Source organism: Mastigoproctus giganteus, chromosome 4 (genome assembly GCF_048544385.1).
Source record: "Mastigoproctus giganteus isolate SK-2022 chromosome 4, ASM4854438v1, whole genome shotgun sequence".
Lineage (NCBI taxonomy): Eukaryota > Metazoa > Arthropoda > Arachnida > Uropygi > Thelyphonidae > Mastigoproctus > Mastigoproctus giganteus.
Window position 1 is genome coordinate 173382880 of NC_143578.1, and position 1030835 is coordinate 174413714.

General features: G+C 37.8%; 3 protein-coding genes and 1 pseudogene across 3 annotated transcripts; 1 reads left to right on the forward strand and 3 right to left on the reverse strand.

Annotated features, from left to right (window-relative positions):
* Positions 1 to 35840: 35840 nt before the first annotated feature.
* On the reverse strand, positions 35841 to 798933 carry LOC150087211 (glycogen debranching enzyme). Its single transcript, XM_090371076.1, has 28 exons — positions 798798 to 798933; positions 779719 to 779896; positions 745025 to 745247; positions 724255 to 724591; positions 683554 to 683772; positions 657413 to 657518; positions 608729 to 608861; positions 600283 to 600495; positions 575568 to 575892; positions 548739 to 548862; positions 523665 to 523828; positions 511708 to 511809; positions 487809 to 487961; positions 466498 to 466648; positions 424431 to 424665; positions 410654 to 410913; positions 369813 to 369946; positions 322452 to 322585; positions 283058 to 283239; positions 232614 to 232716; positions 212131 to 212356; positions 211894 to 212005; positions 181227 to 181362; positions 138879 to 138991; positions 87491 to 87702; positions 67615 to 67712; positions 64716 to 64803; positions 35841 to 36436 (listed from the first exon to the last, which is right to left on the reverse strand). The coding sequence occupies exons 2-28, from the start codon at positions 779858 to 779860 to the stop codon at positions 36158 to 36160; spliced, it is 4704 nt and encodes a 1567-aa protein (XP_090227202.1). The 5' UTR covers positions 779861 to 779896; positions 798798 to 798933; the 3' UTR covers positions 35841 to 36157.
* A 90-nt stretch (positions 798934 to 799023) lies between these two features.
* LOC150087212 (coiled-coil domain-containing protein 130 homolog) lies at positions 799024 to 920826 on the forward strand. Its single transcript, XM_090372408.1, has 7 exons — positions 799024 to 799094; positions 820147 to 820280; positions 854892 to 855066; positions 874140 to 874224; positions 900528 to 900700; positions 908697 to 908835; positions 920417 to 920826. The coding sequence occupies exons 1-7, from the start codon at positions 799092 to 799094 to the stop codon at positions 920824 to 920826; spliced, it is 1119 nt and encodes a 372-aa protein (XP_090228534.1). The 5' UTR covers positions 799024 to 799091.
* Positions 920827 to 970015: 49189 nt separating this feature from the next.
* Positions 970016 to 981018, reverse strand: LOC150087213 (guanine nucleotide-binding protein G(I)/G(S)/G(O) subunit gamma-12-like). Its single transcript, XM_090371889.1, has 2 exons — positions 980793 to 981018; positions 970016 to 970402 (listed from the first exon to the last, which is right to left on the reverse strand). The coding sequence occupies exons 1-2, from the start codon at positions 980882 to 980884 to the stop codon at positions 970297 to 970299; spliced, it is 198 nt and encodes a 65-aa protein (XP_090228015.1). The 5' UTR covers positions 980885 to 981018; the 3' UTR covers positions 970016 to 970296.
* Positions 981019 to 1027045: 46027 nt separating this feature from the next.
* LOC150087214 (adapter molecule Crk pseudogene) lies at positions 1027046 to 1027944 on the reverse strand (annotated as a pseudogene).
* Between the last annotated feature and the right edge of the window lie 2891 nt (positions 1027945 to 1030835).

A 1030835-nucleotide genomic window follows, 5' to 3' on the forward strand; every position in this document is an offset into this window, starting at 1 on the left:
GGGGGATTCCACTCCGTGACGGGTAGTGCTACCAAGTACACAGGGCGGTTGTAATGTCTGGTGTTACTGTTGGTTGGGGAAATCTCTGACTATCCTACAGGTGTTCAGGATTGCGACTTTCTGGAGTTACTTGTAGGTTTTCTCTGGGAGACCTATTGCTGCTAGGCTGCTATGTAGAGTCTTTGACACCATACCGGTGGTTGACACAATGATCGGGATGGTCGATACTTCTTGCATATGTCACATCTCCTTGACTTCATGTTTCAGGATCGTGTACTTCCTAATTTTTTCCACATAGCTTTTTTGGACATTGCTAGTGTTGGCCACCGCTGTGTCAATCAGGTAGGTAGCCTTTTCCATCTTGTCCACAAGAGTTATGTCCGGTCTGTTGTGCGGGATGGTCTTATCCGTTACTATGGCGCGGTCCCAGTACAGCTTGTGGATTCGGGTCTCTAGTACTGCCTTGGGTTCGTACTTGTAGTATGGTACACTTTCTTTGGTCAACTGGTATTTCCTCGCTAGCTTCTGATGTATTATCCTGGCTACCTGGCCGTGTCTATGAGTGTACGCAGTCTGGGTGATCACCTTGCAACCCACGGTGATGTGTTGGATCGTTTCTGAGGGAGGGCATCGTCGACATGCGTCATCTGACATTCTGGGCTCCTTTGCAATGTATTTTCTATAGTTTTTGGTGTTGATTACCTGGTCTTGGATGGCCAGCATGAATCCTTCAGTCCGGGGAAGAGCATCCCGCTTGTGAGCCATGCATTGGAAGCAATGTTATCGATATGATCTTGATGGAGGTCATTGTAGTGTCTGCCATGGAGTGTCTTCTTTGCTCATATTTCTAACTTCGTTTCTTGTGCCGTCTGGGTTGCTGGGGGTTACTCGCTTAGATTGAGTGGGATATACCACTTATCTATCTTCCTTATGGCCTGGTGGAGTGGTGCTGTGTTGTTCTCAAAGTAATATTTCAGGTTTACTATCGCTGTTTTCTGTTGCTCTATCAGGCCCCTTCCCCCTCTTTCGGAGCTATTGTTAGTCTCTCCACTGCTGACTTCGGGTGGTTTTGGCGGCTCTTGTTCATCATTGTCCTTGTCTTTCGCATGATATCTTCTATCTCGGTGTTAGTCCAATCTATGACCCCGAAGGTGTTTGTTAGTACTGGATCTGCAAAGGTGTTTATGGCTTTAACTGTGTTCCCTCCATTCAGTTTTGCTTTAAGCAGGCTTCTGAGTCTCTTGATGATATTTTTCGGTCAGGGACTTCTTGATTTCCTTGTGCTCTAACTGCTGAGCCTGCATCATCCCTAGGTATTTGTATGTCTCTTCTTCTGTCATAGCTTCGATCTCTTTACCAGTCAGCAGCTGGTAGTTTCGGCCAACTAATTTTCCCTGGTGCAGTGTGTGAGTCTTGCATTTGTTGTTATTATTATTAGCCATATGGTGCAAGGAAGCCTGATGCTTATGCTGCACCAGCCAAAAAAATTTTTGAGTTACGCTGAGAGAGAGAAAGAGAGAGAGAGAGAGAGAGAGAGAGAGAGAGAGAGAGAGAGAGAGAGAGAGAGAGAGAGAGAAGGGAATACCAAGAAAGAGAAGAATGATGATATCCAGCTGAAGACCCTGGGTGTGCCAAGCCCATACTCACCAGATGTGAGCCCCTGGGGTAAAGGCGGCTCCTAGAACAAAGTTCATCTCCGCCCTTACCCCAGGGGCTAACATCTGGTGAGTTTGGTTTGTTTGTAGTTAGGTTTTTAAGCATGTGGTAATGATGTTTAGGTATATGGCATTTGGTTTATTGAGAGTTTGGCGGTTCCAGGGATTTCTCCCATCTTCTATGTAGTATGTTGTGATCATTGTTCATCTGGTCTGTTAGCCGCCGGGCCCCTAGTGGGGCCCGATGTTACCAATACCAGCTATGAGGAGGCCAGCCGGGTGTTACCAATGATTGAAGAATCAGTACTCTGGCAGGTCCTGCCACCTACTTTCCTGGGATTTCAGTGGCTAGGACCAAAATAAATAAAATACTAATTAGAAAAATAAATAGTCGCGAGAATATTTTATTGCGAATTTGGGGGTTTTGCTTTAGGAGCACTGTTTGGAGTTTTATGCTGAAGGGTTTGATAAAGCCTAATTGGGTCGAGCAACAATTCTTTTGGTGTGGCTTAAAATTTTGATGTCGGGCTAATCGCTGTGTAAGATGACAGATTTGGGTGGGGAGGCAAAAGGCTGGGGGGAATAGGAAGAAGAGGGGTCGATAGAGAAGGTGACCCCGGTCTTTCAGTGTGGTATGCGCATGCCTCACCAGAAGGAAATAGGGTTGTCCAGGGGGAAGGGAAGTGTGTCTTCCCCCTGCCAGGGATTAGTGTTTTAAAGAGATTTCGCAGGTGCGAGATTTGATAGTCAGATGGCACTCTAGTTCTGATGTTATTCCACTTTTTATCATATTCAGGAACTTCATCGTTGTGGCGCGTTTGTATCAAGTACAAGGTGGTTGGTCTGCAGGATTCTTGCTTTGGTCTCTCCCAGGAGTAGCCCTGTGCAGGTCTCTTGTGTCTCAAATGGAGTGTGAGTGCATAGCACAGTGGTATCGTCACCGTCCTCCCCACACCGGGTGGAAAAGGCCCGGGTTCGAATCCCATCCATGACGCGAGAAACTTTAATAGGCTTTTTTTCACTCCGTGGCTGAGTTAGTCGGTCTCAGGCATAGCTAGTAAGGTTTTTCCCCAGAAACTGGGGTTTTTCGTCCAGCAAACAGACAAATCGACCATAGAACGCACGGCAGATGAATTTAATTATTCGAGTGGCTTAAATATAATAGTTTGGTAGTTTTTTTTTTGTGGCTCAAATGGCGTGTTTATTTCTTCATGATGATATTTTATTCTTTTGCTCTTGCTTTGACTCTTCTGTGTCTCTCCTTTATTTTTAGTTCGTCCATGATATTTAGTTTATGTTATATCTGTTGGGTGTTATTATCCTCCCGAGGATCAGGTTGGATTGCGATAATTATTTTCCTTCTTGGGAATAATTGTATTGCGAAGTTAGTTAGTGCTGTGTACTCTTCTTGAGTGTCCAATTGTCGGGACTTTTTGTGGATTGGGTTACACTCAGTGGTGAGATGTGAATATTTTAAGAATGGGCTCGCAGTTTTCACGACTTTCTACCGAGTAAATTTGGTCGGTCAAAGAAGTGACGTCATCCACGGCTTCCGCTAAAGACGCTTCCCACGCTCGCACTACTAGTAGCGTGATTAGAGCGCGTCACACATTCTTCATGACTGGTATGATATCTCGAGTCGGGGCGGATTTAAGTGGGGTGGACAGATGCGGCTTATTACCACCTTAACCATGTGTATAAGTGAATGTGTAAAACATTCCCAAGGATATCTAAAAAAAAAAAACAACTTAAAAACCGGTCGTCATGCCTTGCTGCATGATGATCACTGGATACGACAGTGTCCGGAATTCTGACTTTTTAGAATTTTTGAATAGTATGACGTCACAATTATGCTTCCTGAAGTTACTACTGCAATAAGTATGATTGCAACAATACAAATAATTGTCAACAATTTCTTTTTTCGTCTTGCATTTTCGTTACATTCCATTGTTAGGTTCCCTAACAATGTCGCTTCAACAACAAGGTCGGTGCATCAATCGTTGCTATTTTACAGAGATATTTAGATATGTTGCACTCGCAAGTATACATCACTTACTTTAGTTATCATAAATCCATTGTATCTTGTCTTCCAGAAATTATGAAAATCTGTGAATGATCAATAAAATATTTACAATAAAAAAGCTCTTATTTCGTATATATACAAATCAAAATATCTACAAGAAACGCGAAGGATGTTTCGCAAAAACCATCTATCACGCGTGCTCGGCACAGCGAAACTTTTTTATTCGTCTTTTTTTTTTAACAACTAGGGAATAATGAATACATTTTTTTCATGATAAAATTTTAATATTGCGAATAAAAAATAATACGAAATATTTCCCATATCACAAATAATATAATAACTATTACAAAACATTCTACAATATAAAAACAAATATTACATAAAAAAAAACAAATTTTCCAGAAAAAGTACACAAAAAATCACAGATTACATGAAAAAAAATTATTTCACAAAATATTCAAGAAAAATTTATTCCTAAAATTGCAACATACAATTTACTTTTTTAATATTTGTTGTCGATCTCCTGCTTTGCTCAATAGCGATGATTACAGAGGAATGATTTGACGTAACGATCCGGATCAAATTGAAGCAATGGTTTTCGATTTAGATATATGGTCATCATAATCTGCAATGTGTTTAAATGTCAACGTTATTCATTAATTCATTCACACAATATTATTCTTTACGCTGAAAGATCTCTCAGCTTCAGCACGATTAATCGGAATGGTTTCAGAGATATTTCTGGATTTCTTAATTGAAAGGGAATTTCACACAATTTTATATATAAACTGCCTTCGACAAAATCTTTAAAATCATTACTTTTTATTTCATATAAACCCGGGGGCTCACATCTCGTCAGTATGGGCTTGGCACACCCAGGGTTCTTGAGCTGTATATCATCATTTTTCTCTTTCTTGGTGATTCCCTTCTACTTTTGCCTCTCTCTCTCTCTCTCTCTCTCTCTCTCTCTCTCTTTCTCTCTCAGGGTTACTTGGGAATTTATTATTATTTTTTTTTCCTGGTGCAGCGTAAGCTTAGGCTTCCTTGCACCATGTTAATAATAATAATAATAATAATAATAATAATAACAATAATTTTATCAGAAAACTTAAATTTCTTATTCGGTGTTCACCATCTTGCCGCCCAGACGAAAGTTCTTTGATATTCAACGATTTCGGGTAGCATATGTTTAAAATTTCTTTCAAATGGCATCGTTATTTTCATTATTTAATTTAAAATAAACCTGTTGCATTAATAACACCTCCCACCATTCCCAACAAGCTCCATTAAATGCCTCTTGTGGTCTTCCGACAAAAGGACGTCAGAGGGATTTTGACGAATCTTGATGTTAAGAAAGCTCCAGGTCCCGATGGTATTTCTCCACTTGTTCTCAAAACCTGTGCTCCTGAACTCACTTCTGTTCTTTGTCGCCTTTTTTCACTTTCTTATTATAAAGCTGTTTTTCTTTCTGTTTGGAAATTTGCTCATATCCAGCCAGTTCCTGAAAAGGGTGGCACATCCCTCCCTTCCAGTTATCGTTCCATTGCAATTACTTCTACTCTTTCTAAAGTAATAGAGAAATCAATGAAGGAGGATTCTCGCCAAATAGAATCCTTCCGTCTGATCAACGATCGTCAGTATGGATTCCGTCAGTGTCGATCCACTGGTGATATTTTGGCTTATGTTACCCATTTATGGACCAATTCAATGGAAAAGTTCGGTGAAACACAAGCAGTTGCTCTTGAAATCTCAAAGGCTTTCGATCGTGTTTGGCATAAAGGTTTCCTAAACAAGCTTCCATCTTATGGTGTGCAAACTGTTTTTTGTAATTGGTTATCCAGTTTTCTCTATGAACGCTCACACAAGGTGAAGGTAGATAGCTCTGTCTTCTAACTTTTCCATAATGCTGGTTTCCCCCAAGGTTCAGTTCTTTCCCCCACTCTTTTCCTCATGTATATTAATGACCTTCTTCTATTGACTGGAAATCCTGGAAATCCTATCCATAGTTTTGCCGATGATAGCACATTGCATTCCACTTTCCATAGTGAGAAACCTTGCCCAGCTCAATCAGTTTCAACTTCTCCAAAATCTGCTACCGATTCCTTAAATGCCGATCTCCAGGTAATTCTCCAGTGGGGCAATGACAACTTAGTTGGTTTCAATCCTTCTAAAACTGAGTCTTGTGTTATATCTCGCAAAAAGGATTCTTCTGCTCCTATGCTTATCTTTGGTGACATTCCGATTTCTAGGCAAAATGGAATATCTCTTTTGACTTCTAATCTCTCTTAGCACAAGCACATTAAAAATATTGTATCCTCTGCATCTAAAAAACTTAGATTTCTCTTTCCCTCTCGACGTTACTTTTCCTCCAAACTGCTGTTCACTCTAATACAAATGACAAAAAAATCCGGTTTACCATGGAATATTTTTCCCACATATGGAGTGGTGCCCCCAAAACCTCCCTCAGGGTTTTTGATTACGTTCAGAAGAGGGCAGTTAGGTTAATTTGAAAGTGAATTTGAAAGTGTCTGCAATTCTGCCCAGACACGACAGGAGGGAGTATATGATGAGAGCCTTGTCGATCAATTCGGCCCTGGAAAGATTGTGCAAGGCTCAAGGGGTAGAATTTTTTTCAGCCTGGTCTGTACTTGTTAACAGGAGAGACTTCTTCTACAGGGATCGGATTCATTTAAATAGAAAGGGTGCAAGAATATTTGCTGATGTTACCGAGGCAGTGTGTCAGGCGGATCGGAAAACTGATAGCTTGGGGGGATACAAGGACTAATAGATTAACAGTAGTCACTGGCAGAGGTGAAAGTGATTCTAGGCAAAATGTACTGCTTCTATTCGAATGAGCAGAAGCCTGGAAAACAAGTTGCAGGATATATCAGAGACTGCTGGGAGTCATTGAGACACAAATAAACACATCGGTTGTGTTAGGGTAGCTAAGAATAGGAACAGGTGCATGTATACAGGTGCGTGTACACCAATGCTAGAAGTTTGGTAAATAAATTTGATGAATTTGAGGTATTGCTCAAAGCATCAAAGGCGAATATTGTTGGGATATCAGAGCCGTGGTGACACACAGATATAAGGAATCCAGATCTGGAATTTGGGGAGTACAACGTCTACAGAAAGCATAGACAGGATAGGAAGGGAGGAGGGGTTATGCTATTAGTTAAGAAACACATAAATCCAAGGAAGTGAAGCCAGTCGACATTGCTGGAGAGTGCAGTGTCGAGTCAGTTTGGTGTGACATAAGCATTGGGAGATCAAAATTTAGAATAGGAGTGTGTTATAGGCATAATGACTCTGATGAGTACAATTAGAAACTGTACAGGGAAATAGAGTGGGCGAGTAAATCAGTGAGTCTAATAATGGGGGATTTTAATTTCCCAGATATGCACTGGAATTTGTGGGTTGGTCACTCACACACTAGTAAGGCTTTGGTGGATTTATTGGATGATTGTTTTCTACATCAGCATGTTCGGGAGGCAACTAGAGGGAGCAATACTCTTGATTTGATTAATTATCAGTAGTGATTCTTCATGCATTAAGAATCTGCAGATAAAGGAACCACTAGGTGGCAGTGATCACAGTGTGAGGAAGGGGATTTACTCAAGGAGGAACTAGAGTACTGTATACAGGTCTGGAGGCCTCATTTCAAGAAGGATGTAGAGCTGCTGGAACGAGGTACAGAGTAGGGCAACAAGATTAGTGAATGGAACAAACAAAGGGTTGCTCTTACGAAGAAAGGCTTAAAGTTTTGCAAAAAACAGTGTCTGGAGACTAGCTACCGGCAAGGTGATCTTATAGAGGTGTATAAAACCTTGAATGGTTTAAGCATGTTCAGTGCCGATGTGATTCTTCCTCTTGCTCAGAATAATCACCTGAGAGGGCTTAAATTCAAATTGAGGAAAGACAGATGTACGATAGATGTGCGGAAATTTGCCTGTAGCCTGAGGGTAATTTGTTGGTGGAACAGACTTCCATCCCTTGCTGTGGAAGTTGATAGTTAAATAAATTCAAGGTTCAGCTGGACAGGTATTTCGAACGAACGGAGGGATGAAGTGGAATTTTTTTTTTTTTTTTTTTTTGGGCTGATGCTCATAAGCCTGCGTTTTTGCATCTTATGCCACTACTAATGCTAATGCTAATTAATGATTCATCTATAACCGAGTGCCTCCACTCGCTGTCTCATAGACATACTGTTTCTGCTGCATGCCTCTTCTACAGATACTTCCATGGGCACTGTTCTTCTGAATTGGCTTCTATAATTCCCGCACTTTCTTTCAAAACAGTCCGAACACGTGCCGCCACCAGCCATTTACTGTCCAACTTCAAACTCACAGAACCAACTTTTCATCTTCCTAGTTTATTCATTCAACTGCTGTTTTCTGGAACAACCTTCCTTCATATGTATTTCCTGAAAGTTACAGTCTGCAGAAGTTCAAGTCCAATGTCAACAAATATCTTCTTTCGGCTTCTCAACCTCCAACCTAAGCACGGTCTAAGTACTATAGGTCCTAATACCTCTCGTATTTGGGGTTTACATAAAAAAAAAAAAAAAAAAACTATTCCGTTAAGGATAAAACAACGCATTTAATAACTTGTCACGAGGTAATTTTTTTAATTTCGATTTTGATTCCTTTAAATTCTTTCCACTTCAGCATGCTCTCAGTTTTAACTTGATAATTTGCTTCAGAAATTTTCAAATTAGCAATAGCATTAATAGTTCGAATAACTAATTTATATGCTTTTACCTTTGTGATTCTGTAAAGCTTCTGAAAAGTAAGAGAGCTCCTTCAGGATGTCGATCATCAGTGCTAAATGGTTAAAAAATTCCAAATTGAAAAGCCGGTTTAATAATGCGGAGTATTTAACTTCTCATTCAAAATGTTTGCACAAATTGGGATAATTTCTCCAACCTGCAATTGCCGTCCGCAAGCTACAAGCTGCTCATCGTGGCCCGAACACACGACCGATCTTTATAGTTTCCACATCAAGTTCTTTAGCAATCATCCTTAATTCGCGCTAGTTTTTTGGAGATTGGTTATACAGTTCTTTTTTTTTTTTTTAAATTATTGCTTTTATGCCATTATATTTTAGAACATTTTCTACAGTGCTCGACAAGGCTTCAAAATCAGCCAACATTTCGCCTTTGTAAAGTTTATATAATATTTTAGTTGTCTCAATCTCCTCCCCCCCCCCATCCAATTTTCTACTGTTACTAGTTCTTTGAATATAATGCAAAAAGTCGGAATCACACGGATATTCACTTACTGTGACCAAGTAAACGTAGACAGGAGAAATTTACTGGAAGGAACGGATCACTCATTTCTCCGAAAAACATATGCCCGTTTGTCGAAGCTGTTGTTAATGGGTTTAAAGACACAAGGGCTACTGAGGCCAAATTGTGTTTATTCATTGTTTATTGCATGACCCTATCCTGATAGTTGTTAAATTGTATACTTTTGTATAGGCCAATACATTTTAAGTATATTAAAAGTTCTTCAATATTTGCATCGTTTCCTAGGATACGAGATAAATCATGTGATACTTTAAGCCTGGAAACTGATTGAAAAGTGTTTCACCAGATGGTTGAAAGTATAGGACAATGAAGCAGAAAATGGCGAACCGTAAAAAGACTGTTACAGGATGAGCACTGAGGTGGGTTTCTTCCAATAACAAGTAGAGATGGGTATGTGCGTATGTTCAATTTTGTCGGAGTAAAGGGGAACCACAACTCAGGTTGACCAGAGGCTATTATCTGTGTCGGGAATCTTCTTAATCCTCTGACTGGCTATGGAAAGCATATTGACTAGCGCGACTTCTCGGTATGTGACAGCTTAGATTTTATGGAGTCCACTAACACTGTGAAACGATAATCCTTTTCAACCTTAATTCGTGCTTTCTAATTACCAAAATTGCCAAAAGGCCAGAAGTGAGAACAATGCATATACAGTTGTCTCTCCTAATCCGTTCTTTACATGGAAATTTTCTTCATTCAACGGAAACTATTTAAAATGTAATTACCAAGGGGAATCAAAAAAATTCGCTATAAAAAAGTTCGTTAAACAGAGGTCGGACTGTAATTAAATCAAAAATGAAGCAATTTTAAAATACATAACTGATCGATTGCGCCAGTAAATTGCTGGGAATGTCCCCCCTCGCCTCACCGTTGTTTCGGCTCTGGAAACTCAATAATTGAATTCAGGATTTCATTTGTAAAATAAATGATCGTCTCAATGGGCTCGCAAATTTAAAAAAAATAAATAACAATGGGCTCTCGCGAGCCCCTGCGAGCCCACTATAGCTCACCATTGGTTACACTGAATTCTTACAATAAGACTTGCTCATATCTTCATAGTTGTCGCAGCCATGCATGACGTGACTCCAAGTCTCTGGAGTCTTGACGTGACTCCAAGTCTCTGGAGTCTTGACGTGACTCCAAGTTTCTGTTATGCCCATTCTGTTTTGTTTATCTTTGAACGAGCAATGGCGTGTTAATAAGTAGGTAGTGTTGAGGCCTGGGTAGATCCATGCTGGTGCTTGTGGGTACATTTTTGTTACTAGAGAAAGAAATTTGTGTGTTATTGCTCCTTTGGTGGTGTCATACCACCTTGTCTGCCAAATGTGAGTTAGGTATGCATCAATTCTTTTTTGCTCCTGCTTCCAATCATTGGTAACATTGAGGATTAAGCTGTTAGTTGTGATTGGTAAAGTGTAAAGTATTTGATGTCCAACAGCACCAGGGGTTCCCCCATCTCCGTTTTGTATGCATTGTAGGTGTAACACAGAGGTCTGTGAAGGCCAGAGATTTATAAACGGGTGTGTGCCAAAATTAAGGACCAACACTATTTCTAAAGGTTACAACCACAAAATCTTTAGCTAAGGTACTCCTTACTGATGAGAGCAGATTCAGTCTCAGCAGCGCATCTGGACGTGAGCTAATCCGGCGAGAGGTTGGCACACAGTATCATCCTGCAAACATCACTGAAAGGGATAGATATGGCTGTCGAGATTAGCATTAACATTAGTAGAGGCATATGATGCAAGAAAGCAAGCTTATTCAGCATCAGCCAATAAAAAAAAAAAACAGCCACTACTCCCATTTCACCCCTCCATTTGTTCGAAATACCTGTCCAGCTGAGCCTTAAATTTGTTTAGGCTATCAACTTCAACAACAAGCGATGGAAGTCTATTCCACAAACCAACTGCCCGCTGGCTAAAGGCAAATTTCCGCACATCTATCCGACATCTGTCCTTCCTCAATTTGAATTTATGCCCTCTCAGGTGATTATTCTGAGCAAGAGGAAGAATCCCATCGGCATTGAGCATGCTCAAGCCATTCAAAGCCTTATACACCTCTATCAGATCACCTCGCCGATGCCTAGTCTCCAGGCTCTGTAGTTTGCAAAACTTAAGCCTTTCTTCGTAAGAGCAACCCTTTGTTCCATTCACTAATCTTGTTGCCCTTCTCTGTACTCGTTCCAGCAGCTCTACATCCTTCTTGAAATGAGATGTTCTCGTCAGGGGAGACGGTATCTTGGATGGAGGTACACAACTACATATACTGGATGGTGGTACTGTAACCGGTACACAGTACTGTACTGAGGTAATCTTTCCCCATGTGCATCTGTTCTGAGGTGACATTGGCCTGATTTCGTGTTTATGGATGATAACGCCACATCGCATCGCATTGCAACTGTTCATATGCTTTTAGAAAATCAAATTCAAATCAAACTATTATATTTGGCTCACCCATTGTTTCTAATATATACCCATATATGTATTTTGTCTCTAATTGCGTGTGTTCTCAGGTCGATTTGCCTGTTTTGCTTGACGGAAAAACTCCAGTTTCTTGGGGGGGGAACCTTTGCTACCTACGGCTGAGACCGACTAACTCAGTCACGGAGTGAAAAAAACCCATTAAAACCCGGGTTCGAATCCCGTCATCGACGGGATTCGAACCCGGGCCTTTTCACCCGGTGTAGGGAGGACGGTGACGGCCTCCCTACACCGGGTGAAAAACGCCTTAACTGTGGAAAAGGTGTGCCTGGGCCTTTTCCACCCAGAAAAGTTAAGGCGTTTTCCGGGTGGAAAAGACCCTAACTGTATTACTCGCGCAGACTGCTCTTGGAAAGTGAGGACATTGTTCATATGGATTGGCCTGCCCGTTCCAGCAATCTAAATCCCATCGAACACATATGGGACGGTCTGGGTAGACTCCTAGCGGCACGTCCACACCCAGCAGAAAATGTTCACTATCTGAAGACGGCGCTGACAGAGGAATGGACGATTTAACCGCAAGAACTTATCAACAACATTGTTCTAAGTACGGACAGGGGAACAAAGCCCCCCCCTGTCCATAGTGCATCGACATTAGATGTGGCTATATCTCCTACTGAGGACCACCTCTTCCCTTTGTTGCAGGCCCTGCCACCAAGTTTTTGGAGATTTCAGTGACTAGGGCCTAAAAAAAAGTTACGCATTGGGCTTATCGCTTTAGTAATGCTATTCCAAAAGGATTAAAGGTTGATTGAATTTTGGATTCAAGTTAAATATAGTCAGAGGGCTGAAGTACATGGTTACAAAAGTTAGATTGGGGGAAGAGATTGAAAGCTTAAGGTGGTCACAAGTAGAAGTATGGAGGTTACACGGAAGGCACCCCAAGTTCAGCAGTGGTAAGAACCACTAAAGGGAGAATGGACTAGCAGGAGAGCGAGGAGACGAATCGTCTCATCGCGCTTCTAGAATGAGGAGTTAAAGAGAGGCTCGGCAAGAGTCCTTGGTTCAGGCCTCCAAAGTTGGCCACTGTTAGCCTTCATTCAGTTCTTTTGTACATATCCATGGTTGCTCGGCGGGGAAGAAGAAGTCGTCCTCCTTCCGACAGGGGAGAGGAAAGGAAGAGAGCCGGCTAGGCGGCTCGGTTCAATTAGCCAAACGGCGGGAGGCAGATGCTTCATTAAAAGCTTATCTGCAGTAGCTCTCTCTCATAGGTGCAGGAGAGCGAGGAGAGTGGTTTGCAGTCCAGTCTTCTGGGAGTTTCCTTCTCATTGTTATGGCTGTTGGTGGTTGGTTGAGTTGTTGTGCAATCAGGTTACGTCTTCGCTTGTAGAGGTCTTCTGAAAATTTGGAGAAAGCTATATATTCCTGTTTGCTGTCAAGAAGCGGGTTTTCCCTGTCTCTAGGCAGGAAGGCGATCCTAGTGATAAGCTGCAGCAGAAGTCATCATACAGCTGACATTCATGCATAAGATGGTGCCAGCTCTCCAAATCTGTACAGCAGCTGGTCGGATCGTTAATGATACCGAGGGCTGTGGGTTTGGCTCTGAAGTCTCCATGTCTGGTGAGAGGGAGGTTTGAATAGACTCCAGGTGAGAACCATGGCGGTCCTTCGGGAATAATTTGTACACATTTTGGAGGACTTTTTTAGTGATTTCTCCTTTGGGGGATGTTGTCCCATCTGGATTGCCAAATTTTGTGAGATGGGCAGTAAATCTTTTCTTTTCTATATAGCGACTGGAAGAAGAGTCCGCATTGAAGCCCACGAAGGAGAATGCCTTTCCTTGGGATAGCTCATAGAGGACTCCACATCGTGTCACTGCGAGATCGAGTGGGAGGGTTCCTGCCAGCGCCTGCTAACTATGAGTGCTTACTGTTCTGCAGGCCTGGGTAATAGCTAGCAGCATGGCTCTGTGGGTGGATTCTAATATTCTATGGTTGACTGCAATGGTGACTTTGGAGTACTATGCTCCTGAAGCGTATGTAACTATGGAATGAAGGGAGTTTTACAGAAGAGCTTGAGTGGTTTGCAGTCCAGTCTCCAGTTCTTTCTAGGAACCCTGGTGACTAGGGCCGTGTAGCATCTGATTTTTTTTTTCAGATGTAGACTACTACATTAGTAGTGGCATGTGATGCAAGAAAGCAAGAGTATGAGGTTATGCAGCAGCAGCCAAAAAAAAAAAAAAAAAAAAAAAAAAATTCACACGACCATTCCCTTTAAATGTTTGTCCAGTTCATCCTTAAATTTATTTAACCTATCAACTTCCACAACGACAGATGGAAGTTTGTTACATCAATTAACCACCTACTGGCTAAAGGCAAATTTCCGCAAATCTATTCTACATCTGTCTTTCCTTAATTTGAATTTATGCCTCCTTAGGTTCGTAATCTGAACAAGTGGAAGGATCCCATCAGAATTCAGCGTGCTCAACTCATTCAAGGGTTATACACCTCAGTCAGATCACCGCGCAGGTGCCTAGTCTCCAGCCACTGCAATTTTCAGAACTTAAGCCTCTCTTGATAAGAGGATCCCTTCATTCCCCTCACCAATCTTGTTGCCCTTCTCTGTACACGCTCAAGTAAATCTACATCCTTCCTAAAATGAGGCCTCCAGACCTGTACGCAGTACTCAAGGCGTGGCCTGACCATTGCATTATACAGAGGGACAATCACCTCCTTCTCCCTGCTAGCAAAATTCCTATATATCATTGACAAAACCCCATGATCTGCCCTGGCAGCCTGTCTGCCTTGCTCAAAATATTTCATATCTGACTGCACAATTACTCCCAGGTCTTTTTCATTTTCTACCACCTTAAGTGTAGTACCACACAGTTGGTACATTTCTCTGGAGTTGCTTCTACCCATATGCAGTACTTTGCATTTGTCAAGGTTAAACTTCAGTTGTCACTTCTTAGCCCATCTTCCCAAATTATATAGATCCGGTTGCAGAAGCACACTGCCATTACTGTCATTAACAACCCTGCCAACCTTTGTATCATCTGCAAACTTCGACACTAAGCCTGACAAACCTTCATCATTATCATCGATAAATATAGAAAACAACAGTGGACCCAACACAGAACCCTGTGAGACTCCACTGATAACATTAGTCCACGAAGAGTAGCATCCATTGATTATCACCCTCTGTCTTCTCCCACTCATCCATCCTTTTATCCATTGTAGTAACTTACCCTTAGTGCCATTCTGCTCGAATTTGTACAGTAATCTTCCATGCGCAACAGTGTCAAAAGCTTTCCTGAAATCCAAGTATATGATATCAAAATTATTTTTTGCATCCAGTTCCTTTGTAACCACATAATATTCTATCAAATTTGTCAGACAAGACTTTCGCTTAACAAATCCATGCTGTGTCTGAATTACTGCTGTAGTCTTGTCTGGATGATCCTGCAATGCATCTTTAACCAGTGACTTCGTTATATTACCAGGAACAGAAGTTAAACTGACTGGTGTGTAATTACTCGTGTCACCCTTCGATCCCCCTTTGTGAATTGGGGATGTACTGGCGGTGTGCCTTGTAGGAGAGTGTAGTGTTGAGCATCACTCCCAGGTACCTGAGTTCTTTAGATAGCCGCAGTTTGGTTGTGCTGATCTTTATTTGAGGCGGTCTTCTGTAATCAAGGGTTCCCCGAAGGAGGATGGTGTTTGTTTTCGTTTCCGAAATCGTGAGGAGGTGTCTTTGATCTACTGTTTGCAGTGACTGTAACGATAAGGTCATTTGCAAAGGCGTGTGGGGAAGCTTCACCAATGTTCATATTAAAGAACTCGTCCATAACTATGTTCCACAACGTTGTCCCAGCCCTGGGGCAGCCTCTGTGGTGTCGTCTCGCGAGCACTCTCGACGGAACGTTTATCTTGATGCGTCTGTCTGATAGATAAATTTTGATTGTGTTGTAAAGATTTCCTGCCTTGCCAATCATCCTAAGTCGAGCCAGAACGCTCGACTATCAGAGTTTGTCGAACGCCCCGGAAAATTCGAAGGAAGTTACCAAGAAGTATTTTTGATCATTGGCTGCAGCCTGTGTCAAGAGATTTCACAGAGCGCCAACCACTGACATTCCCTGTCGGAAGCCAAATTGTTTTGGCGATGCCAGGTTTCCTTGGAGATAGTAGTTTTGAATTCTAGTCAGGAGTTTTGAAGTTTACTGTATTTGTCGTTTTCCTGGCAGATAGTATTTGTTCTGGTGTTTTTGGGTGAAATTCCACGTCCAATGTGTTGTTAATTGATTCCTCCCATGAGTTTGTGACTTCTCCAAGCAGGGTGCTGGTAGTTGCCATCACTTCCCCTCTGAGGAGCTTGTTAGTGGTCAGAGGCCTCTGACTCTCTTTAAAAATTACAGCTGTGAATTACAGGCTCCGAAAAAGCGACAAGTGTTTGCCATTTAATTTACCGAATTGTTATTTTATATTATACTTTATAGGAAGTTTTATAGTTCTAGTTACGCTGGTTATTTTTTATTTTTAATTTAGATAAAGGTTTTTGTAGATTACTACTTAATATACGTAAAACCGTTGTTTCGTTCGAATCTTGTAGCCATTGTTTTTGTATAGAGTGATAGGGAATTCAAATTTTTAATTGTGGTAGCTAGGTAGCTCTAAGGTTAGAGCTAGGTAGTTCTAACATAACATTATAAAGCGTAATACGCACCACTACATTCAGGAATCTATAAGATAGTGTAGTATTGACAATTAATTAATTAAGCTTATTGATCATATTAATTTAAAATATCATGCAACAGACTAGAGCAGCAAAACAACGGGAACAAAGTGGCAAGAGTGCTGTGGCTCAGGGACAAACTGAGGAGGGAGGCGATTCTCCAACGCATCACAGCCTAAAAAAAACGTGCAACTTGTGAAATGCTTGCCGAACCCTCAGTTACAGCACATGATCTAGCCAAGGATGTCTTTGTGTGTGCCAGGTGCAAACAGTGTTTAGAAATTAGGCGTCAACTCAGTGGTTCAATTCTAATGGGCGTCTATGAGAGCTTGAGGTGTAGGGTAGATGCCCTCGAAGAAATTAATATGAGGGGCCCATCAAGTTCTCAGCTGCCCAACTAAACACTAGAACTCACTGCTGGGCATCAGGCAACACAGCACCGATCTACAAGGCAGAATGTGCTGGTCCCACAGGAGTTTGTTATTGTTGGTGACTCTATTCTCAGGGAGACGGGTAATACTGTATATTGTGTAAAAAGGATAGATGGAATAGGACCAGGATATGTCTGCCAGGGGCAAAAGTTGATGACGTTGTAAAGCCTATATCATCTTTTAAGGGCACAAAAGGTGATATTGTTGAACACGTTGGCACCAATGACATTAAGAGTAGGAGATATACAGATTTACTTAACAAGTACAGGTCAATGTTGCAAAAAAGTCCCGAGTTAGGGTTAAATTTGAAAGTGTTGCAATTCTGCACAGACACGACAGGAGGGAGTACAAGATGAGAGCCTTGTCAATCAATTCGGCCCTGGAGGGAATGTGCAAGGCTCAAGGGATAGACTTTTTTTCAGCATGGTCTGTGCTTGTTAACAGGAGAGCCTGCTTCTACAGGGATGGGACACATTTAAATAGCAAGGGTGCAAGAATACTTGCTGATGCTATCGAGGCAGTGTTAGGTGGGCCGAAAACTGCTAGATTGGGGGGATTCACAGACGAAAAGATTAAAAGTAGCTGCGAGCAGTGGTGAAGGTTATTCTTGCTCTACTTCTATTAGAATAAGCAGCGGCCTGGAGCGAGGGGTGTTGGGGGTTTCAGGAACTGATGGCAGTCATCGTGAAACATGTGGGTATATGAGATGTGTTAGGTGTGTAACAAAGAATAAGAATACGTGCATGTATATTTGCATGTATACCAATGCTAGAAGTATAGTAAATATATTTGATGAATTTGAAGTGTCGGTCAAGACATCAAAGGCGGATATTCTTGGGATATCAGAGACATGGTGTCACACAGATATTAGGAATGCAGAATTGGAATTTTTTTAGGAGTACAATGTGTGCAGAAAGGATAGATAGGATAGTAAGGGAGGAGGAGGAGGTGTTATGCTGTTAATTAAGAAAAACATAAAATCAAAACAAGTGCTTATATCACACCAAACTGACTCAACAGTGCACTGTTGAGTCAGTTTGGTGTGATATAAGCACTGCGAAAGCAAAAATAAGAGTTGGAGTGTGTTATAGGCCTAATGACTCGAATGAGTACAATGAACAATTGTACAGAGAAATATGGTGGGCTAGTAAATCAGAATCTCCTAATTACCAGAGTCGGCCGGTAAATCAGAGAGTCTTATAATGGGGGATTTTAATTTCCCAGATATTGACTGGAATTTGGGGTATGGTCACTCACACACTAGCAAGGATTTTGTGGATTTATTGGATGATTGTTTTCTACATCAGCATGTTCGGGAGGCAACTAGAGGGAGTAATACTCTTGATTTGATTATCAGTAGTGATTCTTCATGCATTAAGAATCTGCAGATAAATGAACCACTAGGTGGCAGTGATCACAGTGTGCTGAAGTGGGATTTACTCAAAGAGGTAACTACCATTAGGGATAAAGGGAAGGGTTATTGCTTTCGTAAAGGCGACTACGATGGACTGGGACAGTATTTAAATTCTATACATTGGGACCAACTGATGATGTTACCAACAGCAAATTCAGAATGGGAAGCATTCAAAGAACTTATCTTGGATGCTACTAGGCTTTACATACCAACTAAGAAATATTGTTCAAGGTTTAGGGAATCTTGGGAGCAAACAGCCAAAGGTGAAACAACTAAAAGATTTCTTCCAGCAGTTATGATAACTGCGCCAAAACCTCCTCCATGGTACTCACCAGGCCTTCACGTCTCGTTCTTCCTCACTGGTCATGGATCGTTTCGGGCCAAGCTGCATGCCCTGGGTCTCACCGATTCTCCTCTCTGCACATGCGGTGACAATGAAGACTGGATTCACCTCATGTATAATTGCCCTCTTTATGATTTACCTAGAAGTCTCCTAATTACCAGAACTGGAAATATGCCCAGTGGGCAGGAACATCTCCACATAATTGACGAAATCAACTACAAAGCCTTCACTACTTTTGGCCAGACTGTATTTGAAATGCGTCAAATTCACCTACAGCAAACTGTTCAGCGCATCCCCATCTTATAATGAACCCAAAACTCAATTCACAGAACATATCCTGAATGGAATCAAAGAAAATACCAACAGGATATTGATCTTTTTTTTTTTTTTTTTTTTTTTTTCGATTTGGTAGTTGTTGGCGCATCGGCTTCTGTGGCCATATTGCACCTCCCAAGGTTTTTGCAGTACTTTGATCCAAGCCCGAGGCGGGAATCGAACCCGCGACCATTGGGTTGCCGGGCAGGTACTTTACCCACTCGGCTAGCCCGGTCGGCTATTGATCTTTATCCTGACCTAACAGGAATCTCCCGACGTTCACAAAGGAAGCTATCTGACAAACCCACCAACTCAAAAAAAGGACTTTTCTACAATAGACACAAGAACTCCAAGCAATCCTTGAGCTTCATGAATCCATGTGCCTCCTCTCATCCCCTAAGAGAAGATTACCCAAGTCCTCTACCCAGTGTGGGACACTGCTCATTGCCTACAAGTAGCCCTTGGCTGAAGAAGATTAAATTGCTGACACTGGGCTCTTGCCCAATGTGGGACCCACTCACTTGCTGGCACCTCTTCTCTTCGAGGTGTAGGACAATTCTGATTTTCCTACCTGTGTAAGAACTCACATAAATACTCCTCTGGTAGTGGGACTGGCATTTGACTTTTCAAATGCCGGGTCATGCTATTAGGCAACCTGACCATGTGGGTCACTGACCTCACAATCTTTTCTCTTCCTCCTGAGGTAGGGTGGGCTCCCACCTTACTTTGCTCTTTCTTCTGCTTACTTTCTTTCTTCTCCTCAATCTCTCACCCCTTCTCCTATTTCAAAAAAAAAATATATATATATATATATTTATTTTTTAATTTTATTTTATTATCTTTTTTATTATTTTTTATTATTATATATATATATATTTAATTATTATTATTATTTATTTATTATTTTATTTTTATTATTATTATTATTATTATTATTATTATTATTTTATTAATTTAATTTAATTTTATTTATTATTATTATTTTTTTATATTTTTATTTATTTATTTTTTAATTTTAAATTAAATTTTTTTTTTTTTTGGCCCTCCCTGGGAAGCTTAGGCTAACCCCAAGGTCGGCCAGCCAGCGTTCTCTTCCCACTTACCTGATCCGGCTCCCAGTGCCAGTGATGGTAACTAGCAGTCGGTGGTGTTCCACGGACCCTAGGCTAAGCGGCCAGATGAACAACATAACCTGCACTAAGCAAACATGAACATACACTAACATATGCTATCTGGCCTTGACAGTACTGTCTTACTTCACAAGAGATTCAAATCCGGAGTTGTGCGAAAGCACCGGTGCTGCCTGTCAAAAAAACACTATGTCACTATTCCTCCAGGTTCTTGTTCAGGAAATCGTCCATCAGCAAGTTCCACATAGTTGTTCTCAGCACTGAGCCTTGTGGGCAGCCTCTGTGGATTTGTCTCTGTATTCCCTTGTAGTGGGTGTTGAAGATGATTGTTCTATCAGTGAAGTCTTTCCGAATAACGTTATACAGTTTGCCGGGGACCCTAACCTCCCGGAGCCGGCCCATGACGCTCGGCCACCATAGGGTGTCGAACGCCCCGGCAAAATCAATGGAGATAGCCAGTAGGTATTTTTTTTATCCAACTCCTGTGCTTGTGTGATTAGACTTTGAATGGCGTCAACAGTAGAGTGACCTTATAGAAATCCATATTGGTAAGGTGAAGGTAGGTTCGCTAGTTGGTAGCAGTGTTGGATTCTTGCTAGTAGTAATCTTTCAAAAAGTTTACTGCAGATGCTGAGAAGGGCAATTGGTCTGTATGAAGTTGGTTGTTCAGGTGGTTTGTTCGGATTTATGATTATAAGTTTTATATTGGCTATCTTCCAGTCGAGTGGGAAGGATCCGCCTAGCATGCATCGGTTGAACAGTTGGAGCAATAGATCAGGGTCAATTTCATTGAACTTCTTAATGATTTCTGGCTCCAGGAAGTTTTTCCTGGCCATTTTCTACCAGTTATATGTGATGCAGACTGCAAGAGCTCCTCTTTAGAAATTTGTCGCTCCACATCGTCAGTTTGATAAGCGTTATTTTCCCAACATGTCCTAATCTGTTCCTCTGTTGGTGGGTCCACATGAGCATGGAAGGCAGTATCCAGGATGTTGTTTGTTGATGCATCCCAGGAACACGTTGCAACACCCTCTGGTGTGATCGTGATTGTTGTTACCTTCTGGGGAGTTTGTTCATGACCATTTTATAAACGGTGCCCCAGGGATTAGCATTCCCCATGTTAGTTGGAGCAATAGATCAGGATCTGTAGAGGTTCCTGTTGAGTTGGAAGGTGAGGACCCTATGGTCTGACGTGGTCCGGGCATCCTGCACCGTCCAATTAGAAATGTTACCCACTATATTTCGAGTGGCAAGGGAGATATCGATGGTTGCTTTCCACCTCAGATTATAAAATGTTGGCATCTGGTTTGACCTGTTTAGTCAGCAATGGAAGAGCTCGCAATGAACTCCAGTCGCTATCCATTACTGGTGTCCTGCCTGTCAGGTGTGTGGCTGTACCAGGCCGGGGAGCTACAATATAGCATCAGATCCGATGATAATTTTTTTCTCCTTGGAGCGTTGGTAGAAGTGTTTTTCTTTTGGCAGGTTGGTTTTTGGTTTGTATATTGTAGGGTATGTTGGAGGAATTCCTCAGCGTTTCTGCATATGTGGATGCAAGCTGTCGCATTTGTTTCGCCCAACATTCAATATGTACCTGAAACTTTGTGTTGCTCTTTCGTTCTCAATGTACGTTTCGGTTAAGAGTGTGTTTAGTTTGTTGATGTTTAGGTAAAGTGTAAAGTGTTCATTGTCTAACGGCCCCAGGGGTTTCCCCAATCTCATTGTTATGTACTCTGTTTGTGAAACACAGAACACTGTGAAGGCCAGAGATTTTAAAAAGTGTAAGGTACATGTTTATGTTGTGTAGTGTCATGTTGTGTTGTCCCTCTGACCTTTTAGCCGTTTGGCCCCTAGTGGAACCCCCCCATTGTCCACACTTAGCTCTGAGGAGGCAGGTCAGGCATAGAGGGATCGCATTAGAAGTAAGTACTCTGGCAGGCCCTGCCACCTAATTTCCTAAGATTTCAGTGGCAAGGACCTTAAAAAAATAATAAATTTAAAAAAAAAATAATAAATAAATGAAATAATAAAAATAATAAAAAAAAAAGAATAAATAAATAAAATAATAATAAAAACAAATAATAATAATAAAAAATTATTTATTTTATTTATCAAGAGAATTCGTTTACAAAATAATAATAATAATAATAATAATAATAATAATAATAATAATAATAAAATAAATAAAATGCATATTCAGTTTGAGTAGGGGTGAAGACTGAGGAAGGGGGGACACATAGAAATATGGGGATGATAGGGAAGGCAACCCCAGAAAGGTCAGTGGGGACTGGCCCCACCAGGAGAAAAAAGAGGTGGCAGGGAGGGAGGATTAAAGTGAACCAAGTTAGGGTACCTGGTTCGGAATGCTAGTTGGTCAAGAAAAGCATTTGATATCTAATGGCACGCCAGTGGCATTGTCAGTCTTTATCTAGGAGATTGTCTTATTGGTCGCATCCATGAAAGTTAAGTCCAGTGGTATACGAACCTTTTGTCTTTCTTAGATTGTCTTAATTTGTGGGTTGTCTCTCTTCAAAGGTTCTTCACTTGGCAGTTATCTTTGGTGGGTGACATCTTTGGAGAATGTATGGTAGTTCACACCAATGATGGTAATGCTGGTCAAGTTTAGCTGCCTTGTTCCAGTACCACCAGGGTTCCTTGGTTTATTTAGTAGAGGGTTATCACGTTGCTGCGATTAGTTGTCTTCTCCTCAAGAAAAGCTGCTGTGCATAGTTGGTGAGAGCTTGATACTCTTCCTTAGTATCCAGTAGGTGGTTTTCTTTACCTTTTGGTATATAAGTCAGCTTTGTGATAAGCTGGCAGCGGTGGTCATCGTAGAGGGGGGCACTCGTGCATGACGTGATACTAATCCTCATTTCCTCCACAGGAGCATGTTGGGTCCTCTTCTAGGCCAAAGGTTGTTAGTTTTGCCTTTATTGCTCCATGGCCAGTAAGCAAATACGTAGCATACAGGCCTAGAGAAAACCATATTGGGGATTTTTGATAGAGTCTGCTAATATCTGGAATGAATCTCCTCGTGATTTCCCCCTTGGTTGAATTTGTCCAGCGGTCCTGCCACACCCGCTGAATGTGTGTGTGCTTGAAGTCTCCTCTTCTCTATTTTTTGGTTGTTGGTAAGGTTCAACTCGAATCCCAAGCTGGTCTGAGACATGCCCTTAGAAAGATGATACAACATTCCAGGTCTCACCACCTCCAGGTCGAGGGGGACGGCCCCCACCAGGACCTGGAGGGTGTGAATACTCACAGTGCAGCAGGCATGAGAGATGGAGAGCAGGACCGTGCGTTGAGTGGAATCCAGGATTCGTCTGTTTACTGCAGTCGTAGCCTTGCTAAACCAAACTCCGGTTGCATACGTCATCACAGGGATGAAGATAGTCTTGTAATACAACGGGAGGGTTCGTTTGCTGAGACCCTAGTCCCGACGGGATATCCTAGCAACCATGGCAGTATAGTTTCTTATTTTGGTTCTGATGTATTTAGATTAGCTTGGAAGGAGAGTTTTCTGTCTAGTACTATGCCAAGATATTTCAGTTGTTCTGAGAACTTTATGGTCTTGTTTCCAATTTTAATCTGTGGTGGTCTTGTAATATAGGGAGTTCCTTTAAGAAGCAGAGAGTTTGTTTTTGATGGTGATATGGTCAAGCAGTGTGTTTTTTCCCAGTCCTGGAGGATTTGGAGTGCATGGTTTGCCAAGGTCTCAAGCTGGGCCCTGGAGTTTGCAGCCACCGTCAGGATGAGGTCATCAGCAAAGGCTTGTGAACGAACCTCTCCGAGGTCAAGGCATAGAAATTCGTCCATCACCATGTTCCATAAGGTCGGCCCCAGGACCGAGCCCTGGGGGCAGCCGCGGTGTATCCGTCTTGTGAGTTTCTGATAAGGAGTGTTTACTGTGATCATCCTATTTGAGAGGTAGTTTTTCATGTTATTGAACAAATTGTCCAGTACATTTGCTTGCCTGTGTCTGCGGAGGACCCTCGGCCACCAAAGGGTGTCAAACGCCCCGTGAAATAAATTGTAATCATCAGGAAGTATTTCCTGATGATTACAATGGCGGGCCTCAGTGATCAGTGCCTGTAGAGCATCAACCGTGGAATTCCCCAGTCTGAAACCATATTGGTTTGGTGATACTAGGTTCGCTTTCTCATAGTGACTTTGGATCCGTACATGGAGGAGACCTTCTAGGAGCTTACTGCATACGGACAGTAGGGCTATGGGCCTGTATGAACTTGGTAGATGTGGTGGTTTTGTCGGATTTTTAAGAATCACTTTCATATTTGCAACTTTCCAGTCATCCGGGAAGGTGCTACTGTGTAGGCAGAGATTGAATACGTGCAGCAATAGCTCCGGGGCAAGCTCCACAACCTTCTTCACAATCTCAGGCTCGAACAAGTTAGGCCCCGGACATTTTTTCCCTTTGATAAAAGGTGCCGCGGCTAGGAGTTCTTCCTGTGTGAACTGCGGTTCAACTTGTCCAGTTCAATAGGTTTTATTTTCTCTGCAGATCTCATGCTGCTCAGTTGTTGTTGGATTAATGTTTGGTTGAAAAACGTTGTTTAAGATATTTGAAAACGAGCCCCTCCAGGTGGGGGTTAGAGATATCCCAGTGGGGTTGCCGTAGCGGTGTTTACTTCCCGGGGAGTTTGTACCCCCCCCCACCGGGGGTAAGAATTTCCCGTGTACGAGACAAGTCGTTCCCAGGATTGCTGCTTTGATTTCTCTATTCTTTCCGTATATGCGTTTCTTGCTGTTCGATATACTTGTTTAAGTTCTTCGACCTCCACATCAGGCCAAGATTTTCTCGCCCTTTGGAACGCTTTCCTTTTGGCTTGTACCTCCTTTCTCATCCTTCGTAGCTTCTCATTCTACCAAGGCACTGCTCCCGGAGGCTTTTCCCTTTTAATTGTGGCATTGCAGACTTGTATTAATAGGGTGGTAATCTCTTTTTGAAGAAGGTTTGGATTTTGAGTTTGCCTGAATTTCTGCTGCTGTTGTCCAACAGCACTGCTGCTGTTGTCCAACCAATTCCAGCAGGGCACCCCTGAACGTGTCCCAGTTTGTTTTTTTCTATTGCATATGTATGTTGCATTACTCTGGAAATGGGTGGTCTATTGCAGTTTTTTGTGATCCTGAATGTAATGGCTCGGTGGTCCGAGGTCGTCCAATCATCTTGGACCTTCCAGTCGGAGATATAGCTGGTTGTTTCTTGAAGCAAGAGAAATGTCAATGGTGGCTTCCCAAACGGTGCTGCTGAAAGTAGGGAGGTTGTTTGACTGATGGAGGATTCCGAAAGGGGAGTTACCCAGGTAATCCTCCAGTCTTTGGCCGTTTGTTGCTCCTCGATGGTCTACTGTTGTGCTGTACCACGCGGGAGACCCGCAGTTTACATCTGCCACGACGATAATTCTCCCTCGTGGGAGAGTGTTTAGTACACTTTGAAGGTATCTTATAGCCCCGATAATATCTTCACCTGGACGGCAATATAGACCGACAGACATAAAAGTTTCCAAGCCCTGTAATAATGTGGGCACATACGGCCCAGGCTGTGCAAAGTTGGGTTATTTTTGTGGCTGTGACAGTAGTAGTAGTAGTAGTAGTAGTAGTGGCATGTGATGCAAGAAAGCAAATGTATGAGCTTATGCAGCATCAGCCAAAAAAAAAAAAAAAAAATCACACCATTCCCTCCAAATGCCTGTCCAGTTCCTCCTTAAATTTATTCAATCTATCAACTTCCACAACGACAGATGGAAGTTTGTTCCAGCAATTAACCACCCGCTGGCTAAAGGAAAATTTCCGCACATCTAATCTACATCTGTCTTTTCTTAATTTGAATTTATGCCCCCTTAGGTTCGTAATCTGAACAAGTGGAAGTATCCCATCAGAATTCAGCGTGCTGAACCCATTCAAGGCCTTATACACCTCAATCAGATCACCGCGCAGGTGCCTAGTCTCCGGCCACTGCAATTTGCAGAACTTAAGCCTCTCTTGATAAGAGGATCCCTTCATTCCCCTCACCAATCTTGTTGCCCTTCTCTGTACACGCTCAAGTAAATCTACATCCTTCCTAAAATAAGGCCTCCAGACCTGTACGCAGTACTCAATGCGTGGCCTGACCATTGCCTTATACAGAGGTATAATCACCTCCTTTTCCCTGCTAGCAAAATTCCTATATATCATTGACAAAACCCCATGACCTGCCCTGGCAGCCTGTCTGGATTGCTCAGAAAACGTTTCTCTGGGGTTACTTCTACCCATATGCAGTACTTTGCATTTGTCAAGGTTAAACTTCAGTTGCCACTTCTTAGCCCATCTGCCCAAATTATCTAGATCCTGTTGCAGTAGCACACTGCCATTACTGTCATTAACAACCGTGCAAACCTTTGTATCATCTGCAAACTTCGACACTAAGCCTGATATACCTTCATCAATATCATTGATAAATATACAAAACAACAGTGGACCCAACACCGTACCCTGTGGGACTCCACTAATAACATTAGTCCAAGAAGAGCAGCAACCATTTATTACCATCCTCTGTCTTCTCCCACTTAACCCTTCTTTTATCCATTGTAGCAATTTACGCTTAATACCATTCTGCTCCAATTTGTACAATAGTCTTCCATGCGCAACAGTGTCAAAAGCTTTCCTGAAATCCGAATATATGATATCGAAATTATTTTTTGCATCCCGTTCCTTTGTAACCACATCATAATATCCTATCAAATTTGTCAGACAAGACTTTCCCTTAACAAACCCATGCTGTGTCTGAATTATTGCTGCAGTCTTGTCTAGATGATCCTGCAATGCATCTTAACCAGCGACTCCATTATTTTACCCGGAACAGAAGTTAAACTAACTGGTCTGTAATTACTCGTGTCACCCTTCGATCCCCTTTGTGAATTGGGTATACATTTGCACATCTCCAGTCCATGGGAACCTCCTCTGAGTCCAAGGATACTCTCATAATTATGGCTAAGGGTTTGCTTAGTTGCTTTGCCGCCTCCTTTAATATAACTGGATAGATCCCATCCACCCCAGGTGCTTTTCTTACGTTTAACTTCAACAGTTTCTCTTCCACTTTGCTCTGAGTTATTACAAAATCATTAAGTATCCTGCTACAATTTGATAACCTTCTGCCATTTTCAAACCTTAATAATTCCTCACGTGTGAATGTAGATGCAAAATACTCATTCGATTTGTTTGCTATCTGAGCAGGATCAACAGTCGAACCATCGATGTCAAGTGGACCAATCAGATTCAATCCCTTCCTTTTAGAGTTTATATAAGTAAAGAAATCCTTGCTGTTTTTCTTAGCATCTTTTGCCAAGGAATTCTCGTAATCTGCCTTCGCCTGCCTAACCTCCTTTGTAACTTGGTTACAGATCAAATTGTAGCTATCATAGGCTTCTGTGTCACGTTTTAATTTGTATGCATCCCATGCATTTTTCTTCTCTGTTACGAGTCTCATTAGTTCATTTAGGCCTAAACCTTGAACAATATTTCTTAATAGGTATGAAACTTTTAGTAGCATCCACGATTAATTCATTGAATGCTTCCCACTTAGAATTTACTGTTGGTAACATCATCAGTTGATTCCACTGTACAGAATTTAAAAACTGTCTGAGACCACTGTACTCACCTTTACGGAAGCAAAAACCCTTTCCTTTACCCCTGATGGTAATTACATCTTTAAGTAAATCCCACGTCAGTACACTGTGATCACTGCCACCTAGTGGTTCTATTATCTGCAAATTCCTAATACATGAATGATCACTGCTGATAACCAGATCAAGAGTATTACTTTCTCTGGTTGCCTCTCGAACATGCTGCTGCAGAAAACAATCATCCAATAAATCCACAAATGTCTGACTAGTGTGTGAGTGCCCAACCCACAAGTTCCAGTCAATATCTGGGAAGTTGAAATCCCCCGTTATAAGACATTCCGATTTACTAGCCCACTCTATTTCTCTGTACAATTGTTCATTGTACTCATTCGAGTCATTAGGCCTATAACACACTCCTACTCTTATTTTTACTTTCTCAGTGCTTATGTCACACCAAACTGACTCAACAGTTCACTGTTCATCTATATCAACTGGATGCACTTCTTTTGATTTTATGTTTTTCTTAATTAACAGCATAACTCCTCCTCCATTCCTATCCTGTCTATCCTTTCTGTACACATTGTACTCACCAAATTCCAGTTCGGCATTCCTTATATCAGTGTAACACCATGTCTCTGATATCCCAACAATATCCCCCTTGGATGTCTTGACCAACACTTCAAATTCATCAAATTTATTTACTATACTTCTAGCATTGGTATACATGCAAGCATAAATGCTACTACTCCTATTCTTTTTTACCCTAACACATCCCATATCCCCCCCGTTCCACGATGACCGCCTCCCGTCCCTGAAACCCCCAACATTCCACGTTCCAGGTCGCTACTTATGTCAGGGTTTCTTAAAAGTATTGCTGCCCAGGGGGTTTTCCCCTTCCACCTGGATGACTTTGTAGGTCAAGGGATAGACCTGATTCTTATGGACGTCCGGCTCTTGCAGGATAATTACGTCCGTGTTGTTCTCGTCTGCCCGAATCCTGATTTGGCCGACCACAGCCCGGGTCCGTTGTGCGTTAATTTGCATTATTTTTACCTCTTCGAAGTTAAATTTTTTAAGGTGTCTCCCATAATCGATCCGTTGATGGTGTTAACCCTTGGCTTTTATATATGTTGGACATATTCTGTCTCTGATGGAATGTGCTGAGTCCATTTTGAAACTTTTACAGTTCATCCAAATAGGATCTTTGGTTTTGTTAGGACAGCTGCTAAATTAGTGGTCTTTTTCAGCACAATGGCTGCACGTTGGCACTGTCTGGATACAAGTGTGGCCAAACCTGCAACACTTGAAGCATTTAGGCACAGCTACGTGTTTCCGAAAGTTTATGTATAACCTTGCTTGATTGTTTAGAACCTTCCAGGCGATTGGGTTGAGTTGAACAATCCAGTTTTTGCCTCCTCCTCCTTTCACTTTTTTCAAGTATTTAGGTGTGATTAAGGCATCTGCCTCTAAGTCTGGGAAATACTCCTGCAAGTTCCTACAGTATAGTTCCTCAGTGAGTTGCTGTGGGGTCAGGTTGTCACTGAGGTCAAAAATAATGATAGAGGGCCCCAACTTTTTTGGCACCTCAGCATTTAAACCCATTTTCGTTATTTTTGCATTGGTCATAATTTTGTTAGCTTCTTTTTTAGTTTCCGTTTTGATCACTATGCCTGTATTTCTAGTTTTTCTTATTGCTTTTATTTTCGTAGTTTTGAGATCATCTTTCAACTCTGTCATTATTTTAGTCTTGATTTGTTCACTTGTATGTGATTCTTTGGAGTTAATGGGTCTGATAACTACCAGATTCTGCTGTTTTAGCAGGGTTCTCTTTCTTATATGCTGGGGGTTCTGTCGACTGGTCTGTGGTGGATACGCTTGGATGGAGGCACCCAGTTTAGAGGTTGGAAGTTTCTTAAGTACAGCGCCGGTATAAGAGGGGCACTGTAGATGATTCAGGTTCTGTGGTTAGGCCCAGTTCCTGCACGGGTGAAGACTGGGGAAGCTTAGTGCAGACGTCTAAGGCCTTTTCCAGTATTGAGACATTGTCTTGATTTCTTCGTTGACAGCTTTTCGCTTCTCATTCTCAATTAGAGGAGCTCTTGTGATTGTTTCTAAGCTGGTCCAAAATTCCTGGACATAGTTTCCAGTGGTTTTGGTAAATCTTATGGAGTCTTGGTTGAGGAGTGCCACCAAGTTCCTGTGCAAGACTGAGATGGTCTGATGGAGGGAGGTGGTGTCTCCCTCATTAAAGGGGGCAGCCAGAACAGGTGGTGGTGTAGGAATGGCAAGCATACTGGACAGTGGGATCCCAGATGAGACCACTTGGTCCAGAGCAGATGGTAGTGTGTAGCCAAAAAGTCTGCTGGGGCAGGTTGAAGTGGCAGAGCTGATGGAGTTTGGTGAGCACCCGAGAAGACTCGTGTCTCAGGAGCAGCAGCCACAGGAGTGTTTGGAGCTGCAGGTAAGACTGCAGTTGAGGTGGAGTTTGCCATCGATTCAAGGATGGACGCAGCTATTGGTGTAGGGATTCTTTGGTCCAAGGTGGAAGCTGAGTAATTATGGTCTATGAAAGATGATATACAATTATTATTCGTCTGTGTGGGAAGAGAAGCGCAGAGGACAAACTCTGGCCCTCCTCTTGGACTTCTTTTTCTTTGAGGATTTGCCAGGTACTCTTAAGAAGCAGTGAATTAGAAGTCTGATTCGTCTCTCTCAGACGTGCTAACCTCATCCTGTGAACTTTCAGCATTTTCATTATTTTCAACCAAGTTACTGTGCCGGGATGAAATTTTTAAGTTTAGGGTGTGAATGGTTCTACTAAATTTTAGTCAAGTCTCCAGAAGTGGCTAGTGAAGAATTTAAATTAACAGAAAAGAAGAGTTTCCAACTCTTGTTGGTAGGGGGCGCTGAAAAGGATGGGAATAAATTTGCATATTGTATTCTTGGGCGACAGAGGACTGCTGACATCACAGAGGGTCAGTAGTCAGATGTATCAATGCACAGTAAAAGAAAGTCCCCTTCGAAAGCTGCTATGCATATAGTATGTTCCAAAATTAATAACCACATTAACTCAATAGAACATCAGTATTAATTACTACCGACATCATAATAAATAAATGTTCCTAATTAAAAGTTCTTGATGTTTAGGTAGGTGGTAGATGTCAGAGTGCCTGGCACATGGATGACTTGGAACCAGGGGTATCCCAGCAGTACATTGCCCAAGGCATGAGACTGCCACCACTGGCTTGGTTTCATCCCACGGTGCATCTAGGTGCCTTCACTTCCCCAGGAAAACGACACACGCATACCTGGTCATTCACATGGTGCAATAGGAATCGTGATTCATCAGACGGCCTTCCAATCACTCAAGGTCCAGTTTCGATGCTCACATGCCTATTGTAGGCACTGTCGCCAGTGAACAGTGGTTAGCATGGGCACTCAGAGCGGCCTGCAGCTATGCAGCCCATTTTCAGCAGGGTTCTATGTACTGTGTGTTGTGGTACATTACTTCCATTACCAGCATGCCAATTACTGGCGAGTTGCGCCACAGTCGCCCTTCTGTTGCCACGTACCATCCGGAAGAGCTTTCGCTCATCCCGAGCATCGATGAGCCGTGGTCGTCCAGCACCTAACTGGCAGTTTGTGGGTTTTCCCTCATCAGACCACTTTTGGTAGGTACTAACCACGGCTAACCATGAGCATCCCACCAGCTGTGCTGTTCCGGATATGCTCTGACCTAGTCATCTGGCCATTACAATTTGGCTTTTGTCAAACTTGCTTAAGTCCGCTGCCTTTCCCATCTGAAGAACAAGAGTAACACTGATTAACGGAGCTCAATATCAGGTATTTTTTATAGCATGTCCCAACCCACGCGCTCGCTGTAGTTCACCTGCAGTTGCTTCGATTTGCATAAAGACTCACTGGTCGTAATGTTTTGACTCATTGGTGTGTGTGTGTGTGTGTATATATATATATATATTAGAGAGAGAAAAAGAAAGTGAGTGAATGAGCGGAAAAAAAAAAAAAAATAAGGGAAGAGTGATAAATATTATATAGTTGTAATTAAACTAAATGGCAAAGTTTAGAGAATCTAAAATTATAGTTTTATTACATGTTCTATAAAATTATAATCTTAATAATTAATTGAAATTTACTTTTCATATATTTATTTTTCAATTCGATTAATCACAGAAAAAGAAAAAAAAATTCAATTTATTTTAAGAAAAAATCAAATGTGTGAAATGTAATGCACTGCATATGCTAACTTGTAAACATATGGAAAAGAATTCTAAATTCACCACTATGATCTGGAAAGCAAACGATGATCCAAAGAATTTCACCTTAAAACATCTCCATGTCGAAAATAAAAATTTGAAGTTCAAGCTGGCAAAGTGATGTTGACTATTTTTTTGGACTATGGGTGTTATCTATGCTGGATTTTTAAAAAGGGAATCACAATGCATTTAATCTGGAACACTGAAATATTGGATCAGCTCAAAAAAAAAAAAAAAAAAATGCTTAAATGAGTAAGTTCTAGTAATACAGTAATGCTGTAAAAATGAATGTGTAACCTCACGACAGATGGGCAATATTGGCAAGGATTTCACCATTGGAATTTGACATTATTCCACATTCTCCATATAGACCCAATTTGGTCTCAAGCAACTCTCCAACCCTCCTCCACCCAAAAAAAGCCTAAAGAACGTCTCCAAGTTAAGAAATATGACTGATGCAAATGTTAAGGCAGCCATGAAGAGATGATTGACCTCTAAGCCAAAAGAATTTTACTTGAATGGCATATAAAAACTTGTTACTGCTGGACAAAATATATCAGGTTTAGGCGAGGGTATATATAGAAAAATTATACATCATTAAAGACTAATTTTTTTTTATTTATTTGTATTCTTCCAAAAGTTATGCAATAACTGGGATTATTTTTTAGTTTCTAAGTCAAAGCATTTGCATTCTGTTTTGTTAGGTTAGCACTCACTCAAGGCAAAGGATTTTAAGACCGAAAATTATTTGCTGCATAGTATTTAGTATATATTTGAACCACTTATGAAATTAGTTTTTGCTAAAAACAGTTAAATGGTCACATCAATTATCGCATTCAGAGAAGCTACTCCTTAACCAAATAAAAGTTAAAAATAAAAGAAAAATAAGTGTGTGTGTGTGTGTGTGCATGGTTAAAGCATTAGTTTGAGAGAGGGAAGGGATCACATTTGTTTGATTATTATTTAAAATATTTTGCAAAGTAAGTTGTTTCTGTTACTGTATTATTCTGAAAGCATTTTACATGGATTGAGAGAAATATTAATACATGTTATTTATTTATTTTTCATTCTTCTTTCAGTTATCTTTTAATATTCACATAAAGACAGTTGCTTAAAAGAAATGAATACAGCACTTTTTTTTTTTTTTGTTAAGAATTTATTTTTGAAAATATAGTGCTTTCATACAGAGTAACTAATATGAAATGGCAGATACAGTACTTTTTAACTTTGCCATTAATGTTACTTAAATTTTCTATTGATTAAAATTCTGTATATTTTCCACAAAGGTACAACTGAGTACAGAATTTATATGCATAATAAGAAAAATTTAATATTGAAGACTTAGCAGAACAAATATATTTTTTTGGAATTCGTTTACTTCCCATAAAGAAATACATAAAATTTACAATTTCTTTATATTTTATAATTTAAGCATCTGTTTACATATTAAAGTATTTGTATTAAATTGAAAAAACTGATGTGAATACAGATAGTCTTAATTTCAATTACTAACTGTGAATTCATTTTTACCAACAGATAGATATTAAAATTGAGATATTTCATATCATATCACAGCAATTATGTTTATCTTTATATATATTAAAAAACATGAAAATAACAGGTTTTCTATTATGTACATTGATAACAAAAAAGTGGTATTCTTTTGATTTTATTTACATGGCTTCTCATATTTTACTAACTTGAATGTATGCTATATATATATACATTACCATTATTTATGATGCAGCAAGATGCAGTGTCATAAATAAGTTTTATATATTAAACCTTAAAATTAAAAAATTAACCTGATTTTGGAAAGATGTCTTTCTTTTCAATATAAAATATTCATAACACAACCTTTACAAGAGACAGTGATATTAATGTAAAGAGTTTGGCTTGCCACCATTCTTACTCTAATCTAGTTTCCCTGCCAATTATTCCACTACATGCTGCAGTATGTTTAACAGAATGAACACTTCAAAATTTAAGCACTACCTTATGTATATCTCTTTTATTCAATATTTTATAGACTTCTTGTGAACAGCACAATGGTTGCCACTGCACTGGTAGTTTTTAATTTTGTAACATTTTAGTAAAATAACTAAGAAATAGTATTCTTTTGCTTTCATAAATACTATTACTTAAGGCAGTACTGTTCAGTATATGAATTTGTAATCTACATTATGATGAATTGCTTCCACATATAACTTCAAGTTACTTATTTTGATTATAATGATTATTTATTGTGATCAATGTGTTACACAAAAATTATTGATTTATTACCTCATACTATTCTGTTCATACATACATACATATATATATATATATATATATATATATATATATATATTATTTTCTGTGGCATGGTCTATGATTCTGTCAAATAAGATTTTTTTAACATTAAATTGCTCAAAGATTTTTTTATCATTAAATTTTAAAAAATCTGTAATTTGGTAACCAGTCACTTTAAGAATCTATTAGGGTTGTCAAATACAGTATAACTTTTATACATTTTAATTTAAATTTTTAATAATAAAATATTAAAAAATAGGTTATAAGCTCAAATTATACTTACAAAAAATTATAGTGTTTTGTTAAAACTTACTGCTATATTAAAACTGATGATGGTCAATAACCTATAGTATTGAAAATAGTCAATATAAAATTAAAGGTGAAACATATAATTTTTTAAAATACTCACTTTCAAATATAATGTAAAGAAAGGTGTTGGTATTTAAAAGCGATTTCTTTCAATCTTTTAAATTACTTTTAAACACGAATGCCTTTCTGTACATTATGGATTTAAAAGTATGTAAAAATAATAGGTTTTTACCTTTAATTTATAGTTTCTTAAAAGACAGCAGATAATGGACTTTTAAATGCATCATCTACTTTCCCTAAGTACTTTCATTTTAAATATTCCAGATACTATTCTCTTCAAAAGCTTTCATTTTAAAATATATGTACACTGTCTTTTTTACAATCAGATAATTTAAATATTTTTCATATCTTGCCTTAAAGTTTATTAGGGAATAAAGCTGTTTTAATAAATACACTCATACACACATATATATTATATATACAACACTCCTCATTTATTAAAAAATGTGAATGTGGAAAGGAGCTAAAATGAATTACATACAGTGCTGAATGTTTCAATAAACCATAAAAATGTTGTTTCCTATTTTATTTTAAAATTTTTCATAAGTAAATGAAATGGATATTAAAATCTCCATATTTTAACAGATATCTGCAACCTAGAATACTGTTAATTTAGTTGGAAAAAATAAATAAATAAAATGGACTCGTATATTAGCAACAAAATGCAGTATTTCTATGGTTTATTTATAGTACCTTAAAGATGCTTTCCAAGTAAACAACACACACACACACACACACACACACACACACACACACACACACACACACACACACACACACACACACACACACACACACACACACACACACACACACACACAACAGAGTTAACTAGAAACTTTACAAGCATTGAAAATTACAATTGTACGATGCCCTCTGCAGTATACCAGATAGCAAGATTAGTATCTTGTCAAAAACCACTTAATTATGATTTTATTAGCTAATTGTAATGAGCCCATACAATATGAATGATGATTTTTGTCATATTCAGGATAAGAAAATTACATTAGGAACACACATGCATATAACCCCGGGGGCTTCCTTGCATCATATGGCTAGTAATAATAAAATAATTATATATATAGCTATTTTAAAAAAAATTAAAACTGTGGATAACTATTTTTACAGATGGTTTGTAAATATACTGTAATTTTCTGATATTCAAAAATTAGAGGTTTTCATTTTTTTTTTTAAAAGAGGAAATATGTGAAAATGAACTGGTATAAATTAAATTTTAATTCTTAATTTGATTATATCAATAGCATGAAATTTAAGAACTAATTTAGGAATTTAATTGAAGTAATGAGACCAAATGTAAAATTAAAAAAAAAAAAAAAAAATCACCATTCTGTATATCTATATATAAAATAACACACCTTTGTTTTTCAATATTATCGAGACTTAAAAAGGAAGCATTATGAGAAATTAAAATCAAATATTCACATAATTTTTTATGGTTTTAATTTAAATACCATTAAAAGTAAAAGGAATTTCTAAATCCCCAGTTTTTAGACATATGTATAGGTAAAAAATTCTCATTTTGATACTCCTAAAGAGTAGACAATGTGTGAATGGCATTAGGAAACAACAACCACCACCAAAGCATTTTACATTTGGGAAAAATCAAAGCAGACTGCTGCTATATGAAATCTCATTAAAAATCATAAGTTTCTGACAGTAATTTAAATTCATTATACAAACAGTGATACAACATTCAGCAAATCACAGAAATAAAGCAAATATCAAAAAATTGCTAGAAAATACGCAGGTCTGTTTATTATTACACACCTCTAGAGATCTACTTTATGTTGTACTATCATTTATTCATAATTATGGTAATTCAGAAGAAATGCGATCTAAATCATAGAGAACTTCTAACAATGATGCATGACTCCATGCCTGAATTGGACAACTATCACGGCAAAATGCTCCATTTTCATTAGTAAGTTCGGGAAGTCCTCGCCACTTGGATGCTTGAAGTGCTTCAAAGTGTGAAGCAAGTTTACTTTTAATTAAAGTGAGGGTTTGATCAATTTCATGTTTTTTTCCTAATAACTTGGCAAAATATAGTTTGGCACGGAGAAAATATCCAAGAGGCCAAAGCCATTCCTGTCAAAAATAATGCAATGATATCAGGTTCTAATGAACATATGACACACACACACACACACTAATATATAAATATATATATATATATTAATTTCAAAATATATTTATTTATTTATTTAAAACAGATAAAATTACTAGTCAGAACAGATTAATGCCATCAGAAATGATTTAACATTACATTTGCCTGTGAATATACAAATTCAATAGATACAGCATAAAATGGTACCTATCATGACAAATTAAAATTCAAAAACAAAATTGGCAGTCAATATCTGCAACATTCAAAGGATCCTATCAGCCTCTATATAAAGAAAAGCTAATAATAATCATAATAATTCCATATTTAAAAAATACAAAATCTAAAATCCAAAAAAATACCAAATTTTACTAGTTATTATTGAATAAGGCTTACATTGAAAGGCACTTCATCATGGGGGCTAGTGCCTCTCAATATATGCCACCAATAACAACCAAAACTATTTGTTTCTGCTAGGTTATGCCAGTCTAACCAAATTTATGCTATACTAAATAGAGTATAAATCATAGTATTAAGTTAAAATTAGATTAAGTTAAGTTGAAAATTGAGTTTATATAAGTTAATTTAATAATAAGTTATCTGAAATTACATTAAATGAAATTAATGGCAGACTGGCAAAAATAACTGCTAGCCCTACAGATAGCAAAAACTAAAATAATTAATTTAAACATTATTAAAAATATACAAGTGCTTCCATAACCTATGAAAAAATTATAACCAAGTGTTTCTGTTACTTGTGAAAAGCAAAGCAAAGGTATAAACCAATACCAATACCTATAAACCAATAGGCTCCAAGGATAGAAATAGTACCCCAATCTCCCTCAATCCCCCCCCCCAGGTACTATTTCTATCTTTTTTTTTTTTTTTTTTGATTTGGTAGTTGTTGGCGCACTGGCTTCTGTGGCCATGTTGCACCTCCCAAGGTTTTTGCAGTACTTTGATCCAAGCCCGAGGCGGGAATCGAACCCGCGACCTTTGGGTTGCCGGGCAGGTACTTTACCCACTCGGCTAGCCCGGTCGGCACTATTTCTATCCTTGCAGCCTATTCTTTTTGCCTCAATATTGGTTTATACCTTTGTTTTTCACAAGTAACAGATACACTTTTATATTTTTAATAATGTTTAAATTAATTATTTTAGTTTTTGCTATCTGTAGGGCTAGTAGTTATTTTTGCCAGTCTGCCATTAATTTCATTTAACATAATTTCAGCTTATTATTAAATGAACTTATATCAACTCAAATTTCAACTTAACTTAATCTAAATTTAACTTAATACTATGATTTATACTCTATTTAGTATAGCATAAATATGGTTAGGCTGGCATATACCTAGCAAAAACAGATAGTTTTGGTTGTTATTGATGGCATATATTGAGAGGCACTAGCCCCATGATGAAGTGCCTTTCAATGTAAGCCTTATTCAATAATAACTGGTAAAATTTGGTATTTCAGATTTTGTATTTTGTAAATATGGAATTATTATAATTATTATTAGCTTTGCTTTATATAGAAGCTGATAGGATCCTTTGAATGTTGCAGATATTCATTGCCAATTTTGTTTTTGAATTTTAATTTGTTGTGATAGGTACCATTTTATGCTATATCTATTGAATTTGTATATACAGTTGGTTCCGGTTATTTGGGCCACTGGTTAATCGGGGAAGCCGTTTATTTTTGACAAATCTTAAAGAACAGAACTGAATCGAGAAAATAGCCAGGGTTTACTTCGCTTAATTGGGACAACATGCCATTTAATCAGGGCAGGAGACTGCAGCACTCGATATTACCCTACGATTGTCTCCGACCATACCATATGGTTCAGTCGGATTTCTGGAGGTCACAACCATAAAACAATAAAAACAATTAGCAGTCCCCTGTTTACTGGGCTTTTCTGTCAGTGCATCAATCATATAAAAAAATTAATTTTCAGAATCTGCTCTTCATTCCTATTTTTAAGCTTCGTAACTTGTTACTCCGTTCTCACTAGTGCATATTGTGTTACTTGCAATTTGTGTGTGCCGTGTTCTTTGTTATTGATTGCTTATCTTTTTTACTGTTTTAAATTTTAACCCCCACCCACAAATGTCAGTGAACAGAAATGTCAACTAGTTAGTATGTACATATTACAGTACGTATTAATTAAGCTATACACGTAAGCGTAAATTTATTTTTATTTTGCTAACCTGTGGAAAATATTCTTCTGATTTTCACGTATTATTTAATTTTTTAATTAGTAACGTAATAAAGTGTAAAATTGTACTTAATACAGTAGTATATCCTTACTTTTATATAGCCTGTGGATAATATTCCTCCTATTTTCACTAATTAGAATTAAACTTCAATTCACAAAGTCATTTATTTGGGACAAATCTTAAAGAACAGAACTAAATCGAGAAAATAGCCAGGGTTTACTTCGCTTAATTGGGACAACATGCTGTTTAATTGGAATTAAACTTCAATTCACACACATGATCACAATGACCGGCGCTTACTACACATTGTATAGTGATCGGTATTTTACAATGATGAGTCCATCGTAACGTGATTTGATCTTACAGAAAATCAATCGTAATGCTGTATTTTTAACTATTTACATGAAACTCCACATAACTGGAGCTGCTTAATCGGGCCAAAATGCACTAGTCCTGATATGGCCAAATAACCGGAATCGACTGTATATATATATATATATATATATATAGATATATATATATACCAGGCTAGATACATACCAGATACTTAACTCAAATCTCACCTTTAATAAATAGAAAATGTGCAAAACTAAACAATTTTCTAATTATAAAACAAAAGTAGAGTGGAAAACCATTTTTTTTAAGTTGATAAAATATAGTCTTACAGTCATACACAAAAAGGAAATAAATTACTATAAAAATACAAAGCTTATTCTCATTGTTCTTGGATATTTTTTTGTGCATTAGCTATTCAGGCCGTGTGTAGCAGTTTCATTGGTATCTAATTCATATAGTTTCTTGCATATTATGTCTGTATGAGAAACTGTGGATGGGCTGATTTGCATGTTGTGCAGGCTGAAAAACCCATGGAATAGCGCTCATGGGGAAGCAAAGCTCATACATCTTCTTGTTCGAGATCAGATAATACAGTCCTGATTGAAGAGGCCCTTAAAAATTGCTCTAGTATCCTACAGGATTGGAAATAGACTTCTCCAAATAAGTAGCAATTAGTGTATCCACTAAAATATCACTGAGGATGATTTGGGGTTATTTCCCATATGAGAAAAAAGAGAAAGAGAGAGAGAGAGAGAGAGAGAGAGAGAGAGAGAGGAGAGAGGGAGAGAGAGAGAGAGAGAGAGAGAGAGAGAGAGAGAGACTGTGTTTGTGTGTGTGTGTTTTAAATGAGTAATATGGTAGGTAATCATTAATATACCGAATTTATGGGCTAGTGCCATTGTAGTGGCAATAGATAATAGGTACACTATGTCCATAATGTGTTATATATATCATATTTTTATTTTATGGGGAAGATAGTAAGAGAATTATATTAAGAGATATACCTAGATAGATCTATGGAAAATGCATAGTGAAGTATGTTATATCTATACAAAGGATAATATAATATAATATAATATACAAAAGGAAAACATACAAAGCTTCTGTCAGGTTAATGATGATCAATGTGCACTACACAGTATTTAAAAAAAAAAAAAATTCTTAATTCTATTATAGTTTAGATTATTCAAAATTATATTATTTGTTACACAACCTCAAAATAAATTTTGCCTTAGTGCATATTGTTCATTACAGCAACAGAGAACTCCTTAACATTGTTTTTTTTTCTTTCAATTTGGGTGGCTGACCCCAGATGAAGTCACCCAAATTATAGCTTTATGATCATATGAAACGCACAGGTAAAGTATGTTATATATACATACAATGATAAGTTTTGTATATTATATTATCCTTTGTATATACAGGAACTCCCCGACTTACGTAAGAATTGAGAATGCCAGAAGGTTATCAAATTGTAGCAGAATGCTTAATGAATCAGATTGGTCCACTTGATATCGATGGGTCAACTGTTGATGATCCTCCTCAGGTAGCTAACAAACTAAATGAATATTTCGCATCGACATTCACACATGAGGAGTTATTCAGCGAGGGGAATGCCAGAGGTATATTCAACTCTGGCAGTAAGCTAGAGAATCTTGTAATAACTGAGAGTAAAGTGGAGGAGAAATTGTTGAAGTTAAACATAAGAAAGGCACCTGGGATGGATGGGGTCTATCCAGTGGTGAGCTGTGAATATTTTAACAACGGGCTCGCGATTTTCTACCGAGTAAATTTGATCGGTCACAGAAGTGACATCTTCAGTGGCTTCCGCTAGAGGCGCTTCCCACGCTCACACTATTACTAGTGCCGACCGGGCTAGCAGGGTGGTTAAAGTGCCTGCCTGGCAACCCAAAGGTCGTAGGTTTGAATCCCACCTCTGGCTTGGATCAAAGTACTGCAAAAACCACGGGAGGTTCATTATGGCCACAGAAGTCGATGCGCCAACAACTAACAAAAAAAAAAAAAAAAAAAACCCACTACTAATGTGATGCATTTTTCGTGACCGGTATGATATCTTGAGTCAGGGGTGGATTTAGGGGGTGTGGACAGATGCGGCTTATTACTCCATTAACCATGCATATAAGTGAATGGGTAAGATGTTCCTAGGTCTATCTAAAAAAAAAAAAAAAAAAAAAACCCTTAAAACTCTGGTCGTCATGCCTCGCTTTACTGGACACGACAGTGTCTGGAGTTCTAACCTTTTAGAATTTTTGAATAGAATGATTCTTCTTTTTTAGTCTTGCATTTTCGTTACATTCCATTGTTAGGTTCCCCTAACAGCTATGTATGTCGCTTCAACTACAAGATCAGTACATCAATCGGTGCTATTTTACAGAGTTATTTAGATATGTTGCACTTGCAAGTATACATCTCTTACTTTAGTTATCATAAATCCATTGTATCTTGTCTTCCAGAAATTATGAAAATCTGCGAATGATCAATAAAATATTTACAATAAAAAAGCTCTTTTATTTCGTAATCGATAATTCAAATCAATATACCTAAAAGAAAGGAGAAGGCTGTTTCGCATAAAACATCTACCGCATGTGCCGAGCACGCGCGCAACTTTTTATTCGTCTTTTTTTTTTAACAACAAGGGAAATATAATGGATAATAGGCTTGAAGTGGTGGAACCCATGTTTAGCCTCTAGATTGATGACTTTTGAGGTTATGATGAACGTCGTGGCGAGATCCAATATTCCTTACATTTCGAGGGTACAGCTCTAAAACAGTTTTCGCAGGCTGGCCGCTAGTTAGTACACAGGACCGAACCTATTGGTAACTCTCTAGGAGGCTTCCGGATCAGCTAGTGTATAATCTTGCTACCCCTACTCTGCCAGATAGTGACTGGAGGGAGTCCGAGTAGTGTGTATGCGGGGAGCATTGTCGAGGCCACGTTATGTCAAGGATCTGGGTATATTCTTACCACATGTACGCCATATCCAAAAATTTCATTACTTCATACAGCATGTCCCACCCACTTTTTCTTACTATTGAATACACCATGAATTGTCAAACTAATAGAACAAGCTTATCTGCGAAAAGATCTAAACCTCCCAAGGATTTCCTAATTCATTTCACAAATATACGTGGTCTCAATTCTAATCTCAACGATGTCCATTTCCACTTGCAGTCTGCTAAACCCCATGTACTTTTTCTGACAGAATCTCAGTTATCGGTTGATTCAACTACTGCTCATCTCAGATGCCCAAATTATTCGCTGTATGATTCCTTTTGCCTCAAAGGTGGTACTTGTGCATATGTCCGTTCTGATATTCCCTGTCAGAGACTTGGCAATTTGGAATCTCCTCTCTTTGATCTTATCTGGCTTAAAATCTCTCTACCTCATTGTGTCAAATTCATCTGTTGTCTCTACCGTTCTCCCAACTCCACTAATCACTTGGAGCTCTTTGACTTCCTCTCGTTGCAACTTGACTTTCTCCAGTCCAACTTTCCTAACAGTGAGGTAATTTTCCTTGGTGATTTTAATGTTCACAACTCCAGCTGGCTTCCGTTTTCTAGTCACACCGACCCAGCAGGTCGAGATGCTGAGGCTTTTGCAATTACTAATGACCTAGCACAGATTGTTCATTTACCTACAAGAATACCGGACAATCCGAATCATACAGCCAATACGCTTGATCTTTTTCTCACAAACAACCCTTCTAAGTACACGGTTGAAGTGAGAGGTCCTTTAGGCACTTCAGATCAAAACTTGGTGATTGTCTCTTCTCCAATGGAACCTTTATCTCATGGCTATTCCCAACCTCGTGTTGTTTGGCATTACAAGAATGCAAAATGGGATGACCTGCGAGACTTCTTTTCTTCTTTTCCTTGGTCGGATTACTGTTTCAAAACTCCTGATGTCAACATTTGCTCAGATCGCGTCAGTGAAATTATTCTTGCAGGAATGGGATCCTTTATCCCACACTCCACTTTAAAATCTCGTCCTTTATCTAAACCTTGGTTTTCCAATAAATGTGCTAAGGCTGTTCAAGAGAAGAATGTTGCATATCGTAATTGGCTTGTTTCTAATTCTTCAGTTTCATTTTCTGCCTACACCAAAGCTCGCAACAATTGTAAAGCAGTTATTAATCAGTCCAAACTAGAGTTTGAACAGGCTAAGAGTAGAAAACTTGCTTCTTGCCCTAATGGTAGCCGAGCATTCTGGTCTCTTGCCAAAGCTATTGGCCGCAACTTTTGCCCATCTCTGCTTCCACCTCTGTCCAAACCAGATGGTTCTGTTGTCACTTCAGCCAAGGATAAAGCTGACCTGCTAGCATCCCATTTTTCTTCCAGCTCATGTATTAATGAACTTGGTAAAACACCTCCCACCATTCCCAACACGGTCCATTCAATGCCTTCTGTGGTCTTCCGTCAAAAGGATATCAGAAGGATTTTGATGAATCTTGATGCTAAGAAAGCTCCAGGTCCTGATGGTATTTCTCCACTTGTTCTCAAAATCTGTGCTCCTGAACTTACTCCTATTCTTTGCCGCCTTTTTTCACTCTTATTCCAAAGGTGTTTTTCCTTCTGCTTGGAAATTTGCTCATATCCAGCCAGTTCCTAAAAAGGGTGACAAATCCCTCCCATCCAATTATCGTCCCATTGCAATTACTTCTACTCTTTCTAAAGTAATGGAGAAATCAATTAACTGCCAACTCTTAAACTACCTAGAAACCTTCCGTCTGATGAACGATCGCCAGTATGGATTCCGTCAGTGTCGATCCACTGGTGATATTCTGGCTTATGTTACCCATTTATGGACTACTTCAATGGAAAGGTTCGGTGAAACACAAGTAGTTGCTCTTGACATCTCAAAGGCTTTCGATCGTGTTTGGCATAAAGGTCTTCTAAACAAGCTTCCATCTTATGGTTTGCCAACTGTTTTTAGTAATTGGTTATCCAGTTTTCTCTCTGATCTCTCACTGAGGGTGATGGTAGATGGCTCTCTGTCTTCTAACTTCTCCACTAATGCCGGTGTCCCCCAAGGTTCAGTTCTTTCCCCCACTCTTTTCCTCTTGTATATCAATGACCTTCTTCCATTGACTGGAAATCCTATCCATAGTTTTGCCGATGATAGTACATTGCATTCAACCTTCCATTTTGAGAAACCTTGCCCTGCTCAATCAGCTTCAACTTCTCGAAAATCTGCTACCAATTCCTTAAATGCTGATCTTCAGGTAATTCTGCAGTGGGGCAAAGACAACTTAGTTGATTTCAACCCTTCTAAAACTCAGTCTTGTCTTATATCTCGCAAAAAGGATTCTTCTGCTCCTATGCTTATCTTTAGTGACACTCCAATTTCTAGGCAAAAGGATATATCTCTTTTGGGGATTTCCCTGACTTCTAATCCCTCTTGGCACAAGCACATATATTGCTTCCTCTGCATCTAAAAAACTTGGTTTTCTCTTTCGCTCTCGGCGTTACTTTTCTTCCAAACAGCTGCTCACTCTGTATAAATCGCAAATCTGCCCTGCCATGGAATATTGTTCCCACATTTGGGGTGGTGCCCCCAAATGTGGGAACAATACGGCAGTTTTCTGTTGTTCCAGAAAACTGCCGTTTTCTGGAACAACCTTCCTTCATACGTATGTCCTGAAAATTATAATCTACAGAAGTTCAAGTCCAATGTCAACAAATATCTTCTTTCGTTGTTGTTGTTGTTATTTTGGTTTTTAGGAGCATTAGCAACTAAGGCCATATTGCTCCGGGGATATGCGGTGGTCATTCCCTGACCTTTCCGCATCCTCCGTATTTGGTGGTGACGGGCTCGAACCCCGGTCTAATCAAGAAGCGTTGTGCTACGCACTGCTGCTCCTTCCCACCTGGCTACGGAGGCGCCATCTTCTTTCGTCTTCTCAACCTCCAACCCAAGCACGGTACTAAGTACTATAGGTTCTAATACCTCTCGTGTTTGGGGTTCTCATAAAAAAAAAAAAAAAAAAAATTTTTTTTAATTATAAAATTTTAATATTGCGAATAAAAAATAAAATTTCCCATATCGGCTACTTGATTCCATTCAGAAGAGAGCAGTTAGGTTAATTAATGATTCATCTCTAACAGAGTCTCTCCACTCGCTTTCTCATAGACGTACTGTTTCTGCTGCATGCCTCTTCTACAGATATTTCCATGGGCACTGTTCTTCTGAATTGGCTTCTATAATTCCCACTCTCTCTTTCAAAACAGTCCGAACACGTGCCGCCACCAGCCAACATCCATTTACTGTCCAACTTCAAACCCACAGAACCAACTTTTCATCTTCCTCATTTATTCATTCAACTGCCGTTTTCTGGAACAACCTTCCTTCATACGTATGTCCTGAAAATTATAATCTACAGAAGTTCAAGTCCAATGTCAACAAATATCTTCTTTCGTCTTCTCAACCTCCAACCCAAGCACGGTACTAAGTACTATAGGTTCTAATACCTCTCGTGTTTGGGGTTCTCATAAAAAAAAAAAAAAAAAATTTTTTTTTAATTATAAAATTTTAATATTGCGAATAAAAAATAAAATTTCCCATATCGCAAATAACAAAAACTATCACAAAACATTCCACAATATAAAAACAAATGTTACATAAAAAAAAAAAAAAACTTTCTAGAAAAAGTACACAATAAATTGCAGATTACATGAAATAAAAATTATTTCACAAATATTCAAGAAAATTTTATTCTAAAATTGCTATATAGAATTTACTTCTTTATCAATATTTGTTGTCGATGATTTGACGTACTGATCCGGATCAAACTGAAGCAATCGTTTTCCATTTAAATGTATGGTCATCATAATGAGAGGGGGTGCGAGAGTACACGAGAACAGGCGAAGTTTTTAAGGGCTCCAGCAAATAGAGAAGTTTTGCTTTTTTTTATTGACTTAAATTGTGGCTAAGTGTTCCTGTTCTGTAGTGAGCCAGCCGTTAGCATTAGCATTAGTAGAGGCATTTGATGCAAGAAAGCAAGCTTATGCAGCATCAGCCAAAAAAAAAAAAAAAAAACTCCACTTCCACTTCACCCCTCTGTTCGTTCGAAATACCTGTCCAGCTGAGCCTTAAACTTATTTAGGCTATCAACCTCCACAAGAAGGGATGGAAGTCTGTTCCACCAACCAACCACCCGCTGTCTAAAGGCAAATTTCCGCACGTCTATCCTACATCTGTCTTTCCTCAATTTGAATTTATGCCCTCTCAGGTGATTTTTCTGGGCTAGAGGAAGAATCCCATCAGCATTGAGCATGCTTAAACCATTCAAGGCTTTATACACCTCTATCAGATCACCTCGCTGGTGCCTAGTCTCCAGACACTGTAATTTGCAAAACTTAAGCCTTTCTTCGTAAGAGCACCCCTTTGTTCCATTCACTAATCTTATTGCCCTTCTCTGTACTCGTTCCAGCAGCTCTACATCCTTCTTGAAATGAGGCCTCCAGACCTGTATACAGTACTCTAGGTGTGGCCTGACCATTGCCTTCTACAAGGGAATAATCACCTCCTTATCCCTGCTGGAAAAATTCCTGTATATCATTGACAATACTCCATGAGCTACTCTTGCAGCCCGTCTGCACTGCTCAGAGAACTTCATATCTGCCTGCACAACCACCCCCAAGTCCCTTTCATTCTCTACCACTGTCAGTGTAGTACCACAGAGTTGATACGTTGCTCTGGGGTTGCTGTTTCCCATGTGTAGTACCTTACATTTGTCAATGTTAAACTTCATTTGCCACCTCTCAGCCCATCTGCTCAACCTTTCCAGATCCTGTTGCAGCAGCATAGTGTCAGTAGTGTCCTTGACAACCCTGCCAACCTTTGTATCGTCTGCAAACTTGGACATTAAGCTTGATATACCATCATCAATATCATTTATAAATACAGAAAACAATAATGGACCCAACACTGAGCCCTGAGGGACTCCACTAATAACATTAGTCCACGATGAGCAGTGTCCATTGATTACCACTCTCTGTCTTCTCCCCCGCAACCACCCCTTTATCCATAGCAGCAATTTGCCTCCAATGTCACACTGCTCCAATTTGTGTAGCAGTCTTCCATGTGCAACAGTATCAAAAGCCTTTCTAAGATCCAAGTATATAATATCAAAGATATTCCCTGCATCCAGTTCTTCTGTGACTGCATCATAGTATCCAATCAAGTTGGTCAGGCAAGACTTCCCCTTAACAAAACCATGCTGTGTCTGAGCTATAACTGAAGTCTTGTCTAAATGATCTTGCAGTGCTTCTTTAACTAGTGCCTCCATTAATTTTCCTGGAACAGAAGTTAAGCTCACAGGTCTATAATTACTTGTGTCAGCCTTTGATCCTCCTTTGTGAATTGGGGTCACATTTGCACATTTCCAGTCTATGGGTACCTCCCCTGAGTCCAAGGAAGCTCTCATAATTATGGCTAAGGGTTTGCTTACTTCCTTTGCTGCCTCCTTTAATATAACTGGATAGATCCCATCCACCCCGGGTGCCTTTCTTGTGTTTATCTTCAACAGTTTCTCCTCCACTTTACTCCCAGTTATTTCAAGATTCTGTAGCTTACTGCTAGAGTTGAATTGGCATATTAATTTATTTTTTTAGAGTTGCTTTATATTCCTAGTAAAAGTACTTTAGTTTAATTTGAATTTAGATAGAGATTTTGTAGGTTTTCACTTAGTATCAGTAAGGGTATCAAATCCACATGTTGAAAAGGTTTTGCAGCTCCAGCGAACGAAAAGTTTTTAATTATACTTAGCCACTTGATTTAATCTAACAATTGACTTAATTGTTACATAAACTTATTTTCTATAAGTAGCTTATAGACCTAGTCAAGCTCCATGGTTTATTTTGAATTTAGATAGTGGGATTTGGAAAGTAAATAATACCTCGTGTCCGTAGATTAACTGTTCTTAATTGCCACCATTGTTATACGATACAACGCATGCACCGAACTAGATAGTGTAAGGTCTAACAGAAAACAAAATAGCATAAAGTTTAATGGAAAACTAGATAGCGAGTATAGTAGTATCAATTAATCAGTAAAATTTAATCTTATTAGATTTCATAGTCAATTGAATTGTACTTTAACTAAATAAGTATAGAGACCTAGTTTTTACAAGCGTAACATCATAAATTAATACATATAAGTTGACAGGGGATAAGAAAGTCATATAATGTAACTCAGAGATAACATTCGATACCAAAATACATATATATATATATATATACACACATATATAGTGTTATAACTGCATTGGGATATAAGTTTAGGGTTATATTTTGTATTGGAATTTTATTGAACTTGAATAGAAATCATGACTCAGGCCAGAGCAGCAAAGCAAAAGGCTCAAACTAATGGAAGTGCTGTGGCTCAGGGGAGAACTGATGGGGGGGGGGGGACAGTTATCCCCTGAATCACAGGCTATTGAGATGCACTGTTTGTTTGATGTTCGTGGAGCAATCAGAAAAGGAACATGATATTGCCAAGGGGAATGTCTTTGTGTGTGCGCAACGTAAGGAGTGCGAGGAAATCAGGCACCAATTGAGCATCGGTTATGGGCTTTTATGAGAGCTTGAAGGACAGGGTGGATGCCCTCGAAGGATTTAAATTGAGGGGCCCATCAAGCTCTCAGCTACCCACATCAATGCCAGAGCTTGCACTTGAACATCAAGCAACACAGCGGCAAACCCCAAGGCAGAATGCGCTGGTCCCAAAGGAACTAGTTGTTGTAGGCGACTCTATTGTCAGGGAAACAGGGAACATATTGTGCAAAAAGGATAGATGGAACAGGACCAGGGGCAAAGGTTGATGATGTTGTAGAGCGGATATCATCTTTTAAGGGCACAAAAGGTGATAGAGTTGTACACATTGGCACTAATGATATTAAGAGTAGGAGACCAGTGGAATTACTTAACAAGTACAAGTGAATGCTGAAAAAAAGCCACGAGTTAGGGTTGAATTTGAAAGTGTCTGCAATTCTGCTCAGACACGATAGGAGGGAGTATATGATGAGAGCCTTGTCGATCAATTCGGCCCTGGAGAGAATGTGCAAGGCTCAAGGGGTAGAATTTTTCTCAGCCTGGTCTGTGCTTGTTAACAGGAGAGACTGCTTCTACAGGGATGGGATACACTTAAATAGAAAAGGTGCAAGAATATTTGCTGATGCTATCGAGGCAGTGTTAGGTGGGTTGGAAAACTGCTAGCATGGGGGGATACACGGACTAATAGATTAACAGTAGCTGCAGGCAGAGGTAAAAGTGATTCTTGCACTACTTCTGTTGAAATGCAATTGGGCAGCAGCCTGGAAAGCAAGGGTTTTCCAGGACTGCTGGGAGTCATAGTGGAACAAGTAAATACATGGGCTGTGTTAGGGTAACTAAGAGTAGAAACAGGTGCATGGTACACCAATGCTAGGAGTATAGTTAATAAATTCGATGAGCTTGAAGTGTTATTCAAGACATCAAAGGCAGATATTGTTGTGATATCAGAGACATGGTGTCACCCAGACATAAGAAGTGAAGAACTGGAATTTGGGGAGTACAACGTGTACAGAAAGGATAGACAGGATAGGAAAGGAGTACGGGTTATGCTATTAGTTAAGAAACACATAAAATCCAAGGAAGTGAAGCCAGTCGACATCGCTGGACAGTGCAGTGTCGAGTCAGTTTGGTATGACATAAGCATTGGGAGATCAAAATTGAGAGTAGGAGTGTGCTATAGGCCTAACGACTCTGATGAGTACAATAAGAAACTGTACAGGGAAATAGAGTGGGCTGGTAAATCAGAGAGTCTTATAATGGGGGATTTTAATTTCCCAGATATTGACTGGAATTTGTGGGTTGGTCACTCACACACTAGCAAGGCTTTTGTAGATTTATTGGATGATTGTTTTCTACAGCAGCATGTTTGGGAGGCAAATAGAGGAAGTAATACTCTTGATCTGATTATCAGTAGTGATTCTTCATGCATCAAGAATCTGCAGTTAAAGGAACCGCTAGGTGGCAGTGATCACAGTGTGCTGAAGTGGGATTTACTCAAAGAAGTAACTACCATCAATTGTAAAATGAAGGGTTTTTGCTTTTGTAAAGGTGACTATGGTGGTCTGAGACAGTATTTAAGTTCTAGATGGCGGGACCAACTGATGATGTTACCAACAGCAAATTCAAAATGGGAAGCATTCAAAAAATTAATCTTGGAAGCTACTACACTTTTCATACCAACAAAGAAATATTGTTCAAGATTTAGGCCTAAACGGATGTGTCAAATGAAATAATTAGACATATGACAGAGAAGAAAAATGCACGGGATACATATAAATTAAAATGTGACACAGAAGCCTATGATAGATATAAGCTGGTCTGTAACCAAGTTACAAAGGAGGTTAGGCAGGCGAAGGCAGATTACGAGATATCTTTGGCAAAGGATGCAAAGAAAAACAGCAAAGAGTTCTTTGCTTATGTAAACTCTAGAAGGAAGGGGATGAATCAGATTGGTCCACTTGATATTATTATCATTATTATTACTAGCCATATAGTGGAAGGAAGCCTGAGGCTTATGCTGCACCAGCCAAAAAAACTTTCCAAGTTACCCTGAGAGAGAAAGAGAGAGAGAGAGAGAGAGAGAGAGAGAGAGAGAGAGAGAGAGAGAGAGAGAGCGAGCTATATCGACGAATCATCAACAATTCTCCTAACAAACTAAACGAATATTTTGCATCTACATTCACACATGAGGAGTTATTCAGGGAGGGGAATGCCAGGTGTATTCAACCTCCGGCAGTAAGCTAGATAATCCTGTAATAACTGAGAGTAAAGTAGAGGAGAAATTGTTGAAGATACACATAAGAAAGGCACCCAGGGTGGATGGAATCTATCCAGTTATATTAAAGGAGGCGGCAAAGGAAGTAAGCAAACCCTTAGCCATAATTATGAGAGCTTCCCTGGACACAGGGGAGGTACCCACGCACTGGAGATGTGCAAATGTGACCCCAATCTACAAAGGAGGATCAAAGGGAGACAGGTAACTACAGACCTGTTAGTTTAACTTCTGTTCCAGGGAAATTAATGGAGGCACTGGTTCAAGAAGCATTGCAGGATCATCTAGACAAGACTTCAGTTATAACTCGGACACAGCATGGGTTTGTTAAGTGGAAGTCTTGTCTGACAAATTTGATTGGATACTATGATGTAGTCACAAAGGAACTGGATGCAAAGTATAACTTTGATATCATATATTTGGATATTAGAAAGGCTTTTTATACTGTTGCACATGGAAGACTGCTGCACAAATTGGAGCAGTGTGGCATTGGAGGCAAATTGCTGCTATGGATAAAGGGATGGTTGAGTGGAAGAAGACGGAGAGTGGTAATCAATGGACACTGCTCTTCGTGGACTAATTTTATTAGTGGAGTCTCTCAGGGTTCAGTATTGGGTCCATTGTTGTTTCCTGGATTTATAAATGATATTGATGATGGTATATCAGACTTAATGTCCAAGTTTGCAGACAATACGAAGGTTGGCAGGGTTGTTAATAACTGTAATGACATTTCCCTGCTGCAACAGGATCTGGAAAAGTTGAGCAGATGGGCTGAGAGGTGGCAAATGAAGTTTAATATTGACAAATGTAAAGTACTACAAATGGGAAGCAGTAATCCCAGAGTAACGTATCAACTCCGTGGTACCATACTGACAGTGGTAGAGAATGAAAAGGACCTGGGGGTAATTGTGCAGGCAGATATGAAGTTTTCTGAGCAGTGCAGATGGTCTGCAAGAGTAGCTCATGGTGTCTTGTTAATGATATACATGAATTTTTCTAGCAGGGATAAGGAGGTGATTATCCCCTTGTATAAGGCAATGATCAGACCACACCTTGATACTGTATACAGGTTTGGAGGCCTCATTTTAAGATGTATGTAGAACTGTTGGAATGAGTACAGAGAAGGGGCACAAGATTAGTGAACAGAACAAATTGTTGCTCTTATGAAGAAAGGCTTAAGTTTTGCAAATTACAGTGTCTGGAGACTAGGCACCTGCGAGGTGATCTGATTGAGGTGCATAAAGCCTTGAATGGTTTGAGCATGCTTAATGCTTGATGGGATTCTTCTTCTTGTTCAGAATAATCGCCTGAGAGGGCATAAATTCAAATTGAGGAAAGACAGTTGTGAGATAGATGTGTGGAAGTTTGCCTTTGGCCAGCGGGTGGTTGACTGATAGCTTAAATAGATTCAAGGTAGAACTTGACAAACATTTGGAGTGATGGGATGGGTGAAATAAAGGTTTTTTTTGACTGATGCTATATAAGCTTGCTAATGCTAATCTGCAACATGTTTAATTGTCACAATATTACTCATTATGCTGAAAGCTCACTCAGCTTGTGCACTGCTAATCACAATGGTTTAAAAGATATTTTCTGGCTTTCTCAATTGAAAAGGTAATTTCACTGGATTTTAACGATTAACCGTCTTCGACAAAATCTTTAAAATCATTAATTGTTATTTCATATTTATCAGAAAACTTAAATTTTTTATTTGGTTTTCACCGTCTTGCCGCCGAGACAAAAGTTCTTTCATATTCCACGATTTCAGGTAGCATATGTTCAAAATTTCTTTCAATGGTATTGCTATTTTCTTTATTTAATTTAAAATCACCCTGTTGCATTAATAACTTATCCTTTAAGGATATTTAATAACTTTTTACGAGGTAATTTTTTACTTTAGATTTTGATCCCTTCAAATTCTTTCCACTTCAACATGCTCTCAATTTTAGCTTCATAATTTCCTTTAGAATTTTTCAAATTAGCAATAGCATTGATAGTTGAAATAATTAATTTATATATTTTTTACTATTGTGATTCTGTAAAGCTTCTGAGAGGTAAGAGAGCTGCTGCAGGATGTCGATCATTAGTGCTAAATGGTTAAGAAATTCCAAATTTAAAAGTCAAATTAATAATTGGAATATTTAACTTCTGATTCAAAATGTTTGCACAAAGCGGGATAATTCCTACAACCCACAATTGCCGTCTGCAAGGTGCTCATCGTGGCCCGAACACACAACCGATCTTTATAGTTTCCACATCAAGTTGTTTAGCAATCATCTTTAATTAGCGCTAGTTTTTTGGAGATTGGGAGAAAACTCCAATTGGTCAGGAGCAGGGTGTGCAGTAATGCACGCTGTTTGAGTAGACTGGGTTCAAGCCCCTGAATCAGTCGATCAGCCAATTCGCACTGGACCAGCGTGGTAGATTATGGTCCATGTCCCTCAGCATGAATTGTTGAGGAGGCCTCCATCCTGCAGTGGGTTGATAATGGCTGCAGTTTACCTTTTTTTTGGAGATCGGTGATACAATTTTTTTTAATTATTGCCTGTATGCCATTATATTTTAGAACATTTTCTACACAGTGAAAGGCTCGACAAAGTCAATGCCTGCCAACATTTCATCTTCGTAAAGTTTATATAATATCATAGTTACCTCAATCCCCCCCTCTCTACGTTCCTACTCTCACTAGTTGTTTGAATACCGTGCAAAATGTTGGAACCACACGGATATTCAGCTACTGTGACCATAAGACAGGAGAAATTTACTAGAAGGTATGGATCACTCACTTCTCCAAAAAACATATGCCTGTTCGTCGGAGTAAAGGGGAACCACAACACAGGTTGACCAGAGGCTATAATCTGTGTCGAGAATCTTCTAAATCCTCTGACTGGCTATAGAAAGCATATTGACTAGCGCGACTTCTCGGTATGTGACTGAATAGGTTTTACATACACCACTAAAATTGTGAAACGGTAATTCCTTTCACCCTTAATTCACACTTTTTAATTACCTAAATTGCCTATAGGTCAGAGGTGAGAACAATGCATACACAGTTGTCTCTCCTAATCTGTTCTTAACATGGAAATTTTCTTCGTTCAATGGAAACTATTTTAAAATTCGCTATAAAGAAGTTCGCTAAACAGAAGTTCGACTGTAATTAAATCAAAAATGAAGCAATTTTAAAATACATAACCGATCGACTGCCCCATTAAAATGCTGGGAATGGGGCCCCCTTGCCCCACCATAGTTTTGGATCTGGATACTCAATAATTGCATTCAGGATTAGTTTTGTAAAATAAATGATCGTCTCAAAAATTGGCTTGCAAATTTTCAAAAAAAAATAAGAATGGGCTCGCAAATTAAAAAAAAAAATAACAATGGGCTTGTGAGTTATATTAAAGGATACAGCAAAGGATGTAGGCAAACCCTTAGCCATAATTATGAGAGTATCCTTGGACTCAGGGGAGCTCCTCACAGACTGGAGATGTGCAAATGTATCCACAATTCATAAAAAGGGGGATTGAAGGGTGACATGAGTAATTACAGACCAGTTTGTTTAACTTCTGTTCTGAGTAAAATAATGGGGTCACTGGTTTAAGATGCATTGCAGGATCATCTAGACAAGACTGCAGCAATAATTCAGACACAGCATGGGTTTGTTAAAGGAAAGACTTGTCTCACAAATCTGATTAGATATTATGATGTGGTTACAAATGAACTGGATGCAAAAAATAATTTTGATATCATAAACTTGGATTTCAGGAAAGCTTTTGACACTGTTGCATATGGATGACTACTGTACAAATTGGAGTAGAATGGTATTAAGGGTAAGTTGCTACAACGGATAAAAGGATGGTTGAGTGGGAGAAGACAGAGGGTGGTAATCAATGGGCACTGCTCTTCGTGGACTAATGTTATCAGTGGAGTCCCACAGGGTTCAGTGTTGGGTCCACTGTTTGTATATTTATCAATGATATTGATGAAGGTATATCAGACTTAGTGTCGAAGTTGCAGATGATACAAAGGTTGGTAGGGTTGTTAATGACAGTAATGGCAGTGTGGTACTGCAATAGGATCTAGAAAATTTGGGAAGATGGGCTGAGAACTGGCAACTGAAGTTTAACATCGACAAATGCAAAGTACTGCAGGTGGGTAGAAGTAACCCCAGAGGAATGTACCAACTGTAAGGTACTACACACTTAAGGTGGTAGAAAATGAAAAAGACCTGGGAGTAATTGTGCAGTCAGATATGAAGTTTTCTGAGCAAGGCAGACAGGCTGCCAGGCAGGTCATAGGGTTTTGTCAATGATATACAGTAATTTTGCTAGCAGGGAAAAGGAGGTGATTGTCCCCTCTGTATAAGGCAATGGTCAGGTCACACCTTGAGTACTGCGTACAGGTCTGGAGGCTTCATTTTAGAAAAGATGTAGATTTGCTTGAGCGTGTACAGAGAAGGGCAACAAGATTGGTGAGGGGAATGAAGGGATCCTCTTACCAAGAGAGGCTTAAGTTCTGCAAATTGTAGTGGCTGGAGACTAGGCACCTGCGAGGTGATCTGATTGATGTATATAAGGCCTTGAATGAGCTGATGATGCTGAATTCTGATGGGATTCTTCCACTTGTTCAGATTACGAACCTAAGGGGGCATAAATTCAAACTGAGGAAATACAGATATAGCAGAGCTGTGCGGAGATTTGCCTTTAGCCAATGATGGTTAATTGCTGGAACAAACTTCTATCTGTTGTTGTGGAAGTTGAGAGGTCAAATAAATTTAAGGAGGAACCGGACAAACATTTAGAGGGAATGGTTGTGTGGATTTTTTTTTTGGTTGATGCTGCATAAGCTCATACGCTTGCTTTCTTGCATCACATGCCACTATTACTACTATTACTACTACTGCTGGACTTATGAAAATTCGACTTTACGTACGTTTTTGCCGGTCGGTGTAAACTGAAAAAAATATGGAAACGTATTTTGCATCTGTAGGGATAAATGCAGGTAAAGCAGACTCTCGATTTACCGGGACACTTAACGATTCCAAATAAAAAATAAATAAATAAATTTAAAAAAATAAACCAGAAATCATAAAATTCAAGTAATAACTAGAATAGGTATAAACAGATGTTTTGAAAGTCGTAAATAAGTGATAAGAAGCAGCGTTATAAGTCGGCATTGGAAGATTAGTGTGCCTATTATCTCGCAACCCCCTGTCTTCACACCCACCATTTAAAAAAAAAAAAAAAAAAAAAAGGGGAGACCAAATGTCATGTCGGTTGTTGTTCCGTAGCACTGCAAAAGGAGAAATTTTGTTTTGTTATTTATGTCAGGGATGTTGGATTTTTTTTTTTTTTAATATTAACTATTTTATTTTTTTTTTTTCTGTTTAGAAATCGAAAAAATAATGGGCAAATGCAACAGTTGTGCTTTCGTTTAAACAAAAACTTGAGATTATTCAAAAGTTTGAAAACGGTGCATCTGTTAAATCTCTAATTAACCATTATAATGTTGGTGACCAAACCATACGCAACATTGCAAAAAATAAAGGGAAGCATCGTATTGGATATGCAGTAGTGCGTGGTAAATTTTTTTGTTTTTCATCTATCGGCATACTTTTTGCTTAGGTTGCTAAACATTTTTCGATGCAGTAAGTCCTCAACTTATGCAGCTTTGGACTTAAGTTACGTTATTTATATATTTTTTTTATATGACTGAAGATTTCAGCGAAGGGACACACATTTCACCATAATAACGTAAAAACCCACAGAATTCCAGCTATCAGTATTATTGTGAATGCAACAGGATCGAGTTTACTACCCATTTATAATAGATTGCGCAAATAGAAAAGCCCAATAACCTGAAAAGTGCAAATTGTTTTTATTGTTTTATGGCAGCGACCTCCAGAAATGAGCTTTAGTAAAATGTGAGCTCGCATGGGGTGATAATAGTGAGTTTTTGCCTTAACCCTTTTGAAGTTCTTTTCAGAAAATTATTTTGACTGTTATTATGGTGCCGACTAAGAGAATAAGTGACAGCGGTACTAGTAAATCTATCAAGAAAAGGAAAGCGATCAAGTTGGATCAGAAAATTAAAATAATAAGGATGTATGAAAATGGCCAAACATTAACAAGTATCGTGGGGAATTCAGATTTGTCAGTGGCAACAATGAACACAATGAAGGAGAAAGACAGAATACGAGAAGTGGTGAAGCGATCGGCACCAATGAAGTCAACTATAATAACCAGGGCTACAAAATACATATCAGTTTTAATAGTACAATAACATTCATTTTTTCTTCCTTTTATGTTTTATTTTCTTGTGCCACTCTGGCAACTTCACCACTGTCCCCAGATAATTTTTAATTGAACTATTTAAAAATATATAACTATTTTTCTTCATTCTTTTGAGGATATTATGTAGATTTTGTAATTTTGGCATATCAGGGATACATTAGCAATATTTTATTAGTCATTCCCGAGTTATGTAAAACTCGACTTATGTAAGAAGCCCTGGAATGTATCTCTTACATATGTCAGAGAGAGACAGTATTTTTGAATTAACGGGTAAATCGATTATCCGGGAATTTATTTTTACCATCTATCCCGGAAAATCAAGAGTCTACTGTATTGTGGAAATTTCGTAATGTAAACCCAATAACACTTTTTTTTTTTTTTTTTTTTCTTTTTGTAATTCGTTCCAAGTCCTTGTAAGTTGAAAATTTTGCTATATTACTAAGCTATTTCTCTACAAGGTCATATTTATAATGTAAATTATAAATCATATAAATTGATTTTGAACGCCTTGGTGATATTTTTCTAAAACATATATTTCTGGAGGTCACTACCAAAAAACAATAAAAACAATTTGCACTTTTGATTTATTGGGCTTTTCTGTTAGCTCAATCTGTTATAAACGGGTAGTAAACTCGATCTTATTGCATTTCCGATAATCCCGATAACTGGAATTCTGTGGGTTTTTATGTTATGGTATCATGGTGAAATGTGTTCCCCTTCACTGAAATCTTAAATCATATAAAAAACCAAATTTTCAGAAACTTCTTTTCATTCCTATTTATGTATTACAAACGATGAAGGGAAAAGGACCAACAGAAAGAACAAGTGCTGGCAGTGCCAGGAAACAAAACAATTGATTTAGAGAGTGTTATTTCGAATTTGATATAGAAATGAAGATGAAAATGATTAAGAAGTACGAAGCAGGACAAAGTTTGTCAGTTATCTATTGCAAGGGAATTAGGTCTCGGTGCTTCAACAGTGAATACTATTTTAAAGAACAGTGCACGTATAAAAGAACATGACAAAGGATCAATGCACTTAAGATCAACGATAATCACAAATTAGTGTTTGGGTGCTATATCAAAGATGGAACAGCTATTAATAATATGGATGGAAAATCAGAGTTCAATGGCCATTCAAGCAAAAGCAAGAAGTATTTATGAAGATATTAAGGTTAATTATGGCAAAACCCAAGCCAAGTTCGTGGCAAACAACAGTGCTTCAATAGGTTCAGGCATTGTGCTGGTTTCTTAAAACATTAAAGTACGCAGTGAAGTCGGCAGTGCCGATTCTGCAGCTGTAGAGAAATTTTGTGATGTGTTGGAAAAAAATATTGATGAAGGCAGCAAATTTTTAATGTTGAAGAGACTGCTCTGTATTGGAAGCAAATGCTGGATCAAATATACATTGCCAAAGAGGAAAAGACAATGCCAGGTTTCAAGGCTTCAAAAGATAGGGCCATGCTCTTGCTTGGGACTAATGCAGTGGGAGATTACAGATTAAAACCACTGCTTGTGTACCATTCTGAAAATCCTCATGTATTTAAAGGTATCAATAAAGCGACCCTACCCGTGCATTTCTGATTGAACCAGAGAGCATGGATAATAATATCTCTCTCTCTCTCTAAATGCTGCTTCATTCCCGAGGTTGAAAAATATTGTAAAGACAACGATGTTCCTTTCAAGATTTTGCTTCTATTAGATAATGCTCCTGGATATCCTACACATCTAGATGATTTCAATTTGAACGTGAGAGGCATATTTCTACCACCAAACGCGACTTCACTCATCAAATCTATGGATCAGAGTGTTATTTCGAATTTAAAAGCATACTATTTACGCACAACATTTGCTCACGCATTGTCTGCAGTAGACGGTGAGAAAAATTTTATGTTGAGACTTCTGAAAATCTTACAATATTTACCACGCCATCTTAAACGTTAATATGGCCTGTGCATAAATTACTAAAAGTTGTTTAAATGGTGAATGGAAGGAAATATGCCCGAGACATGTAAAACGCTTTGAAAGGCTTGAAAAAAAAAAAAAAAAAGGATGAATCATATTACAGATAATATTGTAAAGGTTGCAGAGCTACTTCAGTTGGAGGTTGTTGCCAAAGACGTGGATGAGTTAGAGGAAGAAGAGAAGGACTTATCTAATGAAGAACTTATTGACTTGCAGGCAGCGATAGTGAAAGATGAAAATGCTGACGAAGCTCAAGATGAACCAAATGAGGAGCCGATGGTAATGGCATTTTGTGAAATTGCATCGGCAATGGCTAGATTTGAGAAGATGGATCCTGACAGCGAATGATTCTTAAAAGTTAACAGAGGGGTGAATGATATGCTTGCTTGCTACAAATAAATCTACGATGAAAAGTAAAAAGCCACAATCCAGTCATCCATTAATGCGTTCTTTCGTAAGGTAGAGCAGATATCATTTTTTAAGGGCACAAAAGGTGATGTTGTTGTACACGTTGGAACCAATGACATTAAGAGAAGAGATCTGCAGATTTACTCAACAAGTACAGGTCAATGATCAAAAAAAGTCATAAAAAATAGGGTTGAATGTGAAAGTGTCTGCAATTCTGCCCAGACATGATAGGAGGGAGTATATGATGAGAGCCTTGTTGATCAATTTGGCCCTGGAGAGATTGTGCAAGGATCAAGGGGTAGAATTTTTTTCAGCCTGGTCTGTGCTTGTTGACAGGAGAGATTGCTTCTACAGGGATGGGGTACACTTAAATAGAAAGGGTGCATGAATATCTGATGATGCTATCGAGGCAGTGTTAGATGGGTCAGAAAACTGCTAGCTTTGGGTGGATACACAGATTAAAGGTTAACAGTGGCCGCAGGAAGGGGCAAAAGTGATTCTTGCACTGCTTCTATTAGAATGAGAAGCAGCCTGGAAAGCAAGGTAATGGAAATTTCCAGGACTGCTGGGAGTCACAGTGGAACAAGTAAATACATGGGCTGTGTTAGGGTAACTAAGAGTAGGAACAGGTGCATGTATACTTGCATGTACACCAAATACTAGGAGTATAGTTAATTATTTGATGAGCTTGAAATGCTAGTCAAGGCATCAAAGGCAGATATTGTTGGGATATCAGAGACGTGGTGTCACACAGATATAAGCAGTGCAGAATTGGAATTTGGGGAGTACAATGTGGACAGGAAGGGAGGATGGGTTATGCTGTTAGTTAAGAAACACACAAAATCTAAGGAAGTGCATCCAATTGATGTTGGTGGACAATGCAGTGCTGAGTCTGTTTGGTTTGTTATTTGTTATTTGATTTTTTTTTAGGAGCATTAGCAACTAAGGCCATATTGCTCTGGGGATATGTGGTGGTCATTCCCTGACCTTTCCGCATCCTCTGTATTTGGTGGGCACAGACTCGAACCCCAGTCTAATCAAGAAGCTGTGCTACACACTGCTGCTCCTGCCCACCTGGCTACAGAGGCACCTAGTCTGTTTGGTGTGAAATAACCACTGGCAAAGGAAAAATGAGAATAGGTGTGTGTTATAGGCCTAATGAATTTGATGAGTATAATGAGCAATTGTGGAGAGAAATAGAATGGGCCAATAAATCAAAATGACTTATAATGGGGAGTTTTAACTTTCAGGATAGTGACTGGAACTTGTGGGTCGGTCACTTTAGTGGATTTATTGAATGACTGTTTCTTACAACAGTATGTTTGAGAGGCAACCAGAGGGAGTAAAACTCGATTTGATTATCAGCAGTGATTATTCATGAATTAAGAATTTGAAGATAAAGGAACCACTGGGTGACAGTGATCACAATGTACTGATATGGGAATTACTTAAAGCTGTAACTACCATCAAGGCTAAAGGGAAGGGCTTTTGCTTTTATAAAGGTGACTACAGTGGTCTCGACCAGTTTTTAAATTCTGTAAAGTGGGATCAACTGATGATGTTAGCAATATTGAATTCTAAATGGGAAGCATTAAGGAACTTAATTTTGGAGGGTACTAGTCTTTTCATTCCAACTAAGAAATACTGTTCAAGGTTTAGGCTGAATAGATGTCAGATGAATTAATGAGGCTCTTGGCAGAGAAGAAGAATGTATGGGATGCATATAAAGTATCAGGTGACACAGAAGCTATGGCAGTTATAAACTAGTCTGTAATCAAGTCACAAAGGAGGTAAGACAGATTACGAGAAATCTTTAGCAAAGGATGCAAAGAAAAACAGCAAAGAGTTCTTTACTTATGTAAACTCTGAAAGGAAAGGGATGAATCAGATTGGACCACTTAACATAGATGGGTTGACTATTAATGATCATGCTCAGGTAGCTGATAAACTGAATGAGTATTTTGCATTTACATTCAGACACGAGGAGTCATTCAATGAGGGGAGTGCCAGAAGTTTATCAAACGCTAACGGGGAACTAAGTGATTTTGTAATAACTGAGAGCAAAGTGAAGAAGAAATTGGTTAAGTTAAACATAAGGAAGTCATCTGGGGTGAACAGGATCTATGCAGTTATATTAAAGGAGGCAGCAAAGGAAGTAAGAAAACTCTTAGCCATAATTATGAGAGCTTCCTTGGACTCAGGGGAGGTACCCACAGACTGGAGATGTGCAATGTGACCCCAATTCACAAAGGAGGATCAAAGGCTGACACAAGTAATTATAGAACTGTGAGTTTAACTTCTGTTCCAGGAAAATTAATGGAGGCACTGGTTAAAGAAGCACTGCAGGATCATCTAGACAAGACTTCAGTTATAGCTCGGACACAGCATGGTTTTGTTAAGGGGAAGTCTTGCCTGACCAATTTGATTGGATACTATGATGCAGTTGTTGTTGTTGTTTGGGTTTTTAGGAGCATTAGCAACTAAGGCCATATTGCTCCCGGATATGCTGTTGTCATTCCCTGACCTTTCCGCATCCTCTGTATTTGGTGGTGACAGGCTCGAACCCCGGTCTAATCAAGAAGCGTGTGCTCCTTCCCACTTGGCTACGGAGGCACCACTATGATGCAGTCACAAAAGAACTGGATGCAGGGAATAACTTTGATATTATATACTTGGATCTTAGAAAGGCTGATACTGTTGCACATGGAAGACTGCTGCACAAATTGGAGCACAGTGTGGCACTGGAGGCAAATTGCTGCTATGGATAAAGGGGTGGTTGAGGGGGAGAAGACAGAGAGTGGTAATCAATGGACACTGCTCATCGTGGACTAATGTTATCAGTGGAGTCCCTCAGGATTCAGTGTTGGGTCCATTATTGTTTTCTGTATTTATAAATGATAATGATGATGGTATATCAAGCTTAATCCAAGTCTGCAGACGATACGAAGGTTGGCAGGGTTGTCAAGGACACTACTGACACTATGCTTCTGCAACAGGATCTGGAAAGGTTGATCAGATGGGCTGAGAGATGGCAAATGAAGTTTAACATTGAAAAATGTAAAGTACTACATATGGGAAACAGCAACCCCAGAGCAACATATCAACTCTGGGTACTACACTGACAGTGGCAGAGAATGAAAGGGACCTGGGGATGGTTGTGCAGGCAGATATGATGTTCTCTGAGCAGTGCAGACGGGCTGCAAGAGTAGCTCATGGTGTATTGTCAATGATATATAGGAATTTTTCTAGCAGGGATAAGGAGGTGATTATTCCCTTGTATAAGGCAATGGTCAGGCCACACCTAGAGTACTGTATACAGGTCTGGAAGCCTTATTTCAAAAAGGATGTAGAGCTGCTGGAACGAGTACAGAGAAGGGCAACAAGATTAGTGAATGGAACAAAGGGGTGCTCTTACGAAGAAAGGCTTAAGTTTTGCAAATTACGGTGTCTGGAGACTAGGCACCAGTGAGGTGATCTGATAGAGGTGTATAAAGTCTTGAATGGTTTGAGCATGCTCAATGCTGATGGGATTCTTCCTCTTGCTCAGAATAATCACCTGAGAGGGCATAAATTCACACTAAGGAAAGACAGATGTAGGATAGACGTGTCGATTGCCCTTAGCCAGCGGGTGGTTGGTTGGTGGAACAGACTTCCATCCCTTGTCGTGGAAGTTAGACTAAATAAGTTTAAGGCTCAGCTGGACAGGTATTTCGAACAAACAGAGGGGTGAAGTGGAAGTGGTTTTTTTTTTTTGGCTGATGCTGCATAAGCTTGCTTTCTTGCATCAAATGCCTCTTCTAATGCTAGATGAAATGGAATGTGAGGTGTGATTGTTGGAGACCTGAGAACTTCATCCAGTGCTGAGTATGTATCTGACAAAGAGACATTGGAGCTCTTTACCGAAGATGAGTTGAATGATCTCATTAGAGATCTAGCCCTTTCCAAAGATAAAGCTAAACTTCTTGCAACTAAAGTAGAAACACTTCATTAAGAAGAATGCCAGAGTGTATTACAATTGAAAAGAATACATTACCACGGATGGTGCTTCTTTAGTGGATCCTAATAATGAGAGTTAAAAACTGTTCTCTTGCCAATGGAACTTAAAGCCATCCATCCCAGTTGCCCACTGTGTTCACCTAAGAGACATACTATAACATGAAAACGCTATACAGTGCTCATCAACGGAATATCTGCGGAGACCTCAAAGTCATTGGTATGTTACTGGGCACATAAGAAGAGTTCATGAAATGTTCCTATGCCTGTGGGTCAGCCATTCTACTGTAGACAATTACATCAGACATGACTGCCCTCCAAGAAGCACATATTAGCTAGGAAAGGGTAGAGTGTAGTATGTTCCATTAATGGATCCAACAATGATTTTCTTTCTGCCTCTCCTCATTAAATTTTGCCAGGTAAGAGTTTTATGAAAGTGATGGGTGAGATGAATTTGAGAGGATTTCATTACTGAAGTGAGAAATTTGCAATGACCAGTGCTGCAAAAGCAAAAGAGGGACTCTTTTGGGGTCACAAATCAGAGAACTTCTGCAGGATAAAAGTTTTGAAAAATGCTTCTCAGTAAGTTACGTTCTCAGTCTTATTACTAAAACTGAGAATGTATTTGAAATCAGCACGCAAAACTGGTTTAGAAAAGTGCATTTACATCTTTATGGAAAAAAAAAAGTTTTTTTTTTGTTCATTAGTATAACTTATATTAAATTAATGCCCTTAAGACAACCCAATGCAAATAAAAAGAATAATGTGAGCCCATCAGCCTATCAATAAAGTTTACCAAAGTGCCAAAATATTTTTAACCATTGAGCGTAGTAAAGATTATTTAATTTATTTATTGCTTATATTAAGCATTTCTAATTCTGTAATGGCAATAGATATTTGAGACTAATATTTCAGGGCATCAATGAATATAAATATTTGATTTATGATTGTGGTATTTAATGTCCAAACCCTGATGGTTGTAGTTCAGTACATTTGCCAGTTTTATAATGCAATTATAAGTCAGTTTACTATTTTATAACCACTACCTTCACAAACACTGGAACATATACCCTCTTCATTCAAATGGAGTACATGAAGCAAAAAAAAAAAAAAAAAAAAAAAAGTTTGGTATTATAATCCCCTAAACAGACGAATAACAAAATATAAACCATTATTATATTTAATGTTTCCAGTAGTAAATAGAGGTTACTTACAGGTCCTTGATGGTAATTAAAACCTTTTGCAACTTTTGCATCCCAGGAGTCATTATTGTTGTCATAATTCCCACAATATTCCCAGTCACTATTCAAAATAAAAAAATAAGACAGGCTAATTAATGGATATTATTTTGATAAGTAATTGGTTAGATCTATGATAAATCAATTAACTATAAGTCTAATAGTTAAATGATTTACAGGTCTAATAGTATTGATTTATAAGTCTAATTATACAAGATATTCTCACTTTACTTTTTTGTTTCATTAATGCAAAAGGAGAAAATGTTGACGTATTGTAAAGCCTTTGTAACAGTGATTTGCCATGAATATCGTATCATGTAACTAACAGTGTAGTGGAATTGTAGGGTTTTAATTGAGATAAATAAGTAGCTCGAAAGTTTTAATCAGATAGGTTGACATATATATACAGGCACTCCCTGGCTTATGTATGGAAATTCGACTTTACATAAGTTTTTGCAGGCAGGTGCAAAGTTAAAAAAATCCTGGGGTGGATGGAATCTATCCAGTTATATTAAAGGAGGCAACAAAGGAAGTAAGCAAACCCTTAACCATAATTATTGAAACTTCCTTGTCTCAGGGAAAGTCCCGATGGACTGCAGATGTGCAAATGTGTCCCCAATTCGCAAAGTACGATCAAAGGGCGACACAAGTAATTACAGATCTGTTAGTTTAATTTCTTTTCCAGGGAAAATAATGGAGTAACTGGTTAAAGAAGCAATGCAGGATCATCCAGACAAGACTGCAGCTATAGTTCAGACACAGCATAGGACTGTTAAGCAGAAGTCTTGTCTGACAAATTTGATTGGATACTTTATGTGGTCACAAAGGAACTGGAGGCAAAAAATAATTTTGAAATCAGATAGTTGGATTTTAGGAAATATTTTGATCCTATTGCACATAGAAGACTACTGTACAAATTGGAGCAGTATGGCATTACTTTCCTGGCCGTCATACAAGATGTTTGGACAAGGCTACTTTGAGCTAGAAGTGTTCAAAGCTGCTGTTGACTTTTTTTAATTATTGATTTGAAATTATTGTTTTTGTATAACTTTTGATTTAAATTTAGTAGTATAGTATTTTTTTGTGATTTTCTGATCAATTTGGTGCATTTATTCTTTACTTGGCATTGTAACTGCATAGAAAATCACAGTTTATTTTCCGGCATTGAATCGACAGGAGCATTCGAATCTGAGGCCATTTTTTTCATATTGATATAGCAGATACTGGAAGTTTCTATGTAACTTGAGTGCAATCAGTATCAGCAGAGAATTCTAAATTATAGCGCTACTTATGTGTTTTAATAATTTAACTTGTCACGTTGATCGTAACGTAAGACAGCAATATTTGTAGCGCTTTTAGAATCAGTGATTTGGCACAGACAGCTAGCATGAGAGTTCAAACCACATGGGTGGCAATAGATTTTATTATCTATTATAACTACTTAGATTTTACAAACGTAATTTTTTAAATTAATACACATAATGACTTATCATGCCTCAGACCAGAGCAGCAAAGCCAAAGGCTCAAGTGGAAGTACTGTGGCTCAGGGGAGAACTGCGGGGAGTGGTTGTCCTCTGAATCACAGCCTTTCTGAAATGAATGACAAAGTTTTTGGGAGGTTCAGATCATCTTGTGATAAGTCTGTTCTTTTAGTTTGACCATTCATGATGGATTCAGCAGATGAAGTATAAATGAGGGTGAGGAACATATATGAATTAATGAAATTTTTGGATATGGTGTACACACACAGCAAGAATATACCTGATTTCTGAACATGATGTGGCCTCAACAATTCCCCCCTCCCACAGCATATGCAGTGCTCAGACTCCCTCCAGTCACTAGCTGGCAACCCCACCATCTATTTACAGTATTGTAGAGAGAGATTATTACAAGTTATTGCTACTGAACACAGTTCCCTCTTTTTCTAGACAAAAAGAGTTGATCAGCAAGATTAAACACTAGCTGATTCAGATGCCTCCTAGAGGGTACTATTAGGTTCGCTCTGGGGGGGGGGGCACTATCTAGTGGCCAGCCTATGAACATCATTTTAGAGCTGTACTACATAAGTGTAAGGAATACTAGGATTTGCTATGATGCTTATTATAACCTCAAAAGATATCACTTGTGCATGGCCAACCGGGCTGGCCAGGTGGGTAAAGTGCCTGCTTGGCAAACCAAAGGTTAAGGGTTCAAATCCTGTCTTGGGCTTGGATCAGAGTAAAATGCAAAAACTTTGGGAGGTGCATTATGGCCTATGCACCAACAACTAACAAAAAAAAAAAACAAAAAAAAAAAAACTTGTGCATGACAGAAGAGATGGTGGATGCATAAGCTTTGCTGGGGAGACAAAACATGGGTTTCACCAATATATAAAAGTGGTGGTGGTGTTGCATCAGATGACTGGTCATCTACCGCACAGTATTATAACCAAGTACTTGAGGTACCATCCCTAATTTGAAATAAGATGGGGGGGGGGGGAGAGCTGGATGCATCAGTTTGCATATTACATTATAATATTAATATAATTTTTCAACTGTTCTTTATAAGAACAGTTGAAAAATTGGACGGATTAAGGTAGAACTCAGATTTAGACTTATAGTCTAAATCCGAGTTCTATTGGATGGATTATGGTAGAACTCAGATTGAGACTTATAGTCTAAATCTGAGTTCTACCTTAATCCATCCAATTTGACTATCAGAATGAAATAAACATTTTAACATTCCTTCTAGTTTTCAAATTTAAAGTCAAATTAGAACCTAGGATTAGTACATGGAACGTTTACATTATCTTTTCAGCATGCAGAGGTTGCTTTAGCATATTTAATTTTTATTATTATTTTTTTATTTAAGAAGTACACTTATTGCTGAGACTTACGATGGATCTAAAGTCTTCATCCCTAATGGTCCCATAAGTATGTTTTCAGCATTATGTAAAGCAATCATAGCATGATCAGGAACAAAGAGTTCTGGAGCCTATAAAAAAGTTAACACAATATAAGCTTTGGAAATGTTCTTTCAATGAAATAAAAGAAGGTTTATTTCATTGAAAATAAATTTCAAATAAAAATTTCAAATAAAATAAGTGGAACAAAATTCCACTGATAAGCAATTAATAATAATAATATTAAAACATAAATACTTGCTCCATGAAATTAATATAAAGAAATTTTAGTTCTGTATATTACAATTCTTAAATTCTCAGAATTTTTATCAGTGGTGAATGAAAATTGTAAAATAAGGATTTACATTAACTGGAGAGTGAAATTTACTCAGGGTGTAAATTAAAACTTACAGAATGGGAATATTAAAAAAAAGGGAAATAATATCATTATTTTAAAAATATTTTATTAAATTTTGATTTGTGTTTGATGGCTGCTGCAAGAAATTTTCCACATTACAGAATGGGTTTCCATTATAATATGTTACCGTCCACATGTTTGCTCTGTTGATTACAAAATTAACATCTATTTTCTTTTTTATATTATGTAAGGATTTTCTACAAAATGGCAACACACACACACGCTGGATAAAAGGACAGTTAATAGTTGAGTGGCAGGAGACAGAGTGGTTATTAATATATTTATATTAATATTAATTAATATTTATCAATGATACTGATGTAGGTCTATGTCTAATAAATTTGAAGGTTAAGTTTGTTGATGATACAAATAAGAATGATCAGAGTATGCTTCTGCAAGAAGACCTGGATAAAATAGGCAGATGGGCTGAAAAATAGTAACTAAGGTTTAACGTTAATAAAGGCAAGGTACCAACATTTGGGTAGCAACAATGGTAACCACAGAATTTCGAACTCACAAAGTTCTCTAAGCATTGTAAACAGGCTGCTAAAACAGCTCATGGGGTTCTGTCGATGATATATACAGGAATTATGCTAGCAGGAATAAAGACACGATTATTTTGTTGTATAATGCAATGGTAAAATTGATACTATATATACAAATATATAATAATAAAATAACACTATTACCATTTGAAAATTCTTAACAAACAGGTTTTGTTAAACTCATATATAATATAAGCTCAATTCTACATTAATTTGTTAGCAGATGACATTTCAGGGTTCAGTTTGTATTACAGTGCAGGAAGTAAGAAGTCTAGCTACTCCGAAGTGTATGTAGTTGTGTTTATATTTAATTTGTAGTTTAACTTGACTATAGAGTTCTAAATCTATATTCTCAACATTATATTAATGCAAATGTATACATTCCTTAATTTAACATTAGTTGCAATTTCTTAATTTCATAGTAATTTTCATATTGTGAAGATGTTCTTATATTCCCCCATAGTATTTATGGTCTGAAGATGTGGTTTGGCAAGAATCCTGAAATGTCACCTGCTAACAAATTAGTGTAGTATTGAGCTTGTATTATATACGAGTTTAATAAAACAGATTTGTTAAGGATTTTCACATGGTATAAGTGTTATTTTATTATTATATATATAGCATAAATAACTTTTACCATATGGATAGAAATCATGTAACGTCCTTTCCTTTTATATTATAAGGCAAAGGTAATATTGCATTGCTGTACTGCATACAGTCTGCTAGCAACATTTAAGGATGTAGTAGTAGTAGTAGTAGTAGTGGCATGTGATGCAAAAAAGCAGGTGTATGAGCTTATGCAGCATCAGCCAAAAAAAAAATAAAATAAATAAAAAAATTACAAAACAAATCCCTCTAAATGTTTGTCCAGTTCTTCCTTAAATTTATTTAACCTATCAACTTCCACGACAGATGGAAGTTTGTTCCAGCAATTAACCACCCGCTGGCTAAAGGCAAATTTCCACACATCTATTCTACATCTGTCTTTCCTTAATTTGAATTTATGGCCCCTTAGGTTCGTAATCTGAACAAGTGGAAGAATCCCATTAGAATTCAGAGTGCTCATCCCATTCAAGGCCTTATACACCTCAATCAGATCACCGTGCAAGTGCCTAGTCTCCAGCCACTGCAATTTGCAGAACTTAAGCCTCTCTTGGTAAGAGGATCCCTTCATTCCCCTCACCAATCTTGTTGCCCTTCTCTGTATGCACTCAAGCAAATCTACATCCTTCCTAAAATGAGGCCTCCAGACCTGTATGCAGTACTCAAGGCGTGGCCTGACCATTGCCTTATACAGAGGGACAATCACTTCCTTTTCCCTGCTAGCAAAATTTCTATATATCATTGACAAAACCCCATGACCTGCCCTGGCAGCCTGTCTGCATTGCTCAGAATTTGGTTTTGGTTTTTTTTTTTTTTTTTAGGAGCATTAGCAACTAAGGCCATATTGCTCCGGGGATATCCGGTGGTCACGGACTTGAACCCCGGTCAAATCAAGAAGCGTGTGCTACACACTGCCGCTCCTGCCCACCTGGCTACGGAGGCACCGCATTGCTCAGAAAACTTCATATGTGTTGGAATGAGTGTAGAGAGAAGCAATAAAATTAAACGGGGACATAAACGGATACTTTTATCAAGAAAGACTTCAGTTCAGTAAATTGCAGCATATTATGCAAACAAGGCATCTTAGGAGGAAAACTTTTTTTTTTTTTTTTTTTTGTTAGTTGTTGGCACATTGGCTTCTGTGGCCATAATGCACCTCCCAAAGTTTTTTCCTTTTTGTACTCTGATCCAAGCCCGAGGCAGGATTCGATCCTGTGACCTTTGGGTTGCCAGGCTGGCACTTTACCCAACCGGCTAGCCCGGTCGGCAGAGGAAAACTGACTAAAGTCTTAAAGACTTAGAATGGATTTAGTAAACTAAGTGATAGCATGTTTAATCTTTCACAAACAGTACATATGGGAACATAAATTTAAATTGGAAGAGGAAGGTTGCAGGTTAATGTGAGAAATTTGCTATGAGCAAGAGGCTATTCCACAATACCAGGTGGAAGTTTATTACACCTGGTGTTGTGAAAGTGAACAGTTTGAATAAATTTAAAGAAGAATTGGACAAATTATTAGAACAAATGAGAAAATGAGGTAGTAATATATGTTTTTAATATGGATGTTGTATAAGCTTATTGCATTCTTTCATATTTCCAATACTAATGCTAAAGGTGGATTTAGATAGTGCCACTTTTTGTGCAATATGCTGCACATTACTAGATGCTGGAAATGATAAGCAATATTTTGTGCTAGTTTTCTACAAAGTGTCAAGCATCATGAAATTTCCCAATCCAAATAGAAATACTCTTGTGACTTTATGGGCAACACTAAAGTTTTTTACAATTTATTTTTGGCAATAGCCTATTTGTTATTATTACTAGGTTTATATTTATAAATACTTAAATCAGACCTCTCAGATCGCTGGAATAATCCTTAATATTGTTCTAATATACATTTTGAATAATGAGTTAAGTAAAAAGTACATCAAGCTTGGTACGAGTCACTTTTTGTTAGAAATATTACAGAACCATGTTACCATCAGTAAATATGGCTAATATGGCTCAGTCACATATGGATTCTCTCATGTTTGTGTTTGCTTGTTTAATTTTGTCTCCCCCATCTTATTCATTAAAAGATCAAAATCAATTACTAATATTCTTGTAAACAGAGCTATCCACAGAATACCAGTGTTTTATTTATATATGGGAATGTTTATGGGCAAGGCCTGAGATGGTTGTCCCACCCAAAGAACAATGACTCAAGTAAAATTCTTAAATAATAGTCAATCATTTAATCATACTGTGTTTAATAGGTCAGTTTCATTACATTACTTAAAAGCTACTCATCCAAAAACATTAATTTTCTTCTCTAGCCTCCAGCAATTATTACAAATGCAGCACGTATCCCAGTAATGATATTTTTGGACTACATTGCATAGACTTATTGTACATGGAGTAAACAGGAAGTAGTGCATTTTGTGTCAAGAAAAACTTGTCTCACAAGGCTTTCAATGTCACATGCATTACGGATTGTGATAATATGAAAATCAAATACTAACGCTGACAACAGCGTTAGTATTGAAGTAGAATCCTAATTTGGATTTCAGGAAAGCTTTTGATACTGTTGCACATGGAAAACTGCTTTACAAATTGGAGTGGTATGCCATTAAGGGAAAGTTGCTGCAATGGACAAAGAGATGGTTGAGTGGGAGGTGGCAGAGAGTGGTAATAAATGGACACTGCTCTACATGGACTAATGTTATTATTGGAGTCCCCCGGGGTTCGGTGTTGGGCCCATTGTTATTTTGTGTATTTATCAATGATACCGATGAAGGTATATCAGGCTTAATGTCCACGTTTGCAGATGATACAAAGGTTGGCAGGATTGTTAATGGTAGTATGCTACTGCAACAGGATCTAGAAAAGTTAGGTAGATGGGTTGAGAAGTGGCAACTGAAGTTTACTATTGACAAATGCAAAGTATTGCATATGGGTAGCAGTAACTCAAGAGAAATGTATCAGCTGTGTGGTACTAAACTCAGGGAGGCAGAGAATGAAAAAGACCTGGGGGTAATTGTGCAGTTGACATGAAATTCTCTGAGCAGTGCAGACAAGCTGCCAGAGCAGGTCATGGAGTTTTGTCAATGATATACAGGAATTTTGCTAGCAGAGACAAGGAGGTGATTATACCTTTGTATAAGGCAATGGTCAGGCCACACCTTGAGTATTGCATCCAGGTCTGGAGGCCTCATTTTAGGAAGGATGTAGAGTTGCTAGAAGGAGTACAGAGAAGGGCAACAAGATTGGTGAGAGGAACAAAGGGGGTGCTCTTACCAAGAGAGGCTTAAGTTCTGCAAGTTGCAGCATCTGGAGACTAGGCACCTGCAAGGTGATCTGATTGAGGTGTATAAGGCCTTGAATGATTTGAGCAGGCTCAATGCTGATGAGATATTTCCACTTGCTCAGATTAAGAACCCGAGGGGGCACAGTTTCAAATTGAGGATAGATAGTCGTAGAACAGATGTGCGGAAGTTTGCCTTTAGCCAGCGGGTAGTTGATTGCTGGAACAGACTTCCATCTGTTGTTGTGAAAGTTGATAGCTTAAATAAATTTAAGGCTGAACTAGACAAACATTTGGAGTGACTGAATGGGTGAAATGGGAAGGTTTTTTTATTTATTTTTATTTTTTGGCTGATGCTCTGCAAGCTTGCTTTTTTGCATCATATACCTCAACTAATGCTAATACATCTAGAAGCTTCAAGGACGTAGCAAGTTCAGAATTTATGAAAATTCTGCTTTTTTTTCAAAATTACACACTTAGGTATTCAAAGGTTATTTATATTAGATAACAGATTATTCAAAGGTTATTTATATTAGATAACAGAGGTAACTCTTTGGAAGATATAAACTAGTCTGTAATAAAGTCACAAATGAGGTTTGGCAAGGTAAGGTAAATTAGAAGCCTTTGGCCAAAAAAGCAGCAAAGACTTCTATGCATATGTTAACAGTAGAAGGAAGTGGTTGAATCACATTGGTGCACTTGATGTTGATGGTGTAACTGTTGATGAACCTATTAAGGTTGCGAACAAACTGATTTGCACATCTATATTCACAATTCTTTAGAAAAAGGGATGCTAGAAGATTAACAAACTCTTACAGGAAGTTAAATGATTTTGTAATAACTGAGAGGAAATTAGAAGAGAAATTATTGAAGATGAACATGAAAACAGTGCCTGGGGTTGATGAGATCTATCCAATTATATTAAGAGAGGCAGCAAAGGAAGTAAGCAAACCCTTAGCCATAATTATGAGAGCCTCTTTAGATTCAGGGGAGATTTCTATGATCTGAAAATGTGCAGATGAATGATTTTGTAATAACTGAGAGGAAATCGGAAGAGAAATTATTGAAGATGAACATGAAAACGGTGCCTGGGGTTGATGAAATCTATCCAATTATATTAAGAGAGGCAGCAAAGGAAGTAAGCAAACCCTTAGCCATAATTATGAGAGCCTCTTAGATTCAGGGGAGATTTCTATGATCTGCAAATGTGCAGATGAAGCCCCAGTTCACAAACGGGGTTCAAATGGTGACATGAGTAATTTTATAGACCTGTTAGCTGAACTTCTGTTCCAGGGAAAATAATGAAGTTACTGGGTAAAGAAGCATTGCAGGCTCATCTAGACTGGAATCAAATTATACTACAATCACAGCATGGATTTGTTAAGGGGTGATCTTGTCTTATCAATCTGATTAGACACTGATACAAAAAAAAAAAAAAAAAAAAAAAAAAAAACTGGGATGCAAAGGAAAAAATGCTGTAAAAAAGGAACTGGATGCAAAGAATAATTTTGATATCATATACCTGGATATCAGAAAGGTTTTTGATATAGTTGCACATAAAAGACTGTTGTATAAATTAGTGTGCCATTAAGGACAAGTTACTGCTATGGATAATGGGATGGTTAACCCCTTCATGGACTGTCCCGAGATATCTCATTTTTAGTTTAAAAAGTTTTTGGAACTCCACGAAATATCTCTGGATACAACAATACCCAAAGCAAACAATATACCACCAAATTTACGATTGAAATGTATTTTCTCGATCATTTATCTGGCTAATTTTGCATTATCCAGATAAATCCTGAGATTTCTCGGGATTTTCTTATGCCTGGCAGCAGACAACTGGCTTTCATTTTACTTATATTTACTTATTGTACAGAAATGTCAGAACAGTAGCATGCCTTCCTATGTGCTGCCAGTAAGCAAAATAAAATTTGTCATCCTAAATGCTGAATACTGATAAGGCGCTAACCAATTAGAAAGAAATATTGAAAAATATTTCGCCGCCCTCTTTAACTGCAGCCCGTAAGCGACGCTTACCTTGCCTATCCACTTGCGGTGGTCGTGTGTCAGAATGTAGTTAGTTCACGAGTAGTTTGTGGCGGGAGGTTACTGCTTGTGCATTCTACTTGATTTTTTAAATTTATTTATATAATGGGTAGTGAAGAGTATTTTTCTGTTCCTTTCTTTTAGCTCAAGTGCTAATTTATTAAAAAAATCTGTATAATTTGCACACTTTTTGGCATACACAAGATAACTCGGGATAGCCCAAATGATATCCCATGTATTTTCTACTAAAAAATTTATAAAAAACACAATGAGTATTCGCATGATGCATACTTTTAATCTGTAAAATAAAATAAGTCGATCCGTTATGACACATTTTCAGGAAAAAAATGTTCCGGGAAGGGGTTAATTGTGAATAATGTTATTACTGGAGGCCCCCAGAAAGTTCAGTACTAGGCCCATTGTTGTTTTCTATATTTATTAATGATATTTATGAAGGTATAGCAGGCTTAATAGTAGTAGAGGCAAATGATGCAAGAAAGCAAGCTTATATAGTATCAGATGAAAAAAAAAAAAAAAAAAAAAAAAAACACCACACTCACGCACTTCACCAATCCATACCCTTCAAGAATTTGTCTAGTTCTTCCTTGAATTTATTCAAATCATTCACTTCCAACAACAGATGGAAGCCTATTCCAACAATTAACCAACCACTCTCTGGCTGAAGGCAAACTTCTGCACATCTATCCTGCAATCATCCCTCCTCAACTTAAATGCACCCTTTTTGTTCCCTTCACCAATCTGGTTGCTCTTCTTTGCGCCCATTCCAACAGATCTATATCCACCCTAGACTGAGGTTTCCAGACCTGTATACAATACTTTATATGAGGACCCTCAACCATGACCCTGTACAGGGGAATAATCACCTCCTTATCCCTACTAGCAAAGTTTCTGTATATCCTTGACAAAACCTCATGAGCTGTCCTGGCACCATGTCTGCACTGCTCAGAGAATTTCAAATCTGACTGCACAATTACCCCATGTCCTTTTCATTTTCTACTACCTTATGTATTGTTCTACACATTTGATAAGTTACCCTGAGATTACTGCTACCCATATGCAGTACCTTGCATTTGTCAGTGTTAAAAATTAAACTGCCATTTCTCAGTCCATTGACCTAATTTTTCTATATCTTGTTGTAGTAGCATACCATCATTACTGTCATTAATCACCCTGCCAACTTTGTACCATCTGCTAACTTTGACATCATGCCTGATATGTCTTCATCAATATCATTAATAAATATTGAAAACAATAATTGGGCCCAGCATTGAACCCTGGGGAACTCCACTGATAACATTTGTCCACAAAGAGCAGTATCCATTGATAACCACTTTCTGTCTTCTTCCACTTAACCATCCCTTTATCCATAGCAGTAACTTGCCCTTAATGTCACATTGCTCCAGTTTATACAGCAGTCTTTTATGTGCAACAGTATCAAAATCCTTCCTGATATCCAAGTATATGACATTAAAATTATTTTTTGCATCCAGTTTTTTGGTCACTGCATCATAAGTAACCTATCATATTGGTCAGACAAAATTGTCCCTTAATAAATGCATGCTGTGAATGCAGTATAATTGAATTTCTGTCCACATGGTCCTGCCTTACTTCTTTAACCAGTGACCCAATTATCTTTCCGGTAACAGATGTTAAGCTAATAGGTCTGTAATTATTCATGACACTTTTTGATTTCCCCTTTATGAATTGGGGTTACATTTGCACATCTCCAGTCCATAGGGAACTCTCCTGAATCCAAGGTTGCTTCCATAATTATGGCATAAGGTTATCACAATGATGGTAGTTATCATCATCAAAGTCATTTAGCTGCCCGTTAGAATCTGATAAACTTCTGACATCCCCTCCCCTAAAGAATTCCTCATGTGTGAATGTAGATGTAAAATATCTATTCAATTTGTCAGCAACCTGAGAAGGATCACCAACAGCTAGCTCACTGACATCAAGTGGCACAATGTGATTCAACACCTTCCTAATACTGGTAATATAAGCATAGAAACTTTGTGACATGATTACAAACTAATTTATATCTACCATAGGATTCTGTATCACCTGATAATTTATATGCATTCCCCATGCACATTTTTCTCTGCAACGTGTGTCAATAGTTTACTGACATAGATTTTAAGTCCAAGCCTCAAACAGTATTTCTTTGTTGATATGTAAAGCCTAGTAGCTTCTCTGATTATTTTCCTGAATACTCACCATTTAGATTTTGCTGTTGGTGCCATTATAGAATTTAAAAATTGTCTGAGACCACTGTAGTCACCCTTATGAAAGCAAAAGCCTTTTCTTTTATCTTTTACACTAATGTCTTTAATTAAATTCTACATTAGTACACTGTGATCACTACCACCTAGTGGGGCTTTTACCTGCAGATTCTTAATGCATGTAGAATCACTGCTGATAACCAAATCAAGATTATTGCTTCCTCTTATTGCCTCTCTAATATGCTGCTGTAGAAAACAGTCATCCAAGAAATCTACAAAAGTCTTGCTAGTGGTGATTGACCAACCCAAAAATTCCGGTCAACATCTGGAAAATTAAAATCCCCCAATTACAAGACATTCTGATTTACTGGTTCACTCTATTTCTCTATATAGCTGTTTGGTATATTTATTACAGTCATTATGCCTATAACACAGTCCTACTCTCAATTTTGTTTTCCCAGTGCTTACATTACAAGACACTGAACGTTGCACTGCTCACCCATGTTGACTGGATGCACTGCTTTAGATTTAATATACTTCTTAACTAAGAGCTTAACCCCCTCCATCCTTCCTAACATTTGTCTCCCCTTCTTGTATACATTGTACTCCCCATATTCAAATTTAGCATCACTTATGTCTGAGTGACACCATGTTTCAGCTATCCCTACAATGTCTGCATTTGATGATTTAATCAAATACATCAAATTTATTTACAATGCTCCTAGCATTACAGTCTAATGGTAGGAGCATTAATGTCTAAGTTTACAGATGATATGACATTGGCATGGTGGATAATGACAGTAATCACATTAGCTGCTCGATAAGATGTAGAAAAATTAGGCAGATGGACTGAGAAATGGCAGTTGAAGTTTAACATTGACAAATAAAAGGTACTGCATAGGGGTAACATTAATTCCAGATTAATATACTAACTGTGTGGTATTACACACAGGGTAGTGGAAAATGAAAGAGCTGGGGGTAATTGTACAGTAAGATATAAAGTTCTCTGAGAAGTGCAAACAGGCTGCCATATAGCTCATGGTGTTTTGTCAATAATGTACCACAGGAACTTTGTTAGCAGGTGATTATCCCATTGTACAAGATAATGGTTAGGCTGCATCTTGAGTACTGCATACAGGTCTGCAGGCCTCATTTTAGTGTCACCAAAGATGTGCTGGAATGGGCACAGAGAAGAGCAATGAGATTGGTGAAGGAAAAAAAGTATGGTCTAACAAGAAAGGCTTCGGTTCAGCATCTGGAGACAAGTGCCTGGTCTCCAGATGCTGCAATTTATTGCAGCATCTGGAGACCAGGCACTTGTGGGATGATCTGAATGAGGTGTTTAAGGCTTTGACTGGATTGGGCAAGCTCAGTGCTGATGGCTTGTTCACATGAGGGAGCATAAATTCAAATTGAGGAAGAGGACAGGTTGTAGGACAGGTATGTGAAAGTTTGCCTTCAGCCAGCAAGTTGTTCATTGTTGGAAAAAACTTCTATCTGTTGTTATGGAAGTGGATAGTTTGAATAAATTCAAGGCAAAACTAGATAAATTATTATGTGGGAATTTTTTTTTTTTTTTTTTTTTTTTTTGCTGCTGATGCTTTATAAGCTTAATTTTTGCATCATTTGCCACTACTAATACTATTCCTATAATCTCTGCAGAATGATTGTCACCAGCATTATGCCAAAATGTTAATCAGCACCACAGGTAATCATTTTGCCTAAAAAAAAACAGGAATTTTGCCTAAAAAGTACATATTAGGAATCACCAGATAAAGGATGCAGCAGTGATCAGTGTACTGAGGATCTAGGTTTCCGACAGTTTCTGAATTCTGCAATGGTCTCAGACAGTTTTTAAATTCTATTCAGTGGGACCAAATTATGATTACCAATTGCACATTCTAAATGGGAAGTAATCATAGATGTTATTTGGATTTTTATACCATTCAAGGCTTACACCTAAATGGATGTCAGATGAACTAACAAGACAAGCAGCATAGAATAAAAATGTATGGGATAATTATAAATTATCAGGGAACAGTGTTCATCTAGTCTGCATTTAAGTTACTAAGGGGGGTAAGGCAAACCAAAGCAGGTTATGAGAATATTTGCCTAAGAATACAAAGAAAAGTAGTATGTGTGTGTGTGTATGTGTTCTGGGGGTTTAATGGCACATTAACTACTTGGCTAAAATGCACCTAAGAAAAATATTAGAGAATTCTTTGCTTATGTTAACTAGTAGGATAAAGAGACGAACCATATTGGCCCACTAGATTTGATATGAATGGCATAACTATTGAAGATCCTGTTTAGGTTGCTGATAAGCTAAGTAAATATTTTTATCAAAATTCACCTGCAAAAATGTTCTTAGGAATGGGAATACCAGAAATACATCGTTATAACTGGCTTCTAAATGAGTTTGTGATAAGTGAGGGAAATTTGGTAGGGGAAATTGATGAAGCTAAGAATAAATAAGGCAGCAGGGGCTGATTGGATCTATTGAGTTATATTAAAAGAAGACAAACCAGGCACACACACAAACCTTTAGCTATAATTATGAGAGCATCCTTGTATTCAGGGGAGGTCCCTATGGATTGGAAATGTGCTCGACTCCTGTTCCAGGGAAAACAATGGAGTCACTGGTTAAAAAAGCAATGGATAACAATACAGAAAGGAATGCAGTTATAGCAACTATAGCACGAATTTGTTAAGGCACGATCCTGTCTGACCAATCTGATTGGATGCTCGTTACATACTCAAATTTCAGAAAGGCTTTTGATACTGCTCACATGTAGCCCCCTATCCAAGAATTACGGTTTCAAAGAGAGGATGAATATGGATTCCCTTGTCTCTATTAATGGTGTTAGGCTCAGAAGAGCAAATCCCTAAACCCTCAAACCCATTTGTGATTCCAAAATCCGTGTGAATGATCAACTATTAGTGTAATATTAGAAATGAGAATTCTGTTTGCAATTTTATATGCAATTTGAGCAATAAACAGTTAACTTTTTTTTTATGAAAACGCCAAACACAAGAGGTATTAGAACCTATAGTACTTAGTACCATGCTTGGGTTGGAGGTTGAGAAGAGGAAAGAAGATATTTGTTGACATTAGACTTGAACTTTTGTAGACTGTAATTTTCAGGAAATACATATGAAGGAAGGTTGTTCCAGAAAACGGCAGTTGAATGAATAAACGACGAAGATGAAAAGTTGGTTCTGCGAGTTTGAAGTTGCACAGTAAATGGTGGCGGCATGTGATTGGACGGTTTTGAAAGACAGAGTGGGAATTATAGAAGACAATTCAGAAGAACAGTGCCTGTGGAATTATCTGTAGAAAAGGCAGGCATGCAGCAGAAACAGTATGTCTATGAGACAGCGAGTGGAGAGACTCTGTTAGAGAGGAGTCATTAATTAACCTACTGCCCTCTTCTGAATGAAATCTAGAAGCCTGAGAGAGGTTTTGAGGGCACCACCCCAATTGTGGGAACAATATTTCATGGGAGGGTGGATTTGCAATTTGTACAGAGTGAACAGCTGTTTGGAAGAAAAGTAATGGCAAGAGTGAAAGGGAAAACCAAGTTTTTCAGATGCAGAGGAAACAATATATGTAATGTGCTTGTGCCAAGAGAGAGATTAAAAGTCAGGGTAATCCCAAAAAACAGATATATCATTTTGCCTAGAAATCGGAGTGTCACCAAAGATAAGCATAGGAGCAGAAGAATCCTTTTTGCAATATAAATGACAAGACTGAGTTTTAGAAGGAATGAAATCAACTAAGTTGTCTTTGCCCCACTGGATAATTACCTGGAGATCGGCATTTAAGGAATTGGTAGCGGATATTCGAGAAGTTGAAGCTGATTGAGCAGGGCAAGGTTTCTTAAAATGGAAAGTGGAATGCAATGTGCTATCATCGGAAAAACTATGGATAGGATTTCCAGTCAATGGTAGAAGGTCATTAATATAGAAGAGGGAAAAAAAATGGCAGAAAGAACTGAACCTTGAGGGACACCAGCATTAGTGGAGAAGTTAGAAGACAGACAGCCATCTACCATCACCTCAGTGAGTGATCAGAGAGAAAACTGGATAACCAATTACAAAAAACAGTTGGCAAACGATACGATGGAAGCTTGTGTAGAAGACCTTTCTGCCAAATACGATCTAAAGCCTTTGAGATGTCAAGAGTAACTCCTTGTGTTTCACCGAACTTTTCCATTGAATTTGTCATAAACGGGTAACAAAAGCCAGAATATCACCAGTGGATTGACACTGATGGTATCCATACTGGCGATTGTTGATCAGACGAAAGGTTTCTAGGTAGTTTAAGAGTTGGCAATTAATTGATTTCTCCATTACTTTAGAAACAGAAGAAGTAATTGCAATGGGACGATAACTGGATGGGAGGGATTTGTCACCCTCTTTAGGAATTGGCTGGATATGAGCAAATTTCTAAGCAGAAGGAAAAATACCTTTGGAATAAGAAAGTGAAAAAAGATGACAAAAAAACAGGAGTAAGTTCAGGAGCATAAGTTTCGAGAATAAGTGGAGAAATATCATCAGGACCTGGAGCTTTCTTAGCATCAAGATTCGTCAAAATCCTTCTGTCATCCTTTTGAAGGAAGACCACAGGAGGCATTAAATGGAGTGTGTTAGGAATGGTGGGAGGTGTTTTTCCAAGATCATTAATACATGAGTTGGAAGAAAAATGGGATGCTAAGCAGGTCAGCTTTATCCTTTTCTGAAGTGACAACAGAAGCATCTGGTTTTGACAGAGGTGGGAGCAGAGATGGGCAAAAGTTGTGGCCAATAGCTTTGGCAAGAGACCAGAATGCTCGGCTACCATTAGGGCAAGAACCAAGTCTTCTACTCTTAGCCTGTTCAAACTTTAGTTTGGACTGATTAATAACTGCTTTACAATTGTTGCGAGCTTTGGTGCAGGCAGAAAATGAAACTGAAGAATTAGAAACAAGCCAATTACGACATGCAATGTTCTTCTCTTGAACAGCCTTAGCACATTTATTGGAAAACCAAGGTTTAGATAAAGGATGAGATTTTAAAGTGGAGTGTGGAATAAAGGATTCCATTCCTACAAGAATAATTTCACCGACACAATCTGAGCAAATGTTGATATCAGAAGTTTTCAAACAGTAATCCGACGAAGGAAAAGAAATCTCGCAGGTCATCCCATTTTGTATCCTTGTAATGCCAAACAACATGAGATTGAGAATAGCCACGAGATAAAGGCTCCATTGGAGAAGAGACAATCACCAAGTTGTGATCTGAGGGGCCTAATGGACCACTCACTTTGACGGTGTACTAAGAAGGGTTGTTTGTGAGAAAAAGATCAAGTGTGTTGGCTGTAATGTTAGGATTGTCCCGTATTCTTGTAGGTAAATGAACGATCTGTGCAAGGTCATTAGTAATTGCAAAAGCCTCAGCATCTCGACCAGCTGGATCGGTGTGACTAGAAAACGAAAGCCAATTGGAGTTGTGAACATTAAAATCATCAATGAAAATTACCTCACTGTTAGGAAAGTTGTACTGGAGAAAGCCAAGTTGCAAAGAGAGGAAGACAAAGAGCTTCAAGTGATAGGGGGATTTGGGAGAACAGTAGAGACAACATATGAATTTGACACGATGAGGTAGAGAGATTTTAAGCCAGAGAAGATTGAAACGAAGAGATTCTAAATTACCAAGCTCTGACAGGGAATGTCGGAACGGACATAAGTCCAAGTACCACCTTTGAGGCAAAAGGAATCATACAGTTAATAATTTGGGCAACTGAGATGAGCAGTAGTTGAACCAACCAATAACTGAGATTCTGTCAAAAAAAGTACATGGGGTTTGCCAGACTGCAAGTGGGAATGAACATCATTGAGATTAGAATTGAAACCAAATAAATTTGTGAAATGAACGAGGAAGTGTTTGGGAGGTTTAGATCTTTTCGCAGATAAGTTTACTCTATTAGTTTGATAATTCATGGTGTATTCAATAGTAAGAAAAAGTGGGGGGGGGGATGCTGAAATTTTTGGATATGGCATACACATGGTAAGAATATACCCAGATCCTTGACATAACGAGGCCTCGACAATGCCCCCTGCATACACACTACTCGGACTCCCTCCAGTCACTAGATGGAAGAGTAGAGGTAGTAAGATGATACACTAGCTCTAGCTGATCTGGAAGCCTCCTATAGAGTTACCAATAGGTTCGGTCTGGTGTACTAACTAGCAGACAGCCTGGGAACACTGTTTTAGAGTTGAACCCTCGAAATGTAAGGAAGATTGGATCTTGCCATGATGTTCATCATAAAGTCATCAGTCATACTGCATGATGGAAGAGATGGGGAAGGGTTGACTGGAACTTAGCTCTGGAGACTAAACACGAGTTCTACCACTTCAAGCCTCCAATAAGGAAAGTGGTGGTATTGCACCGGTTGATGACAGTCATCTACCACCTAGCATTGCTTGGTAACACAGAGGGGGTGGCATCCCTCCATGTGGTGTGGGTGCCACACCTTGACCCCTGCTTACGTTGGGTCACACCTGGGTAGTCACCCACAGTGTGCTTGTGCATGGAGGTTATACCCAGGATTACTATCAGTTCCACAGACCGTCCGGACTTTGCCAAAATTGGGTCCTGTTGAATTGAATGTCAACCAAATATCAGTTCCATCAGCATCTTAGACTCCCAGGTAGCAAGTACAGCTTGTCTGGCATATCTGAGAGATTGTCTGTGACAACCTCAAGGGCCTGTGACAACTAAGGGACAAGAGGATGTTTTAAACTTAGGTGTAAAGTTTGAGTTGGTTGCTCAAAATCCTCCAATAGCAGAAATAGTAATGGGTATTGAAAGAGCAGTGAGCAGATTACCGGCTACCATAGGTAATGAAATCCATACGAAAACTTTGGTGATTTTGAGCCAGGCTCGTGCAGCTCCTTCTAATGTCACCATTATTCAGAGAAGGCACTTAGGGAGCTAAGACAGGTTGACATCATTCTTTTACCCCACAGACAAAGAGAGGTGAACTGTGATCCTAAACAAAGTGGATTACTGCAACAAATGCCACACTATGGCCACAGATGCTGATATGCTTAATAAATTCCCAAACAAATTGCAACAAAGTCTTGAAGCTGTTGAACAGTAGTACAACTTAGAAGGTTACCCACAGGAATCTCGTAGTAGGATTGGAACAGCATGTCAACAAAATCCTGCAGGGTTGGCTGAATGCTGGGAAGATCTCCAAAGACATCTATTGGACGCTTCATGCCACGGGATGCCAGCCGCCTAGGTTTTATGGCCTACTGAAAATTCCTAAGGCGGAGATTTCGCTTAGGCCAACTGTATATCGTTTGTAGGCAGCGCTACATGTGCATTATCCAGATTTCTAGCCAAACTAATATCTCTATCGTAGAATGTTCAAACTTTACTAAAAAAGCCTGAAGACTTTGTGCAGTTTATACATGCTCAGGTCATTGAAGAGGGGTGGGCCATGGTGTCATTCGATGTGGTGTCTTTATTTATATGCATCCTCATTGAGCAATGGGATGAAATGTGTGTGTATGGCAGTGGAGAGGGATGATACCTTAAAGGACAGGACTCCCTTGAGCATAGAAGATATTTGTAGTGGGGTAGAACTATGTCTCTCCAGTACTACTATGTTATTTAAAAACACTATGTATAAGCAGGTTCATGGCGCAGCAATGGGCTCTCCAATTAGGGCTGTTGTAACAAACATAGCCATGGAGGAACTCGAGTCTAAGATTTTTGATGGATCTGCTTCCCCCATACATGCATGGAAATGATATGTTGACAATACATTCACCATTGTACAGAAGGGAAGAGAGGATCAGGTTATCAGTTTTCTTAATAGCTTCTCCCCTTTTATTCAGTTTACTTTGGAGGTGGAAATAAACGGTGCTCCCCCCCCCGCTTTTTCTTGATATGTTGGTTTATAGAGATGGCCCCAGAGTAAAAACGAGTGTATATAGAAAACCCATGTGCCGGGGGCAATATACACATTATAACATGGCACAAGCCAATGATCACAAGAATAGTGTTATTAGGACCTTACTGGATAGTGCTGGGTCCCACTGTAATGCCTCCAAGGATAGAAAGGAGGAGATTAAATACGCCACAGGAAATGCAGGTACCCCCAGGTCTTGGATAAATATGTTCGGGAAGTGGAACACGGATGAAAAGAGCCGTTCACACCATTGCCACCGCATACATTCCCTACTATCCAGGCTTATAAGTGAGCAATCTCACAAGTATTGCATACTTGCCAGACACACTGTGTGCAACTGCCAGAGAGAAGATTGCACACAGTCATGTCAAAGTTTAAAGATCCTGTAACCACTGAAGGTAAAAGGTTAAAGATCCTGTACCCATTGAAGGTACAAGTGGGGTCATATATGAGATTAAATGCCCGGATTGTGGGGTGTGCTATGTTGGTGAGACAAAACACCTTTTCAAAGATTGTATGGGGGAGCATATTAATGCATTAAAGGCTGCAGATTATGGGAAATCTGCTGTGGCCAAACATTTTTGGAGGAGAACCACCAAATTTCACCTGGCAATGCCGTTATAGTCAACCATTCACATGGATTTTGGAACTGAAAATGGATCGAGAGTTTGCGGATTTCCTCTTCTGAGCATAATACCCTCAATAGAGACAGGGGAATCCGTATTCATCTCCTCTTTGTAATTGTAATTCTGGGATGGGATGAACGGTCTGGCATGCTCCCGAGCCATTTCCGGTTTCAGTGCACGTGTGGAGGATACTGCCCATGCTCCTATGGTAACACGTGCTGCAAGCCATGATCCTGCAGTTATTTAAGGATGTACCATGACAAGTTCAGTCTTACTGTTGATAAAGGAGGCAGTCACCTCTGAAAGCTCCAGTCGTTTTTATCGCTTTTATTCCATACAGTGTAATTGCTATTCTTTATATTTTATTTATTATTTTACTGCTTTTATTGTACAATCAGTGTATTTTATTTTATCATTTTTAATTTGATCTGATCTTATATTATAATATTATTTCTATTTTAATAAAGTTTCAGTTATACAGTTGGCTTATTACATTGAAGTTATTATGAATTAAAGCAAAGAAAAACATATAAAGAATTGTATTGCAAAATTAAAAACTGTGTTCTATGTAAAAAAATTTCTATGCCTATGTGTTGAGTGAATATGTCATATCCAATACATGATCTGTCAATAACTGGAAAAAATAATGTTAAATTATACTCATACAAAAAGTGTCGTACACTTCAAAAAAGATTAATTACAATTTTTGCATGGAACACAGTGTGGGAAATGCTGGGATAAGGCATAATAAGTCAACTTCCCACGATACTTTTTCCTCTACCAGTTCTTTTCAAAGGGCCAATTTATAATTGCAATTCCAATATATATGTTTCTTGGAATCTTTTTTGACTCAAACTTCACCTTCAACACTCAAAAGAGTATCTTAACAAAAGATTGCAAAAGAGCTTCTGGTTCATGAATCTAGTAAAAACACTACTAGTAAAACATGATGATAATTTTTTTTAAACATGTTAAATATTTATATATTTTCTGGGATATTATAATGCTACTCTCTGGATGTCTAGTGCTGTTTAGAGATTTTTATCGCAAGATTCTATATCTGCTATAGAATCCTGGATTCCTAAATAGGCTCAGAAATATGTCCAATTTCTCACTACCCTATCCCAGATCACAGTTTCTTGAGGAATTTAATCTGCCCATTCGCTACTTTACAATAAATAAGATTACCTTTAAAGCAGCTCACAGGAGAACTCGACTGTTTAGGATTTCTTGGCATTAGTGCCCCCAACTGGGATAGGCTGTTGAAATTTATTATTGACAAAACTCTTGAACAAGGGTGATCAGCAACTTTAACATTGATGTAGAACAATGTTCACATAACCATGAATACAGACAGATTGAAAAAGATGTTATTTAATGTTCACTGTTTTGTATTAACTAATATTAACTTCATTGTGAAGCAATTCACAGGAGAATGGGACCATGTTATCCTCTGGGATTTCATTGGAGTTCCACTGGGATAGACCAAAGAAATTTATTATTTTTCAACCAACTCTGGAATGAACATGATTGATAACATTAACCTCAATGTAGGACAATGTTCACCAAGAATACAGTTAGAGTAATTAAAGGAAAATGTACTAAAGTAACACTTATAAACTCTCTGTTATTAATCATGTTTAGTTTGTATGATTTACTTTCTAATGTGTAAAAGTCTCTGTTTTGTGATCATCTGATCAATCTATTCCCTTTAAAATCTCAATTTGGGATATAAAAGATTGCTATCATCAGAATCCTCATCACCATCATTATGATTAAAATGAGAGAATAAAGCAAAACTTATGCAGCATTCACCATAAGAAAGTAATTTCTTAGTTCTATATTTTTTCTAATTTTTTATCTGAAAGACATGTCTATATAAGCTTTTAGACTCTACTGGGCTATATTATAGCTTGTGGTTCTAATGTCTAATAACTTTTTTGGCCAAAACATCAATCATCCTACAATAATTCTTCCTTTATTTAAATCTATGTCCCCTCATTTGCATCATTATAGAAAAAGAAAATGTGTATCAAACACCCTCGATCAGATCTGACTGAAGTGTTTATGGCCTTAAAGAAAGAGGTACCATCTGTTTATTATGATTAAATTCAGCTAATGGTTTTTACTTACCACTACCATAGCAACTGTAAAATTGGGTCGAAACTGGTAATCAGCCCAGACATGAGAAGCCTTATATGAATCTTTATACATTCCTCTCCTATGGATAAGATCAGAAAGAACTTCAGGTTGCTGAGACGGCTGGGTGTGTATCCAAAAGCACTGCTCAAAGTTCTGCTGGATTTGCTGTTCCCATTCCTCAAATGTTACAATTGTTGTCTGACCTGCAGGAAGGAGAATTTATATCAGCTTTTTATGCAGATGTAGTGAAATTCTTCATTAGAAAGTATTCTCATCAAGTATTCTTTCATTATAAAGAATATTTGATGAGAATCAACCAAAAGAGCAAGCTGGCTTTAGGACAGGATTCTCAATGGATCATGGATCTCAATGGATCATGGATCAATCTCTATGGATCACCTTCACGTAATATCACAGCTAATGGAGAAAGTAAATGAATATAAAACACCATTATGCCTGGCATTTGTGGATTATGAAAAGGCATTTGACTCCATACAGCATAAGGCAATGTTTCAGGCACTGGAAAGACAAGGCACAGATACTCCATATATTATGATTTTGAAGAAAATATATGAGAGTGCTACATCCTTTATTAGACTAGACAAAGACAGTAGCAAATTTAAAATCGAGAAAGGAGTTTGACAAGGAGACACAATATCTCCGAAGCTGTTTACTGCTGCCCTTGAGGAAGCTTTCAGAAGATTAGACTGGTCGCAGAAAGGAGTCAATGTAAACGGAGAGTACCTAAACCATTTACGATTTGCAGATGACATTGTGGTCATAAGCCACGATCCCAAAGAATTAGAGGAAAATCTTAATGAGTTGTGCACAGTTAGTAAGGATTTTGGACTAAAGGTGAATATGGCTAAAACAAAAGTAATGATGAACAAGTATGCCACGGAAAGGGAAATAATGATTGAAGGAGCAGTAATTGAAAAGGTGAAGTCATATACTTATCTGGGACAAATTATTAGCTGTAATAATGATAAATGGCTGGAAGTCAAGAGAAGAATAAATTTTGGATGGATAGCATTCAGGAAATATAGTCACATACTGAAGAGCAATATCCCAGTTTGTCTAAAACGTAAAATAATGAATCAATGTATACTCCCCACCATGACTTATGGAAGTGAAACTTGGGCACTCACCAAAAGAATGGAAGAGAAGCTAAGAACTACACAGCGAAGAATGGAATGAATTATATTGGGAATCAGACTGTTAGATAAGAAGAGAAACACATGGATTAGGCAGCAAACTCAAGTAAAGGACATTCTTATCAAAACTAAAGAACTAAAATGGTCTTGGGCAGGACACATAGCTCAAAGACATGATGACAGATGGACTAAGAAAATAACAGAATGGTACCCAAGAGGAGCTAGAAGAAAACCTGGAAGACAAAGGCGGAGATGGATAGATGAAATTCATGAGTTTTTGAGTAGTAAATGGATGGCCAGTGCTCAAAACAGAAGGAACTGGAAAGTTGCTGGAGAGGCCTTCATCCCGCAGTGGATTGAAAATGGCTGATGATGATGATGATGAGTGCAATTCTTTTGCATTATACCTTTACTGAAGGTGTAGTTCTATCATGAAGATCATCCCATCAAGTGGAATAATCTGCATGATTCAGTTTCTCTTTTTCTTGGCTTGGCTACTGTTTTAAACTACCAATTCTAATACTTGCTCTATTTCCATCACTGAAATCATTCTTATAGGTATTAAATTCTTGATTCAACATTCCACTTAAACTCTTGTCTATTCAATAAATCTTGATTTTACAACAAATATATAATGTCCAAAATCAGGACAAGAATTATGCATATGATGACCAGGTCTGGTGGGGGATTAGGGGTGGGGTTCAATACCTGGCCCCACAATTGTTCATGTGACCTGGCTGAGACCCTTATATTATAATTTTGAGTAATTAAATTCATTTTTAATAATTGGCAAAAAAAAAAAATCCACAAACTCAATCTGGAAACCAGTGCACAGGATCTGAGAGATCCCTCTAAAAAATAATTGTTGTGCATTAACTGTTAATTCATGCTTAAAAATCTGTATTTTTTCCTACCTTCCTAAATACAATCAAATTTTAATATGAGATGTATTGGAAGTGAAAAATTGTTTACTTGGAATTATATAAGTAAAAAACTGTCAGGACCCACAAAACTATTTACGCCTTTTGCTTTAACATGACAGTTTTACTTTCAGCATCTTGTAAACAATACATTACTCACATGTGCTGTGAAATTGGCTTATTAGCTTAATGTGGTGGCATCTGCTATGGAAAGTAATTCCTTTTGGTTTTGTTTAATTTTTTTTTTTTTTTTGTCTCAGTTATTATTATTTATCCCTTTATTTGTGTGGCAAAAGACATGTAAATTTTAAAGTTCATGCTCTTAAGAATTCTCTGAATGGAAGGTTTACATTTTATGACTGTAGCTTTGTTTTTTCATTTTCTCTTAATTTTTTCCTTTTTTTTTTAAAGTAACATGTAAAAAACAGCATATTTTTAAATTTTTATTTTTTATTAAAAATTAAAAAATTACGTACAATAAATACTGCAGTCCATTAAGAGAAGAAATGTTGTTACACCACAAACAAAAGTTAAAAAAAAAAAAAAAAAACTGTTGGGTTCCATGCAACTGTGTTTGTTTAATAAATTGGAATGCAATTATTACTGGGTTAAAATGAAAAAACGTTTTCTTCATAATTTTATCTTTTCTATCCTCACATGTATATACATATACATGTGAGGGTTAAAAAGGCACAGATGCACACACAAACACAAGTGGGGGGACCCTGCATTAACTCAATGCCCCTCTTTTCCCTGATCACAAACAGCATGTTTGTGATCAGGGGAAAGAAGGGCATTGAGTTAATGATAAACCTCATCATTCCTCATGATGAGGTTTATAAAATCTCTCTCTCTCTCTCCCTTACTATTCCAAATAAGAAAATAATAGAATTGATTGACTTCTTCCCAGAGACTTTTCATAATCTGCTAAGGCAGATTATGAAAATCTCTGACAAAGAATGCAAAGAACAGCAGCAGCAAAGATCTGTGCTTATAATACAGCAGCAGGAAGAGGTTGAATCACATTGGGCCACTCCAATGAGTTAACTGTTGATGATCCTGCTCAGGTTGCTGATAAACTTAATAGGCATTTTGCATCTACATTCACATGAGAAATTTTTTAGGGAAAGTGTCCGAAGTTAATAAAATTCTAACAGGGAGCTAAATAATTTTGTGATAACTGAAAGAAAAGTAGAAAAGAAATTGTTGATGCTAAACACAAAAACATGGTGTTTGGAATCTATTCAATTATATTAAGGGAGAGCAAAGGAGGTAAGAAAACCCTTAGCCATAATTATGAGGGCATCCTTGGATTCATAAGAGGTCCTTATAGAATGAATATGTGCAAATGTATTTCAATTCACAAAAGGGAGATCAAGAGATGACATGAGTAATTACAGACCTGTTGGCTTAACTTTTGTTACATGGAAAATAATGGAGTCACTGGTTAAAGAAGTGATGCATAACTATCTGGACAGGAATTCAATTATACTTCAGTCACAGCATGGATTTGTTAAGATGCGGTCTTGTTTGACCAATCTGATTGGATACTACGATGCAGTGACCAAGGAACTGGACAAAAATAATTTTGGCATCATATATTTGGATTTCAGGAAGGCTTTTGATACTGTTGCACAAAAAAGACTGCTGTAAAAAATGGAGCAATGTGACATTAAGGGCAAGTTGCTGCTAGGGATAAAGAGATGGTTGATAGGGAAAAGAAGAGAGTGGTTATCAATGGACACTGTTCTGTGTGGACTAATGTTATTAGTCGAGTCCCTCAGGGTTCAGCGTTGGGCTCATTGTTGTTTTCAATATTTCTTAATGAAATTGATAAAGATATATCATGCTTAATGTCTAAATTTTCAGATGATACAATGGCTGGCAGGCATTTTCCTGACAGCAATCAGCATGTGCTACTGAAAAAAACCTTGGAAAATTAAGTTGATGTGTTGAGAAATGACAGTTGAAGTTTAACATTGACAAATGCAAATTACTGCATATAAGTAGCAGTAAACCAGATTAACATACATACTGTGTGGTACTACACTCAGGAAAGTGGAAAATGAAAAAAGAGCTGAGGGTAATTGTGTAGTCAGATATGAAATTCTCTGAGCAGTGCAGACTGGCTGCAAGGCCAGCTCATGTGGGTTTTGTCAATGATATACTTAAATTTTGGGAGCAGGGATAAGGAGGTGATTAATCCCTTGTACAAGGCCATGGTTAGGCTGCATCTTGAGTACTGTATAAAGATCTAGAGGCCTCATTTTAAGAAGGTGTAGATCTGCTGGAATGGGTGCAGAGAAGGGCAACCAGTTTGGTGAAGGGAACAAAACGGTGCTCTTAACAAGAAAAGCTTCAGTTCTGCAAATTTCAGTATATGGAGACTAGGCAGCTGTGGGGAGATTTGATTGAGGTGTTTAAGGTCTTGAATTGATTGAATAAGCTAAATGTTGATGGCATTCTTTGTCTTTCTGAGACCACACACATGATGGGACATAAATTCAAGTTAAGGAAGGTTGTTTGCATGATTAGATGTTCAGAAGTTTGCCTTCAGTCAGCAGGTAGTTGATTTTTAGAACAAACTTCCATCTGTTGTTGTGGAAGAAAGTGGTTTGAATAAATTCAAGGAAGAATTATACAAATTCTTGGAGAGTAAGGATGTGTTGAAGTGTGTAGTGCTTTTTTTTTTTGGCTGATGCTTTATAAGCTTGCTTTCTTGCATCATTTGCCACTACTAATACTAATACAAATTAGAACAGTATGGCACTTAGGGAAAATTACTGCTATGGATAAAGGGATGGCTGAATGGCAGAAGACAGAAGGTAGTTATAAACAGGCACTGTTCTTCTTGGACTAATATTATTAGTGGACCGTTTACTGTTTTCAATTTATATTAATGATATCAATTAAGGTACATATCATTATTGTCCAAGTATGCAGTGATAGAAAAGTTTGCCAGGGTGGTTATTGCCAGGAATAATGGAATAACAAGACCTAGAAATACTGTACAGATAGGCTGAGAAGTGGCAACTGAGGTTTAACATTAATAAATGCAGTACTAATCCTAACATAACACACTATTTGGATAGTACTACACTCAAGATAGTTGAGAATGAGACCTAGAGGTAATTGTACAGTAATATAATGTTCTGTAAGCAGTGCAGAGAGCCCTCATACAGTTCTGTCAATGATATACAGGAATTTTACATATACAGCAAGGACAAGAAGGTGATTATTGTGTTTTGTTTTATGTTAGCGCATCGGCTTCTGTGGCCATACTGCACCTTCCAAGGTTTTGCATTTTTTACTCTGATCCAAGCCCGCGACCTTTGGGTTGCCAGGCAGGCACTTTACCCACCGGGCTAGCCCAGTTGGCTTATTATTCTTTTGTGTAAGTTAATGGTCAGGCCACATCTTGAGTACCGTTTACAGGTCTATAAGCCTCATTTTAAGAAGGAAGTGTATCTGTTGGAATGGGTGCAGAGAAGAGCAACAAGATTACCCAAGGGAACAAAATGGTACTCTCACCATCAAAGACTTCAGTTCTAAAATTTGCAACTGTTGTATAAGGTGTTTAAGGCTTTAAATGAATTGAATAAATAAAATGCTGATGGCATTCTTACTCTTTCAGACAAAAAACAGATAAGGGGACATAAAATTTGCAGTAGCTTTAATAAATTTAAAGATGAATTAGACAAATTAAGGAGTGGAAAGATGAGTTTTTTTTTTTTTTTTTGGCTGATTCTGTAAAAGCTTGCTATCTTGTATCATTTGCCACTATTAATACTAAATACAACTAATTAAATTCCTGATTTGGTTTCACAACAGAGATTAAAGGAATTCTATATACAATAGAATTCTAGTTATATGAATAACAGTTATCAGACTATTGCTTATTATTTATTTTTTTTTACCAGAACTATAATAAACAAATCTATCACAGAAACAATAAAATCACAATTGCAATTATATAAAGCATTATGAAAGATACAAAGAATTGAAAATTTAATCTGGTCACTTCTTCAGTAATACCAACGATACTATGATGAATAAAACTTCATTAAAATCCTAAAAATTCACTATTACTAGGAAAAAGTGTAATCATTTTAATTTTTTTGCAGAATTTTTAAGCTCACAAAGTTGGGTTACATAAATTCTCCATTATGATGGTTAGGGTTTCCTTTTTTTTTTTTTTTTTTTGGTAAAAAAAATGGATTTGTGGTGATGTGCAATTAGGTATTTTATCAGAGTGCTATTGATATATGAACAAGCTTCTAATTTTGCCAAGAGCCTGACTTCACATTACCACCGGGAAAGGCAATCAATTTTTTTGATTTTTGTGAAATCTCCAAACACAAAAGGTATTAGAACTATTCATGGGTCTGCAGGCTGGGAAGACAGAAGATACCTTGTTGACATTAGACTTGTGTTTCTGTGGATTGCAATTTTCAGAAAATACAAGTGAAGGAAGGCTGCTCCAGAAAACAGAAGCAGAAATGCTAAGAAAAAGTTGGTTCTATGTGATTAGAGTTTACTTATGCTGATTGTGTTACATGTTTGGATTGGTTTTGAAGAGAGTTGGAAAATTAGAGATGCCAATTAAGAACATCTTAAGACTTTGTAAGAGGTGAGTCATTAAATAATTTGACTGCCCTATTTTGAATGTAGTCCAGAAGCTTAAGAAAGGTTGTGGAGGCAATATCTCACATGTGAGAATAATGTTTCAAGGTAGGGTGGAATTTGGCATTTAAACAGATTGAATGAACAGTTGTTTTAGAAGAAAATCAGGAAATCAGGCGCAACTCAGCGTTGTTATGGGCCTATATGAGAGCTTGAAGGACAGGGTGGATGCCCTCGAAGGATTAAAAGCGAGGGGCCTATCAAGCTCTCAGCTGCCCACACCAATGCCAGAGCTTGCACTTGGTCATCACGCAACACAGCGGCAGCCCCCAAGGCAGAATGCGCTAGTACCAAAGGAACTAGCAGTTGTTGGTGACTCTATTATCATGGAAACAGGAAACATGCTTTGTAAAAAGGATAGGTGGAACAGGACCAGGGTATGTCTGCCAGGGGCAAAGGTCGATGACGTTGTAGAGCGGATATCATCTTTTAAGGGCACAAAAGGTGATATAGTTTTACACATTGGCACTAATGATATTAAGAGTAGGAGACCGGCGGAATTACTTAACAAGTACAGGACACTGTTGAAAAAAAGCAGTGAATTAGGGTTGAATTTGAAAGTGTCTGCAATTCTGCCAAGACACGATAGGAGGGAGTATATGATGAGAGTCCTATTGATCAATTCAGCCCTGGAAAGATTGTGCAAGGCTCAAGGGGTAGAATTTTTTTCAGCCTGGTCTGTACTTATTAACAGGAGAGACTGCTTCTACAGGGATGGGATACACTTAAATAGAAAGGGTGCAAGAATATTTTCTGATGGTATTGAGGCAGTGTTAGGTGGGTCGGAAAACTGCTAGCTTGGGGGAATACAAGGACTAATAGATTAACAGTAGCCACTGGCAGAGGTGAAAGTGATTCTTGCACAGCTTCTATTGGAATGAGCCGCAGCCTGGAAAATAAGATGCAGGATATTTCAGAGACTTCTGGAAATCACTGGGGTACAAGTAAACACATAGGTTGTGTTAGGGTAGCTAAGAAAAAGAACAGGTGCATGTATACTTGCGTGTACACCAATGCTAGGAGTTTAGTAAATAAATTTGATGAATTTGAGGTATTGCTCAAAACATCAAAGGCAGATATTGTGGGAATATCAGAGACGTGGTGTCACACAGATATAAGGAATGCAGAACTGGAATTTGGGGAGTACAATGTCTACAGAAGGGATAGACAGGATAGGAAGGGAGGAGGGGTTATGCTATTAGTTAAGAAATACATAAAATCCAAGGAAGTGAAGCCAGTCGACATTGCTGGACAGTGCAGTGTCGAGTCAGTTTGGTGTGACATAAGCATGGGGAGATCAAAATTGAGGGTAGGAGTGTGCTATAGGCCTAATGACTCTGATGAGTATAATAAGAAATTGTACAGGGAAATAGAGTTGGCCAGTAAATCAGAGAGTCTTATAATGGGGGATTTTAATTTCCCAGATTTTGACTGGAATTTGGGGGCTGGTCACTCACACACTAGCAAGGCTTTTTTGTGGATTTATTGGATAATTCTTTTCTACATCAGCATGTTCGGGAGGCAATTAGAGGGAGTAATACTTTTGATTTGATTATCAGTAGTGATCCTTCATGCATTAAGAATCTGCAGATAAATGAACCACTAGGTGGCAGTGATCACAGTGTGCTGAAGGTGGGATTTACTAAAAGAGGTAACTACCATTAGGGGTTAAGGGAAGGGTGATTGCTTTCGTAAAGGCGACTACAATGGACTGAGACAGTATTTAAATTCTATACAGTGGGACCAACTGATGATGTTACCAACAGCAAATTCAGAATGGGAAGCATTCAAAGAACTTATCTTGGATGCTACTAGGCTTTACATACCAATTAAGAAATATTGTTCAAGGTTTAGGCCTAAGTGGGTGTCAGATGAACTAATGAGACATATGGCAGAGAAGAAAAATGCATGGGATACATATAAATTAACACGTGACACAGAAGCCTATGATAGATATAAGTTGATCTGTAACCAAGTTACAAAGGAGGTTAGGCAGGCGAAGGCAGATTACGAGAAATCTTTGGCAAGGGATGCAAAGAAAAACAGCAAAGAGTTCTTTACTTATGTAAACTCTAGAAGGAAGGGGATGAATCAGATTGGTCCACTTGATATCGATGGGTCAACTGTTGATGATCCTGCTCAGGTAGCTAACAAACTAAATGAACATTTTCCATCGACATTCACACATGAGGAGTTATTCAGCGAGGGGAATGCCAGAGGTGTATTCAACTCTCGCAGTAAGCTAGAGAATCTTGTAATAACTGAGAGTAAAGTGGAGGAGAAATTCTTGAAAATAAATACAAGAAAGGCACCTGGGGTGGATGGGATCTATCCAGTTATATTAAAGGAGGCAGCAGAGGAAGTAAGCAAACCCTTAGCCATAATTATGAGAGCTTCCTTGGACTCAGGGGAGGTACTCACAGACTGGAGATGTGCAAATGTGACTCCAATTCACAAAGGAGGATCAAAGGGCGACAAGTAATTATAGACCTGTTAGTTTAACTTCTGTTCCTGAAAAATTAATGGAGGCACTGGTTAAAGCAGCACTGCAGGATCATCTAGACAAGACTTCAGTTATAGCTCAGACACAGCATAGTTTTGTTAAGGGGAGTTCTTGCCTGACCAATTTGATTGGATACTATGATGCAGTCACAAAAGAACTGGATGCAGGGAATAACTTTGATATTATATACTTGCATCTTAGAAAGGCTTTTTGTACTGTTGCACATGGAAGACTGCTGCACAAATTGGAGCAGTGTGGCATTGGCGGCAAATTGCTGCTATGGATAAAGGGGTGGTTGAAGGGGAGAAGACAGAGAGTGATAATCAATGGACACTGCTCATCGTGGACTAATGTTATTAGTGGAGTCCCTCAGGGTTCAGTATTGGGTCCATTATTGTTTTCTGTATTTATAAATGATATTGATGATGGTATATCAAGTTTAATGTCCAAGTTTGCAGACGATACGAAGGTTGGCAGGGTTGTGAAGGACACTACTGACACTATGCTACTGCAACAGGATCTGGAAAGGTTGAGCAGATGGGCTGAGAGGTGGCAAATGAAGTTTAACATTGACAAATGTAAAGTACTACTTATGGGAAACAGCAACCCAGAGTACACATATCAACTCTGTGATACTACACTGACAGTGGTAGAGAATGAAAGGGATCTGGGGTGCTTGTGCAGGCAGATGGCCTGACGTAGCCGAGTGGTCAGGAGCGAGAGTGCATAGCACGCGTTCCTTGAGTGGACCGGGGTTCAAGCCCGTGACTACTAAATACGATAAATATTTGTATTGACGATTTATTGTAAACTCTGCTGACTTGGTTGTTGTGCCGGAGTATAAACAGAAAACTTAGATATAAAGTTTTCTGAGCAGTGCAGACGGGCTGCAAGAGTAGCTCATGGTGTATTGTTGATGATATACAGTAATTTTTCTAGCAGGGATAAGGAGGTGATTATTCCCTTGTATAAGGCAATGGTCAGGCCACACCTAGAGTACTGTATACAGGTCTGGAGGCCTCATTTCAAGAAGGATGTAGAGATGCTGGAACGAGTACAAAGAAGGGCAACAAGATTGGTGAATGGAACAAAGGGGTGCTCTTACGAAGAAAGGCTTAAGTTTTGCAAATTATAGTGTCTGGAAACTAGGCACCAGCGAGGTGATCTGATAGAAGTGTATAAAGCCTTGAATGGTTTGAGCATGCTCAATGCTGATGGGATTCTTCCTCTTGCTCAGAATAATCGCCTGAGAGGGCTTAAATTCAAATAGAGGAAAGACAGATGTAGGATAGACATGAGGAAATTTGCCTTTAGCCAGCGGGTGGTTGGTTGGTGGAACAGACTTCCATCCCTTGTCGTGGAAGTTGATAGCCTAAATAAGTTTAAGGCTCAGCTGGACAGGTATTCCGAACGAACAGAGGGGTGAAGTGGAAGTGGTTATTTTTTATTTAATTATTATTATTTTTTTTTTTGGCTAATGCTGCATAAGCTTGCTTTCTTGCATCAAATGCCTCTACTAATGCTAATGCTAAAAATTACCATTGAGAGTGAAAAAGAAAACCCAATTTATTTCATTGCTAAGGAAGTAATATTTATAATGTGTTTATGCCAAGAGAGAGAGAGAGATTAGAAATGGGTAATAGAGATATGTGATCTTGTCAAGGAATCTGAATGTTACTAATGATAAGAATAACAGACTCTCTTTTGCAAGAAATAAGACTGGACTAAGTTTTAGCAGGATTGAGGTTTACTAAGTTTTCTTTGCTCACATTTTTTTTTGTCCCACTAAAAACTCTGTACCTTCCAAAACTCTTGTACCAAACAAAGGTGGTGCAAGAGATTTGGAAGGTAATGAGGATGAGGAAAGAAACATGCAAGTTAATATAACACAACAGAAAACTGTGTTATATAAATTTGCATGTTAACACAGGTGTACAAGAGCAACAAGTGTAACAGACAAAAATAGCCTACATTCTCTGTGAATCTCTAAAACATTTCTCTAGTGAGGTTTGTTCACTTTTAAGGGATGTAACAGTGTGTGTATGTGAGTGTACAGTATGATGAAGGGAAGGGTAAGAGACAGTAGTGGAGAATTAATGGAGATTGAGTTTTAAGAAAGTGGTGGTGAATATTTGAGAAATTGAGTGGAGAATGTTAAGTGGCTCAATCTGATTCATCCCTTTCTTTCTAGAGTTTACATAAGTAAAGAACTGTTTGCTGTTTTTCTTTGTGTCCTTTGCCAAACATTTCTCGTAATCTGCCTTCGCCTGCTTAACCTCCTTTGTGACTTGATTACAGACTAGTTTATACATGCCATAGGATTCTGTGTCACCTATCAGGTGACACAGAATCCTTTGGCATCTATAAACTAGTACACATACTGATACTTTATACACATCCCATACATTTTTATTCTCTGCCACGAGCCTCATTAATTCATCTGACATCCATTTAGGCATGAACCTTGAACAGTACAAATTTTGTATTTCTTAGTTGGAATGAAAAGCCTAGTAGCCTTCAAAATTAAGTCCCTGAAGGCTTCCATTTAGAATTCAACTTTGGTAACATCATCAGTTGATCCCACTGTACAGAATTTAAAAACTGTTTGAGACCACTGTAGTCATCTTTACGAAAACAAAAACCCTTCCCTTTATCCTTGATGGTAGTTACATCTTTAAGTAATTCCCACATCAGTACATTGTGATCACTGTCACCCAGTGGTTATTTTATCTGCAGATTCTTAATGCATGAATAATCACTGCTGATAATCAGATCAAGAGAATTACTCCCTTTGGTTGCCTCTCAAATATGTTGCTGTAGAAAACAGTCATCCAATAAATCCACAAAAGTCTTGCTAGTGTGAGAGTGACCAATCCACAAGTTTCAGTCAATATCTGGAAAGTTAAAATCTCCCATTATAAGACAAATTATAAGATGTAGGATCACCTAGACAAGACTGCAGTAATAGTTCAGACAGAGTATAGATTTGTTAGAGGGAAGTCTTCTCTAACCAATTTGATTGGATACTACGATGTGGTCATAAAGGAACTGGATGCAAAAAATAATTTTGATATCATATATTTGGATTTCAGGAAAGCTTTTGATACTATTGCACAATGAAGAATGCTGTAAAAATTTAATCTCATTAACGGTAAGTTGCTGCAATGGATAAATGGATGGTTGAGTGGAGACGGCAGAGAGTGGTAATAAATGGACACTGCTCTACATGGACTAATGTTATTAGTGGAGTCCCCCTGGGTTTGGTGCTGGGACCACTGTTGTTTTGTGTATTTATTAATGATAAAGGCTTATCAGGCTTAATATCCAAGATTGCAGATGATACAAAGGTTGGCAGGGTTGTTAATGATAGTACGCTACTGCAACAGGATCTAGAAAAGTTAGGTTGATGGGCTCAGAAGGGGCAAATGACGTTTAACATTGGCAAATGCAAAGTACAGCATATGGGTAGCAGTAATTCAAGAGAAACATATCAACTGTGTGGTACTAAACTCAGGGAGGTAGAGAATGAAAAAAACCTGGGTGTAATTGTGCAGTTGGATATGAAGTTCTCTGAGGAGAGCAAACAGGCTGCCAGAGCAGGCCATGGAGTTTTGTCAATGATATATAGGAATTTTGCTAGCAGAAACAAGGAGGTGATTATCCATATCTTAAGGTGTAAGCATTATTTCTTGTTGAGAAAGGAGGAGGACACCCCAGAAAGCTACAATTGTACAGTTTTAATAGTTTTAGCATTAGCATTTTTAGCATTAGTAGAGGCATTTGATGCAAGAAAGCAAGCTTATGCAGCATCAGCCAAAAAAAAAAAAAAAAAAAAACACCACTTCCACTTCACCCCTCTGTTCGTTCGAAATACCTGTCCAGCTGAGCCTTAAACTTATTTAGGCTATCAACTTCCACGACAAGGGATGGAAGTCTGTTCCACCTACCAACCACCCGCTGGCTAAAGGCAAATTTCCGCACATCTATCCTACATCTGTCTTTCCTCAATTTGAATTTATGCCCTCTCAGGTGATTTTTCTGAGCTAGAGGAAGAATCCCATCAGCATTGAGCATGCTCAAACCATTCAAGGCTTTGTACACCTCTATCAGATCACCTCACTGTAGTCTCCAGACACTGTAATTCGCAAAACTTAAGCCTTTCTTCGTAAGAGCACCCCTTTGTTCCATTCACTAATCTTGTTGCCCTTCTCTGTACTCGTTCCAGCAGCTCTACATCCTTCTTGAAATGAGGCCTCCAGACCTGTATACAGTGCTCTAGGTGTGGCCTGATCATTGCCTTATACAAGGGAATAATCACCTCCTTATCCCTGCTAGAAAAATGCCTATATATCATTGACAATACACCATGAGCTCCTCTTGCAGCCTGTCTGCACTGCTCAGAGAACTTCATATCTGCCTGCACAACCGCCTCCAGGTCCCTTTCTTTCTTTTACCACTGTCAGTGTAGTACCACAGAGTTGATACGTTGCTCTGGGGTTGCTGTCTCCCATATGTAGTACTTTACATTTGTCAATGTTAAACTTCATTTGCCACCTCTCAGCCCATCTGCTCAACCTTTCCAGATCCTGTTGCAGCAGCATAGTGTCAGTAGTGTCCTTGACAACCCTGCCAACCTTTGTATCGTCTGCAAACTTGGACATTAAGCTTGATATACCATCATCAATATCATTTATAAATACAGAAAACAATAAAGGACCCAATACTGAACCCTGAGGGACTCCACTAATAACATTAGTCCACGATGAACAGTGTCCATTGATTACCACTTTGTCTTCTCCCCCTCAACCACCCCTTTATCCATAGCAGCAATTTGCCTATAATGCCACACTGCTCCAATTTGTGCAGCAGTCTTCCATGTGCAACAGTATCAAAAGCCTTTCTAAGATCCAAGTATATAATATCAAAGTTATTCCCTGCATCCAGTTCTTTTGTGACTGCATCATAGTATCCAATCAAATCGGTCAGGCTAGACTTCCCCTTAACAAAACCATGCTGTGTCCGAGCTATAACTGAAGTCTTGTCTAGATGATCCTGCAGTGCTTCTTTAACCAGTGCCTCCATTAATTTTCCAGGAACAGAAGTTAAACTCACATGTCTATAATTACTTGTGTCAGCCTTTGATCCTCTCTTGTGAATTGGGGTTACATTTGCACATCTCCAGTCCATGGGTACCTCCCCTGAGTCCAACGAAGCTCTCATAATTATGGCTAAGGGTTTGCTTACTTCCTTTGCTGCCTCCTTTAATATAACTGGATAGATTCCCCCCCAGGTGGCTTTCTTGTGTTTATCTTCAACAATTTCTCCTCCACTTGACTCTCAGTTATTACAAGATTCTCTAGCTTACTGCTAGAGTTGAATACACCTGTGGCATTCCCCTCGCTGAATAACTCCTCATGTGTGAATGTCGATGCAAAATATTCATTTAGTTTGTTAGCTACCTGAGCAGGGTCATCAACAGTTGACCCATCGATATCAAGTGGATCAATCTGATTCATCCCCTTCCTTCTAGAGTTTACATTAGTAAAGAACTCTTTGCTGTTTTTCTTCGCATCCCTTGCCAAGGATCTTTCGTAATCTGCCTTCGCCTGTCTAACCTCCTTTGTAACTTGGTTACAGATCAACTTGTATCTATCATAGGCTTCTGTGTCATGTGTTAATTTGTATGTATCCCATGCATTTTTCTTCTCTGCCATATGTCTCATTAGTTCATCTGACATCCATTTAGGCCTAAACCTTGAACAATATTTCCGCTTTTTAATGTTTTAAGGTTAAAAGCGAAGTTTTAACGCTTTGTACAGTTTTAACCTTATATATTTTATTTTATTTTCAGGTTTTATTCACAATCAGTTATTGTAAATAGATTATGTTACAGTATCCTCTGTATTTATATATCAGTATTAAATTATTTTAACTGAACGGTTGGTGTATTAATGTATAATCGTGAATAAGAGGTGATTATCCCTTTGTATAAGGCAATGGTCAGACCACACCTTGAGTACTGCATATAGGTGTGGAGGCCTCATTTTAGGAAGGATGTAAAGTTGCTAGAACGAGTACAGAGAAGGTCAACATGATTGGTGATAGGAACAAAGGGGTTCTCTTACCCGGAGAGGTTTAAATTCTGTAAGTTGCAGCATTTGGAGACGAGGCACCTGCGAGGTGATCTGATTGAGGTGTAGAAGGCCTTGAATGGTTTGAGCAGGGTCAATGCTGATGGGATACTTCTGCTTGCTCAAATTAAGAACCTGAGAGGGGGGGAGCACAGATTCAAACTGAGGAAAGACAGCTGTAGAATAGACATTTGCCTTTAGCCAGTGAGTAGTTGATGGTTGGAACAGACTTCCATCTGTTGTTGTGGAAGTTGATAGCTTAAAAAAATTTAAGGTTTAACTAGACAAACATATGTAGTGATCGAATGGGTGAAATGGGAGGGATTTTTTTTTTTTTTTTTTGGCTGATATTCTGTAAGCTTGCTTTCTTGCATCATATGCCTCAACTAATGGTAATGCTAATGCCAAATTCTGTGAGTTAGATCAGAGTGTCTGCAATTTTGCCCAGGCACGATAGGAGGGATTATATGCTGAAAGCCTTGTGGATTAATCCAAGACTTGAAGGAATCTGCAAGGTTTTTGGTGGGAAATTTTTATCAGCTTGGCCCGCACTTGTAAGTAGAAGGAATCTGTTTGTAGAGAAGGAATACATTTAAACAAAGGTGGTGCAAAGAGGTTTTGCCCGTATCAATGAGGATACCCTAAAGGTTCTGGGAAACTGCTAGTTTGGGTGGGGGTGACAAGGGTAACATAGACATGTGTTTATCTAATAATATTGGTCAAAGTAACACTCTCATTTAGCTCAAGTGTTCTTGTTTGTTACCACAACAGATAATATTAGCAAGATGTTCTGAGGGCAGAAATGTTTCAAATGAGCAGGCAGCTAATGCAAGGAAACAAGCTTAAATAACTTCAATGGGTAGTTAACTATACAAGAACACTAAGTCTTACTTGTTTACACAGTAATGTCAGAAGTGTTGTCAATAAAATGAGTGAATTCGAACTGCTTGTTAGGACAAGTAACGCTGACATAATAGGGCTTACGGAAATGTGGTGCCACCTGGAAATAGAGTAGGATGAGTTTCAGTATGGTATGTACAATGTATTTAGGAAGGATAGGGCAGATAGAAGGAGTGGTGGGGTCATGCTTCTTATCAAAAGCAGCATTAACATGACAAAAGCTTTCCCGGATTCAGATTTCTGCATGCTAGTATAGAATATGTATGGTGTGAGGTAGTTGGAAGCAAAGGTATAATGAGAGTGGGAGTAATCTACTAGCCAGGTGATTGTGAAGATTATGATGAGAGCATCTACATGCAAATGAAATGGGCAAGTAAGTGTGAATGTCTTATTATGGGTGATTTTAATTTGCCTCTGATTGGAGCAAATGGGAAAGAAATTCAACAAGGGGGACAATTTTTAAATTAACTAGATGATTGTTATTTATATCAACATGTCATGGAAAGCAGTAGGGAAAAGAATACTCTAGACATCATCAACACCCACGAACCAGATGACATAATAGGGCTGACAGTACAGGAACCATTAGCAGGCAGTGATCACGGAGTTCTATGGTGGACGACGAAGAGACAGGTAGCAGTAGTTAAAGGCAAAGGAATGGGTTATAATTTCAGGAAAGGAAATTATGATGGCTTAAGTAGTAGTAGTAGTAATAGTGGCATGTGATGGAAGAAAGCCAAAGTATGAGCTTAAGTAGCATCAGCCAAAAATAGAAAAAATATTTACACAACCATTCCCTCTAAATGTTTGTCCAGTTCCTCCTTAAATTTATTTAACCTATCAACTTCCAAAATGACAGATGGAAGTTTGTTCCAGCAATTAACCACCCGCTGGTTAAAGGCAAATTTCTGCATATCTACTCCACATCTTCTTTCCTCAATTTGAATTTATGCCCCCTTAGGTTCGTAATCTGAACAAGTGGAAGAATTCCATCAGAATTCAGCGTGCTCAACCCATTCAAGGCCTTATACACCTCAATTAGATAATTTCACAGGTGCCTAGTCTCCAGCTGCTGCAATTTGCAGAACTTAAGCCTCTCTTGGTAAGAGGATCCCTTCATTGCCTGATATACCTTCATCAATATCATTGATAAATATACAAAACAACAGTGGACACAACATCGAACCCTATGGGACTCCACTAATAACATTAGTCCAAGAAGAGCAGTGCCCATTGATTACCACCCTCTGTCTTCTCCCGCAGAACCATCCTTTTATCCATTGTAGCAACTTACCCTTAATACCATTCTGCTCCAACTTGAACAGTAGTCGTCCATATGCAACAGTGTCAACAGCTTTCTTGAAATTCAAGTATATGATATCAAAATTATTTTTTGCATCCAGTTCCTTTGTAACCACATCATAATATCTAATTCATCAACCGGTGCAATACCACCACTTTGCTTATTGGAGGCTTGAAGTGGTGGAACCCATGTTTAGTCTCCAGAGCTAAGTTCTGGTCAACCCTCCCCCATCTCTTCCATCATACAGTATGACTGATGACTTTTGAGGTTATGATGAACATCATGTAGAGATCCAAGCTTCCTTACATTTCGAGGGTACAGCTCTAAAACGGTGCTCGCAGGCCGGCTGCTAGTTATTTATTTGTTATTTGTTTTTTTTTTTTTTTTTTAAGCATTAGCAACTAAGGCCATATTGCTCTGGGAATACGAGGTGGTCATTCCCTGACCTTTCCGCATCCTCCGTATTTGGTGGGGATGGGCTCGAACCCCGGTCTAATCAAGAAGCGTGTGCTACGCTCTGCCGGTCCTTCCCACCTGGCTACAGAGGCGCCATGCCGCTAGTGAGTAGACTGGACTGAACCTATTAGGAGGCTTCCGGATCAGCTAGTGTATAATCTAGCTACCTCTACTCTGCCAGGTAGTGAATGGAGGGGACATTGTCGAGGCCAAGTTATGTCAAGGATGTGGGTATATTCTTACCATGTGTGTGCCATATCCAAAAATTTCATTACTTCATACAGCATGTCCCCCCCCCCAAATATCTAAACCTCCCAAACACTTCCTAGTTCATTTCACAAATATACGTGGTCTCAATTCTAATCTCAACAATGTCCATTTCCACTTGCAGTCTGCTGCTGTTGTTTGTTATTTGATTTTTAGGAACATTAGAAACAAGGATATATTACTCCGGGAATATGATGTGGTCATTTCCTGAAATTTCCATATCCTCCGTATTTGGTGGTGACGGGCTCGAACCCCAGTCTAATCAAGAAGCATGTGCAACGCACTGCTGCTCCTTCCCACCTGGCTACGGAGGCACTTGCAGTCTGCCAATCCCCATGTATTTTTTCTGACAGAATCTCAGTTATCGGTTGATTCAACTACTGCTCATCTCAGTTGCCCAAATTATTCACTGTATGATTCCTTTCTCCTCAAAGATGGTCCTTGTGCATATGTCCGTTCCGAAATTCGCTGTCAAAAACTTGGTAATTTGGAATCTCCTTTCTTTGATCTTCTCTGGCTTAAAATCTCTCTACCTCACTGTGTCAAATTCATCTGTTGTCTCTACAGTTTTCCCAAATCCACTAATCACTTAAGCTCTTTGACTTCCTCTCTTTGCAACTCGGCTTTCTCCGGTCCAACTTTCCTAACTGTGAGGTAATTTTCATTGGTGATTTTAATGTTCACAACTCCAACTGGCTTCCGTTTTCTAGTCACAACCGACCCAGCTGGTCGAGATGCTGAGTTTTTTCAATTTCTAATGACCTTTCACAGATTGTTCATTTACCTACAAGAATACCGGACAATCCTAACCATACAGACAACACGCTTGATCTTTTTCTCACAAACAACCCTTCTAAGTACACAGTGGAAGTGTGTGGGCTTTTAGGTACCTCAGATCACAACTTGGTGATTGTCTCTTCTTCAATGGAGTTTTTATCTCGTGGCTATTCTTCCCAACTTCGTATTGTTTGGCATTACAAGAATGCAAAATGGGATGACCAGCGAGATTTCTTTTATTCTTTTCCTTGGTTGGACTACTGTTTCAAAACTTCTGATGTTAACGTTTGCTCAGATCGTGCCAGTGAAATTATTCTTGAAGAAATGGAATCCTTTATTTCACATACCACTTTAAAATCTCATCCTTCATCTAAACCTTGGTTTTCCAATAAATGTGCTAAGGCTGTTCAAGAGAGGAACATTGCATATGGTAATTGGCTTGTTTCCAATTCTTCAGTTTCATTTTCTGCCTGCACCAAAGCTCGCAACAATTGTAAAGCAGTTATTAATCTACTCTTAGCCTGTTCAAACTTGATTTTGAACAGGCTAAGAGTAGAAAACTTGCTTCTTGCCCTAATAGTAGCCAAGCATTCTGGTCTCTTGCCAAAGCTACTGGCCGCAACTTTTGCCCATCTCTGCTCCCACCTCTGTCAAAACCAGATGCTTCTCTTGTCACTTCAGCGAAGGATAAAGCTGACCTGCTTAGCATCCCATTTTTCTTCCAACTCATGTATTAATGACCTTGGTAAAACACTTCCCACCATTCCCAACACGCTCCATTCAATGTTTCCTGTGGTCTTCCGTCAAAAGGATGTCAGAAGGAGTATGACGAATCTCGATAGTAAGAAAGCTCCAGGTCCTGATGGTATTTCTCCACTCGTTCTCAAAACCTGTACTCCTCAACTCACTCCTGTTCTTTTCCATCTTTTTTCACTTTCTTATTCAAAAGGTGTTTTTTGTTCTGCTTGGAAATTTGCTCATATCCAGCCAGTTCCTAAAAAGGGTGACAAGTCACTCCCATCCAATTATCGTCCCATTGCAATTATTTCTACTCTTTCTAAAGTAATGGAGAAATCAATTAACCATCTCTTAAATTCAACTCTTAAACTACCTAGAAACCTTCAGTCTGATCAATGATCGCCAGTATGGATTCCATCAGTGTCGATCCACTGGTATTTTGGCTTATGTTACCCATCTATGGACAAATTCAATGGAAAAGTTTGGTGAAACACAAGCAGTTGCTCTTGACTTCTCAAAGGCATTCGATCATGTTTGGCATAAAGGTCTTCTAAATAAGCTTCCATCTTATTATGGTTTACCAAATGTTTTTTTGTAATTGGTTATCCAGTTTTCTTTCTGATTGCTCGCTGAGGGTAATGGTAGATGGTTCTCTGTCTTCTAACTTCTCCAGTAATGCTGGTATCCCCCAAGGTTCAGTTCTTTCCCCCACTCTTTTCCTCTTGTATATTAATGACCTTTTTTTCATTGACTGGAAATCCTATCCATAGTTTTACTGATGGTAACACATTGCATTCCACTTTCCATTTTGAAACACCTTGCCGTGCTCAATCAGCTTCAACTTCTTGAATATCCACTACCAATTCCTTAAATGCTGATCTCCAGGTAATTCTCCAGTGGGGCAAAGACAACTTAGTTGATTTCAATTCTTCTAAAACTCAGTCTTGTCTTATATCTTGCAAAAAGGATTCTTCCGCTCCTATCCTTATCTTTGGTGACACTCCGATTTCTAGGCAAAACGATATATCTCTTTTGGGGATTACCCTGACTTCTAATCTCTTTGGCACAAGCACATTACAAATATTGCTTCCTCTGCATCTAAAAAACTTGGTTTTCTCTTTCGCTCTCGGCATTACTTTTCTTCCAAACAGCTGTTTACTCTGTACAATTCGCAAATCTGCCCCACTATGCAATATTGTTCTCACATCTGGGGCGGTGCCCCCAAAACCTCTCTCAGGCTTCTAGATTCCATTCAGAAGAGGGCAGTTATGTTAATTAATGACTCCTCTTTAACAGAGTGTCTCCACTCTCTGTCTCATAGACACTGTTTCTGCTGCATGCCTTTTCTACGCATACTTCCACGGGCACTGTTCTTCTGAATTGGCTTCTATAATTCTCGCGCTCTCTCTCTCTTTCAAAACAGTCCGAACATGTGCCGCCACCAGGCAACATCCATTTACTGTACAACTTCAAACTCACCGAACCAACTTTTCATCTTCCTCGTTTATTCATTCAACTGCCATTTTCTGGAACAACCTTCCTTCATATGTATTTCCTGAAAATGAGAGTCTACAGAAGTTCAAGTCTAATGTCAACAAATATCTTCTTTCGTCTTCTCAACCTCCCACCCAAGCATGGTACTAAGTACAATAGGTTCTAATACCTCTTGTGTTTGGAGTTTTCAAAAAAAAAAAAAAAAAAAAAAATTAAAATTGTCAGACAAGACTTTTCCTTAACATACCCATTCTGAATTATTAGTGCAGTCTTGTCTAGATGATCCTGCAATTCATTTTTAACTAGTCACTCCATTATTTTACCTTGAACAGAAGTTAAACTAACTGGTGTAATTACCCGTGTCACCCTTCGATACCCCTTTGTGAATTGCAGATACATTTGCACATTTTCAGTCTGTGGGGACCTCCCCCGAGTCCAAGGATGTTCTCATAGTTATGGCTAAGGGTCTGATTACTTCCCTTGCTGCCTCCTTTAATATAACTCGATAGATCCCATCCACACCAGGTGCCTTTCTTATGTTTAACTTCAACAATTTCTCCTTCACTTTGCTCTCATTTATTACAAAATTATTAAGCATCTGGTTACAATTTGATAACCTTCTGGCATTTTCAATCCTTAATAACTCCTCATGTGTGAATGTAGATGCAAAATACTCATTCAGTTTGTTTGCTATCTGAGCAGGATCATTAACAGCCGAACCATCGATATCAAGTGGACCAATCAGATTCATCCCCTTCCTTTTAGAGTTTATAGAAGTAAAGAAATCTTTGCTGTTTTTCTTAACATCCTTTGCCAAAGATTTCTCGTAATCTGCCTTCGCCTGCCTAACCTCCTTTGTGACTTGATTACAGACTAGCTTATATCTGCCATAGGATTTTGTGTCGCCTGATAATTTATATGCATCCCATGCATTTTTCCTCTCTGACACGAGTCTCATTAGTTCATTTGACAACCATTTAGGCCTAAACCTTGAACAATATTTCTTAATAGGTATGAAACTTTTAGTAGTAGCTTCCACGATTAATTCCTTGAATGCTTCCCACTTAAAATGCTGTTGGTAACAACATCAGCTGATCCCACTGTACAGAATTTAAAAACTGAGACCACTGTAGTCACCTTTATGGAAGCAAAAACCCTTTCCTTTACCTCTGATGGTAATTATATCTTTAACTAAATCTCACAGGCACCTCCGTAGCCAGGTGGGAAGGAGCAGCAGAACGTAGCACACGCTTCTTGATTAGACCGGGGTTCGAGCCCGTCACCACCAAATACGGAGGATGTGGAAAGGTCAGGGAATGACCACCGCATATCTCAGAGCAATATGGCCTTAGTTGGTAATGCTCCTAAAAAACAAATAAACAAACAAACAAACAAACAACTAAATCTCACATCATTGTGATGTGAGATGTGAGATTGTGTATGAAAGATATGTTACAATTTAGTTAAATTCGCCACCTAGTGGTTCCTTTATCTGCAAATTCTTAATACACGAATGATCACTGCTTATAACCAGATCAAGAGTATTACCCTTTCTGGTTGCCTCTTGAACATGCTGCTGCAGAAAACAATCATCCAATAAATCAGAGAATTCTCGAATCCAATTGATCACAGAAGCCTTGGATGCAAATATACCCTTAAAAATATATCAAACGAAGAGGATTCCAATTTGGATGAAAAATGAAGTGGCCAGATTACTTGATCAAAAAAACAGACAGCATGGAAAAGTTAGAGTAATAAAAAGTACTGAAGCCTATAACACCTAAAAATTGATCTGTGCTAGTGCCTCAGAAAATGTTATGCTGGTCACAAAGGCTAATTATAAGAAATCACTGGCAAAGAGAGGGGATAAGGAATTCTTCACATATATAAATGCAAAGAAGAGAAGGTCAAACCAGGTCGAACCGTTACGTATCGGATGTGGGATAGTAGTAGATACCCAACTGATGTTGCGGAGGAACTCAACAGTTATTTTGCATCGATATTTACAGAAGAAAAATCCTTTATCCCAATGAGAAATTATGGGAGTGAAGTTGAAAAATATGCAATTAATGATACTGAAATTTCAGTGATTATTTAGTGGAAAAACCTTCATGCCTACAAGTGAGTAAGGCTCCTGGGGTTGATGCACTGAACCATTGAGGTTAAAAGTGAGTGCAATGAAACACTGGGGCTAATTATGAGAGCATCACTGGACTTAGGAGAGATTCCATTGGATTGGAAAAGTGTCAATGTATCTTCAATACATAAGGGTGGTTTTAAGAGTGTCGTGGGAAATTACCAACTGGTCAGTCTAACTTCAGTAGTAAGGAAAATCATGGAGGCAATGACCAAGGGTGGAATTCAGATTCATTTAGATAGAAATGGAATTCTGAAAGATATGTTACATGGTTTTGTAAAGGAAAAATCACGTTTAACAAATCTGGTTAGCTATTTTGACAGGGTCACTTGTGAGCTGGTTTTAGGGAATAATCTAAACATTATTTATTTACATTTGAGCAAAGCATTTGACTCAGTCCCATATGGGGGTTAACTTTATAAGCTGGAACAGGTTGGAATCACACAAAGAAAAGGGAAAATCCTTAGATGGATAGCATGATGGCTTCAGGGCAGCAGGCAGAGGGTTGTGATAAATGGTTATTCCTCAGATTGGGCTAATGTAAGAAGTGCAGTTCTCCAGGGATCAGTATTGAAACCACTGTTGTTGTGTTTGATTTTCTTAAATGACATCAATGAAGGGAAAGAGGGCGTGATGTCTAAATTTGCAGATAATGTAAAGATTGGTAGAGTATGTTATGTTATTTGGTTTTTAGGAGCATTAGCAACTAAGGCCATATTGCTCCGGGAATATGCGGTGGTCATTCCGTTGACCTTTCCGCATCCTCCTTATTTGGTGGTGATGAGCTCGAACCCCAGTCTAATCAAGAAGTGTGTGCTATGCACTGCTGCTCCTTCCCACCTGGCTACAGAGGTGCCATTGGTAGAGTAGTTAATGATCACCACCAAGCAGAGCTTCTACAGAGTGACATAGATAGACTTCAGGGATGGCCAGAAAAGTGGCAGCTTTGCTTTAATCCACCCTTTTTAGGAACTGGCCTTTCAGCCAGTTCCTAAAAAGGGTGACAAATCTCTCCTGTCCAATTATCATCCTCCCATTGCAATTCCTTCTACTCTTTCTAAAGTAATGGAGAAATCAATTAACTGCCAACTCTTAAACTATTTAGAAACCTTCAATCTCATCAATGATCACCAGTATGGATTCCATCAGTGTCGATCCACGTGATATTCTGGCTTATGTTACCTACCTATGGACAAATTCAACTGAAATGTTTGGTGAAACTCAGGCAGTTTCTCTTGACATTTTGAAAGCTTTTGATCGTGTTTGGCACAAAGGAGTTCTAAATAAGCTTCCATCTTATGGTTTGGCAAGTGTTTTTTTGCCAAACTACCAATTCTGCTGTTGTCCAAGGTTCAGTTTTCTCCCACTCTTTTCCTGTTGTATACTAATGACCTTCTTCCATTGACTGGAAACCCTATCCACAGTTTTGCTGATGATTGCACATTGCATACCACCTTCCAGTTTGAGAAAACTTGCCCTGCTCAAATGGCTACAACTTCTCGAATATCCACCACCAATTTCTTAAATGCTGATCTCCAGTGGCGCAAAGATAACTTAATTTATATCAATCCTTCTAAAACTCACTCCTATCTTATATCTCACAAAAAAATGATTCTTCTGCATCTATGCTTATCTTCAGCGACACTCTGATTTCTAGGCAAGATTGTATATCTCTACTGGGGATTACCCTGACTTCTAATCTCTTTTGGCATAAGCACATTACAAATATTGCTTCCTCTAAATCCAAAAGAACTGGATTTTCCTTTCTCTCACGGCATTACTTTTCTTCTAAATAGCTGTTTATTCTGTACAAATCACAAATCCGCCCAACCATGGAATACTATTTCTATATCTCGGGCGGTGCCCCAAAAACCTCTCTCAGGCCTCTAGATTCCATTCAAAAGAGGGTAGTTAGGTTAATTAATGACTCATCGCTAACAGTCTCTCTCTCTCTCTCTCTCTCTCTCTCTCCACTCTTTGTCTCATAGATTTTCTGTTTCTGTTGCATGTCTTTTCTATAGATACTTCCATGGGCACTGTTCTTTTGAATTGGCTTCTATAATTCCCGCTCTCTCTTCAAAAGTCAACATTCTTTCATTGCCCAACTTCAAACTCACAGAACCAATTTATCTTATTCCTCATTTATTCATTTAAATTTTGTTTTCTGGAACAACCTGTCTTTATATGTATTTCCTGAAAATTACATTCTACAGAAGTTCAAGTCTAATATCAACTTAAATATCTTCTTTCATCGTTGCAACCTCCAACCCATGCATGGTACTAAATACTGTAGGGACCAATACCTCTCTTGAGGTTTTCATAATGGGGAAAAAAAAAAAAAAAAAAAAAGTAGTTGAGACTGACAGTTCAAAAAATTCAAAGGTTCACTGGATAGTTATCTACATAAGGAGGGAATTGTATAATTTGTATTTTCTTAGGCCCCTTTTTTTTTTTGTTCAGGCAGAAAATACTTGTAGCTTCCTTGATGTATATGGCTATAATAATACTATACACAACAATCAGGCAACTTTACATCTCTAATTCACAGGGGTGGTTTGGAATCTCTTGCCAAACCATCAGAGAGGGGTGATTTCAAATCTCTTACCACAAATGACAACTACTTTATAGAAATATACAACATTCCGAAAACCGTATCAAAAGTTATATCAATATGTAACTAAAATCTAGGCATAAAATACTGTCTTGAAATCTAATTACTGTCCACCATCAAATATTTGCTGTCTACAACATGTATGCACTGAAATATTTTCATTAATTTCTGTCATAACACGGTGAAGGGCTGTTATCTTTATTACTTATTGCCAATTATAAATGTATCGAGGAATGATTAATAAATTGTAACTTTTTTGTAGTAAAAATAACCATTTTTTTCATAAAAGATATACAAATTCCATAGAAAATTTTCTTTGATTATTATGTAATTTAGTAATAATCGTGAAAGAAAAACAATCATAAATAAATGTTGATTTTTTTCCCTTTACATATGCAGAAATAATTTGCACATAGAGCTGCTGACTACATTTCTAGCTGAACAATGCAAACTCCATTATCATCTGTGATGTACCTGCATTGCAAAGACTTCAAGTAAGCTAAGTTACAGATTTTATGTATGGGTCTCGGTAGTATGCTTGCTGATTGAAAAGTACCTGGGTTCAAATCCCACTGGAAGAGTTTCCAGAGGTTTTTTCTTTCAGTACCAAGTTAGCCGATCTTGGGGATGAATCCCATGGGGGGAATGTCACCCCTCACCTACCCAAATCAATCAATGAACAAACACATACACAGATACAAACACTTCCCCCCCCCTCACTCACCCTCTATGCAATAATGATTTATCTAATTAATTAGATTAAATTCAGAAAATTAAATTTTACTATTACTGCAGGGAGGTGAAAACATTGCTATCATCATGTACATATTCAGCTACATGGTGTCAGTGATGTGTTTTCACCTCCCTGCAGTAACAGTAAAATTTAATTTTCTTTAATTGTTTGTTTGTTTGCTATTTGGTTTTTAGGAGCATTAGCAACTAAGGCCATATTTCTCGGGAATATGCGGTGGTCATTCTCTGACATTTCCGCATCCTCCGTATTTAGTAGTCACGGGCTCGAACCCCGGTCTAATCAAGAAGCGTGTGCTATGCACTGCTGCTCCTGCCCACCTGGCTATGGAGGTGCCAGGGTGTGTCTTTGTATGTGCTCCATTTAAGGAGTGTGAATGTTAGGTGCCAACTCAGCATTATTATGGGCTTTTATGAGAGCTTGATGAACAGAGTAGATGCCATTGAAGGACTTAAAATAGGACTCTCAGCTTGCACTTGATCATCAGGCAGCACAGTGGCAATCCCTGAGGCAGAATGTACTGGTCCCACAGGAACTAGCTGTTGTCAGCTAGTTCCTGTGGGACTAGCTGACATTTCCCTGACTCTGTTGTCAGGGAAATGGGGAATATATTGTGCAAAAAGGATAGGTGGAACAGGAACAGTGTATGTCTGCCAGGGGCAAAAGCTGATGACGTTGTAGAGCAGATATCATCTTTTAAGGGTACAAAGGGTGATATTGTTGTACATGTTGGCACTAATGACATTTAGAGTAGGAGATCTGCAGATTTACTTAACAAGTACAGGTCAATGTTCAACTGTGCAAGGATCATGGGGGTAGAATTTTTTCAGCGTGGTCTGTGCTTGTTAACAGGAGAGACTGCCTCTACAGGGCTGGGATATACTTAAATAGAAAGGGTGTAAGAATATTTGCTGATGCTATTGAGGCAGTGTTAGGTGGGTCGGAAACTGATAGCTTGGGAGCGATTCACGGTCTAAAAGATTAACAGTAGCCAAAGGCTGAGGTGAAAATGATTCTTTCACTGCTTCTATTAGAATGAGCAGCAGCCTGGAAAGCAAGGTGCTGGGATTTCAAGGATTGGTGCGAGTCATCATTGAACAATTAAATACATGGGCTGGTTAGAATAAGAACAGGTGCATGTACACCAATGATAGGAGTATAGTAAATAAATTTGATGAATTTGAAATGCTTGTTAAGACATCAAAGGCAGATATTGTTGGAATATCAGAGACAAATGTCACACAGACATAAGCAGTGTAGAATTGGAATATGGGGAGTACAATGTGTACAGAAAGGATAGGAAGGGAGGAGAGGGTTATGCTAGTTAAGAAACACAAAATCTGGGGAAGTGCATCCAGTTGACATGGGTAGACAGTGCAATGTTCAGTCAGTTTGATGTGACATAAGCACTGGGAAAGCAAAGTTGAGAGTAGGAGTGGGTTATAAGCCTAATGACTCTGATGAGTATAATGAACAACTATACAGGGAAATAGAGTGGACGAGTAAATCAGATTGGCTTACAATGGGGATTTATGAGCGCTTCCTTGGACTCAGGAGACGTACCAATGGACTGGAGATGTGCAAATGTGACCGCAATTCACAAAGGAGGATCAAAGGGTGACACAAATAATTATAAACCTGTTAGTTTAACTTCTGTTCCTGGAAAATTAATGGAGGCACTGGTTAAAGAAGCACTGCAGGATCATCTAGACAAGGCTTCAGTTATAGCTCAGACACAGCATGGTTTTGTTAAGGGGAAGTCTTGCCTGACCAATTTTACTGGATACTATGATGCAATCACAAAAGAACTGGATGCAGGGAATAACTTTGATATTATATACTTGGATCTTAGAAAGGCTTTTGATACTGTTGCACATGGAAGACTGCTGCACAAATTGGAGCAGTGTGGCATTGGAGGCAAATTGCTGCTATGGATAAAGGGGCAGTTGAGGGGGAGAAAACAGAGAGTGGTAATCAATGGACACTGCTCATCGTGGACTAATGTTATTAGTGGAGTCCCTCAGGGTTCAGTACTGGGTCCATTATTGTTTTCTGTATTTATAAATGATATTGATGATGGTATATCAAGCTTAATACGAAGGTTGGCAGGGTTGTCAAGGACACTACTGACACTATGCTGCTGCAACAGGATCTGGAAAGGTTGAGCAGATGGGCTGAGAGGTGGCAAATGAAGTTTAACATTGACAAATGTAAAGTACTACATATGGGAAACAGCAACTCCAGAGCAACGTATCAACTCTGTGGTACTACACTGACAGTGGTAGAGAATGAAAGGGACCTGGGGGTGGTTGTGCAGGCAGATATAAAGTTTTCTGAGCAGTGCAGAAGGGCTGCAAGAGTAGCTCATGGTGTATTGTCAATGATATATACGAATTCTTCTAGCAGGGATAAGGAGGTGATTATTCCCTTGTATAAGGCAATGGTCAGGCCACACCTAGAGTACTGTATACAGGTCTGGAGGCCTCATTTCAAGCAGGATGTAGAGATGCTGGAACGAGTACAGAGAAGGGCAACAAGATTAGTGAATGGAACAAAGGGGTGCTCTTACGAAGAAAGGCTTAAGTTTTACAAATTACAGTGTCTGGAGACTAGGCACTAGCGAGGTGATCTGATAGAGGTGTATAAAGCCTTGAATGGTTTGAGCATGCTCAATGCTGATGGGATTCTTCCTCTTGCTCAGAATAATCACCTGAGAGGGCATAAATTCAAATTGAGGAAAGACAGATGTAGAATAGATGTGAGGAAATTTGCCTTTAGCCAGCGGGTGGTTGGTTGGTCGAACAGACTTCCATCCCTTGTCGTGGAAGTTGATAGCCTAAATAAGTTTAAAGCTCAGCTGGACAGGTATTTCGAACGAACAGAGGGGTGAAGTGGAAGTGGTTATTTTTTATTTATTTATTTTTTTTTGGCTGATGCTGCATAAGCTTGCTTTCTTGCTAGAAAGTGCCTCTAGAAAGTGCCTCTATTAATGCTAGAAATTAAAACTATATACCACCTGTGTATATAGTTTTAATTTCTAAGATATTGATTATGACTTCAGAGTTGGTCACTTGCACACTAGCAAGGCTTTTTTGGTTATTGGATGATTGTTTTCTACAGCAGCATATTTGAGAGGCAATCAGAGGGATTAATACTTTTGATCTGATTATCAGTAGTGATTCTTCATGCATTAAGAATGTGCAGATAAATGAACCACTAAGTGGCAGTGATCATAGTGTGTTTTTTTTGTTTGTTTGTATTGAAGTTTAGTGGTGCATGGACTACATGGGTCATAATGTTCCAGTTCATATGGTGTGATGTTTCAGGTGTTTATTTTGGATTTAAATTGTTCCTTTTAACCTGATTCCTACTTCATTGGACTAGTCTGTTGCTTATGTTTACTTCCTTAGTTGTTGTGCTGAGGATTTTTTTTAGCACAAAGGCCTCCTGGGTCATATTGTGCCTGTTCATGATTAACTTATGACTGAATGTTTTATATTATAGTTATCAGAGATGATTATATATATTTATGCTTATCAAGTATTGAAACAGAGCTTTAAAATTTGCACTATTGCCAAGTATGTGTTGTAAAGTTAAAGATTCCTGAAAGTTGGCTAGAGAGTGAAAACTGGATTTCCGGATACTTGAATATTGAGGACACTCTATGAGAATATGTTTGATTGTTAATTGGGATTGACAGAAGGAACATTGAGGAGGATTCTCTCCCATAAGCAAGAACAGATGAGTTATATATGAATGACCGATTTGGAGTCTTGCCAAAATGACTTCTTGCCTGCATCTCATGAAACTAGAAGTCCACAGCTGAGGTTCTTTTTTTTAATCTGGAATAGTTTGTTATTGACTTGAGTTTGCAACAGTTCAGTCCATTGATTCCAACATGCTGTTCTAATAATGGATCTATATTCAGTGTTACTTCCTTAGAGGATGTGGTATAAATTAATAGCTTTAAGGAAGTTTAAAACATCTGTGAAGTCATCTCTATCATTCAAGAGGTTCATTAAGGTAATGGTGTGATGTGTCCTATAAAAATCTTTGAAGGCTTGTTTGTATCCATTTGTGTTATGTAGGACAGTCTATTAGTATGTGTTTAACTGATTGGATAGTGTCACAAATCTGGTATCGTGGTGATTCTTCTGTTCACAACAAGAAAGAGTGCATAATATGGGTATGCCCGATTCTTAGCCTGGCCAGTGCTGTTTCTTCTTTTCTCGACCTTCGTGTGCTAGAAATCCCATTTTCAATATTTGACTTTATTTGGTATAATTTGTTTGCAGTTTGCTGATTCCAAGTTTCTTACCATTGCAACTGGCAAGCATGCTGTATCGCAGGCTTGTAATCGGAATATGGCACTGATATATCTTCTCCAATCTGTAGTACAGCTTCTTTTGCTGACTTGTTTGCTGCTTAATTTCTGGCAGTCAATTAGTATTTGTTGTTGACAAAGGATTGGGTGTTGTACCTATGTTTTGCATGGCTTGTAAGGGACTCAAGGAATCTGCATATATTACACTTCTCATGTAATGCTTATCTTGTACATGAGTTAAGGCTATTTTTATTGCATATAATTCTGCTGTGTATACACTGCACTCTTTTGGTAGCTGTTGTGTTAAAGTAATATCTGGGCATACAGCTTCTGCTACTACTAGTGTCTGTTTTCGAACCATCTGTGTATATTGGAATATAGTCAGGAAATTGAATTCTGTGCATTGCATGTAACTGTTGGAAGATTGTTGCAGGTATTGCTTTTCTATTCCATTTCTGAAAGGAAAAGTATATTGGGATATGCGAATCCCATGGTGGAGAAGTGTGAACTGGCAGGTGTGCTACACTGTCTATATTAAGGTTATGTACTGCTAAAAAGTTTTGCATTCTAATTCCCAGGGGTAAATTTGCTTGTTAGTGACTCTGGTAGATGTTTCTGCAACGTGGATCAAAGAGGGCCTCCCAAGTAGGGTGTCCATGCATAGATTTTATTTTAAATGTATAATTCAACGTCAGTTGTTGTTGCCTAAGTGTTAAAGGTGATTCATTGGCTTTGGCACAGTGACTATATGTGGGAGAGGTACGATAGGCACTAGCTATATGCAGTGTGTGTGATGAACTGGGTCCAGCCATTTCAGCACTGTTTTCCGTGCTGAATCGTATACTGGGGCTCCATAGTCCAACATGGATCTAATTAGTACTTTGTATAGGTTTAGTAAGGAATATCTGTCTGCTCCCCCATGCTGTTGATGAAAGGATTTTAAGTTTGTTTAGGTGTTTTGTACAGCTTTTATGTACTACCGGATGTGCTCCATGAATGTGAGTTTCTTATTTAAGATTATTCCAAGAAATTTTGCTTTTCGCTGTGTTGGTATATTCTGGCCTTATAATTTCAATTCAGGATCAGGATGGAGATTTATTTTGCAACAAAAATGTACACATTGTTTTTTGTGTTGACAGTCTGAACCTGTTACCTAGTGCACACTTACTTATACTGTTGATTGTGCATTGCAACTGCCTCTGGATAGTTCTCATATTCTATGACTGACTACAGATACTAAAGTCTGTCAACATAAAGTGCATGTGAAAGTGAAGGAGGGAGTTGATTTGTGATCGAATTAATCTTTATGGCCCTGTGGGATGCCTTCTTCTTGTTGATAGTTTTGGAGAAAGAAGTTTGTATTTTGACTTGGAAGGTTCTGTTCATAAGGAAGTTCTGGATAAACACAGGGAGAGTGTATCTGAGTCCAGCATGGTACATATCTCTTAGGATCCCATATCTCCAAGTGGTATTGTAAGTTTTTTCAATGTCAAAAAATATTTTAAACATTTGTTGTGATCTGATAAATGCATTTCTGATGGTTGGCTTCTATCCTAACTAGGTGGTCTAGTGTAGACCTGTAATGTTTAAAAATCACATTGCATGTTTGCACTGTGTTTGTAGATGTTATTTTCCTCTAAATACCATATCAATTTCTTATTTACCATTTTTTTCTAGTAATGTTTCTAAACGGCTGGTGAGGGCTATTGGTTGATAGTTGTGTGGATTTGTTAGGTCTTTGTCAAGTTTAGGGAAAGCTAGTACTATTGCATGCTGCCATGTGTTTGGAAATACATTTTCTTGGAATATTCTGTTATACAGTTTCAATAAATTTTCTAATTCAGTCTTGATAAGGTGCTTTATCATGCTGTAATATATGTTGTCTGGGCCTACTGCACTTGGCCTGGCTGTGGATAAAACTTAGTGCAGTCATTTATTGTGAATGGTTGAGTGTAGGGCTCATTACTTTTTGATTTAAATTTAATCTTATGCTTTTCTGCCTTTTCTTTTTGGATCAGAAATTCCAGATGGTATGAAGCTTTCACTGATACTTTTGCAAAGGTCTCACCTAATGTATTTGCAATAACAGTAAGTTCAGTCAAACTAATTCCATCGCAGAACAGTATTGGTGATGGCCTATTTCTATATTTACCTGTCATTTTTCTTTTTTATTCTAGACTATATGTACATTTGTTGTTTTGTTTATTGTAGATGTGAATTTGATCCATGTTGCTCTTCGACTCTGCTTCATAGTCTAGCAGAGCAGTTGTTCAATGATGCATCCTCTTCTGTTGTAATCTGAGCACCCCCACAAAGGGTTATGTTCATTCATATCTCCCATCAGACAGATTGGGGAAGTAGTTGTTGTAATGCATCTAGGTATTCATAAAAGACATAAGATAACATAAAAGACATCTGCTCCTGATGGAATGTATAATGACATATGGTTAAGAGGGACCTTGCTATTGTATGAATTGCTACTGCCTCTAATTGGTTTTTTATATGCACCCATTGTGTTATACCTTGAGTTATTCAGTCTCTTCTGTACATTGAATAGTTCCTGATATTCAGGGTATCTTGTGTATGTTTCCATATGTTTCCTGGAGACAGATACAGGTTGGTGTGTACTGGGTGATCAGATACTGTAAGTCATCAAAATTAATGCATAATCCTTGACAGTTCCACTGAATAATTTTATCCATTTTTTATATTTGCTCAGCACCTCTAGCTGTTTTCGTTGGGTGGTTGCCTTTTGTTTTTCTGTCCTTACTCTATCTCTTTTGGAAAATTTTCTGATATCCATATCTTCTTCTTCAGCATGGATTTCCAACCCTTCATCATCTAACTTTTCTGTTTTCTCAAAGTCCATAAATGTTTTTGACTCGTGGTTCATGATTTCGTGGTCCTTCATTACTCTTACACGTTTGGAGAATCTGAGGGGATTGAGATCGGTGTGTTTACTGTTTTCTCATGTTTATTTTGTTACTTTGCTTGGAGTAAGTGTTTGACTTGTGAAGAAAAAGATTCATTTGGAGGAAATGAGATTTCAGTTTGACATTCCACTGATTTAAATTTAGTCACTACTTGTGCATATGTTGGTCTACTGGTTATAGTTGGCTGGATCATTTTTCTTGCTTCTTTGTATGTAATATTGTAGTCTGTTTTTATTTCTTTTTCCCATCTTTCACATGTTCTGAAGTAGGCAGGATGTTCTCCATTACAATTTAGCCACTTTGGAGTTAGGGCTGGGCAGTCATCAGTTTTATGTTCTTTGGATCCCCATTTAGCACATGGTGTATTTCTACATGCAGTCTGTGAGTGTCCATATTTTTGACATTTGAAACAGTGCAAGGGATTCGGGATATATGCTTTTACTTGGCAGTTCAAATATCCTGTTTTTACAATAGTGGGATTTTTGATATGTTAAATGTCAGGATTAAGGTTTTGGTAGGTATTGTATTTCCATCTCCCCGAATAGAAATTAGTCTTACATTCATCACTCCTTGATTTTGGAGTTCGTTGCTGATTTCCTCTTCATAAGAGATCCCACTAGGAGATTACTCCCCGCGAAGAGTTTAAAGTGTTGTGTGGAGTTGGGGGGGGGGGGGTTGACCACTACTGGTATATCTTCAAAGTTCGATACATTCAGTAACTTTTCTGAATGTCTGGTACTGGACGCTTCAGTCAACAAATCCCCAGATCGGAGTTGCTCGATCGATTTTTGTGTTCTGGCTAGTCCTTTCAAGAATTTTTGGATAAAAAGTGGGAATTTCCTTCCTAATGTCTCTTCTCCAGTGGAGTGAATGATTAGAATAAGGGTATTGGTTTTGAACTGTCTGTCCTTTGCCTTTATTTTCATGATCCTCAGCAGTTTGATTTTGTGGGATCTTCTCTGAAGTCCCTGCGGAAGTAATGACTTTCTACTCATGTTTCATACTCTTTAGTCTTGGAGTGTAGCTTCCAACAGCCAGGTTTCTGGCCCCGACACAAAGAGGCAAGAGCAGTGCCACCAAAGGACTAAGCTGCAGCTATAAATTAGTAGAATTGGTGGTTAGTTTGAGAATAAGAAAATGATAGTTAACTAGGTCCTTTTAGCAAAACCTACTTATTAGGTAATGAAAAATAAAAATCATTTATTATTAAACTAAATATAATTGAGAAGAGCACTACAAAATCACTTTAAATCACTTGGAAAACACTTGCCACTCAGAGCCGATCACAGTGTGCTGATGTGGGATTTACTGAAAGATGTAATTGCCGTCAGGGGTTAACGGGAAGGATTTTTGCTTTTGTAAAGGTGACTATGATGGTATGAGATAGTTTTGAAAATCTATACAGTGGGACCAACTGCTGATGTTACCAAGAGCAAATTCTAAACTGGAAGCATTCAAGGAAGTAATTTTGAAAACTGCTAGGCTATTTGTCCCAACTAAGAAATACTTTGAACAGTATTTCTTAGTTGGGACAAATAACAATTAGATAAGGAAATACTAATAAGACTCTGGCAGAGAAGAAAAATGCCTGGGATACATATAAATTATCAGGCGACACAAGCCTATGGTAGATATAAGCTAGTCTCTAATCAAGTCACAAAGGAGGTTAGTTATGTAAACTGCAGAAGGAACGGAATGAATCAGATTGGTCCACTTGATATCGATGGTTTGATTGTTGATGCTCCTGCGGAGGCAGCTGACAAACTGAATGACTATTTTGTATATACATTCACTCATGAGGATTATTATCAAACTCTACCAGGGAGCTAAATGAATTTGTAATAACTGAGAGCACAGTGGAGGAGGAATTGTTGAACTTGAACACAAGAAAGGCACCTGGGGTGGATGTGATCTATCCCGTTATATTAAAGGAGGCAGCAAACCCTAAGACTGGAGATGTGCAAATGTGTCCCCAACTCACAAAGAGTGATGAGAGTAAATATATACCTGTTGGTTTAAATTCTGTTCTGGGGAAAATAGTGGTCACTGATGCACTGCAGGATCATCTAGACAAGACTGCAGTTATGGTTCAGACAGAGCATAAGTTTGTTTAAGAGAATTCTTGTCTGACCCATTTGATTGGATACTATGATATGGTCAATAAGGAACTGGATGCAAAAAATAATATTGATATCATATGCTTGAATTTTAGAAAAGCTTTTGATACTGTTGCACATGGAAGACTACTGTTCAAATTGAAGGATTGAGGGCAAGTTGCTGCTATGGATAAAGGGATGGTTGAATAGGAGAAGACAGAGTGTGGACATCGGTCTTTGTAGACTATTGTTAACAGTGGAGACTCCCAGGGTTCAGTATTGGGCCTATTGTTCTTCGTCAATATCAATGATATTGACTAAGATATATCATGGCTAATGTCCAGGTTTGCAGATGATACGGAGGTTGGCAGGGTTGTTAATGAGTAATGACAGTAGACTACTGCAACAGGATCTAGAAAAGTTGAGCAGATGGGCTGAGAGGTGGCAACTGAAGTTTTAGCATTGGCAAATATAAAGTAATGCATATGGATAGCAGTAATGCCAGAGTAACATATCGCTTGTTTGGTAATACACTTAGGGCAGTGGAGAATGAATAAGACTTGGAGGCAATTGTGCAGTCAGATATGAAGTTTTCTGAGCAGAGCAGACAGGATGCAAAAGTAGCTTGTGGGGTCTTGTCAATGATATACAGGATTTTTGCTAGCAAGGATAAGGAAATGATTATTCCCTCGTATAAGGCAATGGTTATTGCCTTATACGAGGCAATGTGGCCTATTGCCTCATATAAGGCAATAGGCCACACCTTGAGTACTGCATACAGTTCTGGAGGTCTCATTTTAGAAAGGATGTAGAGCTGCTGGAATGAGTACAGAGAAGGGCTACAAGGTTGGTGAGGGGAACAAAGGGGTCCTCTTATCAAGAAAGGATTAAGTTCTGCAGATTACTGCATCTAGAGACAAAGCATCCTGGAGTTGATCTGATTGAGGTGTATAAGGGGTTGAATGGTTTGAGCAAGCTCAATGCTAATGGGATTAGCATTACTAGAAACATATGATACAAGAAAGCAAACTTATGCAGAACCAGCTGCAGCTATAGATTATAGTATTATCAAAAAAAAAAAAAAAAACCTGCTCCCATTTCACCGCCCTCCATTCGTTCCAAATGCCTGTCCAGCTCAGCCTTAAATTTATTTAGGCTATCAATTACCACAACAAAACATGGATGTCTGTTCCACCAATCAACTACCCGCTGGCTAAAGGCAAACTTCCGCACACCTATCCTACAACTGTCTTTCCTCAATTTGAATTTATGCCCTCTCAGGTGATTATTCTCAGCAAGAGGAAGAATCCCATCAGAATTGAGCATGCTCGAACCATTCAAGGCTTTATACACCTCAATCAGATCACCTTACAGGTGCCTAATCTCCACTGTAATCTGCAAAATTTAAGCCTTTCTTCGTAAGAGCAACCCTTTGTTCCATTTACTAATCTTGCTGCCCTTCTCTGTACTCGTTCCTGCAGCCCTACATCCTTCTTGAAATGAGGCCTCCAAACCTATATACAGTACTCAAGGTGTGGCCTGACCATTGCCTTATACAAGGAAATAATCACCTCCTTATCCCTGCTAGAAAAATTCCTGTATATCATCGACAAGACAAGACAACATGGACTACTCTTGCAGAACGTCTGCACTGACTCTTGCACAACACGTTCTACTCTTGCAGAACGTCTGCACTTGCAGATCGACAAGACACCATGGGACTACTCTTGCAGAACGTCTGCACTGTTCAGAAAACTTTATATCTGCCTGTACAATTACCCCCAGGTCCTTTTCATTCTCTACCACTGTGGTACTACATTGTCAATGTAGTACTACAGAGTTGACAGAAAACAATAATGGACCCAAGACTGAATCCTGAGAGACTCCACTGATAACATTAGTCCACGATGAGCAGTGTCCATTGATTGCCACTCTCTGTCTTCTCCCCCTCAACCACCCCTTTATATATAGCAGCAATTTGCCTCCAATGGCACACTGCTCCAATTTGTGCAGCAGTCTTCCATGTGCAACAGTATCAAAAGCCTTTCTAAGATCCAAATATATAGTGCAGTTGGTAATATATTATCTTTGATAATATATTATCAAATAACTTTGATAATATATTATCAAAGTTATTCTCTGCATCGAGTTCCTTTGTGACCACATCATAGTATCCAATCAAATTGGTCTGATCAGATTTCCCTTTAACAAAACCATGCTTTGTACGAGCTATAACTGTAGTCTTGTCTAGATGTTCCTGCAGTGCTTCTTTAACTAGTGCCTCCATTAATTTCCCTGGAACAGAAGTTAAACTAACAGGTCTATAATTACTTGAGGATTCTTCCTCTTTCTCAGATTATGCCCCCTATGGGGGGCACATATTCAAATTGAGGAAAGACAGGTGTAGAATAGATGTGTAATAATTTGCCTTTAACCAGCAGTTAGTTGATTGTTGGAACAAATTTACATCTGTTGTAGTGGAGGTTGACAACTTAAATAAGTTCAAGGCAGAGCTGGAAAAACATTTGTAGTGAATGGATGGGTAAAATGGGAAGGATTTTTTTTGGCTGATGCTATATAAGCTTGCTTTCTTGCATCATATGCCTCTACTAATACTAATTTTGGTTATTACCAAGTTGACTAAAATTTTTGCAGCTCTTGTAAATGCCAAGTTTTCATTTTATTGACTTAACTGTTATACTAAATTACTTTCTGTAAGTAGCTTTATAGTTCTAGCCAAGCTATGTGGTTTACTTTTGAATTTAGATAGCGATTTTGAAAGTTAATACTTAAGTGTCTGTGGATTTTACATTTGTAACTTGTCACCACTGTTATTCGATATGGAATAGCGTAAGGTTTAACGTAAAACCCGATAGCGAAAAATGTAGCACTATATTAGAAATATGTTAGATTAGTATAGTATTATCAATTAATCATTAAAATTTATTAATCTTATTAAAGTTCATTGTTAATCAAATTATGATTAACGGAATCATGACCCAGAGTAGAGCAGCAAAGCAGCGTTCACAGAATAGCCAGAGTGCTGTGGTTCGCAGGAGAACCGAAAGGGGCGATTCTCCAACGCATCACAGTCTAAAACAATGCGTGAAATGTTTGCAAACCTGTCTAGAACAGGATATGATCTAGCCAAGGAGGATGTCTTTGTGTGTGCTAGGTGCAGAGAGCGTGTGTGAAGAAATTAGGTGCCAATTCGGTATTCTGATGGGCATCTATGAGAGTTTGAGGTGTGGGGAATATGCCCTCAAAGAAATTAATATGAGGGGGGTCCATCAAGCTCTAAGCTGCCCAATTCAATACCACAGCTCACTTCTGTGCATCAGACAACATGGCAACAATCTCCAAGGCAGAATGCGCTGGTCCCACAGGAACAAGTTATTGTCGGTGACTCTGTTTTGTGATGTGGAATATATTATGGAAAAAGGATAGGTGGAACAGGACCACGATATGTCTGCCAGAGGAAAAAATTTATGATGTTGTAGAGCAGATATCTTTTAAGAGCACAAAAGGTGATATTGTTGTACATGTTGGGACTAATGATCTTAAGAGGGATCTTAACAGATTTACTTAACAAGTACAAGTCAATGCTGGAAAAAAGTTGTGAGTCAGGGTTAAATTTGAAAGTGTCTGCAATTCTGCCCAGACACGATAGGAGGGAGTATATGATGAGAGTCTTGTCAATCAATTTGGCCCTGGAGAGACTGTGCAAAGCTCAGGGTGTAGAATTTTTTTCAGCATGGTCTGTACTTGCTAAGAGGAAAGAATGCTTTTACAGAGATTGGATACACTTAAATAGAAAGGGTGCATGAATATTTGCTGATGCTACTGAAGCAGTGTTAGGTGGGTCTGAAAACTGCTAGATTGGAGGGATTCACAGACTAAAAGATTAAAGGTAGCTGCAGGCAGAGGTGAAAGTGATTCTTGCAATGCTTCTATTGTAATGAGCAGCAGCTTAGAGAGCAAGTTGCTGGGGGCTTCAAGAGCTGCTGGGAGTCATCACTGAACAAGTAAATACATGGGCTGTGTTAAGCTAACTAAGAGTAAGAGCATATATACTTGCATGTATGCTAATGCTAGAAGTATAGTAAATAAATTGATGATTTGAAGTACTGATCAAGGCATTAAAGGCAGATATTGTTGGGATATCAGACACATGGTGTCACACAGATATAAGTAGTACAGAATTCGAATTTGGGGAGCACAATGTGTACAGAAAGGACAGACAGGGTAGGTAGGGAGGGTTATGCTGTTAGTTAAGAAACACATAAAATCTAATGAAGTGCATCCAGTTCACACAGGTGGACAGTGCAATGATCACTCTGTCTGGTGTGACATAAACACAGGGAAAGGTAAAGTGAGAGTAGGAGTATGTTATAGGCCTAATGACTCTGATGAACAGTTGTGCAATAGAATGGGCCAGTAAATCAGAATATCTTGTAATAAGGCATTTTAACTTTCCAACATATTGACTGGAACTTGTGGGTGCTTGCATGCTAGCAAGACTTTTGTGGATTTATTGGAGAATTGTTTTCAACAGCAACATGTTCGAGAGGAAACCAGAGGGAGTAATACCCTTGATCTGATTATCAGCAGTTATTATTCATGTATTAAGAATTTGCAGATAATGGAACCACTAGGTGACAGTGATCAGTGTACTGATGATGGATTTACTTCAAGATGTAACTACCATCAAGGGTAAAGGGAAGGGTTTTTGTAAAGGTAACTACAGTGGTCTCAGAGTTTTAAATTCTATAGAGAGTTGGTAACATCATCAACTGATGTTACCAACAGTGAATTCTAAATGGGAAGCCTTCAGGAACTTAATCTTGGAGGCTACTAGGCTTTTTATACCAACTAAGAAATACTGTCGGATGAATTAATGAGGCTCGTGGCAGAGAAGAAAAATGCATGGGGATGCATATATATTATCAGGTGACGCGGGTGAAGCCAGATTACAAGAAATCTTTGGAAAAGGATGCAAAGAAAAACAGCAAAGAGTACTTTACTTATGTAAACTCTAGAAGGAAGGGGATGAATCAGATTGGTCCACTTAACATAGATGGTTCGACTATTGATAATCCTGCTCAAGTAGCTGATAAACTGAATGAGTATTTTGCATCTAAATTCACACATGAGGAGTTATTCAAGGAGGGGAATGCTAGAAGTTTATCAAACTCTAACAGGGAGCTAAGTGCTTTTGTCATAACTGAGAGCAAAGTGGAGGAGAAATTGTTGAAGATAAACATAAAAAAGGCACCTGGGGCAGATGGAATATATCCAGTTATAATGGAGGCAGCAAGGGAAGTAAGCAAACACTTAGTCATAATTTTTAGAGCATCCTTAGATTCAGGGATCTCCCCACGGACTGGAGATGTGCAAATGCATCCCCGATTCACAAAGGGGGTTCAAAGAGTGACACAAATAATTACAGACCTCTTAGTTTAAATTGTGTTACAGGGAAAATAATGGAATCACTGGTTAAAGAAGCATTGCAGGACAACCTAGACAAGACAGCAGTAATAGCTCAGACACAGCATGGTTCGTTAAGGGGAAGTCTTGTCTGACCAATTTGAATGGATACTACGATGTGGTCACAAAGGAACTGGATGCAAAAAATAATTCTGATATCATATATTTTGATTTCAGGAAAGCTTTTGATACTGTTGCACACTGAAGACTGCTGTACAAATTGGAGTGGTATGGTATTAATGGTAAGTTGCTGCAACGAATAAAGGGATGGTTGAGTGGGAGATGGCAGAGAATGGTAATAAATGGACACTGCTCTATGTGGAGTCCCACCGAGTTCGGTGCTGGGCCCACTGTTGTTTTGTATATTTATTAATGATATTGATGAAGGTATATCGGGCTTAATGCCCAAGTTTGCAGATGATACAAGGGTTGGCAGGGTTGTTAATGATAGTAAAGACAGTATGCTACTGCAACAGGATCTAGAAAAGTTAGGTAGATGGGCTGAGATTTAGTAGTAGTGGCATGTGATTACAAGAAAGCAAGTGTATGAGCTTATGCAGCATCAGCCAAAAAAAAAAAAAAAAAAAAAAAATCGCACCATTCCCTCCAAATGCCTGTCCAGTTCCTCCTTAAATTTATTCAACCTATCAACTTCCACAATGACAGATGGAAGTTTGTTCCAGCTGTTAACCACCCTCTGGCTAAAGGCAAATTTCCGTACATCTATTCTACATCTGTTTTTTCTTAATTTGAATTTATGCCCCCTTAGGTTCGTAATCTGAACAAGTGGAAGGATCCCATCAGAATTCAGCGTGCTCAACCCATTGCTGTCTTATTACTGCTGTCTTATACATATCAAAACTTCAGTTGCCACACACGTGGCAACTGAAGTTTAATATTGACAAATGCAAAGTACTGCATATGGGTAGCAGTAACTCAAAAGAAATGTATCAACTGTGTTGTACTACACTCAGGGAGGTGGAGATGGAAAATGAAAAAGACCTGGGGGTAATTGTGCAGTTGGATATGAAGTTCTCGGAGAGGTGCAGACGGGCTGCCAGAGCTGATCATGGAGTTTTGTCAATGATATACAGGAATTTTGCTAGCAGAGACAAGGAGGTGATTATACCTTTGTATAAGGCAATGGTCAGGCCACACCTTGAGTACTGCATATAAGTTTGGACGCTTAATTTTAGGAAGGATGTAGAGAGTTGCTAGAACGAGTACAGACAGGGCAACAAGATTGGTGAGAGGAACAAAGGGGTTCTCTTACCTAGAGAGGCTTAAATTCTGTAAGTTGCAGTATCTGGAGACTAGGCACCTGCGAGGTGATCTGATCGAGGTGTATAAGGCTTTGAATGGTTTGAGCAGGCTCAATGCTGAGGGATATTTCCGTTTGCACAGATTCAAATTGAGGAAAGACAGTTGTAGAATAGATGTGCGGAAGTTTGCCGTTAGCCAGCGGGTAGTTGATTGCTGGAAAAGACTTCCATCTATTGTTCTGGATGTTGATAGCTTAAATAAATCTAAGGCTGAACTAGACATACATTTGGAGTGACCGGATGGGTGAAATGGAAAGGGTTTTTTTTTTTTTTTTTTGGCTGATACTGTATAAGCTTGCTTCCTTGCATCATAAGCCTCAACTATGGTGGATGCTGCCGTAGCCGAGTGGTGAGGCACGCGGTTACATAAGTATATGTGCCTTGAGTCACTGCGGTTCAAGCTCATGACTGCTGAATACGGTGCTGTTTCTTGTTTTCTATCTTGTAAACTCCTCTGACCGTTTGGTCGTCGCAGAGTATAAAGAGAAAATTTCATAATGCTAATACTAATGATAAAAGTTGTTTTGAAAGGTCTGTTACTGTATTCACATTAAGATGTTGAAATTAACCACAATATTTGCACAAGATGACACCTATTATGCAGGAAGCAAGACATGTAGAATCAAATAATGGATGCTGTGAAGTGTGCCAAATTTGAAATAATTTTTAAAAAATTCTAAGATGGAAGTGAAGGATGGTAAGTAATATATACATATATTTTTATATATTTTTAGAAGTATTTGTACACATAATAAGCACAATCATATGTGTATGTTTAAAATTTCGCACTTAAGTCTTTTCAAGAGGAAAATGGATGCAACAGATTCATCTACATTTTTAAAATATATATATTTTTTAATTTTCAGAACAATTATTTTTTTTGAAAATAAAAAGTGATAAAAATAATAAAAAAGCAATTTTTAAATAGTTAATTGTTTAATTAAAAAATAAAATGTTGCATAAAACAAGATTGCAATTCAATAAGAAACAGTGACATATTGGTACTGTTCAAACAAAAAAAAAAAAAAAAAAAACGCCCAAATATTTTTTACAGAATTTAAGCACCTGTTAAGTGCGGTTCCACTGCGCAATTAGTTTCACAACATCATTTCTAGGTTAATGAAGTGTTTTACAATACGATATGTATTGAATGATCCAATAGTTTGTCACAAAAGTTCTGGAATTTTGATAGCAGTTAGAAACTCCCTTTTTGTAACATTATTATTATTATTAGCCATATGGGAAGGAAGCCTGAGGCTTATGCTGCACTAGTAAAAAAAAAATTTATGAATTACCCCGAGAGAGAGAGAGAGAGAGAGAGAGAGAGAGAGAGAGAGAGAGAGAGAGAGAGAGAGAGAGAGAGAGAGAGAAGGGAGTCACCAAGAAGAGAAGAATGATGATATCCAGCTCAGGACCCTGGGTGTGCCAAGCCCATACCCACCAGATGTGAGCCCCTGGGGTTCATAATACTAACTGCACTGATTGAATGGTTTTAATTATTACTAAAGTACCACTAAACTTCAAATCTATAAAATTAGCTATAATATTAGTTATGGTAGTGTACTGAATGTTCTAAAATTTCGTTACAAAAGTTAGTAACTATTGTTAGTTACTATTAGTAGAAGCAAATGATTCAAAAAAGCAAGCTTTGAGAGCATCAGCCAAGGAAACGCCCCACCTCAACCCCTTCAAAGGTTTGTCTAGTCGTTCCTGTTGTGGAAGTGGATAGTTTGAATTTTATTCAAACTATCCACTTCCACAACAAGTGTCAGTATGTTCCAACAATCAACCACCCACTGGCTTAAGGCAAACTTCCACAAATCTATCCTGCAGCAATCCTTCCTCAAATTTAAGTCCCCTTGTGTGTGTAGTCTCAGCAAGAGGAAGAATGCCATCAACAATTAGCTTATTCAATCTATTCAAAGGCTTTAAACAGCTCAATCAGATCACCTCTCAGGAACCTAGTCTCCAGATGCTGCAATTTGCAGAACTGAAACCTTTCTTAGTATGAGCATCCTTTTGTTTGCTTCACCAATCTCATTGCCTTTCTCTACAGTTCTACTTCCTTTCTAAAATCAGCCTCCAGACATATATTCAGTACTCAAGATGCAGTCTAACCATGGCCTTGTACAAAGGAATAATCACATCCTTAAGTTGTAGAGTTACTGATAGCAACTGGAACTCCAGCTACTAATTATCATAATGTAACTGTAACTGATTTAATGTTTTAATTACTAATTCAGTACTCTTAAACTACTGATCTATAAAATAGCTACAATATTATTTACAATATTGTTTTTATTCAGTTAAATACGCTTTTATAATAAGAAAGAACTGCTTACCTGTGATGCTGGGTTTTGGTATAAGTAGCAACAGAATAATAAACAAGTAGCAACAGTATAATATAATAGAAGACTGGGGAAAAAAAAAGTACAAGGTGCAAAAATTGGGATAAATTATGTAAATCATAATTAATAAAACACCATTTTCAATTCAACAAAAAAGGCTAAAAATTAAATTTTTATTCTAATTGAAAAAAAAGCTTCTGACAGATAAACTATGAGACTGAATGTATTACTTTTAGGAGTGAAACTGACAGAGGGTTAAATAAATAATAATTTTTTCTTTGTTTCTTGTTTGCTTGAAAATTTTTTAGACACATTGATATTTATGGCCAAACATATAGTAACTAGCAAGTTATCCAGTTCAGGGTTAAAGATATCACTACCTAAAGGAGGTTCCCAAAAAGGAGGAGCCACCCACTTGCACCAACTGCAGATCCCAGAAGCTGCTGGCTGACCATTCCATCAGGGACGTCAAGTGCCCCGTTTATACCAAAGTAAAGAGTATGTACCGACTAGACTAGACTAGGACACACCTTAAACCATTCAATACCAAAAAAGTTGAATTTGCACAAATAAATACCCAGCAGGCCGGGGCTGTTACAGCACAGCTGACAGAAAAGTGAAATGAAGAAAACCTTGACATCTTCCTTGTTCGAGAGCCATATACACATAATAAGGAGGTCAGAGGATACTCCCCCAACATATAAAATTGAACAGGTCGATGGTGAAACCCTGTGGGCTGCTGTCCTGGTCAGGAATCCCTATTTCACCGTCACCAAGATTCCCAACTATTGTCTACCGTGGGCCCCATGTTATCACTCCCAAAGCATGTTTTATGCGTCTCACTTTATTGCTGGCCAGGGGAAAATATCCTCCCAGCCACAAGATATCTGAAGAATATTCACTTGGAATTCCCGAATGGCAAAATCATTATGAGGGCCAATGCTAACTGCAGGTTACCGGTGTGGTTCAGTAAAACCCCACAGTGACATGGTGCATCAAACAGGCAATGCTTTGAAGAATATCTGACAAACAGCAGCTTCGCAATCCTAAACCAGCCCAATAACCTATCAACATTTTCAAGTACGATGTGGGAAGACACAACAGACATCACCCTGGCTACCAGATCCATTGCAGGACACATCTCATCTGGAACCGTCAGAAAAAGCTGGACTACGTCAGACCACAGGGTCATTACTTTTTAACTATATGACTCCGTAACCAGACAAATGACAGCAAGGCAAACCCTGCATAGATATGCCACTAATAAGGCAGACTGGCCTTTGTTCCAGGAATCCCTGCACATGGCTGCTCAAAACCAGACACACGAAATTGCTAGTCAAACGCATTACAGAAGCTGCTGACAACTCGAAGTGGAAAAAACCAACTCCGGGTGCTGTCCCCTGCTGGTGCCTGGAGCTACAACAACTCTGATGTGATGTCAACAACAGGCTTGTTTGTTTGTTTGTTTGGGTTTTATTGGCGCATTAGCAACTAAGGCTATAATGCACCAAAACCAGGTCATATAAAAAAGTGAAACTTTCAGTGACCTAATGGATGTCATCAACAACAGGTGAAAATCCTTTCAGCATGCAAGACAATTGTGGCCCGTCGCAGAAGTTTAAGTGCTCCGTCAATGGTACCACACTGTGTGAAACCAATATACAGCAATGATTAGACAACGGAAGCAGCGCTTGTGTGAGAACTTGGTCTCCATAATTGGAAATGATAACCCCTGGGAGAGTGGTCTATAGAGTGACCACCAATAAATTCCCCAGAGGTGGTCATCCTTGCTAACAGGACACCACAGGGAGCATACACAAAGACATAGCATGAATCTATCAATAACATCTTGGATGCCATGTTTCTGCAACATCTGACCCCAGAGCAACTGCAGCTTTGCCACGGAAATTATGTTTATCGTATGACTCAAGTGATCTAATTCCTTCACAGGATGAGCTGGACATCACCACTGTCAAACCGCACAGAAACTCCCTGTTGCAGATCTCCTAGAACCAGAGATCATAAAAAAGGCCGTTGAAACCACCCCAAAAACAATACTAAGCCTCTTCATCAACCAGTGTCTCAAGGAGCACTACTTTCCTCGTGCTTGGCAAACAGCAAAGCTTTGGCTTATCCTTAAGAACCCAACTAAACAGCAGGACCACCCGGGATCTTATTGACGCATCGCACTCCTAGTGTATTAAGCCAACTACTAGCCACTACTCACATGCAATAGGATCGAAAATCACTAATGTAGGCCTACATTCCTAAAACCAATTTAGATTCAGAAAAGTATGCTCTTCTCTTGACGCCCTAGAAAACATCATCAATGCTGCAAACACAAACCAGTCGCAAATATTTCCTCATCACAGCAATAGATTTTGCTAGGGCATTTGACACCTTTTGGTGGCCAAGTATCCTCGATTGGCTCCAGGAAGCCAACCTACTGGCAAACCTCTTTGAATGCATCTAGGCATATCTCTCAAACAGATCTGTTACAGTTAGTGCCCAATACTGCTGTCATGCGACCGGTATACAGAGGATGCCCACAAGGATCCGTTCTGGGCCCCACTCCTCTGAAATGTGGTTCTCGACAGCCTTTTAAACCTGGACCTTGGAAACGTGAGGTCTCTGGCCTACGCAGATGATCTAACCCTGATTCTGGCTGAAGATACAAGGGCTCTACTAAAGATTTCAGCAAATCGAGCAATCACCATCCTATAGGACTGGGCAGATCAAAACAACTTAATGATCTCAACAAAAACATGCTCTGTTCTCCTAAAGGGGATCCATGACATAAGGAGACCTCCCTAAATTAAGATACAGGCTAACTACAAGCTAACTACAAGAGCTAAACTACCTTGGTCATATTGGATAATACTATGTCTTTTACACTGCATTTTAAGTACATTCAGAGCAAGATCAAAGGCTATTCTGCAATGTTCAAGTGAGTTCTCGTAGGGACTGGGGCCTAAAGAAGAAGACCCTTCCCTCATTTACAAGGCGGTTTTTCTTCCTGCCATTAACCCCAGGGGTTCACATCTGGTGAGTATGGCCTTGGCACACCCAGGGTCCTGAGCTGGATATCATTATTCTTATCTTTCTTGGTGATTCTCTTCTACTTTTGACTCTCTCTCTCTCTCTCTCAGGATAACTCGGGGAATTTTTTTTTTTTTTTTAACTGGTGCAGCATAAGCCTTGGGCTTCCTTGCACCATATGGCTATTAATAATAATAATCTCTTACATATCGGGCATCTGGTTCTGCAAAGGCAAGCACTGCTGTAAGTAGGAGAAAGCTGGAGACCATACAGTGCGCCACCCAGTTGACAATTTCTAGAGCTTGTAACGCAGTCAGCACTCGCGCATTCCAGGGTCTGATGGGAGCTCTTCCTCTGGACTTGGAGATTGTTCGCCATGGGCTGCTCTACCTTCTCTCAAAGGGCAGAGGAACTACCTGCTTGGACTTTACCCTAGACTGGGCCAAGGATCCAAAGATTGAAAAGAGACGTCTCACCACCACCCACAACAGCAGACCTGGCTGTCCCACTGGGAGACCTCAACAAAGAGTGAAATAACCCGAAAACCATGGGGACCGTGGATATCCCATAACTCCTCTATACTACTGACAGGCAAATCTAGGTACACCAACAATGTGACAATTAATCCTGATTGGGACTCTGTCCCAAGAATAACTTTCAACGGGATTGGACATTGAGAACTTACTACTGAAATCATCATTGTGACCACAAATCTTGGACGAGACCCTGTCCTGAAAATGACCCTCCACTGGATTGGACAGCACAGGAATAATGCAGCTTTTGCCTATTGGCGAATTGTTATTTATTATTTATTTTTTTTTATGAAAACCCCAAACACGAAAGGTATCAAAACCTATAGTACTTAGTACTGTGCATGGGTTGAAGGAGAGTATGGGGAGAGCAGGATGCTGGAAACTTTGCTCTAGAGAATAAACATGGGTTTCATCACTTCAAGCCTCCAATAAGCAAATTGGTGGTATTTCACCGGTTGATGAAAGTCATCTACCACCTGATGTTTATTCTGAGAAAGAGGAAGAATCTCATCAGCACTGAGCATGCTCAAACCATTCAAAGCTTTATACACCTCAATCAGATCACCTCGCAGGTGCCTAGTCTCCAGACACTGTAATTTGCAAAACTGAAGCCTTTCTTCGTAAGAGGAACCCTTTGTTCCATTCACTAATCTTGTTGCGCTTCTCTGTATTGTTCCAACAGCTCTACATCCTTTTTTAAAATGAGGCTTCCAGATCTGTATACAGTACTCAAGGTGTGGTCTGATCATTGCCTTATGCAAGGGGAAAATCACCTCATCTGTGCTAGAAAATTTCCTGTATATCATTGACAAGACACCATGAGCTACTCTCGCAGACCATCTGCACTGCTCAGAAAACTTCATATCAGCCTGCACAATTACCCCCAGGTCCTTTTCATTCTCTACAACTGTCAGTGTAGTACCACACAGTTGTTACATTACTCTGGGGTTGCTGCTTCCCATATGCAGGCAGTACTTTACATTTGTCAATGTTAAACTTCAGTTGCCACCTCTCAGCCCATCTGCTCAACTTTTCTTGATCCTGTTGCAGCAGTGTACTGTCATTAGTGACATTAACAACCCTGCTAACCTTCGTATCGTCTGCAAACTTGGACATTAAGCTTAATATACCATCATCAATATCATTAATAAATACATAACAACAATGGACAACAATGGACCCAACACTGAATCCTGAGGGATTCCAGTAATAACATTAGTCCACGAAGAGCAGTGTCCATTGATTACCATTCTCTGTCTTCTCCCACTCAACCATCCCTTTATCCATAGCAGCAATTTGCCTCCAGTTCCACACTGCTGCAACTTGCGCAGCAGTATCAAAAGCCTTTCTAAGATCGAAATATATGATATCAAAGTTATTCCCTGCATCCAGTTCCTTTGTGACTACATCATAGTATCCAATCAAACTGGTCAAATAAGACTTCCCCTTAACAAAACCATGCTGTGTCCGAACTATAACTGAAGTCTTGTCTAGATTATCCTGCAATGCTTCTTTAACCAGTGATTCCATTAATTTCCCTGGAACAGAAGTTACACTAACAGGTCTGTAATTACTTGTCACCCTTTGATCATACTTTGTGAATTGGATTTACATTTGCACATATCCATTTCGTGGGTACCTCCTCTGAGTCCAAGGAAGCTCTCATAATGGCTAAGGGTTTGCTTACTACCTTTGCTGCCTCCTTTAATGTAACTGGATAGATCCCATCCACCCTAGGTGCCTTTCTTATGTTTATCTTCAACAATTTCTCCTCCACTTTACTCTCAGTTATTACAAGATTATCTTGTAATAACTGAGAGTAAGCTTACTGTCAGAGTTTAATACACCTCTGGCATTCCCCTCCCTGAATAACTCCTCATGTGTGGTGAATGTAGATGCAAAATATTCATTTAGTTTGTTAGCTACCTGAGCAGGATCATCAAAAGTTGAACCATCGATATCAAGTGGATCAATCTGATTCATCACCTTCCTTCTAGAGTTTACATAAGTAAAGAAATCTTTGCTGCTTTCTTTGCATCCTTTGTAAAAGATTTCTCGTAATCTGCCTTTGCCTGCCTAACCTCCTTTGTGACTTGGATAAGGACCAGTTTATATCCATCATAGGCTTCCGTGTCACCTGTTAATTTATATGTATCCCATGCATTTTTTTTCTCTGTCACATGTCTAATTAGTTTATCTGACATCCATTTAAGCCTAAATCTTGATGTCAGTTGAACTAATTACACATGTGGCAGAGAAAAAAAAATGCATGGGATACATATTGAATACTTAGGTTGGGTAACTGTTCAAACACATCCTGTGGTTACTTGGATGCTTCCCAATTCTACAATGGTTAATATTTTTACTATTTTCAATGCACCAAAACTCCATCTCACATACATCAAAATGAAATCTCAAGCTGGTACTGTGTGTAGGTATAAAATTTTGGTATCAAGCAAATTGACAACTTACCACCATCTTTCCTTTCTACACTGTTATAAGGATAGAAACCTTTTCTAAACATAAGAATCAACCATCGAAGAGCAGATTTAGAAAGACCAACAAGTTCTATTGCTGAACCATCTCTGAAAATAGAAATTTTATTAAAAGAAAATGTGTATTTCTCATAATAGAAATGTATATTATTATTATATTACCTATTATAAAAACATTATCAGCAGTGATCATTCATGTATTAAGAATTTGCAGATAAAGGAACCACTAGGTGGCAGTGATCACAGTGTACTGATGTGGGATTTACTTAAAGATTTAATCACCGTCAGGGGTAAAGGAAAGGGTTTTTGCTTCTGTAAAGGTGAGTACAGTGTTCTCAGACAGTTTTTAAATTCTGTACAGTGGGATCAACCGACAATGTTACCAACAGTAAATTCTAAGTGGGAAGCATTCAAGGAATTAATTGTGGAAACTACTAAACGTTTCTTACCTATTAAGAAATATTGTTCAAGGTTTAGGCCTAAATGGTTATCTAATGAACTAATGAAACTCGTAACAGAGAAGAAAAATGCATGGAATGCATATAAATTATCAAGCGACTCAGAAGCCTATGGCAGATATAAGCTAGTCTGTAATCAGGTCACAAAAGAGGTTAGGCAGGCGAAGGCAGATTACGAGAAATCCTTGGCAAAAGATGCTAAGAAAAACAGCAAGGATTTCTTTACTTATATAAACTCTAAAAGGAAGTGGATGAATCTGATTGGTCCACTTGATATAGATGGTTCCACTGTTGATGATCCTGCTCAGATAGCAAATAAACTGAATGAGCATTTTGCATCTACATTCACACGTGAGGAATTATTAAGGTTTGAAAATGGCAGAAGGTTATCAAATTGTAGCAGGATACTTAATGATTTTGTAATAACTGAGAGCAAAGTGGAGGAGAAATTGTTGAAGTTAAACATAAGAAAGGCACCTGGGGTGGATGGGATCTATCCAGTTATATTAAAGGAGGCGGCAAAGCAACTAAAAAACCCTTAGCCATAATTATGAGAGCATCCTTGGACTCAGAGGAGGTTCCCACGGACGGGAGATGTGCAAATGTATTCCCAATTCACAAAGGGGGATCGAAGGGTGACATGAGTAATTACAGACCAGTTAGTTTAACTTCTGTTCTGGGTAAAATAATGGAGTTACTGGTTAAAGATGCACTGCAGGATCATCTAGACAAGACTGCAGCAATAATTCAGACACAGCATGGGTTTGTTAAGGGAAAGTCTTGTCTGACAAATTTGATTGGTTATTATGATGTGGTCACAAAGGAACTGGAAAATAATTTTGATATCATATATTTGGATTTCAGGAAAGCTTTTGACACTGTTGCGCATGGAAGACTATTGTACAAATTGGAGCAGAATGGTATAATTAAGGGTAAGTTGCTACAATGGATAAAAGGATGGTTAAGTGGGAGAATACAGAGGGTGGTAATCAATGGGTGCTGCTCTTCGTGGACTAATGTTATTAGAGGAGTCCCACAGGGTTCTGTGTTGGGTGCACTGTTGTTTTGTATATTTATCAATGATATTGATGAAGGTATATCAGGCTTAATGTTGAAGTTTGCAGATGATACAAAGGTTGGCAGGGTTGTTAATGACAGTAATGGCAGTGTGCTACTGCAACAGGATCTAGATAATTTGGGCAGATGGGCTAAGAAGTGGCAACTGAAGTTTAACCTTGACAAATGCAAAATACTGCATATGGGTAGAAGTAACTCTAGAGAAACGTACCAACTGTGTGGTACTACACGTAAGGTGGTAGAAAATGAAAAAGACCTGGGAGTAATTGTGCAGTCAGATATGAAGTTTTCTGAGTAATTCAGACAGTCTGCTAGGGCAGGTCATGGGGTTTTGTCAATGATATATAAGAATTTTGCTAGCAGGGAGAAGGAGGTGATTGTCCCTCTGTATAAGGCAATGGTCAGGCCACGCCTTGAGTACTGCGTACAGGTCTGGAGGCCTCATTTTAGGAAGGATGTAGATTTACTTGAGTGTGTACAGAGAAGGGCAACCAGATTGGTGAGGGGAATGAAGGGATCCTCTTACCAAGAGAGGCTTAAGTTCTGTAAATTGCAGTGGCTGGAGACTAGGCACCTGCGCGGTGATCTGATTGAGGTGTATAAGGCCTTGAATGGGCTGAGCACGCTGAATTCTGATGGCATCGTTCCACTTGTTCAGATTACGAACCTAAGCGGGCATAAATTCAAATTAAGAAAGGATAGATGTAGAATAGATGTGTGGAAATTTGCCTTTTGCCAGCGGGTAGTTAATTGCTGGAACAAACTTCCATCTGTCGTTGTGGAAGTTGATAGGTTGAATAAATTTAAGGAGGAACTGGACAGTCATTTGAAGGGAATGGTGTGATTTTTTTTTTTTTTTTTTGGCTGATGCTGCATAAGCTCATACACTTGCTTTCTTGCATCACATGCCACTATTACTACTATTATCAGTTACTCTAAATTCTCAACTCATACAAATAGAATTTTATACATTTATGTCCTACTGTCTGATTTAAGCAAGTTTAGCTGCTCTGATGTAACAACTAGGCAACCTACTCTTCTTTCAAAGATTCTGGTACTTTCTCTGATATAAGAATGGTGCTTCCATTTATGACAAGAGGAGTGTATATTACCCACCTCTACAACATTAGGTTTTTTTTTTTTTTTTTTTTTTATGAGAACCCCAAACACGAGAGGTATTATAACCTATAGTACTTAGTACCGTGCTTGGGTTGGAGGTTGAGAAGACGAAAGAAGATATTTGTTGATATTGGACTTGAACTTCTGTAGATTGTAATTTTCAGGAAATACGTATGAAGGGAGGTTGTTCCAGAAAACGGCAGTTGAATGAATAAATGAGGAAGATGAAAAGTTGGTTCTGTGGGTTTGAAGTTGGACAGTAAATGGATGTTGACTGGTGGCGGCACGTGTTCGGACTGTTTTGAAAGAGAGAGCGGAAATTATAGAAGCCAATTCAGAAGAACAGTGCCCATGGAAGTATCTGTAGAAGAGGCATGCAGCAGAAACAGTGCGTCTATGAGAAAGCGAGTGGATAGAGACTCTGTTAGAGATGAATCATTAATTAACCTAACTGCCCTCTTCTGAATGGAATCAAGAAGCCTGAGAGAGGTTTTGGGGGCACCACCCCAGATGTGGGAACAATATTCCATGGCAGGGCGGATTTGTGATTTATACAGAGTGAGCAGCTGTTTGGGAGAAAAGTAACGCCGAGAGCGAAAGAGAAAACCAAGTTTTTTAGATGCAGAGGAAGCAATATTTGTAATGTGCTTGTGCCAAGAGAGATTAGAAGTCAGGGTAATTCCCAAAAGAGATATATCATTTTGCCTAGAAATCGGAGTGTCACTAAAGATAAGCATAGGAGCAGAAGAATCCTTTTTGCGAGATATAAGACAAGATTGAGTTTTAGAAGGGTTGAAATCAACTAAGTTGTCTTTGCCCCACTGGATAATTACCTGAAGATCGGCATTTAAGGAATTGGCAGCAGAGTTTCGAGAACTTGAAGCTGATTGAGCTGGACAAGGTTTCTCAAAACGGAAAGTTGAATGCAATGTGCTATCATCGGCAAAACTATGGATAGGATTTCCGGTCAATGGAAGAAGGTCATTGATATACAAGAGGAAAAGAGTGGGGGAAAGAACTGAACCTTGGGGGACACCGGCATTAGTGGAGAAGTTAGAAGACAGAGAGCCATCTACCATCACCCCCAGTGAGCGATCAGAGAGAAAACTGATAACCAATTACTAAAAACAGTTGGCAAACCATAAGATGGAAGCTTGTTTAGAAGACCTTTATGCCAAACACGATCAAAAGCCTTTGAGATGTCAAGAGCAACTACTTGTGTTTCACCGAACCTTTCCATTGAATTAGTCCATAAATGGGTAGCATAAGCCAGAATATCACCAGTGGATCGACACTGACGGAATCCATACTGGCGATCGTTGATCAGACGGAAGGTTTCTAGATAGTTTAAGAGTTGGCGGTTAATTGATTTCTCCATTACTTTAGAAAGAGTAGAAGTAATTGCAATGGGACGATAATTGGATGGGAGGGATTTGTCACCCTTTTTAGGAACTGGCTGGATATGAGAAAATTTCCAAGCAGAAGGAAAAACACCTTTGGAATAAGAAAGTGAAAAAAGGCGGCAAAGAATAGGAGTAAGTTCAGGAGCACAGGTTTTGAGAACAAGTGGAGAAATACCATCAGAACCTGGAGCTTTCTTAGCATCAAGATTCATCAAAATCCTTCTGATATCCTTTTGACGGAAGACCACAGGAGGCATTGAATGGAGCGTGTTAGGAATGGTGGAAGATCATTAATACATGTGCTCAAAGAAAAATGGGATGCTAGTAGGTCAGCTTTATCCTTGGCTGAAGTGACAACAGAACCATCTGGTTTGGACAGAGGTGGGAGCAGAGATGGGCAAAAGTTGCGGCCTTTGGCAAGAGACCAGAATGCTCGACTACCATTAGGGCAAGAAGCAAGTTTTCTACTCTTAGCCTGTTCAAACTCTAGTTTGGACTGATTAATAACTGCTTTACAATTGTTGCGAGCTTTGGTGTAGGCAGAAAATGAAACTGAAGAATTAGAAACAAGCCAATTACGATATGCAACGTTCTTCTCTTGGACAGCCTTAGCACATTTATTGGAAAACCAAGGTTTAGATAAAGGACGAGATTTTAAAGTGGAGTGTGGGATAAAGGATTCCATTCCTGCAGAATAATTTCACTGACACGATCTGAGCAAACGTTGACATCAGAAGTTTTGAAACAGTAATCAGACCAAGGAAAAGAAGAAAAGAAGTCTCGCAGGTCATTCTATTTTGCATTCTTGTAATGCCAAACAATACGAGGTTGGGAATAGCCATGAGATAAAGGTTCCATTGGAGAAGAGGCAATCACCAAGTTGTGATCTGAAGTGCCTAAAGGACCTCTCACTTCAACCTTGTACTTAGAAGGGTTATTTGTAAGAAAAAGATCAAGCGTATTGGCTGTATGATTAGGATTGTCCGGTATTCTTGTAGGTAAATGAACAATCTGTGCTAGGTCATTAGTAATTGCAAAAGCCTCAGCATCTCGACCTGCTGGGTCGGTGTGACTAGAAAACGGAAGCCAGCTGGAGTTGTGAACGTTAAAATCACCAAGGAAAATTACCTCACTGTTAGGAAAGTTGGACTTGAGAAAGTCAAGTTGCAAAGAGAGGAAGTCAAAGAGCTCCAAGTGATTAGTGGAGTTGGGAGAACGGTAGAGACAACAGATGAATTTTACACAATGAGGTAGAGAGATTTTAAGCCAGAGAAGATCAAAGAGAGGAGATTCCAAATTGCCAAGTCTCTGACAGGGAATATCAGAACGGACATATGCACAAGTACCACCTTTGAGGCGAAAGGAATCATACTGCAAATAATTTGGACATCTGAGATGAGCAGTAGTTGAATCAACGGATAACTGAGATTCAGTCAGAAAAAGTACATGGGGTTTGGAAGACTGCAAGTGGAAATGGACATCGTTGAGATTAGAATTGAGACCACGTATATTTGTGAAATGAATTAGGAAGTCCTTGGGAGGTTTAGATCTTTTCGCAGATAAGCTTGCTCTATTATTTTGACAATTCATGGTGTATTCAATAGTAAGAAAAAGTGGGTGGGACATGCTGTATGAAGTAATGAAATTTTTGGATATGGTGTACATGTGGTAAGAATATACCCAGATCCTTGACACAACGTGGCCTCAACAATGCTCCCCGCATACACACTACTCGGACTCCCTCCAGTCACTATCTGGCAGAGTAGAGGTAGCAAGATTATACACTAGCTGATCCGGAAGCTTCCTAGAGAGTTACCAATAGGTTCAGTCTGGTGTACTAACTAGCGGCCGGCCTGCGAACACCGTTTTAGAGCTGTACCCTCGAAATGTAAGGAATATTGGATCTCGCCACGACATTCATCATAACCTCAAAAATCATCAATCATACTGCATGATGGAAGAGATAGGGAAGGGTTGGCCGGAACTTAGCTCTAGAGACTAAACATGGGTTCCACCACTTCAAGCCTCCAATAAGCAAAGTGGTGGTATTTCACCGGTTGATGAGAGTCATCTACCACCTAGAGTAAATTTATTCCAACAAATGTAAAATTTTTGCAGATATATTTTCTACAACCATCCTTTTTCAATTTCAATTTGCTTCCTTGTTTGGTTCTTCTGTTAAAAAATAAGGACACATTCACATTTAGTTTACTTAATCCTTTAAAAGCTTTATATACTACAATTAGATCACCATGCTGATGCTTAGTTTTGAGAGACTGCAAGTAATAGAAGCTTAAGCTTCCCTGATAAGAATATCCTTTTGTACCTCCAACTAATATTGCAGCTCTTATATACACCCTTTCCAAATGATCTGCGTCCCTTCTAAAATGAGGTTTCCAAACCTGTATTCAGTATTCCAGATTTAAACTAACCATTGTCTTATTACAACAAGATGATCACCTTTGTTCCTGCTGGCAAACTTCCTGTATATCATTGCAGAACTCCAAGAGCTGCTCTAGTATCTTGTTTGACTGTACACCCAGATCTTTTTTTCATACTCCACTGCCTCAAGTTTGATACTACCCAATTGGCATGTTATTTTGAAATTACTACTACCTAAATGAAATACTCTGAATTTAATGCTGTTAAACGTCAGGTAGTTTATCTAGTGATGTGGATAATTGAATGATTAATCACTGATTATTTTAATAATCAAAATAATCAATTATATTGGCAAATATGATTTTTACTTTTACCACCACTAATATATCAGCTTTTTGCAGTCGATTATTATGCATAGTTTTCAAAAATATTTCATAAAATTTCATATTACATGACAAATCACTGCTCAGAGAATTTTATGTTGGACTGTATAGTTATACCTAGATCTTTTATCATTAATTTTATGTGTACCATTAATATATTACTATAATTTAGAGAAGTAGATATAACAATGATCCGTCATATTACCTGCAAATAATAAATGTTAGCATGTGCACATGGCAGTACTGCTGGAAAGGCAGTTGTAATATGAGTACAGTTTATTTTTAAGGCATATCTAATGCATATTGTTTGTTTCTTCTGTGTTTTGCTTACAATCATATTGCTAAAATGTTATTGTTAAAAGAAGAAGCAATGGAAGTGTCTGAATCATCAACCTGAAAATTTCTGCTACGTGTGTGGATGGTTTACAACAAAAACTCAGTGGAAGAAAATTTACAGCATTACTAAATGTGCAATCTTTGTACTTTGGTTGCAAGACTGGGGATCAGGACAAAACATGTACTTCACATATGTGGTGTATTACCTGCACCACACAACTGAGGATGTGGCTAAATAGGAATAGTAAAAGTATGCCTTTTGTTGTTCCTATGGTGTGGCAAGAACCATGCAACCATATTGACGATTATTGTTTCTGCATGCAAAAATATCACGTATGACTAGAAAAAGCAAGCATGAATATCATCTGCAATAAGGCCTGTTCCACATAATAAAGACCTGCCTGTGCCAGACCCCCCCCAAAATCTCGGGATAAAGGAAGCAGTGATGAATATAGCAAGGATCCTTGTATTGCACGCTTTGTTGGACTGTTCACTTCAGCAGATTTGAACGACAAATCAAAGATTTTAATGTGCCACACTTAATTAAGCAAGAAGGGTTGAATACCTTAGTTCATGATTTAAAGTTAGCCGAAGAAAAGCACAACTTTTTGGTTCTAGATTACAACAGTGGAAGTTAGTAAAAGCAGGAACTAAAATTACTGTATACCAAAAATGTCACAAAGTTTTTTCAAAATAGTTCAATGTGGATGGGTTTCTGTAAAGATGATTCCTGTACTTTATGCTAATGACTTGAAAGAAACATATGAAAGGACGTTGAAGATCATGAGTGCAATAGAGTATCCATGACTTTGCTTAGGCACTGCTCAATTGCTCACTGAGGTACAGGGATGTTTCACAAAATACTGTTATTTCTATGTTTGTGGGACAATCATGCAAAAAACACATCATTGCAGTAATAGGAAAAGAATTTTTCCCAGAGAGAAGTAATAAAAAAATATGTTCCACTAGTTGAACCATAAAAAGTTCTTCCTTCTCCTTTACAGCTTGGATTAATTTATTATTAGTTTGCTCCCTATTGGACGTGGACTGGGGGGGCACCATTTTAAATTTGTTTCATTAACATTTAATTAGCATTAACAGTACTGTTAGTGGCAGATGATGCAAGAAGCAAGCTTATACAGCATCAGCCAAAACAAAATAAGAAAACACTTCCCAAATCATCTGTTCATCCTCTCTAAACGTTTGACTAGTTCTTCCTTGGAAGCAATGGAACTGTTATGAAAATTGAAACTATCCCCTTGTATACAACACTAGAAGAAAGTTTGTTCCAACTACCCACCAGCTGAAAAAAACATTTCTGTACATCTATCCTGGAAACCATCCTTCCTTAATTTGAATTTATGCCCCTTCATGTGTGTGTGTGTGTGTGTGTATGTGGTCTAAAGAAGAGGAAGAAGTCCATCAGAACTTACTCAATCCATTCGAAGCTGTAAACAGTTCAATCAGATCTCCACGTAGGTGCCTAATCTGCAGATGCTACAATTTGCAGAACTAATGATGCCTTTTTTTGGTAATAGCACCATTTTGTTACGCAGGCATTCCAACAGAGATCCACATTGTTCCTAAAATGAGGCTTCTAGGTCTGTAGGCAGTACATAACATGTGACTCAACCACTGCCTTATAAAAGGGATAATCACCACCTTATCTGGCAAAATTCCTGTATAGTATTAACAAAACCCCAGGAGCCTATGTGCACTGCTCAGGGAACTTTGTATCTGATTGCATAGTAAACTCCCAAGTCTTTTTGATTCTTCACTGCCTTGAGTGTGGTATCACACAGCTGGTATGTTAATCTGGGATTACTGCTCCCCATATGAAGTACCTTGTATTTATCAATATTAAATTTAAATTTCCACTTTTCAGCCCATCTGTCTAATCTGAATAGGTCTTGTTGTAGTTACATACCTTGACTACTGTCATTAATCACTCTGCAACCTCATATCATCTGAAGACGTATACATGAAGGTTGATATCTATTCATCAATATGGTTGATAAATACAGAAAACCACAATCTTCACTCCAAAGGAGATTGCTGTTTTCTGTATTTACCAATTTCCACTCCCTTGAATCAAAGGATTCTCTCACGCTTATGACTAAAGGTTTGCTTACTTCTTTTGTTGCCTCCTTTAACATAACTGGATAAATCCCATACACCCCAGGTGCCAATTTTTACACTTTTCTTCAACAATTTCTCTTCCACTTTCCTCTCAGTTATCACAAAATCATTTAGCTTCCTGTGATAAACTTCTGGCATCCATTCTCTAAAACAAATTTCTTCATATGTGAATGTAGATGCAAAAATACCTATTTGGTTAATCAGCAATTTGAGCAGGAACATAGCAGTTAAACCACTCACGTCTAGTGGGCCAAAGTGATTCATCCTTACTAACTTTTTCTTTTTCTAGCATTTACATAAGTAAAGAAGTCTTTGCTACTTTTCTCTGCATTCTTTACTAGAAACAGGTTGATTGCTGGAACAAGCTTCCATCTGTCGTTGTGAAAGTTGACAGCTTATATAAATTTAAGGCAGAACTAGACAAACTTTTGGAGTAAATGGGTGGATGAAATGGGAAGTTTTTTTTTTATGTGAAAACATCTTTGGTGGCAGGCACCTACTAAATTTTAGACTGAAGTAAAACCATGTCACGATTTTTCAACACAGAAATGATGTCATTCGACATCATTTCCGGTTTATAAATCAAACCGAAAATGATGATTTTGCAACATGAATATAATGTGTCGCAAAATCGTAACAGAATAGTGAATTCCAAGGGGAAGAAAGAGGTGTCAATCGGATGTCACTGATGGAAATGATGTCATTTCCAATTTTTCAATTTGATCACCGCCAAACCTGAAATTACAATTTTGCGACACGAATATGACATGCCACAAAATTGTAACAAGGTGTGTTTGTTTTAATTGCAGTCTACAGAGTTCTCCCTATATGCCACTTAGCATCTGAAAAGGCATAAAGTCAAGGCTGGCAAGTGTATTTATGTAGGTAAAATTGTAACAGAATAGTGAATTCCAAGGGGACGAAAGAGGTGTCAATGAGGTCATTTGACACCATTTCCGGTTTGATAGCCAAACCAGAAATTACGATTTTGCGACACATTTCCGTGTGTCATTTCCAGGTAACAAGAAGCCTTATTTGCATGAATGGTAAGCGAGGAGAAATAAGCATCTCTGTCACTAAATCCAACTTGATAAATGCAATGGAATTTCTAGGTAGACAAAGCTGTTAGACTTAGATTGCACTAGAATGGTGGTGTTCTTAAGTGATCCTCTGCAGCTATTACACACAAGGACCTTGTCAATGTCACTATCGGGAATTGTAGTGTGTAGCAATGGTGCATCTTTAGCAGCTGGTTTCTTTTCGAACCATAGACTATTGCAAATGTAGCATACAGACCAGAAATCATTTTTCATAAATGATTTCTGTTCTGTATCCTTTCAAACTCTTGATGCACGTTCTTACGTAAATAGTAGTCGGTGTAAAGAAAAGGAAGTTGATCATTTAAACTCATCTGCTCTGCAATTGGAGAAATATTCCATTGTACACAATTAATACTGACTTTGGGTACATTATTGTTAGATGTAGCAGCATTGCTGGTTGAAGGCACTGCTAATTCCAATGCTTGATTTTCTGTTTGTCTTTTACGCAATCTCGATAGTCTGTCATTCTCGCACACTCATTGCTACCTTCATCTTTATTTTGTTAAGTTGGCTTGTTCAATACCCTTGACAATGCTATCCATTTGACTTCAGCATCGTTGAACACAAAGGCTATAGCAGTGTGGTATTCAGTCCCTTTCACTGCTCAGAAAATTAATGATGTGAAGACATGTATAGTGGCACCTAACAATGGAAAGTAACGAAATTGTGGATTGTAACAATACAAATACTTGTATTGTTGCAATCATACTATTCAATAAATGGATAATTAGGCTATTGGCTTGGATTTTGCAACCTCTTCCAAAGGTTGATTTTGTAGAGTAAGTAGTGGGTGTGTGCATAAAACATTACATCGTTCATACTAAATATTTCAAACTGAAGTATGACGCTAACGTCACTAACGATTCGGTAGAGTAAGTTGCAGGTGTGAGCATAAAATGTTACATCGTTCATGACTTCGGTTCTAGCTGTTTGATTTTAAAATGATTCTGATTTTCATCACAGATGTTTTCACATAAAACATCTTTTATGTGTACAGGGGTACATCAGCCAAAAAAAAAAAACGTACACATGCAGTTTTTTTTTTTTTTTTTTTTGGCTGATGCTGTATAAGCTTGCTTTCTTGCATCATATGCCTCTACTAATGCTAATCTGCCTTAGCTTACTTAACTTCCTTTGTGACTTGACTGCAGACTACATTATATCTACTGTAAGCTTCTGTACCATTTAATAATTTATATACATTCCATGTATTTTTCTTCTATCCCATGAGTCTCATCCATTCTGAGCCTCATCTATTAGTTGGCATAAAAAGCTTAGCAACTTGTAAAGTTACCTCCCCGAATGTTTTCCATTTTGAATTGGCTATTGCAGCACCTTCAGGTGGTCCCACTCTATAGAATTTAAAAACTGAGTCAGACTACTGTATTTACCTTTACAAAAACAAAGGCCTTGCCCTTACTCTTGATAGTAGTTACATCTTTTAGTAAATCTCACATCAATATACTGTGGTTGCTGCCACCTAGTGGTGCTTTTACACCTAGTAGATGTAATGAATTTGAAAGAATGAAAGGTCTTCTTAGATGCAATACAAGAATTACACCTCTGCCTGTGGCTGCTGTTAATCTATCAGTCTGTGTATTCCCCCAGCATTTTCTGACCCACCTTACACTGTCTCAACATCATTTAGTCACAATGGCTTTATTATTCTAAATTAGAATAATAATTTATTGAAGGCATTTATTTAAGCTTTGAATAAAGTGCATATTTTTATTCTAAATTAGTTCAGATATACTGTGCCTTCTATAATACTCTCTCTCTCTCTCTCTTCCCCCGTCTCAAATTTTGTCATCTAAATCTTTATACCCAGTGGGTGTAAAGGTTCCTATAATATCAAAAATCAGTCCTGGATTGTCTTTGCTATTTTCCTCCATGCTGTCTGTTTTCTGCCAGATCCTTAGTTCTAGCCAGAATAAGCTCTCTTTCCTCTAGCTTGTATGTCATAATCAATCCTTCTTCCTCTTAGTCTTTCTTTAGACTCATTACTATTCATTTTTAAACTCTCTTTCCTCTATTGCTTGCATGTCACGAACAATCCATCAACTGCTTAGTCTTTCTTTAGGTTTATTACCATTGTTTTTTGCTTTAAACATCTATTCAGCTTCTCTTTCTTTTTTTCTCTTTCTCTCCTCCCCCCAATATCTATTCTACCTATCTATACCATCTTAATTTTTAACCATCTAAATCTCTTGGCTTAAATACAGCTTGCGATTCCAAGATGTTTCTTATTTCCTTATCTATAATATCATTTTGCCAGCTTCCATCAGTAATTTCATTTATTCTTCTTAAAACTCCTTTTCTGGAGATACTAAATTTTCATTAATTTGATTATTTCTTATTCAGCTGACAGTTAATATTGTCTTTTGGCTAATTTTTATTTTCTTCAAGACTGTTCCTAAATATGCAGAATTACTAGCTTGTTCAAATTTTTGATTATTTAATCTCAGTTCTAAATATTCCTTATCTCTCCAAACTTTCATAACTTCTATTTTTGAGTAGCTAATTTTCATGCCAAATATTTTATGACCTTTATCTAATATATATATAGAGATACTTGAAGATCTTTCTCTTGCAATATACTATATATAACAATGCACTATCATTGGTATATAATAATGATCCAACTGCTACATTTCCCACTGTCACAGTGGGAAATGTAAACTTACATTCTTTTATTAAATGGTCATTGAAAATTATAAAAAGGAGAGGCAGGGAGGTGCGGCCCTGACTCACTCCAAACTTTAGTTTAGAGAACAAAACTAAATTTGGGTGAAGAATAAAACACATTCTTCCTCCAAGTTCTTCTCTCAATTCACATAATAGATTTGCCAATTTTACATAAATATTTTGCTCCTCATAGAATATTTGTCCTTGATACTATATTTTACTAAAATTTAAGGAGAAGATTTCTAGGTAATTTATCTTATTCTGAAACCTGGCAGCCATTCCCCTTCCCCTGAGTGACACTAATTACACTATAGTTCCCACATTTGGCTTTATTTGAAATATATAAAATTTCAAATAAAGCCAAATATTCTAGGGCTTGTCCTTTAGAAATAATTGTTGAATAATTTGATGTAACCACTATGATGCTATTTTCTCTCCATCTTTTCCAGCATTTCAGGTCTTTCGATACTTTACTTCCTGTCTTTCCATACTTAATTTTGTCCTTATTATTTTTGATTATTTTGTTGTGGTCTTTCCACCTCCATAATAATTATTTATATTACATTAGGTTTCTTACAGTTTTCCAAGAATTTATTAGTTTTATATGCCAAATATTTCTTATATAATATTTTTTATATTCTCTAATTGCATCTTTAGCTTCTTGGATCTCACCATGGTGTTCTGAATTGCCTATCTTTACAGACCTCTTCTCACATATATCTTTTAGTATCAGTACTGGCAAATGAAGTAAAAAGGCAAGCTTATATGGTATCAGCCAAAAAAAAAAAATAAAAAAAAAAATAACTTTCCACATCACCTGTCCAATTTTCTCCAAAAGTTTGTCTAGTTCTTTGAATTTATTCAAACTAATAATTGGCTAAAGGCATTATCAGTTTCTTCAAAAGTTCTGTATAATTTTTTGCTCTTTTTATCTTTTTTATCCTTCCCCAATTTGAATTTATGCACCCCCCTCGCGTGTAGTCTCAGCAAGAGGAAGAATCCTATCAGCATTGAGCTTGCTAAATCCATTCAAAACCTTAAACAACTCAATCAGTTCATTTTGCAGGTGCCTAGTTTCCAGATGCTGCAATTTGTACAACTGAAGCCTTTCTTGGTAAGAGCACTCATTTGTTCCCCTTGCCAATTTCGTTGCCCCTTCTCTTGCAATAAATTGGCGAGGGGAACAAATGGGAGCTCTACATCCTTCCTAAATTGAGACCTACAGACCTGTATGCAATAGTCAGGATGTGGCCTGACCATTGCCTTATACAATGGGATAATCACCTCTTTATCACTGCTAGCAAAACTCCAGTTTATTCTGTACCATTGACAAAACCCATGAGCTGTCCTGGTAGCTAGCCAGTTTGTTCTGACTATCAACCACCCGCTAGCTAAAGGCGAATTTCCACACATCTATTCTACAATTGTCTTTCTTCAATTTGAATTTATGCCCCCTCAGGTGAATAATCTGAGCAAAAAAGACGAATCCCATTACCATTGAGCTTGCTCAATCCATTCAAGGCCTTATACACCTCAATTAAGATTACCTTGCAGGTGCCTAGTCTCCAGATGCTGCAATTAGGCTGCAGAACTTAAGCCTTACATGGTAACAGCTACCAATTGTTCCACCCACTAATCTCATTGCCCTTCTCTGTACTCATTCCAGCAGCTCGACATCTTTCCTAAAATGACGCTTCCAGACCTGCATACAGTATTCAAGGTGTGGCCTGACCATTGCCTTACACAAGGAGACAATCACCCCCTTATCCCCGCTAGCAAAATTCCTGTATATCATTGACAAGACACCATAAGCTATTCTTGCAGCCTTTTCACACTGCTCAGAAAACTTCATATCTGACTGCACCATACTCCCGGGTCCTTTTCATTCTCCACTTCCCTGAGTGTAGTATCACCCAGTTGTTATGTTACTCTGGGGTTACTGCTACCCACATGCAGTACTTTACATTTGTCAATGTTAAACTTCAGTTGCCACCTCTCAGCCCATCTGCTCAACTTTTCCAGATCCTGTTGCAGTAGCGTACTATCATTACTGTCATTGACAACAACCCTGCCAACCTTCGTATCATCTGCAAACTTAGACATTAACCCTGATTTACCTTCATCAATATCATTGATAAATATCGAAAACAACAATGGGCCCCAACACCGAACCCTAGGGGACTCCACTAATAACATTAGCCCATGAAGAGCAGTGTCCATTGATAACCACTCTGTCTTCTCCCACTCAACCATCCTTTTATCCATTGTAAAAATTTCCCCTTAATGCCATACCTCTCCAATTTGTACATTAGTCTTCCATATGCCACAGTAGCAAAAGCTTTCCTAAAATCCAAGTACAGTCGGTCCTCGTATAACATGTGTTTATATTACACGAATTCGATCATACACGATTTATAAATAGGGGAACAATATCTTATATAACACGAACCGAATTTGCTTATGCACGATTCGCCTTCGTGTTTACAAGAAATGGCAGTCGAATGCACAGTCACCCCAACCGAATGCAACACTATAGAATTAAGAGAAGATTCTGAAAATGTATTTGTTTTTTATATCAGTGAAGGGGAAACACATTTCACCATAATAACGTAAAAACCAACACAATTCCAGCTATCGGTATAATCGCAAATGCAATTAGATCGAGTTTACTACCAGTTTATAACAGATTCCACTAGCCGAAATGCAACTGGAAATTGTTTTTATTGTTATTATTATTAATATCCATATGATGCAAGGAAGCCTGAGGCTTATGCTGAACCAGGAAAAAAAATAAAAAGTTCCCGAGTAACCCTGAGAGAGAGAGAGAGAGAGAGAGAGAGAGAGAGAGAGAGAGAGAGTCAAAAGTAGAAGGGAATCACCAAGAAAGAGAAGAATGATGATATCCAGCTCAGGACCCTGGGTGTGCCAAGCCCATACTCACCAGATGTGAGCCCCCGGGGTTGATTGATTGTTTTATGGTAGTCACCCCTAGAAATGTGTTTTAGTAAAATGTGAGGTGTTAATAGTGTATCTCTGCCTTTACGGTGTTGTTTATTCAGTTGCTACACGCGCACAGCTTTGTTTATGTGTATCAAGCGTGCCTCCTCATTTTGTAATTGTGCTTTATTCCCTAAAAATGAGTAAAATACTTAAAAGGTGTGAAAAGGAAGCGTCCTGGTGAAGACACTACAGATTCAGAGAGAAAAAGAAAAGCAATATCGATAAACAGAGGCGGACTGGATCTAATTCTTACCCGGGAAAATTTATAGTGGCCTCATACTAGCGTTTATGGCCGAAATCACACCGGCCTCCGGCCCACCGGGGTTTCCCCGGTCAGGCTTATGGCCAGTCCGCCTCTGTCAATAGAGAAAAAATATTAAATTGTGAAACGCTTTGAGCGAAATGAAAGACCATGTGATATTGCATGTGCTACATGCCTAAATGAGGCAATGCCGAGAATTACAAAGAATGCAGAGAAAATAAAAAATTTCATAGCAGGAACAGAACAACTCAGTGTAATTAAAATCCATTAGATTAAGACACAAAGAATTGGAAGAGATGGAACGGCTGTCATCTGTTTGGATAGAAAATCAAACAAAAATCAAGTTTGCTTACGATAGAAGCAAAAGCATTAGCAATATTTTATTACGTAATAGTCGTAATAAAATACGTAAGTATTTTATTCGTAAAAAATACTTACGTATTTTATATTATATTATAATAAAATAATAATAAAAAATATTATAAAAAATTATAATATTTTTTATTACGTATTTTAATCATAATAAAATACGTAAGTATTTTATTACGATTATTTATTGTGTTTGGTAATGTTTTGGTAACAAATGTGTGTTCAATCTTGGGTGGCCGGCACCTAACCCTACTTTTCCCATGGGGCCTGTTGTTTATATTGAACGATTTTGCATTGCACGAGGGTTTCCAGGAACACAACTATCGTGCTATACGAGGACAGACTGTATATGATATAAAAATTATTCTTTGCATCCAGTTCTTTTGTGACCACATCATAGTATCCAATCAAATTTGTCAGACAAGATTCCCCCTTAAGAAACCCACACTGTGTCTGAACTATAACTGCAGTCTTGTCTAGATGATCCTGCATCACTTCCTTAACCAGTGACTCCATTATTTTCCCTGGAACAGAAGTTATATTAATAGGTCTATACCTGCGTCACACTTTTATCCCCCTTTGTGAATTGGAGACACATCTGCACACCTCCAGACCATGGGGATATCCCCTTAGTCCAAGGAAGCTTTCATAATTATAGCTAAGGGTTTTGCTTGCTTCCTTTGCCACCTCCTTTAATATAACTGGATAGATCCCATCCACCCCAGCTGCCTTCCTTACGTTTAACTTCAATAATTTCTCCTGCACTTTGCTCTCAGTTCTTACAAAATCACTTAGCTGCCTGTTAGAGTTTGATAAACTTCTGGCACTCCCCTCCTTGAAGTTGAATGTGGTTCCTTAAGCAACTATAAACAATAAGTAATAAAGTAATAAATTCATCAACATAATCAGACAATCACAAATAATAACTATGCTTCCAATTCTAAATGAAAAAGAAGAGTACAGTAGAACCAGCAGATATGGTAACTAAATAAATTTAATATTGTAAAGAAGCCTTCGAGGTAATGAATCGCTTCCTGAGCAAAAAAAAAATTTTTTTTTTTTTTTTGTCAGTTGTTGGTGCATCGGCTTCTGTGGTCATAATGCACCTCCCAAAGTTTTTGCATATATTTTTTTAAACTCTGATCCAAGCCCGAGGCGGGATTCGAACCCGCAACCTTTGGGTTGCCAGGCAGGCAGGCACTTTACCCACCAGGCTAGCCCAGTCGGTAACCCTCAGAAAATACATACAGAAACGTAAACATAACATAAAATGTTAGGAATGGAACAAACTATATAAGCAGAGCGTACTCGGATTGCTGTGAGAGCGTGCACACGAAAGTGTTCAAACACTACTATGGCAGATCAGGCGATTGTTGTTGGTATCCAGCAGGAATATATGGGATGACTGCCAGCATCTGTCATGCTTGAACATTACAGACTCAGAGAGTCTTATTATGGGGGATTTTAATTTCTCAGATATTGACTGGAATTTGGGGGCTGGTCACTCACACACTAGCAAGGCTTTTGTGGATTTGTTGGATGATTGTTTTCTACATCAGCATGTTCGGGAGACAACTAGAGGGAGTAATACTCTTGATTTGATTATCAGTAGTGATTCTTCATGCATTAAGAATCTGCAGATAAATGAACCACTAGGTGGCAGTGATCACAGTGTTCTGAAATGGGATTTACTAAAAGAGGTAACTACCATTAGGGGTAAAGGGAAGGGGTATTGCTTTCGTAAAGGCGACTACGGTGGACTGAGACTATTTAAATTCTATACAGTGGGATCAACTGATGATGTTACCAACAGCAATTTCAAAATGGGAAGCATTCAAAGAACTTATCTTGCAAGCTACTAGGCTTTACATACCAACTAAGAAATATTGTTCAAGGTTTAGGCCTAAATGGATGTCAGATGAACTATTGAGGCATATGGCAGAGAAGAAAAATGCATGGGATACATACAAATTAACACGTGACACAGAAGCCTATGATAGATACAAGTTGATCTGTAACCAAGTTACAAAGGAGGTTAGGCAGGCGAAGGCAGATTACGAGAAATCTTTGGCAAGGGATGCAAAGAAAAACAGCAAAGAGTTCTTTACTTATGTAAACTCTAGAAGGAAGTGGATGAATCAGATTGGTCCACTTGATATCGATGGGTCAACTGTTGATGATCCTGCTCAGGTAGCTAACAAACTAAATGAATATTTTGCATCGACATTCACACATGAGGAGTTATTTAGCGAGGGGAAAGCCAGAGGTGTATTCAACTCTAGCAGTAAGCTAGAGAATCTTGTAATAACTGAGAGTAAAGTGGAGGAGAAATTGTTGAAGATAAACACAAGAAAGGCACCTGGGGTGGATGGAATCTATCCAGTTATATTAAAGGAGGCAGCAATGGAAGTAAGCAAACCCTTAGCCATAATTATGAGAGCTTCCTTGGACTCAGGGTACCCATGGACTGGAGATGTGCAAATGTGACCCCAATTCACAAAGGAGGATCAAAGACTGACACAAGTAATTATAGACCTGTGAGTTTAACTTCTGTTCCCGGAAAATTAATGGAGGCACTGGTTAAAGAAGCACTGCAGGATCATCTTGACAAGACTTCAGTTATAGCTCAGACACAGCATGGTTTTGTTAAGGGGAAGTCTTGCCTGACCAATTTGATTGGATACTATGATGCAGTCACAAAAGAACTGGATGCAGGGAATAACTTTGATATATACTTGGATCTTAGAAAGGCTTTTGATACTGTTGCACATGGAAGACTGCTGCACAAATTGGAGCAGTGTGGCATTGGAGGCAAATTGCAGCTATGGATAAAGGGGTGGTTGAGGGGGAGAAGACAGAGAGTGGTAATCAATGGAGACTGCTCATCATGGACTAATGTTATTAGTGGAGTCCCTCAGGGTTCAGTATTGGGTCCTTTATTGTTTTCTGTATTTATAAATGATATTGATGATGGTATATCAAGCTTAATGTCCAAGTTTGCAGACGATACGAAGGTTGGCAGGGTTGTCAAGGACACTACTGACACTATGCTGCTGCAACAGGATCTGGAAAGGTTGAGCAGATGGGCTGAGAGGTGACAAATTAAGTTTAACATTGACAAATGTAAAGTACTACATATGGGAAACAGCAACCCCAGAGCAACGTATCAACTCTGTGGTACTACACTGACAGTGGTAGAGAATGAAAGAGACCTGGGGGTGGTTGTGCAGGCAGATATGAAGTTCTCTGAGCAGTGCAGATGGGCTGCAAGAGTAGCTCATGGTGTATTGTCAATGATATATAGGAATTTTTCTAGCAGGGATAAGGAGGTGATTATTCCCTTGTATAAGGCAATGGTCAGGCCACACCTAGAGTACTGTATACAGGTCTGGAGGCCTCATTTCAAGAAGGATGTAGAGCTGCTAGAACGAGTACAGAGAAGGGCAACAAGATCAGTGAATGGAACAAAGGGGTGCTCTTACGAAGAAAGGCTTAAGTTTTGCAAATTACAGTGTCTGGAGACTAGGCAGCAGCGAGGTGATCTGATAGAGGTGTACAAAGTTTAATGGTTTGAGCATGCTCAATGCTGATGGGATTCTTCCTCTTGCTCAGAATAATCATCTGAGAGCGCATAAATTCAAATTGAGGAAAGACAGATGTAGGATAGATGTGTGGAAATTTGCCTTTAGCCAGCGGGTGGTTGGTAGGTGGAACAGACTTCCATCCCTTGTCGTGGAAGTTGATAGCCTAAATAAGTTTAAGGCTTGGCTGGACAGGTATTTCGAACGAACGGAGGGGTGAAGTGGAAGTGGTTATTTTTTATTTATTTATTTTACTTTTTTTTTTTTTTTGCTGCATAAGCTTGCTTTCTTGCATCAAATGCCTCTACTAATGCTAATGCTTATGCTAATATATTACAGTCTCCTAAGTCCTCAGATCATACAAGGAAGGAGATCAACATCTGTTGGGATATCCTGGCAATTCAGCTGATGCTGGCTAGGAAACTGTAAATTTGCATTTCCCTTGTTAGAACTTTTGCATGAAGGGCATCTGAAATTGTTTTTTTCGAATAGAAGATCAGCATCTTTTGCGAATAGAAGATCAGCAATGTAAATTTTACCACTTGCTTCTCGAACTAAAGGCTATGGTCGAAAGCCCTCCGATGCCTCGCCCTTCTGTTCATCAGGTTTCTGCAGATTCAGTCCTCAGTCCAGATGCTGAAGAATTTGTTCCAGAAAAAACAGCTGCGTGATCCCAAAAATCTAGCTCTAGCTCTCTTTCTCTCCGAGAACACAATCGTGCTTCCTCACAACGTGTTGACAACCGATATCCACCACTATTAGCAATCTACAGAAACTGAGCAATTTGTATGTGCACTGTCAAAATGATCGCTCAGAGCATTATCCTGAAGTGCCTTTCCACAATAGGTTGCCTACCAACTCCCCCGCAGAAACAACAGATAAGCAAGCATAATAGGAACAAGAAATATGCAGTCTTGTATTAAAATTAGAAACAGAAATGGTTCGACGCTTAGAAGTAGTAACATTTTTGTTAGCAGGCTAGACCCCAATACTACCTCCCAGCAGATGGACCAGCTACTATTAGAACTAGAAATTCCAGGTGGGGCTTTCAAAATAAAAACCAAACATCCCACATATTCATCATTTAGAATTGAGCTAAAGAATTGTGACCTACAACAATATCTAAATCCTGATATCTGGCCAAATGGTCTACTCGTCATGCCATTTTATGGAGCTATTGGAGGATCGGTCAACAGCTCTAGTGAAAAGTTACCAACTAATTCTCAATCAGTTGAATGAATGTTCTGCATAGCTAGAGAATAATATTCCTGACTCTCATCCTAATCTATCATTTAACCTGCCACATAATACATCTGTTTGCAAACATCCTTCCAACACATATGTCCATCTCAGCATTTTTCTTCAAAATGTAAGAAGCATAAAAAATAAACTGTCTATGCTTATTATATTAATGGTTGAAGAATCTCATAACACCATATGTTTAGTTGAAACGTGGATGCAGGAATCTCTACAGGATGTTTTCCTACTGCCGAAGAATCTCAGTTACACAGCATACATGACATCAAGAATTAATCGTAGAGGTGGTGGGACAGCAATAATTTTAAAATCCAATATTAAAGTTTTGAACACGCACAACTCTAATACCTTCAACTCTGAAGGAATTTCCCTAATAATCCAAGTTAAGAATTCTCTGCTTCAAATTTATAATATTTATATTTCGCCTGGACCTACTGATGACATCATTAATGAAGTAATAACTTGGATCACTATTGTTCTTAAGCCTCAAACTAACATCATTTTAACCTTCCCCTGCCCAAATATAATTTATAAATGAAGTGCTGTCCGACTCATTTTTAGTTCTAGGAGCTAAAAAAAATCAACATCCCTGTTACAAGAGGTAATCAAGCACTTGATCTTCCAATTTTCCACTGCAAGAAAAACTTAGCAGCAACATTACATTTAAATCTGACCGCAAAAGTATAGAAATGCAAGAAACAATTTGCTGCGGGGAATCTTCGCCCCCCCCCCCTCTGGAAATCACTAAAAGAATATCATCAATTAAATTCCTTCAGAAAGAAAAGTTTTTGCAGGTCTTAAAATACTACTCATGGGATTTTCTTAAAAATATTCCTATACAGGACGCCACCTTTCTTCTTATAAAATGGCTGAATCAACTGAAAACAGAGTCGGCATCCAAACTTGTTAGAATATCTTCTCACTCCAAACCTTGGTTCAAATCCCACCTGAAACCATACTTTAAAAGTAAGCAAAAATAACAGACAATGGAAGAAATATGGCACTTCATCAGCACACATAAAATATAAAATGGCAGAGCATTATTTCAACTCAAAAAAATCGAGTCATGCAAAAATTATGTTATGTGCACGGTAAAGCACAATAAGAGAGCAATTTCTACAAAATCAACAGCTACCTTACAGCATGATCTAGTTTTTGAACGGATAAGATGGAATATGGAAACAAACAATTCTGACATTTGCATTGAAGGTATACAAAACAGATTTATAGCATTTAATTCTTATGAACAAGCTGTTTGTTATTTGGTTTTTAGGAGCATTAGCAACTAAGGCCATATTGCTCTGGGAATATGCGGTGGTCATTCCCTTGACCTTTCTGCATTCTCCGTATTTGGTAGTAATGGGCTCGAACCCCGGTCTATTATAAACAAGCAGACAACGTGCAAACGTGATATGTCTTCGGGTCAAGCCCTGCTAATTAACCAACTTGTGAACAAAAATACAGTTCAGCATGCAGTTAACCAATTATGCCGATAGTAGTGAAGGTCCTGATGGCATCCCTGGTTTTATTATTAGATTATCCAGCATATACATCATTGATTCGTTAGTACATATCATTTCCAGGTACAATTCCCAGACATTCCTTCCAAGGCAATGGGAAAGCTTTCAGGATTATGCTGATTCCAAAAAAAGCTTGCAGAAATAACCATCCCAGCCATCGACCAATTACTGTTTCGTCAATAATTACTAAAATTATTGAAAAAATCATGCTACCATATTTTCAACATGCAATCTTCGCTAATGCACCTGTTAATATGCATTTTGGTCCTAGAGGGCACTCCATAACAAGCCTAGCTGACACCATTGTACACATCCAAACTGTTTCAAGATAAGGCACAATGCGATGTATTTTATTTTGACATAAAAGGTGCTTTAGACAACATAGATCTCAAAAAAGCTTTTGAAATATTAAAAAATCATTTTCTCATTGACACAATGATTATTTCCTATCTTCAATACAGCCTAAATTGCAGACTTCTCCTCTTCCCCAAATCTACTGGCATACGCTGATGATTTAAAGCGATTTATAATCTCCAAAGACACTGATGATATTCACAAAGTTATCAATGATGCGAATTCACAGATTTGTGAAATCACCAATTATCTGAAAGACCTCAGACTATAAATGCAAGCAAATCTGCTCAAATTACTTATTCCCTTCAGAAGCAACCCAACCACATTGAAATAAAAATGATTGCAGATGTCCCAATCCCAAATGTTTATGCTCACAAAGACCTTGGAGTTGTTTTTGATAAAAATCTCTCCTTTAATGCCCACTATTTATATGTTGCTCAAAAAATTCAAAAAGCAAAATGGTTAATCAAACAAGAAACAGAAGCGATTCAAGACAGAAAAACAGTCATTAAGCATGCATCTTTCCCATTCTGTCCTATGCTTCCGAAATCTGGTCTGGTGCTCCTCAAGTAGCCGTCAATAAATTATTTGCCCTAGAATACTGGGTTCTTATATGGTTCAATAGTAAGCTTTGTTTTCCCCATACAATATCCAGGTAACAGCTCTTTGAAAACCTAAAAACAAAGCCTCTGCAACAGATGGTCAACGAGTCTGGAGTCATGCTTCTTGCAAAGTTAATCACTTCTGCATGCGATTCACCAAATTTAGCCAATAATAACTGCTTTGGGGGCAGTTATTACATTGGCTAATGTTTAGTGAATTGGGAAAATTCAAGAAACCAGCAATTCAAATCCAACCTCTGCAGGCTCAAACAAATGGACAGAATGTTCCCGACAACATCCCTCCACCTCATAAATCATCACAAGATTGATTGCAACAGATTAATCAGCTCTGAAGCCTACAGGAGTCAGATCTCTGATAAAATGAAGAAAAATAATCCAACCCAGTAACTGAAACTGAAAGTCAAATGTCCTGTTCTGCAAATGCTTTTTTAATTCATAACTATAATTCCTAGTCATTGTTAATGTCTATATGAAATCTGCTATGTACATATATTTGATTATTTTATGTCATTTCCTTTGTATTACTATCTGCCCCTAGCCACGTGCTGTGATGGGCTTGCTGATTTGCAATAAATGAATATTTATTTATTTATTATTTATCTAGGCAGAATAGACCTATCATGTTCTGTGAGGTGATCCTGGTGTCATCTGGAGCTTCCCCCCCCCACATAGCAGCTGCCACAAAAGTAGGAAGTGATACGGTATACAATACCACTGCATAAGAGAGAGGCATGACAAAGACTGGCAGACATCCCATATACGTGCCAGGCACCAACAACAATCACCTAATCTGACATAGTAGTGACTGAACACTCTCACATTCATGTGCGTGCTCTCAGAGCAATCTGAGCATGCACTGCTTATTTAGTTTGTTCCATTCTTAACGTTTTACGCTTTGTTTACATTTCTGTATACTTGCTGAGGAAGGGGTTTGTTATCCCGAAAGCTTCTTCACCACATTAAATTTATTTAGTTATCGTATCCACTGTTCTACCGTACTCTTCTTTTGCAAAACTATGGAAACCAGTGCCACAGGCCTATTCTCTTCTAAATGAAAAGTTAAATGCAATAATAATCCTATTCCAATTCACCAGTTATGCAGCAATAATACCACCATGCTACCAAGTTTGCATTATATATCAGGCTACGCTGTTACGCTTGAAAGTTATAAGTTAATTACAATATATAACAAAATTATCCAACTAACACCGACCTATATGATTTGAAATTGAGAGCTAACTATTTACCCCAATTAAAAAATTAGAATTTTTTTACTGCTCGTTCTATAGCACTATAACAATGGTGGCAAGATTCAAATGATACAAAGGTTCTATGTATATTGAGTACTAATGTACAAAATTTCAATCTAAATCAAAAAAAAACTAACAAGCATGACTAGGACTATAAAGCTACTTATAGAATATGATTCATGGATATTAATGTAATGGATGCTGACTGGCACATGTTTGGAAGAGAGAGGGAGAATTACAGAAGCCAGTTCAGAAGAACAGTGCCCATGGAAGAATCCATAGAAAAGGCATGCAGCAGAAACAGTATATCTATTAGACAGAGAGTAGAGACACTTTGTAAGAAATAGGTCATTAATTAACTTCATGATCGATATTTGTAGAGAGTGAGTAGTGGTTCAGAAGCAAAGTAATGCCAAAAACAAAAGAGAAAACCCTTTTTTTTGGTTCTGTGTCACTAAAGACAAGCATAGGAGAAGTAGATTACCTTTTAGGAACATTCACATATGCGATAAAAGCCTATTGTCTTCACCATGTCTGTCCGTCCATCCATTCTTCCATTCACCTGAAGGTAATAAAGGACTCCCAGTGGATGGACTTTCATGAATTTTGAATTTGGAGTTGTTAAAAGTACTTGTCACATCAAAGCAAAAAAAAAAAAAAAAACAATTATAGATTAAATGTAGTTATAATGCAGTATGTTAGCTTTAGATATTCTGTGCATTGTTTTTGTGTTTTGTTTATGCAAGATTTATGAACATGATGTCATTTGTGTACAGATACTTATATACAGAGAGAAAGGAGAATTAAAAAAAGAGTAATACCAGAAAAGAATAATAAATATGATCCAGTTGTAATTAAACTAAATTGCTAAGTTTAGAAAATGTAAACTTATAGGGTTTTATTAAGTACTTTTATTGTATTAGTAATTAATTAATAAGGAGATAACTGTATTCACTTTTCATTTCTATTAATCAAAGAAAATGAAAAAATCATTTAATTGAAGAAAAAAAAAATAGAATGTACCTGAAACTGTAACACACTGTGTACATTAAATAACTTGTTTTGAGATATAGCACATGACTGAGTTTTAGAAGCATTTTAATTAACTAAATTTCTTAGTCTGAATGGAGAATTACCTGGATATCAGCATTTAAGGAATCAGTGGTAGGTATTCAAGAAGTTGAAGCTGTTTATGCAGTAAAAGGTTTCAAACTGGAAGGTGGAATGTAATGTGATGTTATCATTAGCAAAACTATGGATAGGGTTTCTAGATAAGGTCATTAATATACAAGAGGAAATGAGTGGGAGATACAACTGAACCTTGGGAAACATCAACATTAGTGGATAAATTAGATGACAGAGAACCATCCACCATCACCTACAGTGATCAGTCAGACAAAAAAGCTGGATACCCAATTGCAAAATTCAGTCAACAATCCAACGATCTTTATGCCAAACATGATCGTCTTAGAAATGTTAAGACCAACTTGCTTGCGTGAGTTTCACCAAACTTTTCCACTGAATTTGTCCATACATGGGTAACATAAGCCTGTTTTATCACTAATAGAAATCACACTGGCAACCACTGATCAGATGGAAGGTTTCAAGATAGTTTAAGAGTTGGCAGTTAATAGATTTTTTCCATTGAAATCTGGGGTAATTGCAGTATATGAATTTGGCCATTATTTGGGTTTGGTTGAGCCATCAGTCAGTTTCCAAAGTGCTAAGGGCTTACTTTTCTAAGATATGGACTTACCTTTTTAGCATTAGCATAGGCATACGATGCAAAAAGCAAGCTTATTCGGCATCAGACAAAAAAAAAAAAAAAAAAAAACCATTTCACCCCTCCATTTGTTCCAAATGCCAGCCCAGCTCAGCCTTAAATTTATTTAGGCTATCAACTTCCACAACAAAATATGGAAGCCTGTTCCACCAATCAACCACCCACTGGCTAAAGGCAAACTTCTGCACAATCCATTCTTATTGTTACTAGCCATATAGTGCAAGGAAGCCTGAGGCTTATGCTGCACCAGCTAAAATAATTTTCCCAGTTAACCTGAGAGAGAGAGAGAGAGAGAGAGAGAGATAAAAGGGAATCACCAAGAAAGAGAAAAGAGAAGAATGATGATATCCAGCTCAGGACCCTGGGTGTGCCAAGCCCATACTCACCAGATGCAAGCCCCTGCAACTGTCTTTCCTCAATTTGAATCTATGCCCCCTCAGGTTCTTAATCTGAGCGCGAGGAAGAATCCCATCAGCATTCAGCTTGCTCATCCCATTCAAGGCCTTATGCACCTCAATCAGATCAACCTTGCAGGTGCCTATTCTCCAGGCACTGCAATTTGCAGAATTTAAGCCTTTCTTGGTAAGAGAACCCCTTTGTGCCCCTCACCAATCTTGTTGCCCTTCTTTGTACTCATTCTAGCAACTCTACACCCTTCCTAGAATGAGGCATCCAGACCTGTACACAGTACTCTAGGTGTAGCCTGACCATTGCCTTGTACAACGGGATAATCACTTCCCTGTCCCTTCTAGCAAAATCCCTATATATATCACTGACAAGACTCCATGATCTGCCCTGGTAGCCCATCTGCACTACTCAGCGAACTTCATATTTGGCTGCACAATTATCCCCCAGGTCTTTTTCACTTTCCACTTCCCTGAGTGTAATACAACACAACTGGTATGTTTCTCTTGGGCTACTGCTACCCATATGCAGTACTTGCATTTGTCAATGTTAAACTTCAGTTGCCACTTCTCAGCCAATTTACCCAACTTATCTAGATCCAGTTGGAGTAGCATACTGTCATTAATAACCCTGCCAATCTTTGTATCATCTGCAAACTTGGACATTAATCCTGATATACCTTCATCAATATCATTGATGAATACACAAAACAACAATGGGCCCAGCACCGAATCTTGGGGAACTCCACTAATAACATTTGTCCATGAAGAGCAGTGTCCGTTGATTACCACTCTCTGTTACCTCCCACTCAACCATCCCTTTAACTATTGTATCAACTTACCTTTAATGCCATACCTTTCCAATTTGTACAGCAATCTTTCATGTGCAACGTATCAAAAGCTTTCCTGAAATACAAGTATATGATATCAAAATTATTTTTGACATTCAGTTCCTTTTTGTGAGCACATCATAGTATCCAATCAAATTGGTCACACAAGACCTCCCTTTAAGAAACCCACATGCTGTGTCTTAACTATTATTGCAGTCTTGTCTAGATGATCCTGCAATGCTTCTTTAACCAGTGATTCCATTATTTTCCCCAGAACAAAAGTTAAACTAACAGGTTTATAGTTACTTGTGTCAGCTTTTGAACCCTCATTGTGAATTGGTGATACATATGCACACCTCCAGACCATGGGGACCTTCCCTGAGTCCAAGGAAGTTCTCATAATTATGGCTAAGGGTTCCCCTCATTGAATAACTCCTCATGTGTGATTGTAGATGTAAAATACTCATTCAGTTTATCAGCTAACTGAGCATGATCATCAAAAGTAAGCTCAACTATGCTAAGTGGTCCAATTTGATTCATCCCTTTCCTTCTAGAGTTTACATAACTAAAGAACTCTTTGCTGTTTTTATTTGCATCCTTTGCCAAACATTTCTTGTAATCTACCTTTGTCTAACCTCCTTTGTGACTTGATTACAGACAAGCTTATATCTGCCATAGGCTTCTGTGTCACCTGATAATTTATATACATCCCATACATTTTTATTCTCTGCCACGAGCCACATTAATTCATTTGACATCCATTTAGCCCTGAACCTTAAATAATATTTCTTAGTTGGAATGAAAAGCCCAGTAGCCTCCAAGATTAAGTCCTGAAGGCTTCCCATTTAGAATTCAATGTTGGTAACATCATCAGTTGATCCCACTGTACAGAATTTAAAAACTGTCTGAGATCCCTGTAGTCACCTTCATGAAAGCAAAGGCCCTTTCCTTTAGCCTTGATGGTAGTTACATCTTTAAGTAATTCCCATATCAGTACATTGTGATCACTGTCACCCAGTGGTTCCTTTATCTGCAAATTTTTAATGCATGAATAATCACTGCTGATAATCAGATCAAGAGTATTACTCCTTCTGCTTGCCTCTCGAACATGCTGCTGTAGAAAACAGTCATTCAATAAATCCAAAAAAAGTCTTGCTAGTGTGCGAGTGACCAAACCACAAGTTCCAGTCAATATCTGGAAAGTTAAAATCCCCCATTATAAGACATTCTGATTTACTGGCCCACTATTTCTCTGCGCAATTGCTCATTATACTCATCAGATTCATTAGGTCTATAACACACACCTATTCTCATTTTTCCTTTCCCAGTGCTGCTGTCACACCAAACAGACTCAACATTGCATTGTCCACCAACATGGACCAGGGTATGTCTGCCAGGGGCAAAGGTTGATGACGTTGTAGAGCAGATATCATCTTTTAAGGGCACCAAAGGTGATATAGTTGTACACGTTGGCACTAACGATATCAAGAGTAGGAGACCGGCAGAATTGCTTAACAAGTACAGGTCACTGTTGAAAAAAAGCCGTGAAATAGGGTTGAATTTGAAAGTGTCTGCAATTCTGCCCAGACACGATAGGAGGGAGTATATGATGAGAGCCTTGTCGATCAATTCGGCCCTGGAAAGATTGTGCAAGGCTCAAGGGGTAGAATTTTTTTCAGCCTGGACTGTACTTGTTAACAGGAGAGATTGCTTCTACAGGGATGGGATACACTTAAATAGAAAGGGTGCAAGAATATTTGCTGATGCTATCGAGGCAGTGTTAGGTGGGTCGGAAAACTGCTAGCTTGGGGGGAGACAAAGACGAATAGATTAACAGTAGCCACTGGCAGAGGTGAAAGAGATTCTTGCACTGCTTCTATTGGAATGAGCAGAAGCGTGAAAAACAAGATTCAGGATATTTCAGAGACTGCTGGGAGTCATTGCGGTACAAGTAAACACATGGGTTGTGTTAGGGTAGCTAAGAATAGAAATAGGTGCAAGTATACTTGCGTGTACACCAATGCTAGGAGTTTAGTAAATAAATTTGATGAATTTGAGGTATTGCTCAAAACATCAACGGCAGATATTGTTGGGATATCAGAGACTTGGTGTCACACAGAAATAAGGAATGCAGAACTGGAATTTGGGGAGTACAACGTCTACAGAAAGGATAGACTGGATAGGAAGGGAGGAGGGGTTATGCTATTAGTTAAGAAATACATAAAATCAAAGGAAGTGAAGCCAGTGGACATTGCTGGACAGTGCAGTGTCGAGTCAGTTTGGTATGACATAAGCATTGGGAGATCAAAATTGAGAGTAGGAGTGTGCTATAGGCCTAATGACTCTGATGAGTATAATAAGAAACTGTACAGGGAAATAGAGTGGGCCAGTAAATCAGAGAGTCTTATAATGGGAGATTTTAATTTCCCAGATATTGACTGGAATTTGGGGGCTGGTCACTCACACACTAGCAAGGCTTTTGTGGATTTATTGGATGATTGTTTTCTATATCAGCATGTTCTGGAGGCAACTAGAAGGAGTAATACTCTTGATTTGATTATCAGCAGTGATTCTTCATGCATTAAGAATCTGCAGATAAATGAACCACTAGGTGGCAGTGATCACAGTGTGCTGAAGTGGGATTTACTCAAAGAGGTAACTACCATTAGGGGTAAAGGGAAGGGTTATTGCTTTCGTAAAGGCGACTACGATGGACTGAGACAGTATTTAAATTCTATACAGTGGGACCAACTGATGATGTTACCAACAGCAAATGCAAAATGGGAAGCATTCAAAGGACCCCGGGGGCTCACATCTGGTGAGTATGGGCTTGGCAAACCCAGGGTCCTGAGCTGGATATCATCATTCTTCTCTTTCTTGGTGATTCCTTTCTACTTCTCTTTCTCTCTCTCAGGGTAACTCGGGGAATTTTTTTTTTTTTTTTGGCTGGTACAGCATAAGCCTCAGGCTTCCTTGTACCATATGGCTAATAATAATAATAATAATAATAATAATAATAACTTATCTTGTAAGCTACTAACTAATAATAATAAGATGTTGGCTTTACATACCAACTAAGAAATATTGTTCAAGGTTTAGGCCTAAATGGATGGCCTAAATAAGAAATTGAGAGTAGGAGTGTGTTATAGGCCTAATGACTCTGATGAGTATAATAAGAAACTGTACAGGGAAATAGAATGGGCCAGTAAATCAGAGAGTTTTATAATGGGGGATTTTAATTTCCCAGATATTGACTGGAATTTGTGGATAAGTCACTCACACACTAGCAATGCTTTTGTGGATTTATTGGATGATTGTTTTCTACATCAGCATGTTCGGGAGGCAAAAGAAAACAGCAAAGAACTCTTTGCTGTTTTCTTTTGCATACTTTGCCAAAGATTTCTTGTAATCTGCCTTTGTTTACCTAACCTCCTTTCTGACTTGATTACAGACCAGCTTATACCTTCCATAGGCTTCTGTGTCACCTGTTAATTTATATGTATCCCATGCATTTTTCTTCTCTGCCACATGACTCATTAGTTCATCTGACATCCATTTAGGCCTAAACCTTGAACAATATTTCCTGGTTGGCATGAAAAGCCTAGTAGATTCTCTACTAGGTTTTTTCAAGATTTTCTAAGATTCTCAAAATGCTTCCCATTTAGAATTTGCTGTTGGTAACATCATCAGTCGGTCCCAATGTATAGACTTCCAAAAGTGTCTCAGACCATCGTAGTCACCTTTACAAAAGCAAAAACCGTTCCCTTTACCCCCGACGAAAGTTACATCTTTGAGTAAATCCCACTTCAACACACTGTGATCACTGCCACCTAGTGGTTCCTTTATCCTCAGATTCTTAAGGCATGAAGAATCACTACTGATAATCAGATCAAGAGTATTACTCCCTCTAGTTGCCTCCCGAACATGCTGATGTAGAAAACAATCATCCAATAAATCCACAAAAGCATTGCTAGTGTGTGAGTGACCTACCCACAAATTCCAGTCAATATCTGGGAAATTAAAATCCCCCATTATAAAACTCTCTGATTTACTGGCTCATTCTATTTCCCTGTACAGTTTCTTATTATACTCATCAGAGTCATTAGGCCTATAACACACTCCTACTCTCAATTTTGATCTCCCAATGCTTATGTCACACCAAACTGACTCGATGCTGCACTCTCCAGCGATGTCGACTGGCTTCACTTCCTCGGATTTTATGTGTTTCTTAACTAATAGCATAACCCCTCCTCCCTTCCTATCCTGTCTATCCTTCCTGTACACATTGTACTCCTCAAATTCCAGTTCTGCATTCCTTATATCTGTGTGACACCATGTCTCTGATATCCCAACAATATCTGCCTTTGATGTTCTGAGTAATACCTCAAATTTATTTACCAAACTCCTAGCATTGGTGTACATGCAAGTATACATGCACCTGTTCCTATTCTTAGCGACCCTAACACAACCCATGTGTTTACTTGTACCGCAATGACTCCCAGCAGTCTCCAAAATACCCTGCATCTTGTTTTGCAGGCTGCTGCTCATTCCAATAGAAGCAGTGCAAGAATCACTTTCACCACTGCCAGTGGCTACTGTTAATTTATTAGTCCTTGTATCCTCCCAAGCTAGCAGTTTTCCGACTCACCTAACACTGCCTCGATAGCATCAGCAAATATTCTTGCACTCTTTCTATTTAAGTGTATCCCATCTCTGTAGAAGCAGTTTCTACTGTTAATAAGTACAGAGCCAAAAAAAAGTCTACCCCTTGAACCTTGCACAATCTTTCCAGGGCCGAATTGAGCGACAAGGCTCTCATCCTATACTCCTTCCTATCGTGTCTGGGCAGAATTGTAGACACTTTCAAATTCAACCCTAATTCACAGCTTTTTTTCAACAGTGACCTGTACTTGTTAAGTAATTTTGCCGGTCTCCTACTCTTAATATCATTAGTGACAACGTGTCACTGTTGTGCCCTTAAAAGATGATATCTGTTTTACAACGTCATCAACCTTTGCCCCTGGCAGACATACCCTGGTCCTGTTCCACCTATCCTTTTTACACAGCATGTTCCCCGTTTCCCTGACAACAGAGTCACCAACAACTACTAGTTCCTATGGGACCAGTGCATTCTGCCTTGGGGGTTGCCGCTGTGTTGCATGATGATCAAGTGCAAGCTCTGGCATTGATGTGGCCAATGATAAGTTAATAGCTTGATGGCCCCCTCAATTTAGATCCTTTGAGGGCATCCACCCTGTCCTTCAAGCTCTCATATAGACCCATAACAATGCTGAGTTGTCGCCTCATTTCCTCACACTTCTTACATTGCACAAGGCAATCTCCAAGGCAGAATCCGCTGGTCCCAAAGGAACTAGTTATTGTGGGTGACTATTGTCAGGGAGACGGGGAATATACTATGCAAGAAGGATAGGTGGAACAGGACCAGGGTATGTCTGCCAGGGGCAAAAGTTGATGACGTAGAGCTGATGTCATCTTTTAAGGGCAAAAGGTGATATTGTACACGTTAAAACTAATGACATTAAGAGTAAGAGATCTGCAGATTTACTCAACAAGTACAAGTCAATGTTGAAAAAAAGTTGCGAGTTAGGGTTGAATGTAAAAGTGTCTGCAATTCTGCCCAGACACGATAGGAGGGAGTATATGATGAGAGTCTTATCAATCAATTCGGCACTGGAGAGATTGTGCAAGGCTCAAGGGATAGAATTTTTTTCAGCCTAGTGTGTGCTTGTTGACAGGAGAGACTGCTTCTACAGGGATGGGATACATTTAAATAGGAAGGATGCAAGAATATTTGCTGATGCTTTTAAGGCAGTGTCAGGTGGGTCAGAAAACTGTTAGCTTGGGGGGGGGAATACATAGACTAAAAGGTTAACAGTTGGCCGCAGGCAGAGGCAAACGTGATTCTTGCACTGCTTCTATTGGAATGAGCATCAGCATGGAAAGTAAGGCAATGGAGATTTCCAGGAGTCATAGTGGAACAAATAAATACATAGGCTGTGTTAGACTAACTAAGAGTAGAAACAGGTGCAAGTATACTTGCATGTACACCAATGCTAGGAGTATAGTTAATAAATTTGATGAGCTTGAAATGCTTGTCAAGACATCAAAGGCAGATATTGTTGGGATATCAGAGATGTGGTGTCACACAGATATAAGCAGGGCAGAATAGGAATTTTGGATGTACAATGTGTACAGAAAGGGAGGATGGGTTATGCTGTTAGTTAAGAAACACAAAATCTAAGGAAGTGCATTCAATTGACGTTGGTGAACAGTGCAATGACGAGTCTGTTTGGTGTGACATCAGCACTGGGAAAGGAAAAATGAGAGTAGGTGTGTTTATAGGTCAAATGAATCTGATGAGCATAATGAGAAATTGTGCAGAGAAATAGAGTGGGCCAGTAAATCAGAATGTCTTATAATGTGGGATTTTAACTTTCCAGATATTGACTGGAACTTGTGGGTTGGTCACTTGCACACTAGAAGACTTTTTTGTATTTACCGGATGACTGTTTTTTACAGCAGCATGTTCGAGAGGCAACCAGAAGGAGTAATACTCTTGATCTTATTATCAGCAGTGATTATTCATGCATTAAGAATTTGCAGATAAAGGAACCACTGGGTGATAGTGATCACAATGTATTGATATGGGAATTACTTAAAGATGTAACTACCATCAAGGATAAAGGGAAGGTCTTTTGCTTTCGTAAAGGTGACTACAGGAGTCTCAGACAGCTTTTAAATTCTGTACAATGGGATCAACTGATGAAGTTACCAACATTGAATTCTAAATGGGAAGCTTTCAGAGACTTAATCTGGGAGGCTACTAGACTTTTCATTCCAACTGAGAAATACTGTTCAAGGTTCATGCCTAAATGGATGTCAGATGAATTGTTGTTGTTGTTGTTATGGAGGCTTAATGGCACATAAGCATCTATGGCTATAATGTGCCTATTCACTTATTATTTTAAGAGATGAGGAATTTCCATAAAATCAAAAGAAAATTTGAAATCAGAAATTATTAAAAAGTCCAGTTTGCTTGAGGAAGTCAAAAAATTCAGAAATATTTGCCTTATCACCAATGAGGTTTTCAAGCGTTATTGGTTTACGATTATTTATCAGTGAGATCAAGGATGAAGCTCTGTGTTGTTTATAGTAGGGGCAGCCAATGAGAATATGTCTAACAGTCAAGTTGTTAGAGCAATGTGTACACTGTGGTGGATCACCTCCTGTGAGTAAATAAAGATGTGTCAGATGAGTATGACCTATTCTTGCCCTTGAAAGGACTACTTCTTCTCGTCTCGATGTACGGACACTGGAACGCCAAATTTTCGGATCTTGTTTAAACTGAAAGAGTTTATTATTAGTCTGAGAGTGCCAGAGTGCTGTCCATTGTGATAGACAAGCAGCATGAATGGTTAGTACACAATCTGATGCTGGAACAGGGATATTGGTTAAATCAAAGGTAGTTGGATTTTTTGCAGCTTTATCAGCCAGTTCATTGCCTAAAATACCGGAATGGGCTGGAATCCAACAAAAAGCAACCAGTTGGTGACGTTTTTTGATTTGTAGTAACAAGCTTCTGATTTCATCTAGAACAGGGTGAACTTTATTTTCGCAATTACTTAGCGACATGATTGAGCTGAGGGAATCAGTATAAATAACAGATTTTAAAGAACAGTCAGAGTAGAGATTTTCTAAAGCAAGTTTTATTGCATACAATTCAGGAGAAATTATACTAAAATACAATTCAGCAGAAAATATACTAAAATCTGATGGAAGGGATACTGATACAACTGTATTTGGAAACACTGCAGCTGCTCCAACATTTGAATTAGATTTAGAGCCATCTGTATAAATTTTGTAGAAATCAATATATCTTTGAATGTGAACATCATGAATTTGTTTGAAGTTTGTTGCTTGCAAAGTATTCTTTATCCATTGGCAGATGTAAGCATCACATGTTGGAAGAGGAGGAGGAGCCCATGGTGGTTGAGTAAAAGTTGGTATCTGCTGTACTTTCCGGATGGAAATATTCCAAACCTGCGCCAGTTCAAGAAGGCAAAGACCAACTGGTTTAACTATGCTGGGTTTGTTTCTGTATAGGTTTTCTAATGGTGGGTTTAAAAGGTATGACTGAACGGGATGAGAGGCACAACTTTGTATCTTGATAGCATATTTCAATAACAGTGTTTTCCTGCGTAAAGTTAGTGGGGGCTCATGAGCTTCTATGTAGAGACTATGTGCTGGCGACGTTCTGAACGCACCAATTGCAATTCTCAAAGCACTGTGTTGAATAGGATCAAGCCAGCGTAATGCACTCTTTCTGGCAGAATCATAGATTGGAGCACCATAATCGAGACGAGATCTGATTAATGCTTTGTACAACCGAAGCAGGGAGGTACGATCTGCACCCCACGTTCGGGCGGATAAAGCTCTGAGTATGTTTATCTTTTTCAGACAGGAAGTCCGTACATTTTTAATATGATCTAGGAAGTTTAATTTGTGGTCAAGGATTAATCCTAGAAATCTGATGTTAGTAGCGATTGGGATGGAGACATTGGAAATTTGAAGTTCAGGATCCGGATGAAGTTTTCGTTGTCTGCAAAAATGGATTGCAGTTGTTTTCTGCTGAGAGAGTCGGTAGCCGTTGAGGCTGGCCCATTGTTGTATTTTATTTAGTGAAATTTGAAGCTGTCTTTCAATAGATCTCATGTTTTGGGAATGGCAGGAGATGGAAAGGTCATCTGCATCATCTGCATATAGATAAGTCTCAATTGTGTTTGGAAGCTGTTTGGTGATGGAATCAATTCTAATAGCAAAAAGAGTGGCACTCAATACTGATCCCTGTGGAACACCTTCTTCCTGAATAAAAGTTGAAGAGAGGGCATGTTGGTATCGAACTTGAAATGATCTAGTATGTAGAAAGTTCTTAATAAATATAGGAAGGTTGCCACGTAGTCCGAGAAAGTACAGATCACTAAGTATACCATGCCTCCAGGTGGTATCAAATGCCTTCTCTATGTCTATTGAAACCATTACTAGATGTTCATGTTTGACAAAAGTCAGATGAATTAATGAGGCTCATGGCAGAGAAGAAAAATGTATGGGATGCATATAAATTATCAGGTGACAAAGAAGCCTATGGCAGATATAAGCTTGTCTGTAATCACAAAGGTTAGGCCGGCAAAGGCAGAAAACGAGAAATCTTTGGCAAAGTAATCCACCAAGGAAAAGAAATCTCGCAGATCATCCCATTTTGCATTCTTGCAATGCCAAACAACACGAGGTTGGGAATAGCCATGAGATAAAGGCTCCATTGGAGAAGAGACAATCATCAAGTTGTGATCTGAGGTGCCTAAAGGACCACTCACTTTGGCCGTGTACTTAGAAGGGTTGTTTTTGTGCAAGTGACAACCCACCACCATATCTGGAAAGTTATAATTTGGCCATTATACAACTTAATGATTTACTGGCTCACTCTATTTCTCTGTATATTTGCTGTTCCAGTGCTTACCTGGGGTGCCCACTACCTGCAAAGTGATAAATGTGTTCTCAAGAGTGGAATGCCAGGGATACTGAGGCATCATATCATTCAATGCCACGATCCTGAATCTGTAACCACAAGGGTAGGAGCAGGGCATTGTCACAGTTCACTACTCTTGCAGGTGAACCCACTAGGTGTTTGATCCTTGATAAGCAATCCCAGGATGACTTGTTGAGCTTGTTGATGATATCTGGTCTTTTAAAAGCAGGAGCTCAAGGTAGTGTGCTGCAGCTGGGTCTTTCAACCATCAGATCTTTCTTTCTTTCCACAGGTGGAAACTCAGTAAGGAGGATCTGGAATGTTTGAGGGGCTATTCCAGCACGTTTGCACAGCAAAAGTATGCTGGATTCTTAAGGTGTTAGCCTGGAATCTCGGCTGTAGGTGTCAAACACCAACTATGCTAAATTGAAGGACCAACACCATTATCAGTAAGTCCCCTCACCACAGATGTCAAGGGGCTCTCAGATACCCTATTCTTAATATCATTAATACCAACCTGTACAATAATATTACTTTTTGTGCTTTTTAAAAATAACTGTTCTATAACATTAACTTTTGTTTCAATAGATATATACCTTGCTTCTATTCCACCTTTCTTTTTTGCACAATATATTTTGCAATCAGGCTGGAAAATTGAATGGATGGAAGGGTAGGGGCAGGGCATTGTAGGAAGTAGGCAAAAAAAAAAAAAAAAAAAATATATATATATATATATATCTTTCTTCCTTTAAAAGATGGAGGACTGTCTTGTCTTTTAATCTTTTTTGTGGTCAGCAGAATTTAAACTGCACAGATAATGCATGCAACGGTCTTAATTCTTACAGTTGAAAAAAATTGCCTTTGCAATGAACTGGCCTGGTATTGTACTACTCAAACAGATGGCCCATTTGTCTTTTAAACAAATTAGCCATTTGTTTTTTTAAAAGTCTCATCTTTTAAACAAATTAGCCATTTGTTTTTTTAAAAGTCTCATCTTTTAAACAAATTAGCCATTTGTTTAAAAGATGAGACTACTATGACATCCTATTTCAGGATTAATTGGTCCCATATATCAGAGAGCAGGTGACTTCTAGTGACAACACGTCACTGGTATGAACTACAGTTCCATGTTTCACCTCTGTTTATATTCTATTTTTAATTAATCATGTTCACAAAATATTCTCTTTATAATATTTTCTTCATTATATATTACATTTTGGCCCAGTTTTATGTTGCATAACTTTAAAGGTATTTAATTTTTCTTCTTTTCACTATTTTTATTCACCTTTCGGCACTCAAAAAATATATTACAGGCTAGTGGTATTAGTTTCCACTTCTATTAACACTCTCACAGCCAAGGCCCTCTCTAAGAGGTTGGCTATTTACACACCTAGCTTGCCTAATATCCTTTAAACTCTTTTCCATCTCTTTGCATCTTTGTACTTTCTATTCTTCTTTCTTCTGTCCATTGAACTATTAGTGCAATACGAGGGTGATTCGGACATTCTTACTTTTCTTATTCTTGCTATTTTCGACTCTAATTTTTATTACCTTTTTCCCTCCCTTACCCTGCATTACTTCCTATTTCTATACCACTGCCTGTTACATAAATTTACATAAAATCACCTTTCTCAAAAACATTTTTCAAAACATTTCGTTCCCACATGCATTTACACTTTAATTTGACTAAGATGCATTTAGGGTTAACGCCTCAAGCTGCGAGCAAATTTAGACTAAGTATATATTAAGTGCAATAGCATCATTAATACACAGCCATTTCTGAATAAACAGAATATTTATAAGGTGGCATATTGTGAATACCACAACGAGTTGCCATGATATTGCACTACTTCGAATAAGTAACGCTTCACTTAAGGAGAAGAACAATGTTACTTATTCTCAGATAGGTACTACCACCCAGACGGCACCATTTCAGGTATATTTGGCCCTTCTTCAGTGGGTGGGTAGGTACCCAAGTGATGCAATGATGGCAAAACAGTTATGAAGTATAACAACTCCACAATATGAGAGATGCCTGATGGTGTATGATGTATTTAGACTAAGAGGCATTTAGGGTTAAAGCCTCAAGCTGCGAGCAAAGTACATGATCAGGTGTAGTCCCCTGATGAAATACCTGATTCATGTACCAATTTTATCTTATTTATTTTTATCTAATTTGCATAAAAAATAAATTTTTTTTTTTTTTTTTTACCCTCATTTTGATGCTCACTACATTTATTATTCTATATTTATTAACTTCTACTTCCCTTTCAGCTTTTGTACATATGACTGGCCTATTAATTCAGCCGCTAATTCTATATATATATATTTTTTTTTTTTAGGTTCTTAATATTCTTTTTCTCTTTTTTTTTTTTTTTTTTCTTCTATTAGGCCTGGCACCTTGTGTTAATAACTTCTCCATCTTTTAGTATTTTCTATTAATTATTTGTAATTGTCATCTTTATATTTTTGTATATTGTTTTTGCTGCCTTGTGCATTCAGGTACACTTACTGTTTCTCTTTCTCTTACATTTTATACATACTATATATACAGTGGATTCCGGTTATTTGGGTCACCAGTTAATCGGAGAAGCCGTTTATTTGAGGCAAATCTTAAAAAACAGAAACCAATCGAGAAAATAGCCAGGGTTTACTTTGCTTAATTGGGACAAAATGCCGTTTAATTGGGACAGGAGACCGCAGCACTGGAGATACCGTACGATTGTCTCCGACAGTACCACATGGTTCGGTCAAAATTCTAGAGGTCACAACCATAAAACAATAAAAACAATTAGCAGTCACCTGTTTATTGAGCTTTTCTGTTAGAGAAATCTATCATAAACGGACTCGATCTTATTGAATTCGCGATAATACCGACAGCTGGAATTCTGTGGGTTATTATGGTGAAATGTGTTTACACTTCCATGAAATCTTCAATCATATAAAAGATTAATTTTCAGATCTTCTCTTCATTCCTATTTTTAAAGCTTTGTAACTCGTTACTCCGTTCTCACTTGCGCGTATCGTGTTACTTGCAATTTGTGTGTGCCGTGTTCTTTGTTATTGATTGCTCATCTTAAATTTTAACCTCCCCACCCACAAATGTCAACTAGTTCGTATGTACATATTGCAGTAAGTATTAATTATTCCGATTTTCACGTATCATTTAACTTTTTAATTGGTAAGGTAATAAAGGGTAAATTTGTGCTTAATATATCTTTGCTTTTATAGCCTGTGGATAATATTCTTCCTATTTTTCCTAATTAGAATCGCTGTTTAATAGAATTAAAATTCAATTCACAAACGTGATTTGATTGTACATTGAACCAATTGTAAAGAGGGGGTACATTGCATTTTTTAACTATTTACGTGAAACTTCGGATAATTGGGGCAGCCGCTTAATCGGGCCAAAATGCACTAGTCCCGATGTGTCCCAAATAACCGGAATGGACTGTAAAAATATTATTTTTATTTTATTTTTTTCCAAAGTGAAATCCAGTAGCCTAGTAGTTTTTTAGGTTAGAAATTTAATAATAACAGGCCTTCTGCAATAAAGAATTGCTCAGGAGAGAGAGAGAGAGAGAGAGAGAGAGAGAGAGAGAGAGAGAGAGAGAGAGAGAGACAGTGAGAGTTGAAAGTACATGACAGAAACTTATTGTTTCTAAAATACTTTCTTCCAGAATCTGAATGATTATCAATTTAGATTATAGGGTCATCGAAAAAAGGTGTCCATGATTTCCCTTTTATCTTCAGAAATATTTAATAAATTGCTGTGATTGTAGCAGCAAACAGCGTGATAACTCACTAAGTTGTATTTGACACCTCAACAATGACTTTGGCTGTGCCATGAGTGTGCAGAATGACTCCTATGCACACCGCCTCAGTCAGTGTCAGTAAGATGGTCACCAAAAATGTCACTCAGTCAGTGTCAGCCTTGGCCACCAACAAGTCACTCAGTCAGTGTCAGCCCTGGCCACCAAGAATGTCACTCAGTCAGTGTCAGCCCTGGCCACCAAGAATGTCACTCAGTCAGTGTCAGCCTTGGCCACCAAGTCACTCAGTCAGTGTCAGCCTTGGCCACCAAGAAGTCCTGACTTGACTCCATTAGACTTTTACTTGTGGGATTACCTAAAGAACATTGTCTACATAGAAAAGATTTGTGATCTGCACCATTTAAGAGAGAGGATCACAGCTGTAATAGCAACTGTTAAGCCTGAAATGATCGAGCGCATATGGACAGAGATCGATTATCACTTGGATGTTTGCCGAGCAATGAACGTGCTCATACTGAAACATACTAAGGTATGAAGTAAAACTTGAGATATTCCTGTAGATATTAACAAATAAATCAATTGATTGATTGATTGATTGATGTAAGTATTTGCATTGTTATTTTATCATGAAATCCCAGACAGCTTTTTCAATGACCCTGTATAATGTTAAGGATAGTAACAGAACAAGTATACCTTGGAGTTGCTGGTTTCCCTTTATTTCTTGCCTTTTCTGAGCTACCCATTTTGTCCATCCAGGTACCACAATTGTGTTCATTACCACCAAATACAAATCCTGTTTTTAAATCAACTCCTATTGTGTTATGGAAACCTGAAATGAAATTTGCATGAAAGTTTAAAAAAAGTAGGTAAAATGACTAAAGATTATCTTTTTAAATTATCGATATCTCTTGTTGACCACCTTCTCTGATCAGCATGTTGCTTATTAGTGTTGGTTAAATGATGCAAAGATGCACATTTATAAAGCAGTAGCGATAAAAAAAAGAAAGAAAGTAGTACCCACACTTTGTTTGCCTATCTCTGTAAATAATTCATCTAATCCTTTTTTTCAAACTATCTACTTTCACTATATTAGGTGGAAGTTTACGTGTTTACATCAACAATCAGTTATTCTCTGGCTGTAGTTGCAATAGTTTGGAGAATCACAATTCTCAGAAAGAATTTTATAGAGAAACTTAAGATCAGTTAGGATTCTTCCGACATCAAGAGTTTTGAGATGAAAGTGTACACAGTGCAATTAATAGCAATATGCTGTAACACAAAGGATTTCTGAAGGAGTACCTTATGAAGTTATGACAGAGAGAACTGAGTGCATTTGAATGATCTTCCTGTGTAATTTCTAAACAAAAGAGACAGTCAATAACTGTTAGAATGATTGCTTAATACAGGACAGCATATCTGTAAACTGTAACATATTCTCTTGATGATCTAATAATTTTAAAAGATTTACTGATGATATGAAAAATGTGGTTGACAAACTGGCAGTTGTTTGAGGTGATGGCTCCTTTGAATATAGTGTAAGCTAATCCAACAAAGTGGGAATAGCTGAGATTATTACATGATCTGGATGTTGGAAAACAGAAAGATTGGCACTGACATGGATTTAAAGAGAACACATTGTTTGAGGCTCAGGGCATCAGTTTGCTTACAGCTTTGCTGGAGTTGAATCTGGTCAGATGGCTTAGAAATGGATGAGTAGTGTTTGGTGTCATCAACAAACATGGCAATTTGAACTGAGGACCCTAAGACTAATTGAGGAAGATCACTGAAGAAGATATTAGAGAGATCCTAGGGAAGACCCTTCCTTGGGGAACCACATGAGCCTTCCCAAGGCTATAAAATTTTATCAGTTTTAGATAAATAAAAAATTTCAACAGATGTGCACATCACTCATACTTTGGCTGAGTAACAAAGAATTTCATAGATAAAAGGTATTTTCAAGATTACAGTTCACCACTGTAATGCCTCTTTGGCCATAAAATTATAAATACAATCGATAGAAAGTTGAAATTTATACAATTTATTAAAAACCACACTGGGAAACATATTACATCTTGTTTATCAATACATTTTTGCCATCGTTCTTTTCAACTTACATATGCACAGTGGCAAAAGGTTGGATCATGCTGTTGAAGCCAGCCTGTCATTGTCTTTTCCTCATCATTCAAAAAATGTTTTCCCATGAAGATATTTCTTCATATGTCTAAACAGGGAGAAGGAGAAAAGGAAAAAAAAAAAAACAACACCGGGTGGAGCTAAGTCCAAACTATATGCAGGATGAGGCAAAACTCTCCACCCTATATCTGAAATTTTCATTTTTAGAGCTTTCTTTTTTATTTTATAGCCCTGTTAAAGTTTATGAATTGTTTGGCAATATCTTTCTTTATTTATAGTCTGACCTTTCTTTAAAAAAATCAAACAAAACTGGGTCTTCTCTGTACCAAAATGATATGGCCACAATTTTTCTGGTAATTCAAGGTTTCTTTTTCCTGGAACAGATGGATATATCCATTCCACAGACTGGCATTTAGAATGAGGGTCATAAAGATCATAATGGAATCTCATCACCTATTATCAGACCTTCAAAAAATTTTCTTTGAAAGTTAATGTACTCCTGTAACAGGTCTTGGCAAGATCCCTGCTTGGAGAATTTTATTTCTCTTCTCAACAGCTTGGGCATTTACAGCATATTTTTCTATGATCTAATGTATCTAAAATGGTTAATATGCTTCTCTTTGAATACCTTAGCGATTGCATCATTGCATATTTGGTTATTGTCCTATCTTTTTTCAATCATATCATCCAAAATCTTAGTGTTTTCTTCAATGTGCACAGACATTGCTCTTCTACTCCTTGGCTGGTGTCACAATTGTGATATGCTGGCACTTCTCCAATCCAAAGGAATCTCTCCTGAGTCCAAAGATGCTCTCATAATTAACTTCAATGGTTCAATACACTCCCTCATGCTTTCCCTCAAAACTACACGGTATATGCCATCAACTCTGGGAAGCAGTGCAGGCAGATATGAAGTTTTCTGAGCAGTGCAGACGGTCTGCAAGAGTAGCTCATAGTGTCTTGTCAATGATATACAGGAATTTTTCTAGCGGGGATAAGAAGATGATTATCCCCTTGTATAAGGCAATGGTCAGGCCAGACCTTGAATACTGTATAGAGGTCTGCAGGCCTCATTTTAAGAAGGATGTAGAGCTGTTGGAACGAGCACAGAGAAGGGCAACAAGATTAGTGAATGGAACAAAGGGTTGCTCTTACGAAGAAAGGCTTAAATTTTGCAAATTACAGTGTCTGGAGACTAGGCACCTGCGAGGTGATCTGATTGAGGTATATAAAGCCTTGAATGGTTTGAGCATGCTCAATGCTGATGGGATTCTTCCTCTTGCTCAGAATAATCATCTGAGAGGGCATAAATTCAAATTGAGGAAAGACAGATGTAGGATATATGTGTGTGGAAGTTGATAGCCTAAATAAATTTAAGGCTGAGCTGGACGGGTATTTCGAATGAATGGAGGGGTGAAATTGGAGCGGTTTTTTTTTTTTTTTTTTGGCTGATGCTGTATAAGCTTGCTTTTCTTGCATCATATGCCTCTACTAATGCTAATGCTAACTCGGGGAGCCCTGCTTGCCTTTATACTCAAAAAGTTTTTCTAATGAGCAATCATCTGTAATTACGACATCACTGATTTCATATGACAGAGCCTCTTCTCAGCATGAAGGGTCTTTAGTCAGTAAAGGCAGATGCAAAGTACTTGTACAATTCATTTCCAACATCAGCTGACTTGTCTAAGACTTTCCCACACCCAATGCACAAGGATCAGATCTGATTTGCTTTTTTCTTCCTTGAAAAATACATGAAAAATTTGTTGTCCCCATTCCTTGCTCTCTTAGCCAGTGCTTTTTCATATGCAGCCTTGTCTCTCTAACTTTAACTGTGGTACTATTACAAATAAACTTGTAGCTGCTTAGGCTTCAGTACATTTCATAATTCTGTAATTATCCCATGCTATCTTTTTCTGCTCTATTTTCCTGGCCAGCTCTGATTTCATCCATTTTGGTATCCTCCTGCTGCAATATTTTCTTAATGGCATGTATGCGTTCATGGCTTCTGTGATTTTTGCTTTTAAAGTATTTCATAATTCAAGTGTATTTGCCCTCACTCTGCAATCCATCCAATTAATAGATGTCATAGTGCCTTAAACTATCAAAGTCTACTCTTCTGAAATAAAAATGCCCGACTTTACCTTTAACTACCAGCAACATCTTTCTTCATTTTCCAACTGATGACTGCATGATCACTACCTGCCAATGGTTCTTGTATTTTAAACTTTGTGAGGTCATCTAATTCGTAAGTAATGATGAGATCAAGAATATTCTCACCCCTAGTATTATGTCTGACATGCTGGTATAAATAATAATCATAGAGTTTATTTAGAAAAATTTTTCCCCAAGGTGAGTTTCCCTTCAACTTATTCCAATCAATCTGGGGCAGATTGAAGTCAACCGTAATAATATATTCACACTTGCTTGTCCATTCTAACTGCATGTAAAGACTCTCATCATACTCTTCACAACCTTATTACTCTCACTCTCATTATACCTTTGCTTTTAAATAACTCACACCACACAGATTATGTACTGGCAGACATAACTTTAAAGCTCTTTTTTCACACAGGCTGCTTTTATAAGAAGCATGACAGCACAACCCCTTCTATCTTCCCTATCTTTCTTAAATACATTATACATACCATAGTGGAACTCGTCATCCCAATTTCCAAGTGGCACCACATTTATATTTGTCCTATTATGTCAGCATTAGTTGTCCTAATCAGGAGTTCATATTCTGCCATTTTATTAACAACACTCCATCTAGGTCCAAATACTACACCTAGCAAGTGGACACCAGGAATTATCAGAAGTTCCAGGTTTGAGTGTAGGTTATAGGTTATTATTATGCACCATACAAAAGTGTATCTAAATAGCCTTTTGGGATGAAAGACAAAAATAATTGTTTTGGGTACATTTAACTATTTTTGTTACTGCACCTTTTACCTTTCCATTATTTGCATATTAGAAGAATGGTAGGAGATGTCAAAGTCATCTGCATACAGGATAGTGAATACTGTTTGTGGTAGGTCATGAGTTAGTGAATTCAATATTATATTAAACAGAATAGAACTTAGCACTAAACCTTTTGAGACCACTTTTTCCAGGATAAAGTTAGAAGATAAGTTGAGTTGCAAGAAGTTTCTGATAAACTGTGGCAATTCATATAACTTTTGCAGTATATCTATATCTCCAAGCCATGTTAATGGCTTTTCTATGTCAAAGAGAACCATAGTGAGATTTTTTTTTCTGTAGAAAGGCATCGTGTTTGTTTATCTCCATCCTAAACTATAAACTGTAGAGCACACATTTCTTTCTTGGCTCTATATATGGGTAGATTAAAGATCAAAGGATCAGTGATTTGGATTGAAGAATTCACTAGACTAATTTTTGCTTTTGCTTAATTTCTTTAATATAGTGTAAAGTTAATTTTTCTAACAACATAAATTTAATTTTGATAATTTTTGAATTAGTAGTAGTAGTAGTAGAATGTGATGCAAGAAAGCAAGTGTATGAGCTTATGCAGCATCAGCCAAAAAAAAAAAAAAAAAAAAAAAAAAAATCACACCATTCCCTCCAAATGCCTGTACAGTTCCTCCTTAAATTTATTTAACCTATCAACTTCCACAATGACAGATGGAAGTTTGTTCCAGCAATTAACCACCCACTGGCTAAATGCAAATTACCGCACATCTATTCTACATGTCTTTTCTTAATTTGAATTTATGTCCGCTTAGGTTCGTAATCTGAACAAGTGGAAGGATCCCATCAGAATTCAGCGTGCTCAACCCATTCAAGGCCTTATACACCTCAATCAGATCACTGCACAGGTGCCTAGTCTCCAGCCACTGAATTTTGCAGAACTTAAGCCTCTCTTGGAAAGAGGATCCCTACATTCCCCTCACCAATCTTGTTGCCCTTCTCTGTACACACTCAAGAAAATCTACATCCTTCCTAAAATGAGGCCTCCAGACCTGTACGCAGTACTCAAGGGGCGGCCTGACCATTGCCTTATACAGAGGGACAATCACCTCCTTCTCCTTGCTAGCAAAATTCCTATATATTATTGACAAAACCCCATGACCTGCCCTGGCAGCCTATCTGCATTGCTCAGAAAACTTCATATCTGACTGCAGAATTACTCCCAGGTCTTTTTCATTTTCTACCACCTTAAGTGTAGTACCACACAGTTGGTATGTTGTCTCTGGGGTTACTTCTACCCCTATGCACAACTTTGCATTTGTCAAGGTTAAACTACAGTTGCCACTTCTTAGCCCATCTGCTCAAATTATCTAGATCCTGTTGCAGTAGTACACTGCCATTACTGCCATTAACAACCCTGCCAACCTTTGTATCATCTGCAAACTTCGACACTAAGCCTTATATACTTTCATCAGTATCGCTCATAAACATACAAAACAATAGTGCACCCAAAACCGAACCCTGAGGGACCCCACTAATAACATTAGTCCATGAAGAGCAGCACCCATTAATTACCACCCTCTGTCTTCTCCCACTCAACCATCCTTTTATCCATTGTAGCAACTTACCCTCAATACCATTCTGTTCCAATTTGTACAATAGTCTTCCATGCGCAACAGTGTCAAAAGCTTTCCTGAAATCCAAATATATGATATCAAAATTATTTTTTGCATCCAGTTCCTTTGTAACCACATCATGTAAACTCTAGCAGGAAATGGATGAATGAGATTGGTCCACTGGATATTGATGGTTCTACAGTTAGCATTAGCATTAGTAGAGGCATTTGATGCAAGAAAGCAAGCTTATGCAGCATCAGCAAAATAAAAAAAAAAAAAAAAAACCCACTTCCACTTCACCCCTCTGTTCGTTCAAAATACCTGTCCAGCTGAGCCTTAAACTTATTTAGGCTATCAACCTCCACCACAAGGGATGGCAGTCTGTTCCACCAACCAACCACCCGCTGGCTAAAGGCAAATTTCCGCACGTCTATCCTACATCTGTCTTTCCTCAATTTGAATTTATGCCCTTTCAGGTGATTTTTCTGAGCTAGAGGAAGAATCCCATCAGCATTGAGCATGCTTAAACCATTCAAGGCTTTATACACCTCTATCAGATCACCTCGCTGGTGCCTAGTCTCCAGACACTGTAATTTGCAAAACTTAAGCCTTTCTTCATAAGAGCACCCCTTTGTTCCATTCACTAATCTTGTTGCCCTTCCTGTACTCGTTCCAGCAGCTCTACATCCTTCTTGAAATGAGGCCTCCAGACCTGTATACAGTACTCTAGGTGTGGCCTGACCATTGCCTTATACAATGGAATAATCACCTCCTTATCCCTGCTGGAAAAATTCCTGTATACCATTGACAATACTCCATGAGCTACTCTTGCAGCCCGTCTGCACTGCTCAGAGAACTTCATATCTGCCTGCACAATCACCCCCCAAGTCCCTTTCATTCTCCACCACTGTCAGTGCAGCACCACAGAGTTGATACGTTGCTCTGGGGTTGCTGTTTCCCATGTGTAGTACTTTACATTTGTCAATGTTAAACTTCATTTGCCACCTCTCAGCCCATCTGCTCAACCTTTCCAGATCCTGTTGCAGCAGCATAGTGTCAGTAGTGTCCTTGACAACCCTGCCAACCTTTGTATCATCTGCAAACTTGGACATTAAGCTTGATATACCATCATCAATATCATTTATAAATACAGAAAACAATAATGGACCCAACACTGAGCCCTGAGGGACTCCACTAATAACATTAGTCCATGATGAGCAGTGTCCATTGATTACCACTCTCTGTCTTCTCCCCCTCAACCACCCCTTTATCCATAGCAGCAATTTGCCTCCAATGTCACACTGCTCCAATTTGTGTAGCAGTCTTCCATGTGCAACAGTATCAAAAGCCTTTCTAAGATCCAAGTATATAATATCAAAGTTATTCCCTGCATCCAGTTCTTTTGTGACTGCATCATAGTATCCAATCAAGTTGGTCAGGCAAGACTTCCCCTTAACAAAACCATGCTGTGTCTGAGCTATAACTGAAGTCTTGTCTAAATGATCCTGCAGTGCTTCTTTAACCAGTGCCTCCATTAATTTTCCTGGAACAGAAGTTAAGCTCACAGGTCTATAATTACTTGTGTCAGCCTTTGATCCTCCTTTGTGAATTGGGGTCACATTTGCACATTTCCAGTCTATGGGTACCTCCCCTGAGTCCAAGGAAGCTCTCATCATTATGGCTAAGGGTTTGCTTACTTCCTTTGCTGCCTCCTTTAATATAACTGGATAGATCCCATCCACCCCGGGTGCCTTTCTTGTGTTTATCTTCAACAGTTTCTCCTCCACTTTACTCCCAGTTATTTCAAGATTCTGTAGCTGACTGCTAGAGTTGAATACACCTCTGGCATTCCCCTCGCTGAATAACTGGTCATGTGTGAATGTCGATGCAAAATATTCATTTAGTTTGTTAGCTACCTGAGCAGGATCATCAACAGTTGACCCATCAATATCAAGTGGACCAATCTGATTCATCCCCTTCCTTCTAGAGTTTACATAAGTAAAGAACTCTTTGCTGTTTTTCTTTGCATCCCTTGCCAAGGATTTCTCGTAATCTGCCTTCGCCTGCCTAACCTCCTTTGTAACTTGGTTGCATATCAACTTGTATCTATCATAGGCTTCTGTGTCATGTGTTAATTTGTAAGTATCCCATGCATTTTTCTTCTCTGCCATATGCCTCATTAGTTCATCTGACATCCATTCTGGCCTAAACCTTGAACAATATTTCTTAGTTGGTATGTAAAGCCAGTTGAGGATCATGCTCAGGTGGCTAACAACCTAAACGAGTATTTTGCATGTACATTCAAACATGAGGAGTTATTCAGGAAGGGGAATGCCAGATGTGAAGTAAACTCTGGCAGTGAGCTAGATGATTTTGTAATAACTGAGAGGAAAGTGGAGGAGAAATTGTTGAGGATAAACATAAAAAAGGCACACGGGGTGGATGGGATCTATCCAGTTATATTAAAGGAGGCAGCAAAGAAAGTAAGCAAACCCTTAGCCATAATTATGAGAGCTTCTTTGGACTCAGGGGAGGTACCCATAGACTGGATATGTCCAAATGTGAACCCAATTCACAAAAGAGGATCAAAAGCTGACACAAGTAATTATAGACCTCTGAGTTTAACTTGTGTTCCAGCAAAATTAATGGAGGCACTGGTTAAAGAAGCACTGCAGGATCATCTAGACAAGACTTCAGTTATAGCTCAGACATAGCATGGTTTTGTTAAGGGGAAGTCTTGCCTGACCAATTTGATTGGATACTATGATGCAATCACAAAAGAACTGGATGCAGGGAATAACTTTGATATTATATACTTGGATCTTAGAAAGGCTTTTGATACTGTTGCACATGGAAGACTGCTGCACAAATTGTAGCAGTGTGGCATTGGAGGCAAATTGCTGCTATGGATAAAGGGATGGTTGAGGGGGAGAAGACAGATAGTGGTAATCAATGGACACTGCTCATCATGGACTAATGTTATTAGTGGAGTCCCTCAGGGTTCAGTGTTGGGTCCATTATTGTTTTATGCTTTTATAAATGATATTGATGATGGTATATCAAGCTTAATGTCCAAGTTTTCAGATGATACAAAGGTTGGCAGGGTTGTGAAGGTCACTACTGACACTATGCTGCTGCAACAGGATCTGGAAAGGTTGGGCAGATGGGCTGAGAGGTGGCAAAAGAAGTTTAACATTGACAAATGTAAAGTACTGCATGTGGGTAGCAGTAACCCCAGAGTAACATATCAACTGGGTGATACTACACTCAGGGAAGTGGAGAATGAAAAGGACCTGGGGGTAATTGTGCAGGCAGATATGAAGTTTTCTGAGCAGATGGGATGCAAGAGTAGCTCATGGTGTCTTGTCGATGATATACAGGAATTTTTATAGCAGGGATAAGGAGGCGATTATTTCCTTGTATAAGGCAATGGTCAGGCCACACCTTGAGTACTGTATACAGGTCTGGAGGCCTCATTTCAAGAAGAATGTAGAGGTGCTGGAACAAGTACAGAGAAGGGCAACAAGATTAGTAAATGGAACAAAGGGTTGCTCTTACGAAGAAAGGCTTAAGTTTTGCAAATTACAGTGTCTGGAGACTAGGCACCGACAAGGTGATCTGATAGAGGTGTATAAAGCCTTGAACGGTTTGAGCATGCTCAATGCCAATGGGATTTTTCCTCTTGCTCAGAATAATCACCTGAGAGGGCATAAATTCAAATTGAGGAAAGACAGATGTAGGATAGATGTGTGGAAATTTTCCTTTAGCCAGCTGTTAGTTGGTTGGTGGAACAGACTTCTATCCCTTGTTGTGGAAGTTGATAGCCTAAATAAATTTAAGGCTCAGCTGGACAGGTATTTCAAACTAATGGAGGGGTAAAAATGGAGTTTTTGTTTTTTTTTTTTTTTTGGCTTATGCTGCATAAGCTTGCTTTCTTGTATCATATGCTTCTACTAATGCTAATGCTAACTGATGATCTCCTGATTAAATTTAGTTTCATGCTGAAAAAAATGCCATGAGTTAGATCAGAATGTGTAGGTGTCTTGTATTCTGGGGTACAATAGGAGGGACTATAAGCTGAAAACTTTGTGGCTTAACTCAAACCATGAGAGACTGCAGAGCTGTTGGGAGAAATTTTTATCAGAATAGCCCACACTCGTAGGTACAATGAATTTATTTTGTAGATTCATTCTATCCAAATTTGAACAAAGGTGGTGTAGTGGTTTTTATGAATATTGGTGAGGATATCTTAAGAGTTCACAGAAACTCCTAGTTAGGGGAGACAGGGGTAATAGATATACTTGTTTGCTGCCACAACAGCTGATATTAGAAAGCTGGGTTAAGTCTTTACAATCTGGTACCCCTTCCCATTGATCACTGTGAATAGCAGTGATTGACATGCCTAGTCCACCATGATTAGCCTTAGTTAGAGTGTTTATCCCTACCCACCTTGCCACTGTTTTAAAATCAGGAACTCATTTTCCAATTTTAAAACAACGGCAATGGGAAGAGAATAAATACCCTAAAACTAACCATGGAGGGCTAGGCATGTCAATCCCTGCTACTCGCAAAAGGAGTACCAGATTGTAAAGACTAACCGAAAGATGTTCGGTGGGAGGCAATGTTAGTATCAGTAATAGTAGGATAAAATGATGCAAGGAAGCAACTTTACACAGCATCAGTAAAAAAAAAAAAAAAAAAAAAAAAAATTCCTACCTACCTATCTGTACTTTAGCTTTAATAATTTTTTTAATCTTACCTTCAATTTATTAAAACCACCCATTTCCACAACCAGATGGAAGTTTATTTCAACATTCAAGTACTCTCTAACTAAAAGCAAATTTTCACACATCTATTCTGCAACCGTTGTTTTTCAATTTACATTTATGCTCTCCTATATGTGTAATTTATGTTATTATTATTATTATTATGCATATGGTGCAAGGAAGCCCGAGGCTTATGCTGCACCAGCCAAAAAAAAAAAAAAAAAAAAAAAAAAACTGAATTACCCCAAGAGAGAGAGAGAAAGAGTCAGAAGTAGAAGGGGAAATCACCAAGAAAGAGAAAGGATGCCATCAGAATTAATTTATGCAAAACATTTAAAGCCTTAAACACTTCAATTAGGTCTCCTCACAGATGCCTAGTTTCTAGGTGCTGTGATTTGCAGAACAGAAGCCTTTCTTGGAAAGGGTATCCTTTTCCTTTCTGACTAATCTATTTTGCAACCATAAGAATGGATCCCCATGTTTTCAGTACTCAAGATAAGGCCTAACTGTTGACTTATATTTAGCATTAGCAGTGGCATATGATGCAAGAAAGCAAGCTTATACAGCATCAGCCAACCCCCCCCCCCCCACTCTCTCTCTCTCTCTCTCTCTCTTCTTATTTGCTTCAAATGGAATAATCATTTTCTTATTCCTGAAAGCAAAATTCCTGTATATTATTGGACCCATGAGCTTTCCTTGCAACCTGTCTACACTACTTGTTGGACTATACAATTACCCCATGTCTTTTTCATTCTCCACTAATTTGAATATGGCAGCACCAAATTGGTATGTTTTTCTTGGATTACTGCTATCCATATGCAGCACTTGTATTTATCAATGTTAAACCTCAACTACCTAATTTTTACATAGCTTGTAGTAGCATACCTTGATTCCTGTCATTAATCATTCTGCCAACATTTGTATCATATGCCTTATACATTAAGCTTGAAAAATTTTCATAAATATCCTAATATATACTGAAAACAGTAAAGGGACAAACACTCTGAATGATTCTGCTGTACCATTAGCAGGCGCCTCCGTAGCCAGGTGGGCAGGAGCAGCAGTGCGTAGCACACGCTTCTTGATTAGACCAGGGTTCGAGCCCACGACCATCAAATATGGAGGATGTGGAAAGGTCAGTGAATGACCACCGCATAACCCTGGAGCAATATGGCCTTAGTTGCTAATGCTCCTAAAAAAACCAAACAACAACAACTGTACCATTAGCCCAATAAGAGTAGTTCCCATTAATTAGCACTCTGTCCTTTGCCACTCAACTATTGCTTTATCGTTAGCAGTAACTTTCCCCTAATACCACACTGCTCCAATTTGTGCAGCAGTCTTTCACATGGAACAATATCACAAATTTTATTAAAATCTAAGTGTATGATATCAAAATTATTTTTTGCATCCAAAATTATTTTTTGGTACTACATCATAGTATCTACTCAGATTGGAAAGACAGATCTCCTCTTAACAAATCTATTCTATGATTACCTTATAACTGCATTCCTATTCAAATAATCCTGCTTGTTTATTTGCGGGTTTACAAGTCCATCTGCAACTGTGGCTATAGTACATCATGCTTAAGGTACACGATGCAACTGGTCAGATCTGTTGTTAGAGTAAGTGCTGTTATCTGGAAACTATTTACAGATGGTTATTTTATCAATTATTTTCAGGAATGAACAAACTTTTACATTTGAATGTTATTACATAGGAGTGATGAAATTATGAGAGATATCTGTAATGCAGGTGTTGGAAATTCTGCTTGGTATGTAAGTTCATAAGCTGGGCAGTCCACAAAAATGTTGTCGATTGTAAGTATAGAAATGCGTGGGGGAGACCCAGAGAGTTCTTTAGCTTTGCCACTTTTCCTATTTTTAGCCAAGCTAGTGTGACTTCTTCTTTGTCTGCTATAAGACTTCAGAGGCAAGGTTAAAGAACTAGTTTTATAAGCTACAGTTTCTTGTTTATTTGTCTTCATACAGTATTTTCTTTTCATCATTATGTAGAATTGAGGCCAACTAGGAAGACTGTCAGCTACTTTGCATTTTGATATCTCGGATTTTGATATCATAATGCAATTTTGATATCTGGGATTTTGATATCTCGGTGCCCAAAAGAAACATCTCTCTTTCCTTTCAGCAGTGAGTATAGATATGGGGTGGGAGATCCAATATGTGCCAGAGGACAGGGTGAGAATCTTCAAAAGAGTGTTTTTAATTGCATGCAGTGAACTTGGGGAGACTGTGTATATTATATTTCTTAGATATTTGTTGATCTTATATGTAAGCTAACTAAAATTTATTGCTGTTAATTCAGAAGAATAAGTTACATTCAGTTGGTAGTTGTTCTGTTAGAGTTATATCACAGAAGACCATGGTTATTCCTACTTAGGTTTAGCTGTTTGACCCATTTGTATACATATCGGCATGTAGAACTGGAATGTGGGGGAGAACTGGTCATTGATGGAGGCATGTAGTTGCAAGACATTCTCTTTAGGAGACATATTTCTGCTTCACTTCTGTAGTTTTAAGATTATCTGTGGTGGGATTGACCTCCAAGGTGGATGAAAGATCTTGGGAGTGGTTAGCATTAGCATTAGTAGAGGCATTTGATGGAAGAAAGCAAGCTTATGCAGCATCAGCCAAAAAAAATAAAAAATAAAAAATAAATAAATAGAAAATAACCACTTCCACTTCACCCCTCTGTTCGTTCGAAATACCTGTCCAGCTGAGCCTTAAACTTATTCAGGCTATCAACCTCCATGACAAGGGATGGAAGTCTGTTCCACCAACCAACAAACCGCTGGCTAAAGGCAAATTTCCTCACATCTATCCTACATCTGTCTTTCCTCAATTTGAATTTATGCCCTCTCAGGTGATTATTCTGAGCAAGAAGAAGAATCCCATCAGCATCGAGCATGCTCAAACCATTTAAGGATTTATACACCTCTATCAGATCACCTCGCTGGTGCCTAGTCTCCAGACACTGTAATTTGCAAAACTTAAGCCTTTCTTCGTAAGAGCACCCCTTTGTTCCATTCACCAATTTGGTTGCCCTTCTCTGTACTCGTTCCAGCATCTCTACATCCTTCTTGAAATGAGGCCTCCAGACCTGTATACAGTACTCTAGGTGTGGCCTGACCATTGCCTTATACAAGGGAATAATCACCTCCTTATCCCTGCTAGAAAAATTCCTATATATCATCGACAATACACCATGAGCTACTCTTGCAGCCTGTCTGCACTGCTCAGAAAACTTCATATCTGCCTGCACACCCACCCCCCAGGTCCCTTTCATTCTCTACCACTGTCAGTGTAGTACCACAGAGTTGATACGTTGCTCTGGGGTGGCTGTTTCCCATATGTAGTACTTTACATTTGTCAATGTTAAACTTCATTTGCCACCTCTCAGCCCATCTGCTCAGTCTTTCCAGATCCTGTTGCAGTAGCATAGTGTCAGTAGTGCCCTTGATAACACTGCCAACCTTCGTATCATTTGCAAACTTGGACATTAAGCTTGATATATCATCATCAATATCATTTATAAATACAGAAAACAATAATGGACCCAATACCGAACCCTGAGGGACTCCACTAACAACATTAGTCCACGATGAGCAGTGTCCATTGATTACTACTCTCTGTCTTCTCCCCCTCAACCACTCCTTTATTCATAGCAGCAATTTGCCTCCAATGCCACGCTGCTCCAATTTGTGCAGCAGTCTTCCATGTGCAACAGTATCAAAAGCCTTTCTAAGATCCAAGTATATAATATCAAAGTTATTCCCTGCATCCAGTTCTTTTGTGACTGCATCATAGTATCCAATCAAATTGGTCAGGCAAGACTTCCCCTTAACAAAACCATGCTGTGTCTGAGCTATAACTGAAGTCTTGTCTAGATGATCCTGCAGTGCTTCTTTAACCAGTGCCTCCATTAATTTTCCGGGAACAGAAGTTAAACTAACAGGTCTATAATTACTTGTGTCGCCCTTTGATCCTCCTTTGTGAATTGGGGACATTTGCACATCTCCAGTCCATGGGTACTTCCCCTGAGTCCAAGGAAGCTCTCATAATTTTAGCTAAGGGTTTGCTTACTTCCTTTGCTGCCTCCTTTAATATAACTGGATAGATCCCATCCACCCCAGGTGCCTTTCTTGTATTTATCTTCAACAATTTCTCTTCCACTTTACTCTCAGTTATTACAACATTCTCTAGCTTACTGCCAGAGCTGAATACACCTCTGGCATTCCCCTCGCTGAATAACTCTTCATGTGTGAATGTTGATGCAAAATATTCATTTAGTTTGTTAGCTACCTGAGCAGGATCATCAACAGTTGACCCATCGATATCAAGTGGACTAATCTGATTCATCCCCTTCCTTCTAGAGTTTACATAAGTAAAGAACTCTTTGCTGTTTTTCTTTGCATCCCTTGCACTGTTGTCTAATGTTAACTATTTTTTATGACAATTCGAAACACAAAAGGTATCAGAACATACTCTGCTTAGTACATGAATGAGTTGAAGGCTAAGAAGACAGGTTATTGTTTATATTAGACTTGAATTTTATTGATGGTAATTTTCATGAAATACATAAAGGAAGACTGTTCCAGGAAACACAAGTAGAACTAATAGAAGATCAATATCATTAATAAATATACAAAACAACAGTGGACCCAACATCCAACACTGTATGACTCCACTAATAACATTAGTTCACAAAGAGCAGTGCCCACTGATTACCACCCGTCTTCTTCCACTCAACCATTCTTTTATCCATTGTAGCAACTTACCCTTAATACCATTCTGCTCTAATTTGTCCAGTGGTCTTCCATGCGCAACAGTGTCAAAAGCTTTCCTGAAATCCAAGTATATGATATCAAAATTATTTTTTGCATAGAGTTCCTTTGTAGCCACATCATAATATCCAATCAAATTTGTCAGACAAGACTTTCCCTTAACAAACGCATACTGTGTCTAAATTAATGCTGCAGTCTTGTCTAGATGATCTTGCAATGCATCTTTAACCATAGACTCCATTATTTTACCTGGAACGCAAGTTAAACAAACTGGTCTGTAATTACTCATGTCACCCTTCGATCCCCCCTTTGTGAATTGGGGATACATTTGCACATCTCCAGTCCGTGGGGATCTCCCTTGAGTCCAAGGATGCTCTCATTATTATGGCTAGGGGTTTGCTTGCTTCCTTTGCCACCTCCTTTAATATAACTGGATAGATCCCATCCACCCCAGGTGCCTTTCTTATGTTTAACTTCAACAATTTCTCCTCCACTTAGATCTCAGTTATTACAAAATCTTTAAGCACCCTGCTACAATTTGATAACCTTCTGGCATCCTTAATAACTCCTCATGTGTGAATGTAGATGCAAAGAGTGAAGTAGTTACCTACTTTGCTCTTAGAACTCCCTTATATATTGGTGATATCTGATGGAACTTCTCCAATGCAAAGAACTCTCTCCAGAGTCCAAAGATGCCTTCATAATTAATTTCAGTGGTTCAATTCACTCCCTGGCAGCCTCCCTCAAAATTACTGGGTAATTTTACCTATGACTGTTTTTGTAATAAACAGTGATATGTAATTTTGAGTAGTGGATACACTGAGCTAAGAATCTCAGCATTGACTCATACAGCTGTCAAATATCCTTCTGTGTTATTTTCCACCAAGCCTGCACCTGGTCTTGCAGAACATTGTGGTATCTGCTGAATGTGAATGGCTCTGTAGATAGCATCTAATCAATGCTCAAACATACTCAATGGGGAGAAATCCAAGGACCTGGCTAGCCAAGACAGTAAATCCCCAACATGAAGATACTGAAAGGAGACCCCTGCGATATGTTTTTGGACAATGTCCTGTTGAAAAATGATGCGATTCTGTATCCTCCGTGTCCCATGTGAGACACTATTCCAAATGGTGTTGGCAGCAGTCAGGGGGTAGGCAATGGAATGGTTCAATGGGTGATAGCTAGCTGCTATCACAGCTTGTTGGATGGTAATCAGCATGGCTGTAGGTGGATAGCAACCTGTTGACATGTAAGATGATCCTTCCATTTTGTAGTCCTCCGTTGTGTTCCACTACCGGATTTTGGCCAGTAAACTAACTGGACATAATTTTTTAGCTCTGTGTTTTATGTTTTTTTTGGGTATGGATATATTGTAGTTTGCCTGGGATATTTGGTGCCCACAACTTTGTTTCTTTCTGTGGATCTCTCTCGTAAGGAAAGATTTTAGTTTCTAGAGTTATCCAGCCTGAACTGTAGCGTTATTTATACCTCTTTGGGTCAGGTAAACATGCAGCCATATGCAGTACATCAAAGAAAGTAGTGGTCTGCTGCCATGCCCACATCTGCTGCCTTTATTACCCCTCCTCTTGAACAGACAGACTGTTCCTTCATTCTCTGTTATCTTCAATATTTTAATAGTGAAAATGGCCTTTCTTGCATTTCCATCCTCATTGTTCTTAAAAATCACCTATTCAAAGTAGTCCATCTCTACATTAAGTTCTAGATATAACAAATTTTCCATAGCGCAACTGTCCATGCTCAGTAAACTGTTTGAATGTCTACACCTAGTATGGCTCCAAGCTCACTACACTGAAGCTCCATTCTGACTTTCAGTTTGGATTTCGACTGGGCACTGAACAGAGGATGCACGACAAAGGATCATCTTTGCAGCCTCACTTCAACCTATAAATATTACCTAATAGCAATTGATTTCACTGGAACCTTTAACAGGCTCTGGTTGGCAAGCATTCTTTGCAGACTCAGGCATGTAAATATCCCAATAAATTTACACAAATGCATCCAAAACTACTTATAAAATAAGAAAATTACCATCTCCTCAATGTACTTAAGAACTACCATAGAGGCTGCCCACAGAGTTCCTTCCTTGGTCCTTTTCTGTGAAACATTGTCCAGGATGAGCTCCTTGGACTGGACCTGGGTCTGGTAGCTTTAAAAGTCTTTGCTGACGATGTTGCCATCTCCACTGAGGTTGACAACAGAACTTCTCTGGAGGCCAGAGGAAACCAAGCACTTCAAATCCTACAGGATTGGGCAGACCTACACAAGCTAAAAATTTCTTCCCAGAAGACACAGTCCATTCTTCTGAATGGCTTACTACAGCCTATCCCCCAAGATCAAAATTCAAGGCCAAACCATCAAGCTAGTTTCCTCATTAAAACTACTGGGAATAGTACTTGACTCCAAGCTCACTTTCTCTCCACATCTTGCATGCCTCCACATGAAAGTGAGAAACTACAATGCTCTCATTGCAATGTTACAATTGGGGACCAATCGTGACAAACTTCTGTTTAAGTCCATCTTCCTTCCCTTCATAACGTATGGATCCAGAGTCTGATTTTGCAGGGAATTCTCTACTGCAATGTGTATAGTGTCCCTGGCACATAGGTTTCCCATACAATCTCATTTTTACTCTGGGACTATCCCTACAAACCAACACATTAATGAAAGGGAGGATACCATCTATATTTCTAGTCTCCATGCGTGTGTGTGTGTGTGTGTGTGTGTGTGTGTGGAGGATAGTTTCTGTGCTCTTATAGTAACATGTGCCGTGATCCTGCTGACATTTAAGGATTTGCTATGATAGTAAGCTGTGCCGTATAAGCTTCAGGAAGCCTGAGGCTTATGCTGCACCAGCCAAAATAAAAAAAATTCCTGCATTACCCAGAGAGAGAGAGAGAAGTAGAAGGGAATCACCAAGAAAGCAAGAAAGAGAAGAATGATGACCCTGGGTTTGCCAAGCACATACTCACCAGATGTGAGCCCCTGGGGATAAACACATGCAGTACTCAAGATGTGGCCTAACAACAGGATAATTACCTAATTATCCTTGTTGGAAAAAATTCCTATATCATTGAAGACAAAATCCTATGAGCTGTTCAAGCAGCATCTCTGCACTGTTCAGAGATCTTCATTTTTGACTTCACAATTACCCCAGGTCTTTTTTGTTCTCCACTCCCCTAAGTGTGATGCCACACAAAACTGTGTGGCGTCACACTTAGGGAAGTGGAGAACAAAATGACACTTAGGGGAGTATGTTATTCTGGGATTACTGCTACCCATATGCAGTACCTTGTATTTCTCAATGTTAAACTTCAATTGCCACTTCTCAGTCCATCTGCCTAATTTTTGTTCAGACTGACAACTTTTGTATTATGCAAACTTAGGCATTAAGCCTGCCTTCATCAATATCATTACTAAATATCGAAAATAACAATGAGCCCATCACTAAACTACGGGGAATCTACTAATAACATTAATCCAAAAAGAGTAGTGCCACTGATAAACCCCTTGTGTCTTCTCCCATTCCACCATCCATTTATCCATAGCAATAGCAATCCACTAGAGACGGTCGTTTTCAAAGCCGCTAAGTGGATTTTTCTTATTTATTGATTTGAAATTATTGTTTTTCTAAAACTTTTGATTTAAATTTAGTAGTATAACATTATTTTGTGATTTTCTGATTAATTTGGTGTATTTATTCTTTACTCGGCCTTGCAATTGCATAAAAGTATCGGTAAAGGTTTCCACGTGTTTCAACTCCGCTAACCGTTCGTAATTTTCCCGCCTTTGTGATACGATATACCGTACTAGACAGCGTTAGTTGAACTTCGTTAGCAGTTAAATTGTACGTTTAAATAAATACATATAACGACTTAGATTACAAACGTAATATAATTAATTTTCTTTAACATAATTAATTATACATATAACCACTTAGGTTACGTAACATAAATAATTAGTAAAAACAAATAATTAATACATAACTTGATACGAAAGTTATATAAAGGGATTTCGCAGATAACACTCGTTACTGAAACGTAAATATTTCGTAGATAACACTCGTTACTGAAACGTAAATATTCCGTAGATAACACTCGTTACTGAAACATAAATATAGCGTTATAACTGTGTTTGGATACAAGTTTAGGATTTAATTTTGTACAGAAATTGAAATTTTATTGAAAGTAAATCTAAATCATGACTCAAACCAGAGCAGCAAAGCAAAGGGCTCAAGCTAATGGGAATGCTGTGGCCCAGGGGTGAACTGAGGGGGGCAGTTGTCCTCTGAATCACAGCCTTGTAAGATGCACTATTTGCTTGATGTTTGCGGAGCAGTCAAGTATGGGACATGATACTGCCATGGGGGATGTCTTTGTGTGTGTGTGCGATGCAAGGAGTGTAAGGAGATAAGGCGACAACTCAGCGTTGTTATGGGCCTATATGAGAGCTTGAAGGATAGGGTGGATGCCCTCGAAGGATTACAAGTGAGGGGCCCATCAAGCTCTCAGCTGCCCACACCAATGCCAGAGCTTGCACTTGGTCATCGTGGAATACAGCGGCAACCCCCAAGGCAGAATGCGCTGGTCCCAAAGGAACTAGTAGTTGTTGGTGACTCTATTGTCAGGGAAACGGGAAACATGCTTTGTAAAAAGGATAGGTGGAATAGGACCAGGGTATGTCTGCCAGGGGCAAAAGTTGATGACGTTGTAGAGCGGATATCATCTTTTAAGGGCACAAAAGGTGATATAGTTGTACACGTTGGCACTAATGACATTAAGAGTAGGAGACCGGCGGAATTACTTGACAAGTACAGGTCACTGATGAAAAAAAGCCGTGAATTAGGGTTGAAATTGAAAGTGTCTGCAATTCTGCCCAGACACGATAGGAGGGAGTATATGATGAGAGCCCTGTCAATCAATTCGGCCCTGGAAAGATTGTGCCGGGCTCAAGGGGTAGAATTTTTTTCAGCCTGGTCTGTACTTGTTAGCAGGAGAGACTGCTTCTACAGGGATGGGATACACTTAAATAGAAAGGGTGCAAGAATGTTTGCTGATGCTATCGAGGCAATGTTAGGTGGGTCGGAAAACTGCTAGATTGGGGGGATACAAGGACTAATAGATTAACAGTAGCCACTGGCAGAGGTGAAAGTGATTCTTGCACTGCTTCTATTGGAATGAGCCGCAGCCTGGAAAATAAGATGCAGGATATTTCAGAGACTGCTGGGAATCATTGGGGTACAAGTAAACACATGGGTTGTGTTAGGGTAGCTAAGAAAAAGAACAGGTGCATGTATACTTGTGTGTACACCAATGCTAGGAGTTTAGTAAATAAATTTGATGAATTTGAGGTATTGCTCAAAACATCAAAGGCAGATATTGTGGGGATTTCAGAGACGTGGTGTCACACAGATATAAGAAATGCAGAACTGGAATTTGGGGAGTACAATGTCTACAGAAAGGATAGACAGGATAGGAAGGGAGGAGGGGTTATGCTATTAGTTAAAAAACACATAAAATCCAAGGAAGTGAAGCCAGTCGACATCGCTGGACAGTGCAGTGTCGAGTCAGTTTGGTGTGACATAAGCATTGGGAGATCAAAATTGAGAGTAGGAGTGTGCTATAGGCCTAATGACTCTGATGAGTATAATAAGAAACTGTTCGGAGAAATAGAGTGGGCCAGTAAATCAGAGAGTCTTATAATGGGGGATTTTAATTTCCCAGATATTGACTGGAATTTGGGGGCTGGTCACTCACACAGTAGCAAGGCTTTTGTGGATTTATTGGATGATTGTTTTCTACATCAGCATGTTCGGGAGGCAACTAGAGGGAGTAATACTCTTGATTTGATTATGAGTAGTGATTCTTCATGCATTAAGAATCTGCAGATAAATGAACCACTAGGTGGCAGTGATCACAGTGTGCTGAAGTGGGAGTTACTCAAAGAGGTAACTACCATTAGGGGTAAAGGGAAGGGGTATTGCTTTCGTAAAGGCGACTACAATGGACTGAGACAGTATTTAAATTCTATACAGTGGGATCAACTGATGATATTGCCAACAGCAAATTCAAAATGGGAAGCATTCAAAGAACATATCGTGGAAGCTACTAGGCTTTACATACCAACTAAGAAATATTGTTCAAGGTTTAGGCCTAAATGGTTGTCAGATGAACTAATGAGGCATATGGCAGAGAAGAAAAATGCATGGGATACATACAAATTAACACGTGACACGGACGCCTATGATAGATACAAGTTGATCTGTAACCAAGTTACAAAGGAGGTTAGGCAGGCGAAGGCAGATTACGAGAGATCCTTGGCAAGGGATGCGAAGAAAAACAGCAAAGAGTTCTTTACTTATGTAAACTCTAGAAGGAAGGGGATGAATCAGATTGGTCCACTTGAGATCGATGGGTCAACTGTTGATGACCCTGCTCGGGTAGCTAACAAACTAAATGAATATTTTGCATCGACATTCACACATGAGGAGTTATTCAGCGAGGGGAATGCCAGAAGTGTATTCAACTCTAGCAGTAAGCTAGAGAATCTTGTAATAACTGAGAGCAAAGTGGAGGAGAAATTGTTGAAGATAAACACAAGAAAGGCACCTGGGGTGGATGGGATCTATCCAGTTATATTAAAGGAGGCAGCAAAGGAGGTAAGCAAACCCTTAGCCATAATTATGAGAGCTTCCTTGGACTCAGGGGAGGTACCCATTGACTGGAGATGTGCAAATGTGACCCCAATTCACAAAGGGGGATCAAAGGCTGACACAAGTAATTATAGACCTGTGAGTTTAACTTCTGTTTCCAGAAAATTAATGGAGGCACTGGTGAAAGAAGCACTGCAGGATCATCTAGACAAGACTTCAGTTATAGCTAGGACACAGCATGGTTTTGTTAAGGGGAAGTCTTGCCTGACCAATTTGATTGGATACTATGATGCAGTCACAAAAGAACTGGATGCAGGGAATAACTTTGATATTATATACTTGGATCTTAGAAAGGCTTTTGATACTGTTGCACATGGAAGACTGCTGCACAAATTGGAGCAGTGTGGCATTGGAGGCAAGTTGCTGCTATGGATAAAGGGGTGGTTGAGGGGGAGAAGACAGAGAGTGGTAATCAATGGACACTGCTCATCGTGGACTAATGTTATTAGTGGAGTCCCTCAGGGTTCAGTATTGGGGCCTTTATTGTTTTCTGTATTTATAAATGATATTGATGATGGTATATCAGGCTTAATGTCCAAGTTTGCAGACGATACGAAGGTTGGCAGGGTTGTCATGGACACTACTGACACTATGCTGCTGCAACAGGATTTGGAAAGGTTGAGCAGATGGGCTTCGAGGTGGCAAATGAAGTTTAACATTGACAAATGTAAAGTACTACATATGGGAAACAGCAACCCCAGAGCAACGTATCAACTCTGTGGTACTACACTGACAGTGGTAGAGAATGAAAGGGACCTGGGGGTGGTGGTGCAGGCAGATATGAAGTTCTCTGAGCAGTGCAGACAAGCTGCAAGAGTAGCTCATGGGGTATTGTCAATGATATATAGGAATTTTTCTAGCAGGGATAAGGAGGTGATTATTCCCTTGTATAAGGCAATGGTCAGGCCACACCTAGAGTACTGTATACAGGCCTGGAGGCCTCATTTCAGGAAGGATGTAGAGCTGCTGGAACGAGTACAGAGAAGGGCAACTAGATTGGTGAATGGGACAAAGGGGTTCTCTTACGAAGAAAGGCTTAAGTTTTGCAAATTACAGTGTCTGGAAACTAGGCACCAGCGGGGTGATCTGATAGAGGTGTACAAAGCCTTGAATGGTTTGAGCATGCTCAATGCTGATGGGATTCTTCCTCTAGCTCAGAAAAATCACCTGAGAGGGCATAAATTCAAATTGAGGAAAGACAGATGTAGGATAGATGTGCGGAAATTTGCCTTTAGCCAGCGGGTGGTTGGTGGGTGGAACAGACTTCCATCCCTTGTCGTGGAAGTTGATAGCCTAAATAAGTTTAAGGCTCAGCTGGACAGGTATTTCGAACGAACAGAGGGGTGAAGTGGAAGTGGTTATTTTTATTTATTTATGTTACTTTTTTTTTTTTTTTTTTTTTGGCTGATGCTGCATAAGCTTGCTTTCTTGCATCAAATGCCTCTACTAATGCTAATGCTAATAACTTGCCTCTAATGTCATTTTGCTGCTCCTCGCATGTAGCAAAATTGATATAAGCACTATTCTCCTCACAGTGGGGGGGGGGGGGATAAATACTTGACTTCGAATCTCATCAACGATGCAAGGAATTTTTATGGCCTTTACATAATGTGGTTGAATTGTTTGGTCTCAGGCAAGGGTAGCATGGAGATTTATCCTTCCAGAAACTCAGGTTTTTCATTTGGAAACATGCAAATCAACCACAGAACACATACAGTTTATAGCTGTGGCGTAATGAACTAGGTTATATGTCAAAATTATTTTTTGCATCCAGTTACTTTGTTACTGTGAAACAGTATCCAATTAGATTGGGCAGACTATACTAACCTTTCACAAATCCATGCTATGACTGCAGTATAACTGCATTCCTGTATAGATGGGTCTGCATTACTTCTTTAACTAGTGACTCCATTATTTTTCCTGGAACAGAAGTCAAGTTCACAGATTTGTAATTACTCGCTTCACCTATTTCTCACCAGTTGTGAACCAGAAAGACATTTTCACATCTCAAATCTATAGGAACCCTCCCCACCCCGAATCCAAGAATGCACTCACACTATGGACAAAGACTTGCTTACCTCATTTACTGCTTCTTTTCATGTAATTGGATGCAGTGGGTGCCTTGTTTACTTTTAGCTTTTACAGTGTCCCTTCCACTTTCCTCTCATTAGAATTTGACCCATTTTGGGCATCTTATCCCTAAAATGTCCTCTTGTGTGAATGTTTATGCAAAATATCTTTTTGTTCAACAGCAACCTGAACAGAATCATCAACAGTTAAACAGTTCATATTTTGTGGACCAATGTGATTCATCTCCTTGCTTCTAGTGTTCTCAGACTTCTCATAATATGACTTAGCTGGCCTTGACTGAAGACTAGTTTATATCTACTGGTTTCTGTATCGCCTGATAATTTATTAACAACCCACATTTTTCTTCTCTGTCATGAGTCTCAGTCCTTCTGACATCCATTCGGATCTAAGCCTTGAAAAATATCTCTTTGTTGGTATAATAAACCAGGTTTCTTCTATGATTACTTCCTGAAATATTGCCTATTTAGAATTTCTTGTTGGTAACATCATCAGTTGGTCTTACTGAATAGAATTTAAAAATTGTCTAAGACCATTGTAGTCACCTTTAAGAAAGCAAAAGCTTTGCCTTTTGCCATTATATCTGTAAATCCTATATCAATATATTGCGATCATTGCCACCCAATAGTTCTTTTATCTCTAGATTCTTAATCCATTAAAGTCACTGCTGATATAGAAAACATTATCAATAACTCCACAACAGACCTGATACTGTGTAAGTGGCCAATTCACAAGTTCCAATCAATATCTGGAAAGTTAAAATCTCTCATTACAAGACATTCTGATTTGCTCATCCACTCTTTGTTTGTATAGTTGTTCACTATAATCATTACAGTCATTAGACCTATAACATACTCCTACTCATTTTGTTTTCCCAGTACAGGCACTCTTCTACTTATGTACAACCCGTAGATATGTACAAACCACAAAGTGTCTCAAAATTAATAAAAACTGTATATTGAAAATATACTGACAGTTTTGAACCATGCGCGCGAAGCACCAAAATCAGCTGCTGTGTACAACGGACCCGCACTTTATGATTTTAATTTGTTCCAGAGACACCATCGCATCGTGAAAATATCGTAATGTGAACCCAATAACATGCTGTTTTTTGGTAATTCATTACAAGACCTTGGAAGTTGAAATTTTTGCAATAAAACTAAGCTATTTATTTCTCTAAAAGGTCATTTTTATAATGGAAATTTTATGTTTTATATAAATTTTTATCAAATAAGCACAACACAAAAATAACTTATAACTAAAGGATGCAAAAACAAAACAAAACATTTAGCCAACATGTTTTCAAACGCTGCTCAAAACACCACTCCACACCATCAAAATGCACTACATTTTCACCATTTATTGTCCTGGAAACTCGGATTTTTTGTCCAGCAAACAGAATCAATCAGAGAACACACACACACACACACACACACACACACACACACACACACACACACACACACACACACACACACACACACACACACAATTTACAGACAGTATAAATGGAGCAATATGGCCTTATTTGCTGACTCCTAAAAAAACCCTACTATAACACCATTTATTGCTGTGTTTGGTTATAACAATCAATTTTGAACAACTTTGTGATATTTTTCTAAATCACATTTCTGGAGGTCACTACCATAAAACAATAAAAACAATTAGCAGCTTCCGGTTTATTGGGCTTTCTGTTAATGCAATCTATTATAAACGGGTAGTAAACTCGAAGTTATTTTATTTGCGATAATACCTATAGCTGGAGTTCTGTGGGTTTTTGCTTTATTATGGCGAAAAGTGTTTCTCCTTCACTGAAATCTTCAATCATATACAAAACATAAATACATTTTCAGAATCTTCTCTTCATTCCTATTTTTTAAGCTTCGTAAATTTATTATTCCGTATCTCACTTCATGATACATGAAGTGAGATACATATCATGTATCTTCCGTATCATGTTAGTTGCAATTTGTGCATGCCATGTTCTTTGTTATTGATGGCTTATCTTTTTTACTGTTTTAAATTTTACAACACAAGAAAAAGTCACTGAATAGAAATATCAATTGGTTAGTCAATCTGCTCCCAGATCACCAGAATTGATGTCATAGAAAGTTTATGATCTTCCATGTCCACAACACTGACAATAATGTGAGTAAATTAACCTTTTGTTTAATTTTGTCTTGTATATTGTTTATATGTTATACAGTACTGTTTACAGGTATTAGATAATATTACTTTTGAATAAATACTGTACTCTACATTATTATTCATTGTGTGTTTTTTCAGCCTCATTTAACTTGGTTAAAAATCGTAAAATGCTGTAAACAATACCATACATATGGCCTGGTGAAGTTTGTTAGGGGTTATAATTTTGGTGAGTTGTACTGTACTGGACTGTACATGTATTTATAAGACTGAAGTTGGACTTATGTACATGAAAAAACCCAATTAAGTACATAAGTTGAGGAGTGCCTGTACTTATGTCACACCAAACTAACTCACCATTGCACTGCCACATAAGAGCATAACTCCTCCCTGCCTGTCCTGTTTCTCCTTTCTGTACACATTATACTCACCAAATTCAAATTCTGCATCTCTTATACATCTCCATATTATAACTATAATACCCATGTTTGATGATTTAACCAGTACTTCAAATTCATCAAATCTGTTTACTATACACCTGGCATTAGTACATATGCAAGTGTATATGCACCTGTTTTTACTCTTAGTGATCCCAACACAGCCCATGTATTTGCTTATTATATGAAGACTCCCACCAGGCCTTTAATCTCTAATGGCTTGCTTTCCAGTCTGCTGCATGTTCCAATAGAAGCAGTGCAAGAATTGCTTACACCTTTGCATGTAACTGCTATTATTCTATTAGTTTGTGTATCCACCACCTTCCAAGCTAGCAGTTTACTAAACCGCCTAGCAAATATTCTTGTACCCCTTCTATTTAAGTGTATCCCATCTTTATAAAAACAGTCTGTCTTGTTAACAAACACAATCCATGTCAAGAAAAATTTTTACCCCATGAGCATTGCCCAGCCTCACTTCAGGGCTGAACTGATTGACAAGGCTCTCATCATGTACTCCCTCCTATTGTATCTGGGTTTAATTCCAAACAATTTCAAACTGAATCCTAACTCACAACTTTTTCTGAACATTGTCCTGTTTTTGTTAAACAAACCCTCAGATCTCCTACTCTTATTATCATTATTGCCAATATGTATCACAATATTACCTTTTTGTGCACTTAAAAGATGACTGCTGTTCCACAGTTATCAACTGTTCCCTGCTCCTATTCATCAGGAAGAATTCTTTTAGAACAATTTTATTATAATACTATCAGAGAAGGCACTGAAATCAACAGGAAACTAAACGTTTTCATACTATATGTTATATGCATTATATGAGAATTGCTATAATAGGAAATGATCCTCAGTCCTTCACCTCAATTCTTACCACCCCCACATCTCTCTCTCAAGCTCTGATATTATTGAATATACTGAATACTTCATGGTGAAGTGCTATGGTACAACACAGATATATTTTTGACATGATCTAGTGCTGCAGTGGGCTTTTTTCATTGGAAGGCTGGATCCAAGAAGGCCCCATCAGGCTGAAAATTACATATATATTTATTAATTTTTTATATCTACCTTTATATTTACTAATATTAAAAAAAAAAAAAAAATGAGGAAATAAGAACAATTTATTTATTTTTAAATAAAAACACAGTTATTTACATATACCAAATTTAAAAAGTACTGAAGAGGCAAACAGAATTAAATGAGTCTTTTGTGAACTAAGAACTTCATGTTTTATTCTAGTATCATTATTCAGCTTCAATTGATATTCTAGGTGAGAATGAAAAAAGACCGTACTGAGTATCAGAAAAGGCCACAGGTTCCCCACTCCTGATCTAATGTTTAAGGTTTAGGAAGCTCAGAAAGTAAAGCTTCCAAATTTTTTTCATGTACTTTACAAGCCACACACACACACACACACACACACATGAAAAGTATATTTAATGGCCACTTTATTAGATCCACCTACTTAATAGCCAGTAGGTTCCCTTTAGTCATCAGAACAACCCAGATTCTTCATAGTATGGGCTCAATGAGGTGGTGAATCTGTGTCAGGAATGCTGGTCCATGTTGACACATTTGCCTTCACGCACATCTATCGTAAATTGGATGGTTGTAGATTTCCAAAGAACTCATTCCATGTCAATCCATAGATGCTCAATTGGATTGAGATCGTGACTGGGGAGGCCAGTGCAGTAGACTGAATTCACTTTCATGTTCCTGGAACTAGTTTTGTACAATTTGAGTCTTTGTGACTTGGTGCATTATCCTGTTGGAAGAACTCAATCACAGATGGATTGAGACCACGAAAGGATACACATGGTTGAAAACAATTTCAGATAACTTGTGTTATCCAAATGTTGCTCCACTGATAGCAAGGGGTTTCAATGTACTCCACAAAAACACCTCTCATATGATTATAGTATTGTTACTAGCCCTGTTAACAGCTGGCAGGATAGGTCCATGGATTCATGCTATTTTCACAATATTCTGATCCTTCCATCAGTTTGAAACAGGAAAAACCAGGATTGGTACAATGTTTTTCAACCTTTTTTTCCAATCCTCCACTGTCTGGTGTTGGTGTTCCCAAACCCATTGTAATCATATCTTTTTGGTTTTTGCTGACAGCAGTGGAACCTGGTATGGTCATCAGCTGTGATACTCTCTGTTTCAAAGTATGATCATTGTGCATTCTGATATGTCTTTTTGAATAACACTGTTGTCCAGGGATGTCATTTGATTGCACTATCCTTTCAGATACCCTGAAAAAGACTTGTCAGCTTCTGTTTCCCCTCTTACCTCAGTCAGCTGTTTCTGACCACAAGATCACTGGTTGGCTGGATGTTATTTGGTTGTTGGGATACATGGTCATAGATGAAAGAGCCAGCAGGGTTGTTGTTCCTGAGACACTCATACTGGCATGTTTGAGTATCTCATACACACCAGTATGAGATACTCATACATAATCTGGTGCCAATTACTATGCCAAGTTTAAAGTCACTTCGATACCTCTTGGTCACTCTAGTGGCATACATTTTGATCACTTCTTTTACTGACATATCAGCGTTAATAACGTTCTTGTGTTAGTAAAAGAAGTTAAAAAAGAAAGCTGCCTTTCCTTTCTAGAAATTCCTTAAAGTCTGTACAGCAAAAATCTACTTCTTAATGAGAATGGAAGGGAAAATTAAACAAGAACTGTTGCTTTGAGGAAGTATGATTTTCATGCACAAAAGGTCGCTTGATAACTATTACTATTACTATGCCAAGTTTAAAGTCGCTTCGATACCTCTTGGTCACTCTAGTGGCATACATTTTGATCACTTCTTTTACTGACATATCAGCGTTAATAACGTTCTTGTGTTAGTAAAAGAAGTTAAAAAAGAAAGCTGCCTTTCCTTTCTAGAAATTCCTTAAAGTCTGTACAGCAAAAATCTACTTCTTAATGAGAATGGAAGGGAAAATTAAACAAGAACTGTTGCTTTGAGGAAGTATGATTTTCATGCACAAAAGGTCGCTTGATAACTATAATGCCGGAACCTGGGGCCCTTGACTGTACCATATAATCTATTCACTTAAATGTGTCACTCATAACTGATCATCAGATTTTTTGATGGCTTGCAACTGATTATTTCAATTTTTTTTTTTTTTTTTTTTTGCTGTATAAACACATTACTGTAAAGTGGTGGTGAAAGCTGCTGCTTTTTTTTTTTTTAAGTGTTGAGTAAACTAAGTTTGCTACTTAGTGCACTGATCGCATTCTGTGGAGGCACCTTCACTCCAAATTGCCTTGGTGTTCACTCAATATGCTATATTAGCTAATTTACTTTTGCTTAGTAAGTGTACAAATAACAGATGGCTCTGACGGTACAGATGATATATACAGTGTGGGCCAAAAGTAGGTATATAGTACTGATTGGGTGTGTGTTACTGTGACACACAGTAATACACAAATTCTGGTTAGCCAGGTGTTACTGTGTGTCACAGTGTTGGGGACAGGTTCCAGGAATGTTGCAACATTGATGGAGGACATTTTGAGAACCTAAGAGACTAAACATGACCCGATCCGTACTGTCTACCTACTTTTGGCCTACCCTATATATACCTGCAAAGCAAAACCAAGTTTATCCTTCTCAATGGACAATAAGTGTAATACAGTCAATACAACAGGGAAATGTTATGAAATTTCAACATTTATTTTATACCTTTATCCTGCATTTGGCTATCCAAATTTGGTCCTGCATTTCTCTCTAAAAACTGTAATCCCTGAAAATGCTTTTGAAGTGCTTCCTGAATAACATCATGGAGTGGCTGGTCCTATGTAACAAAGTAGATAAATGAATATTTAAACAAAACAAAAAAAAGTAGGTAAGAAAAAAAAAAAAAAAACAACAGAATAAAGCTTATTAGGCTTTTTTTTATTATAGTCTTGTTTAACTTACATAGTATCCTGGTTCTTGTGGTGGGGACTCGTCAGATGGATACAACCTGGATACCAAGTCTTTCAGAATTTTATATCCCTCTGGTACTAAATTTGTATAATCCTGAATGCACTGTAACCACCACCATACAGCATCCCGACAATTAAATCGTGCATGAATACCTTTGTCTAAAAGATTAGGAATAAGACCATGGCGAAGACAGCCTCCATAAGCCAGAATTATAAACCTATTTAAAATATTAAATACATACATATTTTTATTAATAGTCTTTTATTAGTATAAAGAACTTTTAGCTTGAAATCAAATTACCTGTACAACTATAAGTCCAAGCCTTGTCAAGCTGTCCCAAATAGCAAATTCTATTAATTTAATTCTAGATAGAAGTCAGCCAGCCACTCTCAATTTAATCTGTCTTTAAAATATGTATAAAAAACAAAGCATATCATTATTGTAAAGGTTCAGTTATACAAGTTGGCCTTGATTAAAGCGATTAATATGTCCCGCGAGCGCACTGCGCAAAAACGGAAACGTGTTAATCGAAAATAATAATCAATAGGGAAAATTATTGGCCCGTGACATTCAGGAATGTACATAAAGAAGTTTAAAAAAAAATACCTTTTAAATAACTTTTTAACATACAATGTAAAAGATAATAAAATAATTATAGAATTAAATGTTTATTGCATAAAATACATAATGAAGAAACTAACTATTTGCTACAGAAATATTTGAACACAGTCATTTGAACAATTTTGGCTTTCTTTTTTTTCATCATACAATTTCCTATAGCCAACAACATGCTTCTCTAGGCCCTGGTGAAGTAACATGCTTCTTTTGATGTTAGGATCAGCATCCATTACCTTTTGTTTAAGGTTCTCTGCGATACGAAAGATTTTGCCTAGTTCTTTTACCGTTATCTCTTTTGAGGTAACATTTTAATCTGGCTCATACTCTTTTTTTCTTCAGCTTCTTCGTATGCACGCTGTTCCTCTATTTGAAGGAGATTGTTGTCACTTAGCTGTACTGAATGAGAATTCAGTAATTCTTGAGCATTAGACATATTCAAGCCTTTGAAACCAAGGTCATTACCAATATTAGTTGTCTTCAATAACTTTTTGAACTGCATATTTGAAGCCAATAAAACTGTTTGCGCAATGGGGTAAAAGACACTGAAACCAAGGTCATTACCAATATTAGTTGTCTTCAATAACTTTTTGAACTGCATCTTTGAAGACAATAAAATCGTTTGCGCAATGGGGTAAAATACTCATCCAAACTGCTCTCATATTGCTGGCTGTCACTTCTTCCCATGCTGCATGAACGTTTTCAATGGCCACTCGTATGTTACATTTTTTTTCAAAATTCTGGTACAGAAATTGCATTGTCTCCTGTTGTAGCTTCAAGTGCCTGTGCAAATGCTCTACGGAGATAGTAAGCCTTGAAAATTGCAATCGTCCCTTGGTTCATGGGTAGCAATAACAAAGTTGTATTCGCCGGTAAAAAAACCAACTTGCATATTTTTATTTAAGCCACCAAGTGCAAAAGGATGTCCAGGTGCATTATCTAAAAGCAACAGAGCTTTAAAAGTAAGATTATTTTTCTTGCAATAGGCTTCAACTGTTGGGCAGAAATAAGATGTAAACCAGTCTTCAAATAGGGATTTGGTCATCCATGCTTTTTTATTTGAATACAAAATGACTGGAAAAACGATGGCTGTATCCTTTTTAAGCCCTAGGATTTTGGGTAAGGTACACAAGCATAGGCTTCAATTTAAAACCACATTCAGCATTACCTCCTAATAAAAACATTAGTTGATCTTTTGGGACTTTATACCAAGGTTGTGATGTTTCATTTGCAGCCAAATACGTTTTAGTTGGCATCCGTTTCCAAAATAGGCTGTTGTTATGTTGTTATTTGGTTTTTAGGAGCATTAGCAACTAAGGCCATATTGCTCCGGGGATATTGGTAGTCATTCCCTGACCTTTCTGCATCCTCCATATTTGGTGGCTCACGGGCTTGACCCATGGTCTAATCAAGAAGCATGTGCTATGCACTGCTGCTCCTGCCCACCTGGCTACGGAGACACCTCCAAAATAGGCCTGTTTCGTCTACATTAAATATTTGCTGATCGTCCTATTCACCATCCTGAATGATTTTTTGCAATTCTGCAGGAAATTTGGCTGCAGCATCTTCATTCATCAGCACTAGCAGCTTCCCCTGTTTAACATTATGCAGTCCTGCTCAATTTTTGAAATGTTCAAACCACCCAGAACTAGCAACAAACGTTTCAGTTTCCCCTTGATATTTAGTTTCTTTGAGGTTAGTAAAAATGTTAATAGCTTTGCTCTGAATATTCTCCTTAGATAATGGAATTCTTTTTTGATTGCAATCTTCTATACAAATTATAAAATATTTTCCGTTTCAATCATTACTTACTGGAGTTCCGTTTCTGGTATTTTGTACAACAAAAGAAGTCGAACTTTACCCCTCTCTCTCTCTCTTTATATTTGTCCTTACGGCTCAAGACAGTTCATATGGTAGACTAACTGTATCCTAGATCTCTTACGATTTTTGCATGCATGGTTTGCACCACTTTTATGTTTTTTAATAATTTCAAATTTTTCAGCTAAAGTAATAACGTTTCATTTTTTGTATTGCAATCATTTTGTTTTTCACTCTTTATTTTATCCATAATTAACAGGGGAAGAAAATTAGAATTTTTAAATATGTCTGCACGTGACTTTATTAGCAGGAGACAAACAAGTAACATGTCTATTTCTGATGGTTGAGGGAACACACCGAGGAGAACAAATGCTTGTGTATTGGCCATCACTGATGCTTAGCATGCAATTCAAATCTTTTTCAACTATCACATAAAAAAGATCGTGTTAACTGGAAATTTGCATTGCGTAAAGTAAAAAGTGGTTAAATTTTTTCAAATCGCAGTAACTGAAAAACGCATTAATCAAAATTGTGTTATGCGAGGCTTGGCCATACACATAAGAACTGGAAATTTGCATTGCGTAAAGTAAAAAGTGGTTAAATTTTTTCAAATCGCAGTAACTGAAAAACGCATTAATCAAAATTGTGTTATGCGAGGCTTGGCCATACACATAAGAAAACTGAATGGAAAACTACATGTGACAAGATAGACAAGTAATGAATTATAAAATATAAATGAAATGCAGTGATATGCATTTAGATTAAGAATGGATCAAATAAAAAGTTATTTGATAAATCAATTATAGTATACAATTTAGTCACATAGTATTGAATTATTTAAAACCGGAGAAAACCTCTTTTTTATATATATATACATCCATATTCTCAAGTGTATTTAAGAGACGTTGAGTATTTAAGGGAACTGAATCAGAGTAAGTCCCCTCAGAATTTTATTTCTATTCACCACACATTGAAAACGTTTCTGCATTGAAATACTAAAAGTTTTTGCATAGGAAATTTTATAGTGTTTTAAAGTCAACTTTTGCATAAATCTATGTAAATTACAGCAGTAAGGTTTCATATAAGTTTTAATTTTAATCAACTGAATACTATATAACTAGAAATTTGTACAATAACTCATTTAAATATTTCTTTAATATTAATTTGCTAGTAACAGCAATTACTAGGAAAGTAGTGGTAGTGGCATGTGATGCAAGAAAGCAAGTGTATGAGCTTATGCAGCATCAGCCAAAAAAAAAAAAAAAATCATACCATTCCCTCCAAATGCCTGTCCAGTTCCTCCTTAATTTTATTTAACCTATCAACTTCCACAACAGATGCAAGTTTGTTCCAGCAATTAATCACCCGCTGGCTAAAGGCAAATTTCCACACATCTATTCTACATCTGTCTTTTCTTAATTTGAATTTATGCCCCCTTAGGTTCGTAATCTGAACTTCTTTCACTTTCTTATTCCAAAGGTGTTTTTCCTCCTGCTTGGAAATTTGCTCATATCCAGCCAGTTCCTAAAAAGGATTAGGAACTGGCTCCTAATTCAATTATCGTCCCATTGCAATTACTTCTACTCTTTCTAAAGTAATGGAAAAATCAATTAACCGCCAACTCTTAAACTACCTAGAAACCTTCTGTCTGATCAACGATCGCCAGTATGGATTCCGTCAGTGTCGATCCACTGGTGGTATTCTGGCTTATGTTACCCATTTATGGACTAATTCAATGGAAAAGTTCGGTAAAACACAAGTAGTTGCTTTTGACATCTCAAAGGCTTTTGATCGTGTTTGGCATAAAGGTCTTCTAAACAAGCTTCCATCTTATGGTTTGCCAACTGTTTTTAGTAATTGGTTATCCAGTTTTCTCTCTGATCGCTCACTGAGGGTGATGGTAGATGGCTCTCTGTCTTCTAACCTCCACTAATGCCGGTGTCCCCCAAGGCTCAGTTCTTTCCCCCCCTCTTTTCCTCTTGTATATTAATGACCTTCTTCCACTGACTGGCAATCCTATCCATAGTTTTGCCGATGATAGCACGTTGCATTCCACTTTCCATTTTGAGAAACCTTGTCCTGCTCAATCAGCTTCAAGTTCTCGAAAATCTGCTACCAATTCCTTAAATGCCGATCTTCAGGTAATTCTCCAGTGGGGCAAAGACAACTTAGTTGATTTCAACCCTTCTAAAACTCAGTCTTGCCTTATATCTCGCAAAAAGGATTCTTCTGCTCCTATGCTTATCTTTAGGGACACTCCGATTTCTAGGCAAAATGATATATCTCTTTTGGGGATTACCCTGACTTCTAATCTTTCTTGGCGCAAGCACATTACAAATATTGCTTCCTCTGCATCTAAAAAACTTGGTTTTTCTCTTTCGCTCTCGGCATTACTTTTCTTCCAAACAGCTGCTCACTCTGTATAAATCGCAAATCCGCCCTGCCATGGAATATTGTTCCCACATTGAGGTGGTGCCCCCAAAACCTCTCTCAGGCTTCTTGATTCCATTCAGAAGAGGGCAGTTAGGTTAATTAATGATTCATCTCTAACATCTCTAGCAAGTGGAGAGTCTCTCCACTTGCTTTCTCATAGACGTACTGTTTCTGCTGCATGCCTCTTCTACTGATACTTCCATGTGCACTGTTCTTCTGAATTGGCTTCTATAATTCCCACTCTCTCTTTCAAAACAGTCCGAACACGTGCCGCCACCAGCCAACATCCATTTACTGTCCAACTTCAAACCCACAGAACCAACTTTTCATCTTCCTCATTTATTCAGTTTTCTGGAACAACCTTCCTTGATACGTATTTCCTGAAAATTACATTCAAGTCCAATGTTAACAAATATCTTCTTTTGTCTTCTCAACCTCCAACCCAAGCACGGTACTAAGTACTATTGGTTCTAATACCTCTCGTGTTTGGGGTTCACATAAAAAAAAAAAAAAAAAAAAACCACTGTACTCACCTTTAAGTAAATCCCACATCAATACACTGTGATCACTGCCACCTAGTGGTTCCTTTATCTGCAAATTCTTAATATACGATTGATCACTGCTGATAACCGATCAAGAGTATTACCCTCTCTGGTTGCCTCTCGAACATGCTGCTGCTGCTGCTGCAGAAAACAATCATCCAATAAATCCACAAAAGTTTTACTTGTGTGTGAGTGACCAACCCACAAGTTCCAGTCAATATCTGGGAAGTTAAAACCCCCCATTATAAGACATTCTGAATTACTAGCCCACTCTATTTCTCTGTACAACTGTTCATTGTACTCATTCGAGTCATTAGGCCTATAACACACTCCTACTTTTATTTTTGCTTTCGCAGTGCTTATGTCACACCAAACTGACTCAACAGTGCACTGTTCATCTATATCAACCGGGTGCACTTCTTTTGATGTTTTTCTTAATTAACAGCATAACACCTCCTCCCTTCCTATCCTGTACATTGTACTCCACAAATTCCAGTTTTGCATTCCTTATATCTGTGTGACACCACGTTTCTGCTATCCCAAAAATATCTGCCTTTGATGTCTTGACCAACACTTCAAATTCATCAAATTTATTTACTATACTTCTAACATTGGTATACATGTACCTATTCCTGTTCCTAGTTACCCTGAAACATACCATATACCCACCTGTTTCACAATGACTGCCATCAGTCCCTGAAACCCCAGCACCCCTCTCTCGAGGTTGCTACTTATTCTATTAGAAGTTGTGCAAGAATTACCTTCACCTCTGCCTGCGGCTACTTTTAACCTTTTAGTCTGTGAATCCTCCCAAGCTTGGAGTTTTCCGACCCACCTAACACTGCCTTGATAGCATCAGGAAATATTCTTGCTGATGCTATCTGTAAGAGCAATTACATTACTCTTACAGTTACTCACTACTCAGATTCATTATTAAACTTTCTTGTGTTAATTTTGAAGAAGCTTTCTCTGGGCAAAGATACAGCCTTAAAGTTATTAGTTTATTCAATTTATTATTGAGTAAATTAGTAATATATAGTCAAAGTTCTTTATAGCGACTCTCTTTTTAATGTCCTGACACGTTATAATGTCCAATGTGATTGATTCTGGCCAATTTCTCATTAACCTAATGCTATTTTACATTCAGTATAACGACCTTGAAAATAAAAGGATTTCTCTATAATAACCATTAATTTCTACCTCTTAATCTGAATTTTCACTTTCTTATTATGATATTCGTGTTTAAAAATGACGGAATGCTTCAAATATATATTGAGTAATTGCAGCCTGACGATGGTTACAATTAATCAACTACAGTAAGTCCTTGAGTTTTACATAACTCGGGAATGACTAATAAAATATTGCTACTATATCCCTGATGTGCCAAAATTACAAAAACCACATAATATCCTCAGAAGAATAAAGAAAAACAGTTATATATTTTTAATTAGTTCAATTAAAAACTTTACTCGGGACAGAGGTGAAGTTGCCAGAGTGCACACAAGAAAAGAAAACATAAAAGGAAGAAAAAATGCATGTCATTGTACTGTAAAAACTGATACATATTTCGTAGCTTTGGTTATTATGGTTGACTTCGTTGGTGCCGATCCCTTCACCAGTTCTCGTATTTGTCTTTGTCATTTATTATTGTGTTCACTGTTGACACTGAATGTCAACAGTGCAATACTTGTTAATGTTTTACCATTTTCATACATGCTTATTATTTTAATTTTCTGATCCAAATTGATCGCTTTCCTTTTCTTAGTAGATTTACTAGTACCAGTGTCACTTATTTAAGCTTCGTAAACTTTTACACAGTATCTCAGTTGTGCAATTTGTGCGTGTCGCATTTGTTGTTATTGATGGCATGTTTTTTTTTACTGTTTTAAATTTTACAATCCTAAGAAAAAAAAAAAAAAAAAAAAAGAGTGAAAAAAAATGTACGTAACTCCAAAGTTATGTAACTCGGGGACTCACTGTACTGAAGAAAAGAGCATGGGAAATGTTAAAAAAATCATGCGCTTTTCTCGCAGTGCTGTAATCAAATGAACATCAGCTAGAAGTCAGTTGAAAGTGGATAGCTTTGCCAATTACAGAAAAGGATTTTGAAAGCTGTTGATAATGGTGTGCATTGTAAGACTGGCAATCACCATACAGTTCTGCATTCATAAGGGTACTTATGAATGCAGAACTCTTCACTATTCTGAATGATTGGAAAAAGATTGAAAGTTGAGAGAAATCTGCTGCTGCATCGGGTAGAATTCAAGCATGAAAGGCAAAGTATCTGGATCTTGAAAAGGTAATTTTGAAATGGCTAATGATGATGTATGCAAAAAAAAGTCCCATTGATTAGGCTAGGGTTGAATCGTTTGTGCATCGAATGGATATTGAAGAATTTAAAAGTTCAGATGAAATTTAATAGACTCGTCATGGCCTGTCTTTCAAAAAAACATGTTAGGTGAAAGTGCAGCCGTGGACGGTGACAGTGACACTGCAAAGGAATGAAGGAAAATCATTTAAAAAATGTTTTGGTGACATATGACCATAATAACATCTTCAATGCTGATGAACGTGGACTCTTTAAAAGCCCAGAAGCCTCAATGCTTTAATGGTTTGAAGACATTACCGACTATGTATCCAGCAAACCAAAAAGGCATGGATGACATCAAAAATCTACGAAGAATGGATCAGAGACTGAGATTGCAGGATGAGTGAGAAGAATAGAAAAATTATGTTGTTTGTGGATAACTGCACTTCTCATTGTCAAGTAAACGTCCTAAATCCAATCACTGTCAAGTACTTACCACCAAATGTGACGTCAGTTCTTCAGCTACTTGATAATGGTGTAATCCAGTTTTTTTAAGAAAAACTACAGAAGAATGCTATTAAATAAAATTTTGCTATATCTTGAATGAAAAATTCAGTGTGAAGTCGATATCCTGCAGGCAATGTATTTATGTGTTTAAGTGCATGGAATGAAGCTGATGAAAAACTGATCGACAACTGCTACCAACATGTGGGATTTACCACCTTGAGTGATCCAACATGTGAAGTTTTGCATGCTTCTTCCACTATTAATTTAATACTGTAGTATATATTATTAGCATTAATAGAGGCATATGATGCAAGAAAACAAGCTTATATAGCATTTGCCAAAAAAAAAAAAAAAAAACTTCCCATTCCATATATCCATTCACTCCAAATGTTTGCTTAGTTCTGCATTGAACCTATAAGTTGTTGACCACCATTACAACAGATGGAAGTTTGTTCCAACAATCAACCACCCGCTGACTAAAGGCAAATTTCCGCACATCTATCTGACAATTGTCTTTTCTCAATTTGATTTTATGTCCCATCAGATGAGTAATCTGGGCAAGAGGAATAATCCCATCAGCATTGATATTGCTCAAACCATTCAAGGTCTTAATCACCTCAATTAGATCACCTGCAAGGTGATCTAATTAAGATGATTAAGACCAGATGCTGAAATTTTCAGAATTTAGGCCTTTCTTGGTAACAGCAACCCTTTGTTCCACTCATCAATTTCGTTGCCCTTCTCTGTACTCATTCCAGCAGCACTACATTCTTCCTAAAATGAGGCTCCAGACCTGTAATGCAGTTCTCAAGGTAAAGCCTAACCACTGCCTTATACAAGGGGACAATCACCTCCTTATCCCCCTAGCAAAATTCCTGAATAAAATTGACAAGATGCCACATGATCTACTCTTGCAGCCTATCTGCACTGCTCAGAAAACTTCATATCTGACTGCACAATTATCCCTAAGTCCTTTTCATTCTCCACTACCTTGAGTGTAGTACCACCCAGTCGTATGTAACTCTGGGGTTACTGCTACCCATATGCAGTACTTTACATTTGTCAATGTTAAAACTTCAGTTGCCACCTCTCAGCCCATCTACTTAACTTTTATAGATCCTGTTGCAATAGCACATGGCCATTATTGTCATTAACAACCCTGCCAACCTTTCTATCAACTGCAAACTTAGACATTAACCCTGATATACCTTCATCAATATCATTGAAAAATACAGAAATCAAAAATGGGCCCAATACTGAACTCTGGGGAACTTCACTAATAACATTAGTCTACAAAGAGAAGTGTCCATTAATTACCACTCTCTGCCTTCTCTCACTCAATCATCCTTTTTATCCATTGTAACAACTTGCCCTTAATGCCATACTGCTCCAATTTGTACAGTATTTTTCCATGTGCAACAGTACATGATATCATCCAAGTTTATGATATCAAATTCATTTTTTGAATCCAGTTTCTCCGTGACCAATCACAGTATCCAATCAAATTTGTCAGACAGGACTTCCCCTAAACAAACCCACTCTGCTGTGTCTGAACTATAACTACAGTCTTATTATTATTAGCTGCATGGTGCGAGGAAGCCTGGGGCTTTTATTGCACCAGCCAAAAAAAAAATTTTTCAGTTACTCTGAGAGAGAGAGAGAGCACTCTGAACAGAAAAGCGCAATAAACTGGAAAGTGCAAATTGTTTTTACTGTTTTATGGTAGTGACCTCTAGAAATGTGTTTTAGAAAAATATCACAAAGGTGTTCAAAAATTGATTCTGATAATGGAACATATGATAATGATGAAAGGGTAGTGCTCCCTTATAAAAATGACCTTTTAGACAGATAAATAGTTATATAGCAAAAATTTCAACTTCTGAGGCTTTGGAATGAATTACAAAAAAAAAAAAAAAAAAAGTGTTACTGGATTCACATTTTCACGATACCTCCATCTATTTCTACGGGATGCAAAATACGTTTCCACGATTTTTTTAAGTTTGCACCGGCTGGAAAAAACAAGCTTACATAAAGTTGAATTTCCAAACGTCGAGTATTACATTAGCTGGGGAGTGGCTGTATATCAAATTACAGGGACCTAAATGATTTTGTGAGAACTGAGAGGAAAGTGAAAGAAAATTCTTGAAGATAAATGTAAATAAGGCATCAGACATGTATGGGATCTATCAAGCTATCTTAAGAGAGGCATCAAAAGAGATAAGCAATTTTTTACTGATTAACACGAGAGCATCCTTGGATTAATACGAGATTCCTATGGGCTGGAGATATATAAATGCATAATACATATGGAAAAGTGAGTAACTACAGATATGGAAGCTTGCCTTCTGTTTAAAGGAACATCATGGTGTCAATAGTAAAAGAAGTAATGCAGAATCATCTAGACAGGAAAACAGTTGCACAACAGTTATTGCATAGATTTGATAAGGGGCAATCTTGTCTTACCAACCTGATTGGGTTATTATGATGCAGAAAATATTTAGATTATATATTTAGATTTCAGAAAGACTTGATATTTCATATAAAAGATTGCTCTACATATTAGGGGGAGTGTGGCATTAGGGGCAAGTTATAATGGATCAAAGGATGGATGAGTGGGAAAAAAATAGAGTGGTTATCAATGGATACTGCTGTTTTTGGACTAATGTTTTTAGTGAAGTTCCCCAGGGTTCAGCACTCAGTACTAGGCCCATCATTGTTTTCAATATTTATTAATGATATTGATGAAGGCATAACTTAATATCTAAGTGTGCAGATGTTACAAAAGTTGGCAGGGTACTTAATGATGGTAATCAGGATATGTTACTGCAAAAGGATCTAGCAAAATCTTGGAGTTCAGCTGAGAAGTGGCATTTTAAGTTTATCTGGGCTGCCAGGTGTTGCTTGGTGAAAAACGTAGACTTCTGTGGCTACTCAAAATGGATAACTTTTCCTTCAAATTTTATCGTATTTTTGATTAGTTAACATATTAATTTGTGTTTTACCAATAGATTAAATAGGCTTATTAGAGTTTGTTAGCTTATTTTTAAAATTTAGTGAGTGATTTTGTAAGTTACAACTCCTATTCATATTGCTATCGTGCCAGTGTTTTGGGGGGAAAATCGTAGCATACCCAATAGCTCAGAAGAATAGTATGGTTTAAATTGTAATAGGAGGGATTAAATTGTAATAGGATTGTTGTACACTTAAGATATTTTGAAGGTTTGAATCTCCTTTGGGGGTACATATCTTTTGTAATTTATCATATTTTTGGTTAGATAATGCATTAATTTGTGATTTACAGTTAGATTAAATAGGCTTAGTAGCATCCATTATTGTATTTTTTTAAATTTAGCTAGTGACATTGTAAGTTACAACTCGCTTCTCATACTGCTATCGTATTGGTGCTTTGGCTGGAATGTCGTAGCTAACCAGTAGCGCTGAAGAATAGTAGGGTTTTAATTGTAATAAATAAGTATTTTCATAGTTTTAATAACTTTTTAGGGATATATCTTTTGCATTTAGCTAAGGATACAACTAATTTAACATAGTGATCTTTACTGTATAGTGTAACTTGATAACGTATATCTAGAACTTGATAGCTAAGGTATAGTTTTATGATAACATAAAACTATATAGCGGAATACATATTACTGCATTAGCTTAGTATAGTATTATATAGTCAAGTATAGTATAGTAAATTAATCAATTAAATTTATTAACCTTATTCATTTTCATTGTTAATTAAATTGTATTTAAATGGAAATCATGCCCGAGACTAGAGCAGCAAAGCAACGTTCACAAAATAGCCGGAGTACGGTGGCTCAGGGAAGAACTGAAGGGGAAGGGGGTCAATCCTCAAATGCATCACAGCCTAAAAAAATGTGTAACCTGTGAAATGCTTGCAGACTTTCTGGGCCAGGACATGATATTACCAAGGGGGATGTCTTTGTGTGTGCCCAATGTAAGCAGTGTGAAGAAGTTGGGTGCCGACTCCGCGTTATTATGGGCCTTTATGAGAGTTTGAAGGACAGGAGAAATGCCCTCGAAAGACTTAAACTAGGGGACTCATCAAGCTCGCAGGCCTCATCAAGCTCTCAGGAAAACAATGCCAGAGATTGCACTTGATTATCAGGAAATATAGCAGCAACCTGCAGGGCAGAATGCGCTGGTCCCACAGGAACTAGTTATTGTCGGTGACTCAATTGTCAGGGTGATGGGGAATATATTATGTAAAAAGGATAGGCAGAAGAGGACAACAGTATGTCTGCCAGGGGCAAAAATTTATGACATTGTATAGCATATATCATCTTTTAAGGGCAGAAAGGGTGATATTGTTGAACACGTTAGAACAATGACATTAATAATAGGAGATCTGCAGATTTACTTAACAAATAGGTCAATGCTGAAAAAAAATCATGAGTTAGGGGTAAATTTGCAATTCTGCCCAGACACGATAGGAGGGAGTATATGATGAGAGCCTTATCAATCAACTCTGCCCTGGAAAAACCGTGCAAGGCTCATGGGGTAGAATTTTTCTCAGCTTGGTTTGTGCTTATTAACAAGACAGATTGTTTCTACAGGGATGGGATACACTTAAATAGAAAGGGTGCAAGAATATTTGCTGATGCTATTAATCTAAGACAGTGCTAGGTGGGTCGGAAAACTGCCAGCTTGGGAGTATTTACAGGCTAATAGATTAACAGTAGTCGCAGGCAGAGGTGAAAGTGATTCTTGCATACTTCTATTGGAATGAGCAGCAGCCTGGAATGTGAGGTACTAGGGATTTCAAGGGCTGCTGGGAGTCATCATGGAACAAGTAAATACATGGGTTGTGTTAGGGTAATTAAGAGTAAGAATAGGTTTATGCAAGAATAGGTATACTTGCATGTACACCAATGCTAGGGTTTTAATAAATAAATCTGATGAATTTGAGGTGCTGGTCAAGACATCAAAGGCAGATATTGTTGGGATATCAGAGATGTGGTGTTACACAGATATAAGGAAGGCAGAATTGGAATTTAGGAAGTACAATGTGTACAGAAAGGATAGGAAGAGAGGAGGGGTGATGCTGTTAGTTAAGACACACAAAATCTAGGGAAGTGCATTCAGTTGACATGGGTGGAAAGTGCAATGTTGAGTCAGTTTGGTGTGATAAAAGCATTGGGAAAACCAAGTTGAGAGTAGGAGTTTGTTATAGGCCTAATGATTCTGATGAGTACAATGGACAACTGTACTTGGAAATAGAGCCAGTAAATCAGATTGTCTTATAATGGGGAATTTTAACTTCCCAAATATACTTTGGAACTTGTGGATTGTTCCTCACACACTAGCAAGACTTTTGTGTTTATTGGATGGTTGTTTTCTACAGCACCATGTTCGAGAGGCAACCAGAGGGAGTAATACTCTTGATCTGATTATCAGCAGTGATTCTTAATGATTAAGAAGCTGCAGATAAAGGAACAACTAGGTGGCAGTGATCACAGTGTACTGATGTGGAATTTACTTAAATATGTAAGTACCATCAGCAGTAAAGGGAAGTGTTTTTGCTTTTGTAAAGGTGACTTCAGTGGTCTCAGAGATTTTTTAAATTTTATATAGTGGGACCAACTGATGATGTTATGAACAGCAAATTCTAAATGGGAAGCACTCAAGGAATTAATCTTGGAAGCTACTAGGCTTTTCATACCAACTAAGAAATATTGTTCAAGGTTTAGGCTTAAATGGAGGTCAGATGAACTAATGAGACATGTGGTAGAGAAGAAAAATGCATGAGACAGATATAAATTGTCAGGAGACACAGATGCTTCTGGTAGATATAAGACAGTCTGTAATCAAGTCACAAAGGACATTAGGGAAGCAAAGGCAGATTACGAAAGGTTGTGTGAAATATTTTTTTTTTTTGGCTGATGCTACGTAAGCTGATACACTTACTTTCTTGCATCACATGCCACTGCTACTACTACTACGAGAAATATTTGGCAAACAATGCAAAAAAAAAAAACAGTAAAGATGTAAACTCTAGAAGGAAGGGGGTGAGTTGTTTGTTCGACTTTTGATGAACCTGCTGAGGTAGCTGACAAACTAAATTAGTATTTTGCATCTATATTTACACATGAGCAGGTCTGTAGGGAAGTGGAGGCCAGAAACTTATAAAACTCTTGAAGGGAGCTAAATGATTTTGTAATAACTGAGAGTAAAATGGAGGAGAAATTTCTGAAATTGAACATTTTAAAGACACTTGGGATGAATGGGAGCTATCCAGTTATATTAAAGGAAGCAAACCCTTAGCCATAATTATGAAAGTTGCCTTGGACTCAGGGGAGGGCTCCATGGACTGGAGATGTGCAAATGTGTTCTCAATTCACAAAGTGGTTTCTAAGGGTGACATGAGTAATTACAAACCAGTTAGTCTAACTTCTGTTCCACGGAAAATAATGGAGTCACTGGTTAAGGAAGCAATCTAGACAAGGCTGCAGTAATGTGGATGAAAGTGGGCTATTCTGGAAACGCTTGTCTGACAAATTTGATTGGATACTATGTAGTCACAAAGGAACTAGATGCAAAATATAATTTTGATATCATATAAAGTAATACCTCAGTTAAAGAATCCTTTGGTAACAAAGCTTGTTTATAATGAAGCCGGCAAAAAATGCCCTATGGCATATCCGAAAGTTTGTAGTAGGAATTTTCACACAACTTACTTCATGATAGAGCAAGCAGTGGTTAATTGTCACTGATATCATGCGTACTACTGTAATTGTTTTAATATATTTTATTAAATACGTAATTAAATAATAATTTCCTGGTATGTCATTAAAATGTAAAACAATATCTTTAGAAACCAAAATGCAAATTATAAGGAAGTTAAAAGCTGGAGAAAAGAAATGCCATGGTACAATTACTGGGGTTAGCACGTTCAACTTTAAAAACAATTTTAAATCAAGCTGATAAAGTTAAGCAGTCTGTGCTAAATTGTAGTGACATTACCGCATCCAAATTAACACACACACGTAGTAGCATTATAGAAAACATGGAAAAAATGTTAAATGCTTGGGTAAATGATATGACACAGCATCATATGACAGTCACCCAGGTTTAACACAAAGCATTAAATTTATTTAACCATTTAAAGGCCCAGGAAACTGTGAAACCACTGAGACTTTTGTGGCTTCTTGCGATTGGTTTGAGAAATTAAAAAAAAAAAAAAAAAACGTGTAAGAATTCATAGCGTTAAACTGACGGGCATGGCCGCAAGTGCAGACATCCAGGCAGCAGCAGAATTTCCTGCAGAACTGCAAGCCGGCCGTAGTAGAACAAGGAAACTACCTGCAGAATTTGATATTCAATGTGGATGAAAGCGGGCTATTCTGGAAATGCTTGCCTTCCAAAACTTGCATCTCCCGAGATGAGAAAAGAGCTTCCGGGTTTAAAGCAGCCAAGAAACAATTAACACTGTTGTTGGACACAAAATGCATCTGGGGATATAAAGCTGAAGCCAATTCTTGTTTATCATTCCTAAACGGTTCGAGCTATGAAAGGATTCTCCAAACCTAATTTGCCTGGGTGACAATGGACTTGTTTACGAACTGTTTTTGTCCTGCCGTCCGATGTTATTGTGAACAAAATAATTTCGAACCCAAGGCACCAGGTCATCTTTCAAATCTTGGCTCACTTCAAACATGCATTCCTGTTGAAGTGCTGTTTCTCCCACCAAACCCAACTTTGTGTTATAGCAGCCATTAAGGCCTACAATCTGAGATGCACTTTTAGTGAACTGATTGAGGCTAATGATGAAACACAACAGTTGATCAATAATTTCTGGAAAAATTACATTATGAAAGCAATCAGCAATACCAAAGAAGCCTAGGATGAAATGACAGATCAGTGTCTTAATGGTGTTTGACAACAAATATGGCCCAATGTTACAGAACGTAATGGAGTAGAATGTGAAATTCCTCCAATTAGCACAGAATTTATTCAAATGGAACATGCAATAGGCTTTGCAGAAGTCAATGTAGCTGATGTTCAGGATTTATTAAGTAGCCATGATGAGACACTAACAAATGAGGAACTCCAAGAGTTAAAGGAGCAACAAGTAAATAGCATTAGCATTAGTAGAGGCAATTGATGCAAGAAAGCAAGCTTATGCAGCATCAGCCAAAAAAAAAAAAAAAAAAACCCACTTCCACTTCACTCCTCTGTTCGTTCAAAATACCTGTCCAGCTGAGCCTTAAACTTATTTAGGCTATCAACCTCCACGACAAGGGATGGAAGTCTGTTCCACCAACCAACCACCCGCTGGCTAAAGGCAAATTTCCGCACGTCTATCCTACATCTGTCTTTCCTCAATTTGAATTTATACCCTCTCAGGTGATTATTCTGAGCTAGAGGAAGAATCCCATCAGCATTGAGCATGCTCAAACCATTCAAGGCTTTATACACCTCTATCAGATCACCTCGCTGGTGCCTAGTCTCCAGACACTGTAATTTGCAAAACTTAAGCCTTTCTTCGTAAGAGCACCCCTTTGTTCCATTCACTAATCTTGTTGCCCTTCTCTGTATTCGTTCCAGCAGCTCTACATCCTTCTTGAAATGAGGCCTCCAGACCTGTATACAGTACTCTAGGTGTGGCCTGACCATTGCCTTATACAAGGGAATAATCACCTCCTTATCCCTGCTGGAAAAATTCCTGTATATCATTGACAATACTCCATGAGCTACTCTTGCAGCCCATCTGCACTGCTCAGAGAACTTCATATCTGCCTGCACAACCAGCCCCAAGTCCCTTTCATTCTCTACCACTGTCAGTGTAGTACCACAGAGTTGATACGTTGCTCTGGGGTTGCTGTTTCCCATGTGTAGTACTTTACATTTGTCAATGTTAAACTTCATTTGCCACCTCTCAGCCCATCTGCTCAACCTTTCCAGATCCTGTTGCAGCAGCATAGTGTCAGTAGTGTCCTTGACAATCCTGCCAACCTTTGTATCATCTGCAAACTTGGACATTAAACTTGATATACCTTCATCAATATCATTTATAAATACAGAAAACAATAATGGACCCAACACTGAGCCCTGAGGGACTCCACTAATAACATTAGTCCATTGATTACCACTCTCTGTCTTCTCCCCCTCAACCACCCCTTTATCCATAGCAGCAATTTGCCTCCAATGTCACACTGCTCCAATTTGTGTAGCAGTCTTCCATGTGCAACAGTATCAAAAGCCTTTCTAAGATCCAAGTATATAATATCAAAGCTATTCCCTTCATCCAGTTCTTTTGTAACTGCATCATAGTATCCAATCAAATTGGTCAGGCAAGACTTCCCCTTAACAAAACCATGCTGTGTCCGAGCTAAAACTGAAGTCTTGTCTAAATGATCCTGCAGTGCTTCTTTAACCAGTGCCCCCAAGAATAGTTCAGAAAAATGAAGAGATTCCCTCAGAGAGGATATTAACAACAGAGACCTTGTCTAATTATTTAAATGAAGTGATTCATGCCTCACATGTCTTATCAGAAAATGATCCCGATTTTCAACGAAACCGCACTGTGAACAGATCCATTTTAAATGCTTTAACTTGTTATAGTGAGATGCTAAGCCATCATAAGAAAAAAGCAAGACAGTCAACCCTAGATGCATTTTTCAAAAAGACATCAAGTGAGCACTAGTGTTGTTTTGCATTATTTTTCATAACAGATTTTAAGTCTACTGTTTTACTTGACTCTTGTGGAGTTTTCTTTAATATTTAATAATATAATATGTATTTTCTCATTTCAAAAAAATTTATTTTGAACAATTTGTACCTCTTTTTTAAATGTAGGAACATATCCATATTCTTGCTATGGTATTTCTACCTCCGATACTGAAGTTCCTTAAAATGAAGTAGAGTACTGGAATGCATCCACTTCTTTAAGTGAGGTATTACTTGGATTTTAGGAAAGCTTTTGATACCGTGGCATACGGAAGACTACTGTACAAATTGAAGCAGTATGGCATTAAGGGCAAGTTCCTACAATGGATAAAAGGATGGGAGAGTGGTTACCAATGGACACTGCTCTTGATGGACTAATGTTATTAGTGGAATCCACCAGGGTTTTGTATTGGGCTCATTGTCGTTTTCGGTATTTATCAATGATATTGATGAAGGCATATCAAGGTTAATGTCTAAGTTTGCAGATGATACGAAGGTTGGCAGGGTTGCTAATTACAGTAATGCTAGTATGCTACTGCAACAGGAGCTGGAAAAGTTGAGCAGCTGGAGTGAGAGGTGGCAACTAAAGTTTAACATTGACAAATGCAAAGTACTGCATATAGGCAGCGGTAACCCAAGAGTAATGTATCAACTGGGTGGTATTACACTCAGGGTAGTGGAGAATGAAAAGGACTTGGGGGTAACTGTGCAGTCAGATATGAAGTTTTCTGAGCAGTGCAGACAGGCTGCAAAGGTAGCTCATGGTTTCTTGTCAATGTTATACAGGAATTTTGCTAGATTTTATGCAGGGATAAGGGGGTGATTGTCTCCTTGTATAAGGCAATGGTCATGCCACACATTGAGTACTGTATACAGGTCTGGAGGCCTCATTTTAGGAAAATTGTAGAGCTGCTGGAACAAGTACAGAGAGCGGCAACAAGACTGGTGAGTGCAATAGAGTTCGTGTTACCAAGAAAGGCTTAAGTTCTGCAAATTGCAGCTTCTAGAAACTAGGCACCTGCAAGGAGATTTAATTGAGGTGTATAAGGCCTTGAATGATTTGAGCAAGCTCATTGCTAATGGGATTCTACCACTTGCTCAGATTACTCACCCGAGAGGACATAAATTCAAACTGAAGAAAGACATTTGTAGAATAGATGTGTGGAAACTGACCTTTAGCCAGCAGGTGGTTGATAGTTGGAATGAACTTCCATCTGTTTTAGTGGAGGTCAACAACTTAAATAAGTTCAAGGCAGAAATAGACAAACATTTGGAGTGAATGGGAGGTTTTTGTTTTGGCTGGTGCTATATAAGCTTGCTTTCTTGCATCATATGCCTCTACTAATGCAAGGATGACATGTGTAAAATCCACAGATTGATATACTGAAACTGAAAATAACACACCGCCCATGTAATACTATTATGAGGATATATGAGAACAAAAAAGGTCAGGGGGATAATTGTGCAGTAAGACACGAAGTTCTGTGAGCTGTGTAGACAGGCTGTTAAGACAGCTCAGGGGATTTTGTCAATAATATACAGGAATTTTGCCATTAGAGTTAAGGAGATGATTATCCCATTGTAAGAAGGCAATGGTCATGCAACATCTTGAGTACTGCATACAGATCTGAAAGCCTCATTTTAGGAAGGATGTGAATGTGTTGGGATTGGTGCAGAGAAGGGTAATGTGATTGGTGCAGAGAAGGGTAATGTGATCAAGAAAGGATTCAGTTTTTCAAATTGTAGCATCTGGAAATTAGGTACCTGCACTCAGGCACATAATTTCCAGATGTTACAATTTGTTTTATTGTTTTAGAGCTTAGAATAGTTTGAGTAAACGAAATGATGATGGCATCCTCTTGGTTAGTCAATGCATCAGGGGACCTATACATGTATTTAAATTGATAAGAGTTGGTTGCAGGACAGATGTGTGAAAACTGGTTTTAGCCAGCAGTTGTTGATTGTAGGAACAAACTTCTATCTGCTGTTGTTGAAGTGGGTAATTTGGATAAATTTAAGGAAGAACTAGAAGGTGCCTCCATAGCCAGGTGGGAAGGAGCAGTAGTACGTATCACATGCTTCTTGATTAGACCGGGGTTTGAGCCCGTCACCACCAAATACGGAAGATGCGGAAAGGTTAGGGACCACCGCAAATCCCGGAGCAATATGGCTTTAGTTGCTAATGCTCATAAAAACCAAAACAACAAGAACTAGAAAAATTATTAGAAGAGTTAGATGAATAATGTGAGAGGTGTTGTTTTTTGTTGATAACGTATAATCTTGCTTCCTTGTGCCATTTTCTACTATTAATATTAAACAGCGAATAAGCTATTTGGTATTAGTTTACAGCTTACATTATATTGGAAATATAGCTTATATTATTTCCCAAATATTATTATGTCAGTTACTAAAGTTTTGAACACGCAATGTACATATATTTGGTCAGAAACACAAAGAGAGAAGTTTATTTTGGCTGATGTTTCAAAAATCTGGCTTCCTTGAACTCTATAGCTCATACTAACAGTATTAAAATAATTGCCACAAAAATTAATACATACCTGGCTTCTTCATACCTTCCTGTAATTAGGAAAAGTCCACGAAGTGCTATAAATGTATCACGTCCCCAGTTTCTTGTATAACCAGTTGCAAAGTGAGGAAGTCCTAAAAATAAGTTTATAAAAAAAAGTAGTGTCATATGCAAAATTCATTAAACTAATAAAGTTTTTGTGAGGTTTTGCTTTTTTAAATACATTTAGCTACCGAACCAGAATACCATGTATGCAAATTTAAAATAAAATAAATTTTCCGTTTATGATCTAGGATGACCAGATAAGGTCAGAGGCTCTGTTAGCTTTTGTAGCTGATAAAGGTATTTAAAACTATTTCAGTGGTGCATACCATGTATAATTTTCCTTAAAATGAGTACGTAATAGCATAGAACTTTATCTGAAACTCGTATTACCCCTGCTTCAATTAAAAAGTGTTGTGTAATAAAGGTTTTGTTTGGTTTGGGGTTTGATAGTACAATGGCAATAAAGGTCATAATGCATCTAGTTCAGTTTTACAACATCAAAAACATATATATATATTGGATGACAAAACAAATAACAAAATACACAATATAGATTATGAGACTTTTTCAATAAAGAATGATCATAATTTTTTATCAACAACAGTACTGCTGGCTATTTTAGCATTAGCAAGGGCACATGATGCAAGAAAGCAAGCTTATATAGCATCTCTCTCTCTCTCACTCTCTCTCTCTCTCTCTCACACACACACCTCCGTAGCCAGGTGGGAAGGAGCAGCAGTGCATAGCACACGCTTCTTGATTAAACCAGGGTTTGAGACCGTCACCCCCAAATACGGAGGATGACGAAAGGTCAGGGAATGACCACCGCATATTCCCGGAGCAATATGGCCTTAGTTGCTAATGCTCCTAAAAAAAAAAAAAACCAAATAACAACACACACACACACACACACTACAAATGTTTGTCTAGTTCTGTCTTGAATCTGTTTAAGCTATCAACTTCTACAAAGACAGATGGAAGTTTCTTCCAGCAATCAACCACCCGCTGACTAAAGGCAAACTTCCGCACATCTATTCTACAACTGTCTTTCCTCAATTTGAATTTATGCCCTCTCGGGCAATTATTCTGAGCAAGAGGAAGCATCCCATCAGCATTGAGCATGCTCAAAACATTCAAGGATTTATACACTTCAATCAGATCTCCTCGCAGGTTAGTCTCCAGACATGTTAATTTGCAAAAGTTAAGCCTTTCTTCGTAAGAGCAACCCTTTGTTCCATTTCACTAATCTTGTTGCCCTTCTCTATACTCATTCCAACAACTCTACATCTTTCTTAAAATGAATGCTCCAGACCTGTATACAGTACTCAAGGTGTGGCCTGACCATTGCCTTACACAAGGGGATATTCATCTCCTTATCCCTGCTAGAAAAATTCCTGTATATCACTGACAAGACACCATGAGCTACCTTTGCAACTTGTCTGCACTGCTCAGAAAACTTCATATCTGATTGCACAATTACCCTCAGGTATTTTTCATTCTCCACTACCCTGAGTGTAGTACCACCCAGTTGATACTACACTCAGGGTAGTGTAGTACCACCCAGTTGATACTACACTCAGGGTAGTGTAGTACCACCCAGTTGATACATTACTCTGGGGTTATTGCTACCTACACGAAGTACTTTGTATTTGTCAATGTTAAACTTCAGTTGCGACCTCTCAAGCCCATTTGCTCAACTTTTCTAGATCCTGTTGCGGCAGTGTACTGTCATTAGAGTCATTACCAACCCTGATGACCTTCCTATCGTGTGCAAACTTGGACATCAAACCTGATATACCATCATCAATATCATTAATAAATACAGAAAACAACAATGGACCCAACACTGAATCTTGAGGAACTCCACTAATAACATTAGTCCACGAAGAGCAGCATCCATTGATTACCACTCTGTCTTGTCCCACTCAACCATCCATTTATCCATAGAAGCAATTTGCCTCCAATGCCACACTGTTGCAATTTGTGCAGTAGTCTTCCATGTGCAACAGTATCAAAAGCCTTTCTAAGATCCAAATATATGATATCAAAATTATTCTTTGCATCCAGTTCCTTTGTGGCTACATCATAGTATCCAAAAATTGGTCAGACAAGACTCCCCCTTAACAAACCAATGCTGTGTCCAACTATAACTGAAGTCTTGTCTAGATGATCCTGCAATGCTTCTTTAACCAGCACCTCCATTAATTTTCCTGGAACAGAAGTTAAACTAAAAGGTCTATAACTACTTGTGTTGCTCTTTGATCCTCCTTTGTGAATTGGGGTAACATTTGCGCATCTTCAGTCCATGGGTACCTCCCCTGAGTCCAAGGAAGCTCTCATAATTATGGCTAAGGGATTGCTTACTTCCTTTGCTGCCTCCTTTAATATAACTGGACAGATTCCATCCACCCCCAGGTGCCTTTCTTTAGTCTATCTTCAACAATTTCTCCTCCACTTTACTCTTGGTTATTACAAGATTATCTAGCTGACTGTCAGAGTTTAAAACACCTCTGACATTCCCTTCCTTGAATAACTCCTCATGTGTGAATGTAGATGCAAAATATTCATTTAGTTTGTTAGCTACCTGAGTAGGATCATCATCAGTTGAACCATCAATATCAAGTGGACCAATCTGATTCATCCCCTTCCTTCTAGAGTTTACATAAGTAAAGAATTCTTTGCTGTTTTTCTTTGCATCCTTTGGCAAATATTTCTCGTAATTTGCCTTTGCCTGCCTAACTTCCTTTGTGACTTTGTTACAGACTGGCTTATATCGATCATAGACTTTGTGTCAACTGTTAATTTATGTATCCCATGCATTTTTCTTCTCTGCACATGTCTAATTAGTTCATCTGACATCCATTTAGGCTTAAAACTTGAACAATATTTCTTAGTTGGTATGAAAAGCCTAGTATCTTCCAAGATGAATTCTTTGAATGCTTCCTATTTTGAATTTTCTCTTGGCAACATCATCAATTGGTCCCACCATATAGAATTTAAGTACTGTCTCAGACCACCGTAGTCACCTTTAAGAAAGCAAAAACCCATCCCTTTACTCCCGATGGTAGTTACCTCTTTGAGTAAATTCCACTTCAGCACAGTGTGATCACTGCTACCTAGTGGTTCCTCTATCTGCAGATTCTTAATGCACAAAGAATTTCTAATGAATTTAAGACCAAACAAAGCTTCATTACATAGCAATTGCACAGTTGGTTCATGCACACAGTGTGACCCTGGCAGTCAATCAAGTTTATGCCTGTTCAGTTTTGCCTAAGTAACAATGAACCTGACATGTTCATTGTTTTGTGTTTCTCAAGTAAACATCAGCTGAAGCATATGAAATGTTAAAAGAGGCTTATGGTGAATCTATGCTTCCATATAGCACAGCTTGCACTGTTTAAAGATGGATGTGATTGAATCACAAATATCAGCAGTCCTGGAGCTCCAACCACTGCTATCACCACAGAAACCATAACAACTGCTGTAATTGTGAGAGAAGATCATCGTATAACAGTAGAGTAATTGGCAGAAATGTTGAGAATAGCAGTAGGGAGCATGCATTCACGGTATTCTCCACGACCATTTGCATATGATACATATTTGTGCACGCTGTGTTCCAAGTCTATTGGCACCTAAGCAACAGAAAGTTTGCATGGAGGTTTATCAGGAGATGCAACAGATGGTTATTGAAGATGCTTAAGTTCTGCCCAAGATGATACAGCAGATGAGACATGCCTTCATCATTTCAACCCAGAGAGTAAGCAACAAAGCTCTGTTTGAGAGTCTGTCATTGCCAACACAAAAAAAAAAAGAAAGCAAAAACAAAAGATGTGGCTTCTGCAAGAAAGGTTATGGTAATCTCTTTTTTTGATATTCAAGGAACTGTACTGCACACTTTGTAGGATCACATTCATCACAACAATGCAAAACCTCATATTGTTCATACTGTCATCGAGTACTTAGCCAGCATTAATGTCAAATGTGTCCTTCATCTGCCCTACAGTCCTCACCTTTTACCCTGCAGTTTTTTTTATTTCCAAAGTTGAAGAAGGAGCTGCAAGGAAAAGACTTCCAGTTATCAGAAAAATCTTCTGGCCTTTGAAAGACTTGAAAAAACAAATATTAAAATATTTACTGAACATTAAAAAATAAATTTATTAGAATTTGATTCTTAGGCAATACTTATAGTTTTAGTATTTTTAATATATATATATATAATAAATTTTTTATAAGGATGCAACAGTATAAAATATTATTAATTAATTGTATATGGACCAGGGATACTGCTATAATTATGCAGAAAGTACCCAACGACCATAATGGATTCATAAGTTTGTAGGTAGAGAAAAGCAAAGCGGCAGCACTAGTAATTATGGAAAACAAGGGACTAATGGAACTGAAATCGTAATTACGGAGAACAAAGAAGGGACTGAAGATAAAAAGAAGTAATAAGAATTACGTAATGCTGTTTATCCTACGACTTCAGCGCTCCCTTCTTTCTTTGTTTTCTGTAATTATAATTTCAGTTCCGTTAGCCCCTTGTTCTCCGTAATTACGAGTGCAGTTCCACTAGTGCTTTGTCTTTCCTCTACCTAACTTTATGTTCTCCACACACACACACACACACACACACACACACACACACACACACACACACACACACACACACACACACACACAATACCCTCTGGAATTTGATTAACAAGCTTGATATGCACATATACTCTGTTTTTTGTAACATTCATAGAGTATGCCTTCTGCTAATTTTTGATTACAGCACTGCTTCCACCATGTTTTTGAAGAATGGTAGAAATGTTGGAATAAGTGTATTTCATAAATAGGGACTATTTTGAAAAGGACCATCAAAATATGGATGATTATTAAAGATATGGTGTGAAAAAAAAAATTATGTTTCATTCTTTACTGAATAGCTCTTATAAAATTGTAGATAAAATTCGAGATAAAAACAGTCTTTAAAGCTGAAAGATGTTAGATAAACCAGTATCAGTTCATTCATAAAAAAGCAAAAACATCAGACACATTCTTGATGTCAGTTAAAATCTGCTTAAGTAAACTCAGACAGATCTGTAATTTCTCCACTCTCTTTCAGAACAGTTTGGACATGCCTCAACGATTCAGTACTCCATCACTCAAAAATTCAAGTCTAATGTTATTAAGTATCTTCTGTCATCTTGGCCTTCAACCCACATACAATACAAAGGTTCTAATACCTGTCATGTTCAGGATTAAAAAAAAAAAAACATGGTTGAGTGTCAAATGAAATTTACTGAGATCTTGGATCCAGTACCAAACACTGATCCTGGTGGGGTGAGCATCACAAGGCTTTTGCAGTGTGACATAAACACATATGACAATTAAGGATGACCTGGCAGTGATTTAAATTTAAGTACATATTGCAGCAAAAACAGCTCATGTCTATGTAATAAGGATAGTTCACTGGTTTCTACATGTAAATTATAAATTGGAAAGGTACAGAAACAGATTGCCCATAAAAAGGCATTCTCTTTTTCTCTAGCAAAAGCATACATCAGCACCATAATTCAATTTAGACTGAACCCGGTATAAGCAAAGAAGAAATGCCTGTTTATGTTTATACCTGTTCAACTTTCACTGTGGTGTGAATCTTCCACATCTTCAAGTGAAGATGTGGAAGAGTGTGCATGAAGAATGTTTGTCTTTTGTACATTTTATCTGTAGTAGATGGATATTATTACAATTAGCCATATGGTGCAACGAAATCTGAGGCTTATGCTGCACCAGCCAAAAAAAAAAAATTCCTGTGTTACCCTGAGAGAGAGAGAGAGAGAGAGAGAGAGAGAGAGAGAGAGAGAGAGAGAGAGAGAGAGAGAGTAGAAGGGAACCAAGAAAGCGAAGAATGATGATATCCAGCTCAGGACCCTGGGTTTGCCAAAGCCATACTCACCAGATGTGAGCCCCTGGGGATATACTGAACAAAGGTTGACTTTTGGTCAAATATAATCCCTAGAAACTTTGCTTCTGATTTTACTCGAAAAGCATTTCAAGTTAATGTTAATTCAGCAGTACAATATAAGTTCTGCTTAAAATAGAAATAAATAGACTGGTTGCTGTGATGAAAACCTAAACATACTGTCTAATGCCCATTTACAAAAATAATTGACTGTGTTCTGCAGCTGGCTTTTTATGACATGCATGTTCAAGACTTGCAGAAAATGATGAAATTGTCAGACATAAAGAGTACTGAAAATTGTTGACAGTAGCTGGGTACTAGAAAAATAAATATACAAGGTGTAATAAACTACGAATTGGAAATTCACTACAGTACTATCAGTGATATTTCACAATACTTCATTTGTTCGTAGTAGTGAACTACAACAGTAGTACGAGTGGCATCGATTTAATTTTATCTCATATCTACCTTCACGTGTTACCATGATATTGCAATACCTCAAATAAGTTCCGCTTCACCAATGGAGACGACTTGTTACTTATTCTTGGCAGATACCACCACCCAGATGGTACCGGTTTAAGGCTTATTGTACCTATTGCACACCGATGATAATCCAATAAGCCTTGAAATGGTGCCATCTAGGTGGTGGCATCCACTGAGAATAAGTACCAAGAGTCTTCTACACTGGTGAAGCGTTACTTATTCGAGGTAGTGCAATATCGTGGTAACTCGTTGTGAAGGTAGTCACAATATGAGATACAATTAAATCAATGCCACTCAATATTACAGTTGTAGTTCACTACTATGAGCAAAGTATCATAAAATATCACTGATAGTTCTGAAGTGAATTTTCAATTCTTAGTTTATGCCTTGTGCATTTATTTTTCTTAGTATTATTACTATGTACATCATTTGACATCTCTCATATTGTGGAGTTATACTTCATAACTGGGTTGGCATGATTGCAACATCCGCCAACCAATGACAGGCCAATAAGCCTTGAAATGGTGCCATCTGGGTAGTGCTATCCACTGAGAATAAGTAACATTAGTCTTCTCCATTGGTAAAATGTTACTTATTCGAGGTAGTGCAATATCATGGTAACTCGTTGTGAAGGTGGTCACAATATGAGCTACAATTAAATCGTGCCATTCACATTGCTGTTGTAGTTCACTAGTATGAATGAAGTATTGTGAAATATTATTAGTCATATGGTGCAAGGAAGCCTGAGGCTTATGCTGCACCAGCCGAAAAAAAAAAACCTTTTGGAATTATCCTGAGAGAGAGAGAGAGAGAGAGAGAGAGAGAGAGAGAGAGAGAGAGAGAGAGAGAGAGAGAGAGAGAGAAGATAGAAGGGAATCACCAGAAAAGAGAATGATGATATCCAGCTCAGGACCCTGGGTGTGCTAGTTCTGTAGTAATTATGATTTTGCAAAATAACAGTGAAACCCTTTGTATCCAAGTATATTAGAATAGTGAGACGGAGAAGGGGTCACATCAAGTAAAAAAAAAAAAAATTGATTCAGTGTTGTAAATCTGGAGATTTGATAGCTCTGCAGTGAGTATGCATGGAAAGGACAGATAGCAAAGGAGGGTGGAGTTAGCATTAACATTAGTTGAGGAGGCATATGATGCAAGAGAGCAAGCTTATAACAGCATCAGCCAAAAAATACCACTTCCCATTTCACCCATCCGGTCACTCCAAATGTTTGTCTAGTTCGGCCTTAAATTTATTTAAGCTATCAACTTCCACAACAACAGATGGAAGTCTATTCCAGCAATCAACTACCCACTGGCTAAAGGCAAACTTCTGCACATCTATTCTACAACTGTCTTTTCTCGTTATGTTCTTGGTTAAGAGAAGCACACAGATTCTACTGTACACGCAACTGGCATGGGTTGCCAGTGTATCGTTGAGTCAGTCTGGTGTTGATAAATACTGGGGGGAAACAAAAATGAGAATGGGAGCATGTTAAACACTAAGTTACTGTACTGAGTGTAATGCAGGCAAATAGAGTGAGTCAGTAATAACAGAATATCTTATCATGGGGGATTTTAACTTACTGGATATTGACTGGAACTTGTTGGTTGGTTGTTTGCCTCATAGTAGAACATATCTGGATTAATTGGTGATTGCTTTCTATAACAGCATGTTAGAGAGGCAAAAAGAAAAAGCAATACTCCTGATCTTATTATTGACAGTAATGCTTCTGATTGATTTGATCATTGGCAGTGACAATTACATCTATAGGATATAGAGTAGGCATAATTACTTCAGGAAAATCTTCAAAAGGCAAACTTAGCAATAATGGGAAAGGGCAACCAGAATTTCTTATAAGTCATGCACTTTTAATTACAAATAATTAATTACGTAAAAGACAGCCACAAGTTGTTGTGGAAAGAGCACATGATAAAAACAAAAAAATCACAACTGAATATATCTTTATAAAAGGTCACGTAGCCAAGTGGCCAGGTATGAGGGCAATCGCAGCATACATTTATTGAGGGAACAACTTATCTGACCAAGCTGATTAGCTATTATGAAGTAACCATAAAGGAACTGGATGCAAAAAAGTCATATTGACATTGTATATTTAGATTTCAATAAAGCTTTTGATACTGTTCCACATGAATGCTGTTCAAACTGGAGCAATTGGGCACTTGGGACAAATTACTGCTATACATAAAGGAATGGTTGAGCGATCTGAGATGAAGAGTGGTTTTTAATGGTCACTACTTTTCATAGACTAATGTTATGAGTGGTGTCCCACAGGGTTTGGTGTTAGGCCATCAGTTTCTTTATTCACAGTTTTTCAATATTTATGCAGTATTAAGTTTAATGTTTTGGTTTGATAGTGATACAAAAGTGAGCAGGGTGGTTAATACCTGCAGTCATGATATGCAATGAGAACAAATAAGCAGATGAACTGAAAACTGGCATTGTTTGGGTAGCAGTACACTCAGAATAATATACAATTTTGGCAGCACCAAACTCAAAGTAGACGATTAGGAAACAGATTTAGGAGTTAACTGTATAATCCGAAATATGCCCTCTGAGCAATGCACATAGGTGACGAGGACAACTCATGGGGTTCTCTCAATCACAGCCAGAAATTTTACCAGCAGGGACAAATAGGTGATCATCCTATTGTATAAGCTAGAGGGTAGATTTTTATCTTCATAATGACACACCATACTAAAATTTCATTAATTCATGCAGCACATTTTCCTTCTCCCCTCTAATTTTACTTTATGCATCCTTGCCATTCTCTTCCCCCTTCTAATTTTACTGACTGTATCCTTACTATTCAAACTACACACACATGGGGGAGATAAATTTAAATTGGAAAAAGGTGGTTGCAGGATAGATGTTCAATAATTAATATTGGAATAAATTTCCACCTGGTTGTGGAACTGGGTATTTTGAATAAAATTTAAAGAAAAATTGCACAAATTATTAGAAGGAATGAGTAAAAAAAAAATTTTTTTTTTTAATGGTTGATGCAGTATAAGCATACTTCACAGCATTACCCAAAATTTTTCTGTGGTTATTTTTTTATTCCCTTTGAGACATATCTTAGTTCACCGGCACTTCACTTTATGTTCCAATCAGTATTTATTAGTTTTGTTTTCCAAAAGTTTTTTATAATTTTTCTGTTCCTGCCTCTCTTAACTTCTTGGATCTGCTGTAGTATACTAATTCTTTGTTTTTACAGATCTTTTACTCACATAATTCTTTTGCAGCTTACACTAAAGTTCTCTTAAATTTTGCTATTTTTCATCTAAAATAATGAAATTATTTTAGATATGTTATTTCATCAGAAATAACATAAACTTTTGAGTGAGAAGGCTATTTTTCTGACTACCAGCAAATCTGAGAGCATTTTAGTTTTTATTTATTTGAACTCTTCTCTTTATCTTATTTTTCACACAATTTCTCATTTTTAATTGCTCAATGCAAGGCAACTGTCACTTCATATCTCAAATCTTCGGTATATCCTTATATATGAAATAATGATAACGTACATATCCAGTAAAAATATCTTTAATTATACTTTGGAGCTTTCAAGGCTGAACGTGCCTCTTTTATCAACAGGGATATTCAGGGATATTCATGTGTTGTTGTGGCGGATCCCAGGGTTTCCCCCATAAGCCGCTATTGTACTTCTTGTGTTGAAGCTTAAGTAAGTGTTATGATGTGTTCTGTTGTTATGTTATCAGCTGGTGCCTGGCTCTTAGCAGATAAGAAGCAGTAACACCTGGTCACTACGTCTCACCCCCATCCCTGCCACGTGGAGGCGGCCAAGATCAATTATCTCCTGCTGGGCAAGCCCAGGGCATAACACCTGAGAGTGCCCGAAAAAGAGAGTGAAGTGGAAAAAGAGGAATACAGAGGGAGAAGTTTGGGATCTGGGGAGGTAAATGGATAGAATAGAGGAGAATCAACAGAGGGACTCTCCAATAGTTAGAAGTGAGAAGAAGTTAAGCAAGAATAAAGTAGGAAGAAGTGGAGAAGTGGACTAACTTCTCTAACCATGGAGACCTATCTCATGGAAAATCCCATCCTAGGAACTAGGATCAGCAAAACATCTTAATTTACAGTTTGCCTAACCCCTTGTAGGCAGAACGTCTTCAGTTGTTGAAGAAATGATTGATCTTCTAACAAAAAAAAAAAAAAAAAAAAAAAAGTGAAAGCAAATTCCACGAATTCTGAAAAGCTCCACAGAAAGACACTATGTGCAATATGTACAATATCCTCTTCTTCAGGAACACAGCAGAATATACACTATGTACAGATTCGTCCAATTGTAATGCCAGGGTAATGCCATAACCTGGCCCAATAAATAAAATGTTTCAGGGTTAACGCAAAAGTAATATACATGTCCAAATCTTAGATGAGATCACATTAGGCAGGGTTCAAAATTATGTTTTAAAAAGTTCTTGCCTAAATACAATTTGTGTGTGGTATTCACTCACAAAGAAATATTAATTCCAAAAACTATGAAACGCTAAAGGCCAAATAGTATCTCGATGAGTAGAGCAAAATTCCTTATACAGTAAATACCTATTCTGCAGAAAACAGTTTCACATCAAGAACAAGTCTATTATAAAATCCAGGAAAGTATAGTGTAGCACTTAATGATACTAATCAGTTGCAAATATAGAATCCAATCAAAAATGAGAGATATTTCTTTCCTAATCCAATAAAGGATCCAAGAAATTGCAGGAACAGTAAAATTAGGACCTGATTTCGGTTCTTCTTTTAAATGCACGAGAAGCAAACACATTCATAGCATTAAAAGCTGTCTGAGACTCAACCAGAATTTTATTGTTGCTGGAGTCCAAGTTAGGAACTACACTAAGTAGGTCATGTCGAAGATCGTTATAATAATGACATTGATGAAGAATATGGTTAACAGTTTCTTCCTGGCCACACAAACAAGATGTTGTTGGTGAAAGTCCCAGTTTGTGAAGTTTAGTATTTATACTTCCGTGGCCAGTTAATATAAACATACCATATAAGCCCGGCGAAAACCACTTTAACTCCTCCTTTTTAATCTCACTTGCTACAGGCAGAAAGTCCCTTGTGACTGCACCAATATCAGATGAAGACCACTCTTACTGCCATTTTGCAATAAAAATTTCCCTTAATCTTGTCTTCTCAGTCTTAATTGGAGCACTTAGATCTAATTGGATGTTATCATAGGTCAATGGTATTTTCTTCAAAAGGTGATACTTAAGGTAGCGGTACCGAACTTCAAAATGGACAGGTAGTTTCCCAAGCAAAACCTGAAGAGCCATGGTGGAGGTAGTTTGACAAGCTCTTGACATGGTCAGGAGGGCAGCCCTCTGTGCTTGTAACAGTTGCTTTACTACAGCAACTTTATTAGCTCTAAAAGCCCCATGCACCAGCTCCATAAGAAATTATCGACAAAAACACACAATTATAGTGAAGTCGTAAGGTTTGGCCTCTAAGACCCCAGTCTTGTCTTGTTATCTGTTTAATTCGGCTCAGGAACAATTTAGCCTTTTCTTTCACATACTGAACATGTGGTAGGAAACTGAGAGCATCATCAATACAAATGCCTAGGTATTTGGTCTTCGATAAGTACTTAATGGATTGTTCCCTATATTTAATAACTGGAGGTCTTCCATGGTCAAGCTTTCCCTTAAGCAACATCTGAGATGTTTTTGCAATAGAAACCTGCAATTTATGTGTTGAAGACCAGTTGGAGAGTTCTAACAGCACAGCATTTGCTGATTCTTCAAGGCTTTTCCTAGAATTACCCTGGATTAATATTGTAAGATCGTCAGCGTATGCGATCATATGAATAGCTGGAAAACTCTTAACCAACCAGGAATCAAAAACAAGATTCCAGCACAAGGGACCAAGTATTGACCCCTGTGGACATCCTCTTGTAACTCTGCGAGAGACCTCCTCCAGTCCAGATTTGACAGAAATGGTACGATCAGAAAAATAGCTCTTTAAAAGCTTATATATATTTATGGACACTTCAGCCTCCCGGAACTTTTCCAGGGCACTTTGCCACCAAAGGGTGTCAAAGGCCCCTTTGAAGTCCACAAAGAGGCCAAGCAAATACTTGGAATCTGTATCAGCCTGAATATCTAGAAGTCTAACTAATGCATCTTCTGTCCCTCGTCCTTTGGTAAACCCATACTGGTCTTCAGAAGCAAGTCTTTTGTCGGCATATGCTGCAATTAATCTACTGGCAACAACCTTCTCTAGCGCCTTTCCTAGAACTGGGAGAAGGGCTATAGGCCTATATGATGACGGATCCTCAGCCGGTTTTTTGGGATTCTTAAGCAAGATTTTGAGCAAAGCTCTTTTCCACACTCTAGGGAATTCACGACTTCGTAGGCACGAATTAAACAAAATTAATATTGAAGCTGGTACAATTTTCCAGACTCTTTTAACAACATCTACTTCAATTTTATCATACCCAGGGGATTTACCTGAGCGCATGGATTTTATTGCGCATTCGACCTCTTCCAGAGAGAATGGAGGTTCTTCAGTCAATCCTGTGTAATTAGAATTTAAATGTACAATGTCAATTTGTTCGGGTGACATATTAGTATCAGAATCTTGATGTATAATTACATCTAATATTCTATCTATAGTAGAAGACCAAATAGGGTACTTTGACCTTCTGCTGTCTTTTATCAACAAATAGAATGGAAACTTTAGAGATAAAAATTATTTTAGCGGACACAGAGATGTGCATGCAGTGAGCCATGCGAGTGCACAAGGTAGGCCATCCAACCATTAAACTGGTGTTGATTGTTGCTGCATGGACGTGCGTAGTTTTGCCTCCAGCACTTATATAGACTTAAAACAGTTACCTCTAAGATGGGGTGTAGTGTCATGCCTTTGCAGCAGTTCATAGCTCTCGAATTACACAATATATTAAGTGACTCTAACCAGAGGCAGTAGTGAAAGTGTCGGGACTGGTCAATTACTTTGTAGTCCTGCTTTCTAAGTCTAGATAAGCACTGGGGGCAAAACTACGCACATCCATGCAGCAACAATGACCACCAGTTTAATTTTGCAGAGCCAGCAAACCGGAAGTTTTTTAGCTATAGTTAGCTGCTTTATTGACCAATTGTTATATTAAATTATTTTCTGTAAGTAGCTTATAGACCTAGGCAAGATCCTTGATTTATTCCGAATTGAGACAGCGAGATTTTGGAAGTTAATTAATATTTAAGTGTCCATAGATTTACCGTTCGTAACTTGCCGCCATTGTTATACAATACAACGTTATATCCCGAACTAGATAGCATTAGCTTAGTATAGTATATAATATTATCAATTAATCAGTAAATTTATTAATCTTGTTGAACTTTAATGTCAATTAAATTGTACTTTTAATTAAATACATATAACGATTTAGATTTTACGAACGTAACATAATTAATTAATACATAACTTGATATGGAACTTATATAAAGAAACTCGAAGATAATACTTGACACTTAAAAATATATATATAGATATACAGTGTTACAACTGCGTTGGGATACAAGTTTAGGGTCATAATTTTGTACAGAAATTGAAATTTTATTGAAATTGAATTGGAATCATGACTGAGACCAGAGCAGCAAAGCAAAAGGCTCAAGCTAAATGGAGTGCTGTGGCTCAGGAGAGAAGTGAGGGAGGCAGTTGCCCTCTGAATCACAGCCTTTTAAAATGCACTGCTTGCTTGATGTTTGTGGACAATCAGGTATGGGACATGATATTGCCAAGTGGGATGTCTTTGTGGACGGGATCTATCCAGTTATATTAAAGGAGGCAGGAAAGGAAGGAAGCAAACCCTTAGCCATAATTATGAGAGCTTCTTTCGATTCAGTGGAGGTACCCATGGACTGGAGATGTGCAAATGTGACCCCAATTCACAAAGGAGGATCAAAGGGCAACAGAAGTAAGTGTAGACCTGTTAATTTAACTTTTGTTCCAGGAAACTTAATGGAGGCACTGGTTAAAGAAGTACTGTAGGATCATCTAGACAAGACTTCAGTTATAGCTCAGACACAGCATGGTTTTGTTAAGGGAAAGTCTTGCATGACCAATTTGATAGGATACTATGATGTGGTCACAAAGGAACTGGATGCAGGTAATAACTTTGATATCATATATTTGGATCTTAGAAAGGCTTTTGATACTGTTGCACATGGAAGACTGCTGCACAAATTGGAGCAGTGTGGCATTGGAGGAAAATTGCTGCTATGGATAAAGGGATGGTTGAGTGGGAGAAGACGGAGAGTGGTAATCAATGGACACTGCTCATCGTGGACTAATGTTATTAGTGGAGTCCCTCAGGATTCAGTATTGGGTCTATTATTGTTTTCAGTATTTATAAATGATATTGATGATGGTATAAGCTTAATGTCCAAGTTTGCAGATGATACGAAGGTTGGCAGGGTTGTTAAGGACACTAATGACAGTACGCTGCTGCAACAGAATCTAGAAAAGTTGAGCAGATGGGTTGAGAGACGAGAAATGAAGCTTAACATTGACAAATGTAAAGTACTACATATGGGAAGCAGCAACCCCAGAGTGACATATCAACTCTGTGGTACTACAATGACAGTGGTAGAGAACGAATAGGACCTGGGGTAATTGTGCAGACTGTCTGCAAGAGTAGCTCATAGTGTCTTGTCACTGATATACAGGAATTTTTCTAGCAGGGATAAGGAGGTGATTATCCCCTTATATAAGGCAGTGGTCAGGCCACACCTTGAGTACTGTATACAGGTCTGGAGGCCTCATTTTAAGAAAGATGTAGAGCTGTTGGAATGCGTACAGAGAAGGGCAACAAGATTAGTGAATGGAACAAAGGGTTGCTCTTACTAAGAAAGGCTTAAATTTTGCAAATTACAGTGTCTGGAGACTATGCACCTGTGAGGTGATCTGACTGAGGTGTATAAAACCTTGAATGGTTTGAGCATGCGCAATACTGATGGAATTCTTCCTCTTGGTCAGAATAAGCATTTGAGAGGGCATAAATTCAAATTGAGGAAAGATAGATGTGCGGAAGTTTGCCTTTGGCCTGCAAGTGGTTGGTTGGTGGTACAGACTTGCATCTTTTGTTGTGGAAGTTGATAGCCTAAATAAATTTAAGGCTGAGCTGGACAGGTACTTGGAACGAACGGAGGGGTGAAATGGGAGCGTGTTTTTTTTTTTTGGCTGATGCTGCATAAGCTTGCTTTCTTACACCATATGCCTCTACTAATGCTAATGGCCCACCTCACGCCCTCACACGGCTCACTGTACACACAACCCTGTGGCCATTAAAATAATTTTTATCTCTAAAGTTTCCATTCTATTTGTTGATAAAGAGGCACATTCAGCCTTGAAAGTTCCAGAGTATAATTTATAATTTTTTACTGGATATATACATTATCATTATTTCATATCACTATGGATTCCAGTACAACAGGCCCATTTATCCTCATATCCTTGTATCTTCAAACAGTTGCTCAAGATACTTTTAAATAAAAAAATAAAAAAAATTCTTTTTATATAATCCAGGGCATATAATTGTATTTCTGTCAAGATCATTCTTCATAATTTCTTTAACCACGGAATTATGTTCTCTGACATAGAAGTTGAGTTCACGTGTCTTTAATTATTCACTTTGCCCATTAAACCCACTTTGTGAACAGGAAAGACATTTTCACATCTCCAATCTAGGGATCTCCTACGACTCCAACAAAGCGCTCATAATTATGGCTAAAGAATTTATTTCCTCTTTATTTTGCTTCTTTTAATATAATTGAATAGATTCCACCAACTACAGGTCCCTCGTTTACTTCCAACTTGTATAATTTCTCTTTTAGCTTCCATTTGTCATAAAACGATTTACTTCCAAGCCAAAATTAGGAATATTTCAGGTATCCCCATTGTCTAAGAACTTCATGTGTGAATGCAGACAAAATATTCAGTTTTGTCAGCAACCCTTTTCCTTCTAGTGTTAACACAAGCAAAGAATTCTTTTCCACTTTTCCTTGCACTCTTAGCAAAAGACTGAAAAATCTACCTTAGCATTACAGAAAAGGCTTTATTAAACAACTGATTAAAAATATAAGGCTGTAGAGGATTGAGATTGGAAGTGACAATCATTTTGCACTGAGCAAATTTTAATTTTACATTTAATAATGACATTTAATGCCATAAATAGAGTTATAAAAAGGCATTAAAACAGATATAAATTGAAAAGTTCTCATATTTTACTGCTCTTCGTGGACTAATGTTATTAGTGAAGTCCCTCCAGGGCTCGGTGTTGGGCCTATTGTTGTTTTCAGTATTTTTTTTTTTTTTTTGATTTGGTAGTTGTTGGCGCATCGGCTTCTGTGGCCATATTGCACCTCCTAAGGTTTTTGCAGTACTTTGATCCAAGCCCGAGGCGGGAATCGAACCCGCGACCTTTGGGTTGCCGGGCAGGTACTTTACCCACTCGGCTAGCCCGGTCGGCTTTTCGGTATTTATCAATGATATTGATGAAGGTATATTAGTGTTAATGCGTAAGTTATTATTATTATTATTATTATTATCAGCTATATGGTGCAAGGAAGCCTGAGGCTTATGCTGCACCAGCCAAAAAAAAAAAAAATTCCCCGAGTTACCCTGAGAGAGAGAGAGAGAGAGAGAGAGAGAGAGAGAGAGAGAGTCAAAAGGGAATCACCAAGAAAGATGATATCCAGCTCAGGAACCTGGGTGTGCCAAGCCCATACTCACCAGATGTGAGCCCCTGGGGTTTGCAGATGATACGAAGGTTGGCAGGGTTGTTAATGACAGTAATGATAATACACTACTGCAACAGAAGCTGGAAAAGTTGAGCAGATGGGCTGAGAAGTGGCAACTGAAGTTTAACATTGACAAATGTAAAGTACTGTATATGCAATAACCCAAGAGTAACATATCAATTGTGTGGTATTACACTCAGGGTAGTGGAGAATGAAAAGGACCTGGGGGTAAGTATGCAGTCAGCTAGTAGGAATTTTGCTAGCAGGGATAAGGGAGTGATTGTCCTCCTTGTATAAGGCAATGGTCAGGCCCCACCTTAAGTACTATAAACAGGTATGGAGGCCTCATTTTAGGAAAGTTGTAGAGCTGCTGGAACCAGTACAGAGAATGGCAATGAGATTGGTGCATGGAAAAAAGGGTTGCTGTTACTAAGAGAGAGAGAGAGAGAGGTTTAAGTTCTGCAAATTGCAGCTTCTGGAGACTAGGCACCTGTAAGGTGATCTAATTGAGGTGTATAAGGCCTTGAATGGTTTGAGCAAGCTCAATGCTAATGGGATTCTTCCTCTTGCTCAAATTACTTGCCTGAGTGGACATAAATTCAAATTGAGGGAAGACAATTGTAGAATAGATGTGTGGAAATTTGCCTTTAGCCAGTGTGTAGTTAATAGCTGGAATAAACTTTCATCTGTTGTAGTGGAGGTCAACAACTTAAATAAATTCAAGGCAGAACTAGAGAAACATTTGGACAGATACCTTCCTTTTCACAGTAATGTCACCTTCCTGATGCTAACATTACTTTATTTGAAGACTGGAAATTTAAGAGAACTTTAATGGAAGCGACAAAAGAATTTATATGGGGAAAGGACTATAAAGACAAACAATATGTGATGCAATTTTGAACTCAATAAGTTAAACAAGCAGCTAGAGAAAATAAAAAATTACAAGAAATTTTTGGAAAATAAAATGGATTAAAGCATTTCTGCCTCTATTTGAACTAAATATCTATTTAGTTCAAATAGAGGCAGAAATTTGAACTAAATATCTATTTAGTTCAAATTAGAAATTACATACAGATGGTACTAAGACCATTTCTTTATTGATTGCTATAATTTGCTACTTCACCATAGAGAGGGCAGAAAGGCCAAAATACACAGATAACTTATTATAAGTTCACATGGAGGTAGTAGTGCTTTAATCTCAGTTTAACATGCTGCTCAAGTAAAAGATAACAAATCTTTAAATTAACATAAAGAAAAGTGCAACAGGGCGAAGATAGCAATAGCCATACAATGCAAGGAAGCGAGAGGCTTCTGTTGCTCTGGCCCAAAAAAAAAAAAAAAAAAAAAGATAAAAAAACAAATTATTTTCTTGCCTCCTCACATAAGTAACTATCAAGTTTATCAAGATGTCAAAGAAGCTGAATTAAAAACCTTGGAAAACTTTGGGAAGGATATGTATCAGGATGACAAAAAACAGTCTAGGTATTTAGTTAAAAATATCAGTTAGAGAAAATAAAAAAAAATAAAAAATTTTTCATAATAAATATAATAAATCCTTTCTGGAATACAAAGGCAAAAGATGGCTAAAGTATGTGCGAAAGAGGTTAAGAGAAATTGTGAGAAAATTTTGAAAAAAAAACAAAAAAAATGAAAAACAAATATCAGGCAGGCGGAAAAATTCTTTCTGCATTCTATTCAAAAATCTCATCACTGCTGGGAGGGAGGGAGGGGATATCGTAACACTAAACCAATCAAAAATATTTGTCTTCAAATTTTAGAAAAATAAGTCTCAAGAATAATCTTTTAAGGAAAATAAAAAAAAAAAAAAAAAAATTGATAAAAATGGCAATTCAACAGTGAGGATTAAAGAAAGCATTGAAAAATGGTTTACGATCAAATTTGGCTAGAGGTAGAGCTGCAACTTTTCACCTCTTCTTTTTATAATTTTCATGGATCATTTAATAAAAGAATCTAAGTTTCTAACAAAGTTCAGTATGGGAGAGGTAAAAATTTAATCATCATTATATGCAGATGATATGCAATGAATTACATAGTAGCCAGAAAGATTTTCAAGAGTTTCTGGATAAATTAGATAAGGGTTGATTTGATAGAGAATTTGGCATGAAAACTCTTACAGAAAATTTAAACTCTTAAAGAAAATTTATGAAAATTCAGAGAGACAAGGAAAATAGCAAAAAACTGGAAAAAGCAATTCTATATCTAGTAACATTCATTAGCATTATCATTAGTAGAGGCATATGATGCAAGAAAGCAAGCTTATGCAGCATCAGCTAAAAAAAAAAAAAACAAAAAAAAAAAAAAAACTCCCATTTCATCCCCCCCCCCCCCCGTTCGTTCAAAATACCTGTCCAGCTGAGCCTTAAATTTATTTAGGCTATCAACTTCCACAACACGGGATGGAAGTCTGTTCCACCAACCAACTACCCGCTGGCTAAAGGAAAATTTCCGCACATCTATCCTACATCTGTCTTTCCTCAATTTGAATTTATACCCTCTCAGGTGATTATTCTAAGCAAGAGGAAGAATCAGACACTGTAATTTGCAAAACTTAAGCCTTTCTTCATAAGAGAAACCCTTTGTTCCATTCACTAATCTTGTTGCCCTTCTCTGTACTCTTCCAGCAGCTCTACATCCTTCTTGAAATGAGGCCTCCAGACCTGTATACAGTACTCAAGGTGTGGCCTGACCATTGCCTTATACAAGGGAATAATCACCTCCTTATCCCTGCTAGAAAAATTCCTGTATATCATTGACAAGACACCATGAGCTACTCTTGCAGCCTGTCTGCACTGCTCAGAAAACTTCATATCTGCTTGCACAATTACCCCCAGGTCCTTTTCATTCTTTACCACTGTCAGTGTAGTACCACAGATTTGATACATTGCTCTGGGATTACTGTTTCCCATATGTAGTACTTTACATTTGTCAATGTTAAACTTCAGTTGCCACTTCTCAGCCCATCTGCTCAACCTTTCTAGATCCTGTTGCAGCAGCGTCCTTAACAACCCTGCCAACCTTTGTATCGTCTGCAAACTTGGACATTAAGCCTGATATCATTTATAAATACAGAAAACAACAAAACAACAATTCTTTACTGAAGATGGAAGATTAAAAATGGAAGTAAACAGAATAAGCAAAGCAGAAAGTGTAGCGGAAGCTAGGAATACAATTTCATCTGGAGTAAAAGAGAAATTAACCAAAAATGCAATAACTATTATAACACAGTTTTATGTTTATTTTAATCTGCAAAGCTGAGACTAAGTAAGAAATAGAGGAAGTTATCACAAAGCATCTTCAGAAATGAGAGTTTTTAATAAAAAATAAATGCAACTAACTGATGAAAGCAAAGGCAAGACTGCATTACAAATGAGGAAATCAGAAAAAAATCTTGGGCTAACAAATTATAAAATGTCTAAACTGCCAGGCACGCAATAGTATGCTTGTATCTTCCTTCACTGTTTTAATAAATTCGGGTGTGTAAACTGTCAGCATCTAAATTTTTGTTTGCAGTACAGTTCCATTTTGTCTAATGCTAATTCTTTCAACGTTTGTTACTCCTTGCGTTTTCAGTTCTGTTAGTTTTCCCCTTTGGTACATTCAGGAGATTGTGATTCCTTTTAGAGACTGCATCTTTGGATGGGTTTTAAGTATGATGAGGTGTAATTCTGACTAGAATTACATTAGATGTTATTATTATTATTAGCTATAGGGTGCAAGGAAGCCTGAGGCTTATGCTGCACCAGCCAAAAAAAAATTTGAGTATCAACCACCCGCTGGCTAAAGGCAAACTTTTGCACATCTATCATAGAACCATCTTTCCTCAATTTGAATTTATGCCCTCTCAGGTGATTATTCTGAGCAAGTAGAAAGGAATCACCAAGAAAGAGAAGAATGATGATATCCAGCTCAGGACCCTGGGTGTGCCAAGCCCACACTCACCAGATGTGAGCCCCTGGGGTTATTGTTGGCAGTTTCTCTGATTGTGTTGTGTTTGCAGTTTCCAACTGTTGTAATGCATTTGCAGATCTTTCTAGAGATTTCTGAATTATAAAGGGAGGGGAATGTATGCTCCATTGTTAAAATATTTGGGGACTGACTCTAAAAACAAGTTCTTTATATAGCAGTAAAGAATTTGAACTTTTTGGTGGTATGACCAGAAAAGTTCCATGATTCGCTGGGTTTCAACTTGGTATATCCCAGACCAGTTCCATGCCCAGTGCAATTCCTACTAACTTAAGGGAGGAGTTCCTGGCCTTCACAAAGTTTGCGCAAGAGGTGTTTTCTAAGCGGAGGACACTTCTTGCTATTCATCACAACTAAAGTCAGTAACTGAATGAAACAACTCAATCTAATTGAACAGAAACGTTCAAATGGAAAGATTGAGCTAATCACACTAAGGACGTTTTGCAACAGGACCAGGACCGGACACGGAACTGATGCAGTCCACTGCTCACCTGTCTCGAGATCCCTCTGCGGCAGAAGACACCAGTGATCACCAAGTCAGACTTGACTCTACACATCTCCTGAACCTGACACCAGCAGCTGTGACCTCTGAAACAAACTCACCAGACATGACTATTGCTGCAGCTTGCTGCTAAGGCCATTGGCCTTCCCATACCAGTGCACTCTTGCACAGTACTTTCTTCCTACTTCCTGTATTGGGGGGGGGAGTCAAGTCAAGTGTCTCCTCCCCCCATTTCCTTCCATCTGGGGTCGCCTTCTCTATTGACCCCACCACTGTCTTACCTCCCCCAGTCTTCAGTCTCCCCACCCTCTAACTTTGTGACTGCGTCTAATGAAACAAAAATTTTCCAAACACACACTCAAAAACTTAAGTCAACTATGCAACAACCCTATTACCATTCGGCCTATCCACTATCAGTATAAAATATAGCAACTTTTTTTTCTTTAGGTCCTAGCCATTGAAATCTCAGAAAATTAGGTGGCAGGGCTTGCCAGAGTAAATATAACTATACTGGGTGTACCTGGTTTGCCTCCACGAGGTTAAGTGTGGGCAATGGTGGGTCCCATTAGGGGCCCAATGGCTAAAAGGCCAAAGGAACAACGGTACAAAACATTACGCATATACAAGATCCACACAGTTTTAAATCTCTGGCCTTTACAGTGTACTATATCACATGACAAATTATACTATGCGGAAATGGGGGAAACCCCTGGTGATGTTTGCCCCAAAAACACTTTACACTTTAACTATATTCCGAGATATTTTCAGGCATTTTAAAGCATATGGAAATAATTCTTATTATTACTAGAATATGCTAGCACAGAATAAAACAAATTAATTTTTCTCTCATTACTGTATATTATACTATGATGTAGTAAGTTCAGTAGTGTTGTATCACTAACAAGGCTGAGGGAATAGCAAAAATGATTTTAGCAGCAGCAGTGTAGATGGAACCAGAAAACATTGAAATTTATGATATATCAGAAACCAATATCACGGCACCATCAATAACTACAAATGAAAGTAGTAACTTGACCACTTGGCATTTTCAACGGAAAAAATGGAGGCAGTACTGAACTATAAAGCATAGTACAGTACTGCCTGAGCTATGTTTTATAGTTCATATATCACATGTGAACAAGACATCTTTTTTTGGTGATGCATGCTCCACTGCATTGCTTCAAGTTGTATATTTCTAATGACACTGTAAACCAAACTGTCACTGAAGCACTGAAATGTCTTGATGATGCTCTAGCTTCTGGTGCAAGTTCAAATGTAAGAATAACTTGCATGCTCTTTGCACCAGGCGAGTCTTTTATGCCGATGAACCTTGGTTAGGAGAGGATGCCGTAGGGGTCATCTACTGGTATAGCCCATATGTGCGACGCATGGTCATGCCAGACATTTTTCCGGGTTGGCCTGTGTTGTATCGGGTAGTCAACTCTTCAACAGTGCTGCACCAGTTTGCCTGTACGAGTCGTTGGACCCAGTGCTCACCTCTAACACCAACCTTTCACTGACCTTTCCAGTTTTGCCGTCGGGTCATTGTTTGACCATTTTGATGCCAGTTCTGGTACGCTTTAACAATGGTGGCTCTCGAGGCACCAGCTTATCGAGCTCCCTCAATCTGTCCTTTATTAAAGTCTGATAAATCCATCCTTTTACCCATTACGATTGGAATTTAACTATATACCAAACCACTGACACCTTATCTATGCTATCTAGCATATTCTAGTAAGTACCAGTAGACTACCAAACCACTGACACCTTATCTATGCTACGTAGGTCCACTGACTGCTCAATGAACAACAGGTCACATTGTTTTCATAGGGGTGGTCATAATTCAGTGATCACTCAGTGTATTTCAGACCCCAATATTTCACTAAACTATGTCTTTGAAGACCAAATATTTCATGAAACCATGTCTCTGCATTATACCAATAATAATAATGTAGAGGGCAATGACCAGATGAGAAAATCCAGACTACTCTTGGAATTGCTGCGAACTTCATTCAGAAACACCTACATATCAGAGCTAAAAATTACTGTTTATGAACTTATTGCTCTTCAAAGGAAGACTTATAATGAAGATATATATCCACACAGAAGGACAGATTTGGCATAAAGTTATTTTTGTTTGCACAGACAATACTGGTAATGTGTGGAAGTTAAATAAAGCAAAATGAGATATGCCACTAAAGACTGTCAGTTATCCGTCATTTACAAAATTTGTGATTTATTCAGAATTGATAGCAACATTGCACTAATGAACAGGCAGTTTACAAGTCCTAATACTGTTTCAGAAACTGTAACAATATGGATTTGACACTTGTGTAATTGTGAATCTGTGAATAAAGGAAATGCAAAAGATGATGATGTAAGCTGTGAGATGCTACACCTCACACAGCTTACTAGCAAAAGGGGGGAAAAAAGTGATAGAAAGGATGTCATAATGCTGTCTACTGAGAAACAATGATTGATTCTGAAAAAACTGAAAGAACGACTAAAGAACTGATGAAGAAGCCAGATGCTACAATTCAACACAATGTGTTAGGAGTGGACAGGTTGGACCAAAAAAATCAAACCATGTGAATTCTCAATGATAATTTTTTTTTTATTTTTTCAATGTAAACTCCAAACATGAGAGATATTAGAAACTAATGGTACTTAGTACTGTGCATGGGTCGGAGGTTGAGAAGATGAAAGAACATACTGTTGATTAGACTTGAACTTCTGTAGATTGTAAAGCTCAGGAAAAGCAAATGAAGGAAGGTCGTTCCAGAATATGGAAATTAAATGAACAAATGAGAAAGAAGAAAATTTGGTTCTGTGAGTTTGTAGTTGAACAGCAAAAGGATATTAACTAGTTGTGGCATGTGATTTGACTGCTTTGAAAGAGAGAGAGGGAATTATAGAAGCCAATTCAAAAGAACAGTGCCCATGGAAGTATCTATACAAAATGCATGCAGCAGAAACAGAATGCTATGAGACAGGGAGTGGTTTGTTATTGTTATTTGGTTTTTAGGAGCATTAGCAACTAAGGCCATATTGCTCCGGGGATATGCGGTGGTCATTCCCTGACCTTTCCGCATCCTCTGTATTTGGTGGTCACGGGCTCGAACCCCGGTCTAATAAAGAAGAGTGTGCTACGCACTACTGCTCCTGCCCACCTGGATACGGAGGCACCTACAGGGAGTGGAGAGACTCTGTTAGAGACAAATCTTTAAGTAACATAACTGCCCTCTTTTGGGGAACAATATTCAATGGTAGAGTGGATTTGTGATTTGTACAGAGTGAGCAAATGTTTGAAAGAAAAGTAACCAGGATAGCGAAAGAGAAAAACCAGATTTTTTTGGTTACCCTGACTTCTAATCTCTACTAGAGAGATTAAAAGTCAGGGTAACCCCCATTGCATAGAAATTAGTGAAGATAAGCATAAGAGCATAAGGATCCATTCTGCGAGATATAAGACAGGACTGAGTTTTAGAAGGATTTAAACCAACTAAGTTATCTTTGACCCACTGGAGATCAGCATTTAAGGAATTGATAGTGGCTATTCGAGAAGTTAAAGCTGTTTCAGCAGTGCAAGGTTCCTCAAACTGGAAGGTGGATTGCAATGTGCTATCATCAGCAAAACATCAGATAGAATTTCCAGATGAATAGAATTTACAGTCAATGGAAGAAGGTCATTAATATATAAGAGAAAAAAAAGAGTGGGAGAAAGAACTGAAGTTTGAGAAACATCAACATTGGTGAAGAAGTTAGAAGATAGAAAGCACTTACCAACACCACAGTAAGCAGTTAGAGAGAAAACTGGATACTCAATTACAAAACAACAGTTGGCAAAGAATAAGATGAAAGCTTATTTAAAAGACCTTTATGTCAAACATGATCAAAAGGCTTTGAAATTTCAAAAGCAACTGCTTGAGTTTCACCAGATTTTTCCATTGAATTTGTCCCTAGATGGGTAAAATAAGTCAGAATATCACCAGTGGATGGACACTGATGGAATCCATTCTGGCAATCGTTGATCAGATGGAAGGTCTCCAGATAGTTTAAGAGTTGGCAGTTGAATGATTTCTCCATTACTTTGGAAAGAGTAGAAGTAATTGTAATGGGACGATAATTGGATGGGAGGGGATTTGTCACCATTTTAGGAACTGGCTAGATATGAACAAATTTCCATGCAGAAGGAAAAACACCTTTGGAATAAGAAAGTTTAAAAGGGCGACACAGAACAAAAGTAAGTCAGGTGCACAGGTTTTGAGAACAAGTGAAGAAATACCATCAGGACTTGGAGGTTTCTTAGCATAATGTTCATCAAAATCATTCTGACATCCTTTTGATGGAAGACCACAGGAGGCATTGAATGGAGTGTACAGGGAATGGTGGGAGGTAGCTTACCAAAATCCATACATGAATGGGATGAAACAAAGGATACTAGCAGGTCAGCTTTATTCTTCGCTGAAGTGGAAATAGAACCATCTGATTTTGACAGAGGTAGGAACAGAGACTGGCAAAAGGTGCAGCCATCACTCTTAGTGATGGCTGCACTTAGCCATCACTAAAAGTTTTCTGCTCTTAGTGATGGCTAAGTGCAGCCATCACTAAGAGCAGAAAACTTGCTTCTTGTCCAAATAGTAGCTGAGCATTCTGGTCTCTTGCTAATGGCTGCAACTTTTGCCAGTCAGATGGTTCACTGTTATAAAGAATTCCAGTACTAAGTGCAATGAATTCAAATTACAGGAGTTGATGTTAGATTAGATTGTACATAGTTTTCTTTTGGCGTTGTTAATTGCTAGAAAAACTTGACAACGTAGTTGATGATGGCAGTTTGAATAAATGCAAAGGTCAGCTGGATAGTTACCTGTGTGAAAATGAAGCATATAATTTGTATTTTCTTATCTACTTGATGGGTTTTTTTTTGCCTTTGCAGCAAAAGCCTGTGGTTTCCTTACACTATATGGCAAATACTATTACTACCTTGGTTTTCCAATAAATGTGCTAAGGTTTTTCAAGAGAATAATGTTGTATATTGTAATTGGCTTGTTTCCAATTCTTCAGTTACAATATAGTTTGGACTGATTAATAATTGTAACTGAAGAATTGGAAACAAGCCAATTACGATATACAACATTATTCTCTTGAAAAACCTTAGCACATTTATTGGAAAACCAAGGTAGTAATAGTATTTGCCATATAGTGTAAGGAAACCACAGGCTTTTGCTGCAAAGGCAAAAAAAACCCCATCAAGTAGATAAGAAAATACAAATTATATGCTTCATTTTCACACAGGTAACTATCCAGCTGACCTTTGCATTTATTCAAACTGCCATCATCAACTACGTTGTCAAGTTTTTCTAGCAATTAACAACGCCAAAAGAAAACTATGTACAATCTAATCTAACATCAACTCCTGTAATTTGAATTCATTGCACTTAGTACTGGAATTCTTTATAACAGTGAAAATTCTACCTTCATTCATTTTACTAAGCCCTCTCAGAGCCTTATAAACCTCAATCAGGTTGCCTCTGAGATGCCTTGTTGCCAAGCTCTGTAGCCCACACAATTGGAGTCTTTCCTTGTACGGTCGTCCCTTTGCCAATTTCACCATTCAAGTTTTCCGTCTTTGGACTTTTTCAAGAAGTTATATGTCTTTTTTTCAGATGAGGTCTCCATACCTGAACACAGCATTCCAAATTTGGTCATACAATTTGCCTTATAAAATGGGATTATGACCTCCAATAACGGTCAATAAATCATTGATTTGACACCGTGTGTTTTCCTGGCTGCCTGTTTATACTGTTCAGAAAACTACATATCTGTCTATATCATAAATCTCATATCTCTTTCCTCCTCCACTGTTTTTAATTCATCCCCACCAAGTATACAATTTATTATGGGGGGGTGGCTATTCCCCAAGTGTAAGACCTTACATTTAGCAGCATTAAAACATAGCTACCACTTCTCTGACCATCTCTGAAGTCTGTTCAAGTCATCCTGAAGGAGTGCTGCCTGGCACTGATCATTAATGACTCTACCAATCTTTACATTGTCTGCCCATTTTGAAATCACACGTTCTATCCCTTCGTCAATGTCATTTATGAAAATGAGAAACAACAGTGATCCAAGAACCGATCCTTGAGAGAACTCACTCCTGACATTACATCAGGAGTGAGTTCTGAAGAACATCCATCAATATGAAGAATATCCATTAATCAGAACCCTTCTGTCCTGAAACCACCCAAGCAATCCACCTTAGAATATTACCAGTAATCCCAACCTGTTCAAGCTTATACAGTAACCTCTGAGAGACAGAATCATTCAACAAAGCATGAGAGAGACATGCTTTGCTAAAATCCAAATAAACTATCTTGAAATTGTTTCCTACATCCAGCTCATGAGTAACTGTGTCAAAATAGCCTAATAAGTTAAACACGATTTTCCCTTAAGAAAACCATGTTGTGTGTCCTTCAGAATGCTATATCTATCTAACGTTTCTGGATTGCCCTCTAAATCATTTCCTCTAAGATTTTTCCTACCACTGAAGTCAGACTAACTGGTCTGTAGTCTTCACCCTCAGAACTGCTTTTGTGTATTGGTGATACATTGGCACTTTTCCAATCCAAACCAAAGGAATCTTCCCTGAATCCAAAGATGCCCTCATAATTAACTTCAAATTCTCTGGCAGTCTCCCTCAACACTACTGGGTATATGCCATCAACTCCGGGAACCTTACTTGCCTTTATGTTCACAAGTTTTTCAAACAAACAATCATAATTTCATATGGGTCGGGTCAGACTCACTTGCACAGCCTCTTCTCAGCATGAAGGTCTTACTTCAGTAAACACTGATGCAAAGTATATAATCATTTCATCCACAACATCAGCTGGGTTATCTAAAACTTAACTACGCCCAGTGCAGAAAGGTCTGATCTGATTAGCTCTCTTCTTCGTTGTATTCACATACATGAAAAATTCCTTGTCCCCATTCTGTTCCCATTCTTTTCTCTCTTAGCCATTACATACCTGTTGCTTCAGTATTTTTCATCGCTCTAAATGTCATATGCTATCTTTTTCTGCTCCATTTGAATAGCCAGCACTGTAGTCATCCATTTCAGCATCCATCTCCCATAATATTTTTTAATGGTATGTATGTTCATGTCTTCTAGGATTTCTGCTTTAAAAGTATTCCATAATTCAAATGTATTCATGCTCCCTGGGCAATCCGTCCAATTCATAGATGCCATATAGCAGGCATGGGCAACCTTTCCTAGTTCGGAGGCCAAATTATCATTCTGTCTCCAAGTCAAGGGGCGGACCAAATTATTAAATAAAATAAATTAATATTAAACGAATTAAAACAAGTTGCTACTTCATATTTCATTTATTTATAATATAATGCTTTGGTATAAAGCTCTACATAAATTTTATAATATAATGAACAACATAACAATTTAATGTGAAGATTGGCCTTGTACTTGAACTACGAGACTATCAATATTGACGTTAATATTACTTAAGGATAATTGCATAGAATTTTTGAGGTTTTCGCCCGTTTTTCTTGTCCGAATTTTTGATTTATTGTATTTCATCCTTGGAAAAAAAAAAAAAAAAACTGTTTACACATATATGTGCTGCGGAAAAGATAAATGATTTTTCTTGACAACGCGCATAAATTTGTATATTTTTCTTCCACCAAATAAAATTTATAAAAATCCGTCAAAGCAATGATGTTAAATTGTGATTTTAGCACTAAATCCGCCTGAAGCTCAATAAGTTCCATCTGTAAGTTTTCTGGCACATTATTTACATCAGCATCCATCGGACGAGCAAATATAGCATATGTGGAGTCTTTGTTTTGGAAGTCGGCAAACCTTGTATCAAATTGCTCTATTAGTGCCTTCACTTCTTCTCCATAACAATTATAAGGGATATTTTTATGAGTTTCTAGAGTAGGAAAATGATAACAATTTTTAGCTCTTATCTGACTTTCTAACAATCTTAGTTTACTACTAAAAGCTTTGACATGTCCATGCAGTTCATGAACCAATTGTCCTTGTTTTTGCAATTTGAGATTCAGTTCGTTTAGGTATCCAGTGACATCTACAAGAAATGCTAAATCACACACCCACACATCATCTTTTACTTGGTTAATTGTGTTTCCTTTTATGTCCATAAAATCTGCAATGTCTTGTCTCAGATCATAAATTTGTTTTAACATTTTACCTTTACTCAACCACCTCACTTCACAATAATAAGCACACAATCCAAATCTCAATCTTCATAATCCAAAACTAGGTCTGCCAAATACTCCTTAAATTGGCAGTGATTAAGTGGACGTGGCTTAATGAAGTTAATACTGGCTACTACAACTTCCATAACATTTGTGAATTTAATTGTTTTTGCACACAGATTTTGTTAGTGGATAATGCAGTGAAAATTTGTTAAATTTTCCTGATGGATCTGTAGTTCTATTGTTCTTTCATGAACTATTCCAATAAATCCCATCTGTGCACCAATTGCAGGGGCTCCATCAGTGCATATGCCAGATAGTGAACTCCATTTAAGCCCAAATCTCTAGAAGACTATGTTGACTGTTTCAAATATATCTTCACCGGTAGTTGTTCCTTTTAACGGCCGAAGCGCCAATAATTCTTCTGTGATGTTGAAATCCGCATCAACTCCTCGAAGAAATATTGCTAGTTATGCTGTATCGGAGGCATCGGTGGTGTCATCCAAAGCAATTGAAAATGCTTTCAATCTAGCAATCTTCTCTTTTAAACTTTTTTTGATATCATCAGCCATAATTTATATCCATCGGACAACAGTACGTCTCGACAAACGAAAATTCTTGAAGTCTTTTTTCTTTTCAGGACATACTATACTTGCAACATCCAGCAGACATTCTTTGATAAATTCTCCTTCACCAAATGACTTAGAATGCTTAGCGATTTTTTCGCTTACCACAAAGCTGGCTTTGACAATGCTGTGGTGCTGCATTCTTTGCTTGTTGAACATTTGCTGCTGGGTATCCAAGTTCTTCTTCAACTTCTGTATTTCAACTTTTCATAGTTGTCCAATTTTTTGGTGATCCGCATGTCTCGAAGTAAAGTGTCTCTTCAAGTTATATTCTTTGTTGACAGATACGGATTCCTTGCACAGCAAACAAACAGGAAATCCTTTATTCAGAATAAAATAATAATCCTCTGTCCAGTTGTCTTGAAACTGACGATTCTCTGCATCTACTTTTCTTTTTTTTGACATAACCCCTAACATTGTCCCAAATTTGTAAGTGATATTCAGAACTGTTAAACACTGATGGTGCATAAGCTCATACGCCACTGCTGCTACTACTACTGTCTTCTACACCGCAGGCACCAAACAGAACACAACATCAATGCAGGCACCAAACTGACACGTTGTAACACTTTCACACACGCCGCTAGTCAAAGTGAGAAAGATTCCTTGGTGGGAGAAAACATGGTGTGTTTTGCACAAGTCATATGACGTCAGTTTAATGTGAGTTAGTAGAACACACCATGTTTTCTCCCACCATGAATCAGATAAACTTCGCTGAAATAGATTAGGGCCGGATCCGGCCCGCGGGTTGCCCATATCTGCCATATAGCATCTTAAACTGTCAAAGTCCCATCTACTGAAGTTAAAACCTGTGCCTTGATCTCTAACTACTGCAACATCTTCCTTCATCCTCCAACTGATGATTACATGATCACCTGACAATGGTTCCAATACTTTAAGCCCTGTGATGTCATCTGATTCGTTATTAATGCTGAGGTCAAGAATATTCTCACCTGTAGTATTTTCTCTAACATGTTGGTACACATAATAATAATCATCTGATTTATTTAAAAATTTTTTTTCCATTATAAGGATCCCTCCCACTTATTCCAATCAATCTAGGGTAGATTGAAGATATGATAATAAGGCATTCATGCTTGCTTGCCCATTCTATCTATACACAGAGACTCTTCACAATCTTCTTGTCTGTAGATTACTCACACCCTCAGTGTTACTTTGCTTCCAACTAACTAACACCGCACAGTGTTACTTTGCTTCCAACTAACTAACACAGAACTGATTCTATGCCGGCAGCTGTAACTTCAGACACAGAAAAAGCTCTTTTCATGCTCAGACTGCTTTTGATAAGAAGCATTACCCCTCCACATCTACTATCATCACCAATCTTTCCTATATACATTTACATGCCATAGTAGAAATCACGAAATCAGTAATTTCCTGGTGGCATCACTTTCCATTAGCCCTATAATATCAGCATTAGTTGTCCTAACCAGTAATTCAAATTCAGCCATTTTATTGACAACACTTCTGACACAACTGTAGACTTGGCATTAAAATCACCAGCTACAATAAAATTTGCAGGGCACAGGATTCTGCAAGCATGGTCAAGAAAAGAAAGAATTGATCCCATTTATCTTGAGGAGAGCAATAAACTGAAAAGAAATAGATACTTCCAAATGGGCCAAAGATAGGTTTAGATAAGGGATGAGATTTTCAGGTGGTGTTGGAATAAAGGATTTTATCGCTACAAGAATCATTTCACTGACACGATCTAAGCAAACGTTGACATCGAAAGTTTTGAAACAGTAATCTGACCAACGAAAAGAAATAAACAAAACATCCCATTTTGCATTCCTGTAATGCCAAAGAACATGAAGTTGGGAATTGCCATGAGAGAAAGGCTCTATTGGCAAAGAGACCATCACCAAATTGTGATCTGCGGTGCCTACAGGACTACTCATCTCCATTTCTCCCAATTAACTTAGAAGAGTTAATTGGGAGAAAAAGATCAAGTGTGTTGGCTGTGTGGTTAAGATTGTTTGGTATTTTGGTAGGTAAATGAACAATCTGTGCGAGGTCATTAGTAATTGAAAAAACCTCAGCATCTTGACCAGCTGGGTCCGTGTGACTAGAAAACGGAAGGTAGCTGGTGTTGTGAATAATAAAATCACCAGGGAAAATTACCTCACTGTTAGGAAAGTTGGACTGGAGAAAGTCAAGTTTCAAAGTGAGGAAGTCAAAGAGTTCCAAATGATTAGTGGAGTTGGGAGAATGACAGAGGCAACAGATAAATGTGACAGAATGTGGTAGAGCGATTTTAAGCCAGAGAAGATTGAAAACAGGAGATTCCAAATTATGCAGTCTCTGACAGGGAATATCAGAATGGACATATACCATTATTGAGATTAGAACTCAGACCACGTATATTTGTAACATGAACAAGGAAATGTTTGGGAGGTTTAGATGTTTTCACAGATAAGTTTGCTGTATTATTTTGCCAATTCATGGTGTATTTATTAGTAAGAAAAGGTGGGGGAGGACATGCGGTTTGCAGTAATGAATTTTTTGGATATGGCGTTCACATGGAAAGGATATACCCAGCTCCTTGACATAACGTGGCTTTGACAATGCCTCCCCCCTTGCACACACACTACTTGGATTCTCTTCAGTCACTATCTAGCAGTGTAGAAGCAGAGAGATTATACACTAGTTTATCCAGAAGCCTCCTAGAGAGTTACCAATGGTTTGGTCCAGTGTACTAAAAGCGGCCAGCTTGCAAAACTGTGTTTTAGAGGTGTACCCTCAAAATGTAAGGAAGACTGGAACTTGCCATGATGTTCGTCACAACCTCAAAAGTCATTAATCATACTGCATGATGGAAGAGATGGGGGATTTACAGGAACTTTACCACACCTCAACCCCTGCTTACGTTGGTTCACACAGTGCTGGGTGCTGTATTTCAGGACTTGCACATGGGGGGTTATACCCAGGGTTACTACTAACAATCCCACTATAGTGATGGTGCAAGCAGAGGATTTGGCTGTCACAGCTGACTGAACTTCACAGAAATTAGGCTCACTTGACTTGAGTTTCACCTGAATATCAGTTCCATCAGTGTTTTAGATTCCCAGGTAGTAAGTATAGCTTAGCATATCTGAGAGAATGTCTGTGATAACCTCAATACTAAATGCATACATTATATATAAGAAAAGTAGTGGCAAGAGGAATCCCCTTTTAGGAGATCAGCACAAAGTGATCCATGGATTGTTAGGGAAATACACAATGGAGAAGATGCCTTTTTAGGGTGGGGTGATCAGAGATGGATCCACATGCTTATCCCATAGAAAAATCCTTCACTACACATATTCCACCAGCCGACCGAGCTAGCCGAGTGGGTAAAGTACCTGCCCGGCAACCCAAAGGTCGCGGATTCGATTCCCGCCTCGGGCTTGGATCAAAGTACTGCAAAAACCTTGGGAGGTGCAATATGGCCACAGAAGCCGATGCGCCAATAACTACCAAATCAAAAAAAAAAAAAAAAAAAAAAAAACATATTCCACCAACTACGACAAAGTTTCCAAGTAGAATGTGATGTGCATGTCTGGAAAGGAAGGAAACAAGATGTGATGTGCATGTCTGGAAAGCAAGGATGCAAAGAAAAACAGCAAAGAGTTCTTTACTTATGTAAACTCTAGAAGGAAGGGGATGAATCAGATTGGTCCACTTGATATCGATGGGTCAACTGTTGATGATCCTGCTCAGGTAGCTAACAAACTAAATGAATATTTTGCATCGACATTCACACATGAGGAGTTATTCAGCAAGGGGAATGCCAGAGGTGTATTCAACTCTAGCAGTAACCTACAGAATCTTGAAATAACTGGGAGTAAAGTGGAGGAGAAACTGTTGAAGATAAACACAAGAAAGGCACCCGGGGTGGATGGGATCTATCCAGTTATATTAAAGGAGGCAGCAAAGGAAGTAAGCAAACCCTTAGCCATAGTTATGAGAGCTTCCTTGGACTCAGGAGAGGTACCCATGGACTGGAAATGTGCAAATGTGACCCCAATTCACAAAGGAGGATCAAAGGCTGAAACAAGTAATTATAGACCTGTGAGCTTAACTTCTGTTCCAGGAAAATTAATGGAGGCACTGGTTAAAGAAGCACTGCAGGATCATTTAGACAAGACTTCAGTTATAGCTCAGACACAGCATGGTTTTGTTAAGGGGAAGTCTTGCCTGACCAACTTGATTGGATACTATGATGCAGTCACAAAAGAGCTGGATGCAGGGAATAACTTTGATATTATATACTTGGATCTTAGAAAGGCTTTTGATACTGTTGCACATGGAAGACTGCTACACAAATTGGAGCAGTGTGACATTGGAGGCAAATTGCTGCTATGGATAAAGGGGTGGTTGAGGGGGAGAGGACAGAGAGTGGTAATCAATGGACACTGCTCATCGTGGACTGATGTTATTAGTGGAGTCCCTCAGGGCTCAGTGTTGGGTCCATTGTTGTTTTCTGTATTTATAAATGATATTGATGATGGTATATCAAGCTTAATGTCCAAGTTTGCAGATGATACAAAGGTTGGCAGGGTTGTCAAGGACACTACTGACACTATGCTGCTGCAACAGGATCTGGAAAGGTTGAGCAGATGGGCTGAGAGGTGGCAAATGAAGTTTAACATTGACAAATGTAAAGTACTACACATGGGAAACAGCAACCCCAGAGCAACGTATCAACTCTGTGGTACTACACTGACAGTGGTAGAGAATGAAAGGGACTTGGGGGTGGTTGTGCAGGCAGATATGAAGTTCTCTGAGCAGTGCAGACGGGCTGCAAGAGTAGCTCATGGAGTATTGTCAATGATATACAGGAATTTTTCCAGCAGGGATAAGGAGGTGATTATTCCATTGTATAAGGCAATGGTCAGGCCACACCTAGAGTACTGTATACAGGTCTGGAGGCCTCATTTCAAGAAGGATGTAGAGCTGCTGGAACGAGTACAGAGAAGGGCAACAAGATTAGTGAATGGAACAAAGGGGTGCTCTTACGAAGAAAGGCTTAAGTTTTGCAAATTACAGTGTCTGGAGACTAGGCACCAGCGAGGTGATCTGATAGAGGTGTATAAAGCCTTGAATGGTTTAAGCATGCTCAATGCTGATGGGATTCTTCCTCTAGCTCAGAAAAATCACCTGAGAGGGCATAAATTCAAATTGAGGAAAGACAGATGTAGGATAGACGTGTGGAAATTTGCCTTTAGCCAGCGGGTGGTTGGTTGGTGGAACAGACTGCCATCCCTTGTGGTGGAGGTTGATAGCCTAAATAAGTTTAAGGCTCAGCTGGACAGGTATTTTGAACGAACAGAGGGTTGAAGTGGAAGTGGTTTTTTTTTGTTTTTTTTTTGGCTGATGCTGCATAAGCTTGCTTTCTTGCATGAAATGCCTCTACTAATGCTAATGCTAAAAAGATGGGAATATAAAAGTGTGTGTGTGTGGGGGGGGGGCATTCCTCTGCATCTAAAAGGTTGTGGATCACACCAACCCTCATTTTGGTTTAATATTTCATATATATTTGTTTGTAACATTGTACATTTTTATAAACACACACACACACACACACACACACACACACACACACACACACACACACACACACACACACACACACACACACACACACACACACAGTTACTCCTCGACATACGTACTTAATTGATTCTTTTCATGTATATAAGTCCGCTTTGTACGCAAGTCCAACTGTGGTCTTGGCAAAATACATATACAGTACAATGCACTGAGATTATAACTCCCAACAAATTTCATCAAGTAAAACATTTTACGATTTGTAACAGAGTTAAATGAAGCTGAAAAAACATACAAAGAATAATAATGTAGAGTACAGTATTTATTCAAATACTAATTTAATCTAAATACGATATGTAATTTAATTTAATTTTATGATGGACTCTCCAAAATAAAAACGTTCACTATACAATATGTAGTAAGAGCAGGTCATTGTGATCATGTTTGCAAATTGAATTTCAATTGTATTAAATGGCTATTCTGATAAGCAAAAAAGGAGAAATATTATCCACAGGCTATAAAAGTAGAGATAAAAAGCACAAATTTACACTTTACTTCCTCCAATTAACAAAATTGAATGATGCGTGAAAATTGGAAGAATATTTCCCACAAAGTAGTAGTAGTAGTAGTGGCATATGATGCAAGAAAGCAAGTGTAGGAGCTTATGCAGCATCAGCCAAAAAAAAAAAAAAAAATCACACCATTCCCTCCAAATGCCTGTCCAGTTCCTCCTTAAATTTATTTAACCTATCAACTTCTACAACGACAGATGGAAGTTTGTTCCAGCAATTAACCACCCGCTGGCTAAAGGCAAATTTCCGCACATCTATTCTACATCTGTCCTTTCTTAATTTGAACTTATGTCCCCGTAGGTTGGTAATCTGAACAAGTGGAAGGATCCCATCAGAATTCAGCGTGCTCAACCCATTCAAGGCCTTATAGACCTCAATCAGATCACCGCGCAGGTGCCTAGTCTCCAGCCACTGCAATTTGCAGAACTTAAGCCTCTCTTGGTAAGAGAATCCCTTCATTCCCCTCACCAATCGTGTTGCTCTTCTCTGTACACGCTCAAGCAAATCTACATCCTTCCTAAAATGAGGCCTCCAGACCTGTACGCAGTACTCAAGGCGTGGCCTGACCATTGCCTTATACAGAGGGACAATCACCTCCTTTTCCCTGCTAGCAAAATTCCTATATATCATTGACAAAACCCCATGACCCGCCCTAGCAGCCTGTCTGCACTGCTCAGAAAACTTCATATCTGACTGCACAATTACTCCCAGGTCTTTTTCATTTTCTACCACCTTAAGTGTAGTACCACACAGTTGGTACGTTTCTCTGGGGTTATTTCTACCCATATGCAGTACTTTGCATTTGTCAAGGTTGAACTTCAGTTGCCACTCCTTAGCCCATCTGCCCAAATTATCTAGATCCTGTTGCAGTAGCACACTGCCATTACTGTCATTAACAACCCTGCCAACCTTTGTGTCATCTGCAAACTTCGACATTAAGCCTGATATACCTTCATCAATATCATTGATAAATACACAAAACAACAGTGGACCCAACACCGAACCCTGTGGGACTCCACTAATAACATTAGTCCACGAAGAGCAGCACCCATTGATTACCACCCTCTGTCTTCTCCCACTTAACCATCCTTTTATCCATTGTAGCAACTTACCCTTAAGTAAATAAAACTAAATTTACACTCACGTACATAGCTTAATTATTGGTGTAACTAATTGATATTTCTGTTCATTGAGCAAAAAACAGTAACTAACAGTAAAACACAGTAAGAAAATAAGCAATCAATAACAAAGAACACCAAAAGCACAAATTTAGGAGTAACAACTTTACGAAGCTCAAAAAATAGGAATGAAGAGAAGATTCTGAAAATTTATTTAGTATGACTGAAGATTTCAGTGAAGGGGAAGCACATTTCATCACAATAATGTAAAATTCCACAGAATTCCAGCTATCGGTATTACTTATTAGTGTAATACGAGGGTGAAACAAACGCTCCTATTATCCTACTTCTATTGCTATTTTTTGTCTTTATTTATTTAAATAATCCTTTTTCCCTACCCCATTCTCAATTTAATACCTCACCCTGTATAAGGGTGAGGTATTAAATTGAGAATGGAGTTTGCTTATTCCAAATCTATTTTGTAAAATACATTGATTTCTTATCTTTACAAAATTAAATCCTACACTAAATTCCACATATTTATATTAAACATTTTTATACCAACTCAATATTTATTTTTACTTAAATAAATTACACTGTGTTGGGACTACCTTGTCCATACTGTATTAAAAAATGCTAATTTCTTTTCATTCCTTTTTGGCCTTTCACTTTTCTTCTACTACTATGAACAAGTATAGAAACACAGTTCCTGATACATACGCAATTCTAACAATATTTGTCTTTGCGCTTGCGCAAAGACAAATATTTTCTGGAGAGTATCATACGGAAGTGTTCTACGTACTATATTGATGTAAACTCCTCTTATTATTTTACAAATATTAATATCAATGTAGAATGTATTGAGTATTACAGCTCTAATTCATACTATCTAATATATATTTAAAAAAAAAAAAAGTACATATATATTTATTTCATATTTGTTTGTAATGTTGTACAGAACTGAAAACTAATAAAAATTTTCATATGTATTAAAATGTGCAAACTCTATTCTTTTAAAAATAAAATAAACCCAACAGGGCACTGAATGTGAATTTGAAGTCACCGCTGAAGGGGTTAAGATTTACAGTTGTATCTGTTTTCTGACGTTTCAAATCTGGATCATGTGCAACTTTCTAATGTTTGTTACTTTTTTGTGCTTTTAATTCTTCTGCTATTTTTCCTTAAGTGTATTCTAGTGATCTTATTCAGAGATTATGTCTTTGAATGAGTTCTAAATATGATGAGACATAGTCAAGTAATCAAATGTGAGTCTACACATCTGAGTAGACTGCAGTTCAAGCCCATATGATTGCCCTTGTGGTCATTCTGAAGTAACAATAGAACATTTTTTGCCCCTATGTATTATACACTAGTTTATCCAGAAGCCTCTTAGAGAGATACCAATGGTTCGGTCCAGTGTACTAACTAGCCGCCAGCTTGCAAACTGGGTACAGCTGTAAAACTGTGTTTTACAGCTGTACCCAGTCAAACACGTTCATCAATGCATGTGTTTGACTGAATCACAGTTCAAGCCTGCATGACTGGTAAATATAGTTCATGATTTTACTCATCGACAGAATAATTAATTATAAACTCCTCTGATCCAAAGGGGTTGTGCCAGAGTATAAACGAGAGAGAAAGAGAGAGAGAGAGAGAGAGAGAGAGAGAGAGAGAGAGAGAGAGAGAGAGAGAGAAAGAGAGAGAGAGAGACTCATTTTTTTTATTTACTAGAATCCAATTAAACATTATCGTTATCAGTGTCTCTGAAGCAATATCCAGTAATTTTTGGATAATAAAGGAAGGGTGGTGGGGGGACATACATCCAACTATTTGGCCTCCCATAATATGTATAATATGGATCACAGTAACACATGTAACATAGCCAATGAGGTAGAACATGCGTTGAAGAAAATGAAGAATCAGAAATCCCCGGGGGAAGATGAAGTTACTGTAGAGTTGTTAAAATTGGGAGGAAGAGACATGACACAAAAACTGGCAAAATGCTTCACAAAATGCATTAGAAAAGGTGTGACGCCTAAGGAGTGGAATAATGCAATCATAGTTTTGCTGCATAAGAAAGGAGATAAATCAGAAATTGGAAATTATAGACCAATTAGCTTGTTATCAAACATCTACGAAGTTGTTCACAAGGGTCATTACTAACAGATTAGAAGGAATACTTGATGAGAATCAACTGAAAGAGCAAGCTGGCTTTAGGACAGGATTCTCAACTATGGATCACCTTCACGTAATATCACAGCTAATGGAGAAAGCAAATGAATATAAAACACCATTATGCCTGGCATTTGTGGATTATGAAAATGCATTTGACTCCATACAGCATAAGGCAATGTTTCGGGCACTTGAAAGAAAAGGCTAGTGTATAATACATAGGGGCAAAAAATGTTCTATTGTTACTTCAGAATGACCACAAGGGCAATCATATGGCAGTTCATACTGCAGTTCGCTTGAACTGCAGTCTACTCAGATGTGTAGACTCACATTTGATTACTTGACTATGTCTCATCATATTTAGAACTCATTCAAAGACATAATCTCTGAATAAGATCATTAGAATACACTTAAGGAAAAATAGCAGAAGAATTAAAAGCACAAAAAAGTAACAAACGTTAGAAAGTTGCACATGATCCAGATTTGAAACGTCAGAAAACAGATACAACTGTAAATCTTAACCCCTTCAGTGGTGACTTCAAATTCACATTCAGTGACTTGTTGGGTTTATTTTATTTTTAAAAGAATAGAGTTTGCACATTTTAATACATATGAAAATTTTTATTAGTTTTCAGTTCTGTACAACATTACAAACAAATATGAAATAAATATATATGTACTTTTTTTTTAAAATATATATTAGATAGTATGAATCAGAGCTGTAATACTCAATACATTCTACATTGATATTAATATTTAAAATAATAAGAGCAATACAGTACGTAGAACACTTCTGTATGATACTTTCCAGAAATTAAAACGAAAAAAAATCAAAAAATTACATTAGAGTAAAAAATTTAACAATTCAACACAATTGTTCAATTTAACACAATTAAAAATCAATTTAATGCAATTAAAAATTAAAAAGATTCTAACGAAAATATTCAAAATGATTTTCCTTCCTGAGCTGACAATGCTTTTTGACCGTATGTCGTGATCACAGGAATGAAAATTACCGAATAGGGTTCAACCTGAAACTTAAATAGCGATTATTTGTGTTTGCACATGCGCGTAAAGGTCCAAGCATTGGAGATCAAATATGGCCACCGAACATTAACAGAATTCTCGTGTAATTTAATTTCTATTTAATTTAATTTCTGCAATTAATAGTCGTGTATAATTACGTTGAACATTAAGTATTTTGGCCTCGTTAAATAAAAAGGTATGTTTTTCGTTAATGGCACGAAAGGCTAATTCTGACGCTGCTGAACAAGAAGCACGAACTGAGGCTTCATGTTGATTAAACGAATATTCAGAGAAAATCACGTCAAACCTTGGTAAGGCGAGTCACAATCACTGCAAGAAAGGTATACAAGATCATTAATTTGTGTTGTGAATGTGGTAAGAACCAAGCGATTGTTCAGTATAGTGTGCAATTTCTGTATTGACCTGGCCACAATTTTAAATTAGGTATCGTTAAAGAATCTATTAAGCTGTTTGTGCCACTGTTCAACATATGGGGCAGAAATATTTTTTGATATTAGTATTGTTGGTTGGTGTAGTATTTTGTATCCTATCCTATCCTTAGCCTGTACCCTAATTCAGTTTATTGTGGCAAGGTGATAATCCCTGTTTAAGAACCTGCTAGTTAATATTTGTATTTCTGAGCCCAAAGCAGATTGCATTGTTGAATATTTATAGGCATTTAGAAATTGTTTAAAGATAATCGATCTTTTGTAGGTGAACGGTTGATAGCTATTATCACGTAGAAGCATACCGGTGTTTGTAGGTTTTCGACAGCTGCTAAATTGGATTTTATTAGAGTCCTGAGTAAGCGTGAAATTTAGAAAGTTTAATGACTTTGTATCCATATCCTCCCTTTCCAATGTAAATTTGAGTCTAGAATGAATATTATTAAACGAATGTAAAATGTCTTGGATAGTACTACTATCAGTAATAACTAGAACGCGTCTAAATCCCTTCCATAGTATGTGATACGGGGTAGAAAAGGTGTCAAATGTATATGCTCAATCGCTGAGAGATAGATCTCTGACATTAAGCCGCTCAGGCTCAAACCCATTGGCAATCCAAAAATTTGTTTGTACACCTTGTCTCGAAAGGTGATATAGTTGGCCTCAACTAACAGTTCAATCAAGTGAAAAAATTTCCTTAATAGGTAGCTTCGTATAATTAATCGGTATCGAGTTTTTATTTAACATATCCTAAATAATATCTAATGTGCATTCAACATTTCCATTCGAGGTAACATCTAGTGAGAATAAATTGTCATTGTCGTCAAGTCTACAGTCTTTAAGATTATTAAATAATGTATCGTAGTTCTTAATCCCAAATTGTATTACCTGTCTAAAGGGTTTTATAATGCTATATACATATGTGGCTAAGGATGAAGATACAGAACCTGCATAGGTTCTGTATCTTCCTAGAGTTTCTGTAGGAAACCTGCATTCCTAGAGTTTCTGTAGGAAACACTAGGTCGAATAGGAAATCCAGTCTTGTGTAATTTTACCTGACCGAAAAGTGCAGGAATATTGTATGTTCTGGGCTTCAATTCCTTTAACTGGGCCATAGTAATGTAGTCGTTTTTTTGATACGTGGTCAACGTTTTATTGTATTGATTGACCAAATTGGTAAACAGTGCCGAGTCTACTTCACGATAAGTGGAGGTATCTGAAACATCATCATCATCAGCCATTTTCAATCCACTGCAGGATGAAGGCCTCTCCAGCAACTTTCCAGTTCCTTCTGTTTTGAGCACTGGCCATCCATTTACTACTCAAAAATTCATGAATTTCATCTATCCATCTCCGCCTTTGTCTTCCAGGTTTTCTTCTAGCTCCTCTTGGGTACCATTCTGTTATTTTCTTAGTCCATCTGTCATCATGTCTTCGAGCTATGTGTCCTGCCCAAGACCATTTTAGTTCTTTAGTTTTGATAAGAATGTCCTTTACTTGAGTTTGCTGCCTAATCCATGTGTTTCTCTTCTTATCTAACAGTCTGATTCCCAATATAATTCGTTCCATTCTTCGCTGTGTAGTTCTCGGCTTCTCTTCCATTCTTTTGGTGAGTGCCCAAGTTTCACTTCCATAAGTCATGGTGGGGAGTATACACTGATTCATTATTTTACGTTTCAGACAAACTGGGATATTGCTCTTCAGTATGTGACTATATTTCCTGAATGCTATCCATCCAAAATTTATTCTTCTCTTGACTTCCAGCCATTTATCATTATTACAGCTAATAACTTGTCCCAGATAAGTATATGACTCCACCTTTTCAATTACTGCTCCTTCAATCATTATTTCCCTTTCCGTGGCATACTTGTTCATCATTACTTTTGTTTTCGCCATATTCATCTTTAGTCCAAAATCCTTACTAACTGTGCATAACTGATTAAGATTTTCCTCTAATTCTTTGGGATCGTGGCTTATGACCACAATGTCATCTGCAAATCGTAAATGGTTTAGGTACTCTCCGTTCACATTGACTCCTTTCTGCGACCAGTCTAATCTTCTGAAAGCTTCCTCAAGGGCAGCAGTAAACAGCTTCGGAGATATTGTGTCTCCTTGTCGAACTCCTTTCTCGATTTTAAATTTGCTACTGTCTTTGTCTAGTCTAATAAAGGATGTAGCACTCTCATATATTTTCTTCAAAATCATAATATATGGAGTATCTATGCCTTGTCTTTCCAGTGCCCGAAACATTGCCTTATGCTGTATGGAGTCAAATGCCTTTTCATAATCCACAAATGCCAGGCATAATGGTGTTTTATATTCATTTGCTTTCTCCATTAGCTGTGATATTACGTGAAGGTGATCCATAGTTGAGAATCCTGTCCTAAAGCCAGCTTGCTCTTTCGGTTGATTCTCATCAAGTATTCTTTCTAATCTGTTAGTAATGACCCTTGTGAACAACTTGTAGATATGGGATAACAAGCTAATTGGTCTATAATTTCCAATTTCTGATTTATCTCCTTTCTTATGCAGCAAAACTATGATTGCATTATTCCACTGCTTAGGCATCACACCTTTTCTAATGCACTTTGTGAAGAGCCTTGCCAGTTTTTGTGTTATGTCTCTACCTCCCAATTTTAACAACTCTACAGTAACTTCATCTTCCCCCGGGGCTTTCCGATTCTTCATTTTCTTCAATGCATGTTCTACCTCATCAGGAAGAATATCGGGTATGTCGTATGTGTTGCTACTTTGCAATCCATGTTCCCCACTGCTGGTATCATTCCCTCGCTCCTTGTATAATTCTCTATAGTAGTCTTCTGCTATTTGAATTATGCCTTCTCTGCTGTTTATAAGTACACCATCGCTATTCTTCAGTTTCAGTATCATTTGTCTTTCTGTATTACTGCTCATGGCTGCTGATTTAAATCCTTTGTTTTCCCTTAATGCCTGTTCTACTTTTCTTGTGTTAAATCTTCTTATGTTCTCTCTGAGTCTCTTTATAATGGCTTTGCATAACTCAGTATACTCAATTTTCTCCCTGTCAGTGTTTTTCTTGCTTTTCATTTGTCGTCTTTGGTTCATCATGACAAGTGTTTCTTGACTAATTTTTTCTTCTTTGGATTTCTGTTTCCCCTTTATCACTTTCAGAAAGTTGTAATATTCCTCGTCGATATCTTGGTCCTGAGCAGTCTGCAGAAGCTCAAACTTGTTCTTAAGTTCCAGTACATACTGCTTTTTCTCCTCCTCTGTTATTTCAAAGACTTTGTATTATTTACTCGAGTCAGTTTTTTCCTTTCCTACATCTATATCAAGTGTACATCTTACCATTCTGTGATCACTTCCAACATTTACCTTATTCAGGACGGTAACACCATTCACAATATATCTTCTGTTAGTGAGGATGAAGTCGATTTCATTAGTTGTTAATCCATTTGGACTCTTCCATGTCCACTTTCTGTTCACCCTTTTCTTGAAAAAAGGGTTCATTACTGACAGTCCTTGAGATTCTGCAAATTCCACAAGTCTTTCACCAATTCCATAATTTCCTATAGTTGCTCTTTCTGCGCTGTTTTGCCTTTTTCCAACCTTAGCATTGAAGTCCCCCATAATAATAGTGTAATGGGTTTTCTGCTCATCTATAAGACTCTCAATTTCAGTGTACATTTCTTCAACCTCTTCATCATCATGGCTCGATGTTGGTGCATAAATCATTATAATCTTTAGCTTGTACCTCTTAGAAATCTTGAATATTAGTCTTGACACCCTTGGTGATGTACTTTTGAATTCCAAAATGTTGTTTTTAAAATCTTTATGGACCAGAAACCCAACTCCACCTTCACTCCTTTCACTGTTTCCATTGGTGTACAGCAGATTTCCACTTGATAAACTTATAAGTGATTCATTTCTTCTTCTTGTTTCAGCCAAACCGATGATATTCCAATTCACATTTTCTAATTCCTTTTCCAGCTCTAATATCCACGTTATATCCAACGGTCTAATATCCAACGGTACACGTCATGTGATGACGTGTACCGTTGTTCATCTGGTCATTTAGCCGCTGGACCCCTGCTGAGGCCCAACGTTGCCCCACCTTCGCCCCGTGGAGGCAAACCAGGAACCCAGTAGTTTTAGTTTCACTCTGGCTAGGACCTAAAAAAAAAAAAAAAAAAAGTGCGCGCTCTTTTATATACACGTATACATGTGTATATGTGCATATACATACAGACAGATACATATATCCATCATCGTCGGTTTGATGATCGTTAGGTGAGGGGGATAATGCTTGCATAATAAAGGCCGAAAGAAAGGGCGAACGGGAATTTTGACATAATTAAGTTTTTGTGCGTGGGACATTCGCTAGCATAAAGATAGAGTGGGTGGGAGACTGAAGGCTGGGTGGGGGGTTAAGGCAGAAATATGGGGATGGTAGGGTAGGCAACCCCAGAAGTAAGTGAGGCAGGCCCATACCTCACCAGGAGAAAGTAGGGAGTGCTGGGGGGGGGACCGTCCCACCACCGGCGCAGGGGAGGGGGTGGAAAGGCACCAGGCAAGGGAGCCCGGTGCGATTGCCAACAAGCGTCTGCAGGAAAACTATACAATGACCTTGTTGTTGGTGGTGTCCAATCTGGTGTTATGTCCGAGTTGTCATCCTTGGGACCGGGGTCCAGTCCATGTTAGTCCTTTACCTTAGTGTGGTTTATTTCCTAAGCATTCCAGTTCTCAGGAGTGTGTCTTGTTTACATAGACCCAGCTGGTGGGGTGTCTATGTTTGGTAGTCATCTCCATTTGTCTTTCATGGGACATGGGTCCCGTCCATGTTAGTCTATTTGGTATAGTTTGTTTCCTGAGTTTTCTAATTCTTGGGAGTGGGTCATTTCTCGTGTCCCAGTCCTAGCGAGCTGAAGAACAGATGTTTTTTGGTTATAATGGTAGTGGGCTGTGGGCTGCAGCCATTTGGTTTCTCCTCCTCCTCCTCGCGAACAGTGCTTGTGCATAATCCGAGAAGGCTTGATACTCCTCCTTCGTGTCTAGGAGGTGATGTTCTTGTCCCTGTGGTAAGTAGTGGATTCTGGTGAGTAAAACACCATGTAGGTCTTCATAGAGCCTGCAGTCATACATTAGGTGCTGCCAGCTCTCCAGCCCCCCGCAAGTGCAAGTTGGATCAACCTGAATCCCAAGTAGAGACAGTTTGGCATTAATCGCTCCAAGTCCAGTTAAGAGGTACGTTGCTTGTAGACCTGGGGAGAACCAGTTGGGTGAGGTTGGGTAGTTTTGTTCAATATTTGGGTAGAAATTTCTTTGTGATCTCTCCCTTTTGGGAGTTGCACCACCTTTCCTGCCATGCCTGCCATGCCTGCTGCAGGTGAATTTGTATCCTCTTCTTTTCTACATTTCTGTTGCTGGTTAGGTCAATAGTGAACCCCAGAAAAGTCTGTGGGGTGCCTTTGTCTAGATAGTACAGTAGGCCACGTATGATTTCTAAGTCCAGTGGGAGAGTGCCTGCGAGCACTTGCAGGGCGTGGGTGCTCACCGTGCGGCAAGCGCGAGTGATGGTTAGGAGGATGGATCTGTGAATTTGGTCCGTGATACGTCTGTTTACTGCTGTTGTAGTTTTTTGAAACCATGCGCCGGATGCATAGGTGATGACAGGAGTGAAGATAGCTTTATAGAACAGTTTGAGGACTCGCTTTTTCAAGCCCCATTCTTTACGCGTGACCCTGGCAACCATGGCTGCGTAGAGTCTTATTTTTTTACGGAGATATTTCAGATGGTCCTGAAATGACAGGTTTTGGTCCAATATCACGCCTAGATATTTCAGTTGGTTGGAGAATTTGATTGTTTCCTGCCAAATTTTTATTTGCGGAGGCCACCTAAGATTGTGTATTGTCAATGATATACTGCACTCCTGCTCTTGACCACTTGGCTATGGGGGCTCTATAGGTTTATGTTCTCATAAACGCAGTTATGAGAACATAAACATATTGCAGTTAAACTAAATGGCCATTTAGTTTAACTACAATTTATAATATTTATTAGTCTCCTTCCTTATTATTCACTTTTTTGTCACTTTTCTTTCTGTATATATGTATCTCTTCACACATGACATCACAATCACAAGTGTTACATAATAACCTGTATTTATAAACGATACTGATGATGGTATATCAAGCTTAATGTCCAAGTTTGCAGACGACATGAAGGTTGGCAGGGTTGTCAAGAACACTACTGACACTATGCTGCTGCAACGGGATCTGGAAAGGTTGAGCAGATGGGCTGAGAAGTGGCAAATGAAGTTTAACATTGACAAATGCAAAGTACTGCATATGGGAAACAGCAACCCCACAGCAACGTATCAGCTCTGTGGTACTACACTGACAGTGGTAGAGAATGAAAGGGACCTGGGGGTGGCTGTGCAGGCAGATATGAAGTTCTCTGAGCAGTGAAGACTGGCTGCAAGAGTAGCTCATGGTGTATTGTCAATGATATATAGGAATTTTTCTAGCAGGGATAAGGAGGTGATTTTTCCCTTGTATAAGGCAATGGTCAGGCCACACCTAGAGTACTGTATACAGGTCTGGAGGCCTCATTTCAAGAAGGATGTAGAGCTGCTGGAACGAGTACAGAGAAGGGCAACAAGATTAGTGAATGGAACAAAGCTGTGCTCTTACAAAGAAAGGCTTAAGTTTTGCAAATTACAGTGTCTGGAGACTAGGCAAGAGCGAGGTGATCTGATAGAGGTATATAAAGCCTTGAATGGTTTAAGCATGCTCAATGCTGATGGGATTCTTCCTCTTGCTTAGAATAATCACCTGAGAGGGCATAAATTCAAATTGAGGAAAGACAGAGGTAGGATAGAACGTGCAGAAATTTGTCTTTAGTCAGCGGGTGGTTAGTTGGTGGAACAGACTTCCATCCCTTGTTGTGGAAGTTGATAGCCTAAACAAGTTTAAGGGTCAGCTGGACAGGTATTTCAAACGAACAGAGGGGTGAAGTGGAAGTGTTTTTTTTTTTTTTTTTTTTTTTGGCTGATGCTGCATAAGCTTGCTTTCTTGCATCAAATGCCTCTACTAATGCTAAATGCTATTTCAAGCTGCCAAGTATTTGTCTAATTTTAATGAAATTTTGTTTGGCTTGACAAATATTTTTAACAAGCTCAAATACAAAATTTCATGAAAATCCGTCCACTGAGAGTCCCTCGGTTACATGTGGATAGAAGAACAGATGAATAGGTGAAGACAACAGGTGCTTAGCACACATATATATATATATGCAAATACACATTCAGGGTCATGTTACCATTCTCAAAGTGACACTTTATCACAGTGCATTTCTGTAATTAAAGAACAGTGCTACCATATGGTATCTCTGAAAGGATTAATGTCTGCCATATGTGTCATTAGACTTCATAAAGAGGATAACTGAATTTGCATCTTGCTACATAGCAAACTGGCTTCACTGCAGTGTGAATCAAATAATACAGCAGTGATAACTGAATTATAGAAGAGTGAAACAGTGGAAATTTTTGTTGTTGTATTTGTACTTAGTTCTGAATCAAGTGCCATTTCTCATATTCATTCATTTTAATGAAAGTGAGATCTTTAAACAGCCCACTTTGTTAATACATGATGAAATGTACAAAAATAATGACTCTGTACACTCTCAATCATATCTATCATTATAACTGTTTAGAAGGTTGAACAGTTATAACACTATTATTATGTTATGATGCAGTAACAAAGGAACTGTATGCAGAAAATAATTTTTACACTGTATACTTGGATTTCAGAAACATTTTTCATACTATTGCACATAAATGAATGCTATATAAACTAGGGCAATGTAGCATTGAGGACAGGTTGCTACTGTGGATAAAGGAATGTTTGAGTGAGAGAAGATGGTAGTCATCAATGGGCACTGTGCTTTGTAGGCTAATGTTGTTAGTGGCGCCTCACAGGGTTTGGTGCTAGATCCACTGTTGGTTTCTATTGATTAATGATATTGATGAAGGAATATCAGGTTTGATGTGCAAGTCTGCAGGTGATGTGAAGGTTGATAGAGCAGTTAATGACAGAAATCAGGATATACTTTTTTCTATGAAAACCCCAAACACGAGAGGTATTAGAACCTATTAGGCAGATGGGCTGAGAAGAGGAAATTAAAGTTTACATTAATAAGGTATAATTCATATAGGTAGCAGGATCTATACTGTACATTAATCTACCTCAGATTAATGTACTAACTGTGTAGCACCATACTCAGGTTAGTAGAGAATAAAAAAGACCCAAGGTTAATGGTGCAGTCAAATATGAAGTTCTCTGAGCAGCACAGACAAGGTGCCACTTCTGATTTCTGAGCATCAAACCAAAGCACAAAGGCAAGAGATTTAATACAAATAAAAATATAAAATATACATTTACACATAAAACTGATAAAGTGTTCAGTTAACATACAGTAAAAGCAAGATAAAAAAAATATTAAGGATTCAGCAAAAATCAGAGTAGATACTTCTGATAGTATTGCAGAAAGAGAATTTCAAACATGTTTCCAATGACAGCAGAATTTCTAGGCCCAATGTATTAAGTCCCAAGCGGAGTAGTTAGAAGGAGATAAGATGCAAAATTAAGTTAAGTTAAGTTAAATGAATTTCTCTTTTTATATAGTTTCATAACTTTTAAGTAGAATCTTTATAGAATCTCTGTTTCCATCAAACACATTTTCCAGCAATAATCAACTGAGAACAGTGAGTGAATAAAATTTGGAAAAAACAATTAGCTATGGCATTTTGATTTTGCTATAAATACGTACACATTGGAACTGGAGTATAAACGAAATGCATGTACATGCCTTGGAGCATAACTGAAATCAATTAAAATTATTTTTCAAAATGCAGAACAAGTATTGTAACTTTTTTAACATAATTTGATTTGTTTTCTTTCATACGAATTTATGGCATATTTGTCATAGTAATATTTCCTTACCTGCTGCAAGGGTGGTACAACACTGTTCTTTCTTTTGAGTTTGTGGATTAATTCCTAATGGCGGAAGTGGAGGTCCTAATTTTGGAGATAGTCGAGGAAGAGGGGAACTGTTAACCACACCTCCAAGTGCCACAGAACCCAAGGCAAGAGATCTGATGAATGCTGATCCTTCATTTATAAAGCTGAAAAGAAAATGGTAGTTAATTTTTTATGGAAGAGTTTTTCTGAATTAAAAATGTTTTAAATAATATACATTTTGGTTTTATATTCTCTATGGCCATTATGGACAGAAAAGTTTAAAACATGGTTTCACTGAACTACAATATAATAGCATACAAGCTTGGTGTTACAAGGTGTGCATGTTACAACGTTGAGCTTGTGGGCTCATTTATTATCCAAGCACAGCCAGTCCTCTATATGTACAGAATTGATAATTCACTACTACATTTTAATTAGCATGGAGAGGTTGTCACATATGATCAGTTCCATAATGGAACTGGTCATGTGTCTTTTCAGCTCAGGTGAAGCTAGTGAAATTTTGTAGAATTTTTACAGTTTCTCATTAATTTGTGATCTAAATTTTAATTAATTTTGTAATTTTCATCTTGATGATCATGTAGCTGGGGTTATTGAAATCAAGACAGTATTTCAGAATATATATACTTGTCTGAATTAACAGACATTGGTAGTGATGATTGTTGTTGTAATTATAAATAGTATATTTAGCTAAATATAAACAATACTGTAAACAATAATGAACTATTTTTAAATTGGTAGCTTAGCAGCACAGTGGTAACTGTACCATTAAATCAGGACAGTTAGTGTTACCTTATGATAAAAACACAGCAGGTGATTCTGCTCAAAAAATTAGAAAATTTGAAACCAACTTTTGGATTATTCAATATGAAATTATAAAGTAGGATATCATATTGTAAGCCACTTTCTTAAAAGTATATAAGTGTGATTGTTACAAACAGTTTTTTATTGATAATATTTTTGATAGTTAATTTTAATCAAACTTTAGATATTGATATCTAGATATTGTTTTAACTAGAAACAGCAAGTATAAAATGTCTCAGGATAACATTTCTCTTGGAATTGCCATCGGCGATTGATTCACCTGCGAGTTATGGTATGTTTATTTGCCCCAACTGTTGGATATACACTGAGTGGACAGAAATCATGGGATAGCTACCTAATAACGGGCAGACAGACCTTTCGCCCAGACAAGGGCCATCGCACGGCGAGGCATTGAGTCCACTAGTTCACGAAAACGTTCCACAGGTATTTCCATCCATTCTTGCTACACCACTATCAATAATTCCGTCGCATTCCTGGGAGGAGGATCCAAAGCTCAAACGGACCTTTCCACAGCTTCCCAAATATGCTCCACAGGTTTCATGTCGGGTAAATGGGGAGGCCATTTTATGGTGGTAAAATCTGCGGAATGCACTTCGAACCATGTTCCAGTCACCATGGGTCAATGGGGAGGCGCATTGTCAAGATTCCATTGCCCTGTGGGTGCACAATGACTAAGAAGGGATGCAGATGGTCTGCAAGGATGGACACAAGACCTAGACTGTTCAGAGATGCATCTAGATGCAACAGAGGTCCCAATATATGCCAGTTGAACATGCCCCAGACCATTACTGACCATCTGAAAGTGTCTGCAATTCTGCCCAGACACGATAGGAGGGAGTACATGATGAGAGCCCTGTCGACCAATTCGGCCCTGGAAAGATTGTGCAGGACTCAAGGGGTAGAATTTTTTTCAGCCTGGTCTGTACTTGTTAACAGGAGAGACTGCTTCTACAGGGATTGGATACACTTAAATAGAAAGGGTGCAAGAATGTTTGCTAATGCTATCGAGGCAGTGTTAGGTGGGTAGGAAAACTGCTAGATTGGGGGGATTCAAGGACTAATAGATTAACAGTAGCCACTGGAAGAGGAGAAAGTGATTCTTGCACTGCTTTAATTGGAATGAGCAGCAGCCTGGAAAATAAGATGAAGGATATTTCAGAGACTGCTGGGAATCATGGGGATACAAGTGAACACATGGGTTGTGTTAGGGTGGCTAAGAGGAAGAGCAGGTGCATGTATACTTGCGTGTACACCAATGCTAGGAGTTTAGTAAATAAATTTGATGAATTTGAGGTATTGCTCAAAACATCAAAAGCAGATATTGTTGGGATTTCACAGACATGGTGTCACACAGATATAAGGAATGCAGAACTGGTATTTGGGGAGTACAATGTCTACAGAAAGGATAGACAAGATAGGAAGTGAGGAGGGGTCATGCTATTAGTTAAGAAACACATAAAATCCAAGGAAGTGAAGCCAGTCGACATCGCTGGACAGTGCAGTGTCGAGTCAGTTTGGTGTGACATAAGCACTGGGAGATCAAAATTGAGAGTAGGAGTGTGCTATAGGCCTAATGACTCTGATGAGTATAATCAGAAACTGTACAGAGAAATAGAGTGGGCCAGTAAATCAGAGAGTCTTATAATGGGGGATTTTAATTTCCCAGATATTGACTGGAATTTGGGGGCTGGTCACTCACACACTAGCAAAGCTTTTGTGGATTTATTGAATGATTGTTTTCTACATCAGCATGTTCGGGAGGCAACTAGAGGGAGTAATACTCTTGATTTGATTATCAGTAGTGATTCTTCATGCATTAAGAATCTGCAGATAAATGAACCACTAGGTAGCAGTGATCACAGTGTTCTGAAGTGGGAGTTACTCAAAGAGGTAACTACCATTAGGGGTAAAGGGAAGGGGTATTGCTTTCGTAAAGGCGGCTACGATGGACTGAGACAGTATTTAAATTCTATACAGTGGGATCAACTGATGATATTACCAACAGCAAATTCAAAATGGGAAGCATTCAAAGAACTTATCTTGGAAGCTACTAGGCTTTACATAACAACTAAGAAATATTGTTCAAGGTTTAGGCCTAAATGGATGTCAGATGAACTAATGAGGCATATGGCAGAGAGGAAAAATGCATGGGATATATACAAATTATCACGTGACACAGAAGCCTATGATAGATACAAGTTGATCTTCGCCTGCCTAACCTCCTTTGTAACCAAGTTACAAAGGAGGTTAGGCAGGCGAAGGCAGATTACGAGAGATACTTGGCAAGGGATGCGAAGAAAAACAGCAAAGAGTTCTTTACTTATGTAAACTCTAGAAGGAAGGGGATGAATCAGATTGGTCCACTTGATATCGATGGGTCAACTGTTGATGACCCTGCTCAGGTAGCTAACAAACTAAATGAATATTTTGCATCGACATTCACACATGAGGAGTTATTCAGCAAGGGGAATGCCAGAGGTGTATTCAACTCTAGCAGTAAGCTAGAGAATCTTGTAATAACTGAAAGTAAAGTGGAGGAGAAATTGTTGAAGGTAAACACAAGAAAGGCACCTGGGGTGGATGGGATCCATCCAGTTATATTAAAGGAGGCAGCAAAGGAAGTAAGCAAACCCTTAGCCATAATTATGAGAGCTTCCGTGGACTCAGGGGAGGTACCCACAGACTGGAGATGTGAAAATGTTACCCGAATTCACAAAGGAGGATCAAAGGGTGACACAAGTAATTATAGACCTGTGAGTTTAACTTCTGTTCCAGGAAAATTAATGGAGGCACTGGTTAAAGAAGCACTGCAGGATCCTCTAGACAAGACTTCAGTTATAGCTCGGACACAGCATGGTCTTGTTAAGGGGAAGTCTTGCCTGACCAATTTGATTGGATACTATGATGCAGTCACAAAAGAACTGGATGCAGGGAATAACTTTGATATTATATACTTGGATCTTAGAAAGGCTTTTGATACTGTTGCACATGGAAGACTGCTGCACAAATTGGAGCAGTGTGGCATTGGAGGCAAATTGCTGCAATGGATAAAGGGGTGGTTGAGGGGGAGAAGACAGAGAATGGTAATCAATGGACACTGTTCATCGGGGACTAATGTTATTAGTGGAGTCCCTCAGGGTTCAGTATTGGGTCCATTATTGTTTTCTGTATTTATAAATGATATTGATGATGGTATATCAAGCTTAATGTCCAAGTTTGCAGACGATACGAAGGTTGGCAGGGTTGTCAAGGACACTACTGACACTATGCTGCTGCAACAGGATCTAGAAAGGTTGAGCAGATGGGCTGAGAGGTGGCAAATGAAGTTTAACATTGACAAATGAAAAGTACTACATATGGGAAACAGCAACCCCAGAGAAAATCCACATTCATATCAACTCTGTGGTACTACACTGACAGTGGTAGAGAATGAAAGGGACCTGGGGGTGGTTGTGTAGGCAGATATCAAGTTCTCTCAGCAGTGCAGATGGGCTGCAAGAGTAGCTTATGGTGTATTGTCAATGATATATAGGAATTTTTCTAGCAGGGATAAGGAGGTGATTATTCCCTTGTATAAGGCAATGGTCAGGCCACACCTAGAGTACTGTATACAGGTCTGGAGGCCTCATTTCAAGAAGGATGTAGAGCTGCTGGAACGAGTACAGAGAAGGGCAACAAGATTAGTGAATGGAACAAAGGGGAGCTCTTACGAAGAAAGGCTTAAGTTTTGCAAATTACAGTGTCTGCAGACTAGGCACCAGCGAGGTGATCTGATAGAGGTGTATAAAGCTTGAATGTTTTGAGCATGCTCAATGCTGATGGGATTCTTCCTCTCGCTCAGAATAATCACCTGAGAGGGCATAAATTCAAATTGAGGAAGGACAGATGTAGGAAATTTGCCTTTAGCCAGCGGGTGGTTGGTTGGTGGAACAGACTTCCATCCCTTGTCGTGGAAGTTGATAGCCTAAATAAGTTTAAGGCTCAGCTGGACAGGTATTTCGAACGAACAGAGGGGTGAAGTGGAAGTGGTTATTTTTTATTCATTTATTTTTTTTTTTTTTTGGCTGATGCTGCATAAGCTTGCTTTCTTGCATCAAATGCCTCCACTAATGCTAATGTATTAGGGCAGTAAAAAGTAAAAAACACACGAAACTTAAACTGCCTGTATAGTAACACTAGGAGTGCTGTAAATAAAATGAGCAAATTTGATTTCCTTGTCAGATCAACTAATTCTGACATTGTAGGAATAACTGAAACGTAGTGCTATCCTGAGTTAGGGGATATGAGCACAACATGTTCAGATGAGATAGGGAAGTGTAAAGAGGTGTTGGAGGGGTTATGCTGTTTATGAAAGCTGCTTGAAAGCAACAAAGCAGTTCCAAAAGCCTGATCAAATCCACATACATTGTGACGAGTCTGTTCAGTGTGAGATGATTAGTGATAAAAGAAATCTGTGTTCTGATCTGGTAAATAGTTTGGGGGGGGTGTTAAAAACAAATCTCTTTGATAAAAATATCTTTAGGCAAATTAAGCGGGCAAACAAGAGCAAGTACATCATTATGGGGGGGGGGTGACTTTAATTTCCCTCTTACAAACTTGAAATCATGGTCATGAATTACACACAATGGGAGTAGTTTACTGAACCAATTAGGTGGCTGCTATTTATTTCAACATGTAAGAGAAAGGGGGGAGGGGATCAAATAACCTTGATCTTGTTTCACCTAGGATCCAAGCAGTAACAAAAATATGGAAGTTCATTAATCGATAGTGGGGAGTGATCATAATATTATAATATGAGTAGTATCCAAAGAAATTTCATTGGTAAAAGGGAAAGGTCAATTCATTATTTAGAGGAAGTTGTGATAGACTCAGGTTTTTCTTCTTGAGTTCTAATAACTGGAGTTATTACTGTATACTGTTTCAGACTAATAACATTATTGGTAGATTTAATTACAGGAAGTTATTAGCATTAGTTGAGGCATATGATAGAAGAAAGCAAGCTTATAGTTGGTTGACTCAGGTATTTTTAAGCTCTAAGAGCTGGAATTATTACTTTATGTTGTTTAATATAAATACATTATAGGAAATGTTTAAGGGATTTATGATAGAAACTAGAAACACATTTCTTCCAGTTGAGAAGGTGCCTCCGTAGCCAGGTGGGCTGGAGCAGCAGTGCGTAGTACACGCTTCTTGATTAGACCGGGGTTTGAGTCTGTGACCACCAAACACGGAGGATGCAGAAAGGTCAGGGAAGGACCACTGCATATCCCCGGAGCAATATGGCCTTAGTTGCTAATGCTCCTAAAAAAAAAAAAAAAAAACCAGCCTCAAAAGAAAGATGCAAAAATGAACAATAAGAGAGCTGAAAGACATAACTTGGCTAAACAAAAAAGGTTTAGAGAGATATAGGTTATTGTGTGACACTGTCACACGATAGCCTGCAACTCTCCCATTCTTTTTATATGAAACAGTGTCAGCATAGCACAACACCACATATAGCCTCGAATTATCCCATACTTTTCATAGCCTGGCACTATTTCAAAATGATAACTATAAGCAGATATGCTATAATACTACAGATGCAGCATGACCTGAAAAGGTAGACTATAAAAAATCGGTGGTGAAAAAAGCCTAGAGTGGAGGAGAGGTTGTTGTTGTTGTTGTTGTTGTTGTTTATTAGTTGTTGGCGCATCGGCTTCTGTGGCCATAATGCACCTATCTCGGTTTTGATTCCCTAGTCTGTTTTCTTTCAAATTTTGGATTTAAGTAATACCTGACTTTATGAAGAGACGGAGTTCGAATGAATTCATTGACTTGTGGTGATTTTTGTGTTTTAAATCTGATTATATAATCCTATTGATTTTAGGTAGTGAAAAACTTCTCTTACGTTATTTTCTTCACTTAGAATGTTTTCCAAAACTAGATCATCTTGATTTTTAGTTACAGAACTAAAGGCTATTTTTCTTTCATTCATAAAGGCTGGACAATCTAGTAGTAAATGTTCTGTTTGTTGTACACGGCACTGTCTGCACTGAGGTGGTTCTTCGGATTTAAGTAGATAGGAATGGGTTAGATATGTGTGCCCTATTCGTAACCTGGCAAGGGTTACTTCTTTTCGGACATCTCTTTCACTGGATTTCCACTGATTTAAAAGTGGTTTAATTAGAAAAAGTTTATTATGTGTTTGCTCGCTCCATATTCTTTGCTACTGTTTTTTGCTGTTCACTTTGATACTATGTCTGTAGTCTGTAAATGGGACTTTGGTGGTTGAAGAAAGGGTGCCGGTTGCCATTTTTGCTGCATGGTCTGCTTGTTCATTTCCTTTAATTCCCATATGTCCAGGAATCCAACAAAAAGTGACGTCTGGTTTTCTTTTAAGAATTTTGTTTAGGGTAACTTGGATTTGTCTTAGAGTTGGATGAAAATTCTTTGTGTCACATTGTATTGCTTGCATCGTACTGAGGGAATCTGTGAAGATCAGACTATGGGGTAGCTTTTTCTTCCATATTTAGTCTATTGCTAACTTCACCGCTTGCAATTCAGCTGTGAAGATGCTACATTCTGTTGGGAGGACTTGGATTATTGTAGTATCAGAGAAAACTGCTGCCGCGCTTACTTTTGTATCGGTTTTCGATCCATCTGTATAGATTTGTGCATATTGTGGATATTTCTCTAGATATGTAGCATGTAGTTGTTGAAAGCTGCTTCGTGGTAGGGAATGTCTTCCCCAAGATTGAAAGTAGGTATCACAGTTTGGTGATGTTATTTCCCAGGGGGGTTTTGGTGCATTTCGTATAATAGCTAGTTTGTTGATATCAAGAGACCAAATTGGAAGTAGCTCTTTGATGCGTATGTTTGCTGGTTTGTTAACTGTTGGGTGTATTCTGTACATATTTTCCCATATTGGTGTATATAATGTTTTGAACACAGGATGGTTTGGAAAACACTTTATTTTAGCTGCATAAGATAGGAGTTCTTGTCTTCTGAGGTGAAGTGGTGGTTCATAAGCCTCAGCATAGAGACTTTGAACTGGAGAAGTACGGAATGCTCCCAAGGCTATGCGGAGTGCACTGTGGTGTACAGGGTCTAACCATCTTAATGCACTTGGTTTTGCAGAGCTGTAAACAGGTGCTCCGTTTGCTCCGATAAGATCCAAAATCGATTTTGGATCTTATCAAGCTTCTATATAGATGTAATAAGGTGTACCTGTCTGCTCCCCAATTTGTTGCAGATATGACTCTAAGAATATTTAATTTCTTTAGACAGTTTATCCTAAGGCGCTTTATGTGATCTAAAAAGGTCAGTTTCTTATCTAGGGTTAATCCGAGAAAATTTGTGCTGGATGTTATTGGGATTACTTCTTCTTCTAGCTTTAATTCTGGGTCTGGGTGCAAGTTTCTTTTCCGACAAAAGTGTATTCCTACTGTCTTTTGTTTAGAGATTTTAAAGCCATTGTTTTGAGTCCATGCAGTTATTTTATTAATTGCTCTTTGTAATTGACGTTCTATTGTTCGCATGTTTTGTGATTGATAAGAAATGCTAAAATCATCAACATAAAGTGCTGTGTCTATAGTATTTGGTACTTGTTTAGCTATTGAGTTGATTTTTATGGCGAACAGGGTAGCACTGAGTACCGATCCCTGTGGTACTCCCTCTTGCTGCACAAAGACTTCCGATAATGTGGTTAATATCTTAACTTGGAAAGTTCGTTGTAAAAAATTTTGGATATACATTGGTAGATGTCCTCTCATTCCAAAGTTAAAAATGTCTCTAAGTATTCCATATCGCCATGCTGTGTCATACGCCTTTTCGATATCGAAAAATATCATTACTAAGTGCTGTTTTCTTAAGAAGGCATTTCTTATGTTGTTTTCTGCTTTTATCATTAAGTCTAGAGTGCACCTGTTCTTTCTGAAACCACATTGAGCTGTATTTAGTAAGTTATGGGTTTCTAAAAACCACATTAGTTGGGCATTTGCCATTTTTTCAAGTATTTTTCCAAGGCAGCTAGTTAAGGCTATTGGGCGATAGTGATTTGGATTTGTGGGATCTTTATCTGGTTTTGGGAAGGCTAAGACTATTGCGTGGCGCCATTGATTCGGAAAGGAATTTTCCAGGTATATTCTGTTATATAAGAGGAGCAACGATCTCAATGATTTCTCGTCTAATTTTTGTACCATCATGTATACTATTTCATCTGGACCTGCTGCACTTTGCTTCGTCTGTGAAATGGCTTTATAAAGTTCTCTGAGGGTGAAAGGTTGGTTATAGCATTCTTTGTTTTTACTAGAGAAATTCAATTTATATGTTTCTGCATGGGCTTTATGTTTTTGGAAGGCTGCCTCATAGGAGTTACTATCTGATATTTTTTCAAAGGTTCTACCAAGAGCATTTGCTATGTCTTTAGGTTTAGCTATATCTTGTCCATTCCATTTTATAAAAGGAGGAGAAATTCTTTGGTATTTGTTGTTCAATTTATTTATTTTGTCCCAAACTTTCCGGCTGTCTGTTTTCCTAGTAATCATAGATGCAAAACAGATCCAACATTTTTTCTTACTAATCTTAGTAATGCGTCTGACATTCGCCCTTGCCTTTTTGAAAATTATCAAGTTGGTTGTGGTAGGGTGTCTTCGAAAAATATTCCATGCTTTGGTTTTCTCGCGTTTTGCTAGGGAACATGCATCGTTCCACCACGGCTTTGGATGTATGGGAAATTTTAATGAAGTTTTTGGTATTGTTATTTTTGCAACCTGGAGGAGTTTGTCAGTCACATATTTCACTGCAGAGTCAATTGATACCTGTTGGATTTGTTGCTGTTCTAATATTGCCAGCTGCTTGTATTTTGCCCAGTTTGCCTTATCTAATCTCCACTTTGGAGCTCTTTGTGGTTGACAAGTGGTAGGTTCTTTTAAAGTAATCCTTATTGGATAATGATCACTACTCAGGGGATCGTTATGAACTGCCCACACCAGTAGAGGGTATATTGACGGAGAGCATATGGAAAGGTCTATAGCTGTGCTAGTTCCTGTGGTTAGACGTATATATGTGGGTGTCCCGTCATTCAAGAGAATTAGGTTTAGCTTATCAAGTAGTTTCTCTAGAATTTGACCTCTTTTATCTATATTTTCATTTCCCCATAGAGGATGATGGCCATTCATATCTCCCATGATACATAAAGGAGTTGGTAATTGAACTACTAGGTCTTCTAGTTCTGTATAGGTTATTTCTTCGTTTGGTGGTAGGTAGATGGAAGCAACTGTCACATGAAAGTTTACTGCAATCCGTACTGCTATAACCTCTAGATTAGTCTGCAAAGGGATCTGTTTAGTTGGTATACCGGAATTTACTAGGATTGCTACTCCACCATGTGCTGTACCGCCTGTAATTCTGTCTTTTCTGTATATATTGTAATGTTTTAGTGTTATTTTATTCTGGGGCTTAAGATATGTTTCCTGTAAACATAGAATAATCGGATTGTACTCCGATAAGAGATCGTGGATATCTTCAAAATTGCTGCGGAATCCTCTACAGTTCCAGTGTAAGAATTTATTCATTATTTGGTTTTGTTAGTACTTTCAGCTTGTTTTCTTGAGGTTGTTGCCTTTGAGTTCTCTGTTTTTTGTCTTCCTTTTTTAGGGAAGTGTGGCTTTCCGGTATCCATCTCTTCTTCTTCTGCAAAAATTTCTAGTATTGTTTCATCTGTCTGATCCTTTTCTTCTACTTCCATTTTATTTCTGTTTGCTTCAGTGGTTCTGACTTGTTTTGTAGATTTGGTAGTTTCTCTAGTTGGTGGTATCGTGATGGGCGTGTTTATTGCCTGATCAGGTTTTTCTTTTGGTTCAATAAGAAGAGAACGTGCCCATTCTGACATGGATTTTTTTGGTGGAATCGTTACATCTGTCTGTGTTTCTATTGTTCTATAAGTTTGCGTTACTTGTGCATACGTTGGTCTATTTGTTCGTTGTGGTTGTATTGTTTTTTTTGCTTCTTGGTATGTTACATTGTTTTCTACCTTATATTTCTGTATTCTTTTTTCTCTCTTCCATTCTTCACATTCTTTTGAGTGGGCATCATGTCCTCCTCTGCAATTTGGGCATCTTGAATTCTGTGCTGTACAGTCGTGTTGTGTATGCTCTCGTGATCCACATTCGGCGCAGACAGAAAAGCCTCTACATACTGCTTGAGAGTGTCCGTACTTCTGACATTTAAAACATCGGACAGGGTTTGGAATATATGGTCTCAGTGGGCAGTTTAGATATCCAGCTTTAACTGTTTTTGGTGGTTTTGGAGTGTTGAAAGTCAGAATTATATTCCTCGTTGGGATAATTTCTCCTTCTCTTTTAATTGTTATTCTTTTCACTTGAATAACTCCTTGGTCTTTCAACTCTTCTTTTATTTCATCTTCGGGAACATTGAGAAGATCCCACTCTGTAATTACTCCTTTCGATGTATTCAAGGTGGAATGAGGAGTTACTGTTATTGGAATTTCTCCGAAATATCTCGCTTTTATTAGATGTTCTGCTTGTTTTTGATTTGTCATCTCTACTAATAGATCGCCTGCTTTTAGTCTTCTGACTGTTTTAGGGGAACTAGCTATGCTTTCAAGAGTTTTTTGAATTCTGAAAGGTGACAAACTTCCGATCGGTTGTTCATTCTTAGAATGAATAACTAGAAACAGTGGTGCGACTAGAGGGAGATCCTCTGTCCTTTGTCTCTTAGCTGTACATGAATCTATTTGATCTAGTTTTCTGCTAGTTTGTGTAGCAGAAACATGGTCTGTGTTTGCCATGTTTGCTCCTTTTGGCCCTTGGCTGGAGGACTTTTCCGCCAAGATTTCCGGCCCCGCCACGGGGAGGCAGGAGCAGTGCCGCTAGGAGGCCAAGCGGTTAGTGTTAGTTGTTTAGTGTTGCTTAAAAATATATGATAAAGGAAAAGAAAGGTGAATTTCCTTTCTGCGTTCTGACTTGTAGTTTTCAAGTATGGAACTGTTTTTAAAATGAAACTGTTGGGAGAAAGACAGGAACTTAAAAATAACGTTATTCACTTATCTAGAGCACTATAAGTCGCAGTAATGTCGCTTGGCCTCGAAAAACGCTTGCACCCGGGGCCGTGGAGGAGAGGAGTTCTACTCATACGGTGTTGCCAAAAATCCCGATAGCTGAAATCCCAATTTACTGATTGTATTTAAAAAAAACATATCTCAGAAACTGTTTTTGCAATAAAAGATGTTTTTCATATAATCAAAGGATTTATGATTATATGAAATTATTGCGAAAGTACAGCTAAAACAAATACCTGTATAATTACAGTTTTAGTTGCACTAATGATATTTATGACCAATGTTATGCAGCTTCTAAAATGCATTGCTCTAAATTTTTATATTCTGAAACTATTCTTGTTTCAAGTTTTTTATCTTTAGCATTTCAATGCTATACCTATAATTATTGCTCAAATGCTCTATACAAATAGCAGAATTCGACATGAAAAATTACCATTTAAATGCAATATAATAAAGTAAAATTAATTATGCCGTTTTTATTTGCTGATTGTATTTTTTAAAACTGTTTGTTTCTGTAACAGAAAACATGACCTTCAAATTGAAAGAGGTATTTGTTGTTAAAATTTTTATTTTTTTATATTCTTTCTATACAAAATTAATAAATATACAGAATTATATTAATATATTTTTACAATATAGTAGGATACTGTCGGGATCAGCTAGTGTATAATCTTGCTCTACTCTGCCAGATAGTGACTGGAGGGAGTCCGAGTAGTGTGTATGCGGGGAGCATTGTTGAGGCCACGTTATGTCAAGGATCTGGGTATATTCTTACCATGTGTACACCATATCCAAAAATTTCATTACTTCATACAGCATGTCCTACCCACTTTTTCTTACTATTGAATACACCATGAATTGTCAAAACTAATAGAGCAAGTTTATCTGCGAAAAGATCTAAACCTCCCAAGCACTTCCTAATTCATTTCACAAATATACATGGTCTCAATTCTAATCTCAACGATGTCATTTCCACTTGCAGTCTTCCAAACCCCATGTACTTTTTCTGACAGAATCTCAGTTATCGGTTGATTCAACTACTGCTCATCTCAGATACCCAAATTATTCGAGACTTGGCAATTTGGAATCTCCTCTCTTTGATCTTCTCTGGCTTAAAAATCTCTCTACCTCATTGTATCAAATTCATCTGTTGTCTCTACCATTCTCCCAACTCCACTAATCACTTGGGTACACCGTCGAAGTGAGTGGTCCTTTAGGCACTTCAGATCACAGCTTGGTGATTGTCTCTTCTCCAATGGAAACTTTATCTCATGGCTATTCCCAACCTCGTGTTGTTCGGCATTACAAGAATGCAAAATGGGATGACTTGCGAGATTTCTTTTCTTCTTTTCCATGGTCGGATTAATGTTTCAAAACTTCTGATGTCAATGTTTGCTCAGATCGTGTCAGTGAAATTATTCTTGCAGGAATGGAATCCTTTATCCCACACTCCACTTTAAAATCTCGTCCTTTATCTAAACCTTGGTTTTCCAATAAATGTGCTAAGGCTGTTCAAGAGAAGAATGTTGCATATCGTAATTGGCTTGTTTTCTAATTCTTCAGTTTCATTTACTGCCTACACCAAAGCTCGCAACAATTGTAAAGCAGTTATAATTCAGTCCAAACTAGAGTTTGAACAGGCTAAGAGTAGAAAACTTGCTTCTTGCCCTAATGGTAGCCGAGCATTCTGGTCTCTTGCCGCAAAGGTATTGGCAGCAACTTTTGCCCATCTCTGCTCCCACCTCTGTCCAAACCAGATGGTTCTGTTGTCACTTCAGCCAAGGATAAAGCTGACCTGCTAGCATCCCATTTTTCTTCCAGCTCATGTATTAATGATCTTGGTGAATCACCTCCCACCATTCCCAACACGCTCCATACAATGCCTCCTGTGGTCTTCCGTCAAAAGGATATCAGAAGGATTTTTATGAATCTTGATGCTAAGAAAGCTCCAGGTCCTGATGGTATTTCTCCACTTGTTCTCAAAACCTGCGCTCCTGAACTTACTCCTATTCTTTGTCGCCTTTTTTCACTTTCTTATTCCAAAGTTGTTTTTCCTTCTGCTTGGAAATTTGCTCATATCCAGCCAGTTCCTAAAAAGGGTGACAAATCCCTCCCATCCAATTATCGTCCCATTGCAATTACTTCTACCCTTTCTAAAGTAATGGAGAAATCAATTAACCGCCAACTCTTAAACTACCTAGAAACCTTCCGTCTGATCAACGATCGCCAGTATGGATTCTGTCAGTGTCGATCCACTGGTAATATTCTGGCTTGTGTTACCCATTTATGGACTAATTCAATGGAAAGGTTCGGTGAAACACAAGTAGTTGCTCTTGACATCTCAAAGGCTTTTGATCGTGTTTGGCATAAAGGTCTTCTAAACAAACTTCCATCTTATGGTTTTCCAACTGTTTTTAGTAATTGGTTATCCAGTTTTCTCTCTGATCGCTCACTGAGGGTGATAGTAGATGGCTCTCTGTCTTCTAACTTCTCCACTAATGCCGGTGTCCCCCAAGGTTCAGTTCTTTCCCCCACTATTTTCCTCTTGTATATTAATAACCTTCTTCCAGTGACTGGATAATCCTATCCATAGTTTTGCTGATGATAGCACATTGCATTCCACTTTCCATTTTGAGAAACCTTGTCCTGCTCAATCAGCTTCAACTTCTTGAACATCTGCTACCAATTCCTTAAATGCCGATCTTCAGGTAATTCTCCAGTGGAGCAAAGACAACTTAGTTGATTTCAATCCTTCTAAAACTCAGTTCACTCAGTGTGACACTCCGATTTCTAGGCAAAATGATATATCTCTTTTGGGGATTACCCTGACTTCTAATCTTTCTTGGCACAAGCACATTACAAATATTGCTTCCTCTGCATCTAAAAAACTTGGTTTTCTCTTTCACTCTCGGCGTTATTTTTCTTTCAAACAGCTGCTCACTCTGTATAAATCACAAATACGTCCTGCCATGGAATATTGTTCCCACATCTGGGGTGGTGCCTCCAAAACCTCTCTCAGACTTGTTGATTCCATTCAGAAGAGGGCAGTTAGGTTAATTAATGATTCATCTCTAACAGAGTCTCTCCACTCGCTTTGTCATAGACGTACTGTTTCTGCTGCATGCCTCTTCTAGAGATACTTCCAGTGGCACTGTTCTTCTGAATTGGCTTCTATAATTCATGCTCTCTCTTTCAAAACAGTACGAACACGTGCCACCACCAGCCAACATCCATTTACTGTCCAACTTCAAACCCACAGAACCAACTTTTCATTTTCCTCATTTATTCATTCATCTGCCATTTTCGGGAACAACCTTCCTTCATATGTATTTCCTGAAAATTACAGTCTACAGAAATTAAGGTCAACAGATATCTTCTTTCGTCTTCTCAACCTCCAACCCAAGCACGGTACTAAGTACTATAGGTTCTAATACCTCTCGTGTTTGGGGTTCACATAAAAAAAAATCCCTACTCATATATGCCAAACCATTCTTCGTCCACATGCTAGTCAAAGAATTTTCAGCTGAAGGAAATGTATGTTTTTCAAAAATTTTGCCATTTTATTGACCTAATTGTCATATAAATTGTTTTTTTTTTTTTTTGTTAGTTGTTGGCGCATTGGCTTCTGTGGCCATAATTCACCTCCCAAAGTTTTTTTTGCATTTTACTCTAATCCAAGTCTGAGGTGGGATTTGAACCTGTGACCTTTGGGTTGCCAGGCAGGCACTTTACCAACCTGGCTAGACCGGTTGGCCAAAATTGTATTCTATAAGGAACTTTATAGTCCTAACCACACTCTTTAGTTTATTTTTAAATTAGCCAAAGATTTTGTAGGTTACTACTTAATATAGGTACAACCCTTGTATTGTTCAAACCTTGCTGCCATTGTTTTAGTATTATAGAGTGAGTGGCAGGGAAATTCTACTTTTTTAAATTGTGGTAAATAGGTAGCTCAAAAGTTCGAATGATATAGGTTGGTGTTAGTATAATTTTATTATATATTATAATTAATTAACTTATAACTTTCAAGTGTAATGGTATAGCCTAATACACATAATGCAAACTTGGTAGCATGGTAGTATTATTGCTGCATAACTGGTGAATTGGAACAGGATTGTTATTGCATTTAAAACTGCAATAACAACTATAAGTATAGTTATCATTTGTGATTCTCTGATTACGTTAGTGAATTTATTACTTATCATTTATAATTGCTTAAGGATCCACATCCAACTTCTATTGCCATTTTTTTTTGTATCAATAAGATCATTCAAATTTTAATTATATATAATTAATAACGTAAACTTCACAGCACAAACAGTGCATAGTGTTATTACTGTTAGGTATATTTGTTTAGTATAGTATTTTTAATTATATTGAATTTGAATGGAAATCATGCCTTAGACTAGAGCAGCAAAGCAAAGGGCTAATACTAGTGTGAGTGCCTTGGCTCTGAGGAAAACTGGGGGGGGGGGGGAGTTGTCCCCCTAAATCATAGGCTTATAAAACAGACAGCTTGTTTGATAATACTTGCAGAGCTATTGGGAACAGGACATAATATTGCAAAGGGCGATGAGATGAGATGGCTTTGTGTCCTAGATGTAATTAAGTTAATTAAGAAAAACATAAAATCAAAAGGGTGTAAGAATATCATGTGCCAACTCAGAGTTATGGTCCTTTATGACAGCTTGAAGAACACGGTGAAGGCCTCAGGATTTAAACTGGGGGCCCATCAAGCTCCCAGCTGAACACATCGATGCCAGAGCTTGCACTTGATCATCAGGTAACATGTATACTTGCATGTATACCAATGTTAGAAGTATAGTAAATAAATTTGATGAATTTGAAGTGTTGGTAAAGACATCAAAGGCGGATATTGTTGGGATATCAGAGACGTGGTGTCACACAGATATTTAGGAATGCAGAATTGGAATTTGGGGAGTACAATGTGTACAGAAAGGATAGAGGGATAGGAAGGGAGAAGGTGTTATGCTGTTAATTACGAAAAACATAAAATCAAAAGAAGTGCATCCAGTTGTGTTTGGTGTGACATAAGCACTGTGAAAGCAAAAATAAGAGTAGGTGTGTATTATAGGCCTAATGACTCGAATGAGTACAATGAACAATTGTACTGAGAAATAGAGTGGGCTAGTAAATCAGAATGTCTTATAAAGGGGGATTTTAACTTCCCAGATATTGACTGGAACTTGTGGGTTGGTCACTCACACTCTAGTAAGACTTTTGTGGATTTATTGGATGATTGTTTTCTGCAGCAGCATGTCCAAGAGGCAACCAGAGCGGATAATACTCTTGATCTGGTTATCAGAAGTGATCATTCGTGTATTAGGAATTTGTAGATAAAGGAATCACTAGTCGGCAATGATCACAGTGCACTGATGTGGGATTTACTTAAAGATCAGGGATAAAGGAAAGGGTTTTTGCTTCCGTAAAGGTGAGTACAGTAGTCTCAGACAGTTTTTAAATTCTGTACAGTGGGATCAACTGATGATGTTACTAACAGCAAATTCTAAGTGGGAAGCATTCGAGGAATTAATCGTGGAAGCTACTAAAGGTTTCATACCATTAAGAAATATTGTTCAAGGTTTAGGCCTAAATGGTTATCAAATGAACTAAAGAGATGCGTGACAGAGAAGAAAAATGCATGGGATGCATATAAATTATCAGGTGACACAGAAGCCTATGGCAGATATAAGCTAGTTTGTGATCAAGTTAAAAAGGAGGTTAGGCAGGCGAAGGTAGATTACAAGAAATCTTTGGCAAAGGATGCTAAGAAAAACAGCAAGGATTTCTTTACTTATATAAACTCTAAAAGGAAGGGGATGAATCTGATTGGTCCACTGGATATCGATGGTTTGGCTGTTGATGATCCTGCTCAGATAGCATACAAACTGAATGAGTATTTTGCATCTACATTCACACATGAGAAGTTATTAAGGTTTGAAAACGGCAGAAGGTTATCAAATTGTAGCAGGGTGCTTAATGATTTTGCAATAACTGAGAGCAAAGTGGAAGAGAAATTGTTGAAGTTAAACATAAGAAAGGCACCTGGGGTGGATGGGATCTATCCAGTTATATTAGAGGAGGCGGCAAAGCAACTAAGCAAACTCTCAGCCATAATTATGAGAGCATCCTTGGACTCACGGGATGGAGATGTGCAAATATATCCCCAATTCACAAAGGGGTAATTATAGACCAGTTAGTTTAACTTCTGTTCCGAGTAATTACAGACCAGTTAGTTTAACTTCTATTCCAGGTAAAATAATGGAGTCACTGGTTAAAGATGCATTGCAGGATCATCTAGACAAGACTGCAGCAATAATTCAGACACAGCATGGGTTTGTTAAGGGAAAGTTTTGTCTGACAAATTTGATTGGTTATTATTGTTGTTTGTTAGTTATTTTGGTTTTTAGGAGCATTAGCAACTAAGGCCATATTGCTCCGGGATATGCGGTGGTCATTCCCTGACCTTTCCGCATCTTCCGTATTTGGTGGTGACGGGCTCGAACCCCGGTCTAATCAAGAAGCGTGTGCAACGCACTGCTGCTCCTTCCCACCTGGCTACGGAGGCGCCTTGGTTATTATGATGTGGTTACAAAGGAAATGGACACAAAAAATATTTTTGATATCATATACTTGGATTTCAGGAAAGCTTTTGACATTGTTGCACATGGAAGTATATGGTTTCAAATTGGAGCAGAATGGTATTAAGGGTTGCTTAAATTGCCACAATGGATAAAAGGATGGTTGAGTGGGAGAAGACAGAAGGTGGTAATCAATGGGTGCTGCTCTTCGTGGACTAATGTTATTAATGGGATTCTTCCTCTAGCTCAGAATAATCACCTGAGAGGGCATAAATTCAAATTGAGGAAAGACAGATGTAGGATAGACGTGCGGAAATTTGCCTTTAGCCAGCGGGTGGTTGGTTGGTGGAACAGACTTCCATCCCTTGTGGTGGAGGTTGATAGCCTAAATAAGTTTAAGGCTCAGCCGGACAGGTATTTTGAACGAACAGAGGGGTGAAGTGGAAGTGGGGTTTTTTTTTTTTTTTTGGCTGATGCTGCATAAGCTTGCTTTCTTGCATCAAATGCCTCTACTAATGCTAATGGAGTCCCACAGGGTTTGGTGTTGAGTCCACTGTTGTTTTGTATATTTATCAATGATATTGATGAAGGTATACCAGGCTTAGTGTTGAAGTTTTCAGATGATACAAAGGTTGGTAGGGTTGTTAATGACAGTGTGCTACTGCAACAGGATCTAGAAAATTTGGGCATATGGGCTGAGAAGTGGCAACTGAAGTTTAACCTTGAGAAATGCAAAGTACTGCACATGGGTAGAAGTAACCCCAGAGAAACGTACCAACTGTGTGGTACTACATTTAAGGTGGTAGAAAATGAAAAAGACCTGGGAGAGTAATTGTGCAGTCAGATATGAAGTTTTCTGAGCAATGCAGACAGGCTGCAGGGCAGGTCATGTGTTTTGTTAATGATATACAGGAATTTTGCTAGCAGGGAAAAGGAGGTGATTGTCCCTCTGTATAAGGCAATGGTCAGGTCACGCCTTGAGTAATGCGTACAGGTCCGGAGGCCTCAGATTGGTGAGGGTAATGAAGCGATCCTTTTACCAAGAGAGAGGCTTAAGTTCTGTAAATTACAGTGGCTGGAGACTAGGCACCTGTGAGATGATTTGATTGAGGTGTATAAGGCCTTGAAGGGGTTGAACACCCTGAATTCTGATGGGATTCTTCCACTTGTTCAGATTACGAACCTAAGGGGGCATAAATTCAAATTAAGAAAAGACAGATGTAGAATAGATGTGCGGAAATTTGCCTTTAGCCAGTGGATGATTAATTGCTGGAAGAAACTTCCATCTGTCATTGTGGAAGTTGATAGGTTAATTAAATTTAAGGAGGAACTGGACAAACATTTAGAGAGAATTGTTTTGTAAAATTTTTTTTTTTGTCTGATGCTGCATAAGCTCACAAAACTTGCTTTCTTGCATTGCATCACATGCCACTACTGCTACTACTACAGCGGAAACCAACCTATAAGGCAGAATGTGCCAGTCCCACAGGTGCTAGTTATTGATGGTCACACAATTGTCAGGGAAATTGGAAATATATTGTGCAAAAGTATAGATATAATAGAACCAGGGTATGTCTACCAGGGACAAAAGCTGATACTGTTGTACTGCAGATATCTTTTATGGGCACAAAAGGTTATATTTTTGTGCATGTTGGAGTAGGAGATCTGCAGACTTACTTTAGAAGTACAGGGCAATGATGAAAAAAAGTCGCAAGCTAGGGTTAAATTTAAAAGTGGCTGCAGTTTTGTCCAGATATGATATGATAGCAGGAAGTATATGGTTAGAGCATTGTCAATCAATTCGAACCCGGAGAGATTGTGCAAAACTCATGGGATAGAATTTTTCACAGCATGGTCTGTGCTTGTTAACAGGAGAGACTACTTCTACAGGGATGGAATACACTTTAATAGAAAGGGCACAGTGCCTATTTACTGATGCTATTTAGGCACTGTTAGGTGAGTCAGAAAACTACTAGCTTGGGTGGTGGGATACATTGATTAATAGATTAACAATACCCGCAGGCAGAACTGAAAGTGATTCTTGAATTGCTTCTAGTGGAACAAGCAGCAGCCTTGAAAGCAAGATGCTGGGGGTTATAAGGAATGTGGGGAGTTATCATATAAGTACAGCCACTCCTCGACTTATGCAAGGATAACGTTCCTTAGAACTCTATGTAAGTTAAGTTTTACGTAAGTCGGAATTTCCCAGCATTCCCAACTATGCATGCTGCATTTGATTGAAGTTAAAATGAAATGTTCAACAAATATGTAAATAAAATTATCTATTCAATGTTTTATCTCATGCACAGGAAAAATTACAAAAGTGAACAAAATTGCAAAAATTTCAAAATTATAAAATTACAAAAAGAGAGAGGAGGCAGGCATAACGTCACCAAGTTTTACCTTTCGAGCATTGTTGCTAGAATTAACTCTCCAGCTGATCATACTGCTGCAGAAGTTGAGGGCTGTGGAGATTTAGAAGGTTTTCTTCTAACACATCACAAAACTCCTCTGCACCTGCAGAATCAGCACTGGTGACTTCACCCTATACTTTAATGTTTTGGAAACCAGCGTGATGTTTGAACCTATTAAACCACCCATTGCTTGCCACGAACTTGGCATGGGGTTCACCATACTGATCTTTAATATCTTCATAAATACTTCTTGCTTTTGCTTGAAGGGCCATTGGACTCAGGGGCACTCACTTTTGAATCTGATTTTCCATCCATATTATTAACAGCTGTTTCATCTTCGATATAGCACCTGAACGCTGTTTTGTGATCACTGTTGATCGTAAGTGCATTGATCCTTTGACATGTTCTTTTATATGCACACTGTCCTTTAAAATAGTATTCACTGTTGAAGCAGCAAGATCTAATTCCATGCAATAGATGACAAACTTTGTCCTGCTTCATAATTCTTAATTATTCATCTTCATTTCTAAATCAATTTTGTTTCGTTTCCTAGCACTGCCAGCACTTGCACTTTCCATTGGTTCCTTTCCCTTCACCATTGTAATAAGTAAATAGGAATGAAGAGAAGATTTGGAAATTTTATTTATGTTTTTTATATGATTGAAGGTTTCAGTGAAGGGGAACTCATTTCACCATAATACTGTAATGTAAAAACCCACAGAATTCCAGTTATTGGTATTATTGCAAATGCAATAAGATAGAGTTTACCACTCGTTTATAATAGATTGTGCTAACAGAAAAGCCCAACAAACTGGAAAGTGCAAATTGTTTTTATTGTTTTATGGTAGTGACCTCCAGAAATGTGTTTTAGAAAAATATTGCAAAGGCATTCAAAATTGATTCTTATAATGGAACATATGATAATGATGTAAGTGTAGTGCAATTGCCATTATAAAAATGACCTTTTGGAGAGATAAATAGTTTAGTTATATAGCAAAAATTTCAACTTCCATGGTCTTGGAACAAATTATCACAAAAAATAATGTGTTATTGGGTTCACATTATGATATTTTCAAAATTTTTTTAAATTTGCACCGGCCGGCAAAAACTTACGTAAAGTCGAATTTCCAAAAGTCAAGCCAAGGAGTGTTTGTAAATACATAGGCTGAGTTAGGGTAACTAAGAATAAGAAGAGGTGTATGTACACTGATGCTAGAAGCATAGTAAAAAATTTGATGAATTTGAAGTGCTCGTCAAGACATTAAATGCAGACATTATTGGGATATAAGAGATGTGGTGTCACTCATATATCAGTAATGCAGAATTCGAATATGGGAAGTACAATATATACAGAAAGGATGGGAGGGGGGGGGGTTATGTTCTTAGTTAAGAAGCATATAAAATCTAAGGCGGTGCATCCAGTTGACATGAGTGGCCAGTGCAATGTTGAGTTAATTTAATGTGACATGAGCACTGGGAAAGCAAAAATGAGGGTAGAAGTGTGTTACAGGGCTAATGACTCTGATGAGTACAATGAACAACTGTAGAGAAAAATAGAGTGGGCCAATAAATCAGAATGTTTTATAATAAGGAATTTTAACTTTTCAGATATTGACTATTGGAAATTGTTTGTTGGTCACTCATGGACTAGCAAAACTTTTATGAATTTATTGGATGACTGTTTTCTACAACAGCATGTTAGAGTGGCAATAAGAGAGTAATACTCTTGATCTGATTATCAGCAGTGATTATTCATGCATTAAGAATCTGCAGATAAAAGAAAGACTAGGTTGCAGTGATCGCAGTGTATTGTTCTGGAACTTTCTTAAAGATGAAACTACATTATGGGTAAAGGGAATGTGTTTGCTTTCATAACGGTGACTACAGTGGTTTTAGAGAATTTTTAAATTCTATACAATGGGACCAAGTCATGATGATACCATCAACAAATTCTAAATGGGAAGCATTGAAGGAATTAATCATAGACGCTACTATCCTTTTTATACTAAGTAAGAAAAAATGTTCAAGGGCAAGGCCTAAATGGATGTATTAGTATTAGCAATGGCCACATGGTGCAAGGAAGCCTATGGCTTATGCTGCACCCATCAAAAAATAATAATAAAAATAAAAAAAATAATAAGAAAAAAATAGTAATAAATAATTAATAACAGAAAAGGAAATAGACAACCTATGCATTTCCCTCCTCTTGCAGGTTATTATACAGCTGACCTTTGAATTTCCCTAAACTGTCAGCTTCTACTATCCATATAGTTAACTTATTCCAGTAATTCATAACTCGCTGGCTAAAATAAAACTGACTGTAATCGTCTAAACATCTCCTCCCCCCATAACTTGAAATTATGGTCCCTAGTTCTAGAATCATTTATAACCGTGAAAATTTCACCCTCATTCATTTTACTTATGCCTCTCAGAAACTTAAACACCTCAATCAAGTCTCCTGTAAGGTGTCTAGTTTCCAAGCTCTGCAACCCACATATTCGAAGTCTTTCCTCATATGGACGCCCTTTTGCCGATCTCACCAGGCGAGTTACCAGTCTTTGGAACCTTTCAAGAAGCACAATATTTTCTTTAGATGCAAGTCTCCATACTTCAACACAGTGGTCCAAGTGTGGTCTCACAATAGCCTTATATAATGGGATTATGACATCTTTATCTGTACTAGCAATTGTTCTATAAATCATCGACAGGACAACATGGGCCTTCCTTGCAACCTGTCTGCAATGCACGGAGAACTTCATGTCTGACTGTATCGTAATACCCAAATCCCTTTCCTCCACTACTTGCTTTAGTTCAACTCCACCAAGTTATTTTGGGGTTACTGTTCCTCTGGTGTAATACCTTACACTTTGTTGGATTCAAGCACAGGTGCCATTTTTCTGACCATCCCTGAAGGCTATCTAGGTCACGCTGAAGAAGCTCTGCTTGGCAGTGATTATTAACTATTCTACCAATCTTTACACCATCTGCAAATTTAGACATCCTGCCACCCTTCATCGATGTCATTTATAAAAATCAAAAACAACAGTGGTCCCAATAATGATCCTTGGGGAACCCCACTTTTTACGTCAACCCAATTTGAGGAATAACCATTTATTACAACCCTCTGCCTCCTGCCCTGAAGCCATCCTGCTATCCAACTAAGGATTTCCCTGCAATTCCAACCTGTTTCATCTTATAAAGTAACTGCTCAGGTGGGACTGAGTCAAATGCTTTGCTGAAATCCAAATAAACAATGTTGAAATTATTCCCTAAGTCCAGCTCTTGAGTGACCCTGTCAAAATACCTAACCAGATTAGTTAAACATGATTTGCCCATTACAAAACCATGCTACGCATCTTTCAGAATTCTATTTCTATCTAAATGATCCACCCTTGATCATTGTCTCCATGATTTTTCCTACTACTGAAGTTAGACTGACTGGCTGGTAATTTCTCACCTCACTCTAGATCCACTCTTATGTATTGGAGATACATTGGCACTTTTTCAATCCAACAGAATCACTCGAGTCCAGTGATGCTCTCAAAATTAGCCTCAAGGCACGACTTGCTGCCTCCCTTAAGATTATAGGGTATGTGCCATCAACCATAGGAACCTTACTGGCTTGTGGGCTTGAAAGTTTTTTCATTATATAAACGTGAAATTTCAATATCATTTGTGTGTTACTCATTGACACAAAGAGTTTTTCTTCTGTAAATATTGATGAAAAGTAACTGAATCACCCACTGTACTCATCCTTATGAAATAAAAATCCTTTCCTTTACCCTCGACAGTAGTTATGTCTTTAAGCAAATTCCATATCACAACACTGTGATCACTGCCGTGAGAGGATCTTTTACCTGCAGGCTCTTAATGCATGAAGAGTTGTTAATAATCAGATAAAGATTATTACTTCCTCTTGTTGCTTCTTTACCATGCTACTGTAGAAAACAGTCATCTAAGAAATCCACAAAAGTCTTGCCAGTGTGCGAGTGACCAACTCACAAATTTCAGTCAATATCTGGAGCGTTAAAATCCCCTATTATAAGACATTCTGATTTCTTGGTCCATCCACTCTATTTCTCTGAATAGTTGTTTGATCTACTCATCAGCTGTAACATAGACTCATTTTCGTTGTCCCAGTGCTCATATCACATCAAACTGACTAATGTTGCACTGGCCCCCACTGCCTTAAATTTAATATGCTTCTTAACTAAAAGCATGATCCTCTCCCTTCCTGCTTACAATCTTGAGAGCCTGCCAAACAGTGTCCAGAGTTGCACTCTAGGCCGTCTTCTGCAAGTTACCAATCTAACACGAAGTAGCCTTCCTACCAATCTCACATTAAGTAAACATACTCCCTGCAAGAAATAGAGACTACACAATAAACTTCGAACATGTCAACTAAAAGGACAACAAAAGAATAATCTAAGAAATAAAGAATAAGTGGAAAAGGGAGTGGACAGGCTCGGCGCTAGGTAGAACCACACATGAATTCCTACCAGAAGCTTAAAGTATTCAACAAATGATATACTATATGGTTCAGGCCTGGACTTCACCTATCGTTTTTGCTGATCAGACATGGCAGCATAAACTCAAAGTTATACTCTCTTGGACTAACAGACTCACCTCTCTGCCCTAGTGGAACACCAATGCCAGTTAATTACCTAATCTTCCAATTCCACATTTATCAGGACCTAAGAGCTCAACTACAAATAATCATTGAAGTATATGATCAAGAAACGTTAAAAATCTCATCCCGACTAGTCAGAGATTCACCTTGTTCATTTACTTTGCAGGCAGCCTCTTCAAATGCAGACAAAGAATCCTTACTACTGTAAACAGAACTCTAATGCAGATGGACACTGATTTGGACACTCGCCAACAATGACAGACCAAAGCACGATGCCAAGTCGAAAATCCTGATTGGAACCAACGGGTTCCACTGTTGTAACTACATTTCTCATGGAATGCCTCTCTCTTCCATCCTCTACTGCCTAAAATTTTACCTCTCCCCTCCAAGAAACCTGACTTCTCCCACTGACATACAATCTTTTTTTCACTTTCACTTTTGGGAAGGGGGCCCAGAAGGAGGCTCCTCTCTGGAGAAACCTCTTCCTGGGTGTACCGTCAGTGCAATGTGGACCCTGGAGCCATCCCTCCACATGGCGAGGGATGGGAGGCAGTGAATAAACTCATTCTATGCCCCATGCCTGCGAAGACACCAGCAAACAACACTCAACAGAACAAACACACCACCCTATGCACCCACACTTACCACACTGCTGGCATTGGCATGTGACTTATACAGATACAGATGCTACAGGGGCTAATCATACAGATGCTACAGGGCTAATAGGGGAAACCGCAATGAAACAAACACATTTTGACATTTTTGTCCTTTCTGTACACATTGTATACTCCACATTGAAATTTTGCATTCCTTACATCTGAGTGATACCAAGTCTCTGATATCTTCACAGTGTCTGCATTTCATGATTTAACCAGTATTTCAAATTCATGAAATTTATTTACAATACTTTATATGCAAATATACATACACCGGTTCTTGCTCTTAGTTACTCTAATACAGCCCATGTATTTACTAGTTTCATGATGACCCACAGCAGGACTCGAAAGGCTGCTTTGTGTTCTAATAGAAGCAATGCAAGAATCACTTTCACTTCTGCCTGCAGCTCAATGTATTAGTCTGTGTATCTCCCACCCCCACATGCTATCAGATTTCCAACTCACCTGGCACTGCCTCATTGGCATTTGCAAATATTCTTACACCCCCTTCTATTTAAGTGTATTCTATCCTTGTAAACAGTCTCTCTTGCTAACAAGCACAGACCATACTGAGAAAAATTCTGGCTCATGAACCTTGCACAGTTTCTCCAGAGCCAAACAGAGTGACAACGCTATCTACATATACTTCCTCCTATTGTGTCTTGGCAGGATTGCAGGCACTTTTAAATTTAGTCCTAATTCACATCTTTTTCCCAGTGTTGCCCGGTACATAGCATTAGTTGAGGTGTATGATGCAAGAAAGCAAGTTTATAAAGCATCAGCCAAAAAAAAAAAAAAAAAACCCTCCCATTTCACCCCTCTATTTGTTCCAAATGCCTGTCCAGCTCAGCCTTAAATTTATTTAGGCTATTAGCTGCCACAACAAAAGATGTAAGCTTGTTCCACCAATCAACTACCTGCTGGCTAAAGGCAAATTTCCACACATCTATTCTACAACTATCATTCTCAATTTGCAACTGTGCCCCCTCAGGTTCTTAGTCTGAGCAAGAGGAAGAATCCCATCAGCATTCAGCTTGCTCAACCAATTCAAGGTTTTATACACCTCAATCAGATCACCTCATAGGTGCCTACTCTCCAGGTGCTGCAATTTGCAGAACTTAAGCCTTTCTTGGTAAAAGCACCTCTTTGTTCCCCTCACTAATCTTGTAGCCCTTCTCTGTACTTGTTCTAGCAACTCTACATCCTTTCTAAATATATAATATCGGTGTAAATACACCATATTTAACCCATATATTTGAGCTACGATTGTAGCGTAGAAGGCATCGTTTTAATTGTATCTCATAATGCGGTTGCCTTCACAACAAGATAGCTACTATTGAATTACTTCAATAAATAACGCTTCTCTAGTAGAGAAGGCTACTGTTATTTATTTTCAGCGGTACCACCACCCAGACGATCGTTTCAAAGCTGTTTGGCTTCGTCATCAGTGGGCGGTCAGGTACCCAGGTAATCCAACAAGCCATCTCAGTTGCAAAGTTATATCCACATTATGAGAGATGCCAAAAGGGTGTGGTGGTAATGTATTTGGAAAATTAAATGCACTAGGCATAATCCTTATGGGTTTTGATAATTAAATATATAATATTGGTGTAAATACACCATAGTTAACCCATATATTTGAGCTACGATTGTAGCGTAGAAGGCATCGTTTTAATTGTATCTCATAATGTGGTTGCCGTCACAACAAGATAGCTACTATTGAATTACTTCAAATAAATAACGCTTCTCTAGTAGAGAAGGCTACTGTTATTTATTTTCAGCGGTACCACCACCCAGACGATCGTTTCGAAGCTGTTTGGCTTCGTCATCAGTGGGCGGGCAGGTACCCAGGTAATCCAACAAGCCATCTCAGTTGCGAAGTTATATCCGAGATGGCTTGTTGGATTACCTGGGACCTGCCCGCCCACTGATGACGAAGCCAAACAGCTTTGAAACGATCGTCTGGGTGGTGGTACCGCTGAAAATAAATAACAGTAGCTGATTATCTGTGAGCATTTCTTTGCTGCTCTAGTCTGGGTCATGATTCCATTTAACTACAATTTAATTGACAATGAAATTTAATAAGATTAATCAATTTTACTAAACAGATACTTAAATCCTCAATTCTCCTACTTTTAATATCGTTAGTGCCCACATGTAGAAGATTCACCTTGCATGCCCTTCAAACTTATCTGTTCCACAACATCATCTACTTTTGCCTCCTGGAAGACTTACCCTGGTCTTATTCCACTATCCTTTTTGCACAGCATATTTACTGTTTCCCTGACAATAGGGTCACTGATGATTACTACCTTCAGCATTTGGGATTGGTGGTGTGTTGCCTGATGCACAGGTGAGGACTCTGCATTGAGTTCAGTTGAGTTGTTGGCAGCTGAGAGCTTGAATAGTCCCATTTTAATTGCTTTGAGGACTTCTACCATGTTCTTCTCTCATAAATGCACATCAGAATGCTGAATTTGTGCCTAATTTCTTCATACTTGTTTGCATCGAATACCCATCCCCTTGGCTCCATTATGTCCCATTCCAGATATTATGCTGTTTTCCATGTGTCTTCCACGTGTGGCTAAGGATGAAAATGCCGAGTTCCTGTAGGAAACAATAGGTCGAATAGGAAACCCAGTTTTATGTAATTTTACCTGACCGAAGAGTGCAGGAATATTGTATGTTCTGGACTTCAATTCTTTTAACTGAACCATAGTAATGTAGTCGTTTTTTCGATACGTGGTTAACGTTTTATTGTATTGATTGACCAAATTGGTAAACAGTGCCGGGTCTACTTCACGATAAGTGGAGGTATCTGACACAACTGAATCTAATTTATTAATATAATCATGTTTATCTAGTATTACCACGGTATCTCCTTTATCTGCCCTCTGTATAATAATGTCCTTATTTCCCCGAAGTTCTCGTAAAGCTGAACTGTCATGTGTATTTAATTTAGGAAGTCGTGTTTCTTTTATGTTATTCACTACTTGGTTAACTTGTTAGCATTAGCATTAGTAGAGGCATTTGATGCAAGAAAGCAAGCTTATGCAGCATCAGCCAAAAAAAAAAAAAAACAAACCCACTTCAACTTCACCCCTCTGTTTGTTCGGAATACCTGTCCAGCTGAGCCTTAAACTTATTTAGGCTATCAACTTCCACGACAAGGGATGGAAGTCTGTTCCACCAACCAACCACCCGCTGGCTAAAGGCAAATTTCCGCACGTCTATCCTACATCTGTCTTTCCTCAATTTGAATTTATGCCCTCTCAGGTGATTTTTCTGAGCAAGAGGAAGAATCCCATCAGCATTGAGCATGCTCAAACCATTCAAGGCTTTATACACCTCAATCAGATCACCTCGCAGGTGCCTAGTCTCCAGACACTGTAATATGCAAAACTTAAGCCTTTCTTCGTAAGAACATCCCTTTGTTCCATTCACTAATCTTGTTGCCCTTCTCTGTACTTATTCCAGCAGCTCTACATCCTTCTTCAAATGAGGCCTCCAGACCTGTATACAGTACTCTAGGTGTGGCCTGACCATTGCCTTATACAAGGAAATAATCATCTCCTTATCCTTGCTAGAAAAATTCCTATATATCATTGACAATACACCATGAGCTACTCTTGCAGCCCGTCTGCACTGCTCAGAGAACTTCATATCTGCCTGCACAACCACCCCCAAGTCCCTTTCATTCTCTACCACTGTCAGTGTAGTACCACAGAGTTGATACGTTGCTCTGGGGTTGCTGTTACCCATGTGTAGTACTTTACATTTGTCAATGTTAAACTTCATTTGCCACCTTTCAGTCCATCTGCTCAACCTTTCCAGATCCTGTTGCAGCAGCATAGTGTCAGTAGTGTCCTTGACAACCCTGCATACCTTTGTATCGTCTGCAAACTTCCACATTAAGCTTGAATACCATCATCAATATCATTTATAAATATAGAAAACAATAATGGACCCAACACTGAGCCCTGAGGGACTCCACTAAAAACATTAGTCCACGACGAGCAGTGTCCATTGATTACCACTCTCTGTCTTCTCCCCCTCAGCCACCCCTTTATCCACAGCAGCAATTTGCCTCCAATGTCACCCTGCTCCAATTTGTGCAGCAGTCTTCCATGTGCAACAGTATCAAAAGCCTTTCTAAGATCCAAGTATATAATATCAAAGTTATTCCCTGCATCCAGTTCTTTTGTGACTGCATCATAATATCCAATCAAATTGGTCAGGCAAGACTTCCCCTTAACAAAACCATGCTGTGTCCGAGCTATAACTGAAGTCTTGTCTAGAGGATCCTGCAGTGCTTCTTTAACTAGTGCCGCCATTAATTTTCCTGGAACAGCAGTTAAACTCACAGGTCTATAATTACTTGTGTCAGCCTTTGATCCTCCTTTGTGAATTCGGGTCACAATTGCACATCTCCAGTCTGTGGGTACCTCCCCCGAGTCCAAAGAAACTCTCATAATTATGGCTAAGGGTTTGCTTACTTCCTCTGCTGCCTCCTTTAATATAACTGGATAGATCCCATCCACCCCGGGTGCCTTTCTTGTGTTTATCTTCAACAATTTCTCCTCCACTTTACTCTCAGTTATTACAAGATTCTCTAGCTTACTGCCAGAGTTGAATACACCTCTGCATTCCCCTCGCTAAATAACTCTTCATGTGTGAATGTCGATGCAAAATATTCATTTAGTTTGTTAGCTACCTGAGCAGGATCATCAACAGTTGACCCATCGATATCAAGTGGACCAATCTGATTCATCCCCTTCCTTCTAGAGTTTACATAAGTAAAGAACTCTTTGCTGTTTTTCTTTGCATCCCTTGCCAATGATTTCTCGTAATCTGCCTTCGCCTGCCTAACCTCCTTTGTAACTTGGTTACAGATCAACTTGTATTTATCATCAGCTTCTGTGTCATGTGTTAATTTGTATGTATCCCATGCATGTTTCTTCTCTGTCATATGCCTCATCAGTTCACCTGACATCCATTTAGGCCTAAACCTTGAACAATATTTCTTAGTTGGTATGTAAAGCCTAGTAGCTTCCAAGATAAGTTCTTTGAATGCTTCCCATTTTGCATCTGCTGTTGGTAACATCATTAGTTGGTCCCACTGTATAGAATTTAAATACTGTCTCAGTCCATCATAGTCGCCTTTACGAAAGCAATAACCCTTCCCTTTTCCCCTAATGGTAGTTACCTCTTTGAGTAAATCCCACTTCAGCACACAGTGATCACTGCCACCTAGTGGTTCATTTATCTGCAGATTCTTAATGCATGAAGAATCACTGCTGATAATCAAATCAAGAGTATTCCTCCCTCTAGTTGCCCCCAGAACATGCTGATGTAGAAAACAATCATCCAGTAAATCCACAAAAGCCTTGCTAGTGGGTGAGTGACTAGCCCCCAAATTCCAGTCAATGTCTGGGAAATTAAAATCTCCCATTATAAGACTCTCTGATTTACTGGTCCACTCATTTCCCTGTACAGTTTCTTATCATACTCATCAGAGTCATTAGGCCTATAGCACACTCCTACTCTCAATTTTGATCTCCCAATGCTTATGGCACACCAAACTGACTTGACACTGCACTGTCCAGCGATGCCCACTGGCTTCACTTCCTTGGATTTTATGTATTTCTTAACTAATAGCATAACCCCTCCTCCCTTCCTATCCAGTCTATCCTTTCTGTAGATGTTGTACTCCCCAAATTCCAGTTCTGCATTCCTTATTTCTGTGTGACACCACGTCTCTGATATCCCAACAATATCTTCTTTTGATGTTTTGAGCAATACCTCAAATTCATCAAATTTATTTACTAAACTCCTAGCATTGGTGTACATGCAAGTATACATGCACCTATTTCTATTCTTAGCTACCCTAATACAACCCAAGTGTTTACTTGTACCGCAATGACTCCCCGAAGTCTCTGAAATATCCTGCATCTTGTTTTTCTGCTCATTCCAATAGAAGCAGTGCAAGAATCTCTTTCACCTCTGCCAGTGGCTACTGTTAATCTATTTGTCTTTGTCTCCCCCCAAGCTAGCAGTTTTCCGACACACCTAACACTGCCTCGATAGCATCAGCAAATATTCTTGCACCCTTTCTATTTAAGTGTATCCCATTCCTGTAGAAGCAATCTCTCCTGTTAACAAGTACAGTCCAGGCTGAAAAATATTCTACCCCTTGAGCCTTGCACAATCTTTACAGGGCTGAATCGATCGACAAGGCTCTCATCATATACTCTCTCCTATCGTGTCTGGGCAGAATTGCAGACACTTTCAAATTCAACCCTATTTCACGGCTTTTTTTCAACAGTGACCTGTACTTGTTAAGGAATTCCGCCGGTCTCCTACTCTTGATATCATTAGTGCCAACGTGTACAACACTATCACCGTTTGTGCTCTTAAAAGATGATATCTGCTCTACAACATCATCAACCTTTGCCCTTGGCAGACATACCCTGGTCCTGTTCCACCTATCCTTTTTACAAAGCATGTTCCACATTTCCCTGACAATAGTCACCAACAACTACTAGTTTCTTTGGGACCAGCGCATTCTGCCTTGGGGGTTGCCGCTGTGTTGCGTGATGACCAAGTGCAAGCTCTGGCGTTGATGTGGGCAGCTGAGAGCTTGATGGGCCCCTCAATTTAGTTCCTTCGAGGGCATCCACCCTGTCCTTCAAGCTCTCATATAGGCCCATAAGAACGCTGAGTTGTTGCCTGATTTCGATACACTCTTTGCATCGCGCAGACACAAAGACATCCCCCCATGGCAATATCGTGTCCCGTACCTGAATGCTCCACAAACATCATGCAAGCTGTGCATTTTAGAAGGCTGTGATTCAGAAGGCAACTGCCCCCCTCAATTCTCCTCTGAGCCACAGCACTTCCATTAGCTTGAGCCTTTTGTTTTGCTGCTCTGGTCTGAGTCATGATTTCTTTTAATTTAAATAAAATTTCAATTTCAGTTTATAACCCTAACTTATCTCCCAACAAAGTTATAACGGGATATATATTTTTTAGTGTCAAGTATTAATTATCTCCGAGTTCCCTTTATATAACTTCGTATCAGTTATGTATTAATTAATTATGTTACGTTTGTATTCTAAGTCGGTATATGTATTTAGTTAAAAGTACAATTTAAATGCCAACAAAGTTCAACAAGTTTAATAGATTTTATCGATCACTGAAAATATTATAACCTATACTATACTAACGCTATCTAGGTTCAGTATATAACTATCGTATGACAAAGACAAAGGCGGGAAGTTACGAACGGTAAATCTATGGAGACTTAAGTATTAATTAACTTTGAAATCTCGCTGTCTCAATTCAGAATAAACTAACGATCCTTACTAGGTCTATAAGCTACTTACAAAAAATAATTTTATGTAAAAAATATTCAATAAGCGGCTAAATATGGCTAAAAAACTTCTCGTTCAGTGGAGGTGCGACTTGTAACACGTGGATACCCTTACCGATACTTTTATGCAATTGCAAGGTCGAGTAAAGAATAAATACACCAAATTAATCAGAAAATCACAAAATAATGCTATACTACTAAATTTAAATCAAAAGTTTTAGAAAAACAATAATTTCAAATCAGTAAATAAAAAAAATCCACTTAGCGGCTTTGAACACGTCTGGCCTCTACTAGCCTCGTCAGCAGGCCCAATTGTTGAATAAATACATCTTTGTGTGGAACATTACGAAGTCCAAATTCAATATCAATTACGCATTGTTTTTTAGGCAGTTTTCGAGGTGGTAAATTATAATTTAGTCCTTTGGATAAAAGCGGAATCTGGTCCTGTGATAGTGTACATGAGGAAAGATTTGTAACCTGTTGATATGTCGGTTCGTTGGATAATTGGTGAGGGTGTGTTCGTGAACCAGCTGACATATTCTGTGGTAACACGTTGTGCGTCTGTGGGGGGGATGTCACCCAACTCGTATGAACTTGGTCGCAAGCCCGCGACAATGTGTTAGAATTCGCATGAACGTGTCTTGACCTATCCGATAATGGTAATCCAAATTTTTCTCTTAATATTCGTGTAAATCAACATGAAGCCTCAGTTCGTGCTTCTCGTTCAGCAGCGTCAGAATTAGCCTTTCATGCCATTAACGAAAAACATACTTTTTTATTTAGCGAAGCGAAAATACTTAACGTTCAACGTAATTATACGCGACTATTTATAGCAGAAACCGTTGAAATTAAATTACACAAGAATTCTGTTAATGCTCGGCGGCCATATTTGATCTCCGATGCGTGGACCTTTACGCGCATGCGCGAAGACAAATAATCTCTATTTAAGTATCAGGTTTAACCCGATTCGGTAATTTTCATCCTGTGATCACGACATATGGTCGAAAAGCGTTGTCAGCTTCAGGAAGGAAAATCGTTTTGAATATTTTCGTTAGATTCTTTTAATTGCGTTAATTTGATTTTTAATTGTTTTAAATTGATTTGAATTGTGTTAAATTGATTATTTAATTATTTATATTTTACTCTATTGTACCGGTAAGTTGTCGATTTTTTTGTTTTTTCCGTTTTAATTTCTGGAGGGTATCATACGGAAGTGTTCTACGCACTATAATGAGGTAAACTCCTCTTATTATTTTACTAATATCATTATCAACGTAGAACATATTGAGTAGTACAGTTCTGATTCATACTATCTAATGTATTTTCAGTTAATGTAAAAATTGATATTTTATTTTCCATTTTCCTTGTTTTAAACAAAGTGTTAGCTGACACAAACAGCTAACTTTTGTTTAAAACAAGGAAAACTGATTAATATTTCTCTAGTAGGTTAGACAGGCAGCTGATTCTGACTTTCTACCCATATTTGTAAACAGCTTTCACGTCCGTCTAGTTTTCTTGCTCTTAATTGTCTGCTTTTGACATCTTAACCCACTGCTGGCAGTTTAATGTCAAGTGCAGCTAACTAGCAATGTTGTGTAAGTCAAGGGTGAAGTGGTAAACATGAATTGAAACCAGGGAACTTGTTTCAATAACATTAAGCTATTTTTAATTTCCTTAGTTATTTTTGTATTGTGGGTCAGGACTAGTTAAATGTCTGAAATGGGACTAAACATGTAACTTTCTTTCATAATGAACTCTAAACACTGTTCTTAGGATGTTAAAATTTCAGAAAAAAATTCTAGGTAATTATCAATTTTAATCGGTAATTAAAAATTTATATACAGTGATGAACGCCATACATAAAATAAACTTTTTTATATGTAGTATTTATTTCGTTATCTTTCCGAGACTTATACGTATTAGCTAAGAAAGCATTGTTGCTATTCAGTTTTAATTAGCTAATATTAGTGAAAGTTGCAAACCAGTAATGAAATATTAGTAACACTAGTTAAGAAAAAGCAGTTAGTAAGTTTTAAAAATAAATGTATAATTTCACAGTTAATTAAAATAATAAAAAAATTTTAAAAAGAAATTAAGATTTTTTTAAAATTAAGTTAAGATTTTAATTGCATTGAACAATGTGAACTGTTAAGGATGTTGTTTAGGAGAAATTCTCATTCATAGATCTGTTAATATGCTAAAAAGGTAAGATTCATTTATTTTATGTAAAACAGAAAAAAAAGTGTTCATTAATGCAATTTTGCCTACTTTTCGTAAGTATAAAGGTGAATATTTGGCCGAAATAAGTCTTTTAATTTTTTATACTGTTTTGCTTTATAATAAAGTTATACCATTTACTACTGAAGCTTAACAATATCATTTTCAGAATTGAATTTGATACTATTCATGAATTTTTATCTTAACTAAACAGGTCAACAGATACAAGGTGTTTCATATCATGTTGGCCATACTTCCAGGATCAGTTCAGGAACTAAAAATTATGAAAAAAAAATATAAATAAATAAAAAAAAATATATATTTATATATATATATATTTTTTATATATATTATAAACATGGATCTGTACAGTTATGAAGCAATGGCTCTTTGAATTTTATAAAATAAGAAAAAAAAATTTTCATAATTTTTTTTAAAGTTTTATTTTTATTAAATTTATTTTATGAAATAATAAAATAAATACATAAAATAAGAAATAAGCAGAGAATACCTGGTAAAATTCTTATTCATACTAGGTGCTTATCTGCATTTACTTATTTTTTTAATATTATTTTTTTACCACTGAAAACTTCACAGCCATTTTTTAAAATTCAAATATAGTTCTATAACCGTTCCAAATCAGATACACACTTATAGGAACTGTTTTCTTTGTTTTCAGGTCCTGAATCGAATCCTGAAATAACATTAAGGCATGGCACATGTTATAAAACACCATATATAAAAATTCCTTAAGTGTTAATGTATTAAAAGAATTAAGTTTTGCTAACGAATTTGTAGCTATTTAAAAGACACAAAAGATTTTAATAAATATTTTTTATAATATACAGTAGAACCTGGATAAGAAGTTTTTCAAGGGACTCGAGGTTTAGAACTTCTTATGCGGGAAAACTTCTTAGAAGGGAAAATGACCTAGGGGGTAAAGGTAAAGTGCAGCAATTATCAACCCACTGCAGGATGGAAGCCATCTCAACAATTCATGCTGATAGAAATGGACCATAATCTGCCATGCTGGTCCATTGCAGGTTGGCAGATCGACCGTATTCAGCAGTCAGGGGCTTGAATCCCAGTCTACTCAAAGAGCGTGTGCTACTGCACTCCCGCTCCTGAAATTTCAATCACCTCTGAGGCGATTGAAATTTCTGCTGCTTTGACCAACAACGATGCCAGTTTTTGGAATAGGCAGTGGAAGGTATGGTTGGTTGGTTGAACCAAGAGGTATGAAATACTGACTACACAAATGAAAATGAAAGATACACCTACATAAGTTTAAGATGATTTTTAAATACTATTTCAGAATTTATAAATATTTTACTCTATCTATGGGAAACATTTTTAAACTGAGGATTTCTAATTGCTTAACATTCTGTTCATTAAACTCATTACCAAGTTGGAAGGATGAGTTCCTTTGGAGTTTCAACATACCTTAAAAGGTCACAATTACAGTAAGACAGAGAACAATCCACTGAGTGATTTAGAAATTAGCGGCAAATGCGTCACTGTGCTTCACATGGATCGAAGTTATCCGTCGAAGTTTCATGGTCAATGAAAACAATTGCAATGTCACTTCCATTATATCAAAATTTTTATACTAGAAAGGTTTTAAAGCTGAAAGCATCAGACTACGGAAAATTGACTAATCGAACAAGTTGGTGAGTAGTATGAAGTAGGTAGCATCGTTTTTGTGATATCTCATATTGTGAATGCCTTCTTTTGGAGGTATTGCAATATCAGGGCAACTCAATGTGAAGGCATTCACAATATGAGATGTAAAAAACAATGGCATTTCACCTACTTCGGTGGTTTACTACGAACTAAAATGATGGATGGCAATAACGTGTTTGATTACCAAATGTTTATATTGTTTAATATTAAAAATGAAGAATTTCTATATTTAAAAAATGTAATAAGTGGGAAAACGTCATTATAATAATACACTGTGATAAAGGAATTCTTTATCACAAACTTTTTATGCGGGAAAACGTTTTACCTGGGAAGCTTCTTACATGGGAAAGTAATACATTACAATATATAGAGGTGAAATTGGGACTTAAGAAACCAAACCTAGTACAGGGGAAAACTTCTTATGCTGGAATTTCTTATCCGGGTTCTACTGTGTGCGTGTGTGTGTGTGTGTATATATACAGCAAACCTCCGCTATTCGCGGTTTCACGTATTTAATATAAAATGAAACCTAAAAAAACGTGAATTTTAAAGCGCCGTGAATATTTTCTGCCATAAAAAAACATGAGCGTGGCTAAAATTATCTTTCCCGGTTAAAACAGCGCTCAGTGGGTTGGGGGGGGGGGGGTGACAAAATCGCGGCGTGGATATTTCTTGTTAATCCTTGTTCAGTATGTGTTATGCGCTTGTCATGGAAGGTTTCGCCGTTTGCTTTTAATTTCTATGCTTATAAATCGAATAAATTTATCAATTTATAAATTGATATGCTTAAAAAAATGATAAATCTACCGTTTTGCAGCGTAAAACAGACTTTTTCGAGTGTGTTAAGGGAAGAAAGTGACTTTATTGTGGAAAATTCTTTCTAACCCCTACAAAATATGCCTACGAATAACAAGAGAAATGAGAAAATATCAAAGAAGGTGATGACATTAGCGAATAAAATTGAGTTATTAGATAAAATTTCTAATGGTGAAAGTGTCTCCTCAGTGGCAAAATATTATAAAATCAATGAGTTAACGGTAAAAAAAAAAAGTAAAGTGCAGCCATTTTATCAACCCACTGCAGGATGGAAGCCTCCTCAACAATTCATGCTGAGGGAAATGGACCATAATCTGCCACGCTGGTCCAGTGCGGGTTGGCAGATCGACCGTATTCAGCAGTCAGGGACTTGAACCCCGGTCTACTCAAAGAGCGTGTGCTACTGCACTCCCGCTCCTGCCCACTCGGCTACGGAGGCCGGAAACAAAAATCCGCCGTAGGGTCCGTGAAAACGCGCTAATTGCTTCAAAAATTTGCTCTGTAACTCGTGATGTTAAATTATAAAAAAATGGAAAAAGCTTTAAATCTGTGGATCGAACCGATCCACAGATTTAAATCTTCGGACCGACCTCAAAATAAAATTCCGTTAAGTTCACTCATAATTCGTGAAAAGGAAAAACTCCTTTATCAACACTTCAGCGAAACTGGTGATAGCACTGGCGGGATAAGTTTTTTTGCTAGCAAAGGCACTGATTTGAAAGATTTGTTTGAAATTTCTAATAAATATTGCATTTAATACTAAATTGTTTCTTATTTTCATTTCGATGCCATATGCTTGCATTTCACTATGTACTGTCTATGCATAGTCATATTATGAAGGTACATATAATACATACATAGACAAAATTTTAGACTAGTTTTTCTTATATATTTCATACTTTGGAACGGAACCCCTTTATTTCTATGGGAGCCATAACTCGGTATTCGCAACATTTCTCAGGAACGTAACCCCCGCGAATAGCGGGGGTTTACTGTATATATATATATATATATATATTTTTTTTTTTTCTCACAATTTTTAAAAACTAAATCCAATTACACATTATCAGTATTAAATACTTACTCAGACATATTTCTCCAAACAGCAGTGAGGAGGCTACAGTATGCCCCGGTGATGATTGTGTCAAAATAGCATGGAATAAGGTAAGAAGGAATTTGACTAAGATATGAGAAAACATCCTGGAACCAACTGCTGAGCTTAAGTTCAAATGACACAAAAATTTGAATTTAATAATAAAGTAAACTGACATAAAACTATTAGATCTTTCTGAACTATTTTAACATATAATAATCACCTTAGGATATTCCAAAAAATAATAATATATGTCTGAAGTAGTGGGAAGGTTGGCCATAAGGACAACATCCGACTTCAGAGAAACCCCCAATAAAGGTCGTTAGCAACTTTAACAATTTTTAGATGCTGTTTCCTCCTTATTCTCAACATTATATTTTGTATGAATTTCATGCGTCCTTGCTACAAGTATGATATCACATAAATTTGATGTAAATAATCCAGTGTACTCTGAGAATTTGGGTGTATGACATTTACTGCTATTAAGATTTATACAGTGAATTAGTATTTAAGGTGATACCGTGCCATGTTTGTTATTTCTGTAGGAGAGAGAGAGAGAGAGGGAGTGTGTGTGTGTGTGTGTGTGTGTGTGTTGTGCAGGCTGAAAATTACAGAATAAGTTATGGGGAAAATTCATGCATGTACTCCTTTTGGACAGATAAAGAGTAGAAAATCCTAATCCCTGCCTGAGATTGGCTAACCTTAGCCCCAGTTGAAGAGGCCATTAATTCCTCTAGTCTCTGATAGGATGTGAATGAAGGCCTTCCCCAGACAAGCAACAAAACTATTACACTAACGTAGAAGGTGGGACGTAGTAAACCAGAATAAAATTAAGCATATAAATAAAATTTGTATGCTTAAATGCATTTGATTTCTATTATGGTGATATTTCTGCTACCAATGAAGATCAAGGCAACTTATGTGACTTAAGGTGTTCAGCTTATGTTTAATTTGGAGACAAATACCATTACACATGGTTGTGCCTAAGGTGCCAATATCTTTTAAAATTTTATAGCATCACCTGAAAAGGTGAATCCACTATACATTTAAAAATCTGAGACAGAGCAAGAACAGCTGTTGTGAAGTTTACTAGCTTCTCATCAGCTGGCAGGTGGTCTCATTAGAAAACATAAGTTGAACTGTGAATTGTATTTTGTCTAAGTGAACAGCCAAGAAGCATGTTTAAATGTACACATTTAAATGGAAGTTTTCAGTTTCCAGTTAAAAGTGCATATAACGATTAAGTGTACCTTGAAAAACTATAGATACCAGAGGTAAAATACTATAAGATTACAAGAGGATATTTCAATTTAGTAGTTGAAATCAAATAAAAATTTGTATGCTTTATTCCATTCAGTTTCAAACATGTGGATCACTTTGTTTCTTTGAAGAACAAAGACAGAGTTTATGACCACCAAGGCTTGGGCATATTATTATTAGCTATATGGTGCAAGGAAGCCAGAGGCTTATGCTGCACCAGCCAAAAAAAAAAAAAAATTCTCGAGTTACCCTGAGAGAGAGAGAGAGAGAGAGAGAGAGAGAGAGAAGTAGAAGGGAATCACCAAGAAAGAGAAGAATGATGATATCCAGCTTAGAACCCTGGGTGTGCCAAAGCCCATACTCACCAGATGTGAGCCCCCTGGGGTTATGTTCAACTTAGAGACAAACACCATTATCCATGATTTTGCCTAAGTAGCTAATCTTCTTAAATTGTATAGAATCACTCAAAAAAGATGAATATGCTATACATATAGAAATCTGAGACACTGTCAAGACATTTTTAATAAATGTCACCTAATAGCAAGCCATATGCCAGCTGAAGAGAAGCTAGTAAGCTTTTCTTGTGGCAGGGTCTAAGATTTTTAAGTGTATAGAAGATTGTTTTTCAGGTTATGATATACAATTAAAACGATATTTCCAATTTAGGCAGAATTATGGATAAAGGTACCATGGTACAACACTATCTTCAATTTAAATTAAGTCTATTTCTTAAGGCAAGCAACCAGCTTGCATCTTCAGTGGGAGCAGAAAGATTTCTCTGATCAAAATTGATTACTGTCAATCATAAAAATTTCATGGTATTATGCTGTAAACAAGCTGTGCTATAAATCAGGGATGTACAAATCTCAGTCACTGCCCGTCCATTAAATATCATCACAAGCCAAATACTTAACTTGGAGGAGGGCTAGACATAGTAAGCATTATTTTATAATTTCAAATAACCTAACTGATTTCTCATTTTAGGTTTTTTATCATTTTAAATTTTATGTACTAATCTTTTAATTTTAAAAGTATAAAATTAGTTCCACAAAATCAGAAAATAAAAATATAACAGATGACAGGCTGCCCTAAAAACGCTGACAGGCCATGTAGCTCCTGCCATCTGTATATCGTTCGTTATAGCTCTACTGTAAACAGTAACTTTAAATAGTACAGTTCTTAATAACTTTTGTTGAGTCACTGTTTTCATCCCTTTTACAATCTGCATTCTATATTTTATTCTATGGTAATGTAAAACTATAAGTGAGTTGAAAGTTGAGAAACAAGAACTTGTTTCTCAGCCTTAAACTTTAAAAAGTTAACTTAAATTTCTGTAGGCCGTAATTTTTTAGGAAACACACTTGAACAATGATTATTTCAAGAATCAGAAATAGAGAGAATAATCAAAGAGGGAACAATGTTCAAACAACTTGTTTGAACATTGTTCCCTCAACAAATTTGAACAAATTTAAGAACTTGTTCACACATTCATTTGAAATTGGTATAATGGGTGTTTTTTTTTAATGAAAAGCTGTTAAAGCTAGTGGTTTACTAGTAGTATGGATAAACTGAGGGTTGAAAAGAAGAAAATTGTTGGCCTCAACACCAAGAACAGTGCAACCTGTTTTTTGTGTTTTTCAGTTACTTATTTAACTCAATTGATCAAAAAACACCAGTTGTTTTAGATCACTGTCTTTCAATAAGTACTGCAAGATGTGAAAGAAGCCTAGTAACTAGTTAAATCCTTTGTTTTGACTTTATTATTGTCATGACTGAAAAAGTTATTTGATATAAGTATGTAGCTAAAAAAAAAGGGGGGGGGGAGAACCTTCTAGAAAATTACATTCTCTGCATCAGGATTTTCTGCCATTACTGACTTGGGACCATATTGTCCCTCCTGTGATAGAGCTTGGGCTTAAGCTTTTAGAAACAACTACATCTATCCAAACAACCTAAAGGAATATCACTTTTAATTGAATAATATTACCAGAAAGTGAATCTGTTATTTATTAAAAACTCCAAGGTACTGTTGTGATTGATTTTGAAACTATTTGATTCCATCATCAGACAACAGGTAGCCTCGATTAGTGGTCTGTGTCAAAGAGTGAATAAATGTATTGAAACTAAATGAGTAGCCAAGTGGTGTTTGGAAGGAAAATTTGCAGTATAAAATGTAACATCTGTTAGTTGTGTAAATTAAAACACACATTAGTAGGCCCAATGTAGCAATCAAGTAAAGAACTGCTAGACCAAGAGTTTTGGGATCTTTCAATAATCAGGCTGACTCTATTAACTGATAAATAGCTAATACGTCGACTTGGGATATTTTAAATGTATTAAACCGATGCTTCTTTAAAAACTCTTCGGTCTACCCAAAATCAACTATTTTATTGTATTAGCATATCTCGGAAATCTATGGGATAAAATTATAAAACTATATTCATTCGGAACCTATGTTTTAATATAATAACAGAGGAGAAACTTATTTTTCAAAGGAGAGAGGATGTATGGCCAGTTTTTGCATGATCCTACGCCCTAGTCCCCTGCTGTGGACCTCTCTCTCTCTCTCTCTCTCTCTCTCTCTCTATATATATATATACAGGCATACCTCGAATAACGAATAGGATGCGTTCCACGAAATTACTTCGTTAAGCGAAAATTCGTTTTCAGAGGTAAAAATACTATGGCCGGAATAGGGATACGTTCCTACGTAAAGAAAATGAAAAGCTTTTTTTTCGAACAAAGAAAAGTTTTATTAAATAAACAGTCAACTTACATACAAAGTAAAATCACATTTTAAAATATGAGTCTAAAGTTGATTGCTCATGCTTTTTTTCTCTTTCATTTAACAATTGCCTATATGGAGTTATTGCATTTAACACTGATCGCTTAACAATAAAACTTCTTCCTAAATCAGGATCATTTTCACTAAAAAAATTTAAAACGTTTTCAATGTCATTTAAGCACCTTTTTAAATCTTTGGTTAACACTTTTTCGGCAGGAACTTCTTTAACTTCGTCTTCATTATCTTTGTCTTCGTTGCAAACAAGATTTTCTAAATCTTCCACTGAAAACCATCATCTTCTGCATTCAATAAATTTCTAACATCCTCTTCATCGACATTTTCGAAACCTATTGATTGAGCCATCTGGATAACTTCATTTCTAATTTCTTGGATGTTATTTTCTTCTTCTAGTACAACTTCTGGCCATATTTTGCGCCAAACTCCATTTAAGCATTTCTTGGTGACTTCTTTCCAAGAACTATCAATGTTTTCAGTTGCGTTTTTAATGGTGTAGTTTTTCCAAAACGTTTTAACTGTCATTTCCTCTTTATCCTCTAGTTCAGTTAAATTGCTTAATGTTCGACGCAGGTAATAAGCTTTAAATGATGCTATTATTCCCTGATCCAATGGTTGAATCAGGGAAGTTGTGTTTGCTGGAAGAAACACAACTTTGACAGGAATGCATGTGTCCAACGTGTTAAGATCAGTAGGATGTCCCGGAGAATTGTCTAACAACAAAAGAGCTTTTTCTTCAAAGTTGTTTTTTTGACAATACCGTTTTACTTTAGGACAAAAGTGGTTAACAAATCAATCAGTAAATAACTCCTTGGCAACCCACGCTTTTCTATTTGCTTTCCATATTCCAGGTAAATTCATTTTTATGTTACCTTTTAACGCCCTCGGATTTTCTGAATGGTAAACTAATAACAATTTTAATTTATAATCGCCAGAGGCATTTGATCCAAAGAGTAACGTTAAACGGTCTTTGGCTGCTTTGAACCCAGCAGCTGATTTTTCTTCAATAGAAATGAAGCTTTTTTGTTGGTAGCCGTTTCCAGAACAAACCGCTTTCGTCAACACTGAACACCAAATTTGGTGGAAATTTTTCATGTTCAATTATTTCCTTTAGTTTTTCTGGAAACTTATTTGCAGCTTCGGTTAATTTTACACTATGAATCCTGGCCCGTTTTTTAAATTTCTCGAACCAACCACGAGAAGCCCCAAAGGTTTCCGTAATTTCTTCAGTTTGTTTAGATTTCAAGTGATTAAACTGGAATATTTTTTTTATGTTAAATGGGGCTTGAAATTGCGGACTTCGTTATATCGAAGCTTCGTTATCAGAGGTAACGTTAACCGAGGTATGCCTGTGTGTATATATATATATAAATATATATATATATATATATTTATTTTTTTATGTGAACCCCAAACACGAGAGGTATTAGAACCTGTAGTACTTAGTACCGTGCTTGGGTTGGAGGTTGAGAAGACGAAAGAAGATCACATTGGACTTGAACTTCTGTAGATTGTAATTTTCAGGAATTACTTATGAAGGAAGGTTGTTCCAGAAAACGGCAGTTGAATGAATAAATGAGGAAGATGAAAAGTTGGTTCTGTGGGTTTGAAGTTGGACAGTAAATCGATGTTGGCTGGTGGCAGAACAGTTTCGGACTGTTTTGAAAGAGAGAGAGCGTGAATTATAGAAGCCAATTCAGAAGAACAGTGCCCATGGAAGTATCTGTAGAAGAGGCATGCAGCAGAAACAGTATGTCTATGAGAAAGCAAGTGGAGAGACTCTGTTAGAGATCAATCATTAATTAACCTAACTGCCCTCTTCTGAATGGAATCAAGAAGCCTGTGAGAGGTTTTAGGGGCACCACCCCAGATGTGGGAACAATATTTCATGGCAGGGCGGATTTGCGATTTATACAGAGTGGGCAGCTGTTTGGAAGAAAAGTAACGCCGAGAGCGAAAGAGAAAACCATGTTTTTTAGATGAAGAGGAAGCAATATTTGTAATGTGCTTGTGCCAAGAGAGATTAGAAGTCAGGGTAATCCCCAAAAGAGATATATCATTTTGCCTAGAAATCGGAGTGCCACTAAAGATAAGTAAAGGAGCAGAAGAATCCTTTTTGTGAGATATCAGACAAGACTGAGTTTTAGAAGGGTTGAAATCAACTAAGTTGTCTTTGCCCCACTGGAGAATTACCTGAAGATCGGCGTTTAAGGAATTGGTAGCAGATTTTCGAGAAGTTAAAGCTGATTGAGCAGGACAAGGTTTCTCAAAATGGAAAGTGGAATGCAATGTGCTATCATCGGCAAAACTGTGGATAGCACTTCCATTAAATGGAAGAAGGTCATTAATATATAAGAGGAAAAGAGTGGGGGAAAGAACTGAACCTTGGGGGACACCAGCATTAGTGGAGAAGTTAGAAGACAGAGAGCCATCTACCATTACCCTCAGTGAGCGATCAGAGAGAAAACGGGATAACCAAATACAAAAAAGTTGGCAAACCATAAGATGGAAGCTTGTTTAGAAGACATTTATGCCAAACACAATCAAAAGTCTTTGAGATGTCAAGAGCAACTACTTGTGTTTCACTGAACCTTTCCATTGAAGTCCATAAATGGGTAACATAAGCCAGAATATCACCAGTGGATCGACACTGACGGAATCCAGTATTGGTCAGACGGAAGGTTTCTAGGTAGTTTAAGAGTTGGCGGTTAACTGATTTCTCCACTACTTTAGAAAGAGTAGAAGTAATTGCAATGGGACGATGATTGGATGGGAGGGATTTGTCACCCTTTTTAGGAACTGGCTGGATATGAGCAAATTTCCAAGCAAAAGGAAAAACACCTTTGGAATAAGAAAGTGAAAAAAGGCAGCATAGAATAGGAATAAGTTCAGGAGCACAGGTTTTGAGAACAAGTGGAGAAATACCAACAGGACCTGGAGCTTTCTTAGCATCAAGATTCATCAAAATCCTTCTGATAACGTTTTGACGGAAGACCACAGGAGGCATTGAATGGAGCGTGTTGGGAATGGTGGGAGGTGTTTACCAATATCATTAATACATGAGTTGGAAGAAAAATAGGATGCCAGCAGGTCAGCTTTATCCTTGGCTGAAATTACAACAGAACCATATGGTTTGCACAGAGGTGGGAGCAGAGATGGGCAAAAGTTGCAGCCAATAGCTTTGGCAAGAGACCAGAATGCTCAGCTACCATTATGGCAAGAAGCAAGTTTTCTACTCTTAGCCTGTTCAAACTCTAGTTTGGACTGATTAATAACTGCTTTACAATTGTTGCGAGCTTTGGTGTAGGCAGAAAATGAAACTAAAGAATCAGAAACAAGCCAATTACGATATGCAACATTCTTCTCTTGAACAGACTTAGCACATTTATTGGAAAACCAAGGTTTAGATAAAGGACGAGATTTTAAAATGGAGTGTGGGATAAAGGATTCCATTCCTGCAAGAATAATTTCACTGACACGATCTGAGCAAATGTTGACATCAGAAGTTTTCAAATGGTAATCCGACCAAGGAAAAGAAGAAAAGAAGTCTCGCAGGTCATTCCATTTTGCATTCTTGTAATGCCAAACAACACGAGGTTGGGAATAGCCATGAGATAAAGGTTCCACTTGAGAAGACACAATCACCAAGTTGTGAACCGAGGTGCCTAAAGGACCACTCACTTCGACCGTGTACTTAGAAGTAGAAGGGCTGTTTGTGAGAAAAGGATCTAGCGTGTTTGCTGTATGGTTAGGATTGCCCAGTATTCTTGTAGGTAAATGAACAATCTGCGCAAGGTCATTAGTATTTGCAAAAGCCTCAGCATCTCACCGCTGGGTCAGTGTGACTAGAAAATGGAAGCCAGCTGGAGTTGTGCACATTAAAATCACCAAGAAAAATTACCTCACTGTTAAGGAAGTGGACCGGAGAAAGTCAAGTTGCAAAAGAGAGAAAGTCAAAGAGCTCCAAGTGATTAGTGGAGTTGGGAGAATGGTAGAGACAACAGATGAATTTGACACAATGAGGTAGAAAGATTTTAAGCCAGAGAAGATCGAAAAGAGGAGATTCCAAATTACCATGTCTCTGACAGGGAATATCGGAATGGACATATGCACAAGTATCACCTTTGAGGCAAAAGGAATCATACAGTGAATAATTTGGGCAACTGAGATGAGCAGTAGTTGAATCAACCGATAACTGAGATTCTGTCAGGAAAAAGTACATGGGGTTTGGCAGACTGCAAGTGGAAATGGACGTCGTTGAGATTAGAATTGAGACCATGTATATTTGTGAAATGTACTAGGAAGTGTTTGGGAGGTTTAGATCTTTTCGTAGATAAGCTTACTCTATTAGTTTGACAATTCATGGTGTATTCAATAGTAAGAAAAAGTGGGTGGGACATGTGGTATGAAGTAATGAAATTTTTGGATAGGGCATACACGTGGTAAGAATATATCCATACCCTTGACATAACGTGGCCTCGATACACTGGTGATATTCTGGCTTATGTTACCCATTTACAGACAAATTCAATGGAAAAGTTCAGTGAAACACAAGTGTTGCTCTTGACATCTCAAAGGCTTTCAATCGTGTTTGGCATAAAGGTCTTCTAAACAAACTTCTATCTTATGGTTTGCCAACTTTTTTGTAATTGGTTATCCTGTTTTCTCTCTGATCGCTCACTGAGGGTGATGGTAGACTGCTCTGTCTTCTAACTTCTCCACTAATGCTGGTGTCCCTCAAGGTTCAGTTCTCCCCCCCCCATATTTTCCTCTTGTATATTAATGGCTTTCTTGCACTGACTGGAAATCCTATCCATAGTTTTGCTGATGACAGCACATTGCATTCCACTTTCCATTTTGAGAAACCTTGCCCTGCTCAATGAGCTTCAACTTCTCGAATATTTGCTACCAATTCCTTAAATGCTGATCTCCAGGTAATTCTCCAGTGGGGCAAAGACAACTTAGTTGATTTCAATCCTTCTAAAACTCAGTCTTGTCTTATATCTCGCAAAAAAGATTCTTTTGCTCCTATGCTTATCTTTGGTGACACTCCGATTTCTAGGCAAGTTGATATATCTCTTTTGGGGATTACCCTGACTTCTAATCTCTCTTGGCACAAGCACATTACAAATATTGCTTCCTATGCATCTAAAAAACTTGGTTTTCTCTTTTGTTCTCGGCATTAATTTTCTTCCAAACAGTTGTTCACTCTGTATAAATTGCAAATCTGCCCTACCATGGAATATTGTTCCCACATCTGGGGTGGTTCCCCCAAAACCTCTCTCAGGCTTCTTGATTCCATTCAGAAGAGGGCAGTTAGGTTAATTAATGACTCCTCTCTAACAGAGTCTCTCCACTCACTGTCTCATAGACGTACTGTTTCTGCTGCATGCCTTTTCTACATATACTTCCATGGGCACTCTTCTTCTTCTGAATTGGCTTCTATAATTCCCACTCTCTCTTTCAAAACAGTCCGAATACGTGCCGCCACCAGCCAACATCCATTTACTGTCCAACTTCAAACTCACAGAACCAACTCATCTTTCTCGTTTATTCATTGCAATTTACAGAAATTACAGTCTACAGAAGTTAAGGTCAACAAATATCTTTTTTTGTCTTCTCAACCTCCAATCCAAGCATGGTACTAAGTATTATAGGTTCTAAAACATCTTGTGTTTTGGATTTTCATAAAAAAAAAATTGAGGTTTATTGTTGGTAAATGCAAGAGCAGCACTAATCACTACATATGGACAGTAGCAATCCCACAATAACATACAAATTAGTTGGTGGAAAATGAAAGAGACTTAGGGGTATTTGCGCAGTTGTTTGAGATGTGCAGACAGGATGCTAAAACAGTTCATGGGATACGGCCAATGATATACAGATACAAGAGGTAATTTTTCCATTGCATTAGACCAGGCCTTCTTAAACTATGGGTCGCGACCCCATTTGGGGTCGCGTAGCAAAATTCTGGGGTCGCGAGAGATTTTAATGTCAAATATTTAAATACACGATTTTATAACATCTAGATGTGTATTTGTGCAGAGTCACACTCACACACCTGCACACAAACAAAGGTAGGAATGCGCGCGCACAAGTGCAGCGAGACTATGATTCAATAACACTGACTGTAATGTGAACTAGTGTAGTATTGACGCTCTTCTAGTGTAGTCAATTGTCAGTGTTCCACCGTAACGAGATTTTAGTTTTTTTTATTTATTCGGTAATTAATAAATCAATTATTATATGCAATATGTTATTTTTATATATTTATTGTATTTTAGGCTCAAAATAATTTTTGGCCATGGATAAATGGCTGAACTTAAATAAGCATAGCAATGACGCAGATAATAATGCTACAAACTCTTCTCAGGCAGGACAAAATATTGAAAAACAGGCATCTTATGTGCGAAAAAGAAAATATGATGAGTCTTTTCTTCAATTTGGCTTTACATTTCAAAATTGTAAGGGTAATGAACAACCTCTTTGTCTGATCTGCAATGAATTATTGGCTCCGGAGAGTATGAAACCATCAAAATTAAAAAGACATCTTGAATCAAAGCATGTTTCGTATGTCAATAAACCAAAAGAATATTTGGAAAGACTGTATAAATCTTTAAATAAAGAAAAAAAATCCTTTGAAAAATTTATAACCGTTAGTGAAAAATGTTTACTAGCGTCATATGAAGTTTCATACTGTATTGCTAAAAATAAAAAGCCGTTCACCATTGGAGAAGATCTTGTATTACCTGCTGCTATTAAAATGGTAGAAATACTACATGGAAGTAAATATGGCGATGATATTCGAAAAATTCCTTTGTCGAACGACACTGTCTCGAATAGAATTTCTGATATTAACAAGGACCAATTAGTGCAACTTATTACAAGAATTAAAGAAAGCCCAAAATTTTCAATTCAGTTGGACGAAACAACTGATATTACTAAATTGGTTCAGTTGTTAGTATATGTCAGGTACGTTTATAAAGAAAGCGTGGAGGAAGAATTGTTATTTTGTCGTCCTATGGAAGACCATACTACAGGGAAAGACATATATTGTAAAGTTGACGAATTTTTAAAAACTGAAGGTTTAGAATGGAAAAATTGCTGTGGAATATGCACAGATGGTGCAAGAGCGATGACCGGCAAAAATTTTGGTTTTAAATCACTTTTTCAAGCTGCTCATTATGATCATATAACTTTTACTCACTGCCTTATTCACCGAGAGGCCCATGCAGCAAAAAAATTAGCACCAGAATTGAACGATGTGCTTCAGGATGCTGTTAAGATTATAAATTTTATTAAGAGCCATGCCCTTAACAGCCGCTTATTTTCAAATCTCTGTAAGGATACGGATTCCAACTACACAACTTTATTATTACATGCAGAAGTAAGATGGTTGTCAAGAGGTCAAAGTTTAAGAAGATTATTGCTATTAAAGGATGAGATCGAAATATTTTTAACCGAACGAAAATGTGAACTTGCTGCTTTTTTTCAAAATGACTTATGGCTATCCAAGCTGTGTTATTTGTCAGATATTTTTGCGAAATTAAACGATCTCAACTTGTCTCTCCAAGGAAAAAATTGCGATATATTTACTTCGAATGATAAAATTGAAAGTTTTATCAAAAAAGATCAACATTTGGAAAAGTAGGGTAGAAAAAAATTCGTTCGAAATGTTTTCCAGTGTCGACAATTTTATAATCGAGAAAATTCATTGTAAAACTTTTATTGCAAAAATTATTGTAGATCACTTAAAAGCGCTAGAAACACAGTTCCGTACATATTTTATATTAAATATTGATTTCCAAAAAATAGTTTGGATTCAAAAGCCGTTTTGGATTGGCTTAAGTGAGATTGATCACCTGCCACTTAAAGCTCAAGAGGAATTTGCTGAGCTTTCGAGTGACTCAAACGTAAAACTACAATTTCAAAAAAAAGTCCTTGACTGAATTCTTGATCGGAACTAGAACTGAATTTCCCACAATCGCTGATATGGTGTTAAATGTACTTCTGCCATTCAACACCATATATTTATGTGAAGTTACTTTCTCAGCTTTAACACATATTAAATCCCAGTATCGTTCAGCGCTAAAAAATGTTGAAGAGGTCTTACGTCCAGCAGTGTCAAACATTCCACCAAGATTTAATTTGTTATGCAATAAAAAACAGGCACATCCATCTCATTAAATTTTTTAATTTTAATTTAACACTTACCACTCAACGACTGCATTCGAATATATTCGAGCGAACTAAGACGGTCAGAATCCCCTTTTATTTATGTTATTGCAAAAAATGCAATTTTGATGAAAAATAGGGCATATAATTTTTGTAACTATAATAAATACAATTTTACAATTTTTTGTGCAATTTTTAATTTTAGATTTTTGTATGTTTCAAAACGAATTCTAAAACTATATATTTTCATATGTATATGTATATTGTTACCTAATAAATAAATCATCAAAAAATATTAATTTATCTTTCTTTTATATTTATATGGGGTCGCCAAGAAACTCGCAATCATAAATGGGGTCGTGAATGAAAAAAGTTTAAGAAGCCCTGCATTAGACAATGGCCATATCTTGAGTATTGCATACATTTCTGGAAGCCTTGTTTTAAGAAAGATGTGGATCTTTTGGAAAGGGTGCAGATTATAGCAACCACAAATGTTTTCGATCATGCAAATTGTATCACTTGGACTCTAGGAACTTACAAGAAGACCTGATTGAAATGTTTAAAGCTTTAAATGTATTGGGTAAACTTAATGTGACAATGGCATTCTAACTCTTTCTTGAACAAAAGGATGGCTCCAAGATAGATGTGTAAAAATTTCATTTCAACCAGAGAACTAATTTTGGAACAAACTACCATCTGGTGTTGTGGAAGTGGATATTTTGAATTAATTTTAGAAAGAATTAGACATACTACACCAGTCAACATGTAAAAATGTTACTGAAAAGGAAATATCCAATCTTGACTAATTTAATGCTACTAATCACCAGAATCCCATTAAAATTTGTCGATTAGCTCTTGTTTTCGAATTACAGTTGGGGTCTCATATATTAGCGAGTTACTCTATATTAGTGTTTCTCAACTTTTTTTTTAATTATTGTCCCCTAAAGGGCTATTTTACACAATTTTTTTTCCTAATCGCCCCCCATGAAATTTTAAACAAGAAACTACTTTATACTTACTCATTTTATTCAATGGGATTCCTAAGTCTGATGCTTCTTAGCTAAAAGTTCAATGTTCGGTATGATGTTAGTAAGTTTAATTCCAATGCATCCTATTTTGAACATACATCAATTCTCTTTCTTTCCTTTGCTAATATTTTATTTACTGAACTAAAACCACTTTCAACCATATAAGACGTTGGAAAACAAAGTACTTTGGCCATTTCAGACCACACTGTTGGATAAAGAAGTTCAGTTGTTTTAGGTCCCCACAACTTGGCCATTCCACCTTTTTCGAATTTATATTTGCATTCTTCGTTACATTTTCATTGAATGAGTTCTTGATTTTCTTTACTAGCAGACCCGGCATTGCATCCAATTGGATCTAACACCCATGGCTTCACTTCAAAAGAAAATAAATTTGAAAATCTATTTTTTATTTTGCCTTTTAAAGAACACAAATGATCTGAATAAATCTTAAGATCATTCTTGGTGAGAGATTCATTGATTTCAGCTAACTCTTGCATACCATGAAATTGTTTTACCATTAAATTTCTTTCAAATATTTACAGTTTTTCAGTGAAGGTTTTTAATAAGCATTTGCAGTCTATCATCGTAATTAATTTCCCTTGAAGTTGAAGTGATACTTCATTAAGTTTTCGAAAAATCCAGGCCATATAGTATATGTTGTTTTTGTGTTTGCTAATCTCCTTTGTCTCCTGATCTGCTTCTTCTATACTGTCTAAAAAACTAATTATTGTATTAAAGTTTTACAAATCTTGTTAGACAGTTTCCTTTAGAAAGCCATCTAACTTATGTATGTAAAAGAAGCCTCACATGCTGTTCTTCATTATCAACACAAAATTTTCTGAAAAGGCGATAATATTTGCTATGTAAGAATTTTTTGATGGTTTCTATAACTATACTGAGAGATTGATAAAGAACTGGACTAATATTTTTTGCAACCAGATGATGTTGGTGCACAGTGAAGTGTTACTGCAAGAACTTCGGGACATACTTCCTTTAGGTCGGCTATAAAACCTTTGTCTTAACAACCATGGTTGTTAAAGCACAGGATATCAAATTTTCCAATGGTACTTGTTTTTCATCAAACCATGTTTTAACAGAAGGAAAAATGGATGCTCCAGTACAGTCTGTTCCTACGGGTTTTACAAACATCATCTCTTCTTCCAATTTACAATCGGCATCAAAATAATGAATGTATGCCATTAGATTGTTGTTTTTTTTTTTTTTTTTTTTTTTTTTTTTTTAAGGAGCATTAGCAACTAAGGCCATATTGCTCCGGGGATATGCAGTGGTCATTCCTGACCTTTCCGCACCCTCCGTATTTAGTGTTCATGGGCTCGAACCCCGGTCTAATCAAGAAGCGTGTGCTACGCATTTCTGCTCCTGCCTACAGAGGCTCCTATGCCATTTGAAGGGTCTTATTGTCAGTAATGTGGATTCATCAATCTGAATATAAAATTTTCTCGTTTTTAGTTTGTCAATTAGTTGCTCTTCAATGTTAACTTAAATCTCATCAATTCGTCTTCGAATTGAATCGTTGCTCAATGGCAATGCTTTTAAAATACTTTAAATATTTTTAAAAATGAATGGATTGAGCAGGCTCAATGCTGACAGGATCCTTCCTCTTGCTCAGATTACAAACCTGAGGGGGCACAAACTGAAATTGAGGAGAGACAGTTGTCGAATAGATGTGCAGAAATTTGCCTTTAGCCAGTGGGTAGTTGATTGCTGGAACAAACTTTCATCTGTCATTATGGAAGTTGATAGTGTAAATAAATTTAAGGCAGAACTAGACAAACATTTGGAATGAATGGATAGGTGAAATGGGAAGGAGTTTTTTTGGCTGATGCTGTAAGCCAGTTTCTTGCATCGTATGCCTCTACTAATGCTAATGCTAAATTTCAGGTATTTCCTGGATGACACATGACCTTCCACTGGTATCAACAGGCCGAGTCCATGTCAACAAAATATTCACAATACCGCCTTCAGATTCCTGGGTTGTCTTAACAAGGCAAGCAGGGTTTTGTGCTTTGTGAAGTTCTTGTAATACTCTCTGCCTATCATCAGTGCAAAACAAAGTGTATCATGATTCATCTAACCCCACGACTTTCTTCCACTGTTCCACTGTCGAATCATGACATTCTTCGCACTACTGCAAGCAGATTTTTCTGTTTTTCTCTGACACAAGTGGCTTCTTTAAGCCAATACCAAATTATTCAATTGGGTATTGGCAGTGCATGGTATGTGGTGAAATAAGGCAGTTCTACACTTGCTTGAATCCAGATGTTATTTTCTGTGTGCTGGATTTCCTATTTTTCTGTACAGTCCTTTTTAAAGTATGATGGTTTCACCCTTGAAGTATTGTTTTTCTGCCACATTTATGGCTTTGAGAAACCAGTTATATTTTTTATTTCTTGAATCATGGTTCCTGCTTTTACACCCACAATAAGATCTTTTTCAGTGTGACAGATCATGTGTTTCCCCCATTCTGGCTTTATATCACTGCAGTCTTTATACTCGATAAGGCAACACATCATCACCCCACGTCACAGTTTTCTTTGCATTTATTTGAATATATAAGAAAAGAAGCAAGATTTCACAGCATCAGCAAAAAAAAAAAAAAAAAAAAAATTATTAAATTTTAATTGGATAATTAAAATTAAACAGCAAAAGCACACTTCTCCACAGGGGTGAACATATCAGCCTTCCACAAAGTTTGCACAATACCCACAACTACAGTTACACCCCATGTGTACATAGTAGAAAAATGACTAATTTAAATGTTTAATTATTGCTCAACGTCAACTCATTTTTATAAGTGAAATATATATCTGATAAATGCTAAAATTTTGGAATCCATTATTTATTACAAAAGTAGATATAAATAGACAAATTGATGGCGAAAAATTTTGAATTTTTTTGCTTCAAAAATAGTTCAGTTTTATGTCTTAATTTGAATAATATTTTCTAAACTTTCACTGTCAACCATCATTGTGCTGTAGCATGAATAAGTGTTTATGTTCAGACTCAGTTTCTTCAGATAAAATTGTGAATGGTCATAGATTTAATTCACAAGCACGTCTAAATCTGCAGAAAGGCCTGGTTTGAGCAGCTAATTTCAGCCCCCATCTTTCCAAGAAGAAAACCTAGCAGTACAAGTCTAAATAACAATATCATGACAGATTTCATTTGTGAATATAAGTAATAATTTGTATTATCCTACAATAAATTTTAAATATAAATTCATAAAAGAAATTAATTAATAAAATTAATTAACTGTAACTATTTTATAGATACCTTTTATATGAGAATTAAGGATATAATCAATACAAAATAATTCTTGGTGCTTTACTTACATGGTTGCTTCACATTTCCATTATACAAAATATATTTTTAAACAGTACTCTTTTTTTTTTTTTTTTATTGCAAAATTTTTTATTAAAACTTTTGAGATGCTCATCAATTATATAGTACTTTATTGACCCTAGAGAATGCAAATGGGAAGGCCAGTTTTCTTATATGACAGTTTCTCCATGTAGGGGTCTCAATAAATGTATCATCAATTCATCAATTCATTTTTTGCTCGTATAAAAATTTCATTTTCTGCAAATTTTCTTAAATGAGGTCTTTCAGGCCAGGCTCACATGAACCCTGCAAAGATGCCTAAAGCCAGTAATGATTGCCCATTAATGAAATTTAAAATTTGTGTTGATTGCATTAGAACTTTATTTGTGCTCAGAAACAATTTTTTGCTATTAAGTGCTGATGCACATATAGGAATTCGTGATACATTCTTGAAAAGTACCATATTTGGCAGAACTGCAGTTGGCAAGACTAAGGACCCGTAGAAAATGGGGGTTAGAAGAAAAACAATAAATATGACAAAATATAGCCAAAGTAGTTGTACTAGATATAAGTAGCACCATCTAAACGTTATCAAGTTGTGGCTATCATAAACACAGCTTTATATGTATATTTGGTTGTGAGGTCCCTTTTACTGTCTAAGCACAACTTGAACAGATGAAATAATTAGTGAGGTGAAAAACATTCATTAAAATTTTAAATAATTTAAAGTTAGCATATTAATGCACAAGACAATACCTAGACATTAGACCCAACTAAGCATTTTGATCAACTATAATATATGAAGATATATTACTTTTAAAAACTCATCAGCATTTTTATTTAGAATACACTGCACTCCTTAGATAACTCTTCCAAAATGGCTGGAGAGAGGGAGGAGGCATTAAACTGAGGGATTTCCATGCCTTTTGATATTCCTAGGATACATGATTTGATATGTTTCCTTTCTTGGATTAATAGCTTGGGCTATTAATCGATGAAATATATGTTACAGGAAATTTTCATATTAAATTTGATGTTGGTTGAGAAGCTCACACCTTAGTATTAACGCATAATCTTTTAAGCTCAAACTGTTTACACTGTTACATAAGTTCATATTTCTTTTTAGTTTTTTATTAGTTGTCTCCTCCATGGTAATTAATAAAAATGTGGAATCTATCAACTCATTTTGTGCGTAATATTAAAATGAAAATTAGCAAGGTGGATGGGAGTTGTCTGTTAAAATATATTAATAGGCAACTCTCAATGCACATCAAGCTGAATTTATTTTAAAGAAGTTTAGAACACTTGAATTAAGAAGTTAACTCTGATGATATTTCAGATATGTTAATGACAAAGAGTCTTCAACAAAATTTGTATTTGAGAAGACTGGACTATTAATCCAAGAAAGGAAAGATTTAGGTATCATGAGCCCACAAAGATTTTTTGTAAATTCTTTGTAGCCTTCAATTTTCACTGTCACCTCACGCATATAAATTTTTGAGAAACTCTGGGAATGCTATAGGACCCTCTCATCCCCCAACCTGCAACACTTCTTATTATATGCACAACAGAAATAATGACAGATATTTCAAATTGTATTATGTTTTAAATAAATTTTGTTGCAGTTATAACTTCTTTCAAGTTAGAAACCAATAGAACATCATCTTTATGCTTGGAATCCTGAATAAAGACCACTTTTCAGGCTTGGGAACTTGCACTAAAGAAACCCATGCAATTTCTTTTCTTGCCATTTGCACCCCCATTGTAAAAAATACAGATTTTTTGTGTATTGGCAATATATCCTTTCTCCTTAAACCAAAGGGCAGAGTAATTTCAGAAAATTTCACTCTTGTAAATGCGATAGTTCTGATTGAAATGCGAAACTTCACCATCAAATAAGTATGCAAATATTATGTGGAAATTATAAAATGTTTAAGGCCTTAAGTAGCAAGACACAAAACTGGAAAACCATGATTCTTGTTGCAAACCTGCTCTTTCCAATGGTAGCAAAAGCGAGAGAATTGAAGGTGACCCACATTAAGATATTTGCCCCTAAAGATAGGTCAAATTTTGAGTCTAACTTTGAAGGACTATATCTCAGCCAGCAAATAAGTATAAGAGCTGATATTTAATTAGGCTGAATTCATGCAGATGTTAAATGGAATGCCCAAAGAAGAAGGTACCAAAGGTTTTTATTTCAAAGTTATGACTTTCAAAAGTCTTGCTTAAATTTGTCACAAATTTTTGGTGCCAATTTTAGACTGCACTGTAAAAAATTTGAAGGTTTTAGAGCCTGGACACCAAACGTTTTGCATTCTCTGCCAAAAGTTAACTAGGTATACCAAATTTCAGAGCACTACCTCTCAATGTTGTGCAACAGTAACACTTAAAACTTTGAAAATTTGTGATTTGCATTGCACAGCACAAGTGACCTCCACAAAAAAAAAAAAAAAAAGGTGCTGGTGCCTTAAGCATACTATATTTTGAAATGAATCTGAATTTTTGCACAGCTTCTTGGGAAGCCTGTTTAAACATCTACACCAAGTTTCAACAAAATTAAAGATGGTCGAGCAGGGACCATCTTCAAAATTAAGCCTTTGACATGGAATCACCCTTTTGCTATTTCTATGGTGTGGCGAGAATCACGTAACCACATTAATCACTGCAATTTCTGCATGACAAAAACATCAGGGATATCCAGAAAAACAAAGCACAATGTCAAGTATCTAAATATTTCATCTAAAATAAGACCTATTCCACATAATGAAGATGTGACTGTACCAGATTTCCAAAAATTACGGGATAAAAGAAGAAGTAATGAATATATCATTATTATTTGTAGTGGCAAATGATGCAAGGAAGAGTGAACTTATACAGCAAAGGCCAAAAAAAAAAAAAAAAAAAAAAAACTACCCACCTTATCTGGCTATCACCTGTAATAATGTCTAATTCTACCTTAAATTTCTTCAAACTAACCACTTCTGCAACATTGGATGGTAGTTTGTTCCAACAATCAATTACTGTCAAGCTGACTGGCTGAAAACAAATTTATACAAATCTATCGTTTAAACTGAAAAAGGAAGGCTGCATATAATAACATGCAGCCAACCATTTTTCAATTTTTCTGCTTGTCTATTTTGTCTGAGAAAGGCTAAGAATACTTATACTTATAAGCAACTAAGCAAACATTTAGCCATAATTATGAGAGCATCCTTGGACTCAGGGGAGGTTCCCATGGACTGGAGATGTGCAAATGTATCCCCAATTCACAAAGGGGGATCGAAGGGTGACACGATTAATTACAGACCAGTTAGTTTAACTTCTGTTCCGGGTAAAATAATGGAGTCACTGGTTAAAGATGTATTGCAGGATCATCTAGACAAGACTGCAGCAATAATTCAGACACAGCATGGGTTTGTTAAGGGAAAGTCTTGTCTGACAAATTTGATAGGATATTATGATGCGGTTACAAAGGAACTGGATGCAAAAAATAATTCTGATATCATATATTTGGATTTCAGGAAAGCTTTTGACACTGTTGCGCATGGAAGACTATTATACAAATTGGAGCAGAATGGTATTAAGGGTAAGTTGCTACAATGGATAAAAGGATGGTTAAGTGGGAGAAGACAGAGGGTGGTAATCAATAGGTGCTGCTCTTCGTGGACTAATGTTATTAGTGGAATCCCACAGGGTTCGGTGTTGGGTCCACTGTTGTTATGTATATTCATAAATGATATTGATGAAGGTGTATCAGGCTTGATATCGAAGTTTGCAGATGATACAAAGGTTGGCAGGGTTGTTAATGACAGCAATGGCAGTGTGCCTACTGCAACAGGACCTAGATAATTTGGGCAGATGGGCTAAGAAGTGGCAACTAAAGTTTAACCTTGACAAATGCAAAGTACTGCATATGGGTAGAAGTAACACCAGAGAAACATACCAACTGTGTGGTACTACACTTAAGGTGGTAGAAAATGAGAAAGACCTGGGAGTAATTGTGCAGTCAGATATGAAGTTTTCTGAGCAATGCAGACAGGCTGCCACGGCAGGTCATGGGGTTTTGTCAATGATATATAAGAATTTTGCTAGCAGGGAAAAGGAGGTGATTGTCCCTCTGTATAAGGCAATGGTCAGGCCACGCCTTGAGTATTGCGTACAGGTCTGGAGGCCTCATTTTAGGAAGGATGTAGATTTGCTTGAGCATGTACAGAGAAGGGCAACAAGATTGGTGAGGGGAATGAAGGGATCCTCTTAACAAGAGAGGCTTAAGTTCTGCAAATTGCAGTGGCTGGAGACTAGACACCTGCGCGGTGATCTGAATGAGGTGTATAAGGCCTTGAATGGGTTCAGCATGCTGAATTCTGATGGGATCCTTCCACTTGTTCATATTACGAACCTAAGGGGGCATAAATTCAAATGAAGAAAGGACAGATGTAGAATAGATGTGCGGAAATTTGCCTTTAGCCAGTGGGTGGTTAATTGCTTGAACAAACTTCCATCTGTCATTGTGGAAGTTGATAGGTTGAATAAATTTAAGGAGGAACTGGACAGGCATTTGGAGGGAATGGTGTGATTTTTTTTTTTGGCTGATGCTGCATATGCTCATACACTTGCTTTCTTGCATCACATGCCACTACTACTACTACAATCATTAAGTTTACTGAATTCATTTAAACCATAGGTTCCCAAACTTATTTGTCCTACCGCCCCCTTTTCACAAAAAAAATTACTCAGTGCCCCCCTGGAAATCTACCTTCTTTAAGCGAACAAACAGAAATAGTAAAAAATTTGTGTTTTTTTATGTATCTATATATCTACCTACGTCTTAAAACATAGTAAATAAAGATGTTGTAAATAAGACACCTTGAAGCTTGAAATTATAAAATTATTAATCAACCACAGTAACATTTGCATTACACACAGAAAATTAAGATAACAAAGGATAATAATGAAAATAAAAATTATGAATATCATTAAAAATGATCCTAATGAGAAGGATGAACCTGGTGCGCTGCTATCAATGTATTAATACTAGGCTCTATTTTTGTCAGCAGTATTCTTAAATCACCACAATTCGTTATTTGTAGTCGGTTTCTTCTTTTTGTTAACAAATTTGCGACTGCACTAAACCCACGTTCCACTAAATATGATGAAGGAAATGCAATTAAAAACTTTTGTATTATAGCCCATAATCCAGGATAAACTGTAGGTTTGTTCGTGAACACCTTTGAATTTAAATTCTTCATTTGTTGTTACATCTATCAGTTCTTCTTGTAATTTTGGAGATTTTTCTGTGTTTGTAATTGAAAAACAATTTAGAACCCAATCGGGTATGTTCATTTTTAAAATATCTTCAAATTGTTGATTGAAGTCAGAATGGAGAGCATCCAAGTGTTGAGAATAGGTAAGTCTTCATCATATTTTTCTACTGTTAATAAATTTGGAAACTGGCTGAATTCCCCCTATCCTAAATTTTGTTTGTACAGAAGAAGTTTTGCCACAAACGCAGAAATAATAATAGTTAACAGGAGAGACTGCTTCTCCAGGGACAGGATACACTTAAATAGAAAGGGTGCAAGAATATTTGCTGCAGTGTTAATCGAGGCAGTGTTAGGTGGGTCGGAAAACTGCTAGCTTGGGGGGAGACAAAGATGAATAGATTAACAGTAGCCACTGGCAGAGGTGAAAGAGATTCTTGCACTGCTTCTATTGTAATGAGCAGAAGCCTGAAAAACAAGATGCAGGATATTTCAGAGACTTCGGGGAGTCATTGCGGTACAAGTAAACACATGGGTTCTGTTAGGGAAGCTAAGAATAGAAATAGGTGCATGTATACTTGCGTGTACACCAATGCTAGGAGTTTAGAAAATCAATTTGATGAATTTGAGGTATTGCTCAAAACATCAAAGGCAGATACTGTTGGGATATCAGAGACGTGGTGTCACACAGATATAAGGAATGCAGAACTGGAATTTGGGGAGTACAACGTCTACAGAAAGGATAGACTGGATAGGAAGGGAGGAGGGGTTATGCTATTAGTTAAGAAATGCATAAATTCCAAGGAAGTGAAGTCAGTGGACATCACTGGACAGTGCAGTGTCGAGTCAGTTTGGTGTGACATAAGCATTGGGAGATCAAAATTGAGAGTAGGAGTGTGCTATAGGCCTAATGACTCTGATGAGTATAATAAGAAACTGTACAGGGAAATAGAGTGGGCCAGTAAATCAGAGAGTCTTATAATGGGAGATTTTAATTTCCCAGATATTGACTGGAATTTGTGGGTTGGTCACACTAGCAAGGCTTTTGTGGATTTATTGGATGATTGTTTTCTACATCAGCATGTTCGGGAGGCAACTAGAGGAAGGAATACTCTTGATTTGATTATCAGCAGTGATTCTTCATGCATTAAGAATCTGCAGATAAATGAACCACTAGGTGGCAGTGATCACAGTGTGCTGAAGTGGGATTTACTCAAAGAGGTAACTACCATTAGGGGAAAAGGGAAGGGTTATTGCTTTCGTAAAGCCGACTACGATGGACTGAGACAGTATTTAAATTCTATACAGTGGGACCAACTGATGATGTTACCAACAGCAAATGCAAAATGGGAAGAATTCAAAGAACTTATCTTGCAAGCTACTAGGCTTTACATACCAACTAAGAAATATTGTTCAAGGTTTAGGCCTAAATGGATGTCAGATGAACTGATGAGGCATATGGCAGAGAAGAAACATGCATGGGATACATACAAATTACCACATGACACAGAAGCCTATGATAGATACAAGTTGATCTGCAACCAAGTTACAAAGGAGGTTAGGCAGGCGAAGGCAGATTACGAGAAATCTTTGGCAAGGGATGCAAAGAAAAACAGCAAAGAGTTCTTTACTTATGTAAACTGTAGAAGGAAGGGGATGAATCAGATTGGTCCACTTGATATCGATGGGTCAACTGTTGATGATCCTGATCAGGTAGCTAACAAACTAAATGAATATTTTGCATCCACATTCACACATGAGGAGTTATTTAGCGAGGGGAAAGCCAGAGGTGTATTCAACTCTAGCAGTAAGCTAGAGAATCTTGTAATAACTGAGAGTAAAGTGGAGGAGAAATTGTTGAAGATAAACACAAGAAAGGCACCCGGGGTGGATGGGATCTATCCAGTTATATTAAAGGAGGCAGCAAAGGAAGTAAGCAAACCCTTAGCCATAATTATAAGAGCTTCCTTGGACTCAGGGGAGGTACCCACAGACTGGAGATGTGCAAATGTGACCCCAATTCACAAAGGAGGATCAAAGGCTGACACAAGTAATTATAGACCTGTGAGTTTAACTTCTGTTCCAGGAAAATTAATGGAGGCACTAGTTAAAGTTAAAGAAGCACTGCAGGATCATTTAGACAAGACTTCAGTTCTAGCTCGGACACAGCATGGTTTTGTTAAGGGAAAGTCTTGCCTGACCAATTTGATTGGATACTATGATGCAGTCACAAAAGAACTGGATGTAGGGAATAACTTTGATATTATATACTTGGATCTCAGAAAGGCTTTTGATACTGTTGCACATGGAAGACTGCTGCACAAATTGGAGCAGTGTGGCATTGGAGGCAAATTGCTGCTATGGATAAAGGGGTGGTTGAGGGGGAGAAGACAGAGAGTGGTAATCAATGGACACTGCTCGTTGTGGACTAATGTTATTTGTGGAGTCCCTCAGGGTTCAGTATTGGGTCCATTATTGTTTTCTATATTTATAAATGATATTGATGATGGTATTCAAGCTTAATGTGGAAGTTTGCAGACGATACAAAGGTAGGCAGGGTTGTCAAGGACACTACTGACACTATGCTGCTGCAACAGGATCTGGAAAGGTTGAGCAGATGGACTGAAAGGTGGCAAATGAAGTTTAACATTAACAAATGTAAACTACTACACATGGGAAACAGCAACTCCAGAGCAACGTATCACATCTGTGGTACTACACTGACAGTGGTAGAGAATGAAAGGGACCTGGGGGTGGTTGTGCAGGCAGATATGAAGTTCTCTGAGCAGTGCAGACGGGCTGCAAGAGTAGCTCACGGTGTATTGTCAATGATATATAGGAATTTTTCTAGCAGGGATAAGGAGGTGATTATTCCCTTGTATAAGGCAATGGTCAGGCCACACCTAGAGTACTGTATACAGGTCTGGAGGCCTCATTTCAAGAAGGATGTAGAGCTGCTGGAACGAGTACAGAGAAGGGCAACAGGATTAATGAATGGAACAAAGGGGTGCTCTTACGAAGAAAGGCTTAAGTTTTGCAAATTACAGTGTCTGGAGACTAGGCAGCAGCGAGGTGATCTGATAGAGGTGTACAAAGCCTTGAATGGTTTGAGCATGCTCAATGCGGATAGGATTCTTCCTCTCACTCAGAATAATCACCTGAGAGGGCATAAAGTCAAATTGAGGAAAGACAGATGTAGGATAGACGTGCGGAAATTGGCCTTTAGCCAGGGGGTGGTTGGTTGGCGGAACAGTCTTCCATCCCTTGTCTTGGAAGTTGATAGCCTAAATAAGTTTAAGGCTCAGCTGGACAGGTATTTTGAAAGAACAGAAGGGTGAAGTGGAAGTGGTTTTTTTTTTTTTTTTTTTTGGCTGATGCTGCATAAGCTTGCTTTCTTGCATCAAATGCCTCTACTAATGCTAATAACAGCTTTTGTGTTTATTAAATTCAGCTCATTGCCTTGAAGTTGTAGATTTGTTTCATTAAATTTGTTAAACAAGTCTGTCTAATAAGTTATGTCATTTTTGGAATCAATCAAGTAGGCTCGTAAAGCATCATCTTTGTTTTCTAGAAACTCTAGCATGGAGTTAAAGAGATAATAAAACCGATTCAAACAGGTACCTTTTGATAGCTAACGAACTTCTGTATGAAGCAGCAAGCGATTGAATTCTTCATCGTTTCAAATACAAAGTTGTCTAAACAATCTATCATTCAATGAATTGATTCTGATTTTGTTGAATGCTTTAATGACATAATCTAATGGCCTATGTAGGCGTTTACTCAGATTTTTGGCAACTAAATGTTGATGATGGATGACACAGTATACAGCGAATGCATTCAGCGCTGCCTTTTTCAAATATGGAAGAAACCCCCTATAGAGCCCTATCATCGCTGGAGCACCATCAGTAGCATTTTTTTTCTTTAAAAAACTCTTCCAATGCATGAAATATCGATTCTCCTTTAGTATCAGTTTTCAAATTTTTAGCAAATAATAATTCTTCGCAAATTTTTTCTTCTTTTATGAATCACACATATGCTAAAAGTAAGGTTTCATTTCCTGGCAAAGTTGACTCATCAAGCTGTATAGAGAACTGGGATGTTTTTAAACACTCACATAATGAGTGTTCAACATCTTGAGCCATTTCATCAATTCTTCTTTGCACTGTATTATTGCTCAAATAAATTTTATTGATAATATCCGACGCTGGCATATGCAGCATAGTGCGTATTACCTCACTTACAGCTGGTACAATTAGTTCTTCACCAATAGTATACGGTTTTCCCATTTTAGCAATCAGTAACGAAATGTTGTAAGAAGCACGCAACCCATCGTCATCTTGTTTGGATGCTGTTGAAAAGAGTTTTACCAATGTCGGTTGTTTCAAATGTTTTTCTTTAAGTGCTTGAAAATAAAATAAATCCTTATCTTTTTTATCAGCATGAACTTTTGTCAAATGTTCTCGTAGTCTTGAAGGTTTCATAACTTCATTTGATAAAACTCTTTCACAAATCAAACACATTGGTAATATATTGTTTGTAGGCGACTGAATAAAGCCATAGTTCAAATATTCAATACTATATTGTCTACATTTTTTTCTTAGATTCGGCCATAATCTGTAGAAAAAAATTATATAATTAATATTTCTCTAGTCAGAACCAAAATTCTTTGCAATAGTTGTGTTATACTTATTAGAATAGTGTCCACGACATCAATGGTTTTTGCGTAAGATGGCAAAAGACAAACAAACTAAAATACTAATTAAACTAATAAACCGGGTTTTGTTCTTTGCTCAGCATTAGATATATTTATTTGATATTAAATTGTCAAATATCAACCTAAATTTATCAAGAAATAATTAATTAAAAAAACAATACATTAATATGCAATTAAGAAATGGTTAATAGTTTTTATTCAATTTTCCGTTATTTATATAATTGTTCCTTATTAACACACGCCTTATTTACCAATTAATATGGATGATTTCAATAGATAGAAATATATATTAATGGTTAACAGTTCTTTTTATGATTTCACTCCTCTGATTTCATTAATAATGCAATAAAAATAATTTATTATTAGTGAACACTAGAAGCCATAGAAACGTACAATAGATACGTAAGAAAATGTATAAAAATACTCACATGTAAATTGCTGTTTTATTGAAACAACAATAATACAATTTGCTTTGTATGTGATCCGTAATCCGTAAATATCGAAGTTATCGAATATGAATTAAAATTTTTCAATTGAATACTATTAAACTTGCACTATTGTTAACTGCTTGTCACAAAATTCAAAAACAATCTAAACTAGATTTCATACATGACGTCTATTTATAGTATATTCTCAACAAGTCATTACACGCACATATTCTTGCTGATGTAAGCTGGACTCACTGACAATGCCCGACACGCTTGCCTACATGTACTTGCTTGTTAAGACCTGTCGGCCGACTTGACCGCTGATTGGTTATAACTTGCATTTTGTGTGCTTACCTGGAAAATGTTACACTGTTACACAACAGGTGAAACATGTACGAATAGTTTTTCTAAATTTTCCTATCTTCTCTTCCTTCTTTATGCTTTCACCGCCCCCTTATTTTTATTAAACACCCCCCAAATGCACATGAGGCTACTATCAGCCCCCATTGATTGTTCCACTGCCCCCTAAGGGGCGGTATTGACCACTTTGAGAACCAGTGATTTAAACCCTTAAGTACTTAAGGTGACTACAGTGGTCTCACACAGTTTTTAAATTCTGTACAGTGGGATCAACTGATGATGTACCAACAACAAATTCTAAGTGGGAAGCATTCAACGAATTAATCCTGGAAGCTACTAAAAGTTTCATACCTATTAAGAAATATTGTTCAAGGTTTAGGCCTAAATGGTTGTAAAATGAACTAATGAGACTCATGGCAGAGAAGAAAAATGCATGGGATGCATATAAATTATCAGAAGACATAGAAGTCAAGTCACCAAGGAGGTTAGGCAGGCGGAGGAACATTACGAGAAATCACTGGCAAAGGATGCTAAGAAAAACAGCAAGGATTTCTTTACTTATATAAACTCTAAAAGGGTGGGGATGAATCAGATTGGTCCACTTGATGATTCGACTGTTGATGATCCTGCTCAGATAGCAAACAAAAACTGAATCAGTACTTTGCATCTAAATTCACATATGAGGAGTTATTAAGGATTGAAAATGCCAGAAGGTTATCAAATTGTAGCAGGGTGCTTAATGATTTTGTAATAAGTGAGAGTAAAGTGTAGGAGAAATGATTGAAGTTAAACATAAGAAAGGCACCTGCGGTTGATGGGATCTATCCAGTTATATTAAAGTAGGCGGCAAAGCAACTAAGCAAGCCCTTAGCCATAATTATGAGAGCATCCTTGGACTCAGGGGAGGTCCCCATGAACTGGAGATGTGCAAATGTGTCCCCAATTCATAAAGGGGGATTGAAGGGTGACACGAATAATTACAGACCAGTTAGTTTAATTTCTGTTCCGGGTAAAATAATGGAGTCACTGGTTAAAGAGGCATTGCAGGATCATCTAGACAAGACTGCAGCAATAATTCAGACACAGTATGGGTTTGTCAAGAGGAAATCTTGTCTGACAAATTTTACTGGATATTATGATGTGGTTACAAATGAACTGGATGCAAAAAATAATTTTGATATCATATACTTGGATTTCAGGAAAGCTTTTGAAACTGTTGCACATGGAAGACCAATGTACAAATTGGAGCAGAATGGTATTAAGGGTAAGTTGCTACAATGAATAAAAGAATGGTTGAGTGGGAGAAGACAGAGGGTGGTAATCAATGGCTGATGCTGTTTGTGGACTAATGTTATTAGTGGAGTACCACAGTGTTCGGCCCACTGTTGTTTTGTATATTTATCAATGATATTGATGAGGGTATATCAGGCTTAGTGTTGAAGTTTGCAGATGATACAAGGTTGGCAGGGTTAATGACAGTAATGGCAGTGTGCTACTGCAACAGGGTCAAGAAAATTTGGGAAGATGGCTGAGAAGTGCAACTAAAATTTAACATTTACAAATGCAACGTACTGGATATGGGTAGAAGTAACCCTAGAGGAACGTACCAACTGTGTGGTACTACACTTAGGGTGGTAGAAAATGAAAAAGACCTGGAAGTAATTGTGCAGTCAGATATGAAGTTTTCTGAGCAATGCAGACAGGCTGCAAGGCAGGTTATGGGGTTTTGTCAATGATATACAGGAATTTTGCTAGCAGAAAAAAAAAGGAGGTGACTGTCTCTCTGTATAAGGCAATGGTCCGGCCACGCCTTCAATACTGCATACATGTCTGGAGGCCTCATTTTCGGAAGGATATAGATCTGCTTGAGCATATACAGAGAAGGGCAACAAGATTGTTGAAGGGAATAAAAGGATCCTCTTACCAAGAGAGGCTTAAGTTCTGCAAATTGCAGCAGCTGGAGACTAAGCACCTGTGAGGTGATCTGATTGAGGTGTATAAGGCCTTGAATGGGTTGAGCACGCTGAATTCTGATGGGATTCTTCCCCTTGTTCAGATTACGAACCTAAAGGGGCATAAATTCAAATTGAGGAAACACAGATGTACAATAGATGTGCAGAAATTTGCCTTTAGCCAGTGGGTGGTTAATTGCTGGAAGAAACTTCTATCTGTCGTTGTGGAAGTTGATAGGCTAAATAAATTTAAGGAGGAACTGGACAAACATTTAGAGGGAATGGTTGTGTGAAATTTTTTTTTTTTTTTTTGGCTGATGCTAGATAAGCTCATAATGCTTGCTTTCTTGCATCACATGCCACGATTACTACTACTACTTCATTCAGGTCTTCTAGCATGGGCCTAGTTTTCAAATGCTGCACTTTGTGGTAAAAGTACCTCTGCGTTCTTGACTAATCTGGTTGTTCTTCTCTAGACCTTTCTGAAAATGTGGCTTCCAGACCTGTGTGCCGTACTCAAGATGCAGCGTAACCAATGCCTTATACAATGAGATAGTCACCAACTCGTCTCTGCTGGCAAAGTTCCCATATCAATTGAAAAAAAAAAAAAAAAAAAAAAAAAAACCATGAGCTGTTTTAGCAGCTTTTCTGCACTGCTCAGAGAACTTCATGTGAGATTGTACAATTACCCGTAGGCCCCTTTTGTTCTCCACCACCTCGAGTGTGGTACCACCCAATTGGTATGTTATTCTGGGATAACTGCTGCCCATGTGTAGTATCTTGCACTTACCATTGTTAAACTTTATTTGCCAATTCTCAGTCCATCTGCCTACTTTTTCTAGGTCTGGCTGTACAAACTTGAATCCTTTCATTAAACACCTTGCAAAATTTGCATTGTCTGCAAACTTAGACAAATAAGCTTTACACATCTTCATCAATATGATTATTAAATATTGTACTGTAAAGAGCTCAGCTCCACCATTAGTCCAAGAAGAGTAATGTCCATTTACAGGCAGTAACTTGCCCTAATGCCGCACTGCCACAATCTTTACAGCAGTCTCAAAATTTTTGTTTGCATCCAGTTACTTTGGAAATACATGCTGTGATTTCTGTATAATTCCATTCCTGTTAAGAGGATATTGCAAAATAACTTCCTTTACCACTGACTCTATTATTTCTTTAGAATAGACTTCAAGCTTACAGGTCTCTAATTGTTCATTGTCTTTTTTATTATTATTATTAGCCATATGGTGCAAGGAAGCCTGAGGCTTATGTTGCACCAGACAAAAAAAAATGTCTGAACTACCGAGAGAGAGAGAGAGAGAGAGAGAGAGAGAGAGAGAGAGAGAGAGAGAGAGAGAGAGAGAGAGATTTGTAACTGAAACATCACATATGTATTTGTGCATATAACAATGCCTACCATTTTGAACGAACCTACTAGCATTTTGCTGAGCAGGAATTTGAAAGTAAAATTAAAAAACATTATCATAGTATTTGTAAATCTATTTATTTATAAACATCAATGTGTTAAAATTTTTATCACTATTACAGGAAGGTGATTCTTGCACAGCTGGAGGGGGTGTCCTCATGAAAAATACAAATATATGGGCTGTGTTAGGATAACTAAGAGTAAGAACAGGTGCATGTATACTTGCAAGTACATTAATGCCAGGAGCACAGTAAATAAATTTGAGAATTTTAAGTGCTAGTTAAATCAACAAATGTATATATTGTAGAGATAATGGAGATCTGGTGCCATTCAGATATAATGGATGCAAAATATAAATATAGGGAGTACAATATGTACAGAAAAGACAAGCAGAACAGGAGGAAGGGGGGGGGGATTATGCTCCAGTTAAGAAGTATATTAAATCTAAGGCAGTGCATCCAGTTGGCGTGGGTGGCCATGGCAATGTAGGGCCAGTATGGTGTAACATAATCACTGGGAAAACAAAAATGAGACGAGGAATGTATTGTAGGCTCAATGACTGTTATGAGTATAACAAACAATTATACACAGAAATAGAGTAGGCCAGTAAATCAGAATGTCTTATAATGGGATTTTTACTTTCCTGATAAGGAGTGGAACTCGTTTGTTGGTCACATATGCACTAGCAAGTTTTTTGTGAAATTATCGGATGACTGGTTTCTACAGAGTGCTGCTGTAGAAACCAGTCATCCAATACCACATAAGAAAGGCAACAAGAGAAAGTAATACTCTTGATTTCATTATCAGCAGTGATTCTTCATGCATGAAGAATTTGCAGATAAAAGACCCACTGGGTGGCATGTGATCGCAACGTATTGATGTGGGATTTAATTAAAATGTAACTATCATCAAGGATAAAGGGAAGGGATTTTTGCTTTTGTAAAGGAGACTACAGTAGTCTCGAACAGTTTTCAATTCTATATAGTGTGATCAACAGATGCTGATACCAACAACAAATTCTAAATGGGAAGAACTCAGAGAAATAATCATTAAAGCTACTAGACTTTTCATGCCAACTAAGAAATACTGTTCAAGCCTTGGACCTAAATGGATGTGAGATGAACTAATGAGAATTGTGTCAGAAAAGAAAAAAGTATGGGATGCATATAAATTATCAAGGGATGCAGAAGCCTATGGTGGATATAATCTAGTCTCCATATGAGTTACAAAAGACATCAGGCAAGCTAAGGCAGATTATGACAAGTATTTAGCAAAGAAAATAGAATAGCAAAGACTTCTGTACTTATGTAAACAATAGATGGAAAAGATTGAATCATACTGGTCCAATTGACATCAATGGTTTAACTGTTGATGATTCTGCTCAGGTTGCTAACAAACTAAATACGTACTTTTGCATCTACAATCACACATGAATTCTTAAGAGAAGGGAATGCCAGAAGTTTATCGAACTTTAAAAGGGAGCTAAATTATTTCATGATAACTGAGAGGAAGTGGAAAAGAAATTGTTGAAGCTAAATATGGAAAAGGAGCCTAGGGAAAGTGGATCTGTCCAATTATATTAAGAGAGGCAGCACAGGAAGTAAGCACACCTTACCATAATTATGAGAGCATCTCTGGATTCAGTAGAGGTCCATATGGACTGGATATGTGCAAATATCCCCAATACACAAAGGGAGAATGAAAGGATGACATGAATATTACCGTCCTGTTACTTTAACTTCTGTTCCAGGTGAAAATAATGCAGTCACTAGTTAAAGAAGAAATTAAACACTAACAGAGAGCTAAATGATTTTGTAATAACTGAGAGCAAAGTGGAGTGGATGGGATCTATCGATTTATATTAAAGAAGGCAGCAAAGAAAGTAAGCAAACACTCAGACATAATTATGAGAGCATCCTTGGACTCAGGGGAGTTCTGCATGGATTGGAGATGTGCAAATGTATCCCCAAGTCAAAAAGGAGGATCAAAGGGTAACACAAGTATTTATAGACCTGTCAGTTTAACTTCTGTTCCAGGGAAAATAATGGAGTCACTGGTTAAAGAAGCATTGCAGGATCATCTAGACAAGATTGCAGTAATAATTCAGACACAGGATGAGTTTGTTAAGGAGAAGCCTTGTCTGACCAGTTTGATTGGATACTATGATGTGATCACAAAGGAATTGGATGCAAAGAAATAATTTTGATATCATATACTTGAATTTAGCTTTTGATACTGTTGCTGGAGCAGTATGGCATTAAGGGCAAGTTGCTACAGCGGAAAAAAGGATGGTTGAGTGGGAGAAGTGGTAATCAATGGACACTGCTCTTCGTGGATTAATTTTATTAGTGGAATCCCCCAGACTACTGCAACAGGATCAAGAAAAGTTGGGCAGATAGGCTGAGATGGTTTTAAACTGAAGTTTAACATTGACAAATGCAAAGTACTGCAAATGGTGAACAGTAAGCCCAGAAAAATGTACCAACTGTGTGGTACTAACTCAGGGTAGTGGAGAATGAAAAAGACTTGGGGTAATTGTGCAATCAGATATGAAGTTTTCTGAGCAGTGCAGACGGGCTTGTTGGCAGAGCAGGTCATAGGGTCTTGTCAATGATATACAGGAATTTTGCTAGCAAGGATAAGGAGGTGAACATCCCTTTCCATAATACAATGGCCAAGCCACACCTTGAGTACCGCATACAGGTATGAAGGCCTTGTTTTAGGAAGGAAGGAGAGTTTCTAGAATGAGTACAGAGAAGGGCAACAAGATTGGTGAGGGGAACAAAGGGGTGCTCTTATGAAGAAAGGCTTAAGGTCTGCAAATTGCCATGTCTGGAGCCTAGGCACCTGCGAGGTGATCTGATTAAGGAGTATAAGGACTTGAATGGTTTCAGCAAGCTCAATGCTTGGGATTCTTCCTCTTGCTTAGATAATGAACCTGAGGGGGCATCAACTCAAATTGAGGAAATACAGTTGTAGAATAGATGTGCGGAAGTTTGCCTTTAGCCAGCAGGTAGTTGATTGCTGGAACAGACTTCCATCTGTTGTTGTGAAAGTTGATAGCTTAAAAAAAAATTCAAGGAAAAACTGAAGAAACTTTTAGAGTGAATGGATTGGTGAAACGGGAAGCGTGTTTTTTTTTTTTTTGGCTGATGCTGTATAAGCTTGCTTTCTTGCATCATATGACTCTATTGATGCTAATGCAGGACCATCTAGACAGGAGTGCAGTTATACTATAACAGCATGGATTTTATTAAGGGACAATCTTGTCTGACCAACCTGATTGGATATTATAATGCAGTAACAGAGGAACTGAATGCAAAAAAACAAATTATCGTATACTTGGATTTCAGGAAAGCTTTGATACTGTTGCACATAAAAGACTGCTGTACAAATTATTTGAAGCAGTGTGGCATTAAGGGCAAGTTACTGCTATGGTTGAGCATGAGAAGACAGAGTGGTCATTAAGGGATACTGCTCTTCGTGGACTAGTGATATTATGGAAGTCCCTCGTGGTTTAGTGCTAGGCCCATTATTGTTTTTTGTATTTATTAATGATACCGATGAAGGTGTGTCATGTTGAATTTCTACGATTGCAGATGAAGGGTGGCAGGGTGGTTAATGGCAGCAATGATGGAATGATATGCTATGCTATGCTACAAGATCTGGAAAAATTAGGCAGTTGGGCTGAGAAATGGCAATTGAAGTTTAATATTGACAAATGCAAATACTGCATACGGATAACAGCAATCCCAGATTAACGTGCTGACTGTGTGGTACTACACTTAGGGTAACAGAAATTGAAAAGAACCTGGGGGGGGGGGTAATTGTGCAGTTACATATGAAGTTCTCTAAGCAGTGCAGACAGGTTGCCAGAACAACCCATGGCATTTTGTCAATGATATAGAGTACCTTTGCTAGTAAGGATAAAGAGTTGATTATCCATTTACAAGGAAATAGTAAGCCACAATTTGAGTATGCATACAGGTCTGGGTGCCTGTACATTGGACCTAATGTTCTGTAACCTTATTCTTCCATGTAAGTGAAAAAAAGTTCTTGTTAACATTCCTTTTTTCACTTTTTTTTAATGATTCAATTTATTTTTACTCATCATTGCAAAGGCATTAATTACACGAATTAAGAGCTAAAATATTTTACATTTAGTGGTGCCTTTAAAACTCTGCAGGAGGAAACTGGCCAACCATGGCACGGGATAGAAAAAGTGATTGGGAGTGGCCTTTGTCCAGCAGTGGGTCAGCAATGCTATAAAAGAATTAAAACATACACTACTATACCAAGAAGTCCTGATGGTGTGTCCACAGCCATTGGCAAAGATTAAGGCATATTCCAGATGCAGGCATTGGCTCTGATCAACCTGTTTTCTACTGTAAGCATCCTATTAGAGAATTAGGAGAGAGTGATTTTTCTTTATCTTGGAAATTCACCTGTTGTTTCAAAGAAATGAGCCATCCACATTTTCACTAAATTTCACCTGTCTCTGTTTACATGGTAACTACAAGTGGTCCTGTCCCTAATTTCAGCTTTGTTTTTGTTTAAGGCTAAAGAGATGTCAGACAAACTATTTAGATAATTGGCAGTGAAGAAAAGTGCATGGGATGCAAAAAAAAAAAAATGTTTCAAAGGAGTAAAGTCACTACAGTTGGACTACAGCTACAACAAAAAATCTTGGATGACAAGCAAAATTTTTCAGCAGTGGATTTTAAATTTTGATAGAAAGATGACAGAAAGAAACAGAAAAATTGTGTTGATTGTCGACAACTGCCCTGCCCACCTTCACTCGGTAATTATGAAACTTACAAGTGTGAAGCTTGTTTTCTTCCTTCTGAATAATTCATCTTAACTGCAGCCAATGGACCACGGCATTATTAAGAAATTGAAAATGCACTACTGAAGGTGCACACTAAAAAAAATTACACTGAGAATAGAAACCAACCAACCAACCTACAGATTCTCTTATAGATTTGGGGATGGCATATCACAGTTAGCGAAAGTGTGGAGTCAAGATGTAATGGAAACAACGATTAAGAATTGTTTCGCAAAAACAGATTTTGCTAAAATGTTAATTAACAGAGATGAGAGGGAAAAACTATTAAAAGACATTGAGCAATCTTGGGAAGAGTTCCAAGCAAAGTTTGATCAGAGGAAAAATTGTTCTTGATGAATTTTTAGGAGTTGATAATGATGTCATAGTAGCAGCTGAATATCCAAGTGACTCCAACATTTGGGAGAGTACTTAAAGAATATCGATGATGAGTTGAATGAAAATGAGGGCATTAAACCTTCCAATCAAGAAAAATTCCTTCCAAACCTTCCAATTTGGCAGCATTTGAAACTTTGCATAGAAGCATCTTCAGTTACATTTTCTTCTCACTGAAGATGCATCTTTGCATCTTCAGTGAGAAGAAATGTAACAGAAAATATATTTCAGTGTTTAAACATCAGAAATTAATTTTTATCTTACTCATATGAGTAATTTAAATTCTATTTGTTCTGGGGCCGCAACAAGGCTCCTACCGAACCAATCGGAAGAAACCGATAACTGCGAACAGTTATTGGTATCTTCTGATCTGAATTTTGATCTCCCTTAATTTTCCTGGAACAGAAGTTAAACTCACAGGTCTATAAATACTTGTGTCAGCCTTTGATCCTGTTTTGTGAATTGGGGTCACATTTGCACATCTCCAGTCTGTGGGTACCTCCCCTGAGACCAAGGAAGCTCTCATAATTATGGCTAAGGGTTTGCTTACTTCCTTTGCTGCCTCCTTTAATATAACTGGATAGATCCCATCCACCCCCCCAGGTACCTTTCTTGTGTTTATCTTCAACAATTTCTCCTCCACTTTACACTCAGTTATTACAAGATTATCTAACTTACTGCCAGAGATGAATGCACCTCTGGCATTCTCCTCACTGAATAACTCCTCATGTGTGAATGTTGATGCAAAATATTCATTTAGTTTGTTAGCAACCTGAGCAGGATCATCAACAGTTGACCCATTGATATCAAGTGGACCAATCTGATTCATCCCCTTCCTTCTACAGTTTACATAAGTAAAGAACTCTTTGCTGTTTTTTTTTTGCATCCTTTACCAAAGATTTCTTGTAATCTGCCTTCGCCTGCCTAACCCCCTTTGTAACTTTGTTACAGATCAACTTGTATCTATCATAGGCTTCTCTGTCACGTGTTAATTTATATGTATCCCATGCATTTTTCTTTTCTGCCATATGTCTCATTAGTTTATCCGAAATCCATTTAGGCCTAAACCTTGAACAATATTTCTTAGTGGGTATGTAAAGCCTAGTAGCTTCCAAGATAAGTTCTTTGAATGCTTCCCATTTTGAATTTGCTGTTGGTAACATCATCAGTCGGTCCCACTGTATAAAATTTAAATACTGTCTCAGACTATCGTAGTCACCTTTACGAAAGCAATAACCCTTCCCTTTATCCCTGATGGTAGTTAACTCTTTGAGTAAATCCCACTTCAACACACTGTGATCACTGCCACCTAGTGGTTCCTTTATCTGCAAATTCTTAATACACGAATGATCCCTGCTGATAACCAGATCAAGAATATTACTCTCTTTGGTTGCCTCTCGAACATGCTGATGTAGAAAACAATCATGCAATAAATCCACAAAAGCCTTGCTAGTGTGTGAGTGACCAACCCACAAATTCCAGTCAATATCTGGGAAATTAAAATCCCCCATTATAAGACTCTCTGATGTACTGGTCCAGTCTATTTCCCTGTACAGTTTCGTATTATACTCATCAGAGTCATTACACCTATAGCACACTCCTACTCTCAATTTTGATCTCCAAACACCAAACTGACTCAACACTGCACTGTCCAGCGATGTCGACTGGCTTCACTTCCTCGGATTTTATGTGTTTCTTAATTAATAGTATAACCCCTCCTGCTCCCTTCCTATACACATTGTACTCCTCAAATTCCAGTTCTGCATTCCTTATATCTGTGTGACACCAGGTCTCTGATATCCCAACAATATCTGCCTTTGATTTTCTGAGTAATACCAAACTTTTACAAAACTTCTAGCATTGGTGTACATGCATGTATACATGCACCTGTTCCTATTCTTAGCTACCCTAACACAACCCATGTGTTTGTTTGTACCGCAATGATTCCCAGCAGTCTCTGAAATACCCTGCATCTTGTTTTCCAGGCTGCTGCTCATTCTAATAGAAGCAGTGCAAGAATCACTTTCACCTCTGCCAGTGGCTACTGTTAATCTATTAGTCCTTGTATCCTCCCAAGCTAGCAGTTTTCCGACTCACCTAACACTGCCTCGATAGCATCAGCAAATATTCTTGCACCCTTTCTATTTAAGTGTATCCCATCTCTGTAGAAGCAGTTTCTCCTGTTAACAAGTTCAGACCCGAAAAAAATTCTACCCCTTGAACATTTGAACAATCTTTCCAGGGCCGAATTGATCGAGAAGGCTTTCATCATATACTCCTTCCTATCGTGTCTGGGTAGAATTGCAGACACTTTCAAATTCAACCCTAATTCACGGCTTTTTTTCAACAGTGACCTGTACTTGTTAAGTAATTCTGCCGGTCTCCTACTCTTGATATCATTAGTGCCAATGTGTACAACTCTATCACCTTTTGTGCTCTTAAAAGATGATATCCGCTCTACAACGTCATCAACCTTTGCCCCTGGCAGACATACCCTGGTCCTGTTCCACTATCCTTTTTACAAAGCATGTTCCCCTTTTCCCTGACAATAGAGTCACCAACAACCACTAGTTCCTGTGGAACAAGCGCATTCTGCCTTGGGTGTTGCTGCTGTGTTGCATGATGACCAAGTGCAAGCTCTGGCATTGATGTGGGCAGCTGAGAGCTTGATGGGCCCCTCAATTTAGTTCCTTCGAGCGCATCCATCCTGTTCTTCAAGTTTTCATATAGACCCATAACAGCGCTGAGTTCTTGCCTGATTTCGTTACACTCCTTGCATCGCGCACACATGCCATGGGGGATGTTCAAAGACATCCCCCATGGCAATATCATGTCCCGTACCTGATTGCTCCACAAACATCATGCAAGCAGTGCATTTTAAAAGGCTGTGATTCAGAGGGCAACTCCCCCCCCCCCAGTTTTCCTCTGAGCAATAGCACTCACATTAGCTTGAGCCTTTTGCTTTGCTGCTCTGGTCTGAGTCATGATTTCGATTTAATTTCAATAAAATTTCAATTTCAGTACAAAATTATAACCCTAAACTTGTATCCCAACACAGTTATAACGGTATATATATTTTTCAGTATCAAGTATTAATTATCTACGAGTTCTCTTTATATAACTTCCGTATCAAGTTATGTATTAATTAATTATGTTACGTTTGTAATCTAAGTCAGTATATATATTTAGTTAAAAGTACAATTTAATTGACAACGAAGTTTAACAAGTTTAATAGATTTTACTGATTAATTGACAATATTATACTATACTAATGCTATCTCGTTCGGGTATTATAACGTATCGTATAACAGGTAATAAAGTGTAAATTTGTGCTTAATATATCTTTAATTTTATAGCTTGTGCATAATAATATTTCTCCTATTTTAGCTTATTAGAATCGCTTTTTAATAGAATTAAAATTCTATTCCCAAATGTGATCACAATGACCAGCGTTTACTACATATTGAATAGTGAACTCTACTTTACTATGGAGAGTCCATCGTAAATTGATTTTATCATATAGAGATTCAATCATTATTATTGATATTGTATTTTTAACTATTTACGTGATACCTCACATAATTGGGACTTGGTTATTTTTTTTTTTTTAGGAGCATTAGCAACTAAGGCCATATTGCTCCGCAATATGCGGTGGTCATTCCCTGACCTTTCTGCATCCTCCGTATTTGGTGATCACGGGCTCGAACCCCGGTCTAATCAAGAAGCGTGTGCTACCCACTGCTGCTCCTGCCCACCTGGCTATGGATGCGCCCATAATTTGGGCAGCCGCTTAGTGCCAAAGTGCACTAGTCCCGATGTGTCCCAAATAACCGGAATCCACTGTATTATGAATCAACCAGCCAATAAAAAGTAATGGTAAATAAAAGCTCATTTTATTGTTAACTTTATTTCAGTGTTTCTAATATGTACATATATAGAGTAAACATTTAAATTTGCGATTAAGTGGTCTCTGGGAAAAAAACTATTGATTTAACATTCAACAAATAACAATCCTCCCCCACAGTAATCTGTAAAATTGAAGGTTTATTGCATAGAAGGTTAAGATATATACATGATGCTGTACAATTGATGCATCTTTGTGACAATCATTGCCATGTATGCCTGTTTCAGTCTTTTATACTTCATTTTAATCAAAGGTATATAAATCAAAAATTTAACAGATTACATTTTAACATAAACAAGGTTTTTGTAGCAAAGTAAATGCAAATGATCTGTTGAATTTTTAACCTAACATGGAACTACTGTTACCTAGATGCTCATATTTGTATTTGCTATCAAAAAAGCTTAACTTTCATTTTTTAAACTACTTGATTAATCTAACTCATCAATCATACTGCATGATGGAAGAGATAGGAAAGGGTTGGCTGGAACTTAGCTCTAGAGACTAAACATGGGTTCCACCACTTGCGGTATGATTGATGATTTTTGAGGTCCTTGAGGTTGTCACAGACATTCTCCCAGATATGCCAGACAAGCTGTTCTTGCTACCTGGGAGTCTAAAACGCTGATGGAACTGATATTCGGGTGACACTCAAGTCAAAGTGGACCCAATTTCGGCGAAGTCCGGACGGTCTATGACAGCCAAATCCTCTGCTTGCACCTTCATGATGGTGGGACTGTTAGTAATCCTGGGTATAACCTTCATGCACAATTACATGGTGGGTGACCACCCAGGTGTGAACCAACGTAAGCAGGGGTCGAGGTGTGGCGCCCACACCACATGGAGGAACGCCGCCCCTCTATGTTACCAGGCAATACTAGGTGGTAGATGACTCTCATCAACCGGTGAAATACCACCACTTTGCTTATTGGAGGCTTGAAGTGGTGGAACCCATGTTTAGTCTCTAGAGCTAAGTTCCGGCCAACCCTTTCCTATCTCTTCCATCATGCAGTATGATTGATGATTTTTGAGGTTATGATGAATGTCGTGGCGAGATCCAATATTCCTTACATTTCGAGGGTACAGCTCTAAAACGGTGTTCGCAGGCCGGCCGCTAGTTAGTACACCGGACTGAACCTATTGGTAACTCTCTAGGAAGCTTCCGGATCAGCTAGTGTATAATCTTGCTACCTCTATTCTGCCAGATAGTGACTGGAGGGAGTCCGAGTAGTGTGTATGCGGGGAGCACTGTCGAGGCCACGTTATGTCAAGGATCTGGGTATATTCTTACCACATGTACGCCATATCCAAAAATTTCATTACTTCATACAGCATGTCCCACCCACTTTTTCTTACTATTGAATACACCATGAATTGTCAATATAATAGAGCAAGCATATCTGCGAAAAGATCTAAACCTCCCAAGGACTTCCTAATTCATTTCACAAATATACGTGGTCTCAATTCTAATCTCAACGTGTCCATTTCCACTTGCAGTCTTCCAAACCCCATGTACTTTTTCTGACTGAATCTCAGTTATCAGTTGATTCAACTACTGCTCATCTCAGATGTCCAAATTATTTGCTGTATGATTCCTTTCGCCTCAAAGGTGGTACTTGTGCATATGTCCGTTCTGATATTCCCTGTCAGAGACTTGGCAATTTGGAATCTCCTCTCTTTGATCTTCTCTGGCTTAAAATCTCTCTACCTCATTGTGTCAAATTCATCTGTTGTCTCTACCGTTCTCCCAACTCCACTAATCACTTAGAGCTCTTTGACTTCCTCTCGTTGCAACTTGACTTTCTCCAGTCCAACTTTCCTAACAGTGAGGTAATTTTCCTTGGTGATTTTAACGTTCACAACTCCAGCTGGCTTCCGTTTTCTAGTCACACCGACCCAGCAGGTCGGGATGCTGAGGCTTTTGCAATTACTAATGACCTAGCACAGATTGTTCATTTACCTACAAGAATACCGGACAATCCTAATCATACAGCCAATACGCTTGATCTTTTTCTCACAAACAACCCTTCTAAGTACAAGGTTGAAGTGAGAGGTTCTTTAGGCACTTCAGATCACAACTTGGTGATTGCCTCTTCTCCAATGGAACCTTTATCTCATGGCTATTCCCAACCTCGTATTGTTTGGCATTACAAGAATGCAAAATAGAATGACCTGCGAGACTTCTTTTCTTCTTTTCCTTGGTCTGATTACTGTTTCAAAACTTCTGATGTCAACGTTTGCTCAGATCGTGTCAGTGAAATTATTCTTGCAGGAATGGAATCCTTTATCCCACACTCCACTTTAAAATCTCGTCCTTTATCTAAACCCTGGTTTTCCAATAAACGTGCTAAGGCTGTCCAAGAGAAGAACGTTGCATATCGTAATTGGCTTGTTTGTAATTCTTCAGTTTCATTTTCTGCTTACACCAAAGCTCGCAACAATTGTAAAGCAGTTATTAATCAGTCCAAACTAGAGTTTGAACAGGCTAAGAGTAGAAAACTTGCTTCTTGCCCTAATGGTAGCCGAGCATTCTGGTCTCTTGCCAAAGCTATTGGCCGCAACTTTTGCCCATCTCTGCTCCCACCTCTGTCCAAACCAGATGGTTCTGTTGTCACTTCAGCCAAGGATAAAGCTGACCTGCTAGCATCCCATTTTTCTTCGAGCTCATGTATTAATGATCTTGGTAAAACACCTCCCACCATTCCTAACACGCTCCATTCAATGCCTCCTGTGGTCTTCCGTCAAAAGGATATCAGAAGGATTTTGATGAATCTTGATGCTAAGAAAGCTCCAGGTCCTGATGATATTTCTCCACTTGTTCTCAAAACCTGTGCTCCTGAACTTACTCCTATTCTTTGCCGCCTTTTTTCACTTTCTTATTCCAAAGGTGTTTTTCCTTCTGCTTGGAAATTTGCTCATATCCAGCCAGTTCCTAAAAAGGGTGACAAATCCCTCCCATCCAATTATCGTCCCATTGCAATTACTTCTACTCTTTCGAAAGTGATGGAGAAATCAATTAACCGCCAACTCTTAAACTACCTAGAAACCTTCCGTCTGATCAACGATCGCCAGTATGGATTCCGTCAGTGTCGATCCACTGGTGATATTCTGGCTTATGTTACCCATTTATGGACTAATTCAATGGAAAGGTTCGGTGAAACACAAGTAGTTGCTCTTGACATCTCAAAGGCTTTTGACCGTGTCTGGCATAAAGGTCTTCTAAACAAGCTTCCATCTTATGGTTTGCCAACTGTTTTTAGTAATTGGTTATCCAGTTTTCTCTCTGATCGCTCACTGAGGGTGATGGTAGATGGCTCTCTGTCTTCTAACTTCTCCACTAATGCCGGTGTCCCGCAAGGTTCAGTTCTTTCCCCCACTCTTTTCCTCTTGTATATCAATGACCTTCTTCCATTGACTGGAAATCCTATCCATAGTTTTGCCGATGATAGCACATTGCATTCAACTTTCCATTTTGAGAAACCTTGTCCAGCTCAATCAGCTTCAAGTTCTCGAAAATCTGCTGCCAATTCGTTAAATGCCGATCTTCAGGTAATTATCCAGTGGGGCAAAGACAACTTAGTTGATTTCAACCCTTCTAAAACTCAATCTTGTCTTATATCTCGCAAAAAGGATTCTTCTGCTCCTATGCTTATCTTTAGTGACACTCCGATTTCTAGGCAAAATGATATATCTCTTTTGGGGATTACCCTGACTTCTAATCTCTCTTGGCACAAGCACATTACAAATATTGCTTCCTCTGCATCTAAAAAACTTGGTTTTCTCTTTCGCTCTCGGCGTTACTTTTCTCCCAAACAGCTGCTCACTCTGTATAAATCACAAATCCGCCCTGCCATGGAATATTGTTCCCACATCTGGGGTGGTGCCCCCAAAACCTCTCTCAGGCTTCTTGATTCCATTCAGAAGAGGGCAGTTAGGTTAATTAATGATTCATCTCTAACAGAGTCTCTCCACTCGCTTTCTCATAGACGCACTGTTTCTGCTGCATGCCTCTTCTACAGATACTTCCATGGGCACTGTTCTTCTGAATTGGCTTCTATAATTCCCGCTCTCTCTTTCAAAACAGTCCGAACACGTGCCGCCACCAGCCAACATCCATTTACTGTCCAACTTCAAACCCACAGAACCAACTTTTCATCTTCCTCATTTATTCATTCAACTGCCATTTTCTGGAACAACCTTCCTTCATACGTATTTCCTGAAAATTACAATCTACAGAAGTTCAAGTCCAATATCAACAAATATCTTCTTTCGTCTTCACAACCTCCAACCCAAGCACGGTACTAAGTACTATAGGTTTAATACCCCTCGTGTTTGGGGTTCTCATAAAAAAAAAAAAAAAAAAACTAAACCTTGTTGAAATAGCATAGTCTGAGTTCTGTTGTCAACCAATGACAATTAGAAATGATATGGTACTAGTAAAGAATCCTGGTGAACCCCATTCAAGACACTGGTCCATTAAAGAGTTACTAAGTTTTTAGCTGGATCTTTCAGCAATAAAACTAAATACAGGAATCCCTCAATTAGTGTGATTAATTGGTTCCGCGAAAATGGCGCACTATGCAAAATCACACTAATCGAAGTTAATAATCAATATAAAATAGCCTAATTTGTTCCAAGACCTACAATATACCAATCAATATTTTTAAAAATACGTTTTTTTATGGCAATTTAATGTACAGCAGCATAAAAGCAAAGGATAATTATAAATATTTGCAGTACAGTAATCAAAAGTTTATTGAACTTAAAAGATTACCATATATAACTCACTTTATTTCTTTGTAAAATATTTCAAAGGGCTGATTTCAGAAGACTTTTCTTTCTTCCTTTCATCATAAATTCGCTTGTATGGATACACATCTTTTTCAATGTTCCTGCGAATTTGCATACTGCGCTCGATATTTGGGTCTGTATCCATGTTTAGTTGTTTCAAATTTTCAGCTGTGCGAAATATTCCTTCAAGTTCTTTTAATGTCAACTTATTTTCTTGGGCATTTTCTTCCTTGCAAATTTCCACCTTGTCATATGCATTGTTCATCAATATTAAGGAGGTCGGAATCACTTAATTGTTTTGAATGTGATTCCGGCAATTTACGAACATCACTGTTGTCGATTTCATCAAAGCCTAAATCTCTTCCAATATTTGCTATTTCATCAATAATAGTGTTGACATGACTTAAACTACAGAAATCATTTGTGCACTGTGGCAAAATATGCTTACAAACTGCTCTCATATTGCTGGATGTTACTTCAGACCATGACTCATGAATATTGTCTATTGCTTTCCTGATGTTGTAATTTCTCCAAAATTCAACTAAAGAAACTGCACTATCTCCAGTTATAGCTTCAATTGCTTGCGCAAATTGTTCTGCATAAATAACAGGCCTTAAAAGTAGCGATTATGCCTTGATCCATATGCTGTAAAAGACTTGTCGTATTTGGAGGGTAAAAAAATAACTTTCACGTTTTCACACAAATCGGAAAGTGCTGGTGGGTGGCCCGGAGCATTGTCTAAAATTAATAAAATTTTGAATGCAAGATTATTTTCTTCACAGTAGGCCTTAACTTTCGGACAAAAATAGCTAGTGAACCACTCTTCAAATAAAGCTTTCGTGACCCAAGCTTTTCTATTAGAGCACCAAATATATAAAGCAAGCCTACCTGTTATAGCAACAGGTAGGCTTGCTTTATTAAAACCTTTACCAAAAGATCTGGGAGTTTCATTTCTATAGATAACCATGGGTTTTAATTTCAAATCGCCTTCTGCATTGCCTCCCAATAAAAGTGTTATTCTATTTTTGGAAACTTTATAGCCTGATTGAGCCTTTCCTTTTTTTGCTAGAAAGGTTTTATTTTGGCATTCATTTCCAAAAAAGGCCTGTTTCATCAACATTAAATATTTGTTGATCTGTGTAGCCACCGTCATCAACAATTTTCTTTAAAATTTCGGGATATTTTGTGGCTGCATCTTTATCTGCACTTCCCGCTTCTCTAGTCAATGCAATGTTATGCAGTCCTGTTCTTTTCTTAAAATGTTCAAACCAGCCTTTACTGGCAGTGAAATTTTCTTCCATTTCCGCTTCAATCATTTTTTCTTTTGAAGAACTTGCTTGAACATTTTCTTCAGTTACCACTCTACCCAAGTTTTCTATTGTTGACTTTTCCTTTAACATTGCAAAAACACTCAAGGCTTTTGTTTTTATGGTCATTGTGCAGATTGGAATTCTTTTTTGATTGCAGTCTTCTATCCAAATAGCTAAAAGACGTTCCATCTCAATTATTGTAACACTTCTTTTTCTTGTGGTTTGTATGCATGCTGACGATGAAGCAAGCTTACCTTTTCCTTATATGCACTGGCTTTACTTAAAATCATCAAACCATGGATTCAGGCATTCCAAGATGTCAAGAAATTTGTATTTTACTATCACCATCTTCAAATCTTTTTATGACTTCAATTTTTTCATCTAACATCACTTTTCTTTTTTTTTTTTACCAGAGGCACTATCAGATACACTTTTCCTTTTATCCATAATTAATAATTACATAATATATAAAAAAATTAATAGAAATTAATGTAATTAATTAGTATGCACAGTAATTAATGGCGGGAGATACATGGGAGTCTGCACGTTAACATGCAATGCAAGAACAACTGAAAGCAACTGATCTGCATGTACGTAATAAATGCGGAGTGGCCGGTGTTGTCCTTCAGAGTGCATAATGTAAGAAATATTTCAATTGTTGTAATAATACATGTTTTAAATAATCCATTTCTTTTTATTTTCTTATGGTAGGAAAACAAACTAGCTTCCCACACTGCATCTTGTGTTCGTGTTTGTTTATTTCTCGATAACGCTTCTCGATGGAGAAGGTATGACACGATGCGAAATAAACGATAACTCTTTTGTGAACAGAGCCGCGCACTCACTAAAAAAACAAGCAATGTGTTTCTATAATGTTCTCTAATGTTATGCTTATTTTAGCAGTGTATTTACATTCATAACTTAGTACCGACTTTCGTAGCATCACTAGCTTCAGTTTCTTTAGGCCAAGCAAAAATACCGCGCAAATCGAAATTTTGATTCGTGATAATCGAAAATTGGTAGCTAAATATAAACCACGCTAATTTGAGTCTTGCGCTAATCAAGGGATTCCTGTACTGCTTTTTTTTTTTTTTTTAGTAATTAGTTTCAGTTGGTAAGGGTTAAGTTAGTAATCCAACTGTGGTTAAGATTGATTAACTCAGAAAATGAAAAGAAAATGTGTAAAATTCATCACAGCAAGAGGATGGTGGGGATCAGATATGTGTGATTGTCTGATGTCCTGATCAGTGCATAGATACTAATATACTACAACTCAGCTACCAAAGAATCCTATAGATGGCTGGGCACAGACTGTAGGATAATCAAATTAGATTATTAGAAAGAATGAAAAATTATTTATGATTGACATATATATATTCTTACCTCTGTGGTAGAAGAAAGCAATGACAGGCGTTTAACAATGTATTTTGGAAGCCAATCCCCTCTTCTCAGATTGTCACAAAGTGGATGACCCAAGTCATTTTTCAAATGGATGTCTGCTAATTCAGACATCACACCTATGTGCAAAAATTTTAATTTATATTTGCTAAATCATAAAATCATACAAATATCAAAGGTTAGTAAGATAAAGTGAAATACGATTATTGAAGAGCATGTTGTATTTGTAGAATGCAAGTCTAGATAATGAACGCTTTAACTACGCTGGTAATATAAAAGGCAGGCCCAAAAAATTCAAGGAACTAAATTTTATAAAAAATATAAAATGTAAATATTTATAAATAATTACAAATCACATTTTTTCAAAAGAATGTGACCTTGGTTAGATGCACATTTTTGTTGCTGGTTATAATATATAACTGAAATCCTTGATTAATTTGTCACAGCTGCCATAACTTCTGCTTCACAAGAAATCATTGTTCTTTTAATCAGCTGAGAGAGAGTGAGAGATGGCAAGAGACAGACTACCTTTATTGCTAACATTCAGATTTAAACTTAGACAACTTGAGTGGTGTTCCAAAAGCCTTTCACAGCCAGTAAGGCCAGGGGTTTACAAAATAACAGGTCCATTATAATTTATTATATTGAGATTGAATTAATTTCACCATAATAAACAATTATAGAGAGAACCTATTTATTGATTGTAAATAAAAAAATAAAAAAAAAAATACAGGCACAAGGTAAAAATAGTAGGTACAATTATAGATTAGTAGTAGTAGAGGCATGTGAAGCAAGAAAGCAAGCTTCAGTAGCATCAGCCAAAAAACCCCATTTCACACATCCATTCCCTCTAAAAGTTTGTCCAGTTCCTCCTTGAATATATTTAAGCTATTAACTTCCACAACAACAGATGGAAGTTTGTTATAGCAATCAAACCCCCATTGGCTAAAGGCAAATTTCACATATGTATTCTATAGCTGTATTTCCTCAATTTGAATTTATGTCCCCTCAGGTTCATAATCTGAGCAATGGGCAAATTTCCACATATGTATTCTATAGCTGTATTTCCTCAATCTGAATTTATGTCCCCTCAGGTTCATAATCTGAGCAATGGGAAGAATCCCATCAGAATTCAACCTGCTCAGCCCATTTAAGGCCTTATACACCTCAGTCAGATCACCTAGCAGGTACATAGTTTCCAGATGCTGCAATTTTCAAATCTTAAACCTTTCTTGGTAAGGGGACTCCCTCCGTTACCTCAAAAATTTTGTTCCCATTCTCTGTACTCGCTCAAGCAACTCTACATCCATCCATCCATCCTGAAATGAAGCTGCCATACCTGTGTGCAGCACACAAGGTGTGGCCTGACCACTGCCTTATACAAAGGGATAATTACCTCCTTTTCCTTACTAGCAAAATTCCTGTTTGTTTGTTATTTGATTTTTAGGAGCATTAGCAACTAAGGCCATATTGCTCCGGGGATATGCAGTAATCATTCCCTGACGTTCCGCATCCTCCGTATTTGGTGATGACGGGCTCGAACCCTGGTCTAATCAAGAAGTGTGTGCTATGCACTGCTGCTCCTTCCCACCTGGCTACGGAGGCACCTCCAACAAAATTCCTGTATACCAGTGGTTCTCAATGGGGGCAAAAAAAATCATGGGTATTACAATGGTTTGTGGCCCTCCAAGGTTCAACCCAACTAATAACGTCTTATTCCTTAATATTTCTCTCATTGGGTTTTCCTTTCCCCCGAGACAACTGATTTTTAACATATAGGTACTGTTTATTATATTATGAGCTAATGAGAAATTTTGATAAAAGGAAGATAGTGGGCATGATTAAATTCAACCACCTTTGCTTTTCATAGGCATTAAATGCCTAAGTGCTTTCGGAGGTAAATCTCTGCAATCCTTGGCGCTTGTGCCATTTCAATATCAGTGACCTTGGCGGCGGTGGCGAGGTGAGCCTGGTTTATTTATTTATTCTTTTGTTTCAGTGGTCAATATATGAGGCATGGATGGGATGAGGAAATGTTTCAGTCTATTATTTCTATTTTCTAAGCAACAATTAGTATTGATTTATTGTTTCCTTGTGGAAGTTGTTCACTTGATACTGTTGCACATGGAAAACTGCTGTACAAATTGGAGCAGTTTGGCATTAAGGGCAAACTGCTACAATGGAAAAAAAGGATGGTCGAGTGGGAGAAGACAGAGAATGATAATCAATGAATACTGCTCTTCGTGGACTAATGTTATTAGTGGAGTCCTCCAGGGTTCGGCGATGGGCCCATTGTTGCTTTCTGTATTTATCAATGATATTGATGAAGGTATATTAGGGTTAATGTCTAAGTTTGAGGATGATAAGAAGGTTGGCAGGGTTGTTAATGACAGTACACTACTGCAACAGGATCTAGAAATGTTGAGCAGATGGGCTGAGAAGTGGCAACTGAAGTTTAACATTGACAAATGTAAAGTACTGCATATGGGTAGCAGCAACCCCAGAGAAACATACCAACTGGGTGGCACTACACCACTCAGGATAGTTGAGAATGAAAAGGACCTGGGGGTAATTGTGCAGTCAGATATGAAGTTTTCTGAGCAGCGCAGACAAGCTGCAAGAGTTGTTATTTGGTTTTTAGGGGCATTATCAACTAAGGCCATATTGCTCCATGAATATGCAGTGGCCATTCCCTGACCTTTCCGCATCCTCCGTATTTGGTGGTGACGGGCTCGAACCCCGGTCTAATCAAGAAGCGTGTGCTGCGCACTGCTGCTCCTTCCCACCTGGCTACGGAGGCGCCGGCTGCAAGAGTATGTCATGGTGTCTTGTCAATGATATAAAAGAATTTTGCTAGCAGGGATAAGGAGGTGATTGTTCCCTTATATAAGGTAATGGCCAGACCACAACTTGAGTACTGTGTACAGGTCTGGAGGCCTCATTTTAGGAAGGATGTAGAGCTAATGGAATGAGTATAGAAAAGGGCAATGAGATTGGTGAGTGGAACAAAGGGTTGCTGTTATCACAAAAGACTTAAGTTCTGCAAATTGCAGCCTCTGGAGACTAGGCACCTGCAAGATGATCTAATTGAGATGCATAAGGCCTTGAATGGTTTGAGCAAACAACCAATGCTGATGGGATTCTTCGTTTTGCTCAGATTACTCACATGAGGAGAGAAATTAAAACTGAGGAAAGACAATTGTAGAATAATAGATGTGTGGAAATTTGCCTTTAGGTGCTTTATAGTTGGAACACACCTCCATCTGTCGTAGAGGAGTTAACCCATCATCAATCACGTGAATTGCTGAAAAGAAAAAGTATCGATAGTATCTGGATGAATATCTAGCTTATGGTTTTACTGAAAGACCATTTAATTAAATACAGCCAATGTGTCTTATGTGTAATTTTTTTTTTCAAATGAGGCTATGAAACGATCAAGACTTTTAGATCACTTAAAAAGGAAACACCCTCATAAAGTTGGTAAACATATCGAATATTTTAAAACAGAATTTTGAGCAATGTAACACTGTTACTTCCTTATTTAAGAAGAATGCACAAACAAATGATGATGGAATGACTGGGTCTTATAAAATTGCAGAATTCATTGCAAACACTGGTAGTGCTCATACAGTTGCTGAGTCTGTTATACAACTCACATTAGAGATTGCAATTTCAACAGTAATGCATCAAAATCCTGCCAGTATTTTCAAAGCATTGCCGCTGAGCAATGATTCAAACTGAAGATGAATCGGTGAGAAGTCAGTTAATGCTGAAGAAGAGCTAATTGAAACTAAAAACAAGAAAATTTTCTAATCAGATTGATGAATCCACAGTTACTGAGAATAATGCCGTTCTAATGGCATACGTTTGTTATTTCGAGGATGATTGTAAATTGCAAGAAGAGATGTTGTTTTTAATATCTACAGATACTGACTGTACTGGAACATCCATTTTTGCTGCTGTAAAAACATGGTCTGATGAAAACCAAGTACCATTGTAAAATTTGGTATCTGTGCCACTGATGGGTTCTACCTCCATGGTTGGAAGACAAAGGTTTATAGTCCACCTAAAGGAAGTATGTAGCGAAGTTCTTGCAATACACTGCATTGTGCACTGACATCAACTGGTTACAAAAAATATTGGTCCAGTTCTCTATCAATCTTTCAGTATAGTTATTAAAACCGTCAATAAAATAAAGTCCCACAGCAAATACGATATGCTATGTGACCTATTCAGAAAATTTTGTGTTGATAATGAAGAACTGTATGCAAGGCTTCTTTTACACAGGTAATCAGATGGCTTTGTAAAGGAAACTGTCTAACAAGAATTGTAAACGATTTTGATATGATAATTAGTTTTTAGAAAGTGAAGGGAAGACAGATTTAGCGAAGGAAATCAGCAAACACAAAAACAACATATACTATATGGACTGGATTTTTCAAAAACTTAATGAAGTCTCACTTCAACTTGAAGGGAAATTAATTTCGGTGATAGACTACAAATGTGTATTAAAAGCCTTCACTGAAAAACTGGAAATAATTGAAAGCAATTTAACGAGAAAATTTCATAGTATGCAAGAGTTAACCGAAATTAATGAATCTCATACCGAGAATGACTTTAAGAATTATTCAAATAATTTGTGTTTAAAAGGTGAAATGAAAAATAGATTTTCAGACTTATTTTCTTTTAAAGTGAAGCCTCATTGAATTAAAATGTAACAAAGAATGCAAATATAAATTCGAAAAAGGTGGAATGGCTGAGTTGTGGGGATCAAAAACAACTAAACTTCTTTATCCAACGATGTGGTCTGAAAGACCAAAGTACTTTGTTTTCCAACGTATTATATGATTGAAAGTGGTTTTAGTTCAGTAAATAAAATATTAACAAAGGAAAGAAACAGAATTGATATATATTATAATTAAGTTTACTAACATCATACTGAACATTGGACTTTTAGCTAAGAAGAATCAGGCTCAGGGATCCCACTGAATAAAAAGGGTAAGTATAAAGTATTTTCTTGTTTAAAATTTCATGGGGGGCGATTAGGAAAAAAAAATTGTCTAAAAAAAGTCCTTTAGGGGGCGATAATTAAAAAAAAAGAGAGAGAAACTGCTGTATATAGTTGACAATACTCCATGACCTGCTCTGGTAGGCTATCTGCACTGCTCAAAAAACTTCATATCTAACTGCACGATTACTACCAGGTCTTTTTCATTTTCTACCACCCTAAGTGTAGTAACCACACAGTTGGTACATTTCTCTGCGGTTACTTATACCCATATGCTGTACTTTGTATTTGTCAATGTTAAGATTCAGTTACCACTTTTCGGCCCGTTTGCCCAACTTTTCTAGTTTTCGAGGCAATGTCAGGAAGGTCGGAAAACTGCTTGTTGGGGGGGATACAAGGACTAATAAATTAACAGTAGCCACTGGCAGAGGTGGAAGTGATTCTTGCACTGCTTCTATTGAAATGAGCAGAAGCCTGAAAAACAAGATGCAGGATATTTCAGAGACTGCTGGGAGTCATTGCGGTACAAGTAAACACATGGGTTGTGTTAGGGTAGCTAGGAATAGAAACAGGTGCATGTATACCTGCGTGTACACCAATGCTAGGAGTTTGGTAAATAAATTTGATGAATTTGAGGTATTGCTCAAAACATCAAAGGCAGATATTGTTGGGATATCAGAGACGTGGTGTCACACAGATATAAGGAATGCGGAACTGGAATTTGGGGAATACAATGTGTATAGAAAGGACAGACAGGACAGGAGGGGAGGAGAGGTTATGCTATTAGTTAAGAAACACATAAAATCCAAGGAAGTGAAGCCAGTCGACATCGCTGGACAGTGCAGTGTTGAGTCAGTTTGGTGTGACATAAGCATAGGGAAATCAAAATTGAGAGTAGGAGTGTGCTATAGGCCTAATGACTCTGATGAGTATAATAAGATATTGTACAGGGAAATAGAGTGGGCCAGTAAATCAGAGAGTCTTATAATGGGGGATTTTAATTTCCCAGATATTGACTGGAATTTGTGGGTTGGTCACTCACACACTAGCAAGGCTTTTGTGGATTTATTGGATGATTGTTTTCTACATCAGCATGTTCGTGCGGCAACAAGAGGGAGCAATACTCTTGATCTGATTATCAGTAGTGATTCTTCATGCATTAAGAATCTGCAGATAAATGAACCACTAGGTGGCAGTGATCACAGTGTGTTGAAGTGGGATTTACTCAAGGAGGTAAGTACCATCAGAGGTAAAGGGAAGGGTTTTTGTTTTCGTAAAGGCGACTATGATGGTCTGAGACAGTATTTAAATTCTATACAGTGGGACCAACTGATGATGTTACCAACAGCAAACTCAAAATGGGAAGCATTCAAGGAACTAATCTTGGAAGCTACCAGGCTTTACATACCAACTAAGAAATATTGTTCAGGGTTTAGGCCTAAATGGTTGTCAGATGAATTAATGAGACATGTGGCAGAGAAGAAAAATGCATGGAATACATGGAAATTAATGGGTGACATGGAAGCCTATGATAGATATAAGTTGGTCTGTAACCAAGTCACAAAGGAGATTAGGCAGGCAAAGGCAGACTACGAAAAATCCTTGGCAAAGGATGCAAAGAAAAACAGAAAAGAGTTCTTTACCTATTTAAACTCAAGAAGGAAAGGGATGAATCAGATTGGTCCACTGGATATTGATGGTTCAACAGTTGAGGATCCTGCTCAGGTGGCTAACAATCTAAACGAGTATTTTGCATCTACATTCATGCATGAGGAGTTATTCAGGAAGGAGAATGATGTAGGTAAAGTAAACATTGCAGTGAGCTAGATGATTTTGTAATAACTGAGAGGAAAGTGGAGGAGAGATTGTTGAGGATAAACATAAAAAAGGCACCTGGGGTGGATGGGATCTATCCAGTTATATTAAAGGAGGCAGCAAAGGAAGTAAGCAAACCCCTAGCCATAACTAGGAGAGCTTCTTTGGACTCAGGGGAGGTACCCATAGACTGGAGATGTGCAAATGTAACCCCAATTCACAAAGGAGGATCAAAGGCTGACACAAGTAATTATAGACCTATTAGTTTAACTTCTGTTCCAGGTAAATTAATGGAGGCACTGGTTAAAGAAGCACTGCAGGATCATCTAGACAAGAATTCAGTTATAGCTCAGACGCAGCATGGTTTTGTTAAGGGCAGGTCTTGCCTGACCAATTTGATTGGAAACTATGATGTAGTCAAAAAAGAACTGGATGCAGGGAATAACTTTGATATTATATATTTGGATCTTAGAAAGGCTTTTGATACTGTTTCACATGGAAGACTGCTGCACAAATTGGAGCAGTGTGGCATTGGAGGCAAATTGCTGCTATGGATAAGGGGATGGGTTGAGTGGCAGAAGACAGAGAGTGGTAATCAATGGACACTGCTCAACGTGGACTAATGTTATTAGTGGAGTTCCTCAGGGTTCAGTGTTGGGTCCGTTGTTGTTTACGGTGTTTATGAATGATATTGATGATGGTATATTAAGCTTAATGTCCAAGTTTGCAGATGATACAAAGGTTGACAGGGTTGTTAAGGACACTACTGACGCTATGCTGCTGCAACAGGATCTGGAAAGGTTGAACAGATGGGCTGAGAGGTGGCAAATGAAGTTTAACATTGACAAATGTAAAGTACTACATATGGGAAACAGTAACCACAGAGCAACGTATCAACTCTGCAGTACTACACTGACAGTGGTGGAGAATGAAAAGGACCTTGGGGTAATTATGCAGGCAGATATGAAGTTCTCTGAGCAGTGCAGACGAGCTGTAAGAGTAGCTCATGGTGTCTTGTCAATGATATACAGGAATTTTTCTAGCAGGGATAGGGATGTAATTATTCCCTTGTATAAGGCATTGGGTCAGGCCCCACCTCGAGTACTGTATACAGGTCTGGAGGCCTCATTTCAAGAAGGATGTAGAGCTGCTGGAATGAGTACAGAGAAGGGCAACAAGATTAGTGAATGGAACAAAGGGTTGCTCTTACGAAAAAAGGCTTAAGTTTTGCAAATTACAGAGTCTGGAGACTAGGCATTGGTGAGGTGATCTGATAGAGGTGTATAAGGCTTTGAATGACTTGAGCATGCTCAATGCAGATGGGATTCTTCCTCTTGCTCAGAATAATCACCTCAGAGGGCATAAATTCAAATTAAGGAAGGACGGATGTCAGATAGATGTGCGGAAATTTGCCTTTGACCAGCGGGTGGTTGGTTGGTGGAACCGACTTCCATCACTTGTTGTTGAAGTTGATAGCCTAAACAAATTTAAGGCTCAACTGGACAGGTATTTCGAACGAACGGAGGGGTGAAATGGGAGTGGTTTGTTTTTTTTTTTCTTTTGGCTAATGCTGAATAAGCTTGCTTTCTTGCATCATATGCCTCTACTAATGCTAATGCTAGTTCCTGTTGCATTTGCACACTGCAATTACTGATTAACAACTCTGCCAACCTTTATATCATACGCATACTTTGACATTAAGCCTGATATATCTTCGTCAATATCATTGATAAATATACAAAACAACAGTGGGCCTAACACCACCGAACCCTGGGGAACTCCACTAATAACATTAGTCCACGAAGAGCAGCATCCATTGATTACCAATCTCTGTCTTCTCCCACTCAACTACCCTTTTATCCATTGTAGCAACTTGCCCTTAATACAATATTGCTCCAATTTGTACAGTAGTCTTCCATGCACAACAGTATCAAAAGCCTTCCTGAAATTCAAGTATATGATATCAAAATTATTTTTTGCATCCAGTTCCTTTGTAACCACATCATAGTATCCAACCAAATTTGTCAGACAAGACTTTCTCTTAACAAACCCATGCTATGTCTGAAATATTACTGCAGTCTTGTCTAGATGATCCTACAATGATTCTTTAACCAGTGACTCTATTATTTTCCCCAGAACAGAAGTTAAACCAACAGGTCTGTAATTACTCATGTTACTCTTTGTGAATTGCGGATGCATTTGCACATCTCCAGTGTGTGTGGGGGACTTCCCACGAGTCCAAGGATGCTGTCATAATTATGGCTAAGGGTTTGCTTAGATTTGTTTTGTTTGATTATATATATATAGTTTATACACTGTCTAATCGTGTAGTAGTGAGAGAAGGATAAATAAATAAAATGACTACACAGATACAGATGGGAATACATGTAATTATCCACACAGTTCACGAGAGAGCGAAAGATAAACAGTATTTGATACTAAGACTTAATGGTTCAGTCTCTGTAATGATTATCTATTTATGGGGCAGTTTTAATGGTAGTTGAAAGCCATGCTAACTGTAATGATGAACAGAGTGGTATTATGCAGTACACAATGGTTTGGCCATCAATTCTCCTCACTGGGGAAATCTAAGGATGAGATTATTTGTGCAGATGATGGGGTGGCTTGTACCGCATTGTCACATGATGGTGATGTCATCTATCAGGGAATCACTGGTTCCTGCTTGGGATCAGGAGGTCATGGTGTAGGTGAAAGGCAGTGCACAGCCATCTATGATGAATTGCTGAAGGGCAGGGGCATGAGATATATGCACCTGAGATCCAGTTGTTGATTGCAATTTTCATAAGGTCAGTAATGATATTCTGGACAAGTTTGAGCATCTGGTAGGGTACAAAGTGATCTGATAGGTGAAGGTGAGAGAGCGAAGAGAACAAAACGTTGAGTTTGCTCTAAGAGGGGCAGGACAAATCGTACAGTTACAGATATCCCATAAGATGTAATTACAAGTCACCTCTCATCAATGAGATAAAAAAAAAGGATAAAAGTGTTCACTGTCTAATCGTGTACTGTTTGTGTGTCACAGTATGAAGGTCAGAAGTTTCAAAATGTGTAAAATGTATGCTAGTGTTGTTTAGTATCATGTTCTGTTGTTCATCTGACCATTTAGCCATTGGGCTTCTGGTGGGAACTCCTGTTGCCCATCCTTAGCCACATGGAAGCAGGTCAGGCAGTAGAAGGATTACAATGGTACTCTGGAAGGCACTGCCTCCTATCCAAGATTTTAGGGGCAAGAACCTATGTATTTAAAAAAAAAAAGCATGCACATTCAGATAGTGTATGGGGTTGACTGAAGTAGGGAGGGGAAAGGCAGAAATATGGAGATGAAAGGGAAGGCATCCCCAGGATTCAATGGAGATATCTCCATCAGATAAAAGTGGGGGAGAGAAAGAGTCCATGCTAGCGCATGGATAGATTGCCAAACATCCACTAAGGTGTGGTCAGGAAGCACCAGCAGGTGGTCTGTCGGGGGTGGTCCAAAAGCTCTTCTTATACCTAGGTGGCATCAGGTTTGGGTTGAGTCCAGTCTGAGTTTGGAAACCAGGGTACAGCATTTTGCTGGGTTCATTCTACTCTTTGTCTTGTGCTGCCTGAGGTAGTTCCAGTTAGGGTCAGTTTCTTGGGGTTTTTATTTAGTGTAGAGGTCTATTGTAGCCTTTTTTAAAATAGGGGCGACTATCAGTTTCTTCTCAGTCTATTTCCTGCTGCAATTTGTGCCCGTCTTCATCTGTAGCCAGAAGATGGTGTTCCTGGTCTTGGGGAATAAATCTAACTCTAGTGATTAACAATCTACACAGATCATTGTATAGCTAGCACTCATGCATAACATGCCGCCAACTCTCGGGCTCCATGCACACGCAGAGAGGACACTCCAGAATACCAAGGGTTGCAAGTTTTTCGTTGGAAGGGCCATGGCCTGTTAAGAAAAAGGTGGTGTTCCGTCCCATTTGGAACCATGGTGGCAATTTCGCGAAAACTTTGTCTACATAGGGTAAGAATCTTTGGGTGATCTCGCCCTTAGTGGTGGTGGTCCACCCTGTTTTGCCATTCTTTTTGTAGGTGAGCTGTTAAGTTGGGTTTTTTCTCTTCTCTTATCGTTTGCTGGTTCAATGGTGAATCCTAGGAATGTGACCGAGACAGGTAATATAAAAGACCGCACTGTACAATCTCCAATTTCAAGGGAGAGCGCCTGCCAAGGTTGGAGAGCCGGTGTACTAGCGGTGCTGCAGGCACCGAGTCACAGTGAGTAAGATTGTGTTTACTGTATTGAATCCAAGGTTCTTCTGTTGATTGCCATTGTTGTTTTGTGGTACCAAATTGCAGCTGCATAGGATATTGCTGTTATAAATGTTGTTTTATAGTACAAGGTAAGTATACGCTTGTTCGGACCCAAGTCTTGTCGCATAACATGGGCAACTAAAGCAGAGTAATTTCTGATTTTTTTGTTATCAAGATCGACATCAAGAGTGGGCAGCATGGGGATTTCCATGCCTTCTGCAGTGGTGAAGACTTGGGGAGATATTCAGCGTTTGTGAGTTGCCCATTTGAGGAGCCAGTACTCTGCTAATTCTCAGATCTCAGTTCCATACGGTAGTGGGGAGTACACAAGGGTCTTCACATATTTTGCTGTTATGATAGTGTCTGAGATCTAATATAAATGCTGTTTCGATGTCCACTTCAGGTGTGATTCATAGCCGATGAGTTTGTCAACGTAATGGTTAAATCTCAACTGAGTGATAAAAAAAATCTCAATCTGAGTGATAAAAGACAGCAGGGATTATAGCTCCACTGAGCATAGGCGAAACGATTGTGGGTTCTTTTTTCAGTAAGTAGAGCGTGAACCCACACTTGGCTGTGTTAATATTGAAGCCAAATTGTTTGAGATAGCTTGTTAATGAGAGGAGCACATTGTTAATCCTCTATGATCAGTGGAGTCTGCATTTGTTTGGGTGGGATCAGGATTAAGTCATCAGAAAATTACAGTATATCTGGTTTCTGGCTTATAAATAGGGAGACAATAGCAGTAAAAAGGAGGCTGGTGCATATTCTCCGCTGCCTTCTCTCCACTAATGCAGCATTAGTGGTATTTGAGCAGCTGGAGCGCAGAAATCTGAACAGCATCAAATGCAGCTGGAAGTTCTTTAGTTTGGGATAAAAATTATATATATCAAGGTCAGATAAATAAGGAACAACGCTGTCCTGGTGTGATTTGCAATTTTTCCTTGCTCACATCATATCTCTTCTTTCTGCCTCTCTCAAGGCCTTTTTAAGCATTCAGTCTGTATTACCAATATAACTCCTGGTATAAATGAATTAGCCTTTATAGTAAAAAAATAATTCTGAGATCACTCCACCATCCAACCTGTCAATTTTTTTTTTTTTTTTTCCCCTTCTCCATAGGAGACATGGGGAGACTGCCATTCAGAGGACTGACATTCTGTCTAACCTAGGTTGTACAGCTAACTCCATATTCGATTTCCTGTCACTCAATGCTTTCAGAAATTCTGGATAATGATCACAAATTTCAACAAGTTCTTTTGCAAGTTCAGCTCTTGTTTCCATCTCATCTGCTGTTAAAAACTTGGGAACAAAAAAGTTTTGCATAATATAATATTTTCATGTTTAATAAGATATAATGGCTTGGTAGTGCAGCTCATTGGGGGCCCCCAGGTCAACAAAATTACTGCAAAAAGTAAAGTTCTTTCCTTTTACTGCATTTACATCTATTTATTTCTATCCCTTATTTGTTTTATATTAAAATTCTCTGAAGTCTGTGTATTTACAATATAACTCCAAAGCAAACATTAGAAAAGAGCCACTAAATATATGTGCACTAGGGTCCCAGACTGATAAATCTGACACTGCATATTACGATTTGAGAGACGGTATCCTCCTCAATTCTCATTTGATGGTAAACTCAAACTGATGCTTCTAGCATGGGACATAAGTTTGTCATCATAGAATGAAGATGGATACCATATCACTGAGGTTGATGCAAGTTGTGGGAGACCTTGCATGTCAACAAGTAATGTTTGTCAATTAGTGATGTGCTAGGTCTCCCAATTGTACAATTCAAATAATGTGTCTTTTGATAAAATTTTTTCACTGTGTTCTTTAACAAAAAGCAAAATTTTATATATCTTTGCTCCAAAAAAAAGCAATGTTCTAAACAACAGTGATATATTACTTACCATTAATAACAGATAAATAAACTTTTGCACTTATGCAACCAAAATGCTACTTATTGTAATAAATTCTAGACATTCTAGATTACAACATAAAATTAAAAGTTTTTTTCTTATTTGATGTTCACATATTTTTAGAAATTCAGTTCCAGAATGTTTTAATCCTCCCTTGCAGAATTTCAATGATCAGAGGGATACCCCATTCCAGCTTACACATTCCATCTCAGCTCTATAAGACTCCTTCAGATATGGGAAAACTGAATAAGGAACACATGAAAATTGAATAAGTGAAATACATGTTAGAAATACTATGCATTAAAACCAATGAAAAGTATATGGTTTGGTAAAATATACAAGGGGGATTACACAAAGTAATCATATATTCTTTAGGAAACTTGAATATTTAGGGCGTCACTAATTGAGTGCTAGCTATACAAACAGTTTTAACAAAGAAGGCTGAGAGAGCTTGGCTAGAAAATGAGGATAACTGTAAATTTAAAATTAAATAGACTGCCTAGAGTATTCCTCTGATTATTAAAATTGTACAGTGTCATTCAAAAGTACTCAAATGCATTTAAAACTGCAACTTTTTAAATTTTTTAGTTCAAAAGAAAATCAAATACTGTGCTTTGTATCTGAATCCTTCAGGTACAATCTACCTGGCATGTTTCAGTTGCAGCACCTTGAGTCTGCAATATTAAAAATTAAAATGGTAATTTGATGGGTGTGTAAAAAAACAAAACATGTCTGTATGTGCATGTTTTGGTTTAAGGTAACCAAGTGCGCAATATACACATAAAATGTAAATTTAGGACACATTATTCTAAGAATCCATCAATCAAGAAGTCACAGGTGAACTAAGTTGGTCATGTTAAGTCAAGGTCTTTTTGAACTCCATGTTTCTAAGGAATTTTTTGCAAAAACACATTCGGAATTATTCTCAGATATCATAAAAGCTTTTCCCTTTATTTCTATCAAATTGGCTGGAAATCATCCTAAAAAGATAAGCAATTTTATTTTTCTCATTGACATTTGTGATAATCACTGTTTGCCTATCATTAAGACATTATGGGCAGCTTCTTGTAGTCAATGCCAACCTTGACTCTCATAACTGCTTTCCATGTGCTTTAGTTTTAGCCACCAAACAAGCTATGTTGCCACTCCATGTCTAGGTGAGCTAAAGGTCTTGACCCTGACTGCTATGAAGAAAAGCCTTTCCTCTTCATCCTCACAAAAGTACTGCAAATAATGTTGAAATGTATATATTGCCAAGCAAAAATATCTGTGGGCCATAGGGAAAAAATAAAGTCAACCAAGAAATATTACAAAAAAGAAAAAAAAAAAAATAAATAAATAAAATAAAAATACCTGCTCCCTTTGCTAGGCAAAAAGAATTAAAAAAAAAGTCCTTACACAAGACTCACTGCCCATTATGACTGGGAACACAAAAAACACATATACATCTTCACAAAGCCTACAGACTTTCTAACCTAATTCCTAAACACTAAAACTGTTTAATCCATGAATTTTTTTTTTCCATATAAGCTATATCAGAGAAAGAAATAATAATTGCAGGATTTCTCTTTACCTGATTTTAATGAAATTTGGCATGGCTTGACAAGCTGAACAAGCAACGTTTTTAAGAGTCGCTAAGAGGAACTTTCTTTATTGCTTAAAAATTACACTACTCTGCACGGTTTTTGATGTTTTTAAATTAATAGCTGTTCAGAACTGAATTTTTTTATGCAGATTTCAGATATGTTATTATTTTTTTCCATCACGTACAGTTTTTTTTCACAAATTATTTAAGTTGATATCATGGGTTGTATTATTGAATATATTAAGTTAGGAGTAAATGCTCGGAATTTGTATACTATATCTTCGCTTGTTGGCAACACTGCGTTCAGTCATTTGTTTCTTGACCTTGAGAGCTCCATGTAGCAGTGTTAATCAGCACAAGCTCAATTTATTTTTGAGGTCAAACCTGTGCTGAAAATTATCGTGTCAAACCTGTGCTGAAAAGTGAGTAAAATGTCTTCAAGCACATGTTTGAACAAACTAAGCTTATTTTATTATATTTGTGAAATTTATTTAGTCCTCACGCAAAGACAAGATATTACAGAATTTATAAAAAATACGTATTGTGCTTATTTTGGAGTGAAACCTGGTGACCAAGATAAACAACGGGTTCCATATGAAGTAGGCCGAACCTGCGTTGAAGCAGATTGTGGAAAAATGTTAAAAAGAAGGCTATGCTATTTGCAATTCCCATGATTTACTGGGAGCATACAAACCACTGTGATGACTATTACTTTGCTTATTTAATGTAGGATACAATGCAAAGAGTAAGAAGGGCATTGTGTATCTTAATATTCCATTTATCCTCAGACCAGTCCCACATGGAGATAACCGGCTGATTCCATGCCCTCCACTTATACTGGAGAATGTAGCAATAGAGAGGATTGAAAGTGAAGCTTCTGAAGATGAAACTGAAGTTTCATCTTCAGTTTCATTCAGTTTCTCTATGCGTGTAGCATAGAGCCATTGAGTCCAGCCCTCAACTATTTTCACACCATGAACTGAATGAGCTGGTAAGATCACTGAATCATCATGTAAGATCATTGGTAAACAGATTTAAATTCACCAAAGGAATCTGCAGAACTCCTTGGTTCTAGACCTAAGTCAAAAAATCTTCTAGCATATGGAATGTTTTTCTCATGGTATAGACACAGAGAATGAAAACTAGTCCCCTACTTTTCTGAGGATATTTCTATGGTTTTGTGCAGTAATATAAATGACTTAATGAACTATTTAGAAATTAGTTACAATACTACACAGTGGAGACTTTTTACTGACTCATCAGAGAGGAGTCTCAATGGTTGTTATTTGGTTTTTAGGAGCACTAGCAACTAAGGCCATATTGCTCCGGGAATATGCAGTGGTCATTCCCTGACCTTTCCACATCCTCCGTATTTGGTGGTGACAGGCTTGAACCCCGGTCTAATCAAGAAAGCATGTGCTATGCACTGCTGCTCCTTCCCACCTGGCTACGGAGGTGCCAGGAGTCTCAAAGGTGTGTTGCTCCACAATGGAAATAAATATGGGTCGATTCCAGTAACTCACTCTGTGCATTTGAAAGAAACATGAGAACTTGAAGTTGTTGACAAATATATTATAAAGGACATGGTTAGTTGGTCTATGCTGACTTTAGAGTGATAGTTCAAATAGGCCTCTGGGGTTGGGTATATTCATACTATGATTTTTTTTTTAGTGTTTCTCACCAACCATTGAAGTAAAAAACGAAAGACGAAAAAACCAAATTCTTAAAATTTTAATATTTACAATAAATTTATTTACAAACAAAACAAAATACCATATTACTGATGATAATTTTAAAATAAGACAACTGTGATATACAGTAAATATACAAGGTGATAATACAAATACCGAATTTAAAATACAATAAAATATACTAGGTTAAAAGCGCTAAAATACTAACTGAAGCTTTCAAAGGCTTCTGCCTTCTTTCTCAACAGTGTACTTCTATTCTGCGGTGCATCATTAAATACCAGCAGGTTCGCGATGCGTCTCATGTAAACGTATACTATTCCCGTCGGAACCGGAAGTGGCTCGGGAGCGTTTCAGGCAAAAACGTTCATCCCCTCCAAGGATTACTGCCTCAAAGAGGGGATGAATGCGTGTGTCCCTATCTCTATTTATATTATTCTCAATAGAACTAATTCGTAAGCTCTCGAGCCACTTGCGGTCCCAAAATCTATGCGCCCGATCAGTGATGACAGCTTAGGGATAGGGGCACATGCATTCATCCCCTCTTTGAGGCGGTAATCCTTGGAGGGGATGAACGTTTTTGCCTGAAACGCTCCTGAGCCACTTCCAGTTCCGACGGGAATAGTATACGTTTACGTGAGACGCACCGTGAACCTGCTGGTATTTAATGATGCACCGCAGAATAGAAGTACACTGTTGAGAAAGAAGGCAGAAGCCTTTGAAAGCTTCAGTTAGTATTTTAGCGCTTTTAACCTAGTATATTTTATTGTATTTTAAATTCGGTATTTGTATTATCATCTTGTATATTTACTGTATATCACAGTTGTCTTATTTTAAAATTATCATCAGTAATATGGTATTTTGTTTTGTTTGTAAATAAATTTATTGTAAATATTAAAATTTTAAGAATTTGGATTTTTCGTCTTTCGTTTTTTACTTCAATGGTTGGTGAGAAACACTAAAAAAAAAAAAAATCATAGTATTTAGAGTGATAGGCATGTTACTTGGACAGCAATCTGGCAATACAAAAAATGTTTTTATTTTTTGCACGAGCAGGCCAGGATACAAAGGTCTGGCTGAAGAGGGGTAGTTATTGCACGGATTAAAGATTATACAGCAACTCCCCAACTTACGTAAGGGTTGTGTTCCACAGAATTCTACGTAAGTCGGATTTTATGTAAGCCGGAATTTGCCCCATGCTTGTGCAGCACTCGTGATTGTGCTCGCTGAATTGATTGAATCAAAAAAGAAATGTTCGATGAACATGTAAATAGAATTATTTATTGCATTTAATCAATTTTTTATCTCATGCATAGAAAAATTACAAAAGAGTGCAATTTAAAAAATTTAAAAATTATGAAATTACAAAAAAAAGAGAGGAGACAGGCATAATGTCAGTAAGTTTTACCTCTCAAGCGTTGTTGCCAGAATCGACATCTTCAGTTGATAAGTACACCGCTGAGAAGGTTGAGAGCTGTGGAGATTTAGAAGGGGTTGGTTGCTCAACCTGAAAGAACAGATTATTGGATGACTGGAGCTTTTTTCATTGGATGACGGTGGCTTTTTTCTTTTCAACGTAGATTTCTTTGTAGCAAGTAAGCATATCTTTCACCCCTCTGTTAATTTTAAGACTCATTCGCTGTCAGGCTCCATCTTTTCAAACCTTGCCATTGTCTATGCAATTTCATGAAATGCCATTGCCATCTCTCTCTCTCTCTCTCTCTCTCTCTCTCTCTCTCTCTCTCTCTCTCTCTGTGTGCTGATAAAGCATCTCGGCTCCTCATTTGGTTCATCTTGAGCTTTGTCAGCATTTTCTTCTTTCACTATCGCTGCCTGAAAGTCAATAAGTTCTTCATTAGATAATTCATACTCTTCTTCCTCTATTAAATCCTCCATGTCTTTGGCATCAACCTACAACTGAAGTAGCTCTGCAACCTTTACAATCTTATCTGTAACCTCTTCATATGATTCGTCTATTTTAAATCTTTCGAAGCTTTTTACGTGCCATGGGCATATTTTCTTCCATGCGCCATTTAAACAACTTTTGGTAATTTCCACACAGGCCTTATTAATGTTTAAGATGACGTGGTAAATATTGTAAGCTTTCCAAAATCTCTTAACGTAAAATTTTTCTCATCAGCTACTGCAGACAATGCCTGAGCAAATGTTGTGCGTAAATAGTATGCTATTAAATTTGAAATAACACCCTGATCCATAGGTTGGATGAGTAAAGCTGTGTTTGGCGGTAGAAATATGACTCTCACATTTGAATTGAAATCATCTTGATGCGTAGGATGTCCAGGAGCATTATCTAATAGAAGCAAAATTTTTAAAGGAACATTGTTGTCTTTACAATATTTTTCGACCTCGGGAATGAAGCGCCACTTAAACCAATCCTCAAAGAGAGATATTGTTATCCATGCTCTCTAGTTCGATCGAAAATGCATGGGTGGGTGACTTTACTGATGCCTTTAAATGCACGAGGATTTCCAGAATGGTACAACAAGCAGTGGTTTTAATCTGTAATCTCACGCTGCATTAGCCCCAAGCAAGAGCGTGGCCCTATCTTTTTAAGCCTTGAAACCTGGCATTGTCTTTTCCTCTTTAGCAATCTATGTTCGTCCCGTCATTTTTTTCCAATACAGAGCAGTCTCGTCAACGTTAAAAATTTCCTGCATTGAATAGCTACCTTCATCAATAATTTTTTCCAAAATATCACAAAATTTCTCTGCAGCTGTAGAATCGGCACTGGCAACTTCATCGCATACTTTAGCGTTGTGGAAACCAGCACGATGCTTGAACCTATTAAACCACCCATTGCTTGCCATGAACTTGGCTTGGGGTTCGCCATACTTATCTTTAATATCTTCATAAATACTTCTTGCTTTTTCTTGAATGGCTATTGGACTCAGGGACACTCGCTTCTGAATCTGATTTTCCATCCATATTATTAACAGCTGTTTCATCTTCGATATAGCACCTGAACGCTGTTTTGTGATCACTGTTGATTTTAAGTGCGTTGATCCTTTGACATGTTCTTTTATATGCATGCTGTCCTTTAAAATAGTATTCACTGTTGAAGCAGCAAGATCTAATTCCGTGCAATAGATGACAAACTTTGTCCTGCTTCGTAATTCTCAATTAATCATCTTCATTTCTAAATCAATTTTGTTTCGTTTCCTAGCACTGCCAGCACTTGCACCTTCCATTGGTCCCTTTCCCTTCACCATTGTAATAAGTAAATAGGAATGAAGAGAAGATTCTGATAATTTGTTTTTTATATGATTGAAGATTTCAAAGAAGGGGGAACTCATTTCACCATAATAACGTAAAAACTTGCACAACTGCAGTTATCGGTATTATCGCAAATGCAATAAGATCGAGTTTACTATTCATTTATAATTAGATGCGCTAACAGAAAAGCCCAATAAACAGGAAAGTGCAAATTGTTTTTATTGTTTTATAGTCCTGACCTCCAAGAAATATGCTTTAGAAAAAAAATCAATTATGATTTTTTTCTAAATTGATGCGTTCAAAATTGACTCTCATAACGGAACATATGATAACGATGAAAGTGTAGTGCAATTTCCATTATAAAAATGACCTTTTAGAGAGATAAATAGCTCAGTAATTTAACGAAATTTTCAACTTACAAGGACTTGGGAAGAATTACAAAAAAAAAAAAAAAAAGTGTTATTGGGTTCACATTCAGATATTTGCACAATACCTTCATTTATCTCTTCTACAGATGCAAAATACTGTTTCCATATTTTTTTCAGTTTTCACCAGCCACCAAAATCTTGTAAAGTCGAATTTGCGTAAGTTGGAGAGTTCCTGTAATTCGTAACTCACCAGTAGATCCTAAAACTGTCCTGCTTCCAACTCAAATCTAGATCCTTGCACATCAAATCTAGTTTGATGTGCGAGAATCGAAGCAGGAAACAGTTTGAGAAAGCTTTTCCTCAGGAAGGTCCCTGCTTCAACTACCTTTTTTTACTAAATTCAAATTGATCACCCAATAGCGCATTGTTGTGCATTTAAAAAAGGGAATATCAGTAAGTAGTAGTAGTAGTAGTGGCACTTGATGCAAGAAAGCAAGTGTAGGAGCTTATGCAGCATCAGCCAAAAAAAAAAAAAAAAAAAAATCACACCATACCCTCCAAATGCCTGTCCAGTTCCTCCTTAAATTTATTTAACCTATCAACTTCCACAACGACAGATGGAAGTTTGTTCCAGCAATTAACCACCCGCTGGCTAAAGGCAAATTTCCGCACATCTATTCTACATCTGTCCTTTCTTAATTTGAACTTATGTCCCCGTAGGTTCGTATTCTGAACAAGTGGGAGGATCCCATCAGAATTCAGCGTGCTCAACCCATTCAAGGCCTTATAGACCTCAATCAGATCACCGCGCAGGTGCCTAGTCTCCAGCCACTGCAATTTGCAGAACTTAAGCCTCTCTTGGTAAGAGGATCCCTTCATTCCCCTCACCAATCGTGTTGCTCTTCTCTGTACACGCTCAAGCAAATCTACATCCTTCCTAAAATGAGGCCTCCAGACCTGTACGCAGTACTCAAGGCGTGGCCTGACCATTGCCTTATACAGAGGAACAATCACCTCCTTTTCCCTGCTAGCAAAATTCCTATATATCATTGACAAAACCCCATGACCTGCCCTAGCAGCCTGTCTACATTGCTCAGAAAACTTCATATCTGACTGCACAATTACTCCCAGGTCTTTTTCGTTTTCTACCACCTTAAGTGTAGTACCACACAGTTGGTACGTTTCTCTGGGGTTACTTCTACCCATATGCAGTACTTTGCATTTGTCAAGGTTAAACTTCAGTTGCCACTTCTTAGCCCATCTGCCCAAATTATCTAGATCCTGTTGCAGTAGCACACTGCCATTACTGTCATTAACAACCCTGCCAACCTTCGTGTCATCTGCAAACTTCGACATTAAGCCTGATATACCTTCATCAATATCATTGATAAATATACAAAACAACAGTGGACCCAACACCGAACCCTGTGGGACTCCACTAATAACATTAGTCCACGAAGAGCAGCACCCATTGATTACCACCCTCTGTCTTCTCCCACTTAACCATCCTTTTATCCATTGTAGCAACTTACCCTTAATACCATTCTGCTCCAATTTGTACAGTAGTCTTCCATACGCAACAGTGTCAAAAGCTTTCCTGAAATCCAAGTATATGATATCAAAATTATTTTTTGCATCCAGTTCCTTTGTGACCACATCATAATAACCAATCAAATTTGTCAGACAAGACTTTCCCTTAACAAACCCATGCTGTGTCTGAATTATTGCTGCAGTCTTGTCTAGATGATCCTGCAATGCATCTTTAACCAGTGACTCCATTATTTTACCCGGAACAGAAGTTAAACTAACTGGTCTGTAATTACTCGTGTCACCCTTCGAACCTCCTTTGTGAATTGGGGATACATTTGCACATCTGCAGTCCGTGGGAACCTCCCTGAATCCAAGGATGCTCTCATAATTATGGCTAAGGGTTTGCTTAGTTGCTTTGCCGTCTCCTTTAATATAACTGGATAGATCCCATCCACCCCAGGTGCCTTTCTTATATTTAACTTCAACAATTTCTCCTCCACTTTGCTCTCAGTTATTACAAAATCATTAACCACACTGCTACAATTTGATAACCTTCTTCCATTTTCAAACTGTAATAATTCCTCATGTGTGAATGTAGATGCAAAATACTCATTCAGTTTGTTTGCTTTCTGAGCAGGATCATCAACAGTCGAACCATCGATGTCAAGTGGACCAATCATATTCATTCCCTTCCTTTTAGAGTTTATATAAGTAAAGAAATCCTTGCTGTTTTTCTTAGCATCTTTTGCCAAAGATTTCTCGTAATCCGCCTTTGCCTGCCGAACCTCCTTTGTGACCTGATTACAGACTAGCTTATATCTGCTACAGGCTTCTGCGTTGCCTGATAATTTATATGCATCCCATGCATTTTTCTTCTCTGACACGAGTCTCATTAGTTCATTTGATAACCATTTAGGCCTAAACCTTGAACAATATTTCTTCATCGGTATGAAAAGTCTAGTAGCTTCCACGATTAATTCCTTGAATGCTTCCCACTTAGAATTTACTGTTTGTAACATCGTCAGTTGATCCCACTGTACAGAATTTAAAAACTGTCTGAGACCACTGTACTCCCCTTTACGGAAGCAAAAACCCTTTCCTTTACCCCTGACGGTAGTTACCTCTTTGAGTAAATCCCACTTCAGCACACTGTGATCACTGCCACCTAGTGGTTCCTTTATCTGCAAATTCTTAATACACGAATGATCACTGCTGATAACCAGATCAAGAGTATTACTTTCTCTGGTTGCCTCTCGAACATGCTGCTGCAGAAAACAATCATCCAATAAATCCACAAAAGTCTGACTAGTGTGTGAGTGTCCAACCCACAAGTTCCAGTCAATATCTGGGAAGTTAAAATCCCCCATTATAAGACATTCTGATTTACTGACCCACTCTATTTCTCTGTACAATTGTTCATTGTACTCATTCGAGTCATTAGGCCTATAACACACTCCTACTCTTATTTTTGCTTTCGCAGTGCTTATGTCACACTATAGTAATATAGTGTGACATAAGTTGCAAATATAGTAATAAACTATATTTGCTTATGAAACTAATATTGTGCTGCAGAACAGTTGTGGTCATTCCAATGTGGTCAGGCCACATCTCGAGTACTGAATACAGGTCTGGAGACCACATTTTAGGGAGAATTTAGAGTTGCTGGGCAGGTAGAGAGAAGGGCAACAAGATTGGTGAGGAGGAACAAGGGGGTGCTCTTACCAAGAAAGGTTTCAGTTCTGCTTGCAGCATTTGCCAACTAGGCACGTGATATGATCTGATTGAGGTGTTTAAGGCTATGAATGGGTTGAGCAAGCTCAATACTAATGGGATTCTTCCACTTGCTCAGACTACGCAAATGGGGGGGGTTATAAATTCAAATTAAGGAAGGATGGTTGTAGATTAGATGCCTGGAAGTTTGCCTTTAGCCAGCAGGTGGTTGATCACCGGAATAAACTTTCATCTGAAGTGGATAGCTTAAATAAATTGAAAGAAGAACTAGAGAAACTTCTGGAGGGATGGATAGATGAAATAGGGAGGGTTTTTTTTTTTTTTTTTGGCTGAAGAGCCAAAAAGCTTTCTTGTATCATTTGCCATTAATAATAATAATCAAAGAAAGTGTACTGTATTACAAGTATGAATCCCAGGTCATATTAGAGACCCCTACTGGGAACCAAGAAAGCTACAGCAGAAGACAGAAGAGATAAAGTGAAGACAGGCCAACTGATCCAGTACCAATGGGGAAACAGAAGTAAGAAACTGATGAGAAAAGTGAAGGCCATCCTCAAGAAAGACAGCATCCACAGCAAACACAAGAGCTATAATCAGAGGATCGAAGAATATGTTGATACCCTCAAGCAGAAGCTCCTGGCACTCAGTAAGAGACTTCGCTGTTACAGGGGGAGTGCCCAGCAGAAAACAAGACATTTGATGAAAAACAGAGAGACTTCTACAGGAAAATCGGACAGGAGGAGAAGGAAGACAATGGACACCCCCAACTAGAAAGTACCTGAGGAGTTCTGGAGGAACCTGTGGAGCAGTGATGTTAGCTGTAATGGCCTTGCACCCTGGATAGACCTAGAAAGGAAGAAAATCAAGAACATACAAGAGATGACAGAATGGGAGATTCAGGTGAAGGTGTACAACAGCCAATCAGGAAGTCTCACAACTGGCAAACTCCAAGAATAGATAACATCCACTACTGGTACAAGAAAGAAGTACAGGTGCGCACACACACACACACACACACACACACACACACACACACACACACACACACACACACACACACACACACACACACACACACACACACACACACACACAGTGGAGCAGTTCACCCAGATCATAATGCACCTTAACACAATCCTGTGTACTTGTTCTTGGCCTTCAGGTAGGTGATTCCTTGAGTCAGAGTCTCTGACTCAAGGAATCATCTACCCGAAGGCCAAGGACAAAAACACCACAAACCAAGAAAAGTACAGACCAACCACCTGTCTCCCAACAATGTACTGTACAGGATCCCGACCAGCTGCATAACTAAGAAGAAATTAGACCACTCGGAGAGCCAGAACATCATGGCGGATCAGCAGAAGGAATGTAGGCAGATGAGCAGAGGATGCAAGGAGCAATTGACCACTGGGTCAATTGCAGTTATGGAGCAAGCCTACAACAAACACTGCAACTTGTACACGGCCTACATTGACTACTGCAAGGCCTTCGACTCCATGCCCCATAGTTGGCTGATAGAGACAATGAAGATCTACAATGTCAATCCAATACTGAACCACTTCCTAGAAGCAACCATGGCAAAATGGAGGACCACCATCAAGTCTAAAACATCACAACCAAACCAATACCCATAAGAAGCAGAAAATTCCAGGAAGACGCTCTGAGCCCACTATGATTCTGTCTAGCACTCAATCCACTGTCTGCCATACTCAGTATCAGCAAGTATAGATACACTCTAAAAGAAAGGAAGGAAGAACCTGTATACCCTCTCTCACCTGATGTACATGGATGATATCAAACCCTATGCTGCAACTGAGCACCAGCTCCAACAGCTACTCCAGATCACTGACATCAGGACAATTTGGCCAATCCATGGATCTTACAAATGTAAGATCCATGGATTGAATCAAAGACATCCAGTTGGATGAACTACCAGCTGAAGACTGGTGAAGAGAAGGAAGCTATGACAGAGGGAAATATATACAAATATCTGGGTATGATGTATGCCCACCAGTTAGAACACAAGGAGATCAAAGTGCACCTTACTGGAAAATACCATCAGAGAATGAAAAGCCTGCTAAAATCAATGCTGAATGGCAGGTCACAGACATAAATTCTTAGGTAGTCCCAGTACTAACAAACTCCTTCGGAATCAAGGATTGAACCAACACCGAGCTGGAGGAGATTATGTGATCGACCAGGGTAATGATGACCAAGAAGCACCAAACCACTTGAAGTCAGCCATCGAGAGATTGACCATAGCCTGTAAAGAAAGAGGGAAGGGATGGACTGACTTTCACTGAACAAGAGAAGAAGGCGGAAGGAAGTAATCCTGTAGGCCGTGTTTTCTTGGAAGTAATCCTACAGGATTACTTCCAAGAAAACACAGCACCAATCTACCAAGCCATAAGAAAGAAAAATGGCACATAACACTCAGCCTCAACAAGGGGACCACATCCACACAGATGGGCAAAGAAGACTCCATAGCAGACATCAAGACAAAATAGATAAGATAGTTTCCAATACTTAGCTCACGAATGGAAGGCTCTTCCCCGAGACCGAAGGATTCGTGCTCACCATCCAAGATCAGGTAATCAATGAAAGGAAATACATCGCCAAGGACCCTGGAGTAACAAATGGTCCCAGAAACTATCCAGCATATGACTGCAGGATGCAGTGTGATCATATCAGCTGATCAAAGAAATTTTTGATCAGCTAGTATTTGAGTTGGGCATTGCTATGTCAGTGCCCAAGTCAGGCTGCTGTTTGCATTTCTTCTCATCTGACTCCTGTAGATTTCAGATAGAGTTGAGAAATCTTTGGCAATCAATGTTGTGAAGATTTATGAGATGAAGGGGAAACATTCTGACCATTTTCTTGAGTCTGGAGAGGTTAGATTGAATTGTTGTTAGTTTCTCAAAATTTCTATGTTAGGAGCTGTTGTTATTATGTTGGCTGTTATTTGGTGACTTGCTTGCAGTCATGCTTCTTGCAAAGTTATCAACTTTGCAAGAAGTATGACTCCAGACTCAATGATGATCTGTTGTAGCTGCTTCATGTTTAGGCTTCCATAAAGCTGTTGCCTGGATATTGTTGACAAAAAACTGCTTTCAAGCCATCTTGGAAACCAATACTCTTAAGGCAAGGAATTTGTTGACAGTTACTTGAGGGGAGCCCTAGACCAGATTTTGGAAGCATATGACAGTATAGGAAAGATGCATCTTTGAACAGTCATGAATCATCTTTAAACATGATTTATGACTGTTTATTTTTTATCTTGGATAGCTGCTGTTTCCTGTTTGATTAGCTATTTTATTTTTTGAATTTTCTGAGCTATATGCAAATAGTGGGAATTAAAAGGAAGATTTTTCAAAAATCACTCCTATGTCTCTGTGGACATATACATTTGGAATTGAGAAATCTGCAATTTTAATTTCTATGCAGTTTTGTTGTTTCTATAAGGAATAAGTCATTTAAGCAGATTTGTTTGCATTGATAGTAAGATTGAGTTCTTTCAGATACTTCATGATTCTATACATCTGTAAATTAGCATCATGACTAACTTTGAGAATATTATCACAGGCTTTTGAAATAATATATAGCTTTAAATTATCGGCACTTGCCATCATATTTGGATTTGCTTGCAGGAGTGATTGTAGAGATGCTGAAAATATATTACTGGAAAGTAATTCCTCCTTGAGGAATGCCTGTTGTGGTTGTGATGAAAATATCATTGGTATCAGTGGAGGAGAAGCTATATGTGATTTAGGCTATATTGTAGATAGGAGATTACCGGTGTGTCAATGAGAAAATAATTTTTTTGGTATCTCAACAACTTTCTTATGATCTATACTATCAAAAGTACCTTTGCTGTCTGGAAAAAAGACATCATATTGTGCCTTATCCTGAAACTTAGTTTGGTTGCACACAATGGTGTCAGCTAGGGTTGTTGTTGTGAGTGCCCTCTAGGGCCAAAATGCATGTTCACAGGTGCATTAGCAAAGTTGTATCTTCTTATTATTATTATTATTATTATTGTTCTTATATTATTTCTCCCTGATTGGGGGATTCCACTCCGTGACGGGTACTGCTACCAAGTACACAGGGTGGGTGTAATGTCTGGCGTGTTACTGTTGGTCGAGGAACTCTCTGACTATCTTACAGGTATTCAGGATTGCGACTTTCTGGAGTTCCTTGTAGGTGTCCTGTAGGAGACCTATTGCTGCTAGGCTGCTATGTAGGGTCTTTGGCACCATACCGGTGGTCAACACAATGATCGGGATGGTTGTTACTTCTTGCATATGCCACACCTCCTTGACCTCATGTCTAAGGTTCATTTCCTAATTTTTTCCTCATGGGTTTTCTGGACATTGCTAGTGTTGGGCACTGCTACGTCAATCAGGTAGGTAGCCTTTTCCATCTTGTTCACAAGGGTTATGTCTGGTCTGTTGTGCGGGATGGTCTTATCCATTATTATACTGTGGTCCCAGTATAGCTTGTGGGTTGGGTCTCTAGTACTGCCTGGGGTTCGTACTTGTACTATGGTACAATTTCTTTGGTCAACTGGTATTTCCTCGCTAGCTTCTGATGTATTATCCTGGCTAACTGGTCGTATCTAAGAGTGTACTCAGTCTGGGTGATCACCTTGCACCCCGCGGTGATGTGTTGGATTGTTTCTGAGGCCACGTGGCATCGAAGACATGTGTCATCTGACATTCCGGGCTCCTTTGTAATGTATTTTCTATAGTTTCTGGTGTTGATTATCTGGTCTTGCATGGCCAGCATGAATCCTTCAGTCTCGGGGGGAAGAGCGTCCTGCTTGTGAGCCATGCATTGGAAGCAATGTTATCGATGTGATCTTGATGGAGGTTATTGTAGTGTCTGCCATGGAGTGTCTTCTTTGCCTATCTTTCTAGCTTCGTTTCTTGTGTCGTCTGGGCGGGAGTGGGCTCCTCGCTTAGGCTGAGTGGGGTTTACCACTTATCTATCTCCCTTATGGCCTGGTGGAGTAGTGCTTTGTTTTTCTCGAAGTAATCCTTCAGGTTAACCATCCCTGTTTTTTTGTTTCTCTATCAGGTCTATCAGGCCCCTTCCTCCCTCCGAGCTACTGTTAGTCTATCCACTTCGGGTGGTGTTGGCGGCTCTTGGTCATCATTGTCCTTGTCTTTCGCATGATATCCTCTATTATGCTGTTATTTTGTTATTTTTGTTATTTGGTTTTTTTTTAGCAGCATTAACAACTGAGGCCATATTGCTCCGGGGATATGCGGTGGTCATTCCCTGACCTTTCTGCATCCTCCATATTTGGTGGTCACGGTCTCGAACCCCAGCCTAATCAAGAAGCATGTGCTACGCACTGCTGCTCCTGCCCACCTGGATACGGAGGTGCCCACTATTATGCTGTCTGGAAAACGTAAATATGAAGATGAGAATAGGGGATTTAAGGCAGAGGGGAAAGAGGAGTTTGTTTTTGTGGAGAGAAACGGTAAACCAATGTGTCTTTTGTGTCAAGTAATACTGTCACAGTTCAAGGCCAATAATCTTAAGTGCCATTAAGAAACGAATCACAGTTCTTTCACCCAACAATATCCTGCTGGTTCTGTGTTAAGGTGAACTAAAATATTATCTTTAAAAGAAAACTTTAATAGTCAAACCAAGGTTTTCAATGTTTATTAAAGAGCAAGATGTAACAACAGAGGCTGGATCGATTTTGTCCTTCAATATCACTCAGGTAAAGTGCCGCTACACGGAAGGAGAGTTCATTAAGAAAAATACTGCTTGAGTAATTTCAGTTGTAGACTCTGAAAACTGCACAAAATGATTGAGTCAAATCCCTTTTTTTCAGACATCCAGTGGAAAGACAAATTTCTGTAATCAGCGCTGACATCATAAATTAACTTGCAACATGATTTCAAGAATTGCTCAGCACTGAGTCTGGCCTTGGACGATATTGAAGAAACACCACAACTAGCCATATTTGTTCGTTTTATAACAAATAATCTAGATGCAATGTTATGCAAGTTTTATGACTCTAGCTCCATACATAAAACGAATTCTTGACTTGCTCTTGGCAAAGCTTCTGTACCAATTAAGAAGAAGTCAGTTTTGCAACTGATGATGCCCTGGCTATGAGAGGTGTCAACAGAGGGCTTGTGGGACTTTTAACTGCTGACAGATTTTTTTTTTTGCTATTTTATCCCTGTCCATTGCATTATTCATAGGGAACACCTAGAAGCTAAATATTTTAAATATGAACGTGTTATGGAAGTAGTTCTGAAAATTATTAACTTCATATGTTCAAGCACCAAAACACATGGACAGTTCAAAGCCTTCATGGAAGAAATAAACAATGATCAGCTTCCATATGACGTATCGTGATTCTTTTAGTAAGGTGGCTCTCAGTAAGCAATGTTCTAACAAAGTTCTTTCACTTAATGGAGCCAATCAAACAATTTGTCAAAGAAAAAGGGAAATCTTTCCTTCAACTTGAGGATGCCCAGTGGTTAATAGATATGGCATTTTTCACAGACATTGTTCAGCATTTACAATCATTAAATGTATCTCTGCAAGGACAAGGAAAAAGTATGACGTCCAAAATATAACTATCTCTTAAAATCAGCGATGTACATGATTAGTATCATCAACTGTAACAAATTCATCCAAAGATACTGAACTTTCTAAAAGAGATAAAACACACCCACACATTTCACTGAATGTAGGTTCAGCTTATTGTCTTGAGACTCTTGAGTAGGTATTAAATCCGTAATTTTGAAAAATCCCGCATAACGAAAACAATTGGACAGTCTTTGGTGTTACAAGATTCCAAGCAGTGTACAAAATATGCAATGCATCCAATAAGTTGATAGAGAAATCTTCTTTTGCTTCAATTATGGCCAAATATTTTCTTAGCAATTGTTTTCGGTAATAAAACTTTAAATTTTCATTTTACAGCCTTGTGATCAAGGCTGTAAAATGCTCAGTGTTTGGAGGCAAAAATATAAGCTTTATAGCTTTTAATCTCTCTTCAGAGTAAGCTGGACAATTATCAACAATCATGGCAACTTTATGTATTTTGTGTAAAAAGTGCTTATCTAAATTTAAAAGCCAATTAGTAAATGTTGTTGCGGTCATCCACGCCTTCTTGTTTGCTGTGTACTCAACCGGGTTTTTTTTTTTTTTTTTTTACATTTTTAAAACAGCACGGATTCATGTTCTTTCTGTTAACGAATAAGGGCAGCTTTTCAGATCAGTCCGAATTGCAAACCACCATTACTGTTATCCTCACTTTGGACTTTTTGCTGCCAGAACACTGCTGTCCCTTAAATGATAAAGTTTTATTGGGTAAGCAGCGATAGAACAGCCCTGTTTTGTCTGCGTTAAAGACATCTCTTGCACTATATTCTTCAAGCACTGTGGGCAATGTAGACTGCAGGCAATCCAATGTCATATTTGGTGAAACTTGATTTGCTTCACTGCAAACATTTTTAAAATTGATGCTGTTTATTTTCTCGAAACATTCCAACCAGCCTGGATTGACAGTGAATTCAATCCCCATTTCAATTGCAAACACAATCACTTTTTCCATTAATAGAGGTCCCGATATTGGAGCATTCTGAGACCTAGCTTGTTTGAACCAAACAAGCAATGTAGCCTCCAAATCTTCATGTTTGGCCATTCTCGTCTGTTTCCTATCCGGCTCAAACATACTGTATTCAAACATTGCAGTTATTGTTATTTTGGTTTTTAGGAGCATTAGCAACTAAGGCCATATTGCCCCGGGATATGTGGTGGTCATTCCCTGACCTTTCCTCATCTTCCGTATTTGGTGGTGACGGACTTGAACACCAGTCTAATCAAGAAGCGTGTGCAACGCACTGCTGCTGCTGCTGCTGCTGCTCCTTCCCACCTGGCTACGGAGGCGCCTCAAACATTGCAGTAAGTTGGTCTCTATTCTTTATGATTGCCGACAACGTAGAGTTAGCGATTCCGAACTTTTTACAAACGTCTGTTTTCGAAGAATCCCCTACATCTATTGCTTTAAGCAACTCCATTTTAACTTTAAACGAAATAGTGCTTGTTTACACCCTGATTTTTTCATTGCACAGTTGAGGGTTATAAATTTATGGATTTTTTAATAAACATGAAATCACCACTTTATACAGTACGTGTCACTCATTTCTAGAGTGTAAATGAAATGTTTTGCCCATCGACGAGTAATCCCATTTGTTTTAAATGATAAGGGTGGTGTGCGGCAAGCGGCATCCTTGTACTATCTACATATTGTTTATTATCAGATGTGCCTAGTCAATAGTTTTGTTTCAGGTTAAAAGAAAATAAATGTATGAAATCACATAGCATTTTGTCGGGATCAGAATATTTTTTCATGTTAAAAGTTTTCCAGTGTACTTGTGAAATGAATGAGGAAGTGTTTGGGAGGTTTGGATCTTTTTGCAGATAAGTTTGCTGTATTAGTTTGACAATTCATGGCGTATTCAATAGTAAGAAAAGGATGGGGAAGGGGGGGGCATGGTGTTTACCAATAGGTTTGTTCGAGTGTACTAACTAGCGGCCCTCCTGCAAACATCGTTTTAGAGCTGTACCCTCAAAATGTAAGGAAGATTGGAAGAATATCAAGCTACAGCTTAATAATCACATATAACAGCTTAATATTCAGATAAACTTTGCTAGTGATGTACATGTACATTACTAACAAAGTGACGTGCACTTTGCTATCACTTTAAAAAATGTACAGACAGCCAACATTTCGCACAGAGCTAGTATTACACTTGGAAATAAACTGCTCCAGCCATGGTCACTGAAAATGGGGTTGGATAATGCTGACATAATAGGGCTAACAGAATTGTGATGCTACCCAGAAATAGGGGATGAGTAGTACCACTATGGTATGTATAATTTATTCAGGGAAGACAGCAATGATGGGGTTATGCTTCTTATTAAAAGCAGCCTGAGTGTAAAAAGAGCTTTTGCTGAGTCAGAAGTTACAGTTACCAGCATAGAATCTATGTGGCGTGAACTTGTTGGAAGCAAAGGTACAATGAAAGTGAGAGTAATCCAAAGACCAGAAGACTGTAAAGAGTACCCCTAGGGGCTCACATCTGGTGAGTATAAGCTTGGCACACCCAGGGTCCTGAGCTGGATATCATCATCATTCTCTTCTTTGGTGATTCCTTTCTCTCTCTCAGGGTAATTCAATTTTTTTTTTTTTTTTTTTTTGGCTGGTGCAGCATAAACTTAGGCTTTCTTGCACCATATGGCTAATAATAGTAATAATAATAAATAATAATAATGAGAGTCTCTAGATGCAGATGGAATGGGCGAGCAAATGTGAATGTCCTATTATTATCTTATGAAATTCACCATGGAGAACAAACATTTTAATAAACTAGATGATCATTATTTGTAACAGCATGTTAGAGAAAATACTAATTGTAATAAGAATATTCTAGACTTCATCATTATCCATGAATCAGATTATATCACAGTGCTTACATTACAGGAACCAGTGGCAGGTAGTGATCACGCAGTTGTCAGTTGGATGATGAAGAAGGATTAACAGTTTAAGGCACCAAATGGCATCTATTAATTGGGAAGATTGCAAAGGGAGGGCAAATACATTAGAATTATGGAAAACTTTTAAAGCAATAATCACAAAAATCATGAATGCATATATACCATTAAGAAAACATAGCCCAAGGAGGTGGATGCTCAGATGGTTAAATACAAATCTGGCTACTTTAACAGAGCAGGAAAAGATAGAACGGGGAAGTTACAGAGAACAAAAAGTACTGAAGCCTACAACAGCTAAAAGTTGATCTGTAATGGTATGAAGAAGACTGTTTAGCTGAAGAAGACATTGATACTAAAGGTAAGGTCAGGGACCCCCAAGTTTGAGTATGAGAAAGCACAGCTAAGAGAGCAAAGAATACAGACATGGAGTTTGTCATGTACATGAATACAAAGAAGAAGAAATTGAATCAGACTGGACCCTTGTGTACCGGGTGTGAGAAAGTCTTAGGTAGCTCAACTGATTTTCTGATGATCTGATTATATATACTTCGCATCAGTCTTTACTGAAGGAATACCCTCCATGCTGAAGAGAGGCTGTGCAAGTGAGTCTGATACACATGAAATTAGTGATTTCAAAATTACAGATGATTGTTTATTAGAAAAATTTTTGTGCCTAACATCAAGTAAAGCTCTTAGAGTTAATGGTATATATCCAGTAATTTTGAGGGAAGTGGCCAGAAATTGTATTGAACTATTAAGGTTAACTGTGAGGGCATCACTGGACTTGGGAGAGATTCCTATGGATCAGAAAAGTGCCAACATATCACCAATAAAGAAAAGGCAGTTTTAAGAGAGAGAGGTTGGTAAATATAGACCAGTTAATCTGAATTCAATGGCAGGGAAAATCTTGGAATGATTAAGAGTAAAATACAGGAATTTTAGACTGAAATAGCATTCTGGACAGACAACATGTCTTGTTAACGGAAATGACACAGTTACTCATGAGATGGATGGAGAGAACAATTTCAACATAGTTTATTTGGATTTTACCATTTGACTTGGTCCCTTACGAAAGTTTACTGTATAAACTGGAACACGTCGGGATTATTATTCAAAAGATTCTCAGATAGATTACAGAATGGACGTAATTTGTGAATTGGTCACTCGCACACTAGCAATACTTTTGTGGATTTATTGGATGATTGTTTTCTGCAGCAGCATGTTCGAGGGGAAACAAGAGGGAGTAATACTCTTTATCTAATTATCAGCAGTGATTCTTCGTGCATTAAGAATCTGCAGATAAAGGAACCACTAGGTGGCAGTGATCACAGTGTGCTGATGCGGGATTTACACAAAGATGTAACTACCCTCAGGAGTAAAGGGAAGGGTTTTTGCTTTTGCAAAGGCAAATACAATGGTCTGAGACAGTTTTTAAATTCTATACAGTGGGACCAGCTGATGATGTTACCAACAGCAAATTCTAAATGGGAAGCATTCTAGGAATTAATCTTGATAGCTACTAGGTTTTCTGTAACAAAAAAGAAATATTGTTCATGGTTTTGGCCTAACTGGATGTAGCAGTAGTAGTAGTGGCATGTGATGCAAGAAAGCAAGTGTATGAGCTTAAGCAGCATCAGTTAAAAAAAAAAAAATATCACTCCATTCCCTCCTGTCCAGTTCCTCCTTAAATTTATTCAACCTATCAACTTCCACACCGACAGATGGAAGTTTGTTCCAGCAATTAACCACCTGCTGGCTAAAGGCAAATTTCCGCACATGTATTCTACATCTGTTCTTTCTTAATTTGAATTTATGCCCCCTTAGGTTCGTAATCTGAACAAGTGGAAGGATCCCATCAGAATTCAGCGAGCTCAACCCATTCAAGGCCTTATTTTGAGGTGTATAAGACCTCAATCAGATCAACGCGCAGGTGCCTAGTCTCCAGCCACTGCAATTTGCAGAACTTAAGCCTCTCTTGATTGGTGAGGGGAATGAAGGGATCCTTAGAGGATCCCTTCATTCCCCTCACCAATCTTGTTGCCCTTCTCTGTACATGCTCAAGTAAATCTACATCCTTCCTAAAATGAGGCCTCCAGACCTGTATGCAGTACTCAAGGCATGGCCTGACCATTGCCTTATACAGAGGGACAATCACCTCCTTCTCCCTGCTAGCAAAATTCCTATATATCATTGACAAAACGCCATGACCTGCCCTGGCAGCCTGTCTGCATTGCTCAGAAAACTTCATATCTGACTGCACAATTACTCCTAGGTCTTTTTCGTTTTCTATCACCTTAAGTGTAGTACCACACAGTTGTTACGTTTCTCTGGGGTTACTTCTACCCATATGCAGTACTTTGCATTTGTCAAGGTTAAACTTCAGTTGCCACTTCTTAGCCCATCTGCCCAAATTATCTAGATCTGTTGCAGTAGCACACTGCCATTACTGTCATTAACAACCCTGTCAACCTTTGCATCATCTGCAAACTTCGATATTAAGCCTGATATACCTTCATCAATATCATTGATAAATATACAAAACAACAGTGGACCCAACACCGAACCCTGTGGGACTCCACTAATAACATTAGTCCACGAAGAGCAGCACCCATTTATTACCACCCTCTCTCTTCTCCCACTTAACCATCCATTTATCCATTGTAGCAACTTACCCTTAATACCATTCTGCTCCAATTTGTACAATAGTCTTCCATACGCAACAGTGTCAAAAGCTTTCCTGAAATCCAAATATATGATATCAAAATTATTTTTTGCATCCAGTTCCTTTGTAACCACATCATAATATCCTATCAAATTTGTCAGACAAGACTTTCCCTTAACAAACCCATGCTGTGTGTCTGAATTATTGCTGCAGTCTTGTCTAGATGATCCTGCAATGCATCTTTAACCAGTGACTCCATTATTTTACCCGGAACAGAAATTAAACTAACTGGTCTGTAATTATTCGTGTCACCCTTCGATCCCCCTTTGTGAATTCGGGATATATTTGCACATCTCCAGTCTGTGTGAACCTCTCCTGAGTCCAAGGATGCTCTCATAATTATGGCTAAGGGTTTGCTTAGTTGCTTAGCAGGGATCTATCCAGTTATATTTAATATAACTGGATAGATCCAATCCACCCCAGGTGCTTTTCTTATGTTAAACTTCAACAATTTCTCCTCCACTTTGAAAACCATTTGATAACCTTCTGCCATTTTCAAACCTTAATAATTCCTCATGTATAAATATAGATGCAAAATACTCATTCAGTTTGTTTGCTTTCTGAGCAGGATCATCAACAGTCGAACCATCGATGTCAAGTGAATCAATCAGATTTATCCCGTTCCTTTTAGAGTTTATTTAAGTAAAGAAATCCTTGCTGTTTTTCTTAGCATCTTTTGCCAAGGATTTCTCATAATCTGCCTTCACCTGCCTAACCTCTTTTGTGACCTGATTACAGACTAGCTTATATGTGCCACAGGCTTCTGAGTCGCTTGATAATTTATATCCATTCCATGCATTTTTCTTCTCGTTACGAGTCTCATTAGTTCATTTGAGAACCATTTAGGCCTAAACCTTGAACAATATTTCTTAATAGGTATGAAACTTTTAGTAGTTTCCATGATTAATTCCTTGAATGCTTCCCACTTAGAATTTACTATTGGTAACATTGTCAGTTGATCCCACTGTACAGAATTTAAAAACTGATGGAGACCACTGTACTCACCTTTACGGAAGCAAAAACCCTTTCCTTTACCCCTGATGGTAATTAAATCTTTAAGTAAATCCCACATCAGTACACTGTGATCATTGCCACCTAGTGGTTCCTATATCTACAAATTCTTAATACACGAATGATCACTGCTGATAACCAGATTAAGAGTATTACTTTCTCTGGTTCCCTCTTGAACATGCTGCTGCAGAAAAACAATCATCCAATAAATCCACAAAAGTCTGACTAGTGTGTGAGTGTCCAACCCACAAGTTCCAGTCAATATCTGGGAAGTTAAAATTCCCCAGTATAAGACATTCCGATTTAGTAGCCCACTCTATTTCTCTGTACAATTGTTCATTGTACTCATTTGAGTCATTAGGCCTATAACACACTCCTACTCTTATTTTTGCTTTCGCAGTGCTTATGTCACACCAAACTGACTCAACAGTGCACTGTTCATCTATATCAACTGGATGCACTTCTTTTGATTTTATGTTTTTCTTAATTAACAGCATAACACCTCCTCCCTTTCTATCCTGTCTGTACACACTGTACTCCCCAAATTCCAGTTCAGCATTCCTTATATCTGTGTGACACCACGTCTCTGCTATTCCAACAATATCTGCCTTTGATGTCTTGACCAACACTTCAAATCCATCAAATTTATTTACTATACTTCTAGCATTGGTATACATGCAAGCATACCTGCTCCTATTCCTAGTTACCCTAACACATCCCATATACCCACCTATGTCAGATGAACTAATGAGATTTGTGGAAGAGAAGAAAAATGCATGGGATGCATATAATTTATCAAGTGACACAGAATCCTATGGTAGATATAAGCTGGTGTGTAATCATGTCAAACCAAAGAGGTTAGGCAGGCGAAGGCAGATTACAAGAAATCTTTGGCAAAGAATGCTATGAAAAACAAACAGAAATTTCTTTATTTTTGGAAACTCTAGAAGGAAGGGGGTGAATCCGATTGATGCACTTGATATCGATGGTTTGACTGTTGATGATCCTGCTGAGGTAGCTGACAAACTGACTGAATATTTTGCATCTATATTCACAAGAGGCATTCTGTAGGGAAGTGGAGGACAGAAGCTTATCAAACTCTAGAAAGGAGCTAAATGATTTTGTAATAACTGAGAACAAATTGGAGGTCAATCTCTTGAACTTAAACATAAGAAAGGCATCTGGGGGTGGATGGGATCTATCCAGTTATATTATAGGAGGCAGCAAAGGAAGTAAGCAAACCCTTAGCCATAATTATGAGAGCTTCCTTGGTTTGTTTCTTTGGGAATTTATTAGGCACATCGGCATCTGTGGCCATAATGTGCCAGCTTCTTTGGACTCAGCAGAGGTCGCCATGGACTGGAGATGTGCAAACTTGTCCCAAATTCACCAAGGTGAATGGATCAAAGGGTGACGCGAATAATTACAGGCCTCTTAATTTCATTTCTGTTCCAAGGGAAAATAATGGAGTCACTAGTTAAAGAAGCACTGCAGGATCATTTAGACAAGACTGCAGTTATAGTAGTAGTAGTGGCATGTGATGCAAGAAAGCAAATGTTTGAGCTTATGCAGCATCAGCCAAAAAAACAGAAAAAAAATCACACCATTCCCTCCAAATGCCGGTCCAGTTCCTCCTTAAATTTATTTAACCTGTTAACTTCGACAACGACAGATGGAAGTTTGTTCCAGCAATTAACCACCCGCTGGCTAAAGGCAAATTGCCGCACATCTATTCTACATCTGTGTTTTCTTAATTTGAATTTATGCCTCCTTAGATTCGTAATCTGAACAAGTGGAAGGATCCCATCAGAATTCATCGTGCTCAACCCATTCAAGGCCTTAGTTCAGATGCAGAACGAGTTTGTTATGGGAAAGTCTTGTCTGAATAATTTGAATCAATACTATGATGTGGTCACAGAGGAATTGGATGCAAAAAATAATTTTGATATCATATACTTGGATTTTAGTAAAACGTTTGACACTGTTGCACCTGGAAGAATACTATACAAATTGAAGCAGTATGGCATTAAGAGCAAATTGCTGCTATGGAGAAAGGGATGGTTCAGTGGTAGAAGGCAGAGAGTAGTAGTAATCAAGACACTGATCTTCGTGGAATAATTATTAGTGAAGTCCCCCAGGGTTTAGTTTTGGGCCCATCGTTGTTTTCTGTATGTATCAATGATATTGATGAAGATATATCAGGGTTAACGTTCAAGTTCGCAGATGTTACAAAGGTTGGCAGAGTTGTTAACGACAGTACACTACTGGAGCAGGATCTAGAAAAGTTGAGCAGATGGGCTAAGAGGTGGCAACAGAAGTTTAACATTGACAAATGTAAATACTGCATATGGATAGCAGTAACCCCAGAGTAATGTACCAACTGAGCAGTACTACACTCAGGGTAGTGGAAAATGAAAAAGATCTGGGGGTAATAGTGCAGTCAGATATGAAGTTGTCTGAACAGTTCAGACAGGCTGCTAGAAGTAGGTCATGGTGTCTTGTCAATGATATACAGGAATTTTGCTAGAAGGGATAAAGAGGTGATTCTCCACTTGTATAAGGCAATGGTCAGGCCACAACTTGAGTACTGCATAAAGGTCTGGAGGCATCAGCATCATTTAAGAAGGATGTAGTGTTGCTGGAACAAGTACAGAGAAGGGCAATGAGATTGGTGAATGGAACAAAGGGTTGGTGTTACCAAGAAAGGCATACGTTCTGCAAATTGCAGCATCTGGAGACTAGGCACCTGCTAGGCGATCTGATTTAAGTGTATAAGGCCTTGAATGGTTTGAGCAAGCTGAATGCTCATGAGATTCTTTGTCTTGCTCAGATTACTCACCTCAGGGGAAAATTCAAATTGAGTAAAGACAGTTTTAGAAGAGATGTGTGGGAATTTGCCTTTAGCCAGTGGGTTGTTGATTGTTTGGAAGAAACTTCCATCTGTTCGTAGTGGAGGTTGACAATGTAAACAAGTTTAAGGCAGAACTAAACAAGCATTTGGAGTGGATGGATGAAATGGAAAGTTTTTTTTTTTTTTGGCTGATGCTATATAAGCTTGATTTCTTGCATCATATGTCTCTACTAATGCTATGCTAATGGATATTCTTCAAATTGGTGCAACATCAAGTGGGGTTCCCAAAGGCTCAGTTCTTGAACCACTGGTGATTTTGATTTTAATTAATGACATTGACGAAGGGATAGAGGGTGCTGTGTTGAAATTTTGCAGACAATGTAAAGGTTGAGAGAGTCGTTAATGATCAGTGCTAAGCAGCACTCCTTCAGAATGACTTGAAGAGGATTCAAAAATGGTCAGAAAAGTGAGAGCTGTGTTTTAATTTTAATCGCTCAGGGAATAGCAATCCAAAAACAACTTTTACACTTTTAGTTGAATACCGTTGAAAAACAGTAGAAGAAAGGGACCAGAGAGTTATGATATGGTAGATATGAAGTTCCCTGAGCAGTATAAGCAGGCAGCCAGAAAGCACATGCTTCCTGTCAATTTATTGAATGTTAAACTGTACAGATAGAGAGGTCATAATTCCAGTGTATAAGGCAATTGTAAGACCACATTTGGAATAATATGTTCAAGTATGGAGACCTCTTCAGAAAAGAGATGTTGAGCTTCTTAAAAGGGTCCAACGAAAGGCAACCTGAGTTGTGAGATCGGCAGAAGGATGACAGTATGAGGAAAGACTCCGATTATGTGGGCTACAGAGCTTGGCAACCAGGCACCTCAAAGGTGACATGATAGAGGGATTAGTAAAATGAATATTCAGAAAGTGGAATTCTCACTGTTATAAAGAATTCCAGAACTAGAGGTCATAAATTCAAATTATAGGAAAAGAGGTTTAGGTTAGATTGTAGGGAATTTTCTTTTATCCATCAGTTTGTTCATTACTGGAAAAATGTTGCCTCCACAGGCAGTTGAGGCAGTTTGAAGAAATTTGAAGGTGGACTGGATGTGAGGAGGTAAGCTCATATTTGGAATTTCTTATCTACTATTTTTTTTTTGGCCATTACAACAAAAACTTCTACCTTCCTTATACAACATGGCAAATTCTGCAGTTATTAGTATCAGTAGTGCATCAGCCAAAAAAAAAAAAAAAAAAAATTACCCCACGTCATCTGTTCACCCCTCTGATAATTTGCTAATTCTTCCTTAAATTTATTACACTAATACTAAAGTCAGTTTTCTCATTAACTATGTATCCATAATTAATTTAATTATAATTATGTATCCATAATCTCCTTTTAATTACCATAAAAATTTTTAATTATAATTATTATAACTTATTTTTTCTTCAATTATAAGCATATTGTTAATTTATTCTATATCTAAATAAGAAAGGTATATGATCCAGATCATTATGAGAGAGAACACTACATACCTTGCAATCCAGCATATATGAAATGACCATAATCAGGAACATAGTAAATACCCCCTACTCCAGTCTCTCTTTCTTCTGTATCACATCTGAAGAGAACCCAGTTCATATCTGATAAAGTTAAGCGAGATACCACAGATTCAAAGTCTGTGCCATGACGCTGAAGAAGGCTTCCACTATAAGATCGCATACGATAACCAAACTGTGCTACACAGGAACGCAGCTTGAGTATGGCAGCTCGAGCAGATGAATTTAGTGATACCCTAAAATAATTAAGCAGAAAAGTAGAATCCGTTCTTGAAATAATGAAAGCAGAATTAGAAATTCAGTAAATAAAAAAATAAAAAAATAAAAAAAAAACACTAGCTTATATTGTAATAATTAATCTATTCTTTAAATGAAGTTCAATAGCAGTTAGAATTCATTATTTGTAGGGTAACTAGAATTTACATATACAGTAGACTGAAATTTTATTCTGTTATTTCAAAATGGGGATCAACATAATATGGAACTATACAATGTCATACTGGCAGCTGAAGCAAGAGCACAATAAAGCATTCCTGTTTATATTAAATTAATTTACATATGTGCCAAATTTTCATTTTGTCAAAAAAAAAAAAAAAAAAGGAAAAAAAAATAATACAAATGATCACTGAAAAAGAACTATAGTATTTTAAAATTAAGCCAAAAGGTTAACCAACAGTCAGATTGGTCCCATGTTAATTTGGAAAAATTCTGCAAACACAAGTTAACATTCTGCCTAAGAAATAAACATCATGGGTTTGAAAGCTGCCTCCAGTATGGGCATTGCAAATCATACCACACTATAAACAGTGTGGTATCAAATTGGTTTAAAAATTAAATACATACCACTGTACTGTTAGGTACAGCTGTGAACTAGTATTAAATAGTCTTATTCATTAAAGGGGCTTAGAGGGGAACAGGTATCCTGTGTGTTATCAGAAACTCAGCCTAAAACACTGATGGATCCAATATCTCTCTATTACAGAAGATTTAGGAGAAGTCCAGTTGGCCTGCCTCCCTAAAATCCACTCCTGCACATCTTCTTGATGGTAAGCCCTGTTACGTCACTTAGGTGGCAACGAACGTGTAGAGTGGTTCTCTTCAAGACGCCTGGTCAGCGTGAAGAGGAAAAGACCAAACACTCCAGCATGACAAAACAAATGGCCCTCAGTCCCCAGCAGCTTTCATTCCCCCTCTTACGGCAGCGAGAGGATCAGAGTGGAAGCAGAGGGTGCTAAGAATCTCTGGGTACGACCAGGCTGCCATGCACGGAAATTGAACTTGGCCTGTTATAACGTAAGATCACTCATCAGTGAAGACAGGATATTAGAGCTCGAAAAGGAATTAGAAAATGTGAATTGGAATATCATTGGTTTGGCTGAAACAAGAAGAAGAAATGAATCACTTATAAGTTTATCAAGTGGAAATCTGTACACCAATGGAAACAGTGAAAGGAGTGAAGGTGGAGTTGGCTTTCTGGTCCATAAATATTTTAAAAACAACATTTTGGAATTCAAAAGCACATCACCAAGGGTGTCAAGACTAATACTCAAGATTTCTAAGAGATACAAGCAAAAGGTTATAATGATTTATGCACCAACATCGAGCCATGATGATGAAGAGGTTGAAGAAATGTACACAAAAATTGAGAGTCTTCTAGATGAGAAGAAAACACACTACACTATTATTATGGGGGACTTCAATGCTAAGGTTGGAAAAAGACAAAACAGTGCAGAAAGGGGAACTATAGGAAATTTTGGAATTGGTGAAAGAAATGAAAGAGGTGAAAGACTTGTGGAATTCGCAGAATCTCAAGGACTGCCAGTAATGAACAATTTTTTCAAGAAAAGGGTGAACAGAAAGTGGACATGGAAGAGTCCAAATGGATTAACAACTAATGAAATCGACTTCATCCTCACTAACAGGAGATATATTGTGAATGATGTTACCGTCCTAAATAAGGTAAATGTTGGAAGTGATCACAGAATGGTAAGATGTACACTTGATATAGATGTAGGAAAGGAACGGAACAAATTGACTCGAGTAAATAATACAAAGGTCTTTGAGATAACAGAAGAGGAGAAAAAGCAGTATGTACTAGAACTTAAGAACAAGTGTGAGCTTCTGCAGACTGCTCAGGACCAAGATATCAACGAAGAATATTACAACTTTCTGAAAGTGATAAAGCCCAAGAAACCTATAGAGAAAAAGAAATCCAAAGAATAAAAAGTTAGTCAAGAAACACTTGTCACGATGAACCGAAGACGACAAATCAAGAGCAAGTAACACACTGACAGGGAGAAAACTGAGTATACTGAGTTATGCAAAGCCATTAGAAAGAGACTCAGAGAGGGCATAAGAAGATTTAACACAAGAAAAGTAGAACAATCATTAAGGGAAAACAAAGGATTTAAATCAGCAGCCATGAGCAGTAATACAGAAAGACAAATGATACTGAAACTGAAGAATAACAATGGTGTACTTATAAACAGCAGAGAGGGCATAATTCATATAGCAGAAGACTACTATAGAGAACTATACAAGGAGCGAGAGAATGATGCCAGCAGTGAGGAAGCTGGATCGCGAATTAGTAACAAATACGACATACCCGATATCCTTCCTGATGAGGTAAAACATGCATTGAAGAAAATGAAGAATCAGAACACCCCGGAGGAAGATGAAGTTACTGTAGAGTTGTTAAAATTGGGAGGAAGAGACATAACACAAAAACTGGAAAGGCTTTTTCACAAAGTGCATTCGAAAAGGTGTGACACCTAAGCAGTGGAATAATGCGATCATAGTTTTGCTGCATAAGAAAGGAGATAAATCAGAAATCGGAAATTATAGACCAATTAGCTTGTTATTCCACATCTACAAGTTGTTCACAAGGGTCATTACTAACTGAATTACTAATTGAATGTGAACTGATTATATATTTGAAGAAAATACAATCTTGCAGTGAAAAAAAAAATTGACATTCGAGCAGAAGAGCATAAGCAATTATTTTAAAGCTGTATAAGCATGTACATTACATAATGCATAAATAATAAATGCTGTAATTATCTCTGATTAATTTTTTCTTGCTTCCCTTTTATAATGTGGATAGAGTGAAACTAAAATCAATTACACAAGAAATCAACTATTTACAATACAACAGTCCTAGTTAGTATTAGTCATATGGTGCAAGAAAGGCCAAACCTTTTGCTGCACCAGCCAAAAAAAAAAATAAAAATAAATAAATAAACTAAGAAAATAAATGCACAAGGCATAATGTTATTAGTGGAATCCCATAGGGTTCAGTGTTGGATCCATTGGTGGTTTGTATATTTATCAATGATATTGATGAAGGTATATCAGGCTTAGTGTCGAAGTTTGCAGATCATACAAAGGTTGGCAGGGTTGTTAATGACAGTAATGGCAGTGTGCTACTGCAACAGGATCTAGAAAATTTGGGAAGATGGGCTGAGAAGTGGCAACTGAAGTTTAACCTTGACAAATGTACGCAGTACTCAAGGCGTGGTCTGACCATTGCCTTATACACCTCCTTTTCCCTGGTAGCAAAATTGTATATTTTCATCATCTTTTAGTATTAGTAATGGCAAATGATGCAAGAAATCAAGCTTATACAGCATCAGCCAAAAGGGGGAAAAAACCCATTTCACCTATCCTATCCACTTCCACAACAATGGATGGAAGCTTGTTTCAGTAGTCAACTATCTGTTGGGCTGAACAAAAACTTCTTGATTCCCCTCACCAATCTCGTTGCCCTTCTCTGTACCTGTTCCAGCAGCCCTCCATCCTTTCTAAAATGAAGCCACCCGACCTGTATGCAGTACTGAAGATGTGGCCTGATCATTGCCTTATACAATGGGTTAATCACCTTTTTACTCCTGTATATCATTGACAAAATCCCGTGAGCTGTCCTGGCAGCCTGTCTAAATTCTCAAAGAACTTCATATCTGACTGCAAAATTACCTCCAGGTCATTTCATTTTCCACATCTGTCAATATTAATGAAGGTAAGCTGGTGAGCTTACCTTCATTAGTGTCATTAACCACCCTGTCAACCTTTATCTTCTTAGCCATTAAGCCCAATATACCTTCATCAGCATCATTAATAAATATAGAAAACAACAATGGGCCCAGCACCAAGCACTCTGGGACTCAACTAACAACATTAATCTACGAAGAGCAGTGTCCATTGATAACCACTCTCTGTCTTTTCCCACTCAACCCTTTACCCCTAGCAGTAACTTGCCCTTACAGAGAATTAAATTAAATCCCATTAAATTAAATCCCATTATCTTGAAACAAATTTTGATAGTTGCAGTTAATTTTAATTGTCTAATAGATAGTGCCAACTGTGGCAGCAATGAATGAGAGGTGGGCCAATCTTCTTTTTTTTCTTTTTTTTTTTCTTTTCACAGTTAATAGTTGGATTTTTAATATGGGGAACAGAAACCTTATAATAGGTTAAGATATGAATTTAATTCATTTTTTTTTATAAACTATCAAACATATCAACCCCTTACTGTTAGTCTTTGTTACTAATTATAATATTAGTTATAAGACACATTTTTACTGCTAATATTAAGTTAAATTGCAGAAGTCAAATGCAATATTATAGTAGACTCCCAATTAACTGAAACAAATACAGTCAGTACTTGTATAACACAGTAATTGCGTTCCTAGAAATCCTCATGCAATGCAAAATTTTGCAATATAAATAACAGGGCTCATGGGAAAAGTAGGATTAGGTGCCAACCACCCAAGATTAAACACACATTTGTAACTGAAATATTACCAAACGCAATAAATAGTCTTAATAAAATTTGTATTTCATTACGATTTTTATGTAATAAAATAATGCTAATGCTTTTGCTTTTATCATAAGCAAACTGGTTCCTGATCTCTTGTTTGTTTGATCTTCTATCCAAACAGATAACAGATGTTTCATCTCTTCCAATTCTTTGTGTCTTGATTTAATGTCTTTTGTTACACTTTGAGTTGTTTCTGCTATAAAAGTTGCTTTTATTTTCTCTGCATTCTTTCTAATTGTTCACAGCAGTTAGGTTATGTTATTTCCTAATCTAACTTAAAGGTTAAGTTAGGAAATAAGGTTTTCTAACTTCGTCTGGTCACACCAACATGTCAATCGATATATCGTTCTCGACTTCTACTGCCGCTACCGATAACAAGCACCACATGTTTACCGAGAATTCAGGTAGAAACTGCGGCGCCGGCAAACCAGTTTGCCGTTATTCTCGTGTTGGCTTTCATTACCTGAGCCACTTTTTTTTCCCTCTCTGAACCTGCGGTACAAAGAGAACAAAAATGAGGAGGCACGTTTGATACATGAAAAGTGTTGCATTCAGCTGTTGTGATTCCGCAGTATTCGACTGTCATTTCTTGTAAATGCAAAGCCGAATCATTCATAAGTGAATTCGGTTCATGTTATATGTGACATCATTCCCCTATTTATAAATCATGTGAAAAATCAAATTCGTGTAGTGTAAACACGTGTTATCACCACCCGTGGGTTTTATGAATTATATCTAGTGTATTAGTAGCAGTAGTAGTGTTGGCATGTGATGCAAGAAGGCAAGTATATGAGCTTATGCAGGATCAGCCAAATAAAAAAAAAAAAAATTTACAAAACAAATCCCTCTAAATGTTTGTCCAGTTCCTCCTTAAATTTATTCAACCTATCAACTTCCACAACAACAGATGGAAGTGTGTTCCAGCAATTAACCACCCACACCTAAAGGCAAATTTCCGCACATCTATTCTACCTCTGTCTTTACTTAATTTGAATTTATGCCCCCTTAGGTATGTAATCTGAATGAGTGGAAGAATATGATCGGAATTCAGCTTGCTCAATCTGTTCAAGGCCTTATACACCTCAATCAGATTACCTCGCAGGTGCCTAGTTACCAGCCACTGCAATTTGCAGAACTTAAGCCGCTCTTGGTAACAGGATCCCTTCATTCCCCTCACCAATCTTGTTGCCTTTCTCTGTACATGCTCAAGCAAATCTACATCCTTCCTAAAATGAGGCCTCCAGATCTGTACACAGTACTCAAGGCGTGGTCTAACCATTGCCTTATACAGAGGGACAATCACCTCCTTTTCCCTGTTAGCAAAATTCCTGTATATCATTGACAAAACACCATGACCTGCCCTAGCAAACTGTCTGCATTGCTCAGAAAACTTCATATCTGACTGCACAATTACTCCCAGGTCTTTTTATTTTTCTACCACCTTAAGTGTAACACGGCACAGTGGGTTCTTTTCTCTGGAGTTACTTCTACCCATGTGCAGTATTTTGCATTTAGCATTAGCATTAGTAGAAGCATATGATGCAAGAAAGCAGGCTTATGCAGCATCAGCCAAAAAAAAAAAAAAAATACACTTCCATTTCACCCCTCCATTCGTTCGAAATACTTGTCCAGCTGAGCCTTAAATTTATTTAGGCTATCAAGTTCCACAACAAGGGATGGAAGTCTGTTCCACCAACCAACTGCCCGCTGGCTAAAGGCAAACTTCCACACATCTTTACATCTGTCTTTCCTCAATCTGAATTTATGCGATCTGATTGAGGTGTATAAGGCCTTGAACAGGTTGAGCATGCTGAATTCTGATTGGATTCTTCCACTCATTCAGATTACATACCTAAGGTGGCATAAATTCAAATTAAGGAAAGACAGAGGTAGAAAGCCAGTGGGTTGTTAATTGCTGGAACAGACTTCCATCTGTTGTTGTGGAAGTTGATAGGTTAAATAAATTTAAGGAGGAACTGGACAAACATTTAGAGGGATTTGTTTTGTAAATTTTTTTTTTCGATTTGGCTGATGCTGCATAAGCTTGCTTTCTTGCATCACATTCCACCACTACTACTGCTACTAATACACTAGATATAATACATAAAATCCATGCAATCATGCCAACCCAGTTATGGGTTGGCATGATTGCATGGATTTTGTCAACCCATGGGTGGTGATAACACGTGTTTTCACTACACGAATTTTATTTTACACATGATTTATAAATAGAGGAATGATGTCACATATAACATGAACCGAATTCACTTATGAATGATTCGGCTTTACATTTACAAGAAATGACAGTCGAACACTGCGGAATTACAAAAGCTGAATGCAACACTTATCATGTATCAAACGTGCCTCCTCATTTTTGTTCTCTTTGTACCGCAGGTTCAGAGAGAAAAAGAAAAGTGGCTCAGATAATGAAAGCCAACACGAGAATAACGGCGAAATGGTTTGCCGCTACTGCAGTTTTTACTTGAATTCTCGGTAAACATGTGGTTCTTGTTATCGGTAGTGGCAGTAGAAGTTGAGAACGATATATCGATTGACATGTTGATGTGACCAGACGAAGTTAGGAAACTTTATTTCCCAACTTAACCTTTAAGGTTAGATTAGGAAATAACATAACCTAACTGCTGTGAACAATAAGAAAGAATGCAGAGAAAATAAAAGCAACTTTTATAGCAGAAACAACTCAAAGTTTAACAAAACACATTAAATCAAGACACAAAGAACTGGAAGAGATGAAACATCTGTTATCTGTTTGGATAGAAGATCAAACAAAGAAGGGATCAGGAACCAGTTTGCCTATGATAAAAGCAAAAGCATTAGCATTATTTTATTACATAAAAATCGTAATGAAATACGAATTTTATTAAGACTATTTATTGCGTTTGGTAATATTTCAGTTACAAATGTGTGTTCAATCTTGGGTGGTTGGCACGTAACCCTACTTTAGCATTAGCCTTAGTAGAGGCATTTGATGCAAGAAAGCAAGCTTATGCAGCATCAGTCAAAAAAAAAATAAAGTAAAAAAAAAAATAAATAAAATAACCACATCCACTTCATATTAAGACTATTTATTGCGTTTGGTAATATTTCAGTTACAAATGTGTGTTCAATCTTGGGTGGTTGGCACGTAACCCTACTTTAGCATTAGCCTTAGTAGAGGCATTTGATGCAAGAAAGCAAGCTTATGCAGCATCAGTCAAAAAAAAAATAAAGTAAAAAAAAAAAAAAATAAAATAACCACATCCACTTCACCCCTCTGTTCGTTCGAAATACCTGTCCAGCTGAGCCTTAAACTTATTTAGGCTATCAACTTCCACGACAAGGGATGGAAGTCTGTTCCACCTACCAACCACCCGCTGGCTAAAGGCAAATTTCCGCACATCTATCCTACAACTGTCTTTCCTCAATTTGAATTTATGCCCTCTCAGGTGATTATTCTGAGCAAGAGGAAGAATTCCATCTGCATTGAGCATGCTCAAGTCATTCAAAGCCTTATACACCTCTATCAGATCACCTCACTGATGCCTAGTCTCCAGACTCTGTAATTCGCAAAACTTAAGCCTTTCTTCGTAAGAGCACCCCTTTGTTCCATTCACTGATCTTGTTGCTCTTCTCTGTACTCGTTCTAGCAGCTCTACATCCTTCTTGAAATGAGGCCTCCAGGCCTGTATACAGTACTCTAGGTGTGACCTGACCATTGCCTTATACAAGGGAATAATCACCTCCTTATCCCTGCTAGAAAAATTCCTATATATCATTGACAATACACCATGAGCTACTCTTGCAGCCCATCTGCACTGCTCAGAGAACTTCATATCTGCCTGCACAACCACCCCCAGGTCCCTTTCATTCTCTACCACTGTCAGTGTAGTACCACAGCGTTGATACGTTGCTCTGGGGTTGCTGTTTCCCATATGTAGTACTTTACATTTGCCAATGTTAAACTTCATTTGCCACCTCTCAGCCCATCTGCTCAACCTTTCCAGATCCTGTTGCAGCAGCATAGTGTCAGTAGTGTTCTTGACAACCCTGCCAACCTTCGTATCGTCTGCAAACTTGGACATTAAGCTTGATATACCATCATCAATATCATTTATAAATACAGAGAACAATAAAGGACCCAATACTGAACCCTGAGGGACTCCACTAATAACATTAGTCGACGATGAGCAGATTACCACTCTCTGTCTTCTCCCCCTCAACCACCCCTTTATCCATAGCAGCAATTTGCCTCCAATGCCACACTGCTCCAATTTGTGCAGCAGTCTTCCATGTGCAACAGTATCAAAAGCCTTTCTAAGATCCAAGTATATAATATCAAAGTTATTCCCTGCATCCAGTTCTTTTGTGACTGCATCATAGTATCCAATCAAATTGGTCAGGCAAGACTTCCCCTTAACAAAACCATGCTGTGTCCGAGCTATAACTGAAGTCTTGTCTAGATGATCCTGCAGTGCTTCTTTAACCGGTGCCTCCATTAATTTTCCGGGAACAGAAGTTAAACTCACAGGTCTATAATTACTTGTATCAGCCTTTGATCCTCCCTTGTGAATTGGGGTCACATTTGCACATCTCCAGCCTCTCATAATTATGGCTAAGGGTTTGCTTACTTCCTTTGCTGCCTCCTTTAATATAACTGGATAGATCCCATCCACCCCAGGTGCCTTTCTTGTGTTTATCTTCAACAATTTCTCCTCCACTTTACTCTCAGTTATTACAAGATTCTCTAGCTTACTGCTAGAGTTGAATACACCTCTGGCATTACCCTCTCTGAATAACTCCTCATGTGTGAATGTCGATGCAAAATATTCATTTAGTTTGTTAGCTACCTGAGCAGGGTCATCAACAGTTGACCCATCGATATCAAGTGGACCAATCTGATTCATCCCCTTCCTTCTAGAGTTTACATAAGTAAAGAACTCTTTGCTGTTTTTCTTCACATCCCTTGCCAAGGATCTCTCGTAATCTGCCTTCGCCTGCCTAACCTCCTTTGTGACTTGGTTACAGATCAACTTGTATCTATCATAGGCTTCTGTGTCACGTGTTAATTTGTATGTATCCCATGCATTTTTCTTCTCTGCCATATGCCTCATTAGTTCATCTGACATCCATTTAGGCCTAAACCTTGAACAATATTTCTTAGTTGGTATGTAAAGCCTAGTTGCAAGATAAGTTCTTTGAATGCTTCCCATTTTGAATTTCCTGTTGGTAACATCATCAGTTGATCCTACTGTATAGAATTTAAATACTGTCTCAGTCCATTGTAGTCGCCTTCACGAAAGTAATACCCCTTCCCTTTACCCCTAATGGTAGTTACCTCTTTGAGTAACTCCCACTTCAGAACACTGTGATCACTGCCGCCTAGTGGTTCATTTATCTGCAGATTCTTAATGCATGAAGAATCACTACTGATAATCAAATCAAGAGTATTACTCCCTCTAGTTGCCTCCCGAACATGCTGATGTAGAAAACAATCATCCTATAAATCCACAAAAGCCTTGCTAGTGTGTGAGTGACCAGCCCCCAAATTCCAGTCAATATCGGGGAAATTAAAATCCCCCATTATAAGACTCTCTGATTTACTGGCCCACTATTTCTCTGTACAGTTTCTTATTATACTCATCAGAGTCGTTAAGCCTATAGCACACTCCTACTCTCAATTTTGATCTCCCAATGCTTACACCAAACTGACTCGACACTGCACTGTCCAGCGATGTCGACTGGCTTCACTTCCTTGAATTTTATGTGTTTCTTAACTAATAGCATAACCCCTCCTCCTTCCTATCCTGTCTATCCTTTCTGTAGACATTGTACTCCCCAAATTCCAGTTCTGCATTCCTTATATCTGTGTGACACCAACACTTTTCCCATAAGGCCTGTTATTTATATTGCAAGACTTTGCATTGCATGATGATTTCTACGAACACAATTACTATGTTATACAAGTACTGACTGTATTTGTTTCAGTTAATTGGGAGTCTACTATAATGTTGCATTTGACTTCTGCAATTTAACTTAATATTAGCAGTAAAAATGTAAGTGTCTTATAACTAATATTATAACTAGTAACAAAGACTAACAGTAAGGGGTTGATATGTTTTATAATTATAAAAAAAATGAATTAAATTCATATCTTAACCTATTATAAGGTTTCTGTTCCTCATATTAAAAATCCAATATTAACTGTGAAAAGAAAAAAAAAAAAAAAACAAAAGATTGGCCCACCTCTCATTCATTGCTGCCACAGTTGGCACTATCTATTAGACAATTAAAATTAACTGCAACTATCAAAATTTGTTTCAAGATAATGGGATTTAATTTCTCTGTAAGGGCAAGTTACTGCTAAGGGTAAAGGGTTGAGTGGGAAAAGACAGAGTGGTTATCAATGGACACTGCTCTTCGTAGATTAATGTTATTGGTTGAGTCCCAGAGTGTTTGGTGCTGGGCCCATTGTTGTTTTCTGTATTTATTAATGATGCTGATGAAGGTATATTGGGCTTAATGGCTAAGAAGATAAAGGTTGACAGGGTGGTTAATGACACTAATGAAGGTATGCTGGTGCAACAAGATCTAGAAAAATTAGGCAGATGGGCTGAGAAATGCAATTGAAGGTTAATATCGACAGATGTGCATAATGGAAGGACCTGGATGTAATTTTGCAGTCAGATATGAAGTTCTTTGAGAATGTAGACAGGCTGCCAGGACAGCTCGCAGGATTTTGTCAATGATATACAGGAGTCAAAAGAAGGCGATTAACCCATTGTATAAGGCAACAATCAGGCCGCATCTTCAGTACTGCATACAGGTCAGGTGGCTTCATTTTAGGAAGGATGGAGGGCTGCTGGAACAGGTGCAGAGAAGGGCAACGAGATTGGTGAGGGGAATAAAGAAGTTTTTGTTCAGCCCAACAGATAGTTGACTACTGAAACAAGCTTCCATCCTTTGTTGTGGAAGTGGATAGGATAGGTGAAATGGATTTTTTCCCCCCTTTTGGCTGATGCTGTATAAGCTTGATTTCTTGCATAATTTGCCATTACTAATACTAAAAGATGATGAAAATATACATATTGGGGGAGGAGAATACATATTTTTCCAGTCTGCAATATTCCTATTTACTTAACACGTTGAATGCCAACTACAAGTTAATTTGTATTTGGCGATCTGGCCCAGGATGCCGACTACGAGTTAACTCGGACTGGTATGACTTGCCTTTCAGGCACAGCTACGAGTATATTCGTAGCAAATATATGCAACTGATGGACAGCTGGCTTCTGGGAGAAGAATGAAAAATCAACCACCGTGTCAGAAAACAGAATTTATTCACAAAAAAATATTTTCTTCATGCAAAGAGCTAGCTTCTCTTAGCGCACTGGACAATAATAGAGTGTTCTGTGGCATTTTTTATTTCTCATACATATCCGACACGACTTAGTTGGCCGTGGTTTTTTTTTTAATTGGTGGTATAGCGAACTGAAATTCTAAATAATGAATTTTACGTTCAGATCCAACTGTGATCTGAATCTAATCTTCTTGGAACTTTTAGAATATTTTCTCCAATCAAAGATTCAATGTAACTTTTCAGTCAAGTTACGGTTTCCACCAAAAAATGTCCGAAATTTTGACCCATAACTTGATGGAAAAGGATGTATGCGTTATGTATATATATTTCTATAATATATAATGCAATTTTTTTCAGACATCTGATGGTTTTTCTTAGTGCTGAATAATATAACAGTATTTGATCCGATCGATCTATGAACCAGAACCGAATGACTCATCAAAAAGCTCTTCAAAGTCCGAGTCACTCATATTAGCATGGAGCTCGAGCACTTCTTCAGTCAGTGGTCTCTTCTTATCCATGTTTCAGGATCTTTTTTTTTTTTTTTTTTTCCCCCCCAAAAAAAAAAAAAAACACACATAACAAAGTACTAAATACAATGTACACGACAAAGTCTGTGTCACTGCAGTGGATTTACGCATAGCACAGATTGATTTACAAAGAATTCTGCAAGTTATAACATGTCCAGTTAACTCTTAGTTGGCTGCTGCAAAGAATTTTCTATCATATACGCCAACTATGAGATAATTCCCAATGCTTTTTTTTGCAACAATAAGCTTTTTTTATGAGTTTTTGTGATGAATATATATTATAATTTGGGTTTTGAATAATTTAACATGCCTAACTGAAATTGGCGTTTGAGACCAGTTTACTCAAATAAGCCTGGCGATCTGGCCCAGGATGCCGACTACGAGTTAACTCGGACTGGTATGACTTGCCTTTCAGGCACAGCTACGAGTATATTCGTAGCAAATATATGCAACTGATGGACAGCTGGCTTCTGGGAGAAGAATGAAAAATCAACCACCGTGTCAGAAAACAGAATTTATTCACAAAAAAATATTTTCTTCATGCAAAGAGCTAGCTTCTCTTAGCGCACTGGACATTAATAGAGTGTTCCGTGGCATTTTTTATTTCTCATACATATGGCAGGCATACAAGTTGGCAGTCAACGTGTTAAGGAAGTTAAACAATTGGTTATTCCTGTTTACCCAATAACATACTGTTTATTTATGTTTAAAAAAAACATATTCTGACAAATTTAGTTAAGTTATAGCGTACAGTTTGATTATTTGCAATATATTCTGTCTGCTGGTGAATAGGAATGCATTATTTTTCTCACTGTCATTCTGTGATTTTTCAACAGATGGAAAAATAATTTTGTCTAAGATCTATTCATACACATTTCCAACCCTGCCTCTAAATCTGCTAATGACTGGAGATCTCATTCTTTACTTATAAGCAAATGCATACACACACACATACCACTTATAACAGCACAGGTTCCAATTGAAAAAAAAAAGAGTTCATGTCCAAACAACTGTCAAGTAATTCATTTAACATAAAATACAATTAGATACCTGAAGGCTATAACTGATCCAGGGGGGAAGTTCACAAAGTCTATTTCTTTTTCATCTGTTTCATGATCCCTGTCTCTAATTTCTACCATATCAGTTTCAAAGAGCTGGATGTGTTCTTTAATTTCTATTTCATAGTTTAATAAGCCCATGATAACATCAGGTGATTTGTCTGGGTCTCCATTATCACGACTTTTGCAAATAACCTTTGCCTCCAAGATGATTTCTTCAATCACTCCTAAACAAATTCATTCATTAAATTATATTATACAGCATTTAGAGTGGTATATGCATAACCATTACACATGTTTTATATCCACCACTTATAAAAATATATATATATATAAACAATTATGATGGCCCTAAAACATAGAAAACAAGAAAAAATAATGCATATTCAATTGGTTCTTTAGTGTGTAGTATTTATAGAGAGGCATTTCAATTAAAACACACCAGGGTCTATCTCTTTTGGAAAACAAGCCTTGATCTTGAAAATTTTCTAGCGACGAACGATAAACTGACTTAAAATAAATAAATAATATCTACATAAAATACTAAAACAGTGATAAAATATAATATAAAATAAAATAAAGCATTCTATCTCTTTTATTTTAGGCCATTTGTCGTCTGGACCATTTTTGTCATATTTGAAGTGAAATTTTTAAATTTGGTGTTAATATTGGACTAAGTAACACCATTTAGACTTTAAGATTTCTAAATTGGAAATTTGCCTAATCAAGTGTTTTTTTTTTTATTTTTTTCAAGGAGAAAGTTTTTTTTTTTTTTTTTTTTCAAGCAGATCAGACTAAACTCCATCTTCGGTTTAGTCTGAAAATGTCCTCTATATAAGTCTGAAATTAATGTAAACTGATTTTATTTGAAACAAAAATAACAAATATGCAGCAATAAAAAAGCTGCAACACAACTGCATCCAGGGTCAGAATTTCACAGCAGAAGTTGCATGCTGATGAGCGAACATTATAAAACTGTTGTTTGTTTTCTTGTTTAAATGAAACAAAATCAGTTTACATTCATTTCAGAAGTACACACATGTTTATAAAACAAAATAAAAAAGGAGTACAATTTTTTCCACTGAGAAAAAAAAAGTAGCTGTTAGGCACAATTATAATTTAGAAGTCACAAAATCTAAACAGCAATATTCAATCCAATTTTAACACCAAATTCAAAAATTTCAACACAAATATGACAAGGTCCAAATGATAAATAGCTTAAACCTAAAAATAAACAAGGTAGGCCCTGATGTATTTTAATGGAAACACCCTGTACATATGTTAAGACAACTTTTTAAGAGTTTTAATTTTTTCGTAAGAAAATCTCTCTCTCTCTCAAAATTATAGAGATTTCTAATGGCAGTTCTGAAATCTAAGTGCATGAAGTCAAAATGTAATTAATATATGATTTTTTACGGTATAGTTCAGGGCTAAAGCCTCAGGTTACTTAAATAGTTTAACTAATGTACAAGTTAGTGCATTTGCATAAGTAGTTATAAATTGGCATCATTAAGTATATCTCATATTGTGAATACCTTAACGAGTTGCCATGATATTGCACTACCTCGAATAAGTAACGCTCCACTATAGGGGAAGACTATTGTCACTTATTGTCAGCAGATACCATCAGCCATACGGCACTGTTTCGGAGCTTATTGGTTCCTCATCAGTGGGTGGGCAGGTATCCTGGTGTTGCAATGATGACAACCCAGTTGTGAAGTATAAATCCACATGAGAGATGCCTGATGGTGTGGAGTAATTGAGGCTTAGAGGGGGGACAGGCATTCTGTGTGTTATCAGACACTCAGTCTAAAACACTGATGGATCCAATATCTTTCTATTTCAGAAGATTTAGGAGAAGTCCGGTTGGCTTGCCTCCCTAAAATTCACTCGTGCACACCTTCTAGGTGGTAAGCCCTGTTACATCACTTAGGTCACAACGAACATGTAGAGTGGTTCTCTTCAAGACGCCTGGTCAGCGTGAAGAGGAAAAGACTAAACACTCCTGCACATGATAGCACAACGAAACAAATGGCCCTGTCCCCAGCGGCTTACAGCAGCAAGAGGATCGGAGTGGAAGCAGAGGGTGCTAAGAATCTCTGGGTACAACCAGGCTGCCATGCACGGAAACTGAACTTGGCCTGTTACAATGTAAGATCGCTCATCGGTGAAGACAGGATATTAGAGCTGGAAAAGGAATTAGAAAATGTAAGTTGGAATATCATCGGTTTGGCTGAAACAAGAAGAAATGAATCACTTATAAGTTTATCAAGTGGAAATCTGCTGTATACAAATGGAAACAGTGAAAGGAACGAAGGTGGAGTTGGCTTTCTGGTCCATAAAGATATAAAAAAAACAACATTTTGGAATTCAAAAGTACATCACCAAGGGTGTCAAAACTACTACACACAGGATTACTAAGAGGTACAAGTTAAAGGTTATAATGATTTATGGACCAGCACCAAGCCATGATGATGAAGAGATTGAAGAAATGTACACCGAAATTGAGTCTTCTAGATGAGCAGAAAACCCACTACACTATCATTATGCGGGGACTTCAATGCTAAAGTTGGAAAGAGACAAAACAGCACAGAAAGGGGAACTATACAAATTTTGGAATTGGTGAAAGAAATGAAGGAGGTGAAAGACTTGTGGAATTTGCAGAATTTTGAGGATTGTCAGTAATGAACACTTTTCTCGGGAAAAAGGTGAACAGAAAGTGGACATGGAAGATCCCAAATGGATTAACAACTAATGATATCGACTTCATCCTCACTAACAGAAGATATATCGTGAATGATGTTACCGTCCTCAACAAGGTAAATGTTGGAAGTGATCACAGAATGGTAAGATGCACACTTGATACAGATGTAAGAAAAGAAAGGAAAACACTGACTTGAGTAAATAAAACGAAGATCTTTGAGATAACAGAAGAGAAAAAGCAGTATGTACTGGAACTTAAGAACAATTTGAGCTTCTGCAGATGGCTCAGGACCAAGATATGGATGAGGAATATTACAACTTTCTGAAAGTCATAAAGCCCAAGAAACCTATAGGTAAAAAGAAATCCAAATAAGAAAAATTAGTCAAGAAACACTTGTCATGATGAATCGAAGATGACAAATGAAGAGCAAGATAAACACTGACAAAGAGAAAATTGATTATACTGAGCTATGCAAAGCCATTAGAAAGAGACTCAGAGAGGACATAAGACGATTTAACACAAGAAAAGAAGAACAAGCATTAAGGGAAAACAAAGGACTTAAATCAGCGGCTATGAGCAGTAATACAGAAAGACAAATGATACTGAAACTGAAGAATAGTGATGGTGTACTTATAAATAGTAGAGAAGGCATAATTCAAATAGCAGAAGACTACTATAGAGAATTATACAAGGAGCGAGGGAATGACGCCAGCAGTGGGGAAGATGGATCGCAAATTAGTAACAAATACGACATATCCGATATCATTCCTGATGAGGTAAAACATGCATTGAAGTAAATGAAGGATCAGAAAGCCCCAGGGGGAAGATGAAGTTACTGTAGAGTTGTTAAAATTGGGAGGAAGAGACGTGGCACAAAAACTGGCAAGACTCTTTACAAAATGCATTAGAAAAGGTGTGATGCCTAAGGAGTGGAATAATGCAACTATTGTTTTGCTGCATAAGAAATGAGATAAATCAGAAATTGGAAATTATAGACGAATTAGTTTGTTATCCCACATCTACAATTTGTTAACAAGGGTTATTACTAACAGATTAGAAAGAATATTGTTATTTATTAGTTTATTTTTTTTTATTTATTTTTATTATTTTATTTTAGTAGCATTAGCCACTAAGGCCATATTGCTCCGGGGATATGCGGTAGTCATTCCCTGACCTTTCCGAACATATTTGGTGGTCACGGGCTCGAACCCCAGTCTAATCAAGACGTGTGCTATGCACTGCCCACCTGGCTACAAAGGTGCCAATTAGAAAGAATACTTGATGAGAATCAACTGAAACAGCAAGTTGGCTTTAGGACAGGATTCTCAACTATAGATCACCTTCATGTAATATCACAGCTAATGGAGAAAGCAAATGAATATAAAACACCATTATGCCTGGCATTTGTGGATTATAAAAAGGCATTTGACTCTATACAGCATAAGGCAATGGAATGAATTATATTGGTAATCAGACCGTTAGATAAGAAGAGAAACACATGGATTAGGCAGCAAACTCAAGTAAAGGACATTCTTATCAAAACTAAAGAACTAAAATGGTCTTGGGCAGGACACATAGCTCGAAGACATGATGACAGATGGACTAAGAGAATAACAGAATGGTACCCAAGAGAAGCTAGAAGAAAACCTGGAAGACAACGACGGAGATGGACAGATGAAATTCATGAGTTTGTGGGTAGTAAATGAATGGCCATTGCACAAAACAGAAGGAACTGGAAAAATTGCTGGAGAGGCCTTCATCCTGTAGTGGATTGATATTTGGCTGATGATGAATTTAGATTATGGTATAGTTTAGGGCTAAAGCCTCAGGTTATGTAAATAATTTAACTAATGTACAAGTTAATGCATTTGCATCATTTCTGTACATAGCCAACCATATAAGTAGTTATAAATTGGCATCATTAAGTATATCTCACCTAAGCTTGGCACACCCAAGGTCCCGAGCTGGATATCATCATTCTTCTCTTTCTTGGTGATTCCTTTCTACTTCTGTCTGTCTCTTTCTCACTCTCAGGGTAACTTGGGATTTTTTTTTTTTTTTGGCTGGTGCAGCATAAGCCTCAGGCTTCCTTGCACCATATGCTAATAATAATAATAAAGTCATCCTACATAAGTAATCTACTTATGTAGTTGACGATGTTCAGAAATGATGCAAATCCACTAACTTGTTAAACTATTTACGTAGCCTGAGGTTTTAGCCATAAACTATACTGTAATGAAAATTACTCCACACCATCGGGCATCTCTCATATTGTGGACTTATACTTCACAACTGGGCTGTCATCAATGCAACACCAGGGTACCTGCCCACCCACTGATGAGGAGCCAATAAGCTCCAAAATGGTGCCTTATGGGTGATGGTATTCGCTGAGAATAAGTAACAATAGTCTTCTCCTATGGTGAAGTGTTACTTATTCGAGTAGTGCAATATCATGGCAACTCGTGAAGGTATTCACAATATGAGATTGTCAGTTTTTATAGGGGGTGAAAAGAGCACTTATTTTTAGGTTTCATTTTATATTAAATCGGCGATCGCGAATACACGAAACCGTAAATACAGATACCATGAATAGTAGGGGTTTACTGTATTTTGATATTTTCAAACATCATTAATGCAATTTGTCCATGTCAACTCTTCACTATCTCTTCCATCATACAGCATGATTGATGACTTTTGAGGTTATGATGAATGTTGTGATGAAATTCAATATTCCTTACATTTCGAGGGTACAGCTCTAAAACGATGTTCACAGGCCGGCCGCTAGTTAGTACACCAGACTGAACCTATTGGTAAATCTCTAGGAGGCTTCTGGATCAGCTAGTGTATAATCTTGCTACCTCTACTCTGCCAGATAGTGACTGGAGGGAGTCCGAGTAGTGTGTATGCGGGGAGCATTGTTGAGGCCACATTACGTCAAGGATCTTACCACGTATACGCCATATCTAAAAATTTCATTACTTCGTACAGCATGTCCCACCCACTTTTTCTTACTATTGAATATACCATGAATTGTCAAACTAATACAGCAAGCTTATCTGTGAAAAGATCTAAACCTTCCAAGCACTTCCTAATTCATTTCACAAATATACGTGGTCTCAATTCTAATCTCAACGATGTCCATTTCCACTTGCAGTCTGCCAAACCACATGTACTTTTTCTGACAGAATCTCAGTTATCGGTTGATTCAACTACTGCTCATCTCAGATGTCCAAATTATTTGCTGTATGATTCCTTTCGCCTCAAAGGTGGTACTTGTGCATACGTCCGTTCTGATATTCCCTGTCAGAGACTTGGCAATTTGGAATCTCCTCTCTTTGATCTCCTCTGGCTTAAAATCTCTCTACCTCATTGTGTCAAATTCTTCTGTTGTCTCTACCGTTCTCCCAACTCCACTAATCACTTGGAGCTCTATGACTTCCTCACTTTGCAACTTGACTTTCTCCAGTCCAACTTTCCTAACAGTGAGGTTAACGTTTCCTTTTAACGTTCACAACTCCAGCTGGCTTCTGTTTTCCTATCACACCGACCCAGCAGGTCGAGATGCTGAGGCTTTTAAAATTACTAATGACAACTAATGACCTAGAACAGATTGTTCATTTACCTACAAGAATACCGGACAATCCTAGTCATAAAGTCAATACGCTTGATCTTTTTCTCACAAATAACCCTTCTAAGTACACGGTCGAAGTCAGAGGTCCTTTAGGCACTTCAGATCACAACTTGGTGATTGTCTCTTCTCTAATGGAGCCTTTATCTTATGGCTATTCCCAACCTCGTGTTGTTTGGCATTACAAGAATGCAAAATGGGATGACCTGTGAGACTTCTTTTCTTCTTTTCCTTGGTCGGATTACTGTTTCAAAACTTCTGATGTCAACGTTTGCTCAAATCGTGTCAGTGAAATTATTCTTGCAGGAATGGAATCCTTTATCCCACACTCCACTTTAAAATCTTGTCCATTATCTAAACCTTGGTTTTCTAATAAATGTGCTAAGGCTGTTCAAGAGAAGAATGTTGCATATAGTAATTGGCTTTTTTTTTTTCTAATTCATCAGTTTCATTTTCTGCCTACAACAAAGCTCGCAACAATTGTAAAGCAGTTATTAATTAGTCCAAACTAGAGTTTGAACAGGCTAAGAGTAGAAAACTTACTTCTTGCCCTAATGGTAGCCGAGCATTCTGGTCTCTTGCCAAAGCTATTGGCTGCAACTTTTGCCCATCTCTGCTCCCACCTCTGTCCAAACCAGATGGTTCTGTTGTCACTTCAGCCAAGGATAAATCTGACATGCTAGCATCCAATTTTTCTTCCAGCTCATGTATTAATGAACTTGGTAAAACACCTCCCACCATTCCCAACACACTCCATTCAATGCCTCCTGTGGTCTTCCGTCAAAAGGATATCAGAAGGATTTTGATAAATCTTGATGTTAAGAAAGCTCCAGGTCTTGATGGTATTTCTCCACTTGTTCACAAAAGCTGTGTTCCTGAACTTACTCCTATTCTTTGCCACCTTTTTTTCACTTTCTTATTCCAAAGGTGTTTTTCCTTCTGCTTAGAAATTTGCTCATATCCAGCCAGTTCCTAAAAAGGGTGACAAATCCCTCCCATCCCATTGCAATTACTTCTACTCTTTCTAGAGTAATGGAGAAATCAATTAACCACAAACTCTTAAACTACCTAGAAACCTTCCGCCTGATCAACGATCGCCAGTATGAATTCCGTCAGTGTCGATCCACTGGTGATATTTTGGCTCATGTTACCCATTTATGGACTAATTCAATGGAAAGGTTCGGTGTTTTTTTTTTTTTTTAGGAGCATTAGCAACTAAGGCCATATTGCTCCGGGATATGCGGTGGTCATTCCCTGACCTTTCCGCATCTTCCGTATTTGGTGGTGACGGGCTCGAACCCCGGTCTAATCAAGAAGCATGTGATACGCACTACTGCTCCTTCCCACCTGGCTACGGAGGCGCCCGGAAAGGTTCGGTGAAACACATGTAGTTGTTCTTGACATCTCAAATGGTTTTGATCGTGTTTGGCATAAAGGTCTTTTAAACAAGCTTCCATCTTATGGTTTTCCAACTGTTTTTAGTAATTGGTTACACAGTTTTCTCTCTGATCGCTCACTGAGGGTGATGGTAGATGGCTCTCTGTCTTCTAACTTCTCCACTAATGCCGGTGTCCCCCAAGGTTCAGTTCTTTCCCCTACTCTTTTCCTCTTGTATATTAATGACCTTCTTCCATTGACTGGAAATCCTATCCATAGTTTTGCCGATGATAGCACATTGCATTCCACTTTCCATTTTGAGAAACCTTGTCCTGCTCAATCAGCTTCAACTTCTCGAAAATCTGCTACCGATTCCTTAAATGCCAATCTTCAGGTAATTCTCCAGTGGGGCTAAGACAACTTAGTTGATTTCAACCATTCTAAAACTTGTCTTATATCTCGCAAAAAAGGATTCTTCTGCTGCTATGCTCATCTTTATTGACACTCAGATTTCTAGGCAAAATGATATATCTCTTTTGGGGATTACCCTGACTTCTAATCTCTCTTGGCACAAGCACATTACAAATATTGCTTCCTCTGTATCTAAAAAACTTGGTTTTCTCTTTCGCTCTCGGCGTTACTTTTCTTCCAAACAGCTGCTCACTCTGTATAAATCGCAAATCTGCCCTGCCATGGAATATTGTTCCCACATCTGGGGTGGTGCCCCCAAAACCTCTCTCAGGCTTCTTGATTCCATTCAAGTTAATTAATTCCATTCAAGTTAATTAATGATTCATCTCTAACAGACTTTTTTTTTTTTCAACCATAAAAATGTATTGCTTTTGGAAGAACAGATTACTAAATATTTAGCATAATTACTTTTCCGCATCATAAGTTCACCACCACACTGCAAAAAGCAGACCCAAAACATCAGACTGATCGCATTGTGCATTGCAGATGGGATTAAGCTGTTCGTTTAAAATGTTCTTCCCAGTTGGGGCTGCACCCCAAATTTTCCCAGCAAGCACATGTGTGCTTGCTGAGAAAATCTTCCATAATATGGAATGCAGTGTAAGCTATAAAATCAAGTTTACCTGTATTTTCATTGCGAGTGGAGAATACAGTTTACCTGTATTCTCCACTCGCTGTCTCATAGACGCACTGTTTCTGCTGCATGCCTCTTCTACAGATACTTCCATGGGCACTGTTCTTCTGAATTAGCTTCTATAATTTCCGCTCTCTCTTTCAAAACAGTCCGAGCACGTGCCGCCACCAGCCAACATCCATTTACTGTCCAACGTCAAACCCACAGAACCAACTTTTCATCTTCCTCATTTATTCATTCAACTGCCGTTTTCTGGAACAACCTTCCTTCATACGTATTTCCTGAAAATTACAATTTACAGAAGTTCAAGTCCAATGTCAACAAATATCTTCTTTCGTCTTTTCAACCTCCAACCCAAGCACGGTACTAAGTACTATAGGTTCTAATACCTCTTGTGTTTGGGGTTCACATAAAAAAAAAAGAAGGAAAAAAAAAATGTCCCTGAAGTTTTTTATTCAGATCATTGAGTTCTTATCACATAAGAACATTAAATCATTTAGCCAATCTATGTTTGAAAATTTGTCATAACTATTGTTTTTTTCATTCAAAAAGAGCTTTATTTCGTCTAATAAAATGACAAACTGATTAAGAACTTGCCCGCAACTGAGCCATCGAACACTGTTGTATGTCAAAATCCCAGAATATTGGCACTTAATTTCCTCTAATAATTGTGCAAATTCTCGCTTATTAAGACCTCTTGCGTTTATAAAGTTAATAACTTTAATTACAACTGGCATTACATTATAAAATGATTTTTAAACCTTTGTTCGCACATAGAACTTGCTGGTGTATTATACAATGAAATTCTATCAGAGAATGTCTAATATTTTGCTTAAGCTGCTGAATAAAACCAATGTTTTTTCCCACAATATTGGGAGCACAGTCTTTTGTTACAGAAACAATTTTTTGTAGGTCAATTTCCATTTTTTTAAATGCATTATCAAATTGTTTAAAAATATCAAGAATGGTACACCTTCCTTTCAATGTTATTAGTTTTATTAACTCTTCTTTCATTATATTGCCTGCATTATATCGAGCAAAAACTGCTAGTTGTGCATAACCATTTACATCAGTACTCTCATCTAAAGCAATCAAATACATTTCTACAGACTTTAAGTCGTTTGAGAACAAATATTTCTTCGGTGAAACACAAGCAGTTGCTCTTGTTATCTCAAAGATTTCTGATCGTGTTCGACATAAAGGTCTTCTAAACAAGCTTTCATCTTATGGTTTGCCAACCGATCTTTGTAATTGGTTCTCCAGTTTTCTCCCTAACCGCTCACTGAGGGTGATGGTAGATGGCTCTCTGTCTTCTAACTTTCTCATTAATGCTGGTGCCCCCCAAGGTTCAGTTCTTTCCACCACTCTTTTTATCTTATATATTAATGACTTTCTTCCATTGACTGGAAATCCTATCCATAGTTTTGCTGATTACAGCATATTGCATTTTGCTTTCCAGTACACCGGACTGAACCAATAGGTTCGGTCCGGTGTACTAACTAGTGGCTGGCCTGTGAACACTGTTTTAGAGCTGTACCCTCGAAATGTAAAGAAGACTGGATCTCGCCATGATGTTCATCATAATCTCAAAAGTCATCAATCGTACTGCATGATGGAAGAGATGGGGAAGGGTTGACCGGAACTTAGCTCTGGAGACTAAATATGGGTTCCACCACTTCAAGCCTCCAATAAGCAAAGTGGTGGTATTGCAGCACTTTGAGAAACCACCCTGCTCAATCAGCTTGAACTTCTCGAATATCCGCTACCAATTCCTTAAATGCCAATCTCCGGTAATTCTCTAGTGGGGCAAAGATAATCTAGTTGATTTCAATCCTTCTAAAACTCAGTCCTGTCTTATATCTTGCAAAAGGATTATTCGCAAATCCACTCTACCACGGAATATTGTTCCCACATCTAGGGCAGTGCCCCCAAAACCTCTCTCAGGCTTCTAAATTCCATTCAAAAGAGGGCAGTTAGGTTAATTAATGACTCATCTCTAACAGTCTCTCCACTCTCTGTCTCATAGACTTACTGTTTCTGCTGCATGCCTTTTCTATATTGAGGTAAACTTCTCTTATTATTTTACAAATATTAATATATCATATACAGTTGGTCGTCGACTTACGACCGACTTCTGTTCTGACTGACAGGTCGTAAGTCGATCTGGTCGTATGTCGGCCATATATTTATTAACAGTACTTTTTAACCTTTCTAATCTTTTTATCATCTTTATAATTTACTTTTATAATCTTTTAAATTTTTATCATCTTTTATTTTTCATTTTAAATACAGTAATGTTTTCATCTTTTATTTAGCGATACTGTACATACCTTCGTTTCTACGCCTAGGCTATCTCTCTCTCTGAGGTTAAATTCAAATGTTCTCTACATTTTAATTGGTTTATTATTCATACTGTTTATAAAAAAACAAAACTACAATCTATAATTATATTGTGCATAATGTGAAAAATATACTGTACATAATGTACTGTAAATTAATTTTTAATCTTTGCTCGTGCTGGGTTGTGCATCGTCTGTTTTTGGTTGAGGTAGGAGTTGTTTATTTATAAGAGACATTATGCAAAGCAAATCTTTTTTTTAAAATGCTTAAACCACCCAGTACTAGCCTGAAAATCTTCTGCTAATCGTCTCCGGCGCGTGATTTTAAACTCTGAAACAAACTTCCAGCCTTTGCTTGCACTGTGTGAAAGACTCATGGGTTTTTTTTTTTTTTTGTATTATATCTTCCATCCACACAAACAACATTTTCTCCATTTCATGGATGGGTTCCTGTCGTTGTTTGGTTAAAATTGTAGACTTAATAGGTGTAGAACCTTTCACAGCATCCCGAATTCTTTCTTTGTCCTTAAGTATCGTCGATACCGTGGAATGTGATAACTTCAAGTCACGTGCTATCGTATTCACTTTCTTTTCGCCTTCATACTGCTGGATAATTTTCATTTTACACTGTAAATCAATAGTTTTTCTTGACTTCTTAGCTGGCGTATATGTAGATGAAGGCATTTTCCTTTTACTAAACATTTTATGCGTATTTCAGTAGAATTTTAATTAATACACCACACGCAACAGATGCTTGAAAGCGACTGGGTGTATGTGAGAGAGAGCGACTGAGTGTATGTGCCTGGTGCTGTCCTCAGGCCTCCCGTCATCGATGTGCCTCCTCACCTGGGTTATGGGTGTCCTCAGTAGTGACTTCCTTTATTAGTATTATTTTTTTTTTGTGGTCGTAAGTGTGGCCGGTCGTAAGTCGACGACCAAGTGTATTGTATAATGCATTAATGATATTCGTGAAGGCGTATCAAGTTTAATGCCTAAGTTTTGTGATGATGTAGGCAGAGTAGTCAATGGCTGTAATCAGAGTATGCTACTTCAAGAAGAAAATAATAATTGATGTTTAACATTGTTAAATAAAAGATTATGTATCTGGATAGCAGAAATCCCAGAATAATGTGTTTGACTGAGTAATGTGAAATTTAAAGCAGTTGAGAAAGAAAAAGAGTTCAGCATCTTGAATACTACATCAGGTTTGGATGCTTCATTTTAGAAATAATATAGATCAGTTGGAATGCAGTGAAGAGAAACAAAATTAATAGGAGGTTCAAAACTGTACTTTTACCAAGACATACTTTATTTCTGGAAATTGTAGCATCTGGAAACTAAGTATCTGTGAGATCTAATTTAAGTTTCAAGATTTCAAATGAGTTGAGTAATCTGTGAGGGTTGCTCTGAAACTAATATCACTAAATTTGTTTCTGTTTGTGTGACACTGCACATAAAATGTAATGTGGTGGATGAAAATTTAAATATTACCATCAATCCAGCACCCTGCAAGTTTCAACTACACAGTAGGTGGAGGGGCTGTAGTAGTCTGGAAAATGAATGGTGACATCGATGTGTGTATGAAGCAGCAGCATAGTATGAGTTCCCAAATGTAGAGAACAATGCACCACTGATATTCACTAATGTCCGAAGAACATTTATGAGGAAATGACAATCAAATGTGAACAAAGTTGGGCAGAGAGTTAGTTGTGTCAATGATGATGATGCAATTTGAAGCAGTTTGAAGAACATGCCAAGGTCAGGCTGTCCTCATACTGATAGCAGAAAATGGGAAGGGTAGATAAACTGATTTGTGATGACTGATGCAATTAAGATGCAGGAAATGTATGCAAGGGTGAGAGTACACTGTAACGCACAAAAAAACCATTCTGGACAGCCTGTGATAGAGGAATTTGTGCCAGGTGGGTTCTACAAATGTGAATGCCAGGTCAAAGGGGGGAGATGAAAGTAATTCAAGGATCAGCCATCTGCTGAAAAAAATCAGGTGGTCTATTTTCATGGCACAAGAGAAGGGGGTTATTTTTGTGGATTTCCTGAAATGGAACCACTTCAAACTTTTCTCCTCGCTATATGGAGACAATTAACGAAGCTTAAGTGTTGAATTGCAAAAGTGAATACTCTTGCAATTCATGACTTTCAACTAATACTGAGAAGAGGGGTAGGATAAAAACTCAGTCAAAAAGCATTAAACAAGAAGAAAAAGAAGAAGAGAGGGAAAAAAAAAAAAAAACACTAAATAAAAAAAATCTCCAACAATCATGTCAGTTTTAGCATTTCTTCTTGTAATTTTTTTTTTGTTTTTCATTATAATTAGGTTTATTTCATTATAAAGGTAATTTTAAATTATTGTAATTTCATTTGGTATTGTTTGATCTGTTGTATTTGCTTTATGATATCTGTTGTATTTGTTTAATTTGTGTGTTTAATGATACTTCTCTGTAGAGATTTTTTTATTTTCTTTAGTATGATTTTTTTTTTGTATTTCACTTTTTTTTTGACTGAGTTCTCATCCACTTCCTTCAATATTAGTCAAGATTTATATTCTACCTGGAATAAAATGGCTGCACCCATCAGTTATAGAAAGGAGTTAGTTAAGTCTTTACTTTAGAACTTTCAGTCATGCCTAGCTGTTCACTGACGAAGTGGCAAAAAGCACCAAAATGGCTGTATGAAGAGTGGCATCTGTGTTCATATGCTGGTTAATAGTAATTCAATCACAGCCCAATTTAGCTAGTGCTCCACTGGTTATTAGTGAGTCTTAACACTTGGTATTTGAACATACTATTTTCTAGAAGTAGTGTAGGATGGGATTCATTATGATATGTATAACATATTTAGGTTGTTGTTGTTGGGTTATAGGCACATCAGTAACTTCAAACTATATCATGCCATTGTGTATTATGTCTGTTCACAAGTCAATCTTAATGTCATGAAGCTGAAAAACAAAGAATAACTTATAGGGAAAAAATTACTCACTCACTCACTCTCTCTCTCTCTTCAATCCCCATCCAAGCTCGGCTAACTCAGTCTTGAATGAAGAGGACTTCAGAAATTCTTCTAAATCAACAAGAATCAACTCTTGTTGATTTAGAAGAATTTCTTCTAATCTCTTCAAACAAGTGACAAAACCATTATACCATCACAGAAAGCAACATATGAGTATTTAGAAAGGATGGGGTCATGCTTCTAATCAAAATCAGCCTGGGTATGATTCAGAACTTATGCACGACAGTACAGAATCTGTATATTATTATTATTATTTTAATAAATAAATAAAAATAATAATAAGCCACGAACGAGGGAGAGACCTACAAATACCTGGGGATGATGAAAGCTCACCAGTTACAGGTCTGCCTAACTGAGAAATAGCATCAGAGACTGAGGAGTCTGCTAAAATTAAAGCTGCATGGCAGAAACATGGTCAGAATCATAAACACCTATGCAGTCCCAATACTAAGATGCTCCTTTGGGATCACAGATTGGAACAACACCAAGCTGAAGGATACTATGAGATCTACAAGTATAATGATAACCAAGAGCCACCAATACCACATAAAGATGGCCATCAAGAGACTAACCATAGCTCGGAATGAAGGAAGGTGTTTGACTGACCTCACTGAACAAGAGAAGGTGATTAAGAACCTGCTGGATTACTTCCACGAAAAACCCAACAATCTAATAAGCCATAAGAAAGCTAAACAAACAGCACATAACACTTGACCCGAACAAGGAGAGCCCACTCACATAGACAGAAGAAACAAAGACAGAAAGGTGAGTAAAGAAGGCACTCCATGGTAGACACTACAATGATGACTCTCATCATCTGGTGCAATATCACCACTTTGCCTCCCATGGTCTTCTGTCAAAAGGATGTCAGAAGGATTCTGAACAATCTTGATGCTAAGAAAGCTTCAGATTCTGATGGTATTCTCCACTTGTTCTCCAAACCTGTGCTCCTGAGGTAACTTCTGTTCTATGTCATCATTTTTTACTTTCTTATTCCATAAGTGTTTCCCCCTTCTTGGAAATTTGCTCATATTCAACCAGTTCCTAAAAATGGTGACAAACCCCTTCCATTCAATTATCGTGTCATTGCAGTTACTTCTATTCTTTCTAGTAACGGAGAAATGAATTAACTGCCAATTCTTAAACAATCTAGAAACTTTCCACCTGATCAATGATAGATTCTATTAGTGTTGATTTTCTGGTGAAATTCTGGCTTATATTACCCATATGTGGACAAATTCAATGGAAAAGACTGGTGAAACACAAGCAGTTGTCTTGATATTTTAAAGGCTTTTCATCATGTTTGGCATAAAAGTCTTCTAAATAAGCTTTCATCTTATTGTTTGCCAACAGTTTTTTGTAATAAAGTATCCAGTTTTCTCTCTGACAACTCACTATGGTTGATAGCTCTCTGTCTTCTAACTTCTCCACTAATGATGGTGTTCCCCAAATTTCAGTTCTTTCTCCCAATCTTTTCCTCTGTATATTAATGACCTTCTTCCATTGACTGGAAATCCTATCCATTCCTATCTATCCAGTTTTGCTGATGATAGCACACTGCATTCACCTTCCTAGCTTCAACCTCCCACCTATCCACCACCAATTCCTTAAATCTGATCTCCATGTAAATCTCCATAGGCTATACTCGAACTGAAGGCCATACTAGAGATCCTCTACTCACAAACTATATTGGGACTGTGACATAATAATAGAAAAGGCAACCCACACATAACAGACAAGACATAACCCTCATTGTTAAAATGCTGGGGGATTTTAACTTCACAGATATTGATTAGAACTTGTGCATTGGTCAATCACACACTAGTAAGACTTTTGTGGATTTATTGGATGATTGTTTTCTGCAGCAGCATGTTTGAGAGGCAACCAGAGAGGGTAATACTCTTGATCTGGTTATCAGCAGTGAGCATTCATGCATTAAGAATTTGCAGATAAAGGAACCACTAGGTGGCCGTGATCACAGTGTACTAATGTGGGATTTACTTAAAGATATAATTACCATCAGGGGTAAAGGGAAGGGTTTTTGCTTCCGTAAAGGTGAGTACATTGGTCTCAGACAGTTTTTAAATTCTGTACAATGGGATCAACTGACAATGCTACCAACAGTAAATTCTAAGTGGGAAGCATTCAAGGAATTAATCGTGGAAGCTACTAAAAGTTTCATACCTATTAAGAAATATTGTTTAAGGTTTAGGCCTAAATGGTTATCAAATGAACTAATGAGACTCGTGACAGTTGCATATAAATTATCAAGCGACTCAGAAGCCTATGGTTTCTTTGGTTTTTTTTTTTTTTTTAGGAGCATTAGCAAGTAAAGCCATATTGCTCTGGGATATGCAGTGGTCATTCCCTGACTTTTCCCGCATCCTCCGTATTTGGTGGTGACGGGCTCGAACCCCGGTCTAATCAAGAAGCGTGTGCTTCGCACTGCTGCAGAAGCCTATGGCAGATATAAGCTAGTCTGTAATCAGGTCACAAAGGAGGTTAGGCAGATGAGGGCAGATTACGAGAAATCTTTGGCAAAGGATGCTAAGAAAAACAGCAAGGATTTCTTTACTTATATAAACTCTAAAAGGAAGGGGATGAATCTGATTGGTCCACTTGATATTGATGGTTTGACTTTTGATGATTCTGCTCAGACAGCAAACAAACTGAATTAGTATTTTGCATCTACATTCACACATGAGGAGTTATTAAGGTCTGAAATTGGCAGAAGGTTATCAAATTGTAGCAGGGTGCTTAATGATTTTGTAATAACTGAGAGCAAAGTGGAGGAGAAATTGTTGAAGTTAAACATAAGAAAAGAACCTGGGGTGGATGGGATCTATCCAGTTATATTAAAGGAGGCGGCAAAGCAAGTAAGCAAAGCCTTAGCCACAATTATGAGAGCATCCTTGGACTCAGGGGAGATCCCCACGGAATGGAGATGTGCAAATGTATCCCCAATTCATGTGACACAAGTAATTACAGACCAGTTAGTTTAACTTCTATGCCGGGTAAAATAATGGAGTCACTGGTTAAAGATCCATTGCAGGATCATCTAGACAAGGCTGGGGCAATAATTGAGACACAGCATGGGTTTGTTAAGGGAAAGTCTTGTCTGATGAACTGGATAGGATATTATGAGGTGGTTACAAAGGAACCAGATACAAAAAATAATTTTGATATCACATACTTGGATTTCAGGAAAGCTTTTGACACTGTTGCGCATGGAAGACTACTGTGCAAATTGGAGCAGAATGGTATTAAGGGTAAGTTCCTACAATGGATAAATGGATGGTGGAGTGGGAGAAGACAGAGAGTGGTAATCAATGGGTGCTGCTCTTCGTGGACTAATGTTATTAGTGGGGTCCCAAAGGGTTTGGTGTTGGGTCCACTGTTGTTTTTTATATTTATCAATGATATTGTCGAAGTTTGCAGATGATACAAAGGTTGGCAGGGTTGTTAATGACAGTAATGGCAGTGTGCTACTGCAACAGTATCTAGAAAATTTGGGCAGATGGGCTAAGAAGTGGCAACTGAAGTTTAACCTTGACAAATGCAAAGTATGCATATGGGTAGAAGTAACCACAGAGAAATGTCCCAACTGTGTGGTACTACACTTAAGATGGTAAAAAAATGAAAAAGACCTGGGAGTAATTGTGCAGTCAGATATGAAGTTTTCTGAGCAATGCAGACAGGCTGACAGGGAAAGTCGTGGGGTTTTGTCAATGATATATAGGAATTTTGCTAACAGGGTAAAGGAGGTGATTATCCCTCTGTGTAATGCAATGGTCAGGCCATGCCTTGAGAACTGCATACAGGTCTGGAGGCCTCATTTTAGGAAGAATGTAGATTTGCTTGAGCGTGTACAGAGAAGAGCAACCAGGTTGGTGAGAGGAATGAAGGGATCTTCTTACCAAGAGAGGCTTAAGTTCTGCAAATTGCAGTGGCTGGAGACTAGGCACCTGCACGGTGATATGATTGAGGTGTATAAGGGCCTTGAATCAGTTGAGCACGCTGAATTCTGATGGGATCCTTCCACTTGTTCAGATTACGAACCTAAGGGGGATAAATAAATTCAAATTAAGAAAACACAGATGTAGAATAGATGTGTGGAAATTTGCCTTTAGCCAGCGGGTGGTTAATTGCTGGAACAAACTTCCATCTGTCGTTGTCGAAGTTAACAGGTTAAATAAATTTAAGGAAGAACTGGACAGGTATTTGGAGGGAATGGTGTGATTTTTTTTTTTTTGGCTGATGCTGCATAAGCTCATACACTTGCTTTCTTGCATCACATGCCACTACTACTGTTACAATTGACAAGAAGGAAATGGCTGCCTACCGATTGACATAGTGGTACTCAACACCAGCAACTTCCAGAAAACATAAGAGGAAAATATCAATAGGTATACAGACCTGAGACAGGAAGTCATAGAAATGTGGCATATGGAACAGGTAATTACCATCCCAATCAAAGTATCAACCACAAGCATGGTGCCAAAGAGCCTCCATACGAATCTAGTAGCAATAGGCCTCCCAGAGAACACTTTTACATGGAACTCCAGAAAGCCATGTTTCTGCACATCTGTAGGCTAGTAAGAGAGTTCCTCAATCAAGAGTAGTAATAATAATAATAATAGTAACTGGACAAAATCAACTGTCCCATGCACTTGGTACCAGTACCTTTTACATGGCAAAAAAAAAAAAAAAAAACCCATAAAGGAGAAAACATTACAATAATAATAAACAATCTATTTGTTTCCCTCCCCATATGCTGACCTTCAAATTTTCCCAAGCTGTCACCTCATCTGTCCACAGAGGTACTGATTAAAAGATTTTTATTGTTCAATCTAAATCTCTTCACTTGTAATTTAAATTTATGAACTCTAGTTCTGGAATCATTTATAACACTAAGAATTCCACCTTCATTCATTTTATTACCCCCCCCTCTTAAAACCATACAGATAGATCCATTTTAATGTGCCCTTGGATACTGTACAAGTAAGATACAGTATTCCAAGTGAAGTCATATAACTACCTTATACAGCGGGATTATGAACTCTATATCTCTACAAGTTTCCTTGGTGATTTTAATGTTCACAACTCCAGCTGGTTTCCGTTTTCGAGTCACACTGACTCAGCTGGTCATGATGCTGAGGCTTTTGTAATTACTAATGACCTTGCACAGATTGTTCATTTACCTACAAGAATACCGGACAATCCTAATCATACAGCAATACGCTTGATCTTTTTCTCACAAGCAACCCTTCTAAGCACGCGGTCGAAGTGAGAGGTCCTTTAAGGCACTTCAGACCACAACTTGGTGATTGTCTCTTCTCCAATGGAGCCTTTATCGCATGACTATTCCCAGCCTCGTGTTGTTTGGCATTACAAGAATGCAAAATGGGATGACCTGCGAGACTTCTTTTCTTCTTTTCCTTGGTCGGATTACTGTTTCAAAACTTCTGATGTCAACGCTTGCTCAGATTGTATCAGTGAAATTATTCTTGCAGGAATGGAATCCTTTTTCCCACACTACACTTTAAAATCTCGTCCATTATCTAAACCTTGGTTTTCCAATAAATGTGCTAAGGCTGTTCAAGAGAAGAATGTTGCATATCGTAATTGGCTTGTTTCTAATTCTCCAGTTTCATTTTCTGTGTACACCAAAGCTTGCAATAATTGTAAAACAATTATTAATCAATCAAAACTAGAGTTTGAACAGGCTAAGAGTAGAAAACTTGCTTCTTGCCCTAATGGTAGCCGAGCATTCTGGTCTCTAGCCAAAGCTATTGGCCGCAACTTTTGCCCATCTCTGCTCCCACCTCCGTCCAAACCAGATGGTTCTGTTGTCACTTCAGCCAAGGATATAGCTGACCTGCTAGCATTCCATTTTTCTTCCAACTCATGTATTAATAAATTCATGAGTAAAACATCTCCCACCATTCCCAACACGCTCCATTCAATGCCCCCTGTGGTCTTCCGTCAAAAGGATTTTGACGAATCTTGATGCTAAGAAAGCTCCAGGTGTTCTCAAAACCTGTGCTCCTGAACTTACTCCTATTCTTTCCCACCTTTTTTCACTTTCTTATTCCAAAGGTGTTTTTCCTTCTGCTTGGAAATTTGCTCATATCCAGCCAGTTCCTAAAAAGGGTGACAAATCCCTCCCATCCAATTATCATCCCATTGCAATTACTTCTACTCTTTCTAAAGTAATGGAGAAATCAATTAACTGCCAACTCTTAAACTACATAGAAACCTTCCGTCTGATCAACGATCGCCAGTATGGATTCCGTCAGTGTCGATCCACTGGTGATATTCTGGCTTATGTTACCCATTTATGGACTAATTCAATGGAAAGGTTTGGTGAAACACAAGTAGTTGCTCTTGACATCTCAAAGACTTTCGATCATATTGGCATAAAGGTCTTCTAAACAATCTTCCATCTTATGGTTTGCCAACTGTTTTTAGTAATTGGTTATCCAGTTTTCTCTCTGATCACTCACTGAGGGTGATGGTAGATGGCTCTCTGTCTTCTAACTTCTCCACTAATACCGGTGTCCCCCAAGGTTCAGTTCTTTCCCCCACTCTTTTCCTCTTGTATATTAATCACCTTCTTCCATTGACTGGAAATCCTATACATAGTTTTGCCGATGATAGCACATTGCATTCCACTTTCCATTTTGAGAAACATTGCCCTGCTCAATCAGCTTCAACTTCTCGAAAATCTGCTACCAATTCCTTAAATGCCGATCTTCAGGTAATTCTCCAGTGGGGCAAAGACAACTTAGTTGATTTCAACCCTTCTAAATCTCAGTCTTGTCTTATATCCCGCAAAAAGGATTCTTCTGCTCCTATGCTTATCTTGAGTGACACTTCGATTTATAGGTAAAATGATATATCTCTTTTGGGGATTACCCTGACTTCTAATCTCTCTCTTGGCACAAGCACATTACAAATATTGCTTCCTCTGCATCTAAAAACTTTGATTTTCTCTTCCACTCTCGGCATTGCTTTTCTTCCAAACAGCTGCTCACTCTGTATAAATCGCAAATTCATCCTGCCATGGAATATTGTTCCCACATCTGGGGTGGTGCCCCCAAAACCTCTCTCAGGCTTCTCGATTCCATTCGGAAGAGGGTAGTTAGGTTAATTAATGATTCATCTTTAACAAAGTCTCTCCACTCACTGTCTCATAGACATACTGTTTCTGCTGCATACCTCTTCTACAGATACTTCCATGTACACTGTTCTTCTGAATTGGCTTCTATAATTCCCGCTCTCTCTTTCAAAACAGTTTGAACACATGCCGCCACCAGCCAACGTCCATTTACTGTCCAACTCCAAACTCACAGAACCAACTTTTCATCTTCCTCGTTTATTAATCAACTGCCGTTTTCTGGAACAACCTTCTTTCATACGTATTTCCTGAATATTACAGTCTACAGAAGTTCAAGTCCAATTTCAACAAATATCTTCTTTTGTCTTCTCAACCTCCAACCCAAGCACGGTACTAAGTTCTATAGGTTCTAATACCTCTTGTGTTTGGGGTTTACATAAAAAAAAAAAAAAAAAAGTAAATGTTCAATAAATCATTTATAAAGCAATATGGGCCCCTCCTTGCTGCCTGTCTACACTGTTCTCAGAGAATACATCTGCTCATATCATAGCTCCCAAATCTTCTTCTTCTTCTTCTGCTGCTGGTTTTAATTTGATTTTTTTTTTTTTCCATGTTGCTTTTACTCAAGTGTAAAACCTTGCATTTTGCTGCAATAAAGCACAGTTGCCAGTTTTAAGCTGATCTAAGTTATTCTGAAGGAGCATTGCCAAGCAGTGCTCTTTCTGAATGACTTGGTCTAATACTAGGCTGATAAGTCAGATCAAGCTAGACTAAACACCACAACCAAGATAACAGCAAGCATAATAGACATCCCATCTTTCTGGGAAACTTAATATTGGAGGATCCCGATTACAGCACTGGAGGAAATACATGCTCATGGTCATAGCAAGGTGAGACTAGGAAAAAACTCAAAGAAACCTCCCATATCAGTTGTTAACACAAGCTCAGGAATTCGACATTGGCCATCACAGATATATGAAAGTCCAGAAATGTAGGGAAAGTGTTGAGATTAAGCTAAATAAATATATAATTAATAAAAATAGATCACTATCTGTGACTTCTGTTAATCAAACATATGATTAATGCTAAACATAAATAATAGCAATGTCATAAAATCCAATAATATGTGGATTACCACTTGTACAGCCACATATCCCCTTACCTTGATGTGGGAATATAAAAAAAAAGTATTGTTACTTAATGTAAGCCACAGGCAGTGAGTGGTAAATATATATTGAACTAGTGTAGAATAAAGAATACATTATTAAGGGATATGATGGAAATCCAATTGAAGATCTTGAGTGGGATGTAAAGATGGCTTATGGCAGAAGTGCAATCCAGTTGTTTTTGGCTATTAAGTGAGACAGCCATTATTTTTGGCAAAAGAGACTAATAATGGTGCCTTGTCTTTCAGTTAGTTGCTTTTGAGAATGACATTAGATGGCAAGATCATCCACATACAAATATGTGTCAACTGTATCAGGTATGTGCATTTGAAACTTGGTTATATAGTTGATCTGATAGTACAGATCCTTAGCAAGAGACCCTTGCAGAACACCCTCTTCTTGTACATATGTCTAAGAAAGAACAGAACAGAACAGAAATGCTTGAAAGGATCTATTATTCAAATAGTTCTGAATAAATTTTGGGAGATGACCCCAAAGGCAAGATTTATGCAGGTTTTGAAGAATCCCATATTGCAAAGTAGCAACAAAGGCTTTTTCAATGCCAAGAGATCACATGATATCTCTTGGCTATGTGCTAATGATATTCAGAAATACTTTGGACAAAATAGTCAGAGCAACAGAGCAGTCATTTGATACATCAGTGAGGTGCTCCCTGGCTTCAGGAAGACTAACACAAAAGAACCGGCTAGTAAGATAATATTTCTGTTTAATAATCATGGTATAATAAATTACACCAAGGTTGCAGCACTATTTGTCACTATAAGTACACTGTGAAATTCAGTCATGATTATTGATAGATTTTACAAAAGTTAGCAAGTAGTATTAAGTTTCAGTTTGTGCACTGTGCAATTCAAAAATTTCCTCCCCTTTCAGAAAGAGGATCAGAAAAGTTGTGAGTGGGAATCTACCATTAATTCTTTTGATTTTGTTCCAAACTGTAGAAGTATCTGAGGGTTTCCTTATAATGACAGCATAACACAACCAAGCTGCATTTTTACTCATTCATCCTTTCTGAATTGTATAAAATTAGCTGTGGCTGGGAGTTTATGAAATAGATTTAGACACTTAGGAGTAGAAAATATTAGGCAGTAACATAGGAATTGGATGCAAAAAAATAATTTTTGTATCTTACACTTGGATTTCATAAAAGCTTTTGATAGTGTTGCACGTAAAAGATTGCTATAGATAAAGTGATGGTTCAGTGGGAGAAAACAGAGAGTGATTATCAATGGGCACTGCACTTTTTGGACATGGAATCCACCCGGACTCAGTGCTGATGCTCACTGCAGTTTTCAGTATTTATTAATGATACTGAGGGCATATCAGGCTAATAACTAAGTTTGCAGATGATATATGAAAGTTGGCAGCATGGTTAATAACAGTAATCAGGGTGTGCTACTGCAACTAGGTCTAGAAAAATTAGGCAATATAGGATTGAAGCGGCAATTGAAGTTTAAATTTTACAAATGCAAGGTACTTCATCCTGGTAGCAGTAATCCCAGAGTAATGTACTAACTGTATGGTACCACACTCAGGGCAATGAAGATAAAGACCTGAGGATAATTGTGCAGTCAGATATGAAAGTCTCTGAGTAATGCAGACAGGCAAGCAGGCCAACTCATGGGGTTTTGTTAATGGTATACAGGAATTCTACCAGTAGGCGCAAAGAGGTGATTGTCCCTTTGTATGAGGAAATGATTAGGTCACATTTTGAGTACTAATACAGGTCCGGAAGCTTCATTTTAAGAAGGAAGTAACTTTGTAGGAATGGGCACAGAGAAAGGCAGAGATTGGTGAGGGGAGCAAAAAAGTGCTCTTACTGGGAAAGGCTTCAGTTTCTGTAAATTGCAGCACCTGGAGACTAGGTACTTGCAAGATTTGACTGAGGTGTTTAAGGCTTTGAATAGACTGAGAAACTCCATGCCAATGGAAATCTTTTCTCTTGCTCAAATTACGTACACGAGGGGACATATATTCAAACTGAGAACGAATAATTGCAAGATTGCAACAATCAACAATCCACTTCAACCAATGGCGAGTTGATTGTTGGAACAAACTTCCATCTGGTGTTATAGAGGTGGATAGTTTGAATAAATTCAAGAACTAGACAAATTGCTAGAGAGGTAGACAAGTGATATGAGACATGCTGGGTTTTTTTTTTTTTTTTTGGCTGATACTGTATAAGCTATTAATAATAAAAGCAACTAATACTAATTTCTTCTAATATTAGCTTGAGGAGGAAAACTTGCCCAAAATGTACTGGTCACTACTATGAAGTTGTCTGTAACTATCCGGACTACATGAGGAAATATCACTGTAGAGTATACTGAAAGATCAACAGTGAACTTCATTACGATCAGGTATGTCAAACTCACTAGTGTATGTGGGCTAAATTGATACTGGATTTATCTGGTAAGGGCTGCAAATTTTTTTGGATTTCTTTTTAATACAGACACTCCTTGACTTATGTACTTAATTGTTTTTTTTCCAAGTACATAAGTCCAACTTTGGTCTTGTAAATAAGTACTAAATACAGAACATATACAGTACAGTACAACTCACCAAGTTTATAACCTTCAACAAACATCACCAGGCCACATGTACAGTATTGTTCGCAGCATTTTATGATTTTTAACCGTGTTAAATGAGGTGGAAAAAACACACAATGAATAATACATAATGTAGAGTACAGTATTTATTCAAAATTAATTTATTCTAATACTTGTAAACTGTACTGTATAGCGTATAAACAAGATACAATATACAAGAACAAAAATAAACAAGAGTTTAATTTTCTATTAAACTCTATTTCTATTCCTTCTTCTTCGAGAATTCTCTTTATAGATTAGTTTGTAGCAGGGCAATGGCATTGTTTACACCTGCTGCTGCCACTTCGGTGAACCTCTTGTTGTTAGGATCTTGAACCTCGAAAGATGATAGTGCTTTTTATATTAAATTTACTAAAATTAAATAAATGTGCAAAGCATATTTAACTGCTAACTTGGAATTCACTATAGAACTTTCAGTGTAAATACACAATTCTTTGTTTGTAATAGTGAACTACAGTAGTAGTGTGAACGGCATCGATTTAATTGTATCTCATATTGTGACTACCTTCACAACTAGTTACCATGTATTGCACTACCCCGAAAAAGTAACACTTCACCAATGGAGAAGACTATTGTTACCTATTCTCAGAGGATACCACCACCCAGATGGCATCATTTCAAGGTTTGTTGGCATATCACTGGTGGGTGGGTAGGTATTCTGGTGTTGCAATCATGCCAACCCAGTAACGAAGTATAACTCCCCAGTATGAGAGATGCCAAAAGGTGTACATTATAATATTACTAAAAAGAAATAAATACCTTGTGCATTTATTTATTTTTAGTAATATTACTATGTACACCTTTTTACTTATTCAAGTAGTGCAATACATGGTAACTCGTTGTGAAGGTAGTCACAATCTGAGATATAATTAAATCGATGCCGTTCACACTACTACTATAGTTTGCTATTACGAACACGTAATTGCGTATTTACACTGAAAGCTCTATAGTAATTTATATATTAAAGAAAAAGCTTCAGCTAGCTGCTTGCAGGTGAAATTTTTTCAACAACTTTTTCCTCTTCAGTGGCCTCCTGCTGTGTCTGTTTTTCAAGTTCAAAGAGATCTTCATTGGTCAGCTCCTGAGCTTTCTAACAATTGGTAAGCACACCCTTCCTCCATGTCGAGATACCATCGTTTTCTGTGCCTCCACCACATTTTTCAAGACTGGCCTACCTCTTTAAATGTACGGAAGTCATGAGAAATTGTGGGAAGAGTTTCTTCCAGATCCCTTCATATTTGATGATGTTATCTCATGCCAGGCAGCCTCTACATTCCTGATTGCATCGTACATGCTATATTCCTTCCAAAACTGCTTTAAAGTGATTCCACCCTCTCTTTCTGTTGCTGTTAAGGCTTCCTTAAAAATTCTTCATATCTAGTAAGCCTTGATGTAGTAATAACTCCCTGATCCATTGGCTTTAAGAGGGAGCTGGTATTGGGAGGCAGGTACACCAATTTAACATATTTTAATAGACTTTAATAGTATATTTTTAACAGAAATATGGTGCTCAATACGTTCTATGTTGATATCAATATTTGTAGAAGGATAAGAGAAATTTACCTCAATATGATACATAGTTAGTAGTAAGGATTTTGGACACAGTTATGGCTAAAACAAAAGTAATGATGAACAAGTATGCCATAGAAAGGGTAATAATGATTCAAGGAGCAGTAATTGAAAAGGTGGAGTCATATACTTATCTGGGACAAGTTATTAGCTGTTATAATGAAAAAAAAAAAAAAAAATATATATATATATATATATATATATATCAAAAGTTTTAGAAAAACAATTTCAAATCAGTAAAAAAAATATATATATATATATATATATATATATATATATTTTTTTTTTACTGATTTGAAATTGTTTTTCTAAAACTTTTGATTTAAATTTAGTAGTATAGCATTATTTTGTGATTTTATGATTAATCTGGTGTACTTATTCTTTACTCGGCCTTGTAATTGCATATAAGTATCGGGTAAGGGTATCATATCCACGTGTTACAAGTTGCAGCTCTGCTGAACGAGAAGTTTTTTAGCCATATTTAGCCGCTTTATTGACAATTCATCAAAATAATTTGATGTATCAATTGATACATCAAATTATTTTCTATCAGTAGCTTATAGACCTAGTCACATCGTCATTTTATTCTCAATTGAGACAGCGAGATTTAGAAGTTAATTAATACTTAAGTGTCCATAGATTTACCGTTTGTAACTTGCCGCCATTGTTATACGATACAACGTTATAACCCGAACTAGATAGCGTTAGTATAGAATAGTATAGTATATAATATAATATTGTCAATTAATCAGTAAAATCTATTAATTTTGTTAAATTTCGTTGTCAATTAAATTGTACTTTTAACTAAATACATATGACTTAGATTTTACAAATGTAACATAATTAATTAATACATAACTTGATACGGAAGTTATATAAATGGAACTCGTAGATATTTGATATTGAAAAATATATATGCCATTTATAACTGTGTTTGGATACAAGTTTAGGGTTATAATTTTGTACTGAAATTGAAATTTTATTGAAATTAAATCGAAATCATGACTCAGACTAGAGCAGCAAAGCAAAAGGCTCAAGCTAATGGGAGTGCTGTGGCTCAGATGAGAACTGAAGAGGGCAGTTGCCCTCTGAATCACAGCCTTTTAAAATGCACTGCTTGCATGATGTTTGTGGAGCAATCAGGTACGGGACATGATATTGCCATGGGGGATGTCTTTGTGTGTGTGTGTATGTGCGTGCGATGCAAGGAGTGTAACGAAATCATGCGACAACTCAGCGTTGTTATGGGCCTATATGAGAGCTTGAAGGACAGGGTGGATGCCCTCGAAGGATCTAAAGTGAGGGGGTCTATCAAGCTCTCAGCTGCCCACATCAATGCCAGAGCTTGCACTTGGTCATCACGCAACACAGCAGCAACTCCCAAGGCAGAATGCACTGGTCCCACAGGAACTAGTAGTTGTTGATGACTCTATTGTCAGGGAAACAGGGAACATGCTTTGTAAAAAGGATAGGTGGAACAGGACCAGGGTATGTCTGCCAGGGGCAAAGGTTGATGACGTAGAGCGGATATCAACTTTTAAGGGCACAAAAGGTGATATACAAAGGGTACTAGGAAAGTTTTGCAATATGACGCAATAATGAATCACAGGAAGCTGCTTGTTGCTGCATGTTGAGACATGTTCATATGTGCATAGTAGCCGCCGCGCCAAGTCGATGGGCTCAGTTATTCATTAGTAGTGAGAGTGTAAAGTGCTTGCGATGGCATCGTGGTCACGAAATGAGATAAGGACAATTTTGCGGTATAATTTCGTGCGTGGTTTAACCATAGACCAGTGCTTAGAAGAAATGACTCTTGCACCAGATGATGATTGTCCACATCGTACAATGATATTCAGGTGGTATAGAGAATTCCAAAGGGGAAATTTCACTCTGGAGGATTCTGAGAGGCCGGGAAGGCCACGAACGTCAGTTACGGAGGAAAACGTTACTGCTGTGAGGAAAATGCTTGACGAAAACAGGCGAGTGACCTACTAACAGATAGAGGATACTTGGGCCTAAATGCACCAGCAATTCGTTCGATTCTGCAAGATCATTTGCACGTGAAGAAACTTTGTTCTCTCTGGGTGCCGCTTCAACTGACTGAAGAGCAGATGACACGACATGTGACTTGGTGCCGGGAGATGTTAAAAAAGTTTGATAAGGGACAATCTCGGTATGTGAACAACATCGTGACAGGTGACGAGACTTGGCTGTACTATTACGATCTGCCGACCAAGGCTCAAAACAAAGTTTGGGTATTTGATGATGACGACACACCCGTAATTATCAGAAAATCCCGATCTGTAAAGAAGAAAATGATAGCTGTATTTTTCAAATCGAGTGGAATTGTGGAACGTATCATTTTGGACACGCAGAAGACAGTCACAGCTAAGTGGTATACTGAACAATGCCTGCCTAAAGTCATTGGATCTATGAAGAACCTGCGGCCAAAGTCAAGAATGGAAACCTGGTACCTCCATCACGATAATGCTCCAGCTCACCGCGCCAAAGCCTGCACCGAATATTTGACCACGACAGGACTGAAACTTCTCGAGCACCCTCCCTACAGTCCAGACCTTGCTCCCTGCGACTTTGCACTGTTCCCGCATGTGAAAATGAAGCTAAAAGGGAGGCGGTTTTCCAGTGATGAGGACCTTCTACGGGCTTGGGACAACGAGTGTGCTTTACTCCCTAGTGAAACTTGGCAGAACTGGTTTAAAGATTGGTTTCGGAGGATGGAGAGGTGTATTGAATGTAGAGGAAATTACTTTGAAAAAATTAAATAAACAAAGCTGTATTGCAAAACTTTCCTAGTACCCTTTGTAGTTGTACACGTTGGCACTAATGATATTAAGAGTAGGAGACCGGCAGAATTACTTAACAAGTACAGGTCACTGTTGAAAAAAAGCCGTGAATTAGGGTTGAATTTGAAAGTGTCTGCAATTCTGCCCAGGCACGATAGGAGGGAGTATATGATGAGAGCCTTGTCGACCAATTTGGCTCTGGAAAGATTGTGCAAGGTTCACGGTGTAGAATTTTTTTCTGCCTGGTCTGTACTTGTTAACAGAAGGGACTGCTTCTACAGGGATGGGATACACTTAAATAGAAAGGGTGCAAGAATATTTGCTGATGCTATCGAGGCAGTGTTAGGTGGGTCGGAAAACTGCTAGCTTGGGGGGAGACAAAGACTAAAAGGTTAAAAGTAGCTGCAGGCAGAGGTGAAGGTGATTCTTGCACAACTTCTAATAGAATAAGTAGTGACCTGGAGCGAGGGGTGCTGGGGTTTCAGGGACTGATGGCAGTCATTGTGAAACAGGTGGGTATATGGGATGTGTTAGGGTAACTAATAATAAGGATAGGTACATGTATACCAATTCTAGAAGTATAAATTTAATACAATTTAAATAAATTCCACTAAACGTCTATCCCAATGCAGTAATAACACTATAGTAGTTGTTGGTGACCCTATTGTGAGGGAAAATGGGGAACATGCTTTTGTAAAAAGGATAGGTGGAACAGGACAAGGGAATGTCTGCCAGGGGCAAAGGTTGATGACGGTGTAGAGAGGATATCATCTTTTAAGAACACAAAAGGTGATATAGATGTACACATTGACACTAATGATATTAAGAGTAGGAGATCGGCAGAATTACTTAATAAGTACAGGTCACTGTTGAAAAAAAAGCCATGAATTAGGGTTGAATTTGAAAGTGTCTGCAATTCTGCCCAGACACGATAGGAGGGAGTATATGATGAGAGCCTTGTCGATCAATTTGGCCCTGGAAAGATTGTGCAAGGCTCAAGGGGTTGAATTTTTTTCAGCCTGGTCCGTACTTGTTAACAGAAGGGACTGCTTCTACAGAGATGGGATACACTTAAATAGAAAGGGTGCAAGAATGTTTGCTGATGCTATCGAGGCAGTGTTAGGTGGCTTGGAAAACTGCTAGCTTGAGGAGATACAAGGACTAATAGATTAACAGTAGCCACTGGCAGAGGTGAAAGTGATTCTTGCACTGCTTCTATTGGAATGAGCAGAAGCCTGGAAAACAAGATGCAGGATATTTCAGACACTGTTGGGAGTCATTGGAGTACAAGAAAACACATGGGTTGTGTTAGGGTAGCTAAGAAAAAGAACAGGTGCATGTATACTTGTGTGTACACCAATGATAGGAGTTTGGTAAATAAATTTGATGAATTTGAGGTATTGCTCAAAGCATCAAAGACGAATATTGTTGGGATATCAGAGACGTGGTGTGGCACAGATATAAGGAATGCAGAACTGGAATTTGCTATTAGTTAAGAAACACATAAAATCCTAGGAAGTGAAGCCAGTCGACATCGCTGGACATGCAGTGTCGAGTCAGTTTGGTGTGACATAAACATTGGGAGATCAAAATTGAGAGTAGGAGTGTGCTATAGACCTAATGACTCTGATGAGTATAATAAGAAACTGTACAGAGAAATAGAGTGGGCCAGTAAATCAGAGTCTTATAATGTGGGATTTTAATTTCGCAGATATAGACTGGAATTTATTGGTTGGTCACTCACACACTAGCAAGGTTTTTGTGGATTCATTGGATGATTGTTTTCTACATCAGCATGTTTGGGAGGCAACTAGAGGGAGTAACACTCTTTATTTGATTATCAGTAGTGATTCTTCATGCATTAAGAATCTGCAGAAAGAGGAACCACTAGGTGGCAGTGATTACAGTGTGCTGAAGTGGGATTTACTCAAAGAGGTAACTACCATCAAGGGTAAAGGGAAGGGTTTTTGCTTTCGTAATGGCGACTACGATGGTCTGAGACAGTATTTAAATTCTATACAGTGGGACCAACTAATGATGTTACGAACAGCAAATTCAAAATGGGAAGCATTCAAAGAACTTATCTTGGAAGCTACTAGGCTTTACATACCAACTAAGAAATATTGTTCAAGGTTTAGGCCTAAATGGATGGCAGATGAACTAATGAGACATATGGCAGAGAAGAAAAATGCATGGGATACATATAAATTAACACGTGACACAGAAGCCTATGATAGATATAATTTGATCTGTAACCAAGTTAGGCAGATGAAGGCAGATTACGAGAAATCTTTGGCAAGGGATGGAAAGAGAAATAGCAAAGAGTTCTTTACTTATGTAAACTCTAGAAGAAAGGGGGATGTATCAGATTGTTCCACTTGATATTGAAGGTTCAACTGTTGATGATCATGCTCAGGCAGCTAACAAACTAAATGAATATTTTGCATCGACATTCACACATGAGGAGTTATTCAGCAAGGGGAATGCCAGAGGTGTATTCAACTGTGTCAGTAAGCCAGATAATCTTGTAATAACTGAGAATAAAGTGGTGGAGAAATTGTTGAAGATAAGCCCAAGAAAGGCACCTGGGGTGGATGAGATCTATCCAGTTATATTAAAGGAGGCAGCAAAGGAAGTAAGCAAACCCTTAGCCATAATTATGAGAGCTTCCTTGGACTCGGGGTAGGTACCCATAGACTGGAGATGTTGAAATGTGACCTCAATTCACAAAGGAAGATCAAAGGGCGACACAAGTAATTATAGACCTGCGAGTTTAACTTCTGTTCCAGGAAAATTAATGGAGGCACTGGTTAAAGAAGCACTGCAGGATCATCTAGACAAGACTTCAGTTATAGCTCGGACACAGCATGGTTTTGTTAAGGGGAAGTCTTGATTGGATACTATGATGCAGTCACAAAAGAACTGGATGCAGGGAATAACTTTGATATTATATACTTGGATCTTAGAAAAGCTTTTGATACTGTTGCACATGGAAGACTGCTGCACAAATTGGAGCAGTGTAGCACTGGAGGCAAACTGTTACTATGGATAAAAGGGTGGTTGAAGGAGAGAAGACAGAGTGGTAATCAATGGACACTGCTCATTGTGGACTAATGTTATTAGTGGAGTCCCTCATGGTTCAGTGTTGGGTCCATTATTGTTTTCTGTATTTATAAATAATATTGATGATGGTATATCAAGCATAATGTCCAGTTTTCAGATGATACAAAGGTTGGCAGGGTTGTTAAGGACACTACTGACGCTATGCTGCTGCAACAGGATCTGGAAAGGTTGAGCAGATGGGCTGAGAGGTGGCAAATGAAGTTTAACATTGACAAATGTACTACATATGGGAAACAGAGCAAAGTATCAACTCTGTGGTACTACACCGACAGTTAGAGAATGAAAATTACCTGGGGGTAATTGTGCAGGCAGATATGAAGTTCTCTGAGCAGTGCAGATGGGCTGCAAGAGTAGCTCACGTGTCTAATCAATGATATACAGGAATTTTTCTAGCAGGGATAAGGAGGTGATTATTCCCTTGTATAAGGCAATGGTCAGGCCACACCTTGAGTACTGTATACATGGATGGAGGCCTCATTTCAAGAAGGATGTAGGGCTGCTGGAACGAGTACAGAGAAGGGCAAGAAGATTAGTGAATGGAACAAAGGGTTGCTCTTACGAAGATCAGCTTAAGTTTTGCAAATTATAGTGTCTGGAGACTAGGCACCGGCGAGGTGATCTGATAGAGGTGTATAAAGCCTTGAATGGTTTGAGCATGCTCAATGCTGATGGGATTCTGCCTCTTGGTCAGTATAATCACCTGAGAGGGCATAAATTCAAATTGAGGAAAGACAGATGTAGGATAGATGTGCGGAAATTTGCCTTTAGCCAGCGAGTAGTTGGTTGGTAGAACAGACTTCTATCCCTTGTTGTGGAAGTTGATAGCCTAAACAATTTAAGGCTCAGCTGGACAGGTATTTCGAACGAATGGAGGGGTGAAGTGGAAGTTTTTTTTGGCTGATGCTGCATAAGCTTGCTTTCTTGCATCATATGCCTCTAATAATGCTAATGCTAAGAATAAATTTTGGATGGATAGCATTCAGGAAATATAGTCACATACTGAAGAGCAATATCCCAGTTTGTCTGAAACGTAAAATAATGAACCAATGTATACTCCCCACCATGACTTATGGAAGTTAAACTTGGGCAGTCACCAAAAGAATGGAAGAGAAGCTGGGAACTACACAGCGAAGAATGGAACGAATTATATTGGGAATCAGACTGTTAGATAAGAAGAGAAACACATGGATTAGGCAGAAAACTCAAGTAAAGGACATTCTTATCAAAACTAAAGAACTAAAATGGTCTTGGGCAGGACACATAGTTTGAAGACATGATGACAGATGGACTAAGAAAATAGCAGAATGGTACCCAAGAGGAGCTAGAAGAAAACCTGGAAGACAAAGGCGAAGATGGATAGATGAAATTCATGAGTTTGTGGGTAGTAAATGGATGGCCAGTGCTCAAAACAGAAGGAACTGGAAAGTTTCTGGAGAGGCCTTCATCCTGCAGTTGATTGAAAATGGCTGATGATGATGATACAACACTTCAGTATGATACTCTCCAGAAATTAAAATGAATAAAAGATTAACGCAAAATGATTAGAGTACAAAAAAAAAAAAAAAAAAAAAAAAATCAATTGAACACAATTCAAAAATCAATTAAAGTTAAATGTAAATTTGAAAAATTATTTTCCTTCCTGAAGTACAATGCTTTTCGACAGTGTGCCATGATCACAGGAATGGAAAATTATGGATTGTGTGAGCTTGAATCTTAAATAGAGAGATGACGTGTCCTCACGCATGTGTGTGAAATGCCACAATTATATGTCTTCGTGCATGGCGCAAAAGACCACGTATTGGAGATTAGATATGGACGACGAACGTTAATAGAATTCTCGTGTAATTTAATTTTGATAGTCTCTGTAATTAATAGTCTCATAAAATTACACTGGCACTAAGTATTTTAGCCTCGTTAATAAAAATGTATATTTTTCATTAACGGCATGAAAGGTCAATTCAGAAACTGCTAAACGAGACGCCCGAAATGAGGACGTGTGCTGTTTTACATGGACAATGAGAGGAAGGAAATAGCATAGATCCTTGGTAAAACAAGTTGCAATCGCAGCAAGAAATGCTGTATACCAAGTCATTTATTTGTATCGCAAAAGAGGAAAGGACTGAGCAGTTGTTCAGTATAGCATGTAATTTCCATACCGGTCTGGCCACAATCTTAAATTCGGTATCTTTAAAGAATCTGTTAAGTTGCTTGTGCCACTGTTCAATGTATGGGAAAGAGATAAAGTACTTTTTGATGTTACTATTGTTGGTTAGTGTAGTGTTTTGTATTCTATCCTTAGCTTGTACTGCAATTCGGTTTATGGTAGCAAGGAGATACCCCTGTTTAAGAATCTGCTGGTTAATATCTGTATTTCTGAGTCTAAAGCAGATTCTGTCGTTGAATATTTATAGACACTGAGAAACTGATTAAAGATAATAGACCTTTTGTAGGTGAACGGGTTATATTTGTTATAACGTAAAGCATACCAGTGTTTGTTGGTTTACGATAAAGTGATGTTGGTCACTTTTATTCAAATGATTAAATTATAATTTACCACTTCGCAGGTTACCTAAAAAACAGCTTGTAATAGATATTGAATTTGGTCTTCGTAATGTTCCACAAAAAGAGTTATTTATTCAACAAGTTAAATTAACCAAGTGGTGAATAACATAAAAGACACGTGACTGCCTAAAGTGAATAGACATAAAAGTTCAGCTGTATGTGAACTTCTGGAAAATAAAGACATTATTATTCAGATAAAGGAGATACAGTGGTAATACTCAATAAAACTGATTATATAAATAAGTTTGATTCAATTATATCAGATAACTCTACCTATCTTGAGGTAGATCCAGTACTATTTAAATTTGGTCAATCAGTACAATAAAACGTTAACCACTTATCGAAAAAATGACCACATTACCATGTCTTAGTTAAAGGAATTAAGGCCAGAACACACACACACACACACCATGCCTGCACTTTTCAGTCATGTAAAACTGGATAAGAACGAATTTCCTATTTGGCCCATTGTTTCTTATAGAAAAGCAGCATTTTCATCCTTAGCCATACATGTTTATAGTATTATAAAACGCTTTAGACAGGCAATACAATTTGGTATAAAAAAAATTATACCAAATTTTGGTATAAAATTTGGTATAATTAATCTATATCGATTAATTATACGATTAATATACAAAGGGTACTAGGAAAGTTTTGCAATACAGCTTTGTTTATTTAATTTTTTCAAAGTAATTTCCTCTACATTCAATACACCTCTCCATCCTCCGAAACCAATCTTTAAACCAGTTCTGCCAAGTTTCACTAGGGAGTAAAGCACACTCGTTGTCCCAAACCCGTAGAAGGTCCTCATCACTGGAAAACCGCCTCCCTTTTAGCTTCATTTTCACATGCGGGAACAGTGCAAAGTCGCAGGGAGCAAGGTCTGGACTGTAGGGAGGGTGCTCGAGAAGTTTCAGTCCTGTCGTGGTCAAATATTCGGTGTAGGCTTTGGCGCGGTGAACTGGAGCATTATCGTGATGGAGGTACCAGGTGTCCATTCTTGACTTTGGCCGCAGGTTCTTCATAGATCCAATGACTTTAGGCAGGCATTGTTCAGTATACCACTTAGCTGTGACTGTCTTCTGCGTGTCCAAAACGACACGCTCCACAATTCCACTCGATTTGAAAAATACCGCTATCATTTTCTTCTTTACAGATTGGGATTTTCTGACAATTACGGGTGTGTCGTCATCATCAAAGACCCAAACTTTGTTTTGAGCCTTGGTCGGCAGATCGTAATAGTACAGCCAAGTCTTGTCACCTGTCACGATGTTGTTCACATACCGAGATTGTCCCTTATCAAACTTTTTTAACATCTCCCGGCACCAAGTCACACGTCGTGTCATCTGCTCTTCAGTCAGTTGATGCGGCACCCAGAGAGAACAAAGTTTCTTCACGTGCAAATGATCTTGCAGAATCGAACGAATTGCTGGTGCATTTAGGCCCAAAGTATCCTCTATCTGTTGGTAGGCCACTCACCTGTTTTCGTCAAGCATTTTCCTCACAGCAGTAACATTTTCCTCCGTAACTGACATTCGTGGCCTTCCCGGCTTCTCAGAATCCTCCAGAGTGAAATTTCCCCTTTGGAATTCTCTATACCACCTGAATATCGTTGTACGATGTGGACAATCATCATCTAGTGCAAGAGTCATTTCTTCTAAGCACTGGTCTATGGTTAAACCACGCACGAAATTATACCGCAAAACTGTCCTTATCTCATTTCGTGACCACGATGCCATCGCAAGCACTTTACACTCTCACTACTAATGAATAACTGAGCCCATCGACTTGGCGCGGCGACTACTATGCACGTATGAAAATGTCTCAACATGCAACAACAAGCAGCTTCCTGTGATTCATTGTTGCGTCATATTGCAAAACTTTCCTAGTACCCTTTGTAAATGTTTCCTAATAAGCTTCCTATTAAAGAAATATTTTCACTTAATTAGACTTTTAGTTGAAGCCAACTATATCGCCTTTCAAGACAAAGTATATAAACAAATTTTTGGTATACCAATGGGATTTAGTCTAAGCGGTTTAATATTGGAAGTCTACCTCTCAACAATTGAGATGATACATTTTATGCCTTTTCTATCCTGTATCATACCACGGGAGGTATTTAGATGTTCTGGTTATTAATGATAGTAGCACTGTTCAAGACGTTTTACATTCATTTAATAATATTCATCCTAGACTCAATTTTACATTGGTAAGGCAAAATACGGATACTAAGTCATTAAATTTTCTAAATTTTATGCTTACTCAGGACGTGAATAAAATGCAATTTAACATCTATTGTAAACCAACAAATACCAGTATACTTCTATATTATAACAGCTATCAACCGTTTACCTACAAAAGGGCGATTATCTTTAATCAGTTTCTCAATGCCAATAAATATTCAATGACGGAATCTGATTTGGACTCAAAAATACAGATATTAACCAGCAGATTCTTAAACAGGGATTAACCCACTGCTACCATAAACCAAAATGCAGTATAAGCAGAGGATAGGATACAAAACATTATACCAACCAACAATGGTAACATCAAAAAATACTTTATTTCTGTCCCATACGTTGAACAGTATCACAAGCAGCTTAATAGATTATTTCAAGATCTTGAATTTAAGATTGTGGTGAGACCAATATGGAAATTAGCATTAGTAGAGGTGTTTTTTTTTTTTTTTTTTTTTTTTTTTTTAGGAGCATTAGCAACTAAGACCATATTGCTCCGGGATATGCGGTGATCATTCCCTGACCTTTCCGCATCCTCCGTATTTGGCGGTGACAGGCTCGAACCCCGGTCTAATCAAGAAGCTTGTACTACGCACTGCTGCTCCTTCCCACTTGGCTAGGAGGCACGTATTATTAGTAGAGGCATACGATGCAAGAAAGCATCGTATGCCTCTTAATTATAAGAGACTATTAATTGCAGAAACCGTCGAAATTAAATTACACGAGAATTCTATTAACGTTCATCATCCATATCAATCTCCGATTTGATTTGTGGTCTTTTACATGCATGCGTGAAGACAAATAATCTCTCTATTTAAGATTCAAGCTCACACAATCTGTAATTTCCATTCCTGTGATCATGACACACGGTTGAAAAGCGTCTGCTTCAGAAAGCAAAATCGTTTTTCAAATTTATGTTTACCTTTAATCGATTTTTGAATTGTGTTCAATTGATTTTTTTTTTTTTTTTTTTTATTTGTTTTAATTTCTGGAGAATATCATACGGAAGTGTTCTACGTAACATATCGAGGTAAATTTCTCTCATCCTTCCACAAATACACTTTAATACATTTTCATATACACCACATTAATATATTTTTGATATATTAAAATTCAGTACGGTATTTTATTAATTTTGAGAAACTTCGTTCTTTGTATGTATCTGAGTTGTACGTAAGTAGAGGTGTGCCTGTATATGCTTATTTTATTTTATATAATAAGCTTTTTTTATACTTTTATTAATAATACAATTTCAGATCTTGAACACAATTCCAACTTCAAGCAAAACTTGCACAGAAAGTCTGCATTGCCAAAAGAATCAGTCTACTTATTTGCAACATTTGGTGCATACACATATACATGTTTATTAGCCTAATTATCCAATCCATACACAACATGCTACCACATAAATCATGTTGTGATTTTCTAAATTGTCCAAGTACTGGAGGCAGAACTGTAATTCCTACCTTCTCCTCTCCAGGTTCCAAAATTATGAGCCTAAATTTGTCCTGAATGGATTCTACCTTCTTCTTTGTACAAATACAACTTCTTGTAAAAAATTACCTGCTTGTACACCCAAGGGCAACATTAATATTTTTAAAATCTATCTTAAACTTTGAATATTTAATGTTGCCATCTTGAATACACTTAAACTATAGCCTGCCAAAATCTTTCTGGTATCCTACCTAATAAAGCTAGCTGATTTCTCTCGTCCATGAACACTGAGGACTATCTAAGCAGCTTTGTATTGTACTCACAGTGTCATTTACTAAATTATTCATGTAAATTATTCAATTATTCATTCATTCATTAAGTGGTGGCCAATAACAATCCTCAAAATCCTCTAATATAGTAATATTCGTATTTTCTCCAGGCAAAGTTTGAGCTAATAAATGAGCCCACTCCTGACCTCCTTAAAAGCCTCCTCACTACCTCCGTTACTTTTTTTTTTCTACTTCCATACTCTCACTAGAGTCAGAACATATTGCAGTATTCTCATCCTTCATGCACACAGCTTCTCCCATCCTTGCCACTACTTTCTGTGGATCCTCAAAGAAATGCTTGGCTACCACTGTTCTCTTAATGACTTTCAAGGGAGGTGCTTGCACCACCTTCCACTGAAGTCCTGCTTCTCCTCTCAATGGATTTTGTGTCCTGTCCTATTTGACACAATTCATTTGTGCAACTAATTTCCTTAACTGCCTCCTTCATTACCCCATCTGCCTGATTAGCTACTCATGTAATGCTGGAAAATGCCATCAAATGTACTGCTATTTCATCATTAATTTCCCAAAACATCTGCTACCCTCCCAAATTCCAAACAATTAATTCTTTTTGCATGATCACACTGAGAGCTGATGTATCTTTTTGATAACATGTATGTTCTGGTTTTACCTCCCTATAACCGTAGCCGAGTGGTCAGGAGCGGGAGTGCAGTAGCACACGCTCTTTGAGTAGACTGAGGTTCAAGCCCCTGACTACTAAATACGGTCGATCTGCCAACTCACACTGGATTGGTGTGGCAGATTATGGTCCATTACTCTCAGCATGAATTGTTGAGGAAGCTTTCATCCTGCAGTGGGTGATAATGGCTGCAGTTTACCTTTTTAATTTATAATTAACTTATAACTTGCTACTTCCATAATATTAGGCACTGGTTTCTTCATATTGATAACAACTACCACCTTCCCTGACCAAACTGTCAGGAAGTCTCTCATCACTTTCCTCTCTAACTTAATCACCTCCTCAAACCAACTTAACTGTTCTTTGATCATATAATCAGGCAACTATAGTGGAATTGGTGGCAAATATAATTTGCCACCAATTCCACCTTAACTATCTCTTCCCCGAAACACAAGAGAACTCTTCAAAAGTTCATCTCAAGACATGATGTCTGCTAACAAAGCTTCATAGTTCCTCCTCTTAAATAACAAGTCCAAATCATACAGAGTATGATAACTATGTGGGATATGTGATAACAATGGTGGGATATTTGCAGACATCACCCAGAAAGGTGATGTCTGCAAATATTCTAGAAATGTGTGTCTAGAAATATTCCTCCTTGCGAACTGTAAGATCAGCAAATCCTCTACTAAAAATTGAAGTAGTATTTACAAAATAAAAATAAGCTTATCGCTGGGGTTCCCACTTGATAATATTCAAAGTTCAAGTATACACTTCTTGAACAGCAACTGAGCTGCCTCAAACTATGTAAAATTCATGCTATGACACTGTTCAGTGCAATTTCTATTACTATTAATGATGAAACTGCAGTAATCAGGGTATGCAACTGAAACAAGATCGATAAAAATTAGGCAAGATGGGCTGAGAAGGGGCAATTGAAGTTTAATATTGACAAATGTAAGGTACTACATTTGTCAATATTAAACTTAGTAGGCAGTAACCCTAAATTAACATACAAAATGAGTGGCACCATGCCCAGAGTATTGAAAAATGAAAAAGACTTGAAGGTAATTGTGCAGTCAGATATGAAGTTCTCTGAGCAGTGCAGATAGGCTGCCAAGACAGCTCATATGGTTTTGTCAATGATATACAAGAATTTTGGCAGCAGAGATACAGAGATGATTATCCCACTGTATAAGATAATGGTCAAATCACATTTTGAGTACTTTACTTGTGTATAGTACTCAAACAATGTATGCACAGAAAAGCACCAAGATTAGTGAGGGGGAGCAAAATAGTGCTCTTACCAGGAAAGGCTTCAGTTCTGCATATTGTAGCATCTGAAGACTAGGCACTGTTTTTTTTTATGACATTAGCAACTAAGGCCATACTGCTCTGGGATATGCGGTGATCATTCCCTGACCTTTCCGCATCCTCCGTATTTGGTGGTGACGGGCTCGAACCCCGGTCTAATCAAGAAGCATGTGCTACGCACTGCTGCTCCTTCCCACCTGACTACGGAGGTGTGGAAGACTAGGCACCCACGAGGAGATCTCACTGAGGCATTTAAGGCTTTGAATGGATTGAGTAAGCTCAATGCTAATGGAATCCTTCTGACTACTCAAACTAAACATATGATGGGGCATAAATTCAAATTCAAGGATGGTTGCAGGATGGATGTGTGGAAACTACCTGCTGGCTGATGGCTACCAGGTAGTTGATTGTTGGAACAAACTCCTGTCTGGTGTAGTAGAGGTGAGTAGTTTGAATAAATCAAGGAAGAACTAGACAAACTATTAGAAGGAATGGGCAAGCAATCTGGGAAGTTGGGAAGTGTTTTGCTTTTTTTTTTCTAACTGTATATTCTTGCTTTCCTGCATCTTTTGCCACTACTCATACTAAGAAGAGGAAAGCAACTTCTTATGAAGGATTTCACAATATGGGATATTATAATAATGATGCCTAACATACAAACTTTGAACTGTCTTAAAATTCAATTATGCAGTAATGATGCAATTACACCAAACCACACCAAATCATAATTTTAATTCTACATAGTTTGAGGCTTTCTGTCCTAAAATTTATTAGTAAAAAATAGATATAATAAAAATAAAATAAATAAATAAAAATATCATAAATAAATAAAAATATCATAAATAACACAAATGTAATCAGGACTGTTCCCCTTATCATATTATTTTTATTATGCAGAATATTTCTGAAATGACTGATAAATACAAAGTAATAGTTAAAACTGACTCACACCTGGTACAGGCATAGAAGGTATAAAGCCTGTGTGAGCAGGATTAGCAGGGGACTGAAATGATGTTCGTGCAACAAGAATAACTGACTGATGGGTTGCAGGGCAGTGCCGAGTGACAGCAACAACATTTGGGTCTACTTGATGTACATACACCTACAAAAATACAGAAACACAATACATAAAAAGCAATTTAATTATATAAAAATAGAATTGATTGTGGAAACAAAAAAGATCAATTTACACAGAACAGAGATAAAATGAAGTCTTACTTTGTTTGAAAGAACTTATTTACAACTGAAAAGTAGTGAATAATTCAGATTAAGCTGATCACAACCGTCTATTCCCTATCTCTCTTCCTTGAAATGGTGGGAGAACAGTAATTATATGGCAAAAGATAGGATGACAGAAATATGGGAATAAAATGCTGAAAGAAAATCTTTTTGCTATAACACTCCTAAAGCAAGTAAATTTATGACTACCGATAATCTCATTAGAAGTATAATGAAAATTTCATACAATTCATGATGAGAAAACTACGTCACTTTTGGAACAACTCAAACCAAGAAAGATTAAAAAAAAAAAAAAAAATTAAAAATAAAAATCATGGCTTACTAGGAATAAAATATTATCAAATATGGCCCATTAATCTGAACAAAATATACTAAACAAAATTTATAAACAAAATGTTCTCAACATACTGCATATACCACTAGGACACATATAACAAATGTTGAATAAAGAATGTATTTGCCAAAAACAAGAGTTTGAAATTCATATTTTATCAACTATAAAACAAAAGCTCATTTTAAATTCTCATACTACAAGAATTCAAAACGAGATCTTAAGATCTTATCTGCAAAAAAAGATCTAAACCTCCCAAAAGTTTCCTAATCCTTTTCACACATATATGGTCTCATTTTCAGTCCCAATATGTCCATTTCCATTTACAATCAGCCAAGTCACACTTGCTTTTTCTGACAGAATCACAAATATTAATTGTCTTAACCTCTATAGTCAATAATAATAATGAAGCTAAGAATTTCTCTTAATTATTCATTCTAAAGATGGTACTTGTGAAAATGTTTGCTCTGACATTTTGGGATCAACTCATCTTGAACTTTTTTTTTTTTTTTTTTAGCTTAAAATCTCTTTATTTCATTCTAACAAATTTATCTTTTGCAACTATTATTCTCTGACTCTTCAAAGCACTCAAGACTTTTCTGATTTTCTTTGAATTTGCAGCTATCTCCAATGCAATTATAAGGTGAATTCAAGTTATAAGGTCTCCAAATTTATTCTCATAAAATACACAAGATGCAGAATGAAAGTTATTTTTCAATGTAATCTCCAAGAAGGAATGCCTACCCACCAGTAAATGGCCAAAGTAGCTATTGGTCAGCTAGGAAAATTTCTGCCATGAACAGCATCCTTCATTATTGGAAACAACCAAAAGTCACAAGGTCAGGCAAACATGGAGGATGTTAGATAACCACGATTTTGCTTTCTGTCAAAAAAAAATGTGCACCTTAGCAGCATAATGAGTCTAAGCATTGTCCTGAAAAAATCAAATGAGTTTCAGCCTGTGTAGATAGTTCTTCTGTAACTCTTGGGGAAACTGCTTCAGAATCTCTTCATAGAAGTTGCCTACTACTGAAAAAGAAGTGAGCACCCCTGGGAACACAATGTGTAAGGATTATTACATCAATATCAGAGAAAACAGCGAACAGCAACCATAATTTTCTCTGCACTTGTGCCAACAGAGAATTTTTGGGCAGTGTGCATCCACTAGGCAGCCTGACACTTGGTTTCAGGATTGAACCATGGAATCCACATCTAATCTATCATTACAATCAAGAAGAAGAAACAACCATTCTTTGAAGACTCTCTCAAGTGAGCTTCTTGAGATTGAGAGTCACTCATCCTCAAGAGTTTTGCAAACCTCAAGAGTTAGAATCACTGGTTTGCACACCTTTATACAATCATCTTTTTGTCACTGAGAAAGCTGCCATGAAATCCACATGACTGACATCTTATTTTCTAAGATCACGAAGAATGGTATTCAAAGAACCAACAAAAATGCCTGCAGCTGTTGCACTTTCATCCATTGTTGATTTCCTGTTGCCCAAAACAATTCCTGTTACCAGCTGGATGTTGTCCTCAGAATGGTTTGAGGTCTTGGTTGACAAGCTTTGTTCTTGCAAGGCTCTCATCCTTTACAAAACTTTCATACATAAGTACACATTTTCACATCCATATTGCTATCAGGACAAATTTATGACATTTCCCAACGAATTCAATAGGAGTTTCCCCAAATGCAAACACAGTAAAATCCAATTACAAGCTTCACAAAGGGGGCGCAAATCATTTGATTGTACTGAAATTTGTTCTAATGAATATAACTGAAAATTATTAAAAAAATCATTTGTTATTTGTTCAAATAAATACAGCATGTAGAAGTAGACATTTTTTTATTTTACTTAACATGGTAGTGGTGGTGGGACACCTAAAAGGTGCCCCTCAAAAATAATATTCCTGTGTTAATCATTAGTCAATGATTAAAATTTTTTTATAGCTTCTTAAATACAGTCAAGGTTTTACTGCAATAGTTTCTGAATCAATTTTCTGATAGTTTTCATATCAAAATCATATTTAATTGTGATGTCATGTTGAAATTCGGCATAAGAGCCTGTCAGGGCCTCACCACCATTTCTACAACTATTTAGATTTTGCTTGAAGAATCGTATGGTACCAAACATTGGGTTGCTTGTTTCTCCTCTCCCTCTAGGTCCATACACATCTACCATCTTAATGCAGTAGTTTTTTAAGATTTATTGTTGCTTACACAGCATAAAGACGATAACATGAAATACAGTATTCTCTTGAAATGACTGCTAGTCTGTGGGAAGCAACATATGTAGTTTTAAATTTTATGAGCTGTAAGGGACACCAAATTTGAATATAAGCCAGAAAATAGAAGTAATATACTAATGTGGTTTTTTTTTTTTTTTTTTTTAATATTTATATATATAAAAACAGAAATATATGGGCATGCAAAGTTTGAAATGCATTCGTTTAATGGTCTTTTAAATTGGAAAATGGAGAGTGAGACTGACGAATGAGTCAAAAAGAGATGTTTCTATTTCGTCACTAATATCTTTTTTTGTATTTGTATTTTTTAGCAAATTTATTTTTATTTTTTGGCAATAAAAGGTGTAAAACACTGTGTCTGAAACTTAAAAAGTTATAAACATTAAGTACAGCCACTTTCTGATTAATGTAAGAGTTACGTTCCACGGAACACTACGTAAGCAGGAATTTCCCTAAATAAGCAATTAGGGAAATTCTGCACACGCAACTATGCACGCTGAATTTGATAGAAGCAAAAAAGAAATGTTCGACGAACGTGTAAATAGAATTATTCAATTTTTTTATCTCATGTGCAGTAAAAAATTACAAAAATGTACAAAAATTTCAAAATTATAAAATTACAAAAAGAGAGAGGAGACAGGCATAATGTCAGCAAGTTTTACCTTTCAAGCATCGTTGCCAGAATTAACTCTCCAGCTGATAAGCACACCGCTGCGGAAGTTGAGGCTGTGGAGATTTAGAATGGGTTTTTTCCAACACATCACAAAATTTTTCTGCAGCTGCAGAATCAGCACTGGCGACTTCACCGCATACTTTAATGTTGTGGAAACCAGCGCGATGCTTGAGCCTATTAAACCATCCATTGCTTGCCACAAACGTGGCTTGGGGTTCGCTAATATCTTCAGAAATACTCCTTGCTTTTACTTGAATGGCCACTGGAGTCAGGGGCACTTGTGATTTCCATCCATATTATTACAGTAATAGCTTTTCCATCTTCGATATAGAACCTGAATGCTGTTTTGTAATCACTGCTGATCTTAAATGCGTTGATCCTTTAACATGTTCTTTTATACACGCACTGTCCCTTAAAATAGTATTCACTGTTGAAGCAGCGAGACCTAATTCTGTGCAATAGATGACAAACTTTGTCTTGCCTCGTACTTCTTAATCCTTTTCATCTTCATTTCTAAATCAATTTTGTTTCGTTTCCTGGCACTGCCAGCACTTGCACTTTTCGTTGATCACTTTCCCTTCACCGTTGTAATAAGTAAATAGGAATGAGGAGAAGATTATGAAAATTTATTTATGTTTTTCATATGATTGAAGATTTCAGTGAAGGGGAACTCATTTCATCATAATATCGTAATGTAAAAACCCACACAATTCCAGTTAACGGGATTACTGCAAATGCAATAAGATTGAGTTTACTATCCATTTATATCAGGCTTCCTTGCACCATATAGCTAATAATAATAATAATTAGATGCACTAACAGAAAAGCCCAAAAGTGCAAATTGTTTTTATTGTTTTATGGTAGTGACCTCCAGAAATGTGTTTTAGAAAAATATCACAAAGGCATTCAAAATTGATTCTTATAACGGAACATATAATAACAATGAAAGTGTAGTGCAATGTCCATTATAAAAATTACCTTTTAAAGAGAATAATAGCTTAGTTATATAGTGAAATTTTCACCTTCTGAGGTCTTGGAATGAATTACCAAAAAAGCAATGTGTTATTGGGTTCACATTCCGATATTTTCATGATACCTCCATTTATTCTTATGGATGCAAAATACGTTTCCATGATTTTTTTTAAGTTTGCACTGACCAGCAACAACTTACGTAAAGTTGAATTTCCGTAAGTCGAGTATTACATAAGTTGGGGAGTTCCTGTATTGCAATTCATTAAGAAAATATGAAATATTGCTATTCTTCAAGCAGAATCCAAAAAAAATCTAAAACATTTTTAATAAATTAAAAATAAACTGTACACGCTACCACTGCCAAGCTAAATATCGATTTTAAAATCAATAATAAATAAATAAAATGATGAAATGTGTGTACTATAAAAGTAAAAAAATTTCAGAGATTATCATTGAAAATATTTTATTTATAATAAACATCACATTCTTTTGTAAATATTGTACAGTAGATACAATTTATTATTACTTTTCAATGCATTAATATGTCAATTTTTGCTTTCAATTCCAAAATTTTCTATCCTCACATTAATATGGGAATTCAACTTTGGTGCAATTGAAAATATGCAGGTTCATTTATCACCAACTTGAATTGAATTACTAATTCTGATATTTTTTTTTATGCTGATTGAGTGAAGTGCTTACACAAATGCAAGTGGTTCACAGAAAAATTAATCTCATTTTGTTACTACCCTCAATTTGCTTTTTGCATGTATTATTTGAGCAATTTTTAAAAGTTACTCTACAAAATAAAGAAAAAAAAAAAAAATTAACTACAGCTATTGAAATTCATAATCACACATCATTCGATGTTTTCTTTTTTATTTCTTTTATTTTTTATTTTTTTTTTTTGTGAAACATTGCTAGAATACTGCTCACATCTGGTGAGTATGGGCTTGGCAAACCCAGGGTCCTGAGCTGGATATCATCATTCTTCTCTTTCTTGGTGATGCCTTCTACTTCTCTCTCTCTCTCTCTCTCTCTCTCTCTCTCTCACACACACACACACGCACACACAGGGGGTAACTCGGGAATTTTTTTTTTTTTTTTTGGCTGGTGCAGCATAAGCCTCAGGCTTCCTTGTACCATATGGCTAATAATAATAATAATAATAATCTGGGAGGGGGGAAGGGTATAAGTGTCATTCAAAAATGTGAAAAACAAAGAATGTAATGTTGCATTCTTTTGCCATATTTTTAAAACCTCCACATTTCTCTTCAAATAAATGTTCCCAAAATTGTATTTACAATCTGGATAGTGGCATTCAAAATTTTCCAAAAAAAATAATTTTTTTTTGCATTGGAAACCAATAAATTTCAGCAAAGATTGACTCTGAAAATAATTCGCTGTACTGAATTTTTTTGACAAAACTATTTTGTTAAAATGAGACTTACATATTACTAATAATAGGGGAAGTCAGCCAGGACCTACATATATTTTTGTTATAGTGAAAATTTTCATCAAAATATTTCTATTATTTTGCAAAATAATACCAAAATTTTAATATTTAATTTAACATAAACATTAAATACATACATCTAAATCACATTTAATCTGTAATAAAATATAAATAAGTAGTCATTACGAATGAGAGGAAAGCCCTGGTCATGGATCGTCAGAGTCCATTGGATCATCTTCTGCCATCTTTGGATCAATTGAAGGCTTTTCATTTTTCTTTTTAAAATAAGAAAGGAGAGTTGTTTGCATTGTTTGATGCCTTCTCTCCTGCAGAACATGGTATTAAGGCTGCAAAACTGCAATGATTCCTCTTCTAATAGAATAGCTGTTACCAGTCTAGATCAATGTCTCAGATCAATGTATCAATCTCTGCCAGAATTTCCTGCAACTCATGGGTTTTTATAGGCTATAAAAAACGGGCTCTTGTTGTTCTTGCTGCTGCTGCTGTTCCAGAGTCAACTATGCAGAGTCAACTCCTTATCCCTGCTAGAAAAATTCCTGTATATCATTGACAAGACAACATGAGCTACTCTTGCAACCTGTTTGCACTGCTCAGAAAACGTCATATCTGCCTGCACAATTACCCCCAGGTCCTTTTCATTCTCTACCACTGTCAGTATAGTACCACAGGGTTGATACGTTTCTCTGAGGTTGATGTTTCCCATATGTAGTACTTTACATTTGTCAACGTTAAACTTCATTTGCCACCTCTCAGCCCATCTGCTCAACCTTTCCAGATCCTGTTGCAGCAGCAGCAGCAGCAGCATAATGTCAGTAGTGTCCTTAACAACCCTGCCAACCTTTGTATCGTCTGCAAACTTGGACATTAAGCTTGATATACCATCATCAATATTATTTATAAATACAGAAAACAATAATGGACCCAATACTGAACCCTGAGGGACTCCACTAATAACATTAGTCCACGATAAGCAGTGTCCATTGATTACCACTCTCTGTCTTCTCCCCCTCAACCACCCCTTTATCCACAGCAGCAATTTGCCTCCAATGCCACACTGCTCCAATTTGTGCAGCAGCCTTCCATGTGTAACAGTATCAAAAGCCTTTCTAAGATCCAAGTATATAATTTCAAAGTTATTCCCTGCATCCAGTTCTTTTGTGACTGCATCATAGTATCCAATCAAATTAGTCAGGAAGGACTTCCCCTTAACAAAACCATGCTGTGTCCGAGCTATAACTGAAGTCTTGTCTAGATGATCCTGCAGTGCTTCTTTAACCAGTGCTTCCACTAATTTTCCTGGAAGAGAAGTTACACCCACAGGTGTAATTACTTGTGTCAGCTTTTGATCCTCCTTTGTGAATTGGGGTCACATTTGCACATCTCCAGTCTATGGGTACCTCCCCTGAGTCCAAGGAAGCTCTCATATTTATGGCTAAGGGTTTGCTTACTTCCTTTGCTGCCTCCTTTAATATAACTGGATCAAAGAGATGTGGCATATGCAACAAGTAACGAACATCCCGATCATCGTGTCAACCACCGGTATTGTGCTAAAGACCCTACATAACAGTCTAGCAGCAATAGCTCTCCCAACAAACACCTACAAGGAAGTCCAGAAAGTCGCAATCCTGAATACCTGTTGGATAATCAGAGAGTTCCTTGACCAACAGTAACACCAGATATAACAACAACCACCCTGTGTACTTGGTAGCAATACCCATCATGAGGTGGAACACCAAATCAGGGAGAAATAATATAAGAGCATAATGATAATAATATTATGAAAGGTATAATGGTGTAATGATTGGTAATAGTTCCAAATGATGCAAGAAAGTAAGCTTATACAACATCAGCCAAAAAAAAAAAAAAACTATATAACTTCATGTTTATGTGCATTTGCATATATATTTACATATGCACCTACTATCTTCATCATGTCCATCTGCAAGTAACAACTTAAACCTTAGTGGACGGATTTTCACAAAAAAATTTTGTGAAACCATTCTAAATTTCATTAAATTTGGACAAACAGAAATCTGACAGTTAAAATTTCTTTTTTTTCCGACATGCTGTGTGTAAAAAAGAAATCCATACATTAAATGTAATTTTACTGCAGTATTATTAGCTGTAGAGAGTCCATGTGCACGTTTCATGTACAGGCAACCCCTGTATAACATGGTACTTGAACAACACAGTTTCGCTCTAACATGATTGATGATAAATTACGGAAATCCTCACACAACACGGTATAGCACGGTTTGCTCTAACACAGTTAGAGAATTTCGACAAACTTCACATAACAGGGTATTTCTGAGGTTTTTTGTGCAGGGAAACCCTGCCATTATGTTGGATATAATTTTTTAACATTTCCACTCTTTTTTAATCGCCGCTGCTGGCACACTAGTCAAAAAAAAATTATTGAGAAATCCCTGTGATATGTTCTGTGTTACTAAAATTATGCTCGTTAATCTCATGGAAAAATTTTATATTTCAAAGTTTTATTACTAGTGGATAACACGCAGGCCATCCAAAGGAATTAAGTCATCTAAATGTTGAAGTTCTATTTCTACCACTACAGTTGTACTAAGTTAATACAACTTGTTTCATTCAGCCATTAGATCAAGGCTTATATCCACCTTTAAAACTCATTACATCTACAATGGATTTTGAAAAAAAAAATTGAATTCAAATTTAACGAAGTAATGGAAACATTTCTCAATTGTGGACTGTAACAAAATCATAGCTTTATTGCTCAAAGAAGTAAAACCATCAACATTAAATGCATGTGGAGAAATGCAGCCAGAGTCAGTTCATTCAAGAAATATGGTTGAACCAGCAGAAAATGGAATTGGTGCGATAGCAGAATTTGCTACATCGGTAGGAGGGGAAGATTTTGATGATATGACTACTGAAGCCCTCGTGGGTAGCACAGTTGATAGAATCGCCCTCCTCCTCCTCCCCACACTGGATGGAAAAGACCTGAATTCAAATCCTGTCGATGATGGGAGGAATTTTTATGGGTCTTTTTCACAACATGGCTGAGTTAGTCGGGCTCAGGTGAGGGTAGCATGGTTTTTTCTCCTGGAAACTTGTGTTTTTCGTCCAGCAAAACAGAAAATCACCCTCAGGACATGCAATTTATAGACAATATATGCAGAGCAACATGGCCTTAGTCACCAATGCTCCTAAAAAAATAAAATAAGATATGATTACTGAATACATTCAAAAATTAATGGTAGAAAGAGGGTGGCTTGTGAAGGAGATTTGGTGGAAATGGCATCATAGACAAACCAAATCAATTCAGAGGATGATAGCGCAGATGAAAATTCTGAACTTCCAAATTTTACACTAAAAAGCATACGGGAAGGCATAAAGTTAGCCAAGCAATTAGAATCTTATTTTTGAATGCAGATTCTTGAATGGTAGGAGCCCAAAGTTCAAAAGGGAGCTTCAAAAATGCTTATTTCCATATGATGAAATTCACAGAGTTATCAAACAAAAGCAAACAAAACCAGATTACTGATTTTTTAGAGAGCAGAAGATGCACAAAATCTAGACTGGTGTATTTTTGTTAGTTTTGTTATCTTGTTAATGAAATAGTGTATTTTTGTTAGCCTTTGGAACGTAACACTCCTTTTTGTACTTTTTCTTTGGTTTCGCACAACATGACATTTTATAGGAACCTAACTACCGTGTTATGCAAGGGTTACCTGTATTATTACATAAGGCTCGTGAACGTGGTGTCACTTGTGTATAGGTACATATACAGAGATAGAAAAGACTTCCAAAAGGGGGGGGGAGAGATACAGGAGAAGAATAACAAACATAGTTGTAATTAATCCATATGGCTAAGTTTACAGAACATAAAACTATAGAGTTTTGTGTTCTATAAAGTTATAATCTTGATAATAAGTTACTTATCTTTACTTTTTACTTCTGTCAATTAGAAAAAGAAAAAAAAGTTCATTTAATATAAGAAAAATAAAAAATATAAAAAAATCAGCATGTATGAAATACGAGGGTGATTCAATAAAGAATTGCCCTCACCTACTTCTACATACTATTTTGTGTGTAGTATCATACATATCTCTGTACTAAAGGTGTAAAATTTCAGCCCAGTGTCTTAATTTTTTTTCTCTTACAGAGCTGAATGTGTGACAGAGTAGCATCATGGACAAAGCTGAAGCCAGAGCTGTAATCCAGTATCTGTTCTTGAAGGGGAAATCTCCTAAAGAAATCCATGAAGAGATGACTGCTGTATATAAGGATAGAAGCTCCATCCTATAGCATTGTGAAGCACTGGCATGGACAGTTTAGGTGTGGTTGGACATCGGTAGAATGCTAGCTCATTCCCATTCAGCCAGTGACGACAGCACGATCAGAAAAGTGGAGAGAGAGAGAGAGAGAGAGAGAGAGAGAGAGAGAGAGAGAGAGAGAGAGAGAGAGGGGGGGGGGTTAATGGGTTATTTGGTTTTTAGGAGCATTAGCAACTAAGGCCATATTGCTCCGGCGGGATATGCGGTGGTCATTCCCTGACCTTCCCGCATTCTCCGTATTTGGTGGTGAGGGGACTGAACCCTGGTCTAATCAAGAAGCGTGTGCTACGCACTGCTGCTCCTTCCTACCTGGCTACGGAGGTGCCTAAATGGGTTATTAAAGTGGTTATTAATCAGTTACTATTTTTTTCAAAATAATGCTGTGGAGTTCCCCAGGGTTCAGTTTAGGGCTGTCGAAAGTTGATACTTTCTAAAGTTATTTCTCTTTTTAACGACATGTAATTTACATACACTCATAAGCCAAAACATTATGACCACCTACCTATTAGCATGTTGGCTGTTTTTGTGGTGATAATCACTTTTACCCAGTGTGGCAATGACTCCACAAGACCACTGAAGGTGTCCTCAGGTATCCTGGACCAGATGGACAAAAGGACATCCTGGATTTGGCAATGTATCAAGGCACACTGGCATGGACTGGTGAATGCTACATTCCACTGCATCCCACAAATGTTTGATGGAATTAATGGGCAGGAGCACACAAAATGCGTATACATGATCCTCAAACACCATTCCTGCACATTGTGGGCCTTTGTAACACAGATATTGTCTCATTGAAAGAGTCCGGTGCCATCTGGATACACATATAGGGCAAAACTTGGTCTGAAACAAAGGTGAGGTAGGATCTGGCAGTGAGGGCGTGTTCAATGGAGATGAGGGGACCTAATGGCCATGATAACCCCCCCAAACCATGATACCATCACCACCAACCTATTTTCATCCAAAGTTGTGCAGCCTGGCTGCAGCTGTTTACCAGTTCACCACTGGATATGCAACAGTTCATCAGCATGATGGAGCCAGAATCTTGATTTATCATACCAGGCAACTCTCTTCCACTCATTCAATGTCCTGGAATGGTGCTCTCATGCCCATTCCAGGCAGAGGTATTGATGACAGTAGGTCAACATGGGCACATAAACAGGTCACCTGCTCCCAGCGTTATCCACAAGAGTGTCTGCTGGATGGTGCACATTTCCAAGTGCACCATCCACAAGAGTTTCTGCTGGATGGTGCACTTGGAAATGTTTCTCTGTACACTCTGATTGTAGTCTGCTGTTAACTCAGGAAATCATGAGCTGTCTGTGGTCCCAAACAGCATGTGCTAACCACAGTTCACCTCGACTGCCAACCAGTGGTGGTATCCCCATCCCAATATGTTGGGTGGTTGTGAGTCCCTCTTCAGACAATTCCAACTACACCTTTACAACGGCAGCCCTCGAACAAGCAACAATACCTGCTTTTGCTGATGTACTGGTCCATGCCTTCCTAGTGTTTGAATTCCCCATTCAAATCCTGTAGGGTCCTTCCTTTTCCTCATTGCACTGGTTTCATATCGATGAACTGACAGGCACTACTTGTGCCATCACTATATATGCTCTGCAGGTCAGTGAAGTCATTCCTAGCTGCTGTGGAATGCATCCACTTGTGGAGATAGGGGGGTGGTCATAGTGTTTTGGCTCAAGAGTATATATATTTCTGAACACTTTTTGAAAAAGACAAACTATTGTAACACACACACACACGTTATATTTATATTGTTATTATCCTTATTACAATGTGCTTTAGTTTAACACCAGTTTTAAATACACAGCTTAGCATATCTTTACTAGCAATATTGTTACACCTTGATACTAACAAGTACATGTATATGAAATAGTGGCACACATGTGGCCGTGTGAGCTCTAGGACAGAAGGAAAGAAGTAAGAATAATGAATGATAATTTAGTCATAATATATTGGTAAAAGGAAAGAAATCTGTCAAAATAAAAAAAGATATAACTGAGAAAAGAATGTATGGATCAAAGAGGAAATTTTCTATATTTTTCTTGAATACCTCAGTCCACATGTAATGGCAATACTATAATTAGTAAAACAAAGTTAAATGTTTCAGAAGTTCTTCTGAATGAAGGATCTTAGTACTATTACCAAATGATAGAGAATGTAAAATGGACCATGAATAAATGTGTTTTCATAAAATGAACACTCTTCCTTTTTTTAAGCAAGCACAAGTCACTTTTCAGCTATTGTAAAGATGAAACCAGGTATGAGAAATAATTATTTTTAGAATTGGAAGATAAAGCCATTTGGAAATATTAAAAGAACTGGTGGTCAAAATGAAAGAAATAAAAGAAGAACTTTAAAAAAAATTTAGTGTCACTCCATTTTAGTAGTATTGCATGCTAAAATCTTTGATGCTTGATATTGGAATTTAAATGTATTTTAAAATGTTTTCTATTAGCTATTATATGGTAGCTACCAATTTTTAAAGCGGAATCTAATTTTTCAAATGTCAATTATTTATTGTTATGTATTTGTTTGCTAACTTGTATACATAATTATTTTGGATCAAAATACATATTTCTTTTTAGAAGAGTTGTCTTGTTTTCATGACAGAAACAACACAGTAGTGAAATTTAAGTAGAGTCTGATGTAGTTGGGGAAGGATGTTACGTGGTGATTTTTCACAGAATTATGCTTTTAGTAATGACCACTCATATTATATGAATATTAAGATAGTTTATTTGGTTAATAACTAAATCTCTATACATTAAGGTCTGTTTCGGGAACCTTGCCGGAACTCATAATCAGACCATATATTGGCTGTCGTCAAACCCCCTGCTTACCAAGAGACTCAATCAGAATGCACTGTAGAGATCGAGACAGTTGGCAAAGCATAGAGTTGATAACAGCCAATATATGGTCTGATGATGAGTTCTGGCAAGGTTCCTAAAACATCACCTTAATGTATAGGAATTTAGTTATTAACTGAATAAGCTATTTAATATTTATGTGGTATAAGAGTGGTCATTACTAAAGGTATAATTTTAAGTAGATTCTCTTCAGAGGCTACCTTGGAACCTTCACCTGTGAATCCTTACTTGACTACATAGGACAATCAGTGTACGTAGAGGAATTACCAATACTCTTTCTATAGTAAAAGTTACAGTGGGCACAGAAATAGGGAAACAATTGTCTAGCATCTTATCATTGCTTGTTCTTTGATCAGGCACACATGTTTAGATTTGGACTTCAAAAGACAAGGTCCGCTGCTGTTTTCAATATTTATTAATGCCATTGATGAAGGCCTCTCAATCTTAATATTTAAGTCTGTAATTGATATAAAGGATGTTTAAGTGATTAATGATAGGAATCAAGGCATGCTACTGTAATGAGATCTATAAAAATCAGGCAGATGGGCTGAGAAGTGGCAATTAAAGTTTAACATTGACAAATGCAAAGAAATGGGTAGCAGTAATTCCAGAATTACATATCCACTGTGTGATACCACACTTAGTGGTGATAAAGACCTGGGGGTAATTATGCAGTTCTTGAGCAGTGCAGATGGATAAATGGGATACCTCGTGGGAGTTTTGCCACTCTATATACAGGAATTTTGTAAGCAGGAATAAGGAGGTGATTATCCCATTGTATAAGGCAATGGTTAGGCCACATCTTGAGTAATGTATACAGGTCTAGAAGCCTCGTTTCAGGAAGGATGTGGTTCTCTTGTAACAGGTTTGGAGAAGAGCAACAAAATTAGTGAGGACCAAAAGGGTTCTCTTAGCAAGAAAAAAAGACCTCAGGTCTGAAAATTGCAGTGTCTGGAAACTAAGAGTAGAAAACTTGCTTCTTGCCCTAATGGTAGCCGAGCATTCTGGTCTCTTGCCAAAGCTATTGGCCGCAACTTTTGCCCATCTCTGCTCCCACCTCTGTCCAAACCAGATGGTTCTGTTGTCACTTCAGCCAAGGATAAAGCTGACCTGCTAGCATCCCATTTTTCTTTGAGCTCATGTATTAATGATCTTGGTAAAACACCTCCCACCATTCCTAACACGCTCCATTCAATGCCTCCTGTGGTCTTCCGTCAAAAGGATATCAGAAGGATTTTGATGAATCTTGATGCTAAGAAAGCTCCAGGTCCTGATGGTATTTCTCCACTTGTTCTCAAAACCTGTGCTCCTGAACTTACTCCTATTCTTTGCCGCCTTTTTTCACTTTCTTATTCCAAAGGTGTTTTTCCTTCTGCTTGGAAATTTGCTCATATCCAGCCAGTTCCTAAAAAGGGTGACAAATCCCTCCCATCCAATTATCGTCCCATTGCAATTACTTCTACTCTTTCTAAAGTAATGGAGAAATCAATTAACCGCCAACTCTTAAACTACCTAGAAACCTTCCGTCTGATCAAGGATCACCAGTATGGATTCCGTCCGTGTCGATCCACTGGTGATATTCTGGCTTATGTTACCCATTTATGGACTAATTCAATGGAAAGGTTCGGTGAAACACAAGTAGTTGCTCTTGACATCTCAAAGGCTTTTGATCGTGTTTGGCATAAAGGTCTTCTAAACAAGCTTCCATCTTATGGTTTGCCAACTGTTTTTAGTAATTGGTTATCCAGTTTTCTCTCTGATCACTCACTGAGGGTGATGGTAGATGGCTCTCTGTCTTCTAACTTCTCCACTAATGCCGGTGTCCCCCAAGGTTCAGTTCTTTCCCCCACTCTTTTCCTCTTGTATATCAATGACCTTCTTCCACTGACTGGAAATCCTATCCATAGTTTTGCCGATGATAGCACATTGCATTCAACTTTCCATTTTGAGAAACCTTGTCCAGCTCAATCAGCTTCAAGTTCTCGAAAATCTGCTGCCAATTCCTTAAATGCCGATCTTCAGGTAATTCTCCAGTGGGGCAAAGACAACTTAGTTGATTTCAACCCTTCTAAAACTCAATCTTGTCTTATATCTCGCAAAAAGGATTCTTCTGCTCCTATGCTTATCTTTAGTGACACTCCGATTTCTAGGCAAAATGATATATCTCTTTTGGGGATTACCCTGACTTCTAATCTCTCTTGGCACAAGCACATTACAAATATTGCTTCCTCTGCATCTAAAAAACTTGGTTTTCTCTTTCGCTCTCGGCGTTACTTTTCTCCCAAACAGCTGCTCACTCTGTATAAATCGCAAATCCACCCTGCCATGGAATATTGTTCCCACATCTGGGGTGGTGCCCCCAAAACCTCTCTCAGGCTTCTTGATTCCATTCAGAAGAGGGCAGTTAGGTTAATTAATGATTCATCTCTAACAGAGTCTCTCCACTCGCTGTCTCATAGACGCACTGTTTCTGCTGCATGCCTCTTCTACAGATACTTCCATGGGCACTGTTCTTCTGAATTGGCTTCTATAATTCCCGCTCTCTCTTTCAAAACAGTCCGAACACGTGCCGCCACCAGCCAACATCCATTTACTGTCCAACTTCAAACCCACAGAACCAACTTTTCATCTTCCTCATTTATTCATTCAACTGCCGTTTTCTGGAACAACCTTCCTTCATATGTATTTCCTGAAAATTACAATCTACAGAAGTTCAAGTCCAATATCAACAAATATCTTCTTTCATCTTCTCAACCTCCAACCCAAGCACGGTACTAAGTACTACAGGTTATAATACCTCTTGTGTTTGGGGTTCTCATAAAAAAAAGGCACCTGCAAGGAGACAAGATCTAACTGGGGTGTTTAAGGCTTTGAATGGATTAGGAAAGCTAAATGTTGATGGCATCCCAATTCTTTCTCATTCAATTGCAGAAAGATGGTTGCAGGATAGTTGTGCAGAAATTTGTTTTCATGATAGAGGCTAGTTGATTGTTGGAACAAATTTTCACCTGGTTTAGTGGGTATTTAAATAAATTTAAGATAGAATTAGGCAAATTATTAGAGGGTATGGCTGGGGAATTTTTTTTTGCTGATGCTGTATAAGCTTTCTTTCTTGAATCATTTGCCACTGTTAATACTAACTGTACAGGATTAATTTGAGGCCGTAACAGACATTTTCTTAAGTATGACAAGCTGGGCTTGCTAACTGGGAGTCTAATATGCTAACAGAACTGATATTTGGGTGACACACAAGTCAAGTGGACTTAATTTTGGCAAAGTCTGGTCAGTCTGTGACAGTCAAATCCTTTGCTTTCACCTTCACGATGGTGGAAGTTAGTAACCCTGGGTATAAGACCCACGTGCAAGCCCTCAAATACGGCACCAAATAGCAAACTGAAGGTGATCACCCATTGGCAAACAATTAGTGGAAGCATCTTGTAGGACATAGCACCTTGAAGGCATCTTGTAAAGATGAGCTAAGGCTGCTCAAGGGCTTGGGGCATGACACCCACACCACAGGGAGTAATACTGCCTCTCTGTGTTACCAGACAATTCTAGGTGGTAGATGACTCTGATCAATGAGTGCAATACCACCACTTTGCTTATTAGAGGCTCGAAGTGGTGGTACCCATTGTTTAGTCTCCAGAGCAGCAAAGCTCCGGCAACCCCTCCCATCTCTTCCATCATGCAGTATGACTGATGTCTGTTGAGGTTATGAAGGACATCCTGGAGAAATCTAATCTTCTTTAGATTTCGAGGGAACGGCTCTAAAATGGTGTTTGCAGACTGGCCACTAGATAGTCCACTGGACCACACCTACTGGTAACTCTTTAGGAGGCTTCCAGATCAGATACTGTAGAATCTTGCTGCCAGATAGTAACTGGAGGAAGTCCGAGTAGTGTGTATACTGGGGCATAGTCAAGGCCACATTATGTCAAGGAGCTGGGACATTCTGGGACCATGTGTATGCCATATCCAAGAACCTTATCTTCAAAAAGATCTAAAGCTTCTAAACACTTCCTCATTCATTTCACAAATATATGTGGTCTCAGTTCCAATCTCAATGATGTCCATTTCCACATATACAGCCTGACAAATCCAATGTACTCTTTCTGACAGAACCCCAATTATCAGTTGATTCAACCACTGCCTATCTCAGTTGTCCAAATTATTCGCTGTATGACAGGGAATATCAGAGAGAACATATTCACACTTGTGCATATGTTCACTCTGATATTCCGTCAGAGACTTGGTAATTTGGAATCTTCTTTTCGATCTTTGTTGGCTTAAAACCCCTTTATGACATTCCGGCAAATTCATCTGTTATCTCTATTGTTTTCCCAACTCCACTAATCACTTGGAACTCTTTGACTTCCTCTCTTTGAAATTTGACTTTTTCCAGACCAAGTTTTCTAACAGTGTGGTAATTTTCATTGGCTATTTTAATGTTCACAACTCCAGCTGGCTTCTGTTTTCTAGTCACAAGAACCTAGCTGGTCGAAATGCGGAGGGTTTGCAATTACTAATGACCTCTCACAGACTCTTCACATAGGCACCTCAGATCACAACTTGGTGATGGTCACTTCTCCAATGGAATGTTTTTCTCATGGCCATTCCCAACCTTGTGTTGTTTGGCAATACAAGAATGTAAAATGGGATGATCAGCAGGATTTCTTCACTTCTTTTATTTGGTCGGATAACAGTTTCAAATCTTCTGATGTCAATGTTTACTGAGATCATGTCAGTGAAATTACGCTTGCATGAATGAGATCATATTCCACACTCCACCTTAAAATCTCGTCCTTTATCTAAACCATGGTTTTCCAATAAATGTGCTAAGGCTGTTCAAGATAAGATTGTTGCATATTGCAAATGGCTTGTATCCAAATCTTCAGCTTCATTTTCTGCCTATACCAAAATTTGTTATTTTGTTATTTTGGTTTTTTTTTAGGAGCATTAGCAACTAAGGCCATATTGCTCCGGGATATGCAGTGGTCATTCCCTGACCTTCCCGCATCCTCTGTATTTGGTTTTGACGGGCTCGAACCCCGGTCTAATCAAGAAGCGTGTGCTACGCACTGCTGCTCCTTCCCACCTGGCCACGGAGACGCCCTATACCAAAATGCGCAACGATTGTGAAGCAGTTATTAATCAGCCTAAACTAGATTTCGAACAGACTAACAGTAGAAAACTTGCATCTTGTCCAAATGGTAGTCGGGCATTCTGGTCTCTTGCCAAAACTACTGGCTGCAAATTTTGCCCATCTCTATTCTCACCGCTGTAAAAACCAGATGGTTCTATTGCCACTTCAGCTAAAGCTGACCTGCTAGCATCTTACTTTTCTTCTAACTCATGTACTGATGATCTTGGTACACCACCTTCTACTATTCCCAGTACACTCCATTCAATGCCACCTGTGGTCTTCTGTCAAATGGATGTCAGAAGGATTTTGAAAAATCTTAATGCTAAGAAAGCTCCAGGTCCTAATGGTATTTCTTCACTTGCACTCAAAACCTGTGCTCCTGATCTTACTCTGTTCTGTGTCGTCTTTTTTCACTTCCTTATTCCAAAGGTGTTTTTCCTTCTGCTTGGAAATTTGCTCATATCCAGCCAGTTCCTAAAATGAATGACAAATCCCTCCCATCTAATTATCATCCCACTGCACTTACTTCTAATCTTTCTGAAGAATATGGAAAAGGCAATTAACAGCCAACTCTTAAACTATCTATAACCTTTCCATCTGATCAATGATTGCCAGTATAGATTCCATCAGTGTCAATCCGCTGGTGATATATTGGCTTATGTTATCCATCCATGGCCAAATTCAATGGAAAAATTTGGTGAAACTAAAGCAGTTGCCCTTGACATTCCAAAGGCTTTTGATCGTGTTTGGCATAAAGGTCTTCTAAATAAGCTTCCATCTTATGGTTTGCCAATTGTTTTTTGTAATTGGGTATCCAGTCTCGGATTGCCCATGCAAGTGATAGAAGATGGCTCTGTCTTCTAACTTCTCCACTAATGCTGGTGTTCCCAAAGGTTCAGTTATGTCTGTAAATCTCTCATAGTTTTGCTGATGATAGCACATTGCATTCCACCTTCCAGTTTGAGAAACATTGCCCTACACAAACAGCTTCATTTTTTTTAATATCTCCTCCACCAATTCCTTAAATGCTGATCTCCAGGTAATTCATCAGTGGGACAAAGATAACTTAGTTGATTTCAATCCTTCTAAAACTGTCCTGTCTTATATCTCGCAAAAAAGGATTCTTCTGCTCCTATGCTTACCATCGATGACACTCTGATTTCTATGCAACATCATATATTGCTATTTCTCTTGGCATAAGCATTATAAATATTGTTTCCTCTTCATCTAAAAAACTGGGTTTGCTCTTTCACACTTAGCATTGTTTTTCTTCAAAACAGCTATTCACACTCTGCACAAATTGAAATTCTGCCCTACCATGGGGGCACTGCTCCAGATATTGTTCCCACATCCGGAGCAGTGCCCCCCAAACCTCTCTCTACTCTGTCTCAGAGATTTTCTGCTTTTGCTGCATGCCTTTTCTATAGATATTTCCACCATGGGCACTGTTCTTCTGAATTGACTTCTATAATTCCTGCTATCTCTTCTAAACCAGTCTAAACATATGCCACAACCAGTCAACATCCCTTTACTGTCCAACTTCAAACTCACAGAGGCAACTTTTCTTCTTTCTCATTTATTCCTTCAACTTCCATTTTTGGAACAACTTCTCTCATATGTATTTCCCAAAAATAACAATATGCAGAAATTCAAGTCTAATGTCAACAAGTATCTTCTTTCATCTTCTCAACCTTTAATCCATGCACAGTGCTAAGTACTATAGGTGCTAAAGTAATTGGTACCATGCTTTGTACTAAGCATGATGCTAAGTGCTTGGGGTTCTTATAAAAAAAAAAAAAAAAAAAAAAAAAATTCAGTAAAGTTCAAAACGATGAACTTATTATTAAAATACATAGGAAGAAATCCTATAACTGTTTTCAAACATTTTTCATTTTACTTGTGCAACGTTTTCTCACATTACCAATTTTTTTGGAAATCAACCTCACATTTCACAGACTATTAATCTGTGTTGGCTAGCTTATTTATAATTGCTTGACAGTTACAAGCATAATTTTAGACTAACAGTGCCCATTTAAGGTGGAGAGTGAACCAGTGAAGGCAGCAGCCCTGAACACTGCTAGTATACGAACTACAAAATTTACTGATATTACAAGGCGCCTCCGTAGCCAGGTGGGAAGGAGCAGCAGTGGGTAGCACACACTTCTTGATTAGACCGGGGTTCGAGGCCGTCACCACCAAATACGGAGGATGAGGAAAGGTCAGGGACCACCGCATTTCCCGGAGCAATATGGCCTTAGTTGCTAATGCTCCCAAATAATAAACAAACAAACATAAACAAATTGATATTACAAAAATAAATGGAATATTTAAAAATAATAATAAAATATTTAAACAGATAATAAAACAATATATAGTTGCAGACTGTTAATCTGTGTTAGGTCAGCTTATTTATAACTGTTTTACAACTATTGTGTTTACACCAGCAGTTCCAATGTCAAGCAGCTGCAACCACAAATGCTAAAGGAGAACCCCAAAATTTACATGGATTACAACTTATTTATATATATAAATAAGCAAAAGTTATATATATATATATATATATATATATATATATATATATATATATATTATTATAATTATACAATATTATAATTTAATTCTATTTATTTAAATTTAATTTATAATTTAATTTTAATTCTAAATTCTATTATATATATAAACATAATATTTAAAAAAAGAAAAGAAAAATAGTTAAAACAGAAAAAAATATAGAGTAAAACCCATATATATGTATTAGTGCCATATATTATGCTTGCCAACTGCATGATAAATACCAAAATTAAAAATTTGAAATAATCTTGTGCCACCACAAAATTGTGCGAAGCTTCATGCCCAGAAAGCACGTCAGTGGGTGTTCAAAGTTTGATAATTAGGCATCTGCAAAGTACTGCTTTTACACATTTTAAATTTTAACATATTCAATGTTTACATTTAATTTTTTCTGCCTCAACATACCTGAGAAAAACCCCCAACTCCAAGTTCCTGGTGTAATACATTCAAAGCTTTCTTACCAGCAATAATACCAGACTTTAAATTAACAAAATGTGGTTTCTGATGAGCAGCAGTTGACCATGAAGTGTAATGTCTTTTCTCGTCTACCACATGAATCTAAAAAAAAAAAAAAAAAAAAAAAACATGAAAAAAAAAACAAAAAAAAAAAAAAAAACAGGGCAATTATGATGGAATTATAATTGCTAATAAATATCATCTTTCACTATTTACTGTATTATTATTATTAAAGGGAATTTTCTAAATTCTATTATATTTATCAAATATATATACAAAGGGTACTAGGAAAGTTTTGCAATATGACGCAACAATGAATCACAGGAAGCTGCTTGTTGCTGCATGTTGAGACATGTTCATATGTGCATAGTAGCCGGCGCGCCAAGTCGATGGGGTCAGTTATTCATTAGTAGTGAGAGTGTAAAGTGCTTGCGATGGCATCGTGGTCACGAAATGAGATAAGGACAGTTTTGCGGTATAATTTCGTGCGTGGTTTAACCATAGACCAGTGCTTAGAAGAAATGACTCTTGCACTAGATGACTGTCCATATCGTACAATGATATTCAGGTGGTATAGAGAATTCCAAAGGGGAAATTTCACTCTGGAGGATTCTGAGAGGCCGGGAAGGCCACAAACGTCAGTTACGGAGGAAAACGTTACTGCTGTGAGGAAAACGCTTGACGAAAACAGGCGAGTGACCTACCAACAGATAGAGGATACTTTGGGCCTAAATGCACCAGCAATTTGTTCGATTCTGCAAGATCATTTGCACATGAAGAAACTTTGTTCTCTCTGGGTGCCGCATCAACTGACTGAAGAGCAGATGACACGACGTGTGACTTGGTGCCGGGAGATGTTAAAAAAGTTTGATAAGGGACAATCTCGGTATGTGAACAACATCGTGACAGGTGATGAGACTTGGCTGTACTATTACGATCTGCTCACCAAGGCTCAAAACAAAGTTTGGGTCTTTGATGATGACGACACACCCGTAATTGTCAGAAAATCCCGATCTGTAAAGAAGAAAATGATAGCTGTATTTTTCAAATCGAGTGGAATTGTGGAACGTGTTGTTTTGGACACGCAGAAGACAGTCACGGCTAAGTGGTATACTGAACAATGCCTGCCTAAAGTCATTGGATCTATGAAGAACCTGCGGCCAAAGTCAAGAATGGACACCTGGTACCTCCATCACGATAATGTTCCAGCTCACCGTGCCAAAGCCTGCACAGAATATTTGACCACGACAGGACTGAAACTTCTCGAGCACCCTCCCTACAGTCCAGACCTTGCTCCCTGCGACTTTGCACTGTTCCCACATGTGAAAATGAAGCTAAAAGGGAGGCGGTTTTCCAGTGATGAGGACCTTCTACGGGCTTGGGACAACGAGTGTGCTTTACTCCCTAGTGAAACTTGGCAGAACTGGTTTAAAGATTGGTTTCGGAGGATGGAGAGGTGTATTGAATGTAGAGGAAATTACTTTGAAAAAATTAAATAAACAAAGCTGTATTGCAAAACTTTCCTAGTACTCTTTGTATATATATATACATACACACACATACACATATCTCCAATATAGGTATTAGTATTTATCACAGCAAATGATAAAAGTTTACACAACATCATCCTACAATTTTTCCTACAATCAATTACTCTTTGGCCAAAAGGAAATCTTTGGACATCTGCAATCATCCTTTTTCAACCTTAAATTTACGTTCCCACATATGTATCATTCAGGCAAGGGTAGTTTGGAAGTTAAGCTACCATCATAATTTACTCAATCCATTTAAGTCCTTAAACACTTCAATACAGTCTCCATGCAGGCACCTAGTTCCCAGAACCATTGCATTTATACAATGGGATAATCACCTCTTTACATATTGAGTTACCAAAAATATTTAGACACTAAACGAAAAGACAATGATTTATGCTGACATCCTAAGAGAAAAGTCGATGCTAGTTTACAAACTGGTTTTAACAGGTGAATAGTATCCTTCAGCCTATAATGTAGCATGTAGTCCTCATAGAACACTTTCATCAATTTACTACATATGTTGGTGGAAATATTTCTTTATTCCTTTAGCAGAGGCATTCAGGTTTTTAATTGAAACAGTGATGTGGCTTTCACCCAACATCTTTCCAAAATTTTTTTAGTGGTTTGACTGGATGCACCATCAGTATCATTATTTTCTTTAAACCAAGCTATAACTTTACAGAGCCACTGAAAGGTGAGGATGCTATTCTGTTGAAAAAAGTATGCTGGCTCTGTAAACACCCAGCATACTTTTTTTTTTTCAACCATAAAAATGTATTGCTTTTGGAAGAACAGATTACTAAATATTTAGCATAATTACTTTTCCGCATCATAAGTTCACCACCACACTGCAAAAAGCAGACCCAAAACATCAGACTGATTGCATTGTGCATTGCAGATGGGATTAAGCTGTTTGTTTAAAATGTTCTTCCCAGTTGGGGCTGCACCCCAAATTTTCCCAGCAAGCACATGTGTGCTTGCTGAGAAAATCTTCCATAATATGGAATGCAGTGTAAGCTATAAAATCAAGTTTACCTGTATTTTCATTGGGTTTAAGTGAAGGTAAAATAACTGTAATCTTTACATTTTAAAAGTTTAAGTTCCTCATGATGCCCAAAAAAAAATTTATTTTTGTTTTATTATTTTCTAAGTTGCTTAGGCCTGCCTAGAATGATCTAAAAGTAAACTGCACACTAATAGCATGAAAAAAGTGGCTGATCATAAATTGTTCCTGACAGTTTATGATCATCATAAACTGTCAGGTGGAAGATGACTCTCATCAACCGGTGAAATACCACCACTTTGCTTATTGGAGGCTTGAAGTGGTGGAACCCATGTTTAGTCTCTAGAGCTAAGTTCCGGTCAACCCTTCCCTATCTCTTCCATCATGCAGTATGATTGATGACTTTTGAGGTTATGATGAACGTTGTGGCGAGATCCAATATTCCTTACATTTCGAGGGTACAGCTCTAAAACGGTTTTCGCAGGCCGGCCGCTAGTTAGTACACCGGACCGGACCTACTGGTAACTCTCTAGGAGGCTTCCGGATCAGCTAGTGTATAAGCTTGCTACCTCTACTCTGCCAGATAGTGACTGGAGGGAGTCCGAGTAGTGTGTATGCGGGGAGCATTGTCGAGGCCACGTTATGTCAAGGATCTGGGTATATTCTTACCACATGTACGCCATATCCAAAAATTTCATTACTTCATACAGCATGTCCCACCCACTTTTTCTTACTATTGAATACACCATGAATTGTCAAACTAATAGAGCAAGCTTATCTGCGAAAAGATCTAAACCTCCCAAGGACTTCCTAATTCATTTCACAAATATACGTGGTCTCAGTTCTAATCTCAACGATGTCCATTTCCACTTGCAGTCTGCCAAACCTCATGTACTTTTTCTGACAGAATCTCAGTTATCGGTTGATTCAACTACTGCTCATCTCAGATGCCCAAATTATTCGCTGTATGATTCCTATCGCCTCAAAGGTGGTACTTGTGCATATGTCCGTTCTGATATTCCCTGTCAGAGACTTGCCAATTTGGAATCTCCTCTCTTTGATCTTCTCTGGCTTAAAATCTCTCTACCTCATTGTGTCAAATTCATTTGTTGTCACTACCGTTCTCCCAACTCGACTAATCACTTGGAGCTCTTTGACTTCCTCTCGTTGCAACTTGACTTTCTCCAGTCCAACTCTCCTAACAGTGAGATAGTTTTCCTTGGCGATTTTAATGTTCACAACCCCAGCTGGCTTCCGTTTTCTAGTCACACTGACCCAGCAGGTCGAGATGCTGAGGCTTTTGCAATTACTAATGACCTAGCACAGATTGTTCATTTACCTACAAGAATACTGGACAATCCTAATCACAGCCAATACGCTTGATCTTTTTCTCACAAACAACCCTTCTAAGTACACGGTCGAAGTGAGAGCTCCTTTAGGCACTTCAGATCACAACTTGGTGATTGTCTCTTCTCCAATGGAACCTTTATCTCATGGCTATTCCCCACCTCGTGTTGTTTGGCATTACAAGAATGCAAAATGGGATGACCTGCAAGGTTTCTTTTCTTCTTTTCCTTGGTCGGATTACTGTTTCAAAACTTCTGATGTCAACGTTTGCTCAGATCGTGTCAGTGAAATTATTCTTGCAGGAATGGAATCCTTTATCCCACACTCCACTTTAAAATCTCGTCCTTTATCTAAACCTTGGTTTTCCAATAAATATGTTAAGCTGTCCAAGAAAAGAATGTTGCATATCGTAACTGGCTTGTTTCTAATTCTTCAGTTTCATTTTCTGCTTACACCAAAGCTCGCAACAATTGTAAAGCAGTTATTAATCAGTCCAAACTAGAGTTTGAACAGGCTAAGAGTAGAAAACTTGCTTCTTGCCCTAATGGTAGCCGAGCATTCTGGTCTCTTGCCAAAGCTATTGGTCGCAACTTTTGCCCATCTCTGCTCCCACCTCTGTCCAAACCAGATGGTTCTGTTGTCACTTCAGCCAAGGATAAAGCTGACCTGCTAGCATCCCATTTTTCTTCCAGCTCATGTATTAATGATCTTGGTAAAACACCTCCCACCATTCCCAACACACTCCATTCAATGCCTCCTGTGGTCTTCCGTCAAAAGGATATCAGAAGGATTTTGATGAATCTCGATGTTAAGAAAGCTCCAGGTCCTGATGGTATTTCTCCACTTGTTCTCAAAACCTGTGTTCCTGAACTTACTCCTATTCTTTGCCACCTTTTTTCACTTTCTTATTCTAAAGGTGTTTTTCCTTCTGCTTGGAAATTTGCTCATATCCAGCCAGTTCCTAAAAAGGGTGACAAATCCCTCCCATCCAATTATCGTCCCATTGCAATTACTTCTTCTCTTTCTAAAGTAATGAAGAAATCAATTAACCGCCAACTCTTAAACTACCTAGAAACCTTCCAACGATCACCAGTATGGATTCCGTCAGTGTCGATCCACTTGTGATATTCTGGCTTATGTTACCCATTTATGGACTAATTCAATGGAAAGGTTCGGTGAAACACAAGTAGTTGCTCTTGACATCTCAAAGGCTTTTGATCGTGTTTGGCATAAAGGTCTTCTAAACAAGCTTCCATCTTATGGTTTGCCAACTGTTTTTAGTAATTGGTTATCCAGTTTTCTCTCTGATCGCTCACTGAGGGTGATGGTTGATGGCTCTCTGTCTTCTAACTTCTCCACTAATGCCGGTGTCCCCCAAGGTTCAGTTCTTTCCCCCACTCTTTTCCTCTTGTATATCAATGACCTTCTTCCATTGACTGGAAATCCTATCCATAGTTTTGCCGATGATAGCACATTGCATTCAACTTTCCATTTTGAGAAACCTTGTCCTGCTCAATCAGCTTCAACTTCTCGAAAATCTGCTACCAATTCCTTAAATGCCGATCTTCAGGTAATTCTCCAGTGGGGGCAAAGACAACTTAATTGATTTCAATCCTTCTAAAACTCAGTCTTGTCTTCTATCTCGCAAAAAGGATTCTTCTGCTCCTATGCTTATCTTTAGTGACACTCCAATTTCTAGGCAAAAGGATATATCTCTTTTGGGGATTACCCTGACTTCTAATCTCTCTTGGCACAAGCACATTACAAATATTGCTTCCTCTGCATCTAAAAAACTTGGTTTTCTCTTTCGCTCTCGGCGTTACTTTTCTTCCAAACAGCTGCTCACTCTGTATAAATCGCAAATCCGCCCTGCCATGGAATATTGTTCCCACATCTGGGGTGGTGCCCCCAAAACCTCTCTCAGGCTTCTTGATTCCATTCAAGTTAATTAATTCCATTCAAGTTAATTAATGATTCATCTCTAACAGACTTTTTTTTTTTTCAACCATAAAAATGTATTGCTTTTGGAAGAACAGATTACTAAATATTTAGCATAATTACTTTTCCGCATCATAAGTTCACCACCACACTGCAAAAAGCAGACCCAAAACATCAGACTGATCGCATTGTGCATTGCAGATGGGATTAAGCTGTTCGTTTAAAATGTTCTTCCCAGTTGGGGCTGCACCCCAAATTTTCCCAGCAAGCACATGTGTGCTTGCTGAGAAAATCTTCCATAATATGGAATGCAGTGTAAGCTATAAAATCAAGTTTACCTGTATTTTCATTGCGAGTGGAGAATACAGTTTACCTGTATTCTCCACTCGCTGTCTCATAGACGCACTGTTTCTGCTGCATGCCTCTTCTACAGATACTTCCATGGGCACTGTTCTTCTGAATTAGCTTCTATAATTCCCGCTCTCTCTTTCAAAACAGTCCGAGCACGTGCCGCCACCAGCCAACATTCATTTACTGTCCAACGTCAAACCCACAGAACCAACTTTTCATCTTCCTCATTTATTCATTCAACTGCCGTTTTCTGGAACAACCTTCCTTCACACGTATTTCCTGAAAATTACAATTTACAGAAGTTCAAGTCCAATGTCAACAAATATCTTCTTTCGTCTTCTCAATCTCCAACCCAAGCACGGTACTAAGTACTATAGGTTCTAATACCTCTCGTGTTTGGGATTCACATAAAAAAAAAAAAAAAAAAAATCATAAACTGTCAGGAATTATGACAAAGATTCTATGTCAATATACATAGAACCTTTGTCATAATGGGATAGTAAAATTCATTATATTAAATTTTACTTTGCCAAAAAAAAATTGTCAGTGAACAGAAAGAGAGTGAATCTGAGTGTTTTTTTTTTTTTTTGGGTAGTTGTTGGTACATAGGCTTCTGTGGCCATAATGCACCTCCCAAGGTTTTTGCACTACTTTGATCCAAGCCTAAGGCGGGAATCAAACCCGTGACCTTTGGGTTGCCAGGCAGGCACTTTACCCACCCGGCTAGCCCGGTCGGCGAATTTGAGTGTAAAAGATAAGTAAGACTGTTATACATTGAATTATAGATGTGTACGATAAATGAAACTTGGGCAATATGTCTCAAAGGGAAACGGCAGTAAAATTAGGAGTGCCTCAGTCATCTTTATCAAAATTATTAAAATCACGTCACACATTAAACACTAATATGATTAGTGAAACCAGAAAAAGGAAGTATGAAAGGAAATGCTAAACAGTAGAAGAAGCTCTGTTCATTTGGTTCAAACAGGCTAGCTTGTTTAATGCATCAATCAATCGTAGCATTTTCTTCAAAAAACTAATGATTTTGCTGAAAAACTAGACAAAGAGTTTAAGGAAATGGACGGATGACCGACAAGATGGAAGGAGAAGCATGATATTATTTACAAAAAACTTTACAGAGAAAAACAGGATTCCAATGGTTCTGCAGCTGAAAACCTCTTGGCAAACTGTGTTAAGCCCTTATAATCCTGAAGACATTTTTAATATAGATGAAACGGTTGTAATACAGGACTGCCTGAGACCATTGCACGACTTAAAATTCCTCTGATCTGCAGGAAAGAAGATCAAAGACAGGATTACAGTTCTTTTAACATGCAATATGGTGGGTACAATGAAGATAAAGCTGTTAGTTATAGGCAAGAAGAAATCCCCTAGATGTTTTAAAGGAGTAAAACAGCTGCTTGTTGAATATGCCAATAATGCCAACACTTGGATGACAGCTTCTTTGTTTGAAGATTATGTGATTTGCAATTAGATAAGAAAAACAAAAAAATTGCATTGGTTTTGGACATCTGCCCAGCTTATCCAAAGTTGACTTACAAAAGGAGTATAATGATTAGGTGGATATAGATGTTGATCTACAAGTTACTACAGCTTTAACAGATGAAGAAATTGCCCTGTCTATTACTGATAATTTTGCCGAGGAGAAGGAAGTAAATGAAGATGAATCCAAATGAATTCCAGTTACAAAATGGCAAACTCGTGAAGCTACAGCTGTCTTGAGGATAGCATTGGAAGAAACTAGTACAAATTATTGTGAATATAGACTGTTACACAATATTGAAAAATCTATAAATAGACTGTAGTAATAATTTAAGGCAATCTAAAATAAGTGACTATTTAAAATTATAATCATATTACAAAGTGTTATGTTTAATTAATTAAGCTATGTACATAAGTATAAATTTATTTTTATTTTGCTAACCTGTGGATAATATTCTTCTGATTTTCACATATCATTTAAGTGAAATAAACCTTTGGTAATAAAATGTAAATTTGTGCTTTATATCTTTATTTTTATAGCAGCTGGATAATATTTGTTAATTTTCGATTATTAGAATCAGCGTTTATTAGAATCAAAATTCAATTTGCAAACGTGATCACTATAACAGGAGCTTACTGTATATTGAATTTGAATGGAATGAAAATCATGTCTCGGAGAAGAGTAGCAAAGCAAAGGACTCAAGATAGTTGGAGTGCCGTGGCTATGGGGAGAGCCAAGGGATGCAGATCTCTTCCGAATAATGGCTTTATGAAATGCACAACCTTTTTTGATGTTTGCAGATCTATCTAGAACAAGACAATGTTGCCAAGGGGGATGTCTTTCTGTGTACACGATGAAAGGAGTGAGGATATTAGGCATCAAATCAGTGTTATTATGGACCTTTCTAAGAGCTGAAAAAAAAAAAGGATGGATGCCCTTGAAGGAATTAAATTGAGGGGGGGGGTCAAGCACTCAGCTGCCCGTATCAATGCCAGAGCTTTCACTTGATCATCAAGAAACACAGCTGCAACCCAAAGTCAGAATGTGCTGGTCTCACAGGAGTTAGTTGTCAGTCACTCTACTGTCAGGGAAATGGGATACATGTCCAAAAAGGATAGGTGGAATAGGACTAGGGGTATATCTGCCAGAGGCAAGAGTTGAAGACACTGTAGAGCGGACATCATCTCTTAAGGGCACAAAAGGTGATATTGTTGTGCATGTTGTCACTAATGATATTATAATTATGGATTTGAGAACTTTGCGGATCTATCTGGAACAAGACATAATATTGCCAAACAACACAGCTGCAACCCAAAGACAGAATGTGCTGGTTTCACAAGAGCTGAAATAGTCACAAGTTGATACTGTCTTCAATTCTGCCCAGACATGATAGGAGAGAGTATATTACGAGAGTTGTGTCAATCAATCCAGAAGAGATTGCACAATGCTCATAGGATGAATTTTTTTCAGTGTGGTTTATAATTGTTAACAGGATTGACTGCTTCTACAGGGATGGGACACGCTTAAATAGAAAAAGTGCAGGAATACTTACTGATGCGATCGAGGCAGTGTTAGGTAGGTCAGAAAACTGCTAGCTTGGGGGATACACAGACTAATAGATTAACAACAGCAGCAGGCAGAGGTGAAAGTGACTCTTGCACTGCTTCTACTGGAACAAGCAACAGCCTTGAAAGCAAGGTGATGGGGATTTCAAGGAATGCTGGGAGCCATCATGAAACAATACATGGGCAGTGTTACGGTAACTAAGAATAAGAAAAGGGTGCATGTATACTTGCATATATGCGAATGCTAGGAGCATAGTAAATAAATTTGATGAATGTGAAGTGCAGGTCAAGACATCAAATGCAAACATTGTTGGGACATCAGAGATGTGGTGTCACTTAGATATAACGGATGCATAATTTGAATATGGGGAGTACAATGTACACAGAAAAGAAAGACAGGATAGGAAAGGAGAAGGGGTTATGCTCTTAGTTAAGAAGGACATAAAATCTAAGGTAATGCAGAGTCGAGTCAGTTTGGTGTGACATAAGCACTGGGAAAGCAAAAATAAGAGTAGGAGTGTGTCATGGGACCAATCACTCTGATGAGTATAATGAACAAATGAAAAAAAAAATAGAATGGGCCATCAAATCAGAATGTCATATAATGGGAGATTTTAGCTATCCAGATATTGACTAGAACTTGTGAGTTAGTAGTAGTGGCATGTGGAGCAAGAAATCAAGTGTATGAGCTTATGCAGCTTCAGCCAAAAAAAAAAAAAAAAAAAAAAAATCACACCACTCCCTCCAAATGCCTGTCTGGTTTCTCGTTAAATTTATTTAACCTATCAACTTCCACAAGGACAGATGGAAGTTTGTTCCAGCAATTAACCACCCGCTGGCTAAAGGCAAATTTCCAAACATCTATTCTACATCTGTCTTTTCTTAATTTGAATTTATGCTCCCTTAGGTTCGTAATCTGAACAAGTGGAAGGATCCCAAAAGAATTCAGCGTGCTCAATTCATTCAAGGCCTTATACACCTGAGATCACCGCGCAGGTCTAAAAAAAAATTGCAGTTAGTCTCCAGCCACTGCAATTTGCAGAACTTAAGCCTCTCTTAGTAAGAGGATCCCTTCATTCTCCCTCACCAATCTTGTTGCCCTTCTCTGTACATGCTCAAGCAAATCTACTTCCTTCCTAAAATGAGGCCTACAGACCTGTCGCAGTACTCAAGGACCATTGCCTTTTACAGAGGGACAATCACCTCCTTTTGCCTGCTAGCAAAATTCCTATATATCATTGACAAAACGCCATGACCTGCCCTCGCAGCCTGTCTGCATTGCTCAGAAAACTTCATATCTGACTGCACAATTACTCCCAGGTCTTTTTAATTTTCTATCACCTTCAGTGTAGTACCACACAGTTCGTACGTTCCTCTGGGGTTACTTCTACCCATAAGCAGTACTTTGTATTTGTCAAGGTTAAACTTCAGTTGCCGCTTCTTAGCCCATCTGCCCAAATTATCTAGATCCATTTGCAGTAACACACTGCCATTACTGTCATTAACATCCCTGCCAACCTTTGTATCATCTGCAAACTTCGACACTAAGCCTGATATACCTTCATCAATATCACTGATAAATATACAAAACAACAGAGGACCCAACACCAAACCCTATGGGACACCACTAATAACATTAGTCCATGAAGAGCAGCACCCTTTGATTACCACTCCCTGTCTTCTCCCACTTAACCATCCTTTCATCCATTGTAATAACTTACCCTTAATACCACTGTGCTCCAATTTGTACGTAAGTCTTCCATGCGCAACAGTGTCAAAAGCTTTCCTGAAATCCAAATATATGATATCAAGATTATTTTTTGCATCCAGTTCCTTTGTAACCACATCATAATATCCTATGAAATTTGTCAGACAAGACTTTCCCTTAACAAACCCATGCTGTGTCTGAATTATTGCCGCAGTCTTGTCTAGATGATCATGCAATGCATCTTTAACAGTGACTCCATAATTTTACCCGGAACAGAAGTTAAACTAACTGGTCTGTAATTACTCGTGTCATCTTTCGATTTCCCCTTTGTGAATTGGGCATACATTTGCACATCTCCAGTCCGTGGGGATCTCCCCTGAGTCCAAGGATGCTCTCATAATTATGGCTAAGGGTTTTCTTAGTTGCTTTGCCACCTCCTTTAATATAACTGGATAGATCCCATCCATCCCAGGTGCCTTTCTTATGTTTAACTTCAACAATTTCTCCACTTTGTTCTCAGTTATTACAAAATCATTAAGCACCCTGCTACAATTTGATAACCTTCTGCCATTTTCAAACCTTAATAACTCCTCATGTTGTTGTTGTTATGTTGTTATTTGGAACTAATTAGCTACTAATTAGCAACTAAGACTATATTGCTCCGGGGATATGTGGTGGTCATTCCCTCACCTTTCCACCTCCTCCGTATTTGGTGGTCATGGGCTCTAACCCCCGGTCTAATCAAGAAGTGTGTGCTATGCACTGCTGCTTCTGCCCACCTGGCTACGGAGGCGCCTGGGATATGTGGTGGTCATTCCCTCACCTTTCCACCTCCTCCGTATTTGGTGGTCATGGGCTCTAACCCCCGGTCTAATCAAGAAGTGTGTGCTATGCACTGCTGCTTCTGCCCACCTGGCTACGGAGGCGCCTAGTAACTCCTCATGTGTGAATGTAGATGCAAAATACTCATTCAGTTTGTTTGCTATCTGAGCAGGATCATCAACAGTCGAACCACAGATATCAAGTGGACCAATCAGATTCATCTCCTTCCTTTTAGAGTTTATAAAATTAAAGAAATCCTTGCTGTTTTTCTTAGCATCTTTTGCCAAACATTTCTCGTAATCTGCCTTCACCTGCCTAACCTCCTTTGTGACCTGATTACAAACTAGCTTATATCTGCCATAGGCTTCTGAGTCGCTTGATAATTTATATGCATCCCATGCATTTTTCTTCTGTGTCACGAGTCTCATTAGTTCATTTGATAACCATTTAGGACTAAATGGTTATCAAAAATATTTAGTTAGGACTAAATAGTTGATCCCAATGTACAGAATTTAAAAACTGTCTGAGACTGTACAGAATTTAAAAACTGTCTCACCTTTACCAAAGCAAAAACACTTTCCTTTATCCCTGATGGTAATTATATCTTTAAGTAAATCCCACATCAATACACTGTAATCACTGCCACCTAGTGGTTCCTTTATCTGCAAATTCTTAATACACGAATGATCACTGCTGATAACCAGATCAAGAGTATTACTCTCTCTGGTTGCCTCTCGAACATGCTGCTGCTGCAGAAAACAATCATCCAATAAATCCACAAAAGTCTTACTAGTGTGTGAGTGACCAACCCACAAGTCCCAGTTAATATCTGGGAAGTTAAAATCCCCCATTATAAGACATTCTGATTTACTAAGCCCACTCTATTTCTCTGTACAATTGTTCACTGTACTCATTCGAGTCATTAGGCCTATAACACACTTCTACTCTTATTTTTGTTTTCGAATTGCAAAAATTGGTCAATCACAGATTGACCAACTGCGATTGACCAATTTTTTACAACAGTATATTAGAGAGACAACGAAAGGAAGTAATATTCTTGATCAGATTATGAGCAGTGATTATTCTTGCATTAAGAATCTGCAAATAAAAGAATCACTATGTGGCAGTGATCACAGCATACTGATTTGGGATTTACTTAAAGATGTAACTACTATTAATGATGAAGGGAAGATTTTGCTTTCATAAAGGTGACTACAGTGCTCTCAGACAGTCTTTAAATTCTTTGCAGTGGGACCAACTGATGATGTTAACATCAGAAAATTCTAAACAGGAAGATTTCAAGGAATTAATCATAGAAGCTACTGTTGTTATTGTGATTTGGATTTTTTTTTTTTAGGAGCATTAGCAACTAAGGCCATACTGCTCCGGGATATGCGGTGGTCATTTCCTGACCTTTCTGCATCCTCTGTATTTGGTGATCACAAGCTTGAACCCTGGTATAATCAAGAAACGTGTGCTACGCACTGCTGCTCCTTCCCACCTGGCTACAGAGGTGCCTCCATAGAGGCTACTGCTTCTATAATTAATTCCTTTGGCTTTTCATACCAACTAAGCAATACTTTTCTGGGTATAGGCCTAAATGTTCAAATCTCTGTCAAAACTAGATTCTAGGTGGTAGATGACGCTTGACAAGCTGGTGCCTCGATTTCCCAAACGGATGAACTGGTGGGATGTTCAAGAGCCGCCGTAGTTAAAGTAGGACTGGTGTCAAAATGATCAAACAACGACACAATGCCAAAACTGCAAAGGTCAGCGAAAGGTTTATGTTAGAGGTGAGCACCGGGTCCAATGACTCGTAGAGGCGTAGCACTGTTGAAGAGTTGACTGTCCAATACAACATGGGCCAACCCAGAGCAATATCTGGCATGACCATGCATTGCAAGCTTGCACATATGGGCTATACCAGCAGACGATCAGTATGGCATCCTCTCCTAACCAAGGTTCATCTGCATAAAAGACTCGCCTGGTGCAAAAAGCATGCAAGTTGGACGTTAGAAGACTGGAAGAAGGTGTGCTAGTCGGATGAGTCATGTTATTTACTCCATGCCATGGATGGTTGTGTACGGATTTGGCATCAACAATATGAGGCTCTTCATCCATCATGAATGGTATTAAAAGTGCAGGCCGGTGGAGGTGGTTGTATGTGGTGTGGGGCATGTTTCACTGGCAGGAACTTGGATCCCTGGTACAGGTGGAACAACGTTCCAGTGGTCTCCGCTATCATCAACTGCTTGCTGACTGTGTACACCTCGCTATGTTAGACTTTTTCCCGAATGGCGATGGTGTCTTCCAAGATGACAATGCACTGAGCCATCGGGCACTTGTTGTAGGAATGGCTTGAGGAACACAGTTCTGACTTCCAGCATATTGATCGGCATCTGAACTCCCCTGATATCAAATCCCATAGAGCACTTGTGGGACATTATGGAAAGGCATTTCATTCTGGATACACTAATCACTTCCATACCTGCATTGCTGACCGCATTACACAAAGCTTGGTTTGCCATACCTCACGAACATTTCCATCTTGTTGAATCGATGCCACGTCAGATAGCTGCTGTACTGAGAGCAAAAGGAGGACCTACAAAGTATTAGGTAGGTGGTTATAATTCAGTGATCACTCAGTGGATGTAATACTGCTTTTTGTTGTATTTGCATCTCACACAGCTTATCCACTCTTAACTTAATTTGCATTTGTAACTTAAGTTATATCAAAATAACTTTAAAACTGATAGCTTGAGATTGAATAAAATGTAATTATTATGCCAATATAATAAATGTACCCATGCCTTTTCCCCTTTTCTTTCTTTCTTTTGTGTTATTTTGTTAGCTGTGCTCCACTTCAATAAGGGGGAAATCAAATGAAGCTTACTAGTGACAAAAGCTTCCAATCCCTGGTATAAAGTGTATTATGGTCCAATAAACATGTATACGTGTATGAAAGATTTTTAATAAATTTGCTTATAAGTTTATTACATTTAATTTTTAAGAGAAATACTTGGAAGAATCTATAATTTTGCCACTGCACCTTTATTTTGAAACAAGAGTTGGATCTGAGACTTATCTATCACATGGGGTAATATTGATAGGAAGATGTTTTTATAATAATAATATTAATCTACTACTATATTAAAATTTCAGCCGGACTTATAAAATATAATGTGAGAGGAATGTATGTTTCTAAGAAACTACATAAAGTTCCAAGAGAGATTTTTTTTTTATATTAATTCGTAGATATTTGTATATATTTTTTTATGTATAAATGAAGCAGACTTAATTCTCTCTCTCTCTCTCTCTCTCTCTCTCTCTCTCTCTCTCTCTCTCTCTCTCTCTCTCTCTCTCTCTCTCTCTCAGCGCTAGTGATCTTCCACTAATGTTAATACAATAACTGGAATTCACACAGTACATCAGTAATTTCATCTGCTATTACTGCAACACATTCACATAACCACCAACTTTTCAACTTTGACTTCACAAAATCTGGAGATCTAGTAACTGTAAGGAGGAGAAAGAAAAGTAGAATTTTTAAAATCTAGGCTTTTAAACTTCTGACTTAAATTAAATTAGCTGACAACATATGCAGTTTATATTAATATACACCATTAAACCTGTTCATCAGTAAAGTATGCTTTCCAACATTAGCTTACTTAGGATTTTTCTTCTGTGTATTTCTCTTTGGATTGTTTGTTAGACTAGACGTTAACTCATTATGACTGCTTCAAGAAAGATACTGTTGCAAGCAGATTTTGCTCTTTTCAGAGATGCTAGATCGGAGTTTTGTTTATAACAATGGCCCTGCTGTCTAGACTTGGCTGTGAAGAACATTTCCAAAGCACCATCAGAAGAGAAGAGCTGAAGTATTTTTCTTTTTTCACCTTTCTGAATACCTCTCTCAATCAGAAATGCTACAAGGAATTGTTAATATGCCAAGGGAGTTCATATTTTGACAACTTGAATAACTTGTTATATTTCAAGTCAGTTCAACTAAGAACCACTACACTAATTCTTTCTTCTTTCATAACAGCATTTTGTAGATTCTCACATCTCATATCTGTTTAGTGCTGTGAAACATCTAATACTTCATCTACAAAGGGTACTAGGAAAGTTTTGCAATACAGCTTTGTTTATTTAATTTTTTCAAAGTAATTTCCTCTACATTCAATACACCTCTCCATCCTCCGAAACCAATCTTTAAACCAGTTCTGCCAAGTTTCACTAGGGAGTAAAGCACACTCGTTGTCCCAAGCCCGTAGAAGGTCCTCATCACTGGAAAACCGCCTCCCTTTTAGCTTCATTTTCACATGTGGGAACAGTGCAAAGTCGCAGGGAGCAAGGTCTGGACTGTAGGGAGGGTGCTCGAGAAGTTTCAGTCCTGTCGTGGTCAAATATTCTGTGCAGGCTTTGGCACGGTGAGCTGGAACATTATCGTGATGGAGGTACCAGGTGTCCATTCTTGACTTTGGCCGCAGGTTCTTCATAGATCCAATGACTTTAGGCAGGCATTGTTCAGTATACCACTTAGCTGTGACTGTCTTCTGCGTGTCCAAAACAACACGTTCCACAATTCCACTCGATTTGAAAAATACAACTATCATTTTCTTCTTTACAGATCGGGATTTTCTGACAATTACGGGTGTGTCGTCATCATCAAAGACCCAAACTTTGTTTTGAGCCTTGGTGAGCAGATCGTAATAGTACAGCCAAGTCTCATCACCTGTCACGATGTTGTTCACATACCGAGATTATCCCTTATCAAACTTTTTTAACATCTCCCGGCACCAAGTCGCATGTCGTGTCATCTGCTCTTCAGTCAGTTGATGCGGCACCCAGAGAGAACAAAGTTTCTTCACGTGCAAATGATCTTGCAGAATCGAACAAATTGCTGGTGCATTTAGGCCCAAAGTATCCTCTATCTGTTGGTAGGTCACTCGCCTGTTTTCGTCAAGCATTTTCCTCACAGCAGTAACGTTTTCCTCCGTAACTGACATTCGTGGCCTTCCCGGCCTCTCAGAATCCTCCAGAGAGGAATTTCCCCTTTGGAATTCTCTATACCACCTGAATATTGTTGTACGATGTGGACAATCATCATCTAGTGCAAGAGTCATTTCTTCTAAGCACTGGTCTATGGTTAAACCACGCACGAAATTATACCGCAAAACTGTCCTTATCTCATTTCGTGACCACGATGCCATCGCAAGCATTTTACCCTCTTACTACTAATGAATAACTGAGCCCATCGACTTGGCGCGCCGACTACTATGCACGTATGAACATGTCTCAACATGCAGCAACAAGCAGCTTCCTGTGATTCATTGTTGCGTCATATTGCAAAACTTTCCTAGTACCCTTTGTATTTCTTTATTTACAAGGATATTGAGAAGTACTGGAATTGTGAAGAACTTGTCCACACAATTTCAAATTTGAATATGATGCACTGCCCAACTGATTAAATTTGTGCTACCTTCACATTTATAAGAACATAATTAAATGGAACTTGTGCATCATGTAGTCACAGGAAGCTTCAAAGTACTCCTCAACGAAGCAAATAACAGAATATTCTCTCTTGTTTAAGGCTATCCACAACCTTGGCAGTACAAATGCCTACAATGAAGACAGAATGACACATTTCATTCTGTCCTGTTTGTTAATATACTTCAAAAATAGAAGTGGGAAAAACTGTTGACATAACTAACTTACATACCATATTCTTCAATATATCTATGAGTATGTTCAGATTTTCAAATGCTGGCATAACATTTAAAAGAAATGAGCAAACTGCTTTATTGAAGGCAGTATATGGTCCTTGAGGTTGTAGTAGTTTTATGGCATGTGATGCAAGAAAGCAAGTGTATGAGCTTATGCAGCATCAGCCAAAAAAAAAAAAAAAAAAAAAAAATCACAACATTCCCTCCAAATGCCTGTACAGTTCCTCCTTAAATTTATTCAACCTATCAACTTCCACAACGAGAGATGGAAGTTTGTTCCAGCAATTAACCACACACTGGCTAAAGGCAAATTTCCGCACATCTATTCTACATCTGCCTTTTCTTAATTTGAATTTATGCCCCCTTAGGTTCGTAATCTGAACAAGTGGAAGGATCCCATCAGAATTCAGCGTGCTCAACCCATTCAATCAAGGTCTTATACACCTCAATCAGATCACTGCGCAGGTGCCTAGTCTCCAGCCACTGCAATTTGCAGAAATTAAGCCTCTTGGTAAGAGGAACCCTTCATTCCCCTCACCAATCTTGTTGCCCTTTTCTGTACACGCTCAAGCAAATCTACATCCTTCTTAAAATGAGGCCTCCAGACCTGTACGCAGTACTCAAGGCGTGGCCTGACCATTGCCTTACAGAGGGACAATCACCTCCTTTTCCCTGCTAGCAAAATTGTCACAGACATTCTCTCAGATATGCCAGAAAAACTGTATTGATACCTGTGAGTCTAAAATGCTGATGGAACTGATATTCAGGTGACACTCAAGTCAAGTGGACCCAATTTCGGCGAAGTGCGGACGGTCTGTGACAGCCAAATCCTCGGCTTGCACCTTCACGATGGTGGGACTGTTAGTAATCTTGGGTACAACCTCCATGCACAAGTACATGGTGAGTGACCACCAAGGTGTAAACCAACGTAAGCAGGGGTCGAGGTGTGGCGCCCACACCACATGGAGGAATGCCCCCCCCTCTATGTTACTAGGCAGTACTAGGTGGTAGATGACTCTCATCAACCGGTGCAATACCACCACCTTGCTTATTGGAGGCTTGAAGTGGTGGAACCCATGTTTAGTCTCTAGAGCTAAGTTCCGGTCAACTCTTCCCTACCTCTTCCATCATGCAGTATCATTGATGACCACCATGGCGAGATTCAATATTCCTTACATTTCGAGGGTACAGCTCTAAAACTGTGTTCACAGGCCCGAACCTATTGGTAACTCTCTAGGAGGCTTCAGGATCAGCTAGTGTATAATCTTGCTTCAACTCTGCCAGATAGTGACTGGAGGGAGTCCGAGTAGTGTGTATACAGGGAACATTGTTGAGGCTACATTATGTCAAGGATCTGGGTATATTCTTACCATGTTTACGCCATATCCAAAAATTTCATTACTTCATACAGCATTTCCCACCCACCTTTTCTTACTATTGAATGCACCATGAATTGTCAAACTAATAGAGCAAGCTTATCTGCGAAAAGATCTAAACCTCCCAAGCACTTCTTAATTCATTTCACGAATATACACGTGGTCTCATTTCCACTTGGAGACCACGTGGTCTCCAAGTGGAAATGGACATGTCTATTTCCACTTGCAGTCTACCAAACCCCATGTACTTTTTCTGACAGAATCTCAGTTATCGGTTGATTCAACTACTGTTCATCTCAGATGCCCAAATTATTCGCTGTATGATTTCTTTCGCCTCAAAGGTGGTATTTGTGCATATGTCCATTCTGATATTCCCAGTCAGAGACTTGGCAATTTAGAATCTCCTCTTGTTGATCTTCTCTGGCTTAAAATCTCTCCACCTCATTGTGTCAAATTCATCTCTTGTCTCTACCGTTCTCCCAACTCCACTAATCACTTGGAGCTCTTTGCCTTCCTCTCTTTGCAACTTGAATTTCTCCAGTCCAACTTTCCTAACAGTGAGATAATTTTCCTTGGTGATTTTAATGATCACAACTCCAGCTGGCTTTCGTTTTCTAGTCACACTGACCCAGCTGGGCGAGATGGTGAGGTTTTTGCAATTACTAATGACCTTGCACAGATTGTTCATTTACCTACAAGAATACCAGACAATCCTAATCAACAAGCTTGATCTTTTTCTCACAAACAAGGCTTCTAAGTACATGGTCAAAGTGAGAGTTCCTTTAGGCACTTCAGATCACAACTTAGTGATTGTCTCTTCTCCAATAGAGCCTTTATCTCATGGCTATTGCCAACATTGTGTTGTTTGGCATTACAAGAATTCAAAATGGGATGATCTGCGAGATTTCTTTTCTTCTTTTCCTTGGTCGGATTACTGTTTCAAAACTTCTGATGTCACCGTTTGCTCAGATCGTGTCAGTGAAATTATTATTGTAGGAATGGAATTCTTTACTCCACACTCCACTTTAAAATCTCTTCCTTTATCTAAACCTTGGTTTCCCAATAAATGTGCTAAGGCTGTTCATCAAGAGAAGAATGTTGCGCATCGTAATTGGCTTGTTTATAATTCTTCAGCTCCATTTTCTGCCTACACCAAAGCTCGCAACAATTGTAAATCAGTTATTAATTATTAGCTTGTTCAAACTAGAGTTTGAACAGGCTAAGAGTAGAAAACTTGCTTCTTGCCCTAATGGTAGAGGAGCATTCTGGTCTATAGCCAAACCTATTGGCCGCAACTTTTGCCCATCTCTGCTCCCACCTCTGTCCAAACCAAGGCGTGGATTAACCATTGCCTTATACAGAGGGACAATCACCTCCTTTTGCCTGCTAGCAAAATTCCTATATCTCATTGACAAAACCTCATGACAGCCTGTCTGCATTGCTCAGAAAACTTCATATCTGACTCCACAATTACTCACAGGTGTATTTTATTTTCTACCACCTTAAGTGTAGTACCACACAGTTGGTACGTTTCTCTGAGGTTACTCCTACCCATATGCAGTAGTTTGCATTTGTCAAGGTTAAACTTCAGTTGCCACTTCTTAGCCCAAATGCCCAAATTATCTAGATCCTGTTGCAGTAGCACACTGCCATCACTGTCATTAACAATCCTGCCAACCTTTGTATCATCTGCAAACTTCAACACTAAGCCTGATATACCTTCATCAATATCATTGATAAATATAAAAACAACAGTGGACCCAACACCGAACTCTGTGGGACTCCACTAATAACATTAGTCCATGAAGAGCAGCACCCATTAATTACCACCCTCTGTCTTCTCCCACTCAACCATCCTTTTATCCATTGTAGCAATTTACCCTTAATACCATTCTACTCCAATTTGTACAATAGTCTTCCATGCACAACCGTGTCAAAAGCTTTCCTGAAATCAAAATATATGATATCAAAATTATTTTTTGCAACCAGATCCTATGTAACCACATCATAATATCCTATCAAATTTGTCAGACAAGACTTTCCATTAACAAACCCATGCTGTGTCTGAATTATTGCTCCAGACTTGTCTAGATGATCCTGAAATGCATCTTTAACCTGTGACTCCATTATTTTACCGGAACAGAAGTTAAACTAACTGGTCTGTAATTACTCGTGTCACCCTTCGATTCCCATTTGCACATCTCCAGTCTGTGGAGACCTCCCCTGAGTCTAAGGATGCTCTCATAATTATGGCTAAGGGTTTGCTTAGTTACTTTGCCACCTCCTTTAATATAACTGGATAGATCCCATCCACCCCAGGTGCCTTTCTTATGTTTAACTTCAACAATTTCTCCTCCACTTTGCTCTCAGTTATTACAAAATCATTAAGCACACTGCAATAATTTGATAACTTTCTGCCATTTTCAAACCTTAATAACTCCTCATGTTGTTGTTATGTTGTTATTTGGAGCATTAGCAACTAAGGCCATATTGCTCCGGGGATATGCGGTGGTCATATCCTGACCTTTCTGCATCCTCCGTATTTGGTGGTCACAGGCTCGAACCCCGGTCCAATCAAGAAGTGTGTGCTACGCATTGCTGCTCCTGCCCACCTGGCTACGGAGACGCCTAGTAACTCCTCATGTGTGAATGTAGATGCAAAATACTCATTCAGTTTGTTTACTCTCTGAGCAGGATCATCAACAGTCCAATTGGTCCACTTGATATCGAACCATCGATATGAAGTGGACCAATCAGATTCATCCTCTTCGTTTTAGAGTTTATATAAGTAAAGAAATCCTTGCTGTTTTTCTTAGCATCTTTTGCCAAAGATTTCTCGTAATCTGTCTTCGCCTGCCTAACTTCCTTTGTGACCTGATCACAGACCAGCTTATATCTTCCATAGGCTTCTGAGTCGCTTGATAATTTATATGCATCCCATGCATTTTTCTTCCTTGTCAGTCTCATTAGTTCATTTGATAATCATTTAGGCCTAAACCTTGAGCAATATTTCTTAATAGGTATGAAACTTTTAGTAGTTTCTACAATTAATTCCTTGAATTTACTTAACGATGTTACCAACAGTAAATTCCTTAGAATTTACTGTTGGTAACATCGTCAGTTGATCCCCCCCCTGTACAGAATTTAAAAACTGTCTGAGACCACTGTACTCACCTTTACGGAAGCAAAAACCCTTTCTTTTACCCCTGATGGTAATTATATCTTTAAGTAAATCCCACATCAGTACACTGTGATCACTGCCACCTAGTGGTTCCTTTATTTGCAAATTCTTAATACACGAATGATCACTGCTGATAACCAGATCAAGAGTATTACCCTCTCTGGTTGCCTCTCGAACATGCTGCTGCAGATTAACTCTGGACTGCATAAATCCATCTTCCTTAATGCTTCTTTCTAGATGATAGTAAAAGCTCCACCAAATATTCATCCAGTTTCACAGGAAAGAAAGCAACTCCTCTTCAATACCAGAATTAGAGATGACAAGGACAGCCTATCATAACCAGGTGCTCAACACTTTTTTTTAATGACTCTCCTTCTCCAGTTTTAAGACCTACCATAACAGAAAAGTATCAACACTAATTACCAAGCAGTTTTTAATTGGATACCACATGTTTTCAAGTAGGTTCAGAAGAAGATGCCTAATGTTGTATCCTATAGAAGGTGGCAACATGGCCAATGTTTGCAATACAATATTTTGGATTGCAAAAAGCTAATTCAACCAAGTTTCAACATTTATTTTACCCAACAAATAACTCTAATATTATTCATGTATTTTTTTGATTTTTAATATATCTTAATTTTATCCCAAATAAAAACTAAGTCTGTAGTCTGGTTTTTGTCTATGCAACTCTTTATTCTTGAAAAAGAATAAAAACACAGAACATTTTTATACAGAAGGTATGATCCACTGCATGCATGGATCATTCGCAATGGATCATTTAGGCCTCATTTCAAGAAGGATGTAGAGCTGCTGGAACGAGTACAGAGAAGGGCAACAAGATTAGTGAATGGAACAAAGGGGTGCTCTTATGAAGAAAGGCTTAAGTTTTGCAAATTACAGTGTCTGGAGACTAGGCACCAGCGAGGTGATCTGATAGAGGTGTATAAAGCCTTGAATGGTTTAAGCATGCTCAATGCTGATGGGATTCTTCCTCTAGCTCAGAAAAATCACCTGAGAGGGCATAAATTCAAACTGAGGAAAGACAGATGTAGGATAGATGTGCGGAAATTTGCCTTTAGCCAGCGGGTGGTTGGTTGGTGAAACAGACTTCCATCCCTTGTGGTGGAGGTTGATAGCCTAAATAAGTTTAAGGCTCAGCTGGACAGGTATTTTGAATGAACAGAGGGGTGAAGTGGAAGTGGGTTTTTTTTTTTTTTTTGGCTAATGCAGCATAAGCTTGCTTTCTTGCATCAAATGCCTCTACTAATGCTAATGCAATATGGAAGCAATGAGGGCCAATTTTAGAGTGGCATGTCACTTCATTCTGTTGATTTATATGTACAACTGCATTATATAGTATTTAATCATTTTTAACTTCAATAATAAAAATAAAGTATTTACTTTTTTTTTTTTCCCTGTTACTATGGCAATATTAAATGGCAAGTCACAGCCAGCCAGCACTGGTATACATGTACATTTTGAAAAAAACCTGAAACTATATTCATTACTGTTTCTTTAAAACCATTACTCAGACCTCTGACTAACAAAGGGATAAAACTATTTAAAATTATACAACAATGCCAGCATTAGAATATCTTCTGTTTTTGTTACACGCATAAAATTTTTTAACACAATAAAATTTTTAATCAAATCAACAAACAGGTAGTGCAAAGCATAATTTATTAAATATCACTATAAGCAAAATGTGCTTGTAAATATATTTAAAAATATTTTTTCTTTAATACAAGAAGAATGAATTTGTTTGGAAGAGGAATTATTTTAAAATATAACTTACATGGAAAGGCACTAATTCATCATAGCCACGAGTACTTCCAGTGGCACAGCATGCCATTGAAACCAAAGCCGTGCTAGGTAAAAGATCATATACACATCGTTTCTAAAATGAAAAACATCAAAAAGAGTCGTTTATTCCCATACATGAAAAAATGAAAGTAATAGGTGCAAAACTAAGACACTACCCAATTGCTTTCATTGTGAAAAACTGATAGAGAACTGAATCTTAATGTCCAAGAACAAACTCATATTTGATACTATATAATTTTATAAAAAAAATAACTAGAAATTTTCAGTGATCAATCTTGTTCGTTGTTGTTGTTGTTATTTGGTTTTTAGGAGCATTCGCAACTAAGGCCATATTGTTCTGAGGATATGCGGTGGTCATTCCCTGATTTTTCCGCATCCTCCGTATTTGGTGATCACGGGCTCGAACCCCGGTCTAATCAAGAAGCGTGTGCTATGCACTGCTGCTCCTGCCCACCTGGCTATGGAGGCGCCTCTTGTTCATTGTGATATGTGCCTTTCCTGTTTTTACTGATTACCTATAAACTCATTAATTACAACGTAATAAAATAGAGAATTATACAAGGAGCGAGGGAATGATACCAGCAGTGGGGAACATGGATTGCAAAGTAGCAACACATACGACATACCCGATATTCTTCCTGATGAGGTAGAACATGCATTGAAGAAAATGAAGAATCGGAAAGCCCCGGGGGAAGATGAAGTTACTATAGAGTTGTTAAAATTGGGAGGAAGAGACATAACACAAAAACTGGCAAGGCTCTTCACAAAGTGCATTAGAAAAGGTGTGATGCCTAAGCAGTGGAATAATGCAATCATAGTTTTGCTGCATAAGAAAGGAGATAAATCAGAAATTGGAAATTATAGACCAATTAGCTTGTTATCCCATATCTACAAGTTGTTCACAAGGGTCATTACTAACAGATTAGAAAGAATACTTGATGAGAATCAACCGAAAGAGCAAGCTGGCTTTAGGACAGGATTCTCAACTATGGATCACCTTCACGTAATATCACAGCTAATGGAGAAAACAAATGAATATAAAACACCATTATGCCTGGCATTTGTGGATTATGAAAAGGCATTTGACTCCATACAGCATAAGGTAATGTTTCAGGCACTGGAAAGACAAGGCATAGATACTCCATATATTATGATTTTGAAGAAAATATATGAGAGTGCTACATCCTTTATTAGACTAGACAAAGACAGTAGCAAATTTAAAATCGAGAAAGGAGTTCGACAAGGAGACACAATATCTCCGAAGCTGTTTACTGCTGCCCTTGAGGAAGCTTTCAGAAGATTAGACTGGTCGCAGAAAGGAGTCAATGTGAACGGAGAGTACCTAAACCATTTACGATTTGCAGATGACATTGTGGTCATAAGCCACGATCCCAAAGAATTAGAGGAAAATCTTAATCAGTTATGCACAGTTAGTAAGGATTTTGGACTAAAGATGAATATGGCGAAAACAAAAGTAATGATGAACAAGTATGCCACGGAAAGGGAAATAATGATTGAAGGAGCAGTAATTGAAAAGGTGGAGTCATATACTTATCTGGGACAAGTTATTAGCTGTAATAATGATAAATGGCTGGAAGTCAAGAGAAGAATAAATTTTGGATGGATAGCATTCAGGAAATATAGTCACATACTGAAGAGCAATATCCCAGTTTGTCTGAAACGTAAAATAATGAATCAGTGTATACTCCCCACCATGACTTATGGAAGTGAAACTTGGGCACTCACCAAAAGAATGGAAGAGAAGCTAAGAACTACACAGCGAAGAATGGAACGAATTATATTGGGAACTGTTAGATAAGAAGAGAAACACATGGATTAGGCAGCAAACTCAAGTAAAGGACATTCTTATCAAAACTAAAGAACTAAAATGGTCTTGGGCAGGACACATAGCTCGAAGACATGATGACAGATGGACTAAGAAAATAACAGAATGGTACCCAAGAGGAGCTAGAAGAAAACCTGGAAGACAAAGGCGGAGATGGATAGATGAAATTCATGAGTCTTTGAGTAGTAAATGGATGGCCAGTGCTCAAAACAGAAGGAACTGGAAAGTTGCTGGAGAGGCCTTCATCCTGCAGTGGATTGAAAATGGGTGATGATGATGATGATGAATATAATTACAGAATCAGTATACAAACCGTTATTTTTCTTTTTCTTCTTCTTCTTCTTATTATTATTATTATTATTATCGAAAGGGACAATACAATGATTTATTAACTGGAATTCTTCTTCTGATGCAAACCTTTTTTCAGAAAGAGTCCACAATCTTGGTGCAAAGTGCTCAGAGAGCTCTAGGGAAATCACACAGACAATGTTATATTTTCTCCTTTTTTTTTTCTGCACCTGTGCCATATATATACACTATTTCTTCAAGTGCTAAAAAAATCCAGAACCCAGAAACTCTATTCACTCTGCTTGAGATCAGCTAACTGTACGCTGACTGAAGAAGCTTTCAGCAATTCCTACAGTTTACAATGGGTGGTTGAACTCCTTTTAAATGAGTGATAAATGGGAAAATCACTAAACAGAGAACTTAGAATATTTCTGAACTATATATGAAAAAAATTCACTATTTACTTTAATTATACATTTATATGTATAAGTTTTACAGTTGCTATGTTAGAATGCAAAGGACTGTTTTATTACCCCCAGGTAATTTTCATTATGACTTGCATTATTATTATCTATACAAATGTGGCTGAGTAGCTCAGTATGCCACATAACTAGGTTGCATAAGAAATGTTTATTAATTCACTTATTTATTAAGAAACTGTCAGATTTCAAAATTCAGTGACATTAAAATTTAAGATTAATTGAAGAGGAACCATCAATATAAGTAAGTTCTGGGAAAGGTCTTCAGTAATGGTGTTAAATAATGTGTTTTATGGAAGTCATCATTTCTGAAGATTTCCATTCTGTAATTCAGAATGTGCAGTCAAAATTGAAACATTCAACAAGCAGGAGACTGGCAATAGCCTATGTATCTCAGACCATAGTCTGAGAATGAGTTTTAGCAAGGTTCCAAAAATGTTACTTTAATATATAAGGATCTAGTTAGTAGCTAAATAAACTATCTTAATATTCACATAGTATAAGAATGGTCATTATAGAAAAACAAGATTTCATACAAAAAAAGTGGTTATTCTACAAGACTGTTATGAAAAGAAAACACTATTTACTACAAAACAAGTAAATGCTATAATCAGGGTAAATTCGTCTACAAGACTGTTATGAAAAGAAACACTATTTACTACAAAATGAGTAAATGCTATAATCAGGGTAAATTCTTAGCAAGGTGTAATACTGCTACTTATATACCAAGATACCTTAATATTCAAATAAAATAAAATCCTTGATGTTCCTTGTAAAGGTGGAGCTTTTGAGTTCCTTATCTTTGGTTATTTTTATTTTTTAATTGGGAAGTGATACTTATGGGTTATGGGGATGTCTCCTTAGGTGGGGAGTCATACACTTGCACTACTTGGGGATGTCACTTTGCTTTTTCTTATTTTTATTTTATGATTTTATATCATTTCAATATTGGGGTGTCTTGGCATAGTGATATTTAACCTTGCAAAGAACTTACCCTAACTGAAGCATTTAATTGTCTACGGATAAAGTTTCTTTTTATAATAATCTTGTAAACAAGATTAACCATTTTCTTGTAACCACATTTGTATAATTATAATAATGTTACAAAAAAATTTCATGTTTCATGGAGACTCTAAACTCGCGGGTAGGATTTTATTTATGTGAATTTCCTGATGAAGACAAGTCTGATGAGGTGAAAATGTTAGGAAATTAAGAGAAGATTAATGCAACTTGGTTTTAAACTAGTAACTGATATTTGTAACTGATCATAGATCCAACATGGTTTGCACTCTCTCCTACCATGCATTAACTGTAGTTCTCATCTTTTAAAAATGATTTTAAGAAACACATTTGACAAAAATCTCTACACCATTCTGTCAAATTTACCTTTTGCCTCTATCATTCTCCCAACTCCAGTAATCACTTGGAATTCTCTGACTTCCATTCTTTGAAACTTGACTTTCTCCAGTCTAACTTTCCTAACAGTGAGATAATTTTCCTTGGGGATTTTAATATTCACAACTCCAGCTGGCTTCCAATTTCTAGTCACACAGACCCAGCTCGTTGAGATATTGAGGCTTTTACAATTACTAATTATCTCACACAGGTTGTTCATTTATCTACTAAAATACCAGACAATCCTAACCGCACAGTCAACATGCTTGATCTTTTTCTCACAAACAACTCTTGAGGTGAATGGTCCACTAGACACCTCAAATCACAACTTGGTGATGGTCTGTTCTCCAATGGAACCTTTTTCTTAAGGCCTTTATCCAACCTCATGTTGTTTGACATTAAAAGAATACAAAATGGAGCAATAGGAGTTGTTTGACATTAAAAGAATGCCAAAATGGAGCAATAGGAGTTGTTTGACATTAAAAGAATGCAAAATGGAGCAATAGAAGAATGGAACAATGGAACAATAGAAATCTGCAAGGTTTCTATTGTTCTTTTCCTTGGTTGGATTACTGTTTTCTGATGTCAATGTTTGCTTTAATCGTGTCAGTGAAATTATTCATGTAGGGATGAAATCCTTTATTCCACACTACACCTTAAAATCTTGCCCTTTATCTACACTTTGGTTTTCCAATATGTGTGCTAAGGCTATTCAAAATAAGAATGTTGCATATTGCAATTGGCCTGCAATCAAATCTCTCGGTTCATTTTATGCATACACTAAAGCTCGCAACAATAGTAATACAGTTATTAATCAGTCAAAATAGATTTTGAACAAGATAAGAACAGAAAACTTGCTTCTTGTCCAAATAGTAGCTGAACATTCTGGTCTCTTGCCAGGCCACAATTTTTACCCTTCTCTACTCACACCTCAGTTAAAGATAAAGCTAACCTGCTGACATCCTACTTTTCTTCTAACTTGTGTATTGATAATCTTGGTAAATCACCTCCTACCATTCCCAGTACACACCATTACTGCAGGAGGCAGTCTTCCGTCAAAAGAATGTCAATAATTTTTAACAGTCCTGATGGCAAGAAAGTGCCAGGTCCTGATGGTATTTCTCCACTTGTTCTCAAAACTTGTGCTCCTGAGCTTACACTTGTTCTGTGATGTCTTTTTTGCCTTTTTACACTTTCTTATTCCACTGATGTTTTTCCTTCTACTTGGAGATTTGCTCACATCCAGCCAGTTCTAAAAAGGACAACAAATCCCTCCCATCGAATTATCGTCCCATTGCACTTACTCTTACTCTTTCTAAAGTAATGGAGAATTCCATTAACCACCAACTTCTAAGCTGTCTAGAAACCTTCCATCTGATCAATGACTGCCAATATGGATTCCATCAGTGTCAATCCACTGGTGATATACTGGCTTATGATACCCATCTATGGATGAATTCAATGGAAAAGGTTGGTGAAATTCAAACATTTGCTCTTGACATTCCAAAAGCTTTTGATTCTGTTTGGCATAAAGGTTTTCTAAAAATAGACGTGCGTAAATTTGCCTTTAGCCAGCGAGTGGTTGGTTGGTGGAACAGACTTCCATCCCTTGTCGTGGAAGTTGATAGCCTAAATAAGTTTAAGGCTCAGCTGGACAGGTATTTTGAATGAACAGAGGGGTGAAGTGGGAGTGGTTTTTTTTTCTTTTTTTTTTTTTTTTTTTTTTTTGGCTGATGCTGCATAAGCTTGCTTTCTTGCATCAAATGTCTCTACTAATGCTAATGCTAATGCTAAAAAAAATAAGCTTCCATCTTATGGTCTGTTAATTGTTTTTTGTAATTGGGTATCCAGTTTTCTCTCTGACCACTCACTGCAGATGATGGTAGATTGCTCTCTGTCTTCTAACTTCTCCACTAATGGCAGTGTTCCCCAAGGTTCAGTTCTGTCTCCCACTCTTTTCCTCTTGTATATGTTAATGACCTTCTCACATTAACCAGAAATCCCATTCATAGTTTTGCTGATGATAGCACATTACATTCCACTTTCCAGTTTGAGAAACCTTGCCCTGCACAAAGCTCCAACTTCTCAAATATCCTCTACCAATTCCTTAAATCCTGATCTCCAGGTAATTGGGGAAAAATCCAGAAATTATGCCATCAGCGCACACACAAGAGAGAGAGAGAGGTGATATCAGCCATCATACTGAATTGCTAGCTCACAACCCTGAAACTCAGCCTTATAAAAATGTCATCAGCATAACATGGGTGCCTGTTATAAACACCTTTTTCATTCAAAAAGGCGTGTGTAACAGGCACTTCAAACTCCTCTAAGCTCCGAGCCATGATGCTGCATCACAACGCCTCTAAGAATTTTTTCATTTTGAGGCTGTAGCTAATGTCCTCCTTCAAGATCTCAACGTAAGCGTAGAAGTCACTAAGCTATCCATCAAGAGCAAAAACTATGCTTCCTTCAATTTATCCTGCGAAGCAACATCTGTTGAAAAAATTAGCAACCCCTCTTCCTGGCCAGTTGGTGTTATTGTACGACCATTCTACCCAAGCCACAGCGTCAGGAGGAGAAGAATCACAGAGCCCGCACCAGACGCTCAGCTGAATAGAAGCTGATCCTAGACCCAGGCTCAACAGTGATCATGCTTTTTAAGCCACATGGAGAACAAGATAGCCTGGTTCTGCCAATGCAGTAGACAATGTCCCCATTTCACCCAAAAGTGCAAATTTTCTGAGCAAGGAAGATAAGCTATGCTGGCTGATCCCAATGATGATCACAGTGAGATAACCATGACCTAATAAGGTGCTTCCTTTCTCAAGGCCCAAAAATTTAATTCAAGTGCCTTGCTCTGACACTAATTGTAATGTATCAGAATGTTAGGAGATTAAGAAATGCAGAGCAAATCCGGATAGCAGGTGAGCTCGATATCAGCTATATCTGAAACATGAGCAGATGGGCTGAGAGGTGGCAAATGAAGTTTAACATTGACAAATGTAAAGTACTACATATGGGAAACAGTAACCTCAGATCAACGTATCAACTCTGTGGTACTACGCTGACAGTGGTAGAGAATGAAAAGGACCTGGGGGTAATTGTGCAGACAGATATGAAGTTCTCTGAGCAGTGCAGACGAGCTGCAAGAGTAGCTCATGGTGTCTTGTCAATGATATACAGGAATTTTTCTAGCAGGGATAGGGATGTAATTATTCCCTTGTATAAGGCATTGGGTCAGGCCACACCTCGAGTACTGTATACAGGTCTGGAGGCCTCATTTCAAGAAGGATGTAGAGCTGCTGGAATGAGTACAGAGAAGGGCAACAAGATTAGTGAATGGAACAAAGGGTTGCTCTTACGAAGAAAGGCTTAAGTTTTGCAAATTACAGTCTGGAGACTAGGCATTGGTGAGGTGATCTGATAGAGGTGTATAAGGCTTTGAATGGCTTGAGCATGCTCAATGCAGATGGGATTCTTCCTCTTGCTCAGAATAATCACCTGAGATGGCATAAATTCAAATTGAGGAAGGACAGATGTCGGATAGATGTGCGGAAATTTGCTTTTAGCCAGCGGGCAGTTGGTTTGTGGAATAGACTTCCATCACTTGTTGTTGAAGTTGATAGCCTAAACAAATTTAAGGCTCAGCTGGACAGGTATTTCGAACGAACAGAGGGGTGAAATGAGAGTAGTGGTTGTGTTTTTTTTTTTTTTTTTTTTTTTTTTTTTGGCTGATGCTGAATAAGCTTGCTTTCTTGCATCATATGCCTCTACTAATGCTAATGGCTTGAGCACAAGCAACAGAACATAGTGATAACTACACCAGCAGGATATGGGGTGGAGTTTACCTCCAGGAGAAAAAGAAGAGGGAAGTAGTGTTTGTTTGTTTGTTTGTTATTAGGAGCATTAGCAACTAAGGCCATATTGCTCCGGGATATGCGGTGGTCATTTCGAGCCTGTCACCACCGTGTTCCAGGTGGGAAGGAGCACTGCTGCTCCTTCCCACCTGGCTACGGAGGCGCCTACGAAGTGGTGTTACTATGTTCTTCAAAAAGGAGACCTTCAAAGTGATCAACACTAACTCCAGTGACTTCCTGAATTTCAAAGCCCTTGCCATCACACTGCTCAGAAATGCATCCAGTGTAGATATCTGCTTAATGTATATCCCTCCCTCGCCCATTGTATCCACTATTGATATAGTTACCGAGGCAGCAACTGGGCTATAAACCACTTGTAGCCTTCAGCTCACCATATTGTGATTGGGAATTTCAACCTCACTCCACAGCTCACAAGAAGGTTCTTGTTGACTACCCGAAGTCAGCAAATATACAGCTAATCGATCATCGCCCTACTAGAGGAGAAAACCATCTTGACTTGCTGTTTTCCTCCTTAACATGTATAATTGAAGAACCTCCTGAGATGCACTACAAATCAGATCAACATCCTACCTATGCTAAATTAATCACTCAGGGACCACTCGTCGAAAAAACGTTGACACCTCCATTGTCATCAGCTCCAAGTTCCTTAACAGCCAAAAATTTAAACAAAGGGAATATCCTCTGGTTCTTAGCATCACTCCTTCACAACAGAGTCTTACAGATTGATACCCATTAACAATAATACAAAAGGGCAATCTCTGCTGGTGTTCCACAAGGAAGAGGCCTATCTGGCTTGTTATTTACAGCCATCATCACTCTTCTTGTCCGTAACAATGAGAAAATCATCATGTATGCAGACGACATAAAAATTCTAACACCTATTGCTTCTAACAATTATCTTGAGGCTACAGCATATATCAATAATAGTCATTAACATTGCTTCTTACCTCAAACAGTACAGTCTCTCAATTAATCCACAAAAAACAAAACTAAAGGTGTTTTCCCTCAAACCAATCCCTACAGTAACAGCACCAACATTCGACGGAATTGTGATACCCATGCAGATTTGGGAATAGTATTTGACCCAAAGTTTCGGTTTCACGCTCATGTCTACATGAGCGTTAACGTTTCTTTCTGCTCAGAGCAGAAAGAAAGAAAAAAATAGGTCTTTCCTCTTTCTTTCTTCCATTCAGATAAAAAGAGGTCTTTCCTATAAGTTGAAAAAGAAAAAAAAAGGTCTTTCCTCTTTCTTTCTTCCATGCAGATAAAAAGAGGTCTTTCCTATAGGTTCTATTGGCAGCTTGCCCGAATTGAAGAAGCCAATAAGAACAAGCTCATGCTCCTCTCCATACCATCTGCCAAGCTTTCTGTGCTTCAAAGAAATTCATTCACTTTGTGTACACATACCCATGAATGGGTTAACAAGAGTGCATCAATGAGTATAAACAGTGAAAGTATGAATGTCATTCATGTATATTATATATATCGTAAATATAAGCTTACGTGATGTAGCATTATAAATACAGTCAATACTTGCATCATGTGAGGAATCATGATAGCATGTTTAATTTTTTTAATATTTACTTTTTATATTGTTGTGTACTTAAGTGTTTAATTGTGATGTGAGCACTTGGCTTTTGGTCATGATGGGACAGTTGCAACTTTAATTACATTTATCTACACTATATCCATCTAGTTGCAATAAAGATTTTCTCTCTTTCTTCAGTAGGGCAAAGATAACAGTTAATTTCAATCCTTCTAAAACTTGGTCCTGCATTATATCTCACAAAAAAGATTCTTCTGCTTGTCCTTTTCTTATCTTCCTTCATATTCCTATTTTTATCTTTCTTAATATTCCAATGATTACGACAGCACTCAGATTTCTAGACAATATCATATACCTCTATTAGGGATTACCTGACTTCTAATCGCTCTCTCTCTCTCTCTCTGGGAAATTTTTTTTGGCTGGCAGCATAAGCCTCAGGCTTCCTTGCACCATATGGCTAATAATAATAATAAGCACATCACAAATATTGCTTCCCCTGTATCTAAAAAAATTGGGTTTTCTCTTTCATTCTTGGCATTACTTTTCTTCTAAACAACTACTCATTCTCAAATCCAGCCTATCATTGAATATTGTTCCACATATGTGGCAATACCCCCAAAACCTCTCTGAAGCTTTTAGGTTCCATTCAAGAGAGGGCAGTTAAGTTAATTAATGACCAATCTCTTACAAAGTCTCTCCACTCTATGTCTCATAGGTATTCTCTTTCTGCTGCAAGCCTTTCTATAAATAACTCCATGGAGACTATTCTTCTGAATTGGTTTGCTGAATCAGTCAGCATACTTTTACTGTCCAACTTCAAATTCACATAACCAACTTTTCTTCTTCTTCCATTTTCTTCAACAATTTCCCTTCATACGTATTTCCAGAAAATTACAATCTACAGAAGTTCAAGTCTAATGTCAATAAATATCTTCTTTCATCTTTTCATCCTTCAACCCATGCTCAGTATTAAGTACTATAGGTTGTAATACCTTTTGTGTTTGCAGTTTTCATAAAAAAAAAAAAAAAAAAAAACTGTTAGTAATTTTCCTCCCATTGATGTAGTTGTAAATAATACTCAACTTGCTTGTGTCTTTTAAAATTTTCCAGGTTTATTCAATTTCTAAGAAAACATTTCATGAAACTGATACAGTAGACTTGATATGCTCACTTCATTAAATATAGCATATGATCTCTCTCTCTCTCTCTCTCTCTCTCTCTCTCTCTCTCTCTCTCTCTCTCTCTCTCTCTCTCTAATCTGACATGCTTGCTCAATTCATTAAGGCCAGCATATGATGAAATTTACAACCAACTGCTCAATCACAATGAGAAAAATAGGGTGGAAATATTGAGAGAAATGAAGCAAAATCATTGGTAGAGCTCCTCACTCCTTTTATCATTTCAGTCAAGCTCACTTATACCTAACTTCTTGTTATTCTTATTAGATTTTACACTTTAAAACATTTAATATTGAATCCTACCAAATCATTAGTTTTGGTAGGATTCGATATTAAATGTTTTCAAAAGTTTGTAATTCACAAAATGCAAGAACGGCTATATTTCTGTGTCTTAACTTTAGGCAGCTCATAATATTTATAGAATGAGAAAGAAACGTCAGTAACATTCCTGGTGATGACAGAAATAATGTTTGCAAAACTGCATCCTTACCAGCTGGTGTTATCATGCCACAAAAAGGTAACACATTGCCATAAAGTACAAAAAAATTAAATTCTCTTGACTTTAGGTGTATGGTAGACAAGCCCATATATTGTGTAGAGAATGAAATGACAAGTATTTGCACATTCCATGGGAGATATTGAACTGAAGTTGCCACCAAAATTTTGTACTAAATCACAAAAAAAAATAAAAGAGCTTCCTCTCATAACTAAAATAATAAAGCACATATTAAATGTGTGCTGCTCTCTCTCTCTCTCTCTCTCTCTCTCTTCAGAAAGTGTTCATTTCATCCTCTTCCTGAACAGCAGTATGCATAGGTTTACTGTGCATATCCCATGAATTGGTGAGTGAAACTATATTATTATTAATTTTGATTATTCTGTTTGTTTATTCATATCCCCCCATTTTTGTAGGAGTGTGATTGTAACAATTTCTGTTTCTTGAGATGGATTAAACTAAAATCCTTTGCACGAGGCTGGACTCCGGATTACAATTTTGCCTATGCAAATATCTACAATACTGTAACAAAGAAAGAGTGGTGTTGTTAACCATTGCACAAAACTTTGGAATGTGTACAGAATATTCTTTTAGATGACTATTGAAAGCAACTTCTTTCCTTGGGAGTTCATAACACCTTAAAGAATTTTAATTTCTTGAGGGATAAGGCTTATGGTATGTCTTTTTTGTTACTAAGTTTCTCTAGTTTCATAAAAAGCTATAGATGAAAGAAATATAATACAGGTAAATCTTTTAAAAATACTGAAAAAAAGCAAAACTAGTTTTACACACAATTACATTTATAATTCTATAAAAATTTACCTGAATGGGAGATGGATTGTCATGAGTTAAATCTAAAAATACAGCATGAGCAATGTTCGGAACCAGAGGTCTTACAGGAGGTTGAATAAAAGCTCCTACTGACTCTCCTCCATATCTATATACCAAACGGCCAAGCTCATGAGCATCAAATGCACTCATGGCCTCTAAAATAATAATTAAAAGACAGTCATATTTTGGAAAATGCAAATGCTACTAAGGTTTTTCAAAACATTAAACAAGCACAATAAATATAACTTTACTTTTGGTTTATTTTAATTTGCACGTTAGCATTAGTAGAGGCACATGATGCAAGAAAGCAAGCTTATGCAGCATCAGCCAAAAAAAACTCTCCCATTTCACTCCTCCATTCGTTCCAAATAGCTGTCCAGCCCAGCCTAAATTTATTTAGGCTATCAACTTCCACAACAAAGGATGGTGAGTAGTTGGTCATTGAGTAGATGGTGAGTAGTTTAGCCAGTGAGTAGTTGGTCTGTTCCACCAACCAACTACTCACTGGCTAAAGGCAAACTTCCGCACATTTATCCTACATCTTTCTTTCCTCAATTTGAATTTATGCCCTCTCAGGTGATTATTCTGAGCAAGAGGAAGAATCCCATCGGCATTGAGCATGCTTAAACCATTTAAGGCTTTATACATCTCAACCTCGCAGGTGCCTAGTCTCCAGATGCGGTAATTTGCAAAACTTAAGCCTTTCTTCATAAGAGCAATCCTTTATTCCATTCATTACGCTTGTTGCCCTTCTCTCTCTCTACTCGTTCCAACAGCTCTACATCCTTCTTAAAATAAGGCCTCCAGACCTGTATACAGTACTCAAGGTGTGGCCTGACCACTGCCTTATACAAGGGGATAATCAACTCCTTATCCCTACTAGAAAAATTCCTGTATATCATTGACAAGACACAATGAGCTACTCTTGTAGACTGTCTGCACTGCTCAGAAAACTTCATATCTGCCTGCACAACTACCCCCAGGTCCCTTTCATTCTCTACCACTGTCAGTGTAGTACCACAGAGTTGATACGTTACTCTGGGGTTATTGCTTCCCATATGTAGTACTTTACATTTGTCAATGTTAACTTCATTTGCCACCTCTCAGCCCATCTGCTCAACTTTTCTAGATCCTGTTGCAGCAGCATACTGTCATTAGTCTCCTTAATAACCCTGCCAACCTTCATATTGTCCGCAAACTTGGACATTAAGCTTCATATACCATCATCAATGTCATTTATAAATACAGAAAACAACAATGAACCCAACACTGAACCCTAAGGGACTTCACTAATAACATTAGTCCACAATCAGCAGTGACCATTGATTACCACTCTCTGTCTTCTCCCACTCAACCATCCCTTGATCCATAGCAGCAATTTGCCTCCATGCCACACTGCCACAGTCTGTTCAGCAGTCTTCCATGTGCAACAGTATCAAAAGCCTTTCTAAGATCCAACTATATGATATCAAAGTTATTCCCTGAATCCAGTTCCTTTGTGATCACATCATAGTATCCAATCAAATTGGTCAGGCAAGACTTTCCCTTAACAAAACCATGCTGTGTCTGAGCTAAAACTGAAGTCTTGTCTAGATGATCCTGCAGTGCTTCTTTTACCAGTGCCTCCATTAATTTTCCTGGAATAGAAGTTAAACTAACAGGTCTATAATTACTTGTGTCAGCCTTTGATCCTCCTTTGTGAATTGGGGTCACATTTTCACATCTCCAGTCCATAGCTATCTTTCCTGAGTCCAAGGAAGCTCTCATAATTATGGCTAAGGGTTTGTTTACTTCCTTTACTACCTCCTTTAATATAACTGGATAGATCCCATCCACCCTGGGTGCCTTTTTTTATGTTTATCTTTAACAATTTCTCCTCCACTTTCCTCTCAGTTATTACAAAATTGTCTAGCTCACTGCCAGAGTTCAATTCACCTTTGGCATTCCCCTCCCTAAATAACTCCTCATGTGTGATTGTAGATGCAAAATACTCATTTAGTTTGTTAGCCACCTGAGCAGGATCATCAACAGTTGAACCACCAATATCCAGTGGACCAATCTGATTCATCCCTTTCCTTCTACAGTTTAAATAAGTAAAGAACTCTTTGTTGTTTTTCTTTGCATCCTTTGCCAAAGATTTCTCATAATCTGCCTTTGCCTGTCTAATCTCCTTTGTGACTTGGTTACAGACCAACTTATATCTATCATAAGCTTCTGTGTCACCCATTAATTTGTATGTATCCCATGCATTTTTCTTCTCTGCCATATGTCTCATTAGTTCATCTGACATCCATTTAGGCCTAAATCCTGAACAGTATTTCTTAGTTGGTATGTAAAGCCTAGTAACTTCCAAGATTAATTCTTTGAATGCTTTCCATTTTGAATTTGCTGTTGGTAACATCATCAGTTGGTCCCACTGTATAGAATTTAAATACTGTCTCAGACCATTGTAGTCGCCTTTACGAAAGCAAAAACCCTTCCCTTTACCCCTAATGGTAGTTACCTCTTTGAGTAAATCCCACTTTAGCACACTGTGATCACTGCCACCTAGTGGTTCCTTTATCTGCAGATTCTTAATGCATGAAGCATCACTACTGATAATCAAATCAAGAGTATTACTCCCTCTAGTTGCCTCCCGAACATGCTAATGTAGAAAACAATCATCGAATAAATCCACAAAAGCCTTGCTAGTGTGTCAGTGACCAACCCACAAATTCCAGTCAATATCTGGGAAATTAAAATCCCCCATTATAAGATTTACTGGTCCACTCTAATTATTTTGTGGCCCCACATAAATTATTCATAATATTGAAATGTGTACATTAATTGCTGGGTCTTTTAGTCTCAAACTAATAAAAGTAATCAGCAAATCATGAAATAAAAATAACAAGAAATAATGGAGACCCCAAACCAAATCAGAAAGATTTTTATGGGACTTGGGGGTAAGAGGTTTATGTTGGTTAGTCTGTCCAGTGTGTTCAGGATTTCTTAATAGCGTCTTGCTGTTTTAATTGTTTGAATTATGGATACTCGTCCAAAAACTGTCATCAATCAGAAAACACTTGTGGACACTGTGATCTGGGCCACCAGTTTGAAGATTGCCCTAAAAGGGATTCCCCTGTTGTATGTCCAAATTGCAGGTCCAGAAAGAAAAAAATCTGATCATTCTACAGGGATGTTAAATGCCCTGAATTTATGAGAGCCCAAGAAGCTACTAAAGTTCGGACCGACTACTCATAATTCTGTTTGAGCAATTGCCAACATGCTATTTTAGTGATGGGGGATCTTTCTAAAACAATTTCACAGCACACCATTAAAGTTTTGGGTTTACAAGAATCATACTCCTTTAACGGTGTTGTGAAGGGGGCTTCCATTTGGATGTAGAGTTGTTTCTTCTGTTGCTGAGACTGTAGGTGTTGGAGGTATCGCTATTATTAGGGTGTGGGCTGCCTTGGTGGTAGCTGATCCTCAAATTACATGAGTTGGTTTATGCACAACTCATACTGTCTGTGCCTGTTTAGAAGGTGCTTTTGGAAAAATTTATTTTGTCTCAATTTATGCTCAATGCAGTCAGTCCAGTCAAAGTATTGAGCCGTTTCTCAATTACATAGAAAAATGTGCTGTTTAGATTGGCTGGTTATCCAATTGTTTTTATGATGGATGCAAATGCTGCCTCCTTTTTGGAATAGTCCAGTTCTGGACCCCAAGGGTGAACTGCTTGAAGACTTAATTCGGTCAAAGAATCGTACTTTGTGGAATACTCCAGGTCATCCACCCATATTTTTCTCGGCACAGGGTCAATCTTTTAATGATATCACCTTTAAAAATTCAACTTTTGGGAGCCGTGGTTGGTGCATACCTTGTGGTATTCTAGTGATCACTTTTGATATTGATCCTGTGTCTAACCTACATATCATTAGACGTTCTTTTGACTTGCCACGATATAGGACCACAGAGGCAGATTGGGATGCCTTTGACAATAAGTTATGCGAACTTGCCTCTCCTGTGAATATCGATCATATTAGTTGTTTGGCTGCTAATGCTCAGGAAAGTGCAGTTCAGAAGTTGATTAGAAGTGTCTGTGACTTTACCCTAAAAAAGAAAAAGAAGAAACAAAACTTTGTCCCATGGTGGACACAAAATCTCATGAAGTTGAGAGACAACCTTAAAACTGCTCAATGGAACTATCAGTGAACTAACAAGACTAGCAGACTTAGGATTGAAATTGATAGGACAGATGAGGGGTATAAAGCAGGTCGGAAGCTGTATTTTAATGCTATTTACAAAGAAAAAAGGACCGCTTGGGATAAGTTTGTTCATTCTTCCTTAACACATTGACTGCCAAGCTAGGTTAAGGAAAAAAATCCCCTGGGGTCAAAAAATATTTAGTGAATAATTTGATTAGCAATTCTATAATAAATATTGTAATGTCAGCGTTATGCCATTTTTTTTGCTTAAAATATCAAAAAAGAGTCTTTCTTTTTTTTTTTTTTTTTTTTTTTTTTGTCGCATATATGTGGCTGACGTAGCCCAGTAGGTTACTTTATTTCTTGAGAAGACGTCTCGGCCACATATGTGTGATGCTATTACGGCATTATGAAGGTCTTTTGTGATTAGTTTATTGGGTGTGCTGATAAAACTAATCGCGATAAAATATACTCTCAAACATCGCAAAAAGTTTGTCAGTACTGTTAGAAATTTTGTGAAAACAAGATCATTAGCACATTCTATTATCCCCATTATTATTCTGTTGTGTTTCTCCACAAGTTTGTACAAGTGTGTTGTGGAAAAAAAAAAAAAAAAAAAAAAAATCTAAAAAGCAATGGCTAAAAGAAAATTACTAAGAACAGGAACTGAAAGAAATTGCTGAAAATCTTAGTAGCAGTTCTGAAGATGAAAAAGAAGATCCGACTTTGATGATTCGGTAAAAGATCTTGATTGGGATATTTCTTCAAATGAAAGAGGAGATACTGAAATACTGGAAAATATTGAAGAAGTGCTTCAAAACTGGATGGCAGAAGAAAACACTGATGAGCAATTTGAAAAGACCGAAGAACCTGAGATTGAAGTGACTGAAACAAATGAAGCTATTGAATGGACTGAATACAAAGGATTCCAAAAAACATTTGATTTTACAGGCAAATCAGGACTGCAAATAGACGTATCAAGAAACATTATACGTCTTGAGGTGTTTTCATTATTTTTTGATGAAGAAGTAATAAATCTTATTGTAACAGAAACAAACAGATATGCCAAACAGAAAATTCAGAGTACCCGAGCTTCGTGGCAGAATCATCTAAAAAAGTGGGTTCCAACAACTGCTGATGAGATGAGAAAGTTTTTCAGGCTTCTTATGTGGATGAGACTAGTAAGATTGGGGAGTATTGCATCTTACTAGTCAACTAAACCTATCTCTAAGAAAAATTTAGTAACAAAAATTGTCTCGCAACAGATTTGAATTGTTGTTGTGCCTCATTCACTTTTCAGACAATGAAGCCACTATTACAGGGGACAGGCTCAGTACGATACAACACCTGATAGATGTTTTGCAGCTGAAATATCAGAAAATATTTTCCCCAGCCAAGACTTCATCATTGACGAAATTCTTATTCCTTGGAGGGGCAGACTGATATTCTGATGATATATACCAAAAAGAGCACACAGGTATGGAATCAAGCTGTTCAAGTTATGTTCCACTGAAGCATATACCTGGTCGAGCAAGATCTATTCGGGTAAATCTGAAAATTATATAAAATCCGTAGGTTTAGCTGCAAAGGTCTGCAAAGAGTTTTTGCAAGGACTTCTAAATGATGGTCGCACCTTGTACGTAGACAATTTTTATACCAGCTACCATCTGGCATTATTGTTTCTTCATCAAAAAAACTGATGTTGTTGGTGCATTACAAGCAAGTAAAAAATTTATGTCCAAAGAAGTCATGTACTCAAAGCTACATAAAGGGGAGATGATCGCCAAGGAAGATTTTTTTTTTTTTTTATTTTATTTGGTAGTTGTTGGCGCATCGGCTTCTGTGGCCATATTGCACCTCCCAAGGTTTTTGCAGTACTTTGATCCAAGCCCGAGGCGGGAATCGAACCCGCGACCTTTGGGTTGCCGGGCAGGTACTTTACCCACTCGGCTAGCCCGGTCGGCGCCAAGGAAGAAAAAAAATGGAATTATTGTTCTAATGGGGTGAGATTCTCGAGATGTGAGACTACTAACAACAAAGCATGCCCCAGAAATGGTTGATGGACCCTCCACCAATAAAAGAAGATGGAAAGAAGCCAAAAAAAAAAAAAAAAAAAAAAACTACTTCCTATTCTAGTGTATAATAAGGGAAAGGCAGGCATTGATTTGTCGGATCAAATGGATTCGTATGCCACAACGCTAAGAAAGGGAGTAAAGTGGTACAGGAAATTAGTGATAGAATATATACTTGGAATATAACTGTCAATGCGTACGTGGTATACAAGAGTGCCATGCAAAAACAAATAAAAATAAGAATCTTTCGGGAAGAGGTAGTTACAGATTTGCTAAATATAGAATGGAAAGAGAAATGTGAAAAGCCAAAATGTACACTCATGTATATGATGTACATTTTGGCTTTTCACATTTCCGTTAGTATTAACGGCACATTGCTTTTCACATTGCCGTTAGTATTAACGGCAAAATTTGATGCAAACAACAAGAAAGTTAGAAGGATGTGTGTTTTTTGTTACACAAAACTGAAAGAGTTGGAAGGAAGATCAGTTGCTAGCAGTACGGGGAAAAGAGTTTCGACATATTGCCTAGACTGTATTCATCAACCTTTCATGTGTTTGGAGTGTTTTGGACAACACCATAAATCTTCATAATTTTGTAATTATAAAATTTGTAATAATAAAGAATTTTTAAATAATGACCAGTTACCCACTTATTTTTTCCTCATAGCGCCATGCAAATTTCATCACAAGTATCACTGGAGGCCACGCTTCTCAAAAATAATGTAAATTTCCAACAATCGTCAGTGATATACAGCCAACACAGCTCCCACTAAAACAATGAGTGTTGGAAATATATGTCCAACGTGGCACCTGAAAAATGTAATGGTGTCAGACATATACAGCTGACGTAGCAGTCAACACATTAAAAGATGATCCTTGGGGATTACAGTATAAATTGATGACAGATAAGATTCATCAAGGTGACTTGTATTCATCAATTTCTTCTGGTGATGGTTTGGAGACCCTGGATTGGAGTGAATCCATTAATGTTCTTCTTGATAATATTATTCAACAAGATGTTCTGATTCCTGAAGGAATGGAACAGTCCAGAATGGAGTTTGAAAATCTGACAATTCTTGGTTCATGTCAGAAGGATCATTCTGATTGCATTGAGATTGAAAATGCTATAATGTCCATGAAAGATGGAAAGTGTCCTGGTCAGGACTTAATTGAGGTGGCAATTCTTAAGCTGGTTTGGCAGGTTTGTCCCCAAATTATACTAAATCAGCTAAACAAATGTCTGTGTGATGGGGATTTTTCTTAAACCCTGGAAGCAAGCACATCTAAAGCTTTTGCTTAAAAGATTTGATAAACATATAGTTGATCCATCATTTTATAGACCCACTGCTCTGCTTCCAATTATTGGTAAGGTGTTGGAAAAGTTAATTGTTTCTCGGTTTCAAAATTATTATAATTCTAAAAATCTACATGCAAATACAGTTTGGCTTCACTTGTGGAAAATCTACTGCAGATGCTATTTGTTTGATTCTGGATTCTGTTGGTTCTTCTACTTCTGAATATGTTCTCGGCCTCATTGTGGACTTCAAAGGGGCGTTTGACACCATATGGTGACAGAGTGTCCTGGCAAGGTTCCGGGAGGCTGGGTTTTTCCTCCTATTTACCACCCTATAGCAGATTACTTCTCTGACCGTTCTATTTCTGTTGCTTCTGGTTTCTGTTTGGTCTATAGATCTGTTACTAGGGGCTGCCCTCACGGAACTGTTCTTGGCCCCGTATGCTGGAATGTGGTCCTTGATGGTTGGCTCTCTGTGGATCATGACAACATCCTTCAGGTCACTTATGCCGATGACCTGGCTGTTTTGATTTCTGTTGACTCCTGGTTGGAGTTGGAATACAGAGCTAATAAGTTTCTTGATGTATTGATTTCTTGGTGTAGGATACACAAATTAAAAATATCTATTAGCAAGACTAAGCAGATGTTATTAAAGGGACACTTAAATATTAACAGACCTCCTAGTATAAAACTTGATGGGGAGTCAATCAACGTTAAAAGATCTTATAAATACCTTGGTTTATTTTTGGATGATTGTATTAACTTTATTGGGCATGCCAAATATGCCGACCAGGGTAGCCAGGTGGGTAAAGTGCCTGCCTGGCAACTCAAAGGTCAAGGGTTCGAATCCCGCCTCGGGCTTGGATCAGAGTAAAATGCAAAAACTTTGGGAGATGCATTATGGCCACAGAAGCCAATGCACCAACTAACAAAAAAAAAAGAAGCCAAATATGTTTTACAGAAAATCAAAATTCTGACTAGCAAAATCATCAGAATTACTAGGACTGTGTGAGGTATTAAACCCTCCACACCTAAAATGTATTATTCATGTATTTTTATACCCATTGTTTGTTATGCAGCTGGAGCTTGGGGCTCCAGGGTTAATCACTGTATGGTCAAAAATACATGCTCAAGTGCAGCGTTTTTTTCTTGCTAGCTGTAGTCGATCATGCAGAATTGATCATGCAGATCCTATGTCATAGAGTTCCCATTCAGTTTGAAGAAACTCTGCAATATTTACTATATCATAGTCGGAAAGCTCTCCCTTCTAGTGTGGGTGATTACACTTATAATTTGGAGCTGCAGGAGAAAGAGGAGATTAAAAGACTTCGAACTACATTTATTAATGAATGGCAAAGTTCTTACACTGACTCTAATCTTGGTAGAATCACCAACAAATTTCTTCCTGTGGTCTCTGAATATCAAAACCAGCTTGCCTGGTTTAATCCAGGTCTTTAGTAACCTTCCTAATTACAGGTCATGGGAGCCTGAATTATAAATTATATTCATTGGGTTTGGCTAACTCTCCTCTATGTCATTGTGGAGCCCCTGAAATGGTGGAGCACCTCATTTTCGACTGTATAACTTATTCTGATATTAGGAATGAATTGTAATTGTTAACAAGTATTTACATTCCTGATGATGTTTCAAAGGTTTATTGTTTGTAGAGAAAACTTCATGGCATTTTCTGACTTTGCATAGAAATTATCAAAGAGCAGGAAACTGTTATTGAATATAGGAAATCATAATAATAACTAAACCTAATTTATTGACAAGTAGACCAGTTAGTTTAACTTCTGTTCCGGGTAAAATAATGGAGTCGCTGGTTAAAGATGCATTGCAGGATCATCTAGACAAGACTGCAGCAATAACTCAAACACAGCATGGGTTTGTTAAGGGAAAGTCTTGTCTGACAAATTTGATTGGTTATTATGATGTGGTCACAAAGGAACTGGATGCAAAAAATAATTTTGATATCATATACTTGGATTTCAGGAAAGCTTTTGACACTGTTGCGCATGGAAGACTACTGTACAAATTGGAGCAGAATGGTATTAAGGGTAAGTTGCTACAATGGATAAAAGGATGGTTAAGTGGGAGAAGACAGAGGGTGGTAATCAATGGGTGCTGCTCTTCGTGGACTAATGTTATTAGTGGAGTCCCACAGGGTTCGGTGTTGGGTCCACTGTTGTTTTGTGTATTTATCAATGATATTGATGAAGGTATATCAGGCTTAATGTCGAAGTTTGCAGATGACACAAAGGTTGGCAGGGTTGTTAATGACAGTAATGGCAGTGTGCTACTGCAACAGGATCTAGATAATTTGGGCAGATGGGCTAAGAAGTGGCAACTGAAGTTCAACCTTGACAAATGCAAAGTACTGCATATGGGTAGAAATAACCCCAGAGAAACGTACCAACTGTGTGGTACTACACTTAAGGTGGTAGAAAATGAAAAAGACCTGGGAGTAATTGTGCAGTCAGATATGAAGTTTTCTGAGCAGTGCAGACAGGCTGCTAGGGCGGATCATGGGGTTTTGTCAATGATATATAGGAATTTTGCTAGCAGGGAAAAGGAGGTGATTGTCCCTTTGTATAAGGCAATGGTCAGGCCACGCCTTGAGTACTGCGTACAGGTCTGGAGGCCTCATTTTAGGAAGGATGTAGATTTGCTTGAGCATGTACAGAGAAGAGCAACACGATTGGTGAGGGGAATGAAGGGATTCTCTTACCAAGAGAGGCTTAAGTTCTGCAAATTGCAGTGGCTGGAGACTAGGCACCTGCGCGGTGATCTGATTGAGGTCTATAAGGCCTTGAATGGGTTGAGCACGCTGAATTCTGATGGGATCCTTCCACTTGTTCAGATTACTAATCTACGGGGACATAAGTTCAAATTAAGAAAGGACAGATGTAGAATAGATGTGTGGAAATTTGCCTTTAGCCAGCGGGTGGTTAATTGCTGGAACAAACTTCCATCTGTCGTTGTAGAAGTTGATAGGTTAAATAAATTTAAGGAGGAACTGGACAGGCATTTGGAGGGAATGGTGTGATTTTTTTTTTTTTTTTTTTTTTTGGCTGATGCTGCATAAGCTCCTACACTTGGCTTTCTTGCATCATGTGCCACTACTACTACTACTACATTGGTGTCATGACATTTTGTTTTTCATTCCGTGCCTATTGCAACTATGTGTACTGTTTTGGTGTAGAACTTTCTGTTCTGCAGGTTTATTGAAATGATGGAGCTTTGTTACTCATGGCTAACATCTAGATTGCAGGCTTGGTTGTATTGTAGAACGTTGGTGATAATCACTCTGGTGAGTGTTAATCATACTTGTATAAATGTAAATAGTTTTATGTATTTGGTATGTACAGTTTTTTTTTTAATTTTTTTTATGGCCAATTGGTGCACTGGTAAGTTGGTTGGGCCCATCTGGGTTAGTGGTATTGCTTGGTTTTGACAAAAACTTAAGTGTGATATGCACTTTAAACTTTCTTTTCTAACATTCATTTTCGGAAATGCCTTCTTCTTCACCCCCTTCTATCTGCTATCCCTCCCATCCCATCTCCTTAATAAAATTTCTATTTCCTATCTTCCTTTCAGTTCAAAATTCGGGGTTCCCAGGCTTGCTTGATAGTGACATTAAGTGTCTCAGGTAGCAGGTGGAGCCTGACTCCCAACTTTGGCCGCAAGACAGGGGATCTGGTGTCCCCTGCCTGCGAAATCGACAGGTGCTGGCACTCAACACAACAACACACATAGTTACACATCTACATACACACACTTGCCAGCTTTGGCTTTTTGCCTTTTCAGATGTTACAGCCGTATATAGGAGATACCCTGGAGACCGCAATTAAACAAATACACCTTGACCTTGTCAACTTCTGCAACAGCATATGGAAGTTTGTTCCAGCAATCAATCACCCTCTAGCTAATAAATTTTCGAACATCCATTCTACAATTGTCTTTCTTCAATTTCAATTTGAATTTTCTCAGATTCTGCACCCCCCAGGTGCAGAATCTGAGAAAGCAAATGAATTCCATCAGCATTGAGATTGCTCAAACCATTCAAGGCCTTATACACCTTAATCAGATCACTGCAGGTGCCTAGTCACCAGTCACTGCAATTTGCAGAAGTAAGCCTTTCTTTGTAACAGTAACCCTTTGTTTCACTCACTAATCTCGTTGCCCTTCTCTATACATGTTCTAGTAGCTCTACATCTATCTTACAATGAGGCCTCCAGACTTGCATGCAGAACTCAACGTGTGGCCTGACCATTGCCTTATACAAGGGGATAATCAACTCTTTATCGCTGCTAGCAAAATTCCTATATATCAGTGGTGCAGCAGGACGATTCAAAGACAATGATGATGTTACCAACAGAAAATTCTAAGTGGGAAGCATTCAAGGAATTAATCGTGGAAGCTACTAAAAGTTTCATACCTATTAAGAAATACTGTTCAAGGTTTAGGCCTAAATGGTTATCAAATGAACTAATGAGACTCGTGGCAGAGAAGAAAAATGCATGGGATGCATATAAATTATCAAGTAACTCGGAAGCCTATGGCAGATATAAGCTAGTCTGTGATCGGGTCACATAGGAGGTTAGGCAGGAGAAGGCAGATTATGAGAAATCTTGGGCAAAAGACGCTAAGAAAAACAGTAAGGATTTCTTTATTTATATAAACTCTAAAAGGAAGGGGATGAATCTGATTGGTCCACTTGATATCGATGGTTTGACTGTTGATGATCCTGCTCAGATAGCAAACAAACTGAATGAGTATTTTGCATCTACATTCACACATGAGAAGTTAAGGTTTGAAAATGCCAGAAGGCTATCAAATTGTAGCAGGGTGCTTAATGATTTTGTAATAACTGAGAGCGAAGTGGAGGAGAAATTGTTGAAGTTAAACATACGAAAGGCACCTGGGGTGGATGGGATCTATCCAGTTATATTAAAGGATGCGGCAAAGGAAGTAAGCAAACCCTTTGCCATAATTATGAGAGCATCCTTGGACTCAGGGGAGGTCCCCATGGACTGGAGATGTGCAAATATATCCCCAATTCACAAAGAGGGATCGACAGGTGACACGCGTAATTACAGACCAGTTAGTTTAACTTCTGTTCCGGGTAAAATAATGGAGTCACTGGTTAAAGATGCATTACAGGATCATCTAGACAATACTGCAGCAATAATTGAGACACAGCATGGGTTTGTTAAGGGAAAGACTTGTCTGACAAATTTGACTGGTTATTATGATGTGGTTACAAAGGAACTGGATGCAAAAAATAATTTTGATATATACTTGGATTTCAGGAAAGCTTTTGACACTGTTGTGCATAGAAGTTTACTGTACAAATTGGAGTAGAATAGTATTAAGGGTAAATTGCTACAATGGATAAAAGGATGGTTGAGTGGGAGACGACAGAGGGTGGTAATCAATGGGCGCTGCTCTTCATGGAGTCCCACAGGATTTGGTGTTGGGTCCACTGTTGTTTCGTATATTTATCAATGATATTGATGAAGGTATATCAGGCTTAGTGTCGAAGTTTGCAGATGATACAAAGGTTGCCAGGGTTGTTAATGATAGTAATGGCAGTGTGCTACTGCAACAGGATCTAGTAAATTTGGGCAGATGGGCTGAGAAGTGGCAACTGAAGTTTAACATTGACAAATGCAAAGTACTGCATATGGGTAGAAGTAACCCCAGAGAAACGTACCAACTGTGTGGTACCACACTTAAGGTGGTAGAAAATGAAAAAGATCTGTGAGTAATTGTGCAGTCAGATATGAAGTTTTCTGAGCAATGCAGACAGGCTGCCATGGCAGGTCATGGGGTTTTGTCAATGATATATAGGAACTTTGCTAGCAGGGAAAAGGAGGTGATTGTCCCTCTGTATAATGCAATGGTCAGGCCACGCCTTGAGTACTGCATGCAGGTCTGGAGGCCTCATTTTAAGAAGGATGTAGATTAGCTTGAGCGTGTACAGAGAAGGGCAACAAGTTTGGTGAGGGGAAAGAAGGGATCCTCTTACCAAGAGAGGCTTAAGTTCTGCAAATTGCAGTGGCTGGAGACTAGGCACCTGCAAGGTGATCTGATTGAGGTGTATAAGGCCTGGAATAGGTTGAGCACACTGAATTCTGATGGTATTCTTCCATTTGTTCAGATTACAAACCTAAGGGAGCATAAATTCAAATTAAGCAAAAACAGATGTAGAATAGATGTGCAGAAATTTGCCTTTAGCCAGTGGGTGGTTAATTGCTGGAACAAACTTCCATCTGGCATTGTGGAAGTTGATAGGTTAAATAAATTTAAGGAGGAACTGGACAAACATCTAGAGAGAAATGTGTCGTAATTTTTTTTTTTTGGCTGATGCTACATAAGCTCATACACTTGCTTTCTTGCATCACATGCCAATACTACTACTACAATCAAGGATTGAGACATTTTCAAAAAATTCATATGGAAAAAATAAATATGAAGGTCATTTTCTTATTTATTTTGTTATATGTGATATAACATATATATGTATATATATTTTTTTTTTTTTTCTATAGTAAATATATGTATAGAAACCTGTAGAATTTTCCAGAAGTTTCCAGCTTTTATTCAGTAATATAATGAATTTTATATCAAATAGATTTTAATAATAACAAAAAAATTAAAAATAATGTAAATTATAAATATACTATTTAAAATGTGTTTAACCTCTTTTAAAAAAAAAAAAGAATTTTCCAATTTTTTCTAGAAATTTCTATGCATTTCTTGAATATATTAAAGTTATATATAAGGAAAGTGGTGAGCATTTTCAGTCAATTTTATTATAATTAATGTAGTGTCAAGTATTAAAAGTAGTGTGGTGTAAAAGTAATTAAGTTAAGATGAGAATTAGAAATTTATTTATTCTTTTTTTTATTTGAAAACTCCAAACAAGAGAGGTATTAGAATCTGTAGTACTTAGTACCATGCTTGGGTTGGAGATTGAGAAGACAAAAGAAGATATCTGTTGACATTAGACTTGAACTTCTGTAGAATGTAATTTTTAGGAAATACATATGAAGGAAGGTTGTTCCAGAAAACAGCAGTTGAATGAATAAACGAGGATAGTGCAAAAGTGTCACTCCCTCTGTGTTAACTGCAGTGTTAAATATTATAGTGTGTTATTTTTGGATTTATTTCAAGATTTATATTTAGTATTAAGAATAAAATAATTTTTAATTAGCAGATCATGGATAGATATTTTTCCAAAGTGAGAGCAAGACAATTAAGTGAGGATGATTCAATCCACACTGTGATCCAGAATCGTTGTCTTCAAAACCGTACCAGCAGGTTGAATAGTGTTGAAGAAGACTTGTCGAAATTCAACACCAGTAGCAGGCCTAAGCAAACTTCCAAAAAAGAAAGTTTGTTAACAATATGTGGATACCTGAGTCTCAGTTTCACATGGACTGGAAATAAAAATGTACCTTAGCCTATGTGTTTAAATTTTGGTGAGAGTCTTTCCAATGTCAATATGGACCCAAGTAAGATGAAAAGACATCTCTTGTCAAAACATAAAAATCAGGCAAAGGATATTCAATATTTCTAAAGAATTCTGGAATAGCAGGAATTCCAATGATCATATTTTGAAAAATGAATGTCAGTCTCGGATAAGATGCAGATTGTATCTTACCAAGTGACTGAATTGATTGCTCAACAGACAAAACCACTTGCAATAGTTGAAAAATTGATTCTGCCTGCCAGCTGCTTAGTTGTGAAAGCTTTGTTTGTGAAGCCTCTGCAGTGAAGCCTGCAGAGGCTTCACTGCAGCAATATCGTGTGACCAGGAATCAGTACACCACAAAAGGCACTCATGGGAAGCTCTGGTAAGCACTGAAGGGAATGCCAACCCTTGGGTGATTGTGTACAAAGTGACCACTAACAAGCTGCCAAGAGGCTAGGTCGTATCAACAACAAAATTACCGGTCTTTACACCAGATCATGGCAAGACACTGTCAATAATATTCTAGATGCTACATTCCAGCAGCCTGTTGACCCACACACACAACGGAACAGCTACAGCTCTGCACGGAAAATGAGACATATTGCACAACTGCAACTGAAGAACCCTTCACCTCAACCAAGCTCAACTTAGCTGCATCTAGAATCAGAAACAAGACGGCTCCGGGAAGACACATGCTCGATCCTGAAATCGTCCAGAAAGCCATTGTACTTATTCCCACTAACCATACTAACTGATTGTTAACCATACTTAACCTGTTAAGCCACTTTCTCCACCAAGGATTCTTCCCCACACACAGTGGAGGACTGCAACCGTTAGACTTATATTGAAGAATGCAACCAAGCCACATGATCTGCCACAATCTTACCGGCCCATTGCACTGCTGCCAGTTTTCAGCAAACTTCTCAAATGGATGATCTCCCATAGAATAGAAGCCCACTACAATGATGCTGGTCTCTCCTCGCCTAACCAGTATGGTTTCTGGAAAGGACGATCCACAGTAGATGCACTGGAAACAATCATTGAAGCTGCTACCAAATGCAACTCCAAATACTTTCTACTAATCTCCTTCGACTTTGCTGGTGCCTTCGATTCCATCTGGTGGCCCAGCTTCATGGGCAGGCTCCGGAGGGCGCAAGTCCCAAAAAAATTTATATAGATGCATCAAGACCTATCTCCAGGACCAGGACCGGCAAGTTATCGTGTCTGCTCCCCACTGCAGTGTCTCCAGACCAGTCTTCAGGGGGATGCCCTCAGGGGTCTGTCCTGGGGCCTCTCCTCTGGAATCTGGTGCTGGACGATTTCTTGAACACCAAACTCAACAATGTACAGGCCCAGGCGGATGACCTGGTCATGCTCTTTTCTGCCAATAACAGAGTCCAACTGCAAGCGACTGCCAACCAGGTCATCTCTATCCTTCAAGGCAACTCTTGAGACTTGGCAGCAAGAAGAGAACGCTCACCCTCTTCTATAAGGCAGTCTTCATCCCAGTTATCGCTTATGCCTCTGGAGTCTGGTGCAAGAAGGCCAATACAGTTGTAAACAGATCGCGCCTAGGAACTATCCAGCGCTCTCTTCTCCTTCTGTCCTTGTATGCCTGTCGCACTGTTAGCACCACTGTTAGCGTCCAGTGGAAGAGATCCTCATTGGATCTCTTCCACTGGACCTGGAGATTGTTCGTCATGGGCTGCTCTACCAATTAGCCAAAGGAAGAACAGTTACCTGCGCCGGTTTCACCACTGACCCAGCAAATAATAGAAACACTGAAAAGAAGAGACTTAATGAATATCTAACAGACACCTGGCAAGAAAGATGGCAGACTTCAAGTAAAGGTGCTGTCACCAAAAAATTCCTCCCTTTGGAGCTGCATGTCAGGGCCTCTTACCCCCCTCACACCTGGCTGGTTTTCACAGGGACCCTATGCTACCTACCTCCTCACTGGACATGGCTCCTTCCAGAAAAAACTACATGACTTCAGAATTTCAGACTCACCCTGCTGCCACTGTGGAGAGGATCAGATGTGGGAGCACCTTGCCCACAGCTGTGAAATCTATGAGGACTTCAGGAGGATCCTAATGACGAAACTATGCTTCAAATACCAAAACCAAGAACACCTTACCCTACAGAATGAAGAAACTTACTTAGCCCTGACTCAATTTGCAATGGACCTATTTACCAGGCAGAAAGCGCTACCACCACCACCATAGTATCCGAATCAATAGGTCAAAACAACCATGGCTGCCAATTGTTGCGCGCATCGTTGAGTCATGAATGCTGTTATTTGTTATTTGGTTTTTAGAAGCATTAGCAACTAAGGCCATATTGCTCCGAGGATATGCGGTGGTCATTCCTCTGACCTTTCCGCATCCTCCGTATTTGGTGGTTACAGGCTCGAACCCCGGTCTAATCAAGAAGCGTGTGCTACGCACTGCTGCTCCTGGCCACCTGGCTACGGAGACGCCGAGTCATGAATGCTAACGCCTTGGACCAACTTATACAAGACTTGACCAACAAACCATCCTGAGTACACAACCCAACTTGATCCCTCACATCTCGAGTAGTCAACTTGTCTCCCCACTTGTTTGTGACAATACTAGCGGCGCAATCAAAGACAGGGTCCTCAAATACCTTGACAAATTCCTCATCACTGACTCCTGGACCAACTTCTCCCCTTCAGATGTGACACATCTCATCAAGAAGAGACCTAACATTGGTCCCTGGACTTGACCATCCTATCTTGGACTCCCGGTTTTGACCTCCCCACTATTCGCTATCATGGAATACCGGACCAGCCTTCAGTCTGGATGCGACACAGACTCACCAAATGGAGTCCCAATGATGACACTAGACTTTCCCAAACACGATCCATCCACCATAGCAGCACTCACGGTGCCGGATCTCCACCAAGTTGTCGGCTCCTACTGACTGGCCATGCTAGCCGTACCTACTCTGCACTTGCGGGGTATATCTCTCTCTCTTGTTTTTTTTGGGTGGTTTTCAACCGTCACTATACAGTGCAAAGGAGGCCAACAACAGGACTGCAAAATGATCTACGCAAACACAACATTACATTCAAAGACAACAATGCTACTCCTGACTCTGCAAAGAAACAAAAAATTGAAAGGGGTTCAATATTGACATATATAAAATGCGAAAGTTTAGCCAAACTATTGCCTGACCGTGCAGCAAAAGATAATTTTTCAATTAGTGCAATAACTAATTCTAGAGCTGTTCACGAATTTATTGAATTTATTGTGAAAAGGGGCTACGAAATGCCACAGAGTCAAGCAACAGTAAAAAAGTTAATCGTTTCATTTTGTAAGGAGGTAAAATTGAAACAGAAAGCTGAATAAAGGTTGATGAATGGATTAATGTTACTATGAAGCGTTATCTTAATGTGACTTTACACCTAGAAAAAAGTAATTATAATTTGGGACTTATTTACATAAAAGGTAGTTGCAATGCCCTTCACACTAAAGAAATTGTGCAATTCTTTAGTGTGAAGGGCATTGCAACTACCAAATTCAAATTCGGCATTGAATTTGAAAATGACACTGTTGCTTCTACACATGACAGTGCAAAGGTGATGCAAAAGTATGGTTTGTTAACTGGAGTTGAGAACCAGTTATGTTATAGTCATGCTATTCACTTAGATGTTCCTGATGATTTTTACCAAAAGAAAAAGGAATCACTCGACGAAGAGGTTAATGAAGATGAAACTGATGATGACTTACAATTAGAAAATAGTTTAGATATTTCGTATCAGAATAATAATGAACTGAAGTTAATAGAAAATTTAAATACAGTTGTAACGTGTTCCCGAGCACTTAAAAAAGTTTTAAAAATTCAAGTGTGAAAAATTCAATTCTTCAAAAATATATAGTTGAAGAAAAGGGGAAAGAATTGTCATTACTACTAGATGTGAGAACTAGATGGAATTCATTAATTTCAATATTTGAAAGATTAGTTCTTGTTAAAACAGTAGCAGTTTTCTCTTACTTTGTATATAAAGCAGGGGTTAATTTGCTCCACTCAAACTTTGAATGGAAGCCGTTTTGAAGACATCAAGGTTATTTGTAAGACATAATAACATACTGTATTGAGTTACTCAAGGGCATTCTTTTTCTTAGAAGAGTCATATAGGGGAGTGCCATAGTCCAGTAGAAATAAGATGATAAGAATGGAGTACAAGTGAAGCAGAGCATATCAGTCAGCAACCTATGTCATGGCTGAAAGTACTGTATGCATATTCATCTTTTTTTTTGCCATAAAATTTGCATATTCATTATGTGCTTTAGAAAATTAAGCTTATTGTTAAGAATTAGGTCTCAGAAATAGTCACCGGTATTTCAGTATTTTTTAATTTATGAAACAGAGATACCAGTATTTCAGTATTTTTAATTTATGAAACTGGGATACGGGTATTAATACTGGTATTCCAAAAACAAACATTTTTCCTCAATAAATTTTGATGACAATTAGGTGCAATAAGTAAGAAAAAAACAAGTACTGTAATTACTTGAATTCATGTTTTAAATAAACTTTAATTGCAATAATAAATATTCTGAAAAAAATTTAAAATACAATTATTCTAATAACAAAAAAAATATTAATACTGCAAAGTTTAATTATGTTTATGTATCCATACTACCTGTCTGAATAAAGTGAGCTCTTAAGAAAAATAAGCATACATATAGTATGCTTATCAAATAAGGTACATATTTGATTAGCGGCAGAAAATGTCCTTTCGGATTCTATGGTGGATGGTGCTATTGTACTGAGATAGTCATAGACGATCTCAGTCTGTATATTCTAGGCTTTGAACTTTTTTAGAAGTAATATTTAAAAAGTATTTCCTTAATTTCCCACTTAAGTTTATCTTTCAAAAATCTCATTAGAATCGAGCAATTTCTTATTTTGAAAGGAATTTTCAGAACACCGATGTTCTGTCCCACGGTGGTCTTCCAAGGTTGAATTCTGTTCATCATTTTCTGAAGGAGAAAGATGTTGTATAAAGCGAAGTATAATTTTCACTATCTTTACCAAGTCTGGCAGAGAGTAAAGAGTCAGGATAAGGAATAAAGAAGAGAGCAAAGAGTGCAGTTAAGGAATTCTTCACATATATAAATGCAAAGCAGAGAAGGACAAATCAGATCGGACCATGTAATTGCATGGGATAGTATTAACCCCAACTGATGTTGCAGATGAACTCAACAGTTACTTGGCATTGATATTTACAAAAGGTGTCAATTGGAACATATGGGAGTGAAGTGGAAAAATATGTAATTAATGATATTGAAATTTCACATGATTATTTAATAAAAAAAAAAAAAAAAAACTTTCGTGCCGACATGCAAGTAAGCATGAAAGTTTTTTTTCTCCTGGGTTGATGGTATATACCCTAAAATTTTAAGGGAGGCAGTAAGTGAGTGCATTACACCACTAAGGCTAATTATGAGAGCATCACTAGACTCAGGAGAGATTCTGTTGGATTGGAAAAGTGCCAATGTATCGCCAATACATAAGGGCAGTTCTAAGAGTGTAGTGGGAAATTACAAACTGGTCAGTCTAACTTCAGTAGTAGGGAAAATCATGGAGGCAATGATCAAGGGTGGAATTCAGGATCATTTAGACAGAAATGGAATTCTGAAGGATATGCAGCATGGTTTTGTAAAGGGACAATCGTGTTTAACTAACCTGTTTAGCTATTTTGACAGGGTCACTCGTGAGCAAGATTTAGGGAATAATTTCAACATTGGTTATTTAGATTTCAGCAAAGCATTTGACTCAGTCTCAGATGAGCAGTTACTTTATAAGCTGGAACAGGTTCGATTCACAGGGAAAATCCTTAGATGGATAGCAAGATGGCTTGAGGGCACCAGGCAGAGGGTTTTGATAAATGGTTATTCCTCAGATTGTGTTAATGTAAGAAGTGGGGGTTCCCCAAGGATCATTATTGGAACCACTGTTGTTTTTGATTATCTTAAATGACATCCATGAAGGGATGAAGAGTGTGATGTCTAAACTTGCAGGTGATGTAAAGATCGGTAGAGTAGTTAATGATCACCGCCAAGCAGAGCTTCTTCAGGGTGACCTAGATAGAATTCCGGATGGTTAGAAAAGTGGCAGCTATGCTTTAATTCAGCAAAATGCAAGGTCTTACACCTCGGGAAGAGCAACCCCAAAATAACTTTTACACTTGGTGGAGTTGAACTAAAGTCAGCACTGGAGGAAAGGGACTTGGAAGTTACGATACGGTCAGACATGAAGTTCTCCGAGAATTGTAACGGGTTGAATGAGCACAAATTTTTCATGGTTATAAATGATTCTAGAACTAAGGGCCATAAATTGAAGTTACGGGGCGGGGGATAAGTTTAAATTGGATTGCAGGAAGTTTTATTTTAGCCAGAGAGTTAGAAATTACTGGAGTAAGTTATCTACATGGGTGGTTGGAGAAATTCAAAGGTCAGCTGGATGGAAGGAGGGAAATGCATAGGTTGTCTATTTGCTTTTCTTTTATTATTTATTAATTATTTATTTTATTTCATTTTATTATTTATTAATTATTTATTTTATTTCATTTTATTATAATTTTACTCTTTTTTTTCCTGGTGCATCATAAGCTTTAGGCTTCATTGCACCATATAGCCATTACTAATACTAAATAATCTGCTATTGTATTGTGTCCCGCTATGCAAATACTGAAGAACATGTAATAAATTTGTACGCTTCTGTGAAGTATGGGGTTTCAATGCTGTATACAATTCTCTAGCTGTTTCAGAATTTTGATTGCCAAGAGTTTTCATCAAAATTTTATGGCAGCATCTGCAGTTAAAAGATTTGCTTCTTTGGGGCAAAGGGCATCTACTGCTAACTTTCTAGGTATTAATGTAGATATAGTGCAGATAACAAATTAAATTCATCCTCACAGAAATAAATACTTGAATTTAAATAAATTAAAGCTTTCTGCATACAATATCTCAACTCAAAAAAGCTTTCAAGCTTTTTTGAGACAATTTTGGACAATAAACTGATCAAATGAGTCTTGGAATCTAATTGCATGACAAATTATTTGCCAAATTCTGCTGCAGTATACTTTTGTATATATTTATCCTTTTTGGTTGGTGGCTATAAAATCACATAAAGGTGATTTTATAACCTTTATGTGATTAAATCATAAACACTTATTTTTTATATTAGTACCGAAAAACCGGTATTTTTGTATCAATACCGGTTATTTGAATACCGGAAAAAAAAAATGACTAGGATCCCAGTATTCGGTATCCCAGGATCTCCATATTGTAAGCCCTAAGTGTGAGGTAAGTCCTTAGTCGTAATTCTGGTTTAGAGTGCACTGTGTGTTTGCCACGAAAGTGTACAACAATGATTTTCTGTTCTCAGAGACAGTACCCATTCTGCAACATCCATTTTTTTCCTTGACTGCTGAAATTGTTATTCAATGGAATTCATGTTTTAACAGTGAAAAGAGATAGTAAGGTCATCAGCATATAAGTATGTTTCAACAGTAGTAGGAATGTTTTGTGCCATTTGATTTATTCTGATGGCAAAGAGTGTGGCATTGAAGACCAAGCAATGGAAGACTACATGTTCTGGGGTGAAAGGTGGGAGAGGGTATTCTGATAACAAACCTGAAAAGTATGGCACTAACGAAACTCTGTATCAGAAGTGGTAAATATCCTCATAGGTCAAGCAGATGCAGATCTCAAAAGTCTTGTGTAATTTCAATATCACATGGTGTCAAAGCATACTGTGACGAGATGCTTTTCTTTAATGATAGCATTCTGGATGTTTATCTCAACTTTAACCATAAGGTCCAAGGAAGATCTCTTTTTGGATGATAGCATTCTGGATGTTTTCCTCAACATTAACCATAAGGTCCAAGGAGGACCTCTTTCCAAAATTCATAGTAATGTTCACTCATTAAATTTAGGGGTGTCATTCCAAATACTATTTTAATCTGTAGTGTATCATTTTCTCCAAGTTTTGCCAAGACAGTTGGTAAGAAAAATTGGTCAGTGGATGCGTTTTATCCTTTCTTGGTGGAGGAGGGGGGGAAGTTAGCATTACTGAGTGGTGCCAAGAGACAGAATAGCAATTTTAAGAGAGAATCTGATTCGGGGGGAGAAACCAATCAGATCAAAGAATGGTGTTATTTAACAGTTGCAGCATTATACAGAATATCCTATCAGGATAGTAAATGTTTGATTATAATGCAGAAGTTATACTATTTCTTTAGTTTTTTTTTAAAGGTTCAATCATATGCACTCACTGTAGATAGTTGAGAGAATTTATTCAAATTCATTTGCTATTTCTTTGGGAGTTGATAAATACTGTCCATTCCGACTGAGGATCAGGAGAGAGTTGGTGATGCTTTATTTTTTAATTGTTTTCAAAATGAATTGAATATCAGTATCTTTGGTAATAGCGGGCATACACAGAGTCAAAGAGCCTTTCTTCTTTCTCTAAATCTCTTATAATTGATAAGGCTGGTGGTTGTAGGATGTTTGCAGAATAGAGCCCATATTTTATTTATTTTATTTTGAGTTTGGTGTCTAAGTTTGCTAATGACAGAAAAGTGGGCACAGTGGTTACTAACACTAATCAGGTCACGCTACTTCTACTTCTACTTCAAAAGGATCTGAAAAAACTAAGTATGTGGGTTGGAAAATGACAATCAAAGTTTAATAGTGATAAATGCAAAGTACTGCATTTGGGTAATCCCAGAATAACAAATTATTCAATGGTACCCAATTTACTTCATACTGAAGTATGAAAAAGATCTAGGGGTAATTGTACAGGCAAATGAAATTCTCCAGCAGAGTAAATAAGCTGCTAGAATACCTCATGGGAGTTCTGTCAATGATATACAGGAACTTTCCCAGAAGGGACAAACAGGTGATCATTCCATTGTATAAGGCAATAGTTAGGTTAAATCTAAATATTGCATACATGATTGGAAACATCATTTTAGAAAGCACATAGATATGCTAGCAAGGGTGCACAGAAGAACAACAATATTACTTAGAGGCACAAAAGGATATTCTATAAATAAGCATAAACTGTGGTCTCTGAAAAATTGGCACCTGGTGATCTAATTGAAGTGGCATCTTTACCCTTTCTCTGTTGCTAATGGTATCTTTACCTTTCTCTCTTGAAACAAAAAGGAGGGCATAAATTTAAACTGGAAAGGGATGAGTGCAGATGAGATGTGCAGAAATTTACATTCAGCCAAAAAGGTAATCAACTGTTGGAAAAAATATCCACCTAGTGTTGTGGAAGGTGGAGAGTTCAAATAAAATTCAGAAAGTTTGACAAAATTATTGGAAGAAATGGAGAGATGTAGTATTTTATTTATTTTATTTGTTTGGCCAGTGCCATATAAGCTTTGCTTCCTTGAATAATTTTGTCAATACTAATACTTACCGATAGGGAAACAAAGTTTGTTCTGTTCCAACCATCAAGGTTATTGCATTTACTAAGATGTTTAAACCTTGAAAACCACAAAAACCCAAGATACCTTTCTTTTAGTTATAAATACAAATATCTAGCTAGAAAGATTTAATATCTTTTACATTTTTAAGTTTCCAAAAGAGTTCATACATTCTAGTTTGCTTAGAATTGTTTGCTACTACTTAAAATTATATTAACCCCAGAAGGCTCACATCCGGTGAGTACGGGCTTGGCAAACCCAGGGTCCTAAGCTCGAATCATCATTCTTATCCTTCTTGGTGATTCCTTTCTACCCCCCCTCCCTCTCTCTCTCTCTCTCTCTCTCTCTCTCTCTCTCTCTCTCTCTCTCTCTCTCTCTCTCTCTCTCACACACACACACAAGTTTTTTTTTGGCTGGTGCAGCATAAGCCTCTGGCTTCCTTGCACCATATGGCTAATAATAATAATAATTTGATGTTAATAATAATAATATTAATAATCAGATACTTTGTTCTTTTCATAATTATATATTCCCACCTAAAACAAATAAAATACTAACCTCTAATAAGTGAATTGATGCCCAATCGATTAACAAAGACATTGTCAATAGCTTCATTTGAAGTGAAAAGTTCAGCAATAACATATAAATCAGGTCTTACTTGACGAGCTGCATCCATCAGATACTAGAAATAAAAGCAATTATTTTAATATAAAATATCCCAAGAACATTGAAAAAATTTGAATACATCTCATACATCTACTGGAGAACAACAGTAATAACACACGCCTGCAAATTTAAACATGCAGATTTGGATTTGTATTCTAACATTACCTTCCCTAAGTGTGCTATGCTAATTTGAAAAGTGAAACTTTTGTATTTTATTTTTTCAACAAAGAGTGAAAAAGGAAAGCACAAATTATTTAATTATTAAATTAAATATTTAATAAAAATATTAAATAGTTAATTTATCCAAATGGCAATTTCTGTAGATTTCTATAATAAAGTGGATAAAGATTAAAGTGAAAAAATATATATATTAAAATAACAGGAATACTCATATAGTTTTTCCAGATTCTTAGTCTGGTTTCAAACAAAATGTTTTACAGTTTTGCATTATGCTAGATATTTTTTTTTTAAAAGACCAGTACAATCTGCAAAAATGTTGAAGTTCTGATGTTTTTGGTAACTTCTTTTCTGGTAAAGTGTTTGCAAGAATGGAAGAAATAAGCTGTTGAGCTAATCTTCTATAGGTCATCTTGCTACAATGTATGGCATACATTTTGGAAAAAAAGGCAAAAAAAAAAAAAAAACAGTGCATGGTGGAAATGTGTGCACATTTTCATACAGCATTTAGGGTTAGATTCCATAAAAGCCATAAATTACCATTACTCATCCTCATTTTTAAACTTATTTTATCATTAGTAGAGTATGATGCAAGAAAGCAAGCTTAATGCAGCATCAGCCAAAAAAAAAAAAAAAAACCACTTCCATTATACCCCTCTTTCGTTCGAAATACCTGTCCAGCTGAGCCTTAAATTTATTTACGCTATCAACTTCCACAACAAGGGATGGAAGTCTGTTCCACCAACCAACTACCCACTGGCTAAAGGCAAATTTCCACACATCTATCCTACCTCTGTCTTTCCTCAATTTGAATTTATGCCCTCTCAGGTGATTATTCTGAGCAAGAGAAAGAATCCCATCGACATTGAGCATGCTTAAACCATTCAAGGCTTTATACACCTCTATCAGATCACCTCGCCGGTGCCTAGTCTCCAGACATTGTAATTTGCTAATCTTAAGCCTTTCTTCGTAAGAGCAAGTCTTTGTTCCATTCACTAATCTTGTTGCCCTTCTCTGTACTCATTCCAGTAGCTCTACATTCTTTTTGAAATGAGGCCTCCAGACCTGTATACAGTACCCAAGGTGTGGCCTGACCATTGCCTTATACAAGGAAATAATCACCTCCTTATCCCAGCTAAAAAAATTCCTGTATATCATTGACAAGACACCATGAGCTACTCTTGCAGCCCATCTGCACTGCTCAGAGAACTTCATATCTGCCTGCACAATTACCCCCGGGTCCTTTTCATTCTCTACCACGTTCAGTGTAGTACCACAGAGTTGATACTTTGCTCTGGAATGCTGTTTTCCATATGTAGTACTTTACATTTGTCAATGTTAAACTTCATTTGCAACCTCTCAGCCCATCTGCTCAACCTTGCCAGATCCTGTTGCAGCAGCATAGCGTCAGTAGTGTCCTTAACAACCCTGCCAACCTTTGCATCGTCTGCAAACTTGGACATTAAGCTTGATATACCATCATCAATATCATTTATAAATACAGAAAACAATAATGGACACAACACTGAACCCTGAGAGATTCCACTAATAACATTAGTCCATGATAAGCAGTGTCCATTGATTACCACTCTCTGTCTTCTCCCCATCAACCATCCCTTTATCCATAGCAGCAATGTGCCTCCATGCCACACTGCCACAGTCTGTTCAGCAGTCTTCCATGTGCAACAGTATCAAAGGCCTTTCTAAGATCCAAGTATATAATATCAAAGTTATTCCCTGCATCCAGTTCTTTTGTGACTGCATCATAGTATCCAATCAAATTGGTCAGGCAAGACTTCCGTTAAAAAAAAACCATGCTGTATACGAGCTATAACTGAAGTCTTGTCTAGATGATCCTGCAGTGCTTCTTTAACCAGTGCCTCCATTAATTTTCCTGGAACAGAAGTTAAACTCAGGTCTATAATTACTTGTGTCAGCCTTTGTGAATTGGGGTCACATTTGCACATCTCTATTCTATGGGTACCTCCCCTGAGTCCAAGGAAGCTCTCAAGATTATGGCTAAGGGTTTGCTTACTTCCTTTGCTGCCTCCTTTAATATAACTGGATAGATCCCATCCACCCTGGGTGCCTTTTTTTATGTTTATCTTTAACAATTTCTCCTCCACTTTCCTCTCAGTTATTACAAAATTGTCTAGCTCACTGCCAGAGTTCAATTCACCTCTGGCATTCCCCTCCCTAAATAACTCCTCATGTGTGATTGTAGATGCAAAATACTCATTTAGTTTGTTAGCCACCTGAGCAGGATCATCAACAGTTGAACCACCAATATCCAGTGGACCAATCTGATTCATCCCTTTCCTTCTACAGTTTAAATAAGTAAAGAACTCTTTGTTGTTTTTCTTTGCATCCTTTGCCAAAGATTTCTCATAATCTGCCTTTGCCTGTCTAATCTCCTTTGTGACTTGGTTACAGACCAACTTATATCTATCATAAGCTTCTGTGTCACCCATTAATTTGTATGTATCCCATGCATTTTTCTTCTCTGCCATGTCTCATTAGTTCATCTGACATCCATTTAGGCCTAAATCTTGAACAGTATTTCTTAGTTGGTATGTAAAGCCTAGTAACTTCCAAGATTAATTCTTTGAATGCTTTCCATTTTGAATTTGCTGTTGGTAACATCATCAGTTGGTCCCACTGTATAGAATTTAAATACTGTCTCAGACCATTGTAGTCGCCTTTACGAAAGCAAAAACCCTTCCCTTTACCCCTAATGGTAGTTACCTCTTTGAGTAAATCCCACTTTAGCACACTGTGATCACTGCCACCTAGTGGTTCCTTTATCTGCAGATTCTTAATGCATGAAGCATCACTACTGATAATCAAATCAAGAGTATTACTCCCTCTAGTTGCCTCCCGAACATGCTAATGTAGAAAACAATCATCGAATAAATCCACAAAAGCCTTGCTAGTGTGTGAGTAACCAACCCACAAATTCCAGTCAATATCTGGGAAATTAAAATTCCCCATTATAAGACTTTCTGATTTACTGGCCCACTCTATTTCTCTTTACAGTTTCTTATTATACTCATCAGAGTCATTAGACCTATAGCACACTCCTCCTCTCAATTTTGATCTCCCAATGCTTATGTCACACCAAACCTATTCGACACTGCACTGTCCAGCCATGTCGACTGGCTTCACTTCCTTGGATTTTATGTGTTTCTTAACTAATAGCATAACCCCCTCCTCCCTTCCTATCCTTTCTGTACACATTGTACTCCCCAAATTCCAGTTCTGCATTCCTTATATCTGTGTGACACCATGTCTCTGATATTCCAACAATATCTGCCTTTGATGGTTTGAGCAATACCTCAAATTCATCAATTTTTTTTACCAAACTCCTGGCATTGGTGTACACGCAAGTATACATGCACCTGTTCCTATTCTTAGCTACTCCAACAGAACCCATGTGTTTACTTGTACCGCAATGACTCCCAGCAATCTCTGAAATATCCTGCATCTTGTTTTTCAGGCTTCTGCTCATTCCAATAGAAGCAGTGCAAGAATCACTTTCACCTCTGCCAATGGCTACTGTTAATCTATTAGGTCCTTGTATCCCCCCCTCCCGAGCTAGCAGTTTTCCGACCAACCTAACACTGCCTCGATAGCATCAGCAAATATTCTCGCACCCTTTCTATTTAAGTGTATCCCATCCCTGTAGAATCAGTTTCTCCTGTTAACAAGTACAGACCAGGCTTATAACTGGTAAACAACATATTAAAACTCAAATTTTTTAATAAATAAAAATTTGAATTAAAACATATATTAGAAAAATTCTTTTGTTTTTGATAGCTAATTTTTAAAGCAGAAGGGGGAAGATCTTGCATTGGATTGTTTTTTTTAAAGTATGAATGTAAGGTCAGTCGCCTTGCTTGCTTTTTTTTTTTTTTTTTTTCTCTTCTGAAATAATTCTATAACTGCTCATCAGATCACCAAATTATCCTATGAATGTACAGCTTCTTTCAGTGTTGGAAACCTTTTTTTGCCAAAAACTTTAATTAATAAAATTGGTGTTATCTTCTATCAAGGACCTAAGATATTTCTTTCTGTATGCAAGCTTGATAGACTGTAACACCCCCTGGTCCATGGGCTGTAATAACGGTGTTACATTAGGCGGTAAGAAAGCTGCCTTTATATCCCAATGTCAACTCGGAAACTTCCAGTGTGTCAAGCTCGCCTACAAACTAGTAGGCCTACTTACATTGATTCCTTAATAAACCAGACCTGTTTTACTGCTTGCTGCTGCATTATTGCAGTTATTCGGCTAATCCGAACAGGGCTCGGTCCCAATTAGTTCGGACTAGCGGGACTCCAGTGTATATTAATTGTATATAAATTTTTACACACAAAAATATGTAAGAAATCAAAATATGCAATATTTTGATTTCTTACATCATATGCCTCTGTCAAATCCTTGTAGAAGCAGAACTGAGAGCATTTAAAATTAAAATGAACTGAACAAGGGAAGTGTTTCAATGCTAGAAGAGAGAACCTGGAGAACAAACAAAATTATGGGGAGTAACAGGAGGCTGATCTCATGAAGTTCACTTTCAGGAAGCAGGCTATACATTACTGAAGTGGGTTGCCTGCCAGAGTGGTCGAGGCAGTTAGTTCGGTAAAGTTCAAGGTGGAATTGGATATCCACTTTTTGGCAACAGTGAAGGTATAGATGGTAGGTTTCTAGGAAATGCAGAAAAAGTCCATTTCCTTGCATCATTTAACCATTATAATACTAGTGTGAATATTAACATGTGCTCACGACCAACCATAAATTATAATGACACTAGAGAGAAAAAGTACCATAGCATGGATTTTGTGTACGTAACTTTTAATTTGTATTCATAACAGCAGACAAGATGCCAAATAAATATGCACATAACTCAAAACATGTTGTAAGATGATGCATTTTATCAGGATGAGCTATATTCTAATTTCTAAAATTTAAGAGCATATTTTCAACTATTCATCTTTATTGTACCACAAAAAGTCGAGAACAATATTTCTAATTCTTTTACTTCTTTTTCAAATGTGGCCATCATTCCTTCAAACTGCACATTTTAAATTAACTTTCTTATCTGTAACCCAAAAAAAATGTTCTTTTGAGTTTTTCATGGGTTAAAGTTGGAAATGCAATCATACCTAAAACAAATGCCATGTTTGTCTAAAGCCTTGACAAATTACTTTATTAATCCTAATTTGATAATAAATTGAGGAAACAGGAATAGCAGATCTATCAAACTTTTGCATGCAATATTTATTTTTAAAATCTAGTTCCGGTGGTCTCTGCATAAACACTGTGTTGATATCCAATGCCATCATGATCTGCTATCCATTGCATATGAAACATGCCATTTTAGTGTAATCTAACTGCTGACCAAACAACATACAGAGAACCTTCACATCTCCATAAAAGTTGTCCTTCATATTTAACTTTATTCAGAAGAAGAAGTTTGAAGTTTACATAATAGTTTCATTAAGTAAATTAAACTTCTTTATAAGGGTAACATAATGTTACCTTATAAAGGAGTGTCTTTCGTGCAAGTTTTGGAGGAAATGAAGTCTCCATTAGCTCATATATTGGGGTGATTAATTAATCTAGGAATACTGATGCTCAAGAAAATACTCTGGTTCATTGATTCCCATAGACTTATCATGGATAAACTGGAACTTTTCTCGAGTGCTGTATTCCAAAAAACCAACAACCCCATCATGTTCACCATTCCCCACTTCAGAGTTCGAATTACTTTGCCAGAACCATTTTTTAAGATGCGACGATTTTCTACTACCTTCCCCCAATTAAACAGCCCAAAACATTGCTTGGCCCATTCTTGGCAGCTAACTGACATATCAAACTAAGAGGCACGTCATTTTATTTTGCTCAAGAAGTACTACAGGATTGTGTAGTTACTGACTCACTAATCCGGATTACTCATTAATCCATATTTTGGAAACTTTTCACACCAGGTGCAATAAATGTCCAATTTGGACTTGGAATACATCGACAGGGAGCATGTTGATCCCTCAGCATGGGACAGATGTGGGTACATGCCTCTTGACTTTGAGACTACTAACAAGGACAGACAGCTAAAAGGAAGAGTAAAAGAAAACTTTTAAATCTGGTAAGGATTCCCCACCTACCAGTGAATTGGACTCCGATGAATCCAGTGAACCTGAAATGGATGATACTAAGAAAAATGAAGTCCAATTGATAAAAAATTTCTCCAGCTTAGAGATGTCCTTGAAAAATATATGGCTAAGCACACACAAATAGAATATGTGGCCAATAGGATCGACATCACAAAGATACGGCCCAAGATGGAGGGGATAATCTTACACCTCCATGCAGATAATGAGCACCTGACAGCTAAACTTAATATGCTCACCATAAAATGGGAAAATAAAATGCCACAATGCCCCAGTTCCTACTCAGAGGCATTAAGCAGCAAATAGCCAGCACCACCTCCTGTTGTCAAAAACAAATTTTCCAGGTCACTAAACCAGAGTCTTCACCCCCAGTCATATGCAGTATTACTAAAGCCCACAGAGATGTTGAAACTAGAAACAAGTGAAGCAGTCAAAAGTGCTCTCAAATCAAATTTTAAGGAGCAAATGAAGACCTTAAAGATCAAGAGTATGAAAAAGACATGCTTACTCGGACTTGTCATTGGAACTGCTACCAGGGAGGAGGCAATCTCTATTTTAAATAATCCAAGCATCACTATGATTTAGTTCAAAAGCAGAAGTTCCCAAACATAAGGCACCATCAATTGTTTTGTTTGGCATTGAAAAAAAACAATAACTCCCAAAGAACTAAAAGAAGAATTACATATTAAAAACCTCCACCCCCACCTGAGTGAGGAGCACATAGACCAGGACCTTATTCCAAAGTATTGTACCAAATACTAGTTCACTATCAATGGTAAACTGGATTGTAAAATTATCTCCAGATTACTGACACATTCTTACCAAACAGAAAAGAGTCTTTGTGGGCTTAGGCTGCCATTGATTTAAAGAACAGCCTCAGCCCAAAAAAACTCTTTTCTGTTGGGTAAGAATGTGTCAGGCATCTGGAGATGCCAACAAGGACCTACCTGCTGTTTGTGCAAATTGCAAGAGCAACAAGCCGCCACATGATGACTGAAGAACGCTGTGAGGTTGGGGGTTGGATACATATAATTTCTTGCATGCAATGACCAAATGAAAAGAACTTTAATATTTAGTGAGAGAGTACACACAGTTAAACTAAAAATGTAAACTGACACTAGGCACAAACATTCAAGATAAAACATAATTAAGCACAAAACAAAGAGCACAGACATAGTAGCTTTTGGCTACTGTATGTAGCCTTTATTAATTGACTGAGCACTGGAAAGTGGTGGTTTAAAGTCTGGGGGTTAACCTTCAAGCAAGTAAGCTCACGAGGTCACAGAGAAGGAGAGGTGTGGGGTGTGCATGAAAGGGTGACAAGGGAGTGGAAAAGAGTGGTCTAGAGAGGGGGGGGAGGTAGGCAAATAGTGATGGTAACTGCTGACCTCTTGGAGTATGAGGGGCTCAAAGATGGGGTGTATGCGAGTGGTGCAGTCTCTGATGATTGTAGTTTTAGTGGCACTGATGTGTGCTAATTCTAAACAACAGTGGATCTTGAAATTACATGAAACTCTTATGATTTTAGCATCATTGAGTGTAATTTTGTATTTCTCCTGCCAACAGTGTGCAGCTAACTGAATGGGCAAAGTTGGCTCTAGTGATAGTGATGTGGTGGTCCCTAAGATAATCTTCCAAATGATGGATGGCTTTGCCGATGTAGCTAGTGTCACAGTCCCAGCAGGCTATGGACAATGTAGGGTAAAATGGAATGTGGGCGATGCCTGCAAAACTGGATGTGTCAGGTTGACGGTCGTCAGATGAGGAATTTCCAGTGTCGTGTAACTGTGAAGTGTGCAGTTCCCAGTAACTGAGGATCTGTTTAGGGTAGCCGCATTTGCTGAGGTCAGATTTAACTGATGCATATGCCTGTTTCGTTGGAGCAGTGTGTCCAGGTTCAAGAGTGTACATGTAATGCTGTGTGGGGGTGTGAAAGTATTGGTAGTTAGTGTACTGTCCAGTATGATGTCCTCAGTGGTGTATTCGTGCCAGAACGCACCGGAACAACGTTCTGGTACTTTTTTCTAAATGTCGTAACAGAAAATCATTAAATATAAACCTAATATTATGAAACAATGGCATAATCAAAGGGGAGGGAGGGAGAAATAATATCTATTTTACCCATTGCTACTAAAAATATATTTTAAAAAAATATATTAATAGTATATTTTCCTTCCATTCCTTTGCAACGTCAATGTCTACGGCTGCACTTTTGCCACAAATTTTTTTTGAAAGACAGGCCATGATGAGTCTTAAATCTCTGGAACCATCATTTTGAACTTTTAAATTCTTCAATATCCATTGGATGCACAAATGATTTAGCCTTAGCTTGTAAAAGAATACCATCTATGGGAATGTTTTGTTGCATGCATCATCATTAGGCATTCCAAAAGTACCTTTTCAAGATCTGGATACTTCACTTTTCGTGCTTGAATCCTGCAGCAGATTTCTCTAAACTTTCAATCTTTTTCCAATATTTCAGAATAGTGAAGAAAGTACTCTTAGGAATGCCGAACTGTTTGGAGATGTCAGTCTTAGAATGCACACCATTATCAACAGCTTGTAAAATCCTAATTTTATCTGCGACTGGCAAAGCTATCCACTTTTTTTTGGAGCCATACCAATAAACCTACACTAACTAATTAAATTAACATTTAGCTGATATTCATTTGATTACTGCACTGCGAGAAATGAGCATGGAAAATCTTAACAAATGATTTCTCATGGTTAGGCTGCAACTTGGCAGTTACTTCAATATATTTAAAGCGTTCTGTCATTTTTAAATGCAAATATTTTAATAAATGAATGTAAAATAGCATTAGGTTAATGAGAAATAGGCCAGGACCAAAGAAAATAGGACATTGTGTTCGGACATTAAAAAGAGGGTCACTATAAAGAGCTTCGTCTGTAGTCATTATGAACAATGACTACTCCTCAGACAAAGTTGAAGAACTGTTCACAATGGATGAACTTCAAACTGCCCTCCACAAGACTAAGGAAAGAAAGACTAGGGAAATGATATACTGGAGGTAGATATCATCAAAAAATTCACAGAATACTACCTACTGTGGTTGCTTGCCATCTTCAATAGGTGCTTTTAGTTTTCTGCAATACCTGGATGAATGATTATCTTAAATTAATAATGAAAAGCTCAGAAAAACCACTGGAGAGACCAAATTATATGTCTAATAGTGCTTCCCATGCTAATTAAATTGATGGAGAGACTGCTACTCAACAGCCATTACATAGCTATAAATCTAACTTCAACGACTCAATTCAGATTCAAGCAAGGAACAAGTACAGTAGATGCAATTCGCAACCTGATCTCTACAGCTACAACCACAGATTCCAAGTATTCTATGGCAATAATAGTTGACTTCGAGGTAGCATTCAATACGATATGATGGCCCAGCAACCTTAAGTTGCAACCGAAGGAGGAGTTGTCAGTGTCTCACCAAACTAGTTACACAGAGCTGCTCCCAGGGCTGTGTCCTGGGATCATTCATTTGGTCCATTGTCCTGGGGATGGAACTTGAACAAGCCTCCTCAATAGCATATGCTAATGACCTTGTCCTGGTAATCCATGCTGAGACTAGGGCACAGCTGGAATCCAGATCCAACCATGCAATAAGAAAATTACATTAATTTAACTGGGTTGCCCTACATCAACTCCCGATCTCCAGAGAAAAGGGCGCCTCCGTAGCCAAGTGGGCAGGAGCAGCAGTGCGTAGCACACGCTTCTTGATTAGACTGGGGTTCGAGCCCGTGACCACCAAATACGGAGGATGTGGAAAGGTCAGGAAATGACCACTGCATATTCCCGGAGCAATATGGCCTTAGTTGCTAATGCTCCTAAAAACCAAATAACAACAACAACCAGAAAAAAGGCCAAGTCAATCCTGTTGAAGGGAACCTTGCAGAATACAAGACCTCCAATAATCAAAATCACAAATAGACCCATCGGGCTCCATATTGAGGTTAAACACCTTGGAATCTTGATAGATGCAGAGCTAACTTTTTTCCCCACTTGCAGTAGCTAGCTTCTAAGGCAATAAACAGCCAATGATTATGTGCATCAGCCAGGTGGACTGGAGGGCACACTCTCTCTCTCTCTCTCTCTCTCTCTCTCTCTCTCTCTCTCTCTCTCTCTCTCTCTCTCTCTCTCTCATCTATAGACTTATCTTCCTCCCCATAATTTGCTACAGTGCAGCTGTGTGGCATCACAGAGTCACCCTTAACAGAAATCGTAAAAAACTAGATTCTATCCAATGTTCTTTGCTCTAAACCATCACAAGATCTTGCTGCAACATAAGCACGCCACCCTCCAGGTCCCCGACCGGGTATATGCTCCTCCACCTCAAAGTCATTAAGAGTGGATTACAAAATAAACTAAGAAAAGGGATCCCTTACACAGTTTCTGACATTCAGCTTAACACAGCAAATGACCCAAAACAAGAAAAGAAAAGGATAGCAGAAAAGTTGCTTGAAATATGGCAAGATCACTGGGATTTGACAAAAGGTGATGTAACCAAAATATTTATTCCAATTGTATCACTGACATAGCCAAAGCCTCCTCCAGGACTCCAGGTCAACTTTCTGCTTACAGAGCATGGCCCGTTTGGACTTAAATTAACCATGCTCAAAATTGAAGAAATCCCATTGTGTCTGTGGAGATGAAGAAAACTGGGATTGTCATTTAATTCTGTCCCCAGTATGATGAATACTAGATTAGAATATTTACTAAGATACAGGAAATTCCCTGAAATTCTGAACACTTTTTTTCACAAAAGAAAACTTCTACATAGTTCTCAATGAGTTCGCTAAGGATGTAATCCAGAGAAGGAGCTCTACTCACCTGAGGCACACACTGCCAATTCCAGAACAATTCAACTGATGACACTAATTCTTTGCACCTATATACCTTTGGATTGGTCGGGTGCTGCTGACATCTGGCTTACTAGATGTGGGATGCCACCATAGCGTTCTCCTTTGCAGACCTCCCTTGTTCTGTACACTGTCTTCTTTTCCTAGGAAATGGTAACTCCCCCATCTTTGCTTTGCCAGAGGATGCCTTCTTTCCTCGTCCTCCTTTTTGTTCCCAGTTTGATTCCATCCCTCATACCATTATCCACACACACTCTCTCTCTCTCTTTCTTTCTTTCTTTTTTTTTTGTTCCCCATTAGAAAGCTCAAGTGACCCTTGAAAGAGAGCAGCCAGAGCAAGAGTTTCCCACAACCACCACCACTGCGAGAGTGCCTCTGTAGCCAAGTGGTCAGAAGCGGGAGTGCAGTAGCACACGCTCTTTGAGTAGACCGGGGTTCAAGCCCCTGAATACGGTCGATCTGCCAACCCACACTGGACCAGCGTGGCAGATTATGGTCCATTTCCCTCAGCATGAATTGTTGAGGAGGCTTCCATCCTGCAGTGGGTTGATAATGGCTGCACTTTACCTTTTACCTTACCACTGGGAGGCAAGCCTGGCTCACATTGCAGTGGTGGTGATGGACAACATTGAGTCCCACTAGGGGGCCCTGTGGCCAAGCAGCCAGAACACAATGACAGAACTCAACACAACTTTTCACATACAACACGCTTCACTTTTTCTGGCTTTTACAGAAGTTCTGTATAAATCACACGAGTACTATGGCACAGATGTGGGAAACCACGAGTGGCACCTTACCCAAACATTATGCTTCTATGATTTTTCCTTGCCACCAAACTCAGATTGACTAGACAGTAGTTATTGACTTAAAACTCTTACAACTACTTTCTGTAATTTCAATTCATGCCTTTCAGATTTGCAAAGTACTTGTGGGTGTGAGAAAACCTCCTCACATCCATTGTACAAAGGTGGAACATTATCCATTTTCTTTGTATTCATATATATGAATAACTCCTTATCCACATTTTTTACTCTTTTAGCCAATTATTTCTCACAGTCAGAATTTCTCAGCCTAACCTTTTCTGCATTATTACAGATAAACTTATAGCTGTTATGGGCTGCAGTACTTTTCATCACACTGTAATTTTTGCATGCCATATTTTTCTGCTCTATTTCACTGATACCTCATTATTCATCTATCTCAGCATCCCCCTTGTGCTATGTTTTCTTATTGTATACATGAACACATGAGTCCTGTGACTATTTCTTTAAAGGTATTCCATAATTCTAATGTATTTTCCCACTATGTGTGAACTGTCTAGTTAATGGAGGAGACACAGCACAAACTATCACAGTCTCCTTTCCTGAAATTAAAACCCATTCCTTTGCCATTAATAACTGCTTTCTCTCTGCTCATCATCAACTTAGAACTGTGATCACTCCCTGACAATGGTTCCTGTACTCTGCAGGAACAGGAACTATAATGTCATCTGGTTCGTGGGTGATGATCAGGTCTAGAATATTCTTGGTCCTAGTATTTACCTTACACGCTGATACAGATAATAATCATATAGCTGATTTAAAAATTTTGTTCCCCCTGGTGAGTTCTCCCCCATTTGTTGCAATCAATAAGAGTCAAATTGAAATCACCAATAATAAGACATTCCCCTTGCTTCTTTGTCCATTCCATCATGATCTTCACAATCTTCTGGTCTGTAGATTAATCCCACTCTCATTATACCTCTGCTGCCAACTAACACCCATCACACAGATTCTATACTAGCATGTGTAATTTCTAAATCTGTATGGTGTTTTGTCATGATCAGGCTGCTCTTGATAAAAAGCATGATCCCATCACCCCCTTCTATCTTCCCTATTCTTCCCAAATACATCGCACATAACTTGTATATACTACAGCAAAACTCATCCTCTATTTCTGGGTTTCAATACATTTCAATTAGACCTAATTACCTCAGTGTTAGTAGGCCTAATTATGACAACTCCTTTTATTGACAACCCTCCTGCCATTACCATAGACACGTTTAATGTAAGTGTTCTTCTACTGTTTACTATCCTGATAAACCACGTGAATTTATTTAAGCTTGTTTCTTTAGTATTGGCTTCCCATTCATTTGAAAAATTCCTCTCTTTAGCATATCTTGCCATTATCTGATGTTGTGGCAACAAACAAAAAAAAAAAAAAATCCTGTGATGTGTACTAGTGTTACATTGACCCACATCATCAGATAAATGCTTACCCCTAGTTATATCTATATTACAACATATAGCAAGTGAATGATGGCACTGGTATATTATGAATTATTCCAATCCAGTAAGGCCCAATGAGCACCTTAACCATTACATTTAACAGAGATAGTTCCTGCAATAGTTCCTGGATTCAGCAAGTCCAGGAACTATTACACACCATATGTATGGGGTGTGGCAATAAAGTTCCCAGACTGGTGCAATAAAAAGAACACAATGTGAAGGAGCTCAAAAATGATTTTATTTTTATTCAAAGTAATCACCACCTGAATGAATGCGATGATGTTCATTTTGGCAGTTATGTTTTTCTTTATATTCTCACCATCCTGAAATCTGTTTCCTTTGAGGGCAGTTTTCGCCTTTGGAAAGAGGAAGAAGTTCATGGTACATTGGGAGATAGGGTGGATGGTTGTTCTGTACTATGCCATGTTTCATCAGAAATGCCTTCATAACAAGCACTGAATGGATGGGAGCACTGTTTTGCAACAAGAATGCCTTTCTCTCGAAATTGCAGCCTCAAAGCCTCGAAATTGTAGCCTTCAAAGACTATTGAAGCACCTGTATGTAGAAAGCAGCACTGACACTCTCTCTCTCTCTCTCTCTCTCTCTCTCTCTCTCTCTCTCTCTCTCTCTCTCTCTCTCTCTCTCTATCTCTCTCTCTTTTCCTTCATGTACAAATTCCTTTTGAATCACACTATTTGTAAAAAAACGTGTTCAGCATCATCTTCTTGATCTTGGATTTCTGTAAACAAACTTTCTGGACCTTGGTGATGATACTGAAGTCTACTTAAATATATAAAACGTGTTTGCATATTTTATTTGAGGTTTACAGTAAGGCTGTAATGTGTTCATTGGTGGCACCAATGAACACATGATTGATGTTGGATGATATTATCATCTAGCAGTGTTTCTCAACCTTTTTTAAATTATTGCCCCCTAAGGGGCATTTTTAGACAATTGTTTTTCCTAATCACTCCCATGAAATTTTAAACAAGAAATAATTTATGCTTACTCTTTTTATTCAATGGGATCCCTAAGCCTGATGCTTCTTAGCTAAAAGTTCAATGTTCAGTATGATGTTAGTAGGTTTAATTCTAATTGTTTCCTCTTCAACATATATCAATTCTGTTTCTTTCCGTTGTTAATATTTTATTTACTGAACTAAAACCACTTTCAACCATATAAGACGGAAAACAAAGAAGTATTTTGGCCATTTTAGACTACATTGTTGGATAAAGAAGTTTATTGCCCACAACTCAGCCATTCCACCCTTTTCGAATTTATATTTGCATTCTTTAATACATTTTAATTCAATGAGTTCTTGAATTTCCTCACTAGCAGACATCACATCCAATTGGATCTAACATCCACAGCTTCATTTCAAAAAAATAAAAATAAATCTGAAAACCTATTTTTCATTTCACCTTTTAAAGAACACAAATGATCTGAATAATTCTTAAATTATTCAGATCATTTGTGTTCATCATCAAAAAATTCAAGCCATATAGTATATGTTGTTTTTGTGTTTGCCAATCTCCTTTGCTAAATCTGTCTCCTTCACTTTCTAAAAAACTAATTATTGTATCAAAAAGGTTTATAAATCTTGTTAGACAGTTTCCTTTAGAAAGCCATCTAAATTCTGTATGTAAAAGAAGCCTCACATATTGTTCTTTACACAAAAGAAAATTTTGTTCAACACAAAATTTTCTGAAAAGGGGTTCATATTTGCTATGTGACTTTATTTTATTGATGGTTTTAATAACTATACTGAGAGATTGAAAAGAACTGGACTAATATTTTTGCAACCAGGTGACATTGGTGCACAATGCAGTGTATTGCAAGAACTTCAGGACATACTTCCTTTAGGTGGGCTAATAAAACCTTTATCTCTTCCAACCATGGAGGTAGCACCATCAGCGGCACAGGATACCAAATTTTCCAATGGTACTTGTTTTTCATCAAACCATGTTTTTACAGCAGCAAAAATGGATGCTCCACTAGAGTCAGTTTCTATAGATTTTAAAAATAACAACTCTTCTTGCAAATTACAATCAGCATCGAAATAACGAATATATGCCATTAGAAGGGTCTTATTGTCAGTAACTGTGGATTCATCATTCTGAATAGAAAATTTTCTTATTTTTAGTTTGTCAATTAGCTGCTCAAATAACTGACATCTCATTGATTCATCTTCAAATTAAATTGCTGCTCAATTGCAATGCTTTTAAAATGCTGGAAGGATTTTGATGCCTCACTGTTGAAATTATCTCTAATGTGGGTCATATAACAGTCTCAGCAACTGTATGAGCACTTCTTTTTCTTCTGGCATTATATCCCAGGGTGGGTCTTAGCCTTCTCAACCATGTTCCACCAGTAAGCCCTACCAGAAGTCAAACTTCTTCAACTTCTTATTCTTATGATCTTTAAGTCCTCTTCTATGTCATCCATCCATCTTTTCCACAGTCTTCCTCGTGCCCTCCTACCGGTAGGTTTCCACTTCATTATCCTCTTAAATTATTTCTGTTTTGAGCACTACCACTGAAATTTTATAAGACACAATCATTCTATTGTCATTTGTTTGTGTGTTCTTCTTAAATAAGGAAGTTTTATGTTGCTCAAAATTCTGTTTTAAAATTTTAAAATATTTGATATGTTTACCAACTTTATCAGGATGTTTCTTGATGGTTTCATAGCCTCATTTGAAAAATAACTATTACACATAAGACATTGTGTGTCCTGAGTCGAATGGGCTTTCAACAAAACCATAAGCTATTCATTCAGATACTGTCAACACTTTTCTTTTCAGCATTTGACATGATTGTTGATGGGTAGAATAACTACAAAGAATTAAATAATAAAATATAAACTATTTTTATTTAACTCTCATAGCCCATGTCACTCACAAAAGCATTGTGGATCAAAAATAAACAACTTCCACAAGGAAACAATAAATCAATACTAATTGTTACTTAGAAAGTAAAAACAATAGACAAACATTTCCTCATCCCATCCACCCTTATATATTGACCAATGAAACAAAAGAATAAATAAATAATCCACACCCACCACGCCGCTGACAAGGTCAACAATTGTCAGAAAGGCACAAATGCCAAGGACTGTGGAGACAATTACTCTGAAAGTACTTAGACATTTAATGCCTATGAAACGCTGAGGTGGCTGAATCAATTCACATCCACTATCTTCCTTTTATCAAAATTTCTCACTCACTCCTCCTAATGTGATATATCTATATGTTAAAAATCAGTTGTCTGAGGGGAAAATAAAACCCAATGAGAGAAATTAAATATTAAAATGTCAACGGGTAGGGTTGAACTTTGGAGGGCCACAAACCATTGTAATACCCCATGATTTTTTTGGCCCCCAAAAACCAATTTTTGCCGCTGTTGAGAACTCTGATCTAGAGTGATGTTGGATGCATATTTATTCCAGTCTGTTTTAGAGGGTTTCCATTTTGCTCAAACACTTAACATAAGTTTCTTCATGTGCAGAGCTTACAGACAATGGTCAGTATTTAATGGATTGTCTAAAACTCTCCAATCAAAGTCTGGAAATAAGGTGGGGGAGCATATTGACATGTCTAAAGCTAAGGTTGCACCTGTCAGAAAATGAACATAGGTGTGAAAGCCTGTGTTTAGCAGCAGGAGGTTATGCTTTTCAAGAACAGACTCTATTGTGCATCCCCAGTTGTCTGTCTGTAGCAAACCCCATTATTGGTGATGACTATTACAATCACCCAACACACAGAAATGAGTTGGTTTTTTTTTTTTTTTTTTGGTAGTTGTTGGCGCATCAGCTTCTTCATCATGGCCATAATGCACCTCCCATGGTTTTTGCAGTACTTTGATCCAAGTCCGAGGCGGGATTCGAATCCGCGACCTTTGGGTTGCTAGGCAGGCACTTTACCCACCCGGCTAGCAAATGAGTTGGTAGTTGTAGGATAAAATTAAGTTCAGTCAGTGAGCATGCCTGATTTTGTGAGATATATACGGACACAAGAGGAAGAGTTATTCTAAGTGCATACTGCGACTACTTCTAAAGAAGTGTGCATGGCAATATTTCTGGAAGGGATTTTAGAGTCAACCAATACAGCTACACCATCGTGTGAACTATACATAGTGATCCCATCTTGCCTGTACAGTGTGTAGTTTCTAACTGAGGAGACACTTGTGGAGAGAGATTTGTTTCTTGTAGACGGATGATTACTGGCCAATACTGATTGATATCCACAACTTGATAAGTTGTGGATATCAATCAGCATTGCTACATAGACCTCTACAGTTCCATTGAATTAACTGGTCCATTATTTGGCTTTGGAAGAAGAAGAAGAATGTGTTTCTGACTGCTTTTTTAGAGCTAATCTGTTTATAGTGTTTCGATTTTAGTTTATCTTTTTTCAGGAATAGAATATGGGACGCAGAGTATCCATATCCTCCTCTGTGTGTATTTCTTCTGTATTTCTAAGATGATTTTATCAAGGTTGGTGGTGTCATTAATTGCCATGACTGTGGGTAAAGTCTTTTGCACATAAGGTTTTTTCAGTCTCTCGATATCTAGAAGGGTTGGAATAGTAGTTGATGGTAATGTGACTGTGTGTGACTGTATCTTTGACATGTTCTTTAAGAGACTTCTTCAGAGTCACCAGGACAGCCCAAGCCCAATCGGAGATGGATGTGGCTCGTGGTATGGATACTTCAGTTTGAGTTCCTTCTGATGTGTATTTTGGTGTTGCAGTTGGATGTGAGTATTTGGGTACAGTGAGTAAAACTTGTTTCCTTGCTTCTTGGTAAGTCACTTTATGTTATATTTTGTACTTTTGTATTTTCTTTCCTGTTTTCCATATTTCATAGACTAAAATAAGCAGGATGGTTACTTTTATAGTTTAGATATACAGGTGTTTATGTTGTGAAGTCCTTCAACATCCTAATGAGAGCCAATGAGAATGCATGGTTTCTTCATTGAAAAATAACTGCAACATATAAGTTTAATGAGAAAATTTAATTATAAATATCAATAAAAGAAAAGAGATATTTTATTTTGAGATATATTATTATTTAAACTTCTAGAAATGAGCATGAAGCACTTGCAGACACGTCAGATGCATATTAAAACACTGGGGTCCATGTTTATATCTAAAACTGTCATTGTGCGAAACTACAGTTCCATATTTTGACTAAAAATAATTTTCATAATTCTTCATGGGTCAGATAAAACCTGGCCAGAGCCAGTGTGGGCCATACTTTGACAAGTGTGTTCCTGAGCAGAACTGACTGTTGTATGGGGGGGGGGGGTATAAGGTCAGATTGAAGAGGCTTTGAACAGCCCTGATTGAATAAGCTTTTAAGAATTCCTCCAGTTTCTGTTAGTATTTGAACCCAGACCTCTTAAAACATGACAACAGAAACCCACTACAGGGTAAACAAAGACATGAAATATATATGGACTTTATAATTCCAAAGCACATGACAACTGTAAAACTGTACTTGGAATTATGTCTTGGCATAAAAGCAACACCTAAAAAAAAAAAAAAGATATTAAGCTTCTTACTAAACTCTGCCATCCACCTATATGATGAATGACTGATTATGAATATGAAGGCAGAGCTGACAGAGGGTTATAAGACGAGGGAGAGATGGACTTTTTGGAACTCATTTCAAGAAAATGGCCTGGGCAACAGAAACATACAGTGCTACTCTTGAATAACAATGCAACCCAAGATTTTTTTTTTTTTTTATTTTAATATGTTTGTTTGTTTGTTATTTGGTCTTTAGGAGCATTAGCAACTAAGGCCATATTGCTCTGGGATATGCGGTGGTCATTCCCTGACCTTTCCGCATCCTCCATATTTGGTGGTGACGGGCTCGAATCCCGGTCTAATTAAGAAACATGTGCTACGCCCTGCTGCTCCTTCCCACCTGGCTACGGAGGCGCTTTATTTTAATATACCAAACTGCAGTTCATATATAGTTTAAATTCCTATAGTTACATAGGTTACTTTATTTTTGTATTTAGAAAGCTACAGCTTAATATTCAGATAGCCTTTGCTATTGATAGTTTGGTGGGAACTTTGTAACTTTTGTTGGTAGCTTAAATTTAATTTCACGAGTGGTTAAAAGTTTTGTCAACAGTATAGTTTCTGTAATAGTTTAAATTTGTAAAGTATTTGGAAAGCTACAGCTTAATATTTAGTTAGCCTTTGTTATCGATATTTTGGCAGGTATTTTGTAACTTTCGTTTGGTAGCTAACAATCACCATAATTATTTTGGGTGGAGACATCTTCATCACCCTTCCTACAGCAGTGACTACACTTCTAACAATTTCCTTGTTTTTTTTTTTTTTTTTGATAATATGGAGATTGCAAACAGTATCCAACACTTTTATGACAGCACATGAAATTGCACTGGAAGTCAGCAAAAAATTAAGTTATGATAGCAAAATAAGTCACACTATAATTCCAGAATTTAATAATGTGATGCAACAAGTGTATAAATGTTTTAGTTATTATGTTTAAAAACAAATGCTATGTTCAAGTAAGTTTCCTGCTAACTTTATTTACTTTGTGACTTACTTTTTGGCTCCCCTCATATGAAAATACAACAGTTTTAATTAACAATAGCAATGAAAAAATTATAATGTTGCACACAGTGGACTGAAATACAGTGGCCTACATTATTGCAGGCTGTTTTTATTAGATTAAAGCACATATTTATAATTAACAAAGGAGTCATTTTCTGTTTAACTTTTATACACCCTCATTTAAGAATATTTTTGATTTAAGGTATAGAAATCTTGAACTCAAGGCAAATCTTAAATGGGAATTCTACTCTATTTTGCTGAAATAACTTTGTTGCATGCCTTTTACAGAGGAAAACATCAATTTGTATACATGTGTAATGCATTATTATTTTGAAGTTTACTCTAAAATGTTTGACAGGGGTGAACATCTGGTGAGTATGGGCTTGGCACACCCATGGTCCTGAGCTGGATATCATCATTCTTCTCTTTCTTGACCCCCCCCCCCCTCTCTCTCTCTCTCTCTCTCTCTCTCTCTCTCTCTCTCTCTCTCTCTCTCTCTCTCTCTCTCTCTCTCTCTCTCTCTCACAGGGTAACTCAGAAATTTGTTTTGCCTGGTGCAGCAAAAGCCTCAGGCTTCCTTGCAATGATAATATAGGTTGATGACAGAGTACAAGGGGAGATTAAAAAGGATGGGGACTGTACTAATACTTGAAAATGATGAAGCATACTGATTATATGGATGGATTTCCTTCAAAGTAATTACCTTGACAATGTATACCGATTGCAACGCTTCTGCAACTTCTGGAAGCATTACTGATAGACTTCCTTTGGAGTTAATAGTTCATGTTGCATTCTGAATAATTTTTGCAGTTGCTGCAAATCTGTTGCCTTTCTGATTTATTTCATTTTCTCATTATACTCGCACAATTTATTTTTTATCTGTAACAATTCAGATAGCTACTGCTCCATGAGGAGCCTTCAAAGGTGATGAATGGCTGTGCAGGGTTGTTTAAATTAGACAAGACTGTTAAACCTCCATGACAAGTGTCCTGTTTGCTGTACACTGTCTTTCTTAAAGATATACACCTGCACAGTCTTGGTCCATCTTAAAGTCTAAGACATCTCCCTTGGAGGTACAAGGCAACTGACACATACTGAGTTAAGACAGTGCAGTTCAGCTAGGTCAGGCAGATTGTTTTAAGTTTGAAGTTCCATGTTTCTTTGTTTTTGATTTTGGGGGGGGGGGGGGGAGCCTTTCCTTTATCCATGTCTTTTTCTGGAAATAGTTGGGATACTGTTTCTTTAATTAAACTTTTTTAATTGGTATCCATTTCATCAGGCACCTTGAAAGCTTTTCATTACACACTTCCGTACTTTACTGATTAGAAGCAGAGGTACGTTCAAGTAAAATCAGGAGAAATATGGAGGTAACTTGCACGTATATGTATGTTTTTTTTTATGTAAGTTCAGGGAATGAGTTTTTTAACCTCCTAATAAGCTGAATGGTCTATCTTGCAGATCAGGCAAGTAGATGTACGATATTGACAGTTATGTTCCAATGATCCACAATTTGAACAAACAGGTATATTCTTACAAGCTGTCTGCAAATATTCATACTTTTGGCAATGAAACATTTCAGTAGGTTTGGTATTTACAGATGCAATTTGTAAATCAGATATCCAGCTTTGATGACTATTGGTCTTTGTGGTATACTAAATGTTATTATTAAACTGTGCTTGAAGGAGAGACTACCATTTCATTTGATGACAATTGTTTTCTCCTCAATAATACCCTGGTCTTTTAATTCTTCTGACATTTCATCCTCTAACATCATCTTGAAATTACTCCCATGGATGCATTTAAGTACTCGTAGAGAATACTGTTACTGGTAGTGTCCTCTGAAAAGATGGATGATTAGTAGTCATCATCCATCATTTAGTGTACTGGATTTCTGTTTCCTACCAGTAAATTTCTTAACCAACAGGTAGGTAGAAGCAGTGTCACCTAGCGATCAAGCAGTGGAGATGGTTAGTCATAAGTATATAAATTAAAAAAAAAAAAAAAAAAAGTTTCTTTCCTTCTTAACTAGTAAAGTAAGTTTTTACTGGTGGTTAGCTAACTGTGTATTAATATAACTTTATAAAACAAACGATATTTCATTCAAGAAAGAGTGCTAACACAAAGTCAACTGATCACAAAATCACCTGAGATCAGAAATGAGTGGAAGGCAATAATATTTTCCGTGAGATTGCTATGTAAACTTTTGCAAATTTTGGCCTTTAATTTCAATTCCATTATCTTATATAGAACACGCTGCATTTTCACTTGATAAATAAACACTGTTTCTGATTTCCAGAAGAAGAGAGTATCTGAGGATTTGTTTCAGTTTCTCATTTGTCATAAATTATTTGCTGTTCTACTTCAAGATTCTTCTAGATATGAATGGTAAATGAATGATGTGAGAGGGGTGGATTGTTATTATTATTATTAGCCAAATGGTACAAGGAAGCCTGAGGCTTATGCTGCACCAGACAAAAAAAAATTCTCAATTACCCTGAGAGAGAGAGAGAGAGAGAGAGAGAGAGAGAGAGAGAGAGAGAGAGAGAGAGAGAGAGAGAGAGAGAGAGAGAGAGAGAGAGAGAGACAGAGAGAACAAAAGAAGTAGAAGGGAATCAACAAGAAAGAAGAATGATGATATCCAGCTCAGGACCCTGGATGTGCCAAGTCCATACTCACCACATGTAAGCCCCTGGGGTATGAATTGTTTATCGTAGTTATGGTTTCTGCATGATCTATTGGATAAAGAAGAAGCCATGGTAGTCACTATTAATAAAAATCTGTTGTATATAAAGAAGTTTGACTAAAGATTAATTACTACATTTAATAACCACTCATATACAACATGAAATTAATAATATAGTTTATAAAGCTAATCACCCAAACCACTATACAATTAAGGTGACATTTCAGGCATCTTACCTATACCCATCATCAGATCATTCTGCTGACAGATGCCTACTTGCCGATGCTGCCAGAAACCTGATGTCCATATACTGCCAAATGTTTCTGGCAGCATCAGCAAGTAGGAGTCTGTTAGCAGCATGTTCTGATGAATCATTGTAGTAGTAGCATGTGATGCAAGAAAGCAAGCATATGAGCTTATGCAGCATCAGCCAAAAAAAACACACCATTCCCTCCAAATGCCTGTCCAGTTCCAATTTAAATTTATTTAACATATCAACTTCCACAACGACAGATGGAAGTTTGTTCCTGCAATTAACCACCCGCTGGCTAAAGGCAAATTTCCGCACATCTATTCTACGTCTGTCTTTTCTTAATTTGAATTTATGCCCCCTTAGGTTCGTAATCTGAACAAGTGGAAGGATCCCATCAGAATTCAGTGTGCTCAACCCATTCAAGGCCTTATACACCTCAATCGGATCACCGTGCAGGTGCCTAGTCTCCAGCCAGTGCAATTTGCAGAACTTAAGCCTCTCTTGTTAAGAGGATCCCTTCATTCCCCTCAGCAATCTTGTTGCCCTTCTCTGTACATGCTCAAGCAAATCTACATCCTTCCTAAAATGAGGCCTCCAGACCTGTACGAAGTACTCAAGGCGTGGCCTGACCATTGCCTTATACAGAGGGACAATTACCTCCTATTCCCTGCTAGCAAAATTCCTATATATCATTGACAAAACCCCATGACCTGCCTTGGCAGCCTGTCTGCATTGCTCAGAAAACTTCATATCTGACTGCACAATTACTCCCAGGTCTTTTTCATTTTCTACCATCTTAAGTGTAGTACGACACAGTTAGTACGTTTCTCTGGGGTTACTTCTACCCATATGCAGTACTTTGCACCTGTCAAGGCCAAACCTCAGTTGCCACCTCTTAGCCCATCTGCTCAAATTGTCCAGATCCTGTTGCAGTAGCACACTGCCATTAATGTCATTAACAACCCTGCCAACCTTTGTATCATTTGCAAACTTCGACACTAAGCCTGATATACCTTCATCAATATCACTGATAAATATACAAAACAACAGAGGACCCAAAACCGAACCCTGTGGGACTCCACTAATAACATTAGTCCACGAAGAGCAGCACCCATTAATTAACACCCTCTTGTCTTCTCCCACTCAACCATCCTTTTATCCACTGTAGCAACTTACCCTTAATACCATTCTGCTCCAATTTGTACAATAGTCTTCCATGCGCAACAGTGTCAAAAGCTTTCCTGAAATCCAAATATATGATGTCAAAATTATTTTTTGCATTCAGTTCCTTTGTAACCACATCATAATATCCTATCAAATCTGTAAGACAAGACTTTCCCTTAACAAACCCATGCTGTGTCTGAATTATTGCTGCAGTATTGTCCAGATGATCCTGCAATGCATCGTTAATCAGTAACTCCATTATTTTACCCAGAACAGAAGTTAAACTAACTGGTCTGTAATTACTCGTGTCACCCTTCGATCCCCCTTTGTGAATTGGGGATACATTTGCACATCTCCCGTCCATGGGGATCTTGCCTGAGTCCAAGGATGCTCTCATAATTATGGCCAAGGGTTACTTAGTTGCTTTGCCACCTCCTTTAATATAACTGGATAGATCCCATCCACCCCAGGTGCCTTTCTTAGGTTTAACTTCGACAATTTCTCTTCCACTTTGCTCTCAGTAATTACAAAATCATTAAGCACCCTGCTACAATTTGATAACCTTCTGCCATTTTCAAACCTTAATAACTCCTCATGTGTGAATGTAGATGCAAAATACTCATTCAGTTTGTTTGCTATCTGAGCAGGATCATCAACAGTGGAACCATCTATATCAAGTGGACCAATCAGATTCATCCACTTCCTTTTAGAGTTTATATAAGTAAAGAAATTGCTGTTTTTCTTAGCATCTTTTGCCAAAGATTTCTCGTAATCTGCCTTTGCCTGCCTAACCTGCTTTGTGACCTGATTACAGACTAGCTTATATCTGCCATAGGCTTCTGAGTTGCTTGATAATTTATATGCATCCCATGCATTTTTATTCTCTGTCATGAGTCTCATTAGTTCATTTGATAACTATTTAGGCCTAAACCTTGAACAATATTTCTTAATAGGTATGAAACTTTTAGTAGCATCCACGATTAATTCCTTGAATGCTTCCCACTTAGAATTTACTGTTGGTAACATCGTCAGTTGATCCCACTGTACTGATTTGAAAAACTGTCTGAGACCACTGTTATTGGTAAGATGACTGAAACGTCACCTTAAATGTATAGTGGTTTGGGTGATTAGTTTAATAAACTATATTATTAATTTCACATGGTATATGAGTCACATTGCTATCAAATATAGTAATTAATCTTAATGGAAAACAATGTAACATCCTTCCCTAACTATATTTTAGTTATAAAGTCAAGGGGGTTGCAACTGCACACAATTTCTAAAGGAATCCATAACCCTTAACTTTTATTTTATTCTGCCCTTAATGCTAACTGGATGGTTCACATTATAATTTGGAACCAGATAGTATCTTTCTGTGGATTTTCTATAAACACTCATATAGAAGGGAAAGTGTTTTTTTTTTTTTTTTTTAAATCTGATGTTCTGATCTAAGAAACTCAGGAAAAAATGAAAATTTAAGAAAATCATATTATCACTCTCTTTCTCTCTTATAATATTCCCATTTAGAAGAATCTTGTAATACAACAGCTAAGAAGTAGGACATAAATGTTTTCTTCAAAGGAAATATGAAATTGAAACAAATCCTCAGATATTCCTCCTCCCCTGGAAATCAGAGCCCATCATTATGTTGTAGGATGCAAATGCAACATCCTCCATATAGCACAAAAATAATTCAAATTACACGCCAGAATAGATAAATATATTAACAACACCAGGCATAATAATCTCAAAGAGAATAAATGCCATCTTTTATTCAATTTCTGAGGGCAGCGGGCTTCGATATCTTAATAATCCAGTGATCAATGTAACAGAAAATCTCAGGAGGGGAGAATTCCTGAAATCATTTTACATTCAGTCCACTACTGGATTTAAATTAAACAGAATTCACAGGTCTCCCATTCTTCTCCTTCCCCTACTCAGTCTCCTCATTCTCCTTCCACTTCTGTTTCTCTCATCAGTCTCCTCTCTAACAAGACCAGAATTCATCACACATCCATAGCTATTTGACCATTGCAAACAACCAACTACTAACCTTCTGACTTACTGTTTTTTTTCCCCCCTTCAAACATGAAGAATGACAAGACAACTGTAAAACCACTGGCCACCAGTATCACGGTCAAAGGCTTGAGGAAGTCAGTGTGAATCTTGACATGCAGGTCGCACCTCAACCAATGAAATCCCCCCCCCCACCAACACTAAATTACCAAAGCAGTCTTAGTAATTGTGATAGACTGTAAAACTGCTGATTTTGCTTTGTGGATTTTATTTCTGGATTAGCTGGTGAAATCAGGTAAGTTTAAATTAACTCTATCTTTTAGCATGTCAGTGAAGGTCTGTAGGAATAGGCTAAAATGTTTTATGTGTTTAGCACATTTAAAGCTAAATTTAAACCTTTATTTCTTTCATTACATTCAGTGCTGTGTTTTATTATTATTATTCCATGCATGCCTTTCAACTCTCAAATTCATAAATTAATATAATTATTTATGATATATATACAGTTAATTTTTACCTCAGCAACCTGAATTGGAGTGCTGTGACAATTATCCAGTCGTATTCCACAAAACACTTCAGCCACCTGCTGAACATATTTGGCCATGTAATCCCAAAGAAATGGGCAATCTTCGTGTGCCTCTCCATACCTAAGCTTAACACTATCTCCCCAAGCTATGAGTTCTCGTCTGATATAAACATTGGATCCAGGTTCTGCAAAATTACGTAATGGATCATCTCCCATTACCCACCCATTATGAGCCATAAGATAGCATGCATCAGGTCCAAATATGATCTCTTCTTCTCCTTTTAAGGGAACACTGGGACCATAGTGAGTGAAATATCTGAAAAGATAGTCAGATTTATAGTATTCCAAAACTCCAATTGTGAAGGTAAAAGTAAAAAGACTGACTATCTCTGACTATTAAGACTTCTAAATGATCAAATATCAACAAACAGAATTATAAAAAAAAAGTTATGCAATGTAAAGTTCTATCAGTTTGTAATTATTTAGTATAGTACATATTCATTTATTTATTAGTCTTTCATAGCTATACATTAGATATATCAAACATAGCTATACATTGGATATAACAATGAAAGAGCACTATAGGACCACATTTTTTTGGGGCTATTGTCAATATTTTAGTAGATAACAGATTTTTCAAAAAAAAAAAAAAAAAAAACACCATGATTTTTCATTTTTTTTTTATCTCCCAGCATTTATGAAACAATAGGGTTTTTTTTTTTTTTTTTTTGTTAGTTGTTGGTGCGTTGGCTTCTGTGGCCATAATGCACCTCCCAAAGTTTTTGCATTTTATACTCTGATCCAAGCCCGAGGCAGGATTCAAACCCGTGACCTTTGGGTTGCCAGGTAGTCACTTTTAAAGCTAAATTTAATCCTTTATTTCTTTCATTACATTCAGTGCTGTGATCCGGCTAGCCCAGTCAGCCAATGGTTTGTATGAAGTTGAAAGCCTGCATACTTAATGTATTACACTTTCTTTTTTTTGGCATGAAATTAAAAAAAATATTTAAAAAATTTCATTAAATTAAACAAAAAATATCTTGTACATTATCAGCATGATAAATGTAGCATCAATATAATAATAATAACACAGTCATTATCAAAATTTATTGAGGCCATGTGCAGAACTCCCACACAAAAAAAGGACACCATTACTATATCAGTGAGGAAAGCAGAAAAATTTTTAAATTGAAAAAAAAAAAAAAAAATCTATGAAATAAACAAATGTGACCTGCACTAGAAAAGATTTCTATGAAGTAAACAACTTGCACTACAAATGATTCCTAGAATTTAGTCAAAGACTCGTCCCTTTCCAAAAACTGACAAGCAAGAAGAATGATTACATGAGCTATATTTTGAGACTTCAAAAAAAAAAAAAAAAAAAGTGATACAAGTGGGAAAACATTAAATGGGAGAGCTACAGATGTTGAAGAATGTATGCATTTTTTAGGCAAGTTTGCAAATTTCTCTTTTTCTATGGCACTATACAAGATTAATCAGCAACAGAAGAAAAGTGTTAAAGCAGAAATATTATAATGAGAGTTTACTGTACATTACCTTTCATATTGTAAATCCAAAAACAAATTTTTTTTTTGGATTTACAAGATGACTGTGTTCTACAACACCATGTTAGGGGCAACAAGACTAAACAATACTCTTGATTTCATTATTATCTTCTCTTCTCTTGATCCTCCGTCTTGGGAAGTTAAAAAGTTTTATTAGTATTACTTTATTTTCCACCTCCCTTAAAAACTAATATTCACATTCAGAATTTAGAAAAACTCACTGGAATCTATCTTCCAGCTAATTCAATCTGCTGACATAGCAATGGTTTTGGGTGATTTTACTGTCAACTGGCCAATTTAGGATCTTCTTCTCCATCACTACAGACTAGGGCTCTCTTTAATATACTTCACTGCTATGATCTTGAACAAATTTGCAATTTTCCAACCAGAGAAAATGCCTACCTTGACCTAATATTCTCCTCTACTCATATATAGAGGTTCACAAAAGACAATCTTATATTCCACTTAGATCAGTTGCCAATTACTTTTGACATCACTGTGACTTCTCATAACTTCAAATGCAGCTCCCGTTATCCACGATTCAATTTCCAAATGGCCGACTGGCCTCTGCTCAATCTAACTCCCAGCAATATGGACAAGCAGCTCTATGATGCCATTGATGACATCGATGTGCTCACCAATAACCTGATCAGTTATATTCATTAATTTTCATTTTTTTTTTTTTTTTTTTTTCATTTTAGTATTAGCCATTTGGTGTAAGGAAGCCTAAGGCTTATGCTGCACCAGCCAAAATAAAAAAAAAAAAAAATTAAAGTAAAATAGTATATAAAATAAACAATAAAATAAAAGGAAATAGATAACCTATGTATTTCCTTGTTCCTATAGGTAACTATCCAGCTGACCTTTCAATTTCCCCAAACTGTCAGCCTCAACCACCAACGTAGGTAACTTATTCCAGCAATTTATAACTCACTGGCTAAAATAAAACTTCCTGCAATCCAGTCTAAACTATTCCCCTTGTAACTTGAATTTATAGCCCCTAGTTCTAGAATCATTTATAATACTGGGCCACAAATGAATCGTTTTTGAGATAATGCACATTTTCTCAAAAATGGTCCATTTGTGGCCCAGTGCTCACCAGGACTTTTTTGCTTATTTTAGTTTGTACTTTTCACTTTTAAATTATTGACCATCATGTTTGAAACACCCTGTATAAGGCAATTGTTAGACCACACTTGGAATACTGTGTTCACGTATGGAGACCGCACCTAAAAAAAGAAAAGAAAAAAAAGACATCAAGCTTCTTGAAAGGATCCAAAGACCGATAACTTGTCTGGTGAAATCAGCAAAAGAATGTCCAGAGGAGGAAAGACTTCAAATATGTGGGTTGCACAGCTAGGAAACTTGGCATCTTAGAGTAGATTTTGTTGAGGTGTTTAAGGTTCTGAGCAGCAAAAGTAAAATGAATGTGGATGAAATTTTCACGGTTATAAATGAATCCAAGAACTAGGGGCTATAAATTTAAGTTACAAGGGGAATAGTTTAGACTGGATTGCAGGAAGTTTTATTTCCAACTTTGTTCCTCAATCCCATTTCGTGGCATGCTCTACCTACCTCCACTGGTATAACAGCAAATTAATACATAAAATTAAATCCAAAGAATTCTATAGAAACAAGTATAAGCAATCAGGTGACAGTAGATACTATGAAATATTTAGCCAACTCTGGAAAGAAGTGAAAAAGCTCATATTAAAATCTTACAATATGTATACAGAGTCAGTTCAGGATAGTCTACTTCAGCATTTCCCAATGCTTTTGTCCCATTGTCCCAGTGATTTTTTGATTTGGTAGTTGTTGGCGCATCGGCTTCTATGGCCATATTGCACCTCCCAAGGTTTTTGCAGTACTTTGATCCAAGCCCGAGGCGGGAATCGAACCCGCGACCTTGGGTTGCCGGGCAGGTACTTTACCCACTCGGCTAGCCCGGTCGGCCCCATTGTCCCAGTCATGGAACACTTATGATATACAAGTTTATAGGGAGCCAAAGAGCTGTTTGCTAATATTTTATTAAATATACGACACACTGTGCATGTAGGTGGTAGATGACTTTCATCAACCGGTGAAATACCACCACTTTGCTTATTGGAGGCTTGAAGTGGTGAAACCCATGTTTAGTCTCTAGAGCAAAGTTTCCGGCATCCCCCTCCCCTCATACTTCTTCTTCAACCCATGCATGGTACTAAGTACTATAGGTTTTGATACCTTTCGTGTTTGGGGTTTTTCATAAAAAAAAAAAAAAAAAGGAGCATCTTTATTTCCGACACATTTAAAGCTGAAATTCAAATAACTGTCATTATACTTTTGTTTTGGTCTTTTATTAGTTGGTTCTTGCTTTTTCACTTTGGATTTTTACGGAAAAAAAGGCTGCGATTGTTCATCCTCACTTTAAAGTGTGACAATATTGTGTTCATTTTTTGACCACAGTTGCACTACTAGAAGTACTTTTTTCTCATTTTAAAGTTCCTTTTTTCAACCACAAATCCTAGTCATATATTTTAATAATAATATTTCGAAATACTAATAATTATCAAAAAAAATAATTATTCAAGGAAGTGAGTTTAGTTATGATATCAGTTCGCTTCCTCCTCTCCTTCTACCCATGCACTCCAGGCTAATTTGCATTTGAATGGCAGATTAGATCACTACATTGCTACTTTTTCTTGATGTCATTACTTATACATTTCTATGCAAAAGCTTACCAAAATAAAATTTTCCGCAGTCTATTTGATTATTAGTCTATGCCAGTATAATAATAACTGAAAAAAAAATGTTATATAATGATACAAAAGTGGTCTACACTACAAATTTGCAAAATTTATTATTATTATTTTTTTATTATTAATTACGATTTTTCACGGAACACTTGTTCACATCTCACAGAACACTAGTTTTTCGTGGAACACAGTTTGGGAAATGCTGGTCTACTTATTTACAGGAGATATTAAACCATTCTGGAATTTCATGAACCACAAATATAACCAGTAGAAAGGTACAACTCCATAACGCAGATGGAATTCTTTTATTGGATGAATTCAGTATTGCTCAATAGTTTGCCAAACATTTTTCCCGAATCCAAACAAATGATATTGAGGCAGGTCTCAATGTATCATTTGTATCCAAACAAATGATACATCGAGACCTGCCTCATTTCCTTTAAACCTTCATCTGTGATAAAGAGATTGATGAGGATATCATCTTTAACAGGCATAAAGTTAGCATTAAAAAGCATGAAAAATTACTATACTAGCAGTCCAGATGACATTCCTGGCTTATTTTGGAAAATGACTGTCATTACCTTAAAACCTTTCATACTTTAGATCTTCAACTTGTCTCTTAGGTTGGGGAAGTATCCTAAGTACTTTAAGCAGGTCAATATAGTTCCAATTTTCAAAAAAGGTGATAAAAATGATGTAACTGAATACAGACTCATATCCTTGCAAAACAGCCTGGCTAAACTCTTCGACACAGCAGTACACAAATATCTCTTTGAATTCTTCAGGCCCCTTTATGTGATCAGAACCAACATGGTTTCTGCAGTGGCAAGTCAGTAGTCACAAATTTGCTTCCTTTCTGGGAATACATCTCTGAAGTTCATGATAACCACCTTCAAGTTGATGTAGTCTACACAGATATATCTAAGGCAGCATTTCCCAAACTGGGGTCCGCAGTCTGTAGAAAAGTTCCAGCTCAATAAGTTTGCGGAAGGTTGCTCAGGTGTCTGTGACCATGCAGATTGCAGTGCACCCCGGAGTTCCTGTAGGTTCCTTGGTGGAGGATCCATCTGTCTGATGTGTAGATCAAGATTTTCATAGATTTTCAAATGGGTTAAGATCCAGGGAATTCGGAGGCCAATGTAGTAGCTTGAAATCTTCATCGTGCTCCTCAAACCACTCACAGACAATTCTGGCGAAATGGCATGACGCATTGTCTTGCTGACAGATACCATCATCCCCAGGGAACACGGTCAACATGTACGGGTGTATCTGATCGGCAACGATCGATAGGTAACCATTTTGGTTCAGGGTGCCCTCCAGAGGTATCAGCGGACCCATACCATGAAAACATTCCCCAGACCATAACGTCACCCCCACTGCCTGCCTTCTGCCAACAATCGAGTCCAGGTATCTGTTCTCGGAGGTTTCACGCCTAATACTCTGCTGCCCATCCATTCGGTGGAGCAGAAACCGTGACTCATCGGAGAAGGCCACCCATTGCCACTCAGCTGGGGTCCAGTGTCGGTATTGCTGTGCAAGCTGACAGTGTTGTTTGCGATGAATGGCTGTCAGCATGGGTGCTGTCACCAAGCGTCTGCTCTGTAGCCCAATGCACAACAGGGTTCGCTGCACTGTCGTGTTGGAGACCTTTCTGGTGGCCCCATGGTTCATTTGGACGGCCAGTTGAGCAACAGTAGCACGCTGATCGACATTCACCTCTGGGATCAATGGCACATGGGGCTCCACAACTGGCATATCGGGTCTTCAAAAACTGTCCCATTTGTCCAGTCTTGATACACTTTCACCACTGCAGCATGTGAGCATTTCACACAAAGTCCACTTTTTCAGAAATGCTGGCCCAATAGCCAATGATCATGCCCTTTTTAGGTCTGATAGCTCACGTGCTTTGCCCATGACAGAGGCTGTTACTGTGTTCCCGGATGCCAAACATCAAGCCTTATATGCTTGCACTGTGTGAACTTGACACGTGCCCTCTATAATTCGCTAGGTGTGTGTGTTGTCATTGGGTTACTGCTACCCACATGCAGTACACAAGAGATGAAAATTGAGATGAAATTTAACATTTAACACATGAGATGAAATTTAACATTGACAAATGCAAAATACTGCATATGGGTTACTGCTACCCATATGCAGTACTTTGCATTTGTCAATGTTAAATTTCAGTTGCCATCTCTCAGTCCATCTGCCCAACTTTTCCAGATTCTGTTGCAGCATCATACTTAGTTTGTTACTGCCATTAACAAACCTGCCAAGCTTTGCATCATTTATAATGTAACTTATACATCGTTTATAATGTATGTGACAATGGGCAGCATCAATTGATTATCATGTTCTGTCTTCTCCCAATCAATCATCCTATTATCCACAGCAGTAACTTTCCATTAATACCATAATGCTCCAATTTGTACAGTAGTCTTCCATGTCCAACAATATCCCTGAAATCCCTGTATATGACATCAAAATTGTTTCTTGCATCCAGTTCCTTTGTGACTACATCATTGTATCCAATCAAAGTGATAAGACAAGATTTCCCCTTAATAAAACCATGCTGTGTCTGAACTGTAACTGAAGTTTTGTCTAGATGATCCTGCATTGCTTCTTTAGCCAGTAACTCCATTACTTTCCCTGGAACAAAAGTTAAACTAAGTGACATAAGCAATTACAGGTCTGTAATTACTTGTGTCACCCTTTGTGAAGTGGAGATAGAGTTGCACTTCTCCAGTCCATAGGGACCTCCCCCTGAATCCAACGATGCTCTCATAATTGTGGCTAAGGGTTTGCATACTTCCTTTGCTGCCTCCCTTAATATAACTGGATAGACCCCATCCACTCCAGGTGCCTTTCTTACGTTTGACTTCAACAATTTCTTCTCCACTTTCCTCTCAGTTATTGCAGTCATTTAGACTGCAATAACTCTAAATAACTTTCCCTATTAGAGTTTGATAAATGTCTGTTCTCTACAGAATTCTTCATATGTGAATGTAAATGCAAAATACTCATTCAGTTTGTAAGCAAAATGAGCAGGATAATCAACAGTCAAACGATTGATATTAAGTGGACCAATCTGATTCATCCCCTTCCTTCTAGAGTTTACATAAGTAAAGAAGTCTTTGCTGTTTTTCTTTGCCAAAGATTTCTCGTAATCTGCCTTCACCTGCCTAACCTCCTTTGTGACTTGATTACAAACTAGCCTATATCTACCATAGGATTCTGTGTCGCCTGATAATTTATATGCATTCCATGCACTTTTCTTCTCTGCCACGAGTTTCATTAGTTCAACTGACATCCATTTAGGCGTAAACCTTGAACAGTATTTTTCAGTTAGTATGAAAAGCCTAGTAGCTTCCAATATTAATTTTTTGAATGCTTCCCATTTAAAATTTTCTGTTGGTAACATAATCAGTTAGTTCCACAGTATAAACTTTAAAAACTGTCTAAGACCACCATAATCATTCACAAAAGCAAAAACTCTTCCCTTTACCCCTGATGTTAAGTAAATCCCACATCAGTACACTGTGATCACTGCCATCTAGTGGTTCTTTTATTCTGCAGATCCATAAAGTATGCATAATCACTGCTGATAATCAACTCAAGAGTATTACTCTCTCTGTTTGCTTCTCGAAAATGCTGCTGTTGAAAACAGTCAACTAGTAAATCTACAAAAGTCTTACTAACGTGCGAGTGGCCTACCACAAGTTCCAGTTAATATCTGGAAAGTTAAAATCCCATTATAAGACAATTTGATTTATTGGCCCACTCTAGTACTCTGTACAGTTGTTTACTGTACTTATCAGAGTCATTAGGCCTGTAACACAATCCTACTATGACTTTTCTCAGTGCTTATGTCACACCAAACTGACTCAACATTGGGCTTTTTTTTTTTTGTTTTAGTTAGTTGTTGGCACATCAGCTTCTGTGGCCATAATGCACCTCCCAAGGTTTTTGCAGTACTCTGATCCAAGCCCTGCTGCTCCTTCCCACCTGGCTACAAAGGCGCCTTTTGTATTTGGGTTTTCTGAGAAGCTTTAACTAAATAAAGGAGATCAGGTTTCCTTAAATCATCACTGAACACTACACCATTTTCCTGTAGCCAATGCTGTATATCTCTTTTTTAAAGTAGCTTAATTTGGCTTTTATTATATTGTATGGAATGATAGCTGGCATTGTCCATTACTATAATAGTTGGGAAGGAATTTTTTTTTGATCCATTTGCTGAGGTTTTCAAAGTTCATATCATCATAATAGTCACAATTCTTCTGTTTCAATTTAAAAATTAGTAGGGCATCATTTACAAACTTTATCTCCACCAGCGGTGAATAATAATCAATCGCAAACCCTTTGCGTTACCATTTTCACTCTCCGGTTGCCAACAACTTCTTACTGTGTGCGAGAAATACTAATATGTTTCATTGAGATATATTATTTGTTTTCTATCAAATCTAACATTTCTTATTCTTTGTAAGTACTGTTACTGCAAGGATGCTATTTTCCTTCTAGACAGGCATTTTTTCCACTTATAACTCATCTCTTTGTTTTTCGAAGAAGTTCCTTTCTGAAGTCCAAATTTATTTTTCTTTTTTCAAAGTTGATTTCCCCCTTATTATACTATACTTAGTATACCTCAATGCATTCCAAGACATTTTGACAATTCATATTCTTTAGTGTTTCTTTTGGCTATGTGTTTGTTGGATCATCTATATGTAAGTTTGAAATTGTTCCAGTCTCGTCTATACTTTCCTATACTTTCAGTATACTTTCCCACATTTTCACATATTTTTGTATATTATATGTCTTCTATTACACTACAGTGTCAGATCTTTGAATTAGCCTCCCATCTTATTAATCGCTTAAAGAACACTTCAAGCCCTTATTTTTTATGATTCTTTTTGTTTTTTGCCAATACCTTTTATATGTAGAATTACTACTACTCTTTTGTAATCCATATTGCACATTGTGCTATTGTTTTTGTTGTTAAAATATTTTTCTATGATCTTGTTGATTAAATTACTTGGGTACCTATTATTTAATAATAATCCTTTAATAGTGTTCATTTCCTCTGCAATTTTTTTGCAGTTATCACAATTTTCAAATATCTATTCAACAACATTTTAATAATACTTGTTTTAATTTTGTGTGGGTGATTAAATGCAAAGTTTAAGTATCAGCCTGGATCCGTTGGGTTTCTAAACACCTGAGAACATAACCCATTTTTCTCTTTAGTCACTAGGACATCTAAAAAAGCTAAGCTATTATTGGTTTTATTTCAAGATTAAACTTAATGGTCTGATAAATGGTATTTAGATATTCTTTGAATTAATGGAATCCTTCCTTTCCATGTTCCCAAATTATGAAAATATCATCCACCAAACAGACCTATAGGGAAGGCCTTAAAGTGGCCTGCTGGATGATTATCCTCTCAAAGTTGCTGATGCCTGGCTTTTGTATGCATATTTTATCTTCAAACTTAAATTAACCTGGTTCTAAAGCTTCTGATAAGTGGAAATTTTCTAGGTGAAATGCAAAAATTAAATGTTTCCAAGCTAAAAAACATTTAATTCCTGCACTATGAGATCCCTATCACTGATATCGACAACTGAATTGGAAACTCTCTTACAAAGAAAAGAATGCAGGTGGGAAGTAACTCCAGCATGGTGTCAAATAGGGGTCTTCATTTTTCTGGTCAGCTTTTCCATAGTCTTTTCTTTTTCTCTTTTTTTTTTTTTCTAACCTTATCTAGATACTAGAAATATCTATCCTTGTACTGCAGGATGCTCCTCACATTTTTCTAAACAGCTAATAGAAAAAGGAGCTGACAAGGGAATGGAGGAACAAGATACAGCTAAACTTATGAGGAAATTATGCACACTTTAAATAAATAAAACCATAATTTAGCATTTAATTTAGCAGTCCTTGAGGTTGTCACACACATTCTCTCAGATATACCAGACAAGCTGTACTTGCTACCTGGGAGTCTAAAACGCTGATGGAACTGATATTTGGGTGACACTCAAGTCAAGTGGACCCAATTTCGGCAAAGTCCGAATAGTCTGTGTCAGCCAAATCCTCAGCTTGCACCTTCATGATGGTGGGACTGTTAGCAATCCTGGATATAACCTCCATGCACATGCACATGGTGGGTGACCACCCAGGTGTGAACCAACGTAAGCAGTGATCGAGGTGTGGTGCCCACACCACATGGAGGAATGCCGTCCCTCTGTGTTACCAGGCAGTACTATTGTAGGTGGTAGATGACTTTCATCAACCGGTGAAATACCACCACTTTGCTTATTGGAGGCTTGAAGTGGTGAAACCCATGTTTAGTCTCTAGAGCAAAGTTTCCGGCATCCCCCTTCCCCCCATACTTCTCCTTCAACCCATGCACGGTACTAAGTACTATAGGTTTTGATACCTTTCGTGTTTTGGGTTTTCATAAAAAAAAAAAAAAAAAAAAAAAAGATGACTCTCATCAACCGGTGCAATACCATCACTTTGCTTATTAGAGGCTTGAAGTGGTGGAATCATGTTTAGTCTCCAGAGCTAAGTTCTGGTCAACCCTTCCGCATCTCTTCCATCATATGGTATGACTGATGACTTTTGAGGTTATGATGAACATTGTGGCGAGATCCAATCTTCCTTAAATTTTGAGGGTACAGCTCTAAAACGATGTTCACTGCTAGTTAGCAGAGGACACTGGACCAAACCTATTCGATACTCTATAGGAGGCTTCTAGATCAGCTAGTGTATAATCTTGCTACCTCTACTCTGCCAGATACTGGAGGGAGTCCGAGTAGTGTGTATGCGGTGGGCATTTTCGAGGCCACGTTATGTCAAGGATCTGGGTATATTCTTACCACATGTAAGCCATATCCAAAAATTTCATTGCTTCATACAGCATGTTCCACCCACTTTTTCTTACAATTGAATACACCATGAATTGTCAAACTAATAGAGTAAGCTTATCTGCGAAAGGATTTAAACCTCCCAATCACTTCCTAATCATTTCACAAATATACTTGGTTCGAATTCTAATCTCAGCGATGTCCACTTGCAGTCTGCCAAACCCCATGTACTTTTTCTGACAGAATCTCAGTTATTGGTTGATTCAACTACTGCTGATCTCAGTTGCCCAAATTATTCGCTCTATGATTCCTTTCGCCTCAAAGGTGGTACTTGTGCATATGTCCACACCAATATTCCCTGTCAGAGACTTGGTAATTTGGAATCTCCTCTTTTCGATCTTCTCCAGCTTAAAATCACTTTACCTCATTGTGTCAAATTCATCTGTTGCCTCTACCATTCCCCCAACTACACTAATCACTTGTGTAGCTCTTTAACTTCCTTTCTTTGCAACTTGACTTTCTCCAGTCCAACTTTCCTAACAGTGAGGTAATTTTTCTTGGTGAATTTAAATGTTCACAACTCCAGCTGGCTTCTGTTTTCTAGTCACACCGACCTAGCTGGTCGAGATGCTGAGGCTTTTGCAATTACTAATGACCTTGCACAGATTGTTCATTTATCTACAAGAATACCGGACAATCCTAACCATACAGCCAACATGCTTGATCTTTTTCTTACAAACAACTCTTCTAAGTATACGGTCGAAGTGAGTGGTCTATTAGGCACCTCAGATCACAACTTGGTGATTGTCTCTTCTCCAATGGAGCCTTTATCTCATGGCTATTCCCAACCTCATATTGTTTGACATTACAAGAATGGAAAATGGGATGACCTGATAGATTTCTTTTCTTCTTTTCCTTGGTCGGATAACTGTTTCAAAACTTCTGATGTCAATGTTTTCTCAGTTCATGTCAATGAAATTATTCTTGCAGGAATGGAATCCTTTATCCCACACTCCACTTTAAAATCTCATCCTTTATCTAAACCTTGGTTTTCCAATAAATGTGCTAAGGCTGTTCAAGAGAAGAATTGTTGTTGTTGGGGTTTAAAGTGCAATGGCTACTTAGGCCATATTGCACTTATGGAAGTGATGCATACAGTCTGTGTTTGTTGATTTAGAAGGAGTTAAATACGGTTATACAATCTTATTCGTTTTAGAAAGGAGAAGAATTCTGCAAGATTTGAATTTTCACCTATGATATGGCGAAGTGATAAAGGTTCCTTTAAATTTGACAGAGAATTGAAAGACATTAGTCGAGCATTATTATATAGAGTACAGTCCAGAAGTATGTGTTTGACTGTGAGTGGTGTATGACAATGATTACACTGGGGAGGATCATTTCCTGACAAAAGAAACAGATGGGTTAAATGAGTATGACCGATTCTGGCTCTGGCTAGAATTACTTCTTCTTGTCTGTTTGCTATAGAGCTAGAAGCCCATAATTTTGGTATGGGTTTTATTTGGAATAGTTTATTATGGAATTGTGTTTGCCACTGAAGAGTCCATTGATCTTTACATATTCTTTGTATATTCATTTTATAATCTGTGACGGGTACTAGCGAATTTGTTGGGGCTGGGCTGGATGGATTTTTGGCAGCATCATCTGCAATTTCATTCCTGTCATATTCCTGTCATATCGGAATACCACGATGTGGTATTCCGGTATGGCCTGGGATCCAGCAGAAGATAACCTTTTGCTGATGCTCTCTAAGACATATCAACTGTGTTTTGATGAGCTTTAATATCGGATGAGTAGGTGGGGAATTGTTTTGCAATGCTAATACGGAACCTTGCGAGTCTGTGTATATTATGCTCTTTTGAATTGACATATGGAAGACATTTTCTAATGCAAGCATTATGGCAAATAATTCAGTTGTGTAGCTACTACACTCTGTCGGAAGAGATTGAGAAACTATTTTATCAGGGAGTACCACTGCTGCACCCGATCCACTCTCGGATTTCGATCCATCTGTATATATTTTAGCGAAGTCAGGATAATGTTGAGCATGTTCAGTGTGCAGCTGTTGGATGGTAAAGTCTGATAGACAGTGTTTACCCCACTGATGGAAATACTTGTCACAACATGGCATGATGACAGACCATGGAGGGTCAGGATCTATAGGATCTTGCAAGATTTTATCGAAGTGTATATCCCAATCTTCTGTTAGATGTTTTAGCCTAATACCAGCAGGCCGAACTGTCTGTGGTTTGTTTCTATACAGGGTCATATACAGCAGATCATGAAGTATTGACCAATTAGGATGGGTTACCTGGCTTTGGATCTTGATTGCATAGTTTAACAGCAACATCTTTCTCCTGATATTTAGAGGAGGTTCATGGGCTTCAATATATAAACTTTGCACTGGAGATGTTCTGAACGCACCTAATGCTGATCTAAGAGCTAAATGTTGAATAGGGTTGAGGCGAGACAAAACACTCTCCCTAGCAGAATCAAAAACAGGCACCCCGTAGTCCAGGCGTGATCTAATTATGGTTCTGTATAGGTGAAGCAGGGTGTAACGATCTGCTCCCCATGTTGTCGCTGATAAAACTCTGAGTACGTTCAGTTTCTTTTGACAGTTTGTCTGGAGATATTCAACGTGTTTTTGGAAGTTTAACTTGCTGTCGAAAAATAATCCTAGTAAACGAATACAATTAGCTATGGGAAGAGGATGGTTATTCAAGTGGAGCTTGGGCTCAGGATGCATATTGCGTCTGTTACAGATGTGTATGGCAGCAGATTTCTGGCTGGACAGTCTATAACCATTTTGTGTCATCCATGTCAGGATGCGATTAATTGATATTTGTAGCTGGCGTTCAATATAATGCATGTTTTGAGAATGACAGGATATTGAGAGATCATCTGCAAAGAGGTAGGAATCTACAGTTTTCGGAATGAGTTCAATTATGTGGTTCATTCTCATTGCAAATAATGTGGCACTGAGAACCGACCCTTGCGGAATTCCTTCTTCTTGGGCAAAGATATTAGAGAGGGTTCCCCGGTAACGAACTTGAAAGGATCTCTGATGTAGAAAATTTTTGATAAAGTATGATAAATTACCTCTCAGGCCAAGAGAATGCAGATCTTTTAAGAGGCCGAATCGCCAAGTAGTGTCAAGGGTTTTCTCAACATCAAGACAGACCATTACGAGATGTTCCTTCTTGACAAAAGCATTTCTAATGTTTGTCTCGGTTTTGATCATGAGATCCAATGAAGATCGATTTTTCCGGAATCCAAATTGGTTGTTGTTAATCAAGTTTCGGGACTCCAGGAACCAAGTGAGACAGCGATGTAACATTTTCTCTAGGGTTTTGCTTAGACAGCTGGTAAGGGATATTGGTCTGTAATTTTGCAGAACAGAATGATCTTTACCGGGCTTTGCAATTGCTAGTACATAAGAATGACTCCAGGAACTTGGGAAGGTATGTTCGGGAAAAATGCGATTGAAAAATATGAGCAGTAATGAGAGTGATCTCTGATCCAAATTTCGCAACATTACATAGTATATCCCATCTGGGCCAGCAGCACTGTTTCTTGAGTTGTTAAAGTATTGTCAGTGAAATTTAGTCTGGATTTCTTTGCAATTGTTTTAAGTTTTTGAAATGTTTGATCATAGGCAATAGAAGAGGACAACTGAGAAAATGTGGTTCCCAGTGCATTTGATATTTCTGTAGGGGTAGTAAGCTCCTGTCCATTCCAGTTCAGTAGTGGGGTGGATAAAGGAGGGAATTTACTGTTTAAACATTTTATTTTTCTCCACATTAATCTAATTATCAGTATTTTTATTTACTGACGAGGCGAATTTAATCCAATTTTCTTTTTTCGCTTTACGTCTGATGTAACGAGCTTTTGCTCTAAGACGTTTATAACTAATAAGATCTTTACCGGGCTTTGCAATTGCTAGTACATAAGAATGACTCCCGGAACTTGGGAAGGTATGTTCGGGAAAAATGCGATTGAAAAATATGAGCAGTAATGAGAGTGATCTCTGATCCAAATTTCGCAACATTACATAGTATATCCCATCTGGGCCAGCAGCACTGTTTCTTGAGTTGTTAAGGGATTGTTGTAGCTCAAGCATGGTAAATGGTTTATTATAAGGCAAAGCGGAATTGTCAGTGAAATTTAGTCTGGATTTCTCTGCAATTGTTTTAAGTTTTTAAAATGTTTGATCATAGGCGATAGAAGAGGACAACTGAGAAAATGTGGTTCCCAGTGCATTTGATATTTCTGTAGGGGTAGTAAGCTCCTGTCCATTCCAGTTCAGTAGTGGGGTGGATAAAGGAGGGAATTTACTGTTTAAACATTTTATTTTTCTCCACATTAATCTAATTATCAGTATTTTTATTTACTGACGAGGCGAATTTAATCCAATTTTCTTTTTTCGCTTTACGTCTGATGTAACGAGCTTTTGCTCTAAGACATTTATAACTAATAAGATCTTTACCGGGCTTTGCAATTGCTAGTACATAAGAATGACTCCCGGAACTTGGGAAGGTATGTTCGGGAAAAATGCGATTGAAAAATATGAGCAGTAATGAGAGTGATCTCTGATCCAAATTTCGCAACATTACATAGTATATCCCATCTGGGCCAGCAGCACTGTTTCTTGAGTTGTTAAGGGATTGTTGTAGCTCAAGCATGGTAAATGGTTTATTATAAGGCAAAGCGGAATTGTCAGTGAAATTTAGTCTGGATTTCTCTGCAATTGTTTTAAGTTTTTAAAATGTTTGATCATAGGCGATAGAAGAGGACAACTGAGAAAATGTGGTTCCCAGTGCATTTGATATTTCTGTAGGGGTAGTAAGCTCCTGTCCATTCCAGTTCAGTAGTGGGGTGGATAAAGGAGGGAATTTACTGTTTAAACATTTTATTTTTCTCCACATTAATCTAATTATCAGTATTTTTATTTACTGACGAGGCAAATTTAATCCAATTTTCTTTTTTCGCTTTACGTCTGATGTAACGAGCTTTTGCTCTAAGACGTTTATAACTAATAAGACTGGAGGTGGTTGGGTGTTTGCGGAAAAGGTTCCACGCTTTGTTTTTCTCTTTTTTCGCATGGTTGCAGTCTTCATTCCACCAATAATTTGTTTTTCGTCTATTTCTTACTTGATATTAAGGAATGGCAGCGGATGCGGCTGTCAGAATTTGATTTGTGATGTGTTCAGTAACACTGTCGATGGAGCAGGACTGAATGATGTAGTTGTCAAATGATATGTGCATTCTGTATTTTGTCCAATCAGCTCTTGAAAATTTCCATTTAATTGGATTTTCTGTTGGGAAGGAACAGGATGTTTGAATTTTGCAGATTATGGGATAGTGGTCGCTGCTATAAGGATCGCTTAGAGTTAACCAATCTATACTTGGAAAGAGGATTGGGGAACAAATGGTAAGGTCTATTGCAGAAGTTGTACCTGTAGGGAGATGGATATACGTGGGAGTGCCAGTATTTAGTAAAGTTAAATTCTGCCTGTCTATCAACATTTCAATAAGCTTCCCTCGTCTGTCTGATGTAGCGGAACACCATATTGGATGGTGGGCATTAAAGTCTCCTAGTATACAAAATGGAGATGGTAACTGCAAGACAAGATCTTCAATTTCCTGAATGGTATATTGATGATTTGGTGGAAGGTAGATTGAAACCAGTGTCAGTGTAATACCATTTACAACGAGAGTGGCAACAGCTTCTAAGGAGGTTTGTAAATGGATGGTTCCGGAGGGGATGCTTGAATCCACGAGTATTGCTACTCCTCCGTGAGCACTGTTAGTGCCAGCTCTGTCTTGTCTAAACAAGGTATAATTTTTGATTTTGATTGAGATCCGAGGTGTCAAATTCGTTTCCTGCAAGCACATTGCAAGAGGTCGGTATTGGTGAATTAATTCATGGATATCATCGATGTTGCAAAGGCCTCTACAGTTCCACTGGATGATCTGTTCCATTATTTGGATTTGAAAGAGGGGGATGAATCTGACTGCTTTTTATAAGTGGGTTGTTTGTGACGATCCAGCTTAGGTTTTTCTTTTCTGGGGAAATTGGGGCGTGTTGAATTATTGCTATCTTCCATTTCATCATCTGCATGTAATTCAAGAAGGTCTTGGGTAATCGTATCGTCAGTATCCATCCTTGTTGAGGGTGGTTGATTAACCTCGACAGGATCTGATTTTTGAGGTTTTTCTGTTACTTTACCTTGGGTTATGATTTGGGTTGGAATTGTGATAGCTGTATTCATACTTTGATCAACTGTGTTTGGCTTTGATGTAGGCTGGGTCGATAGAACTGATCAAGCCCAGTCTGCAATCGATTTATCTGGAGAGAGTGACACTTCCGTCTGACATGCTACTGATTGGTGAGAGTGGATAATCGAGGCATAAGAGCTATTTGGCATGATTAGTTTAATTTGTTTCCTAGCTTCTTGATAGGAGACTTTATTTTCAGTCTTATATTTTTGAATTTGTTTGCCTATCTTCCATAGATCACATTCTTTAGAGTATGCTGGATGGCTTCCCCTGCAATTAGGACACTGTGGAGTTTGTGCTTTGCATTCTAACTGGGTATGAGTTGTGGAGCCACAGTTTGGACATGTTGAAACGCCACGGCATGCTGTCTGGGAGTGACCAAATTTCTGGCATTTGTAGCATCTTAGGGGATTTGGGATAAAGGGTCGAACACGGCAATTTAACCTGCTTTGACTGATGCTGGTAGATTCGGTGTATTCAAAGTTAGAATTATGTTACGTGTTGGGACTAAGGTACCATCTTTTCGTATCATGATTCTTTTTGATTGAGTTACATTTTGTGTCTTTAGTTCTTGTACTATTTCTTCTTCAGACACGTTCAGTAGATCCCACTCAGTAATCACTCCTTTGGATGAATTCAGGGTGTTATGTGGAGTGACTTGTATTGGAATTCCGCTTAAAGTGGTGAGTTTCAGTAGTTGTTCAGAGTGTCTTGGGAGAGAAGTCTCTATTGACAAGTCCTAGGATTGGAGACGTTTCACCATTTTTGGTGATGATGCTGCATGTTCAAGGCATTGTCGGATGATGAAAGGGGAGAGCTTGCTAACAGGCTGTGCCGACAGAGAATGGATAATCAGGAAGGCTGGTGATTCCTGTCTGCCTGCATCTTTTTTCATTCTCTTCGAGGTAGAGAAGTCATGGTCGGGTTCACGATTGTCATATTGAGCACTCTTGGGCTCTAGACGTGGAAATTCATTCGTTTCCATTTCTACTCCTTTTAGCCCCGAGGGCTGATTTATCCCCCAGGTTATTGGCCCCGCCATGTGGAGGCAGGAGCGGTGCCACCAGCGACCAAGCGATAAAAGGTTAGTGGTTAGTGTGTTAGAAAAGTAGTTATATATACAAAAGAAAGGTGTCTTTCCTTTCTTGTAGGAGGCTTCCTTCTTTATTTACAAAGAGCCAGAAAATAAATAACTTTGAAAGTAAAGCCTTTGGAAATCTCTTTAACAACTTCTCTTTAGAAAAACGCTTTCAAATTTGCTTTATAAATCGCTAGATCACTCGCTTGGCACTCGGGGCCAAGAGAAGAATGTTGCATATCGTAATTGGCTTGTTTCTAATTCTTCAGTTTCGTTTTCTACCTACACCAAAGCTCGTAACAATTGTAAAGCAGTTATTAATCGGTCCAAACTAGAGTTTGAACAGGCTAAGAGTAGAAAACTTGCTTCTTGCCCTAATGGTAGCCGAGCATTCTGGTCTCTTGCCAAAGCTATTGGCCGCAACTTTTCCCCATCTCTGCTCCCACCTCTGTCCAAACCAGATGGTTCTGTTGTCACTTCAGCCAAGGATAAAGCTGACCTGCTAGCATCCTATTTTTCTTCCAACTCATGTATTAATGATCTTGGTAAAACACCTCCCACCATTTCCAACACACTCCATTCAATGCCTCCTGTGGCCTTCCATCAAAAGGATGTCAGAAGGATTTTGATAAATCTTGATGCTAAGAAAGCTCCAGGTCCCGATGGTATTTCTCCACTTGTTCTCAAAACCTGTGCTTCTGAACTTACTCCTGTTCTTTACCGTCTTTTTTCACTTTCTTATTCCAAACGTGTTTTTTCTTCTGCTTGAAATTTGCTCATATCCAGTCAGTTCCTGAAAACGGTGACAAATCCCTCCCATCCAATTATCATCCCATTGCAATTACTTCTACTCTTTCTAAAGTAATGGAGAAATCAATTAACCACCAACTCTTTTTAAACTACCTAAAAACCTTCCATTTGATCAACGATCGCCAGTATGGATTCCATCAGTGTCGATCCACTGGTGATATTCTGGCTTATGTTACCCATTTATGGACTAATTCAATGAAAAAGTTCAGTGAAACACAAGCAGTTGCTCTTGACATCTCAAAGGCTTTCAATTGTGTTTGGCATAACGGTCTTCAAAACAAGCTTCCAATCTTATGGTTTGCCAACTGTTTTTTGTAATTGGTTATCCAGTTTTCTCTCTGATCGCTCACTGAGGGTGATGGTAGATGGCTCTCTGTCTTCTAACTTCTCCACTAATGCCGGTGTCCCCCAAGGTCCAGTTCTTTCCCCCACTGTTTTCCTCTTGTATATTAATGACCTTCTTCCATTGAATGAAAATCCTATCCACAGTTTTGCCGATGATAGCACATTGCATTCCACTTTCCATTTTGAGAAACCTTGCCCTGCTCAATCATTCAACTTCTCGAAAATCTGCTACCAATTCCTTAAATGCCGATCTTCGGGTAATTCTTCAGTGGGGCAAAGACAACTTAGTTGATTTCAACCATTCTAAAACTCAGTCTTGTCTTATATCTCGCAAAAAGGATTCTTCTGCTCCTATGCTTATATTTAGTGACACTCCGATTTCTAGGCAAAATGATATATCTCTTTTGGGGATTACCCTGACTTCTAATCTTTCTTGGCACAAGCACATTACAAATATTGCTTCCTCTGCATCTAAAAAACTTGGTTTTGTTTTCTCTTTCACTCTCGGCGTTACTTTTCTTCCAAACAGCTGCTCACTCTGTATAAATCGTAAATCCGCCCTGCCATGGAATATTGTTCCCACATCTGGGGTGGTGCCCCCAAAACCTCTCTCAGGCTTCTTGATTCCATTCAGAAGAAGGCAGTTAGGTTAATTAATGATGCATCTCTAACAGAGTCTTTCCACTCGTTGTCTCATAGACTAATTGTTTCTACTGCATGCCTCTTGTACAGATATTTCCGTGGGCACTGTTCTTCTGAATTGGCTTCTATAATGCCCACTCTGTTTCAAAATAGTTAGAACACATGCCACCACCCAGCCAACATCCATTTGCTGTCCAACTTTAAACTCACAGAACTAACTTTTCATCTTCCTCATTTATTCATTCAACTGCCGTTTTCTAGAACAACCTTCCTTCGTATGTATTTCCTGAAAATTAGAGTCTACAGAAGTTCGTCCAATGTCAACAAATATATTCTTTTGTCTTCTCAACCTCCATCCCAAGCACGGTACTAAGTAGTATAGGTTCTAATTCCTCTTGTGTTTGGGGCTTACATAAAAAAAAAAAAAAAAAAAATTAAACATAACTTGATAAGAGATTAACAGAAGGTATTAAAAATTTTAAAAACATGAAACTATAAAGATAATAACAGCTGATGGAGACAATACTACTGACACAGTAAATAAATCAAATTACATTACCAAAATAATAGACCATATTAGACATCCGGGAATGCACAGAGAAATTAAGAAATAGTGGACCAAAGCTAGAGAAAGGTGTATCATGAAAGCCATGTAAATGTTATTAGAAAACAAAACAACAACAAAAGAACACTCAATTTTATTAGGCCCACAAATACTGAAGTCCCCAAAAGGCCCATGATGAGTAATAAGTTTGGGCTGTCATAGAATTTAGCCAAATAGGTGGTAAAAGTTTTATAGCTGTTCAAGAAGAACATAATCATACATTTGGAGGAATTCATCAAAGTAATCAAACAAGAACACATAAAAAAAGGGGATATTTTATCAAGTCTTGATGTTAATGAAACATTTAATAACATTCCAGTAGATCAAGATATTATCACAGAAAGAAAAATCACAGGTTGAGAAGTAACAGTGCCATAAACCAATATGATATTACCAAACAGAATCGTATAGATCAATTTATGGAGAACTTCGATGGGCAGCCGTCTGGCAGTCCCCTAAGACCTCCTATGGGTCTGTATCATTGATGATGTTTTCATAATTTGGGAATCTGGACAGGAAGAACTACCTAAATTCAAATAATATGTAAAGAGCATTTGTCAGACCATTAAGTTTAAGCTTGAGATAGGGGCCAATAATAGCCTGCCTCTTTTGGACGTCCTAGTGATTAAAGAGAATGACAGGTTATGTTCTCAGGTGTACAGAAAGTTAACAGATTCAGGCCAATACATTAACTTTGTGTCTAATCACCCACACAAAATTAAAACAGGTATTATTAAAATGTTATTGAATAGATATTTGAAAATTTGCAATAACTGCAAAAGAATTTCAGAGGATTTCAGCACTATTAATGATTATTATTAAATAATGAGTACCCAAGTAGTTTAATCAAAAACACAATTGAAAAATATGTTAACAAAAATAATAGCAAAATATGCAATTTTGATTACAAAATAGTAGTAACAATTCCATACATATAAAGTATTAGCAAAAAAAAAAAAAAAAAAACCAAACGAATCTATAAAAAGCAAGGGCTTGAAGTGAACTTTAAATTGATTAATAAGATGGGGACTGATTCAAAGATCTGAAGACTAGAGATTGTAAATAGAAGGCATATAATATACAAAAATATGTGTAAATGTGGTAAAGCATACATAGGTGAGACTGGAGCAAAATTTCAAACACATATAATGACCAAAACAAACATGTAGCCAAAGGAAACACACTAAAGGTTTCAAATTGGCAGAACATGAATTGGAATGCAATGAGGTAAATATAGGGTAACTGTAGAATGGACTGGACTTTTCAACAGTAAAATTAAGTAGAGGCTAATGGAGCATGGTGGGGAGGAGTACTGGGAAACATGAGGCTGTAAGAACATAGACACCAGATTGAAACAGGTACCTCTGTAGCCAGGTGGGAAGGAGCAGCAGTGCTAGTACACGCTTCTTGATTAGACTGGGGTTCGAGCCCGTCACCACCAAATACGGAGGATGCAGAAAAGTCAGGAAATGACCACCGCATATCCCAGAGCAATATGGCCTTAGTTGCTAATGCTCCTAAAAACCAAAAAAACAACAGCAAACAACCAGATTGAAAACAACTCATACTCATATTTCATCCTAACTTTTTTCATAACTTGAATACCATATACAACACAACATTGTCATTAAACATCCTTATTCAACTTTATATTATCAATAACATCTGTATGAGTATATCAACTTTTAACCCTTAAGGCCATCTATCTTGGCAGGGTCTGGCATCTTAATACAATATGATGTCAGCAGTCAGAAAAGGTCAATTTGTATAATCCTTGTTCTGACACATTATATATGTGAACAAGAACTGAGGAATGGGTTTGTAATGTAATGCTTGTTTATTAAAATTATTTATCATGGTGTAAAATGTGTGAATAGTTTATTTTTGGATGGATAAAACCTGTAAAGAAAACAGCTCATTTAAAGAATGATTAAAAGCCAAAGGATGAGATATATCAAAAATTTTGATAACAGATATGCCTGTCTGCAACAGATATATCTATAAACTCATGGCTTGTAAATATGATAAAAACAAATTCAAAGCCAGATAAAGTACCCTCAGTTATGATATTGTGGTTTTGCCAGTTTTTACTTTTTGAAAAGCTTTGGTTCAAATCCTCTTAATGACTGGAGTAATTTCTAAAGGTCTCTTCAATCATAGCTAGTTAGCCAATCTCTGGCATAGGGAATAAGGCCCCTCCCCATGAGTTATTTCAAGTTTTTCAGCCTGCACAACATGCATATCCATCCACAAGCACACACTTGTATAGACATATCATGCAAAGAGAAATATGGTTTAAGTTGCTGATGCTCCTAAAAACCAACAGTAACAACAACTAGACAGTCTAGCTGTTGCTGCTGTTGGTTTTTAGGTGTGATGTGCATCCAACATATTGATTGATTGGTTGGTTAGTTTTTGGGTGTGATGTATGTGCAACATATGACCTACAGTTTGTGGTTCTTATGTTGCACACACATCACATAAAAAGCTAAGAAATGCACACAGTACATTAGTGTTCAGTTCAATTTTTATTTCTTAAATTAGTTGAATGTTTTTCTCTTTATGTGATTTATAGTAGTGAAAGTAATTAACTAATTATCTCATTATAAATTACTTACTAATAATTATTTAATTGTACATAAAAGTAGTTTTCACTTTACTGCATATATAACATAACATAAGAAAAATATGTTGTGAGATGTATTCACTCAACATGTAGTAATATTTTACTTATTAAAAAACTGAAATGCATTTTGTGGATCTTCTTTGATTTAATGAAATAAACAAATACCAACAGATACCTCAGATCATAGCAAGCAGTCAACAATGAAATGCACTTATTTCTTCCTGACTTTTAATAACAGTTGAAAGATAAAGCATATTTCATATTTCTGCTGTGGCTAATATAATAATAATTTTTATAATAATTTTATTATTATAATTTCTCTTCTGCACATTAGCCATATGACCCATTCATTAATCCAATAAGCACACAGCAACAAACATAATATTCAATGCTTCATCTACATTCTCCCCAGGACTTATCGAATGGGCACACCGCCCTGTGAATTTAACTGACAGCCTAGCTAAGATTTAAGCGATTCTCGTGGCACTGCTCACTGATTTCAATCAGTATTAATTTGAACATACTATGCAATCAAGATCGATGCAACAGGAGCATATAATATTAAATTATACAATTAATTTTTGCTCTGGATCGCTTAAGTCACATTTATAAATAACAGAAATTTTTATAATATTGCAAAGTACTACACTTTCCCACCCAGCTACTTCATAATGTCACCCGGCTGGCAAAATTTTCTGGGGAGAAAACCGTACAATATATATATATATATATATAGATATTGATAGCCTGTATGATAGGTATTAAAAAAAAAAAAAAAAAAAAAAAAGTAAATAATAATTGCTAAGTTTCTATTTCATTAAAATCAATAGCTTTTAATAAAATTTGTGATGGCTTCACAAATCTTTTTCTTAAAGCGCCATATATAAAATTTCATGAAAATTCATCCACTAAGAGTTGAGTTACAACATGTGGACATGGTGAAGACAATAAGTCTATATATGCTAACATACCTAAATATCGAAAGATATATAAAAATATTACCTGCAACTTTTACATTTTTACAAACTTTTTTAAAATAAAACCTTCAACAAAACACATGAAAAGCTTGTTGTATGTCTTTAAGGATAAGTCACTCTTATGAAGATATATGCTAATAAATCAAAATTTGATTACTTACGGTGGAACAAGGGGATTCTTAGCATTCAATTCTCTGAGTCTGGGGCCATCATGCTGCACTCTTTGATATCTAATTCCAGATATAACATTTTCTACAGCTGCTGTTAAATGATGCTGTATCTCTTTCATTATTCTTTGGTTTAATTCTACAAGTTTCTGCCTAAAAGCTATACAGCATTTTAGGATTCTTGCTTCTTCAGATTTAGAGTCTGGCCTAATTAATATATAAAATGAATAACAAATATGATTCATGGAAAAAAGTAATGTAAAACTGAAAAATACACGTATGAATAATTTATGCACATACCATGTTAAACTAATGTATCACACATTTTTTTTTTTATATTTGGTACTTTAAAAATGGGGTACATGTCATCAGAAATTATTCTGATAATTTCTGATAACATATTATCAGAAATTGATTCCATGTAGAACATGGAATACAAAAATTTAACAACAGAACCATTACATACATACCATTCATAAAATGTGGGAAGGGTTATAAATACGTAATTCAATTTGCAAGAGATAACTAAGGAATTATAAAAAAAACAAAAAAAAAAAAAAAAAACACAGTCTACACTACTTGAAGAATAAATACCAAGATTTTAATGTACATAAAAGAATTAAATCATAATAAAATGTTGTGCATGAAATGTGTGTTTTAAATCTAAAAATCTGCGGTATATTGAAAATAATGAGTTCCAGAATGATATATTAAATTAACAAAGCAATCCCATAATGAAAAAAGTAACAAGGGTACAGTTTCTAATGATTGAAGTATCAATATTAACCTGAAATACTTTGTCACTTTCTTTCATTTTCAAGTCTGTTAACTCTCCATTTTCAATATCAGATTTTCTAATTTTTAGCTGGAAAAAAAAAGTTTGTTTTATTTTAATCCAGACTTGGACCATTAAATCAATAATCATTGGCATATTATAGTAATAATAACTATACGTGCAAGGGTAACAACTTGTTCCAACAATCAGTGTGATTCACTGGCTAAAATAAAACTTCCTACAATCTAATCTAAACTTCAAGCCCTGTAATTCGAATTTATGACCCCTAGTTCTGCAATTCTTTATAACAGTGATAATTCCACTTTCACTGATTTTACTAATCTCTTTCCGAGCCTTGTAAACCTCAATAGGTCACCTCTGAGGTGACCTGTAGCCGATATAATTGGAGTTTCTCCTCATATGTTGTACTTCTGCCAATCTCAACCATTCGGGTTGCCATTCTTTGGACCCTTTCAAAGCTGAAGCTGAATGTATTTTTTCAGATGAGGTCTCCATACTTGAACACAGTATTTCAAATGTGGTCTTACAATTGCCTTATAAATATGCATTTACATTAATTTTTGAGCAATAGTGAACTATCAAATCTTAATCATTAGTGAATCATTAAATCATAGAATCTGCAAAATTTCAAAAGTTATTTCTAATCATGAATTTATATTAGTTATTTCTAATTTTTGTTATTTGAAGGAATTCAATTACGCACAACAGTAATCAAAATTACTTAGTGTATTAACAGCTAATCAAAGTCACTAGTACATATAGTGGATAAACACAATATGATTAGCAACTAATAGTTAATTTGAAAATATTAAATATACTCTTAAATTAACCATACTGTGGACATTTAGAATAAATTGCTCTCACCATGACCAATAAATTAATAATGTTAACTTTTACAAACTACATAATATACATATAATAGGTGTTGGGCATAATTGAGAGATCATAACATTGAGAGATTATTTAAATTAGAGCAAATCATTCAATTATACTCAAATCATCCAAATGATTCATTTGATTATGGAAGATCATTGCATTATTTCATCCAATTATATCATGATGTTGACCGCCAGTTAGTACACCGGACCGAACCTATTGATAACTCTCCAAATAGGCCTCTGGGGTTGGGTAAATTCATAATATAATTTTAAGTATTTTTCACCACCCGTATGTTGAAAATGACAAAATAAAACGAAAGCCAAAATTTTGATAACTTTATAATTAAGCTTACAATAAATTACTATTTACAGTATAAAACAATTAAAATACCAAGTTAAAAGAGATAAAATATCTGTAAAATAAACAAAATATCATAAAATACAATAAATTATACCAGGTTAAAAGCGATAAATATCTGAAGCTTTCAAAGGCTCTGCCTTCTTTCTCAAAAGTACGGTTTTAACTTTACAGTGCAACTTTAAATACCTGTAGGTTTACGGCACATGGCACGTGCACTGTTGTCGTGCTTGTCGGAACCGGAAGTGGCTCAGGAGCACATCAGGTGGAATCGTTCATCCCCTCTAAGGATCACTGCCTCAAAGAGGTGATGAGTATCCATCCCCTCTTTGAGGCAGTGATATGTAAACAGAGATGTCTACATGTATTCCAATTGACCATGGTGTGCAATGTGCACACATGGTCCTACAGAGAGATACCACCTTAAGCAGTAGGACACAACTAAGTTTGGAAGATATTTGTAAGGGCATAGAATTAATGTCTCTCAAGCATCACCATGGTGTTTTGAGACACTATGTATAAGCAGGTTCATGATGCAGCTATGGGCTCCCTCATTAGTGCAATTATAGCTAATCTGGCTATGGAGGAGCTCGAGGTTAGATTATTTAGTGACATGGTTCTCCCTATGGGTCCGTGGAAGAGATACGTTGATGATGCGTTCTCAATTATTCGAAAGGGGAGGGAAGATGAGGTGTTAAATTTTCTAAATGGCTTCTCCCCGTTCATACAATTCACCTGGGAGGTAGAAGAAGGAGGGGCTTTGCTGTTCTTGGATGTGTTAGTCTATAGAGAAGGCCCGTGTCTAAAGACAAAAGTTTATAGAAAACCCATGTGTAAAGGCCAATATTCACATTATAATTCAGCTCAGGCCAACAATCACAAGAATAGTGTGATTAGAGCACTAACAGACAGGGCAAAGTCACATTGTAGTACCTCCGAGGATAGAAAGAAAGAGTATGAGCGCATCACAGCGGATCTCCTGAAGTGTGGCTATGGCTACCCCCCCCCCAGAGGATCATAGAGAAATATATTAGAGGAGAACAGAAGAGAGGCAAGTCTTTTACGCCGGTAGCCACCGCATACATTCCCTATTATCCGGGTTTAACCGAGCGTATAGCTCGGGTATTACGAAACTACCAGACGCGATGAGTGCAGCTTCCAGGTCAGAAGCTGCACACAGTTGTGTCACAGGTGAAAGACTCCATTTCAAACGAAAATACAAGTGGGGTCGTCTATAGCATTAAGTGCCCGGATTGGGGGAATGTTATGTGGGGGGAAACAAAGCGGCATCTCAAGGATCGTCTGGGGGAGCACACAAAGGCGATAAGGAATTAAGAGTACGGAAAATCCGCCATGGCTGAACACTTTTGGGAGAAGCAGCACCATATCTTCCCGGACGAAGCAGTTATCATTGACCAGGCGCATAGGTTTTGGGACCGCATGTGGCTCAAGAGCGTGCGGATTAGTTCCATTGAGAACAATATTAATAGAGACAGGGGTATGAGTATCCATCCTCTCTTTGAGGCAGTGATCCTTAGAGGGGATGAACGATTCCACCTGACACGCTCCCAAGCCACTTCCGGTTCCGACAAGCACGACAACAGTGCACGTGCCATGTGCCGTGAACCAACGGGTATTTAAAGTTGCACTGTAAAGTAAAAAGCGTACTGTTGAGAAAGAAGGCGGAGCCTTCGAAAGCTTCAGATATTTTATCGCTTTTAATCTGGTATAATTTATTGTATTTTATGATATTTTGTTTGTTTTACAGATATTTTATCGCTTTTAACCTGGTATTTTAATTGTTTAATACTGTAAATAGTAATTTATTGTAAGCTTAATTATAAAGTTATCAAAATTTTGGCTTTCGTTTTATTTTGTCATTTCAACATACAGTTGGTGAAAACTACTTAAAATTATACTATTTGTAACTCTCTAGGAGGCTTCCGGATCAGCTAGTGTATAATCTTGCTACCTGTACTCTGCCAGATACTGGAGGGAGTCCGAGTAGTGTGTATTCGGTGGGCATTTTCAAGGCCACATTATGTCAAGGATCTGGGTATATTCTTACCACATGTACGCCATATCTAAAAATTTCATTACTTCATACAGCATGTCCCACCCACTTTTTCTTACTATTGAATACGCCATGAATTGTCAAACTAATATAGTAAGCTTATCTGCGAAAGGATTTAAACCTCCCAATCACTTCCTAATCATTTCACAAATATACTTGGTTCGAATTCTAATCTCAGCGATGTCCACTTGCAGTCTGCCAAACCCCATGTACTTTTTCTGACAGAATCTCAGTTATCAGTTGATTCAACTACTGCTCATCTCAGTCACCCAAATTATTCGCTGTATGATCCTTTCGCCTCAAAGGTGATACTTGTGCATATGTACGTTCCGATATTAATTGTCAGAGACTTATAATTTGAATCTCCTCTTTGATTTTCTCTGGCTTAAAATCTCTCTACCTCATTCTGTCAAATTCATCCGTTGTCTCTACCGTTCTCCCAACTCCACTAATCATTTGGGGCTCTTTGACTTCCTCTCTTTGATGTTGAACATAACTTTCTCTAATCCAACTTTCCTAACAGTGAAGTAATTTTCCTTGTTGATTTTAATGTTCACAACTCCAGCTGGCTTCCGTTTTCTAGTCACACCGACCCAGCTGGTCGAGATGCTAATGCTTTTGCAATTACTAATGATCTTGCACATATTGTTCATTTATTTAAAAATACCGGACAATCCTAACCATACAGCCAACATGCTTGATCTTTTTCTTACAAACAACTCTTCTAAGTATACGGTCGAAGTGAGTGGTCTATTAGGCACCTCAGATCACAACTTAGTGATCTTCTCTTCTCCAATGGAGCCTTTATCTCATGGCTGTTTCCAACCTCGTGTTGTTTGGCATTACAAGAATGCAAAATGGGATGACATGTGAGATTTCTTTTTTTTCTTCTTTTCCTTGGTCGGATTACTGTTTCAAAACTTCTGAAGTCAACATTTGCTCAGATCATGTCAGTGAAATTATTCTTGTAGGAATGGAATTCTTTATCACACACTCCACTTTAAAATCTCGACCTTTATCTAAACCTTGGTTTTCCAATAAACATGATAAGGCTGTTCAAGAGAAGAATATTGCGTATAGTAATTGGCTTGCTTCCAATTCTTCAGTTTCATTTTTTGCCTACACGAAAGCTTGCAATAATTATAAAGCAATTATTAATCAGTTCAAACTAGATTTTAAACAGGTTAAGAGTAGAAAACTTGCTTTTGCTCTAATGGTAGCCGAGCATTCTGGTCTCTTTCCAAACCCCAACTTTTGCCCATCTCCGCTCCCAACTCTGTCAAAACCAGATGGTTCTGTTGTCACTTCAGCCAAGGATATAGCTGACCTGCTAGAATTCCATTTTTCTTCCAACTCATGTATTAATAAATACATGAGTAAAACACCTCGCACCATTCCCAACAAGCTCCATTCAATATGTCCTGTGATCTTCCGTGAAAACGATGTCAGAAAGATTTGGACGAATCTTGATGCTAAGAAAGCTCCAGGTCCCGATGGTATTTCTCCACTTGTTCTCAAAACCTGTGCTCCTAAACTTACTCCTGTTCTTTGCCGCCTTTTTTCACTTTCTTATTCCAATGGTGTTTTTCCTTCTGCTTGGAAATTTGCTCATATCCAGCCTGTTCCTAAAAAGGGTGACAAATCCCTCCCATCCAATTATCTTTCTATTGCAATTACTTCTACTCTTTCCAAAGTAATGGAGAAATCAATTAACCGCCAAATCTTAAACTCCTTGAAACCTTCTGTCTGATCAATGATCGCCAGTATGGATTCCGTCAGTGTCGATCTACTGGTGATATTCTGGCTTATGTTACCCATTTATGGACTAATTCAATGGAAAAGTTCGGTGAAACACAAGCAGTTGCTCTTGAAATCTCAAGGGCTTTCGATCGTGTTTGGCATAAAGGTCTTCTAAACAAGCTTCCATCTTATGGTTTGACAACTTTTTTTTGTAATTGGTTATCAGTTTTCTCTCGGATCGCTCACTGAGGGTGATGGTAGATGGCTCTCGGTCTTCTAACTTCTCCACTAATGTTGGTATTCCCCAAGGTTCAGTTCTTTCCCCCACTCTTTTCCTCTTATATATTAATGACCTTCCATTCACGGGAAATCTTATCCATAGTTTTGTCGAAGATAGCACATTGCATTCCACTTTACATTTTGAGAAACCTTGCCCTGTTCGATCAGCTTCAACTTCTCGAATATCCGCTAGCAATTCCTTAAAAGCCAATCTCCAGTGGGGCAAAGACAACTTAGTTGATTTCAAAACTCAGTCTTGTCTTATATCTCACAAAAAAGGATTCTTCAGCTCCTATTCTTACCTTTGGTGACACTCCTATTTCTAGGCAAGATGATATATCTATTTTTAGGTTTAGATATATCTTTTCCATCAGTGTGGATCCACTGGTGATATTCTGGCTTATGTCACTCATTTATGGACAAATTCAATGAAAAAATTCGGTGAAACACAAGCAGTTGCTCTTCACATTTCAAAGATTGTAATGTAATGATTGTAATGACACAAGCAAATTACTAATATTGCTTCCTTTGCTTCCATCTAAAAAAATTGGTTTTCTCTTTCGCTCTCTGTGTTACTTTTCTTCCACTCTGTACAATCCATGGAATATTGTTCCCACATCTGGGGTGATGGGAACAATATTTGAAAGAGAAAGTGGTTTCCCACTTTCTCTTTCAAAACAGTCCGCACACATGCCGCCACCAGCCAACATCCATTTACTGTCCAACTTCAAGCTCACAGAACCAACTTTTCATCTTCCACATTTATTCATTCAACTGCCGTTTTCTGGAACAACCTTCCTTCATACGTATTTTCTGAAAATTAGTCTACAGAAATTCAAGTCTAATGTCAACAAATATTTTCTTTCGTCTTCTCAACCTCCAACCCAAGCACGGTACTAAGTACTATAGGTTCTAATACCTCTCATGTTCGGGAGTTTTCATTAAACAAAAAAATTAATAGAAAAAGTTCACAATTATTGCAGTTTGTTATAGTAAAACGCATTTGTGCATTAAAAAGATTGTATACATTTAATTTGTACTTACTGCATAATACTGAGCAGAAAACTATTTAAATGGAAAGCTGTCACTACCACTGGAATTCTGCAATGTTTGAAGTCTAAGCTCACATTAAAGAATGGTTTTGTATCTTATGACATTACTGTCTCTCTGAATGCCAGTTAACATAAGAGCTCTTGTTCACATGTGGGAATCAAAGATGATATGTACTTTGCCATTCTTAATAACAGGTAACATACATGAAGGGAACTGTGGCACCATTTTATTTACTTAACTTTCTTAGAAAGAGAAAACTACTAATGCTTCACAAATTAAAAAAAGGAATGCTTATTAATTTATACCTCCGAAAACTAATATATTTTATTGATGGTTCTCTTAATATTATTGGTGGTTAGCTATTATTGCTAAGCTAGCAAATCATACCGACTCTAAATGAGTGTTCTGCATATCTGCTAATCTCAAAAAATTTTAGTTGAATTGCTAATCAGTAAATTTTTGTTTTGATATCAATAAAAACTAAGTTTAATTCAACTTAAAAGTCTTCATCTCCTTTCTTTCTCCATTATATTGCATTATAAAATGCTATAAAAAACGCTTTCTTCTTCTTCTAACCTGTGTTTGTTCGGAAACCCTTACTTGGCATAGTTAGGCATAAGCTATCATGGAATTGGGAGTACAGTTGATAATTTGAAGATCTTGGGTTGGGGTTCAAAATTTAATAGAACACACAAAGATCCTCTATTATTTCTATTTTAATTGATTAAAAACTGGAACAGAGAAGAGCAACAGCTGTACTGGTAGAATAACTTATGATTTTTTGTGACCCATTAGAGTGGTTCATGATGTCAACTTTCTTACTACTGTAGTTAGAAATCGGTCTGGTTACTTCTAATTTCATCCATTATATGTCATGTTCAGACATCTGATTCTGCAAAATATTTATTCAATACTTTCAAACATTTACTCAATCCCATTTGAATACCATGTTATGATGTGCACCGTTAACAAGTGTTGGACAATATAACACCATAGTACTGCAACATTTAGGTTAGGATTAAAAGTAAAAATAAAATCAATACAAACAGCTGTATTAAATTACGAATATACTAGTTTCATAAATGCTTTTCTCTAAAATCATTCAAAGGATTTTTGAAATATGTTAAAAACTACAAGGTATGCCTCTAAGTTTATTATAGTAATGGAAACTTTTGTTTACCAGTGTGATTTCTGTTTATAGATTTTAAAATATCAATAAGCAATATATACATAACTATGAATTTTAAAATATGATAAATTACCTCATTGTATTGTACATACTAAGAGCTAGATCCATATCAATCTGACTCTTAAATCGTCTATATTCTGGATCTTGAATTATCTCTAAATTTCGAACAACTCCATATTCCTGAAGACTACTCCCACCAAGTTTCCCTAAAGAAATATAAATCCTTTATATTAAAATCATTTCTGATCAGATGAATAAAAGAGGTGATTGAAACCTTTTAACCTTAAATATGAATGAAAGAAAGAAATTTAACCACATGTTTTTTTGTTCACTGGCTCCTTCCTTGATAAACTTCTACCACCAAAAAATTACTAATACCAAGTCCTCAAAAAAATCACTAATACAGCTGTGAAAACTGAATCTGTGTGAACTGTGTCCTAACCAAATGTTTCTGCAAGTTGGAGAAAAACGTGGAAGTCTGTTGGTGCTAAATTGGGTGAATAAGTTACACGTTCAAGAAGTTTATACTCACAATCATGAATTGTTCTCACTGCAACCACAGACTAGTACAGCAGCAGCACTGTCCTGATTAAATATGACTCCTCCTGTGCATATCCCTCATTGCTTAGTTTGTTTGTTTGTTGTTTGGTTTTTAGGAGCATTAGCAACTAAGGCCATATTGCTCCGGGATATGCGGTGGTCATTCCCTGACCTTTCCGCATCCTTCATATTTGGTGGCGATGGGCTCGAACCCCGGTCTAATCAAGAAGCGTGTGCTATGCACTGCTGCTCCTTCCCACCTGGCTACGGAGGCGCCTCATTGCTTAGGCCTGATATACAAATAAATAATATTCTCCAGGCAGGTCTTCTGATAGATAAGGTTGCTTGTTTTTTAGAATCAGTCCCAAGGCAGCTAAGACCATGAGAAATTGCAATAATGACTATTAAAATATGCATGCCCATTAACAAACCCTCAGAATTCTAGAAAACTGATACCAATACCTTGCTAGATGAAGCAATGGAATTGATCTTCTTTGGGAGGGAGAGATGAAGTGTGCTTCAATTGCTTACTATTCCTTTCCCTCTTGAATGGAAGTAGTAGATGTACAGGGTGATTCTAAATTATTGTCGGGGTTCCCGTGGCCTATAATTTTAAAACCAGAAACAATGAAATAAAGCTGCTTATGGAATATGAAAGTGTAACTCAAAAAGTTTTATTTGGCAACGCTGTACTTGCCGCATTGATGTATGGGAGATATTCATGGCATTACTTCAAAATGGCAATTGTTCAAGAGAAGGCAATGTGCGTAATTTGGTTTTTCTAAACAAAGTTCGTTATCACAACTCAACATCGTTACAGAACTCAGTATGGAAAAGACCAACCTTCAGATAATGCTATCCGACGTTGGTTAAAGCAATTTCAAGAGATTGGTAGTGTTCTGCACCGAAAAGAGCGGGAAGACTGAGCACTTCACAGGAGATGTTGATCAAATCCATGAAGCATTTTCTTGAAGCCCACAAAAATCAACTAGATGAGCTTCTTTGCAGTTAGGTATACTGCAAACGATTGTTTGGAGGGTTGTTCATAACTGCCTTCATCTCCATGCCTATAAACTGCAGACTGTGCAGGCTTTGAAGCCAAACGATAAACCCCACCGTTTCCAATTTGCCCGTGACATTTTGTCAAACATCAAAACTGATGAAAATTACCTTCAGAGATGGAGATTTAGTGATGAAGCAACGTTTTAATTATCAGGGAGGGTAAATCGTCAAAACTGCAAAATATGGGAATCAGAAAACCCTCACGACATTCGAGAATTCAAAAGAGATAGTCCAAAGGTCAATGTCTGGTGTGCTTTGTCATGTTTGGAAGTTTTGGGCCCTTTTTCTTTGCAGAAAAAAGTCACAGCAGTGACCTATCTGGACATGCTACAGCTGTATCTGTTACCCCATTTGGAAAATCATCAGCCAAATGTGGTGTTCCTGCAAGATGGTGCACCGCCACATTGGGCTCTTATTGTCTGAGATTTTCTTGACATGCATTTTCCTGGGTGCTAGGTTGGGTTGATGGATCAATTCCGTGGCCTTCATGCTCACCTGATTTTACACCGCTTGATTTCTTCCTTTGGGGATATGTGAAGGACATTGTGTACAAGACCCCTGTGACCTCCCTCGATGAACTGAAGCTCAGGATTGTTGCTGCGATCAAAACACTTACACTGCAAATGCTGGAGAACCACTTGGAGGGAAACTGAATATAGGTTGGACATCTTATGTGCCACGAAAGGCATGCATTTTGAAGTTTTTTTAGCATTCTGCAGTATTGATTCTATCGGTAAAAAAACTTTGAGTTACACTTTCATATTCCGTAAGCAGTTTAATTTTGTTTTTTCCAGTTAGAATATTATAGGCCATGGAAATCCCGACAATAATTTAGAATCGTATCTTATCCATCACTACAAATCTGCTATTAGGATCTGCCTAAAGTCATCAGAAATACTGCACTAAGAGTGTGTCACAACCATTTCTGCCAAAAGTTTCGGGACAAAACAGGCAGAAACTTACTTCATTCCTAAGATACCATTTGGAATGAATTACACTCTTTCCTGTGATATTAAAAGTGGGGGCCACAAACCAGATAATTAATTGGTCTTGTGTACATGTCAAAGCAATAACTGAAAATTCTGGTTGTGGTGACAGTTCAAAACTACCATTGTTTCCTTTTCAAAGTTATTCCTGACATGATGGAATTTGAATACCAACCTTCTCGATGTTGCATGTGATGGAGCATCGTCATCAAATGAATTTAGCATATCCTAATTGAAGTCAGCTCTTTCTTATGAAAATTTTCAATAATTGCACAAAATTTCTTTCTTCATTATTATTATTATTTTATTTTTTTTTCAATATTTCTGTAAAAACTTGGTCACTTGTAAAAAATAATGTACAACCTTCAAATTTGATAGTTAAATATAAAGGAAGAACCATTATGCCCTTAGAATATTAAGAAGAAATATGAATAATATACATTGTCACTTAGAGTTTACAACCCCTCATAAAAGAGATTTCATAAATGAAACATGACATATGAAGGCCACTGCTGCAGCTTTGAACGTACACTGAGTGATCACTGAATTATGACCACCTACCTAATACTTCGTAGGTCCTCCTTTTCCCCTCAGTACAGCAGCTATCTGATGGGGCATTGATTCAACAAGATGTCAGAAACATTTGGGAGGCATGGCCAACAAAGCTGTGTGTAATGCGGCTAGTAATGCAGGTATGGAGGTGATTGGTGTATCGAGATGTATGATATGCCTTTCCATAGTGTCCCACAATTGCTCTATGGGACTGATATCAGGGGAGTTCGGAGGCCAATCGATATGCTGGAAGTCAGAACTGTGTTCCTCGAACAATTCCTGCACATCAAATGCCCGATGGCTCAGCACATTATCATCTTGGAAGACACCATCGCCATTCCGCAAAATGTCTAACATAGCGTGATGTAAACAGTCAGCAAGCAGTTGATGATAGCAGAGACCAGTGATACATTGTTCCACATGCCCCAGGGATCCAAGTTCCTGCCAGTGAAACAAGCCCCACACCATACAACGGCCTCCACCGGCCCGCACTTTTGATACCATGCATGATGGATGAATAGCCTCATGTTGTTGATGCCAAATCCATGCATGGCCATCCACAGTGTGGAGTAAATAACTGACTCATCCAACCAGCGCACCTTCTTTCACTCTTCTAACATCCAACTTGCATGCTCTTTGCACCAGGCGAGTCTTTTATGCCGTTGAACCTTGGTTAGGAGAGGATGCCGTAGGAGTTGGATGCCATGGGCCAGCCCAGAACAATATCTGGTCAGGCCAGATATTGGCCCGTGTTGTATTGATAGTCAACACTTCAACAGTGCTGCACCTATTCGCCTGTACGAGTTGTCGGACCCAGCGCTCACCTCTAACATAAACCTCTCGCTGACCTTTGCAGTTTTACCATCAGGTCGTTGTTTTGTAAGTGTACTAGGGCATCAAACCATAATTTTGATGCCCTAGTACACTTTAACTATGGTGGCTCTCGAACACCCCACCAGTTCATCCGTTTGGGAAATCAAGGCACCAGCTTGTCAAGCACCCACAATCTGCCCTTTATCAAAGTCCGATAAATCCTTCCTTTTACCCGTCACTCGGAATTTTACTACCTACTGAACCACTGACACCTTATCAATGCTATGTAGTTTTCATAAGGGGGGGGAGGTCATAATTCAGTGATCACTCAGTGTATATCTTATATCCCAAATTGCCACTCAAGTTAAATCTCCTTTTGCATGTTCTTATTCAGGTAAATGCAAATGTCTTACAAATGCAATTTGCATGACTGTACATTTTTACATAACTCTGATTTCAATGGGAGGCTGATGCTCATACTTTTTTTTGTGATAATCGTATGCAAAATAAATGCTATTTTTAAGCTTTGCTTAATTAGCATAAATTTTTGCATTAATTCTTGTAATCCATTAGTTGTTGTTATTTGATTTTTAGGGGCATTAGCAACTAGGGCCATATTGCTCTGGGGATATGCAGTGGTCATTCCCTGATCTTTCCGCATCCTCTGTATTTGGTGGTCACTGGCTCGAACCCTGGTCTAACCAAGAAGTGTGTGCTATGCACTGCTGCTCCTGCCCTCCTGGCTACGGAGGCACCATAATAATCCATTAGTAAGCTGCTCACAATATGAAACTGTTATCTTTGTTGTCCACATCAGTTGTGAACACCAGTGATCACATGTCATGCATTTAACAAATTTTACAATAGAATTCTAGTCAGTTGTTCCAGAAAAACAGACATCAAAACCAAAGGACATGACAAGAGACAATGTCGGGCAGCCATCACAATGTTTCACCTATTTTAAAATTATCTATTCAGAGGTAATCTAACAGTAGTAGTGGTAACTGTAGTAGTAGTGGCAAATGATGCAAGAAAGCAACCTTATATAGCATCAGCCGAAGGAGAGAGAGAAAAGAAAAAAAAAAAAAAAAAAAAAAAACACACTGCACACTTCAAACAATCAATCATTCACTGGCTGAAGGCAAACTTCTGCACATCTATCCTGCAACCATCCTCAACTTAAATTTATGCCCCCTCATGGGTGTAGTCTCGGCAACAAGAATAATGCCATTCACATTCAGCTTACACAATTCGTTCAAGGCCTTAAACACTTCAATCAGATCATCCCTGCAGGTGCCTAGTCTCCAGAAGCTGTAATTTGCAGAAGTAAAGCCTTTCTAGGTAAGAGTACCCTTTTGTTCCCATCACCAATCTAGTTTCTCTGATCTAAACCTGTTCCGGCAGATCTACATTCTTCCTAAAGATAGGCCTCTACATGTGTATACAATATTTATGATGCAATCAAACCATTGCATTATGCAATGTGATAATTACCTCATTATCCCTGCGAGCAAAATTCCTGTATATCATTGACAAAACCCAATGAGCTGTCTTGGCAGGCTGTCTACATTGCTCAGAGAACTTCATATCTGACTGCACAATTACCCACTTGTGTCATTTTCCACAATCCTGAGTGTAGTACAACACAGTTGGTATGTTACTCTCAGTACTTTGCATTTATCAATGTCTAACTTCAATTGCATTTTTCTCAGAAAAGCTGTGTAACTTTTCTAGATCCTGTTGGAGTAGCATACTGTCGTTACTGTCATTAACACACTGACAACCTTTGTATCATCTGCAAACTTGGATATCAAGTTTGATATGCCTTCATCAATATCATTGATAAATATAGAAAACAATGATGGGACCAACAATGAACCTAGGGGGGACTCCATTAACAACACTGGCCAATGAAGAGCAGTGTCCACTGATTAGCAATCTCTGTCTACTCCCACTCAACCATTCCTTTATCTATAACAGTAACTTATCCTTAATACCATACTGCTCCAATTTGTACAGTAGTTGTGCAACAGTATCAAAAGCTTTGATGCAAGAAAGCAAACTTATACAGCATCAGCCAAAAAAAAAAAAAAAATCTTACCATTTCACCCATCCATTTGATCCAAAAGCATGTTCAGCTTGAATTTGTTTAAGCTATAACTTCCACAACATCAGATGGAAGTTTGTTCTAGTAATCAACTACTCGCTGGCTCAAGTCAAATTTCCGCACATCTATTCTACAACTGTTTTTCCTCAATTTGTGTTTATCCAACCTCGGTTTGTAATCTAAGAAAGAGGAAGAATCCCATAAGTACTGAGCCTGCTCAAACCATTGAAGGAATTATACACCTCAATCTGGAGACTAGGCACCTCGCAGGTGCCTAGTCTCCAGATGCTGCAATTTGCAGAACTTAAGCCTTTCTCCATACGAGTACCCTTTTGTTCCCTTCTCTATACTTGTTCTAGGAACTCTACATCCTAAAACGAGGCCTCTAGACCTGTATACAGTACTCAAGGTGTAGCCTGACCATTGCCTTATACAAGGGGATAATCATGTCTTTATCCCTGCTAGGAAAATTCCTGTGACAAGGTCCCATGACTTGCCCTGGCTACCAGTCTGCAATGCTCAGAAAACTTCATATCTGACTGCAAAATCAAATTTATGACATCAAAATTACTTTTTGCTTCGTGACCACACTTTAATATCCAATCAAACCGGTCAAACAAGATATCCCCTTAACAAACCCATGCTTGTCTCAAGTATAACTACAGACCTCTCTAGATGATCCTGTATTACTTCCTTTACCAGTGATTTCATTATTTTCCCAGGAACAGAAATTAAGCTAACAGGTCTGTAATTATTTGTGTCATCCTTTGTGAATTGCAGATACATTTGCGCATTTCTGGTCTGTGGGAGGCTCCCCTTAATCCAAGGATGCATCAAAATTATTGCTAAGGATTTGCTTACTTCCTTTGCTGCATCCCTTAATATAATGGAATAGATCACATCCACCCCAGTTGTCTTTCTTATGCTTAACTTTAATGTTTAATTTCTCTTCCACTTTCCTCTCAGTTATTACAAAATCATTTAGCTCCTTGTTAAGAGTTTGATAAACTTCTGACATCCCCTTCTCTGAAGAATTCCTGATATGGGAATTTAGATTCAAAATAGTCATTCAGTGTGCCAGCAACCTGAGCAGGATCTTCAATTAAAACCACTGATGGTTTTAACTTATGATCTTGCTCAGGCTGCTTACAAACTAAACTTCCTTTGTGATTTGATTAGAGACTAGTTGATATCTACCATAGGCTTTTATGTCGTCCAATAATTTATATGCATCCCATGTGATTTTCTTCTCTTCCACGAGTTTCCTCAGTTCATCGAACATCCAATTGGTTTATATCTACCTTGAAGAGTATTTCTTAGTTGCTATAAAAAGCTAGTGGCTTCTACGATTAATATCTTGAACACTTTCAATTTAGAATTTGTTTATAACATCATCAGTTTGTCCTACTGTATAGAATTTAAAAACTGTCTGAGGCCACTGTATTCCACGATATGTGGATGACACGTTCACTATAGTAAAAAAGGGGAGAGAGGAAGATGTGGTTAGTTTTCTCAATGGTTTCTCTCCTTTCATACAATTTACCTCAGAGGTAGATGTAGACGGCACCCTATTATTTCTGGATATAATGGTGTACAGGGAAGGCCCCAGGCTTAGAACTAAGGTCTATAGGAAATCAATGTGTAGGGGCCAGTACATGCATTATAAGTCAGTTCAGACTGCCCAACGTAAAAATAGTGTGGCTAGGGTAGGGTGAAGACACATTGCCTGATTTCTTTCTCTACCTCTGAGGAGGTAGAGAAAGAAATTAGGCAAGTTATGAAGGATCTTATGAAATGCGGTTACCCCCAGAGGGTCACTGATAAATATAATAGAGAAATGGAGCATAATCAGGTAGTTCCGCCTGCACCGCTTACCACAGTTTATGTTCCCTACTATCCGGGCTTGTCAGATCGCATTGCGAGGATGCTTTGCGACTTTCAGACACGCTGTGTGCAGCTCCCAGGTCGGAGATAGCACACAGTGGTGTCTCAGGTCAAAGACTCCATTGCTAGGGATTCTAGTAGTGGGGTCATATATGAGATCAAATGCCCAGATTGTGGGGAACGGTACATGGGGGAGACAGGGTGATGACTTAAGGACCGTCTGGGGGAACATACGAGAGCTATACAGACCGCAGAACTCAATAAGTCCGCCATAGCCGAGCACTACTGGGAGAAACAACATCAGGTATCCCCTGAGAATGCTGTCGTCCTTGACCGGGCACATAGATTCTGGGACCGCAAGTGGCTGCAGAGTTTGTGGATTGGGTCATCTGGTAACAATAGTATGAGTAGACATAGGGGGAGTTCACTCCACCCCCTTTGGAGGCTGTGGTCCTTGCCAGAGACAAATGTTTTAATTTGCCACGCTCCCAGACCATTTCCGGTTCCAGCACACGTGAAGGGAGTGTTGAACATGCACCTGGTCAGACACGTGTGCCATGAACCTGAGGGGATGCCCCTCAGGTTCATGGCGGATGCCACCGAAAGCTTCAATGGTGTTTTATCGCTTTTAAATTTATAATTTTTAATGCATTTTAAATTCATCAATTCAATTTTATTTGTTGTAAAATAAATCAGTTTTTGTAAATTATTATTTTACAATTTTTATTGTATCATTTCAGTATACTATCCAGTATTATTTTAATATTAAATCAGTTTATTTAAACGGTTGGTGTAGTTGTCTAAACTTGTTGTATGTATAACCCCAACCTTAGAGGCCTTTTTTGCAGATGTATATTCCATCCCTGTAGAATCACTCTCTCCAGTTAACAAATACAAACAATGCTGAGAAAAATTCTACTCAACAAGCCTTGCACAATCTCTCTGGGGATAATTGATTAACAAGGGTCTTGTCATTGTTTTACAACATCAAATATCATGCAGAATGGTGTAATATTATCTCATATGGGTATACAAAGGGGTATATAAATATATATCAATATAAATATATGAATATATAAATATTTATTACAGAAAACCTCTATCAAGTTTCTTTCATATATGCACTGTACGATTTCAGGGCATTTCAAGTTTTCCTGTGCAGTAATTAACCTTAAATACTCTGAATTGATATTTAACCAGTTTGTCATTGATGTCCTCATTGTAGTGGCGTATTATAGTTTTATGTTAGCTGATATCATAATTTTGTGTCAAATCAGCAAGAAATTTAAATCTTTTTCCAATGTGTTCATATGATTCACCCCTCTTTACTAATTGGATTATCAAACAATTCAAGAGCCATACATTACTTCCCTTCGAAATTTATCCCTTCCTCTTAATGAATTACTACTTTTGGTATGATCTGAAAATATTTTGTTACAATTTGCTTCTCGATGTCAGAATAATTTCTATTGATTTCAAAGCTCATCTTTATCACTTTTGTTTCATATTCCATTAATTTTTATCTGAATTTTCCCTTCTTCTTCTTCTTCTTCAAGAGGAGTGTTTCCATTTACAATGGGTTTCCTCAGCCTACAAGTTATTTCTTGTTAGGAATTTTTTTCCCGCCATAAAGTGCGGTTCAAGGTGTCTTGGTCGGTTAAGCCATGGGCTGTCATGCACTCCCATACTCCATCCATCCATGTCCTCCTAGGTCTTCCTCTTCTCCTTCTTCCAGGAATTTTTTTTTTTTTTTTTTTTTTTGATTTGGTAGTTGTTGGCGCATCGGCTTCTGTGGCCATATTGCACCTCCCAAGGTTTTTGCAGTACTTTGATCCAAGCCCGAGGCAGGAATCGAACCCGCGACCTTTGGGTTGCCGGGCAGGTACTTTACCCACTCGGCTAGCCCGGTCGGCCTTCCAGGAGAAAACGCTTTTCTTTGATGCTGTCAATAATAGCTTTTTCACTTCCATTTTTTCCCTTATGTCTTCATTCCGTTTTGTCTCTTCTAGAAGTTCCTGCTGAGAGTCTCCAAAAATTCATTTCTGTGGAGAGCAATTTGTTTTCCGCCTATTCAATGTCCAGGTTTCCGCTCCATACAATAGAAGACTTTGAACATTGTGTGAATGTACAATGTATTTGTGAATTTTCTTTCAGTTCTTTAATAAATAAATTTAAAGATGACAAAAGAAGGTACTCTTCATATATGTTCAAATCAGCAGTCAGTAATTTCTCCCTTGTTTTACTGAAACGTTTCAAAACATCTTTCCAATTTGCAGTTAAAATTGCATATTAAAGCTATATCAACTTTTTGAATAAACTTTTTCCATCTTGATTGTGCTCGGGTCTCTCTTCTAGGTCTTCGAAAATATATTTTAGAGTCCTTAAAATGTCACTGTACCCAAGTTGTAAGGCTTGAACAGCTTTATAATTGGCAGACCATCTTGTTACTCTTAAATTCTTTAAAGAAAAATCCAGGTTGGAATGTGTGTTTAAAATACTCCACCTACAAGACGAACCCGGCGTCTCCGTAGCCAGGTGGGAAGGAGCAGCAGTGCGATTAGACCGGGGTTCGAGCCCGTCACCACCAAATACGGAGGATGCGGAAAGGTCAAGGGAATGACCACCGCATATTCCCGGAGCAATATGGCCTTAGTTGCTAATGCTCCTAAAAACCAAACAAACAACAAACAACAAGACGAACCTGAAAAGAAACATAACTGTTGCGAAATACCGAAGTAGTTAACAACTTCGGTACTGTGGAGGCAGCGTTTTCCAATGAGATGAAGGGAATGAACTGCGCATTCCAATTATTCTGCATACTTATTGTTTTTAAAGAGTGTTTGCAGCTCTTTGTCCGCACCTTTCATAACGGTTGCGTAGTCATACGACTGAGAGCGAATGCTGTTCAAAGGCAGGTTACAATCATCAAGGTGCCTCCGTAGCCAGGTGGGCAGGAGCAGCAGTGCGTAGCACACGCTTCTTGATTAAACCGGCGTTTGAGCCCGTGACCACCAAATACAGAGGATGGGGAAAGGTCAGGGAATGACGACTGCACATCCCCGGAGCAATATGGCCTTAGTTGCTAATGCTCCTAAAAACCAAAACAACAATAACAATCATCAAGGAACTTGTTTCACTTTGTTGAATAAAGTCACAGATAGACTGTTTACAGTTGGTTGAAAAGTTAAAAATTGTTCATAGGGTTTCCTGTTATAACAGTAGTGCACATATGATCAGTGTTTGTCACATTTGGTGTAGAATCTACAATAATGGAGTAGTATTTGGTGTCCAGTTTATTTATTTGATTTACCACTTCATTTTCAACGTTTCCCCATTATTTCGATTAATTCCAGTGACGAGCAGCGTAGGAAACATTCATATTGTGACACAACCGTTGGCCCCGCAACTTCGTGTAATGACAGCGGATGAGTCTGCACATAGTGCTTGGGAGTGAAGTGCCACCAGTGGTTTCCCACACAGTGGGCATTAGCAGAGAAATATGGTGCAAGAAAAAAACTTATAATAACGATATTATTGATAAATACACAAAACAACAATGGGTCCAGCACCGAACCCTGAGCGATTCAACTAATAACATTAGTCCACGTAGAGCAGTGTCCATTGATTACCAATCTCTGCCATCTCCCACTCAACCATCCCTTTTTCCATTGCAGTAACCTGCTCTTAATGCCATACTGCTCCAATTTGTACAGCAGTCTTCCATGTGCAACAGTATCAAACGATTTCCTGAAATCCAAGTATATGTTATCAAAATTATTTTTAGCATCCAGTTCCTTTGTGACCATATCATAGTATCGAATCAAATTGGTCAGACAAGACTTCCCCTTAACAAACCCATGCTGTGTCTGAACTATTGCTGCTGTCTTTAACCAGTGACTCCATTATTTTCCCAGGAACAGAAGTTAAACTAACAGGTCTATAATTATTTGTGTCACTCTTTGAACCACACTTTATGAATTGGGATACATTTGCACATCTCCAGTCCACGGGGACCTCCCCTGACTCTACGATGCTCCCATAATTATGGCTAAGGGTTTGGTTACTTACCTTGCTGCCTCCTTCATTATAACTGGATAGATTCCATCTGCCCCTGGTGCTTTTTTATGTTTAACGTCAAAAATTTCTCCTCCATTTGCTCTCAGTTATCACAAAACCACTTAGCTCCCTGTTAAGAGTTTCATAAACTTCTGGCATTCCCCTCATTGAATAACTTCTCATGTGTAAATTTAGATGCAAAATACTCATTCGGTTTATCAACTACTTGAGCAGGATCTTCAACAATCGAATGATCTATATTAAGTGGACTAATTTGATTCATCCATTTCCTTCTAGATTTACATAAGTAAAGAACTCGCTGTTTTTCTTTGCATCCTTTGCCAAAGATTTCTTGTAATCTGCCTTCACCTGCCTAACCTCCTTTGTGACTTGACTACAAATTCTGCCACGAGCCTCATTAATTCATCTGACATCGATTTAGGTCTGAACCTTGAACCGTATTTTGTAGTTGGTATAAAAAGCCTAGCAGCCGGCAAGAATAAGTCCCTGAAGGCGTCCCATTTAGAATTCACTGTTGGTAACATCATCAGTTGACCCCTCTATAGAATTTAAAAACTGTCTGAGACCTCTGTAGTCACCTTTACAAAAATAAAAACCCTTCACTTTAACCTTGATCGTAGTTACATCTTTAAGTAAATCCCACATCAGTATACTGTCACCTAAGGTTTCTTTATCTGCAAATTCCTACTGCATGTGTCATCACTGCTGATAATCAGATCAAGGATATTACTCGATCTGGTCGGCGCCTCCATAGTCAGGTGGGCAGGAGCAGCAGCGCGTAGCACATGCTTGATTAGACCGGGGTTCGAGCCCGTGACCACAATATACGGAGGATGCGGAAAGGTCAGGGAATGACCACCGCATATCCCCGGAGCAATATTGCCTTAGTTGCTAATGCTCCTAAAAACCAAACAACAAACAAACTCGATCTGGTTGCTCCTTGAACATGTCGCTGTAGAAAACAATCCTCCAATAAATCCACAAAAAAACCCCAGGGGGCTCACATCTGATGAGTATGGGCTTGGAAAACCCAGAGTCCTAAGCTGGATATCATCATTCTTCCCTTTCTTGGTGATTCCTTTCTAGCTCTCTCTCTCTCTCTCTCTCTCTCTCAGGAATTTTTTTTTTTTTTTTGGTTGGTGCAGCATAAGCTTCCTTGTACCATATGACTAATAATAATAATATTATTAGTGACCTGATGCCACAGAGAAATATTAATCATACTGCATCAAGTGTGGCGCAGGATAAAGTCACTTGTGTTCAGGCCTTAGGCAGAGGGGTCGGTTCACAAAATCACAGACAGTCTCCTGAGGAAGAAAGTGGAGCGAATGGCGCTGTCCCCCATATAGCTACCACAAGAGAAGAAAAAGACCATCCCGCCCCCACCAACTGGAAGTGTTCCCTGTGCAACTGTGGTAGTAACCACCCAGGACGGAAGAAAACGCCAATGCATGAAGTGGAGCATCGAAATGAATACATAGATCATGCAAGCATACTACAAAATAACGAAGCTGGAGACTTATATGACAACTTACAGGCCAAGACTACATACCAAGTGGCTGGAACAATTCCTGGATATTCAGGTCACCGAACAGCGAATAGCGGACCATTGTCACGAAGAACCTGATAGCTCCTGCAATCTTGGAAAAAATCAAATAGGAAGTGAGCGATCAACTACAAAAAGGAAAAAGAATATGGAACCAGAACAGGAAGAACATACCACTACCGAAACAGAGGAGGAAGGGCAAGAAGAAATACAACCCACAGCAGCTGAATAGGAAACAGATGATGTCAGATGAACTAATGAGATATATGGCAGAGAAGAAAAATGCATGGGATACATATAAATTAACATGTGATACAGAAGCCTATGATAGATATAAGTTGATCTGTAACCAAGTTACAAAGGAGGTTAGGCAGGCGAAGGCAGATTACGAGAAATCTTTGGCAAGGGATGCAAAGAAAAACAGCACGGAGTTCTTTAATTATGTAAACTCTAGAAGGAAGGGGATGAATCAGATTGGTCCACTTGATATCGATGGGTCAACTGTTGATGATCCTGCTCAGGTAGCTAACAAACTAAATCAATATTTTGTATCGACATTCACACATGAGGAGTTATTCAGCGAGGGGAATGCCAGAGGTGTATTCAACTCTGGCAGTAAGCTAGATAATCCTGTAATAACTAAGAGTAAAATGGAGGAAAAATTGTTGAAGATAAAAACAAGAAAGGCACCTGGGGTGGATGGGATCTATCCAGTTATATTAAAGGAGGCAGCAAAGGAAGTAAGCAATCCGTTAGCCATAATTATGAGAGCTTCCTTGGACTCGGGGGGAGTACCCACAGACTGGAGATGTGCAAATGTAACCCCAATTCACAAAGGAGGATCAAAGGCTGACACAAGTAATTATATACCTGTGAGTTTAACTTCTGTTCCAGGAAAATTAATTATATAGTATCGGTGTAAATACACCATAGTTAACCCATATATTTGAACTACGTATGTAGCTTAAAGGGCATTGATTGTTTTAATTGTATCTCATAATGTGGTTGCCTTCACAACGAGATGGCTACTATTGCATTACTTCAAATAAATAACGCTTCTCTAGTAGAGAAGACTACTGTTATTTATTTTCAGTGGTATCACCACCCAGACGATCGTGTCGAAGCTGTGCGGCTTCATCATCAGTGGGCGGGCAGGTACCCGGGTAATACAACAAGCCATCACAGTTTTGAATTTATATCCACATTAAAGGAAGCACAAGGCCTCCGTAGCCGAGTGGGCCGGAGCGGGAGTGCAGTAGCACACGCTCTTTGAGTAGACTGGTGTTCAAGCCCCTGACTGCTGAATACGGTCGATCTGCCAAACTGCACTGGACCAGCGTGGCAGATTATGGTCCATTTCCCTCAGCATGAATTGTTGAGGAGGCTTCCATCCTGCAGTGGGTTGATAATGGCTGCACTTTACTTTTTTTTTTAATGGAAGCACTGGTTAAAGAAGCACTGCAGGATCATCTTGACAAGAATTCAGTTATAGCTCAGACACAGCATGGTTTTATTAAGGGAAGGCCTGACCAATTTGATTGGATATTATGATGCAGGCACAAAGGAACTAAATGCAGGGAATAACTTTGATATCATATATTTAGATCTTAAAAAGGCTTTTGATACTGTTGCACACTGAAGACTGCTGCACCAATTAGAGAAGTGTGGCATTGGTGGCAATTTGTTGCTATGGATAAAGGAATGGTTGAGTGGCAGAAGACAGAGAGTGGTAATTAATGGACACTTCTCATCGTGGACTAATGTTATTAGTGGAGTCCCTCAGGGTTCAGTGTTGGGTCCATTGTTGTTTTCTGTATTTATAAATAATATTGATGATGGTATATCAAGCTTAATGTCCAAGTTTGCAGATGATACAAAGCTTGACATTGTTGTTAAGAACGCTATTGACGCAATGCTGCTGCAACAGGATCTCGAAAGGTTGAGCAGATGGGCTCACAGGTGGCAAATGAAGTTTAACTTTGACAAATGTAAAGTACTACATATGGAAAACAGCAACCCCAGAGCAACGCATCAACTCTGTGGTACTAGACTGACAGTAGTAGGGAATGAAAAGGACCTGGGGGTAATTGTGCAGGCAGATATGAAGTTCTCTGAGCAGTGCAGACGGGCTGCAAGAGTAGCTCATGGTGTCTTATCAATGATATACAGGAATGTTTCTAGCAGGGATAGGGAGGTGATCATTCCCTTGTATAAGGCAATGGTCAGGCCGCACCTTGAGTACTGTATACAGGTCTGGAAGCCTCATTTCAAGAAGGATGTAGAGCTGCTGGAACGAGTACAGAGAAGGGCAACAAGGTTAGTGAACGGAACGAAGGGTTGCTCTTATGGAGAAAGGCTTAAGTTTTGCAAATTACAGTGTCTGGAAACTAGGCACCGGCGAGTTGATCTGATAGAGGTGTACAAAGCCCTGAATGGTTTGAGCATGCTCAATGCTGATGGGATACTGCCTTTTGCTCAGAATAATCACCTGAGAGGGCATAAATTCAAATTGAGGAAAGACAGATGTAGGATAGATGTGCAGAAATTTGCCTTTAGCCAGCGGGTAGCTGGTTGGTGGAACAGACTTCCATCCCTTGTTGTGGAAGTTGATAGCCTAAATAAATTTAAAGCTCAGCTGGACAGGTATTTCGATCGAACGGAGGGGTGAAGTGGAAGGGGTTTTTTTTTTTTTTTTGGCTGATGCTGTATAAGCTTGCTTTCTTGTATCATATGCCTCTACTAATGCTAAGGCTAAAGTCATGATAACCAGAATAGAGAAAGAGTCGAAGAAGGCCCTAAGAGAATTCGAAGGAATGGACCCTACAAAGACTCACATGATGCCAAACAGAACCTTGTGGAGAGTCACAGATCACCTGAATATGCACATAATACCACATTACCTCGAAGCAATGGTGCAACACTGGAGGCCATCCATCCCAACAGCCGTGTATTGTGCTGTGGTAGCAGCCACGAGGATTAACGGGAGAGAAGCAGAAGAACCGAAAACAGAAGGAACCACCAGCTTGGGAAAGAAGACTTCAGGAGAAGATAGAAGAATTAAGAGTCAAGAGAGGCCAACTGACCCAGCACCAACGGGGCGATAGGAGTAAGAAATTAATTTGAAAAGTGAAGAGCATCCTCAAGAGAGACAGCGTACACAGCAAATATGAGACAAAAAGGGAAAGAAAAAAAAAAAAAAAATCAGAGAATAGGAGAGTACTTGGACCCATTGAAACAGAACTTTCTTGCACTCAGCAAGAGACTACACCGATACAAAGAGAGCTTCCAGAGGAAAATAAACAACCAAATCTTCGATGAGGACCAAAGATTCTACAGGAATCTTGGAGAAGACGGGAAAGAAGGTAATGGACCACCCAAGAAGAAGACGATTGAGGAATTCTGGGGAAACATATGGAGCAGGGAAGTAAGACATAACAGCCGAGTGCCCTGGATAGAAGTAGAATGCAAGAAAATCAAGGACGTACAAGAAATGAGAGGGTGGAAGATTCGGGAAGAAGTAAAACAGACAATCAAGAACTCTCACAACTGGCAAACTCCAGGAATAGATAACATTCACATATACTGGAACAAGAAGCTCACTTGCACACAAAAGCACCTGGCAAAGCAGTTCACCCGAATGATAAGGCACCCAGAGACAATCCCGAAGTTTCTCACTCAAGGAATCACATATCTGAAGCCTAAAGATCAAGATACAAGAAACCCAGTGAAATATAGGCCAATCACCTGCCTCCCAACAGATCCTGACCAGCTGCATAACCAGGAAGATATCAACCACTTGGAGAGCCAGAACATAATGGCCAAACAGCAGAAAGGATGCAAGTGGCTGAGCAAAGGAGCAATTAACCACAGTTGCTGCGGTTATGGAGCAAGCCTACAAGAAGCGCTGCAACATGTACACAGCCTACATCGATTACCACAAGGCCTTCGACATCGTGCCTCATAGCTGGCATAGAGGCATTGAAGATCTACAAAGTCAATCCGATAGTGATAAACTTCCTAGGAGAAACGATTGCGAAATGGAGTACCACCATTAAGGTCGAAAACATCACAACCAGGCCAATTCCCATCAGGAGAGGAATCTTTCAGGGAGATGCCCTGAGCCCATTGTGGTTCTGTCTAGCATTTAACCCGCTGTCCACCATGCTCAATAGCAAGTACAGAGGTAACCTCAAAGAAGGAAGGAAGAACCTGTACACTCTCACCAACCTGATGTACATGGATGATATCAAGCTCTACGCGGGAACCGAGTTGTTGTTGTTGTTATTTGGTTTTTAGGAGCATTAGCAACTAAGGCCATATTGCTCCGGGGATATGTGGTGGTCATTCCCTGACCTTTCCACATCCTCCATATTTGGTGGTCACAGGCTCGAACCCCGGTCTAATCAAGAAGCGGGTGCTACGCACTGCTGCTCCTGCCCACCTGGCTACGGAGGTGCCGTGCAGGAACCGAGAAGCACCTCCAGATCACAGAAGAATTCAGCAAGGATATTATGATGAAATTTGGTCTGGACAAATGCAAGACCCACGGATTGCACCAGGCAAAATTAGTCAAGCGAAACTACCAGGTAAAGTGATCAAAGCCATGGCAGAGGGATAGGCCTACAAATACTTGGGGATGAGGCAGGCTCAGCAGTTACAGTACAAGGAAATTAAGGCCTGCCTGACTGAAAAATACCATCACAGGCTCAGAAACCTGCTGAAAGCAAAGCTGAATGGAGGGAACATAGTTAAATCCATAAACACCTATGCAGTCCCAGTACTAACATACTCCTTCAGGATCATAGATTGGACTAACACCGAGTGGGAGGATATCATGAGAAAGAGAAGGACAATGATGACCAAGAGCCGCCAACACTACCACCTGAAATCTGCCGTGGAGAGACTGACAATTGCCCGGGAAGAAGGAGGAAGGGCCTGATAGACCTCATTGAGCAACAGAAGACAGCGATAGTTAACCTGAAGGATTACTTCCAGAAACATACAGCAGCACTCCACCAGGCCATAAGGAAGATAGACAAGCGGTATACCCCCACTCAACCTAAGCGAGGAATCTCCCCCAACCCCAGGAGGTACAAATGAAGCTAGAAAGATGGGCAGAGAAGACACTCCATGGCAGACACTACAATGATCTCCATCAAGATTACATATATAAAACTGCTTTCAATGCATGGCTCATGAGTGGGATGCTCTTCCCTGAGACTGAAGGATTCATGCTCGCCATCCAAGACCAGGTAATCAACATCAGATATTATAGAAAATACATTGCCAAGGAGCCTGGAGCGTCCGATGATACATGTCGACGATGCCACCTGGCCTCAGAAATGATCCAACACATCACCGCGGGGTACAAGGTGATCACCTAGACTGAGTACACTCATAGGCACGACCAGGTAGCAAGAATAATACATCAGAAGCTAGTGAGGAAATACCAGCTGACCAAAGAAAGTGTACCACACTACAAGTACAAACCACAGGCAGTACTAGAGACCCAAACCCATAAGCTGTACCAGAACTGCGCCATAAGAACAGATAGAACAATCCCCCACAACAGACCGGACATAGCCCTTCTGGACAAGAAGAAAAAACTACCTATCTGATTATACATAGCGGTACCCAACAATGGCAAGCTGCAGAAAACCCATGGGGAAAAAATCAGGAAGTACACAAACCTAAGACAGGAGATCAAAGAGATGTGGCATATGGAACAAGTAATGATCATCCCAATCATCGTGTCAACCACAGGTATAGTGACAAAGACCCTACATAACAGCCTAGCAGCAATAGGTCTCCCAGCGAACACCTACAAGGAACTCCAGAAAGTTGCAATCCTGAACACCTGTAGGATAGTCAGAGAGTTCCTCAACCAACAGTAACACCACACATAACAACAACCACCCTGTGTACTTGGTAGCAATACCAGTCACGTAGTGGAACCCCCAATCAGTGAGAAATAATATAATAATAATAAAGTCTTGCTAGTGTGCAAGTAACCCACAAGTTCCAGTCAATATTTGGAAATTTAAAATCCCACATTACAAGACATTCTGATTTACTGGCCCATTCTATTTCTTTCCACAACTGCTCATTGTACTCATCAGCATCTTTAGGCCTATAACATACTCCTACTCTTATTTTCCCTTTCCCAGTGTTTATGTCACACCAAACATTGCACTGTCCACCTGTGTCAACTGGATGCACTTCCTTAGATTTTGTGTGTTTCTTAACTAACAGCTTAACCCTTCCTACCCTATCTGTCCTTTCTGTACTCCCCAAATTCGAATTCTGCACTGCTTATATCTGTGTGACACCATGTCTCTGATATCCCAACAATATCTGGCTTTGAAGTCTTGATCAGCACTTCAAATTTATCAATTTTATTTACTATAGTGTACGTTCAAGTATACATGCACTTGTTCTTACTCTTAGTTACACTAACACAGCCCATGTACAGTGAAACTTCCCTTTAACGGACAGCCATGGGAAACGAGAATGTGTCCGTTAGAGTGAAGTCTCTGCTAACAAGAAGTCTGAGGGAGAAAAAAAAAAGAAAGTAAGAAAAATCGTTAAACGTTTAATGTAAAATTAAATTAAATTATATACAGATTTTGTACAATATTTTTGTAAATAATATACATACAAATGTGCTATACATATTATGACTTTATCTTAAGAAAAATACATACAGTAATCACTTATTTTCTTCTGCCCCTTCTTCCAGCTGATAATTTTGTTTTCAACATTTGTTTAGAGTGAAGAAACCATCGAAAGTCCTTCAGTATCTTCTTCAGCGGCGAAAAACATTTTTAAACGATTGATTTGTATGAGCGCTTCTTCTATTTTCATCGGTGGTTCGTCGTTAATATGTTCTTCGACAGAATGACCTCCTTCCGTTTCTTCATCCTCATGAGGAACTTCTTGAAATATATCGATGATAATGTCATTGATATCTAGAGCACCATCTTCTTAGTGAGGTTTGAGTCTATATCTTTGTAGCCAGGGTCACTTGCAGCGGAAGAGTATCGTACATTATCAATAGATGTTGAAGTTCTTGTTCTTCTTGGTGCTCCACATTGCTGTTCACAACTTCAATTTTTGCGTTTGAGAAGCCAGACTTTACAAAACAGTTCACGACGACAGTTTATTTTCTAATTGCGTTTACTGAAGAGGAAATCCATTGAATCGCATCTAGGATGCTGATTTTCTTTGCAAGGTCACTCGCACATGTTACATCGTTCATGTTTGCAATGAGATGTCTTAAAACACGTTTTCTGTAGTGAAGTTTACATTTTTTTATTATCCCTTGATCCAAGGGCTGACACTCTGCAGTTGTGTTTGGTGGCAGAAAAACGATTTGAATGTTGGACAATTCAATGTGCGGGTGAGATGCAGCATTATCCACAAAAAGAATAATTTTTCTGACGAATCATGTTTTAGTTAAAGTGACGTATCCATTCACTCATGATATCTCTTGTCATTCATGCGTTTTTATTAGACTTCCAGTCAACATTCAAAAGATTCAACTTTATGCCCTTGAAACAATGAGGATTTTGTGGTTTTCCTATAAAAAGAGGTTGTTCAAAGTCTCCCAGCATATTTGTACACAATAGTACAGTAAAGCTTTCCTTAGAAAAATTTCTGCCCTGGCAATTGTCGCTTTTTAGACTCACTGTTTTTTCAGGAAGAGCTTTAAAAAACAACCCTGTTTCGTCACAGTTGTAAATATCCTTAGCTTCAAATTCACGACATAAATCTTCCAATTTGACGGTCAACTCTGTTACAACCCCAGTATCAACAGATCCACCTTCACCACTTATGGTTTTCCAAGAAATTTTATGCTGAGTTTTGAACTTGTCTAGTCATCCCACAGAAGCTTTGAACTCATTTACTCCCATAGATTTCGCAACCTCCAAAGCTTTTTCCTAATAATAGGCCCATTAACGGGAATTTTTTTAGCACAGGGACGACAAAACCACTCATACGTAACATTGTCAATTTGAAGTCCAACAGTTTCCAGGAATGATTTTTGAACCTGATCATTTACTTGTTGCCAAAATTGTTTGAGCAGTTCATTTTGTTTCTTTAGGATGTCGCTTACCTGCGTCTTCCCGATTTTGAATTTTGCAGCGAAATTGCGAACACTATTTTTTTGCCGATCATACGCATTAATGAGTTCGACTTTATCTTTTAAAGTTAAATGTTTACGAGAAGACATTGTACACTTCACACAACACTGAACAAAACTGAAAACCGAAACTCAAAAGATGAAAGGCCGACAAAATCCCCCCCCCTGCACACACCGAATTCATCAGAAGTTTTACACGTGCCTTAAAATTCTTGAAAAAGGGTTTAGAACCACGAAGTAAACTTTGATAAAATTCAGAGAATTGGAAATAAAAAATAAACACACGATTGAGGCAATACGTGGAAGAAATGTTCCTAGAAAAGGGGCCGTGCGCTCGCCCGCTGTTCGTTATTGGGAGATCAAATTAAGTGGTAATCTAAACGAAACAGTGCAGATTGCCTGTCCGCGTCCGTTACAGAGAATGTCCACTAGACAGAAGCTGAAAACATGTTAAAACCAATAGAGGAGAGTTGGGGAATTTGAAAATGTGTTTAGAGAGGTGTCCGTTAGGAGAAGTTTCACTGTATTTATTTATTCCATGATGACTCCCAGAAGCTCTTAAAATCCCTAGCAACTTGCTCTCTAGGCTGCTGCTCATTACAATAGAAGTGCCGCAAGAATCACTTTCACTTCTGCCTGCAGCTACCATTAATCTTTTATTCTGTGAATCCCCCCAAACTAACAGTTTTCCAACCCACCTAACACCACCTCGATAGCATCAGCAAATATTTTTGCACTCTTTCTATTTAAGTGTATCCCATCCCTTTAGAAGCAGTCTTTCCTGTTAGCAAGCCCAGACAATGCTGAAAAAAATTCAACCCCGTGAGCCTTGCACAATATCTGTAGGGCCAAATTGATTGACAAGGCTCTCATCATATACTCCCTCCTATCGTGTCTGAGCAGAATTGCTGACACTTTTGGTGCCTCCGTAGCCAGGTGGGCAGGAGTAGCAGTGCGTAGCACATGCTTCTTGATTAGACTGGGGTTCGAGCCCATGACCACCAAATAAAAAAGGATGCGGAAAGGTCAGGGAATGACCACCACATATCCCCGGAGCAATATGGCCTTAGTTGCTAATGCTCATAAAAAACAAATAACATAACATAACAGAAAATTTATGAAAATTTAACCCTAACTCGCAACTTTTTTTTTCAGCATTGACCTGTACTTGTTAAGTAAATCTGCAGATCTCTTAGTCTTGTCATTAGTGCCATGTAGAACAATATCACCTTTTGTGCTCTTAAAAAATGATATCTGCTCTACGTCATCAACTTTTGCTCCTGGCAGACATACCCTGGTCCTGTTTCACCTATTCTTTTTGCATACTATATTCCCCGTCTCCCTGACAATAGAGTCACCGACAATAACTAGTTCCTGTGGGACCAGCGCTTTCTGCCTTGGAGATTGCCGCTGTGTTGCCTGATGCACAGGAGTGAGCTCTGGCACTGAGTTGGGCAGCTGAGAGCTCGATGGGGCCCTCATATTAATTTTTTCAAGGGCATTTACTATACAACTCAAACTCTCATAGACACCCATTAGAACACTGAGTTGGCACCTAATTTTTTCAGTCTCTGCACCTAGCATGCACAGAGACATCCTCCTTGGCTAAGATCATGTCCTGTTCTAGACAGGACTGCAAACATTTCAGATTTCACGCATTGTTTTAGTCTGTGATGCGTGGGAGAATCGCCCCCTTCGGTTCTCCCAAGCCACAGCACTCTGGCTATTCTGTGAATGCTGCTTTGCTGTTCTAGTCTGGGTCATGATTCTGTTTAAGCATAATTTAATTAACAATGAAATTTAATAAAATTAATAAATTTTATTGATAATACTATACAAATCTAACAGATTTCTAATACACTGCTACGTATTTTGCTTTCTAGTTTTATTTTAAACCTTACGGTATTCTGTATCGTCTAACAATGGCTGCAATGAACGTAAAATCCACGATTTTGAAAGTATTAACTTTCAAAATCGCTATCTAAATTCAAAATAAACCACAGAGCTTGGCTAGTACTATAAGCTACTTATAGAAAATAATTTAGTATAACAATTAAGTCAATAAAAATGACTAAATATAAATGAAAACTTAGCATTCGCCCAATTATAGTAATAGTATCGCCATATATTGCAAGGACAAACAGTCAAGTTGTCAGCCCCAACTACTTGTGAGGGAAACTTGTTCCAGCCACCAACAACTCAATGGCTAAAAGAAAACAAACTTCCTACAATCTAATCCAAACCTCAACTCTTGTAATTTGAATTTATGACCCCTAGCTCTGGAATTCTTTATAAAGTGAGAATTCCAGAGCTAGGGGTCTGGAATTCTTTATAAAGTGAGAATTCCACCTGAACTGATTTTACTAATCCCTCCTCTCAAAGATTTATAAACGTTAATCAGGTCACTTCTGAAGTGCCTGGTTGCCAAGCTCTGTAGCTCACATAATAGGCGTTTTTCTTCATATGGTTGTCCTTCTGCCGATCTCACCATTCAAGAGGCCAGTCTTTGGACCATTTCAAGAAGTTGAATGTCTTTTTTGATATGAGGTCTCCATACTTTGAGCACAATATTCCAAATCTGGCCTTACAATTGCCTTATACAGTGTGATTATGACCTCCCTATCTCTACAGGATAACGTTCAATAAATCATGAATTAATAAATCACCATGGCCTTTCATGGCTGCCTTTCACACTGCACAGAAATATTTATGTCTGCCTGTAATTGTAATTCCCAGATCCCTTTCTTTCTCCACTGTTTTTAATGCAATCCCACCAAGTGGGTAAATTATTTGTGGGTTGCTATTCCGCAACTATAAGACATTTAGCAGCATTAAAACATAACTGCCACTTCTCTGACCATCTTTGAAGTCTGTTGAAGTCATCCTCTAGAAGCAATGCTTGGCACTGATCATTAATGGCTCTGCCAATCTTTATGTCAGTTGCAAATTTTGACATCACACATTCTTTCACTTTGTCGGCATAAGTTATGAAAATGAGAAACAACAGTGGTCTAAAAACTGATCCTTGAGGGACCCCATTCCTGACGTTATACCAATCTGAAGAATATCCATTAATCAAAACCCTATTCCTTCTGCAATGAAGCCACCCAGCACTCCATCTTAGAATCATACCAGTAATCCCAACTTGTTCACGTTTATAACAGTGACCTCTCATGAGGGACCAAGTCAAATGCTTTCTAAAATCCAAATAAACTATGTCGAAATTGTTTCCTAAATCCAGCTCATGAGTAACTGTGTCAAAATAGCCCACTAAATTAGTTATGCATGATTCACCCTTAATAAAGCCATGTTGTGTGTGTCCTTCAAAATGCCATATCTATCTAAATGTCCCTTGATTGCACTCTTAATCATTGCCTCCTAAGAATTTTTCTACCACTGAAGTCAGACTAACTAGTCTGTAGTTACCAAATTCGCTCTTAAAACCACCTCTTATGTATTGGTGATACATTACCCCTTCAATAATTCAAAGGAATCTCTCCTGAGTACAAAGAACCCTTCATAATTAACTGCAATGGTTCAATATTCATGGTTCGAATGACTCAATTTGCTGAAAAACTACTGGGTAAATGATATTAAGTCAGTGTGCTGACTAGGCCTATAACACACCTAGTGGCTTTGATGAGTATAATGAACAATTGTACAGAGAAATAGAGTGGGCCAGTAAATCAGAATGTCTTATAATGGGGGATTTAAACTTCCAAAATACTGAATGGAACTTCTGGGTCGGTCACTCAAACTATCAATACTTATTTGAATTTATTGGATGATTGATTTCTACAGCAGCATGTTAGAGAAGGAGTAATTGCTCTGATTATCAGCACTGATTATTCGTGCATTAATAATTTGCAGACAAAGGAACCATAGGTGGCAGTGATGTGAGATTTATTTAAAGACATAACTACCATCGGAAGTAAAGGAAAGGGTTTTGCTTTCATAAAGGTGACTACAGTGGTCTCAGAGATTTTTTAAATTTCATACAGTGGGAACAACTGATGTTACAAACAGCAAATTCTAAATGGGAAGCATTCAAGAATGCTTCCCATTTAGAATCTTGGAAGCTACTAGGCTTTTCATAGCAACTAACAAATACTATTCAAGGTTTAGGTCTCATTAGATGTCAGATGAACTAGTGAGACTTGTAGCAGAGAAGAAAAATGCATGGGGTGCACATAAATTATCAGGTGACACAGAAGCTTATGGTAGCTATAAGCTAGTCTGTAATCAAGTGACAAATGAGGTTAGGCAAGCAAAGGCAGATTACAATGAAACCTTTGGCAAAGGATGCAAATAAAAATGGCAAAAGCTTCTTTACTCATATAAACTCTAGAAGGAAGGCGATTAATCCGGTTTGTCCACTTGATATCGATGGTTCGACTGTTGATGATCCTACTCAGATAGCTGACAAACTGAATGAATATTTTGCCTCTACATTCACACATGAGCAATTCTGTAGGAAAGTGTAGGACAGAAGCTTACTGAACTAACAGGGGGCTCAATGATTTTGTAATAACTGAGAGAAAAGTGGAGGAGAAATTGTTGAAGTTAAATATAAGAAAGACACCTGAGGTAAATGGAATCTTTCCTGTTATACTAAAGGAGGTGGAAATGACAGTAAGCAAACCTTAGCTATAATTATGAGGGCGTCTTTGGACTCGGGGTAGGTCCCATGGACTGGAGATGTGCAAATGTATCCCAAATTCCCAAAGGGTGGCACAAATAATTACAGACCTGTTAGTATAACTTCTTCCTGAGAAACTAATGGAGTCTGGTTAAAAAAGCATTGCAGGATCATCTAGACAAGACTGCAGTTATAGCTCGGACACAGCATGGGTTTGTTAGGAAGAAGTCTTGTCTGACCAATTTGATTTGATAGTTTGATGTGATTACAAGGGAACTGGATGCAAAAAAATAATTTTGATATCATATACTTAGATTTCAGGAAAGCTTTTGATATTGTTGCAAATTGGAGACTACCATACAAACTGAAGCAGTATAGCATTAAGGGCAAGTTTCTACAATGGATAAAAGGGTTGTTGAGTGAGAGAAGACAGAGGGTGGTAATCAATGGTCACTGCTCTTTGTGGACTGTTGTTATTTGGTTTTTTTAGGAGCATTAGCAACTAAGGCCATATTGCTCCAGGGATATGCGGTGGTCTTCCCTGACTTTTCCACATCCTCCGTATTTGGTGGTCATGGGCTCGAACCCCGGTAGGTCTAATCAAGAAGTGTGTGCTATGCACTACTGCTCCTGCCCACCTGGCTACGGAGGTGCCCACCTTCTTTGTGGACTAATGTTATTAGTGGAGTCCCCCAGGGTTCAGTGTTGGCCCATCGTTGTTTTGTATATTTATTAATAATATTGATGAAGGAATGTCTAAGTTTGCTGATGATACAAATACTAATGACAGTATGCTACTGCAACAGGATCTAAAAAAGTTATGCAGATGGCCTGAGAAGTAGCAAATGAAGTTTAACATTGACAAATGAAAAGTACTGCATATGGGTAGAAGTTACCCCAGTGAAACATACCAACTGTGTGGTACTACACTCAGGGTGGTAGAGAATGAAAATGAGCTGGGGTAATTGTGTAGTCAGACATTAAGTTTTCTGAGCAGTGCAGACAAGCTGCCAAGAGCAAGTCATGGGGTCTTGTCAATGATATACAGAAATTATGTTTGTAGGGAGAAGGAGGCGATTATTCCTTTGTATAAGGTAATAGTCAGCCCACACCTTGAGTACTGCATACAGGTCTGGTCTTCCTCATTTTAAGAAGGATGTAGAGCTGCTGGAATGAGTACAAAGAAGGGCAAAAAAGACTGGTGTTCTGCAAATTGCAGCATCTGGAGACTAGGCACCTGTGAGGTGATCTGATTGAAGTGTATAAGGCCTTGAATGGGTTGAGTAGGCTCAATGCTGATGGAATTCTTCCTCTTGCTTAGATTACGAACCTTAGGGGGCATAAATTCAAACTGAGGAAGAACAGCTGTAGAATTGTTGTTTGAAAATTTGCCTTTACCTAGCAGGTGGTTGATCTGAATGTAAAGACTCTTGTCATATTCTTAACAATGTTCTGGTCTGTAGATTACTCCCACTCTCAATGTTCCTTTGCTTCCAACAAAATTACACCACACAGATTGTATGTTCGCAGACATAACATCAGACTCAGAATAAGCTCTTTTTGTAATCAGGCTGCTTTTTATAAGAAGCATGGTCCCCTCCACCCGTCTATCATCCTTATCTTTCCAAAATATATTATATAGTAGCCCATTGTATAAGGCAATGGTCATGCCACATCTTCAATACTGCATACAGGTCTGGAGAGCTCATTTTAGGAAAGATGTAGAACTCCTGGAACAGGTACAGAGAAGGGCATTGAGATTGGTGAGTGGAACAAACCAGTGCTCTTACAAAGAAAGGCTTTGGTTCTGCAAGCTGCAGCATCTGGTGAATAGGCACCTACAAGGTTATCTGAATGAGGTGATTTGAATGGCAAGTTCAGTACTGATGGGATTCTTCCTCTTGCTGAGGCCAACACATGAGGGGATATACAATTTCAAATTGAGGAAGGACAGTTGCAGACTAGGTGTGTGGAAATTTGCCTTTAGCAAGTGGGTTCTTGATCACTGGGACAAACTTCCATCTGTTGTTGTTGTGGACATTGATAGATTAAATAAATTCAAGATAGAACTAGACAAAATGAATACGTGAAATTAGAGGTGTTGTAGTTTTTTTTTTTTGGGTGATGCTGTATAAACTTGCTTTTTTGCATCGTTTGCCACTGCTAATGCAAACTCAGTGACAAAAGAATATCATAATAGGATTAACATATAAATCTGCAAAATACCATGTGAATCTATAAAAAAAAAAAAATCCTTTGTGTATAACTCTGACAAAGGCAAAAGAAATAAGCCAAAAGAAAAAAAATATCTCTTGAAATACAGGTTTTCCAATGCAAAACTGATGTCCAAATACTATTAGAAAAAAATTTCTTTAGATGCTTTTTTTTATTATTAGACATATGCTGCACCAGCCAAAAAAAAAAAAAAAAAAAATTCTGAATTACCCCGAGAGAGAGAGAGAGAGAGAGAGAGAGAGAGAGAGAGAGAGAGAGAGAGAGAGAGAGAGAGAGAGAGAGAGAGAGAGAGAGGGGGGGGGGGACCACCAAGAAAAAGAAGAATGATGATATCCAGCTCAGGACCCTGGGTGTGCCAAGCCCATACTCACCAGATGTAAGCCCCTAGGGTTTTAATCAAGTACTACTTTTTGGATATCACTATAAGAGTATAACTGCTTTCCTTTTAACAATTCTTTGAGAGGTCCTAAAAATAGTCACCTGGAGTTGTGTCAGGGAATAAGTCAAGAGAAATAAGTAGAGTATGTGATCATGAGTGGTGTCAACGGTTGATAACAGTGAAAAAAATGGACACTCATTTTGTAAACAACTACGTTTTGTCCAGGTACAAGTTTCAGATAGTTAGCAAGCATGCTGCACTCTGAAGCATTGTCAATAGTTGTAATCTTCATGTAACTTTTCAAAACAATCCCATATTTTATTCCAAAATAAGTTTGGTATCGCCTTTCCTGAAAATGGAATGGCTCTTAATTCATTTGACTTTGGGATGAAAGGAATGTATCCATGACTCATTCACTTGCAGGATTAAAGGAATGTATACGTGACTCATTCTCACTTGCAGGATGAAAGTGAATATATCCATGACTGAAGATCACAGTCTTCCAGCTAAATCAACATGATCCCTTGTTATTTATTTATTTATTTTTTTTTTTTGGTAGTTGTTGGCGCATAGGCTTCTGTGGCCATAATGCACCTCCCAAGGTTTTTGCAGTACTTTGATCCAAGCCCGAGGCGGGAATCGAACCCGCGACCTTTAGGTTGCCAGGCAGGCACTTTACCCACCCGGCTTGGTCAGCATCCCTTGTTATAAGCCACTCATTTAGTGAGTTTTCCTTTATCCCCTGTTTTACCATATTACACATAAAGTTATCTATAAATAGATAACTAAACCTACAACATGAAGTCTGTAGAGATTTTCTTTACAAAAGAAAACTTTTCTCTTTTACTTCTTCTCTGTTCCTAAACTCACATATTTTCTGTTGTGCTAGTTCAGGAGCCGAGTGGTTAGGAGCGGGAGTGCAGTAGCACACGCTCCTTGAGTAGACCGGGGCTCAAGCCCCTGACTGCTAAATACGGTTGATCTGCCAACCCGCACTGGACCAGCGTGGCAGATTATGGTCCATTTCCGTCAGCATGAATTGTTGAGGAGGTTTTCATCCTGCAGTTGGTTGATAATGGCTGCACTTTACCTTTTACCTGTCCATGAGACATAAAACTGAAAGTCTCCACTAGTGTCTTTTCTGTCATAAAAGAACTAAAATAAGCTATCTATTAACCTGAGTTGGAATCTGAATATCTGGTTCCTAATTTACATCAAGTTGAATTGGCATTTGAGAGAATGACCTTCATACAAGTCAAGGTGTTTCAGAGATTGGTGGTGGTTGTTGTTGATGGTATTTTAAGTGCAATGGCTACTTAGGCCATATTGCACTCATGAAAGTGGTTCATACTGCCTGTGTTTGTTGATTTAGAAGCAGTTAAAAACTGCTATACAATCCTATTCATTTTAGGAAGGAGAAGAATTCTGTGAGATTTGATTTTTTGTGAGACTTGGCTAAGCAACAAAGGTTCCTTCAAACTTGCCAGAGAACTGAATGACACTAGTCAAGAATTATTATGCAGAGCATGTTCCAGAAGTATGTGTTTGACTGTGAGTGGAGTATGACAGTGATTACACTGAGGAGGGTCATTTCCTGACAAAAGGAACAGATGGGTTAAATGAGTATGGCCAATTCTGGCTAGAATTATTTCTTCTTGTCTGTTTGTAATGAGGCCAGAAGCCCATTATTTTAATTTGAAGTAGTTTATTATGAATTTGCACTTGCCATTGAAGAGTCTATTGACCTTTTCATATACTTTGTATATATTTATTTTATAATCTGTGAACGGTACTAGTGAATTTGTTGGGGCTGAGCTGGATGGATGTTTGGTAGCATCATCAGCAATTTCATTTCCCAGTATTCCAGTATGGCCTGGGATCCAGCAGAAGACAACCTTTTGCTGATGCTCTCCAAGATGTATCAACTATGATCTGATGAGCTTTAATATGGGTGAGTAGGTGGGGAATAATTCTGCATGGCTAATAACTTTGTGGGTTTGTGTATATTATGCTCTTTTGAATTGACATGTGAAAAATATTTTCCAAAGCAAGTTTTATGGCATATAATTCAGTCGTATAACTACTACACTCTGTTGGAAGAGACAGAGAAATGGTAGTATCAGGGAGTACCACAGCCGCACCCGATCCACTCTCAGACTTCGATCCATCTGTATATATTTTAGCGAAGTCTGGATAATGTTGAGTACGCTCAATGTGTAGCTGTTGGATGTTAATGTCTGATAGAGCGTTTTCCCCACTGATAGAAGTAATTGTCACAAAATGGCATGATGACAGTATGGAGGGTTGGGATCTATAGGATCTTGCAAGATTTTATCGAGGTGTATATCCCAATCTTCTGCTATTTGCTTTAGCCTAATACCAGCAAGCTGAACTGTCCGTGGGTTGTTTCTATAAAATGTCATAAACTGTGAATCAAAGTATTGACCAATTAGAATGGGTCACCTGGCTTTGGATCTTGGTTGCATAGTTCAACAGCAACATCTTTCTCCTGATATTTAGAGGAGGTTCGTGGGCTTCAACATACAAACTTTGCAATGGAGATGTTCTGAATGCACCTAGTGCTGTTCTAAGAGCTGAGTGTTGAATACAGTTGAGGCGAGATAAAGCACTCTCCCTAGCAGAATCGAAGATAGGCGTGATCTGATTATGGATCTGTATAAATGAAGCAGGCTGTAACGATCTGCACTCCAAGTAGTCTGAAGATTTTCAATGTGCTTTTGGAAGTTTAACTTGCTGTCAAAAAATAATCCTAGTAGATGAATACTATTAGCTATGGGAAAAGGATGGTTATTCAAGTGGAGCTCGGGTTCATGATGCATATTGCATCTGGTATGGAAGTGAATGGCAGTAGATTTCTGACTGGATAGTCTATAACAATTTTGTGTCATCCATGTCAGGATGCGATTAACTGATATTTATAGTTGGCGTTCAATGTAATGCATGTTTTGAAAATGACAATTGTGAGATTGTCTGCAAAGAGGTACGAATCCACAGTTTTCGGAATGAGTTCAATTATGTGGTTCATTCTCACTGCAAACAAAGTGGCAATGAGAACAGACCCTTGTGGAATTCCTTCTTCTTGGATAAAGTTCTTAGAGAAGGTTTCCCAGTAATGAACTTGAAAGGATCTCTGTTGAAGGAAATTTTGGAGAAAATATGGTAAATTACCTCTCAAGCCAAGAGAATGTAGATCTTTTAGGATGCCGAAACACCACATAGTGTCAAAGGCTTTCTCAACGTCAAGACAGACCATGACGAGATGTTCTTTTTTGATGAAAGCATTTCTGATGTTTGTCTTGGCTTTGACCATGAAATCCAATGAAGATCGGTTTTTCCGGAATCCAAATTGGTTGTTGTTAATCAAGTTTTAGAACTCAAGGAACCGAGTAAGATGACGATGTATCATTTTTTTGAGGGTTTTGCTGAGACAGCTGGTAAGGGATATCGTCCTGTAATTTTGTGGAACAGAATAATCTTTACCGAGTTTTGCCATTGCTAGTACATAAGAATGACGCCAGGAACTTGGGAAGTTCTGTTCGGAAAATATCCAATTGAAAAATATGAGCAGCAGAGTGAACTCTGATCTAAATTTCAGACCATTACATAATACAATGGATTCTGGTTATTTGGGCCACCGGTTAATCGGGGCAGCCGTTTATTTGGGGCAAATCTTAAAAAACAGAAACTAATCGAGAAAATAGCCGGGGTTTACTTTGCTTAATTGGGACAAAATGCCGTTTAATCAGGGCAGGAGATCTCAGCACTGGAGATTACCCTGCAATTGTCTCTGACGTACCACGTAGTTCAGTCGGATTTCTGGAGGTCACAACCATAAAACAATAAAAACAATTAGCAGTCACCTGTTTATTGGGCTTTTCTGTTAGTGCAATCTATCATAAACAGATAGTAAACTCGATCCTACTGAATTTGCGATAATACCGACAGCTGGAATTCTGTGGGTTATTATGGTGAAATATGTTTACACTTCCATGGAATCTTTAATCATATAAAAAAAATAATTTTCAGAATCTTCTCTTCATTCATATTTTTAAAGCTTTGTAACTCGTTACTCCATTCTCACTTGCGGCGCATGCTGTTTCTTGTATTCTGTGTATCTTGTAAACTCCTCTGACTGTTTGGTCGTCCGACAGTATAAACAGAAAATTTATTTATTTATTTATATTGTGTTACTTGCAATTTGTGTGTGCCGTGTTCTTTGCTATTGATTGCTTATCTTTTTACTGTTTTAAATTTTAACCCCCACCCACAAATGTCAGTGAACAGAAATGTCAACTAGTTTTGTTAGTATGTACATGTTACAGTGCATATTAATTATTCCGATTTTCACGTATCATTTAATTTTTTTAATTGGTAAAGTAATAAAGAGTAAATTTGTGCTTAATATCCTATTTTCACCAATTAGAATCGCTGTTTAATTGAATTAAAATTCAATTCACGAATGTGATCACAATGACCGGCGCTTACTACACATCGTATAGTGAAGTACTTTACTATGGTGAGTTCGTCGTACCATGATTTGATTGTACAGTGAACTAATTGTAAAGGGGGGGGGTACATTGTATTTTTAACTATTTACGTGAAACTTCGGATAATTGGGGCAGCCGCTTAATAGGGCCAAAATGCACTAGTCCTGATGTGTCCCAAATAACCGGAATCGACTGTATATTCCATCAGGACCAACAGCACTGTTTCTTGAGTTGGTAAGAGATTGCTGCAGCTCAAGCATGATAAATGGTTGATTACAAGGTAAAGCAGATTTGCCGGTAAAATTCAGTCTGGATTTCTCTGTAACTGTTTTAAGTTTTTGAAATGTTTGATCATAAGCAATAGAAGAGGACAACCGAGAAAATATGATTCCCAGTACATTTGATATTTCTGTAGGAGCAGAGAGCTCCTGCCCATTCCAGTTCAGTAGTGGAGTGGATAAACGAGTAAATTTACTGTTTAAACATTTTTTTTTTCTCCAGATTAATCTGGTATCAGTATTTTTATTTACTGAAGAGACAAATTTAATCCAACTTTCTTTTTTTGCTTTATGTCTAATGTAACAAGCTTTTGCCCTGAGACATTTATAATTAATAAGATTGGAGGTGGTTGAATGTTTGTGGAAAAGGTTCCACGCTTTGTTTTTCTCTTTTTTTGCACTGTTGCAGTCTTCATTCCACCAGTAATTTATTTTTCGTCTATTTCTTACTTGATATTGAGGAATGGCAGTGGAAGCAGCTGTTAGAATTTGATTTGTGATGTGCTCGGTAACACTGTCGATGGAACAGGACTGAATGATATAGTTGTCAAATGATATGTGCTGTTCTGTACTTTGTCCAATCAGCCCTTGAAAATTTCTGTTCAATTGGATTTTCTGTTGGGAAGGAATAGGATGTTTGAATTTTGCAGATTAATAGATAATGGTCGCTGCTATATTGATCACTCAGAGTTACCCGATCTATACTTGGAAAGAGGATTGGGGAACAAATGGAAAGGCCTATTGCTGACGTTGAACCTGTAGGGAGATGGACGTACGTAGGAGAGCGAATATTTAGTAATGTTAAATTTTGCCTCGATCAACATTTCGATGAGTTTTCCTCGTGTATCTGAGGTAGGGGAACCCCATAGTGGATGATGAGCATTAAAGTCTCTTAATAAATAAAATGGAGATGGTAACTGCAAAACAAAATCTTTGATCTCCTGAATAATATATTGATGATTTGGCAGAAGATAGATTGAAACCAGTGTCAGAGTTATTACCATTTACAATGCATGTAGCAACAGCTTCTAAGGCGGTTTGTAATGGGATTCAGCTGGAGGGGATGCTTGAATCCATCACTGTTAGGGTTAGCTCTGTCTTGACTGAATATAGTATCATTTTTGATTGTAATTGAGACCTGAGGCATCAAATTCGTTTCCTGCAAGAACATTGCAAGAGGTTTGTAGTGGTGAATTAACTCATGGATGTCCTCGATGTTACTGCGAAGGCCTCTACAATTCCACTGAATAATGTGTTCCATTATTTGGTTTTGTAAGAAGATGAATCTGTCTGCTTTTTATGAGTAGACTGTTTATAACAATTAAGTTTAGATTTTTCTTTTTCTGGGAAAGTTGGGGTGAGCTGAATCATTGGTATCTTCCATATCACCATCTGCATGTAATTCGAGAAGATCTTCTTGAGTGATCACATCATCGGTATCCATCCTTGTTGGGTGTGGTTGTTTTACCTGAACAGGATCTGATTTTTGGGATTTTTCTGCTACTTTACTGTGGGTTGGAACTGTGAGTGGTGTATTGTTACTTTGGTCTGCTGTCTTTGGTTTAGATGTAAGCGGGGTCAATAGACCTGATCGAGCCCAGTCTGCAATCGATTTATCTGGAGAGAGTGACACTTCCATCTGACATGCTACTGATTGGTGAGAATGGATTGCCGAAGCATAAGAGCTTTTTGGCATGCTTAATTTAACTTGTTTTCTAGCTTCTTGGTATGAGACTTTATTTTCAGTCTTGTATTTTTGTATTTTCTTCCCTAACCTCCAGAGATCACATTCTTTGGAGTATGCTGGATGGTTGCTCCTGCAATTAGGACACTGCAGAGTTTGTGCCTTGCATTCTGATTGAGTATGAGTTGTACAGCCACAGTTTGAACAAGTTGAAACTCCACGGCATGCTGTCTGGCATTTTTTTGGAAATTTCTGTCAAATTTCCAAAAAAATGCCAAAAAAATGCCATTTTGACAGAAATTTCTGTCAAAATGCCAGAAATTTCTGTCAAATTTCTGTCATTTTTAGCATCTTAAGGGATTTGGAATAAAGTCGAACATGGCAATTTAAGTAAACTACTTTGACTGAAGCTGGTAGATTTGGTGTATTGAAGGTTAGATTGAAGGTAGCATCTTAAGGGATTTGGAATAAAGGGTCGAACATAGCAATTTAAGTAAACTGCTTTGACTGAAGCTGGTAGATTTGGTGTATTGAAGGTTAGAATTACGTTACGTGTTGGGACTATGGTGCCATCTTTTCTTATCATGATTTTTTTTTGCCTGAGTTACACTTTGTTCCTTTAGTTCCTGGACTATTTCTTCTTCAGAAACGTTTAATAGATCCCATTCATTGATCGCTCCCTTGGAAGAATTCAGGGTGTTATGTGGAGTGACTTGAATTGGAATTCTGCTTAAAGAAGTGAGTCTTAATTGTTCAGAGTCTCTTGGAAGAGAAGTCTCTATTAGCAAATCTCCAGATTGGAGACGTTTCACCATTTTTGGTGACGCTGCTACATTTTCTAGGCATCGTTGTGTAATGAAAGGGGAGAGCTTGCTAATATGTTGTGACGGCAGAGAATGGATAATCAGGAAGGCTGGTGGTTCCCATCTGCCAGCATCTTTTTTCATTCTCTTCGAGGTAGAGAAGTCATGGTCTGTTTCACGGTTTTCACATGGAGCACTCTTGGACTCTAAACGTTGAAATTCATTGGCTTCCATTTCTGCTCCTTTTAGCCCCGAGGGTTGAATTATCCCCCAGGTTACTGGCCCTGCCACGTGGAGGTAGGAGTGGTGCCACCAGTCACCAAGCGATAAGAAGTTAGTGGTTAGTGTGTTAGGAAAGTTATTATATATATAAAAGAAATGTGTCTTTCCTTTCTTGTAGGAGGCTTCCTTCTTTATTTAAAAAGAGCCAGAAAATAAATAACTTTGAAAGTAAAGACTTTAGAAATATCTTTATCAACTTCTCTATAGAAAAACCCCTTCAAATTCGCTTTGTAAATCACTAGATCACTCATTTGGCACTCGGGGCCAGAGATTGGTGAAAAAATCTATTAGGAGGCATATCACCATCCTCATCTTCTTATCCAATGGGGCAGCATCATTAGTTATAGTTAATTGAAGGTTTTTCAATGGCATTAAATTTTATAAAACCAGTACATCTTCATTAATCTAATATCAGATTATTTGATTTGCAATGTGTTTCAAAGTCTCTGCCATTTCCCAACCAACGATATAGGTCTTTACATGCATTTCAGTATAGATTATTTGAAATACATCGATGGATTATTTATCTATGGATTATTTGAAATATATTGTACAATAAATGATATATAAAGTAAGTGCTGGTAATAGTTATAACTCATTATTAGAATCAGCCGCTTTATAGAATCAAATTTCAAAGAACTGATTCAAATCAATAAAATGTGCTACACCTTCATTGTTTATTAGAATCACATCTTCGGTTAGAAGAATCAATTTTGAACAACTCTGTGATATTTTTCTAAAACACATTTCTGGAGGTCACAACCATAAAACAATAAAAACGATTTGCAGTTTTTGGTTTATTGGGTTTTTTGTTTGTACAATCTGTTATAAATGGGTAGTAAACACTATCTTATTGCATTTACGATAATACCGATAGCTGGATTCTGTGTGTTTTTTACATTATTATTATTATGGTAAAATGTATTTTCCCCTCACTGAAATCTTCAATGATATAAAAAGCATACATTAAAAAATTTTCAGAATCTACTCTGTTCCTATATCTAAACTTCATAAACTTTTTACTCCGTATCTCACTTGGACGTGTCGTGTTTGTTCCAATTTGTGAGTTGTGCTTTGTTATTGATTTAAAACCACAGCAAAAAGGATGCTTCTCCTTTTTAACGTGTTTTAAATTTTACTACCACAAAAAAAATGTCAGTATTATAGAAACAAAATGAAAAATTATAGAAACACAACAAATTAAACTTAAGCTTAAAATTAAATTTAATTAAAATATGTTTCAAAGGGAAGCAGCAGTAAAATTAGGAGTGCTTCAGTCATCTTTATCAAAATTATTAAAATCACGTCACACATTAAGCACTAATGTGATTAGTGAAACCAGAAAAAGGAAACATGAAGGGAAATGCCAAACAGAAGCTGAAGCTCTGTTTGTTTGGTTCAAACAGATCAGATCTAATGCACCAATCAATCATAACATTCTTCTTCAAAAAGCTAATGATTTTGCTACACAAAGAGTTTAAAGCGATGGACGGAGGGCTGACAAGACGGAAGGAGAGGCATGATATTGTTTACAAAAAACTTCACAGAGAAAAATAGGATTCTGATGGTTCTGCAGCTGACAACTGGTTGCAAACCTCTTGGTAAGCTGTGTTAAGCACTTAATAATCCTGAAGAAATTTTTAATACAGATGAAAGAGCATTGTGCTACAGGGCTACCCCCCAGAGCACTGCATGATTTTTAAAAATTCCTCTGATCTGCAGGAAAGAAGATCAAAGAGAGGATTACAGTTCTTTTAACATTCAACATGACAGGTACAATCAAGATGAAGCCATTAGTTATAGGCAAGAGTAAATCGCTTAGATGTTTAAAGGAGTGAAACAGCTGCCTGTTGAATATGCCAATAATGCCAACCCTTCTTCAAATAAAGAAGCTGGGTTCTTTATTTGAAGATTATCTTCATAATGTGATTTGCAATTAGATAAGAAAAACAAAACAAATTGCATTGGTTTTGAACAACTGCCCAGCTCTTCCAAAGTTGACTTACAAAAACAATCAGTTTTTCTACCTTCGAATACCACATCACTGATTCAGCCTCTCAACCAACGAATAATAACCTTTAAGACCTTTTATAGATCGGATATGAGGTGAAGAATCATCCAGTCTATAGATGATGGTGTTTGGGAACATCATCCAATATCACAAAGTAGATAACTGTTCCTGATGCACTTCATACGACAATAAGTACCTGTAATGAAGTTTCGAAAACCGTCATTAGCAACTGTTTCAAAAAATGTGGATTGAGTATTCATGATGGTCAACTAAGTCATGATACTGTTCACGTTGAAAAGCTTGAAGACATGGGTGAAGGAGTTTAATGATTGAATGGACATAGATGGTGATCTACAAGTTACTACAGCTTTAACAGATGAAGAAATTGCCCATTCTGTTACTGATAATTTTGCCAAGGAGGAGGGAAATGAAAATTAATCCAAACAAATTCCAGCTACAAAATGGCAAAGTCATGAAGCTATAGCCATCCTGAGAAGAGCAGCGTAAGAAACTGGTCATGAATATAGATTGTTAAACAATATTGTATTGTATAACAATCTAAAACATTTTTAATCTTTAACAATCTAACAATCTTTAAAGCATCACTACAAATTCTATAAATAAACTTTGTAGTGACGCTTTAAAGCAATCTAAAATAAGTTACTATTATTAATTATAATCATATTATAAGTACAGTAAACCCCCACTATTCACGGGGGTTACGTTCCTGAGAAATGCCGCGAATACCGAAAATGCGAATACTGAGTTATGGCTCCCATAGTAATAAAGGGATTCCGTTCCAAAGTATGAAATATATAAGAAAAACTAGTCTAAAATTTTGTCTACGTATGTATTATATGTACCTTCATAATATGACCAGGTACATAGTGAAATGCAAGCATATGGCATCAAAATGAAAATAAGAAACAATTTAATATTAAATGTAATATTTATTAGAAATTTCAAACAATCTTTCAAACCAGCATCTTTGCTAGCTAAAAAACTTATCCCGCCAGTGTTATCACCAGTTTCGCTAAAGTGTTGATAAAGGTGTTTTGCCTTTTCACGAATGATGAGTGAACTTAACGGAATTTTATTATGAGTTCGGTCTTCTATCCACAGATTTAAAAGGTTTTCCATTTTTGCTAATTTAACATCACGAGTTACAGAACAAATTTTTGAAGCAATTAGCGCGTTTTCACGGACACTACGGCAGATTTTTTCTTCCGATTTTTTGATTGATCGTACCATTGACTCACTGATTTTATAATGTTTTGCCAATGAGGAGACACTTTCACCATTAGAAATTTTATTTATTAACTCAATTTTATTCGCTAATGTCATCACCTTCTTTGATCTTTTCACATTTCCCTTGTTATTCGTAGCTATATTTTTGTACAGGTGAGAAAGAACTTGTCCACAATAAAGTCACTTTCTTCCGTTAACATGATCGAAAAAGTCTGTTTTACACTACAAAACGGTAGATTTATCACTTTTGTAAGCATATCAATTTATAAATTGATCAATTTATTCAATTTATAAGCATACAAATTAAAAGCAAATGACGAAACTTTCATGACAAGCGCATAACACATACTGAACAAGGATTAGCAAGAAACATCCATGCTCACGATTTTGTATGGCAGAAAATGTTCACGGTGCTTTAAAATTCAAATTTTTTTAGGTTTCATTTTATATTAAATCAGTGACCGCGAATAGCAGGGGTTTACTGTATTATGTTTAATTAATATGTATATTAATTAAGCTATGTGTGTAGGTATAAATTTATTTTTATTTTGTTAACCTGTGGATAATATTCTTTCGATTTTCACATATCATTTAATTGGTAATAAACTTTTGGCAATAAAGTGTAAATTTGTGCTTTATATCTCTATTTTTAAAGCCTGTGGATAATATTTGCAGATTTTCACTTATTAGAATCAAAATTCGATTTGCAAACATGTTCACCTATAACTGGCACTTACTGTGTATATATATTTTGAATTTATTGAAGGAGTTACTGCATTCAATAAATATGTAAATTATCAAATAAAACTGAATTTTATCTGCTGTCAGCTCATTCTCCTGCCACACCTTCTAAGGCTGTTTCCTTTAATGACCCTGGTATCCATACCACTGGGGCTTATTGCACAAATTCCTACCATCAACAGCTGGCTCTCCTTCTGCACATATTACAGTCATATTTTGTAACTTTTCTTTGCACCCCACTTTGGCAACAGCAAAGAGATGTGTCAATTTTTTGCCAACAGCATAAAAGGATTCTTAGCATTTAGAATTTGCTTCTCTATGTGGAGTCATTAAAAATTACAAGCAATATGTGACTTTTTAATTCTGATTGGAGCCATTTCATGTAGGAAAGTTAAGCATGCTTCACTGGAGCTGGTTCTCCTGCAAATGACGTGAGAGTGTCACGGCAAAATTTTGCAGCCTACTCTAAAAACCTAATGCTCCTAAAAACCAAATAACAACTTTTAATTGACACAAGGCGCCTCTGTAGCCAGGTGGGCAGGATCAGCAGTGCGCAGCACACACTTCTTGATTAGACTGGGGTTCAAGTCCATGACCGCCAAATACGGAGGATGCGGAAAGGTCAGGGAATGACCACTGCATATCCCCGGAGTAATAGGCCTTAGTTGCTAATGCTCCTAAAGAACAAATAACAAACAAACAAACAAACAATTGAAAAAATACATTTTAGGCAAAGATGAACTTTTGAAAATAATTCACTGGATAGAGTTTTTAACCAAAACGATTTTGTTCAAATGAGATTTACAAAGCACTCATGACAAAAGAAGTTGATCAGGACTTATATTTTCTTAAAGGGTAATTTTTCTTAGAACAGAATTTATACAGATTTTATGGTATCTAAAAATCATGGGAAACTGAACTATAAGTAGTGGCCAATACTGACAGCATAGCCTCGGGCACTAATGCCATTAATCTGCAAAAAGAGCAAAGAATTATTGAAAGCTGCATTAAATGAAAATTTTATAGAAATGGGGAACCTTCCAGTTTTTGATGAAGTATTGTAGAGGTACTGAGTAGTGCAGAGGAATAGTAGAGTTTTAATTGTGATATATAACTAGCTTGAAGGTTCTAAACACTTGTTGGGCATATATTTTTTTTGTCATTAGCTAAGGAATTTCTGCTTTTTAGTAAGGACATAACTAATTTAACATTGCAATTGTTACAGTATAACGTAAAACTAGACAGCACAATACATATCACTGTATTTAGGAATCTATTAGCTAAGTGTAGCATTGTCAATTTATCAATTTAACTGTATTTAAACAGAAATCATGCCCAGACAAGAACAGCAAAACAATGGGCAAAGAGTAGCAGGAGTGCTGTGGCTTGGGGAGACCTAAAGGGGGCAATTCTCCAATGCATAACAGCCTAAAAAATGTACAACTTGTGAAATGTTTGCAGATTTTTCTGGAAGAGGACATGACCAGCCAACGAGGATGTCTTTGTCTGCTAAGGTGCAGAGAGTGGAACAGGACATGATCCAGCCAACAAGGATGTCTTTGTCTGTGCTAAGGTGCAGAGAGTGTGAAGAAATTAGGTGCTAACTCGGGTGCCTAATTTCTGATGGGCATTTATGGGAGTTTGAAGAGTAGGGTAGATGCCCGCAAAGGAAATAAAATGAGGGCCCATCAAGCTTTCAACTGCCCACCTCAACACCAGAGCTCACACCTGTGCATCAGACAACACAGCAGCAATCTTCAAAGCAGAATGCACTGGTCTCACAGGAGCTAGTTATTGCCAGTAACTCTATTGTCAAGGGAATGGGAAATAGGTTGTATAAGGATAGGTGGAATAGGACCAGAATATATCTGCTAGGGACAAAGGCAGAAAACATAGTACAGCAGATATCATCTTTTAAGGACAAAAAAAAAGGTGATATTGTTGTACCCATTGACATATGATATTAAGTGTAAGAGATCTGAGGACTTACTTAAGTACAGCAAGTTGGCAAAAAGTCTCAAGTTAGGATTGAATTTGAAAGTGTCTGAAATTCTGCCAAGACATGATAGGATGGAGTATATGATATTGAGAAAACAATTCAGTCTTGGAAAGAATGTCCAAAGCTTGTGAAGTAGAATTTTTTTTTTTTTTCTCAGCATGGTCTCAACATACCCTTAACAGGAGACTGCTTTTACAAGGATGGGTTACACTTGAATAGAAGGGGTGCAAGAATATTTGCTGATGCTATCGAAGCAGTGATAGGTGGGTGAGAAAACTGCTAGCGTGGAGGAATACACAGACTAATAGTTTAACTAGAACCACAGGCAGAGGTGAAAGCAATCCTTGCATTGCTGCTATTGATACATTAATATGTGCAGCAGCCTGGAAAGCAAGGTGTCTGGGATTTCAGACCCTGCTGTGGGACATCATGGAACAAATGAATACACTGGTTGTGTTAGGGTAACTAAGAGTAAGAACAAGAGTATGTATACTTGCATGTACACTAATGCTAGGAGTATTGTAGATGAATTTGATGTAGTAGCAATGGAGGCATATGATGCAAGAAAGCAAGCATATGAGCTTATGCAACATCAGCCAATTTCACACATCCATTCCTTCTAAAAGTTTATTAGATAGAAGTTTGTTCCAGCAATTAATGGAAAATTTCTGCACATATATTCTACAACTGTCTTTCCAAAATTTGAATTTTTGCCCCCTCAGGTTCATAATTTGAGCAAGAGGAAGAATCCCAACAGACTTCAGCGTGCTCAACCCATTCAAGGCCTTATACACCTCAATCAGATCACCATGCAGGTGCTTAGTCTTCAGCCGCCGCAATTTGAAGTACTTAAGCCTTTCTTGGTAGGAGTACCCCCTTCGTTCCCCCCACCAATCTTGTTGCCCTTCTCTGTACATGCTCAAGCAACTCTACATCCTTCCTAAAATGAGGCCTCCAGTCCTGTATGCATTACAGGTTCTGGAGGGCTGTGGCCTGACCATTGCCTCATACAAAGAGATAATCATCTCCTATTCCCTACTAGCAAAATTCTTGTATATCATTGACAATACCTCATGACATCCTCTGGCAGCCTGTCTGCATTGTTCAAAAAACTTCATATCTGATTGCACAATTACTCCCAGATCTTTTTCATTTTCTACCACCCTAAGTGTAGTACCACTTAGGGGTACTAGGGTTACTTCCACCCATATGCAAGTACAGGTAGCCCTCGTTTTGGGCTGGTCCAATTTGTGCTGATTTGCAATAGCACCAATCACTGACCACAACGGCATTTTTATTTTTATTAATTTATTTTGGATTTTTTTTTTTGTCGCAATTTTTTTTATAAATTGAAAGTTTAAAATCGTCAGACAAAATTTATCGGCATCATACTGTGCTATGTATCATGCACAGTATGATGCCGATCATGTGATTTAGGACAATCTGAGCCAATCAGCAATTAGCACATTCATATCAGAGACGAGAAAGATTCCCGCCCTCAAAGTAGCCACTCGTGGATGCAGATGGTAAAGGTCAATGCGGTGAAGCATTCAGTTGGTTGTTGGTTATGCGTGTTGGAAATTTATTATGCTAACATTTTTTTTATAATTGTGCTATTAATAAATTAAATATAATAATAGTGATAGTCGTGTGCAGTTTTTGCCATCATGTTATAAAGTTTTTAATTTAATAGAATAAAGAGGTGCCATGTCTGGTAAAAGTAGTTCATTGAATCCTAGTGCAATATTCAGAGGACGGAATCTGGTGAAAGTCGCTGTAATGTGTGTAGGGCTATGAATATGCCTCCATCGACTATTACTACAAATATGAAGAATGCTAATAAAATAAAACAATCAATGCAAAATGGTAGGTAAAATTTGTGGTGCCAGAACCTAACCCTGTGATTTCCGAATGACTCCATTATATAAAGGGTTCCATTTGCACCAGTCACCCCAGGAACCTAAACCCGATGTAAATCGAGGGTTACCTGTACTTTGCATTTGTAAATGTTAAACTTCAGTTGCCATTTCTCAGCTCTTCTGCCCAAATCTTTTAGATGCCGTTGCAATTATTACAGTATATTTAGCAAGTTACATTATAGCAGCTTACCCTTAATACATTACTGCTCCAATTTGTACAGTAGTTTTCCATGCACAACAGTGTCAAAAGCTTTTTGAAATCCAAGTATATGATATCAAAATAATTTTTTGCATCCAGTTCCTCTCTAACTACATCATAGACATCATAGTATCCAATCAAATATGTCAGACAAGACTTTCCCTTAACAAACCCATGTTGTGTCTGAATTATTACTGCAGTCTTGTCTAGATGATCCAACAATGCATCTTTAACCAGTGACTCCATTATTTTCCCAGGAACAGAAGTTAAACTAACTAGTCTGTAATTACTTGTGTCACCCTTAGATCACCCTCTGTGAACCAGGGATACATTTACACATATGCAGTCCTATGGCTGCATCCATAACTATGGATGCAGCCATAGTTATGAGAGCATCTTTGGATTCGGGGGACGTCCTATGGACTAGAGAAGTGCGAATATATTCCCAATTCATAAAAGGGGATCAAAGGAGACATGCGTAATTACAGACCTGTTAGCTTAATGTCTGTTCCAGGGAAATAATGGAATCACTGGTTAAAGAAGTAATGCAGGACCATTTGGACCTGCATTACTGACAACATGCTATTATACTGAAATCACAGTGTGGATTTGTCAAGGGACAGTCTTGTCTAACAAAACTGATAGGTTACTATGATGCAGTGACCAAGGAACCGGATACAAAAAATAATTCTGGCATCATATACAGTACTTGGATTTCAGGAAAAATTTTTTATACTGTTGCACATAAAAGACTGCTGTATAAACTGGAGCAATGTGGCATTAACGGCAAGTTTCTGTTATGATAAAGGGATGATTAAATTGAACACAGAGAGTGGTATTACACTGGGAACTGCTCTTCATGGACTAATGTTATTAGTGGAGTTAGCCAGGATTCCATGCTGGGTCCACTGTTGGTTTCAATATTTATCAATGATGAAGGTACATCAGATGAAGGTACATCAGATTTAATGATACTTAATATTGATGAAGGTACATCAGATGAAGGTACAGACTTAATGATACTTAATATTGATGAAGGTACATCAGACTTAATGCCTAAGTTTGCAGATGATACAAATAAATGTTGGCAGGGTGGTTAGCAACAGTCATCAGGATAAGCTACTGAAACAATATCTTGGAAAATTGGGTCGACAGGCAGAGAAATGGCAGTTGCAGTTTAACGTTGACAAATGCAAGCACTGCCTATATGGGTAGCAGTAAAACCAGAGTAACTTATCAACTGTGTGGTACTACACTCGGGGTAGTAGAGAATGAAAAAGCCTGGGGATAATTGTGCAATCTGACATGAAATTCTCTGAGCAGTACAGACATGCTGCCAGAACATCTCATAGGATGTTGTAATGTTATACAGAAACTCTGCTAGCAGGATAAGGAGGTGATTTTCCATTTGTATAAGCCCATGGTTAGGCTGCATCATCAGTACTGTATACAGGTCTAGAGGCCTCACTTTAGGAAGGATGTATATCTGCTGGAATGAGTGTAGAGATGGACAACCAGATTGGTGAAGGGAATAAAAGGGTGCTCTTACCTAGAAAGGCTTCAATTCTGCAAACAGCAGTGTCTCAAGACGATCCACCTGTGGGGAGATCTGATTGAGGTGTTTAAATCCTTGAATAGATTGAGTAAGCTGTATGTTAATGGTATCATTCCACTTGCTGAGACTACACATGATAGATAGGGCATAAATTCAAGTTGAGGAAGGATGGTTGTAAGATAAAGTGCAGAAGTTTGCCTTCAGCCAGCAGGTGGTTGAGTGTTGGATCAGGCTTCCATCTGTTGTTGTGGAAGTGGATAGGTTTAATATAAATTCAAGGGAGAACTAGACAAATTCTTGAAGGGTACAGATGGGTGATCTGTTTTTTTTTTTTTTTTTCCTGATGATAAGTTTGCTTTCTTGCATCATTTTCCATTACTAAAAAAAAAAAAAAATAATAATTGTGGTCATATTAAACCTAGGATTCAAATATAATGGAAAGCTGAACATTGAATTAAATGGAAGGATTTCAATTATTTGTATTTACATTACCCAGAGTATCTCCTTTTGAAAGCACCTTTGAAGGTGCTTTCAAAAGGAGATACTCAGGGTAATGTAAATACAGTCAGTCCTCGTATAGCACGATAGTTGAGTTCCTAGAAACCCTCGTGCAATGCAAAATCGTGCAATATAAACAACGGGCCCTATGGGAAAAATAGGGTTAAGTGCCGGCCACCCAAAACTGAACACACATTTGAAACCAAACATAACCAAACACAATAAATAATCGTAATAAAATACTTACGTATTTTATTACAACTATTACGTAATAAAATATTGCTAATGCTTTTGCTTCTATCGTAAGCAAACTAGTACTTTGTTTGATTTTCTATCCGAACAGATGACAGCCGTTCCATCTTTTCCAATTCTTTGTGTCTTAATCTAATGGATTTTAATTACACTTTGAGTTGTTCCTGCTATGAAAGTTGTTTTTATTTTCTCTGCATTCTTTCTAATTCTCGGCGTTGCCTCATTTAGGTCTGTAGCACGTGCAATATCACATGGTCTTTCATTTCGCTCAAAGCGTTTCACAATTTCATATTTTTTCTCTATCGACAGAGGCGGATTGGCCATAAGTCTTACCTGGGAAACCCCAGTGGGCCGGAGACCAGTGTGATTTTGGCCATAAACCATAGTATGAGGCCACTACAAATTTTCCCAGGTGAGAATTTTTGACCCAGTCAGCCTCTGTTTATTGATATTGCTTTTCTTTTTCTCTCTGAATCTCCAGTGTCTTCACCAGGATGCTTTCTTTTCACACCTTTTAAGTATTTTACTCATTTTCAGGGAATAAAGCACAATTACAAAACGAGGAGGCACGCTTGATACACAGAGATACACTATTAACACCTCACATTTCTAGGGGTTACTACCATAAAACAATAAAAACAATTTCCAGTTGCGTTTCTGCTAGTGGAATCTTATAAGCTGGTAGTAAACTCGATCTAATTGCATTTGCAATTATACCGATAGCTGGAATTGTGTTGGTTTTTACGTTATTATGGTGAAATGTGTTTCCCCTTCACTGATATAAAACGCATAAATACATTTTCAGAATCTCCTCTTCGTTCCTATTGTGTTGCATTCAGTTGGGGTGATTCAGCGTTCGATCATTTCTTGTAAACACAACGGCGAATCGTGCACAAGCGAATTCGGTTCGTGTTACATAAGATATCGTTCCCCTATTTATAAATCGTGTATGATCGAATTCGTCTAGTGTAAACACGTGTTATATTTTTTTTAAATGTACTTTGAAGTACATTCAAAATCTTACAATTGTAAGAAGGCAGTACAGACTGAAAAATAAGTATAATAGAAAACTTAAGAAAGATAAAAAGAATTAGAAAGCTAACATCAGTAAATTAATAAATAATAAAACTTCTCAGAAAAAGAATGGGCAATATATTTACTCACTGATTCCTCCCATCAATATGTAGATACCTAAAGTAAATAAATTATTACTATTCATATTTCTGTATTTCTTTAAAAAAACAGAAGTGAATAGTAATAATTTAATGACAACAGCTTTAATTAAAAGCATTATTGGGCATGGAAAAAATCAATATTAAAAAATACAAAAAAAGACTTGCATCAGTATCACAATGACATCACTTTGATGGCATTTTTTTTCCCTCTTTTACTGCTAAGACACAGTACGCTCTCCTGAGTAGGATTTCCACCAATAAACAATAGACTGCAGTGAGTATAATCCTCCATTCCTTCTGTGAACAATGTCCAGTTAATTTCAGCTAAAATGTACAATATGTTGGTCTAGCCCTCATCTGATATTGCATTTGATCACAGATGATCCATAGAGTTCAAATAGGGACTACGTGGTGGTTATTCCAATTTTTGTATAATCCGGTTCGTGAACCATTCTTGAACAGCACTGGTAATATGGCAAAGAGCATTACAATGTGTTGGCATACAAGGTCCCCTGCTTCCTGCATAACCACCAAAAAGTAATTTCAATTAAATGTACACCTACATAAAATAAAACAAGAAAATGAAAAATGTGTGAGCAATTCTTATTTTCTTATTTCTTGCCTAGAGATAAAATCACTTACGAATTGACTCTCTGAATTCATTAACACTGGTATCAATATCCACTATGTAGAATTCATGAATTTTCACTTGGGGCAAAAAATAGCCTTGTAAAGCAGATCTGATAGCCTAAAAATGAAAAGTAAGTGTATATACATATAACATGTACCTATTAGTTATTGGTTGGTTAATGACAACTGAATATATAAATTTAATATACCCAGGAGGATTCTAGTAAAATAAGAGCATTGTGCATAAATACAGGTAGTTCCCGACTTTACGAGTTAATTCATTCCTAGCGCGCACTCATAAAGCAGAAATTTATTTCCCATAGATGTAATGTTAAAAACAGGTGTTACACTCTCAATAATGAAATTTGGCCATAGAAATGCTAAATAAAGGTCAACAAAACCATATTTTATGCTTAAACAATGATTTATTTATCCAAAGAAATGAAAACATAGCATTTAAAATCAAGAAAATTATAATAATAAAGAAATTATTTACGTCACGCAAATGTTAAAGAATGTTCATTCTTCATCATCATCATCGACTAAATGCATACTTGTTGATGGTTCGTCTCTTGTTGATGGCTCATCACTCATTGTCGGTTCAACACTCATTGTTGGTTTGCTGAAAGCACAAGGAGTCATCTTCTTCAGAAATGCTTCAAGAGTTGTTTGTTTCTAAGACAGTCTTCTTCTCTTTTCTTTATAAATTTCATGATAGCATGCACAAGCATTTTTTAAATCTGTAGCAACTTTTCTAGTGTGCTCGAAATTTGAATCTTGTGACTCGAAAATCTCAATTGCTTTTCTATGTGTTGAAAAGCTTTGTCAAACCCCTTGAGAGTGAAAGAACAAACAGGAAGTTCAGCTTGTTAAATCTTCTTCTTCTTCTTCAGCTTCTTTACATTTTGCCTTCAGATTTTATTATTCCTCTTTGCTGTTTCTTTTTATTAACATCACTCTCCACAGTATTACTTCATTTTAGTATACTGTACAGTATTAATTAGGTATTTAATACTGTACATTATTATTTACCTAATTAATACCTAAGTAATAAATTTGAAATAAGACAGTAAAAATTAAGAGCAACATAAAAAATTTACCATGCTGACAAAGAGTGGTTATGTTATGTGAGTCAGTGAGACCCTCTCGTCTGCCTGAACAAACACACACATTCACAATAGTACTGTATTGTACAGCTATGTACATGGTTTTAAATGCTGCATTTATGAATGTTTAGAATTTATTTATTGCAATTAATAATCATATTTTCGATTTTGTTGATACCTGATAATTGAAAAAAAGAACTCGTAAACCTGGGAACTCATAAAGCAGGAACTGCCTGTGATTGTATATATAGTAAACCCCCGCTTTTCGTGGTATCTGTATTCGCGGTCGCTGATTTAATATAAAATGAAACCTGAAAAAATATGAATTTTAAAGCGCCGTGAACATTTTCTCCCATAAAAAAAAAAACATGGGCGTGGCTAAAATTATCTTTCCCGGTCAAAACAGCGCTCAGTGGATAGGGGAGAGGGGTGACAAAATCGCAAGCGTGGATGTTTCTCACTAATCCTTGTTCAGTATGTGTTATGCGCTTGTCATGGAAGGTTGTTTCGTCGTTTGCTTTTAATTTATATGCTTATAAATTGAATAAATTTATCAATTTATAAATTGATTTACTTACAAAAATGATAAATCTACCGTTTGGCAGTGTAAAACAGACTTTTTCGAGTGTGTTAATGGAAGAAAGTGACTTTATTGTGGACAAGTTCTTTCTAACCCATATGGCTACGAATAACAAGAGAAATGTGAAAAGATCAAAGAAGGTGATGACATTAGCGAATAAAATTGAGTTAATAAATAAAATTTCTAATGGTGAAAGTGTCTCCTCAGTGGCAAAACATTATAAAATCAGTGAGTCAATGGTACAATCAATCAAGAAATTGGAAGAAAAAATCCGCCGTAGTGTCCATGAAAATGTGCTAATTGCTTCAAAAATTTGCTCTGTAACTGGTGATGTTAAATTAGAAAAAATGGGAAAAGGCTTTAAATCTGTGGATAGAAGACCGAACTCAAAATAAAATTCCGTTAAATTCACTCATCATTCATGAAAAGGAAAAACTCCTTTATCAACACTTTAGAAAAAACTGGTGATAGCACTGGCGGGATAAGTTTTTTAGCTAGCAAAGACGCTGGTTTGAAATTTCTAATAAATATTACATTTAATATTAAATTGTTTCTTATTTTCATTTCGATGCCATATGCTTGCATTTCACTATGTACATAGTCATATTATGAAGGTACATATAATACATACATAGACAAACTTTTAGACTAGTTTTTCTTATATATTTCATACTTTGGAATGGAACCCCTTTATTACTATGGGAGCCATAACTCAGTATTCGCGTTTTCGGTATTCGCGGCATTTCTCAGGAACGTAACCCCCGTGAATAGAGGGGGTTTACTGTATATATATAAAATCAGTAACACACTTCACTGTTCATTTTAATCATATATAAAACTTCATCAGCATTTTTCTTGGTCTTCATATGAACTTTATCTTCATGAATTAAATTAAAACAACTAAAAATTTTAAAAATATTATGTTTCCATTTTTATAAAGACTATTTTAGCATTTATTAAAAGAATTTAAGTTTAAATTTAACCCTTTTATTGTCATGCTAATTATTCTAACAATGAGCTTATTTTACGTTTTCTATTTATAGTTGTTTTTTTTTTTTTTTTTCGGTCTGAAAAAAAAAAAAAAAAAAAAAATTGCACTCTGTTTCTATCTCATTACATTGAATCACAAAAACTTTTTTATTTCTGAATTGGAGATTATAAGAAATTGTATGTCTATTAAGCTTACTAAGTAAGATTACTAAAAATCTTAGTTACATGAAATTTTTAGATTACTCTTATTTATATAAAATCTTCGTGTTAAGAATTCAATCTTAAATGAAAAATTATCAATAATTACATATTTTATCCTTAAAAAGGGACTATTTCAGGACACTATTTACAACTATAGTGTTCTAAAAAACAATAATTGTAGTAAACAGTAATTTAATTAGATTTCATAGAGCTCAGCTGTCTTCTATGTGGAAGACTGCTAAACAAACTGGAGCAGTATGGTATCAGGGGTAAGTCATGTTGTGGATAAATGGATTGTTGATTAGAAGACAAGGTGGTTATCAATGGGCACTGCTCTTCTTAGACTACAGTTTGTAGTAGAGTTCCCCAGAGCAGTGCTGGGCCTAGTGTTGGTTTCGATAAGATACTGATGTTAATCATATTGATGAAGGCAAACTTAATGTTAAGTCTGTAGATGGCACAAATTTTGGCAGTAATCACGAAATGCTACAACAAGATACGCAGATGGAATGAGAAGTGGCAGTTGAAATTTAACAAATATAAGGTGCCACAATGGATAGCAGTAATCCCAGAATAACATACCAACTGTGTGGAATCACACTCGGGGTAGTGGAGATTAAAAAAGACCTGGGATTAATTGTGCAGGATTAATTGTGCAGAATCACACTCGGGGTAGTGGAGATTAAAAAAGACCTGGGATTAATTGTGCAGGCAGATCATAAAGTTCTCCCCAGCAGTACAGACAGGCTGCTAGGACAGCTCTCAGGGTTTTGTCAATGATATATAGGAATTTTTCCAGCAAGGATAAGGAGATTTTACAAGAGAATGGTTAGACCTCATCTTGAGTATTGCATGCAGGTTTGGAAGCCTCGTTTGTGAAAGGATATGAATAGAGCAAGTACAGAGAGTAGCAACAAGATTAGTGAGGGGAACAAAAGGGTGCTCTTTCAAGGAAAAGTTTCAATTCTTAAATTTGCAATTTCTGAAGATTAGGCATAGGAGAGGAAATCTGATCAAAGTGTTTAAGGCTTTGAATGGATTGAGTACGCTTAATACTGAATAGGATCCTTCCTCTTGCGGAGACTATGCACATAAGGGGGAGAAATATTCAAAATGAAGGTGGTTACAGGATAGGTGTGTAGAAATTTGCCTTCAGCCAGTGAGTAGCTGGAACAAGCTTCCAGCTGGTATCATGGAAGGGGTGATTAAAAAAATAAATTCAAGAAAAAACTAGATAAACTATTAGAGGGAATGCATAGGTGATAATGGGAAGTTTTTTTTTTTTTTTTTGTTGTTGTTGACAATGGATTAGTTTACTTCCTTGCATCATTTGCGGTCCTTGAGGTTGTCACAGACATGCCAGACAAGCTGTCCTTGCTACCTGGGAGTCTAAAATGCCGATGGAGCTGATATTCGGGTGACACTCAAGTCAAGTGGACCCAATTTCAGCGAAGTCCGGAAGGTCTGTGGCAGTAAAATCCTCTGCTTGCACCTTCACGATGGTGGGACTGTTAGCAATCCTGGGTAGAACTACCATGCACAAACACATGGTGGGTGACCACAGGTGTGAACCAACGTAAGCAGGGGTCGAGGTGTGGCACCCACACCACATGGAGGAATGCTGCCCCTTTGTGTTATCAGGCAGTACTAGGTGGTAGATGACTCTCATCAACCAGTGTAATACCACCACTTTGCTTATTGGAGGCTTGAAGTGGTGGAACCCATGTTTAGTCTCCAGAGCTAAGTTCCATTCAACCCTTCCCCATCTCTTACATCATGCAGTATAATTGATGACTTTTGAGGTTATGATGAACATCGTGGCGAGATCCAATCTTCCTTACATTTTGAGGATACAGCTCTAAAACAGTGTTCACAGTTAGGCCGCTAGTTAGTACACCGGACCGAACCTATTGGTAATTCTCTAGGAGGCTTCTGGATCAGCTAGTGCAGATCCGGAAGCCTCCTAAAGAATCTGTATAAATGCCGATCTCCAGGTAATTCTACAGTGGGGCAAACACAACTTAGTTGATTTCAATCGTTCTAAAACTCAGTCGTATCTTATATCTCGCAAAAAGGATTCTTCTGCTCCTATGCTTATCTTTGGTGACACTCCGATTTCTAGGCAAAATGATATATCTCTTTTGGGGATTACCCTGACTTCTAGTCTCTCTTGGCACAAGCACATTACAAATATTGCTTCATCTGCATCTAAAAAATTTGGTCTTCTCTTTCGCTCTCAGTGTTACTTTTCTTCCAAACAGCTGTTCACTCTGTACAAATCGCAAATCCCCCCCCCTACCATGGAATATTGTTCCCACATCTGGGGTGGTGGCCCCCCAAAACCTCTCTCAGGCTTCTTGATTCCGTTCAGAAGAGGGCAGTTAGATTAATTAATGATTCATCTCTAACAGAGTCTCTCCACTTGCCATAGACATACTGTTTCTGCTGCATACCTCCTCTACAGATACTTCCATGGGCACTGTTCTTCTGAATTGGCTTCTATAATTCCCGCTCTCTCTTTCAAAACAGTCTGAACACGTGCCACCACCAGCCAACATCCATTTACTGTCCAACTTCAAACTCACAGAACCAACTTTTCATCTTCCTAGTTTATTCATTCAACTGCTGTTTTCTGGAACAACCTTCCTTCGTACTTATTTCCTGAAAATTACTGTCTACAGAAGTTCAAGTCTAATGTCAAAAAATTAGCATTAGCATTTAGCATTAGTAGAGGCATATGAAGCAAGAAAGTAAGCTTATGCAGCATCAGCCAAAAAGAAAAAAAAAAAAAAAAAAAACCTTCCACTTCACCCCTCCGTTCGTTCCAAAAAATCATCCGACATATCGGGAGCGTTCTGGTCCAGGCTGCAGAGCGGAGAACGCCACTGGAGCTAAGAGCAAATGTGAGTCATTTAGCATTTATAGAGGCATTTGATGCAAGAAAGCAAGCTTATGCAGCATCAGCCAAAAAAAAAAAAAAAAAAAAAACACTTCCACATCACCCCTCCGTTCGTTCGAAATACCTGTCCAGCTGATCCTTAAACTTATTTAGGCTATCAACTTCCACGACAAGGGATGGAAGTCTGTTCCACCAACCAACCACTCGCTGGCTAAAGGCAAATTTCCGCACGTCTATCCTACATCTGTCTTTCCTCAATTTGAATTTATGCCCTCTCAGGTGATTATTCTGAGCAAGAGGAAGAATCCCATCAGCATTGAGCATGCTCAAACCATTCAAGGCTTTATACACCTCTATCAGATCATCTCGCTGGTGCCTAGTCTCCAGACACTGTAATTTGCAAAACTTAAGCCTTTCTTCGTAAGAGCACCCCTTTGTTCCATTCACTAATCTTGTTGCCCTTCTCTGTACTCATTTCAACAGCTCTATATCCTTCTTGAAATGAGGCCTCCAGACCTGTATACAGTACTCAAGGTGTGGCCTGACCATTGCCTTATACAAGGGCATAATCACCTCCTTATTCCTGCTAAAAAAATTCCTGTATATCATTGATAAGACATCATGAGCTACTCTTGCATCCCGTCTGCACTGCTCAGAGAACTTCATATCTGCCTGCACAATTACCCCCAGGTCCTTTTCATTCTCTACCACTGTCAGTGTAGTACCACAGAGTTGGTACGCTACTCTGGGGTTGCTGTTTCCCATATGTAGTACTTTACATTTGTCAATGTTACACTTCATTTGCCACCTCTCAGCCTTTCCAGATCCTGTTGCAGCAGCATAGCGTCAGTAGTGTCCTTAACAACCCTGCCAACCTTTGTATCATCTGCAAACTTGGACATTAAGCTTGATATACCATAATCAATATTATTTATAAATACAGAAAACAATAATGGACGCAACACTGAACCCTGAGGGACTCCACTAATAACATCAGTCCACGATGAGTGGTGTCCATTGATTACCACTCTCTGCCTTCTCCCCCTCAACCACCCCTTTATCCATAGCAGCAATTTGCCTCCAATGCCACACTGCTCCAATTTGTGCAGCAGTCTTTCAGGTGCAACAGTATCAAAAGCCTTTCTAAGATCCAAGTATATAATATCAAAGTTATTCCCTGCTTCCATTTCTTTTGTGACTGCATCATAGTATCCAATCAAATTGGTCAGGCAAGATGTCTCCTTAACAAAACCATGCTGTGTCTGAGCTATAACTGAATTCTTGTCAAGATGATCCTGCATTGCTTCTTTAACCAGTGCTTCCATTAATTTTCCTGGAACAGAAGTTAAACTCACAGGTCTATAATTACTTGTGTCAGCCTTTGATCCTCCTTTGTGAATTGGGGTCACATCTCCAGTCTATGGGTACCTCCCCTGAGTCCAAGGAAGCTCTCATGATTATGGCTAAGGGTATGCTTACTTCCTTTACTGCCTCCTTTAATATAACTGGATAGATCCCATCCACCCCAGGTTCCTTTCTTGTATTCATCTTCAACAATATCTCCTCCACTTTACTCTCAGTTATTACAAGATTATCTAGCTTAGTGCCAGAGTTGAATGCACCTCTGGCATTCCTGTCGCTGAATAACTTCTCATGTGTGAATGTCGATGCAAAATATTCATTTAGTATGTTAGCTACCTGAGCAGGATCATCTTCTTTCGTCTTCTCAACCTCCAACCCAACCACGGTACTAAGTACTATAGGTTCCAATACTTCTCGTGTTTCGGGTTTACATAAAAAAAAAAAAAAAAATTGCCACTAATATTATTTTTTTACATTTTATAAACCAAGAAATGTTTCAAAAAATTATATTTCTTCTAATACTGAATTAACCCTCCCCCAAATCCTCATTTAATTTTTTGCCTCAACCACTGCATACAATTAAGCTAGTCAATCCTTAAAATTCAAGAAGCAAGTAGGCAGAAATCACACACGACTTGTTTTAGGATTTTCTACTTTCAGAGACCCCAGTTTTCTTAAACAATTTTCCAACAAAATAATAGAAGAAAAACAATAGGGATTGATCTCGAAACATTAGGCTTACACAGCAGCCTCACTATATTGATGTATAAAATCAGATGAGAGGGAAAATTAAGATATTGAAAAGCAGCACATTTTTGAATTGTGTATTTAGAAGAAAAAAGAAGGACTGAAAGTTGCAACTACCTCATGATTCTAGGAAAAGCTATCAAATGAAGAAAAGAAAATTCCAGTGATGAATATATCATCGAAGACACAGAATCTGTAATTAAGGATGAAGGATAAAACAATGGTAACAAAGGATCTTGATGCATAAAATAATTTTGATGTCAAATACTTGGCTTTCAGGAAAGCTTTTGATGTTTGTCACAAATAAAAGACTGCTGTATAAATTGGAGGGGTAACTGGAGGGAGCAGATAGAGAGTGGCCATTAATGGATACTACTCTTCATGGACTAATGTTATTAGTGGAGTCTGCAAGACTTCGGTGCTGGGCCCATTATTTTCTATATTTATTAATGACATTGATGAAGGTACTGAAATCAAACTAAATGTCTAAGTTTGCAGATGATAAAAATGTGGGCAAGGTAATTAACGACAGTAATCATGGTAAGTTACTACAATGATTATTGTCAACAAGATCTACAAAAATTAGGCAGATAGGCTGAGAAATGGCAGTTGAAGTTTAACATTGACAAATGCAAGGTACTGCATATGGGTAGCAGTAATCCAAGATTAATGTACCAACCATGTGGTACTACATTCAGGGTAGTGTGAAATGAAAAACAATTGGGGGGGTAACTGTGCAGTCAGATATAAAGTTCTGTTAGCATTGCAGACAGGCTGTCATGACAGCTCACTGGGTTTTGTCTAAGATATACAGAAACTTTGCTAGCAGGGATATGGAAGTGATTATCCCATTGTATAAGGCAATGGTTAGGTCACATTTTGAATACCGCATACAGCAACAAAGAATGCAGTACTTTCTTGCATCATTTGCCATTACTACTACAGTAAAATCTTGTTAATGTAAACTCAGTATATATGAAGTAGTCATTTATATGAAGCACAACCATTCCCCTGCGAAAGGATAGGTTTTCTATGTAAATATATAATCATATAATAATTTATTATTTTTTTTTTAATACAATTCTTGGCCCAGTTGTCCAATTATTACCCCTATCATTGTTTCTGATCACAAGGATCCCTACTCCCTAAATCATAGCATTAGAAGAGCATACGATGCAAGAAATCAAGTTTATATAGTATCAGCCAAAAAAAAAACAAAGAAAAGAAAAACCCCTTCCAATTTCACCCATCCATTCCCTCCAAATGCTTGGCTAGTTCTGCATTGAACTGATTTAAGTTTTCAACCTCCACTATGACAGATTGAAGTTTGTTCCAACTATCAATCACGTGCTAAAAGCAAATTTCTGAACATTTATTCTACAATTGTCTTTGCTCAATTTGAATTTATGTCCCCTCAGGTGAATAATCTGAGCAAGAGGAATAATTTCATCAGCACTGAGCTTGCTCAAACAGTTCAAGGCCATACACCTCAATTAGATCACCTTGCAAGTGCCTAGTCTCCAGATGCTGCAATTTGCAGAACTTAAGCATTTCTTGGTAAGAGCAACCCTTTGTTCCCCTCACCAATCTTGTTTGCCCTTCTCTGTACTTGTTCGAGCAGCTCTACATCCTTCCTAAAATGAGGCCTGCAGACCTGTATGTAGTACTCAAGGTGTGGCCTGCCCCCTTGTATAAAGGGACAATCACCTCCTTATCCCAGCTAACAAAATTTCTGTATATCATTGACAAGATACCAGGAACTACTCTTGCATCCTGTCTGTACTGCTCAAAAAAGTTCATATCTGACTGCACAATTACCCCAAGGTCCTATTCTTCTCTACTATCCTGATTGTTATACCACACAGTTGGTATGTTACTTTTCGTTACTGCTACCCATATGCAGTACTTGACATTTGTCACCTCTCAGCTCATCTTTTCTAGATTCTGTTCCAGTGGTATACTATCATTACTGTCATTAACAACCCTGCCAACCTTCGTATTGTCTGCAACTTAGACATTAACACTGATATATATCTTCATCAATATCATTGATAAATACAGAAAACAACACTGGGCCCAAGACTGAACCCTGGTGGACTCCAATAATAAAATTTGTCCACAAAGAGCTGTGTCTATTGATTACCACTCTGTCATTTCCCCCTCCACCATTCTTCTATCCATTGTAGCAACAAAATCATTTAGCTCTCTGCTAGAATTTGATAAGTTTCTGGCCTCCACTTCCCTACATACTTCCTCATGTGTGAATTGAGACTTGAAATACTCATTCAGTTTGTCAGCTATCACAGCAGGTCCAACAACAATTGAACTGTTGATAGCGAGTGGACCAATCTGATTCATTCTCTTCCTTCTATAGTTTACGTAAGCAAAGAAATCTTTGCTGTTTTTCTTTGTTTCCTTTACCAAAGATTCCTCATAATCTGCCTTCGCTTGACTAACCTCCTTTGTGACTTGATTATAGACTAGCTTTTATCTACCATAGTCTGTGGTGTCACCTGATCATTTATATGCATCCCATGCATTTTTCTTCTCTGCCAAGAGTCTCATTAGTTCATTTGCCATCCATTTAGGTCTAAACCTTGAACAGTATTTATTAGTTGGTATGAAAAGTCTAGTATCTTCCAAGATTAATTCCTTGACTGCTTCACATTTAGAATTTGCAGTTGGTAACATCATCAGTTGATCTCATTGTATAGAATTTAAAAACTGTTTGAGGCCACTGTAGTCACCTTTACGAAAGCAAAAACCCTCCCCTTTACTCCTGACTGTAGTTACTTCCTTAAATAAATCCCACATCAGAATAATGTGGTCACTGCCACCTAGTGGTTCCTTTATCTGCAGATTCTTAATGCATGAAGAACCACAGCTGATAATTAGATCAACAGTATTACTCCCTCTAGTTGCCTCTCGAACATGCTGCTGTAGAAAACAATCATCCAAAAAATCCACAAAAGCCTTGCTGGTGTGTGCGAGTGACTAACCCACAAGTTCCAGTCAATATCTGAGAAGTTAAAATCCCCATTATAAGACAATCTGATTACTGCCTCACTCTATTCCTCTGTATAATTGTTCATGGTACTCATCAAACTCATTAAGTCAATAACACACTCCTACTCTTGAGTTTGCTTTCCCAATGCTTATGTCACACCAAACTGACTCAACACTGCACTGTCCACTCATGTCAGCTGCATGCACTTAGATTTTGTGTTTCTTAACTAACAGCATGACTCCTCACTTTCTATTCTTTCTGTACACATTATACTCCCCATATTCCAATTCTGCATTCCTTATCTCTGTATGACACCATGTTTCTGATATTCCAACAATATCCACATTCAATGTCTTCACCAGTACATTCTTCACCTCACATTCATCAAATTTATTTACTATACTCCTAGCATTGGTGTACATGCAAGTACAGGTGACCCCCCCACTTACCGCTGATAATTCGTTCCCGAAAAACAGAGCACTAAATGAATCAGCGCTAAGCGAGCGCCGTATTCCCTGAATGTAACAAGTATTTGTGAGTCGCGATCTATGCCATAGGATATTTCCTAATCAATAATAAATGGTAGCGAAAAGATGCACAGATATCGATCAAAATATTTAATATTAAAAATTTGTATATATAAAATATTCTCCATTACATACGTATATAATTATGTGGTAAGTAATTACATTACGTATTAAAATTAAAGGAGGATCAAAGGCTGACACAAGTAATTATAGACCTGTTAGTTTAACTTCTGTTCCAGGAAAATTAATGGAGGCACCGGTTAAAGAAGCACTGCAGGATCATCTAGACAAGAATTCAGTTATAGCTCAGACGCAACATGGTTTTGTTAAGGGGACGTCTTGCCTGACCAATTTGATTGGATACTATGATGTAGTCACAAAAGAACTGGATGCAGGGAATAACTTTGATATTATATATTTGGATCTTAGAAAGGCTTTTGATACTGTTGCACATGGAAGACTGCTGCACAAATTGGAGCAGTGTGGCATTGGAGGCAAATTGCTACTATGGATAAGGGGATGGTTGAGTGGCAGAAGACAGAGAGTGGTAATCAATGGACACTGCTCAACGTGGACTAATGTTATTAGTGGAGTTCCTCAGGGTTCAGTGTTGGGTCCGTTGTTGTTTTCGGTGTTTATGAATGATATTGATGATGGTATATCAAGTTTAATGTCCAAGTTTGCAGATGATACAAAGGTTGGCAGAGTTGTTAAGGACACTACTGACGCTATGCTGCTGCAACAGGATCTGGAAAGGTTGAACAGATGGGCTGAGAGGTGGCAAATGAAGTTTAACATTGACAAATGTAAAGTACTACATATGGGAAACAGTAACCCCAGAGCAACGTATCAACTCTGCGGTACTACACTGACAGTGGTGGAGAATGAAAAGGACCTGGGGGCAATTGTGCAGGCAGATATGAAGTTCTCTGAGCAGTGCAGACGAGCTGCAAGAGTAGCTCATGGTGTCTTGTCAATGATATACAGGAATTTTTCTAGCAGGGATAAGGAGGTGATTATTCCCTTGTATAAGGCAATGGTTAGGTCACACCTTGAGTACTGTATACAGGTCTGGAAGCCTCATTTCAAGAAGGATGTAGAGCTGCTGGAATGGGTACAGAGAAGGGCAACAAGATTAGTGAATGGAACAAAGGGTTGCTCTTACGAAGAAAGGCTTAACTTTTGCAAATTACAGAGTCTGGAGACTAGGCACCAGCGAGGTGATCTGATAGAGGTGTATGAGGCTTTGAATGGTTTGAGCTTGCTCAATGCCAATGGGATTCTTCCTCTTGCTCAGAATAATCACCTCAGAGGGCATAAATTCAAATTGAGGAAGGACGGATGTCGGATAGATGTGCGGAAATTTGCCTTTGGCCAGCGGGTGGTTGGTTGGTGGAACCGACTTCCATCATTTGTTGTTGAAGTTGATAGCCTAAACAAATTTAAGGCTCAACTGGACAGGTATTTCGAACGAACGGAGGGGTGAAATGGGAGTGGTGTTTTTTTTTTTTTTTTGGCTGATGCTGAATAAGCTTGCTTTCTTGCATCATATGCCTCTACTAATGCTAATGCTAAACTTAAAATCATAAATTTATTAATCCGATGGCCCTGGGCTGTCAAGTTTTTGTAATGTTTCATCTATGTTAAAAACTTGGTGAGAAGTTTAACAACTCTTCAATAATTTTTAGAAGTTCTTTTTTGAAAGTTTCGGCTCCTTCTTGATCTGCACTTGTGTCTTCTCCCTGGAATTTAAATCTATCTTACCAGCCCTTACTAGCTTTAAATGGTTCCACGTTTTATTATTTATTTTTTTATAGGTGAGCTTTCTTCAGATCATCATATAGGCTAATAGATTTTTCTTTAATAATATTTAATTTAACGGAATTGTGCATCAGATATTACCTTCAATAAAATTATTTAGAAGTCTCTCTATTTCAATTATAATAGCCAGCCTAGTTGCTTGCAGTGGGACAGCTGTCTTTCCCGCTGCTAAAATTAATTCTTTATTTTTTATAATTGTCCTTACAGTGGAATCTACCAGTCCTAAATTATTGCACACATTCACTTGTCACTGAATGGAATCGATTCGCTTCAAAACGTGTCATTTAATTTAATTTTCAAATTCAGTATTTTCTTACCTTAGTAGGCTTTGCACTGTATCCAGACATTCCTTTTTAATTCTTATCTGCAATTATTAATCTTTGAAAATTGTAAGAGCATTGCATTAATTATGATACAATGTTCAAGTAAATTAACGATGTCTAACACTGTACAGAGTGATGACTAGACTTCGGATAAATGCATATATTACAAGCAATATACTTTATCATTTTTTTAAAATGTTGATCTTGGAACTACATAACAAGTCACCATAGTGCAATTAAATTAGCGTGGGAGAAAATTTCACTGAGTGTGAAAAAATTTAGCAAGTCAGCTATCGACTACATCAGATGAAAAGTTTTCGTTAAACATGCCAAAAATTCAATCTGTACGCTGGTAAAAGAGCATTATAGTGAGTTGTGACAGCGTTAGAGTGAGATATAAGTTATAATATAAAAACAGCGTTATAGCAAATCAGCGTAGAGCGAACCGCATTATAACAAGGGCCTGCTGTATCATGCACATATTCTTACTCTTAGTTATCCTAACACAGCCCATGTATTTACTTGTTCCATGATAACTCCCAGCAGTCCTGGAAATCCGCAGCACCTTGCTTTCCAGGCTGCTGCTCATGCCAGTAGAAGCAGAAAGAAAATTCTGCCTCTCCTAAGAAAATTTTTAGCCCATGAGGCTTGCACAATCTCTCCAGGGCAGAATTGATTGAAAAGCCTCTCATCATATACTACCTCCTATCCTGTCCGGGCAGGATTGCAGAGGCTTTCAAATTTACCCTAGCTTGCAACATTGACCTGTACTTGCTTAGCAAGTTTACAGAGCTCCTACTTTTAATATCATTAGTGCCAACATGTGCAACAATATGACCATTTGTGCTCTTAAAAGATATCTGATAAAGATAATAATCGTAGAGATGACGATAAAAAGTGATAATCATCGTCATCCAGACAGGTGAGTAATTCAAAGAGTAGAGCAAATGCTTTCCGACTGTAGTTCGCTCCATTCTCTGCATCAAGATTGCGGATGTCGTCGACAACTACCTAATCACAGAAAAGAAGAAATTATGACAGATGTCAATAATAATCCTCATCTCAGTATGAGAGATATCTTTCTTCTCTGCATAACATTAGGTCAAAAATTATTCACGTATTACACGAGAACAAAATGCATGTGTTTCATGTTCAGAAAGTGAAAGGACTAAGAGCTCGTGATTTTGTTCCACGAATGGCTTTCTGACATTGGTTACATATGTATCCACAATTATTAGCATGAATTTTATGGACTGATGAGTCAAAATTTACATGACATGGAATTTTCAACGAAAGGTGGAGCATGACGGCTGGTATTAGCATTAGCATTAGTAGAGGCATATGATGCAAGAAAGCAAGCTTATTCAGCATCAGCCAAAAAAAAAACCCCACCCCATTTCACCCCTCCGTTCGTTCGAAATACCTGTCCAGTTGAGCTTTAAATTTGTTTAGGCTATCAACTTCAACAAGTGATGGAAGTCGGTTCCACCAACCAACCACCCGCTGGCCAAAGGCAAATTTCCGCACATCTATCCGACATCCGTCCTTCCTCAATTTGAATTTATGCCCTCTGAGGTGATTATTCTGAGCAAGATGAAGAATCCCATTGGCATTGAGCATGCTCAAACCATTCAAAGCCTTATACACCTCTATCAGATCACCTCGCCGGTGCCTAGTCTCCAGACTCTAATTTGCAAAACTTAAGCCTTTCTTCGTAAGAGCAACCCTTTGTTCCATTCACTAATCTTGTTGCCCTTCTCTGTACCCGTTCCAGCAGCTCTACATCCTTCTTGAAATGAGGTCTCCAGACCTGTATACAGTACTCAAGATGTGGCCTAACCATTGCCTTATACAAGGGAATAATCACCTCCTTATCCCTGCTAGAAAAATTCCTGCATATCATTGACAAGACACCATGAGCTACTCTTGCAGCTCGTCTGCACTGCTCAGAGAACTTCATATCTGCCTGCACAATTACCCCCAGGTCCTTTTCATTCTCCACCACTGTCAGTGTAGTACCGCAGAGTTGATACGTTGCTCTGGGGTTACTGTTTCCCATATGTAGTACTTTACATTTGTCAATGTTAAACTTCATTTGCCACCTCTCAGCCCATCTGTTCAACCTATCCAGATCCTGTTGCAGCAGCATAGTGTCAGTAGTGTCCTTAACGACCCTGCCAACCTTTGTATCATCTGCAAACTTGGACATTAAACTTGATATCCCATCATCAATATCATTCATAAACACCGAAAACAACAACGGACCCAACACTGAACCTTGAGGAACTCCACTAATAACATTAGTCCACGTTGAGCAGTGTCCATTGATTACCACTCTCTGTCTTCTGCCACTCAACCATCCCCTTATCCATAGCAGCAATTTGCCTCCAATGCCACACTGCTCCAATTTGTGCAGCAGTCTTCCATGTGCAACAGTATCAAAAGCCTTTCTAAGATCCAAATATATAATATCAAAGTTATTCCCTGCATCCAGTTCTTTTGTGACTACATCATAGTATCCAATCAAATTGGTCAGGCAAGACCTGCCCTTAACAAAACCATGCTGCGTCTGAGCTATAACTGAATTCTTGTCTAGATGATCCTGCAGTGCTTCTTTAACCAGTGCCTCCATTAATTTACCTGGAACAGAAGTTAAACTAACAGGTCTATAATTACTTGTGTCAGCCTTTGATCCTCCTTTGTGAATTGGGGTTACATTTGCACATCTCCAGTCTATGGGTACCTCCCCTGAGTCCAAAGAAGCTCTCATAATTATGGCTAGGGGTTTGCATACTTCCTTTGCTGCCTCCTTTAATATAACTGGATAGATCCCATCCACCCCAGGTGCCTTTTTTATGTTTATCCTCAACAATCTCTCCTCCACTTTCCTCTCAGTTATTACAAAATCATCCATCTCACTGCCAATGTTTACTTTACCTACATCATTATCCTTCCTGAATAACTCCTCATGCGTGAATGTAGATGCAAAATACTCGTTTAGATTGTTAGCCACCTGAGCAGGATCCTCAACTGTTGAACCATCAATATCCAGTGGACCAATCTGATTCATCCCTTTCCTTCTCGAGTTCAAATATGTAAAGAACTCTTTTCTGTTTTTCTTTGCATCCTTTGCCAAGGATTTTTCGTAGTCTGCTTTTGCCTGCCTAATCTCTTTTGTGACTTCGTTACATACCAACTTATATCTATCATAGGCTTCCATGTCACCCATTAATTTGTATGTATCCCATGCATTTTTCTTCTCTGCCACATGTCTCATTAGTTCATCTGACAACCATTTAGGCCTAAACCTTGAACAATATTTCTTAGTTGGTATGTAAAGCCTGGTAGCCTCCAAGATTTGTTCCTTGAATGCTTCCCATTTTGAGTTTGCTGTTGGTAACATCATCAGTTGGTCCCACTGTATAGAATTTAAATACTGTCTCATACCATCATAGTTGCCTTTACGAAAACAAAAACCCTTCCCTTTACCTCTGATGGTAGTTACCTCCTTGAGTAAATCCCACTTCAACACACTGTGTTCACTGCCACCTAGTGGTTCATTTATCTGCAGATTCTTAATGCATGAAGAATCACTACTGATAATCAGATCAAGAGTATTGCTCCCTCTTGTTGCCTCACGAACATGCTGATGTAGAAAACAATCATCCAATAAATCCACAAAAGCCTTGCTAGTGTGCGAGTGACCAACCCACAAATTCCAGTCAATATCTGGGAAATTAAAATCCCCCATTATAAGACTCTCTGATTTACTGGCCCACTCTATTTCCCTGTACAATATTTTATTATACTCATCAGAGTCATTAGGCCTATAGCACACTCCTACTCTCAATTTTGATTTCCCTATGCTTATGTCACACCAAACTGACTCGACACTGCCCTGTCCATCGATGTCGACTGGCTTCACTTCCTTGGACTTTATGTGTTTCTTAATTAATAGCATAACCCCTCCTCCCCTCCTGTCCTGTCTATCCTTTCTATACACATTGTATTCCCCAAATTCCAGTTCCGCATTACTTATATCTGTGTGACACCACGTCTCTGATATCCCAACATTATCTGCCTTTGATGTTTTGAGCAATACCTCAAATTCATCAAATTTATTTACCAAACTCCTAGCATTGGTGTACACGCAGGTATACATGCACCTGTTTCTATTCTTAGCTACCCTAACACAACCCATGTGTTTACTTGTACCGCAATGGCTCCCAGCAGTCTCTGAAATATCAAGCATCTTGTTTTTCAGGCTTCTGCTCATTCTAATAGAAGCAGTGCAAGAATCTCTTTCACCTCTGCCAGTGGCTACTGTCAATCCATTGGTCTTTGTCTCCCCCCAAGCTAGCAGTTTTCCGACCCACCTAACACTGCCTCGATAGCATCAGCAAAAATTCTTGCACCCTTTCTATTTAAGTGTATCCCATCCCTGTAGAAGCAATCTCTCCTGTTAACAAGTACAGTCCAGGCTGAAAAAAATTCTACCCCTTGAGCCTTGCACAATCCCTCCAGGGCCGAATTGATCGACAAGGCTCTCATCATATACTCCCTCCTATCGTGTCTGGGCAGAATTGCAGACACTTTCAAGTTCAACCCTAATTCACGGCTTTTTTTCAACAGTGACCTGTACTTGCTAAGTAATTCCGCCGGTCTCCTACTCTTAATATCATTAGTGCCAACGTGTACAACTATATCACCTTTTGTGCCCTTAAAAGATGATATCCGCTCTACAACGTCATCAACCTTTGCCCCTGGCAGACATACCCTGGTCCTATTCCACCTATCCTTTTTACAAAGCATGTTCCCCGTTTCCCTGACAATAGAGTCACCAACAACTACTAGTTCCTGTGGGACCAGCGCATTCTGCCTAGGGGGGTATAATCAGTAATGAAATCATGGGACCTTATTTCTGTCCAGATAATTTAAGGGGTGCATCGTACTTATACTTCTTATGCAATGAGTTACCCGGACTATTAGAAAATGTATCTCTGGAGACTAGAACTATGATTTTCCAGCATGATGGTGCCCCAGCTAACTCGTGAAGTGAAGAACTTTTTATATGAGCAATACAAACGTTGGATTGGTCATGGTGGAACAATCGCTTGGCCACTACGGTTGCCGAATTTGACACCATTAGACTTTTACTTATGAGGTCATATCAAAGCAATCGTGTATTCCGAAGACATCATCAGTCTTGTACAATTGAAGGAAAGGATTGTACTGCCGTTGGAAATGTTAAAAATTCAAAACACACAGGAAAATCTTCAAGATAATCTAGTGAGGAGAGTCCAGCTTTGTATGAAACTGAATGGGCAACATTTCCAACAATTCTGAAACTAATAAAAGGAAATATCGCGTCTCATTTTAACTTACATATCCTATGTTAAAGTATGCACTGGACACCGTAAACAGAAGTGGTCAGTATCGAGATCTGCTCAACAGTGTCTTAGTCAAGTGCATGCGTACTCAACTAATATTTAAAGTTAACTTTCTCAAAAACGAAGCCTCGTAGGAAAAAATTTTATTCTGCAATTTCCACTTATATTTATAAGAAGAATCAGCCTCTTGCCGGTTGTACCACGAATTACGAACCACCAATGAATGTACATAAAGCATAGGACTACGAATTAAGGGCAACTTATAAGCAGCATAGAAAGAAATTTCCTTTGTGTTTTTATCTCTAAAATGTCATATTAAGTTAATTCGTATAGAACAGGTATTTTCAATTAACTCTATTAGTTTCTAGAAGTAACTTTAATTTTTTTTTTAATTATTAGCGATGGATAAATATTTAGTGAAAGAAAATCAGAAGAAGCAACATGATAACTTGAGCTTGGGGAAAATGACAAAAACAAAAACGAGCAACCATCAACATCAAAAAAGAAGAAAACATGTCGTAAATATGATGACAATTATCTGGCAATGAGATTTTCTTATACTGGTACCCAAGATTGTCCTCAACCTTTATGTGTGGTATGCGATTTAAAATTGTCAGATGACTGAATGGTGCCGAGCAGTGTTTTTCTTGTAAAAAAATAGGTGCCGGTACTCATTCTTTGCTATCAAGAAAAATTGAAAATTAAAAGGATATGAAGTACTCTAAACATTTTTTTTTCCTGATACTGTTACTGTAGTAGTAATGTTTTTGGATTAAGAACAACAAATTTAGTATTTAACACAGTTTATTAAGCATATATTTATTATTCAAGTATATAAAAAAATAAATAAAATGTGAGTAAAATAAGTAAATAAATCGGTCAACTACTGAGTGCTGGGCACTCAGGATGAGGGGTCCGTAGTCATGAGTGGTCGTAGTGTAGTATCTCAAATAGAGAGCTTTATGGCAACTGAAAAATGTTTCTAGTATACCAGCTTGGCCTAAAATTGAGGAACTAATGAAAATGTTATCTATTTGAGTCTTTCCAGTTGTTGTGAATGACAAGGGTGGGAGAAGTGACTCCGACTTCTTCCTGGAGAAGCGATTAAACTTTTGGGGGAGAAGTGACTGGCAGGTGAGGGCCGTGCAAGGCTCTGTGCAGGTGCCTACCCACCACGGCCACCTCAATACTGGATCTCTGAGTACCTACTTACCGGGATAACTCCAGCCTTGAAAATTTTAAAAAAAATACTTCTCGTCGCAAAATTTATAAGTGGCCTTTATATAATTATTAACTAACTATTTTTTTTTTTTAGGTTGCTTTTAGTGAAAGCAAAAAGGAGAGTTACTTAGCACAAAGAAGTGTGCTATCAAAGTGCAATAAAAAATTGGATTTTTAATTTTAACACAAAAAGTAAATGATAGATTTCAATCGGAATAGTTTTCCCTTGATAAGCATCGAATAACAAATAGCTAATGTGATTTTTAAATTTTTAGTTCCATTAGCGATGGAAACAGGGGGGAACATGAAAATCAGTCACATTTTCCTGTCTGGCGCCACGATTTTTATTTTTAATTTTAAAAATATTTTAAACCTACTCGTTGAGCTCTTTCCAACGGTGTATATAGGTTGTCGACAACATTTTTGTCCCCCCACATTTTACCCCTCCATTTCTCAGATAAATTTTTGTCAACAACGATCAATGTGGCATTATGTTGGCCCACATGATGTACAAACCCATGCAAAATTTCAAGTCAGTAGGTTGAATGGTTCCAGAGATACAATGCTGTGACAAACTGACAGATAGACAGACAACCGAGTGACATTATATGGGTCTTTCGTTAGACTGCGGACCCTAAAAATAATAAGTAAAAATAATTTCCTAATAAAGTTTTTGTAGAATATTCCAAATTTTTTTTAAAGTTCTGATCTGACACTCTCTGCCGACTTCTTTTCTTCCTCTTTGTGTGTCTGTTGCTGAATGATGTTTCCGAAGCAGCCACGAATCGACATATTTTGCTGGATCGAAGCGGGTCAGTGGTAGGACTACAATTTTAAGAAACAGTAGCGAAGAAACTATTTTTCAATGAAGCTCTTGTTGGGCTGGCGATCAGATTCATTTGTGAAAATCCTTGTTCACACTGACTCGATGAAATTGGTATCGTGCTCAGAGCATCCATCAAATGCTTCAATTCTTCCGAAACCATTTTTCGATTAGGTATTCCCGAAATCCACGAATTGTATCTCTTTCATTTAACTGTAACCTAATTGACAATTTTCTAACTTCATTTTCACCAAATGGCGACAATTCATATTTAGATTTAATACCGTCGTTGTCCTCATTTTCCTTCTCTTGTCATCAATACTGTCATTAGTTCTTAAATTAGAAATTTCTATTTTTTATTTTTTTGAAACTGTCCAAAATATCAGTGTCATTTGGATATTCAGGTACTGTGACCACGTACACAGAGATAGGCCGACCGGGCTAGATGGGTAGGTGAAGTGCCTGCCTGGCAACCCAAAGGTGGCGGGTCAGAATTCTGCCTCGGGCTTGGATCAGAGTAGAAAATGCAAAAACCTTGGGAGGTGCAATATGGCCACAGAAGCCGATGCGCCAACTAATAAAAAAAAACAACAAAAAAAAAAAAAACACACACACACAGAGATAGGGAAAATTTATGGAAAAATGAAAATAATGCACTTCCATGAAACAACACATGATTATTTTTCGGGGTAAAAGAAAATCACTCTCTCCTAATTCTCGAACGGGGCACTTACAGTTTGATTCACAGCGGTATCCAACCTATGGTCTGCCCGGAAAATCATCTAAAACAGCATAAAAGAAATCTAACTTTGAATTTGTTTTTAATATGGCCCCTGTATGGGAAAAGTTTGGACACCACTGCAGTAGAAGGTGGACCAGAGTCCATTGGGAATACCCCTTGATCAGCTCACTGTTGACCAGAGCAATTTCTCCATATGTGAGACAGGTGATCGGATAGGTTTTACCAGGTACCACTAAGTTGTAAAATGGTAATCCCTTTAGCTCCCTTAATGCACGCAGCAGCATTAATTGTCTAAATTGCCTGAAGGTCAGAAATGCAAACATTGCATACCGAATTAATTCACTCCGTTCGCTACATGAAAATTTTCTTTATTCAACGGAAAGTATTTTACATGTTACTTCCAAGGGGAATGCAAAATAATTCGCTATAAAAGGACTTCGTTAAACAGAGGTCTGACTTGACTAATTTAGAATTATAAAAATGGTTATACAGTTTTATGTAGAAAATATCTTAACAGAAGACAGTGAAAAATGCAAATTTAGTTAAATAATTTTAAGCTTATTTGAATAGTATGTAAACACGTGAAAGAAATTTACGGAATGTTACAAATTTTGAAGTTCACTGCATCCAAATGTCACATGTCACTGTTAATAAAGGTGTCATTCCCAAAGAAAGCACTGGTGCCGAGTAAACTACAGTGTCATTTTTCTATGAAACACGAGAATTTATCGTCCAAAACTATGGAATATTTTAAAACACTGCAGGCCTCTCTAGAAAACAAGGTACAGAATTTTATAATATGGCTAAAATATCTGATAATGTGCAAGAAGCCAGCTATTTAGTAGCCGAACTGATGGCAAAAAAAAAAAAAAATCTCACCTGATTGGCAATTATGAAAAGCATTTTGGGAGAGGAAGCTGAAAAAAAAAAAATAATAATAATAACAACAGTACCACTTTCGAACAGCACAATTAGCAGGTGTATAAAAGAAATGTCCAATGATATTGAAGAGCAAGTTGTTCAATTTATTAATAATTTTGGGTGGCTTTTGCATTGCAAGTGAATAATTCTACAGATATTAGTGAGAAAGCTCAGTCTCTGTCATCTTCCACTCAACCATCCCTTTATCCAACTTACCCTTAATGCCATACCTCTCCAATTTGTACAGCGGTCTTCCATGTACAACAGTATCAAAAGCTTTTCTGAAATCCAAGTATATGACAAAATTATTTTTGACATCCAGTTCCTTTGTGACCACATCATAGTATCCAATCAAATTAGTCAGACAAGACCTCCCTTTAACAAACTCATGCTGTCTTAACTATTACTGCAGTCTTGTCTAGATGATCGTGCAATGCTTCTTTATCCAGTGACTTCATTATTTTCCCCAGAACAAAAGTTAAACTAACAAGTCTGTAGTTACTTGTGTCGCCTTTTGAACCCCCTTTGTGAATTGGTGATACATTTGCACATCTCCAGTACATGGAGACCTAAAATGAGTCATAGGAAGCTCTCATAATTATGGCTAAGAGTTTGCTTACTTCTTTTCTGCCTCCTTTAATATAACTGGATAGATCCCACATCCACCCCAGGTGCCTTCCTTATGTTTAACTTCAACAATTTCTCCACTTTGCTCTCAGTTATTACAAAATCCCTTAGCTCTGTTAGAGTTTGAACTTCTGGCATTCCTCTCATTGAATAACTCGTCATGTGTGAATGTAGATGCAAAATGCTCATTCAGTTTATCAACTACCTAAGCATGATCATCAATAATCAACCCATCTATGTCAAGTGATCCAATCTGATTCATCCCTTTCCTTCTAGGGTTTACATAGATAAAGAACTCTTTGCTGTTTTTCTTTGCATCCTTTGCCAAAAATTTCTCGTAATCTGCCTTCGCCTGCCTAACCTCCTTTGTGACTTGATTACAGACTTATATAGCTTATATCTGCCATAGGCTTCTGTGTCACCTAATAATTTATATGCATCCCATACATTTTTCTTCTCTGCCACGAGCTTCATTAATTCATCTGACATCCATTTAAGCCTGAACCTTGAACAGTAGTTCTTAGTTGGAATGACAAGCCTAGTAGCCTCCAAGATTAAGTCCCTGAAGGCTGCCCATTTAGAATTCAACGTTGGTAACAACATCAGCTGACTGCACTGTATAGAATTTAAAAATTGTCTGAAATTCCTGTAGTCACCTTTATGAAAGCAAAAGCCCTTCCCCTTTAGCCGTGATGGTAGTTACCTCTTTAAGTAATTCCCATATTATTACATTGTGATCACTGTCACCCAGTGGTTCCTTTATCTGCAAATGCTTAATGCATGAATAATCACTGCTGATAATCAGATCAAAAGTATTACTCCTTCTAGTTGCCTCTCGAACATTCTGCTGTAGAGAAGTCATCCAATAAATCCAAAAATGTCTTGCTAGTGTGTGTGAGTGACCAACCAACCCACTAATTCCAGTCAACATCTGGAAAGTTAAAATCCTTCATTATAAGACCTTCCAATTTACTGGCCCACTATTTCTCTGCACAATTGTTCATTACACTCATCAGATTCATTAGGCCTATAACACACACCTACTCTCATTTTTCCTTTCCCAGTGCTTATGTCACACCAAATAGACTCAATATTGCATTGTCCACCAACATCGATTGGATGCACTTCCTTAGATTTTATGTTTCTTAACTAATAGCATAACCCCTCCTCCCTTTCTGTCTTATCTATCCTTTCTGTACACATTGTACTCCCCAAATTCCAGTTCTGCACTTCTTATGTCTGTGTGACACCATGTCTCCAATATCCCAACAATATCTGCCTTTGATGTCTTGACCAGCCCTTCAAGCTCATTAAATTTATTAACTATACTCCTAGCATTGGTGTACACGCAAGTATACATGCACCTGTTTCTACTCTTAGTTACCCTAACACAGCCCATGTATTTATTTGTTCCAACAGTCCTGGAAATCTCCATTGCATTGCTTTCCATGCTGCTGCTCATTCTAATAGAAGCAGTGCAAGAATTACTTTTGCCTCTGCCTGCGGCCACTGTTAACCTTTTAGTCTGTGTATCCCCCCCAAGCTAGCAGTTTTCCAACCCACCTAACACTGCCTTGATAACAACAGCAAATATTCTTGCATCCTTTCTATTTAAGTGTACCCTATCCCTGTAGAAGCAGTCTCTCCTATTAACAAGCACAGACCAGGCTGAATTCAGTTACCCGCGGTTAACCATGGAAAAAAAATGAAAAACTTAATACACATTACTCGTGTGTCCAATACAATGCTTCCCTTTATTTTTTACAATGTCGCCTTTGGTTTGGTCACCAACGTTATAATGGTTCTTTAGAGATTTAACAGATGCACCATTTTCAAACTTACTTTTGAATAATTTCAAGTTTTTGTTTAATTTGAAAGCACAACTCTTGAGTTTGCCCATAATTTTTGCGATTTCTAAAAAAAAAAAAATAAATAAAAAAAAAAAAAAATTCTGACATCCCTGACATAAATAACGAAACAAAATTTGCCCTTTTGTGGTGCAACGGAACACAACAATCGATGCGAACTTTTCTCTTTTTTTTTTTTTCCTTTCGAGCGGTGGGTGTGAAGACAGCGAGGGGATTGCAAGATAATAGGTACACTAATCTCCCAATGATGACTTATCACGCTGGTTCTTGTCGCTTATTTACGACTTGCAAAATAAATGTTTATACTTATTCTAGTTATTACTTGAATTTTATGATTTCTGGTTGATTTTTTTTTTTTTTTTTTTTTTTTTATTTGGAGTCAAATTGTTCCGGTTAATCCAATCCCGGTAAATCAAGAGTCTGCTGTACTTTATTATTACCGTATTTAATGTTAGTAATATTTTACTGTATGTTTAATTTATCAATTAAACTTTATTATACATATGTATGTACAAGAAAATCATGTTACATATGGGGTCAGCAAGTGTTCGCTTATATCCACTGTTTCAGCCATCCACGGTAGGTCTTGGAATGTATCCCCCGTGGATACAGGGGTTTTACTATTTAATTATTCATAGCAGGAAAACATGATGCCGATAGATTTTGCTAACCTTGCCATTAAAACCTTGCCATATCTTGCTTTTGCAAACATTGCCATATCTTGCTTTTGCAAACATTGCCATGCAAACCTTCAATCCTTGCCATTTTTTCATATTATGTTAGCATATTATTAAGGAAGTGAACATCTTGTAACACTACCCATAGTTCTCTAAATTCAATTCCAAAATAAGAATTATATAATCACACTAGCATTCTAATTTCTGGATGAAGAGATAATGAATGTTTTTAGTTAAGAAAGAAAAGATCTATAAAGTTAAGAAACAAATGAATTTTTATCAGACAGTAACAAGCATTTAAAATATTGAAATAAAACTTACATCAAGGTGCTTTTCTTCTGAAATAACTGGTGGTATTCCACTAAATTCCCACTTCCCATTTGCAATTTCTAATCCAAGATGAAACAGAACCCGATCCAGCAAATAAGCTGGTCGCAAATGGGGAGAATTTTTTAGATTATATGCACATTCAGGATGATTTTTAAGCCAAGGCGTCTCATTAGCAGTGTGATTGAGAACGACATCTGTGATTGCAATAACCTAAATAAGATAAATATTATTTAAAACAACACACTAAATCATAAAAATATAATCCTATGAAATGAACCCAATTGATTGGGCTGAAAATTCACAATGAATATCACGGTAAAATCATTAATCATATAGCACAGCAAAAATTAAACATGATGTAATATGCAATTGTATATAACAAATTCAAATAAAAGTGCATATCCGGTTCTATTTTTTTTTTTCTATCTCTAATTCTAATTACTGTACATTTTATATTAACTCTGAGTCAGTCGTGCAGTGTCGATTCAACCCTGAAATATATCAGCAATTTCTTCTTTATTTACTCTGGCCACACAGCTGGAGTAAATGAAGTCTGAAACTCCTAATAACTGTTGTTGCAAATGTTTTCTTTGAACTCCCACTGAAAATTCCAGATGTGTTTGTTAATTACCACACAATGATTAACCTAATTAAGCCTAATTAACCTAGTTAAACCTAATTACATGCATGTGTTGACTGACATATGTCATGTACAGTTATTGACACGTCTACTTTACTGCCATGCATTTTCCTCCAATCGGTATGGCTCTATGACTTTGTGATATTGATGCATCATCTAGAATCAAACTGTTGATGTGCATGCCTCACATTTCATGCAGTGGGCACTTCTGTTACTGGCACGCACACATCTAATCACAATGTTCATTCAAGCACACAGTTTATAAATTTGCATTTGTTCACTGGCAGTTCTAAAGGAAGCTTCAATTTTCTAAAATGAATTAAAAATATGTTTTTAACACAGAACATGGATTTTTCACAGTTGTGTTCGGAAAAGATTGAAAATATAGGTGTCACCAAAAAAATGCACAATTTTGAATTCTTCTTTTGCAGATTTTTAAAATTTTCACATGCCTAACTCAAGGCTAGATGTTTTACGTGTGTAATGATATCACCATAAAACTTCTATAAAAAATAATACTAAAGAAAAAGTAAGAAAACAGTTATTAGTGTTATTTTTCAGAAACAAACAAGTTTTATTTATCAACGATAAAAAATCAACTCAGAACCAGTTAATAATATATTGCAGTATAGTACAGTATACAGTGCAATAATGGCAATACTGTGGTGTCACTAAACATAAAGATCATGTGATATTCTGCTATTTCTTATCAGACCTTAAAATAATGATTACTATTAATAAGAGAAGCTTCATTCGGGAATCCCTTTTGAAAATATTTCCAAGATTAAAAATGTTTCACTGATGTAATGTTTCCACATTTGGATTATAAACAGCAAGTTAACAACATATTAATAATATTTGTTTTTTTTTTTTCTTTTTTTTTTTTATTAAAACCCCAAAGACAAAAGTTATTAGAACCAGTAGTACTTAGTACCATGCACAGGTTGACGGGTAAGAAGAAAGAATATACTTATTGACATTAGACTTAAATTCCTGTCGATTATAATTTTCAGGAAATAAATGTGAAGGGAAGTTTGTTATAAAGAAAATAGAATTTGAAGGAATGAATGAGGAAAAAGAACAAAAGTTGGTTATACGAGTTTGAAGTTCAACAGTAAAAGGATACTGACTAGTTTGGAAGAGAGAGAGAGAGAGATGGGAAATTAAAAAAGCCAATTCAGAAGAAGAGTGCCCATGGAAGTGTCTATAAAAAAGGCATGAAGCAGAAACAAAACATATATGAAACAGAAGACTGCAGAGACTTTGTAAGAGATGAGTCATTAATTAACCTAACTGCCCTCTTTTGAATGCAGTCTAAAAGCCTGAGCGAGGTTATGGCAGCACAGCCCCAGATATGAGAACAATATTCCATGGTAGAATAGATTTGAGATTTGTACATAGTGACTAGCTGTTTAGAAGAAAAGTAGTGTGGAGACCAAAAGAGAAAATCCAGTGTTTAGATGCAGAAGAAGCAATATTTGTAATGTGCTTATTACTGAGAGAGAGAGATTAGAATCTGGGTAATTCCAAATGGAGATGATCTTGTCTTGAAAGTCTGAGTGTCACAAAAGATAAGAATAATCCTTATTTGTGAGATAAAAGACAGGACTGAGATTTAGAAAGATTGAAATTACCTAAGTTACCTTTGTCCCACTGGAGAATTACCTGTTGAGAAGTTTAAACTATTTGTGCAGGGCAGGGTTTCTCAAACTGGAAGCTGAAATGTCAATGGAAGGAGATCATTAATATATAACAGAAAAAGAGTGGAAGAAAGAACTGAACCTTGGGGAATGCCAGTATTAGTAGAGAAGTTAGGAAATAGAGAGCCATCTACTATCACCTGCAGTGAGCAGTCAGAGAGAAAACTGGATAACAATTACAAAAAACATATACCATAAGATGGAAGCTTATTTAAAAGGTCATTTTGCCAACATCATCAAAAGCCTTTGAAATGTCAAGAGCAACTGTCTGAGTTTCGCAAACTTTTCCACTGATTTTGTTCACAGATGGGAAACATAAGCTAGTATATCACCAATAGATTGACACTGACAGAATCCATACTGGTGATCACTGATCAGATGGAAGGTTTCTAAAGAGTTTAGAAGTTGGCAGTAAATAGATTTCTCCATTACTTTAGAAAGAGTATAAGTAAGTGCAATGGGATGATAACTGGATGGGAAGAATTTGTCACCCATTTTAGGAACTGTCTGGATATGAGCAAATTTCCAAGCACAAGGAAAAACAATAATGGAATAGGAGTATAAAAGGGTGACACAAAGCAGCAGTAAGCTCAGAAGTACAGGTTTTGATAAGAAGTAAAAAAACACTGGACCTGGTTTTCTTAGTATTAAGACTGTTCAAAATTCTTCTGACATCCTTTTAACAGAAATCATAAGGCATTGAATGGAGTTGAACAGGCAGTTTCCGCTTTATGAGTTCTCGGGTTTACGAGTTTTTCTTTTTTTTCCCAAGTATTAAGTATCAACAAAATCGAAAATATGAACATTAATTGCAAAAAATGAATACAGTGTATCCCCACTTTATAATATTAATCTGTTCCAGAGACACCGTCATATTGTGAAAATATGAATGGTAATGTGAATCCAATAACATTGTTTTTTTGGTAATTCGTTCCATGACCTTGGAAGTTGAAATTTTCGCTATATAACTCTCTGAAAAGTCGTTTTTATAGTGTAAATTGTATTAGTTACCAATTCAAATCATTAAAATGCACTACACTTTCATCATTATCATATGTTCTGTTATAAAAATCAATTTTGACACCTTTGTGATATTTTTCTAAAGCACATTTCTGGAGGTCATGATCATAAAACAAAAACAAGTTGCACTTTCTGGTTTATTGATCTTTTCTTTTAGTGCAAGCGATTATAAACAGGAAGTAAACTGGATCTTATTGCATTTGCAAAAATACTGATAGCTGGAATTGTGTATGTTTTTTTTTTACAGTGAAATGAGTTAACCTTCACTGAAATCTTCAATCGTAAAAAAAAACATAAATAAATTTTCAGAATCTTCTCTTCATTCCCTTTTTTTTTTTAAGCTGCGTAAACTTTTTACTCGGTGCAAATTGTTTTAGTTGCAATTTGTGCATTTCGTTAAAAAATGCTTATGCATGCTATTGAAATTCATAAAGAAAAGAGAAGATTATCTTGGAAACAAACGCCTCTTGAAGCATTTCTGAAGACACTCCTTGTGCAACAAACCGAGTGGCGAGCTAATAATGAGTGATCAACGAGTGTGCATTTAGTCAATAATGATGATGATGACAATGATGAAGAATAAACATTCTTACATTTGTAAGTCATAAATAATTTTTTTGTTATTAGAATTTGCTTGATTTTACAGGATACGTTTTCCTGATACATTTGCTTGATACATTTTCATTTCTTTGGGTAAATCAATCATTGTTTAAACAAATTAATTAGCTAACTAATTTCATTGTTGAGAACGTAATCCCTATTTTTAACATTATGTATATGGGAAATAAATTCCCGCTTTACAAGTGCACGCCAGGAACGAATTAATTCGCAAAGTCGGGAACAACCTGTATTGTGAATGGTAGGAGGTGGTTTTGCAAGATCACTGATACCAGAGTTAGAATCTGTATACTATATTCCAGCATTAGTGTATAAGGCAAGTATATTTGCGCCTGTTTCTGCTCTTAGTAACACTAACATGCCCATGTATTTGTTTATCTTATAAGGACCCACAGCAGGAATCACAATCCGACACCCTGTTTACCAGGTTCCTATATGTCCCAAAAGAAGCAGCACAAGTATCACTTTCATTTCTGCTTATGGTGTTGTTAATCTATTAGTCAACAGATAATTCGTCAAATCTGTTTACTATATTCCAGCATTAGTGTATAAGCAAGTATATTTGCACTTGTTTCTGTTCTTAGTAACACTAAGATGCCCATATATTACTTATATCATAGGTATTTGCAGTATTTGCTTATCTCGTGAGGACCCACAGCAGGAATCACAATCTCTGATACCCTGTTTACCAGGCTCCTATATGTCCCAAAAGAAGCAGCACAAGTATCACTTTCAATTCTGCTTATGGTGTTGTTAATCTATTAGTCAATACTATTAGTTGATAGTCCCCCAAATCAGCAGTTTTCCAACCCACCTAACTGCCTCGATAGCATTCTCTGTTTAAATAGAAGAATCATCCCTGTAAAAACAGTCTTTCCTGTTAACAAGCACAAGGCCATGTTGAGAAAAATTCTACCTCACAAGCCTTGCACAATCTTTCCAGGACCAAACTGATTGACAAGGATTGAATTGTGTGTACTCCCTCCTATCATGATTGGGCAAAATTGCAGACACTTTCAAATTTTAAACCTACCCTTTGGCTTTTCCTCAACATTGTTCTGCTTTTCAAGTAAATCCTCATATCTCCTATTCTTAATATCATTGGTAACATTGCGTACAATAATATCACCTTTTGTGCTCTTAAAAGACAACTGCCTTACATAATAGTAACCTTCAACTTTAGCCCTTGGCAGACTGTTCATTGATGCACGAGGATTTCCAGAATAGTACACAAGCAGTAGTTTTAATCTGTAATCTCCCGCTGCATTAGCACCAAGCAAGAGCATGGCCCTATCTTTAGAAGCCTTGAAACCTGGCATTGCCTTTTCTTCTTTGGCAATGTATGTTCGATCCCGCTTTTTTTCTAATACAGAGCAGTCTCATCAAAGTTAAAAATTTATTGCGTTGAATAGCCGCCTTAATCAATAATTTTTTCAAATACATGACAAAATTTCTCTGCAGCTACAGAATTGGCACTGGCGACTTCACTGTGAACTTTAACACTGTGGAAACCAGCACAATGCTTGAACCTATTAAACCACCCGTTGCTTTCCACGAACTTGGCTTGGGGTTCACTGTACTTATCCTTAATATCTTCATAAATACTTCTTGATTTTGCTTGAATGGTCATTAGACTCAGGGGCACTTGCTTCTGAATCTGATTTTCCATCCATATTATTAATAGCTGTTCTGTCTTTGATAATAGCACCTGAACACAGTTTTGTGATCACTGTTAGCTTTAAGTGCATTGATCCTTTGGCAAGTTCTTTTATATGTGCACTGTCCTTTGAAATAGTATTCACTGTTGAAGCAGCAAGACCCTTGCAATAGATGACAAGCTTTGTCCTGCCTCGTACTTCTTAATCATTTTCATCTTCATTTCTAAATCAATTTTGTTTCATTTCCTGGCATTGCCGCCACTTGCACTTTCCGTAGTCGCTTTCCCTTCATCATTGTAATACATAAATATGAATGAAGAGAAGTTTCTGAAAATTTGTTTTTTATATGATTGATGATTTCAGTGAAGGGGAACACATTTCACCCTAATACCATACCGCAAAAATCCACAGAATTCAAGTTATCGGGATTATCGCAAATGCAATAAGATCGAGTTTACTACTCGTTTATAATAGATTGCACTAACAGAAAAGCCCAATAAACTGGAAAGTGCGAATTGTTTTTACTGTTTTATGGTAGTGACCCCCAGAAATATATTTTATAAAAATATCACAAAGGCGTTCAAAATTTATTCTTATAACAGGAACATATGATAGCAATGAAAGGGTAGTGCAATTTTCAATATAAATATGACCTTTTAGAGAGATAAATAACTTAGTAATATAGCGAAACTTTCAACTTCCAAGGACTTAGAATGAATTACAAAAAAAAAAAAAAAAAAAAAGTGTGTTATTGGGCTCAACATTACGATATTTTCACAATACTTCCATTTATCCCTACAGATGCAAAATACGTTTCCATATTTTTTCAGTTTCCACCAGCTGGCAAAAACCTTGCGTAAAGTCGAATTTATGTAAGTCAGAGAGTTCCTGTAATAAGGAGACCTCATTTGAAATATTATATTCAGTTCTGGAGGCCCACCTGAAAAAAGGACATAGAACTTATAGAGAGGATCCAAAGAAAGGCAACTAATTTGGAGATGTGGACTTCAGGCGACCTAACAAAGAGGTATTTAAGGGTCTTAAAAAGAATAAGCAAAATAAACAAGGGAGATATTTTTTATGCTGGAAAGTGAAAATAGAACAAGAGGGCACAAATATAAAATTTTGAGAAGCAATACAAGATTATATCTGAAGTTCACTTTCAGATCACTGGAATAAGTTGTTTACCAATTGTTGAACACTGGAATAAATTGCTTAACAAGATAATTAAGGAAGGGTCTGACAAGTTCAGGGTAGAATTGGGTTGTTACTATTATAAAAAAAATAAATGCTAATTCCCACAAAACAAATGCAGCAAATTAATGCTACCATTATGGTTATAGTTGTCAAGATCCAATTCTGCTACTCAAGTACCAAGATACCTCATATTCAAAATAAAATAAAATCATAAAATTAAGAAAGACAAAGAACACTCACTCTCAGCAGTGCAAAAAGCAAAACTCATGATTTGGTTGGTGTGAGGAGATGCACCCTCACACCAACCAAAGCATGAGTGCCAATTTCATAATCTATAACCTATACGGTCCTGCAAGATTCTCTTGTTCAAGAATACTAACAAATCCTTTTAACAATCCAATCATCAAATGGTACTCTGCCAGTACAGATACTTTGACAAAAATGACATCTCTAGACTCCACAAATATCTAAAATTATGTGAAATAAATTCAGATATTCATTCACTACATTAAAACTATTTTATCTAGTAGTACTACTGCAAAGTGATTTTGCAGCAAAAAAATTTGTCAGACATCCATTACCAATATATACAGCATTCCATTATTAATGATTACTACTTCTGTAAACTATGATTACTACTATGATTACTCCTTCATAAACAAGTAATTCCATGTCAGTTCAACAAGACTCATAACCAGGCTCCTTTTAATTTTATGAAATGATAAGACTGCTAGGCAGTGGTGTATTCGGGCCAGAACGCACCGGAACAACGTTCTAGTATTTTTCCCTAAATGTCATAATAGAAAATCATTAAATTTATACACCTATATATACATATATATATATATAACTCAAGTTTGTAATACAAGTGTAAAAAAATATTATATGTTCTCTATAACTCATTTAACTTTGGAAAAAATATCATAAATCACTATAAAATAGTTATATTTCAATAATATATAATCAGCATACCTGTAATTGTCCTTAAAAATGTTTGTTACTAAGGGATTTTCTCTTGTATTCCTGCTTACTCTCCCTCACAAGGAACCAGCAGTAATCCCCTCATCATTACAGGATCCCAGCGACTTTAGTACTGCTTTTCCATCGTGGAAATATCTTGATGAAACCGCTCCCCTTGTTCACTCACATCCCTCAGATTTTCAGGAAAAAATTCGAGATGGAAATGAGGAAAATGAATTTTTAACGACATTCGACAGCCCGTGTTTTTGTAGCATTTGAGTAAATTAGACACCAACATTTCATAGTTTTCTTCTTTCCTATTACTACCTTAAACCCTGGGGGCTCACATCTGGTGAGTATGGGCTTGGCAAACCCAGGGTCCTGAGCTGGATATCATCATTCTTCTCTTTCTTGGTGATTCCTTTCTACTCCTCTCTCTCTCTCTCTCTCTCTCTCTCTCTCTCTCTCTCTCTCTCTCTCTCTCTCTCTCTCAGGGTAACTAGGGAATTTTTTTTTTTTTTTTGGCTGGTGCAGCATAAGCCTCAGGCTTCCTTGTACCATGTGGCTAATAATAATAATAATAATAAATGATTGCCAAGCTGCCAATTCAACCTCCTTTAACTGGGTTTGGCAAAGTTTGGCATATCCAAATTTTGATTTCCAAATTAGGAAATACACTTTTCAAGTGTGCAAATCTGTTACATTCTTTATCTAGTCGCTTCACTAAATTTTTCATCAATTCAAGTTTGATGTTGAGGGGGTGGAAGAAGAATCTAGTTTGATTGCACTAAAGAAATATATTTTACATTATATTCTTCTGATATGACCTCATCCCCTTGTCCCAATGTTGCACAACATAATGTTCTTCATTCACACAGTTGTCCCACAAATGCAAAAAAAACAACAATATTTTGTGAAATCCCCCTGTAAATCAAAAAAGCAAACCAAAAAAAAAAAAAAATAAATAAATAACTTTAAGATCACTGCATATGTTCCAACCATAAACCTGGTATTTTATAGCATGCTTAGACATGCTTTAATGACTTTTAAGTCCAACTGAATGAAACACAGGAACAGATGGAAATTTGTTGCCATTATGAAGTAAAACTTCATAATGGCAAAACTTAATTTTGAGGAATCTATGAATAAATGCCATTCATCTGACTTATGCATGACACCTAGTTCTTTCAGAAGTCCAATAATGTCTTTGCAAAAACACATACTGTCCTCCATAGCAAAATATTTCAAAAACTTTTGTCATCTTTTTTGAAACACTGAAATCTTTGTTCCTACTGTGAGTATATTCAACTGCTGTAATCTAAAACCTAACAGTTCAGCTTGTTCTTTCGGCAATTTTAAGTCTCGAGCCAAATAATTGAAATCATCTTGTTTGATTATATGTACCTCACTACCTGAGCTTACTGGCTGAGGGTCGACGAACTGTGAAGTGGAGGCTTCTGGGGAATCCTCAACTTGAACTTGATCACTATTACCTTCCCCACTACTATCATCTGAAATTTTGGGGGCAATGGTACTGGCAAATCATCACTTTGTGGAATGGGTCAAATTGCAGAAAGTATATTTGGATATATTATAGCGTGTTTGCTTTTTTTTAGACATACCAGATATATTAGTCATACAGAAGTTGTAATCATTAATGTGGTTAGATGGTTCTTGCCATACCATAGGGACTATATCTGCAAAAAGGCCTCTAAGGTTGGGTTATACATACCACAAGTTTAGACAAATACACCAACCATTTAAATAAACTGATTTAATGATAAAGTAATACTGGATAGTATACTGAAATGATACAATAAAAACTGTAAAATAATAATTTACAAAAACTGATTTACTTTACAACAAATAAAATTGAATTGAATTGATGAATTTAAAATGCATTAAATATTATAAATTTAAAAGCGATAAAACACCATTGAAGCTTTCGGGGGCATCCATCTCCTTTCTCAACAATAATGAAGTTCAAGCGACATAACCTTAAATATCAGGCTCACAGCACACGTGTCTGACCAGGCGCATGTTCAACACTCCCTTCACGTGTGCTGGAACTGGAAATGGTCTGGGAGCGTGGAAAATTAAAACGTTTGTCTCTGGCAAGGACCACAGCCTCCAAAAGGGGGTGGACCCGAACTCCCCAATCTCTATTCGTACTATTGTTAGCAGATGGCCCAATCCACAAACTCTCCAGCCACTTGTGGTCCCAGAATCTATGCATCCAGTCAAGGATGACAGCATTCTCAGGGGATACCTGATGTTGTTTCTCCCAATAGTGCTCGGCTATGGCGGACTTATTGAGTTTGCGGTCTGTATAGCTCTCGTATGTTCCTCCAGACAGTCCTTAAGTCGTCGCCCTGTCTCCCCCCCATATAACATTCCCCACAATCCAGGCATTTGATATCATATACGACCCCACTACTAGAATCCCTAGTAATGGGGTCTTTGACCTGTGACACCACTGTGTGCAATCTCCGACCCCAGGAGCTGCACACAGCGTGTCTGAAAGTCGCGAAGCATCCTCGCAATGCGATCTGACAAGCGCGGATAGTAAGGAATATAAACTGTGGTAAGCGGTGCAGGCGTAACTACCTGATTATGCTCCACTTCTCTATTATATTTATCAATGACCCTCTGGGGGTAACGACATTTCATAAAATCGGTCATAATTGCCTAATTTCATTCTCTCCCTCCTCAGAGTACAATGTGTCTTCACCTTACCCATAAGTGCCCTAGCCACACTATCTTTATGTTGGGCAGTCTGAGCCGACTTATAATGCGTATACTGGCCCTTACACATTAATTTCCTATAGACCTTAGTTCTAAGCCGGGGGCCTTCCCTGTACACCATTATATCCAGAAATGGTAGGGTGCCGTCTACTTCTACCTCTGAGGTAAATTGCATGAAAGGAGAGAAACCATTGAGAAAACTAACCACATCTTCCTCTCTCCCCTTTTTTACTATAGTGAACGTGTCATCCACATATCGTTTCCACTTACGCATTAATAATTCCTCGTGTGTGAATCTACATTCATACATGAGGAATTATTAAGGTTTGAAAATGGCAGTAGGTTATCAAATTGTAGCAGGATACCTAATGATTTTGTAATAACTGAAAGCAAAGTGGAGGAGAAATTGTTGAAGTTAAACATAAGAAAAGCACCTGGGGTGGAAGGGATCTACCCAGTTATATTAAAGGAGGCGGCAAAGCAACTAAGCAAACCCTTAGCCATAATTATGAGAGCATCCTTGGACTCAGGGGAGGTTCCCACGAACTGGAGATGTGCAAATGTATCCCCAATTCACAAAGGGGGGGGGAATCAAAGGGTGACAAGAGTAATTACAGAACAGTTAGTTTAACTTCTGTTCCGGGTAAAATAATGGAGTCAATGGTTAAAGACGCATTGCACGATCATCTAGACAAGACTGCAGCAATAATTCAGACACAGCATGGGTTTGTTAAGAGAAAGTCTTGTCTCACAAATTTGATAGGATATTATGATGTGGTTACAAAGGAACTGGATGCAAAAAATAATTTTGATATCATATATTTGGATTTCAGGAAAGCTTTTGACACTGTTGCGCATGGAAGACTATTGTAAAAATTGGAGCAGAATGGTATTAAGGGTAAGTTGCTACAATAGATAAAAGGATGGTTAGAGAAGACAGAGGGTGGTAATCAATGGGTGCTGCTCTTCTTGGACTAATGTTATTAGTGGAGTCCCACAGGGTTCAGTGTTAGGTCCACTGTTTTGTATATTTATCAATGATATTGATGAAGGTATATCAGGCTTAATGTCGAAGTTTGCAGATGATACAAACATTGGCAGGGTTGTTAATGACAGTAATGGCAGTGTGCTACTGCAACAGGATCTAGATAATTTGGGCAGATGGGCTAAGAAGTGGCAACTGAATTTAACCTTGACAAATGCAAAGTACTGCATATGGGTGGAAGTAATCCCAGAGAAACGTACCAACTGTGTGGTACTACACTTAAGGTGGTAGAAAATGAAAAAGACCTGGGAGTAATTGTGCAGTTATATATGAAGTTTTCTGAGCAATGCAGACAGGCTGCCAGGGCAGGTCATGGGGTTTTGTCAATGATATATAGGAATTTTGCTAGCAGGAAAAAGGAGGTGATTATCCCCCTGTATAAGGCAATGGTCAGGCCACGCCTTGAGTACTGCGTACAGGTCTGGAGGCCTCATTTTAGGAAGGGTGTAGATTTACTTGAGCGTGTACAGAGAAGGGCAACAAGATTGGTGAGGGGAATGAAGGGATCCTCTTACCAAGAGAGGCTTAAGTTCTGCAAATTGCAGTGGCTGGAGACTAGGCACCTGCACGGTGATCTGATTGAGGTATATAAGTGTATATAAGAGAGTATATGAGGTATATAAGATTGAGGTATATAAGATTGAGGTACATAAATTCAAATTAAGAAAAGACAGATGTAGATTAGATGTGCGGAAATTTGCCTTTAGCCAGCGGGTGGTTAATTGCTGGAACAAACTTCCATCTGTTGTTGTGGAAGTTGATAGGTTGAATAAATTTAAGGAGGAACTGGACAGGCATTTGGAGGGAATGGTGTGATTTTTTTTTTTTTTTGGCTGATGCTGCATAAGCTCATACACTTGCTTTTTTGCATCAAATGCCACTGCTGCTACTACTTCTACTACCGCAAGTGGCTGGAGAGTTTGTGGATTGGGTCATCTGGCAACAATAGTATGAATAGAGATAGGGGAGTTCGGCCCTACTCCCTTTTGGAGGCTGTGGTCCTTGCCAGAGACAAATGTTGTAATTTGCCAGCCACGCTCCCAGACCATTTCCGGTTTCAGCACACTGAAGGGAGTGTTGAACATGCACCTAGTGAGACACATGTGCCGTGAGCCTGATATTTAAGGTTGTGTCGCTTGAACTTCATTATAGTTGAGAAAGGAGGCGGATGCCCCCGAAAGATTCAATGGTGTTTTATCGCTTTTAAATTTATAATTTTTAATGCATTTTAAATTCATCAATTCGATTTTATTTGTTGTAAAGTAAATCAGTTTTTGTTAATTATTTTACAGTTTTTATTGTATCATTTCAGTGTACTATCCAGTATTATTTTATCATTAAATCAGTTTATTTAAACGGTTGGCGTATTTGTCTAAACTTGTAGTACCATAGGGACTGCAAAAGGTAACACTTTGAGTTTGTCATGTAATCACTTCCTAAGGTTTGTCGTACCGGTAATACAATACTTGTGAAGTGCCCAAGGTTTGTCTTGATGGATTTTACATCCGAAATAAAAAGAATACAAAAGTTTTGCAATGTCATAGATATTTTTCCTTGGAGTCTTTGAGGTAAACTATCCATGAACATAATGAAAATTGTCTGGATGATTGATACACTTCCTATGTGTCTGCTTATTCATTGTAGCACCAAATGAATTTCTGAAAATGAAAATTCGGTTTTGAACACTATAATATAAAAACAACACAAATTCAATTTTTATCATGACTCAGTACACAGATGTGGCAACTTACTAGTTCTACCCATGTGAAAACTGAAAGGAAAATCAGCAGGTAGAGCCGGAAATTATTTTACTGCTACCACAACGGTTGCGGACCGCATCCTCCTACTCTCGAGGGGCTGTTTATGTTTGAAGGATATATTTACAACCCTGAGAACATGTCACGATCAGTTAATACTTGAAAATCTTGGCACAACCTACAAAAATGCTGTGTGCTCTCTTCAAATTGTAAATTACTGCATCGGAATTTGAACCTAAGCACCATAGGTAGAAGTCTAATTATGTTTATCACAAGAAAACTGAGGCCAGAATCAATTGCTAAAATTAAGAGAATTAGCTTATATCTGTTAAAGTAAATCAGTATGTCACATATTACTGGCTAGATTATGTGAAATTGGCATATTTTGGTAAAATGTAACAATTATTAAATGTAAAACGACATTTAATAATTGTGAAGGGAGGTGAAACTATCATGATGATTTTCGAAATCTAGGCATAAAAATTGGTTTAAAAACAGCATTAAATTATTGGATGTAAAAATGGTGTTGGCTAGTGTTATAGTTCTTGGGGTTTGACAGGTCCAAAGTTACTAGGTTTTAAAAAAAATGGATATTTGGAATTTCACAACGTTTAAAATACACATAGCTCAGTCTCTAATTAGAATAGACACATATCGATTGTGTCCATTTGAAACCATTGATATGGTCTATATGAAAAGATTATAAACATGGAAAAAACAAGAAGTTTCATTTCATGAAATCACTGAATTAACATTTGACCTTAAAAATTAGAAAAACTTACTTACAAAATTTTGCAAAAAATCACACAACACTCTTAAAGATTTCAGAATGTGTGTGCTAAGTTTTGACTTGGGACACCCATGGGATAGTAATATTTGGTTCACTTGGTGGCACAAGAATGAGAGGCTCGATTGCTTTTCCACCTTTTCTCTGTGTCTCTCTCACTATTTTCTATGCACTTATTATCACTTTTGTGGCAAGTTATTCTTCCATGTTTTATATAACCATGCATATTGCAGCCTCTTACAAGACTTCTCTGAGTTTGCTGTTGCAAAGGTTTCCTCAGGTTATTTCTTATTCAGCTTTTTTAAAATTGAAATCTTTAAATTGGTTCAAACTTTGTAAAGTAAATAAGGTAAAGAAATTATATTAAAAAGAGATTACCTCAATCTTTTTCATGGAATGCTTACAGTCAATTCTCTCTCATGCGTGACGAATAAAATAAGATGAAAAAAAGTGAAATAAAATAATTCCCTCACTCACAGAGAGATACGACCAAATCCGATGCACAACGGAATCGAAAGCAGGGATTCCCAACCCGACCCCGAAACACATCAAACCACCGCAGCAAGACCATGAGTGTGAGAAGACATTGTGTCATAATAAATAGTTAAAACTGGTTCCGATAATAAAGAATTAAAATCAATAATTAAAAACACTATTAAAATCACAATTAAAAACTATTTAAAATTAAACAGATTAAAAGTTACGATTTGGATGAATACTCAAATTAAACAAAATGCACAGCTGTTTCCCTTCCTTAATCGGGCCAGGCTTTTCGGTTGATCACTGTGTTCACAGGATCGGAATATCACAAAGTGTTTGTGTATGTATATGACTCTGAAATATAGAGAGATTATTTATATTGGCGCATGCGCAAAAAAGACCAGAAATCCGAAATTAGATAAGGCCATCGCACAATGATAGAATTTTCGTGTAGTTTCATTTCAAGCATTTCAGCAATCAATAATTTTATGTAATTGTGTTGTACATTTAAAATTACTGCTTCACTGAACAGGAATACATGACTATCATCATTGACCGCATGAAAGGCCAACTCCGACGCATTTGCGCACACGTGCAGATGGAAGCAGCATGTTCTTAACACGTAACTCTAACGTGCAACGAATGGAACCCTCATACAATGAATCGAACTGACTACACGAAATCTTGTACACAAGATCATTTACCTGTGCCGAGCAAGAATTGCGTGATTTTTTAATATATTATGGAGCTTCTGCATGGGCCTGGCTATTCTTATTTTTATTATTATTGTTATTAATCTTATTATTATTTGGAATTCAGTATTTCTAAAGAGTTTAAGCTGCCTGTACCATTGTTCAACATACAGTATGGAAATAAAGTGTTTTTTATTGATATTATTAATGGGTATCATATTTTCTGTTTTATTTTTAGCCTGTAAACTGATCTGATTTATAACGGAGTGAGGAGAGCCTCTATTTAAAAACCTATCGGTTAGTGTAACAATTTTTAAGTGTAACGTGGGTTCAGATGGGGAATATTTGTAAGCATTGAAAAAACTGGTTGAATATAATTGATCTCTTGTACGTGAATAGATGATATAACTTCAGTAATGCAGGTACATCCCCAAATTGGTGGGTTTTCGGTAAATGCTAACTTGTAATTTTTGCATGTCGCATGTGAGGGTGAAATTTAAGAAGTTTAGGGCTTTTGTTTCTATCTGTTCCTCCTCCAGTGTATAATGTAGTCTTGTGTGAATATTATTGAATACTGTCATTAACACAACCCTTCCAACCTTTGTATCATCTGAAAACTTGGACATTAAGCCTGATATACATTCACCAATATCATGATAAATATACAAAACAACAGTGAACCCAACACCAAACCCTGTGGGACTCCACTAATAACATTAGTCCACGAAGAGTAGCACCCATTGATTACCACCCTCTGTCTTCTCCCACTTAACCATCCTTTTATCCATTGTAGCAACTTACCCTTAATATCATTCTGCTCCAATTTGTACAATAGTCTTCCATGCGCAACAGTGTCAAAAGCTTCCCTGAAATCCAAGTATATGATAACAAAATTATTTTTTGCATCCAGTTCCTTTGTAACCACATCATAGTATCCAATCAAATTGGTCAGACAAGATTCCCCATGACAAACCCATTTTGTGTCTGAATTATTACTGCTGTTTTGTCGAGATGATCCTGCAATGCTTCTTTAACCAGTGACACCATTAGCTTCCCAGGAACAGAAGTTAAACTAACAGGTCTGTAATTACTAGTGTCACTCTTTGATCCCCCATTTGTGAATTGGAGAGACATTTGCTCATCTCCAGTCCATGGAGACTCCCCCCAAGTACAACGAAGCTGTAATAACTAAAGCTAAGGGTTTGCTTACTTCCTTTGCCATCTCCTCTAATTCTATCTAACTGGCTAGATCCAATCTACCCCAGGTGGCTTTCATATGTTAAACTTCAACAATTTTTCCTCCACTTTGCTCTCAGTAATTAAAAAATCATTTAACTCCCTGTTAGAGTTTGATAAACTGGCCTTCTCCTCCTCCTTGAATAACTCATCATGTGTGAATGTAGATGCAAAAATACTCATTTAGTTCAGCAGCTATCTAAGAATGATCATCTACATTCAAACCAATCACATCAAGTGGACCAATCTGCTTCATCCCCTTCCTTTTAGAGTTTATATATATAAAGATGACTTTGCTGTTTTTCTTTGCATCCTTTGCCAAAGATTTTTCATAATCTGCCTTTGCTTGACTAACCTGCTTTGCAACTTGATTACAAACTAGGTTGTATCTACCACAGCCTTATGAGTTGCCCAACAATTTATGTGCATCCCAATGCATTTTTCTTCTCTGCATTAGTTCATCTGGGCCTAAATACATTTGGACCTAAACCTAGAGCACTATTTCTTAGTTGGAACAAAAAGCCTAGTAGCTTCCAAAATTACTTCCTTCAATGCATTCCATTTAGAATTTGCTGTTGGTAACATCATCAGTTGGTCCCACTCTATAGAACCTAAAAAATCTCTGAGAGAGCACTGTGGTCAAATTTATAAAAGCAAAATCCCTTCCCTTTATCCCTGATGGTAGTAACGTCTTTATTATTATTATTATTATTATTAGCCATATGGTACAAGGAAGCCTGAGGCTTATGCTGAACCAGCCAAAAAATAAAAATAATCTGAATTACTCTGTGAGAGAGAGAGAGAGAGAGAGAGAGAGAGAGAGAGAGAGAGAGAGAGAGAACAAGAGTCAGAAGTAGAAGGGAATCACCAAGAAAGAGAAGAATGATGATATGCAGCTCAGGATCCTGGGTGTGCCAAGCCCATACTCACCAGGCAGAGGAATTTGTGAAACACACTCCCTGACATGGAACTGTGAAATCTAGTAATGCCAAGATACTCTACTAAATCCAGGGATGGCACAAGTACAAACCGGATCATGGAGCTCTCTCCAGCATCATGGCAGGTGATAAAAGAATCAAGCCAGGATCTACACAGAATGGGGAAGCCACCGCTTCCGGGAGCATGTGGCCATGCCCAAGTGCTTCAAGTGCTGCAAATACGGCCACACTTCCCACACATGCACACAAACCACCAATCACCACCACCTGTGGTCACTGCTCTGAGAAAGGGCATGATTACAATGCTTGCCCCAACAATGCCAAAGAGACAAACTTCTAGTCACTTAGAATAGACCACAATCATTCAATCAGGGATCCCAGGTGTCTGACCTACCTAAAAGCCAGAAATTTACACCAAGGGCAAATCAATTATGGGAACACGTATTAAAAAGTTTAACACTACTATGATTATGATCTTTCAACTAAATGCGCAGAGGGCCAGAGCAGTAGCCAACCAGTCCCGTGCAAAGCAGACAAAGAAAATGCTGATATTGTCATACTCCAGGAGCCATATGTACACACCAAAAGTGTTAGGGGATATATACCCTGACATACAAGATAATTTAGACAAATGTGAACACCCGCTGGGCAGCTATCCTAATCAGGAACCAACATATCACTGCCACTAGAATTACATAACTTTGTATGACTTGGGTTGCCTGTGCCCACGTTATTACAGCCTTGGGTGCTTTTTACATTGTTGCACTATATTGTAGGCCCGGAGAAGAGATCACTTTTGAAATTAATTACTTACAACACCTCCTTTATGTACTCCCAAATCAAAAGATAATAATTGATGCAGACGTAAACTGTTGCTCAGCCTGGTTTAGCACAATACTGGACAGGTGTGGTACCAGGAAAGGCCAACTTCTTGAGGGGTTCCTCATTAGCTCCCAGATCTCCGTTCTTAATCAGCCATACCAGATCCTGACCTTTTGCAACACCTATTGGGAGTCCACGATTGACATCTCTCTTGCTACAGGAAGTATCACACCATTAGCATTAGCATTAGTAGAGGCATTTGATGCAAGAAAGCAAGCTTATGCAGCATCAGCCAAAAAAAAAAAAAAAAAAAGTAACATAAATAAATAAAAATAACCACTTCCACTTCACCCCTCTGTTCGTTCGACTTCACCCCTCTTTACGTAAATCCAAGATCAGTACACTGTGATCACTACCTCCTAGTGGTTCCTTTACTGTAAATTCTTAATGCATGAATAATCACTGCTGATAATCAGATCAAGAGTGCTACTCCCACTTGTTGCCTCTCTAACATGCTGCTGTAAAAAACAATCATCCAATAAATCCACAAGGCTTTTGTGGTGTGCGAGAGACCAACCCACAAGTTCCAGTCTATATCTGGGAAGTTAAAATCCCCTAATTATAAGAGACACTGATTTACTGGCCCACTTTATTTCTCTATAGAATTGTTCATTGTACTCAGCACACTCATTAGGCTAATAAACTCCTTGCCTCATTTTTGCTTTCCCAGTGCTTATGCCAAACTGACTCAACATTGCACTGTCCATCTATGTCAACTGGATGCACTTCCTTAGATTTTGTTTGTTTCTTAACTAACAGCATAATCCCCCCTCTTCCTATCCTGTCTATCCTTTCTGCACCATTGTAATCCCCAAATTCCAATTCTGCATCCCTTATATCTGAGTAACACCATGTCTCTGATATCCCAAGAATATCCACCATGCATGTCTTAACTAGCACTTCAAATTCATTAAATTTATTTACTATTCTCCTAGCATTTGTGTACATGCAACTGTTCTTACTCTTAGTTATTCTAACACAGCCCATGTATTTCCTTGTTTCATGACTGCAAGCAGTTCCTGAAATCCCCAGAACTTGCTTTTCGGGCTGCTGCTCATTCCAATAGAAATAGTGCAACAATCATTTCCACCTCTGCCTGTGGCTACTGTTACTCTATTAGCCTGTGAATCCCCCAAAGCTAGAAGTTTTCAGACTCACCTAACATTGCCTCGATAGCAACAGCAAATATTCTTGCACCCTCTCTATTTAAGTGTATACCATCCCTGTAGAAGCAATCTCTCCTGTTAACACACAGACCACACTGAGCAAAATTCTGCCCCACGAGCCCTGCACAATCTCTCCAGGGCCGAATTGACTCACAAGGCTCTCATCGTATACTCCCTCCTATCGTGTCTGGGCAGGATTGCGGACACTTAAATTTAACCGAAATTCGCACCTTTTTTTTCAACATTGACCTGTACTTGCTAAGAAAATCCACAGATCTCCTACACTTAATGTCAATAGTGCCAATTTGTACAACGGTATCACCTTTTGTGCTCTTAAAAGATGATACCTGCTCCACAACGTCATTAACTTTTGCCCCTGGCAGATATACCCTGTTCCTATTCCACCTATCCTTTTTGCACAATAAATTTTTTTCCTGTTTCCCTGAAAATTGAGTCCCCATCAATAACTAGCTCATGGGACCAGCGCATTCTGCCCTGAAGGTTGCCACTGTGTTGCCTGGTGAATAAGAGTGAGCTCTGGCATTGATTTGGGTATCTGAGAGCTTGATGGGCACACCATTTTAATTCCTTCGAGGGCATCCACCCAACTCTTCAAGCTCTCATAGATACCCATCAGAACGCTGAATTGGCACCTAATTTCTTCACATTGTCTGCACCTAGCACACATAAAGACATCCTCCATGGCTAGATATGTCCTGTTTGAGAGAGAGATCTGCAAACATGTTGCATTTGGAAAATTAGGAGAATTGTCGCCTTCGGTTCTCCCACAAACCACAGCACTTTCACTACTTTGCAAACGTTGCTTTGCTGCTGTAGTCTGGGGCATAATTTCCGTTTAAATACAATTTAATTAACAATAAAAATTAAAAAGGATTTATAAATTTAATTCATTAATTGCCAATACTATACTAACCTAACAGATTCCTACTACAGTTCTATTAGATAGTATGAATCAGAGCTGTACTACTCAATATGTTCTACGTTGATAATAATATTAGTAAAATAACAAGAGGAGTTTACCTCAATATAGTGCTTAGAACACTTCCATATGATACCCTCCAGAAATTAAAACGGAAAAAATGAAAAAAATCGACAACTTACCGGTACATTAGAGTAAAATATAAATAATTAAATAATCAATTTAACACAATACAAATCAATTTAAAACAATTAAAACTCAAATTAACGCAATTAAAAGAATCTAACGAAAATATTCAAAATGATTTTCCTTCCTGAAGCTGACAACGCTTTTCGACTGTATGTCGTGATCACAGGAATGAAAATTACCGAATCGGGTTAAACCTGATACTTAAATAGAGATTATTTGTCTTCGTGCGTGCAGGTCCACGCATTGGAGATCAAATATGGCCGCCGAACATTAAGAGAATTCTCGTGTAATTTAATTTCAATGGTTTCTGCAATTAATAGTCGTGTATAATTACGTTGAACGTTAAGTATTTTGGCCTTGTTAAATAAAAAAGTATGTTTTTCGTTAATGGCATGAAAGGCTAATTCTGACGCTGCTGAACGAGAAGCACGAACTGAGGCTTCATGTTGATTTACACGAATATTAAGAGAAAATCGGGTCGAACCTTGATAAGACGAGTCGCAATCACTGCAAGAAATGTTGTATACCAGATCATTAATTTGTGTTGCGAACGCTGAAAGAACCGAGCGATTGTTCAGTATAGTGTGTAACTTCCGTATTGGCCAAGCTACAATTTTAAATTTGGTATCTTTAAAGAATCTGTTAAGCTGTTTGTGCCACTGTTAAACATATGGGACAGAAATAAAGTATTTTTCGATATTACTATTGTTGATTGGTGTAGTATTTTGTATCCTATCCTTAGCTTATACCCTAATTCGGTTTATTGTGGTAATGGAATAACCCTTGTTTAAGAATCTGCTAGTTAATATTTGTATTTCTGAGTCCAAAGCAGAATCCGTCTGAATATTTATAGGCATTAAGAAATTGATTAAAGATAATCGATCTTTTGTAGGTGAACTGGTGATAGCTATTATAATGTAGAAGCATACTGGTGTTTGTAGGTTTTCGATAGATGCTAAATTGTATTTTATTCGAGTCCCGGGTAAGCGTGAAATTTAGAAAGTTTAATGACTTTGTATCCGTATCTTCCCTTTCCAATGTAAATTTGAGTCTAGAATGAATATTATTAAATGAATGTAAAATGTCTTGGATAGTATTACTATCGGTAATAACTAGAACATCGTCTAAATACCTCCCATAGTACGTGATACGGGTTCCAAAAGGTGTCAAATGTATCTGCTCAATCGTTGAGAGATAGATCTCTGACATTAAGCCACTCAGGCTCAAACGCATTGGTAATCCAAAAATTTGTTTGTACACCTTGTCTTGAAAGGTGATGTAGTTAGCCTCAACTAAAAGTTTAATTAAGTGAAAAATTTCCTTACTAGGTAGCTTCGTATAATTAATCAGTGTCGAGTTTTTATTTAACATATCGCAAATAATATCTAATGTGTATTCAGCGTTTACATTCGTATATAATGAGGTAACATCTAGTGAGAATAAACTGTCATTGTCGCCAAGTCTACAGTCTTTAAGCTTATTGAATAATGTATCGTAGTTCTTAATCCCAAATTGTATTACCTGTCTTAAGGGTTTTATAATGTTATATACACGTGTGGCTAAGGATGAAAATGCTGAGTTCCTGTAGGAAACAATAGGTCGAATAGGAAACCCAGTCTTGTGTAATTTTACCTGACCGAAAAGTGCAGGAATATTGTATGTTCTGGACTTCAATTCCTTTAACTGAACCATAGTAATATAGTCGTTTTTTCGATACATGGTTAACGTTTTATTGTATTGATTGACCAAATTGGTAAACAGTGCCAGGTCTACTTCACGATAAGTGGAGGTATCTGACACAACTGAATCTAACTTATTAATATAATCATGTTCATCTAGTACTACCACTGTATCTCCTTTATCTGCCCTCTGTATAATAATGTCCTTATTTCCCCGAAGTTCTCGTAAAGCTGAACTGTCATGTGTATTCAATTTAGGAAGTCACGTTTCTTTTATGTTATTCACTACTTGGTTAACTTGTTGAATAAATACATCTTTTTGTGGAACACTACGAAGTCCAAATTCAATATGTTTTTTAGGCAGTTTTCGAGGTGGTAAATTATAATTTAGTCCTTTGGATAAAAGCGAAATCTGGTCCTGCGATAGTGTACACGAGGAAAGATTTGTAACCTGTTGATATGTCGGTTCGTTGGATACTAGGTGCGGGGGTGTTCGTGAACTAGCTGACATATTCTGTGGTAGCACGTTGTGTGTTTGTGGGGGGGGGGAAGTCGCCCAACTCCTAATACTGATCCTTGGGTTCCCCAAGGATCAGTATTAGGACCACTGTTGTTTTTAATTTTCATAAAAGACATTGATGAAGAGATAGAGGGCGTGATGTCTAAATTTGCAGATGATGTTAAAATTGGTAGAGTAGTTAATGATCACTGTCAAGCTGAGCTTCTTCAGAGAGACCTAGATAGACTTCAAGAATGGTCAGAAAAATGGCAGCTGTGCTTTAATCCAACAAAGTGTAAGGTATTACACCTGGGAAACAGTAATCCCAAAAAAACTTATTCACTTGATGGAGTTCAACTAAACCCAGTACTGGAGGAAAGGGACTTGGGTGTTACGATACGGTCAGACATGAAATTCTCTGAGCATTGTAAACAGGTTGCAAGGAAGGCCCATGGTGTCCTATCGATGATCTATCGAACTTTTGCAAGTAGAGATAGGGACGTGATAATCCCATTATATAAGGCTTATGTTAGACCACACTTGGAATACTGTGTTCCATACTTGAACACAGTATTCCACACTTGGAATACTGTGTTCAAGTATGGAGACCGCACCTAAAGAAAGACATCGAGCTTCTTGAAAGGGTGCAAAGAAGGGTAACTTGCCTGGTGAGATCGGCAAAAGGGCGTCCTTATGAAGAAAGACTTTGAATATGTGGGTTGCAGAGTTTGGAAACTAGACACCTTAGAGGAGATTTGATTGAGGTGTTTAAGGCTCTGAGAGGCATCAGTAAAATGAATGAGGGCAAAATTTTCAAGATTATAAATGATGCTAGAACTAGGGGACATAAATTCAAGTTACGGGGGGAAATGTTTAGATTGGACTGCAGGAAGTTTTATTTTAGCCAGCGAGTTATAAATTACTGGAATAAGTTGCCTTCGTGGGTGGTAGAGGCCAACAGTTTGGGGAAATTCAAAGGTCATCTGGATAGTACTTTCGGGTAAGGGAAGCGCATAGGATGATAGGTTTAATTTCCTTTTTATTTTATTTTTTTTTATTTATTAATTATTATTATTTAGTTATTTATTTTATTTATTTATTTTTTATCATTGTTTTGTTCGGATTTTTTTTTTTTTTTTTTTTTTTTTTGCTGGTGCAGCATAAGCCATAGGCTTTCTTGCACCATGCGGCCGTTACTAATACTAATTCGTATGAACTTGGTCACAAGCCCGCAACAATGTGTTAGAATTTGCATGAACGTGTCTTGACCTATCCGATAATGTTTGCAACTTATTAACGTGTCTGTTTTTTTTTTTCTGAGGTCTGTGCTTCCCGTCGCAAATCTATGGAGGTCTTCAATACAGACCAATCGTTCGGATGTAGGTAATTTTATAATTTATCGCGACGCTTCCTAACCTGAGAAAGGTATTTTTGTTTATTCGAATATTGAGACTTTAAGGCAAGCTTAACAATATTACGCGATGTCGCCAGTGTTAGTTGTTTTATGCCTGAAATTTTTTGATTTAAATTCACTATGGCAAACTTCGGAATGATGTTGTTTTGAAGGCAATATTTTATAAAGGAAATATGGTAACTTTGGGCCGAGTACCTTAGTGTAGATTTAATGTAATTTTGTACCAAGCCATTCAAAAAATCTCCCATAGTTGTGTGTATCGATTGTTTACTGCTGGAGAGACAGGAAGTGAATGAAATAGTCAATATGAGTTTAAAAATTAATTAGATAGTATGAATCAGAGCTGTACTACTCAATATGTTCTACGTTGATAATAATAGGAGGGTATCATACGGAAGTGTTCTACGCACTATATTGAGGTAAACTCCTCTTATTATTTTACTACAGTTCTATGTATTACACTATCTAACTTTATGTTATACTTCATGGTTCCCCAACCTTTTTCATCGGAGGATCACATAGAAAAACTATAAAAAATTATAAACACGGGATATCTGTTGTAAATAAAGCCATAGTCATATCAAAAATCCCATTTGTTATTACAAAAAAACTATAAAAAATTATAAGCATTGGATTTTTGTTGTAAAAAAAAGCTATAGTCAGATCAAAAATCACAATTTTTATTATTATAATCACCTTTTTATATTACAGAAATAGCAAATCAATGAGGTGTTTGTAGTTGTTTTGATTTAGCAATAATTGAAATGTTACCTTTAATAGTAGAAATTCACAATCTTAAAAAGTCTTGGAAATGTTCATCTGTCATTTTTGATCGATGTTTGGATTTTATATATTTCATTTTTGAATATATTTGTTCACATAGGTAAGTGCTACCAAAAATAGAAATTATTCTTCTTGCTAATTTTTTTAATTCTGGAAATTCATTTTCTGTCAAAGTTTTATAAAAAGTTAATTAATGTTTCATTTTTCAATAATGTTTTCAGGTTATCGTTACTTTGAAGATCTATTATTTCTAATTGTAGATCTTTATCTATTTGTGAAACATTTACATCAAATGGATTCTGAAATAATGTAAATAAGTTTCTATTGTTTACGAAATCAACAAATCGATCAACAAATGCTTCCATCAATAATTCAAGGTTTTGGACAAAACTGTTGGTACAAAAATCACAATTGGGCATATTATTATATAAACTTTCACAACACAAAAAAAATGGGAAAAATTATTTTGTTCAATTTGATTTTTAAATAATTCTAATTTTGTCTGAAACGCTTTAATATTGTAGTACAAGTGAGTTACAAGTTGATCGCAATTTTGGAGTTTTTATTCAATGTATTCAAATGTTCACAAATATCTGTTAAAAATACAAGTTCCCATAACCATTTAGCGTCTGTTAGTTCTGAGACTGGTTTTTGTTCATGAATATGTCTATTTTGGTTCTGAGTTGAAAAAATCTTTTTAACATATTACCGCAACTCAACATCGTACCTCCGTATGATACAGCAAATCGCCATATTAGCTTTCAATTTCCTCCAAGAAAATTTTAAACTGACGATGGTTCAGGCCATTTTTGCATATAAAATTCACAATACTAATTATAGTCAACGTGATTGAGTTCGAAGACAAAAATTTACCGTACAACGAATGCTGGTGAATAACACAATGAAATTGCATACGCTGTAGGTGGTAGATGACTTTCATCAACCGGTGAAATACCACCACTTTGCTTATTGGAGGCTTGAAGTGGTGAAACCCATGTTTAGTCTCTAGAGCAAAGTTTCCAGCATCCCCCTAACCCCATACTTCTCCTTCAACTCATGCACGGTACTAAGTACTATAGGTTTTGATACCTTTCGTGTTTGGGGTTTTCATAAAAAAAAAAAAAAAAAGGTCTTTTGATGTTTTTGGAATCGAAATATTTATTAACATGGCCGATGAAACCAATATTTTTTCCAACCATATTCTTTGCACCATCGGTTTGTAATTGCTGTCAACAATTCCGAATCAAGCTGCAGGTCTTCAAACACTTTTGATATGCTATAAAATATGTTTTCACCAGAGGTTCTATTCTTCAAGCTTTCAAGTGCAGCGAGTTCTTCTGTGACTTCAAAATTTTGATTTATATCGTGTATCTAAACGAGTAACTGTGCTGTGTTGGTAATATCTCCACTTTCATCAACTGCAATCAAAAAATTTATAAAATCTGTAACTTTTTTTTCAGCTGATCATTAACATTAACATTAGCAGACCATCTTCGGTTCTTCTTGTTAAAGTTGACGCTGATAAACTTATAGCAGCAAAGTGCTTAACTTGATCAGGGCCTATTTCTTCTGCAACTGATAGGCACACTCGTTTCACAAACTCGCCATCAGTAAAAGCCCTCCCTTCTTCAACAATGATCCGAGATGCTTGTAAACTAGCTCTAATTAAATTTAAATTCAGATTAGTGAAACGTGTCATCTGTTGTTGCCTCTTGAAATCAAAGTTCAGCTCTTGCAATTTCTTGTTTTGCAACTATCCTTGAAGTTTATTGTAAGTTGAGGCATGTTTTGTCTTATGACGTTTCAAATTATATTCTTTCAACACAGAAACTGCTTCCTTACATATAAGGCAGCTACATTGGTTATTGTCCCTTATAAAAAAATAATTAAAAAAAAAATTGACCAAAGTTCAGTGAAGACATGACATTCGGAATCAATTTTTCTTTTCCTTGACATCTTGGTTCGCTAAAATTAAAATTAAAAATTCAAAGTTAAATAAAAATAAAATCTAAAATAATACACATTTATATAAATAGCACAAATAAATTGTTGCAACCGATTCGCACCAGACCGCCTTGACCTGGAGCAAATGATAATCGGTGCAGCGGCCTGACGACTGCAGTATGAATGAGAACAGCTGATCAGGAGAAAGATTAATATGTGTACTCTTCTTTACATTGCAAACTGCAAAGAAAGCATTGAATACAATTGTTTCACTAATGCTAACTTGATTAATATTTATATCAGTGTTTAGCAATTGTTTTAACAGGCGCTTATTAACACAACACTCGTATTCACCAGAAATACTCGAGGCGATAAACTTATAGCCTTGGGCACTCACACTGTTGAGATTTCTGACATCGCAAGAAACACTGCTGGCAAGTGGAAGCACACAGAGTTTCAAAATTATATTTAGACACATTTACATTATATTTTGATTAAAAATATCCTTATATACGATATGTAGCAACCAAAAAAGATTTCTATAGAATAAATTGCGACAAGGCGGATGAAAGCGTCTTGGGGGCCCAGATCCAGCCTGCGGGTCGTAGGTTTGGGACCCCTGCCTTATGCTATCAAGTTCAAGATATACATAATGCTATTCTGTATCGATACTACACAATGGAGGCAAGTTTCAAACAGTACAAGTTTTAATGATACTATCTAAGTTCAAAATAAACTAAATATTGTAATTAGGAATATAAAGCTACTTCTAGAAAATAAATTAATATGCCAGTTTAGTCAACAAAATGGTAAAAATTTAAGAAAAACTTCTCTATTAGCTGGAGCTGTAAAAGCTTCCTCTTACTCAGATTAATCACCTGAGGGGACAAATTCAAATTGACGAACGAATTTCTACAATTGTGCGGAAATTTGCCTTTGGAACAGATGGAAGTTTGTTCCAACTATCAACCAGTGGGTGGTTGATAGTTGGAACAAACTTCCATCTGTTGGAGGTCAACAACTTAAATAAGTTTATGGCAGAACTAGACAAACATGTGAAGTGAATGGATGGGTGAAATGGGAAGAGTTTTTTTTTTTTTGTTGGTTGATTCTATATAAGCTTGCTTTCTTACATCATATGCCTCTAATAATGCTAATACTAATTTCCATTGCCTGAGAAATGAAATAGAGCATTTAATTAATATCCTTCCTGTTTATGGTTTTAGATTTTTAGCCTTTCCAAAACTTGGTTTGATGCTACTAATGATTTATGGAACCTGACTGCTAACGTTTAATTTTTCATTTTATCAAACTATTAAAGCAGGTAGTGAAAAAGACCTATAAAAATTCCTAATGTCATCGACAGGACTGAACACCGGCCTTTTCACCCTTGCATGTGGAGGATGGTGATTCTACCAACTGTGCTTCCCATGAGGGCCAAGAATATCAACTGCTGGACCTCATCTCATCAGGGGCTACAAGGCACTAGCATCCGAAACAAACGAAGGACATAGCATTCAATAGACTCTAAACCTGCGTAACGTGGTCCTATGTTATACAAAAACAGCTTAAAAACAAAGTATTTACCCAGAGAAGTCAGCTGACTGAAAACAAAACAAACCTTAAAATCTTATGTTCAGTTTTATATTTCTAAAACTGTTTCTGCCTTTTCCACAGCTTGCGGTCCCTAGAGAAAGCAAGATGGTCTCCATTGCAGTTCAAGCATCATGGAGATTTCATACTTCATTCATTATCAGTATTTTCTTTGGAGATGTAATAACAGAAATACAATTTGGGAGTCACACAAACTTTTGTCATTTAAAGAATCTATAGGATTGGGGATGCATGGCTTTTTTTTTTTTTTTTTTTATGAAAACCCAAAAAAAAAAAGATATTAGAATCTATAGTACTTAGTACCATGCTTGGGCTGGAGGTCGAGAAGATGAAAGAAGATATTTGTTGACATTAGACGTCGACTTCTGTAGACTGTAATTTTCAGGTAATACGTATGAAGGAAGGTTGTTCCAAAAAACGGTAATTGAATGAATAAACGAGGAAGATGAAAAGTTGGTCCTGTGAGTTTGAAGTTGGACAGTAAATGGATGTTGGTTGGTTGGTGACAGCACGTGTTCGGACTGTTTTGAAAGAGAGAGAGCAGGAATTATAGAAGCCAATTCAGACAAACAGTGCCCATGGAAGTATCTGTAGAAAAGGCATACAGCAGAAACAGTATGACTATGAGACAGGGAGTGGAGAGACACTGTTAAAGAGGAGTCATTTATTAACCTAACTGCCCTCTTCTGAATGGAATGTAGAAGCCTGAGAGAGGTTTTGGGGGCACCACCTCATACGTGGGGACAATATTCCATGGTAGGGTGGATTTGCAATTTGTACAGGTGTATAGCTGTTTGGAAGAAAAGTAATGATGAGAGCAAAAGAGAAAATCAAGTTTTTTAGATGCAGAGGAAGAAATACAGTCAGTCCTCGTATAGCACGATAGTTGTGTTCCTAGAAACCATCGTGCAATATAAACAACAGGCCCTATGGGAAAAATAAGGTTAGGTGCCGACCACCCAAGATTGAACACACACTTGTAACCAAAACATAACCAAACACAATAAATAATCGTAATAAAATACTTACGTATTTTATTACGACTATTAGGTAATAAAATATTGCTAATGCTTTTGCTTCTATCGTAAGCAAACTTTTTTGTTTGATTTTCTATCCAAACAGATGACAGCAGTTCCATCTCTTCCAATTCTTTGTGTCTTAATCTAATGGATTTTAATTACACTTTGAGTTGTTCCTGCTATGAAAGTTGTTTTTATTTTCTCTGCATTCTTTCTAATTCTCGGCGTTGCCTCATTTAGGTCTGTAGCACGTGCAATATCACATGGTCTTTCATTTCGCTCAAAGCGTTTCACAATTTCATATTTTTTCTCTATCGACAGAAGCGGACTGGCCATAAGCCTTACCGGGGAAACCCTGGTGGACCAGAGGCCGGTGTGATTTTGGCCATAAACCATATTATGAGGCCACTATAAATTTTCCCGGGTAAGAATTTTTGACCCAGTCCGCCTCTGTTTATCGACATTGCTTTTGTTTTTCTCTGTGAATCTGCAGTGTCTTCACCAGGAAGCCTCCTTTTCACACCTTTTAAGTATTTTACTAATTTTTAGGGAATAAAGCACAATTACAAAACGAGGAGGCACGCTTGATACACATAAACAAAGGCTGTGTGCGTGTAGCAACTGAACAAACAACACCGTAAAGGCAGAGATACACTATTAACACCTCACATTTTACTAAAGCACATTTCTAGGGGTTACCACCATAAAACGATAAAAACAATTTCCAGTTGCATTTCTGCGAGTGGAATCTGTTATAAACTGATAGCAAACTTGATCTAATTGCATCTGCGATTACACCGATAGCTGGAATTGTGTTGGTTTCCACGTTATTATGGTGAAATGTGTTTTCCCCTTCACTGATATAAAAAACTTACATTTTCAGAATCTTCTCTTCATTCCTATCGTGTTGCATTCAGTTGGGGATGCTTCCGTGTTTGACTGCCATTTCTTGTAAACACAAAGGCGAATCGTGCATAAGCGAATTCGGTTCGTGTTATATAAGATATCATTCCCCTATTTATAAATCGTGTATGATCAAATTTGTGTAGGGTAAATACGTGTTATACGAGGACTGGCTGTATTTGTAATGTGCTTGTGTCAAGAGAGATTAGAAGTCAGGGTAATCCCCAAAAGAGATATATCATTTTGCCTAGAAATCAAGTGTCACCAAAGATAAAAATAAGGGCAGAAGAATCCTTTTTATGAGATATAAGACAAGACTGAGTTTTAGAAGGATTGAAATCAGCTAAGTTGTCTTTGCCCCACTGGAGAATTATCTGGAGATCGGCATTTAAGGAATTGGTAGCGGATATTCGAAAAGTTGAAGCTGATTGAGCAGGACAAGGATTCTCAAAATGGAAATTGGAATGCAATGTGCTATCATTGGCAAAACTATGGATAGGAATTCCAGTCAATGGAAGAAGGTCATTAATATACAAGAGGAAAAGAGTGGGAGAAACTGAACCTTTGGGAACACCAGCATTAGTGGAAAAGTTAGAAGACAGAGAGCCATCTACCATCACCCTCAATCAGCGATCAGAGAGAAAACTGGATAACCAATTACAAAAAACAGTTGGCAAACCATAAGATGGAAGCTTGTTTAGAAGGCCTTCGTGCCAAACACAATCGAAAGTCTTTGAGATGTCAAGACCAACTGCTAGCGTTTCACCAAACTTTTCCATTGAATTTGTCCATAAATGGGTATCATAAGCCACAATATCACCAGTGCATCAACACTGATGGAATCCATACTGGCGATCGTTAATCAGATGGATCAACGATTTCTCGATTACTTTAGAAAGAGTAGAAGTAATTGCAATGGGACGATAATTGGATGGGATGGATTTGTCACCCTTTTTAGGAAATGGATGAATAAGAGCAAATTTCCAAGCAGAAGGAAAAACACCTTTGAAATAAGAAAGTGAAAAAAGGCGTCAAAGAACAGGAGTAAGTTCAGGAGCACAAGTTTTGAGAACAAGTCGAGAAATACCATCAAGACCTGGAGCTTTCGTTGCATCAAGATTCGTCAAAATACTTCTGACATTCTTTTGACGGAAGACCACTGGAGGCATTGAATGGAGCGTGTTGGGAATGGTGGGAGGTGTTTTACCAAGATCATTAATACATGAGTTGGAAGAAAAATGAGATGCTAGCAGGTCAAGCTTGATCCTTGGCTGAAGTGACAACAGAACCATCTAGTATTGACAGAGGTGGGAGCAGAGATGGGCAAAAGTTGCGACCAATAGATTTGGAAAGAGACCAGAATGCTTGGGTACGAATAGGGCAAGAAGCAAGTTTTCTACTCTTAGCCTGTACAAAATCGAGTTGGGACTGATTAATAAGTGCTTTACAATTGTTGTGAGCTTTGGTGTAGGCAGAAAATGAAACTGAAGAATTGGAAACAAGCCAATTACGATATACAACATTCTTCTCTTGAACGCCTTAGCACATTTATTGGAAAACCAAGGTTTAGATAAGGAACGAGATTTTAAAGTGGAGTGTGGGATAAAGGATTCCATTCCTGCAAGAATAATTTCACTGACACAATCTGAAAAAACATTGACATCAAAAGTTTTGAAACAGTAATACAACCAAGGGAAAGAAGAAAAAGAAATCTCGCAGGTCATCCCATTTTGCATTCTTGTAAAGCAAAACAATACAAGGCTGGGAATAGCTATGAGATAAAGGCTCCATTGGAGAAGAGACAATCACCAAGTTGTGATCTGAAGTGCCTAAAGGACCACTCACTTCAATGGTGTACTTAGAACGGTTGTTTGTGAGAAAAAGATAAAGCATATTGGCTGTATGGTTAGGATTGTCCAGTATTCTAGTAGGTAAATTAACAATCAGTGCAAGATCATTAGTAATTGCAAAAGCCTCAGCATCTCGACCAGCTCGGTTAGTGTGACCAGAAAACGGAAACCAGCTGAAATTGTGAACATTAAAATCACCAAGGAAAATTAACTCACTGTTAGGAAAGTTGCACTGGAGAAAGTCAAGTTGCAAAGAGAGGAAGTCAAAGAGCTCCAAGTGATTAGCGGAATTGGGAGAATGGTAAAGACAACAGATGAATTTGACAGGAGGTAGAGAGATTTTAAGCAGAGAAGATCGAAAATAGGAGATTCCAAATTATCAAGTCTCTGACAGGGAATATCGGAATGGACATATGCACAAGTACCACATTTGAGACAAAAGGAATCATACAGAAAATAGTTTGGGCAACTGAGATGAGCAGTAGTTGAATCAACCGATAACTGAGATTCTGTCAGAAAAAATACATGGGGTTTGGCAGACTGCAAGTGGAAATGGACATCCATCGTTGAGATTTGAACTGAGACCACGTATATTTGTGAAAAAAACTAAGTGTTTGGGAAGTCTAGATCTTCTCGCAGATAAGCTTACTCTATTAGTTTGACAATTCATGGTGTATTTAATAGTAAGAAAAAGTGGGAAGGACATGCTGTATGAAGTAATGAAATTTTTGGATATGGCGTACACATTGTAAGAATATACTCAGATCCTTAACGTAACATGGCCTCGACAATGCCCCACCCACATACACACACACACACACACACACACTACCAATAGTTACCAATAGGTTCGGTCCAGTATACTAACTAGCGTCCGGCCTGCAAAAACCATTTTAGAGCTGTACCCTTGAAATTTAAGGAAGATTGGATCTCACCATGATTTTCATCATAACCTCAAAAGTCATCAGTCATACAGCATGATGGAAGAGATGGGGAAGGGTTGACCGGAACTTAGCTCTGGAGACTAAATATGGGTTCCAACACTTCAAGTGTCCAATAAACAAAGTGGTGGTATGGCACTGGTTGATGAGAATCATCTACCACCTAGTATTGCCTGGTAACACAGGGGCGGTATTCCTCCATGTGGTGTGGGTGCCACACCTCGACCCCTGCTTACTTTGGTTCACACCTGGGTGGTCACCCACTATGTGCATGGAAGTTATACCCAGGATTACTTAACAGTCCCACCCTCGTGAAGGTGCAAGTAGAGGATTTGGGTGTCACAGACTGTCCGGACTTTGCCAAAATTGGGTCCACTTGACTTGAATGTCACATGAATATCAGTTCCATCAGCGCTTTAGACTCCCAGGTAGCAAGCACAACTTGTCTGGCAATATCTGAGAGAATGTCTATGACAACCTCAAGGACCAACAGTTTAATTATTCTTCTTTACTCAACAGTTTAAGTATTCTTCTTTTGCTGATGTTGGTGAAGGTGCCGTGTTACTTCCGTTATAATAATGATTCTTTAAGCTTGTATAACATTTTGGTTTTCAAGTTGTTTTGCAATTTTTTCTTCGTAGCTATTCAGAAGGTTCCTTTGCAGTGACTCTTCTGAAGTGTTTAAAGTGGTATGCAGGAATTCCATCAAATATTATAGCATTTAAAAGGTCTGAGGGTCAATGATTTGTTGTTTTTAATTTGTTCACTTGACTTCAAATGGTAAACCATTTTTAATGTGCAAAATATACATTCAAAACATATTTAAATGACAAAGGGGTGAAAGGTTACTGGAAAAGCATCATTTCATCTCTATCTCATATTGTGCTCATCCTTCTCGAGTTGCCCATGTATTGCACTGCCTCAAAATAAGTAACGGTTCACTAATAGAGAAGACTATTATTGCTTATTCTTGGTGGGCGCCACCTCCCAGACGGCACAGTTTCAAATCTAGTTGGCTTTTCACCGGTGGGTGGGAAGGTACCCTCGAATCTCAAGTGAAGCGTTTCTTATTCGAGGTAGTGCAATACATCAGCAGCTCGTTGCGAAGGATGAGTAGATATGGTGTATAGTATCTACACCAATATTATACAGGGTGTCTCAAAAATATTGGTACAAACCTTTAGGGGAGACAGGTAACAGCTAAAAGAATGTGAATCACATAGGAACCCATAACCGGAAACGTCACCGTAAGTCGGTACATGGCGCTGTTCATCAGTTTGCGAGAGGGAAAAGTTTTGGTTCACTCATTCAAGCAGTAGTCACCGCACGAAGAGCATGCGTCGATATACGAACAGTGAGCTGGTAGACATGCACCTAGGTATGGATTAGCAGAGGGCACTGCTAATCCATAGCAGTGCCCTCTGCTAATCACTCAACGAATTTATGGAGAACGCTTCCCAGACAGACATGTACCGGACCACCGTTTGTTTGTGCGTGTGTATCAAAATTTGTGCGATTATGGGTCATTTAGAGGTAACAGGAGTAGTGCAGGCAGACCACATTTGACGCGAACTCCTGCCATGGAAGAAAGTATGTTGAATGCCGTCCAGAATAATCCTACTACCAGCACACATCCCTTGCCTCTGCCCTAGGAGTGTCTTGTTGCAGTGTACAGCGTGTCTGGCACGACAATTCCTTACAGCCCTTTCATATCCAAAGGGTACAGTTATTGCTCCCCCAAGATCATCCTGCACGTGTGGCTTTTGCACAGTCGTTTCTCCAAGAAAGTGTTCAAGACTTGAATTTTCCAGCCTATGTTTTGGTCACGGATGAGGCTTATTTCACTTGTGAAGGCTTATTCAATCAGCACAATGCTCATGTGTGGGCTCACAACAACCCACACGGTGTGCACCCCCATGCGGCACAACATCGCTTTGCAATAAATGTGTGGGCAGGTATGGTCGGTGACTGCTTAGTCGACCCATACCTGTTACCAGTGTTTTTTTTGTAAAAAAATAGGTCCCAGTACTCATTCTTTGCTATCAAGAAAAATTCCGTGTCGGCACGGGTGACACGGCTGGCACGCAGTGGGTGTCAGCCATGCCAGCTGCTTCCGTCTGTTAAGGATCACGTGACACTGGGCGGAGTCAGCACCCTTCAATCACGGCCGTATCGCTAGCAGTTGGTACGCTATATCCGATACTGAATCTTGACCATTAATTTTATTAACACACATTTTCTTAAGCATAAATTTATTATACAAGTATATTAAAAATAAGTCAAAGGTGAGTCTTATTTAATAAATAAAAAATAATAAGTAAAACGTAAAAATACGGTAAGTACCAAGTAAAAAAATAAGTTAAAATAATTTCATAATGAAGTTTTGGTCGAGATTCAGAAACGGGTACCCCTTCCAAACTACTAGCGATACGGCCGTGATTGACGGGTGATGACTCCACCCATTGTCACATGATCTCCTTAATAGATGGAAGCAGCTGGCATGGCTGACACCAACTGCATGCCAGGCGTGTCACCCGTGCCGGTACGCTGTACCGTTGCGTACTGTCACAAAAAAAGCCCTACCTGTTACCATCCCGCATGAACTCCACTAAATATCAGATCTTTCTTGAACAAGTTCTACCAGGGTTACTTGACGATGTTTTAGCAAATGTGAGACGCAACATTTGGTTTAAACATGACAGGGTGCCTGCCCATTATGGAAGGTGTGTTCGTGACCATTTGAACAGGCGTTTTGGGCGTCGATGGATTGGCTGTGGTGGACCCGTTGCCTGGACCCCCAACACTCACCTGATTTATCGAGCCTTGATTTCTTTCTGTGCGGGGGGCCTCAAATCTATCGTGTATGGATCGCCTGTGGAGACGGAAATGGATCTTGTGGCGAGACTCTTCTGCGCTGCTGTTACTATCAAAGAAACTCCAGGTGTGTTCAACCATGTCTGCCAATCCATGCTGCATCGGTGTCACGCATGCATTGCGTCTCATGGTGGAACCTTCAAGCATCTGTTGTAACATCATGAAATGCATCCATCTTGTACTCCATTGTTAATATTATGTCAAATAAATGTTTGCCACTAATTACTGTCTTGTGTCATTTCTGCTTCTTGTGCCTCTGCTACTACTTTCCCGTGACGTTTCCAGTTATGGGTTCCTATACGATTCACATTCCTTTAGATGTTACCTACCTCCCCTAAACATTTGTACCAACATTTTTGAGACGCCCTGTATAGCAGGATGGCCAACAAGTCAATCGCAGCTTTAATTTCAGTCGATCATGACAAATTTTAAATATATATAAAATAGATTAGTCAAAATGTAAATGTTATTATTATTATTATTATGCGCCCCATTGCATGTGCTTATTACAAATCCGTTGAACCATGTGACTACTCTTGCCACCATGCAGCCGCTAGAAGTGTCTAGTGAAAATCCACGCAATTACTTTGTGAAGAGCATAGTGTATGTGTCAAATTCTTATTTAGCTTACTTAATATTAATAAGTGGACAGTACTTACATGGTTAATTTAATACCCTTTAATTTAAACTGACTACTACGAAAAAAAGAGTAAAACTTATCATATTCATCAAGAGTGGGAACTAGAATTCTTTTTTGTAATGATAAAAAAAAAAAAAAGTTGTTTGATTTGCAATGCTTCCATGGCTATACCCAAAAGATGAAATTTAGAAAGGCACTTATACCCAAAAGATGAAATTTAGAATGGCACTTCAATGCACTCTATGGTAAATACCAATCGGATTTTCCACCTAATAGTGACCTTAGAAAAAATGAAATTACCCCTATTTAAGCTCATATCAATAACAACAGACGGAGCTAAAGCAATGACGGGCATCTTAACAGATTCATCGCACTGCCAAAAGGATTCATTGCCAAAAGGATGGTGAGTTCCCAGATTTTTTGAGTTACCACTGAATCATCCACCAACCAAATGTTAGCCAGCAAAAGATTAAATACTAAGAGTGTTAAGGATATAGCTTTCAAAATTGTGAATTCCATCAGATGACAATTTCTTCAAAGGAGACTTTTCAAAACGCAACTCAATGAAAATGAACCAGATCTGACATTACACACAGATGTGAGATGACTGAGTTGGAGTAAGTTTCAACAGAGATTTCGAAATTTACTGAATGAATTTAAAAAATGTGTTGATCAAAGGGTGATGATTATGAAAAACTACAAGATAGGGAATGGTTGTGTGATCTGGCTTTTTTGGCAGATTTTACGGGTAAATTAAGTGATCTGAATTTGGAATTTCAAGGAAAAAATAAAAATGTGGGTAACATGATTAGTAATATTTCTGCATATAGATATCACAATATTTGGCAATGGCTAAGGATCTCAAAGGGAAAAAAAATACTCTATCATTTTGCAAATATGCAAGGTCATTTGCAAAAATATTCCATTTTTGAATTTAATAGTGAGAAATATGTTTCTGAAATTGAGAAAGTTGTGGATGATTTTGAAACCAGATTCAGTGATTTTAAAACAATTGAAGACATTGTTCAATATATTTCTTATCCATTTCATGTCGACTTAGATACGAAACAAATTGCTGAAAATATTACTCAAAAATGAAATTATTACATTGCAAAACAATATCTTCCTAAAAGCCAGATCATCAGAAAAAGACTTTTGGAAGTATGTTTGCTGAGAGAAGTACCCAAATGTAAAAAAATGCATTGAACTTTTAAATTCCTGTTTGGTTCCGCATTCATCTATATGAATCGGCCTTTTTGTATTTGAAACAAACAAAGACGAAGAATCACACAGAAGATACTTTACGGTTGGCCTTATCACAGTATATCCCCGATTTTGAAAGCATGGCAGATGACACAAAGACACAAATTCGCATAAATTAAAAATTTAAATACATATGAATTTAAAATAAGAATTCTGAATTGTATTTAATTTTAAAATTTATGAACAACATATTTCAACATGTGTTGATTACCTTTTTTAACCATGTGCAATGAAATTCTTGTGATGGTAGATCGTGGTACATTTTGAAGAAAAAAAAAAAAAGCAGATTGCTCATCACAAATTAAGTTGGCCACCCCTGTTATATAGTAATAGTTATGTACTTGTACATAGTAAAAAATGGATGAAGGAAAACATAATCAAGTGCTTGGTCAATTTTCTCAAGGGAAAAAGCTTTAATTTTCAAATCCTCGTAACTGGGGGAACTCAGATAATGAATACAGTCAGTCCTCGTATAACACATGTTTACACTACACGAATCCAATATTACACAATTTATAAATAGGGGAACGATGTCGTATATAACACAAACCGAATTAATTCACTTATGCACAAGTCACCTTTGTGTTTACAGGAAATGGCAGTCGAAGCGGAATCTCCCCAACCGATTGCAACACGATAAGAATGAAGAGAAGATTCTAAAAATATATTTATGTATTTTATATCAGTGAAAGGGAAACACATTTCACCATAATAATGTAAAAATCCACACAATTCTAGTTTAACAGATATTTATTTAAAGTATACCCAGTATAAAATAAAATAAAATAAAATATTTCTCAAGGGAAAAAGCTTTAATTTTCATGCGTATACATCCAATCCTGGAGACAACCGTTTTATTGATGGATGATCACTGGCGCAAGGCAGCACACGTCCGTGCTACAACAATGACGAATGAGTAACGTGCCACACTTTGCTTGTAGCGTATTTAAAAAAAAATTTTATCAGTTGAGAAAGGGACACGAGTTCCGAAAGCTTCTGGAAATATTTTATTTTATTTTATTTTATTTTATACTGGGTATACTTTAAATAAATATCTGTTAAACTATGGACCCCAGTACTCCAGGCCCATTTGTCACTACAATTCTAGTTATCGGTATTATTGCAAATGCAATTAGATCGAGTTTACTAGCAGAAATGCAACTGGAAATTGTTTTTATTGTTTTATGGTAGTAACCCCCAGAAATGTGCTTTACTAAAATGAGCTAGTGAGGTGTTAATAGTGTGTCTCTACCTTTACAGTGTTGTTTATTCGGTTGCTACACACGCACAGTTTTGTTTATGTGTATCAAGCATGCCTCCTCATTTTGTAATTGTGCTTTATTCCCTAAAAATGAGTAAAATACTTAAAAAGGTGCGAAAAGGAAGCATCCTAGTGAAGACACTACGGATTCAGAGAGAAAAAGAAAAGCAATATCTATAGACAGAGGCGGACTGGGTCAAAAATTCTTACCCAGGGAAAATTTGTAGCAACCTCATACTAACTTTTATGGCCAAAATAACACCGGCCATCGTCTTCTGGCCTCTGACCCACCAGGGTTTCCCCAGTAAAGCTTATGGCCAGTCCGCCTCTGTTGATAGAGAAAAAATATGAAATTGTGAAACCCTTTGAGCGAAATGAAAGACCATGTGATATTGCAAGTGCTACAGGCCTAAATGAGGCAACACCAAGAATTATAAAGAATGCAGAGAAAATAAAAACAACTTTCATAGCAGGAACAACTGAAAGTGCGACAAAATCCATTTAATCAAAACACAAAGAAATGGAAGAGATGGAATGGCTGTCATCTGTTTGGACAGAAGATCAAACAAAGAACAAGTTTGCTTAAGACAGAAGCAAAAGCATTGGCAATATTTTATTATGTAATAGTCATAATAAAATGTGTAAGTATTTTATTATGATTATTTATTGTGTTTGGTAATGTTTTGGTTACAAATGTGCGTTCAATCTTGGGTGGTCAGCACCTAACCCTATTTTTCCAATAGGTCCTGTTATTTATATTGCACAGTTTTGCATTGCATTGCACAAGGGTTTCTAGGAACACAACTATCGTTCTATACGAGGACTGACTGTACTCAGATACTGGGGACCCCCTATAGTAATATAAAAAGCATTTTTCAGGATAAATTTTGTTCAATAAAATGTACATGAGAAAGAAAATTATTCTGAATGCTGCCAATGATGATTTCTCTTTTGTGATTTTATTTTTAAATAGACAGAGTATCGACAAAACCAATCAGAATTAAATTAAATTTAAGACTGGAAAAAATGCCCATACAGTCTAGTGCATCATGTTACATGATGAGTTTCTGACACCCCCATCTAGTTTCACACAACATTCATAGAGAACATGTATTCTATGATATTGCATTATTATGATATTGTGTTCAGAATGTTCATGTACTACCATCCCTTAAAGGGTTGTATATGTGATCACTGGTGAACTCCACAACTTTTGCAATATAACAGGGCAAATATCATCGGTACCTCTGGTATATCATCGGTATCACAGGTACAGAAGATAATGAATAAAGAAAATAAAATATAATAAAATCAATTTATTGTTTTAATCTTTAAAAGGTATCAAGAAGATTACTTACTTTCCATTCAGTTCTCATTTTTTCTATTAGTTTTGCAACATCATTTATGGTGCATGATTTATTTTTTGAATTAAACATAGGATTTAGTTTTAACTGATCCTTTAGAGAATATGAAGACAATGATGCTCCCAATTCTTGTATAGGAGTAATATGGACCATATTATAGCCACTTTCCTTTGCAACTTGCAATGTAGATTCCCAACGATCAAAGGGACCAAGGCATTTGGCCAAATAGGTTTGGCATTGAATGCAGTCCAGAGGAAGAATTTCTTCTGTTCCATATGTCAGGATAGGATCCACAATGAAATAACCTGCACCTTTGGATATTTTAGGGTCACTAAAATTAAAAGTAATAATATTAAAAATGAAATAGAACTTGAGATTTTTATATAATATATATATATTACACACACACACACACACACACACACACACACTGTTCAGTCAAAACATAAACACCTACCTAATAGTGAGCATGTCTTCCCCTTGCCCCTAGTGCAGTCGCATAGACTGTACTAGGGGCAAGGCATAGACTCTATACCCTATGAATGTTGAAGGTTTGTTGTATCATGTCGCCAGTACTGCGTCCTACAGATATGCAAACATCTATAGGGGAGAACCCAAACCCAGATCTCTCAATCCATGTAATACCAGGGATGTTCTATTTATATCTGGCAACTCAGTGGCAAGGTAACACCTGGAAGTCACTTTCATGTTCAGTGAACTGCACTTAAACAATACTCGCAACGTGGCAGGGCACATTTACCAACACATAATGAATCCAGAGTGTGTAGGCCTATTTACCTACAACACAATAGATCCGTAGTATTTAGCATTCAGAGTGTGGACCAGGGGTATGAGGACTCTTAAGAAATTCTCAGGAAAACATCCCCTATACCAAAACACTGCTGCCACCTGTTTCCAACCACAATATTAGACTAAATCATCAGAGTGATTCTTCTCTGCAATTTGTCATCATACCCTCCATTTTCTGTCCACATGGCCTAGTATGAAATGTGATTCATCAGAAAAGGCAACTTTTTTTCCAGTTGTCAATGGTCCAATGACACCATTCAGGTACAAACTGTAGACTGTTGGAAATGAGTGGCCATAAGCATTGGTAACTTGCCCAGGCACATACAATGGCCTGTATGGAAGAGGAGGAGGGTTCACTGGATTGTGCTTTTGAAGGCACCACTGGTCGCTCCCTCGGTTAAATTCCATGGTTAGCAGTTCCACCATTTTCCATTTATCAGTGCGTATTATGGCCTCAGTTGCCAATGCATCATTAAACACCAAACCATCATCAGCGCACACAAGGTGGGAGAGCCTACATTCACCATGACCATTGATGAAGCGCATTGCACATCATTGGCCCAGCGACTGCTGCTCTATCCATTATCAGTCTGCTCTTGGAACATCTTAACGACAGCATTCTGCAAACAGCCCTAACAATTCAGTTTCCATAATATATCACCCTTCAACCAGTGTCTGACAACCATCCCCTTTTTTCACAGTCTGTCAGATGGTGACCCTTGCCCATGTCAACTAGTATTTCCTATGTACTGCATACTGGTTTTCACTATGACACATACCACCAGACAGGAAAGAACAGCCAAATGCTATAACACTGCGGGAAATGGGTTACTGTGTTTTGACGTGTATACATTATAGATGTATAAAATACAGGGTGTCTCAAAAATATTGGTACAAACCTTTAGGGGAGACAGGTAACATCTAAAGGAATGTGAATCACATAGGAACCCATAACCGGAAACGTCACCGTAAGTCGGTACACGGCGCTGTTCATCAGTTCGCGAGAGGGAAAAGTTCTGGTTTACTCATTCAAGCAGTAGTTGGCGCACGAAGAGCATGCGTCGATATATGAACTGCAAGCTGGCAGACATGCACCTAGTGTATGGATTAGCAGAGGGCAATGGACGAGCCGCTCAATGAATTTAGGGAGAACGCTTCCCAGACAGACATGTACTGGACCACCGTTTGTTTGCGCATGTGCATCAAATTTTGTGCAATTATGGGTCATTTAGAGGTAACAGGAGTAGTGGGGGCAGACCACGTTCGACCGCCATGGAAGAAAGTGTGTTGAATGCCATCCAGAATAATCCTACTACCAGCACACGTGCCATTGCCTCTGCCTTAGCAGTGTCTCATTGCAGTGTACAGCGTGTCTGGCACAACAATTCCTTACACCCCTTTCATCTCCAAAGGGTTCAGTTACTGCTTCCCCAAGATCATCCTGCACATGTGGCTTTTGCGCAGTGGTTTCTCCAAGAAAGTGTTCAAGACTTGAATTTTCCAGCCTATGTTTTGGTCACGGATGAGACTTATTTCAATCAGGAAGGCTTATTCAATCAGCACAATACTCATGTGTGGGCTAACAACAATCCACACGGCGTGTGCCACCATGTGGCACAACATCGCTTCGCAATAAATGTGTTGGCAGGTATGGTCAGTGACTGCTTAGTCGGCCCATACCTGTTACCATCCCGCATGAACTCCGCTAAATATCGGATCATTCTTGAACAAGTTCCACCAGGGTTACTTGACGATGTTCCAGCAAATGTGAGACGCAACATTTGGTTTCAACATGACAGGGCACCTGCCCATTATGGAAGATGTGTTCGTGACCATTTGAACAGGCGTTTTGGGCGTTGATGGATTGGCCGTGGTGGACCCGTTGCCTGGCCCCCCACGCTCACCTGATTTATCGAGCCTTGATTTCTTTCTGTGGGAGCCCTCGAATCTATCGTGTATGAATCGCCTGTGGAGACGGAAATGGATCTCGTGGCGAGACTCATCTGCGCTGCTGCTACTGTCAAAGAAACTCCAGGTGTGTTTGACCGTGTCCGCCAATCCATGCTGTGTGGGTGTCATGCATGCATTGCGTCTCATGGTGGAACCTTCGAGCATCTGTTGTAACATCACAAGATGCATCCATCTCGTACTCCATTGTTAATATTATGTCAAATAAATGTTTGCCAATAATTACTGTCTTGTGTCATTTCTGCTTCATGTGCCTCTGCTACTACTTTCCCGTGATGTTTTCTTGTTATGGGTTCCTAGGCGATTCACATTTCTTTAGGTGTTACCTACCTCCCCTAAATGTCTGTACCAATATTTTTGAGACACCCTGTATTCGATTAACGCATTTCCATTTTGCACGATGTGCTCGCAGGACGAATCAATTGCGTTAATCGAGGCCAGCCTGTATTTATATTCTAACTACATTACTGGGAACCCTCATACAACATGGTAGTTAGGTTCCTATAAAATGTTGTGTTGTGTGAAACCATTTTATACGAGACTAAGAAAAAAAGTAAAAGGGGGAGGATTACGTTCCAAAAGTTAACAAACTAACAAAAATACACCATTCTAGATTTCGTGTATCTTCTGCTCTCTTTAAAAAATCAGTAATCTGGGTTTGTTTGCTTTTGCTTGATAAATCTTTGAAAATTTCATTGTATGGAACTAAGCATTTTTGAAGCTCCCTTTTGAACTTGGGGCTCCTTTCATTCAAAAATCTGTATTCAAAAAATAAGATTCTATTTGCTCAGCTAACTTTCTGCCTTCTCTTATGCTTTTTAGTGTAAAATTTGGAAGTTTAGAATTTTCATCTGTGCTATCATCCTCTGAATTGATTTGGCTTTACCTCCAATACCATTTCCACCAAATCCACTTTGCCTTCCTCTTTTTTTACCATTAATTCTTGAATGACTTCAGTAATTATATCTTTTTTTATTTTTTTAGGAGCATCAGTGACTAAGGCCATGTGTATATCATCTATAAATTGTGTGATCTTTGGTCGATTTTCTGTTTTGCTGGACAAAAACCCAATTTCTGAGAGAAAAAAACCATGCTACCCTCACCTGAGCATGATTAATTCAGCCACATTGTGAAAAAGACACATAAAAATTCCTCCCGTCATCGACAGGATTCGAACTCAGGTCTTTTCCATCAGATGTGGGGAGGAGGATGATTCTATCAACTCTGCTATCCACAACGGCTTCATTAGTTATATCATTAAAACCTTCCCCTTCTACCAACGTAGCAAGCTCTACTATCACACCAATTCCCTTTTCTGCCAGTTTGACCATATTTCCTGAATGAATCGACTCTGACCATACATTTTTCCACATGCATTTAACTAAAATGTTAGAAGTATTGGGGGTTGGGGGGGAGATAAAGAAGGCCAAATACTTGTAAAAAAGAGGTGCTGATTGCATTAAATGCAGATTTTGCAAAAAGAGGGAAAAGAAGTACATTGCCAATTAAAGAAGGTACTCAGGTCGGCTGGGAACATCCTCTAATTAGAGGGCCTTGGCATTACAACTGACCAGTCAGTTGTAATGGGTTTGATGAGAGTGGGTTTGATGTTTAACCCTTACATGGATTATCCCGAAATTCTCATTTTTAGTTTTAAAAATTATTTAGAACTGCGCGAAATAACTCAGGATACAATAAAATATCTGAAGCAAACAATAATGACTCCAAATTTAGGAATTAAAGGTATTTTCTGGGGGATTTACTTGGCTAATTTTGCATTAGCCAGGTAATTTCCAAGATTTCTCAGGATTTTCTTACGCCTGGCAGCAGACGACTGACTTTCATTTTACTTACTTTGTATAGCTATGCCAGAACAGTAGCATGCATTCCCGTGCCGCCAGTAAGCAAAATATAATTTGGCATCCTAAATGCAGAATACTGAACCCACAGAAATAATTCACAAAAACAATATCGAAAAATATTTCAGCACCCTCTTGAACTGCCGCCCGTTAGCGATGCTTACCTCGCTTATCCACTTGCAGCAGCCGTGTTTCTGAATGCAGTTAGTTTGCGATTATTGCTTGTGGCGGGAGGTTATTGCTTGTGCGTTCCACTTGATTTTTTAAATTTATTTATATAATGAGTAATGAAGAGTTTTTCTGTTCCTTTCTTTTAGCCCAAGTGCCAATTTATTAAAAAAAAATCTGTATAATTTGCACACTTTTTGGCATACGTGAGATAATTCGGTATAGCCCAAATGGGTTAATTATTCCCATGTATTTTCTATGAAAAAATTATACATTGGGTATTCACGATGCATACTTTTCTGTAAAATAAAAAAAAGTCGATCCGTCATGGCACATTTTCTGCAAAAAACTGTTCCAGAAATATAAGGAACATCTTGGTAAATATGGAAGAATGATAAATATAAATGATTTTTCATCCTTTCTTATTATAATTATACAACTTCGGGCCGAAAATGAACCGTTTGAGATAATGCACATTTTCTTTTAAGATCCACCACTGACTACAGAACCACTAGTTTAGCAAAAAGCTGTGAATCCTTTGCTAAGGGAGGTTTTATTAAACAAAAGATAATAAAGGAACTCCCCGACTTACGTAAGGGTCGCATTCTGCAGAACACTACGCAAGTCGGATTTTACATAAGTCGGAATTTTCCCCATGCGTGTGCAGCACTCGCAACTGTGCTCGCCGAATTGATTGAATCAAAAAAGAAATGTTCAAAGAACATGTAAATAGAATTATTTATTGTATTTATTCAATTTTTTATCTCATGTGCAGGAAAAATTACAAGCGTGCAATTTAAAAAAATTTCAAAATTATAAAATTACAAAAAAAGAAGAGACTGGCATAATGTCAGTAAATGTTACCTCTCGATCATTGTTGCCAGAATTGACGTCTTCAGCTGATAAGTACACCGCTGCGGAGGTTGAGGGTTGTGGAGATTTAGAAGGGGTCAGCCGCTCAACCTCACGAAAGAATATATTACAGGATGACTGGACGGTGGCTTTTTTTTTTTCATCGTAGATTTCTTTCTAGTAAGCAAGAATATCATTCACCTCTCTGTTAACTTTTAAGAATCGTTCATCTTCTCAAACCACGTTCATCTTCTCAAACCACGTCATTGTCAATGCAATTTCACGAAATGTCATTGCCATCTCTCTGGTGATGAAGCATCTTGGCTCCTCATTTGGTTAATCTAGAGCTTCATCAGCATTTTCTTTTTTCACTATCGCTGCTTTAGATAACTTCTTATCTTCTTCTATTAACTCCTCCATGTCTTTGGTAAAATCTCCAACTAAAGTAGCTCTGCAACCTTTACAATCTTATCTGTAACCTATTCATATGATTCGTCTTTTTCAAATCCATCGAAGCCTTTTACGTGCCGTGGGCATATTTTCTTCCTGCGCCATTTAAACAACTTTTAGTAATTTCCGCCCAGGCCTTATTAATGTTTAAGATGGGATGGTAAATACTGTAAGATTTCCAAAAGTCTCTTAACATAAACTTTTTCTCACCGTCTACTGCAGACAATGCCTCAGTAAACGTTGTACGTAAAAAGTATGCTTTTAAATTCAAAATAACACCCTGATCCATAGGTTCGATGAGTGAAGTAGTGTTTGGCCGGTAGAAATATGACTCTCATGTTCAAATTAAAATCATCTAGATGCATAGGATGTCCAGGAGTATTATCTAATAGAAGCAAAATATTGAAAGGAACGTCGTTGTCGTTACAATATTTTTCAACCTCGGGAATGAAGCAGCATTTAAACCAATCCTCAAAGAGATATTGTTATCAATGCTCTCTGGTTCAATCAGAAATGAACGGGTAGAGTTGCTTTATTGATGCCCTTAAATGCACGAGGATTTCTCAGAATGGTACACAAGCAGTGGTTTTAATCTGTAATCTCCTGCTGCATTAGCCCCAAGCAACTGCGTGGCCCTATCTTTTGAGGTCTTGAAACCAGGCATTGTATTTTCCTCTTTGACAATGTATGTTTGATCCGGCATTTTTTTCAAATACAGAGGAATCTCGTCACAGTTAAAAATTTGCTGCATTGAATAGCTGCCTTCATCAATAATTTTTTCCAACACATCACAAAATTTCTCCGCAGCTGCAGAATTGGCACTGGTGACTTTACTGCATATTTTAATGTTGTGGAAACCAGCGCGATGCCTGAACCTATTAAACCACCCATTGCTTGCCACGAACTTGGGTTGGTGTTCACCGTATTTATCATTAATATCTTTATCAATACAACACTCACTGACTTGCGTAACACTCGACTTACGGAAATTTGACTTTACGTAAGTTTTTGCCGACCGGTGCAAACTTAAAAAATTTTTGGAAACATATTCTGCATCCCATAGGAATAAATGGAGGTATCATGAAAATATTGTAATGTGAACCCAATAACACTGTTTTTGGGTTTTTTTTGTGATTCATTCCAAGTCCTTGGAAGTTGTGAAAATTTCACAACTTCCAAGGACTTGGAACAAGTATTTCACAACTATATTGGAACAATATAGTGAAAATTTCACTATATTACTAAGCCATTTATCTCTCTAAAAGGTCATATTTATAATGGAAATTGCATTACCCTTTCATCGTTATCATATGTTCCCATTATAAGAATCAATTTTGAACGCCTTTGTGATATTTTTCTAAAGCACGTTTCTGGAAGTCAAGACCCAAAAACAATTTGCACTTTCCGATTTATTAGGCTTTTCTGTTAGTGCATCTAATTATAAACGGATAGTAAGCTTGATCTTATTGCATTAATACTGATAACTGGAATTGTCTGGGTTTTTAAGCTATTATGGTGAAATGTGTTCCCCTTCAGTGAAATCTTCAATCATATAAAAAACAAATTTTCAGAAACTTCTCTTCAATCCTATTTATATACTACAGTGATGAATTGAAAGCGACCAACGAAAAGTGCAAGTTGTGGTAGTGCTAGGACACTAAACAAAATTGATTTAGAAATGAAGATGAAAATGATTAAGAAGTATGAAGCAGGAAATATATTGTCATCTATTGCACAGAATTAGGCCTTGCTGTTTCAACATTTAATACTATTTTAAAGGACAGTGCATGTATAGAAGAACATGTCAAATGATCAATGCACTTAAGGTCAACAGTGATCACAAAACAGCATTCAGGTGCTATATCGTGAGTGCCCGAGTCTAATGACCATTGCCATTCAAGCAAAGGCAACAAGTATTTATAACGATATTAAGGATAAGTATGGTGAACCCCAACCCAAGTTCATGGCAAGCAACAGGTTGTTTCATAGGTTCAAGCATCGTGCTGGTTTCCACAATGTTAAAGTATGGGGTGAAGTCGCCAGCGTCGATTCTGCAGCTGCAGAGAAATTTTGTCATGTATTTGAAAATATTATTGATGAAGGCGGCTATTCAACGCAGCAAATTTTTAACTTTGATGAGACTGCTGAGTATTGGAAAAAAATTCCAGATCACACATACATTGCCAAAGAACAAAACACAATGACAGGTTTCAAGGCATCATCAAATGATAGGGCCACACTCTTGCTTGGGGCTAATGCAGTAGGAAATTACAGATTAAAACCACTGCTTGTGTACCATTCTGGAAATCCTTGTGCATTTAAGGGCATTAATAAAGCCACCCTACCTGTGCATTTCCGACTGAACCAGAGAGGAACATGGATAACAATATCTCTCTTTGAGGATTGGTTTAAATGCTGCTTCATTCCTGAGGTGGAAAAATATTGTAAAGATGACAATCCTTTCAAGATTTTGGTTCTATTAGGTAATGTTCCTGGACATTCTACGCATCTAGATGATTTCAATTCGAACGTGAGAGTCATATTTCTACCGCCAAACACGACTTCACTCATCGAACCTATGGATCAGGGTGTTATTTCGAATTTAAAAGCATACTATTTAAGCACAACATTTGCTCAGGCATATTTGTCTGCAGTAAATGATGAGAGACTTTTGGAAATCTTACAGTATTTACCATGCCATCTTAAACATTAATGAGGCCTGGGCGGAAATTACTAAAAGTTGTTTAAATGGTGCATGGAAATAAATATGTCCATGACACGTTTATTTATTTTTTTGTTAGTTGTTGGCGCATCGGCTTCTGTGGCCTTAATGCGCCTCCCAAAGTTTTTGCATTTACTCTGATCCAAGCCCAAAGCAGGATTCGAACCCGCGACCTCTGGGTTACCAGGCAGGAAGGCACTTTACCCACCCGACTAGCCCGGTCTGCGCCCATGACATGTAAAAGGCTACGAAGGATTTGAAAAAGACGAATCATATGAAGAGATTACAGATAAGATTGTAAAGGTTGCAGAGCTACTTCAGTTGGAGGTTGATGCTAAAGATGTGCAGTTAATAGAGGAAGAAGAGAAGGAATTATCTAACGAATAACATATTGACTTGCAGGCAGCAATAGTGAAAGAAGAAAATGCTGACGAACCGCAAGAAGAACAAAATGAGCAGCCGAGATGCTTCTTTGCCAGAGAGATGGCAGTGGCATTTCTTGAAATTGCATCGGCAATGGTTGGTTTGAAAAGATGGATACTCACAGTGAACGATTCTTAAAAGTTAACAGATGGGTGAATGATATGCTTGCTTGTTACAAAGAAATCTACGATGAAAAGAAAAAAGCCACTGTCCCGTCATTCATTAACATGTTCTTTCGTAAGGTTGAGCGGCCGAACTCTTCTAAATCTCCCCAGCCCTCAACCTACGCAGCAGCGTACTTCTCAGCTGAAAATGTTGATTCTGACAACGGTTCTCAAAGGTAAAACTTACTGACATTATGCCTGTCTCCTCTCTTTTTTTGTAATTTTATAATTTTTAAATTTTTTTAAATTGCACACTTTTGTAATTTTTCCTGCGCATGAGATAAAAAATTTAATAAATACAATAAATAATTCTATTTACATGTTAGTCGAACATTTCTTTTTTGATTCAATCAATTCAGCGATTCCACTTGCGAGTGCTGCACAAGCATGGGCAAAATTCCCAGACTTAAGTAGTGTTCAGTGGAACGCAACCCTTACGTAAATCGGGGATTTCCTCTACTTGTTGCTGTTGCTTGAATGGTCATTATGTAAAAATGATAGGGAACGTGGTAGGTAAAAAGGATAGATGGAACACGACCAGGGTATGTCTGCCAGGGGGAAAGGCTGATGACGTAGAGCGGATATCATCTTTTAAGGGCACAAAAGGTGATATTGTTGTACACGTTGGCACTAATGATATTAAGAGTAGGAGACCGGCAGAATTACTTAACAAGTACAGGTCACTGTTCAAAAAAAAAAAAAAGCCGTGAATTAGGGTTGAATTTGAAAGTGTCTGCAATTCTGCCCAGACGCTGAGTAATGATGAGAGCCTTGTCGATCAATTCGGCCCTGGAAAGATAGTGCAAGGCTCAAGGGGTAGAATTTTTTTCAGCCTGGTCTGTACTTGTTAACAGGAGAGACTTGTTCTACAGGGATGGGATACACTTAAATAGAAAGGGTGTAAGAATATTTGCAGATGCTATCGAGGCAGTGTTAGGTGGGTCGGAAAACTGCTAGCTTAGGGGGAGGGTACAAGGACTAATAGATTAACAGTAGCCACTGGCAGAGGTGAAAGTGATTCTTGCAATGCTTCTATTGGAATGAGCAGCAGCCTGGAAAACAAGATGCAGGGTATTTCAGAGACTGTTGGGAGTCATTACGGTACATGTAAACACATGGGTCATGTTAGGGTAGCTAAGAATAGGCACAGGTGCATGTATACTTGTGTATACACCAATGGTAGGAGTTAGGTAAATAAATTTGATGAATTTGAGGTATTGCTCAAATTCATCAAATCTGTCAACTGCTTCACTTCCTTGGATTTTATGTGTTTCTTAACTAATAGCATAACCCCTCCTCCCTTCCTATCCTGTCTGTCCTTCCTGTACACATTGCACTCCCCAAATTCCAGTTCTGCATTCCTTATATCTGTGTGACACCACGTCTCTCATATCCCAACATCTTGAAATCTTGAAATAATTGGGAGTAAAGTGGAGGAGAAACTGTTGAAGATAAACACAAGAAAGGCACCCGGGGTGGATGGGATCTATCCAGTTATATTAAAGGAGGCAGCAAAGGAAGTAAGCAAACCCTTAGCCATAATTATGAGAGCTTCCTTGGACTCAGGGGAGGTACCCATACACTGGAAATGTGCAAATGTGACCCCAATTCACAAAGGAGGATCAAAGGCTGACACAAGTAATTATAGACCTGTGAGCTTAACTTCTGTTCCAGGAAAATTAATGGAGGCACTGGTTAAAGAAGCACTGCAGGATCATTTAGACAAGACTTCAGTTATAGCTCATACACAGCATGGTTTTGTTAAGGGGAAGTCTTGCCTGACCAACTTGATTGGATACTATGATGCAGTCACAAAAGAACTGGATGCAGGGAATAACTTTGATATTATATACTTGGATCTTAGAAAGGCTTTTGATACTGTTGCACATGGAAGACTGCTACACAAATTGGAGCAGTGTGACATTGGAGGCAAATTGCTGCTATGGATAAAGGGGTGGTTGAGGGGGAGAAGACAGAGAGTGGTAATCAATGGACACTGCTCATCGTGGACTAATGTTATTAGTGGAGTCCCTCAGGGCTCAGTGTTGGGTCCATTATTGTTTTCTGTATTTATAAATGATATTGATGATGGTATATCAAGCTTAATGTCCAAGTTTGCAGATGATACAAAGGTTGGCAGGGTTGTCAAGGACACTACTGACACTATGCTGCTGCAACAGGATCTGGAAAGGTTGAGCAGATGGGCTGAGAGGTGGTAAATGAAGTTTAACATTGACAAATGTAAAGTACTACACATGGGAAACAGCAACCCCAGAGCAACGTATCAACTCTGTGGTACTACACTGACAGTGGTAGAGAATGAAAGGGACTTGGGGGTGATTGTGCAGGCAGATATGAAGTTCTCTGAGCAGTGCAGACGGGCTGCAAGAGTAGCTCATGGAGTATTGTCAATGATATACAGGAATTTTTCCAGCAGGGATAAGGAGGTGATTATTCCATTGTATAAGGCAATGGTCAGGCCACACCTAGAGTACTGTATACAGGTCTGGAGGCCTCATTTCAAGAAGGATGTAGAGCTGCTGGAACGAGTACAGAGAAGGGCAACAAGATTAGTGAATGGAACAAAGGGGTGCTCTTACGAAGAAAGGCTTAAGTTTTGCAAATTACAGTGTCTGGAGACTAGGCACCAGCGAGGTGATCTGATAGAGGTGTATAAAGCCTTGAATGGTTTAAGCATGCTCAATGCTGATGGGATTCTTCCTCTAGCTCAGAAAAATCACCTGAGAGGGCATAAATTCAAATTGAGGAAAGACAGATGTAGGATAGACGTGCGGAAATTTGCCTTTAGCCAGCGGGTTGTTGGTTGGTGGAACAGACTGCCATCCCTTGTGGTGGAGGTTGATAGCCTAAATAAGTTTAAGGCTCAGCTGGACAGGTATTTTGAACGAACAGAGGGGTGAAGTGGAAGTGGGTTTTTTTTTTTTTTTTTTGGCTGATGCTGCATAAGCTTGCTTTCTTGCATCAAATGCCTCTACTAATGCTAATACAGTAAACCGCCACTATTGCGGTTTCGCAATCGCCAATTTAATATAAATGAAACCTAAAAAATACACCGTAGTGTCCGTGAAAACGCGCTAATTGCTTCAAAAATTTGCTCTGTAACTCGTGATGTTAAATTAGAAAAAAAATGGAAAAGGCTTTAAATCTGTGGATAGAAGACCGAACTCAAAATAAAATTCCGTTAAGTTCACTCATCATTCGTGAAAGGCAAAACTCCTTTATCAACACTTTAGCGAAACTGGTGATAGCACTGGCGGGATAAGTTTTCTAGCTAGCAAAGGCGCTGGTTTGAAAGATTTGTTTGAAATTTCCAATAAATATTACATTTAATATTAAATTGTTTCTTATTTTCCTTTCGATGCCATATGCTTGCATTTCACCATGTACTGTCTATGTACATAGTCATATTATGAAGGTACATATAATACATACATAGACAAAATTTTAGACTAGTTTTTCTTATATATTTCATACTTTGGAACGGAACTCCTTTATTACTATGGGAGCCATAACTCAGTATTCGCGTTTTCGGTATTCGCGACATTTCTCAGGAACATAACCCCTGCGAATACCGGGGGTTTACTGTATTATATACTATACTGAGCTACGCTATCTAATTCGGGATATAACATTGTATTGTATAAAAATGGCGGCAAGTTACGAATGGTAAATCTACAGACACTTAAGTAGTAATTAACTTCCAAAACATCGCTGTCTCAATTCAGAATAAACGAAGGATCTTGACTAGGTATAGAAAATAATACTTATAGAAAATAATTTAATATAATTAGTCAATAAAGCGGCTAAATATAGCTAAAAAAAAAAAAAAAAAAAAAAAAAAAAACTTTCCGTTCGCCAGAGCTGCAAAACTTGTAAAACACGTGGATTGAATACCCTTATCGATACTAAGTAATAACCTATAAAATCTCTATCTAAGTTAAACTTTAAACTAAGTATCGTAACTAGGAATATAAAGCTACTCTAGAAAAAAAAGTTAATATGCCAATTTATGTTAACAAAACAAAAAAACTTCTCTATTTTCCGGAGCCGTAAAAACTTCGCCTGCAACAAGTTCCCCACTTTTGACAGAGTTGGGGGCAGGGATGGGCAAAAGTTTTGGCCAATAGCTTTGGCAAAATACCAGAATGCTCGGCTACCATTACGGCAAGAAACAAGTTTTCTATTCTTAGGCTGTTCAAAATCTAGTTTGGACTGATTAATAACTGCTTTACAATTATTGCGAGCTTTGGTGTAGGCAGAAAATTAAACTGAAGAATTGGAAACAAGGCAATTGCGATATGCAACAACATTCTTCTCCTGAACAGCCTTAGTATATTTATTGGACATCGTTTGCTCAGATCGTGTCACTGATATGATCTGAGCAAACGTTGACATCATAAGTTTTCAAACAATAGTCCAACCAAGGAAAGAAATCTTGCAGGTCATCCCATTTTGCATTCTTGTAATGCCAAACAATACAAGGTTGGGAATAGCCATGAGATAAAGGCTCCATTGGAGAAGAGACAATCACCAAGTTGTGATCCGAGGTGCCTAAAGGACCACTCACTTCGACTGTGTACTTAGAAGTAGAAGGTTGTTTGTGAGAAAAGGATCTAGCGTGTTGGCTGTATGGTTAGGATTGTCCGGTATTCTTGTAGGTAAAGGAACAATCTGCGCAGGGTCATTAGTATTTGCAAACGCCTCAGCATCTCACCAGCTGGGTCAATGTGACTAGAAAATGGAAGCCAGCTGGAGTTGTGCACATTAAAATCACCAAGGAAAATTACCTCACTGTTAAGAAAGTGGACTGGAGAAAGTCAAGTTGCAAAGAGAGAAAGTCAAAGAGTTCCAAGTGATTAGTGGAGTTGGGAGAACGGTAGAGACAACAGATGAATTTGACACAATGAGGTAGAAAGATTTTAAGCCAGAGAAGATCGAAAAGAGGAGATTCCAAATTACCAAGTCTCTGACAGGGAATATCGGAATGGGCATGTGCACAAGTACCACCTTTGAGGCGAAAGGAATCATACAGCGAATAATTTGGGCAACCGAGATGAGCAGTAGTTGAATCAACCGATAACTGAGATTCTGTCAGGAAACAGTACATGGGGTTTGGCAGATTGCAAGTGGAAATGGATGTCGTTGAGATTAGAATTGACACCATGTATATTTGTGAAATGTACTAGGAAGTGTTTGGGAGGTTTAGATCTTTTCACAGATAAGCTTACTCTATTAGTTTGACAATTCATGGTGTATTCAATGGTAAGAAAAAGTGGGGGGGGGCGTGTGTATGAAGTAATGAAATTTTTGGACATGGCGTACATACGGTAAGAATATACCCAGATCCTTGACATAACGTGGCCTCGACAATGCTCCCCGCATACACACTACTCGGACTCCCTCCAGTCACTATCTGGCAGAGTAGAGGTAACAAGATTATACACTAGCTGATCCGGAAGCCTCCTAAAGAGTTACCAATAGGTTCGGTGCAGTGTACTAACCAGTGGCCGGCTTGCGAACACCGTTTTAGAGCTGTATCATCAAAATGTAAGGAAGATTGGATCTATGGAGACTAAAAATGGGTTCCACCACTTCAAGCCTCCAATAAGCAAATTGGTGGTATCGCACTGGTCGATGAGAGTCATCTACCACCTAGTATTGCCTGGTAACACAGAGGGGCGGCATTCCTCCACATGGTGTGGGCGCCACACCTCGACCCCTACTTACGTTGGTTCACACCTGGGTGGTCACCCACCGTGTGCTTGTGCATGAAGGTTATACCCAGGATTACTAACAGTCCCATCATCGTGAAAGTGCAAGTAGAGGATTTGGCTGTCACAGCCCGTCCGGACTTCGCTGAAATTGAGTGTCACCCGAATATCAGTTTCATTAGCGTTTAAGACTCTCAGGTAGCAAGTACAGCTTGTCCAGCATATCTGAGAGAATGTCTGTGACAACCTCAAGTACAGCTTGGGGTGGTATACAGACTATAAGATTAACAGTGACCATAGGCAAAGGCAAATGTGATTCTTGCACTGTTTCTATTAGAATGAGCAGCAGAGTGGAAAGCAAGGCAATGGAGATTTCCAGGACTGCTGGGAGTCATAGTGGAACAAATAAATACATGGGCTGTGTTAGGGTATCTAAGAGTAGAAACAGGTGCATGTACACCAATGCTAGGAGTATAGTTAATAAATTTGATGAGCTTGAAGTGCTAGTCAAGACATCAAAGGCAGATATTGTTGGATATCAGAGACGTGGTGTCACACAGATATAAGCAGTGCAGAATTTGAATTTAGAGAGTACAATTTGTACAGAAAGGTACAGACCTGTCTTGTCTGTACAGAATTTGTACAGACAAGACAGGAAGGGCAGATGGGTTATGCTGTTAGTTAAGAAACAAAATCTAAAGAAGTGCATCCAATTGATGTCGGTGGACAATCCAATGTTGAGTCTTTGGTGTGACATAAGCACTAGGAAATGTGTATTTTATAGGCCATTGGTTATATTCATCATAACTTTAGGCCTATAACACACTTCTACTCTTAATTTTGTTTTTCCAGTGTTCCAGTAGCTTATATCACCCCAAAGTAAGTCAACATTTCACTGGCCACCCATGGTGACTGGATGCACTGCCTTAGATTTTATTAGATAGTATGAATCAGAGCTGTAATACTCAATATGTTCTACATTGAAAATAATATTAGTAAAATAATAAGAGGAGTTTACCTCAATATAGTATGTAGAACACTTCCGTATGATACCCTCCAGAAATTAAAACGGAAAAAACAAAAAAAAAACCGACAACTTACCGGTACATTAGAGTAAAATATAAATAATTAAATAATCAATTTAACACACAATTCAAAATCAATTTAAAACAATTAAAAATCAAATTAACGCAATTAAAAGAATCTAACGAAAATATTCAAAACGATTTTCCTTCCTGAAGCTGACAACGCTTTTCGACCGTATGTCGTGATCACAGGAATGAAAATATACTGGTAAGTTGTCGATTTTTTCATTTTTTCCGTTTTAATTTCTGGAGGGTATCATACGGAAGTGTTCTACGTACTATATTGAGGTAAACTCCTCTTATTATTTTACTAATACTTAGATTTTATGTACGAAGGGCATAACCCTTCCATCCCTCCTGTCCTATCTGTTCTTCCTGTATATTCAGTACGTTGACTTTAAGTCTGAATTTCAACTGATCACTGGGTTTTACCTGTTGATGATCTTCCAAAATTGGTGAAGACTTTAGAAAACTATAATGCTTTTTCCACTTTTGCAGAAAAAAATCAAACATTGTAAGAGATTGGCTTCTCTTGATTTATAATTTTGTCTTTTCTTTGCTTTGGACTTTCTACGGTTTCTTTGGTTTTTCTGTGCTGTCGATTGATAAAATTTTGGTTGCTTGGGGTGCTGTTTTTCTTTTTTGATGTTTTGGTTCTCCTTTTTTTTTTTTTTTTTTTCTTTTTTAAAGAGTGGTTCTGGTTTTTGTCAACGGCTCTAAATCGAGTTTTTCTGTTTATAATGATTTGAGTTAAATCTTGTTATTATGATTAATGAGTTCTTAAACTAAGCTTTTAAGTAATTAATGGAAACATTTTTTTTTTGTTGTGGCGATAAACTTTTATCTTGTTGAATTATTGTTAATGCTAAATTACCTTGTACAATTATTTAAATGTATTTTGATAATTACTTGATGTATTGTGTGGTTTCTGGCTTATCATTAAAAGTAGCTGTTTGTTTGTTATTTGGTTTTTAGGAGCATTAGCAACCAAGGCCATGCTGCTCCGGGATATGCGGTGGTCATTCCCTTAACCTTTCCGCATCCTCCGTATTTGGTGGCGATGGGCTCGAACCCCGGTCTAATCAAGAAGCGTGTGCTACGCACTGCTGCTCCTTCCCACCTGGCTACGGAGGTGCCTATTAAAAGTAGCAATGTAAGCTTCTTTTGCATACTTCAATTAGTGTTGTGAATTTTATTTTATGAGGATTTAAAATTACCGTGTTGTTAATAATGTAAATTGAATTTTGCAGTCTTTGCGCCTTACATGGCTCCAACTGTATATTACGATAATGTCGTGAAATATCTTCTAAGGGGTATAAAAATTACTATGTTGTTAATAATGTTGTTGTTATTTGGTTTTTAGGAGCATTAGCAACTAAGGCCATACTGCTCCGGGGATATGCGATGGTCATTCCCTGACCTTTCCGCATCCTCCATATTTGGTGGTCACGGGCTCGAACCCCGGTCTAATCAAGAAGCGTGTGTTAAGCACTGCTGCTCCTGCCCACCTGGCTCCGGAGGCACCATTAACAATGTAAATATTATTTTGTTGTTTCTGCGGGTTGCAGAGGGCCATTTCGTTTGTTGGCTAATTGTATTTTATTAATTCACCTCGTTTCATTGGTGAATTATATGTGCTACATTACTTTAAATTGTTATGTTCTTAATAATATAAATATCATTCTGCTGTCTCCGTGGGTTGCAGAGGGCCCTTTTTTTTGGACTTGCTCTCTGATTGTATCTTGGGTTTTGGAAGTGGTATTAGATTAATTACCTTGTTATGTGTTGTTATCTTGTGTTAATCATGTTGTTGTTGGTGGTTTTGCTGATTGATTGACTGTTTTAGTTTTAAGTTTTTCAAGGTTTTGTAATCTTATTGATCTGCAGTCTTTCAACTGCTTATTGGTATGATACTTGCCTTGTTGTTTTTGGAGTTTTAAATTTGATTTTAATTTATTATCTGCCCTAATAGTTAATATTATGATTGGGTTTATTATGATTACTATGTAAAATTGATTGTATGTATATATGCATAGCTGTTGATAATTAATTTTTAATTACATCATGTTCCTTGTAGTCTTCTTACTTTTCTCTTTCATATTCTTCTGCTTATATTTCTAGAGGATACTGTATTCCTCTTTTCTTCTGTTCCTTTTTCTTCATTCTCTCTCCCCCCCCCTTTTCCCTTCTTCCTTCTTAAATTATTTTGAGGTTCTCCCTGTGACAACTTCTGTACGTGTCTTTTGATGGTAGAACCTGGCGCCTCCTCGTGGCTTGGGACGGGAGTCTTTCTTCTCCTGACTGCTAAATGCCAGGTGCCAGCTTACAACATACAACAAAACACACATTAATATACACAAAGATACATTTCATTAGGTAATTTTTTTTTTTTTTTTTTTAAATACCAGCCTTGGCACCTTGCCATTAGATGACTAGGCAGCATATAGGGGAAACCCTGGTTACCGCCTTTACATACAAGAATACTTTGTCCTTCCTGTATACAATGCACTCCCCATATTAAAAGTCAGCATTACTTGTCTGAGTGACACCACGTCTCTACTATCTCTACAATGTCTGCATTTGATGACTTAATCATTACTTCAAATTCTTCACGTTTATTTAAAATGCTCCTAGCAATAGTGTACAGCCAAGACATTGTAGGGAGAGTAGAGTGTCTGAGTGAAACCAATCTCCACTATCCCTACAATGTCTGCATTTTACGACTTAATCAGTACTTCAAATACATCAAATTTATTTATAATTCTCCTAGCATTAGTGTACATGCACATGTTCTTAAAATTAGCTATCCCATAGCCCACGTATTTACTGGTTTCATGATGATCCACAGCAGTGTCGAAAATTCCCAACACCTTGCTTTCTAGGCTGCTGCATTTTCCAATAAAAGCAGTGCAAGAATCACCATCTCTGCCTGCAGCTCTGTTTAATTTATTAGTCCATGTATCCCTCCATGCTAGCAGTTTTCCAACCCACCTATCACCGCCTCAATAACATCAGCAAATATTCTTGCACCCCTTCTATTTAAGGGTATCCCATTCCTGTAAAAAAACAGCCTCTTCTGTTAACAATCACAGACCACAATGAGAAAAATTCTACCTCATGAGCCTTGTGCATTCTCTTCAGAGTCAAATTGATTGACAAGGCTCTCAACATATACTCCCTCCTATTGTGCCTGGGCAGAATTGCAGGTATAATACTTCAACCAGATCTTGTGTCTGGTTGAAGTATCATCATAAATCATTCTGCTAGTCTGGAAAGACAGCAATTAAACTGCAATTATGGGATATGTAAGTTCTGCATTTTAGTAATATAGTAGTCTCTTGATTATTTGAGGGTGGATTATGTGGGTTGCTGACCGGACCTTGCAAAGGTATCTGGAGGACTGGAGGCAAAACTCCAATGAGAGCCCTCTCCAATATTCTTGATTATTATTGGTAATCCCCTATTTTGAAATTTTACCTGAGGGTCCCATGGGCAATGCCTCCCAGTTACTGATTAACTGAGTCTCTATGGCTCATGGAAGTCAGTGTTACTCAGATGCTAATACACTTTCTTCCATCTGCGCATCCTCCTTGTGTGAATGCAGAAATAGAAGGAAAGTTACTCAGATGCTTAAATAATACTTCCTCAATAGGATGAATTCACTTGTAGCTCCAATGATGGATGTCATGAAAGTCCCTATAATTCAATCTATATTTTCCCCTCTTGCATTTTGTCCCAATTTATTGAATCCAAAAAGCTTCTTAGTGCACAATAATCTCTTTTCTTGAAAGTTACAACTCTAATGTTGACAGCATAGAAGACTCTGAGTCCTCTAACTTTACAGTTAGTAACTGCGACCAAATTTTTCCTGATCAGGCCTAATGACAGAAATCAATATAGAATTCAGATTTGTATAATATTAAGTTCTATGAATTTAACTTGCTTAATGTAATACTTTTTGTGCAAAGAAATCCAGTTGATAATAGCAATTCAAATGACTTAATTAGTGTTATTAATTAATTCTCATTTTTTCTTTTATTCAGGTGATTTAAAATGAAGGGTTTGTTTGTTTGTTATTTGGTTTTTAGGAGCATTAGCAACTAAGGCAATATTGCTCCGGGAATATGTGGTAGTCATTCCCTGACCTTTCTGCATCTTCCGTATTTGGTGGTGATGGGCTTGAACCACGGTCTAATCAAGAAGCATGTGCTATGCACTGCTGCTCCTGTCCACCTGACTATGGAGGTGCCTCAAACTGGAGGGATGTGTATTAATTTTAAGAAAGGATAAGCACAGCTAATGTTACAGAAATTTGGTGTATAAATTTAAACAAGGATTAGATATAATCATAACCACATTAAATAGGTGAGAACATGTGATCGGTAATTATGCTCTCCCCTCCCTGAGACATAACTGATGTCACAATAAAAGCTTAAAAAAAAAATATGGCTACATGGAACTATAAGATAAAGTTAAATCATTCAGTCCGTAAAAATATGAAAACATCAAACTATCAAAACTACATATTTACCTTCCTTCAATAACAAAATAATAATGAAAGGATCCAGCAAGTAAAAATGTAATTTCAGCAAACAGGGCAGTATCATCTGCTTTATTCATAGTTTCTGATTTCCATGGCAGAATTCTATAGTTATTTCGAATAAAACCAACAGAGAAGTCTGCTGGATGGTTAATGTACAACGTTACTTTCTTTCCAAAGAGAGAAGGACCAAGTTTAAACTGTAGTGTCCACCCTAAAAATGACAAAATAAAACTACCTACATAAATGTATTCACACAATCTAGTAAAGATAAAAATGATTAAAAAGAAAAAATTTGCACCAGTAACAAAGATCTGACAATTACTTGATACAGCACAACCTCAATATAACATTGGTACCACGAATCAACTTAAAAACTCACCAGGTTATAAGCAATACTAAAAATTACTAAATAATTTTTATATTAAGTACACAATGAGTAAAAGACAAAACCATTAAAAGGTACAAATTCCCTTTGCATTTTATTTATTCTATTCATACATATTACTCTAAATGATTTTTGAGCCCGGAAATAATCTGATAATTTAGTTAAAAATCAATCTCATATACTTTTAAAATTTTATCAGAAAACTGATGAGACATTTTGTCAGTATATAAGTCTTAAATAATACTGTACTTAAATGTATTAAACAGCAATACTTCACATGCTATACTTAAAAAATAAAAACTTTCAAAATTGTCAGTTTCTTATAGTGATTCCACATTTCAAAATGAAATGCTGTTTACACTTGATAATACAGCATAGAAACCATTTGATAATAGAGCATATAAACAGACAACTTTGGTTATAAGGCTGAATGGAGAAACCCAGCTACATAACTAAAACCTCTCACATACTTATAGCAGTAGTAGTAATGAAGGCATGTGATGCAAGAAAGCAAGTATATGAGCTTATGTAGCATCAGCTAAAAAAAAAAAAAAGAGGACCTATTTCACAAATCCATTCCACCCAAAAGTTTGTCCAGTTCCTCCTTGAATTTATTTAAGCTATCAACTTCCACAACCACTTCAAGTGTTTTGTGAATTGAATTGTTTTGTGAATGCCATAGCTTGTGAATCTAGAACCAAACAATAAGTCTATTGAAGGAATAGTCCCAGTTATACCAGAATCCATATGTTGTAAGCCAATACCATATCCTTGTTATGAACAGAAACTTAGAAGCATATATGCACATAATTTTACTTCTACCCAAACCCACTAGATGGAGTGTAAATCTGTATGCATGTTTATTTTTGTTTTAATAAATGTTGTTATGTGTTACACTAAGTCTCTTCCCTCTGCCAGTATTCAAATACACCAGCATCAACCAGTTCGAACCCAGGAGGGGTCATTGCGGGGGATCGAGTTGACACCCTCTGCTCATTCGATCTTTTAGAGACAATGCGGATCCAGTAGCTGCAGTCCCCAGAGGCTACACCACACCTGAGGACTGAAGGCAGGGATTTTGTCCTAAGAGAGGGAGTAAGTTAGAGCAATCAGGCGAAAAAGGGCATCACCCCACAAGAGCGAGTGGAAACAAGATGGCACCTTGAAGTAAGCAAGCAAGCCAAACAAGATGGTGCCGAACCACACACACAAAGGGGCTCTCCAATAAACCACCTGCTGGCTAAAGGCAAATTTCCACACAGCTATTCTACAACTGTCTTTTCTCAGTTTGAATTTATACCCCCCCCCTCAGGTTCGTAAATGACGTTATTATGTAACATCAATAAGAGTCATGTCATGTCACATGGGTGGGGTCCTGTATGTTTTGGTTTCCATCAGCTTCTTTGTAAAAGAAGTACAGTAATGTACTTCTTTTATCACAAAGAAGTACATCACAGTACTGTTAATAGTGCAGTATACATCCAGAGCATCATATGGTGGAACTCTAACATATGTTTACATCAATTGTTTATTTTTAGTATATCCAAACACAAAGATTATCCCCATATCCAATCTCTATTTGATGCCACAAACTAGCAAAACTTAATAAGAATAAAATATAAAATTCATACTGCAGTTGTTTTCAGAAATATGTAATTTTTATATGCTTCTTTCAACAAATAAATTGCACGGTGTATAAATGCTAAGCCAATCAAGTGATGGTACTTTCTGAAATCTCTTTCAAATTGCAGTAATGCAGAGATTTGTAAAATAACAACCATTCACAATGTAAAGTTATAACTTTAAAAGAAAGAACAAAAGTGCATTTCCCTATGTTATTAAAGAAAAATATTTTTTTTGCTATGTCCTCAATAATTATGACTAAAGCTTTGCTTATCAATTTTGCTGCTTCTTTTAATATACCTGGATAGATCCCAACAGCCCAAAGTGCCCTATTTATGCTTAGCTTCAGCAATTTCTCTTCCAATTTCTTCTCAGTTATCACAAAATTATTTAGCTCCAAGTTGGTGTACTTCAGAAGTACACTAACTTGTAGCTAAATAATTCCCAATATATGATTCCCAGCAAGGAGCTAAACGACTCCCAGTTTGCACCCACATTCCAACTGACAATGCTGATGCAAAATTTTTTTTTTTAGCTCATTAGCAACCTTAACAGGATGATCATCAATAGCTATTCCATTCATATCTAATGAGCCAAGCCCAGTGATGTTCATCCATTTCCTTCTAGTATTAACATAAGTAAAGAATTCCATTCTTTGGTTAATGTGTGCACCTCTTTCCTAACTAAATCACAACAGCATACGATCCCAACAGATTTTTGGAAAATTTGCCAATTATATATTGGCTGTTCCTTTAAGTGACCAGAATAAGTCACCACATGTTATTTGTATTGCTTATTTGAATGGATTACATTAGCATTAGCATTAGTAGAGGCATTTGATGCAAGAAAGCAAGCTTATGCAGCATCAGCCAAAAAAAAAAAAAAAAACCACTTCCACTTCACCCCTCTGTTCGTTCAAAATAAAATTTCCAGCAAATTTCCGCACGTCTATCCTACATGTCTTTCCTCAATTTGAATTTATGCCCTCTCAGGTGATTATTCTGAGCGAGAGGAAGAATCCCATCAGCATTGAGCATGCTCAAACCATTCAAACACGGAATGCTAGTTCCGATGCATTCGCACGTGATGCACGGACCGACGCTTCATGCCGCCCAACCCCTCAAGCTCAAAATACATCAGGTAGATCCAATGTAAGAAGAAGAAGAATCACAATCCCTACACGAAATGTGGCAGATGACGTCGTGTATTTGTTTGGCAACTGGTTGAACAAAGGGAAAAGTCATACCCATAATGTATTAAAAGCCAAAAGACCATGATGGTTATTGTTACTTTTGTAATGTGAAAAAAACTGGATTCTCAATGAATATTAAGCACAAGATTGTTTATCTGAACCTGAATTCAGCAATGAGATCAATCCCCATGATGACAGTATACCAATTCAGAGTACCCCAACAGCATAGACTACTTTCTTTAGAAGATAAAATGGAATGCAATGAAGTTGTAATTCATGGGGACCTGAAAAATTCAGCTGATCCTAAGTATATACCCAATGAAGGGCCACTGGAGCCAGACTTGTTATTAGCATTAGCATTTTAGCATTAGTAGAGGCATTTGATGCAAGAAAGCAAGCTTATGCAGCATCAGCCAAAAAAAAAAAAAAAAAAACCCACTTCCACTTCACCCCTCTGTTCGTTCAAAATACCTGTCCAGCTGAGCCTTAAACTTATTTAGGCTATCAACCTCCACCACAAGGGATGGAAGTCTGTTCCACCAACCAACCACCCGCTGGCTAAAGGCAAATTTCCGCACGTCTATCCTACATCTGTCTTTCCTCAATTTGAATTTATGCCCTCTCAGGTGATTTTTCTGAGCTAGAGGAAGAATCCCATCAGCATTGAGCATGCTTAAACCATTCAAGGCTTTATACACCTCTATCAGATCACCTCGCTGGTGCCTAGTCTCCAGACACTGTAATTTGCAAAACTTAAGCCTTTCTTCGTAAGAGCACCCCTTTGTTCCATTCACTAATCTTGTTGCCCTTCTCTGTACTCGTTCCAGCAGCTCTACATCCTTCTTGAAATGAGGCCTCCAGACCTGTATACAGTACTCTAGGTGTGGCCTGACCATCGCCTTATACAATGGAATAATCAACTCCTTATCCCTGCTGGAAAAATTCCTGTATATCATTGACAATACTCCATGAGCTACTCTTGCAGCCCGTCTGCACTGCTCAGAGAACTTCATATCTGCCTGCACAACCACCCCCAAGTCCCTTTCATTCTCTACCATTGTCAGTCAGTGTTGTACCACAGAGTTGATACGTTGCTCTGGGGTTGCTGTTTCCCATGTGTAGTACTTTACATTTGTCAATGTTAAACTTCATTTGCCACCTCTCAGCCCATCTGCTCAACCTTTCCAGATCCTGTTGCAGCAGCATAGTGTCAGTAGTGTCCTTGACAACCCTGCCAACCTTTGTATCGTCTGCAAACTTGGACATTAAGCCCGATATACCATCATCAATATCATTTATAAATACAGAAAACAATAATGGACCCAACACTGAGCCCTGAGGGACTCCACTAATAACATCAGTCCACGATGAGCAGTGTCCATTGATTACCACTCTCTGTCTTCTCCCCCTCAAACACCCCTTTATCCATAGCAGCAATTTGCCTCCAATGTCACACTGCTCCAATTTGTGTAGCAGTCTTCCATATGCAACAGTATCAAAATCCTTTCTAAGATCCAAGTATATAATATCAAAGTTATTCCCTGCATCCAGTTCTTTTGTGACTGCATCATAGTATCCAATCAAGTTGGTCAGGCAAGACTTCCCCTTAACAAAACCATGCTGTGTCTGAGCTATAACTGAAGACTTGTCTAAATGATCCTGCAGTGCTTCTTTAACCAGTGCTTCCATTAATTTTCCTGGAACAGAAGTTAAGCTCACAGGTCTATAATTACTTGTGTCAGCCTTTGATCCTCCTTTGTGAATTGGGGTCACATTTGCACATTTCCAGTGTATGGGTACCTCCCCTCAGTCCAAGGAAGCTCTCATAATTATGGCTAAGGGTTTGCTTACTTCCTTTGCGGCCTCCTTTAATATAACTGGATAGATCCCATCCACCCCGGGTGCCTTTCTTGTGTTTATCTTCAACAGTTTCTCCTCCACTTTACTCCCAGTTATTTCAAGATTCTGTAGCTTACTGCTAGAGTTGAATACACCTCTGGCATTCCCCTCTCTGAATAACTCCTCATGTGTGAATGTCGATGCAAAATATTCATTTAGTTTGTTAGCTACCTGAGCAGGATCATCAACACTTGCCCCATCAATATCAAGTGGACCAATCTGATTCATCCCCTTCCTTCTAGAGTTTACATAAGTAAAGAACTCTTTGCTGTTTTTCTTTGCATCCCTTGCCAAGGATTTCTCGTAATCTGCCTTCGCCTGCCTAATCTCCTTTGTAACTTGGTTGCATATCAACTTGTATCTATCATAGGCTTCTGTGTCATGTGTTAATTTGTATGTATCCCATGCATTTTTCTTCTCTGCCATATGCCTCATTAGTTCATCTGACATCCATTTTGGCCTAAACCTTGAACAATATTTCTTAGTTGGTATGTAAAGCCTAGTAGCTTCCAAGATAAGTTCTTTGAATGCTTCCCATTTTGAATTTGCTGTTGGTAACATCATCAGTTGGTCCCACTGTATAGAATTTAAATACTGTCTCAGTCCATCGTAGTCGCCTTTACGGAAGCAATAACCCTTCCCTTTACCCCTAATGGTAGTTACCTCTTTGAGTAAATCCCACTTCAGCACACTGTGATCACTGCCACCTAGTGGTTCATTTATCTGCAGATTCTTAATGCATGAAGAATCACTGCTGATAATCAAATCAAGAGTATTACTCCCTCTAGTTGCCTCCCGAACATGCTGATGTAGAAAACAATCATCCAATAAATCCACAAAAGCCCTGCTAGTGTGTGAGTAACCAGCCCCCAAAATCCAGTCAATATCTGGGAAATTAAAATCTCCCATTATAAGACACTCTGATTTACTGGCCCACTATTTCCCTGTACAGTTCCTTATTATACTCATCAGAGTCATTAGGCCTATAGCACACTCCTACTCTCAATTTTGATCTCCCAATGTTTATGTCACACCAAACTGACTCCACACTGCACTGTCCAGCGATGTCGACTAGCTTCACTTCCTTGGTTTTTATGTGTTTCTTAACTAATAGCATAACACCTCCCCCCTTCCTATCCTGTCTATCCTTTCTGTAGACGTTGTACTCGCCAAATTGCAGTTCCGCATCCCTTATATCTGTGTGACACCACGTTTCTGATATCCCAACAATATCTGCCTTCGATGTTTTGAGCAATACCTCAAATTCATCAAATTTATTTACTAAACTCCTAGCATTGGTGTACACGCAAGTATACCTGCACCTGTTTCTATTCTTAGCTACCCTAACACAACCCATGTGTTTACTTGTGCCGCAATGGCTCCCAGCAGTCTCTGAAATACCATGCATCTTGTTTTTCAGGCTTCTGCTCATTCTAATAGAAGCAGTGCAAGAATCTCTTTCACCTCTGCCAGTGGCTACTGTCAATCTATTGGTCTTTGTCTCCCCCCAAGCTAGCAGTTTTCCGACCCACCTAACACTGCCTCGATAGCATCAGCAAATATTCTTGCACCCTTTCTATTTGAGTGTATCCCATCCCTGTAGAAGCAATCTCTCCTGTTAACAAGTACAGTCCAGGCTGAAAAAAATTCTACCCCTTGAGCCTTGCACAATCTTTCCAGGGCCGAATTGATCGACAAGGCTCTCATCCGAGATATCCGAGTTATCCGAGATAAGTTGAATGACCTCATTAGAAATGTAGCCCTTTCCAAAGATAAAGCTGAACTTCTCACTTCAAGACTAAAGCAGAACCATTTGGCTAACAAAAATATCAAAGTGTCTCACTATTGAAAAAGAAACCAAGTTTTGACAACATTCTTTACAATAAATTGTCTACTTTGCTACCGACATGATATCAATGGAGTGTTTTACGAATTGTAACAAATACACATTACATCTGGATGGCAACTCTTCTTCAACTCCTCATAGTGAAATTTGAAAGATGCTCTCTTGCACAAAGGGAACTTAGTCATCCCAATGCCCACTCTGTTCATCTAATAGCATTAGTAGAGGCATTTGGTGCAAGAAAGCAAGCTTATGCAGCATCAGCCAAAAAAAAAATAAAGTAATATAAATAAATAAAAAATAACCACTTCCACTTCACCCTTCTGTTCGTTTGAAATATCTGTCCAGCTGACCCTTAAACTTATTTAGGCTATCACTTCCACGACAAGGGATGGAAGTCTGTTCCACCTACCACCCACCCGCTGGCTAAAGGCAAATTTCCGCACATCTATCCTACATCTGTCTTTCCTCAATTTGAATTTATGCCTTCTCAGGTGATTATTCTGAGCGAGAGGAAGAATCCCATCAGCATTGAGCATGCTCAAACCATTCAAGCTTTATACACCTCTATCAGATCACCTTGCTGGTGCCTAGTCTCCAGACACTGAAATTCGCAAAACTTAGGCCTTTCTTCGTAAGCGCACCCCTTTGTTCCATTCACTAATCTTGTTGCCCTTCTCTGTACTCGTTCCAGCAGCTCTACATCCTTCTTGAAATGACGCCTCCAGGCTTGTATACAGTACTCTAGGTGTGGCCTGACCATTGCCTTATACAAGGGAATAATCACCTCCTTATCCCTGCTAGAAAAATTCCTATATATCATTGACAATACACCATGAGCTACTCCTGCAGCCCGTCTGCACTGCTCAGAGAACTTCATATTCATATCTGCCTGCACAACCACCCCCAGGTCCCTTTCATTCTCTACCACCGTTGCTCTGGGGTTGCTGTTTCCCCATGTGTAGTACTTTACATTTATCAATGTTAAACTTCATTTGCCACCTCTCAGCCCATCTGCTCAACCTTTCCAGATCCTGTTGCAGCAGCATAGTGTCAGTAGTGTCTTTGACAACCCTGCTACCTTTGTATCGTCTGCAAACTTCGACATTAAGCTTGATATACCATCATCAATATCATTTATGAATACAGAAAACAATAATGGACCCAACACTGAGCCCTGAGGGACTCCACTAATAACATTAGTCCACGACGAGCAGTGTCCATTGATTACCACTCTCTGTCTTCTCCCCCTCAGCCACCCCTTGATCCACAGCAGCAATTTGCCTCCAATGTCAAACTGCTCCAATTTGTGCAGCAGTCTTCCATGTGCAACACTATCAAAAGCCTTTCTAAGATCCAAGTATATAATATCAAAGTTATTCCCTGCATCCAGTTCCTTTGTGACTGCATCATAGTATCCAATCAAATTGGTAAGGCAAGACTTCCCCTTAACAAAACCATGCTGTGTCCGAGCTATAACTGAAGTCTTGTCTAAATGATCCTGCAGTGCTTCTTTAACTAGTGCCTCCATTAATTTTCCTGGAACAGAAGTTAAACTCACAGGTCTATAATTACTTGTGTTAGCCTTTGATCCTCCTTTGTGAATTGGGGTCACATTTGCACATCTCCAGTCTGTGGGTACCTCCCCTGAGTCCAAGGAAGCTCTCATAATTATGGCTAAGGGTTTGCTTACTTCCTCTGCTGCCTCCTTTAATGTAACTGGATAGAATCCATCCACCCCAGGTGCCTTTCTTGTGTTTATCTTCAATAATTTCTCCTCCACTTGACACTCAGTTATTGCAAGATTCTCTAGCTTACTGCTAGAGTTCAATACACCTCTGGCTTTCCCCTCGCTAAATAATTCCTCATGTGTGAATGTCGATGCAAAATATTCATTTAGTTTGTTAGCTACCTGAGCAGGATCATCAACAGTTGACCCATCGATATCAAGTGGACTAATCTGATTCATGCCCTTCCTTCTAGAGTTTACATAAGTAAAGAACTCTTTGCTGTTTTCCTTGCTGCCAGAGATTTCTCGTAATCTGCCTTCGCCTGCCTAACCTCCTTTGTAACTTGGTTACAGATCAACTTGTATCTATCATAGGCTTCTGTGTCATGTGTTAATTTGTATGTATCCCATGCATGTTTCTTCTCTGCCATATGCCTCATCAGTTCATCTGACATCCATTTTGGCCTAATCCTTGAACAATATTTCTTAGTTGGTATGTAAAGCCTAATAGCTTCCAAGATAAGTTCTTTGAATGCTTCCCATTTTGCATTTGCTGTTGGTAACATCATCAGTTGGTGCCACTGTACACAATTGAAATACTGTCTCAGTCCATCGTAGTCACCTTTACGAAAGCAATAACCCTTCCCTTTACCCCTAATGGTAGTTAGTTACCTCTTTGAGTAAATCCCACTTCAGCACACTGTGATCACTGCCACCTAGTGGTTCATTTATCTGCAGATTCTTCATGCATGAAGAATCACTGCTAATAATCAAATCAAGAGTATTCCTCCCTCTGGTTGCCTCCAGAACATGCTGATGTAGAAAACAATCATCTAATAAATCCACAAAAGCCTTGCTAGTGCGTGAGTGACCAGCCCCCAAATTCCAGTCAATATCTGGGAAATTAAAATCTCCCATTATAAGACTCTCTGATTTACTGGCCCACTCTATTTCCCTGTACAGTTTCTTATCGTACTCATCAGAGTCATTAGGCTTATTCTACTCTCAATTTTGATCTCCCAATGCTTATGTCACACCAAACTGACTCGACACTGCACTGTCCAGCGATGTCCACTGACTTCACTTCCTTGGATTTTATGTATTTCTTAACTAATAGCATAACCCCTCCTCCCTTCCTATCCAGTCTATCCTTTCTGTAGATGTTGTACTCCCCAAATTCCAGTTCTGCATTCCTTATATCTGTGTGCCACCACGTCTCTGATATCCCAACAATATCTGCCTTTGATGTTTTGAGCAATACCTCAAATTTATTTACTAAACTCCTAGCATTGGTGTACACGCAAGTATACATGCACCTATTTCTATTCTTAGCTACCCTAACACAACCCATGTGTTTACTTGTACCGCAATGACTCCCAGCACTCTCTGAAATATCCTGCATCTTGTTTTTCAGGCTTCTGCTCATTCCAATAGAAGCAGTGCAAGAATCTCTTTCACCTCTGCCAGTGGCTACTGTTAATCTATTCGTCTTTGTCTCCCCCCCCAAGCTAGCAGTTTTCTGACCCACCTAACACTGCCTCGATAGCATCAGCAAATATTCTTGCACCCTTTCTATTTAAGTGTATCCCATCCCTGTAGAAGCAATCTCTCCTGTTAACAAGTACAGTCCAGGCTGAAAAAAATTCTACCCCTTGAGCCTTGCACAATCTTTCCAGGGCCGAACTGATCGATAAGGCTCTCATCATATACTCCCTCCTATCGTGTCTGGGCAGAATTGCAGACACTTTCAAATTCAACCCTATTTCACGGCTTTTTTTCAACAGTGACCTGTACTTGTTAAGCAATTCTGCCGGTCTCCTACTCTTGATATCATTAGTGCCAATGTGTACAACTATATCACCTTTTGTGCCCTTAAAAGATGATATCTGCTCTACAACGTCATCAACCTTTTCCCCTGGCAGGCATACCCTGGTCATGTTCCACCTATCCTTTTTACAAAGCATGTTCCCCATTTCCCTGACAATAGAGTCACCAACAACTACTAGTTCCTTTGGGACCAGCGCATTCTGCCTTGGGGTTGCCGCTGTGTTGCGCGATGACCAAGTGCAAGCTCTGGCGTTGATGTGGGCAGCTGAGAGCTTGATGGGCCCCTCAATTTAGTTCCTTCGAGGGCATCCACCCTGTCCTTCAAGCTCTCATATAGGCCCATAAGAACGCTGAGTTGTTGCCTGATTTCGATACACTCCTTGCATCGCGCACACACAAAGACATACCCCACGGCAATATCATGTCCCGTATCTGAATGCTCCACAAACATCATGCAAGCTGTGCATTTTAGAAGGCTGTGATTCAGAAGGCAACTGCGCCCCTCAGTTCTCCTCTGAGCCACAGCACTTCCATTAGCTTGAGCCTTTTGTTTTGCTGCTCTGGTCTGAGTCAAGATTTCTTTTAATTTAAATAAAATTTCAATTTCAGTTTATAACCCTAACTTATCTCCCAACACAGTTATAATGGGATATATATATTTTTAGTGTCAAGTATTAATTATCTCCGAGTTCCCTTTACATAACTTCCGTATCAGTTATGTATTAATTATGTTACGTTTGTAATCTAAGTCGGTATGTGTATTTAGTTAAAAGTACAGTTTAAATGCCAGCGAAGTTCAACAAGTTTAATAGATTTTACCGATCACCGAAAATATTATAACCTATACTATACTAACGCTATCTAGGTTCGATATATAACGATCGTATGTCAAGGACAAAGGCGGGAAGTTACGAACGATAATCTATACCCGTCCGCTGGGGTACGTACCAGCCCCAACTGGGTTCAGTAAGTTAATTCTATAATTTTTACTCTAATTACAGAGCTGAAACTCGCTATAGTTGGAGCCAGAACTGTTTTCTTGAATTTTCCCACTTAAATTTTCAAAACCTTCTATTGAATTTCACGCAAATGACAAAAATGTGACATCAAGTATGCAATTTTTTAGGCCTTTTCAATTAATTTTTTTACCCCCGCCCTAACCAGCCTAGAGCTTATGAAACCCGACACTTGATTCATTTCTTGGTGTATAGCGCGCGAATTTCTTTTTACGGAGAGGAGCAGTTCTGATAAACAACTCCGCGTGAATAAGAGCGAAGCGTGGGAGGTATATATCACGTCAGCAGTACAGCTACATCGAGCCGGTAAGGGAGAAGTGTAAATAAAGAAAAGACGAACAGGAGCTACTGTTTTTGACATAAGAGGCAATAAAGCCATACAGTACCAATAACAGTTTATGGAAGGTGAACAGATCGTATTTCCTTTCTTCAACGTGTATTGCTCCTACGAACAGAAGATCAAGGAAATTCATCTGTTGGAAACGGGAAAAACTGGTGTAAAACTGATAACACTGCAATGCGCATTTGATAAAAAAAAAAAAAAAAAAGTTTGCTTTATTGTAATTGTTTTTAGTAAACAATATCAGAACAGCAGTTTCCTGGGTTTGATCTTCTAACCAAATTTCGAGAAAATATTTCTATTTATAGTTGCGTTATAAACTTCTAAACTTCGAAACTGGTGCATCAAAAGAAAGAAAAAAAAAAAATCATCCGCTATGAATTTCTTTCTTTCTTGAAATGTGTATTGTTCACATAACTGCAATATTTATAACTCAAAAAGTATCGTTAGAAGATATATGCTTGTTACGCTTTGATGTCATCGCAAAGGGAGAAATTCTGTTTTAGTACAGAAGCCGAATAAATTCACTATCCACGGTCATAATGCTGTTCTGAACTACAATAAACAGATAAACTCAGCTGACAAATAGACTTACTCCCCATCCCCATCACTTTGTTTTACTGTGGTTTTTGGCAGATGAGTCTCTCTCTCTCTCTCTCTCTCTCTCTCTCTCTCTCTCTCTCTCTCTCCCTCCCTCTCTCTCTCTCCCTCTCTCCCTCCCTCCCTGGCAGAAAATTTGTTTGTTTGTCGGAATGCTGCCCATCAACTATCAACTCTTTTACCGACCTTCTAATGTATATTGTGTTCAAATAATCCACTTTGCGAAATTCGAAAGTGCTACATCAATTAGGAGCAAAAACGGTTTCCCCCAACATAATGAATTACTTTATAGGTATAATAATGATTTTACTGACTGGAAGAAAGTGTCCACAATGAAACAATTGTACAAGGTGAAAACATGCGGTCACTCAAAGGATAAGCAATACAGCGATGTTTGAAATTTATAATGCAGTTCACTAGCTAATATTTCCAGAGGAATTATTCTGGATTTTTTATCAAATGCGCACCAGACCAAAATCGGACTAATTAGTAATTCCGTATCCTAGGATGAACTGACTAATTAGAACTCCAGCATCTGTGATGAAACGTCATGCACACCGATATCGTTTGCTACAGCAATAATGTAAAGAAACGAAGCAAAATATTGTAACAGAGCTATAATGCAAAATATTGTAACAGAGCTATAATGCAAAATAATGTTAGAAAGTAAAAATGTAAAATATTGTTCTCTAAAACAATTGCAGTTTCCGCATCCTAGGATGAAACTGACTTAGAGCTGCAATGCTGTTTTTTTATTATTATTATTATTATTATTTATTCTCTTTATTTTTTGTTTTTGTATGGGCGGCTCCTACAACAAAAGTTCATCTCGGCCTCATTGCTCTGTTCAGTTTTTACGCATTGTCAGGGTAAGGCCAGTGTGTGTCGTGAAAAAAAAAAAAATCATCCCGCATAGGAATATCCCATGTTGGATGAAGACAGATGAAAAGGAAGGCAAGAGAGAGAGAGAAAAAAATTTTTCATCCCGCATGGGAGAAAGTGACAGGAAAGAAAAACTGTTTGTGAGCTTATGTGTGTGTTCTGTATTGTGATGTTGTATTTGGGCATTCTGGCTACCTGGAAGCAGCGATCACCTGGACGACTGCCTCCAAGTACTCGTCCCTAGCAGGAGGGCAAGATCTCCCCTACTAACTGCACGCCCTCCTCCCTAGTAGTAGTGGCATGTGATGCAAGAAAGCAAGTGTATGAGCTTATGCAGCATCAGCCAAAAAAAAAAGTTCCCAGGGAGGAAAGAAAAACTTGTATAACATGAAGAGAGGGAAGGAGAAAAGAGGAGAAGCACTATCCCGGCCCAGGGAAGCCCCAATCCAGGATGGATTGCTAGAACAACACAAGAAAAAAAAAAAAAATAATAATAATATAATAAAATAAAATAAATAAATAAAATAAATGAAAGTAAGCGCTCTGGACCTTTGACAATCTCTTGGCCTTCTGCCCACCAAAAGGGTATTTTTTATTTCTCTCTCTCTCTCTCTCTCTCTCCAGGGTCGGACTAGAAAGGGTGGACTCCCTCCCCTAAGGAGTTTTTTTTCCCTCAAGTGAAAGAAGGGAATTGGAAATTTCATGAAAATGAACCCGGTTTTTCTTCATTCGGTGAATGGCTACTCTGTCAGCGCAAGAGAAGTGAAATTACATTTGCAGCTCAGAATGGAATTCAAACATTGAAACACATGACATTTTATGGTGAATTTTTCGGGCGTTGTGTGATAATGAAAATTCAATTTTTCTCTGGAAATTTTTTGATGATATCAAATGCATATCAAGGAAATATTGAAGTATTCGATAACAATTACTTACAATTTCCCAATCCCTCACTACGAGTAATGGATTGTTCTCACAATCTGTTACTAGCTGCGCATTTTTTTTTTTTTTTTTTTTTCGTTTGTACACCAGGTGAGATGCATGTGAAGTTCCTTCGATATCAGTTTTCGAAGTTTATAACGCAGCTATGAATAGAAATATTTTCTTGAAATTTCGTAAGAAGATCAAATATACATCCATGAAACTGCTGTTCCGATTTAGTCCTCTAGAAACAATTACAATAAAGCGAACTTTTTTTTTTTATGAAATGCACATTGTAGTGATCAGTTTTACGACATTTTTTTTCTTTCCGTTTCCAGTATAGCTTCCAGTAGATGAATTTCCTTGATTTTTTTTAGTAGATATTGAAGAAAGGAAATGCAATATTTTAGTTTTTCAAAACCAATTCGTTGCAATTCTTTCGTACAACAATTACGAAAAGCAATAAAGCTACTGTTGTGAGTGAGCCATGCAAATTAGTGTTCGCAAGTAATGATGCTCAACTGTTTGTTTTCCACGAAAGTTGTTTACAGTTTCATTTTCTCCTTGGATCACCTTGGTAACGTTAATGACGTAAGCTTGACCAGTCAATTATCTCTCTGCGTGCGTTGATTCGTTTTAGCCAGAGGCGCCGAGCTGACGCGCGAATTTTTGAACTAATGCTGTAACGCGTTTTATTTTCAAAGCTTGGATCTTGTTTTGCCGACATCAAAATTTAATAAATTGAAATGTGATCGTACATTTTTGCTGTTTTAGAGTGAATTAATAGTTTTTGCTGAGCGCTAAAGGTAGGAAATCAAAGAATATACTTCTGTTTATGTATATTGAGAGTTTCAATTTGGAAAATTGAGTAGAAATTATGAAAATTATTAGTTTTCTTCGGGGGGGAGCAACTTTCGAGTTAGGGTTAAAAATTAGACAAAAACAGGGCGGACCTGGCTCGGGTTAAGTATTATTTAACTTTCAAATCTCGCTATTGGTTAAGCAGCAATAGAACAACCCCGTTTTTCAGCATTAAAGACATCTCTCGCACTATATTCTTCAAGCACTGTAGGCAATGTAGACTGCAGCCAATCCAATGTCATACTCGATGAAACTTGATTTGCTTCACTGCAAATCATTTTTAAAAACGATGTCGTTTCTTTTCTTGAAACATTCTAACTAGCCAGGATTCGCAATGAATTCAATCCCCATTTAAATTGTAACCACATCTGCTTTTTCCATTAATAGAGGTCCCAATATTGGAGCATTCTGAGATCTAGTGTTGAACCAAACAAACAATGGAACCTCCAAATCTTTGTGTTTGGCCTTTCTCATCCATTTGCTATCCAGCTCACACATACTGCACTCAAACATTGCAGTAAGTTGGTCTCTATTCTTTATGATTGCCGACAATGTAGAGTTAACGATTCCGAACTTTTTACAAATATCTGTTTTCGAAGAATCCCCTACATCTACCACTTTAAGCAAAATAGCGCTTTGATTCATGCTCTGATTTTTCCATTGAGGGTGATAAATTTATGGATTTTTTACTAAAAAAAAAAATTCACCACTTTATACAGTACATCACTCACTTCAAGACTGTAAATGAAATTTTTTGCCTGCCGACGGGTAATCCCATTTTTTTAAAATGATGACGGCCAACAGAAAGTTGAGTCAAAAAAAGTCAAACAGTAAAAATTTAGTGATGACGCAGCAGCCGGTATAATTTTTTGTTCTTCTGAGATCTGAAATCTTTTCACGTTAAGCATTTTTTGTTTCATGTTAAAAGAAAATAAATGTATGAAATCATATAGCATTTTGTAGGGATCAGAATATTTTTTCATGTTAAATGTTTTCCAGTATACTTGGATTTTAGGAAATATTTTGATACTGTTGACCATGGAAGACTACTGAACAAATTAGAGCAGTATGGTATTAAGAGCAAGTTGCTGCTATCATAAAGGGATGGTTCAATGGGAGAAGACAGATAGTGATAATCAATGGACACTGCTCTTTGTGGACTAATGTTATTAGTGCAGTTCCAAAGGTCCGTGTTGGGTCCATTGCTGTTTTCTTTATTTATCAATGATATTGATAAAGGTATATCAAGCTAAATTTCCTAGTTGGCAAACAATATTAAGGTGGTGGGGTTGTTAATGACAGTATGCTACAGCAACAGAATCTACAAAATTTGGGGACATGGGCTGAGAGGTGGAAACTGAAGTTTAACATTCACAAGTGCAAAGTACTGTATATGGGTAGCAGTAACCTCAGAGTAACGTACCAACTGTGTGGAACTACACAGTTGGTGTAGCGGAGAATGAAAAAAACCTGGAGGTTATGTGCAGTCAGATAAGTTTTCTCAGCAGTGCAGACAGGCTGCAAGAGTAGCTCATGGGATCTTGTCAATGATATACAGCAAAGCAATTTTGCCGGCAAGGACAAAGAGGTGATTATCCCCTTGTATAAGGGGATAATCACCTCTTTGTCCTTGCTGGCAACAGGTCAGGCTACACCTAGAGTACTGTGTACAGGTCTGGAGGCCTCATTTTAGGAAGGATGTAGAGTTGCTAGAACGAGTACAAAGAAGGGCAACGAGATTGGTGAGTAAAATAAAGAGTTGCTCTTAACAAGGAAGACTTAAGTTCTGAAAATTGCAATGTCTCGAGACTAGGTACCTGCGAGGTGGGTTGACTGAGGTGTATAAGACCTTGAATGGATTGAGCAAAGTCAATGCAGATGGGATTCTTCCCCTTGCTCAGATTATGCCAAGAAATTAAGTGTCAACTCAGCATTCGATAGGAGTCTATGAGAGTTTCAGGAGTAGGGTAGATGCCCAGGAAGAAATTAATTGAGGGCCCATCAACATCTCAGCTGCCCAACTCAATGACAGAGCTCACTCCCTTCCAGTAGGCAACACAGAGGAAATCTCCAAGGCAGAATGGGCTGGTCCAACAGCAACTAGTTATTGTTGATAACTCTATCGTCAGGGAGACGGGGAATATATAATGCAAAAAAGGATAGGTGGAACAGAACCAAGGTATGTCTGCCAGGGGCAAAAGTTGATGACACTGTAGAGTAGATATGATCTTTTAAGGGAACAAAAGGTGATACTGTTGTGTATGATGGCACTAATGACCTTAAGAGTAAGAGATCTGCAGATTCAATTAGCAAGTACAGGTCAATGTTGAAAAAAAAAAAGTCGCGAGCTAGGGTTGAATTTGAAAGTGTCTACATTTCTGCCCAGACATGATAGGTGAGAGAGTATATGGAGAGATTGGGATAGAATTTTTTTAGGCTTATGGGGTAGAATTTTGTTCAGCGCAGTCTGTGCTTGTTAACTGGAGAGACTGCTTCTACAGGGATGGGGTACACTTAAATAGACAGGGTGCAAGAATATTTGCTGATGCAATCGAGGCAGTGTTAAGTGGGTCAGAAAACTGCTAGCTTGGGGAGATACACAGACTAAAAGATTAACAATGGCTGCAGGCAGAGGGGAAAGTCATTCTTGCACCACTTCTATTGGAATGAGCAGCAGCCTGCAAAGCAAGTTGCTGGGGATTTGCAGGACTGCTGGGAGTCACAGTGAAACAAGTAAATACAGAGTAGCTAAGAGTAGGAACAGGTGCATGTATACGTGCATGTACACCAATGCTAGAAGTATAGTTAATAAATTTGATGAGTTTGAAGTGCTGTTCAAGACATCAAAGGCAGATATTGTTTGAATATCAGAGGCGTGGTGTCACACAGATATAAGCAGTGCAGAATTGGAATTTGGGGATTACAATCTGTACAGAAAGGATAGACAGGACAGGAAGGGAGGATGGGTTATGCTGTTAGTTAAGAAACATAAAACCTAAGGAAATGTATCCAATTCACATAGGTGGACAATGCAATGTTAAGTCAGTGTGGTTTAACATTAACACTAGTAGAGGCGTACGATGCAAGAAAGCAGGTTTATGCAGCATCAGGCAAAAAAGCCCTCCCATTTCACTCCTCCATTCATTACAAATTGCATGTCCAGCTCAGTCTTAAGTTTATTTAGGCTATAAACTTCCACAACAAAAGATGGAAGTCCATTCCACTAATCAACACCCGCTGGCTAAAGGCAAATTTCCGCACATCTATTCTACAACTGTCTTTTCTCAATTTGAATCTATGCCCCTTCGTGTTCTTAATCTGAGCGAGAGAAAGAATCCCATCAGCATTCAGCTTGCTCAACCCATTCAAGGCCTTATACACCTCGATCAGATGACCTCACATATGCCTACTCTCCAGGCACTGCAATTTGTAGAACTTAAGCCTTTCTTGCTAAGAGCACCCCTGTGTTCCCCTCACCAATCTTGTTGCCCTTCTTTGTACTCATTCTAGCAACTCTACATCCTTCGAAAAATGAGGCCTCCAGACCTGTACACAGTACTCTAGGTGGGGCCTGACAATTGCCTTGTACAGCGGGATAATTACCTCCCTGTCCCTGCTAACAAAATTCCTATATATATCATTGATAAGACTCCATGACCTGCCTTGGCAGCCCATTTGCACTGCTCAGCAAACTTCACATTTGACTGCACAATTACCCCCCAGGTCTTTTTCACTTTCCACTTCCCTGAATGTACCACACAGTTGGTACATTTCTCTTTGGTTATTGCCCCCAAATGCAATACTTTCATTTGTCAATGTTAAACTTCAGTTGCCACTACAAATCCTGCAAACCTTTGTATCATCTGTAAACTTGAACATTAATCCTGATATACCTTCACTGATGAATACACAAAACAACAAGGGACCCAGCACAGAACCTTGGGGAACTCCACTAATAACATTTGTCCATGAAGAGCAGCATCCATTGATTACCACTCTCTATCATCTCCCACTCAACCAACCCTTTATTTTTGACATTCAGTTACTTTGTGACCACATCATTTGTATCCAATCAAATTGGTCAGACCAGACCTCCATTTAACAAACACATGCTGTGTCTCAACTATTAGTGTAGTCTTGTCTAGATGATCCTGAAATGCTTCTTTAACCAGTGACTCCATTATTTTCCCCTGGAACAGTAGTTAACAAACAGGTCTATAGTTACTTTTGTCACCTTTTGAACCCCCTTTGTGAATTAGTGATACATTTGCACAACACAAGTCCATGGGGACCTCCCCCTCAGTCCAAGGAAGCTCTCATAATTATGGCTAAGCGTTTGTTTACTTCCTTTGCTGCCTCCTTTAATATAACTGAATAGATCCCATCAACACCCCAGGTGCCTTCCTTATGTTTAACTTCAACAATTTCTCCTCCACTTTGCTCTCAGTTATTACAAAATCACTTAGCTCCCTGTTAGAGTTTGATAAACTTCCGGCATTCCCCTCATTGAATAACTCCTCATGTGTGAAGCCGATGGAAAATACTCATTCAGTTTATCAGCTACCTGAGCATTGTTGTTGTTATTTGGTTTTTAGGAACAGTAGCAACTAAGGCCATATTGCTCCGGGGACATGCGACGGTCACTCCCTAACCTTTCAGCATCCTCCGTATTTGGTAGTCACGGGCTCGAACCCCGGTCTAATCAAGAAGCGTATGCTACACACTGCTGCTCCTGCCCACATGGTTACGGAGGCGCCTAGCTACCTGAGAATAAGCACTGGGAAAGGGAAAATGAGAATAGGTGTGTGTTATAGGTACAATGAATCTGATGAGTACAATGAGAAATTGTACACAGAAATAAGAGTGGGCCAGTAAACCAGAATGTCTTATAATGGGGAATTTTAACTTTCAAGATATTGACTGGAAGTTGTGGATTGGTCACTCGCAGATGAACAAGACTTTTGTGGATTTACTAGATGACAGTTTTCTACAGCAACATGTTCGAGAGGCAACCAGTGGAAGTACTGCTCTTGATCTGATTATCAGCAGTGAGTATTCATGCATTAAGAATTTGCAGATAAAGGCACCACTGAGTGACAGTGATCACAGGGTACTGATGTGGGATTTAATTAAAGATGTCACACAACCAAGGGGAAAGGGAAGGGCATTTGCTTTCGTAAAGGTAACTACAGTGATCTCAGACAGTTTTTAAATTCTATACAGTGGGATCGACTGATGATGTTACCTAAATGCTAAATGGGACACCTTCAGGGACTTAATCTAGCAGGCTACTAGGCTTTTCATACCAAGTAAGAAATACTGTTCAAGGTTTAGGCCTAAATGGATGTCAGATGAATTATTGAGGCTCGTGACAGAGAAGAAAAATGCATGGGATGCATATAAATTATCAGGCAATACAGAAGCCAATAGCAGATATAAGCCAATGTCTGTACTCAAGTCACGAAGGAAGTTAGGCAGGCGAAGGCAGATTACGAGAAATCTTTGGCATAGAATGCAAAGAAAAACAACAAAGAGTTCTTTACTTATGTAAACTCTAGAAGGAACGGGATGAATCAGATTCGTCCACTTGACATAGATGGTTTGACTATTGATGATCACACTCAGGTAGCTAATAAACTGAACGAGTATTTTGCATCTACATTTGCAGATGAGGAGTTATTCAAGGAGGGGAATGCCAGAAGCTTATCAAACTCTAACAGGAACTAAATGATTTTGTAATAACTGAGAGCAAAGTGGAGGAGAAAATTTTGAAGTTAAATATAGGAAGGCACCTGGGCTGGATGGGATCTATCCAGTTATATTAAAGGAGGCAGCAAAGGAAGTAAGCAAATCCTTAGTCATAATTATGAGAGTTTCATTACACTCAGGGGAGGTCCCAATGGACTGGAAGTGTGCAAATGTATCCTCAATTCACAAAGGGTGGGTTCAAAAGGTGACACAAGTAAGTACAGAACTGTTAGTTTAACTTGTGTTCTGGGGAAAGTAATGGAGTCACTGGTTAAAGAAGCATTGCAGGATCATCTAAACATGACTACAGTAGTAGTTAATGCATGGGTTTGTTAAAGGGAGATCTTGTCTGACCAATTTGATTGGACACTATGTTGTGGTCACGAAGGTACTGGATGCAAAAAATAATTTTGATATCATATACTATTGATACTGTCGAAAGCTTTTGATACTGTTGCACATGGAAGATTGATGTATAGATTGGGGCGGTATGGCATTAAGGGCAAGTTGCTACAATGGATATAGAGATGGTCGAGTGGAAAACGACAGAGAGTTCTATTCAATGGCCACTGCTCTTCGTGGACTAATGTTATTAGCGGAGTTCCCCAGAGTTCGGTGCTGGGCCCATTGTTGTTTTGTTTATTCATCAATGATACTGATGAGGATATATCAGGCTTAATTTTGAAGTTTGCAGATGATACAAAGGTTGGCAGGGTTGTTAATGACAGTAAAGACAATATGCTACTGCAACTGGATCTAGATAAGTTGGGCAAATGGGCTGAGAAGTTGCAACTGAAGTTTAACATTGGCAAATGCAAAGTACTACATATAGGTAGCAGTAACCCAAGAGAAACAGATTAACTGTGTGGTACTACACTCAGGGAGGTGAAGAATGAAAACAACCTGGGGGTAATTGTGCAGTGGGATATGAAGTTCTCTGAACAGTGCAGACAGGCTGCCAGAGCAGGTCATGGAGTCTTGTTAATGATATATAGGAATTTTGCTAGCAAGGACATGGAGGAGATTATCCCATTGTAAAAGGCAATAGTCAGGCCGCACCTTGAATACTGCGTACAGGTCTGGAGGCCTCATTTTAGGAAGAATGTAGAGTTGCTAGAACGTGTACAAAGAAGGGCAACAAGATTGGTGAGGGGGAACAATGGGGTGCTGTTACCAAGAAAAGCTTAAATTCTGCTTAAATTGCAATGCCTGGAGACTAGACATATGCGAGGTGATCTGATTGATCTGTATAAGGTCTTGATTTGGTTGAGCAAGCTCAATTCTTCCTCTTGTTCAGATTAAGAACCTGAGGGGGCAAAGATTCAAACTAAGGAAAGACAGTTGTAGAATAGATGTGCAGAAAATTTGCCTTTTTCCAGTGGGTAGTTGATTTCTGGAACAGTCTTCCATCTCTTGTTGTGGAAGTATAGCTTAAATAAATTTAACGCTGAGCTGTATAAGCATTTGGAGTGAAATTGGAAGGGTTTTTTTTTTTTTTTTTTTTTTGCTTTGCTGATGCTTCATAAGCTTGCTTGCTTTCTTGCATCGTATTCCTCTGCTAATGCTAATGACGCACCTGACAGGGGCTTAAATTCAAATTGCGGAAAGACAATTGTAGAATAGATGTGCAGAAATTTGCCTTTAGCCAGTGGGTGGTTGATTGCGGGAACAAACTTCCATCTGTCATTGTGGAGGCAGACAGCTTAAATAAATTCAAGGCAGAAGTAGACAAACTTTTGGAGTAAGTGGATGTGTGAAATGTGGACGGTTTTTTTTTTTTTTTTTTTTGGCTGATGCTGTATAAGCTTGCTTTCTTGCATCATATGCCTCTACTAATGCTAATTCTAATTTATTATTAAGTTTTGTTAGTTGATAGAGAGAGAGAGAGAGAGAGAGAGAGAGAGAGAGAGAGAGAGAGAGAGAGAGAGAGAGAGAGGGGGGGGTAAATTTAATTTGTGGTTTGTGTGTTAAACAAAAACTGTAAAGAAAGTGGCGAGCATGATAAAGTTACCATACTCATTTACAAAACTCATGGAAAACATTTTCTACATAAGTCTGACCATATCACATCATTCTTATTGATCTTACATATGTATCTGTAAAGCTTTTGTTATGTAGCTGAGCAGTTTATGGTGCTACACTATAAACTGGTTTCCCTGTCAGTTTGATTCATTCGAACATGTGAGATTGCCATAAGAAACTAACAATTTTGAAATATTTTTAAATATATGATATTGGACAAACAAGTTAGAGCAAAGCATCATTTTAGCTTTTAATAAATCACCAAAGTAGGCAAAATGGCATGGTTTTTTTACATCTCATAATCAAACTGAATATGGGCAGTAAATGTACACAGTAAGAACAGACAGGACAGCAGAGATGGAGGGGTTATGCTCTTAGTGAAGAAAATATTAAATCCAAGGTAGGGCATCAAGTTGATTTGGGTGAAGAGTGCTATATAGAACGTGTGTCAGTTCGTGTGACATAAGCACTGGAAAAACAAAACTTGAGAGGAGAAGTGTGTTATAGGTTGTTGATGATTAAGCTTCACACCAGCCAGAAGATAAATTCAATATTGTAACTAAAAACACTTTATTTACAATAAAATAAGTATAAAATAGATATATATTTACAATAAAATTATTATTATAACACTGATAAAATATACTAAAAACCTAAAAATTAAAAGTGATAAAATTTGCTGTAGCTTTCAGAGGCAGCAGTCTCCTTCCTCAGTAGCATAGGTCTATGTGCCGCACAGTAGACATAGGCTGCTGAGGAAGACTGCTACCTCCGAAAGCTACAGCAAATTTTATCGCTTTTAATTTTTAGGTTTTTAGTATATTTTATCAGTGTTATAATAATAATTTTATTGTAAATATATATCTATTTTATACTTATTTTATTGTAAATAGTGTTTTTAGTTACAGTACTGAATTTATTATTTATCTTCTGACTGGTGTGAAGCTTAATCATCAACACGACTTGTCCCAGCCTTGTAGGCCTAATTAGAGATATAGTGTGAAATAGGCTTAATGACAGTGACGAGTATATAACAGAAGGCGCCTATACAAGGAAACAGAGTGGGCCAACAAATCAGAATTTCTCAAAATGAGGGATTTTAACTTTCCAAATGTCAACTTTTTTTGTGGGTTGGTCACTCACACAATTGCAAGATTATTGTGGATTTCTTAGGAAGGAAGGTGTCTGGGAACAAGACTATAGGTGTGAAGACGTAGACTTCCAGAGCTCCTGCATATGGATAAGTTTTCTTAAAAATTTTATCATATTTTTGATAATTAATGTATTAATTTGTTTTACAAATAGATTAAATAGGCTTAGTAGCGTTCACTAGCTTATTTTTTTAAATTAGCCAGTGATTTTGTAAGTTACAAATAGCTTCTCAAACCACTATCGTATCGATGTTTTGGCTGGAATATCGCAGCATGTAACCGATAACGCAGAAGAATAGTAGGGTTTTAACTGTAATAAATAAGTATTTTGAAGGTTTTAATCACTTTTTGGGCATATATCTTTTGTATTTAGCTAAGGATATAACTAATTTAACATGCTGGTTGTTACGGATTTTGCGTAACACTCGATAACGTATTTCTTAAAAATTACAGCTATGAATTACAGGCACCGAAAAAGCGATAAGTGTTTGCCATTTTATTTACCTAATTGTTATTTTATATTGAACTTTATAAGTAGCCATATAGTTCTAGATACGCTGGTTATTTTTATTTTTAATTTAGATAAGAGTTTTTGTAGATTACTACGTAATATACGTAAAATCGTTGTTTCGTTCGAATCTTGCAGCCATTGTTTTTGTATAGAGTGGTAGGGAATTCAAATTTTTAATTGTGGTAACTAGGTAGCTCTAACATAAAATTATATAGCGTAATTCGCATCTCTGCATTTAGTATTCTATTAGATAGTGTAGTATTGACAATTAATTGATTAAATTTATTGATCTTATTAATTTAAAATATCACGCCCCAGACTAGAGCAGAAAAGTAATGGGCATAAAGTGGCAGAAGTGCTGTGACTCGGGGGAGAACTCAAGTGGGCGATTCTCCAACGCATCACAGCCTTAAAAAAAAAAAAAAATGTGCAACTTGTGAAGTGTTTGCCAAACTTTCTGGAACGGAACATGATCTGGCCAAGGAGGATGTCTTTTTGTGTGTGTGTGTGCCAGGTGCAGAGAGTGTCTAGAAATTAGGCGTCAGCTCAGTGTTCTGATGGGTGTCTATGAGAGCTTGAGGCGTAGGGTAGATGTCCTCGAAGAAATTAATATGAGGGGCCCATCAAGCTCTCAGCTGCCCAACTCAACACCAGAGCAGAACTCCTGGGCATCAGGCAACACAGTGGCAACCTCCAAGGCAGAATGTACTGATCCCACAGGAGTTAGTTATTGTCAATGACTCTGTCAGGGAGATGGGGAATATATTGTGTAAAAAGGATAGATGGAATAGGACCAGGGTATGTCTGGCAGGGGCAAAAGTTGATGATGTTGTAAAGCATATATCATCTTTTAAGGGCACAAAGGGCGACACTGTTGTACACGTTGGCACCAATGACATTAAGAGTAGTAGATCTGCAGATTTACTTAACAAGTACAGGTCAATGTTGCAAAAAAGTCATGAATTAGGGTTAAATTTGAAAGTGTCTGCAATTCTGCCCAGACACGATAGGAGGGAGTACATGATGAGAGCCTTGTCAATCAATTTGGCCCTGGAGGAAATGTGCAAGGCTCAAGGGGTAAAATTTTTTTCAGCCTGGTCTGTGCTTGTTAACAGGAGAGACTGCTTCTACAGGGATGGGATACACTTAAATAGAAAGGATGCAAGAATATTTGCTGATGCTATCAAGGCAGTGTTAGGTGGGTCAGAAAACTGCTAGCTTGGGGGGGGGGATTCACAGACTAAAAGGTTTAAAGTAGCTGCAGGCAGAGGTGAAGGTGATTCTTGCACTACTTCTATTAGAATAAGCAGCGGCATGGAGCGAGGGGTGTTGGGGGTTTCAGGGACTGATGGCAGTCGTTGTGAAACAGGTGGGTATATGGGATGTGTTAGGGTAACTAATAATAAGAATAGGTACATGTATACTTGCATGTATACCAATGCTACAAGTATAGTAAATAAATTTGATGAATTTGATTGAAGTGCTGGTCAAGACATCAAAGGCGGATATTGTTGGGATAGCAGAGACATGGTGTCACATAGATATAAGGAATGCAGAACTTGAATTTGGGGAGTACAATGTGTACAGAAAGGACAGACATGACAGGAAGGGAGGAGGTGTTATGCTGTTAATTAAGAAAAACAAAATCAAAAGAAGTGCATCCAGTTGATATAGATGAACAGTCCACTACTGAGTCAGTTTGGTGTGACATAAGCACTGCGAAAGAAAAAAATAAGAGTGGAGTGTGTTACAGGCCTAATGACTCGAACGAGAACATTAGTAGAGGCATACGATGCTAGCATCAGCCAAAAAAAAAAAAAAAAAAAAAAAAAAAAAAAACTTTCCCATTTCACCCCTCCATTTGTTCGAAATGCCTGTCCAGCTCAGCCATAAATTTATTTAGGCTATCAACTCCCACAACAAAAGATAGAAGTCTGTTCCACCAATCAACTACCCGCTGGCTAAATGCAAATTTCCGCACATTTATTCTACAACTATCTTTCCTTAGTTTGAATCTTTGCCCCCTCAGGTTCTTAATTTGAAAAAGAGGAAGTATTCCATCAGCATTGAGCTTGCTCAACCTGATCAAGACCTTACATAGATCAATCAGATCACATCGCAGGTGCCTACTCTCCAGGTGCTGCAATTTGCACAAATTAAGCCTTTCTTGGTAAGAGCACCCCTTTGTTCTCCTCACCAATCTTGTTGCCGTTCTTTGTACTCGTTCTAACAACTCTACATCCTTCCTAAAATGAGGCCTCCAAACCTTGACATAGTACTCTAGGCGTGGCCTGACCATTGCCTTGTATAACGGGATAATCACCTCTCTGTCCCTGCTAGCAAAATTCCTATATATCGTTGACAAGACTCCATGACTTGCACTGGCAGCCCATCTACACTGCTCAGCAAACTTCATATTTGAATGCACAATTACTACCAAATCTTTTTCACTTTCCACTTCCCTTAGTGTAGTACCACACAATTCGCACATTTCTCTTCAGTTATTGCTACCGATATGCACTACTTTGCATTTGTCAATGTTAAACTTCAGTTGCCCAATTTGCCCAACTTATCTAGATCCAGTTGGAGTAGCATACTGTCTTTACTGTTGTTAACAACAACAGTAAAGACAACCTTTGTTTCATCTGCAAACCTGGTCATTAAACCTGATATACCCTCATCAATATCACTGATAAATATAGAAAACAACAAACCCCAACACTGAACCCTGGGGAACTCCACTAATAACGTTTGATCAAGAAGAGCAGTGTCCATTGATTACCACTCTCTGTCATCTCCCACGCAACCATCCCTTTATCCATTTTAGCAACTTACCCTTAATGCCATACCTCTCCAATTTGTACAGCATTCTTCCATGTTCAACAACATCAAAAGATTTCCTGAAATCCATGTATACGATATTAAAATTATTTTTGGCATTCAGTTTCTTTGTGACCACATCATAGTATCCAATCAAATTGGTCAGACAAGACCTCCCTTTAACAAACCCATGCTGTGTATTAACTATTGCTGCAATCTTGTCTAGATGATCCTGCAATGCTTCTTTAACCAGTGATTCCATTATTTTCCCAGGAACACAAGTTAAACTAACAGGTCTATAGTTATTTGAGTCATCTTTTTTAACCCCTTTGTGAATTGGTGAAACATTTACACACCTCCAGTCTATGGGGGATCTCTCCTGAGCTGAGTCCAAGGAAGCTCTCATAATTATTCATCTCACACACACTCTCTCTCTTTTTCATTGGTCTTTAATAATTGTTGTTGACAGGAAAGGGCCTTTACTAATTTGTTAAGAGGGAATAGCAGTATTTTGGCACACATTCTAAACTTTCAACTCTATCAGCAACACGAGCTAGAGGAGACATTTTCCAGTTGGTGAATAAAAACTTGAAAATATTCTCTATCGCCTTTTTGCACATTTATTTCCTTTGAAAAATAAATCTTTATCAATATTAAAGTAGTAATTATATTAGTTAATTATATTAGTTAAATCTTTATTGTTCTCTAAAGTGAGAAAGATTATTTTTTCGTCCCTGGGCTGTACTGCATGTGTTCCACTATAAATAATACTGCAGAACAAAATTTACTTGATGGCTAAAGCCTTTTCCAGGTGTTTACCACAGCAGTATTCATTACTCCTGACATTTTAATTATGTATAACTTTCTTACTTACCAAATTAATCATTAAATTAAAAAATTAGATGTATCTGAAGTGCTAAGAAAATTTTGTATTTGAGTGCCCACCGATGTTTAAGAGCAAACTAGCCAATGATGCAATAATGAGTATACATATTGTTCAGAAACCAATGTCTCATATCCCAGGTTTGCTGGATAAATTAATTGACAGCTGCATTACACCAAAAGATTATCAAAGCTTCACACTCTAAATAAACTGTAACAGTAACGTCAAATTAAAATACTGTCTTCCTCCCTAGAGCAAGTTGTTTTAGGCTGATTGAAGGGAAGTAGGTGTTCCACTAGTCACATAATACTTTCCCACAGCCACCAAAGCAGCAGAAAAATGTTCTGTGTCAATCACAAGATGAGGAAAAGAAAGATTTAAAAGCCTATTTACTTTTATTCATGTATTCAGGAGCGATATGATCTTCAGTTGTTAGTAAATAATATCATGTGTGGTATTTTCTTTATTTTTTTTCTTTGATGTTTCTTTTTTCAAATGGAATATTACTGAAGCGATTTTATATGTAATCACTTCAGTAACTTCAAGGTCCAATTTTCTCATTTACAAATTTTAGCCAGTGGTCCAAGGTAAAATAATAATAAGAACAAAATAATACAGATAACAAAGTTAATAAAGATAAGTTGACCACATAGAAAAATTATCAAAAAGTTGACAACCATGCTACTGATGCAGTTATCCCTTATCTGTACTTGAATTTTGACATTTCATAATTGGTTAGATTCATCGTCCAAAAACGTAAAAATTCAAAATATAGCAATCTTCGGATCATGAGGTTGTCAGATTTTGGATATTGCACCTGCATTATCATTGTTATAAATTACAGTATTATTGTATTTGGCATTTAAAATGTTGACCTATAGTTCACAAACATCAAAAAGGTAACACTAAAAAAAAAAAAAAAAAAACTTACAGAATGGAATTTAATACAGTAAGTAATACAAACCTGAAACCACATGTTGGGCACCTCTAATTAAACCTGACGTGGGCTCCTTTAGTTACTCTACAGATCTCCTACCTATAACCCAATTCCTCCCATATTCAGCATAACATGTCCCTGCCAATGCAGCTGATTGCTTCACAAATACATTGTTTAAGTTACATAATGGTTCCCAATATAAGTGGAACATACACTAGTCTTTCATAAGAAAAATCTAAAGGAGTATCAGGGGACTGTGGGAGCCACAAAATTAGTCCTCCTCTTCCAATCAACTTCCCATTTAACACTGGTATACACAAACTTTTTTGTGGTAATGTGCAGGAGCACCATCTTGTTGCAAAACCAAGTCACTGTCATTGTCATCCTGCAGTTGAATCATAAGAAAATTCTGTAACATATCCAGATACATAATGCCTATGATAGTAGCTTTCCAAAGAAAGATAGTCCATACACTTTGTGATAACTCACCATGCAACTGGCCAAATTCTTTCATGATTACAGTTTTGTGATTATGCTACCAGCTAATACAATGTAGACATTTTCCAGTTGGTGAATAAAAACTTGAAAATATTCTCTATCGCCTAGAAGCTGTTTCAGATTTGTATCATGTACCCTATTCACACAATAACATTTTAGTTTTGTTTGTGGACACACTGTACATTACATAATATCTTTAGTCACTGTATATTCATATAAAAAAATTGGGTAAATTTTATCTAGCTATAACATAGTTAGATAGTTAAAGCTGTTCTCTGATGCCCACATCATATCATAGCTATGCTGTATTTGGAATTTTTTTTATTTCAATGTATCTTTTTGCTGTAACAAAACAAATGGCCACACATCATAGATAGAAGTAATCTATACCCATTAAAATATCTCTTAAGAATCAGTGTTACACATGGAACAAGTCATAATTACTGTCCATTTTCATGTTAAGAAAGTCAAGCTTATTTATGTTAAGAAAGTTAAGCCTTAAAAAAAAAAAAAAAAATTTGTCACCTGGTTTTATCCAGTTACCTATCAAACCCCTCCAGGTTACAGTGCTTGCTACTTCTACCAAGTTATGCAATGGCAAGTTGTTTCAACAATTAACATCCTTTTGCTAAAAAAAAATGTATTATTATAAACCTTTACTGAATTTTTCTGTCTTTACACAGATTGTGCAGAAGAAAACATAGCAATAGCATCACATCCCAAGTAATTATGGCCAGGGGTTAAATAACTAAATATCAGCACATGTGCATGCATGCACATAATATAAAGTTGAATAACAGTAAGGATGACAGCTTAATCATTGCATATCTATTTACATATTATATTACATAATTACAAATGATATTATATAAGCAGTATATAACATTCACGAAAGTCCTGCATTTTCTTTGGCAGTGAGGTGGTAAGTTAGAATCGGCAAAGGATATCAATACAGCAGTGTCAAAAGGTTTAGAGTTCACCAATAATGCTTTTTTCACTACTTGGCTCTTTGGAGAATCTCACAAAATTAAATTCAACCCAGCTTAGCATCTGAGTCAGGATAAACCTGTCTGTGATGTGCACTTGGTGTGACACAAGATAAGGGGATCCTCCAGTGGCAGAGGTCCTATAACTGGGGAACATCAGTCATATCAAAAAGAAGTTTTACAGTAGCTGTCACCTGATGTCTCTTATTCTCACTGACAGTCTAGAAATACTGACTATGGTTGCAGATCAGTGGTACTACAACTAGCTCAGACCCAGTACTTGAATACAGTCGATCTCAGCAACCAGAATTCTTGTGCAAACAGGTGCTCCAGATTAATGGAGCTAGCATATCCCCACAGCTCCACCCCCATAAAGAATGGAGGAGTAAATGATGATGTTATTATAGTATTTTGTTATGCAAAGGGCATCAATATGCAACAGATGTTGCTCTGCATTCTATTTCAGCTTTTGTATTTGTGCTGTGATGAGATCTAGATGATTGCAAAAATTTGCAATCATCTAGATCTAGATTTTGCAATTTGAATGCAAGTTTTTAGTCAAAAACAGCAACAATGCCCAGAGATTGACAGCTCTCAGTTTGGTGTCATCTTAGGGAGAAGGCTATTATAGTGTCAGTACATAACTATCCTACCTTAGTTTAAGTACACATTATCTAGTATTTGCCATTTGTGAAAGAAAAAGAAAATCCAAAATAATTTAATTTATTTAAACATTTCCAAGGTTTAATTTCCAAGTCCACAAACATGCTCCCACATATAAACAACTAACATTGTTGCTCTGAGCTGCATCTTTTCCAAAAGATGCACATATTCCTGAAATTTTGGTCTCCATCCCTATATACGATGTGTAATCAAAAAGTTTTTGGGACTGACTTTGTATCTTGAAATTACAGCATTATAGCAAGTTAGCTTGTCACAACATGCTGAGTAACTCATCTAGACAGTAACACTGAATCATCCATTTATCTGCAGTCAGTCTGAATTAGCATGCATTGAACAGAAGATGTTTGATGTGTTTTGTTGAATTTTAAAACGAGTAATTTACTTTGTATCAAATTTTCCTCAAATTTTGTTTCAAATTAGGGAAATTAGAAACCCAAGAAATGTTAAAAACAGCTTTTAGAAATGATGCTAGGAGTTGTTTGAAGACTTCAGCGATTTGCAAAGTTTAAAGAGGGGCAACTTGTCTATCAAAAATGATCCCTGCTCTGGCTGTCCCCAACTTCAAAAATCAATAATTCCATCACTCATGTTCATGATCTGATCAGAAGTAACTGACATTTAACTACCCACAAAGTGGCTGGCTAGTGAAATTGGTATTTCTTAAGGGAATACATGTTTCAGTCAAGTTTGTGCTACCTCACATTCTCAATGATGATTAAAGTAGAAAGAGAGAGAGAAAAAGCTCTCATATGTCAAGTTCTATATTAATATGCTGCTAACCCACATTTTAATTCTTCCATTAATGGTAAGGAATCATGGGTGTATGGTTTTATGACCCTGAAGCAAAGGCCCAGTCCTCTCAATGGAAGACTGTCTTGTCTAAGGCTGAAAAAAAAGTAAAGCTATCTCAATCAAATGTGGCAATTATGCTTATTGTATTTTTTGACTCACAGGGCATTGTGCATTATGAATTTGTCCTGCATGGTCAATCAAGAATTCCAGAAAACAGTTGTATGAAGATTGTACAATGTTGTTCAAAGAAAATGGAAAAGTGAGCTTCGGAAAATTGCTGCTTACATCACAACAATGCCCCTTCACGCACTTGACACTTTAAAAATTTCTGCAAAGTACTCCATCAATGTGACTACCACCCCTCCCCATCCTCCACACTTGCTGGATGTAGCTCACTGATATTTTTTTTCTTTTTCCCCAAGTTTAAAGCCCCATTGAAGGGTCACAGATTTGCAACAACCGAGGAAATTATTCAGAACATGACAGAGGAACTAGCAATTTCAAAAGAAGCCTATCAGGAATGCTTTCAAAAGTTTCAAGAGCATCGGAATTGATGTATACTCTGTCTACATGGTCAGACCTCCGTAGCCGAGTGGGCATGAGTGGGAGTGTAGTAGCACACGCACTTTGAATAGACTTGAGTTCAAGCTCCTGACTGCTAAATACGGTAGATCTGCCAACTCGCACTGGACCAGCATGGTAGATTATGGTCCATTTCCCTCAACATGAATTGTTGAGGAGGCTTCCATCCTACAGTGGGTTGATAATGGCTGAAGTTTACCTTTTTTTTTTTTTTTACCTGTCTATAAGACCACTCTGAAGGAGAGCCATCTAAATAGCTGGCAAGCTTAATTATTTTCCAAATATTAGTTCAGTCCCTGTACTTTTTGATTCCAATGATGCTAGGAGTTGTTTGAAGACTTCAGTGATTTGCAAAGTTTAAAGAGGGCAACTTGTCTATCTTCATTATCTAACTTCTTGATGAAGTTAGATAATGTCTAAAGCCACTATAATTTCCCTTGAAAAATTAAAATCCTTCTCTTTACTCTTGATAACAGTTCTCTTATATGTTATCAACACTGATATACCATGATCACTGCCTGTTTTTTATTACCACTAATTGTTTTTTAATGCAAAAATTCTGAATATCAGTTAAATCCTTATTAAACTTGAGGAACAAGAATACTGTTTCCCCGTGTGACATCTCAACATGTTGATATAAAGAAGTAGTTATTTATATAGAAAGAAAAATATACTGCTAATATGTGAGCAATCTGCTTGCAAGTCTCAATCTAACTCTAAAAGTTACTACTATTATAAAAATAAAGTTAAAATATTAAGTTATTACAACTATAAAAATTAAGTTTCCGATAGTTATAAAAAACAAAAATGTGCATTTTTGTTAGCTTTTGGAACATAACCCCCCCTTTTTTGTACTGGTTCTTAGTCCCGTACAACATGGTTTCGCATTACACAAGATTTTGTAAGAACCAAACTGAGTTATACGAGGGTTACCTGACTTAGATTTAGAAAAGCTTTTGATACTGTTGCACATAAAAGACTGCTGTACAAACTGGAGCAGCGTGGGAGTAAGGATAAGTAACTACTATCGATAAAGGAATGGTTGAGTGAGAGAAGAAAGAGAATGATTATCAATGGATACTACTCTTTGTGGACTAATGTTATTAGTAGAGTTCCACAGGGTTCAATGCTGATTCTATTGTTGTTTTCTGTTATTAATTAATGCTATGGATGAAGTATATCAGACCTGATCTCTAAGTTTGCAGATGATAAAAAGGTTGGCAACGTGGTTTATGACATTAATCAAGATATACTATTGCAACAAGATCTATAAAAATTAAGGAGATGAGCTGAGAAATGGCAACTGAAATTTAACAATGATAAAGACAGGCAGCCAGGAGAGCCTATGTGGTTTTGTCAATTACATACAGGAATTTTGCTAGTAGGGATGAGCAGGTGATTATTCCATTGTATTAGGAACTGTTAAGCCACAACTTGAGTACTTCATGCACATATGGAGGCCTCATTTCACGAAATATTTGTATCTGCTGGAATGAGTGCACAGAAGGTCAACAAGATTGGTGAGGGAAACAAAAGGTGTCCTTACCAAGAAAGGCTTCAGTTTTACAAATTGCAGTGTCTAAAGACTAGGCACCTATGAGATGATCTGATTGAGTTGTTTAAGGCTTTGAATGCATTGAGCAATCAAGTCAAAAATGGCATTCTTCCTCTTGCTCAGACTACATATGTGGTGGTGCATTAAGGGAAGATGGTTATAGGATAGATATGCAGAAGTATGCTCTCAGCCAGCAGGTTGTTGAATATTGGAACAAACACTTTCATCTGTTGTTATGGAAGTGGGCAGTTCAAATAATTCAAGGAAGAACTAGACAAACTATTGGAGAGGGTGGACAGGCCATGTGGGAAGAGTTTTTTTTTTTTTTTTTGCCGAATGTTGTATAAACTTGCTTTGTTGCACCATTTTTCATTAATAATACTAAATCATACTACCTTTCTGTACACGAAAAAGTTTTGTTTCAAAATTATCACCATCATTTAAATAATGGACACGGATTTGCACATTGAGAGGATGAACTCCTGGGTAGCTGACTGAGCTGAGCTGACTTCCAACTGATGTTTGAATAGATGTCATGACAGGATGTCTGTATTTTCACATCTATGATACAATCTGTAAATATACAAATAAATTCACTCTGCAATTTCTTATACATAACTCATTCTGTTTAAAATTAACATCTGACCATTCTAAATATTGTAATAATTGAACTTGAATTAAAACTTTCTTTTACCTGTTACCCCTGCTGATTTACTAATTCTATTTTTTTTAACATTAATATCATATATTTACAATCAAAACACAAAAATAATTATTATGTCATCCATCAGATTTTTATCATTCTTCTCTTTCTTGGTGATTTTTTTTTTTTTTTTTTTTTTTTTTGGCTGGTGCAGCATAAGCCTCAGGCTTCCTTGCACTATGTAGCTAATAATAATAATCTAAAGCTTTCAAAAAATAAACAAAGTTTTAAATAACAGATTAAATTACGATGACGCACTTAAATATACTTAAATTATTTTATATATCTTACACAAACTAGTATTCAAAATCAAAGATAGGTAGCCTTGATCTTGGAATTAAGTTTCTAATAAAGATGGGCTACAGAGAATTTTCTAGGTTGTTTTTAGTACAGCAGTTAAGGCAGTTTTCATTTCTATACTGCATGTGAAGTTTTTGCCCACACAAATGCTTTCCAAGCTCAGAAAAGCCAAAAAATCAGAGCAACTGAGGTTGGCATTAGAGGGTAGGTATTCTAAAGATGTTCTGCCAAGAGAATGGAGTCATGCATTATCCTACAAAAGAAGCTACTTTTCTCCTTCAATTTTTTTTTTTTTTTTTTTTTTTTGTGAACTGCTCAACCAAATGTACTCTGAATGTGTTTGGCATAATAAGAACCATTTATGGTTGAATTCTGTGAATAAGGTATGACAAATTATTCAACAGTCAAAAAACAAAATTAACAATTTTTTTGGCAACCTAAGCAGTACATAATTTTTAATTTTTTCTTTTTATGCAGGGAGTCACATTTCCAAATACTCGACTGCTGTTTAGTTACTGGATCACACTGCTGTATTTGTTATTCATCACAGGTGACAACTGAGTATAAAAATTCCAGATAATGTTCACCACGTGTCATATATCATTGAAAATTTTAAACTGGCTTTTGTTTTTCTCATCTGCAAAGTTATGCAGAACCAATCTAGCAAAAGTGCAGGGTGTGTTTAATGCCATAATCAATACTGTGATTTGGTTTAACACTCAATTTTGCTGCTAATTCTGAGCGGTCTACCATTTCTTTGCCAGATCATAACTTCACCACTTAAATATCATCAATCTTTTGAATGACATCTATAGGATTATGAATAATCTCATATCTTTCCTGTTCAATTTTTCTCAGTTTAACACAAAACTTTATTGTCAAACAATAACAGAAACTTCTGCTTCGGACACCACAGTGATTGGTACTTCATAAAACAATCCACTGCTGAAGAATTAAACAAGATACTCCATATATCACACATGTACCACCAAGGAATGATTACTCCAACACAATACATTGTACCAAATTAAGCATAAATATAGCAACCAAGAGTGTTGCTAATTCATATATTTTTCAATAAAATAAGGATATCTGCACAGAAGTACTTACAGCAAGTCAATAAAATCACAGTATTAATATCCAAGTAACAAACGCATGTAAATTTATATAAAATATTCAGATCATAATACTTCAGACTATGTAAAGTAGATCCAACATATCAAAGGTTCTAAAAGTGATGACCACAAAATAAAATTTGTTAAAGGGGAGATCATGCGTAACTAATCTGATTGGCTATGAGGCTGTCACAAAGGAACTCGGTGCAAAGAATACTTTGTGCCCAGTTCTTCAATTATAATATACTTCTATTTCAATAAAGCTTTCAGTACTGTTCCATATGAATAACTGTTGTATAAGTTGGGGCAATATGGCATTAGATTTAAGTTGCAGCCATGGATAAAGGGGATAGGTAAATAGTAAGAGACAGCAAGGAGTTATAACTAGCCACTTCTACAGGTTTCAGTGGCAGAACTCCTCGTAGTGGTTAATATTTATTGATATTATCGATGTAGCTATTTCTCTCTACATAAAATTTCCATACTACAGTGTTAGCAGTCAAGCATAGATATTTAGTCTATGCTAAGTATGAGATGGAAAACCAGCACACTGTTTCAATGTATTTTATTCATTCATGAAAAGGCAGTTATTTATTTTTTTTCTTTTATCTTCTGATTCTATTCAAATATCCGTTTTGCCTGTTTTAGCATAGGGCAGTGTTTGCCAACCTGTGATTGTCAACACATGGAATTCTATGATGGGAAATTCCAAAAAATAAAAATAAAAATAATGATAATAATGAATGAAATAATTAAAAACATTTGATAAATTGTAATATGACTTATAAAAATGGTATTTGTTGGGTAAATGTTTTAGGAATATTTTAAAGTGTTGGCAGAGGATAAGGAATTGGCAGAATTCATTCAAAATTTCCAAGATGTGTTAGTGAAACAGGTAGTTTTATTTTTATTAATAACTAGAAAACCCAGTCTGCAACACAAGCAATTTGTCTAAATATAACTTCGTTGTTCCCTGGCTCCAGTAGTAAATTGATTTTCTGATGCTGACTCACTGGCCACTCTGACAATTCACGAGTCAGTTAATCACTTTGATATGTTACATATAAGCAAACACCTGCAGTAGCAGGCTAGGTTTTCTAGTTAAATTTAATTTCTAAGTACAAAAGATGATTAATGACATTTATCAGAATATGTTACTTCATTAGCATTAGCATTAGTAGAGGCATATGATGCAAGAAAGCAAGCTTATTCAGCATCAGCCAAAAAAAAAAAACAACCACTACTCCCATTTCACCCCTCCGTTCGTTCGAAATACCTGTCCAGCTGAGCCTTAAATTTGTTTAGGCTATCAACTTCAACAACAAGCGATGGGAGTCTATTCCACAAACCAACTGCCCACTGGCTAAAGGCAAATTTCCGCACATCTATCCGACATCCGTCCTTCCTCAATTTGAATTTATGCCCTCTCAGGTGATTATTCTGAGCAAGAGGAAGAATCCCATCAGCATTGAGCATGCTCAAGCCATTCAAAGCCTTATACACCTCTATCAGATCACCTCGCCGATGCCTAGTCTCCAGGCTCTGTAATTTGCAAAACTTAAGCCTTTCTTCGTAAGAGCAACCCTTTGTTCCATTCACTAATCTTGTTGCCCTTCTCTGTACTCGTTCCAGCAGCTCTACATCCTTCTTGAAATGAGGCCTCCAGACCTGTATACAGTACTCTAGGTGTGGCCTAACCATTGCCTTATACAAGGGAATAATCACCTCCTTATCCCTGCTAGAAAAATTCCTATATATCATTGACAATACACCATGAGCTACTCTTGCATCCTGTCTGCGCTGCTCAGAGAACTTCATATCTGCCTGCACAACCACCTCCGGTCCCCTTTCATTCTCTACCACTGTCAGTGTAGTACCACAGAGTTGATACGTTGCTCTGGGGTTGCTGTTTCCCATATGTACTTTACATTTGTCAATGTTAAACTTCATTTGCCACCTCTCAGCCCATCTGCTCAACCTTTCCAGATCCTGTTGCAGCAGCATAGTATCAGTAGTGTCCTTAACAACCCTGCCAACCTTGGTATCGTCTGCAAACTTTGACATTAAGCCTGATACACCATCATCAATATCATTTATAAATACAGAAAACAACAATGGACCCAACACTGAACCCTGAGGAACTCCACTAATAACATTAGTCCACGTTGAGCAGTGTCCATTGATTACCTTCATCAAGATCTAAATAAATTAGAGACAAGCTGAAAAATGACAGCTGAGGTTTAACATTGATAAATGCAAAGTACTAAATGAAATTCACTGAGCAGTGCAGAAAGGCTGCCAATTCATGGGATTCTGTCAATAATATATAGATCTGCTTGTAGGAACAAAAAGCAATGGTTAGGTCACATCTAGAATACTGCACACAGGCTTGGAAACGTCATTTTAGGAATGACACAGATCTGTTGCAAAGAGTGCAGAGATGAGCAACAAGATTAGTTGGGGGAACAAAAGGGAACTCTTAACAAGAAAGACTGTGGATTCTGTAAATAATATCTGGAAACTAAGCATTGTCATGGAACCCTAATCAGTATTTTAGGCTTTGAATAAGGCTTAAGTTGCTGCAGGGCCGGCTCAAAAGGTATATGCCACTCTAAGCTACATTGCTGATGCCATCCCCTCCTGCCAATGTGAAAATTTTCCTTTTTTAGAACGATCAAGCAACAAATATTCAATAAAAAAAAATTACTGACATCAGAGTAATAATATTACAAATCATTCTGTCAAATTGTAACAAAATACAAACAACACTAAAAAAATTAAATAAATCTACAGCAATGAGTAACATATATTAGAATCACAAACATTTCAAAATCTCTGATGTCACGAACCATTCATAATTTGTGAATGGTCCATCATGTAAACTTATGAAAACTGGAATAATAAATTCACTCACATGGAATAATAAAATCACTTATTACAGAATCACTACAAAGTTGGCATTGCATTGCACACAAAGCAAATCAATGCATATTTCTGTATTCAGAGGTGCACATTAATTGTTCACTGAGCACAAAAGGAAAAAAAGAAAGGGTGCAGACAAGAAAAATAACCTTTTGAAATTCATATTATATCTTACTGTGATCTGTAAATGATCCTTCAACAAATTTTCAATAAAAAAAAATTTGCTGACACCAGAATAATAAAATTACAAATCGTTCTGTCAAATTGTAACAAAATGCAAAGAATAGTAAAAATAAATAAACCTACAGCAATGAGTAACACATATTAGTATCAAAACTGGACAACATTTGATGATCATCAACATCGTGGCTCATTCAAAATTTGTGAATGGTCCAGCATGTAAACTAATGAAAACTGGAATAATAAATGTACTTACATCATCAGCCTTTCTATCACAAGTTAGAAAAGAATGGTGGTAATGGGTAAATTTTTTTCGTGCTCTGAGAAACTTGAAAATGTAGAATCACAGAATAGTACATGATGCTTGATAACAGCTGCAGAACTTTCTTTCCCTACCTTTAAAAGCAAAGGAAAATCTCTGTGATTGGCTGAATTTTTTTTTTTTGTTTTGTTTCCCAAGTTACTCCAAGTAACTTTGCAACAAATTTTCCACCACAAATGAAAACAGAACAGATACAATCATAAAATATATTATTCATGGCAGCAACAAAGTCTGGGGCCTGTTGGCTGTATAGAAACAAAGCAATAAACAAGGATAGAATGTTGTGAAAATGGCCAAATGAACCTTAAAACCATAAATTTAATGAAACTGCATGCTTTGGAGTGACTGAAGTAGATGCTTTACTCTGCCTGGTCATTGTTTATTCCACTCTCATAATACCATGAGATAAATGCTAATTACAGAAAATGTTTCCTCCTGATGCATTGGTAAGTTTCAGAAGTCATACATGAGGTTCAAAGGATCCACAATTTAGATGTCTCTCTTGTTAGCACAATAATAACTCATTCCTAGTCCTTGTAGTTTTTTGTATCAGATAAACAAAAAAAAAAGTCAAATCTAGCACAAAAGGTGCTAAAACAACAACACTGGCCATAGCTAGACTGTTATGTGACAGATTTGTGTATTGTAAAATAAAATTACATTGCCCTCTGACAACAATCAGAGTATGCATACACAAAAAATGTAAAATAAATTCACCAACACTAAAATAAAATCAGACTGTAATGTTTGACACTAATTTTGCTGATTATTTCATGACTATCTATTTACTAATATTTCTAAAGTGTGGCATCAGTCTAAACAATACTTAGGCAGCCAATTGCTGGGTTGATAAGAATGTGTTACATTTCATTTTAAAAAAACTGATGTTTATTAATTTTCTTGAGAAATGAATCTGTCTTCAAAATTTGCTTTGTTTTTGGGAGAAGAGAAGGCAGCATTGGTGCCCCCTAAACCTTGGCACCCCTAGGCTAGTGACTACTCAGCCTTATCCTAAAGCTGGCCCTGAACTACAGAAATAAAGATAAATTTAAGTTGAAAAAAGACGTTTACAGAATAACTGTGCAGAAATTTCCCTTCAGTCAGAGACTAATTCATTTTTGGAATAAATTTTGACCTATGGAAATTGGTAGGGAATAAATTTATAAAATTGGAAAAATTATTATTTATTTATTATTTTTTTTTTTTTTTGTGATGAAAAATCTGCAATGTGACCTAAAAATCATTGTAGCTACCAAATGCCACTGGTTAACTCTAGCACAGTGTTTTTTTTTTTTTTTTTTTGGGGGGGGGGGAACTACTGTAAAGGGAAGTGTTTAGAATGTGGCTCACAACATTGCAGATTTGACAAAAAGAAAAAAAAATTTCAAGGAATATTATTATGTCAATGCTAAACTTCAGTTTAACATTGACAAATTCAAAGTAGTGCATATGGATAGCAGCAACCCCAGAGAAACGTACCAGCTGTGTGGTCTACACTCAGGGTAGTGGAGAATGAAAAAGACCTGGGGATAATTGTGCAATCAGATATGAAGCTTTCGGAGCAGTGCAGACAAGCTGCCAGAAATAAAGATAAATTTAAAGCAGCTTATGGGGTGTTGTCAATGACACAAAGGAATTTTGCTAGCAAGGATGAGGCGATTAACCCTTTATATAAGGCAATGGTCAGGTCACACCTTGAGTACAGCTTACAGGTCTCATTTTAGGGAGGATGTAGCGTTGATAGAACAAGTACGGAGATGGGCAACAAGATTGGCAAGGGGGGGGGGGAACAAAGGTTTTTTTTTTTTTTTTTTTTTTTTTGTATAAGCTTGCTTTCTTGCATCATATGCATATACTAATGCTAATATCATCTGACATGGTTATGCTGCTCATTTTCCAGAATTTGTAGTGACATGGCATACCTTAATATTGATGGCAGACACTTTCGCCATCTCATAAGCTGAGTCTATTCCTACACAATAGACTGAGCTTAGTCTATTCCCACACAATCTGAAGTGTATTTTGGGTAATTATTATGTTGTTGTTGTTGTTATTTGGTTTTTAGGAGCATTAGCAACTAAGGCCATATTGCTCCGGTGCGGTGGTCATTCCCTGACCTTTCCGCAAGCTCTGTATTTGGTGGTGACGGGCTCGAACCCCGGTCTAATCAAGAAGCGTGTGCTACGCACTGCTGCTCCTTCCCACCTGGCTACGGAGGCGCCAATTATTATGTACCACATGCATTAAGTGGCAATTTTATTAGGTACCTTTCTTTTCATGAATGCGCCTTTAGTAAGAGCATCATGTGCTCATAGCAAGTGATATAAAATAGGTGGATACATATATCACATATATACATATAACACATATTTTATATCACAGTATATGTGATATAAAATAGGGATGCTATATGCATGCAATACAGTGCAAAGGTGGGCAAGATTTTTACAACACTGTAAAATATAAATATACTTTTTATATCCTATGGAAAAGTACTCCACAGGATATAAATATAGAGATTTATAGTTATGTGGGGAATATGGTTTTAAAAGATTCAGGGATTATTAATCAAAACATATTTTGACTGTAAATCAAGGTGAGGGACACACAAAGATGAAAGTTTAACAATTTACCTTGTTGATAAAGAAACCTAAGTTTTGGTTGAGTGACTTAAGTAAATTCCTGTTTTGTATTTGAAGGCTAAAATAATGCACTAATTTGAAGAAGGTTGTATACATTTAAAGAAGACAAATGGTTTAAAGTCTGGGTGGTTCTAAGTTATAACATGAATGTATGAACACTTGTGTTGTCCTGGGCTAAGTACCTATTTCCTCTTGGAATTTTGTTTTAATGTAAGATCATTTAGGAATATTATTTACAATGCACTGAATACATATTTTTAATTACACAGAGAAGCATTTAACATAGTATATCATTTGTTTGATCCTATTTTATACACAGAAGTTTCTCTTTCTCACTGTGTGTGTGTGTGTGTGTGTGTGTGTGTGTGTGAGAAAAAGAAAGTCTCTTTGTCACACACACACACACAGATATACAGTCAAATCTCAAAAAATAACACTCTTAAGGATAAATTTTCCAAGTTTTACAACAATCAATTTCAGTAATACAGTAAAATATTTAAGTGAAAGTAAAAATTTAATGAAAAAGTACATTTATTACTTCAATTTTGGCTATATTGTCGGTCTTTCAAGAGTATTTTTTTTCCTGACAATTATAATAAATAATTATAAAAATTTCTGTTATAATAATATGCATCTTTGATATTATTTCAGAAATTTTCATTCCTAGACATTTTTATATTTCTTAACTAAAAATAATAATTTAAAGGAATTTTCTTTCACATTGTCTACAGAAAACTATATAAAACAAATATCAATAATATTATTTAACCCATTAGCTGTTATTGTGCCTTGTGTACAGCAAAACAAGAAAAAGAAATATAATAGAGCCTCATAAATCCATTGAAACTTTTTGAAAATTTCTCTAAAGCCCATACAAGGGCACACTGAAAATAGGCTGACATGATGAAAAAAAAAAAAAAAAGTGCTGAATTTATGATGACGATTTTACGTATTTCCTAGACGTTACAATGCTATGTATTTGAAACAAAAAAAATCATTCGTTTTGCAAAACACTACTTCACAGTATAATAATCACTCAACACTAGTTCAAAGTATAATACTTAGCAGTGCAATAGTATATATTTAGTTTCTAAGGCAATTCAATTGCTGAAACCATATCACACCATTTATACCGCATATTAAAAAATATTGAACAATTGCAACATCCATATCAGAGGTAGAATTTGGAATCACAACCTTCATTAGCATTAGTAGAGGCATTTGATGCAAGAAAGCAAGCTTATGCAGCATCAGCCAAAAAAATTAAAGTAAAATAAATAAATAAAAAATAACCACCTCCACTTCACCCCTCTGTTCGTTCGAAATACCTGTCCAGCCGAGGCTTAAACTTATTTAGGCTATCAACTTCCACGACAAGGGATGGAAGTCTGTTCCACCTACCAACCACCTGCTGGCTAAAGGCAAATTTCCGCACATCTATCCTTCCTCAATTTGAATTTATGCCCTCTCAGGTGATTATTCTGAGCAAGAGGAAGAATCCCATCAGCACTGAGCATGCTCAACCCATTCAAGGCTTTGTACACCTCTATCAGATCACCTCGCTGCTGCCTAGTCTCCAGACACTGTAATTCGCAAAACTTAAGCCTTTCTTCGTAAGAGCACCCTTTTGTTCCATTCACTAATCTTGTTGCCCTTCTCTGTACTCGTTCCAGCAGCTCTACATCCTTCTTGAAATGAGGTCTCCAGGCCTGTATACAGTACTCTAGGTGTGCCTGACCATTGCCTTATACAAGGGAATAATCACCTCCTTATCCCTGCTAGAAAAATTCCTATATATCATTGACAATACACCATGAGCTACTCTTGCAGCCCATCTGCACTGCTGAGAGAACTTCATATCTGCCTGCACAACCACCCCCAGGTCCATTTCATTCTCTACCACTATCAGTGTAGTACCACAGAGTTGATATGTTGCTCTGGGGTTGCTGTTTCCCATATGTAGTACTTTACATTTGTCAATGTTAAACTTCATAGTGTCAGCAGCATAGTGTCAGTAGTGTCCTTGACAACACTGCCAACCTTCGTATTGTCTGCAAACTTGGACATTAAGCTTGATATACCATCAATATCATTTATAAATACAGAAAACAATAAAGGACCCAATACTAAACCCTGAGGGACTCCACTAATAACATTAGTCCACAATGAGCAGTGTCCATTGATTACCACTCTCTGTCTTCTCCCCCTCAACCACCCCTTTATCCATAGCAGCAATTTGCCTCCAATGCCACACTGCTCCAATTTGTGCAGCAGTCTTCCATGTGCAACAGTATCAAAAGCCTTTCTAAGATCCAAGTATATAATATCAAAGTTATTCCCTGCATCCAGTTCTTTTGTGACTGCATCATAGTATCCAATCAAATTGGTCAGGCAAGACTTCCCCTTAACAAAACCATGCTGTGTCTGAGCTATAACTGAAGTCTTGTCTAGATGATCCTGCAGTGCTTCTTTAACCAGTGCCTCCATTAATTTTCCAGGAACAGAAGTTAAACTCACAGGTCTATAATTACTTGTGTCAGCCTTTGATCCTCCTTTGTAAATTGGGGTCACATTTGCACATCTCCAGTCCATGGGTACCTCCCCTGAGTCCAAGGAAGCTCTCATAATTATGGCTAAGGGTTTGCTTACTTCCTTTGCTGCCTCCTTTAATATAACTGGATAGATCCCATCCACCCCAGGTGCCTTTCTTGTATTTATCTTCAACAATTTCTCCTCCACTTAACTCTCAGTTATTACAAGATTCTCTAGCTTACTGCCAGAGTTGAATACACCTCTGGCATTCTCCTCGCTGAATAACTCCTCATGTGTGAATGTCGATGCAAAATATTCATTTAGTTTGTTAGCTACCTGAGCAGGATCATCAACAGTTGACCCATCGATATCAAGTGGACCAATCTGATTCATCCCCTTCCTTCTAGAGTTTACATAAGTAAAGAACTCTTTGCTGTTTTTCTTCGCATCCTTTGCCAAGGATTTCTCGTAATCTGCCTTCGCCTGCCTAACCTCCTTTGTAACTTGGTTACAGATCAACTTGTATCTATCATAGGCTTCTGTGTCACGTGTTAATTTGTATGTATCCCATGCATTTTTCTTCTCTGCCATATGCCTCATTAGTTCATCTGACATCCATTTAGGCCTAAACCTTGAACAATATTTCTTAGTTGGTATGTAAAGCCTAGTAGCTTCCAAGATAAGTTCTTTGAATGCTTCCCATTTTGAATTTGCTGTTGGTAACATCATCAGTCGATCCCACTGTATAGAATTTAAATACTGTCTCAGTCCACCGTAGTCGCCTTTACGAAAGCAATACCCCTTCCCTTTACCCCTAATGGCAGTTACCTCTTTGAGTAAATCCCACTTCAGAACATGCTGATGTAGAAAACATCCAATAAATCCACAAAAGCCTTGCTAGTGTGTGAGTGACCAGCCCCCAAATTCCAGTCAATATCTGGGAAATTAAAATCCCCCATAATAAGACTCTCTGATTTACTGGCCCACTATTTCTCTGTACAGTTTCTTATTATACTCATCAGAGTCATTAGGCCTATAGCACACTTCTACTCTCAATTTTGATCTCCCAATGCTTATGTCACACCAAACTGACTCGACACTGCACTGTCCAGCGATGTCGACTGGCTTCACTTCCTTGGATTTTATGTGTTTCTTAACTAATAGCATAACCCCTCCTCCCTTCCTATCCTGTCTATCCTTTCTGTAGACACTGTACTCTCCAAATTCCAGTTCTGCATTCCTTGTATCTGTGTGACACCACATCTCTGAAATCCCAACAATATCTGCCTTTGATGTTTTGAGCAATACCTCAAATTCATTTACTAGACTCCTAGCATTGGTGTACACGCAAGTATACATGCACCTGCTCTTCCTCTTAGCCACCCTAACACAACCCATGTGTTTACTTGTACCCCAATGATTCCCAGCAGTCTCTGAAATATCCTGCATCTTATTTTCCAGGCTGCTGCTCATTCCAATAGAAGCAGTGCAAGAATCACTTTCTCCTCTGCCAGTGGCTACTGTTAATCTATTAGTCCTTGTATCCCTCCAATCTAGCAGTTTTCCGACCCTCCTAACACTGCCTCGATAGCATCAGCGAACATTCTTGCGCCCTTTCTATTTAAGTGTATCCCATCCCTGTAGAAGCAGTTTCTCCTGTTTACAAGTACAGACCAGGCTGAAAAAAATTCTACCCCTTGAGCCCTGCACAATCTTTCCAGGACTGAATTGATCGACAGGGCTCTCATCATATACTCCCTCCTATCATGTCTGGGCAATTGCAGACACTTTCAAATTCAACCCTAACTCACGGCTTTTTTTCATCAGTGATCTGTACTTGTTAAGTAATTCCGCTGGTCTCCTACTCTTAGGCAAGCATGTTACTCTATAACCTAATTCAGCAGCACACTTCTGTTCACATTATTGGGTTAATGCTGGCAGTCATAGCTTATAGGGATCAGAACTACAATATTATATAATAAAAATATTAAAATGTGATTGTGGGCAATATTTTTTATTTATTTAGTTAGGAAAAAACATGCTTATTTTATGCAATTAAAAGCTCTCCCCAAAGGCGCACTGGTAAAATTAAAATTCTCTAATCATGTGACTGCATTAAATTATGCTATTTAATGCAGCTCATCTGAGCTTGCTGACTATAGAATACATATTATGAATTATTCCTCAATACTAGACTATGTTCCTAACTTTAAAAAATAAAAATTTTTAAAAATCAACCATGTTCTTTATCCTGAGAATGCCAGATTTATGAGGTTCTACTGTATTTATATACCTGTTAGAATTGCATCAGTATGAATTTCAGTATTCCATCAGTATGATATTTACTTTCAATCTCCATCAATAAATATTTTTTATTGGAAAAGTTAAACTGTAAAAAAATTCTTTACAGCACCATTCCTATGGAAACTTAACAAGGAGTTTGTTTCTTTTTTTTTTTCAACTGCTTACAGTCCTAATTTTTGGTTGTACTGTTGGTTGAGAATTATTATTCTTTATTTTTGGATAACAAGACCATTATTTTTAATAATATTTTCTGAGCTTATTATAAAATATACCATCAGAATTAAGAATAAAATTTTATAATTTCCCACCTCGAGCTATTTCTTGCCTCTCCCTCCCCAAGAAAAACTCACTGTTTTATAAAATTCATTAGTGCCTGGTAATGGATTTAATTTATTTGGCACACTGACACTGAACAAAAGTTAAATAAATAATGAGTATCAAATAATATGTTATCTTAAAAATAGCAATCATATAATAACACAAATTGCAAAAATATATATTTAATAAATGCATATAAAGGTAACTGGGGTGGTGGGATCTAACCAATTAAGGAAGGCGGCAAAGAGATAACCAAGCTCTTAAATATCCCCCACCTCCATACAATGCATGTCTGCATGACTTGATATGCCAGTTATCTGATGTACTTCAGTAAGAATTACTTGTAACAACTAAACTTTATTAAAATAAATGCATATATTAAAAGAACATGTTAAAAGCAAGTAAAAAGAGAAAGTTGGTAGTGAACTGCATAAAAAAAGTATAAATAGTGAGAATATTATGAGAGCCAGGACATGATTATGCTCAGAAACAGTCATGTGGAGGCAACAATTAGGATCTGGTGGCAATAAAGTCCATTCCAAGTGTTTCTAATGCTAACCATATTGTAAAATAGTGGACTTCATAATGGGATGAATGTGGGTCTATTAGACCTGATATTTGTAACATATACCATACTACCATAACATATACTATGAGCCATGAGAAAAGTTGTTCGAGTGATCATTTATTTACCTTGACATTATTATGACATTGTCAGTAATGCTCTGCAAGGGCTGAATGAGCAAAAATAGCAATGCCAATAGCCTATTCATGTTCATTAATGTGGTCCTCCAATCTTCTGCCAGACTCGCCAATTAAAAACACCCACAATCCAGGAACTTTATACAATGAACAAAATGGATAGGAATTTTAAGTCAATAACTTCCTGCTGGAGAGTTGTACAATATATAACAAGATAATTCTCTAAGAACCCTGGCAAGTCACTCAGAAACACTTAGACAGTGGGAGATATAAGCAGTTGATATGTTGCTGGAAGGGGAATGTTGTGAGCTTGCAGCTCAATCTAGCACTCTTATTTTAGTTAGGTTTGTTAGTTGTTTCTGCATAAAACAGAACTAGAATGGGAATTCTTACCAGCTACATTTTTATCACCTCCCCTGGTTGTTTCTGAGTGCCTTGCTGGTCTTACAGAGTTACTTTATTAGATATGTACAACTCCCTGGCAAGAAGTTTCTTATTACAAACATAACTCCTATCTGTTTTGTTTAATATGAAGTGCCTAGATCAGTGGTTTTCAACCGAGGGTAACGCAACAACGTTCCAGGGGTGCCATGTAATTTGGGTTTAAGTTATTTAAACTTTTTTTTTAAATTTATATATTTATTTCATTATAAAAAGGTGTACAGTATGTTTTCAATTTTATGGGGATCTATAATTGATGTTCATTTAGTACCTCTATATAAAGAATAAAATTATTATATATATAATTTGTATTATGAATTGTAATTTTGTTTATAGTTATATTATTGTAATAACTAATCATATAACATTTTTTAATATTATATATATATATATATATATACATATATACATATACATACAGGGTGATTCACTACCAGTGCGACAAACTTGCAGGAGGTGTAGGGGGCACAAAGACGAATCGGAATCACACAGCATTGCAGGGTCCAAAATGCCTTCGTCATGCGGTAGAGGACGTTGAACGGGAGGTCGCGTGAACAGCGATTCCTCTGGAAGTAAGCATTTGCGAACCGGTTCCCGAGGCAGTAGGATGGATGAGTATTCAAATGTTGAACTGGCCGACATGCACCTCGCATATGGAGCTGCGGACTGTAACGGGCGCGACGCTCTGTGCTTGTACCAGGAACGTTTCCCACACAGGCGTGCTCCTCATCATACAATTTTCGCACGTGCGCACAGAAGGTTACGTGAGACTGGTTGTTTCACGAGAGGTACCATGAATCGAGAGCAAATGACGAGGACGCCAGACAATGAGGAGAATGTCCTACGTCTTGCAGAAGGCAATCCAAGTACGAGTACTCGAGCGATAGGTCAACAATTGGATATTTTCCAATCCATTGTATGGAGGATATGTCAACAAACCAAATGAGTTCATACCATCTGCAACGCGTCCAATCATTGGAGCCTGTGGATTATCCACTCTGGAAGACTTTTGCTACTTGGTTTCTTCAACAGAAATGGTACTTCCAGTGGAATCGCTGTTCACGCGACCTCCCGTTCAACGTCCTCTACCGCACGACGAAGGCATTTCGGACCCTGCAATGCTATGTGATTCCGATTCGTCTTTGTGCCCCCTACACCTCCTGCAAGTTTGTCGCACTGGTAGTGAAACAGGATGATTCTCTATATATATATATATATATAGAGAGAGAGAGAGAGAATGGGATCTAACAGGCAGAAAATTGAGTAGGGGTGCCGTTATTAATAAAAGGTTGAAAATCATGGAGTGTGTTATGTTGAGCTTGGGGAGAAGATTGGAGGACTGCATTAATGAACATGAATAGGTTGTTTACACTGCTATTTTAGCTTGTTCTGCCATTGCTAAACATTATTGCTACAGGGTTTCAGCTTGTCAAACCCTATAACAATGTTGAGGTAATTCACTACTTGCACAACTTTGTCTTTGCTCATAGCTGAAAGATTTAGCAGGTCTGTCTTTTCTCATAGCTCAATGTCTCATCTTTTAAATAAATTGCATATTAATCTTTCAAAACAAATGATATCACAAAAAGCATATCATTTGTTTGAAAGTAGTGAAATGCAAATGCTAAGTCAAAGTTAGTTCTGCTGTTAGAATTAAAACATTGCATTAACAAAATAGCATTTAAACCCTGCTGGCTACAAAAAAAAAAAAAAAAAAAAAAAAAAAAAATTTTAAATAAATAAGAGGAACAGCCCTCTAAGTACATATAACTGAATAAATTTGCAATTTCATTTGTTTAACAATAATTATTAGTATTTAATTCTGTCTCGTGAAATACAGGTTAAGGACAAGTCAAAATTAGAACGGTATACGTTTATTTTCTACACTGAAACCATTTTGTCCTCGGATTTGAAAATATGGTAACCCTACACTGGCCGACAAACCGTACTTTAATAAAAATGTATATTCTCAAAATTCAATGGAAAACTATATTTTGTGACTCGCTAGTTTGTTTTAAACAAGGGGGGAGCACAAAACATGTAGGGCTGCCTACCATGGTTTAGAACAACGATGCCGAACCTATGATACGCGTGTCAACGGTGACACGGCAGATTCACCAACATCCAACAACAACTATTCTCCCTGTTTGAATTCAGTTCAGCTTTTGCATTCGTGTGAACAAGAAGCAAATTATTTTGTGCCAGTTCAACAAAACTGCTGTAGAGGTAAGAAAACAGTTATTATCAATAGGTTAATATTAATAAATATTTCTCATTTCTTGTCTCTTCATTTTTTAAATATTTCTCAAAATCCCGATTGAGTGATAAAGGAAGTGGTCGAAGCTTTCAAGATGCACGGACTGAGAAGTATGCCGTTATTGACAGAAACGGCAAATCATTGTGCCTATTGTGCCATGAAACAGTAGTAAGCAGAACATGTAATATAAAAAGACATTTTGAAACAAATCATCAGTGCCTTTTGGAAAAAAGTGAGGAAGAAAGGAAGAAATACATTTCTCAGCAGCTACACCACATTGAGCATGCTCAAACCATTCAAGGCTTTATACACCTCTATCAGATCACCTCGCTGGTGCCTAGTCCAGACACTGTAATTTGCAAAACTTAAGCCTTTCTTCATAAGAGCACCCCTTTGTTCCATTCACTAATCTTGTTGCCCTTCTCTGTACTCGTTCCAGCAGCTCTACATCCTTCTTTAAATGAGGCCTGCAGACCTGTATACAGTACTCTAGGTGTGGCCTAACCATTGCCTTATACAAGGGAATAATCACCTCCTTATCCCTGCTAGAAAAATTCCTATATATCATTGACAATACACCATGAGCTACTCTTGCATCCTGTCTGCGCTGCTCAGAGAACTTCATATCTGCCTGCACAACCACCTCCGGTCCCCTTTCATTCTCTACCACTGTCAGTGTAGTACCACAGAGTTGATACGTTGCTCTGGGGTTGCTGTTTCCCATATGTACTTTACATTTGTCAATGTTAAACTTCATTTGCCACCTCTCAGTCCATCTGCTCAACCTTTCCAGATCCTGTCGCAGCAGCATAGTGTCAGTAGTGTCCTTGACAACCCTGCCAACCTTCGTATCGTCTGCAAACTTGGACATGAAGCTTGATATACCATCATCAATATCATTTATAAATACAGAAAACAATAATGGACCCAACACTGAACCCTGAGGGACTCCACCGATAACATTAGTCCACGATGAGCAGTGTGTCCATTGATTACCACTCTGTCTTCTCCCCCTCAACTGCTCCAATTTGTGCAGCAGTCTTCCATGTGCAACAGTATCAAAAGCCTTTCTAAGATCCAAGTATTAATATCAAAGTTATTCCCTGCATTCAGTTCTTTTGTGACTGCATCATAGTATCCAATCAAATTGGTCAGGCAAGACTTCCCCTTAACAAAACTGTGCTGTATCAGAGCTATAACTGGATCAACAACTAATAGCCAAGACATGGCTATTAGACATGTAGACAGGCTGCCAGGGCAGGTCATGGGGTTTTGTCAATGATATATAGGAATTTTGCTAGCAGGGAAAAGGAGGTGATTATCCCTGTGTATAAGGCAATGGTCAGGCCACGCCTTGAGTACTGCGTACAGGTCTGGAGGCCTCATTTTAGGAAGGATGTAGATTTACTTGAGCGTGTACAGAGAAGGGAAACAAGATTGGTGTGAGTGGAATGAAGGGATCCTCTTACCAAGAGAGGCTTAAGTTCTGCAAATTGCAGTGGCTGGAGACTAGGCACCTGCGCGGTGATCTGATTGAGGTATATAAGGCCTTGAATGGGTTGAGCACGCTGAATTCTGATGGGATCCTTCCACTTGTTCAGATTACGAACCTAAGGGGGCATAAATTCAAATTAAGAAAAGACAGATGTAGAATAGATGTGTGGAAATTTGCCTTTAGCCAGCGGGTGGTTAATTGCTGGAACAAACTTCCATCTGTCGTTGTGGAAGTTGATAGGTTGAATAAATTTAAGGAGGAACTGGACAGGCATTTGGAGGGAATGGTATGATTTTTTTTTTTTTTTTTGGCTGATGCTGCATAAGCTCATACATTTGCTTTCTTGCATCACATGCCACTACTACTACTACATGATTCAGGTGGGGTCCAAAATTGGTGGGAACCGGCACGGCTAAAAGCAGTATGAACCTAAACTGCATACAAGTTTTTGGTAGAACTATTTTCAAGTGGGGCACAAAACAATCTACAAAATAAATGGGTCAACATCCTCATTCCGACGTGGTGCACCTAAACTTAAGCTCTAGCTTCAGTTTATGTTGCAGCCGTGTTTTTTTTTTTTTTTTTTTTTTTGGACGCTTTAACCTTGAAGCTCATCCAGCGAACTGAACAAGGTTTTTCCAATCACAATTACTGAGATTTCCGAATTTTTGCTAAGTGTGCAACATGTAAGGCGGAATAAAAAAAAAAAAAATACGCGCACCGTATAACGCCTAAAAATCAAACTAAAATCACGTTTTAAGTCAATTTCAAATGAAACTAGTGTTTGACTCTTGCTAACTAGTGAAGCACTCACCAGTTTATCAATTCAATTCATAAACGAGAGATGCAAAAACACCTTACTTTCGTTGAACGATGGAATCACAAAGCTCCTTTCATTCTAAGAACATTCAAATCTTGTTCTACGCACTTTAGTGGGAAGCTAGTTTTTCGTAATTTCGGCAAAACTTCCACCCAGGCAAGTCAAACAGGATAAATAGTCACATCTTGAGGTTCGATTTACTCCAGCACACAATTACATAGTCCATCCAATTATCACTGGCCATTCCCACTATCTAAGGTTCCTGAACGAAATACCATGCGCAAGTTTTTTATTATCATGCAATTAACTCATATTATTTGTTAATTACGATGAGTTCATAAATATACAAACATTTGATTAAAATTTTACATGGATTAGACCTTATTTATCAGCATGGAGATTTTTAAAGAAAATTTGTTACCTTTATGAATACGGCAAATCAAAGACGATAAAAAATGGAAACTAGAATATTCACAATCTCAAGGAGCTCATTTTCAAACTGCAAATGAAATCACAGTAGAAACCAAAGAACGACATCATTTTAAAGCAGACTACCTCAAAGAACAGAAGGTCACCTCAACTATAGCGACGCCTATCGTGATAACTACAGAGTAGTAAGATAGTGGTTGAACATTTCTCATATCTGTGTGCGTTGTGCATTATCTGATTTTTTTGGGGGGAGAGAATTTGTAGTTAAAATAAACAAACCACTAAAATGGTAAGTGCAGGATGTTTAGATAGACTCACATCTTTATTTTCTCTTTTAGTCTTGACATTTTGAAAAGCATTGCTCACTGAATTCGATTTCATACATGAAAAATGAAGTTTTAATTTCATCGCTCTTGGTTTCTTTGGAAAATGAAGCTTTTCCACAACGTTTAGAGCCAGTCAAAAAAAAAAAAAAAAAAAATGGTAGTACCGTATTCATAAAATTTATAATGCTAAATTTTCACAAATGCCGCACCCATCTTGAACTTTTTACTGCTAAAATAGTTAAGATATACCAACATCGTCTGTAAAATTAGAAATATGAACATCAAAACACTTTTCCTTATTATTATTATTATTATTATTATTAGTCATATGGCACAAGGAAGCTTGAGGCTTATGCTGCACCAGCCAAAAAAAAAAAAAAAAAAAACCACTAGGCTTTTTTGAAAGTTCTCCCAGGCAATTTTCATAAATCATTTAGTTTATCCCTTCCCAGCCTTTTGCTGTATTATATAACTAATTATAATATGCTATAATTAGTTTTATTATGAAAATTATGAAAAATTAATGAATTTTTCTGTAGACAAATTCATAATTTTCCTGTATTCATTAGTGCATACAAGAAAATTAGGATAAACATAATGGAGGGATTATAATGTATTCATTCAATTATAGCAAATTATTAACCTGCACCCATACCCTTCATCCACATCTCAGTAGCAATTATTCTCTTGCTTCCAAATAATTATTAGTGTTTGTTACTCTGAGAAATTGCTTTGAATAATTTTATTCAATTGAATTCGAATTGCCTTTTAATCACATAAATTTTTCATTTACCATTTGCATATCTTATAATTTTACTAACAAAATACATCTCCGCATTAATAGCAGAATACATACATATACATGTTAACAGGAGAGACTGCTTCTACAGGGATGGGATACACTTAAATAGAAAGGGTGCAAGAATATTTGCTGATGCTATCGAGGCAGTGTTAGGTGGGTCGGAAAACTGCTAGCTTGGGGGGGGATATAAGGACTGATAGATTAACAGTAGCCACTGGCAGAGGTGAAAGTGATTCTTGCACTGCTTCTAATGGAATGAGCAGCAGCCTGGAACACAAGATGCAGGGTATTTCAGAAACTGCTGGCAGTCATTGCTGTACAAGTAAACACATGGGTCATGTTAGGGGAGCTAAGAATAGGCACAGGTGCATGTATACTTGTGTATACACCAATGCTAGGAGTTTGGCAAATAAATTTGATGAATTTGAGGTATTTCTCAGAACATCAAAGGCAGATATTGTTGGGATATCAGAGATGTGGTGTCACAACAGATATAAGGAATGCAGAACTGGAATTTGGGGGAGTACAATGTGTACAGGAAGGATAGACAAGATAGGAAGGGAGGAGGGGTTATACTAATAGTTAGGAAACACAAAAAGAATCCAAGGAAGTGAAGCCAGTCAACATCGCTGGACAGTGCAGTGTCAAGTAAGTTTGGTGTGACATAGCATTGGGAGATCAAAATTGAGAGTAGAAGTGTGCTATAAGTTTAATGATTCTGATGAGTATAATAAGGAACTGTACAGGGAAATAGAGTGGGCCAGTAAATCAGATTTTCTTATAATGGGGGATTTTAATTTCCCAGATATTGACTGGAATTTGTGGGTTGGTCACTCACACACACTAGCAAGGGTTTTGTGGATTTATTGGATAATTCTTTTCTAAATCAGCATGTTCGGGAGGCAACTAGAGGGAGTAATACTCTTGATCTGATTATCAGTAGTGATTCTTCATGCATTAAAAATCTGCAGATAAACGAACCACTAGGTGGCAGTGATCACAGTGTGCTGAAGTGGGATTTACCCAAAGAAGTAACTACCATCAGGGGTAAAGGGAAGGGTTTTTGCTTTCGTAAAGGGGACTACGGTGGTCTGAGACAGTATTTATATTCTATACAGTGGGACCAACTGATGTTACCAACAGCAAATTCAAAATGGGAAGCATTCAAAGAATTTATCTTGGAAGCTACTAGGCTTTACATACCAACTAAGAAATATTGTTCAAGGTTTAGGCCTAAATGGATGTCAGATGAACTAATGAGATGTGGCAGAGAAGGAAAATGCATGGGATACATATAAATTAATGGATGGAAACCCAAGTCACAAAGGAGATTAGGCAGGCAAAGGCAGATTATGAGAAATCCTTGGCAAAGGATGCAAAGAAAAACGAGTTCTTAACCTATCTAAACTGTAGAAGGAAGGGGATGAATCAGATTGGTCCACTGGTTATTGATGGTTCAACTGTTGATAATCCTGCTCAGGTGGCTAACAAACTAAATAAGTATTTTGCATCTACATTCACCCATGAGGAGTTATTCAGGGAGGGGAATGCCAGAGGTGAGTTAAACTCTGGGAGTAAGCTGGATGATTTTGTAATAACTGAGGGGAAAGTGGAGAAGAAATTGTTGATGATAAACACAAGAAAGGCACATGGGGTGGATGGGATCTATCCAGTTATATTAAAGGAGGCAGCAAAGGAAGTAAGCAAACCCTTAGCCATAATTATGAGAGCTTCTTTGACTCAGGGGAAGTACCCACGGACCGGAAATGTGAAAATGTGACCCCCAATTCACAAAGGAGGATCAAAGGGCAGCACAAGTAATTATAGACCTGTGCGTTTAACTTCTGTTCCAGGAAAATTAATGGAGGCACTGGTTAAAGAAGCACTGCACGATCATCGAGAAAAAGACTTCGGTTATAGCTCGGACACAGCAGTAAGGGAAAGTCTTGCCTGACCAATTTGATTAGATACTATGGTGTGGTCACAAAGGAACTGGATGCAGGGAATAACTTTGATATCATATATTTGGATCTTAGAAAGGCTTTCGATACTGTTGCACATGGAAGACTGCTGCACAAATTGGAACAGTGTGTCATTGGAGGCAAATTGCTGCTATGGATAATGGGATGGTTGAGTGGGAGAAGACAGAGGTAATCAATGGACACTGCTCATCGTGGATTAATGTTATTAGTGGAGTCCCTCAGGGTTCAGTATTGGGTCCATTGTTGTTTTCTGTATTTATAAATGATATTGATGATGGTATATCCAGCTTAATGGCCAAGTTTACAGATGATACAAAGATTGGCAGGGTTGTTAAGGACACTAATGACAGTACGCTGCTGCAACAGGATCTAGAAAAGGTGAGCAGATGGGCTGAGAGGTGGCAAATGAAGTTTAACATTGACAAATGTAAAGTACTACATATGGGAAGCAGCAACTCCAGAGTGACGTATCAACTCTGTGGTACTACACTGACAGTGGTAGAGAACGAAAAGGACCTGGGGGTAATTTTGCAGGCAGATATGAAGTTTTCTGAGCAGTGGAGATGGTCTGCAAGAGTAGCTCATAGTGTCTTGTCAATGATATACAGGAATTTTTCCAACAGGGATAAGGAGGTGATTCTCCCCTTATATAAGGCAATGGTCAGGCCACACCTTGAATACTGTATACAGGTCTGGAGGCCTCATTTTAAGAAGGATGTAGAGCTGTTAGAAAGAGTACAGAGAAGGGCAACAAGATTAGTGATTGGAACAAAGGGTTGCTCTTACGAAGAAAGGCTTAAATTTTGCAAATTACAGTGTCTGGAGACTAGGCACCTGCGAGGTGATCTGATTGAGGTGTATAAAGCCTTGAATGGTTTGAGCATGCTCAATGCAGATGGAATTCTTCCTCTTGCTCAGAATAATCATTTGAGAAGGTATAAATTCAAATTGAGGAAAGACAGATGTAGGATAGATGTACGGGAGTTTGCCTTTAGCCAGCGTGTGGTTGGTTGGTTGGTGGAACAGACTTCCATACTTTGTTGTGTAAGTTGCTAGCCTAAATAAATTTAAGGCTGAGCTAGACAGGTATTTGGAACGAACGGAGGGATGAAATGGGAGCTTTCTTTTTTGGCTGATGCTGCATAAGCTTGCTTTCTTGCATCATATGCCTCTATTAATGCTAATATACACAAATGTATATGTATTTTATTAGTAATATTATGTTAGTTTTCTTATATTCTCTGATATATGCAATAGTTTTTTTATTTTGTTTGTTTGGTGTGTTCACAAATGTGAGAGCCTATTGTCTTGGACATGTCTGCCCATCTGTATGTAACAACTCAACCCCTAACAAATGGATTTAAGTGAAATTTTATATTTGAATCTTTTAGAAATATTTCTTGGGTCATCTTAAATTTTATTAAGATGGGACCAGAAATTTTGCAGTTAGTTTTTCTCTAAATTTCTAGTTATTGTGGGGGATAGAATTCTTTATTATTATATTATTATTAATTAATAAATCTCTTTAAATTTCTATCCCACCTCTCTTGACTTTGTATTTCCCCGTTTATTTTCCCCCTAATTCACACCCTCCCACATTAACACCTGACTTGTATATTGCACAGAAGATCACAGATTCTGGGGGAATAGAAGTTTGTGTATGTCTCCTCTGGACTGGCTGAGTATTCAAAATGTGTAGTATGAGTATTCAAAGCACTTTATCAAGTGTAGTATGAGTATTCAAAGTACTCATACTACACTTGATAAACATATACAATGTTGTTTATTCACAGTATATACATTAAAAGAATATATCATACATCATCATTTGGTGATTATGTTAATTAATAGCATTATATGTGTGCTAAGATGTAATGATAATCACAACTCATATATCTTCATGTCTTTCTGCCTTTTCTTCTTCTGGTTTAGTTTACATCTTATAACATTCTCCTGTCTTCTAACAATTTAAACTTCCCAACAGGGATTACAGCAGTGAGCATAACACCTATATGTGTATTTTCCTAGATTTACAAATCCCCGCTATAATCTTTCTTTAATTATCCCTTCCAGAATGATTACATGTGCATAGAACATAATCTCAACTTAAAACACACTAGGCTCGAGTACATACAGTACATCTAAATCTTCCTTGCTTAATAAACTTATCTTTGTGATGAAGTACATATATCTATATCTTATGAACTCTTTCCTTCCTTTTATGCTAAACAATACCAAATCTACTATCAACTAAATAAAGACATTTCCTAAAGTCCTTTCCCTCAATTCAAGCTTAAAACTATTATCTGGTACTTACATAACACTTAGGGGATCACTCTTTACACAACCTTTTTCTCAGGTCAGGGGCGGCCATCATCATCAATATAGGGCGTCATCAGGCTCCTACAGGAATTAGTCATCGGCTAAGGAACTGCTGCTCATCTACAGGGATTCTCCTTCATTCAGGAACTCGCTCTTCTCTCCATATGGCTATTAAATAAGTTGCTCTGGCCTGCTTTTTGGGCATCTGATCAGCTCGATGATACTGGGGCGCATACTAGAATTATCAGGACTATCCTTACAGCTTTATCAAGAAGCCAGACTATATAGCTCTTCCTTATCTTTCTATACTGAGACCTTCCGATCCTTTTTACTCAGCTCCAGCATATGTGTTTCCATCTTTCATTGGGTATCTCCTTCCTATTTCCACATTGCGGCTGACTTCTCCCAGAACTTGCTTAACGAATTGTCTTTGCGACAAACTGCTTCAATTTCCACTACCACATTCCAGCGATTCTCCCGGCACTTCTTGGGATTTCTTTCCGGCCGCACATCACTCAGGCCCACCCACAGGAACTCTCAAAACTTCCAAAAACTGCCCAAACTGTCAAAAAACTCGCCCTCTGTCTTCTCTTGCATCTCCTTTTGTTTCAGCCACCCCTTCTATTCTGATCCAATTGCAGTTCGTTCTTCATCATCTCTATATTCTCATTTGCTCTCTCCCACTTCCTCCGTTTTCTTGGCCCTTCCCTTTCCTGGGGAAACATCCGAGTTCTGGAAATTTCTAGAAGCTTCAATCAACTTCCGGAAGTTTTGTTTTTTTGTTTTGTTATTTGGTTTTTAGGAGCATTAGCAACTAAGGCCATATTGCTCCGGGATATGCGGTGGTCATTCCCTGACCTTTCCGCATCCTCCGTATTTGGTGGTGACGGGCTCGAACCCCGGTCTAATCAAGAAGCATGTGCTACGCACTGCTGCTCCTTCCCACCTGGCTACGGAGGCGCCTTCCGGAAGTCTAGAAATTTCTAGATATTTCCTTGTGATCATTCCCGATTCACTTACCACTATTAGTCCACTCTGTTTTTTCTCTACCGCTCCTTGAAATCAGTAAGTGCTCAAGGAGTCGGTTTGTTTTATCTAGCATCTAGCCATTTCCATATGGCGTATGCCGCATCCAGGGTTCTGTCCACCCTCTTAGGCTTTAAAATTCTTCCTCTCCACAAGGGGGAGTCGGTTCCCTTGTTCTTTTCTGCTCACTTTCTGTTTATAGCGACTTGAACTGGCCTTACGGTGCTCCCATTGTACTTTTGGGCACTGTCCAGCTACCCCCCCCCCCATTGTTACGCTAATCCTCCCCTACTTAACTGTATGGTACAGAGCGATCGCAATCTTAGCTGAAAATCATCCTATGTAAATAATATTATTTAATATATACATATATTTTCTTGTTATGTTATAATATTTATTTCATAACATTCCTTAGGATAAGTGTAAGAATTGGGTATTACATTATATCTATAACATTAATGAAGTATATATATTTTTCACTTGTTTGACCACTACTCAACAAGAAAATTTCAGATCATATTTTCCCAATGTGTTCTGTGAAAATTCCTAATCAACAACCAGTTTCCCCTATACAGACATATTAGCGGCTAATGTGTCTGTATAGGGGAAATGTGTCTGTATAGTGTCTTAGCCTATATTAGTTTCAAATGTTTCTTTGGTCCCTAGAAAGCTTTCCTGATCCTCCTCTCACCCAAAATAAATCTACATAAATGAAAGTATATTGTATATTACTTACCCTAAAGCAGAGGTGCACAACCCACGGGCTGCATGCAACCCGACAATGTTTTTATGCAGCCTCCACAACCACTCATGCTGATTTTAAAAAATTTTAACAGTATTTTACATTCTGCTTTTATAATATAGTAATTTTCCAGTAAATAATAATATGCATTTATTTAATAATATATTTATACCAATTTAATAATATTTTCAATTGCAAATAAAAAAATGAAATGATGTAGCATGACTTTATTTTAAATTTTAAAATTATCATCGTTCATAACAGTTCTTCTCTTGATGTGTAATCCACTTCAATGGTTGCATTTATCTTTGGATTCTAATTTTATTTTTATTTATGTTATTTACAGAATTGTATCTATGAATTGGATTTTGAATTAGAAATGGATTTATATTTGTTTCCGCCGACCAGGCTAGCCGGGTGGGTAAAGTGCCTACCTAGCAACCCAAAGGTCGCGGGTTCGATTCCCGCCTCGGGCTTGGATCAAAGTACTGCAAAAACCTTGGGAGGTGCATTATGGTCACAAAAGCCTATGCGCCAACAACTACCAAAAAAAAAAAATAATAATAATAATATTTGTTTCCATGCAGTGGAATTGTAACATATTTTATATATTAAATCATTTTAGTAACTTTATAAAATGTCGACTGACCATAAATAAAGAAGGACGAGTAATTTCAAGACTAATGGACAGAAAAATATTAATTTATATAACAAAAACATTACATTAACCTTTTAATTTGCAATCAAATTCTAAGCATTCCAAAGGAATATAATTTAAAACGTTACTGTGAAAACAAAAAATTTCAAAGAAGATTCAAACCCTTAAAGCACAACAAGCTGTATTTACAAAATGTTCAGATACTTCAGAACAAGCTTTGGAAGTTAGCTTTGATATATCTCATTTGATTGTGAAATTATCAAGACCCTTTACTGGAGATTTCATTAAAAAATGTTTAATGTCGTATCACAGAAGCTATGTTGTGCGAATTTTGTGGAAAATTTCGACTTCATCGGCTTAAATTGGTTGGCTGTACAATGCTGCCTGGTAGAAATTTCACATGATGTTGAAACGAAATATTTGGAAACCTTCAGAAAATGTTTATTATTCATTGGTAGTAAATGAGCTGACTGATGTTTCATCAACTTCATAAATGTGTATATTTGCATGGGGAATAATATCAGAATTTGAAGTATATGAAGAAATAGTTGAGCTGTATCTTGTGAAAAGTCAGACAAAAAGGATCCGATCACCTTTGAAGGCTTACTTAAAAGCCTTGAAAACCACATGGATTTGAATGGGCTTGTGGGAATAGTTTCCGATGTAACTCCTTTAATGATTGGATCTCAAAGGGGCGCGGTGTTTCTTCTGTCGAAACATTTATGGTAATTGGGACAAAAAATGAGTGAAGAATTATCATTGCATAATCACCTGAAAACATCTAATAGGGAGAGAGACCTTGGTATTCATAAAGTTATGGATGGTGTCATTGAGGGGATTAACTTAATCAGAACTAGTTCTCTGAACCAAAGAAAATTTAAAGCATTTCTTTAGGAAATAGAAGCTGAATGTGGCAATATTATGACTGTTCTGAAATCCATTGGTTTAGCAGATGCAAATCATTGCAGTGTTTATGTCGCTTTTTGAGGAAATAAAGATGTTTTTACTAGAAAAAGAACATGATGTGAATATATTCGATGAATGAATTTGTGACTTAGCATTTTTGCCAGATATTATAGCGAATCTTAATGAATTAAATGAGAAATTACAAGGCAGAAACCAATTGATTTGTGAACTTGTCAACAGGCTGTCAGTCTTTCAGTTAAAATTAGAACAACTAAAAAACAATAATACTTCTCACTTCCCTAGGTGCCAAGAAACTTTTAACAAATATAATATGAATAGCTTTTCCATGTAGAGCATATTCAACAATCTTTCATGGAAAGGATGATATAGGTATAGAGTATGATAAAAACATTGAAAAGTTCTGCAAATCCTTTCAAAACTTCCTATAAAGATGCTATTTCAAATTTATATAGAACTAGGGGCTCACATCTGGTGAGTGTGGGCTTGTCAAACCCAGGGTCCTGAGCTGGTTATCATCATTCTTCTCTTTCAAGCTTTCTTAGTGATGCCCTTCTACTTCTGACTCTCTCTCTCTCTCGGGGTAAGGCAGGAATTTTTTTTTTTTTTTTTTTGGCTGGTTCAGCATAAGCCTCAGGCTTCCTTGCACTATATGGCTAATAATAATAACTCATTGAATGTAATGATGAGTTGCTCTACAAGTTCAAAGAGAGGAGTCTACTAAACTTCTATAAATGTATTTCAAAAGAAGCCTTTCCGAATATCTCTCACTCACTCACTCACAGAAAGCAGCTTATTGTGCCTGTTTGTTTGGAAGCACTTACATTTGCAAACAGGAATTTTCACTGATGAAGATGATTAAATCGAAGTAGAGAAATCTGCTGACAGATGAAAATTTAAATTCAGTGTTAAGGAAGAACACTAGACATGAAATGTCTAGTGTTTCACGGCAGACAAAAAATGTTTAGCAAAAGCAATGCAGGCTCAAAGATCCCACTAGCATGAATGGAGAATTAAAACTTATATTAAAGATCATCAGTTTGTCTACCAATATTTCGATTTTTTTTTTTTTTTTCCATTGAAATAATAAAAAGCATACTTTTGTTGTTAAATATAATTAAAAAATATAATGTCTTGTTCTTAGTTACTGTATGTATGTACTAATGTGATAATAAATTTAAATAAGTGGCTGTAAGGTAAATTTTTTTTTTTTAACGAAGGGGGCTGCACAAAGGACACTCGTTAACCTATTGACATATATGGTAAAATGATACAGAGGAGCATTCAAAACAGATGCTGAAATTTTGAAAAGAATCAGAGCTGCTGTTTCCAATTTATCACAATATAGCAGACAGAATTGAAGGGGTCAAAAAATCGTGATGAAAATTTGGCATGTTTCCAACTTTTCCTTCTAAAACACCTCGGGTGAGAGATACCTTTACAGCAGTAATGCACAACCTTTATCAACGGGCTGCATTAAGAAAAATTGTAGTAACTAGAAAAATTACTTTATAATACTATTGGTGTGATGTGTTAACATTGTAAATAAATTTTATTTGTGCATTTGTTGTGTATTTTTGTTGTTAAATATAATTAAAAAATATAATGTCTTGTTCTTAGTTACTGTATGTATATACTAATGTGATAATAAATTCAAATGCACAAATAAAACTTATTTACAATGTTAACACATCAGACCAATAGTATTATAAAGTAATTTTTGTAGTTACTACACTTTTTCTTAATGCAGCCCACAGGCTTCTAAATATCTGTATTGCAGCCCGTTGATAAAGGTTGTGCATTACTGCTGTAAAGGTATCTCTCACCTGAGGTGTTTTAGAAGGAAAAGTTGGAAACATGCCAAATTTTCATCACATGATTTTTTGACCCCTTCAATTCTGTCTGCTATATTGTGATAAATTGGAAACAGCAGCTCTGATTCTTTTCAAAATTTCAGCATCTGTTTTGAATGCTCTTCTGTATCATTTTACCATATATGTCAATAGGTTAACCCAGTGTCCTTTGTGCAGTCGCTTAGCACAATGCCTGAAATGCAAGGCAGTGAGTGTATATATTACCCAATTTGTTTCATGTTGATTTCAAATATGGCAGAAAATTTTCCAGCATCCACAATTTATATGAAATTTATAGCTTTACTTTTCATGAAAATATAGAATTACGAAATTTAAATATTATGCTTAAAAAAAAAAAAAAAAAAAAACCATCATGTACATATTGAGAAGATAATATATTTCTTTTTTTGTTTGCTGTTTTGTTTTCAGATTTGGAAATAACCTTTTTGGTAGGAACTGATGTTGCTATAACAACTAGGTTTAAATTTTTGTGCATATTTTTATTGTTTTGGTGTAGATTTTAATGCTGCATTAATTCAAAAGGAGCTGCCTCCGTAGCCAGGTGGGCAGGAGCAGCAGTGCGTAGCACACACTTCTTGATTAGACCGGGGTTCAAGCCTGTGACCATCAAATACGGAGGATGCGGAAAGGTCAGGGAATAACCACCGCATATCCCCGGAGCAATATGGCCTTAGTTGCTAATGCTCCTAAAAACCAAACAACAACAACAATTCAAAAGGACGTGATTTATTATTAAAGTATTAATTCAAAAGGACTCAGTTCTATTAGGAGACTCCATTGTTAGGGAAACAGGAAATATTTTATGTAATAGGGATAGGTGGACTAGAACCAGGGTATGTCTGCTGGGAGCGACAATTAATGCTGTCACTAACAGATTGTCAGATTTTAAGGGGGGGGGGGTAAAGAGAATGTTATTATTCATGTGGGGACTAATGATATTAAGCACATATGATCTGATGATTTGTTAGACAAATATAGAATCATGCTGAAGAAATTCCACGAGTTAGGACAGAATTGCAGACACAGACAATATCTGTGTCTGCAATTCTGTCCAGACACGATAGTAGGGATTATATGCTAAAGACCTTATTAACTCAAGACTTGAAGGACTCTGCAAGGCTTTTGGGAAGAGGGGGAAGATTTTATCAGCTTAGCCTGCACTTGTAGATAGAAGAAATCTGTTTTGTACAGATGGGATACATTTAAACAAAGGTGGTGCAAGTAGTCATTTGTTATTTGAGTGAGCTTCCATCCCAAGTTGCCACCTGGGTTCTCATTCATATTTTGTTTCTTCTACAATTCAGTAGGTTTTAAAACAACAAACAAACAAAATATAAGACCCACTGGTCAACTGAAATCACAATGATTATTATTATTTCGACCATTTGGCCTCGCGGTGGGGATGGGAAGTCACACCCCACCACAAGGAGGTAGGTCGACTACTACCAGCCAGGCATCGCCTTACATCTCAAATAAGTGTTTTTAACAAAATCAATGAAATAACTAAAGTTATCATAATTATTGAATAATTCAACCAAGTTATCCTCAGTGACAGCGAGCGTCCCTCGCTCTTGTCCACATAAAAGGGACAAAAAAGCAGTATGTGGAGGCCAATCTCAGGTTCTCCGCACTCACAAGCCTCCGAAGGGGACAACCCCAGACAGACAGAACAACCTAGACCTCAGGCCATGTCCAGAGAGAGAACAGCACTAGCTGCATACCCAAACTGAAACCAGGAACGTTGCTATCTGGACTGATGGTATAGAGGCATATAGATGTCTACCTTTCTCAGATTTGGTCCACTGCAATTGCCAGATGGGACCCAATTCTTCACTAACTCGCCATCGCTCCGCTGGCAAATTGAGAAAAGCAGCAGCCTGCCCCACCAGGCACGACCTGACACCGAAAATCTGCCTGATAAGTCCTTGCTTAAGGGCATACTGCACCACAACCAACTCCGCTGGCATCTTCCCAGCAAGGACGCACAAGGCATCCATGGCCACAGTCCTGCATGATTTGGTGATCCTAAAGAGAGCAAACGTTTGTGCAGAGGATAAGCTCCTACGGACATGAGTGTTCGATTGACCCTCCCCAAGCCCCAGCTGTGTAAGTCAGGATCGGGGTAAAAATGTCATAAAGGAGGTGAAGGGTATCCTCCTTTATACCCCAATCTACGAATGTTACACGCTGGAGCTTGGCATACAGCCGTTTCACTTTATCCTGCACATATGTGGCATGCGCCACAAAGGACAATCTCTCCCTCAGGTGAGAGATTGTCCTAGGTAGTAGTAGTAATAGTGGTGTGATGCAAGAAAGCAAGCGTATGAGCTTATGCAGCATCAGCCAAAAAATTTAAACAACAATTCCCTCTAAATGTTTGTCCAGTTACTCCTTAAATTTATTTAACCTATCAACTTCCACAGTGACAAATGGAAGTTTGATCCAGCAATTAACCACCCGCTGGCTAAAGGCAAATTTCTGCACATCTGTTCTATATCTGTCTTTCCTCAATTTGAATTTATGTCCCCTTAGGTTCGTAATCTGAACAAGTGGAAGAATCCCATCATAATTCAGTGTGCTCAACCCATTCAAGGCCTTTTACATCTCAATCAGATCACCTCTCAGGAGCCTAGTCTCCAGCCGCTGCAATTTTAAGAACTTAAGACTCTCTTGGTAAGAGGATCCCTTCATTCTCCTCACCAATCTAGTTGCCTTTCTCTGTACACACTCAAGCAAATCTCCATCCTTCCTAAAATGAGGCCTCCAGACCTGTATGCAGTAATCAAGGCGTGGCCTGACCATTGCTTTATACAGAGGGACAATCACCTCCTTTTCCCTGCTAGCAAAATTCCTGTATATCATTGAAAAAACCCCATGATGCCCTGGCAGCCTGTCTGCATTGCTCAGAAAACTTCATATCTGACTGCACAATTACTCCCAGGTCTTTTTCAGTTTCTACCACCTTAAGTGTAGTACCACACAGTTGGTGCGTTCCTCTAGAGTTACTTCTACCCATATGTAGTACTTTGCATTTGTCAAGGTTAAACTTCAGTTGCCACTTCTTAGCCCATCTGCCCAAATTTACTAGATCCTGTTGCAGTAGCACACTGCCATTACTGTCATTAACAACCGTGCCAACCTTTGTATCATCTGCAAACTTTGATACTAAGCCTGATATACCTTCATCAATATCATTGATAAATATACAAAACAACAGTGGACCCAACACTGGACCCTGTGGGACTTCACTAATAACATTAGTCCACGAAGAGCAGTGCCCATTGATTACTACCCTCTGTCTTCTCCCACTCAACCATCTTTTTATTCATTGTAGCAACTTAACCTTAATACCATTCTGTTCCAATTTGTACAATAGTCTTCCATGTGCAACAGTGTCAAAAACTTTCCTGAAATCCAAGTATATCATATCAAAATTATTTTTTGCATCTAGTTCCTTTGTACCACATCATAATATTCATTCAGATTTGTCAGACAAGACTTTCCCTTAACAAACCCATGCTATGTCTGAATTATTGCTGCAGTCTTGTCTAGATGATCCTGCAATGCATCTTTAACCAGTGACTCCATTAATTGCCCCAGAACAGAAGTTAAACTAACTGGTCTCTAATTACTCGTGTCACCTTTCGATCTCCCTTTGTGAATTGGGGATACATTTGCACATCTCCAGTCCATGGGGAACTCCCCTGAGTCCAAGGATGCTCTCATAATTATGGCTAAGAGTTTGCTTACTTCCTTTGCTGCCTCCTTTAATATAACTGGATAGATCCCATCCACCCCAGGTGCCTTTCTTATGTTTAACTTCAACAATTTCTCCTCCACTTTGCACTCAGTTATTACAAAATAATTAAGTACCCTGTTACAATTTGATAACCTTGTGGTATTTTCAATCCTTAATAACTCCTCATGTGTGAATGTAGATGCAAAATACTCATTCAGTTTGTTTGCTATCTGAGCAGGATCATCAACAGTCAAACCATCAATATCAAGTGGACCAATCAGATTCATCCCCTTCCTTTTAGAGTTTATATAAGTAAAGAAATCCTTGCTGTTTTTCTTAGCATCCATTGCCAACGATTTCTCATAATCTTCCTTCGCCTGCCTAACCACCTTTGTGACTTGATTACAGACTAGCTTATATCTACCATAGGTTTCTGTGTCACCTGATAATTTATATGCATCCCATTCATTTTTCTTCGAGTCTCATTAGTTCATTTGACAACCATTTAAGCCTAAACCTTGATATACAGTCAGAAAAAGTTCTCAGAGCATTGTAGACAGGTTGCATGGAAGGGCCATGGTGTCCTTTCGATTATTTATCGATAGGACACGATGGCCCTTCTAACATTTGCTAGTAGAGATAAGAATGTTATTCTTGAAAGGGTCCAAAGATGGATAACTCGCCTGGTGAGTTTGGCAAAGGGGCATCAACGAAATTGAAGACAAAATTTTTACAGTTATAAATTATTCTAGAACTTGGGGGGGGGGGGGGCATAAATTCAAGCAATGGGGGGGAAGATGTTTAGACTGGATTACAGGAAGTTTTATTTTAGCCAGCGAGTTATAAATTACTGGAATATGTTACATACATGGGTGGCTAAAGCTGACAATTTGGAGAAATTCAAAGGCAAACTGCGTGGTTACCTACAGAAGGAGGAAAGCGCATAGGTTGTCTATTTCCTATTCTTTTATTAATTATTTTTTTATTTTTTTTTTTTTTTAGTCTGGTGCAGCATAAGTTATAGGTTTCCTTGTATCATGCCATTGCTAATACTGAATACTAATACTGATTTCATATAAATTTTTTTATATACCATCAGATTTTATTCACTTATCTAACCCTTTTCAAGAGGTTTTTTTTTTTTTTTTTTTTTCTGAACTAAACTAGCCGAATTTTCTCTATTATTGAAATTCAAATGAGCTTGATGATTTTTTACCAAATAAATATTTAAATTATTGAACTCTCTTGATTACTAATCAAGAGAGTTCAATTATGGAAATCATTTCATTATGTATTTGCCTAGTATTGCATATTATTTGCCTTATCTGTTCTCTCTGACCACTTGATAGAAACCATGTATCATTTTAAACTATCATAGCCCTCTTTCCTGAAATTAAAACCACTGCTTTAGGCGTTAAGTACCAAGACATCATTCATCATTCACTTATTTTATAATAACTTTAAATTTTAGTACACGTTAAGGCAAAAACCTCAGGTTTGTATATTCCTCTGAGAAAACTAGTTTTGCTACAATGCAGCATTTCATCACATAGTGCAATAGTTGTTACCATTGTAGAGCACCTTCTCAATATGAGATTAATTGTAGTAAATTTGGTCCTTGAGGTTGTCACAGGCATTCTCTCAGATATGCCAGACAAGCTGTACTTGCTACCTGGGAGTCTAAAACGCTGATGGAAATGTTATTCGGGTGACATTCAAGTCAAGTGGACCCAATTTCGGTGAAGTCTGGATGGTCTGTGACAGCCAAATACTCTGCTTGCACCTTCACGATGGTGGGACTGTTAGTAATCCTGGGTATAACCTCCTTTCACAAGTACACTGTGGGTGACCACCCAGGTGTGAAGCAGGGGTCGAGGTGTGGCACCCACACCACATGGAGGAATCCCGCCCCTCTGTGCTACTAGGCAATACTAGGTGGTAGATGACTCTCATCAACCAGTGCAATACCACCACTTTGCTTATTGGGGGCTTGAAGTGGTGGAACCCATGTTTAGTCTCCAGAGCTAAGTTCCGGTCAACCCTTCCCCACCTCTTCCATCATGCAGTATGACTGATGACTTTTGAGGTTATGATGAACATCATGGCGTGATCCAATCTTCCTTACATTTCGAGGGTACAGCCCTAAAAGGGTGTTTGCAGGCCGGCCGCTAGTTAGTACACCGGACTGAACCTATTGGTAGTTCTTTAGGAGGCTTCCGGATCAGCTCAGCTAGTGTATAATAATCTTGCTACCTCTACTCTGCCAGATAGTGACTCGAGGGAGTCCGAGTAGTGTGGGGGGGGGGCATTGTCAAGGCCACATTATGTCAAGGATCTGGGTATATTCTTACCCAGATCTTAACCCACCCACTTTTTCTTACTGTTGAATTATATCGTCCTATTGCATGAATTGTCAAACTAATAGAGTAAGTTTATCTGCGAAAAGATCTAAACCTCCCAAACACTTCCTAGTTCATTTCACAAATATACGTGGTCTCAATTCTAATCTCAACGACATCCATTTCCACTTGCAGTCTGCCAAACCCCATGTACTTTCTCCTGACAGAATCTCAGTTATCGGTTGATTCAACTACTGCTCATCTCAGTTGCCCAAATTATTCACTGTATGATTCCTTTTCCCTCAAAGGTAGTACTTGTGCATATGTCCGTTCCGATATTCCCTGTCAGAGACTTGGTAATTTGGAATCTCCTCTTTTCGATCTTCTCTGGCTTAAAATCTCTCTACCTCATTGTGTCAAATTCATATTGTCTCTACCGTTCTCCCAACTCCACTAATCACTTGGAACTCTTTGACTTCCTCTCTCTACAACTTGACTTTCTCCAGTCCAATTTTCCTAACAGTGAGATAATTTTCCTTGGTGTTTTTAATGTTTACAACTCCAGCTGGCTTCTGTTTTTTAGTCACACCGACCCAGCTGGTCGAGATGCTGAGGCTTTTGCAATTACTAATGACCTTGTACAGATTGTTCATTTACCTACAAGAATATCGGACAATCCTAACCATACAGCCAACACATTGTCTTTTTCCAACAATCAACCTTTCTAAGTACATGGTCAAAGTAAGTGGTACTTTAGGCATCTCAGATCACAACTTGGTGATTGTCTCTTCTCCATAGAGCCATTATCTCTTGGCTGTTCCCAACCTCATATGGTTTGGCATTACAAGAATGCAAAATTGGATGACCTGCGAGATTTCATTTCCTTGGTTGGATTGCTGTTTCAAAACTTCTGATGTCAACGTTTGCTCAGATCGTGTCAGTGAAATTATTCTTGTAGGAATTGATTCCTTTATTCCACACTCCACTTTAAAATCTTGTCCTTTATCTAAACCTTGGTTTTCCAATAAATGTGCTAAGGCTGTTCAAGAGAAGAACGTTGCATATAGTAATTGGCTTGTTTCCAATTCTTCAGTTTCATTTTCTGCCTACACCAAAGCTCACAACAATTGTAAAGCAAATATTAATCAGTCCAAACTAGATTTTGAACAGACTAAGAGTAGAAAACTTGTTTCTTGCCCTAATGGTAGCCGAGCATTCTGGTCTCTTGCCAAAGCTATTGGTCGCAACTTTTGCCCATCTCTGCTCCCACCTCTATCAAAACCAGATAGTTCTGTTGTCACTTCAGCCAAGGATAAAGCTGACCTGCTAGCATCCCATTTTTCTTCCAACTCTTGTATTAATGATCTTGGTAAAACACCTCCCACCATTCCCAACACGCTCCATTCAATGCCTCCTGTGGTCTTCTGTCAAAAGGATGTCAGAAGGATTTTGACGAATCTTGATGCAAAGAAAGCTCTAGGTCCTGATGGTATTTCTCCACTTGTTCTCAAAACATGTGCTCCTGAACTTACTCCTGTTCTTTGCCGCCTTTTTTCACTTTCTTATTCCAAAGTTGTTTTTCCTTTTGCTTGGAAATTTGCTCATATCCAGCCAGTTCCTAAAAAGGGTGTCAAATCCCTCCCATATAATTATCGTCCTATTGCAATTACTTCTACTCTTTCTAAACTAATGGAGAAATCAATTAACCGCCTACTCTTAAGCTACCTAGAAACCTTCCATCTGATCAACGAATGCCAGTATGGATTCTGTCAATGTCGATCCACTGGTGATATTCTGGCTTATGTTATTCATTTATGAAAAAATTCAACAGAAAAGTTCGGTGAAACACAAGCAGTTGCTCTTAATATCTCAAAGGCTTTTGATTGTGTTTTGCATAAAGGTCTTCTAAACAGCTTCCGTCTTATGGTTTTCCAACTGTTTTTTGTAATTGGTTATCCAGTTTTCTCTCTGATCACTCACTGAGGGTGAGGGTAGATGGCTCTCTATCTTCTAACTTCTCCAAATGCTGGTGATCCCCAAGGTTCAGTTTCTCCCACTCTTTTCCTCTTGTATATTAATGACCTTCTTGCATTGACTGGAAATCCTATCTATAGTTTTGCCGATGATAGCACATTGCATTCCACTTTCCATTTTGTGAAACCTTATCCCGTTCAATCAGCTTCAACTTCTCGAATATCCGCTACCAATTCCTTAAATGCCGATCTCCAGGTGATTCTCCAATCCTTCTAAAACTCATTCTTGTCTTATATCTCGCAAAAAGGATTCTTCTGCCCCTATGCTTATCTTTGGTGGCACTCCGATTTCTCGGCAAGTTGATATATCTCTTTTGGGGATTACCCTGACTTCTAATCTCTCTTGGCACAAGCACATTACAAATATTGCTTCCTGTGCATCTAAAAAACTTGGTTTTCTCTTTCGTTCTCGGCGTTACTTTTCTTCCAAACAGCTGTTCACTCTGTACAAATCGCAAATCTGCCCTACCATGGAATATTGTTCCCACATCTGGGGCAGTGCCCCCAAAACCTCTCTCAGGCTTCTAGATTCCATTCAGAAGAGGGCAGTTAGGTTAATTAATGACTCCTCTCTAACAGAGTCTCTCCACTCACTGTCTCATAGACGTACTGTTTCTGCTGCATGCCTTTTCTACAGATACTTCCATGGGCACTGTTTGTCTGAATTGGCTTCTATAATTCCCGCTCTCTCTTTCAAAACAGTCCAAACGTGCCGCCACCAGCCAACATCCATTTACTGTCCAACTTCAAATGAGGAAGATGGAAAGAACCAACTTTTCATCTTCCTCATTTATTCATTCAACTGCCATTTTCTGGAACAACCTTCCTTCACATGTATTTCCCAAAAATGACAGAAGTTCAAGTCTAATGTCAACAAATATCTTCTTTCATCTTCTCAACCTCCAACCCAAGCACAGTACTAAGTACTATAGGTTCTAATACCTCTCGTGTTTGGGGTTTTCATAAAAAAAAATTTTTTTTAATTTTGTTTGCTCACAGTTATGCACAAACTTGAGGTTTGTGCTCTGAAATTTACCTACAATTGTCATATTTTTAACTTCCAATGTACATCACTAGAAATTGTTTATAGGGTGCATGATTTGTTGATGTGTGATTGACGAGTAATAGCTTGGTATATTGCAGTCTTGGTATCTCATCTAAATGTGTGTACCACATAACAGAGGTTCGTGCTATGAGAAAGTTGTCAGCACAACGGACCACCAAGTTGTTGACAGCAGATTAAAAATGCACAAGAGTTGTCACAAGTCAGGTGAACATTTTTGTATCTTTTTCAAGCAGATCCAGCAAATTTCCTTACAAGGTTTGTGACCATTGATGAGACATGGATATCCATCGCTTTCAGCCAGAAACAAAGAAGCAGCCCAAACAGTGAAAAAATAGCTCTTCTTGCCCTCTAAAGAAATCCAAGTCATTTCCTTCTGCTGTGAAGTTGATGGCATAGGTTTTTTGGGATACTGATGGAGTGTTGCTAGTGGTTACCTTCAGAAAGGCCAGGCAGTCACAGGGGCATATTATGCTGACCTTGTGAAACGTGCATGAAAACATCAAGGTTACATGCCAAAGAAAACTCAGTAAAGAAATCTTGTTCCAAAAGAAAAATGTGCCTGCGCATAAGTTTGACACCCCCAAGGCTACACTGCATGAATGTGGCTTTGAAATCTTGAAATATCACCTTTATTCACCAGATTTAGCACCATTATACTTTCACCTCTTTCCTAATTTGAAAAATTACCTTTCAGGCATCCATTTTCCAACCAACAGTGATATCATTGCTGCAGTGGATGCATTCCTGGAGGCCAGGGAGAAAACCTTTTTTAACAGCTGGAATCAGTGCGTTGCAGCATTGGTGGCAAAAGTATGTTGACTTCAAAGGGATCCGGACTCTGTTGAAAAGTAACGTTGTTGTTATTGTTGTTATTTGGTTTTTTATAAGCATTAGCAACTAAGGCCATATTGCTCCGGGGAAATGTGGTGGTCATTCCCTGACCTTTCCGCATCATCCGTATTTGGTGGTCGCAGGCTCGAACCCTGGTCTAATCAAGAAGCATGTGCTACGCACTGCTGCTCCTGCCCACCTGGCTACGGAGGCGCCGAAAAGTAACGTGTTACTAGGCTCCTCAGATAAAACCTTCATACTCAGGCAATGAACTTTTCAAATGCTCGTCATATGATTATGCTCTTTAGTAGCAGGCACAGTTGCAGTGAATGGTCGGTGGTCTCTCACTTCGTGGACAAGTTGGCAGATATCCTCAAACATTTTAAATAATCAGGATGAATTATTATAGATGATATTAGTGTCACCTCGTGTTTCTGAATAAAACTTCCATAAAACAACTCACACATTAAAAAAATTAAGCTGGAAATTAATAAGTAATATTAATGTCAAAATCTTCACATAATAAAGAAAACTTTTGTTGCAGCCTAAAAAATATGTTAACAAGATAATATGCCAAATGATGGATTAAGCGATAGTAATGTTGAAGTCTGCATAATAAAGAAATCCCTACTAATAATTATTTTTTATTTTATTTATTTGTTTTGTTGTCATTACAGGCAGAGAGAAAGGCAGTCAATAAATATTATCCTCCAGAATGGAATCCAGAAAAAGGTTCAGTTAATAAATTCAGGGGTTCACACCCTTTAAGAGAAAGAGCTAGAAAGCTTCATTTGGGCATTTTAATTATTAGGTAAGAAATTTTTTTTTTTATTTATCTTATCACAATATCAGTATTGAAGTTTATATAGCATCAGTCAAAAAAATAAATAAATATTCTCCAGTCCTTTAAAAATGCAAGCTACCACAATACCACCACTTCCACAATTCTAAGTAGAAAATTATTCACATAGTCAATTATTCTCTGTCTGTAGACAAATTTATGATCTTTGCTGTGTCATCTGAGAATGAATATAAATGCTATCAACATTTATTTGACTTAATCTATTTAAAGCCTTAAACACTTCAGTTATTTCACCATGCAGATACATGATTTCCAGACATATCAGTTTACAGAACTCCAGTAAATAATTACTTACTTTACCATTGTAAAGTAAGTAATTTACAATGAAAGTAAGTTTACTTTCATTGTAAATAAATAAAGACATTTGTGTTCCCAGCTAATCTCATTGCTTTGTTCTGCATCCTTTCAAACAGATTCACATCCTTCCAAAAATGAGGTTTCCAAAAATCTGTGTGCAGTATTGAAGACATGATTGCCCATTGCCATAAACAATCAGATAATTACCTCATTATCCCTAATGGCCAAAGTGACTGTATGTCATTAACAGAAATTCAGGAGGAGTAATACTCTAGCAACTTGTCTGTACTGCCTAGAAAACTTCATGTCAGACAATATAATTGTCCATGTCCTCTTCATTAACTACCTTGAGTTTGATGCTCCCCAAATGGTATTGCGTGGACTTTATTTCTTTTTCAGTGGGTGTGATTATGTGTCCCCACCCCCTTTTTTTGGAAGAAAACAAACAGCACAGTTTTTAGAATTAAACTAGGTTTAATTCTATCAACAATGCTTTTTTACTATTAATAAAAATAACAGATGTATTTATAAACTTTAACATCAAAATATATAAAAGTGTTCCTTTGTAACCTTTGGTTAAATAATGTACATGAAATATTTCTAGGTTTCTTTTAACCTATTCTTAAGTTTCCTTTATAGCCTTTATGTTAAATCCTTCAACCAGGCCTTGACATATTTGCTAGATGATTGAGGGGAGGTGCAGCAGACTGGAAAAGTGGGCTCTTGGAACAGCTATTGCACAGAAAAGGTTCCCCTTCTTGATACATGTGACATAATAAAGTGAATATTCCCATAGTTTACTTATTAGCATTAAATTTTTATAATGCCACCCAATCTCTCAGAACACTTAGTTTGTCAATATCCAATAATATCATAGCATGATATTATTGTATATTGGAAACAAACCATCCAATAATATCATGCTATGATATTATTGGATGGTTTGTTTATAATCAAACTCCATAATGCATGGTTTTAATGTTATTATAGCATCCAGTTTGATTATTTTACTTGCTCTCAGACATCTCCCTTAATTATCGAATTTTGAAAACCTATATCCCACAGATCAATATCCTGCAAGTGTATAAATTTAAAATCAGTATTATAGTCTGCAGTGTCACACCACCAGTACCCTGTCACTGGGTAAAGTGAAGATGCTTTCTCCAAGATTTTTTATGGTAGTAGTAGTAGTGGCATGTGATGCAAGAAAGCAAGCATATGAGCTTATGCAGCATCAGCCAAAAAAAAAAAAAAAAAAAAATATAAAACAATCCCCTCTAAATATTTGTCCAGTTCCTCCTTGAATTTATTTAACCTATCAACTTCCATAACGACAGATGGAAGTTAATTCCAGCAATTAACCACCCGCTGGCTAAAGACAAATTTCTGCACATCTATTCTATATATCCTTCCTCAATTTCAATTTATGCCCGTAATTTAGGTTCGTAATCTGAACAAGTGGAAGGATCCCATCAGAATATCAGAATTCAGCATGCTCAACCCATTCAAGGCCTTATACACCTCAATCAGATCACCTCACAGGTGCCTAGTCTCCAGCTGCTGCTGCTGCAATTTGCAGAATTTAAGCCTCTCCTGTAAGTGGATCCCTTCATTCCCCTCTCCAATCTTGTTTCCCTTCTCTGTACACACTGAAGCAAATCTACATCCTTCCTAAAATGAGGCCTCAGACCTGCACGCAGTACTCAAGGTGTGGCCTGACCATTGCCTTATACAGAGGGACAATCACCTCCTTTTCCATGCTAAAAAAATTCCCGTATATCATTGACAACACCCCATGACCTGCCCTGGCAGCCTGTCTGCATTGCTCAGAAAACTTCATATCTGACTGCACAATTACTTCCAGGTCTTTTTCATTTTCTACCTCCTTAAGTGTAGTACCACACAGTTGGTACGTTTCTCTGGGGTTACATTTTACAACTGAAGTTTAACATTTTTCAATGTTAAACTTCAGTTGCCACTTCTCAGCCCATCTGCCGAAATTTTCTAGATCCTGTTGCAGTAACACACTGCCATTACTGTCATTAACAACCCTGCCAACCTCTGTATCATCTGTAAACTTCGATACTAAGCCTGATATACCTTCATCAATATCATTGATAAATATACAAAACAGCAGTGGACCCAACACTGAACTCTGTGGGACTCCACTAATAACATTAGTCCACGAAGAGCAGCACCCATTGATTACCACCCTCTGTCTTCTCCCACTCAACCATCCTTCTATCTATTGTAGCAACTTACCCTTAATACCATTCTGCTCCAATTTGTACTGTAGTCTTCCATGCGCAACGTCAAAAGCTTTCCTGAAATCCAAGTATATGATATCAAAATTATTTTTTGCATCCAGTTCCTTTGTATCTACATCATAATAACCCATCAAATTTGTCAGACAAGACTTTCCCTTAACAAACCCATGCTGTGTCTGAATTATTGCTGCAGTCTTGTCTAGATGATCCTGCAATGCATCTTTAACCAGTGATTCCATTATGTTACCTGGAACAGAAGTGAAACTAACTGGTCTCTAATTACTCGTGTCACCCTTCGATGTCCCCTTTGTGAATTGGGGACACATTTGCACACGTCCAGTCCGTGTGGACCTCCCCTGCCTGAGTCCAAGGATGCTCTCATAATTATTGCTAAGGGTTTGCTTACTTCCTTTGCTGCTTCCTTTAATATAACTGGATAGATTCCATCCACCCCAGGTGCCTTTCTTATGTTTAACTTCAACAATTTCTCCCTCACTTTGTTCTCAGTTATTACAAAATCATTAAGTACCCTGTTACAATTTGATAACCTTGTGGCATTTTCAAACCTTAATAACTCGTGTGAATGTAGATGCAAAATACTCATTCAGTTTGTTTGCTATCTGAGCAGGATCATCAACAGTCGAACCATTGATATCAAGTGGACCAATCAGATTCATCCCCTTCCTTTTAGAGTTTATATAAGTAAAGAAATCCTTGCTGTTTTTCTTAGCATCCTTTGCGAAAGATTTCTCATAATCTGCCTTTGCCTGCTTAACCTCCTTTGTGACTTGATTACAGTCTAGCTTTTACATATCATAGGCTTCTGTGTCGCCTGATAATTTATATGCATTCTATGCATTTTTCTTCTCTGCCACAAGTCTCATTAGTTCATTTGATAATCATTTAGGCCTAAACCTTGAACAGTATTTCTTAATAGGTATGAAACGTTTAGTAGCTTCCACTATTAATTCCTTGAATGCTTCCCACTTAGAATTTGCTGTTGGTAACATCATCAGTTGGTCCCACTGTACAGAATTTAAAAACTGTCTGAGAACGCTATAGTCACCTTTACAGAAGCAAAAACCACTTCCTTTACCTCTGATGGTAATTATATATTTAAGTAAATCCCACATCAGTATAGGTGCCTCCGTAGCCATGTGGGCAGGAGCAGCAGTGCATAGCACACGTTTCTTGATTAGACCAGGGTTCGAACCCGTGACACCAAATACAGAAGATGTGGAAAGGTCAGGGAATGACCACCCAATATGACCTCACTTGCCAATGCTACTTAAAAAAAAAAAAAAAAAAAAACACATCAGTACACTGTGATCAATGCCTCCTAATGGTTCCTTTATCTGCAAATTCTTAATACATGAATGATCACTGCTGATAACCAAATCAAGAATATTACCCTCTCTGGTAACCAGGATGCCCTGAGTTTATAAATCAATATGCCAACATTTAATTGTGGAGTGCCATCCCTGACACAAAAAAAATTCTAAAATCTAGTGCTCTGTTTCTAGCTGCTCATTTTGTGTGTCACTAGCAGAAAATCAGCATGTATATTTACTTGACATTGCACAATTACTTCTAAATGTGCATAAAATTCTAGTAATGACATTCATCCTATTTCATCAGTCAAAACTATATATACATACATATATTATTGTTCTTGTTCATTTAATTAAGACAGATGATCTGCTTATAAATCTTGCTGTTATGAGTAATTTAAATCATAATAAACTTGCAGATATAGACCTGGAGATTTCCAGTTTTTATTCAGTAATCTGATCAAACATAAAATGTCAGAATTCAAACACAGATAAAGGGGGAATATATCAGCAATACAGCCATGTACTTTCTGATAGTTTTTCATGTGATTAACTTATTTTTATTGAATATATTACTTTATTCGTATTTATTCTTATATCCTTTGGGCTTTTGAACAAAATTTTTAAACGAGAAACGTGGCATTGTCAAATTGCAGAAGCAATTTTGTAGATGATTGCTTTGTTTCTGTTTTAAAAATAAGCAGAAACAAAATAATGCATGGAATATTTTTACAGGTGATTTTTTTATGCTGCTTAGAAATAAAATAAAGGCTTTTAGATTCTCCTTCCCATTTTCATGATTAACACCAAATATAAAACCTTCGTTTTAGTGGTGGCAGGAATATTCCACAACTATCAGTAAAACTTTTGTCTAGAAATTCATGCAAAAAAAAAAACTGTCGCTTCAGAGAAGAGAGAAGAAAACACATTGTGATATGTTTTAATCAAAATGTGGAGTCTAGATAATGAGCTTTTAACATGTTGTTAGTTGGCCAATATGTCTGATTAACTTGAGATAGAAGACAAGCCAGTTTTCAGAAGAGTTTTTTTGGCTTTCTGAATGATACAGATACTTGTACTGTACTCTATCATTGGCTGATTGTACTCTGTGAAAGCATGTAGCATAGGTATCCTAACACAACTATGAAATTCTTCTTGACTGCATTTGGATAACTTTAATACAATACATGCATGTCTATTTTTCCTATCAAAACATTAAACAGCTATATGATATGTAATTATAAAGATAAAAGTAATAATTTGAATACACTTGAGACAAACGTATAAATTTAAAATCAGTATTATAGTCTGCATTGTCACAATACCCGTCAGTGGGAAAAGTGAAGATGCTCTCTTCAAGATTTTTTATGGTAATCAGGAGGATACCTTGAGTTTATAAATCAATATGCCAACATTTAATTATATTGCTAACCATGAGCTTATCGTTAATTAGGAGCTTACCGTGAGCCATCAAACAATTTTATTCTGCAGTTTTTTTGTTTCCACTTCATTGCTGTCATTACAGTCCGAAGACATTTTCCCTCAGTTTAGAAGGCAGTAAAAATGTAAATAATATAAAGATTAATAAAAATTAATATCAATAAAGATTTACTTTGAAAGAAAATAAAGCACTAAATGGCAACTCTTACTTGTGTTGGCATTAGAGTCATAAGTTCAAAAATATGAACTTTGCTCTCCCTTGTTCACAAATTAACAAAAGCCATCTTTTCTACCCTTAGCAATTATTGATGGCCATTGACAAACAAGTATGACAAACACATCACATAGGTTGACAGATGATAAATTGATTGCAGCATGTATCGTGCCAAATTTTACCCTTAGTGTTTATATCTATATTGAAGGTACAGTTGTATTTATATGCAATTTTAAAAATAATAATAAATAATTAAATTTGGTAAGTTGTGAACTTTGATTGACAACTTACTAACAGCAGTAAGAACACTGTATATTTACCTACAGCAGTCAAAATAGGCGCCTCCGTAGCCAGGTGGGCAGGAGCAGCAGTGTGTAGCACACGCTTCTTGATTAGACCGGGGTTCAAGCCCTTGACCACCAAATACAGAGGATGCAGAAAGGTCAAGGAATGACCACTGCATATCTCCGGAGCAATATGGCCTTAGTTGCTAATGCTCCTAAAAACCAAATAACAACAACAGCAGTCAAAATATTAGTCACCAAACATAAATGCATAGATACAAAGTTACCACTGAAGTTTTGAAGGTGATAATATTTAACTCAACACTTTTGTGCTGACCTAACAGGTAGTAATTATCAGTGACTCTGTTGTCAGAGAAATTGGAAATATATTGTGCAAAAAAGATAGCTGGAATAGGACCAAGGTATGTCTGCTAGGGACAAAAATAGATGACATTGTAAAGCAGTTATCTTTTAAGGGCATGAAAGGTGATATTGTTGTACACATTGGCAAATATATTTCCATTTCCCAAAGAGAGATCAGAAGGTGACTTGAGTAATTACAAGTCTGTTCCAGAGAAAATATTAGAGGCACTGGTTAAAGAAATAATGCAGGACCATCTAGACAGGAATACAATTATACTGCAATCACAGCATGGATTTGTTAAGGGACTATCTTGTCTGACCAGTCTGATTGAATACTGTGAGGCAGTAGCAAAGGAGCTGAATGCAAAAAATTTTTTTGATATCATATACTTGGATTTCAAGAAACTTTTGGTACTGCTTTACATAGCATTAGCATCAGTAGAGGCATATGATGCAAGAAAGCAAGCTTATATAGCATCAGCTAAAAAAAAAAAAATAATAACTTCCCATTTCACCTATCTATTCATTCCCTCCAAATGTCCATCTAATTCTGCTTTGAACTTATTTAAGTTGTTGACCTCCACTACAACAGGTGGAAGTTTGTTCCTACTGTTAACCACCCACTTGCTAAAGGTAAATTTCCGCACATCTGTTCTACAATTTTCTTTCTTCAATTTGAATTTATGTCCGCTCAGATGAGTAATTTAAAGAAGAATCCCACCAGCATTGAGCTTGCACAAACCATTCAAGGCCTTATACGCATCAATCATATCACCTTGCGGGTGCCTAGTCTCCAAATGCTGCAATTTGCAGAACTTTAGCCTTTCTTGGTAACAGCAACCATTTGTTCCACTCACCAATCTCGTTGCCCTTCTCTGTACTTGTTCCAGAAGCTCTACATCATTCCTAAAATGAGACCTCAAGACCCATATGCAGTATTTAAGGTGTATCCTGACCATTGCCGTATATAAGGGGACAATTACCTCCTTATCCCTGCTAGCAAAATTTCGGTATATCATTGACAAGGCACCATAAGCTACTCTTGCAGCCTGTCTGAATTGCTCAATAAACTTCATATCTGACAGCACAATTACCCCCAGGTCCTTTTCATTCTCTCTTGAAATCTGTGGAACTATGTGGAACTACACTCCCCTGAGTGTAGTTCCACACAGTTGGTACGTTACTCTGGGATTCCTGCAACCCATATGCAGTACTTTACATTTGTCAATGTTAAACTTCAGTTGCCACCTCTCAGTCCACTGCTCGACTTTTACAGATCCTGTTGCAGTAGGGTACTATCATTACTGTCAAATTAACAACCCTGCCAACCTTCGTATCATCTGCAAATTTAGACATTAATCTTAATATACCTTTATCAATATCATTGATAAATACAGAAAACAAGGGCCAACACCAAACCTTGGAGGACTCCACTAATAACATTAGTCCATGAAAAGCAGTGTCCATTGATTACCACTCTCTGTCTTCTCCCACCCAACTTTTTTATCTATTGTAGAAATTTACGCTTAATGCCATTTTGCTCCAGTTTACTGTTGCCTTCCATGTGCAACAGTAACTAAAGCTTTCCTAAAATCAAAATATATTAAATATATGAAAATAATTTTTTGTATTCAGTTCCTTTGTGGCCACATCATTGTATCCAATCAAATTTGTCAGGCAGGACTTCCCCCTTAAGAAACCCATGCTGTGTCTGAACGATAACTGCAGTCTTGTCTAGATGATCCTACATTGCTTTTTTAACAAGTGAATCCATTATTTTCCCTGGAACAGAATTAAACTAACATGTCTGTAATTGCTTGTGGTACCCTTTGATTCCCCCCTTTATGAATTGCAGACACATTTGCACATCTCCAGTCCATGGGGACTTGGAGAATTCCCCTGAGTCCGGGGAAGCTTTCATAATTATAGCGAAGCATTCGCTTACTTCCTTTGCTGCTTCCATTAATATAACTGGATAGATCCCATCCACCCCAGGTGCCTTTCTGATATTCAATTTCAACAATTTCTCCTCCACTTTGCTCTCAGTTATTACAAAATCCCTGCTAGAGATTGATAAGCTTCTGGCCTCCACTTTCCTACAGACTTCCTCATATGATTGTAGATGCAAAATACTCATTTAGTTTGTCAGCTACCTCAACGGGTTCATGCTGATGGTATCGAGGCAGAGTTAGGTGGGTCGGAAGACTGCTAGCTTTGGGGGGGATACACAGTCTAATAGATTAACAGTAGCCACTGCAGAGGTAAAAGTGATTCTTGCACTACTTCTATTGAAATGCAGTTGAGCACCAGCCTGGAAAGCAAGGCAGTGGGAATTTCCAGGACTGCTGGGAGTCATCGTGGAACAAGTAAATACATGGTCTGTGTTAGGGTAACTAAGAGTAGAAACAGGTGCATGTATACTTGCATGCACACCAATGCTAGGAGTATAGTTCATAAATTGAATGAGCTTGAAATGCTAGTATAGACATTAAAGACAGATATTGTTGGGATATCAGAGACATGGTGTCACACAGACATAAGAAGTGCAGAACTGGAATTTCAGGAGTACCATTAGCATTAGTAGAGGCATATGATGCAATTAGCATTAGCATTAGTAGAGGCATATGATGCAAGAAAGCTAGCTTATGCAGCATCAGGCCAAAAAAAAAAAAAAAAAAAAAAAAAACGCTCCCATTTCACCCCTCCATTCGTTCCAAGTACCTGTCCAACTCAGCCTTAAATTTATTTAGGCTATCAACTTCCACAACAAAGGATGGAAGTCTGTTCCACCAACCAACCAACCACCCACTGGCTAAAGGCAAACTTCCGCACATCTATCCTACATCTGTGTTTCCTCAGTTTGAATTTATGCCCTCTCAAATGATTATTCTGAACAAGAGGAAGAGTCCCATCAGCATTGAGCATGCTCAAACCATTCAAGGCTTTATACACCTCAATCAGATCACCTCGCAGGTGCCTAGTCTTCAGACACAATAATTTGCAAAATTTAAGCCTTTCTTCGTAAGAGCAACTCTTTTTGTTCCAATCACTAATCTTGTTCCCCATCTCTGTACTCATTCCAACAGCGCTACATCTTTCTTAATTAGGCCTCCAGACCTGCGTACAGCTCAAGGTGTAGCCTTATCATTGCCTTATACAATACAATAATCACCTCCTTATCCCTGCTAGAAAAATTCCTGTATATCATTCACAAGACACCATGAGCTACCCTTGCAGACTGTCTGCACTGCTCAGAAAACTTCGTATCTGCCTGCAGAATTACTCCCAGGTCCTTTTCATTCTCTACCACTGTCAGTGTAGTACCACAGAGTTGATACATCACTCTGGGATTGCTGCAAACCATATATAGTACTTTACGTTTCTCAATGTTAAACTTCGTTTGCCACCTCTCAGCCCATCTGCTCAACTTTTCTAGATCCTGTTCTAGCAGCGTGCTGTGATTAGTCTCCTTAACAACCTTGCCACCTTCATATTATCTGCAAACTTGGACATTAAGCTTGATATACCATCACCAATATCATTTATAAATACAGAAAACAACAATGGACCCAACACTGAACCCTGAGGGACTCCACTAATAACATTAGTCCACGATGAACAGAGTCCATTGATTACCACTCTCTGTTTTCTCCCACTCAACCATCCCTTTATCCATAGCAGCAATTTGCCTCCAATGCCACACTGCTCCAATTTGTGCAGCAGCCTTCAATGTGTAAAAAGCCTTTCTAAGATCCAAATATATATCAAAGTTATTCCTTGCATCCAGTTCCTTTGTGACCACATCATAGTATCCAATCAAATTGGTCGAGCAAGACTTTCCCTTAACAAGACCATGCTGTGTTGTCTAGATGATCCTGCAGTGCTTCTTTAACCAGTGCCTCCATTAATTTTCCTGGAATAGAAGTTAAACTGACAGGTCTACAATTACGGTAACCTAACAGTTCTATAATACAGGTCTAAAATGTGTACAAAAAGGGTAGACAGGATAGGAAGGGAGGAGGGGTTATGCTGTTAGTTAAGAAACACATAAAATCTAAGGAAGTGCATCCAATTGATGTTGGTGGACAATGCAATGTTGAGTCTGTTTGGTGTGACATAAGCACTTGGAAAGGAAAAATGAGAGTAGGTGTGTGTTATAGGCCTAATGAATCTGATGAGTATAATGAGCAATTGTACAGAGAAATAGAGTGGGCCACTAAATTAGAGTGTCTTATAATGGGGGATTTTCATTTCAGGTTATGATTGGAATTTGTGGGTTGGTCACTCACACACTAGCAAGGCTTTTGTGGATATATTGAATGATTGTTTTCTACAGCAGCATGTTTGGAGACAACTAGATGGAGTAATACTCTTGATCTGATTATCAGTAGTGATTCTTCATGCATTCAGAATCTGCAGATAAAGGAACCACTAGATAGCAGTGATCACAGTATGCTGATGTGGGAATTATTTAAAGATGTAACTACCATCAAGGATAAAGGGAAGGGTTTTTGCTTTCGTAAAGGTGACTACGGTGGTCTGAAGCAGTATTTAAATTCTATATAGTGGGAACAACTGATGATGTTACCAATAGCAAATTCAAAAAGAGAAGCATTCAAAGAATTAATCTTGGAAGCTAATAGGCACCAACAAAGAAATATTGTTCAACATTTAGGCCTAAATGGATGTCAGATGAACTAATTAGACATGGAACAGAGAAGAAAAATTCATGGGATACATATAAATTAACATGTGACACAGGAGCCTATGATAGATATAAGCTGGTCTGTAACAAAGTTACAAAGGAGGTTAGGCAGGCGAAGGCAGATTATGAGAAATCTTTGGCAAAGGATGCAAAGAAAAACAGCAAAGAGTTCTTTACTTATGTAAACTCTAGAAGGAAGGGAATGAATCAGATTGGTCCACTTGATATTGATGTTTCAACTGTTGATGATCCTGCTCAGGTAGCTAACAAACTGAATGAATATTTTGCATCAACATTCACGCATGAGGAGTTAATCAGGGAGGGGAATGCCAGAAGTATATTCAACTCTGGCAGTAAGCTAGATAATCTTGTAATAACTGAGAGTAAAGTGGAGGAGAAATTGTTGAAGATAAACACATGAAAGGCACCAGGGGTGGGTGTAATCTATCCAGTTATATTAAAGAAGGTGGCAAAGGAAGTAAGCAAACCCTTAGCCATAATTATGAGAGCTTCCCTGGACTCAGGGGAGGTTCCCATGGGCTGAAGATGTGCAAATGTGACCCCAATCCACAAAGGAGGATCAAAGGGAGACACGGGTAATTACAGACCTATTAGTTTAACTTATGTTCCAGGGAAATTAATGGAGGCACTGGTTAAAGAAGCATTGCAGGATCATCTAAACAAGACTTCAGTTATAACTCGGACACAGCATGGGTTTGTTAAGAGGAAGTCTTGTCTGACTAAGTTGATTGGATACTATGATGTAGTCACAAAGGAACTGGATGCAAAGAATAACTTTGATATCATATATTTGGGTCTTAGAAAAGCCTTTGATACTGTTGCACATGGTAGACTGTTGAACAAATTGGAGCAGTGTGGCATTGCTGCTATGGATAAAGGGATGGGTGAGTGGGAGAAGACCGAGAATGATAACCAATGGACACTACTCTTCTTGTACTAATGTTATTAGTGGAGTCCCTCAGGGTTCAGTGTTGGGTCCATTGTTGTTTTCTGTATTTATAAATGATATTGATGATGATGTATCAGGCATAATGTCCAAGTTTTCAGACGATACGAAGGTTGGTAGGGTTGTTAATCACACTAATGACAGTACACTGCTGCAACAGGATCTAGAAAAGTTGAGCAGATGGACTGAGGGGTGAGACCTCTCGGTCTATCTGCTCAACCAGTGAGAGGTGGCAAATGAAGTTTAACGTTGACAAATGTAAAGTACTACATATGGGAAGCAGTAATCCCAGAGTAACGTATTAACTCTGTGGTACCACACTGACAGTGGTAGAGAATGAAAAGGACCTGGGAGTAATTGTGCAGGCAGATATGAAGTTTTCTGAGCAGTGCAGATGGTTTGCAAGGGTAGCTAATGGTGTCTTGTCAGTGATATACAGGAATTTTTGTGGCAGGGATAAGGATATGGCAATGGTCAGGCCACACCTTGAGTACTGTATACAGGTCTGGAGGCCTCATTTTAAGAAGGATGTAGAGCTGTTGGAACGAGTACAGAGAAGGTCAACAAGATTAGTGAATGGAACGAAGGGTTGCTTTTACAAAGAAAGGCTTAAGTTTTGCAAATTACAGTGTCTGGAGATTAGGCACCTGCGATGTGATCTGGGGTGTATAAAGCCTTGAATGGTTTGAGCATGCTCAGTACTGATGGGATTCTTCCTCTTGCTCAGAATAATCACCTGAGAGGGCATAAATTCAAATTGAGGAAAGACGGTTGTAGGATATTTGTGCGGAAGTTTGCCTTGAGTCACTGGGTAGTTGATTGCTGGAACAAACTTCCACCTGTCGTTGTAGAAGTTGATAGCTTAAATAGATTCAAGGCAGAATTTGACAAACATTTGGAGCAAGGGGATGGGTGAAATAAGGGTGTTTTGTTTTTTTTTTTTTTTTTTTTTGGCTGATGCCATATGAGCTTGCTTTCTTGCCTCTTGTGCCTATGCTAATGCTAACTAGCGATCCGTCTAAGTCAAATGGACCAATCTGATTCATCCCCTTCCTTCTAGAATTTACGTAATTAAAGAAATCTACTGTTTTTCTTTGCGTCTCTGGGCAAAGAGTTCTCGCAATCTACCTTTGCTTGCCTAACGTCCTTTGTTACTTGATTACAGACTATCTTATATCTATCGTAGGCATCTGTGTCTCCTGATAATTTATATCAGGAGACTTCCATCCCTTGTTGTGGAAGTTGATAGCCTAAATAAATTTAAGGCTCAGCTGGACAGGTATTTCGAATGAACCGGGCGCCTCCGTAGCCAGGTGGGAAGGAGCAGCAGTGTGTAGCACACGCTTCTTGATTAGACCAGGGTTCGAGCCTGTCACCACTAAATATGGTAGATGCGGAAAAGTCAGGGAATGACCACTGCATATTCCGGAGCAATATGGTCTTAGTTGCTAATGATCCTAAAAAAAATAATAATAATCGAATGAACGGAGGGGTGAAGTGGAAGTTTTTTTTTTTTTTGGCTGATGCTGCATAAGCTTGCTTTCTTGCATCATATGCCTCTACTAATGCTAATATGCATTTCATGCATTTTTCTTCTCTGCCATGAGTCATTAGTCATCTGACATCCATTTGGGCCTAAACCTTGGACAGTATTTCTTAGTTGGTATGAAAAGCTCAGTAGCTTCCAAGATTAATTCCTTGAATGCTTCCCATTTAAAAAATCTCTGAGACTACTGTAATCACCTATACGAAAGCACAAACCCTTCTCTTTACCCATGATGTAGTTAATCCCACATCAGTATACCGTGATCACTGCCACCTAGTGGTTCATTTATTTGCAGATTCTTCATGCATGAAGAATCACTGCTGATAATCAGATCAAGAGTATTACTTCCTCTGGTTGCCTCTCGAACATGTTGCTGTAGAAAACGTTCCTCCAATAAATCCACAGAGGTCTTGCTAATGTTTGAGTGACCAACCCACAGGTTCCAGTCTATATCTGTTAAGTTAAAATCCCCCATTATAACACAATCTAATTTACTGGTCCACTCTATTTCTCTGTACAATTGTTCATTGTACTCATCAGAGTCATTAGACTTATAACATGCTCCTGCCCTCAACTTTATACATAAGACTGCTGTACAAATTGGAGCAATACAGCATTAAGAACAATTTACTTCTATGGATAAAGGGATGATTCAGTGAGAGAAGACAGAGAGTAGTTATTAATGGACACTGCTCTTTATTGACTAATGTTATTAGTGGAGTTCCCCAGGGTTCAGTGGTGTAAACGAGGAAGATGAAAAGTTGGTTCTTTTCATCTTCCTTGTTTGAGGTTGGACAGTAAATGGATGTTGGCTGGTGGCGGCACATGTTTGGACTGTTTTGAAAGAGAGAGCGGGAATTATAGAAGCCAATTCAGAAGAACAGTGCCCATGGAAGTATCTGTAGAAGAGGCATGCAGCAGAAACAGTACGTCTATGAGAAAGCGAGTGGAGAGACTCTGTTACAGATGAATCATTAATTAACCTAACTGCCCTCTTCTGAATAGAATGCAGAAGCCTGAGAGAGGTTTTGGGGGGCACCGCCTCATGTGTGGGAACAATATTCCATGGTAGGGTGGATTTGCGATTTGTACAGAGTGAATGTTTGGAAGAAAAGTAATGCCGAGAACTAAAGAGAAAACCAAGTTTTTTAGATACACAGGAAGCAATATTTGTAATGTGCTTGTACCAAGAGAGAGAGATTAGAAGTCAGGGTAATCTCCCAAAAGAGATATATCAACTTGCCTAGAAATCGGAGTGTCACCAAAGATAAGCATAGGGGCAGAAGAATCCTTTTTGCGAGATATAAGACAAGACTGAGTTTTAGAAGGATTGAAATCAACTAAGTTGTATTTGCCCCACTGGCGATTCACCTGGAGATCGGCATTTAAAGAATTGGTAGCGGATATTCGAGAAGTTGAATGATTGAGCAGGGCAAGGTTTCTCAAAATGGAAAGTGGAATGCAATGTGCTATCATCGGCAAAACTATGGAAGTAGGTCATTAATAAACAAGAGGAAAAGAGTGGGGGAAGCTATTTTAAGAACAAGTTTTGCATCAGATTGAAGTGGCTGTTTTGAAAAAAAAAAATTCTAGTTTTTTAACAATATAAATCACTAATAAATTATATTATACTACATTAAAATAAAATAGAACTTGCAGCTATTCTTTTTACAGGTGTACTGAATATTCAAATGAAGAAAAGTATGAATCAAAGAAAGCATTTACAACGGAATATTAATTATTTTTCTCTTTATTCTATTTTTTACATTTTCCAAGGCTACACTGTTTTCTGCTTTTTTGCCCACTTGTAGGATTCTTCTCTTGCTGGTGGGCCTTTTGCAAACATTTGTCATGGTATTCCAAATTTCATTAAAATCAAACAAATGGAAATCCTGCGATAATTATTTCTTTTCTTCGTACAATTTTTATATAAAAAAAAAAATCATGGATTAGATATAGTGTTAATGCAGTATTGTTAACTTTAGACAGTTCATACACACTTTGTGTGTTGTTATGTAAGACTCATGAACGTGGTATAGCTTGTGAAGAAATATATATAGCAAGAGAGAGAAGAAACTTAAAAAAAAAATAGAGTATATGAGAGGAGAGTAATAAATAGTATGCAGTTGTAATTAAACCTAATAGCCAAGGTCAAAGCAAACTATAGAATTTTATTAACTGCTCTATAAATTTATAATTTTAGTAATTAATTGATAAGCAGATAACTGTATTTACTTTTCACTTCTGTTAATCAAGAAAAAAAAAAATTTTTAATTCATTTTAAAAAATCATCGAATGCACTTGAAATGTAATGCATTATGTACATTAACTAACTTGTCTTCATTATTACTCTGTCTCTTTTTATTTTTATATTTAAACTTGAAGCACATGTAAGAGCTTGCACAGTTTCATATATATATATATATCACAAAAACGAAAAAAAAAATTAAATAAAAATTGAAACAAATGTATAATTATATATAAAACATGTTAAGTGAAACTCCAATGAATTTCACTTAATTTCATTTATAAAAAAAAATCCAGATTCTTACAAAAAGTCATTAATTGACTGAAATTTTAATGGCATTTGAATTTTTTTTGGGATTGCATATGTATGTTGCTGAGCACAGTGCAAAAATCAGTGAACACCCATTTTGCACACCCAAAAAAAATCAATTTATAACAGCCATTTTAAAATCACAACTCATTGAGTTATATGTGAAAAAAGGCCACATGCACAGGATTCATGCTTGGAGAAACAATGTTGCGCCACTTTTATGTGGTTTTCTGCCACATAAAACAGAATACAGTAGAAGAAGCAACTTTAAACTAACTATAATGCTGTGAAGCATTTCACACTTGATTTTGCATGTTATTTGCAAATTTTTGATGGAGATACCAAAAAAACTTTTGTTGCATGTTATTTGCAAATTTTTGATGGAGAAACCAAAAAACTTGTTTGAAACTTATTGCGAGTTATGGAAGTCAAGTGGGTTTGTGGAAAAAGTATCATAATTAAGCAGCAATATACTTCTCCATTGGAATACCAAGTTGCCTTGGTATTCCAATGGAGAAGTATATTGCAACTTGGTGGAATGCCTCTGAATATGAGATCGATGCACTAAGCAAACCATTTGCTCACTGATGCTTATAGAGTAAGGCTATACCTTTCGTGTACAACACGAGTTACAATCAGATGAGTAGTCATTGAAAAACACATGACAATTAAGGGTGGGGAAATGAAGATCCAAGTGGCAACTGGACTCCCACCAAGTGGATTTTCATTAAATTTAATATTTTACTTTTTAAGAAATCTTAAGTCATTCCAAATTTCATTAAAATCAGAGAAAGATAAATCTCCAACTTATTTCTTTTTATACATATCCATTTCTGGTTATTTTTACTTGTTATCTGCATATATTCAACATAAAAACATTTGGTCCCCGAGACTTGTCACATTCATTCTCCCAAGTATGACAGGATAAGGCTTGCTCCTTGGGAGTCTAAAATGCTGCTGGAACTGGTGTTCTGATCCAATTTGTGAGTCAGTGGACAGAATATCAACAAGGTCTGGTCATTCTATGACAACCAGATTGTCTGCTTACACATTCACAATGGTGGGACTGTTAGTAACCCTGGGTATACTCCAATGTGCAAGTCCTGAAACTGGTTCTCACACCTGGGTGGTCACATCCAATATACCAGAGGTGACTACCCAGTGTGAACCAGTGTATGCAGGGATTAAGGTGTGGCAATCACATCACAGAGAAATGCCTCCCCTCTCTCACTTTGCAATGCTGATGGTAGAATGACTCTCATCATTTAATATAGTATCACCATTTTGCTTATTGGAGGTTTGAAGGTGAAACCCATGTTTGTCTCCAGAACAATGATGGAAAGGCAAGATCCACTATTCCTTATATTTTAAAGGTGCAGCTCTAAAAGGATTTTAGCAGACTGACTGGACTGAGTGTATTGGTAACTGTCCAGGAGCCATCTGGATAAGCCAGTGGAATGGAATCAAAATATATGAGCTATATAGTAAGGTGCAAAGTTACACACAGGTACCCTGACTTTACAAAACCCTTCATGGCACTAAGCCAGGGGTTAACAGCCATCAGAGATATCATCTCACTGGAAATATAATACAGGATACACACAATAACTTTATGCGATTAAATTAAAGAAAAATTATGTATAAATAACATAAAGCAGATTATATTAACTTAAAAATAATAAAATAAATTAAAATAACACAGGATAGTTTTCTTGAGTTTGGTTTTCTGTGAAATTCTTGTTGAGCCAAAGCGATCTAGCATGAGATGTCTATAATTCTTGTCATCTACGATTTTGGCACAGGTTGCATCCAAGGATTGGGCTAGATGGAGCTTTTGATAAGGGAGGAAGTGATCTTTAAGATGTAGCCTTGAAGAAAGAGCAAGAAGCTTGGGAGTGGAGTGGAGAGCTGGTTGGGGGATCCGACAACACACACAGTGTCCTTCATGTTGGATGCTGAGATTCTTCCAGCGATCATTTTTTGGTGAAAATGAGTCATCTTTCATGCATTAATGCTGAAAATGCTCCTTTATATGATAATGGAATCTTAATTTTCTGTCAATTATCATGTCCAGATTTCTCTGCTCTTTGACACAGGCGATCAGGACTCGGTCAGTTGCAGGCTGAATTATGGTTGGTGTGGGTTTAAGCTAGAATACCATGACAGCCAATTTTTCAGGGTTAACTTGCAGGTCAAATCTCGTGAGGTACTGCTGTATTTCTGATCAAGTCTTGTTGATGGTTACCGTATTGTCTATTACTTCATTGGCCGATTTTATTTTTGTTAAGAGCTTCAAGTCATCCACATATCATAACATATCTGTTCTGTTGTGTATTAGTGGGTTAATGATTGCTGTAAAAAGAATGCCAGACAGGACTACCCCCTTGTAGCACACCTGCTTGTATTTGTCTAGTGTTTTGTTTCCTATGGACATTTGAATGATTCTATTTTGAAGAAGGGGTCAGATGTCAGAAACTTCAATACTAGTTATTTTGAAGGAGCTTAAGTAAGGCTGGGATGTTAACACTATCAAACGAAACGTGTAGATCTAAATACATGATTGACTTCTCTGCCTCTACTCTACCAGCTAGTGACTGGTTGGTGTTCAGGTAGCATGTATGCAAGAGGCATTGTCAAGTCCACATTATGTCAAGGAACTGGTTATATTCTTGCTGTGTGTACATCATATCCAAAAATTTCATTAATTCATATGTGTCCCCCTCTACTTTTACTTTATTTGCTGAATGCATTATAAAAAAAATAATTGTGCAAAAATAATTTAATTACTAATTTGAGAAGAGATGAAAAACCTTTCTGAAACTGGTGTCCCATTGTAGTGGACACCAGCATATAATCGTGTTTCTTCATTTTTGAAATAAAACAATAGTAGATTTGTAAATACTCTTATCTCTTAGGTTCATGAGGTATTAAATTTAGATGAAATCAAACATCAGACCAGAGCAGCAAAGTAAAAGTGCTCAGCGAAGCAAAGCAGGAAAGCTTTGGATTGGAGAAATAAAACTGCTGCTGGCAATTCTGACAAATCAGGGCTTTATACAGTGCTCTACTTATCGTTCATTTGCTGTCTCATCTGTAGAGGGGCATGTATGGCTAAGGGAGATTTCGTGAAAAGGAGGGCATGAAAAACAGGGCTTATGCCTTGGGTAAAATCAAAATGAGAGGCCATTATGCACTCAGCTCTCCAGCCCATGCTTGTAAATCAGGGTATGTCTGCCAGGGGCAAAGGTTGATGACGTTGTAGAGCGGATATCATCTTTTAAGGGCACAAAAGGTGATATAGTTGTACACGTTGGCACTAATGATATTAAGAGTAGGAGACCGGCGGAATTACTTAGCAAGTACAGGTCACTGTTGAAAAAAAGCCGTGAATTAGGGTTGAACTTGAAAGTGTCTGCAATTCTGCCCAGACACGATAGGAGGGAGTATATGATGAGAGCCTTGTCGATCAATTCGGCCCTGGAGGGATTGTGCAAGGCTCAAGGGGTAGAATTTTTTTCAGCCTGGACTGTACTTGTTAACAGGAGAGATTGCTTCTACAGGGATGGGATACACTTAAATAGAAAGGGTGCAAGAATTTTTGCTGATGCTGTCGAGGCAGTGTTAGGTGGGTCGGAAAACTGCTAGTTGGGGGGGATACAAGGACTAATAGATTAACAGTAGCCACTGGCAGAGGTGGAAGTGATTCTTGCACTGCTTCTATTGAAATGAGCAGAAGTCTGAAAAACAAGATGCAGGATATTTCAGAGACTGCTGGTAGTCATTGCGGTACAAGTAAACACATGGGTTGTGTTAGGGTAGCTAAGAATAGAAACAGGTGCATGTATACCTGCGTGTACACCAATGCTAGGAGTTTGGTAAATAAATTTGATGAATTTGAGGTATTGCTCAAAACATCAAAGGCAGATATTGTTGGGATATCAGAGACGTGGTGTCACACAGATATAAGTAATGCGGAACTGGAATTTGGGGAATACAATGTGTATAGAAAGGATAGACAGGACAGGAGGGGAGGAGGGGTTATGCTATTAATTAAGAAACACATAAAGTCCAAGGAAGTGAAGCCAGTCGACATCGATGGACAGGGCAGTGTCGAGTCAGTTTGGTGCGACATAAGCATAGGGAAATCAAAATTGAGAGTAGGAGTGTGCTATAGGCCTAATGACTCTGATGAGTATAATAAGATATTGTACAGGGAAATAGAGTGGGCCAGTAAATCTGAGAGTCTTATAATGGGGGACTTTAATTTCCCAGATATTGACTGGAATTTGTGGGTTGGTCACTCGCACACTAGCAAGGCTTTTGTGGATTTATTGGATGATTGTTTTCTACATCAGCATGTTCGTGAGGCAACAAGAGGGAGCAATACTCTTGATCTGATTATCAGTAGTGATTCTTCATGCATTAAGAACCTGCAGATAAATGAACCACTAGGTGGCAGTGATCACAGTGTGTTGAAGTGGGATTTACTCAAGGAGGTAACTACCATCAGAGGTAAAGGGAAGGGTTTTTGTTTTCGTAAAGGCGACTATGATGGTCTGAGACAGTATTTAAATTCTATACAGTGGGACCAACTGATGATGTTACCAACAGCAAACTCAAAATGGGAAGCATTCAAGGAACTAATCTTGGAGGCTACCAGGCTTTACATACCAACTAAGAAATATTGTTCAAGGTTTAGGCCTAAATGGTTGTCAGATGAGCTAATGAGACATGTGGCAGAGAAGAAAAATGCATGGGATACATACAAATTAATGGGTGACATGGAAGCCTATGATAGATATAAGTTGGTCTGTAACCAAGTCACAAAGGAGATTAGGCAGGCAAAGGCAGACTATGAAAAATCCTTGGCAAAGGATGCAAAGAAAAACAGAAAAGAGTTTTTTACATACTTGAACTCGAAAAGGAAAGGGATGAATCAGATTGGTCCACTGGATATTGATGGTTCAACAGTTGAGGATCCTGCTCAGGTGGCTAACAATCTAAACGAGTATTTTGCATCTACATTCACGCATGAGGAGTTATTCAGGAAGGAGAATGATGTAGGTAAAGTAAACATTGGCAGTGAGCTGGATGATTTTGTAATAACTGAGAGGAAAGTGGAGGAGAGATTGTTGAGGATAAACATAAAAAAGGCACCTGGGGTGGATGGGATCTATCCAGTTATATTAAAGGAGGCAGCAAAGGAAGTATGCAAACCCCTAGCCATAATTATGAGAGCTTCTTTGGACTCAGGGGAGGTGCCCATAGACTGGAGATGTGCAAATGTAACCCCAATTCACAAAGGAGGATCAAAGGCTGACACAAGTAATTATAGACCTGTTAGTTTAACTTCTGTTCCAGGTAAATTAATGGAGGCACTGGTTAAAGAAGCACTGCAGGATCATCTAGACAAGAATTCAGTTATAGCTCAGACGCAGCATGGTTTTGTTAAGGGCAGGTCTTGCCTGACCAATTTGATTGGATACTATGATGTAGTCACAAAAGAACTGGATGCAGGGAATAACTTTGATATTATATATTTGGATCTTAGAAAGGCTTTTGATACTGTTGCACATGGAAGACTGCTGCACAAATTGGAGCAGTGTGGCATTGGAGGCAAATTGCTGCTATGGATAAGGGGATGGTTGAGTGGCAGAAGACAGAGAGTGGTAATCAATGGACACTGCTCAACGTGGACTAATGTTATTAGTGGAGTTCCTCAAGGTTCAGTGTTGGGTCCGTTGTTGTTTTCGGTGTTTATGAATGATATTGATGATGGGATATCAAGTTTAATGTCCAAGTTTGCAGATGATACAAAGGTTGGCAGGGTCGTTAAGGACAATACTGACGCTATGCTGCTGCAACAGGATCTGGAAAGGTTGAACAGATGGGCTGAGAGGTGGCAAATGAGGTTTAACATCGACAAATGTAAAGTGCTGCATATGGGAAACAGTAACCCCAGAGCAACGTATCAACTCTGCGGTACTACACTGACAGTGGTGGAGAATGAAAAGGACCTGGGGGTAATTGTGCAGGCAGATATGAAGTTCTCTGAGCAGTGCAGACGAGCTGCAAGAGTAGCGCATGGTGTCTTGTCAATGATATACAGGAATTTTTCTAGCAGGGATAAGGAGGTGATTATTCCCTTGTATAAGGCAATGGTAAGGCCACATCTTGAGTACTGTATACAGGTCTGGAGGCCTCATTTCAAGAAGGATGTAGAGCTGCTGGAATGGGTACAGAGAAGGGCAACAAGATTAGTAAATGGAACAAAGGGTTGCTCTTACGAAGAAAGGCTTAAGTTTTGCAAATTACAGAGTCTGGAGACTAGGCACCGGCGAGGTGATCTGATAGAGGTGTATAAGGCTTTGAATGGTTTGAGCATGCTCAATGCCAATGGGATTCTTCATCTTTCTCAGAATAATCACCTCAGAGGGCATAAATTCAAATTGAGGAAGGACGGATGTCGGATAGATGTGCGGAAATTTGCCTTTGGCCAGCGGGTGGTTGGTTGGTGGAACCGACTTCCATCACTTGTTGTTGAAGTTGATAGCCTAAACAAATTTAAAGCTCAACTGGACAGGTATTTCGAACGAACGGAGGGGTGAAATGGGAGTGGGTGTTTTTTTTTTTTTTTTTTGGCTGATGCTGAATAAGCTTGCTTTCTTGCATCATATGCCTCTGCTAATGCTAATGCTAATGCTAAATCAGAAAACATAAAATTCTCAATAGCAGATAGCTCTGGTCCCACAGAAAGTAACTATTGTTGGGACTCTGTTGTCAGGCAAATAGGAAATGTGTTATATAAAAAGAATAGCAGAGGAAGCACTAATTCAGTATTCTAATGGGCCTGTAGAAAGGCTTGAAAAACAGTGTTTGATGCCCTGAAAGGAATCAAAATAAGAGCTCATTATGCACTCAGCTGCCCAGCCCAACATGCTTGTGCATCAGATAACATAACAGTTCTCAATGGCAGAGAGCTCTAGTCCGCAAAAAGTAGCTGTTGCCAGGACTCTCTTGTCAGGCAAACAGGAAATGCGTTATGTAAAAAGGATGGGTGAGTTAAGGGCATGTCTGCCAGAGGCAAAAATTAACAATATTGGAGCAGCTGTCATCTTTGAAGTACACAAAAGATGATATTTTACACATTAGTGCTAATATTATTGAGAATAATTATTTAACAGGTATAGGGCAGTTTTTAGAAAAAATGTTGCAAGATTAAATTTGAAAGTGACTGCAGTTCTGCCAGACATGAGAGGAAGTATTTGTTATTTGGTTTTTAGGAGCATTAGCAACTAAGGCCATATTGCTCCGGGGATATGTGGTAATCATTCCCCGACCTTTCCGAATCCTCTGTATTTGGTGGTCACGGGCACGAACCCCGGTCTAATCAAGAAGCATGTGCTACACACTGCTGCTCCTGCCCACCTTGCTATGGAGGCGCCATGAGAGGAAGTACATGATAAGAGTTATATCAATCAGTTCAGCCCTGGAGAGAAGTGCAAGGTTTGTGTAATAAAAATTTTTTCTAGCATGGTGTTCTAGCAAGAATCATTTGCATCAAGAGATGAAAATGATTCTTGCATTGGTTCTATTGGGACATTCAGTAGCCTAGAAAGCAAGTTGTCAGGATTACAGTGCCTGATTGGGGGTCCTCATAAGACAAGCAAATATGCCGGTTGTATTAGGATTACTGAGATCAAAAACAGGTGCACATATACCTGCTTGTACACCAATGCTGGGAATATAGTAAAGAAATACTGTGCAACCTTGATATATCACAGGTTTGTTTGTTTGTTATTTGGTTTTTAAGAGCATTAGCAACTAAGGCCATATTGCTCCGGGATATGCGGTGGTCAATCCCTGACCTTTCCGCATCCTCCGTATTTGGTAGTGACGGGCTCGAACCCCGGTCTAATCAAGAAGCGGGTGCTACGCACTGCTGCTCCTTCCCACCTGGCTACGGAGGCGCCATATCACAGGTGTCAGGCAACAACTTTTATACTCATCGGGTATTTCAACCTGGAGATGAAAGAGGTGCACAGCACCTAGGCAGCAAAATCTTCTTCTTAGCCATTACTGTCTCATTGCTGGGCAAAGGCCTCTCCCAAAATCTTCAACTTTTTCTGGTCCATGTTGTGGTTGGCCAATTTCCTCCTGCAAACTCCTTCAACTCATCGCACCATCTCCTTTTTGTCAACCTCTATTTCTATGTCTTTCCAGTGTTATCCATTCAGTTGCAGCTTTACTCCATCAGTTATCTTCTTTTCTCACAATATGATCTGCACATTTCCACTTTGGATGTTTTGCTTTCACTATAACATCCTTTATACCGGTTATTTTATGTAAATCCTCATTTCTAACTGTATCTTTGTGTGAGAGGCCCAACATGCTTCTTTCCATTGCTCTTTGTCCTACTTGTAATTTTTTTTCTTACTCCTTAGAAAGGGACCAGGTTTGTGCTTCGTAGGCGAGTATAGGATTTATACATGTATTTAAGAACTTTCTTTTTAGACTAACTGGCAATTCTCCCTTCATATAGTCCCCAAGCATCCAGTATTTTTTCCAGCCATTTTTCAACCTCATATTGGTTTCATGTGCCTGGCCATCGTGAAAAGATAGAATTTGCCCCAGATGCATGAACTGATTAACAAATTCGAGAGGTGTGAAATTGAGATTTATAATGGGATACTGTTGGTAATTTGTCATGATTTTTGTCTTTTCAAGTTTGGTGTCTAAGCCAGCAGTTGCACTTTCCTTCCTTAATTATCTAGCATTTCTTGCAATTCCTGTGCATCTTCTGAGAACAAAACAATATCATCGCCGAATCTTAGATGGCTTAGTTTCTTTCCCAAGGTATTAATTCCTCTATTTTCCCGTTTAGGTTTCTGAAAATATACTCTGATTTAGCTGTAAATAGTTTAGGTGAGATTGGGTGACCTTGTTTAACTCCTCTTTTGATCCGGAATTTCTCTCCCAATCTATCCAATTTTATTTGAGCTGAGCTGTCCTTATAGATTTGCTGTAGTAGGGTGATGTATTCTGTTGGGATACCCTGTTGCTGTAGGACAGGGGTTGGCAATCTGCAGCTTATGAGCTGCATGCAGCCCTTTGAACATGTAACTGCGGCACTTTAACTTTTAGCCCACATGTACGACAAGGGCAGTGGGCGGCAACATGAATATAACATTAGTTTCAGTGCAAGCCGCAAACACTTCTCAGTTTAGTTTGCATGTGCATCAGGGGCATTAATAAATATTATTTATTTTTAAGCATTTGCTGTTCATTTTTTAGTTAAATATTATTTATTAATGATTATTTATTATTTCTTAATGAATAATATTTTAAAAAGTATATATTTTTTTAATAAAACACCTTCCCACTCTGTACAATTTCTTAAAAATCCCCCCCCCCCCCCAACTTGAGCTGAGGCGTGGCTCTTCAGATTTTTTTTTAATTAGATCAAAAATGGCTCTTCACTCAAAAAAGGTTGCCGACCCCTCTGTAATCGTTCACTGAAAAGCCTTTTCTGAATCCAGCTGGTTCCATTGGTTGATTCTCATCAAGCAAGCACAAAATAAGTTCTTGAATTATTTTGATAAATACTTTGTAATTTTTCGAAAATAGGCTGATAGGGCAGTAATTGGTGATATCTGATTTACTGCCTTTCTTGTGAAGAAATATTATGTGAGACATTAGCCACTGTGCTGGTATGATGTTTGTTTGCAGTATTTTATTGTAAAGGAGTTTTAAATATGGAAGTACTTCTTCCATATTTAATCCACATTTTATCACTTTCACTGTAATGCCATCTGGACCCAAACTTTTATTGTTTTTTAAATTCTTTAGTGAATGCTGTATTTCCATCTCTTTTATTGATAGAACTTTGATACAGTCAGTCCTTGTATAACACGATAGATGTGTTCCTAGAAACCCTCGTGCAATATAAATAACAGGCCTTATGGGAAAAATAAGGTTAGGTGCCGACCACCCAAGATTGGACACACATTTGTAACCAAAAAATTACCAAACACAATAAATAATCATAATAAAACACTTACACAGTTGAAAAATGTAAAATTAATAATTTATATCATTTAAATTTAGATTCCTAACTTAAAAATAAATGAAGACTGCTTGTGGGAAAGGGTGTGATAAAAGGTTGAAACAGCAGAATTATGGGGAAAGTGGAGGCAGGTTATCATTATTGGAACTGGGAGGTGGAGGAGATGCAGATGAGGGCTTTGGACAAAATATTGTTATGCCAGAACTACAGTGCTGTGGCTCATTTTCTGTCTCTTTCTTGGGTGTTTTCATAAAAAAAGACACTATCTTCCTTTTTTCACTATCTTCCTTCTTTCACAAAGCAGCTGCTTATATGGCTCCAAATCAGATCGAATTGTATGAAGTGCTCTTCTGCTTCTTTCTGCATTGTAATTGTTATCTTCTAGCCATTGCATATTTTTCTCAAATGAATTTAAAACTGAAGATAAATCTGAAGTAGAAAGCTGTTTTATGGTGGATTTCAGGCATTCATCTTTGTCGTCTTCCTCACCTTCCACCTGCCCTCCAGCAACAAGTTGTTGCAGTTCTTCTTCACGAGACTAAAGCAACTCTTCTAAACCTTCTTCCTCCAATTCCTCAAAGCCAATCTGCTTTGTGAGGGCAACACAATGTGCTTTTAATTTAGAAAGCTCGTTTACAGGATCAAAGCCTATAAAATCACAAATAAAATCTGGTAAAAGACGCCGCCAAACACCATGTAAGCATTCTTTTGTCTCTTCATTCCAAGCCTCCACAATTATGCAAATTGCATTCTTTATATTGAATTGCTTCCAGAAGTCTTTAACTGTTGGTGCATTTTTGCCCTCTCTTGCTGTTATCAACATCTTAAATGTGTCCCTTGTGTAATAATGCTTAAAAGCATCAATTACTCCTTGGTCAAATCACTGGTTAAGACATGTTGTGTTAGTGGGTAAAAACAGGATTTTGATGTTTGGTAACAGTTCAGCAAGGGTTGGAGGGTGACTTGGTGCATTGTCCCCAGGCCTACTTCATCTTCTATGGAGTCTACAAATGTATGCAGTTTTTCTTCCTCTTTCATCCAACTGTGGATGAAACGGCTATGGTATATTGCTTATATACCATAGCCAAATTTCCATATGGCCCACTTCAGTAGCCAGAATTCCCCCACAAAAATCCGTCTAAGATGGGTCATAGCAGTTGAAGCCCAGACTTCAGCATTTATAGTACAGGGCTGTTCCTTCACAGTTGTACAACTTTGTCTATGAATTCACCATCTTGAATCACATGCTGAAATTCAGGAATGCTTCTGCTATTTCGATGTCACCAAATCCCATGGCAAGCCTTCCATCCCCAAAGCCACCCTTCAGAAGCTTTAAATGTGTCATCATCTCACCAAGTAGCTATTTTCACAGTCTAGTTTTCTTTCTTTGAAGGCCTACTTCATCTTCTATGGAGCCTACAAATGTATGCAATTTTTCTTCCTCTTTCATCCAGCTGTGGAATGTTCATTCTAGAATTCCACACTCACTAAATATACTGCATTTTGTTCTGCCACTCTTAACTTCTTCAATAATCTTTAACTTTTCTTCAGCTGTATAATTTTTTCTTTTGGTGGCTATTACTTCAGCCCTACTGATTAAATAATTTTGCCTTGTATATATTTCTGATTCCCTATAATTTATGTGTATTGAAGAAAATAATTCAAATCAAACCATCCAGTCTGTCATAGTGCTGAAGTGTGAAGTGAAGTCACGTGACCTCCCCATAAATCACAAAAATATACATGCAAGTGACGAGTATATCTTTGTGTAGTTTAGCCCTTAGCAGGTTTTGCTATCCTAAGTGTAATTTCTATTAGAAGAAAGGATTCCATGTACTGTTGGTCACAAAAATTTACTTTCTAACTAATGTAATGTACCTGATGAATGGTAGCTGTATTCCCCTCCAGAGATAACAGTTTGTAATTAGCATTCTACTGATATATACTCTTTCATTACATCTCTAGCTGAGGGGACAAACTGGATGTCTACAGTAGTTAGTTTTATTTATTTTATTTATTTATTTTTTATTTTTTTATTTTTTTTTGTAAATAACAGGACTGACAAGACCTGTTATTTCCAAATTAGCCAATTTTAGCTAATTTCTCCTCATGGAAATATGGCAGTAGGATGTATAGTAGTTGTGGTAATGGCAAATGATGCAAAAAAAGCAGGCTTATATAGTATCAGCCAAAAAAAAAAAACAGTTCAATCATCCGTACTCTCGAAGAATTTGTCTAGTTCTCCTTTGAATTTCTTCAACCCATCCACTTGAGAACAACAGATGGAAGTCTGTTCCAGCAATCAACCACTTGCTGGCTGAACGCAAACTTTACATCTGTCCTGCAACCGTCCTTCCTCGACTTGAATTTATGACCTCTCATGTGTGTAATCTCGAGTGGAAGAATTCCATTAACATTCAACTTACTCAGTCCAATCTGGGCTTAAACAACTACTCAGTCAGATCTCCCTGCAGGTGCCTGGTCTCAAGAAACTGCAATTTGCAGAACTAAAGCCTTTCTAGATAAGAGCACCCTTTTGTTAACTTCACCAATCTGGTTGCCCTTCTTTGCACCCATTCCAGCAGATCTACATCCTTCCTAAAGTGAGGCCTCGAGACCCGTACAAAGTACTCAAGATGCGCCCTAACCATGGCCTCATACTAAGGGATAATCACCTCCTTATCCCTGCTATCAAAGTTTCTGTATATTATTGACAAAACCCCATTAATTGTCTTGGCATCAAGTCTGCACTGTTCCTGCACAATTACCACCAGGTCTTTTACATTCTCCACTATCCTGAGTGTAAAACCACACAGTTCAAAAGTTACTCTGGGGTTACTGCTACCCATGTACGCTATCTTGCATTTGTCAATGTTAAATTTCAACTGCCATTTCTCAGCCCATCTATCCAATTTTTTCCAGATCTTGTTGTAATAGCTCACCTTGATTACTGTCGTTAACCACACTGCCAACCTTTGCATCATCTGCAAACTTAGACATTAAGCTGATATACCTTCATTACTATCATTGATAAATAATGAAAACAACAATAGACCCAGCACAGAACCCTGGAGAACTCCATTAATAACATTTGTCCGTGAAGAATGGTGACCATTGACAACCACTCTGTGTCTTCTTCCATTTAACCATCCCTTTATCCATAGCTGTAACTTGCCCTTAATGCCACATTGCTCCAGTTTGTACAGCAGTCTGACAGGGCTGCCCCTTGACAAATCCATGCTGTGATTGGGTATAATTGCATGTCAGTAATGCAGGTGCAAATGGTCCTGCATTACTTCTTTAACCAGTGATTCCATTATTTTTCCTGGAACAGACATTAAGCTAGCAGGTCTATAAATACTCATGTTGCCTTTTGATCCCCTTTATGATTTGAGATATATTCGCACATCTCCAGGCTATATGGAACTCCCCTGAATCCAACGAGGCTCTCATAATTATGACTGAGGGTTTGCTTAATTTTTTAAGGAAAGGGCTGCCAGACATTTATCAAATTCTAATGAGGAGCTAAGTGACTGTGATAACTGAATGGAAAGTGGAGGAGAAATTGTTGAAGATGGACATAAAAAATTCCTTGTCTGTAAATGTAGATGCAAAATACCTATTCAGTTTGTCTGCAACCTGAGCAGGATCATCAACAGTTCACCCTTCGACATTGTGACCCAATGTGATTCAACACCTTCCTTATAGTTAACATAACATAGAAGTCTTTGCTATTTTTAGTTGCATTCTGTGCCAGAGACTTCTCATAATCTGCCTTAGCTTGCCTCACCTCCTTTGTAAGTTGATTTCAGACTAATTTATATGCATCCATGCACTTTTCTTCTCAGTAGTTCATCTGACATCGATGAAGCTAAGCCTTGAACAGTATTTCATCTAAGCCTTGAACAGTATTTCTTTGTTGGTATGAAAAGCCTAGTAGCTTCTTTAATTACTTCCCTGAATACTTCCCATTTAGAATTTGCTGTTGGTAACATCATCAGTTGTTTCCATTGCACACAATTTAAAAACTCTGAGACTGTAGTCACCCTTATGAAAGCAAAAGCCTCTCCCTTTACCATTGACAGTAGTTGTCTTTAATTAAATTCCACATTAGTGCACTGTGATCACTGCCACCTAGTGGGTTTTTTATCTGCAGGTTCTGAATGCATGAAGAATCACTGTTGATAACCAGATCAAGAGTATTGCTTCCTCTTGTTGCCTCTCTAACATGCTGCTGTAGAAAATAGTTATTCAAGAAATCTACAACCCTTGCTAATGTGTGAGTGACCAACCCACAAATTTCATTTAACATCTGGAAAGTTAAAATCCTCCATTATGGGACATTCTGATTTGCTGGCCCACTCTATTTTCCTGTATAGCTGTTTGGTATATTCCTCACAATCATTAGCCCCAAAACACTCTCCTAGCCCTCAATTTTGTTTTCCCAGTGCTTATATAACACCAAACTGACTCAACATTGTGCTTGTCACCCAAGTCAACTGGATGCACTGCCTTAGATTTAATATTCTTCTTAACTAAGACCATAACCCTTCCGCCTCTCCTATTCTGTCTGTCCTCCTGTATATGTTGTATTCCCCATATACAAATTCAGCATCACTTTTTTCTGGGTGACACCACATCTCTGCTATTCCTACTATGTATGCATTCGACGACTTAATCAGTACTTCAAATTCAACAAATGTATTTACAATGCTCCTAGCATTAGCCTACATGCATGTGTTTTTACTCTTAGTTACCCTAACACAGCCCGTGTGTTCATTTGTTCCATGATGACCCACAGCTGGACCTGAAATCCCAGACACCTTCCTTTCCAGGCTGCTGCACGTAACCAATAGTAGCTATGCAAAAATCACTTTGACCTCTGCCTGTGGCTCTAGTTAAAATATTAGTTTGTGTATCACCCCCCAAGCTAGCAGTGTTGCCTGGTCCTCTTCCACCAATCCTTCTTCAACAGCATATTTCCCATTTCCCTGAGAATAGAGTCACCAACAATAACTATCTCCTGTGGGACCAGGGCATTCTGACTTGTAGATTGCCTCTGTGTTGTCTGATACACAACAGTTAGTTCTGGCATGGAGTTGGGCAGCTGAGAGCTTGATAGCCCCCCCCCCCCATTTTAATTCCTTTGAGGGCATCTACCCTGATCGTCAAACTCTCATAGCCTTCAATCAGAATGCTGAGTTGGCGCCTAATTTCTTGACACTGTGCACCTAGCACACACAAAGACATCCTCCTTTGGCTATGGCCTCAATACCTCATTTTTCCTGTCATCCTTGAAACCACAGTGTGACCACACGCAATTAAATAATGTAAAGGCAGTGCTCTGTAAATGCCACGAAGCATGCACCAATCTGTAATTCATAAATTGCTCTTAACACATGGGATTTCTATAAATTAATGTTAATGGTAGAGTACTTTTATGCTGATTGAGATATTGGAGTAGCACCTCTGATTTATCAGGAATGACTATAAACACATCATCCATATATTTTCCAGAGCCTCGCCAATATCAGCATTAGTGAATAAGCTGGAAACCTCAGAGATATCAACCATCACCTGTAATGAGTGGTCACAAAAAAGGAGGATACCCAATTTCAAAAAACAGCCAAAATCCATAAGACTGGAGCTTGTTCAGATCAAACATGATCAAATGCTTTAGAAATGTCAAGAGCAGCTGCTTAACATGTGCAAACTCAAGGAGTGGATCAACTAGAATGTTTCAGGACAGTTTAGGAGTTGGCAGTTGATGGATTTCTCCCTTATTTTGCATGGACAGGAGGTATTCGTCATCCCTTTTTGGAACTGGCTGGATATGAACAAATTTCCAGGTAAGCGAAAAACACCAGTGGAATATGAAAGTGCAAAAATGGGACACAGAATAGGGGCAAACTCGAGAGTACAGGTTTCAAGAGAAAGGTGATAAATGCCATTAGGATCTAGAGCTTTCTTGGAATCAGGGTGGTTCTGAATTGTTCTAACGTCCTTCTGAAGAAAGATGTATTTATTGGGATGGTAGGAAGTTCTTTACTGATATCTTTGAAACAAGAGTAAAAAGAAAAGTAGGCTGCTAGTAAGTCAGCTTTATCTTTAGCTGAGGATGCAATAGAACTATCAAGTTGTAACAGAGATAGGAGTATAGCTGGAGCAGAAATTGCAGCCAGTGTTCTGGCCAGACAGCTGAAAGCTTGACTGCCATTTGGGGAAGAACAGGGGCGGGCTGTTCTGAGGGTTCCAGGGATGTACTGCACCCAGGCATCAATGTTCAAGGGCACCTGAAACTCACATATGCGTATGAAGAAAGTTTTAAGGGGGAGCACCAAATTGCAATTTGCTCCTGGGTGCCATATTCCCTAGGAACTCCCTTGGAGAAGAATCAGGTTTTTAACTGTTATTACCCAGTTCAAAATTTGCATTTGGATTGATTAATGACTATTAAAACTTATGAGCTTTAATGTAGGCAGAAAAGAAGCTGGAGATTGGATACAGGTCAATTAAAGTGATACATTCTTATCCTGAACAGCCTTATACATTTATTGAAAAACCAAGGTTTAGATAAAGGACAAAATTTGAGTGAATGCAGAATTAAAGATTTCATCCCTACAAGAATAATTTCATGACATGATTTGAACAAACATTGGGATCGGAAGATTTAAAACAGTAGTCCAACCATGGAAAAGAGAAATAGAAATCATGCAGAGCAGGCTGCACTGAAGAAGAAGAAGAAGATTATCACTAAGTTGTGATTTGAGAATGATTAACATTGACTGTATACTTTATTGTTTTTCTAGGATTATTCAGGAAACTTAGATATCCTTTTACTTGTTTATTTCTCTGACCAAAATACAGAGGAATTTAAATCAATGCACGATTTAAATTCCTCTCTGTATATTTTAAATGGTAGTTTTTGCCTGCCTGAATTTCAGGTTCTTCTGTTTTCAGTTTAGTATATAAAAATTGGATTTAAAAAAAAATCCAATTTTTGGAATGCTGCCCGAGGGTCCAGTACATCTATATTTAAACCTAAAAAACTGTGATTTAAACAGATGTGGCACACTATGGCCACAAATGCCGATGCACCTAATAAATCCCCAAACAAACATTAAATAGATGTAACTTTGCAAACACCTACTGTTCCTAATAGAATTCACAGCATTAAGGTAAAAGCAGAAGATTTAGCTGTTGCTGAACAACTTAAATTTGTTGAAGTTTATTATAGTTGCCTTCCTGTAAAATGTATTACAAACTAGACTTGCATTAAAGCATATATATTGTGGTCTGTTTCTGTTCAGTTGAATGTTACATGAAGAATTTGAAGGTATTGAAAATTCTCTAATATTAATATAATTAAAAAAAAAAAAAAAAACAGAATTTTAACAACCAAAATACCATAAAGGTTCTAACTTCTATGATGAAGTTGGCTTCTTCAATTATTCAGTACATATATTACAATGTTGCAGGGCCTCCTTTTATGGGAAAAATTTGGCTCATTTTAGCATTATGAGCCAAATAAGATATTTTAATTTTAGTGTGTGTCTGTATCTACAGATTTATCTATCATATACATATATATATATATTTTTTTTTTTTTTTTTTTATATTACAGATTAGAAATAATATTATAAAATAGATATAAATTAACAATCCTATTTTCTTTTTACATACTTGGAGATATATATATACAGGGTAATTCACTATCAGTGCAACAAACTTGCAGGAGGTGTAGGGGGCACAAAGAAGAATCAGAATCACATAGCATTGCAGGGTCCGAAATGCCTTCGTCATGCGGTAGAGGACGTTGAACGGGAGGTCGCGTGAACAGCGATCCCACTGGAAATCAGCATTTGCGAACCGTTTCTGTTGAAGAAACCAAGTAGCAAAAGTCCTCCGGAGTGGATAATCCGCAGGCTCCAATGATTGGACACGTTGCAGATGTTATGAACTCATTTGGTTTCTTGACAGTATCCTCCATACAGTGGATTGGGAAATACCCAATCGTTGACCTGTCGCCCGAGTACTCATACTCGGATTGCCTTCTGCAAGACGTTTGACATTCTCCTCATTGTCTGGCATCCTCGTCGTTTGCTCTCGATTCATGGTACCTCTCGTGAAACAACCAGTCTCATGTAACCTTCTGTGCACACGTGCGAAAATCGCATGATGAAGAGCATGCCTGTGCGGGAAACGTTCCTGGTACAAGCACAGAGCGGCGCGCGCGTTACAGTCTGCAGCTCCATATGCGAGGTGCATGTCGGCCAGTTCAACGTTTGAATACTCGTTCATCCTACTGCCTCGGGAACCTGTTCGCAAATGCTGACTTCCAGCGGGATCGCTGTTCATGCGACCTCCCGTTCAACGTCCTCTACCGCATGACGAAGGCATTTCGTACCCTGCAATGCTATGTGATTCTGATTTGTCTCTATGCCCCCTATACCTCCTGCAAGTTTGTCGCACTGGTAGTGAATCACCCTGTATATATATACAATTTTTTTTTTTCCCTCACAGATTTGAAATGCCATTCAATATTTGGTGTGGAGGCTGTGGAAGCCATATAGGTATGGGTGTGAGGTATAATGCAGAAAAATCTAAAGTTGGAATGTACTATACAACGCCAGTCTATAAATTTCGGATGAAATGCCATTTGTGTGACAATCATTTTGAAATCCAGACAGATCCTAAGGTAAATTTCCTGTAAAAAAACTTAGTTACTGTAACTGTTGTGTTTGAATTAAGTCCTTTAATCCTTTTGCAACTACCTGTTTGTATTCAAATAATTTTGTTTATATAGCATATTACATTATTTGGCCAAATGCAATGATGCCTTAAATCATAATTATTAACCAATAAGAAACATTATAAAACTTAGAAAACATATAATAGCACAGGTTTAGATTAACTTAACATATGTATATGCTTTATAGACATATTGATGCTTACAAGAAAATTATTTTGTATATTGTAGCAAATTTTCTTCTCACAACTGGAATTTAATAAATCTCATGCATTTGATTTATTGAGTTCCATTGACCATACAAGCAGTTCATTTTTCCTCAGTTAAAGCAGGATCTGAATAAAATTAACTTATAAATAAAAATGAGAGTGGAGATATGCTATAGGCTAGAATATTATGAAGAGAATGATGAGAACCTCTACATGTAGATGGAATGAGTGAACAAGTGTGAATGCCAACAGCATTTCTTAAATGGTATAACACAACTATGATAAAAGAATGGGGGGAGCAAATCCAACCCTGCACTTGGACCTCTGGATAACATTGCATGGGCCTGGAATAGCAGCATGGATTGGTTGAGTATGTGCTTGTTATCTTCAGCATGCCTGTCCATACATATTGTCAAGTTGTTATAATATGAACAGGTAATCATGCTGAAGATAATGGGAGCATACTCACTTTCCAACCTGCTTGTGAGTAGGATTGGCGTCTCCGTAGCCAGGTGGGGAAGAGCAACAGTGTTTAAAAAAAAAAAAAAAAAACAGAATTTTAACAACCAAAATACCATAAAGGTTCTAACTTTTTCACACATTTTTTGATTAGACCAGGGTTCGAGCCCATGACCACCAAATACGGAGGATGCGGAAAAGTTAGGGAATGACCACTGCATAACTCCGGAGCAATATGGCCTTAGTTGCTAGTTATCCTAAAAACCACATAACAACAACAACATGAGTAGGATCAGGTTAAACACCTTTACACAAAATAAATTGATTAAAAAATATATTGTTAATTTTTTTTCTTTTCTTTTCTAAATTTTTGCATTCCTCCCATTTAAGTGAACCAAATTTCTCTTAGTTTCCTAGACCTTTTGCCTTGTTGATTTGCTTAGATTTCGGGCTATTGTATGCAGTTTGTCAATTTGTAGCCATCAATTTTCTTTCACCAGATTATCATATACACTGCACTGAACTGTCATACATTGAATTGTCTTACATTCATTGATGTGATACCCTATCGTTCATTCACTTGAGAATTTATAAGTGTAATCTATAATCTACAGTCTAGAATCAAATTCTGTAAAATATAATGCTATATTCATTATTATATTGTTCCTGACAGTATATTCTTTAGTCTGTCAATAGGATCTGCCACTTAGCATATAGGCGCCTCCAAAGCCAGGTGGGCAGGAGAAGCAGTGCGTAGCACACGCTTCTTGATTAGACCGGGGTTCGATCCCGTAACCACCAAATATGGAGGGTGCGGAAAGTTTGGGGAATGACCACCGCATATCCCCGGAGCAATATGGCCTTGCTAATGCTCCTAAAAACCAAACAACAACAACAGCTACTTAACATATGTTTCTCACCTTAATTTTTCCCAGCTTCCTAAAACATAGTTATCCATTGTAATCAACTTATTGCACCACCCCCATAAAATATAAAACTTGCATTAGCTTTAGTTTGGTAAGCTCTAGGTGTAATTTTTTGAATATGAGAGAAATATTAAATATTTTTACTTATTTCCCCTTACATAAAAATGTATAATTCAGTGCATTTATGAAAGTTCATTTAAATTTTATATTAGTGTATTTTTTTAGTGTATTTTTATAGTGTATTTTTATATTTATATTAGATATATTTATATTAGTGTATTTTTATATTTATATTAGATCTGCTTTATCACTGTTTATCATTATTTTATTTATTATAATTATTATTATTATTATTAGCCATATGGTACAAGGAAGCCTGAAGCTTATCCTGCACCAGCTAAAAAAAAAAAAAAAAAAAAATTTGAACTACCCAGAAAGAGAGAGAGAAATTAAAGGCAATCAATGAGGAAGAGAAGAATCATGATATCTAGCTCAGGACCCTGGGTGTGCCAAGCCCATACTCACCAGATGTGAGCCCCTGGGGTTATTTCCATTTAAGTTCATCCCTGTTGACATCAAAAGTTGACAAGAGTTCATAGGTGGAACTGCACGTAGCCCACATACCAGCTTGATATGGCTGGTCTGCCTCAAGGGTGCTGTTTTCATTACTATTTCATCAAACTTTATAATTTTGAGAATTTTCTTCCTCTTTTAGAAGATGCAAACATATAACAAGTTAGCATTAGTAGAGGCATATGATGCAAGAAAACAAGCTTATATAGCTTGCTTTCTTGCATCATATTTTTCATCAGCACAAAACAAAAAACCCTTCCCATTTCACCCATCCATTCATTCCAAATGTTTGTCTAGTTCTAGTTCTGCCTTGAACTTATTTAAGTTGCTGACCTCCACTACAACAGATGGAAGTTTGTTCCATCTATCAACCACCTGCTGGCTAAAGGCGAATTTCTGCACATCTATTCTATAATTGTCTTTCTTTTCTGAGCAGTGCAGATGGGCTGCAAGAGTAGCTCATGGAGTATTGTCAATGATATACAGGAATTTTTCCAGCAGGGATAAGGAGGTGATTATTCCCTTGTATAAGGCAATGGTCAGGCCACACCTAGAGTACTGTATACTGGTCTGGAGGCCTCATTTCAAGAAGGATGTAGAGCTGCTGGAACGAGTACAGAGAAGGGCAACAAGATTAGTGAATGGAACAAAGGGGTGCTCTTACGAAGAAAGGCTTAAGTTTTGCAAATTACAGTGTCTGGAGACTAGGCACCAGCGAGGTGATCTGATAAAGGTGTATAAAGCCTTGAATGGTTTGAGCATGCTCAATGCTGATGGGATTCTTCCTCTATCTCAGAATAATCACCTCAGAGGGCATAAATTCAAATTGAGGAAAGACAGATGTAGGATAGACGTGCGGAAATTTGCCTTTAGCCAGCGGGTGGTTGGTTGGTGGAACAGACTTCTATCCCTTGTCGTGGAGGTTGATAGCCTAAATAAGTTTAAGGCTCAGCTGGACAGGTATTTTGAACGAACAGAGGGGTGAAGTGGAAGTGGGTTTTTTTTTTTTTTTTTTTTGGCTGATGCTGCATAAGCTTGCTTTCTTGCATCAAATGCCTCTACTAATGCTAATGCTAATGTGCCACAGTATCAAAAGCTTTCCTAAAATCCAAGTATATGATATCAAAATTATTCTTTGCATCTAGTTCCTTTGTGACCACATCATAGTATACAATCAAATTTGGCAGACAAGATTTTCCCTTAACAAACCCATGCTGTGTCTGAACTATAACTGCAACTGTGTCTAGATGATCCTGCATTGCTTTCTTAACCAGTGACTCCAATATTTTCCCTGGAACAGAAGTTAAACTAGCAGGTCTGTAATTACCCGTGTCACCCTTTGATCCACTTTGTGAATTGGGGACACATTTACACACCTGCAGTCCATGGGAACCTCCCTTGAGTACAAGGAAGCTTTCATAATTATGGCTAAGGGTTTGCTTACTTTCTTTGCTGCTTCCTTTAATATAACTGGATAGATCCCATCCACCCCAGGTGGATGGGATCTATCCAGTTATATTAAAGAAAGAAATTGTTCTGGCCTCCCATTCCCTATAGACCTCCTCATGTGTAAATGTAGATGCAAAATATTCATTGTTTGTCAGCTACCTGAGCAGGTTCGTTAACGGTTGAATCATCAATGTCAAGTAGACCAATCTGATTCTTCTTTTCCTTCTAGAGCAGCGTTTCTCAAACTGTGTTCTGTGAGATCTGAACAAGTGTTCCGCAAAAAATCGTAATTAATAAAAAAAATAAAGTAAATAAATTTTTGCTTATTTGTGTGGACACCACTTTTGTATCATTATAATTTTTAACATTTTTTTTTTTTTTTTTCAGTTATTAATATGCTGGCATAAACTAATAATCAAATAAATCGCGGAACACTTTATTTTGGCGGGCTTTTTCATAGAGAAGTATGCGTTGAGGTAATGACATCTACTAAAAAGTAGTAAGGTAGTGATCTAATATGCCATTTGTATGCAATTTAGCCTGGATTATATACGGACTGAAGGAGAGAGGGAAGTGAACCAATATCATAACTAAACTCTCTTCCTTGTTTAAATTTTTTTTTTTTTTTATAATTTCAGTATTTCAAAATACTATTATTAAAATAAATGATCATGGATTTGTGGTTTAAAAAAGGAACTTTAAAACTTGAAGCAAGTGCTTCTAGTATTGCAACTGTGGTCAATGAAAAGGAACACAATATTGTCACATTTCAAAGTGAAGATGAACAATCACAGCCTTTTGTTCTCTAAAAATTTGAAGTGATAAAAACCGGAACCAACTAATAAAAAGACAAAAACAAAAGTATGATGACGGTTATTTGATTTTCGGCTTTACATGTGTTGGAAATAAAGATGCTCCTGGCGCACAGTGCATTTTATGTAATAAAATATTACAGTTCTTCGGCTCCCACTAAACTTGTTTCTTAAGTGTTTCGTCAATATATTGTGAGATGAAAAGTGTTCTGTGGCTAAAAAAGTTTGGGAAACGCTGTTCTAGAGTTTACATAAGTAAAAAAGTCTTTACTGTTTTTCTTTGCATTGTTTGCCAAAAATTTCTCGTAATCTGTCTTTTCTTGCCTAATGTCCTTTGATACTTGATTGCAGACTATCTTATTCTACCATAGGCATCTGTGTCTCCTGATAATTTATATGCATCCCATGCATTTCCCTTCCCTGCCACAAATCTCATTAGGTCATCTGATATCCATTTAGACCTAAATCTTGAACAGTATTTCTTAGTTGGTATGAAAAGCCTAGTATCTTCCAAGATTAATTCCTTGAATGCTTCCCATTTAGGATTTGCTGTTGGTAACATCATCAGTTGATCCCACTGTATAGAATTTAAAAACTCCCTGAGACCACTGTAGTCACATTTACGTTAATTATTGATACATTGAGAAACTCTGTGGTTAAATTTATACCAAACAATTAATTGAATATTTAAAATTTTCAGTACCTTGAAGACATTTAACTTACAGAAGAAATGCCATTGAAATTTATTGTAAAAAATTTTCGGGTACCATTAAATGAAACCTACTTCCCCATTATGCATAGCATGCTTGGCATGTTCAAAATCAATTACTAAAAATTTTATATTCTGAAAATTTTACAACAGAGGTCTTGAGTACCAAAAATACTGAAATTGTTCACGAAATAAAATTGTTCCCTCGAGTGCCTGAAAAATGCTAACTGATTACGATATAAGGGATCCCCAACTGATGACCACCCATCTCACGCTGCCCTCCCCTGCATTTACAACCATGTTTTTCATTTCTAGACAGCCCCTAATCCCCCTTCTCCTGCAGCTCACAACAGAATATTACAAGGCTCAATGTATCAGCCAGAGCCATTTTTTCCAGACTCTCTGATGTGCAGCTGCAACTTGAACCGCACATCCTCCTGCCAGTGTAAATTACAACTAAGTCCAACATAACTTAACCTAACCAGTTTTTGTGTATTTATTTAGTATAAATATACACTGGTTAGGTCGGATTAGACTTACTTGTAACTTACACTAATGGGAGGGTAATAGACAAGTACCATTTATTTTTATGCATTTTTAACTTTTATGTTCTCCACCATCTCTAAGAAAAGGAAAACCTTTTCACAAAGGGGAAAAATCAACCAAGTGGAGTTTTTGGATATAGTGGTAGGGAATTCAAATTTTTTAATTGAGGTAGCTAGGTAGCTCTAACGCATAATTATATAGTAATACGCTTCACTGTTTCTATTTAATAGTTTCTATTCAAATACTATTGATATTTAATTTATTGATTTTATTAATTTAAACTACCATGCCCCAGACTAGAGCAGCAAAGCAACGGGCACAAAGTGGCAGGAGTGCTGTGAATCGGGGGAGAACTGAGGGGGGCAATTCTCCAACGCATCACAGCCTAAAAAAATGTGCAACTTGTGAAATGTTTGCCGAACTCTCTAGAACGGAACATGATATTGCCATGGGGGATGTCTTTGTGTGTGCGCGATGTAAGGAGTGTAAGGAAATCAGGCGACAACTCAGCGTTGTTATGGGCCTATATGAGAGTTTGAAGGACAGGGTGGATGCCCTTGAAAGATCTAAATTGAGGGGCCCATCAGGCTCTCAGCTGCCCAACTCAACGCCAGAGCTCACTCCTGGGCATCAGGCAACACAGCGGCAATCTCCAAAGCAGAATGCGCTGGTCCCAAAGGAACTAGTTATTGTTGGTGACTCTATTGTCAGGGAGACGGGGAATATATTTTGTAAAAAGGATAGGTGGAACAGGACCAGGGTATGTCTGCCAGGGGCAAAGGTTGATGATGTTGTAGAGCGGATATCATCTTTCAAGGGCACAAAAGGTGATATAGTTGTACACGTTGACACTAATGATATTAAGAGTAGGAGACCGGCGGAATTACTCAACAAGTACAGGTCACTGTTGAAAAAAAGCCGTGAAGTAGGGTTGAATTTGAAAGTGTCTGCAATTCTGCCCAGACACGATAGGAGGGAGTACATGATGAGAACCTTGTCGATCAATTCGGCCCTGGAAAGATTGTGCAAGGCTCAAGGGGTAGAATTTTTTTCAGCCTGGACTGTACTTGTTAACAGGAGAGATTGCTTCTACAGGGATGGGATACACTTAAATAGAAAGGGTGCAAGAATATTTGCTGATGCTATCGAGGCAGTGTTAGGTGGGTCGGAAAACTGCTAGTTTGGGGGGATACAAAGACTAATAGTTTAACAGTAACCGCAGGCAGAGGTGAAGGTGATTCTTGCACAACTTCTATTAGAATAAGAAGCGACCTGGAGCGAGGGGTGTTGGGGGTTTCAGGGACGGATGGCAGTCATCATGGAATAGTTGGGTATATGGGATGTGTTAGGGTAACAAGGAATAGGCATAGGAGCATGTATGCTTGCATGTATACCAATGCTACAAGTATAGTAAATAAATTTGATGAATTTGAAGTGTTGGTCAAGACATCAAAGGCGGATATTGTTGGGATAGCAGAGACGTGGTGTCACAAAGATATAAGGAATGCAGAACTGGAATTTGGGGAGTACAATGTGTACAGAAAGGATAGACAGGACAGAAAGGGAGGGGGTGTTATGCTGTTAATTAAGAAAAACATAAAATCAAAGGAAGTGCACCCAGTTAATATAGATGAACAGTGCTCTGTTGAGTCAGTTTGGTGTGAGATAAGCACTGCGAAAGGAAAAATAAGAGTAGGAGTGTGTTATAGGCCTAATGACTTGAATGAGTACAATGAACAATTGTACAGAGAAATAGAGTGGGCCAGTAAATCAGAATGTCTTATAATAGGGGATATTAACTTCCCAGATATTGACTGGAACTTGTGGGTTGGTCACTCACACACTAGTCAGACTTTTGTGGAGTTATTGGATGATTGTTTTCTGCAGCAGCATGTTCGAGAGGCAACCAGAGAAAGTAACACTCTTGATCTGGTTATCAGCAGTGATCATTCGTGTATTAAGAATTTGCAGATAAAGGAACCACTAGGTGGCAGTGATCACATTGTGCTGAAGTGGGATTTACTCAAAGAGGTAACTACCGTCAGGGGTAAAGGAAAGGGTTTTTGCTTCTGTAAAGGGGAGTACAGTGGTCTCAGACAGTTTTTAAATTCTGTACAGTGGGATCAACTGACGATGTTACAAACAGTAAATTCTAAGTGGGAAGCATTCAAAGAATTAATCGTGGAAGCTACTAGACTTTATATACCGATTAAGAAATATTTCAAGGTTTAGGCCTAAATGGTTATCAAATGAACTAATGAGACTCGTGACAGAGAAGAAAAATGCATGGGATGCATATAAATTATCAGGTGACGCAGAAGCCTGTGGCAGATATAAGCTAGTCTGTAATCAGGTCACAAAGGAGGTTCGGCAGGCGAAGGCGGATTACGAGAAATCTTTGGCAAAAGATGCTAAGAAAAACAGCAAAGATTTCTTTACTTATATAAACTCTAAAAGGAAGGGGATGAATATGATTGGTCCACTTGACATCGATGGTTCGACTGTTGATGATCCTGCTCAGATAGCAAACAAACTGAATGAGTATTTTGCATCTACATTCACACGTGAGGAATTATTACAATTTGAAAATGGAAGAAGGTTATCAAATTGTAGCAGTGTGCTTAATGATTTTGTAATAACTGAGAGCAAAGTGGAGGAGAAATTGTTGAAGTTAAACATAAGAAAGGCACCTGGGGTGGATGGGATCTATCCAGTTATTTTAAAGGAGGCGGCAAAGCAACTAAGCAAACCCTTAGCCATAATTATGAGAGCATCCTTGGACTCAGGGGAGGTTCCCACGGACTGGAGATGTGCAAATGTGTCCCCAATTCACAAAGGTGGATCGAAGGGTGACACGAGTAATTACAGACCAGTTAGTTTAACTTCTGTTCCGGGTAAAATAATGGAGTCGCTGGTTAAAGATGCATTGCAGGATCATCTAGACAAGACTGCAGCAATAATTCAAACACAGCATGGGTTTGTTAAGGGAAAGTCTTGTCTGACAAATTTGATTGGTTATTATGATGTGGTCACAAAGGAACTGGATGCAAAAAATAATTTTGATATCATATACTTGGATTTCAGGAAAGCTTTTGACACTGTTGTGCATGGAAGACTACTGTACAAATTGGAGCAGAATGGTATTAAGGGTAAGTTGCTACAATGGATAAAAGGATGGTTAAGTGGGAGAAGACAGAGGGTGGTAATCAATGGGTGCTGCTCTTCGTGGACTAATGTTATTAGTGGAGTCCCACAGGGTTCGGTGTTGGGTCCACTGTTGTTTTGTGTATTTATCAATGATATTGATGAAGGTATATCAGGCTTAATGTCGAAGTTTGCAGATGACACAAAGGTTGGCAGGGTTGTTAATGACAGTAATGGCAGTGTGCTACTGCAACAGGATCTAGATAATTTGGGCAGATGGGCTAAGAAGTGGCAACTGAAGTTCAACCTTGACAAATGCAAAGTACTGCATATGGGTAGAAGTAACCCCAGAGAAACGTACCAACTGTGTGGTACTACACTTAAGGTGGTAGAAAATGAAAAAGACCTGGGAGTAATTGTGCAGTCAGATATGAAGTTTTCTGAGCAGTGCAGACAGGCTGCTAGGGCGGGTCATGGGGTTTTGTCAATGATATATAGGAATTTTGCTAGCAGGGAAAAGGAGGTGATTGTCCCTCTGTATAAGGCAATGGTCAGGCCACGCCTTGAGTACTGCGTACAGGTCTGGAGGCCTCATTTTAGGAAGGATGTAGATTTGCTTGAGCGTGTACAGAGAAGAGCAACACGATTGGTGAGGGGAATGAAGGGATTCTCTTACCAAGAGAGGCTTAAGTTCTGCAAATTGCAGTGGCTGGAGACTAGGCACCTGCGCAGTGATCTGATTGAGGTCTATAAGGCCTTGAATGGGTTGAGCACGCTGAATTCTGATGGGATCCTTCCACTTGTTCAGATTACCAACCTACGGGGACATAAGTTCAAATTAAGAAAGGACAGATGTAGAATAGATGTGCGGAAATTTGCCTTTAGCCAGCGGGTGGTTAATTGCTGGAACAAACTTCCATCTGTCGTTGTAAAAGTTGATAGGTTAAATAAATTTAAGGAGGAACTGGACAGGCATATGGAGGGAATGGTGTGATTTTTTTTTTTTTTTTTTTGTCTGATGCTGCATAAGCTCCTACACTTGCTTTCTTGCATCATGTGCCACTACTACTACTACTACTACTTCAAAAAATTTTGAAGCTTTACAATTCAGGCATAAAAGTTGGCTAAATTTGAGTTGTCTCATTCAACTGGCTATAATTTTGTATGATTTTGAAGGATAAGTTTAAATATTTAAAAGAAGGCCAGCACAAACAATACTACTTAGAAAACTTGGGCTCGTTTTAAAGGTGTAAAACTTTAATTTAATTTTAATTTTGTGGATAAATCAGATACAGTTCATGCATGATCCTCTCAATCAAGCAATGGTTTCAGCTATGGCTAAGTCTAAGTCTCATCGAGCTACTTAAGAATAAACATGATGAAACATTCAAGGACAATTTTGTATGAGATGCTTGATCACTTTAGGAAGAGAGTTAGTCTCCTCAAAGCCTCAGCAAGTTAGTCCAGTCTATTGAGAAAAGCTCCTTGCCTGAAATCTCTCAATCAATCATCCCTGCTCTATCCCTTCTCCACTTGCAAGATTAGATTGCAAAAATCCAAGTGAAGTTCCATTTCCCCTTCTGCTTTTCTCCAATTAACATCCAAATATATGTGATAAGCAGCTTTAAAATTATTATTTTCTGTGCTTTATCTTTGTATTCAGTGTTTTAATTAATAAATGTTTGTAAAGGCACATAATAGTTTTATTTAGTTTTCCCCTAATTTTCTGCTCAGTTTTGTATTTTTACAATATGAAATGGGTTTCCAGGGATTGAATTGCCATTGCATCTGTAGTTAGTAAAAGTTTGACTTACAGCAACTCTTGAACCAGTTAGGTTATGAAAAAGGGATATTGTCTATATTCAGGGTGAAGAAATGAAAAATTACTTAATGGGGAAATATTTGATATGTAATGAACAACTTGTAAATACTTCAAAAAATGGCCTGAACTCTTCACTAAATTCAAATTTATGGAATAGATAATTTTAAAAAGAGTGCACTAGTTTAAGAGGATACAAAATATGTCTAAAAGTGTTATTGATATCAGATTTGAAATTATCAGAAACTTATTGTTTAGTCAGTTTTTGTTGCTTAAAAATTTCATTTTAGAAGAGCTGAAAGAGAACAGTGATGACTTGGTTAAGAGATTTTGATACAATCAATGGTATTGTTTTTTTCTGAAGTTTGTACTTCAAGAGAAATTAAAATTCTGTGGAAATTAAAAAAATTGTGGCTTTTTGTTTGCCATTCTGGCACATTATTGGAAACATTGAAAAAACATATTTTAGAAATAAATGTTCACCAGATGAGTTAAACCATCTGGATGTAAAACCCATTAATTCCTTTATGTCATGTAAATTCAACATAAATCTAATATCTAAATATTTTATAAAATGATCAAGATATATTAGGACAGATAGAAATTCAATAAAAATTTGCATAACAGAATTTATTCAAATAAACCTTTGACTCAAACATTCGACCCCTGATTTTTTTTTGCTATGCTGCTTCATATGTACTAATGTAATTATTTTGTTGATTTATTAAACCATAATTTCTCTTCTGTAAATATTCCTTGTTCATTTTTGGAGTGGATATTACCTAAGCATGACCAAGTTCTTATTGTCTCAAGTTTTTTTTTTTTTTTTTTAATTGTCCTGGATTCTTGACTTTAAAAGTAATTTTTTGTCCCAGTTGTGGCTATTAGCATTGGGTACCCTACCCTAAATGGAACACTGCTACTCATGGGGGCATCTAATTCTGGTTTTTATTATAAAATTTACTTTTCAGATTTTTTTTTTTTTTGCTGAATTGGAAATATTTTCATTAATTATGATTTACATAGTTTGTCCTATTCCTGAAATTTCTTGTTCTCTGTCTGGCTTTTCATCTTACAACCACCATACTGAAATGCAGTTTTCAGATAAAATACACAACAATCATATGTATTTTTTCTGAAAACTGCATTGACCAAATTGTAGAATACGTTAGATGCAGGATATTTATTGTCCTTGTTCATTCTTATTAATCATCACCTTGAACAGTGGGAGAATGGCTGAATTTATGGTTCTTGAATAAGGGATATTTGTACACTTAAAGTAATTATAAAAATTATAGAATCTACTTGCGTTGTCCATTATTCACCAAACAACTTCTCATCATTCTTACTTAGACTTAGGTCCACTTGTGCAACTCGGTACATTGTGCAGCAAGTGTTCTCCAACAGACACGATTGGCTACAACAGCCCCTGCTTCTTCCCATGTGATACCATTGCTTTGCAAGTCTTCTTAAAACATCATGCTCGTGCTTGGTGGTCTGCCTCTTCCTGTCAGGTGGTATCCATCATATTATGGTCTTTGTGTGCTGCTGGTCTGGTAGATGCAGAATGTGTCCAGCAAGGCGCATCCTGCATTCTGTCACAATATATTGCAGACTGTGCAAGCTGCTTCTTCTTAGGATCTTGTTATTGGTAATGCAGTCACAGTAAGTAATGCCAAATATTCTTCATAAGCATTGCTGATGGAACATGTTGAGTTTCTGGCTATTCACGGGATGATGTCCAACAACAATTCACGTGTCCATTTTAGCACTGCCGACCTGCATGGTCTTTGTCTTATCACCACTTATCCTGAGCCCAATTTTACCAGTCACTGTTTTTAAGTTGGTGGTCGTGTCTTGTAGCCATTTTCTTGTTTCTGCTAGCAATGCAAAGTCCAGGTCTGTGAGGTGAGACTGAGCCCAGTTTTACCAGCCACTGTTTTTAAGTTGGTGGTCGTGTCTTGTAGCTATTTTCTTGTTTCTGCTAGCAGTGCAAAGTCCAGGTCTGTGAGGTGAGACTGGGCATTCCATGTGATGCCCAGATTCTGCCCATTCAGTGCTTTTTACATGACAAAGTCCACAGTCAAAAGGAACAAAAAGGATGAAAGAACATAGCCTCATCATATGTCATTGTTGATATTGAAGAAATCAGTGGTGCCGGTGTCAGTCTTCACACAGCAACTGGAGTTTAAGTGGGGATTCCAAAAATTACTGATGTAGCACTGATGGACGACATACATTCCATTAATGCTCCACAGTGACTCTCTATGTCTGCTGTAAAATGCTTTTTTGAAATCTGTAAAGTTAATTGACAGCAGCTATTGGAATTCAACACTCTGTTCAGTGATATTGTACAGTGTGAAGATTTGTTCACTGCATGATCACTCATGGAGAAAACTGGCTAGCTCTTTTTGTAGGGTTTCCTCAGCTGCGGTTTGTAGCCATTTAAGTGAGGCAATACAGAAGACCTTGCCAGGTACTGAAAGGAGCATGATGCCCTTCCAGTTGTTACAATTTGTGATATTGCCCTTCTTCGGCAGTTTGATGATCACTCCTTTCCTCTGCTCATCTGGAACACACTCTGTTTGCCAGCACTCATTCAGCAGTCTTGTTAGCTCTTGTATTATGGTGAATCCACTATGTTTCAGTAGTTCTGCTGAGATTTGGTCTAATCCAACAGCCTTATTGTCCTTCAACATCTGTATCATTTCTGGTCTATGCAGCTGTGACCATACTCAGTATCGCATTCAGTTCACATCCTCAGTATCGCATTCAGTTCACATCCTCATCATTAGTAAATCAAAATGAAAACAGGAAAATGTTATTTTCTGTTGTCATTTTTTTTTAAAATGTTATTTTCTGTTTTCTTCATCATTTAGAGAAAATTTAGAAAATTCATCATTTAGAGAAAATCAGTGGGTAAAAGTATGTGGTAGGACATGATGCATTCCCAAATTCAGAAAAACAACACGGAAATCAGTGACATCTGTCAAATACTATGCAAGTCATGAAAAGTTAGTAATGGGCTACTATTTTTGTGATTTTGTAGCACCATGTGGATTTGAATATATGGTGTATGTAACTTGAAATATGCACACTATTTGTGATTATGGCTGTCTTTAGATTTATAATTACAGTGACTTCTTAATTTACATGAGGGTTACGTTTCAGAATGTCTCACACAATTTAAATTCATGCATAATGTAAATAATCACCAAAAAATGCGATAACAGTTCTATAAGTGTAACTTGTGCATCTGGCTAAAATTACCCCTACCAGTACATAGATTCATTTTCTTTGGTTGGAAGACTGAGCTCTCTAAGAAAAATGATGAGCAACCAAAGAGATTCATTCATCTTTATTGATTACTTTATTGATTATTTTTTTTGTACAGTAATATGTTAACTGTAACCGACAAAAAAGTACAACACAAAGGAATGCAAAGTTAGTTGCTTTGCATGTTGCCACTTCTCACAAAACAATAGTAGCAACCAAGTTCTAGTGAAACTTTACGTTGCACTTTAGAGCTTCATTCAAGATTAGGGTCTTAATCAGCTAACAGATTTAGGCCTTCATCTATAAGATTTAATGCTTTCGATATTCCTTTAATTGTCAGGCTCCATTCTTTAACCTCTGGGCTTTCACTCGCTGCTGCTGCTGCCTCCTCTTGAATGTGATGTTACTCCAGTGCAAACAGATCTTCATTTGACAATTCTTGATGATGGTAATCAGTTAAATCATTGACATCAGTTGCCTCCACTTTGGTGAACCCTAACTTTTTAGCTAGTTTCATGCATTTGTCTTTAGTTTGTGCATAATCTTCATTGGTATCAGAGACTTTGAAGGAATTGCTAAGATCTGGACATATCTTATTCCATGAACTTTGAATACAGTTATGTGGAACTTCACACCATGCAGCATCAATGAATTTTAAAGCATCTTTTTTTATTGAAGGCTCACTAATATTGCTGCACACTCATCTGTTCATTCATGGTCGGGCTTGTCAATTAGATCAGCCAGAATGCACTTTAAATACTGAGCCTTAAAAGATGTAATCATATGTTGGTCCATAGGCTGGAGTATGGAAGTTGTATTTTCCAGGAAAAAAATAATCTTGATATTGGAACAGACATCAACAATACTGGGTAGATGGCTTGTGGCATTATTAAAAATAAGAAAAATGATGAACGGAATTCCTTCTGCCTTGCAGTACACTCCCGATTCTGGTTGTAACTGAGATTCGAAATAAAATTCTGAAAATAACAGCAGTCATCCACCCTTGAGAGTTTGAGTGCCAGTACACGGGCATGTACAGTCTTTCATAACCTTTAATGGCATGAGGGCTTTGATAGTAGTAAATGCACACAGGTTTCAGTTTGTGACCCTCCATATTAGCACCAAACAGAAGTGTTAGCTGATCTTTCCAAGTCAGGTGCAGTCTTTTTAGCAATGGAAATATGTGATCATGCATTTTTTTTTCCAATATAAACCTATTTTGTCGAGGTTATAATTGAGGCCATAAGGGTAATAATAAAAACAAAATAAGTAAAAATAAGCAGAAAAGAAAAAAAATATGCACTTCCAATAGACGACCAATTGACAATCTTCAGAAAAACAAAATGAGAAAATGGCATGCTACGCGTTGGCTTCTCGTGGCGGTTTCTGCAAATATGGTTGCTGCACATTATTTTAAATTAGCATAATTTAAACGCACATAAAGTAGTAGTAGTAGTAGTAGTAGTAGTAGTAGTAGTGGCATGTGATGCAAGAAAGCAAATGTATGAGCTTATGCAACATCAGCCAAAAAAAAAAAAAAAAAAATCACAAAATTCCCTCCAAATGCCTGTCCAGTTCCTCCTTAAATTTATTCAACCTGTCAACTTCCACAACGACAGATGGAAGTTTGTTCCAGCAATTAACCACCCGCTGGCTAAAGGCAAATTTCCGCACATCTAATCTACATCTGTCTTTTCTTAATTTGAATTTATGCCCCCTTAGGTTCGTAATCTGAACAAGTGGAAGGATCCCATCAGAATTCAGCGTGCTCAACCCATTCAAGGCCTTATATACCTCAATCAGATCACCGCGCAGATGCCTAGTCTCCAGCCACTACAATTTGCAGAACTTAAGACTCTCTTGGTAAGAGGATCCCTTCATTCCCCTCACCAATCTTGTTGCCCTTCTCTGTACACGCTCAAGTAAATCTACATCCTTCCTAAAATGAGGCCTCCAGACCTGTACGCAGTACTCAAAGCGTGGCCTGACCATTGCCTTATATAATCACCTCCTTTTCCCTGCTAGCAAAATTCCTATATATCATTGACAAAACCCCATGACCTGCCCTGGCAGCCTGTCTGCATTGCTCAGAAAACTTCATATCTGACTGCACAATTACTCCCAGGTCTTTTTCATTTTCTACCACCTTAAGTGTAGTACCACACAGTTGGTACGTTTCTCTGGGGTTACTTCTACCCATATGCAGTACTTTGCATTTGTCAAGGTTAAACTTCAGTTGCCACTTCTTAGCCCATCTGCCCAAATTATCTAGATCCTGTTGCAGTAGCACACTGCCATTACTGTCATTAACAACCCTGCCAACCTTTGTGTCATCTGCAAACTTCGACATTAAGCCTGATATACCTTCATCAATATCATTGATAAATACACAAAACAACAGTGGACCCAACACCGAACCCTGTGGGACTCCACTAATAACATTAGTCCACGAAGAGCAGCACCCATTGATTACCACCCTCTGTCTTCTCCCACTTAACCATCCTTTTATCCATTGTAGCAACTTACCCTTAATACCATTCTGCTCCAATTTGTACAGTAGTCTTCCATGCGCAACAGTGTCAAAAGCTTTCCTGAAATCCAAGTATATGATATCAAAATTATTTTTTGCATCCAGTTCCTTTGTGACCACATCATAATAACCAATCAAATTTGTCAGACAAGACTTTCCCTTAACAAACCCATGCTGTGTTTGAATTATTGCTGCAGTCTTGTCTAGATGATCCTGCAATGCATCTTTAACCAGCGACTCCATTATTTTACCCGGAACAGAAGTTAAACTAACTGGTCTGTAATTACTCGTGTCACACTTCGATCCCCCTTTGTGAATTGGGGATACATTTGCACATCTCCAGTCCGTGGGAACCTCCCCTGAGTCCAATGATGCTCTCATAATTATGGCCAAGGGTTTGCTTAGTTGCTTTGCCGCCCCCTTTAATATAACTGGATAGATCCCATCCACCCCAGGTGCTTTTCTTACGTTTAACTTCAACAATTTCTCTTCCACTTTGCTCTCAGTTATTACAAAATCATTAAGTATCCTGCTACAATTTGATAACCTTCTACCATTTTCAAACCTTAATAATTCCTCACGTGTGAATGTAGATGCAAAATACTCATTCAGTTTGTTTGCTATCTGAGCAGGATCATCAACAGTCGAACCATCGATGTCAAGTGGACCAATCAGATTCATCCCCTTCCTTTTAGAGTTTATATAAGTAAAGAAATCTTTGCTGTTTTTCTTAGCATCTTTTGCCAAGGATTTCTCGTAATCTGCCTTCGCCTGCCGAACCTCCTTTGTGACCTGATTACAGATTAACTTATATCTGCCATAGGCTTCTGAGTCGCTTGATAATTTATATGCATCCCATGCATTTTTCTTCTCTGTTACGAGTCTCGTTAGTTCATTTGACAACCAAATAGGCCTAAACCTTGAACAATATTTTTTAATAGGTATGAAACTTTTAGTAGCTTCCACGATTAATTCCTTGAATGCTTCCAACTTAGAATTTACTGTTGGTAACATCATCAGTTGATCCCACTGTACAGAATTTAAAAACTGTCGGAGACCACTCTACTCACCTTTACGGAAGCAAAAACCCTTTCCTTTACCCCTGATGGTAATTAAATCTTTAAGTAAATCCCACGTCAGTACACTGTGATCACTGCCACCTAGTGGTTCTTTTATCTGCAAATTCCTAATACATGAATGATCACTGCTGATAACCAGATCAAGAGTATTACTTTCTCTGGTTGCCTCTCGAACATGCTGCTGCAGAAAACAATCATCCAATAAATCCACAAAAGTCTGACTAGTGTGTGAGTGCCCAACCCACAAGTTCCAGTCAATATCTGGGAAGTTAAAATCCACCATTATAAGGTATTCCGATTTACTAGCCCACTCTATTTCTCTGTACAATTGTTCATTGTACTCATTCAAGTCATTAGGCCTATAACACACTCCTACTCTTATTTTTGCTTTCGCAGTGCTTATGTCACACCAAACTGACTCAACAGTGCACTGTTCATCTATATCAACTGGATGCACTTCTTTTGATTTTATGTTTTTCTTTATTAACAGCATAACACCTCCTCCCTTCCTATCCTGTTCATCCTTTCTGTACACATTGTACTCCCCAAATTCCAGTTCGGCATTCCTTATATCTGTGTGACACCACGTCTCCGATATCCCAACAATATCCGCCTTTGATGTCTTGCCCAACACTTGAAATTCATCAAATTTATTTACTATACTTCTAGCATTGGTATACATGCACCTATTCTTATTCTTAGTTACTCTAACACATCCCATATACCCACCTGTTTCACGATGACTGCCATCTGTCCCTGAAACCCCCAACACCTCTCGCTCCAGGTCGCTACTTATTCTAATAGAAGTTGTGCAAGAATCACCTTCACCTCTGCCTACGGCTACTGTTAAACTATTAGTCCTTGTATCCCCACAGGCTATCAGTTTTCCGACCCACCCAACACTGCCTCAATAGATCAGCAAATATTCTTGCACCATTTCTATTTAAGTGTATCCCATCCCTGTAGAAGCAGTCTCTCCTGTTATCAAGTACAGTCCAGGCTGAAAAAATTCTATCCCTTGAGTCTTGCACAATCTTTCCAGGGCCGAATTGATCGACAAGGCTCTCATCATATACTCCCTCCTATCGAGTCTGGGCAGAATTGCAGACACTTTCAAATTCAACCCTAATTCACGGCTTTTTTTCATCAGTGACCTGTACTTGTTATAATTCTGCCGGTCTCCTACTCTTAATATCATTAGTGCCAACGTGTACAACTATACCTTTTGTGCCCCTAAGTAAGAAGTCACTGTATTTTAATTTTATTTTTTCTTAAATACTGTCTTTAAATTTTATTTTTTCTTAAGTACTGTCTTTAAATTTCATTGGAAAATTATCACAAATTAGAAAAATTGCTTCAAAGGCAAAAAAAGTTTGCAACATTCAGGTTTGTATTTAGGTTTAGGATTTATATGACTATCTTTGATTTTTTACAGGAATAATAAAATAATAAATGAGTGTTAATCTCCTTATTCCTGGCCCTCATTCCTAGAATTTGGACTATATCATCTTAAATGGAGCTACTCGGCAGGAACGAAGATGGGACCCAACTCAGAATGAACAAGTTACACCAGAAGGTAAAAACAGAAGACTCATTTCATAGCATTTATTCGCACATGATATAGCAATTAGAAGTAAAATTGAAGACTTTTGTCTAGTTTAATGGTATTTAATTTTTAATTCAGCATTCACTTTTTATTCGACGTACTACCACTTCTACTAAATCAAATGTAGGCATGCTTAGACAACTACAGCTGTGTATATAGGCCGACAGCAAATATATCTGATAGTAAAATTGAAATATAACATTATTGAAACAGTTTTAAATGCGGAATTGATGTTGATTGGCATCCTGAAACATAGGAACAGTATTTTCCTGGGGACCATGAATTTTTATTCAGTATATCGAAAGGACTTTATAGAAAAGTCCTTTCATGATATAACTTATACTACTGGAAAAAAAATAATGATTTCTGCTGCATTTGCAAAACAGAGATTAAATATACACAAGGAGAGTTTTGTAAAGTTTGTGGCTTCAGTATGAAAGGATAGTGTTAAAAATTTCTGTACTTAATGTATAACACTTCAAATAGTAACTGACCAAGTTTCAATTATGTATTTTTGATGTGAAACATCCTTGGAGGCACCTACAACCGAGTAAATCAGATTGGTCACAGTAGTGACATCATACACGGCTTCCACCAGAGGCGTTTCCCATGCTCCCACCACTAGTCTGTGCCAAGCAGTGGTGTAACTACAGTCTTTGCACCCGGGCCAGATCCTTCTGGTGTCACCCCCCCCCCAAATAATGTTATCAACTTGAAAAAAAAAAAGTCTTAAAACTTAATTGATTTTAAGAAATCACAGGAAACTAACGAATGTTAAAAATTCAGTGAATAAAGTATAGCTTATTTACATAGAATTTAATATAATAACAAAAAGAGAAAAAGAGATACAAAATGTGAAAATCAATAACAGAAGAGATTTATAGTTTCCATTTTCTTGTCTTCGTTTCAGCAAATTTATCAATAACCTCATCAAAATTAATTTTACTAGCATATTCATTTTCAGTAGATAATGTTAATATGTTAGACTAGATAATATAATCTAGTCTAACCCATTGATGAGTGGAAGTAATTTTTAATTAATTTTAATATGGAAAACCTTCTTTTGCAGAAGCTATAGATACAGATACTGTTAAAAAGAACCTTAAACATAATAATAAATTTGGTACAGATTCCGAAAAATCCCACTTTTTAATAAACTCTACAAACTGCAAAGCTGTCCACTGTTTTGCTTTCTCAACAGTTATTTTTGCAGCTTGTCGGCCAATTTCTTCATGGAAAAATTCATTAAAAATTTCGATCGACTTTGAAATGTGCATTTCATATTCTTCTTTCCTTGCAACAACCAAATTATATGGTTGGATATTGGCAAACATTGAAAGGATTTCGTCCATCGCTTTCGAACGAACCTCGACAAAACCTGTTCAGTCATATATTAATTCTTCTTGGAGTGCCGAAGAATGCTTCTTTCATCATTTCTCCTGGCATTTTGTTTTTTCATCCTTATTTTTCCTCCTCTTCCTATTTAAATGCCCATTTCCTCAAAGTTGTATTTCGAATTGAAGAGCCCTTTCTATAGTTTTATTTCTTCATTAATAAATAATTTTAAGAACTCTAACTTTACAACATATTTTTCCAGGCTTATTCTGACTGTTTGTAAATATTTTTGTGTAAGGTTAACTTCTTGTAGAGACTTCGTGCCAGAAAGAAAGATAACTTAGAAAAGAAAAACCACATATGGATGATAATAAAATTTCAGCTGTCCCTCTGGTATCTGTATTCTCTTGAAGTTTGCACGTTTGTAAATTGGAAGTTATTTTTTCAAAATTCATTTTTACCATATTTACAGATTCCTAATGTGCACTCTACCTTGTGTGAGCAAGTTGTTTTTTCGTTATTTCCCAATGGTGTGGAGAGACTAAAAAGGAAGAATAAAAGTTTTCCAGTGCCAAAGAAGGTTACGCATGACAAAACACTTGCAAATGAATGCACCCACAAATTTAACAAGTGATTTGCACAGGGTACAAACAATGCTTTAGGATTAATTACCTTGATTTTAGATTGGACTCCACTGTGAATTACTGCCATGGTTGCCGCATTGTCATAGCCCTGACCATGCACAGATTTATCCAGTCCATCCTTTTCTAAATTATTCAAAATTTCTTTTGTGAGTTCGGCAGTGATCTTTCCAACAATGGGGAAGAAGCCTAAAAATGATTACTTCACACGTTTGGTCAGGTGGGATACGTCTGGTGTACTATCAAATAGAATTCCAAAATATTTTGCTTGTTTTATATTATCAGCTACTATTTTTTTCTCTCACATAATTTCATAAAATGTTAATAAACTCGTTTTGAATCTCTGCCGATAAATATGAAGGTTCTTTCCTATCAGATAAACGTTTAATTCTCAAAATATGTTCTTTCAAAACGGGGTCATAATTTGATAGCAACTCTACCATTTCTCTAAAATTTCCTTTATTTGTAGAAAATATGAATTCATCATGTCCACGAAAAGGAAGATTCTGATAAGCCAGAAATAAGATTACATCTAAAAGGGCTAAGGTAAAGAAAGCCAACATGAGAACAACAAGAAACGTTGGATAACATACACAGAAAATTAGTTTCCCGACACTAGACTCTAGCGCTGCTCGCTCGGTAAACAGATGGTAGGTGTTATCGGTCTGGAGCCAAAATCAAGAAGAATGTATTGATTGACAGGTAGGCGTGGCAAATGATGAAATGATTGGTGGTGGGCACAGCAGAGGACAAGCTACTGTGTAGTCATTGGTTGGCATTATAATGTGTATTTATGAGTAAAGAATAGTGCATAATAGTTTTGTAATTGAACTTGAATTTGTAATTATTGAACAAGAGAATAAAAATACAGTCATAAAAAACTTATTTTTTATCAATGTACAGTGGATTCCAGTTATTGGGGCCACCAGTTAATCGGAGCAGCCGTTGATTTGGGGCAGATCTTAAAAAACAGAAACCAATCGAGAAAATAGCCAGGGTTTACTTCTCTTAATTGGGACAGCATGCTGTTTAATCAGGGAAGGAGACCGCAGCACTGGAGATTACCCTATGATTGTCTCCGACGGTACCACATGGTTTGATCGAAATTCTGGAGGTCCCAACCATAAAACAATAAAAACAATTAGCAGTCACCTGTTGATTGGGCTTTTCTGTTAGAGAAATCTATCATAAACGGATAGTAAACTCGATTTTATTGAATTTGCAATAATACCGACAGCTGGAATTCTGTGGGTTATTATGGTGAAATGTGTTTACACTTCCATGAAATCTTCATTATATAAAAAAATTAATTTTCAGCTCTTCTCTTCATTCCTATTTTTAAAGCTTTGTAACTCGTTACTCCATTCTCACTTGCGCGTATCATGTTACTTGCAATTTGTGTGTGCATGAAATCTTCAAACATATAAAAAAATTAATTTTCAGCTCTTCTCTTCATTCCTATTTTTAAAGCTTTGTAACTCGTTACTCTGTTCTCACTTGCGTGTACCGTGTTCTTTGTTATTGATTGCTTATCTTTTTACTGTTTTAAATTTTAACCCCCACCCACAAATGTCAGTGAACAGAAATGTCAACTAGTTCGATGTACATATTACAGTACGTATTAATTATTCCGATTATCACATATATTCTTCCGATTTTCACGTATCATTTAATTTTTTTAATTGGTAAGGTAATAAAGGGTCAATTTGTGCTTAATATATCATTGCTTTTATAGCCTGTGGATAATATTCCTCCTATTTTTGCTAATTAGAATTGCTGTTTAATAGAATTAAAATTCAATTCACAAATGTGATCACAATGAACGGTACTTTACTATGTTGAGTTCGTCGTAACGTGATTTGATTGTACAGTGAGCCAATTGAAAAGGGGGGGGTACATTGTATTTTTAACTATTTACGTGAAACTTCGGACAATTGGGGCAGCCGCTTAATCTGGCCAAAATGCACTAGTCCCGATGTGTACCAAATAACCGGAATGGACTGTATTTCTAAATATGACTGTGATTCTAAAAAAAAAAGGTTAGGTTACCCCCTCCACTTTGGGAGGGGGTTCAAGTTCCCATGGGATTCAAGTGGAGGTAACCTGACCTTTTTTCACCATTATGGAAAGCGTTCGTTAGGGCAAGTTACCATTAGTGCTTCTGAGTGCTACTAAAATGGTACTAACCGATGTTATCTTGCGTTGTGTTTGCGCACCAATCAGCACATTGTTTGCCACGCCTACCTGTCAATCAATATATCGTTCTCGACTTTGCTCCAGACCGATAACACCTACCGTCTGTTTGGCGAGCAAGCATTGCTAGAGTGCCATGTCGGGAAACAAATTTTCCGCATAAGTTATCCAACGTTTCTTGTCGTTCTTGTGTTGGCTTTCTTTACCTTCGCCTCTAAAAGCAAATATAAAACATCTCTTCATTTCTCTCTTTCTTTATCCAGTACCATCTGATGAATGTGGTTAATAGTTTGTTGAAACTTGAACCATGCACTTAAGGTTTTCCCCTTCTCCAGGCACGAGAGATGCTGTTCACTATTTTCATGGTCAGAAACCTTTAGGTTTAATTTTCACCAAGTTTTAAATCCCGTGATCAAGTTGGATGTTTTGATTTCTTTATTCTCCAATTAAAATAGTTTGCAGCAAAAACAAAATAAATTTCCTGATGATGGTGAATGAACCATCCATGTTCTTAAACTTTTTTCTCCATTTGGCAGTGTCCCATAAAACCAGGAAGTTGTTAGCTGTCGACATTTCCCTTTAATTTTTTCTCCTGCTCTTTCAGCAGCGTCAAAAGGTCCATCCTTATTTTGAAATTATTCACTGCCTTTTTTAATAAAATTCTCAAGTTATTTGGTACTGCTATAGGCCAAAAAGTGACGTCGGAATATTTTAAAAATATGTTTATTTCCTCTTCCTTTTCAGAATCTTTTCTCTGCTGATGTGTATTTTCACTAGATTTTTCTCCACTAATGGATGAATACGCATATTTTAGATTCTTCTCCACTAGTGAATTAATAACTTTCTCTATTAGTGTCTGTTAGCTCCTCTTCAGATGATAACTCATGTTACCAACAGCACATTCACTCCTCTTGAGAAGATAATGTTGCCAACAGCAAATTCAAAATGGGAAGCATTCAAAGAACTTATCTTGGAAGCTACTAGACTTTACATACCAACTGAGAAATATTGTTCAAGGTTTAGGCCTAAATGAACGTCAGATGAACTAATGAGACATACGGCAGAGAAGAAAAATGCATGGGATACATATAAATTAACACGTGACACAGAAGCCTATGATAGATATAAGTTGATCTGTAACTAAGTTACAAATTAGTTACAGATCAAACTAAGTTACAAATAAGTTAGGCCTAAATGGTTGTCAAATGAACTAATGAGACTCGTAACAGAGAAGAAAAATGCATGGGATTGCATACAAATTAACATGTGACACAGAAGCCTATGATAGCTACAAGTTGATCTGTAACCACGTTACAAAGGAGGTTAGGCAGGCGAAGGCAGATTACGAGAAATCCTTGGCAAAAGATGCTAAGAAAAACAGCAAGGATTTCTTTACTTATATAAACTCTAAAAGGAAGGGGATGAATCTGATTGGTCCACTTGACATCGATGGTTCGACTGTTGATGATCCTGTTCAGATAGCAAACAAACTGAATGAGTATTTTGCATCTACATTCACACGTAAGGAATTATTAAGGTTTGAAAATGGCAGAAGGTTATCAAATTGTAGCAGGATACTTAATTATTTTGTAATAACTGAGAGCAAAGTGGAAGAGAAATTGTTGAAGTTAAACGTAAGAAAAGCACCTGGGGTGGATGGGATCTATCCAGTTATATTAAAGGAGGCGGCAAATCAACTAAGCAAACCGTTAGCCATAATTATGAGAGCATCCTTGGACTCAGGGGAGGTTCCCACGGACTGGAGATGTGCAAATGTATCCCCAATTCACAAAGGGGGATCGAAGGGCGACACGGGTAATTACAGACCAGTTAGTTTAACTTCTGTTCCGGGTAAAATAATGGAGTCGCTGGTTAAAGATGCATTGCAGGATCATCTAGACAAAACTGCAGCAATAATTCAGACACAGCATGGGTTTGTTAAGGGAAAGTCTTGTCTGACAAATTTGATAGGATATTATGATGTGGTTACAAACGAACTGGATGCAAAAAATAATTTTGATATCATATATTTGGATTTCAGGAAAGCTTTTGACACTGTTGCGCATGGAAGACTATTGTACAAATTGGAGCAGAATGGTATTAAGGGTTAGTTGCTACAATGGATAAAAGGATGGTTAATTGGGAGAAGACAGAGGGTAGTAATCAATGGGTGCTGCACTTCTTGGACTAATGTTATTAGTGGAGTCCCACAGGGTTCGGTGTTGGGTCCACTGTTGTTTTGTATATTTATCAATGATATTGATGAAGGTATATCAGGCTTAGTGTCGAAGTTTGCAGATGATGCAAAGGTTGGCAAGGTTGTTAATGACAGCAGTGGCAGTGTGTTACTGCAACAGGATCTAGATAATTTGGGCAGATGGGCTAAGAAGTGGCAACTGAAGTTTAACCTTGGCAAATGCAAAGTACTGCATATGGGTAGAAGTAACCCCAGAGAAACGTACCAACTGTGTGGTACTACACTTAAGGTGGTAGAAAATGAAAAAGACCTGGGAGTAATTGTGCAGGCAGATATGAAGTTTTCTGAGCAATGCAGACAGGCTGCCAGGGCAGGTCATGGGGTTTTGTCAATGATATATAGAAATTGTGCTAGCAGGGAAAAGGAGGTGATTATCCCTCTGTATAAGGCAATGGTCAGGCCATGCCTTGAGTACTGCGTACAGGTCTGGAGGCTTCATTTTAGGAAGGATGTAGATTTACTTGAGCGTGTACAGAGAAGGGCAACAAGATTAGTGAGGGGAATGAAGGGATCCTCTTATCAAGAGAAGGTTAAGTTCTGCAAATTGCAGTGACTGGAGACTAGGCACCTGCGCGGTGATCTGATTGAGGTGTATAAGGCCGTGAATGGGTTCAGCATGCTGAATTCTGATAGGATCCTTCCACTTGTTCAGATTACGAACCTAAGGGGGCATAAATTCAAATTAAGAAAAGACAGATGTAGATTGGATGTGCGGAAATTTGCCTTTAGCCAGCGGGTGGTTAATTGCTGAAACAAATTCCATCTGTCATTGTGGAAGTTGATAGGTTGAATAAATTTAAGGAGGAACTGGACAGGCATTTGGAGGGAATGGTGTGATTTTTTTTTTTTTTTTTTTGGCTGATGCTGCATAAGCTCATACATTTGCTTTCTTGCATCACATGCCACTACTACTACTACTACTTATGCAAACTCTAGAAGGAAGGGGATGAATCAGATTGGTCCACTTGATATCGATGGTTCAACTGTTGATGATCCTGCTCAGGTAGCTAACAAACTAAATGAATATTTTGCATCGACATTCACACATGAGGAGTTATTCAGCGAGCTAGATAATCTTGTAATAACTGAGAGTGAAGTGGAGGAGAAATTGTTGAAGACAAACACAAGAAAGGCACATGGGGTGGATGGGATCTATCCAGTTATATTAAAGGAGGCAGCAAAGTAAGTAAGCAAACCCTTAGCCATAATTATGAGAGCTTCCTTGGACTCAGGGGAGGTACCCATAGACTGGAGATGTGCAAATGTGACCCAAATTCACAAAGGAGGATCAAACGCTGACACAAGTAATTATAGACCAGTGAGTTTAACTTCTGTTCCAGGAAAATTAATGGAGGCACTGGTTAAAGAAGCACTGCAGGATCATCTAGACAAGACTTCACTTATAGCTCGGACACAGCATGGTTTTGTTAAGGGGATGTCTTGCCTGACCAATTTGATTGGATACTATGATGCAGGGAATAACTTTGATATTATATACTTGGATCTTAGAAAGGCTTTTGATACTGTTGCACATGGAAGACTGCTACACAAATTGGAGCAGTGTGGCATTGGAGGCAAATTACTGTTATGGGTAAAGGGGTGGTTGAGGGGGAGAAGACAGAGAGTGGTAATCAATGGACACTGCTCATCGTGGACTAATGTTATTAGTGGAGTCCCTCAGGGTTCAGTGTTGGGTCCATTATTGTTTTCTGTATTTATAAATAATATTGATGATGGTATATCAAGCTTAATGTCCAAGTTTGCAGACGATACAAAGGTTGGCAGGGTTGTTAAGGACACTACTGATGCTATGCTGCTGCAACAGGATCTGGAAAGGTTGAGCAGATGGGCTGAGAGGTGGCAAATGAAGTTTAACATTGACAAATGTAAAGTACTACATATGGGAAACAGCAACCCAGAGTAACATATCAACTCTGTGGTACTACACTGACAGTGGTAGAGAATGAAAAGGACTTGGGGGTAATTGTACAAGCAGATATGAAGTTCTCTGAGCAGTGCAGATGGGCTGCAAGAGTAGCTCATGGTGTCTTGTCAATGATATACAGGAATTTTTCTAGCAGGGATAAGGAGGTGATTATTCCCTTGTATAAGGCAATGGTCAGGCAACACCTTGACTACTGTATACAGGTCTGGAGGCCTCATTTCAAGAAGGATGTAGAGCTGCTGGAACGAGTACAGAGAAGGGCAACAAGATCAGTGAATGGAACAAAGGGTTGCTCTTACAGAGAAAGACTTAAGTTTTGCAAATTACAGTGTCTGGAGACTAGGCACCAGCGAGGTGATCTGATAGAGGTGTATAAAGCCTTGAATGGTTTGAGCATGCTCAATGCTGATGGGATTCTTCCTCTTGCTCAGAATAATCACCTGAGAGGGCATAAATTCAAATTGAGGAAAGACAAATGTAGGATAGATGTGCGGAAATTTGCCTTTATCCAGCGGGTAGTTGGTTGGTGGAACAGACTTCCATCCCTTGTTGTGGAAGTTGATAGCCTAAATAAATTTAATGCTGAGCTGGACAGGTATTTTGAATAAACGGAGGTGTGAAGTGGAAGTTTTTTTTTTTTTTTTTTTGGCTGATGCTGCATAAGCTTGCTTTCTTGCATCAAATGCCTCTACTAATGCTAATAATGCTAATGCTAACTCTGGGCTTGCTCTGATTTATCATGCTGAATATCTACTGCACTAGATGTTGAAGGTGTAACATACTTCAACAATGATCCAGACATTGCTTGAATAACTTCTCTTGCTTTCTTTGCTTTTCTTTGTTGAAATCTGCTTAGTCAGTTTTGCCTCATTTTGTACTTATACATAGGGACCTATATAAAAAAGTTCATTAAAAAACAGAAAATATCTGTAAAATAAGTAGAAATCAAAATGAAAAATGAGTTTCCAGGAAATACAGACTTGCCTTTATACTTCATATAAATCCGCTCACCAAAAATGCCATGCTAGTTTTAAGTGCCTTAATAACATACCAGAAATTTAAACGCAAGTATTGCAGTCACAGTCGGTTAATATAAAAATCAAAGTATCTTGTCTTTAATTAAATTGTGTTATATAGAAATTTCAAGTGACAATTGTAAATTTAAGTGGAGAAAGATAAATTTGGAAAAAAAGTTGAAATTATTTTGTTAAACTTAATACTTCTCATATTTTCAAGTTATGGCACCTGGGGCAGACCGCCCTACTATCCTCTCTCTTTCTACGCCACTGGTGCTGATCACTCACTGTACATTACAGCGAGTGGCAAATTTTTCGTGACTGATACAATATCTTGAGTTCCAGTGAATCAATTTAAAAAATTCAAACACCATTCGTAAATTGGTATGCAAAACTCAAATATCTGGATTATATATGCAGTTCGACAAAAAAGATAATTAGGAAATGGTTAATTTGGCTATTGGCTTGGATTTTGCTAACCTCTTCGAAATCGCGTATGTACCTTGTACCAGTGGTGGGATTCAAATAATTTAACAACCAGTTTGCTGCCCTAATGACCGTTGTAGGTATAAAAAAAACTATATATCGAAAGGTAATTTATTATTTCATGCAGTTAATACTTAAATAAGAACAATAAAAAAGGTCCACAAAACTAGATTATGTTATAAGAAAGAGTGTTAAAATATTAATGAAAAAATATTAAATAATACCTGACAAAAAACAATGAAACTGTTATTGCTTCTTGATTGGCGTCCTCACTTGCAATTTCGCTTTTATCCGAGCATCATCGGCTGAGTGATTTATTCTTAACCATCTTTTCACTGTAGTAGTAGTAGGATCCCATTCCTTTAGAGGTAGGCCGATTAGACTAATAGTCATTGTGTTTGATTTATTAGAAACAGTTAGGCGACTTCTCTTCTCTGAACATATTATGTTCATCTTTGAAAAACCCCTTTCCGCTTCTGCTTAACTTACAGTAAATGTTCTGACAATATTTTTACCTCTTTGAACACTTTCAGGAATTGCATAATTCTGGGAATTTTTTAAAACGTTTTCCACGAAATCTCGATAATCATTAAAATCAATTTGGTAATTAAAAATGTCAATAAATACGAGCAATTGTTCTTCAGCTGCTTTCCATGGAACCAGTACTTCTTCAATATTCCAGTAATCTGGCTCCAAAAAAATTAAGAAATTGTAATTTACTCCTATCTTGAAATTGGCTACAACTTGCTTTTAAATGTTCTCAATCCATTAGCCTTTTTTTAAAATTCGTTACGATGTTTTCTAAAAGTCTTTCCCGAGGAAGCCCGACAAATCGATGATTTGTCGGGCTTCCTTTATACAAATTTTATATTTTTGAAGGTTTCTGAAGTAATTAATTCATCAGCTTTTTTTTTTAAATGGACCCTTTTCCTTTCCAAGCGTTTGAAATGCTTTAATAGATCTTATCACGAGTTTTTCAGCCTTTAGTATGCCTATGTTTCTTGCTTGCAGTGCATTTGAAAGAAGAGAAATTTCGTTTAAAATATCAATCATCAATGCCAAATCAGTTATAAAAGATATATTTTCAAGACGGGCAGCCATTCCTAAGTACTTTTTTTATTTGAATAAAAATAGTGATGTAGCGCTGGATAAGCACGCCACAGCTATGGTTGACCTTAAACTACAGTCAGCCCATCTTGGTCCCAAAACTCTACTAAACTTTATAATTTAAATTCCAAGTTGTTCGGATATTTTGGAAAGTTCAATTTGTTTCTTATTGGTTTGATGAAAAATAGTATATATCTTATCAATAAATATTTTAAAATGATTTACTTGCTTTAGTTCCTTTAGCAAATCATCTAAAACAAGATGGAGGCAATGATTTAAACAGTGCCATATTATTATGTTTGGAAACTCTTTTGCAATCCTAGTGCTCACTCCAGATTTTCTCTCAAGCATAATGCTGGCACCATCGGAGCAAAATCCTATTAAATTTTTTTCTAAGTAGTTCTTAGTAAGCCCAACATCATTTAAACTTTCCATAACTGAAGAACATATTGTCTCTGCATCTTGTTTTTCCAATTCAACTAGTTCAACGAAAATTGTTGGTGATGTAACTGAATCCTCAACTTTTAAGAAAAGTATAATAACTAGTTTGCAGGATATCGTTGAAGCTTCGTCAATAATCAAACATATTTTCAGATTATTTTCAATAATTTTATTAAATATTTCTTTTTTAATTTCCTTTGCATTGAAATCAACTACTTTCACAGCAGTTTTACGAGAATGTGTTCCTATTCCCATATCTAATCCATTTTTAATTTGCACTTCTATCTCATCTTCTATGTCTGAAAACGGTTTACATCTTTTTGCCAGCCTGTAAACTGTATTAAACACTCTACAAGTAGCACTTAAATATTTGTCACTCATCGTATCTATTACTTTTGTTATTGACTCCTGCTCACATTGTTTTAAGTTCGCTTTACAAATGTTATGAGCTTTTGATGAAAAATGTTCTTTCATATATTTTCCTTAGAGAAGCCTGGTGTACCTCTTTATTTTTCCCTGATGCCATTCTTTTCCATTCTTTTGACACATGAACACTTTTCTCTTTTATAAAGTCATATTTTGCACAATACTCGCAACCTAACTTTTTGTTAAAAATTACCAGTCCGTCATATTTTTCTTTAAAATTGTTATATTGTTGCACTGTCCAGCATTCAGGAAGATTATTTTCAATTTTGGAGTTGTTATTGTTTTTTTATTTCAATAATTGACGTGCTGCTTTCTTCAAGTTGGAGTGATTGTGCTTGTGACTGTTTTGTACCATCCAAGGCCAATTCTGATTTTAGTTTCTTATTGTCTATATTTCTCTTAGTTCGTTGTGTCCTAGCTTCCTATTGTTTTTATTGATCGGGGAACACCAATGCACTCATAATATCTCGTGTGAATTTAGGGCGTAACACGAAGCTGAAACAAATGACAGTGTGTCATTCCCCCTGGTTGTTTGGCACTTTTTCTCCCTACGTTATATATTCGTTTACTTAAGTTACAAACGCGAGGGAATAAAAATATAGTATTTCATCAAAGGTATGATGAGTTTTATGAAATGAATAAATAAATATTACAAGCATAGTTCCGTCTAATTTTTTTCACCTATGGACGGAATGAACATTACTACGGGCAATTAGAATACGCTGTTGCGTAGATGAACGTTAAAAAAGAGTAAGGAATGTAAATTTGTGATTTCCACATTGGGTGGCTGCCCAGGCGCCCACCTTAGAGAGAACCCTGATCACAAGTGCAATTTTAACAACCGGTTCGCCGAACTCAACAAAAAATTAGATATCTGTTCAACCGAACCGGCTGAATCCCACCACTGCCTTGTACGCATGAAAGATGCTTTATTTTATGTGAAAACATCCTTCCTTGGCTTGGAAAGTGTTAGTGAAATCCAAGCCAATAGCCTAATTACCCTTTTTATTTTAGCCATTTGTTGAATAGTATGATTGCAGCAATACAAGTATTTGTCAACAATTTATTTTTTTTCATCTTGCATTTTCTTTACATTCCATTGTTAGGACACCCACTTATAATTTTCGAAGCAGTGTTCAATGATGCTGAAGTCAAGTGCAGCGCATTCTCAAGAATATCAAGCAAGAATAAAAGCAACAAGACCTAAGAAAATGAAGATGAAAGTAGAAATGAGTGCAAGAATGAAAAATACTATTGAGATTGCTTAAAAGACATACAGAAAACCAAGCACTAGATTTAGCAGTGCCTTCAACCAGCAATCCTACTGCTCCGTCTAACAATGATGTACCCAAAGTGAGTATTAATTATGTACAGTGGAACATTTTTCCAATTGTGGAGCAGATGAGTTTAAATGATCAAGCTCCTTTTACTTACGCTGACTGCTATTTACATAAGAACTCCCATCGAGAGTTTGAAAGGAGATTTATGAAAAATGATTTCTGTTCTGTATGCTATATTTGCACTCATCTATGGTCTGAAAATGACACGATGAAACCAGCTGTTAAAGATGCACCAATGATACACACTGCATTTCCCGATGGATCCTTGTGTGTAATAGCTTAGAGGATTACTTAAGAATAACACCATTCCAGCGCTCATTATCCTCCGAACGAATGGCTTTGTCTACCAGAAATTCCATCGTATTTACCAAAGTTGGATTTAGTGACAGAGAGGCTCGTTTTTACTTGCTTACCGTTAATGCAGATAAGGCACCTGGAGGCATGCATGTGGGCAATATAGCATTCTGGGCCAAGTGATCAGTGTGCCCTTTTCAGTCAACATGACGGCCCTCTCTTTCCACGGGAGATTGACAACAATCATTGTATAAACGTGCATATAAAATGCATGAAAATACACAAGTCCAGCTATTTGATTGAGTTAGTAAGAAAGCGAGTGGTTAAAGCGTGGCTTCAATATTTGGTCGATATGCCTCTCTATCAACTGTATCAAATCACGATAGATCAGTCGTTCTTTGATGACAATCACATGGACATTAATTTGGCTAAAGACGACATAAGCAAAGCAGTTCTGATCGAGGAAAGTCTCATCACCGAACAGCAAAAGTTATTGTGAAGCAATGATAAATATCTTAGAATCACCCCAGGAGAAACTAACATACGCAGAGCTTACTGTTTGACAAGCATGCAGAGGAACTTTTCTTTCCTAGCATTTATCTTGGACAATTCAGAACATTCAGAGAGAATTTACATGTGACTCCCTTCGTGATAGCAATGAGTGAGCTCCGACGATCTGACTGATGCAGTATTACTCTATATCATCTCCTTTACGTAGCAATGAAGATAATGAGATTGAGAACAAGAGGCTCTTTAATGGTGGCTTTCAAATACATGGGTAAAGATACTAAACTGGCCCGTGAGGAAGTTCAATCCAAAGAATACATCGAAAACAATTTGGCCTTCCTAAGGACAATTCCAAACTCGACCTACTACTCGGGTCACTTAGGCCTTCCTAAAACAATTTTAAGGAAGCATGATCTATTCACTGTGATTAAAATTAAACAGCTTGGTAAGCCTACAGTGTTCTTGATTCTGAGTGACAATGAAATCTCTTGGTCGTGATTGCTTTAGCTATTGTACAAGTTACAGAATAACAGGAACAATATTGGTGAGGATGACACGAGCGACATGGACTCCATGCAGAAGCCACCGCTAGTGAACGAAGATGCTGTAACATCTGCAATATACTTCAAAAGGATTGTGGATGTAATTATGAAAATATTGCAGTCAAAACATTAATAGACTATTTGATCAGTTTTACGTGGTTAACTTTTTCAAGTGCATAGAATTTCAATCTCGCGATAGGCCACCCATGCACATTTTGCTGCAGCTAAATAATGCTCTCAAAGACCCTTCAGGTAAGAACAAAGAAGATGGCAATGCAATGATTGACAAGTTAATGCCTATCTCAGATAGCGAAGCTTTGGGGGAGCATCAAGCTTCAAACTCAACATACATTCCCGTGCTACAATAAAAATAACGCTGGATAAACGACAGACATGTCGATTTGAAGCGCCATTCAAGCCTTGTCGCTTGACCACTATATTAGTGCCCATGCAAAGTAAAATTCATCGCTCACTACAAGAAGATGTGTAGGCGCCTCCGTAGCCAGGTGGGAAGGAGCAGCAGTGCATAGCACACGCTTCTTGATTAGACCGGGGTTCGAGCCCGTCACTACCAAATACGGTGGATGCGGAATGGTCAGAGAATGACCACCGCATATCCTAGACCAATATGGCCTTAGTTGCTAATGCTCCTAAAAACCAAATAACAAACAAGATGATGTGGCAGAATCTGGAGGATAATGATCACGCCAACATTGATGCCTTCAGGACGAATGGTGTAAATGCCTGTGACTATTACTTGGTTGTGACACAGCATGAGTTTTGTTAAAGGGAGGTCTTGTCTGACCAATTTTATTGAATACTATGATGTGGTCACAAAGGAACTGAATGCCAAAAATAATTTTGATATCACATACTTGGATTTCAGGAAAGCTTTTGATACGTTGCACATGGAAGACTGCTGTACAAATTGGAACAGTATGGTATTAAGGGCAAGTTGCTGCTATGGATGCTGCTCTTCATGGGCTAATGTTATTGGTGAATTCCCCCCCCCAGGGTTTAATGTTTGGCCCATTGTTATTTTCTGTATTTATCAGTGATATTGATAAAGGTATATCAGGCTTAATGTCCAAGTTTGCACACAGTACGAAGGTTGGCAGGACTATTAATGACAGTAAGCTACTGCAGCAGGATATAGTAAAGTTGGACTGAGAGGTAGCAACCGAAGTTTTAACATTGACAAATACAAATACTGCATATAGGTAGCAGCAACCCCAGAGTAATGGACTAACTGTGCAATACTACAGTCAGAGTAGCGGAGAATGAAAAAGACCTGTGAGTAATTGTGCAGTCAGATATAAAGTTTTCTGAGCAGTGCAGACAGGCTGCCTGAGCAGCGCATGGAGTCTTGTCAGTGATATACAGGAATTTTGCTAGCGTGGATAAGGAGATGATTATCCCCTTGTATAAGGCAACGATCAGGCCATACCTTGAGTACTGCATACAGGTTTGGAGGCCTCATTTTCAGAAGGATATAGAGCTTTTGGTACGAGTACAGAGAAGAGCAACAAGATTGGTGAGAGGAACAAAGGGTTGCTCTTACCAAGAAAGGCTTAAATTCTGGGTGCCTCCGTAGCCAGGTGGGAAAGAGCAGCAGTGCGTAGCACACGCTTCTTGATTATACTGGGGTTCGAGCCCGTCACCACCAAATACGGAGGATGCAGAAAGGTCAGGGAATGACCAACGCATATCCCGGAGCAACATAGCCATAGTTGCTAATGCTCCTAAAAACCAAAAAAACAACAAACAGCTTAAATTCTGAAAGTTGCAGCATCTGGTGACTAGGTGCCTGTGATGTGATCTGATTGAGGTGTATATCCCACAGTTGCATAAACCATTCAAGTTTTGTGCAAGTTCATTGCCCGTGGGATTCTTCCTCTTGTCTTAGAGATTATCTAACTGAGGGGTAAAGAATAAATTCAAATTGACGTAAGTCAGTCGTAGAATAGATGCCTTTAGCTAGCAGGTCGTTGATTACTGGAACAAACTTCCATCTGTCATTGTGGAAGTTGATAGCTAAAGTAAATTCAAGGAAGAACTGGATAAACGTTTGGAGCATATGGATGTGTGAGATGACTTCTTTTTTTTTTTTTTTTTTCCTTATGCCGTATAAGCTTGCTTCCTTGCATCATTTGCCTGTACTAATGCTAATTCTTTATTATAATTGTCAGTGCGAAACAGGAAATTTATGTTTAAAAATATATAACAACTGCTAAAACTTATCTCTTCATCATATTCATTTTAATCCCCTGTTCACTCCTCCCTTCCTTCCCCATCATTACAGGAGGATACATTAATTAATTAATGTATTAAAAGAGGGTGTACATTAATTAACTTATCCACCTTTTCTTCCTTTCACATTTTATAGTTTTGTGTTATGGAAATCTTGGTTTATTTTCTGGGGAACTGACATCTAGAGATTTCCTGGGTGAGGGTTGCAGTTTGCAAGGTTCTCAGTTGAATCATCCTATGTTAAGTATGTAATCATCCTATGTTTAAAATGTAATTTTTTATTACATTTTAAACCAATTTTTACATTTTTTATTATGTATTACATTCTACATTTCTTGTCTTGCTTTACATTCTGCATTTCTTGTCTTGCTTTACATTCTACATTTCTTGCCTTGCTTATATGATGACATACAAAAATATGATGACATACATACTTCATGTTGTAGTACGTATAATAACATACATACTTCATATTTTAGTTGAAGCCAATTTCTGGTTAATCTGCATAGAAAACATTCAAAGCATCTCCAGAGTGAACAGTATTTGCAGCTATATTGGAACTTGGAAAATAGAATGCAAAGTACTGTAAGAGAGTAGGAACATTTTTTTTTTTTTTTTTTTTTTTTTGCTGTCATGAACAATACATGCACAGAAAGTTACTTAAATGTATGGTCTCTAGTATCCCCCAAACATGTTTTACTCTTGCAATGCATCAATAAAATGAAGATATCAATGAGTTGTTGCTAACATTTGCCACTCTTGTGCAAATGCTTGATGGGATTCAGATCAGGAAGCAAGCAGACGAATCCATATAGATTGGTCTGCCCACTTTCTAACGTACCCACATCTTCCAGCATATTGTTGACCAGCTGTGCCGTATGGGATTGAGCATTGTCTATCAGAATGAATTTTTAACCTAATGCACAGGGAAGGATGCTAGGTTACAGGATCTTATCTATATACCTGCATGATCAGAGAATTCTGTATTACCACAGAGGTGGTCATACAGAATTTCCTATTATCGGGAACAAGATTACCTGACAGGAATCCAGCTGCGGACTGTATCTAAGTCCATCTGGTGCCGTTCTTGGTCAGTCCAGTTACAGTATTCAAGTGCCAGCATTCTCCTGGCCCCATGATGCTGGGGACTCAATGGAACACATACTTTAGGTCTTCTTACTTAAAAAGTCCCCGTCTTTATAGACAATTTCGGATGGTTTACATTGACATGTGTATCCCTATTACTGCTGCAAATCATCTGAATAGCTGCATAGTACTCTGGTGTTGATTGTGGCAGGCAAGGAAAAAGAGATAGCAATCTTGCATCAGCATTATCAATAATTTACAAATGAGCAAGGTTTCTTGGAACAAATTCCATAACCTTCTGATCACACATTCTGATGTACAAAGGCATACTGCAGTTTGGCATGTTGACTGCCATGCTTCCAGTCTCCAAATGATTCTCCAAATGGTAGTAATAGTAATAGCTATACAGTGCAAGGAAGCCAGGCACTTTTGCTGCACTGGCCAATAAAAAAAATAAATAAATAAAAAAAATTTAAAAAAAAACGAGTAGTTAAGAAAATACAAATTATTTGCTTTCCTCCTCACATAGGTAACTATCCAGTTTACCTTTGAGTTTATTCAAACTGTTAGCCTCAATAACCTGTGACGGCAACCTGTATCAGCAATCAACAACTTGCTGGCTAGAAAACTTCTTACAATCTAGTCTAAACTTCTCCTGTAATTTTAATTTACACCCATGGGTTGTGGAATTCTCTATAACAGTGAACATTATGACCACCCACCTAATATGATGTTGGTCCTCAATGTGCAGCCATAACAGCTCGTACATGGTGAGGCATGGATGCTACAAGATTTCTAAATGTGTCTTGTGGTATCTGGTACCAACACGTAACCAGTAGATCCTTTAACTCCTGTTAAGGTCCTTGGTTGCGACGCTGCAGATCGGAGTTGCTGTTCCAACACAAAGCACAGGTGCTCAATGGGATTGATGTCTGGGGAATTTGGAGGCCAGGGCAATACCTGGAAGTCTTCCTCATGTTCCATGAACCAGTCTCGAACAATCCAGGTGGTGTGGATTGTTCGAGATGTTTTGGATGACTGGACACAGGGTATCCCAGCAGAACATTGCCCAAAGCATGACACTGCGACCACTGGCCTGTTTTCGTCCCACGGTGCATCCAGGCACCATTACTTCCCCAGGTAAATGATACACACGTACCCGGCCGTCCACATGGTGCAACAGGAAACATGATTCATTGGACCAGACAACCTTCTTCCAATCACTCAAGGTCCAGTTTCAATGCTCACGTGCCCATTGTAGGTGCTGTCGCTGGTGAACAGTGGTTAACATGAGCACTCAGAGCGGCCTGTGGCTACGCAGCACCTTTAGCATTAGTTCAGGCATGTGATGCAATAAAGCAAGCTTATAGAGCATCAGCCAAAAAAAACCTTCCCATTTCACCCATCCAGTCACTCCAAATGTTTGTCTAGTTCAGCTTTAAATTTATTTAAGCTATCAACTTCCACAACAACAGATGGAAGACTGTTCCGGCAATCAACTACCCACCGGCTAAAGGCAAACTTCCGCACATGTATTCTACAATAGTCTTTCCTCAGTTTAATCTATGCCCCCTCAATTTCTTAATCTGAGCAAGCAGAAGTATCCCATCAGCATTGAGCCTGCTCAAACTATTCAAGGCCTTGTACACCTCAATCAGATCACCTTGCCTAATCTCCAGATGCTGCAACTTGCAGAATTTAAGCCTATCTGGTAAGAGAACCCCCTTGAGGAAGCTTTCTGAAGATTAGAGTCACAGAAAGGAGTCAACGTGAATGGAGAATACCTAAACTGTTTACGATTTGCAGATGACATTGTGATCATAAGCCATGATTCCAAAGAATTAGAGCAAAATCTTAATTAGTTCTTAATCAGTTTAGTCAAAGTCTTAATTTGAACTAAAGATGAATATGGCTAACAAAAGTAACGATGAACAAGTATGCCACAGAAACGGATATAATCATTGAAGGATCAGTAATTGAAAAGGTGGATTTACGTACTTATCTGTAATAATGATAAAATGGCTGGAGGTCAAGATAAGAATAAATTTCGGATGGATAGCATTCAGGAAATAGAGTCACATACTGAGGAGCAATTTTCCAATTTGTCTGAAACATAAAATAATGAACCAGTAATGAAATAATGAATCCTCGTCGTGACTTATGGAAGTGAAACTTTGGACACACACACACACACACACACACACCAAAAGAATGGAAGGGAAGCTGAAAACTACACAGCAAAGAATGGAACGAATTATATTAGCAATCAGACTGTTAGATAAGAAGAGGAACACATGGATTAGTCGGCAAACACAAATAAAGGGCATTCTTATCAAAACTAAAGAAATGAAATGAAATTGGACACATAGCTCGAAGGTATGATGACAGATGGACTAAGAAAATAACAGAATGGTACCCAAGAGGAACTAAATAAAAACTTGAAGACAACAACGGAGATGGGCAGATGAAATTCACGAATTCGTGGGTAGTAAATTGATGGCCATTGCACATAACAAAAGGAACTGGAAAGTTGCTGGAGAGGCCTTCATCCTGCAGTGGATTGTAAATGGCTAATGATGATGAACTCTGCACAAATCACAAACCGTCATATATACTTCCCACAATTTGGGCAGTACCTCCAAAACCTGTTCTAAACTACATCCATAAGAGCACTGTAATTAACATCCCCTTTCCCTCCACATAAACTCACCTCCATACTCGTTCGAGCCCGTCACCACCAAATACGGAGTATGCGGAAAGGTCAAGGAATGACCACCGCATATCCCGGAGCAATATGGCCTTAGTTGCTAATGCTCCTAAAAACCAAATAACAACAACAACCTCCATACTCCATGACACATTGCTATTCACTGCTACTGCATTCCTTTTTAATTCAGAAGAAGTTTCCATGGAAATTGTTCTTCTGAATTGGCTTCATCTGTAATTCCAGTACATTCTAATGTAATCTGAAGAATGGCATCCCTTTAAAAAAAAGCCAAACTTCAAACTGTAACTTTTCTTGTTCTTCATTTAGTCCCTCTACATCTGTTTTTAAGAAACCTCTTCCTCCCCTTTGAGTGCGAATATGGGGGAAATCCATGGTGCCGTTTGACACTAAACACATTCCCTCCCCTCTCCATATATATCCTAAAAATTACAACATACAGGATTCAAACGAAATGTTAGAAAGTTTCTCCTGACTTAGTACTGAATAGTGGCGCCTCCGTAGCCAGGTGAGCAGGAGCAGCAGTGTGTAGCACAATCTTCTTGATTAGACCAGAGTTTGAGCCTGTGATCCGCCAAATACGGAGGATGCGGAAAGGTCAGGGAATGATCCCCGGAGCAATATGGCCTTAGTTGCTAGTGCTCCTAAAAACTAAAATAACAACATTAACAACAATACTGAATAAAATCATAGAAGGAAAGATATAATTTGAGGCCCAATAATTTGTGATGGCCTTTCACAAAATGGGTTATTGATCTGTACCATTTTCAGAAAACCATTAATACATTTGAATTTTCAAAGATTACCACTTACACACAATTTTGTTTTGATATCCCATTTTCAGCAGGGTTCGATGTACTGTATGCTGTGACACATTACTCCCATCACCAGCATTCCAGTTACCAGCAATTTGTGTCACAGTCGCACTTTTGTTGCCATGTACCATCCAGAAGAGCCTTCGAGCATCGATGAGCACTGGTCATCCAACACCTCGCCAGCAGTTTGTAGGTTTCCCCTCCTCGGACCACTTTCGGTAGGTACTAACCACGACTGACCGTGAGCACCCCACCAGCCATGCTGTTTTGGATATGCTCTGACCCAATCATCTGGCCATTACAATTTGGCCTTTGTCAAACTCGCTTAAGTCCACTGCCTTTACCATCTGAAGAACAAGAGTAACACTGATTAACGGAGCTCAGTATCAGGTGTTTTTTATACTGTGTCCCGACCCGCACACTCACCGTAGTTCACCTGCAGTTGCTTCTATTTGCATAATGACTTGCTGGTCATAATGTTTTGCCTCATCGGTGTATACCTGAAGCCCACATATTCTGAGTCCTTTTATGGTTGTCCATTTGCCGATCTCACTGTGTGAGTTGCCAGTCTTTGGACCCTTTCAAGAAGCTCAATGTCTTTTTTCAGATGAGGTCCCAATACTTGAACACAGTATTTCAAATGTGGCCTTACAGTTGCCTTATATAGTGGAACTCTGACTCATATCTCTTCGGGATAATGTTTGATTAGTTGCCCATGGGCTTTCCTGGCTGCCCATTTGCACTACTCAGAAAACTTCATATCTGCCATATTATAACTCTTAGATCCCTTTCTTCCTCTACTGTTTTTAATTCAACCCCACCAAGTGTGTAATTTATTTTGGGGTTGCTATTCCCCAAGTGTAATCTTGCTGCCTTAAAACATAGCTGCCACTTTTCTGACCGTTCTTGCAGACTGTTCATATCATTCTGAAGGAGCACTGCTTGGTACTGATCATTAACTACTCTACCAATCTTTACATTGTGTGCAGATTTTGACATCAAGCCTTCTATCCCATTGTCAATGTGATTTATGAAAATCAAAAACAACAGTGGTCCAAAAAGTGTTTCTTGGGGAACCCCACTTCTGATTTAACACTAATCTGAAGGATATCTCAACACCTCAATATACAGTTAATCTCAACCCTCTGCCCTGCAGCCACCCAGCATTTCATCTTAGAATTTTTCTAGTAATCCCAACATGTTCCAGCTTATATAGTAACCTCTTGTGAGGGACCGAGTCAAATGCCTTGCTAAAATCCAAATAAACTGTTGAAATTATTCCCCACATCCAGCTGGTGAGTAACTGTGTCAACATAACTTTCTGTGTTAATTAAACATGATTTTCCCTTAACAAAACGAGGTTGTGTGTTATTCAGAGTGCCATATTTATCTAAAATGTCACTGAAGTCAGACTAACAGGTCTGTAGTTACCAACTTCGCTCATAGAACTGCCTTTGGTGATACATTGGCACTTCTCCATTCCAAAGGAATCTCTCTTTCCTGAGTCCAAAGATACCCTCATAAATAACTTCAATGTTTCAACTCACTCCTTGGCAGCCTCCCTCAAAATTACTGGGTATATGCCATCAACTCCAGAAGTCTTACTGACTTTTACTCTCAAAAGGTTATTATGTTCTAATAAACAGCCATCTATAATTTTGAAGTCACTAATTTCATATGACTCAGCCTCACGTGCACAGGCTCTTCTCACCATGAGGGCTTTCTTCAGTAAAGACAGATGCGAAGTACCTGTTCAATTCACCCGCACCATCAGCTGTGTTGGCTAAGACTTTCCCACACCCGGTGGAAAGGGCCTAGTCTAATTCACTTTTTACTTCCTTGTATTCACATACATGAAAAATCTTTGCTCTCTTGTCCAGTGCTTTCTCATACATATCTGTGGTACTGTTACAAATCAACTTGTTGCCATTGTAGACTTCAATACTATTCATTAATAGTTGCCATATAGTGGCTTAAACTCTCAAAGTCCCATCTTCTCAAATTAAAACCCATGCCTTTACCTTTTAACTATTGCAACATCTTTCGTCATCTTCCAACTGACGACTGCGTGATCACTACCTGCCAGTGGTTCTTGTATTTTAAGCCTTCTGATACCATCTAATTTGTGAGTAATAATGAGATCAAGAATGTTCTCACCCCTAATATTATCTCTGACATGCTGGTACAAATAATAATCATCTAGTTTATTTAGAAAAATTTTTCCCGAAGGTCACTTTCCCTCCCACTTATTCCAATCAATCTGGGGAGATTGAAGTTGCTCATAATAAGACATTCTTGCTTGCTTTCCCATTTCATTTGTATGTAAAAACTCTTCATGTTCTTCACAGTCTCCTGGGCTGTAGATTACTCCCACTCTCATTATACGTTTGCTTCCTACTAACTCACACCACACAGATTCTATGCTTGCAGACATAACTGCAGTCTCAGCAAAAGATGTTTTCACGCTCAGGCTGCTTTTTATAAGAAGCTTGACACCACTGCCCCTCCTATCCTCGCTGTCTTTTCTAAATACATTATAAATGCCATAGTGGAACTTGTTATCCCCAATTTCCAGGTGGCACCACTTTTTTCTTAGCTCTATTATGTCAGTATTAGATGTCCTAACTAGGAATTTAAATTCAACTGTTTTATTGACAACAATCCTGACATTACTGAAGACACAGTTAAGACTAAGTATTCTTCTATTGTTTGCTACCCTGATGCACCCTTGAAGTTATTCAGGCTTGTTTCCCTATCTTTCACATCCCACTCATTTGAAGTGTTGCTACATTCAGAACATTTTGCCAGCATTGACTGTCCTGGCAACAAACAATAATTCTTGAGGTGAGTGCAAGCATTACTTTGACCCATATCATCAGATAAATGCAGATCTATATTACCCTTCTCCCTTCTAACACTAGCAGTTTCCCTGAACCCTTAAAGTCCCCAGCAATACTGGCAAAAATCCTTGCACAACCTTTATTCAAATTAATACCATCTCTACAAAATAGATTCCTTCTACCTACAATGCAGGCCACACTGATAAAAATTTCCTCCCTAGGGTCTTGCAGATTCTCTTAAGTCTTGAGTTAATCCACAAGGCTTTCAATATATAATCCCTTCTATATTGTCTGGGCAGAATTTCAGACACACACACACACACACACACATTCATACCTAACTCGTGGCATTTTTTCAGCACGGTCTTATATTTAACCAACAAATGGTCAGGTCATGTTCATTTAATAGTCTTAGTCCCCATAATGAATAATAATGCTCTATTTATCCCCCCCCCCTTAAAATCTGACAATCTGTTGGTAACTTCGTCAATTTTGTTGCTCCTGGCAAACACACCCTGGTTCTGGTCCACCTATCTTTATTACAAAAAATATTGCCTGTTTCCCTGACAATAGTCTCCCAATAAAACTAGATCACCTTCAACCAGAGCAGTATGCACTTGACTATTCTTCTCTGTGACCCGAATCTGGGGTGCATCACTTGACAAGTCATGAGATACTTTAATCCCTGACGAGCTCAGAGTTACATTTGTTTCTAGGGCAAGCACTCATTTCTTCAGTGACTCAAATTCTTCTCGTAAAGCACCAAGTTCTAATTTGAAATCAATACACTCCTTGCATCGGGTGCAAAGAAAAGAATCATCAGTTGAGCTAGGTTTGTCCACTATAACAACCTTAGAATACATGCAACAGCTATACAGGTGACGAACTTGTGATTCACACTGGAAATGGCTGCAAGCATTTCTGTCTGTGTCACGATAACCTTGGACATTGTATTGTAAATGGAGCTTGTAGAAACCATTATTAAGGTAAAATCTGAACTTTAGAAAGATTAAAAAATTCTAAATTTCCAATATATTACAGAATTTAATTTTACAATATATTACAGAAATGAAACTGTTGACAAAATTTTAATCACTAGAGAAGTTAAATTTAAGTTACCAAACAAAAGTTATGATATTCCTTCCAAAATACCAATAACAAGAACTATCTGAATTTTAAGCTGTAGCTTCTCAAATGCTTAACTAAACACAAAAATAAACTAAGTTACGTGACTATAGATCAAACTATATGTTAAGTACAATTTATTATATTAAATAAAAAATTTTAAAAAAATGAAAAACTCTCAAAATTATTCCAAAAACTGACCTGCTACAAAGTTCTGAAATGCACAGACACCATATACAGTCGAGCACAGCAATGTGCTCGACTGTATATGTGTGCACTGGTTAACATCCAACCAACCATACTCAGACAAATCCATTTTCATTTTCAGATGTTTCACTATGATAAGCAGTGTCTTTTGGTATGTTGTCTTTTGCAGAATGAGATGCATCTGCAACATGATTGAGTATTTAACAAAATGATTACATGCTTGAATTTGCATGAGTTCAGCCTATTTCTTGGCTTTATTTAGAAACTTAATAATTTCATTGTCATGTCAGTCCATGAAGACGTGCTGTCATTGCAGCAACAGTTTCATATTTGTGGCTGCAATTCATATTTTTGCACAAGCTACCATATCAATATACACTGACATTCCATATCAGTTTCTATTGATGTGGTAGCTTGTGCATTATCCATTAATTATTTTTACCATTGTTGTTCACAACATTGTGGTGGGGGTTGGGATATAGCATCTGAATTCTTGTTATTAGTGTAGCATGTCCTCAGGAAGAGGTGCAGAAAAATCATGGTATAAATCCAATTTCATACAGAGAAGTGTTAAGTATTTAAAAAGTTAATTTTTCATAATTTTATTTCTTATATAACTGCAGAAATTTTATTGCTATATGAATAAAAAGGAACTTAATCAGAAATTGATTATATGGCACTTTAATAATTTGCAGATAAAGATGTTAGTAAGAAACTGGCTACAGATGCTATGTTCCAGCTAGAGCATGGTGTAGAAGACAAAACCAAGCAAAGACACTCAATTCCATCAATTATTCACCTGGAAGAGTATCAAGAAAGATGGAAAGATGACTATGCATTAAACAAATTAGTTAGACAGAAGTTTAGGGTAAATAATTATATTGATTATATTGTGTTTCCGTAAAAATTCACTATTGTATATGATATTTACTCCACTTTCACCTAATATATATAAAATTTGTTTTACTACATAAACAGTTTTGTTTTTGTACAAATAGATTAGTTTTATGACTACTGCCCAAACCTGACAATCATATGGCATATTTGTAAATGGTTTTGTTATGAAATTTTATTTTGTTGTCAACCTGGTTTTGAATCTGAGAACTATCACAATTCACTTATCAATTATTACATTCACAACTGGCTTAATACTGTTCCTGCTTCTTTGCATTGTCATTTGGTGGATTTATGGGAAATCTCCTGGTACTGTCTAGACAAATTAATACTTATGTTCTTATCAGTTATTATTATTATTATTCCTTGTCATATGGTGCAAGGAAGCCTGAGGCTTATGCTGCACCAACCAAAAAAAAATTTCCCTTTTACCCAGAGAGGGAGAGAGAGAGAAAGTTTAAGATATGCAGATGATACAACTGTGCTTGCAGAAAATGAGGAGCCGACTGGGCTAGCCGGGTGGGTGAAGTGCCTGCCTGGCAACCCAAAGGTCGCGGGTTCGATTCCCGCCTCAGGCTTGGATCAAAGTACTGCAAAAAAACCTTGGGAGGTGCATTATGGCCACAGAAACTTATGCGCCAACAACTACCAAAAAAAAAGAAAAAGGAAATGAGGAAAATCTAACACAATTGATTTTAATGGCTAAAGATGAAAGCAAAAAAGTAGGACTGCAACTTAACATCAAAAAAACAAAAATTATGACAACAGCCAGGAATGGAGAAGTTAAAATTAACAATGAAGAGGTCGAATCTGTTCAGGAATTCGTCTTTCTTGGATCTAAGATCAACCAAGGCAGAGAATCTGGCCCTGAAATTTAAAGAATTTCACTTGGACAAACAGCAATAATGAGCATGGAAAAGATCTGGAAAGTCAAAGATGCCTGCCTTACAACGAAGATCAGAATGGTTAATGCTATAGTGTTTGCCATAACAACTTAGGAGTGTGAAAACTGGACAATGAAAAAAAGCACACAGCAGAAAAATTTACATGCTTGAGCTCTTGTGCTTGAGAAAGTTGCTTCACATACCATGGACAGCGGAAGTTACGAACAGAGGTTTCGGATCGCATCAAGCCAGAAATGTCATGGGAAGGCAAGATCACCAAGCTACGATTGACCTATTTCGGTCACGTAATGCAATCCAATTCATTGGAAAAATCGATACTGCTAGGAAAGGTCAGTGAAACAAGAAGAAGAGGTCAGCAAAGAACATGCTGGCTCGACTTCATCAAGAGTGACACTGGCATGTGCATGAAGGACTTGAAAGAAGCTGTTGAAGACTTGACAGCACGGTGGCAACTTGCCCATAAAGTCTCTGAAAGTCGGCTGCGACTAAATGGATGAAAACAACAATATTTACAATGCTCCTAGCATTAGTGTACATGCAAGTACACATGCACATGTTCTTACCCTATCACAGCCCATGTATTCGCTTGTCCCATGATGATCCACAACAGGGCTTAAAATTCTCAACACCTTGCTTTCCAAGCTACTGCATTTTCCAGGCGCCTCTGTAGCCTGGTGGGCAGGAGCAGCAGTGCATAATCAAGACCAGAACCCTGGCCTTGATTAGACCTGCACTGTAATTTGCTGGACAGGAGCGGCAGTGTGTAGCATACGCTTCTTGATTAGACCGGGGTTCGAGCCGTGACCACCAAATACGGAGGATGCGGAAAGGTCAGGGAATGACTACCGGCATATCCCTGGAGCAATATGGCCTTGGTTGCTAATGCTCCTAAAAACCAAATAACAATAACTGCATTTTCCAATAGAAGCAGTGCTCTACTTCTGCCTATGGCTCAAGTTAATCTATTAGTCTGTGTATCACCCCCCTTTCAAGCTAGCAGTTCTTGCGTAAATTTACTCAAACAATAGAATTCCACAATACCAAATGAAAATTTGTTCCAACAATCAATTACTCTCTGGCTGAAAGCAAATTTTCACATCTATCCTGCAACCATTCTTTCTCAATTTAAATTTATGTGCATTGTCTATTACAGTCTTTTTATAAATTTATTAGTCTTTTTTATGCATTGTCTGAGAAAGAATAAGGAGGTGCCATCTGCATTTAATTTACTCAATTCATTTAAAGCCTTAAACAATTCGATCAGGTCTTCTTGCAGGCACCTAGCCTCCAAATGTTGCAATTTATACAGTCGAAGTCCTTCTTGATAAGAGTACAGCCACTCCCCGATTAATGTAAGGGTTGCATTCCCAGAACACTATGTAAGTTGAATTTTACTTAAGTCGGAATTTCCCTAAATAAGCATTTAGGGAAATTCCACACTCACAACTATGCATGCTGAATTTGATAGAAGCAAAAAAGAAATGTTCAACGAACATGTAAATAGAATTATTTATTCAATTTTTTTTTTTTTTTTTTTTTTTATCTCATGCGCAGGAAAAATTACAAAAAGGGAGAGGAGACAGGTATAACGTCAGCAAGTTTTACCTTGAAAGCATCGTTGCCGTAATTAACTCTCCAGCTGATAAGCACGCCACTGTGGATGTTGAGGGCTGTGGAGATTTAGAAGGGATTTTTCCAACACATCACAAAATTTCTCTGCAGCTTCAGAAAATCAGCAGTGGCAACTTCCCCACATACGTTAATGTTTTGGAAAACAGCATGCTGCTTGAACCTATTAAACTACCCGTTGCTTGCTACAAATGTGGCTTGGGGGTTTGCCTTACTTATCCTTAATATCTTCATAAATATGAATTATGTTATGACCAACCATTGGCTTCCAGTCAAATTCTCAGCTTCATTTTCTGCCTGCACTAATGCTCACAGCAGTTTCAGACTAATTATTAATAAATACAAACTATTTTGAAAAGTCCACTGTCGGTTCAACTTTTGCCTAATTGACTATCATGCCTTCTGGTCTCTTGACAAAACCACTGGCTGCAGCTTTTATCCATCCATACTTCCACCTCTGTTACATCTTAATGGCCCTGTTTCATTTCATCTAAAAAGAAAGATGTCCTGTTAGCATCTTACTTTTCTTCTGATTAGAGATTATATGATATCAAAATTATTTTTTGCATCAGTTCCTTTATTACGACATCATGATATCCAGTCAAATTGGTAAGACAAGATTAGCATCAGCATCAGTAAAGGCACATGATGCAAGAAAGCAAGCTTATGTAGCATCAGCCAAAAATTAAAAAAAAAAAAAAAAAAAAAAACCCTTCTCATTTCACCCATCCATTCACCCTAAATGTTTGTCTAGTTCTGCCTTTAATCTATTTAAGCTATCAACTTCTACAACAACAGATGGAAGTTTCTTCCAGCAATCAGCCACCTCCTGGCTAAAGGCAAACTTCTGCACATCTGTCCTACAACCGTCTTTCCTCAATTTGAATTTATGCTCTCTCAGGCAATTATTCTGAGCAAGAGGAAGAATCTCATCAGCATTGAGAATGCTCAAACCATTCAAGACTTTATACATTTCAATCAGATCACCTCACAGGTGCCTAGTCTCCAGACACTGTAATTTACAAACTTAAGCCTTTCTTCATAAGAGCAACCCTTTGTTCCATTCACTAATCTTGTTGCTCTTCTCTTACTCGTTCCAGCAGTTCTACATCCCTCTTAAAATGAGGCCTCCAGACCTGTATACAATACTCAAGGTGTGGCCTTACCATTACCTTATACCAGCGTTTCTCAAACTGTTCTGCAGGACACTAGTGTTCCGTGAGATGTGAACAAGTGTTCTGCAAAAAAAAACCGTAATTAATAATTAAAAAATAAATAAATTTTTCATATTTGTAGTGTACACCACTTTTGTATCATTATAATACTTAACATAATTTTTTTTCGTTTATTCATGTATTGGAATAAATTAATAATCAAATAGACCGGGAAACACTTTATTTTCGTGGGCTTTGCATAGAGGTAATGACATCGACGAAAAAGTTGCAGTGTGGTGATCTAGTATGCTATTCGTATGCGATTTAGCCTGGAGTTGAAGGAGAGGAGGAAGTGAACTGATATCATAACTAAACTCACTTCCTCGTGTAAATTTTTTTTATTTTTTATAATTATTAGTATTTCGAAATATTATTATTAAAATATGTGACCATGGATTTGTGGTTGAAAAAAGGTACTTTAAAACGAGAAGCAAAGTACTTTTAGCAGTGCAATTGTGGTTGATGAAAACGAACACAATATTTTCACACTTCAAAGTGAGGATGAACAATCGCAGCTTTTTGTTCCCCAAAAAATCCGAAGTGAAAAAACAGGAACCAACTAATAAAAGACCAAAACGAAAGAAAGTATAATGACAGTTATTTGAATTTCAGCTTTACATGTGTTGGAAATAAAGATGCTCCTGATGCACAGGGCGTCATATGTAATAAAATATTAGCAACAGTTCTTTGGCTCCCGCTAAACTTGTGTTTCGTAAATGTTCCATGAATATGTTGTGAGATGAAGTGTTCATTGAATATGTTGTGAGATGAAAAGTGTTCATTGAATATGTTGTGAGATGAAAAGTGTTCTGTGAATAAAAAAGTTTGCGAAACTCTGCCTTATACAAGGGGATAATCACTCCTTATCCCTGCTAGAAAAATTCCTCTATATCATTGACAAGACACCATGAGCTACTCTTGCAGACCGTCTCCATTGTCAGAAAACTTCATATCTACCTGCACAATTACCCCCAGGTCCTTTTCATTCTCTACCACTGACAGTGGTAGAGAATGAAAAGATATAAGGAATGACATAAATAGTACCACACAGTTGATACTTTACTCTGGGGTTACTGCTTCCCATATGCAGTACTTTATATTTGTCAATCTTAAACTTTGGTTGCTACTTCTCAGCCCATCTGCTCAACTTTTCTAGATCCTGTTGCAGCAGCGTACTATTATTAGTGTCATTAACAACCCTGCTGACCTTTGTATCATCTGCAAACTTGGACATTAAGTGTGATATATACCATCGTCAATATCATTAATAAATACAGAAAACAACAATGGACCCAACACTGAACCCTGAGGGACTCCACTAATAACATTAGTCCACTAAGAGCAGTGTCCACTGATTACCACTCTCTGTCTTCTCCCACTCAACCATCCCTTTATCCATAGCAGCAATTTGCCTCCAATGCCACCCTGCTCCAATTTCTGCAGCAGTCTTCCATGTACAACAGAATGAAAAGCCTTTCTAAGATCCAAATATATATGATATCAAAATTATTCTTTGCATCCAGTTCCTTTGTGACCATATGATAGTATCCAATCAAATTGGTCAGACAAGACTTCCCCTTAACAAACTCATGCTGTGTTCGAGCTATAACTGACGTCTTGTCTAGATGATCCTGCAGTGCTTCTTTAACCAGTGCCTCCATTAATTTTCCTGGAACAGAAGTTAAACTAACAGGTCTGTAATTATTTGTGTTGCTCTTTGATCCTCTTTTGTGAATTGGGGTCACATTTGCACATCTCCAGTCCATAGGTACCTCTCCTGAGTCCAGGGAAGCTCTCATAATTATGGCTAAGGGTTTGCTTTCTTCCTTTGCTGCCTCCTTTAATATAACTGGATAGATCCCATCCACCCCAGGTCCCTTCCTTATATTTAACTTCAACAATTTCTCCTCCACTTTGCTATTAGCGTTTGATAAGCCTTTGGCATTCCCCTTGAATAACTACTCCTGTGTGAATGTCGATGCAAAATACTTATTCAGTTTATCAGCTACCTGAGCATGATCATCAATAGTCAAAACCATATATGTTAAGTAGCCAATCTGATTCATCCCTTTCCTTCTAAAGTTTACATAAGGAAAGAACTCTGCATTTTGCCAAAGATTTCTCATAATTTGCTTTCGCCTGCCTAACCTCCTTTGTGACTTGATTACAGATTAGCTTATATCTACCATAGCCTTCTGTGCTGCTTGATAATTTATATGAATCCCATGCATTTTTCATCTCTGCCACAAGTCTAGTTCATCTGATATCCATTTGGGCCTAAACCTACTACAGTATTTCATAGTTGGAACAAAAAGCCTAGTTGCCTCCAAGTTTAATTCCTTGAATGCTTCCCATTTAGAATTTGCTGTTGGTAACATCCTCAGTTGATCCCACTGTACAATAAATAAAAAAAAATCTTTGACACTACTGTAGTCACCTTTGCGAAAGCAAAAACCCTTCCCTTTACTCTGATAGTAGTTACATCTTTAAGTAAATCCCACATCAGTACACTGTGATCACTAGCACCTAGTGGTTCCTTTATCTGTATATTCTGAATGCATGAATAATCACTGCTGATAATCATATCAAGAGTATTATTCCCTCTGGTTGTCTCTCGAACATGTTGCTGTAGAAAACAGTCATCCAGTAAATCCACAAAAGTATTGCTAGTGTGCTAGTGACCAACCACAAGTTCCAGTCAATATCTGGAAAGTTAAAATCCCCATTATAGGACATTCTGATTTACTGGCCCACTCTATTTCTCTGCACAATTGCTCATTGTACTCATCAGATTCATTAGGCCTATAACACACACCTACTCTCATTTTCCCTTTCCCAGTGCTTATGTCACTCCATACGGACTCATTATTGCATTGTCCACCAATGTCAATTGGATGCACTTCCTTAGATTTTGTTTCGTAACTAACAGCATAACCCCTCCTCCCTTCCTGTTCCGTCGATCCCTTCTGTACACATTGTACTCCCCAAATTCCAATTCTGCACTGCTTATATCTGTGTGACACCACGTCTCTGATATCCCAACAAAATCTGTCTTCGATGTCTTGACCACCACTTCAAACTCATCAGATTTATCAACTATACTTCTGTCATTGGTGTACATGCATGTGCACAGCCCATGTATTTGCTATGACTCCCAGAAGTCCTGGAAATCCCCAGTAACTTGCTTTGCAGGCTGCTGCTCATTCCAATAGAAACAGTGCAAGAATCACTTTGGCCTCCACCTGCAGCCACTGTTAATCTTTTAGTCTGTGTATCTGCCCAACTAGCAGTTTTCTGACCCACATAACACTGCCTTGATAGCATTAGCAAATATTCTTGCACCCTTTCTATTTAAGTGTACCCCATCCCTGTAGACGTAGTTTCTCCATTTAACCTGCACAGAGCATGCTGAAAAAAATTCTACCACATGAGCTGAGCCTTGCACAGTCTCTCCAGGGCCGAATTGATTGACAAGACCCTTTTCATATACTCCCTCCCATTGTGTCTGCAGAATTGAATTTGAAAGTGTCTTCAGAATTGCAGACACTTTCAAATTCAACCCTAGCTCGCTAATGTTTTTGAACATTGAGCTAATTAAATCTGCAGATCTCTTACTCTTAAGGTCATTAGTGCCAAGTGTACAACAATATCACCTTTTGTGCCCTTAAAAGATATCTGCTCTACAACGGCATCAACTTTTGCCCCTGGAACAAACATGTCCTGGTCCTGTTCCACCTATCCTTTTTGCATAATATATTCCCCATCTCCCTGACAATAGAGTCACCAACAATAACTAGTTCCTGTGGGACCACCGCATTCTGCCTTGGAGATTGCCTCTGTTTTGCCTGCTGCACAGGAGTGAGCTCTGGCATTGAGTTGGGCAGCTGAGAGCTTGATGGGCCCCTCATATTAATTTCTTCAAGGGCATCATAGTGAATCTCTCTTAAACTCATTGAACAATAAACAGTGTGAATAAGATCCAAATGATGCAAACTTCAGTCACCTTTTCAATATTTTAAATTTTGAAATCTGTTTCTAATCAGAAAGTTTGTATACTAATTATAACTCACTAAAGGACATTAAAACTGGAAGCATATCTTTTATGTTTTGCTACCAAGTTTATCTGTATATTAGAGTTTTAATTTTTACTATTTTTTTATCTTAAAAATAAAAAAATGTGTTTTCTTTAATAAAATATAGTCCTAATATTTTTTATTTACAGGAAAAGAAAAAGGAAATGAAAACTGCAAGTGATAGAGATAGAGCTCTTCTCACAAAATGTTCTCTTGATATTCCACTTCTTCCTGAGACAAAAGAAGATGAAAAACTCTCAAGTTTACTGAAATTAACACCCATTAATAGTGTGTTTATATATACAAATCTTTTCACTCTCTTTATTTATTACATATACTTTATTATATATACGAAGTGCTACTCAAATGTTCCCGAAATTTGAATGTTGCATGTGATCTACATCTAGTATAGATTTGTGGCACGAGGTAACACTGCATGCATCCTTTGCGAAACAGTGTGCCACGTGGCGTCGGGCTGGATAGAGTCATTGAATACAGAGTCATATTTATTGTTGCGATGGCTGATCTGAGAGAGCAACGTGCTTGCATCTTGTTTTGTTTCCTTCTTAACGATACAGCAGCAGAAACCCATAACAAGTTGAAACAAGCTCTTGGTGACAATGCTTTAGGCCAGACGCAGACCTACTACTGGTTTAACTGTTTTAAAAACGGTCAAATGTCTGTTGATGACGACGATCGCTCTGGCGTCCATTATCGAGCACCACCCCAGAAAATGTTGCAAGAGTTCGGGGCAACAATCCATGAAGCCCGCAGGCAGACCTTCCATTTATGGCATTGTAAGACTATTGTACAGCATGTGTCAGCAGATTTTGTCAGATAAGTTGAACCTGAGAAGGATTGTGGCCAAATTCATGCCACAGTTGTTACTGAGTGAAGACCAAAAGCAGCATCGCATGGAAGTTAGCAGATATCTTCAAGAACAAGCCAGGAGTGATCAAAACTTCCTTTCTACAGTTGTCACTGGTGACAAGAGTTGGGTATATGGGTATGACCCAGAAACCAAGAAACAATCATCCTAATGGAAGAGCCCATCTTCGCCCCGACCGAAGAAAGCTCAACAAAGTGAGGAGCAGTGTGAAGTCTATGCTGATCTGTTTTTTGGGCATTGATGGGATTATCCATAAAGAATTCGTCCCTCCTCACCAGGCCGTCAACACAAAGTTCTGCTGCAATGTCTTGAGGCGGTTGAGGGAAGCCATCAGGAGGAAATGTACAGAGAAGTGGCGCACAAAGAACTGGGTCCTTCATCATGACAACACACTGGCCCGCACATCTCTCACTGTGGCACAGTGAGAGATGTGCCAGACTTAGCCCCCCCTGTGACTTCTTCCTCTTCCTAAGAATGAAAATCAAGCTGAAGGGCGACATTGAAGATTTGACAGTGTAGAGGATATCCAAACCGAATTGCAGGCAGTGCTGATCACTATGACGAAGGACTTTCAGGACACATTGAAATCAGGGGAGAAATGCTGAGATCCGTGTTTACCCTCCCAATGGACTACTTTGAAGGTGACAGTGGCGAATAAGACCCAGGGTGAGTCTAATTTATTTTATAAATACATTTCAGGAACTTTTGGGTAGTACTTCGTATAAAAGACTAATGTAAAAAAAAAATGTAAAAAAAATGATTTCTTAACTTGCCATTACAAAAAGATAGAGGAAGGATGACTGGAGGAAGTATTTAAAATTTAAGACAAATTGTATTTGCTTTTAATTTTATATATTGCCATGTGACACTGGCCAAAACAGGAAGTTAGGAGTATGCAATTAAAAAACACACAAGAGAGTCCATATGTACAGCTTCATAATAAGTAGAAACACTGAAACACAGGCATTAGAAGCTTTCAATTTCTGCCAACAACGTTACTACTGCTGTAAGGAAACTTGAATACCAAATTAAACAATCACATAGCTGTTGACTATGTGATTGTTTAATTTTATATTCAAGTTTGAATAGTGGTCATCAAATGACCACTGGAATTTCAAAAGTGGACATGACTCTAATATATAATTTGCAACTGTGAAAATTATATATTAAAAAAATAAATAAATAAAACTGACTGTTGTACTTACTGTCAATAAATGCCAGCACACAGTTTTACTCAACAGATTGGAACTAACGTCACAGTGTTACAGCCACTGACTGGAGGTGTAGTTTGTAACTTCTCTGCCAGAAGAAGCCCTATGTAAGGCTAGTAAAGCTGTCAATAGTTTGGTGAAGAGTTGGATTAAAATTTAGAGTGCACTGATTGGAGTCTGGGTGCCACCTTCCACAGTTTTATGGACATCTGAAGGTCCACAAGCTCATTCACTCCCACCACCTCACAGTCACTAGTAGGGGTCCCCTCTGGTTGACATACAACCTAACTAAGTTTTTTACTAGCATACTGTCGCCGCAGATGGAACACATCCCTCACACTATCAGAAACAGTATAGATTATCTCAGTGAAATTAAGGATCTTCTCTGAGATGATATTGAGGTCATGATCTCCTTTGATGGCATCTCTCTTCATATCCATTCCATTATTGCATGCTGTAACGTGTAAACATGAGATTTTTAGTGTATACTCAATTTTAATGTTCTCTAGCAATATTGCTGGCATTGTTTCTTTTGGGTCTTATCTCAGATGTTATATGTTCAAAGGAGCATACTGCCAGATTATATTATCAGCAGACTGCTGTGATCATTAGGAATGATCACAGTGTGGCCACTGTATCGATATTTCCTTTCTTGCTATACTCAGCAAAATGCTGTATGGCCTATGACAGGGGTTCCCAATCATGGGCCATGACCCACTGGTGGGCCACATAGACTGCCCAATTCTTGTCTTTTTTTCTTGACAGGCTGGTTGACATACAACCAGCCTGTCAATATGGCCACACCACTTTCGAGTTGTAGCTGACAAAGTTGGCAGAACGGTATGACTCGTGCAACTTGCATGAGTCATACTGTTCTGCGTAGTGTTTGGTTTCTGGCAGTTGCTGACAACTTATTCACTTGTGTTTTGTAGCGTGCTTGAGTCAGACGCATGTGTCACTCTCATGTTTATCACCTTCCAAGACTATTTCTAGGTAAGTTGTCTTGTTCGTATACCGGGTGGTTATAAAATAAGTTTATAACAGTTAGGTCAAAACAGTTAGAGTTTGCGTTGTGAAAATTGATGGGTTTGTCATTCAGGGTATGGGGAAGCAATTTGTAGAAGGAAAAAAAAATAGTTCAAATTTCCGCCACCAGGGGGAAAAGGTGCTGCACGTATGTAAAAGTTGTCATTTACTTCAAGACACACTGCTTACATAAATGAAACCTGTTAGATAAAAGCAGAAGGGCCAACACCACTGTCAATAACCATTATGGCTCTTACAAAAAAGAATGTGCTCTTTTAGTAAAACTGTTCTATCAGAATATTGGTAATGCTAATGCAGCACTACGTGAATATCGGAAACTTAAAGGTTTACAATTTCTGGCTCGTATGGAACTTGAAAATACATGGGCTCCAATGATCTTGTGGTCTGATGAGGCACATTTCACTCTTCGTGGGGCTGTAAATGCACAAAACTGCTGAATATGGGGAACTTCTTGTCCATCTGCTGTGCATGAAAGACCACTACAAAGTCCATACGTTACAGTATGGTGTGGATTCACAGCAGAGTTTATAATCGGACCATTTTTCTTTGAAGAGTCTACACCCCCATGGCCCCATAAGGTGTATGGTAACTAGTGCACGGTACTGCGCTCTATTAAAAGATCACATTATTCCGGCTCTGCAAGAAAGGAAGTGTTTGCAGACCCCTCCCCACATTGGTTGACAAGTAAAAAAACTGCTCCATTCAACGTTCGGAAATGATCGCATCATTTCTAGAGACTTTCTGCAGTTTTAGCCAGCCCAATCACTAGATCTCAATCCCTGTGATTTCTGGCTAAAGGATTACCTGAAAGACAGTTTACCATGGCGGCATACAGACACTTGTCAATTTGAAAGCAAGCATTTAACAGCATGTAGCCAACATCAGGGAAATGGGGAACATATTGTGCAAAAAGGGTAGGTGGAACAGGACCGGGGTATGTCTGCTAGGGGCAAAGGTTGATGAAGTTGTAGAGGAGATATCTTTTAAGGGCACAAAGGGTGATGTTGTTGTACACGTTGGCACTTATGATATAAAGAGTTGGAGACTGGCGGAATTACTTAAAAAATACAGGTCAGTGTTGAAAAAGAGCCGTGAGTTAGGGTTGAATTTGAAATTGTCTGCAATTCTGCCCAGACACAATAGGAGGGAGTATATGATGAGTGCCTTGTCGATCAATTTGGCCCTGAAAAGATTGTGCAAGGCTCAAGGGGGAGAATTTTCCCAGCCTGGTCTGTGCTTGTTAACAGGAGAGACTGCTTCTACAGGGTTTGGATACACTTAAATATAAAGGGTGCAAGAATATTTGCTGATTCTATTGAGGCAGAGTTAGGTGGGTCGGAAAACTGCTAACTTGGGAGGATACACGGACTAATATATTAACAGTAACTGCTGGCAGAGGTGAAAGTGATTCTTGCACTGCTTCTATTGAAATGAGCAGCAGCCTGGAAAGCAAGGCAATGGAGATTTCCAGGACTGCTGGGAGCCATAATGGAACAAGTAAATACATGGGCTGTGTTGGGGTAACTAAGAGTAGAAACAGGTGCATGTATACTTGCATGTACACCAATGCTAGGAGTATAGATTTAAATTCTATAAGGTGGGACCTTATATAAGGTGAGGAGCAATATCCCAATTTGTCTGAAACATTAGCATTAGTAAAGGCATATGATGCAAGAAAGCAAGCTTATGCAGCATCAGCCAGGAAAAAAAAAAAACTTCCACTTCACCCCTCCGTTCGTTCAAAATACCTGTCCAGCTCAGCCTTAAATTTATTTAGGCTATCAACTTCCACAACAAGGGATGGAAGTCTGTTCCACCAACCAACTACCCGCTGGTTGGTGGAACAGTAGTGTCGCTGGCTAAAGGCAAATTTCCGCACATCTATCCTACATCTGTCTTTTCTCAATTTGAATTTATGCCCTCTCAGGTGATTATTCTGAGCAAGAGGCAAAATCCCATCAGCATTGAGCATGCTCAAACCATTCAAGGTTTTATACACCTCTATCAGATTACCTCGCCGGTGCCTAGTCTCCAGACACTGTAATTTGCAAAGTTTAAGCCTTTCTTCGTAAGTGCAACCCTTTGTTCCCTTCACTAATCTTGTTGCCCTTCTCTGTACTCGTTCCAGCAGCTCTACATCCTTCTTGAAATGAGGCTTCCAGACCTGTATACAGTACTCAAGGTGTGTGGCCTGACCATTGCCTTATACAAGGGAATAATCATCTCCTTATCCCTGCTAGAAACATTCCTGTATATCATTGATAAGACACCATGAGCTAGTCTTGCAGCTTGTCTGCACTGCTCAGAGAACTTCATATCTGTCTGCACAATTACCCCCAGGTCCTTTTCATTCTCTGCCACTGTCAGTGTAGTACCACAGACTTGATACATTGCTCTGGGGTTGCTGTTTCCCATATGTAGTACTTTACATTTGTCAATGTTAAACTTCATTTGCCACCTCTCAGCCCATCTGCTCAACCTTTCCAGATCCTATTGCAGCAACATAGCGTCAGTAGTGTCCTTAACAACCCTGCCAACTTTTGTATCGTCTGCAAACTTGGACATTAAGCTTGATATACCATCATCAATATTATTTATAAATACAGAAAACAATAATGGACCTGACACTGAACCCTGAGGGACTCCACTAATAATATTAGTCCATGATGAGCAGTGTCCATTGATTACCACTCTCTGTCTTCTCCCCCTCAACCACCCCTTTATCCATAGCAGCAATTTGCCTCCAATGCCACACTACTCCAATTTGTGCAGCAGTCTTCCATGTGCAACAGTATCAAAAGCCTTTCTAAGATCCAAGTATATAATATCAAAGTTATTCCCTGCATCCAGTTCTTTTGTGACTGCATCATAGTATCCAATCAAATTGGTCAGGCAAGACTTCCCCTTAACAAAACCATTCTGTGTCCGAGTTATAACTGAAGTCTTGTCTAGATGATCCTGCAGTGCTTCTTTAACCAGTGCCTCCATTAATTTTCCTGGAACAGAAGTTAAACTCACAGGTCTATAAGTACTTGTGTCAGCCTTTGATCCTCCTTTGTGAATTGGGGTCACATTTGCACATCTCCAGTCTATGGGTACCTCCCCAGAGTCCAAGGAAGCTCTCATAATTATGGCTAAAGGTTTGCTTACTTCCTTTGCTGCCTCCTTTAATATAACTGGATAGATCCCATCCACCCCGGGTGCCTTTCTTGTGTTTATCTTCAACAGTTTCTCCTCCACTTTACTCCCAGTTATTTCAAGATTCTGTAGCTTACTGCTAGAGTTGAATACACCTCTGGCATTCCCCTCGCTGAATAACTCCTCATGTGTGAATGTCGATACAAAATATTCATTTAGTTTGTTAGCTACCTGAGCAGGATCATCAACAGTTGAACCATCAATATCAAGTGGACCAATCTGATTCATCCCCTTCCTTCTAGAGTTTATATAAGTAAAGAACTCTTTACTGTTTTTCTTTGCATCCCTTGCCAAAGATTTCTCGTAATCTGCTTTCGCCTGCCTATCCTCTTTTGTAACTTGGTTACAGATCAACTTATATCTATCATAGGCTTCTGTGTCACATATTAATTTATATGTGTCCCATTCATTTTTCTTCTCTGCGATATGTCTCATTAGTTCATCTGACATCCATTTAGGCCTAAACCTTGAACAATATTTCTTAGTTAGTATGTAAAGCCTAGTAGCTTCCAAGATAAGTTCTTTGAATGCTTCCCATTTTGAATTTGCTGTTGGTAACATCATCAATTGGTCCCACTGTATAGAATTTAAATACTGTCTCAGACCATCGTATTATCCTTTACGAAATCCATAATTCTTCCCTTTACCCCTGATGGTAGTTAGCTCTTTGAGTAAATCCCACTTCAGCACACTGTGATCACTGCCACCTAGTTGTTCCTCTATCTGCAGATTCCTAATGCATGAAGAATCACTACTGATAATCAGATCAAGAGTATTACTCCCTCTAGTTGCCTCCCTAACATGCTGATGTAGAAAACAATCATCCAATAAATCCACAAAAGCCTTGCTAATGTGTGAGTGACCAACCCACAAATTTCAGTCAATATCTGGGAAATTAAAATCCCCCATTATAAGACTGTCTGATTTACTGACCCACTCTATTTCCCTGTCTAATAGTTTCTTATTATACTCATCAGAGTCATTAGGCCTATAACGCACTCCTACTCTCAATTTTGAATTGAGAAATGTAAAATAATGAACCAATGTATACTCCCCACCATGACTTATGGAAACGAAACTTGGGCACTCACCAAAAGAATGGAAGAGAAGCTGAGAATAGAACGAATTATATTGGGAATCAGACTGTTAGATAAGAAAAGAAAAGAAACATGTGGATTAGGCAGCAAACTCAAGTAAAGGATATTCTTATCAAACTAAAGAACTAAAATGGTCTTGGGCAGAACACATAGCTCGAAGACAAGATGACGAATGGCCATTGCACAAAACAGAAGGAACTGGAAAGTTGCTGGAGAGGCCTTCATCCTGCAGTGTATTAAAAATGGCTGATGATGATGATAATGATGAAGGTGGGACCAACTGATGACATTACCAACAGCAAATTCAAAATGGGAAGCATTCAAAGAATTAATCTTGGAAGCTACTAGGCTTTTCATACCAACTAAGAAATATTGTTCAAGGTTTAGGCCTAAATGGTTGTCAGATGAACTAATGAGGGGGGGGGGGGGGCACACCTTGAGTACTGTATACAAGTCTGAAGGCTTGATTTTAAGAAGGATGTAGAGCTGTTGGAACGAGTACAGAGAAGGCCAACAAGATTAGTGAATGGAACAAAGGGTTGCTCTAACAAAGAAAGGCTCAAGTTGTGCAAATTAGTGTCTGGGGTGATCTGATTGTGGTGTATAAAGCCTTGACTGGTTTGAGCATGCTCAATGCTATTGGAATTCTTCCTCTTGCTCAGAATAATCGCCTGAGAGGTCATAAATTTGAATTGAGGAAAGTCAGTTGTAGGATAGATGTGCAGAAGTTTGCCTTTAGCCAGAGGGTGGTTGATTGCTGGAACAAACTTCCATCTGTCGTAGAAGTTGATAGCTTAAATAAATTCAAGGCAGAACTATATAAACATTTGTTGGAGTGAGTGGATGCATGAAATGAGAAGGGTTTTTTTTTTTTTTGTCCTTTAGCTGAGGCTATATAAGCTTGCTTTCTTGCATCATGTGCCTTTACTAATGCTAAATCATTCACATGCAAGTTCCTGTGCAGTGGTGCCCCATCTTGCTGATAGGACACATGGTTGCATATCTTCCAGCTGAAGTGCAGCATACAATTTGACAATACTTAGGTAATTTGCAGAGTTCAGTGTTTTCTTGGAAGAAAAATGACCCAATCACCTAACTGAAGGACAGTGCTCATGTTTGCACACTGAGTGAGAATTTTCAGATCCCTATATGCAACAACTGTGTGCATTTGTGTTAACCTTACCAGACAGGTGGAATGTGGCTTCATCATTAAAAACAACATTTTCCAGAAAATGCTCATCTTTGTCTATACTAGTGGTTTTCAGCCGGGGTGCCGCAACAACATTCTTGGGGTGCTGTGTAATTTCGGTTTAAGTAAGTTATTATTATTATATTTTTTTTTTTTTTTTTTAATTTATACATTTATTTCATTATAAAAAGGTGTACAGTATCCATTGTACCATATATTTTTAATTTTGTGGTGATCTATAATTGATCTTTATTTAGTACCTCTATATAAAGAATAAAATTATTATATAAGTATATATTAAAAGGTCGAAAACCACTGTGTTAGGTATTTCTTTTAGCCTATGGGTGCCATGAAAAAATTACTGGGACTCTAAGGGTACCGTGAACCGAGAAAGTTGGGAACCTCTGGTCTATACAGTTGAGAATGTGAACAGTGAAATTCCTCTCATTGGGATTTGTTACACAGTTTAATTTCCTGGATGATTTGCACTTTGTAAGCATAAAATTTCAATCTCTTTCAAACTGACCCCGTTCAATGTTGTTCATGGTATTTGCAGCTGCAGGCTTATCCAGTAGATAGATTTTGTAGGACTTAGGGTAAGCACTTCCCGAATTTCCACTTTATCTGCTGATACACTGAGCCTGCACACTCTTTTCTGGTGCAGCACACTGTCAGTTTCTTGATACTCTTTCAGCCATTGCCTCATTGATTGTTCCATAAATGTATTTCTTTTTGGAATTCCCATTGAAAATGTCTCTTTACAGTCGCTGAAAGTTTGGTATCCCACAGCCACAATATGCACACTGCTTTCTCTTGCACTGTTGCCATTTTAATGCTGTACTATTGCAATGTTTGCTGGGATCAAGGTTGCCAACTGCATGAGAAAAACTCACTGAATTGCTTTGATAACTACAGCAAACCATTTTAATCTATGCCCCTTCCTCAGGTTCTTGGTCTGAGTGGACAGAGGTGTGCCATCAGCATTGAGCCTGCTCAAAGCCTTGACTAGTTTGAGCCGGTTCAATGCTGATGGTGTGTTCTGCTTGCTCGGATTGGAGACCTGAGGGGGCATAAATTCAAACTGAGGAAAGATAGTTGTAGAATAGATGTGTGGAAGTGTGCCTTTAGCCAGCAGGTAGTTGATTACTGGAAAGAAACTTCCATCTGTTGTTGTGGAAGTTGATAGCTTAAAGGTGGTAGATGACTTTCATCAACCGGTGAAATACCACCACTTTGCTTATTGGAGGCTTGAAGTGGTGAAACCCACGTTTAGTCTCTAGAGCAAAGTTTCCGTCATCCCCCTCTCCCCATACTTCTCCTTCAACCCATGCACGGTACTAAGTACTATAGGTTTTGATACCTTTTGTGTTTGGGGTTTTCATTAAAAAAATAAATAAATTAATAAATTCAAGGCAGAACTAGACTAAACATTTGGAATGAATGGATTAGTGAAATGGAAGTGGCATTTTTTTTTTTTTTTTTTTTGGCTGATGCTGTATAAACTTGCTTTCTTGCATCATATGCCTCAATTAATGCCAGTGCTAAGATACCTATTACAATATCTTTATTTTTATAGCCTGTGGCTAATATTCGTTGATTTTCGCTTATTAGAATCAAAATTCAATTTTGCAAACACTATCACTGAAACCGGCGCTTACTGTACTTACAAGTTTATTCCAAATTTACAAGTTATTATCAGTTTTGGATGCTGGAGCAAATCTGCCATCTTAACCTTGTTGCTTTTTTTTTTTTTTTTTTTTTTATTTATTAGACCAGGTGTATTTCTTAATTTCAGTAAAATGATCAAAGGTTCACAAATAAAATTGGCATCCCCAATTTTGAGAATGCAAACCTTTCAAATTCAAGTTTTTATGACTTAACACATAATGCTGCCCAAGAAACGCATCTAAGTCTTCTAATCAGATTTACCAGAAATTACTTTGTAGTTGTTAACAAACTTCAACTACAGTAGAATACATTGTATTATTATATCATCAATAAAAATTGAAATTCCCTCAAAACAAAAACAGGACAAACAGCTTTTTAAATAAGGTGTGAGACCTTGATTATCTTTCACTGATGAAATATTCCTAAAGTAAGAAATGTTTACAGATGTTTTATCCCATTCTGTTGTTCATATGGGCCGGTTCAATTTCTCTTCTATTCAGTTGTTGAGAATTTAGTGGCTTGTAGTCTTGAACCAAAAGTCTAGGTTCTCATTCAGTGGTATTTCACTGAACAGATATTTCAGTTCACTTTAATAAGACACTTAAAACTTGGCAACTATCATCATCCCACTTTTGTAGTGGAATTATATCTAGATGGAACTTGTTTTAGAGGAGGGATTATCACTATGCCCCCAGGACATCTGAATCATTTTCAGATAATTATAAGTTAAAATATAAGTTCAAGATTTGACCTCATTTGTTAAACAAGTAACCTGGAACAACAAAAGAAAATAAGTACAGTTATACTAGACTGTGCATATGCTCACACACCAGAACATTTTTCTTGTCTGAACTGTGTACTTTCACAAACCGCAGGTGCTTGGGAATTGTGCTTTCGCACATGCAGAAGAAATATGATCTAATAATTACTTTATTTCAAGCAAATGTATTGCTGCTGTATTTATAGGTATGACACTTTGTGTATGTTTAATTTTTTTTAAATTACAAAATTAAAAAATTTATTTGTAGTGCGGCCTATTTTAGAAAAAGTATTGAATCCATAGAAAATTATATATGTATATTTTTTAAAAAATTCAATAATTTGAAAACATTCAGCAATTAAAATGGCTGCTATCATAGTTAAGCCATAACTCTAAGTTTTTTTCCCCATGCATTGGTGGAGAATACAGTATATATAAATAATAAAAAATATATATAAATTAAATAACAAAAAAAAAATGAAAACAATAAGAAATGGAAAAATTTAATTATACATCAATGTGTAGAAAAGCAATTACATCCCCATCCTCCCCAGTTAACAATATTATATGACCTGATTATACTGGATTGCTTAAGTATGTTAGTCAAAGCTTTTGCTTCTCTTCTCTTTTACAGTTTGTTCAAATATATGGATGACTTTCATAATAGTATTAAGTTATTTAATTTTGTTTTAAATTTATCTGTTTGCTTTATTTATTTAAATTTTTGCATTTATTTGATTACAAAGTACTGAAATTAAGACCATTTCAAACATGAATTCTTTCATATTTCTCATTTTTTTTTTGAAATAGCATTTGAAGAACAACAGAAGCAGAAAAGGGATGAAATTGAATCAAGACCACTTTTTTCAAGGTCAGCAGTAGAAAAATGTTCATTACCGACTACAAGAATTCCTTTGGATAAAACAAAATTAGTTTATAGTATAACTCAGCAAAAGATGCAAACTCTGAGCAAGCCATTATCTGCCACACAACTTGGAATCATTAGAAAGAATGAAAAAGAACAGCAGCATGATCCTTCAAAATATACTGGTGAAGAAAATAAATTTAACTCTGAAGTTACTTTATACAGAGACCTAGAGAATCAGAAAACCCAAAAATCTCCAACACAAATTTCAGTAAAAGGTAACATTTCATCCAAACAATGTTTAGTGTCAAGTGAATATGACTGCAGTGATTCTGAAAGTGGGACAGACAATTAAAAGTAAACGTTATTTAATTAGGCTCAAGTATAATTATTTTAGTTTATTTGAACATGAACGTTTCTCTTTTCTTCCATTTTTTTATTTCAGACTGCAGAGGGTTCTCGATATATGTTGTGCAGATATAAGTCGTTTCGCATACATGTCGTTGATTAATTAAGGATGATAAACTCAATATACATCGTATATATTCACACTTACATCGTTTGAACAGGAATGTACATGATATTTCCCTCAAATCTTCTCTTTCTCCTTCTGTATTTAAATTCATAATTACATACTGTATATAAAATGTAAAAATATAAACAGTAAGTATCAAAACATAAGTACAGTAATAAGTATGTATTAAATATTTAATACAACAAATAAATTTTACAAAACTGTATACCATACAGTACAGATGTTTTATCCCATTCTGTTGTTCATATTGGCCGGTTCTAGAAGATAAACAATGGAACTTTCTAGAACAATGCATAGTATGTCCATGATGTCACACGATGTCGCTTGTGTACCCACAATGTCAACGTCAACGGTTCCACACTGTTTTCATGAGTGAAGAGGCACTATGAATATATATCCAAAAATATTTCACTAATCCTTCATCATGAGTTTAAAATATTCAAGAAAGTTGCATAGTGCAGTGAAAAGGCATATTATGTGACATTAGATGTTAAAATAGAGGTGATTTAGAAAAGTAGAAGTGGTGAAAGAGCTGTTGATATTGCTCGGTGCCTTGACTTACCGCCAACAACAGTGCATACAATTATTAAAAATGGAGGTGATATAATGCACAGTATATAACACAACATTCTACAATTAAAATTACCGATCAGGGGAGTAGCATTATGGAAAAAATGGAGAAGTTGCTTTCAATGTGGCTTGAAGATTTGCACAAACAAAATACTCCATTAAGTTTTGCTCTTATTCAGGAGAAGGCCCTCAGTCTTTATGATTTTGTTAAAAGTGAGGGAGAGTGTTTAGCTTCAGCAAGTGAAACTTTTAGTGCAAGTCGTGGTTGGTTTCATAGATTTCAATGCCATTATGGATTTAAAAATGTGAATTTTTAAATCTAAGGTTAGGCAACAAATGCACACTGAAGGGGCATCTGCATTTGCACAGACTTTGTCTAGGATTATAGAAGGTTACGACTAGACAAGTTTTTAATGTGGATGAAACTGGCCTCTACTGGAAGAGAATGCCATCCAAAACATACCACGATAAAAGTGCTCCAGGGTTTAAGGCCTCCAAAGACCGCTTAACACTTTTGCTTGGGGGAAATGCAAATGGAGGAAAGAACCTTAAGCCACTACTCATATATCACAGTGAGAATCCTAGGGCCATGACAAATTATGTGAAATCTTGCCTTCCTGTGACTTGGAAATCCAAGCGAAAGGCTTGGATTACAAGGCAAATCTTCCGTGACTGGTTTGTAGAAAGTCTTGTTCCCGAACTAAAACTTTATTGCCAACACGAAAATTTGTCGTTTAGGATTCTTCTGTTGTTGGATAATGCCCCGGCCCATGACATCGACTTTGAAGCTCTGTGTCCAAACATTGAAGTTGTGTTTCTGCTACCACAAACTACTTCACTCATTCAGCCTATGGACAAAGGTGTCATAGCAAATTTTAAAGCTTACTATTTAAGAACATTTAGAAAGCTAATCCATGAGATTGATAGTGAAGGCAAACCAGCTGTTCAGGAGTTTTGGAAGAGCTTTAACATCAGGAATGCATTGTATATTATTGGTGAGGCATGGAATGAGTGGCAGTTACGTGTATGAACAGTGTTTGGAAGTACATTTACCCTGAAGCTGTGTATGACTTCACTGGTTTTGAAACTTCTGAAGAAGTTCATGGGGAGCTGGTGTCTGGCAAGGCAAGTTTTTGATAATGTCAAGTAGGAGGATGTTAAAGAGCTGCTTGAGTCATACTCATAGCCCTTAACTAATGAAGAATTGGATGAACTGAATAGTCAAGCATTTGATGAAGAGACCATGGAAGATAAAAACACAGGCCCGACAGAAGAAAGGTGTGTTTTTAACCTTGCTGATGAATTAACAGGCATTCTGCAGACTTGTGATCACCTGCCTGATCATTCTGCTAAGGTAACACTACTCAGAAATGATAGTTTGTCTTGCTGTCATGAGATTTATGATGCAAAGATTCATGGTGGCAAGCAGATGAAGTTAGACTCCAGAAAAAGTCAGAGAACCTCAACCTCAAAGCTAGTCACAGAAGCAGCAGGAACTTCAGCTACAGTTACAGCAACTTCAAGTGCCAAGGAAGAGTAATAAAAAATTTTTATTTTTTGTTTGATTAATAATTTCATAGTGTATTTTCTAATTATTATTTAGCAATTACAATAAATTATACTGTATTACAGTTTAGTGTACAATAAAATAAATATTTCCTATACATATGCCTATACACTTCCATATAAATTTGAATTTTTTAGTTGGTCTGGAACATATCTCCCACGTAATATATTAGTTCAGTGGGAAGTCTATGTCCGATATACATAATTTTGTTATAAGTCATGCTTTTTAGGAACATAACTACAATGCATATCGAGGACCTCCTGTATTGTGATTTTCCTGAACTATATCTCAAAATTTTCTTTCTGTATTGTTCCCCTCCCCTTCCCTCAAAAATCACAGGTTTTTTTTTTTTTTTTTTTTTTGTAATTAATAGCTCAACTTTAAGTAATTCTCATTTTTCTTAATATACAGCTTTAACCAATAGAGAGTATGTAATTAATTCATGCATTTTAATAAAATCTAAAATATAAATAATAGCACTACTTAGTACCTCAGATAAATTGGTCAGCTTACTGATAAACTACTGTTCTGTTTTGAAAATCAGTGGATCCTTAAGCAGACCATTCATGCTCAAGCCAGTTTTTCAAATACATTTGATAATTAAAATAACCAACTGACAAGGTGACAAAACATGGCAGTTTTTGTTACCTTGTCAGTTGGTTATTTTGTTTTCAGAAGTTTGCAATCTTGTCAGTTGTTATCTTTTTTTTTTTTTTTTTTTTTTTTTTTTATGAAAACCCCGAGCACGAAAGGTATCAAAACCTATAGTACTTAGTACCATGCATAGGTTGAAGGAGAAGTATGGGGGGGGGGGGGGACTTTGCTCTAGAGACTAAACATGGGTTTCACCACTTCAAGCCTCCAATAAGCAAAGTGGTGTTATTTCACCGGTTGATGAAAGTCATCTACCACCTGATCTAGTGAATTTAAAGATTTAGTTTTTAAGTACGTTATGTTATTAAGGAAGAAGAAGTGCTCCACTATTGTACTGATCTTAGTGGAGTGCTCCACTAATGTATTGATCTTACCCTGAATAAATAGTCAAAAAATGTCCTTTCACATGAAGTTGTTGCATGGGGTTGAGAAGCAAATGAATAGACTTCATATGGATGGAGAGACTTATTTTTTACTGTTATCATCATCATTGTCACGTTTAATTCAGAAGAAGATACTGCAATCAGGAAATTCATATTTCTTAATGTGTAACTGTAAGGTGATAATTTTTCTGACATGATATTATCACAGGCATTGGGGAAAATAATTCTAGAAATCTGTAGAGCAGTCATTAAGTTTTTTATGTCAGCAGCTTGTAGCTTTTTTCCCCTTGTAAACTGTATGAATTTTAGCAATGGATGAATTACTTTTCTCTGCCTTTAACTAGGAGCTAACTAAAAAAAAAAAAAAAAAATAATAATAATAATAATCTCTCTCAACCACTGTAGAATTAAGTAACAGTTATATAGGCAGCACAAGTTTATATCTTCAGCATGGCAGTATTAAACCTGAAGCTGCCATATGGAGGCCCTACTAGACAGTGAAAGTAATTACCAGTGGAAACATCCATTCAACAAATGACAAGAATAAATACTTTAACACAATAGTGATTTAATCAATTTATTTATCAACATATTTATTTAATCAGTAATTTAACAGTACAATAATTTAATCTTCATAACATGTATTGCACACTATATTAAGTTTGAAGGCTAAGGTGTGAAACTTCCTGCTGCTGAAATCTCAAGTTAATCTTACTTTATGAAAAGTTTGACAAATGTACTCACACACAGTCAAATTTGACTGTGTGTTGAGCACATTTGACAAGCTTGTCAGAGCTTTTGCATGTATGGCCTACTTTAAGGAAAGATACAGCCATTGTCATAGCAGTTAATTTCTTAAGTTTTATACTTGGGGTGCTATCTCAGACAAAGTGACAGCTATGTGCAGGTTTTTTGTTATCTTTGAAAATGAATTCAGGTATGGGACATCTTTAAATAAATTGATGATTAGTCCAAAAAATTCTCTATTCTTCCCAGTCATTTTGTTTAAACTGGTAAAGAGATGGTCTACAGATGTTAGTGATAAAACATACTGTCCATGTGCAAATGGACTAAAAGCTTAAATGACAGTAGTAATTAATCAGAAGAAATTACATTTTGTGATACTGGACTCATTATTTACAAACAATTCCCCTTTTTTTACACAGCATAAAATAATAAATGATACTTTGAAGCTAGCAAGGTAATAAAATACAGTTCGTCGTCGACTTACGACGACTTCCGTTCTGACTGACAGGTCGTAAGTCGATCTGGTCGTATGTCGGCCATATATTTATTAACAGTATTTTTTAACCTTTCTAATCTTTTTATCATCTTTATGATTTATTTTTATAATCTTTTATTTTTCATTTTAAATACAGTAATGTTTTTATCTTTTACTTAGCGATACTGAATATACCTTCGTTTCTACGCCTAGGATATCTCTCTCTCTCTCTCTATGAGGTTAAATTCAAACGTTCTCTACATTTTAATTGGTTTATTATTCATACTGTTTATAAAAAAACAAAACTACAATCTATAATTATATTGTACATAATGTACTGTAAACACAAAAATACAATCTAAAATTAATGTAAAAATTAATACAAATGAAATTTACAAAATCAATTTTCAATCTTTGCTTGTGCTGGGTTGTGCATCGTCAGGGCCATGTTCTTGGGTTGAGGTAGGAGATGTTTATTTATAGAGACATTATGCAAAGAAAATCTTTTTTTAAAAACGCTTAAACCACCCAGTACTAGCCTGAAAATCTTCTGTGTAATCGTCTCCGGCGCGTGATTTTAAACTGAAACAAACTTCTAGCCTTTGCTTGCACGCTTGCACAGTGTGAAGGCTCATGGGTGTATTTTTTTGTATTAAATCTTCCATCCACATAAACAACAATTTCTCCATTTCATGGATGGTTTGTTGTTTGGTTAAAATTGTAGACTTAATAAGTACAGAACCTTTCACAGCTTCCCGAATTCTTTCTTTGTCCTTAAGTATCGTCAATACCGTGTAATTGACCACATAAACAACAATTTCTCCATTTCATGGATGGGTTCCTGTCGTTGTTTGGTTAAAATTGTAGACTTAATAAGTACAGAACCTTTCACAGCTTCCCGAATTCTTTCTTTGTCCTTAAGTATCGTCAATACCGTGGAATGTGATAACTTCAAGTCACATGCTATCGTATTCACTTTCTTTCCGCCTTCATACTGCTGGATAATTTTCATTTTACACTCTAAATCAATAGTTTTCCTTGACTTTTTAGCTGGCGTATATGTAGATGAAGTCATTTTCCTTTTACTAAACATTTTATGCGTATTTCAATAGAATTTTAATTAATACACCACACGCAACAGATACTTGAAAGCGACTGGGTGTATGTGCCTGGTGCTGTCTTCAGGCCTCCCGTCATCGATGTGCCTCCTTACCTGGGTTGTGGGTGTCACCAGTAGTGATTTCCTGATTTATTATTAATTTATTTATTTTTTTATTTTTTTTGTGGTCGTAAGTGCGGCCGGTCGTAAGTCGACGACCAAGTGTAGTGAATTTACATTCTTTGATTAAAAAAAAAAAAATTTTTTTTTTTAAATGCATTAAATAATTAAATAGAAAAACAAAATTATACATTAAATAATCTCCTTGAACATTGGACTTTCTGTTTTCTTCTGGGGAAGTTTTAAGTACCATAAGTTATTATCATTGCATATAAAAGAGTCAACTGGGTGTCAAAATTTTATGTAACATGATAAGAGAATCAGTTTTGGTTTTGATGGGACAATAATATCACTAGAACCAACTTAAGCTAACTAAAATAATCTATGCAGTAAATACAGCCCAAACTATTTCAACATCCAGTATATAGGATGTTGGTTCTAGGATGTAGTGGCTACTTTTTTTCATGCACCCTTAATCATATTAGTTATAGTCATTATGCTTAATTAGGATTGATGTCATCAATCACTGTCAACTGTTGTTTGATCACTTGCTAAACATGTGAATGTTCTGATTTTTATTTCTTGCTTTCTACAAATTACATCTTATCGTTTGTTAACCCTAAATAACAGTTTACCACTACCTCAACATGCTTGCCTCATCATTGAGACAACCTCTTCCACTACATACAGCCAATAGCTATTCAAGGTTAAACTCTCATTTATTAAATTTCTGAATCATAAGTATTTTAAACTCTTGGAATTCTACAACCTATGAATTTCTGTTTACCATTTCTTTTGACCTTGCTGTCAGCTTTTCGTACTTAGATGTCACTTGGTGACATGTCACATTTGATAACTTGTGAAAAGCAACAACTGTTCCACCAGAGGAATCATAAAAAATTGTTATTCAGAAGTTAACACTTGTATAGCTGATCTGGTGCTCCTGAAAGAAAGTTATGGAAAGAAAGCTGGGTGAAAAAAAATCTTTATCTTGCCAATACAAAACATCATATCACTTCTCCCAATTTTGGGGAGAAAAAATGATTATTCTCACTAAATAACCTGTCTAGACTGCTGTATACGTAAACCAAATAGAAGTAAACCCAAATTACTAAAATGGGCACTTCTATTCCCATTGTAGCCTGCCAGTTCAATTCTCTGTTGCTCTTATTACACAGGCACATCTGCATATACTCTACCAGAATGTCAGGAGCTTACACAACAAGCACGATGAATCTCTTTGACTTAAGATTGAAAATCATGGGATTGAGTCAATCTGGACTGGAGAGAGAGAGAGCAGAGACATTTTTACGCTTTCTTCTCACTAGGACTATTAGTCAGCCTCTGGTGAAGGTTGGGGGGTAGGATGTCCCCCCCCCAATTCAAGTGGATTAAAAACCCAGTGCCACATATTTGTGTAATGAAGCAGTAAATGTGTTAATCTTACTCCCCCTGACAACTATACATTATTTCATAAATTATTAGGTGAATCTTACATTCATCCCTTAATACCTCTCATTTCCCAAGTCCACTCCCACTCCCTCAAGGCTCTACTTAAGTAGGATCTTTACAAATCTAAATATTACTGACCTGTCAATTGATCAGATTTATCTGTTTTTAATCTGGCTATCTCCAATAAAAAGGTTGTTGCTTGCTCTTACAAATCTACCCATAGAAAATATTACTTTTCTTGTTTCTTCTGCATATCCTAGACTGGTTAGAATGCTGGCTGCACTTCACCTCTGTTTAACTTGGCCTCTCTCTTCAAACGCAAACAAGCAACTTTCAAATTCCACAAAAAAATCTAAACTGTCCTACTATTAATCTCCAGACACCTGGATTCCTACAAATAACCTTTATTTACAGAAAAACTAATAATGTTTGCTAAAACTTTTAGCCTTTGTGACAGCCTCTAATCTCTGTGGAACACCCTCCACCAGTCTTTTGTAAATTCCCTCTGATATTTTCTGTCATTCAGCCTTCAAAGTGGCAACCAATTCAGCTCTGTTTTTTTTTGGGCAGTCTCTCCTCACACACCAGTTCATTCCAAAGATTTTCTATAGGATTGAGGATTTGAGATAGGATTGAGATTTTCTATAGAGCTGGTTCCACTTTTCAACACTCATCCTTAAACCAGTTCATGACGACATGAACAGTATGATGCACAGTGATGTCCTGGGGGTAAGGTCTGAGCCCTCCCCGACGTGCTACCAAAACAGGTTACTCGTACTTTACAGGAAATCTACAGGGGATGGACAAAATAATGGAAACACCTGTGATAAGAGTTACAGGCAGGGCTTTGTTTCTGCAAGATGCCCCAGAATAGCATTCTGGAAGTTAAAAGAAATAAAAATTAAAAAATCATATATCTAAAACAAAAAAGTATATATATTTATTTTAAAATAAAAATTATTTATTATTACTAATGAGGTTGGCATGTTGTGCATTGGTAGAGAGTTAAGCCAGATTCATAGCTTGACTTTGTGACTCATCTGTTGAAGTTTTCACCATTCACAACACTTAATAATAAAAACACTTAATAAAATCATGGCTTATGCAGGGCTATCATGTAGCCATAGATATAAACAGCAAAAAAAAATTACAAATAGAAATATAATAATATCCTTTTGCTGTGTAATTCTTTATAAAAACATTTTGAATATGAATTACTTTTTACCAAATATGCCCACAGTGGTTCAATAACATTTAAGCTTGGTGATTCTGTAGGCCATGGGAAATGCTTAGCCTCAGCTTCATGCTCCCAAAACCAAGATTGAACACATCTGACTGTGTGTATTGGATAATTATCACCTTGAAACATAGCATCATTTATAGAAAACAATGTTTATATCATGGGATGAACCTGGTCACTCTGAATATCAAAGTAATCAGTGGCAGTAATTTGCTCGTTTGGGGTGATGATAGGACCTAAAGAATACCAAGATATTGCTGCCCAAACCACTATTGATCCTCTTCCTCTACATTTGACACAGTCAGGACAATGAGCTACCTTTGGCATTTGCCAAGCAAATGGTGGGTTGGTTACTCACACACTATCAAGGCTTTTTTGTGGATTTATTGGATGATTGTTTTCTACAGCAGCATGTTAGAGAGGCAACCAGAGGGAGTAACACTGTTGATCTGATTATCAACAGTGATTATTCATGCATTAAGAATTTACAGATAAAGGAACCACTAGGAGGCAGTGATCACAGTATACAGATGTGGAATTTACTTAAAGATGTAACTACCATCAGGGGGAAAGGGAAGGGTTTTTGCTTTCGTAAAGGCGACTACAGTGTTTCTATAGGTTCTATACAGTGGAACCAACAGTAAATTCTAAATAGGAAGCAATTCTGGAAGCTACTAGGCTTTTTGTTCCAACTAAGAAATACTGTTCTAGGTTTAGGCCCAAATGGATGTCAGATGAAATAATGAGACTCGTGGCAGAGAAGAAAATTGCATGGGATGCACATGAATTGTCAAGTGACACAGAAGCCTATGGTAGATACAAGCTATTCTGTAATCAAGTCACAAAGAAGGTTAGGCAAGCAAAGGCAGATTATGAAAAATCTTTGGCAAAGGTTGCAAAGACTTCTTTACTTATATAAACTCTAAAAGGAAGTAGATGAATCAGATTGGTTTCACTTGATATCAATGGTTTGGCTGTAGATGATCATTCTCAGATAGCTACGAACTAAATGAGTATTTTGCATCTACATTCACACGAGGAGTTGTTCAAGGAGAAGAGAGCCAGATTTTTATCAAACTCTAACAGTGAGTTAAATGATTTTGTAATAACTGAGAGCAAAGTGGAGGAGAAACTGTTTAAGTTAAATGTAAGAAAGGCATCTGGGATAGATGGGAACAATCCAGTGATATTAAAGGAGGTGGCAAAGGAAGTAAGCAATCTCTTAGCAGTAATTATGAGAGCATCTTTGGACTCAGGAAAGGTATCCATGGACTGGAGATGTGCAAATGTGACCCCAATTCTCAAAGGAGGATCAAAGGGTGACACAAGTAATTACAGATCTGTTAATTTGACTTGTGTTCCAGGGAAAAATAATGGAGTCACTGATTAAAGAAGCATTGCAGAATAATCTAGACAAGGCAGCAGTAATAATTCAAACACAGCATGGGTTTGTCAAGGGGAAGTCTTGTCTGACCAATTTGATTGGATACTATGATGTGGTCACAAAGGAAATGGGTGCAAAAAATAATTTTGATATTATATATTTGGATTTCAGGAAAGCTTTTGATGGTGTTGCAAATGGAACCACTGTACAAATTGGAGCAGTATGGCATTAAGGGCAAGTTTCTACAATGGATAAAAGAATGGTCAGTGGAAGAAGACAGAGAGTGGTAAACAATGGACACTGCTCTTCGTGTCCCCCGGGGTTCGGTGTTGGGTCCATTGTTGTTTTGTATATTTATCAATGATATTGATGAAGGTATATCAAGCTTAATGTCAAAGTTTGCAGTATCATCTGCAAACTTTGACATTAAGTTTGAAGATGATACAAAGGTATCATCTGCAGACAAATTTTTTGTATCATCTGCAAACTTTGACAAATGTCAAAGTTTGCAGATGATACAAATGTTGGCAGGGTTCTTAATGACAGTATGCTGTTCCTACAACAGGATCTGGAAAAGTTGGGCAGATGAGCTGAGAAGCGGCAACTGAAGTTTGACATTGACAAATGCAAAGTACTGCATATGGATAGCAGTAACCCCAGAGAAATGTACCAACTGTGGTGTTACACTCAGATTAGTGGAGAATGAAAGAGACATGGAGGTAATTGTGCAGTCGGATATGATATTTTCTGACAGTGCACACAGGTGCCAGAGTAGGTAATGGGGTCTTGTCAAGGAATTTTGTGAGCAGGGATAAGGAGGTGATTATCCCCTTATATAAGGCAATGGTCAGGCCACACCTTGAGTACTGCGTACAGGTCTGGAAGCCTCATTTTAAGAAGGATGTATAGCTGTTGGAACGAGTACAGAGAAGGGCAACAAGATTAGTGAATGGAACAAAGTTGCTCTTACAAAGAAAGGCTTAAGTTTTGCAAATTACAGTGTCTGAAGACTAGGCATCTGGGAGGTGATCTGATTGAAGTGTATAAAGCCTTGAATGGTTTGAGCAGGCTCATTGCTGATGAGATTCTTCCTCTTGCTCAGATTACAATCATGAGGAGGCATAGATTCAAACTGAGGAAAAATGGTTGTAGAATATATGTGTGGAAAGAAACTTCCATCTGTTGTTGTGGAAGTTGATAGTTTAAATAAATTCAAAAGTAGAACTAGACAAACATATGGAATGAATGGATTAGTGAAATGGAAGTGTTTTTTTTTTTTTTTGGCTGATGCTGTAGAAGCTTGCTTTCTTGCATTATGTGCCTCTACTACCACTAAAGTGTATTTTTAAGTTCCCTATAGTTATGTTTTCTTGCATAAAACATGATAGCTGTAGCTGGATTCGCTTTTTTTTTTATTTTATTCCAATAGTTGACTGAGTCAATTTTACTTGAACCAAACATAAAATTGCAGATGCTTCTGTACACTATTTTATGAAATATTTGTGTTGTGAATATTATGGTCCCCTAAAAAGCTTGATTAGTAAAATTATCAGCTTGGTTTTTACAGAGATCACAGAAATGCTCCAATCTTTCTTTTTCAGAGTATTCACCCTAGCCATTACCTACTTAAACCACATACCATCACAGTATGTAGTCAATGAGTATTTTGAAAGAGAGCATGATTTATGTCCTTTGAGGGGAAATTACACCAAGGAAATTCTGGAGGTAACTGGCAACCCTACTGTAAAGTTCATAAGTCCACAAGCCGTGCACTTTCTGCTCAGGGCAATCAACTGGAGTATCAACAAAATACTGTATGTGATGTTAATCCTCAACAATTTCTTTACATGTGTTTAAGTGAGATTTCAATGTATCCCATAAAATAAACCTCCCAACCGGAGGTTTTTCCAAACATTCTTGATCTCCCTCTTCATCCACCCAACTGTTCTTGTGAACACAGAGAAAAATCCCTGCTGGAAACTTTTTCTTATATATTTTTTCTGAAATAATAATAATTGGTTTGAATTTTTCCTAATTTCTGCAGGTGAGAACTGCAGTGAATCTTGATTTTTTTCTCATGTCCAGTTTTTGTGATTGTTTTTGAGCTTTTCAACACAGTGATGTCATTGTTATGAACAGCAATTTTAGTGAGCATTTTACCCATGTTAGCAATCTGAGGTGACGGATTCCCATACATTTTCTGACTTTTTTTCACAACACTTTTTATGACTATTGTCAGGATCTTCAGGTAGGTTCCAAACGAACTTGGCCTGCTTCAAAACTATAAATTTTCGTGCTAAAGCACATACCAACTATATGCTACCTACCTTGAAATTTTTGCTCTTTTCTTTGGATGACTTTAGCTGTAGGTATCATATTTCCAGGTTCTGCTAATTTTCACACAACCATTCCAATTTGTGCTTGTTAAGTTTAGGCCAATGACGTAATGTCCGCCCTTGTAACCCATTTGGTCTTAAGGTTCTCCATACCGCTAGCATCCTCTAGTTTTGATGTTTTTTTTTTTTTTTTTTTTTGACTTTTTTGTGACTTCCACAATAACTTTACAATAACATTTCACATCCTTTCCACAGTAGGAGCCATTATGTCAGTGATAATAAATAAATTTCCGTTTATTCTCAATATTGCCAGGGCAAGAATGTTTGCATATCCACTGTGACTGTATGCAACTGAATTATTCTTAAGGGCAAAAAAATATTAGAAACAAATAAATAATAAACTGTCATATTAGGGTCACCCAAGAATTACTGCATCTGTGTATTCCGTATGTAAATGGTATTCTCTAGCCAGTTTGCCTGATTTGTTGGACAAAAAGCCAGTTTCTGGAGGAGGGAACTTTGCAATCTTCCTTGCCTGAGGCCATCTAATTCGGCAACAGAGTGGGAAAAGCCCATAAAAGTTCCTAAATCATTGATGAAATTCAAACTCTGGTCTTTTTCCACCAGTTTTGGGAAGGTGGTGTAACCATCATAGGTAGTGCAATGGTTATACCATTGCACTACCTATGACGACTATTATTAAGAGTAACCATATTTTTTTGTTGCCATAATTCGACAACAGAATGCTCACTTTTTGCAGAAATGTATGCACTTGAACCCACCTTCTTACTTTGGTGACACACTGGAACCACATCCCAGCCCTGATAATCCACTACCAGCATTACAATGTACATTTGAAAGTGCAATTGCCCAACATTAAGCACTTGACTTAATATAATATACAATTTGCTACTACCATTAATATCTGGACACCCCTTTGTTGGTAGCCATTCACATTCTTCAAGTGACATGTGTCAGACAACTATAAATATGCTCATAAGCCTTTGAGGAGACAGTAGTACTATTGTGAATGTAAAATGATGCAATCAATGGACTTATGAGTCGGCACAAAATAGGTGTCATGTAAGCAGTGGATCTTATGTGCTATTATTATTAGCCATATGGTGCAAGAAAGCCTGAGGCTTATGCTGCACCAGCCAAAAAAAATTTTGAGTTACCCTGTGTGTGAGAGAGAGAGAGAGAAGAAGGGAATCACCAAGAAAGAGAAGCTCAGGATCCTGGGTGTGCCAAGCCCATACTCACCGGATGTGAGCCCTTGGGGTGAAATTTCCGAGGTTGATTGGAGATCTTATCTGCAAATGAAGCTGAAACTGTCGAAACGTCTGAAGCTGATAGAACCCTGCAAAGAATCATCTGCTCAGAATGCAGATCAACATTGTCTCACACACAGACCCTCAGTGAGATGAATGAGACACATCAGCATCAGTACAGCGTGCAGGACACCATAATAGGGTTGCTATGGTTGTGCAGCCATCTACAAGCCACTAGTCACTCTGACTAATGCCCGATGCTGTCTAGCTTGGCATAAGGCCCACCATCCTTGGACTAGACTTTGGTTTGATTTGATTTTAACGGCACAAAAACGACTACGGTTATAATGCACCAGGACAATTTGGACTAACTAGACCAATGGAAAGTGGTGGCTTAGTGATGAGTACTTGGTCTGCCAATCTGATGTCCATGCCTGGCAGATACCTAGCAAAAGCTGTCTGGCAGACTGCTTTCAAATGAAGTTTGGCAGAGGCAGCACATGGTCTGGGGCTGATTTTTGTGGTTTGGACTAGTACCATTGATTCTTTTGGAAAAAAACCACAAATGCTTAGATCCATTTAGATGTCCTGAACAATAATGCATTATATATGCTGTGGCAGCAAATTGGAGAAGGTCCCTACCTATATCAGCAGTACACTATCATATTGCTCGTGTAATGATGGACTAATTTGAGGCCTTAAAAGTTGGATTGGCCTCAGTCCTATAGATCAAGTACATGTGAAGAGAGACAGAGACAGCCTAAAAAGCAGAACTGAACTGATTGCTGCTTTGAAGGCAAAATGGCAGAAAATATCAGAGGACATAAAAAAAAAAACTGCATGTGTGCCCTGTACGCACAAAAGACATTTTATTTTATGTGAAAACATCTTCGAAAATTAAAACCATTTAAATTTTCAAAATCTAACAGCTAGAACCAAAGTTATGAATGATGTAACTTTTGTGGTCATGCCCGCTACTTACTCTACCAAATCAACATTAGTGACTGAGTTAGCATCATTTAGGAAGTGATGTCATTTCCGTCTGGCATTTTCATTGCCATTCAGTTTTACTTCAATCCAAAAATTTAGTAGGTGCCACCAAAGAAGTTTTCACATAAAAAAACTGGAGTGTTCCACACAGACTATAGTCTTTATGTCCTCTGTTATAAAGGTTAAAGGTTTCAGCCCAACTGAAAGGTAGGTAATGAAGGTATACGGATGTGCTGATAATATTAATGGAGGGCAGTGTATATTAAGTTAGTGAAGTCAGTCTCTTATTAGTGATAGCATTAAGAGAGGTTTCCAAGATTTTTTGGAGGGGAGCTGAGGCAGTTAAAGGGGATCTAAAACAGTATTCTAGAAAATCATTACTCTTTTAAACATATAGCAATAAAAAAAAAAATCCTCCCTTTTGACCATAGTTTTTAATTTAAATTTTATATAAAACCATGCCTACAGCAGTAAACCAAAGGGTAATGATTTAGTTTATGATGCACTCTTCAAAATGGCAGCGAGGAGAAGAGGGGGAAAGCAGTGATTAACGGATTGTGACTCCGCCCACTCACTGCGTTCCCCTCTTGTCCTCGCCCGGCTGATGTCAAGTGACACGCGGATGGCACGTGGCACAGCCACAAGTAGGGCGGCTGAAAACAGGAGAAATCCAATAAATTTAAACATTAAAGTTAAAAAATACACGTTTTTCGAGGATCACAAAATGTCAGGTGACATTTGATAAGTGGGATATTGCTGGAAAGATGAAAAAAAAGGGGGAGGGGGAAAGGTAATTTAAAAGGAAATTTTGCGAAAGAAAAGGAACGACAAATGAACAATGAACAATTATTAAAAATAAAACAAATGCACGTTTTTCTAGGCTATATTTTACATAATGAGATTGACTGAAAAGAATACAAAAAAGGCAAAACGGTAATTTTAATGAAATTTAACAATAGAAATTGAACGGCAAATAAACAGTTTTTATTGAAGATCGAAAACAATGTCCCAGAACCCCCACTTTTGTGATCGTACAAAACTGGACGATTCCACATGCATTAACAAAGAAATGGCTCTTTGATACTGCACAAAATTGCTTATTTTTCAAATTTCAAATTGGGGGTTGGTGGCTCAGCCCCAGCCTCCCGTTTCTACAGGAGCTCTTTCCCCGCCCCTGTATACTTATTATTCAGCCTTTTACAAAACATAACCATAAAATAAAACAGTTGGCTTAAGTGATTTCTAACAGCGAAGTTCATAATCTGAACATACAGAAACGCTGAACGCACCTAGTGGCACGCGTGCCAGATGTTTCGGTATGTACAGATCACGTGACACTGGGCAGAGTCAGCATCCGTCAATCACTGCCGTGTCGGCAAGTGTAGAGAGGGTGCACCAGATACTAAATTTTAGCCAACCAAAGAATTCAGAGCAGGGAGAATGCTTTGGATTGGTGGGGAGGGAGGACTGCCAAGGGCTGTTCTAAGCAGTGTTACCAATTGCTTCAGGTTTGGTGGATTAAAATATGTAATAGTGGAAAGCGGTTTTTTTTTTAGAGGAATGAGTTTAAATGTGAAAATTTAAAATGTTTAGCATTTTATATATTTTGGCAATGCAACATTTAAATTAAGAAATATTTATTTAACAATATAAATATTTCATAATTGAAATGTTTTATTGATATACATCTTAAACGTAGTAGGGATATCTTATTTAATAGTTTTTTTTATAAAGCGAAGAATCGGGGTTTTATATTATTCAGGGATCCCCTGAGGGGAACCACAACAATTTCAATACATAGTTACACTCGCGGTCAAACGATATGACCGTTGGTTCATAGCTTTAAATTTTGTTGAATCGAATCTAAAAATGTGGAAAAAATTCTAATAAATTAGCCCCACCTTTTTTTGAAACCGCGAAGGAATGCCATTGGATTATTTTTCTTCGTAATTGAATCAACTGGAGAAACAAGATTATAGTGATGAATAACCTCATCATGGGTATAATTAATGTCTTCGGTAGAGATCTTTATATGCAGGCCATCCATCACTGATGATTCTTGTACCTGACAATATTTTCTTTCTTATAATTGATAATACCGTTGTTTTATCTCTATTTTCTACCGGAACTAAAAAAAAACATCGTTTGGTAATTCTTTAGAATGCACCAAAAACCCATTGTGTTCCTATTAGTCGTCCTCTATTATTTTATCATTAGCTATACGATGCAAAGAAGCCTGAGGCTTATGCTGCACCAGCCGAAAAAAAAAAAAAAATCTGAATTATTGAGAGAGAGAAAGAAAGAAAAGTAGAAGGGAATCACCAAGAAAGAGAAGAACGATGATGATATCCAGCTCAGGACCCTGGGTATCCCAAGCCCATACCTGTGTGAGTCCCTGGGGTTATTATATATTTTCTTTTGAAAAATGCTGATTCGTCAATTTCAACTTCGATAGGTATTCCATTTTCTGAAATCCCCCTAGTTAACTATCTTAATCAATTATTGATATCATGCAGATCTCCCTCAGATCTTTGCATTTTCCAATAACAGCGTTTTTTTTTTTATTGATATTTAAATGAAGAGCAATGCGATCTTGAGCCCAATCTTAGGACCAGCAGTATAGAAATAATAAATTTTGAGATAACGCTAATGTACTATCCTCAAAAAATGGTTTGTCTAATACTTTTTTGTTTTACGGCAAGGTTTCTTATAACCCCATCTAAACATATCACTTTTACATTTACTTTTTTGTTAACCGCATTTCAAGTTTGCAAAAATGTTTACTTTGCAAAATGTGATTTTTTGCCAACCAAGAAATCAAGTGATTAATATTGCCACTGTATAAATTCATCAACTCCGTTAAACAGTAGTTGTCATTTTTGACTTCTTCCTCAGAATAAACTGCATTTGATATGCAATTTGGAAGTTTTTGTCTGGACATAATGTGGGGTCTTAAATTTTTTTATGGCGCCCATTAATAGGATTTAACCCAAATTAAAATTTAAAAAGTTGGCGGGTTAAGTGTTAAAAATAGCGGATTTTGAGCATGCGGCTAGCGGGAAGTATTATTAAAAGTTGGCAACACTGGTTCTAAGCACATCACCATCATATGCAAGGATAATGGCATGTAAATGTCCATTTATGTGTAAAATATTGCAAAATACGACACTTGAAAGAGCATCCAGTTCTCACAACATAATCCTGGTTTTCGAAGCAACACCATGGTTTCTGGACTTTCAAAGTAACCAGAATCTCTCTCTCTCTCTCTCACACACACACACACACAAAGAGGTCCGCAGTGAGACAATTTTAATCATATCACTGTGGATCTCTCACTTGCCCTGTTATATTGATTACCTGTTTTGTTTCATTTAATAACTTAACACCTTTATTGAATAACTTGAATGGGCTTCCACTCACTATAGATGCCATGTTAAGTTAGTAGTAGAAGCGGCATGTACGGGCAAAGTTTTTACGGCTCCAACTAATACAGACGTTTTTCTTAATTTTGCCATTTTATTGACTTAATTGGCATATTAATTTATTTTCAAGAATTGGCTATATATTCCTAGTTACAATACTTAGTATATTTTGAATTTAGATCGAGATTTTGTAGGTTATTACTTAGTATCGGTTAACCTTGTACCGCTTGAAACCATTGTAGTATATTATATCGATAAGTAACAGCATAAGGTATATCTCGAACTCGATAGCGTAAGGTATAAAGTAAAACTCGATAACATATGTACACTGTATTAGGAATCGGTTAGCTTAGTATAATATTGTCAATTAATTAAATTTATAAATCTTATTAATTTTTGTTAATTAAATTGTATTTAAACGGAAATCATGCCCCAGACTAGAGCAGCAAAGCAAAGTGCACAAAGTAGCGGTTCAGGGAAGAACTGAAGGGTGCGATTCAACAAACCCATAACAGTCTAAAAAAATGTGCAAAATGCAACATGTTTGCAGACCCTTTCAGGAAAAGGACATGATCTAGCCACGGAGGATGATTTTGTGTGTGCTAGGTATAGAGAATGTGAAGAAATTAGGTGCTAATTCAGCATTCTGAAGAGGTCAGATGCCATCGAAGGAATTAAAATGAGGGCACAAGAAGCTCTCAACTTCCCAATTCAACACCAGAGCTCACTCTTGTGCACCAGGCAACACAGTGGCAATCTTCAGGGCACAATGTTCTGGTCCCACAGTAGCTACTTATTGCTGGTGACTCAAATGTTAGCAAAACAGGAAATATATTGTGCATTTTTGCACTGTCCTATTCCACCTATCCTTTTGGATAGGTGGAATAGGACCAGTGTATGTCTGCCAGGGTCAAAAGTTGATGACATAGAGCAGATATCTTTTAAGGGCACAAAAGCTCATATTGTACACGTTGGCACCAATGACCTTAAGAGTAAGAGATCTGCAGATTTCATTAGCAAGTACAGGTCAATGTTGAAAAAACGTCACAAGTTAGGGTTGAATTTAAAAGTGTCTGCAATTCGGTCCAGACACGATGGAAGGGAGTATATGAGAGCCTTGTCAATCAATTCATCCCTGGAGTGTGTGAGGCTCATTGGGTAGAATTTTTCTCAGCATGGTGTGTGCTTGTTAACAGGAAAGATTGCTTCTATGGGGATGGGATACACTTAAATAGAAAGGTTGCAAGAATATTTGCTGATGCTATTGAGGCAATGTTAGGTAGGTCAGAAAACTGCTAGGGGGGGGGGGATTCACAGACCAATAGATTAACAGTAGCCACAGACAGAGATTGAAATGATTCTTGCATTGCATCTATTGGAATGAGCAGCAGCCCGGAAAGCACGCTGCAGGGAGTCATGAAACAAGTCAATACATGAGCTGTGTTAGAGTAGCTAAGAGTAAGAACACGTGCACGTACACCAATGCTAAGTTTGCAGATGATACAAAGGTTGGTAGGGTTATTAATAACAGTAATGGCAGTGTGCTACAACAGGACCTTCATCAATATCATTGATAAATATAAAAAACAACAGAGGACTCAACACCGAACCCTGTGGGACTCCATTAATAACATTAGTCCACAAAGAGCAGCACCCATTAATTACCACCCTCGGTCTTCTCCCACTCAACCATCCTTTTATCCATTGAAGCAATTTACCCTTAATACCGTTCTGCTCCAATTTGTACAATAGTCTTCCATGCGCAACAGTGTCAAAAGCTTTCCTGAAATCCAAATATATATCAAAATTATTTTTTTGCATTCAGTTCCTTTGTAACCACATCATAATATCCTATAAAATTTGTCATACAAGACTTTCCCTTAACAAACCCATGCTGTGTCTGAATTATTGCTGCAGTCTTGTCTAGATGATCCTGCAATGCATCTTTAACCAGTGACTCCATTATTTTACCTGGAAAAGAAGTTAAACTAACTGGCCTGTAATTACTCGTGTCACCCTTTGATCCGCCTTTGTGAATTGGGGATACATTTGCACATCTCCAGTCCATGGGGGACCTCCCCTGAGTCCAAGGATGCTCTCATAATTATGGCTAAGGGTTTGCTTATTTGCTTTGCTGCCTCCTTTAATATAACTGGATAGATCCTATTTTCTCTTCCACTTTGCTCTGTTATTACAAAATCATTAAGCACCCTGCTACAATTTGATAACCTTCTGCCGTTTTCAAACCTTAATAACTCCTCATGTGTGAATGTAGATGCAAAATACTCATTCAGTTTGTTTGCTATCTGAGCAATATCATCAACAGTCGAACCATAGATATCAAGTAGACCAATCAGATTCATCCCCTTCCTTTTAGAGTTTATATAAATAAAGAAATCCTTGCTTTTTTTCTTAGCATCTTTTGCCAAAGATTTCTCGTAATCTACCTTCGCCTGCCTAACCTCCTTTGTGACCTGATTACAGACTAGCTTATATCTGCCATAGGCTTCTGAGTCTCTTGATAATTTCTACGCATCCCACATATTTTTCTTCTGTCACACGTCCCATTAGTTCATTTGATAACCATTTAGACCTAAACCTTGAACAATATTTCTTAATAAATATGAAACTTTTAGTAGCATCCACGATTAATTCCTTGAATGCTTTCCACTTAGAATTTAACGTTGGTAACATTGTTAGTTGATCCCACTGTACAGAATTTAAAACTGTCTGAGACCACTGTACTCACCTTTACGGAAGCAAAAACCCTTTCCTTTACCCCTGATGGTAATTATATCTTTAAGTAAATCCCACATCAGTACACTGTGATCATTGCCATCTAGTGGTTCCTTTATCTGCAAATTCTTAATACACAAATGATCACTGCTCATAACCAGATCAAGAGTATTACAATCTCTGGTTGCCTCTCGGACATGCTGCTGCAGAAAACAATCATCCGATAAATTAACAAAAGTCTTACTAGTGTGTGAGTGACCAATCCACAAGTTCCAGTCAATATCTGGGAAGTTAAAATCCCCCATTATAAGATATTCTGATTTACTAGCCCACTCTATTTCTCTGTACAATTGTTCATTTTACTCATTCGAGTCATTATTATTATTTTTTATTATTATCATCATTAGCCACATGGTGCAAGGAAGCCTGAGGCTTTTGCTGCACCAGACAAAAAAAAAAAAAAAAAAAAAAAAAATTGAGTTACCCTCAGAGAGAGAGAACAAGAGTAAGAAATAGAAGGGAATCACCAAGAAAGAGAAGAATGATATCCGGCTCAGGACCCTGGGTGTGCCAAGCCCATACTCACTAGATATAAGCCCCTGAGCAATTAGGCCTATAACACACTCCTACTCTTATTTTTGCTTTCGAGGTGCTTATGTCACACCAAACTGACTCAACAGTGCACTGTTCATCTATATCAACTGGATGCACTTCTTTTGATTTTCTGGAAAAGTTGGGTAGACTGGCTGAGAAGTGGCAACTGAAGTTTATCATTGACAAATGCAAAGTACTGCATATGGGTAGCAGTAACCCCAGAGAAATGTACCAACTGGGTAGTGTTACACTCAGGGTAGTGGAGAATGAAAGGGACCTGGGGGTAATTGTGCAATTCACACAGGCTGCCAGAGTTAATCTATGATATGCAGGAATTTTGCTAACAGGGATGAGATGATTATCTCCTTGTATAAAGCAATGATCATTTTAGGAAGGATGTAGAGTTGCTAGAATGAGTGCAGTGAAGGACAAGACTGGCGAGGGGAACAAGGGGTGCTCTTATGAAGAAAGGCTTAAGTTTTGCAAATTGCAGCATCTGGAGACTAGGTACCTGTGAGGTGATCTGATTGAGGTGTATAAGATCTTGAATGGATTGAGCTGGCTCAATGCTGATGGGATTCTTTCTCTTGCTCAGATTACAAACATGAGGGGGCATAAACTGAAATTGAGGAAAGACAGTTGTTGACTAGATGTGCAGAAATTTACCTTTAGCCAGCAGGAGGTTGATTCCTGCAACAATCTTCCATCTGTCCTTGTGGAAGTTGATAGCTTAAATAAATTCAAGGAAGAAGTGGATAAATTTTTGGAGCGAATAAATGGGTGAAATGGGAAGTTTTTTTTTTTTTTGGCTGATGCTACATAAGTTTGCTTTCTTGCATCAACCTCTAGTAATGTTAATGTGATATAAGAAAGCAAGCTTATGTAGCATCAACCAAAAAAAAAAAAAAAAAAAACATTTTGCACATCCATTCCCTCTAAAAATTTGTGCAGTTCCTCCTTGAATTTAAGTTATCAACTTCCACAACAACAGATGGAAGTTTGTTCAGCAATCACCTACTCACTGGCTAAAGACAAATATCTGCATATTTATTCTACAAACTTTTTCTCAATTTGAATTTGTCCACTCAGGTTCAGAATCTGAATAAGAGGAACAATCCCATCAGAACTGAGCCTGTTCAATCCATTCAAAGCCTTGACACCTCACCTCGCAGGTGTCTAGTCTGCAGATGCAATTTGCAGAACTTCAGCCTTTCTTAGTAAGAGGACCTCTTCGTTCCCCTCACCAATCTTGTTGCCCTTCTCTGTAGGATGTAGAATGGCTCGAGCAATTCTACATTCTTCCTAAAATGAGGCCTCCATCTGTACGTAGTACTCAAGGCATGGCCTAACCATTGCCTTATACAAAGAGATAATTACTTCCTTTTTGCTACTAGCCAAATTCCTGTATATATGATTGACAATACCCCATGACCTGTTCTGGCTGCACAATTACTCCCAGGTCTTTTTCATTTTCTAATATGTACAATGAATGCAAAACATTTTCTTTGTATCAACTACTGTCATTAAAATTATCTAAATTGCCGTTACCAATTTGCCTCAGTGAACGAAGAATTTATACAAACTGAATTATCCAGTTTAGTGACACAACCTTGTTTCACCTCCCTCATTGACCCACATAGGACATAGTCATTTGACTCATTCGTTTTTGCTGAGGGCTGATGACCCTCCTATGTGTGAGTCCTGTGGCACAATTTTAACTATCAGACACATTTTAATTGATTGTCCAGATTTTAGTAATATCCGTTTTACCGCTTTTAATCATCTGACTGGGCCGTATATACTCAGATTTTATCTGACAATGACCATGTGTCTGCTATTTTTAGCTTTTTGAAATCAGTAAACCATTTTACTCATATTTAAAAAATCTACTTCGTTAATGTTACTTGTTTACTGATATTTGTCTTTTACCGTTTATACTTGTTTTTATACTCTGACTTGGTGACCTAATTCGTTAGGCCACTGAAAATTTTACTTTTTATGACTAGGTTTTGGCGCATTATAGCCTTAGTCGCTAATGCGCCAATAAGCAACAACCTCCCTCATTGACCATAACAGTGCTTTAGATGCTGTCAGAAAGTATTTTCTGACAGCATCTCAAAGTATAGACCCTAAGGTGAAGTCTTCACAATCCATCAGTTGCATATGCAAGAAGTTATACTGCTTTTCAATATGTAACGACACTAGCTACGCTCTTATATATGCAAAAGTTAGCAGGTATGTGTACCTGTTCATCCTTTGTTTTCTCGAAGATTTCTAGCATTTGTATATCATTTGCACTTTTCCAGCAACTATTTTTTTTGTTTCTGGATTTTAATTTTTTTTATCCCTTTTACATCTTTCAAATACATGTGATATGTTTTGATTGGGTTGATGTGGATTTCAAAACTGTAATTAGGATGACTCTGCTCATTTTTGAATAGAAAATGTCTATGCCCAATATATGCTTTCAGTTTGTCTCAACACAGTGCAGTTTCAGCTGATTTTGTACAATTTATTCATTTGCAAATAATAATTTGTAATTCACCTAAATGTTTGCTTTTAAAATATAATGGAAATGTACTGCTTGTTTGAGGATTGATTCCATTCCTTTTCAGTGAGTGCTGTTTTCTCCAAAAGCACTGAGTATCAGACACTAGGTTTGCCTTCAGCCAAACGGTGGTTGACTGTTGGAATAAAATGCACTGTTTGCTTGATGTTTGCAGAGCAATCGGGTACGGGATATGATACTGCCATGGGGGATGTCTTTGTGTGTGCGCGATGCAAGGAGTGTATCGATATCAGGCAACAACTCGGCGTTCTTGTGGGCCTATACGAGAGCTTGAAGGACAGGGTGGATGCCCTCGAAGAAACTAAATTGTGGGGCCCATCAAGCTCTCAGCTGCCCACATAAACGCCAGAGCTTGCACTTGGGCGTCGCGTGACACAGAGGCAACCCCCAAGGCAGAATACGCTGGTCCCGAAGGAACTAGTAGTTGTTGGTGACTCTATTGTCAGGGAAACGGGGAACATGCTTTGTAAAAAAGATAGGTGGAACAGGACCAGGGTATGTCTGCCAGGGGCAAAGGTTGATGACGTTGTAGAGCGAATATCATCTTTTAAGGGCACAAAAGGTGATATAGTTGTACACGTTAACACTAATATTAAGAGTAGGAGACCGGCAGAATTACTTAACAAGTACAGGTCACTGCTGAACAAAAGCCGAGAATTAGGGTTGAATTTGAAAGTGTCTGCAATTCTGCCCAGACACGATAGGAGGGAGCATATGATGAGAGCCTTGTCGATCAATTCGGCCCTGGAAAGATTGTGCAAGGCTCAAGGGGTAGAATTTTTTTCAGCCTGGACTGTACTTGTTAACAGGAGAGATTGCCTCTACAGGGATGGGATACACTTAAATAGAAAGGGTGCAAGAATATTTGCTGATGCTATCGAGGCAGTGTTAGGTGGGTCGGAAAACTGCTAGCTTGGGGGGAGACAAAGACCAATAGATTGACAGTAGCCACTGGCAGAGGTGAAAGAGATTCTTGCACTGCTTCTATTAGAATGAGCAGAAGCCTGAAAAACAAGAGGCATGGTATTTCAGAGACTGCTGGGAGCCATTGCAGTACAAGTAAACACATGGGTTGTGTTAGGGTAGCTAAGAATAGAAACAGGTGCAGGTATACTTGTGTGTACACCAATGCTAGGAGTTTAGTAAATAAATTTGATGAATTTGAGGTATTGCTCAAAACATCAAAGGCAGATATTGTTGGGATATCAGAGACGTGGTGTCACACAGATATAAGGGATGCAGAACTGCAATTTGGGGAGTACAAGTCTACAGAAAGGATAGGAAGGGGGGAGGGGTTATGCTATTAGTTAAGAAACACATAAAAACCAAGGAAGTGAAGCAAGTCGACATCGCTGGACAGTGCAGTGTTGAGTCAGTTTGGTGTGACATAAGCATTGGGAGATCAAAATTGAGAGTAGGAGTGTGCTATAGGCCTAATGACTCTGATGAGTATAATAAGGCACTGTACAGGGAAATAGAGTGGGCCAGTAAATCAGAGAGTCCTATAATGGGAGATTTTAATTTCCCAGATATTGACTGGAATTTGGGGGCTGGTTACTCACGCACTAGCAGGGCTTTTGTGGATTTATTGGATGATTGTTTTCTACATCAGCATGTTCGGGAGGCAACTAGAGGGAGTAATACTCTTGATTTGATTATCAGCAGTGATTCTTCATGCATTAAGAATCTGCAGATAAATGAACCACTAGGTGGCAGTGATCACAGTGTTCTGAAGTGGGATTTACTCAAAGAGGTAACTACCATTAGGGGTAAAGTGAAGGGTTATTGCTTCCGTAAAGGCGACTACGATGGACTGAGACAGTATTTAAATTCTATACAGTGGGACCAACTGATGATGTTACCAACAGCAAATTCAAAATGGGAAGCATTCAAAGAATTTATCTTAGAAGCTACTAGGCTTTACATACCAACTAAGAAATATTGTTCAAGCTTTAGGCCAAAATGGATGTCAGATGAACTAATGAGGCATATGGCAGAGAAGAAAAATGCATGGGATACTTACAAATTAACACATGACACAGAAGCCTATGATAGATACAAGTTGATATGCAACCAAGTTACAAAGGAGGTTAGGCAGGCGAAAGCAGATTACGAGAAATCCTTGGCAAGGGATGCAAAGAAAAACAGCAAAGAGTTCTTTACTTATGTAAACTCTAGAAGGAAGGGGATGAATCAGATTGGTCCACTTGATATTGATGGGTCAACTGTTGATGATCCTGCTCAGGTAGCTAACAAACTAAATGAATATTTTGCATCGACATTCACACATGAGGAGTTATTCAGCAAGGGGAATGCCAGAGGTGTATTCAACTCTAGCAGTAAGCTACAGAATCTTGAAATAACTGGGAGTAAAGTGGAGGAGAAACTGTTGAAGATAAACACAAGAAAGGCACCCGGGGTGGATGGGATCTATCCAGTTATATTAAAGGAGGCAGCAAAGGAAGTAAGCAAACCCTTAGCCATAATTATGAGAGCTTCCTTGGACTCAGGGGAGGTACCCATAGACTGGAAATGTGCAAATGTGACCCCAATTCACAAAGGAGGATCAAAGGCTGACACAAGTAATTATAGACCTGTGAGCTTAACTTCTGTTCCAGGAAAATTAATGGAGGCACTGGTTAAAGAAGCACTGCAGGATCATTTAGACAAGACTTCAGTTATAGCTCAGACACAGCATGGTTTTGTTAAGGGGAAGTCTTGCCTGACCAACTTGATTGGATACTATGATGCAGTCACAAAAGAACTGGATGCAGGGAATAACTTTGTTATTATATACTTGGATCTTAGAAAGGCTTTTGATACTGTTGCACATGGAAGACTGCTGCACAAATTGGAGCAGTGTGACAATGGAGGCAAATTGCTGCTATGGATAAAGGGGTGGTTGAGGGGGAGAAGACAGAGAGTGGTAATCAATGGACACTGCTCATCGTGGATTGTTATTAGTGGAGTCCCTTAGGGCTCAGTGTTGGGTCCATTATTGTTTTCTGTATTTATAAATGATATTGATGATGGTATATCAAGCTTAATGTCCAAGTTTGCAGACGATACAAAGGTTGGCAGGGTTGTCAAGGACACTACTGACACTATGCTGCTGCAACAGGATCTGGAAAGGTTGAGCAGATGGGCTGAGAGGTGGCAAATGAAGTTTAACATTGACAAATGTAAAGTACTACACATGGGAAACAGCAACCCCAGAGCAATGTATCAACTCTGTAGTACTACACTGACAGTGGTAGAGAATGAAAGGGACTTGGGGGTGGTTGTGCAGGCAGATATGAAGTTCTCTGAGCAGTGCAGACGGGCTGCAAGAGTAGCTCATGGAGTATTGTCAATGATATACAGGAATTTTTCCAGCAGGGATAAGGAGGTGATTATTCCATTGTATAAGGCAATGGTCAGGCCACACCTAGAGTACTGTATACAGGTCTGGAGGCCTCATTTCAAGAACGATGTAGAGCTGCTGGAACGTGTACAGAGAAGGGCAACAAGATTAGTGAATGGAACAAAGGGGTGCTCTTACGAAGAAAGGCTTAAGTTTTGCAAATTACAGTGTCTGGAGACTAGGCACCAGCGAGGTGATCTGATAGAGGTGTATAAAGCCTTGAATGGTTTAAGCATGCTCAATGCTGATGGGATTCTTCCTCTAGCTCAGAAAAATCACCTGAGAGGGCATAAATTCAAATTGAGGAAAGACAGATGTAGGATAGACGTGCGGAAATTTGCCTTTAGCCAGCGGGTGGTTGGTTGGTGGAACAGACTTCCATCCCTTGTGGTGGAGGTTGATAGCCTAAATAAGTTTAAGGCTCAGCTGGACAGGTATTTTGAACGAACAGAGGGGTGAAGTGGAAGTGGTTTTTTTTTTGGCTGATGCTGCATAAGCTTGCTTTCTTGCATCAAATGCCTCTACTAATGCTAATGCTAAACTTCCATACATTGCTGTTGTGGAAGTGAATAGTTTGAATGGATTCAAGGAAGAACTGCAAAAATTATTGGAGGGTTGGAATGGTGATGTGGGGAGGGTTTTTTTTTTTTTTTTTAATTGATGCTGTATAAGTTTTCTTTCTTGCATCATGTGCCACTACTAATACTATTGCAGGGAGGAAAAAATCCATTTCACAAGACTGATCATTATGGTGCAATATGGCCTAAGAACTTCAGCATTTTTAGACCGTGTGCATCTTCAAAAGCAGCATTTTTCAGTCTGCACATACAAATTGTCCTGTGAACAGATTACTATAACAGGTCTGCCACTATGAGAACTGGGGGGGATGGTTGGGCTGGTGTGGTTGTTAAAATGCATGCCCTCTTCCCCTAGAATTTGCAGGTTCAGCTATAAGGTGAAACCACTATACTGGTACCAAGGATTCATTTTAAAGGTAGATGATAAGATTTCATTTAGGAGCATTCTTCACTACTTAATACCTAAAAATGGTTCATTAAATCATACTTTATTGGATGGTATTTTTTTTTTCTGGAAAAGAGATGCATTAACAATTACAATATACATGTATAATGGCAATTGAGCTGTGCATACAAAGAAAAAAACACACACAATAAACTCCTCCATTATAGTGTTTCTAGGGGGACTAGCCCTAAAAAGTACTATAAACCAGGATTCCCATTTTGGGAAGCTATTTTCATAATTTACCAATATTCTGGTATATGTTAGATACTTCTACACTCGTGCCTCTGTTCCATTACATCCTTAACTAAAGATAAAGCTGGCTTATTAGCAGCCTACTCTTCACCTAATTCTTGTATCAATGACTTGATAAATCACCTCCACACACCACTCAGTGTTTTCCATCATCTTATAACAGAAAGATATTAAAATGCTGAATAATCCTGGTACCAAAAAAGCTCCAAGTCCCGATAGCATTTTACTTGTTCTCAAAATCTGCTCTTGCGCTCACTTCTGTTTTGTGTTGCTTTTTTAAACTCTAATTTCACCAGTGTTTTTCCTTCTGCATAGAATTTCCTCATACCTAGACAGGTTCTAAAAGGGAGACAAATCCTCCCCTCCAATATCATTCCATTGCATTTACCTCTATTCTATACAAACTAATGGAGAAGTCCATTACTTTGGGAAAAAATGTTGGAAGTTGAAGAAATCAGCAACTCTTACAAATGCTCAAACCCATCCATCTGATCAACAATCACTGATATGAATTTCAACAGCTTCGATCCATGCTGTCCTACATTATTCATTTTAGGAAAAATTCAATAAAACTCAAGCAGATGCTCTTCACATTTCCAAGGCTTTTGAAAGAGTTCAACATAGTGGTCTTCTAAACAAGCTCCCATCTTATGGATTGCTGACTTGTTTTTTTGCAATCAGGTAGCCAGTTTTCTGTCTGATTGCACACTAACTTCTAAATTCTGATGGGATTCTTCCACTTGCTCAGATTATGAATCTGAGGGGCATAAATTCAAATTGAGGAAAGACAGTTGTAGAATAGATGTGCGGAAATTTGCCTTTAGCCAGCGGGTGGTTAATTGCTGGAACAAACTTCCATCTGTCATTGTGGAAGTTGATAGCTTAAATAAATTCAAGGAGGAAATGGTTGTGTGAAAATTTTTTTTTTTTTGGCTGATGCTACATAAGCTCATACGCTTGCTTTCTTGCACCACATGCCTCTATTACTACTACTGATTTTCCCAAGGTTCATCCTTTCTCCCACTCCTTTCCTTTTGTATATCAATAACCTTCTTCCATCGACTGAAAATCCTATCCAATAGTTTTGCCGATAATATTACACTATATGCCAGTTTCCAGTTTCAGAAACCTAGCTCTATATAAACAGCTTCAACATCTTGGATATCCACAACCAATTCCTTATATGCTAGTTAATTTCAATAATTCTAAAACTCAGTCCTGTATCATTCTCACAAAAATGAGTCTACTACTCCTGTGCTCATCTTCAGTGACACTCAGATTTCCAGACAAGGTCACATACCTCTAATAGGAATAACCCAGAATTGTAATCTCTTGACATAAGCATAATGCAGATATTGCTTCCCCTGCATTAAAATAACTGGATTTTATTTTTTGTTGTTGGTGTTACTTTTCTTCTGAACAGCTACTGACTCCACCAATCCCAGATCTCCCCTACCATGGAATATTTACCCACATCTGGGATGGTGCCCTCAAAACCTCTCTAAAGTTCATGGACTCCATTCAGAGGAGGGCAGTCAGATTAATTAATGACTGATTCCTCAAACATGCAATTCAAAGCATCATTGGATTATCATGTGCAGTATTGTTGGAATACCTAAACATTCACTAAGAAGATAGCAATAAAAAAAAAAATTCAGGGTAGTTGTACTGTGTGAGGGTTGCTGGTTGGTTGGTCAACTGCCATTCAACTTTTTACAAATGCTCTTTCTACACTTTAGCTGAATGGAATTAAGCATGACAGAATTAAGACATCCATGCAAAAGGATTATAGTAACCCATCAATAGGGACATGGGGCAAAGTAACCATTTGTCCTGCACAACTGATCCTGTTCCAAGTTACAGAAAACTAATCCAACAACAATTAGCAATCAACTCACACGCTGGCTAAAATCTTCAGGATGAAAAGACCAGTCAACTTCAATCGACAATAACAACAGCATTCATATGCCTATCAGCCAACTAGTAACAACTGTAGTAGACAGACATGATCCCCCACCCAGGCATGTGGTAAGGCTAGCTGTAAAGTAAGGGCTTCCTTTCACATACATCTGCAAACAATTGAAGGAACACCAGGCCATCAACATCGTATGACATCACCTAGGATCCCCCTTCAACCTGTTCATATTGTTCTGTGAAAGAAGTTATTAGTGCCTTTGTATGGATAACTTAATATTTTACTGTTAAATTTATATATTTTTTAGAACAGAAGCATGCAAAAACTACCAAAATGAATCGTCAAATTAATACAAATGAAAAAACAAATTTTTTTTTTTTTTTTTTAACATATTATTCAATATTGGTATTAATAGTGGCAAATAATGCAAGAAAACAAGTTATACAGCATTGCCAAAAAAAAAAAACCTTTCCCCATCTATTCCCTCCAATAGTTTGTCTAGTTCTTCCTTGAATTTATTCAAACTATCCACTTCACACAACAATAGATAGTATATTCCAACAATGTCCTATGGATGATTTATCAAACAATTGCTAGTAGAGATAAGGATGTCATAATCCTGTTATATAAAGCTATTGTTAAACCATACTTGGAATACTGTGTTCAAGTATGGAGACGACACCTAAAGAAAGACATTGTGCTTCTTTAAAGGGTCCAAAGATGGGTAACTCGCCTGGTGAGATCAGCAAAAGAGCATCCATATGAATATGTGGGTTGCACGGCTTGGAAACTAGGCACCTTAGAGGACGAATGAGAACAAAATTTTCAGGGTTATAAATGATTCTAGAACTAGGAGCCATAATTTCAAGTTATGGGGGAGATGTTTAAACTAGATTGCAGGAAGTTTTATTTTAGCCAGTGAGTTAAAAATTACTGGAATAAGTTACATACATGGGTAGGTAATTATTGAGGCTGACAGTTTGGGGAAATTCAAAGGTCAGCTGGATAATTGCCTACAGGAGGAGTGACACACACAGGTTGTCCATTTCTTTTTCTCTTATTAATTTCATTTTATTTATTTTTTGTTATTTTATTATTATTATTTATTATTTTTTTTTTTTGGCTGGAGCAGCATAAATCATAAGCTTCCTTATACCATGTGGCCATTGCTAATACTAATACTAACAATCAACCACCTGCTGTCTGAAGGAAAACTTCCAAAATCATCTTTCCTGAATTTGGATTTATGCCCCCTCATGTGCATAGTCTAAGCAAGAGAAAGAATCCCATCAGCATTAAGCTGGTTCAGCCCAATTAAAGCCTGAAAATACCTCAGTCAGATCACCTCTTGTTAACTCCAGACACTGTACTTTTCAGAACTGAAGCCTTTCTTGTTAAGAGAACCCCTTTGTTCCCCTCACCAATCTTGTTGATCTTCTCTGTGCCAGTTCCAGCAGCAATACATCCTTTCCAAAATGAGACCTCCAGACCTCTACACAGTACTCAAGATATGACCTGACAATTGCATTATACAATGGGATAATCACTTCCTCATCCCTGCTAGCAAAATTCCTGCATAGCATTGGCAAAACCCCATGAGCTGTCCTGGCAACTGGTCTGCACTGCTCAGAGAACTTCATATCTGACTATATACAGTAATTATTACCTAATTTTTTTTCATTTTCCAATACCCTGAGTGTGGTATCACACAGTTGATAAGTTACTCTGGGATTACTGCCACCCATATGCAGTACCATAACATTTATCAATGTTAAACTTCAACTGCCACATCTCAGCCCATCGACCTAATTTTCCTAGATATTGTTGTAGTAGCTTACCCTGATTATCGTCATTAATCACCCAGCCAACCTTTGTATCATCTGAAAACATTAAGAAGGTATATCGGGCTTAGACATTAAGCCCGATATACCTTCATGAATATCATTAATAAATATACATAACTACAGACCTAGCACTAAACCCGAGGGGGGGGGGAACTGCACTAATAACCACTCTCTGTCTATCCTTTATCTATAGCAGTAACTTGACCTTAATGCCACACTGCTCCAATTTGTACAGCAGTCTTTTGTGCACAACAGTATCAAAAACTTTCCTGAAATACAGGTGTATGATATCAAAATTATTTTTTGCATCCAGTTCCCTTGTTACTGCATCATAGCATTCAATCAAATTGGACAGACAAGATCACCTCTTAACAAATGATTGCTGTGACTGAAGTATAACTATACTCCTGTCTAGGAGTACTGCATAATAGCAATACATTTATTCAACTTTTTAAAAAAAATAATAATAAATAAAAAGCACACACATAACTACTAAAATATTTGTTCATACTTCTTATTTTTTACCATCCAAATCGCCATGACTATTTTTTATAATTCAAAGAGCCATCCCTTCAGAATCAGATACATTCATGTGACTTTTTGACGATAAAAATGTTTTTACTGGTATTATTTGGAAAAAAGCGTTAAATCTTCACGAAACCCGATGCATGTGCGTTGTACTTGTTGCGTGCAGTGATGCAACAAGTACAATGCATGCGCCCAAGAAAACTCAATTGTACGCAACAAGTACAATCGAGCAGTGATGCGCTACATTATATCAGTATAATGATTAATACGTGAGTGACTATGCCAAAATCTACAGTCCAGCGTTTGAAGGAATATCGTGAAAGAAAGAAAGGGAAGTTGGACAGAAAAATGTGAATCCAGATGAAATTAAACAAGAAGAAAACTAGCTTAAATAAAGAAAGAATATCGTGAATGGAAGAAAAGGAAATTAGAAATTCAAACTATTCTGAATCATAATGAAATTCAATCAGAGTTCTATGCCTGATACCTATCAGGAATCTAAAAATCTGGCAGAACGAATGAAGTAATATCGTGCACGAAAAAAAGCGAAATTAGAAATGGCTAATAATGAGATTCCTGATTACATCCTTATAGTGTCTACACGAGCTGACAGTGAGATTGAAAAACTAGTGTACAAAAACCCATTTGGATTTATTTTTGTTTGTAGTTTCAATATTTCAAATCAATTAGATTTGAAACCATTTCCTACAACTTCATATGAATTACTTCAAAAAGAATTTCATTTAGAAGAAGTGAGTACTTTCATGGAGTGTAATACATGTCATACTTCATCAAAAAAGGGACGGATCAAACTATGGCCACGTAGAATGGATTTATATAGCCAACATGTCCTACTCGTTTGCCTCCACTGGTTTTTGTTTGATAGCCCACGATTACCCTTTATACAAATTCATTGTTTACGTTATGAACATGGACAAGTAATAAATGTACCAGTTAATGATATGACAGTTCATCAATTACCTAGAGAATTAGATGAAGATTATGCCATTAATGTACATATAAAATGAAGACTCATACATAAATCATATCTACAAGGATGTGTGCAGAAGAAAATAGTGAAAATATGGTTACAGTATTTGGTCAATTCACCTTTATATAAATTCTATGGCATAAAAGTGAGTGACGATTTCTTGGGGACAAATGATGATAGTGAACAGGAACATTCAGACGAAATTGTGGAACCTGTCAACAATGATGATGAACTATTGTTAATTCAACAACAAACATTATTATGGTCTGAAATTTACTGAATCAAAAATATGACATAACCTTCAATCTCGTTATAAACAATATGTGAAAGATAAACATTTACCTAGTCAATTCGTACCTATTATAAAATGATCAACTATGATTCCATTCAAGAACAATAGGAAATTAACATGTAGGTGTACAAAATTTCCTTTAGTATGTGCTTTGACTATACATAAATTAATGTATTGCACCGGGTCAGAAATCATCTCCAAGTTTCATATTTGATATACATGCAGAACTGTCTTTTCCAGCTATATATTTTGGACATGCACAAAAATTTAAAAATGGATTGAAAATTACTCCCTTTATGATGGTATCAAGTGAAATTCGTAGATCTGATCGTCGTGGAGTGACTCCCCAACATTTGCTATACATAGCAATGAAAATTATGCGAATGCATACCACAGAAAATTTGCAAATTGCATTTAAATCATACAAATGCTTTAGTTGCAGATGAAACCCATGAAGTGGTTGCACAAGATTTATACCATGGATATCATTCTGAAGAACAATTAGCAAGTATGCAAAATAAAATGTCAGTGACTGAAACTGCAGGACTTCCATACATTCTACCATTATCGAAATGAAAACCATACATGATTACTACAAATATAAATGTGGTCGATAGATTGGTAAACTGTGCAATCGGTATTTTAGTATATTTTGAATTTGAGGACGACGAAACAGTTAAACAAGTATGGATGAAATTTACTGAGTCAAAAATATGACATAACCTTCCATCTCGTTATAAACAATATGTGAAAGATAAAACATTTACCTAGTCAATCTGTACCTATTATAAAATGATCAACTATTCCATTCAAGGACAATAGGAAATTAACATGTAGACGTACACAATTTTAGTATGTGCTTTGACTATACATAAATCTATCTCAGGAAAGATGTCTTCGATTTAGATATTAAGGCAAATACTATACGTAATGGAACAACAATCGATGGAGTATTCACTCGGGAATTAAAATCATTTGAGTGTCAAAATTATACAGGTTATCCCCCCCCCCACTTAACGCTGATAATTCGCTCCGGAAAAACAGAACGCTAAGTGAATCAGCGCTAAGTGAGCGCCGCATTCCCATAAGGTAACATATGTATTTGTGAGTTGCAGTCGGTACCATAGGATATTTCCTAATCAATAATAAACGGTAGTGAAAAGATGCACAAATGTTGGTCAAAATATTTAATATTCAAATATTTGTACATATAAAACATTCCGCATTACATACGTATATAATTATGTGGTAACTACTTACGTATAAAAATTAAACTTAACATTCCAATTAAAATCATGAATTTAATTGATCTAAATTGATTTAATTTAATTGATAAATTGAATCATGAAAAATGTGTCGATTTTGGGTTGAACTTTGCCCTCTTCCAAATAAACTAAAAGGGGTATTAATTTTAAATTCCCCACAGCGTTACCACCCAAAAATAAAGTCAACCGATCCTTTGTCACTTTGAAACCTGGCATGTTTTTTCCTTCTTTCAAGATGAAACTTCTTTTAGGCATTCATTTCCACAAAAGTCCTGCTTCATCTATGTTAAAAACTTGTTGAGAAGTATAACACAATACCCCTCTTCAATAATTTTAACTTAACAAGTTCTTTTTTGAAAGTTTCGGCTCCTTGATCCGCACTTGCGGCTTCTCCCTGGATTTTAAATCTATTCAACCAGCTCTTGCTAGTTTTAAATGGTTCCACATTTTTTTTTTTTTTAGGTGAGTTTTCTTCAGATCATTATATTGGCTAATCTCTCCCTCTCTCTTTTTTTTTTTTTATAACATTTAACTTAACTGAATTCTGAATTGGATATTATCTTCAATAAAATTAGTTCAAGTCTTTCTATTTCAATCGTAATAGCCGGCCTAACCCTAGTTGCTTGCAGTGGAACAGCTATCTTTCCCGCTGCTAAAATTAATTCTTTTTTTTTTATAATTGTTCTTAAAGTTAAACTTGCAAGTCCTAAATTATGGCACACATCCGCTTGTCGTTGACCGGAATCGATTCGCTTCAAAATGTCTAATTTAATTTTCAAATTCAATCTTTTTCTTACATTTATAGTCTTTGTACTGCACTCAGACATTGCTTTTTCATTCTTATCGGCCATTATTAACTCTTCGAAAATGTAACTGCGTTGGTTGCATTAATTATGATACAATGTTCAAGTAAACTGTCCGTTACGCACGCTGTCTAATACTGTACTGAGTGATGACTAGACTTTGGATAATTGCATATAACAAAATATTACAAGCAATATACTTGATCATTTTTTTAAAAATGTTGATCTCGGAACTACGTAACAAGTCACTATACTGCAATTAAATTAGCATGCGAGAAAATTTCACTGAGTGTAGGAAAATTTCTCAAGTCAGCGTGGGAAACGTTTTAATGCTGTTATGATATTCATTTTCAAGCTATCGACTCCATCAAATAAAACGATTTTGTTAAATATGCCAAAAATGCAATCTGTAAAAGAGTGTTATAGTGATCTGTAACAGCATTATAGTCAGATATGGGTTATAATATATGAACAGCGTTATAGCGAATCAGCGTAAAGCGAACCACGTTATAACGGCAGCTTGCTGTATGTCTTATTTTACCATAGACCAATAATTTTAGTGTTATTATAATATATTTTATGCGAATTATTTCATTGTACACTAGTACAATTAAAAATTCCATTCATTGTATTTCATAATACAGTCAGTCCTCGTATAACACGTGTTTACACTACACGAATTCGATCATACATGATTTATAAATAGGGGAACGATATCGTATATAACACAAACCGAATTCACTTAAGCATAATTCATCTTTGTGTTTACAAGAAATGGCAGTCAAATGCGGAATCGCCCCAAGTGAACGCAACACGATAGGAATGAAGAGAAGATTCTGAAAATGTTTTTTTTTATATCAGTGAAGGGGGAAACACATTTCGCCGTAATAAGGTAAAAACCCACATAATTCCAGCTATCGATATTATCGCAAATGCAATTAGATCGAGTTTACTAACGGTTAATAACAGATTCCACTAGCAGAAACGCAACTGGAAATTGTTTTTATTGTTTTATGGTAGTAACCCCCAGAAATGTGCTTTAGTAAAATGTGAGGTGTTAATAGTGTATCTCTGCCTTTACGGTGTTGTTTATTCAGTTGTTACACACGTGCAGCTTTGTTTATGTGTTTCAAGTGTGCCTCCTCGTTTTGTAATTGTGCTTTATTCCCTAAAAATGAGTAAAATACTTAAAAGGTGTGAAAAGGAAGTGTCCTGATGAAGACACTGCAGATTCAGAGAGAAAAAGAAAAGCAATATCGACAAACAGAGGTGGACTGGGTCAAAAAAGTCTTACCCAGGAAAATCTGTAGTGGCCTCATACTATGGTTTATGGCCAAAATCACACTGGCCTCTGACCCACCGAGGTTTCCCTGGTAAGGCTTATGGCCAGTTTGCCTCTGTCGATAGAGAAAAAATATGAAATTGTGAAATGCTTTGAGCGAAATGAAAGACCATGTGATATTGCACGTGCTACAGACCTAAATGAGGCAACGCCAAGAATTACAAAGAATGCAGAGAAAATAAAAACAACTTTCATAGCAGGAACAACTCAAAGTGTAATTAAAATCCATTAGATCAAGACACAAAGAATTGGAAGAGATGGAACGGCTGTCATCTGTTTCAATAGAAAATCAAACAAACAAAAAAAGTTTGCTTACAATAGAAGCAAAAGCATTAGCAATATTTCATTACGTAATAGTCGTAATAAAATACGTAAGTATTTTATTACGATAATTTGTGTTTGGTAATGTTTTGGTTACAAATGTGTGTTCAATCTTGGGTGGTCGGCACCACCCTATTTTTCCCATAGGGCCTGTTGTTTATATTGCACAAGGGTTTCTATGAACACAACTCTCGTGCTATACGAGGACTGACTGTACTGAAATTATTTTTTCAATAAAAATAATGCAGCAATGCTTTTTTATTTATTTTACTGTACCAGTTTCAATAATGAGTTCCTGCAGTAAAGGTGATTTTAATGGCTGACACTGGGACATTATCAGTGACACTATCAGTCTCAGAGCAGCAGTAACTCATTATGTACCTGTTACATAATTTTCTGCTGTATTTTTCTTATGTTGAATCCTAGAATATGAGGTGAGCTAACACTTAGCCATAATTATGAGAGCATCTTTAGATTCTGGAGAAGTCCCTATGGGCTGGAGATGTGCAAATACAGTAAACCCCCACTATTCGCGGGGGTTTACTGTATTTGGGTTACATTCCTGACACGTAAAGGCAGAGGGTTACATTCCTGAGAAATGCCGGGAATATTGAAAACACGAATACTGAGTTATGGCTCCCATAGTAATAAAGGGGTTCCGTTCCAAAATATGAAATATATAAGAAAAACTAGTCTAAAATTTTGTCTATGTATGTATTATATGTACCTTCATAATATGACTATGTACATAGTGAAATGCAAGCATATGGCATCGAAATGAAAATAAGAAACAATTTAATATTAAATGTAATATTTATTAGAAATTTAAAACAAATCTTTCAAACCAGTGCCTTTGCTAGCTAAAAAACTTATCCCGCCAGTGCTATCACCAGTTTCGCTAAAGTGTTGATAAAGGAGTTTTGCCTTTTCACGAATGATGAGTGAACTTAACAGAATTTTATTTTGAGTTCGGTCTTCTATCCACAGATTTAAAGCTTCTTCCATTTTTTCTAATTTAACATCACGAGTTACAGAGCAAATTTTTGAAGCAATTATCACGTTTTCACAGACACTACAGCGGATTTTTTCTTCTGATTTTGATTGATCGTACCGTTGACTCATTGATTTTATAATGTTTTGCCACTGAGGAGACACTTTCACCATTAGAAATTTTGTCAAATAACTCAGTTTTATTCGCTAATGTCATCACCTTCTTTGATCTTTTTACATTTCCCTTGTTATTCGTAGCTATATTTTTGTACAGGTTAGAAAGAACTTGTCCACAACAAAATCACTTTTTTCCTTTAACACACTCGAAAAAGTCTGTTTTACACTGCAAAACAGTCGATTTATCACTTTTGTAAGCATATCAATTTATAAATTGATAAATTTATTCAATTTATAAGCATATAAATTAAAAGCAAACGACAAAACCTTCCATGACAAGCGCATAACAAGGATTAGCGAGAAACATCCACGCTCGCGATTTTGTCACTTCTCTCCCCCCACCCACTGGAAAAGGGAAAGATAATTTTAGCCACGCCCATGTTTTTTTATGGCAGAAAATGTTCACGGCGCTTTAAAATTCACATTTTTTTAGGTTTCATTTTATATTAAATCAGTGACCGCAAATTGCGGGGGTTTACTGTATATTCCAAATTCACAAAGGATGATCAAATTACAAACCTCTTAGCTTAACTTCTGTTCCAGGGAAATGGGGGGTCTCTAGTTAAAGAAATAATGCAGACAGGACCATCTAGATTGGAATGCATTCATACTGCAGTCAAAGCAGGATTTGTTAAGGGGTGATCATGTCTGACTAATCTGATTGGATTTTATGATGCAGTAACAAAAGAACTGGATCCAAAAAATAATGGCGCCTCCATAGCCAGGTGGGCAGGAGCAGCAGTGCTTAGCACACACTTCTTGATTAGACTAGGGTTCGAGCCCGTGACCACCAAATACGGAGGATGCGGAAAGGTCAGAGAATGACCACCGCATATCCCCGGAGCAATATGGCCTTAGTTGCTAATGCTCCTAAAAACCAAATAACAAACAACAACAATAACAGCAAAAAATAATTTTGATATCATATACTTGGATTTCAGGAGAGCTTTTGATACTGTTGCACAGAAAAGACTGCTGTACAGACTGGAACAGTGTGGCATTAAAGGCAAGTTACTGTTCTGGATAAAGGAATGGTTGAGTTGGAGAAAACAGCGTGGTTATTAATGGACACTGCCCTTCATGGTCTAATGTTATTAGTAGAGTCCCCCAGGGTTCAGTGATTGGCCCATTGTAGTTTTCTCTATTTATTACTGATACTGATGAGGGTATATCAAGCTTAATGTATAAGTTTGCAGATGATACATAGGTTGGCAGGATGGTTAATGAACGTAACCAGAGTAAGCTGCTGCAACAAGATCTAAACAAATTAGGTAGATGACTTGAGACATAGCAGTCGAACTGTAATATTGACAAATAACAAGGTACGTATGGGTAGCAATAATCCCAGATTAACATACTTTCCAGGTAGCGGAAAATGAAAAAGACGTGGAGTAACTGTGCAATCAGATATGAAGTTCTTTCAGCAATGCAGACAGGACAGGTTTTGTCTCTGATATACAGGAACCTTGCTGGCAGAGACAAGGAAATAATTATTTCCTTGTACAATGCCATAGTTAGGCCTCATTTTAGGAATAATGTAGATCCTCTGAAATGGGCACAGAGAAAGGCAACCAGATTGATGAAGGGGACAAAAGGGTGCTCTTATCAAGAAAGGCTTTAGTGTTGCAAACTGCAGCATTTGGAGACTTGCCACCTGTGGGAAGATTTGATTAAGGTGTTTAAGGCTCTAAATGGATTGAGTAAGTTAAATGTAAAATGTTGATGGCATTCGTTCTCTTTCTGAGACTACAGAAGAAGGGGACATAAATTCAAGTTTAGGAAAGATGTTTGTCTTCAGTCAGTAGGTGTTTGATTCTTGGAACAAACTTCCATCTGTGTTATAGAAGTGGGTGGTTTGAATAAATTCAAGGAAACTCTAGACAAATTCTTGGAGGGTATGGGTGAGTGAAGTGTGTAGTTTTTTTTTTTTTTTTTTTTGGCTGTTGCTTTATAAGCTTGCTTCCTTGCATCATTTGCCACTACTAATATTAATAATATTCCAGAACATTTCATTTTTGTACACACTTTTGAAGTATTCTTTTCATGTACATAAGCAAAATTATAAATGGTAATAATGTCAATAAAAAGAGTTTATAAGTCTCTACTGACACAATATCCACACTAAATGCAAGTTATTTCTCAGACAAACAAATGAAGAGAGGGAAGGGTGGAAAAACATTTGAGCTCCTTTGAAATGCCCCTTTTACAGTTTTTTAAAAATTTTAGTTTTTAAAAAAATCCTTTACATTTTCAACACTGAATTTTTTCTGGGCACCTGGGATGGATGGGATCTAACCAATTATATTAAGGTAAGCAGCGAAGGGAGTAAGCAAACCTGTAACTTATGAGAGTATCCTTGGATTCAGGTGAGGTTCCTGCTGACTGGAGATGTGTGATATCCCCAATTCACAAAGAGGAATCAAAGGGTGACATGATTAATTACAGACCTGTTAGCTTAACATCTGTTGTAAGGAAAATAATGGAGTCACTGGTAAAAGATGTAATGCACAATCATCTAGACAAAGCTGCAATTATACTTCAGACAGAGCATGGGTTTGTTACAGGGAAATCTTCTGACCAATTTGATTGGATTTCATGATGTGGTCATAAAGAACTGGATGCAAAAAATAATTCTGATATATACTTGGATTTCGGTAAAGCTTTTGATACTGTTGCACATAAAGGACTGCTGTACAGATTGAAACAGTATGGCATTAAAGGCAAGTTGCTGCTCTGGATAAAGGAATGGTTATTAATGGACACACCCTTCATGGACTAATGTTATTAGTAGTCCCCCAGGGTTCAGTGCTTGGCCCATTGTAGTTTTCTGTATTTATTACTGATATTGATGAGGGTATATCAAGCTTAATGTATAAGTTTGCACATGATACATAGGTTGGCAAGATAGTTAATGACAGGAATGATGGTATGCTACTGCAGCATGATCTAGAAGTTTGCAGATGGGCTGAGAAATGGCAATTGAAGTTTAATATTGATAAAAGCAAAGAACTAGATATGGGTAGCAGTAACTCCAGTGTAACGTACCATCTGTTGTGGTACTAGTGTCAGGGTAGTGGAAAATTAAAACCTGGGGATAATTGTGCAGTCGGATATGATGTTCTCTGAGCAATGCTGACAAGCTGCCAGGACAGCGCATGGGGTTTTGTCAATGATATACAAGAATTTTGCTAGCAGGAATAAGGAAGTGATTATCCCATTGTATAAGGCAATGATCATGTCACATCTTGAGTACTGCATACAGGTCTGGAGGTCTAATTTTAGGAAGGATGTAGGAGCAGCTGGAACGAATACAGAGAAGGACAATGAGATTGGTGAGGGGAAAAAAGAGGTGCTCTTACCAAGAAAGGCTTCAGTTCTGCAAATTGCAGCATCTGGAGACTAGGCACCTGTGAGGTGATCTGATTGAGGTGTTTAAGGCTTTGGATAGATTGATAAAACTCAGTGCTGATGAAATCTTTCGTCTTGCTCAGTTTACACACATGATGGGACACAAATTCAAATTGAGGAAAGACAGTTGCAGAATAGATGTGCAGAAATTTGCCTTTAGTCGGCGCATGATTGATTGCTGAAACAAACTTCTATCTGTTGTCGTGGAATTTGATAGCTTAAATAAATTGAAGCAAGAACTACACAAACTATTGGAGGGAATGAATAAGGTGAAATGGGAGTTTTTTTTTTTTTTTTTTTTGCCTATTAGTGCCTGTTCGCTATAAACAATACATAAGTTCATCGCATCAGGCCAAGCAGTTACAACCTCCACATCATCCAAACACCAAGCAGTTACAACTTCCACATCATCCAAACACCAAGCAATGCTTACATCCTTTTCCAGAGTAACTTTCAGTGGAATCACATCCTTTTCCGTCCAACTTTCAGTAAATCTCAAATACAAGATTAAAGCTGTCAAATCTGTATGCTGACACCCATTGGAGAGTGTGGCACAATAATCCTTCCAACTCCAGCAATGTTGCATACGTTTGGTTTATGCACTTCAGATTTCTATTTCTTTTGTGTTGCTCCTAGTTCCTGCAGGGTGGCACAAAAAGAAACAGATGTGAAGAAATTTTGAAGAGCTTTGACAAGATTTTTTGTGTCCTATAAATAGAATGTTCTTCAAGTACGGTATGGAAACCATACACCCCCCCCCCTTCCAAAGAGGGTGTGTGAGTGTGTGTGCATGGTTTTCATAGCACATCTCATCTTCTGGTACCTGAAACACTGAGAACAGACAACATGCACAACGTCACACCAGAAATGGGGGGGGGGGAATTGCCTTCTATTTAGAGATCAAAACAAGATCTCATATGGGGGTTATGCATGAAATTATATGGCAGAATTCTGCCACAAGAGACCAGACAGTTTTTAAATTCTGTACAGTGGGATCAACCGATGATGTTACCAACAGCAAATTCTAAGTGGGAAGCATTCAAGGAATTAATCGTGGAAGCTACTGAAAGTTCGTACCTATTAAGAAATATTTTTCAAGGTTTAGGCTTAATTGGTTTTCAAATGAACTAATGAGACTCGTGGCAGAGAAGAAAAATGCATGGAATGCATATAAATTATCAGGCGACACAAAAGCCTATGGCAGATATAAGCTAGTCTGTAATCAAGTCACAAAGGAGGTTAGGCAGGCGAAGGCAGATTATGAGCAATCTTTGGCAAAGGATGCTAAGAAAAACAGCAAGGATTTCTTTACTTATAAAAACTCTAAAAGGAAGGGGATGAATCTTATTGGTCCACTTGATATTGGTGGTTCAACTGTTGATGATCCTGCTCAGATAGCAAACAAACAGTATTTTGCATTTACATTCACACGAGGAGTTATTAAGGTTTGAAAATGCCAGAAGGTTATCAAATTGTGGCAGAGTGCCTAATGATCTTGTAATAACTAGAACAAAGTTGAGGAGAAATTGTTCAAGTTAAACATAAGAAAGGCACCTGGGGTGGATGGGATCTATCCAAATATATCAAGGGAGGTGGCAAAGGAAGTAAGCAAACCCTTAGCCATAATAACGAAAGCATCCTTAGATTCAGAGGAGGTCCCCGCGGACTGGAGATGTGCAAATGTATCCCCAATTCACAAAGGGGGATCAAAGGGTGACACGAGTAATTACAGCCCAGTTAGTTTAACTTCTGTTCCGGGTAAAATAATGCAGTCACTGGTTAAAGATGCATTACAGGATCATCTAGACAAGACTGAAGCAATAATTCAGACAGCATGGGTTTGTTAAGGGAAAGTCTTGTCTGACAAATTTGATTGGATATTATGATGTGGTTACAAAGGAACTTGATGCAAAAAAATAATTTTGATATCAAGGCCTCGTAGTCCAGTGGTCAGGAGCGGGAGTGCAGTAGCACACGCTCTTTGAGTAGACCGGGGTTCAAGCCCCTGACTGCTAAATACGGTTGATCTGCCAACCCACACTTGACCAGCGTGGCAGCTTATGGTCCACTTCCCTCAGCATGAACTGTTGAGGAGGCTTCCATTCTGCAGTGGGTGAATAATAGCTGCAGTTTACCTTTTTTTTTTTTTACCTGGATTTCAGGAAAGCTTTTGACACTGTTGCACAAGGAAGACTACTGTACAAATTGGAGCAGAATGGTATTAAGGTTAAGTTGCTACAATGGATAAAAGGATGTTTGAGTGGGAGAAGACAGAGGGTGGTAATCAATGGGTGCTGCTCTTCGTGGACTAATGTTAGTTATTAGTGGAATCCCACAGGGTTCGGTGTTGGGTCCACTGTTGTTTTGTATATTTATCAATGATATTGATGAAGGTATATCAGGCTTAGTGTCAAAGTTTGCAGATGATATAAAGGGTTGTTAATGACAGTGTGCTACTGCAACAGGATCTAGAAAATTTGGCAGATTGGCTGAGAAGTGGCAACTGAAGTTTAACATTGACAAATGCAAAGTACTGCATATGGGTAGAAGTAACCCCAGAGAAACGTACCAACTGTGTGGTACTACACTTAAGGTGGTAGAAAATGAAAAAGACCTGGGAGTAATTGTGTAGTCAGATATGAAGTTTTCTGAGCAATGCAGACAGGCTGCCAGGGCAATTCATGGGGTTTCGTCAATGACATACAAGAATTTTGCTTGCAGGGAAAAGGGGACGATTGTCCCTCTCTATAAGGCAATGGTTAGGCCACGCCTTGAGTACTGCATACTCAAGAGGCCTTATTTTAGGAAGGATGTAGATGTGCTTGAGCATGTACAGAGAAGGGCAACAAGATTGGTGAAGGGAATGAAGGGATCCTCTTACCAAGAGAGGCTTAAGTTCTGCAAATTGCAGCGGCTGGAGACTAGGCACCTGCGAGGTGATTTGATTGAGGTGTATAAGGCCTTGAATCGGTTGAGCATGCTGAATTCTAATGGGGTTCTTCCACTTGTTCAGATTACAAACTTAAGGGGGCCAAATTGAGGAAGGACAGATGTAGAATAGATGTGCGGAAATTTGCCTTCAGCCAATGGGCGGTTAATTGCTAGAACAAACTTCCATCTGTCATGAAAGTTGATAGGTTAAATAAATTTAAGGAGGAACTGGACAAACATTCAGAGGGAACTGTTTTGTAATTTTTTTTTTTTGGCTGATGCTGCATAAGCTCATATGCCACTACTACTACTACTACCAAAGGAACTCTAATTCACTTCATCAGAGAGTAGAATCAGGCCAAACAACTGTTTAACATCAGTCAAGACAATGATGGTAAATTTTAATTAAGTTTTAATGTGTAATCCCTGATACCGGTTGGAATCTTGAGAACAGAAAAAAAAAAAACTGTTAAATATAATGTACTGAGTATGGTTTCGTTTTTGTTTTTTTATTTACTATCCTTGAATCACCTGTACTGTATTATGAATTGTATATATACATATATATATATACAGGATATTTATAGGATCTTCAAGAAATTAACTATTCAAACATTTTATATATCATAATAAATAATTTTAATAAATGAACATCATGTTACAAACCCTTTCTTGTTCATATGCATAATGAGTCAGGACAAGGATTACAAATTAGCCTTTCTCTAACTGTTGACCAATTTGTAATCCTTGTTCTGACTCTTTATGCCAGTAAATAAAAAGAATCCAGTAAAGAACTTGTAATGTGATGCTCATTTATTAAAATCATTAGTGTTTGAATAGTTTATTTCTTGGTGGATAACACCAGCAAAAAACAATCTGATGTAAAAACATTAAGTATTTCTATTCTGTTTAATAAATAAAATTTAAAAATCTGTTAGTTTTGGCTCTACACAGAGGGTTTCAAGTTATCACCTTTCCCTCTATTCATATGCCTGAGAAACAACTCAGTCTCGATTGACCCTACATCCTTTCTAATTCAGCCACATAATAATAACAACAACATTGAGGGAAACCTTATTCACCAGAAGAGATTTATATCATTTATTGGTACTGTTAAATGCTATGTGACTCTATATATATAAAAAGAAATAAACAGTATTCCATATTATATTACATTGTGACATCTATATGTAATAAATTAATATCAATTTCTATGGCTGATTAAGAACATTTTCTCTCTTCTCTATGACTTATACCTTTTTTCCTTAAAATTCTTGAATTGCTAAGTGAATTGCAACTTCAGTACCCACAAAATTTTAATGAAATTGGACTTAAAATGAAAGGAACATATAGCATGAAATATAAACAGTGATTTTTCTTCAGGGATATGTTTTAAGGATTTGTGCACCTGCGAAACAAACAGAACAGTAAAAATCTTGGGCATGATTAAAAATTATGCTTTAGAAATACAATGAACGAATGTAACTCGTGCATCACAAAAAAACAAACTAGTCTAGAAAGCTAAAAAATTTAATAGTTTCTAAGATATTTAAAAAATAAATGGTTAACTGTAAAACACATTAATAAATATTTTTAGTTTTAACAAAAATTTTATATTTTATAAAATTTGTGAAAGACCCTCCCTATTAATTATTAATTCATATTCACAAACATTTTATTGATAATTTTTGTACTAAATAATTCTAAGAACTTGTCACATTGTCTGTCAAAGGTTATTTCCATAAGACAATTAAACCAAGAGTGAATAAGGATTAATAATTTGACAGGAAGTGGACTAAAAATAATCCAACTTATCTTTAAGAGCCAAAGAATAATTTTTGACACCGATTTTGGAGTTACAGAAAAGTTTAGTAAGAAACATTCATTGATATATGGCCCTGACAACTGGATTAGTATAATAAAAAACTCAAAGAAAAAAGACCTACCATTTAAAGTAGCTGAATGATGTAAGAGTAATATGCAGATAACCTTGTTTTTTACTATTTTTGTAGTATCAATATGTGACTAAGTTTTAATTTAGCACTTTACAAGTTTCTTAAAAAGACTTTATATTTACATCAGCTTATAATATGTTTACTAGGAAAGAAGAATTTAGATAACTACAGTGATTGATATATTTAGAGGTTATAAGAATTCTGAACATTATATACCTTTCAAGCATATGTTTTTAAATAAAAAGTGCAATGTTTATACCAAAGAATTTATACCATATGTTTATATGCATTTATGTTTATACCAAAGCATCAAAAAACTTTTGTTGCATATAATAAAGGATTACTATTATTTGGTTTTTAAGAAACAGATTAAAAATTTTAATTTGCTACTTAAGACTACTTTTGGCCTGCTACAGTTTCTAAATTATCTCAAATAAAAAAAATAAATAAAATTTTAAAAGTAAAGTAAAAATAGTTTTTAAGCCACTAGAAAAAAAAAGATTTAAATGCCACAGAACATGAATATTGATGATTACATAAATATGATTAATGAAAATAACAAAAATTAATAAATTCTATTCAGATATTTCGTGCCAATGTGGTAATACATGACAGGCAAGTGCTAAACACACATTCTAATATTGTCTCTACCACATGGAACCATCTAGAATTTACTTATTTTCAAGGAGGATGATACATTCTGTGAGAAATCCCCATTGTAATACTTTTAACTGAAACAGTGATTATATATAAAATTATCCCTGAGAATCCTAAATATTCTCACTTAAAATAGTCAAGTACAGTTAAATATTGGTATAACAAATACCAGCAATAAAATATTCATTATAATAAAATCACTTTTCATTTCTTACCAATTTACTATGTATCTTGATGAAAAAATGTTTCATTTTAACAAATATAACTGTTAAATAGTTATAATTTAACAAATATAATTCTAAATAGAATTGTAACAGTTTAGCTCAATAAAAATTAATACTGCTACAAAACCATATATATTCATTATAATGAAATTTGTAAAAACAGAAGAAAATTCTTACACAATACAACAGACTTTTCTGATCTTTGTGTCTTTACCGACTGGCAATGCTTTACCTACTAAGCAGTTCATTGCCTGTTTTAGATTGGTGATTTTTGATCTATCTGCCTTCCTAAAATCTTTCTTTAGTAATTTTGAAAGTGACATTACATATTTAGTGAAACAGGTCCAATAGATGAGGTGCCAGCTTTGAAATTATGTTTCTTCGTTTTGGTAGTATAAACCAGAGCTATGATGCTCAATATGTTCTATGTTGATTTCAATATTTGTAAAAGAATAAGAGAAGTTTACCCAAATTTTTAATTATGTTCAACTGGTTTTTTAATTGTTTTCAATTTATTTTTTTACTGTAATCGTTTTGCATTAATGTTTTATTCATTTTAATTTCTGGAGAGTATCATACGGAAGTGTTCTAAGTATCATATTGAGTTAAACTTCTCTTATTCTTTTACAAAGTTTCTTAGTTTTGCGTGAAGTAGAACAATTGTTTATATTGTATCATCTGGCGATTGCACTTACTACCATTTTCCAATTTATGTTTTATAAATTGGAAAATGTAAGAGACTAGTTTCATGTTTATAAATGTTTTTCTTTTATTTCCCCAGGCAGAATTAAAAACTCTAGCGCAAGCAGGCTGGTGTATTTTATACACCAACAAAGTTTTGAATTTTTCATGAAAAATATATGAAAATATAAAATTGCATTTAATAAGTTTCATTATAGTTATTTTGTAATATGCACCTTATCATTCTAGCATTTTTTTTTCTTTTTTTGCTGTTTCACTAACAAAATTTCATTATAAAAAAATATTTTGTTTGCCTCCACAAATAAATCATTATGCTGACATTTCACTATACACATGCCTTTTTCCCCTTTCTGTACAAAAATCTGAAAACAACAGAAAATGAATCAGTATCTTATATTTCAATGCATTCCCATATTTTAAAATTTGGATGTTTCCAAAGAAAAATATTAAAATTTAATTATTTCAAAGAATTCAGGCTGAACATCAATTATGGAAAGAAATCCTAATCTAAGAAACATCTGAACTTTTGAGATTATGAGGTCAGCCATATGACAAAAACTCACAGTGTAAGCAAGCCCTAAAATTCCAGGAAATTTTAAATACATTTTACATGAATATGCTTCATTTAAAAACTTTACACTGAAGTACATTCATCACATCAAATTAGTACACATCCCTTGTTTTCTTTAAATGGGTTTTCTGATTGAGTAATCCCAGTCACAAGAGCATCTGTCTTCTGGTGCTCCATACAGTACTGAATCAGGCTGTAAAATAATGTCAGCATTAGTACCACACAATGATGAATGCATATAGAAATCATTATCACTATTTACATGAGAAGTAAATCAGGAGCACAATCAGTTTGAAGAAAATGTATAAAATTCCAAGTGTAAAAATTCTGTTCAAAAACTCTAGATTATGCTTATTGTTCAATATTAAAACAACAGTGTGCCCTGACAAAGCATAACATGTTTAGACATGTCTCATCCTTACCCCCATGCAGTAAGCTGGCCTATGGCTTACAACAGTGTGTTATTGTCAGCCAATAAAAAAAGTGTTTTCACATTTGGCAAAATGTCAGAGTGCACTGAACAGTGCATGTGTGTTAAACTGTGCTTTAAAATAAGAACAGCCACAAGTGAAATATCTAGTTTACAAGTATGTGATCCCAAACAGTAGTCATCCAAAGCGGAAAACTTATTTTCCCCACCATCCAACCCAAAAAGAGTTAGGCAAGTGCAAAGCAAAATGAAGGCCATATTGCTAGTATTTTCTGACCTGTGAAGATATTGTCCACCATATATACAGAAAAGTAATTAATAAAGAGGTCCACAGCTAAGTTCTGAAACAGCTTTGTGATGTAATTCAAACAAAACAATTCATTATTTGAAGAAAACTGGAATGCAGTTTTTTGACCAAAAGAGAAACTGCTGAAGTACAGTAACAGCCCCATGTGATTTTTTTTTTGTTCCCTAAACTGAAAAAAATCCTGAAGGATATTGATATGATGCCATGCAAACAATAAAAAACAATGGGCCAGATGTTTGGAAATTTTGAAATATGCTTTCCAGAAGTACTTTCAAAAGTGAGAAATGCATTAGGGGAAGTGCACCACCTCAAAAAGACAATCGAAGGGGATTAAGTTGCATGATGGGGGATTAAATATGCTCATTGTCACCATATCATAGCAGTAGAGATACTTTCTAGAGACATTGTAAATTGCAATAAGGTTACATTTGTTATAAAGTCTGCATGTATAAATATGTAGAATATAATTAAGAAATTGGCTTCCCAAAGTTTGTCCTGGATATCCTTTCAGTGATATTAGCTAAGAATGCCCAGCTGGAATCTAAACTGCTGTGGAGTTAATATTTGGATCCTGCTTATAAGATCCAAATATCAGTGCATTTGTGCATTGAATTTTGTCAAAGTTCTACAACAACAAATCCTCTGCACAAGCAGATGTGTTGTTGCAGAAAGAAGCCCACCATCTTCAATGCTGGTGAGGCTTCTTAGAGACACCAGGTATATTACCCCCCCCCCATGTACAAGGTCTAAAAATAATACGCTGGAGGTAGCCCACCCAAGTGTGAACAAATGTAAGCAGTGATCAAGGTGTGAATTCAATACCATACACGGGAAAGACTGATCTCTGCGAAATCAAACAGAATCAGGTGATAGATTGTGATGTATCAGGTGACTAATCACCTAATACAGCATTTTTTCTTAATGAAGGCTTCATGTGCCAAAAATAATTCTTGGCCTCCCGACTGTACATTTCCTTTCACTTCAAAGGTGGCACCTGTGCATATGTCTGCTCTGAACGAGGTAAGTGGTCCTCTAGGCAACTCAGATCATAGCTCGGTAATGGTTTCTTCTCAAACAGAGCATTTCTCTTACAGCCATTCTCCACCTTGTGTTGCTTGGCATTACAAGAATGCAAAATGGAATGATCTGCGAGATTTCTATTCTTCTTTTCCTTGGTTCAATTATTGTTTTAAATCTTCTGATGTATGTTTGCTCAGATTGTGTCAGTGAAACTATTTTTGTATGGATGAAATCCTTTAGTCCATATCCACCTGAAAATCTTATACTTTATCTAAACCTTGGTTTTCCAATAAATGTGCTAAGACTGTTCAAGTTAAGAATGTTGCGTATTGCAATTGGCTTGCATCCAAATCTCCAGGTATCATTTGCATTAGTAGAGGCATATGATGCAAGAAAGCAAGCTTATTCAGCATCAGCCAAAAAAAAAAAAAAAAACCACTACTCCCATTTCACCCCTCCGTTCGTTCGAAATACCTGTCCAGCTGAGCCTTAAATTTGTTTAGGCTATCAACTTCAACAACAAGCGATGGGAGTCTATTCCACAAACCAACTGCCCGCTGGCTAAAGGCAAATTTCCGCACATCTATCCGACATCCGTCCTTCCTCAATTTGAATTTATGCCCTCTCAGGTGATTATTCTGAGCAAGAGGAAGAATCCCATCGGCATTGAGCATGCTCAAGCCATTCAAAGCCATCAGATCACCTCACCGATGCCTAGTCTCCAGGCTCTGTAATTTGCAAAACTTAAGCCTTTCTTCGTAAGAGCAACCCTTTGTTCCATTCACTAATCTTGTTACCCTTCTCTGTACTCGTTCCTGCAGCTCTACATCCTTCTTGAAATGAGGCCTCCAGACCTGTATACAGTACTCAAGGTGTGGCCTGACCAATGCCTTATACAAGGGAATAATCACATCCCTGTCCCTGGTAGAAAAATTCCTGTATATCATTGACAAGACACCATGAGCTACTCTTGCAGCTCGTCTGCACTGCTCAGAGAACTTCATATCTGCCTGCACAATTACCCCCAGGTCCTTTTCATTCTCTACCACTGTCAGCATAGTACCACAGAGTTGATACGTTGATCTGGGGTTACTGTTTCCCATATGTAGTACTTTACATTTGTCAATGTTAAACTTCATTTGCCACCTCTCAGCCCATCTGCTCAACCTTTCCAGATCCTGTTGCAGCAGCATAGTATCAGTAGTGTCCTTAACAACCCTGCCAACCTTGGTATCGTCTGCAAACTTGGACATTAAGCCTGATACACCATCATCAATATCATTTATAAATACAGAAAACAACAATGGACCCAACACTGAACCCTGAGGAACTCCACAAATAACATTAGTCCACGTTGAGCAGTGTCCATTGATTACCACTCTCTGTCTTCTGCCACTCAACCATCCCTTTATCCATAGCAGCAATTTGCCTCCAATGCCACACTTCTCCAATTTGTGCAGCAGTCTTCCATGCGCAACAGTATCAAAAGCCTTTCTAAGATCCAAATATATAATATCAAAGTTATTCCCTGCATCCAGTTCTTTTGTGACTACATCATAGTATCCAATCAAATTGGTCAGACAAGACCTGCCCTTAACAAAACCATGCTGTGTCTGAGCTATAACTGAATTCTTGTCCAGATGATCCTGCAGTGCTTCTTTAACCAGTGCCTCCATTAATTTTCCTGGAACCGAAGTTAAACTAACAGGTCTATAATTACTTGTGTCAGCCTTTGATCCTCCTTTGTGAATTGGGGTTACATTTGCACATCTCCAGTCCATGGGTACCTCCCCTGAGTCCAAAGAAGCTCTCATAATTATGGCTAGGGGTTTGCTTACTTCCTTTGCTGCCTCCTTTAATATAACTGGATAGATCCCATCCACCCCGGGTGCCTTTTTTATGTTTATCCTCAACAATTTCTCCTCCACTTTCCTCTCAGTTATTAGAAAATAATCTAGCTCACTGCCAATGTTTACTTCACCTACGACATTCCCCTTCCTGAATAACTCCTCATGTGTGAATGTAGATGCAAAATACTTGTTTAGATTGTTAGCCACCTGAGCTGGATCCTCAACTGTTGAACCATCAACATCCAGTGGACCAATCTGATTCATCCCTTTCCTTCTTGAGTTTAAATAGGTAAAGAACTCTTTTCTGTTTTTCTTTGCGTTTTTTGCCAAGGATTCCTCATAATCTGCCTTTGCCTGCCTAATCTCCTTTGTGACTTGGTTACAGACCAACTTATATCTATCATAGGCTTCCATGTCACCCATTAATTTGTATGTATCCCATGCATTTTTTTTCTCTGCCATATGTCTCATTAGTTCATCTGACAACCATTTAGGCCTGAACCTTGAACAATATTTCTTGGTTGGTATGTAAAGCCTGGTAGCTTCCAAGATTAGTTCCTTGAATGCTTCCCATTTTGAATTTGCTGTTGGTAACATCATCAGTTGGTCCCACTGTATAGAATTTAAATACTGTCTCAGACCATCATAGTCGCCTTTACGAAAGCAAAAACCCTTCCCTTTACCTCTGATGGTAGTTACCTCCTTGAGTAAATCCCACTTCAGCACACTGTGATCACTGCCACCCAGTGGTTCCTTTATCTGCAGATTCCTAATGCATGAAGAATCACTACTGATAATCAGATCAATTGTATTACTCCCTCTAGTTGCCTCCCGAACATGCTGGTGTAGAAAACAATCATCCAATAAATCCACAAAAGCCTTGCTAGTGTGCGAGTGACCAACCCACAAATTCCAGTCAATATCTGGGAAATTAAAATCCCCCATTATAAGACTCTCTGATTTACTGGCCCATTCTATTTCCCTGTACAGTATCTTATTATACTCATCAGAGTCATTAGGCCTATAGCACACTCCTACTCTCAATTTTGATTTACCTATGCTTATGTCACACCAAACTGACTCGACACTGCCCTGTCCATCAATGTCGACTGGCTTCACTTCCTTGGATTTTGTGTTTTTTAACTAATAGCATAACCCCTCCTGTCCTGTCTATCCTTTCTATACACATTGTACTCCCCAAATTCCAGTTCTGCATTCCTTATATCTGTGTGACACCACGTCTCTGATATCCCAACAATATCTGGCTTTGATGTTTTGAGCAATACCTCAAATTCATCAAATTTATTTACAAAACTCCTAGCATTGGTGTACACGCAAGTATACATGCACCTGTTTCTATTCTTAGCTACCCTAACACAACCCATGTGTTTACTTGTACCGCAATGACTTCCAGCAGTCTCTGAAATATCCTGCATCTTGTTTTTCAGGCTTCTGCTCATTCCAATAGAAGCAGTGCAAGAATCTCTTTCACCTCTACCAGTGGCTACTGTTAATCCATTAGTCTTTGTCTCCCCCCAAGCTAGCAGTTTTCCGACCCACCTAACACTGCCTCGATAGCATCAGCAAATATTCTTGCACCCTTTCTATTTAAGTATATCCCATCCCTGTAGAAGCAATCTCTCTTGTTAACAAGTATATTCCAGGCTGAAAAAAATTCTACCCCTTGAGCCTTGCACAATCTTTCCAGGGCCGAATTGATCGACAAGGCTCTCATCATATACTCCCTCCTATCGTGTCTGGGCAGCATTGCAGACACTTTCAAATTCAACCCTACTTCACGGCTTTTTTTCAACAGTGACCTGTACTTGTTAAGTAATTCCGCTGGTCTCCTACTCTTAATATCATTAGTGCCAACGTGTACAACTATATCACCTTTTGTGCCCTTAAAAGATGATATCTGCTCTACAACGTCATCAACGTTGTTGCTGCCTACACCAAAAGCTCACAACATTGTAAAGCAGTGATTAATCAGCCCTATTAATTAGGATTTGGTTTACCAAGATCATCAATACAAGAGTTAGAAGAAAAGTAGGATGCAAGCTTTATCCTTGGCTGAGGTGCTAATAGTTCATTGGGGTTTAACAGAGGTGAGAGTAAAGATGGGCAAAAGTTGTGACCAATAGCTTTGGCAAGAGACCAGAATGCTTGACTACCATTTGGATAAGAAGCAAGTTTTTCTACTCACTCTTGTATTGATGATCTTGGTAAACCACCTCGTACCATTCCCAGTCCTCAATGCCTCCTGTGGTCTTCTTTCAAAAAGTTGTCAGAAGAATGTTGAAGTCCTAATGCAAGAAAACACCAAGTCCTGACAGCACTTCACCACTTGTTCTCAAAGCCTCCACTCCTGTTCTAAAAATAATATGCTGTTCTTTGTTGCCTTTTTACACTTTCTTGTTCCACTGACATTTTTCTTTCTGCTTGGAAATTTGCTCATGTCCAACCAGTTGCTAAAAAGGGTGACAAATTCCTCCATCCAATTATTGTCCCATTGCACTTACTTCTATCCCCTTTGTAAAGTAATGGAGAAATCTATTAACCACAAATTCTAAACTATCTAGAAACCTTCCATCTGATCAATGATCACCAATATGAATTCTGTCAGGGTCAAACACTGGTTATATACTAGCTTATGTTACCAATCTAGGGAAAAATTCAATAAAAAAGTTTGGTGAAATTCAAGCAATTGCTCTTGACATTTCAAAGGCTTTTGATCATGTTTGACATAAAGGTCTTCTAAATAAGCTTCCATCTTATAGTATACTTAATGTTTTCTGTAATTGGGTATCCAGTTTTCTCTCTGAACGCTCACTGCGGGTGATGGTAGACAGCTCTCGTCTTCTAACTTCTCCACTAATGCTGGTGTTCCCCAAGGTTCAGTTCTTTTTTCCCACTCTTTTCCTCTTGTATATTAATGATCTTCTTCCATTTACTGGAAATCCTATCCATAGTTTTGCTGATGATAGCACATTGCATTCCACCTTCCAGTTTTAGAAACCTTGCCCTGCACAATCAGCTTCAACAGTTCAAATATCTACCACCAATTCCTTAAATGCTGATCTGCAGGTAATTCTGTAGTGAGGCAAAGATAGCAGTTAATTTCAATCCTTCTAAAACTCAGTCCTGTCTTATAGCCTGCAGAAAGGATTCTTCTACTCCTATGCTTATCCTTGATGACACTCAGATTTTTCTAGACACGATCACATAAATCTATTAGAGATCACCCTGACTTCTACTCTCTTTCCAAAAGTACATCATAAATATTGTTTCCTCTTCATCTAAAAAAATTGGGTTTTCTCTTTTGTTCTTGGCATTATTTTTCTGCTAATGAGCTACTCACTCTGTACAAATCTCAAATCTGCCCTACCACGGAATATTGTTTCCACATCTAGGACAGTGCTCCCATAAACTCTCTCAGCCTTCTAGACTGCATTCAGAAGAGGACAGTTACGTTGATTAATGACTCATCTCTTACAAAGTCTCTCCACTCTGTCTCATAGACATTCTGTTTCTGCCGCATGCTTTTTCTATAGATACTTCCATAGGCACTGTTCTTCTGAATTGGCTTCTATAATTTGCTCGCGCTCTCTCTCTCTCTCTCTCTCTCTCTCCAAAACCATTCCAAACACTTGCCACAACCAGTCAGCATCCTTTTACTCTCCAACTTCAAACTCACAGAACTAACTTTTCTTCTTCCTCATTTATTCCTTCAACTTCCATTTTCTTGAACAACCTCCCTTCACAAGTATTTCCTGAAAATTATAATCTACAGAAATTCATGTTTAATATCAACAAGTATCTTCTTTCATCTTCTTAACCTTCAACTCACACGTGGTACTAAGTACTATAAGTTCCAATGCCTTTTGTGTTTGGAGTTTTCATAAAAAAAGTATAATTTTTGAAATTCAAAGTTTGGCACTCCTATCTCTTCTATTATAAAGTATGAATTATATCTTTTAAGGTTGTAAATGGGCAAAATCCAATATTCCTTACTTTTTATGGTAAAAAACTAAAATTATTTTTGTGGGCTAGGCTAGGTTAGGTTTACAGGGTTTTTTTGGCATTAGCAACAAATGCCATTACATACCAAGACAAGGTAATAAAATGTTAAAAAAAAATAAAACTTCATAATCTTTGAGGTTACTTCAAATGATTGAGTAAGTACAGGCAACTCTTGGTTTACGAACGTTCGATATGCAAACATTCGCTATAATGAACGTCACAATTCATTCAAAATTTCTTAGTCGTCAATATATAAGAGTTTCTTATAAAACAAAATGTCAAACGTATAGTAAACATAATTGTAAGATTTAAATAAATAAACTTTTTAAAAATGTATTTATTACAATAATTATCAGAATTTTATTATATGATAATTATACTGAACTGTTCTTGGTTAATAAAACTAATCTATCCAGTAAAAAAACATTGATTTACATGCCACGCTGCATAGAATGTTTTCTCATGGGAAAGAAATCAGTGATTCTCCCTATTATAATATAATAGGATCATCACTTGCTTTGCCTAGGTTATCTTAGACGGTCAAATGTTGGTTCACTAAGGTCTGGGAAAGAGAAGTTTCCCCATCCCTTTTTCTTAAAAGAAGATACCTGCAAAGATACCTGAAACAGATAATAGCAGCACTGCAAACACACAGCAAAAAATGCACCCAACTGATCTTTCACATCGTGCAACAACAAACGTGGTCAATTGTTTTATAGACACTGTTAGACACATCTAAATTCTGAAGTAACAGAAGAACCCGATATTCCACAGCCTACTACAACATTTGCAAGGCAGAAAATGGCTACAGCTTTTAAATCAATTTCTGAGGGGTTGGCAATCTTTGAAGAATAAGGTGCAAATATGGAAAGAACTGCCAAAGTGGAAGGTGGTGTTTATGACTGTCTAGCATGCTACAGTGAGATTTTTTTAAGAAAAAAAGAAACTAACTGTGCAATCTTCTATAAAAACATATTTTAAAAAAGTCGAAAATCCATCTTATTCTTCATTATCAGACAGCCTTCCATTTACCTCACCTGCACCTAGTTTCACTTATGTAGAAAATATTGAACTCTGATGCAGATATTGACAAGGAAAAGTTAAATACATATGTAAGTACAGTACATATATTATGTTAGTACTCATTTTCTTTATTTCTATTTTGTAACTCTGTTTTTAATTAAAATGAACAAGTATGATATCTTGTTTTTTTTTATTCTTTTCTTATTTAATTTTACGTTACATATTGTATATAATAAATATACAATATAGCTTGAAGCCCAGTTTCCTTCAGAATTGTGTTTATGGTGGTGTTTCTTGGTCTTGTTTTCTTTTTCCCGATATTTTGCCTTCCAGCAGTGTGTGTGTGTGTTATGGGTGTTTAATGGCGCATAAGCTGCACTGGCTATAGTGCACCTGTCCATAGAGATGTGTTAGGAAATAATCCAGAATTGAAGGCATTTCAATTTCATTTTAGAAAACTATTCAGAATCGATGATATATTCCAATTTTTTTCAGAAAGCTGAAAAGTTCATTAATATTTGCCTGATCGCCAATAATATGCTCTAGTGATCTCGGTTGTTGAAGATTTGTGTGACTGTCAGTTGTGAAGAGCAGTGTGGACACCGAGGAGGATCTTTTTTTTTTTTTTTTTTTTCAGTAGTTGGCGCATAGGCTTCTGTGGCCATAATGCACCTCCCAAGGTTTTTGCAGTACTTTGATCCAAGCCAGAGGCGGGAATCGAACCCGCAACCTTTGGGTTGCCAGGCAGGCACTTTACCCACCCAGCTAGCCCGGTCGGCACTGAGGAGGATCATCACCTGTGAGTAGATGGAGATGGGTCAGATAGGTATGCCCTATTCTTGCCCGTGCAAGTACCACTTCTTCTCTTCTAGTTGTCTGGATGCTCAAGTGCCAAAATTTTGGTTCCTGTTTCAAATGGAAAAGTTTATTATTAGTCTGGGTGTGCAAGGCATGCTGCTGCTATGATGACATTATAGTCTGTTTGTGTTTTGTTATTTGGTTTTTAGGAGCATTAGCAACTAAGGCCATATTGCTCCGGGATATGCGGTGGTCATTCCCTGACCTTTCCGCATCCTCCGTATTTGGTGGTGACGGGTTCGAACCCCGGTCTAATCAAGAAGCATGTGCTATGCACTGCTGCTCCTTCCCACCTGGCTACGGAGGCGCCTAACACACATTATAGTCAGAGGCTGGAATATGGACAGAGGTCAAATCTAAAGTTAACAGATTTTTTCTGATATATTTGCTAGTTCATTCCCCTTTATCCCTGAATCCAACAAAAGTTCACTAACTGTTGACAATGTTCAATTTTCAAGAGCAACCTCCTGATTTGAGCAGGTTGAGCAGTGCATATTAGGTCGTTATGCCACTTTTGTGCGAGCCCTTGTACCTTTTTTCTTGGTGGTATCAACTTAGTTTGAACAGAGTACAGTATAGTTTCTACGGCCCAGTTGTGAAAATTAATATTAGGGAAAATGACTGGAAGGATTTCCTTCCTTGGATAAAATTTGGGGGAACCAGGGTGCATTGTACACACTGCAAATCCCTAAAGACCGACCCTGCCGTTAGGTTTCCTGATTAAACGAACTACTAAACATAGTGTAAATTCATAATGCCTTTTTCAATGAATAAATTAATTTTGAAAAATTAATAAATTTTTCAAAATAAATGTGTAATTCTTAATTAATAACTGATTTTAGCAAAGTAACGAAAGAGGGAAATAATGCTTTCCACCATTTGTCATTATAAATAAATACAAACTCCATCCAGACGAATGTGCGATGCTGGTGCTCGGCATAGCAACATTTTTTGAGAATTTCTGAGTTTGGCCGTTTGAATTTAAAAATTCAAAAATTCAAACCGGTGGACGTAATGCAAGAGCACACTGAATCGCCCGTATGGACGCCTCTTACAATCTAACACCACTTACTCTTTGCAGGCTTCCGATACATTGATCCTCTGTATACTCGCTTCCTGTTGCAGGTGCCGAACAGTTTCTTTCAGCGTTTGTAGTTGAGACATCTTAGCGAAATTACTGTAAAAGATATATTTATATTCCAAACAACACTGTTATCTAAACAACTAATTTCAATACTAGCAGAGCAAATAAAACACTCCCGAACCAAATCAACTATCGATCTACATCACAAGTAATGATTTTCATTAACAATAGGTAGCGTTGCTTGCTCAAATTCAATTTTAGTAAGCTGATATGGTGTATATTGTACAAAACAATAAGCAGTATGCCGCACAGTGAGGGTAAAATAACTTTCACGTGAATTATTTTATGTGAAAATAAAATCATGAAATATTTTATAAAATCCAAATCTTGAGTTTGGGGACACTACTCTGAAATAATTTTTACAATTGAAAAATAACCCACTAGGTAAGTGGCGTAGCTACCATGTAGGCAGGAAAGGCAACTGCTCCGGACCCTTTAGGGGCCTGGCGTCTTTGGCTGTCTCCTGTTTTTGCAATTTTCATTAATTAAGTAGGGGCCCGAACATGCTCTTTGCCTCCGGGCCCGAAAAAGGGTAGCTACTCTAGTGCTAGGTTTTATAACAATAAAGGAATGTTCGCGACAGCACAGTTAACATGATCATCATTGTCTTCTCGCCGAAAAGAAAAAACCTGGGTTCGAATCCAAACCCAGAGTGGGTCCAATTTTTAATGGGCATTTTTTCATAATGCGACTGAGTTAGCCTATCTCAGGCTAAGGTTGCGTGTTTTTCCTCGAAATTCGGGTTTTTAATTCTGGCAAACAGGTGCACTGCGCACAGAATACGTACAATTTATAAACACAATATTCTAACAATATACAGTGAAACTTCTCCTAACGGACATCTCTCTACAACGGACATTTTCAAATTCCCCAACTCACCTCCATTGGTTTTAACGTGTTTGCAGCTTCTGTCTAGCGGACATTCTCTGTAACGGACGCGGACAGGCAAGCTGCACTGTTTCGTTTAGATTAGCACTTAATTTGATCTCCCCATAACGGACTGCGGGAGAGCTCAAGGTCCTTTTTCTAGGAATTTTCTTCCACATATTGCCTCAATCGTGTGTTTATTTTCCATTTCCGATTCTCTGAATTTTATCAAGGTTTACGTCGCGGTTCTAAACCCTTTTTTCAAGAATCTTAAGGCACGTGTAAAACTTCTGGTGAATTCGGTGTGTGCAGGGGGGGGGGGATATGGTCGGCCTTTCGTCTTTTCAGTTTCAGTTTTCAGTTTTGTTCAGTGTCGTGTGACGTGCACAATGTCTTCGCGTAAACATTTAACTTTAAAAGATAAAGTCGAACTCATTAATGCGTATGATCGGCAAAAAAACAGCGTTCGCAATCTCGCTGCAAAATTCAAAATCGGGAAGACGCAGGTAAGTGACATCCTAAAGGAAAAAATGAACTGCTCAAACAATTTTGGCAACACGGAAATGATCAGGTTCAAAAATCATTCCCGAAAACTGTTGGACTTCAAATTTGTCGCGCACGTGCTAAAAAAATTCCCATTAATGGGCCTATTATTAGGGAAAAAGCTTTCGAGGTTGCGAAATCTATGGGAGTAAATGAGTTCAAAGCTTCTGTGGGATGGCTAGACAAGTTCAAAACTCGGCATAAAATTTCTTGGAAAACCATAAGTGGTGAAGGTGGATCTGTTGATACTGGGGTTGTAACAGAGTGGACCGTCAAATTGGAAGATTTATGTCGTGATTTTGAAGCCAAGGATATTTACAACTGTGACGAAACAGTGTTGTTTTTTAAAGCTCTTCCTGAAAACACAATGAGTCTAAAAAACGAAAAGTGCCAGGGCGGAAAAATTTCTAATGAACGCTTGACTGTACTATTGTGTACAAATATGCTGGGAGACTTTGAACAACCTCTTGTTAGAGGAAAACCACAAAATCCTCGTTGTTTCAAGGGCATAAAGTTGAATCTTTTGGATCTTGACTGGAAGTCTAATAAAAAAGCGTGGATGACACGAGATATCATGAGCGAATGGATAAGTCACTTTAACCAAAACATGATTCGTCAAAACAGAAAAATTATTCTTTTCATGGATAATGCTGCATCTCACCCGCACATTGAATTGTCCAACATTCAAATCGTTTTTCTGCCACCAAACACAACTGCAGAGTGTCAGCCCTTGGATCAAGGGATAATAAAAAAATTTAAACTTCACTACAGAAAACGTGTTTTAAGACATCTCATTGCAAACATGAACGATGTAACATGTGCGAGTGACCTTGCAAAGAAAATCAGCATCCTAGATGCGATTCAATGGATTTCCTCTTCAGTAAACGCAATTAGAAAACAAACTGTCGTCGTGAACTGTTTTGTAAAGTCTGGCTTCTCAAACGCAAAAATTGAAGTTGTGAACAGCAATGTGGAGCACCAAGAAGAACAAGAACTTCAACATCTATTGATAATGTACGATACTTCCGCTGCAAGTGACCCTGGCTACAAAGATATAGACTCAAACCTCACTAAGAAGATGGTGCTCTAGATATCAACGACATTATCATCGATATTTTTCAAGAAGTTCCTCATGAGGATGAAGAAATGGAAGGAGGTCATTCTGTCGAAGAACATATTAACGACGAACCACCGATGAAAATAGAAGAAGCGCTCATACAAATCAATCGTTTAAAAATGTTTTTCGCCGCTGAAGAAGATACCGAAGGACTTTCGATGGTTTCTTCACTCCAAACAAATGTTGAAAACAAAATTATCAGCCGGAAGAAGGTGCAGAAGAAAATAAGTGATTACTGTATGCATTTTTCTTAAGATAAAGTCATAATATGCATAGCACAATTGTATGTATATTATTTACAAAAATATTTTGCAAAATCTGTATATAATTTAATTTAATTTTACATTAAACGTTTAACGATTTTCCTTTCTTTTTTTTTTTCTCCCTCAGACTTCTTGTTAGCGGACACTTCTCTCTAACGGACACATTTTCGTTCCCCATGGCTGTCCGTTAAAGGGAAGTTTCACTGTATAACCTTAGTCGTTTTAGCACTTAACCAAAACACACACACATGCATACTTACGATGGGAAAGGAGGATGTCTGTCTTGTAGCAGACCTTCAAAATGAAAATTAGTACAAGAGAAATTCACCACCAACTTAATTCAGAATCCTTTTCAAAAAAATAAAACATACATTTCAGTTATAAACATTGTTTAAAGCCCTTCATTTTAAATTCAAAGCTGTGGTTGTATAAGGAATTTGGCACAAGGGCTACAATGACCATTTTGTCGCTTCAGTTACACCTTTTATGAGTCAAATTTAAAGGTTGCCCAACTGATTAGAAATGAGTTCCCCTGATCTTTTTTTTTTTTTCATTTCCAAAAACATGTTAAAAGTTACTGTAGATTTCTGACAGATAAAACTGCTTGTTTTCTTCTCTCCTGATAGCTAGGGCACAAGAGTAAAAGATCCTCGAACTTTTATTTCCCTCACATTTGAATTATCGTTTGTTTGTTTCGCTATCTAATTCACACCTTCATTTCCTCTTATTCCAGAATGAGTTGAGATCCAACCGAATACAACACTATGTTGTCTCTCTTGTAGCCCGATTAATTTGGAAATGATTTGCATCAGGATGGGTTGCTTGATATGTATTTCGCTCTGCATTGGGTTGATGCCGTGGGCCAGCTGATGAAGTTGTGCAGATTTTCCAACAAACGAATTCCCCTAATCAAGGGGTTCCAACAGAATTTAATAGTACAAAAAATTTAAAATTTAAAATAAGTAAAAACAAAAAACGAGAATGATTATTATTCTCACTTTTTTCAAACTTTATCATAAACATTACTGAAAAGTTATAAGCCTATTACGTTATTATTATTATTAATGAGGCTCTTACATTATTTCTCCCTGACTGGGGGTTCCACCTCGTGACGGGTATTGCTACTAAGTACACAGGGTGGTTGTTGTTATGTCTGGTGTTCCTGTTGGTCGAGGAACTCTCTGACCATCCTACAGGTGTACAGGATTGCGACTCTCTGGAGTTCCTTGTAGGTGTTCGCTGGGAGATCTATTGCTGCTAGCTGTTATGTAGAGTCTCTGGCACCATATCTGTGGTTGACACAATGATTGGGAAGATCGTTATATATATATATAACAGGATAGGTATATGTATACTTGCATGTATACCAATGCTAGAAGTACAGTAAATAAATTAGAAGAATTTGAAATGTTGCTCAAGACATCAAAGGCTGATATTGTTGGGATAGCAAAGACGTGGTGTCACACAGAAATAAGGAATACAGAACTGGAATGTGGGGAGTACAATGTGTGCAGACCTGATAGAAAGTGAGGAAGTGTTATGCTGTTAATTAAGAAAAACATAAAATCAAAAGAAGTGCATCCAGTTGATACAGATGAAAAGTGCACTGTTCAGTCAGTTTGGTATAACATAAGCACTGCGAAAGCAAAGATAAGAGTAGGAGTGTGTTATAGGTCTAATGAGTACAATGAACAATTGTACAGAGAAATAGGGTGGGCTAGTAAATCAGAATGTCTTGTAATGGGGGATTTTAACTTCCCAGATATTGACTGGAACTTGTGAGTTGGTCACTCACACAATAGTAAGATTTTTGGATTTATTCGATGATTGTTTTCTACAGCAGCATATTCGAGAGGAAACCACTGTTGCACATGGAAGACTGCTGCACAAATTGGAGCAGTGTGACATTGGAGGCAAATTGCTGCTATGGATAAAGGGGTGGTTGAGGGGGAGAAGACAGAGAGTGGTAATCAATGGACACTGCTCATCGTGGACTAATGTTATTAGTGGAGTCCCTCAGGGCTCAGTGTTGGGTCCATTATTGTTTTCTGTATTTATAAATGATATTGATGATGGCATATCAAGCTTAATGTCCAAGTTTGCAGACGATACAAAGGTTGGCAGGGTTGTCAAGGACACTACTGACACTATGCTGCTGCAACAGGATCTGGAAAGCTTGGCAGATGGGCTGAGAGGTGGCAAATGAAGTTTAACATTAACAAATGTAAAGTACTACACATGGGAAACAGCAACCCCAGAGCAACGTATCAACTCTGTGGTACTACACTGACAGTGGTAGAGAATGAAAGGGACTTGGGGGTGGTTGTGCAGGCAGATATGAAGTTCTCTGAGCAGTGCAGACGGGCTGCAAGAGTAGCTCATGGAGTATTGTCAATGATATACAGGAATTTTTCCAGCAGGGATAAGGAGGTGATTATTCCCTTGTATAAAGCAATGGTCAGGCCACACCTAGAGTACTGTATACAGGTCTGGAGACCTCATTTCAAGAAGGATGTAGAGCTGCTGGAACGAGTACAGAGAAGGGCAACAAGATTAGTGAATGGAACAAAGGGGTGCTCTTACGAAGAAAGGCTTAAGTTTTGCAAATTACAGTGTCTGGAGACTAGGCACCAGCGAGGTGATCTGATAGAGGTGTATAAAGCCTTGAATGGTTTGAGCATGCTCAATGCTGATGGGATTCTTCCTCTAGCTCAGAATAATCACCTGAGAGGGCATAAATTCAAATTGAGGAGAGACAGATGTAGGATAGACGTGCGGAAATTTGCCTTTAGCCAGCGGGTGGTTGGTTGGTGGAACAGACTTCCATCCCTTGTGGTGGAGGTTGATAGCCTAAATAAGTTTAAGGCTCAGCTGGACAGGTATTTTGAACGAACAGAGGGGTGAAGTGGAAGTGGGTTTTTTTTTTTTTTTTTTTGGCTGATGCTGCATAAGCTTGCTTTCTTGCATGAAATGCCTCTACTAATGCTAATGCTAATGGTCCTCATCGAAGATTCGGTTGTATATTTTCCTTTGGGATCTCTCTTTGTATCTGTGTAGTCTCTTGCTGAATGGGAGGAGGTTCTGCTTTAGTGTGTTCATGTATTCTCCTATTCTCTTATTTCTGGTATCATGTTTATTTTGGACGCTGTCTCTCTTGAGGATGCTCTTCACCTTTCGAAGTAATTTCTTACTCCTATTTCCCCGTTGGTATTGGGTCAATTGGCCTATCTTGAGTATTAGTATTTAAATTTATATTACACATAGTTGCCCCTGGTATATGAGAAAAAAGATGAATGAGTGAGGGAAAAATATATATATATATAACTCTTGATTGTTTTAAGAAGTCTTTATGTGCTGTAATGTAATAACTAGATCTTATGTATAGCTTAGCTTAATTTTCAGCACTCACCTCATAGTAATCCGCTTAGCTGGTGGAGGGTTTTACCACATACATAGTGGTTATAGGATTCTAATACTTCATGGGGATTATGGGTTTAAATTAAGTTATGGGCTAAAAAAAAATTTTTAAGAAAGGAGGGTGCACCGTCCATGGTTGCCTAATTAAATTAAATTAAATGAAGAGAAAAAAGGAAAGGAGAATATAAGCTAATAATCGCGCACGAGCGACTTTCGAGTTTCCTCGTCTTCAGTTAGCTATAGTGGAGGGGGGGAAGAGGGCGCGCTTGTGTTATATACGGGTTGGGTTCCCGAAATGCATTTCAGTGCACGTGGAAATTTAATACGTGCTAAATTCCAAATGGGGGAAAAATTGGCGGGAATCTTTTTGTTTAACACGTTGAGTGATGTATGGCGCTTAAACCATTCAATAACGAGGGCTTCGTTTTCAAGGATTTTGTAGCTAGAATTTAATTTAATTACTGTGATGGCTGAATCGATGAGTGGATTGTGATTTTGAGATTGGACATGTTGTGTTAGTTCTGTACTTGCCGAATTAGTTTTGAAGCTATTAAAGTGGTAGTATGCACGCGTGTTGGAAATTTTTGATGTCCCGAATTTTGCTGTTGTACTGCCTATGTAACATGCTTGGCATTCTGATTGGCATCTGATCAAATATATAATGTTGTTGTAGTCTTGTGTCTCGTACTCTTGTGTTGTTTTGCATGAATTGAATTTGGAACTTAATTTGTTGTAAGATGTGAATATTAATTTGATGTCTGTATTTTTAAAAATCTGTTGAAGTCTCCTAGCATATTGTTGATGATATGGGAGCGCGATAAGGGGTTTATGTATCTTATTCTTGTTCACGTGGTTAATAATTTTGTTTGGGTTATTAGTGTTATTATGAACTTTAGTGATGGTTTCTTTTATTAGTTGTGGTGGGTATTTTCTGTCGATGAATGTTTTGGTGAGGTATTGTAATTCTACAGATAGGTCTGTTTGTGTGTGGCTATATTTTACAGCGTTGTATATCTGGTTGTATAGAACTGCTTTTTTGATGTATAGAGGGTGGTGTGAGTGGTAAAGTAAGAATTTTCCTGTATGTGTGTTTTTTCTGTATATTTTAATACAGAATTTTTATACAGAATTTAATATAATAAAATAAACACATCTTTAGGCACCAAAATATACAGAAAAAACACGCATACAGGAAAATTCTTACTTTACCACTCACACCACCCTCTATACATCAAAAAAGCAGTTCTATACAACCAGATATACAACGCTGTAAAATATAGCCACACACAAACAGACCTATCTGTAGAATTACAATACCTCACCAAAAAATTCATCGACAGAAAATACCCACCACAACTAATAAAAGAAACCATCACCAAAGTTCATAATAACACTAATAACCCAAACAAAATTATTAACCACGTGAACAAGAATAAGATACATAAACCCCTTATCGCGCTCCCATATCATCAACAATATGCTAGGAGACTTCAACAGATTTTTAAAAATACAGACATCAAATTAATATTCACATCTTACAACAAATTAAGTTCCAAATTCAATTCATACAAAACAACACACGAGTACGAGGCACAAGACTACAACAACATTATATATTTGATCAGATGCCAATCAGAATGCCAAGCATGTTACATAGGCAGTACAACAGCAAAATTCGGGACATCAAAAATTTCCAACACGCGTGCATACTACCACTTTAATAGCTTCAAAACTAATTCGGCAAGTACAGAACTAACACAACATGTCCAATCTCAAAATCACAATCCACTCATCGATTCAGCCATCACAGTAATTAAATTAAATTCTAGCTACAAAATCCTTGAAAACGAAGCCCTCGTTATTGAATGGTTTAAGCGCCATACATCACTCAACGTGTTAAACAAAAAGATTCCCGCCAATTTTTCCCCCATTTGGAATTTAGCACGTATTAAATTTCCACGTGCACTGAAATGCATTTCGGGAACCCAACCCGTATATAACACAAGCGCGCTCTCTTCCCCCCCTCCACTATAGCTAACTGAAGACGAGGAAACTCGAAAGTCGCTGGTGCGCGATTATTAGCTTATATTCTCCTTTCCTTTTTTCTCTTCATTTAATTTAATTTAATTAGGCAACCATGGAAGGTGCTCCCTCCTTTCTTAAAAATTTTTTTTAGCCCATAACTTAATTTAAACCCATAATCCCCATGAAGTATTAGAATCCTATAACCACTATGTATGTGGTAAAACCCTCCACCAGCTAAGCGGATTACTATGAGGTGAGTGCTGAAAATTAAGCTAAGCTATACATAAGATCTAGATATATATATAACCTAACAGAAAAAAAAAATAAAATAATAATATAAGAAAAAATTATAAAAATAGATTGGAAGTAGAGTGAGAATGCAGATAATGAATGAAGCAAACGTGCGTCTCTTCCCTCCACCCACTGGGAGAGGGGACAATTACTTCCCCCCTTTTCGCCTGGCGGATTCCCCACTGCTAGTAACATAATCCACCCACAGAGCAGGATGGGCAGCTTGACCTTACTACCGGATTCGACACTTACATGGACCTGATAACGATCATCTCCGTCGGTGAGACGGAGACATACTGCAGCTCCCTTGCCGACACGCCATTTGGCGATCTGAATCGGGTATTGAAACCAGGTTCCCTTTAAAACCGCAACCCCAGGCAGGGGGAGGAGGAGACTGTTCTCTATCTCTTCCCGTCCATGAATTTCTCTTCTGCAGCCTGTCCATTATAAATTCAAGGTCAAGTTAAAGTGGTTTATTATATGCACTAAGAAAAGGAATTTCAGCTCAGTGCCTGGACATCTCTATTGATCTGACTGCTAATCTTAAAGAAGAAAAAGCCAGAATTTGGAATTCCCTCATTGCTATATGGAGGACTAGGTGGAGTTCTTCTGAATTTGGAGAGATAACAAGAACAATTATTCCTATGGCGGATTTTGCTATGTCAAAGACAGTGTCTTCTTGGTTTTGTCCATCGATGTTCACAAGCTATATACTGACCGGACATGGATCTTTTAGAGACAAACTTTACTCAAGAGGATTGGAGCCTGACCCTTGGTGTTCGTGTGGTGATGCAGAAACTTGGACGCATGTGTTGTCTGTTTGTCCGTTTTATGGATCAGAGCGTCGTCAACTTTTTGAAGAGGTTTCTCCCTTTACTGAGGTCAATGTGGGTTCTTTTGAGTGATGCATCTCACTTCCAGGCTCTGCAGAGGTTTGCTGCTGCCGTGTTTGCCAAAAGAACAGTTATAAGAAACTTTTCAGATGTGGAGTTGGCAGCATATGTGAATCATGCATGATTGAATCTGGGTTCGGGAGCTTCAGTCTGGGAAGCTATTTGTCCGGTCTGTGGCTCCTGAACATGTCCCACTACGGTGGTTTTTTTTTTTTTTTTCCTTGGTTCTTGGGCTTGGGCGGCCTAAGACCAGGGATGTTGGCACCCAACAGTATTGCACTTCCTCTGTTGGGTGCAGGTTTGTGCTTTGCACTTCAGAATAAAATAGTAGAGACAGGTCCGGCTCCACGTGCCGGGGACGGGCATCAGATCGCAGCCGAAGATTTTGGCTGCTTTCTGATGGCAGAGTGACCTGACATAAACAACATATTAAGCTCACAAACATTTCTTTAACACAATTTTAATCTTTCCTATACAAAATTTGTTTGTTTATATTTGGTTACATCTATCTACCTCAAAATTTTGTTTGAATATTCAACTTCTTAGCTATATTTCAGGCCCATTTTACAGATTTCTGTTTTATTGAAAGAATTAGGTGGAGATGGGCATATGCCTGGGAACCACCCCGACACAGTTTACACACACACACACACACACACACACACACACACACACACACACACACACACACACACACACACACACACACACACACACACACACACACGTCCATGAATTTCTCTTCTGCAGCCTGTCCCTCATAAATTCAAGGTCAAGTTAAAATGTGCTTCTACTTTTTGGATGTGTTTGTGCGTCTTTAGCAACCCCTGAGCTGAAAAAAATATGTGTCGGTGAAAATATATGAGGTGGTGAGTCTAGAGGTTAAGTTTTGTGAGTTGGGGTTGAGTATTTACACAGAAATAACTGTTTTAAAATTTTCATCAATTTGTGCTCTCATTTCAAATAGAGAAACATTGCACCATAGGAAAATCATTGTGGAAATCCTATAGTGAATTTTCCCATAGAAATTGCATTGGTCCATAGACTTTATATGGGACAAGATGGCTACCTGGCTTTAATTCTTTTTTAAGTGTCCAGGGATACACCATAACAGGGACAGTGACACCTACCTGTGGTGGTGGTTATATAATATCAAGTGGAATTTTGACATAAAAATTTGAATATTCAATGTTTTCCTATGGATGGACTTTTTCCCATAGGTTAACATAGGATTTATGGTGGGCTTGTTTTGGGCTAAAATTAGCAAAACTTTAAAATTCAATTTCTCCTTAACTATTGGGATTGAGGTTCTCATCTTTGGTGGGTGAGTTCTTAAAGAAATTACTTATTTTTCAAGATTTTTTCCAGCTCCATCTGGTGATTAGGAGCTGAGATACAGAAATTGGGTTTAGGCAAAATCAAAACTTTTATGCTGATTTTTACCCATTGGTTAACATTGGAAAAAATATATATTTTGAACAGATTTTTTTGTAGGTGAGAGGTAAGTGTAAGGAATAACAGGACAGTCAAGAAGAAGAGGATCCCTTTAATAAATAAATAAAGAAATTTTATTACAGGAAGAAGAGGACTTATTAGAGATTAAGGAGAATTTTGGTACTGTTTTCTTTAAACAAAACATACATTATGGATACAGAATCTAGTAGGGAGATAGTTGGGGATTTGGATGAGGGGGTGTTCTCTGGCGAGTCTGGGGAAAAAACCAGAACCCCGTAAGAAACAAAAGGGTAAAAATGTTGTTACATCAATCAAGGGAAGTTCTAAGGGCGATAAAAGTAAAAATAAACGGAAAAAATCTGTTCCTATTGACATAGAACAAGGTAAACACGATAATGAGGGAGGTACCTCTACTGACTCTACTGACGTCATCAGCGTTAAGATCTCCTGAGGTTTTTAAAACATTAAAAGGTCGTAAGGTTCCTTTGAAACCTAGGGTTGTGCCTCATGGAGACAGGGACATAATCAGTAATATAGACAAAGATAATGTAGTTTGCCCCCCTAAGTTAATTGTGGAATCATCCACGTTAGTGGAGCCCGAGGGATTAGAAGTGTTTGATCCTTCCAGTTCATCTGTATCAGATAAGAATCGGGGTGAAGAAGTGATTCAGAGATGGGAATCGATATTGAGTTCCCCATTTGACGATGATTCTGTTTCTGGACGGGTCCAGGAGGTCTCTGGAATATGTTCTGCGGTTTCAAGGATTAAAAAAGCCCTCACAGATTTTTTGTTTTCCGAATCCTGCGGGGTTACTGCTTTTGCTGCTAGTCGCATCTTGGGCTTCTGGGCAGATGTGGAAGCAGTGAATACGACTCTACTAGTGGACAATGAGTGCTTAAAGGTACGCTCAGCTGAGCTTGAGACTCGCGCGGAACTTTTTAGTAATTTGTTGAAGACGCAGACCGAGTCAGCAAGTTTGAATCCTAGATATAAAACATTTGCAAAGGTTGTTGGAGGTGGTTTGATTGGAGAGGATGAACCAGTTTTATCGAAGTCAGTCGGGAATCGTGAGAGTGCTCGCGGTTCTGTTCGCGGGGCTCCTGAATCCCAGTCTGACACTAATAACATCGTTATTTTTCGTCCATCAGAAGGCTCTGAGATTGACTCTAGTCTAAGCGTCAAATCGACGGTGACTGAGGCGTTTAAAAAAGAGTACAAAAACATGAAAATTAAAAATATTCGTCTATTGCGAAACAAAGCAGTTCTGATGGAGACAACTTGCCAAGATGACGTAAACAAGATAACCGAGAATTTAACATTTAAACAAGCGGGTTTGTCGGTTGAGAAACCTAAGTTTTCCAATCCAACTGTGTTAATTTATAGTGTTCCCAAGGATCTCACAAAACAGGATATACTTGAGGATTTGTATTGTAAGAACCTTCAGGATTTTAATGTTACTCAGGAGGAGGTTAATCAAGAGGTTTCCTTTAGGTTTAATTCAGGTTCGGGACCAAATGTTACAACTGGATTATAGGATTTAGCCCTCGTCTCTATAAATGCTTGTTTAAGAACAACAGAATCTTTTTGGGATTTGGATCACACCGTTTTAGAAAATTTACTGTGGTCAGCAAGTGTTTTCGTTGCCTTGGCTATGGCCATTCTTCGCTGAACTGTTCATATAAAACGGTGTCATGTGGCCACTGTGCAAATAGTGGTCATATTTATGCTGAGTGTCCCAGCAAAGAGAGTTCCCCTAAATGTATCAACTGTAAGAGGAGAGGTCGCGACCATGATCACTCAGTCCGAGACAATAAGTGTCCAGAATATATCAGAGTTGTTGAGATGACAGACAGGAGAACATATAATGAGTAACGACAATTATTTTCAATCTACCACAGAGAACTTAAATCACTTCACAGATTTAAAAGTTTTGCAGATAAACGGACAACGGTCTCGTGCTGTAGCTGATGAAATTCGTGTTGCAGCTTTTGAGGGTGAGTTTGATTTGGTTTGTATTCAGGAGCCATACTATACGGGCCAAGTGGGAGGACATGCATACAAGGTTATGGGATACCCGTCGTCATGCTGAGTTCTTGCTGCTACAGATGTTCCTCCAAAGTCAGCTATGGTGGTTTTGAATCGGGATATTGTATTGACGGCCATTACCAATGAATGTTCTGCAGATATAGTATGCAGATATAGTTGTGGCGCTGAGGGATCTTTCCTTTTGTTTGGTTTCTGCGTATTGTTCTCCTTTGGCAGATTTTCTGGTTTGTTTGCATCATCTGGATAGGATTTGTTCGAGGTTTGTTGGGAGTGGACTGATACTGGCTGCGGATTTGAACGCTAAATCTCATTTTTGGCATAGTGGTGTTGTTGATTCTCGTGGATCTCTGTTGGAAGACTTGATTTTAACACACAATTTAAGTGTACAGAATTTACCAGATAAGCCTTTTACTTTTTCTACTTGTCACGGCCAGTCAAATATTGACGTGACTGTTGTTTCTTTCGGGTACGCGGAGAGAATACTGAATTGGGATGTGCATTCTGATTTGTTGAACAGTGATCATAGAGCTATTTCCTTCTGTGTTGCTCCTGATAATATGCGGAGGGATTTTGGAACTGGTACTTTGAGAAGATTTTCTATGGAAAGAGTTAAATGGGATAAATTTGGTAGTTATTTGAAATCAGTGTACAATGATGAATTTGTATTATCCCTGAATAATTTGAATGCGGAAGAGTTGGTAGCTCACATTGAGTACCATTTGTTTCAAGCCACGTTGCATTGTGCTAAAAGAAAACAATCTAAAGTAGTCCCGGTACCATGGTGGTCAGTCGAACTGACTGTTTTGAGGTCTAGGGTGATGAGGGCTAGAAGAGAGTTACAGCGAGGCAGACACCTGTCTGGGCGGGATGTGGAGTTGCTCGCTGGTAATTATCAATCTTTAAGACGACAGTATCACAAAGAAATTGCTCGAGCCAAGCAGGAATGCTGGCAGAAATTGGTCAAGGAGGTGGGAAATTCGGACCCTTGGGGTCTGATTTACAGAATATCACGGGATAAGTTGGTACGAGGTGAAATTTACAATACTGTGGTGACCGAAGGGGTGGAAACTGATGATTGGTTTAGTACTGTTCAATGGACAGTTGGGGAAATTTTTCCTGAGGATGTGTTGGAGTCGGATACAGTTGATCAGGCCAGAATACGTCTGAGTAATCTGGTGTATGATGGTTCATCGGAGATAAGTTTGTTTTCGTTGTTTGAGCTGGGGATAGCCACCGCGAGGTTGAACACTAAAAAATGTCCAGGGTTGGATCTGTTAGAAAATAAAATTGTGTTGAAGTTTTTTGAGGTCTGCCCAGATGTATTGCTCAAAATGTATAATAAATGTTTGTTGGAGCGAGTGTTCCCGAGATAGTGGAAAATGGCTCTTCTCAAGATTCTACACAAGCTCGGTAAGCCTCGTGACGATCCTCGAACTTATAGGCCAATTTCGCTTTTATAAAACCTCGGTAAGCTGTTCCAGAGGTTATTGCTTCCTAGAACAGTTGACGTCCTGACTGTTGGTAATGCTATGTCGAATTTTCAGTTTGGCTTCAAGAAGGGTCATTCGACCGAGGAGGCAATATTCACATTAATTAATCATGTGAAGTCCTCTTCCGAGAAATATGTTTTGGTTGTGTTTGTAGATTTTGAAGGTGCTTTTGACTCCGTGTGGTGGGAGAGTGTTCTGAGTGTTTTGAGGAGGTCTGGCTGTGACCGGTATTTATATGGAGTAATAGGTTCATATTTTAGAGATAGATTGGTAAAGGTATGTGCGAAGCACCTAATGTATAGCTATTATGTAGGCCGAGGATGTCCACAGGGATCAGTGCTGGGTCCAATTTTTTGGAATGCCGTACTGGATCAGTGATTGCAGAAGTCTCTAGCTATAAGTTGTTTCCGTGTGGCGTACGCGGATGATTTGATTCTGGGGGTCCCGGGTGGATCTAGAATTGTGTTGGAGCATAGAATACAGGAAGTTTTGGTGGACCTTGCTGATTGGGCTGCCTTGAACAAGTTGAAAATTTCATCCACAAAAACTAAATTCATGGTATTTAAAAATCATTTTGATTATAACCGCCCACCTAGAGTAGTGTTAAACGGAAGGCAAATTCCTTTTGTGTCCAACATTAAGTACTTGGGGGGGGGGGGTGATACTAGATGATAGGATGAGATTCCATTTACATGTTGCACATTTGAATGACAAAATAAAGAAGTTTATTTACTCAGTTGTACGAATTTCAAGAAGAGAATGGGGTCTTAGTAAAAAAACTATGAGTTTATATTACAAGACGATCTTTTTACCAATTATTGCTTATGCTGCCGGTGTATGGATTGCGGATGTGTTCAAGGCCAGAATCCAACGTAAGTTAATGTCGTTGCAACGTTCTATGATACTGACTTATTTGTATGCACCACGGACTGTGTCTACGATGGCACTTCAGGTGATTGCTGGATTGTTACCTCTGGATTTATATGTGGTCTATAGAGGAATGATGTATGCGATGCGGAAAGGTATTCCTGCACAATATCTAGGGATGTCATTGAATCTTACAGCTACAGTTAAGGAGGAGAAACTTCGAATTTGGACTGGGTTGGTCGGAATATGGAGAGCACGGTGGAGTTCTTCAGAGGTGGGAGAGAAAACCAGGAAGATCATTCCTGTGGCAGATTTTGCCATTACTAAACCGGTGTCGTCGTGGTTCTGTCCGTCTATGTATACCAGTTTTTTGCTAACAGGTCATGGGTCGATCAGAGATAAACTGTATTCTCGTGGATTGGAGCCGGATCCATGGTGTTCTTGTGGAGCGGCAGAGACTTGGCAGTATATTTTGTTCTCTTGTCCTTATTTTAATGCTGAACGGTGTCTTTTGGGAAAATAGATAGCTAATTTTAATGAAGATAACGCACATACATTGGTGCAAGGAGTTAACAACTTTCAGGCCTTACAAGAGTATGCAAATGTTGTGTTCCCTAAAAGATCTATCATACGAAACCTCACGGACATTGAATTGGCCGTCTACAACCAGAATCTTCATTGATTGCATCAGGGCTTGGGAGCTTCAGACCTGGAAGCTTTTGGTGGGGTCTGGGGCTCCTGGGCATGGACCACTTAAGTGGTTTTTTTTTTTTTTTTTTTTTTTGTTCGGTTGTTGTTCAGTTCTTGGGTTTGGGCGGCCCAAGGCTGGACAGCTGGCACTCAACAGTCTAGCACTCTCTCTGTTGAGTGTTTAATTGCGCTTTGGCGCTTCAACTTTTAAAGATAGAACCAGGTCCGGCTCAACATGCCAGGGATGGGCATCAGATTGCAGTTGAAGAGTTCAGCTGCTTTCTGATGGCAAGGTGACCTGACATAAACAACATACTACACTTACAAACATCTCTCTTATATTTACTTTTATTCTTTCCTATTCAAAATTTCTTATTTATACACTTAACTTAGCTTAGATTATGAACTTAACTTAACTTAAAATTTTTTTTTTTTTTTACTTTACTTCTCTTTTCAAAAATATGTTTTGTCTTCTTATTTCTTAGCTATCTTTTTATTTATCAGGTCCACTTTACAGATTTTCTGTTTTAAATGATTTAGGTGGAGATGGGCATTTGCCTGGGAACCACCCTGAACCAGTACACACACACACACACACACACACACACACACACACACACACATACACACACACACACACACACACGTCCATGAATTTCTTCTTATGGATCTAAGCCCTGTGGACCTCATGGCCTATGCACATGATCTCATCCTCCTGAATTAGTGCAGAGGAATTTTGGTATTGGAAACCTGAAAAGATTTTCAATGGACAAGGTATCCTTATCAAAGCTGATTCTAGAACAAATCAAAGTTAATAATAACTTTGATTTGGTTTGCATACAGGAGCCATATTATTCGGCTCAAGTGGGAGGACCTGTATACGATGGGATATCCAACATCATGTTGAGTGGTTGCTGTTTCAGATGCCCCTCCTAAATCAGCTATAGTTGTTTTCAATCAGGACATTGTGATGACTGCTATTACTGGGGAGTGTTCTACAAATGCAGTATGCGTCACCGTGTCATTGATGGAGTATTCCTTTTATTTAGTGTCTGCATATTGCTCTCCTGCGGATGATTTTCAGATTTCCTTGTATCACATTGATAGAATTTGTTCGCGGTTTGCGGAGCGTGGACTGATTCTGGTGGCTGACTTAAATGCCAAGTCTAACTTTTGGCATAGTGGAGTTGTTGACTCTCGGGGGTCTCTTTTAGAGGATCTGATTTTATCGCATAATCTAAGTGTTCAGAATCTACCTGGCAAACCTTTTACATTTTCAACATATAACGGTGAGTCCAACATAGATGTGACAATTGTTTCGTCAGGATATGATGGGAGGATTCTGGAGTGGGATGTGAATCCGAATATGGTGAACAGCGACCATAATGCAATTTCTTTTCACATTGCTCCTGAATCAGTGCGGAGGAACTTTGGTATTGGAAACCTGAAAAGATTTTCGATGGACAAGGTAAACTGGGACAAATTTAGTAACTATTTGAAATTAGTATACAATGACGATAATGCAATATCTTTGAATGATTTTAATGCTGATGAATTGGTAGCCCATGTTGAGTTTCATTTATATCAGTCTATGATACAAAGTGCTAAAAGAAAACAATTCCGAGCGGTCCCGGTTCCTTGGTGGTCTCCAGCGTTGACTTAGCTAAGACCTAAGGTAATGAAGGCTAGGAAAACGCTACAGCGGAGTAAACATCTGTCGGTGCAGGACATACAACTGCTTAGTAACAACTACAAAAAACTACGAAGAAAATATCATAAAGAAATTACATGTGCCAAGATTCAATGCTGGCAGAATCTAGTTAAAGAGGTGGGCAATTCAGACCCTTGGGGACTGATTTATCGGATCTCAAGCTTTTGCATGGCGAAATTTATAACACAGTCGTGGTCAACGGGAAGGAAACTGACAACTGGCATGATACTGTTGGAAAAATAGTTGGAGAGCTTTTTCTTGGGGATGTACCAGGGCTGAATACAGTTGAACAGTCAAGAATACGCTTGGAAAATACCGAGTATGAAGGTTTGTCGGAGATCAGTCTTTTTTCTTTATTGGAACTGGGAGCAGCTATTGCTAAACTAAATGTCAAAAAATGCCCAGGATAGGATTTGATAGAAAACAAAATTTTGTTAAGATTTTTTGACATCTGTCCTCAGATCTTGCTAAACATGTACAAGTGCTTGTTGGAGATGAAATTCCCGAGATCTTGGAAGATTGCTCTTCTCAAGATCCTTCATAAACCTGGAAAACCCAAGAGGGACCCTATGGTGTGTAGGCCAATTTCTCTTTTGGCAAATCTAGGCAAGTTGTTTGAACGGCTGTTGCTTCCTAGTATTGTTGAAGTGTTAACAGGAAATCATGCTATATCAGATAATCAGTTCGGGTTTAAGAAGGGTCACTCAACTGAGGAGGCTATTCTGATATTGTTAAATTATATAAAATCCTCTCCTGAAAAGTACGTTTTGGCATTGTTTGTGGACTTTGAGGGTGCTTTTGACTCCGCGTGATGGGAGAGCGTGCTGAGATCCTTAAGAATGTCTAGATGCGACAAATATATGTATGGAGTTATACGCTCTTATTTTAGTGACCGGATGGTAAAGGTTTCTGCGAAGCATTTGATGTTTCACAAATATATCAATCGACGATGTCCGCAGGGGTCGGTGTTGGGTCCGATATTTTGGAATGCTGTTTTGGACCAGTGGTTGAACAGATCTCATGCTTCAAGTAGTCTGCAGGTGGCGTATGCGGTTGACTTGGTTGTGGGAGTTTCTGGAGGATCCAGAATGATACTGGAGCAAAAAATACAGGACATCTTGGATGACTTGTCTGCGTGGGCCTCCTTGAATAAACTGAAAATTTCACCAAAGAAAACCAACTTTATGGTGTTTAAAAATCACTTTGATTACAACCGTCCGCCCAGAGTACTGTTGAATGGAAAACAAATTCCTCTAGTGCCAAGTACAAAATATTTAGGAGTGATTTTGGATGATAGGATGGGTTTTCATTGCATGTTCACACCTAAATGAAAAAATCAAGAAATTTACTTCTTCCGTGATACGGATTTCTAAGAAAGAATGGGGACTTAATAAAAGAACTATGATATTGTACTACAAAACCATCTTTCTACCAATTGTAGCTTATGCAGCTGGAGTGTGGATGTGTGCAGTGATCAAAGTCCGAATTAGAAACAAGCTTATGTCATTGCAGCGATCAATGTTATTGGCTTTTTACATGCTCTGAGAACTGTGTCAACAGCGGCGTTGCAGGTGATTGCGGGAACTGTTCCTTTGGATTTATACATAATGTATCGAGGAATGCTGTATGTGCTGAGAAAGGGAATTCCAACTGAGTATTTGGACATCGACCTTACTAATAATATTAAAGAAGAAAAACTTAGAATTTGGAATTCTTTAGTGGAAATATGGAGGAATCGGTGGAGCTCTTCTGAGGTTGGAGAGGTGACGAGAAAGTTAATTCCATTAGCAGACTGCAATATCAAAAACAGTGTCGTCATGGTTTAATCCTCCGATGTTTACCAATTATATATTGACAGAACATGGGTCCTTTCGTGAAAAACTACATTCTAGAGGACTGGAACCTGATCCGTGGTGGTCAGCGGAATCTTGGTCACATATATTGTTTCTTTGCCCTTTTTACGGATCTGAGCGGAATCGACTTTCTGAAGAACTTACCAATATTACTGAGGATAATGTGCAGATTCTTCTGAACGATGCATCCAGTTTTCAGGCCTTGCAGAGGTTTGCAGCTGCTGTATTTGCCAAAAGGACGATCTTGAGAAATTTGTCAGAAGTGGAATTGGCTGCATATATGAATAATGCATAAATGCATCTGGGTTGGAAGCTATACGTCTGATCTGTGATTCCTCAACATGTACCACTACGGTGGTTTTTTTTTTTTTTTTTCTCTCCTTGGTTCTTGGGTTTGGGCGGCCTAAGACCAGGATAGCTGGCACCCAGCAGTATTGCACTTCCTCTGTTGGGTGCGGGGTTGCGCTTAGTCACTACAGCTTGTATTAGTAGAAACAGGTCCGGCTCCACGTGCCGGGGATGGGCATCAGTTAGCAGCTGTAGATGTCAGCTGCCTCCTGATGGCAAAGTGACCTGACATTAACAACACACTAAACACATCACATAAACATTTCTATAATACATTTTTAACTTTCCTATACAAAATTTTAATTATTATTTTTCGACATTTTGTTTAAAATTAGTAACCATCTCAAAATTTTTCTTGTTTTGGGTTTTCAATTTCTTAGCTAAATTTCAGGCCCATTTTACAGTTTTTTTGTTACTTGAACGATTTAGGTGGAGATGGGCATATGCCTGGGAACCATCCCGACACACACACACACACACACACACACGTCCATGAATTTCTTCTTATGGGTCTAAGCCCTTGGACTGCATGGCCTATGCACATGACCTCATCCTCCTGAATCAGTGCAGAGGAATTGCCTCCCCTACCTTAACGATCCTCCAAAATTGGGCAAACAACCACAAGTTAGTCATCTCTGGAGAAAAGACGAAGGCTATCCTCCTCGAAGGATCCTTGGACATAAAAAGACCGCCCCAAATTAAAATCTCTGGGCAGATATTGCAACTCAAAACAGAACTCAAATATCTAGGAGTAACCTTTGACACTCGGTTAACATTCTTACCTCATCTTAATTACCTCTCCAACAAAATACGTCGTTGTACCGCCATGATCGTAAGAATTAGCAGGGCAGACTGGGGTTTGAAGAGGTGGACTCTCATGCTACTTTACAAAACCATTTTCTTATCAGCTGTATGCTATCGTGCAGGCATATGGTTCCCTTGTGCCATCATTGCACGTAATAAAACAAAGCTACATGTAATTCAACGCAATATCCTACTCACTGTGACCAGAGCTTGCCACACAGTCTGCTTAGCAGGTACTCTTCCTCTGGATCTGGAGGTTATTCGTCGCGGCCTTGCATACCGCATAAAGAGAGGAATTCTCACTGCCATTCTGGATATAACACTCGATCTAGCTAATGATCCAAAAAACGAAATGAAACAGATTTCCTCTAAGCTCTTCCAGCATTAGCAACGATCTCGGGAGAAAACAGCCAAAGGTGAAACAACTAAAAGATTTCTTCCGCAAGTTATGATTACTGCACCAAAACCTCCGCAGTGGCTCTCACCAGGCCTTCACGTCTTGTTCCGGGCCAAGCTGCATGCCGTGGATCTCACCGATTCTCCTCTCTGCCCTTGCGGTGACAACGAAGACTGGATTCACCTCATGTATAATTGCTCTCTTTATGATTTACTCAGAAGTTTCCTAATTACAAGAACTGGAAATATACCCCATGGGCAGGAATATCTCTACATAATTGACGAAATAAACTACAAAGCCTTCACTACTTTTGCCCAGACTGTTTTTGAAATGTGTCAAATCCACCTACAGCAAACTGTTCAGCACAAGTTCACCCCCATCTTATAATGGACCCAAAACTCAATTCACATAACATCTCCTGAATGGAATCAAAGAAAACACCAACAGGATATTGATCTTTATCCTGGCATAACAGGAATCTCTCGACGTTCACAAAGGAAATTCTCTTACAAATCCACCAATCTAAAAGGACTTTTCTGCAATAGACACAAGAACTCCAAGCTATCCTTGAGCTTCATGAATCCCAGTGCCTCCTCTCATATCATAACTTGAGAAGATGATCCAAATCCCCTGCCCAGCGTGGGACACTGCTCACTCATTGCTCAGTTACCCTTGGCCGAAGAAGATTTAATTGCTGACGATGGGCCCTTGCCCAGTGTGGGATCCACTCACTTGCCAGCAACTCTTCTCTTCGAGGTGTAGGACAATATCTGATTTTCCTACTTGAGTAGGAACTCACACAAATACTTCCAGAGGAGTAATTTGACTTGTCAAATGCAGGGTCATGCCATTAGGCAACCTGACTTTGTGGATCACTTGACCTCACATTCTTTTCTCCTTTTCCTTAGGTAGGGTTCCCCCCCCCTCTGGGGACCCACCATACCTCACCCTCTTTTTTCTGCTTACCTTCTTTCTTCTCCTCAGTCTCTAACCCCTTTTCCTATTTAAAAAAAAAAATTTGGTCCCGCCCTGAGAAGCTCAGGCTAACCGGGGGGTTGGCCAGCCAGACTTCTCTTCCTAATTACCTGGTCCGACTCCTAGTACCAGTGACGGTAACAAGCGGTCTGTGGTGCTCCACGGACTATAGGCTAAGCAGCCAGGCGAACAACATAACCCACACTAAGCAAACGTGAACATACACTAACATATGCTATCTGGCCTTGGCAGTACTGTCTTACTTCACAAGAGATCCAAATGCGGAGTTGTGCGAAAGCACCGGTGCCGCTTGTCAAAAAACACTATGTCACACTATGTCCCTGCCTCCCTCATACTTTGCCTGGTGCGGCTCGTCCCCACTGACCTCTTTGGGGATGCCTACTCTATCGTCTCCATCCTTCTACCTGTTTTCCCCCATCCAGTCTTCAGTCTGCCCTCCCCACTCTAACTAAGCGGACCAAGTACGCTCCAAACTGCCGCCAAATTCTAGTCAACGTCTAAATTCAACCACTTTCTTGTAAACCTCTTTTGGCCTTTCCAAATTCTAGTGTTCATCCTTTTTTTATTTATATATATATATATATATATATATATATATTTGGCCTGCCAGAGTACTTAAATAAGCTATTGGGTGCCTGACCTGCCTCCTCGTGGCAAAGTGTGGGCAACGGTGGGTCCCAATGGTCAGAGTAACAACAGAACATAACACTACACAACATTCCAATCCCCATACACCTTTAAATCTCTGCCTTCACAGAGTTTTGTGTCACACATACACAAAATGTGTATGTGTGAATACACAAAAGAATACAATGCAGAATACAATGCAGAGATGGGGAATCCCCTGATTCTGTCAGACAACTAACACACTTCACACTTTGATTGATATCTAATCAGGAAATGACCTATGTAATTATTTACCTGTGCATTTGTAGTGACGGATTTCCCCGCCCACTTGTACCACGTGACCCGCATCTCTCTTCTCCCATTGGCTACCCTACTCCCACCAAGCGTCATTCTCAAGTTCGAATAAATATCATGTAAATATTTACCTGCGTTTACGTAGATCACTTAGGAAAAGGCCTTTTGCTTCGGGTTCCCATAATGCAAGAGGAATATTGTTACACCCGAAAGAGCAGGCCTAAAATATTTAATTGAAATATTCGCCTGAGAGGCCATAAATTCAAATTGAGGAAAGACGGTTGTAGGATGTGCGGAAGTTTGCCTTTAGCCAGCGGGTGGTTGATTGCTGGAACAAACTTCCATCTGTCGTTGTAGAAGTTGATAGCTTAAACAGATTCAAGGCAGAACTTGACAAACATTTGGAGCAAGGGATACGTGATATAAGGGTTTTTTTTTTTTTTTTTTTGGCTGATGCTATATAAGCTCGCTTTCTTGCATCATGTGCCCTTGCTAATGCTAATGCTAATTAATTGCATTTGTAGTGGTGTAATTGCCTCGCCCTCTTCTCCCATTGGCTCGAATAAATATCACTAGGAGGAAAACTTTTCTTGATGTATAGAGAGAGACAATAAATACTAGGCCTCCATGCCAGATTGTAGAACAGCTTACACGCGATCTATAACAACCATACCAAATCAGCCATCGAGCGCCCCGACTCTTTGGAACTTCCCCCTGTGATGTGGGGGACCTTGTGGTATAGTGGTTTTGCCGCTAGAGAATGGTCAAGATGAAATATTTAAGTGATTCTGAACGGCAGTCAGTGCCAGACTCACCGATATGAGTATCTCGGAAACGTGCAATCGTGCTAAGGTTTTTACGTACGACTGGGTCTCGGGGGTATCGTAAGTGATACCTCCGATTGAAAGACTGCAGTCAGTCAAATAACACCCCAATAGAACAGCGGTAACTAAGAGGCATTTTAGAACGCATACCTCGTTGCGCATTGTCACAGATTGAGTATCGCAGCTAACGACAGAACCGGGTTACACGCCTGTCAGCAAGAAAATATGAAGTTACTATTACAGTGGGCTCAGAAAAACACCAATCCCGGTTAGCGGAGGTTTGTAAAAACTTTGATTAGTGTGATGAATCCCAATTACTGCTGTGTCACGCTAATGGGTAGACCAGAATATGGTGAAAAGAAACAGCATAAATCTATGAACTCATTTGGTCTAAGGAGTGTTTTCAAGTTACACATTGACCCCTTGATACCAGTGGAGCAACTTTTGGATGCTGGAAGTTATCTGAAAATTGTTTCTGAATAGGTGCATCCCTACATGGCTGCAATGTATCCTGATCCTCCAAGAGGATAATGTTCCATGTTATAAAGTCGGAATTGTGCAGAACTAGTTCCAGGGACTTTTTTTTTTTTTTTTTTTTGTTAGTTGTTGGCGCATCGGCTTCTATGGCCATATTGCACCTCCCAAGGTTTTTGCATTTTCTACTCTGAACCAAGCCCGAGGCGGGATTAGAACTCCCGACCTTTGGGTCCAGGCAGGCAGGCACTTTACCCACCCGGCTAGCCCGGTCGACTCCAGGGACATAAGAGTGCATTCGGCCTACAGCGGCGGCTTTCCCAACCATCAGATCTCAATCCATTTGAGAGCCTGTATAAAGAAGTGGAACGGCTCTTCAGAATAGAGATCCGCAATCACCCAAATTGCAATAGCTGTGGGAAGCAATTGAGTCAGCACGGGCCAGCATCCGTGTGGCACGCTTTCTACAGCCTGGATTCATACTGCGATGAATCCAAGCTGTTCTGAAAACTAAACGGTTACCTTCTGTTAGGTTGGTGTAACTAAGAAAGCGGCCACCCAGTAAACATAGTTATAATAATTACTGTATTTTAATGCAATTATTCGTATGGCTATCAGTGCTTCACTTTATGGCGGTGTGACACGCGGGGATGTTTTAAAAACATTGCAGCTATAGCATATCATTTGTTAATTTGCTCACCTGGTTATAAATACTTTTACAAGAGCATTCAGCGAATGTAAAGTAAAGCAAAGGTGTGCTCATGCTGGCGGACTGCAAAAGTCTGGACTTAACCCTCGGGTTGTGAAGTGAGCATAATTCGAAAACCCTGCTTCTGGGTAGAAGATAAGTGCCAGAAAGAGAGAGAGAGGGGGGGGGGCAGCATCTTGAGCATGCCTTGATTACAACAGAATGAATGCTTATGAGGAGCCCGGAATTTGTGCTCAGGCATCACTGGGATGTTCTATGCAATTCCGGTATGCTGATAACAGGCAACCCCATATAATTCCCCCCCCCCCCCTTTTTTTTTCCCGGAGAAAAAATCAGAGGTTATCATTCTGAGGGAAGCAGTGACCAACATACTGTGTTTGTAGCCTTTGATCACTAGCCAGTTCGTTGGAAGGCTAGGGTAAAAGTCCCTGAATAACATTTTGAGCGATCTTTGAATATCATGTTACTGATTAGTTATAAAACAAAATTGGGTACGTTAATCAATTTGAATTTTCATTTGTCGTCTTCACATAGAGTTACTCAGATATTCTGTTACACTCTTTATAACAATGGGCAGTGAATGCCCTACATCTACTGCTGTGGAGGTTGTTATTGCAATGCAGTCAAATAGCACAAGCTGCATTTCCTTGTACTTTTTTCATGCTTGAAACATAAAAAGAGTCCAAGAGATGGAGCAGAAAGGTTTCTAGTTATAGTTTAGGATAAAACCAAAAATTAAATATAATTAAAGAATTACGAGGAAACCGTTCTTCCGCAAAAGATTTCATTTCACTAAAAGGTTGAAACAATGCATTAATCTTTTGTATGTGCCATTCGTTACAAGTTTTAATGTGGTATTGTTATTATAAAAATGTGCCAACACTATTTCTTTGTTCTTTCAATCCACTATACTACACTACAACAACCTCCTAATAATACCATTAATAGATGACTGGAGATTATTTTTTAAAATAAATATTCTATAAATTAATTAAACGATTAGCTAGGCGGAAGTAGTTATTTAAATAAATAAATTAATTAAATATAAAATGGAAAAAAAATGTTTTCTCTTTTTAAGAATAAAATTTGATTGAAAGCAAGCAACACTCGTTTTTACGTTAATAATTACGAAATTTATACGTTGTAGTGTATAAATTTGGTAATTATTATTATTAAATTATTAAACATTTCCAAATTTTTTCGTTGTAGCAAATTTTGATTAATGCACGGCGACGTGATGATAGATAAGAAATATAGTCCCCTAAGATAAGTTCGTCAGATCGGCGTTTGACTGCTGCCGCGTTTTTGTTGAGAATTTAGGTAAGCATCAAAAGTATCTTTTGATAGACTTGATTGAATTGAATTTAAGATGTTAAGAATATATTATCACATGACAGAATATAAGCTGATGAAACTTGAGTCATATTAAAAGTCTTTTTCTTTTCATGTTTTTGTTTCAGTGAGGATGTCGTCCGAAAATGAAATTACCGAAATAATTAAGCTGGCAATTGGTGCAGGCAATTATAAAAAGGCATACGACCTGATTCAGGTAATGATTAACTCGAATCAAAATGATTAACTTTCCTTTATTAACTGGGTTTTTTTTATTTAAATTACCCTTTGCATTTAAATATAGATAAAAAATCACATATATGCATATAGTGTATATTCACGTAGTTGCGCATTTCTTTGCTGTCAAATTGGAGTTTACATAAATAATAATGCATGAGTCCACTGCTATTGGATTTTTTAAATTAATTTCTTCAATTCGGTGGCCGAATTTGCATGTGCTTTCAGCCCGATAATTCAGATCCCGAAAAGGTTTTAAAATAATTAATCGCCTTTATCGAATTGCTGAAGTACCTGAAGCTATCGTCTGTTTTTGCAGTGATTCCCAATGAACAAATTGAAGAACTACTTGTTTGTAAATGTGTGATGTTTGCAGCTTTATTCAAACTGTTTGTGTTTTTATCGAAACTTAAAATGCCACTGTTCTGGAGAATGGAACTCAAAAGTTTCATTAGCTCGATTTTAATTCATCTGTTTACAATGCTTTTATCTTCGTTAGTCAATAGTTTACGATAGTTTATATTGCTCATAACACACTGAAATTTCAATTTTTTTTTTTATATCAACAACTAGCTTTGGAGCATTTTGCTTCCCTAGTCCTTCATATGAAGTGTGTGTGGGTGTGCGTGTTTGAGAGAGAGAGAGAGAGAGAGAGAGAGAGAGAGAGAGAGAGAGAGAGAGAGAGACAGTTTTCTACCGGAACGCCGTTACAAAAGTTGTAAATTTGTTAAAATAAAATTGTATATACTGTATTTAAAATAAAAAATCATGCTGAAGAATATGACGAAAATATGTTTTCGTTGTGGAAATGTTTATAAAATTTATGTTTTGTTATTGTAAGGGAGAGGGTACTCGCGAACCTCTTTCCTTAGTTGAGAAAGGAGCTCCACGGGATTCTATATCTACCGATCTCCATAGCATTCCTGAAGCGTTGTTGTTCCCGCGATTTTAAAATTGATCGCTAGCAGTTTTCTTGATATTCAGTTGATTTTGATATTTCGATCTCTACACCCCTGTAAGTTTTTTTGCCGTTCATAGCAGTTCTTTGTATACTCTTAAAAGCAACTGAAAGAGAAGAATCTGAGGACACAAGAAAAAAAAAAAAAAATAAATAATAATAATAATAAATCTTTTATGAATGTTACGCATTTAAATTGATCTTTCAATAAAATATTATCCACAAATAACCGTTCGTGAGGCACACATTGGTCTGCCTCACGAACAGGATCGGCTTTAAAAAAAAGGCCGCCGTAGCCTAGTGGTCAGGCGCGCGGGTGCATAAGTACACGTGCCTTGAGTGACCGGGGTTCAAGCCCGTGACTGCTGAATACGGTGCTGTTTCTTGTATTCTGTCTATTTGTATTCTGTCTATCTTGTAAAAACTCCTCTGACCGTTTGGTCGTCCCGGAGTATAAACAGAAAATTTATTTCCATTTTGCGGGGACTAATGCAACACGATGACAGTGGGGTATCTATTTACGTCAAACCCAGTCGACTCTGTTCTCCGCACTATCACTTGCAATGGAGTGATTTGATTCATATATACTGTATATATATTTTTTTTTTTTTTTGCCATGGCACAGTTAACGAATGTTTAATTCTAAATTATTATTTACTGATTAATAATTTAAAACTCCTTAAAACTAAAAGCATAAAAATCTGCATAACCGATATTCTAACTGAACTCGTAAACATATTTTGTGACCTGTTCTTAATGCAAAATCGGGTGTAACTCACATAATTGGGTTTTCTGGCCTTAAGAGAATGTGAGTGAAAGAATCGTTTCACTCGTCTTCTCTTAAGGCCGAGCCTGTGTCCAGTGATCGAATTCGCCTCTACAACTCTGCTTGAGAGAAAGCAATAACTATTTGTGCCCTGTGCCGTTGCCGTAATGCCTCTGTATTTAGAATAATTGGAGTTATCCTAAATACGAAAGTACTGTATTATAGAAAAGCATTTCTATATGCCTAGTGGAGTAGGCATGCAGAGATGCTTAATTCAGGTTTGGCCTACCTTGAATTTTGAACACCTTGAACTTGAATTCTGTCTCAACACGGCTCTGCTTGCATTACATTGTATGCTTGCACTATTAATATAAGCCTATTTACACAGTACTTATTGCCTATTTTTGTATTAAGAGTCTGAAGTAATTCCGATTACTTAAGATCTCCCTCTCTGTGAAGAAAGAAAAAGATTATTGCGATTATTGCAGAATTTGAAATAACAGATGTTAAAGATGTTAAAATTTACATCTTTTTAGTTCGCGAACTAAAAAGATGTAAATTTTAATTGACTTCTTTTAATGTCTTAATTTAATTTATAGGTTAAAATATTATAATAATATTTTATTAGTAGTTAATTATTAATTTATCAGTTAATATATTAAATTAATAACACTAAATTCTACATTTTGAAATAAAAATTAGTTTATTTACTTTGTACCATTCGGAAACGCAGCTTTCAAAATGAGAAGTTTCGTTTCCTTAAGATACAGCAATTTATGCACTATATCGTTACTAGGTATATGCGTCTGATAAAAAGTAAGCCTCTACTATTATGCACTATTTTCGTGCTATTAATTTCGTAAACTCGCTTCTAAACGTCCGTCTGCTACACGAATTTTCTACTTTCCTCATCCCAATCTCTTTAATTAGAAATGTATTTGGCTAAACAACAGAAAATTCCATTCTTATACTTTATGCTCATGAAAGAAAATGATACAATATAATGATGCAAAATATTGCATATCGCAAAATAATTTTAATACCAAGTTTGTTTTCATACGATAATATTAATTATTATGACAGCCGTGCACCAATATTAGATTTGATGAATACAATATTGCATTTCAGTTAGAAATCATGAGTAATTTAATATTCATTTCTGCCTTCCCCGGCTTTTCCACTAATAATATAAGTATGCATCCTATTTATATTTATCCAGCCCAGCCGACATATAGATATTTACCTAATCAAAATCACATCTTCTTATAACAAATAAGTTGAAAGCCATTCCTAAAAATTCATCGTTATGGAGTTAGGGGAACAAATTTTCTGCATATGAAAAAGATTACTGGTATGAAAAATATGAAAGACATGAAAAATACAGTATTGATGAAAAAGATAACCGGAACCGTTTCGGCTCGGAAATATTTTATTTCCATGGCACACATTTTTGTAACGAATTCTTTACTGGAATTGTACTCAGATATGTAAATTCTTTACATATCTGAGCGCTGGAATCACGCTCAGATATGTGTTTTTAGTAAATAGCTTAAAATGCATTTTCCTTTTATGAAAGGAAATATGGTGGCATGAATTCATTTTTAAAACTTATTTGAATACTTTCAGATTTTTAGGAACTTCCAAATAGATTTTTAATGGTGTTATCACTAGCAAAAATTTTATTCATAAGTTTTATAATATAAAATGTTGATTAGTTTATTTAATATATTTTTATTAATCAAATTGTAAAAATGAAAAATTAATACTTCAGCATTAATCTTTAAATAAAATGTATCAGTTCGTTTTAACGATTGCTAAAGTTTTTCAACAACTTTATATCTTTTGGATGCGTTGTTTCAAAGGAGGCACGCGCCGTTGTAAGATAAGTGAGTGCCAGTTATAAAATAAAATATAAAATAATAAAATAAAATAATTGCATTTAGTTTCTCCATTTAACTTTTATTATACTTCCTACTAAACATCGATAACTGAAAAATGGCCAATTTATTTACTATTCTACGTAAATTTGTTAAATAATTATTTAAAAACAATTACAAGTGCTACAGGTTGAATATATTTCGGAGTAAAAATAAGTATTATAATATATTGCAGGGGTGGCCAACAAGCCGATTGCGGCTTTCATTTCGGTCGATCACGACGAATTTTAAATATATATAAAAAATCCCCAGGAGCTCACATCTAGCGAGTATGGGCTTGGCACACCCAGGATCCTGAGCTGGATATCATCATTCTTCTCTTTCTTGGTGATTCCCTTCTATTTCTGACTCTTGTTTTCTCTCTCAGGGTAATTCAGAAAGTTTTTTCTTTTTTTCCCGGTGCAGCAGAAGGCTGCACCTCAGGCTTCCTTGCACCATATGGCTAATAATAATAAATAAATTAGTCAAAATCTAAATGTTTCTTTATTATTAAGGGCCCCACTGCATACGATTATCACCAATCCGTTGAACCACGTGACTAGTCTTGTCGCCGCGCAGCCGCTATGCTTGTCTAGTGAAAATTCAAGCAGTTCGTTGTGGAGAGCATAGTGTATGTGTAGAATTCTTATTTAGCTTACTTAATATTAATAACTCGACAGTACTTATACATTAATTTGATTTGATTTAAAATGAATACTACGAAAAAGAGTAAAACGTATCATTTTCATCAAGAGTGGGAACTAGAATATTTTTTTTGCAATGATAAAAGAAAAATGTTTTTGTTTGATTTGCAATGCTTCCGTGGCTATAACCACAAAAAAGGAAATTTAGAAAGGCACTTCAACACACTCCATGGTAAATGCCAATCGGATTTTCTGCCTAATAGTGACCTTAGAAAAAATAAATTAAAAGAACTTAAATCCAGATTATTCGTACAACAAAATTTCTTCGTGACACCTAATTTACAATCTACAGCAGTAACTGTACCATCATTTAAAGTGAGTTATCTTCTTGAAAAAAATACAAACCATTTTCTGATGGTCAGTTCATCAAAGGCGCATTTTTAGAAATAACAGATTCTCTTTTTGAAAATTTTAAGAACAAAAATGAAATTAAAAGTGCTCTTCAAGATCTGCAGTTATCTCGAAATACTGTGACGCGACGCATTGAAAAACTGAGTGAAAATGTGAGCGAACAATTGGGTGCTTATATTGCTAATGGTGTGTCCTTTTCTTTACAACTGGATGAATCTACAGATGTCAGTGAACAGCTCAATCTGTTTTATTCGTATGGACTTCGTTGAAAGAAAGAACTAGAGGTCTTGATATATTTAACACATTCAAAAATTTCATTGAAAAAAATGAAATTACTACTATTTAAACTCGTATTAATAACAACAGATGGAGCTAAAGTAAAGACAAAGCATCATTGTGACAAAAAGATGATGAATTCTCAGATTTTTTGAGTTACCACTGTATCATCCACCAACAAGTGTTAGCCAGCAAAAGATTAAATACTAAAAGTGTTTGGACATCGCTTTCAAAATCGCGAATTCCATCAGACAATCTCTTCAAAGGAAACTTTTCAAGATGCAACTCAATGAAAATGAACCAGATCTGATATTACACACAGATGTGATCGTATCCATTTAATGTCGACTTTGATATGAAACAAATTGCAGAAAGGTGGCTGAGTCGGAGTAAGTTTCTACAGAGATTTCGAAATTTGTTGAATGAAATTAAAAAATTTGTTTGAAATTTGTGTAATCTGGCTTTTTTTTTTTGGCAGATTTTACCAGTAAATTAAGTAATCTGAATTTGGAATTACGAGGAAAAAAATAAAAATGTAGGTGACATGATTAGTAGCATTTATGCATATAAATATCAATTTCTGGCAATGGCTAAGGATCTCAAAGAAAAAGAATTCGATCATTTTTCAAATATGCAAGATCATTTGCAAAAATATCCTGTTTTGTGAGAAATATGTTTCTGAAATTGAGAAAGTTGTGGATGATTTTAAAACCAGATTCGGTGATTTTAAAACAATTGAAGACATTGTTCACTATATTTCTTATCCATTTAATGTCGACTTAGACAACTGCAGAAAAATCGCTGAGATTTTTCACATGGAGAAAATATTACTTGAAAATGAAATTATTATATTGCGAAATAATATCTTCCTAAAAGCCGGATCATCAGAAAAAGACTTTTGGAAATATGGTTGCCGTGAAAAGTATCCAAATGTAAAAAAATGCAGTGAACTTTTAAATTCCTGTTTTGGTTATACAATTCTATGTGAATCGGCCTTTTCGTATTTCAAACAAAAAAAAAAAAAAAAAAAAACGAAGAATCGCTTTAGCCTTACGGACTTGCATACAGAAGATTCTTTAGGGTTGGCCTTAACAGAGTATATCCCCGATTTTGAAAGCTTGGCAGATGACATGAAGACACAAACGTCACATAAATTAAAAATTTAAATACGTATGAATTTAAAATAAGAATTCTGAATTGTATTAAATTTTAAAATTTATAAACAACATTTGTCAACATGTGTTGATTTAACTATTTTAACTATGTTCAATGAAATTCTTGAGATGGTAGATCGCGGCACATTTTGAAGAAAAAAAGTAGATCGCATCACAAATGAAGTTGGCCACCCCTGATTATATTGGATATAATATAATAAATATATTTTCGGTTTTCATTCGGGGCGACCATATAAAGTCAGAGGAATTACGTATAAAAGGTAATTCAAAAAGTAAATATTTTCAGATCTTCATGAAAACTATCCATGCGTATGAAAGTAAATTCTGAAACGCTAAACGAGAGTTATATTAAGTTTATATATATATATATATATATATATATATATAATTATATATAATTATATGTAATTATTCCGCAGGAAATGTAATTTCTGTTACATCTTCCGGGGAGGGACATTTGGTTGAAGTGGCTTCTTCAGGTAATGTTGGTAGTCTGAAACCCATACTTTTAAACGTCCTAAAATTTGATTGCATGGTTTCCGTGCCAACATTAATTGCACTATTCCAGTTCCCCACTTGAAGCTATGTTGCAGTTGCAGCACTGCACTTCTGTAAACCCGGATTTGTCTGCAGGGAAAGAAGCATCTTCTATCATCCAGTTTGTTTAAAGTAAAAGCTGCTGCTTGTAAGGGAAAGATCCCGAATAATCCCCGTGCCACTGATAAACAGCATGAAAAAATCTTTTAGTGAAGCAAAAGCACTCTTACAGATTTAACAGTAACTTGAATATGCCCCAAACTACATTCTGGCTTATTCTCAAAAAGAATCTATCTCTGAATGCTTAAAAGTTGCAGAGTGCAAGCCTTACAACAGGATGACAAATGCGAGCAATGAGAGTTTCGCTGCAACTTTCAGAAAAAAAGTAGAAGAGGATGGAATGGCCGCAGAGTTTTCTTGCAACTACGTTGCTATTTTTCACTTAAGTGGGCAGGTCAACCTCCACAACATTCAGGAGTATAGGGAACTGAAGATCCTCCCAAGGTCATTTATGACCCTTTATTATTTAGGAAATTACGATTAATGGGTGCATTTATCTGCAAGTGGCTTACGCTTCAACTTCACAAAGGTTCCACCGATATTTAATCTTCCAGCAAAAGAGTGCGCTTCTTCACTTTCGTACATGAAAATCTTATTAACATAGTACATGCTATGGACGGGTCGAGTTACCGAAAAAGATGACGTAGGGTGCTCCTGGCTCCCGAGACACCCAACACTGTGTGGCTTCTCTTTGTAGAGAAACCACACAGTGTTGGGGCTTCAACGATATTCTGTTTGTGCCACCATTGCCAAGACATCCTTGAATCGAAGCGTAGATCGCTCGCTGAGGCAACAGCATCAATTAGCATAGATTTATTGGCAAAGATTTAGGAAGAATCGATAATTCGATTCTTCCTAAATCTTCCGTGTGACTCGTGGGGATTGTAAGATGCGTAGAAACTTTCAGAGGTTCTCGACCTCCGACAATAATAATTGCCATTTTTCATTTTTGTGATTTTTTTTTTTTTTTTTTTGAAACTGTTTGTTTCTTCGTGAATCACCTTGAACTGAGTGGCTAATTTATTTGGTACAATTTTATTAGGTGCAGCCATTTTCACGAAATAGAGCGCTCTTTTAGTAACAACATCACCTGCTTATACAATGCAATATAAAACAGGTGGGCAGATACAAGGGAGGGGACAGGGCCAGGGGATCGAGTGCTAATCGCCGCCAGGACAAACAGCAATTGTCATCGTGATTAAGCCCTCTTGGGTAGCACGGTTGGTATAATCCGCGTCCTTCCCATACCGGGTGGAAGAGACCTGAGTGCGAATCCCATCGATGACGCGGGGAATTTTTATGTGCCCTTTTCACAACTGTGCTTTTCTTAATTTCAGTCTCAGGAGAGGGCATCATTGCTTTTCTCCCGGAAACTCGGGTTTTTCGTCCAGAAAATCGACCACAAAACACGTGCAATTCACAGGCATATTATATTATAAATCAACAGGGATTACCTTTGTTTTAGATATAGGAAGCTTCTGGTATTTGATAAATTTGATAATTGAGAGTTATTAAATGATCAATAATTCCTATATTCTATATTCACAAGCATATTATATACGGCACAATATGGTCTGAGTTGTTGATGCGAGTAAAACCTTACGACACACAACCATCTGTTATGCCAATGCCTTTGACTAACGGAACGAATGTTTCCCGGATTGTGCTTTAATTATTTTAACAAGAGATGATTTATTTTGTTAATTTTTATGCAACTGCGCAAGAGCGATTTAAAGTAGTGTGTGGGTTGCCTTAACCGAGTGGTCAAGGGCACATAAGTGCACGTGCTTGAGTGACCGCGGTCACTGTGGTCACTCAAGCAAGTGCACTTGTGCCCTTGACAGGAGTGCACATTGCAGGCACACTCCCGACTACTACGGTGAAATACGGTTGTACAGTATTCTCTCTATCTTCAGTAGAAACAAGAAGTTTATTTATTATTTTGTTTTAATTACCAACGCAGTGATCGCTGACTTCCTGCATTAGATAATTGCAGTCTGAAATGAATGCATTCGCAGTTAATATATTGAGTCTGTGGAAAAGTCACAGGTTCCATTCTCTTTGGGAGAGATGGAACTAAGGGCGTATTCAGGAAGGAAGAGGGGCATATGCCCCCTTAACCATGCTTATTGGTGTGCCTAAGTCTATCTAAAAAAAAAAAAAAAAAACACTCAAAAACCTGGTCGTCATCATGCCCCCCTTTACGAAGATACCTGAATACGGTAGTGTATGGAACTATAATAGAATTTTTCACAGCATGATCAAGTCTGCTTCAGACATCAGCTCCGTGGATTTTATTCACAAAATCTGCTGGATTTTCTTCTGCTAACGACAGACTGACTATAAAATGTATTCAATTTACAGACAGAAATATTGACGCTCTCATAGCCTCGGTTCATTCATTCATTCTGAATAGTCCAACCCACAGGATTAAGGATTTAGTGCAGAGTCATTCGAACAGGTGTTTAATTATATGGAAACTGCAGCAGAACATCATTCAACAGAGATAATTATCCGATCATTCTCATACATTAGCTCAATCATTACTGCAAGCGTGAGAGATTGCCAAAAAAAAAAAAAAAAAAAAAAAAACTGATTTCAAAGCCTTCTGTAGGATTTTTTTTCAGTCCCACATAAACATCCTTCGTATATTTGAGTAACATAACATTAGATCAGTTACAAAAATCAAAAGGATAGTTTATCACAAAATACAAAGAAATTATATTTTACAAATAATTATTTTTGTAAATATAAAACTAGTCATCTTCAGCATTTAGATATGCGTCCCACTGGTTCTTTTATGTGGTCATAAAAAAATTCTTTTGGCTACCGAAACCATCCTTCGACTGCTGTTTTCGCTTCAGGGTCCGAATTAAAACGACGTCCTATTAACACTTATTTTCAACTGACCAAAAATATGCAGGGTGATTTTGAATGATTCTCGGGGAATCTTTTGAAGCAAAACTGTCATATTAGGGGCCACCCGAGAACTACCTCATCTGCTCATGTAAAATAGGTCCATAAATTGAGTGTGTTCTCTGGTCGATTTTCCTGTTTTTTTGGGGAAAAAACCCGAGTTTCGGGGGGGGGGGGATGGAACCTTGCTATCCGCACCTGAGACTGACTAACTCAGCCATAACAGTCCCTCTTATCATTGAGAATTCGAACCCGGGCCTTTACCAGGGTTCGAATTCTGAATGGGGAGGAGGTGATTATATTCACTGTGCTACACGCGCAAACCCTGAAGGATAAACAGTTCATCTGCAATAATATACAGAAGTTGTGAAAGTTCTCTGACCGTTATGGTACTGATTCTGGGAAGTAACCTTCATCGTACGCAGAAAACACATTGTTATGTATTTATTGCGGTTCTCGTCCTTCAGTTAACATCCGAATCTGCATGCTGGTTTGGATTGCACCATCTATTTGAATTGCCAAAAGAAAAATTACCCGCATCCGTAATGAAGCAAGCCTTGTTATGAACTAACGAGTTCGTATGTTGATTTAAGCACAACTGTGTCCTTCACCTACTGAGAAACGTCACGCGTCGAATGTGCTTTAACTGAATAGCCCTCGTATGTAATAAGAAAATGTGGAGCTTTTCTGGACAACCCTTTTTCCGTAAGGACGTGGCATATTCATTTCTTCTCAGGTTTACAGATTACACAAGAACGTGTAAATCTGTTTTGTTAGAACAATTCTCGGTGCCTCCGTAGCCAGGTGGGAAGAAGCAGCAGTGCATAGCACACGCTTTTTTGATTAGCCTGGGGTTCGAGCCCGTCACCACCAAATACGGAGGATGCGGAAAGGTCAGGGAATGACCACCCTCACCGGAGCAATATAGCATTAGTTGCTAACAACAACAGAACAGTTCTCGTAGTCCCAATTTTCACAATCGGCGCACTCTGTTCACTTTTTTTTTTTACATGGGTAAATACGGTAGTCAATTTCGCTCATTCGGGGCTCTAATTTAGGTTTTTTTTATTTTTTCCCCTTCAAATCCCTGTACAAAATGTTTCAGCATAAAGATAAGGCAAAATAAACTTACATAATTCTGTAATATTAATTATTATTATTATTAAATAAACGAAATTATGAATTTATTTAATAAAAATTAAAAAGAAAATTGTAGTTATATTTCATTACTTATGTAATCAATAATTTTAAACAATTAATTTTAATATAACAGTAATTAGATTATACAAAATAAAATAAATACACTGTAGATTATGAAAATAAACTAAAAAACTAAAATAATTATTAAATTATATGGAGTTAGTTCGCACATGTTCTGTGATGCTGTTTTTGCAGCCATCAGGATTTAAACTGATTAAGTTAATGCAATGATCGCAAAGATGACAATAGAACAAACTTTGGCTTCATAACGAATTTTGTAATCTAATAAGGTATATATATATATATATATATATATATATATATATATATATTCATATTTACATACATGTTTATTACATATATACAAATATACATAGATACAAACACTTTCTATTTACAATCATCGCATTCTGCGTAAGAAACAATTTTAATTATACATCTTCCCTTGCAAGCAATAAAACACAATAAAAGATATACTATGTATGTATGTATGTATGTATGCGGATGTACTTGTTTTGGGTGCACCTAGACGTTTAGTCGAACTCTACCTTGGAAAATCTGTGTTGAGAGAGAGAGAGAGAGAGAGAGAGAGAGAGAGAGAGTAACAGTGTCTACACTCTACAGCGATCAACACCCGGTCAATCATTGCCCATTTCTAAGCATGAGTAGTTGTACTTGATTCTATTATCTAGTGCTGCTGCACCAATTTGTCGTCCAGTGGAAGGAGTGCAATACCAAAGTACAGAAGCCCTCAGGCTGCCCAACCCGAGGGAAAAAAAAAAAAAAAAAAATTCTATGGAAAAAAAAAAAATAAATAAAAATTGTATGGATAGTTAATACCATTTTATACATTCTATATTATCACTAATTTACGAACACCGCATTTAGTTTCTAAGTTAACAGTTGTAAGGTAGAAATATATCTTCACGAATACATCAGTCTACTGTCCACTTCTAGAATTAGTAAACAAGGTGCGTCTTCTTTTAAACACCTTGTCAGAATTATTGGAATGCTACAAAGTTCTTGGCATCTTGAATCAAAATATCAAGGTTGTCAGTCCTAATAGGTTGAGTGCTGTTAAATAGTTCTTGTCTGAAGTCGTCATAAGCCGGGCAATGAAGCAGAACATGCCTCCAATCTTCTACTGCCCCACAAAAACACAAAGGGTCAGGTTCAAGTCCAAATTTACACAATTTATCCCGCAGTGAACCATGTCCAGTTATTAAATATGACGTTGTCATTGAAGGATAAAACCATCCCATAACTTTCTTATTTACAGCGAACGTTGCGTCTTCAGTGAACTCCCTGGTAGTGAGTCCTTTCTTTCACTGGATTGCCATCTGTATTTCCACTTCTCAGTGAATTTTGTCCAAAGATTAATTTTCTCCTGCCGAATGTCCGTGGCCAGATTACTTGCAATGTCGAGGATTTGAGTTGCCAAACCTTTCTTTAAGTTAGAAATCATACCTCGGTATGCCACATAAAGGTCAATCGGGATACAGCCTGAGATCACTTGTAAAGCATTGGTTGATGTTGTTCTGCAGCATCTGTATTGTTGCCAATATCATCTTTCTCTGCAGTGATAAAAGTTTGGCCTTCACTGTGACGAGAGTAACTCTAGGAAACCATATGGCAGCCGCAACTGGTAAAAATATAGCCTTATAATATAAGGTATATTGCTGTAATAACATACACTGACTTGGCTTTGATATTAGCAACACTTGCTAATACCTCTTGGCTTTTGACGTAATACAGCCTCTACGCCCATCCATTCTTCTTTTCAGAACTCAAAAACTGATCGCCGTATGTGAACTAGTCTTTTATATTAACCTTTCCCGATTTTGAGGCTTCACCAGCGTTACAGATTAGTCCATTCCTACACAAAGGGGTGTTGCGAATGCAAAGCCAACTCGGGGTATATAGAAGAACTAATATTGCACTACTTTCAAACAAATGATGCGACAAAGTTAATCATTCTTTTATTTAAACGATGAGACAGTGTGTGAATCGCAGATTGACCGTTTGGCAACGTAATGCCATCTCTAAAAGGTTAATTTTTCCACTAATTTAAAAACAAATATGTTTGAAAGTCGTGCAGTACCAGGGCAAATCGTTGTGACGTTAGGTTTGTTCTGGGGTTTGTGGTACCCTACTTATTCTTGTTCGTTCACACTAATACAGCCATAGTAAGTAGTAGTAGTATGAAAGAATTTTTATTTGTCCTACCAAATATAAATATAGTAGTACATTGGTAAGTGACAAATTCCCTTCACGGCAGAAAATGCCAGAGGATTAACATAAAATGAAATAAAAAAGAATAGCTAAAATATAAAATGAAAGTCTCATCACTACATTACTGTCTAGTGTCCTGTCAGTTGTAGTAAAAAGTTCAGCTTAACATAACATCTACTGAAACAACCTATGCGAGATATACACTTGTTCAAATAATTACAACAATTGCGTACACAGTCGTTGACAGAAATACACAAAACTGCTAGGCAACAGTAGCCTCAGCTAACCACACCGCAGTTTGTCTTCTGTAGTTCCGATCTTCTACAAGCTTATCAAAGACAACTTCCAAATGTGCTAAGCTGTGAATTGACTGCAACGCTGGTAAGAACCTGTTGGCCATCTTCAATCTGTTGGCTATCATCCTCAGGGATTCATCCACCATCTGCCTCTTAAGTCAGATGGTGGGATGTGCCACTCACATAGCTGCCAGATTGATCGATTTAGAGATTCTTGGCGCAAGAGCTACTGCGGCTAAAATGCGCCTGGAAGGTTTTTTAAAACAGTTTTGTTTGTATTCGTATTTTGTTGCGAATAGTTTCCAAGCGTCACGGAGTGACTATAGCTTACTGCGAAGGTTATATTTGGTTTGGACATGTAATCAGTGTTCTATTGTTTGTTGTGTGTGTGTGTGTGTGTGTGTGTGTGTGTGTGTGTGTGTGTGTGTGTGTGTGTGTGTGTGTGTGACATATAGGACATAGAGGGGGATCTTCCCTCACAAAAGATGACAGTGGCTGAAATGAGCGTGTCCTATTCTTAACCTTGCAAGTATCACTTCGTCACGTCTGTTTTGTTGTTTGCTGGATTTCCATGGTTGCCGTGAACTTTTAATTTGGTGCAATTTGTTATTGTTTAGACCTTGCCATTGCTGTTGCCAATGGTGTATCCCGCTGTTAGGAATAACTTTTGTAATCTGTGGAAGATATGGATTCGGGTGCGAGAAAGTTTTTTTTTTTTTTTTTTTTTATGAGAACCCCAAACACGAAAGGTATCAAAACCTATAGTACTTAGTACCGTGCATGGGTTGAAGGAGAAGTATGGGAGAGGGGAGGGGGATGCCGGAAACTTTGCTCTAGAGACTAAACATGGGTTTCACCACTTCAAGCCTCCAATAAGCAAAGTGGTGGTATTTCACCGGTTGATTTTGCTGTTGGCTTCCTTAGCAGTTTTGTCTGCTTGTTCGTTACCATATATTCCGACATGACCTAGGATCTCGCAAAATCTTATGTTATGACCTTGTTGAAGGAGCGACGTAGCCCAGTGGTCAGGAGCCAAAGTGTATAGCACGCGTTCCTTGAGTGGACCGGCGTTCATGCTCGTGACTACTAAATACGATAAATATTTGTATTGACGATTTATTGTAAACTCTATTGACTTGGTTGTCGTCCCGGAGTATTAAAAAAAAAAAAAAAAAAAAAAATTGTATGGCCATCATGGAGCTAAGGGAGTCAGTAAAAATGATGCTGTTTGGTGAGCTTGAGCGTTCGATTTGGTTTAGTGCTAACATTATGGCTTGCAGTTCTGCAGTATAAATGCTGCAGTCTTTTTGGAGTTTTTGGGATGTGGTGGCATCAGATGTGTAAATGACGCTTCCACATGATTATCATTTTTTGAGCCATCTGTATATAGGAAGCGATGATCTAAAAATTGCGACTTGTAAGCATCATGCAGATGCTGATAGTTGATATGTGGAAATGCTTGTTTATCCCAAATGTGGAAGGAGAAATCATATGTAGGCTGTTTCATGGTCCATGGTGGTGTAGACTGCTTCGTCAGTGGAGTTATATTATCGAGGTTAAGATTTCTACTGAGGAGAAGATTTTTTCATCTCATGCTCGCAGGTTTGATTCTTTGTTGTTGTTGTTGGTATTGTTGTTCCCATTTTGGTGTAAAGAGAAATTCCTGTATGGGGTGACCTGGTAGGGATTTTATTTTAGTTGCGTAGGAAAGTAATTTATTATGTCTTCTGATTTATAGTGGAGGTTCTTAAGCTTCCGCATACAGGCTCAGCACAGGCGAAGTACGGAAAGCTCCAAGAGCTATTCGGAGAGCGCAGTGATGTATTGGGTCAAGCCATCTCAGGGCACTAAGTCTCGCCGAGTCATAGACTGGGCACCATAGTCTAACTTGGACCGAATGAGTAGGCGATATAATCGTAATAGTATTGTTCTATCCGCTCCCCAGGACATAGCAGACAGGACCTTCAAGATATTCATTTTCTTTATACACTGGACGCTTAAGTGACTAATGTGCTCCAAAAAGGTTAATTTTCTGATAAAACAAGACCTAGAAAACGGACACTATTTTTAACAGGGATTATTTGCCCTTTCAGCCTGAGTTCGGGATCAAGATGGAAACTACTTTTCCTGCAAAAATGTATACACACGGTCTGTTGTGTGGAAATTCTGTATCCATTTCTTTCTGTCCATTTTATCACTTTGTTTATGGCTACCTGCAATTGTCGTTATATTGTTCTCATATGCTGCGCTTACCAGGCCTCCGTAGCCGAGTGGGCAGGAGCGGGAGTGCAGTAGCACACGCTCTTTGAGTAGACCGGGGTTCAAGCCCCTGACTGCTGAATACGGTCGATCTGCCAACCCGCACTGGACCAGCGTGGCAGATTATGGTCCATTTCCCTCAACATAAATCGTTGAGGAGGCTTCCATCCTGCAGTGGGTTGATAATGGCTGCACTTTACTTTACTTTATGCTGCGCTTGATGCATTTCTGAAGTCATCTGTTTATGCAGATGACTTCAGAAATGTTGAAGTCATCTGCATAAACAGTTGTGCTGATGTTGGCTAGTATTTGTTCTATTATTGTGCTAAAGTGTACTGCAAAAAGTGTGGCACTTAGTACGGATCCTTGAGGGATCACTTCTTCCTGAGTGTATGTTCTGGAAAGTGTATTGTTAAGTCGAACTTGGAATGTTCGATTTTTTTTTTTTTTTTGGAAAATTGCTTACGTATAGAGATAGGTGTCCTCTAAGACCAAGTTGGTGCAGTCCTCTAAGGATATCATACCGCCACGTAGTATCATATGCTTTCTGAATATCAAAATTAACTATGACTTGATGTTTTCTGAGGAAAGTGTTTCTTACCTGATTTTCCAGATGTATATGTACATCTAAGGTAGAGCAATTTTTTCGAAAGCCATATTGTGCTGGATTGAAAAGGTTATTGCTTTTTAGATACCACGTTAGTCTATTATTGAGAACTTTCTCCAAGAACTTGCCCAAGCAGCTGGTCAAAGCGATAGGGCGATAGCTCTGTGGGTCTGATTGGTCTTTTCCCTGCTTCGGGAAAGCCAGTATTATTGCGTGGTGCCATGTGATGCAAGAAAGCATGTGTATGAGCTTATGCAGCATCAGCCAAAAAAAAAAAAAAAAAATCACACCATTATCTCTAAATTGCCTGTCCAGTTCGTCATTAAATTTATTTAACCTATCAACTTCCACAACGGCAGATGGAAGTTTGTTCCAGCAATTAACCACCCGCTGGCTAAAGGCAAATTTCTGCACATCTATTCTACATCTGTCTTTATGTCCCCTTAGGTTCGTAATCTGAACAAGTGGAAGGATCCCATCAGAATTCAGCGTGCTCAACCCATTCAAGGCCTTATACACCTCGATCAGATCACCGCGCAGGTGCCTAGTCTCCAGCCACTGCAATTTGCAGAACTTAAGCCTCTCTTGATAAGAGGATCCCTTCATTCCCCTCACCAATCTTGTTGCCCTTCTCTGTACACGCTCAAGTAAATCTACATCCTTCCTAAAATGAGACCTCCAGACCTGTACGCAGTACTCAAGGCGTGGCCTGACCATTGCCTTATACAGAGGGACAATCACCTCCTTTTCCCTGCTAGCAAAATTCCTATATATCATTGACAAAACCCCATGACCTATCCTGGCAGCCTGTTTCATTGCTCAGAAAACTTCATATCTGACTGCACAATTACTCCCAGGTCTTTTTCATTTTCTACCACCTTAAGTGTAGTACCACACAGTTGGTACGTTTCTCTGGGGTTACTTCTACCCATATGCAGTACTTTGCATTTGTCAAGGTTAAACTTCAGTTGCCACTTCTTAGCCCATCTGCCCAAATTATCTAGATCCTGTTGCAGTAGCACACTGCCATTACTGTCATTAACAACCCTACCAACCTTTGTATTCTCAAGGTATATTTTATTAAATAAATCTAACAGGACTAATTGAGATTGCTCATCTAATTGTTGTATCATTGCATAATGTATTTCATCGGGACCTGTGTTTCGTCTGTAGCAGGGTTTGTTTTAATTCTGCAACCGTGAGTGGCAAGTTGTATTGTTCATAGTGATTGGTGGAAAATTTTATGTTTATTTTTCCGGTTTCCTTCTCGTAAGTTTTGAAAGCAGTTGGGTATGCGCAAATGGCAGATGTATTGGCAAAGTTTTCGCCGAGCACATTGACCATATCTGAGGTATTTTTAACTAACTGTCCTTTCCAATTTAGTAGTGGAGATGGATTTATTTGGGAATTGTTTGTCATCCTTCTGATCTTCCAGATAAGCGTAGCAGGTGTGGAACTGGTTATAGTGGATGCAAATTTGATCAAACTCGCTTTTTTTGCTGATTTTGTGCACTCTCCTGACCTTAGCTCTGGCTCTTTTGAATTGCATCAGATTGTTGGATTTTTGCGAAAGTGATTCCAGACTATTTCTCTCTTTTTAAGCTTCCTGACACTCGCTGTTCCACCATGGTTTTGGATATATTCTAATGTAAGCAGACGTTTTGGGTATTGTCTTTTCCGCTGCTTGAAGAATGGTATTTGTGACATAGTCCACTGTTCTTTGTACTGATTCTTGTTTAATGACGTTCCGGTCTAGTTTTGCTAATATTCCGAAGGTTTCCTGTGCATCAAATATTTGCCATCTAGGATGCCTGGTGGCTTGGCATGGGGTTTTCTTCGTAATTTTCAAAATTATGGGGTAGTTATCGCTGCTCAATGAGTTCTCATGCACAATCCATTGGATCTTCGAGAACAGTATTGGGGAACAGATTGATAGATCTATTGTGGAGCTGCTTTTTGATGGGAGGTGGAAATATGTGTGTGTGTGTGTGTGTGTGTGTGTCATCATTCAAGATTATGAGGTTGTTCTCGTTTATTATTTTCTCAATTTGTTTACCCTTCTGATCTATTTTGGGATCGCCCCATAGTGGGTGATGTCCATTTAGATTACCTAAAATGCAAAACGAAGATGGTAGTTGAGCAATCAGCTCTTCGAAATATTTCAAGGAGAAATCTTGACTAGGATATATGTATATTGACGTTATGGTAATGTTGAAGCTTATTGCTAGTCGGACGGCGACTGCTTCTATGGGCGTGTTCAACGGCATTGCTTGAGATGGCACGTGTCTTTTTACTAATATTGCGACTCCTCCTCGCGTTGTTGTATCTGATATGCGGTCCTTTCTATATATTGTATAATTTTTGATTGTATTGCGGTGCTGTAATTTTAAATATTTTTCTTGTAGGCAGAGACTTATTGGATGATACTGGGAAATGAGGTCTATTATATCATTAATGCTTGAGCGAAACTCTCGACAGTTCCACTGGATAATCGTATCTGTCATTTAGGGTTAGATAATTCCTCGGATTGTTTCCTTGGGGCTGTTTTCACTTTGTCCGCCTTGGTTTTATCTTTCTTTGGAAACTGGGGGTCTTCCGGTATCCATTTCTTCTTCGACAAAAAGTTCGAGTACGGGATCCTCTCTGAGGTTTATTACCTCTGTATCCATTTGTTCTGCCATTTTTCTTTCTTTATTACTTTTGCTTTCTTTGTTTACTTTCCTTCTTACACTTTCTGCATTTTCCGTTGGAAAAGACAGCGGTGAATTGACCATTTTTTCTTGTTGCTTTTGTGGTGGAGATGTTTTATACAATTCGCGAGTCCATTCTGAGATTGATTTTCTTGGAGAAATTGTCACATTTGTTTGTATTACATGGATATTGAATTAGGAAATCTCTGGTATCAGTACAATTATTATCAACAAAAAAAAGGGGAAAAAACCCACATATCACTGTTAATAACTGAGCCTTAATGTGTCTTTGAAATACGCAAACAGTTGCAAAATCATATAAATACAAAATTTCTGCTTGGATGATTTCCACATGGTTCTGGATATATTTCTTTGAATTCCCACCAACAATTCCACAGGGGACTTGGAAAACAGGCGAAAACACAAGTCTGTAACATCAAGCAAAATCTAGAACTTGAAATGCAAAACAACATTTCATTTCTTTAATATGGGACTAGGATCTGATCATGACACCAGGTAAAACAGGTTGTCTTCATGCTTGTTGAAGATGGACAGTGAGGATGTCAAGTGCATCTAGCCTACATATGGCAGCTTCTGTACACAGCACACATATTTACATAGGGATATTAGGAGTCAGATTCAATTTTCCAAGGAGTCTCTTAACTATCTAAGGCTCTTCTTCCTCTTCCTCTTCCTTTTTCTCTGGGTTTTCTGAGTCAATAAATTCCACACGAGTAAAAGGAAAATGCCCGATCTTACCCCTAAGCTCTTCCTCCCACTGTCCATTAATGTTCATTTTAGTTACTATAATGATATCACCAATCTCAATGCAGTTCTGTCATATGCATTTGGTACACATGCTTGTTTAACCTTTGCGAATGCTGGCAATTTTCTCTGAATATTAGATGGGGTTTTGTATCTTGTAGGTCCTGTGGAAGATCTGTTTTGACTAGCCACAGAAGACTGTGGATCCTGCTGCTGTTTTTGTTGGTGCTGCCTCTGCTGTTGACCCTCCATTAACAAATTATCCTCAATCTTTTCAACATATGGCACAGGAATTGAACCTGTTTGTCCCATGCTATTTTTAGCAGTCAACCACTGTTCCTCATCTTCAGATATAACTGGTAGTTGAGCAATCAGCTCTTCGAAATCTTTCAACGGGAAATCTCCTTTTTTGAATGGTAAATCATCAGAGTCAACGCTTCCTTCGAAATCATATTTAGCCCGTACTTTTTCCTTTTTTGGAGCAGGCCTAATTAGTGGTGTACTTTCTAAATAATGAAGCTTGTAAAAATTTAAAAGAGATGGTATGTCAGGAAACATTTGATCTCCAATTCGAAATCTGGTCTGAATCCCTTGCTTGATTCTATTAAAAATGTAGTGACTAACTTTACTGTCTTCCCCGACACAGAGAACCAGATCATCCTGGACAGTGATGCTGTTTTGAACTAGAAATACACCTGTATCTTTCTCAGCTAATAAAATATCAGTAGCTTCTTGACGTGTCAAAGGCCCAAAGTACCAGCTGTTTTTATCATATGGACCAAAACTCGCTGGTGCAGCCATTGTCACCGCGTAGAGAAATGCCAACCGGACAGAGATGCCAGGCCTCCGAGACGGGTGATGTCTCGGGCGGCTAACGCCTTCCGTTCTGGCTGATAGACAGACGAATACTTCCAGAGTCCTTTTGATTGTACTACTAACTTGAGCATAACTTAGTTTCCTGTGTCTATTATTATTACTTTTTTAGCTTCTTGGTATGAAACGCCATTTTCCGTTTTGTACTTTTGGATTCTTTTTTCTTTCTTCCAGATTTCACACTCTTGAAAAAGCAATATGGCCTTCTTTACAATTTGCACATTTATTGTTGTCTGTTGTACAAGTAGAAGTGACGTGCTCTTGCGAACCACAGTTTGCACACGTCGCCTTACCTCAACATACAGTCTGCGAGTGGCCAAACTTCAATTAAATCAGCAGAGAGGATTCGGGATGTTTGGTCTAATATTGAAATGTAAATATCCAGCTTTTACTGATCTGGGTGGTTTGGGTGTGTTAAAAGTAAGTACTGTATCAGGTTCCTAGTGGGAGTGATTTTCCCTTCTTTTTTAATTGTTATTCTTTTAACATTTATGACTCCTTGCTCCTGAAGTTCACTTTGAATTTCCTCCTCAGGTACATTTAGAAGGTTCCATTCCATAATGACGCCTTTTGAGGCATTTAAGTATTGTGAGGGGGATACCATCACTGGTATTCCTGCAAAGGTTGTCATTTGTAACAATTTTTCAGAATGTTTAGAGTGGACCGTTTCTACTAAAATATCGCCTGATTTTAATCTCTTAACATATTTTGGTGGGCCGACATAACTCTCAAGGGTCTTTTGTATGAGAAAGGGTGACAATTGGCCTACCGATTTCTCAGTGTTTGAATGTATAATAAGGTAAGCTGGGGCATTCAAAGCTTTCAAAGCCGTTTTCAGTCTCTTTCTGGAGACAGAATCATTTCTTTCACATTTTCTAATCGTTTTAATTGTATCTCCCGGAGGACTAGATTCCTCATATCTTAGATCAGTTATATTCGGATCTATGTACCCAGTAAATTCCTGGGTATTGGATCAGTTCGCTTCATTTCGCCCTGGCAGGGAGGGCTTTTCCCTACCAGGTTACCGGCCCCGCCACGTGGAGGCAGGAGCAGTGCCACTCTGTGACAAAGCACTAGAGGGTTAATAGTTTATACGTACAAGAAAAGAAAAGAAAAGAAAAGAGAAGAGAAGAGAAGGTTGCTTTCCTTCCTAATCTAGTAAAGTTAATTTCTTTACTATTGCTTAGTTAATAGTGTGTTCCTCCAGTCCCTACTAATCTATCGTTCCATGTAAATGATTCTTTAAATAAGGAAACGATTTCTATTTCAAGAAAGAGCGCTGATTTAGAGCAATATCGCTTGGCACCTGGGGCCTAGCAGCCAGAAGCAAGGTGATGAGATCACGCCAGTCATCATCTTTATTGTAGTTAAGAATCGTTTCCAAGCAATGATGTCTGGTAAACGCTGTATTTTAAGCTGTTCAGCAAGCTCTGTGGTCCTTAACTGATGGGGAAGACGGTGTTTATTGTTGGCCCATTTTAGGGGTGGCTGACGCCCACAGTTCAGCGCCATACAGTATGGCCGAATACACTGTTGTTCTTATATATCGTGCAGTTGTTGTAGTTAGTTTTACATGCAAGAGGTGCTGTTTGTTTGTCCAACGTAAGAAGTTCAATCTATTTACAAGCATATCAATATGCGACGAAGTCTAATGTCAAATATTATCCCAAGATCTCTATGAGTTTTGACAATTAGAATAGTTATGCCATTTAGTTTTGGTTGTACAAGCGTAGGCGATCTTATTAGAGAGTACATGATCATTACAGTCTTCTGTGGATTTAGGGCCGAGCCAAATCTATCTAAATACATAAATAACTCCAGAATTTTATGATTTATCTGGCCACACAATGTACTATTGGTCATGGACGGTTGGATGGTCGTCAGAATTTTAATGTCGTCTGCGTAAGTGCAAACATCATCCCTACCTTTGCAAAATGGGATCAGCATCGTGGTAAATCTGATTCTCTGTGTGGAAATACATGGAACGACAGATTAGTAGGGACTGGAGGAAAGTCACCATATTTCCCTTTATTTGGAAGGCGTGTTGGAGCAAACAGGGCCGGATTAAGGATGAAAGAGACCCGGCCATATATAAATATGAGGCCTCTTCCCCGGCTTTATTTAAAGGCCCTTTTAATATATATACAAAAAATTTGTATATATATATTGTATAGGTTTTTATATTTATATTGTGAATTATAATTCCTTGATAGAAATGTAAAATAAGAGGTCAAAATTTTTTTGTTTTTCGGAAATTTTTATTCTCTTTTTGATTAATTAACATATTAAATTGTGTTTTACAAATAGTTTAAATAGTCAGTTACGTTCGTTAGCTTATTTTTAATTTAGCTAGCCATTTTGTAAGTTACGACTTACTATTCGTATACCGCTATTAGATCAGTATTGTGATGCGAATATTGTAACACCTAACGGTAGTGAAGTGAAATAGTAGGGTTTAATTGTGATAAATAAGTAGCTTCTAATCACTCGTTGGACGTATGTCTTTTGCTGTTCAGCTAAGGAATTTTACTTTTTAGTACGGATATAACTAATTTAACAGTGCGGTCGTAATGGAACAACATAACATATATCTTGAACTTGTTGTTATTTGTTTTTTTTAGGAGCATTAGCAACAAAGGCCATATTGCTCCGGGAATATGCGGTGGTCATTTTCTGACCTTTCCGCATCCTCCATATATGGTGGTCACGGGCTCGAACCCCGGTCTAATCAAGAAGCGTCTGCTACGCACTGCTGTTCCTGCCCACCTGGCTACGGAGGCGCCTTCTTGAAACTGATAGCGTAAGGTATAACGTAAAAC

What these genes read in the sequence shown, in the direction of transcription:
- LOC150087213 (XM_090371889.1), bottom strand. Translation starts at nt 980,884, where the DNA reads ATGTCTCAACTACAAACGCTGAAAGAAACTGTTCGGCACCTGCAACAG. An exon ending in GTATCGGAAGCCTGCAAAGA is followed by an intron (nt 970,403 to 980,792) that starts GTAAGTGGTGTT and finishes ATTATTTTACAG; the next exon opens with CCTGATTCAGTACTGTATGG.
- LOC150087212 (XM_090372408.1), top strand. An exon ending in TGAACAAGTTACACCAGAAG is followed by an intron (nt 874,225 to 900,527) that starts GTAAAAACAGAA and finishes AATAATTTGCAG; the next exon opens with ATAAAGATGTTAGTAAGAAA. An exon ending in TAGTTAGACAGAAGTTTAGG is followed by an intron (nt 900,701 to 908,696) that starts GTAAATAATTAT and finishes TTTTATTTACAG; the next exon opens with GAAAAGAAAAAGGAAATGAA.
- LOC150087211 (XM_090371076.1), bottom strand. Translation starts at nt 779,860, where the DNA reads ATGACATCTATTCAAACATCAGTTGGAAGTCAGCTCAGCTCAGTCAGC. An exon ending in AGTATGTACAATACAATGAG is followed by an intron (nt 600,496 to 608,728) that starts GTAATTTATCAT and finishes TATATTAATTAG; the next exon opens with GCCAGACTCTAAATCTGAAG. An exon ending in GAGTTGGGGGTTTTTCTCAG is followed by an intron (nt 466,649 to 487,808) that starts GTATGTTGAGGC and finishes GTATTTTTGTAG; the next exon opens with GTGTATGTACATCAAGTAGA.